The sequence below is a fragment of the Cervus elaphus genome, chromosome 24 (genome assembly GCF_910594005.1).
Source record: "Cervus elaphus chromosome 24, mCerEla1.1, whole genome shotgun sequence".
NCBI lineage: Eukaryota > Metazoa > Chordata > Mammalia > Artiodactyla > Cervidae > Cervus > Cervus elaphus.
This window is the reverse complement of record NC_057838.1, coordinates 621,944-1,775,376: the sequence shown is the minus strand read 5'-3', so window position 1 is coordinate 1,775,376 and position 1,153,433 is coordinate 621,944.

Here is a 1,153,433-nt window from a genome sequence, read left to right as displayed (position 1 = left end):
GTGCCTCCAAAGGAGACGATGCCTGACTCCTCGTGAAAATTGATTGGAGTCCCAGGATTCCTGTGGCACGTGAAAAGGGACCCTTGGTCTCCCACCTCAGCTGGAGAGGCGTCGCAATTGCCCTACCAAGCCTCGAGGAGAATCCCGAGTTGTCCCTCGCAACTAGGCAGGAGTCCTGACGTCGCTGAACAAACACGTGGGTGGAAGGGCCATCCCCGTCTTAACTCGAGAATATACCCCAGGTTCCCGCCGCAACTCGAGATAAACCATGAGACTTCCCCCTCGCCGCGAGATGAGGCCTGATTCCCCTGCACTGCGTGCAGAGCAATTCCGTGTTGCACATCACACATGAAAGGAGCCTTGATTTCCTTGATGGCACTCCAGAGAAACACCAAGAACACTGTTTCATGGCTAGAGGGATCCTGAGGTCCCTGTAGCAACAAGAAAGAGCTCCGTGGAGCAAGAATCAACTCGAGATGAGAGGTTAGTCCCTGGCTTCGACTCCATAGGAATACCACCTTACCACAAGCACCTCAAGAGGAGGCTTCTCTCAGCTCTAGGAATGTGAGAGGGACCCTGAGTTTGCGGCCTCAAGTGGAATGGAGACCGCGATGCCCTGACTCGAAATAAGGCCGGATATCCCTACAGTGACTTGAATGCAGGCTCGTCTTGCATCTCCCAAGATGAAAGGATGTCTGAATCCCCTGTGGAGACCACAGAGAAAGACCTAGTTCCCCACCTCATGGCCACCGGAGGCCTCACATCCTTGGAAAACTCCAGAGGTACGCGGAGATCAGTGCCTCCAAAGCAGACGATGCCTGACTCCTCGTGAAACTTCATAGGAGTCCCAGTATTCCTGAGGCACGTGGAAAGGGAAACTTGGTCTCCCGCCTCAGCTGGAGAGGCGTCCCAATTGCCCTGCCAAGCCTCGAGGAGAATCCCGAGTTGTCCCTCGCAACAAGGCAGGTGTCCTGACGTCGCTGAACAAACACGTGTGTGGAAGGGCCATCCCCGTCGTAACTCGAGAATATACCCCAGGTTCCCGCCGCAACTCGAGAAAAACCATGAGACTTCCCCCTCGCCGCGAGATGAGGCCCGATTCCCCTGCACTTTGTGCAGAGAAATTCCCTGTTGCACATCACACATGAAAGGAGCCTTGATTTCCTTGATGGCACTCCAGAGAAACCCCAAGAACACTGTTTCAAGGTTGAGGGTTCCTGAGGTCACTGTAGCAACACGAAAGAGCTCCGTGGACCAAAAATCAACTCGAGATGAGAGGTTAGTCCCTGGCTTTGACTCCAGAGGAATACCACCTTACCACAAGCACCTCAAGAGGAGGCTTCTCTCAGCTCTAGGTATGTGAGAGGGACCCTGAGTTTGCGGACTCAAGTGGAATGGAAACCGCGATGCCCTGACTCGAAATAAGGCCGGATATCCCTGCAGTGACTTGAATGCAGGCTCGTCTTGCATCTCCCAAGATGAAAGGATGTTTGAATCCCCTGTGGAGACCACAGAGAAAGACCTAGTTCCCCACCTCATCGCGACCGGAGGCCTCACATCCTTTGAAAATTCCAGAGGTACGCAGAGATCAGTGCCTCCAAAGTAGTCGATGCCTGACTCCTCGTAAAACTTGATAGGAGTCCCAGGATTCCTGTGGCACGTGGAAAGGGACCCTTGGTTTCCTGCCTCAGCTGGAGAGGCGTCGCAATTGCCCTGCCAAGCCTCGAGGAGAATCCCGAGTTGTCCATCGCAACTAGGCAAGAGTCCTGACGTCGCTGAGCAAACACGTGTGTGGAAGCGCCATCCCCGTCGTAACTCGAGAATATACCCCAGGTTCCCGCCGCAACTCGAGAAAAACCATGAGACTTCCCCCTCGCCCCAAGATGAGGCCCGATTCCCCTGCACTTCGTGCAGAGCAATTCCGTGTTGCACATCACACATGAAAGGAGCCTTGATTTCCTTGATGGCACTCCAGAGAAACCCCAAGAACACTGTTTCAAGGCTAGCGGGATCCTGAGGTCACTGTGGCAACAAGAAAGAGCTCCGTGGACCAAAAATCAACTCGAGATTAGAGGTTAGTCCCTGGCTTCGACTCCAGAGGAATACCACCTTACCACAAGCACCTCAAGAGGAGGCTTCTATCAGCTCTATGTATGTGAGAGGGACCCTGAGTTTGCGGCCTCAAGTGCAATGGAGACCGCGATACCCTGACTCGAAATAAGGCCGGATATCCCTGCAGTGACTTGAATGCAGGCTCGTCTTGCATCTCCCAAGACGAAAGGATGTCTGAATCCCCTGTGGAGACCACAGAGAAAGACCTAGTTCCCCACCTCATCGCGACCGGAGGCCTCACATCCTTTGAAAACTCCAGAGGTCCTCGGAGGTCAGTGCCTCCAAAGGAGACGATGCCTGACTCCTCGTGAAACTTGATAGGAGTCCCAGGATTTCTGTGGCACGTGGAAAGGGACCCTTGGTCTCCCACCTCAGCTGGAGAGGCGTCCCAATTGCCCTGCCAAGCCTCGAGGAGAATCCCGAGTTGTCCCTCGCAACTAGGCAGGAGTCCTGTTGTCGCTGAACTAACACATGTGCGGAAGGTCCATCCCCGTCGTAACTCGAGAATATACCCCAGGTTCCGGCCGCAACTCGAGAAAAACCATGAGACTTCCCCCTCGCCGCGAGATGAGGCCCGATTCCCCTGCACTGCGTGCAGAGCAATTCCGTATTGCACATCACACATGAAAGGAGCCTTGATTTCCTTGATGGCACTCCAGAGAATCCCCAAGAACACTGTTTCAAGGTTGAGGGATCCTGAGGTCACTGTAGCAACACGAAAGAGCTCCGTGGACCAAAAATCAACTCTAGATGAGAGGTTAGTCCCTGGCTTTGACTCCAGAGGAATTCCACATTACCACAAGCACCTCAAGAGGAGGCTTCTCTCAGCTCTATGTATGTGAGAGGGACCCTGAGTTTGCGGCCTCAAGTGGAATGGAGACCGCGATTCCCTGACGCGAAATAAGGCCGGATATCCCTGCAGTGACTTGAATGCAGGCTCGTCTTGCATCTCCCAAGACGAAAGGATGTCTGAATCCCCTGTGGAGATCACAGAGAAAGACCTAGTTCCCCACCTCATCGCGACCGGAGGCCTCACATCCTTTGAAAACTCCAGAGGTACGCAGAGATCAGTGCCTCCAAAGGAGACGATGCCTGACTCCTCGTGAAACTTGATAGGAGTCCCAGGATTCCTGTGGCACGTGGAAAGGGACCCTTGGTCTCCCGCCTCAGCTGGACAGGCGTCCCAATTGCCCTGCCAAGCCTCGAGGAGAATCCCGAGTTGTCCCTCGCAACTAGGCAGGAGTCCTGACGTCGCTGAACAAACACGTGGGTGGAAGGGCCATCCCCGTCTTAACTCGAGAATATACCCCAGGTTCCCGCCGCAACTCGAGATAAACCATGAGACTTCCCCCTCGCCGCGAGATGAGGCCTGATTCCCCTGCACTGCGTGCAGAGCAATTCCGTGTTGCACATCACACATGAAAGGAGCCTTGATTTCCTTGATGGCACTCCAGAGAAACCCCAACAACACCGTTTCAAGGCTAGAGGGATCCTGAGGTCACTGTAGCAACACGAAAGAGCTCCGTGGACCAAAAATCAACTCGAGATGAGAGGTTAGTCCCTGGCTTCGACTCCAGAGGAATACCACCTTACCACAAGCACCTCAAGAGGAGGCTTCTCTCAGCTCTAGCTATGTGAGAGGGACCCTGAGTTTGCGGCCTCAAGTGGAATGGACACCGCGATTCCCTGACGCGAAATAAGGCCGGATATCCCTGCAGTGACTTGAATGCAGGCTCGTCTTGCATCTCCCAAGACGAAAGGATGTCTGAATCCCCTGTGGAGACCACAGAGAAAGACCTAGTTCCCCACCTCATCGCGACCGGAGGCTTCATATCCTTTGAAAACTCCAGAGGTTCGCGGAGATCAGTGCCTCCAAAGGAGACGATGCCTGACTCCTCGTGAAACTTGATAGGAGTCCCAGGATTCCTGTGGCACGTGGAAAGGGACCCTTGGTCTCCCACCTCAGCTGGGGAGGCGTCCCAATTGCCCTGCCAAGCCTCGAGGAGAATTCCGAGTTGTCCCTCGCAACTAGGCAGGAGTCCTGTCGTCGCTGAACTAACACATGTGTGGAAGGGCCATCCCCGTCGTAACTCGAGAATATACCCCAGGTTCCGGCCGCAACTCGAAAAAAACCATGAGACTTCCCCCTCGCCGCGAGATGAGGCCCGATTCCCCTGCACTGCGTGCAGAGCAATTCCATGTTGCACATCACACATGAAAGGAGCCTTGATTTCCTTGATGGCACTCCAGAGAAACACCAAGAACACTGTTTTAAGGCTAGAGGGATCCTGAGGTCCCTGTAGCAACACGAAAGAGCTCCGTGGAGCAAAAATCAACTCGAGATGAGAGGTTAGTCCCTGGCTTCGACTCCATAGGAATACCACCTTACCACAAGCACCTCAAGAGGAGGCTTCTCTCAGCTCTAGGTATGTGAGAGGGACCCTGAGTTTGCGGCCTCAAGTGGAATGGAGACCGCGATGCCCTGACTCGAAATAAGGCCGGATATCCCTACAGTGACTTGAATGCAGGCTCGTCTTGCATCTCCCAAGATGAAAGGATGTCTGAATCCCCTGTGGAGACCACAGAGAAAGACCTAGTTCCCCACCTCATGGCCACCGGAGGCCTCACATCCTTGGAAAACTCCAGAGGTACGCGGAGATCAGTGCCTCCAAAGCAGACGATGCCTGACTCCTCGTGAAACTTGATAGGAGTCCCAGGATTCCTGTGGCACGTGGAAAGGGACCCTTGGTCTCCCGCCTCAGCTGGAGAGGCGTCCCAATTGCCCTGCCAAGCCTCGAGGAGAATCCCGAGTTGTCCCTCGCAACTAGGCAGGAGTCCTGACGTCGCTGAACAAACACGTGGGTGGAAGGGCCATCCCCGTCGTAACTCGAGAATATACCCCAGGTTCCCGCCGCAACTCGAGAAAAACCATGAGACTTCCCCCTCGCCGCGAGATGAGGTCCGATTCCCCTGCACTGCGTGCAGAGCAATTCCGTGTTGCACATCACATATGAAAGGAGCCTTGATTTCCTTGATGGCACTCCAGAGAAACCCCAAGAACACTGTTTCAAGGTTGAGGGATCCTGAGGTCACTGTAGCAACACGAAAGAGCTCCGTGGACTAAGAATCAACTCGAGATGAGAGGTTATTCCCTGGCTTCGACTCCAGAGGAATACCACCTTACCACAAGCACCTCAAGAGGAGGCTTCTCTCAGCTCTAGGTATGTGAGAGGGACCCTGAGTTTGCGGCCTCAAGTGGAATGGAGACCGCGATGCCCTGACTCGACATAAGGCCGGATATCCCTGCAGTGACTTGAATGCAGGCTCGTCTTGCATCTCCCAAGACGAAAGGATGTCTGAATCCCCTGTGGAGACCACAGAGAATGACCTAGTTCCCCACCTCATCGCGACCGGAGGCCTCACATTCTTTGAAAACTCCAGAGGTACGGGGAGATAAGTGCCTCCAAAGGAGACGATGCCTGACTCCTCGTGAAACTTGATTGGAGTCCCAGGATTCCTGTGGCACGTGAAAAGGGACCCTTGGTCTCCCACCTCAGCTGGAGAGGCGTCGCAATTGCCCTACCAAGCCTCGAGGAGAATCCCGAGTTGTCCCTCGCAACTAGGCAGGAGTCCTGACGTCGCTGAACAAACACGTGGGTGGAAGGGCCATCCCCGTCTTAACTCGAGAATATACCCCAGGTTCCCGCCGCAACTCGAGATAAACCATGAGACTTCCCCCTCGCCGCGAGATGAGGCCTGATTCCCCTGCACTGCGTGCAGAGCAATTCCGTGTTGCACATCACACATGAAAGGAGCCTTGATTTCCTTGATGGCACTCCAGAGAAACACCAAGAACACTGTTTCATGGCTAGAGGAATCCTGAGGTCCCTGTAGCAACAAGAAAGAGCTCCGTGGAGCAAGAATCAACTCGAGATGAGAGGTTAGTCCCTGGCTTCGACTCCATAGGAATACCACCTTACCACAAGCACCTCAAGAGGAGGCTTCTCTCAGCTCTAGGAATGTGAGAGGGACCCTGAGTTTGCGGCCTCAAGTGGAATGGAGACCGCGATGCCCTGACTCGAAATAAGGCCGGATATCCCTACAGTGACTTGAATGCAGGCTCGTCTTGCATCTCCCAAGATGAAAGGATGTCTGAATCCCCTGTGGAGACCACAGAGAAAGACCTAGTTCCCCACCTCATGGCCACCGGAGGCCTCACATCCTTGGAAAACTCCAGAGGTACGCGGAGATCAGTGCCTCCAAAGCAGACGATGCCTGACTCCTCGTGAAACTTCATAGGAGTCCCAGGATTCCTGAGGCACGTGGAAAGGGACACTTGGTCTCCCGCCTCAGCTGGAGAGGCGTCCCAATTGCCCTGCCAAGCCTCGAGGAGAATCCCGAGTTGTCCCTCGCAACAAGGCAGGTGTCCTGACGTCGCTGAACAAACACGTGTGTGGAAGGGCCATCCCCGTCGTAACTCGAGAATATACCCCAGGTTCCCGCCGCAACTCGAGAAAAACCATGAGACTTCCCCCTCGCCGCGAGATGAGGCCCGATTCCCCTGCACTTTGTGCAGAGAAATTCCCTGTTGCACATCACACATGAAAGGAGCCTTGATTTCCTTGATGGCACTCCAGAGAAACCCCAAGAACACTCTTTCAAGGTTGAGGGTTCCTGAGGTCACTGTAGCAACACGAAAGAGCTCCGTGGACCAAAAATCAACTCGAGATGAGAGGTTAGTCCCTGGCTTTGACTCCAGAGGAATACCACCTTACCACAAGCACCTCAAGAGGAGGCTTCTCTCAGCTCTAGGTATGTGAGAGGGACCCTGAGTTTGCGGACTCAAGTGGAATGGAAACCGCGATGCCCTGACTCGAAATAAGGCCGGATATCCCTGCAGTGACTTGAATGCAGGCTCGTCTTGCATCTCCCAAGATGAAAGGATGTTTGAATCCCCTGTGGAGACCACAGAGAAAGACCTAGTTCCCCACCTCATCGCGACCGGAGGCCTCACATCCTTTGAAAATTCCAGAGGTACGCAGAGATCAGTGCCTCCAAAGTAGTCGATGCCTGACTCCTCGTAAAACTTGATAGGAGTCCCAGGATTCCTGTGGCACGTGGAAAGGGACCCTTGGTTTCCTGCCTCAGCTGGAGAGGCGTCGCAATTGCCCTGCCAAGCCTCGAGGAGAATCCCGAGTTGTCCATCGCAACTAGGAAAGAGTCCTGACGTCGCTGAGCAAACACGTGTGTGGAAGCGCCATCCCCGTCGTAACTCGAGAATATACCCCAGGTTCCCGCCGCAACTCGAGTAAAACCATGAGACTTCCCCCTCGCCCCAAGATGAGGCCCGATTCCCCTGCACTTCGTGCAGAGCAATTCCGTGTTGCACATCACACATGAAAGGAGCCTTGATTTCCTTGATGGCACTCCAGAGAAACCCCAAGAACACTGTTTCAAGGCTAGCGGGATCCTGAGGTCACTGTGGCAACAAGAAAGAGCTCCGTGGACCAAAAATCAACTCGAGATGAGAGGTTAGTCCCTGGCTTCGACTCCAGAGGAATACCACCTTACCACAAGCACCTCAAGAGGAGGCTTCTATCAGCTCTATGTATGTGAGAGGGACCCTGAGTTTGCGGCCTCAAGTGCAATGGAGACCGCGATACCCTGACTCGAAATAAGGCCGGATATCCCTGCAGTGACTTGAATGCAGGCTCGTCTTGCATCTCCCAAGACGAAAGGATGTCTGAATCCCCTGTGGAGACCACAGAGAAAGACCTAGTTCCCCACCTCATCGCGACCGGAGGCCTCACATCCTTTGAAAACTCCAGAGGTACGCGGAGATCAGTGCCTCCAAAGGAGACGATGCCTGACTCCTCGTGAAACTTGATAGGAGTCCCAGGATTCCTGTGGCACGTGGAAAGGGACCCTTGGTCTCCCGCCTCAGCTGGAGAGGCGTCCCAATTGCCCTGCTAAGCCTCGAGGAGAATCCCGAGTTGTCCCTCGGAACTAGGCAGGAATCCTGACGTCGCTGAACAAACACGTGGGTGGAAGGGCCATCCCCGTCGTAACTCGAGAATATACCCCAGGTTCCCGCCGCAACTCGAGAAAAACCATGAGACTTCCCCCTCGCTGCGAGATGAGGCCCGATTCCCCTGCACTGCGTGCAGAGCAATTCCGTGTTGCACATCACACATGAAAGGAGCCTTGATTTCCTTGATGGCACTCCAGAGAAACCCCAAGAACACTGTTTCAAGGTTGAGGGATCCTGAGGTCACTGTAGCAACACGAAAGAGCTCCGTGGACCAAAAATCAACTCGAGATGAGAGGTTAGTCCCTGGCTTCGACTCCAGAGGAATACCACCTTACCACAAGCACCTCAAGAGGAGGCTTCTCTCAGCTCTAGCTATGTGAGAGGGACCCTGAGTTTGCGGCCTCAAGTGGAATCGACACCGCGATTCCCTGACGCGAAATAAGGCCGGATATCCCTGCAGTGACTTGAATGCAGGCTCGTCTTGCATCTCCCAAGACGAAAGGATGTCTGAATCCCCTGTGGAGACCACAGAGAATGACCTAGTTCCCCACCTCATCGCGACCGGAGGCCTCACATTCTTTGAAAACTCCAGAGGTACGGGGAGATCAGTGCCTCCAAAGGAGACGATGCCTGACTCCTCGTGAAACTTGATTGGAGTCCCAGGATTCCTGTGGCACGTGAAAAGGGACCCTTGGTCTCCCACCTCAGCTGGAGAGGCGTCGCAATTGCCCTACCAAGCCTCGAGGAGAATCCCGAGTTGTCCCCCGCAACTAGGCAGGAGTCCTGACGTCGCTGAACAAACACGTGGGTGGAAGGGCCATCCCCGTCTTAACTCGAGAATATACCCCAGGTTCCCGCCGCAACTCGAGATAAACCATGAGACTTCCCCCTCGCCGCGAGATGAGGCCTGATTCCCCTGCACTGCGTGCAGAGCAATTCCGTGTTGCACATCACACATGAAAGGAGCCTTGATTTCCTTGATGGCACTCCAGAGAAACCCCAACAACACCGTTTCAAGGCTAGAGGGATCCTGAGGTCACTGTAGCAACACGAAAGAGCTCCGTGGACCAAAAATCAACTCGAGATGAGAGGTTAGTCCCTGGCTTCGACTCCAGAGGAATACCACCTTACCACAAGCACCTCAAGAGGAGGCTTCTCTCAGCTCTAGGTATGCGAGAGGGACCCTGATTTTGCGGCCTCAAGTGGAATGGACACTGCAATGCCCAGACGCAAAATAAGGCCGGATATCCCTGCAGTGACTTGAATGCAGGCTCGTCTTGCATCTCCCAAGATGAAAGGATGTCTGAATCCCCTGTGGAGACCACAGAGAAAGACCTAGTTCCCCACCTCAGCGCGACCGGAGGCCTCACATCCTTTGAAAACTCCAGAGGTACGCGGAGATCAGTGCCTCCAAAGGAGACGATGCCTGACTCCTCGTGAAACTTGATAGGAGTCCCAGGATTCCTGTGGCACGTGGAAAGGGACCCTTGGTCTCCCGCCTCAGCTGGAGAGGCGTCCCAATTGCCCTGCTAAGCCTCGACGAGAATCCCGAGTTGTCCCTCGCAACTAGGCAGGAATCCTGTCGTCGCTGAACAAACACGTGGGTGGAAGGGCCATCCCCGTCGTAACTCGAGAATATACCCCAGGTTCCCGCCGCAACTCGAGAAAAACCATGAGACTTCCCCCTCGCTGCGAGATGAGGCCCGATTCCCCTGCACTGCGTGCAGGGCAATTCCGTGTTGCACATCACACATGAAAGGAGCCTTGATTTCCTTGATGGCACTCCAGAGAAACCCCAAGAACACTGTTTCAAGGTTGAGGGATCCTGAGGTCACTGTAGCAACACGAAAGAGCTCCGTGGACCAAAAATCAACTCGAGATGAGAGGTTAGTCCCTGGCTTCGACTCCAGAGGAATACCACCTTACCACAAGCACCTCAAGAGGAGGCTTCTCTCAGCTCTAGCTATGTGAGAGGGACCCTGAGTTTGCGGCCTCAAGTGGAATGGACACCGCGATTCCCTGACGCGAAATAAGGCCGGATATCCCTGCAGTGACTTGAATGCAGGCTCGTCTTGCATCTCCCAAGACGAAAGGATGTCTGAATCCCCTGTGGAGACCACAGAGAAAGACCTAGTTCCCCACCTCATCGCGAACGGAGGCCTCACATCCTTTGAAAACTCCAGAGGTACGCGGAGATCAGTGCCTCCAAAGGAGACGATGCCTGACTCCTCGTGAAACTTGATAGGAGTCCCAGGATTCCTGTGGCACGTGGAAAGGGACCCTTGGTCTCCCGCCTCAGCTGGAGAGGCGTCCCAATTGCCCTGCCAAGCCTCGAGGAGAATCCCGAGTTGTCCCTCGCAACTAGGCAGGAGTCCTGACGTCGCTGAACAAACACGTGGGTGGAAGGGCCATCCCCGTCTTAACTCGAGAATATACCCCAGGTTCCCGCCGCAACTCGAGATAAACCATGAGACTTCCCCCTCGCCGCGAGATGAGGCCTGATTCCCCTGCACTGCGTGCAGAGCAATTCCGTGTTGCACATCACACATGAAAGGAGCCTTGATTTCCTTGATGGCACTCCAGAGAAACCCCAACAACACCGTTTCAAGGCTAGAGGGATCCTGAGGTCACTGTAGCAACACGAAAGAGCTCCGTGGACCAAAAATCAACTCGAGATGAGAGGTTAGTCCCTGGCTTCGACTCCAGAGGAATACCACCTTACCACAAGCACCTCAAGAGGAGGCTTCTCTCAGCTCTAGCTATGTGAGAGGGACCCTGAGTTTGCGGCCTCAAGTGGAATGGACACCGCGATTCCCTGACGCGAAATAAGGCCGGATATCCCTGCAGTGACTTGAATGCAGGCTCGTCTTGCATCTCCCAAGACGAAAGGATGTCTGAATCACCTGTGGAGACCACAGAGAAAGACCTAGTTCCCCACCTCATCGCGACCGGAGGCTTCATATCCTTTGAAAACTCCAGAGGTACGCGGAGATCAGTGCCTCCAAAGGAGACGATGCCTGACTCCTCGTGAAACTTGATAGGAGTCCCAGGATTCCTGTGGCACGTGGAAAGGGACGCTTGGTCTCCCACCTCAGCTGGGGAGGCGTCCCAATTGCCCTGCCAAGCCTCGAGGAGAATCCCGAGTTGTCCCTCGCAACTAGGCAGGAGTCCTGTCGTCGCTGAACTAACACATGTGTGGAAGGGCCATCCCCGTCGTAACTCGAGAATATACCCCAGGTTCCGGCCGCAACTCGAAAAAAACCATGAGACTTCCCCCTCGCCGCGAGATGAGGCCCGATTCCCCTGCACTGCGTGCAGAGGAATTCCGTGTTGCACATCACACATGAAAGGAGCCTTGATTTCCTTGATGGCACTCCAGAGAATCCCCAAGAACACTGTTTCAAGGTTGAGGGATCCTGAGGTCACTGTAGCAACACGAAAGAGCTCCGTGGACCAAAAATCAACTCTAGATGAGAGGTTAGTCCCTGGCTTTGACTCCAGAGGAATACCATATTACCACAAGCACCTCAAGAGGAGGCTTCTCTCAGCTCTATGTATGTGAGAGGGACCCTGAGTTTGCGGCCTCAAGTGGAATGGAGACCGCGATGCCCTGACTCGAAATCAGGCCGGATATCCCTGCAGTGACTTGAATGCAGGCTCGTCTTGCATCTCCCAAGACGAAAGGATGTCTGAATCCCCTGTGGAGATCACAGAGAAAGACCTAGTTCCCCACCTCATCGCGACCGGAGGCCTCACATCCTTTGAAAACTCCAGAGGTACGCGGAGATCAGTGCCTCCAAAGGAGACGATGCCTGACTCCTCGTGAAACTTGATAGGAGTCCCAGGATTCCTGTGGCACGTGGAAAGGGACCCTTGGTCTCCCGCCTCAGCTGGAGAGGCGTCCCAATTGCCCTGCCAAGCCTCGAGGAGAATCCCGAGTTGTCCCTCGCAACTAGGCAGGAGTCCTGACGTCGCTGAACAAACACGTGGGTGGAAGGGCCATCCCCGTCGTAACTCGAGAATATACCCCAGGTTCCCGCCGCAACTCGAGAAAAACCATGAGACTTCCCCCTCGCTGCGAGATGAGGCCCGATTCCCCTGCACTGCGTGCAGAGCAATTCCGTGTTGCACATCACACATGAAAGGAGCCTTGATTTCCTTGATGGCACTCCAGAGAAACCCCAAGAACACTGTTTCAAGGTTGAGGGATCCTGAGGTCACTGTAGCAACACGAAAGAGCTCCGTGGACCAAAAATCAACTCGAGATGAGAGGTTAGTCCCTGGCTTCGACTCCAGAGGAATACCACCTTACCACAAGCACCTCAAGAGGAGGCTTCTCTCAGCTCTAGCTATGTGAGAGGGACCCTGAGTTTGCGGCCTCAAGTGGAATCGACACCGCGATTCCCTGACGCGAAATAAGGCCGGATATCCCTGCAGTGACTTGAATGCAGGCTCGTCTTGCATCTCCCAAGACGAAAGGATGTCTGAATCCCCTGTGGAGACCACAGAGAATGACCTAGTTCCCCACCTCATCGCGACCGGAGGCCTCACATTCTTTGAAAACTCCAGAGGTACGGGGAGATCAGTGCCTCCAAAGGAGACGATGCCTGACTCCTCGTGAAACTTGATTGGAGTCCCAGGATTCCTGTGGCACGTGAAAAGGGACCCTTGGTCTCCCACCTCAGCTGGAGAGGCGTCGCAATTGCCCTACCAAGCCTCGAGGAGAATCCCGAGTTGTCCCCCGCAACTAGGCAGGAGTCCTGACGTCGCTGAACAAACACGTGGGTGGAAGGGCCATCCCCGTCTTAACTCGAGAATATACCCCAGGTTCCCGCCGCAACTCGAGATAAACCATGAGACTTCCCCCTCGCCGCGAGATGAGGCCTGATTCCCCTGCACTGCGTGCAGAGCAATTCCGTGTTGCACATCACACATGAAAGGAGCCTTGATTTCCTTGATGGCACTCCAGAGAAACCCCAACAACACCGTTTCAAGGCTAGAGGGATCCTGAGGTCACTGTAGCAACACGAAAGAGCTCCGTGGACCAAAAATCAACTCGAGATGAGAGGTTAGTCCCTGGCTTCGACTCCAGAGGAATACCACCTTACCACAAGCACCTCAAGAGGAGGCTTCTCTCAGCTCTAGGTATGTGAGAGGGACCCTGAGTTTGCGGACTCAAGTGGAATGGAAACCGCGATGCCCTGACTCGAAATAAGGCCGGATATCCCTGCAGTGACTTGAATGCAGGCTCGTCTTGCATCTCCCAAGATGAAAGGATGTTTGAATCCCCTGTGGAGACCACAGAGAAAGACCTAGTTCCCCACCTCATCGCGACCGGAGGCCTCACATCCTTTGAAAATTCCAGAGGTACGCAGAGATCAGTGCCTCCAAAGTAGTCGATGCCTGACTCCTCGTAAAACTTGATAGGAGTCCCAGGATTCCTGTGGCACGTGGAAAGGGACCCTTGGTTTCCTGCCTCAGCTGGAGAGGCGTCGCAATTGCCCTGCCAAGCCTCGAGGAGAATCCCGAGTTGTCCATCGCAACTAGGCAAGAGTCCTGACGTCGCTGAGCAAACACGTGTGTGGAAGCGCCATCCCCGTCGTAACTCGAGAATATACCCCAGGTTCCCGCCGCAACTCGAGAAAAACCATGAGACTTCCCCCTCGCCGCGAGATGAGGCCCGATTCCCCTGCACTTCGTGCAGAGCAATTCCGTGTTGCACATCACACATGAAAGGAGCCTTGATTTCCTTGATGGCACTCCAGAGAAACCCCAAGAACACTGTTTCAAGGCTAGCGGGATCCTGAGGTCACTGTGGCAACAAGAAAGAGCTCCGTGGACCAAAAATCAACTCGAGATGAGAGGTTAGTCCCTGGCTTCGACTCCAGAGGAATACCACCTTACCACAAGCACCTCAAGAGGAGGCTTCTATCAGCTCTATGTATGTGAGAGGGACCCTGAGTTTGCGGCCTCAAGTGCAATGGAGACCGCGATACCCTGACTCGAAATAAGGCCGGATATCCCTGCAGTGACTTGAATGCAGGCTCGTCTTGCATCTCCCAAGACGAAAGGATGTCTGAATCCCCTGTGGAGACCACAGAGAAAGACCTAGTTCCCCACCTCATCGCGACCGGAGGCCTCACATCCTTTGAAAACTCCAGAGGTACGCGGAGATCAGTGCCTCCAAAGGAGACGATGCCTGACTCCTCGTGAAACTTGATAGGAGTCCCAGGATTCCTGTGGCACGTGGAAAGGGACCCTTGGTCTCCCGCCTCAGCTGGAGAGGCGTCCCAATTGCCCTGCTAAGCCTCGAGGAGAATCCCGAGTTGTCCCTCGGAACTAGGCAGGAATCCTGACGTCGCTGAACAAACACGTGGGTGGAAGGGCCATCCCCGTCGTAACTCGAGAATATACCCCAGGTTCCCGCCGCAACTCGAGAAAAACCATGAGACTTCCCCCTCGCTGCGAGATGAGGCCCGATTCCCCTGCACTGCGTGCAGAGCAATTCCGTGTTGCACATCACACATGAAAGGAGCCTTGATTTCCTTGATGGCACTCCAGAGAAACCCCAAGAACACTGTTTCAAGGTTGAGGGATCCTGAGGTCACTGTAGCAACACGAAAGAGCTCCGTGGACCAAAAATCAACTCGAGATGAGAGGTTAGTCCCTGGCTTCGACTCCAGAGGAATACCACCTTACCACAAGCACCTCAAGAGGAGGCTTCTCTCAGCTCTAGCTATGTGAGAGGGACCCTGAGTTTGCGGCCTCAAGTGGAATCGACACCGCGATTCCCTGACGCGAAATAAGGCCGGATATCCCTGCAGTGACTTGAATGCAGGCTCGTCTTGCATCTCCCAAGACGAAAGGATGTCTGAATCCCCTGTGGAGACCACAGAGAATGACCTAGTTCCCCACCTCATCGCGACCGGAGGCCTCACATTCTTTGAAAACTCCAGAGGTACGGGGAGATCAGTGCCTCCAAAGGAGACGATGCCTGACTCCTCGTGAAACTTGATTGGAGTCCCAGGATTCCTGTGGCACGTGAAAAGGGACCCTTGGTCTCCCACCTCAGCTGGAGAGGCGTCGCAATTGCCCTACCAAGCCTCGAGGAGAATCCCGAGTTGTCCCCCGCAACTAGGCAGGAGTCCTGACGTCGCTGAACAAACACGTGGGTGGAAGGGCCATCCCCGTCTTAACTCGAGAATATACCCCAGGTTCCCGCCGCAACTCGAGATAAACCATGAGACTTCCCCCTCGCCGCGAGATGAGGCCTGATTCCCCTGCACTGCGTGCAGAGCAATTCCGTGTTGCACATCACACATGAAAGGAGCCTTGATTTCCTTGATGGCACTCCAGAGAAACCCCAACAACACCGTTTCAAGGCTAGAGGGATCCTGAGGTCACTGTAGCAACACGAAAGAGCTCCGTGGACCAAAAATCAACTCGAGATGAGAGGTTAGTCCCTGGCTTCGACTCCAGAGGAATACCACCTTACCACAAGCACCTCAAGAGGAGGCTTCTCTCAGCTCTAGGTATGCGAGAGGGACCCTGATTTTGCGGCCTCAAGTGGAATGGACACTGCAATGCCCAGACGCAAAATAAGGCCGGATATCCCTGCAGTGACTTGAATGCAGGCTCGTCTTGCATCTCCCAAGATGAAAGGATGTCTGAATCCCCTGTGGAGACCACAGAGAAAGACCTAGTTCCCCACCTCAGCGCGACCGGAGGCCTCACATCCTTTGAAAACTCCAGAGGTACGCGGAGATCAGTGCCTCCAAAGGAGACGATGCCTGACTCCTCGTGAAACTTGATAGGAGTCCCAGGATTCCTGTGGCACGTGGAAAGGGACCCTTGGTCTCCCGCCTCAGCTGGAGAGGCGTCCCAATTGCCCTGCTAAGCCTCGAGGAGAATCCCGAGTTGTCCCTCGCAACTAGGCAGGAATCCTGTCGTCGCTGAACAAACACGTGGGTGGAAGGGCCATCCCCGTCGTAACTCGAGAATATACCCCAGGTTCCCGCCGCAACTCGAGAAAAACCATGAGACTTCCCCCTCGCTGCGAGATGAGGCCCGATTCCCCTGCACTGCGTGCAGGGCAATTCCGTGTTGCACATCACACATGAAAGGAGCCTTGATTTCCTTGATGGCACTCCAGAGAAACCCCAAGAACACTGTTTCAAGGTTGAGGGATCCTGAGGTCACTGTAGCAACACGAAAGAGCTCCGTGGACCAAAAATCAACTCGAGATGAGAGGTTAGTCCCTGGCTTCGACTCCAGAGGAATACCACCTTACCACAAGCACCTCAAGAGGAGGCTTCTCTCAGCTCTAGCTATGTGAGAGGGACCCTGAGTTTGCGGCCTCAAGTGGAATGGACACCGCGATTCCCTGACGCGAAATAAGGCCGGATATCCCTGCAGTGACTTGAATGCAGGCTCGTCTTGCATCTCCCAAGACGAAAGGATGTCTGAATCCCCTGTGGAGACCACAGAGAAAGACCTAGTTCCCCACCTCATCGCGACCGGAGGCCTCACATCCTTTGAAAACTCCAGAGGTACGCGGAGATCAGTGCCTCCAAAGGAGACGATGCCTGACTCCTCGTGAAACTTGATAGGAGTCCCAGGATTCCTGTGGCACGTGGAAAGGGACCCTTGGTCTCCCGCCTCAGCTGGAGAGGCGTCCCAATTGCCCTGCCAAGCCTCGAGGAGAATCCCGAGTTGTCCCTCGCAACTAGGCAGGAGTCCTGACGTCGCTGAACAAACACGTGGGTGGAAGGGCCATCCCCGTCTTAACTCGAGAATATACCCCAGGTTCCCGCCGCAACTCGAGATAAACCATGAGACTTCCCCCTCGCCGCGAGATGAGGCCTGATTCCCCTGCACTGCGTGCAGAGCAATTCCGTGTTGCACATCACACATGAAAGGAGCCTTGATTTCCTTGATGGCACTCCAGAGAAACCCCAACAACACCGTTTCAAGGCTAGAGGGATCCTGAGGTCACTGTAGCAACACGAAAGAGCTCCGTGGACCAAAAATCAACTCGAGATGAGAGGTTAGTCCCTGGCTTCGACTCCAGAGGAATACCACCTTACCACAAGCACCTCAAGAGGAGGCTTCTCTCAGCTCTAGCTATGTGAGAGGGACCCTGAGTTTGCGGCCTCAAGTGGAATGGACACCGCGATTCCCTGACGCGAAATAAGGCCGGATATCCCTGCAGTGACTTGAATGCAGGCTCGTCTTGCATCTCCCAAGACGAAAGGATGTCTGAATCACCTGTGGAGACCACAGAGAAAGACCTAGTTCCCCACCTCATCGCGACCGGAGGCTTCATATCCTTTGAAAACTCCAGAGGTACGCGGAGATCAGTGCCTCCAAAGGAGACGATGCCTGACTCCTCGTGAAACTTGATAGGAGTCCCAGGATTCCTGTGGCACGTGGAAAGGGACGCTTGGTCTCCCACCTCAGCTGGGGAGGCGTCCCAATTGCCCTGCCAAGCCTCGAGGAGAATCCCGAGTTGTCCCTCGCAACTAGGCAGGAGTCCTGTCGTCGCTGAACTAACACATGTGTGGAAGGGCCATCCCCGTCGTAACTCGAGAATATACCCCAGGTTCCGGCCGCAACTCGAAAAAAACCATGAGACTTCCCCCTCGCCGCGAGATGAGGCCCGATTCCCCTGCACTGCGTGCAGAGGAATTCCGTGTTGCACATCACACATGAAAGGAGCCTTGATTTCCTTGATGGCACTCCAGAGAATCCCCAAGAACACTGTTTCAAGGTTGAGGGATCCTGAGGTCACTGTAGCAACACGAAAGAGCTCCGTGGACCAAAAATCAACTCTAGATGAGAGGTTAGTCCCTGGCTTTGACTCCAGAGGAATACCATATTACCACAAGCACCTCAAGAGGAGGCTTCTCTCAGCTCTATGTATGTGAGAGGGACCCTGAGTTTGCGGCCTCAAGTGGAATGGAGACCGCGATGCCCTGACTCGAAATCAGGCCGGATATCCCTGCAGTGACTTGAATGCAGGCTCGTCTTGCATCTCCCAAGACGAAAGGATGTCTGAATCCCCTGTGGAGATCACAGAGAAAGACCTAGTTCCCCACCTCATCGCGACCGGAGGCCTCACATCCTTTGAAAACTCCAGAGGTACGCGGAGATCAGTGCCTCCAAAGGAGACGATGCCTGACTCCTCGTGAAACTTGATAGGAGTCCCAGGATTCCTGTGGCACGTGGAAAGGGACCCTTGGTCTCCCGCCTCAGCTGGAGAGGCGTCCCAATTGCCCTGCCAAGCCTCGAGGAGAATCCCGAGTTGTCCCTCGCAACTAGGCAGGAGTCCTGACGTCGCTGAACAAACACGTGGGTGGAAGGGCCATCCCCGTCGTAACTCGAGAATATACCCCAGGTTCCCGCCGCAACTCGAGAAAAACCATGAGACTTCCCCCTCGCTGCGAGATGAGGCCCGATTCCCCTGCACTGCGTGCAGAGCAATTCCGTGTTGCACATCACACATGAAAGGAGCCTTGATTTCCTTGATGGCACTCCAGAGAAACCCCAAGAACACTGTTTCAAGGTTGAGGGATCCTGAGGTCACTGTAGCAACACGAAAGAGCTCCGTGGACCAAAAATCAACTCGAGATGAGAGGTTAGTCCCTGGCTTCGACTCCAGAGGAATACCACCTTACCACAAGCACCTCAAGAGGAGGCTTCTCTCAGCTCTAGCTATGTGAGAGGGACCCTGAGTTTGCGGCCTCAAGTGGAATCGACACCGCGATTCCCTGACGCGAAATAAGGCCGGATATCCCTGCAGTGACTTGAATGCAGGCTCGTCTTGCATCTCCCAAGACGAAAGGATGTCTGAATCCCCTGTGGAGACCACAGAGAATGACCTAGTTCCCCACCTCATCGCGACCGGAGGCCTCACATTCTTTGAAAACTCCAGAGGTACGGGGAGATCAGTGCCTCCAAAGGAGACGATGCCTGACTCCACGTGAAACTTGATTGGAGTCCCAGGATTCCTGTGGCACGTGAAAAGGGACCCTTGGTCTCCCACCTCAGCTGGAGAGGCGTCGCAATTGCCCTACCAAGCCTCGAGGAGAATCCCGAGTTGTCCCCCGCAACTAGGCAGGAGTCCTGACGTCGCTGAACAAACACGTGGGTGGAAGGGCCATCCCCGTCTTAACTCGAGAATATACCCCAGGTTCCCGCCGCAACTCGAGATAAACCATGAGACTTCCCCCTCGCCGCGAGATGAGGCCTGATTCCCCTGCACTGCGTGCAGAGCAATTCCGTGTTGCACATCACACATGAAAGGAGCCTTGATTTCCTTGATGGCACTCCAGAGAAACCCCAACAACACCGTTTCAAGGCTAGAGGGATCCTGAGGTCACTGTAGCAACACGAAAGAGCTCCGTGGACCAAAAATCAACTCGAGATGAGAGGTTAGTCCCTGGCTTCGACTCCAGAGGAATACCACCTTACCACAAGCACCTCAAGAGGAGGCTTCTCTCAGCTCTAGGTATGCGAGAGGGACCCTGATTTTGCGGCCTCAAGTGGAATGGACACTGCAATGCCCAGACGCAAAATAAGGCCGGATATCCCTGCAGTGACTTGAATGCAGGCTCGTCTTGCATCTCCCAAGATGAAAGGATGTCTGAATCCCCTGTGGAGACCACAGAGAAAGACCTAGTTCCCCACCTCAGCGCGACCGGAGGCCTCACATCCTTTGAAAACTCCAGAGGTACGCGGAGATCAGTGCCTCCAAAGGAGACGATGCCTGACTCCTCGTGAAACTTGATAGGAGTCCCAGGATTCCTGTGGCACGTGGAAAGGGACCCTTGGTCTCCCGCCTCAGCTGGAGAGGCGTCCCAATTGCCCTGCTAAGCCTCGAGGAGAATCCCGAGTTGTCCCTCGCAACTAGGCAGGAATCCTGTCGTCGCTGAACAAACACGTGGGTGGAAGGGCCATCCCCGTCGTAACTCGAGAATATACCCCAGGTTCCCGCCGCAACTCGAGACAAACCATGAGACTTCCCCCTCGCTGCGAGATGAGGCCCGATTCCCCTGCACTGCGTGCAGGGCAATTCCGTGTTGCACATCACACATGAAAGGAGCCTTGATTTCCTTGATGGCACTCCAGAGAAACCCCAAGAACACTGTTTCAAGGTTGAGGGATCCTGAGGTCACTGTAGCAACACGAAAGAGCTCCGTGGACCAAAAATCAACTCGAGATGAGAGGTTAGTCCCTGGCTTCGACTCCAGAGGAATACCACCTTACCACAAGCACCTCAAGAGGAGGCTTCTCTCAGCTCTAGCTATGTGAGAGGGACCCTGAGTTTGCGGCCTCAAGTGGAATGGACACCGCGATTCCCTGACGCGAAATAAGGCCGGATATCCCTGCAGTGACTTGAATGCAGGCTCGTCTTGCATCTCCCAAGACGAAAGGATGTCTGAATCCCCTGTGGAGACCACAGAGAAAGACCTAGTTCCCCACCTCATCGCGACCGGAGGCCTCACATCCTTTGAAAACTCCAGAGGTACGCGGAGATCAGTGCCTCCAAAGGAGACGATGCCTGACTCCTCGTGAAACTTGATAGGAGTCCCAGGATTCCTGTGGCACGTGGAAAGGGACCCTTGGTCTCCCGCCTCAGCTGGAGAGGCGTCCCAATTGCCCTGCCAAGCCTCGAGGAGAATCCCGAGTTGTCCCTCGCAACTAGGCAGGAGTCCTGACGTCGCTGAACAAACACGTGGGTGGAAGGGCCATCCCCGTCTTAACTCGAGAATATACCCCAGGTTCCCGCCGCAACTCGAGATAAACCATGAGACTTCCCCCTCGCCGCGAGATGAGGCCTGATTCCCCTGCACTGCGTGCAGAGCAATTCCGTGTTGCACATCACACATGAAAGGAGCCTTGATTTCCTTGATGGCACTCCAGAGAAACCCCAACAACACCGTTTCAAGGCTAGAGGGATCCTGAGGTCACTGTAGCAACACGAAAGAGCTCCGTGGACCAAAAATCAACTCGAGATGAGAGGTTAGTCCCTGGCTTCGACTCCAGAGGAATACCACCTTACCACAAGCACCTCAAGAGGAGGCTTCTCTCAGCTCTAGCTATGTGAGAGGGACCCTGAGTTTGCGGCCTCAAGTGGAATGGACACCGCGATTCCCTGACGCGAAATAAGGCCGGATATCCCTGCAGTGACTTGAATGCAGGCTCGTCTTGCATCTCCCAAGACGAAAGGATGTCTGAATCACCTGTGGAGACCACAGAGAAAGACCTAGTTCCCCACCTCATCGCGACCGGAGGCTTCATATCCTTTGAAAACTCCAGAGGTACGCGGAGATCAGTGCCTCCAAAGGAGACGATGCCTGACTCCTCGTGAAACTTGATAGGAGTCCCAGGATTCCTGTGGCACGTGGAAAGGGACGCTTGGTCTCCCACCTCAGCTGGGGAGGCGTCCCAATTGCCCTGCCAAGCCTCGAGGAGAATCCCGAGTTGTCCCTCGCAACTAGGCAGGAGTCCTGTCGTCGCTGAACTAACACATGTGTGGAAGGGCCATCCCCGTCGTAACTCGAGAATATACCCCAGGTTCCGGCCGCAACTCGAAAAAAACCATGAGACTTCCCCCTCGCCGCGAGATGAGGCCCGATTCCCCTGCACTGCGTGCAGAGGAATTCCGTGTTGCACATCACACATGAAAGGAGCCTTGATTTCCTTGATGGCACTCCAGAGAATCCCCAAGAACACTGTTTCAAGGTTGAGGGATCCTGAGGTCACTGTAGCAACACGAAAGAGCTCCGTGGACCAAAAATCAACTCTAGATGAGAGGTTAGTCCCTGGCTTTGACTCCAGAGGAATACCATATTACCACAAGCACCTCAAGAGGAGGCTTCTCTCAGCTCTATGTATGTGAGAGGGACCCTGAGTTTGCGGCCTCAAGTGGAATGGAGACCGCGATGCCCTGACTCGAAATCAGGCCGGATATCCCTGCAGTGACTTGAATGCAGGCTCGTCTTGCATCTCCCAAGACGAAAGGATGTCTGAATCCCCTGTGGAGATCACAGAGAAAGACCTAGTTCCCCACCTCATCGCGACCGGAGGCCTCACATCCTTTGAAAACTCCAGAGGTACGCGGAGATCAGTGCCTCCAAAGGAGACGATGCCTGACTCCTCGTGAAACTTGATAGGAGTCCCAGGATTCCTGTGGCACGTGGAAAGGGACCCTTGGTCTCCCGCCTCAGCTGGAGAGGCGTCCCAATTGCCCTGCCAAGCCTCGAGGAGAATCCCGAGTTGTCCCTCGCAACTAGGCAGGAGTCCTGACGTCGCTGAACAAACACGTGGGTGGAAGGGCCATCCCCGTCGTAACTCGAGAATATACCCCAGGTTCCCGCCGCAACTCGAGAAAAACCATGAGACTTCCCCCTCGCCGCGAGATGAGGCCCGATTCCCCTGCACTGCGTGCAGAGCAATTCCGTGTTACACATCACATATGAAAGGAGCCTTGATTTCCTTGATGGCACTCCAGAGAAACCCCAAGAACACTGTTTCAAGGTTGAGGGATCCTGAGGTCACTGTAGCAGCACGAAAGAGCTCCGTGGACCAAGAATCAACTCGAGATGAGAGGTTATTCCCTGGCTTCGACTCCAGAGGAATACCACCTTACCACAAGCACCTCAAGAGGAGGCTTCTCTCAGCTCTAGGTATGTGAGAGGGACCCTGAGTTTGCGGCCTCAAGTGGAATGGAGACCGCGATGCCCTGACTCGACATAAGGCCGGATATCCCTGCAGTGACTTGAATGCAGGCTCGTCTTGCATCTCCCAAGACGAAAGGATGTCTGAATCCCCTGTGGAGACCACAGAGAATGACCTAGTTCCCCACCTCATCGCGACCGGAGGCCTCACATTCTTTGAAAACTCCAGAGGTACGGGGAGATCAGTGCCTCCAAAGGAGACGATGCCTGACTCCTCGTGAAACTTGATTGGGGTCCCAGGATTCCTGTGGCACGTGAAAAGGGACCCTTGGTCTCCCACCTCAGCTGGAGAGGCGTCGCAATTGCCCTACCAAGCCTCGAGGAGAATCCCGAGTTGTCCCTCGCAACTAGGCAGGAGTCCTGACGTCGCTGAACAAACACGTGGGTGGAAGGGCCATCCCCGTCTTAACTCGAGAATATACCCCAGGTTCCCGCCGCAACTCGAGATAAACCATGAGACTTCCCCCTCGCCGCGAGATGAGGCCTGATTCCCCTGCACTGCGTGCAGAGCAATTCCGTGTTGCACATCACACATGAAAGGAGCCTTGATTTCCTTGATGGCACTCCAGAGAAACCCCAACAACACCGTTTCAAGGATAGAGGGATCCTGAGGTCACTGTAGCAACACGAAAGAGCTCCGTGGACCAAAAATCAACTCGAGATGAGAGGTTAGTCCCTGGCTTCGACTCAAGAGGAATACCACCTTACCACAAGCACCTCAAGAGGAGGCTTCTCTCAGCTCTAGGTATGCGAGAGGGACCCTGATTTTGCGGCCTCAAGTGGAATGGACACTGCAATGCCCTGACGCAAAATAAGGCCGGATATCCCTGCAGTGACTTGAATGCAGGCTCGTCTTGCATCTCCCAAGATGAACGGATGACTGAATCCCCTGTGGAGACCGCAGAGAAAAACCTAATTCCCCACCTCATGGCGACCGGAGGCCTCACATCCTTTGAAAACTCCAGAGGTACGGGGAGATCAGTGCCTCCAAAGGAGACGATGCCTGACTCCTCGTGAAACTTGATAGGAGTCCCAGGATTCCTGTGGCACGTGGAAAGGGACCCTTGGTCTCCCGCCTCAGCTGGAGAGGCGTCCCAATTGCCCTGCCAAGCCTCGAGGAGAATCCCGAGTTGTCCCTCGCAACTAGGCAGGAGTCTGACGTCGCTGAACAAACACTTGTGTGGAAGGGCATTCCCGTCGTTACTCGAGAATATACCCTAGCTTCCAATCGCAACTCAAGAAAAACCATTAGACTTCCCCCTCGCCGCAAAATGAGGCCCGATACCCTGCACTGCGTGCAGAGCAATTCCGTGTTGCAAATCACACATGAAAGGAGCCTTGATTTCCTTGATGGCACTCCAGAGAAACCCCAAGAACACTGTTTCAAGGCTAGAGGGATCCTGAGGTCACTGTAGCAACACGAAAGAGCTCCGTGGACCAAAAATCAACTCGAGATGAGAGGTTAGTCCCTGGCTTCGACTCCAGAGGAATACCACCTTACCACAAGCACCTCAAGAGGAGGCTTCTCTCAGCTCTAGGTATGTGAGAGGGACCCTGAATTTGCGGCCTCAAGTGGAATGGACACCATGATGCCCTGACGCGAAATAAGGCCGGATATCCCTGCAGTGACTTGAATGCAGGCTCGTCTTGCATCTCCCAAGACGAAAGGATGTCTGAATCCCCTGTGGAGACCACAGAGAAAGACCTAGTTCCCCACCTCATCGCGACCGGAGGCCTCACATCCTTTGAAAACTCCAGAGGTACGCGGAGATCAGTGCCTCCAAAGGAGACGATGCCTGACTCCTCGTGAAACTTGATAGGAGTCCCAGGATTTCTGTGGCACGTGGAAAGGGACACTTGGTCTCCCGCCTCAGCTGGAGAGGCGTCCCAATTGCCCTGCCAAGCCTCGAGGAGAATCCCGAGTTGTCCCTCGCAACTAGGCAGGAGTCCTGACGTCGCTGAAGAAACGCGTGTGTGGAAGGGCCATCTCCGTCGTAACTCGAGAATATACCCCAGGTTCCCGCCGCAACTCGAGAAAAACCATGAGACTTCCCCCTCGCCACGAGATGAGGCCCGATTCCCCTGCACTGCGTGCAGAGCAATTCCGTGTTGCACATCACACATGAAAGGAGCCTTGATTTCCTTGATGGCACTCCAGAGAAACCCCAAGAACACTGTTTCAACGCTAGAGGGATCCCGAGGTCACTGTAGCAAAACGAAAGACCTCCGTGGACCAAAAATCAACTCGAGATGAGAGGTTAGTCCCTGGCTTCGACTCCAGAGGAATACCACCTTACCACAAGCACCTCAAGAGGAGGCTTCTCTCAGCTCTAGGTATGTGAGAGGGACCCAGAGTTTGCGGCCTCAAGTGGAATGGACACCGCGATGCCCTGACTCGAAATAAGGCCGGATATCCCTGCAGTGACTTGAATGCAGGCTCGTCTTGCATCTCCCAAGACGAAAGGATGTCTGAATCCCCTGTGGAGACCACAGAGAAAGACCTAGTTCCCCACCTCATCGCGACCGGAGGCCTCACATCCTTTGAAAACTCCAGAGGTACGCGGAGATCAGTGCCTCCAAAGGAGACGATGCCTGACTCCTCGTGAAACTTGATAGGAGTCCCAGGATTCCTGTGGCACGTGGAAAGGGACACTTGGTCTCCCGCCTCAGCTGGAGAGGCGTCCCAATTGCCCTGCCAAGCCACGAGGAGAATCCCGAGTTCTCCCTCGCAACTAGGCAGGAGTCCTGACGTCGCTGAACAAACACGTGGGTGGAAGGGCCATCCCCGTCGTAACTCGAGAATATACCCCAGGTTCCCGCCGCAACTCGAGAAAAACCATGAGACTTCCCCCTCGCCGCGAGATGAGGCCCGATTCCCCTGCACTTTGTGCAGAGCAATTCCGTGTTGCACATCACACATGAAAGGAGCCTTGATTTCCTTGATGGCACTCCAGAGAAACCCCAAGAACACTGTTTCAAGGCTGGAGGGAAGCTGAGGTCCCTGTAGCAGCATGAAAGAGCTCCGTGGACCATGAATCAACTCGAGATGAGAGGTTAGTCCCTGGCTTCGACTCCAGAGGAATACCACCTTACCACAAGCACCTCAAGAGGAGGCTTCTCTCAGCTCTAGGTATGTGAGAGGGACCCGGAGTTTGCGCCCTCAAGTGGAATGGACACCGCGATGCCCTGACGCGAAATAAGGCCGGATATCCCTGCAGTGACTTGAATGCAGGCTCGTCTTGCATCTCCCAAGACGAAAGGATGTCTGAATCCCCTGTGGAGACCACAGAGAAAGACCTAGTTCCCCACCTCATCGCGACCGGAGGCCTCACATCCTTTGAAAACTCCAGAGGTACGCGGAAATCAGTGCCTCCAAAGAAGACGATGCCTGACTCCTCGTGAAACTTGATAGGAGTTCAGGATTCCTGTGGCACGTGGAAAGGGACCCTTGGTCTCCTACCTCAGCTGGAGAGGCGTCCCAATTGCCCTGCCAAGCCTCGAGGAGAATCCCGAGTTGTACCTCGCAACTAGACAGGAGTCCTGACGTCGCTGAACTAACACGTGTGTGGAAGGGCCATCCCCGTCGTAACTCGAGAATATACCGCAGGTTCCCGCCGCAACTCGAGAAAAACCATGAGACTTCCCCCTCGCCGCGAGATGAGGCCCGATTCCCCTGCACTGCGTGCAGAGCAATTCTGTGTTGCACATCACACATGAAAGGAGCCTTGATTTCCTTGATGGCACTCCAGAGAAACCCCAAGAACACTGTTTCAAGGTTGAGGGATCCTGAGGTCACTGTAGCAGCACGAAAGAGCTCTGTGGACCAAAAATCAACTCGAGATGAGAGTTTAGTCCCTGGCTTCGACTCCAGAGGAATACCACCTTACCACAAGCACCTCAAGAGGAGGCTTCTCTCAGCTCTAGCTATGTGAGAGGGACCCTGAGTTTGCGGCCTCAAGTGGAATGGACACCGCGATGCCCTGACGCGAAATAAGGCCGGATATCCCTGCAGTGACGTGAATCAGGCTCGTCTTTCATCTCCCAAGACGAAAGGATGTCTGAATCCCCTGTGGAGATCACAGAGAAAGACCTAGTTCCCCACCTCATCGCGACCGGAGGCCTCACATCCTTTGAAAACTCCAGAGGTACGCGGGGATCAGTGCCTCCAAAGGAGACGATGCCTGACTCCTCGTGAAACTTGATAGGAGTCCCAGGATTCCTGTGGCACGTGGAAAGGGACCCTTGGTCTCCCGCCTCAGCTGGAGAGGCGTCCCAATTGCCCTGCCAAGCCTCAAGGAGAATCCCGAGTTGTCCCTCGCAACTAGGCAGGAGTCCTGACGTCGCTGAACAAACACGTGGGTGGAAGGGCCATCCCCGTCTTAACTCGAGAATATACCCCAGGTTCCCGCCGCAACTCGAGATAAACCATGAGACTTCCCCCTCGCCGCGAGATGAGGCCTGATTCCCCTGCACTGCGTGCAGAGCAATTCCGTGTTGCACATCACACATGAAAGGAGCCTTGATTTCCTTGATGGCACTCCAGAGAAACTCCAACAACACCGTTTCAAGGCTAGAGGGATCCTGAGGTCACTGTAGCAACACGAAAGAGCTCCGTGGACCAAAAATCAACTCGAGATGAGAGGTTAGTCCCTGGCTTCGACTCCAGAGGAATACCACCTTACCACAAGCACCTCAAGAGGAGGCTTCTCTCAGCTCTAGCTATGTGAGAGGGACCCTGAGTTTGCGGCCTCAAGTGGAATCGACACCGCGATTCCCTGACGCGAAATAAGGCCGGATATCCCTGCAGTGACTTGAATGCAGGCTCGTCTTGCATCTCCCAAGACGAAAGGATGTCTGAATCACCTGTGGAGACCACAGAGAAAGACCTAGTTCCCCACCTCATCGCGACCGGAGGCTTCATATCCTTTGAAAACTCCAGAGGTACGCGGAGATCAGTGCCTCCAAAGGAGACGATGCCTGACTCCTCGTGAAACTTGATAGGAGTCCCAGGATTCCTTTGGCACGTGGAAAGGGACCCTTGGTCTCCCACCTCAGCTGGGGAGGCGTCCCAATTGCCCTGCCAAGCCTCGAGGAGAATCCCGAGTTGTCCCTCGCAACTAGGCAGGAGTCCTGTCGTCGCTGAACTAACACATGTGTGGAAGGGCCATCCCCGTCGTAACTCGAGAATATACCCCAGGTTCCGGCCGCAACTCGAAAAAAACCATGAGACTTCCCCCTCGCCGCGAGATGAGGCCCGATTCCCCTGCACTGCGTGCAGAGGAATTCCGTGTTGCACATCAAACATGAAAGGAGCCTTGATTTCCTTGATGGCACTCCAGAGAATCCCCAAGAACACTGTTTCAAGGTTGAGGGATCCTGAGGTCACTGTAGCAACACAAAAGAGCTCCGTGGACCAAAAATCAACTCTAGATGAGAGGTTAGTCCCTGGCTTTGACTCCAGAGGAATACCACATTACCACAAGCACCTCAAGAGGAGGCTTCTCTCAGCTCTATGTATGTGAGAGGGACCCTGAGTTTGCGGCCTCAAGTGGAATGGAGACCGCGATGCCCTGACTCGAAATCAGGCCGGATATCCCTGCAGTCACTTGAATGCAGGCTCGTCTTGCATCTCCCAAGACGAAAGGATGTCTGAATCCCCTGTGGAGATCACAGAGAAAGACCTAGTTCCCCACCTCATCGCGACCGGAGGCCTCACATCCTTTGAAAACTCCAGAGGTACGCGGAGATCAGTGCCTCCAAAGGAGACGATGCCTGACTCCTCGTGAAACTTGATAGGAGTCCCAGGATTCCTGTGGCACGTGGAAAGGGACCCTTGGTCTCCCGCCTCAGCTGGAGAGGCGTCCCAATTGCCCTGCCAAGCCTCGAGGAGAATCCCGAGTTGTCCCTCGCAACTAGGCAGGAGTCCTGACGTCGCTGAACAAACACGTGGGTGGAAGGGCCATCCCCGTCGTAACTCGAGAATATACCCCAGGTTCCCGCCGCAACTCGAGAAAAACCATGAGACTTCCCCCTCGCCGCGAGATGAGGCCCGATTCCCCTGCACTGCGTGCAGAGCAATTCCGTGTTGCACATCACATATGAAAGGAGCCTTGATTTCCTTGATGGCACTCCAGAGAAACCCCAAGAACACTGTTTCAAGGTTGAGGGATCCTGAGGTCACTGTAGCAACACGAAAGAGCTCCGTGGACCAAGAATCAACTCGAGATGAGAGGTTATTCCCTGGCTTCGACTCCAGAGGAATACCACCTTACCACAAGCACCTCAAGAGGAGGCTTCTCTCAGCTCTAGGTATGTGAGAGGGACCCTGAGTTTGCGGCCTCAAGTGGAATGGAGACCGCGATGCCCTGACTCGACATAAGGCCGGATATCCCTGCAGTGACTTGAATGCAGGCTCGTCTTGCATCTCCCAAGACGAAAGGATGTCTGAATCCCCTGTGGAGACCACAGAGAATGACCTAGTTCCCCACCTCATCGCGACCGGAGGCCTCACATTCTTTGAAAACTCCAGAGGTACGGGGAGATCAGTGCCTCCAAAGGAGACGATGCCTGACTCCTCGTTAAACTTGATTGGAGTCCCAGGATTCCTGTGGCATGTGAAAAGGGACCCTTGGTCTCCCACCTCAGCTGGAGAGGCGTCGCAATTGCCCTACCAAGCCTCGAGGAGAATCCCGAGTTGTCCCTCGCAACTAGGCAGGAGTCCTGACGTCGCTGAACAAACACGTGGGTGGAAGGGCCATCCCCGTCTTAACTCGAGAATATACCCCAGGTTCCCGCCGCAACTCGAGATAAACCATGAGACTTCCCCCTCGCCGCGAGATGAGGCCTGATTCCCCTGCACTGCGTGCAGAGCAATTCCGTGTTGCACATCACACATGAAAGGAGCCTTGATTTCCTTGATGGCACTCCAGAGAAACCCCAACAACACCGTTTCAAGGCTAGAGGGATCCTGAGGTCACTGTAGCAACACGAAAGAGCTCCGTGGACCAAAAATCAACTCGAGATGAGAGGTTAGTCCCTGGCTTCGACTCAAGAGGAATACCACCTTACCACAAGCACCTCAAGAGGAGGCTTCTCTCAGCTCTAGGTATGCGAGAGGGACCCTGATTTTGCGGCCTCAAGTGGAATGGACACTGCAATGCCCTGACGCAAAATAAGGCCGGATATCCCTGCAGTGACTTGAATGCAGGCTCGTCTTGCATCTCCCAAGATGAACGGATGACTGAATCCCCTGTGGAGACCGCAGAGAAAAACCTAATTCCCCACCTCATGGCGACCGGAGGCCTCACATCCTTTGAAAACTCCAGAGGTACGCGGAGATCAGTGCCTCCAAAGGAGACGATGCCTGACTCCTCGTGAAACTTGATAGGAGTCCCAGGATTCCTGTGGCACGTGGAAAGGGACCCTTGGTCTCCCGCCTCAGCTGGAGAGGCGTCCCAATTGCCCTGCCAAGCCTCGAGGAGAATCCCGAGTTGTCCCTCGCAACTAGGCAGGAGTCTGACGTCGCTGAACAAACACTTGTGTGGAAGGGCATTCCCGTCGTTACTCGAGAATATACCCTAGCTTCCAATCGCAACTCAAGAAAAACCATTAGACTTCCCCCTCGCCGCAAAATGAGGCCCGATACCCTGCACTGCGTGCAGAGCAATTCCGTGTTGCAAATCACACATGAAAGGAGCCTTGATTTCCTTGATGGCACTCCAGAGAAACCCCAAGAACACTGTTTCAAGGCTAGAGGGATCCTGAGGTCACTGTAGCAACACGAAAGAGCTCCGTGGACCAAAAATCAACTCGAGATGAGAGGTTAGTCCCTGGCTTCGACTCCAGAGGAATACCACCTTACCACAAGCACCTCAAGAGGAGGCTTCTCTCAGCTCTAGGTATGTGAGAGGGACCCTGAATTTGCGGCCTCAAGTGGAATGGACACCACGATGCCCTGACGCGAAATAAGGCCGGATATCCCTGCAGTGACTTGAATGCAGGCTCGTCTTGCATCTCCCAAGACGAAAGGATGTCTGAATCCCCTGTGGAGACCACAGAGAAAGACCTAGTTCCCCACCTCATCGCGACCGGAGGCCTCACATCCTTTGAAAACTCCAGAGGTACGCGGAGATCAGTGCCTCCAAAGGAGACGATGCCTGACTCCTCGTGAAACTTGATAGGAGTCCCAGGATTCCTGTGGCACGTGGAAAGGGACACTTGGTCTCCCGCCTCAGCTGGAGAGGCGTCCCAATTGCCCTGCCAAGCCTCGAGGAGAATCCCGAGTTGTCCCTCGCAACTAGGCAGGAGTCCTGACGTCGCTGAAGAAACGCGTGTGTGGAAGGGCCATCTCCGTCGTAACTCGAGAATATACCCCAGGTTCCCGCCGCAACTCGAGAAAAACCATGAGACTTCCCCCTCGCCACGAGATGAGGCCCGATTCCCCTGCACTGCGTGCAGAGCAATTCGGTGTTGCACATCACACATGAAAGGAGCCTTGATTTCCTTGATGGCACTCCAGAGAAACCCCAAGAACACTGTTTCAACGCTAGAGGGATCCCGAGGTCACTGTAGCAAAACGAAAGACCTCCGTGGACCAAAAATCAACTCGAGATGAGAGGTTAGTCCCTGGCTTCGACTCCAGAGGAATACCACCTTACCACAAGCACCTCAAGAGGAGGCTTCTCTCAGCTCTAGGTATGTGAGAGGGACCCAGAGTTTGCGGCCTCAAGTGGAATGGACACCGCGATGCCCTGACTCGAAATAAGGCCGGATATCCCTGCAGTGACTTGAATGCAGGCTCGTCTTGCATCTCCCAAGACGAAAGGATGTCTGAATCCCCTGTGGAGACCACAGAGAAAGACCTAGTTCCCCACCTCATCGCGACCGGAGGCCTCACATCCTTTGAAAACTCCAGAGGTACGCGGAGATCAGTGCCTCCAAAGGAGACGATGCCTGACTCCTCGTGAAACTTGATAGGAGTCCCAGGATTCCTGTGGCACGTGGAAAGGGACACTTGGTCTCCCGCCTCAGCTGGAGAGGCGTCCCAATTGCCCTGCCAAGCCACGAGGAGAATCCCGAGTTCTCCCTCGCAACTAGGCAGGAGTCCTGACGTCGCTGAACAAACACGTGGGTGGAAGGGCCATCCCCGTCGTAACTCGAGAATATACCCCAGGTTCCCGCCGCAACTCGAGAAAAACCATGAGACTTCCCCCTCGCCGCGAGATGAGGCCCGATTCCCCTGCACTTTGTGCAGAGCAATTCCGTGTTGCACATCACACATGAAAGGAGCCTTGATTTCCTTGATGGCACTCCAGAGAAACCCCAAGAACACTGTTTCAAGGCTGGAGGGAAGCTGAGGTCCCTGTAGCAGCATGAAAGAGCTCCGTGGACCATGAATCAACTCGAGATGAGAGGTTAGTCCCTGGCTTCGACTCCAGAGGAATACCACCTTACCACAAGCACCTCAAGAGGAGGCTTCTCTCAGCTCTAGGTATGTGAGAGGGACCCGGAGTTTGCGCCCTCAAGTGGAATGGACACCGCGATGCCCTGACGCGAAATAAGGCCGGATATCCCTGCAGTGACTTGAATGCAGGCTCGTCTTGCATCTCCCAAGACGAAAGGATGTCTGAATCCCCTGTGGAGACCACAGAGAAAGACCTAGTTCCCCACCTCATCGCGACCGGAGGCCTCACATCCTTTGAAAACTCCAGAGGTACGCGGAAATCAGTGCCTCCAAAGAAGACGATGCCTGACTCCTCGTGAAACTTGATAGGAGTTCAGGATTCCTGTGGCACGTGGAAAGGGACCCTTGGTCTCCTACCTCAGCTGGAGAGGCGTCCCAATTGCCCTGCCAAGCCTCGAGGAGAATCCCGAGTTGTACCTCGCAACTAGACAGGAGTCCTGACGTCGCTGAACTAACACGTGTGTGGAAGGGCCATCCCCGTCGTAACTCGAGAATATACCGCAGGTTCCCGCCGCAACTCGAGAAAAACCATGAGACTTCCCCCTCGCCGCGAGATGAGGCCCGATTCCCCTGCACTGCGTGCAGAGCAATTCTGTGTTGCACATCACACATGAAAGGAGCCTTGATTTCCTTGATGGCACTCCAGAGAAACCCCAAGAACACTGTTTCAAGGTTGAGGGATCCTGAGGTCACTGTAGCAGCACGAAAGAGCTCTGTGGACCAAAAATCAACTCGAGATGAGAGTTTAGTCCCTGGCTTCGACTCCAGAGGAATACCACCTTACCACAAGCACCTCAAGAGGAGGCTTCTCTCAGCTCTAGCTATGTGAGAGGGACCCTGAGTTTGCGGCCTCAAGTGGAATGGACACCGCGATGCCCTGACGCGAAATAAGGCCGGATATCCCTGCAGTGACGTGAATCAGGCTCGTCTTTCATCTCCCAAGACGAAAGGATGTCTGAATCCCCTGTGGAGATCACAGAGAAAGACCTAGTTCCCCACCTCATCGCGACCGGAGGCCTCACATCCTTTGAAAACTCCAGAGGTACGCGGGGATCAGTGCCTCCAAAGGAGACGATGCCTGACTCCTCGTGAAACTTGATAGGAGTCCCAGGATTCCTGTGGCACGTGGAAAGGGACCCTTGGTCTCCCGCCTCAGCTGGAGAGGCGTCCCAATTGCCCTGCCAAGCCTCAAGGAGAATCCCGAGTTGTCCCTCGCAACTAGGCAGGAGTCCTGACGTCGCTGAACAAACACGTGGGTGGAAGGGCCATCCCCGTCTTAACTCGAGAATATACCCCAGGTTCCCGCCGCAACTCGAGATAAACCATGAGACTTCCCCCTCGCCGCGAGATGAGGCCCGATTCCCCTGCACTGCGTGCAGAGCAATTCCGTGTTGCACATCACACATGAAAGGAGCCTTGATTTCCTTGATGGCACTCCAGAGAAACTCCAACAACACCGTTTCAAGGCTAGAGGGATCCTGAGGTCACTGTAGCAACACGAAAGAGCTCCGTGGACCAAAAATCAACTCGAGATGAGAGGTTAGTCCCTGGCTTCGACTCCAGAGGAATACCACCTTACCACAAGCACCTCAAGAGGAGGCTTCTCTCAGCTCTAGGTATGTGAGAGGGACCCTGAGTTTGCGGCCTCAAGTGGAATGGACACCGCGATTCCCTGACGCGAAATAAGGCCGGATATCCCTGCAGTGACTTGAATGCAGGCTCGTCTTGCATCTCCCAAGACGAAAGGATGTCTGAATCACCTGTGGAGACCACAGAGAAAGACCTAGTTCCCCACCTCATCGCGACCGGAGGCTTCATATCCTTTGAAAACTCCAGAGGTACGCGGAGATCAGTGCCTCCAAAGGAGACGATGCCTGACTCCTCGTGAAACTTGATAGGAGTCCCAGGATTCCTTTGGCACGTGGAAAGGGACCCTTGGTCTCCCACCTCAGCTGGGGAGGCGTCCCAATTGCCCTGCCAAGCCTCGAGGAGAATCCCGAGTTGTCCCTCGCAACTAGGCAGGAGTCCTGTCGTCGCTGAACTAACACATGTGTGGAAGGGCCATCCCCGTCGTAACTCGAGAATATACCCCAGGTTCCGGCCGCAACTCGAAAAAAACCATGAGACTTCCCCCTCGCCGCGAGATGAGGCCCGATTCCCCTGCACTGCGTGCAGAGGAATTCCGTGTTGCACATCAAACATGAAAGGAGCCTTGATTTCCTTGATGGCACTCCAGAGAATCCCCAAGAACACTGTTTCAAGGTTGAGGGATCCTGAGGTCACTGTAGCAACACAAAAGAGCTCCGTGGACCAAAAATCAACTCTAGATGAGAGGTTAGTCCCTGGCTTTGACTCCAGAGGAATACCACATTACCACAAGCACCTCAAGAGGAGGCTTCTCTCAGCTCTATGTATGTGAGAGGGACCCTGAGTTTGCGGCCTCAAGTGGAATGGAGACCGCGATGCCCTGACTCGAAATCAGGCCGGATATCCCTGCAGTCACTTGAATGCAGGCTCGTCTTGCATCTCCCAAGACGAAAGGATGTCTGAATCCCCTGTGGAGATCACAGAGAAAGACCTAGTTCCCCACCTCATCGCGACCGGAGGCCTCACATCCTTTGAAAACTCCAGAGGTACGCGGAGATCAGTGCCTCCAAAGGAGACGATGCCTGACTCCTCGTGAAACTTGATAGGAGTCCCAGGATTCCTGTGGCACGTGGAAAGGGACCCTTGGTCTCCCGCCTCAGCTGGAGAGGCGTCCCAATTGCCCTGCCAAGCCTCGAGGAGAATCCCGAGTTGTCCCTCGCAACTAGGCAGGAGTCCTGACGTCGCTGAACAAACACGTGGGTGGAAGGGCCATCCCCGTCGTAACTCGAGAATATACCCCAGGTTCCCGCCGCAACTCGAGAAAAACCATGAGACTTCCCCCTCGCCGCGAGATGAGGCCCGATTCCCCTGCACTGCGTGCAGAGCAATTCCGTGTTGCACATCACATATGAAAGGAGCCTTGATTTCCTTGATGGCACTCCAGAGAAACCCCAAGAACACTGTTTCAAGGTTGAGGGATCCTGAGGTCACTGTAGCAACACGAAAGAGCTCCGTGGACCAAGAATCAACTCGAGATGAGAGGTTATTCCCTGGCTTCGACTCCAGAGGAATACCACCTTACCACAAGCACCTCAAGAGGAGGCTTCTCTCAGCTCTAGGTATGTGAGAGGGACCCTGAGTTTGCGGCCTCAAGTGGAATGGAGACCGCGATGCCCTGACTCGACATAAGGCCGGATATCCCTGCAGTGACTTGAATGCAGGCTCGTCTTGCATCTCCCAAGACGAAAGGATGTCTGAATCCCCTGTGGAGACCACAGAGAATGACCTAGTTCCCCACCTCATCGCGACCGGAGGCCTCACATTCTTTGAAAACTCCAGAGGTACGGGGAGATCAGTGCCTCCAAAGGAGACGATGCCTGACTCCTCGTTAAACTTGATTGGAGTCCCAGGATTCCTGTGGCATGTGAAAAGGGACCCTTGGTCTCCCACCTCAGCTGGAGAGGCGTCGCAATTGCCCTACCAAGCCTCGAGGAGAATCCCGAGTTGTCCCTCGCAACTAGGCAGGAGTCCTGACGTCGCTGAACAAACACGTGGGTGGAAGGGCCATCCCCGTCTTAACTCGAGAATATACCCCAGGTTCCCGCCGCAACTCGAGATAAACCATGAGACTTCCCCCTCGCCGCGAGATGAGGCCTGATTCCCCTGCACTGCGTGCAGAGCAATTCCGTGTTGCACATCACACATGAAAGGAGCCTTGATTTCCTTGATGGCACTCCAGAGAAACCCCAACAACACCGTTTCAAGGCTAGAGGGATCCTGAGGTCACTGTAGCAACACGAAAGAGCTCCGTGGACCAAAAATCAACTCGAGATGAGAGGTTAGTCCCTGGCTTCGACTCAAGAGGAATACCACCTTACCACAAGCACCTCAAGAGGAGGCTTCTCTCAGCTCTAGGTATGCGAGAGGGACCCTGATTTTGCGGCCTCAAGTGGAATGGACACTGCAATGCCCTGACGCAAAATAAGGCCGGATATCCCTGCAGTGACTTGAATGCAGGCTCGTCTTGCATCTCCCAAGATGAACGGATGTCTGAATCCCCTGTGGAGACCGCAGAGAAAAACCTAATTCCCCACCTCATGGCGACCGGAGGCCTCACATCCTTTGAAAACTCCAGAGGTACGCGGAGATCAGTGCCTCCAAAGGAGACGATGCCTGACTCCTCGTGAAACTTGATAGGAGTCCCAGGATTCCTGTGGCACGTGGAAAGGGACCCTTGGTCTCCCGTCTCAGCTGGAGAGGCGTCCCAATTGCCCTGCCAAGCCTCGAGGAGAATCCCGAGTTGTCCCTCGCAACTAGGCAGGAGTCTGACGTCGCTGAACAAACACTTGTGTGGAAGGGCATTCCCGTCGTTACTCGAGAATATACCCTAGCTTCCAATCGCAACTCAAGAAAAACCATTAGACTTCCCCCTCGCCGCAAAATGAGGCCCGATACCCTGCACTGCGTGCAGAGCAATTCCGTGTTGCACATCACACATGAAAGGAGCCTTGATTTCCTTGATGGCACTCCAGAGAAACCCCAACAACACCGTTTCAAGGCTAGAGGGATCCTGAGGTCACTGTAGCAACACGAAAGAGCTCCGTGGACCAAAAATCAACTCGAGATGAGAGGTTAGTCCCTGGCTTCGACTCCAGAGGAATACCACCTTACCACAAGCACCTCAAGAGGAGGCTTCTCTCAGCTCTAGGTATGCGAGAGGGACCCTGATTTTGCGGCCTCAAGTGGAATGGACACTGCAATGCCCAGACGCAAAATAAGGCCGGATATCCCTGCAGTGACTTGAATGCAGGCTCGTCTTGCATCTCCCAAGATGAAAGGATGTCTGAATCCCCTGTGGAGACCACAGAGAAAGACCTAGTTCCCCACCTCATCGCGACCGGAGGCCTCACATCCTTTGAAAACTCCAGAGGTACGCGGAGATCAGTGCCTCCAAAGGAGACGATGCCTGACTCCTCGTGAAACTTGATAGGAGTCCCAGGATTCCTGTGGCACGTGGAAAGGGACCCTTGGTCTCCCGCCTCAGCTGGAGAGGCGTCCCAATTGCCCTGCCAAGCCTCGAGGAGAATCCCGAGTTGTCCCTCGCAACTAGGCAGGAGTCCTGACGTCGCTGAAGTAACGCGTGTGTGGAAGGGCCATCTCCGTCGTAACTCGAGAATATACCCCAGGTTCCCGCCTCAACTCGAGAAAAACCATGAGACTTCCCCCTCGCCACGAGATGAGGCCCGATTCCCCTGCACTGCGTGCAGAGCAATTCGGTGTTGCACATCACACATGAAAGGAGCCTTGATTTCCTTGATGGCACTCCAGAGAAACCCCAAGAACACTGTTTCAACGCTAGAGGGATCCCGAGGTCACTGTAGCAAAACGAAAGACCTCCGTGGACCAAAAATCAACTCGAGATGAGAGGTTAGTCCCTGGCTTCGACTCCAGAGGAATACCACCTTACCACAAGCACCTCAAGAGGAGGCTTCTCTCAGCTCTAGGTATGTGAGAGGGACCCGGAGTTTGCGCCCTCAAGTGGAATGGACACCGCGATGCCCTGACGCGAAATAAGGCCGGATATCCCTGCAGTGACTTGAATGCAGGCTCGTCTTGCATCTCCCAAGACGAAAGGATGTCTGAATCCCCTGTGGAGACCACAGAGAAAGACCTAGTTCCCCACCTCATCGCGACCGGAGGCCTCACATCCTTTGAAAACTCCAGAGGTACGCGGAAATCAGTGCCTCCAAAGGAGACGATGCCTGACTCCTCGTGAAACTTGATAGGAGTTCAGGATTCCTGTGGCACGTGGAAAGGGACCCTTGGTCTCCTACCTCAGCTGGAGAGGCGTCCCAATTGCCCTGCCAAGCCTCGAGGAGAATCCCGAGTTGTACCTCGCAACTAGACAGGAGTCCTGACGTCGCTGAACTAACACGTGTGTGGAAGGGCCATCCCCGTCGTAACTCGAGAATATACCGCAGGTTCCCGCCGCAACTCGAGAAAAACCATGAGACTTCTCCCTCGCCGCGAGATGAGGCCCGATTCCCCTGCACTGCGTGCAGAGCAATTCTGTGTTGCACATCACACATGAAAGGAGCCTTGATTTCCTTGATGGCACTCCAGAGAAACCCCAAGAACACTGTTTCAAGGTTGAGGGATCCTGAGGTCACTGTAGCAGCACGAAAGAGCTCCGTGGACCAAAAATCAACTCGAGATGAGAGTTTAGTCCCTGGCTTTGACTCCAGAGGAATACCACCTTACCACAAGCACCTCAAGAGGAGGCTTCTCTCAGCTCTAGCTATGTGAGAGGGACCCTGAGTTTGCGGCCTCAAGTGGAATGGACACCGCGATTCCCTGACGCGAAATAAGGCCGGATATCCCTGCAGTGACGTGAATCAGGCTCCTCTTTCATCTCCCAAGACGAAAGGATGTCTGATTCCCCTGTGGAGACCACAGAGAATGACCTAGTTCCCCACCTCATCGCGACCGGAGGCCTCACATCCTTTGAAAACTCCAGAGGTACGCGGAGATCAGTGCCTCCAAAGGAGACGATGCCTGACTCCTCGTGAAACTTGATAGGAGTCACAGGATTCCTGTGGCACGTGGAAAGGGACACTTGGTCTCCCGCCTCAGCTGGAGAGGTGTCCCAATTGCCCTGCCAAGCCTCGAGGAGAATCCCGAGTTGTCCCTCACAACTAGGCAGGAGTCCTGACGTCGCTGAACAAACACGTGGGTGGAAGGGCCATCCCCGTCGTAACTCGAGCATATACCCCAGGTTTCCGCCGCAACTCGAGAAAAACCATGAGACTTCCCCCTCGCCGCGAGATGAGGCCCGATTCCCCTGCACTGCGTGCAGAGCAATTCCGTGTTGCACATCACACATGAAAGGAGCCTTGATTTCCTTGATGGCACTCCAGAGAAACCTCAAGAACACTGTTTCAAGGATGGAGGGGAGCTGAGGTCCCTGTAGCAGCATGAAAGAGCACCGTGGTCCATGAATCAACTCGAGATGAGAAGTTAGTCCCTGGCTTCGACTCCAGAGGAATACCACCTTACCACAAGCACCTCAAGAGGAGGCTTCTCTCAGCTCTAGGTATGTGAGAGGGACCCTGAGTTTGCGGCCTGAAGTGGAATGGACACCGCGATGCCCTGACGCGAAATAAGGCCGGATATCCCTGCAGTGACTTGAATGCAGGCTCGTCTTGCATCTCCCAAGACGAAAGGATGTCTGAATCCCCTGTGGAGACCACAGAGAAAGACCTAGTTCCCCACCTCATCGCGACCGGAGGCCTCACATCCTTTGAAAACTCCAGAGGTACCCGGAGATCAGTGCCTCCAAAGGAGACGATGCCTGACTCCTCGTGAAACTTGATAGGAGTCCCAGGATTCCTGTGGCACGTGGAAAGGGACCCTTGGTCTCCCGCCTCAGCTGGAGAGGTGTCCCAATTGCCCTGCCAAGCCTCGAGGAGAATCCCGAGTTGTCCCTCGCAACTAGGCAGGAGTCCTGATGTCGTTGAACAAACACGTGTGTGGAAGGGCCATCACCGTCGTAACTCGAGAATATACCCCAGGTTCCCGCCGCAACTCGAGAAAAACCATGAGACTTCCCCCTCGCCGCGAGATGAGGCCCGATTCCCCTGCACTGCGTGCAGAGCAATTCTGTGTTGCACATCACACATGAAAGGAGCCTTGATTTCCTTGATGGCACTCCAGAGAAACCCCAAGAACACTGTTTCAAGGTAGAGGGATCCTGAGGTCACTGTAGCAACACGAAAGAGCTCCGTGGACCAAAAATCAACTCGAGATGAGAGTTTAGTCCCTGGCTACGACTCCAGAGGAATACCACCTTACCACAAGCACCTCAAGAGGAGGCTTCTCTAAGCTCTATGTATGTGAGAGGGACCCTGAGTTTGCGGCCTCAAGTGAATGGACACCGCGATGCCCTGACTCGAAATAAGCCCCGATATCCCTGCAGTGACTTGAATGCAGGCTCGTCTTGCATCTCCCAAGACGAAAGGATGTCGGAATCCCCTGTGGAGACCACAGAGAATGACGTAGTTCCCCACCTCATCGCGACCGGAGGCCTCACATCCATTGAAAACTCCAGAGGTACGCGGAGATCAGTGCCTCCAAAGGAGACGATGCCTGACTCCTGTGAAACATGATAGGAGTCCCAGGATTCCTGTGGCACGTAGAAAGGGACCCTTGGTCTCCCGCCTCAGCTGGAGAGGCGTCCCAATTGCCCTGCCAAGCCTCGAGGAGAATCCCGAGTTGTCCCTCGCAACTAGGCAGGAGTCCTGCCGTCGCTGAACAAACACGTGGGTGGAAAGGCCATCCCCGTCGTAACTCGAGAATATACCCCAGGTTCCCGCCGCAACTCGAGAAAAAACATGAGACTTCCCCCTCGCCGCGAGATGAGGCCCGTTTCCCCTGCACTTTGTGCAGAGCAATTCCGTTTTGCACATCACACATGAAAGGAGCCTTGATTTCCTTGATGGCACTCCAGAGAAACCCCAAGAACACTGTTTCAAGGCAGGAGGCATCCTGAGGTCCCTGTAGCAACACGAAAGAGCTCCTTGGACCAAGAATCAACTCGAGATGATAGGTTAGTCCCTGGCTTCGACTCCAGAGGAATACCACCTTACCACAAGCACCTCAAGAGGAGGCTTCTCTCAGCTCTATGTATGTGAGAGGGACCCTGAGTTTGCGGCCTCAAGTGGAATGGAGACCGCGATGCCCTGACTCGAAATAAGGCCGGATATCCCTGCAGTGACTTGAATGCAGGCTCGTCTTGCATCTCCCAAGACGAAAGGATGTCTGAATCCCCTGTGGAGACCACAGAGAAAGACCTAGTTCCCCACCTCATCGCGACCGGAGGCCTCACATCCTTTGAAAACTCCAGAGGTACGCGGAGATCAGTGCCTCCAAAGGAGACGATGCCTGACTCCTCGTGAAACTTGATAGGAGTCCCAGGATTCCTGTGGCACGTGGAAAGGGACCCTTGGTCTCCCGCCTCAGCTGGAGAGGCGTCCCAATTGCCCTGCCAAGCCTCAAGGAGAATCTCGAGTTGTCCCTCGCAACTAGGCAGGAGTACTGACGTCGCTGATCAAACACGTGGGTGGAAGGGCCATTCCCGTCGTAACTCGAGAATATACCCCAGGTTCCTGCCACAACTCGAGAAAAACCATGAGACTTCCCCCTCGCCGCGAGATGAGGCCCGATTCCCCTGCACTGCGTGCAGAGCAATTCTGTGTTGCACATCACACATGAAAGGAGCCTCGATTTCCTTGATGGCACTCCAGAGAAACCCCAAGAACACTGTTTCAAGGTTGAGGGATCCTGAGGTCACTGTAACAGCACGAAAGAGCTCCGTGGACCAAAAATCAACTCGAGATGAGAGGTTAGTCCCTGGCTTCGACTCCAGAGGAATACCACCTTACCACAAGCACCTCAAGAGGAGGCTTCTCTCAGCTTTAGGTATGTGAGAGGGACCCTGAGTTTGCGGCCTCAAGTGGAATGGACAACGCGATGCCCTGCCTCGAAATAAGGCCGGATATCCCTGCAGTGACATGAATGCAGGCTCGTCTTGCATCTCCCAAGACGAAAGTATGTCTGAATCCCCTGTGGAGACCACAGAGAAAGACCTAGTTCCCCACCTCATCGCGAACGGAGGCCTCACATCCTTTGAAAACTCCAGAGGTACGCGGAGATCAGTGCCTCCAAAGGAGACGATGCCTGACTCCTCGTGAAACTTGATAGGAATCCCAGGATTCCTGTGGCACGTGGAAAGGGACCCTTGGTCTCCCGCCTCAGCTGGAGAGGCGTCCCAATTGCCCTGCCAAGCCTCGAGGAGAATCTCGAGTTGTCCCTCGCAACTAGGCAGGAGTTCTGACGTCGCTGAAGAAACACGTGTGTGGAAGGGCCATCCCCGTCGTAACTCGAGAATATACCCCAGGTTCCCGCCGCAACTCGAGAAAAACCATGAGACTTCCCCCTCGCCGCGAGATGAGGCCCGATTCCCCTGCACTGCGTGCAGAGCAATTCTGTGTTGCACATCACACATGAAAGGAGCCTTGATTTCCTTGATGGCACTCCAGAGAAACCCCAAGAACACTGTTTCAAGGTTGAGGGATCCTGAGGTCACTCTAACAGCACGAAAGAGCTCCGTGCACCAAAAATCAACTCGAGATGAGAGTTTAGTCCCTGGCTTCGACTCCAGAGGAATACCACCTTACCACAAGCACCTCAAGAGGAGGCTTCTCTCAGCTCTAGCTATGTGAGAGGGACCCTGAGTTTGCGGCCTCAAGTGGAATGGACACCGCGATTCCCTGACACGAAATAACGCCGGATATCCCTGCAGTGACTTGAATGCAGGCTCGTCTTGCATCTCCCAAGACGAAAGGATGTCTGAATCCCCTGTGGAGACCACAGAGAATGACCTAGTTCCCCACCTCATCGCGACCGGAGGCCTCACATCCTTTGAAAACTCCAGAGATACGCGGAGATCAGTGCCTCCAAAGGAGACGATGCCTGACTCCTCGTGAAACTTGATAGGAGTCACAGGATTCCTGTGGCACGTGCAAAGGGACACTTAGTCTCCCGCCTCAGCTGGAGAGGCGTCCCAATTGCCCTGCCAAGCCTCGAGGAGAATCCCGAGTTGTCCCTCGCAACTAGGCAGGAGTCCTGACGTCGCTGAACAAACACGTGGGTGGAAGGGCCATCCCCGTCGTAACTCGAGAATATACCCCAGGTTCCTGCCGCAACTCGAGAAAAACCATGAGACTTCCCCCTCGCCGCGAGATGAGGCCCGATTCCCCTGCACTGCGTGCAGAGCAATTCCGTGTTGCACATCACACATGAAAGGAGCCTTGATTTCCTTGATGGCACTCCAGAGAAAACCCAAGAACACTGTTTCAAGGCTGGAGGCATCCTGAGGTCCGTGCAGCAGCACGAAAGAGCTCCGTGGACCAAAAATCAACTCGAGATGAGAGGTTAGTCCCTGGCTTCGACTCCAGAGGAATACCACCTTACCACAAGCACCTCAAGAGGAGGCTTCTCTCAGCTCTATGTATGTGAGAGGGACCCTGAGTTTCCGGCCTCAAGTGGAATGGACACCGCGATGCCCTGACTCGAAATAAGGCCGGATATCCCTGCAGTGACTTGAATGCAGGCTCGTCTTGCATCTCCCAAGACGAAAGGATGTCTGAATCCCCTGTGGAGACCACAGAGAAAGACCTAGTTCACCACCTCATCACGACCGGAGGCCTCACATCCTTTGAAAATTCCAGAGGTACGCGGAGATCAGTGCCTCCCAAGGAGACGATGCCTGACTCCTCGTGAAACTTGATAGGAGTCCCAGAATTCCTGTGGCACGTGGAAAGGGACCCTTGGTCTCCCGCCTCAGCTGGAGAGGCGTCCCAATTGCCCTGCCAAGCCTCGAGGAGATTCCCGAGTTGTCCCTCGCAACTAGGCAGGAGTCCTGACGTCGCTGAACAAACACGTGGGTGGAAGGGCCATCCCCGTCGTAACTCGAGAATATACCCCAGGTTCCCGCCGCAACTCGAGAAAAACCATGAGACTTCCCCCTCGCCGCGAGATGAGGCCCGATTCCCCTGCACTGCGTGCAGAGCAATTCAGTGTTGCACATCACACATGAAAGGAGCCTTGATTTTCTTGATGGGACTCCATAGAAACCCCAAGAACACTGTTTCAAGGCTAGAGGGACCCTGAGGTCACTGTAGCAACACGAAAGAGCTCCGTGGACCAAAAATCAACTCGAGATGAGAGCTTAGTCGCTGGCTTCGACTCCAGAGGAATACCACCTTACCACAAGCACCTCAAGAGGAGGCTTCTCTCAGCTTTAGGTATGTGAGAGGGACCCTGAGTTTGCGGCCTCAAGTGGAATGGACAACGCGATGCCCTGACTCGAAATAAGGCCGGATATCCCTGCAGTGACTTGAATGCAGGCTCGTCTTGCATCTCCCAAGACGAAAGGATGTCTGAATCCCCTGTGGAGACCACAGAGAAAGACCTAGTTCCCCACCTCATCGCGACCGGAGGCCTCACATCCTTTGAAAACTCCAGAGGTACGCGGAGATCAGTGCCTCCAAAGGAGACGATGCCTGACTCCTCGTGAAACTTGATAGGAGTCCCAGGATTCCTGTGGCACGTGGAAAGGGACCCTTGGTCTCCCGCCTCAGCTGGAGAGGCGTCCCAATTGCCCTGCCAAGCCTCGAGGAGAATCCCGAGTTGTCCCTCGCAACTAGGCAGGAGTCCTGACGTCGCTGAAGAAACACGTGTGTGGAAGGGCCATCCCCGTCGTAACTCGAGAATATACCCCAGGTTCCCGTCACAACTCGAGAAAAACCATGAGACTTCCCCCTCGCCGCGAGATGAGGCCCCATTCAACTGCACTGCGTGCAGAGCAATTCCGTGTTGCACATCACACATGAAAGGAGCCTTGATTTCCTTGATGGCACTCCAGAGAAACCCCAAGAACACTGTTTCAAGGTTGAGGGATCCTGAGGTCACTGTAGCAACATGAAAGAGCTCCGCGGACCAAAAATCAACTCGAGATGAGAGGTTAGTCCCTGGCTTCGACTCCAGAGGAATACCACCTTACCACAAGCACCTCAAGAGGAGGCTTCTCTCAGCTCTATGTATGTGAGAAGGACCCTGAGTTTGCGGCCTCAAGTGGAATGGACAACGCGATGCCCTGACTCGAAATAAGGCCGGATATCCCTGCAGTGACTTGAATGCAGGCTCGTCTTGCATCTCCCAAGACGAAAGGATGTCTGAATCCCCTGTGAAGACCACAGAGAAAGATATAGTTCACCACCTCATCATGACCGGAGGCCTCACATACTTTGAAAATTCCAGAGGTAAGCGGAGATCAGTGCCTCCCAAGGAGACGATGCCTGACTCCTCGTGAAACTTGATAGGAGTCCCAGGATTCCTGTGGCACGTGGAAAGGGACCCTTGGTCTCCCGCCTCAGCTGGAGAGGCGTCCCAATTGCCCTGCCAAGCCTCGAGGAGATTCCCGAGTTGTCCCTCGCAACTAGGCAGGAGTCCTGACTTCGCTGAACAAACACGTGGGTGGAAGGGCCATCCCCGTCGTAACTCGAGAATTTACCCCAGGTTCCCGCCGCAACTCGAGAAAAAACATGAGACTTCCCCCTCGCCGCGAGATGAGGCCCGATTCCCCTGCACTGCGTGCAGAGCAATTCAGTGTTGCACATCACACATGAAAGGAGACTTGATTTTCTTGATGGGACTCCAGAGAAACCCCAAGAACACTGTTTCAAGGCTAGAGGGACCCTGAAGTCACTGTAGCAACACGAAAGAGCTCCGTGGACCAAAAATCAACTCGAGATGAGAGATTAGTCCCTGGCTTCGACTCCAGAGGAATACCACCTTACCACAAGCACCTCAAGTGGAGGCTTCTCTCAGCTCTAGGTATGTGAGAGGGACCCTGAGTTTGCGGCCTCAAGTGGAATGGACAACGCGATGCCCTGACTCGAAATAAGGCCGGATATCCCTGCAGTGACTTGAATGCAGGCTCGTCTTGCATCTCCCAAGACGAAAGGATGTCTGAATCCCCTATGGAGACCACAGAGAAAGACCTAGTTCCCCACATCATCGCCACCGGAGGCCTCACATCCTTTGAAAACTCCAGAGGTACGCGGAGATCAGTGCCTCCAAAGGAGACGATGCTTGACTCCTCGTGAAACTTGATAGGAGTCCCAGGATTCCTGTGGCACGTGGAAAGGGACCCTTGGTCTCCCGCCTCAGCTGGAGAGGCGTCCCAATTGCCCTGCCAAGCCTCGAGGAGAATCCAGAGTTGTCCCTCGCAACTAGGCAGGAGTCCTGACGTCGCTGAAGAAACACGTGGGTGGAAGGGCCATCACCGACGTAACTCGAAAATATACCCCAGGTTCCCGCCGCAACACGAGAAAAACCATGAGACTTCCCCCTCGCCGCGAGATGAGGCCCCATTCAACTGCACTGCGTGCAGAGCAATTCCGTGTTGCACATCACACATGAAAGGAGCCTTGATTTCCTTGATGGCACTCCAGAGAAACCCCAAGAACACTGTTTTAAGGTTGAGGGATCCTGAGGTCACTGTAGCAACATGAAAGAGCTCCGCGGACCAAAAATCAACTCGAGATGAGAGGTTAGTCCCTGGCTTCGACTCCACAGGAATACCACCTTACCACAAGCACCTCAAGAGGAGGCTTCTCTCAGCTCTATGTATGTGAGAGGCACCCTGAGTTTGCGGCCTCAAGTGGAATGGACACCGCGATTCCCTGACTCGAAATAAGGCCGGATATCCCTGCAGTGACTTGAATGCAGGCTCGTCTTGCATCTCCCAAGACGAAAGGATGTCTGAATCCCCTGTGGAGACCACAGAGAAAGACCTAGTTCCCCACCTCATCGCGACAGGAGGCCTCACATCCTTTGAAAACTCCAGAGGTACGCGGAGATCAGTGCCTCCAAAGGAGACGATGCCTGACTCCTCGTGAAACTTGATAGGAGTCCCAGGATTCCTGTGGCACCTGGAAAAGGACCCTTGGTCACCCGCCTCAGCTGGAGAGGCATCCCAATTGCCCTGCCAAGCCTCGAGGAGAATCCCGAGTTGTCCCTCGCAACTGGGCAGGAGTCCTGACGTCGCTGAAGAAACACGTGGGTGGAAGGGCCATTCCCGTCGTAACTCGAGAATATACCCCAGGTTCCCGCCGCAACTCGAGAAAAACCATGAGACTTCCCCCTCGCCGCGAGATGAGGCCCGATTCCACTGCAATGCGTGCAGAGCAATTCCGTGTTGCACATCACACATGAAAGGAGCCTTGATTTCCTTGATGGCACTCCAGAGAAACCCCAAGAACACTGTTTCAAGGTTGAAGGATCCTGAGGTCACTGTAGCAACACGAAAGAGCTCCGTTGACCAAAAATCAACTCGAGATGAGAGGTTAGTCCCTGGCTTCGACTCCAGAGGAATACCACCTTACCACAAGCACCTCAAGAGGAGGCTTCTCTCAGCTCTATGTATGTGAGAGGGACCCTGAGTTTGCGGCCTCAAGTGGAATGGAGACCGCGATGCCCTGACTCGAAATCAGGCCGGATATCCCTGCAGTGACTTGAATGCAGGCTCGTCTTGCATCTCCCAAGACGAAAGGATGTCTGAATCCCCTGTGGAGACCACAGAGAAATACCTAGTTCCCCACCTCATCGCGAACGGAGGCCTCACATCCCTTGAAAACTCCAGAGGTACGCGGAGATCAGTGCCTCCAAAGGAGACGATGCCTGACTCCTCGTGAAACTTGATAGGAGTCCCAGGATTCCTGTGGCACGTGGAAAGGGAACCTTGTTCTCCCGCCTCAGCTGGAGAGGCGTCCCAATTGCCCTGCCAAGCCTCGAGGAGAATCCCGAGTTGTCCCTCGAAACTAGGCAGGAGTCCTGCCGTCGCTGAACTAACACGTGTGTGGAAGGGCCATCCCCGTCGTAACTCGAGCATATACCCCAGGTTCCCGCGGCAACTCGAGAAAAACCATGAGACTTCCCCCTCGCCGCGAGATAAGGCACGATTCCCCTGCATTGCGTGCAGAGCAATTCCGTGTTGCACATCACACATGAAAGGAGCCTTGATTTCCTTGATGGCACTCCAGAGAAACCCCAAGAACACTGTTTCAAGGCTAGAGGGATCCTGAGGTCACTGTAGCAACACGAAAGAGCTCCGTGGACCAAAAATCATCTGGAGATGAGAGGTTAGTCCCTGGCTTCGACTCCAGAGGAAAACCACCTTACACAATCACCTCAAGAGGAGGCTTCTCTCAGCTCTAGCTATGTGAGAGGCACCCTGAGTTTGCGGCCTCAAGTGGGATGGAGACTGCGATGCTCTGACTCGAATTAAGGCCGGATATTCCTGCAGTGACTTGAATGCAGGCTCGTCTTGCATCTCCCAAGACGAAAGGATGTCTGAAGCCCCTGTGCAGAGCACAGAGAAATACCTAGTTCCCCACCTCATCGCGAACGGAGGCCTCACATCCTTTGAAAACTCCAGAGGTACGCGGAGATCAGTGCCTCCAAAGGAGGCGATGCCTGACTCCTCGTGAAACTTGATAGGAGTCCCAGGATTCCTGTGGCACGTGTAAAGGGACCCTTGGTCTCCCGCCTCAGCTGGAGAGGCGTCCCAATTGCCCTGCCTAGCCTCGAAGAGAATCCCGAGTTGCAGCTCGCAACTAGGCAGGAGTCCTGACGTCGCTGAAGAAACACGTGGGTGGAAGGGCCATCCCCGTCGTAACTCGAAAATATACCCCAGGTTCCCGCCGCAATTCGAGAAAAACCATGAGACTTCCCCCTCGCCGCGATATGAGGCCCGATTCCCCTGCACTGCGTGCAGAGCAATTCCGTGTTGCACATCACACATGAAAGGAGCCTTGATTTCCTTGACGGCACTCCAGAGAAACCCCAAGAACACTGTTTCAAGGCTAGAGGGATCGTGAGGTCACTGTAGCAACACGAAAGAGCTCCGTGGAACAAAAATCAACTCGATGTGAGAGCTTAGTCGCTGGCTTCGACTCCAGAGGAATACCACCTTACCACAAGCACCTCAAGAGGAGGCTTCTCTCAACACTAGGTATGTGAGAGGGATCCTGAGTTTGCGGCCTCAAGTGGAATGGACACCGCGATGCCCTGACGCGAAATCAGGCCGGATATCCCTGCAGTGACTTGAATGCAGGCTCGTCTTGCATCTCCCAAGACGAAAGGATGTCTGAATCCCCTGTGGAGACCACATAGAAAGACCTAGTTCCCCACCTCATCGCGACCGGAGGCCTCACATCCCGTGAAAACTCCAGAGGTATGCGGAGATCAGTGCCTCCAAAGGAGACGATGCCTGACTCCTCGTGAAACTTGATAGGAGTCCCAGGATTCCTGTGGCACGTGGAAAGGGACACTTGGTCTCCCGCCTCAGCTGGAGAGGCGTCCCAATTGCCCTGCCAAGCCTCGAGGAGAATCCCGAGTTGTCCCTCGCAACTAGGCAGGAGTCCTGACGTCGCTGAACAAACACGTGTGTGAAAGGGCCATCCCCTCGTAACTCGAGAATATTCCCCAGGTTCCCGCCGAAACTCGAGAAAAACCATGAGACTTCCCCCTCGCCGCGAGATGAGGCCCGATTCCCCTGCACTGCATGCAGAACAATTCCGTGTTGCACATCACACATGAAAGGAGCCTTGATTTCCTTGATGGCACTCCAGAGAAACCCCAAGAACATTGTTTCAAGGATAGAGGGATACTGAGGTCACTGTAGCAACACGAAAAAGCTCCGTGGACCAAAAATCAACTCAAGATGAGAGGTTAGTCCCTGGCTTCGACTCCAGAGGAATACCACCTTACCACAAGCACCTCAAGAGGAGGCTTCTCTCAGCTCTAGCTATGTGAGAGGGACCCTGAGTGCGGCCTCAAGTGGAATGGACACCGCGATGCCCTGACTCGAAATAAGGCCGGATATCCCTGCAGTGACTTGAATGCAGGCTCGTCTTGCATCTCCCAAGATGAAAGGATGTCTGAATCCCGTGTGGAGACCACAGAGAAAGACCTAGTTCCCCACCTCATCGCGACCGGAGGCCTCAAATCCTTTGAAAACTCCAGAGGTACGCGGAGATCAGTGCCTCCAAACGGGACGATGCCTGACTCCTCGTTAAACTTGATAGGATTCCCAGGATTCCTGTGGCACGTGGAAAGGGACCCTTGGTCTCCCGCCTCAGCTGGAGAGGCGTCCCAATTGCCCTGCCAAGCCTCGAGGAGAATCCCGAGTTGTCCCTCGCAACTAGGCAGGAGTCCTGACGTCGCTGAACAAACACGTGGGTGGAAGGGCCATCCACGTCGTAACTCGAGAATATTCCCCAGGTTCCCGCCGCAACTCGAGAAAAACCATGAGACTTCCCCCTCGCCGCGAGATGAGGCCTGATTCCCCTGCACTGCGTGCAGAGCAATTCCGTGTTGCACATCACACATGAAAGGAGCCTTGATTTCCTTGATGGCACTCCAGAGAAACCCCAACAACACCGTTTCAAGGCTAGAGGGATCCTGAGGTCACTGTAGCAACACGAAAGAGCTCCGTGGACCAAAAATCAACTCGAGATGAGAGGTTAGTCCCTGGCTTCGACTCCAGAGGAATACCACCTTACCACAAGCACCTCAAGAGGAGGCTTCTCTCAGCTCTAGGTATGTGAGAGGGACCCTGATTTTGCGGCCTCAAGTGGAATGGACACTGCAATGCCCTGACGCAAAATAAGGCCGGATATCCCTGCAGTGACTTGAATGCAGGCTCGTCTTGCATCTCCCAAGATGAAAGGATGTCTGAATCCCCTGTGGAGACCGCAGAGAAAAACCTAATTCCCCACCTCATGGCGACCGGAGGCCTCACATCCTTTGAAAACTCCAGAGCTACGCGGAGATCAGTGCCTCCAAAGGAGACGATGCCTGACTCCTCGTGAAACTTGATAGGAGTCCCAGGATTCCTGTGGCACGTGGAAAGGGACCCTTGGTCTCCCGCCTCAGCTGGAGAGGCGTCCCAATTGCCCTGCCAAGCCTCGAGGAGAATCCCGAGTTGTCCCTCGCAACTAGGCAGGAGTCTGACGTCGCTGAACAAACACTTGTGTGGAAGGGCATTCCCGTCGTTACTCGAGAATATACGCTAGCTTCCAATCGCAACTCAAGAAAAACCATTAGACTTCCCCCTCGCCGCAAAATGAGGCCCGATACCCTGCACTGCGTGCAGAGCAATTCCGTGTTGCACATCACACATGAAAGGAGCCTTGATTTCCTTGATGGCACTCCAGAGAAACCCCAAGAACACTGTTTCAAGGCTAGAGGGATCCTGAGGTCACTGTAGCAACACGAAAGAGCTCCGTGGACCAAAAATCAACTCGAGATGAGAGGTTAGTCCCTGGCTTCGACTCCAGAGGAATACCACCTTACCACAAGCACCTCAAGAGGAGGCTTCTCTCAGCTCTAGGTATGTGAGAGGGACCCTGAATTTGCGGCCTCAAGTGGAATGGACACCGCGATGCCCTGACGCGAAATAAGGCCGGATATCCCTGCAGTGACTTGAATGCAGGCTCGTCTTGCATCACCCAAGACGAAAGGATGTCTGAATCCCCTGTGGAGACCACAGAGAAAGACCTAGTTCCCCACCTCATCGCGACCGGAGGCCTCACATCCTTTGAAAACTCCAGAGGTACGCGGAGATCAGTGCCTCCAAAGGAGACGATGCCTGACTCCTCGTGAAACTTGATAGGAGTCCCAGGATTCCTGTGGCACGTGGAAAGGGACCCTTAGTCTCCCGCCTCAGCTGGAGAGGCGTCCCAATTGCCCTGCCAAGCCTCGAGGAGAATCCCGAGTTGTCCCTCGCAACTAGGCAGGAGTCCTGACGTCGCTGAAGAAACGCGTGTGTGGAAGGGCCATCTCCGTCGTAACTCGAGAATATACCCCAGGTTCCCGCCGCAACTCGAGAAAAACCATGAGACTTCCCCCTCGCCGCGAGATGAGGCCCGATTCCCCTGCACTTTGTGCAGAGCAATTCCGTGTTGCACATCACACATGAAAGGAGCCTTGATTTCCTTGATGGCACTCCAGAGAAACCCCAAGAACACTGTTTCAAGGCTGGAGGGAAGCTGAGGTCCCTGTAGCAGCATGAAAGAGCTCCGTGGACCATGAATCAACTCGAGATGAGAGGTTAGTCCCTGGCTTTGACTCCAGAGGAATACCACCTTACCACAAGCACCTCAAGAGGAGGCTTCTCTCAGCTCTAGGTATGTGAGAGGGACCCGGAGTTTGCGCCCTCAAGTGGAATGAACACCGCGATGCCCTGACGCGAAATAAGGCCGGATATCCCTGCAGTGACTTGAATGCAGGCTCGTCTTGCATCTCCCAAGACGAAAGGATGTCTGAATCCCCTGTGGAGACCACAGAGAAATACCTAGTTCCCCACCTCATCGCGACCGGAGGCCTCACATCCTTTGAAAACTCCAGAGGTACGCGGAAATCAGTGCCTCCAAAGGAGACGATGCCTGACTCCTCGTGAAACTTGATAGGATTTCAGGATTCCTGTGGCACGTGGAAAGGGGCCCTTGGTCTCCTACCTCAGCTGGAGAGGCGTCCCAATTGCCCTCCAAGCCTCGAGGAGAATCCCGAGTTGTACCTCGCAACTAGACAGGAGTCCTGACGTCGCTGAACTAACACGTGTGTGGAAGGGCCATCCCCGTCGTAACTCGAGAATATACCGCAGGTTCCCGCCGCAACTCGAGAAAAACCATGAGACTTCCCCCTCGCCGCGAGATGAGGCCCGATTCCCCTGCACTGCGTGCAGAGCAATTCTGTGTTGCACATCACACATGAAAGGAGCCTTGATTTCCTTGATGGCACTCCAGAGAAACCCCAAGAACACTGTTTCAAGGTTGAGGGATCCTGAGGTCACTGTAGCAGCACGAAAGAGCTCCGTGGACCAAAAATCAACTCGAGATGAGAGTTTAGTCCCTGGCTTCGACTCCAGAGGAATACCACCTTACCACAAGCACCTCAAGAGGAGGCTTCTCTCAGCTCTAGCTATGTGAGAGGGACCCTGAGTTTGCGGCCTCAAGTGGAATGGACACCGCGATTCCCTGACGCAAAATAAGGCCGGATATCCCTGCAGTGACGTGAATCAGGCTCGTCTTTCATCTCCCAAGACGAAAGGATGTCTAAATCCCCTGTGGAGACCACAGAGAATGACCTAGTTCCCCACCTCATCGCGACCGGAGGCCTCACATCCTTTGAAAACTCCAGAGGTACGCGGAGATCAGTGCCTCCAAAGGAGACGATGCCTGACTCCTCGTGAAACTTGATAGGAGTCCCAGGATTCCTGTGGCACGTGGAAAGGGACCCTTGGTCTCCCGCCTCAGCTGGAGAGGCGTCCCAATTGCCCTGCCAAGCCTCGAGGAGAATCCCGAGTTGTCCCTCGCAACTAGGCAGGAGTCCTGACGTCGCTGAAGAAACACGTGTGTGGAAGGGCCATCCCCGTCGTAACTCGAGAATATACCCCAGGTTCCCGCCGCAACTCGAGAAAAACCATGAGACTTCCCCCTCGCCGCGAGATGAGGCCCCATTCAACTGCACTGCGTGCAGAGCAATTCCGTGTTGCACATCACACATGAAAGGAGCCTTGATTTCCTTGATGGCACTCCAGAGAAACCCCAAGAACACTGTTTCAAGGTTGAGGGATCCTGAGGTCACTGTAACAGCACGAAAGAGCTCCGTGGACCAAAAATCAACTCGAGATGAGAGTTTAGTCCCTGGCTTCGACTCCAGAGGAATACCACCTTACCACAAGCACCTCAAGAGGAGGCTTCTCTCAGCTCTAGCTATGTGAGAGGGACCCTGAGTTTGCGGCCTCAAGTGGAATGGAGACCGCGATTCCCTGACACGAAATAACGCCGGATATCCCTGCAGTGACTTGAATGCAGGCTCGTCTTGCATCTCCCAAGACGAAAGGATGTCTGAATCCCCTGTGGAGACCACAGAGAATGACCTAGTTCCCCATCTCATCGCGACCGGAGGCCTCACATCCTTTGAAAACTCCAGAGGTACGCGGAGATCAGTGCCTCCAAAGGAGACGATGCCTGACTCCTCGTGAAACTTGATAGGAGTCACAGGATTCCTGTGGCACGTGGAAAGGGACACTTGGTCTCCCGCCTCAGCTGGAGAGGCGTCCCAATTGCCCTGCCAAGCCTCGAGGAGAATCTCGAGTTGTCCCTCGCAACTAGGCAGGAGTGCTGACGTCGCTGAAGAAACACGTGTGTGGAAGGGCCATCCCCGTCGTAACTCGAGAATATACCCCAGGTTCCCGCCGCAACTCGAGAAAAACCATGAGACTTCCCCCTCGCCGCGAGATGAGGCCCGATTCCCCTGCACTGCGTGCAGAGCAATTCTGTGTTGCACATCACACATGAAAGGAGCCTTGATTTCCTTGATGGCACTCCAGAGAAACCCCAAGAACACTGTTTCAAGGTTGAGGGATCCTGAGGTCACTCTAACAGCACGAAAGAGCTCCGTGGACCAAAAATCAACTCGAGATGAGAGTTTAGTCCCTGGCTTCGACTCCAGAGAAATACCACCTTACCACAAGCACCTCAAGAGGAGGCTTCTCTCAGCTCTAGCTATGTGAGAGGGACCCTGAGTTTGCGGCCTCAAGTTGAATGGACACCGCGATTCCCTGACACGAAATAACGCCGGATATCCCTGCAGTGACTTGAATGCAGTCTCGTCTTGCATCTCCCAAGACGAAAGGATATCTGAATCCCCTGTGGAGACCACAGAGAATGACCTAGTTCCCCACCTCATCGCGACCGGAGGCCTCACATCCTTTGAAAACTCCAGAGATATGCGGAGATCAGTGCCTCCAAAGGAGACGATGCCTGACTCCTCGTGAAACTTGATAGGAGTCACAGGATTCCTGTGGCACGTGCAAAGGGACACTTGGTCTCCCGCCTCAGCTGGAGAGGCATCCCAATTGCCCTGCCAAGCCTCGAGGAGAATCCCGAGTTGTCCCTCGCAACTAGGCAGGAGTCCTGACGTCGCTGAACAAACACGTGTGTGGAAGGGCCATCCCCGTCGTAACTCGAGAATATACCCCAGGTTCCTGCTGCAACTCGAGAAAAACCATGAGACTTCCCCCTCGGCGCGAGATGAGGCCCGATTCCCCTGCACTGCGTGCAGAGCAATTCCGTGTTGCACATCACACATGAAAGGAGCCTTGATTTCCTTGATGGCACTCCAGAGAAAACCCAAGAACACTGTTTCAAGGCTGGAGGCATCCTGAGGTCCGTGCAGCAGCACGAAAGAGCTCCGTGGACCAAAAATCAACTCGAGATGAGAGTTTAGTCCCTGGCTTCGACTCCAGAGGAATACCACCTTACCACAAGCACCTCAAGAGGAGGCTTCTCTCAGCTCTATGTATGTGAGAGGGACCCTGAGTTTGCGGCCTCAAGTGGAATGGAGACCGCGATGCCCTGACTCGAAATAAGGCCGGATATCCCTGCAGTGACTTGAATGCAGGCTCGTCTTGCATCTCCCAAGACGAAAGGATGTCTGAATCCCCTGTGGAGACCACAGAGAAAGACCTAGTTCACCACCTCATCACGACCGGAGGCCTCACATCCTTTGAAAATTCCAGAGGTACGCGGAGATCAGTGCCTCCCAAGGAGACGATGCCTGACTCCTTGTGAAACTTGATAGGAGTCCCAGGATTCCTGTGGCACGTGGAAAGGGACCCTTGGTCTCCCGCCTCAGCTGGAGAGGCGTCCCAATTGCCCTGCCAAGCCTCGAGGAGATTCCCGAGTTGTCCCTCGCAACTAGGCAGGAGTCCTGACGTCGCTGAACAAACACGTGGGTGGAAGGGCCATCCCCGTCGTAACTCGAGAATATACCCCAGGTTCCCGCCGCAACTCGAGAAAAACCATGAGACTTCCCCCTCGCCGCGAGATGAGGCCCGATTCCCCTGCACTGCGTGCAGAGCAATTCAGTGTTGCACATCACACATGAAAGGAGCCTTGATTTTCTTGATGGGACTCCATAGAAACCCCAAGAACACTGTTTCAAGGCTAGAGGGACCCTGAGGTCACTGTAGCAACACGAAAGAGCTCCGTGGACCAAAAATCAACTCGAGATGAGAGATTAGTCCCTGGCTTCGACTCCAGAGGAATACCACCTTACCACAAGCACCTCAAGAGGAGGCTTCTCTCAGCTCTAGCTATGTGAGAGGGACCCTGAGTTTGCGGCCTCAAGTGGAATGGAGACCGCGATTCCCTGACACGAAATAACGCCGGATATCCCTGCAGTGACTTGAATGCAGGCTCGTCTTGCATCTCCCAAGACGAAAGGATGTCTGAATCCCCTGTGGAGACCACAGAGAATGACCTAGTTCCCCATCTCATCGCGACCGGAGGCCTCACATCCTTTGAAAACTCCAGAGGTACGCGGAGATCAGTGCCTCCAAAGGAGACGATGCCTGACTCCTCGTGAAACTTGATAGGAGTCACAGGATTCCTGTGGCACGTGGAAAGGGACACTTGGTCTCCCGCCTCAGCTGGAGAGGCGTCCCAATTGCCCTGCCAAGCCTCGAGGAGAATCTCGAGTTGTCCCTCGCAACTAGGCAGGAGTGCTGACGTCGCTGAAGAAACACGTGTGTGGAAGGGCCATCCCCGTCGTAACTCGAGAATATACCCCAGGTTCCCGCCGCAACTCGAGAAAAACCATGAGACTTCCCCCTCGCCGCGAGATGAGGCCCGATTCCCCTGCACTGCGTGCAGAGCAATTCTGTGTTGCACATCACACATGAAAGGAGCCTTGATTTCCTTGATGGCACTCCAGAGAAACCCCAAGAACACTGTTTCAAGGTTGAGGGATCCTGAGGTCACTCTAACAGCACGAAAGAGCTCCGTGGACCAAAAATCAACTCGAGATGAGAGTTTAGTCCCTGGCTTCGACTCCAGAGGAATACCACCTTACCACAAGCACCTCAAGAGGAGGCTTCTCTCAGCTCTAGCTATGTGAGAGGGACCCTGAGTTTGCGGCCTCAAGTTGAATGGACACCGCGATTCCCTGACACGAAATAACGCCGGATATCCCTGCAGTGACTTGAATGCAGGCTCGTCTTGCATCTCCCAAGACGAAAGGATGTCTGAATCCCCTGTGGAGACCACAGAGAATGACCTAGTTCCCCACCTCATCGCGACCGGAGGCCTCACATCCTTTGAAAACTCCAGAGATATGCGGAGATCAGTGCCTCCAAAGGAGACGATGCCTGACTCCTCGTGAAACTTGATAGGAGTCACAGGATTCCTGTGGCACGTGCAAAGGGACACTTGGTCTCCCGCCTCAGCTGGAGAGGCATCCCAATTGCCCTGCCAAGCCTCGAGGAGAATCCCGAGTTGTCCCTCGCAACTAGGCAGGAGTCCTGACGTCGCTGAACAAACACGTGTGTGGAAGGGCCATCCCCGTCGTAACTCGAGAATATACCCCAGGTTCCTGCTGCAACTCGAGAAAAACCATGAGACTTCCCCCTCGGCGCGAGATGAGGCCCGATTCCCCTGCACTGCGTGCAGAGCAATTCCGTGTTGCACATCACACATGAAAGGAGCCTTGATTTCCTTGATGGCACTCCAGAGAAAACCCAAGAACACTGTTTCAAGGCTGGAGGCATCCTGAGGTCCGTGCAGCAGCACGAAAGAGCTCCGTGGACCAAAAATCAACTCGAGATGAGAGTTTAGTCCCTGGCTTCGACTCCAGAGGAATACCACCTTACCACAAGCACCTCAAGAGGAGGCTTCTCTCAGCTCTATGTATGTGAGAGGGACCCTGAGTTTGCGGCCTCAAGTGGAATGGAGACCGCGATGCCCTGACTCGAAATAAGGCCGGATATCCCTGCAGTGACTTGAATGCAGGCTCGTCTTGCATCTCCCAAGACGAAAGGATGTCTGAATCCCCTGTGGAGACCACAGAGAAAGACCTAGTTCACCACCTCATCACGACCGGAGGCCTCACATCCTTTGAAAATTCCAGAGGTACGCGGAGATCAGTGCCTCCCAAGGAGACGATGCCTGACTCCTTGTGAAACTTGATAGGAGTCCCAGGATTCCTGTGGCACGTGGAAAGGGACCCTTGGTCTCCCGCCTCAGCTGGAGAGGCGTCCCAATTGCCCTGCCAAGCCTCGAGGAGATTCCCGAGTTGTCCCTCGCAACTAGGCAGGAGTCCTGACGTCGCTGAACAAACACGTGGGTGGAAGGGCCATCCCCGTCGTAACTCGAGAATATACCCCAGGTTCCCGCCGCAACTCGAGAAAAACCATGAGACTTCCCCCTCGCCGCGAGATGAGGCCCGATTCCCCTGCACTGCGTGCAGAGCAATTCAGTGTTGCACATCACACATGAAAGGAGCCTTGATTTTCTTGATGGGACTCCATAGAAACCCCAAGAACACTGTTTCAAGGCTAGAGGGACCCTGAGGTCACTGTAGCAACACGAAAGAGCTCCGTGGACCAAAAATCAACTCGAGATGAGAGATTAGTCCCTGGCTTCGACTCCAGAGGAATACCACCTTACCACAAGCACCTCAAGAGGAGGCTTCTCTCAGCTTTAGGTATGTGAGAGGGACCCTGAGTTTGCGGCCTCAAGAGGAATGGACAACGCGATGCCCTGACTCGAAATAAGGCCGGATATCCCTGCAGTGACTTGAATGCAGGCTCGTCTTGCATCTCCGAAGACGAAAGGATGTCTGAATCCCCTGTGGAGACCACAGAGAATGACCTAGTTCCCCATCTCATCGCGACCGGAGGCCTCACATCCTTTGAAAACTCCAGAGGTACGCGGAGATCAGTGCCTCCAAAGGAGACGATGCCTGACTCCTCGTGAAACTTGATAGGAGTCACAGGATTCCTGTGGCACGTGGAAAGGGACACTTGGTCTCCCGCCTCAGCTGGAGAGGCGTCCCAATTGCCCTGCCAAGCCTCGAGGAGAATCCCGAGTTGTCCCTCGCAACTAGGCAGGAGTCCTGACGTCGCTGAACAAACACGTGGGTGGAAGGACCATCCCCGTCGTAACTCAAGAATATACCCCAGGTTCCCGCCGCAACTCGAGAAAAACCATGAGACTTCCCCCTCGTAGCGAGATGAGGCCCGATTCTCCTGCACTGCGTGCAGAGCAATTCCGTGTTGCACATCACACATGAAAGGAGCCTTGATTTCCTTGATGGCACTCCAGAGAAACCCCAAGAACACTGTTTCAAGGCTGGAGGCATCCTGAGGTCCGTGCAGCAGCACGAAAGAGCTCCGTGGACCAAAAATCAACTCGAGATGAGAGTTTAGTCCCTGGCTACGACTCCAGAGGAATACCACCTTACCACAAGCACCTCAAGAGGAGGCTTCTCTCAGCTCTATGTATGTGAGAGGCACCCTGAGTTTGCGGCCTCAAGTGGAATGGACACCGCGATTCCCTGACTCGAAATAAGGCCGGATATCCCTGCAGTGACTTGAATGCAGGCTCGTCTTGCATCTCCCAAGACGAAAGGATGTCTGAATCCCCTGTGGAGACCACAGAGAAAGACCTAGTTCCCCACGTCATCGCGACAGGAGGCCTCACATCCTTTGAAAACTCCAGAGGTACGCGGAGATCAGTGCCTCCAAAGGAGACGATGCCTGACTCCTCGTGAAACTTGATAGGAGTCCCAGGATTCCTGTGGCACCTGGAAAAGGACCCTTGGTCACCCGCCTCAGCTGGAGAGGCGTCCCAATTGCCCTGCCAAGCCTCGAGGAGAATCCCGAGTTGTCCCTCGCAACTAGGCAGGAGTCCTGACGTCGCTGAAGAAACACGTGGGTGGAAGGGCCATTCCCGTCGTAACTCGAGAATATACCCCAGGTTCCCGCCGCAACTCGAGAAAAACCATGAGACTTCCCCCTCGCCGCGAGATGAGGCCCGATTCTCCTGCACTGCGTGCAGAGCAATTCCGTGTTGCACATCACACATGAAAGGAGCCTTGATTTCCTTGATGGCACTCCAGAGAAACCCCAAGAACACTGTTTCAAGGCTGGAGGCATCCTGAGGTCCGTGCAGCAGCACGAAAGAGCTCCGTGGACCAAAAATCAACTCGAGATGAGAGTTCAGTCCCTGGCTTCGACTCCAGAGGAATACCACCTTACCACAAGCACCTCAAGAGGAGGCTTCTCTCAGCTCTATGTATGTGAGAGGCACCCTGAGTTTGCGGCCTCAAGTGGAATGGACACCGCGATTCCCTGACTCGTAATAAGGCCGGATATCCCTGCAGTGACTTGAATGCAGGCTCGTCTTGCATCTCCCAAGACGAAAGGATGTCTGAATCCCCTGTGGAGACCACAGAGAAAGACCTAGTTCCCCACGTCATCGCGACAGGAGGCCTCACATCCTTTGAAAACTCCAGAGGTACGCGGAGATCAGTGCCTCCAAAGGAGACGATGCCTGACTCCTCGTGAAACTTGATAGGAGTCCCAGGATTCCTGTGGCACCTGGAAAAGGACCCTTGGTCACCCGCCTCAGCTGGAGAGGCGTCCCAATTGCCCTGCCAAGCCTCGAGGAGAATCCCGAGTTGTCCCTCGCAACTAGGCAGGAGTCCTGACGTCGCTGAAGAAACACGTGGGTGGAAGGGCCATTCCCGTCGTAACTCGAGAATATACCCTAGGTTCCCGCCGCAACTCGAGAAAAACCATGAGACTTCCCCCTCGCCGCGAGATGAGGCCCGATTCTCCTGCACTGCGTGCAGAGCAATTCCGTGTTGCACATCACACATGAAAGGAGCCTTGATTTCCTTGATGGCACTCCAGAGAAACCCCAAGAACACTGTTTCAAGGCTGGAGGCATCCTGAGGTCCGTGCAGCAGCACGAAAGAGCTCCGTGGACCAAAAATCAACTCGAGATGAGAGTTTAGTCCCTGGCTTCGACTCCAGAGGAATACCACCTTACCACAAGCACCTCAAGAGGAGGCTTCTCTCAGCTCTATGTATGTGAGAGGCACCCTGAGTTTGCGGCCTCAAGTGGAATGGACACCGCGATTCCCTGACTCGAAATAAGGCCGGATATCCCTGCAGTGACTTGAATGCAGGCTCGTCTTGCATCTCCCAAGACGAAAGGATGTCTGAATCCCCTGTGGAGACCACAGAGAAAGACCTAGTTCCCCACGTCATCGCGACAGGAGGCCTCACATCCTTTGAAAACTCCAGAGGTACGCGGAGATCAGTGCCTCCAAAGGAGACGATGCCTGACTCCTCGTGAAACTTGATAGGAGTCCCAGGATTCCTGTGGCACCTGGAAAAGGACCCTTGGTCACCCGCCTCAGCTGGAGAGGCGTCCCAATTGCCCTGCCAAGCCTCGAGGAGAATCCCGAGTTGTCCCTCGCAACTAGGCAGGAGTCCTGACGTCGCTGAACAAACACGTGGGTGGAAGGGCCATTCCCGTCGTAACTCGAGAATATACCCCAGGTTCCCGCCGCAACTCGAGAAAAACCATGAGACTTCCCCCTCGCCGTGAGATGAGGCCCGATTCAACTGCACTGCGTGCAGAGCAATTCCGTGTTGCACATCACACATGAAAGGAGCCTTGATTTCCTTGATGGCACTCCAGAGAAACCCCAAGAACACTGTTTCAAGGTTGAGGGATCCTGAGGTCACTGTAGCAAAATGAAAGAGCTCCGCGGACCAAAAATCAACTCGAGATGAGAGGTTAGTCCCTGGCTTCGACTCCAGAGGAATACCACCTTACCACAAGCACCTCAAGAGGAGGCTTCTCTCAGCTCTATGTATGTGAGAAGGACCCTGAGTTTGCGGCCTCAAGTGGAATGGACAACGCGATGCCCTGACTCGAAATAAGGCCGGATATCCCTGCAGTGACTTGAATGCAGGCTCGTCTTGCATCTCCCAAGACGAAAGGATGTCTGAATCCCCTGTGGAGACCACAGAGAAAGATATAGTTCACCACCTCATCACGACCGGAGGCCTCACATCCTTTGAAAATTCCAGAGGTACGCGGAGATCCGTGCCTCCCAAGGAGACGATGCCTGACTCCTCGTGAAACTTGATAGGAGTCCCAGGATTCCTGTGGCACGTGGAAAGGGACCCTTGTTCTCACGCCTCAGCTGGAGAGGCGTCCCAATTGCCCTGCCAAGCCTCGAGGAGATTCCCGAGTTGTCCCTCGCAACTAGGCAGGAGTCCTGACGTCGCTGAACAAACACGTGGGTGGAAGGGCCATCCCCGTCGTAACTCGAGAATTTACCCCAGGTTCCCGCCGCAACTCGAGAAAAAACATGAGACTTCCCCCTCGCCGCGAGATGAGGCCCGATTCCCCTGCACTGCGTGCAGAGCAATTCAGTGTTGCACATCACACATTAAAGGAGACTTGATTTTCTTGATGGGACTCCAGAGAAACCCCAAGAACACTGTTTCAAGGCTAGAGGGACCCTGAAGTCACTGTAGCAACACGAAAGAGCTCCGTGGACCAAAAATCAACTCGAGATGAGAGATTAGTCCCTGGCTTCGACTCCAGAGGAATACCACCTTACCACAAGCACCTCAAGTGGAGGCTTCTCTCAGCTCTAGGTATGTGAGAGGGACCCTGAGTTTGCGGCCTCAAGTGGAATGGACAACGCGATGCCCTGACTCGAAATAAGGCCGGATATCCCTGCAGTGACTTGAATGCAGGCTCGTCTTGCATCTCCCAAGACGAAAGGATGTCTGAATCCCCTATGGAGACCACAGAGAAAGACCTAGTTCCCCACCTCATCGCCACCGGAGGCCTCACATCCTTTGAAAACTCCAGAGGTACGCGGAGATCAGTGCCTCCAAAGGAGACGATGCTTGACTCCTCGTGAAACTTGATAGGAGTCCCAGGATTCCTGTGGCACGTGGAAAGGGACCCTTGGTCTCCCGCCTCAGCTGGAGAGGCGTCCCAATTGCCCTGCCAAGCCTCGAGGAGAATCCCGAGTTGTCCCTCGCAACTAGGCAGGAGTCCTGACGTCGCTGAAGAAACACGTGGGTGGAAGGGCCATCACCGACGTAACTCGAGAATATACCCCAGGTTCCCGCCGCAACACGAGAAAAACCATGAGACTTCCCCCTCGCCGCGAGATGAGGCCCCATTCAACTGCACTGCGTGCAGAGCAATTCCGTGTTGCACATCACACATGAAAGGAGCCTTGATTTCCTTGATGGCACTCCAGAGAAACCCCAAGAACACTGTTTCAAGGTTGAGGGATCCTGAGGTCACTGTAGCAACATGAAAGAGCTCCGCGGACCAAAAATCAACTCGAGATGAGAGGTTAGTCCCTGGCTTCGATTCCAGAGGAATACCCCCTTACCACAAGCACCTCAAGAGGAGGCTTCTCTCAGCTCTATGTATGTGAGAGGCACCCTGAGTTTGCGGCCTCAAGTGGAATGGACACCGCGATTCCCTGACTCGAAATAAGGCCGGATATCCCTGCAGTGACTTGAATGCAGGCTCGTCTTGCATCTCCCAAGACGAAAGGATGTCTGAATCCCCTGTGGAGACCACAGAGAAAGACCTAGTTCCCCACGTCATCGCGACAGGAGGCCTCACATCCTTTGAAAACTCCAGAGGTACGCGGAGATCAGTGCCTCCAAAGGAGACGATGCCTGACTCCTCGTGAAACTTGATAGGAGTCCCAGGATTCCTGTGGCACGTGGAAAGGGACCCTTGGTCTCCCGCCTCAGCTGGAGAGGCGTCCCAATTGCCCTGCCAAGCCTCGAGGAGAATCCCGAGTTGTCCCTCGCAACTAGGCAGGAGTCCTGACGTCGCTGAACAAACACGTGGGTGGAAGGGCCATCCCCGTCATAACTCAAGAATATACCCCAGGTTCCCGCCGCAACTCGAGAAAAACCATGAGACTTCCCCCTCGCCGCGAGATGAGGCCCGATTCTCCTGCACTGCGTGCAGAGCAATTCCGTGTTGCACATCACACATGAAAGGAGCCTTGATTTCCTTGATGGCACTCCAGAGAAACCCCAAGAACACTGTTTCAAGGCTGGAGGCATCCTGAGGTCCGTGCAGCAGCACGAAAGAGCTCCGTGGACCAAAAATCAACTCGAGATGAGAGTTTAGTCCCTGGCTTCGACTCCAGAGGAATACCACCTTACCACAAGCACCTCAAGAGGAGGCTTCTCTCAGCTCTATGTATGTGAGAGGCACCCTGAGTTTGCGGCCTCAAGTGGAATGGACACCGCGATTCCCTGACTCGAAATAAGGCCGGATATCCCTGCAGTGACTTGAATGCAGGCTCGTCTTGCATCTCCCAAGACGAAAGGATGTCTGAATCCCCTGTGGAGACCACAGAGAAAGACCTAGTTCCCCACGTCATCGCGACAGGAGGCCTCACATCCTTTGAAAACTCCAGAGGTACGCGGAGATCAGTGCCTCCAAAGGAGACGATGCCTGACTCCTCGTGAAACTTGATAGGAGTCCCAGGATTCCTGTGGCACCTGGAAAAGGACCCTTGGTCACCCGCCTCAGCTGGAGAGGCGTCCCAATTGCCCTGCCAAGCCTCGAGGAGAATCCCGAGTTGTCCCTCGCAACTAGGCAGGAGTCCTGACGTCGCTGAACAAACACGTGGGTGGAAGGGCCATTCCCGTCGTAACTCGAGAATATACCCCAGGTTCCCGCCGCAACTCGAGAAAAACCATGAGACTTCCCCCTCGCCGCGAGATGAGGCCCGATTCTCCTGCACTGCGTGCAGAGCAATTCCGTGCTGCACATCACACATGAAAGGAGCCTTGATTTCCTTGATGGCACTCCAGAGAAACCCCAAGAACACTGTTTCAAGGCTGGAGGCATCCTGAGGTCCGTGCAGCAGCACGAAAGAGCTCCGTGGACCAAAAATCAACTCGAGATGAGAGTTTAGTCCCTGGCTTCGACTCCAGAGGAATACCACCTTACCACAAGCACCTCAAGAGGAGGCTTCTCTCAGCTCTATGTATGTGAGAGGCACCCTGAGTTTGCGGCCTCAAGTGGAATGGACACCGCGATTCCCTGACTCGAAATAAGGCCGGATATCCCTACAGTGACTTGAATGCAGGCTCGTCTTGCATCTCCCAAGACGAAAGGATGTCTGAATCCCCTGTGGAGACCACAGAGAAAGACCTAGTTCCCCACGTCATCGCGACAGGAGGCCTCACATCCTTTGAAAACTCCAGAGGTACGCGGAGATCAGTGCCTCCAAAGGAGACGATGCCTGACTCCTCGTGAAACTTGATAGGAGTCCCAGGATTCCTGTGGCACCTGGAAAAGGACCCTTGGTCACCCGCCTCAGCTGGAGAGGCGTCCCAATTGCCCTGCCAAGCCTCGAGGAGAATCCCGAGTTGTCCCTCGCAACTAGGCAGGAGTCCTGACGTCGCTGAACAAACACGTGGGTGGAAGGGCCATTCCCGTCGTAACTCGAGAATATACCCCAGGTTCCCGCCGCAACTCGAGAAAAACCATGAGACTTCCCCCTCGCCGTGAGATGAGGCCCGATTCAACTGCACTGCGTGCAGAGCAATTCCGTGTTGCACATCACACATGAAAGGAGCCTTGATTTCCTTGATGGCACTCCAGAGAAACCCCAAGAACACTGTTTCAAGGTTGAGGGATCCTGAGGTCACTGTAGCAAAATGAAAGAGCTCCGCGGACCAAAAATCAACTCGAGATGAGAGGTTAGTCCCTGGCTTCGACTCCAGAGGAATACCACCTTACCACAAGCACCTCAAGAGGAGGCTTCTCTCAGCTCTATGTATGTGAGAAGGACCCTGAGTTTGCGGCCTCAAGTGGAATGGACAACGCGATGCCCTGACTCGAAATAAGGCCGGATATCCCTGCAGTGACTTGAATGCAGGCTCGTCTTGCATCTCCCAAGACGAAAGGATGTCTGAATCCCCTGTGGAGACCACAGAGAAAGATATAGTTCACCACCTCATCACGACCGGAGGCCTCACATCCTTTGAAAATTCCAGAGGTACGCGGAGATCCGTGCCTCCCAAGGAGACGATGCCTGACTCCTCGTGAAACTTGATAGGAGTCCCAGGATTCCTGTGGCACGTGGAAAGGGACCCTTGTTCTCACGCCTCAGCTGGAGAGGCGTCCCAATTGCCCTGCCAAGCCTCGAGGAGATTCCCGAGTTGTCCCTCGCAACTAGGCAGGAGTCCTGACGTCGCTGAACAAACACGTGGGTGGAAGGGCCATCCCCGTCGTAACTCGAGAATTTACCCCAGGTTCCCGCCGCAACTCGAGAAAAAACATGAGACTTCCCCCTCGCCGCGAGATGAGGCCCGATTCCCCTGCACTGCGTGCAGAGCAATTCAGTGTTGCACATCACACATTAAAGGAGACTTGATTTTCTTGATGGGACTCCAGAGAAACCCCAAGAACACTGTTTCAAGGCTAGAGGGACCCTGAAGTCACTGTAGCAACACGAAAGAGCTCCGTGGACCAAAAATCAACTCGAGATGAGAGATTAGTCCCTGGCTTCGACTCCAGAGGAATACCACCTTACCACAAGCACCTCAAGTGGAGGCTTCTCTCAGCTCTAGGTATGTGAGAGGGACCCTGAGTTTGCGGCCTCAAGTGGAATGGACAACGCGATGCCCTGACTCGAAATAAGGCCGGATATCCCTGCAGTGACTTGAATGCAGGCTCGTCTTGCATCTCCCAAGACGAAAGGATGTCTGAATCCCCTATGGAGACCACAGAGAAAGACCTAGTTCCCCACCTCATCGCCACCGGAGGCCTCACATCCTTTGAAAACTCCAGAGGTACGCGGAGATCAGTGCCTCCAAAGGAGACGATGCTTGACTCCTCGTGAAACTTGATAGGAGTCCCAGGATTCCTGTGGCACGTGGAAAGGGACCCTTGGTCTCCCGCCTCAGCTGGAGAGGCGTCCCAATTGCCCTGCCAAGCCTCGAGGAGAATCCCGAGTTGTCCCTCGCAACTAGGCAGGAGTCCTGACGTCGCTGAAGAAACACGTGGGTGGAAGGGCCATCACCGACGTAACTCGAGAATATACCCCAGGTTCCCGCCGCAACACGAGAAAAACCATGAGACTTCCCCCTCGCCGCGAGATGAGGCCCCATTCAACTGCACTGCGTGCAGAGCAATTCCGTGTTGCACATCACACATGAAAGGAGCCTTGATTTCCTTGATGGCACTCCAGAGAAACCCCAAGAACACTGTTTCAAGGTTGAGGGATCCTGAGGTCACTGTAGCAACATGAAAGAGCTCCGCGGACCAAAAATCAACTCGAGATGAGAGGTTAGTCCCTGGCTTCGATTCCAGAGGAATACCCCCTTACCACAAGCACCTCAAGAGGAGGCTTCTCTCAGCTCTATGTATGTGAGAGGCACCCTGAGTTTGCGGCCTCAAGTGGAATGGAGACCGCGATGCCCTGACTCGAAATAAGGCCGGATATCCCTGCAGTGACTTGAATGCAGGCTCGTCTTGCATCTCCCAAGACGAAAGGATGTCTGAATCCCCTGTGGAGACCACAGAGAAAGACCTAGTTCCCCACGTCATCGCGACAGGAGGCCTCACATCCTTTGAAAACTCCAGAGGTACGCGGAGATCAGTGCCTCCAAAGGAGACGATGCCTGACTCCTCGTGAAACTTGATAGGAGTCCCAGGATTCCTGTGGCACGTGGAAAGGGACCCTTGGTCTCCCGCCTCAGCTGGAGAGGCGTCCCAATTGCCCTGCCAAGCCTCGAGGAGAATCCCGAGTTGTCCCTCGCAACTAGGCAGGAGTCCTGACGTCGCTGAACAAACACGTGGGTGGAAGGGCCATCCCCGTCATAACTCAAGAATATACCCCAGGTTCCCGCCGCAACTCGAGAAAAACCATGAGACTTCCCCCTCGCCGCGAGATGAGGCCCGATTCTCCTGCACTGCGTGCAGAGCAATTGCGTGTTGCACATCACACATGAAAGGAGCCTTGATTTCCTTGATGGCACTCCAGAGAAACCCCAAGAACACTGTTTCAAGGCTGGAGGCATCCTGAGGTCCGTGCAGCAGCACGAAAGAGCTCCGTGGACCAAAAATCAACTCGAGATGAGAGTTTAGTCCCTGGCTTCGACTCCAGAGGAATACCACCTTACCACAAGCACCTCAAGAGGAGGCTTCTCTCAGCTCTATGTATGTGAGAGGCACCCTGAGTTTGCGGCCTCAAGTGGAATGGACACCGCGATTCCCTGACTCGAAATAAGGCCGGATATCCCTGCAGTGACTTGAATGCAGGCTCGTCTTGCATCTCCCAAGACGAAAGGATGTCTGAATCCCCTGTGGAGACCACAGAGAAAGACCTAGTTCCCCACGTCATCGCGACAGGAGGCCTCACATCCTTTGAAAACTCCAGAGGTACGCGGAGATCAGTGCCTCCAAAGGAGACGATGCCTGACTCCTCGTGAAACTTGATAGGAGTCCCAGGATTCCTGTGGCACCTGGAAAAGGACCCTTGGTCACCCGCCTCAGCTGGAGAGGCGTCCCAATTGCCCTGCCAAGCCTCGAGGAGAATCCCGAGTTGTCCCTCGCAACTAGGCAGGAGTCCTGACGTCGCTGAACAAACACGTGGGTGGAAGGGCCATTCCCGTCGTAACTCGAGAATATACCCCAGGTTCCCGCCGCAACTCGAGAAAAACCATGAGACTTCCCCCTCGCCAAGAGATGAGGCCCGATTCTCCTGCACTGCGTGCAGAGCAATTCCGTGCTGCACATCACACATGAAAGGAGCCTTGATTTCCTTGATGGCACTCCAGAGAAACCCCAAGAACACTGTTTCAAGGCTGGAGGCATCCTGAGGTCCGTGCAGCAGCACGAAAGAGCTCCGTGGACCAAAAATCAACTCGAGATGAGAGTTTAGTCCCTGGCTTCGACTCCAGAGGAATACCACCTTACCACAAGCACCTCAAGAGGAGGCTTCTCTCAGCTCTATGTATGTGAGAGGCAACCTGAGTTTGCGGCCTCAAGTGGAATGGACACCGCGATTCCCTGACTCGAAATAAGGCCGGATATCCCTGCAGTGACTTGAATGCAGGCTCGTCTTGCATCTCCCAAGACGAAAGGATGTCTGAATCCCCTGTGGAGACCACAGAGAAAGACCTAGTTCCCCACGTCATCGCGACAGGAGGCCTCACATCCTTTGAAAACTCCAGAGGTACGCGGAGATCAGTGCCTCCAAAGGAGACGATGCCTGACTCCTCGTGAAACTTGATAGGAGTCCCAGGATTCCTGTGGCACCTGGAAAAGGACCCTTGGTCACCCGCCTCAGCTGGAGAGGCGTCCCAATTGCCCTGCCAAGCCTCGAGGAGAATCCCGAGTTGTCCCTCGCAACTAGGCAGGAGTCCTGACGTCGCTGAAGAAACACGTGGGTGGAAGGGCCATTCCCGTCGTAACTCGAGAATATACCCCAGGTTCCCGCCGCAACTCGAGAAAAACCATGAGACTTCCCCCTCGCCGTGAGATGAGGCCCGATTCCCCTGCACTGCGTGCAGAGCAATTCCGTGTTGCACATCACACATGAAAGGAGCCTTGATTTCCTTGATGGCACTCCAGAGAAACCCCAAGAACACTGTTTCAAGGTTGAGGGATCCTGAGGTCACTGTAGCAACATGAAAGAGCTCCGCGGACCAAAAATCAACTCGAGATGAGAGGTTAGTCCCTGGCTTCGACTCCAGAGGAATACCACCTTACCACAAGCACCTCAAGAGGAGGCTTCTCTCAGCTCTATGTATGTGAGAAGGACCCTGAGTTTGCGGCCTCAAGTGGAATGGACAACGCGATGCCCTGACTCGAAATAAGGCCGGATATCCCTGCAGTGACTTGAATGCAGGCTCGTCTTGCATCTCCCAAGACGAAAGGATGTCTGAATCCCCTGTGGAGACCACAGAGAAAGATATAGTTCACCACCTCATCACGACCGGAGGCCTCACATCCTTTGAAAATTCCAGAGGTACGCGGAGATCAGTGCCTCCCAAGGAGACGATGCCTGACTCCTCGTGAAACTTGATAGGAGTCCCAGGATTCCTGTGGCACGTGGAAAGGGACCCTTGTTCTCACGCCTCAGCTGGAGAGGCGTCCCAATTGCCCTGCCAAGCCTCGAGGAGATTCCCGAGTTGTCCCTCGCAACTAGGCAGGAGTCCTGACGTCGCTGAACAAACACGTGGGTGGAAGGGCCATCCCCGTCGTAACTCGAGAATTTACCCCAGGTTCCCGCCGCAACTCGAGAAAAAACATGAGACTTCCCCCTCGCCGCGAGATGAGGCCCGATTCCCCTGCACTGCGTGCAGAGCAATTCCGTGTTGCACATCACACATTAAAGGAGACTTGATTTTCTTGATGGGACTCCAGAGAAACCCCAAGAACACTGTTTCAAGGCTAGAGGGACCCTGAAGTCACTGTAGCAACACGAAAGAGCTCCGTGGACCAAAAATCAACTCGAGATGAGAGATTAGTCCCTGGCTTCGACTCCAGAGGAATACCACCTTACCACAAGCACCTCAAGTGGAGGCTTCTCTCAGCTCTAGGTATGTGAGAGGGACCCTGAGTTTGCGGCCTCAAGTGGAATGGACAACGCGATGCCCTGACTCGAAATAAGGCCGGATATCCCTGCAGTGACTTGAATGCAGGCTCGTCTTGCATCTCCCAAGACGAAAGGATGTCTGAATCCCCTATGGAGACCACAGAGAAAGACCTAGTTCCCCACCTCATCGCGACCGGAGGCCTCACATCCTTTGAAAACTCCAGAGGTACGCGGAGATCAGTGCCTCCAAAGGAGACGATGCTTGACTCCTCGTGAAACTTGATAGGAGTCCCAGGATTCCTGTGGCACGTGGAAAGGGACCCTTGGTCTCCCGCCTCAGCTGGAGAGGCGTCCCAATTGCCCTGCCAAGCCTCGAGGAGAATCCCGAGTTGTCCCTCGCAACTAGGCAGGAGTCCTGACGTCGCTGAAGAAACACGTGGGTGGAAGGGCCATCACCGACGTAACTCGAGAATATACCCCAGGTTCCCGCCGCAACACGAGAAAAACCATGAGACTTCCCCCTCGCCGCGAGATGAGGCCCCATTCAACTGCACTGCGTGCAGAGCAATTCCGTGTTGCACATCACACATGAAAGGAGCCTTGATTTCCTTGATGGCACTCCAGAGAAACCCCAAGAACACTGTTTCAAGGTTGAGGGATCCTGAGGTCACTGTAGCAACATGAAAGAGCTCCGCGGACCAAAAATCAACTCGAGATGAGAGGTTAGTCCCTGGCTTCGACTCCAGAGGAATACCACCTTACCACAAGCACCTCAAGAGGAGGCTTCTCTCAGCTCTATGTATGTGAGAGGCACCCTGAGTTTGCGGCCTCAAGTGGAATGGACACCGCGATTCCCTGACTCGAAATAAGGCCGGATATCCCTGCAGTGACTTGAATGCAGGCTCGTCTTGCATCTCCCAAGACGAAAGGATGTCTGAATACCCTGTGGAGACCACAGAGAAAGACCTAGTTCCCCACCTCATCGCGACAGGAGGCCTCACATCCTTTGAAAACTCCAGAGGTACGCGGAGATCAGTGCCTCCAAAGGAGACGATGCCTGACTCCTCGTGAAACTTGATAGGAGTCCCAGGATTCCTGTGGCACCTGGAAAAGGACCCTTGGTCACACGCCTCAGCTGGAGAGGCATCCCAATTGCCCTGCCAAGCCTCGAGGAGAATCCCGAGTTGTCCCTCGCAACTAGGCAGGAGTCCTGACGTCGCTGAAGAAACACGTGGGTGGAAGGGCCATTCCCGTCGTAACTCAAGATTATACCCCAGGTTCCCGCCGCAACTCGAGAAAAACCATGAGACTTCCCCCTCGCCGCGAGATGAGGCCCGATTCCACTGCAATGCGTGCAGAGCAATTCCGTGTTGCACATCACACATGAAAGGAGCCTTGATTTCCTTGATGGCACTCCAGAGAAACCCCAAGAACACTGTTTCAAGGTTGAAGGATCCTGATGTCACAGTAGCAACACGAAAGAGCTCCGTTGACCAAAAATCAACTCGAGATGAGAGGTTAGTCCCTGGCTTCGACTCCAGAGGAATACCACCTTACCACAAGCACCTCAAGAGGAGGCTTCTCTCAGCTCTATGTATGTGAGAGGGACCCTGAGTTTGCGGCCTCAAGTGGAATGGAGACCGCGATGCCCTGACTCGAAATCAGGCCGGATATCCCTGCAGTGACTTGAATGCAGGCTCGTCTTGCATCTCCCAAGACGAAAGGATGTCTGAAGCCCCTGTGCAGAGCACAGAGAAATACCTAGTTCCCCACCTCATCGCGAACGGAGGCCTCACATCCTTTGAAAACTCCAGAGGTACGCGGAGATCAGTGCCTCCAAAGGAGACGATGCCTGACTCCTCGTGAAACTTGATAGGAGTCCTAGGATTCCTGTGGCACGTGTAAAGTGACCCTTGGTCTCCCGCCTCAGCTGGTGAGGCGTCCCAATTGCCCTGCCAAGCCTCGAGGAGAATCCCGAGTTGCAGCACGCAACTAGGCAGGAGTCCTGACGTCGCTGAAGAAACACGTGGGTGGAAGGGCCATCCCCATCGTAACTCGAGAATATACCCCAGGTTCCCGCCGCAATTCGAGAAAAACCATGAGACTTCCCCCTCGCCGCGATATGAGGCCCGATTCCCCTGCACTGCGTGCAGAGCAATTCCGTGTTGCACATCACACATGAAAGGAGCCTTGATTTCCTTGACGGCACTCCAGAGAAACCCCAAGAACACTGTTTCAAGGCTAGAGGGATCGTGAGGTCACTGTAGCAACACGAAAGAGCTCCGTGCAACAAAAATCAACTCGATGTGAGAGCTTAGTCCCTGGCTTCGACTCCAGAGGAATACCACCTTACCACAAGCACCTCAAGAGGAGGCTTCTCTCAACACTAGGTATGTGAGAGGGATCCTGAGTTTGCGGCTTCAAGTGGAATGGACACCGCGATGCCCTGACGCGAAATCAGGCCGGATATCCCTGCAGTGACTTGAATGCAGGCTCGTCTTGCATCTCCCAAGACGAAAGGATGTCTGAATCCCCTGTGGAGACCACATAGAAAGACCTAGTTCCCCACCTCATCGCGACCGGAGGCCTCACATCCCGTGAAAACTCCAGAGGTATGCGGAGATCAGTGCCTCCAAAGGAGACGATGCCTGACTCCTCGTGAAACTTGATAGGAGTCCCAGGATTCCTGTGGCACGTGGAAAGGGACACTTGGTCTCCCGCCTCAGCTGGAGAGGCGTCCCAATTGCCCTGCCAAGCCTCGAGGAGAATCCCGAGTTGTCCCTCGCAACTTGGCAGGAGTCCTGCCGTCGCTGAACTAACACGTGTGTGGAAGGGCCATCCCCGTCGCAACTCGAGAATATACCCCAGGTTCCCGCCGCAACTCGAGAAAAACCATGAGACTTCCCCCTCGCCGCGAGATAAGGCACGATTCCCCTGCATTGCGTGCAGAGCAATTCCGTGTTGCACATCACACATGAAAGGAGCCTTGATTTCCTTGATGGCACTCCAGAGAAACCCCAAGAACACTGTTTCAAGGCTAGAGGGATCCTGAGGTCACTGTAGCAACACGAAAGAGCTCCGTGGACCAAAAATCAACTCGAGATGAGAGGTTAGTCCCTGGCTTCGACTCCAGAGGAATACCACCTTACCACAAGCACCTCAAGAGGAGGCTTCTCTCAGCTCTAGCTATGTGAGAGGCACCCTGAGTTTGCGGCCTCAAGTGGAATGAACACTGCGATGCCCTGACTCGAAATAAGGCCGGATATCCCTGCAGTGACTTGAATGCAGGCTCGTCTTGCATCTCCCAAGATGAAAGGATGTCTGAATCCCCTGTGGAGACCACAGAGAAAGACCTAGTTCCCCACCTCATGCGACCGGAGGCCTCACATCCTTTGAAAACTCCAGAGGTACGCGGAGATCAGTGCCTCCAAAGGAGACGATGCCTGACTCCTCGTGAAACTTGATAGGAGTCCCAGGATTCCTGTGGCACGTGGAAAGGGACCCTTGGTTTCCCGCCTCAGCTGGAGAGGCGTCCCAATTGCCCTGCCAAGCCTCGAGGAGAATCCCGAGTTGTCCCTCGCAACTAGGCAGGAGTCCTGACGTCGCTGAACAAACACGTGGGTGGAAGGGCCATCCACGTCGTAACTCGAGAATATTCCCCAGGTTCCCGCCGCAACTCGAGAAAAACCATGAGACTTCCCCCTCGCCGCGAGATGAGGCCCGATTCCCCTGCACTGCGTGCAGAGCAATTCCGTGTTGCACATCACACATGAAAGGAGCCTTGATTTCCTTGATGGCACTCCAGAGAAACCCCAAGAACACTATTTCAAAGCTAGAGGGATCCTGAGTCACTGTAGCAACACGAAAGAGCTCCGTGAACGAAAAATCAACTCGAGATGAGAGGTTAGTCCCTGGCTTCGACTCCAGAGGAATACCACCTTACCACAAGCACCTCAAGAGGAGGCTTCTCTCAGCTCTAGCTATGTGAGAGGGTCCCTGATTTTGCGGCCTCAAGTGGAATGGACACCGCGATGCCCTGACTCGATATAAGGCCGGATATCCCTGCAGTGACTTGAATGCAGGCTTGTCTTGCATCTCCCAAGATGAAAGGATGTCTGAATCCCCTGTGGAGACCACAGAGAAAGAACTAGTTCCCCACCTCATGGCGACCGGAGGCCTCACATCCTTTGAAAACTCCAGAGGTACGCGGAGATCAGTGCCTCCAAAGGAGACGATGCCTGACTCCTCGTGAAACTTGATAGGAGTCCCAGGATTCCTGTGGCACGTGGAAAGGGACCCTTGGTCTCCCGCCTCAGCTGGAGAGGCGTCCCAATTGCCCTGCCAAGCCTCGAGGAGAATCCCGAGTTGTCCCTCGCAACTAGGCAGGAGTCCTGACGTCGCTGAAGAAACACGTGGGTGGAAGGGCCATCCCCGTCGTAACTCGAGAATATACCCCAGGTTCCCGCCGCAACTCGAGAAAAACCATGAGACTTCCCCCTCGCCGCGAGATGAGGCCCGATTCCCCTGCACTGCGTGCAGAGCAATTACGTGTTGCACATCACACATGAAAGGAGCCTTGATTTCCTTAACGGCACTCCAGCGAAACCCCAAGAACACTGTTTCAAGGCTAGAGGGATCCTGAGGTCACTGTAGCAACACGAAAGAGCTCCGTGGAACAAAAATCAACTCGATGTGAGAGGTTAGTCCCTGGCTTCGACTCCAGAGGAATACCACCTTACCACAAGCACCTCAAGAGGAGGCTTCTCTCAGCTCTAGGTATGTGAGAGGGATCCTGAGTTTGCGGCCTCAAGTGGAATGGACACCGCGATGCCCTGACGCGAAATAAGGCCGGATATCCCTGCGGTGACTTGAATGCAGGCTCGTCTTGCATCTCCCAAGACGAAAGGATGTCTGATTCCCCTGTGGAGACCACAGAGAAAGACCTAGTTCCCCACCTCATCGCGACCGGAGGCCTCACATCCGTTGAAAACTCCAGAGGTACGCGGAGATCAGTGCCTCCAAAGGCGACGATGCCTGACTCCTCGTGAAACTTGATAGGAGTCCCAGGATTCCTGTGGCACGTGGAAAGGGACACTTGGTCTCCCGCCTCAGCTGGAGAGGCGTCCCAATTGCCCTGCCAAGCCTCGAGGAGAATCCCGAGTTGTGCCTCGCAACTAGGCAGGAGTCCTGACGTCGCTGAAGAAACACGTGTGTGGAAGGGCCATCCCCGTCGTAACTCGAGAATATACCCCAGGTTCCCGCCGCAACTCGAGAAAAACCATGAGACTTCCCCCTCGCCGCGAGATGAGGCCCGATTCCCCTGCACTGCGTGCAGAGCAATTCCGTGTTGCACATCACACATGAAAGGAGCCTTGATTTCCTTAATGGCACTCCAGAGAAACCCCAAGAACACTATTTCAAAGCTAGAGGGATCGTGAGTCACTGTAGCAACACGAAAGAGCTCCGTGGACCAAAAATCAACTCGAGATGAGAGGTTCGTCCCTGGCTTCGACTCCAGAGGAATACCACCTTACCACAAGCACCTCAAGAGGAGGCTTCTCTCAGCTCTAGCTATGTGAGAGGGTCCCTGATTTTGCGGCCTCAAGTGGAATGGAGACCGCGATGCCCTGACTCGATATAAGGCCGGATATCCGTGCAGTGACTTGAATGCAGGCTTGTCTTGCATCTCCCAAGATGAAAGGATGTCTGAATCCCCTGTGGAGACCACAGAGAAAGAACTAGTTCCCCACCTCATGGCGACCGGAGGCCTCACATCCTTTGAAAACCCCAGAGGTACGCGGAGATCAGTGCCTCCAAAGGAGACGATGCCTGACTCCTCGTGAAACTTGATAGGAGTCACAGGATTCCTGTGGCACGTGGAAAGGGACCCTTGGTCTCCCGCCTCAGCTGGAGAGGCGTTCCAATTGCCCTGCCAAGCCTCGAGGAGAATCCCGAGTTGTCCCTCGCAACTAGGCAGGAGTCCTGACGTCGCTGAAGAAACACGTGGGTGGAAGGGCCATCCCCGTCGTAACTCGAGAATATACCCCAGGTTCCCGCCGCAACTCGAGAAAAACCATGAGACTTCCCCCTCGCCGCGAGATGAGGCCCGATTCCCCTGCACTGCGTGCAGAGCAATTCCGTGTTGCACATCACACATGAAAGGAGCCTTGATTTCCTTGCCGGCACTCCAGCGAAACCCCAAGAACACTGTTTCAAGGCTAGAGGGATCCTGAGGTCACTGTAGCAACAAGAAAGAGCTCCGTGGAACAAAAATCAACTCGATGTGAGAGGTTAGTCCCTGGCTTCGACTCCAGAGGAATACCACCTTACCACAAGCACCTCAAGAGGAGGCTTCTCTCAGCTCTAGGTATGTGAGAGGGATCCTGAGTTTGCGGCCTCAAGTGGAATGGACACCGCGATGCCCTGACGCGAAATAAGGCCGGATATCCCTGCGGTGACTTGAATGCAGGCTCGTCTTGCATCTCCCAAGACGAAAGGATGTCTGATTCCCCTGTGGAGACCACAGAGAAAGACCTAGTTCCCCACCTCATCGTGACCGGAGGCCTCACATCCGTTGAAAACTCCAGAGGTACGCGGAGATCAGTGCCTCCAAAGGAGACGATGCCTGACTCCTCGTGAAACTTGATAGAAGTCCCAGGATTCCTGTGGCACGTGGAAAGGGACACTTGGTCTCCCGCCTCAGCTGGAGAGGCGTCCCAATTGCCCTGCCAAGCCTCGAGGAGAATCCCGAGTTGTCCCTCGCAACTAGGCAGGAGTCCTGACGTCGCTGAAGAAACACGTGTGTGGAAGGGCCATCCCCGTCGTAACTCGAGAATATACCCCAGGTTCCCGCCGCAACTCGAGAAAAACCATGAGACTTCCCCCTCGCCGCGAGATGAGGCCCGATTCCCCTGCACTGCATGCAGAGCAATTCCGTGTTCCACATCACACATGAAAGGAGCCTTGATTTACTTGATGGCACTCCAGAGAAAACCCAAGAACACTGTTTCAAGGCTAGAGGGATCCTGAGGTCACTGTAGCAACACGAAAGAGCTCCGTGGACCAAAAATCAACTCGAGATGAGAGGTTAGTCCCTGGCTTCGACTCCAGAGGAATACAACCTTACCACAAGCACCTCAAGAGGAGGCTTCTCTCAGCTCTAGCTATGTGAGAGGGACCCTGAGTTTGCGGCCTCAAGTGGAATGGACACCGCGATGCCCTGACTCGAAATAAGGCCGGATATCCCTGCAGTGACTTGAATGCAGGCTCGTCTTGCATCTCCCAAGACGAAAGGATGTCTGAATCCCCTGTGGATACCACAGAGAAAGACCTACTTCCCCACCTCATCGCGACCGGAGGCCTCACATCCTTTAAAAACTCCAGAGGTACGTGGAGATCAGTGCCTCCAAAGGAGACGATGCCTGACTCCTCGTGAAACTTGATAGGAGTCCCAGGATTCCTGTGGCACGTGGAAAGGGACACTTGGTCTCCCGCCTCAGCTGGAGAGGCGTCCCAATTGCCCTGCCAAGCCTCGAGGAGAATCCTGAGTTGTCTCTCGCAACTAGTCAGGAGTCCTGACGTCGCTGAACAAACATGTGGGTGGAAGGGCCATCCCCGTCATAACTCGAGAATATACCCCAGGTTCCAGCCGCAACTCGAGAAAAACCATGAGACTTCCCCCTCGCCGTGAGATGAGGCATGATTCCCCTGCACTGCATGCAGAGCAATTCCGTGTTGCACATCAAACATGAAAGTAGCCTTGATTTCCTTGATGGCACTCCAGAGAATCCCCAAGAACACTGTTTCAAGGCTAGAGGAATCCTGAGGTCACTCTAGCAACACGAAAGAGCTCCGTGGACCAAAAATCAACTCGAGATGAGGGGTTAGTCCCTGGCTTCGACTCCAGAGGAATACCACCTTACCACAAGCCTCAAGAGGTGGCTTCTCTCAGCTCTAGGTATGTGAGAGGGATCCTGATTTTGCGGCCTCAAGTGGAATGGACACTGCGATGCCCTGACGCGAAATAAGGCCGGATATCCCTGCAGTGACTTGAATGCAGGCTCGTCTTGCATCTCCCAAGATAAGAGAATGTCTGAATCCCCTGTGGAGACCACAGAGAAAGACCTAGTTCCCAACCTCATGGCGACCGGAGGCCTCACATCCTTTGAAAACTCCAGAGGTAAGCGGAGATCAGTGCCTCCAAAGGAGACGATGCCTGACTCCTCGTGAAACTTGATAGGAGTCCCAGGATTCCTGTGGCACATGGAAAGGGACACTTGGTCTCCCGCCTCAGCTGGAGAGGCGTCCCAATTGCCCTGCCAAACCTCGAGGAGAAACCCGAGTTGTCCCTCGCAACTAGGCAGGAGTCCTGACGTCGCTGAACTAACACGTGTGTGGAAGGGCCATCCCCGTCGTAACTCGAGAATATACCCCAGGTTCCCGCCGCAACTCGAGAAAAACCATGAGACTTCCCCCTCGCCGCGATATGAGGCCCGATTCCCCTGCAATGCGTGCAGAGCAATTCCGTGTTGCACATCACACATGAAAGGAGCCTTGATTTCGTTGACGGCACTCCAGTGAAACCTCAAGAACAATGCTTCAAGGCTAGAGGGATCCTGAGGTCACTGTAGCAACAGGAAAGAGCTCCGTGGACCAAAAATCAACTCGAGATGAGAGCTTAGTCGCTGGCTTCGCCTCCAGAGGAATACCACCTTACCACAAGCACCTCAAGAGGAGGCTTCTCTCAGCTCTAGGTATGTGAGAGGGACCGTGAGTTTGCGGCCTCAAGTGGAATGGACACCGCGATGCCCTGACGCGAAATAAGGCCGGATATCCCTGCAGTGACGTGAATACAGGCTTGTCTTTCATCTCCCAAGACGAAAGGATGTCTGAATCCCCTGTGGAGACCACAGAGAAAGACCTAGTTCTCCACCTCATCGCGACCGGAGGCCTCACATCCCTTGAAAACTCTAGAGCTACGCAGAGATCAATGCCTCCAAAGGAGACGATGCCTGACTCCTCGTGAAACTTGATAGGAGTCCCAGGATTCCTGTGGCACGTGGAAAGGGACCCTTGGTCTCCCGCCTCACCGGGAGAGGCGTCCCAATTGCCCTGCTAAGCCTCGGGGAGAATCCCGAGTTGTCCCTCGCAACTAGGCAGGAGTCCTGACGTCGCTGAACTAACACGTGTGTGGAAGGGCCATCCGCGTCGTAACTCGAGAATATACCCCAGGTTCCCGCCGCAACTCGAGAAAAACCATGAGACTTACCCCTCGCCGCGAGATGAGGCCCGATTCCCCTGCACTGCGTGCAGAGCAATTCCGTGTTGCACATCACACATGAAAGGGGCCTTGATTTCCTTGATGGCACTCCAGAGAACCCCAAGAACACTGTTTCAAGGCTAGAGGGATCCTGAGGTCACTGTAGCAACACGAAAGAGCTCCGTGGACCAAAAATCAACTCGAGATGAGAGGTTAGTCCCTGGCTTCGACTCCAGAGGAATACCACCTTACCACAAGCACCTCAAGAGGAGGCTTCTCTCACCTCTAGGTATGTGAGAGGGACCCTGAGTTTGCGGCCTCAAGTGGAATGGACACCGCGATGCCCTGACTCGAAATAAGGCCGGATATCCCTGCAGTGACTTGAATGCAGGCTCGTCTTGCATCTCAAAAACGAAAGGATATCTGAAACACCTGTGGAGACCACAGAGAAAGACCTAGTTCCCTACCTCATGCGACCGGAGGCCTCACATCCTTTGAAAACTCCAGAGGTACGCGGAGATCAGTGCCTCCAAAGAAGACGATGCCTGACTCCTCGTGAAACTTGACAGGAGTCCCAGGATTCCTGTGGCACGTGGAAAGGGACCCTTGGTCCCCCGCCTCAGCTGGAGAGGCGTCCCAATTGCCCTGCCAAGCCTCGAGGAGAATCCCGAGTTGTCCCTCGCAACTAGGCAGGAGTCCTGACGTCGCTGAACAAACACGTGTGTGAAAGTGCCATCCCCCCGTAACTCGAGAATATTCCCCAGGTTCCCGCCGAAACTCGAGAAAAACCATGAGACTTCCCCCTCGCCGCGAGATGAGGCCCGATTCCCCTGCACTGCATGCAGAACAATTCCGTGTTGCACATCACACATGAAAGGAGCCTTGATTTCCTTGATGGCACTCCAAAGAAACCCCAAGAACATTGTTTCAAGGATAGAGGGATCCTGAGGTCACTGTAGCAACACGAAAAAGCTCCGTGGACCAAAAATCAACTCAAGATGAGAGGTTAGTCCCTGGCTTCGACTCCAGAGGAATACCACCTTACCACAAGCACCTCAAGAGGAGGCTTCTCTCAGCTCTAGCTATGTGAGAGGGAACCTGAGTTTGCGGCCTCAAGTGGAATGGACACCGCGATGCCCTGACTCGAAATAAGGCCGGATATCCCTGCAGTGACTTGAATGCAGGCTCGTCCTGCATCTCCCAAGACGAAAGGATGTCTGAATCCCCTGTGGAGACCACAGAGAAAGATAGAGTTCACCACCTCATCACGACCGGAGGCCTCACATCCTTTGAAAATTCCAGAGGTACGCGGAGATCAGTGCCTCCCAAGGAGACGATGCCTGACTCCTCGTGAAACTTGATAGGAGTCCCAGGATTCCTGTGGCACGTGGAAAGGGACCCTTGGTCTCCCGCCTCAGCTGGAGAGGCGTCCCAATTGCCCTGCCAAGCCTCGAGGAGATTCCCGAGTTGGCCCTCGCAACTAGGCAGGAGTCCTGACATCGCTGAACAAACACGTGGGTGGAAGGGCCATCCCCGACGTAACTCGAGAATTTACCCCAGGTTCCCGCCGCAACTCGAGAAAAAACATGAGACTTCCCCCTCGCAGCGAGATGAGGCCCGATTCCCCTGCACTGCGTGCAGAGCAATTCAGTGTTGCACATCACACATGAAAGGAGACTTGATTTTCTTGATGGGACTCCAGAGAAACCCCAAGAACACTGTTTCAAGGCTAGAGTGACCCTGAAGTCACTGTAGCAACACGAAAGAGCTCCGTGGACCAAAAATCAACTCGAAATGAGAGATTAGTCCCTGGCTTCGACTCCAGAGGAATACCACCTTACCACAAGCACCTCAAGTGGAGGCTTCTCTCAGCTCTAGGTATGTGAGAGGGACCCTGAGTTTGCGGCCTCAAGTGGAATGGACACCGCGATGCCCTGACTCGAAATAAGGCCAGATATCCCTGCAGTGACTTGAATGCAGGCTCGTCTTGCATCTCCCAAGACGAAAGGATGTCTGAATCCCCTATGGAGACCACAGAGAAAGACCTAGTTCCCCACCTCATCGCCACCGGAGGCCTCACATCCTTTGAAAACTCCAGAGGTACGCGGAGATCAGTGCCTCCAAAGGAGACGATGCTTGACTCCTCGTGAAACTTGATAGGAGTCCCAGGATTCCTGTGGCACGTGGAAAGAGACCCTTGGTCTCCCGCCTCAGCTGGAGAGGCGTCCCAATTGCCCTGGCAAGCCTCGAGGAGAATCCCGAGTTCTCCCTCGCAACTAGGCAGGAGTCCTGACGTCGCTGAAGAAACACGTGGGTGGAAGGGCCATCACCGACGTAACTCGAAAATATACCCCAGGTTCCCGCCGCAACACGAGAAAAACCATGAGACTTCCCCCTCGCCGCGAGATGAGGCCCCATTCAACTGCACTGCGTGCAGAGCAATTCCGTGTTGCACATCACACATGAAAGGAGCCTTGATTTCCTTGATGGCACTCCAGAGAAACCCCAAGAACACTGTTTCAAGGTTGAGGGATCCTGAGGTCACTGTAGCAACATGAAAGAGCTCCGCGGACCAAAAATCAACTCGAGATGAGAGGTTAGTCCCTGGCTTCGACTCCAGAGGAATACCACCTTACCACAAGCACCTCAAGAGGAGGCTTCTCTCAGCTCTATGTATGTGAGAGGCACCCTGAGTTTGCGGCCTCAAGTGGAATGGACACCGCGATTCCCTGACTCGAAATAAGGCCGGATATCCCTGCAGTGACTTGAATGCAGGCTCGTCTTGCATCTCCCAAGACGAAAGGATGTCTGAATCCCCTGTGGAGACCACAGAGAAAGACCTAGTTCCCCACCTCATCGCGACAGGAGGCCTCAAATCCTTTGAAAACTCCAGAGGTACGCGGAGATCAGTGCCTCCAAAGGAGACGATGCCTGACTCCTCGTGAAACTTGATAGGAGTCCCAGGATTCCTGTGGCACCTGGAAAAGGACCCTTGGTCACCCGCCTCAGCTGGAGAGGCATCCCAATTGCCCTGCCAAGCCTCGAGGAGAATCCCGAGTTGTCCCTCGCAACTAGGCAGGAGTCCTGACATCGCTGAAGAAACACGTGGGTGGAAGGGCCATTCCCGTCGTAACTCGAGAATATACCCCAGGTTCCCGCCGCAACTCGAGAAAAACCATGAGACTTCCCCCTCGCCGCGAGATGAGGCCCGATTCCACTGCAATGCGTGCAGAGCAATTCCGTGTTGCACATCACACATGAAAGGAGCCTTGATTTCCTTGATGGCACTCCAGAGAAACCCCAAGAACACTGTTTCAAGGTTGAAGGATCCTGAGGTCACTGTAGCAACACGAAAGAGCTCCGTTGACCAAAAATCAACTCGAGATGAGAGTTCAGTCCCTGGCTTCGACTCCAGAGGAATACCACCTTACCACAAGCACCTCAAGAGGAGGCTTCTCTCAGCTCTATGTATGTGAGAGGGACCCTGAGTTTGAGGCCTCAAGTGGAATGGAGACCGCGATGCCCTGACGCGAAATAAGGCCGGATATCCCTGCGGTGACTTGAATGCAGGCTCGTCTTGCATCTCCCAAGACGAAAGGATGTCTGATTCCCCTGTGGAGACCACAGAGAAAGACCTAGTTCCCCACCTCATCGCGACCGGAGGCCTCACATCCGTTGAAAACTCCAGAGGTACGCGGAGATCAGTGCCTCCAAAGGAGACGATGCCTGACTCCTCGTGAAACTTGATAGGAGTCCCAGGATTCCTGTGGCACGTGGAAAGGGACCCTTGGTCTCCCGCCTCAGCTGGAGAGGCGTCCCAATTGCCCTGCCAAGCCTCGAGGAGAATCCCGAGTTGTCCCTCGCAACTAGGCAGGAGTCCTGACGTCGCTGAAGAATCACGTGTGTGGAAGGGCCATCCCCGTCGTAACTCGAGAATATACCCCAGGTTCCCGCCGCAACTCGAGAAAAACCATGAGACTTCCCCCTCGCCGCGAGATGAGGCCCGATTCCCCTGCACTGCATGCAGAGCAATTCCGTGTTCCACATCACACATGAAAGGAGCCTTGATTTCCTTGATGGCACTCCAGAGAAAACCCAAGAACACTGTTTCAAGGCTAGAGGGATCCTGAGGTCACTGTAGCAACACGAAAGAGCTCCGTGGACCAAAAATCAACTCGAGATGAGAGGTTAGTCCCTGGCTTCGACTCCAGAGGAATACCACCTTACCACAAGCACCTCAAGAGGAGGCTTCTCTCAGCTCTAGCTATGTGAGAGGGACCCTGAGTTTGCGGCCTCAAGTGGAATGGACACCGCGATTCCCTGACGCGAAATAAGGCCGGATATCCCTGCAGTGACTTGAATGCAGGCTCGTCTTGCATCTCCCAAGACGAAAGGATGTCTGAATCCCCTGTGGATACCACAGAGAAAGACCTACTTCCCCACCTCATCGCGACCGGAGGCCTCACATCCTTTAAAAACTCCAGAGGTACGTGGAGATCAGTGCCTCCAAAGGAGACGATGCCTGACTCCTCGTGAAACTTGATAGGAGTCCCAGGATTCCTGTGGCACGTGGAAAGGGACACTTGGTCTCCCGCCTCAGCTGGAGAGGCGTCCCAATTGCCCTGCCAAGCCTCGAGGAGAATCCTGAGTTGTCTCTCGCAACTAGTCAGGAGTCCTGACGTCGCTGAACAAACATGTGGGTGGAAGGGCCATCCCCGTCATAACTCGAGAATATACCCCAGGTTCCAGCCGCAACTCGAGAAAAACCATGAGACTTCCCCCTCGCCGTGAGATGAGGCATGATTCCCCTGCACTGCATGCAGAGCAATTCCGTGTTGCACATCAAACATGAAAGTAGCCTTGATTTCCTTGATGGCACTCCAGAGAATTCCCAAGAACACTGTTTCAAGGCTAGAGGAATCCTGAGGTCACTCTAGCAACACGAAAGAGCTCCGTGGACCAAAAATCAACTCGAGATGAGGGGTTAGTCCCTGGCTTCGACTCCAGAGGAATACCACCTTACCACAAGCACCTCAAGAGGAGGCTTCTCTCAGCTCTAGGTATGTGAGAGGGATCCTGATTTTGCGGCCTCAAGTGGAATGGACACTGCGATGCCCTGACGCGAAATAAGGCCGGATATCCCTGCAGTGACTTGAATGCAGGCTCGTCTTGCATCTCCCAAGATAAGAGAATGTTTGAATCCCCTGTGGAGACCACAGGGAAAGACCTAGTTCCCAACCTCATGGCGACCGGAGGCCTCACATCCTTTGAAAACTCCAGAGGTAAGCGGAGATCAGTGCCTCCAAAGGAGACGATGCCTAACTCCTCGTGAAACTTGATAGGAGTCCCAGGATTCCTGTGGCACATGGAAAGGGACACTTGGTCTCCCGCCTCAGCTGGAGAGGCGTCCCAATTGCCCTGCCAATCCTCGAGGAGAAACCCGAGTTGTCCCTCGCAACTAGGCAGGAGTCCTGACGTCGCTGAACTAACACGTGTGTGGAAGGGCCATCCCCGTCGTAACTCGAGAATATACCCCAGGTTCCCGCCGCAACTCGAGAAAAACCATGAGACTTCCCCCTCGCCGCGATATGAGGCCCGATTCCCCTGCACTGCGTGCAGAGCAATTCCGTGTTGCACATCACACATGAAAGGAGCCTTGATTTCGTTGACGGCACTCCAGTGAAACCTCAAGAACAATGCTTCAAGGCTAGAGGGATCCTGAGGTCACTGTAGCAACAGGAAAGAGCTCCGTGGACCAAAAATCAACTCGAGATGAGAGCTTAGTCGCTGGCTTCGCCTCCAGAGGAATACCACCTTACCACAAGCACCTCAAGAGGAGGCTTCTCTCAGCTCTAGGTATGTGAGAGGGACCGTGAGTTTGCGGCCTCAAGTGGAATGGACACCGCGATGCCCTGACGCGAAATAAGGCCGGATATCCCTGCAGTGACGTGAATACAGGCTTGTCTTTCATCTCCCAAGACGAAAGGATGTCTGAATCCCCTGTGGAGACCACAGAGAAAGACCTAGTTCTCCACCTCATCGCGACCGGAGGCCTCACATCCCTTGAAAACTCTAGAGGTACGCAGAGATCAATGCCTCCAAAGGAGACGATGCCTGACTCCTCGTGAAACTTGATAGGAGTCCCAGGATTCCTGTGGCACGTGGAAAGGGACCCTTGGTCTCCCGCCTCACCGGGAGAGGCGTCCCAATTGCCCTGCTAAGCCTCGGGGAGAATCCCGAGTTGTCCCTCGCAACTAGGCAGGAGTCCTGACGTCGCTGAACTAACACGTGTGTGGAAGGGCCATCCGCGTCGTAACTCGAGAATATACCCCAGGTTCCCGCCGCAACTCAAGAAAAACCATGAGACTTACCCCTCGCCGCGAGATGAGGCCCGATTCCCCTGCACTGCGTGCAGAGCAATTCCGTGTTGCACATCACACATGAAAGGAGCCTTGATTTCCTTGATGGCACTCCAGAGAATCCCAAGAACATTGTTCCAAGGCTAGAGGGATCCTGAGGTCACTGTAGCAACACGAAAGAGCTCCGTGGACCAAAAATCAACTCGAGATGAGAGGTTAGTCCCTGGCTTCGACTCCAGAGGAATACCACCTTTCCACAAGCACCTCAAGAGGAGGCTTCTCTCACCTCTAGGTATGTGAGAGGGACCCTGAGTTTGCAGCCTCAAGTGGAATGGACACCGCGATGCCCTGACTCGAAATAAGGCCGGATATCCCTGCAGTGACTTGAATGCAGGCTCGTCTTGCATCTCCCAAACGAAAGGATATCTGAAACACCTGTGGAGACCACAGAGAAAGACCTAGTTCCCTACCTCATGCGACCGGAGGCCTCACATCCTTTGAAAACTCCAGAGGTACGCGGAGATCAGTGCCTCCAAAGAAGACGATGCCTGACTCCTCGTGAAACTTGACAGGAGTCCCAGGATTCCTGTGGCACGTGGAAAGGGACACTTGGTCTCCCGCCTCAGCTGGAGAGGCGTCCCAATTGCCCTGCCAAGCCTCGAGGAGAATCCCGAGTTGTCCCTCGCAACTAGGCAGGAGTCCTGACGTCGCTGAACAAACACGTGTGTGAAAGGGCCATCCCCCCATAACTCGAGAATATTCCCCAGGTTCCCGCCGAAACTCGAGAAAAACCATGAGACTTCCCCCTCGCCGCGAGATGAGGCCCGATTCCCCTGCACTGCATGCAGAACAATTCCGTGTTGCACATCACACATGAAAGGAGCCTTGATTTCCTTGATGGCACTCCAGAGAAACCCCAAGAACATTGTTTCAAGGATAGAGGGATCCTGAGGTCACTGTAGCAACACGAAAAAGCTCCGTGGACCAACAATCAACTCGAGATGAGAGGTTAGTCCCTGGCTTCGACTCCAGAGGAATACCACCTTACCACAAGCACCTCAAGAGGAGGCTTCTCTCAGCTCTATGTATGTGAGAGGGACCCTGAATTTGCGGCCTCAAGTGGAATGGAGACCGCGATGCCCTGACTCGAAATAAGGCCGGATATCCCTGCAGTGACTTGAATGCAGGCTCGTCTTGCATCTCCCAAGACGAAAGGATGTCTGAATCCCCTGTGGAGACCACAGAGAAAGATATAGTTCACCACCTCATCACGACCGGAGGCCTCACATCCTTTGAAAATTCCAGAGGTACGCGGAGATCAGTGCCTCCCAAGGAGACGATGCCTGACTCCTTGTGAAACTTGATAGGAGTCCCAGGATTCCTGTGGCACGTGGAAAGGGACCCTTGGTCTCCCGCCTCAGCTGGAGAGGCGTCCCAATTGCCCTGCCAAGCCTCGAGGAGATTCCCGAGTTGTCCCTCGCAACTAGGCAGGAGTCCTGACGTCGCTGAACAAACACGTGGGTGGAAGGGCCATCCCCGTCGTAACTCGAGAATTTACCCCAGGTTCCCGCCGCAACTCGAGAAAAAACATGAGACTTCCCCCTCGCCGCGAGATGAGGCCCGATTCCCCTGCACTGCGTGCAGAGCAATTCAGTGTTGCACATCACACATTAAAGGAGACTTGATTTTCTTGATGGGACTCCAGAGAAACCCCAAGAACACTGTTTCAAGGCTAGAGGGACCCTGAAGTCACTGTAGCAACACGAAAGAGCTCGGTGGACCAAAAATCAACTCGAGATGAGAGATTAGTCCCTGGCTTCGACTCCAGAGGAATACCACCTTACCACAAGCACCTCAAGTGGAGGCTTCTCTCAGCTCTAGGTATGTGAGAGGGACCCTGAGTTTGCGGCCTCAAGTGGAATGGACACCGCGATGCCCTGACTCGAAATAAGGCCGGATATCCCTGCAGTGACTTGAATGCAGGCTCGTCTTGCATCTCCCAAGACGAAAGGATGTCTGAATCCCCTATGGAGACCACAGAGAAAGACCTAGTTCCCCACCTCATCGCCACCGGAGGCCTCACATCCTTTGAAAACTCCAGAGGTACGCGGAGATCAGTGCCTCCAAAGGAGACGATGCTTGACTCCTCGTGAAACTTGATAGGAGTCCCAGGATTCCTGTGGCACGTGGAAAGGGACCCTTGGTCTCCCGCCTCAGCTGGAGAGGCGTCCCAATTGCCCTGCCAAGCCTCGAGGAGAATCCCGAGTTGTCCCTCGCAACTAGGCAGGAGTCCTGACGTCGCTGAAGAAACACGTGGGTGGAAGGGCCATCACCGACGTAACTCGAAAATATACCCCAGGTTCCCGCCGCAACACGAGAAAAACCATGAGACTTCCCCCTCGCCGCGAGATGAGGCCCCATTCAACTGCACTGCGTGCAGAGCAATTCCGTGTTGCACATCACACATGAAAGGAGCCTTGATTTCCTTGATGGCACTCCAGAGAAACCCCAAGAACACTGTTTCAAGGTTGAGGGATCCTGAGGTCACTGTAGCAACATGAAAGAGCTCCGCGGACCAAAAATCAACTCGAGATGAGAGGTTAGTCCCTGGCTTCGACTCCAGAGGAATACCACCTTACCACAAGCACCTCAAGAGGAGGCTTCTCTCAGCTCTATGTATGTGAGTGGCACCCTGAGTTTGCGGCCTCAAGTGGAATGGACACCGCGATTCCCTGACTCGAAATAAGGCCGGATATCCCTGCAGTGACTTGAATGCAGGCTCGTCTTGCATCTCCCAAGACGAAAGGATGTCTGAATCCCCTGTGGAGACCACAGAGAAAGACCTAGTTCCCCACCTCATCGCGACAGGAGGCCTCAAATCCTTTGAAAAGTCCAGAGGTACGCGGAGATCAGTGCCTCCAAAGGAGACGATGCCTGACTCCTCGTGAAACTTGATAGGAGTCCCAGGATTCCTGTGGCACCTGGAAAAGGACCCTTGGTCACCCGCCTCAGCTGGAGAGGCATTCCAATTGCCCTGCCAAGCCTCGAGGAGAATCCCGAGTTGTCCCTCGCAACTAGACAGGAGTCCTGACATCGCTGAAGAAACACGTGGGTGGAAGGGCCATTCCCGTCGTAACTCGAGAATATACCCCAGGTTCCCGCCGCAACTCGAGAAAAACCATGAGACTTCCCCCTCGCCGCGAGATGAGGCCCGATTCCACTGCAATGCGTGCAGAGCAATTCCGTGTTGCACATCACACATGAAAGGAGCCTTGATTTCCTTGATGGCACTCCAGAGAAACCCCAAGAACACTGTTTCAAGGTTGAAGGATCCTGAGGTCACTGTAGCAACACGAAAGAGCTCCGTTGACCAAAAATCAACTCGAGATGAGAGGTTAGTCCCTGGCTTCGACTCCAGAGGAATACCACCTTACCACAAGCACCTCAAGAGGAGGCTTCTCTCAGCTCTAGGTATGTGAGAGGGACCCTGAGTTTGCGGCCTCAAGTGGAATGGAGACCGCGATGCCCTGACGCGAAATAAGGCCGGATATCCCTGCGGTGACTTGAATGCAGGCTCGTCTTGCATCTCCCAAGACGAAAGGATGTCTGATTCCCCTGTGGAGACCACAGAGAAAGACCTAGTTCCCCACCTCATCGCGACCGGAGGCCTCACATCCGTTGAAAACTCCAGAGGTACGCGGAGATCAGTGCCTCCAAAGGAGACGATGCCTGACTCCTCGTGAAACTTGATAGGAGTCCCAGGATTCCTGTGGCACGTGGAAAGGGACACTTGGTCTCCCGCCTCAGCTGGAGAGGCGTCCCAATTGCCCTGCCAAGCCTCGAGGAGAATCCCGAGTTGTCCCTCGCAACTAGGCAGGAGTCCTGACGTCGCTGAAGAAACACGTGTGTGGAAGGGCCATCCCCGTCGTAACTCGAGAATATACCCCAGGTTCCCGCCGCAACTCGAGAAAAACCATGAGACTTCCCCCTCGCCGCGAGATGAGGCCCGATTCCCCTGCACTGCATGCAGAGCAATTCCGTGTTCCACATCACACATGAAAGGAGCCTTGATTTCCTTGATGGCACTCCAGAGAAAACCCAAGAACACTGTTTCAAGGCTAGAGGGATCCTGAGGTCACTGTAGCAACACGAAAGAGCTCCGTGGACCAAAAATCAACTCGAGATGAGAGGTTAGTCCCTGGCTTCGACTCCAGAGGAATACCACCTTACCACAAGCACCTCAAGAGGAGGCTTCTCTCAGCTCTAGCTATGTGAGAGGGACCCTGAGTTTGCGGCCTCAAGTGGAATGGACACCGCGATGCCCTGACTCGAAATAAGGCTGGATATCCCTGCAGTGACTTGAATGCAGGCTCGTCTTGCATCTCCCAAGACGAAAGGATGTCTGAATCCCCTGTGGATACCACAGAGAAAGACCTACTTCCCCACCTCATCGCGACCGGAGGCCTCACATCCTTTAAAAACTCCAGAGGTACGTGGAGATCAGTGCCTCCAAAGGAGACGATGCCTGACTCCTCGTGAAACTTGATAGGAGTCCCAGGATTCCTGTGGCACGTGAAAAGGGACACTTGGTCTCCTGCCTCAGCTGGAGAGGCGTCCCAATTGCCCTGCCAAGCCTCGAGGAGAATCCTGAGTTGTCTCTCGCAACTAGGCAGGAGTCCTGACGTCGCTGAACAAACATGTGGGTGGAAGGGCCATCCCCGTCATAACTCGAGAATATACCCCAGGTTCCAGCCGCAACTCGAGAAAAACCATGAGACTTCCCCCTCGCCGTGAGATGAGGCATGATTCCCCTGCACTGCATGCAGAGCAATTCCGTGTTGCACATCAAACATGAAAGTAGCCTTGATTTCCTTGATGGCACTCCAGAGAATCCCCAAGAACACTGTTTCAAGGCTAGAGGAATCCTGAGGTCACTCTAGCAACACGAAAGAGCTCCGTGGACCAAAAATCAACTCGAGATGAGGGGTTAGTCCCTGGCTTCGACTCCAGAGGAATACCATCTTACCACAAGCACCTCAAGAGGAGGCTTCTCTCAGCTCTAGGTATGTGAGAGGGATCCTGATTTTGCGGCCTCAAGTGGAATGGACACTGCGATGCCCTGACGCGAAATAAGGCCGAATATCCCTGCAGTGACTTGAATGCAGGCTCGTCTTGCATCTCCCAAGATAAGAGAATGTCTGAATCCCCTGTGGAGACCACAGAGAAAGACCTAGTTCCCAACCTCATGGCGACCGGAGGCCTCACATCCTTTGAAAACTCCAGAGGTAAGCGGAGATCAGTGCCTCCAAAGGAGACGATGTCTGACTCCTCGTGAAACTTGATAGGAGTCCCAGGATTCCTGTGGCACGTGGAAAGGGACACTTGGTCTCCCGCCTCAGCTGGAGAGGCGTCCCAATTGCCCTGCCAAACCTCGAGGAGAAACCCGAGTTGTCCCTCGCAACTAGGCAGGTGTCCTGACGTCGCTGAACTAACACGTGTGTGGAAGGGCCATCCCCGTCGTAACTCGAGAATATACCCCAGGTTCCCGCCGCAACTCGAGAAAAACCATGAGTCTTCCCCCTCGCCGAGATATGAGGCCCGATTCCCCTGCACTGCGTGCAGAGCAATTCCGTGTTGCACATCACACATGAAAGGAGCCTTGATTTCGTTGACGGCACTCCAGTGAAACCTCAAGAACACTGCTTCAAGGCTAGCGGGATCCTGAGGTCACTGTAGCAACAGGAAAGAGCTCCGTGGACCAAAAATCAACTCGAGATGAGAGCTTAGTCGCTGGCTTCGCCTCCAGAGGAATACCACCTTACCACAAGCACCTCAAGAGGAGGCTTCTCTCAGCTCTAGGTATGTGAGAGGGACCGTGAGTTTGCGGCCTCAAGTGGAATGAACACCGCGATGCCCTGACGCGAAATAAGGCCGGATATCCCTGCAGTGACTTGAATGCAGGCTCGTCTTGCATCTCCCAAGGCGAAAGGATGTCTGAATCCCCTGTGGAGACCACAGAGAAAGACCTAGTTCTCCACCTCATCGCGACCGGAGGCCTCACATCCCTTGAAAACTCTAGAGGTACGCAGAGATCAATGCCTCCAAAGGAGACGATGCCTGACTCCTCGTGAAACTTGATAGGAGTCCCAGGATTCCTGTGGCACGTGGAAAGGGACCCTTGGTCTCCCGCCTCACCGGGAGAGGCGTCCCAATTGCCCTGCTAAGCCTCGGGGAGAATCCCGAGTTGTCCCTCGCAACTAGGCAGGAGTCCTGACGTCGCTGAACTAACACGTGTGTGGAAGGGCCATCCGCGTCGTAACTCGAGAATATACCCCAGGTTCCCGCCGCAACTCGAGAAAAACCATGAGACTTACCCCTCGCCGCGAGATGAGGCCCGATTCCCCTGCACTGCGTGCAGAGCAATTCCGTGTTGCACATCACACATGAAAGGAGCCTTGATTTCCTTGATGGCACTCCAGAGAACCCCAAGAACACTGTTTCAAGGCTAGAGGGATCCTGAGGTCACTGTAGCAACACGAAAGAGCTCCGTGGACCAAAAATCAACTCGAGATGAGAGGTTAGTCCCTGGCTTCGACTCCAGAGGAATACCACCTTACCACAAGCACCTCAAGAGGAGGCTTCTCTCACCTCTAGGTATGTGAGAGGGACCCTGAGTTTGCGGCCTCAAGTGGAATGGACACCGCGATGCCCTGACTCGAAATAAGGCCGGATATCCCTGCAGTGACTTGAATGCAGGCTCGTCTTGCATCTCCCAAACGAAAGGATATCTGAAACACCTGTGGAGACCACAGAGAAAGACCTAGTTCCCTACCTCATGCGACCGGAGGCCTCACATCCTTTGAAAACTCCAGAGGTACGCGGAGATCAGTGCCTCCAAAGGAGACGATGCCTGACTCCTCGTGAAACTTGACAGGAGTCCCAGGATTCCTGTGGCACGTGGAAAGGGACCCTTGGTCTCCCGCCTCAGCTGGAGAGGCGTCCCAATTGCCCTGCCAAGCCTCGAGGAGAATCCCGAGTTGTCCCTCGCAACTAGGCAGGAGTCCTGACGTCGCTGAACAAACACGTGTGTGAAAGGGCCATCCCCTCGTAACTCGAGAATATTCCCCAGGTTCCCGCCGAAACTCGAGAAAAACCATGAGACTTCCCCCTCGCCGCGAGATGAGGCCCGATTCCCCTGCACTGCATGCAGAGCAATTCCGTGTTCCACATCACACATGAAAGGAGCCTTGATTTCCTTGATGGCACTCCAGAGAAAACCCAAGAACACTGTTTCAAGGCTAGAGGGATCCTGAGGTCACTGTAGCAACACGAAAGAGCTCCGTGGACCAAAAATCAACTCGAGATGAGAGGTTAGTCCCTGGCTTCGACTCCAGAGGAATACCACCTTACCACAAGCACCTCAAGAGGAGGCTTCTCTCAGCTCTAGCTATGTGAGAGGGACCCTAAGTTTGCGGCCTCAAGTGGAATGGACACCGCGATGCCCTGACTCGAAATAAGGCCGGATATCCCTGCAGTGACTTGAATGCAGGCTCGTCTTGCATCTCCCAAGACGAAAGGATGTCTGAATCCCCTGTGGATACCACAGAGAAAGACCTACTTCCCCACCTCATCGCGACCGGAAGCCTCACATCCTATAAAAACTCTAGAGGTACGTGGAGATCAGTGCCTCCAAAGGAGACGATGCCTGACTCCTCGTGAAACTTGATAGGAGTCCCAGGATTCCTGTGGCACGTGGAAAGGGACACTTGGTCTCCCGCCTCAGCTGGAGAGGCGTCCCAATTGCCCTGCCAAGCCTCGAGGAGAATCCTGAGTTGTCTCTCGCAACTAGGCAGGAGTCCTGACGTCGCTGAACAAACATGTGGGTGGAAGGGCCATCCCCGTCATAACTCGAGAATATACCCCAGGTTCCAGCCGCAACTCGAGAAAAACCATGAGACTTCCCCCTCGCCGTGAGATGAGGCATGATTCCCCTGCACTGCATGCAGAGCAATTCCGTGTTGCACATGAAACATGAAAGTAGCCTTGATTTCCTTGATGGCACTCCAGAGAATCCCCAAGAACACTGTTTCAAGGCTAGAGGAATCCTGAGGTCACTCTAGCAACACGAAAGAGCTCCGTGGACCAAAAATCAACTTGAGATGAGGGGTTAGTCCCTGGCTTCGACTCCAGAGGAATACCACCTTACCACAAGCACCTCAAGAGGAGGCTTCTCTCAGCTCTAGGTATGTGAGGGGGATCCTGATTTTGCGGCCTCAAGTGGAATGGACACTGCGATGCCCTGACGCGAAATAAGGCCGGATATCCCTGCAGTGACTTGAATGCAGGCTCGTCTTGCATCTCCCAAGATAAGAGAATGTCTGAATCCCCTGTGGAGACCACAGAGAAAGACCTAGTTTCCCACCTCATGGCGACCGGAGGCCTCACATCCTTTGAAAACTCCAGAGGTAAGCGGAGATCAGTGCCTCCAAAGGAGACGATGCCTGACTCCTCGTGAAACTTGATAGGAGTCCCAGGATTCCTGTGGCACATGGAAAGGGACACTTGGTCTCCCGCCTCAGCTGGAGAGGCGTCCCAATTGCCCTGCCAAACCTCGAGGAGAATCCCGAGTTGTCCCTCGCAACTAGGCAGGAGTCCTGACGTCGCTGACGAAACACGTGTGTGGAAGGGCCATCCCCGTCGTAACTCGAGAATATACCCCAGGTTCACGCCGCAACTCGAGAAAAACAATGAGACTTCCCCCTCTCCGCGAGATGAGGCCCGATTCCCCTGCACTGCGTGCAGAGCAATTCCGTGTTGCACATCACACATGAATGGAGCCTTGATTTCGTTGACGGCACTCCAGTGAAACCCCAAGAACACTGCTTCAAGGCTAGAGGGATCCTGAGGTCACTGTAGCAACACGAAAGAGCTCCGTGGACCAAAAATCAACTCGAGATGAGAGCTTAGTCGCTGGCTTCGCCTCCAGAGGAATACCACCTTACCACAAGCACCTCAAGAGGAGGCTTCTCTCAGCTCTAGGTATGTGAGAGGGACCGTGAGTTTGCGGCCTCAAGTGGAATGGACACCGCGATGCCCTGACGCGAAATAAGGCCGGATATCCCTGCAGTGACGTGAATACAGGCTTGTCTTGTATCTCCCAAGACGAAAGGATGTCTGAATCCCCTGTGGAGACCACAGAGAAAGACCTAGTTCTCCACCTCATCGCGACCGGAGGCCTCACATTCCTTGAAAACTCTAGAGGTACGCAGAGATCAATGCCTCCAAAGGAGACGATGCCTGACTCCTCGTGAAACTTGATAGGAGTCCCAGGATTCCTGTGGCACGTGGAAAGGGACCCTTGGTCTCCCGCCTCACCGGGAGAGGCGTCCCAATTGCCCTGCTAAGCCTCGGGGAGAATCCCGAGTTGTCCCTCGCAACTAGGCAGGAGTCCTGACGTCGCTGAACTAACACGTGTGTGGAAGGGCCATCCGCGTCGTAACTCGAGAATATACCCCAGGTTCCCGCCGCAACTCGAGAAAAACCATGAGACTTACCCCTCGCCGCGAGATAAGGCCCGATTCCCCTGCACTGCGTGCAGAGCAATTCCGTGTTGCACATCACACATGAAAGGAGCCTTGATTTCCTTGATGGCACTCCAGAGAACCCCAAGAACACTGTTTCAAGGCTAGAGGGATCCTGAGGTCACTGTAGCAACACGAAAGAGCTCCGTGGACCAAAAATCAACTCGAGATGAGAGGTTAGTCCCTGGCTTCGAATCCAGAGGAATACCACCTTACCACAAGCACCTCAAGAGGAGGCTTCTCTCAGCTCTAGCTATGTGAGAGGGACCCTGAGTTTGCGGCCTCAAGTGGAATGGACACCGCGATGCCCTGACTCGAAATAAGGCCGGATATCCCTGCAGTGACTTGAATGCAGGCTCGTCTTGCATCTCCCAAACGAAAGGATATCTGAAACACCTGTGGAGACCACAGAGAAAGACCTAGTTCCCCACCTCATCGCGACCGAAGGCCTCACATCCTTTGAAAACTCCAGATTTACAAGGAGATCAGTGCCTCCAAAGGAGACGATGCCTGACTCCTCGTTAAACTTGATAGGAGACCCAGGATTCCTGTGGCACGTGGAAAGGGACCCTTGGTCTCCCGCCTCAGATTGAGAGGAGTCCCAATTGCCCTGCCAAGCCTCGAGGAGAATCCCGAGTTGTCCCTCGCAACTAGGCAGGAGTCCTGACGTCCCTGAACAAACACGTGTGTGGAAGAGCCATCCCCGTCGTAACTCGAGAATATACCCCAGGTTCCCGCCGCAACTCGAGAAAAAGCATGAGACTTCCCCCTCGCCGCGAGATGAGGCCCGATTCCCCTGCACTGCATGCAGAGCAATTCCGTGTTCCACATCACACATGAAAGGAGCCTTGATTTCCTTGATGGCACTCCAGAGAAAACCCAAGAACACTGTTTCAAGGCTAGAGGGATCCTGAGGTCACTGTAGCAACACGAAAGAGCTCCGTGGACCAAAAATCAACTCGAGATGAGAGGTTAGTCCCTGGCTTCGACTCCAGAGGAATACCACCTTACCACAAGCACCTCAAGAGGAGGCTTCTCTCAGCTCTAGCTATGTGAGAGGGACCCTGAGTTTGCGGCCTCAAGTGGAATGGACACCGCGATGCCCTGACTCGAAATAAGGCCGGATATCCCTGCAGTGACTTGAATGCAGGCTCGTCTTGCATCTCCCAAGACGAAAGGATGTCTGAATCCCCTGTGGATACCACAGAGAAAGACCTACTTCCCCACCTCATCGCGACCGGAGGCCTCACATCCTTTGAAAACTCCAGAGGTACGTGGAGATCAGTGCCTCCAAAGGAGACGATGCCTGACTCCTCGTGAAACTTGATAGGAGTCCCAGGATTCCTGTGGCACGTGGAAAGGGACACTTGGTCTCCCGCCTCAGCTGGAGAGGCGTCCCAATTGCCCTGCCAAGCCTCGAGGAGAATCCTGAGTTGTCTCTCGCAACTAGGCAGGAGTCCTGACGTCGCTGAACAAACATGTGGGTGGAAGGGCCATCCCCGTCGTAACTCGAGAATATACCCCAGGTTCCCGCCGCAACTCGAGAAAAACCATGAGACTTCCCCCTCGCCGTGAGATGAGGCACGATTCCCCTGCACTGCATGCAGAGCAATTCCGTGTTGCACATCAAACATGAAAGTAGCCTTTATTTCCTTGATGGCACTCCAGAGAATCCCCAAGAACACTGTTTCAAGGCTAGAGGAATCCTGAGGTCACTCTAGCAACAAGAAAGAGCTCCGTGGACCAAAAATCAACTCGAGATGAGGGGTTAGTCCCTGGCTTCGACTCCAGAGGAATACCACCTTACCACAAGCACCTCAAGAGGAGGCTTCTCTCAGCTCTAGGTATGTGAGAGGGATCCTGATTTTGCGGCCTCAAGTGGAATGGACACTGCGATGCCCTGACGCGAAATAAGGCCGGATATCCCTGCAGTGACTTGAATGCAGGCTCGTCTTGCATCTCCCAAGATAAGAGAATGTCTGAATCCCCTGTGGAGACCACAGAGAAAGACCTAGTTCCCAACCTCATGGCGACCGGAGGCCTCACATCCTTTGAAAACTCCAGAGGTAAGCGGAGATCAGTGCCTCCAAAGGAGACGATGCCTGACTCCTCGTGAAACTTGATAGGAGTCCCAGGATTCCTGTGGCACGTGGAAAGGGACACTTGGTCTCCCGCCTCAGCTGGAGAGGCGTCCCAATTGCCCTGCCAAACCTCGAGGAGAATCCCGAGTTCTCCCTCGCAACTAGGCAGGAGTCCTGACGTCGCTGAAGAAACACGTGGGTGGAAGGGCCATCACCGACGTAACTCGAAAATATACCCCAGGTTCCCGCCGCAACACGAGAAAAACCATGAGACTTCCCCCTCGCCGCGAGATGAGGCCCCATTCAACTGCACTGCGTGCAGAGCAATTCCGTGTTGCACATCACACATGAAAGGACCCTTGATTTCCTTGATGGCACTCCAGAGAAACCCCAAGAACACTGTTTCAAGGCTAGAGGGATCCTGAGGTCACTGTAGCAACATGAAAGAGCTCCGCGGACCAAAAATCAACTCGAGATGAGAGGTTAGTCCCTGGCTTCGACTCCAGAGGAATACCACCTTACCACAAGCACCTCAAGAGGAGGCTTCTCTCAGCTCTATGTATGTGAGAGGCACCCTGAGTTTGCGGCCTCAAGTGGAATGGACACCGCGATTCCCTGACTCGAAATAAGGCCGGATATCCCTGCAGTGACTTGAATGCAGGCTCGTCTTGCATCTCCCAAGACGAAAGGATGTCTGAATCCCCTGTGGAGACCACAGAGAAAGACCTAGTTCCCCACCTCATCGCGACAGGAGGCCTCAAATCCTTTGAAAACTCCAGAGGTACGCGGAGATCAGTGCCTCCAAAGGAGACGATGCCTGACTCCTCGTGAAACTTGATAGGAGTCCCAGGATTCCTGTGGCACCTGGAAAAGGACCCTTGGTCACCCGCCTCAGCTGGAGAGGCATCCCAATTGCCCTGCCAAGCCTCGAGGAGAATCCCGAGTTGTCCCTCGCAACTAGGCAGGAGTCCTGACATCGCTGAAGAAACACGTGGGTGGAAGGGCCATTCCCGTCGTAACTCGAGAATATACCCCAGGTTCCCGCCGCAACTCGAGAAAAACCATGAGACTTCCCCCTCGCCGCGAGATGAGGCCCGATTCCACTGCAATGCGTGCAGAGCAATTCCGTGTTGCACATCACACATGAAAGGAGCCTTGATTTCCTTGATGGCACTCCAGAGAAACCCCAAGAACACTGTTTCAAGGTTGAAGGATCCTGAGGTCACTGTAGCAACACGAAAGAGCTCCGTTGACCAAAAATCAACTCGAGATGAGAGGTTAGTCCCTGGCTTCGACTCCAGAGGAATACCACCTTACCACAAGCACCTCAAGAGGAGGCTTCTCTCAGCTATATGTATGTGAGAGGGACCCTGAGTTTGCGGCCTCAAGTGGAATGGAGACCGCGATGCCCTGACGCGAAATAAGGCCGGATATCCCTGCGGTGACTTGAATGCAGGCTCGTCTTGCATCTCCCAAGACGAAAGGATGTCTGATTCCCCTGTGGAGACCACAGAGAAAGACCTAGTTCCCCACCTCATCGCGACCGGAGGCCTCACATCCGTTGAAAACTCCAGAGGTACGCGGAGATCAGTGCCTCCAAAGGAGACGATGCCTGACTCCTCGTGAAACTTGATAGGAGTCCCAGGATTCCTGTGGCACGTGGAAAGGGACACTTGGTCTCCCGCCTCAGCTGGAGAGGCGTCCCAATTGCCCTGCCAAGCCTCGAGGAGAATCCCGAGTTGTCCCTCGCAACTAGGCAGGAGTCCTGACGTCGCTGAACTAACACGTGTGTGGAAGGGCCATCCCCGTCGTAACTCGAGAATATACCCCAGGTTCCCGCCGCAACTCGAGAAAAACCATGAGTCTTCCCCCTCGCCGCGATATGAGGCCCGATTCCCCTGCACTGCGTGCAGAGCAATTCCGTGTTGCACATCACACATGAAAGGAGCCTTGATTTCGTTGACGGTACTCCAGTGAAACCTCAAGAACACTGCTTCAAGGCTAGAGGGATCCTGAGGTCACTGTAGCAACAGGAAAGAGCTCCGTGGACCAAAAATCAACTCGAGATGAGAGCTTAGTCGCTGGCTTCGCCTCCAGAGGAATACCACCTTACCACAAGCACCTCAAGAGGAGGCTTCTCTCAGCTCTAGGTATGTGAGAGGGACCGTGAGTTTGCGGCCTCAAGTGGAATGAACACCGCGATGCCCTGACGCGAAATAAGGCCGGATATCCCTGCAGTGACTTGAATGCAGGCTCGTCTTGCATCTCCCAAGACGAAAGGATGTCTGAATCCCCTGTGGAGACCACAGAGAAAGACCTAGTTCTCCACCTCATCGCGACCGGAGGCCTCACATCCCTTGAAAACTCTAGAGGTACGCAGAGATCAATGCCTCCAAAGGAGACGATGCCTGACTCCTCGTGAAACTTGATAGGAGTCCCAGGATTCCTGTGGCACGTGGAAAGGGACCCTTGGTCTCCCGCCTCACCGGGAGAGGCGTCCCAATTGCCCTGCTAAGCCTCGGGGAGAATCCCGAGTTGTCCCTCGCAACTAGGCAGGAGTCCTGACGTCGCTGAACTAACACGTGTGTGGAAGGGCCATCCTCGTCGTAACTCGAGAATATACCCCAGGTTCCCGCCGCAACTCGAGAAAAACCATGAGACTTCCCCCTCGCCGCGAGATGAGGCCCGATTCCCCTGCACTGCGTGCAGAGCAATTCCGTGTTGCACATCACACATGAAAGGAGCCTTGATTTCCTTGATGGCACTCCAGAGAACCCCAAGAACACTGTTTCAAGGCTAGAGGGATCCTGAGGTCACTGTAGCAACACGAAAGAGCTCCGTGGACCAAAAATCAACTCGAGATGAGAGGTTAGTCCCTGGCTTCGACTCCAGAGGAATACCACCTTACCACAAGCACCTCAAGAGGAGGCTTCTCTCACCTCTAGGTATGTGAGAGGGACCCTGAGTTTGCGGCCTCAAGTGGAATGGACACCGCGATGCCCTGACTCGAAATAAGGCCGGATATCCCTGCAGTGACTTGAATGCAGGCTCGTCTTGCATCTCCCAAACGAAAGGATATCTGAAACACCTGTGGAGACCACAGAGAAAGACCTAGTTCCCTACCTCATGCGACCGGAGGCCTCACATCCTTTGAAAACTCCAGAGGTACGCGGAGATCAGTGCCTCCAAAGGAGACGATGCCTGACTCCTCGTGAAACTTGACAGGAGTCCCAGGATTCCTGTGGCACGTGGAAAGGGACCCTTGGTCTCCCGCCTCAGCTGGAGAGGCGTCCCAATTGCCCTGCCAAGCCTCGAGGAGAATCCCGAGTTGTCCCTCGCAACTAGGCAGGAGTCCTGACGTCGCTGAACAAACACGTGTGTGAAAGGGCCATCCCCTCGTAACTCGAGAATATTCCCCAGGTTCCCGCCGAAACTCGAGAAAAACCATGAGACTTCCCCCTCGCCGCGAGATGAGGCCCGATTCCCCTGCACTGCATGCAGAGCAATTCCGTGTTCCACATCACACATGAAAGGAGCCTTGATTTCCTTGATGGCACTCCAGAGAAAACCCAAGAACACTGTTTCAAGGCTAGAGGGATCCTGAGGTCACTGTAGCAACACGAAAGAGCTCCGTGGACCAAAAATCAACTCGAGATGAGAGGTTAGTCCCTGGCTTCGACTCCAGAGGAATACCACCTTACCACAAGCACCTCAAGAGGAGGCTTCTCTCAGCTCTAGCTATGTGAGAGGGACCCTGAGTTTGCGGCCTCAAGTGGAATGGACACCGCGATGCCCTGACTCGAAATAAGGCCGGATATCCCTGCAGTGACTTGAATGCAGGCTCGTCTTGCATCTCCCAAGACGAAAGGATGTCTGAATCCCCTGTGGATACCACAGAGAAAGACCTACTTCCCCACCTCATCGCGACCGGAAGCCTCACATCCTTTAAAAACTCTAGAGGTACGTGGAGATCAGTGCCTCCAAAGGAGACGATGCCTGACTCCTCGTGAAACTTGATAGGAGTCCCAGGATTCCTGTGGCACGTGGAAAGGGACACTTGGTCTCCCGCCTCAGCTGGAGAGGCGTCCCAATTGCCCTGCCAAGCCTCGAGGAGAATCCTGAGTTGTCTCTCGCAACTAGGCAGGAGTCCTGACGTCTCTGAACAAACATGTGGGTGGAAGGGCCATCCCCGTCATAACTCGAGAATATACCCCAGGTTCCAGCCGCAACTCGAGAAAAACCATGAGACTTCCCCCTCGCCGTGAGATGAGGCATGATTCCCCTGCACTGCATGCAGAGCAATTCCGTGTTGCACATCAAACATGAAAGTAGCCTTGATTTCCTTGATGGCACTCCAGAGAATCCCCAAGAACACTGTTTCAAGGCTAGAGGAATCCTGAGGTCACTCTAGCAACACGAAAGAGCTCCGTGGACCAAAAATCAACTCGAGATGAGGGGTTAGTCCCTGGCTTCGACTCCAGAGGAATACCACCTTACCACAAGCACCTCAAGAGGAGGCTTCTCTCAGCTCTAGGTATGTGAGGGGGATCCTGATTTTGCGGCCTCAAGTGGAATGGACATTGCGATGCCCTGACGCGAAATAAGGCCAGATATCCCTGCAGTGACTTGAATGCAGGCTCGTCTTGCATCTCCCAAGATAAGAGAATGTCTGAATCCCCTGTGGAGACCACAGAGAAAGACCTAGTTCCCCACCTCATCGCGACCGGAGGCCTCACATCCTTTGAAAACTCCAGAGGTAAGCGGAGATCAGTGCCTCCAAAGGAGACGATGCCTGACTCCTCGTGAAACTTGATAGGAGTCCCAGGATTCCTGTGGCACATGGAAAGGGACACTTGGTCTCCCGCCTCAGCTGGAGAGGCGTCCCAATTGCCCTGCCAAACCTCGAGGAGAATCCCGAGTTGTCCCTCGCAACTAGGCAGGAGTCCTGACGTCGCTGACGAAACACGTGTGTGGAAGGGCCATCCCCGTCGTAACTCGAGAATATACCCCAGGTTCACGCCGCAACTCGAGAAAAACAATGAGACTTCCCCCTCTCCGCGAGATGAGGCCCGATTCCCCTGCACTGCGTGCAGAGCAATTCCGTGTTGCACATCACACATGAATGGAGCCTTGATTTCGTTGACGGCACTCCAGTGAAACCCCAAGAACACTGCTTCAAGGCTAGAGGGATCCTAAGGTCACTGTAGCAACACGAAAGAGCTCCGTGGACCAAAAATCAACTCGAGATGAGAGCTTAGTCGCTGGCTTCGCCTCCAGAGGAATACCACCTTACCACAAGCACCTCAAGAGGAGGCTTCTCTCAGCTCTAGGTATGTGAGAGGGACCGTGAGTTTGCGGCCTCAAGTGGAATGGACACCGCGATGCCCTGACTCGAAATAAGGCCGGATATCCCTGCAGTGACGTGAATACAGGCTTGTCTTGCATCTCCCAAGACGAAAGGATGTCTGAATCCCCTGTGGAGACCACAGAGAAAGACCTAGTTCTCCACCTCATCGCGACCGGAGGCCTCACATTCCTTGAAAACTCTAGAGGTACGCAGAGATCAATGCCTCCAAAGGAGACGATGCCTGACTCCTCGTGAAACTTGATAGGAGTCCCAGGATTCCTGTGGCACGTGGAAAGGGACCCTTGGTCTCCCGCCTCACCGGGAGAGGCGTCCCAATTGCCCTGCTAAGCCTCGGGGAGAATCCCGAGTTGTCCCTCGCAACTAGGCAGGAGTCCTGACGTCGCTGAACTAACACGTGTGTGGAAGGGCCATCCTCGTCGTAACTCGAGAATATACCCCAGGTTCCCGCCGCAACTCGAGAAAAACCATGAGACTTCCCCCTCGCCGCGAGATAAGGCCCGATTCCCCTGCACTGCGTGCAGAGCAATTCCGTGTTGCACATCACACATGAAAGGAGCCTTGATTTCCTTGATGGCACTCCAGAGAACCCCAAGAACACTGTTTCAAGGCTAGAGGGATCCTGAGGTCACTATAGCAACACGAAAGAGCTCCGTGGACCAAAAATCAACTCGAGATGAGAGGTTAGTCCCTGGCTTCGACTCCAGAGGAATACCACCTTACCACAAGCACCTCAAGAGGAGGCTTCTCTCACCTCTAGGTATGTGAGAGGGACCCTGAGTTTGCGGCCTCAAGTGGAATGGACACCGCGATGCCCTGACTCGAAATAAGGCCGGATATCCCTGCAGTGACTTGAATGCAGGCTCGTCTTGCATCTCCCAAACGAAAGGATATCTGAAACACCTGTGGAGACCACAGAGAAAGACCTAGTTCCCCACCTCATCGCGACCGAAGGCCTCACATCCTTTGAAAACTCCAGATTTACAAGGAGATCAGTGCCTCCAAAGGAGACGATGCCTGACTCCTCGTTAAACTTGATAGGAGACCCAGGATTCCTGTGGCACGTGGAAAGGGACCCTTGGTCTCCCGCCTCAGATTGAGAGGAGTCCCAATTGCCCTGCCAAGCCTCGAGGAGAATCCCGAGTTGTCCCTCGCAACTAGGCAGGAGTCCTGACGTCCCTGAACAAACACGTGTGTGGAAGAGCCATCCCCGTCGTAACTCGAGAATATACCCCAGGTTCCCGCCGCAACTCGAGAAAAAGCATGAGACTTCCCCCTCGCCGCGAGATGAGGCCCGATTCCCCTGCACTGCGTGCAGAGCAATTCCGTGTTCCACATCACACATGAAAGGAGCCTTGATTTCCTTGATGGCACTCCAGAGAAAACCCAAGAACACTGTTTCAAGGCTAGAGGGATCCTGAGGTCACTGTAGCAACACGAAAGAGCTCCGTGGACCAAAAATCAACTCGAGATGAGAGGTTAGTCCCTGGCTTCGACTCCAGAGGAATACCACCTTACCACAAGCACCTCAAGAGGAGGCTTCTCTCAGCTCTAGCTATGTGAGAGGGACCCTGAGTTTGCGGCCTCAAGTGGAATGGACACCGCGATGCCCTGACTCGAAATAAGGCCGGATATCCCTGCAGTGACTTGAATGCAGGCTCGTCTTGCATCTCCCAAGACGAAAGGATGTCTGAATCCCCTGTGGATACCACAGAGAAAGACCTACTTCCCCACCTCATCGCGACCGGAAGCCTCACATCCTATAAAAACTCTAGAGGTACGTGGAGATCAGTGCCTCCAAAGGAGACGATGCCTGACTCCTCGTGAAACTTGATAGGAGTCCCAGGATTCCTGTGGCACGTGGAAAGGGACACTTGGTCTCCCGCCTCAGCTGGAGAGGCGTCCCAATTGCCCTGCCAAGCCTCGAGGAGAATCCTGAGTTGTCTCTCGCAACTAGGCAGGAGTCCTGACGTCGCTGAACAAACATGTGGGTGGAAGGGCCATCCCCGTCATAACTCGAGAATATACCCCAGGTTCCAGCCGCAACTCGAGAAAAACCATGAGACTTCCCCCTCGCCGTGAGATGAGGCATGATTCCCCTGCACTGCATGCAGAGCAATTCCGTGTTGCACATCAAACATGAAAGTAGCCTTGATTTCCTTGATGGCACTCCAGAGAATCCCCAAGAACACTGTTTCAAGGCTAGAGGAATCCTGAGGTCACTCTAGCAACACGAAAGAGCTCCGTGGACCAAAAATCAACTTGAGATGAGGGGTTAGTCCCTGGCTTCGACTCCAGAGGAATACCACCTTACCACAAGCACCTCAAGAGGAGGCTTCTCTCAGCTCTAGGTATGTGAGGGGGATCCTGATTTTGCGGCCTCAAGTGGAATGGACACTGCGATGCCCTGACGCGAAATAAGGCCGGATATCCCTGCAGTGACTTGAATGCAGGCTCGTCTTGCATCTCCCAAGATAAGAGAATGTCTGAATCCCCTGTGGAGACCACAGAGAAAGACCTAGTTTCCCACCTCATCGCGACCGGAGGCCTCACATCCTTTGAAAACTCCAGAGGTAAGCGGAGATCAGTGCCTCCAAAGGAGACGATGCCTGACTCCTCGTGAAACTTGATAGGAGTCCCAGGATTCCTGTGGCACATGGAAAGGGACACTTGGTCTCCCGCCTCAGCTGGAGAGGCGTCCCAATTGCCCTGCCAAACCTCGAGGAGAATCCCGAGTTGTCCCTCGCAACTAGGCAGGAGTCCTGACGTCGCTGACGAAACACGTGTGTGGAAGGGCCATCCCCGTCGTAACTCGAGAATATACCCCAGGTTCACGCCGCAACTCGAGAAAAACAATGAGACTTCCCCCTCTCCGCGAGATGAGGCCCGATTCCCCTGCACTGCGTGCAGAGCAATTCCGTGTTGCACATCACACATGAATGGAGCCTTGATTTCGTTGACGGCACTCCAGTGAAACCCCAAGAACACTGCTTCAAGGCTAGAGGGATCCTGAGGTCACTGTAGCAACACGAAAGAGCTCCGTGGACCAAAAATCAACTCGAGATGAGAGCTTAGTCGCTGGCTTCGCCTCCAGAGGAATACCACCTTACCACAAGCACCTCAAGAGGAGGCTTCTCTCAGCTCTAGGTATGTGAGAGGGACCGTGAGTTTGCGGCCTCAAGTGGAATGGACACCGCGATGCCCTGACGCGAAATAAGGCCGGATATCCCTGCAGTGACGTGAATACAGGCTTGTCTTGTATCTCCCAAGACGAAAGGATGTCTGAATCCCCTGTGGAGACCACAGAGAAAGACCTAGTTCTCCACCTCATCGCGACCGGAGGCCTCACATTCCTTGAAAACTCTAGAGGTACGCAGAGATCAATGCCTCCAAAGGAGACGATGCCTGACTCCTCGTGAAACTTGATAGGAGTCCCAGGATTCCTGTGGCACGTGGAAAGGGACCCTTGGTCTCCCGCCTCACCGGGAGAGGCGTCCCAATTGCCCTGCTAAGCCTCGGGGAGAATACCGAGTTGTCCCTCGCAACTAGGCAGGAGTCCTGACGTCGCTGAACTAACACGTGTGTGGAAGGGCCATCCGCGTCGTAACTCGAGAATATACCCCAGGTTCCCGCCGCAACTCGAGAAAAACCATGAGACTTACCCCTCGCCGCGAGATAAGGCCCGATTCCCCTGCACTGCGTGCAGAGCAATTCCGTGTTGCACATCACACATGAAAGGAGCCTTGATTTCCTTGATGGCACTCCAGAGAACCCCAAGAACACTGTTTCAAGGCTAGAGGGATCCTGAGGTCACTGTAGCAACACGAAAGAGCTCCGTGGACCAAAAATCAACTCGAGATGAGAGGTTAGTCCCTGGCTTCGAATCCAGAGGAATACCACCTTACCACAAGCACCTCAAGAGGAGGCTTCTCTCACCTCTAGGTATGTGAGAGGGACCCTGAGTTTGCGGCCTCAAGTGGAATGGACACCGCGATGCCCTGACTCGAAATAAGGCCGGATATCCCTGCAGTGACTTGAATGCAGGCTCGTCTTGCATCTCCCAAACGAAAGGATATCTGAAACACCTGTGGAGACCACAGAGAAAGACCTAGTTCCCCACCTCATCGCGACCGAAGGCCTCACATCCTTTGAAAACTCCAGATTTACAAGGAGATCAGTGCCTCCAAAGGAGACGATGCCTGACTCCTCGTTAAACTTGATAGGAGACCCAGGATTCCTGTGGCACGTGGAAAGGGACCCTTGGTCTCCCGCCTCAGATTGAGAGGAGTCCCAATTGCCCTGCCAAGCCTCGAGGAGAATCCCGAGTTGTCCCTCGCAACTAGGCAGGAGTCCTGACGTCCCTGAACAAACACGTGTGTGGAAGAGCCATCCCCGTCGTAACTCGAGAATATACCCCAGGTTCCCGCCGCAACTCGAGAAAAAGCATGAGACTTCCCCCTCGCCGCGAGATGAGGCCCGATTCCCCTGCACTGCGTGCAGAGCAATTCCGTGTTCCACATCACACATGAAAGGAGCCTTGATTTCCTTGATGGCACTCCAGAGAAAACCCAAGAACACTGTTTCAAGGCTAGAGGGATCCTGAGGTCACTGTAGCAACACGAAAGAGCTCCGTGGACCAAAAATCAACTCGAGATGAGAGGTTAGTCCCTGGCTTCGACTCCAGAGGAATACCACCTTACCACAAGCACCTCAAGAGGAGGCTTCTCTCAGCTCTAGGTATGTGAGAGGGACCCTGAGTTTGCGGCCTCAAGTGGAATGGACACCGCGATGCCCTGACTCGAAATAAGGCCGGATATCCCTGCAGTGACTTGAATGCAGGCTCGTCTTGCATCTCCCAAGACGAAAGGATGTCTGAATCCCCTGTGGATACCACAGAGAAAGACCTACTTCCCCACCTCATCGCGACCGGAGGCCTCACATCCTTTGAAAACTCCAGAGGTACGTGGAGATCAGTGCCTCCAAAGGAGACGATGCCTGACTCCTCGTGAAACTTGATAGGAGTCCCAGGATTCCTGTGGCACGTGGAAAGGGACACTTGGTCTCCCGCCTCAGCTGGAGAGGCGTCCCAATTGCCCTGCCAAGCCTCGAGGAGAATCCTGAGTTGTCTCTCGCAACTAGGCAGGAGTCCTGACGTCGCTGAACAAACATGTGGGTGGAAGGGCCATCCCCGTCGTAACTCGAGAATATACCCCAGGTTCCCGCCGCAACTCGAGAAAAACCATGAGACTTCCCCCTCGCCGTGAGATGAGGCACGATTCCCCTGCACTGCATGCAGAGCAATTCCGTGTTGCACATCAAACATGAAAGTAGCCTTTATTTCCTTGATGGCACTCCAGAGAATCCCCAAGAACACTGTTTCAAGGCTAGAGGAATCCTGAGGTCACTCTAGCAACAAGAAAGAGCTCCGTGGACCAAAAATCAACTCGAGATGAGGGGTTAGTCCCTGGCTTCGACTCCAGAGGAATACCACCTTACCACAAGCCCCTCAAGAGGAGGCTTCTCTCAGCTCTCGGTATGTGAGAGGGACCCTGAGTTTGCGACCTCAAGTGGAATGGACACCGCGATGCCCTGACTCGATATAAGGCCGGATATCCCTGCAGTGACTTGAATGCAGGCTCGTCTTGCATCTCCCAAGATAAGAGAATGTCTGAATCCCCTGTGGAGACGACAGAGAAAGACCTAGGTCCCCACCTCATCGCGACCGGAGGCCTCACATCATTTGAAAACTCCAGAGGTACGCGGAGATCAGTGCCTCCAAAGGAGACGATGCCTGACTCCTCGTGAAACTTGATAGGAGTCCCAGGATTCCTGTGGCACGTGGAAAGGGACCCTTGGTCTCCCGCCTCAGATTGAGAGGAGTCCCAATTGCCCTGCCAAGCCTCGAGGAGAATCCCGAGTTGTCCCTCGCAACTAGGCAGGAGTCCTGACGTCGCTGAACAAACACGTGTGTGGAAGAGCCATCCCCGTCGTAACTCGAGAATATACCCCAGGTTCCCGCCGCAACTCGAGAAAAACCATGAGACTTCCCCCTCGCCGCGAGATGAGGCCCGATTCCCCTGCACTGCGAGCAGAGCAATTCCGTGTTGCACATCACACATGAAAGGAGCCTTGATTTCCTTGATGGCACTCCAGAAAAACCCCAAGACCACTGTTTCAAGGCTAGAGGGATCCTGAGGTCACTGTAGACACACGAAAGAGCTCCGTGGACCCAAAATCAACTCGAGATGAGAAGTTAGTCCCTGGCTTCGACTCCAGAAGAATATCACCTTACCAGAAGCACCTCAAGAGGAGGCTTCTCTCAGCTCTAGATATGTGACAGGGACCCTGAGTTTGCGGCCTCAAGTGGAATGGAGACCGCGATGCCCTGACTCGAAATAAGGACGGATATCCCTGCAGTGACTTGAATGCAGGCTCGTCTTGCATTTCCCAAACGAAAGGATATCTGAAACCCCTGTGGAGGCCACAGAGAAATACCTAGTTCCCCACCTCATCGCGACCGGAGGCCTGACATCCTTTGAAAACTCCAGAGGTACGCGGAGATCAGTGCCTCCAAAGGAGACGATGCCTGACTCCTCGTGAAACTTAATAGGAGTCCCAGGATTCCTGTGGCACGTGGAAAGGGACCCTTGGTCTCCCGTCTCAGCTGGAGAGGCATCCCAATTGCCCTGCCAAGCCTCGAGGAGAATCCCGAGTTGTCCCTCACACTAGGCAGGAGTCCTGACGTGGCTGAACAAACACGTGGGTGGAAGGGCCATCCCCGTCGGAACTCGAGAATATACCCCAGGTTCACACAGCAACTCGAGAAAAACCATGAGACATCCCCCTCGCCGAAAAATGAGGCCCGATACCGTGCACTGCGTGCAGAGCAATTCCCTGTTGCACATTACACATGAAAGGAGCCTTGATTTCCTTGATGGCACTCTAGAGAAACCCCAAGAACACTGTTTCAAGGCTAGAGGGATCCTGAGGTCACTGTAGCAACAGGAAAGAGCTCCGTGGACCAAGAATCAACTCGAGATGAGAGGTTAGTCCCTGGCTTCGACTCCAGAGGAATACCACCTTACCACAAGCACCTCAAGAGGAGGCTTCTCTCACCTCTAGGTATGTGAGAGGGACCCTGATTTTGCGGCCTCAAGGGGAATGGACACCGCGATGCCCTGACTCGATATAAGGCCGGATATCCCTGCAGTGACTTGAATGCAGGCTCGTCTTGCATCTCCCAAGACGAAAGGATGTCTGAATCTCCTGTGGAGACCACAGAGAAAGACCTAGTTCCCTACCTCATGCGACCGGAGGCCTCACATCCTTTGAAAACTCCAGAGGTACGCGGAGATCAGTGCCTCCAAAGAAGACGATGCCTGACTCCTCGTGAAACTTGATAGGAGTCCCAGGATTCCTGTGGCACGTGGAAAGGGACCCTTGGTCTCCCGCCTCAGCTGGAGAGGCGTCCCAATTGCCCTGCCAAGCCTCGAGGAGAATCCCGAGTTGTCCCTCGCAACTAGGCAGGAGTGCTGACGTCGCTGAACAAACACGTGTGTGGAAGGGCCATCCCCTCGTAACTCGAGAATATTCCCCAGGTTCCCGCCGAAACTCGAGAAAAACCATGAGACTTCCCCCTCGCCGCGAGATGAGGCCCGATTCCCCTGCACTGCATGCAGAACAATTCCGTGTTGCACATCACACATGAAAGGAGCCTTGATTTCCTTGATGGCACTCCAGAGAAAACCCAAGAACATTGTTTCAAGGATAGAGGGATCCTGAGGTCACTGTAGCAACACGAAAAAGCTCCGTGGACCAAAAATCAACTCAAGATGAGAGGTTAGTCCCTGGCTTCGACTCCAGAGGAATACCACCTTACCACAAGCACCTCAAGAGGAGGCTTCTCTCAGCTCTAGCTATGTGAGAGGGACCCTGAGTTTGCGGCCTCAAGTGGAATGGACACCGCGATGCCCTGACTCGAAATAAGGCCGGATATCCCTGCAGTGACTTGAATGCAGGCTCGTCTTGCATCTCCCAAGATGAAAGGATCTCTGAATCCCGTGTGAAGACCACAGAGAAAGACCTAGTTCCCCACCTCATCGTGACCGGAGGCCTCAAATCCTTTGAAAACTCCAGAGGTACGCGGAAATCAGTGCCTCCAAACGGGACAATGCCTGACTCCACGTTAAACTTGATAGGATTCCCAGGATTCCTTTGGCACGTGGAAACGGACACTTGGTCTCCCGCCTCAGCTGGAGAGGCGTCCCAATTGCCCTGCCAAGCCTCGAGGAGAATCCCGAGTTGTCCCTCGCAACTAGGCAGGAGTCCTGACGTCGCTGAACAAACACGTGTGTGGAAGGGCCATCCCCGTCGTAACTCGAGAATATTCCCCAGGTTCCCGCCACAACTCGAGAAAAACCATGAGACTTCCCCCTCGCCGAGAGATGAGGCCCGATTCCCCTGCACTGCGTGCAGAGCAATTCCGTGTTGCACATCACACATGAAAGGAGCCTTGATTTCCTTGATGGCACTCCAGAGAAACCCCAAGAACACTATTTCAAAGCGAGAGGGATCCTGAGTCACTGTAGCAACACGAAAGAGCTCCGTGGACCAAAAATCAACTCGAGACGAGAGGTTCGTCCCTGGCTTCGACTCCAGAGGAATACCACCTTACCACAAGCACCTCAAGAGGAGGCTTCTCTCAGCTCTAGCTATGTGAGAGGGTCCCTGATTTTGCGGCCTCAAGTGGAATGGAGACCGCGATGCCCTGACTCGATATAAGGCCGGATATCCCTGCAGTGACTTGAATGCAGGCTTGTCTTGCATCTCCCAAGATGAAAGGATGTCTGAATCCCCTGTGGATACCACAGAGAAAGAACTAGTTCCCCACCTCATGGCGACCGGAGGCCTCACATCCTTTGAAAACTCCAGAGGTACGCGGAGATCAGTGCCTCCAAAGGAGACGATGCCTGACTCCTCGTGAAACTTGATAGGAGTCCCAGGATTCCTGTGGCACGTGGAAAGGGACCCTTGGTCTCCCGCCTCAGCTGGAGAGGCGTTCCAATTGCCCTGCCAAGCCTCGAGGAGAATCCCGAGTTGTACCTCGCAACTAGGCAGGAGTCCTGACGTCGCTGAAGAAACACGTGGGTGGAAGGGCCATCCCCGTCGTAACTCGAGAATATACCCCAGGTTCCCGCCGCAACTCGAGAAAAACCATGAGACTTCCCCCTCGCCGCGAGATGAGGCCCGATTCCCCTGCACGGCGTGCAGAGCAATTCCGTGTTGCACATCACACATGAAAGGAGCCTTGATTTCCTTGACGGCACTCCAGAGAAACCCCAAGAACACTGTTTCAAGGCTAGAGGGATCCTGAGGTCACTGTAGCAACAAGAAAGAGCTCCGTGGAACAAAAATCAACTCGATGTGAGAGGTTAGTTCCTGACTTCGACTCCAGAGGAATACCACCTTACCACAAGCACCTCAAGAGGAGGCTTCTCTCAGCTCTCGGTATGTGAGAGGGATCCTGAGTTTGCGGCCTCAAGTGGAATGGACACCGCGATGCCCTGACGCGAAATAAGGCCGGATATCCCTGCGGTGACTTGAATGCAGGCTCGTCTTGCATCTCCCAAGACGAAAGGATGTCTGATTCCCCTGTGGAGACAACAGAGAAAGACCTAGTTCCCCACCTCATCGCGACCGGAGGCCTCACATCCGTTGAAAATTCCAGAGGTACGCGGAGATCAGTGCCTAAAAAGGAGACGATGCCTGACTCCTCGTGAAACTTGATAGGAGTCCCAGGATTCCTGTGGCACGTGGAAAGGGACCCTTGGTCTCCCGCCTCAGCTGGAGAGGCGTCCCAATTGCCCTGCCAAGCCTCGAGGAGAATCCCGAGTTGTCCCTCGCAACTAGGCAGGAGTCCTGACGTCGCTGAAGAAACACGTGTGTGGAAGGGCCATCCCCGTCGTAACTCGAGAATATACCCCAGGTTCCCGCCGCAACTCGAGAAAAACCATGAGACTTCCCCCTCGCCGCGAGATGAGGCCCGATTCCCCTGCACTGCATGCAGAGCAATTCCGTGTTGCACATCACACATGAAAGGAGCCTTGATTTCCTTGATGGCACTCCAGAGAAAACCCAAGAACACTGTTTCAAGGCTAGAGGGAACCTGAGGTCACTGTAGCAACACGAAAGAGCTCCGTGGACCAAAAATCAACTCGAGATGAGAGGTTAGTCCCTGGCTTCGACTCCAGAGGAATACCACCTTACCACAAGCACCTCAAGAGGAGGCTTCTCTCAGCTCTAGCTATGTGAGAGGGACCCTGAGTTTGCGGCCTCAAGTGGAATGGACACCGCGATGCCCTGACTCGAAATAAGGCCGGATATCCCTGCAGTGACTTGAATGCAGGCTCGTCTTGCATCTCCCAAGACGAAAGGATGTCTGAATCCCCTGTGGAGACCACAGAGAAAGACCTACTTCCCCACCTCATCGCGACCGGAGGCCTCACATCCTTTAAAAACTCCAGAGGTACGTGGAGATCAGTGCCTCCAAAGGAGACGATGCCTGACTCCTCGTGAAACTTGATAGGAGTCCCAGGATTCCTGTGGCACGTGGAAAGGGACCCTTGGTCTCCCGCCTCAGCTGGAGAGGCGTCCCAATTGCCCTGCCAAGCCTCGAGGAGAATCCTGAGTTGTCTCTCACAACTAGGCAGGAGTCCTGACGTCGCTGAACAAACATGTGGGTGGAAGGGCCATCCCCGTCGTAACTCGAGAATATACCCCAGGTTCCCGCCGCAACTCGAGAAAAACCATGAGACTTCCCCCTCGCCGTGAGATGAGGCACGATTCCCCTGCACTGCATGCAGAGCAATTCCGTGTTGCACATCAAACATGAAAGGAGCCTTTATTTCCTTGATGGCACTCCAGAGAATCCCCAAGAACACTGTTTCAAGGCTAGAGGAATCCTGAGGTCACTGTAGCAACATGAAAGAGCTCCGTGGACCAAAAATCAATTCGAGATAAGGGGTTAGTCCCTGGCTTCGACTCCAGAGGAATACCACCTTACCACAAGCACCTCAAGAGGAGGCTTCTCTCAGCTCTAGGTATGTGTGAGGGATCCTGATTTTGCTGTCTCAAGTGGAATGGACACTGCGATGCCCTGACGCGAAATAAGGCCGGATATCCCTGCAGTGACTTGAATGCAGGCTCGTCTTGCATCTCCCAAGATAAGAGAATGTCTGAATCCCCTGTGGAGACCACAGAGAAAGACCTAGTTCCCAACCTCATGGCGACCGGAGGCCTCACATCCTTTGAAAACTCCAGAGGTAAGCGGAGATCAGTGCCTCCAAAGGAGACGATGCCTGACTCCTCGTGAAACTTGATAGGAGTCCCAGGATTCCTGTGGTACATGGAAAGGGACACTTGGTCTCCCGCCTCAGCTGGAGAGGCGTCCCAATTGCCCTGCCAAACCTCGAGGAGAATCCCGAGTTGTCCCTCGCAACTAGGCAGGAGACCTGACGTCGCTGACGAAACACGTGTGTGGAAGGGCCATCCCCGTCGTAACTCGAGAATATACCCCAGGTTCCCGCCGCAACTCGAGAAAAACCATGAGACTTCCCCCTCGCCGCGAGATGAGGCCCGATTCCCCTGCACTGCGTGCAGAGCAATTCCGTGTTGCACATCACACATGAAAGGAGCCTTGATTTCGTTGACGGCACTCCAGTGAAACCCCAAGAACACTGCTTCAAGGCTAGAGGGATCCTGAGGTCACTGTAGCAACATGAAAGAGCTCCGTGGACCAAAAATCAACTCGAGATGAGAGCTTAGTCGCTGGCTTCGCCTCCAGAGGAATACCACCTTACCACAAGCACCTCAAGAGGAGGCTTCTCTCAGCTCTAGGTATGTGAGAGGGACCTGAGTTTGCGGCCTCACGTGGAACGGACACCGCGATGCCCTGACGCGAAATAAGGCCGGATATCCCTGCAGTGACGTGAATACAGGCTCGTCTTTCATCTCCCAAGATGAAAGGATGTCTGAATCCCCTGTGGAGACCACAGAGAAAGACCTAGTTCCCCACCTCATCGCGACCGGAGGCCTCACATCCCTTGAAAACTCTAGAGGTACGCAGAGATCAATGCCTCCAAAGGAGACGATGCCTGACTCCTCGTGAAACTTGATAGGAGTCCCAGGATTCCTGTGGCACGTGGAAAGGGACCCTTGGTCTCCCGCCTCACCGGGAGAGGCGTCCCAATTGCCCTGCTAAGCCTCGAGGAGAATTCCGAGTTGTCCCTCGCAACTAGGCAGGAGTCCTGATGTCGCTGAACTAACACGTGTGTGGAAGGGCCATCCGCATCGTAACTCGAGAATATACCCCAGGTTCCCGCCGCAACTCGAGAAAAACCATGAGACTTACCCCTCGCCGCGAGATGAGGCCCGATTCCCCTGCACTGCGTGCAGAGCAATTCCGTGTTGCACATCACACATGAAAGGAGCCTTGATTTCCTTGATGGCACTCCAGAGAAACCCCAAGAACACTGTTTCAAGGCTAGAGGGATCCTGAGGTCACTGTAGCAACACGAAAGAGCTCCGTGGACCAAAAATCAACTCGAGATGAGAGGTTAGTCCCTGGCTTCGACTCCAGAGGAATACCACCTTACCACAAGCACCTCAAGAGGAGGCTTCTCTCAGCTCTAGCTATGTGAGAGGGACCCTGAGTTTGCGGCCTCAAGTGGAATGGACACCGCGATGCCCTGACTCGAAATAAGGCCGGATATCCCTGCAGTGACTTGAATGCAGGCTCGTCTTGCATCTCCCAAGACGAAAGGATGTCTGAATCCCCTGTGGAGACCACAGAGAAAGACCTACTTCCCCACCTCATCGCGACCGGAGGCCTCACATCCTTTAAAAACTCCAGAGGTACGTGGAGATCAGTGCCTCCAAAGGAGACGATGCCTGACTCCTCGTGAAACTTGATAGGAGTCCCAGGATTCCTGTGGCACGTGGAAAGGGACACTTGGTCTCCCGCCTCAGCTGGAGAGGCGTCCCAATTGCCCTGCCAAGCCTCGAGGAGAATCCTGAGTTGTCTCTCACAACTAGGCAGGAGTCCTGACGTCGCTGAACAAACATGTGGGTGGAAGGGCCATCCCCGTCGTAACTCGAGAATATACCCCAGGTTCCCGCCGCAACACGAGAAAAACCATGAGACTTCCCCCTCGCCGTGAGATGAGGCACGATTCCCCTGCACTGCATGCAGAGCAATTCCGTGTTGCACATCAAACATGAAAGGAGCCTTGATTTCCTTGATGGCACTCCAGAGAATCCCCAAGAACACTGTTTCAAGGCTAGAGGGATCCTGAGGTCACTGTAGCAACACGAAAGAGCTCCGTGGACCAAAAATCAACTCGAGATAAGGGGTTAGTCCCTGGCTTCGACTCCAGAGGAATACCACCTTACCACAAGCACCTCAAGAGGAGGCTTCTCTCAGCTCTAGGTATGTGTGAGGGATCCTGATTTTGCTGTCTCAAGTGGAATGGACACTGCGATGCCCTGACGCGAAATAAGGCCGGATATCCCTGCAGTGACTTGAATGCAGGCTCGTCTTGCATCTCCCAAGATAAGAGAATGTCTGAATCCCCTGTGGAGACCACAGAGAAAGACCTAGTTCCCAACCTCATGGCGACCGGAGGCCTCACATCCTTTGAAAACTCCAGAGGTAAGCGGAGATCAGTGCCTCCAAAGGAGACGATGCCTGACTCCTCGTGAAACTTGATAGGAGTCCCAGGATTCCTGTGGTACATGGAAAGGGACACTTGGTCTCCCGCCTCAGCTGGAGAGGCGTCCCAATTGCCCTGCCAAACCTCGAGGAGAATCCCGAGTTGTCCCTCGCAACTAGGCAGGAGACCTGACGTCGCTGACGAAACACGTGTGTGGAAGGGCCATCCCCGTCGTAACTCGAGAATATACCCCAGGTTCCCGCCGCAACTCGAGAAAAACCATGAGACTTCCCCCTCGCCGCGAGATGAGGCCCGATTCCCCTGCACTGCGTGCAGAGCAATTCCGTGTTGCACATCACACATGAAAGGAGCCTTGATTTCGTTGACGGCACTCCAGTGAAACCCCAAGAACACTGCTTCAAGGCTAGAGGGATCCTGAGGTCACTGTAGCAACACGAAAGAGCTCCGTGGACCAAAAATCAACTCGAGATGAGAGCTTAGTCGCTGGCTTCGCCTCCAGAGGAATACCACCTTACCACAAGCACCTCAAGAGGAGGCTTCTCTCAGCTCTAGGTATGTGAGAGGGACCTGAGTTTGCGGCCTCACGTGGAACGGACACCGCGATGCCCTGACGCGAAATAAGGCCGGATATCCCTGCAGTGACGTGAATACAGGCTTGTCTTGCATCTCCCAAGACGAAAGGATGTCTGAATCCCCTGTGGAGACCACAGAGAAAGACCTAGTTCCCCACCTCATCGCGACCGGAGGCCTCACATCCCTTGAAAACTCTAGAGGTACGCAGAGATCAATGCCTCCAAAGGAGACGATGCCTGACTCCTCGTGAAACTTGATAGGAGTCCCAGGATTCCTGTGGCACGTGGAAAGGGACCCTTGGTCTCCCGCCTCACCGGGAGAGGCGTCCCAATTGCCCTGCTAAGCCTCGAGGAGAATCCCGAGTTGTCCCTCGCAACTAGGCAGGAGTCCTGACGTCGCTGAACTAACACGTGTGTGGAAGGGCCATCCGCATCGTAACTCGAGAATATACCCCAGGTTCCCGCCGCAACTCGAGAAAAACCATGAGACTTACCCCTCGCCGCGAGATGAGGCCCGATTCCCCTGCACTGCATGCAGAGCAATTCCGTGTTGCACATCACACATGAAAGGAGCCTTGATTTCCTTGATGGCACTCCAGAGAAACCCCAAGAACACTGTTTCAAGGCTGGAGGGATCCTGAAGTCACTGTAGCAACACGAAAGAGCTCCGTGGACCAAAAATCAACTCGAGATGAGAGGTTAGTCCCTGGCTTCGACTCCAGAGGAATACCACCTTACCACAAGCACCTCAAGAGGAGGCTTCTCTCAGCTCTAGCTATGTGAGAGGGACCCTGAGTTTGCGGCCTCAAGTGGAATGGACACCGCGATGCCCTGACTCGAAATAAGGCCGGATATCCCTGCAGTGACTTGAATGCAGGCTCGTCTTGCATCTCCCAAGACGAAAGGATGTCTGAATCCCCTGTGGAGACCACAGAGAAAGACCTACTTCCCCACCTCATCGCGACCGGAGGCCTCACATCCTTTAAAAACTCCAGAGGTACGTGGAGATCAGTGCCTCCAAAGGAGACGATGCCTGACTCCTCGTGAAACTTGATAGGAGTCCCAGGATTCCTGTGGCACGTGGAAAGGGACACTTGGTCTCCCGCCTCAGCTGGAGAGGCGTCCCAATTGCCCTGCCAAGCCTCGAGGAGAATCCTGAGTTGTCTCTCACAACTAGGCAGGAGTCCTGACGTCGCTGAACAAACATGTGGGTGGAAGGGCCATCCCCGTCGTAACTCGAGAATATACCCCAGGTTCCCGCCGCAACTCGAGAAAAACCATGAGACTTCCCCCTCGCCGTGAGATGAGGCACGATTCCCCTGCACTGCATGCAGAGCAATTCCGTGTTGCACATCAAACATGAAAGGAGCCATGATTTCCTTGATGGCACTCCAGAGAATCCCCAAGAACACTGTTTCAAGGCTAGAGGAATCCTGAGGTCACTGTAGCAACACGAAAGAGCTCCGTGGACCAAAAATCAACTCGAGATAAGGGGTTAGTCCCTGGCTTCGACTCCAGAGGAATACCACCTTACCACAAGCACCTCAAGAGGAGGCTTCTCTCAGCTCTAGGTATGTGAGAGGGATCCTGATTTTGCTGTCTCAAGTGGAATGGACACTGCGATGCCCTGACGCGAAATAAGGCCGGATGTCCCAGCAGTGACTTGAATGCAGGCTCGTCTTGCATCTCCCAAGATAAGAGAATGTCTGAATCCCCTGTGGAGACCACAGAGAAAGACCTAGTTTCCAACCTCATGGCGACCGGAGGCCTCACATCCTTTGAAAACTCCAGAGGTAAGCGGAGATCAGTGCCTCCAAAGGAGACGATGCCTGACTCCTCGTGAAACTTGATAGGAGTCCCAGGATTCCTGTGGTACATGGAAAGGGACACTTGGTCTCCCGCCTCAGCTGGAGAGGCGTCCCAATTGCCCTGCCAAACCTCGAGGAGAATCCCGAGTTGTCCCTCGCAACTAGGCAGGAGACCTGACGTCGCTGACGAAACACGTGTGTGGAAGGGCCATCCCCGTCGTAACTCGAGAATATACCCCAGGTTCCCGCCGCAACTCGAGAAAAACCATGAGACTTCCCCCTCGCCGCGAGATGAGGCCCGATTCCCCTGCACTGCGTGCAGAGCAATTCCGTGTTGCACATCACACATGAAAGGAGCCTTGATTTCGTTGACGGCACTCCAGTGAAACCCCAAGAACACTGCTTCAAGGCTAGAGGGATCCTGAGGTCACTGTAGCAACACGAAAGAGCTCCGTGGACCAAAAATCAACTCGAGATGAGAGCTTAGTCGCTGGCTTCGCCTCCAGAGGAATACCACCTTACCACAAGCACCTCAAGAGGAGGCTTCTCTCAGCTCTAGGTATGTGAGAGGGACCCTGAGTTTGCGGCCTCACGTGGAACGGACACCGCGATGCCCTGACGCGAAATAAGGCCGGATATCCCTGCAGTGACGTGAATACAGGCTTGTCTTGCATCTCCCAAGACGAAAGGATGTCTGAATCCCCTGTGGAGACCACAGAGAAAGACCTAGTTCCCCACCTTATCGCGACCGGAGGCCTCACATCCCTTGAAAACTCTAGAGGTACGCAGAGATCAATGCCTCCAAAGGAGACGATGCCTGACTCCTCGTGAAACTTGATAGGAGTCCCAGGATTCCTGTGGCACGTGGAAAGGGACCCTTGGTCTCCCGCCTCACCGGGAGAGGCGTCCCAATTGCCCTGCTAAGCCTCGAGGAGAATCCCGAGTTGTCCCTCGCAACTAGGCAGGAGTCCTGACGTCGCTGAACTAACACGTGTGTGGAAGGGCCATCCGCGTCGTAACTCGAGAATATACCCCAGGTTCCCGCCGCAACTCGAGAAAAACCATGAGACTTACCCCTCGCCGCGAGATGAGGCCCGATTCCCCTGCACTGCGTGCAGAGCAATTCCGTGTTGCACATCACACATGAAAGGAGCCTTGATTTCCTTGATGGCACTCCAGAGAAACCCCAAGAACACTGTTTCAAGGCTAGAGGGATCCTGAGGTCACTGTAGCAACACGAAAGAGCTCCGTGGACCAAAAATCAACTCGAGATGAGAGGTTAGTCCCTGGCTTCGACTCCAGAGGAATACCACCTTACCACAAGCACCTCAAGAGGAGGCTTCTCTCACCTCTAGGTATGTGAGAGGGACCCTGAGTTTGCGGCCTCAAGTGGAATGGACACCGCGATGCCCTGACTCGAAATAAGGCCGGATATCCCTGCAGTGACTTGAATGCAGGCTGGTCTTGCATCTCCCAAACGAAAGGATATCTGAAACACCTGTGGAGACCACAGAGAAAGACCTAGTTCCCCACCTCATCGCGACCGAAGGACTCACATCCTTTGAAAACTCCAGATTTACAAGGAGATCAGTGCCTCCAAAGGAGACGATGCCTGACTCCTCGTTAAACTTGATAGGAGTCCCAGGATTCCTGTGGCACGTGGAAAGGGACCCTTGGTCTCCCGCCTCAGATTGAGAGGAGTCCCAATTGCCCTGCCAAGCCTCGAGGAGAATCCCGAGTTGTCCCTCGCAACTATGCAGGAGTCCTGTCGTCCCTGAACAAACACGTGTGTGGAAGAGCCATCCCCGTCGTAACTCGAGAATATACCCCAGGTTCCCGCCGCAACTCGAGAAAAACCATGAGACTTCCCCCTCGCCGCGAGATGAGGCCCGATTCCCCAGCACTGCGTGCAGAGCAATTCCGTGTTGCACATCACACATGAAAGGAGCCTTGATTTCCTTGATGGCACTCCAGAAAAACCCCAAGAACACTGTTTCAAGGCTAGAGGGATCCTGAGGTCACTGTAGCAACATGAAAGAGCTCCGTGGACTAAAAATCAACTCGAGATGAGAGGTTAGTCCCTGGCTTCGACTCCAGAGGAATATCACCTTACCACAAGCACCTCAAGAGGAGGCTTCTCTCAGCTCTAGGTATGTGAGAGGAACCCTGATTTGCAGCCTCAAGTGGAATGGACACCGCGATGCCCTGACTCGAAATAAGGCCGGATATCCCTGCAGTGACTTGAATGCAGGCTCGTCTTGCATCTCCCAAGACGAAAGGATGTCTGACTCCCCTGTGGAGACCGCAGAAAAAGACCTAGTTCCCCACCTCATCGCGACTGGAGGCCTCACATTCTTTGAAAACTCAAGAGGTACGCAGAGATCAGTGCCTCCAAAGGAGACGATGCCTGACTCCACGTGAAACTTGATAGGAGTCCCAGGATTCCTGTGGCACGGGGAAAGGGACACTTGGTCTCCCGCCTCACCTGGAGAGGCGTCCCAATTGCCCTGCCAAGCCTCGAGGAGAATCCCAAGTTGTCCCTCGCAACTAGGCAGGAGTCCTGACGTGGCTGAACAAACACGTGGGTGGAAGGGCCATCCCCGTCGTAACTCGAGAATATACCCCAGGTTCCCGCCGCAACTCTAGAAAAACCATGAGACTTCCCCCTCGCCGCGAGATGAGGCCCGATTCCCCTGCACTGCGTGCAGAGCAATTCCGTGTTGCACATCACACATGAAAGGAGCCTTGATTTCCTTGATGGCACTCCAGAGAAAACCCAAGAACACTGTTTCAAGGCTAGAGGGATCCTGAGGTCACTGTAGCAACACGAAAGAGCTCCGTGGACCAAAAGTCAACTCGAGATGAGAGTTTAGTCCCTGGCTTCGACTCCAGAGGAATACCACCTTACCACAAGCACCTCAAGAGGAGGCTTCTCTCAGCTCTCGGTATGTGAGAGGGACCCTGAGTTTGCGACCTCAAGTGGAATGGACATCGCGATGCCCTGACTCGAAATAAGGCCGGATATCCCTGCAGTGACTTAAATGCAGGCTCGTTTTGCATCTCCCAAGACGAAAGGATGTCTGAATCCCCTGTGGAGACCACAGAGAAAAACATAGTTCCCCACTTCATCGCGACCGGAGGCCTCACATCCTTTGAAAACTCCAGAGGTACGCGGAGATCAGTGCCTCCAAAGGAGACGATGCCTGACTCCTCGTGAAACTTGATAGGAGTCCCAGGATTCCTGTGTCACGTGGAAAGGGACACTTGGTCTCCCCCCTCAGCTGGAGAGGCGTCCCAATTGCCCTGCCAAGCCTCGAGGAGAATCCCGAGTTGTCCCTCGCAACTAGGCAGGAGTCCTGACGTCACTGAACAAACACGTGGGTGGAAGGGCCATCCCCGTCGTAACTCGAGAATATACCCCAGGTTCCCGCCGCAACTCGAGAAAAACCATGAGACTTCCCCCTCGCCGCGAGATGAGGCCCGATCCCCTGGACTGCGTGCAGAGCAATTCTGTGTTGCACATCACACATGAAAGGAGCCTTGATTTCCTTGATGGCACTCCAAAGAAACCCCAAGAACACTGTTTCAGGGCTAGAGGGATCCTGAGGTCACTGGAGCAACAAGAAAGAGCTCCGTGGACCAAAATTCAACTCGAGATGAGAGGTTAGTCCCTGGCTTCGACTCCAGAGGAATACCAGCTTACCACAATCACCTCAAGAGGAGGCTTCTCTCAGCTCTAGGTATGTGAGAGGGACCCTGAGTTTGCGGCCTCAAGTGGAATGGAGACCGCGATGCCCTGACTTGAAATAAGTCCGAATATCCCTGCAGTGACTTGAATGCAGGCTCGTCTTGCATCTCCCAAGACGAAAGGATGTCTGAATCCACTGTGGAGAAAACAAGGAAACCTACTTCCCCACCTCATCGCGACCGGAGGCCTCACATCCTTTGAAAACTCCAGAGGTACGCGGAGATCAGTGCCTCCAAAGGAGACGATGCCTGACTCCTCGTGAAACTTGATAGGAGTCCCAGATATCTGTGGCACATGTAAAGGGACCCTTGGTCTACCGCCTCAGCTGGAGAGGCGTCCCAATTGCCCTGTCAAGCCCCCAGGAGAATCCCGAGTTGTCCCTCGCAACTAGGCAGGAGTCCTGACGTGGCTGAACAAACACGTGGTTGGACGGGCCATCTCCGTCGGAACTCGAGAATATACCCCAGGTTCACACAGCAACTCGAGAAAAACCATGAGACATCCCCCTCGCCGAAAAATGAGGCCCGATACCGTGCACTGCGTGCAGAGCAATTCCCTGTTGCACATTACAAATGAAAGGAGCCTTGATTTCCTTGATGGCACTCTAGAGAAACCCCTAGAACACTGTTTCAAGGCTAGAGGGATCCTGAGGTCACTGTAGCAACACGAAAGAGCTCCGTGGACCAAGAATCAACTCGAGATGAGAGGTTAGTCCCTGGCTTCGACTCCAGAGGAATACCACCTTACCACAAGCACCTCAAGAGGAGGCTTCTCTCAGCTCTAGGTATGTGAGAGGGACCCTGATTTTGCGGCCTCAAGGGGAATGGACACCGCGATGCCCTGACTCGATATAAGGCCGGATATCCCTGCAGTGACTTGAATGCAGGCTCGTCTTGCATCTCCCAAGATGAAAGGATGTCTGAATCCCCTGTGGAGACCACAGAGAAAGACCTAGGTCCCCACCTCATCGCGACCGGAGGCCTCACATCCTTTGAAAATTCCAGAGGTACACGGAGATCAGTGCCTCCAAAGGAGACGATGCCTGACTCCTCGTGAAACTTGATAGGAGTCCCAGGATTCCTGTGGCACGTGGAAAGGGACCCTTGGTCTCCCGCCTCAGCTGGAGAGGCGTCCCAATTGCCCTGCCAAGTCTCGAGGAGAATCCCGAGTTGTCCCTCGCAACTAGGCAGGAGTCCTGACGTCGCTGAACAAACACGTGTGTGGAAGAGCCATCCCCGTCGTAACTCGAGAATATACCCCAGGTTCCCACCGCAACTCGAGAAAAACCATGAGACTTCCCCCTCGCCGCGAGATGAGGCCCGATTCCCCTGCACTGCATGCAGAGCAATTCCGTGTTGCACATCACACATGAAAGGAGCCTTGATTTCCTTGATGGCACTCCAGAAAAACCCCAAGAACACTGTTTCAAGGCTAGAGGGATCCTGAGGTCACTGTAGACACACGAAAGAGCTCCGTGGACCAAAAATCAACTCGAGATGAGAAGTTAGTCCCTGGCTTCGACTCCAGAAGAATATCACCTTACCAGAAGCACCTCAAGAGGAGGCTTCTCTCAGCTCTAGGTATGTGAGAGGGACCCTGATTTGCGGCCTCAAGTGGAATGTACACCGCGAAGCCCTGACTCGAAATAAGGCCGGATATCCCTGCAGTGACTTGAATGCAGGCTCGTCTTGCATCTCCTAAGACGAAAGGATGTCTGAATCCCCTGTGGAGACCACAGAGAAAGACCTAGTTCCCCACCTCATCGCGACCGGAGGCCTCACATCCTTTGAAAACTCCAGAGGTAAGCGGAGATCAGTGCCTCCAAAGGAGACGATGCCTGACTCCCCGTGAAACTTGATAGGAGTCCCAGGATTCCTGTGGCACGTGGAAAGGGACCCTTGGTCTCCCGCCTCACCGGGAGAGGCATCCCAATTGCCCTGCCAAGCCTCGAGGAGAATCCCGAGTTGTCCCTCGCAACTAGGCAGGAGTCCTGACGTCGCTGAACAAACACGTGGTTGGAAGGGCCATCCCCGTCGTAACTCGAGAATATACCCCAGGTTCACACAGCAACTCGAGAAAAACCATGAGACATCCCCCTCGCCAAAAAATGAGGCCCGATACCGTGCACTGCGTGCAGAGCAATTCCCTGTTGCACATCACACATGAAAGGAGCCTTGATTTCCTTGACGGCACTCCAGAGAAACCCCAAGAACACTGTTTCAAGGCTAGAGGGAAACTGAGGTCACTGTAGCAACACGAAAGAGCTCCGTGGAACAAAAATCAACTCGATGTGAGAGCTTAGTCGCTGGCTTCGACTCCAGAGGAATACCACCTTACCACAAGCACCTCAAGAGGAGGCTTCTCTCAGCTCTAGGTATGTGAGAGGGACCCTGATTTTGCGGCCTCAAGTGGAATGGACACTGCGATGCCCTGACGCGAAATAAGGCCGGATATCCCTGCAGTGACTTGAATGCAGGCTCGTCTTGCATCTCCCAAGATAAAAGGATGTCTGAATCCCCTGTGGAGACCACAGAGAAAGACCTAGTTCCCCACCTCATGGCGACCGGAGGCCTCACATCCTTTGAAAACTCCAGATGTACGCGGAGATCAGTGCCTCCAAAGTAGACGATGCCTGACTCCTCGTGAAACTTGATAGGAGTCCCAGGATTCCTGTGGCACGTGGAAAGGGACCCTTGGTCTCCCGCCTCAGCTGGAGAGGCGTCCCAATTGCCCTGCCAAACCTAGAGGAGAATCCCGAGTTGTCCCTCGCAACTAGGCAGGAGTCCTGACGTCGCTGAAGAAACACGTGTGTGGAAGGGCCATCCCCGTCGTAACTCGAGAATATACCCCAGGTTCCCGCGGCAACTCGAGAAAAACCATGAGACATCCCCCTCGCCGCGAGATGAGGCCCGATTCCCCTGCACTGCGTGCAGAGCAATTCCGTGTTGCACATCACACATGAAAGGAGCCTTGATTTCGTTGACGACACTCCTGCGAATCCCCAAGAACACTGCTTCAAGGCTAGAGGGATCCTGAGGTCACTGGAGCAACAAGAAAGAGCTCCGTGGACCAAAAATCAACTCGAGATGAGAGGTTAGTCCCTGACTTCGACTCCAGAAGAATACCACCTTACCACAAGCACCTCAAGAGGAGGCTTCTCTCAGATCTAGGTATGTGAGAGTGACCCTGAGTTTGCGGCCTCAAGTGGAATGGAGACCGCGATGCCCTGACTTGAAATAAGGCCGAATATCCCTGCAGTGACTTGAATGCAGGCTCGTCTTGCATCTCCCAAGAGGAAAGGATGTCTGAATCCACTGTGGAGAAAACAAGGAAACCTACTTCCCCACCTCATCGCGACCGGAGGCCTCACATCCTTTGAAAATTCCAGAGGTACGCGGAGATCAGTGCCTCCAAAGGAGACGATGCCTGACTCCTCGTGAAACTTGATAGGAGTCCCAGGATTCCTGTGGCACATGTAAAGGGATCCTTGGTTTACCGCCTCAGCTGGAGAGGCGTCCCAATTGCCCTGTCAAGCCCCCAGGAGAATCCCGAGTTGTCCCTCGCAACTAGGCAGGAGTCCTGACGTCGCTGAACAAACACGTGTGTGGAAGAGCCATCCCCGTCGTAACTCGAGAATATACCCCAGGTTTCCACCGCAACTCGAGAAAAACCATGAGACTTCCCCCTCGCCGCGAGATGAGGCCCGATTCCCCTGCACTGCGTGCAGAGCAATTCCGTGTTGCACATCACACATGAAAGGAGCCTTGATTTCCTTGATGGCACTCCAGAAAAACCCCAAGAACACTGTTTCAAGGCTAGAGGGATCCTGAGGTCACTGTAGACACACGAAAGAGCTCCGTGGACCAAAAATCAACTCGAGATGAGAAGTTAGTCACTGGCTTCGACTCCAGAAGAATATAACCTTACCAGAAGCACCTCAAGAGAGGCTTCTCTCAGCTCTAGGTATGTGAGAGGGACCCTGATTAGCGGCCTCAATTGGAATGTACACCGCGATGCCCTGACTCGAAATAAGGCCGGATATCCCTGCAGTGACTTGAATGCAGGCTCGTCTTGCATCTCCCAAGACGAAAGGATGTCTGAATCCCCTGTGGAGACCACAGAGAAAGACCTAGTTCCCCACCTCATCGCGACCGGAGGCCTCACATGCTTTGAAAACTTCAGAGGTACGCGGAGATCAGTGCCTCCAAAGGAGACGATGCCTGACTCCTCGTGAAACTTGATAGGAGTCCCAGGATTCCTGTGGCACATGGAAAGGGACCCTTGGTCTCCCGCCTCAGCTGGAGAGGCGTCCCAATTGCCCTGCCAAGCCTCGAAGAGAATCCCGAGTTGTCCCTCGAAACTAGGCAGGAGTCCTGACGTCGCTGAACAAACACGTGTGTGGAAGGGCCATCCCCGTCGTAACTCGAGAATATACCCCAGGTTCCCGCCGCAACTCGAGAAAAACCATGAGACTTCCCCCTCGCCGCGAGATGAGGCCCGATTCCCATGCACTGCGTGCAGAGCAATTCCGTGTTGCACATCACACATGAAAGGAGCCTTGATTTCCTTGATGGCACTCCAGAGAAATCCCAAGAACACTGTTTCAAGCCTAGAGGGATCCTGAGGTCACTGTAGCAACACGAAAGAGCTCCGTGGACCAAAAATCAACTCGAGATGAGAGGTTAGTCCCTGGCTTCGACTCCAAAGGAATACCACCTTACCACAAGCACCTCAAGAGGAGGCTTCTCTCAGCTCTAGATATGTGAGAGGGACCCTGAGTTTGCGGCCTCAAGTGGAATGTACACCGCGATGCCCTGACTCGAAATAAGGCCGGATATCCCTGCAGTGACTTGAATGCAGGCTCGTCTTGCATCTCCCAAGACGAAAGGATGTCTGAATCCCCTGTGGAGACCAGAGAGAAAGACTTAGTTCCCCACCTCATCGCGACCGGAGGCCACACATCCTTTGAAAACTCCAGAGGTACGCGGAGATCAGTGCCTCCAAAGGAGACGATGCCTGACTCCTCGTGAAACTTGATAGGAGTCCCAGGATTCCTGTGGCACGTGGAAAGGGACCCTTGGTCTCCCGCCTCAGCTGGAGAGGCATCCCAATTGCCCTGCCAATCCTCGAGGAGAATCCCGAGTTGTCCCTCGCAACTAGGCAGGAGTCCTGACGTCGCTGAACAAACACGTGGGTGGAAGGGCCATCCCCGTCGTAACTCGAGAATATACCCCAGGTTCACACAGCAACTCGAGAAAAACCATGAGACTTCCCCCTCGCCAAAAAATGAGGCCCGATACCGTGCACTGCGTGCAGAGCAATTCCCTGTTGCACATCACACATGAAAGGAGCCTTGATTTCCTTGATGGCACTCCAGAGAAACCCCAAGAACACCGTTTCAAGGCTTGAGGGATCCTGAGGTCACTGTAGCAACACGAAAGAGCTCCGTGGACCAAAAATCAACTCGAGATGAGGGGTTAGTCCCTGGCTTCGACTCCAGAGGAATACCACCTTACCACAAGCACCTCAAGAGGAGGCTTCTCTCAGCTCTAGGTATGTGAGAGTGACCCTGAGTTTGCGGCCTCAAATGGAATGGAGACCGCGATGCCCTGACTTGAAATAAGGCCGAATATCCCTGCAGTGACTTGAATGCAGGCTCGTCTTGCATCTCCCAAGACGAAAGGATGTCTGAATCCCCTGTGGAGACCACAGAGAAAGACCTAGTTCCCCACCTCATCGCGACCGGAGGCCTCACATCCTTTGAAAACTCCAGAGGTACGCGGAGATCAGTGCCTCCAAAGGAGACGATGCCTGACTCCTCGTGAAACTTGATAGGAGTCCCAGATTTCTGTGGCACATGTAAAGGGACCCTTGGTCTACCGCCTCAGCTGGAGAGGCGTCCCAATTGCCCTGTCAAGCCCCCAGGAGAATCCCGAGTTGTCCCTCGCAACTAGGCAGGAGTCCTGACGTGGCTGAACAAACACGTGGGTGGAAGGGCCATCCCCGTCGGAACTCGAGAATATACCCCAGGTTCACACAGCAACTCGAGAAAAACCATGAGACATCCCCCTCGCCGAAAAATGAGGCCCAACACCGTGCACTGCGTGCAGAGCAATTCTGTGTTGCACATCACACATGAAAGGAGCCTTGATTTCCTTGATGGCACTCTAGAGAAACCCCAAGAACACTGTTTCAAGGCTAGAGGGATCCTGAGGTCACTGTAGCAACACGAAAGAGCTCCGTGGACCAAGAATCAACTCGAGATGAGAGGTTAGTCCCTGGCTTCGACTCCAGAGGAATACCACCTTACCACAAGCACCTCAAGAGGAGGCTTCTCTCAGCTCTAGGTATGTGAGAGGGACCCTGATTTTGCGGCCTCAAGGGGAATGGACACCGCGATGCCCTGACTCGATATAAGGCCGGACATCCCTGCAGTGACTTGAATGCAGGCTCGTCTTGCATCTCCCAAGATGAAAGGATGTCTGAATCCCCTGTGGAGACGACAGAGAAAGACCTAGGTCCCCACCTCATCGCGACCGGAGGCCTCACATCCTTTGAAAACTCCAGAGGTACACGGAGATCAGTGCCTCCAAAGGAGACGATGCCTGACTCCTCGTGAAACTTGATAGGAGTCCCAGGATTCCTGTGGCACGTGGAAAGGGACCCTTAGTCTCCCGCCTCAGATTGAGAGGAGTCCCAATTGCCCTGCCAAGCCTCGAGGAGAATCCCGAGTTGTCCCTCGCAACTAGGCAGGAGTCCTGACGTCGCTGAACAAACACGTGGGTGGAAGAGCCATCCCCGTCGTAACTCGAGAATATACCCCAGGTTCCCACCGCAACTCGAGAAAAACCATGAGACTTCCCCCTCGCCGCGAGATGAGGCCCGATTCCCCTGCACTGCGTGCAGAGCAATTCTGTGTTGCACATCACACATGAAAGGAGCCTTGATTTCCTTGATGGCACTCCAGAAAAACCCCAAGAACACTGTTTCAAGGCTAGAGGGATCCTGAGGTCACTGTAGACACACGAAAGAGCTCCGTGGACCAAAAATCAACTCGAGATGAGAAGTTAGTCCCTGGCTTCGACTCCAGAAGAATATCACCTTACCACAAGCACCTCAAGAGGAGGCTTCTCTCAGCTCTAGGTATGTGAGAGGGACCCTGATTTGCGGCCTCAAGTGGAATGTACACCGCGATGCCCTGACTCGAAATAAGGCCGGATATCCCTGCAGTGACTTGAATGCAGGCTCGTCTTGCATCTCCCAAGACGAAAGGATGTCTGAATCCCCTGTGGAGTCCACAGAGAAAGACCTAGTTCCCCACCTCATCGCGACCGGAGGCCTCACATCCTTTGAAAACTCCAGAGGTACGCGGAGATCAGTGCCTCCAAAGGAGACGATGCCTGACTCCCCGTGAAACTTGATAGGAATCCCAGGATTCCTGTGGCACGTGGAAAGGGACCCTTGGTCTCCCGCCTCAGCTGGAGAGGCATCCCAATTGCCCTGCCAAGCCTCGAGGAGAATCCCGAGTTGTCCCTCGCAACTAGGCAGGAGTCCTGACGTCGCTGAACAAACACGTGGTTGGAAGGGCCATCCCCGTCGTAACTCGAGAATATACCCCAGGTTCACACAGCAACTCGAAAAAAACCATGAGACATCCCCCTCGCCAAAAAATGAGGCCCGATACCGTGCACTGCGTGCAGAGCAATTCCCTGTTGCACATCACACAGGAAAGGAGCCTTGATTTCCTTGATGGCACTCCAGAGAATCCCCAAGAACACTGTTTCAAGGCTAGAGGGAAACTGAGGTCACTGTAGCAACACGAAAGAGCTCCGTGGACCAAAAATCAACTCGAGATGAGGGGTTAGTCCCTGGCTTCGACTCCAGAGGAATACCACCTTACCACAAGCAGCTCAAGAGGAGGCTTCTCTCAGCTCTAGGTATGTGAGAGGGACCCTGATTTTGCGGCCTCAAGTGGAATGGACACTGCGATGCCCTGACGCGAAATAAGGCCGGATATCCCTGCAGTGACTTGAATGCAGGCTCGTCTTGCATCTCCCAAGATAAAAGGATGTCTGAATCCCCTGTGGAGACCACAGAGAAAGACCTAGTTCCCCACCTCATGGCGACCGGAGGCCTCACATCCTTTGAAAACTCCAGAGGTAAGCGGAGATCGGTGCCTCCAAAGTAGACGATGCCTGACCCCTCGTGAAACTTGATAGGAGTCCCAGGATTCCTGTGGCACGTGGAAAGGGACCCTTGGTCTCCCGCCTCAGCTGGAGAGGCGTCCCAATTGCCCTGCCAAGCCTCGAGGAGAATCCCGAGTTGTCCCTCGCAACTAGGCAGGATTCCTGACGTCGCTGAACAAACACGTGGGTGGAAGGGCCATCCCCGTCGTAACTCGAGAATATACCCCAGGTTCACACAGCAACTCGAGAAAAACCATGAGACTTCCCCCTCGCCAAAAAATGAGGCCCGATACCGTGCACTGCGTGCAGAGCAATTCCCTGTTGCACATCACACATGAAAGGAGCCTTGATTTCCTTGATGGCACTCCAGAGAAAACCCAAGAACACTGTTTCAAGGCTAGAGGGAAACTGAGGTCACTGTAGCAACACGAAAGAGCTCCGTGGACCAAAAATCAACTCGAGATGAGGGGTTGGTCACTGGCTTCGACTCCAGAGGAATACCACCTTACCACAAGCACCTCAAGAGGAGGCTTCTCTCAGCTCTAGGTATGTGAGAGGGACCCTGATTTTGCGGCCTCAAGTGGAATGGACACTGCGATGCCCTGACGCGAAATAAGGCCGGATATCCCTGCAGTGACTTGAATGCAGGCTCGTCTTGCATCTCCCAAGACGAAAGGATGTCTGAATCCCCTGTGGAGACCACAGAGAAAGACCTAGTTCCCCACCTCATCGCGACCGGAGGCCTCACATCCTTTGAAAACTCCAGAGGTACGCGGAGATCAGTGCCTCCAAAGGAGACGATGCCTGACTCCTCGTGAAACTTGATAGGAGTCCCAGATTTCTGTGGCACATGTAAAGGGACCCTTGGTCTACCGCCTCAGCTGGAGAGGCGTCCCAATTGCCCTGTCAAGCCCCCAGGAGAATCCCGAGTTGTCCCTCGCAACTAGGCAGGAGTCCTGACGTGGCTGAACAAACACGTGGGTGGAAGGGCCATCCCCGTCGGAACTCGAGAATATACCCCAGGTTCACACAGCAACTCGAGAAAAACCATGAGACATCCCCCTCGCCGAAAAATGAGGCCCAACACCGTGCACTGCGTGCAGAGCAATTCCCTGTTGCACATTACAAATGAAAGGAGCCTTGATTTCCTTGATGGCACTCTAGAGAAACCCCAAGAACACTGTTTCAAGGCTAGAGGGATCCTGAGGTCACTGTAGCAACACGAAAGAGCTCCGTGGACCAAGAATCAACTCGAGATGAGAGGTTAGTCCCTGGCTTCGACTCCAGAGGAATACCACCTTACCACAAGCACTTAAGAGGAGGCTTCTCTCAGCTCTAGGTATGTGAGAGGGACCCTGATTTTGCGGCCTCAAGGGGAATGGACACCGCGATGCCCTGACTCGATATAAGGCCGGACATCCCTGCAGTGACTTGAATGCAGGCTCGTCTTGCATCTCCCAAGATGAAAGGATGTCTGAATCCCCTGTGGAGACGACAGAGAAAGACCTAGGTCCCCACCTCATCGCGACCGGAGGCCTCACATCCTTTGAAAACTCCAGAGGTACACGGAGATCAGTGCCTCCAAAGGAGACGATGCCTGACTCCTCGTGAAACTTGATAGGAGTCCCAGGATTCCTGTGGCACGTGGAAAGGGACCCTTAGTCTCCCGCCTCAGATTGAGAGGAGTCCCAATTGCCCTGCCAAGCCTCGAGGAGAATCCCGAGTTGTCCCTCGCAACTAGGCAGGAGTCCTGACGTCGCTGAACAAACACGTGGGTGGAAGAGCCATCCCCGTCGTAACTCGAGAATATACCCCAGGTTCCCACCGCAACTCGAGAAAAACCATGAGACTTCCCCCTCGCCGCGAGATGAGGCCCGATTCCCCTGCACTGCGTGCAGAGCAATTCCGTGTTGCACATCACACATGAAAGGAGCCTTGATTTCCTTGATGGCACTCCAGAAAAACCCCAAGAACACTGTTTCAAGGCTAGAGGGATCCTGAGGTCACTGTAGACACACGAAAGAGCTCCGTGGACCAAAAATCAACTCGAGATGAGAAGTTAGTCCCTGGCTTCGACTCCAGAAGAATATCACCTTACCACAAGCACCTCAAGAGGAGGCTTCTCTCAGCTCTAGGTATGTGAGAGGGACCCTGATTTGCGGCCTCAAGTGGAATGTACACCGCGATGCCCTGACTCGAAATAAGGCCGGATATCCCTGCAGTGACTTGAATGCAGGCTCGTCTTGCATCTCCCAAGACGAAAGGATGTCTGAATCCCCTGTGGAGTCCACAGAGAAAGACCTAGTTCCCCACCTCATCGCGACCGGAGGCCTCACATCCTTTGAAAACTCCAGAGGTACGCGGAGATCAGTGCCTCCAAAGGAGACGATGCCTGACTCCCCGTGAAACTTGATAGGAATCCCAGGATTCCTGTGGCACGTGGAAAGGGACCCTTGGTCTCCCGCCTCAGCTGGAGAGGCATCCCAATTGCCCTGCCAAGCCTCGAGGAGAATCCCGAGTTGTCCCTCGCAACTAGGCAGGAGTCCTGACGTCGCTGAACAAACACGTGGTTGGAAGGGCCATCCCCGTCGTAACTCGAGAATATACCCCAGGTTCACACAGCAACTCGAGAAAAACCATGAGACATCCCCCTCGCCAAAAAATGAGGCCCGATACCGTGCACTGCGTGCAGAGCAATTCCCTGTTGCACATCACACAGGAAAGGAGCCTTGATTTCCTTGATGGCACTCCAGAGAATCCCCAAGAACACTGTTTCAAGGCTAGAGGGAAACTGAGGTCACTGTAGCAACACGAAAGAGCTCCGTGGACCAAAAATCAACTCGAGATGAGGGGTTAGTCCCTGGCTTCGACTCCAGAGGAATACCACCTTACCACAAGCACCTCAAGAGGAGGCTTCTCTCAGCTCTAGGTATGTGAGAGGGACCCTGATTTTGCGGCCTCAAGTGGAATGGACACTGCGATGCCCTGACGCGAAATAAGGCCGGATATCCCTGCAGTGACTTGAATGCAGGCTCGTCTTGCATCTCCCAAGATAAAAGGATGTCTGAATCCCCTGTGGAGACCACAGAGAAAGACCTAGTTCCCCACCTCATGGCGACCGGAGGCCTCACATCCTTTGAAAACTCCAGAGGTAAGCGGAGATCAGTGCCTCCAAAGTAGACGATGCCTGACCCCTCGTGAAACTTGATAGGAGTCCCAGGATTCCTGTGGCACGTGGAAAGGGACCCTTGGTCTCCCGCCTCAGCTGGAGAGGCGTCCCAATTGCCCTGCCAAGCCTCGAGGAGAATCCCGAGTTGTCCCTCGCAACTAGGCAGGATTCCTGACGTCGCTGAAGAAACACGTGTGTGGAAGGGCCATCCCCGTCGTAACTCGAGAATATACCCCAGGTTCACACAGCAACTCGAGAAAAACCATGAGACTTCCCCCTCGCCAAAAAATGAGGCCCGATACCGTGCACTGCGTGCAGAGCAATTCCCTGTTGCACATCACACATGAAAGGAGCCTTGATTTCCTTGATGGCACTCCAGAGAAAACCCAAGAACACTGTTTCAAGGCTAGAGGGAAACTGAGGTCACTGTAGCAACACGAAAGAGCTCCGTGGACCAAAAATCAACTCGAGATGAGGGGTTGGTCACTGGCTTCGACTCCAGAGGAATACCACCTTACCACAAGCACCTCAAGAGGAGGCTTCTCTCAGCTCTAGGTATGTGAGAGGGACCCTGATTTTGCGGCCTCAAGTGGAATGGACACTGCGATGCCCTGACGCGAAATAAGGCCGGATATCCCTGCAGTGACTTGAATGCAGGCTCGTCTTGCATCTCCCAAGATAAAAGGATGTCTGAATCCCCTGTGGAGACCACAGAGAAAGACCTAGTTCCCCACCTCATGGCGACCGGAGGCCTCACATCCTTTGAAAACTCCAGAGGTAAGCGGAGATCAGTGCCTCCAAAGGAGACGATGCCTGACTCCTCGTGAAACTTGATAGGAGTCCCAGGATTCCTGTGGCACGTGGAAAGGGACCCTTGGTCTCCCGCCTCAGCTGGAGAGGCGTCCCAATTGCCCTGCCAAACCTAGAGGAGAATCCCGAGTTGTCCCTCGCAACTAGGCAGGAGTCCTGACGTGGCTGAACAAACACGTGGGTGGAAGGGCCATCCCCGTCGTAACTCGAGAATATACCCCAGGTTCACACAGCAACTCGAGAAAAACCATGAGACATCCCCCTCGCCGAAAACAGAGGCCCGATACCCTGCACTGCGTGCAGAGCAATTCCCTGTTGCACATTACACATGAAAGGAGCCTTGATTTCCTTGATGGCACTCCAGAGAAACCCCAAGAACACTGTTTCAAGGCTAGAGGGATCCTGAGGTCACTGTAGCAACACGAAAGAGCTCCGTGGACCAAGAATCAACTCGAGATGAGAGGTTAGTCCCTGGCTTCGACTCCAGAGGAATACCACCTAACCACATGCACCTCAAGAGGAGGCTTCTCTCAGCTCTAGGTATGTGAGAGGGACCCTGATTTTGCGGCCTCAAGGGGAATGGACACCGCGATGCCCTGACTCGATATAAGGCCGGATACCCCTGCAGTGACTTGAATGCAGGCTCGTCTTGCATCTCCCAAGACGAAAGGATGTCTGAATCCCCTGTGGAGACGACAGAGAAAGACCTAGGTCCCCACCTCATCGCGACCGGAGGCCTCACATCCTTTGAAAACTACAGAGGTACAGAGAGATCAGTGCCTCCAAAGGAGACGATGCCTGACTCCTCGTGAAACTTGATAGGAGTCCCAGGATTCCTGTGGCACGTGGAAAGGGACCCTTGGTCTCCGGCCTCAGATTGAGAGGAGTCCCAATTGCCCTGCCAAGCCTCGAAGAGAATCCCGAGTTGTCCCTCGCAACTAGGCAGGAGTCCTGCCATCGCTGAACAAACACGTGTGTGGAAGGGCCATCCCCGTCGTAACTCGAGAATATACCCCAGGTTCCCGCCGCAACTCGAGAAAAGCCATGAGACATCCCCCTCGCCGCGAGATGAGGCCCGATTCCCCTGCACTGCGTGCAGAGCAATTCCGTCTTGCACATCACACATGAAAGGAGCCTTGATTTCCTTGATGGCACTCCAGAGAACCCCCAAGAACACTGTTTCAAGGCTAGAGGGATCCTGAGGTCACTGTAGCAACACGAAAGAGCTCCGTGGACCAAAAATCAACTCGAGATGAGAGGTTAGTCCCTGGCTTCGACTCCAGAGGAATACCACCTTACCACAAGCACCTCAAGAGGAGGCTTCTCTCAGCTCTAGGTATGTGAGAGGGACCCTGAGTTTGTGGCCTCAAGTGGAATGGACACCGCGATGCCCTGACTCGAAATAAGGCCGGATATCCGTGCAGTGACTTGAATGCAGGCTCGTCTTGCATCTCCCAAGACGAAAGGATGTCTGAATCCCCTGTGGAGACCACAGAGAAAGACCTAGTTCCCCACCTCATCGCGACCGGAGGCCTCACATCCTTTGAAAACTCCAGAGGTACGCGGAGATCAGTGCCTCCCAAGGAGACGATGCCTGACTCCTCGTGAAAATTGATAGGAGTCCCAGGATTCCTGTGGCACGTGGAAAGGGACCCTTGGTCTCCCGCCTCAGCTGGAGAGGCGTCCCAATTGCCCTGCCAAGCCTCGAGGAGAATCCCGAGTTGTCCCTTGCAACTAGGCAGGAGTCCTAACGTCGCTGAACAAACACGTGGGTGGAAGGGCCATCCCCGTCGTAACTCGAGAATAAACTCCAGGTTCCCATCGCAACTCGAGAAAAACCATGAGACTTGCCCCTCGCCGCAAAATGAGGCCCGATACCCTGCACTGCGTGCAGAGCAATTCCGTGTTGCACATCACACATGAAAGGAGCCTTGATTTCCTTGATGGCACTCCAGAGAAACCCCAAGAACACTGTTTCAAGGCTAGAGGGATCCTGAGGTCACTGTAGCAACACGAAAGAGCTCCGTGGACCAAAAATCAACTCGAGATGAGAGGTTAGTCCCTGGCTTCGACTCCACAGGAATACCACCTTACCACTAGCACCTCAAGAGGAGGCTTCTCTCAGCTCTAGGTATGTGAGAGGGACCCTGAGTTTGCGGCCTCAAGTGGAATGGACACCGCGATGCCCTGACTTGATATAAGGCCGGATATCCCTGCAGTGACTTGAATGCAGGCTCGTCTTGCATCTCCCAAGATGAAAGGATGTCTGAATCCCCTGTGGAGACCACAGAGAAAGACCTAGTTCCCCAACTCATCGCGACCGGAGGCCTCACATCCTTTGAAAACTCCAGAGGTACGGGAAGATCAGTGCCTCCAAAGGAGACGATGCCTGACTCCTCGTGAAACTTGATAGGAGTTCCAGGATTCCTGTGGCACGTGGAAAGGGACCCTAGGTCTCCCACCTCAGCTGGAGAGTCGTCCCAATTGCCCTGCCAAGCCTCGAGGAGAATCCCGAGTTGTCCCTCGCAACTAGGCAGGAGTCCTGACATCGCTGAACAAACACGTGTGTGGAAGGGCCATCCCCGTAGTAACTCGAGAATATACCCCAGGTTCCCGCCGCAACTCGAGAAAAACCATGAGACTTCCCCCTCGCCGCGAGATGAGGCCCGATTCCCCTGCACTGCGTGCAGAGCAATTCCGTGTTGCACATCAAACATGAAAGGAGCCTTGATTTCCTTGATGGCACTCCAGAGAAACCCCAAGAACACTGTTTCAAGGCTAGAGGGATCCTGAGGTCACTGTAGCCACAGGAAAGAGCTCTGTGGACCAAAAATCAACTCGAGATGAGAGGTTAGTCCCTGGCTTCGACTCCAGAGGAATACCACCTTACCACAAGCACCTCAAGAGGAGGCTTCTCTCAGCTCTAAGTATGGGAGAGGGACCCTGAGTTTGCGGCCTCAAGTGGAATGGACACCGCGATGCCCTGACTCGAAATAAGGCCGAATATCCCTGCAGTGACTTGAATGCAGGCTCGTCTTGCATCTCCCAAGACGAAAGGATGTCTGAATCCCCTCTGGAGACCACAGAGAAAGACCTAGTTCCCCACCTCATCGAGACCGGAGGCCTCACATCTTTTGAAAACTCCAGAGGTACGCGGAGGTCAGTGCCTCCAAAGGAGACGATGCCTGACTCCTCGTGAAACTTGATAGGAGTCCCAGGATTCCTGTGGCACGTGGAAAGGGACCCTTGGTCTCCCGCCTCAGTTGGACAGGCGTCCCAATTGCCCTGCCAAGCCTCGAGGAGAATACCGACTTGTCCCTCGCAACTAGGCAGGAGTCCTGACGTCGCTGAAGAAACACGTGTTTGGAAGGGCCATCCCCGTCGTAACTCGAGAATAAACTCCAGGTTCCCATCGCAACTCGAGAAAAACCATGAGACTTGCCCCTCGCCGCAAAATGAGGCCCGATACCCTGCACTGCATGCAGAGCAATTCCGTGTTGCACATCACACATGAAAGGAGCCTTGATTTCCTTGATGGCACTCCAGAGAAACCCCAAGAACACTGTTTCAAGGCTAGAGGGATCCTGAGGTCACTGTAGCAACACGAAAGAGCTCCGTGGACCAAAAATCAACTCGAGATGAGAGGTTAGTCCCTGGCTTCGACTCCAGAGGAATACCACCTTACCACTAGCAATTCAAGAGGAGGCTTCTCTCAGCTCTACGTATGTGAGAGGGACCCTGAGTTTGCGGCCTCAAGTGGAATGGACACCGCGATGCCCTGACTCGATATAAGGCCGGATATCCCTGCAGTGACTTGAATGCAGGCTCGTCTTGCATCTCCCAAGATGAAAGGATGTGTGAATCCCCTCTGGAGACCACAGAGAAAGAGCTAGTTCCCCACCTCATGGAGACCGGAGGCCTCACATCCTTTGAAAACTCCAGAGGTACGCGGAGATCAGTGCCTCCAAAGGAAACGATGCCTGACTCCACGTGAAACTTGATAGGAGTCCCAGGATTCCTGTGGCACGTGGAAAGGGACACTTGGTCTCCCGCCTCAGCTGGAGAGGCGTCCCAATTGCCCTGCCAAGCCTCGAGGAGAATCCCGAGTTGTCCCTCGCAACTAGGCAGGAGTCCTGACGTCGATGAACAAACATTTTTGTGTAAGGGCAATCCCGGTCGTAACTCGAGAATATACCCCAGTTTCCCATCGCAACTCGAGAAAAACCATGAGACTTCCCCCTCGCCGCAAAATAAGACCCGATACCCTACACTGCGTGCAAAGCAATTCCGTGTTGCACATCACACATGACAGGAGCCTTGATTTCCTCGATGGCACTCCAGAGAAATCCCAAGAACACTGTTTCAAGGCTAGAGGGATCCTGAGGTCACTGTAGCAACACGAAAGTGCTCCGTGGACCAAAAATCAACTCGAGATGAGAGGTTAGTCCCTGGCTTCGACTCCAGAGGAATACCACCTTTCCACAAGCACCTCAAGAGGAGGCTTCTCTCAGCTCTAGGTATGTGAGAGGGACCCTGAGTTTGCGGCCTCAAGTGGAATGGACACCGCGATGCCCTGACTCGAAATAAGGCCGGATATCCCTGCAGTGACTTGAATGCAGGCTCGTCTTGCATCTCCCAAGACGAAATGATGTCTGAATCCCCTGTGGAGACCACAGAAAAAGACCTAGTTACCCACTTCATCGCGAACGGAGGCCTCACATCCTTTGAAAACTCCAGAGGTACGCGGAGATCAGTGCCTCCAAAGGAGACGATGCCTGACTCCTCGTGAAACTTGATAGGAGTCCCAGGATTCCTGTGGCACGTGGAAAGGGACCCTTGGTCTCCCGCCTCAGCTGGAGAGGCGTCCCAATTGCCCTGCCAAGCCTCGAGGAGAATCCCGAGTTGTCCCTCGCAACTAGGCAGGAGTCCTGCCGTCGCTGAACAAACACGTGGGTGGAAGGGCCATCCCCGTCGTAACTCGAGAATATACCCCAGGTTCCCGCCGCAACTCGAGAAAAACCATGAGACTTACCCCTCGCCGCGAGATGAGGCCCGATTCCCCTGCACTGCGTTCAGAGCAATTCCGTGTTGCACATCACACATGAAAGGAGCCTTGATTTCCTTGATGGCACTCCAGAGAAACCCCAAGAACACTGTTTCAAGGCTAGAGGGAACCTGAGGTCACTGTAGCAACACGAAAGAGCTCCGTGGACCAAAAGTCAACTGGAGATGAGAGGTTAGTCCCTGGCTTCAGCTCCAGAGGAATACCACCTTACCACAAGCACCTCAAGAGGAGGCTTCTCTCAGCTCTAGGTATGTGAGAGGGACCCTGAGTTTGCGGCCTGAAGTGGAATGGACACCGCGATGCCCTGACTCGAAATAAGGCCGGATATCCGTGCAGTGACTTGAATGCAGGCGCGTCTTGCATCTCCCAAGACGAAAGGATGTCTGAATCCCCTGTGGAGACCTCAGAGAAAGATCTAGTTCCCCACCTCATCGCGACCGGAGGCCTCACATCCTTTGAAAACTCCAGAGGTACGCGGAGATCAGTGCCTCCAAAGGAGACGATGCCTGAATCCTCGTGAAACTTGATAGGAGTCCCAGGATTCCTGTGGTACATGGAAAGGGACCCTTGGTCTCCGGCCTCAGCTGGAGAGGCGTCCCAATTGCCCTGCCAAGCCTCGAGGAGAATCCCGAGTTGTCCCTCGCAAATAGGCAGGAGTCCTGACGTCGCTGATCAAACACGTGGGTGGAAGGGCTTTCCCCATCATAACACGAGAATATATCCCAGGGTCCCGCCGCAACTCGAGAAAAACCATGAGACTTCCCCCTCGCCGCGAGATGAGGCCCGATTCTCCTGCAGTGCATGCAGAGCAATTCCGTATTGCACATCAAACATGAAAGGAGCCTTGATTTCCTTGATGGCACTCCAGAGAAACCCCAAGAACACTGTTTCAAGGCTAGAGGGATCCTGAGGTTACTGTAGCAACACGAAAGAGGTCCGTGGACCAAAAATCAACTCTAGATGAGAGGTTTGTCCCTGGCTTCGATTCCAGAGGTATACCACCTTACCACAAGCACCTCAAGAGGGGGCTTCTCTCAGCTCTAGGTATGTGAGAGGGACCCTGATTTTGCGGACTCAAGTGGAATGGACACTGCGATGCCCTGACGCGAAATAAGGCCGGATATCCCTGCAGTGACTTGAATGCAGGATAGTCTTGCATCTCCCAAGATGAAAGGATGTCTGAATCCCCTGTGGAGACCACAGAGAAAGACCTAGTTCCCCACCTCATCGCGACCGGAGGCCTCACATCCTTTGAAAACTCCAGAGGTACGCGGAGATCAGTGCCTCCAAAGGAGACGATGCCTGACTCCTCGTGAAACTTGATAGGAGCCCAGGATTCCTGTGGCACATGGAAAGGGACCCTTGGTCTCCTGCCTCAGCTGGAGAGGCGTCCCAATTGCCCTGCCAAGCCTCGAGGAGAATCCCGAGTTGTCCTTCACAACTAGGCAGGAGTCCTGACGTCGCTGAACAAACATGTGGGTGGAAGGGCCATTCCAGTCGTAACTCGAGAATATAACCCAGGTTCCCGCCGCAACTCGCGAAAAACCATGAGACTTCCCCCTCGCCGCAAGATGAGGCCCGATTCCCCTGCACTGCGTGCAGAGCAATTCCGTGTTGCACATCACACATGAAAGGAGCCTTGATTTCCTTGATGGCACTCCAGAGAAACCCCAAGAACACTGTTTCAAGACTAGAGGGATCCTGAGGTCACTGTAGCAACACCAAAGAGCTCTGTGGACCATAAATCAACTCGAGATGAGAGGTTAGTCCCTGGCTTCGACTCCAGAGGAATACCACCTTACCACAAGCACCTCAAGAGGAGGCTTCTCTCAGCTCTAGGTATGTGAGAGGGACCCTGAGTTTGCGGCCTCATGTGGAATGGACACCGCGATGCCCTGACTCGAAATAAGGCCGGATATCCCTGCAGTGACTTGAATGCAGGCTCGTCTTGCATCTCCCAAATGAAAGGATGTCTGAATCCCCTGTGGAGACCACAGAGAAAGACCTAGTTCCCCACCTCATCGCGACCGGAAGCCTTACATCTTTTGAAAACTCCAGAGGTACGTGGAGATCAGTGCCTATAAAGGCGACGATGCCTGACTCCTCGTGAAACTTGATAGGAGTCCCAGGATTCCTGTGGCACGTGGAAAGGGACCCTTGGTCTCCCGCCTCAGCTGGAGAGGCGTCCCAATTGCCCTGCCAAGCCTCGAGGAGAATCCCGAGTTGTCCCTCGCAACAAACACTAGTCCTGACGTCGCTGAACAAAAAAGTGGGTGGAAGGGCCATCCCCGTCATAACTCGAGAATATACCCCAGGTTCCCGCCGCAACTCGAGAAAAACCATGAGACTTCCCCCTCGCCGCGAGATGAGGCCCGATTCCCCTGCACTGCGTGCAGAGTAATTCCGTCTTGCACATCACACATGAAAGGAGCCTTGATTTCCTTGATGGCACTCCAGAGAAACCCCAAGAACACTGTTTCAAGGCTAGAGGGATCCTGAGGTTACTGTAGCAACAGGAAAGAGCACCGTGGACCAACAATCAACTCGAGATGAGAGGTTAGTCCCTGGCTTCGACTCCAGAGGAATACCACCTTACCACAAGCACCTCAAGAGGAGGCTTCTCTCAGCTCTAGGTATGTGAGAGGGACCCTGAGTTTGCGGCCTCAAGTGGAATGGACACCGCAATGCCCTGACTCGAAATAAGGCCGGATATCCGTGCAGTGACTTGAATGCAGGCTCGTCTTGCATCTCCCAAGATGAAAGGATGTCTGAATCCCCTGTGGAGACCACAGAGAAAGACCTAGTTCCCCACCTCATCGCGACCGGACGCCTCACATCCTTTGAAAAATCCAGAGGTACGCGAAGATCAGTGCCTCCAAAGGAGACGATGCCTGACTCCTCGTGAAACATGATAGGAGTCCCAGGATTCCTGTGGCACATGGAAAGGGACCCTTGGTCTCCCGCCTCAGCTGGAGAGGCGTTCCAATTGCCCTGCCAAGCCTCGAGGAGAATCCCGAGTTGTCCCTCGCAACTAGGCAGGAGTCCTGACGTCGCTGAACAAACACGTGGGTGGAAGAGCCATCCCCGTCGTAACTCGAGAATATACCCCAGGTTCCCCCCGCAACTCGAGAAAAACCATGAGACTTCCCCCTCGCCGCGAGATGAGGCCCGATTCCCCTGCACTGCGTGCAGAGCAATTCCGTGTTGCACATCACACATGAAAGGAGCCTTGATTTCCTTGATGGCACTCCAGAGAAACCCCAAGAACACTGTTTCCAGGCTAGAGGGATCCTGAGGTCACTGTAGCAACACCAAAGAGCTCCGTGGACCAAAAATCAACTCGAGATGAGAGGTTAGTCCCTGGCTTCGACTCCAGAGGAATACCACCTTACCACAAGCACCTCAAGAGGAGGCTTCTCTCAGCTCTAGGTATGTGAGAGGGACCCTGAGTTTGCGGCCTCAAGTGGAATGGACACCGCGATGCCCTGACTCGAAATAAGGCCGGATATCCCTGCAGTGACTTGAATGCAGGCTCGTCTTGCATCTCCCAAGATGAAAGGATGTCTGAATCCCCTGTGGAGACCACAGAGAAAGACCTAGTTCCCCACCTCATCGCGACCGGAGGCCTCACATCCTTTGAAAACTCCAGAGGTACGCGGAGATCAGTGCCTCCAAAGGAGACGATGCCTGACTCCTCGTGAAACTTGATAGGAGTCTCAGGATTCCTGAGGCACGTGGAAAGGGACACTTGGTCTCCCACCTCAGCTGGAGAGGCGTCCCAATTGCCCTGCCAAGCCTCGAGGAGAATCCCGAGTTGTCCCTCGCAACTAGGCAGGAGTCCTGACGTCGCTGATCAAACACGTGGGTGGAAGGGCCATCCCCCTCGTAACTCGAGAATATACCCCAGGTTCCCGCCGCAACTCGAGAAAAACCATGAGACTTCCCCCTCGCCGCGAGATGAGACCCGATTCCCCTGCACTGCGTTCAGAGCAATTCCGTGTTGCACATCACACATGAAAGGAGCCTTGATTTCCTTGATGGCACTCCAGAGAAACCCCAAGAACACTGTTTCAAGGATAGAGGGAACCTGAGGTCACTGTAGCAACACGAAAGAGCTCCGTGGACCAAAAGTCAACTGGAGATGAGAGGTTAGTCCCTGGCTTCGACTCCAGAGGAATACCACCTTACCACAAGCACCTCAAGAGGAGGCTTCTCTCAGCTCTAGGTATGTGAGAGGGACCCTGACTTTGCGGCCTCAAGTGGAATGGGCACCGCGATGCCCTGATTCGAAATAAGGCCGGATATCCCTGCAGTGACTTGAATGCAGGCTCGTCTTGCATCTCCCAAGACGAAAGGATGTCCGAATCCCCTATGGAGACCACAGAAAAAGACCTAGTTCCCAACCTCATCGCGACCGGAGGCCTCACATCCTTTGAAAATTCCAGAGGTACGCGGAGATCAGAGCCTCCAAAGGAGACGATGCCTGACTCCTCGTGAAACTTGATAGGAGTCCCAGGATTCCTGTGGCACGTGGAAAGGGACCCTTGGTCTCCCGCCTCAGCTGGAGAGGCGTCCCAATTGCCCTGCCAAGCCTCGAGGAGAATCCCGAGTTGTCCTTCACAACTAGGCAGGAATCCTGACGTCGCTGAACAAACATGTGGGTGGAAGGGCCATTCCAGTCGTAACTCGAGAATATAACCCAGGTTCCCGCCGCAACTCGAGAAAAACCATGAGACTTCCCCCTCGCCGCGAGATGAGGCCCGATTCCCCTGCACTGCGTGCAGAGCAATTCCGTGTTGCACATCACACATGAAAGGAGCCTTGATTTCCTTGATGGCACTCCAGAGAAACCCCAAGAACACTGTTTCAAGACTAGAGGGATCCTGAGGTCACTGTAGCAACACTAAAGAGCTCTGTGGACCATAAATCAACTCGAGATGAGAGGTTAGTCCCTGGCTTCGACTCCAGAGGAATACCACCTTACCACAAGCACCTCAAGAGGAGGCTTCTCTCAGCTCTAGGTATGTGAGAGGGACCCTGAGTTTGCGGCCTCATGTGGAATGGACACCGCGATGCCCTGACTCGAAATAAGGCCGGATATCCCTGCAGTGACTTGAATGCAGGCTCGTCTTGCATCTCCCAAATGAAAGGATGTCTGAATCCCCTGTGGAGACCACAGAGAAAGACCTAGTTCCCCACCTCATCGCGACCGGAAGCCTTACATCTTTTGAAAACTCCAGAGGTACGTGGAGATCAGTGCCTATAAAGGCGACGATGCCTGACTCCTCGTGAAACTTGATAGGAGTCCCAGGATTCCTGTGGCACGTGGAAAGGGACCCTTGGTCTCCCGCCTCAGCTGGAGAGGCGTCCCAATTGCCCTGCCAAGCCTCGAGGAGAATCCCGAGTTGTCCCTCGCAACAAACACTAGTCCTGACGTCGCTGAACAAAAAAGTGGGTGGAAGGGCCATCACCGTCATAACTCGAGAATATACCCCAGGTTCCCGCCGCAACTCGAGAAAAACCATGAGACTTCCCCCTCGCCGCGAGATGAGGCCCGATTCCCCTGCACTGCGTGCAGAGTAATTCCGTCTTGCACATCACACATGAAAGGAGCCTTGATTTCCTTGATGGCACTCCAGAGAAACCCCAAGAACACTGTTTCAAGGCTAGAGGGATCCTGAGGTTACTGTAGCAACAGGAAAGAGCTCCGTGGACCAACAATCAACTCGAGATGAGAGGTTAGTCCCTGGCTTCGACTCCAGAGGAATACCACCTTACCACAAGCACCTCAAGAGGAGGCTTCTCTCAGCTCTAGGTATGTGAGAGGGACCCTGAGTTTGCGGCCTCAAGTGGAATGGACACCGCGATGCCCTGACTCGAAATAAGGCCGGATATCCGTGCAGTGACTTGAATGCAGGCTCGTCTTGCATCTCCCAAGATGAAAGGATGTCTGAATCCCCTGTGGAGACCACAGAGAAAGACCTTGTTCCCCACCTCATCGCGACCGGACGCCTCACATCCTTTGAAAAATCCAGAGGTACGCGAAGATCAGTGCCTCCAAAGGAGACGATGCCTGACTCCTCGTGAAACTTGATAGGAGTCCCAGGATTCCTGTGGCACATGGAAAGGGACCCTTGGTCTCCCGCCTCAGCTGGAGAGGCGTCCCAATTGCCCTGCCAAGCCTCGAGGAGAATCCCGAGTTGTCCCTCGCAACTAGGCAGGAGTCCTGACGTCGCTGAACAAACACGTGGGTGGAAGAGCCATCCCCGTCGTAACTCGAGAATATACCCCAGGTTCCCCCCGCAACTCGAGAAAAACCATGAGACTTCCCCCTCGCCGCGAGATGAGGCCCGATTCCCCTGCACTGCGTGCAGAGCAATTCCGTGTTGCACATCACACATGAAAGGAGCCTTGATTTCCTTGATGGCACTCCAGAGAAAGCCCAAGAACACTGTTTCAAGGCTAGAGGGATCCTGAGGTCACTGTAGCCACACGAAAGAGCTCCGTGGACCAAAAATCAACTCGAGATGAGAGGTTAGTCCCTGGCTTCGACTCCAGAGAAATACCACCTTACCACAAGCACCTCAAGAGGAGGCTTCTCTCAGCTCTAGGTATGTGAGAGGGACCCTGAGTTTGCGGCCTCAAGTGGAATGGACACCGCGATGCCCTGACTCGAAATAAGGCCGGATATCCCTGCAGTGACTTCAATGCAGGCTCGTCTTGCATCTCCCAAGATGAAAGGATGTCTGAATCCCCTGTGGAGACCACAGAGAAAGACCTAGTTCCCCACCTCATCGCGACCGGAGGCCTCACATCCTTTGAAAACTCCAGAGGTACGCGGAGATCAGTGCCTCCAAAGGAGACGATGCCTGACTTCTCGTGAAACTTGATAGGAGTCTCAGGATTCCTGAGGCACGTGGAAAGGGACACTTGGTCTCCCACCTCAGCTGGAGAGGCGTCCCAATTGCCCTGCCAAGCCTCGAGGAGAATCCCGAGTTGTCCCTCGCAACTAGGAAGGAGTCCTGACGTCGCTGATCAAACACGTGGGTGGAAGGGCCATCCCCCTCGTAACTCGAGAATATACCCCAGGTTCCCGCCGCAACTCGAGAAAAACCATGAGACTTCCCCCTCGCCGCGAGATGAGACCCGATTCCCCTGCACTGCGTTCAGAGCAATTCCGTGTTGCACATCACACATGAAAGGAGCCTTGATTTCCTTGATGGCACTCCAGAGAAACCCCAAGAACACTGTTTCAAGGATAGAGGGAACCCGAGGTCACTGTAGCAACACGAAAGAGCTCCGTGGACCAAAAGTCAACTGGAGATGAGAGGTTAGTCCCTGGCTTCGACTCCAGAGGAATACCACCTTACCACAAGCACCTCAAGAGGAGGCTTCTCTCAGCTCTAGGTATGTGAGAGGGACCCTGAGTTTGCGGCCTCAAGTGGAATGGGCACCGCGATGCCCTGACTCGAAATAAGGCCGGATATCCCTGCAGTGACTTGAATGCAGGCTCGTCTTGCATCTCCCAAGACGAAAGGATGTCCGAATCCCCTGTGGAGACCACAGAAAAAGACCTAGTTCCCAACCTCATCGCGACCGGAGGCCTCACATCCTTTGAAAATTCCAGAGGTACGCGGAGATCAGAGCCTCCAAAGGAGACGATGCCTGACTCCTCGTGAAACTTGATAGGAGTCCCAGGATTCCTGTGGCACGTGGAAAGGGACCCTTGGTCTCCCGCCTCAGCTGGAGAGGCGTCCCAATTGCCCTGCCAAGCCTCGAGGAGAATCCCGAGTTGTCCTTCACAACTAGGCAGGAGTCCTGACGTCGCCGAACAAACATGTGGGTGGAAGGGCCATTCCAGTCGTAACTCGAGAATATAACACAGGTTCCCGCCGCAACTCGAGAAAAACCATGAGACTTCCCCCTCGCCGCGAGATGAGGCCCGATTCCCCTGCACTGCGTGCAGAGCAATTCCGTGTTGCACATCACACATGAAAGGAGCCTTGATTTCCTTGATGGCACTCCAGAGAAACCCCAAGAACACTGTTTCAAGACTAGAGGGATCCTGAGGTCACTGTAGCAACACTAAAGAGCTCTGTGGACCATAAATCAACTCGAGATGAGAGGTTAGTCCCTGGCTTCGACTCCAGAGGAATACCACCTTACCACAAGCACCTCAAGAGGAGGCTTCTCTCAGCTCTAGGTATGTGAGAGGGACCCTGAGTTTGCGGCCTCATGTGGAATGGACACCGCGATGCCCTGACTCAAAATAAGGCCGGATATCCCTGCAGTGACTTGAATGCAGGCTCGTCTTGCATCTCCCAAATGAAAGGATGTCTGAATCCCCTGTGGAGACCACAGAGAAAGACCTAGTTCCCCACCTCATCGCGACCGGAAGCCTTACATCTTTTGAAAACTCCAGAGGTACGTGGAGATCAGTGCCTATAAAGGCGACGATGCCTGACTCCTCGTGAAACTTGATAGGAGTCCCAGGATTCCTGTGGCACGTGGAAAGGGACCCTTGGTCTCCCGCCTCAGCTGGAGAGGCGTCCCAATTGCCCTGCCAAGCCTCGAGGAGAATCCCGAGTTGTCCCTCGCAACAAACACTAGTCCTGACGTCGCTGAACAAAAAAGTGGGTGGAAGGGCCATCCCCGTCATAACTCGAGAATATACCCCAGGTTCCCGCCGCAACTCGAGAAAAACCATGAGACTTCCCCCTCGCCGCGAGATGAGGCCCGATTCCCCTGCACTGCGTGCAGAGTAATTCCGTCTTGCACATCACACATGAAAGGAGCCTTGATTTCCTTGATGGCACTCCAGAGAAACCCCAAGAACACTGTTTCAAGGCTAGAGGGATCCTGAGGTTACTGTAGCAACAGGAAAGAGCTCCGTGGACCGACAATCAACTCGAGATGAGAGGTTAGTCCCTGGCTTCGACTCCAGAGGAATACCACCTTACCACAAGCACCTCAAGAGGAGGCTTCTCTCAGCTCTAGGTATGTGAGAGGGACCCTGAGTTTGCGGCCTCAAGTGGAATGGACACCGCGATGCCCTGACTCGAAATAAGGCCGGATATCCGTGCAGTGACTTGAATGCAGGCTCGTCTTGCATCTCCCAAGATGAAAGGATGTCTGAATCCCCTGTGGAGACCACAGAGAAAGACCTAGTTCCCCACCTCATCGCGACCGGACGCCTCACATCCTTTGAAAAATCCAGAGGTACGCGAAGATCAGTGCCTCCAAAGGAGACGATGCCTGACTCCTCGTGAAACTTGATAGGAGTCCCAGGATTCCTGTGGCACATGGAAAGGGACCCTTGGTCTCCCGCCTCAGCTGGAGAGGCGTCCCAATTGCCCTGCCAAGCCTCGAGGAGAATCCCGAGTTGTCCCTCGCAACTAGGCAGGAATCCTGACGTCGCTGAACAAACACGTGGGTGGAAGAGCCATCCCCGTCGTAACTCGAGAATATACCCCAGGTTCCCCCCGCAACTCGAGAAAAACCATGAGACTTCCCCCTCGCCGCGAGATGAGGCCCGATTCCCCTGCACTGCGTGCAGAGCAATTCCGTGTTGCACATCACACATGAAAGGAGCCTTGATTTCCTTGATGGCACTCCAGAGAAACCCCAAGAACACTGTTTCAAGGCTAGAGGGATCCTGAGGTCACTGTAGCCACACGAAAGAGCTCCGTGGACCAAAAATCAACTCGAGATGAGAGGTTAGTCCCTGGCTTAGACTCCAGAGGAATACCACCTTACCACAAGCACCTCAAGAGGAGGCTTCTCTCAGCTCTAGGTATGTGAGAGGGACCCTGAGTTTGTGGCCTCAAGTGGAATGGACACCGCGATGCCCTGACTCGAAATAAGGCCGGATATCCCTGCAGTGACTTGAATGCAAGCTCGTCTTGCATCTCCCAAGACGAAAGGATGTCTGAATCCCCTGTGGAGACCACAGAGAAAAACCTAGTTCCCCACCTCATCGCGACCGGAGGCCTCACATCCTTTGAAAACTCCAGAGGTACGCGGAGATCAGTGCCTCCAAAGGAGACGATGCCTGACTCCTCGTGAAACTTGATAGGAGTCTCAGGATTCCTGAGGCACGTGGAAAGGGACACTTGGTCTCCCACCTCAGCTGGAGAGGCGTCCCAATTGCCCTGCCAAGCCTCGAGGAGAATCCCGAGTTGTCCCTCGCAACTAGGCAGGAGTCCTGACGTCGCTGATCAAACACGTGGGTGGAAGGGCCATCCCCCTCGTAACTCGAGAATATACCCCAGGTTCCCGCCGCAACTCGAGAAAAACCATGAGACTTCCCCCTCGCCGCGAGATGAGACCCGATTCCCCTGCACTGCGTTCAGAGCAATTCCGTGTTGCACATCACACATGAAAGGAGCCTTGATTTCCTTGATGGCACTCCAGAGAAACCCCAAGAACACTATTTCAAGGATAGAGGGAACCTGAGGTCACTGTAGCAACACGAAAGAGCTCCGTGGACCAAAAGTCAACTGGAGATGAGAGGTTAGTCCCTGGCTTCGACTCCAGAGGAATACCACCTTACCACAAGCACCTCAAGAGGAGGCTTCTCTCAGCTCTAGGTATGTGAGAGGGACCCTGAGTTTGCGGCCTCAAGTGGAATGGGCACCGCGATGCCCTGACTCGAAATAAGGCCGGATATCCCTGCAGTGACTTGAATGCAGGCTCGTCTTGCATCTCCCAAGACGAAAGGATGTCCGAATCCCCTGTGGAGACCACAGAAAAAGACCTAGTTCCCAACCTCATCGCGACCGGAGGCCTCACATCCTTTGAAAATTCCAGAGGTACGCGGAGATCAGTGCCTCCAAAGGAGACGATGCCTGACTCCTCGTGAAACTTGATAGGAGTCCCAGGATTCCTGTGGCACGTGGAAAGGGACCCTTGGTCTCCCGCCTCAGCTGGAGAGGCGTCCCAATTGCCCTGCCAAGCCTCGAGGAGAATCCCGAGTTGTCCCTCGCAACTAGGCAGGAGTCCTGACGTCGATGAACAAACACGTGGGTGGAAGGGCCATCCCCGTCGTAACTCGAGAATATACCCCAGGTTCCCGCCGCAACTCGAGAAAAACCATGAGACTTCCCCCTCGCCGCGAGATGAGGCCCGATTCCCCTGCACTGCGGGCAGAGCAATTCAGTGTTGCACATCACACATGAAAGGAGCCTTGATTTCCTTGATGGCACTCCAGAGAAACCCCAAGAACACTGTGTCAAGGCTAGAGGGATCCTGAGGTCACTGTAGCCACACAAAAGAGCACCTTGGCCCAAAAATCAACTCGAGATGAGAGGATAGTCCCTGGCTTCGACTCCAGAGGAATACCACCTTAACACAAGCACCTCAAGAGGAGGCTTTTCTCAGCTCTATGTATGTGAGAGGGACCCTGAGTTTGCGGCCTCAAGTGGAATGAACACCGCGATGCCCTGACTCGAAATAAGGCCGGATATCCCTGCAGTGACTTGAATGCAGGCTCGTCTTGCATCTCCCAAGACGAAAGGATGTCTGAATCCCCTGTGGAGACCTCAGAGAAAGATCTAGTTCCCCACCTCATCACTACCGGAGGCCTCACATCCTTTGAAAACTCCAGAGGTTACCGGAGATCAGTGCCTCCAAAGGAGACGATGCCTGACTCCTCGTGAAACTTGATAGGAGTCCCAGGATTCCTGTGGCACGTGGAAAGTTACCCTTGGTCTCCCGCGTCAGCTGGAGAGGCGTCCCAATTGCCCTGCCAAGCCTCGAGGAGAATCCCGAGTTGTCCCTCGCAACTAGGCACTAGTCCTGACGTCGCTGAACAAACAAGTGGGTGGAAGGGCCATTCCAGTCGTAACTCGAGAATATACCCCAGGTTCCCGCCGCAACTCGAGAAAAACCATGAGACTTCCCCCTCGCCGCGAGATGAGGCCCGATTCCCCTGCACTGCGTGCAGAGCAATTCCGTGTTGCACATCACACATGAAAGGAGCCTTGATTTCCTTGATGGCACTCCAGAGAAACCCCAAGAACACTGTTTCAAGGTTGAGGGATCCTGAGGTCACTGTAGCAACACGAAAGAGCTCCGTGGACCAAAAATCAACTCGAGATGAGAGGTTAGTCCCTGGCTTCGACTCCAGAGGAATACCACCTTACCACAAGCACCTCAAGAGGAGGCTTCTCTCAGCTCTAGCTATGTGAGAGGGACCCTGATTTTGCGGCCTCAAGTGGAATGGACACCGCGATGCCCTGGCTCGAAATAAGGCCGGATATCCCTGCAGTGACTTGAATGCAGGCTCGTCTTGCATCTCCCAAGACGAAAGGATGTCTGAATCCCCTGTGGAGACCACAGAGAAAGACCTAGTTCTCCACCTCATCGCGACCGGAGGCCTCACATCCTTTGAAAACTCCAGAGGTACGCGGAGATCAGTGCCTCCAAAGGAGACGATGCCTGACTCCTCATGAAACTTGATAGGAGTCCCAGGATTCCTGTGGCACATGGAAAGGGACCCTTGGTCTCCCGCCTCAGCTGGAGAGGCGTCCCAATTGCCCTGCCAAGCCTCGAGGAGAATCCCGAGTTGTCCGTCGCAACTAGGCAGGAGTCCTGCCGTCGCTGGACAAACACGTGGGTGGAAGAGCCATCCCCGTCGTAACTCGAGAATATACCCCAGGTTCCCGCCGCAACTCGAGAAAAACCATGAGACTTCCCCCTCGCCGCGATATGAGGCCCGATTCCCCTGCACTGCGTGCAGAGCAATTCCGTGTTGCACATCACACATGAAAGGAGCCTTGATTTCCTTGATGGCACTCCAGAGAAACCCCAAGAACACTGTTTCAAGGCTAGAGGGATCCTGCGGTCACTGTAGCAACAGGAAAGAGCTCCGTGGACCAACAATCAACTCGAGATGAGAGGTTAGTCCCTGGCTTCGACTCCAGAGGAATACCACCTTACCACAAGCACCTCAAGAGGAGGCTTCTCTCAGCTCTAGCTATGTGCTGAGTTTGCGGCCTCAAGTGGAATGGACACCGCGATGCCCTGACTCGAAATAAGGCCGGATATGCCTGCAATGACTTGAATGCAGGCTCGTCTTTCATCTGCCAAGACGAAAGGATGTCTGAATCCCCTGTGGAGACCACAGAGAAAGACCTAGTTCCCCACCTCATGGCGACCGGAGGCCTCACATCCTTTGAAAACTCCAGAGGTACGCAGAGATCAGTGCCTCCAAAGGAGACGATGCCTGACTCCTCGTGAAACTTGATAGGAGTCCCAGGATTCCTGTGGCACTTGGAAAGGGACCCTTGGTCTTCCGCCTCAGCTGGAGAGGCGTCCCAATTGCCCTGCCAAGCCTCGAGGAGAATCCCGAGTTGTCCCTCGCAACTAGACAGGAGTCCTGCCATCGCTGAACAAACACATGTGTAGAAGGGCCATCCCTTTCGTAACTCGAGATTATACCACAGGTTCCCGCCGCAATTCGAGAGAAACCATGAGACTTCCCCCTCGCCGCGAGATGAGGCCTGATTCCCCTGCACTGCGTGGAGAGCAATTCCGTGTTGCACATCACACATGAAAGGAGCCTTGATTTCCTTGATGGCACTCCAGAGAAACCCCAAGAACACTGTTTCAAGGCTAGAGGGATCCTGACGTCACTGTAGCAACACGAAAGAGCTCCGTGACCAAAAATCAACTCGAGATGAGAGGTTAGTCCCTGGCTTCGACTCCAGAGGAATACCACCTTACCACAAGCACCTCAAGAGGAGGCTTCTCTCAGCTCTAGGTATGTGAGAGGGACCCTGATTTTGCGGCCTCAAGTGGAATGGACACCGCGATGCCCTGACTCGAAATAAGGCCGGATATCCCTGCAGTGACTTGAATGCAGGCTCGTCTTGCATCTCCCAAGACGAAAAGATGTCTGAATCCCCTGTGGAGACCACAGAGAAAGACCTAGTTCCCCACCTCTTGACGACCAGAGGCCTCACATCCTTTGAAAACTCCAGAGGTACGCGGAGATCAGTGCCTCCAAAGGAGACGATGCCTGACTCCTCGTGAACCTTGATAGGAGTCCCAGGATTCCTGTGGCACGTGGAAAGGGACCCTTGGTCTCCCGCCTCAGCTGGAGAGGCGACTCAATTGCCCTGCCAAGCCTCGAGGAGAATCCCGAGTTGTCCCTCGCAACTAGGCAGGAGTCCTGACATCGCTGAACAAACACGTGGGTGGAAGGGCCATCCCCGTCGTAACTGGAGAATATACCCCAGGTTCCCGCCGCAACTCGAGAAAAACCATGAGACTTCCCCCTCGCCGCGAGATGAGGCCCGATTCCCCTGCACTGCGTGCAGAGCAATTCAGTGTTGCACATCACACATGAAAGGAGCCTTGATTTCCTTGATGGCACTCCAGAGAAATCCCAAGAACACTGTTTCAAGGCTAGAGGGATCCTGAGGTCACTGGAGCCACACGAAAGAGCACCGTGGCCCAAAAATCAACTCGAGATGAGAGGATAGTCCCTGGCTTCGACTCTAGAGGAATACCACCTTAACACAAGCACCTCAAGAGGAGGCTTCTCTCAGCTCTAGGTATGTGAGAGGGACCCTGAGTTTGCGGCCTCAAGTGGAATGGACACCGCGATGCCCTGACTCGAAATAAGGCCGGATATCCCTGCAGTGACTTGAATGCGTGCGCGTCTTGCATCTCCCAAGACGAAAGGATGTCTGAATCCCCTGTGGAGACCTCAGAGAATGATCTAGTTCCCCACCTCATCGCGACCGGAGGCGTCACATCCTTTGAAAACTCCAGAGGTACGCGGAGATCAGTGCCTCCAAAGGAGACGATGCCTGACTCCTCGTGAAACTTGATAGGAGTCCCAGGATTCCTGTGGCACATGGAAAGGGACCCTTGGTCTCCCGCCTCAGCTGGAGAGGCGTCCCAATTGCCCTGCCAAGCCTCGAGGAGAATCCCGAGTTGTCCTTCGCAACTAGGCAGGAGTCCTGCCGTCGCTGAACAAACACGTGGTTGGAAGGGCCATCCCCGTCGTAACTCGAGAATATACCCCAGGTTCCCGCCGCAACTCGAGAAAAACCATGAGACTTCCCCCTCGCCGCGAGATGAGGCCCGATTCCCCTGCACTGCGTGCAGAGCAATTCCGTGTTGCACATCAGACATGAAAGGAGCCTTGATTTCCTTGATGGCACTCCAGAGAAACCCCAAGAACACTGTTTCAAGGCTTGAGGGATCCTGAGGTCACTGTAGCAACACGAAAGAGCTCCGTGGACCAAAAATCAACTCGAGATGAGAGGTTAGTCCCTGGCTTCGACTCCAGAGGAATACTACCTTACCACAAGCACCTCAAGAGGAGGCTTCTCTCAGCTCTATGTATGTGAGAGGGACCCTGATTTTGCGGCCTCAAGTGGAATGGACACCGCGATGCCCGGACGCTAAATAAGGCCGGATATCCCAGCAGTGACTTGAATGCAGGCTCGTCTTGCATCCCCCAAGGTGAAAGGATGTCTGAATCCACTGTGGAGACCACAGAGAAAGACCTAGTTCCCCACCTCATGGCGACTGGAGGCCTCACATCCTTTGAAAACTTCAGAGGTACGCGGAGATCAGTGCCTCCAAAGGAGACGATGCCTGACAACTCGTGAAACTTGATAGGAGTCCCAGGATTCCTGTGGCACATGGAAAGGGACCCTTGGTCTCCCGCCTCAGCTGGAGAGGCGTCCCAATTGCCCTGCCAAGCCTCGAGGAGCATCCTGAGTTGTCCCTCGCAACTAGGCAGGAGTCCTGATGTCGCTGAACAAACACGTGGGTGGAAGGGCCATCCCCGTCGTAACTCGAAAATATACCCCAGGTTCCCGCCGCAACTCGAGAAAAACCATGAGACTTCCCCCTCGCCGCGAGATGAGGCCCGATTCCCCTGCACTGCGTGCAGAGCAATTCCGTGTTGCACATCACACATGAAAGGACCCTTGATTTCCTTGATGGCACTCCAGAGAAACCCCAAGAACACTGTTTCAAGGCTAGAGGGATCCTGAGGTCACTGTAGCCACACGAAAGAGCACCGTGGCCCAAAAATCAACTCGAGATGAGAGGATAGTCCCTGGTTTCGACTCCAGAGGAATACCACCTTAACACAAGCACCTCAAGAGGAGGCTTCTCTCAGCTCTATGTATGTGAGAGGGACCCTGAGTTTGGGGCCTCAAGTGGAATGGACACCACGATGCCCTGACTCGAAATAAGGCCGGATATCCCTGCAGTGACTTGAATGCAGGCGCGTCTTGCATCTCCCAAGACGAAAGGATGTCTGAATCCCCTGTGGAGACCTCAGAGAAAGATCTAGTTCCCCACCTCATCGCTACCGGAGGCCTCACATCCTTTGAAAACTCCAGAGGTACGCGGAGATCAGTGCCTCCAAAGGAGACGATGCCTGACTAATCGTGAAACTTGATAGGAGTCCCAGGATTCCTTTGGCACATGGAAAGGGACCCTTGGTCCCCCGCCTCAGCTGGAGAGGCGTCCCAATTGCCCTGCCAAGCCTCGAGGAGAATCCCGAGTTTTCCCTCGCAAATAGGCAGGAGTCCTGACGTCGCTGAACAAACACGTGGGTGGAAGGGCCATTCCCGTCATAACTCGAGAATATACCCCAGGGTCCCGCCGGAACTCGAGAAAAACCATGAGACTTCCCCCTCGCCGCGAGATGAGGCCCGATTCTCCTGCACTGCATGCAGAGCAATTCCGTATTGCACATCACACATAAAAGGAGCCTTGATTTCCTTGATGGCACTCCAGAGAAACTCCAAGAACACTGTTTCAAGACTAGAGGGATCCTGAGGTTACTGTAGCAACACGAAAGATGTAAGTGGACCAAAAATCAACTGGAGATGAGAGGTTAGTCCCTGGCTTCGACTCCAGAGGAATACCACCTTACCATAAGCACCTCAAGAGGAGGCTTCTCTCAGCTCTAGGTATGTGAGAGGGACCCTGAGTTTGCGGCCTCAAGTGGAATGGACACCGCGATGCCCTGACGCAAAATAAGGCCGGATATCCCTGTAGTGACTTGAATGGAGGCTCGTCTTTCATCTCCCAAGACGAAAGGATGTCTGAATCCCCTGTGGAGACCACAGAGAAAGACCTAGTTCCCCACCTCATCGCGACCGGAGGCCTCACATCCTTTGAAAACTCCAGAGGTACGCGGAGATCAGTGCCTCCAAAGGAGACGATGCCTGACTCCTCGTGAAACTTGATAGGAGTCCCAGGATTCCTGTGACACTTGGAAAGGGACCCTTGGTCTCCCGCCTCAGCTGGAGAGGCGTCCCAATTGCCCTGCCAAGCCTCGAGGAGAATCCCGAGTTGTCCCTCGCAACTAGGCAGGAGTCCTGCCATCGCTGAACAAACACATGTGTAGAAGGGCCATCCCCTTCATAACTCGAGATTATACCCCAGGTTCCCACCGCAACTCGAGAAAAACCATGAGACTTCCCCCTCGCCGCGAGATGAGGCCCGATTCCCCTGCACTGCGTTCAGAGCAATTCCGTGTTGCACATCACACATGAAAGGAGCCTTGATTTCCTTGATGGCACTCCAGAGAAACCCCAAGAACACTGTTTCAAGGCTAGAGGGATCCTGAGGTCACTGTAGCCACACGAAAGAGCACCGTGGCCCAAAAATCAACTCGAGATGAGAGGATAGTTCCTGGCTTCGATTCCAGAGGAATACCACCTTACCACAAGCACCTCAAGAGGAGGCTTCTCTCAGCTCTATGTATGTGAGAGGGACCCTGAGTTTGCGGCCTCAAGTGGAATGGACACCGCGATGCCCTGACTCGAAATAAGGCCGGATATCCCTGCAGTGACTTGAATGCAGGCGCGTCTTGCATCTCTCAAGACGAAAGGATGTCTGAATCCCCTGTGGAGACCTCAGAGAAAGATCTAGTTCCCCACCTCATCGCTACCGGAGGCCTCACATCCTTTGAAAACTCCAGAGGTACGCGGAGATCAGTGCCTCCAAAGGAGACGATGCCTGACTCCTCGTGAAACTTGATAGGAGTCCCAGGATTCCTGTGGCACATGGAAAGGGACCCTTGGTCTCCCGCCTCAGCTGGAGAGGTGTCCCAATTGCCCTGCCAAGCCTCGAGGAGAATCCCGAGTTGTTCGTCGTAACTAGGCAGGAGTCCTGCCGTCGCTGAACAAACACGTGGTTGGAAGGGCCATCCCCGTCGTAACTCGAGAATATACCCCAGGTTCCCGCCGCAACTCGAGAAAAACCATGAGACTTCCCCCTCGCCGCAATATGAGGCCCGATTCCCCTGCACTGCGTGCAGAGCAATTCCGTGTTGCACATCACACATGAAAGGAGCCTTGATTTCCTTGATGGCACTCCAGAGAAACCCCAAGAACACTGTTTCAAGGATAGAGGGATCCTGAGGTCACTGTAGCAACACGAAAGAGCTCCGTGGACCAAAAATCAACTCGAGATGAGAGGTTAGTCCCTGGCTTCGACTCCAGAGGAATACCACCTTACCACAAGCACCTCAAGAGGAGGCTTCTCTCAGCTCTAGGTATGTGAGAGGGACCCTGATTTTGCGGCCTCAAGTGGAATGGACACCGCGATGCCCTGACTCGAAATAAGGCCGGATATCCCTGCAGTGACTTGAATGCAGGCTCGTCTTGCATCTCCCAAGACGAAAGGATGTCCGAATCCCCTGTGGAGACCACAGAATAAGACCTAGTTCCCCACCTCTTCACGACCGGAGGCTTCACATCCTTTGAAAACTCCAGAGGTACGCGGAGATCAGTGCCTCCAAAGGAGACGATGCCTGACTCCTCGTGAAACTTGATAGGAGTCACAGGATTCCTGTGGCACGTGGAAAGGGACCCTTGGTCTCCCGCCTCAGCTGGAGAGGCGTCCCAATTGCCGTGCCAAGCCTCGAGGAGAATCCCGAGTTGTCCCTCGCAACTAGGCAGGAGACCTGATGTCGCTGAACAAACACGTGTGTGGAAGGGCCATCCCCGTCGTAACTCGAGAATATACCCCAGGTTCCCGCCGCAACTCGAGAAAAACCATGAGACTTCCCCCTCGCCGCGAGATGAGGCCCGATTCCCCTGCACTTCGTGCAGAGCAATTCCGTGTTGCACATCACACATGAAAGGAGCCTTGATTTCCTTGATGGCACTCCAGAGAAACCCCGAGAACACTGTTTCAAGGCTAGAGGGATCCTGAGGTCACTGTAGCAACACGAAAGGGCACCGTGGCCCAAAAATCAACTCGAGATGAGAGGATAGTCCGTGGCTTCGACTCCAGAGGAATACCACCTTGCCACAAGCACCTCAAGAGGAGGCTTCTCTCAGCTCTAGCTATGTGAGAGGGACCCTGAGTTTGCGGACTCAAGTGGAATGGACACTGCGATGCCCTGACGCGAAATAAGGCCGGATATCCCTGCAGTGAATTGAATGCAGGCTCGTCTTGCATCTCCCAAAATGAAAGGATGTCTGAATCCCCTGTGGAGACCACATAGAAAGACCTAGTTCCCCACCTCATGGCGACCGGAGGCCTCACATCCTTTGAAAATTCCAGAGGTACGCGGAGATCAGTGCCTCCAAAGGAGACGATGCCTGACTCCTCGTGAAACTTGATAGGAGTCCCAGGATTCCTGTGGAACTTGGAAAGGGACCCTTGGTCTCCCGCCTCAGCTGGAGAGGCGTCCCAATTGCCCTGCCAAGCCTCGAGGAGAATCCCGAGTTGTCCCTCGCAACTAGGCAGGAGTCCTGCCATCGCTGAACAAACACATGTGTAGAAGGGCCATCCCCTTCATAACTCGAGATTATACCCCAGGTTCCCACCGCAACTCGAGAAAAACCATGAGACTTCCCCCTCGCCGCGATATGAGGCCCGATTTCGCTGCACTGCGTTCAGAGCAATTCCGTGTTGCACATCACACATGAAAGGAGCCTTGATTTCCTTGATGGCACTCCAGAGAAACCCCAAGAACACTGCTTCAAGGCTAGAGGGAATCTGAGGTCACTGTAGCAACACGAAAGAGCTCCGTGGACCAAAAGTCAACTGGAGATGAGAGGTTAGTCCCTGGCTTCGACTCCAGAGGAATACCACCTTACCACAAGCACCTCAAGAGGAGGCTTCTCTCAGCTCTAGGTATGTGAGAGGGACCCTGAGTTTGCGGCCGCAAGTGGAATGGACACCGCGATGCCCTGACTCGAAATAAGGCCGGATATCCCTGCAGTGACTTGAATGCAGGCTCGTCTTGCATCTCCCAAGACGAAAGGATGTCCGAATCCCCTGTGGAGACCACAGAAAAAGACCTAGTTCCCCACCTCATCGCGACCGGAGGCTTCACATCCTTTGAAAATTCCAGAGGTACGCGGAGATCAGTGCCTCCAAAGGAGACGATGCCTGACTCCTTGTGAAACTTGATAGGAGTCCCAGGATTCCTGTGGCACGTGGAAACGGACCCTTGGTCTCCCGCCTCAGCTGGAGAGGCGTCCCAATTGCCCTGCCAAGCCTCGAGGAGAATCCCGAGTTGTCCCTCGCAACTAGGCAGGAGTCCTGACGTCGCTGAACAAACACGTGGGTGGAAGGGCCATCCCCGTCGTAACTCGAGAATATACCCCAGGTTCCCGCCGCAACTCGAGAAAAACCATGAGACTTCCCCCTCGCCGCGAGATGAGGCCCGATTCCCCTGCACTGCGTGCAGAGCAATTCCGTGTTGCACATCACACATGAAAGGAGCCTTGATTTCCTTGATGGCACTCCAGAGAAACCCCAAGAACACTGTATCAAGGCTAGAGGGAACCTGAGGTCACTGTAGCAACACGAAAGAGCTCCGTGGACCAAAAGTCAACTGGAGATGAGAGGTTAGTCCCTGGCTTCGACTCCAGAGGAATACCACCTTACCACAAGCACCTCAAGAGGAGGCTTCTCTCAGCTCTAGGTATGTGAGAGGGACCCTGAGTTTGCGGCCTCAAGTGGAATGGACACCGCGATGCCCTGACTCAAAATAAGGCCGGATATCCCTGCAGTGACTTGAATGCACGCTCGTCTTGCATCTCCCAAGACGAAAGGATGTCCGAGTCCCCTGTGGAGTCCACAGAAAAAGACCTAGTTCCCCACCTCATCGCGACCGGAGGCCTCACATCCTTTGAAAATTCCAGAGGTACGCGGGGATCAGTGCCTCCAAAGGAGACGATGCCTGACTCCTCGTGAAACTTGATAGGAGTCCCAGGATACCTGTGGCACATGGAAAGGGACACTTGGTCTCCCGCCTCAGCTGGAGAGGCGTCCCAATTGCCCTGCCAAGCCTCGAGGAGAATCCCGAGTTGTCCCTCGCAACTAGGCAGGAGTCCTGACGTCGCTGAACAAACACGTGGGTGGAAGGGCCATCCCAGTCGTAACTCGAGAATATACCCCAGGTTCCCGCCACAATTCGAGAAAAACCATGAGACTTCCCCCTCACCGCGAGATGAGGCCCGATTCCCCTGCACTGCGTGCAGAGCAATTCGGTGTTGCACATCACACATGAAAGGAGCCTTGATTTCCTTGATGGCACTCCAGAGAAACCCCAAGAACACTGTTTCAAGGCTAGCGGGATCCTGAGGTCACTGCAGCAACAGGAATGAGCTCCGTGGACCAACAATCAACTGGAGATGAGAGGTTAGTCCCTGGCTTCGACTCCAGAGGAATAGCACCTTACCACAAGCACCTCAAGAGGAGGCTTCTCTCAGCTCTAGCTATGTGCTGAGTTTGCGGCCTCAAGTGGAATGGACACCGCGATGCCCTGACTCGAAATAAGGCCGGATATCCCTGCAGTGACTTGAATGCAGGCTCGTCTTGCATCTCCCAAGACGAAAAAATGTCCGAATCTCCTGTGGAGAACACAGAAAAAGACCTAGTTCCCCACCCTATAGCGACCGGAGTCTTCACATCCTTTGAAAACTCCAGAGGTACGCGGAGATCAGTGCCTCCAAAGGAGACGATGCCTGACTCCTCGTGAAACTTGATAGGAGTCCCAGGATTCCTGTGGCACGTGGAAAGGGACCCTTGGTCTCCCGCCTCACCTGGAGAGGCGTCCCAATTGCCCTGCCAAGCCTCGAGGAGAATCCCGAGTTGTCCCTCGCAACTAGGCAGGAGTCCTGCCATCGCTGAACAAACACGTGTGTGGAAGGGCCATCCCCGTCGTAACTCGAGAATATACCGCAGGTTCCCGCCGCAAGTCGAGAAAAACCATGAGACTTCCCCCTCGCCGCGAGATGAGGCCCGATTCCCCTGCACTGCGTGCAGAGCAATTCAGTGTTGCACATCACACATGAAAGGAGCCTTGATTTCCTTGATGGCACTCCAGAGAAACTCCAAGAACACTGTTTCAAGGCTAGAGGGATCCTGAGGTTACTGTAGCCACACGAAAGAGCACCGTGGCCCAAAAATCAACTCGAGATGAGAGGATAGTCCCTGGCTTCGATTCCAGAGGAATACCACCTTACTACAAGCACCTCAAGAGGAGGCTTCTCTCAGCTCTATGTATGTGAGAGGGACCCTGAGTTTGCGGCCTCAAGTGGAATGGACACCGCGATGCCCTGACTCGAAATAAGGCCGGATATACCTGCAGTGACTTGAATGCAGGCGCGTCTTGCATCTCCCAAGGCGAAAGGATGTCTGAATCCCCTGTGGAGACCTCAGAGAAAGATCTAGTTCCCCACCTCATCGCTACCGGAGGCCTCACATCCTTTGAAAACTCCAGAGGTAGGCGGAGATCAGTGCCTCCAAAGGAGACGATGCCTGACTCCTCGTGAAACTTGATAGGAGTCCCAGGATTCCTGTGGCACATGGAAAGGGACCCTTGGTCTCCCGCCTCAGCTGGAGAGGCGTCCCAATTGCCCTGCCAAGCCTCGAGGAGAATCCCGAGTTGTCCCTCGCAAATAGGCAGGAGTCCTGACGTCGCTGAACAAACACGGGGGTGGAAGGGCTTTCCCCATCATAACTCGAGAATATACCCCAGGTTCCCGCCGCAACTCGAGAAAAACCATGAGACTTCCCCCTCGCCGCGAGATGAGGCCCGATTCTCCTGCAGTGCATGCAGAACAATTCCGTATTGCACATCAAACATGAAAGGAGCCTTGATTTCCTTGATGGCACTCCAGAGAAACCCCAAGAACACTGTTCCAAGGCTAGAGGGATCCTGAGGTTACTGTAGCAACACGAAAGAGGTCCGTGGACCAAAAATCAACTCGAGATGAGAGGTTTATCCCTGGCTTCGACTCCAGAGGAATACCACCTTACCACAAGCACCTCAAGAGGAGGCTTCTCTCAGCTCTAGGTATGTGAGAGTGACCCTGATTTTGCGGACTCAAGTGGAATGGACACTGCGATGCCCTGACGCGAAATAAGGCCGGATATCCCTGCAGTGACTTGAATGCAGGCTCGTCTTGCATCTCCCAAGACGAAAGGATGTCCGAATCCCCTTTGAAGACCACAGAAAAAGATCTAGTTCCCCACCTCATCGCGACCGGAGGCCTCACATCCTTTGAAAATTCCAGAGGTACGCGGAGATCAGTGCCTCCAAAGGAGACGATGCCTGACTCCTCGTGAAACTTGATAGGAGTCCCAGGATTCCTGTGGCACGTGGAAAGGGACCCTTGGTCTCCCGCCTCAGCTGGAGAGGCGTCCCAAGTGCCCTGCCAAGCCTCGAGGAGCATCCCGAGTTGTCCCTCGCAACTAGGCAGGAGTCCTGACGTCGCTGAACGAACACGTGGGTGGAAGGGCCATCCCCGTCGTAACTCGAGAATATACCGCAGGTTCCCGCCGCAAGTCGAGAAAAACAATGAGACTTCCCCCTCGCCGCAAAATGAGGCCCGATTACCCTGCACTGCGTGCAGAGCAATTCAGTGTTGCACATCACACATGAAAGGAGCCTTGATTTCCTTGATGCTACTCCAGAGAAACCCCAAGAACACTGTTTCAAGGCTAGAGGGATCCTGAGGTCACTGTAGCCACACGAAAGAGCACCGTGGCCCAAAAATCAACTCGAGATGAGAGGATAGTCCCTGGCTTCGATTCCAGAGGAATACCACCTTAACGCAAGCACCTCAAGAGGAGGCTTCTCTCAGCTCTATGTATGTGAGAGGGACCCTGATTTTGCGGACTCAAGTGGAATGGACACCGCGATGCCCTGACTCGAAATAAGGCCGGATATCCCTGCAGTGACTTGAATGCATGCGCGTCTTGCATCTCCCAAGACGAAAGGATGTCTGAATCCCCTGTGGAGACCTCAGAGAAAGATCTAGTTCCCCACCTCATCGCGACCGGAGGCGTCACTTCCTTTGAAAACTCCAGAGGTACGCGGAGATCAGTGCCTCCAAAGGAGACGATGCCTGACTCCTCGTGAAACTTGATAGGAGTCCCAGGATTCCTGTGGCACATGGAAAGGGACCCTTGGTCTCCCGCCTCAGCTAGAGAGGCGTCCCAATTGCCCTGCCAAGCCTCGAGGAGAATCCCGAGTTGTCCGTCGCAAATAGGCAGGAGTCCTGACGTCGCTGAACAAACACGTGGTTGGAAGGGCCATCCCCGTCGTAACTCGAGAATATACCCCAGGTTCCCGCCGCAACTCGAGAAAAACCATGAGACTTCCCCCTCGCCGCGAGATGAGGCCCGATTCCCCTGCACTGTGTGCAGAGCAATTCCGTGTTGCACATCACACATGAAAGGAACCTTGATTTCCTTGATGGCACTCCAGAGAAACCCCAAGAACACTGTTTCAAGGATAGAGGGATCCTGAGGTCACTCTAGCAACACAAAAGAGCTCCGTGGACCAAAAATCAACTCTAGATGAGAGGTTAGTCCCTGGCTTCGACTTCAGAGGAATACCACCTTACCACAAGCACCTCAAGAGGAGGCTTCTCTCAGCTCTAGGTATGTGAGAGGGACCCTGATTTTGCGGCCTCAAGTGGAATGGACACCGCGATGCCCTGATTCGAAATAAGGCCGGATATCCCTGCAGTGACTTGAATGCAGGATCGTCTTGCATCTCCCAAGACGAAAGGATGTCTGAATCCCCTGTGGAGACCTCAGAGAAAGACCCAGTTCCCCACCTCATCGCGACCGGAGGCCTCACATCCTTTGAAAACTCCAGAGGTACGCGGAGATCAGTGCCTCCAAAGGAGACGATGCCTGACTCCTCGTGAAACTTGATAGGAGTCCCAGGATTCCTGTGGCACGTGGAAAGGGACCCTTGGTCTCCCGCCTCAGCTGGAGAGGCGTCCCAATTGCCCTGCCAAGCCTCGAGGAGAATCCCGAGTTGTTCCTCGCAACTAGGCAGGAGTCCTGACGTCACTGAACAAACACGTGGGTGGAAGGGCCATCCTCGTCGTAACTCGAGAATATACCCCAGGTTCCCGCCGCAACTCGAGAAAAACCATGAGACTTCCCCCTCGCCGCGAGATGAGGCCCGATTCCCCTGCACTGCATGCAGAGCAATTCCGTGTTGCACATCACACATGAAAGGAGCCTTAATTTCCTTGATCGTACTCCAGAGAAACCCCAAGAACACTGTTTCAAGGCTAGAGGGATCCTGAGGTCACTGTAGCAACACGAAAGAGCTCCGTGGACCAACAATCAACTCGAGATGAGAGGTTAGTCCCTGGCTTCGACTCCAGAGGAATACCACCTTACCACAAGCACCTCAAGAGGAGGCTTCTCTCAGCTCTAGGTATGTGAGAGGGACCCTGAGTTTGCGGCCTCAAGTGGAATGGACACCGCGCTGCCCTGACTCGAAATAAGGCCGGATATCCGTGCAGTGACTTGAATGCAGGCGCGTCTTGCATCTGTCAAGACGAAAGGATGTCTGAATCCCCTGTGGAGACCACAGAGAAAGACCTAGTTCCCCACCTCATCGCGACCGGAGGCCTCACATCCTTTGAAAACTTCAGAGGTACGAGGAGATCAGTGCCTCCAAAGGAGACGATGCCTGACTCCTCGTGAAACTTGATAGGAGTCCCAGGATTCCTGTGGCACATGGAAAGGGACCCTTGGTCTCCCGCCTCAGCTGGAGAGGCGTCCCAATTGCCCTGCCAAGCCTCGAGGAGAATCCCGAGTTGCCCGTCGCAACTAGGCAGGAGTCCTGCCGTCGCTGAACAAACACGTGGTTGGAAGGGCCATCCCCGTCGTAACTCGAGAATATACCCCAGGTTCCCGCCGCAACTCGAGAAAAACCATGAGACTTCCCCCTCGCCGCAAAATGAGGCCGGATATCCTGCACTGCGTGCAGAGCAATTCGGTGTTGCACATCACACATGAAAGGAGCCTTGATTTCCTTGATGGCACTCCAGAGAAACCCCAAGAACACTGTTTCAAGGCTAGCGGGATCCTGAGGTCACTGCAGCAACAGGAATGAGCTCCGTGGACCAACAATCAACTCGAAATGACAGGTTAGTCCCTGGCTTCGACTCCAGAGGTATAGCACCTTACCACAAGCACCTCAAGAGGAGGCTTCTCTCAGCTCTAGCTATGTGCTGAGTTTGCGGCCTCAAGTGGAATGGAGACCGCGATGCCCTGACTCGAAATCAGGCCGGATATCCCTGCAGTGACTTGAATGCAGGCTCGTCTTGCATCTCCCAAGACGAAAGGATGTCTGAATCCCCTGTGGAGACCACAGAGAAAGACCTAGTTCACCACCTCATCGCGACTGGAGGCCTCACATCCTTTGAAAACTCCAGAGGTACGCGGAGATCAGTGCCTTCAAAGGAGACGATGCCTGACTCCTCGTGAATCTTGATAGGAGTCCCAGGATTCCTGTGGCACGTGGAAAGGGACTCTTGGTCTCCCACCTCAGCTGGAGAGGCGTCCCAATTGCCCTGCCAAGCCTCGAGGAGAATCCCGAGTTGTCCCTCGCAACTAGGCAGGAGTCCTGACGTCGCTGAACAAACACGTGGGTGGAATGGCCATCCCCGTCGTAACTCGAGAATATACCCCAGGTTCCCGCCGCAACTCGAGAAAATCCATGAGACTTCCCCCTCGCCGCGAGATGAGGCCCGATTCCCTGCACTGCGTGCAGAGCAATTCCGTGTTGCACATCACACATGAAAGGAGCCTTGATTTCCTTGGTGGCACTCCAGAGAAACCCCAAGAACACTGTTTCAAGGTTGAGGGATCCTGAGGTCACTGTAGCAACACGAAAGAGCTCCGTGGACCAAAAATCAACTCGAGATGAGAGGTTAGTCCCTGGCTTCGACTCCAGAGGAATACCACCTTACCACAAGCACCTCAAGAGGAGGCTTCTCTCAGCTCTATGTATGTGAGAGGGACCCTGAGTATGCGGCCTCAAGTGGAATGGAGACCGCGATGCCCTGACTCGAAATAAGGCCGGATATCCCTGCAGTGACTTGAATGCAGGCTCGTCTTGCATCTCCCAAGACGAAAGGATGTCTGAATCCCCTGTGGAGACCACAGAGAAAGCCCTAGTTCCCCACCTCATGGCGACCAGAGGCCTCACATCCTTTGAAAACTCCAGAGGTACGCGGAGATCAGTGCCTCCAAAGGAGACGATGCCTGACTCCTCGTGAAACTTGATAGGTGTCCCAGGATTGCTGTGGCACGTGGAAAGGGACCCTTGGTCTCCCGCCTCAGCTGGAGAGGCGTCCCAATTGCCCTGCCAAGCCTCGAGGAGAATCCCGAGTTGTCCCTCGCAACTAGGCAGGAGTCCTGACATCGCTGAAGAAACACGTGAGTGGAAGGGGCATCCCCATTGTAACTCGAGAATATACCCCAGGTTTCCGCCACAACTCGAGAAAACCCATGAGACTTCCCCCTCGCCCTGAGATGAGGGCCGATTCCCCTGCACTGCGTGCAGAGCAATTCCGTGTTGCACATCACACATGAAAGGAGTCTTAATTTCCTTGATGACACTCCAGAGAAACCCAACGAACAGTGTTTCAAGGCTAGAGGGATCCTGAGGTCACTGTAGCCACACGAAAGAGCTCCGTGGACCAAGAATCAACTCGAGATGAGAGGTTAGTCCCTGGCTTCGACTCCAGAGGAATACCACCTTACCACAAGCACCTCAAGAGGAGGCTTCTCGCAGCTCTAGCTATGTGAGAGGGACCCTGAGTATGCGGCCTCAAGTGGAATGGACACCGCGATTCCCTGACTCGAAATAAGGCCGGATATCCCTGCAGTGACTTGAATGCAGGCTCGTCTTGCATCTCCCAAAATGAACGAATGTCTGAATCCCCTGTGGAGACCACAGAGAAAGACCTAGTTCCCCACCTCATCGCGACCGGAGGCCTCACATCCTTTGAAAACTCCAGAGGTACGCGGAGATCAGTGCCTCCAATGGAGACGATGCCTGACTCCTCGTGAAACTTGATAGGAGTCCCAGAATTCCTGTGGCACGTGGAAAGGGACACTTGGTCTCCCGCCTCAGATGGAGAGGCGTCCCAATTGCCCTGCCAAGCCTCGAGGAGAATCCCGTGTGGTCCCTCGCAACGAGGCAGGAGTCTTGACGTCGCTGAACAAACACGTGGGTGGAAGGGCCATCCCCGTCGTAACTCGAGAATATACCCCACGTTCCCGCCGCAATTCGAGAAAAACCATGAGACTTCCCCTTCGCCGCGAGATGAGGCCCGATTCCCCTGCACTGCGTGCAGAGCAATTCCATGTTGCACATCACACATGAAAGGAGCCTTGATTTCCTTGATGGCACTCCAGAGAAACCCCAAGAACACTGTTTCAAGGCTAGAGGGATCCTGAGGTCACTGTAGCAACAAGAAAGAGCTCCGTGGACCAAAAATCCACTCGAGATGAGAGGTAAGTCCCTGGCTTCGACTCCAGAGGAATACCACCTTACCACAAGCACCTCAAGAGGAGGCTTCTCTCAGCTCTAGGTATGTGAAAGGGACCCTGAGTTTGCGGCCTCAAGTGGAATGGACACCGCGATGCCCTGACTCGTAATAAGGCCGGATATCCCTGCAGTGACTTGAATGCAGGCTCGTCTTGCATCTCCCAAGACGAAAGGATGTCTGAATCCCCTGTGGAGACCACAGAGAAAGACCTAGTTCCCCACCTCATCGCGACCGGAGTCCTCACATCCTTTGAAAACTCCAGAGGTACGCGGAGATCAGTGCCTCCAAAGGAGACCATGCCTGACTCCTCGTGAAACTTGATAGGAGTCCCAGGATTCCTGTGCACGTGGAAAGGGACCCTTGGTCTCCCGCCTCAGCTGGAGAGGCGTCCCAATTGCCCTGCCAAGCCTCGAGGAGAATCCCGAGTTGTCCGTCGCAACTAGGCAGGAGTCCTGCCGTCGCTGAACAAACACGTGATTGGAACGGCCATCCCCGTCGTAACTCGAGTATATACCCCAGGTTCCCGCCGCAACTCGAGAAAAACCATGAGACTTCCCCATCGCCGCGAGATGAGGCCCGATTCCCCTTCACTGCGTGCAGAGCAATTCCGTGTTGCACATCACACATGAAAGGAGCCTTGATTTCCTTGATGGCACTGCAGAGAAACCCCAAGAACACTCTTTCAAGGCTAGCGGGATCCTGAGGTCACTGTAGCAACAGGAAAGAGCTCCGTGGACCAACAATCAACTCGAGATGAGAGGTTAGTCCCTGGCTTCGACTCCAGAGGAATACCACCTTCTCACAAGCACCTCAAGAGGAGGCTTCTCTCAGCTCTAGCTATCTGCTGAGTTTGCGGCCTCAAGTGGAATGGACACCGCGATGCCCTGACTCGAAATAAGGCCAGATATCCCTGCAGTGACTTGAATGCAGTCTCGTCTTGCATCTCCCAAGACGAAAGGATGTCCGAATCCCCTGTGGAGATCACAGAAAAAGACCTAGTTCCCCACCTCATCGCGACCGGAGGCCTCACATCCTTTGAAAACTCCAGAGGTACGCGGAGATCAGTGCCTCCAAAGGAGAGGATGCCTGACTCCTCGTGAAACTTGATAGGAGTCCCAGGATTCCTGTGGCACGTGGAAAGGGACCCTTGGTCTCCCGCCTCAGCTGGAGAGGCGTCCCAATTGCCCTGCCAAGCCTCGAGGAGAATCCCGAGTTGTCCCTCGCAACTAGGCAGGAGTCCTGACGTCGCTGAACAAACACGTTGGTGGAAGGGCCATCCCCGTCGTAACTCGACAATATACCCCAGGTTCCCGCCGCAACTCGAGAAAAACCATGAGACTTCCCCCTCGCCGCGAGATGAGGCCCGATTCCCCTGCACTGCGTGCAGAGCAATTCCGTGTTGCACATCACACATGAAAGGACCCTTGATTTCCTTGAAGGCACTCCAGAGAAACCCCAAGAACACTGTTTCAAGGCTAGAGCGATCCTGAGGTCACTGTAGCAACACGAAAGAGCTCCGTGGACCAAAAATCAACTCGAGATGAGAGGTTAGTCCCTGGATTCAACTCCAGAGGAATACCACCTTACCACAAGCACCTCAAGAGGAGGCTTCTCTCAGCCCTAGGTATGTGAGAGGGACCCTAATTTTGCGGCCTAAAGTGGAATGGACACTGCGATGCCCTGACGCGAAATAAGGCCGGATATCCCTGCAGTGACTTGAATGCAGGCTCATCTTGCATCTCCCAAAATGAACGAATGTCTGAATACCCTGTGGAGACCACAGAGAAAGACCTAGTTCCCCACCTCATGGCGACCGGAGGCCTCACATCATTTGAAAACTCCAGAGGTACGCGGAGATCAGTGCCTCCAAAGGAGACGATGCCTAAGTCCTCGTGAAACATGATAGGAGTCCCAGGATTCCTGTGGCACGTGGATAGGGACCCTTGGTCTCCCGCCTCAGCTGGAGAGGCGTCCCAATTGCCCTGCCAAGCCTCGAGGAGAATCCCGAGTTGTCCCTCGCAAATAGGCAGGAGTCCTGCCGTCGCTGAACAAACACGTGGTTGGAAGGGCCATCCCCGTCATAACTCGAGAATATACCCCAGGTTCCCGCCGCAACTCGAGAAAAACCATGAGACTTCCCCATCGCCGTGAGATAAGGCCCGATTCCCCTGCACTGCGTGCAGAGCAATTCCGTGTTGCACATCACACATGAAAGGAGCCTTGATTTCCTTGGTGGCACTCCAGAGAAACCCCAAGAACACTGTTTCAAGGCTAGAGGGATCCTGAGGTCAATGTAGCAACACGAAAGAGGTCCGTGGACCAAAAATCAACTCGAGATGAGAGGTTAGTCCCTGGCTTCGACTCCAGAGGAATACCACCATACCACAAGCACCTCAAGAGGAGGCTTCTCTCAGCTCTACGTATGTGAGAGGGACCCTGAGTATGCGGCCTCAAGTGGAATGGAGACCGCGATGCCCTGACTCGAAATAAGGCCGGATATCCATGCAGTGACTTGAATGCAGGCTCGTCTTGCATCTCCCAAGACGAAAGGATGTCTGAATCCCCTGTGGAGACCACAGAGAAAGACCTAGTTCCCCACCTCATCGCGACCGGAGGCCTCACATCCTTTGAAAACTCCAGAGGTACGCGGAGATCAGTGCCTCCAAAGGAGACGATGCCTGACTCCTCGTGAAACTTGATAGGTGTCCCAGGATTCCTGTGGCACGTGGAAAGGGACCCTTGGTCTCCCGCCTCAGCTGGAGAGGCGTCCCAATTGCCCTGCCAAGCCTCGAGGAGAATCCCGAGTTGTCCCTCGCAACTAGGCAGGAGTCCTGACATCGCTGAAGAAACACGTGTGTGGAAGGGCCATCCCCATCGTAACTCGAGAATATACCCCAGGTTTCCGCCACAACTCGAGAAAAACCATGAGACTTCTCCCTCGCCCTGAGATGAGGGCCGATTCCCCTGCACTGCGTGAAGAGCAATTCCGTGTTGCACATCACACATGAAAGGAGTCTTAATTTCCTTGATGACACTCCAGAGAAACCCAACGAACAGTGTTTCAAGGCTAGAGGGATCCTGAGGTCACTGTAGCCACACGAAAGAGCTCCGTGGACCAAGAATCAACTCGAGATGAGGGGTTAGTCCCTGGCTTCGACTCCAGAGGAATACCACCTTACCACAAGCACCTCAAGAGGAGGCTTCTCGCAGCTCTAGCTATGTGAGAGGGACCCTGAGTATGCGGCCTCAAGTGGAATGGACACCGCGATTCCCTGACTCGAAATAAGGCCGGATATCCCTGCAGTGACTTGAATGCAGGCTCGTCTTGCATCTCCCAAAATAAACGAATGTCTGAATCCCCTGTGGAGACCACAGAGAAAGACCTAGTTCCCCACCTCATCGCGACCGGAGGCCTCACATCCTTTGAAAACTCCAGAGGTACGCGGAGATCAGTGCCTCCAAAGGAGACGATGCCTGACTCCTCGTGAAACTTGATAGGAGTCCCAGGATTCCTGTGGCACGTGGAAAGGGACCCTTGGTCTCCCGCCTCAGCTGGAGAGGCATCCCAATTGCCCTGCCAAGCCTCGAGGAGAATCCCGAGTTGTCCCTCGCAACTACGTAGGAGTCCTGACGTCGCTGAACAAACACGTGGGTGGAAGGGCCATCCCCGACGTAACTCGACAATATACCCCAGGTTCCCGCCGCAACTCGAGAAAAACCATGAGACTTCCCCCTCGCCGCGAGATGAGGCCCGATTCCCCTGCACTGCGTGCAGAGCAATTCCGTGTTGCACATCACACATGAAAGGACCCTAGATTTCCTTGAAGGCACTCCAGAGAAACCCCAAGAACACTGTTTCAAGGCTAGAGGGATCCTGAGGTCACTGTAGCAACACGAAAGAGCTCCGTGGACCAAAAATCAACTGGAGATGAGAGGTTAGTCCCTGGATTCAACTCCAGAGGAATACCACCTTACCACAGGCACCTCAAGAGGAGGCTTCTCTCAGCCCTAGGTATGTGAGAGGGACCCTAATTTTGCGGCCTAAAGTGGAATGGACACTGCGATGCCCTGACGCGAAATAAGGCCGGATATCCCTGCAGTGACTTGAATGCAGGCTCATCTTGCATCTCCCAAAATGAACGAATGTCTGAATACCCTGTGGAGATCACAGAGAAAGACCTAGTTCCCCACCTCATGTCGACCGGAGGCCTCACATCATTTGAAAACTCCAGAGGTACGCGGAGATCAGTGCCTCCAAAGGAGACGATGCCTGAATCCTCGTGAAACATGATAGGAGTCCCAGGATTCCTGTGGCACGTGGAAAGGGACCCTTGGTCTCCCGCCTCAGCTGGAGAGGCGTCCCAATTGCCCTGCCAAGCCTCGAGGAGAATCCCGAGTTGTCCGTCGCAACTAGGCAGGAGTCCTGCCGTCGCTGAACAAACACGTGGTTGGAAGGGCCATCCCCGTCATAACTCGAGAATATACCCCAGGTTCCCGCCGCAACTCGAGAAAAACCATGAGACTTCCCCATCGCCGCGAGATAAGGCCCGATTCCCCTTCACTGCGTGCAGAGCAATTCCGTGTTGCACATCACACATGAAAGGAGCCTTGATTTCCTTGATGGGACTCCAGAGAAACCCCAAGAACACTGTTTCAAGGCTAGCGGGATCCTGAGGTCACTGTAGCAACAGGAAAGAGCTCCGTGGACCAACAATCAACTCGAGATGAGAGGTTAGTCCCTGGCTTCGACTACAGAGGAATACCACCTTATCACAAGCACCTCAAGAGGTGGCTTCTCTCAGCTCTAGCTATGTGCTGAGTTTGCGGCCTCAAGTGGAATGGACACCGCGAGGCCCTGACTCGAAATAAGGCCGGATATCCCTGCAGTGACTTGAATGCAGGCTCGTCTTGCATCTCCCAAGACGAAAGGATGTCTGAATCCCCTGTGGAGACCACAGAGAAAGACCTAGTTCCCCACCTCATCGCGACCGGAGGCCTCACAGTCTTTGAAAACTCCAGAGGTACGCGGAGATCAGTGTCTCCAAAGGAGACGATGCCTGACTCCTCGTGAAACTTGATAGGAGTCCCAGGATTCCTGTCGCACGTGGAAAGGGACCCTTGGTCTCCCGCCTCAGCTGGAGAGGCGTCCCAATTGCCCTGCCAAGCCTCGAGGAGAATCCCGAGTTGTCCCTCGCAACTAGGCAGGAGTCTGACGTCGCTGAACAAACACGTGGGTGGAAGGGCCATCCCCGTCGTAACTCGAGAATATACCCCACGTTCCAATCGCAACTCGAGAAAAACCATTACACTTCCCCCTCGCCGCAAAATGAGGCCCGATACCCTGAACAGCGTGCAGAGAAATTCCGTGTTGCCCATCACACATGAAAGGAGCCTTGATTTCCTTGATGGCACTCCAGAGAAACCCCAAGAACACTGTTTCAAGGCTAGAGGGATCCTGAGGTCACTGTAGCAACACGAAAGAGCTCCGTGGACCAAAAATCAACTGAAGATGAGAGGTTAGTCCCTGGCTTCGACTCCAGGGGAATACCACCTTACCGCAAGCACCTCAAGAGGAGGCTTCTCTCAGCTCTATGTATGTGAGAGGGACCCTGAGTTTGCGGCCTCAAGTGGAATGGACACCGCGAAGCCCTGACTCGAAATAAGGCCGGATATCCCTGCAGTGACTTGAATGCAGGCGCGTCTTGCATCTGCCAAGACGAAAGGATGTCTGAATCCCCTGTGGAGACCACAGAGAAAGACCTAGTTCCCCACCTCATCGCGACCGGAGGCCTCACATCCTTTGAAAACTTCAGAGGTACGGGGAGATCAGTGCCTCCAAAGGAGACGATGCCTGACTCCTCGTGAAACTTGATAGGAGTCCCAGGATTCCTGTGGCACATGGAAAGGGACCCTTGGTCTCCCGCCTCAGCTGGAGAGGCGTCCCAATTGCCCTGCCAAGCCTCGAGGAGAATCCCGAGTTGCCCGTCGCAACTAGGCAGGAGTCCTGCCGTCGCTGAACAAACACGTGGTTGGAAGGGCCATCCCCGTCGTAACTCGAGAATATACCCCAGGTTCCCGCGGCAACTCGAGAAAAACCATGAGACTTCCCCCTCGCCGCAAAATGAGGCCGGATATCCTGCACTGCGTGCAGAGCAATTCGGTGTTGCACATCACACATGAAAGGAGCCTTGATTTCCTTGATGGCACTCCAGAGAAACCCCAAGAACACTGTTTCAAGGCTAGCGGGATCCTGAGGTCACTGCAGCAACAGGAATGAGCTCCGTGGACCAACAGTCAACTCGAAATGAGAGGTTAGTCCCTGGCTTCGACTCCAGAGGAATAGCACCTTACCACAAGCACCTCAAGAGGAGGCTTCTCTCAGCTCTAGCTATGTGCTGAGTTTGCGGCCTCAAGTGGAATGGAGACCGCGATGCCCTGACTCGAAATCAGGCCGGATATCCCTGCAGTGACTTGAATGCAGGCTCGTCTTGCATCTCCCAAGACGAAAGGATGTCTGAATCCCCTGTGGAGACCACAGAGAAAGCCCTAGTTCCCCACCTCATGGCGACCAGAGGCCTCACATCCTTTGAAAACTCCAGAGGTACGCGGAGATCAGTGCCTCCAAAGGAGACGATGCCTGACTCCTCGTGGAACTTGATACGAGTCCCAGGATTCCTGTGGCACGTGGAAAGGGACCCTTGGTCTCCCGCCTCAGCTGGAGAGGCGTCCCAATCGCCCTGCCAAGCCTCGAGGAGAATCCCGAGTTGTCCCTCGTAACTACGTAGGAGTCCTGACGTCGCTGAACAAACACGTGGGTGGAAGGGCCATCCCCGACGTAACTCGACAATATACCCCAGGTTCCCGCCGCAACTCGAGAAAAACCATGAGACTTCCCCCTCGCCGCGAGATGAGGCCCGATTCCCCTGCACTGCGTGCAGAGCAATTCCGTGTTGCACATCACACATGAAAGGACCCTAGATTTCCTTGAAGGCACTCCAGAGAAACCCCAAGAACACTGTTTCAAGGCTAGAGGGATCCTGAGGTCACTGTAGCAACACGAAAGAGCTCCGTGGACCAAAAATCAACTGGAGATGATAGGTTAGTCCCTGGATTCAACTCCAGAGAAATACCACCTTACCACAGGCACCTCAAGAGGAGGCTTCTCTCAGCCCTAGGTATGTGAGAGGGACCCTAATTTTGCGGCCTAAAGTGGAATGGACACTGCGATGCCCTGACGCAAAATAAGGCCGGATATCCCTGCAGTGACTTGAATGCAGGCTCATATTGCATCTCCCAAAATGAACGAATGTCTGAATACCCTGTGGAGACCACAGAGAAAGACCTAGTTCCCCACCTCATGTCGACCGGAGGCCTCACATCATTTAAAAACTCCAGAGGTACGCGGAGATCAGTGCCTCCAAAGGAGACGATGCCTGAATCCTCGTGAAACATGATAGGAGTCCCAGGATTCCTGTGGCACGTGGAAAGGGACCCTTGGTCTCCCGCCTCAGCTGGAGAGGCGTCCCAATTGCCCTGCCAAGCCTCGAGGAGAATCCCGAGTTGTCCGTCGCAACTAGGCAGGAGTCCTGCCGTCGCTGAACAAACACGTGGTTGGAAGGGCCATCCCCGTCATAACTCGAGAATATACCCCAGGTTCCCGCCGCAACTCGAGAAAAACCATGAGACTTCCCCATCGCCGCGAGATAAGGCCCGATTCCCCTTCACTGCGTGCAGAGCAATTCCGTGTTGCACATCACACATGAAAGGAGCCTTGATTTCCTTGATGGGACTCCAGAGAAACCCCAAGAACACTGTTTCAAGGCTAGCGGGATCCTGAGGTCACTGTAGCAACAGGAAAGAGCTCCGTGGACCAACAATCAACTCGAGATGAGAGGTTAGTCCCTGGCTTCGACTCCAGAGGAATACCACCTTATCACAAGCACCTCAAGAGGTGGCTTCTCTCAGCTCTAGCTATGTGCTGAGTTTGCGGCCTCAAGTGGAATGGACACCGCGATGCCCTGACTCGAAATAAGGCCAGATATCCCTGCAGTGACTTGAATGCAGGCTCGTCTTGCATCTCCCAAGACGAAAGGATGTCTGAATCCCCTGTGAAGACCACAGAGAAAGACCTAGTTCCCCACCTCATCGCGACCGGAGGCCTCACAGTCTTTGAAAACTCCAGAGGTACGCGGAGATCAGTGCCTCCAAAGGAGACGATGCCTGACTCCTCGTGAAACTTGATAGGAGTCCCAGGATTCCTGTGGCACGTGGAAAGGGACCCTTGGTCTACCGCCTCACCTGGAGAGGCGTCCCAATTGCCCTGCCAAGCCCCCAGGAGAATCCCGAGTTGTCCCTCGCAACTAGGCAGGAGTCCTGACGTCGCTGAACAAACACGTGGGTGGAAGGGCCATCCCCGTCGTAACTCGACAATATACCCCAGGTTCCCGCCGCAACTCGAGAAAAACCATGAGACTTCCCCCTCGCCGCGAGATGAGGCCCGATTCCCCTGCACTGCGTGCAGAGCAATTCCGTGTTTCACATCACACATGAAAGGAGCCTTGATTTCCTTGATGGCACTCCAGAGAAACCCCAAGAACACTGTTTCAAGGCTAGAGGGATCCTGAGGTCACTGTAGCCACACGAAAGAGCTCCGTGGACCAAAAATCAACTCGAGATGAGAGGTTAGTCCCTGGCTTCGACTCCAGAGGAATACCACCTTACCACAAGCACGTCAAGAGGAAGCTTCTCTCAGCTTTAGGTATGTGAGGGAGACCCTGAGTTTGCGGCCTCAAGTGGAATGGACACCGCGATGCCCTGACTCGAAATAAGGCCGGATATCCCTGCAGTGACTTGAATGCAGGCTCGTCTTGCATCCCCCAAGACGAAAGGATGTCTGAATCCCCTGTGGAGACCACAGAGAAAGACCTAGTTCCCCACCTCATCGCGACCGGAGGCCTCACATCCTTTGAAAATTCCAGGGGTAGGCGGAGATCAGTGCCTCCAAAGGAGACGATGCCTGACTCCTCGTGAAACTTGATAGGAGTCTCAGGATTGCTGTGGCACGTGGAAAGGGACCCTTGGTCTCCCGCCTCAGCTGGAGAGGCGTCCCAATTGCCCTGCCAAGCCTCGAGGAGAATCCCGAGTTGTCCCTCGCAACTAGGCAGGAGTCCTGACATCGCTGAAGAAACACGTGTGTGGAAGGGCCATCCCCATCGTAACTCGAGAATATACCCCAGGTTCCCGCCGCAACTCGAGAAAAACCATGAGACTTCCCCCTCGCCCCGAGATGAGGGCCGATTCCCCTGCACTGCGTGCAGAGCAATTCCGTGTTGCACATCACACATGAATGGAGTCTTAATTTCCTTGATGACACTCCAGAGAAACCCAACGAACAGTGTTTCAAGGCTAGAGGGATCCTGAGGTCACTGTAGCCACACGAAAGAGCTCCGTGGACCAAGAATCAACTCGAGATGAGAGGTTAGTCCCTGGCTTCGACTCCAGAGCAATACCACCTTACCACAAGCACCTCAAGAGGAGGCTTCTCGCAGCTCTAGCTATGTGAGAGGGACCCAGAGTATGCGGCCTCAAGTGGAATGGACACCGCGATTCCCTGACGCGAAATAAGGCCGGATATCCCTGCAGTGACTTGAATGCAGGCTCGACTTGCATCTCCAAAAATGAACGAATGTCCGAATCCCCTGTGGAGACCACAGAGAAAGACCTAGTTCCCCACCTCATCGCGACCGGAGGCCTCACATCCTTTGAAAACTCCAGAGGTACGCGGAGATCTGTGCCTCCAAAGGAGACGATGCCTGACTCCTCGTGAAACTTGATAGGAGTCCCAGAATTCCTGTGGCACGTGGAAAGGGACCCTTGGTCTCCCGCCTCAGCTGGAGAGGTGTCCCAATTGCCCTGCCAAGCCTCGAGGAGAATCCCGAGTTGTCCCTCCCAACTAGGCAGGAGTCCTGACGTCGCTGAACAAACACGTGTGTGGAAGGGCCATCCCCGTCGTAACTCGAGAATATACCCCAGGTTCCCGCAGCAACTCGAGAAAAACCATGAGACTTCCCCCTCTCCGCAAGATGAGGCCCGATTCCCCTGCACTTCGTGCAGAGCAATTCCGTGTTGCACATCACACATGAAAGGAGCCTTGATTTCCTTGATGGCACTCCAGAGAAACCCCAAGAACACTGTTTCAAGGCTAGAGGGATGCTGAGGTCACTGTAGCAGCACGAAAGAGCTCCTTGGACCCAGAATCAACTCGAGATGAGAGGTTAGTCCCTGGCTTCGACTCCAGAGGAATACCACCTTACCACAAGCACCTCAAGAGGAGGCTTCTCTCAGCTTTAGGTATGTGAGAGGGACCCTGAGTTTGGGGCCTCAAGTGGAATGGACACCGCGATTCCCTGGCTCTAAATAAGGCTGGATATCCCTGCAGTGACTTGAATGCAGGCTCGTCTTGCATCTCCCAAGACGAAAGGATGTCTGAATCCCCTGTGGAGACCACAGAGAAAGACCTAGTTCCCCACCTCATCGCGACCGGAGGCCTCACATCATTTGAAAACTCCAGAGGTACGCGGAGATCAGTGCCTCCAAAGGAGACGATGCCTGACTCCTCGTGAAACTTGATAGGAGTCCCAGGATTCCTGTGGCACGTGGAAAGGGACCCTTGGTCTCCCGCCTCAGCTGGAGAGGCGTCCCAATTGCCCTGCCAAGCCTCGAGGAGAATCCCGAGTTGTCCCTCGCAACTAGGCAGGAGTCCTGACGTCGCTGAAGAAACACGTGTGTGGAACGGCCATCCCCGTCGTAACTCGAGAATATACCCCAGGTTCCCGCCGCAACTCGAGAAAAACCATGAGACTTCCCCCTCGCCACGAGATGAGGCCCGATTCCCCTGCACTGCGTGCAGAGCAATTCCGTGTTGCACATCACACATGAAAGGACCCTTGATTTCCTTGATGGCACTCCAGAGAAACCCCAAGAACACTGTTTCAAGGCTAGAGGGATCCTGAGGTCACTGTAGCAACACGAAAGAGCTCCGTGGACCAAAAATCAACTCAAGATGAGAGGTTAGTCCCTGGCTTCGACTAAAGAGGAATACCACCTTACCACAAGCACCTCAAGAGGAGGCTTCTCTCAGCTCTATGTATGTGACAGGGACCGTGAGTTTGCGGCCTCAAGTGGAATGGAGACCGCGATGCCCTGATGCGAAATAATGCCGGATATCCCTGCAGTGACTTGAATGCAGGCTCGTCTTGCATCTCCCAAGACGAAAGGATGTCTGAATCCCCTGTGGAGACCACAGAGAAAGACCTAGTTCCCAACCTCATCGCGACCGAAGGCCTCACATCCTTTGAAAACTCCAGAGGTACGCGGAGATCAGTGCCTCCAAAGGAGACGATGCCTGACTCCTCGTGAAACTTGATAGGAGTCCCAGGATTCCTGTGGCACGTGGAAAGGGACCCTTGGTCTCCCGCCTCAGCTGGAGAGGCGTCCCAATTGCCCTGCCAAGCCTCGAGGAGAATCCCGAGTTCTCCCTCGCAACTAGGCAGGAGTCCTGACGTCGCTGAACAAACACGTGGGTGGAAGGGCCATCCCCGTCGTAACTCGAGAATATACCCCAGGTTCCCGCCGCAACTCGAGAAAAACGATGAGACTTCCCCCTCGCCGCGAGATGAGGCCCGATTCCCCTGCACTGCGTGCAGAGCAATTCCGTGTTGGATATCACACAGGAAAGAAGCCTTGATTTGCTTGATGGCACTCCAGAGAAACCCCAAGAACACTGTTTCAAGGTTGAGGGTTCCCGAGGTCACTGTAGCAACACGAAAAAGCTCCGTGGACCAAAAATCAACTCGAGATGAGAGGTTAGTCCCTGGCTTCGACTCCAGAGGAATACCACCTTACCACAAGCACCTCAAGAGGAGGCTTCTCTCAGCTCTATGTATGTGAGAGGGACCGTGAGTTTGCGGCCTCAAGTGGAATGGACACCGCGATGCCCTGACTCGAAATAAGGCCAGATATCCCTGCAGTGACTTGAATGCAGGCTCGTCTTGCATCTCCCAAGACGAAAGGATGTCTGAATCCCCTGTGGAGACCACAGAGAAAGACCTAGTTCCCCACCTCATCGCGACCGGAGGCCTCACATCCTTTGAAAACTCCAGAGGTACGCGGAGATCAGTGCCTCCAAAGGAGACGATGCCTGACTCCTCGTGAAACTTGATTGGAGTCCCAGGATTCCTGTGGCACGTGGATAGGGACCCTTGGTCTCCCACCTCAGCTGGAGAGGCGTCCCAATTGCCCTGCCAAGCCTCGAGGAGAATCCCGAGTTGTCCCTCGCAACTAGGCAGGAGTCCTGACGTCGCTGAACAAACACGTGGGTGGAAGGGCCATCCCCGTCGTAACTCGACAATATACCCCAGGTTCCCGCCGCAACTCGAGAAAAACCATGAGACTTCCCCCTCGCCGCGAGATGAGGCCCGATTCCCCTGCACTGCATGCAGAGCAATTCCGTGTTGCACATCACACATGAAAGGACCCTTGATTTCCTTGATGGCACTCCAGAGAAACCCCAAGAACACTGTTTCAAGGCTAGAGGGATCCTGAGGTCACTGTAGCAACACGAAAGAGCTCCGTGGACCAAAAATCAACTCAAGATGAGAGGTTAGTCCCTGGCTTCGACTAAAGAGGAATACCACCTTACCACAAGCACCTCAAGAGGAGGCTTCTCTCAGCTCTATGTATGTGACAGGGACCGTGAGTTTGCGGCCTCAAGTGGAATGGAGACCGCGATGCCCTGATGCGAAATAAGGCCGGATATCCCTGCAGTGACTTGAATGCAGGCTCGTCTTGCATCTCCCAAGACGAAAGGATGTCTGAATCCCCTGTGGAGACCACAGAGAAAGACCTAGTTCCCAACCTCATCGCGACCGAAGGCCTCACATCCTTTGAAAACTCCAGAGGTACGCGGAGATCAGTGCCTCCAAAAGGGACGATGCCTGACTCCTCGTGAAACTTGATAGGAGTACCAGGATTGCTCTGGCACGTGGAAAGGGACCCTTGGTCTCCCGCCTCAGCTGGAGAGGCGTCCCAATTGCCCTGCCAAGCCTCGAGGAGAATCCCGAGTTGTCCCTCGCAACTATGATGGAGTCCTGACATCGCTGAATAAACACGTGGGTGGAAGGGCCATCCCCGTCGTAACTCAAGAATATACCCCAGGTTCCCGCCGCAACTCGAGAAAAACCATGCGACTTCCCCCTCGCCGCGAGATGAGGCCCGATTCCACTGCACTGCGTGCAGAGCAATTCCGTGTTGCACATCAAACATGAAAGAAGCCTTGATTTCCATGATGGCACTCCGAGAAACCCCAAGAACATTGTTTCAAGGCTAGAGGGATCCTGAGGTCACTGTAGCAACACGAAAGAGCTCCGTGGACCACAAATCAACTCGAGATGAGAGGTTAGTCCCTGGATTCAACTCCAGAGGAATACCACCTTACCACAGGCACCTCAAGAGGAGGCTTCTCTCAGCCCTAGGTATGTGAGAGGGACCCTAATTTGGCGGCCTAAAGTGGAATGGACACTGCGATGCCCTGACGCGAAATAAGGCCGGATATCCCTGCAGTGACTTGAATGCAGGCTCATCTTGCATCTCCCAAAATGAACGAATGTCTGAATACCCTGTGGAGACCACAGAGAAAGACCTAGTTCCCCACCTCATGTCGACCGGAGGCCTCACATCATTTGAAACCTCCAGAGGTACGCGGAGATCAGTGCCTCCAAAGGAGACGATGCCTGAATCCTCGTGAAACATGATAGGAGTCCCAGGATTCCTGTGGCACGTGGATAGGGACCCTTGGTCTCCCGCCTCAGCTGGAGAGGCGTCCCAATTGCCCTGCCAAGCCTCGAGGAGAATCCCGAGTTGTCTGTCGCAACTAGGCAGGAGTCCTGCCGTCGCTGAACAAACACGTGGTTGGAAGGGCCATCCCCGTCATAACTCGAGAATATACCCCAGGTTCCCGCCGCAACTCGAGAAAAACCATGAGACTTCCCCATCGCCGTGAGATAAGGCCCGATTCCCCTGCACTGCGTGCAGAGCAATTCCGTGTTGCACATCACACATGAAAGGAGCCTTGATTTCCTTGGTGGCACTCCAGAGAAACCCCAAGAACACTGTTTCAAGGCTAGAGGGATCCTGAGGTCAATGTAGCAACACGAAAGAGCTCCGTGGACCAAAAATCAACTCGAGATGAGAGGTTAGTCCCTGGCTTCGACTCCAGAGGAATACCACCATACCACAAGCACCTCAAGAGGAGGCTTCTCTCAGCTGTACGTATGTGAGAGGGACCCTGAGTATGCGGCCTCAAGTGGAATGGAGACCGCGATGCCCTGACTCGAAATAAGGCCGGATATCCCTGCAGTGACTTGAATGCAGGCTCGTCTTGCATCTCCCAAGACGAAAGGATGTCTGAATCCCCTGTGGAGACCACAGAGAAAGACCTAGTTCCCCACCTCATCGCGACCGGAGGCCTCACATCCTTTGAAAACTCCAGAGGTACGCGGAGATCAGTGCCTCCAAAGGAGACGATGCCTGACTCCTCGTGAACCTTGATAGGTGTCCCAGGATTCCTGTGGCACGTGGAAAGGGACCCTTGGTCTCCCGCCTCAGCTGGAGAGGCGTCCCAATTGCCCTGCCAAGCCTCGAGGAGAATCCCGAGTTGTCCCTCGCAACTAGGCAGGAGTCCTGACATCGCTGAAGAAACACGTGTGTGGAAGGGCCATCCCCATCGTAACTCGAGAATATACCCCAGGTTTCCGCCACAACTCGAGAAAAACCATGAGACTTCCCCCTCGCCCTGAGATGAGGGCCGAATCCCCTGCACTGCGTGCAGAGCAATTCCGTGTTGCACATCACACATGAAAGGAGTCTTAATTTCCTTGATGACACTCCAGAGAAACCCAACGAACAGTGTTTCAAGGCTAGAGGGATCCTGAGGTCACTGTAGCCACACGAAAGAGCTCCGTGGACCAAGAATCAACTCGAGATGAGAGGTTAGTCCCTGGCTTCGACTCCAGAGGAATACCACCTTACCACAAGCACCTCAAGAGGAGGCTTCTCGCAGCTCTAGCTATGTAAGAGGGACCCTGAGTATGCGGCCTCAAGTGGAATGGACACCGCGATTCCCTGACTCGAAATAAGGCCGGATATCCCTGCAGTGACTTGAATGCAGGCTCGTCTTGCATCTCCCAAAATAAACGAATGTCTGAATCCCCTGTGGAGACCACAGAGAAAGACCTAGTTCCCCACCTCATCGCGACCGGAGGCCTCACATCCTTTGAAAACTCCAGAGGTACGCGGAGATCAGTGCCTCCAAAGGAGACGATGCCTGACTCCTCGTGGAAATTGATACGAGTCCCAGGATTCCTGTGGCACGTGGAAAGGGACCCTTGGTCTCCCGCCTCAGCTGGAGAGGCGTCCCAATCGCCCTGCCAAGCCTCGAGGAGAATCCCGAGTTGTCCCTCGTAACTACGTAGGAGTCCTGACGTCGCTGAACAAACACGTGGGTGGAAGGGCCATCCCCGACGTAACTCGACAATATACCCCAGGTTCCCGCCGCAACTCGAGAAAAACCATGAGACTTCCCCCTCGCCGCGAGATGAGGCCCGATTCCCCTGCACTGCGTGCAGAGCAATTCCGTGTTGCACATCACACATGAAAGGACCCTAGATTTCCTTGAAGGCACTCCAGAGAAACCCCAAGAACACTGTTTCAAGGCTAGAGGGATCCTGAGGTCACTGTAGCAACACGAAAGAGCTCCGTGGACCAAAAATCAACTGGAGATGATAGGTTAGTCCCTGGATTCAACTCCAGAGAAATACCACCTTACCACAGGCACCTCAAGAGGAGGCTTCTCTCAGCCCTAGGTATGTGAGAGGGACCCTAATTTTGCGGCCTAAAGTGGAATGGACACTGCGATGCCCTGACGCAAAATAAGGCCGGATATCCCTGCAGTGACTTGAATGCAGGCTCATATTGCATCTCCCAAAATGAACGAATGTCTGAATACCCTGTGGAGACCACAGAGAAAGACCTAGTTCCCCACCTCATGTCGACCGGAGGCCTCACATCATTTAAAAACTCCAGAGGTACGCGGAGATCAGTGCCTCCAAAGGAGACGATGCCTGAATCCTCGTGAAACATGATAGGAGTCCCAGGATTCCTGTGGCACGTGGAAAGGGACCCTTGGTCTCCCGCCTCAGCTGGAGAGGCGTCCCAATTGCCCTGCCAAGCCTCGAGGAGAATCCCGAGTTGTCCGTCGCAACTAGGCAGGAGTCCTGCCGTCGCTGAACAAACACGTGGTTGGAAGGGCCATCCCCGTCATAACTCGAGAATATACCCCAGGTTCCCGCCGCAACTCGAGAAAAACCATGAGACTTCCCCATCGCCGCGAGATAAGGCCCGATTCCCCTTCACTGCGTGCAGAGCAATTCCGTGTTGCACATCACACATGAAAGGAGCCTTGATTTCCTTGATGGGACTCCAGAGAAACCCCAAGAACACTGTTTCAAGGCTAGCGGGATCCTGAGGTCACTGTAGCAACAGGAAAGAGCTCCGTGGACCAACAATCAACTCGAGATGAGAGGTTAGTCCCTGGCTTCGACTCCAGAGGAATACCACCTTATCACAAGCACCTCAAGAGGTGGCTTCTCTCAGCTCTAGCTATGTGCTGAGTTTGCGGCCTCAAGTGGAATGGACACCGCGATGCCCTGACTCGAAATAAGGCCAGATATCCCTGCAGTGACTTGAATGCAGGCTCGTCTTGCATCTCCCAAGACGAAAGGATGTCTGAATCCCCTGTGAAGACCACAGAGAAAGACCTAGTTCCCCACCTCATCGCGACCGGAGGCCTCACAGTCTTTGAAAACTCCAGAGGTACGCGGAGATCAGTGCCTCCAAAGGAGACGATGCCTGACTCCTCGTGAAACTTGATAGGAGTCCCAGGATTCCTGTCGCACGTGGAAAGGGACCCTTCGTCTCCCGCCTCAGCTGGAGAGGCGTCCCAATTGCCCTGCCAAGCCTCGAGGAGAATCCCGAGTTGTCCATTGCAACTAGGCAGGAGTCTGACGTCGCTGAACAAACACGTGGGTGGAAGGGCCATCCCCGTCGTGACTCGAGAATATACCCCACGTTCCAATCGCAACTCGAGAAAAACCATGAGACTTCCCCCTCGCCGCAAAATGAGGCCCGATACCCTGAACAGCGTGCAGAGCAATTCCGTGTTGCACATCACACATGAAAGGAGCCTTGATTTTCTTGATGGCACTCCAGAGAAACCCCAAGAACACTGTTTCAAGGCTAGAGGGATCCTGAGGTCACTGTAGCCACACGAAAGAGCTCCGTGGACCAAAAATCAACTCGAGATGAGAGGTTAGTCCCTGGCTTCGACTCCAGAGGAATACCACCTTACCACAAGCACGTCAAGAGGAAGCTTCTCTCAGCTTTAGGTATGTGAGGGAGACCCTGAGTTTGCGGCCTCAAGTGGAATGGACACCGCGATGCCCTGACTCGAAATAAGGCCGGATATCCCTGCAGTGACTTGAATGCAGGCTCGTCTTGCATCCCCCAAGACGAAAGGATGTCTGAATCCCCTGTGGAGACCACAGAGAAAGACCTAGTTCCCCACCTCATCGCGACCGGAGGCCTCACATCCTTTGAAAATTCCAGGGGTAGGCGGAGATCAGTGCCTCCAAAGGAGACGATGCCTGACTCCTCGTGAAACTTGATAGGAGTCTCAGGATTGCTGTGGCACGTGGAAAGGGACCCTTGGTCTCCCGCCTCAGCTGGAGAGGCGTCCCAATTGCCCTGCCAAGCCTCGAGGAGAATCCCGAGTTGTCCCTCGCAACTAGGCAGGAGTCCTGACATCGCTGAAGAAACACGTGTGTGGAAGGGCCATCCCCATCGTAACTCGAGAATATACCCCAGGTTCCCGCCGCAACTCGAGAAAAACCATGAGACTTCCCCCTCGCCCCGAGATGAGGGCCGATTCCCCTGCACTGCGTGCAGAGCAATTCCGTGTTGCACATCACACATGAATGGAGTCTTAATTTCCTTGATGACACTCCAGAGAAGCCCAACGAACAGTGTTTCAAGGCTAGAGGGATCCTGAGGTCACTGTAGCCACACGAAAGAGCTCCGTGGACCAAGAATCAACTCGAGATGAGAGGTTAGTCCCTGGCTTCGACTCCAGAGCAATACCACCTTACCACAAGCACCTCAAGAGGAGGCTTCTCGCAGCTCTAGCTATGTGAGAGGGACCCTGAGTATGCGGCCTCAAGTGGAATGGACACCGCGATTCCCTGACGCGAAATAAGGCCGGATATCCCTGCAGTGACTTGAATGCAGGCTCGACTTGCATCTCCAAAAATGAACGAATGTCCGAATCCCCTGTGGAGACCACAGAGAAAGACCTAGTTCCCCACCTCATCGCGACCGGAGGCCTCACATCCTTTGAAAACTCCAGAGGTACGCGGAGATCAGTGCCTCCAAAGGAGACGATGCCTGACTCCTCGTGAAACTTGATAGGAGTCCCAGAATTCCTGTGGCACGTGGAAAGGGACCCTTGGTCTCCCGCCTCAGCTGGAGAGGTGTCCCAATTGCCCTGCCAAGCCTCGAGGAGAATCCCGAGTTGTCCCTCCCAACTAGGCAGGAGTCCTGACGTCGCTGAACAAACACGTGGGTGGAAGGGCCATCCCCGTCGTAACTCGAGAATATACCCCAGGTTCCCGCAGCAACTCGAGAAAAACCATGAGACTTCCCCCTCTCCGCAAGATGAGGCCCGATTCCCCTGCACTTCGTGCAGAGCAATTCCGTGTTGCACATCACACATGAAAGGAGCCTTGATTTCCTTGATGGCACTCCAGAGAAACCCCAAGAACACTGTTTCAAGGCTAGAGGGATCCTGAGGTCACTGGAGCAATAAGAAAGAGCTCCGTGGACCAAAAATCATCTCGAGATGAGAGGTTAGTCCCTGGCTTCGACTCCAGAGGAATACCACCTTACCACAAGCACCTCAAGAGGAGGCTTCTCTCAGCTCTAGGTATGTGAGAGGGACCCTGAGTTTGCGGCCTCAAGTGGAATGGACTCCGCGATGCCCTGACTCGAAATAAGGCCAGATATCCCTGCAGTGACTTGAATGCAGGCTCGTCTTGCATCTCCCAAGATGAAAGGATGTCTGAATCCCCTGTGGAGACCACAGAGAAAGACCTAGTTCCCCACCTCATCGCGACCGGAGGCCTCACATCCTTTGAAAACTCCAGAGGTACGCGGAGATCAGTGCCTCCAAAGGAGACGATGCCTGACTCCTCGTGAAACTTGATAGGAGTCCCAGGATTCCTGTGGCACGTGGAAAGGGACCCTTGGTCTCCCGCCTCAGCTGGAGAGGCGTCCCAATTGCCCTGCCAAGCCTCGAGGAGAATCCCGAGTTGTCCCTCGCAACTAGGCAGGAGTCCTGACGTCGCTGAAGAAACACGTGTGTGGAACGGCCATCCCCGTCGTAACTCGAGAATATACCCCAGGTTCCCGCCGCAACTCGAGAAAAACCATGAGACTTCCCCCTCGCCACGAGATGAGGCCCGATTCCCCTGCACTGCGTGCAGAGCAATTCCGTGTTGCACATCACACATGAAAGGACCCTTGATTTCCTTGATGGCACTCCAGAGAAACCCCAAGAACACTGTTTCAAGGCTAGAGGGATCCTGAGGTCACTGTAGCAACACGAAAGAGCTCCGTGGACCAAAAATCAACTCAAGATGAGAGGTTAGTCCCTGGCTTCGACTCCAGAGGAATACCACCTTACCACAAGCACCTCAAGAGGAGGCTTCTCTCAGGTCTATGTATGTGACAGGGACCGTGAGTTTGCGGCCTCAAGTGGAATGGAGACCGCGATGCCCTGATGCGAAATAAGGCCGGATATCCCTGCAGTGACTTGAATGCAGGCTCGTCTTGCATCTCCCAAGACGAAAGGATGTCTGAATCCCCTGTGGAGACCACAGAGAAAGACCTAGTTCCCAACCTCATCGCGACCGAAGGCCTCACATCCTTTGAAAACTCCAGAGGTACGCGGAGATCAGTGCCTCCAAAGGAGACGATGCCTGACTCCTCGTGAAACTTGATAGGAGTCCCAGGATTCCTGTGGCACGTGGAAAGGGACCCTTGGTCTCCCGCCTCAGCTGGAGAGGCGTCCCAATTGCCCTGCCAAGCCTCGAGGAGAATCCCGAGTTCTCCCTCGCAACTAGGCAGGAGTCCTGACGTCGCTGAACAAACACGTGGGTGGAAGGGCCATCCCCGTCGTAACTCGAGAATATACCCCAGGTTCCCGCCGCAACTCGAGAAAAACGATGAGACTTCCCCCTCGCCGCGAGATGAGGCCCGATTCCCCTGCACTGCGTGCAGAGCAATTCCGTGTTGGATATCACACAGGAAAGAAGCCTTGATTTGCTTGATGGCACTCCAGAGAAACCCCAAGAACACTGTTTCAAGGTTGAGGGTTCCCGAGGTCACTGTAGCAACACGAAAAAGCTCCGTGGACCAAAAATCAACTCGAGATGAGAGGTTAGTCCCTGGCTTCGACTCCAGAGGAATACCACCTTACCACAAGCACCTCAAGAGGAGGCTTCTCTCAGCTCTATGTATGTGAGAGGGACCGTGAGTTTGCGGCCTCAAGTGGAATGGACACCGCGATGCCCTGACTCGAAATAAGGCCAGATATCCCTGCAGTGACTTGAATGCAGGCTCGTCTTGCATCTCCCAAGACGAAAGGATGTCTGAATCCCCTGTGGAGACCACAGAGAAAGACCTAGTTCCCCACCTCATCGCGACCGGAGGCCTCACATCCTTTGAAAACTCCAGAGGTACGCGGAGATCAGTGCCTCCAAAGGAGACGATGCCTGACTCCTCGTGAAACTTGATTGGAGTCCCAGGATTCCTGTGGCACGTGGATAGGGACCCTTGGTCTCCCACCTCAGCTGGAGAGGCGTCCCAATTGCCCTGCCAAGCCTCGAGGAGAATCCCGAGTTGTCCCTCGCAACTAGGCAGGAGTCCTGACGTCGCTAAACAAACACGTGGGTGGAAGGGCCATCCCCGTCGTAACTCGAGAATATACCCCAGGTTCCCGCCGCAACTCGAGAAAAACCATGAGACTTCCCCCTCGCCGCGAGATGAGGCCCGATTCCCCTGCACTGCATGCAGAGCAATTCCGTGTTGCACATCACACATGAAAGGACCCTTGATTTCCTTGATGGCACTCCAGAGAAACCCCAAGAACACTGTTTCAAGGCTAGAGGGATCCTGAGGTCACTGTAGCAACACGAAAGAGCTCCGTGGACCAAAAATCAACTCAAGATGAGAGGTTAGTCCCTGGCTTCGACTAAAGAGGAATACCACCTTACCACAAGCACCTCAAGAGGAGGCTTCTCTCAGCTCTATGTATGTGACAGGGACCGTGAGTTTGCGGCCTCAAGTGGAATGGAGACCGCGATGCCCTGATGCGAAATAAGGCCGGATATCCCTGCAGTGACTTGAATGCAGGCTCGTCTTGCATCTCCCAAGACGAAAGGATGTCTGAATCCCCTGTGGAGACCACAGAGAAAGACCTAGTTCCCAACCTCATCGCGACCGAAGGCCTCACATCCTTTGAAAACTCCAGAGGTACGCGGAGATCAGTGCCTCCAAAGGAGACGATGCCTGACTCCTCGTGAAACTTGATAGGAGTCCCAGGATTCCTGTGTCACATGGAAAGGGACCCTTGGTCTCCCGCCTCAGCTGGAGAGGCGTCCCAATTGCCCTGCCAAGCCTCGAGGAGAATCCCGAGTTGTCCCTCGCAACTAGGCAGGAGTCCTGCCGTCGCTGATTAAACACGTGTGTGGATGGGCCATCCCCCGTCGTACTCGAGAATATACCACAGGTTCCCGCCGCAACTCGAGAAAAACCATGAGACTTCCCCCTCGCCGCGAGATGAGGCCCGATTCCCCTGCACTGCGTGCAGAGCAATTCCGTGTTGCACATCACACATGAAAGGAGCCTTGATTTCCTTGATGGCACTCCAGAGAAACCCCAAGAACACTGTTTCAAGGCTAGAGGGATCCTGAGGTCACTGTAGCAACACCAAAGAGCTCCGTGGACCAAAAATCAACTCGAGATGAGAGGTTAGTCCCTGGCTTCGACTCCAGAGGAATACCACCTTACCACAAGCACCTCAAGAGGAGGCTTCTCTCAGCTCTAGGTATGTGAGAGGGACTCTGAGTTTGCGGCCACAAATGGAATGGACACCGCGATGCCCTGACTCGAAATAAGGCCGGATATCCCTGCAGTGACTTGAATGCAGGCTCGTCTTGCATCTCCCAAGACGAAAGGATGTCTGAATCCCCTGTGGAGACCACAGAGAAAGACCTAGTTCCCCACCTCATCGCGATCGGAGGCCTCACATCCTTTGAAAACTCCAGAGGTACGCGGAGATCAGTGCCTCCAAAGGAGACGATGCCTGACTCCTCGTGAACCTTGATAGGAGTCCCAGGATTCCTGTGGCACGTGGAAAGGGACCCTTGGTCTCCCGCCTCAGCTGGAGAGGCGTTCCAGTTGCCCTGCCAAGCCTCGAGGAGAATCCCGAGTTGTCCCTCGCAACTAGGCAGGAGTCCTGACGTCGCTGAATAAACACGTGGGTGGAAGAGCCATCCCCGTCGTAACTCGAGAATATACCCCAGGTTCCCGCCGCAACTCGAGAAAAACCATGAGACTTCCCCCTCGCCGCGAGATGAGGCCCGATTCCATGCACTGCGTGCAGAGCAATTCCGTGTTGCACATCAAACATGAAAGAAGCCTTGATTTCCATGATGGCACTCCGAGAAACCCCAAGAACATTGTTTCAAGGCTGGAGGGATCCTGAGGTCACTGTAGCAACACGAAAGAGCTCCGTGGACCAAAAATCAACACGAGATGAGAGGTTAGTCCCTGGCTTCGACTCCAGAGGAATACCACCTTACCACAAGCACCTCAAGAGGAGGCTTCTCTCAGCTCTAGGTATGTGAGAGGGACCCTGAGTTTGCGGCCTCAAGTGGAATGGACACTGCGATGCCCTGACACGAAATAAGTCTGGATATCTCTGCAGTGACTTGTATGCAGGCTCGTCTTGCATCTCCCAAGACGAAAGGATGTCTGAATCCCCTGTGGAGACCACAGAGAAAGACCTAGTTCCCCAACTCATCGCGACCGGAGGCCTCACATCCTTTGAAAACTCCAGAGGTACGCGGAGATCAGTGCCTCCAAAGGAGACGATGCCTGACTCCTCGTGAAACTTGATACGAGTCCCAGGATTCCTGTGGCACGTGGAAAGGGACCCTTGGTCTCCCGCCTCAGCTGGAGAGGCGTCCCAATTGCCCTGCCAAGCCTCGAGGAGAATCCCGAGTTGTCCCTCGCAACTAGGCAGGAGTCCTGCCGTCGCTGATCAAACACGTGTGTGGATGGGCCATCCCCCGTCGTAACTCGAGAATATACCACAAGTTCCCGCCGCAACTCGAGAAAAACCATGAGACTTCCCCCTCGCCGCGAGATTAGGCCTGATTCCCCTGCACTGCGTGTAGAGCAATTCCGTGTTGCACATCACACATGAAAGGAGCCTTGATTTCCTTGATGGCACTCCAGAGACCCCAAGAACACTCTTTCAAGGCTAGAGGGATCCTGAGGTCACTGTAGCAACACGAAAGAGCTCTGTGGACCAAAAATCAACTCGAGATAAGAGGGTAGTCCCTGGCTTCGACTCCAGAGGAATACCACCTTACCACAAGCACCTCAAGAGGAGGCTTCTCTCAGGTCTAGGTATGTGAGAGGGACCCTAATTTTGCGGCCTCAAGTGGAATGGACACTGCGATGCCCTTATGCGAAATAAGGCCGGATATCCCTGCAGTGACTTGAATGCAGGCTCGTCTTGCATCTCCCAAGATGAAAGGATGTCTGAATCCCCTGTGGAGACCACAGAGAAAGACATAATTCCCCACCGCATCGCGACCGGAGGCCTCAAATCCTTTGAAAACTCCAGAGGTACGCGGAGATCAGTGCCTCCTAAAGGAACGATGCCTGACTCCTCGTGAAACTTGATAGGAGTCCCAGGATTACTGTGGCACGTGGAAAGGGACCCTTGGTCTCCTGCCTCAGCTGGAGAGGCGTCCCAATTGCCCTGCCAAGCCTCGAGGAGAATCCCGAGTTGTCCCTCGCAGCTAGGCAGGAGTCCTGACGTCGCTGAACAGACACGTGTGTGGAAGGGCCATCCCCGTCGTAACTCGAGAATATACCCCAGGTTCCCGCCGCAACTCGAGAAAAACCATGAGACTTCCCCCTCGCCGCGAGATGAGGCCCGATTCCACTGCACTGCGTGCAGAGCAATTCCGTGTTGCACATCAAACATGAAAGAAGCCTTGATTTCCATGATGGCACTCCGAGAAACCCCAAGAACATTGTTTCAAGGCTAGAGGATCCTGAGGTTACTGAAGCAACACGAAAGAGCTCCGTGGACCAAAAATCAACTCAAGATGAGAGGTTAGTCCCTGGCTTCGACTAAAGAGGAATACCACCTTACCACAAGCACCTCAAGAGGAGGCTTCTCTCAGCTCTATGTATGTGAGAGCGACCGTGAGTTTGCGGCCTCAAGTGGAATGGAGACCGCGATGCCCTGATGCGAAATAAGGCCGGATATCCCTGCAGTGACTTGAATGCAGGCTCGTCTTGCATCTCCCAAGACGAAAGAATGTCTGAATCCCCTGTGGAGACCACAGAGAAAGACCTAGTTCCCCACCTCATCGCGACCGGAGGCCTCACATCCTTTGAAAACTCCAGAGGTACGCGGAGATCAGTGCCTCCAAAGGAGACGATGCCTGACTCCTCGTGAAACTTGATAGGAGTCCCAGGATTCCTGTGGCACGTGGAAAGGGACCCTTGGTCTCCTGCCTCAGCTGGAGAGGCGTCCCAATTGCCCTGCCAAGCCTCGAGGAGAATCCCGAGTTCTCCCTCGCAACTAGGCAGGAGTCCTGACGTCGCTGAACAAACACGTGGGTGGAAGGGCCATCCCCGTCGTAACTCGAGAATATACCCCAGGTTCCCGCCGCAACTCGAGAAAAACCATGAGACTTCCCCCTCGCCGCGAGATGAGGCCCGATTCCCCTGCACTGCGTGCAGAGCAATTCCGTGTTGCACATCACACATGAAAGAAGCCTTGATTTGCTTGATGGCACTCCAGAGAAACCCCAAGAACACTGTTTCAAGGTTGAGGGATCCCGAGGTCACTGTAGCAACACGAAAGAGCTCCGTGGACCAAAAATCAACTCGAGATGAGAGGTTAGTCCCTGGCTTCGACTCCAGAGGAATACCACCTTACCACAAGCACCTCAAGAGGAGGCTTCTCTCAGCTCTACGTATGTGAGAGGGACCCTGAGTTTGCGGCCTCAAGTGGAATGGACTCCGCGATGCCCTGACTCGAAATAAGGCCGGATATCCCTGCAGTGACTTGAATGCAGGCTCGTCTTGCATCTCCCAAGATGAAAGGATGTCTGAATCCCCTGTGGAGACCACAGAGAAAGACCTAGTTCCCCACCTCATTGCGACCGGAGGCCTCACATCCTTTGAAAACTCCAGAGGTACGCGGAGATCAGTGCCTCCAAAGGAGACGATGCCTGACTCCTCGTGAAACTTGATAGGAGTCCCAGAATACCTGTGCACGTGGAATGGGACCCTTGGTCTCCCGCCTCAGCTGGAGAGGCGTCCCAATTGCCCTGCCAAGCCTCGAGGAGAATCCCGACTTGTCCCTCGCAACTAGGCAGGAGTCCTGACGTCGCTGAACAAACACGTGGGTGGAAGGGCCATCCCCGTCGTAACTCGAGAATATACCCCAGGTTCCCGCCGCAACTCGAGAAAAACCATGAGAATTCCCCCTCGCCGCGATATGAGGCCCGATTCCCCTGCACTGCGTGCAGAGCAATTCCGTGTTGCACATCACACATGAAAGGAGCGTTGATTTCCTTGGTGGCACTCCAGAGAAACCCAAACAACACTGTTTCAAAGCTAGAGGGATCCTGAGGTCACTGTAGCAACACGAAAGAGCTCCGTGGACCAAAAATCAACTCGAGATGAGAGGTTAGTCCCTGGCTTCGACTCCAGGGGAATACCACCTTACCACAAGCACCTCAAGAGGAGGCTTCTCTCAGCTCTAGGTATGTGAGAGGGACCCTGAGTTTGCGGCCTCAAGTGGAATGGACACCGCAATGCCCTGACTCGAAATAAGGCCGATATCCCTGCAGTGACTTGAATGCAGGCTCGTCTTGCATCTCCCAAGACGAAAGGATGTCTGAATCACCTGTGTAGACCACAGAGAAAGACCTAGTTCCCCACCTCATCGCGACCGGAGGCCTCACATCTTTTGAAAACTCCAGAGGTACTCGGAGATCAGTGCCTCCAAAGGAGACGATGCCTGACTCCTCGTGAAACTTGATAGGAGTCCCAGGATTCCTGTGGAACGTGGAAAGGGACCCTTAGTCTCCCGCCTCAGCTGGAGAGGCGTCCCAATTGCCCTGCCAAGCCTCGAGGAGAATCCCGAGTTGTCCCTCGCAACTAGGCAGGAGTCCTGACGTCGCTGAACAAACACGTGTGTGGAAGGGCCATCCCCGTCGTAACTCGAGAATATACCCCAGGTTCCCGCCGCAACTCGAGAAAAACCATGAGACTTCCCCCTCGCCGCGAGATGAGGCCTGATTCCCCTGCACTGCGTGCAGAGCAATTCCGTGTTGCACATTACACATGAAAGGAGCCTTGATTTCCTTGATGGCACTCCAGAGAAACCCCAAGAACACTGTTTCAAGGCTAGAGGGATCCTGAGGTCACTGGAGCAACAAGAAAGAACTCCGTGGACCAAAAATCAACTCGAGATGAGAGGTTAGTCCCTGGCTTTGACTCCAGAGGAATACCACCTTACCACAAGCACCTCAAGAGGAGGCTTCTCTCAGCTCTAGGTATGTGAGAGGGACCCTGAGTTTGCGGCCTCAAGTGGAATGGACTCCGCGATGCCCTGACTCGAAATAAGGCCGGATTTCCCTGCAGTGACTTGAATGCAGGCTCGTCTTGCATCTCCCAAGATGAAAGGATGTCTGAATCCCCTGTGGAGACCACAGAGAAAGACCTAGTTCCCCACCTCATCGCGACCGGAGGCCTCACATCATTTGAAAACTCCAGAGGTACGCGGAGATCAGTGCCTCCAAAGGAGACGATGCCTGACTCCTCGTGAAACTTGATAGGAGTCCCAGGATTCCTGTGGCACGTGGAAAGGGACCCTTGTTCTCCCGCCTCAGCTGGAGAGGCATCCCAATTGCCCTGCCAAGCCTCGAGGAGAATCCCGAGTTGTCCCTCGCAACTAGGCAGGAGTCCTGACGTCCCTGAACAAACACGTGGGTGGAAGGGCCATCCCCTTCGTAACTCGAGAATATACCCCAGGTTTCCGCCGCAACTCGAGAAAAACCATGAGACTTCCCCCTTGCCGCGAGATGAGGCCCGATTCCCCTGCACTGCATGCAGAGCAATTCCGTGTTGCACATCAGACATGAAAGGACCCTTGATTTCCTTGATGGCACTCCAGAGAAACCCCAAGAACACTGTTTCAAGGCTAGAGGGATCCTGAGGTCACTGTAGCAACATGAAAGAGCTCCGTGGACCAAAAATCAACTCGAGATGAGAGGTTAGTCCCTGGCTTCGACTCCAGAGGAATACCACCTTACCACAAGCAGCTCAAGAGGAGGCTTCTCTCAGCTCTAGGTATGTGAGAGGGACCCTGAGTTTGCGGCCTCAAGTGGAATGGACACCGCGATGCCCTGACTCGAAATAAGGCCGGATATCCCTGCAGTGACTTGAATGCAGGCTCGTCTTGCATCTCCCAAGACGAAAGGATGTTTGAATCCCCTGTGGAGACCACAGAGAATGACCTACTTACCCACCTCATCGCGAACGGAGGCCTCACATCCGTTAAAAACTTCAGAGGTACGCGGAGATCAGTGCCTCCAAAGGAGACGATGCCTGACTTCTCCTGAAACTTGATAGGAGTCCTAGGATTCCTGTGGCACGTGGAAAGGGACCCTTGGTCTCCCGCCTCAGCTGGAGAGGCGTCCCAATTGCCCTGCCAAGCCTCGAGGAGAATCCCGCGTTGTCCCTCGCAACTAGGCTGGAGTCCTGACTTCGCTGAACAAACACGTGGGTGGAAGGGCCATCCCCGTCGTAACTCGAGAATATATCCCAGGTTCCCGCCGCAACTCGAGAAAAACCATGAGACTTCCCCCTCGCCGCGAGATGAGGCCCGATTCCCCTGCACTGCGTGCAGAGCAATTCCGTGTTGCACATCACACATGAAAGGAGCCTTGATTTCCTTGATGGCACTCCAGAGAAACCCCAAGAACACTGTTTCAAGGTTGAGGGATGCCGAGGTCACTGTAGCAACACGAAAGAGCTCCGTGGACCAAAAATCAACTCGAGATGGGAGGTTATTCCCTGGCTTCGACTCCAGAGGAATACCACCTTACCACAAGCACCTCAAGAGGAGGCTTCTCTCAGCTCTATGTATGTGAGAGGGACCGTGAGTTTGCGGCCTCAAGTCGAATGGAGACCGCGATGCCCTGACTCGAAATAAGGCCAGATATCCCTGCAGTGACTTGAATGCAGGCTCGTCTTGCATCTCCCAAGACGAAAGGATGTCTGAATCCCCTGTGGAGACCACAGAGAAAGACCTAGTTCCCCACCTCATCGCGACCGGAGGCCTCACATCCTTTGAAAACTCCAGAGGTACGCGGAGATCAGTGCCTCCAAAGGAGACGATGCCTGACTCCTCGTGAAACTTGATTGGAGTCCCAGGATTCCTGTGGCACGTGGATAGGGACCCTTGGTCTCCCACCTCAGCTGGAGAGGCGTCCCAATTGCCCTGCCAAGCCTCGAGGAGAATCCCGAGTTGTCCCTCGCAACTAGGCAGGAGTCCTGACGTCGCTAAACAAACACGTGGGTGGAAGGGCCATCCCCGTCGTAACTCGAGAATATACCCCAGGTTCCCGCCGCAACTCGAGAAAAACCATGAGACTTCCCCCTCGCCGCGAGATGAGGCCCGATTCCCCTGCACTGTGTGCAGAGCAATTCCGTGTTGCACATCACACATGAAAGGACCCTTGATTTCCTTGATGGCACTCCAGAGAAACCCCAAGAACACTGTTTCAAAGCTAGAGCGATCCTGAGGTCACTGTAGCAACACGAAAGAGCTCCGTGGACCAAAAATCAACTCGAGATGAGAGGTTAGTCCCTGGCTTCGACTCCAGAGGAATACCACCTTACCACAAGCACCTCAAGAGGAGGCTTCCCTCAGCTCTAGGTATGTGAGAGGGACCCTGAGTTTGCGGCCTCAAGTGGAATGGACACCGCGATGCCCTGACTCGAAATAAGGCCGGATATCCCTGCAGTGACTTGAATGCAGGCTCGTCTTGCATCTCCCAAGACGAAAGGATGTCTGAATCCCCTGTGGAGACCACAGAGAATGACCTACTTACCCACCTCATCGCGAACGGAGGCCTCACATCCGTTGAAAACTCCAGAGGTATGCGGAGATCAGTGCCTCCAAAGGAGACGATGCCTGACTCTTCGTGAAACTTGATTGGAGTCCCAGGATTCCTGTGGCACGTGGATAGGGACCCTTGGTCTCCCACCTCAGCTGGAGAGGCGTCCCAATTGCCGTGCCAAGCCTCGAGGAGAATCCCGAGTTGTCCCTCGCAACTAGGCAGGAGTCCTGACGTCGCTGAACAAACACGTGGGTGGAAGGGCCATCCCCGTCGTAACTCGAGAATATACCCCAGGTTCCCGCCGCAACTCGAGAAAAACCATGAGACTTCCCCCTCGCCGCGAGATGAGGGCCGATTCCCCTGCACTGCGTGCAGAGCAATTCCGTGTTGCACATCACACATGAAAGGAGCCTTGATTTCCTTGATGGCACTCCAGAGAAACCCCAAGAACACTGTTTCAAGGCTAGAGGGATCCCGAGGTCACTGTAGCAACACGAAAGAGCTCCGTGGACCAAAAATCAACTCGAGATGAGAGGTTAGTCCCTGGCTTCGACTCCAGAGGAATACCACCTTACCACAAGCACCTCAAGAGGAGGCTTCCCTCAGCTCTACGTATGTGAGAGGGACCCTGAGTTTGCGGCCTCAAGTGGAATGGACTCCGCGATGCCCTGACTCGAAATAAGGCCGGATATCCCTGCAGTGACTTGAATGCAGGCTCGTCTTGCATCTCCCAAGATGAAAGGATGTCTGAATCCCCTGTGGAGACCACAGAGAAAGACCTAGTTCCCCACCTCATTGCGACCGGAGGCCTCACATCCTTTGAAAACTCCAGAGGTACGCGGAGATCAGTGCCTCCAAAGGAGACGATGCCTGACTCCTCGTGAAACTTGATAGGAGTCCCAGAATACCTGTGCACGTGGAATGGGACCCTTGGTCTCCCACCTCAGCTGGAGAGGCGTCCCAATTGCCCTGCCATGCCTCGAGGAGAATCCCGAGTTGTCCCTCGCAACTAGCTAGGAGTCCTGACGTCGCTGAACAAACACGTGTGTGGAAGGGCCATCCCCGTCGTAACTCGAGAATATACCCCAGGTTCCCGCCGCAACTCGAGAAAAACCATGAGAATTCCCCCTCGCCGCGATATGAGGCCCGATTCCCCTGCACTGCGTGCAGAGCAATTCCGTGTTGCACATCACACATGAAAGGAGCGTTGATTTCCTTGGTGGCACTCCAGAGAAACCCAAACAACACTGTTTCAAAGCTAGAGGGATCCTGAGGTCACTGTAGCAACACGAAAGACCTCCGTGGACCAAAAATCAACTCGAGATGAAAGGTTAGTCCCTGGCTTCGACTCCAGAGGAATACCACCTTACCACAAGCACCTCAAGAGGAGGCTTCTCTCAGCTCTAGGTATGTGAGAGGGACCCTGATTTTGCGGCCTCAAGTGGAATGGACACTGCGATGCCCTGACTCGAAATATAGACGGATATCCCTGCAGTGACTTCAATGCAGGCTCGTCTTGCATCTCCCAAGACGAAAGGATGTCTGAATCCCCTGTGGAGACCACAGAGAAAGACCTAGTTTCCCACCTCATGGCGACCGGAGGCCTCACATCCTTTGAAAACTCCAGAGGTACGCGGAGATCAGTGCCTCCAAAGGAGACGATGCCTGACTCCTCGTGAAACTTGATAGGAGTCCCAGGATTCCTGTGGCACGTGGATAGGGACCCTTGGTCTCCCGCCTCAGCTGGAGAGGCGTCCCAATTGCCCTGCCAAGCCTCGAGGAGAATCCCGAGTTGTCCCTCGCAACTAGGCAGGAGTCCTGACGTCGCTGAACAAACACGTGTGTGGAAGGGCCATCCCCGTCGTAACTCGAGAATATACCCCAGGTTCCCGCCGCAACTCGAGAAAAACCATGAGACTTCCCCCTCGCCGCGAGATGCGGCCCGATTCCCCTACACTGCATGCAGAGCAATTCCGTGTTGCACATCACACATGAAAGGACCCTTGATTTCCTTGAGGGCACTCCAGAGAAACCCCAAGAACATTGTTTCAAGGCTAGAGGGATCCTGAGGTCACTGTAGCAACACGAAAGAGCTCCGTGGACCAAAAATCAACTCGAGATGAGAGGTTAGTCCCTGGCTTCGACTCCAGAGGAATACCACCTTACCACAAGCACCTCAAGAGCAGGCTTCTCTCAGCTCTAGGTATGTGAGAGGGACCCTGAGTTTGCGGCCTCAAGTGGAATGGACACCGCGATGCCCTGACTCGAAATAAGGCCGGATATCCCTGCAGTGACTTGAATGCAGGCGCGTCTTGCATCTGCCAAGAGGAAAGGATGTCTGAATCCCCTGTGGAGACCACAGAGAAAGACCTAGTTCCCCACGTCATCGCGACCGGAGGCCTCACATCCTTTGAAAACTTCAGAGGTACGCGGAGATCAGTGCCTCCAAAGGAGACGATGCCTGACTCCTCGTGAAACTTGATAGGAGTCCCAGGATTCCTGTGGCACGTGGAAAGGGACACTTGGTCTCCCGCCTCAGCTGGAGAGGTGTCCCAATTGCACTGCCAAGCCTCGAGGAGAATCGCGAGTTGTCCCTCGCAACTAGGCAGGAGTCCTGACGTCGCTGAACAAACACGTGGGTGGAAGGGCCATCCCCGTCGTAACTCGAGAATATACCCCAGGTTCCCGCCGCAACTCGAGAAAAACCATGAGACTTCCCCCTCGCCGCGAGATGAGGCCCGATTCCCCTGCACTGCGTGCAGAGCAATTCCGTGTTGCACATCACACATGAAAGGAGCCTTGATTTCCTTGATGGCACTCCAGAGAAACCCCAAGAACACTGTTTCAAGGTTGAGGGATCCCGAGGTCACTGTAGCAACACGAAAGAGCTCCGTGGACCAAAAATCAACTCGAGATGAGAGGTTATTCCCTGGCTTCGACTCCAGATAAATACCACCTTACCACAAGCACCTCAAGAGGAGGCTTCTCTCAGCTCTATGTATGTGAAAGGGACCGTGAGTTTGCGGCCTCAAGTGGAATGGAGACCGCGATGCCCTGACTCGAAATAAGGCCAGATATCCCTGCAGTGACTTGAATGCAGGCTCGTCTTGCATCTCCCAAGACGAAAGGATGTCTGAATCCCCTGTGGAGACCACAGAGAAATACCTAGTTCCCCACCTCATGGCGACCGGAATCCTCACATCCTTTGAAAACTCCAGAGGTACGCGGAGATCAGTGCCTCCAAAGGAGACGATGCCTGACTCCTCGTGAAACTTGATTGGAGTCCCAGGATTCCTGTGGCACGTGGTTAGGGACCCTTGGTCTCCCACCTCAGCTGGAGAGGCGTCCCAATTGCCCTGCCAAGCCTCGAGGAGAATCCCGAGTTGTCCCTCGCAACTAGGCAGGAGTCCTGACGTCGCTGAACAAACACGTGGGTGGAAGGGCCATCCCCATCGTAACTCGAGAATATAAGCCAGGTTCCCGCCGCAACTCGAGAAAAACCATGAGACTTCCCCCTCGCCGCGAGATGAGGCCCGATTCCCATGCACTGCATGCAGAGCAATTCCGTGTTGCACATCACACATGAAAGGACCCTTGATTTCCTTGATGGCACTCCAGAGAAACCCCAAGAACACTGTTTCAAGGCTAGAGGGATCCTAAGGTCACTGTAGCAACACGAAAGAGCTCCGTGGACCAAAAATCAACTCGAGATGAGAGGTTAGTCCCTGGCTTCGACTCCAGGGGAATACCACCTTACCACAAGCACCTCAAGAGGAGGCTTCTCTCAGCTCTAGGTATGTGAGAGGGACCCTGAGTTTGCGGCCTCAAGTGGAATGGACACCGCGATGCACTGACGTGAAATAAGGCCGATATCCCTGCAGTGACTTGAATGCAGGCTCGTCTTGCATCTCCCAAGACGAAAGGATGTCTGAATCACCTGTGTAGACCACAGAGAAAGACCTAGTTCCCCACCTCATCGCGACCGGAGGCCTCACATCTTTTGAAAACTCCAGAGGTACTCGGAGATCAGTGCCTCCAAAGGAGACGATGCCTGACTCCTCGTGAAACTTGATAGGAGTCCCAGGATTCCTGTGGAACGTGGAAAGGGACCCTTAGTCTCCCGCCTCAGCTGGAGAGGCGTCCCAATTGCCCTGCCAAGCCTCGAGGAGAATCCCGAGTTGTCCCTCGCAACTAGGCAGGAGTCCTGACGTCGCTGAACAAACACGTGTGTGGAAGGGCCATCCCCGTCGTAACTCGAGAATATACCCCAGGTTCCCGCCGCAACTCGAGAAAAACCATGAGACTTCCCCCTCGCCGCGAGATGAGGCCTGATTCCCCTGCACTGCGTGCAGAGCAATTCTGTGTTGCACATTACACATGAAAGGAGCCTTGATTTCCTTGATGGCACTCTAGAGAAACCCCAAGAACACTGTTTCAAGGCTAGAGGGATCCTGAGGTCACTGGAGCAACAAGAAAGAACTCCGTGGACCAAAAATCAACTCGAGATGAGAGGTTAGTCCCTGGCTTCGACTCCAGAGGAATACCACCTTACCACAAGCACCTCAAGAGGAGGCTTCTCTCAGCTCTAGGTATGTGAGAGGGACCCTGAGTTTGCGGCCTCAAGTGGAATGGACTCCGCGATGCCCTGACTCGAAATAAGGCCGGATATCCCTGCAGTGACTTGAATGCAGGCTCGTCTTGCATCTCCCAAGATGAAAGGATGTCTGAATCCCCTGTGGAGACCACAGAGAAAGACCTAGTTCCCCACCTCATTGCGACCGGAGGCCTCACATCCTTTGAAAACTCCAGAGGTACGCGGAGATCAGTGCCTCCAAAGGAGACGATGCCTGACTCCTCGTGAAACTTGATAGGAGTCCCAGAATACCTGTGCACGTGGAATGGGACCCTTGGTCTCCCGCCTCAGCTGGAGAGGCGTCCCAATTGCCCTTCCAAGCCTCGAGGAGAATCCCGAGTTGCCCTCGCAACTAGGCAGGAGTCCTGACGTCGCTGAACAAACACGTGGGTGGAAGGGCCATCCCCGTCGTAACTCGAGAATATACCCCAGGTTTCCGCCGCAACTCGAGAAAAACCATTAGACTTCCCCCTCGCCGCGATACGAGGCCCGATTCCCCTGCATTGCGTGCAGAGCAATTCCGTGTTGCACATCACACATGAAAGGAGCGTTGATTTCCTTGGTGGCACTCCAGAGAAACCCAAACAACACTGTTTCAAAGCTAGAGGGATCCTGAGGTCACTGTAGCAACATGAAAGAGCTCCGTGGACCAAAATTCAACTCGAGATGAAAGGTTAGTCCCTGGCTTCGACTCCAGAGGAATACCACCTTACCACAAGCACCTCAAGAGGAGGCTTCTCTCAGCTTTGGTATGTGAGAGGGACCCTGATTTTGCGGCCTCAAGTGGAATGGACACTGCGATGCCCTGACTCGAAATATAGACGGATATCCCTGCAGTGACTTGAATGCAGGCTCGTCTTGCATCTCCCAAGACGAAAGGATGTCTGAATCCCCTGTGGAGACCACAGAGAAAGACCTAGTTTCCCACCTCATGGCGACCGGAATCCTCACATCCTTTGAAAACTCCAGAGGTACGCGGAGATCAGTGCCTCCAAAGGAGACAATGCCTGACTCCTCGTGAAACTTGATAGGAGTCCCAGGATTCCTGTGGCACGTGGATAGGGACCCTTGGTCTCCCGCCTCAGCTGGAGAGGCGTCCCAATTGCCCTGCCAAGCCTCGAGGAGAATCCCGAGTTGTCCCTCGCAACTAGGCAGGAGTCCTGACGTCGCTGAACAAACACGTGGATGGAAGGGCCATCCCCGTCGTAACTCGAGAATATAACCCAGGTTCCCGCCGCAACTCGAGAAAAACCATGAGAGTTCCACCTCGCCACGAGATGAGGCCCGATTCCCATGCACTGCATGCAGAGCAATTCCGTGTTGCACATCACACATGAAAGGACCCTTGATTTCCTTGATGGCACTCCAGAGAAACCCCAAGAACACTGTTTCAAGGCTAGAGGGATCCTAAGGTCACTGTAGCAACACGAAAGAGCTCCGTGGACCAAAAATCAACTCGAGATGAGAGGTTAGTCCCTGGCTTCGACTCCAGGGGAATACCACCTTACCACAAGCACCTCAAGAGGAGGCTTCTCTCAGCTCTAGGTATGTTAGAGGGACCCTGAGTTTGCGGCCTCAAGTGGAATGGACACCGCGATGCACTGACTTGAAATAAGGCCGATATCCCTGCAGTGACTTGAATGCAGGCTCGTCTTGCATCTCCCAAGACGAAAGGATGTCTGAATCCCCTGTGGAGACCACAGAGAAAGACCTAGTTCCCCACCTCATCGCGACCGGAGGCCTCACATCCTTTGAAAACTCCAGAGGTACGCGGAGATCAGTGCCTCCAAAGGAGACGATGCCTGACTCCTCGTGAAACTTGATAGGAGTCCGAGGATTCCTGTGGAACGTGGAAAGGGACCCTTAGTCTCCCGCATCAGCTGGAGAGGCGTCCCAATTGCCCTGCCAAGCCTCGAGGAGAATCCCGAGTTGTCCCTCGCAACTAGGCAGGAGTTCTGACGTCGCTGAACAAACACGTGGGTGTAAGGGCCATCCCCTTCGTACCTCGAGAATATACCCCAGGTTCCCGCCGCAACTCGAGAAAAACCATGAGACTTCCCCCTCGCCGCGAGATGAGGCCCGATTCCCCTGCACTGCGTGCAGAGCAATTCCGTGTTGCACATCACACATGAAAGGAGCCTTGATTTGCTTGATGGCACTCCAGAGAAACCCCAAGAACACTGTTTCAAGGTTGAGGGATCCCGAGGTCACTGTAGCAACACGAAAGAGCTCCGTGGACCAAAAATCAACTCGAGATGAGAGGTTATTCCCTGGCTTCGACTCCAGAGGAATACCACCTTACCTCAAGCACCTCAAGAGGAGGCTTCTATCAGCTCTATGTATGTGAGAGGGACCGTGAGTTTGCGGCCTCAAGTGGAATGGAGACCGCGATGCCCTGACTCGAAATAAGGCCAGATATCCCTGCAGTGACTTGAATGCAGGCTCGTCTTGCATCTCCCAAGACGAAAGGATGTCTGAATCCCCTGTGGAGACCACAGAGAAAGACCTAGTTCCCCACCTCATGGCGACCGGAATCCTCACATCCTTTGAAAACTCCAGAGGTACGCGGAGATCAGTGCCTCCAAAGGAGACGATGCCTGACTCCTCGTGAAACTTGATTGGAGTCCCAGGATTCCTGTGGCACGTGGATAGGGACCCTTGGTCTCCCACCTCAGCTGGAGAGGCGTCCCAATTGCCCTGCCAAGCCTCGAGGAGAATCCCGAGTTGTCCCTCGCAACTAGGCAGGAGTTCTGACGTCGCTGAACAAACACGTGGGTGGAAGGGCCATCCCCGTCGTAACTCGAGAATATAACCCAGGTTCCCGCCGCAACTCGAGAAAAACCATGAGACTTCCCCCTCGCCGCGAGATGAGGCCCGATTCCCCTGCACTGCATGCAGAGCAATTCCGTGTTGCACATCACACATGAAAGGACCCTTGATTTCCTTGATGGCACTCCAGAGAAACCCCAAGAACACTGTTTCAAGGCTAGAGGGATCCTAAGGTCACTGTAGCAACACGAAAGAGCTCCGTGGACCAAAAATCAACTCGAGATGAGAGGTTAGTCCCTGGCTTCGACTCCAGGGGAATACCACCTTACCACAAGCACCTCAAGAGGAGGCTTCTCTCAGCTCTAGGTATGTGAGAGGGACCGTGAGTTTGCGGCCTCAAGTGGAATGGAGACCGCGATGCCCTGACTCGAAATAAGGCCAGATATCCCTGCAGTGACTTGAATGCAGGCTCGGCTTGCATCTCCCAAGACGAAAGGATGTCTGAATCCCCTGTGGAGACCACAGAGAAAGACCTAGTTCCCCACCTCATCGCGACCGGAGGCCTCACATCCTTTGAAAACTCCAGAGGTACGCGGAGATCAGTGCCTCCAAAGGAGACGATGCCTGACTCCTCGTGAAACTTGATTGGAGTCCCAGGATTCCTGTGGCACGTGGATAGGGACTCTTGGTCTCCCACCTCAGCTGGAGAGGCGTCCCAATTGCCCTGCCAAGCCTCGAGGAGAATCCCGAGTTGTCCCTCGCAACTAGGCAGGAGTCCTGACGACGCTGAACAAACACGTGGATGGAAGGGCCATCCCCGTCGTAACTCGAGAATATAACCCAGGTTCCCGCCGCAACTCGAGAAAAACCATGAGACTTCCCCCTCGCCGCGAGATGAGGCCCGATTCCCCTGCACTGCGTGCAGAGCAATTCCGTGTTGCACATCACACATGAAAGGACCCTTGATTTCCTTGATGGCACTCCAGAGAAACCCCAAGAACACTGTTTCAAGGCTAGAGGGATCCTAAGGTCACTGTAGCAACACGAAAGAGCTCCGTGGACCAAAAATCAACTCGAGATGAGAGGTTAGTCCCTGGCTTCGACTCCAGAGGAATACCACCTTACCACAAGCACCTCAAGAGGAGGCTTCTCTCAGCTCTAGGTATGTGAGAGGGACCCTGAGTTTGCGGCCTCAAGTGGAATGGACACCGCGATGCCCTGACTCGAAATAAGGCCGGCTATCCCTGCAGTGACTTGAATGCAGGCTCGTCTTGCATCTCCCAAGACGAAAGGATGTCTGAATCACCTGTGTAGACCACAGAGAAAGACCTAGTTCCCCACCTCATCGCGACCGGAGGCCTCACATCTTTTGAAAACTCCAGAGGTACGCGGAGATCAGTGCCTCCAAAGGAGACGATGCCTGACTCCTCGTGAAACTTGATAGGAGTCCCAGGATTCCTGTGGAACGTGGAAAGGGACCCTTAGTCTCCCGCAGCAGCTGGAGAGGCGTCCCAATTGCCCTGCCAAGCCTCGAGGAGAATCCCGAGTTTTCCCTCGCAACTAGGCAGGAGTCCTGACGTCGCTGAACAAACACGTGTGTGGAAGGGCCATCCCCGTCGTAACTCGAGAATATACCCCAGGTTCCCGCCGCAACTCGAGAAAAACCATGAGACTTCCCCCTCGCCGCGAGATGAGGCCTGATTCCCCTGCACTGCGTGCAGAGCAATTCTGTGTTGCACATTACACATGAAAGGAGCCTTGATTTCCTTGATGGCACTCCAGAGAAACCCCAAGAACACTGTTTCAAGGCTAGAGGGATCCTGAGGTCACTGGAGCAATAAGAAAGAGCTCCGTGGACCAAAAATCATCTCGAGATGAGAGGTTAGTCCCTGGCTTCGACTCCAGAGGAATACCACCTTACCACAAGCACCTCAAGAGGAGGCTTCTCTCAGCTCTACGTATGTGAGAGGGACCCTGAGTTTGCGGCCTCAAGTGGAATGGACTCCGCGATGCCCTGACTCGAAATAAGGCCGGATATCCCTGCAGTGACTTGAATGCAGGCTCGTCTTGCATCTCCCAAGATGAAAGGATGTCTGAATCCCCTGTGGAGACCACAGAGAAAGACCTAGTTCCCCACCTCATCGCGACCGGAGGCCTCACATCCTTTGAAAACTTCAGAGGTACGCGGAGATCAGTGCCTCCAAAGGAGACGATGCCTGACTCCTCGTGAAACTTGATAGGAGTCCCAGGATTCCTGTGGCACGTGGAAAGGGACACTTGTTCTCCCGCCTCAGCTGGAGAGGCGTCCCAATTGCCCTGCCAAGCCTCGAGGAGAATCCCGCGTTGTCCCTCGCAACTAGGCAGGAGTCCTGACGTCCCTGAACAAACACGTGGGTGGAAGGGCCATCCCCTTCGTAACTCGAGAATATACCCCAGGTTCCCGCCGCAACTCGAGAAAAACCATGAGACTTCCCCCTTGCCGCGAGATGAGGCCCGATTCCCCTGCACTGCATGCAGAGCAATTCCGTGTTGCACATCAGAAATGAAAGGACCCTTGATTTCCTTGATGGCACTCCAGAGAAACCCCAAGAACACTGTTTCAAGGCTAGAGGGATCCTGAGGTCACTGTAGCAACACGAAAGAGCTCCGGGGACCAAAAATCAACTCGAGATGAGAGGTTAGTCCCTGGCTTCGACTCCAGAGGAATACCACCTTACCACAAGCAGCTCAAGAGGAGGCTTCTCTCAGCTCTAGGTATGTGAGAGGGACCCTGAGTTTGCGGCCTCAAGTGGAATGGACACTGCGATGCACTGACTTGAAATAAGGCCGATATCCCTGCAGTGACTTGAATGCAGGCTCGTCTTGCATCTCCCAAGACGAAAGGATGTCTGAATCACCTGTGTAGACCACAGAGAAAGACCTAGTTCCCCACCTCATCGCGACAGGAGGCCTCACATCTTTTGAAAACTCCAGAGGTACGCGGAGATCAGTGCCTCCAAAGGAGACGATGCCTGACTCCTCGTGAAACTTGATAGGAGTCCCAGGATTCCTGTGGAACGTGGAAAGGGACGCTTAGTCTCCCGCATCAGCTGGAGAGGCGTCCCAATTGCCCTGCCAAGCCTCGAGGAGAATCCCGAGTTGTCCCTCGCAACTAGGCAGGAGTCCTGACGTCGCTGAACAAACACGTGTGTGGAAGGGCCATCCCCGTCGTAACTCGAGAATATAACCCAGGTTCCCGCCGCAACTCGAGAAAAACCATGAGACTTCCCCCTCGCCGCGAGATGAGGCCTGATTCCCCTGAACTGCGTGCAGAGCAATTCTGTGTTGCACATTACACATGAAAGGAGCCGTGATTTCCTTGATGGCACTCCAGAGAAACCCCAAGAACACTGTTTCAAGGCTAGAGGGATCCTGAGGTCACTGGAGCAACAAGAAAGAGCTCCGTGAACCAAAAATCAACTCGAGATGAGAGGTTAGTCCCTGGCTTCGACTCCAGAGGAATACCACCTTACCACAAGCACCTCAAGAGGAGGCTTCTCTCAGCTCTAGGTATGTGAGAGGGACCCTGAGTTTGCGGCCTCAAGTGGAATGGACTTCGCGATGCCCTGACTCGAAATAAGGCCGGATATCCCTGCAGTGACTTGAATGAAGGCTCGTTTTGCATCTCCCAAGATGAAAGGATGTCTGAATCCCCTGTGAAGACCACAGAGAAAGACCTAGTTCCCCAGCTCATTGCGACCGGAGGCCTCACATCCTTTGAAAACTCCAGAGGTACGCGGAGATCAGTGCCACCAAAGGAGACGATGCCTGACTCCTCGTGAAACTTGATAGGAGTCCCAGGATTCCTGTGGCACGTGGAAAGGGACCCTTGTTCTCCCGCCTCAGCTGGAGAGGGGTCCCAATTGCCCTGCCAAGCCTCGAGGAGAATCCCGAGTTGTCCCTCGCAACTAGGCAGGAGTCCTGCAGTCGCTGAACAAACACGTGGGTGTAAAGGCCATCCCCTTCGTAACTCGAGAATATACCCCAGGTTCCCGCCGCAACTCGAGAAAAACCATGAGACTCCCCCCTCGCCGCGATATGAGGCCCGATTCCCCTGCACTGCGTGCAGAGCAATTCCGTGTTGCACATCACACATGAAAGGACCATTGATTTCCTTGATGGCACTCCAGAGAAACACCAAGAACACTGTTTCAAGGCTAGAGGGATCCTGAGGTCACTGTAGCAACAAGAAAGAGCTCCGTGGACCAAAAATCAACTCGAGATGAGAGGTTAGTCCCTGGCTTCGACTCCAGAGGAATACCACCTTACCACAAGCAGCTCAAGAGGAGGCTTCTCTCAGCTCTAGGTATGTGAGAGGGACCCTGAGTTTGCGGCCTCAAGTGCAATGGACACCGCGATGCCCTGACTCGAAATAAGGCCGGATATCTCTGCAGTGACTTGAATGCAGGCTCGTCTTGCATCTCCCAATACTTAAGGATGTCTGAATCCCCTGTGGAGACCACAGAGAATGACCTACTTACCCACCTCATCGCGAACGGAGGCCTCACATCCGTTGAAAACCTCAGAGGTACGCGGAGATCAGTGCCTCCAAAGGAGACGATGCCTGACTCCTCGTGAAACTTGATAGGAGTCCCAGAATACCTGTGCACGTGGAATGGGGCCCTTGGTCTCCCGCCTCAGCTGGAGAGGCATCCCAATTGCCCTGCCAAGCCTCGAGGAGAATCCCGAGTTGCCCTCGCAACTAGGCAGGAGTCCTGACGTCGCTGAACAAACACGTGGGTGGAAGGGCCATCCCCGTCGTAACTCGAGAATATACCCCAGGTTCCCGCCGCAACTTGAGAAAAACCATGAGACTTCCCCCTCGCCGCGATATGAGGCCCGATTCCCCTGCACTGTGTGCAGAGCAATTCCGTGTTGCACATCACACAAGAAAGGAGCGTTGATTTCCTTGGTGGCACTCCAGAGAAACCCAAACAACACTGTTTCAAAGCTAGAGGGATCCTGAGGTCACTGTAGCAACACGAAAGAGCTCCGTGGACCAAAAATCAACTCGAGATGAGAGGTTAGTCCCTGGCTTCGACTCCAGAGGAATACCACCTTACCACAAGCACCTCAAGAGGAGGCTTCTCTCAGCTCTAGGTATGTGAGAGGGACCCTGATTTTGCGGCCTCAAGTGGAATGGACACTGCGATGCCCTGACTTGAAATAAAGAAAGATATCCCTGCAGTGACTTGAATGCAGGCTCGTCTTGCATCTCCCAAGACGAAAGGATGTCTGAATCCCCTGTGGAGACCACAGAGAAAGACCTAGTTTCCCACCTCATGGCGACCGGAATCCTCACATCCTTTGAAAACTCCAGAGGTACGCGGAGATCAGTGCCTCCAAAGGAGACGATGCCTGACTCCTCGTGAAACTTGATAGGAGTCCCAGGATTCCTGTGGCACGTGGATAGGGACTCTTGGTCTCCCGCCTCAGCTGGAGAGGCGTCCCAATTGCCCTGCCAAGCCTCGAGGAGAATCCCGAGTTGTCCCTCGCAACTAGGCAGGAGTCCTGACGTCGCTGAACAAACACGTGTGTGGAAGGGCCATCCCCGTCGTAACTCGAGAATATACCCCAGGTTCCCGCCGCAACTCGAGAAAAACCATGAGACTTCCCCCTCGCCGCGAGATGCGGCCCGATTCCCCTGCACTGCGTGCAGAGCAATTCCGTGTTGCACATCACACATGAAAGGACCCTTGATTTCCTTGATGGCACTCCAGAGAAACCCCAAGAACACTGTTTCAAGGCTAGAGGGATCCTGAGGTCACTGTAGCAACACGAAAGAGCTCCGTGGACCAAAAATCAACTCGAGATGAGAGGTTAGTCCCTGGCTTCGACTCCAGAGGAATACCACCTTACCACAAGCACCTCAAGAGGAGGCTTCTCTCAGCTCTAGGTATGTGAGAGGAACCCTGAGTTTGCGGCCTCAAGTGGAATGGACACCGCGATGCCCTGACTCGAAATAAGGCCGGATATCCCTGCAGTGACTTGAATGCAGGCTCGTCTTGCATCTGCCAAGAGGAAAGGATGTCTGAATCCCCTGTGGAGACCACAGAGAAAGACCTAGTTCCCCACCTCATCGCGACCGGAGGCCTCACATCCTTTGAAAACTTCAGAGGTACGCGGAGATCAGTGCCTCCAAAGGAGACGATGCCTGACTCCTCGTGAAATTTGATAGGAGTCCCAGGATTCCTGTGGCATGTGGAAAGGGACCCTTGGTCTCCCACCTCAGCTGGAGAGGTGTCCCAATTGCCCTGCCAAGCCTCGAGGAGAATCCCGAGTTGTCCCTCGCAACTAGGCAGGAGTCCTGACGTCGCTGAACAAACACGTGGGTGGAAGGGCCATCCCCGTCGTAACTCGAGAATATAACCCAGGTTCCCGCCGCAACTCGAGAAAAACCATGAGACTTCCCCCTCGCCGCGAGATGAGGCCCGATTCCCCTGCACTGCATGCAGAGCAATTCCGTGTTGCACATCACACATGAAAGGAGCCTTGATTTCCTTGATGGCACTCCAGAGAAACCCCAAGAACACTGTTTCAAGGCTAGAGGGCTCCTGAGGTCACTGGAGCAACAAGAAAGAGCTCCGTAGACCAAAAATCAACTCGAGATGAGAGGTTAGTCCCTGGCTTCGACTCCAGAGGAATACCACCTTACCACAAGCACCGCAAGAGGAGGCTTCTCTCAGCTCTAGGTATGTGAGAGGGACCCTGAGTTTGCGGCCTCAAGTGGAATGGACACCGCGATGCCCTGACTCGAAATAAGGCCGGATATCCCTGCAGTGACTTGAATGCAGGCTCGTGTTCCATCTCCCAAGATGAAAGGATGTCTGAATCCCCTGTGGAGACCACAGAGAGAGACCTAGTTCACGACCTCATCGCGAAGGGAGGCCTCACATCCTTTGAAAACTTCAGAGGTACGCGGAGATCAGTGCCTCCAAAGGAGACGATGCCTGACTCCTCGTGAACCTTGATAGGAGTCCCAGAATACCTGTGGCACGTGGAATGGGACCCTTGGTCTCCCGCCTCAGCTGGAGAGGCGTCCCAATTGCCCTGCCAAGCCCCCAGGAGAATCCCGAGTTGTCCCTCGCAACTAGGCAGGAGTCCTGACGTCGCTGAACAAAGACGTGGGTGGAAGGGCCATCCCCGTCGTAACTCAAGAATATACCCCAGGTTCCCGCCGCAACTCGAGAAAAACCATGAGACTTCCCCCTCGCCGCGAGATGAGGCCCGATTCCCCTGCACTGCGTGCAGAGCAATTCCGTGTTGCACATCACACATGAACGGAGCCTTGATTTCCTTGGTGGCACTCCAGAGAAACCCAAACAACACTGTTTCAAGGCTAGCGGGATCCTGAGGTCACTGTAGCAACAGGACAGAGCTCCGTGGACCAAAAATCAACTCGAGATGAGAGGTTAGTCCCTGGCTTCGACTCCAGAGGAATACCACCTTAACACAAGCACCTCAAGAGGAGGCTTCTCTCAGCTCTAGGTATGTGAGAGGGACCCTGATTTTGCGGCCTCAAGTGGAATGGACACTGCGATGCCCTGACTCGAAATAAAGACGGATATCCCTGCAGTGACTTGAATGCAGGCTCGTCTTGCATCTCCCAAGACGAAAGGATGTCTGAATCCCCTGTGGAGACCACAGAGAAAGACCTAGTTTCCCACCTCATGGCGACCGGAATCCTCACATCCTTTGAAAACTCCAGAGGTATGCAGAGATCAGTGCTTCCAAAGGAGACGATGCCTGACTCCTCTTGAAACTTGATAGGAGTCCCAGGATTCCTGTGGCATGTGGATAGGGACCCTTGGTCTCCCGCCTCAGCTGGAGAGGCGTCCCAATTGCCCTGCCAAGCCTCGAGGAGAATCCCGAGTTGTCCCTCGCAACTAGACAGGAGTCCTGACGTCGCTGAACAAACACGTGTGTGGAAGGGCCATCCCCGTCGTAACTCGAGAATATACCCCAGGTTCCCGCCGCAACTCGAGAAAAACCATGAGACTTCCCCCTCGCCGCGAGATGCGGCCCGATTCCCCTGCACTGCGTGCAGAGCAATTCCGTGTTGCACATCACACATGAAAGGACCCTTGATTTCCTTGATGGCACTCCAGAGAAACCCCAAGAACACTGTTTCAAGGCTAGAGGGATCCTGAGGTCACTGTAGCAACACGAAAGAGCTCCGTGGACCAAAAATCAACTCGAGATGAGAGGTTAGTCCCTGGCTTCGACTCCAGAGGAATACCACCTTACCACAAGCACCTCAAGAGCAGGCTTCTCTCAGCTCTAGGTATGTGAGAGGGACCCTGAGGTTGCGGCCTCAAGTGGAATGGACACCACGATGCCCTGACTCGAAATAAGGCCGGATATCCCTGCAGTGACTTGAATGCAGGCTCGTCTTGCATCTCCCAAGACGAAAGGATGTCTGAATCCCCTGTGGAGACCACAGAGAAAGACCTAGTTCCCCACCTCATCGCGACCGGAGGCCTCACATCCTTTGAAAACTTCAGAGGTACGCGGAGATCAGTGCCTCCAAAAGGGACGATGCCTGACTCCTCGTGAAACTTGATAGGAGTACCAGGATTGCTCTGGCACGTGGAAAGGGACCCTTGGTCTCCCGCCTCAGCTGGAGAGGCGTCCCAATTGCCCTGCCAAGCCTCGAGGAGAATCCCGAGTTGTCCCTCGCAACTAGGCAGGAGTCCTTACGTCGCTGAACAATCACGTGGATCGAAATTCCATCCCCGTCATAACTCGAGAATATACCCCAGGTACCCGCCACAACTCGAGAAAAACCATGAGACTTCCCCCTCGCCGCGAGATGAGGCCTGATTCCCCTGCACTGCGTGCAGAGAAATTCCGTGTGGCACATCACACATGAAAGGAGCCTTGATTTCCTTGATGGCACTCCAGAGAAACCCCAAGAACACTGTTTCAAGGCTAGAGGGATCCTGAGGTCACTGTAGCAACACGAAAGAGCTCCGTGGACCAAAAATCAACTCGAGATGAGAGGTTAGTCCCTGGCTTCGACTCCAGAGGAATACCACCTTACCACAAGCACCTCAAGAGGAGGCTTCTCTCAGCTCTAGGTATGTGAGAGGGACCCTGAGTTTGCGGCCTCAAGTGGAATGGACACCGCGATGCCCTGACTCGAAATAAGGCCGGATATCCCTGCAGTGACTTGAATGCAGGCTCGTCTTGCATCTGCCAAGAGGAAAGGATGTCTGAATCCCCTGTGGAGACCACAGAGAAAGACCTAGTTCCCCACCTCATCGCGACCGGAGGCCTCACATCCTTTGAAAACTTCAGAGGTACGCGGAGATCAGTGCCTCCAAAGGAGACGATGCCTGACTCCTCGTGAAATTTGATAGGAGTCCCAGGATTCCTGTGGCACGTGGAAAGGGACCCTTGGTCTCCCACCTCAGCTGGAGAGGTGTCCCAATTGCCCTGCCAAGCCTCGAGGAGAATCCCGAGTTGTCCCTCGCAACTAGGCAGGAGTCCTGACGTCGCTGAACAAACACGTGGGTGGAAGGGCCATCCCCGTCGTAACTCGAGAATATAACCCAGGTTCCCGCCGCAACTCGAGAAAAACCATGAGACTTCCCCCTCGCCGCGAGATGAGGCCCGATTCCCCTGCACTGCGTGCAGAGCAATTCCGTGTTGCACATCACACATGAAAGGAGCCTTGATTTCCTTGATGGCACTCCAGAGAAACCCCAAGAACACTGTTTCAAGGCTAGAGGGCTCCTGAGGTCACTGGAGCAACAAGAAAGAGCTCCGTAGACCAAAAATCAACTCGAGATGAGAGGTTAGTCCCTGGCTTCGACTCCAGAGGAATACCACCTTACCACAAGCACCGCAAGAGGAGGCTTCTCTCAGCTCTAGGTATGTGAGAGGGACCCTGAGTTTGCGGCCTCAAGTGGAATGGACACCGCGATGCCCTGACTCGAAATAAGGCCGGATATCCCTGCAGTGACTTGAATGCAGGCTCGTGTTCCATCTCCCAAGATGAAAGGATGTCTGAATCCCCTGTGGAGACCACAGAGAGAGACCTAGTTCACGACCTCATCGCGAAGGGAGGCCTCACATCCTTTGAAAACTTCAGAGGTACGCGGAGATCAGTGCCTCCAAAGGAGACGATGCCTGACTCCTCGTGAAACTTGATAGGAGTCCCAGGATTCCTGTACACGTGGAAAGGGACACTTGGTCTCCCGCCTCAGCTGGAGAGGCGTCCCAATTGCCCTGCCAAGCCTCGAGGAGAATCCCGAGTTGTCCCTCGCAACAAGGCAGGAGTCCTGCCGTCGCTGAACAAACAGGTGGTTGGAAGGGCCATCCCCGTCGTAACTCGAGAATATACCCCAGGTTCCCACCGCAACTCGAGAAAAACCATGAGACTTCCCCCTCGCCGCGAGATGAGGCCCGATTCCCCTGCACTGCGTGCAGAGCAATTCCGTGTTGCACATCACACATGAGAGGAGCCTTAATTTCCTTGATGGCACTCCAGAGAAACCCCAAGAACACTGTTTCAAGGCTAGAGGGATCCTGAGGTCAAAGTAGCAACACGAAAGAGCTCCGTGGCCCAAAAATCAACTTGAGAAGAGAGGTTAGTCCCTGGCTTCGACTCCAGAGGAATACCACCTTACCACAAGCACCTCAAGAGGAGGCTTCTCTCAGCTCTTGGTATGTGAGAGGGACCCTGAGTTTGCGGCCTCAAGTGGAATGGACACTGCGATGCCCTGACTCGAAATAAGGCCGGATATCCCTGCAGTGACTTGAATGCAGGCTCGTCTTGCATCTCCCAAGAAGAAAGGATGTCTGAATCCCCTGTGGAGACCACAGAGAAAGACCTAGTTCCCCACCTCTTCGCGAACGGAGGCCTCACATCTGTTGAAAAGTTCAGAGGTACGCGAAGATCAGTGCCTCCAAAAGGGACGATGCCTGACTCCTCGTGAAACTTGATAGGAGTACCAGGATTGCTCTGGCACGTGGAAAGGGACCCTTGTTCTCCCGCCTCAGCTGGAGAGGCGTCCCAATTGCCCTGCCAAGCCTCGAGGAGAATCCCGACTTGTCCCTCGCAACCAAGCAGGAGTCCTGACGTCGTTGAACAAACACGTGGATCGAAATTCCATCCCCGTCGTAACTCGAGAATACACCCCAGGTACCCGCCACAACTCGAGAAAAACCATGAGACTTCCCCCTCGCCGCGAGATGAGGCCTGATTCCCCTGCACTGCGTGCAGAGAAATTCCGTGTTGCACATCACACATGAAAGGAGCCTTGATTTCCTTGATGGCACTCCAGTGAAACCCCAAGAACACTGTTTCAAGGCTAGAGGGATCCTGAGGTCACTGTAGCAACACGAAAGAGCTCCGTGGACCAAAAATCAACTCGAGATGAGAGATTAGTCCCTGGCTTCGACTGCAGAGGAATACCACCTTACCACAAGCACCTCAAGAGGAGGCTTCTCTCAGCTCTAGGTATGTGAGAGGGACCCTGAGTTTGCGGCCTCAAGTGGAATGGACACCGCGATGCCCTGACTCGAAATAAGGCCGGATATCCCTGCAATGACTTGAATGCAGGCTCGTCTTGCATCTCCCAAGACGAAAGGATGTCTGAATCCCCTGTGGAGACCACAGAGAATGACCTACTTCCCCACCTCATCGCGAACGGAGGCCTCACATCCTTTGAAAACTTCAGAGGTACGCGGAGATCAGTGCCTCCAAAGGAGACGATGCCTGACTCCTCGTGAAACTTGATAGGAGTCCCAGAATACCTGTGGCACGTGGAATGGGACCCTTGGTCTCCCGCCTCAGCTGGAGAGGCGTCCCAATTGCCCTGCCAAGCGTAGAGGAGAATCCCGAGTTGTCCCTCGCAACTAGGCAGGAGTCCTGACGTCGCTGAACAAAGACGTGGGTGGAAGGGCCATCCCCGTCGTAACTCAAGAATATACCCCAGGTTCCCGCCGCAACTCGAGAAAAACCATGAGACTTCCCCCTCGCCGCGAGATGAGGCCCGATTCCCCTGCACTGCGTGCAGAGCAATTCCGTGTTGCACATCACACATGAACGGAGCCTTGATTTCCTTGGTGGCACTCCAGAGAAACCCAAACAACACTGTTTCAAGGCTAGCGGGATCCTGAGGTCACTGTAGCAACAGGACAGAGCTCCGTGGACCAACAATCAACTCGAGATGAGAGGTTAGTCCCTGGCTTCGACTCCAGAGGAATACCACCTTACCACAAGCACCTCAAGAGGAGGCTTCTCTCAGCTCTAGGTATGTGAGAGGGACCCTGATTTTGCGGCCTCAAGTGGAATGGACACTGCGATGCCCTGACTCGAAATAAAGACGGATATCCCTGCAGTGACTTGAATGCAGGCTCGTCTTGCATCTCCCAAGACGAAAGGATGTCTGAATCCCCTGTGGAGACCACAGAGAAAGACCTAGTTTCCCACCTCATGGCGACCGGAATCCTCACATCCTTTGAAAACTCCAGAGGTATGCAGAGATCAGTGCTTCCAAAGGAGACGATGCCTGACTCCTCTTGAAACTTGATAGGAGTCCCAGGATTCCTGTGGCATGTGGATAGGGACCCTTGGTCTCCCGCCTCAGCTGGAGAGGCGTCCCAATTGCCCTGCCAAGCCTCGAGGAGAATCCCGAGTTGTCCCTCGCAACTAGACAGGAGTCCTGACGTCGCTGAAAAAACACGTGTGTGGAAGGGCCATCCCCGTCGTAACTCGAGAATATACCCCAGGTTCCCGCCGCAACTCGAGAAAAACCATGAGACTTCCCCCTCGCCGCGAGATGCGGCCCGATTCCCCTGCACTGCGTGCAGAGCAATTCCGTGTTGCACATCACACATGAAAGGACCCTTGATTTCCTTGATGGCACTCCAGAGAAACCCCAAGAACACTGTTTCAAGGCTAGAGGGATCCTGAGGTCACTGTAGCAACACGAAAGAGCTCCGTGGACCAAAAATCAACTCGAGATGAGAGGTTAGTCCCTGGCTTCGACTCCAGAGGAATACCACCTTACCACAAGCACCTCAAGAGCAGGCTTCTCTCAGCTCTAGGTATGTGAGAGGGACTCTGAGGTTGCGGCCTCAAGTGGAATGGACACCGCGATGCCCTGACTCGAAATAAGGCCGGATATCCCTGCAGTGACTTGAATGCAGGCTCGTCTTGCATCTCCCAAGACGAAAGGATGTCTGAATCCCCTGTGGAGACCACAGAGAAAGACCTAGTTCCCCACCTCATCGCGACCGGAGGCCTCACATCCTTTGAAAACTTCAGAGGTACGCGGAGATCAGTGCCTCCAAAAGGGACGATGCCTGACTCCTCGTGAAACTTGATAGGAGTACCAGGATTGCTCTGGCACGTGGAAAGGGACCCTTGGTCTCCCGCCTCAGCTGGAGAGGCGTCCCAATTGCCCTGCCAAGCCTCGAGGAGAATCCCGAGTTGTCCCTCGCAACTAGGCAGGAGTCCTTACGTCGCTGAACAATCACGTGGATCGAAATTCCATCCCCGTCGTAACTCGAGAATATACCCCAGGTACCCGCCACAACTCGAGAAAAACCATGAGACTTCCCCCTCGCCGCGAGATGAGGCCTGATTCCCCTGCACTGCGTGCAGAGAAATTCCGTGTGGCACATCACACATGAAAGGAGCCTTGATTTCCTTGATGGCACTCCAGAGAAACCCCAAGAACACTGTTTCAAGGCTAGAGGGATCGTGAGGTCACTGTAGCAACACGAAAGAGCTCCGTGGACCAAAAATCAACTCGAGATGAGAGTTTAGTCCCTGGCTTCTACTCCAGAGGAATACCACCTTACCACAAGCACCTCAAGAGGAGGATTCTCTTAGCTCTAGGTATGTGAGAGGGACCCTGAGTTTGCGGCCTCAAGTGGAATGGACACCGCGATGCCCTGACTCGAAATAAGGCCGGATATCCCTGCAGTGACTTGAATGCAGGCTCGTCTTGCATCTCCCAAGACGAAAGGATGTCTGAATCCCCTGTGGAGACCACAGAGAAAGACCTAGTTCCCTACCTCATCGCGACCGGAGGCCTCACATCCTTTGAAAACTTCAGAGGTACACGGAGATCAGTGGCTCCAAAGGAGACGATGCCTGACTCCTCGTGAAACTTGATAGGAGTCCCAGGATTCCTGTGGCACATGGAAAGGGACCCTTGGTCTCCCGCCTCAGCTGGAGAGGGGTCCCAATTGCCCTGCCAAGCCTCGAGGAGAATCCCGAGTTGTCCCTCGCAACTAGGCAGGAGTCCTGACGTCGATGAACAAACACGTAGGTGGAAGGGCCATCTCCGTCATAACTGGAGAATATACCCCAGGATCCCGCCGCAACTCGAGAAAAACCATGAGACTTCCCCCTCGCCGCGAGATGAGGCCCGATTCCCCTGCACTGCATGCAAAGCAATTCTTGTTGCACATCACACATGAAAGGAGCCTTGATTTCCTTGATGGCACTCCAGAGAAACCCCAAGAACACTGTTTCAAGGCTAGAGGATCCTGAGGTCACTGAAGCAACACGAAAGAGCTCCGTGGACCAAAAATCAACTCGAGATGAGAGGTTAGTCCCTGGCTTCGACTCCAGAGGAATACCACCTTACCACAAGCACCTCAAGAGGAGGCTTCTCTCAGCTCTAGGTATGAGAAAGGGACCCTGAGATTGTGGCCTCAAGTGGAATGGACACTGCGATGCCCTGACGCGAAATAAGGCCGGATATCCCTGCAGTGACTTGAATGCAGGCTCGTCTTGCATCTCCCAAGATGAAAGGATGTTTGAATCCCCTGTTTAGACTACAGAGAAAGACCTAGTTCCCCACCTCATTGCGACCGGAGGCCTCATATCATTTGAAAACTCCAGAGGTACGCGGAGATCATTGCCTCCAAAGAAGACGATGCCTGACTCCTCGTGAAACTTGATAGGAGTCCCAGGATTCCTGTGACACGTGGAAAGGGACACTTAGTCTTCCGCCTCAGCTGGAGAGGCGTCCCAATTGCCCTGCCAAGCCTCGAGGAGAATCCCGAGTTGTCCCTCGCAACTAGGCAGAAGTCCTGACGTCGCTGAACAAACAGGTGTGTGGAAGGGCCATCCCCATCATAACTCGAGAATATACCCCAGGTTCCCGCCGCAACTCGAGAAAAACCATGAGACTTCCCCCTCGCCACAAGATGAGACCCGATTTCCCTGCACTGCGTGCAGAGCAATTCCGTGTTGCACATCACACAGGAAAGGAGCCTTGATTTCCTTGATGGCACTCCAGAGAAACCCCAAGTACACTGTTTCAAGGCTAGAGGGATCCCGAGGTCAGTGTAGCAACACGAAAGAGCTCCGTGGACCAAAAATCAACTCGAGATGAGAGGTTAGTCCCTGGCTTCGACTCCAGAGGAATACCACCTTACCACAACCACCTCAAGAGGAGGCTTCTCTCAGCTCTAGGTATGTGAGAGGGACCCTGAGTTTGCGGCCACAAGTGGAATGGACATCGCGATGCCCTGACTCGAAATAAGGCCGGATATCCCTGCAGTGACTTGAATGCAGGCTCATCTTGCATCTCCCAAGAAGAAAGGATGTCTGAATCCCCGGTGGAGACCACAGAAAAAGACCTAGTTCCCCACCTCATCACGACCGGAGGCCTCACATCTTTTGAAAACTCCAGAGGTACGCGGAGATCAGTGCCTCCAAAGGAGACGATGCCTGACTCCTCGTGAAACTTGACAGGAGTCCCAGGATTGCCGTGGCACATGGAAAGGGACCCTTGGTCTCCCGCCTGAGCTGGAGAGGCGTCCCAATTGCCTGCCAAGCCTCGAGGAGAATCCCGAGTTGTCCCTCGCAACTAGGCAGGAGTCCTGACGTTGCTGAACAAACACGTGGGTGGAAGGGCCATCCCCGTCGTAACTCGAGAATATACCCCAGGTTCCAGCCGCAACTCGAGAAAAACCATGAGACTTCCCCCTCGCCGCGAGATGAGGCCGGATTCCCCTGCACTGCGTGCAGAGCAATTCAGTGTTGCACATCACACATGAAAGGAGCCTTGAGTTCCTTGATGGCACTCCAGAGAAACCCCAAGAACAATGTTTCAAGGCTAGAGGGATCCTGAGGTCACTGTAGCCACAAGAAAGAGCACCGTGGCCCAAAAACAACTCGAGATGAGAGGTTAGTCCCTGGCTTCGACTCCAGAAGAATACCAACTTACCACAAGCACCTCAAGAGGAGGCTTCTCTCAGCTCTAGGTATGTGAGAGGGACCCTGATTTTGCGGCCTCAAGTGGAATGGACACTGCGATGCCCTGACTCGAAATAAAGACGGATATCCCTGCAGTGACTTGAATGCAGGCTCGTCTTGCATCTCCCAAGACGAAAGGATGTCTGAATCCCCTGTGGAGACCACAGAGAAAGACCTAGTTTCCCACCTCATGGCGACCGGAATTCTCACATCCTTTGAAAACTCCAGAGGTATGCGGAGATCAGTGCTTCCAAAGGAGACGATGCCTGACTCCTCTTGAAACTTGATAGGAGTCCCAGGATTCCTGTGGCATGTGGATAGGGACCCTTGGTCTCCCGCCTCAGCTGGAGAGGCGTCCCAATTGCCCTGCCAAGCCTCGAGGAGAATCCCGAGTTGTCCCTCGCAACTAGGCAGGAGTCCTGACGTCGCTGAACAAACACGTGTGTGGAAGGGCCATCCCCGTCGTAACTCGAGAATATACCCCAGGTTCCCGCCGCAACTCGAGAAAAACCATGAGACTTCCCCCTCGCCGCGAGATGCGGCCCGATTCCCCTGCACTGCGTGCAGAGCAATTCCGTGTTGCACATCACACATGAAAGGAGCCTTGATTTCCTTGATGGCACTCCAGAGAAACCCCAAGAACACTCTTTCAAGGCTAGAGGGATCCTGAGGTCACTGTAGCAACAAGAAAGAGCTCCGTGGACCAAAAATCAACTCGAGATGACAGGTTAGTCCCTGGCTTCGACTCCAGAGGAATACCACCTTACCACAAGCACCTCAAGAGGAGGCTTCTCTCAGCTCTAGGTATGTGAGAGGGACCCTGAGTTTGCGGCCTCAAGTAGAATGGACTCCGCGATGCCCTGACTCGAAATAAGGCCGGATATCCCTGCAGTGACTTGAATGCAGGCTCGTCTTGCATCTCCCAAGATGAAAGGATGTCTGAATCCCCTGTGGAGACCACAGAGAAAGACCTAGTTCCCCAGCTCATCGCGACCGGAGGCCTCACATCCTTTGAAAACTCCAGAGGTACGCGGAGATCAGTGCCGCCAAAGGAGACGATGCCTGACTCCTCGTGAAACTTGATAGGAGTCCCAGGATTCCTGTGGCACGTGGAAAGGGACCCTTGTTCTCCCGCCTCAGCTGGAGAGGCGTCCCAATTGCCTTGCCAAGCCTCGAGGAGAATCCCGAGTTGTCCCTCGCAACTAGGCAGGAGTCCTGCAGTCGCTGAACAAACACGTGGGTGTAAGGGCCATCCCCTTCGTAACTCGAGAATATACCCCAGGTTCCCGCCGCAACTCGAGAAAAACCATGAGAATCCCCCCTCGCCGCGATATGAGGCCCGATTCCCCTGCACTGCGTGCAGAGCAATTCCGTGTTGCACATCACACATGAAAGGACCCTTGATTTCCTTGATGGCACTCCAGAGAAACCCCAAGAACACTGTTTCAAGGCTAGAGGGATCCTGAGCTCACTGTAGCAACACGAAAGAGCTCCGTGGACCAAAAATCAACTCGAGATGAGAGGTTAGTCCCTGGCTTCGACTCCAGAGGAATACCACCTTACCACAAGCAGCTCAAGAGGAGGCTTCTCTCAGCTCTAGGTATGTGAGAGGGACCCTGAGTTTGCGGCCTCAAGTGGAATGGACACCGCGATGCCCTGACTCGAAATAAGGCCGGATATCCCGGCAGTGACTTGAATGCAGGCTCGTCTTGCATCTCCCAAGACGAAAGGATGTCTGAATCCCCTGTGGAGACCACAGAGAATGACCTACTTACCTACCTCATCGCGAACGGAGGCCTCACATCCGTTGAAAACTTCAGAGGTACGCGGAGATCAGTGTCTCCAAAGGAGACGATGCCTGACTCCTCGTGAAACTTGATAGGAGTCCCAGAATACCTGTGCACGTGGAATGGGACCCTTGGTTTCCCGCCTCAGCTGGAGAGGCGTCCCAAATGCCCTGCCAAGCCTCGAGGAGAATCCCGAGTTGCCCTCGCAACTAGGCAGGAGTCCTGACGTCGCTGAACAAACACGTGGGTGGAAGGGCCATCCCCGTCGTAACTCGAGAATATACCACAGGTTCCCGCCGCAACTCGAGAAAAACCATGAGACTTCCCCCTCGCCGCGAGATGAGGCCCGATTCCCCAACACTGCGTGCAGAGCAATTCCTTGTTGCACATCACACATGAAAGGAGCGTTGATTTCCTTGGTGGCACTCCAGAGAAACCCAAACAACACTGTTTCAAAGCTAGAGGGATCCTGAGGTCACTGTAGCAACACGAAAGAGCTCCGTGGACCAAAAATCAACTCGAGATGAAAGGTTAGTCCCTGGCTTCGACTCCACAGGAATACCACCTTACCACAAGCACCTCAAGAGGAGGCTTCTCTCAGCTCTAGGTATGTGAGAGGGACCCTGAGTTTGCGGCCTCAAGTGGAATGGACACCGCGATGCCCTGACTCGAAATAAGGCCGGATATCCCTGCAGTGACTTGAATGCAGGCGTGTCTTGCATCTGCCAAGAGGAAAGGATGTCTGAATCCCCAGTGGATATCACAGAGAAAGACCTAGTTACCCACCTCATCGCGACCGGAGGCCTCACATCCTTTGAAAACTTCAGAGGTACGCGGAGATCAGTGCCTCCAAAGGAGACGATGCCTGATTCCTCGTGAAACTTGATAGGAGTCCCAGGATTCCTGTGGCACGTGGAAAGGGACCCTTGGTCTCCCGCCTCAGCTGGAGAGGCGTCCCAATTGCCCTGCCAAGCTTCGAGGAGAATCCCGAGTTGTCCCTCGCAACTAGGCAGGCGTCCTGACGTCGCTGAACAAACACGTGGGTGGAAGGGCCATCTCCGTCATAACTCGAGAATATACCCCAGGTTCCCGCCGCAACTCGAGAAAAACCATGAGACTTCCCACAGGCCATGAGATGAGGCCCGATTCCCCTGCACTGCGTGCAGAGCAATTCCGTGTTGCACATCACACATGAAAGGAGCCTTGATATCCTTGATGGCACTCCAGAGAAACTCCAAGAACACTGTTTCAAGGCTAGAGCGATCCTGAGGTCCCTGTAGCAACACGAAAGAGTTCCGTGGACCAAGAATCAACTCGAGATGAGAGGTTAGTCCCTGGCTTCGACTCCAGAGGAATACCACCTTACCACAAGCACCTCAAGAGGAGGCTTCTCTCAGCTCTAGGTATGTGAGAGGGACCCTGAGTTTGCGGCCTCAAGTGGAATGGAGACCGCGATGCCCTGACTCGAAATAAGGCCGGATATCCCTGCAGTGACTTGAATGCAGGCTCGTCTTGCATCTCCCAAGACGAAAGGATCTCTGAATCCCCTGTGGAGACCACAGAAAAAGACCTAGTTTCCCACCTCATGGCCACCGGAGCCTCACATCCTTTGAAAACTCCAGAGGTACGCAGAGATCAGTGCCTCCAAAGCAGACGATGCCTGACTCCTCGTGAAACTTGATAGGAGTCCCAGGATTCCTGAGGCACGTGGAAAGGGACCCTTGGTCTCCCGCCTCAGCTGGAGAGGCGTCCCAATTGCCCTGCCAAACTTCGAGGAAAATCCCGAGTAGTCCCTCGCAACTAGGCAGGAGTCCTGACGTCGCTGAACCAACACGTGTGTGGAAGGGCCATCCCCGTCGTAACTCGAGAATATACCCCAGGTTCCCGCCGCAACTCGAGAAATACCATGAGACTTCCCCCTCGCCGCGATATGAGGCCCGATTCCCCTGCACTGCGTGCAGAGCAATTCCGTGTTGCACATCACACATGAAAGGAGCCTTCATTTCCTTGGTGGCACTCCAGAGAAACCCCAACAACACTGTTTCAAGGCTAGAGGGATCCTGAGGTCACTGTAGCAACACGAAAGAGCTCCGTGGACCAAAAATCAACTCGAGATGAGAGATTAGTCCCTGGCTTCGACTCCAGAGGAATACCACCTTACCACAAGCACCTCAAGAGGAGGCTTCTCTCAGCTCTAGGTATGTGAGAGGGACCCTGAGTTTGCGGCCTCAAGTGGAATGGACACCGTGATGCCCTGACTCGAAATAAGGCCGGATATCCCTGCAGTGACTTGAATGCAGGCTCGTCTTGCATCTCCCAACACGAAAGGATGTCCGAATCCCCTGTGGAGACCACAGAAAAAGACCTAGTTCCCCACCTCATCGCGACCGGAGGCCTCACATCCTTTGAAAACTCCAGAGGTACTCGGAGATCAGTGCCTCCAAAGGAGACGATGCCTGACTCCTCGTGAAACTTGATAGGAGTCCCAGGATTCCTGTGGCACGTGGAAAGGGACCCTTGGTCTCCCGCCTCAGCTGGAGAGGCGTCCCAATTGCCCTGCCAAGCCTCGAGGAGAATCCCGAGTTGTCCCTCGCAACTAGGCAGGAGTCCTGACGTCGCTGAACAAACACGTGGGTGGAAGTCCATCCCCGTCGTAACTCGAGAATATACCCCAGGTCCCCGCCGCAACTCGAGAAAAACCATAAGACTTCCCCCTCGCCGCGAGATGAGGCCCGATTCCCCTGCACTGCGTGCAGAGCAATTCAGTGTTGCACATCACACATGAAAGGAGCCTTGATTTCCTTGATGGCACTCCAGAGAAACCCCAAGAACACTGTTTCAAGGCTAGAGGGATCCTGAGGTCACTGTAGCCACACGAAAGAGCACCGTGGCCCAAAAATCAACTCGAAATGAGAGGATAGTCCCTGGCTTCGACGCCAGAGGAATACCACCTTAACACAAGCACCTCAAGAGGAGGCTTCTCTCAGCTCTAGGTATGTGAGAGGGACCCTGAGTTTGCGGCCTCAAGTGGAATGGACACCGCGATGCCCTGACTCGAAATAAGGCCGGATATCCCTGCAGTGACTAGAATGCAGGCGCGTCTTGCATCTCCCAAGACGAAAGGATGTCTGAATCCCCTGTGGAGACCACAGAGAAAGATCTAGTTCTCCACCTCATCGCGACCGGAGGCCTCACATCCTTTGAAAACTCCAGAGGTACGCGGAGATCAGTGCCTCCAAAGGAGACGATGCCTGACTCCTCGTGAAACTTGATAGGAGTCCCACGATTCCTGTGGCACATGGAAAGGGACCCTTGGTCTCCCGCCTCAGCTGGAGAGGCGTCCCAATTGCCCTGCCAAGCCTCGAGGAGAATCCCGAGTTGTCCCTCACAACTAGGCAGGAGTCCTGACGTCGCTGAACAAACACGTGGGTGGAAGGGCCATTCCCGTCATAACTCGAGAATACACCCCAGGGTCCCGCCGCAACTCGAGAAAAACCATGAGACTTCCCCCTCGCCGCGAGATGAGGCCCGATTCTCCTGCACTGCATGCAGAGCAATTCCGTATTGCACATCAAACATGAAAGGAGCCTTGATTTCCTTGATGGCACTCCAGAGAAACCCCAAGAACACTGTTTCAAGGCTAGAGGGATCCTGAGGTTACTGTAGCAACATGAAAGAGGTCCGTGGACCAAAAATCAACTCGAGATGAGAGGTTTGTCCCTGGCTTCAACTCCAGAGGAATACCACCTTACCACAAGCACCTCAAGAGGAGGCTTCTCTCAGGTCTAGTTATGTGAGAGGGACCCTGATTTTGCGGCCTCAAGTGGAATGGACACTGCGATGCCCTGACGCGAAATAAGGCCGGATATCCGTGCAGTGACTTGAATGCAGGCTCGTCTTGCATCTCCCAAGATGAAAGGATGTCTGAATCCCCTGTGGAGACCACAGAGAAAGACCTAGTTCCCCACGTCATGGCGACCGGAGGCCTCACATCCTTTGAAAACTCCAGAGGTACGCGGAGATCAGTGCCACCAAAGGAGACGATGCCTGACTCCTCGTGAAACTTGATAAAAGTCCCAGGATTACTGTGGCATATGGAAAGGGACCCTTGGTCTCCCGCCTCAGCTGGAGAGGCGTCCCAATTGCCCTGCCAAGCCTCGAGGAGAATCCCGAGTTGTCCCTCGCAACTAGGCAGGAGTCCTGACGTCGCTGAACAAACATGTGGGTGGAAGGGCCATCCCAGTCGTAACTCGAGAATATACCCCAGGTTCCAACCGCAACTCGAGAAAAACCATGAGACTTCCCCCTCGCCGCGAGATGAGGCCCGATTCCACTGCACTGCTTGCAGAGCAATTCCGTGTTGCACATCACACATGAAAGGAGCCTTGATTTCCTTGGTGGCACTCCAGAGAAACCCCAAGAACACTGTTTCAATGCTAGAGGGATCCTGAGGTCACTCTAGCAACAAGAAAGAGCTCTGTGGACCACAAATCCACTCGAGATGAGAGGTGAGTCCCTGGCTTCGACTCCAGAGGAATACCACCTTACCACAAGCACCTCAAAAGGAGGCTTCTCTCAGCTCTAGCTATGTGCTGAGTTTGCGGCCTCAAGTGGAATGGACACCGCGATGCCCTGACTCGAAATAAGGCCGGATATCCCTGCAGTGACTTGAATGCAGGCTCATCTTGCATCTCCCAAGACGAAAGGATGTCTGAATCCCCTGTGGAGACCACAGAAAAAGACCTAGTTCCCCACCTCATCACGACCGGAGGCCTCACATCCTTTGAAAACTCCAGAGGTACGCGGAGATCAGTGCCTCCAAAGGAGACGATACCTGACTCCTCGTGAAACTTGACAGGAGTCCCAGGTTTGCCGTGGCACGTGGAAAGGGACCCTTGGTCTCCCGCCTCAGCTGGAGAGGCGTCCCAATTGCCCTGCCAAGCCTCGAGGAGAATCCCGAGTTGTCCCTCGCAACTAGGCAGGAGTCCTGACGTTGCTGAACAAACACGTGTGTGGAAGGGCCATCCCCGTCGTAACTCGAGAATATACCCCAGGTTCCAGCCGCAACTCGAGAAAAACCATGAGACTTCCCCCTCGCCGCGAGATGAGGCCCGATTCCCCTGCACTGCGTGCAGAGCAATTCAGTGTTGCACATCACACATGAAAGGAGCCTTGATTTCCTTGTTGGCACTCCAGAGAAACCCCAACAACACTGTTTCAAGGCTAGAGGGATCCTGAGGTCACTGTAGCCACACGAAAGAGCACCGTGGCCCAAAAACAACTCGAGATGAGAGGATAGTCCCTGGCTTCGACTCCAGAGGAATACCACCTTACCACAAGCACCTCAACAGGAGGCTTCTCTCAGCTCTAGGTATGTGAGAGGGACCCTGATTTTGCGGCCTCAAGTGGAATGGACACCGCGATGCCCTGACTCAAAATAAGGCCGGATATCCCTGCAGTGACTTGAATGCAGGCTCGTCTTGCATCTCCCAAGACGAAAGGATGTCTGAATCCCCTGTGGAGACCACAGAGAAAAACCTAGTTCCCCACCTCATCGCGACCAGAGGCCTCACCTCCTTTGAAAACTCCAGAGGTACGCGGAGATCAGTGCCTCCAAAGGAGACGATGCCTGACTCCTCGTGAAACTTGACAGGAGTCCCAGGATTCCTGTGGCACGTGGAAAGGGACCCTTGGTCTCCCGCCTCAGCTGGAGAGGCGTCCCAATTGCCCTGCCAAGCCTCGAGGAGAATCCCGAGTTGTCCCTCGCAACTAGGCAGGAGTCCTGACGTCGCTGAAAAAAGACGTGGGTGGAAGGGCCATCCCCGTCGTAACTCGAGAATATACCCCAGGTTCCCGCCGCAACTCGAGAAAAACCATGAGACTTCCCCCTCGCCGCGAGATGAGGCCCGATTCCCCTGCACTGCGTGAAGAGCAATTCAGTGTTGCACATCACACATGAAAGGAGCCTTGATTTCCTTGATGGCACTCCAGAGAAACCCCAAGAACAATGTTTCAAGGCTAGAGGGATCCTGAGGTCACTGTAGCCACACGAAAGAGCACCGTGGCCGAAAAACAACTCGAGATGAGAGGATAGTCCCTGGCTTCGACTCCAGAGGAATACCACCTTACCACAAGCACCTCAAGAGGAGGCTTCTCTCAGCTCTAGGTATGTGAGAGGGACCCTGAGTTTGCGGCCTCAAGTGGAATGGACACCGCGATGCCCTGACTTGAAATAAGGCCGGATATCCCTGCAGTGACTTGAATGCAGGCTCGTCTTGCATCTCCCAAGACGAAAGGATGTCTGAATCCCCTGTGGAGACCACAGAGAAAGACCTAGTTCCCCACCTCATCGCGACCGGAGGCCTCACATCCTTTGAAAACTCCAGAGGTACGCGGAGATCAGTGCCTCCAAAGGAGACGATGCCTGACTCCTCGTGAAACTTGACAGGAGTCCCAGGATTCCTGTGGCACGTGGAAAGGGACCCTTGGTCTCCCGCCTCAGCTGGAGAGGTGTCCCAATTGCCCTGCCAAGCCTCGAGGAGATTCCCGAGTTTTCCCTCGCAACTAGGCAGGAGTCCTGACGTCGCTGAACAAAGACGTGGGTGGAAGGGCCATCCCCGTCGTAACTCAAGAATATACCCCAGGTTCCCGCCGCAACTCGAGAAAAACCATGAGACTTCCCCCTCGCCGCGAGATGAGGCCCGATTCCCCTGCACTGCGTGCAGAGCAATTCCGTGTTGCACATCACACATGAAAGGAGCTTTAATTTCCTTGATGGCACTCCAGAGAAACCCCAAGAACACTGTTTCAAGGCTAGCGGGATCCTGAGGTCACTGTAGCAACAGGAAAGAGCTCCGTGGACCAACAATCAACTCGAGATGAGAGGTTAGTCCCGGTCTTCGACTCCAGAAGAATACCAACTTACCACAAGCACCTCAAGAGGAGGCTTCTCTCAGCTAGCTATGTGCTGAGTTTGCGGCCTCAAGTGGAATGGACACCGCGATGCCCTGACTCGAAATAAGGCCGGATATCCCTGCAGTGACTTGAATGCAGGCTCGTCTTGCATCTCCCAAGACGAAAGGATGTCCGAATCCCCTGTGGAGACCACAGAGAAAGACCTAGTTCCCCACCTCATCGCGACCGGAGGCCTCACATCCTTTGAAAAGTCCAGAGGTACGCGGAGATCAGTGCCTCCAAAGGAGACGATGCCTGACTCCTCGTGAAACTTGATAGGAGTCCCAGGATTCCTGTGGCACGTGGAAAGGGACCCTTGGTCTCCCGCCTCAGCTGGAGAGGCGTCCCAATTGCCCTGCCAAGCCTCGAGGAGAATCCCGAGTTGTCCCTCGCAACTAGGCAGGAGTCCTGCAGTCGCTGAACAAACACGTGGGTGTAAGGGCCATCCCCGTCGTAACTCGAGAATATACCCCAGGTTCCCGCCGCAACTCGAGAAAAACCATGAGACTTCCCCCTCGCCGCGAGATGAAGGCCGATTCCCCTGCACTGCGTGCAGAGCAATTCCATGTTGCACATCACACATGAAAGGAGCCTTGATTTCCTTGATGGCACTCCAAAGAAACCCCAAGAACACTGTTTCAAGGCTAGAGGGATCCTGAGGTCACTGTAGCAACACGAAAGAGCTCCGTGGACCAAAAATCAACTCGAGATGAGAGGTTCGTCCCTGGCTTCGACTCCAGAGGAATACCACCTTACCACAAGCACCTCAAGAGGAGGCTTCTCTCAGCTCTAGGTATGTGAGAGGGACCCTGAGTTTGCGGCCTCAAGTGGAATGGACACCGCAATGCCCTGACTCGAAATAAGGCCGGATATCCCTGCAGTGACTTGAATGCAGGCTCGTCTTGCATCTCCCAAGACGAAAGGATGTCTGAATCCCCTGTGGAGACCACAGAGAATGACCTACTTCCCCACCTCATCGCGAACGGAGGCCTCACATCCTTTGAAAACTTCAGAGGTACGCAGAGATCAGTGCCTCCAAAGGAGACGATGCCTGACTCCTCGTGAAACTTGATAGGAGTCCCAGGATTCCTGTGCACGTGGAAAGGGACCCTTGGTCTCCCGCCTCAGCTGGAGAGGCGTCCCAATTGCCCTGCCAAGCCTCGAGGAGAATCCCGAGTTGTCCCTCGCAAATAGGCAGGAGTCCTGACCTCGCTGAACAAACACGTGGGTGGAAGGGCCATCCCCGTCGTAACTCGAGAATATACCCCAGGTTCCCGCCGCAACTCGAGAAAAACCATGAGACGTCCCCCTCCCCGCGAGATGAGGCCCGATTCCCCTGCACTGCGTGCAGAGCAATTCCGTGTTGCACATCACACATGAAAGGAGCCTTGATTTCCTTGGTGGCACTCCAGAGAAACCCCAACAACACTGTTTCAAGGCTAGAGGGATCCTGAGGTCACTGTAGCAACACGAAAGAGCTCCGTGGACCAAAAATCAACTCGAGATGAGAGGTTAGTCCCTGGCTTCGACTCCAGAGGAATACCACCTCACCACAAGCACCTCAAGAGGAGGCTTCTCTCAGCTCTAGGTATGTGAGAGGGACCCTGAGTGTGTGGCCTCAAGTGGAATGGACACTGCGATATCCTGACTCGAAATAAAGCCGGATATCCCTGCAGTGACTTGAATGCAGGCTCGTCTTGCATCTCCCAAGACGAAAGGATGTCTGAATCCCCTGTGGAGACCACAGAGAAAGACCTAGTTCCCCACCTCATCGCGACCGGAGGCCTCACATTCTTTGAAAACTCCAGAGGTACGCGGAGATCAGTGCCTGCAAAGGAGACGATGCCTGACTCCTCGTGAAACTTGATAGGAGTCCCAGGATTCCTGTGGCACTTGGAAAGGGACCCTTGCTCTCCCGCCTCAGCTGGAGAGGCGTCCCAATTGCCCTCCAAGCCTCGAGGAGAATCCCGAGTTGTCCCTCGCAACTAGGCAGGAGTCCTGACGTCGCTGAACAAAGACGAGGGTGGAAGGGCCATCCCCGTCGTAACTCAAGAATATAACCCAGGTTCCCGCCGCAACTCGAGAAAAACCATGAGACTTCCCCCTCTCCACGAGAACAGGCCCGATTCCCCTGCACTGCGTGCAGAGCAATTCCGTGTTGCACATCACACATGAAAGGAGCCTTGATTTCCTTGGTGGCACTCCAGAGAAACCCCAACAACCCTGTTTCAAGGCTAGAGGGATCCTGAGGTCACTGTAGCAACACGAAAGTGCTCCGTGGACCAACAATCCACTCGAGATGAGAGGTTAGTCCCTGGCTTCGACTCCAGAGGAATACCACCTCACCACAAGCACCTCAAGAGGAGGCTTCTCTCAGCTCTAGGTATGTGAGAGGGACCCTGAATTTGCGGCCTCAAGTGGAATGGACACTGCGATGCCCTGACTCGAAATAAAGCCAGATATCCCTGCAGTGACTTGAATGCAGGCTCGTCTTGCATCTCCCAAGACGAAAGGATGTCTGAATCCCTTGTGGAGACCACAGAGAAAGACCTGGTTCCCCACCTCATCGCGACCGGAGGCCTCACATCCTTTGAAAACTCCAGAGGTACGCGGAGATCAGTGCCTCCAAAGGAGACGATGCCTGACTCCTCGTGAAACTTGATAGGAGTCCCAGGATTCCTGTGGCACGTGGAAAGGGACCCTTGGTTTCCCGCCTCAGCTGGAGAGGCGACCCAATTGCCTTGCCAAGCCTCGAGGAGAATCCCGAGTTGTCCCTATCAACTAGGCAGGAGTCCTGCAGTCGCTGAACAAACACGTGGGTGGAAGGGCCATCCCCGTCGTAACTCGAGAATATACCCCAGGTTCCCGCCGCAACTCGAGAAAAACCATGAGACTTCCCCCTCGCCGCGAGATGAAGGCCGATTCCCCTGCACTGCGTGCAGAGCAATTCCATGTTGCACATCACACATGAAAGGAGCCTTGATTTCCTTGATGGCACTCCAAAGAAACCCCAAGAACACTGTTTCAAGGCTAGAGGGATCCTGAGGTCACTGTAGCAACACGAAAGAGCTCCGTGGACCAAAAATCAACTCGAGATGAGAGGTTCGTCCCTGGCTTCGACTCCAGAGGAATACCACCTTACCACAAGCACCTCAAGAGGAGGCTTCTCTCAGCTCTAGGTATGTGAGAGGGACCCTGAGTTTGCGGCCTCAAGTGGAATGGACACCGCAATGCCCTGACTCGAAATAAGGCCGGATATCCCTGCAGTGACTTGAATGCAGGCTCGTCTTGCATCTCCCAAGACGAAAGGATGTCTGAATCCCCTGTGGAGACCACAGAGAATGACCTACTTCCCCACCTCATCGCGAACGGAGGCCTCACATCCTTTGAAAACTTCAGAGGTACGCGGAGATCAGTGCCTCCAAAGGAGACGATGCCTGAATCCTCGTGAAACTTGATAGGAGTCCCAGGATTCCTGTGCACGTGGAAAGGGACCCTTGGTCTCCCGCCTCAGTTGGAGAGGCGTCCCAATTGCCCTGCCAAGCCTCGAGGAGAATCCCGAGTTGTCCCTCGCAAATAGGCAGGAGTCCTGACCTCGCTGAACAAACACGTGGGTGGAAGGGCCATCCCCGTCGTAACTCGAGAATATACCCCAGGTTCCCGCCGCAACTCGAGAAAAACCATGAGACTTCCCCCTCCCCGCGAGATGAGGCCCGATTCCCCTGCACTGCGTGCAGAGCAATTCCGTGTTGCACATCACACATGAAAGGAGCCTTGATTTCCTTGGTGGCACTCCAGAGAAACCCCAACAACACTGTTTCAAGGCTAGAGGGATCCTGAGGTCACTGTAGCAACACGAAAGAGCTCCGTGGACCAAAAATCAACTCGAGATGAGAGGTTAGTCCCTGGCTTCGACTCCAGAGGAATACCACCTCACCACAAGCACCTCAAGAGGAGGCTTCTCTCAGCTCTAGGTATGTGAGAGGGACCCTGAGTGTGTGGCCTCAAGTGGAATGGACACTGCGATATCCTGACTCGAAATAAAGCTGGATATCCCTGCAGTGACTTGAATGCAGGCTCGTCTTGCATCTCCCAAGACGAAAGGATGTCTGAATCCCCTGTGGAGACCACAGAGAAAGACCTAGTTCCCCACCTCATCGCGACCGGAAGCCTTACATCCTTTGAAAACTCCAGAGGTACGCGGAGATCAGTGCCTCCAAAGGAGACGATGCCTGACTCCTCGTGAAACTTGATAGGAGTCCCAGCATTGCTGTGGCACGTGGAAAGGGACACTTGGTCTCCCGCCTCAGCTGGAGAGGCGTCCCAATTGCCCTGCCAAGCATCGAGGAGAATCCCGAGTTGTCCCTCGCAACTAGGCAGGAGTCCTGACGTTGCTGAACAAACACGTGGGTGGAAGGGCCATCCCCGTCGTAACTCGAGAATATACCCCAGGTTCCAGCCGCAACTCGAGAAAACCCATGAGACTTCCCCCTCGCCGCGAGATGAGGCCGGATTCCCCTGCACTGCGTGCAGAGCAATTCAGTGTTGCACATCACACATGAAAGGAGCCTTGATTTCCTTGATGGCACTCCAGAGAAACCCCAAGAACAATGTTTCAAGGCTAGAGGGATCCTGAGGTCACTGTAGCCACACGAAAGAGCTCCGTGGCCCAAAAACAATTCGAGATGAGAGGATAGTCCCTGGCTTCGACTCCAGAGGAATACCACCTCAACACAAGCACCTCAAGAGGAGGCTTCTCTCAGCTCTAGGTATGTGAGAGGGACCCTGAGTTTGCGGCCTCAAGTGGAATGGACACTGCAATGCCCTGACTCGAAATAAGGCCGGATATCCCTGCAGTGACTTGAATGCAGGCGCGTCTTGCCTCTCCCAAGACGAAAGGATGTCTGAATCCCCTGTGGAGACCTCAGAGAAAGATCTAGTTCCCCACCTCATCGCGACCGGAGGCCTGACATCCTTTGAAAACTCCAGAGGTACGCGGAGATCAGTGCCTCCAAAGGAGACGATGCCTGACTCTTCGTGAAACTTGATAGGAGTCCCAGGATTCCTGTGGCACGTGGAAAGGGACCCTTGGTCTCCCGCCTCAGCTGGAGAGGCGTCCCAATTGCCCTGCCAAGCCTCGAGGAGAATCCCGAGTTGTCCCTCGCAACTAGGCAGGAGTCCTGACGTCGCTGAACAAACACGTGGGTGGAAGGGCCATCCCCGTCGTAACTCGAGAATATACCCCAGGGTCCCGCCGCAACTCGAGAAAAACCATGAGACTTCCCCCTCGCCGCGAGATGAGGCCCTATTCCCCTGCACTGCGTGCAGAGCAATTCCGTGTTGCACATCACACATGAAAGGACCCTTGATTTCCTTGATGGCACTCCAGAGAAACCCCAAGAACACTGTTTCAAGGCTAGAGGGATCCTGAGGTCACTGTAGCAACACGAAAGAGCTCCGTGGACCAAAAATCAACTCGAGATGAGAGGTTAGTCCCTGGCTTCGACTCCAGAGGAATACCACCTTACCACAAGCACCTCAAGAGCAGGCTTCTCTCATCTCTAGGTATGTGAGAGGGACCCTGAGTTTGCGGCCTCAAGTGGAATGGACACCGCGATGCCCTGACGCGAAATAAGGCCGGATATCCCTGCAGTGACTTGAATGCAGGCTCGTCTTGCATCTGCCAAGAGGAAAGGATGTCTGAATCCCCTGTGGAGACCACAGAGAAAGACCTAGTTCCCCACCTCATCGCGACCGGAGGCCTCACATCCTTTGAAAACTTCAGAGGTACGCGGAGATCAGTGCCTCCAAAGGAGACGATGCCTGACTCCTCGTGAAACTTGATAGGAGTCCCAGGATTCCTGTGGCACATGGAAAGGGACCCTTGGTCCCCCACCTCAGCTGGAGAGGCGTCCCAATTGCCCCGCCAAGCCTCGAGGAGAATCCCGAGTTGTCCATCGCAACTAGGCAGGAGTCCTGCCGTCGCTGAACAAACACGTGGTTGGAAGGGCCATCCCCGTCGTAACTCGAGAATATACTCCAGGTTCCCGCAGCAACTCGAGAAAAACCATGAGACTTCCCCCTCGCCGCGATATGAGGCCCGATTCCCCTGCACTACGTGCAGAGCAATTCCGTGTTGCACATCACACATGAAAGGAGCCTTGATTTCCTTGATGGCACTCCAGAGAAACCCCAAGAACACTGTTTCAAGGCTAGCGGGATCCTGAGGTCAATGTAGCAAGAGGAAAGAGCTCCGTGGACCAACAATCCACTCCAGATGAGAGGTTAGTCCCTGGCTTCGAATCCAGAGGAATACCACCTTAACACAAGCACCTCAAGAGGAGGCTTCTCTCAGCTCTAGCTATGTGCTGAGTTTGCGGCCTCAAGTGGAATGGACACCGCGATGCCCTGACGCGAAATAAGGCCGGATATCCCTGCAGTGACTTGAATGCAGGCTCGTCTTGCATCTCCCAAGATGAAAGGATGTCTGAATCCCCCGTGAAGACCACAGAGAATGACCTAGTTCCCCACCTCATCGCGACCGGAGGCCTCACATCCTTTGAAAACTCCAGAGGTACGCGGAGATCAGTGCCTCCAAAGGAGACGATGCCTGACTCCTCGTGAAACTTGATAGGAGTCACAGGATTCCTGTGGCACGTGGAAAGGGACACTTGGTCTCCCGCCTCAGCTGGAGAGGCGTCCCAATTGCCCTGCCAAGCCTCGAGGAGAATCCCGAGTTGTCCCTCGCAACTAAGCAGGAGTCCTGACGTCGCTGAACAAACACGTGGGTGGAAGGGCCATCCCCGTCGTAACTCGAGAATATACCCCAGGTTCCCGCCGCAACTCGAGAAAAACCATGAGACTTCCCCCTCGCCGCGAGATGAGGCCGGATTCCCCTGCACTGCGTGCACAGCAATTCTGTGTTGCACATCACACATGAAAGGAGCCTTGATTTCCTTGATGGCACTCCAGAGAAACCTCAAGAACACTGTTTCAAGGCTAGAGGGATTCTGAGGTCACTGTAGCAACACGAAAGAGCTCCGTGGACCAAAAATCAACTCGAGATGAGAGGTTAGTCCCTGGCTTCGACTCCAGAGGAATACCACCTTACCACAAGCACCTCAAGAGGTGGCTTCTCTCATCTCTATGTATGTGAGAGGGACCCTGAGTTTGCGGCCTCAATTGGAATGGAGACCGCGATGCCCTGACTCGAAATAAGGCTGGATATCCCTGCAGTGACTTGAATGCAGGCTCGTCTTGCATCTCCCAAGACGAAAGGATGTCTGAATCCCCTGTGGAGACCACAGAGAAAGACCTAGTTCACCACCTCATCGCGACCGGAGGCCTCACATCCTTTGAAAACTCCAGAGGTACGCGGAGATCAGTGCCTTCAAGGGAGACGATGCCTGACTCCTCGTGAAACTTGATAGGAGTCCCAGGATTCCTGTTGCACGTGGAAGGGGACCATTGGTCTCCCACGTCTGCTGGAAAGGCGTCCCAATTGCCCTGCCAAGCCTCGAGGAGAATCCCGAGTTGTCCCTCGCAACTAGGCAGAAGTCCTGACGTCGCTGAACAAACACGTGGGTGGAAGGGCCATCCCCGTCGTAACTCGAGAATATACCCCAGGTTGCCGCGGCAACTAGAGAAAAACCATGAGACTTCCCCCTCGCCGCCAGATGAGGCCCGATTCCCCTGCACTGCGTGCAGAGCAATTCCGTGTTGCACATCACACATGAAAGGAGCCTTGATTTCCTTGATGGCACTCCAGAGAAACCCCAAGAACACTGTTTCAAGGCTAGAGGGATCCTGAGGTCACTGTAGCAACAAGAAAGAGCTCCGTGGACCAAAAATCAAATCGAGATGAGAGGTTAGTCCCTGGCTTCGACTCCAGAGGAATACCACCTTACCACAAGCACCTCAAGAGGAGGCTTCTGTCAGCTCTAGGTATGTGAGAGGGACCCTGAGTTTGCGGCCTCAAGTGGAATGGACACCGCGATTCCCTGACGCGAAATAAGGCCGGATATCCCTGCAGTGACATGAATGCAGGCTCGTCTTGCATCTCCCAAGACGAAAGGATGTCTGAATCCCCTGTGGAGACCACAGAGAAAGACCTAGTTCCCCACCTCATCGCGACCGGAGGCCTCACATCCTTTGAAAACTCCAGAGGTACACGGAGATCAGTGCCTCCAAAGGAGACGATGCCTGACTCCTCGTGAAACTTGATAGGAGTCACAGGATTCCTGTGGCACGTGGAAAGGGACACTTGGTCTCCCGCCTCAGCTGGAGAGGCGTCCCAATTGCCCTGCCTAGCCTCGAGGAGAATCCCGAGTTGTCCCTCGCAACTAAGCAGGAGTCCTGACGTCGCTGAACAAACACGTGGGTGGAAGGGCCATCCCCGTCGTAACTCGAGAATATACCCCAGGTTCCCGCCGCAACTCGAGGAAAACCATGAGACTTCCCCCTCGCCGCGAGATGAGGCCCGATTCCCCTGCACTGCGTGCAGAGCAATTCCGTGTTGCACATCACACATGAAAGCAGCCTTGATTTCCTTGATGGCACCCCAGAGAAACCCCAAGAACACTGTTTCAAGGCTGGAGGGATCCTGAGGTCCCTGTAGCAGCACAATAGAGCTCTGTGGACCATGAATCAACTCGAGATGAGAGGTTAGTCCCTGGCTTCGACTCCAGAGGAATACCACCTTACCACAAGCACCTCAAGAGGAGGCTTCTCTCAGCTCTAGCTATGTGAGAGGGACCCTGAGTTTGCGGCCTCAAGTGGAATGGAGACCGCGATGCCCTGACTCGAAATAAGGCCGGATATCCCTGCAGTGACTTGAATGCAGGCTCGTCTTGCATCTCCCAAGACGAAAGGATGTCTGAATCCCCTGTGGAGACCACAGAGAAAGACCTAGTTCCCCACCTCATCGCGACCAGAGGCCTCACATCCTTTGAAAACTCCAGAGGTACGCGGAGATCAGTGCCTCCAAAGGAGACGATGCCTGACTCCTCGTGAAACTTGATAGGAGTCCCAGGATTCCTGTGGCACGTGGAAAGGGACCCTTGGTCTCCCACCTTAGCTGGAGAGGCGTCCCAATTGCCCTGCCAAGCCTCGAGGAGAATCCCAAGTTGTCCCTCGCAACTAGGCAGAAGTCCTGACGTCGCTGAACAAACACGTGGGTGGAAGGGCCATCCCCGTCGTAACTCGAGAATATACCCCAGGTTCCCGCCGCAACTCGAGAAAAACCATGAGACTTCCCCCTCGCCGCGAGATGAGGCCCGATTCCCCTGCACTGCGTGCATAGCAATTCTGTGTTGCACATCACACAGGAAAGGAGCCTTGATTTCCTTGATGGCACTCCAGAGAAACCTCAAGAACAATGTTTCAAGGCTAGAGGGATCCTGAGGTCACTGTAGCAACACGAAAGAGCTCCGTGGACCAAAAATCAACTCGAGATGTGAGGTTAGTCCCTGGCTTCGACTCCAGAGGAATACCACCTTACCACAAGCACCTCAAGAGGTGGCTTCTCTCAGCTCTATGTATGTGAGAGGGACCCTGAGTTTGCGGCCTCAAGTGGAATGGACCCTGATTTTGCGGCCTCAAGTGGAATGGACACTGCAATGCCCTGACGCAAAATAAGCCCGAATATCCCTGCAGTGACTTGAATGCAGGCTCGTCTTGCATCTGCCAAGATAAACGGATGTCTGAATCCCCTGTGGAGACCACAGAGAAAGACCTAGTTCCCCACCTCATCGCGACCGGAGGCCTCACATCCTTTGAAAACTCCAGAGGTACGCGGAGATCAGTGCCTCCAAAGGAGACGATGCCTGACTCCTCGTGAAACTTGATAGGAGTCCCAGGATTGCTGTGGCACGTGGAAAGGGACACTTGGTCTCCCGCCTCAGCTGGAGAGGCGTCCCAATTGCCCTGCCAAGCCTCGAGGAGAATCCCGAGTTGTCCCTCGCAACTAGGCAGGAGTCTGACTTCGCTGAACAAACACGTGGGTGGAAGGGCCATCCCCGGCGTAGCTCGAGAATATACCCCAGGTTCCATTCGCAACTCGAGAAAAACCATTAGACTTCCCCCTCGCCGCAAAATGAGGCCCGATACCCTGCACTGCGTGCAGAGCAATTCGGTGTTGCACATCACACATGAAAGGAGCCTTGATTTCCTTGATGGCACTCCAGAGAAACCCCAAGAACACTGTTTCAAGGCTAGAGGGATCCTGAGGTCACTGTAGCAACACGAAAGAGCTCCGTGGACCAAAAATCAACTCGAGATGAGAGGTTAGTCCCTGGCTTCGACTCCAGAGGAATACCACCTTACCACAAGCACCTCAAGAGGAGGCTTCTCGCAGCTCTAGGTATGTGAGAGGGACCCTGAGTTTGCGGCCTCAAGTGGAATGGACACTGCAATGCCCTGACTCGAAATAAGGCCGGATATCCCTACAGTGACTTGAATGCAGGCTCGTCTTGCATCTCCCAAGACGAAAGGATGTCTGAATCCCCTGTGGAGACCACAGAGAAAGACCTAGTTCCCCACCTCATCGCGACTGGAGGCCTCACATCCTTTGAAAACTCCAGAGGTACGCGGAGATCAGTGCCTCCAAAGGAGACGATGCCTGATTCCTCGTGAAACTTGAAAGGAGACCCAGGATCCCTGTGGCACGTGGAAAGTGATCCTTGGTCTCCCGCCTCAGCGGGAGAGTCGTCCCAATTGCCCTGCCAAGCCTCGAGGAGAATCCCGAGTTGTCCCTCGCAACTAGGCCAGAGTCCTGACGTGGCTGAACAAACACGTGGGTGGAAGGGCCATCCCCGACGTAACTCGAGAATAAACCCCAGGTTCCCGCCGCAACTCGAGAAAAACCATGAGACTTCCCCCTCGCCGCGAGATGAGGCCCGATTCCCCTGCACTGCGTGCAGAGCAATTCTGTGTTGCACATCACACATGAAAGGAGCCTTGATTTCCTTGATGGCACTCCAGAGAAACCATAAGAACACTGTTTCAAGGTTGAGGGATCCTGAGGTCACTGTAGCAACACGAAAGAGCTCCGTGGACCAAAAATCAACTCGAGATGAGAGGTTAGTCCCTGGCTTCGACTCCAGAGGAATACCACCTTAACACAAGCACCTCAAGAGGAGGCTTCTCTCAGCTCTATGTATGTGAGAGGGACCCTGAATTTGCGGCCTCAAGTGGAATGGAGACCGCGATGCCCTGACTCGAAATAAGGCCGGATATCCCTGCAGTGACTTGAATGCAGGCTCGTCTTGCATCTCCCAAGACGAAAGGATGTCTGAATCCCCTGTGGAGACCACAGAGAAAGACGTAGTTCCCCACCTCATCGCGACCGGAGGCCTCACATCCTTTGAAAACTCCAGTGGTACGCGGAGATCAGTGCCTCCAAAGGAGACGATGCCTGACTCCTCGTGAAACTTGATAGGAGTCCCAGGATTCCTGTGGCACGTGGAAAGGGACCCTTGGTCTCCCGCCTCAGCTGGAGAGGCGTCCCAATTGCCCTGCCAAGCCTCGAGGAGAATCCCAAGTTGTCCCTCGCAACTAGGCAGAAGTCCTGACGTCGCTGAACAAACACGTGGGTGGAAGGGCCATCCCCGTCGTAACTCGAGAATATACCCCAGGTTCCCGCAGCAACTCGAGAAAAACCATGAGACTTCCCCCTCGCCGCAAGATGAGGCCCGATTCCCCTGCACTTCGTGCAGAGCAATTCCGTGTTGCACATCACACATGAAAGGAGCATTGATTTCCTTGATGGCACTCCAGAGAAACCCCAAGAACACTGTTTTAAGGCTAGCGGGATCCTGAGGTCACTGTTGCAACACGAAAGAGCTCCGTGGACCAAAAATCAACTCGAGATGAAAGGTTAGTCCCTGGCTTCGACTCCAGGGGAATACCACCTAAACACAAGCACCTCAAGAGGAGGCTTCTCTCAGCTCTAGGTATGTGAGAGGGACCCTGATTTTGCAGCCTCAAGTGGAATGGACACTGCAATGCCCTGACGCGAAATTAGGCCGGATATCCCTGCAGTGACTTGAATGCAGGCTCGTCTTGCATCTCCCAAGATGAAAGGATGTCTGAATCCCCTGTGAAGACCACAGAGAAAGACCTAGTTCCCCACCTCATCGCGACCGGAGGCCTCACATCCTTTGAAAACTCCAGAGGTATGCGGAGATCAGTGCCTCCAAAGGGGACGATGCATGACTTCTCGTGAAACTTGATAGGAGTCCCAGGATTCCTGTGGCACGTGGAAAGGGACCCTTGGTCTCCCACCTCAGCTGGAGAGGCGTCCCAATTGCCCTGCCAAGCCTCGAGGAGAATCCAGAGTTGTCCCTCGCAACTAGGCAGGAGTCCTGACGTCGCTGAACAAACACGTGTGTGGAAGGTCCATCCCCATCATAACTCGAGAATATACCCCAGGTTCCCGCCGCAACACGAGAAAAGCCATGAGACTTCCCCCTCGCCATGAGATGAGGCCCGATTTCCCTGCACTGCGTGCAGAGCAATTCCGTGTTGCACATCACACATGAAAGGAGCCTTGATATCCTTGACGGCACTCCAGAGAAACCCCAAGAACACTGTTTCAAGGCTAGAGGGATCCTGAGGTCCCTGTAGCAACACGAAAGAGATCCGTGGACCAAGAATCAACTCGAGATGAGAGGTTAGTCCCTGGCTTCGACTCCAGAGGAATACCACCTTACCACAAGCACCTCAAGAGGAGTCTTCTCTCAGCTCTAGGTATGTGAGAGGGATCCTGAGTTTGCTGCCTCAAGTGGAATGGAGACTGCGATGCCCTGACTCGAAATAAGGCCGGATATCCCTGCAGTGACTTGAATGCAGGCTCGTCTTGCATCTCCCAAGACGAAAGGATGTCTGAATCCCCTGTGGAGACCACAGAGAAAGACCTAGTTCCCCACCTCATGGCCACCGGAGGCCTCACATCCTTTGAAAATTCCAGAGGTACGCGGAGATCAGTGCCTCCTAAGCAGACGATGCCTGTCTCCTCGTGAAACTTGATAGGAGTCCCAGGATTCCTGTGGCACGTGGAAAGGGACCCTTGGTCTCCCGCCTCAGCTGGAGAGGCGTCCCAATTGCCCTGCCAAGCCTCAAGGAGAATCCCGAGTTGTCCCTCGCAACTAGGCAGGAGTCCTGACTTTGTTGAACAAACACGTGGGTGGAAGGGCCATCCCCGTCTTAACTCGAGAATATACCCCAGGTTCCCGCCGCAACTCGAGAAAAACCATGAGACTTCCTCCTCGCCGCGAGATGAGGCCAGATTCCCCTGCACGGCATGCAGATCAATTCCGTGTTGCACATCAAACATGAAAGGAGCCTTGATTTCCTTGATGGCACTCCAGAGAAACCCCAAGAACACTGTTTCAAGGCTAGAGGGATCCTGAGGTCACTGTAGCAACACAAAAGAGCTCCGTGGACCAAAAATCAACTCGAGATGGGAGGTTAGTCCCTGGCTTCGACTCCAGAGGAATACCACCTTACCACAAGCACCTCAAGAGGAGGCTTCTCTGAGCTCTAGGTATGTGAGAGGGACCCTGAGTTTGCGGCCTCAAGTGGAATGGAACCCGCGATGCCCTGACTCGAAATAAGGCCGGATATCCCTGCAGTGACTTGAATGCAGGCTCGTCTTGCATTTCTCAAGACGAAAGGATGTCTGAATCCCCTGTGGAGACCACAGAAGAAGACCTAGTTCCCCACCTCATCGCGACCGGAGGCCTCACATCCTTTGAAAACTCCAGAGGTATGCGGAGATCAGTTCCTCCAAAGGAGACGAGGCCTGACTCCTCGTGAAACTTGATAGGAGTCCCAGGATTCCTGTGGCACGTGGAAAGGGACCCTTGGTCTCCCACCTCAGCTGGAGAGGCGTCCCAATTGCCCTGCCAAGCCTCAAGGAGAATCCCGAGTTGTCCCTCGCAACTGGGCAGGAGTCCTGAGTTCGCTGAACAAACACGTGGGTGGAAGGGCCATCCCCGTCGTAACTCGAGAATATACCCCAGGTTCCCGCCGCAACTCGAGAAAAACCATGAGACTTCCCCCTCGCCGCGAGATGAGGCCCGATTCCCCTGCACTGCGTGCAGAGCAATTCCGTGTTGCACATCACACATGAAAGGAGCCTTGATTTCCTTGATGGCAATCCAGAGAAACCCCAAGAACACTGTTTCAAGGCTAGAGGGATCCCGAGGTCACTGTAGCAACACGAAAGAGCTCCGTGGACCAAAAATCAACTCGAGATGAGAGGTTAGTCCCTGGCTTCGACTCCAGAGGAATACCACCTTACCACAAGCACCTCAACAGGAGGCTTCTCTCAGCTCTAGCTATGTGAGAGGGACCCTGACTTTGCGGCCTCAGGTGGAATGGACACCGCGATGCCCTGACTCGAAATAAGGCCGGATATCCCTGCAGTGACTTGAATGCAGGCTCGTCTTGCATCTCCCAAGACGAAAGGATGTCTGAATCCCCTGTGGAGACCACAGAGAAAGACCTAGTTCCCCACCTCATCGCGACCGGAGGCCTCACATCCTTTGAAAACTCCAGAGGTACGCGGAGATCAGTGCCTCCAAAGGAGACGATGCCTGACTCCTCGTGAAACTTGATAGGAGTCCCAGGATTCCTGTGGCACGTGGAAAGGGACCCTTGGTCTCCCGCCTCAGCTGGAGAGGCGTCCCAATTGCCCTGCCAAGCCTCGAGGAGAATCCCGAGTCGTCCCTCGCAACTAGGCAGGAGTCCTGACTTCACTGAACTAACACGTGTGTGGAAGGGCCATCCCCGTCTTAACTCGAGAATATACCGCAGGTTCCCGCCGCAACTCGAGATAAACCATGAGACTTCCCCCTCGCCGCGAGATGAGGCCCGATTCCCCTGCACTGCTTGCAGAGCAATTCCGTGTTGCACATCACACATGAAAGGAGCCTTGATTTCCTTGATGGCACTCCAGAGAAACCCCAAGAACACTGTTTCAAGGCTAGAGGGATCCTGAGATCAATGTAGCAACACAAAAGAGCTCCGTGGACCAAAAATCAACTCGAGATGAGAGGTTAGTCCCTGGCTTCAACTCCAAAGGAATACCACCTTACCACAACACCTCAAGAGGAGGCTTCTCTCAGCTCTATGTATGTGAGAGGGACCCTGAGTTTGCGGCCTCAAGTGGAATGGAGACCGCGATGCCCTGACTCGAAATAAGGCCGGATATCCCTGCAGTGACTTGAATGCAGGCTCGTCTTGCATCTCCCAAGACGAAAGGATGTCTGAATCCCCTGTGGAGACCTCAGAGAAAGACCTAGTTCCCCACCTCATCGCGACCGGAGGCCTCACATCCTTTGAAAACTCCAGAGGTCCTCGGAGGTCAGTGCCTCCAAAGGAGACGATGCCTGACTCCTCGTGAAACTTGATAGGAGTCCCAGGATTCCTGTGGCATGTGGAAAGGGACCCTTGGTGTCCCGCCTCAGCTGGAGAGGCGTCCCAATTGCCCTGCCAAGCCTCAAGGAGAATCCCGAGTTGTCCCTCGCAACTAGGCAGGAGTCCTGACTTCGCTGAACAAACACGTGGGTGGAAGGGCCATCCCCGTCGTAACTCGACAATATACCCCAGGTTCCCGCCGCAACTCGAGAAAAACCATGAGACTTCCCCCTCGCCGCGAGATGAGGCCCGATTCCCCTGCACTGCGTGCAGAGCAATTCCGTGTTGCACATCACACAAGAAAGGAGCCTTGATTTCCTTGATGGCACTCCAGAGAAAGCCCAAGAACACTGTTTCAAGGCTAGAGGGATCCTGAGGTCACTGTAGCAACACGAAAGAGCTCCGTGGACCCAGAATCAACTCGAGATGAGAGGTTAGTCCCTGGCTTCGACTCCAGAGGAATACCACTTTACCACAAGCACCTCAAGAGGAGGCTTCTCTCAGCTTTAGGTATGTGAGAGGGACCCTGATTTTGCAGCCTCAAGTGGAATGGACACCGCGATGCCCTGGCTCGAAATAAGGCTGGATATCCCTGCAGTGACTTGAATGCAGGCTCGTCTTGCATCTCCCAAGACGAAAGGATGTCTGAATCCCCTGTGGAGACCACAGAGAAAGACCTAGTTCCCCACCTCATCGCGACCGGAGGCCTCACATCCTTTGAAAACTCCAGAGGTACGCGGAGATCAGTGCCTCCAAAGGAGACGATGCCTGACTCCTCGTGAAACTTGATAGGAGTCCCAGGATTCCTGTGGCACGTGGAAAGGGACCCTTGGTCTCCCGCCTCAGCTGGAGAGGCGTCCCAATTGCCCTGCCAAGCCTCGAGGAGAATCCCGAGTTGTCCCTCGCAACTAGGCAGGAGTCCTGACGTCGCTGAACAAACACGTGGGTGGAAGGGCCATCCCCGTCGTAACTCGAGAATATACCCCAGGTTCCCGCCGCAACTCGAGGAAAACCATGAGACTTCCCCCTCGCCGCGAGATGAGGCCCGATTCCCCTGCACTGCATGCAGAGCAATTCCGTGTTGCACATCACACATGAAAGGAGCCTTGATTTCCTTGATGGCACTCCAGAGAAACCCCAAGAACACTGTTTCAAGGCTAGAGGGATCCCGAGGTCACTGTAGCAACACGAAAGAGCTCCGTGGACCATAAATCAACTCGAGATGAGAGGTTAGTCCCTGGCTTCGACTACAGAGGAATACATCCTTACCACAAGCACCTCAAGAGGAGGCTTCCCTCAGCTCTAGGTATGTGAGAGGGACCCTGATTTTGCGTCCTCAAGTGGAATGGACACCGCAATGCCCTGACGCGAAATTAGGCCGGATATGCATGCAGTGACTTGAATGCAGGCTCGTCTTGCATCTCCCAAGATGAAAGGATGTCTGAATCCCCTGTGAAGACCACAGAGAAAGACCTAGTTCCCCACCTCATCGCGACCGGAGGCCTCACATCCTTTGAAAACTCCAGAGGTATACGGAGATCAGTGCCTCCAAAGGGGACGATGCATGACTTCTCGTGAAACTTGATAGGAGTCCCAGGATTCCTGTGGCACGTGGAAAGGGACCCTTGGTCTCCCGCCTCAGCTGGAGAGGCGTCCCAATTGCCCTGCCAAGCCTCGAGGAGAATCCCGAGTTGTCCCTCGCAACTAGGCAGGAGTCCTGACTTCGCTGAACAAACACGTGTGTGGAAGGTCCATCCCCATCATAACTCGAGAATATACCCCAGGTTCCCGCCGCAACTCGAGAAAAACCATGAGACTTCCCCCTCGCCATGAGATGAGGCCCGATTCCCCTGCACTGCGTGCAGAGCAATTCCGTGTTGCACATCACACATGAAAGGAGCCTTGAGATCCTTGATGGCACTCCAGAGAAACCCCAAGAACACTGTTTCAAGGCTAGAGGGATCCTGAGGTCCCTGTAGCAACACGAAAGAGATCCGTGGACCAAGAATCAACTCGAGATGAGAGGTTAGTCCCTGGCTTCGACTCCAGAGGAATACCACCTTACCACAAGCACCTCAAGAGGAGGCTTCTCTCAGCTCTAGGTATGTGAGAGGGACCCTGATTTTGCGTCCTCAAGTGGAATGGACACCGCAATGCCCTGACGCGAAATTAGGCCGGATATGCATGCAGTGACTTGAATGCAGGCTCGTCTTGCATCTCCCAAGATGAAAGGATGTCTGAATCCCCTGTGAAGACCACAGAGAAAGACCTAGTTCCCCACCTCATCGCGACCGGAGGCCTCACATCCTTTGAAAACTCCAGAGGTATGCGGAGATCAGTGCCTTCAAAGGGGACGATGCATGACTTCTCGTGAAACTTGATAGGAGTCCCAGGATTCCTGTGGCTCGTGGAAAGGGACCCTTGGTCTCCCGCCTCAGCTGGAGAGGCGTCCCAATTGCCCTGCCAAGCCTCGAGGAGAATCCAGAGTTGTCCCTCGCAACTAGGCAGGAGTCCTGACGTCGCTGAACAAACACGTGTGTGGAAGGTCCATCCCCATCATAACTCGAGAATATACCACAGGTTCCCGCCGCAACTCGAGAAAAACCATGAGACTTCCCCCTCGCCATGAGATGAGGCCCGATTCCCCTGCACTGCGTGCAGAGCAATTCCGTGTTGCACATCACACATGAAAGGAGCCTTGATATCCTTGATGGCACTCCAGAGAAACCCCAAGAACACTGTTTCAAGGCTAGAGGGATCCTGAGGTCCCTGTAGCAACACGAAAGAGATCCGTGGACCAAGAATCAACTCGAGATGAGAGGTTAGTCCCTGGCTTCGACTCCAGAGGAATACCACCTTACCACAAGCACCTCAAGAGGAGGCTTCTCTCAGCTCTAGGTATGTGAGAGGGACCCTGAGTTTGCGGCCTCAAGTGGAATGGAGACTGCGATGCCCTGACTCGAAATAAGGCCGGATATCCCTGCAGTGACTTGAATGCAGGCTCGTCTTGCATCTCCCAAGACGAAAGGATGTCTGAATCCCCTGTGGAGACCACAGAGAAAGACCTAGTTCCCCACCTCATGGCCACCGGAGGCCTCACATCCTTTGAAAACTCCAGAGGTACGCGGAGATCAGTGCCTCCTAAGCAGACGATGCCTGTCTCCTCGTGAAACTTGATAGGAGTCCCAGGATTCCTGTGGCACGTGGAAAGGGACCCTTGGTCTCCCGCCTCAGCTGGAGAGGCGTCCGAATTGCCCTGCCAAGCCTCAAGGAGAATCCCGAGTTGTCCCTCGCAACTAGGCAGGAGTCCTGACTTTGTTGAACAAACACGTGAGTGGAAGGGCCATCCCCGTCGTAACTCGAGAATATACCCCAGATTCCCGCCGCAACTCGAGAAAAACCATGAGACTTCCTCCTCGCCGCGAGATGAGGCCAGATTCCCCTGCACGGCATGCAGAGCAATTCCGTGTTGCACATCAAACATGAAAGGAGCCTTGATTTCCTTGATGGCACTCCAGAGAAACCCCAAGAACACTGTTTCAAGGCTAGAGGGATCCTGAGGTCACTGTAGCAACACAAAAGAGCTCCGTGGACCAAAAATCAACTCGAGATGAGAGGTTAGTCCCTGGCTTCGACTCCAGAGGAATACCACCTTACCACAAGCACCTCAACAGGAGGCTTCTCTGAGCTCTAGGTATGTGAGAGGGACCCTGAGTTTGCGGCCTCAAGTGGAATGGAAACCGCGATGCCCTGACTCGAAATAAGGCCGGATATCCCTGCAGTGACTTGAATGCAGGCTCGTCTTGCATTTCTCAAGACGAAAGGATGTCTGAATCCCCTGTGGAGACCACAGAAGAAGACCTAGTTCCCCACCTCATCGCGACCGGAGGCCTCACATCCTTTAAAAACTCCAGAGGTATGCGGAGATCAGTGCCTCCAAAGGAGACGAGGCCTGACTCCTCGTGAAACTTGATAGGAGTCCCAGGATTCCTGTGGCACGTGGAAAGGGACCCTTGGTCTCCCGCCTCACCTGGAGAGGCGTCCCAATTGCCCTGCCAAGCCTCAAGGAGAATCCCGAGTTGTCCCTCGCAACTGGGCAGGAGTCTTGAGTTCGCTGAACAAACACGTGGGTGGAAGGTCCATCCCCGTCGTAACTCGAGAATATACCCCAGGTTCCCGCCGCAACTCGAGAAAAACCATGAGACTTCCCCCTCGCTGCGAGATGAGGCCCGATTCCCCTGCACTGCGTGCAGAGCAATTCCGTGTTGCACATCACACATGAAAGGAGCCTTGATTTCCTTGATGGCACTCCAGAGAAACCCCAAGAACACTGTTTCAAGGCTAGAGGGATCCCGAGGTCACTCTAGCAACACGAAAGAGCTCCGTGGTCCAAAAATCAACTCGAGATGAGAGGTTAGTCCCTGGCTTCGACTCCAGAGGAATACCACCTTACCACAAGCACCTCAAGCGGAGGCTTCTCTCAGCTCTAGCTATGTGAGAGGGATCCTGACTTTGCGGCCTCAAGTGGAATGGACACCGCGATGCCCTGACTCGAAATAAGGCCGGATATCCCTGCAGTGACTTGAATGCAGGCTCGTCTTGCATCTCCCAAGACGAAAGGATGTCTGAATCCCCTGTGGAGACCACAGAGAAAGACCTAGTTCCCCACCTCATCGCGACCGGAGGCCTCACATCCTTTGAAAACTCCAGAGGTACGCGGAGATCAGTGCCTCCAAAGGAGACGATGCCTGACTCCTCGTGAAACTTGATAGGAGTCCCAGGATTCCTGTGGCACGTGGAAAGGGACCCTTGGTCTCCCGCCTCAGCTGGAGAGGCGTCCCAATTGCCCTGCCAAGCCTCGAGGAGAATACCGAGTCGTCCCTCGCAAATAGGCAGGAGTCCTGACTTCACTGAACTAACACGTGTGTGGAAGGGCCATCCCCGTCTTAACTCGAGAATATAGCCCAGGTTCCCGCCGCAACTCGAGATAAACCATGAGACTTCCCCCTCGCCGCGAGATGAGGCCCGATTCCCCTGCACTGCGTGCAGAGCAATTCCGTGTTGCACATCACACATGAAAGGAGCCTTGATTTCCTTGATGGCACTCCAGAGAAACCCCAAGAACACTGTTTCAAGGCTAGAGGGATCCTGAGATCAATGTAGCAACACAAAAGAGCTCCGTGGACCAAAAATCAACTCGAGATGACAGGTTAGTCCCTGGCTTCAACTCCAGAGGAATACCACCTTACCACAAGCACCTCAAGAGCAGGCTTCTCTCAGCTCTAAGTATGTGAGAGGGACCCTGAGTTTGCGGCCTCAAGTGGAATGGAGACCGCGATGCCCTGACTCGAAATAAGTCCGGATATCCCTGCAGTGACTTGAATGCAGGCTCGTCTTGCATCTCCCAAGACGAAAGAATATCTGAATCCCCTGTGGAGACCACAGAGAAAGACCTAGTTCCCCACCTCATCGCGACCAAAGGCCTCACATCCTTTGAAAACTCCAGAGGTACGCGGAGATCAGTGCCTCCAAAGGAGACGATGCCTGACTCCTCGTGAAACTTGATAGGAGTCCCAGGATTCCTGTGGCACGTGGAAAGGGACTCTTGGTCTCCCGCCTCAGCTGGAGAGGCGTCCCAATTGCCCTGCCAAGCCTCGAGGAGAATCCCGAGTTGTCCCTCGCAACTAGGCAGGAGTCCTGACGTCGCTGAACAAACACGTGGGTGTAAGGGCCATCCCGGTCGTAACTCGAGAATATACTCCAGGTTCCCGCCGCAACTCGAGAAAAACCATGAGACTTCCCCCTCGCCAAGAGATGAGGCCCGATTCCCCTGCACTGCGTGCAGAGCAATTCCGTGTTGCACATCACACCTGAAAGGAGCCTTGATTTCCTTGATGGCACTCCAGAGAAACCCCAAGAACACTGTTTCAAGGTTGAGGGATCCTGAGGTCACTGTAGCAACACGAAAGAGCTCCGTGGACCAAAAATCAACTCGAGATGAGAGGTTAGTCCCTGGCTTCGACTCCAGAGGAATACCACGTTACCACAAGCACCTCAAGAGGAGGCTTCTCTCAGCTCTAGGTATGTGAGAGGGACCCTGATTTTGCGGCCTCAAGTGGAATGGAGACCGCGATGCCCTGACTCGAAATAAGGCCGAATATCCCTGCAGTGACTTGAATGCAGGCTCGTCTTGCATCTCCCAAGACGAAAGGATGTCCGAATCCCCTGTGGAGACCTCAAAGAAAGACCTAGTTCCCCACCTCATCGCGACCGGAGGCCTCACATCCTTTGAAAACTCCAGAGGTCCTCGGAGATCAGTGCCTCCAAAGGAGACGATGCCTGACTCCTCGTGAAACTTGATAGGAGTCCCAGGATTCCTGTGGCATGTGGAAAGGGACCCTTGGTCTCCCGCCTCAGCTGGAGATGCGTCCCAATTGCCCTGCCAAGCCTCAAGGAGAATCCCGAGTTGTCCCTCGCAACTAGGCAGGAGTCCTGACTTCGCTGAACAAACACGTGGGTGGAAGGGCCATCCCCGTCGTAACTCGAGAATATACCCCAGGTTCCCGCCGCAACTCGAGAAAAACCATGAGACTTCCCCCTCGCCGCGAGATGAGGCCCGATTCCCCTGCACTGCCTGCAGAGCAATTCCGTCTTGCACATCACACAAGAAAGGAGCCTTGATTTCCTTGATGGCACTCCAGAGAAAGCCCAAGAACACTGTTTCAAGGCTAGAGGGATCCCGAGGTCACTGTAGCAACACAAAAGAGCTCCGTGGACCCAGAATCAACTCGAGATGAGAGGTTAGTCCCTGGCTTCGACTCCAGAGGAATACCACTTTACCACAAGCACCTCAAGAGGAGGCTTCTCTCAGCTTTAGGTATGTGAGAGGGACCCTGATTTTGCGGCCTCAAGTGGAATGGACACCGCTATGCCCTGGCTCGAAATAAGGCTGGATATCCCTGCAGTGACTTGAATGCAGGCTCGTCTTGCATCTCCCAAGACGAAAGGATGTCTGAATCCCCTGTGGAGACCACAGAGAAAGACCTAGTTCCCCACCTCATCGCGACCGGAGGCCTCACATCCTTTGAAAACTCCAGAGGTACGCGGAGATCAGTGCCTCCAAAGGAGACGAGGCCTGACTCCTCGTGAAACTTGATAGGAGTCCCAGGATTCCTGTGGCACGTGGAAAGGGACCCTTGGTCTCCCGCCTCAGCTGGAGAGGCGTCCCAATTGCCCTGCCAAGCCTCGAGGAGAATCCCGAGTTGTCCCTCGCAACTAGGCAGGAGTTCTGACGTCGCTGAAGAAACACGTGTGTGGAAGGGCCATCCCCGTCGTAACTCGAGAATATACCCCAGGTTCCCGCCGCAACTCGAGAAAAACCATGAGACTTCCCCCTCGCCGCGAGATGAGGCCCGATTCCCCTGCACTGCATGCAGAGCAATTCCGTGTTGCACATCACACATGAAAGGAGCCTTGATTTCCTTGATGGCACTCCAGAGAAACCCCAAGAACACTGTTTCAAGGCTAGAGGGATCCCGAGGTCACTGTAGCAACACGAAAGAGCTCCGTGGACCAAAAATCAACTCGAGATGAGAGGTTAGTCCCTGGCTTCGACTACAGAGGAATACCACCTTACCACAAGCACCTCAAGAGGAGGCTTCCCTCAGCTCTAGGTATGTGAGAGGGACCCTGAGTATGCGGCCTCAAGTGGAATGAGGACCGCGATGCCCTGACTCGAAATAACGCCGGATATGCATGCAGTGACTTGAATGCAGGCTCGTCTTGCATCTCCCAAGACGAAAGGATGTCCGAATCCCCTGTGGAGACCACAGAGAAAGACCTAGTTCCCCACATCATGGCGACCGGAGGCCTCACATCCTTTGAAAATTCCAGAGGTACGCGGAGATCAGTGCCTCCAAAGGAGACGTTGCCTGACTCCTCGTGAAACTTGATAGGAGTCCCAGGATTCCTGTGGCATGTGGAAAGGGACCCTTAGTCTCCCGCCTCAGCTGGAGAGGCGTCCCAATTGCCCTGCCAAGCCTCGAGGAGAATCCCGAGTTTTCCCTCGCAACTAGGCAGGAGTCCTGACGTCGCTGAACAAACACGTGGGTGGAAGGGCCATCCCCGTCGTAACTCGAGAATATACCCCAGGTTACCGCCGCAACTCGAGAAAAACCATGAGACTTCCCCGTCGCCGCGAGATGAGGCCCGATTCCCCTGCACTGCGTGCAGAGCAATTCCGTGTTGCACATCACACATGAAAGGAGCGTTGATTTCCTTGATGGCACTCCAGAGAAACCCCAAGAACACTGTTTCAAGGCTAGAGGGATCCTGAGATCAATGTAGCAACACAAAAGAGCTCCGTGGACCAAAAATCAACTCGAGATGAGAGGTTAGTCCCTGGCTTCAACTCCAGAGGAATACCACCTTACCACAACACCTCAAGAGGAGGCTTCTCTCAGCTCTATGTATGTGAGAGGGACCCTGAGTTTGCGGCCTCAAGTGGAATGGAGACCGCGATGCCCTGACTCGAAATAAGGCCGGATATCCCTGCAGTGACTTGAATGCAGGCTCGTCTTGCATCTCCCAAGACGAAAGGATGTCTGAATCCCCTGTGGAGACCTCAGAGAAAGACCTAGTTCCCCACCTCATCGCGACCGGAGGCCTGACATCCTTTAAGAACTCCAGAGGTCCTCGGAGGTCAGTGCCTCCAAAGGAGACGATGCCTGACTCCTCGTGAAACTTGATAGGAGTCCCAGGATTCCTGTGGCATGTGGAAAGGGACCCTTGGTCTCCCGCCTCAGCTGGAGAGGCGTCCCAATTGCCCTGCCAAGCCTCAAGGAGAATCCCGAGTTGTCCCTCGCAACTAGGCAGTAGTCCTGACTTCGCTGAACAAACACGTGGGTGGAAGGGCCATCCCCGTCGTAACTCGAAAATATACCCCAGGTTCCCGCCGCAACTCGAGAAAAACCATGAGACTTCCCCCTCGCCGCGAGATGAGGCCCGATTCCCCTGCACTGCGTGCAGAGCAATTCCGTCTTGCACATCACACAAGAAAGGAGCCTTGATTTCCTTGATGGCACTCCAGAGAAACCCAAGAACACTGTTTCAAGGCTAGAGGGATCCTGAGGTCACTGTAGCAACACGAAAGAGCTCCGTGGACCCAGAATCAACTCGAGATGAGAGGTTAGTCCCTGGCTTCGACTCCAGAGGAATACCACTTTACCACAAGCACCTCAAGAGGAGGCCTCTCTCAGCTTTAGGTATGTGAGAGGGACCCTGATTTTGCGGCCTCAAGTGGAATGGACACCGCGATGCCCTGGCTCGAAATAAGGCTGGATATCCCTGCAGTGACTTGAATGCAGGCTCGTCTTGCATCTCCCAAGACGAAAGGATGTCTGAATCCCCTGTGGAGACCACAGAGAAAGACCTAGTTCCCCACCTCATCGCGACCGGAGGCCTCACATCCTTTGAAAACTCCAGAGGTACGCGGAGATCAGTGCCTCCAAAGGAGACGATGCCTGACTCCTCGTGAAACTTGATAGGAGTCCCAGGATTCCTGTGGCACGTGGAAAGGGACCCTTGGTCTCCCGCCTCAGCTGGAGAGGCGTCCCAATTGCCCTGCCAAGCCTCGAGGAGAATCCCGAGTTGTCCCTCGCAACTAGGCAGGAGTCCTGACGTCGCTGAACAAACACGTGGGTGGAAGGGCCATCCCCGTCGTAACTCGAGAATATACCCCAGGTACCCGCCGCAACTCGAGAAAAACCATGAGACTTCCCCCTCGCCGCGAGATGAGGCCCGATTCCCCTGCACTGCATGCAGAGCAATTCCGTGTTGCACATCACACATGAAAGGAGCCTTGATTTCCTTGATGGCACTCCAGAGAAACCCCAAGAACACTGTTTCAAGGCTAGAGGGATCCCGAGGTCACTGTAGCAACACGAAAGAGCTCCGTGGACCATAAATCAACTCGAGATGAGAGGTTAGTCCCTGGCTTCGACTACAGAGGAATACCACCTTACCACAAGCACCTCAAGAGGAGGCTTCCCTCAGCTCTAGGTATGTGAGAGGGACCCTGATTTTGCGTCCTCAAGTGGAATGGACACCGCAATGCCCTGACGCGAAATTAGGCCGGATATGCATGCAGTGACTTGAATGCAGGCTCGTCTTGCATCTCCCAAGATGAAAGGATGTCTGAATCCCCTGTGAAGACCACAGAGAAAGACCTAGTTCCCCACCTCATCGCGACCGGAGGCCTCACATCCTTTGAAAACTCCAGAGGTATGCGGAGATCAGTGCCTCCAAAGGGGACGATGCATGACTTCTCGTGAAACTTGATAGGAGTCCCAGGATTCCTGTGGCACGTGGAAAGGAACCCTTGGTCTCCCGCCTCAGCTGGAGAGGCGTCCCTATTGCCCTGCCAAGCCTCGAGGAGAATCCAGAGTTGTCCCTCGCAACTAGGCAGGAGTCCTGACGTCGCTGAACAAACACGTGTGTGGAAGGTTCATCCCCATCATAACTCGAGAATATACCCCAGGTTCCCGCCGCAACTCGAGAAAAACTATGAGACTTCCCCCTCGCCATGAGATGAGGCCCGATTCCCCTGCACTGCGTGCAGAGCAATTCTGTGTTGCACATCACACATGAAAGGAGCCTTGAGATCCTTGATGGCACTCCAGAGAAACCCCAAGAACACTGTTTCAAGGCTAGAGGGATCCTGAGGTCCCTGTAGCAACACGAAAGTGATCCGTGGACCAAGAATCAACTCGAGATGAGAGGTTAGTCCCTGGCTTCGACTCCAGAGGAATACCACCTTACCACAAGCACCTCAAGAGGAGGCTTCTCTCAGCTCTAGGTATGTGAGAGGGACCCTGATTTTGCGTCCTCAAGTGGAATGGACACCGCAATGCCCTGACGCGAAATTAGGCCGGATATGCATGCAGTGACTTGAATGCAGGCTCGTCTTGCATCTCCCAAGATGAAAGGATGTCTGAATCCCCTGTGAAGACCTCAGAGAAAGACCTAGTTCCCCACCTCATCGCGACCGGAGGCCTCACATCCTTTGCAAACTCCAGAGGTATGCGGAGATCAGTGCCTCCAAAGGGGACGATGCATGACTTCTCGTGAAACTTGATAGGAGTCCCAGGATTCCTGTGGCACGTGGAAAGGGACCCTTGGTCTCCCGCCTCACCTGGAGAGGCGTCCCAATTGCCCTGCCAAGCCTCAAGGAGAATCCCGAGTTGTCCCTCGCAACTGGGCAGGAGTCCTGAGTTCGCTGAACAAACACGTGGGTGGAAGGGCCATCCCCGTCGTAACTCGAGAATATACCCCAGGTTCCCGCCGCAACTCGAGAAAAACCATGAGACTTCCCCCTCGCTGCGAGATGAGGCCCGATTCCCCTCCACTGCGTGCAGAGCAATTCCGTGTTGCACATCACACATGAAAGGAGCCTTGATTTCCTTGATGGCACTCCAGAGAAACCCCAAGAACACTGTTTCAAGGCTAGAGGGATCCCGAGGTCACTCTAGCAACACGAAAGAGCTCCGTGGACCAAAAATCAACTCGAGATGAGAGGTTAGTCCCTGGCTTCGACTCCAGAGGAATACCACCTTACCACAAGCACCTCAAGCGGAGGCTTCTCTCAGCTCTAGCTATGTGAGAGGGATCCTGACTTTGCGGCCTCAAGTGGAATGGACACCGCGATGCCCTGACTCGAAATAAGGCCGGATATCCCTGCAGTGACTTGAATGCAGGCTCGTCTTGCATCTCCCAAGACGAAAGGATGTCTGAATCCCCTGTGGAGACCACAGAGAAAGACCTAGTTCCCCACCTCATCGCGACCGGAGGCCTCACATCCTTTGAAAACTCCAGAGGTACGCGGAGATCAGTGCCTCCAAAGGAGACGATGCCTGACTCCTCGTGAAACTTGATAGGAGTCCCAGGATTCCTGTGCACGTGGAAAGGGACCCTTGGTCTCCCGCCTCAGCTGGAGAGGCGTCCCAATTGCCCTGCCAAGCCTCGAGGAGAATCCCGAGTTGTCCCTCGCAAATAGGCAGGAGTCCTGACTTCACTGAACTAACACGTGTGTGGAAGGGCCATCCCCGTTTTAACTCGAGAATATACCGCAGGTTCCCGCCGCAACTCGAGATAAACCATGAGACTTCCCCCTCGCCGCGAGATGAGGCCCGATTCCCCTGCACTGCGTGCAGAGCAATTCCGTGTTGCACATCACACATGAAAGGAGCCTTGATTTCCTTGATGGCACTCCAGAGAAACCCCAAGAACACTGTTTCAAGGCTAGAGGGATCCTGAGATCAATGTAGCAACACAAAAGAGCTCCGTGGACCAAAAATCAACTCGAGATGACAGGTTAGTCCCTGGCTTCAACTCCAGAGGAATACCACCTTACCACAAGCACCTCAAGAGCAGGCTTCTCTCAGCTCTATGTATGTGAGAGGGACCCTGAGTTTGCGGCCTCAAGTGGAATGGAGACCGCGATGCCCTGACTCGAAATAAGGCCGGATATCCCTGCAGTGACTTGAATGCAGGCTCGTCTTGCATCTCCCAAGACGAAAGAATATCTGAATCCCCTGTGGAGACCACAGAGAAAGACCTAGTTCCCCACCTCATCGCGACCAAATGCCTCACATCCTTTGAAAACTCCAGAGGTACGCGGAGATCAGTGCCTCCAAAGGAGACGATGCCTGACTCCTCGTGAAACTTGATAGGAGTCCCAGGATTCCTGTGGCACGTGGAAAGGGACCCTTGGTCTCCCGCCTCAGCTGGAGAGGCGTCCCAATTGCCCTGCCAAGCCTCGAGGAGAATCCCGAGTTGTCCCTCGCAACTAGGCAGGAGTCTGACGTCGCTGAACAAACACGTGGGTGTAAGGGCCATCCCGGTCGTAACTCGAGAATATACTCCAGGTTCCCGCCGCAACTCGAGAAAAACCATGAGACTTCCCCCTCGCCGCGAGATGAGGCCCGATTCCCCTGCACTGCGTGCAGAGCAATTCCGTGTTGCACATCACACCTGAAAGGAGCCTTGATTTCCTTGATGGCACTCCAGAGAAACCCCAAGAACACTGTTTCAAGGTTGAGGGATCCTGAGGTCACTGTAGCAACATGAAAGAGCTCCGTGGACCAAAAATCAACTCGAGATGAGAGGTTAGTCCCTGGCTTCGACTCCAGAGGAATACCACGTTACCACAAGCACCTCAAGAGGAGGCTTCTCTCAGCTTGAGGTATGTGAGAGGGACCCTGATTTTGCGGCCTCAAGTGGAATGGAGACCGCGATGCCCTGACTCGAAATAAGGCCGGATATCCCTGCAGTGACTTGAATGCAGGCTCGTCTTGCATCTCCCAAGACGAAAGGATGTCTGAATCCCCTGTGGAGACCTCAAAGAAAGACCTAGTTCCCCACCTCATCGCGACCGGAGGCCTCACATCCTTTGAAAACTCCAGAGGTCCTCGGAGATCAGTTCCTCCAAAGGAGACGATGCCTGACTCCTCGTGAAACTTGATAGGAGTCCCAGGATTCCTGTGGCATGTGGAAAGGGACCCTTGGTCTCCCGCCTCAGCTGGAGATGCGTCCCAATTGCCCTGCCAAGCCTCAAGGAGAATCCCGAGTTGTCCCTCGCAACTAGGCAGGAGTCCTGACTTCGCTGAACAAACACGTGGGTGGAAGGGCCATCCCCGTCGTAACTCGAGAATATACCCCAGGTTCCCGCCGCAACTCGAGAAAAACCATGAGACTTCCCCCTCGCCGCGAGATGAGGCCCGATTCCCCTGCACTGCCTGCAGAGCAATTCCGTCTTGCACATCACACAAGAAAGGAGCCTTGATTTCCTTGATGGCACTCCAGAGAAAGCCCAAGAACACTGTTTCAAGGCTAGAGGGATCCTGAGGTCACTGTAGCAACACAAAAGAGCTCCGTGGACCCAGAATCAACTCGAGATGAGAGGTTAGTCCCTGGCTTCGACTCCAGAGGAATACCACTTTACCACAAGCACCTCAAGAGGAGGCTTCTCTCAGCTTTAGGTATGTGAGAGGGACCCTGATTTTGCGGCCTCAAGTGGAATGGACAACGCTATGCCCTGGCTCGAAATAAGGCTGGATATCCCTGCAGTGACTTGAATGCAGGCTCGTCTTGCATCTCCCAAGACGAAAGGATGTCTGAATCCCCTGTGGAGACCACAGAGAAAGACCTAGTTCCCCACCTCATCGCGACCGGAGGCCTCACATCCTTTGAAAACTCCAGAGGTACGCGGAGATCAGTGCCTCCAAAGGAGACGATGCCTGACTCCTCGTGAAACTTGATAGGAGTCCCAGGATTCCTGTGGCACGTGGAAAGGGACCCTTGGTCTCCCGCCTCAGCTGGAGAGGCGTCCCAATTGCCCTGCCAAGCCTCGAGGAGAATCCAGAGTTGTCCCTCGCAACTAGGCAGGAGTTCTGACGTCGCTGAACAAACACGTGGGTGGAAGGGCCATCCCCGTCGTAACTCGAGAATATACCCCAGGTTCCCGCCGCAACTCGAGAAAAACCATGAGACTTCCCCCTCGCCGCGAGATGAGGCCCGATTCCCCTGCACTGCATGCAGAGAAATTCCGTGTTTCACATCACACATGAAAGGAGCCTTGATTTCCTTGATGGCACTCCAGAGAAACCCCAAGAACACTGTTTCAAGGCTAGAGGGATCCCGAGGTCACTGTAGCAACACGAAAGAGCTCCGTGGACCAAAAATCAACTCGAGATGAGAGGTTAGTCCCTGGCTTCGACTACAGAGGAATACCACCTTACCACAAGCACCTCAAGAGGAGGCTTCCCTCAGCTCTAGGTATGTGAGAGGGACCCTGAGTATGCGGCCTCAAGTGGAATGAGGACCGCGATGCCCTGACTCGAAATAAGGCCGGATATGCATGCAGTGACTTGAATGCAGGCTCGTCTTGCATCTCCCAAGACGAAAGGATGTTCGAATCCCCTGTGGAGACCACAGAGAAAGACCTAGTTCCCCACATCATGGCGACCGGAGGCCTCACATCCTTTGAAAATTCCAGAGGTACGCGGAGATCAGTGCCTCCAAAGGAGACGTTGCCTGACTCCTCGTGAAACTTGATAGGAGTCCCAGGATTCCTGTGGCACGTGGAAAGGGACCCTTAGTCTCCCGCCTCAGCTGGAGAGGCGTCCCAATTGCCCTGCAAAGCCTCGAGGAGAATCCCGAGTTTTCCCTCGCAACTAGGCAGGAGTCCTGACGTCGCTGAACAAACACGTGGGTGGAAGGGCCATCCCCGTCGTAACTCGAGAATATACCCCAGGTTACCGCCGCAACTCGAGAAAAACCATGAGACTTCCCCGTCGCCGCGAGATGAGGCCCGATTCCCCTGCACTGCGTGCAGAGCAATTCCGTGTTGCACATCACACATGAAAGGAGCCTTGATTTCCTTGATGGCACTCCAGAGAAACCCCAAGAACACTGTTTCAAGGCTAGAGGGATCCTGAGGTCACTGTAGCAACACAAAAGAGCTCCGTGGACCAAAAATCAACTCGAGATGAGAGGTTAGTCCCTGGCTTCAACTCCAGAGGAATACCACCTTACCACAACACCTCAAGAGGAGGCTTCTCTCAGCTCTATGTATGTGAGAGGGACCCTGAGTTTGCGGCCTCAAGTGGAATGGAGAGCGCGATGCCCTGACTCGAAATAAGGCCGGATATCCCTGCAGTGACTTGAATGCAGGCTCGTCTTGCATCTCCCAAGACGAAAGGATGTCTGAATCCCCTGTGGAGACCTCAGAGAAAGACCTAGTTCCCCACCTCATCGCGACCGGAGGCCTCACATCCTTAGAAAACTCCAGAGGTCCTCGGAGGTCAGTGCCTCCAAAGGAGACGATGCCTGACTCCTCGTGAAACTTGATAGGAGTCCCAGGATTCCTGTGGCATGTGGAAAGGGACCCTTGGTCTCCCGCCTCAGCTGGAGAGGCGTCCCAATTGCCCTGCCAAGCCTCGAGGAGAATCCCGAGTTGTCCCTCGCAACTAGGCAGGAGTCCTGACGTCGCTGAAGAAACACGTGTGTGGAAGGGCCATCCCCGTCGTAACTCGAGAATATACCCCAGGTTCCCGCCGCAACTCGAGAAAAACCATGAGACTTCCCCCTCGCCGCGAGATGAGGCCCGATTCCCCTGCACTGCGTGCAGAGCAATTCCGTCTTGCACATCACACAAGAAAGGAGCCTTGATTTCCTTGATGGCACTCCAGAGAAAGCCCAAGAACACTGTTTCAAGGCTAGAGGGATCCTGAGGTCACTGTAGCAACACGAAAGAGCTCCGTGGACCCAGAATCAACTCGAGATGAGAGGTTAGTCCCTGGCTTCGACTCCAGAGGAATACCACTTTACCACAAGCACCTCAAGAGGAGGCTTCTCTCAGCTTTAGGTATGTGAGAGGGACCCTGATTTTGCGGCCTCAAGTGGAATGGACACCGCGATGCCCTGGCTCGAAATAAGGCTGGATATCCCTGCAGTGACTTGAATGCAGGCTCGTCTTGCATCTCCCAAGACGAAAGGATGTCTGAATCCCCTGTGGAGACCACAGAGAAAGACCTAGTTCCCCACCTCATCGCGACCGGAGGCCTCACATCCTTTGAAAACTCCAGAGGTACGCGGAGATCAGTGCCTCCAAAGGAGACGATGCCTGACTCCTCGTGAAACTTGATAGGAGTCCCAGGATTCCTGTGGCACGTGGAAAGGGACCCTTGGTCTCCCGCCTCAGCTGGAGAGGCGTCCCAATTGCCCTGCCAAGCCTCGAGGAGAATCCAGAGATGTCCCTCGCAACTAGGCAGGAGTCCTGACGTCGCTGAACAAACACGTGTGTGGAAGGTCCATCCCCATCATAACTCGAGAATATACCCCAGGTTCCCGCCGCAACTCGAGAAAAACCATGAGACTTCCCCCTCGCCATGAGATGAGGCCCGATTCCCCTGCACTGCGTGCAGAGCAATTCCGTGTTGCACATCACACATGAAAGGAGCCTTGATATCCTTGATGGCACTCCAGAGAAACCCCAAGAACACTGTTTCAAGGCTAGAGGGATCCTGAGGTCCCTGTAGCAACACGAAAGAGATCCGTGGACCAAGAATCAACTCGAGATGAGAGGTTAGTCCCTTGCTTCGACTCCAGAGGAATACCACCTTACCACAAGCACCTCAAGAGGAGGCTTCTCTCAGCTCTAGGTATGTGAGAGGGACCCTGAGTTTGCGGCCTCAAGTGTAATGGAGACTGCGATGCCCTGACTCGAAATAAGGCCGGATATCCCTGCAGTGACTTGAATGCAGGCTCGTCTTGCATCTCCCAAGACGAAAGAATGTCTGAATCCCCTGTGGAGACCACAGAGAAAGACCTAGTTCCCCACCTCATGGCCACCGGAGGCCTCACATCCTTTGAAAACTCCAGAGGTACGCGGAGATCAGTGCCTCCTAAGCAGACGATGCCTGTCTCCTCGTGAAACTTGATAGGAGTCCCAGGATTCCTGTGGCACGTGGAAAGGGACCCTTGGTCTCCCGCCTCAGCTGGAGAGGCGTCCGAATTGCCCTGCCAAGCCTCAAGGAGAATCCCGAGTTGTCCCTCGCAACTAGGCAGGAGTCCTGACTTTGTTGAACAAACACGTGAGTGGAAGGGTCATCCCCGTCGTAACTCGAGAATATACCCCAGATTCCCGCCGCAACTCGAGAAAAACCATGAGACTTCCTCCTCGCCGCGAAATGAGGCCAGATTCCCCTGCACGGCATGCAGAGCAATTCCGTGTTGCACATCAAACATGAAAGGAGCCTTGATTTCCTTGATGGCACTCCAGAGAAACCCCAAGAACACTGTTTCAAGGCTAGAGGGATCCTGAGGTCACTGTAGCAACACAAAAGAGCTCCGTGGACCAAAAATCAACTCGAGATGAGAGGTTAGTCCCTGGCTTCGACTCCAGAGGAATACCACCTTACCACAAGCACCTCAACAGGAGGCTTCTCTGAGCTCTAGGTATGTGAGAGGGACCCTGAGTTTGCGGCCTCAAGTGGAATGGAAACCGCGATGCCCTGACTCGAAATAAGGCCGGATATCCCTGCAGTGACTTGAATGCAGGCTCGTCTTGCATTTCTCAAGACGAAAGGATGTCTGAATCCCCTGTGGAGACCACAGAAGAAGACCTAGTTCCCCACCTCATCGCGACCGGAGGCCTCACATCCTTTGAAAACTCCAGAGGTATGCGGAGATCAGTTCCTCCAAAGGAGACGAGGCCTAACTCCTCGTGAAACTTGATAGGAGTCCCAGGATTCCTGTGGCACGTGGAAAGGGACCCTTGGTCTCCCGCCTCACCTGGAGAGGCGTCCCAATTGCCCTGCCAAGCCTCAAGGAAAATCCCGAGTTGTCCCTCGCAACTGGGCAGGAGTCCTGAGTTCGCTGAACAAACACGTGGGTGGAAGGGCCATCCCCGTCGTAACTCGAGAATATACCCCAGGTTACCGCCGCAACTCGAGAAAAACCATGAGACTTCCCCCTCGCCGCGAGATGAGGGCCGATTCCCCTGCACTGCGTGCAGAGCAATTCCGTGTTGCACATCACACATGAAAGGAGCCTTGAGATCCTTGATGGCACTCCAGAGAAACCCCAAGAACACTGTTTCAAGGCTAGAGGGATCCTGAGGTCCCTGTAGCAACACGAAAGAGATCCGTGGACCAAGAATCAACTCGAGATGAGAGGTTAGTCCCTGGCTTCGACTCCAGAGGAATACCACCTTACCACAAGCACCTCAAGAGGAGGCTTCTCTCAGCTCTAGGTATGTGAGAGGGACCCTGATTTTGCGTCCTCAAGTGGAATGGACACCGCAATGCCCTGACGCGAAATTAGGCCGGATATGCATGCAGTGACTTGAATGCAGGCTCGTCTTGCATCTCCCAAGATGAAAGGATGTCTGAATCCCCTGTGAAGACCACAGAGATAGACCTAGTTCCCCACCTCATCGCGACCGGAGGCCACACATCCTTTGAAAACTCCAGAGGTATGCGGAGATCAGTGCCTCCAAAGGGGACGATGCATGACTTCTCGTGAAACTTGATAGGAGTCCCAGGATTCCTGTGGCACGTGGAAAGGGACCCTTGGTCTCCCGCCTCAGCTGGAGAGGCGTCCCAATTGCCCTGCCAAGCCTCGAGGAGAATCCAGAGTTGTCCCTCGCAACTAGGCAGGAGTCCTGACGTCGCTGAACAAACACGTGTGTGGAAGGTCCATCCCCATCATAACTCGAGAATATACCCCAGGTTCCCGCCGCAACTCGAGAAAAACCATGAGACTTCCCCCTCGCCATGAGATGAGGCCCGATTCCCCTGCACTGCGTGCAGAGCAATTCCGTGTTGCACATCACACATGAAAGGAGCCTTGATATCCTTGATGGCACTCCAGAGAAACCCCAAGAACACTGTTTCAAGGCTAGAGGGATCCTGAGGTCCCTGTAGTAACACGAAAGAGATCCGTGGACCAAGAATCAACTCGAGATGAGAGGTTAGTCCCTTGCTTCGACTCCAGAGGAATACCACCTTACCACAAGCACCTCAAGAGGAGGCTTCTCTCAGCTCTAGGTATGTGAGAGGGACCCTGAGTTTGCGGCCTCAAGTGTAATGGAGACTGCGATGCCCTGACTCGAAATAAGGCCGGATATCCCTGCAGTGACTTGAATGCAGGCTCGTCTTGCATCTCCCAAGACGAAAGGATGTCTGAATCCCCTGTGGAGACCACAGAGAAAGACCTAGTTCCCCACCTCATGGCCACCGGAGGCCTCACATCCTTTGAAAACTCCAGAGGTACGCGGAGATCAGTGCCTCCTAAGCAGACGATGCCTGTCTCCTCGTGAAACTTGATAGGAGTCCCAGGATTCCTGTGGCACGTGGAAAGGGACCCTTGGTCTCCCGCCTCAGCTGGAGAGGCGTCCCAATTGCCCTGCCAAGCCTCGAGGAGAATCCCGAGTTGTCCCTCGCAACTAGGCAGGAGTCCTGACGTCGCTGAACAAACACGTGGGTGGAAGGGCCATCCCCGTCGTAACTCGAGAATATACCCCAGGTACCCGCCGCAACTCGAGAAAAACCATGAGACTTCCCCCTCGCCGCGAGATGAGGCCCGATTCCCCTGCACTGCATGCAGAGCAATTCCGTGTTGCACATCACACATGAAAGGAGCCTTGATTTCCTTGATGGCACTCCAGAGAAACCCCAAGAACACTGTTTCAAGGCTAGAGGGATCCCGAGGTCACTGTAGCAACACGAAAGAGCTCCGTGGACCATAAATCAACTCGAGATGAGAGGTTAGTCCCTGGCTTCGACTACAGAGGAATACCACCTTACCACAAGCACCTCAAGAGGAGGCTTCCCTCAGCTCTAGGTATGTGAGAGGGACCCTGATTTTGCGTCCTCAAGTGGAATGGACACCGCAATGCCCTCACGCGAAATTAGGCCGGATATGCATGCAGTGACTTGAATGCAGGCTCGTCTTGCATCTCCCAAGATGAAAGGATGTCTGAATCCCCTGTGAAGACCACAGAGAAAGACCTAGTTCCCCACCTCATCGCGACCGGAGGCCTCACATCCTTTGAAAACTCCAGAGGTATGCGGAGATCAGTGCCTCCAAAGGGGACGATGCATGACTTCTCGTGAAACTTGATAGGAGTCCCAGGATTCCTGTGGCACGTGGAAAGGAACCCTTGGTCTCCCGCCTCAGCTGGAGAGGCGTCCCAATTGCCCTGCCAAGCCTCGAGGAGAATCCAGAGTTGTCCCTCGCAACTAGGCAGGAGTCCTGACGTCGCTGAACAAACACGTGTGTGGAAGGTCCATCCCCATCATAACTCGAGAATATACCCCAGGTTCCCGCCGCAACTCGAGAAAAACCATGAGACTTCCCCCTCGCCATGAGATGAGGCCCGATTCCCCTGCACTGCGTGCAGAGCAATTCTGTGTTGCACATCACACATGAAAGGAGCCTTGATATCCTTGATGGCACTCCAGAGAAACCCCAAGAACACTGTTTCAAGGCTAGAGGGATCCTGAGGTCCCTGTAGCAACACGAAAGTGATCCGTGGACCAAGAATCAACTCGAGATGAGAGGTTAGTCCCTGGCTTCGACTCCAGAGGAATACCACCTTACCACAAGCACCTCAAGAGGAGGCTTCTCTCAGCTCTAGGTATGTGAGAGGGACCCTGATTTTGCGTCCTCAAGTGGAATGGACACCGCAATGCCCTGACGCGAAATTAGGCCGGATATGCATGCAGTGACTTGAATGCAGGCTCGTCTTGCATCTCCCAAGATGAAAGGATGTCTGAATCCCCTGTGAAGACCTCAGAGAAAGACCTAGTTCCCCACCTCATCGCGACCGGAGGCCTCACATCCTTTGCAAACTCCAGAGGTATGCGGAGATCAGTGCCTCCAAAGGGGACGATGCATGACTTCTCGTGAAACTTGATAGGAGTCCCAGGATTCCTGTGGCACGTGGAAAGGGACCCTTGGTCTCCCGCCTCACCTGGAGAGGCGTCCCAATTGCCCTGCCAAGCCTCAAGGAGAATCCCGAGTTGTCCCTCGCAACTGGGCAGGAGTCCTGAGTTCGCTGAACAAACACGTGGGTGGAAGGGCCATCCCCGTCGTAACTCGAGAATATACCCCAGGTTCCCGCCGCAACTCGAGAAAAACCATGAGACTTCCCCCTCGCTGCGAGATGAGGCCCGATTCCCCTCCACTGCGTGCAGAGCAATTCCGTGTTGCACATCACACATGAAAGGAGCCTTGATTTCCTTGATGGCACTCCAGAGAAACCCCAAGAACACTGTTTCAAGGCTAGAGGGATCCCGAGGTCACTCTAGCAACACGAAAGAGCTCCGTGGACCAAAAATCAACTCGAGATGAGAGGTTAGTCCCTGGCTTCGACTCCAGAGGAATACCACCTTACCACAAGCACCTCAAGCGGAGGCTTCTCTCAGCTCTAGCTATGTGAGAGGGATCCTGACTTTGCGGCCTCAAGTGGAATGGACACCGCGATGCCCTGACTCGAAATAAGGCCGGATATCCCTGCAGTGACTTGAATGCAGGCTCGTCTTGCATCTCCCAAGACGAAAGGATGTCTGAATCCCCTGTGGAGACCACAGAGAAAGACCTAGTTCCCCACCTCATCGCGACCGGAGGCCTCACATCCTTTGAAAACTCCAGAGGTACGCGGAGATCAGTGCCTCCAAAGGAGACGATGCCTGACTCCTCGTGAAACTTGATAGGAGTCCCAGGATTCCTGTGGCACGTGGAAAGGGACCCTTGGTCTCCCGCCTCAGCTGGAGAGGCGTCCCAATTGCCCTGCCAAGCCTCGAGGAGAATCCCGAGTTGTCCCTCGCAAATAGGCAGGAGTCCTGACTTCACTGAACTAACACGTGTGTGGAAGGGCCATCCCCGTCTTAACTCGAGAATATACCGCAGGTTCCCGCCGCAACTCGAGATAAACCATGAGACTTCCCCCTCGCCGCGAGATGAGGCCCGATTCCCCTGCACTGCGTGCAGAGCAATTCCGTGTTGCACATCACACATGAAAGGAGCCTTGATTTCCTTGATGGCACTCCAGAGAAACCCCAAGAACACTGTTTCAAGGCTAGAGGGATCCTGAGATCAATGTAGCAACACAAAAGAGCTCCGTGGACCAAAAATCAACTCGAGATGACAGGTTAGTCCCTGGCTTCAACTCCAGAGGAATACCACCTTACCACAAGCACCTCAAGAGCAGGCTTCTCTCAGCTCTATGTATGTGAGAGGGACCCTGAGTTTGCGGCCTCAAGTGGATTGGAGACCGCGATGCCCTGACTCGAAATAAGGCCGGATATCCCTGCAGTGACTTGAATGCAGGCTCGTCTTGCATCTCCCAAGACGAAAGAATATCTGAATCCCCTGTGGAGACCACAGAGAAAGACCTAGTTCCCCACCTCATCGCGACCAAATGCCTCACATCCTTTGAAAACTCCAGAGGTACGCGGAGATCAGTGCCTCCAAAGGAGACGATGCCTGACTCCTCGTGAAACTTGATAGGAGTCCCAGGATTCCTGTGGCACGTGGAAAGGGACCCTTGGTCTCCCGCCTCAGCTGGAGAGGCGTCCCAATTGCCCTGCCAAGCCTCGAGGAGAATCCCGAGTTGTCCCTCGCAACTAGGCAGGAGTCCTGACGTCGCTGAACAAACACGTGGGTGTAAGGGCCATCCCGGTCGTAACTCGAGAATATACTCCAGGTTCCCGCCGCAACTCGAGAAAAACCATGAGACTTCCCCCTCGCCGCGAGATGAGGCCCGATTCCCCTGCACTGCGTGCAGAGCAATTCCGTGTTGCACATCACACCTGAAAGGAGCCTTGATTTCCTTGATGGCACTCCAGAGAAACCCCAAGAACACTGTTTCAAGGTTGAGGGATCCTGAGGTCACTGTAGCAACACGAAAGAGCTCCGTGGACCAAAAATCAACTCGAGATGAGAGGTTAGTCCCTGGCTTCGACTCCAGAGGAATACCACGTTACCACAAGCACCTCAAGAGGAGGCTTCTCTCAGCTTGAGGTATGTGAGAGGGACCCTGATTTTGCGGCCTCAAGTGGAATGGAGACCGCGATGCCCTGACTCGAAATAAGGCCGGATATCCCTGCAGTGACTTGAATGCAGGCTCGTCTTGCATCTCCCAAGACGAAAGGATGTCTGAATCCCCTGTGGAGACCTCAAAGAAAGACCTAGTTCCCCACCTCATCGCGACCGGAGGCCTCACATCCTTTGAAAACTCCAGAGGTCCTCGGAGATCAGTTCCTCCAAAGGAGACGATGCCTGACTCCTCGTGAAACTTGATAGGAGTCCCAGGATTCCTGTGGCATGTGGAAAGGGACCCTTGGTCTCCCGCCTCAGCTGGAGATGCGTCCCAATTGCCCTGCCAAGCCTCAAGGAGAATCCCGAGTTGTCCCTCGCAACTAGGCAGGAGTCCTGACTTCGCTGAACAAACACGTGGGTGGAAGGGCCATCCCCTTCGTAACTCGAGAATATACCCCAGGTTCCCGCCGCAACTCGAGAAAAACCATGAGACTTCCCCCTCGCCGCGAGATGAGGCCCGATTCCCCTGCACTGCCTGCAGAGCAATTCCGTCTTGCACATCACACAAGAAAGGAGCCTTGATTTCCTTGATGGCACTCCAGAGAAAGCCCAAGAACACTGTTTCAAGGCTAGAGGGATACTGAGGTCACTGTAGCAACACAAAAGAGCTCCATGGACCCAGAATCAACTCGAGATGAGAGGTTAGTCCCTGGCTTCGACTCCAGAGGAATACCACTTTACCACAAGCACCTCAAGAGGAGGCTTCTCTCAGCTTTAGGTATGTGAGAGGGACCCTGATTTTGCGGCCTCAAGTGGAATGGACAACGCTATGCCCTGGCTCGAAATAAGGCTGGATATCCCTGCAGTGACTTGAATGCAGGCTCGTCTTGCATCTCCCAAGACGAAAGGATGTCTGAATCCCCTGTGGAGACCACAGAGAAAGACCTAGTTCCCCACCTCATCGCGACCGGAGGCCTCACATCCTTTGAAAACTCCAGAGGTACGCGGAGATCAGTGCCTCCAAAGGAGACGATGCCTGACTCCTCGTGAAACTTGATAGGAGTCCCAGGATTCCTGTGGCACGTGGAAAGGGACCCTTGGTCTCCCGCCTCAGCTGGAGAGGCGTCCCAATTGCCCTGCCAAGCCTCGAGGAGAATCCAGAGTTGTCCCTCGCAACTAGGCAGGAGTTCTGACGTCGCTGAACAAACACGTGGGTGGAAGGGCCATCCCCGTCGTAACTCGAGAATATACCCCAGGTTCCCGCCGCAACTCGAGATAAACCATGAGACTTCCCCCTCGCCGCGAGATGAGGCCCGATTCCCCTGCACTGCATGCAGAGAAATTCCGTGTTTCACATCACACATGAAAGGAGCCTTGATTTCCTTGATGGCACTCCAGAGAAACCCCAAGAACACTGTTTCAAGGCTAGAGGGATCCCGAGGTCACTGTAGCAACACGAAAGAGCTCCGTGGACCAAAAATCAACTCGAGATGAGAGGTTAGTCCCTGGCTTCGACTACAGAGGAATACCACCTTACCACAAGCACCTCAAGAGGAGGCTTCCCTCAGCTCTAGGTATGTGAGAGGGACCCTGAGTATGCGGCCTCAAGTGGAATGAGGACCGCGATGCCCTGACTCGAAATAAGGCCGGATATGCATGCAGTGACTTGAATGCAGGCTCGTCTTGCATCTCCCAAGACGAAAGGATGTCCGAATCCCCTGTGGAGACCACAGAGAAAGACCTAGTTCCCCACATCATGGCGACCGGAGGCCTCACATCCTTTGAAAAGTCCAGAGGTACGCGGAGATCAGTGCCTCCAAAGGAGACGTTGCCTGACTCCTCGTGAAACTTGATAGGAGTCCCAGGATTCCTGTGGCACGTGGAAAGGGACCCTTAGTCTCCCGCCTCAGCTGGAGAGGCGTCCCAATTGCCCTGCAAAGCCTCGAGGAGAATGCCGAGTTTTCCCTCGCAACTAGGCAGGAGTCCTGACTTCGCTGAACAAACACGTGGGTGGAAGGGCCATCCCCGTCGTAACTCGAGAATATACCCCAGGTTACCGCCGCAACTCGAGAAAAACCATGAGACTTCCCCGTCGCCGCGAGATGAGGCCCGATTCCCCTGCACTGCGTGCAGAGCAATTCCGTGTTGCACATCACACATGAAAGGAGCCTTGATTTCCTTGATGGCACTCCAGAGAAACCCCAAGAACACTGTTTCAAGGCTAGAGGGATCCTGAGGTCACTGTAGCAACACAAAAGAGCTCCGTGGACCAAAAATCAACTCGAGATGAGAGGTTAGTCCCTGGCTTCAACTCCAGAGGAATACCACCTTACCACAACACCTCAAGAGGAGGCTTCTCTCAGCTCTATGTATGTGAGAGGGACCCTGAGTTTGCGGCCTCAAGTGGAATGGAGAGCGCGATGCCCTGACTCGAAATAAGGCCGGATATCCCTGCAGTGACTTGAATGCAGGCTCGTCTTGCATCTCCCAAGACGAAAGGATGTCTGAATCCCCTGTGGAGACCTCAGAGAAAGACCTAGTTCCCCACCTCATCGCGACCGGAGGCCTCACATCCTTTGAAAACTCCAGAGGTCCTCGGAGGTCAGTGCCTCCAAAGGAGACGATGCCTGACTCCTCGTGAAACTTGATAGGAGTCCCAGGATTCCTGTGGCATGTGGAAAGGGACCCTTGGTCTCCCGCCTCAGCTGGAGAGGCGTCCCAATTGCCCTGCCAAGCCTCGAGGAGAATCCAGAGATGTCCCTCGCAACTAGGCAGGAGTCCTGACGTCGCTGAACAAACACGTGTGTGGAAGGTCCATCCCCATCATAACTCGAGAATATACCCCAGGTTCCCGCCGCAACTCGAGAAAAACCATGAGACTTCCCCCTCGCCATGAGATGAGGCCCGATTCCCCTGCACTGCGTGCAGAGCAATTCCGTGTTGCACATCACACATGAAAGGAGCCTTGATATCCTTGATGGCACTCCAGAGAAACCCCAAGAACACTGTTTCAAGGCTAGAGGGATCCTGAGGTCCCTGTAGCAACACGAAAGAGATCCGTGGACCAAGAATCAACTCGAGATGAGAGGTTAGTCCCTTGCTTCGACTCCAGAGGAATACCACCTTACCACAAGCACCTCAAGAGGAGGCTTCTCTCAGCTCTAGGTATGTGAGAGGGACCCTGAGTTTGCGGCCTCAAGTGTAATGGAGACTGCGATGCCCTGACTCGAAATAAGGCCGGATATCCCTGCAGTGACTTGAATGCAGGCTCGTCTTGCATCTCCCAAGACGAAAGAATGTCTGAATCCCCTGTGGAGACCACAGAGAAAGACCTAGTTCCCCACCTCATGGCCACCGGAGGCCTCACATCCTTTGAAAACTCCAGAGGTACGCGGAGATCAGTGCCTCCTAAGCAGACGATGCCTGTCTCCTCGTGAAACTTGATAGGAGTCCCAGGATTCCTGTGGCACGTGGAAAGGGACCCTTGGTCTCCCGCCTCAGCTGGAGAGGCGTCCGAATTGCCCTGCCAAGCCTCAAGGAGAATCCCGAGTTGTCCCTCGCAACTAGGCAGGAGTCCTGACTTTGTTGAACAAACACGTGAGTGGAAGGGCCATCCCCGTCGTAACTCGAGAATATACCCCAGATTCCCGCCGCAACTCGAGAAAAACCATGAGACTTCCTCCTCGCCGCGAAATGAGGCCAGATTCCCCTGCACGGCATGCAGAGCAATTCCGTGTTGCACATCAAACATGAAAGGAGCCTTGATTTCCTTGATGGCACTCCAGAGAAACCCCAAGAACACTGTTTCAAGGCTAGAGGGATCCTGAGGTCACTGTAGCAACACAAAAGAGCTCCGTGGACCAAAAATCAACTCGAGATGGGAGGTTAGTCCCTGGCTTCGACTCCAGAGGAATACCACCTTACCACAAGCACCTCAACAGGAGGCTTCTCTGAGCTCTAGGTATGTGAGAGGGACCATGAGTTTGCGGCCTCAAGTGGAATGGAAACCGCGATGCCCTGACTCGAAATAAGGCCGGATATCCCTGCAGTGACTTGAATGCAGGCTCGTCTTGCATTTCTCAAGACGAAAGGATGTCTGAATCCCCTGTGGAGACCACAGAAGAAGACCTAGTTCCCCACCTCATCGCGACCGGAGGCCTCACATCCTTTGAAAACTCCAGAGGTATGCGGAGATCAGTTCCTCCAAAGGAGACGAGGCCTGACTCCTCGTGAAACTTGATAGGAGTCCCAGGATTCCTGTGGCACGTGGAAAGGGACCCTTGGTCTCCCGCCTCACCTGGAGAGGCGTCCCAATTGCCCTGCCAAGCCTCAAGGAAAATCCCGAGTTGTCCCTCGCAACTGGGCAGGAGTCCTGAGTTCGCTGAACAAACACGTGGGTGGAAGGGCCATCCCCGTCGTAACTCGAGAATATACCCCAGGTTACCGCCGCAACTCGAGAAAAACCATGAGACTTCCCCCTCGCCGCGAGATGAGGGCCGATTCCCCTGCACTGCGTGCAGAGCAATTCCGTGTTGCACATCACACATGAAAGGAGCCTTGATTTCCTTGATGGCACTCCAGAGAAACCCCAAGAACACTGTTTCAAGGCTAGAGGGATCCCGAGGTCACTGTAGCAACACGAAAGAGCTCCGTGGACCAAAAATCAACTCGAGATGAGAGGTTAGTCCCTGGCTTCGACTCCAGAGGAATACCACCTTACCACAAGCACCTCAAGCGGAGGCTTCTCTCAGCTCTAGCTATGTGAGAGGGACCCTGACTTTGCGGCCTCAAGTGGAATGGACACCGCGATGCCCTGACTCGAAATAAGGCCGGATATCCCTGCAGTGACTTGAATGCAGGCTCGTCTTGCATCTCCCAAGACGAAAGGATGTCTGAATCCCCTGTGGAGACCACAGAGAAAGACCTAGTTCCCCACCTCATCGCGACCGGAGGCCTCACATCCTTTGAAAACTCCAGAGGTACGCGGAGATCAGTGCCTCCAAAGGAGACGATGCCTGACTCCTCGTGAAACTTGATAGGAGTCCCAGGATTCCTGTGGCACGTGGAAAGGGACCCTTGGTCTCCCGCCTCAGCTGGAGAGGCGTCCCAATTGCCCTGCCAAGCCTCGAGGAGAATCCCGAGTCGTCCCTCGCAAATAGGCAGGAGTCCTGACTTCACTGAACTAACACGTGTGTGGAAGGGCCATCCCCGTCTTAACTCGAGAATATACCGCAGGTTCCCGCCGCAACTCGAGATAAACCATGAGACTTCCCCCTCGCCGCGAGATGAGGCCTGATTCCCCTGCACTGCGTGCAGAGCAATTCCGTGTTTCACATCACACATGAAAGGAGCCTTGATTTCCTTGATGGCACTCCAGAGAAACCCCAAGAACACTGTTTCAAGGCTAGAGGGATCCTGAGATCAATGTAGCAACACAAAAGAGCTCCGTGGACCAAAAATCAACTCGAGATGACAGGTTAGTCCCTGGCTTCAACTCCAGAGGAATACCACCTTACCACAAGCACCTCAAGAGCAGGCTTCTCTCAGCTCTATGTATGTGAGAGGGACCCTGAGTTTGCGGCCTCAAGTGGAATGGAGACCGCGATGCCCTGACTCGAAATAAGGCCGGATATCCCTGCAGTGACTTGAATGCAGGCTCGTCTTGCATCTCCCAAGACGAAAGAATATCTGAATCCCCTGTGGAGACCACAGAGAAAGACCTAGTTCCCCACCTCATCGCGACCAAAGGCCTCACATCCTTTGAAAACTCCAGAGGTACGCAGAGATCAGTGCCTCCAAAGGAGACGATGCCTGACTCCTCGTGAAACTTGATAGGAGTCCCAGGATTCCTGTGGCACGTGGAAAGGGACCCTTGGTCTCCCGCCTCAGCTGGAGAGGCGTCCCAATTGCCCTGCCAAGCCTCGAGGAGAATCCCGAGTTGTCCCTCGAAACTAGGCAGGAGTCCTGACGTCGCTGAACAAACACGTGGGTGTAAGGGCCATCCCGGTCGTAACTCGAGAATATACTCCAGGTTCCCGCCGCAACTCGAGAAAAACCATAAGACTTCCCCCTCGCCGCGAGATGAGGCCCGATTCCCCTGCACTGCGTGCAGAGCAATTCCGTGTTGCACATCACACCTGTAAGGAGCCTTGATTTCCTTGATGGCACTCCAGAGAAACCCCAAGAACACTGTTTCAAGGTTGAGGGATCCTGAGGTCACTGTAGCAACACGAAAGAGCTCCGTGGACCAAAAATCAACTCGAGATGAGAGGTTAGTCCCTGGCTTCGACTCCAGAGGAATACCACGTTACCACAAGCACCTCAAGAGGAGGCTTCTCTCAGCTTGAGGTATGTGAGAGGGACCCTGATTTTGCGGCCTCAAGTGGAATGGAGACCGCGATGCCCTGACTCGAAATAAGGCCGGATATCCCTGCAGTGACTTGAATGCAGGCTCGTCTTGCATCTCCCAAGACGAAAGGATGTCTGAATCCCCTGTGGAGACCACAGAGAAAGACCTAGTTCCCCACCTCATCGCGACCGGAGGCCTCACATCCTTTGAAAACTCCAGAGGTACGCGGAGATCAGTGCCTCCAAAGGAGACGATGCCTGACTCCTCGTGAAACTTGATAGGAGTCCCAGGATTCCTGTGGCACGTGGAAAGGGACCCTTGGTCTCCCGCCTCAGCTGGAGAGGCGTCCCAATTGCCCTGCCAAGCCTCGAGGAGAATCCCGAGTTGTCCCTCGCAACTAGGCAGGAGTTCTGACGTCGCTGAACAAACACGTGGGTGGAAGGGCCATCCCCGTCGTAACTCGAGAATATACCCCAGGTTCCCGCCGCAACTCGAGAAAAACCATGAGACTTCCCCCTCGCCGCGAGATGAGGCCCGATTCCCCTGCACTGCATGCAGAGCAATTCCGTGTTTCACATCACACATGAAAGGAGCCTTGATTTCCTTGATGGCACTCCAGAGAAACCCCAAGAACACTGTTTCAAGGCTAGAGGGATCCCGAGGTCACTGTAGCAACACGAAAGAGCTCCGTGGACCAAAAATCAACTCGAGATGAGAGGTTAGTCCCTGGCTTCGACTACAGAGGAATACCACCTTACCACAAGCACCTCAAGAGGAGGCTTCCCTCAGCTCTAGGTATGTGAGAGGGACCCTGAGTATGCGGCCTCAAGTGGAATGAGGACCGCGATGCCCTGACTCGAAATAAGGCCGGATATGCATGCAGTGACTTGAATGCAGGCTCGTCTTGCATCTCCCAAGACGAAAGGATGTCCGAATCCCCTGTGGAGACCACAGAGAAAGACCTAGTTCCCCACATCATGGCGACCGGAGGCCTCACATCCTTTGAAAATTCCAGAGGTACGCGGAGATCAGTGCCTCCAAAGGAGACGTTGCCTGACTCCTCGTGAAACTTGATAGGAGTCCCAGGATTCCTGTGGCACGTGGAAAGGGACCCTTAGTCTCCCGCCTCAGCTGGAGAGGCGTCCCAATTGCCCTGCAAAGCCTCGAGGAGAATCCCGAGTTTTCCCTCGCAACTAGGCAGGAGTCCTGACGTCGCTGAACAAACACGTGGGTGGAAGGGCCATCCCCGTCGTAACTCGAGAATATACCCCAGGTTACCGCCGCAACTCGAGAAAAACCATGAGACTTCCCCGTCGCCGCGAGATGAGGCCCGATTCCCCTGCACTGCGTGCAGAGCAATTCCGTGTTGCACATCACACATGAAAGGAGCCTTGATTTCCTTGATGGCACTCCAGAGAAACCCCAAGAACACTGTTTCAAGGCTAGAGGGATCCTGAGATCAATGTAGCAACACAAAAGAGCTCCGTGGACCAAAAATCAACTCGAGATGAGAGGTTAGTCCCTGGCTTCAACTCCAGAGGAATACCACCTTACCACAACACCTCAAGAGGAGGCTTCTCTCAGCTCTATGTATGTGAGAGGGACCCTGAGTTTGCGGCCTCAAGTGGAATGGAGACCGCGATGCCCTGACTCGAAATAAGGCCGGATATCCCTGCAGTTACTTGAATGCAGGCTCGTCTTGCATCTCCCAAGACGAAAGGATGTCTGAATCCCCTGTGGAGACCTCAGAGAAAGACCTAGTTCCCCACCTCATCGCGACCGGAGGCCTCACATCCTTTGAAAACTCCAGAGGTCCTCGGAGGTCAGTGCCTCCAAAGGAGACGATGCCTGACTCCTCGTGAAACTTGATAGGAGTCCCAGGATTCCTGTGGCATGTGGAAAGGGACCCTTGGTCTCCCGCCTCAGCTGGAGAGGCGTCCCAATTGCCCTGCCAAGCCTCAAGGAGAATCCCGAGTTGTCCCTCGCAACTAGGCAGGAGTCCTGACTTCGCTGAACAAACACGTGGGTGGAAGGGCCATCCCAGTCGTAACTCGAGAATATACCCCAGGTTCCCGCCGCAACTCGAGAAAAACCATGAGACTTCCCCCTCGCCGCGAGATGAGGCCCGATTCCCCTGCACTGCCTGCAGAGCAATTCCGTCTTGCACATCACACAAGAAAGGAGCCTTGATTTCCTTGATGGCACTCCAGAGAAAGCCCAAGAACACTGTTTCAAGGCTAGAGGGATCCTGAGGTCACTGTAGCAACACGAAAGAGCTCCGTGGACCCAGAATCAACTCGAGATGAGAGGTTAGTCCCTGGCTTCGACTCCAGAGGAATACCACTTTACCACAAGCACCTCAAGAGGAGGCTTCTCTCAGCTTTAGGTATGTGAGAGGGACCCTGATTTTGCGGCCTCAAGTGGAATGGACACCGCGATGCCCTGGCTCGAAATAAGGCTGGATATCCCTGCAGTGACTTGAATGCAGGCTCGTCTTGCATCTCCCAAGACGAAAGGATGTCTGAATCACCTGTGGAGACCACAGAGAAAGACCTAGTTCCCCACCTCATCGCGACCGGAGGCCTCACATCCTTTGAAAACTCCAGAGGTACGCGGAGATCAGTGCCTCCAAAGGAGACGATGCCTGACTCCTCGTGAAACTTGATAGGAGTCCCAGGATTCCTGTGGCACGTGGAAAGGGACCCTTGGTCTCCCGCCTCAGCTGGAGAGGCGTCCCAATTGCCCTGCCAAGCCTCGAGGAGAATCCCGAGTTGTCCCTCGCAACTAGGCAGGAGTCCTGCGGTCGGTTAACAAACACGTGGGTGGAAGGGCCATCCCCGTCGTAACTCGAGAATATACCCCAGGTACCCGCCGCAACTCGAGAAAAACCATGAGACTTCCCCCTCGCCGCGAGATGAGGCCCGATTCCCCTGCACTGCATGCAGAGCAATTCCGTGTTGCACATCACACATGAAAGGAGCCTTGATTTCCTTGATGGCACTCCAGAGAAACCCCAAGAACACTGTTTCAAGGCTAGAGGGATCCCGAGGTCACTGTAGCAACACGAAAGAGCTCCGTGGACCATAAATCAACTCGAGATGAGAGGTTAGTCCCTGGCTTCGACTACAGAGGAATACCACCTTACCACAAGCACCTCAAGAGGAGGCTTCCCTCAGCTCTAGGTATGTGAGAGGGACCCTGATTTTGCGTCCTCAAGTGGAATGGACACCGCAATGCCCTGACGCGAAATTAGGCCGGATATGCATGCAGTGACTTGAATGCAGGCTCGTCTTGCATCTCCCAAGATGAAAGGATGTCTGAATCCCCTGTGAAGACCACAGAGAAAGACCTAGTTCCCCACCTCATCGCGACCGGAGGCCTCACATCCTTTGAAAACTCCAGAGGTATGCGGAGATCAGTGCCTCCAAAGGGGACGATGCATGACTTCTCGTGAAACTTGATAGGAGTCCCAGGATTCCTGTGGCACGTGGAAAGAAACCCTTGGTCTCCCGCCTCAGCTGGAGAGGCGTCCCAATTGCCCTGCCAAGCCTCGAGGAGAATCCAGAGTTGTCCCTCGCAACTAGGCAGGAGTCCTGACGTCGCTGAACAAACACGTGTGTGGAAGGTCCATCCCCATCATAACTCGAGAATATACCCCAGGTTCCCGCCGCAACTTGAGAAAAACCATGAGACTTCCCCCTCGCCATGAGATGAGGCCCGATTCCCCTGCACTGCGTGCAGAGCAATTCCGTGTTGCACATCACACATGAAAGGAGCCTTGATTTCCTTGATGGCACTCCAGAGAAACCCCAAGAACACTGTTTCAAGGCTAGAGGGATCCTGAGGTCCCTGTAGCAACACGAAAGAGATCCGTGGACCAAGAATCAACTCGAGATGAGAGGTTAGTCCCTGGCTTCGACTCCAGAGGAATACCACCTTACCACAAGCACCTCAAGAGGAGGCTTCTCTCAGCTCTAGGTATGTGAGAGGGACCCTGATTTTGCGTCCTCAAGTGGAATGGACACCGCAATGCCCTGACGCGAAATTAGGCCGGATATGCATGCAGTGACTTGAATGCAGGCTCGTCTTGCATCTCCCAAGATGAAAGGATGTCTGAATCCCCTGTGAAGACCACAGAGATAGACCTAGTTCCCCACCTCATCGCGACCGGAGGCCACACATCCTTTGAAAACTCCAGAGGTATGCGGAGATCAGTGCCTCCAAAGGGGACGATGCATGACTTCTCGTGAAACTTGATAGGAGTCCCAGGATTCCTGTGGCACGTGGAAAGGGACCCTTGGTCTCCCGCCTCAGCTGGAGAGGCGTCCCAATTGCCCTGCCAAGCCTCGAGGAGAATCCAGAGTTGTCCCTCGCAACTAGGCAGGAGTCCTGACGTCGCTGAACAAACACGTGTGTGGAAGGTCCATCCCCATCATAACTCGAGAATATACCCCAGGTTCCCGCCGCAACTCGAGAAAAACCATGAGACTTCCCCCTCGCCATGAGATGAGGCCCGATTCCCCTGCACTGCGTGCAGAGCAATTCCGTGTTGCACATCACACATGAAAGGAGCCTTGATATCCTTGATGGCACTCCAGAGAAACCCCAAGAACACTGTTTCAAGGCTAGAGGGATCCTGAGGTCCCTGTAGTAACACGAAAGAGATCCGTGGACCAAGAATCAACTCGAGATGAGAGGTTAGTCCCTTGCTTCGACTCCAGAGGAATACCACCTTACCACAAGCACCTCAAGAGGAGGCTTCTCTCAGCTCTAGGTATGTGAGAGGGACCCTGAGTTTGCGGCCTCAAGTGTAATGGAGACTGCGATGCCCTGACTCGAAATAAGGCCGGATATCCCTGCAGTGACTTGAATGCAGGCTCGTCTTGCATCTCCCAAGACGAAAGGATGTCTGAATCCCCTGTGGAGACCACAGAGAAAGACCTAGTTCCCCACCTCATGGCCACCGGAGGCCTCACATCCTTTGAAAACTCCAGAGGTACGCGGAGATCAGTGCCTCCTAAGCAGACGATGCCTGTCTCCTCGTGAAACTTGATAGGAGTCCCAGGATTCCTGTGGCACGTGGAAAGGGACCCTTGGTCTCCCGCCTCAGCTGGAGAGGCGTCCGAATTGCCCTGCCAAGCCTCGAAATAGAATCCCGAGTTGTCCCTCGCAACTAGGCAGGAGTCCTGACTTTGTTGAACAAACACGTGAGTGGAAGGGCCATCCCCGTCGTAACTCGAGAATATACCCCAGATTCCCGCCGCAACTTGAGAAAAACCATGAGACTTCCTCCTCGCCGCGAGATGAGGCCAGATTCCCCTGCACGGCATGCAGAGCAATTCCGTGTTGCACATCAAACATGAAAGGAGCCTTGATTTCCTTGATGGCACTCCAGAGAAACCCCAAGAACACTGTTTCAAGGCTAGAGGGATCCTGAGGTCACTGTAGCAACACAAAAGAGCTCCGTGGACCAAAAATCAACTCGAGATGAGAGGTTAGTCCCTGGCTTCGACTCCAGAGGAATACCACCTTACCACAAGCACCTCAACAGGAGGCTTCTCTGAGCTCTAGGTATGTGAGAGGGACCCTGAGTTTGCGGCCTCAAGTGGAATGGAAACCGCGATGCCCTGACTCGAAATAAGGCCGGATATCCCTGCAGTGACTTGAATGCAGGCTCGTCTTGCATTTCTCACGACGAAAGGATGTCTGAATCCCCTGTGGAGACCACAGAAGAAGACCTAGTTCCCCACCTCATCGCGACCGGAGGCCTCACATCCTTTGAAAACTCCAGAGGTATGCGGAGATCAGTTCCTCCAAAGGAGACGAGGCCTGACTCCTCGTGAAACTTGATAGGAGTCCCAGGATTCCTGTGGCACGTGGAAAGGGACCCTTGGTCTCCCGCCTCACCTGGAGAGGCTTCCCAATTGCCCTGCCAAGCCTCAAGGAGAATCCCGAGTTGTCCCTCGCAACTGGGCAGGAGTCCTGAGTTCGCTGAACAAACACGTGGGTGGAAGGGCCATCCCCGTCGTAACTCGAGAATATACCCCAGGTTCCCGCCGCAACTCGAGAAAAACCATGAGACTTCCCCCTCGCCGCGAGATGAGGGCCGATTCCCCTGCACTGCGTGCAGAGCAATTTCGTGTTGCACATCACACATGAAAGGAGCCTTGATTTCCTTGATGGCACTCCAGAGAAACCCCAAGAACACTGTTTCAAGGCTAGAGGGATCCCGAGGTCACTGTAGCAACACGAAAGAGCTCCGTGGACCAAAAATCAACTCGAGATGAGAGGTTAGTCCCTGGCTTCGACTCCAGAGGAATACCACCTTACCACAAGCACCTCAAGCGGAGGCTTCTCTCAGCTCTAGCTATGTGAGAGGGACCCTGACTTTGCGGCCTCAAGTGGAATGGACACCGCGATGCCCTGACTCGAAATAAGGCCGGATATCCCTGCAGTGACTTGAATGCAGGCTCGTCTTGCATCTCCCAAGACGAAAGGATGTCTGAATCCCCTGTGGAGACCACAGAGAAAGACCTAGTTCCCCACCTCATCGCGACCGGAGGCCTCACATCCTTTGAAAACTCCAGAGGTACGCGGAGATCAGTGCCTCCAAAGGAGACGATGCCTGACTCCTCGTGAAACTTGATAGGAGTCCCAGGATTCCTGTGGCACGTGGAAAGGGACCCTTGGTCTCCCGCCTCAGCTGGAGAGGCGTCCCAATTGCCCTGCCAAGCCTCGAGGAGAATCCCGAGTCGTCCCTCGCAAATAGGCAGGAGTCCTGACTTCACTGAACTAACACGTGTGTGGAAGGGCCATCCCCGTCTTAACTCGAGAATATACCGCAGGTTCCCGCCGCAACTCGAGATAAACCATGAGACTTCCCCCTCGCCGCGAGATGAGGCCCGATTCCCCTGCACTGCGTGCAGAGCAATTCCGTGTTTCACATCACACATGAAAGGAGCCTTGATTTCCTTGATGGCACTCCAGAGAAACCCCAAGAACACTGTTTCAAGGCTAGAGGGATCCTGAGATCAATGTAGCAACACAAAAGAGCTCCGTGGACCAAAAATCAACTCGAGATGACAGGTTAGTCCCTGGCTTCAACTCCAGAGGAATACCACCTTACCACAAGCACCTCAAGAGCAGGCTTCTCTCAGCTCTATGTATGTGAGAGGGACCCTGAGTTTGCGGCCTCAAGTGGAATGGAGACCGCGATGCCCTGACTCGAAATATGGCCGGATATCCCTGCAGTGACTTGAATGCAGGCTCGTCTTGCATCTCCCAAGACGAAAGAATATCTGAATCCCCTGTGGAGACCACAGAGAAAGACCTAGTTCCCCACCTCATCGCGACCAAAGGCCTCACATCCTTTGAAAACTCCAGAGGTACGCGGAGATCAGTGCCTCCAAAGGAGACGATGCCTGACTCCTCGTGAAACTTGATAGGAGTCCCAGGATTCCTGTGGCACGTGGAAAGGGACCCTTGGTCTCCCGCCTCAGCTGGAGAGGCGTCCCAATTGCCCTGCCAAGCCTCGAGGAGAATCCCGAGTTGTCCCTCGCAACTAGGCAGGAGTCCTGACGTCGCTGAACAAACACGTGGGTGTAACGGCCATCCCGGTCGTAACTCGAGAATATACTCCAGGTTCCCGCCGCAACTCGAGAAAAACCATAAGACTTCCCCCTCGCCGCGAGATGAGGCCCGATTCCCCTGCACTGCGTGCAGAGCAATTCCGTGTTGCACATCACACCTGTAAGGAGCCTTGATTTCCTTGATGGCACTCCAGAGAAACCCCAAGAACACTGTTTCAAGGTTGAGGGATCCTGAGGTCACTGTAGCAACACGAAAGAGCTCCGTGGACCAAAAATCAACTCGAGATGAGAGGTTAGTCCCTGGCTTCGACTCCAGAGGAATACCACGTTACCACAAGCACCTCAAGAGGAGGCTTCTCTCAGCTTGAGGTATGTGAGAGGGACCCTGATTTTGCGGCCTCAAGTGGAATGGAGACCGCGATGCCCTGACTCGAAATAAGGCCGGATATCCCTGCAGTGACTTGAATGCAGGCTCGTCTTGCATCTCCCAAGACGAAAGGATGTCTGAATTCCCTGTGGAGACCTCAAAGAAAGACCTAGTTCCCCACCTCATCGCGACCGGAGGCCTCACATCCTTTGAAAACTCCAGAGGTCCTCGGAGATCAGTGCCTCCAAAGGAGACGATGCCTGACTCCTCGTGAAACTTGATAGGAGTCCCAGGATTCCTGTGGCATGTGGAAAGGGACCCTTGGTCTCCCGCCTCAGCTGGAGATGCGTCCCAATTGCCCTGCCAAGCCTCAAGGAGAATCCCGAGTTGTCCCTCGCAACTAGGCAGGAGTCCTGACTTCGCTGAACAAACACGTGGGTGGAAGGGCCATCCCCGTCGTAACTCGAGAATATACCCCAGGTTCCCGCCGCAACTCGAGAAAAACCATGAGACTTCCCCCTCGCCGCGAGATGAGGCCCGATTCCCCTGCACTGCCTGCAGAGCAATTCCGTCTTGCACATCACACAAGAAAGGAGCCTTGATTTCCTTGATGGCACTCCAGAGAAACCCCAAGAACACTGTTTCAAGGCTAGAGGGATCCTGAGGTCACTGTAGCAACACAAAAGAGCTCCGTGGACCCAGAATCAACTCGAGATGAGAGGTTAGTCCCTGGCTTCGACTCCAGAGGAATACCACTTTACCACAAGCACCTCACGAGGAGGCTTCTCTCAGCTTTAGGTATGTGAGAGGGACCCTGATTTTGCGGCCTCAAGTGGAATGGACACCGCTATGCCCTGGCTCGTAATAAGGCTGGATATCCCTGCAGTGACTTGAATGCAGGCTCGTCTTGCATCTCCCAAGACGAAAGGATGTCTGAATCCCCTGTGGAGACCACAGAGAAAGACCTAGTTCCCCACCTCATCGCGACCGGAGGCCTCACATCCTTTGAAAACTCCAGAGGTACGCGGAGATCAGTGCCTCCAAAGGAGACGATGCCTGACTCCTCGTGAAACTTGATAGGAGTCCCAGGATTCCTGTGGCACGTGGAAAGGGACCCTTGGTCTCCCGCCTCAGCTGGAGAGGCGTCCCAATTGCCCTGCCAAGCCTCGAGGAGAATCCCGAGTTGTCCCTCGCAACTAGGCAGGAGTTCTGACGTCGCTGAACAAACACGTGGGTGGAAGGGCCATCCCCGTCGTAACTCGAGAATATACCCCAGGTTCCCGCCGCAACTCGAGAAAAACCATGAGACTTCCCCCTCGCCGCGAGATGAGGCCCGATTCCCCTGCACTGCATGCAGAGCAATTCCGTGTTTCACATCACACATGAAAGGAGCCTTGATTTCCTTGATGGCACTCCAGAGAAACCCCAAGAACACTGTTTCAAGGCTAGAGGGATCCCGAGGTCACTGTAGCAACACGAAAGAGCTCCGTGGACCAAAAATCAACTCGAGATGAGAGGTTAGTCCCTGGCTTCGACTACAGAGGAATACCACCTTACCACAAGCACCTCAAGAGGAGGCTTCCCTCAGCTCTAGGTATGTGAGAGGGACCCTGAGTATGCGGCCTCAAGTGGAATGAGGACCGCGATGCCCTGACTCGAAATAAGGCCGGATATGCATGCAGTGACTTGAATGCAGGCTCGTCTTGCATCTCCCAAGACGAAAGGATGTCCGAATCCCCTGTGGAGACCACAGAGAAAGACCTAGTTCCCCACATCATGGCGACCGGAGGCCTCACATCCTTTGAAAATTCCAGAGGTACGCGGAGATCAGTGCCTCCAAAGGAGACGTTGCCTGACTCCTCGTGAAACTTGATAGGAGTCCCAGGATTCCTGTGGCACGTGGAAAGGGACCCTTAGTCTCCCGCCTCAGCTGGAGAGGCGTCCCAAATGCCCTGCAAAGCCTCGAGGAGAATCCCGAGTTTTCCCTCGCAACTAGGCAGGAGTCCTGACGTCGCTGAACAAACACGTGGGTGGAAGGGCCATCCCCGTCGTAACTCGAGAATATACCCCAGGTTACCGCCGCAACTCGAGAAAAACCATGAGACTTCCCCGTCGCCGCGAGATGAGGCCCGATTCCCCTGCACTGCGTGCAGAGCAATTCCGTGTTGCACATCACACATGAAAGGAGCCTTGATTTCCTTGATGGCACTCCAGAGAAACCCCAAGAACACTGTTTCAAGGCTAGAGGGATCCTGAGATCAATGTAGCAACACAAAAGAGCTCCGTGGACCAAAAATCAACTCGAGATGAGAGGTTAGTCCCTGGCTTCAACTCCAGAGGAATACCACCTTACCACAACACCTCAAGAGGAGGCTTCTCTCAGCTCTATGTATGTGAGAGGGACCCTGAGTTTGCGGCCTCAAGTGGAATGGAGACCGCGATGCCCTGACTCGAAATAAGGCCGGATATCCCTGCAGTTACTTGAATGCAGGCTCGTCTTGCATCTCCCAAGACGAAAGGATGTCTGAATCCCCTGTGGAGACCTCAGAGAAAGACCTAGTTCCCCACCTCATCGCGACCGGAGGCCTCACATCCTTTGAAAACTCCAGAGGTCCTCGGAGGTCAGTGCCTCCAAAGGAGACGATGCCTGACTCCTCGTGAAACTTGATAGGAGTCCCAGGATTCCTGTGGCATGTGGAAAGGGACCCTTGGTCTCCCGCCTCAGCTGGAGAGGCGTCCCAATTGCCCTGCCAAGCCTCAAGGAGAATCCCGAGTTGTCCCTCGCAACTAGGCAGGAGTCCTGACTTCGCTGAACAAACACGTGGGTGGAAGGGCCATCCCCGTCGTAACTCGAGAATATACCCCAGGTTCCCGCCGCAACTCGAGAAAAACCATGAGACTTCCCCCTCGCCGCGAGATGAGGCCCGATTCCCCTGCACTGCCTGCAGAGCAATTCCGTCTTGCACATCACACAAGAAAGGAGCCTTGATTTCCTTGATGGCACTCCAGAGAAAGCCCAAGAACACTGTTTCAAGGCTAGAGGGATCCTGAGGTCACTGTAGCAACACGAAAGAGCTCCGTGGACCCAGAATCAACTCGAGATGAGAGGTTAGTCCCTGGCTTCGACTCCAGAGGAATACCACTTTACCACAAGCACCTCAAGAGGAGGCTTCTCTCAGCTCTAGGTATGTGAGAGGGACCCTGATTATGCGGCCTCAAGTGGAATGGACACTTCGATGCCCTGACTCGAAATCTGGCCAGATATCCCTGCAGTGACTTGAATGCAGCCTCGTCTTGCATCTCCCAAGATGAAAGGATGTCTGAATCCCCTGTGGAGACCACAGAGAAAGACGTAGTTCCCCACCTCATCGCGACCGGAGGCCTCACATCCTTTGAAAACTTCAGAGGTACACGGAGATCAGTGACTCCAAAGGAGACGATGCCTGACTCCTCGTGAAACTTGATAGGAGTCCCAGGATACCTGTGGCACGTGGAAAGGGACCCTTGGTCTCCCGCCTCAGCTGGAGATGCGTCCCAATTGCCCTGCCAAGCCTCGAGGAGAATCCCGAGTTGTCCCTCGCAACTAGGCAGGAGTCCTGACGTCGCTGAACAAACACGTGTGTGGAAGGGCCATCTCCGTCATAACTGGAGAATATACCCCAGGATCCCGCCGCAACTCGAGAAAAACCGTGAGACTTTCCCCTCGCCGCGAGATGAGGCCCGATTCCCTTGCACTGCATGCAAAGCAATTCCGTGTTGCACATCACACATGAAAGGAGCCTTGATTTCCTTGATGGCACTCCAGAGAAACCCCAAGAACACTGTTTCAAGGCTAGAGGGATCCCGAGGTCACTGTAGCAACACGAAAGAGCTCCGTGGACCAAAATTCAACTCGAGATGAGAGGTTAGTCCCTGGCTTCGACTCCAGAGGAATACCACCTTACCACAAGCACCTCAAGAGGAGGCTTCTCTCAGCTCTTGGTATGTGAGAGGGACCCTGATTTTGCGTCCTCAAGTGGAATGGACACCGCAATGCCCTGACGCGAAATTAGGCCGGATATCCCTGCAGTGACTTGAATGCAGGCTCGTCTTGCATCTCCCAAGATGAAAGGATGTCTGAATCCCCTGTGAAGACCACAGAGAAAGACCTAGTTCCCCACCTCATCGCGACCGGAGGCCTCACATCCTTTGAAAACTCCAGAGGTATGCGGAGATCAGTGCCTCCAAAGGGGACGATGCATGACTTCTCGTGAAACTTGATAGGAGTCCCAGGATTCCTGTGGCACGTGGAAAGGGACCCTTGGTCTCCCGCCTCAGCTGGAGAGGCGTCCCAATTGCCCTGCCAAGCCTCGAGGAGAATCCCGAGTTGTCCCTCGCAACTAGGCAGGAGTCCTGACGTCGCTGAACAAACACGTGTGTGGAAGGTCCATCCCCATCATAACTCGAGAATATACCCCAGGTTCCCGCCGCAACACGAGAAAAGCCATGAGACTTCCCCCTCGCCATGAGATGAGGCCCGATTTCCCTGCACTGCGTGCAGAGCAATTCCGTGTTGCACATCACACATGAAAGGAGCCTTGATATCCTTGACGGCACTCCAGAGAAACCCCAAGAACACTGTTTCAAGGCTAGAGGGATCCTGAGGTCCCTGTAGCAACACGAAAGAGATCCGTGGACCAAGAATCAACTCGAGATGAGAGGTTAGTCCCTGGCTTCGACTCCAGAGGAATACCACCTTACCACAAGCACCTCAAGAGGAGTCTTCTCTCAGCTCTAGGTATGTGAGAGGGACCCTGAGTTTGCGGCCTCAAGTGGAATGGAGACTGCGATGCCCTGACTCGAAATAAGGCCGGATATCCCTGCAGTGACTTGAATGCAGGCTCGTCTTGCATCTGCCAAGAGGAAAGGATGTCTGAATCCCCTGTGGAGACCACAGAGAAAGACCTAGTTCCCCACCTCATGGCCACCGGAGGCCTCACATCCTTTGAAAATTCCAGAGGTACGCGGAGATCAGTGCCTCCTAAGCAGACGATGCCTGTCTCCTCGTGAAACTTGATAGGAGTCCCAGGATTCCTGTGGCACGTGGAAAGGGACCCTTGGTCTCCCGCCTCAGCTGGAGAGGCGTCCCAATTGCCCTGCCAAGCCTCAAGGAGAATCCCGAGTTGTCCCTCGCAACTAGGCAGGAGTCCTGACTTTGTTGAACAAACACGTGGGTGGAAGGGCCATCCCCGTCTTAACTCGAGAATATACCCCAGGTTCCCGCCGCAACTCGAGAAAAACCATGAGACTTCCTCCTCGCCGCGAGATGAGGCCAGATTCCCCTGCACGGCATGCAGATCAATTCCGTGTTGCACATCAAACATGAAAGGAGCCTTGATTTCCTTGATGGCACTCCAGAGAAACCCCAAGAACACTGTTTCAAGGCTAGAGGGATCCTGAGGTCACTGTAGCAACACAAAAGAGCTCCGTGGACCAAAAATCAACTCGAGATGGGAGGTTAGTCCCTGGCTTCGACTCCAGAGGAATACCACCTTACCACAAGCACCTCAAGAGGAGGCTTCTCTGAGCTCTAGGTATGTGAGAGGGACCCTGAGTTTGCGGCCTCAAGTGGAATGGAACCCGCGATGCCCTGACTCGAAATAAGGCCGGATATCCCTGCAGTGACTTGAATGCAGGCTCGTCTTGCATTTCTCAAGACGAAAGGATGTCTGAATCCCCTGTGGAGACCACAGAAGAAGACCTAGTTCCCCACCTCATCGCGACCGGAGGCCTCACATCCTTTGAAAACTCCAGAGGTATGCGGAGATCAGTTCCTCCAAAGGAGACGAGGCCTGACTCCTCGTGAAACTTGATAGGAGTCCCAGGATTCCTGTGGCACGTGGAAAGGGACCCTTGGTCTCCCGCCTCAGCTGGAGAGGCGTCCCAATTGCCCTGCCAAGCCTCAAGGAGAATCCCGAGTTGTCCCTCGCAACTGGGCAGGAGTCCTGAGTTCGCTGAACAAACACGTGGGTGGAAGGGCCATCCCCGTCGTAACTCGGGAATATACCCCAGGTTCCCGCCGCAACTCGAGAAAAACCATGAGACTTCCCCCTCGCCGCGAGATGAGGCCCGATTCCCCTGCACTGCGTGCAGAGCAATTCCGTGTTGCACATCACACATGAAAGGAGCCTTGATTTCCTTGATGGCAATCCAGAGAAACCCCAAGAACACTGTTTCAAGGCTAGAGGGATCCCGAGGTCACTGTAGCAACACGAAAGAGCTCCGTGGACCAAAAATCAACTCGAGATGAGAGGTTAGTCCCTGGCTTCGACTCCAGAGGAATACCACCTTACCACAAGCACCTCAAGAGGAGGCTTCTCTCAGCTCTAGCTATGTGAGAGGGACCCTGACTTTGCGGCCTCAGGTGGAATGGACACCGCGATGCCCTGACTCGAAATAAGGCCGGATATCCCTGCAGTGACTTGAATGCAGGCTCGTCTTGCATCTCCCAAGACGAAAGGATGTCTGAATCCCCTGTGGAGACCTCAGAGAAAGACCTAGTTCCCCACCTCATCGCGACCGGAGGCCTCACATCCTTTGAAAACTCCAGAGGTCCTCGGAGGTCAGTGCCTCCAAAGGAGACGATGCCTGACTCCTCGTGAAACTTGATAGGAGTCCCAGGATTCCTGTGGCATGTGGAAAGGGACCCTTGGTGTCCCGCCTCAGCTGGAGAGGCGTCCCAATTGCCCTGCCAAGCCTCAAGGAGAATCCCGAGTTGTCCCTCGCAACTAGGCAGGAGTCCTGACTTCGCTGAACAAACACGTTGGTGGAAGGGCCATCCCCGTCGTAACTCGACAATATACCCCAGGTTCCCGCCGCAACTCGAGAAAAACCATGAGACTTCCCCCTCGCCGCGAGATGAGGCCCGATTCCCCTGCACTGCGTGCAGAGCAATTCCGTCTTGCACATCACACAAGAAAGGAGCCTTGATTTCCTTGATGGCACTCCAGAGAAAGCCCAAGAACACTGTTTCAAGGCTAGAGGGATCCTGAGGTCACTGTAGCAACACGAAAGAGCTCCGTGGACCCAGAATCAACTCGAGATGAGAGGTTAGTCCCTGGCTTCGACTCCAGAGGAATACCACTTTACCACAAGCACCTCAAGAGGAGGCTTCTCTCAGCTTTAGGTATGTGAGAGGGACCCTGATTTTGCAGCCTCAAGTGGAATGGACACCGCGATGCCCTGGCTCGAAATAAGGCTGGATATCCCTGCAGTGACTTGAATGCAGGCTCGTCTTGCATCTCCCAAGACGAAAGGATGTCTGAATCCCCTGTGGAGACCACAGAGAAAGACCTAGTTCCCCACCTCATCGCGACCGGAGGCCTCACATCCTTTGAAAACTCCAGAGGTACGCGGAGATCAGTGCCTCCAAAGGAGACGATGCCTGACTCCTCGTGAAACTTGATAGGAGTCCCAGGATTCCTGTGGCACGTGGAAAGGGACCCTTGGTCTCCCGCCTCAGCTGGAGAGGCGTCCCAATTGCCCTGCCAAGCCTCGAGGAGAATCCCGAGTTGTCCCTCGCAACTAGGCAGGAGTCCTGACGTCGCTGAACAAACACGTGGGTGGAAGGGCCATCCCCGTCGTAACTCGAGAATATACCCCAGGTTCCCGCCGCAACTCGAGGAAAACCATGAGACTTCCCCCTCGCCGCGAGATGAGGCCCGATTCCCCTGCACTGCATGCAGAGCAATTCCGTGTTGCACATCACACATGAAAGGAGCCTTGATTTCCTTGATGGCACTCCAGAGAAACCCCAAGAACACTGTTTCAAGGCTAGAGGGATCCCGAGGTCACTGTAGCAACACGAAAGAGCTCCGTGGACCATAAATCAACTCGAGATGAGAGGTTAGTCCCTGGCTTCGACTACAGAGGAATACATCCTTACCACAAGCACCTCAAGAGGAGGCTTCCCTCAGCTCTAGGTATGTGAGAGGGACCCTGATTTTGCGTCCTCAAGTGGAATGGACACCGCAATGCCCTGACGCGAAATTAGGCCGGATATGCATGCAGTGACTTGAATGCAGGCTCGTCTTGCATCTCCCAAGATGAAAGGATGTCTGAATCCCCTGTGAAGACCACAGAGAAAGACCTAGTTCCCCACCTCATCGCGACCGGAGGCCTCACATCCTTTGAAAACTCCAGAGGTATACGGAGATCAGTGCCTCCAAAGGGGACGATGCATGACTTCTCGTGAAACTTGATAGGAGTCCCAGGATTCCTGTGGCACGTGGAAAGGGACCCTTGGTCTCCCGCCTCAGCTGGAGAGGCGTCCCAATTGCCCTGCCAAGCCTCGAGGAGAATCCCGAGTTGTCCCTCGCAACTAGGCAGGAGTCCTGACGTCGCTGAACAAACACGTGTGTGGAAGGTCCATCCCCATCATAACTCGAGAATATACCCCAGGTTCCCGCCGCAACTCGAGAAAAACCATGAGACTTCCCCCTCGCCATGAGATGAGGCCCGATTCCCCTGCACTGCGTGCAGAGCAATTCCGTGTTGCACATCACACATGAAAGGAGCCTTGAGATCCTTGATGGCACTCCAGAGAAACCCCAAGAACACTGTTTCAAGGCTAGAGGGATCCTGAGGTCCCTGTAGCAACACGAAAGAGATCCGTGGACCAAGAATCAACTCGAGATGAGAGGTTAGTCCCTGGCTTCGACTCCAGAGGAATACCACCTTACCACAAGCACCTCAAGAGGAGGCTTCTCTCAGCTCTAGGTATGTGAGAGGGACCCTGATTTTGCGTCCTCAAGTGGAATGGACACCGCAATGCCCTGACGCGAAATTAGGCCGGATATGCATGCAGTGACTTGAATGCAGGCTCGTCTTGCATCTCCCAAGATGAAAGGATGTCTGAATCCCCTGTGAAGACCACAGAGAAAGACCTAGTTCCCCACCTCATCGCGACCGGAGGCCTCACATCCTTTGAAAACTCCAGAGGTATGCGGAGATCAGTGCCTCCAAAGGGGACGATGCATGACTTCTCGTGAAACTTGATAGGAGTCCCAGGATTCCTGTGGCTCGTGGAAAGGGACCCTTGGTCTCCCGCCTCAGCTGGAGAGGCGTCCCAATTGCCCTGCCAAGCCTCGAGGAGAATCCAGAGTTGTCCCTCGCAACTAGGCAGGAGTCCTGACGTCGCTGAACAAACACGTGTGTGGAAGGTCCATCCCCATCATAACTCGAGAATATACCACAGGTTCCCGCCGCAACTCGAGAAAAACCATGAGACTTCCCCCTCGCCATGAGATGAGGCCCGATTCCCCTGCACTGCGTGCAGAGCAATTCCGTGTTGCACATCACACATGAAAGGAGCCTTGATATCCTTGATGGCACTCCAGAGAAACCCCAAGAACACTGTTTCAAGGCTAGAGGGATCCTGAGGTCCCTGTAGCAACACGAAAGAGATCCGTGGACCAAGAATCAACTCGAGATGAGAGGTTAGTCCCTGGCTTCGACTCCAGAGGAATACCACCTTACCACAAGCACCTCAAGAGGAGGCTTCTCTCAGCTCTAGCTATGTGAGAGGGACCCTGACTTTGCGGCCTCAGGTGGAATGGACACCGCGATGCCCTGACTCGAAATAAGGCCGGATATCCCTGCAGTGACTTGAATGCAGGCTCGTCTTGCATCTCCCAAGACGAAAGGATGTCTGAATCCCCTGTGGAGACCACAGAGAAAGACCTAGTTCCCCACCTCATCGCGACCGGAGGCCTCACATCCTTTGAAAACTCCAGAGGTACGCGGAGATCAGTGCCTCCAAAGGAGACGATGCCTGACTCCTCGTGAAACTTGATAGGAGTCCCAGGATTCCTGTGGCACGTGGAAAGGGACCCTTGGTCTCCCGCCTCAGCTGGAGAGGCGTCCCAATTGCCCTGCCAAGCCTCGAGGAGAATCCCGAGTCGTCCCTCGCAACTAGGCAGGAGTCCTGACTTCACTGAACTAACACGTGTGTGGAAGGGCCATCCCCGTCTTAACTCGAGAATATACCGCAGGTTCCCGCCGCAACTCGAGATAAACCATGAGACTTCCCCCTCGCCGCGAGATGAGGCCCGATTCCCCTGCACTGCTTGCAGAGCAATTCCGTGTTGCACATCACACATGAAAGGAGCCTTGATTTCCTTGATGGCACTCCAGAGAAACCCCAAGAACACTGTTTCAAGGCTAGAGGGATCCTGAGATCAATGTAGCAACACAAAAGAGCTCCGTGGACCAAAAATCAACTCGAGATGAGAGGTTAGTCCCTGGCTTCAACTCCAAAGGAATACCACCTTACCACAACACCTCAAGAGGAGGCTTCTCTCAGCTCTATGTATGTGAGAGGGACCCTGAGTTTGCGGCCTCAAGTGGAATGGAGACCGCGATGCCCTGACTCGAAATAAGGCCGGATATCCCTGCAGTGACTTGAATGCAGGCTCGTCTTGCATCTCCCAAGACGAAAGGATGTCTGAATCCCCTGTGGAGACCTCAGAGAAAGACCTAGTTCCCCACCTCATCGCGACCGGAGGCCTCACATCCTTTGAAAACTCCAGAGGTCCTCGGAGGTCAGTGCCTCCAAAGGAGACGATGCCTGACTCCTCGTGAAACTTGATAGGAGTCCCAGGATTCCTGTGGCATGTGGAAAGGGACCCTTGGTGTCCCGCCTCAGCTGGAGAGGCGTCCCAATTGCCCTGCCAAGCCTCAAGGAGAATCCCGAGTTGTCCCTCGCAACTAGGCAGGAGTCCTGACTTCGCTGAACAAACACGTGGGTGGAAGGGCCATCCCCGTCGTAACTCGACAATATACCCCAGGTTCCCGCCGCAACTCGAGAAAAACCATGAGACTTCCCCCTCGCCGCGAGATGAGGCCCGATTCCCCTGCACTGCGTGCAGAGCAATTCCGTCTTGCACATCACACAAGAAAGGAGCCTTGATTTCCTTGATGGCACTCCAGAGAAAGCCCAAGAACACTGTTTCAAGGCTAGAGGGATCCTGAGGTCACTGTAGCAACACGAAAGAGCTCCGTGGACCCAGAATCAACTCGAGATGAGAGGTTAGTCCCTGGCTTCGACTCCAGAGGAATACCACTTTACCACAAGCACCTCAAGAGGAGGCTTCTCTCAGCTTTAGGTATGTGAGAGGGACCCTGATTTTGCAGCCTCAAGTGGAATGGACACCGCGATGCCCTGGCTCGAAATAAGGCTGGATATCCCTGCAGTGACTTGAATGCAGGCTCGTCTTGCATCTCCCAAGACGAAAGGATGTCTGAATCCCCTGTGGAGACCACAGAGAAAGACCTAGTTCCCCACCTCATCGCGACCGGAGGCCTCACATCCTTTGAAAACTCCAGAGGTACGCGGAGATCAGTGCCTCCAAAGGAGACGATGCCTGACTCCTCGTGAAACTTGATAGGAGTCCCAGGATTCCTGTGGCACGTGGAAAGGGACCCTTGGTCTCCCGCCTCAGCTGGAGAGGCGTCCCAATTGCCCTGCCAAGCCTCGAGGAGAATCCCGAGTTGTCCCTCGCAACTAGGCAGGAGTCCTGACGTCGCTGAACAAACACGTGGGTGGAAGGGCCATCCCCGTCGTAACTCGAGAATATACCCCAGGTTCCCGCCGCAACTCGAGGAAAACCATGAGACTTCCCCCTCGCCGCGAGATGAGGCCCGATTCCCCTGCACTGCATGCAGAGCAATTCCGTGTTGCACATCACACATGAAAGGAGCCTTGATTTCCTTGATGGCACTCCAGAGAAACCCCAAGAACACTGTTTCAAGGCTAGAGGGATCCCGAGGTCACTGTAGCAACACGAAAGAGCTCCGTGGACCATAAATCAACTCGAGATGAGAGGTTAGTCCCTGGCTTCGACTACAGAGGAATACATCCTTACCACAAGCACCTCAAGAGGAGGCTTCCCTCAGCTCTAGGTATGTGAGAGGGACCCTGATTTTGCGTCCTCAAGTGGAATGGACACCGCAATGCCCTGACTCGAAATTAGGCCGGATATGCATGCAGTGACTGGAATGCAGGCTCGTCTTGCATCTCCCAAGATGAAAGGATGTCTGAATCCCCTGTGAAGACCACAGAGAAAGACCTAGTTCCCCACCTCATCGCGACCGGAGGCCTCACATCCTTTGAAAACTCCAGAGGTATACGGAGATCAGTGCCTCCAAAGGGGACGATGCATGACTTCTCGTGAAACTTGATAGGAGTCCCAGGATTCCTGTGGCACGTGGAAAGGGACCCTTGGTCTCCCGCCTCAGCTGGAGAGGCGTCCCAATTGCCCTGCCAAGCCTCGAGGAGAATCCCGAGTTGTCCCTCGCAACTAGGCAGGAGTCCTGACGTCGCTGAACAAACACGTGTGTGGAAGGTCCATCCCCATCATAACTCGAGAATATACCCCAGGTTCCCGCCGCAACTCGAGAAAAACCATGAGACTTCCCCCTCGCCATGAGATGAGGCCCGATTCCCCTGCACTGCGTGCAGAGCAATTCCGTGTTGCACATCACACATGAAAGGAGCCTTGAGATCCTTGATGGCACTCCAGAGAAACCCCAAGAACACTGTTTCAAGGCTAGAGGGATCCTGAGGTCCCTGTAGCAACACGAAAGAGATCCGTGGACCAAGAATCAACTCGAGATGAGAGGTTAGTCCCTGGCTTCGACTCCAGAGGAATACCACCTTACCACAAGCACCTCAAGAGGAGGCTTCTCTCAGCTCTAGGTATGTGAGAGGGACCCTGATTTTGCGTCCTCAAGTGGAATGGACACCGCAATGCCCTGACGCGAAATTAGGCCGGATATGCATGCAGTGACTTGAATGCAGGCTCGTCTTGCATCTCCCAAGATGAAAGGATGTCTGAATCCCCTGTGAAGACCACAGAGAAAGACCTAGTTCCCCACCTCATCGCGACCGGAGGCCTCACATCCTTTGAAAACTCCAGAGGTATGCGGAGATCAGTGCCTCCAAAGGGGACGATGCATGACTTCTCGTGAAACTTGATAGGAGTCCCAGGATTCCTGTGGCTCGTGGAAAGGGACCCTTGGTCTCCCGCCTCAGCTGGAGAGGCGTCCCAATTGCCCTGCCAAGCCTCGAGGAGAATCCAGAGTTGTCCCTCGCAACTAGGCAGGAGTCCTGACGTCGCTGAACAAACACGTGTGTGGAAGGTCCATCCCCATCATAACTCGAGAATATACCACAGGTTCCCGCCGCAACTCGAGAAAAACCATGAGACTTCCCCCTCGCCATGAGATGAGGCCCGATTCCCCTGCACTGCGTGCAGAGCAATTCCGTGTTGCACATCACACATGAAAGGAGCCTTGATATCCTTGATGGCACTCCAGAGAAACCCCAAGAACACTGTTTCAAGGCTAGAGGGATCCTGAGGTCCCTGTAGCAACACGAAAGAGATCCGTGGACCAAGAATCAACTCGAGATGAGAGGTTAGTCCCTGGCTTCGACTCCAGAGGAATACCACCTTACCACAAGCACCTCAAGAGGAGGCTTCTCTCAGCTCTAGGTATGTGAGAGGGACCCTGAGTTTGCGGCCTCAAGTGGAATGGAGACTGCGATGCCCTGACTCGAAATAAGGCCGGATATCCCTGCAGTGACTTGAATGCAGGCTCGTCTTGCATCTCCCAAGACGAAAGGATGTCTGAATCCCCTGTGGAGACCACAGAGAAAGACCTAGTTCCCCACCTCATGGCCACCGGAGGCCTCACATCCTTTGAAAACTCCAGAGGTACGCGGAGATCAGTGCCTCCTAAGCAGACGATGCCTGTCTCCTCGTGAAACTTGATAGGAGTCCCAGGATTCCTGTGGCACGTGGAAAGGGACCCTTGGTCTCCCGTCTCAGCTGGAGAGGCGTCCGAATTGCCCTGCCAAGCCTCAAGGAGAATCCCGAGTTGTCCCTCGCAACTAGGCAGGAGTCCTGACTTTGTTGAACAAACACGTGAGTGGAAGGGCCATCCCCGTCGTAACTCGAGAATATACCCCAGATTCCCGCCGCAACTCGAGAAAAACCATGAGACTTCCTCCTCGCAGCGAGATGAGGCCAGATTCCCCTGCACGGCATGCAGAGCAATTCCGTGTTGCACATCAAACATGAAAGGAGCCTTGATTTCCTTGATGGCACTCCAGAGAAACCCCAAGAACACTGTTTCAAGGCTAGAGGGATCCTGAGGTCACTGTAGCAACACAAAAGAGCTCCGTGGACCAAAAATCAACTCGAGATGAGAGGTTAGTCCCTGGCTTCGACTCCAGAGGAATACCACCTTACCACAAGCACCTCAACAGGAGGCTTCTCTGAGCTCTAGGTATGTGAGAGGGACCCTGAGTTTGCGGCCTCAAGTGGAATGGAAACCGCGATGCCCTGACTCGAAATAAGGCCGGATATCCCTGCAGTGACTTGAATGCAGGCTCGTCTTGCATTTCTCAAGACGAAAGGATGTCTGAATCCCCTGTGGAGACCACAGAAGAAGACCTAGTTCCCCACCTCATCGCGACCGGAGGCCTCACATCCTTTAAAAACTCCAGAGGTATGCGGAGATCAGTTCCTCCAAAGGAGACGATGCCTGACTCCTCGTGAAACTTGATAGGAGTCCCAGGATTCCTGTGGCACGTGGAAAGGGACCCTTGGTCTCCCGCCTCACCTGGAGAGGCGTCTCAATTGCCCTGCCAAGCCTCAAGGAGAATCCCGAGTTGTCCCTCGAAACTGGGCAGGAGTCTTGAGTTCGCTGAACAAACACGTGGGTGGAAGGTCCATCCCCGTCGTAACTCGAGAATATACCCCAGGTTCCCGCCGCAACTCGAGAAAAACCATGAGACTTCCCCCTCGCTGCGAGATGAGGCCCGATTCCCCTGCACTGCGTGCAGAGCAATTCCGTGTTGCACATCACACATGAAAGGAGCCTTGATTTCCTTGATGGCACTCCAGAGAAACCCCAAGAACACTGTTTCAAGGCTAGAGGGATCCCGAGGTCACTCTAGCAACACGAAAGAGCTCCGTGGTCCAAAAATCAACTCGAGATGAGAGGTTAGTCCCTGGCTTCGACTCCAGAGGAATACCACCTTACCACAAGCACCTCAAGCGGAGGCTTCTCTCAGCTCTAGCTATGTGAGAGGGATCCTGACTTTGCGGCCTCAAGTGGAATGGACACCGCGATGCCCTGACTCGAAATAAGGCCGGATATCCCTGCAGTGACTTGAATGCAGGCTCGTCTTGCATCTCCCAAGACGAAAGGATGTCTGAATCCCCTGTGGAGACCACAGAGAAAGACCTAGTTCCCCACCTCATCGCGACCGGAGGCCTCACATCCTTTGAAAACTCCAGAGGTACGCGGAGATCAGTGCCTCCAAAGGAGACGAGGCCTGACTCCTCGTGAAACTTGATAGGAGTCCCAGGATTCCTGTGGCACGTGGAAAGGGACCCTTGGTCTCCCGCCTCAGCTGGAGAGGCGTCCCAATTGCCCTGCCAAGCCTCGAGGAGAATACCGAGTCGTCCCTCGCAAATAGGCAGGAGTCCTGACTTCACTGAACTAACACGTGTGTGGAAGGGCCATCCCCGTCTTAACTCGAGAATATACCGCAGGTTCCCGCCGCAACTCGAGATAAACCATGAGACTTCCCCCTCGCCGCGAGATGAGGCCCGATTCCCCTGCACTGCGTGCAGAGCAATTCCGTGTTGCACATCACACATGAAAGGAGCCTTGATTTCCTTGATGGCACTCCAGAGAAACCCCAAGAACACTGTTTCAAGGCTAGAGGGATCCTGAGATCAATGTAGCAACACAAAAGAGCTCCGTGGACCAAAAATCAACTCGAGATGACAGGTTAGTCCCTGGCTTCAACTCCAGAGGAATACCACCTTACCACAAGCACCTCAAGAGCAGGCTTCTCTCAGCTCTAAGTATGTGAGAGGGACCCTGAGTTTGCGGCCTCAAGTGGAATGGAGACCGCGATGCCCTGACTCGAAATAAGTCCGGATATTCCTGCAGTGACTTGAATGCAGGCTCGTCTTGCATCTCCCAAGACGAAAGAATATCTGAATCCCCTGTGGAGACCACAGAGAAAGACCTAGTTCCCCACCTCATCGCGACCAAAGGCCTCACATCCTTTGAAAACTCCAGAGGTACGCGGAGATCAGTGCCTCCAAAGGAGACGATGCCTGACTCCTCGTGAAACTTGATAGGAGTCCCAGGATTCCTGTGGCACGTGGAAAGGGACCCTTGGTCTCCCGCCTCAGCTGGAGAGGCGTCCCAATTGCCCTGCCAAGCCTCGAGGAGAATCCCGAGTTGTCCCTCGCAACTAGGCAGGAGTCCTGACGTCGCTGAACAAACACGTGGGTGTAAGGGCCATCCCGGTCGTAACTCGAGAATATACTCCAGGTTCCCGCCGCAACTCGAGAAAAACCATGAGACTTCCCCCTCGCCAAGAGATGAGGCCCGATTCCCCTGCACTGCGTGCAGAGCAATTCCGTGTTGCACATCACACCTGAAAGGAGCCTTGATTTCCTTGATGGCACTCCAGAGAAACCCCAAGAACACTGTTTCAAGGTTGAGGGATCCTGAGGTCACTGTAGCAACACGAAAGAGCTCCGTGGACCAAAAATCAACTCGAGATGAGAGGTTAGTCCCTGGCTTCGACTCCAGAGGAATACCACCTTACCACAAGCACCTCAAGAGGAGGCTTCTCTCAGCTCTAGCTATGTGAGAGGGACCCTGAGTTTGCGGCCTCAAGTGGAATGGAGACCGCGATGCCCTGACTCGAAATAAGGCCGGATATCCCTGCAGTGACTTGAATGCAGGCTCGTCTTGCATCTCCCAAGACGAAAGGATGTCTGAATCCCCTGTGGAGACCTCAAAGAAAGACCTAGTTCCCCACCTCATCGCGACCGGAGGCCTCACATCCTTTGAAAACTCCAGAGGTCCTCGGAGATCAGTGCCTCCAAAGGAGACGATGCCTGACTCCTCGTGAAACTTGATAGGAGTCCCAGGATTCCTGTGGCATGTGGAAAGGGACCCTTGGTCTCCCGCCTCAGCTGGAGATGCGTCCCAATTGCCCTGCCAAGCCTCAAGGAGAATCCCGAGTTGTCCCTCGCAACTAGGCAGGAGTCCTGACTTCGCTGAACAAACACGTGGGTGGAAGGGCCATCCCCGTCGTAACTCGAGAATATACCCCAGGTTCCCGCCGCAACTCGAGAAAAACCATGAGACTTCCCCCTCGCCGCGAGATGAGGCCCGATTCCCCTGCACTGCCTGCAGAGCAATTCCGTCTTGCACATCACACAAGAAAGGAGCCTTGATTTCCTTGATGGCACTCCAGAGAAAGCCCAAGAACACTGTTTCAAGGCTAGAGGGATCCCGAGGTCACTGTAGCAACACAAAAGAGCTCCGTGGACCCAGAATCAACTCGAGATGAGAGGTTAGTCCCTGGCTTCGACTCCAGAGGAATACCACTTTACCACAAGCACCTCAAGAGGAGGCTTCTCTCAGCTTTAGGTATGTGAGAGGGACCCTGATTTTGCGGCCTCAAGTGGAATGGACACCGCTATGCCCTGGCTCGAAATAAGGCTGGATATCCCTGCAGTGACTTGAATGCAGGCTCGTCTTGCATCTCCCAAGACGAAAGGATGTCTGAATCCCCTGTGGAGACCACAGAGAAAGACCTAGTTCCCCACCTCATCGCGACCGGAGGCCTCACATCCTTTGAAAACTCCAGAGGTACGCGGAGATCAGTGCCTCCAAAGGAGACGAGGCCTGACTCCTCGTGAAACTTGATAGGAGTCCCAGGATTCCTGTGGCACGTGGAAAGGGACCCTTGGTCTCCCGCCTCAGCTGGAGAGGCGTCCCAATTGCCCTGCCAAGCCTCGAGGAGAATCCCGAGTTGTCCCTCGCAACTAGGCAGGAGTTCTGACGTCGCTGAAGAAATACGTGTGTGGAAGGGCCATCCCCGTCGTAACTCGAGAATATACCCCAGGATCCCGCCGCAACTCGAGAAAAACCATGAGACTTCCCCCTCGCCGCGAGATGAGGCCCGATTCCCCTGCACTGCATGCAGAGCAATTCCGTGTTGCACATCACACATGAAAGGAGCCTTGATTTCCTTGATGGCACTCCAGAGAAACCCCAAGAACACTGTTTCAAGGCTAGAGGGATCCCGAGGTCACTGTAGCAACACGAAAGAGCTCCGTGGACCATAAATCAACTCGAGATGAGAGGTTAGTCCCTGGCTTCGACTACAGAGGAATACCACCTTACCACAAGCACCTCAAGAGGAGGCTTCCCTCAGCTCTAGGTATGTGAGAGGGACCCTGATTTTGCGTCCTCAAGTGGAATGGACACCGCAATGCCCTGACGCGAAATTAGGCCGGATATGCATGCAGTGACTTGAATGCAGGCTCGTCTTGCATCTCCCAAGATGAAAGGATGTCTGAATCCCCTGTGAAGACCACAGAGAAAGACCTAGTTCCCCACCTCATCGCGACCGGAGGCCTCACATCCTTTGAAAACTCCAGAGGTATGCGGAGATCAGTGCCTCCAAAGGGGACGATGCATGACTTCTCGTGAAACTTGATAGGAGTCCCAGGATTCCTGTGGCACGTGGAAAGGAACCCTTGGTCTCCCGCCTCAGCTGGAGAGGCGTCCCTATTGCCCTGCCAAGCCTCGAGGAGAATCCAGAGTTGTCCCTCGCAACTAGGCAGGAGTCCTGACGTCGCTGAACAAACACGTGTGTGGAAGGTCCATCCCCATCATAACTCGAGAATATACCCCAGGTTCCCGCCGCAACTCGAGAAAAACCATGAGACTTCCCCCTCGCCATGAGATGAGGCCCGATTCCCCTGCACTGCGTGCAGAGCAATTCTGTGTTGCACATCACACATGAAAGGAGCCTTGAGATCCTTGATGGCACTCCAGAGAAACCCCAAGAACACTGTTTCAAGGCTAGAGGGATCCTGAGGTCCCTGTAGCAACACGAAAGTGATCCGTGGACCAAGAATCAACTCGAGATGAGAGGTTAGTCCCTGGCTTCGACTCCAGAGGAATACCACCTTACCACAAGCACCTCAAGAGGAGGCTTCTCTCAGCTCTAGGTATGTGAGAGGGACCCTGATTTTGCGTCCTCAAGTGGAATGGACACCGCAATGCCCTGACGCGAAATTAGGCCGGATATGCATGCAGTGACTTGAATGCAGGCTCGTCTTGCATCTCCCAAGATGAAAGGATGTCTGAATCCCCTGTGAAGACCTCAGAGAAAGACCTAGTTCCCCACCTCATCGCGACCGGAGGCCTCACATCCTTTGCAAACTCCAGAGGTATGCGGAGATCAGTGCCTCCAAAGGGGACGATGCATGACTTCTCGTGAAACTTGATAGGAGTCCCAGGATTCCTGTGGCACGTGGAAAGGGACCCTTGGTCTCCCGCCTCACCTGGAGAGGCGTCCCAATTGCCCTGCCAAGCCTCAAGGAGAATCCCGAGTTGTCCCTCGCAACTGGGCAGGAGTCCTGAGTTCGCTGAACAAACACGTGGGTGGAAGGGCCATCCCCGTCGTAACTCGAGAATATACCCCAGGTTCCCGCCGCAACTCGAGAAAAACCATGAGACTTCCCCCTCGCTGCGAGATGAGGCCCGATTCCCCTCCACTGCGTGCAGAGCAATTCCGTGTTGCACATCACACATGAAAGGAGCCTTGATTTCCTTGATGGCACTCCAGAGAAACCCCAAGAACACTGTTTCAAGGCTAGAGGGATCCCGAGGTCACTCTAGCAACACGAAAGAGCTCCGTGGACCAAAAATCAACTCGAGATGAGAGGTTAGTCCCTGGCTTCGACTCCAGAGGAATACCACGTTACCACAAGCACCTCAAGAGGAGGCTTCTCTCAGCTTGAGGTATGTGAGAGGGACCCTGATTTTGCGGCCTCAAGTGGAATGGAGACCGTGATGCCCTGACTCGAAATAAGGCCGGATATCCCTGCAGTGACTTGAATGCAGGCTCGTCTTGCATCTCCCAAGACGAAAGGATGTCTGAATCCCCTGTGGAGACCTCAAAGAAAGACCTAGTTCCCCACCTCATCGCGACCGGAGGCCTCACATCCTTTGAAAACTCCAGAGGTCCTCGGAGATCAGTTCCTCCAAAGGAGACGATGCCTGACTCCTCGTGAAACTTGATAGGAGTCCCAGGATTCCTGTGGCATGTGGAAAGGGACCCTTGGTCTCCCGCCTCAGCTGGAGATGCGTCCCAATTGCCCTGCCAAGCCTCAAGGAGAATCCCGAGTTGTCCCTCGCAACTAGGCAGGAGTCCTGACTTCGCTGAACAAACACGTGGGTGGAAGGGCCATCCCCGTCGTAACTCGAGAATATACCCCAGGTTCCCGCCGCAACTCGAGAAAAACCATGAGACTTCCCCCTCGCCGCGAGATGAGGCCCGATTCCCCTGCACTGCCTGCAGAGCAATTCCGTCTTGCACATCACACAAGAAAGGAGCCTTGATTTCCTTGATGGCACTCCAGAGAAAGCCCAAGAACACTGTTTCAAGGCTAGAGGGATCCTGAGGTCACTGTAGCAACACAAAAGAGCTCCGTGGACCCAGAATCAACTCGAGATGAGAGGTTAGTCCCTGGCTTCGACTCCAGAGGAATACCACTTTACCACAAGCACCTCAAGAGGAGGCTTCTCTCAGCTTTAGGTATGTGAGAGGGACCCTGATTTTGCGGCCTCAAGTGGAATGGACACCGCTATGCCCTGGCTCGAAATAAGGCTGGATATCCCTGCAGTGACTTGAATGCAGGCTCGTCTTGCATCTCCCAAGACGAAAGGATGTCTGAATCCCCTGTGGAGACCACAGAGAAAGACCTAGTTCCCCACCTCATCGCGACCGGAGGCCTCACATCCTTTGAAAACTCCAGAGGTACGCGGAGATCAGTGCCTCCAAAGGAGACGATGCCTGACTCCTCGTGAAACTTGATAGGAGTCCCAGGATTCCTGTGGCACGTGGAAAGGGACCCTTGGTCTCCCGCCTCAGCTGGAGAGGCGTCCCAATTGCCCTGCGAAGCCTCGAGGAGAATCCAGAGTTGTCCCTCGCAACTAGGCAGGAGTTCTGACGTCGCTGAACAAACACGTGGGTGGAAGGGCCATCCCCGTCGTAACTCGAGAATATACCCCAGGTTCCCGCCGCAACTCGAGAAAAACCATGAGACTTCCCCCTCGCCGCGAGATGAGGCCCGATTCCCCTGCACTGCATGCAGAGCAATTCCGTGTTTCACATCACACATGAAAGGAGCCTTGATTTCCTTGATGGCACTCCAGAGAAACCCCAAGAACACTGTTTCAAGGCTAGAGGGATCCCGAGGTCACTGTAGCAACACGAAAGAGCTCCGTGGACCAAAAATCAACTCGAGATGAGAGGTTAGTCCCTGGCTTCGACTACAGAGGAATACCACCTTACCACAAGCACCTCAAGAGGAGGCTTCCCTCAGCTCTAGGTATGTGAGAGGGACCCTGAGTATGCGGCCTCAAGTGGAATGAGGACCGCGATGCCCTGACTCGAAATAAGGCCGGATATGCATGCAGTGACTTGAATGCAGGCTCGTCTTGCATCTCCCAAGACGAAAGGATGTCCGAATCCCCTGTGGAGACCACAGAGAAAGACCTAGTTCCCCACATCATGGCGACCGGAGGCCTCACATCCTTTGAAAATTCCAGAGGTACGCGGAGATCAGTGCCTCCAAAGGAGACGTTGCCTGACTCCTCGTGAAACTTGATAGGAGTCCCAGGATTCCTGTGGCACGTGGAAAGGGACCCTTAGTCTCCCGCCTCAGCTGGAGAGGCGTCCCAATTGCCCTGCAAAGCCTCGAGGAGAATCCCGAGTTTTCCCTCGCAACTAGGCAGGAGTCCTGCCGTCGCTGAACAAACACGTGGGTGGAAGGGCCATCCCCGTCGTAACTCGAGAATATACCCCAGGTTACCGCCGCAACTCGAGAAAAACCATGAGACTTCCCCGTCGCCGCGAGATGAGGCCCGATTCCCCTGCACTGCGTGCAGAGCAATTCCGTGTTGCACATCACACATGAAAGGAGCCTTGATTTCCTTGATGGCACTCCAGAGAAACCCCAAGAACACTGTTTCAAGGCTAGAGGGATCCTGAGGTCACTGTAGCAACACAAAAGAGCTCCGTGGACCAAAAATCAACTCGAGATGAGAGGTTAGTCCCTGGCTTCAACTCCAGAGGAATACCACCTTACCACAACACCTCAAGAGGAGGCTTCTCTCAGCTCTATGTATGTGAGAGGGACCCTGAGTTTGCGGCCTCAAGTGGAATGGAGAGCGCGATGCCCTGACTCGAAATAAGGCCGGATATCCCTGCAGTGACTTGAATGCAGGCTCGTCTTGCATCTCCCAAGACGAAAGGATGTCTGAATCCCCTGTGGAGACCTCAGAGAAAGACCTAGTTCCCCACCTCATCGCGACCGGAGGCCTCACATCCTTAGAAAACTCCAGAGGTCCTCGGAGGTCAGTGCCTCCAAAGGAGACGATGCCTGACTCCTCGTGAAACTTGATAGGAGTCCCAGGATTCCTGTGGCATGTGGAAAGGGACCCTTGGTCTCCCGCCTCAGCTGGAGAGGCGTCCCAATTGCCCTGCCAAGCCTCAAGGAGAATCCCGAGTTGTCCCTCGCAACTAGGCAGGAGTCCTGACTTCGCTGAACAAACACGTGGGTGGAAGGGCCATCCCCGTCGTAACTCGAGAATATACCCCAGGTTCCCGCCGCAACTCGAGAAAAACCATGAGACTTCCCCCTCGCCGCGAGATGAGGCCCGATTCCCCTGCACTGCGTGCAGAGCAATTTCGTCTTGCACATCACACAAGAAAGGAGCCTTGATTTCCTTGATGGCACTCCAGAGAAAGCCCAAGAACACTGTTTCAAGGCTAGAGGGATCCTGAGGTCACTGTAGCAACACGAAAGAGCTCCGTGGACCCAGAATCAACTCGAGATGAGAGGTTAGTCCCTGGCTTCGACTCCAGAGGAATACCACTTTACCACAAGCACCTCAAGAGGAGGCTTCTCTCAGCTTTAGGTATGTGAGAGGGACCCTGATTTTGCGGCCTCAAGTGGAATGGACACCGCGATGCCCTGGCTCGAAATAAGGCTGGATATCCCTGCAGTGACTTGAATGCAGGCTCGTCTTGCATCTCCCAAGACGAAAGGATGTCTGAATCCCCTGTGGAGACCACAGAGAAAGACCTAGTTCCCCACCTCATCGCGACCGGAGGCCTCACATCCTTTGAAAACTCCAGAGGTACGCGGAGATCAGTGCCTCCAAAGGAGACGATGCCTGACTCCTCGTGAAACTTGATAGGAGTCCCAGGATTCCTGTGGCACGTGGAAAGGGACCCTTGGTCTCCCGCCTCAGCTGGAGAGGCGTCCCAATTGCCCTGTCAAGCCTCGAGGAGAATCCCGAGTTGTCCCTCGCAACTAGGCAGGAGTCCTGACGTCGCTGAACAAACACGTGGGTGGAAGCGCCATCCCCGTCGTAACTCGAGAATATACCTCAGGTACCCGCCGCAACTCGAGAAAAACCATGAGACTTCCCCCTCGCCGCGAGATGAGGCCCGATTCCCCTGCACTGCATGCAGAGCAATTCCGTGTTGCACATCACACATGAAAGGAGCCTTGATTTCCTTGATGGCACTCCAGAGAAACCCCAAGAACACTGTTTCAAGGCTAGAGGGATCCCGAGGTCACTGTAGCAACACGAAAGAGCTCCGTGGACCATAAATCAACTCGAGATGAGAGGTTAGTCCCTGGCTTCGACTACAGAGGAATACCACCTTACCACAAGCACCTCAAGAGGAGGCTTCCCTCAGCTCTAGGTATGTGAGAGGGACCCTGATTTTGCGTCCTCAAGTGGAATGGACACCGCAATGCCCTGACGCGAAATTAGGCCGGATATGCATGCAGTGACTTGAATGCAGGCTCGTCTTGCATCTCCCAAGATGAAAGGATGTCTGAATCCCCTGTGAAGACTACAGAGAAAGACCTAGTTCCCCACCTCATCGCGACCGGAGGCCTCACATCCTTTGAAAACTCCAGAGGTATGCGGAGATCAGTGCCTCCAAAGGGGACGATGCATGACTTCTCGTGAAACTTGATAGGAGTCCCAGGATTCCTGTGGCACGTGGAAAGAAACCCTTGGTCTCCCGCCTCAGCTGGAGAGGCGTCCCAATTGCCCTGCCAAGCCTCGAGGAGAATCCAGAGTTGTCCCTCGCAACTAGGCAGGAGTCCTGACGTCGCTGAACAAACACGTGTGTGGAAGGTCCATCCCCATCATAACTCGAGAATATACCCCAGGTTCCCGCCGCAACTCGAGAAAAACCATGAGACTTCCCCCTCGCCATGAGATGAGGCCCGATTCCCCTGCACTGCGTGCAGAGCAATTCCGTGTTGCACATCACACATGAAAGGAGCCTTGAGATCCTTGATGGCACTCCAGAGAAACCCCAAGAACACTGTTTCAAGGCTAGAGGGATCCTGAGGTCCCTGTAGCAACACGAAAGAGATCCGTGGACCAAGAATCAACTCGAGATGAGAGGTTAGTCCCTGGCTTCGACTCCAGAGGAATACCACCTTACCACAAGCACCTCAAGAGGAGGCTTCTCTCAGCTCTAGGTATGTGAGAGGGACCCTGATTTTGCGTCCTCAAGTGGAATGGACACCGCAATGCCCTGACGCGAAATTAGGCCGGATATGCATGCAGTGACTTGAATGCAGGCTCGTCTTGCATCTCCCAAGATGAAAGTATGTCTGAATCCCCTGTGAAGACCACAGAGAAAGACCTAGTTCCCCACCTCATCGCGACCGGAGGCCTCACATCCTTTGAAAACTCCAGAGGTATGCGGAGATCAGTGCCTCCAAAGGGGACGATGCATGACTTCTCGTGAAACTTGATAGGAGTCCCAGGATTCCTGTGGCACGTGGAAAGGGACCCTTGGTCTCCCGCCTCAGCTGGAGAGGCGTCCCAATTGCCCTGCCAAGCCTCGAGGAGAATCCAGAGATGTCCCTCGCAACTAGGCAGGAGTCCTGACGTCGCTGAACAAACACGTGTGTGGAAGGTCCATCCCCATCATAACTCGAGAATATACCCCAGGTTCCCGCCGCAACTCGAGAAAAACCATGAGACTTCCCCCTCGCCATGAGATGAGGCCCGATTCCCCTGCACTGCATGCAGAGCAATTCCGTGTTGCACATCACACATGAAAGGAGCCTTGATATCCTTGATGGCACTCCAGAGAAACCCCAAGAACACTGTTTCAAGGCTAGAGGGATCCTGAGGTCCCTGTAGCAACACGAAAGAGATCCGTGGACCAAGAATCAACTCGAGATGAGAGGTTAGTCCCTTGCTTCGACTCCAGAGGAATACCACCTTACCACAAGCACCTCAAGAGGAGGCTTCTCTCAGCTCTAGGTATGTGAGAGGGACCCTGAGTTTGCGGCCTCAAGTGTAAAGGAGACTGCGATGCCCTGACTCGAAATAAGGCCGGATATCCCTGCAGTGACTTGAATGCAGGCTCGTCTTGCATCTCCCAAGACGAAAGAATGTCTGAATCCCCTGTGGAGACCACAGAGAAAGACCTAGTTCCCCACCTCATGGCCACCGGAGGCCTCACATCCTTTGAAAACTCCAGAGGTACGCGGAGATCAGTGCCTCCTAAGCAGACGATGCCTGTCTTCTCGTGAAACTTGATAGGAGTCCCAGGATTCCTGTGACACGTGGAAAGGGACCCTTGGTCTCCCGCCTCAGCTGGAGAGGCGTCCGAATTGCCCTGCCAAGCCTCAAGGAGAATCCCGAGTTGTCCCTCGCAACTAGGCAGGAGTCCTGACTTTGTTGAACAAACACGTGAGTGGAAGGGCCATCCCCGTCGTAACTCGAGAATATACCCCAGATTCCCGCCGCAACTCGAGAAAAACCATGAGACTTCCTCCTCGCCGCGAAATGAGGCCAGATTCCCCTGCACGGCATGCAGAGCAATTCCGTGTTGCACATCAAACATGAAAGGAGCCTTGATTTCCTTGATGGCACTCCAGAGAAACCCCAAGAACACTGTTTCAAGGCTAGAGGGATCCTGAGGTCACTGTAGCAACACAAAAGAGCTCCGTGGACCAAAAATCAACTCGAGATGAGAGGTTAGTCCCTGGCTTCGACCCCAGAGGAATACCACCTTACCACAAGCACCTCAAGCGGAGGCTTCTCTCAGCTCTAGCTATGTGAGAGGGACCCTGACTTTGCGGCCTCAAGTGGAATGGAGACCGCGATGCCCTGACTCGAAATAAGGCCGGATATCCCTGCAGTGACTTGAATGCAGGCTCGTCTTGCATCTCCCAAGACGAAAGGATGTCTGAATCCCCTGTGGAGACCACAGAGAAAGACCTAGTTCCCCACCTCATCGCGACCGGAGGCCTCACATCCTTTGAAAACTCCAGAGGTACGCGGAGATCAGTGCCTCCAAAGGAGACGATGCCTGACTCCTCGTGAAACTTGATAGGAGTCTCAGGATTCCTGTGGCACGTGGAAAGGGACCCTTGGTCTCCCGCCTCAGCTGGAGAGGCGTCCCAATTGCCCTGCCAAGCCTCGAGGAGAATCCCGAGTCGTCCCTCGCAAATAGGCAGGAGTCCTGACTTCACTGAACTAACACGTGTGTGGAAGGGCCATCCCCGTCTTAACTCGAGAATATACCGCAGGTTCCCGCCGCAACTCGAGATAAACCATGAGACTTCCCCCTCGCCGCGAGATGAGGCCCGATTCCCCTGCACTGCGTGCAGAGCAATTCCGTGTTGCACATCACACCTGTAAGGAGCCTTGATTTCCTTGATGGCACTCCAGAGAAACCCCAAGAACACTGTTTCAAGGTTGAGGGATCCTGAGGTCACTGTAGCAACACGAAAGAGCTCCGTGGACCAAAAATCAACTCGAGATGAGAGGTTAGTCCCTGGCTTCGACTCCAGAGGAATACCACGTTACCACAAGCACCTCAAGAGGAGGCTTCTCTCAGCTTGAGGTATGTGAGAGGGACCCTGATTTTGCGGCCTCAAGTGGAATGGAGACCGCGATGCCCTGACTCGAAATAAGGCCGGATATCCCTGCAGTGACTTGAATGCAGGCTCGTCTTGCATCTCCCAAGACGAAAGGATGTCTGAATCCCCTGTGGAGACCTCAAAGAAAGACCTAGTTCCCCACCTCATCGCGACCGGAGGCCTCACATCCTTTGAAAACTCCAGAGGTCCTCGGAGATCAGTGCCTCCAAAGGAGACGATGCCTGACTCCTCGTGAAACTTGATAGGAGTCCCAGGATTCCTGTGGCATGTGGAAAGGGACCCTTGGTCTCCCGCCTCAGCTGGAGAGGCGTCCCAATTGCCCTGCCAAGCCTCAAGGAGAATCCCGAGTTGTCCCTCGCAACTAGGCAGGAGTCCTGACTTCGCTGAACAAACACGTGGGTGGAAGGGCCATCCCCGTCGTAACTCGAGAATATACCCCAGGTTCCCGCCGCAACTCGAGAAAAACCATGAGACTTCCCCCTCGCCGCGAGATGAGGCCCGATTCCCCTGCACTGCCTGCAGAGCAATTCCGTCTTGCACATCACACAAGAAAGGAGCCTTGATTTCCTTGATGGCACTCCAGAGAAACCCCAAGAACACTGTTTCAAGGCTAGAGGGATCCTGAGGTCAAAGTAGCAACACAAAAGAGCTCCGTGGACCCAGAATCAACTCGAGATGAGAGGTTAGTCCCTGGCTTCGACTCCAGAGGAATACCACTTTACCACAAGCACCTCAAGAGGAGGCTTCTCTCAGCTTTAGGTATGTGAGAGGGACCCTGATTTTGCGGCCTCAAGTGGAATGGACACCGCTATGCCCTGGCTCGAAATAAGGCTGGATATCCCTGCAGTGACTGGAATGCAGGCTCGTCTTGCATCTCCCAAGACGAAAGGATGTCTGAATCCCCTGTGGAGACCACAGAGAAAGACCTAGTTCCCCACCTCATCGCGACCGGAGGCCTCACATCCTTTGAAAACTCCAGAGGTACGCGGAGATCAGTGCCTCCAAAGGAGACGATGCCTGACTCCTCGTGAAACTTGATAGGAGTCCCAGGATTCCTGTGGCACGTGGAAAGGGACCCTTGGTCTCCCGCCTCAGCTGGAGAGGCGTCCCAATTGCCCTGCCAAGCCTCGAGGAGAATCCCGAGTTGTCCCTCGCAACTAGGCAGGAGTTCTGACGTCGCTGAACAAACACGTGGGTGGAAGGGCCATCCCCGTCGTAACTCGAGAATATACCCCAGGTTCCCGCCGCAACTCGAGAAAAACCATGAGACTTCCCCCTCGCCGCGAGATGAGGCCCGATTCCCCTGCACTGCATGCAGAGCAATTCCGTGTTTCACATCACACATGAAAGGAGCCTTGATTTCCTTGATGGCACTCCAGAGAAACCCCAAGAACACTGTTTCAAGGCTAGAGGGATCCCGAGGTCACTGTAGCAACACGAAAGAGCTCCGTGGACCAAAAATCAACTCGAGATGAGAGGTTAGTCCCTGGCTTCGACTACAGAGGAATACCACCTTACCACAAGCACCTCAAGAGAAGGCTTCCCTCAGCTCTAGGTATGTGAGAGGGACCCTGAGTATGCGGCCTCAAGTGGAATGAGGACCGCGATGCCCTGACTCGAAATAAGGCCGGATATGCATGCAGTGACTTGAATGCAGGCTCGTCTTGCATCTCCCAAGACGAAAGGATGTCCGAATCCCCTGTGGAGACCACAGAGAAAGACCTAGTTCCCCACATCATGGCGACCGGAGGCCTCACATCCTTTGAAAATTCCAGAGGTACGCGGAGATCAGTGCCTCCAAAGGAGACGTTGCCTGACTCCTCGTGAAACTTGATAGGAGTCCCAGGATTCCTGTGGCACGTGGAAAGGGACCCTTAGTCTCCCGCCTCAGCTGGAGAGGCGTCCCAATTGCCCTGCAAAGCCTCGAGGAGAATCCCGAGTTTTCCCTCGCAACTAGGCAGGAGTCCTGACGTCGCTGAACAAACACGTGGGTGGAAGGGCCATCCCCGTCGTAACTCGAGAATATACCCCAGGTTACCGCCGCAACTCGAGAAAAACCATGAGACTTCCCCGTCGCCGCGAGATGAGGCCCGATTCCCCTGCACTGCGTGCAAAGCAATTCCGTGTTGCACATCACACATGAAAGGAGCCTTGATTTCCTTGATGGCACTCCAGAGAAACCCCAAGAACACTGTTTCAAGGCTAGAGGGATCCTGAGATCAATGTAGCAACACAAAAGAGCTCCGTGGACCAAAAATCAACTCGAGATGAGAGGTTAGTCCCTGGCTTCAACTCCAGAGGAATACCACCTTACCACAACACCTCAAGAGGAGGCTTCTCTCAGCTCTATGTATGTGAGAGGGACCCTGAGTTTGCGGCCTCAAGTGGAATGGAGACCGCGATGCCCTGACTCGAAATAAGGCCGGATATCCCTGCAGTTACTTGAATGCAGGCTCGTCTTGCATCTCCCAAGACGAAAGGATGTCTGAATCCCCTGTGGAGACCACAGAGAAAGACCTAGTTCCCCACCTCATCGCGACCGGAGGCCTCACATCCTTTGAAAACTCCAGAGGTCCTCGGAGGTCAGTGCCTCCAAAGGAGACGATGCCTGACTCCTCGTGAAACTTGATAGGAGTCCCAGGATTCCTGTGGCATGTGGAAAGGGACCCTTGGTCTCCCGCCTCAGCTGGAGAGGCGTCCCAATTGCCCTGCCAAGCCTCAAGGAGAATCCCGAGTTGTCCCTCGCAACTAGGCAGGAGTCCTGACTTCGCTGAACAAACACGTGGGTGGAAGGGCCATCCCCGTCGTAACTCGAGAATATACCCCAGGTTCCCGCCGCAACTCGAGAAAAACCATGAGACTTCCCCCTCGCCGCGAGATGAGGCCCGATTCCCCTGCACTGCCTGCAGAGCAATTCCGTCTTGCACATCACACAAGAAAGGAGCCTTGATTTCCTTGATGGCACTCCAGAGAAACCCCAAGAACACTGTTTCAAGGCTAGAGGGATCCTGAGGTCACTGTAGCAACACGAAAGAGCTCCGTGGACCCAGAATCAACTCGAGATGAGAGGTTAGTCCCTGGCTTCGACTCCAGAGGAATACCACTTTACCACAAGCACCTCAAGAGGAGGCTTCTCTCAGCTTTAGGTATGTGAGAGGGACCCTGATTTTGCGGCCTCAAGTGGAATGGACACCGCGATGCCCTGGCTCGAAATAAGGCTGGATATCCCTGCAGTGACTTGAATGCAGGCTCGTCTTGCATCTCCCAAGACGAAAGGATGTCTGAATCCCCTGTGGAGACCACAGAGAAAGACCTAGTTCCCCACCTCATCGCGACCGGAGGCCTCACATCCTTTGAAAACTCCAGAGGTACGCGGAGATCAGTGCCTCCAAAGGAGACGATGCCTGACTCCTCGTGAAACTTGATAGGAGTCCCAGGATTCCTGTGGCACGTGGAAAGGGACCCTTGGTCTCCCGCCTCAGCTGGAGAGGCGTCCCAATTGCCCTGCCAAGCCTCGAGGAGAATCCCGAGTTGTCCCTCGCAACTAGGCAAGAGTCCTGCGGTCGGTGAACAAACACGTGGGTGGAAGGGCCATCCCCGTCGTAACTCGAGAATATACCCCAGGTACCCGCCGCAACTCGAGAAAAACCATGAGACTTCCCCCTCGCCGCGAGATGAGGCCCGATTCCCCTGCACTGCATGCAGAGCAATTCCGTGTTGCACATCACACATGAAAGGAGCCTTGATTTCCTTGATGGCACTCCAGAGAAACCCCAAGAACACTGTTTCAAGGCTAGAGGGATCCCGAGGTCACTGTAGCAACACGAAAGAGCTCCGTGGACCATAAATCAACTCGAGATGAGAGGTTAGTCCCTGGCTTCGACTACAGAGGAATACCACCTTACCACAAGCACCTCAAGAGGAGGCTTCCCTCAGCTCTAGGTATGTGAGAGGGACCCTGATTTTGCGTCCTCAAGTGGAATGGACACCGCAATGCCCTGACGCGAAATTAGGCCGGATATGCATGCAGTGACTTGAATGCAGGCTCGTCTTGCATCTCCCAAGATGAAAGGATGTCTGAATCCCCTGTGAAGACCACAGAGAAAGACCAAGTTCCCCACCTCATCGCGACCGGAGGCCTCACATCCTTTGAAAACTCCAGAGGTATGCGGAGATCAGTGCCTCCAAAGGGGACGATGCATGACTTCTCGTGAAACTTGATAGGAGTCCCAGGATTCCTGTGGCACGTGGAAAGAAACCCTTGGTCTCCCGCCTCAGCTGGAGAGGCGTCCCAATTGCCCTGCCAAGCCTCGAGGAGAATCCAGAGTTGTCCCTCGCAACTAGGCAGGAGTCCTGACGTCGCTGAACAAACACGTGTGTGGAAGGTCCATCCCCATCATAACTCGAGAATATACCCCAGGTTCCCGCCGCAACTCGAGAAAAACCATGAGACTTCCCCCTCGCCATGAGATGAGGCCCGATTCCCCTGCACTGCGTGCAGAGCAATTCCGTGTTGCACATCACACATGAAAGGAGCCTTGAGATCCTTGATGGCACTCCAGAGAAACCCCAAGAACACTGTTTCAAGGCTAGAGGGATCCTGAGGTCCCTGTAGCAACACGAAAGAGATCCGTGGACCAAGAATCAACTCGAGATGAGAGGTTAGTCCCTGGCTTCGACTCCAGAGGAATACCACCTTACCACAAGCACCTCAAGAGGAGGCTTCTCTCAGCTCTAGGTATGTGAGAGGGACCCTGATTTTGCGTCCTCAAGTGGAATGGACACCGCAATGCCCTGACGCGAAATTAGGCCGGATATGCATGCAGTGACTTGAATGCAGGCTCGTCTTGCATCTCCCAAGATGAAAGGATGTCTGAATCCCCTGTGAAGACCACAGAGAAAGACCTAGTTCCCCACCTCATCGCGACCGGAGGCCACACATCCTTTGAAAACTCCAGAGGTATGCGGAGATCAGTGCCTCCAAAGGGGACGATGCATGACTTCTCGTGAAACTTGATAGGAGTCCCAGGATTCCTGTGGCACGTGGAAAGGGACCCTTGGTCTCCCGCCTCAGCTGGAGAGGCGTCCCAATTGCCCTGCCAAGCCTCGAGGAGAATCCAGAGTTGTCCCTCGCAACTAGGCAGGAGTCCTGACGTCGCTTAACAAACACGTGTGTGGAAGGTCCATCCCCATCATAACTCGAGAATATACCCCAGGTTCCCGCCGCAACTCGAGAAAAACCATGAGACTTCCCACTCGCCATGAGATGAGGCCCGATTCCCCTGCACTGCGTGCAGAGCAATTCCGTGTTGCACATCACACATGAAAGGAGCCTTGATATCCTTGATGGCACTCCAGAGAAACCCCAAGAACACTGTTTCAAGGCTAGAGGAATCCTGAGGTCCCTGTAGTAACACGAAAGAGATCCGTGGACCAAGAATCAACTCGAGATGAGAGGTTAGTCCCTTGCTTCGACTCCAGAGGAATACCACCTTACCACAAGCACCTCAAGAGGAGGCTTCTCTCAGCTCTAGGTATGTGAGAGGGACCCTGAGTTTGCGGCCTCAAGTGTAATGGAGACTGCGATGCCCTGACTCGAAATAAGGCCGGATATCCCTGCAGTGACTTGAATGCAGGCTCGTCTTGCATCTCCCAAGACGAAAGGATGTCTGAATCCCCTGTGGAGACCACAGAGAAAGACCTAGTTCCCCACCTCATGGCCACCGGAGGCCTCACATCCTTTGAAAACTCCAGAGGTACGCGGAGATCAGTGCCTCCTAAGCAGACGATGCCTGTCTCCTCGTGAAACTTGATAGGAGTCCCAGGATTCCTGTGGCACGTGGAAAGGGACCCTTGGTCTCCCGCTTCAGCTGGAGAGGCGTCCGAATTGCCCTGCCAAGCCTCGAAGAGAATCCCGAGTTGTCCCTCGCAACTAGGCAGGAGTCCTGACTTTGTTGAACAAACACGTGAGTGGAAGGGCCATCCCCGTCGTAACTCGAGAATATACCCCAGATTCCCGCCGCAACTCGAGAAAAACCATGAGACTTCCTCCTCGCCGCGAGATGAGGCCAGATTCCCCTGCACGGCATGCAGAGCAATTCCGTGTTGCACATCAAACATGAAAGGAGCCTTGATTTCCTTGATGGCACTCCAGAGAAACCCCAAGAACACTGTTTCAAGGCTAGAGGGATCCTGAGGTCACTGTAGCAACACAAAAGAGCTCCGTGGACCAAAAATCAACTCGAGATGAGAGGTTAGTCCCTGGCTTCGACTCCAGAGGAATACCACCTTACCACAAGCACCTCAACAGGAGGCTTCTCTGAGCTCTAGGTATGTGAGAGGGACCCGGAGTTTGCGGCCTCAAGTGGAATGGAAACCGCGATGCCCTGACTCGAAATAAGGCCGGATATCCCTGCAGTGACTTGAATGCAGGCTCGTCTTGCATTTCTCACGACGAAAGGATGTCTGAATCCCCTGTGGAGACCACAGAAGAAGACCTAGTTCCCCACCTCATCGCGACCGGAGGCCTCACATCCTTTGAAAACTCCAGAGGTATGCGGAGATCAGTTCCTCCAAAGGAGACGAGGCCTGACTCCTCGTGAAACTTGATAGGAGTCCCAGGATTCCTGTGGCACGTGGAAAGGGACCCTTGGTCTCCCGCCTCAGCTGGAGAGGCGTCCCAATTGCCCTGCCAAGCCTCGAGGAGAATCCCGAGTCGTCCCTCGCAAATAGGCAGGAGTCCTGACTTCACTGAACTAACACGTGTGTGGAAGGGCCATCCCCGTCTTAACTCGAGAATATACCGCAGGTTCCCGCCGCAACTCGAGATAAACCATGAGACTTCCCCCTCGCCACGAGATGAGGCCCGATTCCCCTGCACTGCGTGCAGAGCAATTCCGTGTTTCACATCACACATGAAAGGAGCCTTGATTTCCTTGATGGCACTCCAGAGAAACACCAAGAACACTGTTTCAAGGCTAGAGGGATCCTGAGATCAATGTAGCAACACAAAAGAGCTCCGTGGACCAAAAATCAACTCGAGATGACAGGTTAGTCCCTGGCTTCAACTCCAGAGGAATACCACCTTACCACAAGCACCTCAAGAGCAGGCTTCTCTCAGCTCTATGTATGTGAGAGGGACCCTGAGTTTGCGGCCTCAAGTGGAATGGAGACCGCGATGCCCTGACTCGAAATATGGCCGGATATCCCTGCAGTGACTTGAATGCAGGCTCGTCTTGCATCTCCCAAGACGAAAGAATATCTGAATCCCCTGTGGAGACCACAGAGAAAGACCTAGTTCCCCACCTCATCGCGACCAAAGGCCTCACATCCTTTGAAAACTCCAGAGGTACGCGGAGATCAGTGCCTCCAAAGGAGACGATGCCTGACTCCTCGTGAAACTTGATAGGAGTCCCAGGATTCCTGTGGCACGTGGAAAGGGACCCTTGGTCTCCCGCCTCAGCTGGAGAGGCGTCCCAATTGCCCTGCCAAGCCTCGAGGAGAATCCCGAGTTGTCCCTCGCAACTAGGCAGGAGTCCTGACGTCGCTGAACAAACACGTGGGTGTAAGGGCCATCCCGGTCGTAACTCGAGAATATACTCAAGGTTCCCGCCGCAACTCGAGAAAAACCATAAGACTTCCCCCTCGCCGCGAGATGAGGCCCGATTCCCCTGCACTGCGTGCAGAGCAATTCCGTGTTGCACATCACACCTGTAAGGAGCCTTGATTTCCTTGATGGCACTCCAGAGAAACCCCAAGAACACTGTTTCAAGGTTGAGGGATCCTGAGGTCACTGTAGCAACACGAAAGAGCTCCGTGGACCAAAAATCAACTCGAGATGAGAGGTTAGTCCCTGGCTTCGACTCCAGAGGAATACCACGTTACCACAAGCACCTCAAGAGGAGGCTTCTCTCAGCTTGAGGTATGTGAGAGGGACCCTGATTTTGCGGCCTCAAGTGGAATGGAGACCGCGATGCCCTGACTCGAAATAAGGCCGGATATCCCTGCAGTGACTTGAATGCAGGCTCGTCTTGCATCTCCCAAGACGAAAGGATGTCTGAATTCCCTGTGGAGACCTCAAAGAAAGACCTAGTTCCCCACCTCATCGCGACCGGAGGCCTCACATCCTTTGAAAACTCCAGAGGTCCTCGGAGATCAGTGCCTCCAAAGGAGACGATGCATGACTCCTCGTGAAACTTGATAGGAGTCCCAGGATTCCTGTGGCATGTGGAAAGGGACCCTTGGTCTCCCGCCTCAGCTGGAGATGCGTCCCAATTGCCCTGCCAAGCCTCAAGGAGAATCCCGAGTTGTCCCTCGCAACTAGGCAGGAGTCCTGACTTCGCTGAACAAACACGTGGGTGGAAGGGCCATCCCCGTCGTAACTCGAGAATATACCCCAGGTTCCCGCCGCAACTCGAGAAAAACCATGAGACTTCCCCCTCGCCGCGAGATGAGGCCCGATTCCCCTGCACTGCCTGCAGAGCAATTCCGTCTTGCACATCACACAAGAAAGGAGCCTTGATTTCCTTGATGGCACTCCAGAGAAACCCCAAGAACACTGTTTCAAGGCTAGAGGGATCCTGAGGTCACTGTAGCAACACAAAAGAGCTCCGTGGACCCAGAATCAACTCGAGATGAGAGGTTAGTCCCTGGCTTCGACTCCAGAGGAATACCACTTTACCACAAGCACCTCAAGAGGAGGCTTCTCTCAGCTTTAGGTATGTGAGAGGGACCCTGATTTTGCGGCCTCAAGTGGAATGGACACCGCTATGCCCTGGCTCGAAATAAGGCTGGATATCCCTGCAGTGACTTGAATGCAGGCTCGTCTTGCATCTCCCAAGACGAAAGGATGTCTGAATCCCCTGTGGAGACCACAGAGAAAGACCTAGTTCCCCACCTCATCGCGACCGGAGGCCTCACATCCTTTGAAAACTCCAGAGGTACGCGGAGATCAGTGCCTCCAAAGGAGACGATGCCTGACTCCTCGTGAAACTTGATAGGAGTCCCAGGATTCCTGTGGCACGTGGAAAGGGACCCTTGGTCTCCCGCCTCAGCTGGAGAGGCGTCCCAATTGCCCTGCCAAGCCTCGAGGAGAATCCCGAGTTGTCCCTCGCAACTAGGCAGGAGTCCTGACGTCGCTGAACAAACACGTGGGTGGAAGGGCCATCCCCGTCGTAACTCGAGAATATACCCCACGTTCCCGCCGCAACTCGAGAAAAACCATGAGACTTCCCCCTCGCCGCGAGATGAGGCCCGATTCCCCTGCACTGCATGCAGAGCAATTCCGTGTTTCACATCACACATGAAAGGAGCCTTGATTTCCTTGATGGCACTCCAGAGAAACCCCAAGAACACTGTTTCAAGGCTAGAGGGATCCCGAGGTCACTGTAGCAACACGAAAGAGCTCCGTGGACCAAAAATCAACTCGAGATGAGAGGTTAGTCCCTGGCTTCGACTACAGAGGAATACCACCTTACCACAAGCACCTCAAGAGGAGGCTTCCCTCAGCTCTAGGTATGTGAGAGGGACCCTGAGTATGCGGCCTCAAGTGGAATGAGGACCGCGATGCCCTGACTCGAAATAAGGCCGGATATGCATGCAGTGACTTGAATGCAGGCTCGTCTTGCATCTCCCAAGACGAAAGGATGTCCGAATCCCCTGTGGAGACCACAGAGAAAGACCTAGTTCCCCACATCATGGCGACCGGAGGCCTCACATCCTTTGAAAATTCCAGAGGTACGCGGAGATCAGTGCCTCCAAAGGAGACGTTGCCTGACTCCTCGTGAAACTTGATAGGAGTCCCAGGATTCCTGTGGCACGTGGAAAGGGACCCTTAGTCTCCCGCCTCAGCTGGAGAGGCGTCCCAATTGCCCTGCAAAGCCTCGAGGAGAATCCCGAGTTTTCCCTCGCAACTAGGCAGGAGTCCTGACGTCGCTGAACAAACACGTGGGTGGAAGGGCCATCCCCGTCGTAACTCGAGAATATACCCCAGGTTACCGCCGCAACTCGAGAAAAACCATGAGACTTCCCCGTCGCCGCGAGATGAGGCCCGATTCCCCTGCACTGCGTGCAGAGCAATTCCATGTTGCACATCACACATGAAAGGAGCCTTGATTTCCTTGATGGCACTCCAGAGAAACCCCAAGAACACTGTTTCAAGGCTAGAGGGATCCCGAGGTCACTGTAGCAACACGAAAGAGCTCCGTGGACCATAAATCAACTCGAGATGAGAGGTTAGTCCCTGGCTTCGACTACAGAGGAATACCACCTTACCACAAGCACCTCAAGAGGAGGCTTCCCTCAGCTCTAGGTATGTGAGAGGGACCCTGATTTTGCGTCCTCAAGTGGAATGGACACCGCAATGCCCTGACGCGAAATTAGGCCGGATATGCATGCAGTGACTTGAATGCAGGCTCGTCTTGCATCTCCCAAGATGAAAGGATGTCTGAATCCCCTGTGAAGACCACAGAGAAAGACCTAGTTCCCCACCTCATCGCGACCGGAGGCCTCACATCCTTTGAAAACTCCAGAGGTATGCGGAGATCAGTGCCTCCAAAGGGGACGATGCATGACTTCTCGTGAAACTTGATAGGAGTCCCAGGATTCCTGTGGCACGTGGAAAGAAACCCTTGGTCTCCCGCCTCAGCTGGAGAGGCGTCCCAATTGCCCTGCCAAGCCTCGAGGAGAATCCAGAGTTGTCCCTCGCAACTAGGCAGGAGTCCTGACGTCGCTGAACAAACACGTGTGTGGAAGGTCCATCCCCGTCGTAACTCGAGAATATACCCCAGGTTCCCGCCGCAACTCGAGAAAAACCATGAGACTTCCCCCTCGCCATGAGATGAGGCCCGATTCCCCTGCACTGCGTGCAGAGCAATTCCGTGTTGCACATCACACATGAAAGGAGCCTTGAGATCCTTGATGGCACTCCAGAGAAACCCCAAGAACACTGTTTCAAGGCTAGAGGGATCCTGAGGTCCCTGTAGCAACACGAAAGAGATCCGTGGACCAAGAATCAACTCGAGATGAGAGGTTAGTCCCTGGCTTCGACTCCAGAGGAATACCACCTTACCACAAGCACCTCAAGAGGAGGCTTCTCTCAGCTCTAGGTATGTGAGAGGGACCCTGATTTTGCGTCCTCAAGTGGAATGGACACCGCAATGCCCTGACGCGAAATTAGGCCGGATATGCATGCAGTGACTTGAATGCAGGCTCGTCTTGCATCTCCCAAGATGAAAGGATGTCTGAATCCCCTGTGAAGACCACAGAGAAAGACCTAGTTCCCCACCTCATCGCGACCGGAGGCCACACATCCTTTGAAAACTCCAGAGGTATGCGGAGATCAGTGCCTCCAAAGGGGACGATGCATGACTTCTCGTGAAACTTGATAGGAGTCCCAGGATTCCTGTGGCACGTGGAAAGGGACCCTTGGTCTCCCGCCTCAGCTGGAGAGGCGTCCCAATTGCCCTGCCAAGCCTCGAGGAGAATCCAGAGTTGTCCCTCGCAACTAGGCAGGAGTCCTGACGTCGCTGAACAAACACGTGGGTGGAAGGGCCATCCCCATCATAACTCGAGAATATACCCCAGGTTCCCGCCGCAACTCGAGAAAAACCATGAGACTTCCCCCTCGCCATGAGATGAGGCCCGATTCCCCTGCACTGCGTGCAGAGCAATTCCGTGTTGCACATCACACATGAAAGGAGCCTTGATATCCTTGATGGCACTCCAGAGAAACCCCAAGAACACTGTTTCAAGGCTAGAGGGATCCTGAGGTCCCTGTAGCAACACGAAAGAGATCCGTGGACCAAGAATCAACTCGAGATGAGAGGTTAGTCCCTTGCTTCGACTCCAGAGGAATACCACCTTACCACAAGCACCTCAAGAGGAGGCTTCTCTCAGCTCTAGGTATGTGAGAGGGACCCTGAGTTTGCGGCCTCAAGTGTAATGGAGACTGCGATGCCCTGACTCGAAATAAGGCCGGATATCCCTGCAGTGACTTGAATGCAGGCTCGTCTTGCATCTCCCAAGACGAAAGGATGTCTGAATCCCCTGTGGAGACCACAGAGAAAGACCTAGTTCCCCACCTCATGGCCACCGGAGGCCTCACATCCTTTGAAAACTCCAGAGGTACGCGGAGATCAGTGCCTCCTAAGCAGACGATGCCTGTCTCCTCGTGAAACTTGATAGGAGTCCCAGGATTCCTGTGGCACGTGGAAAGGGACCCTTGGTCTCCCGCCTCAGCTGGAGAGGCGTCCGAATTGCCCTGCCAAGCCTCGAAGAGAATCCCGAGTTGTCCCTCGCAACTAGGCAGGAGTCCTGACTTTGTTGAACAAACACGTGAGTGGAAGGGCCATCCCCGTCGTAACTCGAGAATATACCCCAGATTCCCGCCGCAACTCGAGAAAAACCATGAGACTTCCTCCTCGCCGCGAGATGAGGCCAGATTCCCCTGCACGGCATGCAGAGCAATTCCGTGTTGCACATCAAACATGAAAGGAGCCTTGATTTCCTTGATGGCACTCCAGAGAAACCCCAAGAACACTGTTTCAAGGCTAGAGGGATCCTGAGGTCACTGTAGCAACACAAAAGAGCTCCGTGGACCAAAAATCAACTCGAGATGAGAGGTTATTCCCTGGCTTCGACTCCAGAGGAATACCACCTTACCACAAGCACCTCAACAGGAGGCTTCTCTGAGCTCTAGGTATGTGAGAGGGACCCTGAGTTTGCGGCCTCAAGTGGAATGGAAACCGCGATGCCCTGACTCGAAATTAGGCCGGATATCCCTGCAGTGACTTGAATGCAGGCTCGTCTTGCATTTCTCAAGACGAAAGGATGTCTGAATCCCCTGTGGAGACCAAAGAAGAAGACCTAGTTCCCCACCTCATCGCGACCGGAGGCCTCACATCCTTTGAAAACTCCAGAGGTATGCGGAGATCAGTTCCTCCAAAGGAGACGAGGCCTGACTCCTCGTGAAACTTGATAGGAGTCCCAGGATTCCTGTGGCACGTGGAAAGGGACCCTTGGTCTCCCGCCTCACCTGGAGAGGCTTCCCAATTGCCCTGCCAAGCCTCAAGGAGAATCCCGAGTTGTCCCTCGCAACTGGGCAGGAGTCCTGAGTTCGCTGAACAAACACGTGGGTGGAAGGGCCATCCCCGTCGTAACTCGAGAATATACCCCAGGTTCCCGCCGCAACTCGAGAAAAACCATGAGACTTCCCCCTCGCCGCGAGATGAGGGCCGATTCCCCTGCACTGCGTGCAGAGCAATTCCGTGTTGCACATCACACATGAAAGGAGCCTTGATTTCCTTAATGGCACTCCAGAGAAACCCCAAGAACACTGTTTCAAGGCTAGAGGGATCCCGAGGTCACTGTAGCAACACGAAAGAGCTCCGTGGACCAAAAATCAACTCGAGATGAGAGGTTAGTCCCTGGCTTCGACTCCAGAGGAATACCACCTTACCACAAGCACCTCAAGCGGAGGCTGCTCTCAGCTCTAGCTATGTGAGAGGGACCCTGACTTTGCGGCCTCAAGTGGAATGGACACCGCGATGCCCTGACTCGAAATAAGGCCGGATATCCCTGCAGTGACTTGAATGCAGGCTCGTCTTGCATCTCCCAAGACGAAAGGATGTCTGAATCCCCTGTGGAGACCACAGAGAAAGACCTAGTTCCCCACCTCATCGCGACCGGAGGCCTCACATCCTTTGAAAACTCCAGAGGTACGCGGAGATCAGTGCCTCCAAAGGAGACGATGCCTGACTCCTCGTGAAACTTGATAGGAGTCCCAGGATTCCTGTGGCACGTGGAAAGGGACCCTTGGTCTCCCGCCTCAGCTGGAGAGGCGTCCCAATTGCCCTGCCAAGCCTCGAGGAGAATCCCGAGTTGTCCCTCGCAACTAGGCAGGAGTCCTGACGTCGCTGAACAAACATGTGGGCGGAAGGGCCATCCCCGTCGTAACTCGAGAATATACCCCAGGTTCCCGCCGCAACTCGAGAAAAACCATGAGACTTCCCCCTCGCCGCGAGATGAGGCCCGATTCCCCTGCACTGCGTGCAGAGCAATTCCGTGTTGCACATCACACATGAAAGGAGCCTTGATTTCCTCGATGGCACTCCAGAGAAACCCCAAGAACACTGTTTCAAGGTTGAGGGATCCTGAGGTCACTGTAGCAACACGAAAGAGCTCCGTGGACCAAAAATCAACTCGAAATGAGAGGTTAGACCCTGGCTTCGACTCCAGAGGAATACCACCTTACCACAAGCACCTCAAGAGGAGGCTTCTCTCAGCTCTAGGTATGTGAGAGGGACCCTGAGTTTGCGGCCTCAAGTGGAATGGAGACCGCGATTCCCTGACTCGAAATAAGGCCGGATATCCCTGCAGTGACTTGAATGCAGGCTCGTCTTGCATCTCCCAAGACGAAAGGATGTCTGAATCCCCTGTGGAGACCACAGAGAAAGACCTAGTTCACCACCTCATCGCGACCGGAGGCCTCATATCCTTTGAAAACTCCAGAGGTACGCGGAGATCAGTGCCTCCAAAGGAGAAGATGCCTGACTCCTCGTGAAATTTGATAGGAGTCCCAGGATTCCTGTGGCACGTGGAAAGGGACCCTTGGTCTCCCGCCTCAGCTGGAGAGGCGTCCCAATTGCCCTGCAAAGCCTCTAGGAGAATCCCGAGTTGTCCCTCGCAACTAGGCAGGAGTCTGACGTCGCTGAACAAACACCTGTGTGGAAGGGCCATCCCCGTCGTTACTCGAGAATATACCCCAGCTTCCAATCGCAAGTCAAGAAAAACCATTAGACTTCCCCCTCGCCGCAAAACGAGGCCCGATACCCTGCACTACGTGCAGAGCAATTCCGTGTTGCACATCACACATGAAAGGAGCCTTGATTTCCTTGATGGCACTCCAGAGAAACCCCAAGAACACTGTTTCAAGGCTTGAGGGATCCTGAGGTCACTGTAGCAACACGAAAGAGCTCCGTGGACCAAAAATCAACTCGAGATGAGAGGTTAGTTCCTGGCTTCGACTCCAGAGGAATACTACCTTACCACAAGCACCTCAAGAGGAGGCTTCTCTCAGCTCTATGTATGTGAGAGGGACCCTGATTTTGCGGCCTCAAGTGGAATGGACACCGGGATGCCCGGACGCTAAATAAGGCCGGATATCCCTGCAGTGACTTGAATGCAGGCTCGTCTTGCATCTCCCAAGACGAAAGGATGTCTGAATCCCCTGTGGAGACCGCAGAGAAAGACCTAGTTCCCCACCTCATCGCGACCAAAGGCCTCACATCCTTTGAAAACTCCAGAGGTACGCGGAGATCAGTGCCTCCAAAGGAGACGATGCCTGACTCCTCGTGAAACTTGATAGGAGTCCCAGGATTCCTGTGGCACGTGGAAAGGGACCCTTGGTCTCCCGCCTCAGCTGGAGAGGCGTCCCAATTGCCCTGCCAAGCCTCGAGGAGAATCCCGAGTTGTCCCTCGCAACTAGGCAGGAGTCCTGACGTCGCTGAACAAACACGTGGGTGTAAGGGCCATCCCGGTCGTAACTCGAGAATATACTCAAGGTTCCCGCCGCAACTCGAGAAAAACCATAAGACTTCCCCCTCGCCGCGAGATGAGGCCCGATTCCCCTGCACTGCGTGCAGAGCAATTCCGTGTTGCACATCACACCTGTAAGGAGCCTTGATTTCCTTGATGGCACTCCAGAGAAACCCCAAGAACACTGTTTCAAGGTTGAGGGATCCTGAGGTCACTGTAGCAACACGAAAGAGCTCCGTGGACCAAAAATCAACTCGAGATGAGAGGTTAGTTCCTGGCTTCGACTCCAGAGGAATACCACGTTACCACAAGCACCTCAAGAGGAGGCTTCTCTCAGCTTGAGGTATGTGAGAGGGACCCTGATTTTGCGGCCTCAAGTGGAATGGAGACCGCGATGCCCTGACTCGAAATAAGGCCGGATATCCCTGCAGTGACTTGAATGCAGGCTCGTCTTGCATCTCCCAAGACGAAAGGATGTCTGAATTCCCTGTGGAGACCTCAAAGAAAGACCTAGTTCCCCACCTCATCGCGACCGGAGGCCTCACATCCTTTGAAAACTCCAGAGGTCCTCGGAGATCAGTGCCTCCAAAGGAGACGATGCCTGACTCCTCGTGAAACTTGATAGGAGTCCCAGGATTCCTGTGGCATGTGGAAAGGGACCCTTGGTCTCCCGCCTCAGCTGGAGATGCGTCCCAATTGCCCTGCCAAGCCTCAAGGAGAATCCCGAGTTGTCCCTCGCAACTAGGCAGGAGTCCTGACTTCGCTGAACAAACACGTGGGTGGAAGGGCCATCCCCGTCGTAACTCGAGAATATACCCCAGGTTCCCGCCGCAACTCGAGAAAAACCATGAGACTTCCCCCTCGCCGCGAGATGAGGCCCGATTCCCCTGCACTGCCTGCAGAGCAATTCCGTCTTGCACATCACACAAGAAAGGAGCCTTGATTTCCTTGATGGCACTCCAGAGAAACCCCAAGAACACTGTTTCAAGGCTAGAGGGATCCTGAGGTCACTGTAGCAACACAAAAGAGCTCCGTGGACCCAGAATCAACTCGAGATGAGAGGTTAGTCCCTGGCTTCGACTCCAGAGGAATACCACTTTACCACAAGCACCTCAAGAGGAGGCTTCTCTCAGCTTTAGGTATGTGAGAGGGACCCTGATTTTGCAGCCTCAAGTGGAATGGACACCGCTATGCCCTGGCTCGAAATAAGGCTGGATATCCCTGCAGTGACTTGAATGCAGGCTCGTCTTGCATCTCCCAAGACGAAAGGATGTCTGAATCCCCTGTGGAGACCACAGAGAAAGACCTAGTTCCCCACCTCATCGCGACCGGAGGCCTCACATCCTTTGAAAACTCCAGAGGTACGCGGAGATCAGTGCCTCCAAAGGAGACGATGCCTGACTCCTCGTGAAACTTGATAGGAGTCCCAGGATTCCTGTGGCACGTGGAAAGGGACCCTTGGTCTCCCGCCTCAGCTGGAGAGGCGTCCCAATTGCCCTGCCAAGCCTCGAGGAGAATCCCGAGTTGTCCCTCGCAACTAGGCAGGAGTTCTGACGTCGCTGAACAAACACGTGGGTGGAAGGGCCATCCCCGTCGTAACTCGAGAATATACCCCACGTTCCCGCCGCAACTCGAGAAAAACCATGAGACTTCCCCCTCGCCGCGAGATGAGGCCCGATTCCCCTGCACTGCATGCAGAGCAATTCCGTGTTGCACATCACACATGAAAGGAGCCTTGATTTCCTTGATGGCACTCCAGAGAAACCCCAAGAACACTGTTTCAAGGCTAGAGGGATCCCGAGGTCACTGTAGCAACACGAAAGAGCTCCGTGGACCAAAAATCAACTCGAGATGAGAGGTTAGTCCCTGGCTTCGACGACAGAGGAATACCACCTTACCACAAGCACCTCAAGAGGAGGCTTCCCTCAGCTCTAGGTATGTGAGAGGGACCCTGAGTATGCGGCCTCAAGTGGAATGAGGACCGCGATGCCCTGACTCGAAATAAGGCCGGATATGCATGCAGTGACTTGAATGCAGGCTCGTCTTGCATCTCCCAAGACGAAAGGATGTCCGAATCCCCTGTGGAGACCACAGAGAAAGACCTAGTTCCCCACATCATGGCGACCGGAGGCCTCACATCCTTTGAAAATTCCAGAGGTACGCGGAGATCAGTGCCTCCAAAGGAGACGTTGCCTGACTCCTCGTGAAACTTGATAGGAGTCCCAGGATTCCTGTGGCACGTGGAAAGGGACCCTTAGTCTCCCGCCTCAGCTGGAGAGGCGTCCCAATTGCCCTGCAAAGCCTCGAGGAGAATCCCGAGTTTTCCCTCGCAACTAGGCAGGAGTCCTGACGTCGCTGAACAAACACGTGGGTGGAAGGGCCATCCCCGTCGTAACTCGAGAATATACCCCAGGTTACCGCCGCAACTCGAGAAAAACCATGAGACTTCCCCGTCGCCGCGAGATGAGGCCCGATTCCCCTGCACTGCGTGCAGAGCAATTCCATGTTGCACATCACACATGAAAGGAGCCTTGATTTCCTTGATGGCACTCCAGAGAAACCCCAAGAACACTGTTTCAAGGCTAGAGGGATCCCGAGGTCACTGTAGCAACACGAAAGAGCTCCGTGGACCATAAATCAACTCGAGATGAGAGGTTAGTCCCTGGCTTCGACTACAGAGGAATACCACCTTACCACAAGCACCTCAAGAGGAGGCTTCCCTCAGCTCTAGGTATGTGAGAGGGACCCTGATTTTGCGTCCTCAAGTGGAATGGACACCGCAATGCCCTGACGCGAAATTAGGCCGGATATGCATGCAGTGACTTGAATGCAGGCTCGTCTTGCATCTCCCAAGATGAAAGGATGTCTGAATCCCCTGTGAAGACCACAGAGAAAGACCTAGTTCCCCACCTCATCGCGACCGGAGGCCTCACATCCTTTGAAAACTCCAGAGGTATGCGGAGATCAGTGCCTCCAAAGGGGACGATGCATGACTTCTCGTGAAACTTGATAGGAGTCCCAGGATTCCTGTGGCACGTAGAAAGAAACCCTTGGTCTCCCGCCTCAGCTGGAGAGGCGTCCCAATTGCCCTGCCAAGCCTCGAGGAGAATCCAGAGTTGTCCCTCGCAACTAGGCAGGAGTCCTGACGTCGCTGAACAAACACGTGTGTGGAAGGTCCATCCCCATCATAACTCGAGAATATACCCCAGGTTCCCGCCGCAACTCGAGAAAAACCATGAGACTTCCCCCTCGCCATGAGATGAGGCCCGATTCCCCTGCACTGCGTGCAGAGCAATTCCGTGTTGCACATCACACATGAAAGGAGCCTTGAGATCCTTGATGGCACTCCAGAGAAACCCCAAGAACACTGTTTCAAGGCTAGAGGGATCCTGAGGTCCCTGTAGCAACACGAAAGAGATCCGTGGACCAAGAATCAACTCGAGATGAGAGGTTAGTCCCTGGCTTCGACTCCAGAGGAATACCACCTTACCACAAGCACCTCAAGAGGAGGCTTCTCTCAGCTCTAGGTATGTGAGAGGGACCCTGATTTTGCGTCCTCAAGTGGAATGGACACCGCAATGCCCTGACGCGAAATTAGGCCGGATATGCATGCAGTGACTTGAATGCAGGCTCGTCTTGCATCTCCCAAGATGAAAGGATGTCTGAATCCCCTGTGAAGACCACAGAGAAAGACCTAGTTCCCCACCTCATCGCGACCGGAGGCCACACATCCTTTGAAAACTCCAGAGGTATGCGGAGATCAGTGCCTCCAAAGGGGACGATGCATGACTTCTCGTGAAACTTGATAGGAGTCCCAGGATTCCTGTGGCACGTGGAAAGGGACCCTTGGTCTCCCGCCTCAGCTGGAGAGGCGTCCCAATTGCCCTGCCAAGCCTCGAGGAGAATCCAGAGTTGTCCCTCGCAACTAGGCAGGAGTCCTGACGTCGCTGAACAAACACGTGGGTGGAAGGGCCATCCCCATCATAACTCGAGAATATACCCCAGGTTCCCGCCGCAACTCGAGAAAAACCATGAGACTTCCCCCTCGCCATGAGATGAGGCCCGATTCCCCTGCACTGCGTGCAGAGCAATTCCGTGTTGCACATCACACATGAAAGGAGCCTTGATATCCTTGATGGCACTCCAGAGAAACCCCAAGAACACTGTTTCAAGGCTAGAGGGATCCTGAGGTCCCTGTAGCAACACGAAAGAGATCCGTGGACCAAGAATCAACTCGAGATGAGAGGTTAGTCCCTTGCTTCGACTCCAGAGGAATACCACCTTACCACAAGCACCTCAAGAGGAGGCTTCTCTCAGCTCTAGGTATGTGAGAGGGACCCTGAGTTTGCGGCCTCAAGTGTAATGGAGACTGCGATGCCCTGACTCGAAATAAGGCCGGATATCCCTGCAGTGACTTGAATGCAGGCTCGTCTTGCATCTCCCAAGACGAAAGGATGTCTGAATCCCCTGTGGAGACCACAGAGAAAGACCTAGTTCCCCACCTCATGGCCACCGGAGGCCTCACATCCTTTGAAAACTCCAGAGGTACGCGGAGATCAGTGCCTCCTAAGCAGACGATGCCTGTCTCCTCGTGAAACTTGATAGGAGTCCCAGGATTCCTGTGGCACGTGGAAAGGGACCCTTGGTCTCCCGCCTCAGCTGGAGAGGCGTCCGAATTGCCCTGCCAAGCCTCGAAGAGAATCCCGAGTTGTCCCTCGCAACTAGGCAGGAGTCCTGACTTTGTTGAACAAACACGTGAGTGGAAGGGCCATCCCCGTCGTAACTCGAGAATATACCCCAGATTCCCGCCGCAACTCGAGAAAAACCATGAGACTTCCTCCTCGCCGCGAGATGAGGCCAGATTCCCCTGCACGGCATGCAGAGCAATTCCGTGTTGCACATCAAACATGAAAGGAGCCTTGATTTCCTTGATGGCACTCCAGAGAAACCCCAAGAACACTGTTTCAAGGCTAGAGGGATCCTGAGGTCACTGTAGCAACACAAAAGAGCTCCGTGGACCAAAAATCAACTCGAGATGAGAGGTTAGTCCCTGGCTTCGACTCCAGAGGAATACCACCTTACCACAAGCACCTCAACAGGAGGCTTCTCTGAGCTCTAGGTATGTGAGAGGGACCCTGAGTTTGCGGCCTCAAGTGGAATGGAAACCGCGATGCCCTGACTCGAAATAAGGCCGGATATCCCTGCAGTGACTTGAATGCAGGCTCGTCTTGCATTTCTCAAGACGAAAGGATGTCTGAATCCCCTGTGGAGACCACAGAAGAAGACCTAGTTCCCCACCTCATCGCGACCGGAGGCCTCACATCCTTTGAAAACTCCAGAGGTATGCGGAGATCAGTTCCTCCAAAGGAGACGAGGCCTGACTCCTCGTGAAACTTGATAGGAGTCCCAGGATTCCTGTGGCACGTGGAAAGGGACCCTTGGTCTCCCGCCTCACCTGGAGAGGCTTCCCAATTGCCCTGCCAAGCCTCAAGGAGAATCCCGAGTTGTCCCTCGCAACTGGGCAGGAGTCCTGAGTTCGCTGAACAAACACGTGGGTGGAAGGGCCATCCCCGTCGTAACTCGAGAATATACCCCAGGTTCCCGCCGCAACTCGAGAAAAACCATGAGACTTCCCCCTCGCCGCGAGATGAGGGCCGATTCCCCTGCACTGCGTGCAGAGCAATTCCGTGTTGCACATCACACATGAAAGGAGCCTTGATTTCCTTGATGGCACTCCAGAGAAACCCCAAGAACACTGTTTCAAGGCTAGAGGGATCCCGAGGTCACTGTAGCAACACGAAAGAGCTCCGTGGACCAAAAATCAACTCGAGATGAGAGGTTAGTCCCTGGCTTCGACTCCAGAGGAATACCACCTTACCACAAGCACCTCAAGCGGAGGCTGCTCTCAGCTCTAGCTATGTGAGAGGGACCCTGACTTTGCGGCCTCAAGTGGAATGGACACCGCGATGCCCTGACTCGAAATAAGGCCGGATATCCCTGCAGTGACTTGAATGCTGGCTCGTCTTGCATCTCCCAAGACGAAAGGATGTCTGAATCCCCTGTGGAGACCACAGAGAAAGACCTAGTTCCCCACCTCATCGCGACCGGAGGCCTCACATCCTTTGAAAACTCCAGAGGTACGCGGAGATCAGTGCCTCCAAAGGAGACGATGCCTGACTCCTCGTGAAACTTGATAGGAGTCCCAGGATTCCTGTGGCACGTGGAAAGGGACCCTTGGTCTCCCGCCTCAGCTGGAGAGGCGTCCCAATTGCCCTGCCAAGCCTCGAGGAGAATCCCGAGTCGTCCCTCGCAAATAGGCAGGAGTCCTGACTTCACTGAACTAACACGTGTGTGGAAGGGCCATCCCCGTCTTAACTCGAGAATATACCGCAGGTTCCCGCCGCAACTCGAGATAAACCATGAGACTTCCCCCTCGCCGCGAGATGAGGCCCGATTCCCCTGCACTGCGTGCAGAGCAATTCCGTGTTGCACATCACACATGAAAGGAGCCTTGATTTCCTTGATGGCACTCCAGAGAAACCCCAAGAACACTGTTTCAAGGCTAGAGGGATCCTGAGATCAATGTAGCAACACAAAAGAGCTCCGTGGACCAAAAATCAACTCGAGATGACAGGTTAGTCCCTGGCTTCAACTCCAGAGGAATACCACCTTACCACAATCACCTCAAGAGCAGGCTTCTCTCAGCTCTATGTATGTGAGAGGGACCCTGAGTTTGCGGCCTCAAGTGGAATGGAGACCGCGATGCCCTGACTCGAAATAAGGCCGGATATCCCTGCAGTGACTTGAATGCAGGCTCGTCTTGCATCTCCCAAGACGAAAGAATATCTGAATCCCCTGTGGAGACCACAGAGAAAGACCTAGTTCCCCACCTCATCGCGACCAAAGGCCTCACATCCTTTGAAAACTCCAGAGGTACGCGGAGATCAGTGCCTCCAAAGGAGACGATGCCTGACTCCTCGTGAAACTTGATAGGAGTCCCAGGATTCCTGTGGCACGTGGAAAGGGACCCTTGGTCTCCCGCCTCAGCTGGAGAGGCGTCCCAATTGCCCTGCCAAGCCTCGAGAAGAATCCCGAGTTGTCCCTCGCAACTAGGCAGGAGTCCTGACGTCGCTGAACAAACACGTGGGTGTAAGGGCCATCCCGGTCGTAACTCGAGAATATACTCCAGGTTCCCGCCGCAACTCGAGAAAAACCATGAGACTTCCCCCTCGCCAAGAGATGAGGCCCGATTCCCCTGCACTGCGTGCAGAGCAATTCCGTGTTGCACATCACACCTGAACGGAGCCTTGATTTCCTTGATGGCACTCCAGAGAAACCCCAAGAACACTGTTTCAAGGTTGAGGGATCCTGAGGTCACTGTAGCAACACGAAAGAGCTCCGTGGACCAAAAATCAACTCGAGATGAGAGGTTAGTCCCTGGCTTCGACTCCAGAGGAATACCACCTTACCACAAGCACCTCAAGAGGAGGCTTCTCTCAGCTCTAGCTATGTGAGAGGGACCCTGAGTTTGCGGCCTCAAGTGGAATGGAGACCGCGATGCCCTGACTCGAAATAAGGCCGGATATCCCTGCAGTGACTTGAATGCAGGCTCGTCTTGCATCTCCCAAGACGAAAGGATGTCTGAATCCCCTGTGGAGACCTCAAAGAAAGACCTAGTTCCCCACCTCATCGCGACCGGAGGCCTCACATCCTTTGAAAACTCCAGAGGTCCTCGGAGATCAGTGCCTCCAAAGGAGACGATGCCTGACTCCTCGTGAAACTTGATAGGAGTCCCAGGATTCCTGTGGCATGTGGAAAGGGACCCTTGGTCTCCCGCCTCAGCTGGAGATGCGTCCCAATTGCCCTGCCAAGCCTCACGGAGAATCCCGAGTTGTCCCTCGCAACTAGGCAGGAGTCCTGACTTCGCTGAACAAACACGTGGGTGGAAGGGCCATCCCCGTCGTAACTCGAGAATATACCCCAGGTTCCCGCCGCAACTCGAGAAAAACCATGAGACTTCCCCCTCGCCGCGAGATGAGGCCCGATTCCCCTGCACTGCCTGCAGAGCAATTCCGTCTTGCACATCACACATGAAAGGAGCCTTGATTTCCTTGATGGCACTCCAGAGAAACCCCAAGAACACTGTTACAAGGCTAGAGGGATCCTGAGGTCACTGTAGCAACACAAAAGAGCTCCGTGGACCCAGAATCAACTCGAGATGAGAGGTTAGTCCCTGGCTTCGACTCCAGAGGAATACCACCTTACCACAAGCACCTCAAGAGGAGGCTTCTCTCAGCTTTAGGTATGTGAGAGGGACCCTGATTTTGCGGCCTCAAGTGGAATGGACACCGCTATGCCCTGGCTCGAAATAAGGCTGGATATCCCTGCAGTGACTTGAATGCAGGCTCGTCTTGCATCTCCCAAGACGAAAGGATGTCTGAATCCCCTGTGGAGACCACAGAGAATGACCTAGTTCCCCACCTCATCGCGACCGGAGGCCTGACATCCTTTAAGAACTCCAGAGGTACGCGGAGATCAGTGCCTCCAAAGGAGACGATGCCTGACTCCTCGTGAAACTTGATAGGAATCCCAGGATTCCTGTGGCACGTGGAAAGGGACCCTTGGTCTCCCGCCTCAGCTGGAGAGGCGTCTCGATTGCCCTGCCAAGCCTCGAGGAGAATACCGAGTTGTCCCTCGCAACTAGGCAGGAGTCCTGACGTCGCTGAACAAACACGTGGGTGGAAGGGCCATCCCCGTCGTAACTCGAGAATATACTCCAGGTTCCCGCCGCAACTCGAGAAAAACCATGAGACTTCCCCCTCGCCCCGAGATGAGGCCCGATTCCCCTGCACTGCGTGCAGAGCAATTCCGTGTTGCACATCACACATGAAAGGAGCCTTGATTTCCTTGATGGCACTCCAGAGAAACCCCAAGAACACTGTTTCAAGGTTGAGGGATCCTGAGGTCACTGTAGCAACACGAAAGAGCTCCGTGGACCAAAAATCAACTCGAGATGAGAGGTTAGTCCCTGGCTTCGACTCCAGAGGAATACCACCTTACCACAAGCACCTCAAGAGGAGGCTTCTCTCAGCTCTAGGTATGTGAGAGGGACCCTGAGTTTGCGGCCTCAAGTGGAATGGACACCGCGATGCCCTGACTCGAAATAAGGCCGGATATCCCTGCAGTGACTTGAATGCAGGCTCGTCTTGCATCTCCCAAGACGAAAGGATGTCTGAATCCCCTGTGGAGACCACAGTGAATGACCTAGTTCCCCACCTCATCGCGACCGGAGGCCTCACATCCTTTGAAAACTCCAGAGGTACGCGGAGATCAGTGCCTCCAAAGGAGACGATGCCTGACTCCTCGTGAAACTTGATAGGAGTCCCAGAATTCCTGTGGCACGTGGAAAGGGACCCTTGGTCTCCCGCCTCAGCTGGAGAGGCGTCCCAATTGCCCTGCCAAGCCTCGAGGAGAATCCCGAGTTGTCCCTCGCAACTAGGCAGGAGTCCTGACGTCGCTGAACAAACATGTGGGCGGAAGGGCCATCCCCGTCGTAACTCGAGAATATACCCCAGGTTCCCGCCGCAACTCGAGAAAAACCATGAGACTTCCCCCTCGCCGCAAGATGAGGCCCGATTCCCCTGCACTGCGTGCAGAGCAATTCCGTGTTGCACATCACACATGAAAGGAGCCTTGATTTCCTTGATGGCACTCCAGAGAAACCCCAAGAACACTGTTTCAAGGTTGAGGGATCCTGAGGTCACTGTAGCAACACGAAAGAGCTCCGTGGACCAAAAATCAACTCGAAATGAGAGGTTAGACCATGGCTTCGACTCCAGAGGAATACCACCTTACCACAAGCACCTCAAGAGGAGGCTTCTCTCAGCTCTAGGTATGTGAGAGGGACCCTGAGTTTGCGGCCTCAAGTGGAATGGAGACCGCGATTCCCTGACTCGAAATAAGGCCGGATATCCCTGCAGTGACTTGAATGCAGGCTCGTCTTGCATCTCCCAAGACGAAAGGATGTCTGAATCCCCTGTGGAGACCACAGAGAAAGACCTAGTTCACCACCTCATCGCGACCGGAGGCCTCATATCCTTTGAAAACTCCAGAGGTACGCGGAGATCAGTGCCTCCAAAGGAGAAGATGCCTGACTCCTCGTGAAATTTGATAGGAGTCCCAGGATTCCTGTGGCACGTGGAAAGGGACCCTTGGTCTCCCGCCTCAGCTGGAGAGGCGTCCCAATTGCCCTGCAAAGCCTCTAGGAGAATCCCGAGTTGTCCCTCGCAACTAGGCAGGAGTCTGACGTCGCTGAACAAACACCTGTGTGGAAGGGCCATCCCCGTCGTTACTCGAGAATATACCCCAGCTTCCAATCGCAAGTCAAGAAAAACCATTAGACTTCCCCCTCGCCGCAAAACGAGGCCCGATACCCTGCACTGCGTGCAGAGCAATTCCGTGTTGAACATCACACATGAAAGGAGCCTTGATTTCCTTGATGGCACTCCAGAGAAACCCCAAGAACACTGTTTCAAGGCTTGAGGGATCCTGAGGTCACTGTAGCAACACGAAAGAGCTCCGTGGACCAAAAATCAACTCGAGATGAGAGGTTAGTCCCTGGCTTCGACTCCAGAGGAATACTACCTTACCAGAAGCACCTCAAGAGGAGGCTTCTCTCAGCTCTATGTATGTGAGAGGGACCCTGATTTTGCGGCCTCAAGTGGAATGGACACCGTGATGCCCGGACGCTAAATAAGGCCGGATATCCCTGCAGTGACTTGAATGCAGGCTCGTCTTGCATCTCCCAAGACGAAAGGATGTCTGAATCCCCTGTGGAGACCGCAGAGAAAGACCTAGTTCCCCACCTCATCGCGACCAAAGGCCTCACATCCTTTGAAAACTCCAGAGGTACGCGGAGATCAGTGCCTCCAAAGGAGACGATGCCTGACTCCTCGTGAAACTTGATAGGAGTCCCAGGATTCCTGTGGCACGTGGAAAGGGACCCTTGGTCTCCCGCCTCAGCTGGAGAGGCGTCCCAATTGCCCTGCCAAGCCTCGAGGAGAATCCCGAGTTGTCCCTCGCAACTAGGCAGGAGTCCTGACGTCGCTGAACAAACACGTGGGTGTAAGGGCCATCCCGGTCGTAACTCGAGAATATACTCAAGGTTCCCGCCGCAACTCGAGAAAAACCATAAGACTTCCCCCTCGCCGCGAGATGAGGCCCGATTCCCCTGCACTGCGTGCAGAGCAATTCCGTGTTGCACATCACACCTGTAAGGAGCCTTGATTTCCTTGATGGCACTCCAGAGAAACCCCAAGAACACTGTTTCAAGGTTGAGGGATCCTGAGGTCACTGTAGCAACACGAAAGAGCTCCGTGGACCAAAAATCAACTCGAGATGAGAGGTTAGTCCCTGGCTTCGACTCCAGAGGAATACCACGTTACCACAAGCACCTCAAGAGGAGGCTTCTCTCAGCTTGAGGTATGTGAGAGGGACCCTGATTTTGCGGCCTCAAGTGGAATGGAGACCGCGATGCCCTGACTCGAAATAAGGCCGGATATCCCTGCAGTGACTTGAATGCAGGCTCGTCTTGCATCTCCCAAGAGGAAAGGATGTCTGAATTCCCTGTGGAGACCTCAAAGAAAGACCTAGTTCCCCACCTCATCGCGACCGGAGGCCTCACATCCTTTGAAAACTCCAGAGGTCCTCGGAGATCAGTGCCTCCAAAGGAGACGATGCCTGACTCCTCGTGAAACTTGATAGGAGTCCCAGGATTCCTGTGGCATGTGGAAAGGGACCCTTGGTCTCCCGCCTCAGCTGGAGATGCGTCCCAATTGCCCTGCCAAGCCTCAAGGAGAATCCCGAGTTGTCCCTCGCAACTAGGCAGGAGTCCTGACTTCGCTGAACAAACACGTGGGTGGAAGGGCCATCCCCGTCGTAACTCGAGAATATACCCCAGGTTCCCGCCGCAACTCGAGAAAAACCATGAGACTTCCCCCTCGCCGCGAGATGAGGCCCGATTCCCCTGCACTGCCTGCAGAGCAATTCCGTCTTGCACATCACACAAGAAAGGAGCCTTGATTTCCTTGATGGCACTCCAGAGAAACCCCAAGAACACTGTTTCAAGGCTAGAGGGATCCTGAGGTCACTGTAGCAACACAAAAGAGCTCCATGGACCCAGAATCAACTCGAGATGAGAGGTTAGTCCCTGGCTTCGACTCCAGAGGAATACCACTTTACCACAAGCACCTCAAGAGGAGGCTTCTCTCAGCTTTAGGTATGTGAGAGGGACCCTGATTTTGCGGCCTCAAGTGGAATGGACACCGCTATGCCCTGGCTCGAAATAAGGCTGGATATCCCTGCAGTGACTTGAATGCAGGCTCGTCTTGCATCTCCCAAGACGAAAGGATGTCTGAATCCCCTGTGGAGACCACAGAGAAAGACCTAGTTCCCCACCTCATCGCGACCGGAAGCCTCACATCCTTTGAAAACTCCAGAGGTACGCGGAGATCAGTGCCTCCAAAGGAGACGATGCCTGACTCCTCGTGAAACTTGATAGGAGTCCCAGGATTCCTGTGGCACGTGGAAAGGGACCCTTGGTCTCCCGCCTCAGCTGGAGAGGCGTCCCAATTGCCCTGCCAAGCCTTGAGGAGAATCCCGAGTTGTCCCTCGCAACTAGGCAGGAGTTCTGACGTCGCTGAACAAACACGTGGGTGGAAGGGCCATCCCCGTCGTAACTCGAGAATATACCCCACGTTCCCGCCGCAACTCGAGAAAAACCATGAGACTTCCCCCTCGCCGCGAGATGAGGCCCGATTCCCCTGCACTGCATGCAGAGCAATTCCGTGTTTCACATCACACATGAAAGGAGCCTTGATTTCCTTGATGGCACTCCAGAGAAACCCCAAGAACACTGTTTCAAGGCTAGAGGGATCCCGAGGTCACTGTAGCAACACGAAAGAGCTCCGTGGACCAAAAATCAACTCGAGATGAGAGGTTAGTCCCTGGCTTCGACTACAGAGGAATACCACCTTACCACAAGCACCTCAAGAGGAGGCTTCCCTCAGCTCTAGGTATGTGAGAGGGACCCTGAGTATGCGGCCTCAAGTGGAATGAGGACCGCGATGCCCTGACTCGAAATAAGGCCGGATATGCATGCAGTGACTTGAATGCAGGCTCGTCTTGCATCTCCCAAGACGAAAGGATGTCCGAATCCCCTGTGGAGACCACAGAGAAAGACCTAGTTCCCCACATCATGGCGACCGGAGGCCTCACATCCTTTGAAAATTCCAGAGGTACGCGGAGATCAGTGCCTCCAAAGGAGACGTTGCCTGACTCCTCGTGAAACTTGATAGGAGTCCCAGGATTCCTGTGGCACGTGGAAAGGGACCCTTAGTCTCCCGCCTCAGCTGGAGAGGCGTCCCAATTGCCCTGCAAAGCCTCGAGGAGAATCCCGAGTTTTCCCTCGCAACTAGGCAGGAGTCCTGACGTCGCTGAACAAACACGTGGGTGGAAGGGCCATCCCCGTCGTAACTCGAGAATATACCCCAGGTTACCGCCGCAACTCGAGAAAAACCATGAGACTTCCCCGTCGCCGCGAGATGAGGCCCGATTCCCCTGCACTGCGTGCAGAGCAATTCCATGTTGCACATCACACATGAAAGGAGCCTTGATTTCCTTGATGGCACTCCAGAGAAACCCCAAGAACACTGTTTCAAGGCTAGAGGGATCCCGAGGTCACTGTAGCAACACGAAAGAGCTCCGTGGACCATAAATCAACTCGAGATGAGAGGTTAGTCCCTGGCTTCGACTACAGAGGAATACCACCTTACCACAAGCACCTCAAGAGGAGGCTTCCCTCAGCTCTAGGTATGTGAGAGGGACCCTGATTTTGCGTCCTCAAGTGGAATGGACACCGCAATGCCCTGACGCGAAATTAGGCCGGATATGCATGCAGTGACTTGAATGCAGGCTCGTCTTGCATCTCCCAAGATGAAAGGATGTCTGAATCCCCTGTGAAGACCACAGAGAAAGACCTAGTTCCCCACCTCATCGCGACCGGAGGCCTCACATCCTTTGAAAACTCCAGAGGTATGCGGAGATCAGTGCCTCCAAAGGGGACGATGCATGACTTCTCGTGAAACTTGATAGGAGTCCCAGGATTCCTGTGGCACGTGGAAAGAAACCCTTGGTCTCCCGCCTCAGCTGGAGAGGCGTCCCAATTGCCCTGCCAAGCCTCGAGGAGAATCCAGAGTTGTCCCTCGCAACTAGGCAGGAGTCCTGACGTCGCTGAACAAACACGTGTGTGGAAGGTCCATCCCCATCATAACTCGAGAATATACCCCAGGTTCCCGCCGCAACTCGAGAAAAACCATGAGACTTCCCCCTCGCCATGAGATGAGGCCCGATTCCCCTGCACTGCGTGCAGAGCAATTCCGTGTTGCACATCACACATGAAAGGAGCCTTGAGATCCTTGATGGCACTCCAGAGAAACCCCAAGAACACTGTTTCAAGGCTAGAGGGATCCTGAGGTCCCTGTAGCAACACGAAAGAGATCCGTGGACCAAGAATCAACTCGAGATGAGAGGTTAGTCCCTGGCTTCGACTCCAGAGGAATACCACCTTACCACAAGCACCTCAAGAGGAGGCTTCTCTCAGCTCTAGGTATGTGAGAGGGACCCTGATTTTGCGTCCTCAAGTGGAATGGACACCGCAATGCCCTGACGCGAAATTAGGCCGGATATGCATGCAGTGACTTGAATGCAGGCTCGTCTTGCATCTCCCAAGATGAAAGTATGTCTGAATCCCCTGTGAAGACCACAGAGAAAGACCTAGTTCCCCACCTCATCGCGACCGGAGGCCACACATCCTTTGAAAACTCCAGAGGTATGCGGAGATCAGTGCCTCCAAAGGGGACGATGCATGACTTCTCGTGAAACTTGATAGGAGTCCCAGGATTCCTGTGGCACGTGGAAAGGGACCCTTGGTCTCCCGCCTCAGCTGGAGAGGCGTCCCAATTGCCCTGCCAAGCCTCGAGGAGAATCCAGAGTTGTCCCTCGCAACTAGGCAGGAGTCCTGACGTCGCTGAACAAACACGTGGGTGGAAGGGCCATCCCCATCATAACTCGAGAATATACCCCAGGTTCCCGCCGCAACTCGAGAAAAACCATGAGACTTCCCCCTCGCCATGAGATGAGGCCCGATTCCCCTGCACTGCGTGCAGAGCAATTCCGTGTTGCACATCACACATGAAAGGAGCCTTGATATCCTTGATGGCACTCCAGAGAAACCCCAAGAACACTGTTTCAAGGCTAGAGGGATCCTGAGGTCCCTGTAGCAACACGAAAGAGATCCGTGGACCAAGAATCAACTCGAGATGAGAGGTTAGTCCCTTGCTTCGACTCCAGAGGAATACCACCTTACCACAAGCACCTCAAGAGGAGGCTTCTCTCAGCTCTAGGTATGTGAGAGGGACCCTGAGTTTGCGGCCTCAAGTGTAATGGAGACTGCGATGCCCTGACTCGAAATAAGGCCGGATATCCCTGCAGTGACTTGAATGCAGGCTCGTCTTGCATCTCCCAAGACGAAAGGATGTCTGAATCCCCTGTGGAGACCACAGAGAAAGACCTAGTTCCCCACCTCATGGCCACCGGAGGCCTCACATCCTTTGAAAACTCCAGAGGTACGCGGAGATCAGTGCCTCCTAAGCAGACGATGCCTGTCTCCTCGTGAAACTTGATAGGAGTCCCAGGATTCCTGTGGCACGTGGAAAGGGACCCTTGGTCTCCCGCCTCAGCTGGAGAGGCGTCCGAATTGCCCTGCCAAGCCTCGAAGAGAATCCCGAGTTGTCCCTCGCAACTAGGCAGGAGTCCTGACTTTGTTGAACAAACACGTGAGTGGAAGGGCCATCCCCGTCGTAACTCGAGAATATACCCCAGATTCCCGCCGCAACTCGAGAAAAACCATGAGACTTCCTCCTCGCCGCGAGATGAGGCCAGATTCCCCTGCACGGCATGCAGAGCAATTCCGTGTTGCACATCAAACATGAAAGGAGCCTTGATTTCCTTGATGGCACTCCAGAGAAACCCCAAGAACACTGTTTCAAGGCTAGAGGGATCCTGAGGTCACTGTAGCAACACAAAAGAGCTCCGTGGACCAAAAATCAACTCGAGATGAGAGGTTAGTCCCTGGCTTCGACTCCAGAGGAATACCACCTTACCACAAGCACCTCAACAGGAGGCTTCTCTGAGCTCTAGGTATGTGAGAGGGACCCTGAGTTTGCGGCCTCAAGTGGAATGGACACCGCGATGCCCTGACTCGAAATAAGGCCGGATATCCCTGCAGTGACTTGAATGCAGGCTCGTCTTGCATCTCCCAAGACGAAAGGATGTCTGAATCCCCTGTGGAGACCACAGAGAAAGACCTAGTTCCCCACCTCATCGCGACCGGAGGCCTCACATCCTTTGAAAACTCCAGAGGTACGCGGAGATCAGTGCCTCCAAAGGAGACGATGCCTGACTCCTCGTGAAACTTGATAGGAGTCCCAGGATTCCTGTGGCAGGTGGAAAGGGACCCTTGGTCTCCCGCCTCAGCTGGAGAGGCGTCCCAATTGCCCTGCCAAGCCTCGAGGAGAATCCCGAGTCGTCCCTCGCAAATAGGCAGGAGTCCTGACTTCACTGAACTAACACGTGTGTGGAAGGGCCATCCCCGTCTTAACTCGAGAATATACCGCAGGTTCCCGCCGCAACTCGAGATAAACCATGAGACTTCCCCCTCGCCGCGAGATGAGGCCCGATTCCCCTGCACTGCGTGCAGAGCAATTCCGTGTTGCACATCACACATGAAAGGAGCCTTGATTTCCTTGATGGCACTCCAGAGAAACCCCAAGAACACTGTTTCAAGGCTAGAGGGATCCTGAGATCAATGTAGCAACACAAAAGAGCTCCGTGGACCAAAAATCAACTCGAGATGACAGGTTAGTCCCTGGCTTCAACTCCAGAGGAATACCACCTTACCACAATCACCTCAAGAGCAGGCTTCTCTCAGCTCTATGTATGTGAGAGGGACCCTGAGTTTGCGGCCTCAAGTGGAATGGAGACCGCGATGCCCTGACTCGAAATAAGGCCGGATATCCCTGCAGTGACTTGAATGCAGGCTCATCTTGCATCTCCCAAGACGAAAGAATATCTGAATCCCCTGTGGAGACCACAGAGAAAGACCTAGTTCCCCACCTCATCGCGACCAAAGGCCTCACATCCTTTGAAAACTCCAGAGGTACGCGGAGATCAGTGCCTCCAAAGGAGACGATGCCTGACTCCTCGTGAAACTTGATAGGAGTCCCAGGATTCCTGTGGCACGTGGAAAGGGACCCTTGGTCTCCCGCCTCAGCTGGAGAGGCGTCCCAATTGCCCTGCCAAGCCTCGAGAAGAATCCCGAGTTGTCCCTCGCAACTAGGCAGGAGTCCTGACGTCGCTGAACAAACACGTGGGTGTAAGGGCCATCCCGGTCGTAACTCGAGAATATACTCCAGGTTCCCGCCGCAACTCGAGAAAAACCATGAGACTTCCCCCTCGCCAAGAGATGAGGCCCGATTCCCCTGCACTGCGTGCAGAGCAATTCCGTGTTGCACATCACACCTGAACGGAGCCTTGATTTCCTTGATGGCACTCCAGAGAAACCCCAAGAACACTGTTTCAAGGTTGAAGGATCCTGAGGTCACTGTAGCAACACGAAAGAGCTCCGTGGACCAAAAATCAACTCGAGATGAGAGGTTAGTCCCTGGCTTCGACTCCAGAGGAATACCACCTTACCACAAGCACCTCAAGAGGAGTCTTCTCTCAGCTCTAGCTATGTGAGAGGGACCCTGAGTTTGCGGCCTCAAGTGGAATGGAGACCGCGATGCCCTGACTCGAAATAAGGCCGGATATCCCTGCAGTGACTTGAATGCAGGCTCGTCTTGCATCTCCCAAGACGAAAGGATGTCTGAATCCCCTGTGGAGACCTCAAAGAAAGACCTAGTTCCCCACCTCATCGCGACCGGAGGCCTCACATCCTTTGAAAACTCCAGAGGTCCTCGGAGATCAGTGCCTCCAAAGGAGACGATGCCTGACTCCTCGTGAAACTTGATAGGAGTCCCAGGATTCCTGTGGCATGTGGAAAGGGACCCTTGGTCTCCCGCCTCAGCTGGAGATGCGTCCCAATTGCCCTGCCAAGCCTCAAGGAGAATCCCGAGTTGTCCCTCGCAACTAGGCAGGAGTCCTGACTTCGCTGAACAAACACGTGGGTGGAAGGGCCATCCCCGTCGTAACTCGAGAATATACCCCAGGTTCCCGCCGCAACTCGAGAAAAACCATGAGACTTCCCCCTCGCCGCGAGATGAGGCCCGATTCCCCTGCACTGCCTGCAGAGCAATTCCGTCTTGCACATCACACATGAAAGGAGCCTTGATTTCCTTGATGGCACTCCAGAGAAACCCCAAGAACACTGTTACAAGGCTAGAGGGATCCTGAGGTCACTGTAGCAACACAAAAGAGCTCCGTGGACCCAGAATCAACTCGAGATGAGAGGTTAGTCCCTGGCTTCGACTCCAGAGGAATACCACCTTACCACAAGCACCTCAAGAGGAGGCTTCTCTCAGCTTTAGGTATGTGAGAGGGACCCTGATTTTGCGGCCTCAAGTGGAATGGACACCGCTATGCCCTGGCTCGAAATAAGGCTGGATATCCCTGCAGTGACTTGAATGCAGGCTCGTCTTGCATCTCCCAAGACGAAAGGATGTCTGAATCCCCTGTGGAGACCACAGAGAAAGACCTAGTTCCCCACCTCATCGCGACCGGAGGCCTCACATCCTTTGAAAACTCCAGAGGTACGCGGAGATCAGTGCCTCCAAAGGAGACGATGCCTGACTCCTCGTGAAACTTGATAGGAGTCCCAGGATTCCTGTGGCACGTGGAAAGGGACCCTTGGTCTCCCGCCTCAGCTGGAGAGGCGTCCCAATTGCCCTGCCAAGCCTCGAGGAGAATCCCGAGTTGTCCCTCGCAACTAGGCAGGAGTTCTGACGTCGCTGAAGAAACACGTGTGTGGAATGGCCATCCCCGTCGTAACTCGAGAATATACCCCAGGTTCCCGCCGCAACTCGAGAAAAACCATGAGACTTCCCCCTCGCCGCGAGATGAGGCCCGATTCCCCTGCACTGCATGCAGAGCAATTCCGTGTTGCACATCACACATGAAAGGAGCCTTGATTTCCTTGATGGCACTCCAGAGAAACCCCAAGAACACTGTTTCAAGGCAAGAGGGATCCCGAGGTCACTGTAGCAACATGAAAGAGCTCCGTGGACCAAAAATCAACTCGAGATGAGAGGTTAGTCCCTGGCTTCGACTACAGAGGAATACCACCTTACCACAAGCACCTCAAGAGGAGGCTTCTCTCAGCTCTAGGTATGTGAGAGGGACCCTGAGTATGCGGCCTCAAGTGGAATGAGGACCGCGATGCCCTGACTCGAAATAAGGCCGGATATGCATGCAGTGACTTGAATGCAGGCTCGTCTTGCATCTCCCAAGACGAAAGGATGTCCGAATTCCCTGTGGAGACCACAGAGAAAGACCTAGTTCCCCACATCATGGCGACCGGAGGCCTCACATCCTTTGAAAACTTCAGAGGTACGCGGAGATCAGTGCCTCCAAAGGAGACGATGCCTGACTCCTCGTGAAACTTGATAGGAGTCCCAGGATTCCTGTGCACGTGGAAAGGGACCCTTGGTCTCCCGCCTCAGCTTGAGAGGCGTCCCAATTGCCCTGCCAAGCCTCGAGGAGAATCCCGAGTTGTCCCTCGCAACTAGGCAGGAGTCCTGACGTCGCTGAACAAACATGTGGGCGGAAGGGCCATCCCCGTCGTAACTCGAGAATATACCCCAGGTTCCCGCCGCAACTCGAGAAAAACCATGAGACTTCCCCCTCGCCGCGAGATGAGGCCCGATTCCCCTGCACTGCGTGCAGAGCAATTCCGTGTTGCACATCACACATGAAAGGAGCCTTGATTTCCTCGATGGCACTCCAGAGAAACCCCAAGAACACTGTTTCAAGGTTGAGGGATCCTGAGGTCACTGTAGCAACACGAAAGAGCTCCGTGGACCAAAAATCAACTCGAAATGAGAGGTTAGACCCTGGCTTCGACTCCAGAGGAATACCACCTTACCACAAGCACCTCAAGAGGAGGCTTCTCTCAGCTCTAGGTATGTGAGAGGGACCCTGAGTTTGCGGCCTCAAGTGGAATGGAGACCGCGATTCCCTGACTCGAAATAAGGCCGGATATCCCTGCAGTGACTTGAATGCAGGCTCGTCTTGCATCTCCCAAGACGAAAGGATGTCTGAATCCCCTGTGGAGACCACAGAGAAAGACCTAGTTCACCACCTCATCGCGACCGGAGGCCTCATATCCTTTGAAAACTCCAGAGGTACGCGGAGATCAGTGCCTCCAAAGGAGAAGATGCCTGACTCCTCGTGAAATTTGATAGGAGTCCCAGGATTCCTGTGGCACGTGGAAAGGGACCCTTGGTCTCCCGCCTCAGCTGGAGAGGCGTCCCAATTGCCCTGCAAAGCCTCTAGGAGAATCCCGAGTTGTCCCTCGCAACTAGGCAGGAGTCTGACGTCGCTGAACAAACACCTGTGTGGAAGGGCCATCCCCGTCGTTACTCGAGAATATACCCCAGCTTCCAATCGCAAGTCAAGAAAAACCATTAGACTTCCCCCTCGCCGCAAAACGAGGCCCGATACCCTGCACTGCGTGCAGAGCAATTCCGTGTTGCACATCACACATGAAAGGAGCCTTGATTTCCTTGATGGCACTCCAGAGAAACCCCAAGAACACTGTTTCAAGGCTGGAGGGATCCTGAGGTCACTGTAGCAACACGAAAGAGCTCCATGGACCAAAAATCAACTCGAGATGAGAGGTTAGTCCCTGGCTTCGACTCCAGAGGAATACCACCTTACCACAAGCACCTCAAGAGGAGGCTTCTCTCAGCTCTAGGTATGTGAGAGGGACCCTGAGTTTGCGGCCTCAAGTGGAATGGAGACCGCGATTCCCTGACTCGAAATAAGGCCGGATATCCCTGCAGTGACTTGAATGCAGGCTCGTCTTGCATCTCCCAAGACGAAAGGATGTCTGAATCCCCTGTGGAGACCGCAGAGAAAGACCTAGTTCCCCACCTCATCGCGACCGGAGGCCTCACATCCTTTGAAAACTTCAGAGGTACGCGGAGATCAGTGCCTCCAAAGGAGACGATGCCTGACTCCTCGTGAAACTTGATAGGAGTCCCAGGATTCCTGTGCACGTGGAAAGGGACCCTTGGTCTCCCGCCTCAGCTTGAGAGGCGTCCCAATTGCCCTGCAAAGCCTCGAGGAGAATCCCGAGTTGTCCGTCGCAACTAGGCAGGAGTCCTGCCGTCGCTGAACAAACATGTGTGTGGTAGGGCCATCCCCGTCGTAACTCGAGAATATACCCCAGTTTCCCGCCACAACTCGAGAAAAACCATGAGACTTCCCCCTCACCGCGATATGAGGACCGATTCCCCTGCACTGCGTGCAGAGCAATTCCGTCTTGTACATCACACATGAAAGGAGCCTTGATTTCCTTGATGGCACTCCAGAGAAACCCCAAGAACACTGTTTCAAGGCTAGCGGGATCCTGAGGTCACTGTAGCAACAGGAATGAGCTACGTGGACAAACAATCAACTCGAGATGAGAGGTTAGTCCCTGGTTTCGACTCCAGAGGAATACCACCTTACCACAAGCACCTCAAGAGGAGGCTTCTCTCAGCTCTAGGTATGTGAGAGGGACCCTGAGTTTGCGGCCTCAAGTGGAATGGACACCGCGATGCCCTGAGTCGATATAAGGCCGGACATCCCTGCAGTGACTTGAATGCAGGCTCGTCTTGCATCTCCCAAGACGAAAGGATGTCTGAATCCCCTGTGAAGACCACAGAGAAAGACCTAGTTCCCCACCTCATCGCGACCGGAGACCTCACATCCTTTGAAAACTCCAGAGGTATGCGGAGATCAGTGCCTCCAAAGGAGAAGATGCCTGACTCCTCGTGAAACTTGATAGGAGTCCCAGGATTCCTGTGGCACGTGTAAAGGGAACCTTGGTCTCCCGCCTCAGCTGGAGAGGCGTCCCAATTGCCCTGCAAAGCCTCGAGGAGAAGCCCGAGTTGTCCCTCGCAACTAGGCAGGAGTCCTGCCGTCGCTGAACTAACACGTGTGTGGCAGGGCCATCCCCATCGTAACTCGAGAATATACCGCAGGTTCCCGTCGCAACTCGAAAAAAACCATGAGACTTCCCCCTCGCCGCGAGATGAGGCCCGATTCCCCTGCACTGCGTGCGTAGCAATTCCGTGTTGCACATCACACATGAAAAGGAGCCTTGATTTCCTTGATGGCACTCCAGAGAATCCCCAAGAACACTGTTTCAAGGTTGAGGGATCCTGAGGTCACTCTAGCAACACGAAAGAGCTCCGTGGACCAAAAATCAACTAGAGATGAGAGGTTAGTCCCTGGCTTTGACTCCAGAGGAATACCACCTTACCACAAGCACCTCAAGAGGAGGCTTCTCTCAGCTCTAGCGATGTGAGAGGGACCCTGAGTTTGCGGCCTCAAGTGGAATGGACACCGCCATGCCCTGACTCGAAATAAGGCCGGATATCCCTGCAGTGACTTGAATGCAGGCTCGTCTTGCATCTCCCAAGACGAAAGGATGTCTGAATCCCCTGTGGAGACCACAGAGAAAGACCTAGTTCCCCACCTCATCGCGACCGGAGGCCTGACATCCTTTAAGAACTCCAGAGGTACGCGGAGATCAGTGCCTCCAAAGGAGACGATGCCTGACTCCTCGTGAAACTTGATAGGAATCCCAGGATTCCTGTGGCACGTGGAAAGGGACCCTTGGTCTCCCGCCTCAGCTGGAGAGGCGTCTCAATTGCCCTGCCAAGCCTCGAGGAGAATACCGAGTTGTCCCTCGCAACTAGGCAGGAGTCCTGACGTCGCTGAACAAACACGTGGGTGGAAGGGCCATCCCCGTCGTAACTCGAGAATATACTCCAGGTTCCCGCCGCAACTCGAGAAAAACCATGAGACTTCCCCCTCGCCGCGAGATGAGGCCCGATTCCCCTGCACTGCGTGCAGAGCAATTCCGTGTTGCACATCACACATGAAAGGAGCCTTGATTTCCTTGATGGCACTCCAGAGAAACCCCAAGAACACTGTTTCAAGGTTGAGGGATCCTGAGGTCACTGTAGCAACACGAAAGAGCTCCGTGGACCAAAAATCAACTCGAGATGAGAGGTTAGTCCCTGGCTTCGACTCCAGAGGAATACCACCTTACCACAAGCACCTCAAGAGGAGGCTTCTCTCAGCTCTAGGTATGTGAGAGGGACCCTGAGTTTGCGGCCTCAAGTGGAATGGACACCGCGATGCCCTGACTCGAAATAAGGCCGGATATCCCTGCAGTGACTTGAATGCAGGCTCGTCTTGCATCTCCCAAGACGAAAGGATGTCTGAATCCCCTGTGGAGACCACAGAGAATGACCTAGTTCCCCACCTCATCGCGACCGGAGGCCTCACATCCTTTGAAAACTCCAGAGGTACGCGGAGATCAGTGCCTCCAAAGGAGACGATGCCTGACTCCTCGTGAAACTTGATAGGAGTCCCAGAATTCCTGTGGCACGTGGAAAGGGACCCTTGGTCTCCCGCCTCAGCTGGAGAGGAGTCCCAATTGCCCTGCCAAGCCTCGAGGAGAATCCCGAGTTGTCCCTCGCAACTAGGCAGGAGTCCTGACGTCGCTGAACAAACATGTGGGCGGAAGGGCCATCCCCGTCGTAACTCGAGAATATACCCCAGGTTCCCGCCGCAACTCGAGAAAAACCATGAGACTTCCCCCTCGCCGCGAGATGAGGCCCGATTCCCCTGCACTGCGTGCAGAGCAATTCCGTGTTGCACATCACACATGAAAGGAGCCTTGATTTCCTCGATGGCACTCCAGAGAAACCCCAAGAACACTGTTTCAAGGTTGAGGGATCCTGAGGTCACTGTAGCAACACGAAAGAGCTCCGTGGACCAAAAATCAACTCGAAATGAGAGGTTAGACCCTGGCTTCGACTCCAGAGGAATACCACCTTACCACAAGCACCTCAAGAGGAGGCTTCTCTCAGCTCTAGGTATGTGAGAGGGACCCTGAGTTTGCGGCCTCAAGTGGAATGGAGACCGCGATTCCCTGACTCGAAATAAGGCCGGATATCCCTGCAGTGACTTAAATGCAGGCTCGTCTTGCATCTCCCAAGACGAAAGGATGTCTGAATCCCCTGTGGAGACCACAGAGAAAGACCTAGTTCACCACCTCATCGCGACCGGAGGCCTCATATCCTTTGAAAACTCCAGAGGTACGCGGAGATCAGTGCCTCCAAAGGAGAAGATGCCTGACTCCTCGTGAAATTTGATAGGAGTCCCAGGATTCCTGTGGCACGTGGAAAGGGACCCTTGGTCTCCCGCCTCAGCTGGAGAGGCGTCCCAATTGCCCTGCAAAGCCTCTAGGAGAATCCCGAGTTGTCCCTCGCAACTAGGCAGGAGTCTGACGTCGCTGAACAAACACCTGTGTGGAAGGGCCATCCCCGTCGTTACTCGAGAATATACCCCAGCTTCCAATCGCAAGTCAAGAAAAACCATTAGACTTCCCCCTCGCCGCAAAACGAGGCCCGATACCCTGCACTGCGTGCAGAGCAATTCCGTGTTGCACATCACACATGAAAGGAGCCTTGATTTCCTTGATGGCACTCCAGAGAAACCCCAAGAACACTGTTTCAAGGCTGAAGGGATCCTGAGGTCACTGTAGCAACACGAAAGAGCTCCATGGACCAAAAATCAACTCGAGATGAGAGGTTAGTCCCTGGCTTCGACTCCAGAGGAATACCACCTTACCACAAGCACCTCAAGAGGAGGCTTCTCTCAGCTCTAGGTATGTGAGAGGGACCCTGAGTTTGCGGCCTCAAGTGGAATGGAGACCGCGATTCCCTGACTCGAAATAAGGCCGGATATCCCTGCAGTGACTTGAATGCAGGCTCGTCTTGCATCTCCCAAGACGAAAGGATGTCTGAATCCCCTGTGGAGACCGCAGAGAAAGACCTAGTTCCCCACCTCATCGCGACCGGAGGCCTCACATCCTTTGAAAACTTCAGAGGTACGCGGAGATCAGTGCCTCCAAAGGAGACGATGCCTGACTCCTCGTGAAACTTGATAGGAGTCCCAGGATTCCTGTGCACGTGGAAAGGGACCCTTGGTCTCCCGCCTCAGCTTGAGAGGCGTCCCAATTGCCCTGCAAAGCCTCGAGGAGAATCCCGAGTTGTCCGTCGCAACTAGGCAGGAGTCCTGCCGTCGCTGAACAAACATGTGTGTGGTAGGGCCATCCCCGTCGTAACTCGAGAATATACCCCAGTTTCCCGCCACAACTCGAGAAAAACCATGAGACTTCCCCCTCACCGCGATATGAGGACCGATTCCCCTGCACTGCGTGCAGAGCAATTCCGTCTTGTACATCACACATGAAAGGAGCCTTGATTTCCTTGATGGCACTCCAGAGAAACCCCAAGAACACTGTTTCAAGGCTAGCGGGATCCTGAGGTCACTGTAGCAACAGGAATGAGCTACGTGGACAAACAATCAACTCGAGATGAGAGGTTAGTCCCTGGTTTCGACTCCAGAGGAATACCACCTTACCACAAGCACCTCAAGAGGAGGCTTCTCTCAGCTCTAGGTATGTGAGAGGGACCCTGAGTTTGCGGCCTCAAGTGGAATGGACACCGCGATGCCCTGAGTCGATATAAGGCCGGACATCCCTGCAGTGACTTGAATGCAGGCTCGTCTTGCATCTCCCAAGACGAAAGGATGTCTGAATCCCCTGTGAAGACCACAGAGAAAGACCTAGTTCCCCACCTCATCGCGACCGGAGACCTCACATCCTTTGAAAACTCCAGAGGAATGCGGAGATCAGTGCCTCCAAAGGAGAAGATGCCTGACTCCTCGTGAAACTTGATAGGAGTCCCAGGATTCCTGTGGCACGTGTAAAGGGAACCTTGGTCTCCCGCCTCAGCTGGAGAGGCGTCCCAATTGCCCTGCAAAGCCTCGAGGAGAAGCCCGAGTTGTCCCTCGCAACTAGGCAGGAGTCCTGCCGTCGCTGAACTAACACGTGTGTGGCAGGGCCATCCCCATCGTAACTCGAGAATATACCGCAGGTTCCCGTCGCAACTCGAAAAAAACCATGAGACTTCCCCCTCGCCGCGAGATGAGGCCCGATTCCCCTGCACTGCGTGCGTAGCAATTCCGTGTTGCACATCACACATGAAAAGGAGCCTTGATTTCCTTGATGGCACTCCAGAGAATCCCCAAGAACACTGTTTCAAGGTTGAGGGATCCTGAGGTCACTCTAGCAACACGAAAGAGCTCCGTGGACCAAAAATCAACTAGAGATGAGAGGTTAGTCCCTGGCTTTGACTCCAGAGGAATACCACCTTACCACAAGCACCTCAAGAGGAGGCTTCTCTCAGCTCTAGCGATGTGAGAGGGACCCTGAGTTTGCGGCCTCAAGTGGAATGGACACCGCCATGCCCTGACTCGAAATAAGGCCGGATATCCCTGCAGTGACTTGAATGCAGGCTCGTCTTGCATCTCCCAAGATGAAAGGATGTCTGAATCCCCTGTGGAGACCACAGAGAATGACCTAGTTCCCCACCTCATCGCGACCGGAGGCCTGACATCCTTTAAGAACTCCAGAGGTACGCGGAGATCAGTGCCTCCAAAGGAGACGATGCCTGACTCCTCGTGAAACTTGATAGGAATCCCAGGATTCCTGTGGCACGTGGAAAGGGACCCTTGGTCTCCCGCCTCAGCTGGAGAGGCGTCTCAATTGCCCTGCCAAGCCTCGAGGAGAATACCGAGTTGTCCCTCGCAACTAGGCAGGAGTCCTGACGTCGCTGAACAAACACGTGGGTGGAAGGGCCATCCCCGTCGTAACTCGAGAATATACTCCAGGTTCCCGCCGCAACTCGAGAAAAACCATGAGACTTCCCCCTCGCCGCGAGGTGAGGCCCGATTCCCCTGCACTGCGTGCAGAGCAATTCCGTGTTGCACATCACACATGAAAGGAGCCTTGATTTCCTTGATGGCACTCCAGAGAAACCCCAAGAACACTGTTTCAAGGTTGAGGGATCCTGAGGTCACTGTAGCAACACGAAAGAGCTCCGTGGACCAAAAATCAACTCGAGATGAGAGGTTAGTCCCTGGCTTCGACTCCAGAGGAATACCACCTTACCACAAGCACCTCAAGAGGAGGCTTCTCTCAGCTCTAGGTATGTGAGAGGGACCCTGAGTTTGCGGCCTCAAGTGGAATGGACACCGCGATGCCCTGACTCGAAATAAGGCCGGATATCCCTGCAGTGACTTGAATGCAGGCTCGTCTTGCATCTCCCAAGACGAAAGGATGTCTGAATCCCCTGTGGAGACCACAGAGAATGACCTAGTTCCCCACCTCATCGCGACCGGAGGCCTCACATCCTTTGAAAACTCCAGAGGTACGCGGAGATCAGTGCCTCCAAAGGAGACGATGCCTGACTCCTCGTGAAACTTGATAGGAGTCCCAGAATTCCTGTGGCACGTGGAAAGGGACCCTTGGTCTCCCGCCTCAGCTGGAGAGGAGTCCCAATTGCCCTGCCAAGCCTCGAGGAGAATCCCGAGTTGTCCCTCGCAACTAGGCAGGAGTCCTGACGTCGCTGAACAAACATGTGGGCGGAAGGGCCATCCCCGTCGTAACTCGAGAATATACCCCAGGTTCCCGCCGCAACTCGAGAAAAACCATGAGACTTCCCCCTCGCCGCGAGATGAGGCCCGATTCCCCTGCACTGCGTGCAGAGCAATTCCGTGTTGCACATCACACATGAAAGGAGCCTTGATTTCCTCGATGGCACTCCAGAGAAACCCCAAGAACACTGTTTCAAGGTTGAGGGATCCTGAGGTCACTGTAGCAACACGAAAGAGCTCCGTGGACCAAAAATCAACTCGAAATGAGAGGTTAGACCCTGGCTTCGACTCCAGAGGAATACCACCTTACCACAAGCACCTCAAGAGGAGGCTTCTCTCAGCTCTAGGTATGTGAGAGGGACCCTGAGTTTGCGGCCTCAAGTGGAATGGAGACCGCGATTCCCTGACTCGAAATAAGGCCGGATATCCCTGCAGTGACTTGAATGCAGGCTCGTCTTGCATCTCCCAAGACGAAAGGATGTCTGAATCCCCTGTGGAGACCACAGAGAAAGACCTAGTTCACCACCTCATCGCGACCGGAGGCCTCATATCCTTTGAAAACTCCAGAGGTACGCGGAGATCAGTGCCTCCAAAGGAGAAGATGCCTGACTCCTCGTGAAATTTGATAGGAGTCCCAGGATTCCTGTGGCACGTGGAAAGGGACCCTTGGTCTCCCGCCTCAGCTGGAGAGGCGTCCCAATTGCCCTGCAAAGCCTCTAGGAGAATCCCGAGTTGTCCCTCGCAACTAGGCAGGAGTCTGACGTCGCTGAACAAACACCTGTGTGGAAGGGCCATCCCCGTCGTTACTCGAGAATATACCCCAGCTTCCAATCGCAAGTCAAGAAAAACCATTAGACTTCCCCCTCGCCGCAAAACGAGGCCCGATACCCTGCACTGCGTGCAGAGCAATTCCGTGTTGCACATCACACATGAAAGGAGCCTTGATTTCCTTGATGGCACTCCAGAGAAACCCCAAGAACACTGTTTCAAGGCTGAAGGGATCCTGAGGTCACTGTAGCAACACGAAAGAGCTCCATGGACCAAAAATCAACTCGAGATGAGAGGTTAGTCCCTGGCTTCGACTCCAGAGGAATACCACCTTACCACAAGCACCTCAAGAGGAGGCTTCTCTCAGCTCTAGGTATGTGAGAGGGACCCTGAGTTTGCGGCCTCAAGTGGAATGGAGACCGCGATTCCCTGACTCGAAATAAGGCCGGATATCCCTGCAGTGACTTGAATGCAGGCTCGTCTTGCATCTCCCAAGACGAAAGGATGTCTGAATCCCCTGTGGAGACCGCAGAGAAAGACCTAGTTCCCCACCTCATCGCGACCGGAGGCCTCACATCCTTTGAAAACTTCAGAGGTACGCGGAGATCAGTGCCTCCAAAGGAGACGATGCCTGACTCCTCGTGAAACTTGATAGGAGTCCCAGGATTCCTGTGCACGTGGAAAGGGACCCTTGGTCTCCCGCCTCAGCTTGAGAGGCGTCCCAATTGCCCTGCAAAGCCTCGAGGAGAATCCCGAGTTGTCCGTCGCAACTAGGCAGGAGTCCTGCCGTCGCTGAACAAACATGTGTGTGGTAGGGCCATCCCCGTCGTAACTCGAGAATATACCCCAGTTTCCCGCCACAACTCGAGAAAAACCATGAGACTTCCCCCTCACCGCGATATGAGGACCGATTCCCCTGCACTGCGTGCAGAGCAATTCCGTCTTGTACATCACACCTGAACGGAGCCTTGATTTCCTTGATGGCACTCCAGAGAAACCCCAAGAACACTGTTTCAAGGCTAGCGGGATCCTGAGGTCACTGTAGCAACAGGAATGAGCTACGTGGACAAACAATCAACTCGAGATGAGAGGTTAGTCCCTGGTTTCGACTCCAGAGGAATACCACCTTACCACAAGCACCTCAAGAGGAGGCTTCTCTCAGCTCTAGGTATGTGAGAGGGACCCTGCGTTTGCGGCCTCAAGTGGAATGGACACCGCGATGCCCTGAGTCGATATAAGGCCGGACATCCCTGCAGTGACTTGAATGCAGGCTCGTCTTGCATCTCCCAAGACGAAAGGATGTCTGAATCCCCTGTGAAGACCACAGAGAAAGACCTAGTTCCCCACCTCATCGCGACCGGAGACCTCACATCCTTTGAAAACTCCAGAGGAATGCGGAGATCAGTGCCTCCAAAGGAGAAGATGCCTGACTCCTCGTGAAACTTGATAGGAGTCCCAGGATTCCTGTGGCACGTGTAAAGGGAACCTTGGTCTCCCGCCTCAGCTGGAGAGGCGTCCCAATTGCCCTGCAAAGCCTCGAGGAGAAGCCCGAGTTGTCCCTCGCAACTAGGCAGGAGTCCTGCCGTCGCTGAACTAACACGTGTGTGGCAGGGCCATCCCCATCGTAACTCGAGAATATACCGCAGGTTCCCGTCGCAACTCGAAAAAAACCATGAGACTTCCCCCTCGCCGCGAGATGAGGCCCGATTCCCCTGCACTGCGTGCGTAGCAATTCCGTGTTGCACATCACACATGAAAAGGAGCCTTGATTTCCTTGATGGCACTCCAGAGAATCCCCAAGAACACTGTTTCAAGGTTGAGGGATCCTGAGGTCACTCTAGCAACACGAAAGAGCTCCGTGGACCAAAAATCAACTAGAGATGAGAGGTTAGTCCCTGGCTTTGACTCCAGAGGAATACCACCTTACCACAAGCACCTCAAGAGGAGGCTTCTCTCAGCTCTAGCGATGTGAGAGGGACCCTGAGTTTGCGGCCTCAAGTGGAATGGACACCGCCATGCCCTGACTCGAAATAAGGCCGGATATCCCTGCAGTGACTTGAATGCAGGCTCGTCTTGCATCTCCCAAGACGAAAGGATGTCTGAATCCCCTGTGGAGACCACAGAGAATGACCTAGTTCCCCACCTCATCGCGACCGGAGGCCTGACATCCTTTAAGAACTCCAGAGGTACGCGGAGATCAGTGCCTCCAAAGGAGACGATGCCTGACTCCTCGTGAAACTTGATAGGAATCCCAGGATTCCTGTGGCACGTGGAAAGGGACCCTTGGTCTCCCGCCTCAGCTGGAGAGGCGTCTCAATTGCCCTGCCAAGCCTCGAGGAGAATACCGAGTTGTCCCTCGCAACTAGGCAGGAGTCCTGACGTCGCTGAACAAACACGTGGGTGGAAGGGCCATCCCCGTCGTAACTCGAGAATATACTCCAGGTTCCCGCCGCAACTCGAGAAAAACCATGAGACTTCCCCCTCGCCGCGAGATGAGGCCCGATTCCCCTGCACTGCGTGCAGAGCAATTCCGTGTTGCACATCACACATGAAAGGAGCCTTGATTTCCTTGATGGCACTCCAGAGAAACCCCAAGAACACTGTTTCAAGGTTGAGGGATCCTGAGGTCACTGTAGCAACACGAAAGAGCTCCGTGGACCAAAAATCAACTCGAGATGAGAGGTTAGTCCCTGGCTTCGACTCCAGAGGAATACCACCTTACCACAAGCACCTCAAGAGGAGGCTTCTCTCAGCTCTAGGTATGTGAGAGGGACCCTGAGTTTGCGGCCTCAAGTGGAATGGACACCGCGATGCCCTGACTCGAAATAAGGCCGGATATCCCTGCAGTGACTTGAATGCAGGCTCGTCTTGCATCTCCCAAGACGAAAGGATGTCTGAATCCCCTGTGGAGACCACAGAGAATGACCTAGTTCCCCACCTCATCGCGACCGGAGGCCTCACATCCTTTGAAAACTCCAGAGGTACGCGGAGATCAGTGCCTCCAAAGGAGACGATGCCTGACTCCTCGTGAAACTTGATAGGAGTCCCAGAATTCCTGTGGCACGTGGAAAGGGACCCTTGGTCTCCCGCCTCAGCTGGAGAGGAGTCCCAATTGCCCTGCCAAGCCTCGAGGAGAATCCCGAGTTGTCCCTCGCAACTAGGCAGGAGTCCTGACGTCGCTGAACAAACATGTGGGCGGAAGGGCCATCCCCGTCGTAACTCGAGAATATACCCCAGGTTCCCGCCGCAACTCGAGAAAAACCATGAGACTTCCCCCTCGCCGCGAGATGAGGCCCGATTCCCCTGCACTGCGTGCAGAGCAATTCCGTGTTGCACATCACACATGAAAGGAGCCTTGATTTCCTCGATGGCACTCCAGAGAAACCCCAAGAACACTGTTTCAAGGTTGAGGGATCCTGAGGTCACTGTAGCAACAAGAAAGAGCTCCGTGGACCAAAAATCAACTCAAAATGAGAGGTTAGACCCTGGCTTCGACTCCAGAGGAATACCACCTTACCACAAGCACCTCAAGAGGAGGCTTCTCTCAGCTCTAGGTATGTGAGAGGGACCCTGAGTTTGCGGCCTCAAGTGGAATGGAGACCGCGATTCCCTGACTCGAAATAAGGCCGGATATCCCTGCAGTGACTTGAATGCAGGCTCGTCTTGCATCTCCCAAGACTAAAGGATGTCTGAATCCCCTGTGGAGACCACAGAGAAAGACCTAGTTCACCACCTCATCGCGACCGGAGGCCTCATATCCTTTGAAAACTCCAGAGGTACGCGGAGATCAGTGCCTCCAAAGGAGAAGATGCCTGACTCCTCGTGAAATTTGATAGGAGTCCCAGGATTCCTGTGGCACGTGGAAAGGGACCCTTGGTCTCCCGCCTCAGCTGGAGAGGCGTCCCAATTGCCCTGCAAAGCCTCTAGGAGAATCCCGAGTTGTCCCTCGCAAGTAGGCAGGAGTCTGACGTCGCTGAACAAACACCTGTGTGGAAGGGCCATCCCCGTCGTTACTCGAGAATATACCCCAGTTTCCAATCGCAACTCAAGAAAAACCATTAGACTTCCCCCTCGCCGCAAAATGAGGCCCGATACCCTGCACTGCGTGCAGAGCAATTCCGTGTTGCACATCACACATGAAAGGAGCCTTGATTTCCTTGATGGCACTCCAGAGAAACCCCAAGAACACTGTTTCAAGGTTGAGGGATCCTGAGGTCACTGTAGCAACACGAAAGAGCTCCGTGGACCAAAAATCAACTGGAGATGAGAGGTTAGTCCCTGGCTTCGACTCCAGAGGTATACCACCTTACCACAAGCACCTCAAGAGGAGGCTTCTCTCAGCTCTATGTATGTGAGAGGGACCCTGAGTTTGTGGCCTCAAGTGGAATGGAGACCGCGATGCCCTGACTGGAAATAAGGCCGGATATCCCTGCAGTGACTTGAATGCAGGCTCGTCTTGCATCTCCCAAGACGAAAGGATGTCTGAATCCCCTGTGGAGACCACAGAGAAAGACCTAGTTCCCCACCTCATCGCGACCGGAGGCCTCATATCCGTTGAAAACTCCAGAGGTACGCGGAGATCAGTGCCTCCAAAGGAGAAGATGCCTGACTCCTCGTGAAACTTGATAGGAGTCCCAGGATTCCTGTGGCACGTGGAAAGGGACCCTTGGTCTCCCGCCTCAGCTGGAGAGGCGTCGCAATTGCCCTGCCAAGCCTCGGGGAGAATCCCAAGTAGTCACTCGCAACTAGGCAGGAGTCCTGACGTCGCTGAACAAACACGTGGGTGGAAGGGCCATCCCCGTCGTAACTGGAGAATATACCCCAGGTTCCCGCCGCAACTCGAGAAAAACCATGAGACTTCCCCCTCGCTGCGAGATGAAGCCCGATTCCCCTGCACTGCGTGCAGAGCAATTCTGTGTTGCACATCACACAGGAAAGGAGACTTGATTTTCTTGATGGCACTCCAGAGAAACCCCAAGAACACTGTTTCAAGGTTGAGGGATCCTGAGGTCACTGTAGCAACACGAAAGAGCACCGTGGACGAAAAATCAACTCGAGATGAGAGGTTAGTCCCTGGCTTAGACTCCAGAGGAATACCACCTTACCACAAGCACCTCAAGAGGAGGCTTCTCTCAGCTCTATGTATGTGAGAGGGACCCTGAGTTTGCGGCCTCAAGTGGAATGGAGACCGCGATGCCCTGACTCGAAATAAGGCCGGATATCCATGCAGTGACTTGAATGCAGGCTCGTCTTGCATCTCCCAAGACGAAAGGATGTCTGAATCCCCTGTGGAGACCACAGAGAAAGACCTAGTTCCCCACCTAATCGCGACCGGAGGCCTCACATCCTTTGAAAACTCCAGAGGTACGCGGAGATCAGTGCCTCCAATGGAGACGATGCCTGACTCCTCTGAAACATGATAGGAGTCCCAGGATTCCTGTGGCACGTGGAAAGGGACCCTTGGTCTCCCGCCTCAGCTGGAGAGGCGTCCCAATTGCCCTGCCAAGCCTCGAGGAGAATCCCGAGTTGTCCCTCGCAACTAGGCAGGAGTCCTGACGTCGCTGAACAAACACGTGGGTGGAAGGACCATCCCCGTCGTAACTCGAGAATATACCCCAGGTTTCCGCCGCAACTCAAGAAAAACCATGAGACTTCCCCCTCGCCGCGAAATGAGGCCCGATTCCCCTGCACTGCGTGCAGAGCAGTTCCGTGTTGCACATCACACATGAAAGGAGCCTTGATTTCCTTGATGGCACTCCAGAGAAACCCCAAGAACACTGTTTCAAGGTTGAGGGATCCTGAGGTCACTAGGCAACACGAAAGAGCTCCGTGGACCAAAAATCAACTCGAGATGAGAGGTTAGTCCCTGGCTTCGACTCGAGAGGAATACCACCTTACCACAAGCACCTCAAGAGGAGGCTTCTCTCAGCTCTAGGTATTTGAGAGGGACCCTGAGTTTGCGGCCTCAAGTGGAATGGAGACCGCGATGCCCTGACTCGAAATAAGGCCGGATATCCTTGCAGTGACTTGAATGCAGGCTCGTCTTGCATCTCCCAAGACGAAAGGATGTCTGAATCCCCTGTGGAGACCACAGAGAATGTCCTAGTTCCCCACCTTATCGCGACCGGAGGCCTCACATCCTTTGAAAACTCCAGAGGTATGCGGAGATCAGTGCCTCCAAAGGAGACGATGCCTGACTCCTCGTGAAACTTGATAGGAGTCCCAGGATTCCTGTGGCACGTGGAAAGGGACCCTTGGTCTCCCGCCTCAGCTGGAGAGGCGTCGCAATTGCCCTGCCAAGCCTCGAGGAGAATCCCGAGTTGTCCCTCGCAACTAGGCAGGAGTCCTGACGTCGCTGAACAAACACGTGTGTGGAAGGGCCATCCCCGTCGTTACTCGAGAATATACCACAGGTTCCTGCCGCAACTCGAGAAAAACCATGAGACTTCCCCCTCGCCGCGAGATGAGGCCCGATTCCCCTGCACTGCATGCAGAGCAATTCTGTGTTGCACATCACACATGAAAGGAGACTTGATTTCCTAGATGGCACTCCAGAGAAACCCCAAGAACGCTGTTTCAAGGTTGAGGGATCCTGAGGTCACTGTAGCAACACGAAAGAGCTCCGTGGACAAAAAATCAACTCGAGATGAGAGGTTAGTCCCTGGCTTCGACTCCAGAGGAATACCACCTTACCACAAGCACCTCAAGAGGAGGCTTCTCTCAGCTCTATGTATGTGAGAGGGACCCTGAGTTTGCGGCCTCAAGTGGAATGGAGACCGCGATGCCCTGACTCGAAATAAGGCCGGATATCCATGCAGTGACTTGAGTGCAGGCTCGTCTTGCATCTCCCAAGACGAAAGGATGTCTGAATCCCCTGTGGAGACCACAGAGAAAGACCTAGTTCCCCACCTCATCGCGACCGGAGGCCTCACATCCTTTGAAAACTCCAGAGGTACGCGGAGATCAGTGCCTCCAAAGGAGACGATGCCTGACTCCTCTGAAACATGATAGGAGTCCCAGGATTCTTGTGGCACGTGGAAAGGTACCCTTGGTCTCCCGCCTCAACTGGAGAGGCGTCCCAATTGCCCTGCCAAGCCTCGAGGAGAATCCCGAGTTGTCCCTCGCAACTAGGCAGGAGTCCTGACGTCGCTGAAGAAACACGTGTGTGGAAGGGCCATCCCCGTCGTAACTCGAGAATATACCCCAGGTTCTCGCCGCAACTCGAGAAAAACAATGAGACTTCCCCCTCGCCACGAGATGAGGCCCGATTCCCCTGCACTGCGTTCAGAGCAATTCCGTGTTGCACATCACACATGAAAGGAGCCTTCATTTCCTTGATGGCACTCCAGAGAAACCCAAAGAACACTGTTTCAAGGCTAGAGGGATCCCGAGGTCACTGTAGCAACACGAAAGAGCTCCGTGGACCAAAAATCAACTCGAGATGAGAGGTTAGTCCCTGGCTTCGACTCCAGAGGAATACCACCTTACCACAAGCACCTCAAGAGGAGGCTTCTCTCAGCTGTATGTATGTGAGAGGGACCCTGAGTTTGCGGCCTCAAGTGGAATGGACACCGCGATTCCCTGACGCGAAATAAGGCCGGATATCCCTGCAGTGACTTGAATGCAGGCTCGTCTTGCATCTCCCAAGACGAAAGGATGTCTGAATCCCCTGTGGAGACCACAGAGAAAGACCTAGGTCAACACCTCATGGCGACCGGAGGCCTCACATCCTTTGAAAACTCCAGAGGTACGCGGAGATCAGTGCCTCCAAAGGAGACGATGCCTGACTCCTCGTGAAACTTGATAGGAGTCCCAGGATTCCTGTGGCACGTGGAAAGGACCCTTGGTCTACCGCCTCAGCTGGAGAGGCGTCCCAATTGCCCTGCCAAGCCTCGAGGAGAATCCCGAGTTGTCCCTCGCAACTAGGCAGGAGTCCTGACGTCGCTGAACAAACACGTGGGTGGAAGGGCCATCACCGTCGTAACTCGAGAATATACCCCAGGTTCCCGCCGCAGCTCGAGAAAAACCATGAGACTTCCCCCTCGCCGCGAGATGAGGCCCGATTCCCCTGCACTGCGTGCAGAGCAATTCCGTGTTGCACATCACACATGAAAGGAGCCTTGATTTCCTAAATGGCACTCCAGAGAAACCCCAAGAACACTGTTTCAAGGCTGGAGGGATCCTGAGGTCCCTGTAGCAGCACGAAAGAGCTTCGTGGACCATGAAACAACTCGAGATGAGAGGTTAGTCCCTGGCTTCGACTCCAGAGGAATAACACGTTACCACAAGCACCTCAAGAGGAGGCTTCTCTCAGGTCTAGGTATTTGAGAGGGACCCTGAGTTTGCGGCCTCAATTGGAATGGAGACCGCGATGCCCTGACTCGAAATAAGGCCGGATATCCCTGCAGTGACTTGAATGCAGGCTCGTCTTGAATCTCCCAAGACGAAAGGATGTCTGAATCCCCTGTGGAGACCACAGAGAATGTCCTAGTTCCCCACCTCATCGCGACCGGAGGCCTCACATCCTTTGAAAACTCCAGAGGTACGCGGAGATCAGTGCCTCCAAAGGAGATGATGCCTGACTCCTCGTGAAACTTGATAGGAGTCCCAGGATTCCTGTGGCACGTGGAAAGGGACCCTTGGTCTCCCGCCTCAGCTGGAGAGGTGTCCCAATTGCACTGCCAAGCCTCGAGGAGAATCCCGAGTTGTCCCTCGCAACTAGGCAGGAGTCCTGACGTCGCTGAACAAACACGTGGGTGGAAGGGCCATCCCCGTCGTAACTCGAGAATATACCCCAGGTTCCCGCCGCAACTCGAGAAAAACCATGAGACTTCCCCCTCGCCACAAGATGAGGCCCGATTCTCCTGCACTGTGTGCAGAGCAATTCCGTGTTGCACATCACACATGAAAGGAGCCTTCATTTCCTTGATGGCCCTCCAGAGAAACCCCAAGAACACTGTTTCAAGGCTGGAGGCATCCTGAGGGCCCTGTAGCAGCACGAAAGAGCTCCGTGGACCATGAATCAACTCGAGATGAGAGGTTAGTCCCTGGCTTCGACTCCAGAGGAATACCACCTTACCACAAGCACCTCAAGAGGAGGCTTCTCTCAGCTCTAGGTATGTGAGAGGGACCCTGAGTTTGCGGCCTCAAGTGGAATGGTCACTGCGATGCCCTGACTCGAAATAAGGCCGGATATCCCTGAAGTGACTTGAATGCAGGCTCGTCTTGCATCTCCCAAGACGAAAGGATGTCTGAATCCCCTGTGGAGACCACAGAGAAAGACCTAGTTCCCCACCTCATGGCGACCGGAGGCCTCACATACTTTGAAAACTCCAGAGGTACGCGGAGATCAGTGCCTCCAAAGCAGACGATGCCTGACTCCTCGTGAAACTTGATAGGAGTCCCAGGATTCCTGTGGCACGTGGAAAGGGACACTTGGTCTCCCGCCTCAGCTGGAGAGGCGTCGCAATTGCCCTGCCAAGCCTCGAGGAGAATCCCGAGTTGTCCCTCGCAACTAGGCAGGAGTCCTGACGTCGCTGAACAAACACGTGTGTGTTAGGGCCATCCCCGTCGTAACTCGAGAATATACCACAGGTTCCTGCCGCAACTCGAGAAAAACCATGAGACTTCCCCCTCGCCGCGAGATGAGACCCGATTCCCCGGCACTGCGTGCAGAGCAATTCCGTGTTGCACATCACACATGAAAGGAGACTTGATTTCCTTGATGGCACTCCAGAAAAACCCCAAGAACACTGTTTCAAGGTTGAGGGATCCTGAGGTCACTGTAGCAACACGAAAGAGCTCCGTGGACCAAAAATCAACTCGAGATGAGAGGTTAGTCCCTGGCTTCGACCCCAGAGGAATACCACCTTACCACAAGCACCTCAAGAGGAGGCTTCTCTCAGCTGTAGGTATGTGAGAGGGACCATGAGTTTGCGGCCTCAAGTGGAATGGACACCGCGATTCCCTGACGCGAAATAAGGCCGGATATCCCTGCAGTGACTTGAATGCAGGCTCGTCGTGCATCTCCCAAGACGAAAGGATATCTGAATCCCCTGTGGAGACCACAGAGAAAGACCTAGTTCCCCACCTCATCGCGACCGGAGGCCTCACATCCTTTGAAAACTCCAGAGGTATGCGGAGATCAGTGCCTCCAAAGGAGACGATGCCTGACTCCTCGTGAAACTTGATAGGAGTCCCAGGATTCCTGTGGCACGTGGAAAGGAACACTTGGTCTCCCACCTCAGCCGGAGAGGCGTCCCAATTGCCCTGCCAAGCCTCGAGGAGAATCCCGAGTTGTCCCTCGCAACTAGGCAGGAGTCCTGACGTCGCTGAAGAAACACGTGGGTGGAAGGGCCATCCCCGTCGTATCTCGAGAATATACCCCAGGTTCCCGCCGCAACTCGAGAAAAACCATGAGACTTCCCCCTCGCCGCGAGATGAGGCCCGATTCCCCTGCACTGCGTGCAGAGTAATTCCGTGTTGCACATCACACATGAAAGGAGCCTTGATTTCCTTGATGGCACTCCAGAGAAACCCCAAGAACACTGTTTCAAGGCTAGAGGGAACCTGAGGTCACTGTAGCAACAGGAAAGAGCTCCGTGGACCAAAAATCAACTCGAGATGAGAGGTTAGTCCCTGGCTTCGACTCCAGAGGAATACCACCTTACCACAAGCACCTCAAGAGGAGGCTTCTCTCAGCTGTATGTATGTGAGAGGGACCCTGAGTTTGCGGCCTCAAGTGGAATGGACACCGCAATTCCCTGACGCGAAATAAGGCCGGATATCCCTGCAGTGACTTGAATGCAGGCTCGTCTTGCATCTCCCAAGACGAAAGAATGTCTGAATCCCCTGTGGAGACAGCAGAGAATGACCTAGTTCCCCACCTCATCGCGACCGGAGGCCTCACATCCTTTGAAAACTCCAGAGGTACGCGGAGATCAGTGCCTCCAAAGGAGACGATGCCTGACTCCTCGTGAAACTTGATAGGAGTCCCAGGATTCCTGTGGCACGTGGAAAGGGACCCTTGGTCTCCCACCTCAGCTGGAGAGGCGACCCAATTGCCATGCCAAGCCTCAAGGAAAATCCAGAGTTGTCCCTCGCAACTAGGCAGGAGTCCTGACGTCGCTGAACAAACACGTGGGTAGAAGGGCCATCCCCTTCGTAACTCGAGAATATACCCCAGGTTCCCGCCGCAACTCGAGAAAAACCATGAGACTTTCCCCTCGCCGCGAGATGAGGCCCGATTCCCCTGCACTGCGTGCAGAGCAATTCCGTGTTGCACATCACACATGAAAGAAGCCTTGATTTCCTTGATGGCACTCCAGAGAAACCCCAAGAACACTGTTTCAAGGCTAAAGGGATCCTGAGGTCACTGTAGCAACACGAAAGAGCTCCGTGGACCAAAAATCAACTCGAGATGAGAGGTTAGTCCCTGGCTTCGACTCCAGAGGAATACCACCTTACCACAAGCACCTCAAGAGGAGGCTTCTCTCAGCTCTAGCTATGTGAGAGGGACCCTGAGTTTGCGGCCTCAAGTGGAATGGACACCGCGATTCCCTGACTCAAAATAAGGCCGGATATCCCTGCAGTGACTTGAATGCAGGCTCGTCTTGCATCTCCCAAGACGAAAGGATGTCTGAATCCCCTATGGAGACCACAGAGAATGACCTAGTTCCCCACCTCATCGCGACCGGAGGCCTCACATCCTTTGAAAACTCCAGAGGTACGCGGAGATCAGTGCCTCCAAAGGAGACGATGCCTGACTCCTCGTGAAACTTGATAGGAGTCCCAGGATTCCTGTGGCACGTGGAAAGGGACACTTGGTCTCCCGCCTCAGCTGGAGAGGCGTCCCAATTGCCCTGCGAAGCCTCGAGGAGAATCCCGAGTTGTCCCTCGCAACTAGGCAGGAGTCCTGACTTCGCTGAATAAACACGTTGGAGGAAGGGCCATCCCCGTCGTAACTCGAGAATATACCCCAGGTTCCCGCCGCAACTCGAGAAAAACCATGAGACTTCCCCCTCGCCGCGAGATGAGGCCCGATTCCCCTGCACTGCGTCGAGAGCAATTCCGTGTTGCACATCACACATGAAAGGAGCCTTGATTTCCTTGATGGCACTCCAGAGAAACCCCAAGAACACTGTTTCAAGGCTGGAGGGATCCTGAGGTCTCTGTAGCAGCACAAAAGAGCTCCGTGGACCATGAATCAACTCGAGATGAGAGGTTAGTCCCTGGCTTCGACTCCAGAGGAATACCACCTTACCACAAGCACCTCAAGAGGAGACTTCTCTCAGCTGTATGTATGTGAGAGGGACCCTGAGTTTGCGGCCTCAAGTGGAATGGACACCGCGATTCCCTGACGCGAAATAAGGCCGGATATCCCTGCAGTGACTTGAATGCAGGCTCGTCTTGCATCTCCCAAGACGAAAGGATGTCTGAATCCCCTGTGGAGACCACAGAGAAAGACCTAGTTCCCCACCTCATCGCGACCGGAGGCCTCACATCCTTTGAAAACTCCAGAGGTACACGGAGATCAGTGCCTCCAAAGGAGACGATGCCTGACTCCTCGTGAAACTTGATAGGAGTCCCAGGATTCCTGTGGCACGTGGAAAGGACCCTTGGTCTCCCGCCTCAGCTGGAGAGGCGTCCCAATTGCCCTGCCAAGCCTCGAGGAGAATCCCGAGTTGTCCCTCGCAACTAGGCAGGAGTCCTGACGTGGCTGAACAAACACGTGGGTGGAAGGGCCATCCCCGTCGTAACTCGAGAATATACCCCAGGTTCCCGCCGCAACTCGAGAAAAACCATGAGACTTCCCCCTCGCCGCGAGATGAGGCCCGATTCCCCTGCACTTCGTGCAGAGCAATTCCGTGTTGCACATCACACATGAAAGGAGGCTTGATTTCCTTGATGGCACTCCAGAGAAACCCCAAGAACACTCTTTCAAGGTTAGAGGGATCCTGAGGTCACTGTAGCAACACGAAAGAGCTCCGTGGACCAAAAATCAACTCGAGATGAGAGGTTAGTCCCTGGCTTCGACTCCAGAGGAATACCACCTTACCACAAGCACCTCAAGAGGAGGCTTCTCTCAGCTCTAGCTATGTGAGAGGGACCCTGAGTTTGCGGCCTCAAGTGGAATGGACACCGCGATGCACTGACTCGAAATAAGGCCGGATATCCCTGCAGTGACTCGAATGCAGGCTCGTCTTGCATCTCCCAAGACGAAAGGATGTCTGAATCCCCTGTGGAGACCACAGAGAAAGACCTAGTTCCCCACCTCATCGCGACCGGAGGCCTCACATCCTTTGAAAACTCCAGAGGTACGCGGAGATAAGTGCCCCCAAAGGAGACGATGCCTGACTCCTCCTGAAACTTGATAGGAGTCCCAGGATTCCTGTGGCACGTGGAAAGGGACCCTTGGTCTCCCGCCTCAGCTGGAGAGGCGTCCCAATTGCCCTGCCAAGCCTCGAGGAGAATCCCGAGTTGTCCCTCGCAACTAGGCAGGAGTCCTGACGTCGCTGAACAAACACGTGGGTGGAAGGGCCATCCCCGTCGTAACTCGAGAATATACTCCAGGTTCCCGCAGCAACTCGAGAAAAACCATGAGACTTCCCCCTCGCCGCGAGATGAGGCCCGATTCCTCTGCACTGCGTGCAGAGCAACTCCGTGTTGCACATCACACATGAAAGGAGGCTTGATTTCCTTGATGGCACTCCAGAGAAACCCCAAGAACACTCTTTCAAGGTTAGAGGGATCCTGAGGTCACTCTAGCAACACGAAAGAGCTCCGTGGACCAAAAATCAACTCGAGATGAGAGGTTAGTCCCTGGCTTCGACTCCAGAGGAATACCACCTTACCACAAGCACCTCAAGAGGAGGCTTCTCTCAGCTCTATGTATGTGAGAGGACCCTGAGTTTGCGGCCTCAAGTGGAATGGAGACCGCGATGCCCTGACTCGAAATAAGGCCGGATATCCCTGCAGTGACTTGAATGCAGGCTCGTCTTGCATCTCCCAAGACGAAAGGATGTCTGAATCCCCTGTGGCGACCACAGAGAAATACCTAGTTTCCCACCTCATCGCGACCGGAGGCCTCACATCCTTTGAAAACTCCAGAGGTACGCGGAGATCAGTGCCTCCAAAGGAGACGATGCCTGACTCCTCGTGAAACTGGATAGGAGTCCCAGGATTCCTGTGGCACGTGGACAGGGACCCTTGGTCTCCCGCCTCAGTGGAGAGGCGTCGCAATTGCCCTGCCAAGCCTCGAGGAGAATCCCGAGTTGTCCCTCGCAACTAGGCAGGAGTCCTGACGTCGCTGAACAAACACGTGGGTGGAAGGGCCATCCCCGTCGTAACTCGAGAATATATCCCAGGTTCCCGCCACAACTCGAGAAAAACCATGAGACGTCCCCCTCGACGCCTGATGAGGCCAGATTCCCCTGCACTGCTTGCAGAGCAATTCCGTGTTGCACATCACACATGAAAGGAGCCTTGATTTCCTTGATGGCACTCCAGAGAAACCCCAAGAACACTATTTCAAGGCTGGAGGGATCCTGAGGTCCCTGTAGCAGCACGAAAGAGCTCCGTGGACCAAAAATCAACTCGAGATGAGAGGTTAGTCCCTGGCTTCGACTCCAGAGGAATACCACCTTACCACAAGCACCTCAAGAGGAGGCTTCTCTCAGCTCTATGTATGTGAGAGGGACCCTGAGTTTGCGGCCTCAAGTGGAATGGAGACCTCGATGCCCTGACTCGAAATAAGGCCGGATATCCCTGCAGTGACTTGAATGCAGGCTCGTCTTGCATCTCCCAAGACGAAAGGATGTCTGAATCCCCTGTGGAGACCACAGAGAAAGACCTAGTTCCCCACCTCATCGCGACCGGAGGCCTCACATCCTTTGAAAACTCCAGAGGTACGCGGAGATCAGTGCCTCCAAAGGAGACGATGCCTGACTCCTCGTGAAACTTGATAGGAGTCCCAGGATTCCTGTGGCACGTGGAAAGGGACCCGTGGTCTCCCGCCTCAGCTGAGGAGGCGTCCCAATTGCCCTGCCAAGCCTCGAGGAGAATCCCGAGTTGTCCCTCGCAACTAGGCAGAAGTCCTGACGTCGCTGAAGAAACACGTGGGTGGAAGGGCCATCCCCGTCTTAACTCGAGAATATACCCCAGGTTCCCGCCGCAACTCGAGAAAAACAATGAGACTTCCCTCTCGCCGCTTAATGAGGCCCGATTCCCCTGCACTGCGTGTAGAGCAATTCCGTGTTGCATATCACACATGAAAAGAGCCTTGATTTCCTTGATGGCACTCCAGAGAAACCCCAAGAACACTGTTTCAAGTCTAGAGGGATACTGAGGTCACTGTAGCAACAAGAAAGAGCTTCATGGACAAAAAATCAACTCGAGATTAGAGGTTAGTCCCTGGCTTCGACTCCAGAGGAGTACCACCTTACCACAAGCACCTCAAGAGGAGGCTTCTCTCAGCTTTAGCTATGTGAGAGGAACCCTGAGGTTGCGGCCTAAAGTGGAATGGACACCGCGATGCCCTGACTCAAAATAAGGCCGGATATCCCTGCAGTGACTTGAATGCAGGCTCGTCTTGCATCTCCCAAGACGAAAGGATGTCTGAATCCCCTGTGGATACCACAGAGAAAGACCTAGATTCCCACCTCATCGCGACCGGAGGCCTCACATCCTTTGAAAACTCCAGAGGTATGCAGAGATTAGTGCCTCAAAGGAGACGATGCCTGACCCCTCGTGAAACTTGATAGGAGTCCCAGGATTCCTGTGGCATGTGGAAAGGGACCCTTGGTCTCCCGCCTCAGCTGGAGAGGCGTCCCAATTGCCCTGCCAAGCCTCGAGGAGAATCCCGAGTTGTCCCTCGCAACTAGGCAGGAGTCCCGCCGTCGTTGAACTAACACGTGTGTGGAAGGGCCATCCCCGACGTAACTCGAGAATATACCGCAGGTTCCCGCCGCAACTCGAGGAAAACAATGAGACTTCCCCCTCGCCGCGAGATGAGGCCCGATTCCGCTTCACTGCGTGCAGAGCAATTCTGTGTTGCACATCACACATGAAAGGAGCCTTGATTTCCTTGATGGCACTCCAGAGAAACCCCAAGAACACTGTTTCAAGGTTGAGGGATCCTGAGGTCACTGTAGCAACACGAAAGAGCTCCGTGGACCAAAAATCAACTCGAGATGAGAGGTTAGTCCCTGGTTTGGACTCCAGAGGAATACCACCTTACCACAAGCACCTCAAGAGGAGGCTTCTCTCAGCTCTATGTATGTGAGAGGGACCCTGAGTTTGCGGCCTCAGGTGGAATGGAGACCGCGATGCCCTGACTGGAAATAAGGCCGGATATCCCTGCAGTGACTTGAATGCAGGCTCGTCTTGCATCTCCCAAGACGAAAGGATGTCTGAAGCCCTGTGGAGACCACAGAGAAAGACCTAGTTCCCCACCTCATTGCGACCGGAGGCCTCACATCCTTTGAAAACTCCAGAGGTACGCGGAGATCAGTGCCTCCAAAGGAGACGATGCCTGACTCCTCGTGAAACTTGATAGGAGTCCCAGGATTCCTGTGGCACGTGGAAAGGGACCCTTGGTCTCCCGCCTCAGCTGGAGAGGCGTCCCAATTGCCCTGCCAAGCCTCGAGGAGAATCCCGAGTTGTCCCTCGCAACTAGGCAGGAGTCCTGACTTCGCTGAACAAACACGTGGGTGGAAGGGCCATCCCCGTCGAAACTCGAGAATATACCCCAGGTTCCCGCCGCAACTCGAGAAAAACCATGAGACTTCCCCCTCGCCGCGAGATGAGGCCCGATTCCCCTGCACTGCGTGCAGAGCAATTCCGTGTTGCACATCACACATGAAAGGAGCCTTGATTTCCTTGATGGCACTCCAGAGAAACCCCAAGAACATTGTTTCAAGGTAGAGGGATCCTGAGGTCACTGTAGCAACACGAAAGAGCTCCGTGGACGAAAAATCAACTCGAGATGAGAGGTTAGTCCCTGGCTTCGACTCCAGAGGAATACCACCTTACCACAAGCACCTCAAGAGGAGGCTTCTCTCCGCTCTAGCTATGTGAGAGGGACCCTGAGTTTGCGGCCTCAAGTGGAATGGACACCGCGATTCCCTGACTCGAAATAAGGCCGGATATCCCTGCAGTGACTTGAATGCAGGCTCGTCTTGCATCTCCCAAGATGAACGGATGTCTGAATCCCCTGTGGAGACCGCAGAGAAAGACCTAGTTCCCCACCTCATCGTGACCAGAGGCCTCACATCCTTTTAAATTTCCAGAGGTACGCGGAGATCAGTGCCTCCAAAGGAGACGATGCCTGACTCCTCGTGAAACTTGATAGGAGTCCCAGGATTCCTGTGGCACGTGGAAAGGGACCCTTGGTCTCCCGCCTCAGCTGGAGAGGCGTCCCAATTGCCCTGCCAAGCCTCGAGGAGAATCCCGAGTTGTCCCTCGCAACTAGGCAGGAGTCTGACTTCGCTGAACAAACACGTGGGTAGAAGGGCCATCCCCGTCCTAACTCGAGAATATACCCCAGGTTCCAATCGCAACTCGAGAAAAACCATGAGACTTCCCCCTCGCTGCAAAATGAGGCCCAATACCGTGCACTGCGTGCAGAGCAATTCGATGTTGCACATCACACATGAAAGGAGCCTTGATTTCCTTGATGGCAGTCCAGAGAAACCCCAAGAACACTGTTTCAAGGCTAGAGGGAAACTGAGGTCACTGTAGCAACACGAAAGAGATCCGTGGACCAAGAATCAACTCGAGATGAGAGGTTAGTCCCTGGCTTCGACTCCAGAGGAATACCACCTTACCACATGCACCTCAAGAGGAGGCTTCTCTCAGCTCTAGGTATGTGAGAGGGACCCTGATTTTGCGGCCTCAAGTGGAATGGACACTGCGATGCCCTGACGCAAAAGGCCGGATATCCCTGCAGTGACTTGAATGCAGGCTCGTCTTGCATCTCCCAAGATGAAAGGATGTCTGAATCCCCTGTGGAGACCACAGAGAAAGACCTAGTTCCCCACCTCATCGCGACCTGAGGCCTCACATCCTTTGTAAACTCCAGAGGTACGCGGAGATCAGTGCCTCCAAAGGAGACGATGCCTGACTCCTCGTGAAACTTGATAGGAGTCCCAGGATTCCTGTGGCACGTGGAAAGGGACCCGTGGTCTCCCGCCTCAGCTGAGGAGGCGTCCCAATTGCCCTGCCAAGCCTCGAGGAGAATCCCGAGTTGTCCCTCGCAACTAGGCAGGAGTCCTGCCGTCGCTGAAGAAACACGTGTGTGGAAGGGAAATCCCCGTCGTAACTCGAAAATATACCCCAGGTTCCCGCCACACCTTGAGAAAAACCATGAGACTTCCCTCTCGCCGCGAGATGAGGCCCGATTCCCCTGCACTGCGGGCAGAGCAATTCCGTCTTGCAAATCACACATGAAAGGAGCCTTGATTTCCTTGATGGCACTCCAGAGAAACCCCAAGAACACTGTTTCAAGGCTAGCGGGATCCTGAGGTCACTGTAGCAACACGAAAGAGCTCCGTGGACCAAAAATCAACTCGAGATGAGAGGTTAGTCCCTGGCTTCGCCTCCAGAGGAATACTACCTTACCACAAGCACCTCAAGAGGACGCTTCTCTCAGCTCTAGGTATGTGAGAGGGACCCTGAGTTTGCGGCCTCTAGTGGAATGGACACCGCGCTGCCCTGACTCGAAATAAGACCGGATATCCCTGCAGTGACTTGAATGCAGGCTTGTCTTGCATCTCCCAAGACGAATAATTGTTTGACTCCCCTGTGGAGACCACAGAAAAAGAACTAGTTTCCCACCTCATCGCGACCGGAGGCCTCACATCCTTTGAAAACTCCAGAGGTACGCAGAGATCAGTGCCTCCAAAGGAGACGATGCCTGACTCCTCCTGAAACTTGATAGGAGTCCCAGGATTCCTGTGGAACGTGGAAAGGGACCCTTGGTCTCCCGCCTCAGCTGGAGAGGTGTCCCAATTGCTTTGCCAAGCCCCCAGGAGAATCCCGAGTTGTCCCTCGCAACTAGGCAGGAGTCCTGACGTCGCTGAACAAACACGTGTGTGGAAGGGCCATCCCCGTCGTAACTCGAGAATATACCCCAGGTTCCCGCCGCAACTCAAGAAAAACCATGAGACTTCCCCCTCGCCGCGAGATGAGGCCCGATTCCCCTGCACTGCGTGCAGAGCAATTTCCTGTTGCACATCACACATGAAAGGAGCCTTGATTTCCTTGATGGCACTCCAGAGAAACCCCAAGAACACTGTTTCAAGGCTAGAGGGATCCTGAGGTCACTGTAGCAACAAGAGCTCCGTGGACCAAAAATCAACTCGAGATGAGAGGTTAGTCCCTCGCTTCGACTCCAGAGGAATACCACCTTACCACAAGCACCTCAAGAGGAGGCTTCTCTCAGCTCTAGATATGTGAGAGGGACCCTGAGTTTGCGGCCTCAAGTGGAATGGACACCGCGATGCCCTGACTCGAAATAAGGCCGGATATCCCTGCAGTGACTTGAATGCAGGCTCGTCTTGCATCTCCCAAGACGAAAGCATATCTGAAACCCCTGTGGAGACCACAGAGAAAGACCTCGTTGCACACCTCATCGCGACCGGAGGCCTCACATCCTTTGAAAACTCCAGAGGTACGCGGAGATCAGTGCCTCCACAGGAGACGATGCCTGACTCCTCGTTAAACTTGAAAGGAGTCACAGGATTCCTGTGGCACGTGGAAAGGGACCCTTGGTCTCCCGTCTCAGCTGAAGATGCATCCCAATTGCCCTGCCAAGCCTCGAGGAGAATCCCGAGTTGTCCCTCGCAACTAGGCAGGAGTCCTGACGTCGCTGAACAAACACTTGTGTGGAAGGGCCATCCCGGTGGTAACTCGAGAATATACCCCAGGTTCCCTCCGCAACACGAGAAAAACCATGAGACTTCCCCCTCGCCGCGAGATGAGGCCCGATTCCCCTGCACTGCTTGCAGAGCAATTCCGAGTTCACATCACACATGAAAGGAGCCTTGATTTCCTTGATGGCACTCCAGAGAAACCCCAAGAACACTGTTTCAAGGCTAGAGGCACCCTGAGGTCACTGTAGCAACACGAAAGAGCTCCGTGGACCAAAAATCAACTCGAGATGAGAGGTTAGTCCCTGGCTTCGACTCCAGAGGAATACCACCTTACCACAAGCACCTCAAGAGGAGGCTTCTCTCAGCTCTAGGTATGTGAGAGGGACCCTGAGTTTGCGGCCTCAAGTGGAATGGACACCGCGATGCCCTGACTCGAAATAAGGCCGAATATCCCTGCAGTGACTTGAATGCAGGCTCCTCTTGCATCTCCCAAGTCGAAAGGATATCTGAATCCCCTGTGGAGACCACAGAGAAAACCTACTTCCCCACCTCATCGCGACCGGAGGCCTCACATCCTTTGAAAACTCCAGAGGTACGCGGAGATCAGTGCCTCCAAAGGAGACGATGCCTGATTCCTCGTGAAACTTGATAGGAGTCCCAGGATTCCTGTGGCACGTGGAAAGGGACCCTTGGTCTCCCGCCTCAGCTGGAGAGAGGCGTCCCAATTGCCCTGCCAAGCCTCGAGGAGAATCCCGAGTTGTCCCTCGCAACTAGGCAGGAGTCCTGACGTCGCTGAACAAACACGTGAGTGGAAGGGCCATCCCCGTCGTAACTCGAGAATATACCCCAGGTTCCCGCCGCAACTCGAGAAAAACCATGAGACTTCCCCCTGGCCGCAAAATGAGGCCCGATACCCTGCACTGCGTGCAGAGCAATTCCGTGTTGCACATCACACATGAAAGGAGCCTTGATTTCCTTGATGGCACTCCAGAGAATCCCCAAGAACACTGTTTCAAGGCTAGAGGGATCCTGAGGTCACTGTAGCAACTCGAAAGAGCTCCGTGGACCAAAAATCAACTCGAGATGAGAGGTTAGTCCCTGGCTTCGACTCCAGAGGAATACCACCTTACCACAAGTACCTCAAGAGGAGGCTTCTCTCAGCTCTAGATATGTGAGAGGGACCCTGATTTTGCGGCCTCAAGTGGAATGGACACCGCGATGCCCTGACTCGAAATAAGGCCGGATATCCCTGCAGTGACTTGAATGCAGGCTCGTCTTGCTTCTCCCAAGACGATAGGATGTCTGAATCCCCTGTGGGGACCACAGAGAAAGACCTAGTTCCCCACCGCATCGCGACCGGAGGCCTCACATCCTTTGAAAATTCCAGAGGTACGCAGAGATCAGTGCCTCCAAAGGAGACGATGCCTGACTCCTCGTGAAACTTGATAGGAGTCCCAGGATTCCTGTGGCACTTGGAAAGGGAACCTTGGTCTCCCGCCTCAGCTGGAGAGGCGTCCCAATTGCCCTGCCAAGCCTCGAGGAGAATCCCGAGTTGTCCCTCGCAACTAGGCAAGAGTCCTGCGGTCGCTGAACAAACACGTGTGTGGAAGGGCCATCCCCATCGTAACTCGAGAATATACCCCAGGTTCCCGCCGCAACTCGAGAAAAACCATGAGACTTCCCCCTCGGCGCGAAATGAGGGCCGATTCCCCTGCACTGCGTGCAGAGCAATTCCGTGTTGCACAACACACATGAAAGGAGCCTTGATTTCCTTGATGGCACTCCAGAGAAACCCCAAGAACACTGTTTCAAGGCTAGAGGGATCCTGAGGTCACTGTAGCAACACGAAAGAGCTCCGTGGACCAAAAATCAACTCGAGATGAGAGGTTAGTCCCTGGCTTCGACTCCAGAGGAATACCACCTTACCACAAGCACCTCAAGAGGAGGCTTTTCTCAGCTCTAGCGATGTGAGAGGGACCCTGAGTTTGCGGCCTCAAGTGGAATGGACACCGCGATGCCCTGACTCGAAATAAGGCCGGATAACCCTTCAGTGACTTGAATGCAGGCTCGTCTTGCATCTCCCAAGACGAGAGGATGTCTGAATCCCCTGTGGAGACCACAGAGAAAACCTACTTCCCCACCTCATCGCGACCGGAGGCCTCACATCCTTTGAAAACTCCAGAGGTACGCAGAGATCAGTGCCTCCAAAGGAGACGATGCCTGACTCCTCGTGAAACTTGATAGGAGTCCCAGGATTCCTGTGGAACGTGGAAAGGGACCCTTGGTCTCCCGCCTCAGCTGGAGAGGTGTCCCAATTGCTTTGCCAAGCCCCCAGGAGAATCCCGAGTTGTCCCTCGCAACTAGGCAGGAGTCCTGACGTCGCTGAACAAACACGTGTGTGGAAGGGCCATCCCCGTCGTAACTCGAGAATATACCCCAGGTTCCCGCCGCAACTCAAGAAAAACCATGAGACTTCCCCCTCGCCGCGAGATGAGGCCCGATTCCCCTGCACTGCGTGCAGAGCAATTTCCTGTTGCACATCACACATGAAAGGAGCCTTGATTTCCTTGATGGCACTCCAGAGAAACCCCAAGAACACTGTTTCAAGGCTAGAGGGATCCTGAGGTCACTGTAGCAACAAGAGCTCCGTGGACCAAAAATCAACTCGAGATGAGAGGTTAGTCCCTCGCTTCGACTCCAGAGGAATACCACCTTACCACAAGCACCTCAAGAGGAGGATTCTCTCAGCTCTAGATATGTGAGAGGGACCCTGAGTTTGCGGCCTCAAGTGGAATGGACACCGCGATGCCCTGACTCGAAATAAGGCCGGATATCCCTGCAGTGACTTGAATGCAGGCTCGTCTTGCATCTCCCAAGACGAAAGCATATCTGAAACCCCTGTGGAGACCACAGAGAAAGACCTCGTTGCACACCTCATCGCGACCGGAGGCCTCACATCCTTTGAAAACTCCAGAGGTACGCGGAGATCAGTGCCTCCACAGGAGACGATGCCTGACTCCTCGTTAAACTTGAAAGGAGTCACAGGATTCCTGTGGCACGTGGAAAGGGACCCTTGGTCTCCCGTCTCAGCTGAAGATGCATCCCAATTGCCCTGCCAAGCCTCGAGGAGAATCCCGAGTTGTCCCTCGCAACTAGGCAGGAGTCCTGACGTCGCTGAACAAACACTTGTGTGGAAGGGCCATCCCGGTGGTAACTCGAGAATATACCCCAGGTTCCCTCCGCAACACGAGAAAAACCATGAGACTTCCCCCTCGCCGCGAGATGAGGCCTGATTCCCCTGCACTGCTTGCAGAGCAATTCCGAGTTCACATCACACATGAAAGGAGCCTTGATTTCCTTGATGGCACTCCAGAGAAACCCCAAGAACACTGTTTCAAGGCTAGAGGCACCCTGAGGTCACTGTAGCAACACGAAAGAGCTCCGTGGACCAAAAATCAACTCGAGATGAGAGGTTAGTCCCTGGCTTCGACTCCAGAGGAATACCACCTTACCACAAGCACCTCAAGAGGAGGCTTCTCTCAGCTCTAGCTAAGTGAGAGGGACCCTGAGTTTGTGGCCTCAAGTGGAATGGACACCCTGACGCCCTGACTCGAAATAAGGCCGGATATCCCTGCAGTGACTTGAATGCAGGCTCGTCTTGCATCTCCCAAGACGAAAGGATGTCTGAATCCCCTGTGGAGACCACAGAGAAAAACCTAGTTCCCCACCTCATCGCGACCGGAGGCCTCACATCCTTTGAAAACTTCCAGAGGTACGCGGAGATCAGTGCCTCCAAAGGAGACGATGCCTGACTCCTCGTGAAACTTGATAGGAGTCCCAGGATTCCTGTGGCACGTGGAAAGGGACACTTGGTCTCCCGCCTCAGCTGGAGAGGCGTCCCAATTGCCCTGCCAAGCCTCGAGGAGAATCCCGAGTTGTCCCTCGCAACTAGGCAGGAGTCCTGACGTCGCTGAACAAACACGTGTGTGGATGAGCCATTCCCATCGTAACTCGATAATATAGCCCAGGTTCCCGCCGCAACTCGAGATAAACCATGAAACTTCCCCCTCGCCGCGAGATGAGGCCCGATTCCCCTACACTGCGGGCAGAGAAATTCCGTGTTGCACATCACATATGAAAGGAGCCTTGATTTCCTTGATGGCACTCCAGAGAAACCCCAAGAACACTGTTTCAAGGCTAGAGGGATCCTGAGTTCACTGTAGCAACAAGAAAGAACTCTGTGGACCAACAATCATCTCGAGATGAGAGGGTAGTCCCTAACTTCGACTCCAGAGGAATACCACCTTACCACAAGCACCTCAAGAGGAGGCTTCCTTCAGCTTTAGGTATGTGAGAGGCACCCTGAGTTTGCAGCCTCAAGTGGAATGGACACGGCAATGCCCTGACTTGAAATAATGCCGGATATCCCTGCAGTGACTAGAATGCAGGCTCGTCTTGTCTCTCCCAAGACGAAAGGATGTCTGAATCCTCTGTGGAGACCACAGAGAAAGACCTAGTTCCCCACCTCATCGCGACCGGAGGCCTCACATCCTTTGAAAACTCCAGAGGTACGCGGAGATCAGTGCCTCCAAAGGAGACGATGTCTGACTCCTCGTGAAACTTCTTAGGAGTCCCAGGATTCCTGTGGAACATGGAAAGGGACCCTTGGTCTCCCACCTCAGCTGGAGAGGCGTCCCAATTGCCCTGCCAAGCCTCGAGGAGAATCCCGAGTTGTCCCTCGCAACTAGGCAGGAGTCCTGACGTCGCTGAACAAACACGTGGGTGGAAGGGCCATCCCCGTCGTAACTCGAGAATATACCCCAGGTTCCCGCCGCAACTCGAGAAAAACCATGAGACTTCCCCCTCGCCGCGAGATGAGGCCCGATTCCCCTGCACTGCGTGCAGAGCAATTCCGTCTTGCAAATCACACAAGAAAGGAGCCTTGATTTTCTTGATGGCACTCCAGAGAAACCCCAAGAACACTGTTTCAAGGCTAGAGGGATCCTGAGGTCACTGTAGCAACACGAAAGAGCTCCATGGACCAAAAATCAACTCGAGATGAGAGGTTAGTCCCTGGCTTCGACTCCAGAGGAATACCACCTTACCACAAGCACCTCAAGAGGAGGCTTCTCTGAGCTCTAGGTATGTGAGAGGGACCCTGAGTTTGCGGCCTCAAGTGGAATGGACACCGCGATTCCCTGACTCCAAATAAGGCCGGATATCCCTGCAGTGACTTGAATGCTGGCTCATCTTGCATCTCCCAAGACGAAAGGATGTCTGAATCCCCTGTGGAGACCACAGAGAAAGACCTAGTTCCCCACCTCATCGCGACCGGAGGCCTCACATCCTTTGAAAACTTCAGAGGTACGCGGAGATCAGTGCCGCCAAAGGAGACGATGCCTGACTCCTCGTGAATCTTGATAGGAGTCCCAGGATTCCTGTGGCACGTGGAATGGGACCCTTGGTCTCCCGCCTCAGATGGAGAGGAGTCCCAAATGCCCTGCCAAGTCTCGAGGAGAATCCCGAGTTGTCCCTCGCAACTAGGCAGGAGTCCTGACGTCGCTGAACAAACACGTGGGTGGAAGGGCCATCCCCGTCATAACTCGAGAATATACAACAGGTTCCCGCCGCAACTTGAGAAAAACCATGAGACTGCCCCCTCACCGCGAGATGAGGCTCGATTTTCCTGCACTGCATGCAGAACAATTCCGTGTTGCACATCAAACATGAAAGGAGCCTTGATTTTCTTGATGGCACTCCAGAGAAACCCCAAGAACACTGTTTCCAGGCTAGAGGGATCCTGAGGTCACTGTAGCAACACGAAAGTGCTCCGTGGACCAAAAATCAACTACAGATGAGAGGGAAGTCCCTGGCTTCGACTCCAGAGGAATACCACCTTACCACAAGCACCTCAAGAGGAGGCTTCTCTCAGCTCTAGGTATGTGAGAGGGACCCTGAGTTTGCGGCCTCAAGTGGAATGGACACCGCGATACCCTGGCTCGAAATAAGGCCGGATATCCCTCTAGTGACTTGAATGCAGGCTCGTCTTGCATCTCCCAAGATGAAAGGATGTTTGAATCCCCTGTGGAGACCACAGAGAAAGACCTAGTTCCCCATCTCATCGCGACCGGAGGCCTCACATCCTTTGAAAACTCCAGAGGTACGCGGAGATCAGTGCCTCCAAAGAAGACGATGCCTGACTCCTATTGAAACTTGATAGGAGTCCCAGGATTCCTGTGGCACTTGGAAAGGGACACTTCGTCTCCCGCCTCAGCTGGAGAGGCGTCCCAATTGCCCTGCCAAGCCTCGAGGAGAATCCCGAGTTGTCCCTCGCAACTAGGCAGGAGTCCTGACGTCGCTGAACAAACACGTGGGTGGAAGGCCATCCCCGTCGTAACTCGAGAATATACCCCAGGTTCCCGCCGCAACTCGAGAAAAACAATGAGACTTCCCCCTCGCCGCGAGATGAGGCCCGATTCCCCTACACTGCGGGCAGAGAAATTCCGTGTTGCACATCACACATGAAAGGAGCCTTGATTTCCTTCATGGCACTCCAGAGAAACCCCAAGAGCACTGTTTCAAGGCTAGAGGGATCCTGAGGTCACTGTAGCAACAAGAAAGAACTCTGTGGACCAAAAATCATCTCGAGATGAGAGGTTAGTCCCTAAATTCGACTCCAGAGGAATACCACCTAATCACAAGCACCTCAAGAGGAGGCTTCTCGCAGCTTTAGGTATGTGAGAGGGATCCTGAGATTGCAGCTTCAAGTGGAATGGACACCGCAATGCCCTGACTCGAAATAAGGCCGGATATCCCTGCAGTGACTAGAATGCAGGCTCGTCTTGTCTCTCCCAAGACGAAAGGATGTCTGAATCCTCTGTGGAGACCACAGAGAAAGACCTAGTTCCCCACCTCATCGCGACCGGAGGCCTCACATCCTTTGAAAACTCCAGAGGTACGCGGAGATAAGTGCCTCCAAAGGAGACGATGTCTGACTCCTCGTGAAACTTGATAGGAGTCCCAGGATTCCTGTGGAACATGGAAAGGGACCCTTGGTATCCCACCTCAGCTGGAGAGGCGTCCCAATTGCCCTGCCAAGCCTCGAGGAGAATCCCGAGTTGTCCCTCGCAACTAGGCAGGAGTCCTGACGTCGCTGAACAAACACGTGGGTGGAAGGGCCATCCCTGTCGTAACTCGAGAATATACCCCAGGTTCCCGCCGCAACTCGAGAAAAACCATGAGACTTCCCCCTCGCCACGAGATGAGGCCCGATTCCCCTGCACTGCGTGCAGAGCAATTCCGTGTTGCACATCACACATGAAAGGAGCCTTGATTTCCTTGATGGCACTCCAGAAAAACCCCAAGAACACTGTTTCAAGGCTAGAGGGATCCTGAGGTCACTGTAGCAACACAAAAGAGCTCCGTGCCCCAAAAATCAACTCGGGATGAGAGGTTAGTCCCTAGCTTCGACTCCAGAGGAATACCACCTTACCACAAGCACCTCAAGAGGAGGCTTCTCTCAGCTCTAGGTATGTGAGAGGGACCCTGAGATTGTGGCCTCAAGTGGAATGGACACAGGGATGCCCTGACTCGAAATAAGGCCGGATATCCCTGCAGTGACTAGAATGCAGGCTCGTCTTGCATCTCCCAAGACGAAAGGATGTCTGAATCCCCTGTGGAGACCACAGAGAAAGACCTAGTTCCCCACGTCATCGCGACCGAAGGCCTCACATCCTTTGAAAACTCCAGAGGTATGCGGAGATCAGTGCCTCCAAAGGAGAAGATGCCTGACTCCTCGTGAAACTTGATAGGAGTCCCAGGTTTCCTGTGGCACGTGGAAAGGGACCCTTGGTCTCCCGCCTCAGCTGGAGAGGCGTCCCAATTGCCCTGCCAAGCCTCGAGGAGAATCCCGAGTTGTCCCTCGCAACTAGGCAGGAGTCCTGACGTCGCTGAACAAACACGTGGGTGGAAGGGCCATCCCCGTCGTAACTCGAGAATATACCCCAGGTTCCCGCCGCAACTCGAGAAAAACCATGAGACTTCCCCCTCGCTGCGAGATGAGGCCCGATTCCCCTGCACTGCGTTCAGAGCAATTCCGTGTTGCACATCACACATGAAAGGAGCCTTGATTTCCTTGATGGCACTCCAGAGAAACCCCAAGAACACTGTTTCAAGGCTAGAGGGATCCTGAGGTCACTGTAGCAACACGAAAGAGCTCCGCGGACCAAAAATCAACTCGAGATGAGAGGGTAGTCCCTGGCTTCGACTCCAGAGGAATACCACCTTACCACAAGCACCTCAAGAGGAGGCTTCTCTCAGCTCTAGGTATGTGAGAGGGACCCTGAGTTTGCGGTCTCATTTGGAATGGACACCGCGATGCCCTGACTCGAAATAAGGCCGGATATCCCTGCAGTGACTTGAATGCAGGCTCCTCTTGCATCTCCCAAGACGAAAGGATGTCTGAATCCCCATGTGGAGACCACAGAGAAAGACCTAGTTCCCCACCTCATCGCGACCGGAGGCCTCACATCCTTTGAAAATTCCAGAGGTACGCAGAGATCAGTGCCTCCAAAGGAGACGACGCCTGACTCCTCGAGAAACTTGATAGGAGTCCCAGGATTCCTGTGGCACGTGGAAAGGGACCCTTGGTCTCCCCCCTCAGCTGGAGAGGCGTCCCAATTGCCCTGCCAAGCCTCGAGGAGAATGCCGAGTTGTCCCTCGCAACTAGGCAGGAGTTCTGCCGTCGCTGAACAAACACTTGTGTGGAAGGGCCATCCCCGTCGTAACTCGAGAATGTACCCCAGGTTCCCGCCGCAACTCGAGAAAAACCATGAGACTTCCCATTCGCCGCGAGATGAGGCCCGATTCCCCTGCACTGCGTGCAGAGCAATTCCGAGTTGCACATCACACATGAAAGGAGCCTTGATTTCCTTGATGGCACTCCAGAGAAACCCCAAGAACACTGTTTTAAGGCTAGAGGCATCCTGAGGTCACTGTAGCAACACGAAAGAGCTCCGTGGACCAAAAATCAACTCGAGATGAGAGGTTAGTCCCTGGCTTCGACTCCAGAGGAATACCACCTTACCACAAGCACCTCAAGAGGAGGCTTCTCTCAGCTCTAGCTAAGTGAGAGGGACCCTGAGTTTGTGGCCTCAAGTGGAATGGACACCGCGACGCCCTGACTCGAAATAAGGCCGGATATCTCTGCAGTGACTTGAATGCAGGCTCGTCTTGCATCTCCCAAGACGAAAGGATGTCTGAATCCCCTGTGAAGACCACAGAGAAAGACCTAGTTCCCCACCTCATCGCGACCGGAGGCCTCACATCCTTTGAAAACTCCAGAGGTACGCGGAGATCAGTGCCTCCAAAAGAGACGATGCCTGACTCCTCGTGAAACTTGATAGGAGTCCCAGGATTCCTGTGGCACGTGTAAAGGGAGCCTTGGTCTCCCTCCTCAGCTGGAGAGGCGTCCCAATTGCCCTGCCAAGCCTCGAGGAGAATCCCGAGTTGTCCCTCGCAACTAGGCAGGAGTCCTGACGTCACTGAACAAACACGTGGGTAGAAAGGCCATCCCCTTCGGAACTCGAGAATATACCCCAGGTTCCCGCCGCAACTCGAGAAAAACCATGAGACTTCCCCCTTGCCGTGAGATGAGGCCCGATTCCCCTGCACTGCGTGCAGAGCAATTCCGTGCTGCACATCACACATGAAAGGAGCCTTGATTTCCTTGATGGCACTCCAGAGAAACCCCAAGAACACTGTTTCAAGGCTAGAGGGATCCTGAGGTCACTGTAGCAACACGAAAGAGCTCCGTGAACCAAAAATCAACTCGAGATGAGAGGTTAGTCCCTGGCTTCGACTCCAGAGGAATACCACCTTACCACAAGCACCTCAAGAGGAGGCTTCTCTCAGCTCTAGGTATGTGAGAGGGACCCTGAGTTTGCGGCCTCAAGTGGAATGGACACAGGGATGCCCTGACTCGAAATAAGGCCGGATATCCCTGCAGTGACTTGAATGCAGGCTCGTCTTGCATCTCCCAAGACGAAAGGATGTCTGAATCCCCTGTGGAGACCACAGAGAAAGACCTAGTTCCCCACCTCATCGCGACCGGAGGCCTCACATCCGTTGAAAACTCCAGAGGTACGCGGAGATCACTGCCTCCATAGGAGACGATGCCTGACTCCTCGTGAAACTTGATAGGAGTCCCAGGATTTCTGTGGCACGTGGAAAGGGACACTTGGTCTCCCGCCTCAGCTGGAGAGGCGTCCCAATTGCCCTGCCAAGCCTCGAGGAGAATCCAGAGTAGTCCCTCGCAACTAGGCAGGAGTCCTAACGTCGCTGAAGAAACAGGTGGGTGGAAGGGCCATCCCCATCGTAACTCTTGAACATACCCCAGGTTCCCGCCGCAACTCGAGAAAAACCATGAGACTTCCCCCTCGCTGCGAGATGAGGCCCGATTCCCCTACACTGCGGGCAGAGAAATTCCGTGTTGCACATCACACATGAAAGGAGCCTTGATTTCCTTCATGGCACTCCAGAGAAACCCCAAGAACACTGTTTCAAGGCTAGAGGGATCCTGAGGTCACTGTAGCAACACGAAAGAGCTCCGTGGACCAAAAATCAACTCGAGATGAGAGGTTAGTCCCTGGCTTCGACTCCAGAGGAATACCACCTTACCACAAGCACCTCAAGAGGAGGCTTCTCTCAGCTCTAGGTATGTGAGAGGGACCCTGAGTTTGCAACCTCAAGTGGAATGGACACCACGATGCCCTGACTCGAAATAAGGCCGGATATCCCTGCAGTGACTTGAATGCAGGCTCGTATTGCATCTCCCAAGAGGAAAGGATGTCTGAATCCCCTGTGGAGACCACAGAGAAAGACCTAGTTCCCCACCTCATCGCGACCGGAGGCCTCACATCTTTGAAAACTCCAGAGGTACGCGGAGATCAGTGCCTCCAAAGGAGATGATGCCTGACTCCTCGTGAAACTTGATAGGAGTCCCAGGATTCCTGTGGCACGTGGAAAGGGACCCTTGGTCTCCCGCCTCAGCTGGAGAGGCGTCCAAATTGCCCTGCCAAGCCTCGAGGAGAATCCCGAGTTGTCCCTCGCAACTAGGCAGGAGTCCTGACGTCGCTGAACAAACACGTGTGTGGAAGAGAAATCCCCAGCGTAACTCGAAAATATACCCCAGGTTCCCGCCGCAACTCGAGGAAAACAATGAGACTTCCCCTCGCCGCAAGATGCGGCCCGATTCCCCTGCACTGGGTGCAGAGCAATTCCGTGTTGCACATCACACATGAAAGGAGCCTTGATTTCCTTGATGGCACTCCAGAGAAACCCCAAGAACACTGTTTCAAGGCTAGAGGGATCCTGAGGTCACTGTAGCAACACGAAAGAGCTCCGTGGACCAAAAATCAACTTGAGATGAGAGGTTAGTCCCTGGCTTCGACTCCAGAGGAATACCACCTTACCACAAGCACCTCAAGAGAAGGCTTCTCTCAGCTCTAGGTATGTGAGAGGGACCCTGAGTTTGCAGCCTCAAGTGGAATGGACACCACGATGCCCTGACTCGAAATAAGGCCGGATATCCCTGCAGTGACTTGAATGCAGGCTCGTATTGCATCTCCCAAGACGAAAAGATGTCTGAATCCCCTGTGGAGACCACAGAGAAAGCCCTAGTTCCCCACCTCATCACGACCGGAGGCCTCACATCCTTTGAAAACTCCAGAGGTACGCGGAGATCAGTGCCTCCAAAGGAGACGATGCCTGACTCCTCGTGAAACTTGAGAGGAGTCCCAGGATTCCTGTGGCACATGGAAAGGGACCCTTGGTCTCCCGCCTCAGCTGGAGAGGCGTCCCAATTGCCCTGCCAAGCCTCGAGGAGAATCCTGAGTGGTCCCTCGCAAGTAGGCAGGAGTCCTGACGTCGCTGAAGAAACACGTGTGTGGCAGGGCCATCCCCCTCGTAACTCGAGAATATACCCCAGGTTCCCGCCGCATCTCTAGAAAAACCATGAGACTTCCCCCTCGCCGCGAGCTGAGGCCTGATTCCCCTGCACTGCGTGCAGAGCAATTCCGTGTTGCACATCTCTCATGAAAGGAGCCTTGATTTCCTTGATGGCACTCCAGAGACACCCCAAGAACAGTGTTTCCAGGCTAGAGGGATCCTGAGGTCACTGTAGTAACACAAAAGAGCTCCGTGGACCAAAAATCACCTCGAGATGAGAGGTTAGTCCCTGGCTTCGACTCCAGAGGAATACCACCTTACCACAAGCACCTCAAGAGGAGGCTTCTCTCAGCTCTAGGTATGTGAGAGGGACCCTGAGTGTGCGGCCTCAAGTGGAATGGACACCGCGATGCCCTGACTCGAAATAAGGCCGGATATCCCTGCAGTGACTTGAATGCAGGCTCGTCTTGCATCTCCCAAGACGAAAGGATGTCTGAATCCCCATGTGGAGACCACAGAGAAAGACCTAGTTCCCCACCTCATCGCGACCGGAGGCCTCACATCCTTTGAAAATTGCAGAGGTACGCAGAGATCAGTGCCTCCAAAGGAGACGACGCCTGACTCCTCGAGAAACTTGATAGTAGTCCCAGGATTCCTGTGGCACATGGAAAGGGACCCTTGGTCTCCCGCCTCAGCTGGAGAGGCGTCCCAATTGCCCTGCCAAGCCTCGAGGAGAATCCCGAGTTGTCCCTCGCAACTAGGCAGGAGTTCTGCCATCGCTGAACAAACACTTGTGTGGAAGGGCCATCCCCGTCGTAACTCGAGAATATACCCCAGGTTCCCGCCGCAACTCGAGAAAAACCATGAGACTTCCCATTCGCCGCGAGATGAGGCCCGATTCCCCTGCACTGCGTGCAGAGCAATTCCGAGTTGCACATCACACATGAAAGGAGCCTTGATTTCCTTGATGGCACTCCAGAGAAACCCCAAGAACACTGTTTCAAGGCTAGAGGCATCCTGAGGTCACTGTAGCAACACGAAAGAGCTCCGTGGACCAAAAATCAACTCGAGATGAGAGGTTAGTCCCTGGCTTCGACTCCAGAGGAATACCACCTTACCACAAGCACCTCAAAAGGAGGCTTCTCTCAGCTCTAGCTAAGTGAGAGGGACCCTGAGTTTGTGGCCTCAAGTGGAATGGACACCGCGACGCCCTGACTCGAAATAAGGCCGGATAACCCTACAGTGACTTGAATGCAGGCTCGTCTTGCATCTCCCAAGACGAAAGGATTTCTGAATCCCCAGTGGAGACCACAGAGTAAAACCTAGTTCCCCACCTCATCGCGACCGGAGGCCTCACATCCTTTGAAAACTCCAGAGGTACGCGGAGATCAGTGCCTCCAAAAGAGACGATGCCTGACTCCTCGTGAAACTTGATAGGAGTCCCAGGATTCCTGTGGCACGTGGAAAGGGACCCTTGGTTTCCCGCCTCAGCTGGAGAGGCGTCCCAATTGCCCTGCGAAGCCTCGAGGAGAATCCCGAGTTGTCCCTCGCAACTAGGCAGGAGTGCTGACGTCGCTGAACAAACACGTGGGTGGAAGGGCCATCCCCATCGTAACTCGAGAATATACCCCAGGTTCCGGCCGCAACTCGAGAAAAACCATGAGACTTCCCCCGCGCCGCGAGATGAGGCCCGATTCCCCTGCACTGTGTGCAGAGCAATTCCGTGTTGCACATCACACATGAAAGGAGCCTTGATTTCCTTGATGGCACTCCAGAGAAACCCCAAGAACACTGTTTCAAGACTAGAGCGATCCTGAGGTCACTGTAGCAACACGAAAGAGCTCCGTGGACCAAAAATCAACTCGAGATGAGAGGGTAGTCCCTGGCTTCGACTCCAGAGGAATACCACCTTACCACAAGCACCTCAAGAGGAGGCTTCTCTCAGCTCTAGGTATGTGAGAGGGACCCTGAGTGTGCGGTCCCAATTGGAATGGACACCGCGATGCCCTGACTCGAAATAAGGCCGGATATCCCTGCAGTGACTTGAATGCAGGCTCGTCTTGCATCTCCCAAGACGAAAGGTTGTCTGAATTCCCTGTGGAGACCACAGGAAAGACCTAGTTCCCCACCTCATCACGACCGGAGGCCTCACATCCTTTGAAAACTCCAGAGGTACGCGGAGATCAGTGCCTCCAAAGGAGACCATGCCTGACTCCTCGTGAAACTTGATAGGAGTCCCAGGATTCCTGTGGCACGTGGAAAGGGACCCTTGGTCTCCCGCCTCAGCTGGAGAGGCGTCCCAATTGCCCTGCCAAGCCTCGAGGAGAATGCCGAGTTGTCCCTCGCAACTAGGCAGGAGTCCTGACGTCGATGAACAAACACGTGTGTGGAAGGGCCATCCCCGTCGTAACTCGAGAATATACCCCAGGTTCCCGCCGCAACTCGAGCAAAACCATGAGACTTCCCCCTCGCTGCGAGATGAGGCCCGATTCCCCTGCACTGCGTGCAGAGCAATTCCGTGTTGCACATCACACATGAAAGGAGCCTTGATTTCCTTGATGGCACTCCAGAGAAACCCCAAGAACACTGTTTCCAGGCTAGAGGGATCCTGACGTCACTGTAGCAACACGAAAGAGGTCCGAGGACCACAAATCAACTCGAGATGAGAGGTTAGTCCCTGGCTTCGACTCCAGAGGAATACCACCTTACCACAAGCACCTCAAGAGGAGGCTTCTCTCAGCTCTAGGTATGTGAGAGGGACCCTGAGTTTGCGGCCTCAAGTGGAATGGACACCACGATGCCCTGACTCGAAATAAGGCCGGATATCCCTGCAGTGACTTGAATGCAGGCTCGTCTTGCATCTCCCAAGACGAAAGGATGTCTGAATCCCCTGTGGAGACCACAGAGAAAGACCTAGTTCCCCACCTCATCGCGACCAGAGGCCTCACATCCTTTGAAAACTCTAGAGGTACGCGGAGATCAGTGCCTCCAAAGGAGACGATGCCTGACTCCTCGTGAAACTTGATAGGAGTCCCAGGATTCCTGTGGCACGTGGAAAGGGACACTTGGTCTCCCGCCTCAGCTGGAGAGGCGTCCCAAATGCCCTGCCAAGCCTCGAGGAGAATCCAGAGTAGTCCCTCGCAACTAGGCAGGAGTCCTGACGTGGCTGAACAAACACGTGGGTGGAAGGGCCATCCCCATCGTAACTCTTGAATATACCCCAGGTTCCCACCGCAACTCGAGAAAAACCATGAGACTTCCCCCTCGCTGCGAGATGAGGCCCGATTCCCCTACACTGCGGGCAGAGCAATTCCGTGTTGCACATCACACATGAAAGGAGCCTTGATTTCCTTGATGGCACTCCAGAGAAACCCCAAGAACACTGTTTCCAGGCTAGAGGGATCCTGAGGTCACTGTAGCAACACCAAAGAGCTCCGTGGACCAAAAATCAACTCGAGATGAGAGGTTAGTCCCTGGCTTCGACTCCAGAGGAATACCACCTTACCACAAGCACCTCAAGAGGAGGCTTCTCTCAGCTCTAGGTATGTGAGAGGGACCCTGAGTTTGCAGCCTCAAGTGGAATGGACACCACGATGCCCTGACTCGAAATAAGGCCGGATATCCCTGCAGTGACTTGAATGCAGGCTCGTCTTGCATCTCCCAAGACGAAAGGATGTCTGAATCCCCTGTGGAGACCACAGAGAAAGACCTAGGTCCCCACCTCATCGCGACCGGAGGCCTCACATCCTTTGAAAACTCCAGAGGTACGCGGAGATCAGTGCCTCCAAAGGAGACGATGCCTGACTCCTCGTGAAACTTGATAGGAGTCCCAGGATTCCTGTGGCACGTGGAAAGGGACCCTTGGTCTCCCGCCTCAGCTGGAGAGGCGTCCCAATTGCCCTGCCAAGCCTCGAGGAGAATCCCGAGTTGTCCCTCGCAACTAGGCAGGAGTCCTGACGTCGCTGAAGAAACACGTGGGTGGAAGGGCCATCCCCGTCGTAACTCGAGAATATACCCCAGGTTCCCGCCGCAACTCGAGAAAAACCATGAGCCTTCCCCCTCGCCGCGAGATGAGGCCCGTTTCCCCTGCACTGCGTGCAGAGCAATTCCGTGTTGCACATCACACATGAAAGGAGCCTTGATTTCCTTGATGGCACTCCAGAGAAACCCCAAGAACACTGTTTCAAGGCTAAAGGGATCCTGAGGTCACGGTAGCAACACGAAAGAGCTCCGTGGACCAAAAATCAACTCGAGATGAGAGGGTAGTCCCTGGCTTCGACTCCAGAGGAATACCACCTTACCACAAGCACCTCAAGAGGAGGCTTCTCTCAGCTCTAGGTATGTGAGAGGGACCCTGAGTTTGCGGTCTCATTTGGAATGGACACCGCGATGCCCTGACTCGAAATAAGGCCGGATATCCCTGCAGTGACTTGAATGCAGGCTCGTCTTGCATCTCCCAAGACGAAAGGATGTCTGAATCCCCATGTGCAGACCACAGAGAAAGACCTAGTTCCCCACCTCATCGAGACCGGAGGCCTCACATCCTTTGAAAATTCCAGAGGTACGCAGAGATCAGTGCCTCCAAAGGAGACGACGCCTGACTCCTCGAGAAACTTGATAGGAGTCCCAGGATTCCTGTGGCACGTGGAAAGGGACCCTTGGTCTCCCGCCTCAGCTGGAGAGGCGTCCCAATTGCCCTGCCAAGCCTTGAGGAGAATCCCGAGTTGTCCCTCGCAACTAGGCAGGAGTTCTGCCATCGCTGAACAAACACTTGTGTGGAAGGGCCATCCCCGTGGTAACTCGAGAATATACCCCAGGTTCCCGCCGCTACTCGAGAAAAACCATGAGACTTCCCATTCGCCGCGAGATGAGGCCCGATTCCACTACACTGCGTGCAGAGCAATTCCGAGTTGCACATCACACATGAAAGGAGCCTTGATTTCCTTGATGGCACTCCAGAGAAACCCCAAGAACACTGTTTCAAGGCTAGAGGCATCCTGAGGTCACTGTAGCAACACGAAAGAGCTCCGTGGACCAAAAATCAACTCGAGATGAGAGGTTAGTCCCTGGCTTCGACTCCAGAGGAATACCACCTTACCACAAGCACCTCAAGAGGAGGCTTCTCTCAGCTCTAGCTAAGTGAGAGGGACCCTGATTTTGTGGCCTCAAGTGGAATGGACACCGCGACGCCCTAACTCGAAATAAGGCCGGATAACCCTACAGTGACTTGAATGCAGGCTCGTCTTGCATCTCCCAAGACGAAAGGATGTCTGAATCCCCTGTGGAGACCACAGAGTAAAACCTAGTTCCCCACCTCATCGCGACCGGAGGCCTCACATCCTTTGAAAACTCCAGAGGTACGCGGAGATCAGTGCCTCCAAAAGAGACGATGCCTGACTCCTCGAGAAACTTGATATGAGTTCCAGGATTCCTGTGGCACGTGGAAAGGGACCCTTGGTCTCCCGCCTCAGCTGGAGAGGCGTCCCAATTGCCCTGCCAAGCCTCAAGGAGAATCCCGAGTTGTCCCTCGCAACTAGGCAGGAGTGCTGACGTCGCTGAACAAACACGTGGGTGGAAGGGCCATCCCCGTCGTAACTCGAGAATATACCCCAGGTTCCCGCCGCAACTCGAGAAAAACCATGAGACTTCCCCCTCGCCGCGAGATGAGGCCTGATTCCCCTGCACTGCGTGCAGAGCAATTCCGTGTTGCACATCACACATGAAAGGAGCCTTGATTTCCTTGATGGCACTCCAGAGAAACCCCAAGAACACTGTTTCAAGAATAGAGCGATCCTGAGGTCACTGTAGCAACACGAAAGAGCTCCGTGGACCAAAAATCACCTCGAGATGAGAGGTTAGTCCCTGGCTTCGACTCCAGAGGAATACCACCTTACCACAAGCACCTCAAGAGGAGGCTTCTCTCAGCTCTAGGTATGTCAGAGGGACCCTGAGTGTGCGGCCTCAAGTGGAATGGACACCCCGATGCCCTGGCTCGAAATAAGGCCGGATATCCCTGCAGTGACTTGAATGCAGGCTCGTCTTGCATCTCCCAAGACGAAAGGATGTCTGAATCCCCTGTGGAGACCACAGAGTAAGACCTAGTTTCCCACCTCATCGCGACCGGAGGCCTCACATCCTTTGAAAACTCCAGAGGTACGCGGAGATCAGTGCCTCCAAGGGAGATGATACCTGACTCCTCGTGAAACTTGATAGGAGTCCCAGGATTCCTGTGGCACGTGGAAAGGGACCCTTGGTCTCCCGCCTCAGCTGGAGAGGCGTCCCAATTGCCCTGCCAAGCCTCGAGGAGAATCCCGAGTTGTCCCTCGCAACTAGGCAGGAGTCCTGACATCGCTGAACAAACACGTGGGTGGAAGAGCCATCCCCAGCGTAACTCGAGAATATACCCCAGGTTCCCGCCGCAACTCGAGGAAAACAATGAGACTTCCCCTCGCCGAGAGATGCGGCCCGATTCCCCTGCACTGTGTGCAGAGCAATTCCGTGTTGCACATCACACATGAAAGGAGCCTTGATTTCCTTGATGGCACTCCAGAGAAACCCCAAGAACACTGTTTCAAGGCTAGAGCGATCCTGAGGTCAATCTAGCAACACGAAAGAGCTCCGTGGACAAAAAATCAACTCGAGATGAGAGGTTAGTCCCTGGCTTCGACTCCAGAGGAATACCACCTTACCACAAGCACCTCAAGAGGAGGCTTCTCTCAGCTCTAGGTATGTGAGAGGGACCCTGAGTTTGCGGCCTCAAGTGGAATGAACACCGCGATGCCCTGACTCGAAATAAGGCCGGATATCCCTGCAGTGACTTAAATGCAGGCTTGTCTTGCATCTCCCAAGATGAAAGGATGTCTGAATCCCCTGTGGAGACCACAGAAAAAGACCTAGTTCCCCACCTCATCGCGACCGGAGGCCTCACATCCTTTGAAAACTCCAGAGGTACGCGGAGATCAGTGCCTCCAAAGGAGACGATGCCTGACTCCTCGTGAAACTTGATAGGAGTCCCAGGATTCCTGTGGCACGTGGAAAGGGACCCTTGGTCTCCCGCCTCAGCTGGAGAGGCGTCCCAATTGCCCTGCCAAGCCTCGAGGAGAATCCCGAGTTGTCCCTCGCAACTAGGCAGGAGTCCTGACGTCGCTGAACAAACACGTGGGTGGAAGAGCCATCCTCGTCGTAACTCGAGAATATACCCCAGGTTCCCGCCGCAACTCGAGAAAAACCATGAGACTTCCCCCTCGCCGCGAGATGAGGCCCGATTCCCCTGCACTGCGTGCAGAGCAATTCCGTGTTGCACATCACACATGAAAGGAGCCTTGATTTCCTTGATGGCACTCCAGAGAAACCCCAAGAACACTGCTTCAAGGCTAGAGGGATCCTGAGGTCACTGTAGCAACAGGAAAGAGCTCCGTGGACCAAAAATCAGCTCGAGATGAGAGGTTAGTCCCTGGCTTCGACTCCAGAGGAATACCACCTTATCACAAGCACCTCAAGAGGAGGCTTCTCTCAGCTCTAGGTATGTGAGAGGGACCCTGAGTTTGCGGCCTCAAGTGGAATGGACACCGCGATGCCCTGACTCGAAATAAGGCCGGATATCCCTGCAGTGTCTTGAATGCAGGCTCGTATTGCATCTCCCAAGACGAAAGGATGTCTGAATCCCCTGTGGCGACCACAGAGAAAGACCTAGTTCCCCACCTCATCGCACCGGAGGCCTCAGATCCTACGAAAACTCCAGAGGTACGCGGAGATCAGTGCCTCCAAAGGAGACGATGCCTGACTCCTCGTGAAACTTGATAGGAGTCCCAGGATTCCTGTGGCACGTAGAAAGGGACCCTTGGTCTCCCACCTCAGCTGGAGAGGCGTCCCAATTGCCCTGCCAAGCCTCGAGGAGAATCCCGAGTTGTCTTTCGCAACTAGGCAGGAGTCCTGACGTCGCTGAACAAACACGTGGGTGGAAGGGCCATCCCCGTCGTAACTCGAGAGTATACCCCAGGTTCCCGCCGCAACCCGAGAAAAACCATGAGACTTCCCCCTCGCCGCGAGATGAGGCCCGATTCCCCTGCACTGCGTGCAGAGCAATTCCGTGTTGCACATCACACATGAAAGGAGCCTTGATTTCCTTGATGGCACTCCAGAGAAACCCCAAGAACACTGTTTCAAGGCTAGAGGGATCCTGAGGTCACTGTAGCAACACGAAAGAGCTCCGTGGACCAAAAATCAACTCGAGATGAGAGGTTAGTCCCTGGCTTCGACTCCAGAGGAATACCACCTTACCACAAGCACCTCAAGAGGAGGCTTCTCTCAGCTCTAAGTATGTGAGAGGGACCCTGATTTTGCGGCCTAAAGTGGAATGGACACTGCAATGCCCTGACGCGAAATAAGGCCGGATATCCCTGCAGTGACTTGAATGCAGCCTCGTCTTGCATCTCCCAAGATGAAAGGATTTCTGAATCCCCTGTGCAGACCACAGAGAATGACCTAGTTCCCCACCTCATCGCGACCGGAGACCTCACATCCTTTGAAAACTCCAGAGGTACGCGGAGATCAGTGCCTCCAAAGGAGACGATGCCTGACTCCTCGTGAAACTTGATAGGAGTCCCAGGATTCCTGTGGCACGGGGAAAGGGACCCTTTGTCTCCCTCCTCAGCTGGAGAGGCGTCCCAATTGCCCTGCCAAGCCTCGAGGAGAATCCCGAGTTGTCCCTCGCAACTAGGCAGGAGTCCTGACTTCGCTGAACAAACACGGGTGTGGCAGGGCCATCCCCGTCGTAACTCGAGAATATACAACAGGTTCCCGCTGCAACTCGAGAAAAACCATGAGACTTCCCCGTCGCCGCGAAATGAGGCCCGATTCCCCTGCACTGCGTGCAGAGCAATTCCGTGTTGCACATCACACATGAAAGGAGCCTTGATTTCCTTGATGGCACTCCAGAGAAACCCCAAGAACACTGTTTCAAGGCTAGAGGGATCCTGAGGTCAATGTAGCAACACGTAAGAGCTCCGTGACCCAAAAATCAACTCGAGAAGAGAGGTTAGTTCCTGGCTTCGACTCCAGAGGAATACCACCTTACCACAAGCACCTCAAGAGGAGGCTGCTCTCAGCTCTAGGTATGTGAGAGGGACCCTGAGTTTGCGGCCTCAAGTGGAATGGACACCGCGATGCCCTGTCTCGAAATAAGGCCGGGTATTCCTGCAGTGACTTGAATGCATTCTCGTCTTGCATCTCCCAAGATGAAAGGATGTCTGAATCCCCTGTGGAGACCACAGAGAAAGACCTAGTTCCCCACCTCATCGCGACCGGAGGCCTCACATCCTTTGAAAACTTCAGAGGTACACGGAGATCAGTGCCTCCAAAGCAGACGATGCCTAACTCCTCGTGAAATTTGATAGGAGTCCCAGGATTCCTGTGGCACGTGGAAAGGGAGCCTTGGTCTCCCGCCTCTGCTGGAGAGGCGCCCCAATTGCCCTGCCAAGCCTCGAGGAGAATCCCGAGTTGTCCCTCGCAACTAGGCAGGAGTCCTGACGTCGCTGAACAAACACGTGTGTGGCAGGGCCATCCCCGTCGTAACTCGAGAATATACCCCAGGTTCCCGCCGCAACTCGAGAAAAACCAAGAGACTTTCCCCTTGCCGCAAGATGAGGCCCGATTCCCCTGCACTGCGTGCAGAGCAATTCCGTGTTGCACATCACACATGAAAGGAGCCTTGATTTCCTTGATGGCATTCCAGAGAAACCCCAAGAACACTCTTTCAAGGCTAGAGGGATCCTGAGGTCACTGTAGCAAGACGAAAGAGCTCCGTGGACAACAAATCAACTGGAGATGAGAGGTTAGTCCCTGGCTTCGACTCCAGAGGAATACCACCTTACCACAAGCACCTCAAGAGGAGGCTTCTCTCAGCTCTAGGTATGTGAGAGGGATCCTGAGTTTGCGGCCTCAAGTGGAATGGACACCGCGATGCCCTGACGCGAAATAAGGCCGGATATCCCTCTAGTGACTTGAATGCAGGTGCGTCTTGCATCTCCCAAGACGAAAGGATGTCTGAATCCCCTGTGGAGACCACAGAGAAAGACCTTGTTCCCCACCTCATCGCGACCGGAGACCTCACATCCTTTGAAAACTCCAGAGGAACGCGGAGATCAGTGCCTCCAAAGGAGACGATGCCTGACTTCTCGTGAAACTTGATAGGAGTCCCAGGATTCCTGTGGCACGTGGAAAGGGACCCTTGGTCTCCAGCCTCAGCTGGAGAGGCGTCCCAATTGCCCTGCCAAGCCTCGAGGAGAATCCCGAGTTGTCCCTCGCAACTAGGCAGGAGTGCTGACGTCGCTGAACAATCACGTGGGTGGAAGGGCCATCCCCGTCGTAACTCGAGAATATACCCCAGGTTCCCGCCGCAACTCGAGAAAAACCATGAGACTTCCCCCTCGCCGCGAGATGAGGCCCAATTCCCCTGCACTGCGTGCAGAGCAATTCCGTGTTGCACATCACACATGAAAGGAGCCTTGATTTCCTTGATGGCACTCCAGAGAAACCCCAAGAACACTGTTTCAAGACTAGAGCGATCCTGAGGTCACTGTAGCAACACGAAAGAGCTCCGTGGCCCAAAAATCAACTCGAGAAGAGAGGTTAGTCCCTGGCTTCGACTCCAGAGGAATACCACCTTACCACAAGCACCTCAAGAGGAGGCTTCTCTCAGCTCTAGGTATGTGAGAGGGACCCTGAGTTTGCAGCCTCAAGTGGAATGGACACCACGATGCCCTGACTCGAAATAAGGCCGGATATCCCTGCCGTGACTTGAATGCAGGCTCGTATTGCATCTCCCAAGACGAAAGGATGACTGAATCCCCTGTGGAGACCACAGAGAAAGACCTAGTTCCCCACCTCATCGCGACCGGAGGCCTCACATCCTTTGAAAACTCCAGAGGTACGCGGAGATCAGTGCCTCCAAAGCAGAAGATGCCTGACTCCTCGTGAAACTTGATAGGAGTCCCAGGTTTCCTGTGGCACGTGGAAAGGGACCCTTGGTCTCCCGCCTCAGCTGGAGAGGCGTCCCAATTGCCCGGCCAAGCCTCGAGGAGAATCCCGAGTTGTCCCTCGCAACTAGGCAGGAGTCCTGACGTCGATGAACAAACACGTGTGTGGAAGGGCCATCCCCGTCGTAACTCGAGAATATAGCCCAGGTTCCCGCCGCAACTCGAGAAAAACCATGAGACTTCCCCCTCGCTGCGAGATGAGGCCCGATTCCCCTGCACTGCGTGCAGAGCAATTCCGTGTTGCACATCACACATGAAAGGAGCCTTGATTTCCTTGATGGCACTCCAGAGAAACCCCAAGAACACTGTTTCAAGGCTAGAGGGATCCTGAGGTCATGTAGCAAAACAAAAGAGCTCCGTGGACCAAAAATCAACTCGAGATGAGAGGTTAGTCCCTGTCTTCGACTCCAGAGGAATACCACCTTACCACAAGCACCTCAAGAGGAGGCTTCTCTCAGCTCTAGGTATGTGAGAGGGACCCTGAGTTTGCGGCCTCAAGTGGAATGGACACCGCGATGCCCTGACTCGAAATAAGGCCGGATATCCCTGCAGTGACTTGAATGCAGGCTCGTCTTGCATCTCCCAAGACGAAAGGATGTCTGAATCCCCTGTGGAGACCACAGAGAAAGACCTAGTTCACCACCTCATCGCGACCGGAGGCCTCACATCCTTTGAAAACTCCAGAGGTACGCGGAGATCAGTGCCTCCAAAGGAGACGATGCCTGACTCCTCGTGAAACTTGATAGGAGTCCCAGGATTCCTGTGGCACATGGAAAGGGACCCTTGGTCTCCCGCCTCAGCTGGAGAGGCGTCCCAATTGCCCTGCCAAGCCTCGAGGAGAATCCTGAGTGGTCCCTCGCAAGTAGGCAGGAGTCCTGACGTCGCTGAAGAAACACGTGTGTGGCAGGGCCATCCCCCTCGTAACTCGAGAATATACCCCAGGTTCCCGCCGCATCTCTAGAAAAACCATGAGACTTCCCCCTCGCCGCGAGCTGAGGCCTGATTCCCCTGCACTGCGTGCAGAGCAATTCCGTGTTGCACATCACTCATGAAAGGAGCCTTGATTTCCTTGATGGCACTCCAGAGAAACCCCAAGAACAGTGTTTCCAGGCTAGAGGGATCCTGAGGTCAATGTAGCAACACAAAAGAGCTCCGTGGACCAAAAATCACCTCGAGATGAGAGGTTAGTCCCTGGCTTCGACTCCAGAGGAATACCACCTTACCACAAGCACCTCAAGAGGAGGCTTCTCTCAGCTCTAGGTATGTGAGAGGGACCCTGAGTTTTCGGCCTCAAGTGGAATGGACACCGCGATGCCCTGGCTAGAAATAAGGCCGGATATCCCTGCAGTGACTTGAATGCAGGCTCGTCTTGCATCTCCGAAGACGAAAGGATGTCTGAATCCCCTGTGGAGACCACAGAGAAAGACCTAGTTTCCCACCTCATCGCGACCGGAGGCCTCACATCTTTGAAAACTCCAGAGGTACGCGGAGATCAGTGCCTCCAAAGGAGATGATGCCTGACTCCTCGTGAAACTTGATAGGAGTCCCAGGATTCCTGTGGCACGTGGAAAGTGACACTTGGTCTCCCGCCTCAGCTGGAGAGGCGTCCCAATTGCCCTGCCAAGCCTCGAGGAGAATCCCGAGTTGTCCCTCGCAACTAGGCAGGAGTCCTGACGTCGCTGAACAAACACGTGTGTGGAAGAGAAATCCCCAGCGTAACTCGAGAATATACCCCAGGTTCCCGCCGCAACTCGAGGAAAACAATGAGACTTCCCCTCGACGCGAGATGCGGCCCGATTCCCCTGCACTGGGTGCAGAGCAATTCCGTGTTGCACATCACACATGAAAGGAGCCTTGATTTCCTTGATGGCACTCGAGAGAAACCCCAAGAACACTGTTTCAAGGCTAGAGGGATCCTGAGGTCACTGTAGCAACACGAAAGAGCTCCGTGGACCAAAAATCAACTCGAGATGAGAGGTTAGTCCCTGGCTTCGACTCCAGAGGAATACCACCTTACCACAAGCACCTCAAGAGGAGGCTTCTCTCAGCTCTAGGTATGTGAGAGGGACCCTGAGTTTGCAGCCTCAAGTGGAATGGACACCACGATGCCCTGACTCGAAATAAGGCCGGATATCCCTGCCGTGACTGGAATGCAGGCTCGTATTGCATCTCCCAAGACGAAAGGATGACTGAATCCCCTGTGGAGACCACAGAGAAAGACCTAGTTCCCCACCTCATCGCGACCGGAGGCCTCACATCCTTTGAAAACTCCAGAGGTACGCGGAGATCAGTGCCTCCAAAGCAGAAGATGCCTGACTCCTCGTGAAACTTGATAGGAGTCCCAGGTTTCCTGTGGCACGTGGAAAGGGACCCTTGGTCTCCCGCCTCAGCTGGAGAGGCGTCCCAATTGCCCGGCCAAGCCTCGAGGAGAATCCCGAGTTGTTCCTCGCAACTAGGCAGGAGTCCTGACGTCGATGAACAAACACGTGTGTGGAAGGGCCATCCCCGTCGTAACTCGAGAATATAGCCAAGGTTCCCGCCGCAACTCGAGAAAAACCATGAGACTTCCCCCTCGCTGCGAGATGAGGCCCGATTCCCCTGCACTGCGTGCAGAGCAATTCCGTGTTGCACATCACACATGAAAGGAGCCTTGATTTCCTTGATGGCACTCCAGAGAAACCCCAAGAACACTGTTTCAAGGCTAGAGGGATCCTGAGGTCATGTAGCAAAACAAAAGAGCTCCGTGGACCAAAAATCAACTCGAGATGAGAGGTTAGTCCCTGTCTTCGACTCCAGAGGAATACCACCTTACCACAAGCACCTCAAGAGGAGGCTTCTCTCAGCTCTAGGTATGTGAGAGGGACCCTGAGTTTGCGGCCTCAAGTGGAATGGACACCGCGATGCCCTGACTCGAAATAAGGCCGGATATCCCTGCAGTGACTTGAATGCAGGCTCGTCTTGCATCTCCCAAGACGAAAGGATGTCTGAATCCCCTGTGGAGACCACAGAGAAAGACCTAGTTCACCACCTCATCGCGACCGGAGGCCTCACATCCTTTGAAAACTCCAGAGGTACGCGGAGATCAGTGCCTCCAAAGGAGACGATGCCTGACTCCTCGTGAAACTTGATAGGAGTCCCAGGATTCCTGTGGCACATGGAAAGGGACCCTTGGTCTCCCGCCTCAGCTGGAGAGGCGTCCCAATTGCCCTGCCAAGCCTCGAGGAGAATCCTGAGTGGTCCCTCGCAAGTAGGCAGGAGTCCTGACGTCGCTGAAGAAACACGTGTGTGGCAGGGCCATCCCCCTCGTAACTCGAGAATATACCCCAGGTTCCCGCCGCATCTCTAGAAAAACCATGAGACTTCCCCCTCGCCGCGAGCTGAGGCCTGATTCCCCTGCACTGCGTGCAGAGCAATTCCGTGTTGCACATCACTCATGAAAGGAGCCTTGATTTCCTTGATGGCACTCCAGAGAAACCCCAAGAACAGTGTTTCCAGGCTAGAGGGATCCTGAGGTCAATGTAGCAACACAAAAGAGCTCCGTGGACCAAAAATCACCTCGAGATGAGAGGTTAGTCCCTGGCTTCGACTCCAGAGGAATACCACCTTACCACAAGCACCTCAAGAGGAGGCTTCTCTCAGCTCTAGGTATGTGAGAGGGACCCTGAGTGTGCGGCCTCAAGTGGAATGGACACCGCGATGCCCTGGCTCGAAATAAGGCCGGATATCCCTGCAGTGACTTGAATGCAGGCTCGTCTTGCATCTCCCAAGACGAAAGGATGTCTGAATCCCCTGTGGAGACCACAGAGAAAGACCTAGTTTCCCACCTCATCGCGACCGGAGGCCTCACATCCTTTGAAAACTCCAGAGGTACGCGGAGATCAGTGCCTCCAAAGGAGACAATGCCTGACTCCTCGTGAAACTTGATAGGAGTCCCAGGATTCCTGTGGCACGTGGAAAGGGACCCTTGGTCTCCCGCCTCAGCTGGAGAGGCGTCCCAATTGCCCTGCCAAGCCTCGAGGAGAATCCCGAGTTGTCCCTCGCAACTAGGCAGGAGTGCTGACGTCGCTGAACAATCACGTGGGTGGAAGGGCCATCCCCGTCGTAACTCGAGAATATACCCCAGGTTCCCGCCGCAACTCGAGAAAAACCATGAGACTTCCCCCTCGCCGCGAGATGAGGCCCAATTCCCCTGCACTGCGTGCAGAGCAATTCCGTGTTGCACATCACACATGAAAGGAGCCTTGATTTCCTTGATGGCACTCCAGAGAAACCCCAAGAACACTGTTTCAAGACTAGAGCGATCCTGAGGTCACTGTAGCAACACGAAAGAGCTCCGTGGCCCAAAAATCAACTCGAGAAGAGAGGTTAGTCCCTGGCTTCGACTCCAGAGGAATACCACCTTACCACAAGCACCTCAAGAGGAGGCTTCTCTCAGCTCTAGGTATGTGAGAGGGACCCTGAGTTTGCAGCCTCAAGTGGAATGGACACCACGATGCCCTGACTCGAAATAAGGCCGGATATCCCTGCCGTGACTTGAATGCAGGCTCGTATTGCATCTCCCAAGACGAAAGGATGACTGAATCCCCTGTGGAGACCACAGAGAAAGACCTAGTTCCCCACCTCATCGCGACCGGAGGCCTCACATCCTTTGAAAACTCCAAAGGTACGCGGAGATCAGTGCCTCCAAAGCAGAAGATGCCTGACTCCTCGTGAAACTTGATAGGAGTCCCAGGTTTCCTGTGGCACGTGGAAAGGGACCCTTGGTCTCCCGCCTCAGCTGGAGAGGCGTCCCAATTGCCCGGCCAAGCCTCGAGGAGAATCCCGAGTTGTCCCTCGCAACTAGGCAGGAGTCCTGACGTCGATGAACAAACACGTGTGTGGAAGGGCCATCCCCGTCGTAACTCGAGAATATAGCCCAGGTTCCCGCCGCAACTCGAGAAAAACCATGAGACTTCCCCCTCGCTGCGAGATGAGGCCCGATTCCCCTGCACTGCGTGCAGAGCAATTCCGTGTTGCACATCACACATGAAAGGAGCCTTGATTTCCTTGATGGCACTCCAGAGAAACCCCAAGAACACTGTTTCAAGGCTAGAGGGATCCTGAGGTCATGTAGCAAAACAAAAGAGCTCCGTGGACCAAAAATCAACTCGAGATGAGAGGTTAGTCCCTGGCTTCGACTCCAGAGGAATACCACCTTACCACAAGCACCTCAAGAGGAGGCTTCTCTCAGCTCTAGGTATGTGAGAGGGACCCTGAGTTTGCGGCCTCAAGTGGAATGGACACCGCGATGCCCTGACTCGAAATAAGGCCGGATATCCCTGCAGTGACTTGAATGCAGGCTCGTCTTGCATCTCCCAAGACGAAAGGATGTCTGAATCCCCTGTGGAGACCACAGAGAAAGACCTAGTTCACCACCTCATCGCGACCGGAGGCCTCACATCCTTTGAAAACTCCAGAGGTACGCGGAGATCAGTGCCTCCAAAGGAGACGATGCCTGACTCCTCGTGAAACTTGATAGGAGTCCCAGGATTCCTGTGGCACATGGAAAGGGACCCTTGGTCTCCCGCCTCAGCTGGAGAGGCGTCCCAATTGCCCTGTCAAGCCTCGAGGAGAATCCTGAGTGGTCCCTCGCAAGTAGGCAGGAGTCCTGACGTCGCTGAAGAAACACGTGTGTGGCAGGGCCATCCCCCTCGTAACTCGAGAATATACCCCAGGTTCCCGCCGCATCTCTAGAAAAACCATGAGACTTCCCCCTCGCCGCGAGCTGAGGCCTGATTCCCCTGCACTGCGTGCAGAGCAATTCCGTGTTGCACATCACTCATGAAAGGAGCCTTGATTTCCTTGATGGCACTCCAGAGAAACCCCAAGAACAGTGTTTCCAGGCTAGAGGGATCCTGAGGTCAATGTAGCAACACAAAAGAGCTCCGTGGACCAAAAATCACCTCGAGATGAGAGGTTAGTCCCTGGCTTCGACTCCAGAGGAATACCACCTTACCACAAGCACCTCAAGAGGAGGCTTCTCTCAGCTCTAGGTATGTGAGAGGGACCCTGAGTTTTCGGCCTCAAGTGGAATGGACACCGCGATGCCCTGGCTAGAAATAAGGCCGGATATCCCTGCAGTGACTTGAATGCAGGCTCGTCTTGCATCTCCGAAGACGAAAGGATGTCTGAATCCCCTGTGGAGACCACAGAGAAAGACCTAGTTTCCCACCTCATCGCGACCGGAGGCCTCACATCTTTGAAAACTCCAGAGGTACGCGGAGATCAGTGCCTCCAAAGGAGATGATGCCTGACTCCTCGTGAAACTTGATAGGAGTCCCAGGATTCCTGTGGCACGTGGAAAGTGACCCTTGGTCTCCCGCCTCAGCTGGAGAGGCGTCCCAATTGCCCTGCCAAGCCTCGAGGAGAATCCCGAGTTGTCCCTCGCAACTAGGCAGGAGTCCTGACGTCGCTGAACAAACACGTGTGTGGAAGAGAAATCCCCAGCGTAACTCGAGAATATACCCCAGGTTCCCGCCGCAACTCGAGGAAAACAATGAGACTTCCCCTCGACGCGAGATGCGGCCCGATTCCCCTGCACTGGGTGCAGAGCAATTCCGTGTTGCACATCACACATGAAAGGAGCCTTGATTTCCTTGATGGCACTCGAGAGAAACCCCAAGAACACTGTTTCAAGGCTAGAGGGATCCTGAGGTCACTGTAGCAACACGAAAGAGCTCCGTGGACCAAAAATCAACTCGAGATGAGAGGTTAGTCCCTGGCTTCGACTCCAGAGGAATACCACCTTACCACAAGCACCTCAAGAGGAGGCTTCTCTCAGCTCTAGGTATGTGAGAGGGACCCTGAGTTTGCAGCCTCAAGTGGAATGGACACCACGATGCCCTGACTCGAAATAAGGCCGGATATCCCTGCCGTGACTGGAATGCAGGCTCGTATTGCATCTCCCAAGACGAAAGGATGACTGAATCCCCTGTGGAGACCACAGAGAAAGACCTAGTTCCCCACCTCATCGCGACCGGAGGCCTCACATCCTTTGAAAACTCCAGAGGTACGCGGAGATCAGTGCCTCCAAAGCAGAAGATGCCTGACTCCTCGTGAAACTTGATAGGAGTCCCAGGTTTCCTGTGGCACGTGGAAAGGGACCCTTGGTCTCCCGCCTCAGCTGGAGAGGCGTCCCAATTGCCCGGCCAAGCCTCGAGGAGAATCCCGAGTTGTCCCTCGCAACTAGGCAGGAGTCCTGACGTCGATGAACAAACACGTGTGTGGAAGGGCCATCCCCGTCGTAACTCGAGAATATAGCCAAGGTTCCCGCCGCAACTCGAGAAAAACCATGAGACTTCCCCCTCGCTGCGAGATGAGGCCCGATTCCCCTGCACTGCGTGCAGAGCAATTCCGTGTTGCACATCACACATGAAAGGAGCCTTGATTTCCTTGATGGCACTCCAGAGAAACCCCAAGAACACTGTTTCAAGGCTAGAGGGATCCTGAGGTCATGTAGCAAAACAAAAGAGCTCCGTGGACCAAAAATCAACTCGAGATGAGAGGTTAGTCCCTGTCTTCGACTCCAGAGGAATACCACCTTACCACAAGCACCTCAAGAGGAGGCTTCTCTCAGCTCTAGGTATGTGAGAGGGACCCTGAGTTTGCGGCCTCAAGTGGAATGGACACCGCGATGCCCTGACTCGAAATAAGGCCGGATATCCCTGCAGTGACTTGAATGCAGGCTCGTCTTGCATCTCCCAAGACGAAAGGATGTCTGAATCCCCTGTGGAGACCACAGAGAAAGACCTAGTTCACCACCTCATCGCGACCGGAGGCCTCACATCCTTTGAAAACTCCAGAGGTACGCGGAGATCAGTGCCTCCAAAGGAGACGATGCCTGACTCCTCGTGAAACTTGATAGGAGTCCCAGGATTCCTGTGGCACATGGAAAGGGACCCTTGGTCTCCCGCCTCAGCTGGAGAGGCGTCCCAATTGCCCTGCCAAGCCTCGAGGAGAATCCTGAGTGGTCCCTCGCAAGTAGGCAGGAGTCCTGACGTCGCTGAAGAAACACGTGTGTGGCAGGGCCATCCCCCTCGTAACTCGAGAATATACCCCAGGTTCCCGCCGCATCTCTAGAAAAACCATGAGACTTCCCCCTCGCCGCGAGCTGAGGCCTGATTCCCCTGCACTGCGTGCAGAGCAATTCCGTGTTGCACATCACTCATGAAAGGAGCCTTGATTTCCTTGATGGCACTCCAGAGAAACCCCAAGAACAGTGTTTCCAGGCTAGAGGGATCCTGAGGTCAATGTAGCAACACAAAAGAGCTCCGTGGACCAAAAATCACCTCGAGATGAGAGGTTAGTCCCTGGCTTCGACTCCAGAGGAATACCACCTTACCACAAGCACCTCAAGAGGAGGCTTCTCTCAGCTCTAGGTATGTGAGAGGGACCCTGAGTGTGCGGCCTCAAGTGGAATGGACACCGCGATGCCCTGGCTCGAAATAAGGCCGGATATCCCTGCAGTGACTTGAATGCAGGCTCGTCTTGCATCTCCCAAGACGAAAGGATGTCTGAATCCCCTGTGGAGACCACAGAGAAAGACCTAGTTTCCCACCTCATCGCGACCGGAGGCCTCACATCCTTTGAAAACTCCAGAGGTACGCGGAGATCAGTGCCTCCAAAGGAGACAATGCCTGACTCCTCGTGAAACTTGATAGGAGTCCCAGGATTCCTGTGGCACGTGGAAAGGGACCCTTGGTCTCCCGCCTCAGCTGGAGAGGCGTCCCAATTGCCCTGCCAAGCCTCGAGGAGAATCCCGAGTTGTCCCTCGCAACTAGGCAGGAGTCCTGACGTCGCTGATGAAACACGTGTGTGGCAGGGCCATCCCCGTCGTAACTCGAGAATATACCCCAGGTTCCCGCCGCAACTCGAGAAAAACCATGAGACTTCCCCCTCGCCGCGAGATGAGGCCCGATTCCCCTGCAGTGCGTGCAGAGCAATTCAGTGTTGCACATCACACATGAAAGGAGCCTTGATTTCCATGATGGCACTCCAGAGAAACCCCAAGAACACTGTTTCAAGGCTAGAGGGATCCTGAGGTCAATGTAGCAACACGAAAGAGCTCCGTGGCCCAAAAATCAACTCGAGAAGAGAGGTTAGTCCCTGGCTTCGACTCCAGAGGAATACCACCTTACCACAAGCACCTCAAGAGGAGGCTTCTCTCAGCTCTATGTATGTGAGAGGGACCCTGAGTTTGCGGCCTCAAGTGGAATGAACACCGCCATGCCCTGACTCGAAATAAGGCCGGATATCCCGGCCGTGACTTGAATGCAGGCTCGTCTTGCATCTCCCAAAATGAAAGGATGTCTGAATCCCCTGTGGAGACCACAGAGAAAGACCTAGTTCCCCACCTCATCGCGACCGGAGGCCTCACATCCTTTGAAAACTCCAGAGGTACGCGGAGATCAGTGCCTCCAAAGGAGACGATGCCTGACTCCTCGTCAAACTTGATAGGAGTCCCAGGATTCCTGTGGCACGTGGAAAGGGACCCTTGGTCTCCCGCCTCAGCTGGAGAGGCGTCCCAATTGCCCTGCCAAGCCTCGAGGAGAATCCCGAGTTGTCCCTCGCAACTAGGCAGGAGTCCTGACGTCGCTGAACAAACACGTGTGTGGAAGAGAAATCCCCAGCGTAACTCGAGAATATACCCCAGGTTCCCGCCGCAACTCGAGGAAAACAATGAGACTTCCCCTCGCCGCGAGATGCGGCCCGATTCCCCTGCACTGGGTGCAGAGCAATTCCGTGTTGCACATCACACATGAAAGGAGCCTTGATTTCCTTGATGGCACTCCAGAGAAACCCCAAGAACACTGTTTCAAGGCTAGAGGGATCCTGAGGTCACTGTAGCAACACGAAAGAGCTCCGTGGACCAAAAATCAACTCGAGATGAGAGGTTAGTCCCTGGCTTCGACTCCAGAGGAATACCACCTTACCACAAGCACCTCAAGAGGAGGCTTCTCTCAGCTCTATGTATGTGAGAGGGACCCTGAGTTTGCGGCCTCAAGTGGAATGGACACCGCGATGCCCTGACTCGAAATGAGGCCGGATATCCCTGCAGTGACTTGAATGCAGGCTCGTCTTGCATCTTCCAAGACGAAAGGATGTCTGAATCCCCTGTGGAGACCACAGAGAAAGACCTAGTTCACCACCTCATCGCGACCGGAGGCCTCACATCCTTTGAAAACTCCAGAGGTACGCGGAGATCAGTGCCTCCAAAGGAGACGATGCCTGACTCCTCGTGAAACTTGATAGGAGTCCCAGGATTCCTGTGGCACATGGAAAGGGACCCTTGGTCTCCCGCCTCAGCTGGAGAGGCGTCCCAATTGCCCTGCCAAGCCTCGAGGAGAATCCTGAGTGGTCCCTCGCAAGTAGGCAGGAGTCCTGACGTCGCTGAAGAAACACGTGTGTGGCAGGGCCATCCCCCTCGTAACTCGAGAATATACCCCAGGTTCCCGCCGCATCTCTAGAAAAACCATGAGACTTCCCCCTCGCCGCGAGCTGAGGCCTGATTCCCCTGCACTGCGTGCAGAGCAATTCCGTGTTGCACATCACTCATGAAAGGAGCCTTGATTTCCTTGATGGCACTCCAGAGAAACCCCAAGAACAGTGTTTCCAGGCTAGAGGGATCCTGAGGTCACTGTAGCAACACAAAAGAGCTCCGGGGACGAAAAATCACCTCGAGATGAGAGGTTAGTCCCTGGCTTCGACTCCAGAGGAATACCACCTTACCACAAGCACCTCAAGAGGAGGCTTCTCTCAGCTCTAGGTATGTGAGAGGGACCCTGAGTGTGCGGCCTCAAGTGGAATGGACACCGCGATGCCCTGGCTCGAAATAAGGCCGGATATCCCTGCAGTGACTTGAATGCAGGCTCGTCTTGCATCTCCCAAGACGAAAGGATGTCTGAATCCCCTGTGGAGACCACAGAGAAAGACCTAGTTTCCCACCTCATCGCGACCGGAGGCCTCACATCCTTTGAAAACTCCAGAGGTACGCGGAGATCAGTGCCTCCAAAGGAGACGATGCCTGACTCCTCGTGAAACTTGATAGGAGTCCCAGGATTCCTGTGGCACGTGGAAAGGGACCCTTGGTCTCCCGCCTCAGCTGGAGAGGCGTCCCAATTGCCCTGCCAAGCCTCGAGGAGAATCCCGAGTTGTCCCTCGCAACTAGGCAGGAGTCCTGACGTCGCTGAACAAACACGTGGGTGGAAGAGCCATCCCCAGCGTAACTCGAGAATATACCCCATGTTCCCGCCGCAACTCGAGGAAAACCATGAGACTTCCCCTCGCCGCGAGATGCGGCCCGATTCCCCTCACTGTGTGCAGAGCAATTCCGTGTTGCACATCACACATGAAAGGAGCCTTGATTTCCTTGATGGCACTCCAGAGAAACCCCAAGAACACTGTTTCAAGGCTAGAGGGATCCTGAGGTCACTGTAGCAACACGAAAGAGGTCCGTGGACCACAAATCAACTCGAGATGAGAGGTTAGTCCCTGGCTTCGACTCCAGAGGAATACCACCTTACCACAAGCACTTCAAGAGGAGGCTTCTCTCAGCTCTAGGTATGTGAGAGGGACCCTGAGTTTGCGGCCTCAAGTGGAATGGACACCGCGATGCCCTGACTCGAAATAAGGCCGGATATCCCTGCAATGACTTGAATGCAGGCTCGTCTTGCATCTCCCAAGACGAAAGGATGTCTGAATCCCCTGTGGAGACCACAGAGAAAGACCTAGTTCCCCACCTCATCGCGACCGGAGGCCTCCCATCCTATGAAAACTCCAGAGGTACGCGGAGATCAGTGCCTCCTAAGGAGACGATGCCTGACTCCTCGTGAAACTTGATAAGAGTCCCAGGATTCCTGTGGCACGTGGAAAGGGACCCTTGGTCTCCCGCCTCAGCTGGAGAGGCGTCCCAATTGCCCTGCCAAGCCTCGAGGAGAATCCCGAGTTGTCCCTCGCAACTAGGCAGGAGTCCTGACGTCGCTGAACAAACACGTGGGTGTAAGGGCCATCCCCGTCGTAACACGAGAATATACCACAGGTTCCCGCCGCAACTCGAGAAAAACCATGAGACTTCCCCCTCGTCGAGAGATGTGGCCCGATTCCCCTGCACTGCATGCAGAGCAATTCCGTGTTGCACATCAAACATGAAAGGAGCCTTGATTTCCTTGATGGCACTCCAGAGAAACCCCAAGAACACTGTTTCAAGGCTAGAGCGATCCTGAGGTCAATGTAGCAACACGAAAGAGCTCCGTGGCCCAAAAATCAACTGGAGAAGAGAGGTTAGTCCCTGGCTTCGACTCCAGAGGAATACCACCTTACCACAAGCACCTCAAGAGGAGGCTTCTCTCAGCTCTAGGTATGTGAGAGGGACCCTGAGTTTGCGGCCACAAGTGGAATGAACACCGCGATGCCCTGACTCGAAATAAGGCCGGATATCCCTGCCGTGACTTGAATGCAGGCTCGTCTTGCATCTCCCAAAATGAAAGGATGTCTGAATCCCCTGTGGAGACCACAGAGAAAGACCTAGTTCCCCACCTCATCGCGACCGGAGGCCTCACATCCTTTGAAAACTCCAGAGGTACGCGGAGATCAGTGCCTCCAAAGGAGACGATGCCTGACTCCTCGTGAAACTTGATAGGAGTCCCAGGATTCCTGTGGCACGTGGAAAGGGACCCTTGGTCTCCCGCCTCAGCTGGAGAGGCGTCCCAATTGCCCTGCCAAGCCTCGAGGAGAATCCCGAGTTGTCCCTCGCAACTAGGCAGGAGTCCTGCCGTTGCTGAACAAACACGTGGGTGGAAGAGCCATCCTCGTCGTAACTCGAGAATATACCCCAGGTTCCCGCCGCAACTCGAGAAAAACCATGAGACTTCCCCCTCGCCGCGAGATGAGGCCCGATTCCCCTGCACTGCGTGCAGAGCAATTCCGTGTTGCACATCACACATGAAAGGAGCCTTGATTTCCTTGATGGCACTCCAGAGAAACCCCAAGAACACTGTTTCAAGACTAGAGCGATCCTGAGGTCACTGTAGCAACACGAAAGAGCTCCGTGGACCAAAAATCAACTCGAGATGAGAGGTTAGTCCCTGGCTTCGACTCCAGAGGAATACCACCTTACCACAAGCACCTCAAGAGGAGGCTTCTCTCAGCTCTAGGTATGTGAGAGGTACCCTGAGTTTGCGGTCTCAATTGGAATGGACACCGCGATGCCCTGACTCGAAATAAGGCCGGATATCCCTGCAGTGACTTGAATGCAGGCTCGTCTTGCATCTCCCAAGACGAAAAGTTGTCTGAATTCCCTGTGGAGACCACAGGAAAGAACTAGTTCCCCACCTCATCGCGACCGGAGTCCTCACATCCTTTGAAAACTCCAGAGGTACGCGGAGATCAGTGCCTCCAAAGGAGACGATGCCTGACTCCTCGTGAAACTTGATAGGAGTCCCAGGATTCCTGTGGCACGTGGAAAGGGACCCTTGGTCTCCCGCCTCAGCTGGAGACGCGTCCCAATTGCCCTGCCAAGCCTCGAGGAGAATCCCGAGTTGTCCCTCGCAACTAGGCAGGAGTCCTGACGTCGATGAACAAACACGTGTGTGGAAGGGCCATCCCCGTCGTAACTCGAGAATATACCCCAGGTTCCCGCCGCAACTCGAGAAAAACAATGAGACTTCCCCCTCGCTGCGAGATGAGGCCCGATTCCCCTGCACTGCGCGCAGAGCAATTCCGTGTTGCACATCACACATGAAAGGAGCCTTGATTTCCTTGATGGCACTCCAGAGAAACCCCAAGAACACTGTTTCCAGGCTAGAGGGATCCTGAGGTCACTGTAGCAAAACAAAAGAGCTCCGTGGACCAAAAATCAACTCAAGATGAAAGGTTAGTCCCTGTCTTCGACTCCAGAGGAATACTACCTTACCACAAGCACCTCAAGAGGAGGCTTTTCTCAGCTCTAGGTATGTGAGAGGGACCCTGAGTTTGCGGCCTCAAGTGGAATGGACACCGCGATGCCCTGACTCGAAATAAGGCCGGATATCCCTGCAGTGACTTGAATGCAGGCTCGTCTTGCATCTCCCAAGACGAAAGGATGTCTGAATCCCCTGTGGAGACCACAGAGAAAGACCTAGTTCCCCACCTCATCGCGACCGGAGGCCTCACATTCTATGAAAACTCCAGAGGTACGCGGAGATCAGTGCCTCCAAAGGAGACGATGCCTGACTCCTCGTGAAACTTGATAGGAGTCCCAGGATTCCTGTGGCACATGGAAAGGGACTCTTGGTCTCCCGCCTCAGCTGGAGAGGCGTCCCAATTGCCCTGCCAAGCCTCGAGGAGAATCCTGAGTGGTCCCTCGCAAGTAGGCAGGAGTCCTGACGTCGCTGAAGAAACACGTGTGTGGCAGGGCCATCCCCGTCGTAACTCGAGAATATACCCCAGGTTCCCGCCGCATCTCGAGAAAAACCATGAGACTTCCCCCTCGCCGCGAGATGAGGCCCGATTCCCCTGCACTGCGTGCAGAGCAATTCCGTGTTGCACATCACTCATGAAAGGAGCCTTGATTTCCTTGATGGTACTCCAGAGAAACCCCAAGAACACTGTATCAAGGCTAGAGGGATCCTGAGGTCACTGTAGCAACACGAAAGAGCTCCGTGGACCAAAAATCACCTCGAGATGAGAGGTTAGTCCCTGGCTTCGACTCCAGAGGAATACCACCTTACCACAAGCACCTCAAGAGGAGGCTTCTCTCAGCTCTAGGTATGTGAGGGGGACCCTGAGTGTGCGGCCTCAAGTGGAATGGACACCGCGATGCCCTGGCTCGAAATAAGGCCGGATATCCCTGCAGTGACTTGAATGCAGGCTCGTCTTGCATCTCCCAAGACGAAAGGATGTCTGAATCCCCTGTGGAGACCACAGAGATAGACCTAGTTTCCCACCTCATCGCGACCGGAGGCCTCACATCCTTTGAAAACTCCAGAGGTACGCGGAGATCAGTGCCTCCAAAGGAGATGATGCCTGACTCCTCGTGAAACTTGATAGGAGTCCCAGGATTCCTGTGGTACGTGGAAAGGGACCCTTGGTCTCCCGCCTCAGCTGGAGAGGCGTCCCAATTGCCCTGCCAAGCCTCGAGGAGAATCCCGAGTTGTCCCTCGCAACTAGGCAGGAGTCCTGACATCGCTGAACAAACACGTGGATGGAAGATCCATCCCCAGTGTAACTCGAGAATATACCCCAGGTTCCCGCCGCAACTCGAGGAAAACAATGAGACTTCCCCTCGCCGCGAGATGAGGCCCGATTCCCCTGCACTGTGTGCAGAGCAATTCCGTGTTGCACATCACACATGAAAGGAGCCTTGATTTCCTTGATGGCACTCCAGAGAAACCCCAAGAACACTGTTTCAAGGCTAGAGGGATTCTGAGGTCACTGTAGCAACAGGAAAGAGTTCCGTGGACCAAAAATCAACTCGAGATGAGAGGTTAGTCCCTGGCTTCGACTCCAGAGGAATACCACCTTACCACAAGCACCTCAAGAGGAGGCTTCTCTCAGCTCTATGTATGTGAGAGGGACCCTGAGTTTGCGGCCTCAAGTGGAATGGACACCGCGATGCCCTGACTCGAAATAGGGCCGGATATCCCTGCAGTGACTTGAATGCAGGCTCGTATTGCATCTCCCAAGACGAAAGGATGTCTGAATCCACTGTGGAGACCACAGAGAAAGACCTAGTTCCCCACCTCATCGCGACCGGAGGCCTCCCATCCTATGAAAACTCCAGAGGTACGCGGAGATCAGTGCCTCCAAAGGAGACGATGCCTGACTCCTCGTGAAACTTGATAGGAGTCCCAGGATTCCTGTGGCACGTGGAAAGGGACCCTTGGTCTCCCGCCTCAGCTGGAGAGGCGTCCCAATTGCCCTGCCAAGCCTCGAGGAGAATCCCGAGTTGTCCCTCGCAACTAGGCAGGAGTCCTGACGTCGCTGAACAAACACGTGGGTGGAAGAGCCATCCTCGTCGTAACTCGAGAATATACCACAGGTTCCCGCCGCAACTCGAGAAAAACCATGAGACTTCCCCCTCGCCGCGAGATGAGGCCCGATTCCCCTGCACTGCGTGCAGAGCAATTCCGTGTTGTACATCACACATGAAAGGAGCCTTGATTTCCTTGATGGCACTCCAGAGAAACCCCAAGAACACTGTTTCAAGGCTAGAGGGATCCTGAGGTCACTGTAGCAACAGGAAAGAGCTCCGTGGACCAAAAATCAACTCGAGATGAGAGGTTAGTCCGTGGCTTCGACTCCAGAGGAATACCACCTTACCACAAGCACCTCAAGAGGAGGCTTCTCTCAGCTCTAGGTATGTGAGAGGGACCCTGAGTTTGCGGCCTCAAGTGGAATGGACACCGCGATGCCCTGACTCGAAATAAGGCCGGATATCCCTGCAGTGACTTGAATGCAGGCTCGTATTGCATCTCCCAAGACGAAAGGATGTCTGAATCCCCTGTGGAGACCACAGAGAAAGACCTAGTTCCCCACCTCATCGCGACCGGAGGCCTCAGATCCTACGAAAACTCCAGAGGTACGCGGAGATCAGTGCCTCCAAAGGAGACGATGCCTGACTCCTCGTGAAACTTGATAGGAGTCCCAGGATTCCTGTGGCACGGGGAAAGGGACCCTTGGTCTCCCACCTCAGCTGGAGAGGCGTCCCAATTGCCCTTCCAAGCCTCGAGGAGAATCCCGAGTTGTCCCTCGCAACTAGGCAGGAGTCCTGACGTCGCTGAACAAACACGTGGTTGGAAGGGCCATCCCCGTCGTAACCCGAGAGTATACCCCAGGTTCCCGCCGCAACCCGAGAAAAACCATGAGACTTCCCCCTCGCCGCGAGATGAGGCCCGATTCCCCTGCACTGCGTGCAGAGCAATTCCGTGTTGCACATCACACATGAAAGGAGCCTTGATTTCCTTGATGGCACTCCAGAGAAACCCCAAGAACACTGTTTCAAGGCTAGAGGGATCCTGAGGTCAATGTAGCAACAGGTAAGAGCTCCGTGACCCAAAAATCAACTCGAAAAGAGAGGTTAGTCCCTGGCTTCGACTCCAGAGGAATACCACCTTACCACAAGCACCTCAAGAGGACGCTGCTCTCAGCTCTAGGTATGTGAGAGGGACCCTGAGTTTGCGGCCTCAAGTGGAATGGACACCGCGATGCCCTGACTCGAAATAAGGCCGGATATCCCTGCAGTGACTTGAATGCAGGCTCGTCTTGCATCTCCCAAGACGAAAGGATGTCTGAATCCCCTGTGGAGACCACAGAGAAAGACCTAGTTCCCCACCTCATCGCGACCGGAGGCCTCACATCCTTTGAAAACTCCAGAGGTACGCGGAGATCAGTGCCTCCAACGGAGACGATGCCTGACTCCTCGTGAAACTTCATAGGAGTCCCAGGATTCCTGTGGCACGTGGAAAGGGACCCTTGGTCTCCCACCTCAGCTGGAGAGGCGTCCCAATTGCCCTGCCAAGCCTCGAGGAGAATCCCGAGTTGTCCCTCGCAACTAGGCAGGAGTCCTGACGTCGCTGAACAAACACGTGGGTGGAAGGGCCATCCCCGTCGTAACTCGAGAATATACCCCAGGTACCCGCTGCAACTCGAGAATAAACATGAGACTTCCCCCTCGCCGCGAGATGAGGCCCGATTCCCCTGCACTGCATGCAGAGCAATTCCGTGTTGCACATCAAACATGAAAGGAGCCTTGATTTCCTTGATGGCACTCCAGAGAAACCCCAAGAACACTGTTTCAAGGCTAGAGCGATCCTGAGGTCACTGTAGAAACACGAAAGAGCTCCATGGACCAAAAATCAACTCGAGATGAGAGGTTAGTCCCTGGCTTCGACTCCAGAGGAATACCACCTTACCACAAGCACCTCAAGAGGAGGCTTCTCTCAGCTCTAGGTATGTGAGAGGGACCCTGATTTTGCGGCCTAAAGTGGAATGGGTACTGCGATGCCCTGACTCGAAATAAGGCCGGATATCCCGGCAGTGACTTGAATGCAGGCTCGTCTTGCACCTCCCAAGACGAAAGGATGTCTGAATGCCCTGTGGAGACCACAGAGAAAGACCTAGTTCCCCACCTCATCGCGACCGGAGGCCTCACATCCTTTGAAAACTCCAGAGGTACGCGGAGATCAGTGCCTCCAAAGGAGACGATGCCTGACTCCTCGTGAAACTTGATAGGAGTCCCAGGATTCCTGTGGCACGTGGAAAGGGACCCTTGGTCTCCCGCCTCAGCTGGAGAGGCGTCCCAATTGCCCTGCCAAGCCTCGAGGAGAATCCCGAGTTGTCCCTCGCAACTAGGCAGGAGTCTTGACGTCGCTGAACAAACACGTGGGTGGAAGAGCCATCCCCGTCGTAACTCGAGAATATACCCCAGGTTCCCGCCGCAACTCGAGAAAAACCATGAGACTTCTCCCTCGACGCGAGATGAGGCCCGATTCCCCTGCACTGCGTGCAGAGCAATTCAGTGTTGCACATCACACATGAAAGGAGCCTTGATTTCCTTGATGGCACTCCAGAGAAACCCCAAGAACACTGTTTCAAGGCTAGAGGGATCCTGAGGTCACTGTAGCAACACGAAAGAGCTCCGTGGACCAAAAATCAACTCGAGATGAGAGGTTAGTCCCTGGCTTCGACTCCAGAGGAATACCACCTTACCACAAGCACCTCAAGAGGAGGCTTCTCTCAGCTCTAGGTATGTGAGAGGGACCCTGAGTTTGCGGCCTCAAGTGGAATGGACACCACGATGCCCTGACTCGAAATAAGGCCGGATATCCCTGCAGTGACTTGAATGCAGGCTCGTATTGCATCTGCCAAGACGAAAGGATGTCTGAATCCCCTGTGGAGACCACAGAGAAAGACCTAGTTCCCCACCTCATCGCGACCGGAGGCCTCAGATCCTACGAAAACTCCAGAGGAACGCGAAGATCAGTGCCTCCAAAGGAGACGATGCCTGACTCCTCGTGAAACTTGATAGGAGTCCCAGGATTCCTGTGGAACGTAGAAAGGGACCCTTGGTCTCCCACCTCAGCTGGAGTGGCGTCCCAATTGCCTTGCCAAGCCTCGAGGAGAATCCCGAGTTGTCCCTCGCAACTAGGCAGGAGTCCTGACGTCGCCGAACAAACACGTGGGTGTAAGGGCCATCCCCGTCGTAACTCGAGAGTATACCCCAGGTTCCCGCCGCAACCCGAGAAAAACCATGAGACTTCCCCCTCGCCGCGAGATGAGGCCCGATTCCCCTGCACTGCATGCAGAGCAATTCCGTGTTGCACATCAAACATGAAAGGAGCCTTGATTTCCTTGATGGCACTCCAGAGAAACCCCAAGAACACTGTTTCAAGGCTAGAGGGATCCTGAGGTCAATGTAGCAACACGAAAGAGCTCCGTGGACAAAAAATCAACTCGAGATGAGAGGTTAGTCCCTGGCTTCGACTCCAGAGGAATACCACCTTACCACAAGCACCTCAAGAATAGGCTTCTCTCAGCTCTAAGTATGTGAGAGGGACCCTGAGTTTGCGGCCTCTAGTGGAATGGACACCGCGATGCCCTGACTCGAAATAAGGCCGGGTATCCCTGCAGTGACTTGAATGCAGGCTCGTCTTGCATCTCCCAAGATGAAAGGATGTCTGAATCCCCTGTGGAGACCACAGAGAAAGACCTAGTTCCCCACCTCATGGCGACCGGAGGCCTCACATCCTTTGAAAACTTCAGAGGTACACGGAGATCAGTGCCTCCAAAGCAGACGATGCCTAACTCCTCGTGAAACTTGATAGGAGTCCCAGGATTCCTGTGGCATGTGGAAGGGGACACTTGGTCTGCCTCCTCAGCTAGAGAGGCGTCCCAATTGCCCTGCGAAGCCTCGAGGAGAATCCCGAATTGTCCCTCACAACTAGGCAGGAGTCCTGACGTTGCCGAACAAACACGTGGGTGGAAGGGCCATCCCATTCTTAACTCGAGAATATACCCCAGGTTCCCGCCGCAACTCGAGAAAAACCATGAGACATCCCCTCACCGCGAGATGCGGCCCGATTCCCCTGCACTGTGTGCAGAGCAATTCCGTGTTGCACATCACACATGAAAGGAGCCTTGATTTCCTTGATGGCACTCCAGAGAAACCCTAAGAACACTGTTTCAAGGCTAGAGGGATCCTGAGGTCACTGTAGCAACACGAAAGAGCTCCGTGGACCAAAAATCAACTCGAGATAAGAGGGTAGTCCCTGGCTTCGACTCCAGAGGAATACCACCTTACCACAAGCACCTCAAAAGGAGGCTTCTCTCAGCTCTAGGTATGTGAGAGGGACCCTGAGTTTGCGGCCTCAAGTGGAATGGACACCACGATGCCCTGACTCGAAATAAGGCCGGATATCCCTGCAGTGACTTGAATGCAGGCTCGTCTTGCATCTCCCAAGACGAAAGGATGTCTGAATCCCCTGTGGAGACCACAGAGAAAGACCTAGTTCCCCACCTCATCGCGACCGGAGGCCTCCCATCCTATGAAAACTCCAGGGGTACGCGGAGATCAGTGCCTCCAAAGGAGACGATGCCTGACTCCTCGTGAAACTTGATAGGAGTCCCAGGATTCCTGTGGCACGTGGAAAGGGACCCTTGGTCTCCCGCCTCAGCTGGAGAGGCGTCCCAATTGTCCTGCCAAGCCTCGAGGAGAATCCCGAGTTGTTCCTCACAACTAGGCAGGAGTCCTGACGTCGCTGAACAAACACGTGGTTGGAAGAGCCATCCTCGTTGTAACTCGAGAATATACCCCAGGTTCCCGCCGCAACTCGAGAAAAACCATGAGACTTCCCCCTCGCCGCGAGATGAGGCCCGATTCCCCTGCACTGCATGCAGAGCAATTCCGTGTTGCACATCACACATGAAAGGAGTCTTGATTTCCTTGATGGCCCTCCAGAGAAACCCCAAGAACACTGTTTCAAGGCTAGAGCGATCCTGAGGTCACTGTAGCAACACGAAAGAGCTCCATGGAACAAAAATCAACTCGAGATGAGAGGTTAGTCCCTGGCTTCGACTCCAGATGAATACCACCTTATCACAAGCACCTCAAGAGGAGGCTTCTCTCAGCTCTAGGTATGTGAGAGGGACCCTGAGTTTGCGGCCTCAAGTGGAATGGACACCGCGATGCCCTGACTCGAAATAAGGCCGGATATCCCTGCAGTGACTTGAATGCAGGCTCGTCTTGCATCTCCCAAGACGAAAGGATGTCTGAATCCCCTGTGGAGACCACAGAGAAAGACCTAGTTCCCCACCTCATCGCGACCGGAGGCCTCCCATCCTATGAAAACTCCAGGGGTACGCGGAGATCAGTGCCTCCAAAGGAGACGATGCCTGACTCCTCGTGAAACTTGATAGGAGTCCCAGGATTCCTGTGGCACGTGGAAAGGGACCCTTGGTCTCCCGCCTCAGCTGGAGAGGCGTCCCAATTGTCCTGCCAAGCCTCGAGGAGAATCCCGAGTTGTTCCTCACAACTAGGCAGGAGTCCTGACGTCGCTGAACAAACACGTGGTTGGAAGAGCCATCCTCGTTGTAACTCGAGAATATACCACAGGTTCCCGCCGCAACTCGAGAAAAACCATGAGACTTCCCCCTCGCCGCGAGATGAGGCCCGATTCCCCTGCACTGCATGCAGAGCAATTCCGTGTTGCACATCACACATGAAAGGAGTCTTGATTTCCTTGATGGCCCTCCAGAGAAACCCCAAGAACACTGTTTCAAGGCTAGAGCGATCCTGAGGTCACTGTAGCAACACGAAAGAGCTCCATCGAACAAAAATCAACTCGAGATGAGAGGTTAGTCCCTGGCTTCGACTCCAGATGAATACCACCTTATCACAAGCACCTCAAGAGGAGGCTTCTCTCAGCTCTAGGTATGTGAGAGGGACCCTGAGTTTGCGGCCTCAAGTGGCATGGACACCGCGATGCCCTGACTCGAAATAAGGCCGGATATCCCTGCAGTGACTTGAATGCAGGCTCGTCTTGCATCTCCCAAGACGAAAGGATGTCTGAATCCCCTGTGGAGACCACATAGAAAGACCTAGTTCCCCACCTCATCGCGACCGGAGGCCTCACATCCTATGAAAACTCCAGAGGTACGCGGAGATCAGTGCCTCCAACGGAGACGATGCCTGACTCCTCGTGAAACTTGATAGGAGTCCCAGGATTCCTGTGGCACGTGGAAAGGGACCCTTGGTCTCCCACCTCAGCTGGAGAGGCGTCCCAATTGCCCTGCCAAGCCTCGAGGAGAATCCCGAGTTGTCACTCGCAACTAGGCAGGAGTCCTGACGTCGCTGAACAAACACGTGGGTGGAAGGGCCATCCCCGTCGTAACTCGAGAATATACCCCAGGTTCCCGCTGCAACTCGAGAAAAAACATGAGACTTCCCCCTCGCCGCGAGATTAGGCCCGATTCCCCTGCACTGCATGCAGAGCAATTCCGTGTTGCACATCAAACTTGAAAGGAGCCTTGATTTCCTTGATGGCACTCCAGAGAAACCCCAAGAACACTGTTTCAAGGCTAGAGCGATCCTGAGGTCACTGTAGAAACACGAAAGAGCTCCATGGACCAAAAATCAACTCGAGATGAGAGGTTAGTCCCTGGCTTCGACTCCAGAGGAATACCACCTTACCACAAGCACCTCAAGAGGAGGCTTCTCTCAGCTCTAGGTATGTGAGAGGGACCCTGATTTTGCGGCCTAAAGTGGAATGGGTACTGCGATGCCCTGACTCGAAATAAGGCCGTATATCCCGGCAGTGACTTGAATGCAGGCTCGTCTTGCACCTCCCAAGACGAAAGGATGTCTGAATGCCCTGTGGAGACCACAGAGAAAGACCTAGTTCCCCACCTCATCGCGACCGGAGGCCTCACATCCTTTGAAAACTCCAGAGGTTCGCGGAGATCAGTGCCTCCAAAGGAGACGATGCCTGACTCCTCGTGAAACTTGATAGGAGTCCCAGGATTCCTGTGGCACGTGGAAAGGGACCCTTGGTCTCCCGCCTCAGCTGGAGAGGCGTCCCAATTGCCCTGCCAAGCCTCGAGGAGAATCCCGAGTTGTCCCTCGCAACTAGGCAGGAGTCCTGACGTCGCTGAACAAACACGTGGGTGGAAGAGCCATCCCCGTCGTAACTCGAGAATATACCCCAGGTTCCCGCCGCAACTCGAGAAAAACCATGAGACTTCCCCCTCGCCGCGAAATGAGGCCCGATTCCCCTGCACTGTGTGCAGAGCAATTCCGTGTTGCACATCACACATGAAAGGAGTCTTGATTTCCTTGATGGCCCTCCAGAGAAACCCCAAGAACACTGTTTCAAGGCTAGAGCGATCCTGAGGTCACTGTAGCAACACGAAAGAGCTCCATCGAACAAAAATCAACTCGAGATGAGAGGTTAGTCCCTGGCTTCGACTCCAGATGAATACCACCTTATCACAAGCACCTCAAGAGGAGGCTTCTCTCAGCTCTAGGTATGTGAGAGGGACCCTGAGTTTGCGGCCTCAAGTGGCATGGACACCGCGATGCCCTGACTCGAAATAAGGCCGGATATCCCTGCAGTGACTTGAATGCAGGCTCGTCTTGCATCTCCCAAGACGAAAGGATGTCTGAATCCCCTGTGGAGACCACATAGAAAGACCTAGTTCCCCACCTCATCGCGACCGGAGGCCTCACATCCTATGAAAACTCCAGAGGTACGCGGAGATCAGTGCCTCCAACGGAGACGATGCCTGACTCCTCGTGAAACTTGATAGGAGTCCCAGGATTCCTGTGGCACGTGGAAAGGGACCCTTGGTCTCCCGCCTCAGCTGGAGAGGCGTCCCAATTGCCCTGCCAAGCCTCGAGGAGAATCCCGAGTTGTCACTCGCAACTAGGCAGGAGTCCTGACGTCGCTGAACAAACACGTGGGTGGAAGGGCCATCCCCGTCGTAACTCGAGAATATACCCCAGGTTCCCGCTGCAACTCGAGAAAAAACATGAGACTTCCCCCTCGCCGCGAGATGAGGCCCGATTCCCCTGCACTGCATGCAGAGCAATTCCGTGTTGCACATCAAACTTGAAAGGAGCCTTGATTTCCTTGATGGCACTCCAGAGAAACCCCAAGAACACTGTTTCAAGGCTAGAGCGATCCTGAGGTCACTGTAGAAACACGAAAGAGCTCCATGGACCAAAAATCAACTCGAGATGAGAGGTTAGTCCCTGGCTTCGACTCCAGAGGAATACCACCTTACCACAAGCACCTCAAGAGGAGGCTTCTCTCAGCTCTAGGTATGTGAGAGGGACCCTGATTTTGCGGCCTAAAGTGGAATGGGTACTGCGATGCCCTGACTCGAAATAAGGCCGTATATCCCGGCAGTGACTTGAATGCAGGCTCGTCTTGCACCTCCCAAGACGAAAGGATGTCTGAATGCCCTGTGGAGACCACAGAGAAAGACCTAGTTCCCCACCTCATCGCGACCGGAGGCCTCACATCCTTTGAAAACTCCAGAGGTTCGCGGAGATCAGTGCCTCCAAAGGAGACGATGCCTGACTCCTCGTGAAACTTGATAGGAGTCCCAGGATTCCTGTGGCACGTGGAAAGGGACCCTTGGTCTCCCGCCTCAGCTGGAGAGGCGTCCCAATTGCCCTGCCAAGCCTCGAGGAGAATCCCGAGTTGTCCCTCGCAACTAGGCAGGAGTCCTGACGTCGCTGAACAAACACGTGGGTGGAAGAGCCATCCCCGTCGTAACTCGAGAATATACCCCAGGTTCCCGCCGCAACTCGAGAAAAACCATGAGACTTCCCCCTCGCCGCGAAATGAGGCCCGATTCCCCTGCACTGTGTGCAGAGCAATTCCGTGTTGCACATCACACATGAAAGGAGCCTTGATTTCCTTGATGGCACTCCAGAGAAACCCCAAGAACACTGCTTCAAGGCTAGAGGGATCCTGAGGTCACTGTAGCAACACGAAAGATCTCCGTGGACCAAAAATCAACTCGAGATGAGAGGTTAGTCCCTGGCTTCGACTCCAGAGGAATACCACCTTACCACAAGCACCTCAAGTGGAGGCTTCTCTCAGCTCTAGGTATGTGAGAGGGACCCTGAGTTTGCGGCCTCAAGTGGAATGGACACCGCGATGCCCTGACTCGAAATAAGGCCGGATATCCCGGCAGTGACTTGAATGCAGGCTCGTCTTGCACCTCCCAAGACAAAAGGATATCTGAATGCCCTGTGGAGACCACAGAGAAAGACCTAGTTCCCCACCTCATGGCGACCGGAGGCCTCACATCCTTTGAAAACTCCAGAGGTACGCGGAGATCAGTGCCTCCAAAGGAGACGATGCCTGACTCCTCGTGAAAATTCATAGGAGTCCCAGGATTCCTGTGGCACGTGGAAAGGGACCCTTGGTCTCCCGCCTCAGCTGGAGAGGCGTCCCAATTGCCCTGCCAAGCCTCGAGGAGAATCCCGAGTTGTCCCTCGCAACTTGGCAGGAGTCCTGACTTCGCTGAACAAACACGTGGGTGGAAGGGCCATCCCAGTCTTAACTCGAGAATATACCCCAGGTTCCCGCCGCAACTCGAGAAAAACCATGAGACTTCCCCTCGCCGCGAGATGCGGCCCGATTCCCCTGCACTGTGTGCAGAGCAATTCCGTGTTGCACATCACACATGAAAGGAGCCTTGATTTCCTTGATGGCACTCCAGAGAAACCCCAAGAACACTGTTTCAAGGCTAGAGGGATCCTGAGGTCCCTGTAGCAACACGAAAGAGCTCCGTGGCCCAAAAATCAACTCGAGAAGAGAGGTTAGTCCCTGGCTTCGACTCCAGAGGAATACCACCTTACCACAAGCACCTCAAGAGGAGGCTTCTCTCAGCTCTAGGTATGTGAGTGGAACCCTGAGTTTGCGGCCTCACGTGGAATGAACACCGGGATGCCCTGACTCGAAATAAGGCCGAATATCCCTGCAGTGACTTGAATGCAGGCTCGTCTTGCATCTCCCAAGATGAAAGGATGTCTGAATCCCCTGTGGAGACCACAGAAAAAGACCTAGTTCCCCACCTCATCGCGACCGGAGGCCTCACATCCTTTGAAAACTCCAGAGGTACGCGGAGATCAGTGCCTCCAAAGGAGACGATGCCTGACTCCTCGTGAAACTTGATAGGAGTCCCAGGATTCCTGTGGCACGTGGAAAGGGACCCTTGGTCTCCCGCCTCAGCTGGAGAGGCGTCCCAATTGCCCTGCCAAGCCTCGAGGAGAATCCCGAGTTGTCCCTCGCAACTAGGCAGGAGTCCTGACGTCGCTGAACAAACACGTGGGTGGAAGAGCCATCCTCGTCGTAACTCGAGAATATACCCCAGGTTCCCGCCGCAACTCGAGAAAAACCATGAGACTTCCCCCTCGCCACGAGATGAGGCCCGATTCCCCTGCACTGCGTGCAGAGCAATTCCGTGTTGCACATCACACATGAAAGGAGCCTTGATTTCCTTGATGGCACTCCAGAGAAACCCCAAGAACACTGTTTCAAGGCTAGAGGGATTCTGAGGTCACTGTAGCAACACGAAAGAGCTCCGTGGACCAAAAATCAACTCGAGATGAGAGGTTAGTCCCTGGCTTCGACTCCAGAGTAATAACACCTTACCACAAGCACCTCAAGAGGAGGCTTCTCTCAGCTCTAGGTATGTGAGAGGGACCTTGAGTTTGCGGCCTCAAGTGGAATGGACACCGCAATGCCCTGACTCGAAATAAGGCCGGATATCCCTGCAGTGACTTGAATGCAGGCTCGTCTTGCATCTCCCAAGACGAAAGGATGTCTAAATTCCCTGTGGAGACCACAGAGAAAGACCTAGTTCCCCACCTCATCGCGACCGGAGGCCTCAGATCCTACGAAAACTCCAGAGGTACGCGGAGATCAGTGCCTCCAAAGGAGACGATGCCTGACTCCTCGTGAAACTTGATAGGAGTCCCAGGATTCCTGTGGCACGTGGAAAGGGACCCTTGGTCTCCCGCCTCAGCTGGAGAGGCGTCCCAATTGCCCTGCCAAGCATCGAGGAGAATCCCGAGTTGTCCCTCGCAACTAGGCAGGAGTCCTGACGTCGCTGAACAAACACGTGGGTGGAAGGGCCATCCCCGTCGTAACTCGAGAATATACCCCAGGTTCCCGCCGCAACTCGAGAAAAACCATGAGACTTCCCCCTCGCCGCGAGATGAGGCCCGATTCCCCTGCACTGTGTGCAGAGCAATTCCGTGTTGCACATCACACATGAAAGGAGCCTTGATTTCCTTGATGGCACTCCAGAGAAACCCCAGGAACACTGTTTCAAGGCTAGAGGGATCCTGAGGTCACTGTAGCAACACTAAAGAGCTCCGTGGACCAAAAATCAACTCGAGATGAGAGGTTAGTCCCTGGCTTCGACGCCAGAGGAATACCACCTTACCACAAGCACCTCAAGAGGAGGCTTCTCTCAGCTCTAGGTATGTGAGAGGGACCCTGAGTTTGCGGCCTCAAGTGGAATGGACACCGCGATGCCCTGACTCGAAATAAGGCTGGATATCCCTGCAGTGACTTGAATGCAGGCTCGTCTTGCATCTCCCATGACGAAAGGATGTCTGAATCCCCTGTGGAGACCACAGAGAAAGACCTAGTTCCCCACCTCATCGCGACCGGAGGCCTCACATCCTATGAAAACTCCAGAGGTACGCGGAGATCAGTGCCTCCAAAGGAGAAGATGCCTGACTCCTCGTGAAACTTGATAGGAGTCCCAGGATTCCTGTGGCACGTGGAAAGGGACCCTTGGTCTCCCGCCTCTGCTGGAGAGGCGTCCCAATTGCCCTGCCAAGCCTCGAGGAGAATCCCGAGTTGTCCCTCGCAACTAGGCAGGAGTCCTGACGTCGCTGAACAAACACGTGGGTGGAAGGGCCATCCCCGTTGTAACTCGAGAATATACCCCAGGTTCCCGCCGCAACTCGAGAAAAACCATGAGACTTCCCCCTCGCCGCGAGATGAGGCCCGATTCGCCTGCACTGCATGCACAGCAATTCCGTGTTGCACATCAAACATGAAAGGAGCCTTGATTTCCTTGATGGCACTCCAGAGAAACCCCAAGAACACTGTTTCAAAGCTAGAGGGATCCTGAGGTCACTGTAGCAACACGAAAGAGCTCCATGGACCAAAAATCAACTCAAAATGAGAGGTTAGTCCCTGGCTTCGACTCCAGAGGAATACCTCCTTACGACAAGCACCTCAATAGGAGGCTTCTCTCAGCTCTAGGTATGTGAGAGGGATCCTGAGTTTGCGGCCTCAAGTGGAATGGACACCGAGAAGCCCTGACTCGAAATAAGGCCGGATATCCCGGCAGTGACTTGAGTGCAGGCTCGTCTTGCACCTCCCAAGACGAAAGGATGTCTGAATGCCCTGTGGAGACCACAGAGAAAGACCTAGTTCCCCACCTCATCGCGACCGGAGGCCTCACATCCTTTGAAAACTCCAGAGGTACGCGGAGATCAGTGCCTCCAAAGGTGACGATGCCTGACTCCTCGTGAAACTTGATAGGAGTCCCAGGATTCCTGTGGCACGTGGAAAGGGACCCTTGGTCTCCCGCCTCAGCTGGAGAGGCGTCCCAATTGCCCTGCCAAGCCTCGAGGAGAATCCCGAGTTGTCACTCGCAACTAGGCAGGAGTCCTGACGTCGCTGAACAAACACGTGGGTGGAAGAGCCATCCCCGTCGTAACTCGAGAATATACCCCAGGTTCCCGCCGCAACTCGAGAAAAACCATGAGACTTCCCCTTCGCCGCGAGATGAGGCCCGATTCCCCTGCACTGCGTGCAGAGCAATTCAGTGTTGCACATCACACATGAAAGGAGCCTTGATTTCCTTGATGGCACTCCAGAGAAACCCCAAGAACACTGTTTCAAGGCTAGAGGGATCCTGAGGTCAATGTAGCAACACGAAAGAGCTCCGTGGACCAAAAATCAACTCGAGATGAGAGGTTAGTCCCTGGCTTCGACTCCAGAGGAATACCACCTTACCACAAGCACCTCAAGAGGAGGCTTCTCTCAGCTCTAGGTATGTGAGAGGGACCCTGACTTTGCGGCCACAAGTGGAATGGACACCGCGATGCCCTGACTGGAAATAATGCCAGATATCCCTGCAGTGACTTGAATGCAGGCTCGTCTTGCATCTCCCAAGAAGAAAGGCTGTCTGAATCCCCTGTGGAGACCACAGAGAAAGACCTAGTTCCCCACCTCATCGCGACCGGAGGCCTCACATCCTTTGAAAACTCCAGAGGTACGCGGAGATCAGTGCCTCCAAAGGAGACGATGCCTGACTCCTCGTGAAACTTGATAGGAGTCCCAGGATTCCTGTGGCACGTGGAAAGGGACCCTTGGTCTCCCGCCTCAGCTGGAGAGGCGTCCCAATTGCCCTGCCAAGCCTCGAGGAGAATCCCGAGTTGTCCCTCGCAACTAGGCAGGAGTCCTGACGTCGCTGAACAAACACGTGGGTGGAAGGGCCATCCCCGTCGTAACTCGAGAATATACCCCAGGTTCCCGCTGCAACTCGAGAAAAACCATGAGACTTCCCCCTCGCCGCGAGATGCGGCCTGATTCCCCTGCACTGTGTCCAGAGCAATTCCGTGTTGCACATCAAACATGAAAGGAGCCTTGATTTCCTTGATGACACTGCAGAGAAACCCCAAGAACACTGTTTCAAGGCTAGAGGGATCCTGAGGTCACTGTAGCAACACGAAAGAGCTCCGTGGACCAAAAATCAGCTCGAGAAGAGAGGTTAGTACCTGGCTTCGACTCCAGAGGAATACCACCTTACCACAAGCACCTCAAGAGGAGGCTTCTCTCAGCTCTAGGTATGTGAGAGGGACCCTGAGTTTGCGGCCTCAAGTGGAATGGACACCGCGATGCCATGACTCGAAATAAGGCCGGATATCCCGGCAGTGACTTGAATGCAGGCTCGTCTTGCACCTCCCAAGACGAAAGGATGTCTGAATGCCCTGTGGAGACCACAGAGAAAGACCTAGTTCCCCACCTCATTGCGACCGGAGGCCTCACATCCTTTGAAAACTCCAGAGGTACGCGGAGATCAGTGCCTCCAAAGGAGACGATGCCTGACTCCTCGTGAAACTTGATAGGAGTCCCAGGATTCCTGTGGCACGTGGAAAGGGACCCTTGGTCTCCCGCCTCAGCTGGAGAGGCGTCCCAATTGCCCTGCCAAGCCTCGAGGAGAATCCCGAGTTGTCCCTCGCAACTAGGCAGGAGTCCTGACGTCGCTGAACAAACACGTGGGTGGAAGAGCCATCCCCGTCGTAACTCGAGAATATACCCCAGGTTCCCGCCGCAACTCGAGAAAAACCATGAGACTTCCCCCTCGCCGCGAGATGAGGCCCGATTCCCCTGCACTGTGTGCAGAGCAATTCCGTGTTGCACATCACACATGAAAGGAGCCTTGATTTCCTTGATGGCACTCCAGAGAAACCCCAAGAAAACTGCTTCAAGGCTAGAGCGATCCTGAGGTCACTGTAGCAACACGAAAGATCTCCGTGGACCAAAAATCAACTCGAGATGAGAGGTTAGTCCCTGGCTTCGACTCCAGAGGAATACCACCTTACCACAAGCACCTCAAGAGGAGGCTTCTCTCAGCTCTAGGTATGTGAGAGGGACCCTGAGTTTGCGGCCTCAAGTGGAATGGACACCGTGATGCCCTGACTCGAAATAAGGCTGGATATCCCTGCAGTGACTTGAATGCAGGCTCGTCTTGAATCTCCCATGACGAAAGGATGTCTGAATCCCCTGTGGAGACCACAGAAAAAGACCTAGTTCCCTACCTCATCGCGACCGGAGGCCTCACATCCTATGAAAACTCCAGAGGTACGCGGAGATCAGTGCCTCCAAAGGAGACGATGCCTGACTCCTCGTGAAACTTGATAGGAGTCCCAGGATTCCTGTGGCACGTGGAAAGGGACCCTTGGTCTCCCGCCTCAGCTGGAGAGGCGTCCCAATTGCCCTGCCAAGCCTCGAGGAGAATCCCGAGTTGTCCCTCGCAACTAGGCAGGAGTCCTGACGTCGCTGAACAAACACGTGGGTGGAAGGGCCATCCCCGTCGTAACTCGAGAATATACCCCAGGTTCCCGCCGCAACTCGAGAAAAACCATGAGACTTCCCCCTCGCCGCGAGATGAGGCCCGATTCGCCTGCACTGCATGCACAGCAATTCCGTGTTGCACATCAAACATGAAAGGAGCCTTGATTTCCTTGATGGCACTCCAGAGAAACCCCAAGAACACTGTTTCAAAGCTAGAGGGATCCTGCGGTCACTGTAGCAACACGAAAGAGCTCCATGGACCAAAAATCAACTCAAAATGAGAGGTTAGTCCCTGGCTTCGACTCCAGAGGAATACCTCCTTACGACAAGCACCTCAATAGGAGGCTTCTCTCAGCTCTAGGTATGTGAGAGGGATCCTGAGTTTGCGGCCTCAAGTGGAATGGACACCGAGATGCCCTGACTCGAAATAAGGCCGGATATCCCGGCAGTGACTTGAGTGCAGGCTCGTCTTGCACCTCCCAAGACGAAAGGATGTCTGAATGCCCTGTGGAGACCACAGAGAAAGACCTAGTTCCCCACCTCATCGCGACCGGAGGCCTCACATCCTTTGAAAACTCCAGAGGTACGCGGAGATCAGTGCCTCCAATGGTGACGATGCCTGACTCCTCGTGAAACTTGATAGGAGTCCCAGGATTCCTGTGGCACGTGGAAAGGGACCCTTGGTCTCCCGCCTCAGCTGGAGAGGCGTCCCAGTTGCCCTGCCAAGCCTCGAGGAGAATCCCGAGTTGTCACTCGCAACTAGGCAGGAGTCCTGACGTCGCTGAACAAACACGTGGGTGGAAGAGCCATCCCCGTCGTAACTCGAGAATATACCCCAGGTTCCCGCCGCAACTCGAGAAAAACCATGAGACTTCCCCTTCGCCGCGAGATGAGGCCCGATTCCCCTGCACTGCGTGCAGAGCAATTGTGTGTTGCACATCACACATGAAAGGAGCCTTGATTTCCTTGATGGCACTCCAGAGAAACCCCAAGAACACTGTTTCAAAGCTAGAGGGATCCTGAGGTCAATGTAGCAACACGAAAGAGCTCCGTGGACCAAAAATCAACTCGAGAAGAGAGGTTAGTCCCTGGCTTCGACTCCAGAGGAACACCACCTTACCACAAGCACCTCAAGAGGAGGCTTCTCTCAGCTCTAGGTATGTGAGAGGGACCCTGACTTTGCGGCCTCAAGTGGAATGGACACAGCGATGCCCTGACTGGAAATAATGCCAGATATCCCTGCAGTGACTTGAATGCAGGCTCGTCTTGCATCTACCAAGTTAAACGGATGTCTGAATCCCCTGTGGAGACCACAGAGAAAGACCTAGTTCCCCACCTCATCGCGACCGGAGGCCTCACATCCTTTGAAAACTCCAGAGGTACGCGGAGATCAGTGCCTCCAAAGGAGACGATGCCTGACTCCTCGTGAAACTTGATAGGAGTCCCAGGATTCCTGTGGCACGTGGAAAGGGACACTTGGTCTCCCGCCTCAGCTGGAGAGGCGTCCCAATTGCCCTGCCAAGCCTCGAGGAGAATCCCGAGTTGTCCCTCGCAACTAGGCAGGAGTCCTGACGTCGCTGAACAAACACGTGGGTGGAAGGGCCATCCCCGTCGTAACTCGAGAATATACCCCAGGTTCCCGCTGCAACTCGAGAAAAACCATGAGACTTCCCCCTCGCCGCGAGATGCGGCCTGATTCCCCTGCACTGTGTCCAGAGCAATTCCGTGTTGCACATCAAACATGAAAGGAGCCTTGATTTCCTTGATGACACTGCAGAGAAACCCCAAGAACACTGTTTCAAGGCTAGAGGGATCCTGAGGTCACTGTAGCAACACGAAAGAGCTCCGTGGACCAAAAATCAACTCGAGATGAGAGGTTAGTACCTGGCTTCGACTCCAGAGGAATACCACCTTACCACAAGCACCTCAAGAGGAGGCTTCTCTCAGCTCTAGGTATGTGAGAGGGACCCTGAGTTTGCGGCCTCAAGTGGAATGGACACCGCGATTCCATGACTCGAAATAAGGCCGGATATCCCTGCAGTGACTTGAATGCAGGCTCGTCTTGCATCTCCCAAGACGAAAGGATGTCTGAATGCCCTGTGGAGACCACAGAGAAAGACCTAGTTCCCCACCTCATCGCGACCGGAGGCCTCACATCCTTTGAAAACTTCAGAGGTACGCGGAGATCAGTGCCTCCAAAGGAGATGATGCCTGACTCCTCGTGAAACTTGATAGGAGTCCCAGGATTCCTGTGGCACGTGGAAAGGGACCCTTGGTCTCCCACCTCAGCTGGAGAGGCGTCCCAACTGCCCTGCCAAGCCTCGAGGAGAATCCCGAATTGTCCCTCGCAACTAGGCAGGAGTCCTGACGTCGCTGAACAAACACGTGGGTGTAAGGGCCATCCCCGTCGTAACTCGAGAATATACCTCAGGTTCCCGCCGAAAGTCGAGAAAAACCATGAGACTTCTCCCTCGCCGCGAGATGCGGCCCGATTCCCCTGCACTGTGTGCAGAGCAATTCCGTGTTGCACATCACACATGAAAGGAGCCTTGATTTCCTTGATGGCACTCCAGAGAAACCCCAAGAACACTGTTTCAAGGCTAGAGGGATCCTGAGGTCACTGTTGCAACACTAAAGAGCTCTGTGGACCAAAAATCAACTCGAGATGAGAGGTTAGTCCCTGGCTTCGACGCCAGAGGAATACCACCTTACCACAAGCACCTCAAGAGGAGGCTTCTCTCAGCTCTAGGTATGTGAGAGGGACCCTGAGTTTGCGGCCTCAAGTGGAATGGACACCGCGATGCCCTGACTCGAAATAAGGCCGGATATCCCTGCAGTGACTTGAATGCAGGCTCGTCTTGCATCTCCCATGACGAAAGGATGTCTGAATCCCCTGTGGAGACCACAGAGAAAGACCTAGTTCCCCACCTCATCGCGACCGGAGGTCTCACATCCTATGAAAATTCCAGAGGTACGCGGAGATCAGTACCTCCAAAGGAGACGATGCCTGACTCCTCGTGAAACTTCATAGGAGTCCAAGGATTCCTGTGGCACGTGGAAAGGGACCCTTGGTCTCCCGCCTCAGCTGGAGAGGCTTCCCAATTGCCCTGCCAAGCCTCGAGGAGAATCCCGAGTTGTCCCTCGCAACTAGGCAGGAGTCCTGACGTCGCTGAACAGACACGTGGGTGTAACGGCCATCCCCGTCGTAACTCGAGAATATACCCCAGGTTCCCGCCGCAACTCGAGAAAAACCATGAGACTTCCGCCTCGCCGCGAGATGAGGCCCGATTCCCCTGCACTGCGTGCAGAGCAATTCCGTGTTGCACATCAAACATGAAAGGAGCCTTGATTTCCTTGATGGCACTCCAGAGAAACCCCAAGAACACTGTTTCAAGGCTAGAGCGATCCTGAGGTCACTGTAGCAACACGAAAGAGGTCCGTGGACCAAAAATCAACTCGAGATGAGAAGTTAGTCCCTGGCTTCGACTCCAGAGGAATACCACCTTACCACAAGCACCTCAAGAGGAGGCTTCTCTCAGCTCTAAGTATGTGAAAGGGACCCTGATTTTGCGGCCTAAAGTGGAATGGACACTGCAATGCCCTGACGCGAAATAAGGCCAGATATCCCTGCAGTGACTTGAATGCAGCCTCGTCTTGCATCTCCCAAGATGAAAGGATGTCTGAATCCCCTGTGGAGACCACAGAGAAAGACCTAGTTCCCCACCTCATCACGAACGGAGGCCTCACATCCTTTGAAAACTCCAGAGGTACGCGGAGATCAGTGCCTCCAAAGGAGACGATGCCTGACTCCTCGTGAAACTTGATAGGAGTCCCAGGATTCCTGTGGCACGTGGAAAGGGACCCTTGGTCTCCCGCCTCAGCTGGAGAGGCGTCCCAATTGCCCTGCCAAGCCTCGAGGGGAATCCCGAGTTGTCCCTCGCAACTAGGCAGGAGTCCTAACGTTGCTGAACAAACACGTGGGTGTAAGGGCCATCCCCGTCGTAACTCGAGAATATACCCCAGGTTCCCGCCGCAACTCGAGAAAAACCATGAGACTTCCCCTTCGCCGCGAGATGAGGCCCGATTCCCCTGCACTGCGTGCAGAGCAATTGTGTGTTGCACATCACACATGAAAGGAGCCTCGATTTCCTTGATGGCACTCCAGAGAAACCCCAAGAACACTGTTTCAAAGCTAGAGGGATCCTGTGGTCAATGTAGCAACACGAAAGAGCTCCGTGGCCCAAAAATCAACTCGAGAAGAGAGGTTAGTCCCTGGCTTCGACGCCAGAGGAATACCACCTTACCACAAGCACCTCAAGAGGAGGCTTCTCTCAGCTCTAGGTATGTGAGAGGGACCCTGAGTTTGCGGCCTCAAGTGGAATGGACATCGCGATGCCCTGACTCGAAATAAGGCCGGATATCCCTGCAGTGACTTGAATGCAGGCTCATCTTGCATTTCACAAGAAGAAAGGCTGTCTGAATCCCCTGTGGAGACCACAGAGAAAGACCTAGTTCCCCACCTCATCGCGACCTGAGGCCTCACATCCTTTGAAAACTCCAGAGGTACGCGGAGATCAGTGCCTCCCAAGGAGACGATGCCTGACTCCTCGTGAAACTTGATAGGAGTCCCAGGATTCCTGTGGCACTTGGAAAGGGACCCTTGGTCTCCCGCCTCAGCTGGAGAGGCGTCCCAATTGCCCTGCCAAGCCTCGAGGAGAATCCCGAGTTGTCCCTCGCAACTAGGCAGGAGTCCTGACGTCGCTGAACAAACACGTGGGTGGAAGGGCCATCCCCGTCGTAACTCGAGAATATACCCCAGGTTCCCGCCGCAACTCGAGAAAAACCATGAGACTTCCCCCTCGCCGCGAGATGAGGCCCGATTCCCCTGCACTGTGTGCAGAGCAATTCCGTGTTGCACATCACACATGAAAGGAGCCTTGATTTCCTTGATGGCACTCCAGAGAAACCCCAAGAACACTGTTTCAAGGCTAGAGGGATCCTGAGGTCACTGTAGCAACACGAAAGAGCTCCGTGGCCCAAAAATCAACTCGAGAAGAGAGGTTAGTCCCTGGCTTCGACGCCAGAGGAATACCACCTTACCACAAGCACCTCAAGAGGAGGCTTCTCTCAGCTCTAGGTATGTGAGAGGGACCCTGAGTTTGCGGCCTCAAGTGGAATGGACACCGCGATGCCCTGACTCGAAATAAGGCCGGATATCCCTGCCGTGACTTGAATGCAGGCTCGTCTTGCATCTCCCATGACGAAAGGATGTCTGAATCCCCTGTGGAGACCACAGAGAAAGACCTAGTTCCCCACCTCATCGCGACCGGAGGTCTCACATCCTATGAAAACTCCAGAAGTACGCGGATATCAGTACCTCCAAAGGAGACGATGCCTGACTCCTCGTGAAACTTGATAGGAGTCCCAGGATTCCTGTGGCACGTGGAAAGGGACCCTTGGTCTCCCGCCTCAGCTGGAGAGGCGTCCCAATTGCCCTGCCAAGCCTCGAGGAGAATCTCGAGTTGTCCCTCGCAACAAGGCAGGAGTCCTGACGTCGCTGAACAAACACGTGGGTGGAAGGGCCATCCCCGTCGTAACTCGAGAATATACCCCAGGTTCCCGCCGCAACTCGAGAAAAATCATGAGACTTCCGCCTCGCCGCGAGCTGAGGCCCGATTCCCCTGCACTGCGTGCAGAGCAATTCAGTGTTGCACATCACACATGAAAGGAGCCTTGATTTCCTTGATGGCACTCCAGAGAAACCCCAAGAACACTGTTTCAAGGCTAGAGGGATCCTGAGGTCAATGTAGCAACACGAAAGTGCTTCATGGACCAAAAATCAACTCGACATGAGAGGTTAGTTCCTGGCTTCGACTCCAGAGGAATACCACCTTACCACAAGCCCCTCAAGAGGAGGCTTCTCTCAGCTCTAGGTATGTGAGAGGGACCCTGAGTTTGCGGCCTCAAGTGGAATGGACACCGCGATGCCCTGACTCGAAATAAGGCCGGATATCCCTGCAGTGACTTGAATGCAGGCTCGTCTTGCATCTCCCAAGACGAAAGGCTGTCTGAATCCCCTGTGGAGACCACAGAGAAAGACCTAGTTCCCCACCTCATCGCGACCGGAGGCCTCACATCCTTTGAAAACTCCAGAGGTACGCGGAGATCAGTGCCTCCCAAGGAGACGATGCCTGACTCCTCGTGAAACTTGATAGGAGTCCCAGGATTCCTGTGGCACGTGGAAAGGGACCCTTGGTATCCCGCCTCAGATGGAGAGGCGTCCCAATTGCCCTGCCAAGCCTCGAGGGGAATCCCGAGTTATCCCTCGCAACTAGGCAGGAGTCCTGACGTCGCTGAACAAACACGTGGGTGGAAGGGCCATCCCCGTCGTAACTCGAGAATATACCCCAGGTTCCCGCCGAACTCGAGAAAAACCATGAGACTTCCCCCTCGCCGCGAGATGCGGCCCGATTCCCCTGCACTGTGTGCAGAGCATTTCCGTGTTGCACATCAAACATGAAAGGAGCCTTGATTTCCTTGATGGCACTGCAGAGAAACCCCAAGAACACTGTTTCAAGGCTAGAGCGATCCTGAGGTCACTGTAGCAACACAAAAGAAGTCCGTGGACCAAAAATCAACTCGAGATGAGAGGTTAGTCCCTGGCTTCGACTCCAGAGGAATACCACCTTACCACAAGCACCTCAAGAGGAGGCTTCTCTCAGCTCTAAGTATGTGAGAGGGACCCTGATTTTGCGGCCTCAAGTGGAATGGACACTGCAATGCCCTGACGCGAAATAAGGCCAGATATCCCTGCAGTGACTTGAATGCAGGCTCGTCTTGCATCTCCCAAGATGAAAGGATGTCTGAATCCCCTGTGGAGACCACAGAGAAAGACCTAGTTCCCCACCTCATCACGAACGGAGGCCTCACATCCTTTGAAAACTCCAGAGGTACGCGGAGATCAGTGCCTCCAAAGGAGACGATGCCTGACTCCTCGTGAAACTTGATAGGAGTCCCAGGATTCCTGTGGCACGTGGAAAGGGACCCTTGGTCTCCCGCCTCAGGTGGAGAGGCGTCCCAATTGCCCTGCCAAGCCTCGAGGAGAATCCCGAGTTGTCCCTCGCAACTAGGCAGGAGTCCTGACGTCGCTGAACAAACACATGTGTGGCAGGGCCATCCCCATCGTAACTCGAGAATATACCCCAGGTTCCCGCCGCAACTCGAGGAAAACCATTAGACTTCCCCCTCGCAGCGAGATGAGGCCCGATTCCCCTGCACTGCGTGCAGAGCAGTTCCGTGTTGCACATCACACATGAAAGGAGCCTTGATTTCCTTGATGGCACTCCAGAGAAACCCCAAGAACACTGTTTCAAGGCTAGAGGGATCCTGAGGTCAATGTAGCAACACGCAAGAGCTCCATGGACCAAAAATCAACTCGAGATGAGAGGTTAGTCCCTGGCTTCGACTCCAGAGGAATACCACCTTACCACAAGCACCTCAAGAGGAGGCTTCTCTCAGCTCTAGGTATGTGAGAGGGACCCTGAGTTTGCGGCCTCAAGTGGAATGGACACCGCGATGCCCTGACTCGAAATAAGGCCGGATGTCCCTGCAGTGACTTGAATGCAGGCTCGTCTTGCATCTCCCAAGACGAAAGGCTGTCTGAATCTCCTGTGGAGACCACAGAGAAAGACCTAGTTCCCCACCTCATCGCGACCGGAGGCCTCACATCCTTTGAAAACTCCAGAGGTACGCGGAGATCAGTGCCTCCAAAGGAGACGATGCCTGACTCCTCGTGAAACTTGATAGGAGTCCCAGGATTCCTGTGGCACGTGGAAAGGGACCCTTGGTCTCCCGCCTCAGATGGAGAGGCGTCCCAATTGCCCTGCCAAGCCTCGAGGAGAATCCCGAGTTGTCCCTCGCAACTAGGCAGGAGTCCTAACGTTGCTGAACAAACACGTGGGTGTAAGGGCCATCCCCGTCGTAACTCGAGAATATACCCCAGGTTCCCGCCACAACTCGAGAAAAACCATGAGACTTCCCCTTCGCCGCGAGATGAGGCCCGATTCCCCTGCACTGCGTGCACAGCAATTGTGTATTGCACATCATACATGAAAGGAGCCTCGATTTCCTTGATGGCACTCCAGAGAAACCCCAAGAACACTGTTTCAAAGCTAGAGGGATCCTGAGGTCAATGTAGCAACACGAAAGAGCTCCGTGGCCCAAAAATCAACTCGAGAAAAGAGGTTAGTCCCTGGCTTCGACGCCAGAGGAATACCACCTTACCACAAGCACCTCAAGAGGAGGCTTCTCTCAGCTCTAGGTATGTGAGAGGGACCCTGAGTTTGCGGCCTCAAGTGGAATGGACACCGCGATGCCCTGACTCGAAATAAGGCCGGATATCCCTGCAGTGACTTGAATGCAGGCTCGTCTTGCATCTCCCAAGAAGAAAGGCTGTCTGAATCCCCTGTGGAGACCACAGAGAAAGACCTAGTTCCCCACCTCATCGCGACCGGAGGCCTCACATCCTTTGAAAACTCCAGAGGTACGCGGAGATCATTGCCTCCAAAGGAGACGATGCCTGACTCCTCGTGAAACTTGATAGGAGTCCCAGGATTCCTGTGGCACGTGGAAAGGGACCCTTGGTCTCCCGCCTCAGCTGGAGAGGCGTCCCAATTGCCCTGCCAAGCCTCGAGGAGAATCCCGAGTTGTCCCTCGCAACTAGGCAGGAGTCCTGACGTCGCTGAACAAACACGTGGGTGGAAGGGCCATCCCCGTCGTAACTCGAGAATATACCCCAGGTTCCCGCCGCAACTCGAGAAAAACCATGAGACTTCCCACTCGCCGCGAGATGAGGCCCGATTCCCCTGCACTGTGTGCAGAGCAATTCCGTGTTGCACATCACACATGAAAGGAGCCTTGATTTCCTTGATGGCACTCCAGAGAAACCCCAAGAACACTGTTTCAAGGCTAGAGGGATCCTGAGGTCACTGGAGCAACACTAATGAGCTCCGTGGACCAAAAATCAACTCGAGATGAGAGGTTAGTCCCTGGCTTCGACTCCAGAGGAATACCACCTTACCACAAGCACCTCAAGAGGAGGCTTCTCTCAGCTCTAGGTATGTGAGAGGGACCCTGAGTTTGCGGCCTCAAGTGGAATGGACACTGCAATGCCCTGATGCGAAATAAGGCCAGATATCCCTGCAGTGACTTGAATGCAGCCTCGTCTTGCATCTCCCAAGATGAAAGGATGTCTGAATCCCCTGTGGAGACCACAGAGAAAGACCTAGTTCCCCACCTCATCACGAATGGAGTCCTCACATCCTTTGAAAACTCCAGAGGTATGCGGAGATCAGTACCTCCAAAGGAGACGATGCCTGACTCCTCGTGAAACTTGATAGGAGTCCCAGGATTCCTGTGGCACGTGGAAAGGGACCCTTGGTCTCCCGCCTCAGCTGGAGAGACGTCCCAATTGCCCTGCCAAGCCTCGAGGAGAATCCCGAGTTGTCCCTCGCAACTAGGCAGGAGTCCTGACGTCGCTGAACAAACACGTGGGTGGAAGAGCCATCCCCGTCGTAACTCGAGAATATACCCCAGGGTCCCGCCGCAACTCGAGAAAAACCATGAGCCTTCCCCCTCGCCGCGAGATGAGGCCCGATTCCCCTGCACTGTGTGCAGAGCAATTCCGTGTTGCACATCACACATGAAAGGAGCCTTGATTTCCTTGATGGCACTCCAGAGAAAACCCAAGAACACTGTTTCAAGGCTAGAGGGATCCTGAGGTCACTGTAGCAAAACGAAAGAGCTCCGTGGACCAAAAATCAACTCGAGAAGAGAGGTTAGTCTCTGGCTTCGACGCCAGAGGAATACCACCTTACCACAAGCACCTCAAGAGGAGGCTTCTCTCAGCTCTAGGTATGTGAGAGGGACCCTGAGTTTGCGGCCTCAAGTGGAATGGACACCGCGATGCCCTGACTCGAAATAAGGCCGGATATCCCTGCAGTGATTTGAATGCAGGCTCGTCTTGCATCTCCCATGACGAAAGGATGTCTGAATCCCCTGTGGAGACCACAGTGAATGACCTAGTTCCCCACCTCATCGCGACCGGAGGTCTCACATCCTATGAAAACTCCAGAGGTACGCGGAAATCAGTACCTCCAAAGGAGACGATGCCTGACTCCTCGTGAAACTTGATAGGAGTCCAAGGATTCCTGTGGCACGTGGAAAGGGACCCTTGATCTCCCACCTCAGCTGGAGAGGCCTCCCAATTGCCCTGCCAAGCCTCGAGGAGAATCCCGAGTTGTCCCTCGCAACTAGGCAGGAGTCCTGACGTCGCTGAACAAACACGTGGGTGTAACGGCCATCCCCGTCGTAACTCGAGAATATACCCCAGGTTCCCGCCGCAACTCGAGAAAAACCATGAGACTTCCGCCTCGCCGCGAGATGAGGCCCGATTCCCCTGCACTGCGTGCAGAGCAATTCCGTGTTGCACATCATACATGAAAGGAGCCTTGATTTCCTTGATGGCACTCCAGAGAAACCCCAAGAACACTGTTTCAAGGCTAGAGCGATCCTGAGGTCACTGTAGCAACACGAAAGAGGTCCATGGACCAAAAATCAACTCGAGATGAGAGGTTAGTCCCTGGCTTCGAATCCAGAGGAATACCACCTTACCACAAGCACCTCAAGAGGAGGCTTCTCTCAGCTCTAAGTATGTGAGAGGGACCCTGATTTTGTGGCCTAAAGTGGAATGGACACTGCAATGCCCTGATGCGAAATAAGGCCAGATATCCCTGCAGTGACTTGAATGCAGCCTCGTCTTGCATCTCCCAAGATGAAAGGATGTCTGAATCCCCTGTGGAGACCACAGAGAAAGACCTAGTTCCCCACCTCATCACGAATGGAGTCCTCACATCCTTTGAAAACTCCAGAGGTATGCGGAGATCAGTACCTCCAAAGGAGACGATGCCTGACTCCTCGTGAAACTTGATAGGAGTCCCAGGATTCCTGTGGCACGTGGAAAGGGACCCTTGGTCTCCCGCCTCAGCTGGAGAGACGTCCCAATTGCCCTGCCAAGCCTCGAGGAGAATCCCGAGTTGTCCCTCGCAACTAGGCAGGAGTCCTGACGTCGCTGAACAAACACGTGGGTGGAAGAGTCATCCCCGTCGTAACTCGAGAATATACCCCAGGTTCCCGCCGCACCTCGAGAAAAACCATGAGCCTTCCCCCTCGCCGCGAGATGAGGCCCGATTCCCCTGCACTGTGTGCAGAGCAATTCCGTGTTGCACATCACACATGAAAGGAGCCTTGATTTCCTTGATGGCACTCCAGAGAAACCCCAAGAACACTGTTTCAAAGCTAGAGGGATCCTGAGGTCAATGTAGCAACACGTAAGAGCTCCGTGGCCCAAAAATCAACTCGAGAAGAGAGGTTAGTCCCTGGCTTCGACTCCAGAGGAATATCACCTTACCACAAGCACCTCAAGAGGAGGCTTCTCTCAGCTCTAGGTATGTGAGAGGGACCCTGAGTTTGCGGCCTCAAGTGGAATGGACACCGCAATGCCCTGACTCGAAATAAGGCCGGATATCCCTGCAGTGACTTGAATGCAGGCTCGTCTTGCATCTTCCAAGAAGAAAGGCTGTCTGAATCCCCTGTGGAGACCACAGAGAAAGACCTAGTTCCCCACCTCATCGCGACCGGAGGCCTCACATCCTTTGAAAACTCCAGAGGTACACGGAGATCAGTGCGTCCAAAGGAGACGATGCCTGACTCCTCGTGAAACTTGATAGGAGTCCCAGGATTCCTGTGGCACCTGGAAAGGGACCCTTGGTCTCCCGCCTCAGCTGGAGAGGCGTCCCAATTGCCCTGCCAAGCCTCGAGGAGAATCCCGAGTTGTCCCTCGCAACTAGGCAGGAGTCCTGACGTCGCTGAACAAACACGTGGGTGGAAGGGCCATCCCCGTCGTAACTCGAGAATATACCCCAGGTTCCCGCCGCAACTCGAGAAAAACCATGAGACTTCCCCCTCGCCGCCAGATGCGGCCCGATTCCCCTGCACTGTGTGCAGAGCAATTCCGTGTTGTACATCACACATGAAAGGAGCCTTGATTTCCTTGATGGCACTGCAGAGAAACCCCAAGAACACTGTTTCAAGGCTAGAGGGATCCTGAGGTCACTGTAGCAACACGAAAGAGCTCCGTGGACCAAAAATCAACTCGAGATGAGAGGTTAGTCCCTGGCTTCGACTCCAGAGGAATACCACCTTACCACAAGCACCTCAAGAGGAGGCTTCTCTCAGCTCTAGGTATGTGAGAGGGACCCTGAGTTTGCGGCCTCAAGTGGAATGGACACCGCCATGCCGTGACTAGAAATAAGGCCGGATATCCCGGCAGTGACTTGAATGCAGGCTCCTCTTGCACCTCCCAAGACGAAAGGATGTCTGAATGCCCTGTGGAGACCACAGAGAAAGACCTAGTTCCCCACCTCATCGCGACCGGAGGCCTCACATCCTTTGAAAACTCCAGAGGTACGCGGAGATCAGTGCCTCCAAAGGAGACGATGCCTGACTCCTCGTGAAACTTGATAGGAGTCCCAGGATTCCTGTGGCACGTGGAAAGGGACCCTTGGTCTCCCGCCTCAGCTGGAGAGGCGTCCCAATTGCCCTGCCAAGCCTCGAGGAGAATCCCGAGTTGTCCCTCGCAACTAGGCAGGAGTCCTGACGTCGCTGAACAAACACGTGGGTGGAAGGGCCATCCCCGTCGTAACTCGAGAATATACCCCAGGTTCCCGCCGCAACTCGAGAAAAACCATGAGACTTCCGCCTCGCCGCGAGCTGAGGCCCGATTCCCCTGCACTGCGTGCAGAGCAATTCCGTGTTGCACATCAAACATGAAAGGAGCCTTGATTTCCTTGATGGCACTCCAGAGAAACCCCAAGAACACTGTTGCAAGGCTAGAGCGATCCTGAGGTCACTGTAGCAACACGAAAGAGGTCCGTGGACCAAAAATCAACTCGAGATGAGAGGTTTGTCCCTGGCTTCGACTCCAGAGGAATACCACCTTACCACAAGCACCTCAAGAGGAGGCTTCTCTCAGCTCTAAGTATGTGAGAGGGCCCCTGATTTTGCGGCCTAAAGTGAAATGGACACTGCAATGCCCTGATGCGAAATAAGGCCAGATATCCCTGCAGTGACTTGAATGCAGCGTCGTCTTGCATCTCCCAAGATGAAAGGATGTCTGAATCCCCTGTGGAGACCACAGAGAAAGACCTAGTTCACCACCTCATCAAGAACGGAGGCCTCACATCCTTTGAAAACTCCAGAGGTACGCGGAGATCAGTATCTCCAAAGGAGACGATGCCTGACTCCTCGTGAAACTTGATAGGAGTCCCAGGATTCCTGTGGCACGTGGAAAGGGACCCTTGGTCTCCCGCCTCAGCTGGAGAGGCGTCCCAATTGCCCTGCCAAGCCTCGAGGAGAATCCCGAGTTGTCCCTCGCAACTAGGCAGGAGTCCTGACGTCGCTGAACAAACACGTGTGTGGCAGGGCCATCCCCATCGTAACTCGAGAATATACCCCAGGTTCCCGCCGCAACTCGAGAAAAACCATTAGACTTCCCCCTCGCCGCGAGATGAGGCCCGATTCCCCTGCACTGCGTGCAGAGCAATTCCGTGTTGCACATCACACATGAAAGGAGCCTTGATTTCCTTGATGGCACTCCAGAGAAACCCCACGAACACTGTTTCAAGGCTAGAGGGATCCTGAGGTCACTGTAGCAACACGAAAGAGCTCCGTGGACCAAAAATCAACTCGAGATGAGAGGTTAGTCCCTGGCTTCGACGCCAGAGGAATACCACCTTACCACAAGCACCTCAAGAGGAGGCTTCTCTCAGCTCTAGGTATGTGAGAGGGACCCTGAGTTTGCGGCCTCAAGTGGAATGGACACCGCGATGCCCTGACTCGAAATAAGGCCGGATTTCCCTGCAGTGACTTGAATGCAGGCTCGTCTTGCATCTCCCAAGAAGAAAGGCTGTCTGAATCCCCTGTGGAGACCACAGAGAAAGACCTAGTTCCCCACCTCATCGCGACCGGAGGCCTCACATCCTTTGAAAACTCCAGAGGTACGCGGAGATCAGTGCCTCCAAAGGAGACGATGCCTGACTCCTCGTGAAACTTGATAGGAGTCCCAGGATTCCTATGGCACGTGGAAAGGGACCCTTGGTCTCCCACCTCAGCTGGAGAGGCGTCCCAATTGCCCTGCCAAGCCTCGAGGAGAATCCCGAGTTGTCCCTCGCAACTAGGCAGGAGTCCTGACGTCGCTGAACAAACACGTGGGTGGAAGGGCCATCCCCGTCGTAACTCGAGAATATACCCCAGGTTCCCGCCGCAACTCGAGAAAAACCATGAGACTTCCCCCTCGCCGCGAGATGAGGACCGATTCCCCTGCACTGTGTGCAGAGCAATTCCGTGTTGCACATCACACATGAAAGGAGCCTTGATTTCCTTGATGGCACTCCAGAGAAACCCCAAGAACACTGTTTCAAGGCTAGATGGATCCTGAGGTCACTGTAGCAACATTAAAGAGCTCCGTGGACCAAAAATCAACTCGAGATGAGAGGTTAGTCCCTGGCTTCGACGCCAGAGGAATACCACCTTAAAACAAGCACCTCAAGAGGAGGCTTCTCTCAGCTCTTGGTATGTGAGAGGGACCCTGAGTTTGCGGCCTCAAGTGGAATGGACACCGCGATGCCCTGACTCGAAATAAGGCCGGATATCCCTGCAGTGACTTGAATGCAGGCTCGTCTTGCATCTCCCATGACGAAAGGATGTCTGAATCCCCTGTGGAGACCACAGAGAAAGACCTAGTTCCCCACCTCATCGCGACCGGAGGTCTCACATCCTATGAAAACTCCAGAGGTACGCGGAGATCAGTACCTCCAAAGGAGACGATGCCTGACTCCTCGTGAAACTTCATAGGAGTCCAAGGATTCTTGTGGCACGTGGAAAGGGACCCTTGGTCTCCCGCCTCAGCTGGAGAGGCGTCCCAATTGCCCTGCCAAACCTCGAGGAGAATCCCGAGTTGTCCCTCGCAACTAGGCAGGAGTCCTGACGTCGCTGAACAAACACGTGGGTGTAAGGGCCATCCCCGTCGTAACTCGAGAATATACCCCAGGTTCCCGCCAAAACTCGAGAAAAAACATGAGACTTCCGCCTCGCCGCGAGCTGAGGCCCGATTCCCCTGCACTGCGTGCAGAGCAATTCCGTGTTGCACATCAAACATGAAAGGAGCCTTGATTTCCTTGATGGCACTCCAGAGAAACCCCAAGAACACTGTTGCAAGGCTAGAGCGATCCTGAGGTCACTGTAGCAACACGAAAGAGGTCCGTGGACCAAAAATCAACTCGAGATGAGAGGTTAGTCCCTGGCTTCGACTCCAGAGGAATACCACCTTACCACAAGCACCTCAAGAGGAGGCTTCTCTCAGCTCTAAGTATGTGAGAGGGACCCTGATTTTGCGGCCTCAAGTGGAATGGGCACTGCGATCGCCTGACTCGAAATAAGGCCGGATATCCCTGCAGTCACTTGAATGCAGGCTCGTCTTGCATCTCCCAAGATGAAAGGATGTCTGAATCCCCTGTGGAGACCACAGAGAAAGACCTAGTTCCCCACCTCATGGCGACCGGAGGCCTCACATCCTTTGAAAAATCCAGAGGTGCGCGGAGATCAGTGCCTCCAAAGGAGACGATGCCTGACTCCTCGTGAAACTTGATAGGAGTCCCAGGATTCCTGTGGCACGTGGAAAGGGACCCTTGGTCTCCCGCCTCAGCTGGAGAGGCGTCCCAATTGCCCTGCCAAGCCTCGAAGAGAATCCCGAGTTGTCCCTCGCAACTAGGCAGGAGTCCTGACGTCGCTGAACAAACACGTGTGTGGCAGGACCATCCCCGTCGTAACTCGAGAATATACCCCAGGTTCCCGCCGCAACTCGAGAAAAACCATGAGACTTCCCCCTCGCCGCGAGATGAGGCCCGATTCCCCTGCACTGCGTGCAGATCAATTCCGTGTTGCACATCACACATGAAAGGAGCCTTGATTTCCTTGATGGCACTACAGAGAAAACCCAAGAACACTGTTTCAAGGCTAGAGGGATCCTGAGGTCAATGTAGCAACACGAAAGAGCTCCGTGGCCCAAAAATCAACTCGAGAAGAGAGGTTAGTCCCTGGCTTCGACTCCAGAGGAATACCACCTTACCACAAGCACCTCAAGAGGAGGCTTCTCTCAGCTCTAGGTATGTGAGAGGGACCCTGAGTTTGCGGCCTCAAGTGGAATGGACACCGCGATGCCCTGACTCGAAATAAGGCCGGATATCCCTGCAGTGACTTGAATGCAGGCTCGTCTTGCATCTCCCATGACGAAAGGCTGTCTGAATCCCCTGTGGAGACCACAGAGAAAGACCTAGTTCCCCACCTCATCGCGACCGGAGGCCTCACATCCTTTGAAAACTTCAGAGGTACGCGGAGATCAGTGCCTCCAAAGGAGACGATGCCTGACTCATCGTGAAACTTGATAGGAGTCCCAGGATTCCTGTGGCACGTGGAAAGGGACCCTTGGTCTCCTGCCTCAGCTGGAGAGGCCTCCCAATTGCCATGCCAACCCTCGAGGAGAATCCCGAGTTGTCCCTCGCAACTAGGCAGGAGTCCTGACGTCGCTGAACAAACACGTGGGTGGAAGGGCCATCCCCGTCGTAACTCGAGAATATACCCCAGGTTCCCACCGCAACTCGAGAAAAACCATAAGACTTCCCCCTCGCCGCGAGATGCGGCCCGATTCCCCTGCACTGTGTGCAGAGCAATTCCGTGTTGCACATCACACATGAAAGGAGCCTTGATTTCCTTGATGGCACTCCAGAGAAACCCCAAGAACACTGTTTCAAGGCTAGAGCGATCCTGAGGTCACTGTAGCAACACGAAAGAGCTCCGTGGACCAAAAATCAACTCGAGATGAGAGGTTAATCCCTGGCTTCGACTTCAGAGGAATACCACCTTACCACAAGCACCTCAAGAGGAGGCTTCTCTCAGCTCTAGGTATGTGAGAGGGACCCTGAGTTTGCGGCCTCAAGTGGAATGGACACCGCGATGCCCTGACTCGAAATAAGGCCGGATATCCCTGCAGTGACTTGAATGCAGGCTCGTCTTGCACCTCCCAAGACGAAAGGATGTCTGAATCCCCTGTGGAGACCACAGAGAAAGACCTAGTTCCCCACCTCATCGCGACCGGAGGCCTCACATCCTAAGAAAACTCCCGAGGTACGCGGAGATCAGTGCCTCCAAAGGAGACGATGCCTGACTCCTCGTGAAACTTGATAGAAGTCCCAGGATTCCTGTGGCACGTGGAAAGGGACACTTGGTCTCCCACCTCAGCTGGAGAGGCGTCCCAATTGCCCTGCCAAGCCTCGAGGAGAATCCCGAGTTGTCCCTCGCAACTAGGCAGGAGTCCTGACGTCGCTGAACAAACACGTGGGTGGAAGGGCCATCCCCGTCGTAACTCGAGAATATACCCCAGGTTCCCACCGCAACTCGAGAAAAACCATGAGACTTCCCCCTCGCCGCGAGATGAGGCCCGATACCCCTGCACTGTGTGCAGAGCAATTCCGTGTTGCACATCACACATGAAAGGAGCCTTGATTTCCTAGATGGCACTCCAGAGAAACCCCAAGAACACTGTTTCAAGGCTACAGCGATCCTGAGGTCACTGTAGCAACATAAAAGAGCTCCGTGGCCCAAAAATAACTCGAGAAGAGAGGTTAGTCCCTGGCTTCGACTCCAGAGTAATACCACCTTACCACAAGCACCTCAAGAGGAGGCTTCTCTCAGCTCTAGGTATGTGAGAGGGACCCTGATTTTGCGGCCTCAAGTGGAATGGACACCGAGATACCCTGACTCGAAATAAGGCCGGATATCCCGGCAGTGACTTGAATGCAGGCTCGTCTTGCACCTCCCAAGACGAAAGGATGTCTGAATGCCCTGTGGAGACCACAGAGAAAGACCTAGTTCCCCACCTCATCGCGACCGGAGGCCTCACATCCTTTGAAAACTCCAGAGGTACGCGGAGATCAGTGCCTCCAAAGGAGACGATGCCTGACTCCTCGTGAAACTTGATAGGAGTCCCAGGATTCCTGTGGCACGTGGAAAGGGACCCTTGGTCTCCCGCCTCAGCTGGAGAGGCGTCCCAATTGCCCTGCCAAGCCTCGAGGAGAATCCCGAGTTGTCCCTCGCAACTAGGCAGGAGTCCTGCCGTCGCTGAACAAACACGTGGGTGGAAGAGCCATCCCCGTCGTAACTCGAGAATATACCCCAGGTTCCCGCCGCAACTCGGGAAAAACCATGAGACTTCCCCCTCGCCGCGAGATGAGGCCCGATTCCCCTGCACTGCATGCAGAGCAATTCCGTGTTGCACATCAAACATGAAAGGAGACTTGATTTCCTTGATGGCACTCCAGAGAAACCCCAAGAACACTGTTTCAAAGCTAGAGCGATCCTGAGGTCACTGTAGCAACATGAAAGAGCTCCATGGACCAAAAATCAACTCGAGATGAGAGGTTAGTCCCTGGCTTCGACTCCAGAGGAATACCACCTTACCACAAGCACCTCAAGAGGAGGCTTCCCTCAGCTCTACGTATGAGACAGGGACCCTGATTTTGCGGCCTAAAGTGGAATGGGCACTTCGATGCCCTGACGCGAAATAAGGCCGGATATCCCTGCAGTGACTTGAATGCAGGCTCGTTTTGCATCTCCCAAGATGAAAGGATGTCTGAATCCCCTGTGGAGACCACAGAGAAAGACCTAGTTCCCCACCTCATCGCGACCGGAGGTCTCACATCCTATGAAAACTCCAGAGGTACGCGGAGATCAGTACCTCCAAAGGAGACGATGCCTGACTCCTCGTGAAACTTCATAGGAGTCCAAGGATTCTTGTGGCACGTGGAAAGGGACCCTTGGTCTCCCGCCTCAGCTGGAGAGGCGTCCCAATTGCCCTGCCCTGCCTCGAGGAGAATCCCGAGTTGTCCCTCGCAACTAGGCAGGAGTTCTGACGTCGCTGAACAAACACGTGGGTGGAAGGGCCATCCCCGTCGTAACTCGAGAATATACCCCAGGTTCCCGCCGCAACTCGAGAAAAACCATGAGACTTCCCCCTCGCCATGAGATGAGGCCCGATTCCCCTGCACTGCGTGCAGAGCAATTCCGTGTTGCACATCACACATGAAAGGAGCCTTGATTTCCTTGATGGCACTACAGAGAAAACCCAAGAACACTGTTTCAAGGCTAGAGGGATCCTGAGGTCAATGTAGCAACACGAAAGAGCTCCGTGGCCCAAAAATCAACTCGAGAAGAGAGGTTAGTCCCTGGCTTCGACTCCAGAGGAATACCACCTTACCACAAGCACCTCAAGAGGAGGCTTCTCTAAGCTCTAGGTATGTGAGAGGGACCCTGAGTTTGCGGCCTCAAGTGGAATGGACACCGCGATGCCCTGACTCGAAATAAGGCCGGATATCCCTGCAGTGACTTGAATGCAGGCTCGTCTTGCATCTCCCAAGAAGAAAGGCTGTCTGAATCCCCTGTGGAGACCACAGAGAAAGACCTAGTTCCCCACCTCATCGCGACCGGAGGCCTCACATCCTTTGAAAACTTCAGAGGTACGCGGAGATCAGTGCCTCCAAAGGAGACGATGCCTGACTCCTCGTGAAACTTGATAGGAGTCCCAGGATTCCTGTGGCACGTGGAAAGGGACCCTTGGTCTCCTGCCTCAGCTGGAGAGGCGTCCCAATTGCCCTGCCAAGCCTCGAGGAGAATCCCGAGTTGTCCCTCTCAACTAGGCAGGAGTCCTGACGTCGCTGAACAAACACGTGGGTGGAAGGGCCATCCCCGTCGTAACTCGAGAATATACCCCAGGACCCCGCCGCAACTCGAGAAAAACCATAAGACTTCCCCCTCGCCGCGAGATGCGGCCCGATTCCCCTGCACTGTGTGCAGAGCAATTCCGTGTTGCACATCACACATGAAAGGAGCCTTGATTTCCTTGATGGCACTCCAGAGAAACCCCAAGAACACTGTTTCAAGGCTAGAGCGATCCTGAGGTCACTGTAGCAACACGAAAGAGCTCCGTGGACCAAAAATCAACTCGAGATGAGAGGTTAGTCCCTGGCTTCGACTCCAGAGGAATACCACCTTACCACAAGCACCTCAAGAGGAGGCTTCTCTCAGCTCTAGGTATGTGAGAGGGACCCTGAGTTTGCGGCCTCAAGTGGAATGGACACCGCGATGCCCTGACTCGAAATAAGGCCGGATATCCCTGCAGTGACTTGAATGCAGGCTCGTCTTGCACCTCCCAAGACGAAAGGATGTCTGAATCCCCTGTGGAGACCACAGAGAAAGACCTAGTTCCCCACCTCATCGCGACCGGAGGCCTCACATCCTTTGAAAACTCCCGAGGTACGCGGAGATCAGTCCCTCCAAAGGAGACGATGCCTGACTCCTCGTGAAACTTGATAGGAGTCCCAGGATTCCTGTGGCACGTGGAAAGGGACCCTTGGTCTCCCACCTCAGCTGGAGAGGCGTCCCAATTGCCCTGCCAAGCCTCGAGGAGAATCCCGAGTTGTCCCTCGCAACTAGGCAGGGGTCCTGACGTCGCTGAACAAACACGTGGGTGGAAGGGCCATCCCCGTCGTAACTCGAGAATATACCCCAGGTTCCCACCGCAACTCGAGAAAAACCATGAGACTTCCCCCTCGCCGCGAGATGAGGCCCGATACCCCTGCACTGTGTGCAGAGCAATTCCGTGTTGCACATCACACATGAAAGGAGCCTTGATTTCCTTGATGGCACTCCAGAGAAACCCCAAGAACACTGTTTCAAGGCTACAGCGATCCTGAGGTCACTGTAGCAACACAAAAGAGCTCCGTGGCCCAAAAATCAACTCGAGAAGAGAGGTTAGTCCCTGGCTTCGACTCCAGAGTAATACCACCTTACCACAAGCACCTCAAGAGGAGGCTTCTCTCAGCTCTATGTATGTGAGAGGGACCCTGAGCTTGCGGCCTCAAGTGGAATGGACACCGCGATGCCCTGACTCGAAATAAGGCCGGATATCCCTGCAGTGACTTGAATGCAGGCTCGTCTTGCATCTCCCATGACGAAAGGATGTCTGAATCCCCTGTGGAGACCACAGAGAAAGACGTAGTTCCCCACCTCATCGCGACCGGAGGTCTCACATCCTATGAAAACTCCAGAGGTACGCGGAGATCAGTACCTCCAAAGGAGACGATGCCTGACTCCTCGTGAAACTTCATAGGAGTCCAAGGATTCTTGTGGCACGTGGAAAGGGACCCTTGGTCTCCCGCCTCAGCTGGAGAGGCGTCCCAATTGCCCTGCCAAGCCTCGAGGATAATCCCGAGTTGTCCCTCGCAACTAGGCAGGAGTCCTGACGTCGCTGAACAAACACGTGGGTGTAAGGTCCATCCCCGTCGTAACTCGAGAATATACCCCAGGTTCCCGCCGCAACTCGAGAAAAACCATGAGACTTCCGCCTCGCCGCTAGCTGAGGCCCGATTCCCCTGCACTGCGTGCAGAGCAATTCCGTGTTGCACATTAAACATGAAAGGAGACTTGATTTCCTTGATGGCACTCCAGAGAAACCCCAAGAACACTGTTGCAAGGCTAGAGCGATCCTGAGGTCACTGTAGCAACACGAAAGAGGTCCGTGGACCAAAAATCAACTCGAGATGAGAGGTTAGTCCCTGGCTTCGACGCCAGAGGAATACCACCTTACCACAAGCACCTCAAGAGGAGGCTTCTCTCAGCTCTAAGTATGTGAGAGGGACCCTGATTTTGCGGCCTCAAGTGGAATGGGCACTGCGATCGCCTGACTCGAAATAAGGCCGGATATCCCTGCAGTGACTTGAATGCAGGCTCGTCTTGCATCTCCCAAGATGAAAGGATTTCTGAATCCCCTGTGGAGACCACAGAGAAAGACCTAGTTCCCCACCTCATGGCGACCGGAGGCCTCACATCCTTTGAAAAATCCAGAGGTACGCGGAGATCAGTGCCTCCAAAGGAGACGATGCCTGACTCCTCGTGAAACTTGATAGGAGTCCCAGGATTCCTGTGGCACGTGGAAAGGGACCCTTGGTCTCCCGCCTCAGCTGGAGAGGCGTCCCAATTGCCCTGCCAAGCCTCGAGGAGAATCCCGCGTTGTCCCTCGCAACTAGGCAGGAGTCCTGACGTCGCTGAACAAACACGTGTGTGGCAGGGCCATCCCCGTCGTAACTCGAGAATATACCCCAGGTTCCCGCCGCAACTCGAGAAAAACCATGAGACTTCCCCCTCGCCGCGAGATGAGGCCCGATTCCCCTGCACTGCGTGCAGATCAATTCCGTGTTGCACATCACACATGAAAGGAGCCTTGATTTCCTTGATGGCACTACAGAGAAAACCCAAGAACACTGTTTCAAGGCTAGAGGGATCCTGAGGTCAATGTAGCAACACGAAATAGCTCCGTGGCCCAAAAATCAACTCGAGAAGAGAGGTTAGTCCCTGGCTTCGACTCCAGAGGAATACCACCTTACCACAAGCACCTCAAGAGGAGGCTTCTCTCAGCTCTAGGTATGTGAGAGGGACCCTGAGTTTGCGGCCTCAAGTGGAATGGACACCGCGATGCCCTGACTCGAAATAAGGCCGGATATCCCTGCAGTGACTTGAATGCAGGCTCATCTTGCACCTCCCAAGACGAAAGGATGTCTGAATGCCCTGTGCAGACCACAGAGAAAGACCTAGTTCCCCACCTCATCGCGACCGGAGTCCTCACATCCTTTGAAAACTCCAGAGGTACGCGGAGATCAGTGCCTCCAAAGGAGACGATGCCTGACTCCTCGTGAAACTTGATAGGAGTCCCAGGATTCCTGTGGCACGTGGAAAGGGACCCTTGTCTCCCGCCTCAGCTGGAGAGGCGTCCCAATTGCCCTGCCAAGCCTCGAGGAGAATCCCGAGTTGTCCCTCGCAACTAGGCAGGAGTCCTGACGTCGCTGAACAAACACGTGGGTGGAAGGGCCATCCCCGTCGTAACTCGAGAATATACCCCAGGTTCCCGCCGCAACTCGAGAAAAACCATGAGACTTCCCCCTCGCCGCGAGATGCGGCCCGATTCCCCTGCACTGTGTGCAGAGCAATTCCGTGTTGCACATCACACATGAAAGGAGCCTTGATTTCCTTGATGGCACTCCAGAGAAACCCCAAGAACACTGTTTCAAGGCTAGAGCGATCCTGAGGTCACTGTAGCAACACGAAAGAGCTGCGTGGACCAAAAATCAACTCGAGATGAGAGGTTAGTCCCTGGCTTCGACTCCAGAGGAATACCACCTTACCACAAGCACCTCAAGAGGAGGCTTCTCTCAGCTCTAGGTATGTGAGAGGGACCCTGAGTTTGCGGCCTCAAGTGGAATGGACACCGCGATGCCGTGACTCGAAATAAGGCCGGATATCCCTGCAGTGACTTCAATGCAGGCTCGTCTTGCACCTCCCAAGACGAAAGGATGTCTGAATGCCCTGTGGAGACCACAGAGAAAGACCTAGTTCCCCACCTCATCGCGACCGGAGGCCTCACATCCTTTGAAAACTCCAGAGGTACGCGGAGATCAGTGCCTCCAAAGGAGACAATGCCTGACTCCTCGTGAAACTTGATAGGAGTCCCAGGATTCCTCTGGCATGTGGAAAGGGACCCTTGGTCTCCCGCCTCAGCTGGAGAGGCGTCTCAATTGCCCTGCCAAGCCTCGAGGAGAATCCCGAGTTGTCCCTCGCAACTAGGCAGGAGTCCTGACGTCGCTGAACAAACACGTGGGTGGAAGGGCCATCCCCGTCGTAACTCGAGAATATACCCCAGGTTCCCGCTGCAACTCGAGAAAAACCATGAGACTTTCCCCTCGCCGCGAGATGAGGACCGATTCCCCGGCACTGTGTGCAGAGCAATTCCGTGTTGCACATCACACATGAAAGGAGCCTTGATTTCCTTGATGGCACTCCAGAGAAACCCCAAGAACACTGTTTCAAGGCTAGAGGGATCCTGAGGTCAATGTAGCAACACGAAAGAGCTCCGTGGACCAAAAATCAACTCGAGATGAGAGGTTAGTCCCTGGCTTCGACTCCAGAGGAATACCACCTTACCACAAGCACCTCAAGAGGAGGCTTCTCTCAGCTCTAGGTATGTGAGAGGGACCCTGAGTTTGCGGCCTCAAGTGGAATGGACACCGCGATGCCCTGACTCGAAATAAGGCCGGATATCCCTGCAGTGACTTGAATGCAGGCTCGTCTTGCATCTCCCAAGAAGAAAGGCTGTCTGAATCCCCTGTGGAGACCACAGAGAAAGACCTAGTTCCCCACCTCATCGCGACCGGAGGCCTCACATCCTTTGAAAACTCCAGAGGTACGCGGAGATCAGTGCCTCCAAAGGAGACGATGCCTGACTCCTCGTGAAACTTGATAGGAGTCCCAGGATTCCTGTGGCACGTGGAAAGGGACCCTTGGTCTCCGGCCTCAGCTGGAGAGGCGTCCCAATTGCCCTGCCAAGCCTCGAGGAGAATCCCGAGTTGTCCCTCGCAACTAGGCAGGAGTCCTGACGTCGCTGAACAAACACGTGGGTGGAAGGGCCATCCCCGTCGTAACTCGAGAATATACCCCAGGTTCCCGCCGCAACTCGAGAAAAACCATGAGACTTCCCCCTCGCCGCGAGATGCGGCCCGATTCCCCTGCACTGTGAGCAGAGAAATTCCGTGTTGCACATCAAACATCAAAGGAGCCTTGATTTCCTTGATGGCACTCCAGAGAAACCCCAAGAACACTGTTTCAAGCCTAGAGCGATCCTGAGGTCACTGTAGCAACACGAAAGAGCACCGTGGACCAAAAATCAACTCGAGATGAGAGGTTAGTCCCTGGCTTCGACTCCAGAGGAATACCACCTTACCACAAGCACCTCAAGAGGAGGCTTCTCTCAGCTCTAGGTATGTGAGAGGGACCCTGAGTTTGCGGCCTCAAGTGGAATGGACACCGCGATGCCGTGACTCGAAATAAGGCCGGATATCCCTGCAGTGACTTGAATGCAGGCTCGTCTTGCACCTCCCAAGACGAAAGGATGTCTGAATGCCCTGTGGAGACCACAGAGAAAGACCTAGTTCCCCACCTCATCGCGACCGGAGGCCTCACATCCTTTGAAAACTCCAGAGGTACGCGGAGATCAGTGCCTCCAAAGGAGACGATGCCTGACTCCTCGTGAAACTTGATAGGAGTCCCAGGATTCCTGTGGCACGTGGAAAGGGACCCTTGGTCTCCCGCCTCAGCTGGAGAGGCATCCCAATTGCCCTGCCAAGCCTCGAGGAGAATCCCGAGTTGTCCCTCGCAACTAGGCAGGAGTCCTGACGTCGCTGAACAAACACGTGGGTGGAAGAGCCATCCCCGTCGTAACTCGAGAATATACCCCAGGTTCCCGCCGCAACTCGAGAAAAACCATGAGACTTCCCCCTCGCCAAGAGATGAGGCCCGATTCCCCTGCACTGCGTGCAGAGCAATTCCGTGTTGCACATCACACATGAAAGGAGCCTTGATTTCCTTGATGGCACTCCAGAGAAACCCCAAGAACACTGTTTCAAGGCTAGAGGGATCCTGAGGTCAATGTAGCAACACGAAAGTGCTCCGTGGCACAAAAATCAACTCGAGAAGAGAGGTTAGTCCCTGGCTTCGACTCCAGAGGAATACCACCTTACCACAAGCACCTCAAGAGGAGGCTTCTCTCAGCTCTAGGTATGTGAGAGGGACCCTGAGTTTGCGGCCTCAAGTGGAATGGACACCGCGATGCCCTGACTCGAAATAAGGCCAGATATCCCTGCAGTGACTTGAATGCAGGCTCGTCTTGCACCTCCCAAGACGAAAGGATGTCTGAATCCCCTGTGGAGACCACAGAGAAAGACCTAGTTCCCCACCTCATCGCGACCGGAGGCCTCACATCCTTTGAAAACTCCAGAGGTACGCGGAGATCAGTGCCTCCAAAGGAGACGATGACTGACTCCTCGTGAAACTTGATAGGAGTCCCAGGATTTCTGTGGCACGTGGAAAGGGACCCTTGGTCTCCCGCCTCAGCTGGAGAGGCGTCCCAATTGCCCTGCCAAGCCTCGAGGAGAATCCCGAGTTGTCCCTCGCAACTAGGCAGGAGTCCTGACGTCGCTGAACAAACACGTGGGTGGAAGGGCCATCCCCGTCGTAACTCGAGAATATACCCCAGGTTCCCGCCGCAACTCGAGAAAAACCATGAGACTTCCCCCTCGCCGCGAGATGAGGCCCGGTATCCTGCACTGCGTGCAGAGCAATTCCGTGTTGCACATCACACATGAAAGGAGCCTTGATTTCCTTGATGGCACTCCAGAGAAACCCCAAGAACACTGTTTCAAGGCTAGAGGGATCCTGAGGTCACTGTGGCAACACGAAAGAGCACCGCGGACCAAAAATCAACTCGAGATGAGGGGTTAGTCCCTGGCTTCGACTCCAGAGGAATACCACCTTACCACAAGCACCTCAAGAGGAGGCTTCTCTCAGCTCTAGGTATGTGAGAGGGACCCTGATTTTGCGGCCTCAAGTGGAATGGACACCGCGATGCCCTGACTCGAAATAAGGCCGGATATCCCTGCAGTGACTTGAATGCAGGCTCGTCTTGCATCTACCAAGATGAAAGGATGTCTGAATCCCCTGTGGAGTCCACAGAGAAAGAACTAGTTCCCCACCTCATCGCGACCGGAGGCCTCATATCCTTTGAAAACTCCAGAGGTACGCGGAGATCAGTGCCTCCAAAGGAGACGATGCCTGACTCCTCGTGAAACTTGATAGGAGTCCCAGGATTCCTGTGCACGTGGAAAGGGACCCTTGGTCTACCGCCTCAGCTGGAGAGGCGTCCCAATTGCCCTGCCAAGCCTCGACGAGAATCCCGAGTTGTCCCTTGCAACTAGGCAGGAGTCCTGACGTCGCTGAACAAACACGTGTGTGGAAGGGCCATCCCCGTCGTAACTCGAGAATATACCCCAGGTTCCCGCCGCAACTCGAGAAAATCCATGAGACTTCCCCCTCGCTGCAAAATGAGGCCCGATTCCCCTGCACTGCGTGCAGAGCAATTCCGTGTTGCACATCACACATGAAAGGAGCCTTGATTTCCTTGATGGCACTCCAGAGAAACCCCAAGAACACTGTTTCAAGGCTAGAGGGATCCTGAGGTCACTGTAGCAACACGAAAGAGCACCGTGGACCAAAAATCAACTCGAGATGTGGGGTTAGTCCCTGGCTTCGACTCCAGAGGAATACCACCTTACCACAAGCACCTCAAGAGGAGACTTCTCTCAGCTCTAGGTATTTGAGAGGGACCCTGAGTTTGCGGCCTCAAGAGGAATGGACACTGCGATGCCCTGACGCGAAATAAGGCCGGATATCCCTGCAGTGACTTGAATGCAGGCTCGTCTTGCATCTCCCAAGATGAAAGGATGTCTGAATCCCCTGTGGAGACCACAGAGAAAGACCTAGTTCCCCACCTCATCGCGACCGGAGGCCTCACATCCTTTGAAAACTCCAGAGGTACGCGGAGATCAGTGCCTCCAAAGGAGACGATGCCTGACTCCTCGTGAAACTTGATAGGAGTCCCAGGATTCCTGTGGCACGTGGAAAGGGACCCTTGGTTTCCCGCCTCAGGTGGAGAGGCGTCACAATTGCCCTGCCAAGCCTCGAGGAGAATCCCGAGTTGTCCCTTGCAACTAGGCAGGAGTCCTGACATCGCTGAACAAACACGTGTGTGGAAGGGCCATCCCCGTCGTAACTCGAGAATATAGCCCAGGTTCCCGCCGCAACTCGAGAAAAACCATGAGACTTCCCCCTCGCCGCAAAATGAGGCCCGATTCCCCTGCACTGCGTGCAGAGCAATTCCGTGTTGCACATCACACATGAAAGGAGCCTTGCTTTCCTTGATGGTATTCCAGAGAAACCCCAAGAACACTGTTTCAAGGCTAGAGGGATCCTGAGGTCAATGTAGCAACACGAAAGAGATCCATGGCCCAAAAATCAACTCGAGAAGAGAGGTTAGTCCCTGGCTTCGACTCCAGAGGAATACCACCTTACCACAAGCACCTCAAGAGGAGGCTTCTCTCAGCTCTAGGTATGTGAGAGGGACCCTGAGTTTGCGGCCTCAAGTGGAATGGACACCGCGATGCCCTGACTCGAAATAAGGCCGGATATCCCTGCAGTGACTTGAATGCAGGCTCGTCTTGCATCTCCCAAGACGAAAGGATGTCTGAATCCCCTGTGGAGACCACAGAGAAAGACCTAGTTCCCCATCCCATCGCGACCGGAGGCCTCACATCCTTTGAAAACTCCAGAGGTACGCGGAGATCAGTGCCTCCAAAGGAGACGATGCCTGACTCCTCGTGAAACTTGATAGGAGTCCCAGGATTCCTGTGGCACGTGGAAAGGGACCCTTGGTCTCCCGCCTCAGCTGGAGAGGCGTCCCAATTGCCCTGCCAAGCCTCGAGGAGAATCCCGAGTTGTCCCTCGCAACTAGGCAGGAGTCCTGACGTCGCTGAACAAACACGTGGGTGGAAGGGCCATCCCCGTCATAACTCGAGAATATACCCCAGGTTCCCGCCACAACTCGAGAAAAACCATGAGACTTCCCCCTCGCTGCGAGATGCGGCCCGATTCCCCTGCACTGTGTGCAGAGCAATTTCGTGTTGCACATCACACATGAAAGGAGCCTTGATTTCCTTGATGGCACTCCAGAGAAACCCCAAGAACACTGTTTCAAGGCTAGAGGGATCCTGAGGTCACTGTAGCAACACGAAACAGCTCCGTGGACCAAAAATCAACTCAAGATGAGAGGTTAGTAACTGGCTTCGACTCCAGAGGAATACCACCTTACCACAAGCACCTCAAGAGGAGGCTTCTCTCAGCTCTATGTATGTGAGAGGGACCCTGAGTTTGCGGCCTCAAGTGGAATGGACACCGCGATGCCCTGACTCGTAATAAGGCCGGATATCCCTGAAGTGACTTGAATGCAGGCTCGTCTTGCATCTCGCAAGACGAAAGCATGTCTGAATCCCCTGTGGAGACCACAGAGAAAGACCTAGTTCCCCACCTCATCGCGACCGGAGGCCTCACATCCTATGAAAACTCCAGAGGTACGCGGAGATTAGTGCCTCCAAAGGAGACGATGCCTGACTCCTCGTGAAACTTGATAGGAGTCCCAGGATTCCTGTGGCACGTGGAAAGGGACCCTTGGTCTCCCGCCTCAGCTGGAGAGGCGTCCCAATTTCCCTGCCAAGCCTCGAGGAGAATCCCGAGTTGTCCCTCGCAACTAGGCAGGAGTCCTGACGTCGCTGAACAAACACGTGGGTGTAAGGGCCATCCCCGTCGTAACTCGAGAATATACCCCAGGTTCCCGCCGCAACTCGAGAAAAACCATGAGGCTTCCCCCTCGCCGCGAGATGAGGCCCGATTCCCCTGCACTGCATGCAGAGCAATTCCGTGTTGCACATCACACATGAAAGGAGCCTTGATTTCCTTGATGGCACTCCAGAGAAACCCCAAGAACACTGTTTCAAGGCTAGAGGGATCCTGAGGTCACTGTAGCAACACGAAAGAGCTCCGTGGACCAAAAATCAACTCGAGATGAGAGGTTAGTCCCTGGCTTTGACTCCAGAGGAATACCACCTTACCACAAGCACCTCAAGAGGAGGCTTCTCTCAGCTCTAGGTATGTGAGAGGGACCCTGAGTTTGCGGCCTCAAGTGAAATGGACACCGCGATGCCCTGACTCGAAATAAGGCCGGATATCGCTGCAGTGACTTGAATGCAGGCACGTCTTACATCTCCCAAGATGAAAGGATGTCTGAATCCCCTGTGCAGACCACAGAAAAAGACCTAGTTAACCACCTCATCGCGACCGGAGGCCTCACATCCTTTGAAAACTCCAGAGGTACGCGGAGATCAGTGCCTCCAAAGGAGACGATGCCTGACTCCTCGTGAAACTTGATAGGAGTCCCAGGATTCCTGTGGCACGTGGAAAGGGACCCTTGGTCTCCCGCCTCAGCTGGAGAGGCGTCCCAATTGCCCTGCCAAGCCTCGAGGAGAATCCCGAGTTGTCCCTCGCAACTAGGCAGGAGTTCTGACGTCGCTGAACAAACACGTGTGTGGAAGGGCCATCCCTGTTGTAACTCGAGAATATACCCCAGGTTCCCGCCGCAACTCGAGAAAAACCATGAGACTTCCCCCTCGCCGCGAGATGAGGCCTGATTCCCCTGCACTGCGTGCAGAGCAATTCCGTGTTGCACATCACACATGAAAGGAGACTTGATTTCCTTGATGGCACTCCAGAGAAACCCCAAGAACACTGTTTCAAGGCTAGAGGGATCCTGAGGTCACTGTAGCAACACGAAAGAGCTCCGTGGACCAAAAATCAACTCAAGATGAGAGGTTAGTAACTGGCTTCGACTCCAGAGGAATACCACCTTACCACAAGCACCTCAAGAGGAGGCTTCTCTCAGCTCTATGTATGTGAGAGGGACCCTGAGTTTGCGGCCTCAAGTGGAATGGACACCGCGATGCCCTGACTCGTAATAAGGCCGGATATCCCTGAAGTGACTTGAATGCAGGCTCGTCTTGCATCTCGCAAGACGAAAGCATGTCTGAATCCCCTGTGGAGACCACAGAGAAAGACCTAGTTCCCCACCTCATCGCGACCGGAGGCCTCACATCCTATGAAAACTCCAGAGGTACGCGGAGATTAGTGCCTCCAAAGGAGACGAGGCCTGACTCCTCGTGAAACTTGATAGGAGTCCCAGGATTCCTGTGGCACGTGGAAAGGGACCCTTGGTCTCCCGCCTCAGCTGGAGAGGCGTCCCAATTTCCCTGCCAAGCCTCGAGGAGAATCCCGAGTTGTCCCTCGCAACTAGGCAGGAGTCCTGACGTCGCTGAACAAACACGTGGGTGGAAGGGCCATCCCCGTCGTAACTCGAGAATATACCCCAGGTTCCCGCCGCAACTCGAGAAAAACCATGAGGCTTCCCCCTCGCCGCGAGATGAGGCCCGATTCCCCTGCACTGCATGCAGAGCAATTCCGTGTTGCACATCACACATGAAAGGAGCCTTGATTTCCTTGATGGCACTCCAGAGAAACCCCAAGAACACTGTTTCAAGGCTAGAGGGATCCTGAGGTCACTGTAGCAACACGAAAGAGCTCCGTGGACCAAAAATCAACTCGAGATGAGAGGTTAGTCCCTGGCTTCGACTCCAGAGGAATACCACCTTACCACAAGCACCTCAAGAGGAGGCTTCTCTCAGCTCTAGGTATGTGAGAGGGACCCTGAGTTTGCGGCCTCAAGTGAAATGGACACCGCGATGCCCTGACTCGAAATAAGGCCGGATATCGCTGCAGTGACTTGAATGCAGGCACGTCTTACATCTCCCAAGATGAAAGGATGTCTGAATCCCCTGTGCAGACCACAGAAAAAGACCTAGTTAACCACCTCATCGCGACCGGAGGCCTCACATCCTTTGAAAACTCCAGAGGTACGCGGAGATCAGTGCCTCCAAAGGAGACGATACCTGACTCCTCGTGAAACTTGATAGGAGTCCCAGGATTCCTGTGGCACGTGGAAAGGGACCCTTGGTCTCCCGCCTCAGCTGGAGAGGCGTCCCAATTGCCCTGCCAAGCCTCGAGGAGAATCCCGAGTTGTCCCTCGCAACTAGGCAGGAGTTCTGACGTCGCTGAACAAACACGTGTGTGGAAGGGCCATCCCTGTCGTAACTCGAGAATATACCCCAGGTTCCCGCCGCAACTCGAGAAAAACCATGAGACTTCCCCCTCGCCGCGAGATGAGGCCTGATTCCCCTGCACTGCGTGCAGAGCAATTCCGTTTTGCACATCACACATGAAAGGAGACTTGATTTCCTTGATGGCACTGCAGAGAAACCCCAAGAACACTGTTTCAAGGATAGAGGGATCCTGAGGTCAATGTAGCAACACGAAAGAGCTCCGTGGACCAAAAATCAACTCGAGATGAGAGGTTAGTCCATGGCTTCGACTCCAGAGGAATAGCACCTTACCACAAGCACCTCAAGAGGAGGCTTCTCTCAGCTCTAGGTATGTGAGAGGGACCCTGAGTTTGCGGCCTCAAGTGGAATGGACACCGCGATGCCCTGACTCGAAATAAGGCCGGATATCCCTGCAGTGAGTTGAATGCAGGCTCGTCTTGCATCTCCCAAGATGAAAGGATGTCTGAATCCCCTGTGGAGACCACAGAAAAAGACCTAGTTCCCCACCTCATCGTGACCGGAGGCCTCACATCCTTTGAAAACTTCAGAGGTACGCGGAGATCAGTGCCTCCAAAGGAGAGGATGCCTGACTCCTCGTGAAACTTGATAGGAGTCCCAGGATTCCTGTGGCACGTGGAAAGGGACCCTTGGTCTCCCGCCTCAGCTGGAGAGGCGTCCCAATTGCCCTGCCAAGCCTCAAGGAGAATCCCGAGTTGTCCCTTGCAACTAGGCAAGAGTCCTGATGTCGCTGAACAAACACGTGTGTGGAAGGGCCATCCCCGTCGTAACTCGAGAATATACCCCAGGTTCCCGCCGCAACTCGAGAAAAACCATGAGACTTCCCCCTCGCTGTAAAATGAGGCCCGATTCCCCTGCACTGCGTGCAGAGCAATTCCCTGTTGCACATCACACATGAAAGGAGCCTTGATTTCCTTGATGGCACTCCAGAGAAACCCCAAGAACACTGTTTCAAGGCTAGAGGGATCCTGAGGTCACTGTAGCAACACGAAAGAGCACCGTGGACCAAAAATCAACTCGAGATGAGGGGTTAGTCCCTGGCTTCGACTCCAGAGGAATACCACCTTACCACAAGCACCTCAAGAGGAGGCTTCTCTGAGCTCTAGGTATGTGAGAGGGACCCTGAGTTTGCGGCCTCAAGAGGAATGGACACTGCGATGCCCTGACGCGAAATAAGGCCGGATATCCCTGCAGTGACTTGAATGCAGGCTCGTCTTGCATCTCCCAAGATGAAAGGATGTCTGAATCCCCTGTGGAGACCACAGAGAAAGACCTAGATCCCCACCTCATCGCGACCGGAGGCCTCACATCCTTTGAAAACTCCAGAGGTACGCGGAGATCAGTGCCTCCAAAGGAGACGATGCCTGACTCCTCGTGAAACTTGATAGGAGTCCCAGGATTCCTGTGGCACGTGGAAAGGGACCCTTGGTCTCCCGCCTCAGCTGGAGAGGCGTCCCAATTGCCCTGCCAAGCCTCGAGGAGAATCCCGAGTTGTCCCTCGCAACTAGGCAGGAGTCCTGACGTCGCTGAACAAACACGTGTGTGGAAGGGCCATCCCCGTCGTAACTCGAGAATATACCCCAGGTTCCCGCCGCAACTCGAGAAAAACCATGAGACTTCCCCCTCGCTACAAAATGAGGCCCGATTCCCCTGCACTGCGTGCAGAGCAATTCGGTATTGCACATCACACATGAAAGGAGCCTTGATTTCCTTGATGGCACTCCAGAGAAACCCCAAGAACACTGTTTCAAGGCTAGAGGGATCCTGAGGTCACTGTGGCAACACGAAAGAGCACCGTGGACCAAAAATCAACTCGAGATGAGGGGTTAGTCCCTGGCTTCGACTCCAGAGGAATACCACCTTACCACAAGCACCTCAAGAGGAGGCTTCTCTCAGCTCTAGGTATGTGAGAGGGACCCTGATTTTGCGGCCTCAAGTGGAATGGACACCGCGATGCCCTGACTCGAAATAAGGCCGGATATCCCTGCAGTGACTTGAATGCAGGCTCGTCTTGCATCTACCAAGATGAAAGGATGTCTGAATCCCCTGTGGAGTCCACAAAGAAAGTACTAGTTCCCCACCTCATCGCGACCGGAGGCCTCATATCCTTTGAAAACTCCAGAGGTACGCGGAGATCAGTGCCTCCAAAGGAGACGATGCCTGACTCCTCGTGAAACTTGATAGGAGTCCCAGGATTCCTGTGAACGTGGAAAGGGACCCTTGGTCTACCGCCTCAGCTGGAGAGGCGTCCCAATTGCCCTGCCAAGCCTCGAGGAGAATCCCGAGTTGTCCCTCGCAACTAGGCAGGAGTCCTGACGTCGCTGAACAAACACGTGGGTGGAATGGCCATCCCCGTCGTAATTCAGAATATACCCCAGGTTCCCGCCGCAACTCGAGAAAAACCATGAGACTTCCCCCTCACCGCGAGATGAGGCCCGATTCCCCTGCACTGCGTGCAGTGCAATTCCGTGTTGCATATCACACATGAAAGGAGCCTTGATTTCCTTGATGGCATTCCAGAGAAACCCCAAGAACACTGTTTTAAGGCTAGAGGGTTCCTGAGGTCTCTGTAGCAACAAGAAAGAGCTCCGTGGCCCAAAAATCAACTCGAGATGAGAGGTTAGTCCCTGGCTTCAACTCCAGAGGAATACCACCTTACCACAAGCACCTCAAGAGGAGGCTTCTCTCAGCTCTAGCTATGTGAGAGGGACCCTGAGTTTGCGGCCTCAAGTGGAATGGACAACGCGATGCCCTGACTCGAAATAAGGCCGGATATCCCTGCAGTGACTTGAATGCAGGTTCGTCTTGCATCTCCCACGACGAAAGGGTGTCTGAATCCCCTGTGGAGACCACAGAGAAAGACCTAGTTCCCCACCTCATCGCGACAGGACGCCTCATATCCTTTGAAAACTCCAGAGGTACGCGGAGATCAGTGCCTCCAAAGGAGACAATGCCTGACTCCTCGTGAAGTTTGATAGGAGTCCCAGGATTCCTGTTACATGTGAAAAGGGACGTTTGGTCTACATCCTCAGATGGAGAGGCGTCCCAATTGCACTGCCAAGCCTCGAGGAGAATCCCGAGTTGTCCCTTGCAACTAGGCAGGAGTCCTGACGTCGCTGAGCAAACACGTGTGTGGAAGGGCCATCCCCGTCGTAACTCGAGAATATACCCCAGGTTCCCGCCGCAACTCGAGAAAAACCATGAGACTTCCCCCTCGTTGCAAAATGAGGCCCGATTCCCCTGCACTGCGTGCAGAGCAATTCCGTGTTGCACATCACACATGAAAGGAGCCTTGATTTCCTTGATGGCACTCCAGAGAAACCCCAAGAACACTGTTTCAAGGCTAGAGGGATCCTGAGGTCAATGTAGCAACACGAAAGAGATCCATGGCCCAAAAATCAACTCGAGAAGAGAGGTTAGTCCCTGGCTTCGACTCCAGAGGAATACCACCTTACCACAAGCACCTCAAGAGGAGGCTTCTCTCAGCTCTAGGTATGTGAGAGGGACCCTGAGTTTGCGGCCTCAAGTGGAATGGACACCGCGATGCCCTGACTCGAAATAAGGCCGGATATCCCTGCAGTGACTTGAATGCAGGCTCGTCTTGCATCTCCCAAGACGAAAGGATGTCTGAATCCCCTGTGGAGACCACAGAGAAAGACCTAGTTCCCCATCCCATCGCGACCGGAGGCCTCACATCCTTTGAAAACTCCAGAGGTACGCGGAGATCAGTGCCTCCAAAGGAGACGATGCCTGACTCCTCGTGAAACTTGATAGGAGTCCCAGGATTCCTGTGGCACGTGGAAAGGGACCCTTGGTCTCCCGCCTCAGCTGGAGAGGCGTCCCAATTGCCCTGCCAAGCCTCGAGGAGAATCCCGAGTTGTCCCTCGCAACTAGGCAGGAGTCCTGACGTCGCTGAACAAACACGTGGGTGGAAGGGCCATCCCCGTCATAACTCGAGAATATACCCCAGGTTCCCGCCACAACTCGAGAAAAACCATGAGACTTCCCCCTCGCTGCGAGATGCGGCCCGATTCCCCTGCACTGTGTGCAGAGCAATTTCGTGTTGCACATCACACATGAAAGGAGCCTTGATTTCCTTGATGGCACTCCAGAGAAACCCCAAGAACACTGTTTCAAGGCTAGAGGGATCCTGAGGTCACTGTAGCAACACGAAACAGCTCCGTGGACCAAAAATCAACTCAAGATGAGAGGTTAGTAACTGGCTTCGACTCCAGAGGAATACCACCTTACCACAAGCACCTCAAGAGGAGGCTTCTCTCAGCTCTATGTATGTGAGAGGGACCCTGAGTTTGCGGCCTCAAGTGGAATGGACACCGCGATGCCCTGACTCGTAATAAGGCCGGATATCCCTGAAGTGACTTGAATGCAGGCTCGTCTTGCATCTCGCAAGACGAAAGCATGTCTGAATCCCCTGTGGAGACCACAGAGAAAGACCTAGTTCCCCACCTCATCGCGACCGGAGGCCTCACATCCTATGAAAACTCCAGAGGTACGCGGAGATTAGTGCCTCCAAAGGAGACGATGCCTGACTCCTCGTGAAACTTGATAGGAGTCCCAGGATTCCTGTGGCACGTGGAAAGGGACCCTTGGTCTCCCGCCTCAGCTGGAGAGGCGTCCCAATTTCCCTGCCAAGCCTCGAGGAGAATCCCGAGTTGTCCCTCGCAACTAGGCAGGAGTCCTGACGTCGCTGAACAAACACGTGGGTGTAAGGGCCATCCCCGTCGTAACTCGAGAATATACCCCAGGTTCCCGCCGCAACTCGAGAAAAACCATGAGGCTTCCCCCTCGCCGCGAGATGAGGCCCGATTCCCCTGCACTGCATGCAGAGCAATTCCGTGTTGCACATCACACATGAAAGGAGCCTTGATTTCCTTGATGGCACTCCAGAGAAACCCCAAGAACACTGTTTCAAGGCTAGAGGGATCCTGAGGTCACTGTAGCAACACGAAAGAGCTCCGTGGACCAAAAATCAACTCGAGATGAGAGGTTAGTCCCTGGCTTTGACTCCAGAGGAATACCACCTTACCACAAGCACCTCAAGAGGAGGCTTCTCTCAGCTCTAGGTATGTGAGAGGGACCCTGAGTTTGCGGCCTCAAGTGAAATGGACACCGCGATGCCCTGACTCGAAATAAGGCCGGATATCGCTGCAGTGACTTGAATGCAGGCACGTCTTACATCTCCCAAGATGAAAGGATGTCTGAATCCCCTGTGCAGACCACAGAAAAAGACCTAGTTAACCACCTCATCGCGACCGGAGGCCTCACATCCTTTGAAAACTCCAGAGGTACGCGGAGATCAGTGCCTCCAAAGGAGACGATGCCTGACTCCTCGTGAAACTTGATAGGAGTCCCAGGATTCCTGTGGCACGTGGAAAGGGACCCTTGGTCTCCCGCCTCAGCTGGAGAGGCGTCCCAATTGCCCTGCCAAGCCTCGAGGAGAATCCCGAGTTGTCCCTCGCAACTAGGCAGGAGTTCTGACGTCGCTGAACAAACACGTGTGTGGAAGGGCCATCCCTGTTGTAACTCGAGAATATACCCCAGGTTCCCGCCGCAACTCGAGAAAAACCATGAGACTTCCCCCTCGCCGCGAGATGAGGCCTGATTCCCCTGCACTGCGTGCAGAGCAATTCCGTGTTGCACATCACACATGAAAGGAGACTTGATTTCCTTGATGGCACTCCAGAGAAACCCCAAGAACACTGTTTCAAGGCTAGAGGGATCCTGAGGTCACTGTAGCAACACGAAAGAGCTCCGTGGACCAAAAATCAACTCAAGATGAGAGGTTAGTAACTGGCTTCGACTCCAGAGGAATACCACCTTACCACAAGCACCTCAAGAGGAGGCTTCTCTCAGCTCTAGGTATGTGAGAGGGACCCTGAGTTTGCGGCCTCAAGTGGAATGGACACCGCGATGCCCTGACTCGTAATAAGGCCGGATATCCCTGAAGTGACTTGAATGCAGGCTCGTCTTGCATCTCGCAAGACGAAAGCATGTCTGAATCCCCTGTGGAGACCACAGAGAAAGACCTAGTTCCCCACCTCATCGCGACCGGAGGCCTCACATCCTATGAAAACTCCAGAGGTACGCGGAGATTAGTGCCTCCAAAGGAGACGAGGCCTGACTCCTCGTGAAACTTGATAGGAGTCCCAGGATTCCTGTGGCACGTGGAAAGGGACCCTTGGTCTCCCGCCTCAGCTGGAGAGGCGTCCCAATTTCCCTGCCAAGCCTCGAGGAGAATCCCGAGTTGTCCCTCGCAACTAGGCAGGAGTCCTGACGTCGCTGAACAAACACGTGGGTGTAAGGGCCATCCCCGTCGTAACTCGAGAATATACCCCAGGTTCCCGCCGCAACTCGAGAAAAACCATGAGGCTTCCCCCTCGCCGCGAGATGAGGCCCGATTCCCCTGCACTGCATGCAGAGCAATTCCGTGTTGCACATCACACATGAAAGGAGCCTTGATTTCCTTGATGGCACTCCAGAGAAACCCCAAGAACACTGTTTCAAGGCTAGAGGGATCCTGAGGTCACTGTAGCAACACGAAAGAGCTCCGTGGACCAAAAATCAACTCGAGATGAGAGGTTAGTCCCTGGCTTCGACTCCAGAGGAATACCACCTTACCACAAGCACCTCAAGAGGAGGCTTCTCTCAGCTCTAGGTATGTGAGAGGGACCCTGAGTTTGCGGCCTCAAGTGAAATGGACACCGCGATGCCCTGACTCGAAATAAGGCCGGATATCGCTGCAGTGACTTGAATGCAGGCACGTCTTACATCTCCCAAGATGAAAGGATGTCTGAATCCCCTGTGCAGACCACAGAAAAAGACCTAGTTAACCACCTCATCGCGACCGGAGGCCTCACATCCTTTGAAAACTCCAGAGGTACGCGGAGATCAGTGCCTCCAAAGGAGACGATACCTGACTCCTCGTGAAACTTGATAGGAGTCCCAGGATTCCTGTGGCACGTGGAAAGGGACCCTTGGTCTCCCGCCTCAGCTGGAGAGGCGTCCCAATTGCCCTGCCAAGCCTCGAGGAGAATCCCGAGTTGTCCCTCGCAACTAGGCAGGAGTTCTGACGTCGCTGAACAAACACGTGTGTGGAAGGGCCATCCCTGTCGTAACTCGAGAATATACCCCAGGTTCCCGCCGCAACTCGAGAAAAACCATGAGACTTCCCCCTCGCCGCGAGATGAGGCCTGATTCCCCTGCACTGCGTGCAGAGCAATTCCGTTTTGCACATCACACATGAAAGGAGACTTGATTTCCTTGATGGCACTGCAGAGAAACCCCAAGAACACTGTTTCAAGGATAGAGGGATCCTGAGGTCAATGTAGCAACACGAAAGAGCTCCGTGGACCAAAAATCAACTCGAGATGAGAGGTTAGTCCATGGCTTCGACTCCAGAGGAATAGCACCTTACCACAAGCACCTCAAGAGGAGGCTTCTCTCAGCTCTAGGTATGTGAGAGGGACCCTGAGTTTGCGGCCTCAAGTGGAATGGACACCGCGATGCCCTGACTCGAAATAAGGCCGGATATCCCTGCAGTGAGTTGAATGCAGGCTCGTCTTGCATCTCCCAAGATGAAAGGATGTCTGAATCCCCTGTGGAGACCACAGAAAAAGACCTAGTTCCCCACCTCATCGTGACCGGAGGCCTCACATCCTTTGAAAACTTCAGAGGTACGCGGAGATCAGTGCCTCCAAAGGAGAGGATGCCTGACTCCTCGTGAAACTTGATAGGAGTCCCAGGATTCCTGTGGCACGTGGAAAGGGACCCTTGGTCTCCCGCCTCAGCTGGAGAGGCGTCCCAATTGCCCTGCCAAGCCTCAAGGAGAATCCCGAGTTGTCCCTTGCAACTAGGCAAGAGTCCTGATGTCGCTGAACAAACACGTGTGTGGAAGGGCCATCCCCGTCGTAACTCGAGAATATACCCCAGGTTCCCGCCGCAACTCGAGAAAAACCATGAGACTTCCCCCTCGCTGTAAAATGAGGCCCGATTCCCCTGCACTGCGTGCAGAGCAATTCCCTGTTGCACATCACACATGAAAGGAGCCTTGATTTCCTTGATGGCACCCCAGAGAAACCCCAAGAACACTGTTTCAAGGCTAGAGGGATCCTGAGGTCACTGTAGCAACACGAAAGAGCACCGTGGACCAAAAATCAACTCGAGATGAGGGGTTAGTCCCTGGCTTCGACTCCAGAGGAATACCACCTTACCACAAGCACCTCAAGAGGAGGCTTCTCTGAGCTCTAGGTATGTGAGAGGGACCCTGAGTTTGCGGCCTCAAGAGGAATGGACACTGCGATGCCCTGACGCGAAATAAGGCCGGATATCCCTGCAGTGACTTGAATGCAGGCTCGTCTTGCATCTCCCAAGATGAAAGGATGTCTGAATCCCCTGTGGAGACCACAGAGAAAGACCTAGATCCCCACCTCATCGCGACCGGAGGCCTCACATCCTTTGAAAACTCCAGAGGTACGCGGAGATCAGTGCCTCCAAAGGAGACGATGCCTGACTCCTCGTGAAACTTGATAGGAGTCCCAGGATTCCTGTGGCACGTGGAAAGGGACCCTTGGTCTCCCGCCTCAGCTGGAGAGGCGTCCCAATTGCCCTGCCAAGCCTCGAGGAGAATCCCGAGTTGTCCCTCGCAACTAGGCAGGAGTCCTGACGTCGCTGAACAAACACGTGTGTGGAAGGGCCATCCCCGTCGTAACTCGAGAATATACCCCAGGTTCCCGCCGCAACTCGAGAAAAACCATGAGACTTCCCCCTCGCTACAAAATGAGGCCCGATTCCCCTGCACTGCGTGCAGAGCAATTCGGTATTGCACATCACACATGAAAGGAGCCTTGATTTCCTTGATGGCACTCCAGAGAAACCCCAAGAACACTGTTTCAAGGCTAGAGGGATCCTGAGGTCACTGTGGCAACACGAAAGAGCACCGTGGACCAAAAATCAACTCGAGATGAGGGGTTAGTCCCTGGCTTCGACTCCAGAGGAATACCACCTTACCACAAGCACCTCAAGAGGAGGCTTCTCTCAGCTCTAGGTATGTGAGAGGGACCCTGATTTTGCGGCCTCAAGTGGAATGGACACCGCGATGCCCTGACTCGAAATAAGGCCGGATATCCCTGCAGTGACTTGAATGCAGGCTCGTCTTGCATCTACCAAGATGAAAGGATGTCTGAATCCCCTGTGGAGTCCACAAAGAAAGTACTAGTTCCCCACCTCATCGCGACCGGAGGCCTCATATCCTTTGAAAACTCCAGAGGTACGCGGAGATCAGTGCCTCCAAAGGAGACGATGCCTGACTCCTCGTGAAACTTGATAGGAGTCCCAGGATTCCTGTGAACGTGGAAAGGGACCCTTGGTCTACCGCCTCAGCTGGAGAGGCGTCCCAATTGCCCTGCCAAGCCTCGAGGAGAATCCCGAGTTGTCCCTCGCAACTAGGCAGGAGTCCTGACGTCGCTGAACAAACACGTGGGTGGAATGGCCATCCCCGTCGTAATTCAGAATATACCCCAGGTTCCCGCCGCAACTCGAGAAAAACCATGAGACTTCCCCCTCACCGCGAGATGAGGCCCGATTCCCCTGCACTGCGTGCAGTGCAATTCCGTGTTGCATATCACACATGAAAGGAGCCTTGATTTCCTTGATGGCATTCCAGAGAAACCCCAAGAACACTGTTTTAAGGCTAGAGGGTTCCTGAGGTCTCTGTAGCAACAAGAAAGAGCTCCGTGGCCCAAAAATCAACTCGAGATGAGAGGTTAGTCCCTGGCTTCAACTCCAGAGGAATACCACCTTACCACAAGCACCTCAAGAGGAGGCTTCTCTCAGCTCTAGCTATGTGAGAGGGACCCTGAGTTTGCGGCCTCAAGTGGAATGGACAACGCGATGCCCTGACTCGAAATAAGGCCGGATATCCCTGCAGTGACTTGAATGCAGGTTCGTCTTGCATCTCCCACGACGAAAGGGTGTCTGAATCCCCTGTGGAGACCACAGAGAAAGACCTAGTTCCCCACCTCATCGCGACAGGACGCCTCATATCCTTTGAAAACTCCAGAGGTACGCGGAGATCAGTGCCTCCAAAGGAGACAATGCCTGACTCCTCGTGAAGTTTGATAGGAGTCCCAGGATTCCTGTTACATGTGAAAAGGGACGTTTGGTCTACATCCTCAGATGGAGAGGCGTCCCAATTGCACTGCCAAGCCTCGAGGAGAATCCCGAGTTGTCCCTTGCAACTAGGCAGGAGTCCTGACGTCGCTGAGCAAACACGTGTGTGGAAGGGCCATCCCCGTCGTAACTCGAGAATATACCCCAGGTTCCCGCCGCAACTCGAGAAAAACCATGAGACTTCCCCCTCGTTGCAAAATGAGGCCCGATTCCCCTGCACTGCGTGCAGAGCAATTCCGTGTTGCACATCACACATGAAAGGAGCCTTGATTTCCTTGATGGCACTCCAGAGAAACCCCAAGAACACTGTTTCAAGGCTAGAGGGATCCTGAGGTCACTGTAGCAACACGAAAGAGCTCCGGGGACCAAAAATCAACTCGAGATGAGAGGTTAGTCCCTGGCTTCGACTCCAGAGGAATACCACCTTACCACAAGCACCTCAAGAGGAGGCTTCTCTCAGCTCTAAGTATGTGAGAGGGACCCTGATTTTGCGGCCTCAAGTGGAATGGACACTGCAATGCCCTGACGCGAAATAAGGCCAGATATCGCTGCAGTGACTTGAATGCAGGCTCGTCTTGCATCTCCCAAGATGAAAGGATGTCTGAATCCCCTGTGGAGACCACAGAGAAAGACCTAGTTCCCCACCTCATCGCGACCGGAGGCCTCACATCCTTTGAAAAATCCAGAGGCACTCGGAAATCAGTGCCTCCAAAGGAGACGATGCCTGACTCCTCGTGAAACTAGATAGGAGTCCCAGGATTCCTGTGGCACGTGGAAAGGGACCCTTGGTCTCCCGCCTCAGCTGGAGAGGCGTCCCAATTGCCCTGCCAAGCCTCGAGGAGAATCCCGAGTTGTCCCTCGCAACTAGGCAGGAGTCCTGACGTCGCTGAACAAACACGTGTGTGGCAGGGCCATCCCCGTCGTAACTCGAGAATATACCCCAGGTTCCCACCGCAACTCGAGAAAAACCATGAGACTTCCCCCTCGCCGCGAGATGAGGCCCGATTCCCCTACACTGCGTGCAGAGCAATTCCGTGTTGCACATCACACATGAAAGGAGCCTTGATTTCCTTGATGGCACTCCCGAGAAACCCCAAGAACACTGTTTCAAGGCTAGAGGGATGCTGAGGTCACTGTAGCAACACGAAAGAGCTCCGTGGCCCAAAAATCAACTCGAGAAGAGAGGTTAGTCCCTGGCTTCGACTCCAGAGGAATAGCACCTTACCACAAGCACCTCAAGAGGAGGCTTCTCTCAGCTCTAGCTATGTGAGAGGGACCCTGAGTTTGCGGCCTCAAGTGGAATGGACACCACGATGCCCTGACTCGAAATAAGGCCGGATATCCCTGCAGTGACTTGAATGCAGGCTCGTCTTGCATTTCCCAAGTTGAAAGGATGTCTGAATCCCCTGTGGAGACCACAGAAAAAGACCTAGTTCCCCACCTCATCGCGACAGGAGGCCTCACATCCTTTGAAAACTCCAGAGGTACGCGGAGATCAGTGCCTCCAAAGGAGACGATGCCTGACTCCTCGTGAAACTTCTTAGGAGTCCCAGGATTCCTGTGGCACGTGTAAAGGGACACTTGGTCTCCCGCCTCAGCTGGAGAGGCGTCCCAATTGCCCTGCCAAGCCTCGAGGAGAATCCCGAGTTGTCCCTCGCAACTAGGCAGGAGTCCTGACGTCGCTGAACAAACACGTGGGTGGAAGGGCCATCCCCGTTGTAACTGGAGAATATACCCCAGGTTCCCGCCGCAACTCGAGAAAAACCATGAGACTTCCCCCTCGCCGCGAGATGATTCCCGATTCCCCTGCACTGTATGCAGAGCAATTCCGTGTTGCACATCACACATGGAAGGAGCCTTGATTTCCTTGATGGTACTCCAGAGAAACCCCAAGAACACTGTTTCAAGGCTAGAGGGATCCTGAGGTCACTGTAGCAACACGAAAGTGCTCCGTGGACCAAGAAACAACTCGAGATGAGAGGTTAGTCCCTGGCTTCGACTCCAGAGGAATACCACCTTACCACAAGCACCTCAAGAGGAGGCTTCTCTCAGCTCTAGGTATGTGAGAGGGACCCTGAGTTTGCGGTCTCAAGTGGAATGGACACTGCGATGCCCTGACTCGAAATAAGGCCGGATATCCCTGCAGTGACTTGAATGCAGGCTAGTCTTGCATCTCCCAAGACGAAAGGATATCTGAATCTCCTGTGGAGACCACAGAGAAAGACCTAGTTCCCCACCTCATTGCGACCGGAGGCCTCACATTCTTTGAAAACTCCAGAGGTATGCGGATATCAGTGCCTCCAAAGGAGACGATGCCTGACTCCTCGTGAAACTTGATAGGAGTCCCAGGATTCCTGTGGCACGTGGAAAGGGACCTTTGGTCTCCCGCCTTAGCTGGAGAGGCGTCCCAATTGCCCTGCCAAGCCTCGAGGAGAATCCCGAGTTGTCCCTCGCAACTAGGCAGAAGTCCTGACGTCGCTGAACAAACACGTGGGTGGAAGGGCCATCCCCGTCGTAACTCGAGAATATACCCCAGGTTCCCGCCGCAACTCGAGAAAAACCATGAGACTTCCCCCTCGCTGCAAAATGAGGCCCGATTCCCCTGCACTGCGTGCAGAGCAATTCCGTGTTGCACATCACACATGAAAGGAGCCTTGATTTCCTTGATGGCACTCCAGAGAAACCCCAAGAACACTGTTTCAAGGCTAGAGGGATCCTGAGGTCACTGTAGCAACACGAAAGAGCACCGTGGACAAAAATCAACTCGAGATGAGGGGTTAGTCCCTGGCTTCGACTCCAGAGGAATACCACCTTACCACAAGCACCTCAAGAGGAGGCTTCTCTCAGCTCTAGGTATGTGAGAGGGACCCTGAGTTTGCGGCCTCAAGGGGAATGGACACTGCGATGCCCTGACGCGAAATAAGGCCGGATATCCCTGCAGTGACTTGAATGCAGGCTCGTCTTGCATCTCCCAAGATGAAAGGATGTCTGAATCCCCTGTGGAGACCACAGAGAAAGACCTAGTTCCCCACCTCATCGCGACCGGAGGCCTCACATCCTTTGAAAACTCCAGAGGTACGCGGAGATCAGTGCCTCCAAAGGAGACGATGCCTGACTCCTCGTGAAACTTGATAGGAGTCCCAGGATTCCTGTGGCACGTGGAAAGGGACGTTTGGTCTACATCCTCAGATGGAGAGGCGTCCCAATTGCACTGCCAAGCCTCGAGGAGAATCCCGAGTTGTCCCTCGCAACTAGGCAGGAGTCCTGACGTCGCTGAACAAACACGTGGATTGAAGGGCCATCCCCGTCATAACTCGAGAATATACCCCAGGTTCCCACCGCAACTCGAGAAAAACCATGAGACTTCCCCCTCGCCGCAAAATGAGGCCCGGTTTCCTGCACTGCGTGCAGAGCAATTCCGTGTTGCACATCACACATGAAAGGAGCCTTGATTTCCTTGATGGCACTCCAGAGAAACCCCAAGAACACTGTTTCAAGGCTAGAGCGATCCTGAAGTCAATGTAGCAACACGAAAGAGATCCGTGGCCCAAAAATCAACTCGAGAAGAGAGGTTAGTCCCTGGCTTCGACTCCAGAGGAATACCACCTTACTACAAGCACCTCAAGAAGAGGCTTCTCTCAGCTCTAGGTATGTGAGAGGGACCCTGAGTTTGCGGCCTCAAGTGGAATGGACACCGCTATGCCCTGACTCGAAATAAGGCCGGATATCCCTGCAGTGACTTGAATGCAGGCTCGTCTTGCATCTCCCAAGACGAAAGGATGTCTGAATCCCCTGTGGAGACCACAGAGAAAGACCTAGTCCCCACCTCATCGCGACTGGAGGCCTCACATCCTATGAAAACTCCAGAGGTACGCAGAGATCAGTGCCTCCAAAGGAGACGATGCCTGACTCCTCGTGAAACTTGATAGGAGTCCCAGGATTCCTGTGGCACGTGGAAAGGGACCCTTGGTCTCCCGCCTCAGCTGGAGAGGCGTCCCAATTGCCCTGCCAAGCCTCGAGGAGAATCCCGCGTTGTCCCTCGCGACTAGGCAGGAGTCCTGACGTCGCTGAACAAACACGTGTGTGGCAGGGCCATCCCCGTCGTAACTCGAGAATATACCCCAGGTTCCCGCCGCAACTCGAGAAAAACCATGAGACTTCCCCCTCGCCGCGAGATGAGGCCCGATTCCCCTGCACTGCGTGCAGAGCAATTCCGTGTTGCACATCACACATGAAAGGAGCCTTGATTTCCTTGATGGCACTACAGAGAAACCCCAAGAACACTGTTTCAAGGCTAGAGGGATCCTGAGGTCAATGTAGCAACAGGAAAGAGCTCCGTGGACCAAAAATCAACTCGAGATGGGAGGTTAGTCCCTGGCTTCGACTCCAGAGGAATACCACCTTACCACAAGCACCTCAAGAAGAGGCTTCTCTCAGCTCTAGGTATGTGAGAGGGACCCTGAGTTTGCGGCCTCAAGTGGAATGGACACCGCGATGCCCTGACTCGAAATAAGGCCGGATATCCCAGCAGTGACTTGAATGCAGGCTCGTCTTGCATCTCCCAAGAAGAAAGGCTGTCTGAATCCCCTGTGGAGACCACAGAGAAAGAACTAGTTCCCCACCTCATCGCGACCGGAGGCCTCACATCCTTTGAAAACTCCAGAGGCACTCGGAGATCAGTGCCTCCAAAGGAGACGATGCCTGACTCCTCGTGAAACTTGATAGGAGTCCCAGGATTCCTGTGGCACGTGGAAAGGGACCCTTGGTCTCCCGCCTCAGCTGGAGAGGCGTCCCAATTGCCCTGCCAAGCCTCGAGGAGAATCCCGAGTTGTCCCTCGCAACTAGGCAGGAGTCCTGACGTCGCTGAACAAACACGTGTGTGGCAGGGCCATCCCCGTCGTAACTCGAGAATATACCCCAGGTTCCCACCTCAACTCGAGAAAAACCATGAGACTTCCCCCTCGCCGCGAGATGAGGCCCGATTCCCCTGCACTGCGTGCAGAGCAATTCCGTGTTGCACATCACACATGAAAGGAGCCTTGATTTCCTTGATGGCACTCCAGAGAAACCCCAAGAACACTGTTTCAAGGCTAGAGGGATCCTGAGGTCACTGTAGCAACACGAAAGAGCTCCGTGGCCCAAAAATCAACTCGAGAAGAGAGGTTAGTCCCTGGCTTCGACTCCAGAGGAATAGCACCTTACCACAAGCACCTCAAGAGGAGGCTTCTCTCAGCTCTAGGTATGTGAGAGGGACCCTGAGTTTGCGGCCTCAAGTGGAATGGACACCACGATGCCCTGACTCGAAATAAGGCCGGATATCCCTGCAGTGACTTGAATGCAGGCTCGTCTTGCATCTCCTAAGTTGAAAGGATGTCTGAATCCCCTGTGGAGACCCCAGAAAAAGACCTAGTTCCCCACCTCATCGCGACAGGAGGCCTCACATCCTTTGAAAACTCCAGAGGTACGCGGAGATCAGTGCCTCCAAAGGAGACGATGCCTGACTCCTCGTGAAACTTCTTAGGAGTCCCAGGATTCCTGTGGCACGTGTAAAGGGACACTTCGTCTCCCGCCTCAGCTGGAGAGGCGTCCCAATTGCCCTGCCAAGCCTCGAGGAGAATCCTGAGTTGTCCCTCACAACTAGGCAGGAGTCCTGACGTCGCTGAACAAACACGTGGGTGGAAGGGCCATCCCCGTCGTAACTCGAGAATATACCCCAGGTTCCCGCCGCAACTCGAGAAAAACCATGAGACTTCCCCCTCGCCGGGAGATGAGGCCCGATTCCCCTGCACTGCGTGCAGAGCAATTCCGTGTTGCACATCACACATGAAAGGAGCCTTGATTTCCTTGATGGCACTCCAGAGAAACCCCAAGAACACTGTTTCAAGGCTAGAGGGATCCTGAGGTCACTGTAGCAACACGAAAGAGCACCGTGGACCAAAAATCAACTCGAGATGAGGGGTTAGTCCCTGGCTTCGACTCCAGAGGAATACCACCTTACCACAAGCACCTCAAGAGGAGGCTTCTCTCAGCTCTAGGTATGTGAGAGGGACCCTGAGTTTGCGGCCTCAAGAGGAATGGACACTGTGATGCCCTGACGCGAAATAAGGCGGGATATCCCTGCAGTGACTTGAATGCAGGCTCGTCTTGCATCTCCCAAGATGAAAGGATGTCTGAATCCCCTGTGGAGACCACAGAGAAAGACCTAGTTCCCCACCTCATCGCGACCGGAGGCCTCACATCCTTTGAAAACTCCAGAGGCACTCGGAGATCAGTGCCTCCAAAGGAGACGATGCCTGACTCCTCGTGAAACTTGATAGGAGTCCCAGGATTCCTGTGGCACGTGGAAAGGGACCCTTGGTCTCCCGCCTCAGCTGGAGAGGCGTCCCAATTGCCCTGCCAAGCCTCGAGGAGAATCCCGAGTTGTCCCTCGCAACTAGGCAGGAGTCCTGACGTCGCTGAACAAACACGTGTGTGGCAGGGCCATCCCCGTCGTAACTCGAGAATATACCCCAGGTTCCCGCCGCAACTCGAGAAAAACCATGAGACTTCCCCCTCGCCGCGAGATGAGGCCCGATTCCCCTGCACTGCGTGCAGAGCAATTCCGTGTTGCACATCACACATGAAAGGAGCCTTGATTTCCTTGATGGCACTCCAGAGAAACCCCAAGAACACTGTTTCAAGGCTAGAGGGATCCTGAGGTCACTGTAGCAACACGAAAGAGCTCCGTGGCCCAAAATTCAACTCGAGATGAGAGGATAGTCCCTGGCTTCGACTCCAGAGGAATAGCACCTTACCACAAGCACCTCAAGAGGAGGCTTCTCTCAGCTCTAGGTATGTGAGAGGGACCCTGAATTTGCGGCCTCAAGTGGAATGGACACCACGATGCCCTGACTCGAAATAAGGCCGGATATCCCTGCAGTGACTTGAATGCAGGCTCGTCTTGCATCTCCCAAGTTGAAAGGATGTCTGAATCCCCTGTGGAGACCACAGAAAAAGACCTAGTTCCCCACCTCATCGCGACAGGAGGCCTCACATCCTTTGAAAACTCCAGAGGTACGCGGAGATCAGTGCCTCCAAAGGAGACGATGCCTGACTCCTCGTGAAACTTCTTAGGAGTCCCAGGATTCCTGTGGCACGTGTAAAGGGACACTTGGTCTCCCGCCTCAGCTGGAGAGCCGTCCCAATTGCCCTGCCAAGCCTCGAGGAGAATCCCGAGTTGTCCCTCGCAACTAGGCAGGAGTCCTGACGTCGCTGAACAAACACGTGGGTGGAAGGGCCATCCCCGTCGTAACTCGAGAATATACCCCAGGTTCCCGCCGCAACTCGAGAAAAACCATGAGACTTCCCCCTCGCCGCGAGATGATTCCCGATTCCCCTGCACTGTATGCAGAGCAATTCCGTGTTGCACATCACACATGGAAGGAGCCTTGATTTCCTTGATGGTACTCCAGAGAAACCCCAAGAACACTGTTTCAAGGCTAGAGGGATCCTGAGGTCACTGTAGCAACACGAAAGTGCTCCGTGGACCAAGAAACAACTCGAGATGAGAGGTTAGTCCCTGGCTTCGACTCCAGAGGAATACCACCTTACCACAAGCACCTCAAGAGGAGGCTTCTCTCAGCTCTAGGTATGTGAGAGGGACCCTGAGTTTGCGGTCTCAAGTGGAATGGACACTGCGATGCCCTGACTCGAAATAAGGCCGGATATCCCTGCAGTGACTTGAATGCAGGCTAGTCTTGCATCTCCCAAGACGAAAGGATGTCTGAATCTCCTGTGGAGACCACAGAGAAAGACCTAGTTCCCCACCTCATTGCGACCGGAGGTCTCACATCCTATGAAAACTCCAGAGGTACGCGGAGATCAGTACCTCCAAAGGAGACGATGCCTGACTCCTCGTGAAACTTGATAGGAGTCCCAGGATTCCTGTGGCACGTGGAAAGGGACCTTTGGTCTCCCGCCTTAGCTGGAGAGGCGTCCCAATTGCCCTGCCAAGCCTCGAGGAGAATCCCGAGTTGTCCCTCGCAACTAGGCAGAAGTCCTGACGTCGCTGAACAAACACGTGGGTGGAAGGGCCATCCCCGTCGTAACTCGAGAATATACCCCAGGTTCCCGCCGCAACTCGAGAAAAACCATGAGACTTCCCCCTCGCTGCAAAATGAGGCCCGATTCCCCTGCACTGCGTGCAGAGCAATTCCGTGTTGCACATCACACATGAAAGGAGCCTTGATTTCCTTGATGGCACTCCAGAGAAACCCCAAGAACACTGTTTCAAGGCTAGAGGGATCCTGAGGTCACTGTAGCAACACGAAAGAGCACCGAGGACAAAAATCAACTCGAGATGAGGGGTTAGTCCCTGGCTTCGACTCCAGATGAATACCACCTTACCACAAGCACCTCAAGAGGAGGCTTCTCTCAGCTCTAGGTATGTGAGAGGGACCCTGAGTTTGCGGCCTCAAGGGGAATGGACACTGCGATGCCCTGACGCGAAATAAGGCCGGATATCCCTGCAGTGACTTGAATGCAGGCTCGTCTTGCATCTCCCAAGATGAAAGGATGTCTGAATACCCTGTGGAGACCACAGAGAAAGACCTAGTTCCCCACCTCATCGCGACCGGAGGCCTCACATCCTTTAAAAACTCCAGAGGTACGCGGAGATCAGTGCCTCCAAAGGAGACGATGCCTGACTCCTCGTGAAACTTGATAGGAGTCCCAGGATTCCTGTGGCACGTGGAAAGTGACCCTTGCTCTCCCGCCTCAGCTGGAGAGGCGTCCCAATTGCCCTGCCAAGCCTCGAGGAGAATACCGAGTTGTCCCTTGCAACTAGGCAGGAGTCCTGATGTCGCTGAACAAACACGTGTGTGGAAGGGCCATCGCCGTCGTAACTCGAGAATATACCCCAGGTTCCCGCCGCAACTCGAGAAAAACCATGAGACGTCCCCCTCGCCGCAAAATGAGGCCCGATTCCCCTGCACTGCGTGCAGAGCAATTCCGTGTTGCACATCACACATGAAAGGAGCCTTGATTTCCTTGATGGCACTCCAGAGAAACCCCAAGAACACTGTTTCAAGGCTAGAGGGATCCTGAGGTCACTGTGGCAACACGAAAGAGCACCGTGGACCAAAAATCAACTCGAGATGAGAGGTTAGTCCCTGGCTTCGACTCCAGAGGTATACCACCTTACCACAAGCACCTCAAGAGGAGGCTTCTCTCAGCTCTAGGTATGTGAGAGGGACCCTGATTTTGCGGCCTCAAGTGGAATGGACACCGCGATGCCCTGACTCGAAATAAGGCCGGATATCCCTGCAGTGACTTGAATGCAGGCTCGTCTTGCATCTCCCAAGATGAAAGGATGTCTGAATCCCCTGTGGAGTCCACAGAGAAAGAACTAGTTCCCCACCTCATCGCGACCGGAGGCCTCACATCCTTTGAAAACTCCAGAGGTACGCGGAGATCAGTGCCTCCAAAGGAGACGATGCCTGACTCCTCGTGAAACTTGATAGGAGTCCCAGGATTCCTGTGCACATGGAAAGGGACCCTTGGTCTACAGCCTCAGCTGGAGAGGCGTCCCAATTGCCCTGCCAAGCCTCGAGGAGAATCCCGAGTTGTCCCTCGCAACTAGGCAGGATTCTTGACGTCGCTGAACAAACACGTGGGTGGAATGGCCATCCCCGTCGTAATTCAGAATATACCCCAGGTTCCCGCCGCAACTCGAGAAAAACCATGAGACTTCCCCCTCACCGCGAGATGAGGCCCGATTCCCCTGCACTGCGTGCAGTGCAATTCCGTGTTGCATATCACACATGAAAGGAGCCTTGATTTCCTTGATGGCATTCCAGAGAAACCCCAAGAACACTGTTTCAAGGCTAGAGGGTTCCTGAGGTCTCTGTAGCAACACGAAAGAGCTCCGTGGCCCAAAAATCAACTCGAGATGAGAGGTTAGTCCCTGGCTTCAACTCCAGAGGAATACCACCTTACCACAAGCACCTCAAGAGGAGGCTTCTCTCACCTCTAGCTATGTGAGAGGGACCCTGAGTTTGCGGCCTCAAGTGGAATGGACACCACGATGCCCTGACTCAAAATAAGGCCGGATATCCCTGCAGTGACTTGAATGCAGGCACGTCTTGCATCTCCCAAGACGAAAGGGTGTCTGAATCCCCTGTGGAGACCACAGAGAAAGACCTAGTTCCCCACCTCATCGCGACAGGACGCCTCACATCCTTTGAAAACTCCAGAGGTACGCGGAGATCAGTTCCTCCAAAGGAGACAATGCCTGACTCCTCGTGAAACTTGATAGGAGTCCCAGGATTCCTGTGACATGTGAAAAGGGACGTTTGGTCTACATCCTCAGATGGAGAGGCGTCCCAATTGCACTGCCAAGCCTCGAGGAGAATCCCGAGTTGTCCCTCGCAAATAGGCAGGAGTCCTGAAGTCGCTGAACAAACACGTGGGTTGAAGGGCCATCCCCGTCATAACTCGAGAATATACCCCAGGTTCCCACCGCAACTCGAGAAAAACCATGAGACTTCCCCCTCGCCGCAAAATGAGGCCCGATATCCTGCACTGCGTGCAGAGCAATTCCGTGTTGCACATGACACATGAAAGGAGCCTTGATTTCCTTGATGGCACTCCAGAGAAACCCCAAGAACACTGTTTCAAGGCTAGAGCGATCCTGAGGTCAATGTAGCAACACGAAAGAGCTCCGTGGCCCAAAAATCAACTCGAGAAGAGAGGTTAGTCCCTGGCTTCGACTCCAGAGGAATACCACCTTACCACAAGCACCTCAAGAAGAGGCTTCTCTCAGCTCTAGGTATGTGAGAGGGACCCTGAGTTTGCGGCCTCAAGTGGAATGGACACCGCGATGCCCTGACTCGAAATAAGGCCGGATATCCCTGCAGTGACTTGAATGCAGGCTCGTCTTGCATCTCCCATGACGAAAGGATGTCTGAGTCCCCTGTGGAGACCACAGAGAAAAACCTAGTTCCCCACCTCATGGCCACCGGAGGCCTCACATCCTACGAAAACTCCAGAGGTACGCGGAGATCAGTGCCTCCAAAGGAGACGATGCCTGACTCCTCGTGAAACTTGATAGGAGTCCCAGGATTCCTGTGGCACGTGGAAAGGGACCCTTGGTCTCCCACCTCAGCTAGAGAGGCGTCCCAATTGCCCTGCCAAGCCTCGAGGAGAATCCCGAGTTGTCCCTCGCAACTAGGCAGGAGTCCTGACGTCGCTGAACAAACACGTGGGTGGAAGGGCCATCCCCGTCGTAACTCGAGAATATACCCCAGGTTCCCGCCGCAACTCGAGAAAAACCATGAGACTTCCCCCTCGCCGCGAGATGCGGCCCGATTCCCCTGCACTGTGTGCAGAGCAATTCCGTGTTGCACATCACACATGAAAGGAGCCTTGATTTCCTTGATGGCACTCCAGAGAAACTCCAAGAACACTGTTTCAAGGCTAGAGGGATCCTGAGGTCAATGTAGCAACATGAAAGAGCTCCGTGGCCCAAAAATCAACTCGAGAAGAGAGGTTAGTCCCTGGCTTCGACTCCAGAGGAATACCACCTTACCACAAGCACCTCAAGAGGAGGCTTCTCTCAGCTCTAGGTATGTGAGAGGGACCCGGAGTTTGCGGCCTCAAGTGGAATGGACACCGCGATGCCCTGACTCGAAATAAGGCCGGATATCCCTGCAGTGACTTGAATGCAGGCTCGTCTTGCATCTCCCAAGAAGAAAGGCTGTCTGAATCCCCTGTGGAGACCACAGAGAAAGACCTAGTTCCCCACCTCATCGCGACCGGAGGCCTCACATCCTTTGAAAACTCCAGAGGTACGCGGAGATCAGTGCCTCCAAAGGAGACGATGCCTGACTCCTCGTGAAACTTGACAGGAGTCCCAGGATTCCTGTGGCACGTGGAAAGGGACCCTTGGTCTCCCGCCTCAGCTGGAGAGGCGTCCCAATTGCCCTACCAAGCCTCGAGGAGAATCCCGAGTTGTCCCTCGCAACTAGGCAGGAGTCCTGACGTCGCTGAACAAACACGTGGGTGGAAGGGCCATCCCCGTCGTAACTCGAGAATATACCCCAGGTTCCCGCCGCAACTCGAGAAAAACCATGAGACTTCCCCCTCGCCGCGAGATGCGGCCCGATTCCCCTGCACTGTGGGCAGAGCAATTCCGTGTTGCACATCACACATGAAAGGAGCCTTGATTTCCTTGATGGCACTCCAGAGAAACTCCAAGAACACTGTTTCAAGGCTAGAGGGATCCTGAGGTCAATGTAGCAACACGAAAGAGCTCCGTGGCCCAAAAATCAACTCGAGAAGAGAGGTTAGTCCCTGGCTTCGACTCCAGAGGAATACCACCTTACCACAAGCACCTCAAGAGGAGGCTTCTCTCAGCTCTAGGTATGTGAGAGGGACCCGGAGTTTGCGGCCTCAAGTGGAATGGACACCGCGATGCCCTGACTCGAAATAAGGCCGGATATCTCTGCAGTGACTTGAATGCAGGCTCGTCTTGCATCTCCCAAGAAGAAAGGCTGTCTGAATCCCCTGTGGAGACCACAGAGAAAGACCTAGTTCCCCACCTCATCGCGACCGGAGGCCTCACATCCTTTGAAAACTCCAGAGGTACGCGGAGATCAGTGCCTCCAAAGGAGACGATGCCTGACTCCTCGTGAAACTTGATAGGAGTCCCAGGATTCCTGTGGCACGTGGAAAGGGACCCTTGGTCTCCCGCCTCAGCTGGAGAGGCGTCCCAATTGCCCTACCAAGCCTCGAGGAGAATCCCGAGTTGTCCCTCGCAACTAGGCAGGAGTCCTGACGTCGCTGAACAACCACGAGGGTGGAAGAGCCATCCCCGTCGTAACTCGAGAATATAACCCAGGGTCCCGCCGCAACTCGAGAAAAACCATGAGACTTCCCCCTCGCCGCGAGATGAGGCCCGATTCCCCTGCACTGTGTGCAGAGCAATTCCGTGTTGCACATCACACATGAAAGGAGCCTTGATTTCCTTGATGGCACTCCAGAGAAACCCCAAGAACACTGTTTCAAGGCTAGAGCGATCCTGAGGTCACTGTAGCAACACGAAGGAGCTCCGTGGACCAAAAATCAACTCGAGATGAGAGGTTATTCCCTGGCTTCGACTCCAGAGGAATACCACCTTACCACAAGCACCTCAAGAGGAGGCTTCTCTCAGCTCTAGGTATGTGAGAGGGACCCTGAGTTTGCGGCCTCAAGTGGAATGGACACCGCGATGCCCTGACTCGAAATAAGGCCGGATATCCCGGCAGTGACTTGAATGCAGGCTCGTCTTGCACCTCCCAAGACAAAAGGATATCTGAATGCCCTGTGGAGACCACAGAGAATGACCAAGTTCCCCACCTCATCGCGACCGGAGGCCTCACATCCTTTGAAAACTCCAGAGGTACGCGGAGATCAGTGCCTCCAAAGGAGACGATGCCTGACTCCTCGTGAAACTTGATAGGAGTCCCAGGATTCCTGTGGCACGTGGAAAGGGACCCTTGGTCTCCCGCCTCAGCTGGAGAGGCGTCCCAATTGCCCTGCCAAGCCTCGAGGAGAATCCCGAGTTGTCCCTCGCAACTAGGCAGGAGTCCTGACGTCGCTGAACAAACACGTGGGTGGAAGAGCCATCCCCGTCGTAACTCGAGAATATACCCCAGGGTCCCGCCGCAACTCGAGAAAAACCATGAGACTTCCCCCTCGCTGCGAGATGAGGCCCGATTCCCCTGCACTGTGTGCAGAGCAATTCCGTGTTGCACATCACACATGAAAGGAGCCTTGATTTCCTTGATGGCACTCCAGAGAAACCCCAAGAACACTGTTTCAAGGCTAGAGGGATGCTGAGGTCACTGTAGCAAAACGAAAGAGCTCCGTGGACCAAAAATCAACTCGAGATGAGAGGTTAGTCCCTGGCTTCGACTCCAGAGGAATACCACCTTACCACAAGCACCTCAAGAGGAGGCTTCTCTCAGCTCTAGGTATGTGAGAGGGACCCTGAGTTTGCGGCCTCAAGTGGAATGGACACCGCGATGCCCTGACTCGAAATAAGGCCGGATATCCCTGCAGTGACTTGAATGCAGGCTCGTCTTGCATCTCCCAAGACGAAAGGCTGTCTGAATCCCCAGTGGAGACCACAGAGAAGGACCTAGTTCCCCACCTCATCGCGACCGGAGGCCTCACATGGTTTGAAAACTCCAGAGGTACGCGGAGATCAGTGCCTCCAAAGGAGACGATGCCTGACTCCTCGTGAAATTTGATAGGAGTCCCAGGATTCCTGTGGCACGTGGAAAGGGACACTTGGTCTCCCGCCTCAGATGGAGAGGCGTCCCAATTGCCCTGCCAAGCCTCGAGGGGAATCCCGAGTTGTCCCTCGCAACTAGGCAGGAGTCCTAACGTCGCTGAACAAGCACGTGGGTGTAAGGGCCATCCCCGGCGTAACTCGAGAATATACTCCAGGTTCCCGCCGCAACTCGAGAAAAACCATGAGACTTCCCCCTCGCTGCGAGATGAGGCCCGATTCCCCTGCACTGCGTGCAGAGCAATTGTGTGTTGCACATCACACATGAAAGGAGACTTGATTTCCTTGATGGCACTCCAGAGAAACCCCAAGAACACTGTTTCAAAGCTAGAGGGATCCTGAGGTCAATGTAGCAACACGAAAGAGCTCCGTGGCCCAAAAATCAACTCGAGAAGAGAGGTTAATCCCTGGCTTCGACTCCAGAGGAATACCACCTTACCACAAGCACCTCAAGAGGAGGCTTCTCTCAGCTCTAGGTATGTGAGAGGGACCCTGAGTTTGCGGCCTCAAGTGGAATGGACACCGCGATGCCCTGACTCGAAATAAGGCCGGATATCCCTGCAGTGACTTGAATGCAGGCTCGTCTTGCATCTCCCAAGAAGAAAGGCTGTCTGAATCCCCTGTGGAGACCACAGAGAAAGACCTAGTTCCCCACCTCATCGCGACCGGAGGCCTCACATCCTTTGAAAACTCCAGAGGTACGCGGAGATCAGTGCCTCCAAAGGAGACGATGCCTGACTCCTCGTGAAACTTGATAGGAGTCCCAGGATTCCTGTGGCACGTGGAAAGGGACCCTTGGTCTCCCGCCTCAGCTGGAGAGGCGTCCCAATTGCCCTGCCAAGCCTCGAGGAGAATCCCGAGTTGTCCCTCGCAACTAGGCAGGAGTCCTGACGTCGCTGAACAAACACGTGGGTGGAAGGGCCATCCCCGTCGTAACTCGAGAATATACCCCAGGTTCCCGCCGCAACTCGAGAAAAACCATGAGACTTCCCCCTCGCCGCGAGATGCGGCACGATTCCCCTGCACTGTGTGCAGAGCAATTCCGTGTTGCACATCAAACATGAAAGGAGCCTTGATTTCCTTGATGGCACTCCAGAGAAACCCTAAGAACACTGTTTCAAGGCTAGAGCGATCCTGAGGTCACTGTAGCAACACGAAAGAGCTCCGTGGACCAAAAATCAACTCGAGAAGAGAGGTTAGTCCCTGGCTTCGACTCCAGAGGAATACCACCTTACCACAAGCACCTCAAGAGGAGGCTTCTCTCAGCTCTAGGTATGTGAGGGGGACCCTGAGTTTGCGGCCTCAAGTGGAATGGACACCGCGATGCCGTGACTCGAAATAAGGCCGGATATCCCGGCAGTGACTTGAATGCAGGCTCGTCTTGCACCTTCCAAGACGAAAGGATGTCTGAATGCCCTGTGGAGACCACAGAGAAAGACCTAGTTCCCCACCTCATCGCGACCGGAGGCCTCACATCCTTTGAAAACTCCAGAGGTACGCGGAGATCAGTGCCTCCAAAGGAGACAATGCCTGACACCTCGTGAAACTTGATAGGAGTCCAAGGATTTCTGTGGCACGTGGAAAGGGACCCTTGGTCTCCCGCCTCAGCTGGAGAGGCGTCCCAATTGCCCTGCCAAGCCTCGAGGAGAATCCCGAGTTGTCCCTCGCAACTAGGCAGGAGTCCTGACGTCGCTGAACAAACACGTGGGTGGAAGAGCCATCCCCGTCGTAACTCGAGAATATACCCCAGGTTCCCGCCGCAACTCGAGAAAAACCATGAGACTTCCCCCTCGCCGCGAGATGAGGACCGATTCCCCTGCACTGTGTGCAGAGCAATTCCGTGTTGCACATCACACATGAAAGGAGCCTTGATTTCCTTGATGGCACTCCAGAGAAACCCCAAGAACACTGTTTCAAGGCTAGAGGGATCCTGAGGTCACTGTAGCAACACGAAAGAGCTCCGTGGCCCAAAAATCAACTCGAGAAGAGAGGTTAGTCCCTGGCTTCGACTCCAGAGGAATACCACCTTACCACAAGCACCTCAAGAGGAGGCTTCTCTCAGCTCTAGGTATGTGAGAGGGACCCTGAGTTTGCGGCCTCAAGTGGAATGGACACCGCGATGCCCTGACTCGAAATAAGGCCGGATATCCCTGCAGTGACTTGAATGCAGGCTCGTCTTGCATCTCCCAAGAAGAAAGGCTGTCTGAATCCCCTGTGGAGACCACAGAGAAAGACCTAGTTCCCCACCTCATCGCGACCGGAGGCCTCACATCCTTTGAAAACTCCAGAGGTACGCGGAGATCAGTGCCTCCAAAGGAGACGATGCCTGACTCCTCGTGAAACTTGATAGGAGTCCCAGGATTCCTGTGGCACGTGGAAAGGGACCCTTGGTCTCCCGCCTCAGCTGGAGAGGCGTCCCAATTGCCCTGCCAAGCCTCGAGGAGAATCCCGAGTTGTCCCTCGCAACTAGGCAGGAGTCCTGACGTCGCTGAACAAACACGTGGGTGGAAGGGCCATCCCCGTCGTAACTCGAGAATATACCCCAGGTTCCCGCCGCAACTCGAGAAAAACCCTGAGACTTCCCCCTCGCCGTGAGATCAGGCCCGATTCCCCTGCACTGTGTGCAGAGCAATTCCGTGTTGCACATCAAACATGAAAGGAGCCTTGATTTCCTTGATGGCACTCCAGAGAAACCCCAAGAACACTGTTTCAAAGCTAGAGCGATCCTGAGGTCACTGTAGCAACATGAAAGAGCTCCATGGACCAAAAATCAACTCGAGATGAGAGGTTAGTCCCTGGCTTCGACTCCAGAGGAATACCACCTTACCACAAGCACCTCAAGAGGAGGCTTCTCTCAGCTCTAGGTATGTGAGAGGGACCCTGAGTTTGCGGCCTCAAGTGGAATGGACACCGCGATGCCCTGACTCGAAATAAGGCCGGATATCCCTGCAGTGACTTGAATGCAGGCTCGTCTTGCATCTCCCAAGACGAAAGGCTGTCTGAATCCCCAGTGGAGACCACAGAGAAGGACCTAGTTCCCCACCTCATCGCGACCGGAGGCCTCACATGGTTTGAAAACTCCAGAGGTACGCGGAGATCAGTGCCTCCAAAGGAGACGATGCCTGACTCCTCGTGAAATTTGATAGGAGTCCCAGGATTCCTGTGGCACGTGGAAAGGGACACTTGGTCTCCCGCCTCAGATGGAGAGGCGTCCCAATTGCCCTGCCAAGCCTCGAGGGGAATCCCGAGTTGTCCCTCGCAACTAGGCAGGAGTCCTAACGTCGCTGAACAAGCACGTGGGTGTAAGGGCCATCCCCGGCGTAACTCGAGAATATACTCCAGGTTCCCGCCGCAACTCGAGAAAAACCATGAGACTTCCACTTCGCCGCGAAATGAGGCCCGATTCCCCTGCACTGCGTGCAGAGCAATTGTGTGTTGCACATCACACATGAAAGGAGACTTGATTTCCTTGATGGCACTCCAGAGAAACCCCAAGAACACTGTTTCAAAGCTAGAGGGATCCTGAGGTCAATGTAGCAACACGAAAGAGCTCCGTGGCCCAAAAATCAACTCGAGAAGAGAGGTTAATCCCTGGCTTCGACTCCAGAGGAATACCACCTTACCACAAGCACTTCAAGAGGAGGCTTCTCTCAGCTCTAGGTATGTGAGAGGGACCCTGAGTTTGCGGCCTCAAGTGGAAAGGACACCGCGATGCCCTGACTCGAAATAAGGCCGGATATCCCTGCAGTGACTTGAATGCAGGCTCGTCTTGCATCTCCCAAGAAGAAAGGCTGTCTGAATCCCCTGTGGAGACCACAGAGAAAGACCTAGTTCCCCACCTCATCGCGACCGGAGGCCTCACATCCTTTGAAAACTCCAGAGGTACGCGGAGATCAGTGCCTCCAAAGGAGACGATGCCTGACTCCTCGTGAAACTTGATAGGAGTCCCAGGATTCCTGTGGCACGTGGAAAGGGACCCTTGGTCTCCCGCCTCAGCTGGAGAGGCGTCCCAATTGCCCTGCCAAGCCTCGAGGAGAATCCCGAGTTGTCCCTCGCAACTAGGCAGGAGTCCTGACGTCGCTGAACAAACACGTGGGTGGAAGGGCCATCCCCGTCGTAACTCGAGAATATACCCCAGGTTCCCGCCGCAACTCGAGAAAAACCATGACACTTCCCCCTCGCCGCGAGATGCGGCACGATTCCCCTGCACTGTGTGCAGAGCAATTCCGTGTTTCACATCAAACATGAAAGGAGCCTTGATTTCCTTGATGGCACTCCAGAGAAACCCCAAGAACACTGTTTCAAGGCTAGAGCGATCCTGAGGTCACTGTAGCAACACGAAAGAGCTCCGTGAACCAAAAATCAACTCGAGAAGAGAGGTTAGTCCCTGGCTTCGACTCCAGAGGAATACCACCTTACCACAAGCACCTCAAGAGGAGGCTTCTCTCAGCTCTAGGTATGTGAGAGGGACCCTGAGTTTGCGGCCTCAAGTTGAATGGACACCGCGATGCCGTGACTCGAAATAAGGCCGGATATCCCGGCAGTGACTTGAATGCAGGCTCGTCTTGCACCTTCCAAGACGAAAGGATGTCTGAATGCCCTGTGGAGACCACAGAGAAAGACCTAGTTCCCCACCTCATCGCGACCGGAGGCCTCACATCCTTTGAAAACTCCAGAGGTACGCGGAGATCAGTGCCTCCAAAGGAGACAATGCCTGACACCTCCTGAAACTTGATAGGAGTCCAAGGATTTCTGTGGCACGTGGAAAGGGACCCTTGGTCTCCCGCCTCAGCTGGAGAGGCGTCCCAATTGCCCTGCCAAGCCTCGAGGAGAATCCCGAGTTGTCCCTCGCAACTAGGCAGGAGTCCTGACGTCGCTGAACAAACACGTGGGTGGAAGAGCCATCCCCGTCGTAACTCGAGAATATACCCCAGGTTCCCGCCGCAACTCGAGAAAAACCATGAGACTTCCCCCTCGCCGCGAGATGAGGACCGATTCCCCTGCACTGTGTGCAGAGCAATTCCGTGTTGCACATCACACATGAAAGGAGCCTTGATTTCCTTGATGGCACTCCAGAGAAACCCCAAGAACACTGTTTCAAGGCTAGAGGGATCCTGAGGTCAATGTAGCAACACGAAAGAGCTCCGTGGCCCAAAAATCAACTCGAGAAGAGAGGTTAGTCCCTGGCTTCGACTCCAGAGGAATACCACCTTACCACAAGCACCTCAAGAGGAGGCTTCTCTCAGCTCTAGGTATGTGAGAGGGACCCTGAGTTTGCGGCCTCAAGTGGAATGGACACCGCGATGCCCTGACTCGAAATAAGGCCGGATATCCCTGAAGTGACTTGAATGCAGGCTCGTCTTGCATCTCGCAAGACGAAAGCATGTCTGAATCCCCTGTGGAGACCACAGAGAAAGACCTAGTTCCCCACCTCATCGCGACCGGAGGCCTCACATCCTATGAAAACTCCAGAGGTACGCGGAGATCAGTGCCTCCAAAGGAGACGATGCCTGACTCCTCGTGAAACTTGATAGGAGTCCCAGGATTCCTATGGCACGTGGAAAGGGACCCTTGGTCTCCCACCTCAGCTGGAGAGGCGTCCCAATTTCCCTGGCAAGCCTCGAGGAGAATCCCGAGTTGTCCCTCGCAACTAGGCAGGAGTCCTGACGTCGCTGAACAAACACGAGGGTGTAAGGGCCATCCCCGTCGTAACTCGAGAATATACCCCAGGTTCCCGCCGCAACTCGAGAAAAACCATGAGGCTTCCCCCTCGCCGCGAGATGAGGCCCGATTCCCCTGCACTGCATGCAGAGCAATTCCGTGTTGCACATCAAACATGAAAGGAGCCTTGATTTCCTTGATGGCACTCCAGAGAAACCCCAAGAACACTGTTTCAAGGCTAGAGGGATCCTGAGGTCACTGTAGCAACACGAAAGAGCTCCATGGACCAAAAATCAACTCGAGATCAGAGGTTAGTCCCTGGCTTCGACTCCAGAGGAATACCACCTTACCACAGGCACCTCAAGAGGAGGCTTCTCTCAGCTCTAAGTATGTGAGAGGGACCCTGAGTTTGCGGCCTCAAGTGGAATGGACACGACGATGACCTGACTCGAAATAAGGCCGGATATCCCTGCAGTGACTTGAATGCAGGCTCGTCTTGCATCTCCCAAGACGAAAGGATGTCTGAATCCCCTGTGGAGACCACAGAAAAAGACCTAGTTCCCCACCTCATCGCGACAGGAGGCCTCACATCCTTTGAAAACTCCAGAGGTATGCGGAGATCAGTGCGTCCAAAGGAGACGATGCCTGACTCCTCGTGAAACTTCTTAGGAGTCCCAGGATTCCTGTGGCACGTGTAAAGGGACACTTAGTCTCCCGCCTCAGCTGGAGAGGCGTCCCAATTGCCCTGCCAAGCCTCGAGGAGAATCCCGAGTTGTCCCTCGCAACTAGGCAGGAGTCCTGACGTCGCTGAACAAACACGTGGGTGGAAGGGCCATCCCCGTCGTAACTCGAGAATATACCCCAGGTTCCCGCCGCTACTCGAGAAAAACCATGAGACTTCCCCTTCGCCGTGAGATGAGGCCCGATTCCCCAGCACTGCGTGCAGAGCAATTGTGTGTTGCACATCACACATGAAAGGAGCCTTGATTTCCTTGATGGCACTCCAGAGAAACCCCAAGAACACTGTTTCAAAGCTAGAGGGATCCTGAGGTCAATGTAGCAACACGAAAGAGCTCCGTGGCCCAAAAATCAACTCGAGAAGAGAGGTTAGTCCCTGGCTTCGACTCCAGAGGAATACCACCTTACCACAAGCACCTCAAGAGGAGGCTTCTCTCAGCTCTAGGTATGTGCGAGGGACCCTGAGTTTGCGGCCTCAAGTGGAATGGACACCGCGATGCCGTGACTCGAAATAAGGCCGGATATCCCGGCAGTGGCTTGAATGCAGGCTCGTCTTGCACCTCCCAAGACAAAAGGATATCTGAATGCCCTATGGAGACCACAGAGAAAGACCTAGTTCCCCACCTCATCGCGACCGGAGGCCTCACATCCTTTGAAAACTCCAGAGGTACGCGGAGATCAGTGCCTTCAAAGAAGACGATGCCTGACTCCTCGTGAATCTTGATAGGAGTCCCAGGATTCCTGTGGCACGTGGAAAGGGACCCTTGGTCTCCCGCCTCAGCTGGAGAGGCGTCCCAATTGCCCTGCCAAGCCTCGAGGAGAATCCCGAGTTGTCCCTCGCAACTAGGCAGGAGTCCTGACGTCGCTGAACAAACATGTGGGTTGAAGGGCCATCCCCGTCGTAACTCGAGAATATACCCCAGGTTCCCGCCGCAACTCGAGAAAAACCATGAGACTTCCCCCTCGCCGCGAGATGTGGCCCGATTCCCCTGCACTGTGTGCAGAGCAATTCCGTGTTGCACATCAAACATGAAAGGAGCCTTGATTTCCTTGATGGCACTCCAGAGAAACCCCAAGAACACTGTTTCAAGGCTAGAGCGATCCTGAGGTCACTGTGGCAACACGAAAGAGCTCCGTGGACCAAAAATCAACTCGAGATGAGAGGTTAGTCCCTGGCTTCGACTCCAGAGGAATACCACCTTACCACAAGCACCTCAAGAGGAGGCTTCTCTCAGCTCTAGGTATGTGAGAGGGACCCTGAGTTTGCGGCCTCAAGTGGAATGGACACCGCGATGCCGTGACTCGAAATAAGGCCGGATATCCCTGCAGTGACTTGAATGCAGGCTCGTCTTGCACCTCCCAAGACGAAAGGATGTCTGAATGCCCTGTGGAGACCACAGAGAAAGACCTAGTTCCCCACCTCATCGCGACCGGAGGCCTCACATCCTTTGAAAACTCCAGAGGTACGCGGAGATCAGTGCCTCCAAAGGAGACGATGCCTGACTCCTCGTGAAACTTGATAGGAGTCCCAGGATTCCTGTGGCACGTGGAAAGGGACCCTTGGTCTCCCGCCTCAGCTGGAGAGGTGTCCCAATTGCCCTGCCAAGCCTCGAGGAGAATCCCGAGTTGTCCCTCGCAACTAGGCAGGAGTCCTGACGTCGCTGAACAAACACGTGGGTGGAAGAGCCATCCCCTTCGTAACTCGAGAATATACCCCAGGTTCCCGCCGCAACTCGAGGAAAACCATGAGACTTCCCCCTCGCCGCGAGATGAGGACCGATTCCCCTGCACTGTGTGCAGAGCAATTCCGTGTTGCACATCACACATGAAAGGAGGCTTGATTTCCTTGATGGCACTCCAGAGAAACCCCAAGAACACTGTTTCAAGGCTAGAGGGATCCTGAGGTCACTGTAGCAACACTTAAGAGCTCCGTGGCCAAAAATCAACTCGAGATGAGAGGTTAGTCCCTGGCTTCGACGCCAGAGGAATACCCCCTTACCACAAGCACCTCAAGAGGAGGCTTCTCTCAGCTCTAGGTATGTGAGAGGGACCCTGAGTTTGCGGCCTCAAGTGGAATGGACACCGCGATGCCCTGACTCGAAATAAGGCCGGATATCCCTGCAGTGACTTGAATGCAGCCTCGTCTTGCATCTCCCAAGATGAAAGGATGTCTGAATCCCCTGTGGAGACCACAGAGAAAGACCTAGTTCCCCACCTCATCGCGACCGGAGGCCTCACATCCTTTGAAAACTCCAGAGGTACGCGGAGATCAGTGCCTCCAAAGGAGACGATGCCTGACTCCTCGTGAAACTTGATAGGAGTCCCAGGATTCCTGTGGCACGTGGAAAGGGACACTTGGTCTCCGGCCTCAGCTGGAGAGGCGTCCCAATTGCCCTGCCAAGCCTCGAGGAGAATCCCGAGTTGTCCCTCGCAACTAGGAAGGAGTCCTGACGTCGCTGAACAAACACGTGGGTGGAAGGGCCATCCCCATCGTAACTCGATAATATAGCCCAGGTTCCCGCCGCAACTCGAGAAAAACCATGAGAATTTCCCCTCGCCACGAGATGAGGCCCGATTCCCCTACACTGCGTGCAGAGCAATTCCGTGTTGCACATCACACATGAAAGGAGCCTTGATTTCCTTGAAGGCACTCCAAAGAAACCCCAAGAACACTGTTTCAAGGCTAAAGGAATCTTGAGGTCACTGTAGCCACACGAAAGAGCTCCGTGGACCAAAAATCAACTCGAGATGAGAGGTTAGTCCCTGGCTTCGACTCCAGAGGAATACCACCTTACCACAAGCACCTCAAGAGGAGGCTTCTCTCAGCTCTAGGTATGTGAGAGGGACCCTGAGTTTGCGGCCTCAAGTGGAATGGACACCGCGATGCCCTGACTCGAAATAAGGCCGGATATCCCTGGAGTGACTTGAATGCAGGCTCGTCTTGCATCTCCCAAGACGAAAGGATGTCTGAATCCCCTGTGGAGACCACAGAGAAAGACCTCGTTCCCCACCTCATCGCGACTGGAAGCCTCACATCCTATGAAAACTCCAGAGGTACGCGGAGATCAGTGCCTCCAAAGGAGACGATGCCTGACTCCTCGTGAAACTTGATAGGAGACCCAGGATTCCTGTGGCACGTGGAAAGGGACCCTTGGTCTCCCGCCTCAGCTGGAGAGGCGTCCCAATTGCCCTGCCAAGCCTCGAGGAGAATCCCGAGTTGTCCCTCGCAACTAGGCAAGAGTCCTGACGTCGCTGAACAAACACGTGGGTGTAAGGGCCATCACCGTCGTAACTCGAGAATATACCCCAGGTTCCCGCCGCAACTCGAGAAAAACCATGAGACTTCCCCCTCGCCGCGAGATGAGGCCCGATTCCCCTGCACTGCATGCAGAGCAATTCTGTGTTGCACATCAAACATGAAAGGAGCCTTGATTTCCTTGATGACACTCCAGAGAAACCCCAAGAACACTGTTTCAAGGCTAGAGCGATCCTGAGGTCACTGTAGCAACACGAAAGAACTCCATGGACCAAAAATCAACTCGAGATGAGAGGTTAGTCCCTGGCTTCGACTCCAGAGGAATAGCACCTTTCCACAAGCACCTCAAGAGCAGGCTTCTCTCAGCTCTAAGTATGTGAGAGGGACCCTGAGTTTGCGGCCTCAAGTGGAATGGACACTGCGATGCCCTGACTCTATATAAGGCCAGATATCGATGCAGTGACTTGAATGCAGGCTCGTCTTGCATCTCCCAAGACGAAAGGATGTCTGAATCTCCTGTGGAGACCACAGAGAAAGACCTAGTTCCCCACCTCATTGCGACCGGAGGCCTCACATCCTTTGAAAACTCCAGAGGTATGCGGAGATCAGTGCCTCCAAAGGAGACGATGCCTGACTCCTCGTGAAACTTGATAGGAGTCCCAGGATTCCTGTGGCACGTGGAAAGGGACCTTTGGTCTCCCGCCTCAGCTGGAGAGGCGTCCCAATTGCCCTGCCAAGCCTCGAGGAGAATCCCGAGTTGTCCCTCGCAAGTAGGCAGGAGTCCTGACGTGGCTGAACAAACACGTGGGTGGAAGGGCCATCCCCGTCGTAACTCAAGAATATACCCCAGGTTCCCACCGCAACTCGAGAAAAACCATGAGACTTCCCCCTCGCCGCAAAATGAGGCCCGATATCCTGCACTGCGTGCAGAGCAATTGTGTGTTGCACATCACACATGAAAGGAGCCTTGATATCCTTGATGGCACTCCAGAGAAACCCCAAGAACACTGTTTCAAGGCTAGAGGGAACCAGAGGTCACTGTAGCAACACGAAAGAGCTCCGTGGACCAAAAATCAACTCGAGATGTGAGGTTAGTCCCTGGCTTCCACTCCAGAGGAATACCACCTTACCACAAGCACCTCAAGAGGAGGCTTCTCTCAGCTCTAGGTATGTGAGAGGGACCCTGAGTTTGCGGCCTCAAGTGGAATGGACACCGCGATGCCCTGACTTAAATAAGGCCGGATATCCCTGCAGTGACTTGAATGCAGGCTCGTCTTGCATCTCCCAAGATGAAAGGATGTCTGAATCCCCTGTGGAGACCACAGAGAAAGACCTAGTTCCCCACCTCATCGCGACCGGAGGCCTCACATCCTTTGAAAATTCCAGAGGTACGCGGAGATCAGTGCCTCCAAAGGAGACGATGCCTGACTCCTCGTGAAACTTGATAGGAGTCCCAGGATTCCTGTGGCACGTGGAAAGGGACCCTTGCTCTACCGCCTCAGCTGGAGAGGCGTCCCAATTGCCCTGCCAAGCCTCGAGGAGAATCCCGAGTTGTTCCTCGCAACTAGGCAGGAGTCCTGACGTCGCTGAACAAACACGTGGGTGGAAGGGCCATCCGGCCATCCCCGTCGTAACTCGAGAATATACCCCAGGTTCCCGCCGCAACTCGAGAAAAACCATGAGACTTCCCCCTCGCCGCGAGATGAGGCCCAATTCCCCTGCACTGCGTGCAGAGCAATACCGTTTTGCACATCACACATGAAAGGAGCCTTGATTTCCTTGATGGCACTCCAGAGAAACCCCAAGAACACTGTTTCAAGACTAGAGGGATCCTGAGGTCAATGTAGCAACATGAAAAAGCTCTGTGGACCAAAAATCAACTAGAGATTAGAGGTTATTCCCTGGCTTCTACTCCAGAGGAATACCACCTTACCAGAAGCACCTCAAGAGAAGGTTTCTCTCAGCTCTAGGTATGTGAGAGGGACCCTGAGTTTGCGGCCTCAAGTGGAATGGACACCGCGATGCCCTGACTCGAAATAAGGCCGGATATCCCTGCAGTGACTTGAATGCAGGCTCGTCTTGCATCTGCCAAGATGAAAGGATGTCTGAATCCCCTGTGGAGACCAAAGAGAAAGATCTAGATCCCCACCTCATCGCGACCGGAGGCCTCACATCCTTTGAAAACTCCAGAGGTACGCGGAGATCAGTGCCTCCAAAGGAGACGATGCCTGACTCCTCTTGAAATTGATAGGAGTCCCAGGATTCCTGTGGCACGTGGAAAGGGGCCCTTGGTCTCCCACCTCAGCTGGAGAGGCGTCCCAATTGCCCTGCCAAGCCTCGAGGAGAATCCCGAGTTGTCCCTCGCAACTAGGCAGGAGTCCTGACGTCGCTGAACAAACACGTGTGTGGAAGGGCCATCCCCATCGTAACTCGATAATATAGCCCAGGTTCCCGCCGCAACTCGAGAAAAACCATGAGACTTCCCCCTCGCCGCGAGATGAGGCCCGATTCCCCTACACTGCGTGCAGAGCAATTCCGTGTTGCACATCACACATGAAAGGAGCCTTGATTTCCTTGATGGCACTCCAGAGAAACCCCAAGAACACTGTTTCAAGGCTAGAGGGATCCTGAGGTCCCTGTAGCAACACGAAAGAGCTCCGTGGACCAAAAATCAACTCGAGATGAGAGGTTAGTCCCTGGCTTCGACGCCAGAGGAATACCACCTTACCACAAGCACCTCAAGAGGAGGCTTCTCTCAGCTCTAGCTATGTGAGAGGGACCCTGAGTTTGCGGCCTCAAGTGGAATGGACACCGCGATGCCCTGACTCGAGATAAGGCCGGATATCCCTGCAGTGACTTGAATGCAGGCTCGTCTTGCATCTCCCAAGACGAAAGGATATCTGAATGCCCTGTGGAGACCACAGAGAAAGACCTAGTTCCCCACCTCATCGCGACAGGAGGCCTCACATCCTTTGAAAACTCCAGAGGTATGCGGAGATCAGTGCTTCCAAAGGAGACGATGCCTGACTCCTCGTGAAACTTTATAGGAGTCCCAGGATTCCTCTGGCACATGGAAAGGGACACTTGGTCTCCCACCTCAGCTGAAGACGCGTCCCAATTGCCCTGCCAAGCCTCGAGGAGAATCCCGAGTTGTCCCTCGCAACTAGGCAGGAGTCCTGACGTCGCTGAAGAAACACTTGTGTGGAAGGGCCATCCCAGAAGTAACTCGAGAATATACCCCAAGTTCCCACCGCACCTCGAGAAAAACCATGAGACTTCCCCCTCGCCGCGAAATGAGGCCCGATTCTTCTGCCCTGCGTGCAGAGCAATTCCGTGTTGCACATCACACATGAAAGGAGCCTTGATTTCCTTGATGGCACTCCAGAGAAACCCCAAGAACACTGTTTCAAGGCTAGAGGGAACCTGAGGTCACTGTAGCAACACGAAAGAGCTCCGTGGACCAAAAATCAACTCGAGATGAGAGGTTAGTCCCTGGCTTCGACTCCAGAGGAATACCACCTTACCACAAGCACCTCAAGAGGAGGCTTCTCTCAGCTCTAGGTATGTGAGAGGGACCCTGAGTTTGCGGCCTCAAGTGGAATGGACACCGCGATGCCCTGACTCGAAATAAGGCCGGATATCCCTGCAGTGACTTGAATGCAGGCTCGTCTTGCATCTCCCAAGATGAAAGGATGTCTGAATCCCCTGTGGAGACCACAGAGAAAGACCTAGTTCCCCACCTCATCGCGACCGGAGGCCTCACATCCTTTGAAAACTCCAGAGGTACGGGGAGATCAGTGCCTCCAAAGGAGACGATGCCTGACTCCTCGTGAAACTTGATAGGAGTCCCAGGATTCCTGTGGCACGTGGAAAGGGACCCTTGGTCTCCCGCCTCAGCTGGAGAGGCGTCCCAATTGCCCTGCCAAGCCTCGAGGAGAATCCCGAGTTGTCCCTCGCAACCAGGCAGGAGTCCTGACGTCGCTGAACAAACACGTGGGTGGAAGGGCCATCCCCGTCGTAACTCGAGAATATACCCCAGGTTCCCGCCGCAACTCGAGAAAAACCATGAGACTTCCCCCTCGCAGCGAGATGAGGCTCGATTCCCCTGCACTGGGTGCAGAGCAATTCCGTGTTGCACATCACACATGAAAGGAACCTTGATTTCCTTGATGGCACTCCAGAGAAACCCCAAGAACACTGTTTCAAGGCTAGAGTGATCCTGACGTCACTGTAGCAACAAGAAAGAGTTCCGAGGACCAAGAATCAACTCGAGATGAGAGGTTAGTCCCTGGCTTCGACTCCAGAGGAATACCACCTTACCACAAGCACCTCAAGAGGAGGCTTCTCTCAGCTCTAGCTATGTGAGAGGGACCCTGAGTTTGCGGCCTCAAGTGGAATGGAGACCGCGATGCCCTGACTCGAAATAAGGCCGGATATCCCTGCAGTGACTTGAATGCAGGCTCGTCTTGCATCTCCCAAGATGAAAGGATGTCTGAATGCCCAGTGGAGACCACAGAGAAAGACCTAGTTCCCCACCTCATGGCGACCGGAGGCCTCACATCCTTTGAAAACTCCAGAGGTACGCGGAGATCAGTGCTTCCAAAGGAGACGATGCCTGACTCCTCGTGAAACTTTATAGGAGTCCCAGGATTTCTGTGGCACATGGAAAGGGACCCTTGGTCTCCCGCCTCAGCTGGAGAGGCGTCCCAATTGCCCTGCCAAGCCTCGAGGAGAATCCCGAGTTTTCCCTCGCAACTAGGCAAGAGTCCTGACGTCGCTGAAGAAACACTTGTGTGGAAGGGCCATCCCAGAAGTAACTCGAGAATATACCCCAAGTTCCCACCGCACCTCGAGAAAAACCATGAGACTTCCCCCTCGCCGCGAAATGAAGCCCGTTTCTTCTGCACTGCGTGCAGAGCAATTTCGTGTTGCACATCACACATGAAAGGAGCCTTGATTTCCTTGGTGGCACTCCAGGGAAACCCCAAGAACACTGTTTCAAGGCTAGAGGGATCCTGAGGTCACTGTAGCAACACGAAAGAGCTCCGTGGACCACAAATTAACTCGAGATGAGAGGTTAGTCCCTGGCTTTGACTCCAGAGGAATACCACCTTACCACAAGCACCTCAAGAGGAGGCTTCTCTCAGCTCTAGGTATGTGAGAGGGACCCTGAGTATGCGACCTCAAGTGGAATGGACACCGCGATGCCCTGATTCGAAATAAGGCCGGATATCCCTGCAATGACTTGAATGCAGGCTCGTCTTGCATCTCCCAAGATGGAAGGATGTCTGAATCACCTGTGGAGACCACAGAGAAAGACCTAGTTCCCCACCTCATCGCGAACGGAGGCCTCACATCCTTTGAAAACTCCAGAGGTACGCGGAGATCAGTGCCTCCAAAGGAGACGATGCCTGACTCCTCGTGAAACTTGATAGGAGTCCCAGGATTCCTGTGGCACGTGGAAAGGGACCCTTGGTCTCCCGCCTCAGCTGGAGAGGCGTCCCAATTGCCCTGCCAAGCCTCGAGGAGAATCCCGAGTTGTCCCTCGCAACCAGGCAGGAGTCCTGACGTCGCTGAACAAACACGTGGGTGGAAGGGCCATCCCCGTCGTAACTCGAGAATATACCCCAGGTTCCCGCCGCAACTCGAGAAAAACCATGAGACTTCCCCCTCGCCGCGAGATGAGGCCCAATTTCCCTGTACTGCGTGCAGAGCAATACCGTGTTGCACATCACACATGAAAGGAGCCTTGATTTCCTTGATGGCACTCCAGAGAAACCCCAAGAACACTGTTTCAAGGCTAGAGGGATCCTGAGGTCACTGTAGCAACATGAAAAAGCTCTGTGGACCAAGAATCAACTAGAGATTAGAGGTTATTCCCTGGCTTCGACTCCAGAGGAATACCACCTTACCACCAGCACCTCAAGAGGAGGTTTCTCTCAGCTCTAGGTATGTGAGAGGGATCCTGAGATTGCAGCCTCAAGTGGAATGGACACCGCAATGCCCTGACTCGAAATAAGGCCGGATAACCCTGCATTGACATAAATGCAGGCTCGTCTTGCATCTCCCAAGACGAAAGGATGTCTGAATCCTCTGTGGAGACCACAGAGAAAGACCTAGTTCCCCACCTCATCGCGACCGGAGGCCTCACATCCTTTGAAAACTCCAGAGGTACGCGGAGATCAGTGCCTCCAAAGGAAATGATGCCTGACTCCTCATGAAACTTGATAGGGGTCCCAGGTTTCCTGTGGCACATGGAAAGGGACACTTGGTCTCCCACCTCAGCTGGAGAGGCGTCCCAATTGCCCTGCCAAGCCTCGAGGAGAATCCCGAGTTGTCCCTCGCAACTAGGCAGGAGTCCTGACGTCGCTGAACAAACACGTGTGGGGAAGGGCCATCCCCGTCGTAACTCGAGAATATACCCCAGGTTGCCGCCACAACTCGAGAAAAACAATGAGACTTCCCCCTCGCCGCGAGATGAGGCCCGATTCCCCTGCACTGCGTGCAGAGCAATTCCGTGTTGCACATCACACATGAAAGGAGCCTTGATTTCCTTGATGGCACTCCAGAGAAACCCCAAGAACACTGTTTCAAGGCTAGAGGGATCCTGAGGTCACTGTAGTAACACGAAAGAGCTTCGTGGACCAAAAATCAACTCGAGATGAGGGGTTAGTCCCTGGCTTCGACTCCAGAGGAATACCACCTTACCACAAGCACCTCAAGAGGAGGCTTCTCTCAGCTCTAGATATGTGAGTGGGACCCTGAGTTAGCAGCCTCAAGGGGAATGGACACCGCTATGCCCTGACTCGAAATAAGGCCGGATATCCTTGCAGTGACTAGAATGCAGGCTCGTCTTGCATCTCCCAAGACGAAAGGATGTCTGAATCCCCTGTGGAGACCACAGAGAAAGACCTAGTTCCCCACCTCATCGCGACCGGAGGCCTCACATCCTTTGAAAACTCCAGAGGTACGCGGAGATCAGTGCCTCCAAAGGAGACGATGCCTGACTCCTCGGGAATCTTGATAGGAGTCCCAGGATTCCTGTGGCACGTGGAAAGGGACACTTGGTCTCCCGCCTCAGCTGCAGAGGCGTCCCAATTGCCCTGCCAAGCCTCGAGGAGAATCCCGACTTGTCCCTCGCAACTAGGCAGGAGTCCTGACGTCGCTGCACAAACACGTGGGTGGAAGGGCCATCTCCGTCATAACTCGAGAATATAGCCCAGGTTCCCGCTGCAACTCGAAATAAACCATGAGACTTCCCCCTCGCAGCGAGATGAGGCTCGATTCCCCTGCACTGGGTGCAGAGCAATTCCGTGTTGCACATCACACATGAAAGGAACCTTGATTTCCTTGATGGCACTCCAGAGAAACCCCAAGAACACTGTTTCAAGGCTAGAGTGATCCTGACGTCACTGTAGCAACAAGAAAGAGTTCCGAGGACCAAGAATCAACTCGAGATGAGAGGTTAGTCCCTGGCTTCGACTCCAGAGGAATACCACCTTACCACAAGCACCTCAAGAGGAGGCTTCTCTCAGCTCTAGCTATGTGAGAGGGACCCTGAGTTTGCGGCCTCAAGTGGAATGGAGACCGCGATGCCCTGACTCGAAATAAGGCCGGATATCCCTGCAGTGACTTGAATGCAGGCTCGTCTTGCATCTCCCAAGATGAAAGGATGTCTGAATGCCCTGTGGAGACCACAGAGAAAGACCTAGTTCCCCACCTCATGGCGACCGGAGGCCTCACATCCTTTGAAAACTCCAGAGGTACGCGGAGATCAGTGCTTCCAAAGAAGACGATGCCTGACTCCTCGTGAAACTTTATAGGAGTCCCAGGATTTCTGTGGCACATGGAAAGGGACCCTTGGTCTCCCGCCTCAGCTGGAGAGGCGTCCCAATTGCCCTGCCAAGCCTCGAGGAGAATCCCGAGTTTTCCCTCGCAACTAGGCAAGAGTCCTGACGTCGCTGAAGAAACACTTGTGTGGAAGGGCCATCCCAGAAGTAACTCGAGAATATACCCCAAGTTCCCACCGCACCTCGAGAAAAACCATGAGACTTCCCCCTCGCCGCGAAATGAAGCCCGTTTCTTCTGCACTGCGTGCAGAGCAATTTCGTGTTGCACATCACACATGAAAGGAGCCTTGATTTCCTTGGTGGCACTCCAGGGAAACCCCAAGAACACTGTTTCAAGGCTAGAGGGATCCTGAGGTCACTGTAGCAACACGAAAGAGCTCCGTGGACCACAAATTAACTCGAGATGAGAGGTTAGTCCCTGGCTTTGACTCCAGAGGAATACCACCTTACCACAAGCACCTCAAGAGGAGGCTTCTCTCAGCTCTAGGTATGTGAGAGGGACCCTGAGTATGCGACCTCAAGTGGAATGGACACCGCGATGCCCTGATTCGAAATAAGGCCGGATATCCCTGCAATGACTTGAATGCAGGCTCGTCTTGCATCTCCCAAGATGGAAGGATGTCTGAATCACCTGTGGAGACCACAGAGAAAGACCTAGTTCCCCACCTCATCGCGAACGGAGGCCTCACATCCTTTGAAAACTCCAGAGGTAGCGGAGATCAGTGCCTCCAAAGGAGACGATGCCTGACACCTAGTGAAACTTGATAGGAGTCCCAGGATTCCTGTGGCACATGGAAAGGGACCCTTGGTCTCCCGCCTCAGCTGGAGAGGCATCCCAATTGCCCTGCCAAGCCTCGAGGAGAATCCCGAGTTGTCCCTCGCAACTAGGCAGGAGTCCTGACGTCGCTGAAGAAACACGTGTCTGGAAGGGCCATCCCCGTCGTAACTCGAGAATATACCCCAGGTTCCCGCCGCAACTCGAGAAAAACCATGAGACTTTCCCCTCACCGCGAGATGAGGCCCGATTTCCCTGCACTGCGTGCAGAGCAATTCCGTGTTGCACATCACACATGAAAGGAGCCTTGATTTCCTTAATGGCACTCCAGAGAAACCCCAAGAACACTGTTTCAAGGCTAGTGGGAAACTGAGGTCACTGTAGCAACACGAAAGAGCTCCATGGACCAAAAATCAACTCGAGATGAGAGGTTAGTCCCTGGCTTCGACTCCAGAGGAATACCACCTTACCACAAGCACCTCAAGCGGAGGCTTCTCTCAGCTCTAGGTATGTGAGAGGGACCCTGATTTTGCGGCCTCAAGTGGAATGGACACCGCGATGCCCTGACTCGAAATAAGGCCGGATATCCCTGCAGTGACCTGAATGCAGGCTCGTCTTGCATCTCCCAAGACGAAAGGATGTCTGAATCCCCTGTGGAGACGACAGAGAAAGACCTAGCTCCCCACCTCATCGCGACTGGAGGCCTCACATCCTTTGAAAACTCCAGAGGTACGCGGAGATCAGTGCCTCCAAAGGAGACGATGCCTGACTCCTCGTGAAACTTGATAGGAGTCCCAGGATTCCTGTGGCACGTGGAAAGGGAACCTTGGTCTCCCGCCTCAGCTGGAGATGCGTCCCAATTGCCCTGCCAAGCCTCGAGGAGAATCCCGAGTTGTCCCTCGCAACTAGGCAGGAGTCCTGACGTCGCTGAACAAACACGTGGGTGGAAGTGCCATCCCCGTTGTAACTCGAGAATATACCCCAGGTTCCCGCCGCAACTCGAGAAAAACCATGAGACTTCCCCCTCGCCGTGAGATGAGACCCGATTACCCTGCACTGCATGCAGAGCAACTCCGTGTTGCACATCACACATGAAAGGAGCCTTGATTTCCTTGGTATCACTCCAGAGAAACCCCAAGAAGACTGTTTCAAGGCTAGAGGGTAACTGAGGTCACTGTAGCAACATGAAAGAGCTCCGTGGACCAAGAATCAACTCGAGATGAGAGGTTAGTCCCTGGCTTTGACTCCAGAGGAATACCACCTTACCACAAGCACCTCAAGAGGAGGCTTCTCTCAGCTCTAGGTATGTGAGAGGGACCCTAAGTTTGCGGCCTCAAGTGGAATGGACACCACGATGCCCTGACTCGAAATAAGGCCGGATATCCCTGCAGTGACTTGAATGCAGGCTCGTCTACATCTCACAAGACGAAAGGATGTCTGAATCCCCTGTGGAGACCACAGAGAAAGACCTAGTTCCCCACCTCATCACGACCGGAGGCCTCACATCCTTTGAAAACTCCAGAGGTACGCGGAGATAAGTGCCTCAAAAGGAGACGATGCCTGACTCCTCTTGAAACTTGATAGGAGTCCCAGGATTCCTGTGGCACGTGGAAAGGGACCCTTGGTCTCCCGCCTCAGCTGGAGAGGCGTCCCAATTGCCCTGCCAAGCCTCGAGGAGAATCCCGAGCTGTCCCTCGCAACTAGGCAGGAGTCCTGACGTCGCTGAACAAACACGTGAGTGGAAGGGCCATCCCCGTCGTAACTCGAGAATATACCCCAGGTTCCCGCCACAACTCGAGAAAAGCCATGAGACTTCCCCCTCGCCGCCAGATGAGTCCGGATTCCCCTGCACTGCGTGCAGAGCAATTCCGTGTTGCACATCACACATGAAAGGAGCCTTGATTTCCTTGATGGCACTCCAGAGAAACCCCAAGAACACTGTTTCAAGGCTAAAGGAATCTTGAGGTCACTGTAGCAACACGAATGAGCTCCGTGGACCAAAAATCAACTCGAGATGAGAGGTTAGTCCCTGGTTTCGGCTCCAGAGAAATACCACCTTACCACAAGCACCTCAAGAGGAGGCTTCTCTCAGCTCTAGGTATGTGAGAGGGACACTGAGTTTGCGGCCTCAAGTGGAATGGACACCACAATGCCCTGACTCGAAATAAGGCCGGATATCCCTGCAGTGACTTGAATGCAGGCTCGTCTTGCATCTCCCAAGATGAAAGGATGTCTGAATCCCCTGTGGAGACCACAGAGAAAGACCTAGTTCCCCACCTCATCGCGACCGGAGGCCTCACATCCTTTGAAAACTCCAGAGGTACGCGGAGATCAGTGCCTCCAAAGGAGACGATGCCTGACACCTAGTGAAACTTGATAGGAGTCCCAGGATTCCTGTGGCACATGGAAAGGGACCCTTGGTCTCCCGCCTCAGCTGGAGAGGCATCCCAATTGCCCTGCCAAGCCTCGAGGAGAATCCCGAGTTGTCCCTCGCAACTAGGCAGGAGTCCTGACATCGCTGAAGAAACACGTGTCTGGAAGGGCCATCCCCGTCGTAACTCGAGAATATACCCCAGGTTCCCGCCGCAACTCGAGAAAAACCATGAGACTTCCCCCTCGCCTCGAGATGAGGCCCGATTCCCCTGCACTGCGTGCAGAGCAATTCCGTGTTGCACATCACACATGAAAGGAGCCTTGATTTCCTTGATGGCACTCGAGAGAAACCCCAAGAACACGGTTTCAAGGCTAGAGGGAAACTGAGGTCACTGTAGCAACACGAAAGAGCTCCATGGACCAAAAATCAACTCGAGATGAGAGGTTAGTCCCTGGCTTCGACTCCAGAGGAATACCACCTTACCACAAGCACCTCAAGAGAAGGCTTCTCTCAGCTCTAGGTATGTGAGAGGGACCCTGATTTTGCGGCCTCAAGTGGAATGGACACCGCGATGCCCTGACTCGAAATAAGGCCGGATATCCCTGCAGTGACCTGAATGCAGGCTCGTCTTGCATCTCCCAAGACGAAAGGATGTCTGAATCCCCTGTGGAGACCACAGAGAAAGACCTAGTTCCCCACCTCATCGCGACCGGAGGCCTCACATCCTTTGAAAACTCCAGAGGTACGCGGAGATCAGTGCCTCAAAAGGAGACGATGCCTGACTCCTCTTGAAACTTGATAGGAGTCCCAGGATTCCTGTGGCACGTGGAAAGGGACCCTTGGTCTCCCGCCTCAGATGGAGAGGCATCCCAATTGCCCTGCCAAGCCTCGAGGAGAATCCCGAGTTGTCCCTCGCAACTAGGCAGGAGTCCTGACGTCGCTGAACAAACACGTGGGTAGAAGGGCCATCCCCGTCATAACTCGAGAATATACCCCAGGTTCCCACCGCAACTCGAGAAAAACCATGAGACTTCCCCCTCGCCGCAAAATGAGGCCCGATATCCTGCACTGCGTGTAGAGCAATTCCGTGTTGCACATCACACATGAAAGGAGCCTTGATTTCCTTGGTGGCACTCCAGAGAAACCCCAAGAACACTGTTTCAAGGCTACAGGGAACCTGAGGTCACTGTAGCAACACGAAAGAGCTCCGTGGACCAAAAATCAACTCGAGATGAGAGGTTAGTCCCGGGCTTCGACTCCAGAGGAATACCACCTTAACACAAGCACCTCAAGAGGAGGCTTCTCTCAGCTCTAGGTATGTGAGAGGGACCCTGAGTTTGCGGCCTCAAGTGGAATGGACACTGCGATGCCCTGACGCGAAATAAGGCCGGATATCCCTGCAGTGACATGAATGCAGGCTCGTCTTGCATCTCCCAAGACGAAAGGATGTCTGAATCCCCTGTGGAGACCACGGAAAAAGACCTAGTTCCCCACCTCATCGCGACCGGAGGCCTCACATCCTTTGAAAACTCCAGAGGTACGCGGAGATCGGTGCCTCCAAAGGAGACGATGCCTGACTCCTCGTGAAACTTGATAGGAGTCCCAGGATTCCGGTGGCACGTGGAAAGGGACCCTTGGTCTCCCACCTCAGCTGGAGAAGCGTCCCAATTGCCCTGCCAAGCCTCGAGGAGAATCCCGAGTTGTCCCTCGCAACTAGGCAGGAGTCCTGACGTCGCTGAACAAACACGTGGGTGGAAGGGCCATCCCCGTCGTAACTCGAGAATATACCCCAGATTCCCGCCGCAACTCGAGAAAAACCATGAGACTTCCCCCTCGCCGCGAGATGAGGACCGATTCCCCTGCACTGCGTACAGAGCAATTCCGTGTTGCACATCACACATGAAAGGAGCCTTGATTTCCTTGGTGGCACTCCAGAGAAACCCCAAGATCACTGTTTCAAGGCTAGAGGGATCCTGAGGTCACTGTAGCAACATGAAAGAGCTCCGTGGACCACAAATCAACTCGAGATGAGAGCTTAGTCCCTGGCTTCGACTCCAGAGGAATACCACCTTACCACAAGCACCTCAAGAGGAGGCTTCTCTCAGCTCTAGGTATGTGAGAGGGACCCTGAGTTTGCGGCCTCAAGTGGAATGGACACCACGATGCCCTGACTCGAAATAAGGCCGGATATCCCTGCAGTGACTTGAATGCAGGCTCGTCTTGCATCTCCCAAGACGAAAGGATGTCTGAATCCCCTGTGGAGACCACAGAGAAAGACCTAGTTCCCCACCTCATCACGACCGGAGGCCTCACATCCTTTGAAAACACAAGAGGTACGCGGAGATCAGTGCCTCCAAAGGAGACGATGCCTGACTCCTCGTGAAACTTGATAGGAGTCCCAGGATTCCTGTGGCACGTGGAAAGGGACCCTTGGTCTCCCGCCTCAGCTGGAGAGGCGTCCCAATTGCCCTGCCAAGCCTCGAGGAGAATCCCGAGCTGTCCCTCGCAACTAGGCAGGAGTCCTGACGTCGCTGAACAAACACGTGGGTGGAAGGGCCATCCCCGTCGTAACTCGAGAATATACCCCAGGTTCCCGCCGCAACTCGAGAAAAACCATGAGACTTCCCCCTCGCCGCGAGATGAGGCCCGATTCCCCTGCACTGCGTGCAGAGCAATTCCGTGTTGCACATCACACATGAAAGGAGCCTTGATTTCCTTGATGGCACTCCAGAGAAACCCCAAGAACACTGTTTCAAGGCTAGAGGGTAACTGAGGTCACTGTAGCAACACGAATGAGCTCCGTGGACCAAAAATCAACTCGAAATGAGAGGTTTGTCCCTGGCTTCGACTCCAGAGAAATACCACCTTACCACAAGCACCTCAAGAGGAGGCTTGTCTCAGCTCTAGGTATGTGAGAGGTACCCTGAGTTTGCGGCCTCAAGTGGAATGCACACCGCGATGCCCTGACTCGAAATAAGGCCAGATATCCCTGCAGTGACTTGAATGCAGGCTCGTCTTGCATCTCCCAAGACGAAAGGATGTCTGAATCCCCTGTGGAGACCACAGAGAAAGACCTAGTTCCCCACCTCATCGCGACCGGAGGCCTCACATCCTTTGAAAACTCCAGAGGTACGCGGAGATCAGTGCCTCCAAAGGAGACGATGCCTGACTCCTCGTGAAACTTGATAGGAGTCCCAGGATTCCTGTGGCACATGGAAAGGGACCCTTGGTCTCCCGCCTCAGCTGGAGAGGCGTCCCAATTGCCCTGCCAAGCCTCGAGGAGAATCCCGAGTTGTCCCTCGCAACTAGGCAGGAGTCCTGATGTCGCTAAACAAACACGTGGGTGGAAGGGCCATCCCCGTTGTAACTCGAGAATATACCCCAGGTTCCCGCCGCAACTTGAGAAAAAACATGAGACTTTCCCCTCGCCGCGAGATGAGGCCCTATTCCCCTGCACTTCGTGCAGAGCAATTCCGTGTTGCACATCACACATGAAAGGAGCCTTGATTTCCTTGATGGCACTCCAGAGAAACCCCAAGAACACTGTTTCAAGTCTAGAGGGATCCTGAGGTCACTGTAGCAACACGAAAGAGCTCCGTGGACCAAAAATCAACTCGAGATGAGAGGTTAGTCCCTGGCTTCGACTCCAGAGGAATACCACCTTACCACAAGCACCTCAAGAGGAGGCTTCTCTCAGCTCTAGGTATGTGAGAGGGACCCTGAGTTTGCGGCCTCAAGTGGAATGGACACTACGATGCCCTGACGCGAAATAAGGCCGGATATCCCTGCAGTGACTTGAATGCAGGCTCGTGTTGCATCTCCCAAGACGAAAGGATGTCTGAATCCCCTGTGGAGACCACAGAGAAAGACCTAGTTCCCCACTTCATCACGACCGGAGGCCTCACATCCTTTGAAAACTCCAGAGGTACGCAGAGATCAGTGCCTCCAAAGGAGACGATGCCTGACCCCTCGTGAAACTTGATAGGAGTCCCAGGATTCCTGTGGCACACGGAAAGGGACCCTTGGTCTCCCGCCTCAGCTGGAGAGGCATCCCATTGCGCTACCAAGCCTCGAGGAGAATCCCGAGCTGTCCCTCGCAACTAGGCAGGAGTCCTGACGTCGCTGAACAAACACGTGGGTGGAGGGGCCATCCCCGGCTTTACTCGAGAATATACCCCAGGTTCCCGCCGCAACTCGAGAAAAACCATGAGACTTCCCCCTCGCCGCGAGATGAGGCCCGATTCCCCTGCACTGCGTGCAGAGTAATTCCGTGTTGCACATCACACATGAAAGGAGCCTTGATTTCCTTGATGGCACTCCAGAGAAACCCCAAGAACACTGTTTCAAGGCTAGAGGGATCCTGAGGTCACTGTAGCAACATGAAAGAGCTCCGTGGACCAGAAATCAACTCGAGATGATAGGTTAGTCCCTAACTTCGACTTGAGGAATACCACCTTACCACAAGCACCTCAAGAGGAGGCTTCTCTCAGCTCTAGGTATGTGAGAGGGACCCTGAGTTTGCGGCCTCAAGTTGAATGTACACCGCGATGCCCTGACGTGAAATAAGGCCAGATATCCGTGCAGTGACTTGAGTGCAGGCTCGTCTTGCATCTCCCAAGAAGAAAGGATGTCTGAATCCCCAGTGGAGACCACAGAGAAAGACCTATTTCCCAATCTCATGGCGACCGGAGGCCTCACATCTTTTGAAAACTCCAAAGGTACACGGAGATCAGTGCCTCCAAAGGAGACGATGCCTGACTCCTCGTGAAACTTGATAGGAGTCCCAGGATTCCGGTGGCACGTGAAAAGGGACCCTTGGTCTCCCGCCTCAGCTGGAGAGGCGTCCCAATTGCCCTGCCAAGCCTCGAGGAGAATCCCGAGTTGTCCCTCGCAACTAGGCAGGAGTCCTGACGTCGCTGAACAAACACGTGGGTGGAGGGGCCATCCCCGTCTTAACTCGAGAATATACCCCAGGTTCCCGCCGCAACTTGAGAAAAAACATGAGACTTTCCCCTCGCCGAGAGATGAGGCCCGATTCCCCTGCACTGCGTGCAGAGCAATTCCGTGTTGCACATCACACATGAAAGGAGCCTTGATTTCCTTGATGGCACTCCAGAGAAACACCAAGAACACTGTTTCAAGGCTAGAGGGATCCTGAGGTCACTGTAGCAACACGAAAGAGCTCCGTGGACCAAGAATCAACTCGAGATGAGAGGTTAGTCCCTGGCTTCGACTCCAGAGGAATACCACCTTACCACAAGCACCTCAAGAGGAGGCTTCTCTCAGCTCTAGGTATGTGAGAGGGACCCTGAGTTTGCGGCCTCAAGTGGAATGGACACTGCGATGCCCTGATGCGAAATAAGGCCGGATATCCCTACAGTGACATGAATGCAGGCTCGTCTTGCATCTCCCAAGACGAAAGGATGTCTGAATCCCCTGTGGAGACCACAGAGAAAGACCTAGTTCCCCACCTCATCGCGACCGGAGGCCTCACATCCTTTGAAAACTCCAGAGGTACGCGGAGATCAGTGCCTCCAAAGGAGACGATGCCTGACCCCTCGTGAAACTTGATAGGAGTCCCAGGATTCCTGTGGCACATGGAAAGGGACCCTTGGTCTCCCGCCTCAGCTGGAGAGGCATCCCATTGCCCTGCCAAGCCTCGAGGAGAATCCCGAGTTGTCCCTCGCAACTAGGCAGGAGTCCTGACGTCGCTGAACAAACACGTGGGTGGAGGGGTCATCCCCATCTTAACTCGAGAATATACCCCAGGTTCCCGCCGCAACTCGAGAAAAACCATGAGACTTCCCCCTCGCCGCGAGATGAGGCCCGATTCCCCTGCACTGCGGGCAGAGCAATTCCGTGTTGCACATCACACATGAAAGGAGCCTTGATTTCCTTGATGGCACTCCAGAGAAACCCCAAGAACACTGTTTCAAGGCTAGAGGGATCCTGAGGTCACTGTAGCAACATGAAAGAGCTCCGTGGACCAGAAATCAACTTGAGATGATAGGTTAGTCCCTAACTTCGACTTGAGGAATACCACCTTACCACAAGCACCTCAAGAGGAGGCTTCTCTCAGCTCTAGGTATGTGAGAGTGACCCTGAGTTTGCGGCCTCAAGTGGAATGGACACCGTGATGCCCTGGCTCGACATAAGGCCGGATATCCCTGCAGTGACTTGAATGCAGGCTCGTCTTGCATCTCCCAAGACGAAAGGATGTCTGAATCCCCTGTGGAGACCACAGAGAAAGACCTAGTTCCCCACCTCATCGCGACTGGAGGCCTCACATCCTTTGAAAACTCCAGAGGTACGTGGAGATCAACGCCTCCAAAGGAGACGATGCCTGATTACTCGTGAAACTTTATAGGAGTCGAAGGATTCCTGTGGCACATGGAAAGGGACACTTGGTCTCCCGCCTCAGCTGGAGAGGCGTCCCAATTGCCCTGCCAAGCCTCGAGGAGAATCCCGAGTTGTCCCTCGCAACTAGGTAGGAGTCCTGACATCGCTGAAGAAACACTTCTGTGGAAGGGCAATCCCAGTCGTAACCCGAGAATATACCCCAGGTTCCCGCCGCAACTCGAGAAAAACCATGAGACTTCCCCCTCTCCGCGAGATGAGGCCCGATTCCCCTGCACTGCGTACAGAGCAATTCCGTGTTGCACATCACACATGAAAGGAGCCTTGATTTCCTTGGTGGCACTCCAGGGAAACACCAAGAACACTGTTTCAAGGCTAGAGGGATCCTGAGGTCACTGTAGCAACACGAAAGAGCTCCGTGGACCAAAAATCAACTCGAGATTAGAGGTTAGTCCCTGGCTTCGACACCAGAGGAATACCACCTAACCACAAGCACCTCAAGAGGAGGCTTCTCTCAGCTCTAGGTATGTGAGAGGGACCCTGAGTTTGCGGCCTCAAGTGGAATGGACACCGCGATGCCCTGACTCGAAATAAGGCCGGATATCCCTGCAGTGACTTGAATGCAGGCTCGTCTTGCATCTCCCAAGACGAAAGGATGTCTGAATCCCCTGTTGAGGCCACAGAGAAAGACCTAGTTCCCCACCTCATCGCGACCGGAGGCCTCACATCCTTTGAAAACTCCAGAGGTACGCGGACATCAGTGCCTCCAAAGGAGACCATGCCTGACTCCTCGTGAAACTTGATAGGAGTCCCAGGATTCCTGTGGCACGTGGAAAGGCACCCTTGGTCTCCCGCCTCAGCTGGATAGGCGTCCCAATTGCCCTGCCAAGCCTCGAGGAGAATCCCGAGATGTCCGTCGCAACAAGGCAAGAGTCCTGACATCGCTGAACAAACACGTGGGTGGAAGGGCCATCCCCGTCGTAACTCGAGAATATACCCCAGGTTCCCGCCGCAACTCGAGAAAAACCATGAGACTTCCCCCTCGCCGCGAGATGAGGCCCGATTCCCCTGCACTGCGTGCAGAGCAATTCCGTGTTGCACATCACACATGAAAGGAGCCTTGATTTCCTTGATGGCACTCCAGAGAAACCCCAAGAACACTGTTTCAAGGCTAGAGGGATCCTCAGGTCACTGGAGCAACACGAAAGAGCTCCGTGGACCAAAAATCAACTCGAGATTAGAGGTTAGTCCCTGGCTTCGACTCCAGAGGAATACCACCTTACCACAAGCACCTCAAGAGGAGGCTTCTCTCAGCTCTAGCTATGTGAGAGGGACCCTGAGTTTGCGGCCTCAAGTGGAATGGACACCGCGATGCCCTGACTCGAGATAAGGCCGGATATCCCTGTAGTGACTTGAATGCAGGCTCGTCTTGCATCTCCCAAGACGAAAGGATGTCTGAATCCCCTGTGGAGACAACAGAGAAAGACCTAGTTCCCCACCTCATCGCGACCGGAGGCCTCACATCCTTTGAAAACTCCAGAGGTACGCGGAGATCAGTGCCTCCAAAGGAGACGATGCCTGACTCCTCGTGAAACTTGATAGAAGTCCCAGGATTCCTGTGGCACGTGGAAAGGGACCCTTGGTCTCCCGCCTCAGCTGGAGAGGCGTCCCAATTGCCCTGCCAAGCCTCGAGGAGAATCCCGAGTTGTCCCTCGCAACTAGGCAGGAGTCCTGACGTCGCTGAAGAAACACGTGGGTGGAAGGGCCATCCCCGTCATAACTCGAGAATATAGCCCAGGTTCCCACCGCAACTCGAGAAAAACCATGAGACTTCCCCCTCGCCGCGAGATGAGGCCCGATTCCCTTGCACTGCGTGCAGAGCAACTCCGTGTTGCACATCACACATGAAAGGAGCCTTGATTTCCTTGGTGGCACTCCAGAGAAACCCCAAGAACCCTGTTTCAAGTCTACAGGGATCCTTAGGTCACTATAGCAACACGAAAGAGCTCCGTGGACCAAGAATCAACTCGAGATGAGAGGTTAGTCCCTGGCTTCGACTCCAGAGGAATACCACCTTACCACAAGCACCTCAAGAGGAGGCTTCTCTCAGCTCTAGGTATGTGAGAAGGACACTGAGTTTGCGGCCTCAAGTGGAATGGACACTGCGATGACCTGACTCGAAATAAGGCCGGATATCCCTGCAGTGACTTGAATGCAGGCTCGTCTTGCATCTCCCAAGACGAAAGGCTGTCTGAATCCCCTGTGGAGACCACAGAGAAAGACCTAGTTCCCCACCTCATCGCGAACCGGAGGCCTCACATCCTTTGAAAACTCCAGAGGTACGCGCAGATCAGTGCCTCCAAAGGAGACGACGCCTGACTTCTCGTGAAACTTGATAGGAGTCCCAGGATTCCTGTGGCACGTGGAAAGGGACCGTTGGTCTCCCGCCTCAGCTGGAGAGGCGTCCCAATTTCCCTGCCAAGCCTCGAGGAGAATCCCGAGTTGTCCCTCGCAACTAGGCAGGAGTCCTGACGTCGCTGAACAAACACGTGGCTGGAAGAGCCATCCCCGTCGTAACTCGAGAATATACCCCAGGTTCCCACCGCAACTCGAGAAAAACCATGAGAATTCCCCCTCGCCGCCAAATGAGACCCCATATCCTGCACTGCGTGCAGAGCAATTCCGTGTTGCACATCACACATGAAAGGAGCCTTGATTTCCTTGATGGCACTCCAGAGAAACCCCAAGAACACTGTTTCAAGGCTAGAGGGATCCTGAGGTCACTGGAGCAACAGGAAAGAGCTCCGTGGACGACAAATCAACTCGAGATGAGAGGTTAGTCCCTGGCTTCGACTCCAGAGGAATACCACCTTACCACAAGCACCTCAAGAGGAGGCTTCTCTCAGCTCTAGGTATGTGAGAGGGACTCTGAGTTTGCGGCCTCAAGTGGAATGGACACCGCGATTCCCTGATTCGAGATAAGGCCGGATATTTCTGCAGTGACTTGAATGCAGGCTCGTCTTGCATCTCCCAAGACGAAAGGATGTCTGAATCCCCTGTGGAGACCACAGAGAAAGACCTAGTTCCCCACCTCATCGCGACCGGAGGCCTCACATCCTTTGAAAACTCCAGAGGTACGCGGAGATCAGTGCCTCCAAAGGAGACGATGCCTGACTCCTCGTGAAACTTGATAGGAGTCCCAGGATTCCTGTGGCACGTGGAAAGGGACCCTTGGTCTCCCGCCTCAGCTGGAGAGGCGTCCCAATTGCCCTGCCAAGCCTCGAGGAGAATCCCGAGTTGTCCCTCACAACTTGGCAGGAGTTCTGATGTCACTGAACAAACACGTGTGTGGAAGGGCCATCCCTGTGGTAACTCGAGAATATACCCCAGGTTCCCGCCGCAACTCGAGACAAACCATGAGACTTCCCCCTCGCCGCGAGATGAGGCCAGATTCCCCTGCACTGCGTGCAGAGCAATTCCGTGTTGCACATCACACATGAAAGGAGCCTTGATTTCCTTGATGGCACTCCAGAGAAACCCCAAGAACACTGTTTCAAGGCTAGAGGGATCCTGAGGTCACTGTAGCAACACGAAAGAGCTCCGTGGACCAAAAAAGAACTCGAGATGAGGGGTTAGTCCCTGGTTTCGACTCCAGAGGAATACCACCTTACCACAAGCACCTCAAGAGGAGGCTTCTCTCAGCTCTATGTATGTGAGAGGGACCCTGAGTTTGCGGCCTCAAGTGGAATGGAGACCGCTATGCCCTGACGCGAAATAAGGCCGGATATCCCTGCAGTGACTTGAATGCAGGCTCGTCTCGCATCTCACAAGACGAAAGGATGTCTGAATCCCCTGTGGAGACCACAGAGAAAGACCTAGTTCCCCACCTCATCGCGACCGGAGGCCTCACATCCTTTGAAAACTCCAGAGGTACGTGGAGATCAGGGCCTCCAAAGGAGACGATGCCTGACTCCTCTGAAACTTGATAGGAGTCCCAGGATTCCTGTGGCACGTGGAAAGGGACACTTGGTCTCCCGCCTCAGCTGGAGAGGCGTCCCAATTGCCCTGCCAAGCCTCGAGGAGAATCCCGAGTTTTCCCTCGCAACTAGGCAGGAGTCCTGACGTCGCTGAACAAACACGTGGCTGGAAGAGCCATCCCCGTCGTAACTCGAGAATATACCCCAGGTTCCCGCCGCAACTCGAGAAAAACCATGAGACTTCCCCCTCGCCGCGAGATGAGGCCCGATTCCCCTGCACTGCGTGCAGAGCAATTCCGTGTTGCACATCACACATGAAAGGAGCCTTGATTTCCTTGATGGCACTCCAGAGAAAACCCAAGAACACTGTTTCAAGGCTAGAGGGATCCTGAGGTCACTGTAGCAACACGAAAGAGCTCCGTGGACGACAAATCAACTCGAGATGAGAGGTTAGTCCCTGGCTTCGACTCCAGCGGAATACCACCTTACCACAAGCACCTCAAGAGGAGTCTTCTCTCAGCTCTAGCTATGTGAGAGGGACCCTGAGTTTGCGGCCTCAAGTGGAATGGACACCGCGATGCCCTGACTCGAAATAAGGCCGGATATCCCTGAAGTGACTTGAATGCAGGCTCGTCTTGCATCTCCCAAGACGAAAGGATGTCTGAATCCCCTGTGGAGACCACAGAGAAAGACCTACTTCCCCACCTCATCGCGACCGGAGGCCTCACATCCTTTGAAAACTCCAGAGGTACGCGGAGATCAGTGCCTCCAAAGGAGACGATGCCTGACTCCTCGTGAAACTTGATAGGAGTCCCAGGATTCCTGTGCACGTGGAAAGGGACCCTTGGTCTCCCGCCTCAGCTGCAGAGGCGTCCCAATTGCCCTGCCAAGCCTCGAGGAGAATCCCGTGTTGTCCCTCGCAATTAGGCAGGAGTCCTGCCATCGCTGAACAAACACGTGGGTGGAAGGGCCATCCCCGTTGTAACTCGAGAATATACCCCAGGTTCCCGCCGCAACTCGAGAAAAACCATGAGACTTCCCCCTCGCCGCGAGATGAGGCCCGATTCCCCTGCACTGCGTGCAGAGCAATTCCGTGTTGCACATCATACATGAAAGGAGCCTTGATTTCCTTAATGGCACTCCAGAGAATCCCCAAGAACACTGTTTCAAGGCTAGAGGGATCCTGAGGTCACTGTAGCAACACAAAAGATCTCCATGGACCAAAAATCAACTAGAGATGAGAGGTTAGTCCCTGGCTTCGACTCCAGAGGACTTCCACCTTACCACAAACTCCTCAAGAGGAGGCTTCTCTCAGCACTAGGTATGTGAGAGTTACCCTGAGTTTACGGCCTCAAGTGGAATGGACACTGCGATGCCCTGACGCGAAATAAGGCCAGATATCCCTGCAGTGACTTGAATGCAGGCTCGTCTTGCATCTCCCAAGATGAAAGGATGTCTGAATCCCCTGTGCAGACCACAGAGAAAGACCTAGTTCCCCACCTCATCGCGACCGGAGGCCTCACATCCTTTGAAAACTCCAGAGGTACGCGGAGATCAGTGCCTCCAAAGGAGACGATGCCTGATTTCTCGTGAAACTTGATAGGAGTCCCAGGATTCCTGTGGCACGTGAAAAGGGACCCTTGGTCTCCCGCTTCAGCTGGAGAGGCGTCCCAATTGCCCTGCCAAGCCTCGAGGAGAATCCCGAGCTGTCCCTCGCAACTAGGAAGGAGTCCTGACGTCGCTGAACAAACACGTGGTTGGAGGGGCCATCCCCATCTTAACTCGAGAATATACCCCATTTCCCGCCGCAACTCCAGAAAAACCATGAGACTTCCCCCTCGCCGCGAGATGAGGCCCGATTCCCTTGCACTGCGTGCAGAGCAATTCCGTGTTGCACATCACACATGAAAGGAGCCTTGATTTCCTTGGTGGCACTCCAGAGAAACCCCAAGAACACTGTTTCACGTCTACAGGGATCCTGAGGTCACTGTAGCAACACGAAAGAGCTCCGTGGACCAAGAATCAACTCGAGATGAGAGGTTAGTCCCTGGCTTCGACTCCAGAGGAATACCACCTTACCACAAGCACCTCAAGAGGAGGCTTCTCTCAGCTCTAGGTATGTGAGAGGGACCCTGAGTTTGCGGCCTCAAGTGGAATGGACACTGCGATGACCTGACGCGAAATAAGGCCAGATATCCCTGCAGTGACTTGAATGCAGGCTCGTCTTGCATCTCCCAAGACGAAAGGATGTCTGAAAGCCCTGTGGAGACCACAGAGAAAGACCAAGTTCCCCACCTCATCGCGACCGGAGGCCTCACATCCTTTGAAAACTCCAGAGGTACGCGGAGATCAGTGCCTCCAAAGGAGACGATGCCTGACTCCTCGTGAAACTTGATAGGAGTCCCAGGATTCCTGTGCACGTGGAAAGGGACCCTTGGTCTCCCGCCTCAGCTGCAGAGGCGTCCCAATTGCCCTGCCAAGCCTTGAGGAGAATCCCGAGTTGTCCCTCGCAATTAGGCAGGAGTTCTGCCGTCGCTGAACAAACACGTGGTTGGAAGCGCCATCCCCGTCGTAACTCGAGAATATACCCCATTTCCCGCCGCAACTCCAGAAAAACCATGAGACTTCCCCCTCGCCGCGAGATGAGGCCCGATTCCCCTGCACTGTGTGCAGAGCAATTCCGTGTTGCACATCACACATGAAAGGAGCCTTGATTTCCTTGATGGCACTCCAGAGAAAACCCAAGAACACTGTTTCAAGGCTAGCGGGATCCTGAGGTCACTGTAGCAACACGAAAGAGCTCCGTGGACCAACAATCAACTCGAGATGAGAGGTTAGTCCCTGGCTTCGACTCCAGAGGAATACCACCTTACCACAAGCACCTCAAGAGGAGGCTTCTCTCAGCTCTACCTATGTGTTGAGTTTGCGGTCTCAAGTGGAATGGACACCGCGATGCCCTGACTCGAAATAAGGCCGGATATCCCTGCAGTGACTTGAATGCAGGCTCGTCTTGCATCTCCCAAGATGAAAGGATGTCTGAATCCCCTGTGGAGACCACAGAAAAAGACCTAGTTCCCCACCTCATCGCGACCGGAGGCCTCACGTCCTTTGAAAACTCCAGAGGTACGCGGAGATCAGGGCCTCCAAAGGAGACGATGCCTGACTCCTCGTGAAACTTGATAGGAGTCCCAGGATTCCTGTGGCACGTGGAAAGGGACCCTTGGTCTCCCGCCTCAGCTGGAGAGGCGTCCCAATTGCCCTGCCAAGCCTCGAGGAGAATCCCGAGTTGTCCCTCGAAACTAGGCAGGAGTCCTGACGTCGCTGAACAAACACGTGGGTGGAAGGGCCATCCCCGTCGTAACTCGAGAATATACCCCAGGTTCCCGCCGCAACTCGAGAAAAACCATGAGACTTCCCCCTCGCCACGAGATGAGGCCCGATTCCCCTGCACTGCGTGCAGAGCAATACCGTGTTGCACATCACACATGAAAGGAGCCTTGATTTCCTTGATGGCACTCCAGAGAAACCCCAAGAACACTGTTTCAAGGCTAAAGGGATCCTGAGGTCACTGTAGCAACAGGAAAGAGCTCCGTGCACCAAAAATCAACTCGAGATGAGAGGTTAGTCCCTGGCTTCGACTCCAGAGGAATACCACCTTACCACAAGCACCTCAAGAGGAGGCTTCTCTCAGCTCTAGGTGTGTGAGAGGCACTCTGAGTTTGCGGCCTCAAGTGGAATGGACACTGCGATGCCCTGACGCGAAATAAGGCCGGATATCCCTGCAGTGACTTGAATGCAGGCTCGTCTTGCATCTCCCAAGACGAAAGAATGTCTGAATCCCCTGTAGAGACCACAGAGAAAGACCTAGTTCCCCACCTCATCGCGACCGGAGGCCTCAAATCCTTTGAAAACTCCAGAGGTACGTTGAGATCAGTGCCTCCAAAGGAGACGATGCCTGACTCCTCGTGAAACTTGATAGGAGTCCCAGGATTCCTGTGGCACGTGGAAAGGGACCCTTGGTCTCCCGCCTCAGCTGGAGAGGCGTCCCAATTGCCCTGCCAAGCGTCGAGGAGAATCCCGAGATGTCCCTCGCAACTAAGCAAGAGTCCTGACGTCGCTGAACAAACACGTGGGTGGAAGGGCCATCCCCGTCGTAACTCGAGAGTATACCCCAGGTTCCCGCCGCAACTCGAGAAAAACCATGAGACTTCCCCCTCGCCGCGAGATGAGGACCGATTCCCCTGCACTGCGTGCAGAGCAATTCCGTGTTGCACATCACACATGAAAGGAGCCTTGATTTCCTTGATGGCACTCCAGAGAAACACCAAGAACACTGTTTCAAGGCTAGAGGGATCCTGAGGTCACTGTAGCAACACGAAAGAGCTCCGTGGACCAGAAATCAACTTGAGATGGGAGGTTAGTCCCTGGCTTGGACTCCAGAGGAATACCACCTTACCACAAGCACCTCAAGAGGAGGCTTCTCTCAGCTCTATGTATGTGAGAGGGACCCTGAGTTTGCGGCCTCAAGTGGAATGGAGACCGCGATGCCCTGACGCGAAATAAGGCCAGATATCCCTGCAGTGACTTGAATGCTGGCTCGTCTTGCATCTCCCAAGATGAAAGGATGTCTGAATCCCCTGTGGAGACCTCAGAGAAAGACCTAGTTCCCAACTTCATCGCGACCGGAGGCCTCATATCCTTTGAAAACTCCAGAGGTACGCGGAGATCAGTGCCTTCAAAGGAGACGATGCCTGACTCCTCGTGAAACTTGATAGGAGTCCCAGGATTCCTGTGGCACGTGGAAAGGGACCCTTGGTCTACCGCCTCAGATGGAGAGGCGTCCCAATTGCCCTGCCAAGCCTCGAGGAGAATCCCGAGTTGTCCCTCGCAACTAGGCAGGAGTCCTGACGTCGCTGAACAAGCACGTGTGTGGAAGGGCCATCCCCGTCGTAACTCGAGAATATACCCCAGGTTCCCGCCGCAACTGGACAATAACCATGAGACTTCCCCCTCGCCGGGGGATGACGCCCGATTCCCCTGCACTGCGTGCAGAGCAATTCCGTGTTGCACATGACACATGAAAGGAGCCTTGATTTCCTTGATGGCACTCCAGAGAAAACCCAAGAACACTGTTTCAAGGCTAGAGGAATCCTTAGGTCACTGTAGCAACACGAAAGAGCTCCGTGGACCAAAAATCAGCTCTAGATGAGAGGTTAGTCCCTGGCTTCGACTCCAGAGGAATACCAACTTACCACAAGCACCTCAAGTGGAGGCTTCTCTCAGCTCTAGGTATGTGAGAGGGACCCTGATTTTGCGGCCTCAAGTGGAATGGACACCGCGATGCACTGACTTGAAATAAGTCCGGATATCCCTGCAGTGACTTGAATGCAGGCTCGTCTTGCATCTCCCAAGACGAAAGGATGTCTGAATCCCCTGTGGAGACCACAGAGAAAGACCTAGTTCCCCACCTCATCGCGACCGGAGGCCTCACATCCTCTGAAAACTCCAGAGGTACGCGGAGATCAGTGCCTCCAAAGGAGAGGATGCCTGACTCCTCGTGAAACTTGATAGGAGTCCCAGGATTCCTGTGCACGTGGAAAGGGAACGTTGTTCTCCCGCCTCAGCTGGAGAGGCGTCCCAATTGCCCTGCCAAGCCTCGAGGAGAATCCCGAGTTGTCCCTCGCAACTAGGCAGGAGTCCTGCGGTCGGTGAACAAACACGTGGTTGGAAGGGCCATCCCCGTCGTAACTCGAGAATACACCCCAGGTTCCCGCCGCAACTCGAGAAAAACCATGAGACTTCCCCCTCGCAGCGATATGAGGCCCGATTCCCCTGCACTGCGTGCAGAGCAATTCCGTGTTGCACATCACACATGAAAGGAGCCTTGATTTCCTTGATGGCACTCCAGAGAAACCCGAAGAACACTGTTTCAAGGTTAGAGTGATGCTGAGGTCACTGTAGCAACACGAAAGAGCTCCGTGGACCAACAATCAATTCGAGATTTGAGGTTAGTCCCTGGCTTCGACTCCAGAGGAATACCACCTTACCACAAGCACCTCAAGAGGAGGCTTCTCTCAGCTCTAGGTATGTGAGAGGGACCCTGAGTTTGCGGCCTCAAGTGGAATGGACACCGCGATGCCCTGACTCGAAATAAGGCCGGATATCCCTGCAGTGACTTGAATGCAGGCGCGTCTTGCATCTCCCAAGACGAAAGGATGTCTGAATCCCCTGTGGAGACCTCAGAGAAAGATCTAGTTCCCCACCTCATCCCGACCGGAGGCCTCACATCCTTTGAAAACTCCAGAGGTACGCGGAGATCAGTGCCTCCAAAGGAGACGATGCCTGACTCCTCGTGAAACTTGATAGGAGTACCAGGATTCCTGTGGCACATGGAAAGGGACCCTTGGTCTCCCGCCTCAGCTGGAGAGGCGTCCCAATTGCCCTGCCAAGCCTCGAAGAGAATCCCGAGTTGTCCCTCGCAAATAGGCAGGAATCCTGACGTCGCTGAACAAACACGTGGGTGGAAGGGCCATCCCCGTCGTAACTCGAGAATATACCCCAGGTTCCCGCCGCAACTCGAGAAAAACCATGAGACTTCCCCCTCCCCGCGATATGAGGCCCGATTCCCCTGCACTGCGTGCACAGCAATTCCGTGTTGCACATCACACATGAAAGGAGCCTTGATTTCCTTGGTGGCACTCCAGAGAAACCCCAACAACACTGTTTTAAGGCTAGAGGGATCCTGAGGTCACTGTAGCAACATGAAAGAGCTCCGTGGACCAAAAATCAACTCGAGATGAGAGGTTAGTCCCTGGCTTCGAATCCAGAGGAATACCACCTCACCACAAGCACCTCAAGAGGAGGCTTCTCTCAGCTCTAGGTATGTGAGAGGGACCCTGAGTTTGCGGCCTCAAGTGGAATGGAGACCGCGATGCCCTGACTCGAAATAAGGCCGGATATCCCTGCAGTGACTTGAATGCAGGCTCGTCTTGCATCTCCTAAGACGAAAGGATGTCTGAATCCCCTGTGGAGACCACAGAGAAAGACCTAGTTCCCCACCTCATCGCGACCGGAAGCCTTACATCCTTTGAAAACTCCAGAGGTACGCGGAGATCAGTGCCTCCAAAGGAGACGATGCCTGACTCCTCGTGAAACTTGATAGGAGTCCCAGGATTCCTGTGGCACGTGGAAAGGGACCCTTGGTCTCCCGCCTCAGCTGGAGAGCCGTCCCAATTGCCCTGCCAAGCCTCGAGGAGAATCCCGAGTTGTCCCTATCAACTAGGCAGGAGTCCTTCAGTCGCTGAACAAACACGTGGGTGGAAGGGCCATCCCCGACGTAACTCGAGAATATACCCCAGGTTCCCGCCGCAACTCGAGAAAAGCCATGAGACTTCCCCCTCGCCGCGAGATGAGGCCCGATTTCCCTGCACTGCGTGCAGAGCAATTCCGTGTTGCACATCACACATGAAAGGAGCCTTGATTTCCTTGATGGCACTCCAGAGAAACCCCAAGAACACTGTTTCAAGGCTAGAGGGATCCTGAGGTCACTGTAGCAACATGAAAAAGCTCTGTGGACCAAGAATCAACTAGAGATTAGAGGTTATTCCCTGGCTTCGACTCCAGAGGAATACCACCTTACCACAAGCACCTCAAGAGGAGGTTTCTCTCAGCTCTAGGTATGTGAGAGGGATCCTGAGATTGCAGCCTCAAGTGGAATGGACACCGCAATGCCCTGACTCGAAACAAGGCCGGATAACCCTGCATTGACATAAATGCAGGCTCGTCTTGCATCTCCCAAGACGAAAGGATGTCTGAATCCTCTGTGGAGACCACAGAGAAAGACCTAGTTCCCCACCTCATCGCGACCGGAGGCCTCACATCCTTTGAAAACTCCAGAGGTACGCGGAGATCAGTGCCTCCAAAGGAAATGATGCCTGACTCCTCATGAAACTTGATAGGGGTCCCAGGTTTCCTGTGGCACATGGAAAGGGACACTTGGTCTCCCACCTCAGCTGGAGAGGCGTCCCAATTGCCCTGCCAAGCCTCGAGGAGAATCCCGAGTTGTCCCTCGCAACTAGGCAGGAGTCCTGACGTCGCTGAACAAACACGTGTGGGGAAGGGCCATCCCCGTCGTAACTCGAGAATATACCCCAGGTTGCCGCCACAACTCGAGAAAAACAATGAGACTTCCCCCTCGCCGCGAGATGAGGCCCGATTCCCCTGCACTGCGTGCAGAGCAATTCCGTGTTGCACATCACACATGAAAGGAGCCTTGATTTCCTTGATGGCACTCCAGAGAAACCCCAAGAACACTGTTTCAAGGCTAGAGGGATCCTGAGGTCACTGTAGCAACACGAAAGAGCTTCGTGGACCAAAAATCAACTCGAGATGAGGGGTTAGTCCCTGGCTTCGACTCCAGAGGAATACCACCTTACCACAAGCACCTCAAGAGGAGGCTTCTCTCAGCTCTAGATATGTGAGTGGGACCCTGAGTTAGCAGCCTCAAGGGGAATGGACACCGCTATGCCCTGACTCGAAATAAGGCCGGATATCCTTGCAGTGACTAGAATGCAGGCTCGTCTTGCATCTCCCAAGACGAAAGGATGTCTGAATCCCCTGTGGAGACCACAGAGAAAGACCTAGTTCCCCACCTCATCGCGACCGGAGCCCTCACATCCTTTGAAAACTCCAGAGGTACGCGGAGATCAGTGCCTCCAAAGGAGACGATGCCTGACTCCTCGGGAATCTTGATAGGAGTCCCAGGATTCCTGTGGCACATGGAAAGGGACACTTGGTCTCCCGCCTCAGCTGGAGAGGCGTCCCAATTGCCCTGCCAAGCCTCGAGGAGAATCCCGACTTGTCCCTCGCAACTAGGCAGGAGTCCTGACGTCGCTGCACAAACACGTGGGTGGATGGGCCATTCCCATCGTAACTCGATAATATAGCCCAGGTTCCCGCTGCAACTCGAAATAAACCATGAGACTTCCCCCTCGCAGCGAGATGAGGCTCGATTCCCCTGCACTGGGTGCAGAGCAATTCCGTGTTGCACATCACACATGAAAGGAGCCTTGATTTCCTTGATGGCACTCCAGAGAAACCCCAAGAACACTGTTTCAAGTCTAGAGGGATCCTGAGGTCACTGTAGCAACACGAAAGAGCTCCGTGGACCAAGAATCAACTCGAGATGAGAGGTTAGTCCCTGGCTTCGACTCCAGAGGAATACCACCTTACCACAAGCACCTCAAGAGGAGGCTTCTCTCAGCTCTAGGTATGTGAGAGGGACCCTGAGTTTGCGGCCTCAAGTGGAATGGACACTGCGATGCCCTGACGCGAAATAAGGCCGGATATCCCTGCAGTGACTTGAATGCAGGCTCGTGTTGCATCTCCCAAGACGAAAGGATGTCTGAATCCCCTGTGGAGACCACAGAGAAAGACCTAGTTCCCCACTTCATCACGACCGGAGGCCTCACATCCTTTGAAAACTCCAGAGGTACGCGGAGATCAGTGCCTCCAAAGGAGACGATGCCTGACCCCTCGTGAACCTTGATAGGAGTCCCAGGATTCCTGTGGCACACGGAAAGGGACCCTTGGTCTCCCGCCTCAGCTGGAGAGGCATCCCATTGCGCTACCAAGCCTCGAGGAGAATCCCGAGTTGTCCCTCGCAACTAGGCAGGAGTCCTGACGTCGCTGAACAAACACGTGGGTGGAGGGGCCATCCCCGGCTTTACTCGAGAATATACCCCAGGTTCCCGCCGCAACTCGAGAAAAACCATGAGACTTCCCCCTCGCCGCGAGATGAGGCCCGATTCCCCTGCACTGCGTGCAGAGTAATTCCGTATTGCACATCACACATGAAAGGAGCCTTGATTTCCTTGATGGCACTCCAGAGAAACCCCAAGAACACTGTTTCAAGGCTAGAGGGATCCTGAGGTCACTGTAGCAACATGAAAGAGCTCCGTGGACCAGAAATCAACTCGAGATGATAGGTTAGTCCCTAACTTCGACTTGAGGAATACCACCTTACCACAAGCACCTCAAGAGGAGGCTTCTCTCAGCTCTAGGTATGTGAGAGGGACCCTGAGTTTGCGGCCTCAAGTTGAATGTACACCGCGATGCCCTGACGCGAAATAAGGCCAGATATCCGTGCAGTGACTTGAGTGCAGGCTCGTCTTGCATCTCCCAAGAAGAAAGGATGTCTGAATCCCCAGTGGAGACCACAGAGAAAGACCTATTTCCCAATCTCATGGCGACCGGAGGCCTCACATCTTTTGAAAACTCCAGAGGTACACGGAGATCAGTGCCTCCAAAGGAGACGATGCCTGACTCCTCGTGAAACTTGATAGGAGTCCCAGGATTCCGGTGGCACGTGAAAAGGGACCCTTGGTCTCCCGCCTCAGCTGGAGAGGCGTCCCAATTGCCCTGCCAAGCCTCGAGGAGAATCCCGAGTTGTCCCTCGCAACTAGGCAGGAGTCCTGACGTCGCTGAACAAACACGTGGGTGGAGGGGCCATCCCCGTCTTAACTCGAGAATATACCCCAGGTTCCCGCCGCAACTTGAGAAAAAACATGAGACTTTCCCCTCGCCGAGAGATGAGGCCCGATTCCCCTGCACTGCGTGCAGAGCAATTCCGTGTTGCACATCACACATGAAAGGAGCCTTGATTTCCTTGATGGCACTCCAGAGAAACACCAAGAACACTGTTTCAAGGCTAGAGGGATCCTGAGGTCACTGTAGCAACACGAAAGAGCTCCGTGGACCAAGAATCAACTCGAGATGAGAGGTTAGTCCCTGGCTTCGACTCCAGAGGAATACCACCTTACCACAAGCACCTCAAGAGGAGGCTTCTCTCAGCTCTAGGTATGTGAGAGGGACCCTGAGTTTGCGGCCTCAAGTGGAATGGACACTGCGATGCCCTGATGCGAAATAAGGCCGGATATCCCTGCAGTGACATGAATGCAGGCTCGTCTTGCATCTCCCAAGACGAAAGGATGTCTGAATCCCCTGTGGAGACCACAGAGAAAGACCTAGTTCCCCACCTCATCGCGACCGGAGGCCTCACATCCTTTGAAAACTCCAGAGGTACGCGGAGATCAGTGCCTCCAAAGGAGACGATGCCTGACCCCTCGTGAAACTTGATAGGAGTCCCAGGATTCCTGTGGCACATGGAAAGGGACCCTTGGTCTCCCGCCTCAGCTGGAGAGGCATCCCATTGCCCTGCCAAGCCTCGAGGAGAATCCCGAGTTGTCCCTCGCAACTAGGCAGGAGTCCTGACGTCGCTGAACAAACACGTGGGTGGAGGGGTCATCCCCGTCTTAACTCGAGAATATACCCCAGGTTCCCGCCGCAACTCGAGAAAAACCATGAGACTTCCCCCTCGCCGCGAGATGAGGCCCGATTCCCCTGCACTGCGTGCAGAGCAATTCCGTGTTGCACATCACACATGAAAGGAGCCTTGATTTCCTTGATGGCACTCCAGAGAAACCCCAAGAACACTGTTTCAAGGCTAGAGGGATCCTGAGGTCACTGTAGCAACATGAAAGAGCTCCGTGGACCAGAAATCAACTCGAGATGATAGGTTAGTCCCTAACTTCGACTTGAGGAATACCACCTTACCACAAGCACCTCAAGAGGAGGCTTCTCTCAGCTCTAGGTATGTGAGAGTGACCCTGAGTTTGCGGCCTCAAGTGGAATGGACACCGTGATGCCCTGGCTCGACATAAGGCCGGATATCCCTGCAGTGACTTGAATGCAGGCTCGTCTTGCATCTCCCAAGACGAAAGGATGTCTGAATCCCCTGTGGAGACCACAGAGAAAGACCTAGTTCCCCACCTCATCGCGACCGGAGGCCTCACATCCTTTGAAAACTCCAGAGGTATGCGGAGATCAGTGCCTCCAAAGGAGACGATGCCTGACTCCTCGTGACACTTGATAGGAGTCCCAGAATTCCTGTGCACATGGAAAGGGACCCTTGGTCTCCCGCCTCACCCGGAGAGGCGTCCCAATTGCCCTGCGAAGCCTCTAGGAGAATCCCGAGTTGACCCTTGCAACTAGGCAGGAGTCCTGACGTCGCTGAACAAACACGTGGTTGGAAGGGCCATCCCCGTCGTAACACGAGAATATACCCCAGGTTCCCGCCGCACCTCGAGAAAAACCATGAGACTTCCCCCTCGCCGAGAGATGAGGCCCGATTCCCCTGCACTGCGTGCAGAGCAATTCCGTGTTGCACATCACACATGAAAGGAGCCTTGATTTCCTTGGTGGCACTCCAGAGAAACCCCAAGAACACTGTTTCAAGGCTAGAGGGATCCTGAGTTCACTGTAGCAACACGAAAGAGCTCCGTGGACCAAAAATCAACTCGAGATGAGAGGTTAGTCCCTGGCTTCGACTCCAGAGGAATACCACCTTACCACAAGCACCTCAAGAGGAGTCTTCTCTCAGCTCTAGGTATGTGAGAGGGACCCTGAGTTTGCGGCCTCAAGTGGAATGGACACCGCGATGCCCTGACTCGAAATAAGGCCGGATATCCCTGCAGTGACTTGAATGCAGGCTCGTCTTGCATCTCCCAAGACGAAAGGATGTCTGAATCCCCTGTGGAGACCACAGAGAAAGACATAGTTCCCCACCTCATCGCGACTGGAGGCCTCACATCCTTTGAAAACTCCAGAGGTACGTGGAGATCAACGCCTCCAAAGGAGACGATGCCTGATTACTCGTTAAACTTTATAGGAGTCGAAGGATTCCTGTGGCACATGGAAAGGGACACTTGGTCTCCCGCCTCAGCTGGAGAGGCGTCCCAATTGCCCTGCCAAGCCTCGAGGAGAATCCCGAGTTGTCCCTCGCAACTAGGTAGGAGTCCTGACATCGCTGAAGAAACACTTCTGTGGAAGGGCAATCCCAGTCGTAACCCGAGAATATACCCCAGGTTCCCGCCGCAACTCGAGAAAAACCATGAGACTTCCCCCTCTCCGCGAGATGAGGCCCGATTCCCCTGCACTGCGTGCAGAGCAATTCCGTGTTGCACATCACACATGAAAGGAGCCTTGATTTCCTTGGTGGCACTCCAGGGAAACACCAAGAACACTGTTTCAAGGCTAGAGGGATCCTGAGGTCACTGAAGCAACACGAAAGAGCTCCGTGGACCAAAAATCAACTCGAGATTAGAGGTTAGTCCCTGGCTTCGACACCAGAGGAATACCACCTAACCACAAGCACCTCAAGAGGAGGCTTCTCTCAGCTCTAGGTATGTGAGAGGGACCCTGAGTTTGCGGCCTCAAGTGGAATGGACACCGCGATGCCCTGACTCGAAATAAGGCCGGATATCCCTGCAGTGACTTGAATGCAGGCTCGTCTAGCATCTCCCAAGACGAAAGGATGTCTGAATCCCCTGTTGAGGCCACAGAGAAAGACCTAGTTCCCCACCTCATCGCGACCGGAGGCCTCACATCCTTTGAAAACTCCAGAGGTACGCGGACATCAGTGCCTCCAAAGGAGACCATGCCTGACTCCTCGTGAAACTTGATAGGAGTCCCAGGATTCCTGTGGCACTTGGAAAGGGACCCTTGGTCTCCCGCCTCAGCTGGATAGGCGTCCCAATTGCCCTGCCAAGCCTCGAGGAGAATCCCGAGATGTCCGTCGCAACAAGGCAAGAGTCCTGACATCGCTGAACAAACACGTGGGTGGAAGGGCCATCCCCGTCGTAACTCGAGAATATACCCCAGGTTCCCGCCGCAACTCGAGAAAAACCATGAGACTTCCCCCTCGCCGCGAGATGAGGCCCGATTCCCCTGCACTGCGTGCAGAGCAATTCCGTGTTGCACATCACACATGAAAGGAGCCTTGATTTCCTTGATGGCACTCCAGAGAAACCCCAAGAACACTGTTTCAAGGCTAGAGGGATCCTCAGGTCACTGGAGCAACACGAAAGAGCTCCGTGGACCAAAAATCAACTCGAGATTAGAGGTTAGTCCCTGGCTTCGACTCCAGAGGAATACCACCTTACCACAAGCACCTCAAGAGGAGGCTTCTCTCAGCTCTAGCTATGTGAGAGGGACCCTGAGTTTGCGGCCTCAAGTGAAATGGACACCGCGATGCCCTGACTCGAGATAAGGCCGGATATCCCTGTAGTGACTTGAATGCAGGCTCGTCTTGCATCTCCCAAGACGAAAGGATGTCTGAATCCCCTGTGGAGACAACAGAGAAAGACCTATTTCCCCACCTCATCGCGACCGGAGGCCTCACATCCTTTGAAAACTCCAGAGGTACGCGGAGATCAGTGCCTCCAAAGGAGACGATGCCTGACTCCTCGTGAAACTTGATAGAAGTCCCAGGATTCCTGTGGCACGTGGAAAGGGACCCTTGGTCTCCCGCCTCAGCTGGAGAGGCGTCCCAATTGCCCTGCCAAGCCTCGAGGAGAATCCCGAGTTGTCCCTCGCAACTAGGCAGGAGTCCTGACGTCGCTGAAGAAACACGTGGGTGGAAGGGCCATCCCCGTCATAACTCGAGAATATACCCCAGGTTCCCACCGCAACTCGAGAAAAACCATGAGACTTCCCCCTCGCCGCGAGATGAGGCCCGATTCCCTTGCACTGCGTGCAGAGCAACTCCGTGTTGCACATCACACATGAAAGGAGCCTTGATTTCCTTGGTGGCACTCCAGAGAAACCCCAAGAACCCTGTTTCAAGTCTACAGGGATCCTTAGGTCACTGTAGCAACACGAAAGAGCTCCGTGGACCAAGAATCAACTCGAGATGAGAGGTTAGTCCCTGGCTTCGACTCCAGAGGAATACCACCTTACCACAAGCACCTCAAGAGGAGGCTTCTCTCAGCTCTAGGTATGTGAGAAGGACCCTGAGTTTGCGGCCTCAAGTGGAATGGACACTGCGATGACCTGACTCGAAATAAGGCCGGATATCCCTGCAGTGACTTGAATGCAGGCTCGTTTCGCATCTCCCAAGAGGAAAGGATGTCTGAATCCCCTGTGGAGACCACAGAGAAAGACCTAGTTCCCCACCTCATCGCGAACCGGAGGCCTCACATCCTTTGAAAACTCCAGAGGTACGCGCAGATCAGTGCCTCCAAAGGAGACGACGCCTGACTTCTCGTGAAACTTGATAGGAGTCCCAGGATTCCTGTGGCACGTGGAAAGGGACCCTTGGTCTTCCGCCTCAGCTGGAGAGGCGTCCCAATTGCCCTGCCAAGCCTCGAGGAGAATCCCGAGTTGTCCCTCGCAACTAGGCAGGAGTCCTGACGTCGCTGAACAAACACGTGGCTGGAAGAGCCATCCCCGTCGTAACTCGAGAATATACCCCAGGTTCCCACCGCAACTCGAGAAAAACCATGAGAATTCCCCCTCGCCGCCAAATGAGACCCCATATCCTGCACTGCGTGCAGAGCAATTCCGTGTTGCACATCACACATGAAAGGAGCCTTGATTTCCTTGATGGCACTCCAGAGAAACCCCAAGAACACTGTTTCAAGGCTTGAGGGATCCTGAGGTCACTGGAGCAACAGGAAAGAGCTCCGTGGACGACAAATCAACTCGAGATGAGAGGTTAGTCCCTGGCTTCGACTCCAGAGGAATACCACCTTACCACAAGCACCTCAAGAGGAGGCTTCTCTCAGCTCTAGGTATGTGAGAGGGACTCTGAGTTTGCGGCCTCAAGTGGAATGGACACCGCGATGCCCTGACTCGAAATAAGGCCGGATATCCCTGCAGTGACTTGAATGCAGGCTCGTCTTGCATCTCCCAAGACGAAAGGATGTCTGAATCCCCTGTTGAGGCCACAGAGAAAGACCTAGTTCTCCACCTCATCGCGACCGGAGGCCTCACATCCTTTGAAAACTCCAGAGGTACGCGGACATCAGTGCCTCCAAAGGAGACCATGCCTGACTCCTCGTGAAACTTGATAGGAGTCCCAGCATTCCTGTGGCACGTGGAAAGGGACCCTTGGTCTCCCGCCTCAGCTGGATAGGCGTCCCAATTGCCCTGCCAAGCCTCGAGGAGAATTCCGAGATGTCCGTCGCAACAAGGCAAGAGTCCTGACATCGCTGAACAAACACGTGGGTGGAAGGGCCATCCCCGTCGTAACTCGAGAATATACCCCAGGTTCCCGCCGCAACTCGAGAAAAACCATGAGACTTCCCCCTCGCCGCGAGATGAGGCCCGATTCCCCTGCACTGCGTGCAGAGCAATTCCGTGTTGCACATCACACATGAAAGGAGCCTTGATTTCCTTGATGGCACTCCAGAGAAACCCCAAGAACACTGTTTCAAGGCTAGAGGGATCCTCAGGTCACTGGAGCAACACGAAAGAGCTCCGTGGACCAAAAATCAACTCGAGATTAGAGGTTAGTCCCTGGCTTCGACTCCAGAGGAATACCACCTTACCACAAGCACCTCAAGAGGAGGCTTCTCTCAGCTCTAGCTATGTGAGAGGGACCCTGAGTTTGCGGCCTCAAGTGGAATGGACACCGCGATGCCCTGACTCGAGATAAGGCCGGATATCCCTGTAGTGACTTGAATGCAGGCTCGTCTTGCATCTCCCAAGACGAAAGGATGTCTGAATCCCCTGTGGAGACAACAGAGAAAGACCTAGTTCCCCACCTCATCGCGACCGGAGGCCTCACATCCTTTGAAAACTCCAGAGGTACGCGGAGATCAGTGCCTCCAAAGGAGACGATGCCTGACTCCTCGTGAAACTTGATAGAAGTCCCAGGATTCCTGTGGCACGTGGAAAGGGACCCTTGGTCTCCCGCCTCAGCTGGAGAGGCGTCCCAATTGCCCTGCCAAGCCTCGAGGAGAATCCCGAGTTGTCCCTCGTAACTAGGCAGGAGTCCTGACGTCGCTGAAGAAACACGTGGGTGGAAGGGCCATCCCCGTCATAACTCGAGAATATACCCCAGGTTCCCACCGCAACTCGAGAAAAACCATGAGACTTCCCCCTCGCCGCGAGATGAGGCCCGATTCCCTTGCACTGCGTGCAGAGCAACTCCGTGTTGCACATCACACATGAAAGGAGCCTTGATTTCCTTGGTGGCACTCCAGAGAAACCCCAAGAACCCTGTTTCAAGTCTACAGGGATCCTTAGGTCACTGTAGCAACACGAAAGAGCTCCGTGGACCAAGAATCAACTCGAGATGAGAGGTTAGTCCCTGGCTTCGACTCCAGAGGAATACCACCTTACCACAAGCACCTCAAGAGGAGGCTTCTCTCAGCTCTAGGTATGTGAGAAGGACCCTGAGTTTGCGGCCTCAAGTGGAATGGACACTGCGATGACCTGACTCGAAATAAGGCCGGATATCCCTGCAGTGACTTGAATGCAGGCTCGTTTCGCATCTCCCAAGAGGAAAGGATGTCTGAATCCCCTGTGGAGACCACAGAGAAAGACCTAGTTCCCCACCTCATCGCGAACCGGAGGCCTCACATCCTTTGAAAACTCCAGAGGTACGCGGAGATCAGTGCCTCCAAAGGAGACGACGCCTGACTTCTCGTGAAACTTGATAGGAGTCCCAGGATTCCTGTGGCACGTGGAAAGGGACCGTTGGTCTCCCGCCTCAGCTGGAGAGGCGTCCCAATTTCCCTGCCAAGCCTCGAGGAGAATCCCGAGTTGTCCCTCGCAACTAGGCAGGAGTCCTGACGTCGCTGAACAAACACGTGGCTGGAAGAGCCATCCCCGTCGTAACTCGAGAATATACCCCAGGTTCCCACCGCAACTCGAGAAAAACCATGAGAATTCCCCCTCGCCGCCAAATGAGACCCCATATCCTGCACTGCGTGCAGAGCAATTCCGTGTTGCACATCACACATGAAAGGAGCCTTGATTTCCTTGATGGCACTCCAGAGAAACCCCAAGAACACTGTTTCAAGGCTAGAGGGATCCTGAGGTCACTGGAGCAACAGGAAAGAGCTCCGTGGACGACAAATCAACTCGAGATGAGAGGTTAGTCCCTGGCTTCGACTCCAGAGGAATACCACCTTACCACAAGCACCTCAAGAGGAGGCTTCTCTCAGCTATAGGTATGTGAGAGGGACTCTGAGTTTGCGGCCTCAAGTGGAATGGACACCGCGATTCCCTGACTCGAGATAAGGCCGGATATTTCTGCAGTGACTTGAATGCAGGCTCGTCTTGCATCTCCCAAGACGAAAGGATGTCTGAATCCCCTGTGGAGACCACAGAGAAAGACCTAGTTCCCCACCTCATCGCGACCGGAGGCCTCACATCCTTTGAAAACTCCAGAGGTACGCGGAGATCAGTGCCTCCAAAGGAGACGATGCCTGACTCCTCGTGAAACTTGATAGGAGTCCCAGGATTCCTGTGGCACGTGGAAAGGGACCCTTGGTCTCCCGCCTCAGCTGGAGAGGCGTCCCAATTGCCCTGCCAAGCCTCGAGGAGAATCCCGAGTTGTCCCTCACAACTTGGCAGGAGTTCTGATGTCACTGAACAAACACGAGTGTGGAATGGCCATCCCTGTGGTAACTCGAGAATATACCCCAGGTTCCCGCCGCAACTCGAGACAAACCATGAGACTTCCCCCTCGCCGCGAGATGAGGCCAGATTCCCCTGCACTGCGTGCAGAGCAATTCCGTGTGGCACATCACACATGAAAGGAGCCTTGATTTCCTTGATGGCACTCCAGAGAAACCCCAAGAACACTGTTTCAAGGCTAGAGGGATCCTGAGGTCACTGTAGCAACACGAAAGAGCTCCGTGGACCAAAAAAGAACTCGAGATGAGGGGTTAGTCCCTGGCTTCGACTCCAGAGGAATACCACCTTACCACAAGCACCTCAAGAGGAGGCTTCTCTCAGCTCTATGTATGTGAGAGGGACCCTGAGTTTGCGGCCTCAAGTGGAATGGAGACCGCTATGCCCTGACGCGAAATAAGGCCGGATATCCCTGCAGTGACTTGAATGCAGGCTCGTCTTGCATCTCACAAGACGAAAGGATGTCTGAATCCCCTGTGGAGACCACAGAGAAAGACCTAGTTCCCCACCTCATCGCGACCGGAGGCCTCACATCCTTTGAAAACTCCAGAGGTACGTGGAGATCAGGGCCTCCAAAGGAGACGATGCCTGACTCCTCTGAAACTTGATAGAAGTCCCAGGATTCCTGTGGCACGTGGAAAGGGACCCTTGGTCTCCCGCCTCAGCTGGAGAGGCGTCCCAATTGCCCTGCCAAGCCTCGAGGAGAATCCCGAGTTGTCCCTCGCAACTAGGCAGGAGTCCTGACGTCGCTGAAGAAACACGTGGGTGGAAGGGCCATCCCCGTCATAACTCGAGAATATACCCCAGGTTCCCACCGCAACTCGAGAAAAACCATGAGACTTCCCCCTCGCCGCGAGATGAGGCCCGATTCCCTTGCACTGCGTGCAGAGCAACTCCGTGTTGCACATCACACATGAAAGGAGCCTTGATTTCCTTGGTGGCACTCCAGAGAAACCCCAAGAACCCTGTTTCAAGTCTACAGGGATCCTTAGGTCACTGTAGCAACACGAAAGAGCTCCGTGGACCAAGAATCAACTCGAGATGAGAGGTTAGTCCCTGGCTTCGACTCCAGAGGAATACCACCTTACCACAAGCACCTCAAGAGGAGGCTTCTCTCAGCTCTAGGTATGTGAGAAGGACCCTGAGTTTGCGGCCTCAAGTGGAATGGACACTGCGATGACCTGACTCGAAATAAGGCCGGATATCCCTGCAGTGACTTGAATGCAGGCTCGTTTCGCATCTCCCAAGAGGAAAGGATGTCTGAATCCCCTGTGGAGACCACAGAGAAAGACCTAGTTCCCCACCTCATCGCGAACCGGAGGCCTCACATCCTTTGAAAACTCCAGAGGTACGCGCAGATCAGTGCCTCCAAAGGAGACGACGCCTGACTTCTCGTGAAACTTGATAGGAGTCCCAGGATTCCTGTGGCACGTGGAAAGGGACCGTTGGTCTCCCGCCTCAGCTGGAGAGGCGTCCCAATTTCCCTGCCAAGCCTCGAGGAGAATCCCGAGTTGTCCCTCGCAACTAGGCAGGAGTCCTGACGTCGCTGAACAAACACGTGGCTGGAAGAGCCATCCCCGTCGTAACTCGAGAATATACCCCAGGTTCCCACCGCAACTCGAGAAAAACCATGAGAATTCCCCCTCGCCGCCAAATGAGACCCCATATCCTGCACTGCGTGCAGAGCAATTCCGTGTTGCACATCACACATGAAAGGAGCCTTGATTTCCTTGATGGCACTCCAGAGAAACCCCAAGAACACTGTTTCAAGGCTAGAGGGATCCTGAGGTCACTGGAGCAACAGGAAAGAGCTCCGTGGACGACAAATCAACTCGAGATGAGAGGTTAGTCCCTGGCTTCGACTCCAGAGGAATACCACCTTACCACAAGCACCTCAAGAGGAGGCTTCTCTCAGCTATAGGTATGTGAGAGGGACTCTGAGTTTGCGGCCTCAAGTGGAATGGACACCGCGATTCCCTGACTCGAGATAAGGCCGGATATTTCTGCAGTGACTTGAATGCAGGCTCGTCTTGCATCTCCCAAGACGAAAGGATGTCTGAATCCCCTGTGGAGACCACAGAGAAAGACCTAGTTCCCCACCTCATCGCGACCGGAGGCCTCACATCCTTTGAAAACTCCAGAGGTACGCGGAGATCAGTGCCTCCAAAGGAGACGATGCCTGACTCCTCGTGAAACTTGATAGCAGTCCCAGGATTCCTGTGGCACGTGGAAAGGGACCCTTGGTCTCCCGCCTCAGCTGGAGAGGCGTCCCAATTGCCCTGCCAAGCCTCGAGGAGAATCCCGAGTTGTCCCTCACAACTTGGCAGGAGTTCTGATGTCACTGAACAAACACGTGTGTGGAAGGGCCATCCCTGTGGTAACTCGAGAATATACCCCAGGTTCCCGCCGCAACTCGAGACAAACCATGAGACTTCCCCCTCGCCGCGAGATGAGGCCAGATTCCCCTGCACTGCGTGCAGAGCAATTCCGTGTGGCACATCACACATGAAAGGAGCCTTGATTTCCTTGATGGCACTCCAGAGAAACCCCAAGAACACTGTTTCAAGGCTAGAGGGATCCTGAGGTCACTGTAGCAACACGAAAGAGCTCCGTGGACCAAAAAAGAACTCGAGATGAGGGGTTAGTCCCTGGCTTCGACTCCAGAGGAATACCACCTTACCACAAGCACCTCAAGAGGAGGCTTCTCTCAGCTCTATGTATGTGAGAGGGACCCTGAGTTTGCGGCCTCAAGTGGAATGGAGACCGCTATGCCCTGACGCGAAATAAGGCCGGATATCCCTGCAGTGACTTGAATGCAGGCTCGTCTTGCATCTCACAAGACGAAAGGATGTCTGAATCCCCTGTGGAGACCACAGAGAAAGACCTAGTTCCCCACCTCATCGCGACCGGAGGCCTCACATCCTTTGAAAACTCCAGAGGTACGTGGAGATCAGGGCCTCCAAAGGAGACGATGCCTGACTCCTCTGAAACTTGATAGGAGTCCCAGGATTCCTGTGGCACGTGGAAAGGGACACTTGGTCTCCCGCCTCAGCTGGAGAGGCGTCCCAATTGCCCTGCCAAGCCTCGAGGAGAATCCCGAGTTTTCCCTCGCAACTAGGCAGGAGTCCTGACGTCGCTGAACAAACACGTGGCTGGAAGAGACATCCCCGTCGTAACTCGAGAATGTACCCCAGGTTCCCAACGCAACTCGAGAAAAACCATGAGACTTCCCCCTCGCCGCGAGATGAGGCCCGATTCCCCTGCACTGCGTGCAGAGCAATTCCGTGTTGCACATCACACATGAAAGGAGCCTTGATTTCCTTGATGGCACTCCAGAGAAAACCCAAGAACACTGTTTCAAGGCTAGAGGGATCCTGAGGTCACTGTAGCAACACGAAAGAGCTCCGTGGACGACAAATCAACTCGAGATGAGAGGTTAGTCCCTGGCTTCGACTCCAGCGGAATACCACCTTACCACAAGCACCTCAAGAGGAGTCTTCTCTCAGCTCTAGCTATGTGAGAGGGACCCTGAGTTTGCGGCCTCAAGTGGAATGGACACCGCGATGCCCTGACTCGAAATAAGGCCGGATATCCCTGCAGTGACTTGAATGCAGGCTCGTCTTGCATCTCCCAAGACGAAAGGATGTCTGAATCCCCTGTGGAGACCACAGAGAAAGACCTAGTTCCCCACCTCATCGCGACCGGAGGCCTCACATCCTTTGAAAACTCCAGAGGAACGCGGAAATCAGTGCCTCCAAAGGAGACGATGCCTGACTCCTCGTGAAACTTGATAGGAGTCCCAGGATTCCTGTGCACGTGGAAAGGGACCCTTGGTCTCCCGCCTCAGCTGCAGAGGCGTCCCAATTGCCCTGCCAAGCCTCGAGGAGAATCCCGAGTTGTCCCTCGCAATTAGGCAGGAGTCCTGCCATCGCTGAACAAACACGTGGGTGGAAGGGCCATCCCCGTCGTAACTCGAGAATATACCCCAGGTTTCCGCCGCAACTCGAGAAAAACCATGAGACTTCCCCCTCGCCGCGAGATGAGGCCCGATTTCCCTGCACTGCGTGCAGAGCAATTCCGTGTAGCACATCACACATGAAAGGAGCCTTGATTTCCTTGATGGCACTCCAGAGAATCCCCAAGAACACTGTTTCAAGGCTAGAGGGATCCTGAGGTCACTGTAGCAACACAAAAGATCTCCATGGACCAAAAATCAACTAGAGATGAGAGGTTAGTCCCTGGCTTCGACTCCAGAGGACTTCCACCTTACCACAAACTCCTCAAGAGGAGGCTTCTCTCAGCACTAGGTATGTGAGAGTTACCCTGAGTTTGCGGCCTCAAGTGGAATGGACACTGCGATGCCCTGACGCGAAATAAGGCTGAATATCCCTGCAGTGACTTGAATGCAGGCTCGTCTTGCATCTCCCAAGATGAAAGGATGTCTGAATCCCCTGTGCAGACCACAGAGAAAGACCTAGTTCCCCACCTCATCGCGACCGGAGGCCTCACATCCTTTGAAAACTCCAGAGGTACGCGGAGATCAGTGCCTCCAAAGGAGACGATGCCTGACTCCTCGTGAAACTTGATAGGAGTCCCAGGATTCCTGTGGCACGTGAAAAGGGACCCTTGGTCTCCCGCTTCAGCTGGAGAGGCGTCCCAATTGCCCTGCCAAGCCTCGAGGAGAATCCCGAGCTGTCCCTCGCAACTAGGAAGGAGTCCTGACGTCGCTGAACAAACACGTGGTTGGAGGGGCCATCCCCATCTTAACTCGAGAATATACCCCATTTCCCGCCGCAACTCCAGAAAAACCATGAGACTTCCCCCTCGCCGCGAGATGAGGCCCGATTCCCTTGCACTGCGTGCAGAGCAATTCCGTGTTGCACATCACACATGAAAGGAGCCTTGATTTCCTTGGTGGCACTCCAGAGAAACCCCAAGAACACTGTTTCACGTCTACAGGGATCCTGAGGTCACTGTAGCAACACGAAAGAGCTCCGTGGACCAAGAATCAACTCGAGATGAGAGGTTAGTCCCTGGCTTCGACTCCAGAGGAATACCACCTTACCACAAGCACCTCAAGAGGAGGCTTCTCTCAGCTCTAGGTATGTGAGAGGGACCCTGAGTTTGCGGCCTCAAGTGGAATGGACACTGCGATGACCTGACGCGAAATAAGGCCAGATATCCCTGCAGTGACTTGAATGCAGGCTCGTCTTGCATCTCCCAAGACGAAAGGATGTCTGAATCCCCTGTGGAGACCACAGAGAAAGACCAAGTTCCCCACCTCATCGCGACCGGAGGCCTCACATCCTTTGAAAACTCCAGAGGTACGCGGAGATCAGTGCCTCCAAAGGAGACGATGCCTGACTCCTCGTGAAACTTGATAGGAGTCCCAGGATTCCTGTGCACGTGGAAAGGGACCCTTGGTCTCCCGCCTCAGCTGCAGAGGCGTCCCAATTGCCCTGCCAAGCCTTGAGGAGAATCCCGAGTTGTCCCTCGCAATTAGGCAGGAGTCCTGACGTCGCTGAACAAACACGTGGTTGGAAGCGCCATCCCCGTCGTAACTCGAGAATATACCCCAGGTTCCCGCCGCAACTCGAGAAAAACCATGAGACTTCCCCCTCGCCGCGAGATGAGGCCCGATTCCCCTGCACTGCGTGCAGAGCAATTCCGTGTTGCACATCACACATGAAAGGAGCCTTGATTTCCTTGATGGCACTCCAGAGAAAACCCAAGAACACTGTTTCAAGGCTAGAGGGATCCTGAGGTCACTGTAGCAACACGAAAGAGCTCCGTGGACGACAAATCAACTCGAGATGAGAGGTTAGTCCCTGGCTTCGACTCCAGCGGAATACCACCTTACCACAAGCACCTCAAGAGGAGTCTTCTCTCAGCTCTAGCTATGTGAGAGGGACCCTGAGTTTGCGGCCTCAAGTGGAATGGACACCGCGATGCCCTGACTCGAAATAAGGCCGGATATCCCTGCAGTGACTTGAATGCAGGCTCGTCTTGCATCTCCCAAGACGAAAGGATGTCTGAATCCCCTGTGGAGACCACAGAGAAAGACCTAGTTCCCCACCTCATCGCGACCGGAGGCCTCACATCCTTTGAAAACTCCAGAGGAACGCGGAGATCAGTGCCTCCAAAGGAGACGATGCCTGACTCCTCGTGAAACTTGATAGGAGTCCCAGGATTCCTGTGCACGTGGAAAGGGACCCTTGGTCTCCCGCCTCAGCTGCAGAGGCGTCCCAATTGCCCTGCCAAGCCTCGAGGAGAATCCCGAGTTGTCCCTCGCAATTAGGCAGGAGTCCTGCCATCGCTGAACAAACACGTGGGTGGAAGGGCCATCCCCGTCGTAACTCGAGAATATACCCCAGGTTTCCGCCGCAACTCGAGAAAAACCATGAGACTTCCCCCTCGCAGCGAGATGAGGCCCGATTCCCCTGCACTGCGTGCAGAGCAATTCCGTGTTGCACATCATACATGAAAGGAGCCTTGATTTCCTTAATGGCACTCCAGAGAATCCCCAAGAACACTGTTTCAAGGCTAGAGGGATCCTGAGGTCACTGTAGCAACACAAAAGATCTCCATGGACCAAAAATCAACTAGAGATGAGAGGTTAGTCCCTGGCTTCGACTCCAGAGGACTTCCACCTTACCACAAACTCCTCAAGAGGAGGCTTCTCTCAGCACTAGGTATGTGAGAGTTACCCTGAGTTTGCGGCCTCAAGTGGAATGGACACTGCGATGCCCTGACGCGAAATAAGGCTGAATATCCCTGCAGTGACTTGAATGCAGGCTCGTCTTGCATCTCCCAAGATGAAAGGATGTCTAAATCCCCTGTGCAGACCACAGAGAAAGACCTAGTTCCCCACCTCATCGCGACCGGAGGCCTCACATCCTTTGAAAACTCCAGAGGTACGCGGAGATCAGTGCCTCCAAAGGAGACGATGCCTGACTCCTCGTGAAACTTGATAGGAGTCCCAGGATTCCTGTGGCACGTGAAAAGGGACCCTTGGTCTCCCGCTTCAGCTGGAGAGGCGTCCCAATTGCCCTGCCAAGCCTCGAGGAGAATCCCGAGCTGTCCCTCGCAACTAGGAAGGAGTCCTGACGTCGCTGAACAAACACGTGGTTGGAGGGGCCATCCCCATCTTAACTCGAGAATATACCCCATTTCCCGCCGCAACTCCAGAAAAACCATGAGACTTCCCCCTCGCCGCGAGATGAGGCCCGATTCCCTTGCACTGCGTGCAGAGCAATTCCGTGTTGCACATCACACATGAAAGGAGCCTTGATTTCCTTGGTGGCACTCCAGAGAAACCCCAAGAACACTGTTTCACGTCTACAGGGATCCTGAGGTCACTGTAGCAACACGAAAGAGCTCCGTGGACCAAGAATCAACTCGAGATGAGAGGTTAGTCCCTGGCTTCGACTCCAGAGGAATACCACCTTACCACAAGCACCTCAAGAGGAGGCTTCGCTCAGCTCTAGGTATGTGAGAGGGACCCTGAGTTTGCGGCCTCAAGTGGAATGGACACTGCGATGACCTGACGCGAAATAAGGCCAGATATCCCTGCAGTGACTTGAATGCAGGCTCGTCTTGCATCTCCCAAGACGAAAGGATGTCTGAATCCCCTGTGGAGACCACAGAGAAAGACCAAGTTCCCCACCTCATCGCGACCGGAGGCCTCACATCCTTTGAAAACTCCAGAGGTACGCGGAGATCAGTGCCTCCAAAGGAGACGATGCCTGACTCCTCGTGAAACTTGATAGGAGTCCCAGGATTCCTGTGCACGTGGAAAGGGACCCTTGGTCTCCCGCCTCAGCTGCAGAGGCGTCCCAATTGCCCTGCCAAGCCTTGAGGAGAATCCCGAGTTGTCCCTCGCAATTAGGCAGGAGTTCTGCCGTCGCTGAACAAACACGTGGTTGGAAGCGCCATCCCCGTCGTAACTCGAGAATATACCCCATTTCCCGCCGCAACTCCAGAAAAACCATGAGACTTCCCCCTCGCCGCGAGATGAGGCCCGATTCCCCTGCACTGTGTGCAGAGCAATTCCGTGTTGCACATCACACATGAAAGGAGCCTTGATTTCCTTGATGGCACTCCAGAGAAAACCCAAGAACACTGTTTCAAGGCTAGCGGGATCCTGAGGTCACTGTAGCAACACGAAAGAGCTCCGTGGACCAACAATCACTCGAGATGAGAGGTTAGTCCCTGGCTTCGACTCCAGAGGAATACCACCTTACCACAAGCACCTCAAGAGGAGGCTTCTCTCAGCTCTACCTATGTGTTGAGTTTGCGGTCTCAAGTGGAATGGACACCGCGATGCCCTGACTCGAAATAAGGCCGGATATCCCTGCAGTGACTTGAATGCAGGCTCGTCTTGCATCCCCCAAAATGAAAGGATGTCTGAATCCCCTGTGGAGACCACAGAAAAAGACCTAGTTCCCCACCTCATCGCGACCGGAGGCCTCACGTCCTTTGAAAACTCCAGAGGTACGCGGAGATCAGGGCCTCCAAAGGAGACGATGCCTGACTCCTCGTGAAACTTGATAGGAGTCCCAGGATTCCTGTGGCACGTGGAAAGGGACCCTTGGTCTCCCGCCTCAGCTGGAGAGGCGTCCCAATTGCCCTGCCAAGCCTCGAGGAGAATCCCGAGTTGTCCCTCGAAACTAGGCAGGAGTCCTGACGTCGCTGAACAAACACGTGGGTGGAAGGGCCATCCCCGACGTAACTCGAGAATATACCCCAGGTTCCCGCCGCAACTCGAGAAAAACCATGAGACTTCCCCCTCGCCACGAGATGAGGCCCGATTCCCCTGCACTGCGTGCAGAGCAATACCGTGTTGCACATCACACATGAAAGGAGCCTTGATTTCCTTGATGGCACTCCAGAGAAACCCCAAGAACACTGTTTCAAGGCTAAAGGGATTCTGAGGTCACTGTAGCAACAGGAAAGAGCTCCGTGCACCAAAAATCAACTCGAGATGAGAGGTTAGTCCCTGGCTTCGACTCCAGAGGAATACCACCTTACCACAAGCACCTCAAGAGGAGGCTTCTCTCAGCTCTAGGTATGTGAGAGGCACTCTGAGTTTGCGGCCTCAAGTGGAATGGACACTGCGATGCCCTGACGCGAAATAAGGCCGGATATCCCTGCAGTGACTTGAATGCAGGCTCGTCTTGCATCTCCCAAGACGAAAGAATGTCTGAATCCCCTGTAGAGACCACAGAGAAAGACCTAGTTCCCCACCTCATCGCGACCGGAGGCCTCAAATCCTTTGAAAACTCCAGAGGTACGTTGAGATCAGTGCCTCCAAAGGAGACGATGCCTGACTCCTCGTGAAACTTGATAGGAGTCCCAGGATTCCTGTGGCACGTGGAAAGGGACCCTTGGTCTCCCGCCTCAGCTGGAGAGGCGTCCCAATTGCCCTGCCAAGCGTCGAGGAGAATCCCGAGATGTCCCTCGCAACTAAGCAAGAGTCCTGACGTCGCTGAACAAACACGTGGGTGGAAGGGCCATCCCCGTCGTAACTCGAGAGTATACCCCAGGTTCCCGCCGCAACTCGAGAAAAACCATGAGACTTCCCCCTCGCCGCGAGATGAGGACCGATTCCCCTGCACTGCGTGCAGAGCAATTCCGTGTTGCACATCACACATGAAAGGAGCCTTGATTTCCTTGATGGCACTCCAGAGAAACACCAAGAACACTGTTTCAAGGCTAGAGGGATCCTGAGGTCACTGTAGCAACACGAAAGAGCTCCGTGGACCAGAAATCAACTCGAGATGGGAGGTTAGTCCCTGGCTTCGACTCCAGAGGAATAACCCCTTACCACAAGCACCTCAAGAGGAGGCTTCTCTCAGCTCTAGCTATGTGAGAGGGACCCTCAGTTTGCGGCCTCAAGTGGAATGGACACCGCGATGCCCTGACTCGAGATAAGGCCGGATATCCCTGCAGTGACTTGAATGCAGGCTCGTCTTGCATCTCCCAAGACGAAAGGATGTCTGAATCCCCTGTGGAGACCACAGAGAAAGACCTAGTTCCCCACCTCATCGCGACCGGAGGCCTCACATCCTTTGAAAACTCCAGAGGTACGCGGAGATCAGTGCCTCCAAAGGAGACGATGCCTGACTCTTCGTGAAACTTGATAGGAGTCCCAGGATTCCTGTGCACGTGGAAAGGGACCCTTGGTCTCCCGCCTCAGCTGCAGAGGCGTCCCAATTGCCCTGCCAAGCCTTGAGGAGAATCCCGAGTTGTCCCTCGCAATTAGGCAGGAGTCCTGCCGTCGCTGAACAAACACGTGGTTGGAAGGGCCATCCCCGTCGTAACTCGAGAATATACCCCAGGTTCCCGCCGCAACTCCAGAAAAACCATGAGACTTCCCCCTCGCCGCGAGATGAGGCCCGATTCCCCTGCACTGCGTGCAGAGCAATTCCGTGTTGCACATCACACATGAAAGGAGCCTTGATTTCCTTGATGGCACTCCAGAGAAAACCCAAGAACACTGTTTCAAGGCTAGCGGGATCCTGAGGTCACTGTAGCAACACGAAAGAGCTCCGTGGACCAACAATCAACTCGAGATGAGAGGTTAGTCCCTGGCTTCGACTCCAGAGGAATACCACCTTACCACAAGCACCTCAAGAGGAGGCTTCTCTCAGCTCTACCTATGTGTTGAGTTTGCGGTGTCAAGTGGAATGGACACCGCGATGCCCTGACTCGAAATAAGGCCGGATATCCCTGCAGTGACTTGAATGCAGGCTCGTCTTGCATCTCCCAAGACGAAAGGATGTCTGAATCCCCTGTGGAGACCACAGAGAAAGACCTAGTCCCCACCTCATCGCGACCGGAGGCCTCACATCCTTTGAAATCTTCAGAGGTACGCGGAGATCAGTGCCTCCAAAGGAGACGATGCCTGACTCCTCTTGAAACTTGATAGGAGTCCCAGGATTCCTGTGGCACGTGGAAAGGGACCCTTGGTCTCCCACCTCAGCTGGAGAGGCATCCCAATTGCCCTGCCAAGCCTCGAGGAAAATCCCGTGTTGTCCCTCACAACTAGGCAGGTGTCCTGACGTCGCTGAACAAACACGTGGGTGGAAGGGCCATCGCTGTCGTAACTCGAGAATATACCCCAGGTTCCCGCCGCAACTGAAGAAATACCATGAGACTTCCCCTTCGCCGCGAGATGAGGCCCAATTCCCCTGCACTGCGTGCAGAGCAATTCCGTGTTGCACATCACACATGAAAGGAGCCTTGATTTCCTTGATGGCACTCCCGAGAAAACCCAAGAACACTGTTTCAAGGCTAGAGGGATCCTGAGGTCACTGTAGCCACACGAAAGAGCTCCGTGGCCCAAAAATCAACTCGAGATGAGAGGTTAGTCCCTGGCTTCGACTCCAGAGGAATACCACCTTAACACAAGCACCTCAAGAGGAGGCTTCTCTCAGCTCTAGGTATGTGAGAGGGACCCTGAGTTTGCGGCCTCAAGTGAAATGGACACCGCGATGCCCTGACTCGAAATAAGGCCGGATATCCCTGCAGTCACTTGAATGCAGGCTCGTCTTGCATCTTCCAAGATGAAAGGATGTCTGAATCCCCTGTGGAGACCACAGAGAAAGACCTAGTTCCCCACCTCATCACGACCGGAGGCCTCACATCCTTTGAAAACTTCAGAGGTACGCGGAGATCAGTGCCTCCAAAGGAGACGATGCCTGACTCCTCGTGAAACTTGATAGGAGTCCCAGGATTCCTGTGCACGTGGAAAGGGACCCTTGGTCTCCCGCGTCAACTGTACAGGCGTCCCAATTGCCCTGCCAAGCCTCGAAGAGAATCCCGAGTTGTCCCTCGCAACTAGGCAGGAGTCCTGACGTCGCTGAACAAACACGTGGGTGGAAGGGCCATCCCCGTTGTAACTCGAGAATATACCCCAGGTTCCCGCCGCAACTCGAGAAAAACCATGAGACTTCCCCCTTGCCGCGAGATGAGGCTCGATTCTCCAGCACTGCATGCAGAACAATTCCGTGTTGCACATCACACATGAAAGGAGCCTTGATTTTCTAGATGGCACTCTCGAGAAAACGCAAGAACACTGTTTCCAGGCTAGAGGGATCCTGAGGTCACTGTAGCAACACGAAAGAGCTCCGTGGACCAGAAATCAACTTGAGATGGGAGGTTAGTCCCTGGCTTGGACTCCAGAGGAATACCACCTTACCACAAGCACCTCAAGAGGAGGCTTCTCTCAGCTCTATGTATGTGAGAGGGACCCTGATTTTGCGGCCTCAAGTGGAATGGACACCGCGATGCCCTGACGCGAAATAAGGCCGGATATCCCTGCAGTGACTTGAATGCAGGCTCGTCTTGCATCTCCCAAGATGAAAGGATGTCTGAATCCCCTGTGGAGACCTCAGAGAAAGACCTAGTTCCCAACTTCATCGCGACCGGAGGCCTCACATCCTTTGAAAACTCCAGAGGTACGCGGAGATCAGTGCCTTCAAAGGAGACGATGCCTGACTCCTCGTGAAACTTGATAGGAGTCCCAGGATTCCTGTGGCACGTGGAAAGGGACCCTTGGTCTACCGCCTCAGATGGAGAGGCGTCCCAATTGCCCTGCCAAGCCTCGAGGAGAATCCCGAGTTGTCCCTCGCAACTAGGCAGGAGTCCTGACGTCGCTGAACAAGCACGTGTGTGGAAGGGCCATCCCCGTCGTAACTCGAGAATATACCCCAGGTTCCCGCCGCAACTGGACAATAACCATGAGACTTCCCCCTCGCTGGGGGATGACGCCCGATTCCCCTGCACTGCGTGCAGAGCAATTCCGTGTTGCACATGACACATGAAAGGAGCCTTGATTTCCTTGATGGCACTCCAGAGAAAACCCAAGAACACTGTTTCAAGGCTAGAGGAATCCTTAGGTCACTGTAGCAACACGAAAGAGCTCCGTGGACCAAAAATCAGCTCTAGATGAGAGGTTAGTCCCTGGCTTCGACTCCAGAGGAATACCACCTTACCACAAGCACCTCAAGAGGAGGCTTCTCTCAGCTCTAGGTATGTGAGAGGGACCCTGAGTTTGCGGCCTCAAGTGGAATGGACACCGCGATGCCCTGACTCGAAATAAGGCCGGATATCCCTGCAGTGACTTGAATGCAGGCGCGTCTTGCATCTCCCAAGACGAAAGGATGTCTGAATCCCCTGTGGAGACCTCAGAGAAAGATCTAGTTCCCCACCTCATCCCGACCGGAGGCCTCACATCCTTTGAAAACTCCAGAGGTACGCGGAGATCAGTGCCTCCAAAGGAGACGATGCCTGACTCCTCGTGAAACTTGATAGGAGTACCAGGATTCCTGTGGCACATGGAAAGGGACCCTTGGTCTCCCGCCTCAGCTGGAGAGGCGTCCCAATTGCCCTGCCAAGCCTCGAAGAGAATCCCGAGTTGTCCCTCGCAAATAGGCAGGAATCCTGACGTCGCTGAACAAACACGTGGGTGGAAGGGCCATCCCCGTCGTAACTCGAGAATATACCCCAGGTTCCCGCCGCAACTCGAGAAAAACCATGAGACTTCCCCCTCCCCGCGATATGAGGCCCGATTCCCCTGCACTGCGTGCAGAGCAATTCCGTGTTGCACATCACACATGAAAGGAGCCTTGATTTCCTTGGTGGCACTCCAGAGAAACCCCAACAACACTGTTTTAAGGCTAGAGGGATCCTGAGGTCACTGTAGCAACATGAAAGAGCTCCGTGGACCAAAAATCAACTCGAGATGAGAGGTTAGTCCCTGGCTTCGAATCCAGAGGAATACCACCTCAGCACAAGCACCTCAAGAGGAGGCTTCTCTCAGCTCTAGGTATGTGAGAGGGACCCTGAGATTGCGGCCTTAAGTGGAATGGACACTGCGATATCCTGACTCGAAATAAAGCAATATCCCTGCAGTGACTTGAATGCAGGCTCGTCTTGCATCTCCTAAGACGAAAGGATGTCTGAATCCTCTGTGGAGACCACAGAGAAAGACCTAGTTCCCCACCTCATCGCGACCGGAGGCCTCACATCCTTTGAAAACTCCAGAGGTACGCGGAGATCAGTGCCTCCAAAGGAAATGATGCCTGACTCCTCATGAAACTTGATAGGGGTCCCAGGTTTCCTGTGGCACATGGAAAGGGACACTTGGTCTCCCACCTCAGCTGGAGAGGCGTCCCAATTGCCCTGCCAAGCCTCGAGGAGAATCCCGAGTTGTCCCTCGCAACTAGGCAGGAGTCCTGACGTCGCTGAACAAACACGTGTGGGGAAGGGCCATCCCCGTCGTAACTCGAGAATATACCCCAGGTTGCCGCCACAACTCGAGAAAAACAATAAGACTTCCCCCTCGCCGCGAGATGAGGCCCGATTCCCCTGCACTGCGTGCAGAGCAATTCCGTGTTGCACATCACACATGAAAGGAGCCTTGATTTCCTTGATGGCACTCCAGAGAAACCCCAAGAACACTGTTTCAAGGCTAGAGGGATCCTGAGGTCACTGTAGCAACACGAAAGAGCTTCGTGGACCAAAAATCAACTCGAGATGAGGGGTTAGTCCCTGGCTTCGACTCCAGAGGAATACCACCTTACCACAAGCACCTCAAGAGGAGGCTTCTCTCAGCTCTAGATATGTGAGTGGGACCCTGAGTTAGCAGCCTCAAGGGGAATGGACACCGCTATGCCCTGACTCGAAATAAGGCCGGATATCCTTGCAGTGACTAGAATGCAGGCTCGTCTTGCATCTCCCAAGACGAAAGGATGTCTGAATCCCCTGTGGAGACCACAGAGAAAGACCTAGTTCCCCACCTCATCGCGACCGGAGGCCTCACATCCTTTGAAAACTCCAGAGGTACGCGGAGATCAGTGCCTCCAAAGGAGACGATGCCTGACTCCTCGGGAATCTTGATAGGAGTCCCAGGATTCCTGTGGCACGTGGAAAGGGACACTTGGTCTCCCGCCTCAGCTGGAGAGGCGTCCCAATTGCCCTGCCAAGCCTCGAGGAGAATCCCGACTTGTCCCTCGCAACTAGGCAGGAGTCCTGACGTCGCTGCACAAACACGTGGGTGGATGGGCCATTCCCATCGTAACTCGATAATATAGCCCAGGTTCCCGCTGCAACTCGAAATAAACCATGAGACTTCCCCCTCGCAGCGAGATGAGGCTCGATTCCCCTGCACTGGGTGCAGAGCAATTCCGTGTTGCACATCACACATGAAAGGAGCCTTGATTTCCTTGGTGGCACTCCAGGGAAACCCCAAGAACACTGTTTCAAGGCTAGAGGGATCCTGAGGTCACTGTAGCAACACGAAAGAGCTCCGTGGACCACAAATTAACTCGAGATGAGAGGTTAGTCCCTGGCTTTGACTCCAGAGGAATACCACCTTACCACTAGCACCTCAAGAGGAGGCTTCTCTCAGCTCTAGCTATGTGAGAGGGACCCTGAGTATGCGACCTCAAGTGGAATGGACACCGCGATGCCCTGATTCGAAATAAGGCCGGATATCCCTGCAATGACTTGAATGCAGGCTCGTCTTGCATCTCCCAAGATGGAAGGATGTCTGAATCACCTGTGGAGACCACAGAGAAAGACCTAGTTCCCCACCTCATCGCGAACGGAGGCCTCAAATCCTTTGAAAACTCCAGAGGTACGCGGAGATCAGTGCCTCCAAAGGAGACGATGCCTGACACCTAGTGAAACTTGATAGGAGTCCCAGGATTCCTGTGGCACATGGAAAGGGACCCTTGGTCTCCCGCCTCAGCTGGAGAGGCATCCCAATTGCCCTGCCAAGCCTCGAGGAGAATCCCGAGTTTTCCCTCGCAACTAGGCAGGAGTCCTGACGTCGCTGAAGAAACACGTGTCTGGAAGGGCCATCCCCGTCGTAACTCGAGAATATACCCCAGGTTCCCGCCGCAACTCGAGAAAAACCATGAGACTTTCCCCTCACCGCGAGATGAGGCCCGATTTCCCTGCACTGCGTGCAGAGCAATTCCGTGTTGCACATCACACATGAAAGGAGCCTTGATTTCCTTGATGGCACTCCAGAGAAACCCCAAGAACACTGTTTCAAGGCTAGTGGGAAACTGAGGTCACTGTAGCAACACGAAAGAGCTCCATGGACCAAAAATCAACTCGAGATGAGAGGTTAGTCCCTGGCTTCGACTCCAGAGGAATACCACCTTACCACAAGCACCTCAAGCGGAGGCTTCTCTCAGCTCTAGGTATGTGAGAGGGACCCTGATTTTGCGGCCTCAAGTGGAATGGACACCGCGATGCCCTGACTCGAAATAAGGCCGGATATCCCTGCAGTGACCTGAATGCAGGCTCGTCTTGCATCTCCCAAGACGAAAGGATGTCTGAATCCCCTGTGGAGACCACAGAGAAAGACCTAGTTCCCCACCTCATCGCGACTGGAGGCCTCACATCCTTTGAAAACTCCAGAGGTACGCGGAGATCAGTGCCTCCAAAGGAGACGATGCCTGACTCCTCGTGAAACTTGATAGGAGTCCCAGGATTCCTGTGGCACGTGGAAAGGGAACCTTGGTCTCCCGCCTCAGCTGGAGATGCGTCCCAATTGCCCTGCCAAGCCTCGAGGAGAATCCCGAGTTGTCCCTCGCAAATAGGCAGGAGTCCTGACGTCGCTGAACAAACACGTGGGTGGAAGTGCCATCCCCGTTGTAACTCGAGAATATACCCCAGGTTCCCGCCGCAACTCGAGAAAAACCATGAGACTTCCCCCTCGCCGTGAGATGAGGCCCGATTACCCTGCACTGCATGCAGAGCAACTCCGTGTTGCACATCACACATGAAAGGAGCCTTGATTTCCTTGGTATCACTCCAGAGAAACCCCAAGAAGACTGTTTCAAGGCTAGAGGGTAACTGAGGTCACTGTAGCAACATGAAAGAGCTCCGTGGACCAAGAATCAACTCGAGATGAGAGGTTAGTCCCTGGCTTCGACTCCAGAGGAATACCACCTTACCACAAGCACCTCAAGAGGAGGCTTCTCTCAGCTCTAGGTATGTGAGAGGGACCCTGAGTTTGCGGCCTCAAGTGGAATGGACACCACGATGCCCTGACTCGAAATAAGGCCGGATATCCCTGCAGTGACTTGAATGCAGGCTCGTCTACATCTCACAAGACGAAAGGATGTCTGAATCCCCTTTGGAGACCACAGAGAAAGACCTAGTTCCCCACCTCATCGCGACCGGAGGCCTCACATCCTTTGAAAACTCCAGAGGTACGCGGAGATAAGTGCCTCAAAAGGAGACGATGCCTGACTCCTCTTGAAACTTGATAGGAGTCCCAGGATTCCTGTGGCACGTGGAAAGGGACCCTTGGTCTCCCGCCTCAGCTGGAGAGGCGTCCCAATTGCCCTGCCAAGCCTCGAGGAGAATCCCGAGCTGTCCCTCGCAACTAGGCAGGAGTCCTGACGTCGCTGAACAAACACGTGAGTGGAAGGGCCATCCCCGTCGTAACTCGAGAATATACCCCAGGTTACCGCCACAACTCGAGAAAAACCATGAGACTTCCCCCTCGCCGCCAGATGAGTCCGGATTCCCCTGCACTGCGTGCAGAGCAATTCCGTGTTGCACATCACACATGAAAGGAGCCTTGATTTCCTTGATGGCACTACAGAGAAACCCCAAGAACACTGTTTCAAGGCTAAAGGAATCTTGAGGTCACTGTAGCAACACGAATGAGCTCCGTGGACCAAAAATCAACTCGAGATGAGAGGTTAGTCCCTGGTTTCGGCTCCAGAGAAATACCACCTTACCACAAGCACCTCAATAGGAGGCTTCTCTCAGCTCTAGGTATGTGAGAGGTACCCTGAGTTTGCGGCCTCAAGTGGAATGGACACCGCGATGCCCTGACTCGAAATAAGGCCGGATATCCCTGCAGTGACTTGAATGCAGGCTCGTGTTGCATCTCCCAAGACGAAAGGATGTCTGAATCCCCTGTGGAGACCACAGAGAAAGACCTAGTTCCCCACCTCATGGCGACCGGAGGCCTCACATCCTTTGAAAACTCCAGAGGTACGCGGAGATCAGTGCCTCCAAAGGAGACGATGCCTGACTCCTCGTGAAACTTGATAGGAGTCCCAGGATTCCTGTGGCACATGGAAAGGGACCCTTGGTCTCCCGCCTCAGCTGGAGAGGCGTCCCAATTGCCCTGCCAAGCCTCGAGGAGAATCCCGAGTTGTCCCTCGCAACTAGGCAGGAGTCCTAACGTCGCTGAAAGAACACGTGGGTGGAAGGGCCATCCCCGTCGTAACTCGAGAATATACCCCAGGTTCCCGCCGCAACTCAAGAAAAACCATGAGACTTCCCCCTCGCCTCGAGATGAGGCCCGATTCCCCTGCACTGCGTGCAGAGCAATTCCGTGTTGCACATCACACATGAAAGGAGCCTTGATTTCCTTGATGGCACTCCAGAGAAACACCAAGAACACGGTTTCAAGGCTAGAGGGATCCTGAGGTCACTGTAGCAACACGAAAGAGCTCCGTGGACCAAGAATCAACTCGAGATGAGAGGTTAGTCCCTGGCTTCGACTCCAGAGGAATACCACCTTACCACAAGCACCTCAAGAGGAGGCTTCTCTCAGCTCTAGGTATGTGAGAGGGACCCTGAGTTTGCGGCCTCAAGTGGAATGGACACTGCGATGCCCTGACGCGAAATAAGGCCGGATATCCCTGCAGTGACATGAATGCAGGCTCGTCTTGCATCTCCCAAGACGAAAGGATGTCTGAATCCCCTGTGGAGACCACAGAGAAAGACCTAGTTCCCCACCTCATCGCGACCGGAGGCCTCACATCCTTTGAAAACTCCAGAGGTACGCGGAGATCAGTGCCTCCAAAGGAGACGATGCCTGACCACTCGTGAAACTTGATAGGAGTCCCAGGATTCCTGTGCACATGGAAAGGGACCCTTGGTCTCCCGCCTCAGCTGGAGAGGCATCCCATTGCCCTGCCAAGCCTCGAGGAGAATCCCGAGTTGTCCCTCGCAACTAGGCATGAGTCCTGACGTCGCTGAACAAACACGTGGGTGGAGGGGTCATCCCCGTCTTAACTCGAGAATATACCCCAGGTTCCCACCGCAACTCGAGAAAAACCATGAGACTTCCCCCTCGCCGCGAGATGAGGCCCGATTCCCTTGCACTGCGTGCAGAGCAACTCCGTGTTGCACATCACACATGAAAGGAGCCTTGATTTCCTTGGTGGCACTCCAGAGAAACCCCAAGAACCCTGTTTCAAGTCTACAGGGATCCTTAGGTCACTGTAGCAACACGAAAGAGCTCCGTGGACCAAGAATCAACTCGAGATGAGAGGTTAGTCCCTGGCTTCGACTCCAGAGGAATACCACCTTACCACAAGCACCTCAAGAGGAGGCTTCTCTCAGCTCTAGGTATGTGAGAAGGACCCTGAGTTTGCGGCCTCAAGTGGAATGGACACTGCGATGACCTGACTCGAAATAAGGCCGGATATCCCTGCAGTGACTTGAATGCAGGCTCGTTTCGCATCTCCCAAGAGGAAAGGATGTCTGAATCCCCTGTGGAGACCACAGAGAAAGACCTAGTTCCCCACCTCATCGCGAACCGGAGGCCTCACATCCTTTGAAAACTCCAGAGGTACGCGCAGATCAGTGCCTCCAAAGGAGACGACGCCTGACTTCTCGTGAAACTTGATAGAAGTCCCAGGATTCCTGTGGCACGTGGAAAGGGACCGTTGGTCTCCCGCCTCAGCTGGAGAGGCGTCCCAATTTCCCTGCCAAGCCTCGAGGAGAATCCCGAGTTGTCCCTCGCAACTAGGCAGGAGTCCTGACGTCGCTGAACAAACACGTGGCTGGAAGAGCCATCCCCGTCGTAACTCGAGAATATACCCCAGGTTCCCACCGCAACTCGAGAAAAACCATGAGAATTCCCCCTCGCCGCCAAATGAGACCCCATATCCTGCACTGCGTGCAGAGCAATTCCGTGTTGCACATCACACATGAAAGGAGCCTTGATTTCCTTGATGGCACTCCAGAGAAACCCCAAGAACACTGTTTCAAGGCTAGAGGGATCCTGAGGTCACTGGAGCAACAGGAAAGAGCTCCGTGGACGACAAATCAACTCGAGATGAGAGGTTAGTCCCTGGCTTCGACTCCAGAGGAATACCACCTTACCACAAGCACCTCAAGAGGAGGCTTCTCTCAGCTCTAGGTATGTGAGAGGGACTCTGAGTTTGCGGCCTCAAGTGGAATGGACACCGCGATTCCCTGACTCGAGATAAGGCCGGATATTTCTGCAGTGACTTGAATGCAGGCTCGTCTTGCATCTCCCAAGACGAAAGGATGTCTGAATCCCCTGTGGAGACCACAGAGAAAGACCTAGTTCCCCACCTCATCGCGACCGGAGGCCTCACATCCTTTGAAAACTCCAGAGGTACGCGGAGATCAGTGCCTCCAAAGGAGACGATGCCTGACTCCTCGTGAAACTTGATAGGAGTCCCAGGATTCCTGTGGCACGTGGAAAGGGACCCTTGGTCTCCCGCCTCAGCTGGAGAGGCGTCCCAATTGCCCTGCCAAGCCTCGAGGAGAATCCCGAGTTGTCCCTCACAACTTGGCAGAAGTTCTGATGTCACTGAACAAACACGTGTGTGGAAGGGCCATCCCTGTGGTAACTCGAGAATATACCCCAGGTTCCCGCCGCAACTCGAGACAAACCATGAGACTTCCCCCTCGCCACGAGATGAGGCCAGATTTCCCTGCACTGCGTGCAGAGCAATTCCGTGTGGCACATCACACATGAAAGGAGCCTTGATTTCCTTGATGGCACTCCAGAGAAACCCCAAGAACACTGTTTCAAGGCTAGAGGGATCCTGAGGTCACTGTAGCAACACGAAAGAGCTCCGTGGACCAAAAAAGAACTCGAGATGAGGGGTTAGTCCCTGGCTTCGACTCCAGAGGAATACCACCTTACCACAAGCACCTCAAGAGGAGGCTTCTCTCAGCTCTATGTATGTGAGAGGGACCCTGAGTTTGCGGCCTCAAGTGGAATGGACACCGCTATGCCCTGACGCGAAATAAGGCCGGATATCCCTGCAGTGACTTGAATGCAGGCTCGTCTTGCATCTCACAAGACGAAAGGATGTCTGAATCCCCTGTGGAGACCACAGAGAAAGACCTAGTTCCCCACCTCATCGCGACCGGAGGCCTCACATCCTTTGAAAACTCCAGAGGTACGTGGAGATCAGGGCCTCCAAAGGAGACGATGCCTGACTCCTCTGAAACTTGATAGGAGTCCCAGGATTCCTGTGGCACGTGGAAAGGGACACTTGGTCTCCCGCCTCAGCTGGAGAGGCGTCCCAATTGCCCTGCCAAGCCTCGAGGAGAATCCCGAGTTTTCCATCGCAACTAGGCAGGAGTCCTGACGTCGCTGAACAAACACGAGGCTGGAAGAGCCATCCCCGTCGTAACTCGAGAATATACCCCAGGTTCCCGCCGCAACTCGAGAAAAACCATGAGACTTCCCCCTCGCCGCGAGATGAGGCCCGATTCCCCTGCACTGCGTGCAGAGCAATTCCGTGTTGCACATCACACATGAAAGGAGCCTTGATTTCCTTGATGGCACTCCAGAGAAAACCCAAGAACACTGTTTCAAGGCTAGAGGGATCCTGAGGTCACTGTAGCAACACGAAAGAGCTCCGTGGACGACAAATCAACTCGAGATGAGAGGTTAGTCCCTGGCTTCGACTCCAGCGGAATACCACCTTACCACAAGCACCTCAAGAGGAGTCTTCTCTCAGCTCTAGATATGTGAGAGGGACCCTGAGTTTGCGGCCTCAAGTGGAATGGACACCGCGATGCCCTGACTCGAAATAAGGCCGGATATCCCTGCAGTGACTTGAATGCAGGCTCGTCTTGCATCTCCCAAGACGAAAGGATGTCTGAATCCCCTGTGGAGACCACAGAGAAAGACCTAGTTCCCCACCTCATCGCGACCGGAGGCCTCACATCCTTTGAAAACTCCAGAGGTACGCGGAGATCAGTGCCTCCAAAGGAGACGATGCCTGACTCCTCGTGAAACTTGATAGGAGTCCCAGGATTCCTGTGCACGTGGAAAGGGACCCTTGGTCTCCCGCCTCAGCTGCAGAGGCGTCCCAATTGCCCTGCCAAGCCTCGAGGAGAATCCCGAGTTGTCCCTCGCAATTAGGCAGGAGTCCTGCCATCGCTGAACAAACACGTGGGTGGAAGGGCCATCCCCGTTGTAACTCGAGAATATACCCCAGGTTCCCGCCGCAACTCGAGAAAAACCATGAGACTTCCCCCTCGCCACGAGATGAGGCCCGATTCCCCTGCACTGCGTGCAGAGCAATTCCGTGTTGCACATCATACATGAAAGGAGCCTTGATTTCCTTAATGGCACTCCAGAGAATCCCCAAGAACACTGTTTCAAGGCTAGAGGTATCCTGAGGTCACTGTAGCAACACAAAAGATCTCCATGGACCAAAAATCAACTAGAGATGAGAGGTTAGTCCCTGGCTTCGACTCCAGAGGACTTCCACCTTACCACAAACTCCTCAAGAGGAGGCTTCTCTCAGCACTAGGTATGTGAGAGTTACCCTGAGTTTGCGGCCTCAAGTGGAATGGACACTGCGATGCCCTGACGCGAAATAAGGCTGAATATCCCTGCAGTGACTTGAATGCAGGCTCGTCTTGCATCTCCCAAGATGAAAGGATGTCTGAATCCCCTGTGCAGACCACAGAGAAAGACCTAGTTCCCCACCTCATCGCGACCGGAGGCCTCACATCCTTTGAAAACTCCAGAGGTACGCGGAGATCAGTGCCTCCAAAGGAGACGATGCCTGACTCCTCGTGAAACTTGATAGGAGTCCCAGGATTCCTGTGGCACGTGAAAAGGGAACCTTGGTCTCCCGCTTCAGCTGGAGAGGCGTCCCAATTGCCCTGCCAAGCCTCGAGGAGAATCCCGAGCTGTCCCTCGCAACTAGGCAGGAGTCCTGACGTCGCTGAACAAACACGTGGTTGGAGGGGCCATCCCCATCTTAACTCGAGAATATACCCCATTTCCCGCCGCAACTCCAGAAAAACCATGAGACTTCCCCCTCGCCGCGAGATGAGGCCCGATTCCCTTGCACTGCGTGCAGAGCAATTCCGTGTTGCACATCACACATGAAAGGAGCCTTGATTTCCTTGGTGGCACTCCAGAGAAACCCCAAGAACACTGTTTCACGTCTACAGGGATCCTGAGGTCACTGTAGCAACACGAAAGAGCTCCGTGGACCAAGAATCAACTCGAGATGAGAGGTTAGTCCCTGGCTTCGACTCCAGAGGAATACCACCTTACCACAAGCACCTCAAGAGGAGGCTTCTCTCAGCTCTACCTATGTGTTGAGTTTGCGGTCTCAAGTGGAATGGACACCGCGATGCCCTGACTCGAAATAAGGCCGGATATCCCTGCAGTGACTTGAATGCAGGCTCGTCTTGCATCTCCCAAGACGAAAGGATGTCTGAATCCCCTGTGGAGACCACAGAGAAAGACCAAGTTCCCCACCTCATCGCGACCGGAGGCCTCACATCCTTTGAAAACTCCAGAGGTACGCGGAGATCAGTGCCTCCAAAGGAGACGATGCCTGACTCCTCGTGAAACTTGATAGGAGTCCCAGGATTCCTGTGCACGTGGAAAGGGACCCTTGGTCTCCCGCCTCAGCTGCAGAGGCGTCCCAATTGCCCTGCCAAGCCTTGAGGAGAATCCCGAGTTGTCCCTCGCAATTAGGCAGGAGTTCTGCCGTCGCTGAACAAACACGTGGTTGGAAGCGCCATCCCCGTCGTAACTCGAGAATATACCCCATTTCCCGCCGCAACTCCAGAAAAACCATGAGACTTCCCCCTCGCCGCGAGATGAGGCCCGATTTCCCTGCACTGCGTGCAGAGCAATTCCGTGTTGCACATCACACATGAAAGGAGCCTTGATTTCCTTGATGGCACTCCAGAGAAACCCCAAGAACACTGTTTCAAGGCTAGTGGGAAACTGAGGTCACTGTAGCAACACGAAAGAGCTCCATGGACCAAAAATCAACTCGAGATGAGAGGTTAGTCCCTGGCTTCGACTCCAGAGGAATACCACCTTACCACAAGCACCTCAAGCGGAGGCTTCTCTCAGCTCTAGGTATGTGAGAGGGACCCTGATTTTGCGGCCTCAAGTGGAATGGACACCGCGATGCCCTGACTCGAAATAAGGCCGGATATCCCTGCAGTGACCTGAATGCAGGCTCGTCTTGCATCTCCCAAGACGAAAGGATGTCTGAATCCCCTGTGGAGACCACAGAGAAAGACCTAGTTCCCCACCTCATCGCGACTGGAGGCCTCACATCCTTTGAAAACTCCAGAGGTACGCGGAGATCAGTGCCTCCAAAGGAGACGATGCCTGACTCCTCGTGAAACTTGATAGGAGTCCCAGGATTCCTGTGGCACGTGGAAAGGGAACCTTGGTCTCCCGCCTCAGCTGGAGATGCGTCCCAATTGCCCTGCCAAGCCTCGAGGAGAATCCCGAGTTGTCCCTCGCAAATAGGCAGGAGTCCTGACGTCGCTGAACAAACACGTGGGTGGAAGTGCCATCCCCGTTGTAACTCGAGAATATACCCCAGGTTCCCGCCGCAACTCGAGAAAAACCATGAGACTTCCCCCTCGCCGTGAGATGAGGCCCGATTACCCTGCACTGCATGCAGAGCAACTCCGTGTTGCACATCACACATGAAAGGAGCCTTGATTTCCTTGGTATCACTCCAGAGAAACCCCAAGAAGACTGTTTCAAGGCTAGAGGGTAACTGAGGTCACTGTAGCAACATGAAAGAGCTCCGTGGACCAAGAATCAACTCGAGATGAGAGGTTAGTCCCTGGCTTCGACTCCAGAGGAATACCACCTTACCACAAGCACCTCAAGAGGAGGCTTCTCTCAGCTCTAGGTATGTGAGAGGGACCCTGAGTTTGCGGCCTCAAGTGGAATGGACACCACGATGCCCTGACTCGAAATAAGGCCGGATATCCCTGCAGTGACTTGAATGCAGGCTCGTCTACATCTCACAAGACGAAAGGATGTCTGAATCCCCTTTGGAGACCACAGAGAAAGACCTAGTTCCCCACCTCATCGCGACCGGAGGCCTCACATCCTTTGAAAACTCCAGAGGTACGCGGAGATAAGTGCCTCAAAAGGAGACGATGCCTGACTCCTCTTGAAACTTGATAGGAGTCCCAGGATTCCTGTGGCACGTGGAAAGGGACCCTTGGTCTCCCGCCTCAGCTGGAGAGGCGTCCCAATTGCCCTGCCAAGCCTCGAGGAGAATCCCGAGCTGTCCCTCGCAACTAGGCAGGAGTCCTGACGTCGCTGAACAAACACGTGAGTGGAAGGGCCATCCCCGTCGTAACTCGAGAATATACCCCAGGTTACCGCCACAACTCGAGAAAAACCATGAGACTTCCCCCTCGCCGCCAGATGAGTCCGGATTCCCCTGCACTGCGTGCAGAGCAATTCCGTGTTGCACATCACACATGAAAGGAGCCTTGATTTCCTTGATGGCACTACAGAGAAACCCCAAGAACACTGTTTCAAGGCTAAAGGAATCTTGAGGTCACTGTAGCAACACGAATGAGCTCCGTGGACCAAAAATCAACTCGAGATGAGAGGTTAGTCCCTGGTTTCGGCTCCAGAGAAATACCACCTTACCACAAGCACCTCAATAGGAGGCTTCTCTCAGCTCTAGGTATGTGAGAGGTACCCTGAGTTTGCGGCCTCAAGTGGAATGGACACCGCGATGCCCTGACTCGAAATAAGGCCGGATATCCCTGCAGTGACTTGAATGCAGGCTCGTGTTGCATCTCCCAAGACGAAAGGATGTCTGAATCCCCTGTGGAGACCACAGAGAAAGACCTAGTTCCCCACCTCATGGCGACCGGAGGCCTCACATCCTTTGAAAACTCCAGAGGTACGCGGAGATCAGTGCCTCCAAAGGAGACGATGCCTGACTCCTCGTGAAACTTGATAGGAGTCCCAGGATTCCTGTGGCACATGGAAAGGGACCCTTGGTCTCCCGCCTCAGCTGGAGAGGCGTCCCAATTGCCCTGCCAAGCCTCGAGGAGAATCCCGAGTTGTCCCTCGCAACTAGGCAGGAGTCCTAACGTCGCTGAAAGAACACGTGGGTGGAAGGGCCATCCCCGTCGTAACTCGAGAATATACCCCAGGTTCCCGCCGCAACTCAAGAAAAACCATGAGACTTCCCCCTCGCCTCGAGATGAGGCCCGATTCCCCTGCACTGCGTGCAGAGCAATTCCGTGTTGCACATCACACATGAAAGGAGCCTTGATTTCCTTGATGGCACTCCAGAGAAACACCAAGAACACGGTTTCAAGGCTAGAGGGATCCTGAGGTCACTGTAGCAACACGAAAGAGCTCCGTGGACCAAGAATCAACTCGAGATGAGAGGTTAGTCCCTGGCTTCGACTCCAGAGGAATACCACCTTACCACAAGCACCTCAAGAGGAGGCTTCTCTCAGCTCTAGGTATGTGAGAGGGACCCTGAGTTTGCGGCCTCAAGTGGAATGGACACTGCGATGCCCTGACGCGAAATAAGGCCGGATATCCCTGCAGTGACATGAATGCAGGCTCGTCTTGCATCTCCCAAGACGAAAGGATGTCTGAATCCCCTGTGGAGACCACAGAGAAAGACCTAGTTCCCCACCTCATCGCGACCGGAGGCCTCACATCCTTTGAAAACTCCAGAGGTACGCGGAGATCAGTGCCTCCAAAGGAGACGATGCCTGACCACTCGTGAAACTTGATAGGAGTCCCAGGATTCCTGTGCACATGGAAAGGGACCCTTGGTCTCCCGCCTCAGCTGGAGAGGCATCCCATTGCCCTGCCAAGCCTCGAGGAGAATCCCGAGTTGTCCCTCGCAACTAGGCATGAGTCCTGACGTCGCTGAACAAACACGTGGGTGGAGGGGTCATCCCCGTCTTAACTCGAGAATATACCCCAGGTTCCCACCGCAACTCGAGAAAAACCATGAGACTTCCCCCTCGCCGCGAGATGAGGCCCGATTCCCTTGCACTGCGTGCAGAGCAACTCCGTGTTGCACATCACACATGAAAGGAGCCTTGATTTCCTTGGTGGCACTCCAGAGAAACCCCAAGAACCCTGTTTCAAGTCTACAGGGATCCTTAGGTCACTGTAGCAACACGAAAGAGCTCCGTGGACCAAGAATCAACTCGAGATGAGAGGTTAGTCCCTGGCTTCGACTCCAGAGGAATACCACCTTACCACAAGCACCTCAAGAGGAGGCTTCTCTCAGCTCTAGGTATGTGAGAAGGACCCTGAGTTTGCGGCCTCAAGTGGAATGGACACTGCGATGACCTGACTCGAAATAAGGCCGGATATCCCTGCAGTGACTTGAATGCAGGCTCGTTTCGCATCTCCCAAGAGGAAAGGATGTCTGAATCCCCTGTGGAGACCACAGAGAAAGACCTAGTTCCCCACCTCATCGCGAACCGGAGGCCTCACATCCTTTGAAAACTCCAGAGGTACGCGCAGATCAGTGCCTCCAAAGGAGACGACGCCTGACTTCTCGTGAAACTTGATAGAAGTCCCAGGATTCCTGTGGCACGTGGAAAGGGACCGTTGGTCTCCCGCCTCAGCTGGAGAGGCGTCCCAATTTCCCTGCCAAGCCTCGAGGAGAATCCCGAGTTGTCCCTCGCAACTAGGCAGGAGTCCTGACGTCGCTGAACAAACACGTGGCTGGAAGAGCCATCCCCGTCGTAACTCGAGAATATACCCCAGGTTCCCACCGCAACTCGAGAAAAACCATGAGAATTCCCCCTCGCCGCCAAATGAGACCCCATATCCTGCACTGCGTGCAGAGCAATTCCGTGTTGCACATCACACATGAAAGGAGCCTTGATTTCCTTGATGGCACTCCAGAGAAACCCCAAGAACACTGTTTCAAGGCTAGAGGGATCCTGAGGTCACTGGAGCAACAGGAAAGAGCTCCGTGGACGACAAATCAACTCGAGATGAGAGGTTAGTCCCTGGCTTCGACTCCAGAGGAATACCACCTTACCACAAGCACCTCAAGAGGAGGCTTCTCTCAGCTCTAGGTATGTGAGAGGGACTCTGAGTTTGCGGCCTCAAGTGGAATGGACACCGCGATTCCCTGACTCGAGATAAGGCCGGATATTTCTGCAGTGACTTGAATGCAGGCTCGTCTTGCATCTCCCAAGACGAAAGGATGTCTGAATCCCCTGTGGAGACCACAGAGAAAGACCTAGTTCCCCACCTCATCGCGACCGGAGGCCTCACATCCTTTGAAAACTCCAGAGGTACGCGGAGATCAGTGCCTCCAAAGGAGACGATGCCTGACTCCTCGTGAAACTTGATAGGAGTCCCAGGATTCCTGTGGCACGTGGAAAGGGACCCTTGGTCTCCCGCCTCAGCTGGAGAGGCGTCCCAATTGCCCTGCCAAGCCTCGAGGAGAATCCCGAGTTGTCCCTCACAACTTGGCAGAAGTTCTGATGTCACTGAACAAACACGTGTGTGGAAGGGCCATCCCTGTGGTAACTCGAGAATATACCCCAGGTTCCCGCCGCAACTCGAGACAAACCATGAGACTTCCCCCTCGCCACGAGATGAGGCCAGATTTCCCTGCACTGCGTGCAGAGCAATTCCGTGTGGCACATCACACATGAAAGGAGCCTTGATTTCCTTGATGGCACTCCAGAGAAACCCCAAGAACACTGTTTCAAGGCTAGAGGGATCCTGAGGTCACTGTAGCAACACGAAAGAGCTCCGTGGACCAAAAAAGAACTCGAGATGAGGGGTTAGTCCCTGGCTTCGACTCCAGAGGAATACCACCTTACCACAAGCACCTCAAGAGGAGGCTTCTCTCAGCTCTATGTATGTGAGAGGGACCCTGAGTTTGCGGCCTCAAGTGGAATGGACACCGCTATGCCCTGACGCGAAATAAGGCCGGATATCCCTGCAGTGACTTGAATGCAGGCTCGTCTTGCATCTCACAAGACGAAAGGATGTCTGAATCCCCTGTGGAGACCACAGAGAAAGACCTAGTTCCCCACCTCATCGCGACCGGAGGCCTCACATCCTTTGAAAACTCCAGAGGTACGTGGAGATCAGGGCCTCCAAAGGAGACGATGCCTGACTCCTCTGAAACTTGATAGGAGTCCCAGGATTCCTGTGGCACGTGGAAAGGGACACTTGGTCTCCCGCCTCAGCTGGAGAGGCGTCCCAATTGCCCTGCCAAGCCTCGAGGAGAATCCCGAGTTTTCCATCGCAACTAGGCAGGAGTCCTGACGTCGCTGAACAAACACGAGGCTGGAAGAGCCATCCCCGTCGTAACTCGAGAATATACCCCAGGTTCCCGCCGCAACTCGAGAAAAACCATGAGACTTCCCCCTCGCCGCGAGATGAGGCCCGATTCCCCTGCACTGCGTGCAGAGCAATTCCGTGTTGCACATCACACATGAAAGGAGCCTTGATTTCCTTGATGGCACTCCAGAGAAAACCCAAGAACACTGTTTCAAGGCTAGAGGGATCCTGAGGTCACTGTAGCAACACGAAAGAGCTCCGTGGACGACAAATCAACTCGAGATGAGAGGTTAGTCCCTGGCTTCGACTCCAGCGGAATACCACCTTACCACAAGCACCTCAAGAGGAGTCTTCTCTCAGCTCTAGATATGTGAGAGGGACCCTGAGTTTGCGGCCTCAAGTGGAATGGACACCGCGATGCCCTGACTCGAAATAAGGCCGGATATCCCTGCAGTGACTTGAATGCAGGCTCGTCTTGCATCTCCCAAGACGAAAGGATGTCTGAATCCCCTGTGGAGACCACAGAGAAAGACCTAGTTCCCCACCTCATCGCGACCGGAGGCCTCACATCCTTTGAAAACTCCAGAGGTACGCGGAGATCAGTGCCTCCAAAGGAGACGATGCCTGACTCCTCGTGAAACTTGATAGGAGTCCCAGGATTCCTGTGCACGTGGAAAGGGACCCTTGGTCTCCCGCCTCAGCTGCAGAGGCGTCCCAATTGCCCTGCCAAGCCTCGAGGAGAATCCCGAGTTGTCCCTCGCAATTAGGCAGGAGTCCTGCCATCGCTGAACAAACACGTGGGTGGAAGGGCCATCCCCGTTGTAACTCGAGAATATACCCCAGGTTCCCGCCGCAACTCGAGAAAAACCATGAGACTTCCCCCTCGCCACGAGATGAGGCCCGATTCCCCTGCACTGCGTGCAGAGCAATTCCGTGTTGCACATCATACATGAAAGGAGCCTTGATTTCCTTAATGGCACTCCAGAGAATCCCCAAGAACACTGTTTCAAGGCTAGAGGTATCCTGAGGTCACTGTAGCAACACAAAAGATCTCCATGGACCAAAAATCAACTAGAGATGAGAGGTTAGTCCCTGGCTTCGACTCCAGAGGACTTCCACCTTACCACAAACTCCTCAAGAGGAGGCTTCTCTCAGCACTAGGTATGTGAGAGTTACCCTGAGTTTGCGGCCTCAAGTGGAATGGACACTGCGATGCCCTGACGCGAAATAAGGCTGAATATCCCTGCAGTGACTTGAATGCAGGCTCGTCTTGCATCTCCCAAGATGAAAGGATGTCTGAATCCCCTGTGCAGACCACAGAGAAAGACCTAGTTCCCCACCTCATCGCGACCGGAGGCCTCACATCCTTTGAAAACTCCAGAGGTACGCGGAGATCAGTGCCTCCAAAGGAGACGATGCCTGACTCCTCGTGAAACTTGATAGGAGTCCCAGGATTCCTGTGGCACGTGAAAAGGGAACCTTGGTCTCCCGCTTCAGCTGGAGAGGCGTCCCAATTGCCCTGCCAAGCCTCGAGGAGAATCCCGAGCTGTCCCTCGCAACTAGGCAGGAGTCCTGACGTCGCTGAACAAACACGTGGTTGGAGGGGCCATCCCCATCTTAACTCGAGAATATACCCCATTTCCCGCCGCAACTCCAGAAAAACCATGAGACTTCCCCCTCGCCGCGAGATGAGGCCCGATTCCCTTGCACTGCGTGCAGAGCAATTCCGTGTTGCACATCACACATGAAAGGAGCCTTGATTTCCTTGGTGGCACTCCAGAGAAACCCCAAGAACACTGTTTCACGTCTACAGGGATCCTGAGGTCACTGTAGCAACACGAAAGAGCTCCGTGGACCAAGAATCAACTCGAGATGAGAGGTTAGTCCCTGGCTTCGACTCCAGAGGAATACCACCTTACCACAAGCACCTCAAGAGGAGGCTTCTCTCAGCTCTACCTATGTGTTGAGTTTGCGGTCTCAAGTGGAATGGACACCGCGATGCCCTGACTCGAAATAAGGCCGGATATCCCTGCAGTGACTTGAATGCAGGCTCGTCTTGCATCTCCCAAGACGAAAGGATGTCTGAATCCCCTGTGGAGACCACAGAGAAAGACCAAGTTCCCCACCTCATCGCGACCGGAGGCCTCACATCCTTTGAAAACTCCAGAGGTACGCGGAGATCAGTGCCTCCAAAGGAGACGATGCCTGACTCCTCGTGAAACTTGATAGGAGTCCCAGGATTCCTGTGCACGTGGAAAGGGACCCTTGGTCTCCCGCCTCAGCTGCAGAGGCGTCCCAATTGCCCTGCCAAGCCTTGAGGAGAATCCCGAGTTGTCCCTCGCAATTAGGCAGGAGTTCTGCCGTCGCTGAACAAACACGTGGTTGGAAGCGCCATCCCCGTCGTAACTCGAGAATATACCCCATTTCCCGCCGCAACTCCAGAAAAACCATGAGACTTCCCCCTCGCCGCGAGATGAGGCCCGATTCCCCTGCACTGTGTGCAGAGCAATTCCGTGTTGCACATCACACATGAAAGGAGCCTTGATTTCCTTGATGGCACTCCAGAGAAAACCCAAGAACACTGTTTCAAGGCTAGCGGGATCCTGAGGTCACTGTAGCAACACGAAAGAGCTCCGTGGACCAACAATCAACTCGAGATGAGAGGTTAGTCCCTGGCTTCGACTCCAGAGGAATACCACCTTACCACAAGCACCTCAAGAGGAGGCTTCTCTCAGCTCTACCTATGTGTTGAGTTTGCGGTCTCAAGTGGAATGGACACCGCGATGCCCTGACTCGAAATAAGGCCGGATATCCCTGCAGTGACTTGAATGCAGGCTCGTCTTGCATCTCCCAAGATGAAAGGATGTCTGAATCCCCTGTGGAGACCACAGAAAAAGACCTAGTTCCCCACCTCATCGCGACCGGAGGCCTCACGTCCTTTGAAAACTCCAGAGGTACGCGGAGATCAGGGCCTCCAAAGGAGACGATGCCTGACTCCTCGTGAAACTTGATAGGAGTCCCAGGATTCCTGTGGCACGTGGAAAGGGACCCTTGGTCTCCCGCCTCAGCTGGAGAGGCGTCCCAATTGCCCTGCCAAGCCTCGAGGATAATCCCGAGTTGTCCCTCGAAACTAGGCAGGAGTCCTGACGTCGCTGAGCAAACACGTGGGTGGAAGGGCCATCCCCGTCGTAACTCGAGAATATACCCCAGGTTCCCGCCGCAACTCGAGAAAAACCATGAGACTTCCCCCTCGCCACGAGATGAGGCCCGATTCCCCTGCACTGCGTGCAGAGCAATACCGTGTTGCACATCACACATGAAAGGAGCCTTGATTTCCTTGATGGCACTCCAGAGAAACCCCAAGAACACTGTTTCAAGGCTAAAGGGATCCTGAGGTCACTGTAGCAACAGGAAAGAGCTCCGTGCACCAAAAATCAACTCGAGATGAGAGGTTAGTCCCTGGCTTCGACTCCAGAGGAATACCACCTTACCACAAGCACCTCAAGAGGAGGCTTCTCTCAGCTCTAGGTATGTGAGAGGCACTCTGAGTTTGCGGCCTCAAGTGGAATGGACACTGCGATGCCCTGACGCGAAATAAGGCCGGATATCCCTGCAGTGACTTGAATGCAGGCTCATCTTGCATCTCCCAAGACGAAAGGATGTCTGAATCCCCTGTAGAGACCACAGAGAAAGACCTAGTTCCCCACCTCATCGCGACCGGAGGCCTGAAATCCTTTGAAAACTCCAGAGGTACGCGGAGATCAGTGCCTCCAAAGGAGACGATGCCTGACTCCTCGTGAAACTTGATAGGAGTCCCAGGATTCCTGTGGCACGTGGAAAGGGACCCTTGGTCTCCCGCCTCAGCTGGAGAGGCGTCCCAATTGCCCTGCCAAGCGTCGAGGAGAATCCCGAGATGTCCCTCGCAACTAAGCAAGAGTCCTGATGTCGCTGAACAAACACGTGGGTGGAAGGGCCATCCCCGTCGTAACTCGAGAGTATACCCCAGGTTCCCGCCGCAACTCGAGAAAAACCATGAGACTTCCCCCTCGCCGCGAGATGAGGACCGATTCCCCTGCACTGCGTGCAGAGCAATTCCGTGTTGCACATCACACATGAAAGGAGCCTTGATTTCCTTGATGGCACTCCAGAGAAACACCAAGAACACTGTTTCAAGGCTAGAGGGATCCTGAGGTCACTGGAGCAACACGAAAGAGCTCCGTGGACCACAAATCAACTCGAGATGAGAGGTTAGTCCCTGGCTTCGACTCCAGAGGAATAACCCCTTACCACAAGCACCTCAAGAGGAGGCTTCTCTCAGCTCTAGCTATGTGAGAGGGACCCTGAGTTTGCGGCCTCAAGTGGAATGGACACCGCGATGCCCTGACTCGAGATAAGGCCGGATATCCCTGCAGTGACTTGAATGCAGGCTCGTCTTGCATCTCCCAAGACGAAAGGATGTCTGAATCCCCTGTGGAGACCACAGAGAAAGACCTAGTTCCCCACCTCATCGCGACCGGAGGCCTCACATCCTTTGAAAACTCCAGAGGTACGCGGAGATCAGTGCCTCCAAAGGAGACGATGCCTGACTCCTCGTGAAACTTGATAGGAGTCCCAGGATTCCTGTGCACGTGGAAAGGGACCCTTGGTCTCCCGCCTCAGCTGCAGAGGCGTCCCAATTGCCCTGCCAAGCCTTGAGGAGAATCCCGAGTTGTCCCTCGCAATTAGGCAGGAGTCCTGCCGTCGCTGAACAAACACGTGGTTGGAAGGGCCATCCCCGTCGTAACTCGAGAATATACCACATTTCCCGCCGCAACTCCAGAAAAACCATGAGACTTCCCCCTCGCCGCGAGATGAGGCCCGATTCCCCTGCACTGCGTGCAGAGCAATTCCGTGTTGCACATCACACATGAAAGGAGCCTTGATTTCCTTGATGGCACTCCAGAGAAAACCCAAGAACACTGTTTCAAGGCTAGCGGGATCCTGAGGTCACTGTAGCAACACGAAAGAGCTCCGTGGACCAACAATCAACTCGAGATGAGAGGTTAGTCCCTGGCTTCGACTCCAGAGGAATACCACCTTACCACAAGCACCTCAAGAGGAGGCTTCTCTCAGCTCTACCTATGTGTTGAGTTTGCGGTGTCAAGTGGAATGGACACCGCGATGCCCTGACTCGAAATAAGGCCGGATATCCCTGCAGTGACTTGAATGCAGGCTCGTCTTGCATCTCCCAAGACGAAAGGATGTCTGAATCCCCTGTGGAGACCACAGAGAAAGACCTAGTCCCCACCTCATCGCGACCGGAGGCCTCACATCCTTTGAAATCTTCAGAGGTACGCGGAGATCAGTGCCTCCAAAGGAGACGATGCCTGACTCCTCTTGAAACTTGATAGGAGTCCCAGGATTCCTGTGGCATGTGGAAAGGGACCCTTGGTCTCCCACCTCAGCTGGAGAGGCATCCCAATTGCCCTGCCAAGCCTCGAGGAAAATCCCGTGTTGTCCCTCACAACTAGGCAGGTGTCCTGACGTCGCTGAACAAACACGTGGGTGGAAGGGCCATCGCTGTCGTAACTCGAGAATATACCCCAGGTTCCCGCCGCAACTGAAGAAATACCATGAGACTTCCCCTTCGCCGCGAGATGAGGCCCAATTCCCCTGCACTGCGTGCAGAGCAATTCCGTGTTGCACATCACACATGAAAGGAGCCTTGATTTCCTTGATGGCACTCCCGAGAAAACCCAAGAACACTGTTTCAAGGATAGAGGGATCCTGAGGTCACTGTAGCCACACGAAAGAGCTCCGTGGCCCAAAAATCAACTCGAGATGAGAGGTTAGTCCCTGGCTTCGACTCCAGAGGAATACCACCTTAACACAAGCACCTCAAGAGGAGGCTTCTCTCAGCTCTAGGTATGTGAGAGGGACCCTGAGTTTGCGGCCTCAAGTGAAATGGACACCGCGATGCCCTGACTCGAGATAAGGCCGGATATCCCTGCAGTGACTTGAATGCAGGCTCGTCTTGCATCTCCCAAGACGAAAGGATGTCTGAATCCCCTGTGGAGACCACAGAGAAAGACCTAGTTCCCCACCTCATCGCGACCGGAGGCCTCACATCCTTTGAAAACTCCAGAGGTACGCGGAGATTAGTGCCTCCAAAGGAGACGATGCCTGACTCCTCGTGAAACTTGATAGGAGTCCCAGGATTCCTGTGCACGTGGAAAGGGACCCTTGGTCTCCCGCCTCAGCTGCAGAGGCGTCCCAATTGCCCTGCCAAGCCTTGAGGAGAATCCCGAGTTGTCCCTCGCAATTAGGCAGGAGTCCTGCCGTCGCTGAACAAACACGTGGTTGGAAGGGCCATCCCCGTCGTAACTCGAGAATATACCACATTTCCCGCCGCAACTCCAGAAAAACCATGAGACTTCCCCCTCGCCGCGAGATGAGGCCCGATTCCCCTGCACTGCGTGCAGAGCAATTCCGTGTTGCACATCACACATGAAAGGAGCCTTGATTTCCTTGATGGCACTCCAGAGAAAACCCAAGAACACTGTTTCAAGGCTAGCGGGATCCTGAGGTCACTGTAGCAACACGAAAGAGCTCCGTGGACCAACAATCAACTCGAGATGAGAGGTTAGTCCCTGGCTTCGACTCCAGAGGAATACCACCTTACCACAAGCACCTCAAGAGGAGGCTTCTCTCAGCTCTACCTATGTGTTGAGTTTGCGGTGTCAAGTGGAATGGACACCGCGATGCCCTGACTCGAAATAAGGCCGGATATCCCTGCAGTGACTTGAATGCAGGCTCGTCTTGCATCTCCCAAGACGAAAGGATGTCTGAATCCCCTGTGGAGACCACAGAGAAAGACCTAGTCCCCACCTCATCGCGACCGGAGGCCTCACATCCTTTGAAATCTTCAGAGGTACGCGGAGATCAGTGCCTCCAAAGGAGACGATGCCTGACTCCTCTTGAAACTTGATAGGAGTCCCAGGATTCCTGTGGCATGTGGAAAGGGACCCTTGGTCTCCCACCTCAGCTGGAGAGGCATCCCAATTGCCCTGCCAAGCCTCGAGGAAAATCCCGTGTTGTCCCTCACAACTAGGCAGGTGTCCTGACGTCGCTGAACAAACACGTGGGTGGAAGGGCCATCGCTGTCGTAACTCGAGAATATACCCCAGGTTCCCGCCGCAACTGAAGAAATACCATGAGACTTCCCCTTCGCCGCGAGATGAGGCCCAATTCCCCTGCACTGCGTGCAGAGCAATTCCGTGTTGCACATCACACATGAAAGGAGCCTTGATTTCCTTGATGGCACTCCCGAGAAAACCCAAGAACACTGTTTCAAGGATAGAGGGATCCTGAGGTCACTGTAGCCACACGAAAGAGCTCCGTGGCCCAAAAATCAACTCGAGATGAGAGGTTAGTCCCTGGCTTCGACTCCAGAGGAATACCACCTTAACACAAGCACCTCAAGAGGAGGCTTCTCTCAGCTCTAGGTATGTGAGAGGGACCCTGAGTTTGCGGCCTCAAGTGAAATGGACACCGCGATGCCCTGACTCGAAATAAGGCCGGATATCCCTGCAGTCACTTGAATGCAGGCTCGTCTTGCATCTTCCAAGATGAAAGGATGTCTGAATCCCCTGTGGAGACCACAGAGAAAGACCTAGTTCCCCACCTCATCGCGACCGGAGGCCTCACATCCTTTGAAAACTCCAGAGGTACGCGGAGATCAGTGCCTCCAAAGGAGAGGATGCCTGACTCCTCGTGAAACTTGATAGGAGTCCCAGGATTCCTGTGCACGTGGAAAGGGAACGTTGTTCTCCCGCCTCAGCTGGAGAGGCGTCCCAATTGCCCTGCCAAGCCTCGAGGAGAATCCCGAGTTGTCCCTCGCAACTAGGCAGGAGTCCTGCGGTCGGTGAACAAACACGTGGTTGGAAGGGCCATCCCCGTCGTAACTCGAGAATACACCCCAGGTTCCCGCCGCAACTCGAGAAAAACCATGAGACTTCCCCCTCGCAGCGAGATGAGGCCCGATTCCCCTGCACTGCGTGCAGAGCAATTCCGTGTTGCACATCACACATGAAAGGAGCCTTGATTTCCTTGATGGCACTCCAGAGAAACCCGAAGAACACTGTTTCAAGGTTAGAGTGATGCTGAGGTCACTGTAGCAACACGAAAGAGCTCCGTGGACCAACAATCAATTCGAGATTTGAGGTTAGTCCCTGGCTTCGACTCCAGAGGAATACCACCTTACCACAAGCACCTCAAGAGGAGGCTTCTCTCAGCTCTAGGTATGTGAGAGGGACCCTGAGTTTGCGGCCTCAAGTGGAATGGACACCGCGATGCCCTGACTCGAAATAAGGCCGGATATCCCTGCAGTGACTTGAATGCAGGCGCGTCTTGCATCTCCCAAGACGAAAGGATGTCTGAATCCCCTGTGGAAACCTCAGAGAAAGATCTAGTTCCCCACCTCATCCCGACCGGAGGCCTCACATCCTTTGAAAACTCCAGAGGTACGCGGAGATCAGTGCCTCCAAAGGAGACGATGCCTGACTCCTCGTGAAACTTGATAAGAGTCCCAGGATTCCTGTGGCACATGGAAAGGTACCCTTGGTCTCCCGCCTCAGCTGGAGAGGCGTCCCAATTGCCCTGCCAAGCCTCGAAGAGAATCCCGAGTTGTTCCTCGCAAATAGGCAGGAATCCTGACGTCGCTGAACAAACACGTGGGTGGAAGGGCCATCCCCGTCGTAACTCGAGAATATACCCCAGGTTCCCGCCGCAACTCGAGAAAAACCATGAGACTTTCCCCTCCCCGCAATATGAGGCCCGATTCCCCTGCACTGCGTGCAGAGCAATTCCGTGTTGCACATCACACATGAAAGGAGCCTTGATTTCCTTGGTGGCACTCCAGAGAAACCCCAACAACACTGTTTTAAGGCTAGAGGGATCCTGAGGTCACTGTAGCAACATGAAAGAGCTCCGTGGACCAAAAATCAACTCGAGATGAGAGGTTAGTCCCTGGCTTCGAATCCAGAGGAATACCACCTCACCACAAGCACCTCAAGAGGAGGCTTCTCTCAGCTCTAGGTATGTGAGAGGGACCCTGAGTTTGCGGCCTCAAGTGGAATGGACACTGCGATATCCTGACTCGAAATAAAGCAATATCCCTGCAGTGACTTGAATGCAGGCTCGTCTTGCATCTCCTAAGACGAAAGGATGTCTGAATCCCCTGTGGAGACCACAGAGAAAGACCTAGTTCCCCACCTCATCGCGACCGGAAGCCTTACATCCTTTGAAAACTCCAGAGGTACGCGGAGATCAGTGCCTCCAAAGGAGACGATGCCTGACTCCTCGTGAAACTTGATAGGAGTCCCAGGATTCCTGTGGCACGTGGAAAGGGACACTTGGTCTCCCGCCTCAGCTGGAGAGCCGTCCCAATTGCCCTGCCAAGCCTCGAGGAGAATCCCGAGTTGTCCCTCGCAACTAGGCAGGAGTCCTTCAGTCGCTGAACAAACACGTGGGTGGAAGGGCCATCCCCGACGTAACTCGAGAATATACCCCCGGTTCCCGCCGCAACTCGAGAAAAGCCATGAGACTTCCCCCTCGCCGTGAGATGAGGCCCGATTCCCCTGCACTGCGTGCAGAGCAATTGCGTGTTGCACATCACACATGAAAGGAGCCTTGATTTCCTTGATGGCACTCCAGAGAAACCCCAAGAACACTGTTTCAAGGCTAGAGGGATCCTGAGGTCACTGTAGCAACACGAAAGAGCTCCGTGGACGAAAAATCAACTCGAGATGAGAGGTTAGTCCCTGGCTTCGACTCCAGAGGAATACCACCTTACCACAAGCACCTCAAGAGGAGGCTTCTCTCAGCTCTAGGTATGTGAGAGGGACCCTGAGTTTGCGGCCTCAAGTGGAATGGACACCGCGATTCCCTGACGCGAAATAAGGCCGGATATCCCTGCAGTGACTTGAATGCAGGCTCGTCTTGCATCTGCCAAGACGAAAGGATGTCTGAATCCCCTGTGGAGACCACAGAGAATGACCTAGTTCCCCACCTCATCGCGACCGGAGGCCTCACATCCTTTGAAAACTCCAGAGGTACGCGGAGATCAGTGCCTCCAAAGGAGACGATGCCTGACTCCTCGTGAAACTTGATAGGAGTCCCAGGATTCCTGTGGCACGTGGAAAGGGACCCTTGGTCTCCCGCCTCAGCTGGAGAGGCGTCCCAATTGCCCTGCCAAGCCTCGAGGAGAATCCCGAGTTGTCCCTCACAACTTGGCAGGAGTTCTGATGTCACTGAACAAACACGTGTGTGGAAGGGCCATCCCTGTGGTAACTCGAGAATATACCCCAGGTTCCCGCCGCAACTCGAGACAAACCATGAGACTTCCCCCTCGCCGCGAGATGAGGCCCGATTCCCCTGCACTGCGTGCAGAGCAATTCCGTGTGGCACATCACACATGAAACGAGCCTTGATTTCCTTGATGGCACTCCAGAGAAACCCCAAGAACACTGTTTCAAGGCTAGAGGGATCCTGAGGTCACTGTAGCAACACGAAAGAGCTCCGTGGACCAAAAAAGAACTCGAGATGAGGGGTTAGTCCCTGGCTTCGACTCCAGAGGAATACCACCTTACCACAAGCACCTCAAGAAGAGGCTTCTCTCAGCTCTATGTATGTGAGAGGGACCCTGAGTTTGCGGCCTCAAGTGGAATGGACACCGCTATGCCCTGACGCGAAATAAGGCCGGATATCCCTGCAGTGACTTGAATGCAGGCTCGTCTTGCATCTCACAAGACGAAAGGATGTCTGAATCCCCTGTGGAGACCACAGAGAAAAACCTAGTTCCCCACCTCATCGCGACCGGAGGCCTCACATCCTTTGAAAACTCCAGAGGTACGGGGAGATCAGGGCCTCCAAAGGAGACGATGCCTGACTCCTCTGAAACTTGAAAGGAGTCCCAGGATTCCTGTGGCATGTGGAAAGGGACACTTGGTCTCACGCCTCAGCTGGAGAGGCGTCCCAATTGCCCTGCCAAGCCTCGAGGAGAATCCCGAGTTTTCCCTCGCAACTAGGCAGGAGTCCTGACGTCGCTGAACAAACACGTGGCTGGAAGAGCCATCCCCGTCGTAACTCGAGAATATACCCCAGGTTCCCGCCGCAACTCGAGAAAAACCATGAGACTTCCCCCTCGCCGCGAGATGAGGCCCGATTCCCCTGCACTGCGTGCAGAGCAATTCCGTGTTGCACATCACACATGAAAGGAGCCTTGATTTCCTTGATGGCACTCCAGAGAAAACCCAAGAACACTGTTTCAAGGCTAGAGGGATCCTGAGGTCACTGTAGCAACACGAAGGAGCTCCGTGGACCAAAAATCAACTCGAGATGAGAGGTTAGTCCCTGGCTTCGACTCCAGAGGAATACCACCTTACCACAAGCACCTCAAGAGGAGGCTTCTCTCAGCTCTAGGTATGTGAGAGGGACCCTGAGTTTGCGGCCTCAAGTGGAATGGATACTGCGATGACCTGACGCGAAATAAGGCCAGATATCCCTGCAGTGACTTGAATGCAGGCTCGTCTTGCATCTCCCAAGACGAAAGGATGTCTGAATCCCCTGTGGAGACCACAGAGAAAGACCAAGTTCCCCACCTCATCGCGACCGGAGGCCTCACATCCTTTGAAAACTCCTGAGGTACGGGGAGATCAGTGCCTCCAAAGGAGACGATGCCTGACTCTTCGTGAAACTTGATAGGAGTCCCAGGATTCCTGTGCACGTGGAAAGGGACCCTTGGTCTCCCGCCTCAGCTGCAGAGGCGTTCCAATTGCCCTGCCAAGCCTTGAGGAGAATCCCGAGTTGTCCCTCGCAATTAGGCAGGAGTTCTGACGTCGCTGAACAAACACGTGGGTGGAAGGGCCATCCCCGTCGTAACTCGAGAATATACCCCAGGTTCCCGCCGCAACTCCAGAAAAACCATGAGACTTCCCCCTCGCCGCGAGATGAGGCCCGATTCCCCTGCACTGTGTGCAGAGCAATTCCGTGTTGCACATCACACATGAAAGGAGCCTTGATTTCCTTGATGGCACTCCAGAGAAAACCCAAGAACACTGTTTCAAGGCTAGCGGGATCCTGAGGTCACTGTAGCAACACGAAAGAGCTCCGTGGACCAACAATCAACTCGAGATGAGAGGTTAGTCCCTGGCTTCGACTCCAGAGGAATACCACCTTACCACAAGCACCTCAAGAGGAGGCTTCTCTCAGCTCTACCTATGTGTTGAGTTTGCGGTCTCAAGTTGAATGGACACCGCGATGCCCTGACTCGAAATAAGGCCGGATATCCCTGCAGTGACTTGAATGCAGGCTCGTCTTGCATCTCCCAAGATGAAAGGATGTCTGAATCCCCTGTGGAGACCACAGAAAAAGACCTAGTTCCCCACCTCATCGCGACCGGAGGCCTCACGTCCTTTGAAAACTCCAGAGGTACGCGGAGATCAGGGCCTCCAAAGGAGACGATGCCTGACTCCTCGTGAAACTTGATAGGAGTCCCAGGATTCCTGTGGCACGTGGAAAGGGACACTTGGTCTCCCGCCTCAGCTGGAGAGGCGACCCAATTGCCCTGCCAAGCCTCGAGGAGAATCCCGAGTTGTCCCTCGAAACTAGGCAGGAGTCCTGACGTCGCTGAACAAACACGTGGGTGGAAGGGCCATCCCCGTCGTAACTCGAGAATATACCCCAGGTTCCCGCCGCAACTCGAGAAAAACCATGAGACTTCCCCCTCGCCACGAGATGAGGCCCGATTCCCCTGCACTGCGTGCAGAGCAATACCGTGTTGCACATCACACATGAAAGGAGCCTTGATTTCCTTGATGGCACTCCAGAGAAACCCCAAGAACACTGTTTCAAGGCTAAAGGGATCCTGAGGTCACTGTAGCAACAGGAAAGAGCTCCGTGCACCAAAAATCAACTCGAGATGAGAGGTTAGTCCCTGGCTTCGACTCCAGAGGAATACCACCTTACCACAAGCACCTCAAGAGGAGGCTTCTCTCAGCTCTAGGTATGTGAGAGGCACTCTGAGTTTGCGGCCTCAAGTGGAATGGACACTGCGATGCCCTGACGCGAAATAAGGCCGGATATCCCTGCAGTGACTTGAATGCAGGCTCGTCTTGCATCTCCCAAGACGAAAGAATGTCTGAATCCCCTGTAGAGACCACAGAGAAAGACCTAGTTCCCCACCTCATCGCGACCGGAGGCCTCACATCCTTTGAAAACTCCAGAGGTACGTTGAGATCAGTGCCTCCAAAGGAGACGATGCCTGACTCCTCGTGAAACTTGATAGGAGTCCCAGGATTCCTGTGGCACGTGGAAAGGGACCCTTGGTCTCCCGCCTCAGCTGGATAGGCGTCCCAATTGCCCTGCCAAGCGTCGAGGAGAATCCCGAGATGTCCCTCGCAACTAAGCAAGAGTCCTGACGTCGCTGAACAAACACGTGGGTGGAAGGGCCATCCCCGTCGTAACTCGAGAGTATACCCCAGGTTCCCGCCGCAACTCGAGAAAAACCATGAGACTTCCCCCTCGCCGCGAGATGAGGACCGATTCCCCTGGACTGCGTGCAGAGTAATTCCGTGTTGCACATCACACATGAAAGGAGCCTTGATTTCCTTGATGGCACTCCAGAGAAACACCAAGAACACTGTTTCAAGGCTAGAGGGATCCTGAGGTCACTGGAGCAACACGAAAGAGCTCCGTGGACCACAAATCAACTCGAGATGAGAGGTTAGTCCCTGGCTTCGACTCCAGAGGATTAACCCCTTACCACAAGCACCTCAAGAGGAGGCTTCTCTCAGCTCTAGCTATGTGAGAGGGACCCTGAGTTTGCGGCCTCAAGTGGAATGGACACCGCGATGCCCTGACTCGAGATAAGGCCGGATATCCCTGCAGTGACTTGAATGCAGGCTCGTCTTGCATCTCCCAAGACGAAAGGATGTCTGAATCCCCTGTGGAGACCACAGAGAAAGACCTAGTTCCCCACCTCATCGCGACCGGAGGCCTCACATCCTTTGAAAACTCCAGAGGTACGCGGAGATCAGTGCCTCCAAAGGAGACGATGCCTGACTCTTCGTGAAACTTGATAGGAGTCCCAGGATTCCTGTGCACGTGGAAAGGGACCCTTGGTCTCCCGCCTCAGCTGCAGAGGCGTCCCAATTGCCCTGCCAAGCCTTGAGGAGAATCCCGAGTTGTCCCTCGCAATTAGGCAGGAGTCCTGCCGTCGCTGAACAAACACGTGGTTGGAAGGGCCATCCCCGTCGTAACTCGAGAATATACCCCATTTCCCGCCGCAACTCCAGAAAAACCATGAGACTTCCCCCTCGCCGCGAGATGAGGCCCGATTCCCCTGCACTGCGTGCAGAGCAATTCCGTGTTGCACATCACACATGAAAGGAGCCTTGATTTCCTTGATGGCACTCCAGAGAAAACCCAAGAACACTGTTTCAAGGCTAGCGGGATCCTGAGGTCACTGTAGCAACACGAAAGAGCTCCGTGGACCAACAATCAACTCGAGATGAGAGGTTAGTCCCTGGCTTCGACTCCAGAGGAATACCACCTTACCACAAGCACCTCAAGAGGAGGCTTCTCTCAGCTCTACCTATGTGTTGAGTTTGCGGTGTCAAGTGGAATGGACACCGCGATGCCCTGACTCGAAATAAGGCCGGATATCCCTGCAGTGACTTGAATGCAGGCTCGTCTTGCATCTCCCAAGACGAAAGGATGTCTGAATCCCCTGTGGAGACCACAGAGAAAGACCTAGTCCCCACCTCATCGCGACCGGAGGCCTCACATCCTTTGAAATCTTCAGAGGTACGCGGAGATCAGTGCCTCCACAGGAGAGGATGCCTGACTCCTCGTGAAACTTGATAGGAGTCCCAGGATTCCTGTGCACGTGGAAAGGGAACGTTGTTCTCCAGCCTCAGCTGGAGAGGCGTCCCAATTGCCCTGCCAAGCCTCGAGGAGAATCCCGAGTTGTCCCTCGCAACTAGGCAGGAGTCCTGCGGTCGGTGAACAAACACGTGGTTGGAAGGGCCATCCCCGTCGTAACTCGAGAATATACCCCAGGTTCCCGCCGCAACTCGAGAAAAACCATGAGACTTCCCCCTCGCAGCGATATGAGGCCCGATTCCCCTGCACTGCGTGCAGAGCAATTCCGTGTTGCACATCACACATGAAAGGAGCCTTGATTTCCTTGATGGCACTCCAGAGAAACCCCAAGAACACTGTTTCAATGTTAGAGGGATCCTGAGGTCACTGGAGCAACACGAAAGAGCTCCGTGGACCAACAATCAACTCGAGATGAGAGGTTAGTCCCTGGCTTCGACTCCAGAGGAATACCACCTTACCACAAGCACCTCAAGAGGAGGCTTCTCTCAGCTCTAGGTATGTGAGAGGGACCCTGAGTTTGCGGCCTCAAGTGGAATGGACACCGCGATGCCCTGACTCGAGATAAGGCCGGATATCCCTGCAGTGACTTGAATGCAGGCTCGTCTTGCATCTCCCAAGACGAAAGGATGTCTGAATCCCCTGTGGAGACCTCAGAGAAAGATCTAGTTCCCCACCTCATCCCGACCGGAGGCCTCACATCCTTTGAAAACTCCAGAGGTACGCGGAGATCAGTGCCTCCAAAGGAGACGATGCCTGACTCCTCGTGAAACTTGATAGGAGTCCCAGGATTCCTGTGGCACATGGAAAGGGACCCTTGGTCTCCCGCCTCAGCTGGAGAGGCGTCCCAATTGCCCTGCCAAGCCTCGAAGAGAATCCCGAGTTGTCCCTCGCAAATAGGCAGGAATCCTGACGTCGCTGAACAAACACGTGGGTGGAAGGGCCATCCCCGTCGTAACTCGAGAATATACCCCAGGTTCCCGCCGCAACTCGAGAAAAACCATGAGACTTCCCCCTCCCCGCGATATGAGGCCCGATTCCCCTGCACTGCGTGCAGAGCAATTCCGTGTTGCACATCACACATGAAAGGAGCCTTGATTTCCTTGGTGGCACTCCAGAGAAACCCCAACAACACTGTTTTAAGGCTAGAGGGATCCTGAGGTCACTGTAGCAACATGAAAGAGCTCCGTGGACCAAAAATCAACTCGAGATGAGAGGTTAGTCCCTGGCTTCGAATCCAGAGGAATACCACCTCACCACAAGCACCTCAAGAGGAGGCTTCTCTCAGCTCTAGGTATGTGAGAGGGACCCTGAGTTTGCGGCCTCAAGTGGAATGGACACTGCGATATCCTGACTCGAAATAAAGCAATATCCCTTCAGTGACTTGAATGCAGGCTCGTCTTGCATCTCCTAAGACGAAAGGATGTCTGAATCCCCTGTGGAGACCACAGAGAAAGACCTAGTTCCCAACCTCATCGCGACCGGAAGCCTTACATCCTTTGAAAACTCCAGAGGTACGCGGAGATCAGTGCCTCCAAAGGAGACGATGCCTGACTCCTCGTGAAACTTGATAGGAGTCCCAGGATTCCTGTGGCACGTGGAAAGGGACACTTGGTCTCCCGCCTCAGCTGGAGAGCCGTCCCAATTGCCCTGCCAAGCCTCGAGGAGAATCCCGAGTTGTCCCTATCAACTAGGCAGGAGTCCTTCAGTCGCTGAAAAAACACGTGGGTGGAAGGGCCATCCCCGTCGTAACTCGAGAATATACCCCCGGTTCCCGCCGCAACTCGAGAAAAACCATGAGACTTCCCCCTCGCCGCGAGATGAGGCCCGATTCCCCTGCACTGCGTGCAGAGCAATTCCGTGTTGCACATCACACATGAAAGGAGCCTTGATTTCCTTGATGGCACTCCAGAGAAACCCCAAGAACACTGTTTCAAGGCTAGAGGGATCCTGAGGTCACTGTAGCAACACGAAAGAGCTCCGTGGACGAAAAATCAACTCGAGATGAGAGGTTAGTCCCTGGCTTCGACTCCAGAGGAATACCACCTTACCACAAGCACCTCAAGAGGAGGCTTCTCTCAGCTCTAGGGAAGTGAGAGGGACCCTGAGTTTGCGGCCTCAAGTGGAATGGACACCGCTATTCCCTGACGCGAAATAAGGCCGGATATCCCTGCAGTGACTTGAATGCAAGCTCGTCTTGCATCTGCCAAGAAGAAAGGATGTCTGAATCCCCTGTGGAGACCACAGAGAATGACCTAGTTCCCCACCTCATCGCGACCGGAGGCCTCACATCCTTTGAAAACTCCAGAGGTACGCGGAGATCAGTGCCTCCAAAGGAGACGATGCCTGACTTCTCGTGAAACTTGATAGGAGTCCCAGGATTCCTGTGGCACGTGGAAAGGGACCCTTGGTCTCCCGCCTCAGCTGGAGAGGCGTCCCAATTGCCCTGCCAAGCCTCGAGGAGAATCCCGGGTTGTCCCTCGCAACTAGGCAGGAGTCCTGACGTCGCTGAACAAACACGTGGGTGGAAGGGCCATCCCCGTCGTAATTCGAAAATATACCCCAGGTTCCCGCCGCAACTCGAGAAAAACAATGAGACTTCCCCCTCGCCGCGAGATGAGGCCCGATTCCCCTGCACTGCGTGCAGAGCAATTGCGTGTTGCACATCACATATGACAGGAGCCTTGATTTCCTTGATGGCACTCCAGAGAAACCCCAAGAACACTGTTTCAAGGCTGGAGGGATCCTGATGTCCCTGTAGCAGCACGAAAGAGCTGCGTGGACCATGAATCAACTCGAGATGAGAGGTTAGTCCCTGGCATCGTCTCCAGAGGAATACCACCTTACCACAAGCACCTCAAGAGGAGGCTTCTCTCAGCTCTAGCTATGTGAGAGGGACCCTGAGTTTGCGGCCTCAAGTGGAATGGACACTGCGATATCCTGACTCGAAATAAAGCAATATCCCTTCAGTGACTTGAATGTAGGCTCGTCTTGCATCTCCTAAGACGAAAGGATGTCTGAATCCCCTGTGGAGACCACAGAGAAAGACCTAGTTCCCAACCTCATCGCGACCGGAAGCCTTACATCCTTTGAAAACTCCAGAGGTACGCGGAGATCAGTGCCTCCAAAGGAGACGATGCCTGACTCCTCGTGAAACTTGATAGGAGTCCCAGGATTCCTGTGGCACGTGGAAAGGGACACTTGGTCTCCCGCCTCAGCTAGAGAGCCGTCCCAATTGCCCTGCCAAGCCTCGAGGAGAATCCCGAGTTGTCCCTATCAACTAGGCAGGAGTCCTTCAGTCGCTGAAAAAACACGTGGGTGGAAGGGCCATCCCCGTCGTAACTCGAGAATATACCCCCGGTTCCCGCCGCAACTCGAGAAAAACCATGAGACTTCCCCCTCGCCGCGAGATGAGGCCCGATTCCCCTGCACTGCGTGCAGAGCAATTCCGTGTTGCACATCACACATGAAAGGAGCCTTGATTTCCTTGATGGCACTCCAGAGAAACCCCAAGAACACTGTTTCAAGGCTAGAGGGATCCTGAGGTCACTGTAGCAACACGAAAGAGCTCCGTGGATGAAAAATCAACTCGAGATGAGAGGTTAGTCCCTGGCTTCGACTCCAGAGGAATACCACCTTACCACAAGCACCTCAAGAGGAGGCTTCTCTCAGCTCTAGGGATGTGAGAGGGACCCTGAGTTTGCGGCCTCAAGTGGAATGGACACCGCTATTCCCTGACGCGAAATAAGGCCGGATATCCCTGCAGTGACTTGAATGCAAGCTCGTCTTGCATCTGCCAAGACGAAAGGATGTCTGAATCCCCTGTGGAGACCACAGAGAATGACCTAGTTCCCCACCTCATCGCGACCGGAGGCCTCACATCCTTTGAAAACTCCAGAGGTACGCGGAGATCAGTGCCTCCAAAGGAGACGATGCCTGACTTCTCGTGAAACTTGATAGGAGTCCCAGGATTCCTGTGGCACGTGGAAAGGGACCCTTGGTCTCCCGCCTCAGCTGGAGAGGCGTCCCAATTGCCCTGCCAAGCCTCGAGGAGAATCCCGGGTTGTCCCTCGCAACTAGGCAGGAGTCCTGACGTCGCTGAACAAACACGTGGGTGGAAGGGCCATCCCCTTCGTAATTCGAAAATATACCCCAGGTTCCCGCCGCAACTCGAGAAAAACAATGAGACTTCCCCCTCGCCGCGAGATGAGGCCCGATTCCCCTGCACTGCGTGCAGAGCAATTGCGTGTTGCACATCACATATGACAGGAGCCTTGATTTCCTTGATGGCACTCCAGAGAAACCCCAAGAACACTGTTTCAAGGCTGGAGGGATCCTGATGTCCCTGTAGCCACACGAAAGAGCTCCGTGGACCATGAATCAACTCGAGATGAGAGGTTAGTCCCTGGCATCGTCTCCAGAGGAATACCACCTTACCACAAGCACCTCAAGAGGAGGCTTCTCTCAGCTCTAGCTATGTGAGAGGGACCCTGAGTTTGCGGCCTCAAGTGGAATTGACACCGTGATTCCCTGACGCGAAATAAGGCCGGATATCCATGCAGTGACTTGAATGCAGGCTCGTCTTGCATCTCCCAAGACGAAAGGATGTCTGAATCCCCTGTGGAGACCACAGAGAATGACCTAGTTCCCCACCTCATCGCGACCGGAGGCCTCACATTCTTTGAAAACTTCAGAGGTCCGCGAAGATCAGTGCCTCCAAAGGAGACGATACCTGACTCCTCGTGAAACTTGATAGGAGTCCCAGGATTCCTGTGGCACGTGGAAAGGGACCCTTGGTCTCCCACCTCAGCTGGAGAGGCGTCCCAATTGCCCTGCCAAGCCTCGTGGAGAATCCCGAGTTGTCCCTCACAACTAGGCAGGAGTCCTGCCGTCGCTGAACTAACACGTGGGTGGAAGGGCCATCCCCGTCGTAACTCGAGAATATACCCCAGGTTCCCGCCGCAACTCGAGAAAAACCATGAGACTTCCCCCTCGCCACGAGATGAGGCACGATTCCCCTGCACTGCGGGCAGAGCAATTCTGTGTTGCACATCACACATGAAAGGAGCCTAGCTTTCCTTGATGGCACTCCAGAGAAACCCCAAGAACACTGTTTCAAGGTTGAGGGATCCTGAGGTCACTGTAGCAACACGAAAGAGCTCAGTGAACCAAAAATCAACTCGAGATGAGAGGTTGGTCCCTGGTTTCGACTCCAGAGGAATACCACCTTACCACAAGCACCTCAAGAGGAGGCTTCTCTCAGCTCTAGGTATGTGAGAGGGACCCTGAGTTTGCGGCCTCAAGTGGAATGGAGACCGCGATGCCCTGACTCGAAATAAGGCCGGATATCCCTGCAGTGACTTGAATGCAGGCTCGTCTTGCATCTCCCAAGACGAAAGGATGTCTGAATCCCCTGTGGAGACCACAGAGAAAGACGTAGTTCCCCACCTCATCGCGACCGGAGGCCTCACATCCTTTGAAAACTTCAGAGGTACGCGGAGATCAGTGCCTCCAAAGGAGACGATGCCTGACTCCTCGTGAAACTTGATAGGAGTCCCAGGATTCCTGTGGCACGTGGAAAGGGACACTTGGTCTCCCGCCTCACCTGGAGAGGCGTCCCAATTTCCCTGCCAAGCCTCGAGGAGAATCCCGAGTTGTCCCTCGCAAATAGGCAGGAGTCCTGACGTCGCTGAACAAACACGTGGGTGGAAGGTCCATTCCCGTCATAACTGGAGAATATACCCCAGGGTCCCGCCGCAACTCGAGAAAAACCATGAGACTTCCCCCTCGCCGCGAGATGAGGCCCGATTCTCCTGCACTGCATGCAGAGCAATTCCGTATTGCACATCAAACATGAAAGGAGCCTTGATTTCCTTGATGGCACTCCAGAGAAACCCCAAAAACACTGTTTCAAGGCTAGAGGGATCCTGAGGTTACTGTAGCAACACGAAAGAGGTCCGTGGACCGAAAATCAACTCGAGATGAGAGGTTTGTCCCTGGCTTCGACTCCAGAGGAATACCACCTTACCACAAGCACCTCAAGAGGAGGCTTCTCTCAGCTCTAGGTATGTGAGAGGGACCCTGATTTTGCGGACTCAAGTGGAATGGACACTGCGATGCCCTGACGCTAAATAAGGCCGGATATCCCTGCAGTGACTTGAATGCAGGCTCGTCTTGCATCTCCCAAGATGAAAGGCTGTCTGAATCCCCTGTGGAGACCACAGAGAAAGACCTAGTTCCCCACCTCATGGCGACCGGAGGCCTCACATCCTTTGAAAACTCCAGAGGTACGCGGAGATCAGTGCCTCCAAAGGAGACGATGCCTGACTCCTCGTGAAACTTGATAGGAGTCCCAGGATTCCTGTGGCACGTGGAAAGGGACCCTTGGTCTCCCGCCTCAGCTGGAGAGGCGTCCCAATTGCCCTGCCAAGCCTCGAGGAGAATCCCGAGTTGTCCCTCGCAACTAGGCAGGAGTCCTGACGTCGCTGAACAAACATGTGGGTGGAAGGGCCATCCCAGTCGTAACTCGAGAATATACCCCAGGTTCCCGCCGCAACTCGAGAAAAACCATGCGACTTCCCCCTAGCCGCTAGATGAGGCCCGATTCCCCTGCACTGCGTGCAGAGCAATTCCGTGTTGCACATCACACATGAAAGGAGCCTTGATTTCCTTGGTGGCACTCCAGAGAAACCCCAAGAACACTGTTTCAAGGCTAGAGGGATCCTGAGGTCACTCTAGCAACACGAAAGAGCTCCGTGGACCACAAATGAACTCGAGATGAGAGGTTAGTCCCTGGCTTCGACTCCAGAGGAATACCACCTTACCACAAGCACCTCAAGAGGAGGCTTCTCTCAGCTCTAGGTATGTGAGAGGGACCCTGAGTTTGCGGCCTCAAGTGGAATGGACACCACGATGCCCTGACTCGAAATAAGGCCGGATATCCCTGCAGTGACTTGAATGCAGGCTCGTCTTGCATCTCCCAAGATGAAAGGATGTCTGAATCATATGTGTAGACCACAGAGAAAGACCTAGATCCCCACCTCATCCCGACCGGAGGCCTCATATCCTTTGACAACTCCAGAGGTACGCGGAGATCATTACCTCCAAAGGAGACGATGCCTGATTCCTCGTGAAACTTGATAGGAGTCCCAGGATTCCTGTGGCACATGGAAAGGGACCCTTGGTCTCCCGCCTCAGCTGGAGAGGCATCCCAATTGACGTGCCAAGCCTCGAGGAGAATCCCGAGTTGTCCCTCGCAACTAGGCAGGAGTCCTGACGTCGCTGAACAAACACGTGGGTGGAAGGGCCATCCCCATCGTAATTCGAGAATATACCCCAGGTTCCCGCCGCAACTCGAGACAAACCATGAGACTTCCTCCTCGCCCCGAGATGAGGCCCGATTCCCCTGCACTGCGTGCAGAGCAATTCCGTGTTGCACATCACACATGAAAGGAGCCTTGATTTCCTTGATGGCACTCCAGAGAAACCCAAAGAACACTGTTTCAAGGCTAGAGGGATCCCGAGGTCACTGTAGCAACACGAAAGAGCTCCGTGGACCAAGAATCAACTCGAGATGAGAGGTTAGTCCCTGGATTCGACGCCAGAGGAATACCACCTTACCACAAGCACCTCAAGAGGAGGCTTCTCTCAGCTCTAGCTGTGTGCTGAGTTTGCGGCCTCAAGTGGAATGGACACCGCGATGCCCTGACTCGAAATAAGGCCGGATATCCCTGCAGTGACTTGAATGCAGGCTCGTCTTGCATCTCCCAAGACGAAAGGATCTCCGAATCCCCTGTGGAGACCACAGGAAAAGACCTAGTTCCCAACCTCATCGCGACCGGAAGCCTCACATCCTTTGAAAACTCCAGAGGTACGCGGAGATCAGTGCCTCCAAAGGAGATGATGCCTGACTCCTCGTGAAACTTAATAGGAGTCCCAGGATTGCTGTGGCACGTGTAAAGGGACCCTTGGTCTCCCGCCTCAGCTGGAGAGGCATCCCAATTGCCCTGCCAAGCCTCGAGGAGAATCCGGAATTGTCCCTCGCAACTAAGCAGGAGTCCTGCCGTCGCTGAACAAACACGTGGGTGGAAGGGCCATCCCCGGCGTAACTCGAGAATATACCCCAGGTTCCCGCCGCAACTCGAGAAAAATCATGAGACTTCCCCCTCGCAGCGAGATGAGGCCCGATTCCCCTGCACTGTGTCCAGAGCAATTCAGTGTTGCACATCACACATGAAAGGAGCCTTGATTTCCTTGATGGCACTCCAGAGAAACCCCAAGATCAATGTTTCAAGGCTAGAGGGATCCTGAGGTAACTGTAGCCACACGAAAGAGCACCGTGGCCCAAAAACAACTCGAGATGAGAGTATAGTCCCTGGCTTCGACTCCAGATGAATACCACCTTAACTCAAGCACCTCAAGAGGAGGCTTCTCTCAGCTCTAGGTATGTGAGAGGGACCCTGAGTTTGCGGCCTCAAGTGGAATGGACACCGCGATGCCCTGACTCGAAATAAGGCCGGATATCCCTGCAGTGACTTGAAGGCAGGCGCGTCTTGCCTCTCCCAAGAGGAAAGGATGTCTGAATCCCCTGTGTAGACCTCAGAGAAAGATCTAGTTCCCCACCTCATCGCGACCGGAGGCCTCACATCCTTTGAAAACTCCAGAGGTACGCGGAGATCAGTGCCTCCAAAGGAGACGATGCCTGACTCCTCGTGAAACTTGATAGGAGTCCCAGGATTCCTGTGGCACGTGGAAAGGGACCCTTGGTCTCCCGCCTCGGCTAGAGAGGCGTCCCAATTTCCCTGCCAAGCCTCGAGGAGAATCCCGAGTTGTCCCTCGCAAATAGGCAGGAGTCCTGACGTTGCTGAACAAACACGTGGGTGGAAGGGCCATTCCCGTCATAACTGGAGAATATACCCCAGGGTCCCGCCGCAACTCGAGAAAAACCATGAGACTTCCCCCTCGCCGCGAGATGAGGCCCGATTCTCCTGCACTGCATGCAGAGCAATTCCGTATTGCACATCAAACATGAAAGGAGCCTTGATTTCCTTGATGGCACTGCAGAGAAACCCCAAGAACACTGTTTCAAGGCTAGAGGGATCCTGAGGTTACTGTAGCAACACGAAAGAGGTCTGTGGACCAAAAATCAACTCGAGATGAGAGGTTTGTCCCTGGCTTCAACTCCAGAGGAATACCACCTTACCACAAGCACCTTAAGAGGAGGCTTCTCTCAGCTCTAGGTATGTAAGAGGGACCCTGATTTTGCGGACTCAAGTGGAATGGACACTGCGATGCCCTGACGCTAAATAAAGCCGGATATCCCTGCAGTGACTTGAATGCAGGCTCGTCTTGCATCTCACAAGATGAAAGGCTGTCTGAATCCCCTGTGGAGACCACAGAGAAAGACCTAGTTCCCCACCTCATGGCGACCGGAGGCCTCACATCCTTTGAAAACTCCAGATGTACGCGGAGATCAGTGCCTCCAAAGGAGACGATGCCTGACTCCTCGTGAAACTTGATAGGAGTCCCAGGATTCCTGTGGCACGTGGAAAGGGACCCTTGGTCTCCCGCCTCAGCTGGAGAGGCGTCCCAATTGCCCTGCCAAGCCTCGAGGAGAATCCCGAGTTGTCCCTCGCAACTAGGCAGGAGTCCTGACGTCGCTGAACAAACATGTGGGTGGAAGGGCCATCCCAGTCGTAACTCGAGAATATACCCCAGGTTCCCGCCGCAACTCGAGAAAAACCATGAGACTTCCCCCTAGCCGCTAGATGAGGTCCGATTCCCCTGCACTGCGTGCAGAGCAATTCCGAGTTGCACATCACACATGAAAGGAGCCTTGATTTCCTTGGTGGCACTCCAGAGAAACCCCAAGAACACTGTTTCAAGGCTAGAGGGATCCTGAGGTCACTCTAGCAACACGAAAGAGCTCCGTGGACCACAAATGAACTCGAGATGAGAGGTTAGTCCCTGGCTTCGACTCCAGAGGAATACCACCTTACCACAAGCACATCAAGAGGAGGCTTCTCTCAGCTCTAGGTATGTGAGAGGGACCCTGAGTTTGCGGCCTCAAGTGGAATGGACACCACGATGCCCTGACTCGAAATAAGGCCGGATATCCCTGCAGTGACTTGAATGCAGGCTCGTCTTGCATCTCCCAAGATGAAAGGATTTCTGAATCACATGTGTAGACCACAGAGAAAGACCTAGTTCCCCACCTCATCACGACCGGAGGCCTCACATCCTTTGAAAACTCCAGAGGTACGCGGAGATCATTACCTCCAAAGGAGACGATGCCTGACTCCTCGTGAAACTTGATAGGAGTCCCAGGATTCCTGTGGCACGTGGATAGGGACCCTTGGTCTCCCGCCTCAGCTGGAGAGGCGTCCCAATTGCCCTGCCAAGCCTCGAGGAGAATCCCGAGTTGTCCCTCGCAACTAGGCAGGAGTCCTGATGTCGCTGAACAAACACGTGGGTGGCAGGGCCATCCCCGTCTTAACTCGAGAATATACCCCAGGTTCCCGCCGCAACTCGAGAAAAACCATGAGACTTCCTCCTCGCCGCGAGATGAGGCCTGATTCCCCTGCACTGCGTGCAGAGCAATTCCGTGTTGCACATCACACATGAAAGGAGCCTTGATTTCCTTGATGGCACTCCAGAGAAACCCCAAGAACACTGTTTCAAGGCTAGAGGGAACCTGAGGTCACTGTAGCAACACGAAAGAGCTCCGTGGACCAAAAGTCAACTCGAGATGACAGGTTAGTCCCTGGCTTCGACTCCAGAGGAATACCACCTTACCACAAGCACCTCAAGAGGAGGCTTCTCTCAGCTCTAGGTATGTGAGAGGGACCCTGAGTTTGCGGCCTCAAGTGGAATGGACACCGCGATGCCCTGACTCGAAATAAGGCCGGATATCTCTGCAGTGACTTGAATGCAGGCTCGCCTTGCATCTCCCAGGAAGAAAGGATGTCTGAATCCCCTGTGGAGGCCACAGAGAAAGACCTAGTTCCCCACCTCATGGCGACCGGAGGCCTCACATCATTTGAAATCTCCAGAGGTACGCGGAGATCAGTGCCTCCAAAGGAGACGATGCCTGACTCCTCGTGAAACTTGATAGGAGTCTCAGGATTCCTGTGGCACATGGAAAGGGACCCTTGGACTCCCGCCTCAGCTGGAGAGGCGTCCCAATAGCCCTGCCAAGCCTCGAGGAGAATCCCGAGTTGTCCCTCGCAAATAGGCAGGAGTCCTGACGTCGCTGAACAAACACGTGGGTGGAAGGGCCATCCCCGTCGTAACTCGAGAATATACCCCAGGTTCCCGCCGCAACTCGAGAAAAACCATGAGACTTCCCACTCGCTGCGAGATGAGGCCCGATTCCCCTGCACTGCGTGCAGAGCAATTCCGTGTTGCACATCACACATGAAAGGAGCCTTGATTTTCTTGATGGCACTCCACAGAAACCCCAAGAACACTGTTTCAAGGCTAGAGGGATCCTGAGGTCACTGTAGCCACACGAAAGAGCTCCGTGGACCAAAAATTAACTCGAGATGAGAGGTTAGTCCCTGGCTTCGACTCCAGAGGAATACCACCTTACCACAAGCACCTCAAGAGGAGGCTTCTCTCAGCTCTAGGTATGTGAGAGGGACGCTGAGTTTGCGGCCTCAAGTGGAATGGAGACCGCGATGCCCTGACTCGAAATAAGGCCGGATATCCCTGCAATGACTTGAATGCAGGCTCGTCTTGCATCTCCCAAGACGAAAGGATGTCTGAATCCCCTGTGGAGACCACAGAGAAAGACCTAGTTCCCCACCTCATCGCGACCGGAGGCCTCACATCCTTTGAAAACTCCAGAGGTACGCGGAGATCAGTGCCTCCAAAGGGGACGATGCCTGACTCCTCGTGAAACTTGATAGGAGTCCCAGGATTCCTGTGGCACGTGGAAAGGGACCCTTGGTCTCCCGCCTCAGCTGGAGAGGGGTCCCAATTGCCCTGCCAAGCCTCGGGGAGTATCCCGAGTTGTCCCTCGCAACTAGGCAGGAGTCCTGCAGTCGCTGAACTGAAACGTGTGTGGAAGGGCCATTCCCGTCGTAACTCGAGAATATACCGCAGGTTCCCGCCGCACTCGAGAGAAACCATGAGACTTCCCCCTCGCCGCGAGATGAGGCCCGATTTCCCTACACTGCGTGCAGAGCAATTCTGTGTTGCACATCACACATGAAAGGAGCCTTGATTTCCTTGATGGCACTCCAGAGAAACCCCAAGAACACTGTTTCAAGGTTGAGGGATCCTGAGGTCACTGTAGCAACACGAAAGAGCTGCGTGGACCAAAAATCAACTCGAGATGAGAGGTTAGTCCCTGGCTTCGACTCCAGAGGAATACCACCTTACCACAAGCACCTCAAGAGGAGGCTTCTCTCAGCTCTATGTATGTGAGAGGGACCCTGAGTTTGCGGCCTCAAGTGGAATGGAGACCGCGATGCCCTGACTCGAAATAAGGCCGGATATCCCTGCAGTGACTTGAATGCAGGCTCGTCTTGCATCTCCCAAGAGGAAAGGATGTCTGAATCCCCTGTGGAGACCACAGAGAAAGACCTAGTTCCCCACCTCATGGCGACCGGAGGCCTCACATCCTTTGAAAACTCCAGAGGTACGCGGAGATCAGTGCCTCCAAAGGAGACGATGCCTGACTCCTCGTGAAACTTGATAGGAGTCCCAGGATTCCTGTGGCACGTGGAAAGGGACCCTTGGTCTCCCGCCTCAGCTGAAGAGGGGTCCCAATTGTCCTGCCAAGCCTCGAGGAGAATCCCGAGGTGTCCCTCGCAACTAGGCAGGAGTCCTGCCGTCGCTGAACAAACACGTGTGTGGAAGGGCCATCCCCGTTGTAACTCGAGAATATACCCCAGGTTCCCGCCGCAACTCGAGAAAAACCATGAGACTTCCCCCTCGCCGCGAGATGAGGCCCGATTCCCCTGCACTGTGTGCAGAGCAATTCCGTGTTGCACATCACACATGAAAGGAGCCTTGATTTCCTTGATGGCACTCCAGAGAAACCCCAAGAAAACTGTTTCAAGGCTAGAGGGATCCTGAGGTCCCTGTAGCAACACGAAAGAGCTCCGTGGACCAAAAATCAACTCGAGATGAAAGGTTAGTACCTGGCTTCGACTCCAGGGGAATACCACCTTACCACAAGCACCTCAAGAGGAGGCTTCTCTCAGCTCTAGGTATGTGAGACGGACCCTGATTTTGCGGCCTCAAGTGGAATGGACACTGCAATGCCCTGACGCAAAATAAGGCCGGATATCCCTGCAGTGACTTGAATGCAGGCTCGTCTTGCATCTGCCAAGATAAACGGATGTCTGAATCCCCTGTGGAGACCGCAGAGAAAGACCTAGTTACCCACCTCATCGCGACCAGAGGCCTCACATCCTTTGAAAACTCCAGAGGTACGCGGAGATCAGTGCCTCCAAAGGAGACGATGCCTGACTCCTCGTGAAACTTGATAGGAGTCCCAGGATTCCTGTGGCACGTGGAAAGGGACCCTTGGTCTCCCGCCTCAGCTGGAGAGGCGTCCCAATTGCCCTGCCAAGCCTCGAGGAGAATCCCGAGTTGTCCCTCGCAACTAGGCAGGAGTCCTGACGTCGCTGAACAAACACGTGCGGGGACGGGCCATCCCCGTCGTAACTCGAGGCTATATGCCCGGTTCCCGCCGAAACTCGAGAAAAACCATGAGACTTCCCCCTCGCCGCGAGATGAGGCCCGATACCCTGCACTGCGTGCAGAGCAATTCCGTGTTGCACATCACACATGAAAGGAGCCTTGATTTCCTTGATGGCACTCCAGAGAAACCCCAAGAACACTGTTTCAAGGATAGAGGGGTCCTGAGGTCACTGTAGCAACACGAAAGAGCTCCGTGGACGAAAAATCAACTCGAGATGAGAGGTTAGTCCCTGGCTTCGACTCCAGAGGAATACCACCTTACCACAAGCACCTCAAGAGGAGGCTTCTCTCAGCTCTAGGTATGTGAGAGGGACCCTGAGTTTGCGGCCTCAAGTGGAATGGACACCGCGATTCCCTGACGCGAAATAAGGCCGGATATCCCTGCAGTGACTTGAATGCAGGCTCGTCTTGCATCTGCCAAGACGAAAGGATGTCTGAATCCCCTGTGGAGACCACAGAGAATGACCTAGTTCCCCACCTCATCGCGACCGGAGGCCTCACATCCTTTGAAAACTCCAGAGGTACGCGGAGATCAGTGCCTCCAAAGGAGACGATGCCTGACTCCTCGTGAAACTTGATAGGAGTCCCAGGATTCCTGTGGCACGTGGAAAGGGACACTTGGTCTCCCGCCTCACCTGGAGAGGCGTCCCAATTTCCCTGCCAAGCCTCGAGGAGAATCCCGAGTTGTCCCTCGCAAATATGCAGGAGTCCTGCCGTCGCTGAACAAACACGTGGGTGGAAGGGCCATTCCCGTCATAACTGGAGAATATACCCCAGGGTCCCGCCGCAACTCGAGAAAAACCATGAGACTTCCCCCTCGCCGCGAGATGAGGCCCGATTCCCCTGCACTGCGTGCAGAGCAATTCCGTATTGCACATCAAACATGAAAGGAGCCTTGATTTCCTTGATGGCACTCCAGAGAAACCCCAAGAACACTGTTTCAAGGCTAGAGGGATCCTGAGGTTACTGTAGCAACACGAAAGAGGTCCGTGGACCAAAAATCAACTCGAGATGAGAGGTTTGTCCCTGGCTTCGACTCCAGAGGTATACCACCTTACCACAAGCACCTCAAGAGGAGGCTTCTCTCAGCTCTAGGTATGTGAGAGGGACCCTGATTTTGCGGACTCAAGTGGAATGGACACTGCGATATCCTGACGCTAAATAAGGCCGGATATCCCTGCAGTGACTTGAATGCAGGCTCGTCTTGCATCTCCCAAGATGAAAGGCTGTCTGAATCCCCTGTGGAGACCACAGAGAAAGACCTAGTTCCCCACCTCATGGCGACCGGAGGCCTCACATCCTTTGAAAACTCCAGAGGTACGCGGAGATCAGTGCCTCCAAAGGAGACGATGCCTGACTCCTCGTGAAACTTGATAGGAGTCCCAGGATTCCTGTGGCACGTGGAAAGGGACCCTTGGTCTCCCGCCTCAGCTGGAGAGGCGTCCCAATTGCCCTGCCAAGCCTCGAGGAGAATCCCGAGTTGTCCCTCGCAACTAGGCAGGAGTCCTGACGTCGCTGAACAAACATGTGGGTGGAAGGGCCATCCCAGTCGTAACTCGAGAATATACCCCAGGTTCCCGCCGCAACTCGAGAAAAACCATGAGACTTCCCCCTAGCCGCTAGATGAGGCCCGATTCCCCTGCACTGCGTGCAGAGCAATTCCGAGTTGCACATCACACATGAAAGGAGCCTTGATTTCCTTGGTGGCACTCCAGAGAAACCCCAAGAACACTGTTTCAAGGCTAGAGGGATCCTGAGGTCACTCTAGCAACACGAAAGAGCTCCGTGGACCACAAATGAACTCGAGATGAGAGGTTAGTCCCTGGCTTCAACTCCAGAGGAATACCACCTTACCACAAGCACCTCAAGAGGAGGCTTCTCTCAGCTCTAGGTATGTGAGAGGGACCCTGAGTTTGCGGCCTCAAGTGGAATGGACACCACGATGCCCTGACTCGAAATAAGGCCGGATATCCCTGCAGTGACTTGAATGCAGGCTCGTCTTGCATCTCCCAAGATGCAAGGATGTCTGAATCACATGTGTAGACCACAGAGAAAGACCTAGTTCCCCACCTCATCCCCACCGGAGGCCTCATATCCTTTGACAACTCCAGAGGTACGCGGAGATCATTACCTCCAAAGGAGACGATGCCTGACTCCTCGTGAAACTTGATAGGAGTCCCAGGATTCCTGTGGCACATGGAAAGGGACCCTTGGTCTCCCGCCTCAGCTGGAGAGGCATCCCAATTGACCTGCCAAGCCTCGAGGAGAATCCCGAGTTGTCCCTCGCAACTAGGCAGGAGTCCTGACGTCGCTGAACAAACACGTGCGTGGAAGGGCCATCCCCATCGTAATTCGAGAATATACCCCAGGTTCCCGCCGCAACTAGAGAAAAACCATGAGACTTCCCTCTAGCCGCTAGATGAGGCCCGATTCCCCTGCACTGCGTGCAGAGCAATTCCGTGTTGCACATCACACATGAAAGGAGCCTTGATTTCCTTGATGGCACTACAGAGAAACCCAAAGAACACTGTTTCAAGGCTAGTGGGATCCCGAGGTCACTGTAGCAACACGAAAGAGCTCCGTGGACTAAGAATCAACTCGAGATGAGAGGTTAGTCCCTGGATTGGACTCCAGAGGAATACCACCTTACCACAAGCACCTCAAGAGGAGGCTTCTCTCAGCTCTAGCTATGTGCTGAGTATGCGGCCTCAAGTGGAATGGACACCGCGATGCCCTGACTCGAAATAAGGCCGGATATCCCTGCAGTGACTTGAATGCAGGCTCGTCTTGCATCTCCCAAGACGAAAGGATGTCCGAATCCCCTCTGGAGACCACAGGAAAAGACCTAGTTCCCAACCTCATCGCGACCGGAGGCCTCACATCCTTTGAAAACTCCAGAGGTACGCGGAGATCAGTGCCTCCAAAGGAGACGATGCCTGACTCCTCGTGAAACTTGATAGGAGTCCCAGGATTCCTGTGGCACGTGGATAGGGACACTTGGTCTCCCGCCTCAGCTGGAGAGGCGTCCCAATTGCCCTGCCAAGCCTCGAGGAGAATCCCGAGTTGTCCCTCGCAACTAGGCAGGAGTCCTGATGTCGCTGAACAAACACGTGGGTGGAAGGGCCATCCCTGTCGTAACTCGAGAATATACCCCAGGTTCCCGCCGCAACTCGAGAAAAACCATGAGACTTCCTCCTCGCCGCGAGATGAGGCCTGATTCCCCTGCACTGCGTGCAGAGCAATTCCGTGTTGCACATCACACATGAAAGGAGCCTTGATTTCCTTGATGGCACTCCAGAGAAACCCCAAGAACACTGTTTCAAGGCTAGAGGGATCCTGAGGTCACTGTAGCAACACGAAAGAGCTCCGTGGACCAAAAGTCAACTCGAGATGAGAGGTTAGTCTCTGGCTTCGATTCCAGAGGAATACCACCTTACCACAAGCACCTCAAAAGGAGGCTTCTCTCAGCTCTAGGTATGTGAGAGGGACTCTGAGTTTGCGGCCTCAAGTGGAATGGACACCGCGATGCCCTGACTCGAAATAAGGCCGGATATCCCTGCAGTGACTTGAATGCAGGCGCGTCTTGCCTCTCCCAAGAGGAAAGGATGTCTGAATCCCCTGTGTAGACCTCAGAGAAAGATCTAGTTCCCCACCTCATCGCGACCGGAGGCCTCACATCCTTTGAAAACTCCAGAGGTACGCGGAGATCAGTGCCTCCAAAGGAGACGATGCCTGACTCCTCGTGAAACTTGATAGGAGTCCCAGGATTCCTGTGACACGTGGAAAGGGACCCTTGGTCTCCTGCCTCAGCTGGAGAGGCGTCCCAATTGCCCTGCCAAGCCTCGAGGAGAATCCCGAGTTGTCCCTCGCAACTAGGCAGGAGTCCTGACGTCGCTGAACAAACACGTGGGTGGAAGGGCCATTCCCGTCATAACTGGAGAATATACCCCAGGGTCCCGCCGCAACTCGAGAAAAACCATGAGACTTCCCCCTCGCCGCGAGATGAGGCCCGATTCTCCTGCACTGCATGCAGAGCAATTCCGTATTGCACATCAAACATGAAAGGAGCCTTGATTTCCTTGATGGCACTCCAGAGAAACCCCAAGAACACTGTTTCAAGGCTAGAGGGATCCTGAGGTTACTGTAGCAACACGAAAGAGGTCCGTGGACCAAAAATCAACTCGAGATGAGAGGTTTGTCCCTGGCTTCGACTCCAGAGGAATACCACCTTACCACAAGCACCTCAAGAGGAGGCTTCTCTCAGCTCTAGGTATGTGAGAGGGACCCTGATTTTGCGGCCTCAAGTGGAATGGACACTGCGATTCCCTGACGCTAAATAAGGCCGGATATCCCTGCAGTGACTTGAATGCAGGCTCGTCTTGCATCTCCCAATATGAAAGGATGTCTGAATCCCCTGTGGAGACCTCAGAGAAAAACCTAGTTCCCCACCTCATGGCGACCGGAGGCCTCACATCCTTTGAAAACTCCAGAGGTACGCGGAGATCAGTGCCTCCAAAGGAGACGATGCCTGACTCCTCGTGAAACTTGATATGAGTCCCAGGATTCCTGTGGCACATGGAAAGGGACCCTTGGTCGCCCGCCTCAGCTGGAGAGGCGTCCCAATTGCCCTGCCAAGCCTCGAGGAGAATCCCGAGTTGTCCCTCGCAACTAGGCAGGAGTCCTGACGTCGCTGAACAAACACGTGGGTGGAAGGGCCATCCCCATCGTCATTCGAGAATATACCCCAGGTTCCCGCCGCAACTCGAGAAAAACCATGAGACTTCCTCCTGGCCCCGAGATGAGGCCCGATTCCCCTGCACTGCGTGCACAGCAATTCCGTGTTGCACATCACACATGAAAGGAGCCTTGATTTCCTTGATGGCACTCCAGAGAAACCCAAAGAACACTGTTTCAAGGCTAGAGGGATCCCGAGGTCACTATAGCAACACAAAAGAGCTCCGTGGACCACAAATCAACTCGAGATGAGAGGTTAGTCCCTGGATTCGACTCCTTAGGAATACCACTTTACCACAAGCACCTCAAGAGGAGGCCTCTCTCAGCTCTATGTATATGAGAGGGACCCTGATTTTGCGGCCTCAAGTGGAATGGACACTGCGAAGCCCTGACGCGAAATAAGGCCGGATATCCCTGCAGTGACTTGAATGCAGGCTCGTCTTGCATCTCTCAAAATAAACGAATGTCTGAATCCTCTGTGGAGACCACAGAGAAAGACCTAGTACCCCACCTCATCGCGACCGGAGGCCTCACATCCTTTGAAAACTCCAGAGGTACGCGGAGATCAGTGCCTCCAAAGGAGACGATGCCTGACTCCTCGTGAAAATTGATAGGAGTCCCAGGATTCCTGTGGCACGTGGATAGGGACCCTTGGTCTCCCGCCTCAGCTGGAGAGGCGTCTCAATTGCCCTGCCAAGCCTCGAGGAGAATCCCGAGTTGTCCCTCGCAACTAGGCAGGAGTCCTGATGTCGCTGAACAAACACGTGGGTGGAAGGGCCATCCCTGTCGTAACTCGAGAATATACCCCAGGTTCCCGCCGCAACTCGAGAAAAACCATGAGACTTCCTCCTCGCCGCGAGATGAGGCCTGATTCCTCTGCACTGCGTGCAGAGCAATTCCGTGTTGCACATCACACATGAAAGGAGCCTTGATTTCCTTGATGGCACTCCAGAGAAACCCCAAGAACACTGTTTCAAGGCTAGAGGGATCCTGAGGTCACTGTAGCAACACGAAAGAGCTCCGTGGACCAAAACTCAACTCGAGATGAGAGGTTAGTCCCTGGCTTCGACTCCAGAGTAATACCACCTTACCACAAGCACCTCAAAAGGAGGCTTCTCTCAGCTCTAGGTATGTGAGAGGGACCCTGAGTTTGCGGCCTCAAGTGGAATGGACACCGCGATGCCCTGACTCGAAATAAGGCCGGATATCCCTGCAGTGACTTGAATGCAGGCTCGTCTTGCATCTCCCAAGAAGAAAGGATGTCTGAATCCCCTGTGGAGACCACAGAGAAAGACCTAGTTCCCCACCTCATCACGACCGGAGGCCTCACATCCTTTGAAAACTCCAGAGGTACGCGGAGATCAGTGCCTCCAAAGGAGACGATGCCTGACTTCTCGTGAAACTTGATAGGAGTCCCAGGATTTCTGTGGCACGTGGAAAGGGACCCTTGGTCTCCCGCCTCAGCTGGAGAGGCGTCCCAATTGCCCTGCCAAGCCTCGAGGAGAATCCCGAGTTGTCCCTCGCAACTAGGCAGGAGTCCTGACGTCGCTGAACAAACACGTGGTTGGAAGGGCCATCCCCGTCGTAACTCGAGAATATACCCCAGGTTCCCGCCGCAACTCGAGAAAAACCATGAGACTTCCCCCTCGCCGCGAGATGAGGCCCGATTCCCCTGCACTGCGTGCAGAGCAATTCCGTGTTGCACATCACACATGAAAGGAGCCTTGATTTCCTTGATGGCACTCCAGAGAAACCCCAAGAACGCTGTTTCAAGGCTAGAGGGATCCTGAGGTCACTGTAGCCACACGAAAGAGCTCCGTGGACCAAAAATTAACTCGAGATGAGAGGTTAGTCCCTGGCTTCGACTCCAGAGGAATAGCACCTTACCACAAGCACCTCAAGAGGAGGCTTCTCTCAGCTCTAGGTATGTGAGAGGGACCCTGAGTTTGCGGCCTCAAGTGGAATGGACATCGCGATGCCCTGACTCGAAATAAGGCCAGATATCCCTGCAGTGACTTGAATGCAGGCTCGTCTTGCATCTCCCAAGATGAAAGGATGTCTGAATCCCCTGTGGAGACCACAGAGAAAGACCTAGTTCCCCACCTCATCGCGACCGGAGGTCTCACATCCTTTGAAAACTTCAGAGGTACGCGGAGGTCAGTGCCTCCAAAGGAGACGATGCCTGACTCCTCGTGAAACTTGATAGGAGTCCCAGGATGCCTGTGCACGTGGAAAGGGACACTTGGTCTCCCGCCTCAGCTGGAGAGGCGTCCCAATTGCCCTGCCAAGCCTCGAGGAGAATCCCGAGTTGTCCGTCGGAACTAGGCAGGAGTAATGCCGTCGTTGAAAAAACACGTGGGTGGAAGGGCCATCCCCGTCGTAACTCGAGAATATACCCCAGGTTCCCGCCGCAACTCGAGAAAAACCATGAGACTTCCCCCTCGCCGCGAGATGAGGCCCGATTCCCCTGCACTGCGTGCAGAGCAATTCCGTGTTGCACATCACACATGAAAGGAGCCTTGATTTCCTTGATGGCACTCCAGAGAAACCCCAAGAACACTGTTTCAAGGCTAGAGGGATCATGAGGTCACTCTAGCAACACGAAAGAGCTCCGTGGACCACAAATCAACTCGAGATGAGAGGTTAGTCCCTGGCTTCGACTCCAGAGGAATACCACCTTACCACAAGCACCTCAAGAGGAGGCTTCTCTCAGCTCTAGGTATGTGAGAAGGACCTTGAGTTTGCGGCCTCAAGTGGAATGGACACCGCGATGCCCTGACTCGAAATAAGGCCGGATATCCCTGCAGTGACTTGAATGCAGGCTCGTCTTGCATCTCCCAAGACGAAAGGATGTCCGAATCCCCTGTGGAGACCACAGAAAAAGACCTAGTTCCCAACCTCATCGCGACCGGAGGCCTCACATCCTTTGAAAACTCCAGAGGTACGCGGAGATCAGTGCCTCCAAAGGAGACGATGCCTGACTCCTCGTGAAACTTGATAGGAGTCCCAGGATTGCTGTGGCACGTGTAAAGGGACACTTGGTCTCCCGCCTCAGCTGGAGAGGCATCCCAATTGCCCTGCCAAGCCTCGAGGAGAATCCCGAATTGTCCCTCGCAACTAGGCAGGAGTCCTGCCATCGCTGAACAAACACGTGGGTGGAAGGGCCATCCCCGGCGTAACTCGAGAATATACCCCAGGTTCCCGCCGCAACTCGAGAAAAACCATGAGACTTCCCCCTCGCAGCGAGATGAGGCCCGATTCCCCTGCACTGTGTCCAGAGCAATTCAGTGTTGCACATCACACATGAAAGGAGCCTTGATTTCCTTGATGGCACTCCAGAGAAACCCCAAGAACAATGTTTCAAGGCTAGAGGGATCCTGAGGTAACTGTAGCCACACGAAAGAGCACCGTGGCCCAAAAACAACTCGAGATGAGAGGATAGTCCCTGGCTTCGACTCCAGAGGAATACCACCTTAACACAAGCACCTCAAGAGGAGGCTTCTCTCAGCTCTAGGTATGTGAGAGGGACCCTGAGGTTGCGGCCTCAAGTGGAATGGACACCGCGATGCCCTGACTCGAAATAAGGCCGGATATCCCTGCAGTGACTTGAATGCAGGCTCGTCTTGCATCTCCCAAGACAAAAGGATGTCTGAATCCCCTGTGGAGACCACAGAGAAAGACCTAGTTCCCCACCTCATCACGACCGGAGGCCTCACATCCTTTGAAAAATCCAGAGGTACGCGGAGATCAGTGCCTCCAAAGGAGACGATGCCTGACTCCTCGTGAAACTTGATAGGAGTCCCAGGATTCCTGTGGCACGTGGAAAGGGACCCTTGGTCTCCCGCCTCAGCTGGAGAGGCGTCCCAATTGCCCTGCCAAGCCTCGAGGAGAATCCCGAGTTGTCCCTCGCAACTAGGCAGGAGTCCTGACGTCGCTGAACAAACACGTGGTTGGAAGGGCCATCCCCGTCGTAACTCGAGAATATACCCCAGGTTCCCGCCGCAACTCGAGAAAAACCATGAGACTTCCCCCTCGCCGCGAGATGAGGCCCGATTCCACTGCACTGCGTGCAGAGCAATTCCGTGTTGCACATCACACATGAAAGGAGCCTTGATTTCCTTGATGGCACTCCAGAGAAACCCCAAGTACGCTGTTTCAAGGCTAGAGGGATCCTGAGGTCACTGTAGCCACACGAAAGAGCTCCGTGGACCAAAAATTAACTCGAGATGAGAGGTTAGTCCCTGGCTTCGACTCCAGAGGAATAGCACCTTACCACAAGCACCTCAAGAGGAGGCTTCTCTCAGCTCTAAGTATGTGAGAGGGACCCTGATTTTGCGGACTCAAGTGGAATGGACACTGCGATGCCCTGACGCTAAATAAGGCCGGATATCCCTGCAGTGACTTGAATGCAGGCTCGTCTTGCATCTCCCAAGATGAAAGGATGTCTGAATCCCCTGTGGAGACCACAGAGAAAGACCTAGTTCCCCACCTCATGGCGACCGGAGGCCTCACATCCTTTGAAAACTCCAGAGGTACGCGGAGATCAGTGCCTCCAAAGGAGACGATGCCTGACTCCTCGTGAAACTTGATAGGAGTCCCAGGATTCCTGTGGCACGTGGAAAGGGACCCTTGGTCGCCCGCCTCAGCTGGAGAGGCGTCCCAATTGCCCTGCCAAGCCTCGAGGAGAATCCCGAGTTGTCCCTCGCAACTAGGCAGGAGTCCTGACGTCGCTGAACAAACATGTGGGTGGAAGGGCCATCCCAGTCGTAACTCGAGAATATACCCCAGGTTCCCGCCGCAACTCGAGAAAAACCATGAGACTTCCCCCTAGCCGCTAGATGAGGCCCGATTCCCCTGCACTGCGTGCAGAGCAATTCCGAGTTGCACATCACACAAGAAAGGAGCCTTGATTTCCTTGATGGCACTCCAGAGAAACCCCAAGAACACTGTTTCAAGGCTAGAGGAATCCTGAGGTCACTCTAGCAACACGAAAGAGCTCCGTGGACCACAAATGAACTCGAGATGAGAGGTTAGTCCCTGGCTTCGACTCCAGAGGAATACCACCTTACCACAAGCACATCAAGAGGAGGCTTCTCTCAGCTCTAGGTATGTGAGAGGGACCCTGAGTTTGCGGCCTCAAGTGGAATGGACACCACGATGCCCTGACTCGAAATAAGGCCGGATATCCCTGCAGTGACTTGAATGCAGGCTCGTCTTGCATCTCCCAAGATGAAACGATGTCTGAATCACATGTGTAGACCACAGAGAAAGACCTAGTTCCCCACCTCATCCCGACCGGAGGCCTCACATCCTTTGAAAACTCCAGAGGTACGCGGAGATCATTACCTCCAAAGGAGACGATGCCTGACTCCTCGTGAAACTTGATAGGAGTCCCAGGATTCCTGTGGCACGTGGATAGGGACCCTTGGTCTCCCGCCTCAGCTGGAGAGGCGTCCCAATTGCCCTGCCAAGCCTCGAGGAGAATCCCGAGTTGTCCCTCGCAACTAGGCAGGAGTCCTGATGTCGCTGAACAAACACGTGGGTGGAAGGGCCATCCCCGTCCTAACTCGAGAATATACCCCAGGTTCCCGCCGCAACTCGAGAAAAACCATGAGACTTCCCCCTCGCCGCGAGATGAGGCCTGATTCCCCTGCACTGCGTGCAGAGCAATTCCGTGTTGCACATCACACATGAAAGGAGCCTTGATTTCCTTGATGGCACTCCAGAGAAACCCCAAGAACACTGTTTCAAGGCTAGAGGGAACCTGAGGTCACTGTAGCAACACGAAAGAGCTCCGTGGACCAAAAGTCAACTCGAGATGAGAGGTTAGTCCCTGGCTTCGACGCCAGAGGAATACCACCTTACCACAAGCACCTCAAGAGGAGGCTTCTCTCAGCTCTAGGTATGTGAGAGGGACCCTGAGTTTGCGGCCTCAAGTGGAATGGACACCGCGATGCCCTGACTCGAAATAAGGCCGGATATCCCTGCAGTGACTTGAATGCAGGCTCGTCTTGCATCTCCCAAGAAGAAAGGATGTCTGAATCCCCTGTGGAGGCCACAGAGAAAGACCTAGTTCCCCACCTCATGGCGACCGGAGGCCTCACATCATTTGAAATCTCCAGAGGTACGCGGAGATCAGTGCCAACAAAGGAGACGATGCCTGACTCCTCGTGAAACTTGATAGGAGTCTCAGGATTCCTGTGGCATATGGAAAGGGACCCTTGGTCTCCCGCCTCAGCTGGAGAGGCGTCCCAATTGCCCTGCCAAGCCTCGAGGAGAATCCCGAGTTGTCCCTCGCAAATAGGCAGGAGTCCTGACGTCGCTGAACAAACACGTGGGTGGAAGGGCCATCCCCGTCGTAACTCGAGAATATACCCCAGGTTCCCGCCGCAACTCGAAAAAAACCATGAGACTTCCCCCTCGCCGCGAGATGAGGCCCGATTCCCGTGCACTGCGTGCAGAGCAATTCCGTGTTGCACATCACACATGAAAGGAGCCTTGATTTTCTTGATGGCACTCCAGAGAAACCCCAAGAACACTGTTTCAAGGCTAGAGGGATCCTGAGGTCACTGTAGCCACACGAAAGAGCTCCGTGGACCAAAAATTAACTCGAGATGAGAGGTTAGTCCCTGGCTTCGACTCCAGAGGAATACCACCTTACCACAAGCACCTCAAGAGGAGGCTTCTCTCAGCTCTAGGTATGTGAGAGGGACGCTGAGTTTGCGGCCTCAAGTGGAATGGACACCGCGATGCCCTGACTCGAAATAAGGCCGGATATCCCTGCAGTGACTTGAATGCAGGCTCGTCTTGCATCTCCCAAGACGAAAGGATGTCTGAATCCCCTGTGGAGACCCCAGAGAAAGTCCTAGTTCCCCACCTCTTCGCGACCGGAGGCCTCACATCCTTTGAAAACTCCAGAGGTACGCGGAGATCAGTGCCTCCAAAGGAGACGATGCCTGACTCCTCGTGAAACTTGATAGGAGTCCCAGGATTCCTGTGGCACGTGGAAAGGGACCCTTGGTCTCCCACCTCAGCTGGAGAGGCGTCCCAATTGCCCTGCCAAGCCTCGAGGAAAATCCCGAGTTGTCCCTCGCAACTAGGCAGGAGTCCTGCAGTCGCTGAACTGAAACGTGTGTGGAAGGGCCATCCCCGTCGTAACTCGAGAATATACCGCAGGTTCCCGCCGCAACTCGAGAAAAACCATGAGACTTCCCCCTCGCCGCAAGATGAGGCCCGATTCCCCTGCACTGCGTGCAGAGCAATTCTGTGTTGCACATCACACATGAAAGGAGCCTTGATTTCCTTGATGGCACTCCAGAGAAACCCCAAGAACACTGTTTCAAGGCTGGAGGGATCCTGAGGTCCCTGTAGCAGCACGAAAGAGCTCCGTGGACCATGAATCAACTCGAGATGAGAGGTTAGTCCCTGGCTTCGTCTCCAGAGGAATACCACCTTACCACAAGCACCTCAAGAGGAGGCTTCTCTCAGCTCTAGGGATGTGAGAGGGACCCTGAGTTTGCGGCCTCAAGTGGAATTGACACCGCGATTCCCTGACGCGAAATAAGGCCAGATATCCATGCAGTGACTTGAATGCAGGCTCGTCTTGCATCTCCCAAGACGAAAGGATGTCTGAATCCCCTGTGGAGACCACAGAGAATGACCTAGTTCCCCACCTCATCGCGACCGGCGGCCTCACATCCTTTGAAAACTCCAGAGGTCCGCGAAGATCAGTGCCTCCAAAGGAGACGATGCCTGACTCCTCGTGAAACTTGATAGGAGTCCCAGGATTCCTGTGGCACGTGGAAAGGGACCCTTGGTCTCCCACCTCAGCTGGAGAGGCGTCCCAATTGTCCTGCCAAGCCTCGAGGAGAATCCCGAGTTGTACCTCGCAACTAGGCAAGAGTCCTGACGTCGCTGAACAAACATGTGGGTGGAAGGGCCATTCCAGTCGTAACTCGAGAATATACCCCAGGTTCCCGCCGCAACTCGAGAAAAACCATGAGACTTCCCCCTAGCCGCTAGATGAGGCCCGATTCCCCTGCACTGCGTGCAGAGCAATTCCGAGTTGCACATCACACATGAAAGGAGCCTTGATTTCCTTGATGGCACTCCAGAGAAACCCCAAGAACACTGTTTCAAGGCTAGAGGAATCCTGAGGTCACTCTAGCAACACGAAAGAGCTCCGTGGACCACAAATGAACTCGAGATGAGAGGTTAGTCCCTGGCTTCGACTCCAGAGGAATACCACCTTACCACAAGCACATCAAGAGGAGGCTTCTCTCAGCTCTAGGTATGTGAGAGGGACCCTAAGTTTGCGGCCTCAAGTGGAATGGACACCACGATGCCCTGACTCGAAATAAGGCCGGATATCCCTGCAGTGACTTGAATGCAGGCTCGTCTTGCATCTCCCAAGATGAAACGATGTCTGAATCACATGTGTAGACCACAGAGAAAGACCTAGTTCCCCACCTCATCCCGACCGGAGGCCTCACATCCTTTGAAAACTCCAGAGGTACGCGGAGATCATTACCTCCAAAGGAGACGATGCCTGACTCCTCGTGAAACTTGATAGGAGTCCCAGGATTCCTGTGGCACGTGGATAGGGACCCTTGGTCTCCCGCCTCAGCTGGAGAGGCGTCCCAATTGCCCTGCCAAGCCTCGAGGAGAATCCCGAGTTGTCCCTCGCAACTAGGCAGGAGTCCTGATGTCGCTGAACAAACACCTGGGTGGAAGGGCCATCCCCGTCCTAACTCGAGAATATACCCCAGGTTCCCGCCGCAACTCGAGAAAAACCATGAGACTTCCTCCTCGCTGCGAGATGAGGCCTGATTCCCCTGCACTGCGTGCAGAGCAATTCCGTGTTGCACATCACACATGAAAGGAGCCTTGATTTCCTTGATGGCACTCCAGAGAAACCCCAAGAACACTGTTTCAAGGCTAGAGGGAACCTGAGGTCACTGTAGCAACACGAAAGAGCTCCGTGGACCAAAAGTCAACTCGAGATGAGAGGTTAGTCCCTGGCTTCGACTCCAGAGGAATACCACCTTACCACAAGCACCTCAAGAGGAGGCTTCTCTCAGCTCTAGGTATGTGAGAGGGACCCTGAGTTTGCGGTCTCAAGTGGAATGGACACCGCGATGCCCTGACTCGAAATAAGGCCGGATATCCCTGCAGTGACTTGAATGCAGGCTCGTCTTGCATCTCCCAAGTAGAAAGGATGTCTGAATCCCCTGTGGAGGCCACAGAGAAAGACCTAGTTCCCCACCTCATGGCGACCGGAGGCCTCACATCATTTGAAATCTCCAGAGGTACGCGGAGATCAGTGCCTCCAAAGGAGACGATGCCTGACTCCTCGTGAAACTTGATAGGAGTCTCAGGATTCCTGTGGCATATGGAAAGGGACCCTTGGTCTCCCGCCTCAGCTGGAGAGGCGTCTCAATTGCCCTGCCAAGCCTCGAGGAGAATCCCGAGTTGTCCCTCGCAAATAGGCAGGAGTCCTGACGTCGCTGAACAAACACGTGGGTGGAAGGGCCATCCCCGTCGTAACTCGAGAATATACCCCAGGTTCCCGCCGCAACTCGAAAAAAACCATGAGACTTCCCCCTCGCCGCGAGATGAGGCCCGATTCCCGTGCACTGCGTGCAGAGCAATTCCGTGTTGCACATCACACATGAAAGGAGCCTTGATTTTCTTGATGGCACTCCAGAGAAACCCCAAGAACACTGTTTCAAGGCTAGAGGGATCCTGAGGTCACTGTAGCCACACGAAAGTGCTCCGTGGACCAAAAATTAACTCGAGATGAGAGGTTAGTCCCTGGCTTCGACTCCAGAGGAATACCACCTTACCACAAGCACCTCAAGAGGAGGCTTCTCTCAGCTCTAGGTATGTGAGAGGGACCCTGAGTTTGCGGCCTCAAGTGGAATGGACACCGCGATGCCCTGACTCGAAATAAGGCCGGATATCCCTGCAGTGACTTGAATGCAGGCTCGTCTTGCATCTCCCAAGACGAAAGGATGTCTGAATCCCCTGTGGAGACCCCAGAGAAAGTCCTAGTTCCCCACCTCATCGCGACCGGAGGCCTCACATCCTTTGAAAACTCCAGAGGTACGCGGAGATCAGTGCCTCCAAAGGAGACGATGCCTGACTCCTCGTGAAACTTGATAGGAGTCCCAGGATTCCTGTGGCACGTGGAAAGGGACCCTTGGTCTCCCACCTCAGCTTGAGAGGCGTCCCAATTGCCCTGCCAAGCCTCGAGGAAAATACCGAGTTGTCCCTCGCAACTAGGCAGGAATCCTGCAGTCGCTGAACTGAAACGTGTGTGGAAGGGCCATCCCCGTCGTAACTCGAGAATATACCGCAGGTTCCCGCCGCAACTCGAGAAAAACCATGAGACTTCCCCCTCGCCGCAAGATGAGGCCCGATTCCCCTGCACTGCGTGCAGAGCAATTCAGTGTTGCACATCACACATGAAAGGAGCCTTGATTTCCTTGATGGCACTCCAGAGAAACCCCAAGAACACTGTTTCAAGGTTGAGGGATCCTGAGGTCACTGTAGCAACACGAAAGAGGTCCGTGGACCAAAAATCAACTCGAGATGAGAGGTTAGTCCCTGGCTTCGACTCCAGAGGAATACCACCTTACCACAAGCACCTCAAGAGGAGGCTTCTCTCAGCTCTAGGTATGTGAGAGGGACCCTGATTTTGCGGCCTCAAGTGGAATGGACACTGCAATGCCCTAACGCAAAATAAGGCCGGATATCCCTGCAGTGACTTGAATGCAGGCTCGTCTTGAATCTGCCAAGAAAAACGGATGTCTGAATCCCCTGTGGAGACCGCAGAGAAAGAACTAGTTACCCACCTCATCGCGACCAGAGGCCTCACATCCTTTGAAAACTCCAGAGGTACGCGGAGATCAGTGCCTCCAAAGGAGACGATGCCTGACTCCTCGTGAAACTTGATAGGAGTCCCAGGATTCCTGTGGCACGTGGAAAGGGACCCTTGGTCTTCCGCCTCATTTGGAGAGGCGTCCCAATTGCCCTGCCAAGCCTCGAGGAGAATCCCGAGTTGTCCCTCGCAACTAGGCAGGAGTCTGACGTCGCTGAACAAACACGTGGGTGGAAGGGCCATCCCCGTCGTAACTCGAGAATATACCCCCGGTTCCCGCCGCAACTCGAGAAAAACCATGAGACTTCCCCCTCGCCGCGAGATGAGGCCCGATTCCCCTGCACTGCGTGCAGAGCAATTCCGTGTTGCACATCACACATGAAAGGAGCCTTGATTTCCTTGATGGCACTCCAGAGAAACCCCAAGAACACTGTTTCAAGGCTAGAGGGATCCTGAGGTCACTGTAGCAACACGAAAGAGCTCCGTGGACGAAAAATCAACTCGAGATGAGAGGTTAGTCCCTGGCTTCGACTCCAGAGGAATACCACCTTACCACAAGCACCTCAAGAGGAGGCTTCTCTCAGCTCTAGGTATGTGAGAGGGACCCTGAGTTTGCGGCCTCAAGTGGAATGGACAACGCGATTCCCTGACGCGAAATAAGGCTGGATATCCCTGCAGTGACTTGAATGCAGGCTCGTCTTGCATCTCCCAAGACGAAAGGATGTCTGAATCCCCTGTGGAGACCACAGAGAATGACCTAGTTCCCCACCTCATCGCGACCGGAGGCCTCACATCCTTTGAAAACTCCAGAGGTACGCGGAGATCAGTGCCTCCAAAGGAGACGATGCCTGACTCCTCGTGAAACTTGATAGGAGTCCCAGGATTCCTGTGGCACGTGGAAAGGGACCCTTGGTCTCCCGCCTCAGCTGGAGAGGCGTCCCAATTGCCCTGCCAAGCCTCGAGGAGAATCCCGAGTTGTCCCTCGCAACTAGGCAGGAGTCCTGACGTCGCTGAACAAACACGTGGGTGGAAGGGCCATCCCCGTCGTAACTCGAGAATATACCCCAGGTTCCCGCCGCAACTCGAGAAAAACCATGAGACTTCCCCCTCGCCGCGAGATGAGGCCCGATTCCCCTGCACTGCGTGCAGAGCAATTGCGTGTTGCACATGACACATGAAAGGAGCCTTGATTTCCTTGATGGCACTCCAGAGAAACCCCAAGAACACTGTTTCAAGGCTGGAGGGATCCTGAGATCCCTGTAGCAGCACGAAAGAGCTCCGTGGACCATGAATCAACTCGAGATGAGAGGTTAGTCCCTGGCTTCGTCTCCAGAGGAATACCACCTTACCACAAGCACCTCAAGAGGAGGCTTCTCTCAGCTCTAGCTATGTGAGAGGGACCCTGAGTTTGCGGCCTCAAGTGGAATTGACACCGCGATTCCCTGACGCGAAATAAGGCCAGATATCCATGCAGTGACTTGAATGCAGGCTCGTCTTGCATCTCCCAAGACGAAAGGATGTCTGAATCCCCTGTGGAGACCACAGAGAATGACCTAGTTCCCCACCTCATCGCGACCGGCGGCCTCACATCCTTTGAAAACTCCAGAGGTCCGCGAAGATCAGTGCCTCCAAAGGAGACGATGCCTGACTCCTCGTGAAACTTGATAGGAGTCCCAGGATTCCTGTGGCACGTGGAAAGGGACCCTTGGTCTCCCACCTCAGCTGGAGAGGCGTCCCAATTGTCCTGCCAAGCCTCGAGGAGAATCCCGAGTTGTCCCTCGCAACTAGGCAGGAGTCCTGCCGTCGCTGAACTAACACGTGGGTGGAAGGGCCATCCCCGTCGTAACTCGAGAATATACCCCAGGTTCCCACCGCAACTCGAGAGAAACCATGAGACTTCCCTCTCGCCGTGAGATGATGCCCGATTCCCCTGCACTGCGTGCAGAGCAATTCTGTGTTGCACATCACACATGAAAGGAGCCTTGATTTCCTTGATGGCACTCCAGAGAAACCCCAAGAACACTGTTTCAAGGTTGAGGGATCCTGAGGTCACTGTAGCAACACGAAAGAGCTCAGTGAACCAAAAATCAACTCGAGATGAGAGGTTAGTCCCTGGCTTCGACTCTGGAGGAATACCACCTTACCACAAGCACCTCAAGAGGAGGCTTCTCTCAGCTCTAGGTATGTGAGAGGGACCCTGAGTTTGCGGCCTCAAGTGGAATTGAGACCGCGATGCCCTGACTCGAAATGAGGCCGGATATCCCTGCAGTGACTTGAATGCAGGCTCGTCTTGCATCTCCCAAGACGAAAGGATGTCTGAATCCCCTGTGGAGACCACAGAGAAAGACCTAGTTCCCCACCTCATCGCGACCGGAGGCCTCACATCCTTTGAAAACTCCAGAGGTACGCGGAGATCAGTGCCTCCAAAGGAGACGATGCCTGACTCCTCGTGAAACTTGAAAGGAGTCCCAGGATTCCTGTGGCACGTGGAAAGGGACCCTTGGTCTCCCGCCTCAGCTGGACAGGGGTCCCAATTGCCCTGCCAAGCCTCGAGGAGAATCCCGAGTTGTCCCTCGCAACTAGGCAGGAGTCCTGACGTCGCTGAACAAACACGTGGGTGGAAGGGCCATCCCCGTCGTAACTCGAGAATATACCCCCGGTTCCCGCCGCAACTCGAGAAAAACCCTGAGACTTCCGCCTCGCCGCGAGATGAGGCCCGATTCCCCTGCACTGCGTGCAGAGCAATTCCGTGTTGCACATCACACATGAAAGGAGCCTTGATTTCCTTGATGGCACTCCAGAGAAACCCCAAGAACACTGTTTCAAGGCTGGAGGCATCCTGAGGTCCCTGTAGCAGCACGAAAGAGCTCCGTGGACCATGAATCAACTCGAGATGAGAGGTTAGTCCCTTGATTCGACTCCAGAGGAATACCACCTTACCACATGCACCTCAAGAGGAGGCTTCTCTCAGCTCTAGGTATGTGAGAGGGACCCTGAGTTTGCGGCCTCAAGTGGAATGGAGACCGCGATGCCCTGACGCGAAATAAGGCCGGATATCCCTGCAGTGACTTGAATGCAGGCTCGTCTTGCATCTCCCAAGACGAAAGGCTGTCTGAATCCCCTGTGGAGACGACAGAGAAAGACCTAGTTCCCCACCTCATCGCGACCGGAGGCCTCACATCCTTTGAAAACTCCAGAGGTACGCGGAGATCAGTGCCTCCAAAGGAGACGATGCCTGACTCCTCGTGAAACTTGATAGGAGTCCCAGGATTCCTGTGGCACGTGGAAAGGGACCCTTGGTCTCCCGCCTCAGCTGGACAGGGGTCCCAATTGCCCTGCCAAGCCTCGAGGAGAATCCCGAGTTGTCCCTCGCAACTAGGCAGGAGTCCTGACGTCGCTGAACAAACACGTGGGTGGAAGGGCCATCCCCGTCGTAACTCGAGAATATACCCCCGGTTCCCGCCGCAACTCGAGAAAAACCATGAGACTTCCCCCTCGCCGCGAGATGAGGCCCGATTCCCCTGCACTGCGTGCAGAGTAATTCCGTGTTGCACATCACACATGAAAGGAGCCTTGATTTCCTTGATGGCACTCCAGAGAAACCCCAAGAACACTGTTTCAAGGCTAGAGGGATCCTGAGGTCACTGTAGCAACACGAAAGAGCTCCGTGGACCACAAATCAACTCGAGATGAGAGGTTAGTCCCTGGCTTCGACTCCAGAGGAATACCACCTTACCACAAGCACCTCAAGAGGAGGCTTCTCTCAGCTCTAGGTATGTGAGAGGGACCCTGAGTTTGCGGCCTCAAGTGGAATGGACACCGCGATTCCCTGACGCGAAATAAGGCCGGATATCCCTGCAGTGACTTGAATGCAGGCTCGTCTTGCATCTCCCAAGACGAAAGCATGTCTGAATCCCCTGTGGAGACCACAGAGAAAGACCTAGTTCCCCACCTCATCGCGACCGGAGGCCTCACATCCTTTGAAAACTCCAGAGGTACGCGGAGATCAGTGCCTCCAAAGGAGACGATGCCTGACTCCTCGTGAAACTTGATAGGAGTCCCAGGATTCCTGTGGAACGTGGAAAGGGACCCTTGGTCTCCCGCCTCAGCTGGAGAGGCGTCCCAATTGCCCTGCCAAGCCTCGAGGAGAATCCCGAGTTGTCCCTCGCAACTAGGCAGGAGTCCTGACGTCGCTGAACAAACACGTGGGTGGAAGGGCCATCCCCGTCTAACTCGAGAATATACCCCAGGTTCCCGCCGCAACTCGAGAAAAACCATGAGACTTCCCCCTCGCCGCGAGATGAGGCCCGATTCCCCTGCACTGCGTGCAGAGCAATTCCGTGTTGCACATCACACATGAAAGGAGCCTTGATTTCCTTGATGGCACTCCAGAGAAACCCCAAGAACACTGTTTCAAGGCTAGAGGGATCCTGAGGTCCCTGTAGCAGCACGAAAGAGCTCCGTGGACCATGAATCAACTCGAGATGAGAGGTTAGTCCCTGGCTTCGACTCCAGAGGAATACCACCTTACCACAAGTACCTCAAGAGGAGGCTTCTCTCAGCTCTAGGTATGTGAGAGGGACCCTGAGTTTGCGGCCTCAAGTGGAATGGACACCGCGATGCACTGACTCGAAATAAGGCCGGATATCCCTGCAGTGACTTGAATGCAGGCTCGTCTTGCGTCTCCCAAGACGAAAGGCTGTCTGAATCCCCTGTGGAGACCACAGAGAAAGACCTAGTTCCCCACCTCATCGCGACCGGAGGCCTCACATCCTTTGAAAACTCCAGAGGTACGCGGAGATCAGTGCCTCCAAAGGAGACGATGCCTGACTCCTCGTGAAACTTGATAAGAGTCCCAGGATTCCTGTGGCACGTGGAAAGGGACCCTTGGTCTCCCGCCTCAGCTGGAGAGGCGTCCCAATTGCCCTGCCAAGCCTCGAGGAGAATCCCGAGTTGTCCCTCGCGACTAGGCAGGAGTCCTGCCGTCGCTGAACTAACACGTGTGTGGAAGGGCCATCCCCGTCTAACTCGAGAATATACCCCAGGTTCCCGCCGCAACTCGAGAAAAACCATGAGACTTCCCCCTCGCCGCGAGATGAGGCCCGATTCCCCTGCACTGCGTGCAGAGCAATTCCGTCTTGCACATCACACATGAAAGGAGCCTTGATTTCCGTGATGGCACTCCAGAGAAACCCCAAGAACACTGTTTCAAGGCTAGAGGGATCCTGAGGTCACTGTAGCAACACGAAAGAGCTCCGTGGACCAAAAATCAACTCGAGATGAGAGGTTAGTCCCTTGCTTCGACTCCAGAGGAATACCACCTTACCACAAGCACCTCAAGAGGAGGCTTCTCTCAGCTCTATGTATGTGAGAGGGACCCTGAGTTTGCGGCCTCAAGTGGAATGGACACCGCGATGCCCTGACTCGAAATAAGGCCGGATATCCCTGCAGTGACTTGAATGCAGGCTCGACTTGCATCTCCCAAAACGAAAGGATGTCTGAATCCCCTGTGGAGACCACAGAGAAAGACCTAGTTCCCCACCTCATCGCGACCGGAGGCCTCACATCCTTTGAAAACTCCAGAGGTACGCGGAGATCAGTGCCTCCAAAGCAGACGATGCCTGACTCCTCGTGAAACTTGATAGGAGTCCCAGGATTCCTGTGGCACGTGGAAAGGGACCCTTGGTCTCCCACCTCAGCTGGAGAGGCGTCCCAATTGCCCTGCCAAGCCTCGAGGAGAATCCCGTGTTGTCCCTCGCAACTAGGCAGGAGTCCTGCCGTCGCTGAACTAACACGTGGGTGGAAGGGCCATCCCCGTCGTAACTCGAGAATATACCCCAGGTTCCCGCCGCAACTCGAGAAAAACCATGAGACTTCCCCCTCGCCGCGAGATGAGGCCCGATTCCCCTGCACTGCGTGCAGAGCAATTCCGTGTTGCACATCACACATGAAAGGAGCCTTGATTTCCTTGATGGCACTCCAGAGAAACCCCAAGAACACTGTTTCAAGGCTGGAGGCATCCTGAGGTCCCTGTAGCAGCACGAAAGAGCTCCGTGGACCATGAATCAACTCGAGATGAGAGGTTAGTCCCTGGCTTCGACTCCAGAGGAATACCACCTTACCACAAGTACCTCAACAGGAGGCTTCTCTCAGCTCTAGGTATGTGAGAGGGACCCTGAGTTTGCGGCCTCAAGTGGAATGGACACCGCGATGCCCTGACTCGAAATAAGGCCGGATATCCCTGCAGTGACTTGAATGCAGGCTCGTCTTGCATCTCCCAAGATGAAAGGATGTCTGAATCCCCTGTGGAGACCACAGAGAAAGACCTAGTTCCCCACCTCATCGCGACCGGAGGCCTCACATCCTTTGAAAACTCCAGAGGTACGCAGAGATCAGTGCCTCCAAAGGAGACGATGCCTGAATCCTCGTGAAACTTGATAAGAGTAGCAGGATTCCTGTGGCACGTGGAAAGGGACCCTTGGTCTCCGGCCTCAGCTGGAGAGGCGTCCCAATTGCCCTGCCAAGCCTCGAGGAGAATCCCGAGTTGTCCCTCGCAACTAGGCAGGAGTCCTGCCGTCGCTGAACTAACACGTGTGTGGAAGGGCCATCCCCGTCTAACTCGAGAATATACCGCAGGTTCCCGCCGCAACTCGAGAAAAACCATGAGACTTCCCACTCGCCGCGAGATGAGGCCCGATTCCCCTGCACTGCGTGCAGAGCAATTCCGTGTTGCACATCACACATGAAAGGAGCATTGATTTCCTTGATGGCACTCCAGAGAAACCCCAAGAACACTGTTTCAAGGCTAGAGGGATCCTCAGGTCACTGTAGCAACATGAAAGAGCTCCGTGGACCAAAAATCAACTCGAGATGAGAGGTTAGTCCCTGGCTTCGACTCCAGAGGAATACCACCTTACCACAAGCACCTCAAGAGGAGGCTTCTCTCAGCTCTAGCTATGTGAGAGGGACCCTCAGTTTGCGGCCTCAAGTGGAATGTACACCGCGATTCCCTGACACGAAATAAGGCCGGATATCCCTGCAGTGACTTGAATGCAGGCTCGTCTTGCATCTCCCAAGACGAAAGGATGTCTGAATCCCCTGTGGAGACCACAGAGAATGACCTAGTTCCCCACCTCATCGCGACCGGAGGCCTCACATCCTTTGAAAACTCCAGAGGTATGCAGAGATCAGTGCCTCCAAAGGAGACGATGCCTGACTCCTCGTGAAACTTGAAAGGAGTCACAGGATTCCTGTGGCACGTGGAAAGGGACCCTTGGTCTCCCGCCTCAGCTGGAGAGGCGTCCCAATTGCCCTGCCAAGCCTCGAGGAGAATCCCGAGTTGTCCCTCGCAACTAGGCAGCAGTCCTGACTTCGCTGAACAAACACGTGGGTGGAAGGGCCATCCCCGTCGTAACTCGAGAATATACCCCAGGTTCCCGCCGCAACTCGAGAAAAACCATGAGACTTCCCCCTCGCCGCGAGATGAGGCCCGATTCCCCTGCACTGCGTGCAGAGCAATTCCGTGTTGCACATCACACATGAAAGGAGCCTTGATTTCCTTGATGGCACTACAGAGAAACACCAGGAACACTGTTTCAAGGCTGGAGGGATCCTGAGGTTCCTGTAGCAGCACGAAAGAGCTCCGTGGACCATGAATCAACTCGAGATGAGAGGTTAGTCCCTGGCTTCGACTCCAGAGGAATACCACCTTACCACAAGCACCTCAAGAGGAGGCTTCTCTCAGCTCTAGGTATGTGAGAGGGACCCTGAGTTTGCGGCCTCAAGACGAAAGGATGTCTGAATCCCCTGTGGAGACCACAGAGAAAGACCTAGTTCCCCACCTCATCGTGACCGGAGGCCTCACATCCTTTGAAAACTCCAGAGGTACGCGGAGATCATTGCCTCCAAAGGAGACGATGCCTGACTCCTCGTGAAACTTGATAGGAGTCCCAGGATTCCTGTGGCACGTGGAAAGGGACCCTTGGTCTCCCGCCTCAGCTGGAGAGGCGTCCCAATTGCCCTACCAAGCCTCGGGAAGAATCCCGAGTTGTCCCTCGCAACTAGGCAGGAGTCCTGCCGTCGCTGAACTAACACGTGGGTGGAAGGGCCATCCCCGTCGTAAGTCGAGAATATACCCCAGGTTCCCGCCGCAACTTGAGAAAAACCATGAGACTTCCCCCTCGCCGCGAGATGAGGCCCGATTCCCCTGCACTGCGTGCAGAGCAATTCTGTGTTGCACATCACACATGAAAGGAGCCTTGATTTCCTTTATGGCACTCCAGAGAAACCCCAAGAACACTGTTTCAAGGTTGAGGGATCCTGAGGTCACTGTAGCAACACGAAAGAGCTCCGTGGACCAAAAATCAACTCGAGATGAGAGGTTAGTCCCTGGCTTCGACTCCAGAGGAATACCACCTTACCACAAGCACCTCAAGAGGAGGCTTCTGTCAGCTCTATGTATGTGAGAGGGACCCTGAGTTTGCGGCCTCAAGTGGAATGGAGACCGCGATGCCCTGACCCGAAATAAGGCCGGATATCCCTGCAGTGACTTGAATGCAGGCTCGTCTTGCATCTCCCAAGACGAAAGGATGTCTGAATCCCCTGTGGAGACCACAGAGAAAGACCTAGTTCCCCACCTCATCGCGACCGGAGGCCTCACATCCTTTGAAAACTCCAGAGGTACGCGGAGATCAGTGCCTCCAAAGGAGACGATGCCTGACTCCTCGTGAAACTTGATATGAGTCCCAGGATTCCTGTGGCACGTGGAAGGGGACCCTTGGTCTCCCGCCTCAGCTGGACAGGGGTCCCAATTGCCCTGCCAAGCCTCGAGGAGAATCCCGAGTTGTCCCTCGCAACTAGGCAGGAGTCCTGACGTCGCTGAACTAACACGTGGGTGGAAGGGCCATCCCCGTCGTAACTCGAGAATATACCCCAGGTTCCCGCCGCAACTCGAGAAAAACCATGAGACTTCCCCCTCGCCGCGAGATGAGGCCCGATTCCCCTGCACTGCGTGCAGAGCAATTCCGTGTTGCACATCACACATGAAAGGAGCCTTGATTTCCTTGATGGCACTCCAGAGAAACCCCAAGAACACTGTTTCAAGGCTAGAGGGATCCTAAGGTCACTGTAGCAACACGAAAGAGCTCCGTGGACCAAAAATCAACTCGAGATGAAAGGTTAGTCCCTGGCTTCGACTCCAGGGGAATACCACCTTACCACAAGCACCTCAAGAGGAGGCTTCTCTCAGCTCTAGGTATGTGAGAGGGACCCTGATTTTGCGGCCTCAAGTGAAATGGACACTGCAATGCCCTGACGGAAAATAAGGCCGGATATCCCTGCAGTGACTTGAATGCAGGCTCGTCTTGCATCTACCAAGATAAACGGATGTCTGAATCCCCTGTGGTGACCGCAGAGAAAGACCTAGTTCCCCACCTCATCGCGACCGGAGGCCTCACATCCTTTGAAAACTCCAGAGGTATGCGGAGATCAGTGCCTCCAAAGGAGACGATGCCTGAATCCTCGTGAAACTTGATAGGAGTCCCAGGATTCCTGTGGCACGTGGAAAGGGACACTTGGTCTCCCGCCTCAGCTGGAGAGGCGTCCCAATTGCCCTGCCAAGCCTCGAGGAGAATCCCGAGTTGTCCCTCGCAACTAGGCAGGAGTCTGACTTCGCTGAACAAACACGTGGGTGGATGGGCCATCCCCGGCGTAACTCGAGAATATACCCCAGGTTCCAATCGCAACTCGAGAAAAACCATTAGACTTCCCCCTCGCCGCAAAATGAGGCCCGATACCCTGCACTGCGTGCAGAGCAATTCCGTGTTGCACATCACACATGAAAGGAGCCTTGATTTCCTTGATGGCACTCCAGAGAAACCCCAAGAACACTGTTTCAAGGCTGGAGGTATCCTGAGGTCCCTGTAGCAGCACGAAAGAGCTCCGTGAACCAAAAATCAACTCGAGATGAGAGGTTAGTCCCTTGCTTCGACTCCAGAGGAATACCACCTTACCACAAGCACCTCAAGAGGAGGCTTCTCTCAGCTCTATGTATGTGAGAGGGACCCTGAGTTTGCGGCCTCAAGTGGAATGGACACCGCGATGCCCTGACTCGAAATAAGGCCGGATATCCCTGCAGTGACTTGAATGCAGGATCGTCTTGCATCTCCCAAGACGAAAGGATGTCTGAATCCCCTGTGGAGACCACAGAGAATGACCTAGTTTCCCACTTCATCGCGACCGGAGGCCTCACATCCTTTGAAAACTCCAGAGGTACGCGGAGATCAGTGCCTCCAAAGGAGACGATGCCTGACTCCTCGTGAAACTTGACAGGAGTCACAGGATTCCTGTGGCACGTGGAAAGGGACCCTTGGTCTCCCGCCTCAGCTGGAGAGGCGTCCCAATTGCCCTGCCAAGCCTCGAGGAGAATCCCGAGTTGTCCCTCGCAACTAGGCAGGAGTCCTGACGTCGCTGAACAAACACGTGGGTGGAAGGGCCATCCCCGTCGTAACTCGAGAATATACCCCAGGTTCCCGCCGCAACTCGAGAAAAACCATGAGACTTCCCCCTCGCCGCGAGATGAGGCCCGATTCCCCTGCACTGCGTGCAGAGCAATTCCGTGTTGCACATCACACATGAAAGGAGCCTTGATTTCCTTGATGGCACTACAGAGAAACCCCAGGAACACTGTTTCAAGGCTGGAGGGATCCTGAGGTCCCTGTAGCAGCACGAAAGAGCTCCGTGGACCATGAATCAACTCGAGATGAGAGGTTAGTCCCTGGCTTCGACTCCAGAGGAATACCACCTTACCACAAGCACCTCAAGAGGAGGCTTCTCTCAGCTCTAGGTATGTGAGAGGGACCCTGAGTTTGCGGCCTCAAGACGAAAGGATGTCTGAATCCCCTGTGGAGACCACAGAGAAAGACCTAGTTCCCCACCTCATCGCGACCGTAGGCCTCACATCCTTTGAAAACTCCAGAGGTACGCGGAGATCATTGCCTCCAAAGGAGACGATGCCTGACTCCTCGTGAAACTTGATAGGAGTCCCAGGATTCCTGTGGCACGTGGAAAGGGACACTTGGTCTCCCGCCTCAGCTGGAGAGGCGTCCCAATTGCCCTGCCAAGACTCGAGGAGAATCCCGAGTTGTCCCTCGCAACTAGGCAGGAGTCCTGACGTCGCTGAACAAACACGTGGGTGGAAGGGCCATCCCCGTCCTAACTCGAGAATATACCCCCGGTTCCCGCCGCAACTCGAGAAAAACCATGAGACTTCCCCCTCGCCGCGAGATGAGGCCCGATTCCCCTGCACTGCGTGCAGAGCAATTCCGTGTTGCACATCACACATGAAAGGAGCCTTGATTTCCTTGATGGCACTCCAGAGAAACCCCAAGAACACTGTTTCAAGGCTAGAGGGATCCTGAGGTCACTGTAGCAACACGAAAGAGCTCCGTGGACGAAAAATCAACTCCAGATGAGAGGTTAGTCCCGGGCTTCGACTCCAGAGGAATACCACCTTACCACAAGCACCTCAAGAGGAGGCTTCTCTCAGCTCTAGGTATGTGAGAGGGACCCTGAGTTTGCGGCCTCAAGTGGAATGGACACCGCGATTCCCTGACGCGAAATAAGGCCGGATATCCCTGCAGTGACTTGAATGCAGGCTCGTCTTGCATCTCCCAAGACGAAAGGATGTCTGAATCCCCTGTGGAGACCACAGAGAAAGACCTAGTGCCCCACCTCATGGCGACCGGAGGCCTCACATCCTTTGAAAACTCCAGAGGTACGCGGAGATCAGTGCCTCCAAAGGAGACGATGCCTGACTCCTCGTGAAACTTGATAGGAGTCCCAGGATTCCTGTGGCACGTGGAAAGGGACACTTGGTCTCCCGCCTCAGCTGGAGAGGCGTCCCAATTGCCCTGCCAAGCCTCGAGGAGAATTCCGAGTTGTCCCTCGCAACTAGGCAGGAGTCCTGACGTCGCTGAACTAACACGTGTGTGGAAGGGGCATCCCCGTCGTAACTCGAGAATATACCGCAGGTTCCCGCCGCAACTCGAGAAAAACCATGAGACTTCCCCCTCGCCTCGAGATGAGGCCCGATTCCCCTGCACTGCGTGCAGAGCAATTCTGTGTTGCACATCACACATGAAAGGAGCCTTGATTTCCTTGATGGCACACCAGAGAAACCCCAAGAACACTGTTTCAAGGTTGAGGGATCCTGAGGTCACTGTAGCAACACGAAAGAGCTCCGTGGACCAAAAATCAACTCGAGATGAAAGGTTAGTCCCTGGCTTCGACTCCAGGGGAATACCACCTTACCACAAGCACCTCAAGAGGAGGCTTCTCTCAGCTCTAGGTATGTGAGAGGAACCCTGAGTTTGCGATCTCAAGTGGAATGGACACTGCAATGCCCTGACGCAAAGTAAGGCCGGATATCCCTGCAGTGACTTGAATGCAGGCTCGTCTTGCATCTGCCAAGATAAACGGATGTCTGAATCCCCTGTGGAGACCGCAGAGAAAGACCTAGTTACCCACCTCATCGCGACCAGAGGCCTCACATCCTTTGAAAACTCCAGAGGTACGCGGAGATCAGTGCCTCCAAAGAAGACGATGCCTGACTCCTCGTGAAACTTAATAGGAGTCCCAGGATTCCTGTGGCACGTGGAAAGGGACCCTTGGTCTCCCGCCTCAGCTGGAGAGGCGTCCCAATTGCCCTACCAAGCCTCGAGGAGAATCCCGAGTTGTCCCTCGCAACTAGGCAGGAGTCTGACGTCGCTGAACAAACACGTGGGTGGAAGGGCCATCCCCGGCGTAACTCGAGAATATACCCCAGGTTCCAATCGCAACTCGAGAAAAACCATTAGACTTCCCCCTCGCCGCAAAATGAGGCCCGATTCTCCTGCACTGCGTGCAGAGCAATTCCGTGTTGCACATCACACATGAAAGGAGCCTTGATTTCCTTGATGGCACTCCAGAGAAACCCCAAGAACACTGTTTCAAGGCTAGAGGGATCCTGAGGTCACTGTAGCAACACGAAAGAGCTCCGTGGACCAAAAATCAACTCGAGATGAGAGGTTAGTCCCTGGCTTCGACTCCAGAGAAATACCACCTTACCACAAGCGCCTCAAGAGGAGGCTTCTCGCAGCTCTAGGTATGTGAGAGGGACCCTGAGTTTGCGGCCTCAAGTGGAATGGACACCGCAATGCCCTGACTCGAAATAAGGCCGGATATCCCTGCAGTGACTTGAATGCAGGCTCGTCTTGCATCTCCCAAGACGAAAGGATGTCTGAATCCCCTGTGGAGACCACAGAGAAAGACCTAGTTCCCCACCTCATCGCGACTGGAGGCCTCACATCCTTTGAAAACTCCAGAGGTACGCGGAGATCAGTGCCTCCAAAGGAGACGATGCCTGATTTCTCGTGAAACTTGATAGGAGTCCCAGGATTCCTGTGGCACGTGGAAAGGGACCCTTGGTCTCCCGCCTCAGCGGGAGAGTCGTCCCAATTGCCCTGCCAAGCCTCGAGGAGAATCCCGAGTTGTCCCTCGCAACTAGGCAGGAGTCCTGACGTGGCTGAACAAACACGTGGGTGGAAGGGCCATCCCCGTCGTAACTCGAGAATATACCCCAGGTTCCCGCCGCAACTCGAGAAAAACCATGAGACTTCTCCCTCGCCGCGAGATCAGGCCCGATTCCGCTGCACTGCGTGCAGAGCAATTCCGTGTTGCACATCACACATGAAAGGAGCCTTGATTTCCTTGATGGCACTCCAGAGAAACCCCAAGAACACTGTTTCAAGGCTGGAGGGATCCTGAGGTCCCTGTAGCAGCACGAAAGAGCTCCGTGGACCATGAATCAACTCGAGATGAGAGGTTAGTCCCTGGCTTCGTCTCCAGAGGAATACCACCTTACCACAAGCACCTCAAGAGGAGGCTTCTCTCAGCTCTAGCTATGTGAGAGGGACCCTGAGTTTGCGGCCTCAAGTGGAATTGACACCGCGATTCCCTGACGCGAAATAAGGCCGGATATCGATGCAGTGACTTGAATGCAGGCTCGTCTTGCATCTCCCAAGACGAAAGGATGTCTGAATCCCCTGTGGATACCACAGAGAATGACCTAGTTCCCCACCTCATCGCGACCGGCGGCCTCACATCCTTTGAAAACTCCAGAGGTCCGCGAAGATCAGTGCCTCCAAAGGAGACGATGCCTGACTCCTCGTGAAACTTGATAGGAGTCCCAGGATTCCTGTGGCACGTGGAAAGGGACCCTTGGTCTCCCACCTCAGCTGGAGAGGCGTCCCAATTGCCCTGCCAAGCCTCGAGGAGAATCCCGAGTTGTCCCTCACAACTAGGCAGGAGTCCTGCCGTCGCTGAAATAACACGTGGGTGGAAGGGCCATCCCCGTCGTAACTCGAGAATATACCCCAGGTTCCCGCCGCAACTCGAGAAAAACCATGAGACTTCCCGTTCGCCACGAGATGAGGCCCGATTCCCCTGCACTGCGGGCAGAGCAATTCTGTGTTGCACATCACACATGAAAGGAGCCTTGATTTCCTTGATGGCACTCCAGAGAAACCCCAAGAACACTGTTTCAAGGCTAGAGGGATCCTGAGGTCAATTTAGCAACACGAAAGAGCTCAGTTAACCAAAAATCAACTCGAGATGAGAGGTTAGTCCCTGGTTTCGACTCCAGAGGAATACCACCTTACCACAAGCACCTCAAGAGGAGGCTTCTCTCAGCTCTATGTATGTGAGAGGGACCCTGAGTTTGCGGCCTCAAGTGGAATGGAGACTGCGATGCCCTGACTCGAAATAAGGCCGGATATCCCTGCAGTGACTTGAATGCAGGCTCGTCTTGCATCTCCCAAGACGAAAGGATGTCTGAATCCCCTGTGGAGACCACAGAGAAAGACCTAGTTCCCCACCTCATCGCGACCGGAGGCCTCACATCCTTTGAAAACTTCAGAGGTACGCGGAGATCAGTGCCTCCAAAGGAGACGATGCCTGACTCCTCGTGAAACTTGATAGGAGTCCCAGGATTCCTGTGGCACGTGGAAAGGGACACTTGGTCTCCCGCCTCAGCTGGAGAGGGGTCCCAATTGCCCTGCCAAGCCTCGAGGAGAATCCCGAATTGTCCCTCGCAACGAGGCAGGAGTCCTGACGTCGCTGAACAAACACGTGGGTGGACGGGCCATCCCCGTCGTAACTCGAGAATATACCCCCGGTTCCCGCCGCAACTCGAGAAAAACCATGAGACTTCCCCCTCGCCGCGAGATGAGGCCCGATTCCCCTGCACTGCGTGCAGAGCAATTCCGTGTTGCACATCACACATGAAAGGAGCCTTGATTTCCTTGATGGCACTCCAGAGAAACCCCAAGAACACTGTTTCAAGGCTAGAGGGATCCTGAGGTCACTGTAGCAACACGAAAGAGCTCCGTGGACGAAAAATCAACTCGAGATGAGAGGTTAGTCCCTGGCTTCGACTCCAGAGGAATACCACCTTACCACAAGCACCTCAAGAGGAGGCTTCTCTCAGCTCTAGGTATGTGAGAGGGACGCTGAGTTTGCGGCCTCAAGTGGAATGGACACCACGATTCCCTGACGCGAAATAAGGCCGGATATCCCTGCAGTGACTTGAATGCAGGCTCGTCTTGCATCTCCCAAGACGAAAGGATGTCTGAATCCCCTGTGGAGACCACAGAGAATGACCTAGTTCCCCACCTCATCGCGACCGGAGGCCTCACATCCTTTGAAAACTCCAGAGGTACGCGGAGATCAGTGCCTCCAAAGGAGACGATGCCTGACTCCTCGTGAAACTTGATAGGAGTCCCAGGATTCCTGTGGCACGTGGAAAGGGACTCTTGGTCTCCCGCCTCAGCGGGAGAGGCGTCCCAATTGCCCTGCCAAGCCTGGAGGAGAATCCCGAGTTGTCCCTCGCAACTAGTCAGGAGTCTGACGTCGCTGAACAAACACGTGGGTGGAAGGGCCATCCCCGTCGTAACTCGAGAATATACCCCAGGTTCCCGCCGCAACTCGAGAAAAACCATGAGACTTCCCCCTCGCCGCGAGATGAGGCCCGATTCCCCTGCACTGCGTGCAGAGCAATTCCGTCTTGCACATCACACATGAAAGGAGCCTTGATTTCCTTGATGGCACTCCAGAGAAACCCCAAGAACACTGTTTCAAGGCTAGAGGGATCCTAAGGTCACTGTAGCAACACGAAAGAGCTCCGTGGACCAAAAATCAACTCGAGATGAAAGGTTAGTCCCTGGCTTCGACTCCAGCGGAATACCACCTTACCACAAGCACCTCAAGAGGAGGCTTCTCTCAGCTCTAGGTATGTGAGAGGGACCCTGATTTTGCGGCCTCAAGTGAAATGGACACTGCAATGCCCTGACGGAAAATAAGGCCGGATATCCCTGCAGTGACTTGAATGCAGGCTCGTCTTGCATCTACCAAGATAAACGGATGTCTGAATCCCCTGTGGAGACCGCAGAGAAAGACCTAGTTCCCCACCTCATCGCGACCGGAGGCCTCACATCCTTTGAAAACTCCAGAGGTACGCGGAGATCAGTGCCTCCAAAGGAGACGATGCCTGACTCCGCGTGAAACTTGACAGGAGTCACAGGATTCCTGTGGCACGTGGAAAGGGACCCTTGGTCTCCCGCCTCAGCTGGAGAGGCGTCCCAATTGCCCTGCCAAGCCTCGAGGAGAATCCCGAGTTGTCCCTCGCAACTAGGCAGGAGTCCTGACGTCGCTGAACAAACACGTGGGTGGAAGGGCCATCCCCGTCGTAACTCGAGAATATACCCCAGGTTCCCGCCGCAACTCGAGAAAAACCATGAGACTTCCCCCTCGCCGCGAGATGAGGCCCGATTCCCCTGCACTGCGTGCAGAGCAATTCCGTGTTGCACATCACACATGAAAGGAGCCTTGATTTCCTTGATGGCACTACAGAGAAACCCCAGGAACACTGTTTCAAGGCTGGAGGGATCCTGAGGTCCCTGTAGCAGCACGAAAGAGCTCCGTGGACCATGAATCAACTCGAGATGAGAGGTTAGTCCCTGGCTTCGACTCCAGAGGAATACCACCTTACCACAAGCACCTCAAGAGGAGGCTTCTCTCAGCTCTAGGTATGTGAGAGGGACCCTGAGTTTGCGGCCTCAAGACGAAAGGATGTCTGAATCCCCTGTGGAGACCACAGAGAAAGACCTAGTTCCCCACCTCATCGCGACCGTAGGCCTCACATCCTTTGAAAACTCCAGAGGTACGCGGAGATCATTGCCTCCAAAGGAGACGATGCCTGACTCCTCGTGAAACTTGATAGGAGTCCCAGGATTCCTGTGGCACGTGGAAAGGGACACTTGGTCTCCCGCCTCAGCTGGAGAGGCGTCCCAATTGCCCTGCCAAGACTCGAGGAGAATCCCGAGTTGTCCCTCGCAACTAGGCAGGAGTCCTGACGTCGCTGAACAAACACGTGGGTGGAAGGGCCATCCCCGTCCTAACTCGAGAATATACCCCCGGTTCCCGCCGCAACTCGAGAAAAACCATGAGACTTCCCCCTCGCCGCGAGATGAGGCCCGATTCCCCTGCACTGCGTGCAGAGCAATTCCGTGTTGCACATCACACATGAAAGGAGCCTTGATTTCCTTGATGGCACACCAGAGAAACCCCAAGAACACTGTTTCAAGGTTGAGGGATCCTGAGGTCACTGTAGCAACACGAAAGAGCTCCGTGGACCAAAAATCAACTCGAGATGAAAGGTTAGTCCCTGGCTTCGACTCCAGGGGAATACCACCTTACCACAAGCACCTCAAGAGGAGGCTTCTCTCAGCTCTAGGTATGTGAGAGGGACCCTGAGTTTGCGGCCTCAAGTGGAATGGACACCGCGATTCCCTGACGCAAAGTAAGGCCGGATATCCCTGCAGTGACTTGAATGCAGGCTCGTCTTGCATCTGCCAAGATAAACGGATGTCTGAATCCCCTGTGGAGACCGCAGAGAAAGACCTAGTTACCCACCTCATCGCGACCAGAGGCCTCACATCCTTTGAAAACTCCAGAGGTACGCGGAGATCAGTGCCTCCAAAGAAGACGATGCCTGACTCCTCGTGAAACTTAATAGGAGTCCCAGGATTCCTGTGGCACGTGGAAAGGGACCCTTGGTCTCCCGCCTCAGCTGGAGAGGCGTCCCAATTGCCCTACCAAGCCTCGAGGAGAATCCCGAGTTGTCCCTCGCAACTAGGCAGGAGTCTGACGTCGCTGAACAAACACGTGGGTGGAAGGGCCATCCCCGGCGTAACTCGAGAATATACCCCAGGTTCCAATCGCAACTCGAGAAAAACCATTAGACTTCCCCCTCGCCGCAAAATGAGGCCCGATTCTCCTGCACTGCGTGCAGAGCAATTCCGTGTTGCACATCACACATGAAAGGAGCCTTGATTTCCTTGATGGCACTCCAGAGAAACCCCAAGAACACTGTTTCAAGGCTAGAGGGATCCTGAGGTCACTGTAGCAACACGAAAGAGCTCCGTGGACCAAAAATCAACTCGAGATGAGAGGTTAGTCCCTGGCTTCGACTCCAGAGAAATACCACCTTACCACAAGCGCCTCAAGAGGAGGCTTCTCGCAGCTCTAGGTATGTGAGAGGGACCCTGAGTTTGCGGCCTCAAGTGGAATGGACACCGCGATGCCCTGACTCGAAATAAGGCCGGATATCCCTGCAGTGACTTGAATGCAGGCTCGTCTTGCATCTCCCAAGACGAAAGGATGTCTGAATCCCCTGTGGAGACCACAGAGAAAGACCTAGTTCCCCACCTCATCGCGACTGGAGGCCTCACATCCTTTGAAAACTCCAGAGGTACGCGGAGATCAGTGCCTCCAAAGGAGACGATGCCTGATTTCTCGTGAAACTTGATAGGACTCCCAGGATTCCTGTGGCACGTGGAAAGGGACCCTTGGTCTCCCGCCTCAGCGGGAGAGTCGTCCCAATTGCCCTGCCAAGCCTCGAGGAGAATCCCGAGTTGTCCCTCGCAACTAGGCAGGAGTCCTGACGTGGCTGAACAAACACGTGGGTGGAAGGGCCATCCCCGTCGTAACTCGAGAATATACCCCAGGTTCCCGCCGCAACTCGAGAAAAACCATGAGACTTCTCCCTCGCCGCGAGATCAGGCCCGATTCCGCTGCACTGCGTGCAGAGCAATTCCGTGTTGCACATCACACATGAAAGGAGCCTTGATTTCCTTGATGGCACTCCAGAGAAACCCCAAGAACACTGTTTCAAGGCTGGAGGGATCCTGAGGTCCCTGTAGCAGCACGAAAGAGCTCCGTGGACCATGAATCAACTCGAGATGAGAGGTTAGTCCCTGGCTTCGTCTCCAGAGGAATACCACCTTACCACAAGCACCTCAAGAGGAGGCTTCTCTCAGCTCTAGCTATGTGAGAGGGACCCTGAGTTTGCGGCCTCAAGTGGAATTGACACCGCGATTCCCTGACGCGAAATAAGGCCGGATATCGATGCAGTGACTTGAATGCAGGCTCGTCTTGCATCTCCCAAGACGAAAGGATGTCTGAAGCCCCTGTGGAGACCACAGAGAATGACCTAGTTCCCCACCTCATCGCGATCGGAGGCCTCACATCCTTTGAAAACTCCAGAGGTACGCGGAGATCAGTGCCTCCAAAGGAGACGATGCCTGACTCCTCGTGAAACTTGACAGGAGTCCCAGGATTCCTGTGGCACGTGGAAAGGGACCCTTGGTCTCCCGCCTCAGCTGGAGAGGCGTCCCAATTGCCCTGCCAAGCCTCGAGGAGAATCCCGAGTTGTCCCTCGCAACTAGGCAGGAGTCCTGACGTCGCTGAACAAACACGTGGGTGGAAGGGCCATCCCCGTCGTAACTCGAGAATATACCCCAGGTTCCCGCCGCAACTCGAGAAAAACCATGAGACTTCCCCCTCGCCGCGAGATGAGGCCCGATTCCCCTGCACTGCGTGCAGAGCAATTCCGTGTTGCACATCACACATGAAAGGAGCCTTGATTTCCTTGATGGCACTACAGAGAAACCCCAGGAACACTGTTTCAAGGCTGGAGGGATCCTGAGGTCCCTGTAGCAGCACGAAAGAGCTCCGTGGACCATGAATCAACTCGAGATGAGAGGTTAGTCCCTGGCTTCGACTCCAGAGGAATACCACCTTACCACAAGCACCTCAAGAGGAGGCTTCTCTCAGCTCTAGGTATGTGAGAGGGACCCTGAGTTTGCGGCCTCAAGACGAAAGGATGTCTGAATCCCCTGTGGAGACCACAGAGAAAGACCTAGTTCCCCACCTCATCTCGACCGGAGGCCTCACATCCTTTGAAAACTTCAGAGGTACGCGGAGATCATTGCCTCCAAAGGAGACGATGCCTGACTCCTCGTGAAACTTGATAGGAGTCCCAGGATTCCTGTGGCACGTGGAAAGGGACCCTTGGTCTCCCGCCTCAGCTGGAGAGGCGTCCCAATTGCCCTGCCAAACCTCGGGGAGAATCCCGAGTTGTCCCTCGCAACTAGGCAGGAGTCCTGCCGTCGCTGAACTAACACGTGGGTGGAAGGGCCATCCCCGTCGTAAGTCGAGAATATACCCCAGGTTCCCGCCGCAACTCGAGAAAAACCATGAGACTTCCCCCTCGCCGCGAGATGAGGCCCGATTCCCCTGCACTGCGTGCAGAGCAATTCTGTGTTGCACATCACACATGAAAGGAGCCTTGATTTCCTTTATGGCACTCCAGAGAAACCCCAAGAACACTGTTTCAAGGTTGAGGGATCCTGAGGTCACTGTAGCAACACGAAAGAGCTCCGTGGACCAAAAATCAACTCGAGATGAGAGGTTAGTCCCTGGCTTCGACTCCAGAGGAATACCACCTTACCACAAGCACCTCAAGAGGAGGCTTCTGTCAGCTCTATGTATGTGAGAGGGACCCTGAGTTTGCGGCCTCAAGTGGAATGGAGACCGCGATGCCCTGACCCGAAATAAGGCCGGATATCCCTGCAGTGACTTGAATGCAGGCTCGTCTTGCATCTCCCAAGACGAAAGGATGTCTGAATCCCCTGTGGAGACCACAGAGAAAGACCTAGTTCCCCACCTCATCGCGACCGGAGGCCTCATATCCTTTGAAAACTCCAGAGGTACGCGGAGATCAGTGCCTCCAAAGGAGACGATGCCTGACTCCTCGTGAAACTTGATAGGAGTCCCAGGATTCCTGTGGCACGTGGAAGGGGACCCTTGGTCTCCCGCCTCAGCTGGAGAGGCGTCCCAATTGCCCTGCCAAGACTCGAGGAGAATCCCGAGTTGTCCCTCGCAACTAGGCAGGAGTCCTGACGTCGCTGAACAAACACGTGGGTGGAAGGGCCATCCCCGTCGTAACTCGAGAATATACCCCAGGTTCCCGCCGCAACTCGAGAAAAACCATGAGACTTCCCCCTCGCCCCGAGATGAGGCCCGATTCCCCTGCACTGCGTGCACAGCTATTCCGTGTTGCACATCAAACATGAAAGGAGCCTTGATTTCCTTGATGGCACTCCAGAGAAACCCCAAGAACACTGTTTCAAGGCTAGAGGGATCCTGAGGTCACTGTAGCAACACGAAAGAGCTCCGTGGACCAAAAATCAACTCGAGATGAAAGGTTAGTCCCTGGCTTCGACTCCAGGGGAATACCACCTTACCACAAGCACCTCAAGAGGAGGCTTCTCTCAGCTCTAGGTATGTGAGAGGGACCCTGATTTTGCGGCCTCAAGTGAAATGGACACTGCAATGCCCTGACGGAAAATAAGGCCGGATATCCCTGCAGTGACTTGAATGCAGGCTCGTCTTGCATCTACCAAGATAAACGGATGTCTGAATCCCCTGTGGAGACCGCAGAGAAAGACCTAGTTACCCACCTCATCGCGACCGGAGGCCTCACATCCTTTGAAAACTCCAGAGGTACGCGGAGATCAGTGCCTCCAAAGGAGACGATGCCTGAATCCTCGTGAAACTTGATAGGAGTCCCAGGATTCCTGTGGAACGTGGAAAGGGACACTTGGTCTCTCGCCTCAGCTGGAGAGGCGTCCCAATTGCCCTGCCAAGCCTCGAGGAGAATCCCGAGTTGTCCCTCGCAACTAGGCAGGAGTCTGACTTCGCTGAACAAACACGTGGGTGGATGGGCCATCCCCGGCGTAACTCGAGAATATACCCCAGGTTCCAATCGCAACTCGAGAAAAACCATTAGACTTCCCCCTCGCCGCAAAATGAGGCCCGATACCCTGCATGTGTGCAGAGCAATTCCGTGTTGCACATCACACATGAAAGGAGCCTTGATTTCCTTGATGGCACTCCAGAGAAACCCCAAGAACACTGTTTCAAGGCTGGAGGTATCCTGAGGTCCCTGTATCAGCACGAAAGAGCTCCGTGGACCATGAATCAACTCGAGATGAGAGGATAGTCCCTGGCTTCGACTCCAGAGGAATACCACCTTACCACAAGCACCTCAAGAGGAGGCTTCTCTCAGCTCTAGGTATGTGAGAGGGACCCTGAGTTTGCGGCCTCAAGTGGAATGGACAGCGTGATACCCTGACTCGAAATAAGGCCGGATATCCCTGCAGTGACTTGAATGCAGGCTCGTCTTGCATCTCCCAAGACGAAAGGATGTCTGAATCCCCTGTGGAGACCACAGAGAATGACCTAGTTCCCCACCTCATCGCGACCGGAGGCCTCACATCCTTTGAAAACTCCAGAGGTACGCGGAGATCAGTGCCTCCAAAGGAGACGATGCCTGACTCCTCGTGAAACTTGATAGGAGTCCCAGGATTCCTGTGGCACGTGGAAAGGGACACTTGGTCTCCCGCCTCAGCTGGAGAGGCGTCCCAATTGCCCTGCCAAGCCTCGAGGAGAATCCCGAGTTGTCCCTCGCAACTAGGCAGGAGTCCTGCCGTCGCTGAACTAACACGTGTGTGGAAGGGCCATCCCCGTCGTAACTCGAGAATATACCCCAGGTTCCCGCCCCAAATCGAGAAAAACCATGAGACTTCCCCCTCGCTGCGAGATGAGGCCTGATTCCCCTGCACTGCGTGCAGAGCAATTCTGTGTTGCACATCACACATGAAAGGAGCCTTGATTTCCTTGATGGCAATCCAGAGAAACCCCAAGAACACTGTTTCAAGGTTGAGGGATCTTGAGGTCACTGTAGCAACACGAAAGAGCTCAGTGGACCAAAAATCAACTCGAGATGAGAGGTTAGTCCCTGGCTTCGACTCCAGAGGAATACCGCCTTACCACAAGCACCTCAAGAGGAGGTTTCTGTCAGCTCTATGTATGTGAGAGGGACCCTGAGTTTGCGGCCTCAAGTGGAATGGAGACCGCGATGCCCTGACTCGAAATAAGGCCGGATATCCCTGCAGTGACTTGAATGCAGGCTCGTCTTGCATCTCCCAAGACGAAAGGATGTCTGAATCCCCTGTGGAGACCACAGAGAATGACCTAGTTCCCCACCTCATCGCGACCGGAGGCCTCACATCCTTTGAAAACTCCAGAGGTACGCGGAGATCAGTGCCTCCAAAGGAGACGATGCCTGACTCCTCGTGAAACTTGATAGGAGTCCCTGGATTCCTGTGGCACGTGGAAAGGGACACTTGGTCTCCCGCCTCAGCGGGAGAGGCGTCCCAATTGCCCTGCCAAGCCTGGAGGAGAATCCCGAGTTGTCCCTCGCAACTAGGCAGGAGTCTGACGTCGCTGAACAAACACGTGGGTGGAAGGGCCATCCCCGTCGTAACTCGAGAATATACCCCAGGTTCCCGCCGCAACTCGAGAAAAACCATGAGACTTCCCCCTCGCCGCGAGATGAGGCCCGATTCCCCTGCACTGCGTGCAGAGCAATTCCGTCTTGCACATCACACATGAAAGGAGCCTTGATTTCCATGATGGCACTCCAGAGAAACCCCAAGAACACTGTTTCAAGGCTGGAGGGATCCTGAGGTCCCTGTAGCAGCACGAAAGAGCTCCGTGGACCATGAATCAACTCGAGATGAGAGGTTAGTCCCTGGCTTCGACTCCAGAGGAATACCACCTTACCACAAGTACCTCAAGAGGAGGCTTCTCTCAGCTCTAGGTATGTGAGAGGGACCCTGAGTTTGCGGCCTCATGTGGAATGGAGACCGCGATGCCCTGACTCGAAATAAGGCCGGATATCCCTGCAGTGACTTGAATGCAGGCTCGTCTTGCATCTCGCAAGACGAAAGGCTGTCTGAATCCCCTGTGGAGACCACAGAGAAAGACCTAGTTCCCCACCTCATCGCGACCGGAGGCCTCACATCCTTTGAAAACTCCAGAGGTACGCGGAGATCAGTGCCTCCAAAGGAGACGATGCCTGACTCCTCGTGAAACTTGATAGGAGTCCCAGGATTCCTGTGGCACGTGGAAAGGGACCCTTGGTCTCCCGCCTCAGCTGGAGAGGCGTCCCAATTGCCCTGCCAAGCCTCGAGGAGAATCCCGAGTTGTCCCTCGCAACTAGGCAGCAGTCTGTCTTCGCTGAACAAACACGTGGGTGGAAGGGCCATCCCCGGCGTAACTCGAGAATATACCCCAGGTTCCAATCGCAACTCGAGAAAAACCAATAGACTTCCCCCTCGCCGCAAAATGAGGCCCGATACCATGCACTGCGTGCAGAGCAATTCCGTGTTGCACATCACACATGAAAGGAACCTTGATTTCCTTGACGGCACTCCAGAGAAACCCCAAGAACACTGTTTCAAGGCTAGAGGGATCCTGAGGTCACTGTAGCAACACGAAAGAGCTCCGTGGACCAAAAATCAACTCGAGATGAGAGGTTAGTCCCTGGCTTTGACTCCAGAGAAATACCACCTTACCACAAGCACCTCAAGAGCAGGCTTCTCGCAGCTCTAGGTATGTGAGAGGGACCCTGAGTTTGCGGCCTCAAGTGGAATGGACACCGCAATGCCCTGACTCGAAATAAGGCCGGATATCCCTGCAGTGACTTGAATGCAGGCTCGTCTTGCATCTCCCAAGACGAAAGGATGTCTGAATCCCCTGTGGAGACCACAGAGAAAGACCTAGTTCCCCACCTCATCGCGACTGGAGGCCTCACATCCTTTGAAAACTCCAGAGGTACGCGGAGATCAGTGCCTCCAAAGGAGACGATGCCTGATTTCTCGTGAAACTTGATAGGAGTCCCAGGATCCCTGTGGCACGTGGAAGGGGACCCTTGGTCTCCCGCCTCAGCGGGAGAGTCGTCCCAATTGCCCTGCCAAGCCTCGAGGAAAATCCCGAGTTGTCCCTCGCAACTAGGCAGGAGTCCTGACGTGGCTGAACAAACACGTGGGTGGAAGGGCCATCCCCGTCGTAACTCGAGAATATACCCCAGGTTCCCGCCGCAACTCGAGAAAAACCATGAGACTTTCCCCTCGCCGCGAGATCAGGCCCGATTCCCCTGCACTGCGTGCAGAGCAATTCCGTGTTGCACATCACACATGAAAGGAGCCTTGATTTCCTTGATGGCACTCCAGAGAAACCCCAAGAACACTGTTTCAAGGCTAGAGGGATCCTGAGGTCACTGTAGCAACACGAAAGAGCTCCGTGGACCAAAAATCAACTCGAGATGAGAGGTTAGTCCCTGGCTTCGACTCCAGAGGAATACCACCTTACCACAAGCACCTCAAGAGGAGGTTTCTCTCAGCTTTAGCTATGTGAGAGGGACCCTGAGTTTGCGGCCTCAAGTGGAATTGACACCGCGATTCCCTGACGCGAAATAAGGCCAGATATCCCTGCAGTGACTTGAATGCAGGCTCGTCTTGCATCTCCCAAGACGAAAGGATGTCTGAATCCCCTGTGGAGACCACAGAGAATGACCTAGTTCCCCACCTCATCGGGACCGGCGGCCTCATATCCTTTGAAAACTCCAGAGGTCCGCGGAGATCAGTGCCTCCAAAGGAGACGATGCCTGACTCCTCGTGAAACTTGATAGGAGTCCCAGGATTCCTGTGGCACGTGGAAAGGGACCCTTGGTCTCCCAACTCAGCTGGAGAGGCGTCCCAATTGCCCTGCCAAGCCTCGAGGAGAATCCCGAGTTGTCCCTCACAACTAGGCAGGATTCCTGACGTCGCTGAAGAAACACGTGTGTGGAAGGGCCATCCCCGTCGTAACTCGAGAATATACCCCAGGTTTCCGCCGCAACTCGAGAAAAACCATGAGACTTCCCCCTCGCCGCGAGATGAGGCCCGATTCCCCTGCACTGCGTGCAGAGCAATTCCGTGTTGCACATCACACATGAAAGGAGCATTGATTTCCTTGATGGCACTCCAGAGAAACCCCAAGAACACTGTTTCAAGGCTAGAGGGATCCTCAGGTAACTGTAGCAACATGAAAGAGCTCCGTGGACCAAAAATCAACTCGAGATGAGAGGTTAGTCCCTGGCTTCGACTCCAGAGGAATACCACCTTACCACAAGCACCTCAAGAGGAGGCTTCTCTCAGCTCTAGCTATGTGAGAGGGACCCTGAGTTTGCGGCCTCAAGTGGAATGTACACCGCGATTCCCTGACACGAAATAAGGCCGGATATCCCTGCAGTGACTTGAATGCAGGCTCGTCTTGCATCTCCCAAGACGAAAGGATGTCTGAAGCCCCTGTGGAGACCACAGAGAAAGACCTAGTTCCCCACCTCATCGCGACCGGAGGCCTCACATCCTTTGAAAACTCCAGAGGTACGCAGAGATCAGTGCCTCCAAAGGAGACGATGCCTGACTCCTCGTGAAACTTGACAGGAGTCCCAGGATTCCTGTGGCACGTGGAAAGGGACCCTTGGTCTCCCGCCTCAGCTGGAGAGGCGTCCCAATTGCCCTGCCAAGCCTCGAGGAGAATCCCGAGTTGTCCCTTGCAACTAGGCAGGAGTCCTGACGTCGCTGAACAAACACGTGGGTGGAAGGGCCATCCCCGTCGTAACTCGAGAATATACCCCAGGTTCCCGCCGCAACTCGAGAAAAACCATGAGACTTCCCCCTCGCCGCGAGATGAGGCCCGATTCCCCTGCACTGCGTGCAGAGCAATTCCGTGTTGCACATCACACATGAAAGGAGCCTTGATTTCCTTGATGGCACTACAGAGAAACCCCAGGAACACTGTTTCAAGGCTGGAGGGATCCTGAGGTCCCTGTAGCAGCACGAAAGAGCTCCGTGGACCATGAATCAACTCGAGATGAGAGGTTAGTCCCTGGCTTCGACTCCAGAGGAATACCACCTTACCACAAGCACCTCAAGAGGAGGCTTCTCTCAGCTCTAGGTATGTGAGAGGGACCCTGAGTTTGCGGCCTCAAGACGAAAGGATGTCTGAATCCCCTGTGGAGACCACAGAGAAAGACCTAGTTCCCCACCTCATCTCGACCGGAGGCCTCACATCCTTTGAAAACTTCAGAGGTACGCGGAGATCATTGCCTCCAAAGGAGACGATGCCTGACTCCTCGTGAAACTTGATAGGAGTCCCAGGATTCCTGTGGCACGTGGAAAGGGACCCTTGGTCTCCCGCCTCAGCTGGAGAGGCGTCCCAATTGCCCTGCCAAACCTCGGGGAGAATCCCGAGTTGTCCCTCGCAACTAGGCAGGAGTCCTGCCGTCGCTGAACTAACACGTGGGTGGAAGGGCCATCCCCGTCGTAACTCGAGAATATACCCCAGGTTCCCACTGCAACTCGAGAAAAACCATGAGACTTCCCCCTCGCCGCGAGATGAGGCCCGATTCCCCTGCACTGCGTGCAGAGCAATTCCGTCTTGCACATCACACATGAAAGGAGCCTTGATTTCCATGATGGCACTCCAGAGAAACCCCAAGAACACTGTTTCAAGGCTGGAGGGATCCTGAGGTCACTGTAGCAGCACGAAAGAGCTCCGTGGACCATGAATCAACTCGAGATGAGAGGTTAGTCCCTGGCTTCGACTCCAGAGGAATACCACCTTACCACAAGTACCTCAAGAGGAGGCTTCTCTCAGCTCTAGGTATGTGAGAGGGACCCTGAGTTTGCGGCCTCATGTGGAATGGAGACCGCGATGCCCTGACTCGAAATAAGGCCGGATATCCCTGCAGTGACTTGAATGCAGGCTCGTCTTGCATCTCGCAAGACGAAAGGCTGTCTGAATCCCCTGTGGAGACCACAGAGAAAGACCTAGTTCCCCACCTCATCGCGACCGGAGGCCTCACATCCTTTGAAAACTCCAGAGGTACGCGGAGATCAGTGCCTCCAAAGGACACGATGCCTGACTCCTCGTGAAACTTGATAGGAGTCCCAGGATTCCTGTGGCACGTGGAAAGGGACCCTTGGTCTCCCGCCTCAGCTGGAGAGGCGTCCCAATTGCCCTGCCAAGCCTCGAGGAGAATCCCGAGTTGTCCCTCGCAACTAGACAGCAGTCTGTCTTCGCTGAACAAACACGTGGGTGGAAGGGCCATCCCCGGCGTAACTCGGGAATATACCCCAGGTTCCAATCGCAACTCGAGAAAAACCAATAGACTTCCCCCTCGCCGCAAAATGAGGCCCGATACCATGCACTGCGTGCAGAGCAATTCCGTGTTGCACATCACACATGAAAGGAACCTTGATTTCCTTGACGGCACTCCAGAGAAACCCCAAGAACACTGTTTCAAGGCTAGAGGGATCCTGAGGTCACTGTAGCAACACGAAAGAGCTCCGTGGACCAAAAATCAACTCGAGATGAGAGGTTAGTCCCTGGCTTTGACTCCAGAGAAATACCACCTTACCACAAGCACCTCAAGAGGAGGCTTCTCGCAGCTCTAGGTATGTGAGAGGGACCCTGAGTTTGCGGCCTCAAGTGGAATGGACACCGCAATGCCCTGACTCGAAATAAGGCCGGATATCCCTGCAGTGACTTGAATGCAGGCTCGTCTTGCATCTCCCAAGACGAAAGGATGTCTGAATCCCCTGTGGAGACCACAGAGAAAGACCTAGTTCCCCACCTCATCGCGACTGGAGGCCTCACATCCTTTGAAAACTCTAGAGGTACGCGGAGATCAGTGCCTCCAAAGGAGACGATGCCTGATTTCTCGTGAAACTTGATAGGAGTCCCAGGATCCCTGTGGCACGTGGAAAGGGATACTTGGTCTCCCGCCTCAGCGGGAGAGTCGTCCCAATTGCCCTGCCAAGCCTCGAGGAGAATCCCGAGTTGTCCCTCGCAACTAGGCAGGAGTCCTGACGTGGCTGAACAAACACGTGGGTGGAAGGGCCATCCCCGTCGTAACTCGAGAATATACCCCAGGTTCCCGCCGCAACTCGAGAAAAACCATGAGACTTCCCCCTCGCCGCGAGATCAGGCCCGATTCCCCTGCACTGCGTGCAGAGCAATTCCGTGTTGCACATCACACATGAAAGGAGCCTTGATTTCCTTGATGGCACTCCAGAGAAACCCCAAGAACACTGTTTCAAGGCTAGAGGGATCCTGAGGTCACTGTAGCAACACGAAAGAGCTCCGTGGACCAAAAATCAACTCGAGATGAGAGGTTAGTCCCTGGCTTCGACTCCAGAGGAATACCACCTTACCACAAGCACCTCAAGAGGAGGCTTCTCTCAGCTCTAGCTATGTGAGAGGGACCCTGATTTTGCGGCCTCAAGTGAAATGGACACTGCAATGCCCTGACGGAAAATAAGGCCGGATATCCCTGCAGTGACTTGAATGCAGGCTCGTCTTGCATCTACCAAGATAAACGGATGTCTGAATCCCCTGTGGAGACCGCAGAGAAAGACCTAGTTACCCACCTCATCGCGACCGGAGGCCTCACATCCTTTGAAAACTCCAGAGGTACGCGGAGATCAGTGCCTCCAAAGGAGACGATGCCTGAATCCTCGTGAAACTTGATAGGAGTCCCAGGATTCCTGTGGCACGTGGAAAGGGACCGTTGGTCTCTCGCCTCAGCTGGAGAGGCGTCCCAATTGCCCTGCCAAGCCTCGAGGAGAATCCCGAGTTGTCCCTCGCAACTAGGCAGGAGTCTGACTTCGCTGAACAAACACGTGTGTGGCAGGGCCATCCCCGTCGTAACTCGAGAATATACCCCAGGTTCCAATCGCAACTCGAGAAAAACCATTAGACTTCCCCCTCGCCGCAAAATGAGGCCCGATACCCTGCACTGCGTGCAGAGCAATTCCGTGTTGCACATCACACATGAAAGGAGCCTTGATTTCCTTGATGGCACTCCAGAGAAACCCCAAGAACACTGTTTCAAGGCTGGAGGTATCCTGAGGTCCCTGTATCAGCACGAAAGAGCTCCGTGGACCATGAATCAACTCGAGATGAGAGGATAGTCCCTGGCTTCGACTCCAGAGGAATACCACCTTACCACAAGCACCTCAAGAGGAGGCTTCTGTCAGCTCTAGGTATGTGAGAGGGACCCTGAGTTTGCGGCCTCAAGTGGAATGGACACCGCGATGCCCTGACTCGAAATAAGGCCGGATATCCCTGCAGTGACTTGAATGCAGGCTCGTCTTGCATCTCCCAAGACGAAAGGATGTCTGAATCCCCTGTGGAGACCACAGAGAAAGACCTAGTTCCCCACCTCATCGCGACCGGAGGCCTCACATCCTTTGAAAACTTCAGAGGTACGCGGAGATCAGTGCCTCCAAAGGAGACGATGCCTGACTCCTCGTGAAACTTGATAGGAGTCCCAGGATTCCTGTGGCACGTGGAAAGGGACCCTTGGTCTCCCGCCTCAGCTGGAGAGGGGTCCCAATTGCCCTGCCAAGCCTCGAGGAGAATCCCGAGTTGTCCCTCGCAACTAGGCAGGAGTCCTGACGTCGCTGAACAAACACGTGGGTGGACGGGCCATCCCCGTCGTAACTCGAGAATATACCCCCGGTTCCCGCCGCAACTCGAGAAAAACCATGAGACTTCCCCCTCGCCGCGAGATGAGGCCCGATTCCCCTGCACTGCGTGCAGAGCAATTCCGTGTTGCACATCACACATGAAAGGAGCCTTGATTTCCTTGATGGCACTCCAGAGAAACCCCAAGAACACTGTTTCAAGGCTAGAGGGATCCTGAGGTCACTGTAGCAGCACGAAAGAGCTCCGTGGACGAAAAATCAACTCGAGATGAGAGGTTAGTCCCTGGCTTCGACTCCAGAGGAATACCACCTTACCACAAGCACCTCAAGAGGAGGCTTCTCTCAGCTCTAGGTATGTGAGAGGGACCCTGAGTTTGCGGCCTCAAGTGGAATGGACACCGCGATTCCCTGACGCGAAATAAGGCCGGATATCCCTGCAGTGACTTGAATGCAGGCTCGTCTTGCATCTCCCAAGACGAAAGGATGTCTGAATCCCCTGTGGAGACCACAGAGAATGACCTAGTTCCCCACCTCATCGCGACCGGAGGCCTCACATCCTTTGAAAACTCCAGAGGTACGCCGAGATCAGTGCCTCCAAAGGAGACGATGCCTGACTCCTCGTGAAACTTGATAGGAGTCCCAGGATTCCTGTGGCACGTGGAAAGGGACACTTGGTCTCCCGCCTCACCTGGAGAGGCGTCCCAATTGCCCTGCCAAGCCTGGAGGAGAATCCCGAGTTGTCCCTCGCAAATAGGCAGGAGTCTGACGTCGCTGAACAAACACGTGGGTGGAAGGGCCATCCCCGTCGTAACTCGAGAATATACCCCAGGTTCCCGCCGCAACTCGAGAAAAACCATGAGACTTCCCCCTCGCCGCGAGATGAGGCCCGATTCCCCTGCACTGCGTGCAGAGCAATTCCGTCTTGCACATCACACATGAAAGGAGCCTTGATTTCCTTGATGGCACTCCAGAGAAACCCCAAGAACACTGTTTCAAGGCTAGAGGGATCCTGAGGTCACTGTAGCAACACGAAAGAGCTCCGTGGACCAAAAATCAACTCGAGATGAGAGGTTAGTCCCTTGCTTCGACTCCAGAGGAATACCACCTTACCACAAGCACCTCAAGAGGAGGCTTCTCTCAGCTCTAGGTATGTGAGAGGGACCCTGAGTTTGCGGCCTCAAGTGGAATGGAGACCGCGATGCCCTGAGTCGAAATAAGGCCGGATATCCCTGCAGTGACTTGAATGCAGGCTCGTCGTGCATCTCCCAAGACGAAAGGATGTCTGAATCCCCTGTGGAGACCACAGAGAAAGACCTAGTTCCCCACCTCATCGTGACCGGAGGCCTCACATCCTTTGAAAACTCCAGAGGTACGCGGAGATCAGTGCCTCCAAAGGAGACGATGCCTGACTCCTCGTGAAACTTGATAGGAGTCCCAGGATTCCTGTGGTACGTGGAAAGGGACCCTTGGTCTCCCGCCTCAGCTGGACAGGGGTCCCAATTGCCCTGCCAAGCCTCGAGGAGAATCCCGAGTTGTCCCTCGCAACTAGGCAGGAGTCCTGACGTCGCTGAACAAACACGTGGGTGGAAGGGCCATCCCCGTCGTAACTCGAGAATATGCAACCGGTTCCCGCCGCAACTCGAGAAAAACCATGAGACTTCCCCCTCGCCGCGAGATGAGGCCCGATTAACCTGCACTGCGTGCAGAGCAATTCCGTGTTGCACATCACACATGAAAGGAGCCTTGATTTCCTTGATGGCACTCCAGAGAAACCCCAAGAACTCTGTTTCAAGGCTACAGGGATCCTGAGGTCACTGTAGCAACACGAAAGAGCTCCGTGGACCACAAATCAACTCGAGATGAGAGGTTAGTCCCTGGCTTCGACTCCGGAGGAATACCACCTTACCACAAGCACCTCAAGAGGAGGCTTCTCTCAGCTCTAGGTATGTGAAAGGGACCCTGAGTTTGCGGCCTCAAGTGGAATGGACACCGCGATTCCCTGACGCGAAATAAGGCCGGATATCCCTGCAGTGACTTGAATGCAGGCTCGTCGTGCATCTCCCAACACGAAAGGATGTCTGAATCCCCTGTGGAGACCACAGAGAATGACCTAGTTCCCCACCTCATTGCGACCGGAGGCCTCACATCCTCTGAAAACTCCAGAGGTACGCGGAGATCAGTGCCTCCAAAGGAGACGATGCCTGACTCCTCGTGAAACTTGATAGGAGTCCCAGGATTCCTGTGGCACGTGGAAAGGGACACTTGGTCTCCCGCCTCAGCTGGAGAGGCGTCCCAATTGCCCTGCCAAGCCTCGAGGAGAATCCCGAGTTGTCCCTCACAACTAGGCAGGAGTCCTGACGTCGCTGAACAAACACGTGGTTGGAAGGGCCATCCCCGTCGTAACTCGAGAATATACCCCAGGTTCCCGCCGCAACTCGAGAAAAACCATGAGACTTCCCCCTCGCCGCGAGATGAGGCCCGATTCCCCTGCACTGCGTGCAGAGCAATTCCGTGTTGCACATCACACATGAAAGGAGCCTTGATTTCCTTGATGGCACTCCAGAGAAACCCCAAGAACACTGTTTCAAGGTTGAGGGATCCTGAGGTCACTGTAGCAACACGAAAGAGCTCCGTGGACCAAAAATCAACTCGAGATGAGAGGTTAGTCCCTGGCTTCGACTCCAGAGGAATACCACCTTACCACAAGCACCTCAAGAGGAGGCTTCTCTCAGCTCTAGGTATGTGAGAGGGACCCTGAGTTTGCGGCCTCAAGTGGAATGGAGACCGCGATGCCCTGACTCGAAATAAGGCCGGATATCCCTGCAGTGACTTGAATGCAGGCTCGTCTTGCATCTCCCAAGACGAAAGGATGTCTGAATCCCCTGTGGAGACCACAGAGAAAGACCTAGTTCCCCACCTCATCGCGACCGGAGGCCTCACATCCTTTGAAAACTCCAGAGGTACGCGGAGATCAGTGCCTCCAAAGGAGACGATGCCTGACTCCTCGTGAAACTTGATAGGAGTCCCAGGATTCCTGTGGCACGTGGAAAGGGACCCTTGGTCTCCCGCCTCAGCTGGAGAGGGGTCCCAATTGCCCTGCCAAGCCTCGAGGAGAATCCCGAGTTGTCCCTCGCAACTAGGCAGGAATCCTGACGTCGCTGAACAAACACGTGTGTGGAACGGCCATCCCCGTCGTAACTCGAGAATATACCCCAGGTTCCCGCCGCAACTCGAGAAAAACCATGAGACTTCCCCCTCGCCGCGAGATGAGGCCCGATTCCCCTGCACTGCGTGCAGAGCAATTCCGTGTTGCACATCACACATGAAAGGAGCCTTGATTTCCTTGATGGCACTCCAGAGAAACCCCAAGAACCCTGTTTCAAGGCTAGAGGGATCCTGAGGTCACTGTAGCAACACGAAAGAGCTCCGTGGACCAAAAATCAACTCGAGATGAAAGGTTAGTCCCTGGCTTCGACTCCAGAGGAATACCACCTTACCACAAGCACCTCAAGAGGAGGCTTTTCTCAGCTCTAGGTATGTCAGAGGGACCCTGAGTTTGCGACCTCAAGTGGAATGGACACTGCAATGCCCTGACGCAAAGTAAGGCCGGATATCCCTGCAGTGACTTGAATGCAGGCTCGTCTTGCATCTGCCAAGATAAACGGAAGTCTGAATCCCCTGTGGAGACCGCAGAGAAAGACCTAGTTACCCACCTCATCGCGACCGGAGGCCTCACATCCTTTGAAAACTCCAGAGGTACGCGGAGATCAGTGCCTCCAAAGGAGACGATGCCTGACTCCTCGTGAAACTTGATAGGAGTCCCAGGATTCCTGTGGCACGTGGAAAGGAACCCTTGGTCTCCCGCCTCAGCTGGAGAGGCGTCCCAATTGCCCTGCCAAGCCTCGAGGAGAATCCCGAGTTGTCCCTCGCAACTAGGCAGCAGTCTGTCTTCGCTGAACAAACACGTGGGTGGAAGGGCCATCCCCGGCGTAACTCGAGAATATACCCCAGGTTTCAATCGCAACTCGAGAAAAACCAAAAGACTTCCCCCTCGCCGCAAAATGAGGCCCGATACCCTGCACTGCGTGCAGAGCAATTCCGTCTTGCACATCACACATGAAAGGAGCCTTGATTTCCTTGATGGCACTACAGAGAAACCCCAGGAACACTGTTTCAAGGCTGGAGGGATCCTGAGGTCCCTGTAGCAGCACGAAAGAGCTCCGTGGACCATGAATCAACTCGAGATGATAGGTTAGTCCCTGGCTTCGACTCCAGAGGAATACCACCTTACCACAAGCACCTCAAGAGGAGGCTTCTCTCAGTTCTAGGTATGTGAGAGGGACCCTGAGTTTGCGGCCTCAAGACGAAAGGATGTCTGAATCCCCTGTGGAGACCACAGAGAAAGACCTAGTTCCCCACCTCATCGCGACCGGGGGCCTCACATCCTTTGAAAACTCCAGAGGTACGCGGAGATCATTGCCTCCAAAGGAGACGATGCATGACTCCTCGTGAAACTTGGTAGGAGTCCCAGGATTCCTGTGGCACGTGGAAAGGGACCCTTGGTCTCCCGCCTCAGCTGGAGAGGCGTCCCAATTGCCCTGCCAAGCCTCGGGGAGAATCCCGAGTTGTCCCTCGAAACTAGGCAGGAGTCCTGCCGTCGCTGAACAAACACGTGGGTGGAAGGGCCATCCCCGTCGTAACTCGAGAATATACCCCAGGTTCCCGCCGCAACTGGAGAAAAACCATGAGACTTCCCCCTCGCCGCGAGATGAGGCCCGATTCCCCTGCACTGCGTGCAGAGCAATTCCGTGTTGCACATCACACATGAAAGGAGCCTTGATTTCCTTGATGGCACTCCAGAGAAACCCCAAGAACACTGTTTCAAGGCTAGAGGAATCCTGAGGTCACTGTAGCAACAAGAAAGAGCTCCGTGGACCAAAAATCAACTCGAGATGAAAGGTTAGTCCCTGGCTTCGACTCCAGGGGAATACCACCTTACCACAAGCACCTCAAGAGGAGGCTTCTCTCAGCTCTAGGTATGTGAGAGGGACCCTGAGTTTGCGGCCTCAAGTGGAATGGAGACCGCGATGCCCTGACTCGAAATAAGGCCGGATATCCCTGCAGTGACTTGAATGCAGGCTCGTCTTGCATCTCCCAAGACGAAAGGATGTCTGAATCCCCTGTGGAGACCACAGAGAAAGACCTAGTTCCCCACCTCATCGCGACCGGAGGCCTCACATCCTTTGAAAACTCCAGAGGTACGCGGAGATCAGTGCCTCCAAAGGAGACGATGCCTGACTCCTCTTGAAACTTGATAGGAGTCCCAGGATTCCTGTGGCACATGGAAAGGGACCCTTGGTCTCCCGCCTCAGCTGGAGAGAGGTCCCAATTGCCCTGCCAAGCCTCGAGGAGAATCCCGAGTTGTCTCTCGCAACTAGGCAGGAGTCCTGACGTCGCTGAACAAACACGTGTGTGGAACGGCCATCCCCGTCGTAACTCGAGAATATACCTCAGGTTCCCGCCGCAACTCGAGAAAAACCATGAGACTTCCCCCTCGCCGCGAGATGAGGCCCGATTCCCCTGCACTGCGTGCAGAGCAATTCCGTGTTGCACATCACACATGAAAGGAGCCTTGATTTCCTTGATGGCACTACAGAGAAACCCCAAGAACACTGTTTCAAGGCTAGAGGGATCCTGAGGTCACTGTAGCAACACGAAAGAGCTCCGTGGACCAAAAATCAACTCGAGATGAAAGGTTATTCCCTGGCTTCGACTCCAGAGGAATACCACCTTACCACAAGCACCTCAAGAGGAGGCTTCTCTCAGCTCTAGGTATGTGAGAGGGACCCTGAGTTTGCGACCTCAAGTGGAATGGACACTGCAATGCCCTGACGCAAAGTAAGGCCGGATATCCCTGCAGTGACTTGAATGCAGGCTCGTCTTGCATCTGCCAAGATAAACGGATGTCTGAATCCCCTGTGGAGACCGCAGAGAAAGACCTAGTTACCCACCTCATCGCGACCGGAGGCCTCACATCCTTTGAAAACTCCAGAGGTACGCGGAGATCAGTGCCTCCAAACGAGACGATGCCTGACTCCTCGTGAAACTTGATAGGAGTCCCAGGATTCCTGTGGCACGTGGAAAGGGACCCTTGGTCTCCCGCCTCAGCTGGAGAGGCGTCCCAATTGCCCTGCCAAGCCTCGAGGAGAATCCCGAGTTGTCCCTCGCAACTAGGCAGCAGTCTGTCTTCGCTGAACAAACACGTGGGTGGAAGGGCCATCCCCGGCGTAACTCGAGAATATACCCCAGGTTCCAATCGCAACTCGAGAAAAACCAATAGACTTCCCCCTCGCCGCAAAATGAGGCCCGATACCCTGCAGTGCGTGCAGAGCAATTCCTTGTTGCACATCACACATGAAAGGAACCTTGATTTCCTTGACGGCACTCCAGAGAAACCCCAAGAACACTGTTTCAAGGCTAGAGGGATCCTGAGGTCATTGTAGCAACACGAAAGAGCTCCGTGGACCAAAACTCAACTCGAGATGAGAGGTTAGTCCCTGGCTTTGACTCCAGAGAAATACCACCTTACCACAAGCACCTCAAGAGGAGGCTTCTCGCAGCTCTAGGTATGTGAGAGGGACCCTGAGTTTGCGGCCTCAAGTGGAATTGACACCGCAATGCCCTGACTCGAAATAAGGCCGGATATCCCTGCAGTGACTTGAATGCAGGCTCGTCTTGCATCTCCCAAGACGAAAGGATGTCTGAATCCCCTGTGGAGACCACAGAGAAAGACCTAGTTCCCCACCTCATCGCGACTGGAGGCCTCACATCCTTTGAAAACTCCAGAGGTACGCGGAGATCAGTGCCTCCAAAGGAGACGATGCCTGATTTCTCGTGAAACTTGATAGGAGTCCCAGGATCCCTGTGGCACGTTGAAAGGGATCCTTGGTCTCCCGCCTCAGCGGGAGAGTCGTCCCAATTGTCCTGCCAAGCCTCGAGGAAAATCCCGAGTTGTCCCTCGCAACTAGGCAGGAGTCCTGACGTGGCTGAACAAACACGTGGGTGGAAGGGCCATCCCCGTCGTAACTCGAGAATATACCCCAGGTTCCCGCCGCAACTCGAGAAAAACCATGAGACTTCCCCCTCGCCGCGAGATCAGGCCCGATTCCGCTGCACTGCGTGCAGAGCAATTCCGTGTTGCACATCACACATGAAAGGAGCCTTGATTTCCTTGATGGCACTCCAGAGAAACCCCAAGAACACTGTTTCAAGGCTAGAGGGATCCTGAGGTCACTGTAGCAACACGAAAGAGCTCCATGGACCAAAAATCAACTCGAGATGAGAGGTTAGTCCCTGGCTTCGACTCCAGAGGAATACCACCTTACCACAAGCACCTCAAGAGGAGGCTTCTCTCAGCTCTAATTATGTGAGAGGGACCCTGAGTTTGCGGCCTCAAGTGGAATGGACACCGCGATTCACTGACGCGAAATAAGGCCGGATATCCCTGCAGTGACTTGAATGCAGGCTCGTCTTGCATCTCCCAAGACGAAAGGATGTCTGAATCCCCTGTGGAGACCACAGAGAATGACCTAGTTCCCCACCTCATCGGGACCGGCGGCCTCATATCCTTTGAAAACTCCAGAGGTCCGCGGAGATCAGTGCCTCCAAAGGAGACGATGCCTGACTCCTCGTGAAACTTGATAGGAGTCCCAGGATTCCTGTGGCACGTGGAAAGGGACCCGTGGTCTCCCACCTCAGCTGGAGAGGCGTCCCAATTGCCCTGCCAAGCCTCGAGGAGAATCCCGAGTTGTCCCTCACAACTAGCCAGGATTCCTGACGTCGCTGAAGAAACACGTGTGTGGAAGGGCCATCCCCGTCGTAACTCGAGAATATACCCCAGGTTCCCGCCGCAACTCGAGAAAAACCATGAGACTACCCCCTCGCCGCGAGATGAGGCCCGATTCCCCTGCACTGCGTGCAGAGCAATTCCGTGTTGCACATCACACATGAAAGGAGCCTTGATTTCCTTGATGGCACTCCAGAGAAACCCCAAGAACACTGTTTCAAGGCTAGAGGGATCCTCAGGTCACTGTAGCAACATGAAAGAGCTCCGTGGACCAAAAATCAACTCGAGATGAGAGGTTAGTCCCTGGCTTCGACTCCAGAGGAATACCACCTTACCACAAGCACCTCAAGAGGAGGCTTCTCTCAGCTCTAGCTATGTGAGAGGGACCCTGAGTTTGCGGCCTCAAGTGGAATGTACACCACGATTCCCTGACACGAAATAAGGCCGGATATCCCTGCAGTGACTTGAATGCAGGCTCGTCTTGCATCTCCCAAGACGAAAGGATGTCTGAATCCCCTGTGGAGACCACAGAGAATGACCTAGTTCCCCACCTCATCGCGACCGGAGGCCTCACATCCTTTGAAAACTCCAGAGGTACGCGGAGATCAGTGCCTCCAAAGGAGACGATGCCTGACTCCTCGTGAAACTTGACAGGAGTCCCAGGATTCCTGTGGCACGTGGAAAGGGACCCTTGGTCTCCCGCCTCAGCTGGAGAGGCGTCCCAATTGCCCTGCCAAGCCTCGAGGAGAATCCCGAGTTGTCCCTCGCAACTAGGCAGGAGTCCTGACGTCGCTGAACAAACACGTGGGTGGAAGGGCCATCCCCGTCGTAACTCGAGAATATACCCCAGGTTCCCGCCGCAACTCGAGAAAAACCATGAGACTTCCCCCTCGCCGCGAGATGAGGCCCGATTCCCCTGCACTGCGTGCAGAGCAATTCCGTGTTGCACATCACACATGAAAGGAGCCTTGATTTCCTTGATGGCACTACAGAGAAACCCCAGGAACACTGTTTCAAGGCTGGAGGGATCCTGAGGTCCCTGTAGCAGCACGAAAGAGCTCCGTGGATCATGAATCAACTCGAGATGAGAGGTTAGTCCCTGGCTTCGACTCCAGAGGAATACCACCTTACCACAAGCACCTCAAGAGGAGGCTTCTCTCAGCTCTAATTATGTGAGAGGGACCCTGAGTTTGCGGCCTCAAGTGGAATGGACACCGCGATTCACTGACGCGAAATAAGGCCGGATATCCCTGCAGTGACTTGAATGCAGGCTCGTCTTGCATCTCCCAAGACGAAAGGATGTCTGAATCCCCTGTGGAGACCACAGAGAATGACCTAGTTCCCCACCTCATCGGGACCGGCGGCCTCATATCCTTTGAAAACTCCAGAGGTCCGCGGAGATCAGTGCCTCCAAAGGAGACGATGCCTGACTCCTCGTGAAACTTGATAGGAGTCCCAGGATTCCTGTGGCACGTGGAAAGGGACCCGTGGTCTCCCACCTCAGCTGGAGAGGCGTCCCAATTGCCCTGCCAAGCCTTGAGGAGAATCCCGAGTTGTCCCTCACAACTAGCCAGGATTCCTGACGTCGCTGAAGAAACACGTGTGTGGAAGGGCCATCCCCGTCGTAACTCGAGAATATACCCCAGGTTCCCGGCGCAACTCGAGAAAAACCATGAGACTACCCCCTCGCCGCGAGATGAGGCCCGATTCCCCTGCACTGCGTGCAGAGCAATTCCGTGTTGCACATCACACATGAAAGGAGCCTTGATTTCCTTGATGGCACTCCAGAGAAACCCCAAGAACACTGTTTCAAGGCTAGAGGGATCCTCAGGTCACTGTAGCAACATGAAAGAGCTCCGTGGACCAAAAATCAACTCGAGATGAGAGGTTAGTCCCTGGCTTCGACTCCAGAGGAATACCACCTTACCACAAGCACCTCAAGAGGAGGCTTCTCTCAGCTCTAGCTATGTGAGAGGGACCCTGAGTTTGCGGCCTCAAGTGGAATGTACACCACGATTCCCTGACACGAAATAAGGCCGGATATCCCTGCAGTGACTTGAATGCAGGCTCGTCTTGCATCTCCCAAGACGAAAGGATGTCTGAATCCCCTGTGGAGACCACAGAGAATGACCTAGTTCCCCACCTCATCGCGACCGGAGGCCTCACATCCTTTGAAAACTCCAGAGGTACGCGGAGATCAGTGCCTCCAAAGGAGACGATGCCTGACTCCTCGTGAAACTTGACAGGAGTCCCAGGATTCCTGTGGCACGTGGAAAGGGACCCTTGGTCTCCCGCCTCAGCTGGAGAGGCGTCCCAATTGCCCTGCCAAGCCTCGAGGAGAATCCCGAGTTGTCCCTCGCAACTAGGCAGGAGTCCTGACGTCGCTGAACAAACACGTGGGTGGAAGGGCCATCCCCGTCGTAACTCGAGAATATACCCCAGGTTCCCGCCGCAACTCGAGAAAAACCATGAGACTTCCCCCTCGCCGCGAGATGAGGCCCGATTCCCCTGCACTGCGTGCAGAGCAATTCCGTGTTGCACATCACACATGAAAGGAGCCTTGATTTCCTTGATGGCACTACAGAGAAACCCCAGGAACACTGTTTCAAGGCTGGAGGGATCCTGAGGTCCCTGTAGCAGCACGAAAGAGCTCCGTGGATCATGAATCAACTCGAGATGAGAGGTTAGTCCCTGGCTTCGACTCCAGAGGAATACCACCTTACCACAAGCACCTCAAGAGGAGGCTTCTGTCAGCTCTATGTATGTGAGAGGGACCCTGAGTTTGCGGCCTCAAGTGGAATGGAGACCGGGATGCCCTGACCCGAAATAAGGCCGGATATCCCTGCAGTGACTTGAATGCAGGCTCGTCTTGCATCTCCCAAGACGAAAGGATGTCTGAATCCCCTGTGGAGACCACAGAGAAAGACCTAGTTCCCGACCTCATCGCGACCGGAGGCCTCATATCCTTTGAAAACTCCAGAGGTACGCGGAGATCAGTGCCTCCAAAGGAGACGATGCCTGACTCCTCGAGAAACTTGATAGGAGTCCCAGGATTCCTGTGGCACGTGGAAAGGGACCCTTGGTCTCTCGCCTCAGCTGGAGAGGCGTCCCAATTGCCCTGCCAAGCCTCGAGGAGAATCCCGAGTTGTCCCTCGCAACTAGGCAGGAGTCTGACTTCGCTGAACAAACACGTGGGTGGATGGGCCATCCCCGGCGTAACTCGAGAATATACCCCAGGTTCCAATCGCAACTCGAGAAAAACCATTAGACTTCCCCCTCGCCGCAAAATGAGGCCCGATACCCTGCACTGCGTGCAGAGCAATTCCGTGTTGCACATCACACATGAAAGGAGCCTTGATTTCCTTGATGGCACTCCAGAGAAACCCCAAGAACACTGTTTCAAGGCTGGAGGGATCCTGAGGTCCCTGTATCAGCACGAAAGAGCTCCATGGACCATGAATCAACTCGAGATGAGAGGTTAGTCCCTGGCTTCGACTCCAGAGGAATACCACCTTACCACAAGCACCTCAAGACAAGGCTTCTCTCAGCTCTAGGTATGTGAGAGGGACCCTGAGTTTGCGGCCTCAAGTGGAATAGACACCGCGATGCCCTGACGCGAAATAAGGCCGGATATCCCTGCAGTGACTTGAATGCAGGCTCGTCTTGCATCTCCCAAGACGAAAGGATGTCTGATTCCCCTGTGGAGACCACAGAGAAAGACCTAGTTCCCCACCTCATCGCGACCGGAGGCCTCACATCCTTTGAAAACTCCAGAGGTACGCGGAGATCAGTGCCTCCAAAGGAGACGATGCCTGACTCCTCGTGAAACTTGATAGGGGTCCCAGGATTCCTGTGGCACGCGGAAAGGGACACTTGGTCTCCCCCCTCAGCTGGAGAGGCGTCCCAATTGCCCTGCCAAGCCTCGAGGAGAATCCCGAGTTGTCCCTCGCAACTAGGCAGGAGTCCTGACGTCGCTGAACAAACACCTGGGTGGAAAGGCCATCCACGTCGTAACTCGAGAATATACCCCAGGTTCCCGCCGCAACTCGAGAAAAACCATGAGACTTCCCACTCGCCGCGAGATGAGGCCCGATTCCCCTGCACTGCGTGCAGAGCAATTCCGTGTTGCACATCACACATGAAAGGAGCCTTGATTTCCTTGATGGCACTCCAGAGAAACACCAAGAACACTGTTTCAAGGCGAGAGGGATCCTGAGGTCACTGTAGCAACACGAAAGAGCTCCATGGACCAAAAATCAACTCGAGATGAGAGGTTAGTCCCTGGCTTCGACTCCAGAGGTATACCACCTTACCACAAGGACCTCAAGTGGAGGCTTCTCTTAGCTCTAGGTATTTGAGAGGGACCCTGAGTTTGGGGCCTCAAGTGGAATGGACACCGCGATGCCCTGACTCGAAATAAGGCCGGATATCCCTGCAGTGATTTGAATGCAGGCTCGTTTTGCATCTCCCAAGACGAAAGGATGTCTGAATCCCCTGTGGAGACCACAGAGAAAGACCTAGTTCCCCACCTCATGGCGACCGGAGGCCTCACATCCTTTGAAAACTCCAGAGGTACGCGGAGATCAGTGCCTCCAAAGGAGACGATGCCTGACTCCTCGTGAAACTTGATAGGAGTCCCAGGATTCCTGTGGCACGTGGAAAGGGACCCTTGGTCTTCCGCCTCAGCTGGAGAGGCGTCCCAATTGCCCTGCCAAGCCTCGAGGAGAATCCCGAGTTGTCCCTCGCAACTAGGCAGGAGTCCTGACGTCGCTGAACAAACACGTGGGTGGAAGGGCCATCCCCGTCGTAACTCGAGAATATACCCCAGGTTCCCGCCGCAACTCGAGAAAAACCATGAGACTTCCCACTCGCCGCGAGATGAGGCCCGATTCCCCTGCACTGCGTGCAGAGCAATTCCGTGTTGCACATCACACATGAAAGGAGCCTTGATTTCCTTGATGGCACTCCAGAGAAACCCCAAGAACACTGTTTCAAGGATAGAGGGATCCTGAGGTCACTGTAGCAACACGAAAGAGCTCCGTGGACCAAAAATCAACTCGAGATGAGAGGTTAGTCCCTGGCTTCGACTCCAGAGGAATACCACCTTACCACAAGCACCTCAAGAGGAGGCTTCTCTCAGCTCTATGTATGTGAGAGGGACCCTGATTTTGCGGCCTCAAGTGGAATGGACACTGCGATGCCCTGACTCGAAATAAGGCCGGATATCCCTGCAGTGACTTGAATGCAGGCTCGTCTTGCATCTCCCAAGACGAAAGGATGTCTGAATCCCCTATGGAGACCACAGAGAAAGACCTAGTTCCCCACCTCATGGCGACCGGAGGCCTCACATCCTTTGAAAATTCCAGAGGTACGCGGAGATCAGTGCCTCCAAAAGAGACGATGCCTGACTCCTCGTGAAACTTGATAGGAGTCCCAGGATTCCTGTGGCACGTGGAAAGGGACCCTTGGTCTCCCGCCTCAGCTGGAGAGGCGTCCCAATTGCCCTGCCAAGCCTCGAGGAGAATCCCGAGTTGTCCCTCGCAACTAGGCAGGAGTCCTGACGTCGCTGAACAAACCCGTGGGTGGAAGGGCCATCCTCGTCGTAACTCGAGAATATACCACAGGTTACCATCGCAACTCGAGAAAAACCATTAGACTTCCCTCTCGCCGCAAAATGAGGTCCGATACCCTGCACTGCGTGCAGAGCAATTCCGTGTTGCACATCACACATGAAAGGAGCCTTGATTTCCTTGATGGCACTCCAGAGAAACCCCAAGAACACTATTTCAAGGTTGAGGGATCCTGAGGTCAATGTAGCAAGACGAAAGAGCTCCGTGGACCAAAACTCAACTCGAGATGAGAGGTTAGTCCCTGGCTTCGACTCCAGAGGTATACCACCTTACCACAAGCACCTCAAGAGGAGGCTTCTCTCAGCTCTAGGTATGTGAGAGGGACCCTGAGTATGCGGCCTCAAGTGGAATGGACACCGCGATGCCCTGACTCGAAATAAGGCCGGATATCCATGCAGTGACTTGAATGCAGGCTCGTCTTGCATCTCCCAAGACGAAAGGATGTCTGAATCGCCTTTGGAGACCACAGAGAAAGACCTAGTTCCCCACATCATGGCGACCTGAGGCCTCACATCCTTTGAAAATTCCAGAGGTACGCGGAGATCAGTGCCTCCAAAGGAGACGATGCCTGACTCCTCGTGAAACTTGACAGGAGTCACAGGATTCCTGTGGCACGTGGAAAGGGACCCTTGGTCTCGCGCCTCAGCTGGAGAGGCGTCCCAATTGCCCTGCCAAGCCTCGAGGAGAATCCCGAGTTGTCCCTCGCAACTAGGCAGGAGTCCTGACGACGCTGAACAAACACGTGGGTGGAAGGGCCATCCCTGTCGTAACTCGAGAATATACCCCAGGTTCCCGCCGCAACTCGAGAAAAACCATGAGACTTCCCCCTCGCCGCGAGATGAGGCCCGATTCCCCGGCACTGCGTGCAGAGCAATTCCGTGTTGCACATCACACATGAAAGGAGCCTTGATTTCCTTGATGGCACTACAGAGAAACCCCAGGAACACTGTTTCAAGGCTGGAGAAATCCTGAGGTCCCTGTAGCAGCACGAAAGAGCTCCGTGGACCACGAATCAACTCGAGATGAGAGGTTAGTCCCTGGCTTCGACTCCAGAGGAATACCACCTTACCACAAGCACCTCAAGAGGAGGCTTCTCTCAGCTCTAGGTATGTGAGAGGGACCCTGAGTTTGCGGCCTCAAGACGAAAGGATGTCTGAATCCCCTGTGGAGACCACAGAGAAAGACCTAGTTCCCCACCTCATCGCGACCGTAGGCCTCACATCCTTTGAAAACTCCAGAGGTACGCGGAGATCATTGCCTCCAAAGGAGACGATGCCTGACTCCTCGTGAAACTTGATAGGAGTCCCAGGATTCCTGTGGCACGTGGAAAGGGACCCTTGGTCTCCCGCCTCAGCTGGAGAGGCGTCCCAATTGCCCTGCCAAGCCTCGGGGAGAATTCCGAGTTGTCCCTCGCAACTAGGCAGGAGTCCTGCCGTCCCTGAACTAACACGTGGGTGGAAGGGCCATCCCCGTCGTAAGTCGAGAATATACCCCAGGTTCCCGCCGCAACTCGAGAAAAACCATGAGACTTCCCCCTCGCCGCGAGATGAGGCCCGATTCCCCTGCACTGCGTGCAGAGCAATTCTGTGTTGCACATCACACATGAAAGGAGCCTTGATTTCCTTGATGGCACTCCAGAGAAACCCCAAGAACACTGTTTCAAGGTTGAGGGATCCTGAGGTCACTGTAGCAACACGAAAGAGCTCCGTGGACCAAAAATCAACTCGAGATGAGAGGTTAGTCCCTGGCTTCGACTCCAGAGGAATACCACCTTACCACAAGCACCTCAAGAGGAGGCTTCTGTCAGCTCTATGTATGTGAGAGGGACCCTGAGTTTGCGACTTCAAGTGGAATGGAGACCGCGATGCCCTGACCCGAAATAAGGCCGGATATCCCTGAAGTGACTTGAATGCAGGCTCGTCTTGCATCTCCCAAGACGAAAGGATGTCTGAATCCCCTGTGGAGACCACAGAGAAAGACCTAGTTCCCCACCTCATCGCGACCGGAGGCCTCACATCCTTTGAAAACTCCAGAGGTACGCGGAGATCAGTGCCTCCAAAGGAGACGATGCCTGACTCCTCGTGAAACTTGATAGGAGTCCCAGGATTCCTGTGGCACGTGGAAGGGGACCCTTGGTCTCCCGCCTCAGCTGGACAGGGGTCCCAATTGCCCTGCCAAGCCTCGAGGAGAATCCCGAGTTATCCCTCGCAACTAGGCAGGAGTCCTGACGTCGCTGAACAAACACGTGGGTGGAAGGGCCATACCCGTCGTAACTCGAGAATATACCGCAGGTTCCCGCCGCAACTCGAGAAAAACCATGAGACTTCCCCCTCGCCGCGAGATGAGGCCCGATTCCCCTGCACTGCGTGCAGAGCAATTCCGTGTTGCACATCACACATGAAAGGAGCCTTGATTTCCTTGATGGCACTCCAGAGAAACCCCAAGAACACTGTTTCAAGGCTAGAGGGATCCTGAGGTCACTGTAGCAACACGGAAGAGCTCCGTGAACCAAAAATCAACTCGAGATGAAAGGTTAGTCCCTGGCTTCGACTCCAGGGGAATACCACCTTACCACAAGCACCTCAAGAGGAGGCTTCTCTCAGCTCTAGGTATGTGAGAGGGACCCTGATTTTGCGGCCTCAAGTGAAATGGACACTGCAATGCCCTGACGGAAAATAAGGCCGGATATCCCTGCAGTGACTTGAATGCAGGCTCGTCTTGCATCTACCAAGTTAAACGGATGTCTGAATCCCCTGTGGAGACCGCAGAGAAAGACCTAGTTACCCACCTCATCGCGACCGGAGGCCTCACATCCTTTGAAAACTCCAGAGGTACGCGGAGATCAGTGCCTCCAAAGGAGACGATGCCTGACTCCTCGTGAAACTTGATAGGAGTCCCAGGATTCCTGTGGCACGTGGAAAGGGACACTTGGTCTCCCGCCTCAGCTGGAGAGGCGTCCCAATTGCCCTGCCAAGCCTCGAGGAGAATCCCGAGTTGTCCCTCGCAACTAGGCAGGAGTCCTGCCGTCGCTGAACTAACACGTGTGTGGAAGGGCCATCCACGTCGTAACTCGAGAATATACCCCAGGTTCCCGCCCCAAATCGAGAAAAACCATGAGACTTCCCCCTCGCTGCGAGATGAGGCCTGATTCCCCTGCACTGCGTGCAGAGCAATTCTGTGTTGCACATCACACAGGAAAGGAGCCTTGATTTCCTTGATGGCAATCCAGAGAAACCCCAAGAACACTGTTTCAAGGTTGAGGGATCTTGAGGTCACTGTAGCAACACGAAAGAGCTCAGTGGACCAAAAATCAACTCGAGATGAGAGGTTAGTCCCTGGCTTCGACTCCAGAGGAATACCAGCTTACCACAAGCACCTCAAGAGGAGGCTTCTGTCAGCTCTATGTATGTGAGAGGGACCCTGAGTTTGCGGCCTCAAGTGGAATGGAGACCGCGATGCCCTGACCCGAAATAAGGCCGGATATCCCTGCAGTGACTTGAATGCAGGCTCGTCTTGCATCTCCCAAGACGAAAGGATGTCTGAATCCCCTGTGGAGACCACAGAGAAAGACCTAGTTCCCCACCTCATGGCGACCGGAGGCCTCACATCCTTTGAAAACTCCAGAGGTACGCGGAGATCAGTGCCTCCAAAGGAGACGATGCCTGACTCCTCGTGAAACTTGATAGGAGTCCCAGGATTCCTGTGGCACGTGGAAAGGGACACTTGGTCTCCCGCCTCAGCTGGAGAGGCGTCCCAATTGCCCTGCCAAGCCTGGAGGAGAATCCCGAGTTGTCCCTCGCAACTAGGCAGGAGTCCTGCCGTCGCTGAACAAACACGTGGGTGGAAGGGCCATCCCCGTCGTAACTCGAGAATATACCCCAGGTTCCCGCCGCAACTCGAGAAAAACCATGAGACTTCCCCCTCGCCGCGAGATGAGGCCTGATTCCCCTGCACTGCGTGCAGAGCAATTCCGTGTTGCACATCACACATGAAAGGAGCCTTGATTTCCTTGATGGCACTCCAGAGAAACCCCAAGAACACTGTTTCAAGGTTGAGGGATCCTGAGGTCACTGTAGCAACACGAAAGAGCTCCGTGGACCAAAAATCAACTCGAGATGGGAGGTTAGTCCCTGGCTTCGATTCCAGAGGAATACCACCTTACCACAAGCACCTCAAGAGGAGGCTTCTCTCAGCTCTATGTATGTGAGAGGGACCCTGAGTTTGCCGCCTCAAGTGGAATGGAGACCGCGATGCCCTGACTCGAAATCAGGCCGGATATCCCTGCAGTGACTTGAATGCAGGCTCGTCTTGCATCTTCCAAGACGAAAGGATGTCTGAATCGCCTGTGGAGACCACAGAGAAAGACCTATTTCCCCACCTCATCGCGACCGGAGGCCTCACATCCTTTGAAAACTCCAGAGGTACACGGAGATCAGTGCCTCTAAAGGAGACGATGCCTGACTCCTCGCGAAACTTGATAGGAGTCCCAGGATTCCTGTGGCACGTGGAAAGGGACCCTTGGTCTCCCGCCTCAGCTGGAGAGGCGTCCCAATTGCCCTGCCAAGCCTCGAGGAGAATCCCGAGTTGTCCCTAGCAACTAAGCAGGAGTCCTGACGTCGCTGAACAAACACGTGGGTGGAAGGGCCATCTCCGTCATAACTGGAGAATATACCCCAGGTTCCCGCCGCAACTCGAGAAAAACCATGAGACTTCCCCCTCGCCGCGAGATGAGGCCCGATTCCCCTGCACTGTGTGCAGAGCAATTCCGTGTTGCACATCACACATGAAAGGAGCCTTGATTTCCTTGATGGCACTCCAGAGAAACCCCAAGAACACTGTTTCAAGGCTAGAGGGATCCTGAGGTCACTGTAGCAACACGAAAGAGCTCCGTGGACCAAAAATCAACTCGAGATGAGAGGTTAGTCCCGAACTTCGACTCCAGAGGAACACCACCTTACCACAAGCACCTCAAGAGGAGGCTTCTCTCAGCTCTATGTATGTGAGAGGGACCCTGATTTTCCGGCCTCAAGTGGAATGGACACTGCGATGCCCTGACTCGAAATAAGGCCGGATATCCCTGCAGTGACTTGAATGCAGGCTCGTCTTGCATCTCCCAAGACGAAAGGATGTCTGAATCCCCTGTGGAGACCACAGAGAAAGACCTAGTTCCCCACCTCATGGCGACCGGAGGCCTCACATCCTTTGAAAATTCCAGAGGTACGCGGAGATCAGTGCCTCCAAAGGAGACGATGCCTGACTCCTCGTGAAACTTGACAGGAGTCACAGGATTCCTGTGGCACGTGGAAAGGGACACTTGGTCTCCCGCCTCAGTTGGAGAGGCGTCCCAATTGTCCTGCCAAGCCTCGAGGAGAATCCCGAGTTGTCCCTCGCAACTAGGCAGGAGTCCTGACGTCGCTGAACAAACACCTGGGTGGAAGGGCCGTTCACGTCGTAACTCGAGAATATACCCCAGGTTCCCGCCGCAACTCGAGAAAAACCATGAGACTTCCCCCTCGCCGCGAGATGAGGCCTGATTCCCCTGCACTGCGTGCAGAGCAATTCCGTGTTGCACATCACACATGAAAGGAGCCTTGATTTCCTTGATGGCACGCCAGAGAAACCCCAAGAACACTGTTTCAAGGTTGAGGGACCCTGAGGTCACTGTAGCAACACGAAAGAGCTCCGTGGACCAAAAATCAACTCGAGATGAGAGGTTAGTCCCTGGCTTCAATTCCAGAGGAATACCACCTTACCACAAGCACCTCAAGAGAAGGCTTCTCTCAGCTCTATGTATGTGAGAGGGACCCTGAGTTTGCCGCCTCAAGTGGAATGGAGACCGCGATGCCCTGACTCGAAATCAGGCCGGATATCCCTGCAGTGACTTGAATGCAGGCTCGTCTTGCATCTCCCAAGACGAAAGGATGTCTGAATCGCCTGTGGAGACCACAGAGAAAGACCTATTTCCCCACCTCATCGCGACCGGAGGCCTCACATCCTTTGAAAACTCCAGAGGTACGCGGAGATCAGTGCCTCCAAAGGATACGATGCCTGACTCCTCGTGAAACTTGATAGGAGTCCCAGGATTCCTGTGGCACGTGGAAAGGGACCCTTGGTCTCCCGCCTCAGCTGGAGAGGCGTCCCAAGTGCCCTGCCAAGCCTCGAGGAGAATCCCGAGTTGTCCCTCGCAACTAGGCAGGAGTCCCGACGTCGCTGAACAAACACGTGGGTGGAAGGGCCATCCCCGTCGTAACTCGAGAATATACCCCAGGTTCCCGCCGCAACTCGAGAAAAACCATGAGACTTCCCCCTCGCGGCGAGATGAGGTCCGATTCCCCTGCACTGCGTGCAGAGCAATTCCGTGTTGCACATCACACATGAAAGGAGCCTTGATTTCCTTGATGGCACTCCAGAGAAACACCAAGAACACTGTTTCAAGGCGAGAGGGATCCTGAGGTCACTGTAGCAACACGAAAGAGCTCCATGGACCAAAAATCAACTCGAGATGAGAGGTTAGTCCCTGGCTTCGACTCCAGAGGTATACCACCTTACCACAAGGACCTCAACTGGAGGCTTCTCTTAGCTCTAGGTATTTGAGAGGGACCCTGAGTTGGGGGCCTCAAGTGGAATGGACACCGCGATGCCCTGACTCGAAATAAGGCCGGATATCCCTGCAGTGATTTGAATGCAGGCTCGTTTTGCATCTCCCAAGACGAAAGGATGTCTGAATCCCCTGTGGAGACCACAGAGAAAGACCTAGTTCCCCACCTCATGGCGACCGGAGGCCTCACATCCTTTGAAAACTCCAGAGGTCCGCGGAGATCAGTGCCTCCAAAGGAGACGATGCCTGACTCCTCGTGAAACTTGATAGGAGTCCCAGGATTCCTGTGGCACGTGGAAAGGGACACTTGGTCTCCCGCCTCAGCTGGAGAGGCGTCCCAATTGCCCTGCCAAGCCTCGAGGAGAATCCCGAGTTGTCCCTCGCAACTAGGCAGGAGTCCTGACGTCGCTGAACAAACACGTGGGTGGAAGGGCCATCCCCGTCGTAACTCGAGAATATACCCCAGGTTCCCGCCGCAACTGGAGAAAAACCATGAGACTTCCCCCTCGCCGCGAGATGAGGCCCGATTCCCCTGCACTGCGTGCAGAGCAATTCCGTGTTGCACATCACACATGAAAGGAGCCTTGATTTCCTTGATGGCACTCCAGAGAAACACCAAGAACACTGTTTCAAGGCTAGAGGGATCCTGAGGTCCCTGTAGCAGCACGAAAGAGCTCCGTGGACCATGAATCAACTCGAGATGAGAGGTTAGTCCCTGGCTTCGACTCCAGAGGAATACCACCTTACCACAAGCACCTCAAGAGGAGGCTTCTCTCAGCTCTAGGTATGTGAGAGGGACCCTGATTTTGCGGCCTCAAGTGGAATGGACACTGCGATGCCCTGACTCGAAATAAGGCCGGATATCCCTGCAGTGACTTGAATGCAGGCTCGTCTTGCATCTCCCAAGACGAAAGGATGTCTGAATCCCCTATGGAGACCACAGAGAAAGACCTAGTTCCCCACTTCATGGCGACCGGAGGCCTCACATCCTTTGAAAATTCCAGAGGTACGCGGAGATCAGTGCCTCCAGAAGAGACGATGCCTGACTCCTCGTGAAACTTGATAGGAGTCCCAGGATTCCTGTGGCACGTGGAAAGGGACCCTTGGTCTCCCGCCTCAGCTGGAGAGGCGTCCCAATTGCCCTGCCAAGCCTCGAGGAGAATCCCGAGTTGTCCCTCGCAACTAGGCAGGAGTCCTGACGTCGCTGAACAAACCCGTGGGTGTAAGGGCCATCCTCGTCGTAACTCGAGAATATACCCCAGGTTACCATCGCAACTCGAGAAAAACCATTAGACTTCCCTCTCGCCGCAAAATGAGGTCCGATACCCTGCACTGCGTGCAGAGCAATTCCGTGTTGCACATCACACATGAAAGGAGCCTTGATTTCCTTGATGGCACTCCAGAGAAACCCCAAGAACACTGTTTCAAGGTTGAGGGATCCTGAGGTCAATGTAGCAAGACGAAAGAGCTCCGTGGACCAAAACTCAACTCGAGATGAGAGGTTAGTCCCTGGCTTCGACTCCAGAGGAATACCAGCTTACCACAAGCACCTCAAGAGGAGGCTTCTGTTAGCTCTATGTATGTGAGAGGGACCCTGAGTTTGCGGCCTCAAGTGGAATGGAGACCGCGATGCCCTGACTCGAAATAAGGCCGGATATCCCTGCAGTGACTTGAATGCAGGCTCGTCTTGCATCTACCAAGTTAAACGGATGTCTGAATCCCCTGTGGAGACCGCAGAGAAAGACCTAGTTACCCACCTCATCGCGACCGGAGGCCTCACATCCTTTGAAAACTCCAGAGGTACGCGGAGATCAGTGCCTCCAAAGGAGACGATGCCTGACTCCTCGTGAAACTTGATAGGAGTCCCAGGATTCCTGTGGCACGTGGAAAGGGACACTTGGTCTCCCGCCTCAGCTGGAGAGGCGTCCCAATTGCCCTGCCAAGCCTCGAGGAGAATCCCGAGTTGTCCCTCGCAACTAGGCAGGAGTCCTGCCGTCGCTGAAATAACACGTGTGTGGAAGGGCCATCCCCGTCGTAACTCGAGAATATACCCCAGGTTCCCGCCCCAAATCGAGAAAAACCATGAGACTTCCCCCTCGCTGCGAGATGAGGCCTGATTCCCCTGCACTGCGTGCAGAGCAATTCTGTGTTGCACATCACACATGAAAGGAGCCTTGTTTTCCTTGATGGCAATCCAGAGAAACCCCAAGAACACTGTTTCAAGGTTGAGGGATCTTGAGGTCACTGTAGCAACACGAAAGAGCTCAGTGGACCAAAAATCAACTCGAGATGAGAGGTTAGTCCCTGGCTTCGACTCCAGAGGAATACCAGCTTACCACAAGCACCTCAAGAGGAGGCTTCTGTCAGCTCTATGTATGTGAGAGGGACCCTGAGTTTGCGGCCTCAAGTGGAATGGAGACCGCGATGCCCTGACTCGAAATAAGGCCGGATATCCCTGCAGTGACTTGAATGCAGGCTCGTCTTGCATCTCCCAAGACGAAAGGATGTCTGAATCCCCTGTGGAGACCACAGAGAAAGACCTAGTTCCCCACCTCATGGCGACCGGAGGCCTCACATCCTTTGAAAACTCCAGAGGTACGCGGAGATCAGTGCCTCCAAAGGAGACGATGCCTGACTCCTCGTGAAACTTGATAGGAGTCCCAGGATTCCTGTGGCACGTGGAAACGACCCTTGATCTCCCGCCTCAGCTGGAGAGGCGTCCCAATTGCCCTGCCAAGCCTCGGGGAGAATCCCGAGTTGTCCCTCGCAACTAGGAGGAGTCCTGCCGTCGCTGAACTAACACGTGTGTGGAAGGGCCATCCCCGTCGTAACTCGAGAATATACCGCAGGTTCCCGCCGCAACTCGAGAAAAACCATGAGACTTCCCCCTCGCCGCGAGATGAGGCCCGATTCCCCTGCACTGCGTGCAGAGCAATTCCGTGTTGCACATCACACATGAAAGGAGCCTTGATTTCCTTGATGGCACTCCAGAGAAACCCCAAGAACACTGTTTCAAGGCTAGAGGGATCCTGAGGTCACTGTAGCAACACGAAAGAGCTCCGTGGACCAAAAATCAACTCGAGATGAGAGGTTAGTCCCTGGCTTCGACTCCAGAGGAATACCACCTTACCACAAGCACCTCAAGAGGAGGCTTCTCTCAGCTCTAGCTATGTGAGAGGGACCCTGAGTTTGCGGCCTCAAGTGGAATGGAGACCGCGATGCCCTGACGCGAAATAAGGCCGGATATCGATGCAGTGACTTGAATGCAGGCTCGTCTTGCATCTCCCAAGACGAAAGGATGTCTGAATCCCCTGTGGAGACCACAGAGAATGACCTAGTTCCCCACCTCATCGCGACCGGCGGCCTCACATCCTTTGAAAACTCCAGAGGTACGCGGAGATCAGTGCCTCCAAAGGAGACGATGCCTGACTTCTCGTGAAACTTGATAGGAGTCCCAGGATTCCTGTGGCACGTGGAAAGGGACCCTTGGTCTCCCACCTCAGCTGGAGAGGCGTCCCAATTGCCCTGCCAAGCCTCGAGGAGAATCCCGAGTTGTCCCTCACAACTAGGCAGGAGTCCTGCCGTCGCTGAACTAACACGCGGGTGGAAGGGCCATCCCCGTCGTAACTCGAGAATATACCACAGGTTCCCGCCGCAACTCGAGAAAAACCATGAGACTTCCCCTTCGCCACGAGATGAGGCCCGATTCCCCTGCACTGCGGGCAGAACAATTCTGTGTTGCACATCACACATGAAAGGAGCCTTGATTTCCTTCATGGCACTCCAGAGAAACCCCAAGAACACTGTTTCAAGGCTAGAGGGATCCTGAGGTCAATTTAGCAACACGAAAGAGCTCCGTGGACGAAAAATCAACTCGAGATGAGAGGTTAGTCCCTGGCTTCGACTCCAGAGGAATACCACCTTACCACAAGCACTTCAAGAGGAGGCTTCTCTCAGCTCTATGTATGTGAGAGGGACCCTGAGTTTGCGGCCTCAAGTGGAATGGACACCGCGATTCCCTGACGCGAAATAAGGCCGGATATCCCTGCAGTGACTTGAATGCAGGCTCGTCTTGCATCTCCCAAGACGAAAGGATGTCTGAATCCCCTGTGGAGACCACAGAGAATGACCTAGTTCCCCACCTCATCGCGACCGGAGGCCTCACATCCTTTGAAAACTCCAGAGGTACGCGGAGATCAGTGCCTCCAAAGGAGACGATGCCTGACTCCTCGTGAAACTTGATAGGAGTCCCAGGATTTCCTGTGGCACGTGGAAAGGGACACTTGGTCTCCCGCCTCAGCTGGAGAGGCGTCCCAATTGCCCTGCCAAGCCTCGAGGAGAATCCCGAGTTGTCCCTCGCAACTAGGCAGGAGTCTGACGTCGCTGAACAAACACGTGGGTGGAAGGGCCATCCCCGTCGTAACTCGAGAATATACCCCCGGTTCCCGCCGCAACTCGAGAAAAACCATGAGACTTCCCCCTCGCCGCGAGATGAGGCCCGATTCCCCTGCACTGCGTGCAGAGCAATTCCGTGTTGCACATCACACATGAAAGGAGCCTTGATTTCCTTGATGGCACTCCAGAGAAACCCCAAGAACACTGTTTCAAGGCTAGAGGGATCCTGAGGTCACTGTAGCAACACGAAAGAGCTCCGTGGACGAAAAATCAACTCGAGATGAGAGGTTAGTCCCTGGCTTCGACTCCAGAGGAATACCACCTTACCACAAGTACCTCAAGAGGAGGCTTCTCTCAGCTCTAGGTATGTGAGAGGGACCCTGAGTTTGCGGCCTCAAGTGGAATGGAGACCGCGATGCCCTGACTCGAAATAAGGCCGGATATCCCTGCAGTGACTTGAATGCAGGCTCGTCTTGCATCTCCCAAGACGAAAGGCTGTCTGAATCCCCTGTGGAGACCACAGAGAAAGACCTAGTTCCCCACCTCATCGCGACCGGAGGCCTCACATCCTTTGAAAACTCCAGAGGTACGCGGAGATCAGTGCCTCCAAAGGAGACGATGCCTGACTCCTCGTGAAACTTGATAGGAGTCCCAGGATTCCTGTGGCACGTGGAAAGGGACCCTTGGTCTCCCGCCTCAGCTGGACAGGGGTCCCAATTGCCCTGCCAAGCCTCGAGGAGAATCCCGAGTTGTCCCTCGCAACTAGGCAGGAGTCCTGACGTCGCTGAACAAACACGTGGGTGGAAGGGCCATCCCCGTCGTAACTCGAGAATATACCCCCGGTTCCCGCCGCAACACGAGAAAAACCCTGAGACTTCCCCCTCGCCGCGAGATGAGGCCCGATTCCCCTGCACTGCGTGCAGAGCAATTCCGTGTTGCACATCACACATGAAAGGAGCCTTGATTTCCTTGATGGCACTCCAGAGAAACCCCAAGAACACTGTTTCAAGGCTAGAGGGATCCTGAGGTCCCTGTAGCAGCACGAAAGAGCTCCGTGGACCATGAATCAACTCGAGATGAGAGGTTAGTCCCTGGCTTCGACTCCAGAGGAATACCACCTTACCACAAGTACCTCAAGAGGAGGCTTCTCTCAGCTCTAGGTATGTGAGAGGGACCCTGAGTTTGCGGCCTCAAGTGGAATGGACACCGCGATGCCCTGACTCGAAATAAGGCCGGATATCCCTGCAGTGACTTGAATGCAGGCTCGTCGTGCATCTCCCAAGAAGAAAGGATGTCTGAATCCCCTGTGGAGACCACAGAGAAAGACCTAGTTCCCCACCTCATCGCGACTGGAGGCCTCACATCCTTTGAAAACTCCAGAGGTACGCGGAGATCAGTGCCTCCAAAGGAGACGATGCCTGACTCCTCGTGAAACTTGATAGGAGTCCCAGGATTCCTGTGGCACGTGGAAACGACCCTTGATCTCCCGCCTCAGCTGGAGAGGCGTCCCAATTGCCCTGCCAAGCCTCGGGGAGAATCCCGAGCTGTCCCTCGCAACTAGGAGGAGTCCTGCCGTCGCTGAACTAACACGTGTGTGGAAGGGCCATTCCCGTCGTAACTCGAGAATATACCGCAGGTTCCCGCCGCAACTCGAGAAAAACCATGAGACTTCCCCCTCGCCGCGAGATGAGGCCCGATTCCCCTGCACTGCGTGCAGAGCAATTCCGTGTTGCACATCACACATGAAAGGAGCCTTGATTTCCTTGATGGCACTCCAGAGAAACCCCAAGAACACTGTTTCAAGGCTAGAGGGATCCTGAGGTCACTGTAGCAACACGAAAGAGCTCCGTGGACCAAAAATCAACTCGAGATGAGAGGTTAGTCCCTGGCTTCGACTCCAGAGGAATACCACCTTACCACAAGCACCTCAAGAGGAGGCTTCTCTCAGCTCTAGCTATGTGAGAGGGACCCTGAGTTTGCGGCCTCAAGTGGAATGGACACCGCGATTCCCTGACGCGAAATAAGGCCGGATATCGATGCAGTGACTTGAATGCAGGCTCGTCTTGCATCTCCCAAGACGAAAGGATATCTGAATCCCCTGTGGAGACCACAGAGAATGACCTAGTTCCCCACCTCATCGCGACCGGCGGCCTCACATCCTTTGAAAACTCCAGAGGTCCGCGAAGATCAGTGCCTCCAAAGGAGACGATGCCTGACTCCTCGTGAAACTTGATAGGAGTCCCAGGATTCCTGTGGCACGTGGAAAGGGACACTTGGTCTCCCGCCTCAGCTGGAGAGGCGCCCCAATTGCCCTGCCAAGCCTGGAGGAGAATCCCGAGTTGTCCCTCGCAACTAGGCAGGAGTCTGACGTCGCTGAACAAACACGTGGGTGGAAGGGCCATCCCCGTCGTAACTCGAGAATATACCCCAGGTTCCCGCCGCAACTCGAGAAAAACCATGAGACTTCCCCCTCGCCGCGAGATGAGGCCCGATTCCCCTGCACTGCGTGCAGAGCAATTCCGTGTTGCACATCACACATGAAAGGAGCCTTGATTTCCTTGATGGCACTCCAGAGAAACCCCAAGAACACTGTTTCAAGGCTGGAGGGATCCTGAGGTCCCTGTAGCAGCACGAAAGAGCTCCGTGGACCATGAATCAACTCGAGATGAGAGGTTAGTCCCTGGCTTCGACTCCAGAGGAATACCACCTAACCACAAGTACCTCAAGAGGAGGCTTCTCTCAGCTCTAGGTATGTGAGAGGGACCCTGAGTTTGCGGCCTCAAGTGGAATGGAGACCGCGATGCCCTGACTCGAAATAAGGCCGGATATCCCTGCAGTGACTTGAATGCAGGCTCGTCTTGCATCTCCCAAGACGAAAGGATGTCTGAATCCCCTGTGGAGACCACAGAGAAAGACCTAGTTCCCCACCTCATCGCGACCGGAGGCCTCACATCCTTTGAAAACTCCAGAGGTACGCGGAGATCAGTACCTCCAAAGGAGACGATGCCTGACTCCTCGTGAAACTTGATAGGAGTCCCAGGATTCCTGTGGCACGTGGAAAGGGACCCTTGGTCTCCCGCCTCAGCTGGACAGGGGTCCCAATTGCCCTGCCAAGCCTCGAGGAGAATCCCGAGTTGTCCCTCGCAACTAGGCAGGAGTCCTGACGTCGCTGAACAAACACGTGGGTGGAAGGGCCATCCCCGTCGTAACTCTAGAGTATACCCCCGGTTCCCGCCGCAACTCGAGAAAAACCCTGAGACTTCCCCCTCGCCGCGAGATGAGGCCCGATTCCCCTGCACTGCGTGCAGAGCAATTCCGTGTTGCACATCACACATGAAAGGAGCCTTGATTTCCTTGATGGCACTCCAGAGAAACCCCAAGAACACTGTTTCAAGGCTGGAGGGAACCTGAGGTCCCTGTAGCAGCACGAAAGAGCTCCGTGGACCATGAATCAACTCGAGATGAGAGGTTAGTCCTTGGCTTCGACTCCAGAGGAATACCACCTTACCACAAGCACCTCAAGAGGAGGCTTCTCTCAGCTCTAGGTATGTGAGAGGGACCCTGAGTTTGCGGCCTCAAGTGGAATGGAGACCGCGATGCCCTGAGTCGAAATAAGGCCGGATATCCCTGCAGTGACTTGAATGCAGGCTCGTCTTGCATCTCCCAAGACGAAAGGATGTCTGAATCCCCTGTGGAGACCACAGAGAAAGACCTAGTTCCCCACCTCATCGCGACCGGAGGCCTCACATCCTTTGAAAACTCCAGAGGTACGCGGAGATCAGTGCCTCCAAAGGAGACGATGCCTGACTCCTCGTGAAACTTGATAGGAGTCCCAGGATTCCTGTGGCACGTGGAAAGGGACCCTTGGTTTCCCGCCTCAGCTGGAGAGGCGTCCCAATTGCCCTGCCAAGCCTCGAGGAGAATCCCGAGTTGTCCCTCACAACTAGGCAGCAGTCTGTCTTCGCTGAACAAACACGTGGGTGGAAGGGCCATCCCCGGCGTAACTCGAGAATATAACCCAGGTTCCAATCGCAACTCGAGAAAAACCATTAGACTTCCCCCTCGCCGCAAAATGAGGCCCGATACCCTGCACTGCGTGCAGAGCAATTCCGTGTTGCACATCACACATGAAAGGAACTTTGATTTCCTTGACGGCACTCCAGAGAAACCCCAAGAACACTGTTTCAAGGCTAGAGGGATCCTGAGGTCACTGTAGCAACACGAAAGAGCTCCGTGGACCAAAAATCAACTCGAGATGAGAGGTTAGTCCTTGGCTTTGACTCCAGAGAAATACCACCTTACCACAAGCACCTCAAGAGGAGGCTTCTCGCAGCTCTAGGTATGTGAGAGGGACCCTGAGTTTGCGGCCTCAAGTGGAATGGACACCGCAATGCCCTGACTCGAAATAAGGCCGGATATCCCTGCAGTGACCTGAATGCAGGCTCGTCATGCATCTCCCAAGACGAAAGGTTGTCTGAATCCCCTGTGGAGACCACAGAGAAAGACCTAGTTCCCCACCTCATCGCGACTGGAGGCCTCACATCCTTGGAAAACTCCAGAGGTACGCGGAGATCAGTGCCTCCAAAGGAGACGATGCCTGATTTCTCGTGAAACTTGATAGGAGTCCCAGGATCCCTGTGGCACGTGGAAAGGGATCCTTGGGCTGCCGCCTCAGCGGAAGAGTCGTCCCAATTGCCCTGCCAAGCCTCGAGGAGAATCCCGAGTTGTCCCTCGCAACTAGGCCGGAGTCCTGACGTGGCTGAACAAACACGTGGGTGGAAGGGCCATCCCCGTCGTAACTCGAGAATATACCCCAGGTTCCCGCCGCAACTCGAGAAAAACCATGAGACTTCCCCCTCGCCGCGAGATGAGGCCCGATTCCCCTGCACTGCGTGCAGAGCAATTCCGTGTTGCACATCACACATGAAAGGAGCATTGATTTCCTTGATGGCACTCCAGAGAAACCCCAAGAACACTGTTTCAAGGCTAGAGGGATCCTCAGGTCACTGTAGCAACATGAAAGAGCTCCGTGGACCAAAAATCAACTCGAGATGAGAGGTTAGTCCCTGGCTTCGACTCCAGAGGAATACCACCTTACCACAAGCACCTCAAGAGGAGGCTTCTCTCAGCTCTAGCTATGTGAGAGGGACCCTGAGTTTGCGGCCTCAAGTGGAATGTACACCGCGATTCCCTGACACGAAATAAGGCCGGATATCCCTGCAGTGACTTGAATGCAGGCTCGTCTTGCATCTCCCAAGACGAAAGCATGTCTGAATCCCCTGTGGAGACCACAGAGAAAGACCTAGTTCCCCACCTCATCGCGACCGGAGGCCTCACATCCTTTGAAAACTCCAGAGGTACGCGGAGATCAGTGCCTCCAAAGGAGACGATGCCTGACTCCTCGTGAAACTTGATAGGAGTCCCAGGATTCCTGTGGCACGTGGAAGGGGACTCTTGGTCTCCCGCCTCAGCTGGAGAGGCGTCCCAATTGCCCTGCCAAGCCTCGAGGAGAATCCCGAGTTGTCCCTCGCAACTAGGCAGGAGTCCTGACGTCGCTGAACAAACACGTGTGTGGAAGGGCCATCCCCGTCGTAACTCGAGAATATACCCCAGGTTCCCGCCGCAACTCGAGAAAAACCATGAGACTTCCCCCTCGCCGCGAGATGAGGCCCGATTCCCCTGCACTGCGTGCAGAGCAATTCCGTGTTGCACATCACACATGAAAGGAGCCTTGATTTCCTTGATGGCACTCCAGAGAAACCCCAAGAACACTGTTTCAAGGCTAGAGGGATCCTGAGGTCACTGTAGCAACACGAAAGAGCTCCGTGGACCAAAAATCAACTCGAGATGAAAGGTTAGTCCCTGGCTTCGACTCCAGGGGAATACCACCTTACCACAAGCACCTCAAGAGGAGGCTTCTCTCAGCTCTAGGTATGTGAGAGGGACCCTGATTTTGCGGCCTCAAGTGAAATGGACACTGCAATGCCCTGACGGAAAATAAGGCCGGATATCCCTGCAGTGACTTGAATGCAGGCTCGTCTTGCATCTACCAAGATAAACGGATGTCTGAATCCCCTGTGGAGACCGCAGAGAAAGACCTAGTTACCCACCTCATCGCGACCGGAGGCCTCACATCCTTTGAAAACTCCAGAGGTACGCGGAGATCAGTGCCTCCAAAGGAGACGATGCCTGAATCCTCGTGAAACTTGATAGGAGTCCCAGGATTCCTGTGGCACGTGGAAAGGGACCCTTGGTCTCTCGCCTCAGCTGGAGAGGCGTCCCAATTGCCCTGCCAAGCGTCGAGGAGAATCCCGAGTTGTCCCTCGCAACTAGGCAGGAGTCTGACTTCGCTGAACAAACACGTGGGTGGATGGGCCATCCCCGGAGTAACTCGAGAATATACCCCAGGTTCCAATCGCAACTCGAGAAAAACCATTAGACTTCCCCCTCGCCGCAAAATGAGGCCCGATACCCTGCACTGCGTGCAGAGCAATTCCGTGTTGCACATCACACATGAAAGGAGCCTTGATTTCCTTGATGGCACTCCAGAGAAACCCCAAGAACACTGTTTCAAGGCTGGAGGTATCCTGAGGTCCCTGTAGCAGCACGAAAGAGCTCCGTGGACCATGAATCAACTCGAGATGAGAGGATAGTCCCTGGCTTCGACTCCAGAGGAATACCACCTTACCACAAGCACCTCAAGAGGAGGCTTCTCTCAGCTCTAGGTATGTGAGAGGGACCCTGAGTTTGCGGCCTCAAGTGGAATGGACACCGCGATGCCCTGACGCGAAATAAGGCCGGATATCCCTGCAGTGACTTGAATGCAGGCTCGTCTTGCATCTCCCAAGACGAAAGGATGTCTGAATTCCCTGTGGAGACCACAGAGAATGACCTAGTTCCCCACCTCATCGCGACCGGAGGCCTCACATCCTTTGAAAACTCCAGAGGTACGCAGAGATCAGTGCCTCCAAAGGAGACGATGCCTGACTCCTCGTGAAACTTGATAGGAGTCCCAGGATTCCTGTGGCACGTGGAAAGGGACACTTGGTCTCCCGCCTCAGCTGGAGAGGCGTCCCAATTGCCCTGCCAAGCCTCGAGGAGAATCCCGAGTTGTCCCTCGCAACTAGGCAGGAGTCCTGCCGTCGCTGAACTAACACGTGTGTGGAAGGGCCATCCCCGTCGTAACTCGAGAATATACCCCCGGTTCCCGCCGCAACTCGAGAAAAACCATGAGACTTCCCCCTCGCCGCGAGATGAGGCCCGATTCCCCTGCACTGCGTGCAGAGCAATTCCGTGTTGCACATCACACATGAAAGGAGCCTTGATTTTCTTGATGGCACTCCAGAGAAACCCCAAGAACACTGTTTCAAGGCTAGAGGGATCCTGAGGTCACTGTAGCAACACGAAAGAGCTCCGTGGACCAAAAATCAACTCGAGATGAGAGGTTAGTCCCTGGCTTCGACTCCAGGGGAATACCACCTTACCACAAGCACCTCAAGAGGAGGCTTCTCTCAGCTCTAGGTATGTGAGAGGGACCCTGAGTTTGCGGCCTCAAGTGGAATGGACACCGCGATGCCCTGACTCGAAATAAGGCCGGATATCCCTGCAGTGACTTGAATGCAGGCTCGTCTTGCATCTCCCAAGACGAAAGGATGTCTGAATCCCCTGTGGAGACCACAGAGAATGACCTAGTTCCCCACCTCATCGCGACCGGAGGCCTCACATCCTTTGAAAACTCCAGAGGTACGCGGAGATCAGTGCCTCCAAAGGAGACGATGCCTGACTCCTTGTGAAACTTGATAGGAGTCCCAGGATTCCTGTGGCACGTGGAAAGGGACACTTGGTCTCCCGCCTCAGCTGGAGAGGCGTCCCAATTGCCCTGCCAAGCCTCGAGGAGAATCCCGAGTTGTCCCTCGCAAGTAGGCAGGAGTCCTGACGTTGCTGAACAAACACGTGGGTGGAAGGGCCATCCCCGTCGTAACTCGAGAATATACCCCAGGTTCCCGCCGCAACTCGAGAAAAACCATGAAACTTCCCCCTCGCCGCGAGATGAGGCCCGATTCCCCTGCACTGCGTGCAGAGCAATTCCGTGTTGCACATCACACATGAAAGGAGCCTTGATTTCCTTGATGGCACTCCAGAGAAACCCCAAGAACACTGTTTCAAGGCTGGAGGGATCCTGAGGTCCCTGTAGCAGCACGAAAGAGCTCCGTGGACCATGAATCAACTCGAGATGAGAGGTTAGTCCCTGGCTTCGACTCCAGAGGAATACCACCTTACCACAAGCACCTCAAGAGGAGGCTTCGCTCAGCTCTAGGTATGTGAGAGGGACCCTGAGTTTGCGGCCTCAAGTGGAATGGACACCGCGATGCCCTGACTCGAAATAAGGCCGAATATCCCTGCAGTGACTTGAATGCAGGCTCGTCTTGCATCTCCCAAGACGAAAGGATGTCTGAATCCCCTGTGGAGACCACAGAGAATGACCTAGTTCCCCACCTCATCGCGACCGGAGGCCTCACATCCTTTGAAATCTCCAGAGGTACGCGGAGATCAGTGCCTCCAAAGAGACGATGCCTGACTCCTTGTGAAACTTGATAGGAGTCCCAGGATTCCTGTGGCACGTGGAAAGGATCCCTTGGTCTCCCACCTCAGCTGGAGAGGCGTCCCAATTGCCCTGCCAAGCCTCGAGGAGAATCCCGAGTTGTCCCTCACAACTAGGCAGGATTCCTGACGTCGCTGAAGAAACACGTGTGTGGAAGGGCCATCCCCGTCGTAACTCGAGAATGTACCCCAGGTTCCCGCCGCAACTCGAGAAAAACCATGAGACTTCCCCCTCGCCGTGAGATCAGGCCCGATTCCCCTGCACTGCGTGCAGAGCAATTCCGTGTTGCACATCAGACATGAAAGGAGCATTGATTTCCTTGATGGCACTCCAGAGAAACCCCAAGAACACTGTTTCAAGGCTAGAGGGATCCTCAGGTCACTGTAGCAACATGAAAGAGCTCCGTGGACCAAAAATCAACTCGAGATGAGAGGTTAGTCCCTGGCTTCGACTCCAGAGGAATACCACCTTACAACAAGCACCTCAAGAGGAGGCTTCTCTCAGCTCTAGCTATGTGAGAGGGACCCTGAGTTTGCGGCCTCAAGTGGAATGTACACCGCGATTCCCTGACACGAAATAAGGCCGGATATCCCTGCAGTGACTTGAATGCAGGCTCGTCTTGCATCTCCCAAGACGAAAGGATGTCTGAATCCCCTGTGGAGACCACAGAGAATGACCTAGTTCCCCACCTCATCGCGACCGGAGGCCTCACATCCTTTGAAAACTCCAGAGGTACGCGGAGATCAGTGCCTCCAAAGGAGACGATGCCTGACTCCTCGTGAAACTTGACAGGAGTCCCAGGATTCCTGTGGCACGTGGAAAGGGACCCTTGGTCTCCCGCCTCAGCTGGAGAGGCGTCCCAATTGCCCTGCCAAGCCTCGAGGAGAATCCCGAGTTGTCCCTCGCAACTAGGCAGGAGTCCTGACGTCGCTGAAGAAACACGTGTGTGGAAGGGCCATCCCCGCCGTAACTCGAGAATATAACCCAGGTTCCCGCCGCAACTCGAGAAAAACCATGAGACTTCCCCCTCGCCGCGAGATGAGGCCCGATTCCCCTGCACTGCATGCAGAGCAATTCCGTGTTGCACATCACACATGAAAGGAGCCTTGATTTCCTTGATGGCACTACAGAGAAACCCCAGGAACACTGTTTCAAGGCTGGAGGGATCCTGAGGTCCCTGTAGCAGCACGAAAGAGCTCCGTGGACCATGAATCAACTCGAGATGAGAGGTTAGTCCCTGGCTTCGACTCCAGAGGAATACCACCTTACCACAAGCACCTCAAGAGGAGGCTTCTCTCAGCTCTATGTATGTGAGAGGGACCCTGAGTTTGCGGCCTCAAGTGGAATGGAGACCGCGATGCCCTGACTCGAAATAAGGCCGGATATCCCTGCAGTGACTTGAATGCAGGCTCGTCTTGCATCTCCCAAGACGAAAGGATGTCTGAATCCCCTGTGGAGACCACAGAGAAAGACCTAGTTCCCCACCTCATCGCGACCGGAGGCCTCACATCCTTTGAAAACTCCAGAGGTACGCGGAGATCAGTGCCTCCAAAGGAGACGATGCCTGACTCCTCGTGAAATTTGATAGGAGTCCCAGGATTCCTGTGGCACGTGGAAGGGGACCCTTGGTCTCCCGCCTCAGCTGGACAGGGGTCCCAATTGCCCTGCCAAGCCTCGAGGAGAATCCCGAGTTGTCCCTCGCAACTAGGCAAGAGTCCTGACGTCGCTGAACAAACACGTGGGTGGAAGGGCCATCCCCGTCGTAACTCGAGAATATACCCCAGGTTCCCGCCGCAACTCGAGAAAAACCATGAGACTTCCCCCTCGCCGCGAGATGAGGCCCGATTCCCCTGCACTGCGTGCAGAGCAATTCCGTGTTGCACATCACACATGAAAGGAGCCTTGATTTCCTTGATGGCACTCCAGAGAAACCCCAAGAACACTGTTTCAAGGCTAGAGGGATCCTTAGGTCACTGTAGCAACACGAAAGAGCTCCGTGGACCAAAAATCAACTCGAGATGAAAGGTTAGTCCCTGGCTTCGACTCCAGGGGAATACCACCTTACCACAAGCACCTCAAGAGGAGGCTTCTCTCAGCTCTAGGTATGTGAGAGGGACCCTGATTTTGCGGCCTCAAGTGAAATGGACACTGCAATGCCCTGATGGAAAATAAGGCCGGATATCCCTGCAGTGACTTGAATGCAGGCTCGTCTTGCATCTACCAAGATAAACGGATGTCTGAATCCCCTGTGGAGACCGCAGAGAAAGACCTAGTTACCCACCTCATCGCGACCGGAGGCCTCACATCCTTTGAAAACTCCAGAGGTACGCGGAGATCAGTGCCTCCAAAGGAGACGATGCCTGAATCCTCGTGAAACTTGATAGGAGTCCCAGGATTCCTGTGGCACGTGGAAAGGGACCCTTGGTCTCTCGCCTCAGCTGGAGAGGCGTCCCAATTGCCCTGCCAAGCGTCGAGGAAAATCCCGAGTTGTCCCTCGCAACTAGGCAGGAGTCTGACTTCGCTGAACAAACACGTGGGTGGATGGGCCATCCCCGGTGTAACTCGAGAATATATCCCAGGTTCCCGCCGCAACTCGAGAAAAACCATGAGACTTCCCCCTCGCCGCGAGATGAGGCCCGATTCCCCTGCACTGCGTGCAGAGCAATTCCGTGTTGCACATCACACATGAAAGGAGCCTTGATTTCCTTGATGGCACTCCAGAGAAACCCCAAGAACACTGTTTCAAGGCTAGAGGGATCCTGAGATCACTGTAGCAACACGAAAGAGCTCCGTGGACCAAAAATCAACTCGAGATGAGAGGTTAGTCCCTGGCTTCGACTCCAGAGGAATACCACCTTACCACAAGCACCTCAAGAGGAGGCTTCTCTCAGCTCTAGGTATGTGAGAGGGACCCTGAGTTTGCGGCCTCAAGTGGAATGGACACCGCTATGCCCTGACTCGAAATAAGGCCGGATATCCCTGCAGTGACTTGAATGCAGGCTCGTCTTGCATCTCCCAAGACGAAAGGATGTCTGAATCCCCTGTGGAGACCACAGAGAATGACCTAGTTCCCCACCTCATCGCGACCGGAGGCCTCACATCCTTTGAAAACTCCAGAGGTACGCGGAGATCAGTGCCTCCAAAGGAGACGATGCCTGACTCCTTGTGAAACTTGATAGGAGTCCCAGGATTCCTGTGGCACGTGGAAAGGGACACTTGGTCTCCCGCCTCAGCTGGAGAGGCGTCCCAATTTCCCTGCCAAGCCTCGAGGAGAATCCCGAGTTGTCCTTCGCAAGTAGGCAGGAGTCCTGACGTTGCTGAACAAACACGTGGGTGGAAGGGCCATCCCCGTCGTAACTCGAGAATATACCCCAGGTTCCCGCCGCAACTCGAGAAAAACCATGAGACGTCCCCCTCGCCGCGACATGAGGCCCGATTCCCCTGCACTGCGTGCAGAGCAATTCCGTGTTGCACATCACACATGAAAGGAGCCTTGATTTCCTTGATGGCACTCCAGAGAAACCCCAAGAACACTGTTTCAAGGCTGGAGGGATCCTGAGGTCCCTGTAGCAGCACGAAAGAGCTCCGTGGACCATGAATCAACTCGAGATGAGAGGTTAGTCCCTGGCTTCGACTCCAGAGGAATACCACCTTACCACAAGCACCTCAAGAGGAGGCTTCTCTCAGCTCTAGGTATGTGAGAGGGACCCTGAGTTTGCGGCCTCAAGTGGAATGGACACCGCGATGCCCTGACTCGAAATAAGGCCGGATATCCCTGCAGTGACTTGAATGCAGGCTCGTCTTGCATCTCCCAAGACGAAAGGATGTCTGAATCCCCTGTGGAGACCACAGAGAATGACCTAGTTCCCCACCTCATCGCGACCGGAGGCCTCACATCCTTTGAAAACTCCAGAGGTACGCGGAGATCAGTGCCTCCAAAGAGACGATGCCTGACTCCTTGTGAAACTTGATAGGAGTCCCAGGATTCCTGTGGCACGTGGAAAGGGACCCTTGGTCTCCCGCCTCAGCTGGAGAGGCGTCCCAATTGCTCTGCCAAGCCTCGAGGAGAATCCCGAGTTGTCCCTCGCAAGTAGGCAGGAGTCCTGACGTTGCTGAACAAACACGTGGGTGGAAGGGCCATCCCCGTCGTAACTCGAGAATATACCCCAGGTTCCCGCCGCAACTCGAGAAAAACCATGAGACTTCCCCCTCGCCGCGAGATGAGGCCCGATTCCCCTGCACTGCGTGCAGAGCAATTCCGTGTTGCACATCACACATGAAAGGAGCCTTGATTTCCTTGATGGCACTCCAGAGAAACCCCAAGAACACTGTTTCAAGGCTGGAGGTATCCTGAGGTCCCTGTAGCAGCACGAAAGAGCTCCGTGGACCATTAATCAACTCGAGATGAGAGGTTAGTCCCTGGCTTCGACTCCAGAGGAATACCACCTTACCACAAGCACCTCAAGAGGAGGCTTCTCTCAGCTCTAGGTATGTGAGAAGGACCCTGAGTTTGCGGCCTCAAGTGGAATGGACACCGCGATGCCCTGACTCGAAATAAGGCCGGATATCCCTGCAGTGACTTGAATGCAGGCTCGTCTTGCATCTGCCAAGACGAAAGGATGTCTGAATCCCCTGTGGAGACAACAGAGAAACACCTAGTTCCCCAGCTCATCACGACCGGAGGCCTCACATCCTTTGAAAACTCCAGAGGTACGCGGAGATCAGTGCCTCCAAAGGAGACGATGCCTGACTCCTCGTGAAACTTGATAGGAGTCCCAGGATTCCTGTGGCACGTGGAAAGGGACCCTTGTTCTGCCGCCTCAGCTGGAGAGGCGTACCAATTGCCCTGCCAAGCCTCGAGGAGAATCCCGAGTTGTCCCTCGCACCTAGGCAGGAGTCCTGCCATCGCTGAACTAACACGTGTGTGGAAGGGCCATCCCCGTCTAACTCGAGAATATACCGCAGGTTCCCGCCGCAACTCGAAAAAAACCATGAGACTTCCCCCTCGCCGCGAGATGAGGCCCGATTCCCCTGCACTGAGTGCAGAGCAATTCTGTGTTGCACATCACACATGAAAGGAGCCTTGATTTCCTTGATGGCACTCCAGAGAAACCCCAAGAACACTGTTTCAAGGCTAGAGGGATCCTGAGGTCACTGTAGCAACACGAAAGAGCTCCGTGGTCCAAAAGTCAACTCGAGATGAGAGGTTAGTCCCTGGCTTCGACTCCAGGGGAATACCACCTTACCACAAGCACTTCAAGAGGAGGGTTCTCTCAGCTCTAGGTATGTGAGAGGGACCCTGATTTTGCGGCCTCAAGTGGAATGGACACTGCGATGCCCTGACGCAAAATAAGGCCGGATATCCCTGCAGTGACTTGAATGCAGGCTCGTCTTGCATCTTCCAAGATGAAAGGATGTCTGAATCCCCTGTGGAGACCGCAGAGAAAGACCTAGTTCCCCACCTCATGGCGACCGGAGGCCTCACATCCTTTGAAAACTCCAGAGGTACGCGGAGATCAGTGCCTCCAAAGGAGACGATGCCTGACTCCTCGAGAAACTTGATAGGAGTCCCAGGATTCCTGTGGCACGTGGAAAGGGACACTTGGTCTCCCGCCACAGCTGGAGAGGCGTCCCAATTGCCCTGCCAAGCCTCGAAGAGAATCCCGAGTTGTCCCTCGCAACTAGGCAGGAGTCTGACGTCGCTGAACAAACACGTGGGTGGAAGGGCCATCCCCGTCGTAACTCGAGAATATACCCCAGGTTCCCGCCGCAACTCGAGAAAAACCATGAGACTTCCCCCTCGCCGCGAGATGAGGCCTGATTCCCCGGCACTGCGTGCAGAGCAATTCCGTGTTGCACATCACACATGAAAGGAGCCTTGATTTCCTTGATGGCACTCCAGAGAAACCCTAAGAACACTGTTTCAAGGCTAGAGGGATGCTGAGGTCACTGTAGCACCAAGAAAGAGCTCCGTGGACCAAAAATCAACTCGAGATGAGAGGTTAGTCCCTGGCTTCGACTCCAGGGGAATACCACCTTACCACAAGCACCTCAAGAGGAGGCTTCTCTCAGCTCTAGGTATGTGAGAGGGACCCTGATTTTGCGGCCTCAATTGGAATGGACACTGCTATGCCCTGACGCAAAATAAGGCCGGATATCCCTGCAGTGACTTGAATGCAGGCTCGTTTTGCATCTCCCAAGATGAACGGATGTCTGAATACCCTGTGGAGACCGCAGAGAAAGACCTAGTTCCCCACCTCATCGCGACCGGAGGCCTCACATCCTTTGAAAACTCCAGAGGTACGCGGAGATCAGTGCCTCCAAAGGAGACGATGCCTGACTCCTCGTGAAACTTGATAGGAGTCCCAGGATTCCTGTGGCACGTGGAAAGGGACCCTTGGTCTTCCGCCTCAGGTGGAGAGGCGTCCCAATTGCCCTGCCAAGCCTCGAGGAGAATCCCGAGTTGTTCCTCGCAACTAGGCAGGAGTCCGGACATGGCTGAACAAACACGTGGGTGGAAGGGACATCCCCGTCGTAACTCGAGAATATACCCCAGGTTCCCATCGCAACTCGAGAAAAACCCTGAAACTTCACCCTCGTCCCAAAATAAGGCCCGATTCCCCTGCACTGCGTGCAGAGCAATTCCGTGTTGCACATCACACATGAAAGGAGCCTTGATTTCCTTGATGGCACTCCAGAGAAACCCCAAGAACACTGTTTCAAGGCTAGAGGGATCCTGGGGTCACTGTAGCAACACGAAAGAGCTCCGTGGACCCAAAGTCAACTCGAGATGAGAGGTTAGTCCCTGGCTTCGACTCCAGGGGAATACCACCTTACGACAAGCACTTCAAGAGGAGGCTTCTCTCAGCTCTAGGTATGTGAGAGGGACCCTGATTTTGCGGCCTCAAGTGGAATGGACACTGCGATGCCCTGACGCAAAATAAGGCCGGATATCCCTGCAGTGACTTGAATGCAGGCTCGTCTTGCATCTTCCAAGATGAAAGGATGTCTGAATCCCCTGTGGAGACCGCAGGGAAAGACTTAGTTCCCCACCTCATGGCGACCGGAGGCCTCACATCCTTTGAAAACTCCAGAGGTACGCGGAGATCAGTGCCTCCAAAGGAGACGATGCCTGACTCCTCGAGAAACTTGATAGGAGTCCCAGGATTCCTGTGGCACGTGGAAAGGGACACTTGGTCTCCCGCCTCAGCTGGAGAGGCGTCCCAATTGCCCTGCCAAGCCTCGAGGAGAATCCCGAGTTGTCCCTCGCAACTAGGCAGGAGTCTGACGTCGCTGAACAAACACGTGGGTGGAAGGGCCATCCCCGTCGTAACTCGAGAAAATACCCCAGGTTATCATCGCAACTCGAGAAAAACCGTTAGACTTACCCCTCGCCGCAAAATGAGGTCTGATACCCTGCACTGAGTGCAGAGCAATTTCGTGTTGCACATCACACATGAAAGGAGCCTTGATTTCCTTGATGGCACTCCAGAGAAACCCCAAGAACACTGTTTCAAGGTTGAGGGATCCTGAGGTCACTGTAGCAACACGAAAGAGCTCCGTGGACCAAAAATCAACTCGAGATGAGAGGTTAGTCCCTGGCTTCGACTCCAGGGGAATGCCACCTTACCACAAGCACCTCAAGAGGAGGCTTCTCTCAGCTCTATGTATGCGAGAGGGACCCTGATTTTGCGGCCTCAAGTGGAATGGAAACCGCGATGCCCTGACGCGAAATAAGGCCGGATATCCCTGCAGTGACTTGAATGCAGGCTCGTCTTGCATCTCCCAAGACGAAAGGATGTCTGAATCCCCTGTGGAGACCACAGAGAAAGACCTAGTTCCCCACCTCATCGCGACCGGAGGCCTCACATCCTTTGAAAACTCCAGAGGTACGCGGAGATCAGTGCCTCCAAAGGAGACGATGCCTGACTCCTCGTGAAACTTGATAGGAGTCCCAGGATTCCTGAGGCACGTGAAAAGGGACCCTTGGTCTCCCGCCTCAGCTAGAGAGGCGTCCCAATTGCCCTGCCAAGCCTCGAGGAGAATCCTGAGTTGTCCCTCACAACTAGGCAGGAGTCCTGACGTCGCTGAACAAACCCGTGGGTGGAAGGGTCATCCCCGTCGTAACTCGAGAATATACCCCAGGTTCCCGCCGCAACTCGAGAAAAACCATGAGACTTCCCCCTCGCCGCGAGATGAGGCCCGATTCCCCTGCACTGCGTGCAGAGCAATTCCGTGTTGCACATCACACATGAAAGGAGCCTTGATTTCCTTGATGGCACTCCAGAGAATCCCCAAGAACACTGTTTCAAGGCTACAGGGACCCTGAGGTCACTGTAGCCACACGAAAGAGCTCCGTGGACCAAAAATCATCTCAAGATGAGAGGTTAGTCCCTGGCTTCGACTCCAGAGGAATACCACCTTACCAAAAGCACCTCAAGAGGAGGCTTCTCTCAGCTCTAGGTATGTGAGAGGGACCCTGAGTTTGCGGCCTCAAGTGGAATGGACACCGCGATGCCCTGACTCGAAATAAGGCCGGATATCCCTGCAGTGACTTGAATGCAGGCTCGTCTTGCATCTGCCAAGACGAAAGGATGTCTGAATCCCCTGTGGAGACAACAGAGAAACACCTAGTTCACAGCTCATCACGACCGGAGGCCTCACATCCTTTGAAAACTCCAGAGGTACGCGGAGATCAGTGCCTCCAAAGGAGACGATGCCTGACTCCTCGTGAAACTTGATAGGAGTCCCAGGATTCCTGTGGCACGTGGAAAGGGACCCTTGTTCTCCCGCCTCAGCTGGAGAGGCGTCCCAATTGCCCTGCCAAGCCTCGAGGAGAATCCCGAGTTGTCCCTCGCACCTAGGCAGGAGTCCTGCCATCGCTGAACTAACACGTGTGTGGAAGGGCCATCCCCGTCTAACTCGAGAATATACCGCAGGTTCCCGCCGCAACTCGAGAAAAACCATGAGACTTCCCCCTCGCCGCGAGATGAGGCCCGATTCCCCTGCACTGAGTGCAGAGCAATTCTGTGTTGCACATCACACATGAAAGGAGCCTTGATTTCCTTGATGGCACTCCAGAGAAACCCCAAGAACACTGTTTCAAGGCTAGAGGGATCCTGAGGTCACTGTAGCAACACGAAAGAGCTCCGTGGTCCAAAAGTCAACTCGAGATGAGAGGTTAGTCCCTGGCTTCGACTCCAGGGGAATACCACCTTACCACAAGCACTTCAAGAGGAGGGTTCTCTCAGCTCTAGGTATGTGAGAGGGACCCTGATTTTGCGGCCTCAAGTGGAATGGACACTGCGATGCCCTGACGCAAAATAAGGCCGGATATCCCTGCAGTGACTTGAATGCAGGCTCGTCTTGCATCTTCCAAGATGAAAGGATGTCTGAATCCCCTGTGGAGACCGCAGAGAAAGACCTAGTTCCCCACCTCATGGCGACCGGAGGCCTCACATCCTTTGAAAACTCCAGAGGTACGCGGAGATCAGTGCCTCCAAAGGAGACGATGCCTGACTCCTCGAGAAACTTGATAGGAGTCCCAGGATTCCTGTGGCACGTGGAAAGGGACACTTGGTCTCCCGCCACAGCTGGAGAGGCGTCCCAATTGCCCTGCCAAGCCTCGAAGAGAATCCCGAGTTGTCCCTCGCAACTAGGCAGGAGTCTGACGTCGCTGAACAAACACGTGGGTGGAAGGGCCATCCCCGTCGTAACTCGAGAATATACCCCAGGTTCCCGCCGCAACTCGAGAAAAACCATGAGACTTCCCCCTCGCCGCGAGATGAGGCCTGATTCCCCGGCACTGCGTGCAGAGCAATTCCGTGTTGCACATCACACATGAAAGGAGCCTTGATTTCCTTGATGGCACTCCAGAGAAACCCTAAGAACACTGTTTCAAGGCTAGAGGGATGCTGAGGTCACTGTAGCAACATGAAAGAGCTCCGTGGACCAAAAATCAACTCGAGATGAGAGGTTAGTCCCTGGCTTCGACTCCAGGGGAATACCACCTTACCACAAGCACCTCAAGAGGAGGCTTCTCTCAGCTCTAGGTATGTGAGAGGGACCCTGATTTTGCGGCCTCAATTGGAATGGACACTGCAATGCCCTGACACAAAATAAGGCCGGATATCCCTGCAGTGACTTGAATGCAGGCTCGTTTTGCATCTCCCAAGATGAACGGATGTCTGAATACCCTGTGGAGACCGCAGAGAAAGACCTAGTTCCCCACCTCATCGCGACCGGAGGCCTCACATCCTTTGAAAACTCCAGAGGTACGCGGAGATCAGTGCCTCCAAAGGAGACGATGCCTGACTCCTCGTGAAACTTGATAGGAGTCCCAGGATTCCTGTGGCACGTGGAAAGGGACCCTTGGTCTCCCGCCTCAGGTGGAGAGGCGTCCCAATTGCCCTGCCAAGCCTCGAGGAGAATCCCGAGTTGTCCCTCGCAACTAGGCAGGAGTCCGGACATGGCTGAACAAACACGTGGGTGGAAGGGACATCCCCGTCGTAACTCGAGAATATACCCCAGGTTCCCATCGCAACTCGAGAAAAACCCTGAGACTTCACCCTCGTCCCAAAATAAGGCCCGATTCCCCTGCACTGCGTGCAGAGCAATTCCGTGTTGCACATCACACATGAAAGGAGCCTTGATTTCCTTGATGGCACTCCAGAGAAACCCCAAGAACACTGTTTCAAGGCTAGAGGGATCCTGGGGTCACTGTAGCAACACGAAAGAGCTCCGTGGACCCAAAGTCAACTCGAGATGAGAGGTTAGTCCCTGGCTTCGACTCCAGGGGAATACCACCTTACCACAAGCACTTCAAGAGGAGGCTTCTCTCAGCTCTAGGTATGTGAGAGGGACCCTGATTTTGCGGCCTCAAGTGGAATGGACACTGCGATGCCCTGACGCAAAATAAGGCCGGATATCCCTGCAGTGACTTGAATGCAGGCTCGTCTTGCATCTTCCAAGATGAAAGGATGTCTGAATCCCCTGTGGAGACCGCAGGGAAAGACCTAGTTCCCCACCTCATGGCGACCGGAGGCCTCACATCCTTTGAAAACTCCAGAGGTACGCGGAGATCAGTGCCTCCAAAGAGACGATGCCTGACTCCTCGAGAAACTTGATAGGAGTCCCAGGATTCCTGTGGCACGTGGAAAGGGACACTTGGTCTCCCGCCTCAGCTGGAGAGGCGTCCCAATTGCCCTGCCAAGCCTCGAGGAGAATCCCGAGTTGTCCCTCGCAACTAGGCAGGAGTCTGACGTCGCTGAAAAAACACGTGGGTGGAAGGGCCATCCCCGTCGTAACTCGAGAATATACCCCAGGTTATCATCGCAACTCGAGAAAAACCGTTAGACTTACCCCTCGCCGCAAAATGAGGTCTGATACCCTGCACTGAGTGCAGAGCAATTCCGTGTTGCACATCACACATGAAAGGAGCCTTGATTTCCTTGATGGCACTCCAGAGAAACCCCAAGAACACTGTTTCAAGGTTGAGGGATCCTGAGGTCACTGTAGCAACACGAAAGAGCTCCGTGGACCAAAAATCAACTCGAGATGAGAGGTTAGTCCCTGGCTTCGACTCCAGAGGAATGCCACCTTACCACAAGCACCTCAAGAGGAGGCTTCTCTCAGCTCTATGTATGCGAGAGGGACCCTGATTTTGTGGCCTCAAGTGGAATGGAAACCGCGATGCCCTGACGCGAAATAAGGCCGGATATCCCTGCAGTGACTTGAATGCAGGCTCGTCTTGCATCTCCCAAGACGAAAGGATGTCTGAATCCCCTGTGGAGACCACAGAGAAAGACCTAGTTCCCCACCTCATTGCGACCGGAGGCCTCACATCCTTTGAAAACTCCAGAGGTACGCGGAGATCAGTGCCTCCAAAGGAGACGATGCCTGACTCCTCGTGAAACTTGATAGGAGTCCCAGGATTCCTGAGGCACGTGGAAAGGGACCCTTCGTCTCCCGCCTCAGCTAGAGAGGCGTCCCAATTGCCCTGCCAAGCCTCGAGGAGAATCCTGAGTTGTCCCTCACAACTAGGCAGGAGTCCTGACGTCGCTGAACAAACCCGTGGGTGGAAGGGCCATCCCCGTCGTAACTCGAGAATATACCCCAGGTTCCCGCCGCAACTCGAGAAAAACCATGAGACTTCCCCCTCGCCGCGAGATGAGGCCCGATTCCCCTGCACTGCGTGCAGAGCAATTCCGTGTTGCACATCACACATGAAAGGAGCCTTGATTTCCTTGATGGCACTCCAGAGAATCCCCAAGAACACTGTTTCAAGGCTAGAGGGACCCTGAGGTCACTGTAGCCACACGAAAGAGCTCCGTGGACCAAAAATCATCTCAAGATGAGAGGTTAGTCCCTGGCTTCGACTCCAGAGGAATACCACCTTACCAAAAGCACCTCAAGAGGAGGCTTCTCTCAGCTATAGGTATGTGAGAGGGACCCTGAGTTTGCGGCCTCAAGTGGAATGGAGACCGCGATGCCCTGACTCGAAATAAGGCCGGATATCCCTGCAGTGACTTGAATGCAGGCTCGTCTTGCATCTCCCAAGACGAAAGGATGTCTGAATCCCCTGTGGAGACCACAGAGAAAGACCTAGTTCACCACCTCATCGCGACTGGAGGCCTCACATCCTTTGAAAACTCCAGAGGTACGCGGAGATCAGTGCCTCCAAAGGAGACGATGCCTGACTCCTCGTGAAACTTGATTGGAGTCCCAGGATTCCTGTGGCACGTGGAAAGGGAGCCTTGGTCTCCCACCTCAGCTGGAGAGACGTCCCAATTGCCCTGCCAAGCCTCGAGGAGAATCCCGAGTTGTCCCTCGCAACTAGGCAGGAGTCCTGACGTCGCTGAACAAACACGTGGGTGGAAGGGCCATCCCCGTCGTAACTCGAGAATATACCCCAGGTTCCCGCCGCAACTCGAGAAAAACCATGAGACTTCCCCCTCGCCGCGAGATGAGGCCCGATTCCCCAGCACTGCATGCAGAGCAATTCCGTGTTGCACATCACACATGAAAGGAGCCTTGATTTCCTTGATGGCACTCCAGAGAAACCCCAAGAACACTGTTTCAAGGCTAGAGGGATGCTGAGGTCACTGTAGCAACATCAAAGAGCTCCGTGGACCAAAAATCAACTCGAGATGAGAGGTTAGTCCCTGGCTTCGACTCCAGGGGAATACCACCTTACCACAAGCACCTCAAGAGGAGGCTTCTCTCAGCTCTAGGTATGTGAGAGGGACCCTGATTTTGCGGCCTCAATTGGAATGGACACTGCAATGCCCTGACGCAAAATAAGGCCGGATATCCCTGCAGTGACTTGAATGCAGGCTCGTTTTGCATCTCCCAAGATGAACGGATGTCTGAATACCCTGTGGAGACCGCAGAGAAAGACCTAGTTCCACACCTCTTCGCGACCGGAGGCCTCACATCCTTTGAAAACTCCAGAGGTACGCGGAGATCTGTTCCTCCAAAGGAGACGATGCCTGAATCCTCGTGAAACTTGATAGGAGTCCCAGGATTCCTGTGGCACGTGGAAAGGGACCCTTGGTCTCCCGCCTCAGCTGGAGAGGCGTCCCAAATGCCCTGCCAAGCCTCGAGGAGAATCCCGAGTTGTCCCTCGCAACTAGGCAGGAGTCTTAACGTCGCTGAACAAACAGGTGTGTGGAAGGGACATCCCCGTCGTAACTCGAGAATATACCCCAGGTTCCCATCGCAACTCGAGAAAAACCCTGAGACTTCACCCTCGACGCAAAATAAGGCCCGATACCCTGCACTGCGTGCAGAGCAATTCCGTGTTGCACATCACACATGAAAGGAGCCTTGATTTCCTTGATGGCACTCCAGAGAAACCCCAAGAACACTGTTTCAAGGCTAGAGGGATCCTGAGGTCACTGTAGCAACACGAAAGAGCTCCGTGGACCAAAAGTCAACTCGAGATGAGAGGTTAGTCCCTGGCTTCGACTCCAGGGAAATACCACCTTACCACAAGCACTTCAAGAGGAGGCTTCTCTCAGCTCTAGGTATGTGAGAGGGACCCTGAGTTTGCGGCCTCAAGTGGAATGGACACTGCGATGCCCTGACGCAAAATAAGGCCGGATATCCCTGCAGTGACTTGAATGCAGGCTCGTCTTGCATCTTCCAAGATGAAAGGATGTCTGAATCCCCTGTGGAGACCGCAGAGAAAGACCTAGTTCCCCACCTCATCGCGACCGGAGGCCTCACATCCTTTGAAAACTCCAGAGGTACGCGGAGATCAGTGCCTCCAAAGGAGACGATGCCTGACTCCTTGAGAAACTTGATAGGAGTCCCAGGATTCCTGTGGCACGTGGAAAGGGACCCTTGGTCTCCCGCCTCAGCTGGAGAGGCGTCCCAATTGCCCTGCCAAGCCTCGAGGAAAATCCCGAGTTGTCCCTCGCAACTAGGCAGGAGTCTGACGTCGCTGAACAAACACGTGGGTGGAAGGGCCATCCCCGTCGTAACTCGAAAATATACCCCAGGTTATCATCGCAACTCGAGAAAAACCATTAGACTTACCCCTCGCCGCAAAATGAGGTCTGATACCCTGCACTGAGTGCAGAGCAATTCCGTGTTGCACATCACACATGAAAGGAGCCTTGATTTCCTTGATGGCACTCCTGAGAAACCCCAAGAACACTGTTTCAAGGTTGAGGGATCCTGAGATCACTGTAGCAACACGAAAGAGCTCCGTGGACCAAAAATCAACTCGAGATGAGAGGTTAGTCCCTGGCTTCGACTCCAGAGGAATACCACCTTACCACAAGCACCTCAAGAGGAGGCTTCTCTCAGCTCTAGGTATGTGAGAGGGACCCTGATTTTGCGGCCTCAATTGGAATGGACACTGCAATGCCCTGACGCAAAATAAGGCCGGATATCCCTGCAGTGACTTGAATGCAGGCTCGTTTTGCATCTCCCAAGATGAACGGATGTCTGAATACCCTGTGGAGACCGCAGAGAAAGACCTAGTTCCCAACCTCATCGCGACCGGAGGCCTCACATCCTTTGAAATCTCCAGAGGTACGCGGAGATCAGTGCCTCCAAAGGAGACGATGCCTGACTCCTCGTGAAACTTGATAGGAGTCCCAGGATTCCTGTGGCACATGGAAAGGGACCCTTGGTCTCCCGCCTCAGCTGGAGAGGCGTCCCAATTGCCCTGCCAAGCCTCGAGGAGAATCCCGAGTTGTCCCTCGCAACTAGGCAGGAGTCCTGACGTCGCTGAACAAACAAGTGGGTGGAAGGGCCATCCCCGTCGTAACTCGAGAATATACTCCAGGTTCCCGCCGCAACTCGAGAAAAACCATGAGACTTCCCCCTCGCCGCGAGATGAGGCCCGATTTCCCCGCACTGCGTGCAGAGCAATTCCGTGTTGCACATCACACATGAAAGGAGCCTTGATTTCCTTGATGGCACTCCAGAGAAACCCCAAGAACACTGTTTCAAGGTTGAGGGATCCTGAGGTCACTGTAGCAACACGAAAGAGCTCCGTGAACCAAAAATCAACTCGAGATGAGAGGTTAGTCCCTGGCTTCGACTCCAGAGGAATACCACCTTACCACAAGCACCTCAAGAGGAGGCTTCTCTCAGCTCTAGGTATGTGAGAGGGACCCTGAGTTTGCGGCCTTAAGTGGAATGGAGACCGCGATGCCCTGACTCGAAATAAGGCCGGATATCCCTGCAGTGACTTGAATGCAGGCTCGTCTTGTATCTCCCAAGACGAAAGGATGTCTGAATCCCCTGTGGAGACCACAGAGAAAGACCTAGTTCCCCACCTCATCGCGACCGGAGGCCTCATATCCTTTGAAAACTCCAGAGGTACGCGGAGATCAGTGCCTCCAAAGGAGACGATGCCTGACTCCTCGTGAAACTTGATAGGAGTCCCAGGATTCCTGTGGCACGTGCAAAGGGACACTTGGTCTCCCGCCTCAGCTGGAGAGGCGTCCCAATTGCCCTGCCAAGCCTCGAGGAGAATCCCGAGTTGTCCCTCGCAACTAGGCAGGAGTCCTGACGTCGCTGAACAAACACGTGGGTGGAAGGGTCATCCCCGTCGTAACTCGAGAATATACCCCAGGTTACCATTGCAACTCGAGAAAAACCATTAGACTTCCCCCTCGCCGCAAAATGAGGTCCGATACCCTGCACTGCGTGCAGAGCAATTCCGTGTTGCACATCACACATGAAAGGAGCCTTGATTTCCTTGATGGCACTCCTGAGAAACCCCAAGAACACTGTTTCAAGGTTGAGGGATCCTGAGATCACTGTAGCAACACGAAAGAGCTCCGTGGACCAAAAATCAACTCGAGATGAGAGGTTAGTCCCTGGCTTCGACTCCAGAGGAATACCACCTTACCACAAGCACCTCAAGAGGAGGCTTCTCTCAGCTCTAGGTATGTGAGAGGGACCCTGAGTTTGCGGCCTCAAGCGGAACGGAGACCGCGATGCCCTGAATCGAAATAAGGCCGGAAATCCCTGCAGTGACTTGAATGCAGGCTCGTATTGCATCTCCCAAGACGAACGATGTCTGAATCCCCTGTGGAGACCACAGAGAAAGACCTAGTTCCCCACCTCATGGCGACCGGACGCCTCACATCCTTTGAAAACTCCAGAGGTACGCGGAGATCAGTGCCTCCAAAGGAGACGATGCCTGACTCCTCGTGAAACTTGATAGGAGTCCCAGGATTCGTGTGGCACGTGGAAAGGGACCCTTGGTCTCCCGCCTCAGCTGGAGAGGCGTCCCAATTGCCCTGCCAAGCCTCGAGGAGAATCCCGAGTTGTCCCTCGCAACTAGGCAGGAGTCCTGACATCGCTGAATAAACACGTGTGTGGAAGGGCCGTCCCTGTCGTAACTCGAGAATATACCCCAGGTTCCCGCCGCAACTCCAGAAAAACCATGAGACTTCCCCCTCGCCGCGAGATGAGGCCCGATTCCCCTGCACTGCGTGCAGAGCAATTCCGTGTTGCACATCACACATGAAAGGAGCCTTGATTTCCTTGATGGCACTCCAGAGAAACCCCAAGAACACTGTTTCAAGGCGAGAGGGATCCGGAGGTCACTGTAGCAACACGAAAGAGCTCCGTGGACCAAAAATCATCTCGAGATGAGAGGTTAGTCCCTGGCTTCGACTCCAGAGGAATACCACCTTACCACAAGCACCTCAAGAGGAGGCTTCCCTTAACTCTAGGTATTTGAGAGGGACCCTGAGTTTGCGGCCTCAAGTGGAATGGAGACCGCGATGCCCTGACTCGAAATCAGGCCGGATATCCCTGCAGTGACTTGAATGCAGGCTCGTCTTGCATCTCCCAAGACGAAAGGATGTCTGAATCCCCTGTGGAGACCACAGGGAAAGACCTAGTTCCCCACCTCATCACGACCGGAGGCCTCATATCCTTTGACAACTCCAGAGGTTCGCGGAGATCAGTGCCTCCAAAGGAGACGATGCCTGACTCCTCGTGAAACTTGATAGGAGTCCCAGGATTCCTGTGGCACGTGGAAAGGGACCCTTGCTCTACCGCCTCAGCTGGAGAGGCGTCCCAATTGCCCTGACAAGCCTCGAGGAGAATCCCGAGTTGTCCCTCGCAACTAGGCAGGAGTCTGACGTCGCTGAACAAACACGTGGGTGGAAGGGCCATCCCCGTCGTAACTCGAGAATATACCCCAGGTTCGCGCCGCAACTCGAGAAAAACCATGAGACTTCCCCCTCGCCGCGAGATGAGGCCCGATTCCCCGGCACTGCATGCAGAGCAATTCCGTGTTGCACATCACACATGAAAGGAGCCTTGATTTCCTTGATGGCACTCCAGAGAAACCCCAAGAACACTGTTTCAAGGCTAGAGGGATGCTGAGGTCACTGTAGCAACATCAAAGAGCTCCGTGGACCAAAAATCATCTCGAGATGAGAGGTTAGTCCCTGGCTTCGACTCCAGGGGAATACCACCTTACCACAAGCACCTCAAGAGGAGGCTTCTCTCAGCTCTAGCTATGTGAGAGGGACCCTGATTTTGCGGCCTCAAGTGGAATGGACACTGCAATGCCCTGACGCAAAATAAGGCCGGATATCCCTGCAGTGACTTGAATGCAGGCTCGTTTTGCATCTCCCAAGATGAACGGATGTCTGAATACCCTGTGGAGACCGCAGAGAAAGACCTAGTTCCCAACCTCATCGCGACCGGAGGCCTCACATCCTTTGAAATCTCCAGAGGTACGCGGAGATCAGTGCCTCCAAAGGAGACGATGCCTGACTCCTCGTGAAACTTGATAGGAGTCCCAGGATTCCTGTGGCACGTGGAAAGGGACCCTTGGTCTCCCGCCTCAGCTGGAGAGGCGTCCCAATTGCCCTGCCAAGCCTCGAGGAGAATCCCGAGTTGTCCCTCGAAACTAGGCAGGAGTCTGACGTCGCTGAACAAACACGTGGGTGGAAGGGCCATCCCCGTCGTAACTCGAGAATATACCCCAGGTTATCATCGCAACTCGAGAAAAACCATTAGACTTACCCCTCGCCGCAAAATGAGGTCCGATACCCTGCACTGAGTGCAGAGCAATTTCGTGTTGCACATCACACATGAAAGGAGCCTTGATTTCCTTGATGGCACTCCAGAGAAACCCCAAGAACACTGTTTCAAGGCTAGAGGGATCCTGAGGTCACTGTAGCAACACGAAAGAGCTCCGTGGACCAAAAATCAACTCGAGATGAGAGGTTAGTCCCTGGCTTCGACTCCAGAGGAATACCACCTTACCACAAGCACCTCAAGAGGAGGCTTCTCTCAGCTCTATGTATGCGAGAGGGACCCTGATTTTGCGGCCTCAAGTGGAATGGAGACCGCGATGCCCTGACGCGAAATAAGGCCGGATATCCCTGCAGTGACTTGAATGCAGGCTCGTCTTGCATCTCCCAAGACGAAAGGATGTCTGAATCCCCTGTGGAGACCACAGAGAAAGACCTAGTTCCCGACCTCATCGCGACCGGAGGCCTCACATCTTTTGAAAACTCCAGAGGTACGCGGAGATCAGTGCCTCCAAAGGAGACGATGCCTGACTCCTCGTGAAACTTGATAGGAGTCCCAGGATTCCTGTGGCACGTGGAAAGGGACCCTTGGTCTCTCGCCTCAGCTGGAGAGGCGTCCCAATTGCCCTGCCAAGCCTCGAGGAGAATCCCGAATTGTCCCTCGCAACTAGGCAGGAGTCCTGACTTCGCTGAACAAACACGTGGGTGGAAGGGCCATCCCCGTCGTAACTCGAGAATATACCCCAGGTTCCCGCCGCAACTCGAGAAAAACCATGAGACTTCCCCCTCGCCGCGAGATGAGGCCCGATTCCCCGGCACTGCGTGCAGAGCAATTCCGTGTTGCACATCACACATGAAAGGAGCCTTGATTTCCTTGATGGCACTCCAGAGAAACCCCAAGAACACTGTTTCAAGGTTGAGGGATCCTGAGGTCACTGTAGCAACACGAAAGAGCTCCGTGAGCGAAAAATCAACTCGAGATGAGAGGTTAGTCCCTGGCTTCGACTCCAGGGGAATACCACCTTACCACAAGCACCTCAAGAGGAGGCTTCTCTCAGCTCTAGGTATGTGAGAGGGACCCTGAGTTTGCGGCCTCAAGTGGAATGGAGACCGCGATGCCCTGACTCGAAATAAGGCCGGATATCCCTGCAGTGACTTGAATGCAGGCTCGTCTTGTATCTCCCAAGACGAAAGGATGTCTGAATCCCCTGTGGAGACCACAGAGAAAGACCTAGTTACCCACCTCATCGCGACCGGAGGCCTCATATCCTTTGAAAACTCCAGAGGTACGCGGAGATCAGTGCCTCCAAAGGAGACGATGCCTGACTCCTCGTGAAATTTGATAGGAGTCCCAGGATTCCTGTGGCACGTGCAAAGGAACACTTGGTCTCCCGGCTCAGCTGGAGAGGCGTCCCAATTGCCCTGCCAAGCCTCGAGGAGAATCCCGAGTTGTCCCTCGCAACTAGGCAGGAGTCCTGACGTCGCTGAACAAACACGTGGGTGGAAGGGCCATCCCCGTCGTAACTCGAGAATATACCCCGGGTTACCATTGCAACTCGAGAAAAACCATTAGACTTCCCCCTCGCCGCAAAATGAGGTCCGATACCCTGCACTGCGTGCAGAGCAATTCCGTGTTGCACATCACACATGAAAGGAGCCTTGATTTCCTTGATGGCACTCCAGAGAAACCCCAAGAACACTGTTTCAAGGTTGAGGGATCCTGAGATCACTGTAGCAACACGAAAGAGCTCCGTGGACCAAAAATCAACTCGAGATGAGAGGTTAGTCCCTGGCTTCGACTCCAGAGGAATACCACCTTACCACAAGCACCTCAAGAGGAGGCTTCTCTCAGCTCTAGGTATGTGAGAGGGACCCTGAGTTTGCGGCCTCAAGTGGAACGGAGACCGCGATGCCCTGAATCGAAATAAGGCCGGAAATCCCTGCAGTGACTTGAATGCAGGCTCGTATTGCATCTCCCAAGACGAAAGGATGTCTGAATCCCCTGTGGAGACCACAGAGAAAGACCTAGTTCCCCACCTCATGGCGACCGGACGCCTCACATCCTTTGAAAACTCCAGAGGTACGCGGAGATCAGTGCCTCCAAAGGAGACGATGCCTGACTCCTCGTGAAACTTGATAGGAGTCCCAGGATTCGTGTGGCACGTGGAAAGGGACCCTTGGTCTCCCGCCTCAGCTGGAGAGGCGTCCCAATTGCCCTGCCAAGCCTCGAGGAGAATCCCGAGTTGTCCCTCGCAACTAGGCAGGAGTCCTGACATCGCTGAACAAACACGTGTGTGGAAGGGCCGTCCCCGTCGTAACTCGAGAATATACCCCAGGTTCCCGCCGCAACTCGAGAAAAACCATGAGACTTCCCCCTCGCCGCGAGATGAGGCCCGATTCCCCTGCACTGCGTGCAGAGCAATTCCGTGTTGCACATCACACATGAAAGGAGCCTTGATTTCCTTGATGGCACTCCAGAGAAACCCCAAGAACACTGTTTCAAGGCGAGAGGGATCCGGAGGTCACTGTAGCAACAAGAAAGAGCTCCGTGGACCAAAAATCATCTCGAGATGAGAGGTTAGTCCCTGGCTTCGACTCCAGAGGAATACCACCTTACCACAAGCACCTCAAGAGGAGGCTTCCCTTAACTCTAGGTATTTGAGAGGGACCCTGAGTTTGCGGCCTCAAGTGGAATGGAGACCGCGATGCCCTGACTCGAAATAAGGCCGGATATCCCTGCAGTGACTTGAATGCAGGCTCGTCTTGCATCTCCCAAGACGAAAGGATGTCTGAATACCCTGTGGAGACCACAGAGAAAGACCTAGTTCCCCACCTCATCGCGACCGGAGGCCTCATATCCTTTGACAACTCCAGAGGTTCGCGGAGATCAGTGCCTCCAAAGGAGACGATGCCTGACTCCTCGTGAAACTTGATAGGAGTCCCAGGATTCCTGTGGCACGTGGAAAGGGACCCTTGGTCTCCCGCCTCAGCTGGAGAGGCGTCCCAATTGCCCTGCCAAGCCTCGAGGAGAATCCCGAGTTGTCCCTCGCAACTAGGCAGGAGTCTGACGTCGCTGAAGAAACACGTGTGTGGAAGGGCCATCCCCGTCGTAACTCGAGAATATACCCCAGGTTCGCGCCGCAACTCGAGAAAAACCATGAGACTTCCCCCTCGCCGCGAGATGAGGCCCGATTCCCCGGCACTGCGTGCAGAGCAATTCCGTGTTGCACATCACACATGAAAGGAGCCTTGATTTCCTTGATGGCACTCCAGAGAAACCCCAAGAACACTGTTTCAAGGCTAGAGGGATGCTGAGGTCACTGTAGCAACATCAAAGAGCTCCGTGGACCAAAAATCATCTCGAGATGAGAGGTTAGTCCCTGGCTTCGACTCCAGGGGAATACCACCTTACCACAAGCACCTCAAGAGGAGGCTTCTCTCAGCTCTATGTATGTGAGAGGGACCCTGATTTTGCGGCCTCAATTGGAATGGACACTGCAATGCCCTGACGCAAAATAAGGCCGGATATCCCTGCAGTGACTTGAATGCAGGCTCGTTTTGCATCTCCCAAGATGAACGGATGTCTGAATACCCTGTGGAGACCGCAGAGAAAGACCTAGTTCCCAACCTCATCGCGACCGGAGGCCTCACATCCTTTGAAATCTCCAGAGGTACGCGGAGATCAGTGCCTCCAAAGGAGACGATGCCTGACTCCTCGTGAAACTTGATAGGAGTCCCAGGATTCCTGTGGCACGTGGAAAGGGACCCTTGGTCTCCCGCCTCAGCTGGAGAGGCGTCCCAATTGCCCTGCCAAGCCTCGAGGAGAATCCCGAGTTGTCCCTCGCAACTAGGCAGGAGTCCGGACATGGCTGAACAAACACGTGGGTGGAAGGGACATCCCCGTCGTAACTCGAGAATATACCCCAGGTTCCCATCGCAACTCGAGAAGAACCCTGAGACTTCACCCTCGACGCAAAATAAGGCCCGATACCTTGCACTGCGTGCAGAGCAATTCCGTGTTGCACATCACACATGAAAGGAGCCTTGATTTCCTTGATGGCACTCCAGAGAAACCCCAAGAACACTGTTTCAAGGCTAGAGGGATCCTGAGGTCACTGTATCAACACGAAAGAGCTCCGTGGACCAAAAGTCAACTCGAGATGAGAGGTTAGTCCCTGGCTTCGACTCCAGGGGAATACCACCTTACCACAAGCACTTCAAGAGGTGGCTTCTCTCAGCTCTAGGTATGTGAGAGGGACCCTGATTTTGCGGCCTCAAGTGGAATGGACACTGCGATGCCCTGACGCAAAATAAGGCCGGATATCCCTGCAGTGACTTGAATGCAGGCTCGTCTTGCATCTTCCAAGATGAAAGGATGTCTGAATCCCCTGTGGAGACCGCAGAGAAAGACCTAGTTCCCCACCTCATGGCGACCGGAGGCCTCACATCCTTTGAAAACTCCAGAGGTACGCGGAGATCAGTGCCTCCAAAGGAGACGATGCCTGACTCCTCGAGAAACTTGATAGGAGTCCCAGGATTCCTGTGGAACGTGGAAAGGGACACTTGGTCTCCCGCCTCAGCTGGAGAGGCGTCCCAATTGCCCTGCCAAGCCTCGAGGAGAATCCCGAGTTGTCCCTCGCAACTAGGCAGGAGTCTGACGTCGCTGAACAAACACGTGGGTGGAAGGGCCATCCCCGTCGTAACTCGAGAATATACACCAGGTTATCATCGCAACTCGAGAAAAACGATTAGACTTACCCCTCGCCGCGAGATGAGGTCCGATACCCTGCACTGAGTGCAGAGCAATTCCGTGTTGCACATCACACATGAAAGGAGCCTTGATTTCCTTGATGGCACTCCAGAGAAACCCCAAGAACACTGTTTCAAGGCTAGAGGGATCCTGAGGTCACTGTAGCAACACGAAAGAGCTCCGTGGACCAAAAATCATCTCAAGATGAGAGGTTAGTCCCTGGCTTCGACTCCAGAGGAATACCACCTTACCACAAGCACCTCAAGAGGAGGCTTCTCTCAGCTTTAGGTATGTGAGAGGGACCCTGATTTTGCGACCTCAAGTGGAATGGACACCGCGATGCCCTGGCTCGAAAGAAGGCCGGATATCCCTGCAGTGACTTGAATGCAGGCTCGTCTTGCATCTCCCAAGACGAAAGGATGTCTGAATCCCCTGTGGAGACCACAGAGAAAGACCTAGTTCCCCACCTCATCGCGACTGGAGGCCTCACATCCTTTGAAAACTCCAGAGGTACGCGGAGATCAGTGCCTCCAAAGGAGACGATGCCTGACTCCTCGTGAAACTTGATAGGAGTCCCAGGATTCCTGTGGCACGTGGAAAGGGACCCTTGGTCTCCCGCCTCAGCTGGAGAGGCGTCCCAATTGCCCTGCCAAGCCTCGAGGAGAATCCCGAGTTGTCCCTCGCAACTAGGCAGGAGTCCTGACGTCGCTGAACAAACACGTGGTTGGAAGGGCCATCCCCGTCGTAACTCGAGAATATACCCCAGGTTCCCGCCGCAACTCGAGAAAAACCATGAGACTTCCCCCTCGTCGCGAGATGAGGCCCGATTTCCCCGCACTGCGTGCAGAGCAATTCCGTGTTGCACATCACACATGAAAGGAGCCTTGATTTCCTTGATGGCACTCCAGAGAAACCCCAAGAACACTGTTTCAAGGTTGAGGGATCCTGAGGTCACTGTAGCAACACGAAAGAGCTCCGTGGACCAAAAATCAACTCGAGATGAGAGGTTAGTCCCTGGCTTCGACTCCAGAGGAATACCACCTTACCACAAGCACCTCAAGAGGAGGCTTCTCTCAGCTCTAGGTATGTGAGAGGGAACCTGAGTTTGCGGCCTCAAGTGGAATGGAGACCGTGATGCCCTGACTCGAAATAAGGCCGGATATCCCTGCAGTGACTTGAATGCAGGCTCGTCTTGTATCTCCCAAGACGAAAGGATGTCTGAATCCCCTGTGGAGACCACAGAGAAAGACCTGGTTCCCCACCTCATCGCGACCGGAGGCCTCACATCCTTTGAAAACTCCAGAGGTACGCGGAGATCAGTGCCTCCAAAGGAGACGATGGCTGACTCCTCGTGAAACTTGATAGGAGTCCCAGGATTCCTGTGGCACGTGGAAAGGGACACTTGGTCTCCCGCCTCAGCTGGAGAGGCGTCCCAATTGCCCTGCCAAGCCTCGAGGAGAATCCCGAGTTGTCCCTCGCAAATAGGCAGGAGTCCTGACGTCGCTGAACAAACACGTGGGTAGAAGGGCCATCCCTGTCGTAACTCGAGAATATACCCCAGGTTCCCGCCGCAACTCGAGAAAAACCATGAGACTTCCCCCTCGCCGCGAGATGAGGCCCGATTCCCCGGCACTGCTTGCAGAGCAATTCCGTGTTGCACATCACACATGAAAGGAGCCTTGATTTCCTTGATTGCACTCCAGAGAAACCCCAAGAACACTGTTTCAAGGCTAGAGGGATGCTGAGGTCACTGTAGCAACATCAAAGATCTCCGTGGACCAAAAATCATCTCGAGATGAGAGGTTAGTCCCTGGCTTCGACTCCAGGGGAATACCACCTTACCACAAGCACCTCAAGAGGAGGCTTCTCTCAGCTCTAGGTATGTGAGAGGGACCCTGACTTTGCGGCCTCCATTGGAATGGACACTGCAATGCCCTGACGCAAAATAAGGCCGGATATCCCTGCAGTGACTTGAATGCAGTCTCGTTTTGCATCTCCCAAGATGAACGGATGTCTGAATACCCTGTGGAGACCGCAGAGAAAGACCTAGTTCCCCACCTCATCGCGACCGGACGCCTCTCATCCTTTGAAAACTCCAGAGGTACGCGGAGATCAGTGCCTCCAAAGGAGACGATGCCTGACTCCTCGTGAAACTTGATAGGAGTCCCAGGATTCCTGTGGCACATGGAAAGGGACCCTTGGTCTCCCGCCTCAGCTGGAGAGGCGTCCCAATTGCCCTGCCAAGCCTCGTGGAGAATCCCGAGTTGTCCCTCGCAACTAGGCAGGAGTCCGGACATGGCTGAACAAACACGTGGGTAGAAGGTCCATCCCCGTCGTAACTCGAGAATATACCACAGGTTCCCGCCGCAACTCGAGAAAAACCCTGAGACTTCACCCTCGAGGCAAAATAAGGCTCGATACCCTGCACTGCGTGCAGAGCAATTCCGTGTTGCACATCACACATGAAAGGAGCCTTGATTTCCTTGGTGGCACTCCAGAGAAACCCCAAGAACACTGTTTCAAGGTTGAGGGATCCTGAGGTCACTGTAGCAACACGAAAGAGCTCCGTGGACCAAAAATCAACTCGAGATGAGAGGTTAGTCCCTGGCTTCGACTCCAGAGGAATACCACCTTACCACAAGCACCTCAAGAGGAGGCTTCTCTCAGCTCTAGGTATGTGAGAGGGACCCTGATTTTGCGGCCTCAAGTGGAATGGACACCGCGATACCCTGGCTCGAAAGAAGGCCGGATATCCCTGCAGTGACTTGAATGCAGGCTCGTCTTGCATCTCCCAAGACGAAAGGATGTCTGAATCCCCTGTGGAGACCACAGAGAAAGACCTAGTTCCCCACCTCATCGCGACCGGAGGCCTCACATCCTTTGAAAACTCCGGAGGTACGCGGAGATCAGTGCCTCCAAAGGAGACGATGCCTGACTCCTCGTGAAACTTGATAGGAGTCCCAGGATTCCTGTGGCACGTGGAAAGGGAACCTTGGTCTCCCGCCTCAGCTGGAGAGGCGTCCCAATTGCCCTGCCAAGCCTCGAGGAGAATCCCGAGTTGTCCCTCGCAACTAGGCAGGAGTCCTGACGTCGCTGAAGAAACACGTGTGTGGAAGGGCCATCCCCGTCGTAACTCGAGAATATACCCCAGGTTCCCGCCGCAACTCGAGAAAAACCATGAGACTTCCCCCTCGCCGCGAGATGAGGCCTGATTCCCCGGCACTGCGTGCAGAGCAATTCCGTGTTGCACATCACACATGAAAGGAGCCTTGATTTCCTTGATGGCACTCCAGAGAAACCCCAAGAACACTGTTGCAAGGCTAGAAGGATCCGGAGGTCACTGTAGCAACACGAAAGAGCTCCGTGGACCAAAAATCAACTCGAGATGAGAGGTTAGTCCCTGGCTTCGACTCCAGAGAAATACCACCTTACCACAAGCACCTCAAGAGGAGGCTTCTCGCAGCTCTAGGTATGTGAGAGGGACCCTGAATTTGCGGCCTCAATTGGAATGAACACCGCGATGCCCTGACTCGAAATAAGGCCGGATATCCCTGCAGTGACTTGAATGCAGGCTCGTCTTGCATCTCCCAAGACGAAAGGATGTCTGAATCCCCTGTGGAGACCACAGAGAAAGACCTAGTTCCCCACCTCATGGCGACCGGAGGCCTCACATCCTTTGAAAACTCCAGAGGTACGCGGAGATCAGTGCCTCCAAAGGAGACGATGCCTGACTCCTCGAGAAACTTGATAGGAGTCCCAGGATTCCTGTGGCACGTGGAAAGGATCCCTTGGTCTCCCGCCTCAGTTGGAGAGGCGTCCCAATTGCCCTGCCAAGCCTCGAGGAGAATCCCGAGTTGTCCCTCGCAACTAGGCAGGAGTCCTGACGTCGCTGAACAAACACCTGGGTGGAAGGGCCATCCCCGTCGTAACTCGAGAATATACCCGAGGTTCCCGCCGCAACTCGAGAAAAACCATGAGACTTCCCCCTCGCCGCGAGATGAGGCCCGATTTCCCCGCACTGCGTGCAGAGCAATTCCGTGTTGCACATCACACATGAAAGAAGCCTTGATTTCCATGATGGCACTCCAGAGAAACCCCAAGAACACTGTTTCAAGGTTGAGGGATCCTGAGGTCACTGTAGCAACACGAAAGAGCTCCGTGAACCAAAAATCAACTCGAGATGAGAGGTTAGTCCCTGGCTTCGACTCCAGAGGAATACCACCTTACCACAAGCACCTCAAGAGGAGGCTTCTCTCAGCTCTAGGTATGTGAGTGGGACCCTGAGTTTGCGGCCTCAAGTGGAATGGAGACCGCGATGCCCTGACTCGAAATAAGGCCGGATATCCCTGCAGTGACTTGAATGCAGGCTCGTCTTGTATCTCCCAAGACGAAAGGATGTCTGAATCCCCTGTGGAGACCACAGAGAAAGACCTAGTTCCCCACCTCATCACGACCGGAGGCCTCACATCCTTTGAAAACTCCAGAGGTACGCGGAGATCAGTGCCTCCAAAGGAGACGATGCCTGACTCCTCGTGAAACTTGATAGGAGTCCCAGAATTCCTGTGGCACGTGCAAAGGGACACTTGGTCTCCCGCCTCAGCTGGAGAGGCGTCCCAATTGCCCTGCCAAGCCTCGAGGAGAATCCCGAGTTGTCCCTCGCAACTAGGCAGGAGTCCTGACGTCGCTGAACAAACACGTGGGTGGAAGGGCCATCCCCGTCGTAACTCGAGAATATACCCCAGGTTACCATTCCAACTCGAGAAAAACCATTAGACTTCCCCCTCGCCGCAAAATGAGGTCCGATACCCTGCACTGCGTGCAGAGCAATTCCGTGTTGCACATCACACATGAAAGGAGCCTTAATTTCCTTGAAGGCACTCCAGAGAAACCCCAAGAACACTGTTTCAAGGTTGAGTGATCCTGAAGTCACTGTATCAAAAGGAAAGAGCTCTGTGGACCAAAAATCAACTCGAGATGAGAGGTTAGTCTCTGGCTTCGATTCCAGCGGAATACCACCTTACCACAAGCACCTCAAGAGGAGGCTTCTCTTAGCTCTATGTATGTGAGAGGGACCCTGAGTTTGGGGCCTGAAGTGGAATGGAGACCGCGATGCCCTGACTCGAAATAAGGCCGGATATCCCTGCAGTGACTTGAATGCAGGCTCGTCTTGCATCTCCCAAGACGAAAGGATGTCTGAATCCCCTGTGGAGACCACAGAGAAAGACCTAGTTCCCCACCTCATCGCGACCGGAGGCCTCACATCCTTTGAAAACTCCAGAGGTACGCGGAGATCAGTGCCTCCAAAGGAGACGATGCCTGACTCCTCGTGAAACTTGATAGGAGTCCCAGGATTCCTGTGGCACGTGGAAAGGGACCCTTGGTCTCCCGCCTCAGCTGGAGAGGCGTTCAAATTTCCCTGCCAAGCCTCGAGGAGAATCCCGAGTTGTCCCTCGTAACTAGGCAGGAGTCCTGACGTCGCTGAACAAACACGTGGGTGGAAGGGCCATCCCCATCGTAACTCGAGAATATACCCCAGGTTCCCGCCGCAACTCGAGAAAAACCATGAGACTTCCCCCTCGCCGCGAGATGAGGCCTGATTCCCCTGCACTGCGTGCAGAGCAATTCCGTGTTGCACATCACACATGAAAGGAGCCTTGATTTCCTTGATGGCACTCCAGAGAAACCCCAAGAACACTGTTGCAAGGCTAGAAGGATCCGGAGGTCACTGTAGCAACACGAAAGAGCTCCGTGGACCAAAAATCAACTCGAGATGAGAGGTTAGTCCCTGGCTTCGACTCCAGAGAAATACCACCTTACCACAAGCACCTCAAGAGGAGGCTTCTCGCAGCTCTAGGTATGTGAGAGGGACCCTGAATTTGCGGCCTCAAATGGAATGAACATCGCGATGCCCTGACTCGAAATAAGGCCGGATATCCCTGCAGTGACTTGAATGCAGGCTCGTCTTGCATCTCCCAAGACGAAAGGATGTCTGAATCCCCTGTGGAGACCACAGAGAAAGACCTAGTTCCCCACCTCATGGCGACCGGAGGCCTCACATCCTTTGAAAACTCCAGAGGTACGCGGAGATCAGTGCCTCCAAAGGAGACGATGCCTGACTCCTCGAGAAACTTGATAGGAGTCCCAGGATTCCTGTGGCACGTGGAAAGGATCCCTTGGTCTCCCGCCTCAGTTGGAGAGGCTTCCCAATTGCCCTGCCAAGCCTCGAGGAGAATCCCGAGTTGTCCCTCGCAACTAGGCAGGAGTCCTGACGTCGCTGAACAAACACGTGGGTGGAAGGGCCATCCCCGTCGTAACTCGAGAATATACCCCAGGTTCCCGCCGCAACTCGAGAAAAACCATGAGACTTCCCCCTCGCCGCGAGATGAGGCCTGATTCCCCTGCACTGCGTGCAGAGCAATTCCGTGTTGCACATCACACATGAAAGGAGCCTTGATTTCCTTGATGGCACTCCAGAGAAACCCCAAGAACACTGTTTCAAGGTTGAGGGATCCTGAGGTCACTGTAGTAACACGAAAGAGCTCCGTGGACCAAAAATCAACTCGAGATGAGAGGTTAGTCCCTGGCTTCGACTCCAGAGGAATACCACCTTACCACAAGCACCTCAAGAGGAGGCTTCTCTCAGCTCTAGGTATGTGAGAGGGATCCTGAGTTTGCGGCCTCAAGTGGAATGGACACCGCGATGCCCTGGCTCGAAATAAGGCTGGATATCCTTGCAGTGACTTGAATGCAGGCTCGTCTTGCATCTCCCAAGACGAAAGGATGTCTGAATCCCCTGTGGAGACCACAGAGAAAGACCTAGTTCCCAACCTCATCGCGACCAGAGGCCTCACATCCTTTGAAAACTCCAGAGGTACGCGGAGATCAGTGCCTCCAAAGGAGACGATGCCTGACTCCTCGTGAAACTTGATAGGAGTCCCAGGATTCCTGTGACACGTGGAAAGGGACCCTTGGTCTCCTGCCTCAGCTGGAGAGGCGTCCCAATTGCCCTGCCAAGCCTCGAGGAGAATCCCGAGTTGTCCCTCGCAACTAGGCAGGAGTCCTGACGTCGCTGAACAAACACGTGTGTGGAAGGGCCATCCTCGTCGTAACTCGAGAATATACCCCAGGTTCCCGCCGCAACTCGAGAAAAACCATGAGACTTCCCCCTCGCCGCGAGATGAGGCCCGATTCCCCGGCACTGCGTGCAGAGCAATTCCGTGTTGCACATCACACTTGAAAGGAGCCTTGATTTCCTTGATGGCACTCCAGAGAAACCCCAAGAACACTGTTTCAAGGCTAGAGGGATCCCGAGGTCACTGTAGCAACACGAAAGAGCTCCGTGGACCAAAAATCAACTCGAGATGAGAGGTTAGTTCCTGGCTTCGACTCCAGAGGAATACCACCTTACCACAAGCACATCAACAGGAGGCTTCTCTCAGCTCTAGGTATGTGAGAGGGACCCTGAGTTTGCGGCCTCAACTGGAATATACACCGCGATGCCCTGACTCGAAATAATGTCGGATATCCCTGCAGGGACTTGAATGCAGGCTCGTCTTGCAGCTCCCAAGACGAAAGGATGTCTGAATCCCCTGTGGAGACCACAGAGAAAGACCTAGTTCCGCACCTCATCGCGACTGGAGGCCTCACATCCTTTGAATACTCCAGAGGTACGCGGAGATCAGTGCCTCCAAAGGAGACGATGCCTGACTCCTCGTGAAAATTGATAGGAGTCCCAGGATTCCTGTGGCACGTGGAAAGGGACCCTTGGTCTCCCGCCTCAGCTGGAGAGGCGTCCCAATTGCCCTGCCAAGCCTCGAGGAGAATCCCGAGTTGTCCCTCGCAACTAGGCAAGAGTCCTGACGTCGCTGAACTAACACGTGTGTGGAAGGGCCATCCCCGTCGTAATTCGAGAATATACCCCAGGTTCCCGCCGCAACTCGAGAAAAACCATGAGACTTCCCCCTCGCCTCGAGATGAGGCCCGATTCCCCTGCACTGCGTGCAGCGCAATTCCGTGTTGCACATCACACATGAAAGGAGCCTTGATTTCCTTGATGGCACTCCAGAGAAACCCCAAGAACACTGTTTCAAGGCTAGAGGGATCCGGAGGTCACTGTAGCAACACGAAAGAGCTCCGTGGACCAAAAATCAACTCGAGATGAGAGGTTAGTCCCTGGCTTCGACTCCAGAGAAATACCACCTTACCACAAGCACCTCAAGAGGAGGCTTCTCGCAGCTCTAGGTATGTGAGAGGGACCCTGAGTTTGCGGCCTCAAGTGGAATGGAGACCGCGATGCCCTGACTCGAAATAAGGCCGGATATCCCTGCAGTGACTTGAATGCAGGCTCGTCTTGCATCTCCCAAGACGAAAGGATGTCTGAATCCCCTGTGGAGACCACAGAGAAAGACCTAGTTCCCCACCTCATGGCGACCGGAGGCCTCACATCCTTTGAAAACTCCAGAGGTACGCAGAGATCAGTGCCTCCAAAGGAGACGATGCCTGACTCCTCGTGAAACTTGATAGGAGTCCCAGGATTGCTGTGGCACGTGGAAAGGGACCCTTCGTCTCCCGCCTCAGTTGGAGAGGCGTCCCAATTGCCCTGCTAAGCCTCGAGGAGAATCCCGAGTTGTCCCTCGCAACTAGGCAGGAGTCCTGACGTCGCTGAACAAACACCTGGGTGGGAGGGCCATCCACGTCGTAACTCGAGAACATACCCCAGGTTCCCTCCGCAACTGGAGAAAAACCATGAGACTTCCCCCTCGCCGCGAGATGAGGCCTGATTCCCCTGCACTGCGTGCAGAGCAATTCCGTGTTGCACATCACACATGAAAGGAGCCTTGATTTCCTTGATGGCACTCCAGAGAAACCCCAAGAACACTGTTTCAAGGCTAGAGGGATCGTGAGGTCACTGTAGCAACACGAAAGAGCTCCGTGGACCAAAAATCAACTCGAGATGAGAGGTTAGTCCCTGGCTTCGACTCCACAGGAATACCACCTTACCACAAGCACCTCAAGAGGAGGCTTCTCTCAGCTCTATGTATGTGAGAGGGACCCTGATTTTGCGGCCTCAAGTGGAATGGACACTGCGATGCCCTGACTCGAAATAAGGCCGGATATCCCTGCAGTGACTTGAATGCAGGCTCGTCTTGCATCTCCCAAGACGAAAGGATGTCTGAATCCCCTGTGGAGACCACAGAGAAAGACCTAGTTCCCCACCTCATGGCGACCGGAGGCCTCACATCCTTTGAAAATTCCAGAGGTACGCGGAGATCAGTGCCTCCAAAAGAGACGACGCCTGACTCCTCGTGAAACTTGATAGGAGTCCCAGGATTCCTGTGGCACGTGAAAAGGGACCCTTGGTCTCCCGCCTCAGCTGGAGAGGCGTCCCAATTGCCCTGCCAAGCCTCGAGGAGAATCCCGAGTTGTCCCTCGTAACTAGGCAGGAGTCCTGACGTCGCTGAACTAACAAGTGTGTGGAAGGGCCATCCCCGTCGTAATTCGAGAATATACCCCAGGTTCCCGCCGCAACTCGAGAAAAACCATGAGACTTCCCCCTCGCCGCGAGATGAGGCCCGATTCCCCTGCACTGCGTGCAGAGCAATTCCGTGTTGCACATCACACATGAAAGGAGCCTTGATTTCCTTGATGGCACTCCAGAGAAACCCCAAGAACACTGTTTCAAGGCTAGAGGGATCGTGAGGTCACTGTAGCAACACGAAAGAGCTCCGTGGACCAAAAATCAACTCGAGATGAGAGGTTAGTCCCTGGCTTCGACTCCAGAGGAATACCACCTTACCACAAGCACCTCAAGAGGAGGCTTCTCTCAGCTCTAGGTATGTGAGAGGGACCCTGAGTTTGCGGCCTCAAGTGGAATGGACACCGCGATGCCCTGGCTCGAAATAAGGCTGGATATCCTTGCAGTGACTTGAATGCAGGCTCGAGTTGCATCTCCAAAGACGAAAGGATGTCTGAATCCCCTGTTGAGACCACAGAGAAAGACCTAGTTCCCCACCTCATCGCGACCAGAGGCCTCACATCCTTTGAAAACTCCAGAGGTACGCGGAGATCAGTGCCTCCAAAGGAGACGATGCCTGACTCCTCGTGAAACTTGATAGGAGTCCCAGGATTCCTGTGACACGTGGAAAGGGACCCTTGGTCTCCTGCCTCAGCTGGAGAGGCGTCCCAATTGCCCTGCCAAGCCTCGAGGAGAATCCCGAGTTGTCCCTTGCAACTAGGCAGGAGTCCTGACGTCGCTGAAGAAACACGTGTGTGGAAGGGCCATCTTCGTCGTAACTCGAGAATATACCCCAGGTTCCCGCCGCAACTCGAGAAAAACCATGAGACTTCCCCCTCGCCGCGAGATGAGGCCCGATTCCCCGGCACTGCGTGCAGAGCAATTCCGTGTTGCACATCACACTTGAAAGGAGCCTTGATTTCCTTGATGGCACTCCAGAGAAACTCCAAGAACACTGTTTCAAGGCTAGAGGGATCCCGAGGTCACTGTAGCAACACGAAAGAGCTCCGTGGACCAAAAATCAACCCGAGATGAGAGGTTAGTCCCTGGCTTCGACTCCAGAGGAATACCACCTTACCACAAGCACATCAACAGGAGGCTTCTCTCAGCTCTAGGTATGTGAGAGGGACCCTGAGTTTGCGGCCTCAACTGGAATATACACCACGATGCCCTGACTCGAAATAATGTCGGATATCCCTGCAGGGACTTGAATGCAGGCTCGTCTTGCATCTCCCAAGACGAAAGGATGTCTGAATCCCCTGTGGAGACCACAGAGAAAGACCTAGTTCCCCACCTCATGGCGACTCGAGGCCTCACATCCTTTGAAAACTCCAGAGGTACGCGGAGATCAGTGCCTCCAAAGGAGACGATGCCTGACTCCTCGTGAAAATTGATAGGAGTCCCAGGATTCCTGTGGCACGTGGAAAGGGACCCTTAGTCTTCCGCCTCAGTTGGAGAGGCGTCCCAATTGCCCTGCCAAGCCTCGAGGAGAATCCCGAGTTGTCCCTCGCAACTAGGCAGGAGTCCTGCCGTCGCTGAACTAACACGTGTGTGGAAGGGCCAACCCCGTCGTAATTCGAGAATATACCCCAGGTTCCCGCCGCAACTCGAGAAAAACCATGAGACTTCCCCCTCGCCTCGAGATGAGGCCCGATTCCCCTGCACTGCGTGCAGCGCAATTCCGTATTGCACATCACACATGAAAGGAGCCTTGATTTCCTTGAAGGCACTCCAGAGAAACCCCAAGAACACTGTTTCAAGGTTGAGTGATCCTGAAGTCACTGTATCAAAAGGAAAGAGCTCTGTGGACCAAAAATCAACTCGAGATGAGAGGGTAGTCCCTGGCTTCGACTCCAGCGGAATACCACCTTACCACAAGAACCTCAAGAGGAGGCTTCTCTCAGCTCTATGTATGTGAGAGGGACCCTGAGTTTGGGGCCTCAAATGGAATGGACACCGCGATGCCCTGACTCGAAATAAGGCCGGATATCCCTGCAGTGACTTGAATGCAGGCTCGTCTTGCATCTCCCAAGACGAAAGGATGTCTGAATCCCCTGTGGAGACCACAGAGAAAGACCTAGTTCCCCACCTCATGGCCACCGGAGGCCTCACATCCTTTGAAAACTCCAGAGGTACGCGGAGATTAGTGCCTCCAAAGGAGACGATGCCTGACTCCTCGAGAAACTTGATAGGAGTCCCAGGATTCCTGTGGCACGTGGAAAGGATCCCTTGGTCTCCCGCCTCAGCTGGAGAGGCGTCCCAATTGCCCTGCCAAGCCTCGAGGAGAATCCCGAGTTGTCCCTCGCAACTAGGCAGGAGTCCTGACGTCGCTGAACAAACACGTGGGTGGAAGGGCCATCCCCGTCGTAACTCGAGAATATACCCCAGGTTCCCGCCGCAACTCGAGAAAAACCATGAGACTTCCCCCTCGCCGCGAGATGAGGCCTGATTCCCCTGCACTGCGTGCAGAGCAATTCCGTGTTGCACATCACACATGAAAGGAGCCTTGATTTCCTTGATGGCACTCCAGAGAAACCCCAAGAACACTGTTTCAAGGTTGAGGGATCCTGAGGTCACTGTAGTAACACGAAAGAGCTCCGTGGACCAAAAATCAACTCGAGATGAGAGGTTAGTCCCTGGCTTCGATTCCAGAGGAATACCACCTTACCACAAGCACCTCAAGAGGAGGCTTCTCTCAGCTCTATGTATGTGAGAGGGACCCTGAGTTTGCCGCCTCAAGTGGAATGGAGACCGCTATGCCCTGACTCGAAATCAGGCCGGATATCCCTGCAGTGACTTAAATGCAAGCTCGTCTTTCATCTCCCAAGACGAAAGGATGCCTGAATCGCCTGTGGAGACCACAGAGAAAGACCTATTTCCCCACCTCATCGTGACCGGAGGCCTCACATCCTTTGAAAACTCCAGAGGTATGCGGAGATCAGTGCCTCCAAAGGAGACGATGCCTGACTCCTCGTGAAACTTGATAGGAGTCCCAGGATTCCTGTGGCACGTGGAAAGGGACCCTTGGTCTCCCGCCTCAGCTGGAGAGGCGTCCCAATTGCCCTGCCAAGCCTCGAGGAGAATCGCGAGTTGTCCTTCGCAACTAGGCAGGAGTCCTGACGTCGCTGAACAAACACGTGGGTGGAAGGGCCATCCCCGTCGTAACTCGAGAATATACCCCAGCTTCCCGCCGCAACTGGAGAAAAACCATGAGACTTCCCCCTCGCCGCGAGATGACGCCCGATTCCCCTGCATTGCGTGCAGAGCAATTCCGTGTTGCACATCACACATGAAAGGAGCCTTGATTTCCTTGATGGCACTCCAGAGAAACCCCAAGAACACTGTTTCAAGGCTAGAGGGATCCGGAGGTCACTGTAGCAACATGAAAGAGCTCGGTGGACCAAAAATCAACTCGAGATGAGAGGTTAGTCCCTGGCTTCGACTCCAGAGAAATACCACCTTACCACAAGCACCTCAAGAGGAGGCTTCTCTCAGCTCTAGGTATGTGAGAGGGACCCTGAGTTTGCGGCCTCAAGTGGAATGGACACCGCGATGCCCTGGCTCGAAATAAGGCTGGATATCCTTGCAGTGACTTGAATGCAGGCTCGTCTTGCATCTCCCAAGACGAAAGGATGTCTGAATCCCCTGTGGAGACCACAGAGAAAGACCTAGTTCCCCACCTCATCGCGACCAGAGGCCTCACATCCTTTGAAAACTCCAGAGGTACGCGGAGATCAGTGCCTCCAAAGGAGACGATGCCTGACTCCTAGTGAAACTTGATAGGAGTCCCAGGATTCCTGTGACACGTGGAAAGGGACACTTGGTCTCCTGCCTCAGCTGGAGAGGCGTCCCAATTGCCCTGCCAAGCCTCGAGGAGAATCCCGAGTTGTCCCTCGCAACTAGGCAGGAGTCCTGACGTCGCTGAAGAAACACGTGTGTGGAAGGGCCATCCTCGTCGTAACTCGAGAATATACCCCAGGTTCCCGCCACAACTCGAGAAAAACCATGAGACTTCCCCCTCGCCGCGAGATGAGGCCCGATTCCCCGACACTGCGTGCAGAGCAATTCCGTGTTGCACATCACACTTGAAAGGAGCCTTGATTTCCTTGATGGCACTCCAGAGAAACCCCAAGAACACTGTTTCAAGGCTAGAGGGATCCTGAGGTCACTGTAGCAACACGAAAAAGCTCCGTGGACCAAAAATCAACTCGAGATGAGAGGTTAGTCCCTGGCTTCGACTCCAGAGGAATACGACCTTACCACAAGCACCTCAAGAGGAGGCTTCTCTCAGCTCTAAGTATGTGAGAGGGACCCTGATTTTGCGGCCTCAAGTGGAATGGACACTGCGATGCCCTGACTCGAAATAAGGCCGGATATCCCTGCAGTGACTTGAATGCAGGCTCGTCTTGCATCTCCCAAGACGAAAGGATGTCTGAATCCCCTATGGAGACCACAGAGAAAGACCTAGTTCCCCACCTCATGGCGACCGGAGGCCTCACATCCCTTGAAAATTCCAGAGGTACGCGGAGATCAGTGCCTCCAAAAGAGACGATGCCTGACTCCTCGTGAAACTTGATCGGAGTCCCAGGATTCCTGTGGCACGTGGAAAGGGACCCTTGGTCTCCCGCCTCAGCTGGAGAGGCGTCCCAATTGCCCTGCCAAGCCTCGAGGAGAATCCCGAGTTGTCCCTCGCAACTAGGCAGGAGTCCTGACGTCGCTGAACAAACCCGTGGGTGGAAGGGCCATCCCCGTCGTAACTCGAGAATATACCCCAGGTTACCATCGCAACTTGAGAAAAACCATTAGACTACCCCCTCGCCGCAAAATGAGGTCCGATACCCTGCACTGCGTGCAGAGCAATTCTGTGTTGCACATCACACATGAAAGGAGCCTTGATTTCCTTGATGGCACTCCAGAGAAACCCCAAGAACACTGTTTTAAGGTTGAGGGATCCTGAGGTCAATGTAGCAAGACGAAAGAGCTCCGTGGACCAAAACTCAACTCGAGATGAGAGGTTAGTCCCTGGCTTCGACTCCAGAGGTATACCACCTTACCACAAGCACCTCAAGAGGAGGCTTCTCTCAGCTCTAGGTATGTGAGAGGGACCCTGAGTATGCGGCCTCAAGTGGAATGGAGACCGCGATGCCCTGACTCGAAATAAGGCCGGATATCCCTGCAGTGACTTGAATGCAGGCTCGTCTTGCATCTCCCAAGACGAAAGGATGTCTGAATCCCCTGTGGAGACCACAGAGAAAGACCTAGTTCCCCACATCATGGCGACCGGAGGCCTCACATTCTTTGAAAATTCCAGAGGTACGCGGAGATCAGTGCCTCCAAAGGAGACGATGCCTGACTCCTCGTGAAACTTGAGAGGAGTCCCAGGATTCCTGTGGCACGTGGAAAGGGACCCTTGGTCTCCCGCCTCAGCTGGAGAGGCGTCCCAATTTCCCTGCCAAGCCTCGAGGAGATTCCCGAGTTGTCCCTCGCAACCAGGCAGGAGTCCTGACGTCGCTGAACAAACACGTGGGTGGAAGGGCCATCCCCGTCGGACCTCGAGAATATACCCCAGGTTCCCGCCGCAACTCGAGAAAAACCATGAGACTTCCCCCTCACCACGATATGAGGCCCGATTCCCCTGCACTGTGTGCAGAGCAATTCGGTGTTGCACATCCCACATGGAAGGAGCCTTGATTTCCTTAATGGCACTCCAGAGAAACCCCAAGAACACTGTTTCAAGGCTAGAGGGATCCTGAGGTCACTGTAGCAACAGGAATGAGCTCCAAGGACCAACAATCAACTCGAGATGAGAAGTTAGTCCCTGGCCTCGACTCCAGAGGAATACCACCTTACCACAAGCACCTCAAGAGGAGGCTTCTATCAGCTCTAGGTATGTGAGAGGGACCCTGAGTTTGCGGCCTCAAGTGGAAAGGAGACCGCGATGCCCTGACTCGAATAAGGCTGGATATCCCTGCAGTGACTTGAATGCAGGCTCGTCTTGCATCTCCCAAGACGAAAGGATGTCTGAATCCCCTATGGAGACCACAGAGAGAGACCTAGTTACCCACCTCATCGCGACCGGAGGCCTCACATCCTTTGAAAACTCCAGAGGTACGCGGAGATCAGTGCCTCCAAAGGAGACGATGCCTGACTCCTCGTGAAACTTGATAGGAGTCCCAGGATTCCTGTGGCACGTGAAAAGGGACCCTTGGTTTCCCGCCTCAGCTGAAGAGGCGTCCCAATTGCCCTGCCAAGCCTCGAGGAGAATCCCGAGTTGTCCCTCGCAACTAGGCAGGAGTCCTGACGTCGCTGAACAAACACGTGGGTGGAAGGGCCATCCCCGTCGTAACTCGAGAATATACCCCAGGTTCCCGCCGCAACTGGAGAAAAACCATGAGACTTCCCCCTCGCCGCGAGATGAGGCCTGATTCCCCTGCACTGCGTGCAGAGCAATTCCGTGTTGCACATCACACATGAAAGGAGCCTTGATTTCCTTGATGGCACTCCAGAGAAACCCCAAGAATACTATTTCAAGGCTAGAGGGATCCTGAGTTCACTGTAGCAACACGAAAGAGCTCCGTGGACCAAAAATCAACTCGAGATGAGAGGTTAGTCCCTGGCTTCGACTCCAGGGGAATACCACCTTACCACAAGCACCTCAAGAGGAGGCTTCTCTCAGCTCTAGGTATGTGAGAGGGACCCTGAGTTTGCGGCCTCAAGTGTAATGGACACTGCAATGCCCTGGCGCGAAATAAGGCCGGATATCCCTGCAGTGACTTGAATGCAGGCTCGTCTTGCATCTCCCATGATGAACGGATGTCTGAATCCCCTGTGGAGACCACAGAGAAAGACCTAGTTCCCCACCTCATCGCGACCGGAGGCCTCACATCCTTTGAAAACTCCAGACGTCCACGGAGATCAGTGCCTCCAAAGGAGACGATGCCTGACTCCTCGTGAAACTTGATAGGAGTCCCAGGATTCCTGTGGCACGTGGAAAGGGACCCTTGGTCTCCCGCCTCAGCTGGAGAGGCGTCCCAATTGCCCTGCCAAGCCTCGAGGAGAATCCCGAGTTGTCCCTTGCAATTAGGCAGGAGTCTGTCGTCGCTGAACAAACACGTGGGTGAAAGGGCCATCCCCGTCGTAATTCGAGAATATACTCCAGGTTCCATTCGCAACTCGAGAAAAACCATGAGACTTCCCCCTCGCTGCAAAATGAGGCCCGATACCCTGCACTGCGTGCAGAGCAATTCCGTGTTGCACATCACACATGAAAGGAGCCTTGATTTCCTTGATGGCACTCCAGAGAAACCCCAAGAACACTGTTTCAAGGCTAGAGGGATCGTGAGGTCACTGTAACAACACGAAAGAGCTCCGTGGACCAAAAATCAACTCGAGATGAGAGGTTAGTCCCTGGCTTCGACTCCAGAGGAATACCACCTTACCACAAGCACCTCAAGAGGAGGCTTCTCTTAGCTCTAGGTATGTGAGAGGGACCCTGAGTTTGCGGCCTCAAGTGGAATGGACACCGCGATGCCCTGACTCGAAATAAGGCCGGATATCCCTGCAGTGACTTGAATGCAGGCTCGTCTTGCATCTCCGAAGACGAAAGGATGTCTGAATCCCCTGTGGAGACCACAGAGAAAGACCAAGTTCCCCACCTCATCGCGACCGGAGGCCTAACATCCTTAGAAAACTTCAGAGGTACACGGAGATCAGTGCCTCCAAAGGAGACGATGCCTGACTCCTCGTGAAACTTGATAGGAATCCCAGATTCCTGTGGCACGTGGAAAGGAACCCTTGGTCTCCCGCCTCAGCTGGAGAGGCGTCCCAATTGCCCTGCCAAGCCTCGAGGAGAATCCCGAGTTGTCCCTTGCAATTAGGCAGGAGTCTGTCGTCGCTGAACAACCACGTGGGTGGAAGGGCCATCTCCGTCATAACTCGAGAATATACCCCAGGTTCCCGCCGCAACTCGAGAAAAACCATGAGACTTCCCCCTCGCCGCGAGATGAGGCCCGATTACCCTGCACTGCGTGCAGAGCAATTCCGTGTTGCACATCACACATGAAAGGAGCCTTGATTTCCTTGATGGCACTCCAGAGAAACCCCAAGAACACTGTTACAAGGCTAGAGGGATCCTGAGGTCACTGTAGCAACATGAAAGGGCTCCGTGGACCAAAAATCAACTCGAGATGAGAGGTTAGTCCCTGGCTTCGACTCCAGAGGAATACCACCTTACCACAAGCACCTCAAGAGGAGGCTTCTCTCAGCTCTAGGTATGTGAGAGGGACCCTGAGTTTGCAGCCTCAAGTGGAATGGAGACCGCGATGCCCTGACTCGAAATAAGGCCGGATATCCCTGCAGTGACTTGAATGCAGGCTCGTCTTGCATCTCCCAATATGAAAGGATGTCTGAATCCCCTGTGGAGACCACAGAGAAAGACCTAGTTCCCCACCTCATCGCGACCGGAGGCCTCACATCCTTTGAAAACTCCAGAGGTACGCGGAGATCAGTGCCTCCAAAGGAGACGATGCCTGACTCCTCTGAAACATGATAGGAGTCCCAGGATTCCTGTGGCACGTGAAAAGGGAAACTTGGTCCCCCGGCTCAGCTGGAGAGGCGTCCCAATTGCCCTGCCAAGCCTCGAGGAGAATCCCGAGTTGTCCCTTGCAATTAGGCAGGAGTCTGTCGTCGCTGAACAAACACGTGGGTGAAAGGGCCATCCCCGTCGTAATTCGAGAATATACCCCAGGTTCCATTCGCAACTCGAGAAAAACCATGAGACTTCCCCCTCGCTGCAAAATGAGGCCCGATACCCTGCACTGCGTGCAGAGCAATTCCGTGTTGCACATCACACATGAAAGGAGCCTTGATTTCCTTGATGGCACTCCAGAGAAACCCCAACAACACTGTTTCAAGGCTAGAGGGATCGTGAGGTCACTGTAACAACACGAAAGAGCTCCGTGGACCAAAAATCAACTCGAGATGAGAGGTTAGTCCCTGGCTTCGACTCCAGAGGAATACCACCTTACCACAAGCACCTCAAGAGGAGGCTTCTCTTAGCTCTAGGTATGTGAGAGGGACCCTGAGTTTGCGGCCTCAAGTGGAATGGACACCGCGATGCCCTGACTCGAAATAAGGCCGGATATCCCTGCAGTGACTTGAATGCAGGCTCGTCTTGCATCTCCGAAGACGAAAGGATGTCTGAATCCCCTGTGGAGACCACAGAGAAAGACCAAGTTCCCCACCTCATCGCGACCGGAGGCCTAACATCCTTAGAAAACTTCAGAGGTACACGGAGATCAGTGCCTCCAAAGGAGACGATGCCTGACTCCTCGTGAAACTTGATAGGAGTCCCAGATTCCTGTGGCACGTGGAAAGGAACCCTTGGTCTCCCGCCTCAGCTGGAGAGGCGTCCCAATTGCCCTGCCAAGCCTCGAGGAGAATCCCGAGTTGTCCCTTGCAATTAGGCAGGAGTCTGTCGTCGCTGAACAAACACGTGGGTGGAAGGGCCATCTCCGTCATAACTCGAGAATATACCCCAGGTTCCCGCCGCAACTCGAGAAAAACCATGAGACTTCCCCCTCGCCGCGAGATGAGGCCCGATTACCCTGCACTGCGTGCAGAGCAATTCCGTGTTGCACATCACACATGAAAGGAGCCTTGATTTCCTTGATGGCACTCCAGAGAAACCCCAAGAACACTGTTTCAAGGCTAGAGGGATCCTGAGGTCACTGTAGCAACATGAAAGGGCTCCGTGGACCAAAAATCAACTCGAGATGAGAGGTTAGTCCCTGGCTTCGACTCCAGAGGAATACCACCTTACCACAAGCACCTCAAGAGGAGGCTTCTCTCAGCTCTAGGTATGTGAGAGGGACCCTGAGTTTGCGGCCTCAAGTGGAATGGACACCGCGATGCCCTGACGCGAAATAAGGCCGGATATTCCTGCAGTGACTTGAATGCAGGCTCGTCTTGCATCTCCCAAGACGAAAGGATGTCTGAATCCCATGTGGAGACCACAGAGAAAGACCTAGTTCCCCACCTCATCGCGACCGGAGGCCTCACATCCTTTGAAAACTCCAGAGGTACGCGGAGATCAGTGCCTCCAAAGGAGACGATGCCTGACTCCTCGTGAAACTTGATAGGAGTCCCAGGATTCCTGTGGCACGTGGAAAGGGACCCTTGGTCTCCCGCCTCAGCTGGAGAGGCGGCCTAATTGCCCTGCCAAGCCTCGAGGAGAATCCCGAGTTGTCCCTCGCAACTAGGCAGGAGTCCTGACGTCGCTGAACAAACACGTGTGTGGAAGGGCCATCCCCGTCGTAACTCGAGAATATACCCCAGGTTCCCGGCGCAACTCGAGAAAAACCATGAGACTTTCCCTCGCCGCGATATGACGCCCGATTCCCCTGCACTGCGTGCAGAGCAATTCCGTGTTGCACATCACACATGAAAGGAGCCTTGATTTCCTTGGTGGCACTCCAGAGAAACCCCAAGAACACTGTTTCAAGGCTAGAGGGATCCTGAGGTCACAGTAGCAACACGAAAGAGCTCCGTGGACCAAAAATCAACTCGAGATGAGAGGTTAGTCCCTGGCTTCTACTCCAGAGCAATACCACCTCACCACAAGCACCTCAAGAGGAGGCTTCTCTCAGCTCTAGGTATGTGAGAGGGACCCTGAGTTTGCGGCCTCAAGTGGAATGGACACCGCGATGCCCTGACTCGAAATAAGGCCGGATATCCCTGCAGTGACTTGAACGCAGGCTCGTCTTGCACCTCCCAAGATGAAAGGATGTCTGAATCCCCTGTGGAGACCACAGAGAAAGACCTAGTTCCCCACCTCATCGCGACCGGAGGCCTCACATCCCTTGAAAACTCCAGAGGTACGTGGAGATCAGTGCCTCCAAAGGAGACGATGCCTGACTCCTCGTGAAACTTGATAGGAGTCCCAGGATTCCTGTGGCACGTGGAAAGGGACCCTTGGTCTCCCGCCTCAGCTGGAGAGGCGTCCCAATTGCCCTGCCAAGCCTCGAGGAGAATCCCGAGTTGTCCCTCGCAACTAGGCAGGAGTCCTGACGTCGCTGAACAAACCCGTGGGTGGAAGGGCCATCCCCGTCGTAACTCGAGAATATACCCCAGGTTACCATCGCAACTCGAGAAAAACCATTAGACTTCCCCCTCGCCGCAAAATGAGGTCCGATACCCTGCACTGCCTGCAGAGCAATTCCGTGTTGCACATCACACATGAAAGGAGCCTTGATTTCCTTGATGGCACTCCAGAGAAACCCCAAGAACACTGTTTCAAGGTTGAGGGATCCTGAGGTCAATGTAGCAAGACGAAAGAGCTCCGTGGACCAAAACTCAACTCGAGATGAGAGGTTAGTCCCTGGCTTCGACTCCAGAGGTATACCACCTTACCACAAGCACCTCAAGAGGAGGCTTCTCTCAGCTCTAGGTATGTGAGAGGGACCCTGAGTATGCGGCCTCAAGTGGAATGGAGACCGCGATGCCCTGACTCGAAATAAGGCCGGATATCCCTGCAGTGACTTGAATGCAGGCTCGTCTTGCATCTCCCAAGACGAAAGGATGTCTGAATCCCCTGTGGAGACCACAGAGAAAGACCTAGTTCCCCACATCATGGCGACCTGAGGCCTCACATTCTTTGAAAATTCCAGAGGTACGCGGAGATCAGTGCCTCCAAAGGAGACGATGCCTGACTCCTCGTGAAACTTGATAGGAGTCCCAGGATTCCTTTGGCACGTGGAAAGGGACCCTTGGTCTCCCGCCTCAGCTGGAGAGGCGTACCAATTTCCCTGCCAAGCCTCGAGGAGATTCCCGAGTTGTCCCTCGCAACTAGGCAGGAGTCCTGACGTCGCTGAACAAACACGTGGGTGGAAGGGCCATCCCCGTCGGACCTCGAGAATATACCCCAGGTTCCCGCCGCAACTCGAGAAAAACCATGAGACTTCCCCCTCACCACGATATGAGGCCCGATTCCCCTGCACTGCGTGCAGAGCAATTCGGTGTTGCACATCCCACATGAAAGGAGCCTTGATTTCCTTGATGGCACTCCAGAGAAACCCCAAGAACACTGTTTCAAGGCTAGAGGGATCCTGAGGTCACTGTAGCAACAGGAATGAGCTCCAAGGACCAACAATCAACTCGAGATGAGAAGTTAGTCCCTGGCCTCGACTCCAGAGGAATACCACCTTACCACAAGCACCTCAAGAGGAGGCTTCTATCAGCTCTAGGTATGTGAGAGGGACCCTGAGTTTGCGGCCTCAAGTGGAAAGGAGACCGCGATGCCCTGACTCGAATAAGGCTGGATATCCCTGCAGTGACTTGAATGCAGGCTCGTCTTGCATCTCCCAAGACGAAAGGATGTCTGAATAGCCTGTGGAGACCACAGAGAAAGACCTAGTTCCCCACCTCATCGCGACCAGAGGCCTCACATCCTTTGAAAACTCCAGAGGTACGCGGAGATCAGTGCCTCCAAAGGAGACGATGCCTGACTCCTCGTGAAACTTGATAGGAGTCCCAGGATTCCTGTGGCACGTGAAAAGGGACCCTTGGTTTCCCGCCTCAGCTGAAGATGCGTCCCACTTGCCCTGCCAAGCCTCGAGGAGAATCCCGAATTGTCCCTCGCAACTAGGCAGGAGTCCTGACGTCGCTGAACAAACACGTGTGTGGAAGGGCCATCCCCGTCGTAACTCGAGAATATATCCCAGGTTCCCGCCGCAACTTGAGAAAAACCATGAGACTTCCCACTCGCCGCGAGATGAGGCCCGATTCCCCTGCACTGCGTGCAGAGCAATTCCGTGTTGCACATCACACATGAAAGGAGCCTTGATTTCCTTGATGGCACTCCAGAGAAACCCCAAGAACACTGTTTCAAGGCTAGAGGGATCCTGAGGTCACTGTAGCAACATGAAAGGGCTCCGTGGACCAAAAATCAACTCGAGATGAGAGGTTAGTCCCTGGCTTCGACTCCAGAGGAATACCACCTTACCACAAGCACCTCAAGAGGAGGCTTCTCTCAGCTCTAGGTATGTGAGAGGGACCCTGAGTTTGCGGCCTCAAGTGGAATGGACACCGCGATGCCCTGACGCGAAATAAGGCCGGATATTCCTGCAGTGACTTGAATGCAGGCTCGTCTTGCATCTCCCAAGACGAAAGGATGTCTGAATCCCATGTGGAGACCACAGAGAAAGACCTAGTTCCCCACCTCATCGCGACCGGAGGCCTCACATCCTTTGAAAACTCCAGAGGTACGCGGAGATCAGTGCCTCCAAAGGAGACGATGCCTGACTCCTCGTGAAACTTGATAGGAGTCCCAGGATTCCTGTGGCACGTGGAAAGGGACCCTTGGTCTCCCGCCTCAGCTGGAGAGGCGGCCTAATTGCCCTGCCAAGCCTCGAGGAGAATCCCGAGTTGTCCCTCGCAACTAGGCAGGAGTCCTGACGTCGCTGAACAAACACGTGTGTGGAAGGGCCATCCCCGTCGTAACTCGAGAATATACCCCAGGTTCCCGGCGCAACTCGAGAAAAACCATGAGACTTTCCCTCGCCGCGATATGACGCCCGATTCCCCTGCACTGCGTGCAGAGCAATTCCGTGTTGCACATCACACATGAAAGGAGCCTTGATTTCCTTGGTGGCACTCCAGAGAAACCCCAAGAACACTGTTTCAAGGCTAGAGGGATCCTGAGGTCACAGTAGCAACACGAAAGAGCTCCGTGGACCAAAAATCAACTCGAGATGAGAGGTTAGTCCCTGGCTTCTACTCCAGAGCAATACCACCTCACCACAAGCACCTCAAGAGGAGGCTTCTCTCAGCTCTAGGTATGTGAGAGGGACCCTGAGTTTGCGGCCTCAAGTGGAATGGACACCGCGATGCCCTGACTCGAAATAAGGCCGGATATCCCTGCAGTGACTTGAACGCAGGCTCGTCTTGCACCTCCCAAGATGAAAGGATGTCTGAATCCCCTGTGGAGACCACAGAGAAAGACCTAGTTCCCCACCTCATCGCGACCGGAGGCCTCACATCCCTTGAAAACTCCAGAGGTACGTGGAGATCAGTGCCTCCAAAGGAGACGATGCCTGACTCCTCGTGAAACTTGATAGGAGTCCCAGGATTCCTGTGGCACGTGGAAAGGGACCCTTGGTCTCCCGCCTCAGCTGGAGAGGCGTCCCAATTGCCCTGCCAAGCCTCGAGGAGAATCCCGAGTTGTCCCTCGCAACTAGGCAGGAGTCCTGACGTCGCTGAACAAACCCGTGGGTGGAAGGGCCATCCCCGTCGTAACTCGAGAATATACCCCAGGTTACCATCGCAACTCGAGAAAAACCATTAGACTTCCCCCTCGCCGCAAAATGAGGTCCGATACCCTGCACTGCCTGCAGAGCAATTCCGTGTTGCACATCACACATGAAAGGAGCCTTGATTTCCTTGATGGCACTCCAGAGAAACCCCAAGAACACTGTTTCAAGGTTGAGGGATCCTGAGGTCAATGTAGCAAGACGAAAGAGCTCCGTGGACCAAAACTCAACTCGAGATGAGAGGTTAGTCCCTGGCTTCGACTCCAGAGGTATACCACCTTACCACAAGCACCTCAAGAGGAGGCTTCTCTCAGCTCTAGGTATGTGAGAGGGACCCTGAGTATGCGGCCTCAAGTGGAATGGACACCGCGATGCCCTGACTCGAAATAAGGCCGGATATCCCTGCAGTGACTTGAATGCAGGCTCGTCTTGCATCTCCCAAGACGAAAGGATGTCTGAATCCCCTCTGGAGACCACAGAGAAAGACCTAGTTCCCCACATCATGGCGACCTGAGGCCTCACATTCTTTGAAAATTCCAGAGGTACGCGGAGATCAGTGCCTCCAAAGGAGACGATGCCTGACTCCTCGTGAAACTTGATAGGAGTCCCAGGATTCCTTTGGCACGTGGAAAGGGACCCTTGGTCTCCCGCCTCAGCTGGAGAGGCGTACCAATTTCCCTGCCAAGCCTCGAGGAGATTCCCGAGTTGTCCCTCGCAACTAGGCAGGAGTCCTGACGTCGCTGAACAAACACGTGGGTGGAAGGGCCATCCCCGTCGGACCTCGAGAATATACCCCAGGTTCCCGCCGCAACTCGAGAAAAACCATGAGACTTCCCCCTCACCACGATATGAGGCCCGATTCCCCTGCACTGCGTGCAGAGCAATTCGGTGTTGCACATCCCACATGAAAGGAGCCTTGATTTCCTTGATGGCACTCCAGAGAAACCCCAAGAACACTGTTTCAAGGCTAGAGGGATCCTGAGGTCACTGTAGCAACAGGAATGAGCTCCAAGGACCAACAATCAACTCGAGATGAGAAGTTAGTCCCTGGCCTCGACTCCAGAGGAATACCACCTTACCACAAGCACCTCAAGAGGAGGCTTCTATCAGCTCTAGGTATGTGAGAGGGACCCTGAGTTTGCGGCCTCAAGTGGAAAGGAGACCGCGATGCCCTGACTCGAATAAGGCTGGATATCCCTGCAGTGACTTGAATGCAGGCTCGTCTTGCATCTCCCAAGACGAAAGGATGTCTGAATAGCCTGTGGAGACCACAGAGAAAGACCTAGTTCCCCACCTCATCGCGACCAGAGGCCTCACATCCTTTGAAAACTCCAGAGGTACGCGGAGATCAGTGCCTCCAAAGGAGACGATGCCTGACTCCTCGTGAAACTTGATAGGAGTCCCAGGATTCCTGTGGCACGTGAAAAGGGACCCTTGGTTTCCCGCCTCAGCTGAAGATGCGTCCCACTTGCCCTGCCAAGCCTCGAGGAGAATCCCGAATTGTCCCTCGCAACTAGGCAGGAGTCCTGACGTCGCTGAACAAACACGTGTGTGGAAGGGCCATCCCCGTCGTAACTCGAGAATATATCCCAGGTTCCCGCCGCAACTTGAGAAAAACCATGAGACTTCCCACTCGCCGCGAGATGAGGCCCGATTCCCCTGCACTGCGTGCAGAGCAATTCCGTGTTGCACATCACACATGAAAGGAGCCTTGATTTCCTTGATGACACTCCAGAGAAACCCCAAGAATACTATTTCAAGGCTAGAGGGATCCTGAGGTCACTGTAGCAACACGAAAGAGCTCCATGGACCAAAAATCAACTCGAGATGAGAGGTTAGTCCCTGACTTCGACTCCAGGGGAATACCACCTTACCACAAGCACCTCAAGAGGAGGCTTCTCTCAGCTCTAGGTATGTGAGAGGGACCCTGAGTTTGCGGCCTCAAGTGGAATGGACACTGCAATGCCCTGGCGCGAAATAAGGCCGGATATCCCTGCAGTGACTTGAATGCAGGCTCGTCTTGCATCTCCCAAGATGAACGGATGTCTGAATCCCCTGTGGAGACCACAGAGAAAGACCTAGTTCCCCACCTCATCGCGACCGGAGTCCTCACATCCTTTGAAAACTCCAGAGGTCCACGGAGATCAGTGCCTCCAAAGGAGACGATGCCTGACTCCTCGTGAAACTTGATAGGAGTCCCAGGATTCCTGTGGCACGTGGAAAGGGACCCTTGGTCTCCCGCCTCAGCTGGAGAGGCGTCCCAATTGCCCTGCCAAGCCTCGAGGAGAATCCCGAGTTGTCCCTTGCAACTAGGCAGGAGTCTGTCGTCGCTGAACAAACACGTGGGTGAAAGGGCCATTCCCGTCGTTATTCGAGAATATACCCCAGGTTCCATTCGCAACTCGAGAAAAACCATGAGACTTCCCCCTCGCTGCAAAATAAGGCCCGATACCCTGCACTGCGTGCAGAGCAATTCCGTGTTGCACATCACACATGAAAGGAGCCTTGATTTCCTTGATGGCACTCCAGAGAAACCCCAAGAACACTGTTTCAAGGCTAGAGGGATCGTGAGGTCACTGTAACAACACGAAAGAGCTCCGTGGACCAAAAATCAACTCGAGATGAGAGGTTAGTCCCTGGCTTCGACTCCAGAGGAATACCACCTTACCACAAGCACCTCAAGAGGAGGCTTCTCTTAGCTCTAGGTATGTGAGAGGGACCCTGAGTTTGCGGCCTCAAGTGGAACGGACACCGCGATGCCCTGACTCGAAATAAGGCCGGATATCCCTGCAGTGATTTGAATGCAGGCTCGTCTTGCATCTCCCAAGATGGAAGGATGTCTGAATCCCCTGTGGAGACCACAGAGAAAGACCAAGTTTCCCACCTCATCGCGACCGGAGGCCTAACATCCTTAGAAAACTTCAGAGGTACACGGAGATCAGTGCCTCCAAAGGAGACGATGCCTGACTCCTCGTGAAACTTGATAGGAGTCCCAGGATTCCTGTGGCACGTGGAAAGGGACCCTTGGTCTCCCGCCTCAGCTGGAGAGGCGTCCCAATTGCCCTGCCAAGCCTCGAGGAGAATCCCGAGTTGTCCCTCGCAACTAGGCAGGAGTCCTGACGTCGCTGAACAAACACGTGGTTGGAAGGGCCATCCCCGTCGTAACTCGAGAATATACCCCAGGTTCCCGCCGCAACTCGAGAAAAACCATGAGATTTCCCCTCGCCGCGATATGAGGCCCGATTCCCCTGCACTGCGTGCAGAGCAATTCCGTGTTGCACATCACACATGAAAGGAGCCTTGATTTCCTTGGTGGCACTCCAGAGAAACCCCAAGAACACTGTTTCAAGGCTAGAGGGATCCTGAGGTCACAGTAGCAACACGAAAGAGCTCCGTGGACCAAAAATCAACTCGAGATGAGAGGTTAGTCCCTGGCTTCGACTCCAGAGGAATATCACCTCACCACAAGCACTTCAAGAGGAGGCTTCTCTCAGCTCTAGGTATGTGAGAGGCACCCTGAGTTTGCGGCCTCAAGTGGAATGGACACCGCGATGCCCTGACTCGAAATAAGGCCGGATATCCCTGCAGTGACTTGAATGCAGGCTCGTCTTGCACCTCCCAAGATGAAAGGATGTCTGAATCCCCTGTGGAGACCACAGAGAAAGACCTAGTTCCCCACCTCATCGCGACCGGAGGCCTCACATCCTTTGAAAACTCCAGAGGTACGTGGAGATCACTGCCTCCAAAGGAGACGATGCCTGACTCCTCGTGAAACTTGATAGGAGTCCCAGGATTCCTGTGGCACGTGGAAAGGGACCCTTGGTCTCCCGCCTCAGCTGGAGAGGCGTCCCAATTGCCCTGCCAAGCCTCGAGGAGAATCCCGAGTTGTTCCTCGCAACTAGCCAGGAGTACTGACGTCGCTGAAGAAACACGTGGGTGTAAGGGCCATCCCCGTCATAACTCGAGAATATACCCCAGGTTCCCGCCGCAACTCGAGAAAAACCATGAGACTTCCCCCTCGCCACGAGATGAGGCCCAATTCCCCTGCACTGCGTGCAGAGCAATTTCGTGTTGCACATCACACATGAAAGGAGCCTTGATTTCCATGGTGGCACTCCAGAGAAACCCCAAGAACACTGTTTCAAGGCTAGAGGGATCCTGAGGTCACTGTAACAACACGAAAGAGCTCCGTGGACCAAAAATCAACTCGAGATGAGAGGTTAGTCCCTGGCTTCGACTCCAGAGGAATACCACCTTACCACAAGCACCTCAAGAGGAGGCTTCTCTCAGCTCTAGGTATGTGAGAGGGACCCTGAGATTGCAGCCTCAAGTGGAATGGACACCGCGATGCACTGACGTGAAATAAGGCCGGATATTCCTGCAGTGACTTGAATGCAGGCTCGTCTTGCATCTCCCAAGACGAAAGGATGTCTGAATCCCCTGTGGAGACCACAGAGAAAGACCTAGTTCCCCATCTCATCGCGAACGGAGGCCTCACATCCTTTGAAAACTCCAGAGGTACTCGGAGATCAGTGCCTCCAAAGGAGACGATACCTGACTCCTCGTGAAACTTGATAGGAGTCCCAGGATTCCTGTGGCACGTGGAAAGGGACCCTTGGTCTCCCGCCTCAGCTGGAGAGGCGTCGCAATTGCCCTGCAAAGCCTCGAGGAGAATCCCGAGTTGTCCCTCGCAACTAGGCAGGAGTCCTGACGTCGCTGAACAAACACGTGGGTGGAAGGGCCATCCCCGTCGTAACTCGAGAATATACCGCAGGTTTCCGCCGCAACTCGAGAAAAACCATGAGACTTCCCCCTCGCCATGAGATGAGGCCCGATTCCCCATCACTGCGTGCAGAGCAATTCCGTGTTGCACATCACACATGAAAGGAGCCTTGATTTCCTTGATGGCACTCCAGAGAAACCCCAAGAACTCTGTTTCAAGGTTGAGGGATCCTGAGGTCACTGTAGCAACACGAAAGAGCTCCGTGGACCAAAAATCAACTCGAGATGAGAGGTTAGTCCCTGGCTTCGACTCCAGAGGAATACCACCTTACCACAAGCACCTCAAGAGGAGGCTTCTCTCACCTCTAGCTATGTGAGAGGGACCCTGAGTTTGCGGCCTCAAGTGGAATGGAGACCGTGATGCCCTGACTCGAAATAAGGCCGGATATCCCTGCAGTGACTTGAATGCAGGCTCGTCTTGCATCTCCCAAGACGAAAAGATGTCTGAATCCCCTGTGGAGACCACAGAGAAAGACCTATTTCCCCACCTCATCGCGACCGGAGGCCTCACATCCTTTGAAAACTCCAGAGATACGCGGAGATCAGTGCCTCCAAAGGAGACGATTCCTGACTCCTCTGAAACATGATAGGAGTCCCAGGATTCCTGTGGCACGTGGAAAGGGAACCTTGGTCTCCCGCCTCAGCTGGAGAGGCGTCCCAATTGCCCTGCCAAGCCTCGAGGAGAATCCCGAGTTGTCCCTCGCAACTAGGCAGGAGTCCTGACGTCGCTGAACAAACGCGTGTGTGGAAGGGCCATCCCCGTCGTAACTCGAGAATATACCCCAGGTTCCCGCCGCAACTCGAGAAAAACTATGAGACTTCCCCCTCGCCACGAGATGAGGCCCGATTGCCCTACACTGCGTTCAGAGCAATTCCGTGTTGCACATCACACATGAAAGGAGCCTTGATTTCCTTAATGGCACTCCAGAGAAACCCCAAGAACACTGTTTCAAGGCTGGAGGCATCCTGAGGTCCATGTAGCAGCACGAAAGAGCTCCGTGGACCATGAATCAACTCGAGATGAGAGGTTAGTCCCTGGCTTCGACTCCAGAGGAATACCACCTTACCACAAGCACCTCAAGAGGAGGCTTCTCTCACCTCTAGCTATGTGAGAGGGACCCTGAGTTTGCGGCCTCAAGTGGAATGGACACCGCGATGCCCTGACTCGAAATAAGGCCGGATATCCCTCCAGTGACTTGAATGCAGTCTCATCTTGCACCTCCCAAGATGAAAGGATGTCTGAATCCACTGTGGAGGCCACAGAGAAAGACCTAGTTCCCCACCTCATCGCGACCGGCGGCCTCACATCCTTTGAAAACTCCAGAGGTACGCGGAGATCAGTGCCTCCAAAGGAGACGATGCCTGACTCCTCGTGAAACTTGATAGGAGTCCCAGGATTCCTGTGGCACGTGGAAAGGGACCCTTGGTCTCCCGCCTCAGCTGGAGAGGCGTCCCAATTGCCCTGCCAAGCCTCGAGGAGAATCCCGAGTTGTTCCTCGCAACTAGCCAGGAGTACTGACGTCGCTGAAGAAACACGTGTGTGGAAGGGCCATCCCCGTCGTAACTCGAGAATATACCCCAGGTTCCCGCCGCAACTCGAGAAAAACCATGAGACTTCCCCCTCGCCGCGAGATGAGGCCCAATTCCCCTGCACTGCGTGCAGAGCAATTCCGTGTTGCACATCACACATGAAAGGAGCCTTGATTTCCTTGATGGCACTCCAGAGAAACCCCAAGAACACTGTTTCAAGGCTGGAGGCATCCTGAGGTCCATGTAGCAGCACGAAAGAGCTCCGTGGACCATGAATCAACTCGAGATGAGAGGTTAGTCCCTGGCTTCGACTCCAGAGGAATACCACCTTACCACAAGCACCTCAAGAGGAGGCTTCTCTCAGCTCTAGGTATGTGAGAGGGACCCTGAGTTTGCGGCCTCAAGTGGAATGGACACTGCAATGCCCTGACGCAAAGTAAGGCCGGATATCCCTGCAGTGACTTGAATGCAGGCTCGTCTTGCATCTCCCAAGATGAACGGATGTCTGAATCCCCTGTGGAGACCGCAGAGAAAGACCTAGTTCCCGACCTCATGGGACCGGAGGCCTCACATCCTTTGAAAACTCCAGAGGTACGCGGAGATCAGTGCCTCCAAAGGAGAAGATGCCTGACTCCTCATGAAACTTGATAGGAGTCCCAGGACACCTGTGGCACGTGCAAAGGGACCCTTGGACTCCCGCCTCAGCTGGAGAGGCGTCCCAATTGCCCTGCCAAGCCTCGACGAGAATTCCGAGTTGTCCCTCGCAACTAGGTAGGAGTCTGACGTCGCTGAACAAACACGTGGGTGGAAGGGCCATCCCCGTCGTTACTGGAGAATATACCCAAGCTTCCAATCACAACTCAAAAAAAAACATTAGACTTCCCCTTCGCCGCAAAATGAGGCCTGATACCCTGCACTGCGTGCAGAGCAATTCCGTGTTGCACATCACACATGAAAGGAGCCTTGATTTCCTTGATGGCACTCCAGAGAACCCCCAAGAACACTGTTTCAAGGCTAGAGGGATCCTGAGCTCACTGTAGCAACACGAAAGAGCTCCTTGGACCAAAAATCAACTCGAGATGAGAGGTTAGTCCCTGGCTTCGACTCCAGAGGAATACCACCTTACCACAAGCACCTCAAGAGGAGGCTTCTCTCAGCTCTAGGTATGTGAGAGGGACCCTGAGTTTGCAGCCTCAAGTGGAATGGACACCGCGATGCCCTGACTCGAAATAAGGCCGGATATCCCTGAAGTGAGTTGAATGCAGGCTCTTCGTGCATCTCCCAAGACGAAAGGATGTCTGAATCCCCTGTGGAGACCACAGAGAAAGACCTAGTTCCCCACCTCATCGCGACCGGAGGCCTCACATCCTTTGAAAACTCCAGAGGCACGTGGAGATCAGTGCCTCCAAAGGAGACGATGCCTGACTCCTCGTGAAACTTGATAGGAGTCCCAGGATTACTGTGGCACGTGGAAAGGGACCCTTGGTCTCCCGCCTCAGCTGGAGAGGCGTCCCAATTGCCCTGACAAGCCTCGAGGAGAATACCGAGCTGTCCCTCGCAACTAGATAGGAGTCCTGACGTCGCTGAACAAACACGTGGGTGGAAGGGCCATCCCCGTCGTAACTCGAGAATATACCCCAGGTTCCCGCCGCAACTCGAGAAAAACCATGAGACTTCCCCCTCGCCGCGAGATGAGGCCCGATTCCCCTGCACTGCGTGCAGAGCAATTCCGTGTTGCACATCACACATGAAAGGAGCCTTGATTTCCTTGATGGCACTCCAGAGAAACCCCAAGAACACTGTTTCAAGGTTAGAGGGATCCTGAGGTCACTGTAGCAACACGAAAGAGCTCCGTGGACCAAAAATCAACTCGAGATGAGAGGTTAGTCCCTGGCTTCGACTCCAGAGGAATACCACCTTACCACAAGCACCTCAAGAGGAGGCTTCTCTCAGCTCTAGGTATGTGAGAGGGACCCTGAGTTTGCGGCCTCAAGTGGAATGGACACCGCGATGCCCTGACTCGAAATAAGGCCGGATATCCCTGAAGTGACTTGAATGCAGGCTCGTCTTGCATCTCCCAAGACGAAAGGATGTCTGAATCCCATGTGGAGACCACAGAGAAAGACCTAGTTCCCCACCTCATCGCGACCGGAGGCCTCACATCCTTTGAAAACTCCAGAGGTACGCGGAGATCAGTGCCTCCAAAGGAGACGATGCCTGACTCCTCGTGAAACTTGATATGAGTCCCAGGATTCCTGTGGCACGTGGAAAGGGACCCTTGGTCTCCCGCCTCAGCTGGAGAGGCGGCCTAATTGCCATGACAAGCCTCGAGGAGAATCCCGAGTTGTCCCTCGCAACTAGGCAGGAGTCCTGACGTCGCTGAACAAACACGTGGTTGGAAGGGCCATCCCCGTCGTAACTCGAGAATATACCCCAGGTTCCCGCCGCAACTCGAGAAAAACCATGAGACTTCCCCTCGCCGCGATATGAGGCCAGATTCCCCTGCACTGCGTGCAGAGCAATTCCGTGTTGCACATCACACATGAAAGGAGCCTTGATTTCCTTGGTGGCACTCCAGAGAAACCCCAAGAACACTGTTTCAACGCTAGAGGGATCCTGACGTCACTGTAGCAACACGAAAGAGCTCCGTGGACCAAAAATCAACTCGATTTGAGGGGTTAGTCCCTGGCTTCGACTTCAGAGGAATACCACCTTACCACAAGCACCTCAAGAGGAGGCTTCTCTCAGCTCTAGGTATGTGAGAGGGACCCTGAGTTTGCGGCCTCAAGTGAAATGGACACCGCGATGCCCTGGCTCGAAATAAGGCCGGATATTCCTGCAGTGACTTGAATGCAGGCTCGTCTTGCATCTCCCAAGACGAAAGGATGTCTGAATCCCATGTGGAGACCACAGAGAAAGACCTAGTTCCCCACCTCATCGCGACCGGAGGCCTCACATCCTTTGAAAACTCCAGAGGCACGTGGAGATCAGTGCCTCCAAAGAAGACGATGCCTGACTCCTCGTGAAACTTGATAGGAGTCCCAGGATTACTGTGGCACGTGGAAAGGGACCCTTGGTCTCCCGCCTCAGCTGGAGAGGCGTCCCAATTGCCCTGCCAAGCCTCGAGGAGAATACCGAGCTGTCCCTCGCAACTAGATAGGAGTCCTGACGTCGCTGAACAAACACGTGGTTGGAAGGGCCATCCCCGTCGTAACTCGAGAATATACCCCAGGTTCCCGCCGCAACTCGAGAAAAACCATGAGACTTCCCCCTCGCCGCGAGATGAGGCCCGATTCCCCTGCACTGCGTGCAGAGCAATTCCGTGTTGCACATCACACATGAAAGGAGCCTTGATTTCCTTGATGGCACTCCAGAGAAACCCCAAGAACACTGTTTCAAGGTTAGAGGGATCCTGAGGTCACTGTAGCAACACGAAAGAGCTCCGTGGACCAAAAATCAACTCGAGATGAGAGGTTAGTCCCTGGCTTCGACTCCAGAGGAATACCACCTTACCACAAGCACCTCAAGAGGAGGCTTCTCTCAGCTCTAGGTATGTGAGAGGGACCCTGAGTTTGCGGCCTCAAGTGGAATGGACACCGCGATGCCCTGACTCGAAATAAGGCCGGATATCCCTGAAGTGACTTGAATGCAGGCTCGTCTTGCATCTCCCAAGACGAAAGGATGTCTGAATCCCATGTGGAGACCACAGAGAAAGACCTAGTTCCCCACCTCATCGCGACCGGAGGCCTCACATCCTTTGAAAACTCCAGAGGTACGCGGAGATCAGTGCCTCCAAAGGAGACGATGCCTGACTCCTCGTGAAACTTGATAGGAGTCCCAGGATTCCTGTGGCACGTGGAAAGGGACCCTTGGTCTCCCGCCTCAGCTGGAGAGGCGGCCTAATTGCCATGACAAGCCTCGAGGAGAATCCCGAGTTGTCCCTCGCAACTAGGCAGGAGTCCTGACGTCGCTGAACAAACACGTGGTTGGAAGGGCCATCCCCGTCGTAACTCGAGAATATACCCCAGGTTCCCGCCGCAACTCGAGAAAAACCATGAGACTTCCCCTCGCCGCGATATGAGGCCAGATTCCCCTGCACTGCGTGCAGAGCAATTCCGTGTTGCACATCACACATGAAAGGAGCCTTGATTTCCTTGGTGGCACTCCAGAGAAACCCCAAGAACACTGTTTCAACGCTAGAGGGATCCTGACGTCACTGTAGCAACACGAAAGAGCTCCGTGGACCAAAAATCAACTCGATTTGAGGGGTTAGTCCCTGGCTTCGACTTCAGAGGAATACCACCTTACCACAAGCACCTCAAGAGGAGGCTTCTCTCAGCTCTAGGTATGTGAGAGGGACCCTGAGTTTGCGGCCTCAAGTGAAATGGACACCGCGATGCCCTGGCTCGAAATAAGGCCGGATATTCCTGCAGTGACTTGAATGCAGGCTCGTCTTGCATCTCCCAAGACGAAAGGATGTCTGAATCCCATGTGGAGACCACAGAGAAAGACCTAGTTCCCCACCTCATCGCGACCGGAGGCCTCACATCCTTTGAAAACTCCAGAGGTACGCGGAGATCAGTGCCTCCAAAGGAGACGATGCCTGACTCCTCGTGAAACTTGATAGCAGTCCCAGGATTCCTGTGGCACGTGGAAAGGGACCCTTGGTCTCCCGCCTCAGCTGGAGAGGCGGCCTAATTGCCCTGCCAAGCCTCGAGGAGAATCCCGAGTTGTCCCTCACAACTAGGCAGGATTCCTGACGTCGCTGAACAAACACGTGGTTGGAAGGGCCATCCCCGTCGTAACTCGAGAATATACCCCAGGTTCCCGCCGCAACTCGAGAAAAACCATGAGACTTCCCCCTCGCCGCGAGATGAGGCCCGATTCCCCTGCACTGCGTGCAGAGCAATTCCGTCTTGAACATCACACATTAAAGGAGCCTTGATTTCCTTGATGGCACTGGAGAGAAACCCCAAGAACACTGTTTCAAGGCTAGAGGGATCCTGAGGTCACTGTAGCCACACGAAAGAGCTCCGTGGACCAAAAATCAACTCGAGATGAAAGGTTAGTCCCTGGCTTCGACTCCAGAGCAATACCACCTTACCACAAGCACCTCAAGAGGAGGCTTCTCTCAGCTCTAGGTATGTGAGAGGGACCCTGAGTTTGCGGCCTCAAGTGGAATGAACACCGCGATGCCCTGACGTGAAATAAGGCCGGATATCCCTGCAGTGACTTGAATGCAGGCTCGTCTTGCATCTCCCAAGACGAAAGGATCTCTGAATCCCCTGTGGAGACCACAGAGAAAGACCTAGTTCCCCACCTCATCTCGACCGGAGGCCTCACATCCTTTGAAAACTCCAGAGGTACGCGGAGATCAGTGCCTCCAAAGGAGACGATGCCTGACTCCTCGTGAAACTTGATAGGAGTCCCAGGATTCCTGTGGCACGTGGAAAGGGACCCTTGGTCTCCCGCCTCAGCTGGAGAGGCGTCCCAATTGCCCTGCCAAGCCTCGAGGAGAATCCCGAGTTGTTCCTCGCAACTAGGCAGGAGTCCTGACGTCGCTGAACAAACACGTGGGTGGAAGGGCCATCCCCGTCGTAACTCGAGAATATACCCCAGGTTCCCGCCGCAACTCGAGAAAAACCATGAGACTTCCCCCTCGCCGCGATATGAGGCCCGATTCCCCTGCACTGCGTGCAGAGCAATTCCGTGTTGCACATCACATGTGAAAGGAGCCTTGATTTCCTTGATGGCACTCCAGAGAAACCCCAAGAACACTGTTTCAACGCTAGAGGGATCCTGACGTCACTGTAGCAACACGAAAGAGCTCCGTGGACCAAAAATCAACTCGAGATGAGAGGTTAGTCCCTGGCTTCGACTTCAGAGGAATACCACCTTACCACAAGCACCTCAAGAGGAGGCTTCTCTCAGCTCTAGGTATGTGAGAGGGACCCTGAGTTTGCGGCCTCAAGTGGAATGGACACCGCGATGCCGTGGCTCGAAATAAGGCCGGATATTCCTGCAGTGACTTGAATGCAGGCTCGTCTTGCATCTCCCAAGACGAAAGGATGTCTGAATCCCATGTGGAGACCACAGAAAAAGACCTAGTTCCCCACCTCATCGCGACCGGAGGCCTCACATCCTTTGAAAACTCCAGAGGTACGCGGAGATCAGTGCCTCCAAAGGAGACGATGCCTGACTCCTCGTGAAACTTGATTGGAGTCCCAGGATTCCTGTGGCACGTGGAAAGGGACCCTTGGTCTCCCGCCTCAGCTGGAGAGGCGTCCCAATTGCCCTGCAAAGCCTCGAGGAGAATCCCGAGTTGTCCCTCGCAACTAGGCAGGAGTCCTGACGTCGCTGAACAAACACGTGGTTGGAAGGGCCATCCCCGTCGTAACTCGAGAATATACCCCAGGTTCCCGCCGCAAATCGAGAAAAACCATGAGACTTCCCCTCGCCGCGATATGAGGCCCGATTCCCGTGCACTGCGTGCAGAGCAATTCCGTGTTGCACATCACACATGAAAGGAGCCTTGATTTCTTTGGTGGCACTCCAGAGAAACCCCAAGAACACTGTTTCAACGCTAGAGGGATCCTGACGTCATTGTAGCAACACGAAAGAACTCCGTGGACCAAAAACCAACTCGATTTGAGGGGTTAGTCCCTGGCTTCGACTTCAGAGGAATACCACCTTACCACAAGCACCTCAAGAGGAGGCTTCTCTCAGCTCTAGGTATGTGAAAGGGACCCTGAGTTTGCGGCCTCAAGTGAAATGGACACCGCGATGCCCTGGCTCGAAATAAGGCCGGATATTCCTGCAGTGACTTGAATGCAGGCTCGTCTTGCATCTCCCAAGACGAAAGGATGTCTGAATCCCATGTGGAGACCACAGAGAAAGACCTAGTTCCCCACCTCATCTCGACCGGAGGCCTCACATCCTTTGAAAACTCCAGAGGTACGCGGAGATCAGTGCCTCCAAAGGAGACGATGCCTGACTCCTCGTGAAACTTGATAGGAGTCCCAGGATTCCTGTGGCACGTGGAAAGGGACCCTTGGTCTCCCGCCTCAGCTGGAGAGGCGGCTTAATTGCCCTGCCAAGCCTCGAGGAGAATCCCGAGTTGTCCCTGGCAACTAGGCAGGAGTCCTGACGTCGCTGAACAAACACGTGGTTGGAAGGGCCATCCCCGTCATAACTCGAGAATATACCCCAGGTTCCCGGCGCAACTCGAGAAAAACCATGAGACTTCCCCCTCGCCGCGAGATGAGGCCCGATTCCCCTGCACTGCGTGCAGAGCAATTCCGTCTTGCACATCACACATTAAAGGAGCCTTGATTTCCTTGATGGCACTGGAGAGAAACCCCAAGAACACTGTTTCAAGGCTAGAGGGATCCTGAGGTCACTGTAGCCACACGAAAGAACTCCGTGGACCAAAAATCAACTCAAGATGAGAGGTTAGTCCCTGGCTTCGACTCCAGAGGAATACCACCTTACCACAAGCACCTCAAGAGGAGGCTTCTCTCAGCTCTAGCTATGTGAGAGGGACCCTGAGTTTGCGGCCTCAAGTGGAATGGACACCGCGATGCCCTGACTCGAAATAAGGCCGGATATCCCTGCAGTGACTTGAATGCAGGCTCGTCTTGCATCTCCCAAGATGAAAGGATGTCTGAATCCCCTGTGGAGACCACAGAGAAAGACCTAGTTCCCCACCTCATCGCGACCGGAGGCCTCACATCCTTTGAAAACTCCAGAGGTACGTGGTGATCAGTGCCTCCAAAGGAGACGATGCCTGACTCCTCGTGAAACTTGATAGGAGTCCCAGGATCCCTGTGGCACGTGGAAAAGGACCCTTGGTCTCCCGCCTCAGCTGGAGAGGCGTCCCAATTGCCCTGCCAAGCCTCGAGGAGAATCCCGAGTTGTTCCTCGCAACTAGCCAGGAGTACTGACGTCGCTGAAGAAACACGTGGGTGTAAGGGCCATCCCCGTCGTAACTCGAGAATATACCCCAGGTTACCGCCGCAACTCGAGAAAAACCATGAGACTTCCCCCTCGCCGCGAGATGAGGCCCGATTCCCCTGCACTGCGTGCAGAGCAATTCCGTGTTGCACATCACACATGAAAGGAGCCTTGATTTCCATGGTGGCACTCCAGAGAAACCCCAAGAACACTGTTTCAAGGCTAGAGGGATCCTGAGGTCACTGTAGCAACACGAAAGAGCTCCTTGGACCAAAAATCAACTCGAGATGAGAGGTTAGTCCCTGGCTTCGACTCCAGAGGAATACCACCTTACCACAAGCACCTCAAGAGGAGGCTTCTCTCAGCTCTAGGTATGTGAGAGGGACCCTGAGTTTGCAGCCTCAAGTGGAATGGACACCGCGATGCCCTGACTCGAAATAAGGCCGGATATCCCTGAAGTCAGTTGAATGCAGGCTCTTCGTGCATCTCCCAAGACGAAAGGATGTCTGAATCCCCTGTGGAGACCACAGAGAAAGACCTAGTTCCCCACCTCATCTCGACCGGAGGCCTCACATCCTTTGAAAACTCCAGAGGTACGCGGAGATCAGTGCCTCCAAAGGAGACGATGCCTGACTCCTCGTGAAACTTGATAGGAGTCCCAGGATTCCTGTGGCACGTGGAAAGGGACCCTTGGTCTCCCGCCTCAGCTGGAGAGGCGTCCCAATTGCCCTGCCAAGCCTCGAGGAGAATCCCGAGTTGTTCCTCGCAACTAGGCAGGAGTCCTGCCGTCGCTGAACAAACACGTGGGTGGAAGGGCCATCCCCGTCGTAACTCGAGAATATACCCCAGGTTCCCGCCGCAACTCGAGAAAAACCATGAGACTTCCCCCTCGCCGCGATATGAGGCCCGATTCCCCTGCACTGCGTGCAGAGCAATTCCGTGTTGCACATCACACGTGAAAGGAGCCTTGATTTCCTTGATGGCACTCCAGAGAAACCCCAAGAACACTGTTTCAACGCTAGAGGGATCCTGACGTCACTGTAGCAACACGAAAGAGCTCCGTGGACCAAAAATCTACTCGATTTGAGGGGTTAGTCCCTGGCTTCGACTTCAGAGGAATACCACCTTACCACAAGCACCTCAAGAGGAGGCTTCTCTCAGCTCTAGGTATGTGAGAGGGACCCTGAGTTTGCGGCCTCAAGTGGAATGGACACCGCGATGCCGTGGCTCGAAATAAGGCCGGATATTCCTGCAGTGACTTGAATGCAGGCTCGTCTTGCATCTCCCAAGACGAAAGGATGTCTGAATCCCATGTGGAGACCACAGAGAAAGACCTAGTTCCCCACCTCATCGCGACCGGAGGCCTCACATCCTTTGAAAACTCCAGAGGTACGCGGAGATCAGTGCCTCCAAAGGAGACGATGCCTGACTCCTCGTGAAACTTGATAGGAGTCCCAGGATTCCTGTGGCACGTGGAAAGGGACCCTTGGTCTCCCGCCTCAGCTGGAGAGGCGTCCCAATTGCCCTGCCAAGCCTCGAGGAGAATCCCGAGTTGTCCCTCGCAACTAGGCAGGAGTCCTGACGTCGCTGAACAAACACGTGGTTGGAAGGGCCATCCCCGTCGTAACTCGAGAATATACCCCAGGTTCCTGCCGCAAATCGAGAAAAACCATGAGACTTCCCCTCGCCGCGATATGAGGCCCGATTCCCCTGCACTGCGTGCAGAGCAATTCCGTGTTGCACATCACACATGAAAGGAGCCTTGATTTCCTTGGTGGCACTCCAGAGAAACCCCAAGAACACTGTTTCAACGCTAGAGGGATCCTGACGTCATTGTAGCAACACGAAAGAACTCCGTGAACCAAAAACCAATTCGATTTGAGGGGTTAGTCCCTGGCTTCGACTTCAGAGGAATACCACCTTACCACAAGCACCTCAAGAGGAGGCTTCTCTCAGCTCTAGGTATGTGAAAGGGACCCTGAGTTTGCGGCCTCAAGTGAAATGGACACCGCGATGCCCTGGCTCGAAATAAGGCCGGATATTCCTGCAGTGACTTGAATGCAGGCTCGTCTTGCATCTCCCAAGACGAAAGGATGTCTGAATCCCATGTGGAGACCACAGAGAAAGACCTAGTTCCCCACCTCATCTCGACCGGAGGCCTCACATCCTTTGAAAACTCCAGAGGTACGCGGAGATCAGTGCCTCCAAAGGAGACGATGCCTGACTCCTCGTGAAACTTGATAGGAGTCCCAGGATCCCTGTGGCACGTGGAAAGGGACCCTTGGTCTCCCGCCTCAGCTGGAGAGGCGTCCCAATTGCCCTGCCAAGCCTCGAGGAGAATCCCGAGTTGTTCCTCGCAACTAGCCAGGAGTACTGACGTCGCTGAAGAAACACGTGGGTGTAAGGGCCATCCCCGTCGTAACTCGAGAATATACCCCAGGTTACCGCCGCAACTCGAGAAAAACCATGAGACTTCCCCCTCGCCGCGAGATGAGGCCCGATTCCCCTGCACTGCGTGCAGAGCAATTCCGTGTTGCACATCACACATGAAAGGAGCCTTGATTTCCATGGTGGCACTCCAGAGAAACCCCAAGAACACTGTTTCAAGGCTAGAGGGATCCTGAGGTCACTGTAGCAACACGAAAGAGCTCCGTGGACCAAAAATCAACTCGAGATGAGAGGTTAGTCCCTGGCTTCGACTTCAGAGGAATACCACCTTACCACAAGCACCTCAAGAGGAGGCTTCTCTCAGCTCTAGGTATGTGAGAGGGACCCTGAGATTGCTGCCTCAAGTGGAATGGACACAGCGATGCACTGACGTGAAATAAGGCCGGATATCCCTGCAGTGACTTGAATGCAGGCTCGTCTTGCATCTCCCAAGACGAAAGGATGTCTGAATCCCCTGTGGAGACCACAGAGAAAGACCTAGTTCCCCACCTCATCGCGACCGGAGGCCTCACATCCTTTGAAAACTCCAGAGGTACGCGGAGATCAGTGCCTCCAAAGGAGACGATGCCTGACTCCTCGTGAAACTTGATAGGAGTCCCAGGATTCCTGTGGCACGTGGAAAGGGACCCTTGGTCTCCCGCCTCAGCTGGAGAGGCGGCTTAATTGCCCTGCCAAGCCTCGAGGAGAATCCCGAGTTGTCCCTCGCAACTAGGCAGGAGTCCTGACGTCGCTGAACAAACACGTGGTTGGAAGGGCCATCCCCGTCGTAACTCGAGAATATACCCCAGGTTCCCGGCGCAACTCGAGAAAAACCATGAGACTTCCCCCTCGCCGCGAGATGAGGCCCGATTCCCCTGCACTGCGTGCAGAGCAATTCCGTCTTGCACATCACACATTAAAGGAGCCTTGATTTCCTTGATGGCACTGGAGAGAAACCCCAAGAACACTGTTTCAAGGCTAGAGGGATCCTGAGGTCACTGTAGCCACACGAAAGAACTCCGTGGACCAAAAATCAACTCGAGATGAGAGGTTAGTCCCTGGCTTCGACTTCAGAGGAATACCACCTTACCACAAGCACCTCAAGAGGAGGCTTCTCTCAGCTCTAGGTATGTGAGAGGGACCCTGAGATTGCAGCCTCAAGTGGAATGGACACAGCGATGCACTGACGTGAAATAAGGCCGGATATCCCTGCAGTGACTTGAATGCAGGCTCGTCTTGCATCTCCCAAGACGAAAGGATGTCTGAATCCCCTGTGGAGACCACAGAGAAAGACCTAGTTCCCCACCTCATCGCGACCGGAGGCCTCACATCCTTTGAAAACTCCAGAGGTACGCGGAGATCAGTGCCTCCAAAGGAGACGATGCCTGACTCCTCGTGAAACTTGATAGGAGTCCCAGGATTCCTGTGGCACGTGGAAAGGGACCCTTGGTCTCCCGCCTCAGCTGGAGAGGCGTCCCAATTGCCCTGCCAAGCCTCGAGGAGAATCCCGAGTTGTCCCTCGCAACTAGGCAGGAGTCCTGACGTCGCTGAAGAAACACGTGGGTGGAAGGGCCATCCCCGTCGTAACTCGAGAATATACCCCAGGTTCCCGCCGCAACTCGAGAAAAACCATGAGACTTCCCCCTCGCCGAGAGATGAGGCCCGATTCCCCTGCACTGCGTGCAGAGCAATTCCGTGTTGCACATCACACATGAAAGGAGCCTTGATTTCCTTGATGGCACTCCAGAGAAAACCCAAGAACACTGTTTCAAGGCTTGAGGGATCCTGAGGTCACTGTAGCAACATGAAAGAGCTCCGTGGACCAAAAATCAACTCGAGATGAAAGGTTAGTCCCTGGCTTCGACTCCAGAGGAATACCACCTAACCACAAGCACCTCAAGAGGAGGCTTCTCTCAGCTCTAGGTATGTGAGAGGGACCCTGAGTTTGCGGCCTCAAGTGGAATGGACACCGCGATGCCCTGACTCGAAATAAGGCCGGATATCCCTGCACTGACTTGAATGCAGGCTCGTCTTGCATCTCCCAAGACGAAAGGATGTCTGAATCCCCTGTGGAGACCACAGAGAAAGACCTAGTTCCCCACCTCATCGCGACCGGAGGCCTCACATCCTTTGAAAACTCCAGAGGTACGCGGAGATCAGTGCCTCCAAAGGAGACGATGCCTGACTCCTCTGAAACATGATAGGAGTCCCAGGATTCCTGTGGCACGTGGAAAGGGACCCTTGGTCTCCCGCCTCAGCTGGAGAGGCGTCCCAATTGCCCTGCCAAGCCTCGACGAGAATCCCGAGTTGTCCCTCACAACTAGGCAGGAGTCCTGACGTCGCTGAACAAACACGTGTGTGGAAGGGCCATCCCCGTCGTAACTCGAGAATATACCCCAGGTTCCCGCCGCAACTCGAGAAAAACAATGAGACTTCCCCCTCGCCACGAGATGAGGCCCGATTGCCCTGCACTGCGTGCAGAGCAATTCCGTGTTGCACATCACACATGAAAGGAGCCTTGATTTCCTTGATGGCACTCCAGAGAAACCCCAAGAACACTGTTTCAAGGCTGGAGGCATCCTGAGGTCCATGTAGCAGCACGAAAGAGCTCCGTGGACCATGAATCAACTCGAGATGAGAGGTTAGTCCCTGGCTTCGACTCCAGAGGAATACCACCTTACCACAAGCACCTCAAGAGGAGGCTTCTCTCAGCTCTAGGTATGTGAGAGGGACCCTGAGTTTGCGGCCTCAAGTGGAATGGACACTGCAATGCCCTGACGCAAAGTAAGGCCGGATATCCCTGCAGTGACTTGAATGCAGGCTCGTCTTGCATCTCCCAAGATGAACGGATGTCTGAATCCCCTGTGGAGACCGCAGAGAAAGACCTAGTTCCCGACCTCATGGCGACCGGAGGCCTCACATCCTTTGAAAACTCCAGAGGTACGCGGAGATCAGTGCCTCCAAAGGAGACGATGCCTGACTCCTCGTGAAACTTGATAGGAGTCCCAGGATTCCTGTGGCACGTGGAAAGGGACCCTTGGTCTCCCGCCTCAGCTGGAGAGGCGTCCCAATTGCCCTGCCAAGCCTCGAGGAGAATCCCGAGTTGTCCCTCGCAACTAGGCAGGAGTCTGACGTCGCTGAACAAACACCTGTGTGGAAGGGCCATCCCCGTCGTTACTGGAGAATATACCCAAGCTTCCAATCGCAACTCAAGAAAAACCATTAGACTTCCCCTTCGCCGCAAAATGAGCCCGATACCCTGCACTGCGTGCAGAGCAATTCCGTGTTGCACATCACACATGAAAGGAGCCTTGATTTCCTTGATGGCACTCCAGAGAAACCCCAAGAACACTCTTTCAAGGCTAGAGGGATCCTGAGCTCACTGTAGCAACACGAAAGAGCTCCATGGACCAAAAATCAACTCGAGATGAGAGGTTAGTCCCTGGCTTCGACTCCAGAGGAATACCACCTTACCACAAGCACCTCAAGAGGAAGCTTCTCTCAGCTCTAGCTATGTTCTGAGTTTGCGGCCTCAAGTGGAATGGACACCGCGATGCCCTCACTCGAAATAAGGCCGAATATCCCTGCAGTGACTTGAATGCAGGCTCGTCTTGCATCTCCCAAGACGAAAGGATGTCTGAATCCCATGTGGAGACCACAGAGAAAGACCTAGTTCCCCACCTCATCTCGACCGGAGGCCTCACATCCTTTGAAAACTCCTGAGGTACGCGGAGATCAGTGCCTCCAAAGGAGACGATGCCTGACTCCTCGTGAAACTTGATAGGAGTCCCAGGATTCCTGTGGCACGTGGAAAGGGACCCTTGGTCTCCCGCCTCAGCTGGAGAGGCGTCCCAATTGCCCTGCCAAGCCTCGAGGAGAATCCCGAGTTGTCCCTCGCAACTAGGCAGGAGTCCTGACGTCGCTGAACAAACACGTGGGTGGAAGGGCCATCCCCGTCGTAACTCGAGAATATACCCCAGGTTCCCGGCGCAACTCGAGAAAAACCATGAGACTTCCCCCTCGCCGCGAGATGTGGCCCGATTCCCCTGCACTGCGTGCAGAGCAATTCCGTCTTGCACATCACACATTAAAGGAGCCTTGATTTCCTTGATGGCACTGGAGAGAAACCCCAAGAACACTGTTTCAAGGCTAGAGGGATCCTGAGGTCACTGTAGCCACACGAAAGAACTCCGTGGACCAAAAATCAACTCAAGATGAGAGGTTAGTCCCTGGCTTCGACTCCAGAGGAATACCACCTTACCACAAGCACCTCAAGAGGAGGCTTCTCTCAGCTCTAGCTATGTGAGAGGGACCCTGAGTTTGCGGCCTCAAGTGGAATGGACACCGCGATGCCCTGACTCGAAATAAGGCCGGATATCCCTGCAGTGACTTGAAGGCAGGCTCGTCTTTCATCTCCCAAGATGAAAGGATGTCTGAATCCCCTGTGGAGACCACAGAGAAAGACCTAGTTCCCCACCTCATCGCGAACGGAGGCGTCACATCCTTTGAAAACTCCAGAGGTACGTGGTGATCAGTGCCTCCAAAGGAGACGATGCCTGACTCCTCGTGAAACTTGATAGGAGTCCCAGGATCCCTGTGGCACGTGGAAAGGGACCCTTGGTCTCCCGCCTCACCTGGAGAGGCGTCCCAATTGCCCTGCCAAGCCTCGAGGAGAATCCCGAGTTGTTCCTCGCAACTAGCCAGGAGTACTGACGTCGCTGAAGAAACACGTGGGTGTAAGGGCCATCCCCGTCGTAACTCGAGAATATACCCCAGGTTCCCGCCGCAACTCGAGAAAAACCATGAGACTTCCCCCTCGCCGCGAGATGAGGCCCAATTCCCCTGCACTGCGTGCAGAGCAATTCCGTGTTGCACATCACACATGAAAGGAGCCTTGATTTCCATGGTGGCACTCCAGAGAAACCCCAAGAACACTGTTTCAAGGCTAGAGGGATCCTGAGGTCACTGTAGCAACACGAAAGAGCTCCGTGGACCAAAAATCAACTCGAGATGAGAGGTTAGTCCCTGGCTTCGACTTCAGAGGAATACCACCTTACCACAAGCACCTCAGGAGGAGGCTTCTCTCAGCTCTAGGTATGTGAGAGGGACCCTGAGATTGCAGCCTCTATTGGAATGGACACCGCGATGCACTGACGTGAAATAAGGCCGGATATCCCTGCAGTGACTTGAATTCAGGCTCGTCTTCCATCTCCCAAGACGAAAGGATGTCTGAATCCCCTGTGGAGACCAAAGAGAAAGACCTAGTTCCCCACCTCATCGCGACCGGAGGCCTCACATCCTTTGAAAACTCCAGAGGTACGCGGAGATCAGTGCCTCCAAAGGAGACGATGCCTGACTCCTCGTGAAACTTGATAGGAGTCCCAGGATTCCTGTGGCACGTGGAAAGGGACCCTTGGTCTCCCGCCTCAGCTGGAGAGGCGTCCCAATTGCCCTGCCAAGCCTCGAGGAGAATCCCGAGTTGTCCCTCGCAACTAGGCAGGAGTCCTGACGTCGCTGAACAAACACGTGGGTGGAAGGTCCATCCCCGTCGTAACTCGAGAATATATCCCAGGTTCCCGCCGCAACTCGAGAAAAACCATGAGACTTCCCCCTCGCCGAGAGATGAGGCCCGATTCCCCTGCACTGCGTGCAGAGCAATTCCGTGTTGCACATCACACATGAAAGGAGCCTTGATTTCCTTGATGGCACTCCAGAGAAACCCCAAGAACTCTGTTTCAAGGTTGAGGGATCCTGAGGTCACTGTAGCAACACGAAAGAGCTCCGTGGACCAAAAATCAACTCGAGATGAGAGGTTAGTCCCTGGCTTCGACTCCAGAGGAATACCACCTTACCACAAGCACCTCAAGAGGAGGCTTCTCTCAGCTCTAGGTATGCGAGAGGGACCCTGAGTTTGCGGCCTCAAGTGGAATGGACACCGCGATGCCCTGACTCGAAATAAGGCCGGATATCCCTGCAGTGACTTGAATGCAGCCTCGTCTTGCATCTCCCAAGACGAAAGGATGTCTGAATCCCCTGTGGAGACCACAGAGAAAGACCTAGTTCCCCATCTCATCGCGACCGGAGGCCTCACATCCTTTGAAAACTCCAGAGGTACGCGGAGATCAGTGCCTACAAAGGAGACGATGCCTGACTCCTCTGAAACATGATAGGAGTCCCAGGATTCCTGTGGCACGTGGAAAGGGACCCTTGGTCTCCCGCCTCAGCTGGAGAGGCGTCCCAATTGCCCTGCCAAGCCTCGACGAGAATCCCGAGTTGTCCCTCACAACTAGGCAGGAGTCCTGACGTCGCTGAACAAACACGTGTGTGGAAGGGCCATCCCCGTCGTAACTCGAGAATATACCCCAGGTTCCCGCCGCAACTCGAGAAAAACAATGAGACTTCCCCCTCGCCACGAGATGAGGCCCGATTGCCCTGCACTGCGTGCAGAGCAATTCCGTGTTTCACATCACACATGAAAGGAGCCTTGATTTCCTTGATGGCACTCCAGAGAAACCCCAAGAACACTGTTTCAAGGCTGGAGGCATCCTGAGGTCCATGTAGCAGCACGAAAGAGCTCCGTGGACCATGAATCAACTCGAGATGAGAGGTTAGTCCCTGGCTTCGACTCCAGAGGAATACCACCTTACCACAAGCACCTCAAGAGGAGGCTTCTCTCAGCTCTAGGTATGTGAGAGGGACCCTGAGTTTGCGGCCTCAAGTGGAATGGACACTGCAATGCCCTGACGCAAAGTAAGGCCGGATATCCCTGCAGTGACTTGAATGCAGGCTCGTCTTGCATCTCCCAAGATGAAAGGATGTCTGAATCCCCTGTGGAGACCACGGAGAAAGACCTAGTTCCCCACCTCATCGCGACCGGAGGCCTCACATCCTTTGAAAACTCCAGAGGTACGCGGAGATCAGTGCCTCCAAAGGAGAAGATGCCTGACTCCTCGTGAAACTTGATAGGAGTCCCAGGATTCCTGTGGCACGTGGAAAGGGACCCTTGGTCTACCGCCTCAGCTGGAGAGGCGTCCCAATTGCCCTGCCAAGCCTCGAGGAGAATCCCGAGTTGTCCCTCGCAACTAGGCAGGAGTCTGACGTCGCTGAACAAACACCTGTGTGGAAGGGCCATCCCCGTCGTTACTGGAGAATATACCCAAGCTTCCAATCGCAACTCAAGAAAAACCATTAGACTTTCCCTTCGCCGCAAAATGAGGCCCGATACCCTGCACTGCGTGCAGAGCAATTCCGTGTTGCACATCACACATGAAAGGAGCCTTGATTTCCTTGATGGCACTCCAGAGAAACCCCAAGAACACTGTTTCAAGGCTAGAGGGATCCTGAGCTCACTGTAGCAACACGAAAGAGCTCCGTGGACCAAAAATCAACTCGAGATGAGAGGTTAGTCCCTGGCTTCGACTCCAGAGGAATACCACCTTACCACAAGCACCTCAAGAGGAGGCTTCTCTCAGCTCTAGCTATGTTCTGAGTTTGCGGCCTCAAGTGGAATGGACACCGCGATGCCCTCACTCGAAATAAGGCCGAATATCCCTGCAGTGACTTGAATGCAGGCTCGTCTTGCATCTCCCAAGACGAAAGGATGTCTGAATCACCTGTGTAGACCACAGAGAAAGACCTAGTTCCCCACCTCATCGCGACCGGAGGCCTCATATCCTTTGACAACTCCAGAGGTACGCGGAGATCAGTGCCTCCAAAGGAGACGATGCCTGACTCCTCGTGAAACTTGATAGGAGTCCCAGGATTCCTGTGGCACGTGGAAAGGGACCTTTGGTCTCCCGCCTCAGCTGGAGAGGCATCCCAAAGGCCTTGCCAAGCCTCGAGGAGAATCCCGAGTTGTCCCTCGCAACAAGGCAGGAGTCCTGCCATCGCTGAACAAACACGTGTGTGTAAGGGCCATCCACGTCGTAACTCGAGAATATACCCCAGGTTCCCGCCGCAACTCGAGAAAAACCATGAGACTTCCCCCTCGCCGTGAGATGAGGCCTGATTCCCCTGCCCTGCGTGCAGAGCAATTCCGTGTTGCACATCACACATGAAAGGAGCCTTGATTTCCTTGGTGGCACTCCAGAGAAACCCCAAGGACACTGTTTCAAGGCTAGAGGGATCCTGAGGTCACTGTAGCAACACGAAAGAGATCCGTTGACCAAAAATCAACTCGAGATGAGAGGTTAGTCCCTGGCTTCGACTCCAGAGGAATACCACCTAACCACAAGCACCTCAAGAGGAGGCTTCTCTCAGCTCTAGGTATGTGAGAGGGACCCTGAGTTTGCGGCCTCAAGTGGAATGGACACCGCGATGCCCTGAGTCGAAATAAGGCCGGATATCCCTGAAGTGACTTGAATGCAGGCTCGTCGTGCATCTCCCAAGACGAAAGGATGTCTGAATCCCCTGTGGAGACCACAGAGAAAGACCTAGTTCCCCACCTCATCGCGACCGGAGGCCTCACATCCTTTGAAAACTCCAGAGGTACTCGGAGATCAGTGCCTCCAAAGGAGACGATGCCTGACTCCTCGTGAAACTTGATAGGAGTCCCAGGATTCCTGTGGCACGTGGAAAGGGACCCTTGGTCTCCCGCCTCAGCTGGAGAGGCGTCCCAATTGCCCTGCCAAGCCTCGAGGAGAATCCCGAGTTGTCCCTCACAACTAGGCAGGAGTCCTGACTTCGCTGAACAAACACGTGGGTGGAAGGGCCATCCCCGTCGTAACTCGAGAATATACCCCAGGTTCCCGCCGCAACTCGAGAAAAACCATGAGACTTCCCCCTCGCCGAGAGATGAGGCCCGATTCCCCTGCACTGCGTGCAGAGCAATTCCGTGTTGCACATCACACATGAAAGGAGCCTTGATTTCCTTGATGGCACTCCAGAGAAACCCCAAGAACACTGTTTCAAGGCTAGAGGGATCCTGAGGTCACTGTAGCAACACAAAAGAGCTCCGTGGACCAAAATTCAACTCGAGATGAGAGGTTAGTCCCTGGCTTCGACTCCAGAGGAATACCACCTTACCACAAGCACCTCAAGAGGAGGCTTCTCTCAGCTCTAGCTATGTGAGAGGGACCCTGAGTTTGCGGCCTCAAGTGGAATGGACACCGCGATGCCCTGACTCGAAATAAGGCCGGATATCCCTGCAGTGACTTGAATGCAGGCTCGTCTTGCATCTCCCAAGACGAAAGGATGTCTGAATCCCCTGTGGAGACCACAGAGAAAGACCAAGTTCCCCACCTCATCGCGACCGGAGGCCTCACATCCTTTGAAAACTCCAGAGGTACGCGGAGATCAGTGCCTCCAAAGGAGATGATGCCTGACTCCTCGTGAAACTTGATAGGAGTCCCAGGATTCCTGTGGCACGTGGATAGGGACCCTTGGTCTCCCGCCTTAGCTGGAGAGGCGTCCCAATTGCCCTGCCAAGCCTCGAGGAGAATCCTGAGTTGTCCCTCGCAACTAGGCAGGAGTCCTGACGTCGCTGAACAAACACGTGTGTGGAAGGGCTATCCCCGTCGTAACTCGAGAATATACCCCAGGTTCCCGCCGCAACTGGAGAAAAACCATGAGACTTTCCTCTCGCCACGAGATGAGGCCCGATTCCCCTGCACTGCGTGCAGAGCAATTCCGTGTTGCACATCACACATGAAAGGAGCCTTGATTTCCTTGATGACACTCCAGAGAAACCCCAAGAACACTGTTTCAAGGCTAGCGGGATCCTGAGGTCACTGTTGCAAAATGAAAGAGCTCCGTGGACCAACAATCACCTCGAGATGAGAGGTTAGTCCCTGGATTCGACTCCAAAGGAATACCACCTTACCACAAGCACCTCAAGAGGAGGCTTCTCTCAGCTCTAGGTATGTGAGAGGGACCCTGAGTTTGCGGCCTCAAGTGGAATGGACACCGCGATGCCCTGACTCGAAATAAGGCCGGATATCCCTGCAGTGACTTGAATGCAGGCTCGTCTTGCATCTCCCAAGATGAAACGATGTCTGAATCCCCTGTGGAGGCCACAGAGAAAGACCTAGTTCCCCACCTCATGGCGACCGGAGGCCTCACATCCTTTGAAAATTCCAGAGGTACATGGAGATCAGTGACTCCAAAGGAGACGATGCCTGACTCCTCGTGAAACTTGATAGGAGTCCCAGGATTCCTGTGGCACGTGGAAAGGGACCCTTGGTCTCCCGCCTCAGCTGGAGAGGCGTCCCAATTGCCCTGCCAAGCCTCGAGGAGAATCCCGAGTTGTTCCTCGCAACTAGGCAGGAGTCCTGCCGTCGCTGAACAAACACGTGGGTGGAAGGGCCATCCCCGTCGTAACTCGAGAATATACCCCAGGTTCCCGCCGCAACTCGAGAAAAACCATGAGACTTCCCCCTCGCCGCGAGATGAGGCCCGATTCCCCTGCACTGCGTGCAGAGCAATTCCGTGTTGCACATCACATGTGAAAGGAGCCTTGATTTCCTTGATGGCACTCCAGAGAAACCCCAAGAACACTGTTTCAACGCTAGAGGGATCCTGACGTCACTGTAGCAACACGAAAGAGTTCCGTGGACCAAAAATCAACTCGATTTGAGGGGTTAGTCCCTGTCTTCGACTTCAGAGGAATACCACCTTACCACAAGCACCTCAAGAGGAGGCTTCTCTCAGCTCTAGGTATGTGAGAGGGACCCTGAGTTTGCGGCCTCAAGTGGAATGGACACCGCGATGCCCTGGCTCGAAATAAGGCCGGAAATCCCTGCAGTGACTTGAATGCAGGCTCGTCTTGCATCTCCGAAGATGAAAGGATGTCTGAATCCCCTGTGGAGACCACAGAGAAAGACCTAGTTCCCCACCTCATGGCGACCGGAGGCCTCACATCCTTTGAAAACTCCAGAGGTACGCGGAGATCAGTGCCTCCAAAGGAGACGATGCCTGACTCCTCGTGAAACTTGATAGGAGTCCCAGGATTCGTGTGGCACGTGGAAAGGGACCCTTGGTCTCCCGCCTCAGCTGGAGAGGCGTCCCAATTGCCCTGCCAAGCCTCGAGGAGAATCCCGAGTTGTCCCTCGCAACTAGGCAGGAGTCCTGACATCGCTGAACAAACACGTGTGTGGAAGGGCCGTCCCCGTCGTAACTCGAGAATATACCCCAGGTTCCCGCCGCAACTCGAGAAAAACCATGAGACTTCCCCCTCGCCGCGAGATGAGGCTCGATTCTCCTGCACTGCATGCAGAGCAATTCCGTGTTGCACATCACACATGAAAGGAGCCTTGATTTCTTTGGTGGTACTCCAGAGAAACCCCAAGAACACTGCTTCAAGGTTGAGGGATCCTGAGGTCACTGTAGCAACACGAAAGAGCTCCGTGGACCACAAATCAACTCGAGATGAGAGGTTAGTCCCTGGCTTCGACTCCAGAGGAATACCACCTTACCACAAGCACCTCAAGAGGAGGCTTCTCTCAGCTCTAGGTATGTGAGAGGGACCCTGATTTTGCGGCCTCAAGTGGAATGGACACCGCGATGCCCTGACTCGAAATAAGGCCGAATATCACTGCAGTGACTTGAATGCAGGCTCGTCTTCCCTCTCCCAAGATGAAAGGATGTCTGAATCACATGTGTAGACCACAGAGAAAGACCTAGTTCCCTACCTCATCGCAACCGGAGGCCTCACATCCTTTGAAAACTCCAGAGGTACGCGGAGATCAGTGCCTCCAAAGGAGACGATGCCTGACTCCTCGTGAAACTTGATAGGAGTCCCAGGATTCCTGTGGCACGTGGAAAGGGACACTTGGTCTCCCGCCTCAGCTGGAGAGGCGTCCCATTTGCCCTGCCAAGCCTCGAGGAGTATCCCGAGTTGTCCCTCGCAACTAGGCAGGAGTCCTGACGTCGCTGAACTAACACGTGTGTGGAAGGGCCATCCCTGTTGTAACTCGAGAATATACCCCAGGTTCCCGCCGCAACTCGAGAAAAACCATGAGACTTCCCCCTCGCCGCAAAATGAGGCCTGATTCCCCTGCACTGCGTGCAGAGCAATTCCGTGTTGCACATCACACATGAAAGGAGCCTTGATTTCCTTGATGGCACTCCAGAGAAACCCCAAGAACACTGTTTCAAGGCTACAGGGAAACTGAGGTCACTAGAGCAACACGAAAGAGCTCCGTGGACCAAAAATCAACTCGAGATGAGAGGTTAGTCCCTGGCTTCGACTCCAGAGGAATACCACCTTACCACAAGCACCCCAAGAGCAGGCTTCTCTCAGCTCTAGGTATGTGAGAGGGACCCTGAGTTTGCGGCCTCAAGTGGAATGGACACCGCGATGCCCTGACTCGAAATAAGGCCGGATATCCCTGCAGTGACTTCAATGCAGGCTCGTCTTGCATCTCCCAAGACGAAAGGATGTCTGAATCCCCTGTGGAGACCACAGAGAAAGACCTAGTTCCCCACCTCATGGCGACCGGAGGCCTCACATCCTTTGAAAACTCCAGAGGTACGCGGAGATGAGTGCCTCCAAAGGAGACGATGCCTGACTCCTCGTGAAACTTGATAGGAGTCCCAGGATTCCTGTGGCACGTGGAAAGGGACCCTTGGTCTCCCGCCTCAGCTGGAGAGGCGTCCCAATTGCCCTGCCAAGCCTCGAGGAGAATCCCGAGTTGTCCCTCGCAACTAGGCAGGAGTCCTGACGTCGCTGAACAAACACGTGGGTGGAAGGGCCATCCCCGTCGTAACTCGAGAATATACCCCAGGTTCCCGCCGCAACTCGAGAAAAACCATGAGACTTCCCCCTCGCCGCGAGATGAGGCCCGATTCCCCTGCACTGCGTGCAGAGCAATTCCGTGTTGCACATCACACATGAAAGGACCCTTGATTTCCTTGATGGCACTCCAGAGAAACCCCAAGAACACTGTTTCAAGGCTAGAGGTATCCTGAGGTCACTGTAGCCACACGAAAGAGCTCCGTGGACCAAAAATCAACTCGAGATGAGAGGTTAGTCCCTGGCTTCGACTCCAGAGGAATACCACCTTACAACAAGCACCTCAAGGGGAGGCTTCTCTCAGCTCTAGCTATGTGCTGAGTTTGCGGCCTCAAGTGGAATAGACACCGCGATGCCCTGACTCGAAATAAGGCCGGATATCCCTGCAGTGACTTGAATGCAGGCTCGTCTTGCATCTCCCAAGACGAAAGGATGTCTGAATCCCCTGTGGAGACCACAGAGAAAGACCTAGTTCCCCACCGCATGGCGACCGGAGGCCTCACATCCTTTGAAAACTTCAGAGGTACGCGGAGATCAGTGCCTCCAAAGGAGACGATGCCTGACTCCTCGTGAAACTTGATAGGAGTCCCAGGATTCCTGTGCACGTGGAACGGGACCCTTAGTCTCCCGCCTCAGCTGGAGAGGCGTCCCAATTGCCCTGCCAAGCCTCGAGGAGAATCCCGAGTTGTCCCTCGCAACTAGGCAGGAGTCCTGCCGTCGCTGAACAAACACGTGGTTGGAAGGGCCATCCCCGTCTTAACTCGAGAATATACCCCAGGTTCCCGCCGCAACTGGAGAAAAACCATGAGACTGCCCCCTCGCCACGAGATGAGGCCCGATTCCCCTGCACTGCGTGTAGAGCAATTCCGAGTTGCACATCACACATGAAAGGAGCCTTGATTTTCTTGATGGCACTCCAGAGAAACCCCAAGAACACTGTTTCAAGGTTGAGGGATCCGGAGGTCACTGTAGCAACACGAAAGAGCTCCGTGGACCAAAAATCAACTCGAGATGAGAGGTTAGTCCCTGGCTTCGAATCCAGAGGAATACCACCTTACCACAAGCACCTCAAGAGGAGGCTTCTCTCAGCTCTAGGTATGTGAGAGGGACCCTGAGTTTGCGGCCTCAAGTGGAATGGAGACCGCGATGCCCTGACTCGAAATAAGGCCGGATATCCCTGCAGTGACTTGAATGCAGGCTCGTCTTCCATCTCCCAAGACGAAAGGATGTCTGAATCCCCTGTGGAGACCACGGAGAAAGACCTAGTTCCCCACCTCATCGCGACCGGAGGCCTCACATCCTTTGAAAATTCCAGAGGTACGCGGAGATCAGTGCCTCCAAAGGAGACGATGCCTGACTCCTCGTGAAACTTGATAGGAGTCCCAGGATTCCTGTGGCACGTGGAAAGGGACCCTTGGTCTCCCGCCTCAGCTGGAGAGGCGTCCCAATTGCCCTGCCAAGCCTCGAGGAGAATCCCGAGTTGTCCCTCGCAACTAGGCAGGAGTCCTGACGTCGCTGAACAAACACGTGTGTGGAAGGGCCATCCCCGTGGTAACTCGAGAATATACCCCAGGTTCCCGCCGCAACACGAGAAAAACCATGAGACTTCCCCCTCGCGGGAAAATGAGGTCCGATACCCTGCAGTTCGTGCAGAGCAATTCCGTGTTGCACATCACACATGAAAGGAGCCTTGATTTCCTTGATGGCACTCCAGAGAAACCCCAAGAATACTATTTCAAGGCTAGAGGGATCCGGAGGTCACTGTAGCCACACGAAAAAGCTCCGTGGACCAAAAATCAACTCGAGATGAGAGGTTAGTCCCTGGCTTCGACTCCAGAGGAATACCACCTTACCACAAGCACCTCAACAGGAGGCTTCTCTCAACTCTAGGTATGTGAGAGGGACCCTGAGTTTGCGACCTCAAGTGGAATGGACACCGCGATGCCCTGACTCGAAATAAGGCCGGATATCCCTGCAGTGACTTGAATGCAGGCTCGTCTTGCATCTCCCAAGACGAAAGTATGTCTGAATCCCCTGTGGAGACCACAGAGAAAGACCTAGTTCACCACCTCATCGCGACCGTAGGCCTCACATTCTTTGAAAACTCCAGAGGAACGCGGAGACCAGTGCCTCCAAAGGAGACGATGCCTGACTCCTCGTGAAACTTGATAGGAGTCCCAGGATTCCTGTGGCACGTGGAAAGGGACCCTTGGTCTCCCACCTCAGCTGGAGAGGCGTCCCAATTGCCCTGCCAAGCCTCGAGGAGAATCCCGAGTTGTCCCTCGCAACTAGGCAGGAGTCCTGACGTCGCTGAAGAAACACGTGTGTGGAAGGGCCATCCCCGTCGTAACTCGAGAATATACCCCAGGTTCCCGCCGCAACTCGAGAAAAACCATGAGACTTTCCCCTCGCCGTGAGATGAGGCCCGATTCCCCTGCACTGCGTGCAGAGCAATTCCGTGTTGCACATCACACATGAAAGGACCCTTGATTTCCTTGATGGCACTCCAGAGAAACCCCAAGAACACTGTTTCAAGGCTAGAGGGATCCGAAGGTCACTGTAGCAACATGAAAGAGCTCCGTGGACCAAAAATCAACTCGAGATGAGAGGTTAGTCCCTGGCTTCGACTCCAGAGGAATACCACCTTACCACAAGCACCTCAAGAGGAGGCTTCTCTCAGCCTGAGGTATGTGAGAGGGACCCTGAGTTTGCGGCCTCAAGTGGAATGGAGCCGGCGATGCCCTGGCTCGAAATAAGGCCGGATATCCCTGCAGTGACTTGAATGCAGGCTCGTCTTGCATCTCCCAAGAGGAAAGGATGTCTGAATCCCCTGTGGAGACCACAGAGAAAGACCTAGTTCCCCACCTCATCGCGACCGGAGGCCTCACATCCTTTGAAAACTCCAGAGGTACGCGGAGATCAGTGCCTCCAAAGGAGACGATGCCTGACTCCTCGTGAAACTTGATAGGAGTCCCAGGATTCCTGTGGCACGTGGAAAGGGACCCTTGGTCTCCCGCCTCAGCTGGAGAGGCGTCCCAATTGCCGTGCCAAGCCTCGAGGAGATTCCCGAGCTGTCCCTCGCAACTAGGCAGGAGTCCTGACGTCGCTGAACAAACACGTGGGTGGAAGGGCCATCCCCGTCGTAACTCGAGAATATACCCCAGGTTCCCGCCGCAACTCGAGAAAAACCATGAGACTTCACCCTCGCCGCGAGATGAGGCCCGATTCCCCTGCACTGCGTGCAGAGCAATTCCGTGTTGCACATCACACATGAAAGGAGCCTTGATTTCCTTGATGGCACTCCAGAGAAACCCCAAGAACACTGTTTCAAGGTTGAGGGATCCTGAGGTCACTGTAGCAACACGAAAGAGCTCCGTGGACCAAAAATCAACTCGAGATGAGAGGTTAGTTCCTGGCTTCGAATCCAGAGGAATACCACCTTACCACAAGCACCTCAAGAGGATGCTTCTCTCAGCTCTAGGTATGTGAGAGGGACCCTGAGTTTGCGGCCTCAAGTGGAATGGAGACCGGGATGCCCTGACTCGAAATAAGGCCGGATATCCCTGCAGTGACTTGAATGCAGGCTCGTCTTCCATCTCCCAAGACGAAAGGATGTCTGAATCCCCTGTGGAGACGACGGAGAAACACCTAGTTCCCAACCTCATCGCGACCGGAGGCCTCACATCCTTTGAAAATTCCAGAGGTACGCGGAGATCAGTGCCTCCAAAGGAGATGATGCCTGACTCCTCGTGAAACTTGATAGGAGTCCCAGGATTCCTGTGGCACGTGGAAAGGGACCCTTTTTCTCCCGCCTCAGCTGGAGAGGCGTCCCAATTGCCCTGCCAAGCCTCGAGGAGATTCCCGAGTTGTCCCTCGCAACTAGGCAAGAGTCCTGACGTCGCTGAACAAACACGTGGGTGGAAGGGCCATCCCCGTCGTAACTCGAGAATATACCCCAGGTTCCCGCCGCAACTCGAGAAAAACCATGAGACTTCCCCCTCGCCGCGAGATGAGGCCTGATTCCCCTGCACTGCATGCAGAGCAATTCCGTGTTGCACATCACACATGAAAGGAGCCTTGATTTCCTTGATGGCACTCCAGAGAAACCCCAAGAACACTGCTTCAAGGTTGAGGGATCCTGAGGTCACTGTAGCCACACGAAAGAGCTCCGTGGACCAAAAATCAACTCGAGATGAGAGGTTAGTCCCTGGCTTCAACTCCAGAGGAATACCACCTTACCAAAAGCACCTCAAGAGGAGGCTTCTCTCAGCTCTATGTATGTGAGAGGGACCCTGAGTTTGCGGCCTCAAGTGGAATGGACACCGCGATGCCCTGACTCGAAATAAGGCCGGATATCCCTGCAGTGACTTGAATGCAGGCTCGTCTTGCATCTACCAAGACGAAAGGATGTCTGAATCCCCTGTGGAGACCACAGAGAAAGACCTAGTTCACCACCTCATCGCGACCGGAGGCCTCACATTCTTTGAAAAATCCAGAGGAACGCGGAGATCAGTGCCTCCAAAGGAGACGATGCCTGACTCCTCGTGAAACTTGATAGGAGTCCCAGGATTCCTGTGGCACGTGGAAAGGGACCCTTGGTCTCCCACCTCAGCTGGAGAGGCGTCCCAATTGCCCTGCCAAGCCTCGAGGAGAATCCCGAGTTGTCCCTCGCAACTAGGCAGGAGTCCTGACGTCGCTGAACAAACACGTGGGTGGAAGGGCCATCCCCGTCGTAACTCGAGAATATACCCCAGGTTCCCGCCGCAACTCGAGAAAAACCATGAGACTTCCCCCTCGCCGCGAGATGAGGCCGGATTCCCCTGCACTGCGTGCAGAGCAATTCCGTTTTGCACATCACACATGAAAGGAGCCTTGATTTCCTTGATGGCACTCCAGAGAAACCCCAAGAATACTATTTCAAGGCTAGAGGGATCCGGAGGTCACTGTAGCCACACGAAAAAGCTCCGTGGACCAAAAATCAACTCGAGATGAGAGGTTAGTCCCTGGCTTCGACTCCAGAGGAATACCACCTTACCACAAAAACCTCAAGAGGAGGCTTCTCTCAGCTTTAGGTATGTGAGAGGGACCCTGAGTTTGCGGCCGCAAGTGGAATGGAGACCGCGATGCCCTGACTCGAAATAAGGCCGGATATCCCTGCAGTGACTTGAATGCAGGCTCTTCTTCCATCTCCCAAGACGAAAGGATGTCTGAATCCCATGTGGAGACCACGGAGAAAGACCTAGTTCCCCACCTCATGGCGACCGGAGACCTCACATCCTTTGAAAATTCCAGAGGTACGCGGAGATCAGTGCCTCCAAAGGAGACGATGCCTGACTCCTCGTGAAACTTGATAGGTGTCCCAGGATTCCTGTGGCACGTGGAAAGGGACCCTTGGTCTCCCGCCTCAGCTGGAGAGGCGTCCCAATTGCCCTGCCAAGCCTCGAGGAGATTCCCGAGTTGTCACTCGCAACTAGGCAGGTGTCCTGACGTCGCTGAAGAAACACGTGTGTGGAAGGGCCATCCCCGTCGTAATTCGAGAATACACCCCACGTTCCCGCCGCACCTCGAGAAAAACCATGAGACTTCCCCCTCGCCACGAGATGAGGCCCGATTCCCCTGCACTGCATGCAGAGCAATTCCGTGTTGCACATCACACATGAAAGGAGCCTTGATTTCCTTGATGGCACTCCAGAGAAACCCCAAGAACACTGTTTCAAGGTTGAGTGATCCTGAGGTCACTGTAGCAACACCAAAGAGCTCCGTGGACCAAAAATCAACTCGAGATGAGAGGTTAGTCCCTGGCTTCGACTCCAGAGGAATACCACCTTACCACAAGCACCTCAAGAGGAGGCTTCTCTCAGCTCTAGGTATGTGAGAGGGACCCTGAGTTTGCGGCCTCAAGTGGAATGGAGACCGCGATGCCCTGACTCGAAATAAGGCCGGATATCCCTGCAGTGACTTGAATGCAGGCTCGTCTTCCATCTCCCAAGACGAAAGGATGTCTGAATCCCCTGTGGAGACCACGGAGAAAGACCTAGTTCCCCACCTCATGGGGACTGGAGGCCTCACATCCTTTGAAAATTCCAGAGGTACGCGGAGATCAGTGCCTCCAAAGGAGACGATGCCTGACTCCTCGTGAAACTTGATAGGAGTCCCAGGATTGCTGTGGCACGTGGAAAGGGACACTTGGTCTCCCGCCTCAGCTGGAGAGGCGTCCCAATTTTCCTGCGAAGCCTCGAGGAGATTCCCGAGTTGTCCCTCGCACATAGGCAGGAGTCCTGACGTCGCTGAACAAACACGTGTGTGGAAGGGCCATCCCCGTCGTAACTCGAGAATATACCCCAGGTTCCCGCCGCAACTCGAGAAAAACCATGAGACTTCCCCCTTGCCGCGAGATGAGGCCCGATTCCCCTGCACTGCATGCAGAGCAATTCCGTGTTGCACATCACACATGAAAGGAGCCTTGATTTCCTTGATGGCACTCCAGAGAAACCCCAAGAACACTGTTTCAAGGTTGAGGGATCCTGAGGTCACTGTAGCCACACGAAAGAGCTCCGTGGACCAAAATTCAACTCGAGATGAGAGGTTAGTCCCTGGCTTCGACTCCAGAGGAATACCACCTTACCACAAGCACCTCAAGAGGAGGCTTCTCTCAGCTCTAGGTATGTGAGAGGGACCCTGATTTTGCGGCCTCAAGTGAAATGGACACCGCGATGCCCTGACTCGAAATAAGGCCGGATATCCCTGCAGTGACTTGAATGCAGGCTCGTCTTGCATCTCCCAAGACGAAAGGATGTCTGAATCCCCTGTGGAGACCACAGAGAAAGACCTAGTTCCCCACCTCATCGCGACCGGAGGCCTCACATCCTTTGAAAACTCCAGAGGTACGCGGAGATCAGTGCCTCCAAAGGAGACGATGCCTGACTCCTCGTGAAACTTGATAGGAGTCCCAGGATTCCTGTGGCACGTGGAAAGGGACCCTTGGTCTCCCACCTCAGCTGGAGAGGCGTCCCAATTGCCCTGCCAAGCCTCGAGGAGAATCCCGAGTTGTCCCTCGCAACTAGGCAGGAGTCCTGATGTCGCTGAACAAACACGTGGGTGGAAGGGCCATCCCCGTCGTAACTCGAGAATATACCCCAGGTTCCCGCCGCAACTCGAGAAAAACCATGAGGCTTCCCCCTCGCCACGAGATGAGGCCCGATTCCCCTGCACTGCATGCAGAGTAATTCCGTGTTGTACATCACACATGAAAGGAGCCTTGATTTCCTTGGTGGCACTCCAGAGAAACCCCAAGAACACTGTGTTAAGGCTAGAGGAATCCTGAGGTCACTGTAGCAACACGAAAGAGCTCCGTGGACCAAAAATCAACTCGAGATGAGAGGTTAGTCCCTGGCTTCGACTCCAGAGGAATACCACCTTACCACAAGCACCTCAAGAGGAGGCTTCTCTCAGCTCTAGGTATGTGAGAGGGACCCTGAGTTTGCGGCCTCAAGTGGAATGGAGACCGCGATGCCCTGACTCGAAATAAGGCCGGATATCCCTGCAGTGACTTGAATGCAGGCTCGTCTTGCATCTCCCAAGACGAAGAATGTCTGAATCCCCTGTGGAGACCACAGAGAAAGACCTAGTTCCCCACCTCATCGCGACCGGAGGCCTCATATCCTTTGAAAACTCCAGAGGTACGCGGAGATCAGTGCCTCCAAAGGAGACGATGCCTGACTCCTCGTGAAACTTGATAGGAGTCCCAGGATTGCTGTGGCACGTGGAAAGGGACCCTTGGTCTCCCGCCTCAGCTGGAGAGTCGTCCCAATTGCCCTGCCAAGCCTCGAGGAGAATCCCGACTTGTCCCTCGCAACTAGGCTGGAGTCCTGACGTCGCTGAACAAACACGTGGCTGGAAGGGCCATCCCCGTCGTAACTCGAGAATATACCCCAGGTTCCCGCCGCAACTCGAGAAAAACCATGAGACTTCCCCCTCGCCGCGAGATGAGGCCCGATTCCCCTGCACTGCGTGCAGAGCAATTCCGTGTTGCACATCACACAAGAAAGGAGCCTTGATTTCCTTGATGGCACTCCAGAGAAACCCCAAGAACACTGTTTCAAGGCTAGAGGGATCCTGAGGTCACTGTAGCAACACGAAAGACCTCCGTGGACTAAAAATCAACTCGAGATGAGAGGTTAGTCCCTGGCTTCGACTCCAGAGGAATACCACCTTACCACAAGCACCTCAAGAGGAGGCTTCTCTCAGCTCTAGGTATGTGAGAGGGACCCTGATTATGTGGCCTCAAGTGGAATGGAAACCGCGATGCTCTGACTCGAAATAAGGCCGGATATCCCTGCAGTGACTTGAATGCAGGCTCGTCTTGCATCTCCCAAGACGAAAGTATGTCTGAATCCCCTGTGGAGACCACAGAGAAAGACGTAGTTCACCACCTTATCGCGCCCGGAGGCCTCACATTCTTTGAAAACTCCAGAGGAACGCGGAGATCAGTGCCTCCAAAGGAGACGATGCCTGACTCCTCGTGAAACTTGATAGGAGTCCCAGGATTCCTGTGGCACGTGGAAAGGGACACTTGGTCTCCCACCTCAGCTGGAGAGGCGTCCCAATTGCCCTGCCAAGCCTCGAGGAGAATCCCGAGTTGTCCCTCGCAACTAGGCAGGAGTCCTGACGTCGCTGAACAAACACGTGGGTGGAAGGGCCATCCCCGTCGTAACTCGAGAATATACCCCAGGTTCCCGCCGCAACTCGAGAAAAACCATGAGACTTCCCCCTCGCCGTGAGATGAGGCCCGATTCCCCTGCACTGCATGCAGAGCAATTCCGTGTTGCACATCACACATGAAAGGAGCCTTGATTTCCTTGATGGCACTCCAGAGAAACCCCAAGAACACTGTTTCAAGGCTAGAGGGATCCTGAGGTCACTGTAGCAACACGAAAGACCTCCGTGGACCAAAAATCAACTCGAGATGAGAGGTTAGTCCCTGGCATCGACTCCAGAGGAATACCACCTTACCACAAGCACCTCAAGAGGAGGCTTCTCTCAGCTCTAGGTATGTGAGAGGGACCCTGATTTTGTGGCCTCAAGTGGAATGGAAACCGCGATGCTCTGACTCGAAATAAGGCCGGATATCCCTGCAGTGACTTGAATGCAGGCTCGTCTTGCATCTCCCAAGACGAAAGTATGTCTGAATCCCCTGTGGACACCACAGAGAAAGACGTAGTTCACCACCTTATCGCGCCCGGAGGCCTCACATTCTTTGAAAACTCCAGAGGAACGCGGAGATCAGTGCCTCCAAAGGAGACGATGCCTGACTCCTCGTGAAACTTGATAGGAGTCCCAGGATTCCTGTGGCACGTGGAAAGGGACACTTGGTCTCCCACCTCAGCTGGAGAGGCGTCCCAATTGCCCTGCCAAGCCTCGAGGAGAATCCCGAGTTGTCCCTCGCAACTAGGCAGGAGTCCTGACGTCGCTGAACAAACACGTGGCTGGAAGGGCCATCCCCGTCGTAACTCGAGAATATACCCCAGGTTCCCGCCGCAACTCGAGAAAAACCATGAGACTTCCCCCTCGCCGCGAGATGAGGCCCGATTCCCCTGGACTGCGTGCAGAGCAATTCCGTGTTGCACATCACACATGAAAGGAGCCTTGATTTCCTTGATGGCACTCCAGAGAAACCCCAAGAACACTGTTTCAAGGTTGAGGGATCCTGAGGTCACTGTAGCCACACGAAAGAGCTCCGTGGACCAAAATTCAACTCGAGATGAGAGGTTAGTCCCTGGCTTCGACTCCAGAGGAATACCACCTTACCACAAGCACCTCAAGAGGAGGCTTCTCTCAGCTCTAGCTATGTGAGAGGGACCCTGAGTTTGCGGCCTCAAGTGGAATGAAGACCGCGATGCCCTGACTCGAAATAAGGCCGGATATCCCTGCAGTGACTTGAATGCAGGCTCGTCTTGCATCTCCGAAGACGAAAGGATGTCTGAATCCCCTGTGGAGACCACAGAGAAAGACCTAGTTCCCCACCTCATCGCGACCGGAGGCCTCACATCCTTTGAAAACTCAGGAGGTACGCGGAGATCAGTGCCTCCAAAGGAGACGATGCCTGACTCCTCGTGAAACTTGATAGGAGTCCCAGGATTGCTGTGGCACGTGGAAAGGGACCCTTGGTCTCCCGCCTCAGCTGGAGAGGCGTCCCAATTGCCCTGCCAAGCCTCGAGGAGAATCCCGAGTTGTCCCTCGCAACTAGGCAGGAGTCCTGACGTCGCTGAACAAACACGTGGCTGGAAGGGCCATCCCCGTCGTAACTCGAGAATATACCCCAGGTTCCCGCCGCAACTCGAGAAAAACCATGAGACTTCCCCCTCGCCGCGAGATGAGGCCCGATTCCCCTGCACTGCGTGCAGAGCAATTCCGTGTTGCACATCACACATGAAAGGAGCCTTGATTTCCTTGATGGCACTCCAGAGAAACCCCAAGAACACTGTTTCAAGGTTGAGGGATCCTGAGGTCACTGTAGCAACACGAAAGAGCTCCGTGGACCAAAAATCAACTCGAGATGAGAGGTTAGTCCCTGGCTTCGACTCCAGAGGAATACCACCTTACCACAAGCACCTCAAGAAGAGGCTTCTCTCAGCTCTAGGTATGTGAGAGGGACCCTGAGTTTGCGGCCTCAAGTGGAATGGACACCGCGATGCCCTGACTCGAAATAAGGCCGGATATCCCTGCAGTGACTTGAATGCAGGCTCGTCTTGCATCTCCCAAGACGAAAGTATGTCTGAATCCCCTGTGGACACCACAGAGAAAGACCTAGTTCACCACCTCATCGCGACCGGAGGCCTCACATTCCTTGAAAACTCCAGAGGAACGCGGAGATCAGTGCCTCCAAAGGAGACGATGCCTGACTCCTCGTGAAACTTGATAGGAGTTCCAGGATTCCTGTGGCACGTGGAAAGGGACCCTTGGTCTCCCGCCTCAGCTGGAGAGGCGTCCCAATTGCCCTGCAAAGCCTCGAGGAGAATCCCGAGTTGTCCCTCGCAACTAGGCAGGAGTCCCGACGTCGCTGAACAAACACGTGGGTGGAAGGGCCATCCCCGTCGTAACTCGAGAATATACCCCAGGTTCCCGCCGCAACTCGAGAAAAACCATGAGACTTCCCCCTCGCCGCGAGATGAGGCCCGATTCCCCTGCACTGCGTGCAGAGCAATTCCGTGTTGCACATCACACATGAAAGGAGCCTTGATTTCCTTAATGGCACTCCAGAGAAACCCCAAGAACACTGTTTCAAGGCTAGAGGGATCCTGAGGTCACTGTAGCAACACGAAAGAGCTCCGTGGACCAAAAATCAACTCGAGATGAGAGGTTAGTCCCTGGCTTCGACTCCAGAGGAATACCACCTTACCACAAGCACCTCAAGAGGAGGCTTCTCTCAGCTCTAGCTATGTGAGAGGGACCCTGAGTTTGCGGCCTCAAGTGGAATGGAGACCGCGATGCCCTGACTCGAAATAAGGCCGGATATCCCTGCAGTGACTTGAATGCAGGCTCGTCTTGCATCTCCCAAGACGAAAGGATGTCTGAATCCCCTGTGGAGACCACAGAGAAAGACCTAGTTCCCCACATCATCGCGACCGGAGGCCTCACATCCTTTGAAAACTCCAGAGGTACGCGGAGATCAGTGCCTCCAAAGGAGACGATGCCTGACTCCTCGTGAAACTTGATAGGAGTCCCAGGATTGCTGTGGCACGTGGAAAGGGACCCTTGGTCTCCCGCCTCAGCTGGAGAGGCGTCCCAATTGCCCTGCCAAACCTCGAGGAGAATCCCGAGTTGTCCCTCGCAACTAGGCAGGAGTCCTGACGTCGCTGAACAAACACGTGGCTGGAAGGGCCATCCCCGTCGTAACTCGAGAATATACCCCAGGTTCCCGCCGCAACTCGAGAAAAACCATGAGACGTCCCCCTCGCCGCGAGATGAGGCCCGATTCCCCTGCACTGCGTGCAGAGCAATTCCGTGTAGCACATCACACATGAAAGGAGCCTTGATTTCCTTGATGGCACTCCAGAGAAACCCCAAGAACACTGTTTCAAGGTTGAGGGATCCTGAGGTCACTGTAGCCACACGAAAGAGCTCCGTGGACCAAAATTCAACTCGAGATGAGAGGTTAGTCCCTGGCTTCGACTCCAGAGGAATACCACCTTACCACAAGCACCTCAAGAGGAGGCTTCTCTCAGCTCTAGGTATGTGAGAGGGACCCTGAGTTTGCGGCCTCAAGTGGAATGGAGACCGCGATGCCCTGACTCGAAATAAGGCCGGATATCCCTGCAGTGACTTGAATGCAGGCTCGTCTTCCATCTCCCAAGACGAAAGGATGTCTGAATCCCCTGTGGAGCCCACGGAGAAAGACCTAGTTCCACACCTCATGGCGACCGGAGGCCTCACATCCTTTGAAAATTCCAGAGGTACGCGGAGATCAGTGCCTCCAAAACAGACGATGCTTGACTCCTCGTGAAACTTGATAGGAGTCCCAGGATTCCTGTGGCACGTGGAAAGGGACCCTTGGTCTCCCGCCTCAGCTGGAGAGGCATCCCAATTGCCCTGCCAAGCCTCGAGGAGATTCCCGAGTTGTCCCTCGCAACTAGGCAGGAGTCCTGACGTCGCTGAACAAACACGTGGGTGGAAGGGCCATCCCCGGCGTAACTCGAGAATATACCCCAGGTTCCCGCCGCAACTCGAGAAAAACCATGAGACTTCCCCCTCGCCGCGAGATGAGGCCCGATTCCCCTGCACTGTGTGCAGAGCAATTCCATGTTGCACATCACACATGAAAGGAGCCTTGTTTTCCTTGATGGCACTCCAGAGAAACCCCAAGAACACTGTTTCAAGGTTGAGGGATCCTGAGGTCACTGTAGCAACACGAAAGAGCTCCGTGGACCAAAAATCAACTCGAGATGAGAGGTTAGTCCCTGGCTTCGAATCCAGAGGAATACCACCTTACCACAAGCACCTAAAGAGGAGGCTTCTCTCAGCTCTTGGTATGTGAGAGGGACCCTGAGTTTGCGGCCTCAAGTGGAATGGACACCGCGATGCCCTGACTCGAAATAAGGCCGGATATCCCTGCAGTGACTTGAATGCAGGCTCGTCTTCCATCTCCCAAGACGAAAGGATGTCTGAATCCCCTGTGGAGACCACAGAAAAAGACCTAGTTCCCCACCTCATCGCGACCGGAGGCCTCACATCCTTTGAAAATTCCAGAGGTACGCGGAGATCAGTGCCTCCAAAGGAGACGATGCCTGACTCCTCGTGAAACTTGATAGGAGTCCCAGGATTCCTGTGGCACGTGGAAAGGGACCCTTGGTCTCCCGCCTCAGCTGGAGAGGCGTCCCAATTGCCCTGCCAAGCCTCGAGGAGATTCCCGAGTTGTCCCTCGCAACTAGGCAGGAGTCCTGACGTCGCTGAACAAACACGTGTGTGGAAGGGCCATCCCCGTCGTAACTCGAGAATATACCCCAAGTTCCCGCCGCAACTCGAGAAAAACCATGAGACTTCCCCCTCGCCGCGAGATGAGGCCTGATTCCCCTGCACGGCATGCAGAGCAATTCCGTGTTGCACATCACACATGAAAGGAGCCTTGATTTCCTTGATGGCACTCCAGAGAAACCCCAAGAACACTGTTTCAAGGTTGAGGGATCCTGAGGTCACTGTAGCAACACGAAAGAGCTCCGTGGACCAAAAATCAACTCGAGATGAGAGGTTAGTCCCTGGCTTCGAATCCAGAGGAATACCACCTTACCACAAGCACCTCAAGAGGAGGCTTCTCTCAGCTTTAGGTATGTGAGAGGGACCCTGAGTTTGCGGCCTCAAGTGGAATGGAGACCGCGATGCCCTGACTCGAAATAAGGCCGGATATCCCTGCAGTGACTTGAATGCAGGCTCGTCTTTCATCTCTCAAGACGAAAGGATGTCTGAATCCCCTGTGGAGACCACGGAGAAAGACCTAGTTCCCCACGTCATGGCGACCGGAGGCCTCACATCCTTTGAAAATTCCAGAGGTACGCGGAGATCAGTGCCTCCAAAGGAGACGATGCCTGACTCCTCGTGAAACTTGATAGGAGTCCCAGGATTGCTGTGGCACGTGGAAAGGGACCCTTGGTCTCCCGCCTCAGCTGGAGAGGCATCCCAGTTGCCCTGCCAAGCCTCAAGGAGATTCCCGAGTTGTCCCTCGCAACTAGGCAGGAGTCCTGACGTCGCTGAACAAACACGTGGGTGGAAGGGCCATCCCCGTCGTAACTCGAGAATATACCCCAGGTTCCCGCCGCAACTCGAGAAAAACCATGAGACTTCCCCCTCGCCGCGAGATGAGGCCCGATTCCCCTGCACTGCATGCAGAGCAATTCCGTGTTGCACATCACACATGAAAGGAGCCTTGATTTCCTTGATGGCACTCCAGAGAAACCCCAAGAACACTGTTTCAAGGTTGAGGGATCCTGAGGTCACTGTAGCCACACGAAAGAGCTCCGTGGACCAAAATTCAACTCGAGATGAGAGGTTAGTCCCTGGCTTCGACTCCAGAGGAATACCACCTTACCACAAGCACCTCAAGAGGAGGCTTCTCTCAGCTCTATGTATGTGAGAGGGACCCTGAGTTTGCGGCCTCAAGTGGAATGGAGACCGCGATGCCCTGACTCGAAATAAGGCCGGATATCCCTGCAGTGACTTGAATGCAGGCTCGTCTTCCATCTCCCAAGACGAAAGGATGTCTGAATCCCCTGTGGAGACCACGGAGAAAGACCTAGTTCCACACCTCATGGCGACCGGAGGCCTCACATCCTTTGAAAATTCCAGAGGTACGCGGAGATCAGTGCCTCCAAAACAGACGATGCCTGACTCCTCGTGAAACTTGATAGGAGTCCCAGGATTCCTGTGGCACGTGGAAAGGGACCCTTGGTCTCCCGCCTCAGCTGGAGAGGCATCCCAATTGCCCTGCCAAGCCTCGAGGAGATTCCCGAGCTGTCCCTCGCAACTAGGCAGGAGTCCTGACGTCGCTGAACAAACACGTGGGTGGAAGGGCCATCCCCGGCGTAACTCGAGAATATACCCCAGGTTCCCGCCGCAACTCGAGAAAAACCATGAGACTTCCCCCTCGCCGCGAGATGAGGCCCGATTCCCCTGCACTGCGTGCAGAGCAATTCCATGTTGCACATCACACATGAAAGGAGCCTTGATTTTCTTGATGGCACTCCAGAGAAACCCCAAGAACACTGTTTCAAGGCTAGAGGGACGCTGAGGTCACTGTAGCAACACGAAAGAGCTCCGTGGACCAAAAATCAACTCGAGATGAGATGTTAGTCCCTGGCTTCGACTCCAGAGGAATACCACCTTACCACAAGCACCTCAAGAGGAGGCTTCTCTCAGCTTTAGGTATGTGAGAGGGACCCTGAGTTTGCGGCCTCAAGTGGAATGGAGACCACGATGCCCTGACTCGAAATAAGGCCGGATATCCCTGCAGTGACTTGAATGCAGGCTCGTCTTCCATCTCCCAAGACGAAAGGATGTCTGAATCCCCTGTGGAGACCACGGAGAAAGACCTAGTTCCCCACCTCATGGCGACCGGAGGCCTCACATCCTTTGAAAATTCCAGAGGTACGCGGAGATCAGTGCCTCCAAAGGAGACGATGCCTGACTCCTCGTGAAACTTGATAGGAGTCCCAGGATTCCTGTTGCACGTGGAAAGGGACCCTTGGTCTCCCGCCTCAGCTGGAGAGGCGTCCCAATTGCCCTGCCAAGCCTCGAGGAGATTCCCGAGTCGTCCCTCGCAACTAGGCAGGAGTCCTGACGTCGCTGAACAAACACGTGGGTGGAAGGGCCATCCCCGTCGTAACTCGAGAATATACCCCAGGTTCCCGCCGCAACTCGAGAAAAACCATGAGACTTCCCCCTCGCCGCGAGATGAGGCCCGATTCCCCTGCACTGCGTGCAGAGCAATTCCATGTTGCACATCACACATGAAAGGAGCCTTGATTTTCTTGATGGCACTCCAGAGAAACCCCAAGAACACTGTTTCAAGGCTAGAGGGACGCTGAGGTCACTGTAGCAACACGAAAGAGCTCCGTGGACCAAAAATCAACTCGAGATGAGAGGTTAGTCCCTGGCTTCGACTCCAGAGGAATACCACCTTACCACAAGCACCTCAAGAGGAGGCTTCTCTCAGCTTTAGGTATGTGAGAGGGACCCTGAGTTTGTGGCCTCAAGTGGAATGGAGACCGCGATGCCCTGACTCGAAATTAGGCCGGATATCCCTGCAGTGACTTGAATGCAGGCTCGTCTTCCATCTCCCAAGACGAAAGGATGTCTGAATCCCCTGTGGAGACCACGGAGAAAGACCTAGTTCCCCACCTCATGGCGACCGGAGGCCTCACATCCTTTGAAAATTCCAGAGGTACGCGGAGATCAGTGCCTCCAAAGGAGACGATGCCTGACTCCTCGTGAAACTTGATAGGAGTCCCAGGATTCCTGTGGCACGTGGAAAGGGACCCTTGGTCTCCCGCCTCAGCTGGAGAGGCGTCCCAATTGCCCTGCCAAGCCTCGAGGAGATTCCCGAGTCGTCCCTCGCAACTAGGCAGGAGTCCTGACGTCGCTGAAGAAACACGTGTGTGGAAGGGCCATCCCCGTCGTAACTCGAGAATATACCCCAGGTTCCCGCCGCAACTCGAGAAAAACCATGAGACTTCCCCCTCGCCGCGAGATGAGGCCTGATGCCCCTGCACTGCATGCAGAGCAATTCCGTGTTGCACATCACACATGAAAGGAGCCTTGATTTCCTTGATGGCACTCCAGAGAAACCCCAAGAACACTGTTTCAAGGTTGAGGGATCCTGAGGTCACTGTAGCCACACGAAAGAGCTCCGTGGACCAAAAATCAACTCGAGATGAGAGGTTAGTCCCTGGCTTCGACTCCAGAGGAAAACCACCTTACCACAAGCACCTCAAGAGGAGGCTTCTCTCAGCTCTAGCTATGTGAGAGGGACCCTGAGTTTGCGGCCTCAAGTGGAATGGACACCGCGATGCCCTGACTCGAAATAAGGCCGGATATCCCTGCAGTGACTTGAATGCAGGCTCGTCTTGCATCTCCGAAGACGAAAGTATGTCTGAATCCCCTGTGGAGACCACAGAGAAAGACCTAGTTCCCCACCTCATCGCGACCGGAGGCCTCACATCCTTTGAAAACTCCAGAGGTACGCGGAGATCAGTGCCTCCAAAGGAGACGATGCCTGACTCCTCGTGAAACTTGATAGGAGTCCCAGGATTGCTGTGGCACGTGGAAAGGGACCCTTGGTCTCCCGCCTCAGCTGGAGAGGCGTCCCAATTGCCCTGCCAAGCTTCGAGGAGAATCCCGAGTTGTCCCTCGCAACCAGGCAGGAGTCCTGACGTCGCTGAAGAAACACGTATGTGGAAGGGCCATCCCCGTCGTAACTCGAGAATATACCCCAGGTTCCCGCCGCAACTCGAGAAAAACAATGAGACTTCCCCCTCGCCGCGAGATGAGGCCCGATTCCCCTGCACTGCGTGCAGAGCAATTCCGTGTTGCACATCACACATGAAAGGAGCCTTGATTTCCTTGATGGCACTCCAGAGAAACCCCAAGAACACTGTTTCAAGGTTGAGGGATCCTGAGGTCACTGTAGCCACACGAAAGAGCTCCGTGGACCAAAATTCAACTCGAGATGAGAGGTTAGTCCCTGGCTTCGACTCCAGAGGAATACCACCTTACCACAAGCACCTCAAGAGGAGGCTTCTCTCAGCTCTAGGTATGTGAGAGGGACCCTGAGTTTGCGGCCTCAAGTGGAATGGACACCGCGATGCCCTGACTCGAAATAAGGCCGGATATTCCTGCAGTGACTTGAATGCAGGCTCGTCTTGCATCTCCGAAGACGAAAGGATGTCTGAATCCCCTGTGGAGACCACAGAGAAAGACCTAGTTCCCCACCTCATCGCGAACGGAGGCCTCACATCCTTTGAAAACTCCAGAGGTACGCGGAGATCAGTGCCTCCAAAGGAGACGATGCCTGACTCCTCGTGAAACTTGATAGGAGTCCCAAGATTGCTGTGGCACGTGGAAAGGGACCCTTGGTCTCCCGCCTCAGCTGGAGAGGCGTCCTAATTGCCCTGCCAAGCTTCGAGGAGAATCCCGAGTTGTCCCTCGCAACCAGGCAGGAGTCCTGACGTCGCTGAAGAAACACGTATGTGGAAGGGCCATCCCCGTCGTAACTCGAGAATATACCCCAGGTTCCCGCCGCAACTCGAGAAAAACCATGAGACTTCCCCCTCGCCGCGAGATGAGGCCCGATTCCCCTGCACTGCGTGCAGAGCAATTCCGTGTTGCACATCACACATGAAAGGAGCCTTGATTTCCTTGATGGCACTCCAGAGAAACCCCAAGAACACTGTTTCAAGGTTGAGGCATCCTGAGGTCACTGTAGCCACACGAAAGAGCTCCGTGGACCAAAAATCAACTCGAGATGAGAGGTTAGTCCCTGGCTTCGACTCCAGAGGAATACCACCTTACCACAAGCACCTCAAGAGGAGGCTTCTCTCAGCTTTAGGTATGTGAGAGGGACCCTGAGTTTGCGGCCTCAAGTGGAATGGAGACCGCGATGCCCTGACTCGAAATAAGGCCGGATATCCCTGCAGTGACTTGAATGCAGGCTCGTCTTCCATCTCCCAAGACGAAAGGATGTCTGAATCCCCTGTGGAGACCACGGAGAAAGACCTAGTTCCTCACCTCATCGCGACCGGAGGCCTCACATCCTTTGAAAATTCCAGAGGTACGCGGAGATCAGTGCCTCCAAAGGAGACGATGCCTGACTCCTCGTGAAACTTGATAGGAGTCCCAGGATTCCTGTGGCACGTGGAAAGGGACCCTTGGTCTCCCGCCTCAGCTGGAGAGGCGTCCCAATTGCCCTGCCAAGCCTCGAGGAGATTCCCGAGTCGTCCCTCGCAACTAGGCAGGAGTCCTGACGTCGCTGAACAAACACGTGTGTGGAAGGGCCATCCCCGTCGTAACTCGAGAATATACCCCAGGTTCCCGCCGCAACTCGAGAAAAACCATGAGACTTCCCCCTCGCCGCGAGATGAGGCCCGATTCCCCTGCACTGCATGCAGAGCAATTCCGTGTTGCACATCACACATGAAAGGAGCCTTGATTTCCTTGATGGCACTCCAGAGAAACCCCAAGAACACTGTTTCAAGGTTGAGGGATCCTGAGGTCACTGTCGCCACACGAAAGAGCTCCGTGGACCAAAAATCAACTCGAGATGAGAGGTTAGTCCCTGGCTTCGACTCCAGAGGAATACCACCTTACCACAAGCACCTCAAGAGGAGGCTTCTCTCAGCTCTAGGTATGTGAGAGGGACCCTGAGTTTGCGGCCTCAAGTGGAATGGACACCGCGATGCCCTGACTTGAAATAAGGCCGGATATCCCTGCAGTGACTTGAATGCAGGCTCGTCTTGCATCTCCCAAGACGAAAGTATGTCTGAATCCCCTGTGGACACCACAGAGAAAGACCTAGTTCACCACGTCATCGCGACCGGAGGCCTCACATTCTTTGAAAATTCCAGAGGAACGCGGAGATCAGTGCCTCCAAAGGAGACGATGCCTGACTCCTCGTGAAACTTGATAGGAGTCCCAGGATTCCTGTGGCACGTGGAAAGGGACCCTTGGTCTCCCGCCTCAGCTGGAGAGGCGTCCCAATTGCCCTGCCAAGCCTCGAGGAGAATCCCGAGTTGTCCCTCGCAACTAGGCAGGAGTCCCGACGTCGCTGAACAAACACGTGTGTGGAAGGGCCATCCCCGTCGTAACTCGAGAATATAGCCCAGGTTCCCGCCGCAACTCGAGAAAAACCATGAGACTTCCCCCTCGCCGCGAGATGAGGCCCGATTCTCCTGCACTGCGTGCAGAGCAATTCCGTGTTGCACATCACACATGAAAGGAGCCTTGATTTCCTTAATGGCACTCCAGAGAAACCCCAAGAACACTGTTTCAAGGCTAGAGGGATCCTGAGGTCACTGTAGCAACACGAAAGAGCTCCGTGGACCAAAAATCAACTCGAGATGAGAGGTTAGTCCCTGGCTTCGACTCCAGAGGAATACCACCTTACCACAAGCACCTCAAGAGGAGGCTTCTCTCAGCTCTAGCTATGTGAGAGGGACCCTGAGTTTGCGGCCTCAAGTGGAATGGAGACCGCGATGCCCTGACTCGAAATAAGGCCGGATATCCCTGCAGTGACTTGAATGCAGGCCCGTCTTCCATCTCCCAAGACGAAAGGATGTCTGAATCCCCTGTGGAGACCACAGAGAAAGACCTAGTTCCCCACCTCATGGCGACCGGAGGCCTCACATCCTTTGAAAACTCCAGAGGTACGCGGAGATCAGTGCCCCCAAAGGAGACGATGCCTGACTCCTTGTGAAACTTGATAGGAGTACCAGGATTCCTGTGGCACGTGGAAAGGGACCCTTGGTCTCCCGCCTCAGCTGGAGAGGCGTCCCAATTGCCCTGCCAAGCCTCGAGGACATTCCCGAGTTATCCCTCGCAACTAGGCAGGAGTCCTGACGTCGCTGAACAAACACGTGGGTGGAAGGGCCATCCCCGTCGTAACTCGAGAATATACCCCAGGTTCCCGCCGCAACTCGAGAAAAACCATGAGACTTCCCCCTCGCCGCGAGATGAGGCCCGATTCCCCTGCACTGCGTGCAGAGCAGTTCCGTGTTGCACAACACACATGAAAGGAGCCTTGATTTCCTTGATGGCACTCCAGAGAAACCCCAAGAACACTGTTTCAAGGCTTGAGGGACGCTGAGGTCACTGTAGCAACACGAAAGAGCTCCGTGGACCAAAAATCAACTCGAGATGAGAGGTTAGTCCCTGGCTTCGACTCCAGAGGAATACCACCTTACCACAACCACCTCAAGAGGAGGCTTCTCTCAGCTTTAGGTATGTGAGAGGGACCCTGAGTTTGCGGCCTCAAGTGGAATGGAGACCGCGATGCCCTGACTCGAAATAAGGCCGGATATCCCTGCAGTGACTTGAATGCAGGCTCGTCTTCCATCTCCCAAGACGAAAGGATGTCTGAATCCCCTGTGGAGACCACGGAGAAAGACCTAGTTCCCCACCTCATGGCGACCGGAGGCCTCACATCCTTTGAAAATTCCAGAGGTACGCGGAGATCAGTGCCTCCAAAGGAGACGATGCCTGACTCCTCGTGAAACTTGATAGGAGTCCCAGGATTCCTGTGGCACGTGGAAAGGGACCCTTGGTCTCCCGCCTCAGCTGGAGAGGCATCCCAATTGCCCTGCCAAGCCTCGAGGATATTCCCGAGTCGTCCCTCGCAACTAGGCAGGAGTCCTGACGTCGCTGAACAAACACGTGTGTGGAAGGGCCATCCCCGTCGTAACTCGAGAATATACCCCAGGTTCCCGCCGCAACTCGAGAAAAACCATGAGACTTCCCCCTCGCCGCGAGATGAGGCCCGATTCCCCTGCACTGCGTGCAGAGCAATTCCGTGTTGCACATCACACATGAAAGGAGCCTTGATTTCCTTGATGGCACTCCAGAGAAACCCCAAGAACACTGTTTCAAGGTTGAGGGATCCTGAGGTCACTGTAGCCACACGAAAGAGCTCCGTGGACCAAAAATCAACTCGAGATGAGAGGTTAGTCCCTGGCTTCGACTCCAGAGGAATACCACCTTACCACAAGCACCTCAAGAGGAGGCTTCTCTCAGCTCTAGGTATGTGAAAGGGACCCTGAGTTTGCGGCCTCAAGTGGAATGGACACCGCGATGCCCTGACTCGAAATAAGGCCGGATATCCCTGCAGTGACTTGAATGCAGGCTCGTCTTGCATCTCCCAAGACGAAAGTATGTCTGAATCCCCTGTGGACACCACAGAGAAAGACCTAGTTCACCACGTCATCGCGACCGGAGGCCTCACATTCTTTGAAAATTCCAGAGGAACGCGGAGATCAGTGCCTCCAAAGGAGACGATGCCTGACTCCTCGTGAAACTTGATAGGAGTCCCAGGATTCCTGTGGCACGTGGAAAGGGACCCTTGGTCTCCCGCCTCAGCTGGAGAGGCGTCCCAATTGCCCTGCCAAGCCTCGAGGAGAATCCCGAGTTGTCCCTCGCAACTAGGCAGGAGTCCCGACGTCGCTGAATAAACACGTGTGTGGAAGGGCCATCCCCGTCGTAACTCGAGAATATAGCCCAGGTTCCCGCCGCAACTCGAGAAAAACCATGAGACTTCCCCCTCGCCGCGAGATGAGGCCCGATTCCCCTGCACTGCATGCAGAGCAATTCCGTGTTGCACATCACACATGAAAGGAGCCTTGATTTCCTTGATGGCACTCCAGAGAAACCCCAAGAACACTGTTTCAAGGCTAGAGGGATCCTGAGGTCACTGTAGCAACACGAAAGAGCTCCGTGGACCAAAAATCAACTCGAGATGAGAGGTTAGTCCCTGGCTTCGACTCCAGAGGAATACCACCTTACCACAAGCACCTCAAGAGGAGGCTTCTCTCAGCTCTAGCTATGTGAGAGGGACCCTGAGTTTGCGGCCTCAAGTGGAATGGAGACCGCGATGCCCTGACTCGAAATAAGGCCGGATATCCCTGCAGTGACTTGAATGCAGGCTCGTCTTGCATCTCCCAAGACGAAAGGATGTCTGAATCCCCTGTGGAGACCAAAGAGAAAGACCTAGTTCCCCACCTCATTGCGACCGGAGTCCTCATATCCTTTGAAAACTCCAGAGGTACGCGGAGATCAGTGCCTCCAAAGGAGACGATGCCTGACTCCTCGTGAAACTTGATAGGAGTCCCAGGATTCCTGTGGCACGTGGAAAGGGACCCTTGGTCTCCCGCCTCAGCTGGAGAGGCGTCCCAATTGCCCTGCCAAGCCTCGAGGAGATTCCCGAGTCGTCCCTCGCAACTAGGCAGGAGTCCTGACGACGCTGAACAAACACGTGGGTGGAAGGGCCATCCCCGTCGTAACTCGAGAATATACCCCAGGTTCACGCCGCAACTCGAGAAAAACCATGAGACTTCCCCCTCGCCGCGAGATGAGGCCCGATTCCCCTGCACTGCATGCAGAGCAATTCCGTGTTGCACATCACACATGAAAGGAGCCTTGATTTCCTTGATGGCACTCCAGAGAAACCCCAAGAACACTGTTTCAAGGTTGAGGGATCCTGACGTCACTGTAGCCACACGAAAGAGCTCCGTGGACCAAAAATCAACTCGAGATGAGAGGTTAGTCCCTGGCTTCGACTCCAGAGGAATACCACCTTACCACAAGCACCTCAAGAGGAGGCTTCTCTCAGCTCTAGGTATGTGAGAGGGACCCTGAGTTTGCGGCCTCAAGTGGAATGGACACCGCGATGCCCTGACTCGAAATAAGGCCGGATATCCCTGCAGTGATTTGAATGCAGGCTCGTCTTGCATCTCCCAAGACGAAAGGATGTCTGAATCCCCTGTGGAGACCACAGAGAAAGACCTAGTTCACCACCTCATCGCGACCGGAGGCCTCACATTCTTTGAAAACTCCAGAGGTACGCGGAGATCAGTGCCTCCAAAGGAGACGATGCCTGACTCCTCGTGAAACTTGATAGGAGTCCCAGGATTCCTGTGGCACGTGGAAAGGGACCCTTGGTCTCCCACCTCAGCTGGAGAGGCGTCCCAATTGCCCTGCCAAGCCTCGAGGAGAATCCCGAGTTGTCCCTCGCAACTAGGCAGGAGTCCTGACGTCGCTGAACAAACACGTGGGTGGAAGGGCCATCCCCATCGTAACTCGAGAATATACCCCAGGTTCCCGCCGCAACTCGAGAAAAACCATGAGACTTCCCCCTCGCCGCGAGATGAGGCCCGATTCCCCTGCACTGCGTGCAGAGCAATTCCGTGTTGCACATCACACATGAAAGGAGCCTTGATTTCCTTGATGGCACTCCAGAGAAACCCCAAGAACACTGTTTCAAGGCTAGAGGGATCCTGAGGTCACTGTAGCAACACGAAAGAGCTCCGTGGACCAAAAATCAACTCGAGATGAGAGGTTAGTCCCTGGCTTCGACTCCAGAGGAATACCACCTTACCACAAGCACCTCAAGAGGAGGCTTCTCTCAGCTCTAGCTATGTGAGAGGGACCCTGAGTTTGCAGCCTCAAGTGGAATGGAGACCGCGATGCCCTGACTCGAAATAAGGCCGGATATCCCTGCAGTGACTTGAATGCAGGCTCGTCTTGCATCTCCCAAGACGAAAGGATGTCTGAATCCCCTGTGGAGACCACAGAGAAAGACCTAGTTCCCCACCTCATCGCGACCGGAGGCCTCACATCCTTTGAAAACTTCAGAGGTACGTGGAGATCAGTGCCTCCAAAGGAGACGATGCCTGACTCCTCGTGAAACTTGATAGGAGTCCCAGGATTCCTGTGGCACGTGGAAAGGAAACCTTCGTCTCCTGCCTCAGCTGGAGAGGCGTCCCAATTGCCCTGCCAAGCCTCGAGGAGAATCCCGAGTTGTCCCTCGCAAATAGGGAGGAGTCCTGACGTCAGTGAAGAAACACGTGTGTGGAAGGGCCATCCCCGACGTAACTCGAGAATATACCCCAGGTTCCCACCGCAACTCGAGAAAACCATGAGACTTCCCCCTCGCCGCGAGATGAGGCCCGATTCCCCTGCACTGCATGCAGAGCAATTCCGTGTTGCACATCAAACATGGAAGGAGCCTTGATTTCCTTGATGGCACTCCAGAGAAACCCCAAGAAAACTGTTTCAAGGCTAGAGGGATCCTGAGGTTACTGTAGCAACACAAAAGAGCTCCATGGACCAAAAATCAACCCGAGATGAGAGGTTAGTCCCTGGCTTCGACTCCAGAGGAATAACACCTTACCACAAGCACCTCAAGAGGAGGCTTCTCTCAGCTCTAGGTATGTGAGAGGGTCCCTGATTTTGCGGCCTCAAGTGGAATGGACACCACGATGCCCTGACTCGAAATAAGGCCGGATATCCCTGCAGTGACTTGAATGCAGGCTCGTCTTGCATCTCCCAAGATGAAAGGATGTCTAAATCCCCTGTGGAGACCACAGAAAAAGACCTAGTTCCCCACCTCATCGCGACCAGAGGCCTCACATTCTTTGAAAACTCGAGAGGTACGCGGAGATCAGTGCCTCCAAAGAAGACGATACCTGACTACTCGTGAAACTTGATAGGAGTCCAGGGATTCCTGTGGCACGAGGAAAGGGACCCTTGGTCTCCCTCCTCAGCTGGAGAGGCGTCCCAAATGCCCTGCCAAGCCTCGAGGAGAATCCCGAGTTGTCCCTCGCAACTAGGCAGGAGTCCTGACGTCGCTGAACAAACACGTTGGTGGAAGGGCCATCCCCGTCGTAACTCGAGAATATACCTCCGGTTCCCGCCGCAACTCGAGAAAAACCATGAGACTTCCCCCTCGCCGCGACATGAGGCCCGATTCCCCTGCACTGCGTGCAGAGCAATTCCGTGTTGCACATCACACATGAAAGGAGCCTTGATTTCCTTGATGGCACTCCAGAGAAACCCCAAGAACACTGTTTCAAGGCTAGAGGGATCCTGAGGTCACTGTAGCAACACGAAAGTGATCCGTGGACCAAAAATCAACTCGAGATGAGAGGTTAGTCCCTGGCTTCGACTCCAGAGGAATACTACCTTACCACAAGCACCTCAAGAGGAGGCTTCTCTCAGCTCTAAGTATGTGAGAGGGACCGTGAGTTTGCGGCCTCAAGTGGAATGGACACGGCGATGCCCTGACTCGAAATAAGGCAAGATATCTTTGAAGTGACTTGAATGCCGGCTCGTCTTGCATCTCCCATGATGAAAGGATGTCTGAATCCCCTGCTGAGACCACAGAGAAAGACCTAGTTCCCCACCTCATCGCGACCGGAGACCTCACATCATTTGAACACTCCAGAGGTACGTGGAGATCAGTGCCTCCAAAGGAGACAATGCCTGACTCCTCGTGAAACTTGATAGGAGACCCAGGATTCCTGTGGCACGTGGAAAGGGACACTTGGTCTCCCGCCTCAGCTGGAGAGGCGTCCCAATTGCCCTGTCAAGCCTCGAGGAGAACCCCGAGGTGTCCCTCGCAACTCGGCAGGAGTCCTGATGTCGCTGAACAAACACGTGGGTGGAAGGGCCATCCCCGTCGTAACTCGAGAATATACCCCAGGTTCCCGCCGCAACTCGAGAAAAACCATGAGACTTCCCCCTCGTCACGAGATGAGGCTCGATTCCCCTGCACTGCGTGCAGAGCAATTCCGTGTTGCACATCACACATGAAAGGAGCCTTGATTTTTTTGATGGCACTCCAGAGAACCCTAAGAACACTGTTTCAGGGCTAGAGAGATCCTGAGGTCACTGTAGCAACACGAAAGAGCTCCGTGGACCAAAAATCAACTCGAGATGAGAGGTTAGTCCCTGGCTTCGACTCCAGAGGAATACCACCTTACCACAAGCACCTCAAGAGGAGGCTTCTCTCAGCTCTAGGTATGTGAGAGGGACCCTGATTTTGCGGCCTCAAGTGGAATGGACACCACGATGCCCTGACTCGAAATAAGGCCGGATATCCATGCAGTGACTTGAATGCAGGCTCGTCTTGCATCTCCCAAGATGAAAGGATGTCTAAATCCCCTGTGGAGACCACAGAAAAAGACCTAGTTCCCCACCTCATCGCGACCGGAGGCCTCACATCCTTTGAAAATTCCAGGGGTACACGGAAATCAGTGACTCCAAAGGAGACGATGCCTGACTCCTCGTGAACCTTGATCGGAGTCCCAGGATTCCTGTGGCACGTGGAAAGGGACCCTTGGTCTCCCGCCTCAGCTGGAGAGGCGTCCCAATTGCCCTGCCAAGCCTCGAGGAGAATCCCGAGTTGTCCCTCGCAACTAGGCAGGAGTCCTGACGTCGCTGAACAAACACGTGTGTGGAAGGGCCATCCCCGTCGTAACTCGAGAATATACCCCAGGTTCCCGCCGCAACTCGAGAAAAACCATGAGACTGCCCCCTCGCCGAGAGATGAGGCCCTATTCCCCTGCACTGCGTGCAGAGCAATTCCGTGTTGCCCATCACACATGAAAGGAGCCTTGATTTCCTTGATGGCACTCCAGAGAAACCCCAAGAACACTGTTTCAAGGCTAGAGGGATCCTGAGGTCACTGTAGCAACACGAAAGAGCTCCGTGGACCAAAAATCAAATCGAGATGAGAGGTTAGTCCCTGGCTTCGACTCCAGAGGAATACCACCTTACCACAAGCACCTCAAGAGGACGCTTCTCTCACCTCTAGGTATGTGAGAGGGACCCTGAGTTTGCAGCCTCAAGTGGAATGGACACTGGGATGCCCTGACGCGAAATAAGGACGGATATCCCTGCAGTGAATTGAATTCAGGCTCGTCTTGCATCTCCCAAGATGAAAGGATGTCTGAATCCTCTGTGGAGACCACAGAGAAAGACCTAGTTCCCAACCTCATGGCGACCGGAGGCCTCACATCTTTTGAAAACTTCAGAGGGATGCGGAGATCAGTGCCTCCAAAGGAGACGATGCCTGACTCCTCGTGAAACTTGGTAGGAGTTCCAGGATTCCTGTGGAACGTGGAAAGGGACCCTTGGTCTCCCGCCTCAGCTGGAGAGGCATCCCAATTGCCCTGCCAAGCCTCGAGGAGAATCCCGAGTTGTCCCTCGCAACAGGGCAGGAGTCCTGACATCGCTGAACAAACACGTGTGTGGAAGGGCCATCCCCGTCGTAACTCGAGAATATACCCCAGGTTCTCGCCGCAAGTCGAGATAAACCATGAGACTTCCCCCTCGCCGTGAGATGAGGCCAGATTCCCCTGCACTGCATGCAGAGCAATTCCGGCTTGCACATCACACATGAAAGAAGCCTTGATTTCCTTGATGGCACTCCAGAGAAACCCCAAGAACACTGTTTCAAGGCTAGAGGGATCCTGAGGTCACTGTAGCAACACGAAAGAGCTCCGTGGACCAAAAATCAACTCGAGATGAGAGGTTAGTCCCTGGCTTCGACTCCAGAGGAATACCACCTTACCACAAGCACCTCAAGAGGAGGCTTCTCTCAGCTCTAGTTATGTGAGAGGGACCCTGAGTTTGCGGCCTCAAGTGGAATGGACACTGCGATGCCCTGACGCGAAATAAGGCCGGATATCCCTGCAGTGACTTCAATGCAGGCTCGTCTTGCATCTCCCAAGATGAAACGATGTCTGAATCCCCTGTGGAGACCACAGAGAAAGACCTAGTTCCCCACTTCATGGCGACCGGAGGTCTCACATCCTTTGAAAACTCCAGAGGTACGCGGAGATCAGTGCCTCCAAAGGAGACGATGCCTGACTCCTCGTGAAACTTGATAGGAGTCCCAGGATTCCTGTGGCACGTGGAAAGGGACCCTTGGTCTCCCGCCTCAGCTGGAGAGGAGTCCCAATTGCCCTGCCAAGCCTCGAGGAGAATCCCGAGTTGTCCCTCGCAACAAGGCAGGAGTCCTGACGTCGCTGAACAAACACGTGTGTGGAAGGTCCATCTCCGTCGTATCTCGAGAATATACCCCAGGTTCCCGCCGCAACTCGAGAAAAACCATGAGACGTCCCCCTCGCCGCGAGATGAGGCCCGATTCCCATGCACTGCGTGCAGAGCAATTCGTGTTGCACATCACACATGAAAGGAGCCTTGATTTCCTTGATGGCACTCCAGAGAAACCCCAAGAAGACTCTTTCAAGGCTAGAGGGATCCTGAGGTCACTGTAGCAACACGAAAGAGCTCTGTGGACCAAAAATCAACTCGAGATAAGAGGGTAGTCCCTGGCTTCGACTCCAGAGGAATACCACCTTACCACAAGCACCTCAAGAGGAGGCTTCTCTCAGCTCTAGGTATGTGAGAGGGACCCTGAGTTTGCGGCCTCCAGTGGAATGGACACCGCAAGGCCCTGACTCGAAATAAGGCCGGATATCCCTGCAGTGACTTGAATGCAGACTCGTCTTGCATCTCCCAAGATGAAAGGATGTCTGAATCCCCTGTGGAGACCATAGAGAAAGACCTAGTTCCCCACATCATCGCGACCGGAGGCCTCACATCCTTTGAAAATATCAGAGGTACGCGGAGATCAGTGCCTCCAAAGGAGACAATGCCTGACTCCTCGTGAAACTTGATAGGAGTCCCAGGATTCCTGTGGCACGTGGAAAGGGACCCTTGGTCTCCCGCCTCAGCTGGAGAGGCATCCCAGTTGCCCTGCCAAACCTCGAGGAGAATCCCGAGTTGTCCCTCGCAACTAGGCAGGAGTCCTGACGTCGCTGAACAAACACGTGTGTGGAAGGGCCATCCCCGTCGTAACTCGAGAATATATCCCAGGTTCCCGCCGCAACTCGAGAAAAACCATGAGACTTGCCCCTCGCCGCGAGATGAGGCCCGATTCCACTGAACTGCGTGCAGAGCAATTCCGTGTTGCACATCACACATGAAAGGAGCCTTGATTTCCTTGATGGCACTCCAGAGAAACCCCAAGAACACTGTTTCAAGACTAGAGGGATCCTGAGGTCACTGTAGCAACACGAAAGAGCTCCGTGGACCAAAAATCAACTCGAGATGAGAGGTTAGTCCCTGGCTTCGACTCCAGAGGAAACCACCTTACCAAAAGCACCTCAAGAGGAGGCTTCTCTCAGCTCTAGGTATGTGAGAGGCACCCTGAGTATGCGGCCTCAAGTGGAATGGACACTGCGATGCCCTGACGCGAAATGAGGCCGGATATACCTGCAGTGACTTGAATGCAGGCTCGTCTTGCATCTCCCAAGAAGAAAGGATGTCTGAATCCCCTTTGGAGACCACAGAGAAAGACCTAGTTCCCCACCTCATCACGACCGGAGGCCTCACATCCTTTGAAAACTCCAGAGGTATGCGTAGATCAGTGCCTCCAAAGGAGATGATGTCTGACTCCTCATGAAACTTGATAGGAGTCCCAGGATTCCTGTGGCACGTGGAAAGGGACCTTGGGTCTACCGCCTCAGCTGGAGAGGCGTCCCAATTGCCCTGCCAAGCCTCGAGGAGAATCATGAGTTGTCCCTCGCAACCAGGCAGGAGTCCTGACGTCGCTGAACAAACACGTGGGTGGAAGGGCCATCCCCGGCGTAACTCGAGAATATACCCCAGGTTCCCGCCGCAAATCGAGAAAAACCATGAGACTTAACCCTCGCCGCGAGATGAGGCCCGATTCCCCTGCACTGCGTGCAGAGCAATTCCGTGTTGCACATCTCACATGAAAGGAGCCTTGATTTCCTTGATGGCACTCCAGAGAAACCCCAAGAACACTGTTTCAAGGCTAGAGGGATCCTGAGGTCACTGTAGCAACACGAAAGAGCTCCGTGGACCAAAACTCAACTCGAGATGAGAGGTTAGTCCCTGGCTTCGACTCAAGGAGAATACAACCTTACCACAAGCACCTCAAGAGGAGGCTTCTCTCAGCTCTAGGTATGTGAGAGGGACCCTGAGTTTGCGGCCTCAAGTGGAATGGACACCGTGATGCCCTGACTCGAAATAACGCCGGATATCTCTGCAGTGTCTTGAATGGAAGCTCGTCTTGCATCTCCCAAGATGAAAGGATGTCTGAATCCCCTGTGGAGACCACAGAGAAAGACATACTTCCCCACCGCATCGCGACCGGAGGCCTCAAATCCTTTGAAAACTCCAGAGGTATGCGGAGATCAGTGCCTCCAAAAGGGACGATGCCTGACTCCTCGTGAAATTTGATAGGAGTCCCAGGATTCCTGTGGCACGTGGAAAGGGACCCTTGCTCTCCCGCCTCAGCTGGAGAGGCGTCCCAATTGCCCTGCCAAGCCTCGAGGAGAATCCCGAGTTGTCCCTCGCAACTAGGCAGGAGTCCTGACGTCGCTGAACAGACACGTGTGTGGAAGGGCCATCCCCGTCGTAACTCGAGAATATACCCCAGGTTCCCACCGCAACTCGAGAAAAACCACGAGACTTCCCCCTCGCCGGAAAATGAGGCCCGAACCCTGCACTGCGTGCAGAGCAATTCCGTGTTGCACATCACACATGAAAGGAGCCTTGATTTCCTTGATGGCACTCCAGAGAATCCCCAAGAACACTGTTTCAAGGCTAGAGGGATCCTGAGGTCACTGTAGCAACACGAAAGAGCTCGGTGGACCAAAAATCAACTCGAGAGGAGAGGTTAGTCCCTGGCTTCGACTCCAGAGGAATACCACCTTACCACAAGCACCTCAAGAGGAGGCTTCTCTCAGCTCTAAGTATGTGAGAGGGACGCTGAGTTTGCGGCCTCAAGTGGAATGGACACCGTGATGCCCTGACTCGAAATAAGGCCGGATATCCCTGCAGTGACTTGAATGCAGGCTCGTCTTGCATCTCCCAAGAGAAAAGGATGTCTGAATACCCTGTGGAGACCATAGAGAAAGACCTAGTTCCCCACCTCATCGCGACCGGAGTCCTCACATACTTTGCAAACTCCAGAGGTACACTGAGATCAGTGCCTCCAAAGGAGACGATGCCTGACTCCTCGTGAAACTTGATAGGAGTCCCAGGATTCCTGTGGCACGTGGAAAGGGACCCTTGGTCTCCCGCCTCAGCTGGAGAGGCATCCCAATTGCCCTGCCAAGCCTCGAGGAGAATCCCGAGTTGTCCCTCGCAACTAGGAAGGAGTCCTGACGTCGCTGAACAAACACTTGGGTGGAAGGGCCATCCCCGTCGTAACTCGAGAATATACCCCAGGTTCTCGCCGCAAGTCGAGATAAACCATGAGACTTCCCCCTCGCCGTGAGATGAGGCCAGATTCCCCTGCACTGCATGCAGAGCAATTCCGGCTTGCACATTAAACATGAAAGAAGCCTTGATTTCCTTGATGGCACTCCAGAGAAACCCCAAGAACACTGTTTCAAGGCTAGAGGGATCCTGAGGTCACTGTAGCAACACGAAAGAGCTCCGTGGACCAAAAATCAACTCGAGATGAGAGGTTAGTCCTTGGCTTCGACTCCAGAGGAATACCACCTTACCACAAGCACCTCAAGAGGAGGCTTCTCTCAGCTCTAGGTATGTGAGAGGGACCCTGAGTTTGCGGCCTCAAGTGGAATGGACACTGCGATGCCCTGACGCGAATTAAGGCCGGATATCCCTGCAGTGACTTGAATGCAGGCTCGTCTTGCATCTCCCAAGATGAAACGATGTCTGAATCCCCTGTGGAGACCACAGAAAAAGACCTAGTTCCCCACCTCATCGCGACCGGAGGCCTCACATCCTTTGAAAATTCCAGGGGTACACGGAAATCAGTGACTCCAAAGGAGACGATGCCTGACTCCTCGTGAACCTTGATCGGAGTCCCAGGATTCCTGTGGCACGTGGAAAGGGACCCTTGGTCTCCCGCCTCAGCTGGAGAGGCGTCCCAATTGCCCTGCCAAGCCTCGAGGAGAATCCCGAGTTGTCCCTCGCAACTAGGCAGGAGTCCTGACGTCGCTGAACAAACACGTGTGTGGAAGGGCCATCCCCGTCGTAACTCGAGAATATACCCCAGGTTCCCGCCGCAACTCGAGAAAAACCATGAGTCTGCCCCCTCGCCGAGAGATGAGGCCCTATTCCCCTGCACTGCGTGCAGAGCAATTCCGTGTTGCACATCACACATGAAAGGAGCCTTGATTTCCTTGATGGCACTCCAGAGAAACCCCAAGAACACTGTTTCAAGGCTAGAGGGATCCTGAGGTCACTGTAGCAACACGAAAGAGCTCCGTGGACCAAAAATCAAATCGAGATGAGAGGTTAGTCCCTGGCTTCGACTCCAGAGGAATACCACCTTACCACAAGCACCTCAAGAGGACGCTTCTCTCACCTCTAGGTATGTGAGAGGGACCCTGAGTTTGCAGCCTCAAGTGGAATGGACACTGGAATGCCCTGACGCGAAATAAGGACGGATATCCCTGCAGTGAATTGAATTCAGGCTCGTCTTGCATCTCCCAAGATGAAAGGATGTCTGAATCCTCTGTGGAGACCACAGAGAAAGACCTAGTTCCCAACCTCATGGCGACCGGAGGCCTCACATCTTTTGAAAACTTCAGAGGGATGCGGAGATCAGTGCCTCCAAAGGAGACGATGCCTGACTCCTCGTGAAACTTGGTAGGAGTTCCAGGATTCCTGTGGCACGTGGAAAGGGACCCTTGGTCTCCCGCCTCAGCTGGAGAGGCATCCCAATTGCCCTGCCAAGCCTCGAGGAGAATCCCGAGTTGTCCCTCGCAACAGGGCAGGAGTCCTGACATCGCTGAACAAACACGTGTGTGGAAGGGCCATCCCCGTCGTAACTCGAGAATATACCCCAGGTTCTCGCCGCAAGTCGAGATAAACCATGAGACTTCCCCCTCGCCGTGAGATGAGGCCAGATTCCCCTGCACTGCATGCAGAGCAATTCCGGCTTGCACATCACACATGAAAGAAGCCTTGATTTCCTTGATGGCACTCCAGAGAAACCCCAAGAACACTGTTTCAAGGCTAGAGGGATCCTGAGGTCACTGTAGCAACACGAAAGAGCTCCGTGGACCAAAAATCAACTCGAGATGAGAGGTTAGTCCCTGGCTTCGACTCCAGAGGAATACCACCTTACCACAAGCACCTCAAGAGGAGGCTTCTCTCAGCTCTAGTTATGTGAGAGGGACCCTGAGTTTGCGGCCTCAAGTGGAATGGACACTGCGATGCCCTGACGCGAAATAAGGCCGGATATCCCTGCAGTGACTTCAATGCAGGCTCGTCTTGCATCTCCCAAGATGAAACGATGTCTGAATCCCCTGTGGAGACCACAGAGAAAGACCTAGTTCCCCACTTCATGGCGACCGGAGGTCTCACATCCTTTGAAAACTCCAGAGGTACGCGGAGATCAGTGCCTCCAAAGGAGACGATGCCTGACTCCTCGTGAAACTTGATAGGAGTCCCAGGATTCCTGTGGCACGTGGAAAGGGACCCTTGGTCTCCCGCCTCAGCTGGAGAGGAGTCCCAATTGCCCTGCCAAGCCTCGAGGAGAATCCCGAGTTGTCCCTCGCAACAAGGCAGGAGTCCTGACGTCGCTGAAGAAACACGTGTGTGGAAGGTCCATCTCCGTCGTATCTCGAGAATATACCCCAGGTTCCCGCCGCAACTCGAGAAAAACCATGAGACGTCCCCCTCGCCGCGAGATGAGGCCCGATTCCCATGCACTGCGTGCAGAGCAATTCGTGTTGCACATCACACATGAAAGGAGCCTTGATTTCCTTGATGGCACTCCAGAGAAACCCCAAGAAGACTCTTTCAAGGCTAGAGGGATCCTGAGGTCACTGTAGCAACACGAAAGAGCTCTGTGGACCAAAAATCAACTCGAGATAAGAGGGTAGTCCCTGGCTTCGACTCCAGAGGAATACCACCTTACCACAAGCACCTCAAGAGGAGGCTTCTCTCAGCTCTAGGTATGTGAGAGGGACCCTGAGTTTGCGGCCTCCAGTGGAATGGACACCGCAAGGCCCTGACTCGAATTAAGGCCGGATATCCCTGCAGTGACTTGAATGCAGACTCGTCTTGCATCTCCCAAGATGAAAGGATGTCTGAATCCCCTGTGGAGACCATAGAGAAAGACCTAGTTCCCCACATCATCGCGACCGGAGGCCTCACATTCTTTGAAAACATCAGAGGTACGCGGAGATCAGTGCCTCCAAAGGAGACAATGCCTGACTCCTCGTGAAACTTGATAGGAGTCCCAGGATTCCTGTGGCACGTGGAAAGGGACCCTTGGTCTCCCGCCTCAGCTGGAGAGGCATCCCAGTTGCCCTGCCAAACCTCGAGGAGAATCCCGAGTTGTCCCTCGCAACTAGGCAGGAGTCCTGACGTCGCTGAACAAACACGTGTGTGGAAGGGCCATCCCCGTCGTAACTCGAGAATATATCCCAGGTTCCCGCCGCAACTCGAGAAAAACCATGAGACTTGCCCCTCGCCGCGAGATGAGGCCCGATTCCACTGAACTGCGTGCAGAGCAATTCCGTGTTGCACATCACACATGAAAGGAGCCTTGATTTCCTTGATGGCACTCCAGAGAAACCCCAAGAACACTGTTTCAAGACTAGAGGGATCCTGAGGTCACTGTAGCAACACGAAAGAGCTCCGTGGACCAAAAATCAACTCGAGATGAGAGGTTAGTCCCTGGCTTCGACTCCAGAGGAAACCACCTTACCAAAAGCACCTCAAGAGGAGGCTTCTCTCAGCTCTAGGTATGTGAGAGGCACCCTGAGTATGCGGCCTCAAGTGGAATGGACACTGCGATGCCCTGACGCGAAATGAGGCCGGATATACCTGCAGTGACTTGAATGCAGGCTCGTCTTGCATCTCCCAAGAAGAAAGGATGTCTGAATCCCCTTTGGAGACCACAGAGAAAGACCTAGTTCCCCACCTCATCACGACCGGAGGCCTCACATCCTTTGAAAACTCCAGAGGTATGCGTAGATCAGTGCCTCCAAAGGAGATGATGTCTGACTCCTCATGAAACTTGATAGGAGTCCCAGGATTCCTGTGGCACGTGGAAAGGGACCTTGGGTCTACCGCCTCAGCTGGAGAGGCGTCCCAATTGCCCTGCCAAGCCTCGAGGAGAATCATGAGTTGTCCCTCGCAACCAGGCAGGAGTCCTGACGTCGCTGAACAAACACGTGGGTGGAAGGGCCATCCCCGGCGTAACTCGAGAATATACCCCAGGTTCCCGCCGCAAATCGAGAAAAACCATGAGACTTAACCCTCGCCGCGAGATGAGGCCCGATTCCCCTGCACTGCGTGCAGAGCAATTCCGTGTTGCACATCTCACATGAAAGGAGCCTTGATTTCCTTGATGGCACTCCAGAGAAACCCCAAGAACACTGTTTCAAGGCTAGAGGGATCCTGAGGTCACTGTAGCAACACGAAAGAGCTCCGTGGACCAAAACTCAACTCGAGATGAGAGGTTAGTCCCTGGCTTCGACTCAAGGAGAATACAACCTTACCACAAGCACCTCAAGAGGAGGCTTCTCTCAGCTCTAGGTATGTGAGAGGGACCCTGAGTTTGCGGCCTCAAGTGGAATGGACACCGTGATGCCCTGACTCGAAATAACGCCGGATATCTCTGCAGTGTCTTGAATGGAAGCTCGTCTTGCATCTCCCAAGATGAAAGGATGTCTGAATCCCCTGTGGAGACCACAGAGAAAGACATACTTCCCCACCGCATCGCGACCGGAGGCCTCAAATCCTTTGAAAACTCCAGAGGTATGCGGAGATCAGTGCCTCCAAAAGGGACGATGCCTGACTCCTCGTGAAATTTGATAGGAGTCCCAGGATTCCTGTGGCACGTGGAAAGGGACCCTTGCTCTCCCGCCTCAGCTGGAGAGGCGTCCCAATTGCCCTGCCAAGCCTCGAGGAGAATCCCGAGTTGTCCCTCGCAACTAGGCAGGAGTCCTGACGTCGCTGAACAGACACGTGTGTGGAAGGGCCATCCCCGTCGTAACTCGAGAATATACCCCAGGTTCCCACCGCAACTCGAGAAAAACCACGAGACTTCCCCCTCGCCGGAAAATGAGGCCCGAACCCTGCACTGCGTGCAGAGCAATTCCGTGTTGCACATCACACATGAAAGGAGCCTTGATTTCCTTGATGGCACTCCAGAGAATCCCCAAGAACACTGTTTCAAGGCTAGAGGGATCCTGAGGTCACTGTAGCAACACGAAAGAGCTCGGTGGACCAAAAATCAACTCGAGAGGAGAGGTTAGTCCCTGGCTTCGACTCCAGAGGAATACCACCTTACCACAAGCACCTCAAGAGGAGGCTTCTCTCAGCTCTAAGTATGTGAGAGGGACGCTGAGTTTGCGGCCTCAAGTGGAATGGACACCGTGATGCCCTGACTCGAAATAAGGCCGGATATCCCTGCAGTGACTTGAATGCAGGCTCGTCTTGCATCTCCCAAGAGAAAAGGATGTCTGAATACCCTGTGGAGACCATAGAGAAAGACCTAGTTCCCCACCTCATCGCGACCGGAGTCCTCACATACTTTGCAAACTCCAGAGGTACACTGAGATCAGTGCCTCCAAAGGAGACGATGCCTGACTCCTCGTGAAACTTGATAGGAGTCCCAGGATTCCTGTGGCACGTGGAAAGGGACCCTTGGTCTCCCGCCTCAGCTGGAGAGGCATCCCAATTGCCCTGCCAAGCCTCGAGGAGAATCCCGAGTTGTCCCTCGCAACTAGGAAGGAGTCCTGACGTCGCTGAACAAACACTTGGGTGGAAGGGCCATCCCCGTCGTAACTCGAGAATATACCCCAGGTTCTCGCCGCAAGTCGAGATAAACCATGAGACTTCCCCCTCGCCGTGAGATGAGGCCAGATTCCCCTGCACTGCATGCAGAGCAATTCCGGCTTGCACATTAAACATGAAAGAAGCCTTGATTTCCTTGATGGCACTCCAGAGAAACCCCAAGAACACTGTTTCAAGGCTAGAGGGATCCTGAGGTCACTGTAGCAACACGAAAGAGCTCCGTGGACCAAAAATCAACTCGAGATGAGAGGTTAGTCCTTGGCTTCGACTCCAGAGGAATACCACCTTACCACAAGCACCTCAAGAGGAGGCTTCTCTCAGCTCTAGGTATGTGAGAGGGACCCTGAGTTTGCGGCCTCAAGTGGAATGGACACTGCGATGCCCTGACGCGAATTAAGGCCGGATATCCCTGCAGTGACTTGAATGCAGGCTCGTCTTGCATCTCCCAAGATGAAACGATGTCTGAATCCCCTGTGGAGACCACAGAAAAAGACCTAGTTCCCCACCTCATCGCGACCGGAGGCCTCACATCCTTTGAAAATTCCAGGGGTACACGGAAATCAGTGACTCCAAAGGAGACGATGCCTGACTCCTCGTGAACCTTGATCGGAGTCCCAGGATTCCTGTGGCACGTGGAAAGGGACCCTTGGTCTCCCGCCTCAGCTGGAGAGGCGTCCCAATTGCCCTGCCAAGCCTCGAGGAGAATCCCGAGTTGTCCCTCGCAACTAGGCAGGAGTCCTGACGTCGCTGAACAAACACGTGTGTGGAAGGGCCATCCCCGTCGTAACTCGAGAATATACCCCAGGTTCCCGCCGCAACTCGAGAAAAACCATGAGTCTGCCCCCTCGCCGAGAGATGAGGCCCTATTCCCCTGCACTGCGTGCAGAGCAATTCCGTGTTGCCCATCACACATGAAAGGAGCCTTGATTTCCTTGATGGCACTCCAGAGAAACCCCAAGAACACTGTTTCAAGGCTAGAGGGATCCTGAGGTCACTGTAGCAACACGAAAGAGCTCCGTGGACCAAAAATCAAATCGAGATGAGAGGTTAGTCCCTGGCTTCGACTCCAGAGGAATACCACCTTACCACAAGCACCTCAAGAGGACGCTTCTCTCACCTCTAGGTATGTGAGAGGGACCCTGAGTTTGCAGCCTCAAGTGGAATGGACACTGGAATGCCCTGACGCGAAATAAGGACGGATATCCCTGCAGTGAATTGAATTCAGGCTCGTCTTGCATCTCCCAAGATGAAAGGATGTCTGAATCCTCTGTGGAGACCACAGAGAAAGACCTAGTTCCCAACCTCATGGCGACCGGAGGCCTCACATCTTTTGAAAACTTCAGAGGGATGCGGAGATCAGTGCCTCCAAAGGAGACGATGCCTGACTCCTCGTGAAACTTGGTAGGAGTTCCAGGATTCCTGTGGCACGTGGAAAGGGACCCTTGGTCTCCCGCCTCAGCTGGAGAGGCATCCCAATTGCCCTGCCAAGCCTCGAGGAGAATCCCGAGTTGTCCCTCGCAACAGGGCAGGAGTCCTGACATCGCTGAACAAACACGTGTGTGGAAGGGCCATCCCCGTCGTAACTCGAGAATATACCCCAGGTTCTCGCCGCAAGTCGAGATAAACCATGAGACTTCCCCCTCGCCGTGAGATGAGGCCAGATTCCCCTGCACTGCATGCAGAGCAATTCCGGCTTGCACATCACACATGAAAGAAGCCTTGATTTCCTTGATGGCACTCCAGAGAAACCCCAAGAACACTGTTTCAAGGCTAGAGGGATCCTGAGGTCACTGTAGCAACACGAAAGAGCTCCGTGGACCAAAAATCAACTCGAGATGAGAGGTTAGTCCCTGGCTTCGACTCCAGAGGAATACCACCTTACCACAAGCACCTCAAGAGGAGGCTTCTCTCAGCTCTAGTTATGTGAGAGGGACCCTGAGTTTGCGGCCTCAAGTGGAATGGACACTGCGATGCCCTGACGCGAAATAAGGCCGGATATCCCTGCAGTGACTTCAATGCAGGCTCGTCTTGCATCTCCCAAGATGAAACGATGTCTGAATCCCCTGTGGAGACCACAGAGAAAGACCTAGTTCCCCACTTCATGGCGACCGGAGGTCTCACATCCTTTGAAAACTCCAGAGGTACGCGGAGATCAGTGCCTCCAAAGGAGACGATGCCTGACTCCTCGTGAAACTTGATAGGAGTCCCAGGATTCCTGTGGCACGTGGAAAGGGACCCTTGGTCTCCCGCCTCAGCTGGAGAGGAGTCCCAATTGCCCTGCCAAGCCTCGAGGAGAATCCCGAGTTGTCCCTCGCAACAAGGCAGGAGTCCTGACGTCGCTGAAGAAACACGTGTGTGGAAGGTCCATCTCCGTCGTATCTCGAGAATATACCCCAGGTTCCCGCCGCAACTCGAGAAAAACCATGAGACGTCCCCCTCGCCGCGAGATGAGGCCCGATTCCCATGCACTGCGTGCAGAGCAATTCGTGTTGCACATCACACATGAAAGGAGCCTTGATTTCCTTGATGGCACTCCAGAGAAACCCCAAGAAGACTCTTTCAAGGCTAGAGGGATCCTGAGGTCACTGTAGCAACACGAAAGAGCTCTGTGGACCAAAAATCAACTCGAGATAAGAGGGTAGTCCCTGGCTTCGACTCCAGAGGAATACCACCTTACCACAAGCACCTCAAGAGGAGGCTTCTCTCAGCTCTAGGTATGTGAGAGGGACCCTGAGTTTGCGGCCTCCAGTGGAATGGACACCGCAAGGCCCTGACTCGAATTAAGGCCGGATATCCCTGCAGTGACTTGAATGCAGACTCGTCTTGCATCTCCCAAGATGAAAGGATGTCTGAATCCCCTGTGGAGACCATAGAGAAAGACCTAGTTCCCCACATCATCGCGACCGGAGGCCTCACATTCTTTGAAAACATCAGAGGTACGCGGAGATCAGTGCCTCCAAAGGAGACAATGCCTGACTCCTCGTGAAACTTGATAGGAGTCCCAGGATTCCTGTGGCACGTGGAAAGGGACCCTTGGTCTCCCGCCTCAGCTGGAGAGGCATCCCAGTTGCCCTGCCAAACCTCGAGGAGAATCCCGAGTTGTCCCTCGCAACTAGGCAGGAGTCCTGACGTCGCTGAACAAACACGTGTGTGGAAGGGCCATCCCCGTCGTAACTCGAGAATATATCCCAGGTTCCCGCCACAACTCGAGAAAAACCATGAGACTTGCCCCTCGCCGCGAGATGAGGCCCGATTCCCCTGAACTGCGTGCAGAGCAATTCCGTGTTGCACATCACACATGAAAGGAGCCTTGATTTCCTTGATGGCACTCCAGAGAAACCCCAAGAACACTGTTTCAAGACTAGAGGGATCCTGAGGTCACTGTAGCAACACGAAAGAGCTCTGTGGACCAAAAATCAACTCGAGATGAGAGGTTAGTCCCTGGCTTCGACTCCAGAGGAAACCACCTTACCAAAAGCACCTCAAGAGGAGGCTTCTCTCAGCTCTAGGTATGTGAGAGGCACCCTGAGTATGCGGCCTCAAGTGGAATGGACACTGCGATGCCCTGACGCGAAATGAGGCCGGATATACCTGCAGTGACTTGAATGCAGGCTCGTCTTGCATCTCCCAAGAAGAAAGGATGTCTGAATCCCCTTTGGAGACCACAGAGAAAGACCTAGTTCCCCACCTCATCACGACCGGAGGCCTCACATCCTTTGAAAACTCCAGAGGTATGCGTAGATCAGTGCCTCCAAAGGAGATGATGTCTGACTCCTCATGAAACTTGATAGGAGTCCCAGGATTCCTGTGGCACGTGGAAAGGGACCTTGGGTCTACCGCCTCAGCTGGAGAGGCGTCCCAATTGCCCTGCCAAGCCTCGAGGAGAATCATGAGTTGTCCCTCGCAACCAGGCAGGAGTCCTGACGTCGCTGAACAAACACGTGGGTGGAAGGGCCATCCCCGGCGTAACTCGAGAATATACCCCAGGTTCCCGCCGCAAATCGAGAAAAACCATGAGACTTAACCCTCGCCGCGAGATGAGGCCCGATTCCCCTGCACTGCGTGCAGAGCAATTCCGTGTTGCACATCTCACATGAAAGGAGCCTTGATTTCCTTGATGGCACTCCAGAGAAACCCCAAGAACACTGTTTCAAGGCTAGAGGGATCCTGAGGTCACTGTAGCAACACGAAAGAGCTCCGTGGACCAAAACTCAACTCGAGATGAGAGGTTAGTCCCTGGCTTCGACTCAAGGAGAATACAACCTTACCACAAGCACCTCAAGAGGAGGCTTCTCTCAGCTCTAGGTATGTGAGAGGGACCCTGAGTTTGCGGCCTCAAGTGGAATGGACACCGTGATGCCCTGACTCGAAATAACGCCGGATATCTCTGCAGTGTCTTGAATGGAAGCTCGTCTTGCATCTCCCAAGATGAAAGGATGTCTGAATCCCCTGTGGAGACCACAGAGAAAGACATACTTCCCCACCGCATCGCGACCGGAGGCCTCAAATCCTTTGAAAACTCCAGAGGTATGCGGAGATCAGTGCCTCCAAAAGGGACGATGCCTGACTCCTCGTGAAATTTGATAGGAGTCCCAGGATTCCTGTGGCACGTGGAAAGGGACCCTTGCTCTCCCGCCTCAGCTGGAGAGGCGTCCCAATTGCCCTGCCAAGCCTCGAGGAGAATCCCGAGTTGTCCCTCGCAACTAGGCAGGAGTCCTGACGTCGCTGAACAGACACGTGTGTGGAAGGGCCATCCCCGTCGTAACTCGAGAATATACCCCAGGTTCCCACCGCAACTCGAGAAAAACCACGAGACTTCCCCCTCGCCGGAAAATGAGGCCCGAACCCTGCACTGCGTGCAGAGCAATTCCGTGTTGCACATCACACATGAAAGGAGCCTTGATTTCCTTGATGGCACTCCAGAGAATCCCCAAGAACACTGTTTCAAGGCTAGAGGGATCCTGAGGTCACTGTAGCAACACGAAAGAGCTCGGTGGACCAAAAATCAACTCGAGAGGAGAGGTTAGTCCCTGGCTTCGACTCCAGAGGAATACCACCTTACCACAAGCACCTCAAGAGGAGGCTTCTCTCAGCTCTAAGTATGTGAGAGGGACGCTGAGTTTGCGGCCTCAAGTGGAATGGACACCGTGATGCCCTGACTCGAAATAAGGCCGGATATCCCTGCAGTGACTTGAATGCAGGCTCGTCTTGCATCTCCCAAGAGAAAAGGATGTCTGAATACCCTGTGGAGACCATAGAGAAAGACCTAGTTCCCCACCTCATCGCGACCGGAGTCCTCACATACTTTGCAAACTCCAGAGGTACACTGAGATCAGTGCCTCCAAAGGAGACGATGCCTGACTCCTCGTGAAACTTGATAGGAGTCCCAGGATTCCTGTGGCACGTGGAAAGGGACCCTTGGTCTCCCGCCTCAGCTGGAGAGGCATCCCAATTGCCCTGCCAAGCCTCGAGGAGAATCCCGAGTTGTCCCTCGCAACTAGGAAGGAGTCCTGACGTCGCTGAACAAACACTTGGGTGGAAGGGCCATCCCCGTCGTAACTCGAGAATATACCCCAGGTTCTCGCCGCAAGTCGAGATAAACCATGAGACTTCCCCCTCGCCGTGAGATGAGGCCAGATTCCCCTGCACTGCATGCAGAGCAATTCCGGCTTGCACATTAAACATGAAAGAAGCCTTGATTTCCTTGATGGCACTCCAGAGAAACCCCAAGAACACTGTTTCAAGGCTAGAGGGATCCTGAGGTCACTGTAGCAACACGAAAGAGCTCCGTGGACCAAAAATCAACTCGAGATGAGAGGTTAGTCCTTGGCTTCGACTCCAGAGGAATACCACCTTACCACAAGCACCTCAAGAGGAGGCTTCTCTCAGCTCTAGGTATGTGAGAGGGACCCTGAGTTTGCGGCCTCAAGTGGAATGGACACTGCGATGCCCTGACGCGAATTAAGGCCGGATATCCCTGCAGTGACTTGAATGCAGGCTCGTCTTGCATCTCCCAAGATGAAACGATGTCTGAATCCCCTGTGGAGACCACAGAGAAAGACCTAGTTCCCCACTTCATGGCGACCGGAGGTCTCACATCCTTTTAAAACTCCAGAGGTACGCGGAGATAAGTGCCTCCAAAGGAGACGATGCCTGACTCCTCGTGAAACTTGATAGGAGTCCCAGGATTCCTGTGGCACGTGGAAAGGGACCCTTGGTCTCCCGCCTCAGCTGGAGAGGCGTCCCAATTGCCCTGCCAAGCCTCGAGGAGAATCCCGAGTTGTCCCTCGCAACAAGGCAGGAGTCCTGATGTCGCTGAACAAACACGTGTGTGGAAGGTCCATCTCCGTCGTATCTCGAGAATATACCCCAGGTTCCCGCCGCAACTCGAGAAAAACCATGAGACGTCCCCCTCGCCGCGAGATGAGGCCCGATTCCCCTGCACTGCGTGCAGAGCAATTCGTGTTGCACATCACACATGAAAGGAGCCTTGATTTCCTTGATGGCAGTCCAGAGAAACCCCAAGGAGACTCTTTCAAGGCTAGTGGGATCCTGAGGTCACTGTAGCAACACGAAAGAGCTCTGTGGACCAAAAATCAACTCGAGATAAGAGGGTAGTCCCTGGCTTCGACTCCAGAGGAATACCACCTTACCACAAGCACCTCAAGAGGAGGCTTCTCTCAGCTCTAGGTATGTGAGAGGGACCCTGAGTTTGTGGCCTCCAGTGGAATGGACACCGCGAGGCCCTGACTCGAAATAAGGCCGGATATCCCTGCACTGATTGAATGCAGACTCGTCTTGCATCTCCCAAGATGAAAGGATGTCTGAATCCCCTGTGGAGACCATAGAGAAAGACCTAGTTCCCCACATCATCGCGACCGGAGGCCTCACATCCTTTGAAAACTCCAGAGGTACGCGGAGATCACTGCCTCCAAAGGAGACAATGCCTGACTCCTCGTGAAACTTGATAGGAGTCCCAGGATTCCTGTGGCACGTGGAAAGGGACCCTTGGTCTCCCGCCTCAGCTGGAGAGGCGTCCCAATTGCCCTGCCAAGCCTCGAGGAGATTCCCGAGTCGTCCCTCGCAACTAGGCAGGAGTCCTGACGTCGCTGAACAAACACGTGTGTGGAAGGGCCATCCCCGTCGTAACTCGAGAATATACCCCAGGTTCCCGCCGCAACTCGAGAAAAACCATGAGACTTCCCCCTCGCCGCGAGATGAGGCCCGATTCCCCTGCACTGCATGCAGAGCAATTCCGTGTTGCACATCACACATGAAAGGAGCCTTGATTTCCTTGATGGCACTCCAGAGAAACCCCAAGAACACTGTTTCAAGGTTGAGGGATCCTGAGGTCACTGTAGCCACACGAAAGAGCTCCGTGGACCAAAAATCAACTCGAGATGAGAGGTTAGTCCCTGGCTTCGACTCCAGAGGAATACCACCTTACCACAAGCACCTCAAGAGGAGGCTTCTCTCAGCTCTAGGTATGTGAGAGGGACCCTGAGTTTGCGGCCTCAAGTGGAATGGACACCGCGATGCCCTGACTTGAAATAAGGCCGGATATCCCTGCAGTGACTTGAATGCAGGCTCGTCTTGCATCTCCCAAGACGAAAGTATGTCTGAATCCCCTGTGGACACCACAGAGAAAGACCTAGTTCACCACCTCATCGCGACCGGAGGCCTCACATTCTTTGAAAATTCCAGAGGAACGCGGAGATCAGTGCCTCCAAAGGAGACGATGCCTGACTCCTCGTGAAACTTGATAGGAGTCCCAGGATTCCTGTGGCACGTGGAAAGGGACCCTTGGTCTCCCGCCTCAGCTGGAGAGGCGTCCCAATTGCCCTGCCAAGCCTCGAGGAGAATCCCGAGTTGTCCCTCGCAACTAGGCAGGAGTCCCGACGTCGCTGAACAAACACGTGTGTGGAAGGGCCATCCCCGTCGTAACTCGAGAATATACCCCAGGTTCCCGCCGCAACTCGAGAAATACCATGAGACTTCCCCCTCGCCGCGAGATGAGGCCCGATTCTCCTGCACTGCGTGCAGAGCAATTCCGTGTTGCACATCACACATGAAAGGAGCCTTGATTTCCTTAATGGCACTCCAGAGAAACCCCAAGAACACTGTTTCAAGGCTAGAGGGATCCTGAGGTCACTGTAGCAACACGAAAGAGCTCCGTGGACCAAAAATCAACTCGAGATGAGAGGTTAGTCCCTGGCTTCGACTCCAGAGGAATACCACCTTACCACAAGCACCTCAAGAGGAGGCTTCTCTCAGCTCTAGCTATGTGAGAGGGACCCTGAGTTTGCGGCCTCAAGTGGAATGGAGACCGCGATGCCCTGACTCGAAATAAGGCCGGATATCCCTGCAGTGACTTGAATGCAGGCCCGTCTTCCATCTCCCAAGACGAAAGGATGTCTGAATCCCCTGTGGAGACCACAGAGAAAGACCTAGTTCCCCACCTCATGGCGACCGGAGGCCTCACATCCTTTGAAAACTCCAGAGGTACGCGGAGATCAGTGCCCCCAAAGGAGACGATGCCTGACTCCTTGTGAAACTTGATAGGAGTACCAGGATTCCTGTGGCACGTGGAAAGGGACCCTTGGTCTCCCGCCTCAGCTGGAGAGGCGTCCCAATTGCCCTGCCAAGCCTCGAGGAAATTCCCGAGTTGTCCCTCGCAACTAGGCAGGAGTCCTGACGTCGCTGAACAAACACGTGGGTGGAAGGGCCATCCCCGTCGTAACTCGAGAATATACCACAGGTTCCCGCCGCAACTCGAGAAAAACCATGAGACTTCCCCCTCGCCGCGAGATGAGGCCCGATTCCCCTGCACTGCGTGCAGAGGAATTCCGTGTTGCACAACACACATGAAAGGAGCCTTGATTTCCTTGATGGCACTCCAGAGAAACCCCAAGAACACTGTTTCAAGGCTTGAGGGACGCTGAGGTCACTGTAGCAACACGAAAGAGCTCCGTGGACCAAAAATCAACTCGAGATGAGAGGTTAGTCCCTGGCTTCGACTCCAGAGGAATACCACCTTACCACAAGCACCTCAAGAGGAGGCTTCTCTCAGCTTTAGGTATGTGAGAGGGACCCTGAGTTTGCGGCCTCAAGTGGAATGGAGACCGCGATGCCCTGACTCGAAATAAGGCCGGATATCCCTGCAGTGACTTGAATGCAGGCTCGTCTTCCATCTCCCAAGACGAAAGGATGTCTGAATCCCCTGTGGAGACCACGGAGAAAGACCTAGTTCCCCACCTCATGGCGACCGGAGGCCTCACATCCTTTGAAAATTCCAGAGGTACGCGGAGATCAGTGCCTCCAAAGGAGACGATGCCTGACTCCTCGTGAAACTTGATAGGAGTCCCAGGATTCCTGTGGCACGTGGAAAGGGACCCTTGGTCTCCCGCCTCAGCTGGAGAGGCGTCCCAATTGCCCTGCCAAGCCTCGAGGATATTCCCGAGTCGTCCCTCGCAACTAGGCAGGAGTCCTGACGTCGCTGAACAAACACGTGGTTGGAAGGGCCATCCCCGTCGTAACTCGAGAATATAGCCCAGGTTCCCGCCGCAACTCGAGAAAAACCATGAGACTTCCCCCTCGCCGCGACATGAGGCCCGATTCCCCTGCACTGCGTGCAGAGCAATTCCGTGTTGCACATCAAACATGAAAGGAGCCTTGATTTCCTTAATGGCACTCCAGAGAAACCCCAAGAACACTGTTTCAAGGCTAGAGGGATCCTGAGGTCACTGTAGCAACACGAAAGAGCTCCGTGGACCAAAAATCAACTCGAGATGAGAGGTTAGTCCCTGGCTTCGACTCCAGAGGAATACCACCTTACCACAAGCACCTCAAGAGGAGGCTTCTCTCAGCTCTAGCTATGTGAGAGGGACCCTGAGTTTGCGGCCTCAAGTGGAATGGAGACCGCGATGCCCTGACTCGAAATAAGGCCGGATATCCCTGCAGTGACTTGAATGCAGGCTCGTCTTGCACCTCCCAAGACGAAAGGATGTCTGAATCCCCTGTGGAGACCAAAGAGAAAGACCTAGTTCCCCACCTCATTGCGCCCGGAGTCCTCATATCCTTTGAAAACTCCAGAGGTATGCGGAGATCAGTGCCTCCAAAGGAGACGGTGCCTGACTCCTCTTGAAACTTGATAGGAGTCCTAGGATTGCTGTGGCACGTGGAAAGGGACCCTTGGTCTCCCGCCTCAGCTGGAGAGGCGTCCCAATTTCCCTGCCAAGCCTCGAGGAGAATCCCGACTTGTCCCTCGCAACTAGGCAGGAGTCCTGACGTCGCTGAACAAACACGTGGGTGGAAGGGCCATCCCCGTCGTAACTCGAGAATATACCCCAGGTTCCCGCCGCAACTCGAGAAAAACCATGAGACTTCCCCCTCGACGCGATATGGGGCCCGATTCCCCTGCACTGCGTGCAGAGCAATTCCGTGTTGCACATCACACATGAAAGGAGCCTTGATTTCCTTGATGGCACTCCAGAGAAACCCCAAGAACACTGTTTCAAGGCTAGAGGGATCCTGAGGTCACTGTAGCAACACGAAAGAGCTCCGTGGACCAAAATTCAACTCGAGATGAGAGGTTAGTCCCTGGCTTCGACTTCAGAGGAATACCACCTTACCACAAGCACCTCAAGAGGAGGCTTCTCTCAGCTCTAGGTATGTGAGAGGGACCCTGAGTTTGCGGCCTCAAGTGGAATGGAGACCGCGATGCCCTGACTCGAAATAAGGACGGATATCCCTGCAGTGACTTGAATGCAGGCTCGTCGTGCATCTCCCAAGACGAAAGGATGTCTGAATCCCCTGTGGAGACCACGGAGAAAGACCTAGTTCCCCACCTCATCGCGACCGGAGGCCTCACATCCTTTGAAAACTCCAGAGGTACGCGGAGATCAGTGCCTCCAAAGGAGACGATGCCTGACTCCTCGTGAAACTTGAAAGGAGTCCCAGGATTCCTGTGGCACGTGGAAAGGGACCCTTGGTCTCCCGCCTCAGCTGGAGAGGCGTCCCAATTGCCCTGCAAAGCCTCGAGGAGAATCCCGAGTTGTCCCTCGCAACTAGGCAGGAGTCCTGCCGTCGCTGAACTAACACGTGTGTGGAAGGGCCATTCCCGTCATAACTCGAGAATATACCCCAGGTTCCCGCCGCAACTCGAGAAAAACCATGAGACTTCCCCCTCACCGCGAGATGAGGCCCGATTCCCCTGCACTGCGTGCAGAGCAATTCCGTGTTGCACATCACACATGAAAGGAGCCTTGATTTTCTTGATGGCACTCCAGAGAAACCCCAAGAACACTGTTTCAAGGCTAGAGGGACGCTGAGGTCACTGTAGCAACACGAAAGAGCTCCGTGGACCAAAAATCAACTCGAGATGAGAGGTTAGTCCCTGGCTTCGACTCCAGAGGAATACCACCTTACCACAAGCACCTCAAGAGGAGGCTTCTCTCAGCTTTAGGTATGTGAGAGGGACCCTGAGTTTGCGGCCTCAAGTGGAATGGAGACCGCGATGCCCTGACTCGAAATAAGGCTGGATATCCCTGCAGTGACTTGAATGCAGGCTCGTCTTCCATCTCCCAAGACGAAAGGATGTCTGAATCCCCTGTGGAGACCACGGAGAAAGACCTAGTTCCCCACCTCATGGCGACCGGAGGCCTCACATCCTTTGAAAATTCCAGAGGTACGCGGAGATCAGTGCCTCCAAAGGAGACGATGCCTGACTCCTCGTGAAACTTGATAGGAGTCCCAGGATTCCTGTGACACGTGGAAAGGGACCCTTGGTCTCCCGCCTCAGCTGGAGAGGCGTCCCAATTGCCCTGCCAAGCCTCGAGGAGATTCCCGAGTCGTCCCTCGCAACTAGGCAGGAGTCCTGACGTCGCTGAACAAACACGTGGGTGGAAGGGCCATCCCCGTCGTAACTCGAGAATATACCCCAGGTTCACGCCGCAACTCGAGAAAAACCATGAGACTTCCCCCTCGCCGCGAGATGAGGCCCGATTCCCCTGCACTGCATGCAGAGCAATTCCGTGCTGCACATCACACATGAAAGGAGCCTTGATTTCCTTGATGGCACTCCAGAGAAACCCCAAGAACACTGTTTCAAGGTTGAGGGATCCTGAGGTCACTGTAGCCACACGAAAGAGCTCCGTGGACCAAAAATCAACTCGAGATGAGAGGTTAGTCCCTGGCTTCGACTCCAGAGGAATACCACCTTACCACAAGCACCTCAAGAGGAGGCTTCTCTCAGCTCTAGGTATGTGAGAGTGACCCTGAGTTTGCGGCCTCAAGTGGAATGGACACCGCGATGCCCTGACTCGAAATAAGGCCGGATATCCCTGCAGTGACTTGAATGCAGGCTCGTCTTGCATCTCCCAAGACGAAAGGATGTCTGAATCCCCTGTGGAGACCACAGAGAAAGACCTAGTTCACCACCTCATCGCGACCGGAGGCCTCACATTCTTTGAAAACTCCAGAGGTACGCGGAGATCAGTGCCTCCAAAGGAGACGATGCCTGACTCCTCGTGAAACTTGATAGGAGTCCCAGGATTCCTGTGGCACGTGGAAAGGGACCCTTGGTCTCCCACCTCAGCTGGAGAGGCGTCCCAATTGCCCTGCCAAGCCTCGAGGAGAATCCCGAGTTGTCCCTCGCAACTAGGCAGGAGTCCTGACGTCGCTGAACAAACACGTGGGTGGAAGGGCCATCCCCGTCGTAACTCGAGAATATACCCCAGGTTCCCGCCGCAACTCGAGAAAAACCATGAGACTTCCCCCTCGCCGCGACATGAGGCCCGATTCCCCTGCACTGCGTGCAGAGCAATTCCGTGTTGCACATCACACATGAAAGGAGCCTTGATTTCCTTGATGGCACTCCAGAGAAACCCCAAGAACACTGTTTCAAGGCTAGAGGGATCCTGAGGTCACTGTAGCAACACGAAAGAGCTCCGTGGACCAAAAATCAACTCGAGATGAGAGGTTAGTCCCTGGCTTCGACTCCAGAGGAATACCACCTTACCACAAGCACCTCAAGAGGAGGCTTCTCTCAGCTCTAGCTATGTGAGAGGGACCCTGAGTTTGCGGCCTCAAGTGGAATGGACACCGTGATGCCCTGACTCGAAATAAGGCCGGATATCCCTGCAGTGACTTGAATGCAGGCTCGTCTTGCATCTCCCAAGACGAAAGGATGTCTGAATCCCCTGTGGAGACCACAGAGAAAGACCTAGTTCCCCACCTCATCGCGACCGGAGGCCTCACATCCTTTGAAAACTCCAGAGGTACGTGGAGATCAGTGCCTCCAAAGGAGACGATGCCTGACTCCTCGTGAAACTTGATAGGAGTCCCAGGATTCCTGTGGCACGTGGAAAGGGAACCTTCGTCTCCTGCCTCAGCTGGAGAGGTGTCCCAATTGCCCTGCCAAGCCTCGAGGAGAATCCCGAGTTGTTCCTCGCAACTAGGGAGGAGTCCTGACGTCAGTGAAGAAACACGTGTGTGGAAGGGCCATCCCCGACGTAACTCGAGAATATACCCCAGGTTCCCACCGCAACTCGAGAAAACCATGAGACTTCCCCCTCGCCGCGAGATGAGGCCCGATTCCCCTGCACTGCATGCAGAGCAATTCCGTGTTGCACATCAAACATGGAAGGAGCCTTGATTTCCTTGATGGCACTCCAGAGAAACCCCAAGAACACTGTTTCAAGGCTAGAGGGATCCTGAGGTCACTGTAGCAACACAAAAGAGCTCCATGGACCAAAAATCAACTCGAGATGAGTTGTTATTCCCTGGCTTCGACTCCAGAGGAATGACACCTTACCCCAAGCACCTCAAGAGGAGGCTTCTCTCAGCTCTAGGTATGTGAGAGGGACCCTGATTTTGCGGCCTCAAGTGGAATGGACACCACGATGCCCTGACTCGAAATAAGGCCGGATATCCCTGCAGTGACTTGAATGCAGGCTCGTCTTGCATCTCCCAAGATGAAAGGATGTCTAAATCCCCTGTGGAGACCACAGAAAAAGACCTAGTTCCCCACCTCATCGCGACCAGAGGCCTCACATTCTTTGAAAACTCGAGAGGTACGCGGAGATCAGTGCCTCCAAAGAAGACGATGCCTGACTACTCGTGAAACTTGATAGGAGTCCCGGGATTCCTGTGGCACGAGGAAAGGGACCCTTGGTCTCCCTCCTCAGCTGGAGAGGCGTCCCAAATGCCCTGCCAAGCCTCGAGGAGAATCCCGAGTTGTCCCTCGCAACTAGGCAGGAGTCCTGACGTCGCTGAACAAACACGTTGGTGGAAGGGCCATCCCCGTCGTAACTCGAGAATATACCTCCGGTTCCCGCCGCAACTCGAGAAAAACCATGAGACTTCCCCCTCGCCGCGACATGAGGCCCGATTCCCCTGCACTGCGTGCAGAGCAATTCCGTGTTGCACATCACACATGAAAGGAGCCTTGATTTCCTTGATGGCACTCCAGAGAAACCCCAAGAACACTGTTTCAAGGCTAGAGGGATCCTGAGGTCACTGTAGCAACACGAAAGTGCTCCGTGGACCAAAAATCAACTCGAGATGAGAGGTTAGTCCCTGGCTTCGACTCCAGAGGAATACTACCTTACCACAAGCACCTCAAGAGGAGGCTTCTCTCAGCTCTAAGTATGTGAGAGGGACCGTGAGTTTGCGGCCTCAAGTGGAATGAACACGGCGATGCCCTGACTCGAAATAAGGCAAGATATCTTTGAAGTGACTTGAATGCCGGCTCGTCTTGCATCTCCCATGATGAAAGGATGTCTGAATCCCCTGCTGAGACCACAGAGAAAGACCTAGTTCCCCACCTCATCGCGACCGGAGACCTCACATCATTTGAAAACTCCAGAGGTACGTGGAGATCAGTGCCTCCAAAGGAGACAATGCCTGACTCCTCGTGAAACTTGATAGGAGACCCAGGATTCCTGTGGCACGTGGAAAGGGACACTTGGTCTCCCGCCTCAGCTGGAGAGGCGTCCCAATTGCCCTGTCAAGCCTCGAGGAGAACCCCGAGTTGTCCCTCGCAACTAGGCAGGAGTCCTGACGTCGCTGAACAAACACGTGTGTGGAACGGCCATCCCCATCGTAACTCGAGAATATACCCCAGGTTCCCGCCGCAACTCGAGAAAAACCATGAGACTGCCCCCTCGCCGAGAGATGAGGCCCTATTCCCCTGCACTGCGTGCAGAGCAATTCCGTGTTGCCCATCACACATGAAAGGAGCCTTGATTTCCTTGATGGCACTCCAGAGAAACCCCAAGAACACTGTTTCAAGGCTAGAGGGATCCTGAGGTCACTGTAGCAACACGAAAGAGCTCCGTGGACCAAAAATCAAATCGAGATGAGAGGTTAGTCCCTGGCTTCGACTCCAGAGGAATACCACCTTACCACAAGCACCTCAAGAGGACGCTTCTCTCACCTCTAGGTATGTGAGAGGGACCCTGAGTTTGCGGCCTCAAGTGGAATGGACACTGGGATGCCCTGACGCGAAATAAGGACGGATATCCCTGCAGTGAATTGAATTCAGGCTCGTCTTGCATCTCCCAAGATGAAAGGATGTCTGAATCCTCTGTGGAGACCACAGAGAAAGACCTAGTTCCCAACCTCATGGCGACCGGAGGCCTCACATCTTTTGAAAACTTCAGAGGGATGCGGACATCAGTGCCTCCAAAGGAGACGATGCCTGACTCCTCGTGAAACTTGGTAGGAGTTCCAGGATTCCTGTGGCACGTGGAAAGGGACCCTTGGTCTCCCGCCTCAGCTGGAGAGGCATCCCAATTGCCCTGCCAAGCCTCGAGGAGAATCCCGAGTTGTCCCTCGCAACAGGGCAGGAGTCCTGCCGTCGCTGAACAAACACGTGGGTGGAAGGGCCATCCCCGTCGTAACTCGAGAATATACCCCAGGTTCTCGCCGCAAGTCGAGATAAACCATGAGACTTCCCCCTCGCCGTGAGATGAGGCCAGATTCCCCTGCACTGCATGCAGAGCAATTCCGGCTTGCACATCACACATGAAAGAAGCCTTGATTTCCTTGATGGCACTCCAGAGAAACCCCAAGAACACTGTTTCAAGGCTAGAGGGATCCTGAGGTCACTGTAGCAACACGAAAGAGCTCCGTGGACCAAAAATCAACTCGAGATGAGAGGTTAGTCCCTGGCTTCGACTCCAGAGGAATACCACCTTACCACAAGCACCTCAAGAGGAGGCTTCTCTCAGCTCTAGTTATGTGAGAGGGACCCTGAGTTTGCGGCCTCAAGTGGAATGGACACTGCGATGCCCTGACGCGAAATAAGGCCGGATATCCCTGCAGTGACTTGAATGCAGGCTCGTCTTGCATCTCCCAAGATGAAACGATGTCTGAATCCCCTGTGGAGACCACAGAGAAAGACCTAGTTCCCCACTTCATGGCGACCGGAGGTCTCACATCCTTTGAAAACTCCAGAGGTACGCGGAGATCAGTGCCTCCAAAGGAGACGATGCCTGACTCCTCGTGAAACTTGATAGGAGTCCCAGGATTCCTGTGGCACGTGGAAAGGGACCCTTGGTCTCCCGCCTCAGCTGGAGAGGAGTCCCAATTGCCCTGCCAAGCCTCGAGGAGAATCCCGAGTTGTCCCTCGCAACAAGGCAGGAGTCCTGACGTCGCTGAACAAACACGTGTGTGGAAGGTCCATCTCCGTCGTATCTCGAGAATATACCCCAGGTTCCCGCCGCAACTCGAGAAAAACCATGAGACGTCCCCCTCGCCGCGAGATGAGGCCCGATTCCCATGCACTGCGTGCAGAGCAATTCCGTGTTGCACATCACACATGAAAGGAGCCTTGATTTTTTTGATGGCACTCCAGAGAACCCTAAGAACACTGTTTCAGGGCTAGAGAGATCCTGAGGTCACTGTAGCAACACGAAAGAGCTCCGTGGACCAAAAATCAACTCGAGATGAGAGGTTAGTCCCTGGCTTCGACTCCAGAGGAATACCACCTTACCACAAGCACCTCAAGAGGAGGCTTCTCTCAGCTCTAGGTATGTGAGAGGGACCCTGATTTTGCGGATTCAAGTGGAATGGACACCACGATGCCCTGACTCGAAATAAGGCCGGATATCCCTGCAGTGACTTGAATGCAGGCTCGTCTTGCATCTCCCAAGATGAAAGGATGTCTAAATCCCCTGTGGAGACCACAGAAAAAGACCTAGTTCCCCACCTCATCGCGACCGGAGGCCTCACATCCTTTGAAAACTCCAGGGGTACACGGAAATCAGTGACTCCAAAGGAGACGATGCCTGACTCCTCGTGAACCTTGATCGGAGTCCCAGGATTCCTGTGGCACGTGGAAAGGGACCCTTGGTCTCCCGCCTCAGCTGGAGAGGCGTCCCAATTGCCCTGCCAAGCCTCGAGGAGAATCCCGAGTTGTCCCTCGCAACTAGGCAGGAGTCCTGACGTCGCTGAACAAACACGTGTGTGGAACGGCCATCCCCATCGTAACTCGAGAATATACCCCAGGTTCCCGCCGCAACTCGAGAAAAACCATGAGACTGCCCCCTCGCCGAGAGATGAGGCCCTATTCCCCTGCACTGCGTGCAGAGCAATTCCGTGTTGCCCATCACACATGAAAGGAGCCTTGATTTCCTTGATGGCACTCCAGAGAAACCCCAAGAACACTGTTTCAAGGCTAGAGGGATCCTGAGGTCACTGTAGCAACACGAAAGAGCTCCGTGGACCAAAAATCAAATCGAGATGAGAGGTTAGTCCCTGGCTTCGACTCCAGAGGAATACCACCTTACCACAAGCACCTCAAGAGGACGCTTCTCTCACCTCTAGGTATGTGAGAGGGACCCTGAGTTTGCGGCCTCAAGTGGAATGGACACTGGGATGCCCTGACGCGAAATAAGGACGGATATCCCTGCAGTGAATTGAATTCAGGCTCGTCTTGCATCTCCCAAGATGAAAGGAAGTCTGAATCCTCTGTGGAGACCACAGAGAAAGACCTAGTTCCCAACCTCATGGCGACCGGAGGCCTCACATCTTTTGAAAACTTCAGAGGGATGCGGAGATCAGTGCCTCCAAAGGAGACGATGCCTGACTCCTCGTGAAACTTGGTAGGAGTTCCAGGATTCCTGTGGCACGTGGAAAGGGACCCTTGGTCTCCCGCCTCAGCTGGAGAGGCATCCCAATTGCCCTGCCAAGCCTCGAGGAGAATCCCGAGTTGTCCCTCGCAACAGGGCAGGAGTCCTGACATCGCTGAACAAACACGTGTGTGGAAGGGCCATCCCCGTCGTAACTCGAGAATATACCCCAGGTTCTCGCCGCAAGTCGAGATAAACCATGAGACTTCCCCCTCGCCGTGAGATGAGGCCAGATTCCCCTGCACTGCATGCAGAGCAATTCCGGCTTGCACATCACACATGAAAGAAGCCTTGATTTCCTTGATGGCACTCCAGAGAAACCCCAAGAACACTGTTTCAAGGCTAGAGGGATCCTGAGGTCACTGTAGCAACACGAAAGAGCTCCGTGGACCAAAAATCAACTCGAGATGAGAGGTTAGTCCCTGGCTTCGACTCCAGAGGAATACCACCTTACCACAAGCACCTCAAGAGGAGGCTTCTCTCAGCTCTAGTTATGTGAGAGGGACCCTGAGTTTGCGGCCTCAAGTGGAATGGACACTGCGATGCCCTGACGCGAAATAAGGCCGGATATCCCTGCAGTGACTTGAATGCAGGCTCGTCTTGCATCTCCCAAGATGAAACGATGTCTGAATCCCCTGTGGAGACCACAGAGAAAGACCTAGTTCCCCACTTCATCGCGACCGGAGGTCTCACATCCTTTGAAAACTCCAGAGGTACGCGGAGATCAGTGCCTCCAAAGGAGACGATGCCTGACTCCTCGTGAAACTTGATAGGAGTCCCAGGATTCCTGTGGCACGTGGAAAGGGACCCTTGGTCTCCCGCCTCAGCTGGAGAGGAGTCCCAATTGCCCTGCCAAGCCTCGAGGAGAATCCCGAGTTGTCCCTCGCAACAAGGCAGGAGTCCTGACGTCGCTGAACAAACACGTGTGTGGAAGGTCCATCTCCGTCGTATCTCGAGAATATACCCCAGGTTCCCGCCGCAACTCGAGAAAAACCATGAGACGTCCCCCTCGCCGCGAGATGAGGCCCGATTCCCATGCACTGCGTGCAGAGCAATTCGTGTTGCACATCACACATGAAAGGAGCCTTGATTTCCTTGATGGCACTCCAGAGAAACCCCAAGAAGACTCTTTCAAGGCTAGAGGGATCCTGAGGTCACTGTAGCAACACGAAAGAGCTCTGTGGACCAAAAATCAACTCGAGATAAGAGGGTAGTCCCTGGCTTCGACTCCAGAGGAATACCACCTTACCACAAGCACCTCAAGAGGAGGCTTCTCTCAGCTCTAGGTATGTGAGAGGGACCCTGAGTTTGCGGCCTCCAGTGGAATGGACACCGCAAGGCCCTGACTCGAAATAAGGCCGGATATCCCTGCACTGACTTGAATGCAGACTCGTCTTGCATCTCCCAAGATGAAAGGATGTCTGAATCCCCTGTGGAGACCATAGAGAAAGACCTAGTTCCCCACATCATCGCGACCGGAGGCCTCACATCCTTTGAAAACATCAGAGGTACGCGGAGATCAGTGCCTCCAAAGGAGACAATGTCTGATTCCTCGTGAAACTTGATAGGAGTCCCAGGATTCCTGTGGCACGTGGAAAGGGACCCTTGGTCTCCCGCCTCAGCTGGAGAGGCATCCCAGTTGCCCTGCCAAACCTCGAGGAGAATCCCGAGTTGTCCCTCGCAACTAGGCAGGAGTCCTGACGTCGCTGAACAAACACGTGTGTGGAAGGGCCATCCCCGTCGTAACTCGAGAATATATCCCAGGTTCCCGCCGCAACTCGAGAAAAACCATGAGACTTGCCCCTCGCCGCGAGATGAGGCCCGATTCCCCTGAACTGCGTGCAGAGCAATTCCGTGTTGCACATCACACATGAAAGGAGCCTTGATTTCCTTGATGGCACTCCAGAGAAACCCCAAGAACACTATTTCAATACTAGAGGGATCCTGAGGTCACTGTAGCAACACGAAAGAGCTCCGTGGACCAAAAATCAACTCGAGATGAGAGGTTAGTCCCTGGCTTCGACTCCAGAGGAAACCACCTTACCAAAAGCACCTCAAGAGGAGGCTTCTCTCAGCTCTAGGTATGTGAGAGGCACCCTGAGTATGCGGCCTCAAGTGGAATGGACACTGCGATGCCCTGACGCGAAATGAGGCCGGATATACCTGCAGTGACTTGAATGCAGGCTCGTCTTGCATCTCCCAAGAAGAAAGGATGTCTGAATCCCCTTTGGAGACCACAGAGAAAGACCTAGTTCCCCACCTCATCGCGACCGGAGACCTCACATCCTTTGAAAACTCCAGAGGTATGCGTAGATCAGTGCCTCCAAAGGAGATGATGCCTGACTCCTCGTGAAACTTGATAGGAGTCCCAGGATTCCTGTGGCACGTGGAAAGGGACCTTGGGTCTACCGCCTCAGCTGGAGAGGCGTCCCAATTGCCCTGCCAAGCCTCGAGGAGAATCATGAGTTGTCCCTCGCAACCAGGCAGGAGTCCTGACGTCGCTGAACAAACACGTGGGTGGAAGGGCCATCCCCGGCGTAACTCGAGAATATACCCCAGGTTCCCGCCGCAAATCGAGAAAAACCATGAGACTTAACCCTCGCCGCGAGATGAGGCCCGATTCCCCTGAACTGCGTGCAGAGCAATTCCGTGTTGCACATCACACATGAAAGGAGCCTTGATTTCCTTGATGGCACTCCAGAGAAACCCCAAGAACACTGTTTCAAGGCTAGAGGGATCCTGAGGTCACTGTAGCAACACGAAAGAGCTCCGTGGACCAAAACTCAACTCGAGATGAGAGGTTAGTCCCTGGCTTCGACTCAAGGAGAATACAACCTACCACAAGCACCTCAAGAGGAGGCTTCTCTCAGCTCTAGGTATGTGAGAGGGACCCTGAGTTTGCGGCCTCAAGTGGAATGGACACCGTGATGCCCTGACTCGAAATAACGCCGGATATCTCAGCAGTGTCTTGAATGGAAGCTCGTCTTGCATCTCCCAAGATGAAAGGATGTCTGAATCCCCTGTGGAGACCACAGAGAAAGACATACTTCCCCACCGCATCGCGACCGGAGGCCTCAAATCCTTGAAAACTCCAGAGGTATGCGGAGATCAGTGCCTCCAAAAGGGACGATGCCTGACTCCTCGTGAAATTTGATAGGAGTCCCAGGATTCCTGTGGCACGTGGAAAGGGACCCTTGCTCTCCCGCCTCAGCTGGAGAGGCGTCCCAATTGCCCTGCCAAGCCTCGAGGAGAATCCCGAGTTGTTCCTCGCAACTAGGCAGGAGTCCTGACGTCGCTGAACAGACACGTGTGTGGAAGGGCCATCCCCGTCGTAACTCGAGAATATACCCCAGTTTCCCACCGCAACTCGAGAGAAACCACGAGACTTCCCCCTCGCCGGAAAATGAGGCCCGAACCCTGCACTGCGTGCAGAGCAATTCCGTGTTGCACATCACACATGAAAGGAGCCTTGATTTCCTTGATGGCACTCCAGAGAATCCCCAAGAACACTGTTTCAAGGCTAGAGGGATCCTGAGGTCACTGTAGCAACACGAAAGAGCTCGGTGGACCAAAAATCAACTCGAGAGGAGAGGTTAGTCCCTGGCTTCGACTCCAGAGGAATACCACCTTACCACAAGCACCTCAAGAGGAGGCTTCTCTCAGCTCTAAGGATGTGAGAGGGACGCTGAGTTTGCGGCCTCAAGTGGAATGGACACCGCGATGCCCTGACTCGAAATAAGGCCGGATATCCCTGCAGTGACTTGAATGCAGGCTCGTCTTGCATCTCCCAAGAGAAAAGGATGTCTGAATACCCTGTGGAGACCATAGAGAAAGACCTAGTTCCCCACCTCATCGCGACCGGAGTCCTCACATACTTTGCAAACTCCAGAGGTACACTGAGATCAGTGCCTCCAAAGGAGACGATGCCTGACTCCTCGTGAAACTTGATAGGAGTCCCAGGATTCCTGTGGCACGTGGAAAGGGACCCTTGGTCTCCCGCCTCAGCTGGAGAGGCATCCCAATTGCCCTGCCAAGCCTCGAGGAGAATCCCGAGTTGTCCCTCGCAACTAGGAAGGAGTCCTGACGTCGCTGAACAAACACTTGGGTGGAAGGGCCATCCCCGTCGTAACTCGAGAATATACCCCAGGTTCTCGCCGCAAGTCGAGATAAACCATGAGACTTCCCCCTCGCCGTGAGATGAGGCCAGATTCCCCTGCACTGCATGCAGAGCAATTCCGGCTTGCACATTAAACATGAAAGAAGCCTTGATTTCCTTGATGGCACTCCAGAGAAACCCCAAGAACACTGTTTCAAGGCTAGAGGGATCCTGAGGTCACTGTAGCAACACGAAAGAGCTCCGTGGACCAAAAATCAACTCGAGATGAGAGGTTAGTCCTTGGCTTCGACTCCAGAGGAATACCACCTTACCACAAGCACCTCAAGAGGAGGCTTCTCTCAGCTCTAGGTATGTGAGAGGGACCCTGAGTTTGCGGCCTCAAGTGGAATGGACACTGCGATGCCCTGACGCGAATTAAGGCCGGATATCCCTGCAGTGACTTGAATGCAGGCTCGTCTTGCATCTCCCAAGATGAAACGATGTCTGAATCCCCTGTGGAGACCACAGAGAAAGACCTAGTTCCCCACTTCATGGCGACCGGAGGTCTCACATCCTTTTAAAACTCCAGAGGTACGCGGAGATAAGTGCCTCCAAAGGAGACGATGCCTGACTCCTCGTGAAACTTGATAGGAGTCCCAGGATTCCTGTGGCACGTGGAAAGGGACCCTTGGTCTCCCGCCTCAGCTGGAGAGGCGTCCCAATTGCCCTGCCAAGCCTCGAGGAGAATCCCGAGTTGTCCCTCGCAACAAGGCAGGAGTCCTGATGTCGCTGAACAAACACGTGTGTGGAAGGTCCATCTCCGTCGTATCTCGAGAATATACCCCAGGTTCCCGCCGCAACTCGAGAAAAACCATGAGACGTCCCCCTCGCCGCGAGATGAGGCCCGATTCCCCTGCACTGCGTGCAGAGCAATTCGTGTTGCACATCACACATGAAAGGAGCCTTGATTTCCTTGATGGCAGTCCAGAGAAACCCCAAGAAGACTCTTTCAAGGCTAGTGGGATCCTGAGGTCACTGTAGCAACACGAAAGAGCTCTGTGGACCAAAAATCAACTCGAGATAAGAGGGTAGTCCCTGGCTTCGACTCCAGAGGAATACCACCTTACCACAAGCACCTCAAGAGGAGGCTTCTCTCAGCTCTAGGTATGTGAGAGGGACCCTGAGTTTGTGGCCTCCAGTGGAATGGACACCGCGAGGCCCTGACTCGAAATAAGGCCGGATATCTCTGCACTGACTTGAATGCAGACTCGTCTTGCATCTCCCAAGATGAAAGGATGTCTGAATCCCCTGTGGAGACCATAGAGAAAGACCTAGTTCCCCACATCATCGCGACCGGAGGCCTCACATCCTTTGAAAACTCCAGAGGTACGCGGAGATCACTGCCTCCAAAGGAGACAATGCCTGACTCCTCGTGAAACTTGATAGGAGTCCCAGGATTCCTGTGGCACGTGGAAAGGGACCCTTGGTCTCCCGCCTCAGCTGGAGAGGCGTCCCAATTGCCCTGCCAAGCCTCGAGGAGATTCCCGAGTCGTCCCTCGCAACTAGGCAGGAGTCCTGACGTCGCTGAACAAACACGTGTGTGGAAGGGCCATCCCCGTCGTAACTCGAGAATATACCCCAGGTTCCCGCCGCAACTCGAGAAAAACCATGAGACTTCCCCCTCGCCGCGAGATGAGGCCCGATTCCCCTGCACTGCATGCAGAGCAATTCCGTGTTGCACAGCACACATGAAAGGAGCCTTGATTTAATTGAAGGCACTCCAGAGAAACCCCAAGAACACTGTTTCAAGGTTGAGGGATCCTGAGGTCACTGTAGCCACACGAAAGAGCTCCGTGGACCAAAAATCAACTCGAGATGAGAGGTTAGTCCCTGGCTTCGACTCCAGAGGAATACCACCTTACCACAAGCACCTCAAGAGGAGGCTTCTCTCAGCTCTAGGTATGTGAGAGGGACCCTGAGTTTGCGGCCTCAAGTGGAATGGACACCGCGATGCCCTGACTTGAAATAAGGCCGGATATCCCTGCAGTGACTTGAATGCAGGCTCGTCTTGCATCTCCCAAGATGAAAGTATGTCTGAATCCCCTGTGGACACCACAGAGAAAGACCTAGTTCACCACGTCATCGCGACCGGAGGCCTCACATTCTTTGAAAATTCCAGAGGAACGCGGAGATCAGTGCCTCCAAAGGAGACGATGCCTGACTCCTCGTGAAACTTGATAGGAGTCCCAGGATTCCTGTGGCACGTGGAAAGGGACCCTTGGTCTCCCGCCTCAGCTGGAGAGGCGTCCCAATTGCCCTGCCAAGCCTCGAGGAGAATCCCGAGTTGTCCCTCGCAACTAGGCAGGAGTCCCGACGTCGCTGAACAAACACGTGTGTGGAAGGGCCATCCCCGTCGTAACTCGAGAATATACCCCAGGTTCCCGCCGCAACTCGAGAAATACCATGAGACTTCCCCCTCGCCGCGAGATGAGGCCCGATTCTCCTGCACTGCGTGCAGAGCAATTCCGTGTTGCACATCACACATGAAAGGAGCCTTGATTTCCTTAATGGCACTCCAGAGAAACCCCAAGAACACTGTTTCAAGGCTAGAGGGATCCTGAGGTCACTGTAGCAACACGAAAGAGCTCCGTGGACCAAAAATCAACTCGAGATGAGAGGTTAGTCCCTGGCTTCGACTCCAGAGGAATACCACCTTACCACAAGCACCTCAAGAGGAGGCTTCTCTCAGCTCTAGCTATGTGAGAGGGACCCTGAGTTTGCGGCCTCAAGTGGAATGGAGACCGCGATGCCCTGACTCGAAATAAGGCCGGATATCCCTGCAGTGACTTGAATGCAGGCCCGTCTTCCATCTCCCAACATGAAAGGATGTCTGAATCCCCTGTGGAGACCACAGAGAAAGACCTAGTTCCCCACCTCATGGCGACCGGAGGCCTCACATCCTTTGAAAACTCCAGAGGTACGCGGAGATCAGTGCCCCCAAAGGAGACGATGCCTGACTCCTTGTGAAACTTGATAGGAGTACCAGGATTCCTGTGGCACGTGGAAAGGGACCCTTGGTCTCCCGCCTCAGCTGGAGAGGCGTCCCAATTGCCCTGCCAAGCCTCGAGGAAATTCCCGAGTTGTCCCTCGCAACTAGGCAGGAGTCCTGACGTCGCTGCACAAACACGTGGGTGGAAGGGCCATCCCCGTCGTAACTCGAGAATATACCACAGGTTCCCGCCGCAACTCGAGAAAAACCATGAGACTTCCCCCTCGCCGCGAGATGAGGCCCGATTCCCCTGCACTGCGTGCAGAGCAATTCCGTGTTGCACAACACACATGAAAGGAGCCTTGATTTCCTTGATGGCACTCCAGAGAAACCCCAAGAACACTGTTTCAAGGCTTGAGGGACGCTGAGGTCACTGTAGCAACACGAAAGAGCTCCGTGGACCAAAAATCAACTCGAGATGAGAGGTTAGTCCCTGGCTTCGACTCCAGAGGAATACCACCTTACCACAAGCACCTCAAGAGGAGGCTTCTCTCAGCTCTAGGTATGTGAGAGGGACCCTGAGTTTGCGGCCTCAAGTGGAATGGAGACCGCGATGCCCTGACTCGAAATAAGGCCGGATATCCCTGCAGTGACTTGAATGCAGGCTCGTCTTCCATCTCCCAAGACGAAAGGATGTCTGAATCCCCTGTGGAGACCACGGAGAAAGACCTAGTTCCCCACCTCATAGCGACCGGAGGCCTCACATCCTTTGAAAATTCCAGAGGTACGCGGAGATCAGTGCCTCCAAAGGAGACGATGCCTGACTCCTCGTGAAACTTGATAGGAGTCCCAGGATTCCTGTGGCACGTGGAAAGGGACCCTTGGTCTCCCGCCTCAGCTGGAGAGGCGTCCCAATTGCCCTGCCAAGCCTCGAGGATATTCCCGAGTCGTCCCTCGCAACTAGGCAGGAGTCCTGACGTCGCTGAACAAACACGTGTGTGGAAGGGCCATCCCCGTCGTAACTCGAGAATATACCCCAGGTTCCCGCCGCAACTCGAGAAAAACCATGAGACTTCCCCCTCGCCGCGAGATGAGGCCCGATTCCCCTGCACTGCATGCAGAGCAATTCCGTGTTGCACATCACACATGAAAGGAGCCTTGATTTCCTTGATGGCACTCCAGAGAAACCCCAAGAACACTGTTTCAAGGTTGAGGGATCCTGAGGTCACTGTAGCCACACGAAAGAGCTCCGTGGACCAAAAATCAACTCGAGATGAGAGGTTAGTCCCTGGCTTCGACTCCAGAGGAATACCACCTTACCACAAGCACCTCAAGAGGAGGCTTCTCTCAGCTCTAGGTATGTGAGAGGGACCCTGAGTTTGCGGCCTCAAGTGGAATGGACACCGCGATGCCCTGACTCGAAATAAGGCCGGATATCCCTGCAGTGACTTGAATGCAGGCTCGTCTTGCATCTCCCAAGACGAAAGTATGTCTGAATCCCCTGTGGACACCACAGAGAAAGACCTAGTTCACCACGTCATCGCGACCGGAGGCCTCACATTCTTTGAAAATTCCAGAGGAACGCGGAGATCAGTGCCTCCAAAGGAGACGATGCCTGACTCCTCGTGAAACTTGATAGGAGTCCCAGGATTCCTGTGGCACGTGGAAAGGGACCCTTGGTCTCCCGCCTCAGCTGGAGAGGCGTCCCAATTGCCCTGCCAAGCCTCGAGGAGAATCCCGAGTTGTCCCTCGAAACTAGGCAGGAGTCCCGACGTCGCTGAATAAACACGTGTGTGGAAGGGCCATCCCCGTCGTAACTCGAGAATATAGCCCAGGTTCCCGCCGCAACTCGAGAAAAACCATGAGACTTCCCCCTCGCCGCGAGATGAGGCCCGATTCCCCTGCACTGCATGCAGAGCAATTCCGGCTTGCACATTAAACATGAAAGAAGCCTTGATTTCCTTGATGGCACTCCAGAGAAACCCCAAGAACACTGTTTCAAGGCTAGAGGGATCCTGAGGTCACTGTAGCAACACGAAAGAGCTCCGTGGACCAAAAATCAACTCGAGATGAGAGGTTAGTCCTTGGCTTCGACTCCAGAGGAATACCACCTTACCACAAGCACCTCAAGAGGAGGCTTCTCTCAGCTCTAGGTATGTGAGAGGGACCCTGAGTTTGCGGCCTCAAGTGGAATGGACACTGCGATGCCCTGACGCGAATTAAGGCCGGATATCCCTGCAGTGACTTGAATGCAGGCTCGTCTTGCATCTCCCAAGATGAAACGATGTCTGAATCCCCTGTGGAGACCACAGAGAAAGACCTAGTTCCCCACTTCATGGCGACCGGAGGTCTCACATCCTTTTAAAACTCCAGAGGTACGCGGAGATAAGTGCCTCCAAAGGAGACGATGCCTGACTCCTCGTGAAACTTGATAGGAGTCCCAGGATTCCTGTGGCACGTGGAAAGGGACCCTTGGTCTCCCGCCTCAGCTGGAGAGGCGTCCCAATTGCCCTGCCAAGCCTCGAGGAGAATCCCGAGTTGTCCCTCGCAACAAGGCAGGAGTCCTGATGTCGCTGAACAAACACGTGTGTGGAAGGTCCATCTCCGTCGTATCTCGAGAATATACCCCAGGTTCCCGCCGCAACTCGAGAAAAACCATGAGACGTCCCCCTCGCCGCGAGATGAGGCCCGATTCCCCTGCACTGCGTGCAGAGCAATTCGTGTTGCACATCACACATGAAAGGAGCCTTGATTTCCTTGATGGCAGTCCAGAGAAACCCCAAGAAGACTCTTTCAAGGCTAGTGGGATCCTGAGGTCACTGTAGCAACACGAAAGAGCTCTGTGGACCAAAAATCAACTCGAGATAAGAGGGTAGTCCCTGGCTTCGACTCCAGAGGAATACCACCTTACCACAAGCACCTCAAGAGGAGGCTTCTCTCAGCTCTAGGTATGTGAGAGGGACCCTGAGTTTGTGGCCTCCAGTGGAATGGACACCGCGAGGCCCTGACTCGAAATAAGGCCGGATATCCCTGCACTGACTTGAATGCAGACTCGTCTTGCATCTCCCAAGATGAAAGGATGTCTGAATCCCCTGTGGAGACCATAGAGAAAGACCTAGTTCCCCACATCATCGCGACCGGAGGCCTCACATCCTTTGAAAACTCCAGAGGTACGCGGAGATCACTGCCTCCAAAGGAGACAATGCCTGACTCCTCGTGAAACTTGATAGGAGTCCCAGGATTCCTGTGGCACGTGGAAAGGGACCCTTGGTCTCCCGCCTCAGCTGGAGAGGCGTCCCAATTGCCCTGCCAAGCCTCGAGGAGATTCCCGAGTCGTCCCTCGCAACTAGGCAGGAGTCCTGACGTCGCTGAACAAACACGTGTGTGGAAGGGCCATCCCCGTCGTAACTCGAGAATATACCCCAGGTTCCCGCCGCAACTCGAGAAAAACCATGAGACTTCCCCCTCGCCGCGAGATGAGGCCCGATTCCCCTGCACTGCATGCAGAGCAATTCCGTGTTGCACATCACACATGAAAGGAGCCTTGATTTCCTTGAAGGCACTCCAGAGAAACCCCAAGAACACTGTTTCAAGGTTGAGGGATCCTGAGGTCACTGTAGCCACACGAAAGAGCTCCGTGGACCAAAAATCAACTCGAGATGAGAGGTTAGTCCCTGGCTTCGACTCCAGAGGAATACCACCTTACCACAAGCACCTCAAGAGGAGGCTTCTCTCAGCACTAGCTATGTGAGAGGGACCCTGAGTTTGCGGCCTCAAGTGGAATGGAGACCGCGATGCCCTGACTCGAAATAAGGCCGGATATCCCTGCAGTGACTTGAATGCAGGCCCGTCTTCCATCTCCCAAGACGAAAGGATGTCTGAATCCCCTGTGGAGACCACAGAGAAAGACCTAGTTCCCCACCTCATGGCGACCGGAGGCCTCACATCCTTTGAAAACTCCAGAGGTACGCGGAGATCAGTGCCCCCAAAGGAGACGATGCCTGACTCCTTGTGAAACTTGATAGGAGTCCCAGGATTCCTGTGGCACGTGGAAAGGGACCCTTGGTCTCCCGCCTCAGCTGGAGAGGCGTCCCAATTGCCCTGCCAAGCCTCGAGGAAATTCCCGAGTTGTCCCTCGCAACTAGGCAGGAGTCCTGACGTCGCTGAACAAACACGTGGGTGGAAGGGCCATCCCCGTCGTAACTCGAGAATATACCACAGGTTCCCGCCGCAACTCGAGAAAAACCATGAGACTTCCCCCTCGCCGCGAGATGAGGCCCGATTCCCCTGCACTGCGTGCAGAGCAATTCCGTGTTGCACAACACACATGAAAGGAGCCTTGATTTCCTTGATGGCACTCCAGAGAAACCCCAAGAACACTGTTTCAAGGCTTGAGGGACGCTGAGGTCACTGTAGCAACACGAAAGAGCTCCGTGGACCAAAAATCAACTCGAGATGAGAGGTTAGTCCCTGGCTTCGACTCCAGAGGAATACCACCTTACCACAAGCACCTCAAGAGGAGGCTTCTCTCAGCTTTAGGTATGTGAGAGGGACCCTGAGTTTGCGGCCTCAAGTGGAATGGAGACCGCGATGCCCTGACTCGAAATAAGGCCGGATATCCCTGCAGTGACTTGAATGCAGGCTCGTCTTCCATCTCCCAAGACGAAAGGATGTCTGAATCCCCTGTGGAGACCACGGAGAAAGACCTAGTTCCCCACCTCATGGCGACCGGAGGCCTCACATCCTTTGAAAATTCCAGAGGTACGCGGAGATCAGTGCCTCCAAAGGAGACGATGCCTGACTCCTCGTGAAACTTGATAGGAGTCCCAGGATTTCTGTGGCACGTGGAAAGGGACCCTTGGTCTCCCGCCTCAGCTGGAGAGGCGTCCCAATTGCCCTGCCAAGCCTCGAGGATATTCCCGAGTCGTCCCTCGCAACTAGGCAGGAGTCCTGACGTCGCTGAACAAACACGTGTGTGGAAGGGCCATCCCCGTCGTAACTCGAGAATATACCCCAGGTTCCCGCCGCAACTCGAGAAAAACCATGAGACTTCCCCCTCGCCGCGAGATGAGGCCCGATTCCCCTGCACTGCATGCAGAGCAATTCCGTGTTGCACATCACACATGAAAGGAGCCTTGATTTCCTTGATGGCACTCCAGAGAAACCCCAAGAACACTGTTTCAAGGTTGAGGGATCCTGAGGTCACTGTAGCCACACGAAAGAGCTCCGTGGACCAAAAATCAACTCGAGATGAGAGGTTAGTCCCTGGCTTCGACTCCAGAGGAATACCACCTTACCACAAGCACCTCAAGAGGAGGCTTCTCTCAGCTCTAGGTATGTGAGAGGGACCCTGAGTTTGCGGCCTCAAGTGGAATGGACACCGCGATGCCCTGACTCGAAATAAGGCCGGATATCCCTGCAGTGACTTGAATGCAGGCTCGTCTTGCATCTCCCAAGACGAAAGTATGTCTGAATCCCCTTTGGACACCACAGAGAAAGACCTAGTTCACCACGTCATCGCGACCGGAGGCCTCACATTCTTTGAAAATTCCAGAGGAACGCGGAGATCAGTGCCTCCAAAGGAGACGATGCCTGACTCCTCGTGAAACTTGATAGGAGTCCCAGGATTCCTGTGGCACGTGGAAAGGGACCCTTGGTCTCCCGCCTCAGCTGGAGAGGCGTCCCAATTGCCCTGCCAAGCATCGAGGAGAATCCCGAGTTGTCCGTCGCAACTAGGCAGGAGTCCCGACGTCGCTGAATAAACACGTGTGTGGAAGGGCCATCCCCGTCGTAACTCGAGAATATAGCCCAGGTTCCCGCCGCAACTCGAGAAAAACCATGAGACTTCCCCCTCGCCGCGAGATGAGGCCCGATTCCCCTGCACTGCGTGCAGAGCAATTCCGTGTTGCACATCAAACATGAAAGGAGCCTTGATTTCCTTAATGGCACTCCAGAGAAACCCCAAGAACACTGTTTCAAGGCTAGAGGGATCCTGAGGTCACTGTAGCAACACGAAAGAGCTCCGTGGACCAAAAATCAACTCGAGATGAGAGGTTAGTCCCTGGCTTCGACTCCAGAGGAATACCACCTTACCACAAGCACCTCAAGAGGAGGCTTCTCTCAGCTCTAGCTATGTGAGAGGGACCCTGAGTTTGCGGCCTCAAGTGGAATGGAGACCGCGATGCCCTGACTCGAAATAAGGCCGGATATCCCTGCAGTGACTTGAATGCAGGCTCGTCTTGCACCTCCCAAGACGAAAGGATGTCTGAATCCCCTGTGGAGACCAAAGAGAAAGACCTAGTTCCCCACCTCATTGCGACCGGAGTCCTCATATCCTTTGAAAACTCCAGAGGTACGCGGAGATCAGTGCCTCCAAAGGAGACGGTGCCTGACTCCTCTTGAAACTTGATAGGAGTCCTAGGATTGCTGTGGCACGTGGAAAGGGACCCTTGGTCTCCCGCCTCAGCTGGAGAGGCGTCCCAATTGCCCTGCCAAGCCTCGAGGAGAATCCCGAGTTGTCCCTCGCAACTAGGCAGGAGTCCTGACGTCGCTGAACAAACACGTGGGTGGAAGGGCCATCCCCGTCGTAACTCGAGAATATACCCCAGGTTCCCGCCGCAACTCGAGAAAAACCATGAGACTTCCCCCTCGACGCGATATGGGGCCCGATTCCCCTGCACTGCGTGCAGAGCAATTCCGTGTTGCACATCACACATGAAAGGAGCCTTGATTTCCATGGTGGCACTCCAGAGAAACCCCAAGAACACTGTTTCAAGGCTAGAGGGATCCTGAGGTCACTGTAGCAACACGAAAGAGCTCCGTGGACCAAAAATCAACTCGAGATGAGAGGTTAGTCCCTGGCTTCGACTTCAGAGGAATACCACCTTACCACAAGCACCTCAAGAGGAGGCTTCTCTCAGCTCTAGGTATGTGAGAGGGACCCTGAGTTTGCGGCCTCAAGTGGAATGGAGACCGCGATGCCCTGACTCGAAATAAGGCCGGATATCCCTGCAGTGACTTGAATGCAGGCTCGTCGTGCATCTCCCAAGACGAAAGGATGTCTGAATCCCCTGTGGAGACCACGGAGAAAGACCTAGTTCCCCACCTCATCGCGACCGGAGGCCTCACATCCTTTGAAAACTCCAGAGGTACGCGGAGATCAGTGCCTCCAAAGGAGACGATGCCTGACTCCTCGTGAAACTTGAAAGGAGTCCCAGGATTCCTGTGGCACGTGGAAAGGGACCCTTGGTCTCCCGCCTCAGCTGGAGAGGCGTCCCAATTGCCCTGCAAAGCCTCGAGGAGAATCCCGAGTTGTCCCTCGCAACTAGGCAGGAGTCCTGCCGTCGCTGAACTAACACGTGTGTGGAAGGGCCATTCCCGTCATAACTCGAGAATATACCCCAGGTTCCCGCCGCAACTCGAGAAAAACCATGAGATTTCCCCTCGCCGCGAGATGAGGCCCGATTCCCCTGCACTGCGTGCAGAGCAATTCCGTGTTGCACATCACACATGAAAGGAGCCTTGATTTTCTTGATGGCACCCCATAGAAACCCCAAGAACACTGTTTCAAGGCTAGAGGGACGCTGAGGTCACTGTAGCAACACGAAAGAGCTCCGTGGACCAAAAATCAACTCGAGATGAGAGGTTAGTCCCTGGCTTCGACTCCAGAGGAATACCACCTTACCACAAGCACCTCAAGAGGAGGCTTCTCTCAGCTTTAGGTATGTGAGAGGGACCCTGAGTTTGCGGCCTCAAGTGGAATGGAGACCGCGATGCCCTGACTCGAAATAAGGCTGGATATCCCTGCAGTGACTTGAATGCAGGCTCGTCTTCCATCTCCCAAGACGAAAGGATGTCTGAATCCCCTGTGGAGACCACGGAGAAAGACCTAGTTCCCCACCTCATGGCGACCGGAGGCCTCACATCCTTTGAAAATTCCAGAGGTACGCGGAGATCAGTGCCTCCAAAGGAGACGATGCCTGACTCCTCGTGAAACTTGATAGGAGTCCCAGGATTCCTGTGGCACGTGGAAAGGGACCCTTGGTCTCCCGCCTCAGCTGGAGAGGCGTCCCAATTGCCCTGCCAAGCCTCGAGGAGATTCCCGAGTCGTCCCTCGCAACTAGGCAGGAGTCCTGACGTCGCTGAACAAACACGTGGGTGGAAGGGCCATCCCCGTCGTAACTCGAGAATATACCCCAGGTTCACGCCGCAACTCGAGAAAAACCATGAGACTTCCCCCTCGCCGCGAGATGAGGCCCGATTCCCCTGCACTGCATGCAGAGCAATTCCGTGCTGCACATCACACATGAAAGGAGCCTTGATTTCCTTGATGGCACTCCAGAGAAACCCCAAGAACACTGTTTCAAGGTTGAGGGATCCTGAGGTCACTGTAGCCACACGAAAGAGCTCCGTGGACCAAAAATCAACTCGAGATGAGAGGTTAGTCCCTGGCTTCGACTCCAGAGGAATACCACCTTACCACAAGCACCTCAAGAGGAGGCTTCTCTCAGCTCTAGGTATGTGAGAGGGACCCTGAGTTTGCGGCCTCAAGTGGAATGGACACCGCGATGCCCTGACTCGAAATAAGGCCGGATATCCCTGCAGTGACTTGAATGCAGGCTCGTCTTGCATCTCCCAAGACGAAAGGATGTCTGAATCCCCTGTGGAGACCACAGAGAAAGACCTAGTTCACCACCTCATCGCGACCGGAGGCCTCACATTCTTTGAAAACTCCAGAGGTACGCGGAGATCAGTGCCTCCAAAGGAGACGATGCCTGACTCCTCGTGAAACTTGATAGGAGTCCCAGGATTCCTGTGGCACGTGGAAAGGGACCCTTGGTCTCCCACCTCAGCTGGAGAGGCGTCCCAATTGCCCTGCCAAGCCTCGAGGAGAATCCCGAGTTGTCCCTCGCAACTAGGCAGGAGTCCTGACGTCGCTGAACAAACACGTGGGTGGAAGGGCCATCCCCGTCGTAACTCGAGAATATACCCCAGGTTCCCGCCGCAACTCGAGAAAAACCATGAGACTTCCCCCTCGCCGCGAGATGAGGCCCGATTCCCCTGCACTGCGTGCAGAGCAATTCCGTGTTGCACATCACACATGAAAGGAGCCTTGATTTCCTTGATGGCACTCCAGAGAAACCCCAAGAACACTGTTTCAAGGCTAGAGGGATCCTGAGGTCACTGTAGCAACACGAAAGAGCTCCGTGGACCAAAAATCAACTCGAGATGAGAGGTTAGTCCCTGGCTTCGACTCCAGAGGAATACCACCTTACCACAAGCACCTCAAGAGGAGGCTTCTCTCAGCTCTAGCTATGTGAGAGGGACCCTGAGTTTGCGGCCTCAAGTGGAATGGAGACCGCGATGCCCTGACTCGAAATAAGGCCGGATATCCCTGCAGTGACTTGAATGCAGGCTCGTCTTGCATCTCCCAAGACGAAAGGATGTCTGAATCCCCTGTGGAGACCACAGAGAAAGACCTAGTTCCCCACCTCATCGCGACCGGAGGCCTCACATCCTTTGAAAACTCCAGAGGTACGTGGAGATCAGTGCCTCCAAAGGAGACGATGCCTGACTCCTCGTGAAACTTGATAGGAGTCCCAGGATTCCTGTGGCACGTGGAAAGGGAACCTTCGTCTCCTGCCTCAGCTGGAGAGGTGTCCCAATTGCCCTGCCAAGCCTCGAGGAGAATCCCGAGTTGTCCCTCGCAACTAGGGAGGAGTCCTGACGTCAGTGAAGAAACACGTGTGTGGAAGGGCCATCCCCGACGTAACTCGAGAATATACCCCAGGTTCCCACCGCAACTCGAGAAAACCATGAGACTTCCCCCTCGCCGCGAGATGAGGCCCGATTCCCCTGCACTGCATGCAGAGCAATTCCGTGTTGCACATCAAACATGGAAGGAGCCTTGATTTCCTTGATGGCACTCCAGAGAAACCCCAAGAAAACTGTTTCAAGGCTAGAGGGATCCTGAGGTTACTGTAGCAACACAAAAGAGCTCCATGGACCAAAAATCAACTCGAGATGAGAGGTTAGTCCCTGGCTTCGACTCCAGAGGAATGACACCTTACCCCAAGCACCTCAAGAGGAGGCTTCTCTCAGCTCTAGGTATGTGAGAGGGACCCTGATTTTGCGGCCTCAAGTGGAATGGACACCACGATGCCCTGACTCGAAATAAGGCCGGATATCCCTGCAGTGACTTGAATGCAGGCTCGTCTTGCATCTCCCAAGATGAAAGGATGTCTAAATCCCCTGTGGAGACCACAGAAAAAGACCTAGTTCCCCACCTTATCGCGACCAGAGGCCTCACATTCTTTGAAAACTCGAGAGGTACGCGGAGATCAGTGCCTCCAAAGAAGACGATGCCTGACTACTCGTGAAACTTGATAGGAGTCCCGGGATTCCTGTGGCAGGAGGAAAGGGACCCTTGGTCTCCCTCCTCAGCTGGAGAGGCGTCCCAAATGCCCTGCCAAGCCTCGAGGAGAATCCCGAGTTGTCCCTCGCAACTAGGCAGGAGTCCTGACGTCGCTGAACAAACACGTTGGTGGAAGGGCCATCCCCGTCGTAACTCGAGAATATACCTCCGGTTCCCGCCGCAACTCGAGAAAAACCATGAGACTTCCCCCTCGCCGCGACATGAGGCCCGATTCCCCTGCACTGCGTGCAGAGCAATTCCGTGTTGCACATCACACATGAAAGGAGCCTTGATTTCCTTGATGGCACTCCAGAGAAACCCCAAGAACACTGTTTCAAGGCTAGAGGGATCCTGAGGTCACTGTAGCAACACGAAAGTGCTCCGTGGACCAAAAATCAACTCGAGATGAGAGGTTAGTCCCTGGCTTCGACTCCAGAGGAATACTACCTTACCACAAGCACCTCAAGAGGAGGCTTCTCTCAGCTCTAAGTATGTGAGAGGGACCGTGAGTTTGCGGCCTCAAGTGGAATGAACACGGCGATGCCCTGACTCGAAATAAGGCAAGATATCTTTGAAGTGACTTGAATGCCGGCTCGTCTTGCATCTCCCATGATGAAAGGATGTCTGAATCCCCTGCTGAGACCACAGAGAAAGACCTAGTTCCCCACCTCATCGCGACCGGAGACCTCACATCATTTGAAAACTCCAGAGGTACGTGGAGATCAGTGCCTCCAAAGGAGACAATGCCTGACTCCTCGTGAAACTTGATAGGAGACCCAGGATTCCTGTGGCACGTGGAAAGGGACACTTGGTCTCCCGCCTCAGCTGGAGAGGCGTCCCAATTGCCCTGTCAAGCCTCGAGGAGAACCCCGAGTTGTCCCTCGCAACTCGGCAGGAGTCCTGATGTCGCTGAACAAACACGTGGGTGGAAGGGCCATCCCCGTCGTAACTCGAGAATATACCCCAGGTTCCCGCCGCAACTCGAGAAAAACCATGAGACTTCCCCCTCGTCACGAGATGAGGCTCGATTCCCCTGCACTGCGTGCAGAGCAATTCCGTGTTGCACATCACACATGAAAGGAGCCTTGATTTTTTTGATGGCACTCCAGAGAACCCTAAGAACACTGTTTCAGGGCTAGAGAGATCCTGAGGTCACTGTAGCAACACGAAAGAGCTCCGTGGACCAAAAATCAACTCGAGATGAGAGGTTAGTCCCTGGCTTCGACTCCAGAGGAATACCACCTTACCACAAGCACCTCAAGAGGAGGCTTCTCTCAGCTCTAGGTATGTGAGAGGGACCCTGATTTTGCGGCCTCAAGTGGAATGGACACCACGATGCCCTGACTCGAAATAAGGCCGGATATCCCTGCAGTGACTTGAATGCAGGCTCGTCTTGCATCTCCCAAGATGAAAGGATGTCTAAATCCCCTGTGGAGACCACAGAAAAAGACCTAGTTCCCCACCTCATCGCGACCGGAGGCCTCACATCCTTTGAAAACTCCAGGGGTACACGGAAATCAGTGACTCCAAAGGAGACGATGCCTGACTCCTCGTGAACCTTGATCGGAGTCCCAGGATTCCTGTGGCACGTGGAAAGGGACCCTTGGTCTCCCGCCTCAGCTGGAGAGGCGTCCCAATTGCCCTGCCAAGCCTCGAGGAGAATCCCGAGTTGTCCCTCGCAACTAGGCAGGAGTCCTGACGTCGCTGAACAAACACGTGTGTGGAAGGGCCATCCCCATCGTAACTCGAGAATATACCCCAGGTTCCCGCCGCAACTCGAGAAAAACCATGAGACTGCCCCCTCGCCGAGAGATGAGGCCCTATTCCCCTGCACTGCGTGCAGAGCAATTCCGTGTTGCCCATCACACATGAAAGGAGCCTTGATTTCCTTGATGGCACTCCAGAGAAACCCCAAGAACACTGTTTCAAGGCTAGAGGGATCCTGAGGTCACTGTAGCAACACGAAAGAGCTCCGTGGACCAAAAATCAAATCGAGATGAGAGGTTAGTCCCTGGCTTCGACTCCAGAGGAATACCACCTTACCACAAGCACCTCAAGAGGACGCTTCTCTCACCTCTAGGTATGTGAGAGGGACCCTGAGTTTGCGGCCTCAAGTGGAATGGACACTGGGATGCCCTGAAGCGAAATAAGGACGGATATCCCTGCAGTGAATTGAATTCAGGCTCGTCTTGCATCTCCCAAGATGAAAGGATGTCTGAATCCCCTGTGGAGACCACAGAGAAAGACCTAGTTCCCCACTTCATGGCGACCGGAGGTCTCACATCCTTTTAAAACTCCAGAGGTACGCGGAGATAAGTGCCTCCAAAGGAGACGATGCCTGACTCCTCGTGAAACTTGATAGGAGTCCCAGGATTCCTGTGGCACGTGGAAAGGGACCCTTGGTCTCCCGCCTCAGCTGGAGAGGCGTCCCAATTGCCCTGCCAAGCCTCGAGGAGAATCCCGAGTTGTCCCTCGCAACAAGGCAGGAGTCCTGATGTCGCTGAACAAACACGTGTGTGGAAGGTCCATCTCCGTCGTATCTCGAGAATATACCCCAGGTTCCCGCCGCAACTCGAGAAAAACCATGAGACGTCCCCCTCGCCGCGAGATGAGGCCCGATTCCCCTGCACTGCGTGCAGAGCAATTCGTGTTGCACATCACACATGAAAGGAGCCTTGATTTCCTTGATGGCAGTCCAGAGAAACCCCAAGAAGACTCTTTCAAGGCTAGAGGGATCCTGAGGTCACTGTAGCAACACGAAAGAGCTCTGTGGACCAAAAATCAACTCGAGATAAGAGGGTAGTCCCTGGCTTCGACTCCAGAGGAATACCACCTTACCACAAGCACCTCAAGAGGAGGCTTCTCTCAGCTCTAGGTATGTGAGAGGGACCCTGAGTTTGTGGCCTCCAGTGGAATGGACACCGCGAGGCCCTGACTCGAAATAAGGCAGGATATCCCTGCACTGACTTGAATGCAGACTCGTCTTGCATCTCCCAAGATGAAAGGATGTCTGAATCCCCTGTGGAGACCATAGAGAAAGACCTAGTTCCCCACATCATCGCGACCGGAGGCCTCACATCCTTTGAAAACTCCAGAGGTACGCGGAGATCACTGCCTCCAAAGGAGACAATGCCTGACTCCTCGTGAAACTTGATAGGAGTCCCAGGATTCCTGTGGCACGTGGAAAGGGACCCTTGGTCTCCCGCCTCAGCTGGAGAGGCGTCCCAGTTGCCCTGCCAAACCTCGAGGAGAATCCCGAGTTGTCCCTTGCAACTAGGCAGGAGTCCTGCCGTCGCTGAACAAACACGTGTGTGGAAGGGCCATCCCCGTCGTAACTCGAGAATATATCCCAGGTTCCCGCCGCAACTCGAGAAAAACCATGAGCCTTGCCCCTCGCCGCGAGATGAGGCCCGATTCCCCTGAACTGCATGCAGAGCAATTCCGTGTTGCACATCACACATGAAAGGAGCCTTGATTTCCTTGATGGCACTCCAGAGAAACCCCAAGAACACTGTTTCAAGACTAGAGGGATCCTGAGGTCACTGTAGCAACACGAAAGAGCTCCGTGGACCAAAAATCAACTCGAGATGAGAGGTTAGTCCCTGGCTTCGACTCCAGAGGAAACCACCTTACCAAAAGCACCTCAAGAGGAGGCTTCTCTCAGCTCTAGCTATGTGAGAGGCACCCTGAGTATGCGGCCTCAAGTGGAATGGACACCGCGATGCCCTGACTCGAAATAAGGCCGGATATCCCTGCAGTGACTTGAATGCAGGCTCGTCTTGCATCTCCCAAGATGAAAGGATGTCTGAATCCCCTGTGGAGACCACAGAGAAAGACCTAGTTCCCCACCTCATCGCGACCGGAGTCCTCACATACTTTGAAAACTCCAGAGGTACACTGAGATCAGTTCCTCCAAAGGAGACGATGCCTGACTCCTCGTGAAACTTGATAGGAGTCCCAGGATTCCTGTGGCACGTGGAAAGGGACCCTTGGTCTCCCGCCTCAGCTGGAGAAGCGTCCCAATTGCCCGCCAAGCCTCGAGGAGAATCCCGAGTTGTCCCTCGCAACTAGGCAGGAGTCCTGCCGTCGCTGATCAAACACGTGTGTGGATGGGCCATCCCCCGTCGTACTCGAGAATATACCACAGGATCCCGCCGCAACTCGAGAAAAACCATGAGACTTCCCCCTCGCCGCGAGATGAGGCCCGATTCCCCTGCACTGCGTGCAGAGCAATTCCGTGTTGCACATCAAACATGAAAGGAGCCTTGATTTCCTTGATGGCACTCCAGAGAAACCCCAAGAACACTGTTTCAAGGCTAGAGGGATCCTGAGGTCACTGTAGCAACACCAAAGAGCTCCGTGGACCAAAAATCAACTCGAGATGAGAGGTTAGTCCCTGGCTTCGACTCCAGAGGAATACCACCTTACCACAAGCACCTGAAAAGGAGGCTTCTCTCAGCTCTAGGTATGTGAGAGGGACTCTGAGTTTGCGGCCACAAATGGAATGGACACCGCGATGCCCTGACTCGAAATAAGGCCGGATATCCCTGCAGTGACTTGAATGCAGGCTCGTCTTGCATCTCCGAAGACGAAAGGATGTCTGAATCCCCTGTGGAGACCACAGAGAAAGACCTAGTTCCCCACCTCATCGCGACCGGAGGCCTCACATACATTGAAAACTCCAGAGGTACACTGAGATCAGTTCCTCCAAAGGAGACGATGCCTGACTCCTCGTGAAACTTGATAGGAGTCCCAGGATTCCTGTGGCACGTGGAAAGGGACCCTTGGTCTCCCGCCTCAGCTGGAGAGTCGTCCCAATTGCCGTGCAAAGCCTCGAGGAGAATCCCGAGTTGTCCCTCGCAACTAGGCAGGAGTCCTGCCGTCGCTGATCAAACACGTGTGTGGATGGGCCATCCCCGTCGTAACTCGAGAATATACCCCAGGTTCCCGCCGCAAATCGAGAAAAACCATGAGACTTCCCCCTCGCCGCGAGATTAGGCCTGATTCCCCTGCACTGCGTGCAGAGCAATTCCGTGTTGCACATCACACATGAAAGGAGCCTTGATTTTCTTCATGGCACTGCAGAGAAACCCCAAGAACACTCTTTCAAGGCTAGAGGGATCCTGAGGTCACTGTAGCAACACGAAAGAGCTCTGTGGACCAAAAATCAACTCGAGATAAGAGGGTAGTCCCTGGCTTCGACTCCAGAGGAATACCACCTTACCACAAGCACCTCAAGAGGAGGCTTCTCTCAGGTCTAGGTATGTGAGAGGGACCCTAATTTTGCGGCCTCAAGTGGAATGAACACTGCGATGCCCTTATGCGAAATAAGGCCGGATATCCCTGCAGTGACTTGAATGCAGGCTCGTCTTGCATCTCCCAAGATGAAAGGATGTCTGAATCCCCTGTGGAGACCACAGAGAAAGACATGATTCCCCACCGCATCGCGACCGGAGGCCTCAAATCCTTTGAAAACTCCAGAGGTACGCGGAGATCAGTGCCTCCTAAAGGAACGATGCCTGACTCCTCGTGAAACTTGATAGGAGTCCCAGGATTACTGTGGCACGTGGAAAGGGACCCTTGGTCTCCCGCCTCAGCTGGAGAGGCGTCCCAATTGCCCTGCCAAGCCTCGAGGAGAATCCCGAGTTGTCCCTCGCAACTAGGCAGGAGTCCTGACGTCGCTGAACAGACACGTGTGTGGAAGGGCCATCCCCGTCGTAACTCGAGAATATACCCCAGGTTCCCACCGCAACTCGAGAAAAACCAAGAGACTTCCCCCTCGCCGGAAAATGAGGTCCGAACCCTGCACGGCGTGCAGAGCAATTCCGTGTTGCACATCACACATGAAAGGAGCCTTGATTTCCTTGATGGCACTCCAGAGAAACCCAAGAAGACTCTTTCAAGGCTAGAGGGATCCTGAGGTCACTGTAGCAACACGAAAGAGCTATGTGGACCAAAAATCAACTCGAGATAAGAGGGTAGTCCCTGGCTTCGACTCCAGAGGAATACCACCTTACCACAAGCACCTCAAGAGGAGGCTTCTCTCAGCTCTAGGTATGTGAGAGGGACCCTGAGTTTGCGGCCTCAAGTGGAATGGACACCGCGATGCCCTGACTCGAAATAAGGCCGTATATCCCTGCACTGACTTGAATGCAGGCTCGTCTTGCATCTCCGAAGATGAAAGGATGTCTGAATCCCCTGTGGAGACCACAGAGAAAGACCTAGTTCCCCACCTCATCGCGACCGGAGGCCTCACATCCTTTGAAAACTCCAGAGGTACGCGGAGATCAGTGCCTCCAAAGGAGATGATGCCTGACTCCTCGTGAAACTTGATAGGAGTCCCAGGATTCCTGTGGCACGTGGAAAGGGACCCTTGGTCTCCCGCCTCAGCTGGAGAGGCGTTCCAGTTGCCCTGCCAAGCCTCGAGGAGAATCCCGAGTTGTCCCTCGCAACTAGGATGGAGTCCTGACATCGCTGAATAAACACGTGTGTGGAAGGGCCATCCCCGTCGTAACTCGAGAATATACCCCAGGTTCCCGCCGCAACTCGAGAAAAACAATGAGACTTCCCCCTCGCCGCGAGATGAGGCCCGATTCCACTGCACTGCGTGCAGAGCAATTCCGTGTTGCACATCAAACATGAAAGAAGCCTTGATTTCCATGATGGCACTCCGAGAAACCCCAAGAACATTGTTTCAAGGCTAGAGGGATCCTGAGGTCACTGTAGCAACACGAAAGAGCTCCGTGGACCAAAAATCAACACGAGATGAGAGGTTAGTCCCTGGCTTCGACTCCAGAGGAATACCACCTTACCACAAGCACCTGAAGAGGAGGTTTCTCTCAGGTCTAGATATGTGAGAGGGACCCTGAGTTTGCGGCCTCAAGTGAAATGGACACTGCGATGCCCTGACACGAAATAAGTCCGGATATCCCTGCAGTGACTTGAATGCAGGCTCGTCTTGCATCTCCCAAGATGAAAGGATGTCTGAATCCCCTGTGGAGACCACAGAGAAAGACATAATTCCCCACCGCATCGCGACCGGAGGCCTCAAATCCTTTGAAAACTCCAGAGGTACGCGGAAATCAGTGCCTCCTAAAGGAACGATGCCTGACTCCTCGTGAAACTTGATAGGAGTCCCAGGATTCCTGTGGCACGTGGAAAGGGACCCTTGGTCTCCCGCCTCAGCTGGAGAGGCATCCCAATTGCCCTGCCAAGCCTCGAGGAGAATCCCGAGTTGTCCCTCGCAACTAGGCAGGAGTCCTGACGTCGCTGAACAGACACGTGTGTGGAAGGGCCATCCCCGTCGTAACTCGAGAATATACCCCAGGTTCTCACCGCAACTCGAGAAAAACCAAGAGACTTCCCCCTCGCCGGAAAATGAGGTCCGAACCCTGCACGGCGTGCAGAGCAATTCCGTGTTGCACATCACACATGAAAGGAGCCTTGATTTCCTTGATGGCACTCCAGAGAATCCCCAAGAAGACTCTTTCAAGGCTAGAGGGATCCTGAGGTCACTGTAGCAACACGAAAGAGCTCTGTGGACCAAAAATCAACTCGAGATGAGAGGGTAGTCAATGGCTTCGACTCCAGGGGAATACCACCTTACCACAAGCACCTCAAGAGGAGGCTTCTCTCAGCTCTATCTATGTGAGAGGGACCCTGAGTTTGCGGCCTCAAGTGGAATGGACACCGCGATGCCCTGACTCGAAATAAGGCCGTATATCCCTGCACTGACTTGAATGCAGGCTCGTCTTGCATCTTCGAAGACGAAAGGATGTCTGAATCCCCTGTGGAGACCACAGAGAAAGACCTAGTTCCCCACCTCATCGCCACCGGAGGCCTCACATCCTTTGAAAACTCCAGAGGTACGCGGAGATCAGTGCCTCCAAAGGAGATGATGCCTGACTCCTCGTGAAACTTGATAGGAGTCACAGGATTCCTGTGGCACGTGGAAAGGGACCCTTGGTCTCCCGCCTCAGCTGGAGAGGCATCCCAGTTGCCCTGCCAAGCCTCGAGGAGAATCCCGAGTTGTCCCTCGCAACTAGGCAGGAGTCCTGACGTCGCTGAACAAACACGTGTGTGGAAGGGCCATCCCCGTCGTAACTCGAGAATATATCCCAGGTTCCCGCCGCAACTCGAGAAAAACCATGAGACTTGCCCCTCGCCGCGAGATGAGGCCCGATTCCCCTGCACTGCGTGCAGAGCAATTCCGTGTTGCACATCACACATGAAAGGAGCCTTGATTTCCTTGATGGCACTCCAGAGAAACCCCAAGAACACTCTTTCAAGGCTAGAGGGATCCTGAGGTCACTGTAGCAACACGAAAGAGCTCTGTGGACCAAAAATCAACTCGAGATAAGAGGGTAGTCCCTGGCTTCGACTCCAGAGGAATACCACCTTACCACAAGCACCTCAAGCGGAGGCTTCTCTCAGCTCTAGGTATGTGAGAGGGACCCTAATTTTGCGGCCTCAAGTGGAATGGACACTGCGATGCCCTTATGCGAAATAAGGCCGGATATCCCTGCAGTGACTTGAATGCAGGCTCGTCTTGCATCTCCCAAGATGAAACGATGTCTGAATCCCCTGTGGAGACCACAGAGAAAGACATAATTCCCCACCGCATCGCGACCGGAGGCCTCAAATCCTTTGAAAACTCCAGAGGTACGCGGAGATCAGTGCCTCCTAAAGGAACGATGCCTGACTCCTCGTGAAACTTGATAGGAGTCCCAGGATTACTGTGGCACGTGGAAAGGGACCCTTGGTCTCCCGCCTCAGCTGGAGAGGCGTCCCAATTGCCCTGCCAAGCCTCGAGGAGAATCCCGAGTTGTCCCTCGCAACTAGGCAGGAGTCCTGACGTCGCTGAACAGACACGTGTGTGGAAGGGCCATCCCCGTCGTAACTCGAGAATATACCCCAGGTTCCAACCGCAACTCGAGAAAAACCAAGAGACTTCCCCCTCGCCGGAAAATGAGGTCCGAACCCTGCACGGCGTGCAGAGCAATTGCGTGTTGCACATCACACATGAAAGGAGCCTTGATTTCCTTGATGGCACTCCAGAGAAACCCCAAGAACACTGTTTCAAGGCTAGAGGGATCCTGAGGTCACTGTAGCAACACGAAAGAGCTATGTGGACCAAAAATCAACTCGAGATAAGAGGGTAGTCCCTGGCTTCGACTCCAGAGGAATACCACCTTACCACAAGCACCTCAAGAGGAGGCTTCTCTCAGCTCTAGTTATGTGAGAGGGACCCTGAGTTTGCGGCCTCAAGTGGAATGGACACCGCGATGCCCTGACTCGAAATAAGGCCGTATATCCCTGCACTGACTTGAATGCAGGCTCGTCTTGCATCTCCGAAGACGAAAGGATGTCTGAATCCCCTGTGGAGACCACAGAGAAAGACCTAGTTCCCCACCTCATCGCGACTGGAGGCCTCACATCCTTTGAAAACTCCAGAGGTACGCGGAGATCAGTGCCTCCAAAGGAGATGATGCCTGACTCCTCGTGAAACTTGATAGGAGTCCCAGGATTCCTGTGGCACGTGGAAAGGGACCCTTGGTCTCCCGCCTCAGCTGGAGAGGCATCCCAGTTGCCCTGCCAAGCCTCGAGGAGAATCCCGAGTTGTCATTCGCAACTAGGCAGGAGTCCTGCCGTCGCTGAACAAACACGTGTGTGGAAGGGCCATCCCCGTCGTAACTCGAGAATATATCCCAGGTTCCCGCCGCAACTCGAGAAAAACCATGAGACTTGCCCCTCGCCGCGAGATGAGGCCCGATTCCCCTGCACTGCGTGCAGAGCAATTCCGTGTTGCACATCACACATGAAAGGAGCCTTGATTTCCTTGATGGCACTCCAGAGAAACCCCAAGAACACTGTTTCAAGGCTAGAGGGATCCTGAGGTCACTGTAGCCACACGAAAGAGCTCCGTGGACCAAAAATCAACTCGAGATGAGAGGTTAGTCCCTGGCTTCGACTCCAGAGGAAAACCACCTTACCACAAGCACCTCAAGAGGAGGCTTCTCTCAGCTCTAGCTATGTGAGAGGGACGGTGAGTTTGCGGTCTCAAGTGGAATGGACACCGCGATGCCCTGACTCGAAATAAGGCCGGATATCCCTGCAGTGACTTGAATGCAGGCTGGTCTTGCATCTCCCAAGACGAAAGGATGTCTGAATACCCTGTGGAGACCATAGAGAAAGACCTAGTTCCCCACCTCATCGCGACCGGAGTCCTCACATACTTTGCAAACTCCAGAGGTACACTGAGATCAGTGCCTCCAAAGGAGACGATGCCTGACTCCTCGTGAAACTTGATAGGAGTCCCAGGATTCCTGTGGCACGTGGAAAGGGACCCTTGGTCTCCCGCCTCAGCTGGAGAGGCGTTCCAATTGCCCTGCCAAGCCTCGAGGAGAATCCCGAGTTGTCCCTCGCAACTAGGAAGGAGTCCTGACGTCGCTGAACAAACACGTGGGTGGAAGGGCCATCCCCGTCGTAACTCGAGAATATACCCCAGGTTCTCGCCGCAACTCGAAATAAACCATGAGACTTCCCCCTCGCCGTGAGATGAGGCCAGATTCCCCTGCACTGCATGCAGAGCAATTCCGGCTTGCACATCAAACATGAAAGAAGCCTTGATTTCCTTGATGGCACTCCAGAGAAACCCCAAGAACACTGTTTCAAGGCTAGAGGGATCCTGAGGTCACTGTAGCAACACGAAAGAGCTCCGTGGACCAAAAATCAACTCGAGATGAGAGGTTAGTCCCTGGCTTCGACTCCAGAGGAATACCACCTTACCACAAGCACCTCAAGAGGAGGCTTCTCTCAGCTCTAGGTATGTGAGAGGGACCCTGAGTTTGCGGCCTCAAGTGGAATGGATACCGCAATTCCTGACTCGAATTAAGGCCGCATATCCCTGTAGTGACTTGAATGCAGGCTCGTCTTGCATCTCCCATGACGAAAGGATGTCTGAATCCCCTGTGGAGACCACAGAGAAAGACCTAGTTCCCCACCGCATCGCGACCGGAGGCCTCAAATCCTTTGAAAACTCCAGAGGTACGCGGAGATCAGTGCCTCCTAAAGGAACGATGCCTGACTCCTCGTGAAACTTGATAGGAGTCCCAGGATTACTGTGGCACGTGGAAAGGGACCCTTGGTCTCCCGCGTCAGCTGGAGAGGCGTCCCAATTGCCCTGCCAAGCCTCGAGGAGAATCCCGAGTTGTCCCTCGCAACTAGGCAGGAGTCCTGACGTCGCTGAACAGACACGTGTGTGGAAGGGCCATCCCCGTCGTAACTCGAGAATATACTCCAGGTTCCCACCGCAACTCGAGAAAAACCAAGAGACTTCCCCCTCGCCGGAAAATGAGGTCCGAACCCTGCAAGGCGTGCAGAGCAATTCCGTGTTGCACATCACACATGAAAGGAGCCTTGATTTCCTTGATGGCACTCCAGAGAATCCCCAAGAAGACTCTTTCAAGGTTAGAGGGATCCTGAGGTCACTGTAGCAACACGAAAGAGCTCTGTGGACCAAAAATCAACTCGAGATAAGAGGGTAGTCCCTGGCTTCGACTCCAGGGGAATACCACCTTACCACAAGCACCTCAAGAGGAGGCTTCTCTCAGCTCTAGGTATGTGAGAGGGACCCTGAGTTTGCGGCCTCAAGTGGAATGGACACCGCGATGCCCTGACTCGAAATAAGGCCGGATATCCCTGCAGTGACTTGAATGCAGGCTCGTCTTGCATCTCCCAAGATGAAAGGATGTCTGAATCCCCTGTGGAGACCACAGAGAAAGACCTAGTTCACCACCTCATCGCGACCGGAGGCCTCACATACTTTGAAAACTCCAGAGGTACACTGAGATCAGTTCCTCCAAAGGAGACGATGCCTGACTCCTCGTGAAACTTGATAGGAGTCCCAGGATTGCTGTGGCACGTGGAAAGGGACCCTTGGTCTCCCGCCTCAGCTGGAGAGGCATCCCAATTGCCCTGCCAAGCCTCGAGGAGAATCCCGAGTTGTCCCTCGCAACTAGGCAGGAGTCCTGCCGTCGCTGATCAAACACGTGTGTGGATGGGCCATCCCCCGTCGTACCCGAGAATATACCACAGCTTCCCGCCGCAACTCGAGAAAAACCATGAGACTTCCCCCTCGCCGCCAGATGAGGCCCGATTCCCCTGCACTGCGTGCAGAGCAATTCCGTGTTGCACATCACACATGAAAGGAGCCTTGATTTCCTTGATGGCACTCCAGAGAAACCCCAAGAACACTGTTTCAAGGCTAGAGGGATCCTGAGGTCACTGTAGCAACACCAAAGAGCTCCGTGGACCAAAAATCAGCTCGAGATGAGAGGTTAGTCCCTGGCTTCGACTCCAGAGGAATACCACCTTACCACAAGCACCTCAAGAGGAGGCTTCTCTCAGCTCTAGGTATGTGAGAGGGACTCTGAGTTTGCGGCCACAAATGGAATGGACACCGCGATGCCCTGACTCGAAATAAGGCCGGATATCCCTGCCGTGACTTGAATGCAGGCTCGTCTTGCATCTCCCAAGACGAAACGATGTCTGAATCCCCTGTGGAGACCACAGAGAAAGACCTAGTTCCCCACCTCATCGCGATCGGAGGCCTCACATCCTTTGAAAACTCCAGAGGTACGCGGAGATCAGTGCCTCCAAAGGAGACGATGCCTGACTCCTCGTGAACCTTGATAGGAGTCCCAGGATTCCTGTGGCACGTGGAAAGGGACCCTTGGTCTCCCGCCTCAGCTGGAGAGGCATCCCAGTTGCCCTGCCAAGCCTCGAGGAGAATCCCGAGTTGTCCCTCGCAACTATGATGGAGTCCTGACATCGCTGAATAAACACGTGGGTGGAAGGGCCATCCCCGTCGTAACTCGAGAATATACCCCAGGTTCCCGCCGCAACTCGAGAAAAACCATGAGACTTCCCCCTCGCCGTGAGATGAGGCCCGATTCCACTGCACTGCGTGCAGAGCAATTCCGTGTTGCACATCAAACATGAAAGAAGCCTTGATTTCCATGATGGCACTCCGAGAAACCCCAAGAACATTGTTTCAAGGCTAGAGGGATCCTGAGGTCACTGTAGCAACACGAAAGAGCTCCGTGGACCAAAAATCAACACGAGATGAGAGGTTAGTCCCTGGCTTCGACTCCAGAGGAATACCACCTTACCACAAGCACCTCAAGAGGAGGCTTCTCTCAGCTCTAGGTATGTGAGAGGGACCCTGAGTTTGCGGCCTCAAGTGGAATGGACACTGCGATGCCCTGACACGAAATAAGTCTGGATATCCCTGCAGTGACTTGAATGCAGGCTCGTCTTGCATCTCCCAAGATGAAAGGATGTCTGAATCCCCTGTGGAGACCACAGAGAAAGACCTAGTTCCCCACCTCATCGCGACCGGAAGCCTCACCTCCTTTGAAAACTTCAGAGGTACGCGGAGATCAGTGCCTCCAAAGGAGACGATGCCTGACTCCTCGTGAAACTTGATAGGAGTCCCAGGATTCCTGTGGCACGTGGAAAGGGACCCTTGGTCTCCCGCCTCAGCTGGAGAGTCGTCCCAATTGCCGTGCAAAGCCTCGAGGAGAATCCCGAGTTGTCCCTCGCAACTAGGCAGGAGTCCTGCCGTCGCTGATCAAACACGTGTGTGGATGGGCCATCCCCCGTCGTAACTCGAGAATATACCACAGGTTCCCGCCGCAACTCGAGAAAAACCATGAGACTTCCCCCTCGCCGCGAGATTAGGTCTGATTCCCCTGCACTGTGTGCAGAGCAATTCCGTGTGGCACATCACACATGAAAGGAGCCTTGATTTCCTTGATGGCACTCCAGAGAAACCCCAAGAACACTCTTTCAAGGCTAGAGGGATCCTGAGGTCACTGTAGCAACACGAAAGAGCTCTGTGGACCAAAAATCAACTCGAGATAAGAGGGTAGTCCCTGGCTTCGACTCCAGAGGAATACCACCTTACCACAAGCACCTCAAGAGGAGGCTTCTCTCAGGTCTAGGTATGTGAGAGGGACCCTAATTTTGCGGCCTCAAGTGGAATGGACACTGCGATGCCCTTATGCGAAATAAGGCCGGATATCCCTGCAGTGACTTGAATGCAGGCTCGTCTTGCATCTCCCAAGATGAAAGGATGTCTGAATCCCCTGTGGAGACAACAGAGAAAGACATAATTCCCCACGGCATCGCGACCGGAGGCCTCAAATCCTTTGAAAACTCCAGAGGTACGCAGAGATCAGTGCCTCCTAAAGGAACGATGCCTGACTCCTCGTGAAACTTGATAGGAGTCCCAGGATTACTGTGGCACGTGGAAAGGGACCCTTGGTCTCCCGCCTCAGCTGGAGAGGCGTCCCAATTGCCCTGCCAAGCCTCGAGGTGAATCCCGAGTTGTCCCTCGCAGCTAGGCAGGAGTCCTGACGTCGCTGAACAGACACGTGTAAGGAAGGGCCATCCCCGTCGTAACTCGAGAATATACCCCAGGTTCCCACCGCAACTCGAGAAAAACCAAGAGACTTCCCCCTCGCCGGAAAATGAGGTCCGTACCGTGCACGGCGTGCAGAGCAATTTCGTGTTGCACTTCACACATGAAAGGAGCCTTGATTTCCTTGATGGCACTCCAGAGAATCCCCAAGAAGACTCTTTCAAGGCTAGAGGGATCCTGAGGTCACTGTAGCAACACGAAAGAGCTATGTGGACCAAAAATCAACTCGAGATAAGAGGGTAGTCCCTGGCTTCGACTCCAGAGGAATACCACCTTACCACAAGCACCTCAAGAGGAGGCTTCTCTCAGCTCTAGGTATGTGAGAGGGACCCTGAGTTTGCGGCCTCAAGTGGAATGGACACCGCGATGCCCTGACTCGAAATAAGGCCGTATATCCCTGCACTGACTTGAATGCAGGCTCGTCTTGCATCTCCGAAGACGAAAGGATGTCTGAATCCCCTGTGGAGACCACAGAGAAAGACCTAGTTCCCCACCTCATCGCGACCGGAGGCCTCACATCCTTTGAAAACTCCAGAGGTACGCGGAGATCAGTGCCTCCAAAGGAGATGATGCCTGACTCCTCGTGAAACTTGATAGGAGTCCCAGGATTCCTGTGGCACGTGGAAAGGGACCCTTGGTCTCCCGCCTCAGCTGGAGAGGCATCCCAGTTGCCCTGCCAAGCCTCAAGGAGAATCCCGAGTTGTCCCTCGCAACTAGGCAGGAGTCCTGACGTCGCTGAACAAACACGTGTGTGGAAGGGCCATCCCCGTCGTAACTCGAGAATATATCCCAGGTTCCCGCCGCAACTCGAGAAAAACCATGAGACTTGCCCCTCGGCGCGAGATGAGGCCCGATTCCCCTGCACTGCGTGCAGAGCAATTCCGTGTTGCACATCACACATGAAAGGAGCCTTGATTTCCTTGATGGCACTCCAGAGAAACCCCAAGAACACTGTTTCAAGGCTAGAGGGATCCTGAGGTCACTGTAGCAACACGAAAGAGCTCCGTGGACCAAAAATCAACTCGAGATGAGAGGTTAGTCCCTGGCTTCGACTCCAGAGGAAAACCACCTTACCACAAGCACCTCAAGAGGAGGCTTCTCTCAGCTCTAAGTATGTGAGAGGGACGGTGAGTTTGCGGTCTCAAGTGGAATGGACACCGCGATGCCCTGACTCGAAATAAGGCCGGATATCAATGCAGTGACTTGAATGCAGGCTCGTCTTGCATCTCCCAAGACGAAAGGATGTCTGAATACCCTGTGGAGACCATAGAGAAAGACCTAGTTCCCCACCTCATCGCGACCGGAGTCCTCACATACTTTGCAAACTCCAGAGGTACACTGAGATCAGTGCCTCCAAAGGAGACGATGCCTGACTCCTCGTGAAACTTGATAGGAGTCCCAGGATTCCTGTGGCACGTGGAAAGGGACCCTTGGTCTCCCGCCTCAGCTGGAGAGGCGTCCCAATTGCCCTGCCAAGCCTCGAGGAGAATCCCGAGTTGTCCCTCGCAACTAGGCAGGAGTCCTGACGTCGCTGAACAAACACGTGGGTGGAAGGGCCATCCCCGTCGTAACTCGAGAATATACCCCAGGTTCTCGCCGGAACTCGAAATAAACCATGAGACTTCCCCCTCGCCGTGAGATGAGGCCAGATTCCCCTGCACTGCATGCAGAGCAATTCCGGCTTGCACATCAAACATGAAAGAAGCCTTGATTTCCTTGATGGCACTCCAGAGAAACCCCAAGAACACTGTTTCAAGGCTAGAGGGATCCTGAGGTCACTGTAGCAACACGAAAGAGCTCCGTGGACCAAAAATCAACTCGAGATGAGAGGTTAGTCCCTGGCTTCGACTCCAGAGCAATACCACCTTACCACAAGCACCTCAAGAGGAGGCTTCTCTCAGCTCTAGGTATGTGAGAGGGACCCTGAGTTTGCGGCCTCAAGTGGAATGGATACCGCGATTCCTGACTCGAATTAAGGCCGGATATCCCTGCAGTGACTTGAATGCAGGCTCGTCTTGCATCTCCCAAGACGAAAGGATGTCTGAATCCCCTGTGGAGACCACAGAGAAAGACCTAGTTCCCCACCTCATCGCGATCGGAGGCCTCACATCCTTTGAAAACTCCAGAGGTACGCGGAGATCAGTGGCTCCAAAGGAGACGATGCCTGACTCCTCGTGAACCTTGATAGGAGTCCCAGGATTCCTGTGGCACATGGAAAGGGACCCTTGGTCTCCCGCCTCAGCTGGAGAGGCGTTCCAGTTGTCCTGCCAAGCCTCGAGGAGAATCCCGAGTTGACCCTCGCAACTAGGATGGAGTCCTGACATCGCTGAATAAACACGTGGGTGGAAGGGCCATCCCCGTCGTAACTCGAGAATATACCCCAGGTTCCCGCCGCAACTCGAGAAAAACCATGAGACTTCCCCCTCGCCGCGAGATGAGGCCCGATTCCACTGCACTGCGTGCAGAGCAATTCCGTGTTGCACATCAAACATGAAAGAAGCCTTGATTTCCATGATGGCACTCCGAGAAACCCAAGAACGTTGTTTCAAGGCTAGAGGGATCCTGAGGTCACTGTAGCAACACGAAAGAGCTCCGTGGACCAAAAATCAACACGAGATGAGAGGTTAGTCCCTGGCTTCGACTCCAGAGGAATACCACCTTACCACAAGCACCTGAAGAGGAGGCTTCTCTCAGGTCTAGATATGTGAGAGGGACCCTGAGTTTGCGGCCTCAAGTGGAATGGACACTCCGATGCCCTGACACGAAATAAGTCCGGATATCCCTGCAGTGACTTGAATGCAGGCTCGTCTTGCATCTCCCAAGATGAAAGGATGTCTGAATCCCCTGTGGAGACCACAGAGAAAGACATAATTCCCCACCGCATCGCGACCGGAGGCCTCAAATCCTTTGAAAACTCCAGAGGTACGCGGAGATCAGTGCCTCCTAAAGGAACGATGCCTGACTCCTCGTGAAATTTGATAGGAGTCCCAGGATTACTGTGGCACGTGGAAAGGGACCCTTGGTCTCCCGCCTCAGCTGGAGAGGCGTCCCAATTGCCCTGCCAAGCCTCGAGGAGAATCCCGAGTTGTCCCTCGCAACTAGGCAGGAGTCCTGACGTCGCTGAACAGACACGTGGTTGGAAGGGCCATCCCCGTCGTAACTCGAGAATATACCCCAGGTTCTCACCGCAACTCGAGAAAAACCAAGAGACTTCCCCCTCGCCGGAAAATGAGGTCCGAACCCTGCACGGCGTGCAGAGCAATTCCGTGTTGCACATCACACATGAAAGGAGCCTTGATTTCCTTGATGGCACTCCAGAGAATCCCCAAGAAGACTCTTTCAAGGCTAGAGGGATCCTGAGGTCACTGTAGCAACACGAAAGAGCTCTGTGGACCAAAAATCAACTCGAGATAAGAGGGTAGTCCCTGGCTTCGACTCCAGAGGAATACCACCTTACCACAAGCACCTCAAGAGGAGGCTTCTCTCAGCTCTAGGTATGTGAGAGGGACTGTGAGTTTGCCGTCTCAAGTGGAATGGACACCGCGATGCCCTGACGCGAAATAAGGCCGGATATCCCTGCAGTGACTTGAATGTAGGCTCGTCTTGCATCTCCCAAGATGAAAGGATGTCTGAATCCCCTGTGGAGACCACAGAGAAAGACCTAGTTCCCCACTTCATGGCGACCGGAGGCCTCACATCCTTTGAAAACTCCAGAGGTACGCGGAGATCAGTGCCTCCAAAGGAGACGATGCCTGACTCCTCGTGACACTTGATAGGAGTCCCAGGAATCCTGTGGCACGTGGAAAGGGACCCTTGGTCTCCCGCCTCAGCTGGAGAGGCGTCCCAATTGCCCTGCCAAGCCTCGAGGAGAATCCCGAGTTGTCCCTCGCAACTAGGCAGGAGTCCTGACGTCGCTGAACAAACACGTGTGTGGAAGGTCCATTTTCGTCGTATCTCGAGAATATAGCCCAGGTTCCCTCCGCAACTCGAGAAAAACCATGAGACGTCCCCCTCGCCGCGAGATGAGGCATGATTCCCCTGCACTGCGTGCAGAGCCATTCCGTGTTGCACATCACACATGAAAGGAGCCTTGATTTCCTTGATGGCACTCCAGAGAAACCCCAAGAAGACTCTTTCAAAGCTAGAGGGATCCTGAGGTCACTGTAGCAACACGAAAGAGCTCTGTGGACCAAAAATCAACTCGAGATAAGAGGGTAGTCCCTGGCTTCGACTCCAGAGGAATACCACCTTACCACAAGCACCTCAAGAGGAGGCTTCTCTCAGCTCTAGGTATGTGGGAGGGACCCTGAGTTTGTGGCCTCCAGTGGAATGGACACCGCGAGGCCCTGACTCGAAATAAGGCCGGATATCCCTGCACTGACTTGAATGCAGACTCGTCTTGCATCTCCCAAGATGAAAGGATGTCTGAATCCCCTGTGGAGACCATAGAGAAAGACATAGTTCCCCACATCATCGCGACCGGAGGCCTCACATCCTTTGAAAACTTCAGAGGTACGCGGAGATCAGTGCCTCCAAAGGAGACAATGCCTGACTCCTCGTGAAACTTGATAGGAGTCCCAGGATTCCTGTGGCACGTGGAAAGGGACCCTTGGTCTCCCGCCTCAGCTGGAGAGGCATCCCAGTTGCCCTGCCAAACCTCGAGGAGAATCCCGAGTTGTCCCTTGCAACTAGGCAGGAGTCCTGACGTCGCTGAACAAACACGTGTGTGGAAGGGCCATCCCCGTCGTAACTCGAGAATATATCCAAGGTTCCCGCCGCAACTCGAGAAAAACCATGAGACTTGCCCCTCGCCGCGAGATGAGGCCCGATTCCCCTGAACTGCGTGCAGAGCAATTCCGTGTTGCACATCACACATGAAAGGAGCCTTGATTTCCTTGATGGCACCCCAGAGAAACCCCAAGAACACTGTTTCAAGGCGAGAGGGATCCTGAGGTCACTGTAGCAACACGAAAGAGCTCCGTGGACCAAGAATCAACTCGAGATGAGAGGTTAGTCCCTGGCTTCGACTCCAGAGGAAACCACCTTACCAAAATCACCTCAAGAGAAGGCTTCTCTCAGCTCTAGGTATGTGAGAGGGACCCTGAGTATGCGGCCTCAAGTGGAATGGACACCGCGATGCCCTGACTCGAAATAAGGCCGGATATCCCTGCAGTGACTTGAATGCAGGCTCGTCTTGCATCTCCCAAGATGAAAGGATGTCTGAATCCCCTGTGGAGACCACAGAGAAAGACCTAGTTCCCCACCTCATCGCGACCGGAGGCCTCACATACATTGAAAACTCCAGAGGTACACTGAGATCAGTTCCTCCAAAGGAGACGATGCCTGACTCCTCGTGAAACTTGATAGGAGTCCCAGGATTCCTGTGGCACGTGGAAAGGGACCCTTGGTCTCCCGCCTCAGCTGGAGAGGCGTTCCAATTGCCCTGCCAAGCCTCGAGGAGAATCCCGAGTTGTCCCTCGCAACTAGGCAGAAGTCCTGCCATCACTGAACAAACACGTGGGTGGAAGGGCCATCCCCGTCGTAACTCGAGAATATACCACAGGTTCCCGCCGCAACTCGAGAAAAACCATGAGACTTCCCCCTCGCCGTGAGATGAGGTCAGATTCCCCTGCACTGCGTGCAGAGCAATTCCGTGTTGCACATCACACATGAAAGGAGCCTTGATTTCCTTGATGGCACTCCAGAGAAACCCCAAGAACACTGTTTCAAGGCTAGAGGGATCCTGAGGTCACTGTAGCAACACGAAAGAGCTCCGTGGACCAAAAATCAACTCGAGATGAGAGGTTAGTCCCTGGCTTCGACTCCAGAGGAATACCACCTTACCACAAGCACCTCAAGAGGAGGCTTCTCTCAGCTCTAGGTATGTGAGAGGGACGGTGAGTTTGCGGCCACAAATGGAATGGACACCGCGATGCCCTGACTCGAAATAAGGCCGGATATCCCTGCAGTGACTTGAATGCAGGCTCGTCTTGCATCTCCGAAGACGAAAGGATGTCTGAATCCCCTGTGGAGACCACAGAGAAAGACCTAGTTCCCCACCTCATCGTGACCGGAGGCCTCACATCCTTTGAAAACTCCAGAGGTACGCGGAGATCAGTGCCTCCAAAGGAGACGATGCCTGACTCCTCGTGAAACTTGATAGGAGTCCCAGGATTCCTTGGCAGTGGAAAGGGACCCTTGGTCTCCCGCCTCAGATGGAGAGGCGTCCCAATTGCCCTGCCAAGCCTCGAGGAGAATCCCTAGTTGTCCCTCGCAACTAGGCAGGAGTCCTGACGTCGTTGAACAAACATGTGTGTGGAAGGGCCATCCCCGTCGTAAGTCGAGAATATACCCCAGGTTCCCGCCGCAACTCCAGAAAAACCATGAGACTTTCCCCTCGCCGTGAGATGAGGCCCGATTCCCCTGCACTGCGTGCAGAGCAATTCCGTGTTGCACATCACACAAGAAAGGAGCCTTGATTTCCTTGATGGCACTCCAGAGAAACCCCAAGAACACTGTTTCAAGGCTAGAGGGATCCTGAGGTCACTGTAGTAACACGAAAGAGCTCTGTGGACCAAAAATCAACTCGAGATGAGAGGTTAGTCCCTGGCTTCGACTCCAGAGGAAACCACCTTACCAAAATCACCTCAAGAGGAGGCTTCTCTCAGCTCTAGGTATGTGAGAGGGACCCTGAGTATGCGGCCTCAAGTGGAATGGACACCGCGATGCCCTGACTCGAAATAAGGCCGGATATCCCTGCAGTGACTTAAATGCAGGCTCGTCTTGCATCTCCCAAGATGAAAGGATGTCTGAATCCCCTGTGGAGACCACAGAGAAAGACCTAGTTCCCCACCTCATCGCGACCGGAGGCCTCACATACATTGAAAACTCCAGAGGTACACTGAGATCAGTTCCTCCAAAGGAGACGATGCCTGACTCCTCGTGAAACTTGATAGGAGTCCCAGGATTCCTGTGGCACGTGGAAAGGGACCCTTGGTCTCCCGCCTCAGCTGGAGAGGCGTTCCAATTGCCCTGCCAAGCCTCGAGGAGAATCCCGAGTTGTCCCTCGCAACTAGGCAGAAGTCCTGCCATCACTGAACAAACACGTGGGTGGAAGGGCCATCCCCGTCGTAACTCGAGAATATACCACAGGTTCCCGCCGCAACTCGAGAAAAACCATGAGACTTCCCCCTCGCCGTGAGATGAGGCCAGATTCCCCTGCACTGCGTGCAGAGCAATTCCGTGTTGCACATCACACATGAAAGGAGCCTTGATTTCCTTGATGGCACTCCAGAGAAACCCCAAGAACACTGTTTCAAGGCTAGAGGGATCCTGAGGTCACTGTAGCAACACGAAAGAGCTCCGTGGACCAAAAATCAACTCGAGATGAGAGGTTAGTCCCTGGCTTCGACTCCAGAGGAATACCACCTTACCACAAGCACCTCAAGAGGAGGCTTCTCTCAGCTCTAGGTATGTGAGAGGGACGGTGAGTTGCGGCCACAAATGGAATGGACACCGCGATGCCCTGACTCGAAATAAGGCCGGATATCCCTGCAGTGACTTGAATGCAGGCTCGTCTTGCATCTCCGAAGACGAAAGGATGTCTGAATCCCCTGTGGAGACCACAGAGAAAGACCTAGTTCCCCACCTCATCGTGACCGGAGGCCTCACATCCTTTGAAAACTCCAGAGGTACGCGGAGATCAGTGCCTCCAAAGGAGACGATGCCTGACTCCTCGTGAAACTTGATAGGAGTCCCAGGATTTCTGGGCAGTGGAAAGGGACCCTTGGTCTCCCGCCTCAGATGGAGAGGCGTCCCAATTGCCCTGCCAAGCCTCGAGGAGAATCCCGAGTTGTCCCTCGCAACTAGGCAGGAGTCCTGACGTCGTTGAACAAACACGTGTGTGGAAGGGCCATCCCCGTCGTAAGTCGAGAATATACCCCAGGTTCCCGCCGCAACTCCAGAAAAACCATGAGACTTTCCCCTCGCCGTGAGATGAGGCCCGATTCCCCTGCACTGCGTGCAGAGCAATTCCGTGTTGCACATCACACAAGAAAGGAGCCTTGATTTCCTTGATGGCACTCCAGAGAAACCCCAAGAACACTGTTTCAAGGCTAGAGGGATCCTGAGGTCACTGTAGCAACACGAAAGAGCTCTGTGGACCAAAAATCAACTCGAGATGAGAGGTTAGTCACTGGCTTCGACTCCAGAGGAATACCACCTTACCACAAGCACCTCAAGAGGAGGCTTCTCTCAGCTCTAGGTATGTGAGAGGGACCCTGAGTTTGCGGCCTCAAGTGGAATGGACACCGCGATCCCTGACTCGAATTAAGGCCACATATCCCTGCAGTGACTTGAATGCAGGCTCGTCTTGCATCTACCAAGACGAAAGGATGTCTGAATCCCCTGTGGAGACCACAGAGAAAGACCTAGTTCCCCACCTCATCGCAACTGGAGTCTTCACATCCTTTGAAAACTCCAGAGGTACGCGGAGATCAGTGCCTCCAAAAGAGACGATGCCTGACTCCTCGTGAACCTTGATAGGAGTCCCAGGATTCCTGTGGCACGTGGAAAGGGACCCTTGGTCTCCCGCCTCAGCTGGAGAGGCGTCCCAATTGCCCTGCCAAGCCTCGAGGAGAATCCCGAGATGTCCCTCGCAACTAGGCAGGAGTCCTGCCGTCGCTGATCAAACACGTGTGTGGAAGGGCCATCCCACGTCGTAACTCGAGAATATACCACAGGTTCCCGCCGCAACTCGAGAAAAACCATGAGACTTCCCCCTCGCCGCAAGATTAGGCCTGATTCCCCTGCACTGCGTGCAGAGCAGATCCGTGTTGCACATCACACATGAAAGGAGCCTTGATTTCCTTGATGGCACTCCAGAGAAACCCCAAGAACACTCTTTCAAGGCTAGAGGGATCCTGAGGTCACTGTAGAAACGCGAAAGAGCTCTGTGGACCAAAAATCAACTCGAGATAAGAGGGTAGTCCCTGGCTTCGACTCCAGAGGAATACCACCTTACCACAAGCACCTCAAGAGGAGGCTTCTCTCAGCTCTAGGTATGTGAGAGGGACCCTAATTTTGCGGCCTCAAGTGGAATGGACACTGCGATGCCCTTATGCGAAATAAGGCCGGATATCCCTGCAGTGACTTGAATGCAGGCTCGTCTTGCATCTCCGAAGACGAAAGGATGTCTGAATCCCCTGTTGAGACCACAGAGAAAGACCTAGTTCCCCACCTCAACGTGACCGGAGGCCTCACATCCTTTGAAAACTCCAGAGGTACGCGGAGATCAGTGCCTCCAAAGGAGACGATGCCTGACTCCTCGTGAAACTTGATAGGAGTCCCAGGATTCCTTGGCAGTGGAAAGGGACCCTTGGTCTCCCGCCTCAGATGGAGAGGCGTCCCAATTGCCCTGCCAAGCCTCGAGGAGAATCCCGAGTTGTCCCTCGCAACTAGGCAGGAATCCTGCCGTCGCTGATCAAACACGTGTGTGGAAGGGCCATCCCCCGTCGTAACTTGAGAATATACCCCAGGTTCCCGCCGCAACTCGAGAAAAACCATGAGACTTCCCCCTCGCCGCGAGATGAGCCCGATTCACCTGCACTGCGTTCAAAGCAAATTCGTATTGCACATCAAACATGAAAGGAGCCTTGATTTCCTTGATGGCACTCCAGAGAAACCCCAAGAACACTGTTTCAAGGCGAGAGGGATCCTGAGGTCACTGTAGCAACACGAAAGAGCTCTGTGGACCAAAAATCAACTCGAGATAAGAGGGTAGTCCCTGGCTTCGACTCCAGAGGAATACCACCTTACCACAAGCACCTCAAGAGGAGGCTTCTCTCAGCTCTAGGTATGTGGGAGGGACCCTGAGTTTGTGGCCTCCAGTGGAATGGACACCGCGAGGCCCTGACTCGAAATAAGGCCGGATATCCCTGCACTGACTTGAATGCAGACTCGTCTTGCATCTCCCAAGATGAAAGGATGTCTGAATCCCCTGTGGAGACCATAGAGAAAGACATAGTTCCCCACATCATCGCGACCGGAGGCCTCACATCCTTTGAAAACTTCAGAGGTACGCGGAGATCAGTGCCTCCAAAGGAGACAATGCCTGACTCCTCGTGAAACTTGATAGGAGTCCCAGGATTCCTGTGGCACGTGGAAAGGGACCCTTGGTCTCCCGCCTCAGCTGGAGAGGCATCCCAGTTGCCCTGCCAAACCTCGAGGAGAATCCCGAGTTGTCCCTTGCAACTAGGCAGGAGTCCTGACGTCGCTGAACAAACACGTGTGTGGAAGGGCCATCCCCGTCGTAACTCGAGAATATATCCAAGGTTCCCGCCGCAACTCGAGAAAAACCATGAGACTTGCCCCTCGCCGCGAGATGAGGCCCGATTCCCCTGAACTGCGTGCAGAGCAATTCCGTGTTGCACATCACACATGAAAGGAGCCTTGATTTCCTTGATGGCACCCCAGAGAAACCCCAAGAACACTGTTTCAAGGCGAGAGGGATCCTGAGGTCACTGTAGCAACACGAAAGAGCTCCGTGGACCAAGAATCAACTCGAGATGAGAGGTTAGTCCCTGGCTTCGACTCCAGAGGAAACCACCTTACCAAAATCACCTCAAGAGGAGGCTTCTCTCAGCTCTAGGTATGTGAGAGGGACCCTGAGTATGCGGCCTCAAGTGGAATGGACACCGCGATGCCCTGACTCGAAATAAGGCCGGATATCCCTGCAGTGACTTGAATGCAGGCTCGTCTTGCATCTCCCAAGATGAAAGGATGTCTGAATCCCCTGTGGAGACCACAGAGAAAGACCTAGTTCCCCACCTCATCGCGACCGGAGGCCTCACATACATTGAAAACTCCAGAGGTACACTGAGATCAGTTCCTCCAAAGGAGACGATGCCTGACTCCTCGTGAAACTTGATAGGAGTCCCAGGATTCCTGTGGCACGTGGAAAGGGACCCTTGGTCTCCCGCCTCAGCTGGAGAGGCGTTCCAATTGCCCTGCCAAGCCTCGAGGAGAATCCCGAGTTGTCCCTCGCAACTAGGCAGAAGTCCTGCCATCACTGAACAAACACGTGGGTGGAAGGGCCATCCCCGTCGTAACTCGAGAATATACCACAGGTTCCCGCCGCAACTCGAGAAAAACCATGAGACTTCCCCCTCGCCGTGAGATGAGGCCAGATTCCCCTGCACTGCGTGCAGAGCAATTCCGTGTTGCACATCACACATGAAAGGAGCCTTGATTTCCTTGATGGCACTCCAGAGAAACCCCAAGAACACTGTTTCAAGGCTAGAGGGATCCTGAGGTCACTGTAGCAACACGAAAGAGCTCCGTGGACCAAAAATCAACTCGAGATGAGAGGTTAGTCCCTGGCTTCGACTCCAGAGGAATACCACCTTACCACAAGCACCTCAAGAGGAGGCTTCTCTCAGCTCTAGGTATGTGAGAGGGACGGTGAGTTTGCGGCCACAAATGGAATGGACACCGCGATGCCCTGACTCGAAATAAGGCCGGATATCCCTGCAGTGACTTGAATGCAGGCTCGTCTTGCATCTCCGAAGACGAAAGGATGTCTGAATCCCCTGTGGAGACCACAGAGAAAGACCTAGTTCCCCACCTCATCGTGACCGGAGGCCTCACATCCTTTGAAAACTCCAGAGGTACGCGGAGATCAGTGCCTCCAAAGGAGACGATGCCTGACTCCTCGTGAAACTTGATAGGAGTCCCAGGATTCCTTGGCAGTGGAAAGGGACCCTTGGTCTCCCGCCTCAGATGGAGAGGCGTCCCAATTGCCCTGCCAAGCCTCGAGGAGAATCCCGAGTTGTCCCTCGCAACTAGGCAGGAGTCCTGACGTCGTTGAACAAACACGTGTGTGGAAGGGCCATCCCCGTCGTAAGTCGAGAATATACCCCAGGTTCCCGCCGCAACTCCAGAAAAACCATGAGACTTTCCCCTCGCCGTGAGATGAGGCCCGATTCCCCTGCACTGCGTGCAGAGCAATTCCGTGTTGCACATCACACAAGAAAGGAGCCTTGATTTCCTTGATGGCACTCCAGAGAAACCCCAAGAACACTGTTTCAAGGCTAGAGGGATCCTGAGGTCACTGTAGCAATACGAAAGAGCTCTGTGGACCAAAAATCAACTCGAGATGAGAGGTTAGTCCCTGGCTTCGACTCCAGAGGAAACCACCTTACCAAAATCACCTCAAGAGGAGGCTTCTCTCAGCTCTAGGTATGTGAGAGGGACCCTGAGTATGCGGCCTCAAGTGGAATGGACACCGCGATGCCCTGACTCGAAATAAGGCCGGATATCCCTGCAGTGACTTGAATGCAGGCTCGTCTTGCATCTCCCAAGATGAAAGGATGTCTGAATCCCCTGTGGAGACCACAGAGAAAGACCTAGTTCCCCACCTCATCGCGACCGGAGGCCTCACATACATTGAAAACTCCAGAGGTACACTGAGATCAGTTCCTCCAAAGGAGACGATGCCTGACTCCTCGTGAAACTTGATAGGAGTCCCAGGATTCCTGTGGCACGTGGAAAGGGACCCTTGGTCTCCCGCCTCAGCTGGAGAGGCGTTCCAATTGCCCTGCCAAGCCTCGAGGAGAATCCCGAGTTGTCCCTCGCAACTAGGCAGAAGTCCTGCCATCACTGAACAAACACGTGGGTGGAAGGGCCATCCCCGTCGTAACTCGAGAATATACCACAGGTTCCCGCCGCAACTCGAGAAAAACCATGAGACTTCCCCCTCGCCGTGAGATGAGGCCAGATTCCCCTGCACTGCGTGCAGAGCAATTCCGTGTTGCACATCACACATGAAAGGAGCCTTGATTTCCTTGATGGCACTCCAGAGAAACCCCAAGAACACTCTTTCAAGGCTAGAGGGATCCTGAGGTCACTGTAGCAACACGAAAGAGCTCCGTGGACCAAAAATCAACTCGAGATGAGAGGTTAGTCCCTGGCTTCGACTCCAGAGGAATACCACCTTACCACAAGCACCTCAAGAGGAGGCTTCTCTCAGCTCTAGGTATGTGAGAGGGACGGTGAGTTTGCGGCCACAAATGGAATGGACACCGCGATGCCCTGACTCGAAATAAGGCTGGATATCCCTGCAGTGACTTGAATGCAGGCTCGTCTTGCATCTCCGAAGACGAAAGGATGTCTGAATCCCCTGTGGAGACCACAGAGAAAGACCTAGTTCCCCACCTCATCGTGACCGGAGGCCTCACATCCTTTGAAAACTCCAGAGGTACGCGGAGATCAGTGCCTCCAAAGGAGACGATGCCTGACTCCTCGTGAAACTTGATAGGAGTCCCAGGATTCCTGTGGCACGTGGAAAGGGACCCTTGGTCTCCCGCCTCAGATGGAGAGGCGTCCCAATTGCCCTGCCAAGCCTCGAGGAGAATCCCGAGTTGTCCCTCGCAACTAGGCAGGAGTCCTGACGTCGTTGAACAAACACGTGTGTGGAAGGGCCATCCCCGTCGTAAGTCGAGAATATACCCCAGGTTCCCGCCGCAACTCCAGAAAAACCATGAGACTTTCCCCTCGCCGTGAGATGAGGCCCGATTCCCCTGCACTGCGTGCAGAGCAATTCCGTGTTGCACATCACACAAGAAAGGAGCCTTGATTTCCTTGATGGCACTCCAGAGAAACCCCAAGAACACTGTTTCAAGGCTAGAGGGATCCTGAGGTCACTGTAGCAACACGAAAGAGCTCTGTGGACCAAAAATCAACTCGAGATGAGAGGTTAGTCCCTGGCTTCGACTCCAGAGGAATACCACCTTACCACAAGCACCTCAAGAGGAGGCTTCTCTCAGCTCTAGGTATGTGAGAGGGACCCTGAGTTTGCGGCCTCAAGTGGAATGGACACCGCGATCCCTGACTCGAATTAAGGCCACATATCCCTGCAGTGACTTGAATGCAGGCTCGTCTTGCATCTACCAAGACGAAAGGATGTCTGAATCCCCTGTGGAGACCACAGAGAAAGACCTAGTTCCCCACCTCATCGCAACTGGAGTCTTCACATCCTTTGAAAACTCCAGAGGTACGCGGAGATCAGTGCCTCCAAAAGAGACGATGCCTGACTCCTCGTGAACCTTGATAGGAGTCCCAGGATTCCTGTGGCACGTGGAAAGGGACCCTTGGTCTCCCGCCTCAGCTGGAGAGGCGTCCCAATTGCCCTGCCAAGCCTCGAGGAGAATCCCGAGATGTCCCTCGCAACTAGGCAGGAGTCCTGCCGTCGCTGATCAAACACGTGTGTGGAAGGGCCATCCCACGTCGTAACTCGAGAATATACCACAGGTTCCCGCCGCAACTCGAGAAAAACCATGAGACTTCCCCCTCGCCGCGAGATTAGGCCTGATTCCCCTGCACTGCGTGCAGAGCAGATCCGTGTTGCACATCACACATGAAAGGAGCCTTGATTTCCTTGATGGCACTCCAGAGAAACCCCAAGAACACTCTTTCAAGGCTAGAGGGATCCTGAGGTCACTGTAGAAACGTGAAAGAGCTCTGTGGACCAAAAATCAACTCGAGATAAGAGGGTAGTCCCTGGCTTCGACTCCAGAGGAATACCACCTTACCACAAGCACCTCAAGAGGAGGCTTCTCTCAGCTCTAGGTATGTGAGAGGGACCCTAATTTTGCGGCCTCAAGTGGAATGGACACTGCGATGCCCTTATGCGAAATAAGGCCGGATATCCCTGCAGTGACTTGAATGCAGGCTCGTCTTGCATCTCCGAAGACGAAAGGATGTCTGAATCCCCTGTTGAGACCACAGAGAAAGACCTAGTTCCCCACCTCAACGTGACCGGAGGCCTCACATCCTTTGAAAACTCCAGAGGTACGCGGAGATCAGTGCCTCCAAAGGAGACGATGCCTGACTCCTCGTGAAACTTGATAGGAGTCCCAGGATTCCTTGGCAGTGGAAAGGGACCCTTGGTCTCCCGCCTCAGATGGAGAGGCGTCCCAATTGCCCTGCCAAGCCTCGAGGAGAATCCCGAGTTGTCCCTCGCAACTAGGCAGGAATCCTGCCGTCGCTGATCAAACACGTGTGTGGAAGGGCCATCCCCCGTCGTAACTTGAGAATATACCCCAGGTTCCCGCCGCAACTCAAGAAAAACCATGAGACTTCCCCCTCGCCGCGAGATGAGCCCGATTCACCTGCACTGCGTTCAAAGCAAATCCGTATTGCACATCAAACATGAAAGGAGCCTTGATTTCCTTGATGGCACTCCAGAGAAACCCCAAGAACACTGTTTCAAGGCTAGAGGGATCCTGAGGTCACTGTAGCAACACGAAAGAGCTCCGTGGACCAAAAATCAACTCGAGATGAGAGGTTAGTCCCTGGCTTCGACTCCAGAGGAATACCACCTTACCACAAGCACCTCAAGAGGAGGCTTCTCTCAGCTCTAGGTATGTGAGAGGGACCCTGAGTTTGCGGCCTCAAGTGGAATGGACACTGCGATGCCCTGACGCGAAATAAGGCCGGATATCCCTGCAGTGACTTGAATGCAGGCTCGTCTTGCATCTCCCAAGATGAAAGGATGTCTGAATCCCCTGTGGAGACCACAGAGAAAGACCTAGTTTCCCACCTCATCGCGACCGGAAGCCTCACATCCTTTGAAAACTCCAGAGGTACGCGGAGATCAGTGGCTCCAAAGGAGACGATGCCTGACTCCTCGTGAAACTTGATAGGAGTCCCAGGATTCCTGTGGCACGTGGAAAGGTACCCTTGGTCTCCCGCCTCAGCTGGAGAGGCGTCCCAATTGCCGTGTTAAGCCTCGAGGAGAATCCCGAGTTGTCCCTCGCAACTAGGCAGGAGTCCTGCCGTCGCTGATCAAACACGTGTGTGGAAGGGCCATCCCCCGTCGTAACTCGAGAATATACCCCAGGTTCCCGCCGCAACTCGAGAAAAACCATGAGACTTCCCCCTCGCCGCAAGATGAGCCCGATTCACCTGCACTGCATTCAAAGCAAATCCGTATTGCACATCAAACATGAAAGGAGCCTTGATTTCCTTGATGGCACTCAAGAGAAACCCCAAGAACACTGTTTCAAGGCTAGAGGGATCCTGAGGTCACTGTAGCAACACGAAAGAGCTCCGTGGACCAAAAATCAACTCGAGATTAGAGGTTAGTCCCTGGCTTCGACTCCAGAGGTATACCACCTTACCACAAGCACCTCAAGAGGAGGCTTCTCTCAGCTCTAGGTATGTGAGAGGGACCCTGAGTGTGTGGCCTCAAGTGGAATGGACACCGCGACGCCCTGACTCGAAATAAGGCCGGATATCCCTGCAGTGACTTGAATGCAGGCTCGTCTTGCATCTCCCGAGACGAAAGGATGTCTGAATCCCCTGTGGAGACTACAGAGAAGTACCTAGTTCCCCACCTCATCGCGACCGGAGGCCTCACATCCTTTGAAAACTCCAGAGGTACGCGGAGATCAGTGCCTCCAAAGGAGACGATGCCTGACTCCTCGTGAAACTTGATTGGAGTCCCAGGATTCCTGTGGCACGTGGAAAGGGACCCTTGGTCTCCCGCCTCAGCGGGAGAGGCGTCCCAATTGCCCTGCCAAGCCTCGAGGAGAATTCCGAGTTGTCCCTCGCAACTAGGCAGGAGTCCTGACGTCGCTGAACAAACACGTGTGTGGAAGGGCCATCCCCGTCGTAACTCGAGAATATACCCCAGGTTCCCGCCGCAACTCGAGAAAAACCATGAGACGTCCCCTTCACCGCGAGATGAGGCCAGATTCCCCTGCACTGCGTGCAGAGCAATTCCGTGCTGCACATCACACAGGAAAGGAGCCTTGATTACCTTGATGGCACTCCAGAGAAACCCCAAGAACACTCTTTCAAGGCGGGATGGATCCTGAGGTCACTGTAGCAACACGAAAGAGCTCCGTGGACCAAAAATCAACTCGAGATGAGAGGGTAGTCCCTGGCTTCGACTCCAGAGGAAACCACCTTACCAAAAGCACCTCAAGAGGAGGCTTCTCTCAGCTCTAGGTATGTGAGAGGGACCCTGAGTATGCGGCCTCAAGTGGAATGGACACCGCGATGCCCTGACTCGAAATAAGGCCGGATATCCCTGCAGTGACTTGAATGCAGGCTCGTCTTGCATCTCCCAAGATGAAAGGATGTCTGAATCCCCTGTGGAGACCACAGCGAAAGACCTAGTTCCCCATCTCATCGCGACCGGAGGCCTCACATCTTTTGAAAACTCCAGAGGTACACGGAGATCAGTGCTTCCAAAGGAGACGATGCCTGACTCCTCGTGAAACTTGATAGGAGTCCCAGGATTCCTGTGGCACGTGGAAAGGGACCCTTGGTCTCCCGCCTCAGCTGGAGAGTCGTCCAAATTGCCCTGCCAAGCCTCGAGGAGAATCCCGAGTTGTCCCTCGCAGCTAGGCAGGAGTCCTGACGTCGCTGAACAAACACGTGTGTGGAAGGGCCATCCCCGTCGTAACTCAAGAATGTACCCCAGCTTCCCGCCGTAACTCGAGAAAAACCATGAGACTTCCCCCTCACCACGAGATGAGGCCCGATCCCCTGCACTACATGCAGTGCAATTCCGTGTTGCACATCAAACATGAAAGGAGCCTTGCTTTCCTTGAGGCACTCCAGAGAAACCCCAAGAACACTGTTTCAAGGCTAGAGGGATCCTGAGGTCACTGTAGCAACACGAAAGAGCTCCGTGGACCAAGAATCAACTCGAGATGAGAGGTTAGTCCCTGGCTTCGACTCCAGAGGAAACCACCTTACCAAAAGCACCTCAAGAGGAGGCTTCTCTCAGCTCTAGGTATGTGAGAGGGACCCTGAGTATGCGGCCTCAAGTGGAATGGACACCGCGATGCCCTGACTCGAAATAAGGCCGGATATCCCTGCAGTGACTTGAATGCAGGCTCGTCTTGCATCTCCCAAGACGAAAGGATGTCTGAATCCCCTGTGGAGACCACAGAGAAAGACCTAGTTCCCCACCTCATCGCAACTGGAGGCTTCACATTCTTTGAAAACTCCAGAGGTACGCGGAGATCAGTGCCTCCAAAAGAGACGATGCCTGACTCCTCGTGAACCTTGATAGGAGTCCCAGGATTCCTGTGGCACGTGGAAAGGGACCCTTGGTCTCCCGCCTCAGCTGGAGAGGCGTTCCAGTTGCCCTGCCAAGCCTCGAGGAGAATCCCGAGTTGTCCCTCGCAACTAGGATGGAGTCCTGACATCGCTGAATAAACACGTGGGTGGAAGGGCCATCCCCGTCGTAACTCGAGAATATACCCCAGGTTCCCGCCGCAACTCGAGAAAAACCATGAGACTTCCCCCTCGCCGCGAGATGAGGCCCGATTCCCCTGCACTGCGTGCAGAGCAATTCCGTGTTGCACATCAAACATGAAAGAAGCCTTGATTTCCTTGATGGCACTCCAGAGAAACCCCAAGAACACTGTTTCAAGGCTAGAGGGATCCTGAGGTCACTGTAGCAACACGAAAGAGCTCCGTGGACCAAAAATCAACACGAGATGAGACGTTAGTCCCTGGCTTCGACTCCAGAGGAATACCACCTTACCACAAGCACCTCAAGAGGAGGCTTCTCTCAGCTCTAGGTATGTGAGAGGGACCCTGAGTTTGCGGCCTCAAGTGGAATGGACACTGCGATGCCCTGACGCGAAATAAGGCCGGATATCCCTGCAGTGACTTGAATGCAGGCTCGTTTTGCATCTCCCAAGATGAAAGGATGTCTGAATCCCCTGTGGAGACCACAGAGAAAGACCTAGTTTCCCACCTCATCGCGACCGGAAGCCTCACATCCTTTGAAAACTCCAGAGGTACGCGGAGATCAGTGGCTCCAAAGGAGACGATGCCTGACTCCTCGTGAAACTTGATAGGAGTCCCAGGATTGCTGTGGCACGTGGAAAGGTACCCTTGGTCTCCCGCCTCAGCTGGAGAGGCGTGCCAATTGCCGTGTTAAGCCTCGAGGAGAATCCCGAGTTGTCCCTCGCAACTAGGCAGGAGTCCTGCCGTCGCTGATCAAACACGTGTGTGGAAGGGCCATCCCCCGTCGTAACTCGAGAATATACCCCAGGTTCCCGCCGCAACTCGAGAAAAACCATGAGACTTCCCCCTCGCCGCAAGATGAGCCCGATTCACCTGCACTGCATTCAAAGCAAATCCGTATTGCACATCAAACATGAAAGGAGCCTTGATTTCCTTGATGGCACTCCAAAGAAACCCCAAGAACACTGTTTCAAGGCTAGAGGGATCCTGAGGTCACTGTAGCAACACGAAAGAGCTCCGTGGACCAAAAATCAACTCGAGATTAGAGGTTAGTCCCTGGCTTCGACTCCAGAGGTATACCACCTTACCACAAGCACCTCAAGAGGAGGCTTCTCTCAGCTCTAGGTATGTGAGAGGGACCCTGAGTTTGTGGCCTCAAGTGGAATGGACACCGCGACGCCCTGACTCGAAATAAGGCCGGATATCCCTGCAGTGACTTGAATGCAGGCTCGTCTTGCATCTCCCAAGACGAAAGGATGTCTGAATCCCCTGTGGAGACCACAGAGAAGGACCTAGTTCCCCACCTCATCGCGACCGGAGGCCTCACATCCTTTGAAAACTCCAGAGGTACGCGGAGATCAGTGCCTCCAAAGGAGACGATGCCTGACTCCTCGTGAAACTTGATAGGAGTCCCAGGATTCCTGTGGCACGTGGAAAGGGACCCTTGGTCTCCCGCCTCAGCTGGAGAGTCGTCCCAATTGCCCTGCCAAGCCTCGAGGAGAATTCCGAGTTGTCCCTCGCAACTAGGCAGGAGTCCTGACGTCGCTGAACAAACACGTGTGTGGAAGGGCCATCCCCGTCGTAACTCGAGAATATACCCCAGGTTCCCGCCGCAACTCGAGAAAAACCATGAGACTTCCCCTTCGCCGCGAGATGAGGCCAGATTCCCCTGCACTGTGTGCAGAGCAATTCCGTGCTGCACATCACACAGGAAAGGAGCCTTGATTACCTTGATGGCACTCCAGAGAAACCCCAAGAACACTGTTTCAAGGCGAGATGGATCCTGAGGTCACTGTAGCAACACGAAAGAGCTCCGTGGACCAAAAATCAACTCGAGATGAGAGGGTAGTCCCTGGCTTCGACTCCAGAGGAAACCACCTTACCAAAAGCACCTCAAGAGGAGGCTTCTCTCAGCTCTAGGTATGTGAGAGGGACCCTGAGTATGCGGCCTCAATTGGAATGGACACCGCGATGCCCTGACTCGAAATAAGGCCGGATATCCCTGCAGTGACTTGAATGCAGGCTCGTCTTGCATCTCCCAAGATGAAAGGATGTCTGAATCCCCTGTGGAGACCACAGAGAAAGACCTAGTTCCCCATCTCATCGCGACCGGAGGCCTCACATCTTTTGAAAACTCCAGAGGTACACGGAGATCAGTGCTTCCAAAGGAGACGATGCCTGACTCCTCGTGAAACTTGATAGGAGTCCCAGGATTCCTGTGGCACGTGGAAAGGGACCCTTGGTCTCCCGCCTCAGCTGGAGAGTCGTCCAAATTGCCCTGCCAAGCCTCGAGGAGAATCCCGAGTTGTCCCTCGCAGCTAGGCAGGAGTCCTGACGTCGCTGAACAAACACGGTTGAAAGGGCCATCCCCGTCGTAACTCGAGAATATACCCCAGCTTCCCGCCGTAACTCGAGAAAAACCATGAGACTTCCCCCTCACCACGAGATGAGGCCCGATCCCCTGCACTACATGCAGTGCAATTCCGTGTTGCACATCAAACATGAAAGGAGCCTTGCTTTCCTTGAGGCACTCCAGAGAAACCCCAAGAACACTGTTTCAAGGCTAGAGGGATCCTGAGGTCACTGTAGCAACACGAAAGAGCTCCGTGGACCAAGAATCAACTCGAGATGAGAGGTTAGTCCCTGGCTTCGACTCCAGAGGAAACCACCTTACCAAAAGCACCTCAAGAGGAGGCTTCTCTCAGCTCTAGGTATGTGAGAGGGACCCTGAGTATGCGGCCTCAAGTGGAATGGACACCGCGATGCCCTGACTCGAAATAAGGCCGGATATCCCTGCAGTGACTTGAATGCAGGCTCGTCTTGCATCTCCCAAGACGAAAGGATGTCTGAATCCCCTGTGGAGACCACAGAGAAAGACCTAGTTCCCCACCTCATCGTGACCGGAGGCCTCACATCCTTTGAAAACTCCAGAGGTACGCGGAGATCAGTGCCTCCAAAGGAGACGATGCCTGACTCCTCGTGAAACTTGATAGGAGTCCCAGGATTCCTTGGCAGTGGAAAGGGACCCTTGGTCTCCCGCCTCAGATGGAGAGGCGTCCCAATTGCCCTGCCAAGCCTCGAGGAGAATCCCGAGTTGTCCCTCGCAACTAGGCAGGAGTCCTGACGTCGTTGAACAAACACGTGTGTGGAAGGGCCATCCCCGTCGTAAGTCGAGAATATACCCCAGGTTCCCGCCGCAACTCCAGAAAAACCAAGAGACTTTCCCCTCGCCGTGAGATGAGGCCCGATTCCCCTGCACTGCGTGCAGAGCAATTCCGTGTTGCACATCAAACAAGAAAGGAGCCTTGATTTCCTTGATGGCACTCCAGAGAAACCCCAATAGCAGTGTTTCAAGGCTAGAGGGATCCTGAGGTCACTGTAGCAACAAGAAAGAGCTCCGTGGACCAAAAATCAACTCGAGATGAGAGGTTAGTCCCTGGCTTCGACTCCAGAGGAATACCACCTTACCACAAGCACCTCAAGAGGAGGCTTCTCTCAGCTCTAGGTATGTGAGAGGGACCCTGAGTTTGTGGCCTCAAGTGGAATGGACACCGCGATCCCTGACTCGAATTAAGGCCACATATCCCTGCAGTGACTTGAGTGCAGGCTCGTCTTGCATCTCCCAAGACGAAAGGATGTCTGAATCCCCTGTGGAGACCACAGAGAAAGACCTAGTTCCCCACCTCATCGCAACTGGAGGCTTCACATTCTTTGAAAACTCCAGAGGTACGCGGAGATCAGTGCCTCCAAAAGAGACGATGCCTGACTCCTCGTGAACCTTGATAGGAGTCCCAGGATTCCTGTGGCACGTGGAAAGGGACCCTTGGTCTCCCGCCTCAGCTGGAGAGGTGTTCCAGTTGCCCTGCCAAGCCTCGAGGAGAATCCCGAGTTGTCCCTCGCAACTAGGATGGAGTCCTGACATCGCTGAATAAACACGTGGGTGGAAGGGCCATCCCCGTCGTAACTCGAGAATATACCCCAGGTTCCCGCCGCAACTCGAGAAAAACCATGAGACTTCCCCCTCGCCGCGAGATGAGGCCCGATTCCCCTGCACTGCGTGCAGAGCAATTCCGTGTTGCACATCACACATGAAAGGAGCCTTGATTTCCTTGATGGCACTCCAGAGAAACCCCAAGAACACTGTTTCAAGGCTAGAGGGATCCTGAGGTCACTGTAGCAACACGAAAGAGCTCCGTGGACCAAAAATCAACTCGAGATGAGAGGTTAGTCCCTGGCTTCGACTCCAGAGGAATACCACCTTACCACAAGCACCTCAAGAGGAGGCTTCTCTCAGCTCTAGGTATGTGAGAGGGACGGTGAGTTTGCGGCCACAAATGGAATGGACACCGCGATGCCCTGACTCGAAATAAGGCCGGATATCCCTGCAGTGACTTGAATGCAGGCTCGTCTTGCATCTCCGAAGACGAAAGAATGTCTGAATCCCCTGTGGAGACCACAGAGAAAGACCTAGTTCCCCACCTCATCGTGACCGGAGGCCTCACATCCTTTGAAAACTCCAGAGGTACGCGGAGATCAGTGCCTCCAAAGGAGACGATGCCTGACTCCTCGTGAAACTTGATAGGAGTCCCAGGATTCCTTGGCAGTGGAAAGGGACCCTTGGTCTCCCGCCTCAGCTGGAGAGGCGTCCCAATTGCCCTGCCAAGCCTCGAGGAGAATCCCGAGTTGTCCCTCGCAACTAGGCAGGAGTCCTGACGTCGTTGAACAAACACGTGTGTGGAAGGGCCATCCCCGTCGTAAGTCGAGAATATACCCCAGGTTCCCGCCGCAACTCCAGAAAAACCATGAGACTTTCCCCTCGCCGTGAGATGAGGCCCGATTCCCCTGCACTGCGTGCAGAGCAATTCCGTTTTGCACATCAAACAAGAAAGGAGCCTTGATTTCCTTGATGGCACTCCAGAGAAACCCCAATAGCAGTGTTTCAAGGCTAGAGGGATCCTGAGGTCACTGTAGCAACACGAAAGAGCTCCGTGGACCAAAAATCAACTCGAGATGAGAGGTTAGTCCCTGGCTTCGACTACAGAGGAATACCACCTTACCACAAGCACCTCAAGAGGAGGCTTCTCTCAGCTCTAGGTATGTGAGAGGGACCCTGAGTTTGCGGCCTCAAGTGGAATGGACACCGCGATCCCTGACTCGAATTAAGGCCACATATCCCTGCAGTGACTTGAGTGCAGGCTCGTCTTGCATCTCCCAAGACGAAAGGATGTCTGAATCCCCTGTGGAGACCACAGAGAAAGACCTAGTTCCCCACCTCATCGCAACTGGAGGCTTCACATTCTTTGAAAACTCCAGAGGTACGCGGAGATCAGTGCCTCCAAAAGAGACGATGCCTGACTCCTCATGAACCTTGATAGGAGTCCCAGGATTCCTGTGGCACGTGGAAAGGGACCCTTGGTCTCCCGCCTCAGCTGGAGAGGCGTTCCAGTTGCCCTGCCAAGCCTCGAGGAGAATCCCGAGTTGTTCCTCGCAACTAGGATGGAGTCCTGACATCGCTGAATAAACACGTGGGTGGAAGGGCCATCCCCGTCGTAACTCGAGAATATACCCTAGGTTATCGCCGCAACTCGAGAAAAACCATGAGACTTCCCCCTCGCCGCGAGATGAGGCCCGATTCCCCTGCACTGCGTGCAGAGCAATTCCGTGTTGCACATCAAACATGAAAGAAGCCTTGATTTCCTTGATGGCACTCCGAGAAACCCCAAGAACACTGTTTCAAGGCTAGAGGGATTCTGAGGTCACTGTAGCAACACGAAAGAGCTCCGTGGACCAAAAATCAACACGAGATGAGAGGTTAGTCCCTGGCTTCGACTCCAGAGGAATACCACCTTACCACAAGCACCTCAAGAGGAGGCTTCTCTCAGCTCTAGGTATGTGAGAGGGACCCTGAGTTTGCGGCCTCAAGTGGAATGGACACTGCGATGCCCTGACGCGAAATAAGGCCGGATATCCCTGCAGTGACTTGAATGCAGGCTCGTCTTGCATCTCCCAAGATGAAAGGATGTCTGAATCCCCTGTGGAGACCACAGAGAAAGACCTAGTTTCCCACCTCATCGCGACCGGAAGCCTCACATCCTTTGAAAACTCCAGAGGTACGCGGAGATCAGTGGCTCCAAAGGAGACGATGCCTGACTCCTCGTGAAACTTGATAGGAGTCCCAGGATTCCTGTGGCACGTGGAAAGGGACCCTTGGTCTCCCGCCTCAGCTGGAGAGGCGTCTCAATTGCCGTGTTAAGCCTCGAGGAGAATCCCGAGTTGTCCCTGGCAACTAGGCAGGAGTCCTGCCGTCGCTGATCAAACACGTGTGTGGAAGGGCCATCCCCCGTCGTAACTCGAGAATATACCCCAGGTTCCCGCCGCAACTCGAGAAAAACCATGAGACTTCCCCCTCGCCGCAAGATGAGCCCGATTCACCTGCACTGCATTCAAAGCAAATCCGTATTGCACATCAAACATGAAAGGAGCCTTGATTTCCTTGATGGCACTCCAGAGAAACCCCAAGAACACTGTTTCAAGGCTAGAGGGATCCTGAGGTCACTGTAGCAACACGAAAGAGCTCCGTGGACCAAAAATCAACTCGAGATTAGAGGTTAGTCCCTGGCTTCGACTCCAGAGGTATACCACCTTACCACAAGCACCTCAAGAGGAGGCTTCTCTCAGCTCTAGGTATGTGAGAGGGACCCTGAGTTTGTGGCCTCAAGTGGAATGGACACCGCGACGCCCTGACTCGAAATAAGGCCGGATATCCCTGCAGTGACTTGAATGCTGGCTCGTCTTGCATCTCCCAAGACGAAAGGATGTCTGAATCCCCTGTGGAGACCACAGAGAAGGACCTAGTTCCCCACCTCATCGCGACCGGAGGCCTCACATCCTTTGAAAACTCCAGAGGTACGCGGAGATCAGTGCCTCCAAAGGAGACGATGCCTGACTCCTCTTGAAACTTGATTGGAGTCCCAGGATTCCTGTGGCACGTGGAAAGGGACCCTTGGTCTCCCGCCTCAGCTGGAGAGGCGTCCCAATTGCCCTGCCAAGCCTCGAGGAGAATTCCGAGTTGTCCCTCGCAACTAGGCAGGAGTCCTGACGTCGCTGAACAAACACGTGTGTGGAAGGGCCATCCCCGTCGTAACTCGAGAATATACCCCAGGTTCCCGCCGCAACTCGAGAAAAACCATGAGACGTCCCCTTCGCCGCGAGATGAGGCCAGATTCCCCTGCACTGCGTGCAGAGCAATTCCGTGCTGCACATCACACAGGAAAGGAGCCTTGATTACCTTGATGGCACTCCAGAGAAACCCCAAGAACACTGTTTCAAGGCGAGATGGATCCTGAGGTCACTGTAGCAACACGAAAGAGCTCCGTGGACCAAAAATCAACTCGAGATGAGAGGGTAGTCCCTGGCTTCGACTCCAGAGGAAACCACCTTACCAAAAGCACCTCAAGAGGAGGCTTCTCTCAGCTCTAGGTATGTGAGAGGGACCCTGAGTATGCGGCCTCAAGTGGAATGGACACCGCGATGCCCTGACTCGAAATAAGGCCGGATATCCCTGCAGTGACTTGAATGCAGGCTCGTCTTGCATCTCCCAAGATGAAAGGATGTCTGAATCCCCTGTGGAGACCACAGAGAAAGACCTAGTTCCCCATCTCATCGCGACCGGAGGCCTCACATCTTTTGAAAACTCCAGAGGTACACGGAGATCAGTGCTTCCAAAGGAGACGATGCCTGACTCCTCGTGAAACTTGATAGGAGTCCCAGGATTCCTGTGGCACGTGGAAAGGGACCCTTGGTCTCCCGCCTCAGCTGGAGAGTCGTCCAAATTGCCCTGCCAAGCCTCGAGGAGAATCCCGAGTTGTCCCTCGCAGCTAGGCAGGAGTCCTGACGTCGCTGAACAAACACGGTTGAAAGGGCCATCCCCGTCGTAACTCGAGAATATACCCCAGCTTCCCGCCGTAACTCGAGAAAAACCATGAGACTTCCCCCTCACCACGAGATGAGGCCCGATCCCCTGCACTACATGCAGTGCAATTCCGTGTTGCACATCAAACATGAAAGGAGCCTTGCTTTCCTTGAGGCACTCCAGAGAAACCCCAAGAACACTGTTTCAAGGCTAGAGGGATCCTGAGGTCACTGTAGCAACACGAAAGAGCTCCGTGGACCAAGAATCAACTCGAGATGAGAGGTTAGTCCCTGGCTTCGACTCCAGAGGAAACCACCTTACCAAAAGCACCTCAAGAGGAGGCTTCTCTCAGCTCTAGGTATGTGAGAGGGACCCTGAGTATGCGGCCTCAAGTGGAATGGACACCGCGATGCCCTGACTCGAAATAAGGCCGGATATCCCTGCAGTGACTTGAATGCAGGCTCGTCTTGCATCTCCCAAGACGAAAGGATGTCTGAATCCCCTGTGGAGACCACAGAGAAAGACCTAGTTCCCCACCTCATGGCGACCGGAGGCCTCACATCCTTTGAAAACTCCAGAGGTATGTGGAGATCAGTGACTCCAAAGGAGACGATGCCTGACTCCTCGTGAAACTTGATACGGGTCCCAGGATTCCTGTGGCACGTGGAAAGGGACCCTTGGTCTCCCGCCTCAGCTGGAGAGGCGTCCCAATTGCCCTGCCAAGCCTCGAGGAGAATCCCGAGTTGTCCCTCGCAACTAGGCAGGAGTCCTGCCGTCGCTGATCAAACACGTGTGTGGAAGGGCCATTCCCCGTCGTAACTCGAGAATATACCACAGGTTCCCGCCGCAACTCGAGAAAAACCATGAGACTTCCCCCTCGCCGCGAAATTAGGCCTGATTCCCCTGCACTGCGTGCAGAGCAGATTCGTGTTGCACATCACACATTAAAGGAGCCTTGATTTCCTTGATGGCACTCCAGAGAAACCCCAAGAACACTCTTTCAAGGCTAGAGGGATCCTGAGGTCACTGTAGCAACACGAAAGAGCTCCGTGGACCAAAAATCAACTCGAGATGAGAGGTTAGTCCCTGGCTTCGACTGCAGAGGACTACCACCTTACCGCAAGCACCTCAAGAGGAGGCTTCTCTCAGCTCTAGGTATGTGAGAGGGACCCTGAGTTTGTGGCCTCAAGTGAAATGGACACCGCGACGCCCTGACTCGAAATAAGGCCGATTATCCCTGCAGTGACTTGAATGCAGGCTCGTCTTGCATCTCCCAAGAGGAAAGGATGTCTGAATTCCCTGTGGAGACCACAGAGAAAGACATAGTTCCCCATCTCATCGCAACCGGAGGCCTTACATCCTTTGAAAACTCCAGAGGTTTGCGGAGATCAGTGGTTCCAAAGGAGACGATGCCTGACTCCTCGTGAAACTTGATAGGAGTCCCAGGATTCCTGTGGCACGTGGAAAGGGACACTTGGTCTCCCGCCTCAGCTGGAGAGGCGTCCCAATTGCCCTGCCAAGCCTCGAGGAGAATCCCGAGTTGTCCCTCGCAACTAGGCAGGAGTCCTGACGTCGCTAAACAAACACGTGGGTGGAAGGGCCATCCCCGTCGTAACTCGAGAATAAACCCCAGCTTCCCGTCGCAACTCGAGAAAAACCGTGAGACTTCCCCCTCGCCGCGAGATGAGGCCCGATTCCCCTGCACTGTGTGCAGAGCAATTAAGTGTTGCACATCACACATGAAAGGAGCCTTGATTTCCTTGATGGCACTCCAGAGAAACACCAAGAACACTGTTTCAAGGCTATAGTGAACCGGAATTCACTGTAGCAACACGAAAGAGCTCCGTGGATCAAAAATCAACTCGAGATGAGAGGTTAGTCCCTGGCTTCGTCTCCAGAGGAATACCACCTTACCACAAGCACCTCAAGAGGAGGCTTCTCTCAGCTCTAGGTATGTGAGAGGGACCCTGAGTTTGCGGCCTCAAGTGGAATGGACACCGCGATGCCCTGACTCGAAATAAGGCCACATATCCCTGCAGTGACTTGAATGCAGGCTCGTCTTGCATCTCCCAAGATGAAAGGATGTCTGAATCCCCTGTGGAGACCACAGAGAAAGACCTAGTTCCCCACCTCATCGCGACCGGAGGCCTCACATCCTTTGAAAACTCCAGAGGTACGCGGAGATCAGTGCCTCCAAAGGAGACGATGCCTGACTCCTCGTGAAACTTGATAGGAGTTCCAGGATTCCTGTGGCACTTGGAAAGGGACCCTTGGTCTCCGGCCTCAGCTGGAGAGGCGTCCCAATTGCCCTGCCAAGCCTCGAGGAGAATCCCGAGTTGTCCCTCGCGACTAGGCAGGAGTCCTGACGTCGCTGAACAAACACGTGGGTGGAAGGGCCATCCCCGTCTTAACTCGAGAATATACCCCAGGTTCCCGCCGCAACTCGAGAAAAACCATGAGACTTCCCCCTCGCCGCGAGATGAGGCCCGATTCCCCTGCACTGTGTGCAGAGCAATTCCGTGTTGCACATCAAACAGGAAAGGAGACTTGATTTCCTTGGTGGCACTACAGAGAAACCCCAAGAAAACTGTTTTAAGGCTAGTGGGATTCTGATGTCACTGTAGCAACACGAAAGAGCTCCGTGGACCAAAAATCAACTCGAGATGAGAGGTTAGTCCCTGGCTTCGACTCCAGAGGAATACCACCTTACCACAAGCACCTCAAGAGGAGGCTTCTCTCAGCTCTAATTATGTGAGAGGGACCCTGAGTTTGCGGCCTCAAGTGGAATGGACACCGCGATGCCCTGACTCGAAATAAGGCCGGATATCCCTGCAGTGACTTGAATGCAGGCTCGTCTTGCATCTGCCAAGATGAAAGGATGTCTGAATCCCCTGTGGAGACCAAAGAGAAAGACCTAGTTCCCCACCTCATCGCGACCGGAGGCCTCACATCCTTTGAAATCTACAGAGGTACGCGGAGATCAGTGCCTCCAAAGCAGACGATGCCTGACTCCTCGTGAAACTTGATAGGAGTCCCAGGATTCCTGTGGCACGTGGAAAGGGACCCTTGGTCTCCCGCCTCACCTGGTGAGGCGTCCCAATTGCCCTGCCAAGCCTCGAGGAGAATCCCGAGTTGTCCCTCGCAACTAGGCAGGAGTCCTGACGTCGCTGAACAAACACCTGGGTGGAAGGGCCATCCCCGTCGTAACTCGAGAATATACCCCAGGTTCCCGCCGCAATTCGAGAAAAACCATGAGACTTCCCCCTCGCCGCGAGATGAGGTCCGATTCCCCTGCACTGCGTGCAGAGCAATTCCGTGTTGCATATCACACATGAAAGGAGCCTTGATTTCCGTGATGGCACTCCAGAGAAATCCCAAGAACCCTGTTTCAGGGCTAGAGGGATCCTTAGGTCACTGTAGCAACACGAAAGATCTCCGTGGACCAAAAATCAACTCGAGATGAGAGGTTAGTCCCTGGCTTCGACTCCAGAGGAATACCACCTTACCACAAGCACATCAAGAGGCGGTTTCTCTCAGCTCTAAGTATATGAGAGGGACCCTGAGTTTGCGGCCTCAAGTGGAATGGACACCGCGATGCCCTGAGTCGAAATAAGGCCGGATATCCCTGCAGTGACTTGAATGCAGGCTCGTCTTGCATCTCCCAAGACGAAAGGATGTCTGAATCCCCTGTGGAGACCACAGAGAAAGACCTAGTTTCCCACTTCATCGCGACCGGAGGCCTCACATCCTTTGAAAACTCCAGAGGTACGCGGAGAGCAGTGCCTTCAAAGGAGACGATGCCTGACTCCTCGTGAAACTTGATAGGAGTTCCAGGATTCCTGTGGCACGTGGAAAGGGACCCTTGGTCTCCCGCCTCAGCTGGAGAGGCGTCCCAATTGCCCTGCCAAGCCTCGAGGAGAATCCCGAGTTGTCCCTCGCGACTAGGCAGGAGTCCTGACGTCGCTGAACAAACACGTGTGTGGAAGGGCCATCCCCGTCGTAACTCGAGAATATACCCCGGGTTCCCGCCGCAACTCGAGAAAAACCATGAGACTTCCCCCTCGCCGTGAGATGAGGCCCGATTCGCCTGCACTGCGTGCAGAGGAATTCCGTGTTGCACATCACACATGAAAGGAGCCTTGATTTCCTTGATGGCACTCCAGAGAAACCCCAAGAACACTGTTTCAAGGCTAGAGGGATCCTGAGGTTACTGTAGCAACACGAAAGAGCTCCGTGGACCAAAAATCAACTCGAGATGAGAGGTTAGTCCCTGGCTTCGACTCCAGAGGAATACCACCTTACCACAGGCACCTCAAGAGGAGGCTTCTCTCAGCTTTAGGTATGTGAGAGTGACCCTGAGCTTGCGGCCACAAGTGGAATGGACACTGCAATGCCCTGACTCGAAATAAGGCCGGATATCCCTGCAGTGACTTGAATGCAGGCTCGTCTTGCATCTCCCAATATGAAAGGATGTCTGAATCCCCTGTGGAGACCACAGAGAAAGACCTAGTTCCCCACCTCATCGCGACCGGAGGCCTCACATCCTTTGAAAACTCCAGAGGTACGCGGAGATCAGTGCCTCCAAAGGAGACGATGCCTGACTCCTCGTGAAACTTGATAGGAGTCCCAGGATTCCTGTGGCACGTGGAAAGTGAACCTTGGTCTCCCGTCTCAGCTGGAGAGGCGTCCCAATTTCCCTGCCAAGCCTCGAGGAGAATCCCGAGTTGTCCCTCGCAACTAGGCTGGAGTCCTGACCTGGCTGAACAAACACATGGGTGGAAGGGCCATCCCCGTCGTAACTCGAGAATATACCCCAGGTTCCCGTCGTAACTCGAGAAAAACCATGAGACTTCACCGTCGCCGCGAGATGAGGCCCGATTCCCCTGCACTGCATGCAGAGCAATTCCGTGTTGCACATCACACTTGAAAGGAGCCTTGATTTCCTTGATGGCACTCCAGAGAAACCCGAAGAACACTGTATCAAGGCTAGAGGGATCCTGACGTCACTGGAGCAACACGAAAGAGTCCGTGGACCAAAAATCAACTCGAAATGAGAGGTTAGTCCCTGGCTTCGACTCCAGAGGAATACCACCTTACCACAAGCACCTCAAGAGGAGGCTTCTCTCAGCTCTAGGTATGTGAGAGGGACCCCGATTTTGCGGCCTCAAGTGGAATGGACACCGCGATGCACTGACGTGAAATAAGGCCGGATATCCCTGCAGTGACTTGAATGCAGGCTCGTCTTGCATCTCCCAAAACGAAAGGGTGTCTGAATCCCCTGTGGAGACTAGAGAGAAAGACCTAGTTTCCCATCTCATCGCGATCGGAGGCCTCACATCCTTTGAAAACCCCAGAGGAACGCGGAGATCAGTGCCTCCAAAGGAGACGATGCCTGACTCCTCGTGAAACTTGATAGGAGTCCCAGGATTCCTGTGGCACATGGAAAGGAACCCTTGGTCTCCCGCCTCAGCTGGAGAGGCGTCCCAATTGCCCTGCCAAGCCTCGAGGAGAATCCCGAGTTGTCCCTCGCAACTAGGCATGAGTACTGACGTCGCTGAAGAAACACGTGTGTGGAAGGGCCATCCCCGTCGTAACTCGAGAATATACCCCAGGTTCCCTCCGCAACTCGAGAAAAATCATGAGACTTCCCCGTCGCCGCGAGATGAGGCCCGATTCCCCTGCACTGCGTGCAGAGCAATTCAGTTTTGCACATCACACATGAAAGGAGCCTTGATTTCCTTGATGGCACTCCAGAGAAACCCCAAGAACACTGTTTCAATGATAGAGGGATCCTGAGGTCACTGTAGCAACACGAAAGAGCTCCGTGGACCAAAAATCAACTCGAGATGAGAGGTTAGTCCCTGGCTTCGACTCCAGAGGAATACCACCTTACCACAAGCACCTCAAGAGGAGGCTTCTCTCAGCTCTAGGTATGTGAGAGGGAACCTGAGTTTGCGGCCTCAAGTGGAATGGACACCACGATGCCGACTCGAAATCAGGCCGGATATCCCTGCAGTGACTTGAATGCAGGCTCGTCTTGCATCTCCCAATATGAAAGGATGTCTGAATCACCTGTGTAGACCACAGAGAAAGACCTAGTTCCCCACCTCATCGCGACCGGAGGCCTCATATCCTTTGACAACTCCAGAGGTACGCGGAGATCAGTGCCTCCAAAGGAGACGATGCCAGACTCCTCGTGAAACTTGATAGGAGTCCCAGGATTCCTGTGGCACGTGGAAAGGGACCCTTGGTCTCCCGCCTCAGCTGGAGAGGCATCCCAATTGCCCTGCCAAGCCTCGAGGAGAATCCCGAGTTGTCCCTCGCAACTAGGCAGGAGTCCTGACGTCGCTGAACAAACACGTGTGTGGAAGGACCATCCCCATCGTTATTCGAGAATATACCGCAGGTTCCTGCCGCAACTCGAGAAAAACCATGAGACTTCCCCCTCGCCCCGAGATGAGGAACGATTCCCCTGCACTGCGTGCAGAGCAATTCCGTGTTGCACATCACACATGAAAGGAGTCTTAATTTCCTTGATGGCACTAAAGAGAAACCCAAAGAACACTGTTTCAAGGCTAGAGGGATCCTGAGGTCACTGTGGCAACACGAAAGAGCTCCGTGGACCAAGAATCAACTCGAGATGAGAGGTTAGTCCCTGGATTCGACTCCAGAGGAATACCACCTTACCACAAGTACTTCAAGAGGAGGCTTCTCTCAGCTCTAGGTATGTGAGAGGGACCCTGATTTTGCGGCCTCAAGTGGAATGGACACTGCGATGCCCTGACGCGAAATAAGGCCGGATATCCTTGCAGTGACTTGAATGCAGGCTCGTCTTGCATCTCCCAAAATGAACGAATTTCTGAATCCCCTGTGGAGACCTCAGAGAAAGATCTAGTTTCCCACCTCATGGCGACCTGAGGCCTCACATCCTTTGAAAACTCCAGACGTACGCGGAGATCAGTGCCTCCAAAGGAGACGATGCCTGACTCCTCGTGAAACTTGATAGGAGTCCCAGGATTCCTGTGGCACGTGGATAGGGACCCTTGGTCTCCCGCCTCAGCTGGAGAGGCGTCCCAATTGCCCTGCCAAGCCTCGAGGAGAATCCCGAGTTGTCCCTTGCAACTAGGCAGGAGTCCTGACGTCGCTGAACAAACACGTGTGTGGAAGGGCCATCCCCGTCGTAACTCGAGAATATACCCCAGGTTCCCGCCGCAACTCGAGAAAAACCATGAGACTTCCCCCTCGCCGCGAGATGAGGCCTGATTCCCCTGCACTGCGTGCAGAACTATTCCGTGTTGCACATCACACATGAAAGGAGCCTTGATTTCCTTGATGGCACTCCAGAGAAACCCCAAGAACACTGTTTCAAGGCTAGAGGGATCCTGAGGTCACTGTAGCAACACGAAAGAACTCCGTGGACCACAAATCAACTCGAGATGAGAGGTTAGTCCCTGGCTTCGACTCCAGAGGAATACCACCTTACCATAAGCACCTCAAGAGGAGGCTTCTCTCAGCTCTAGCTATTGCTGAGTTTGCGGCCTCAAGTGGGATGGACACCGCGATGCCCTGACTCGAAATAAGGCCGGATATCCCTGCAGTGACTTGAATGCAGGCTCGTCTTGCATCTCCCAAGATGAAAGGATGTCTGAAGCACCTGTGTAGACCACAGAGAAAGACCTAGTTCCCCACCTCATCGCAACCGGAGGCCTCACATCCTTTGAAAACTCCACAGGTACGCCGAGATCAGTGCCTCCAAAGGAGACGATGCCTGACTCCTCGTGAAACTTGATAGGAGTCCCAGGATTCCTGTGCACGTGGAAAGGGACCCTTGGTCTCCCACCTCAGCTGGAGAGGCGTCCCAATTGCCCTGCCAAGCCTCGAGGAGAATCCCGAGTTGTCCGTCGCAACTAGGCAGGAGTCATGCCGTCGCTGAACAAACACGTGGTTGGAAGGGCCATCCCCGTCTTAACTCGAGAATGTACCCCAGGTTCCCGCCGCAACTCGAGAAAAACCATGAGACTTCCCCCTCGCCGCGATATGAGGCCCGATTCCCCTGCACTGAGTGCAGAGCAATTCCGTGTTGCACATCACACATGAAAGGAGCCTTGATTTCCTTGATGGCACTCCAGAGAAACCCCAAGAACACTGTTTCAAGGCTAGAGGGATCCTGAGGTCACTGTAGCAACACGAAAGAGCTCAGTGGACTAACAATCAACTCGAGATGAGAGGTTAGTTCCTGGCTTCGACTCCAAAGGAATACCACCTTACCACAAGCACCTCAAGAGGAGGCTTCTCTCAGCTCTAGCTATGTGCTGAGTTTGCGGCCTCAAGTGGAATGGACACCGCGATGCCCTGACTCGAAATAAGGCCGGATATCCCTGCAGTGACTTGAATGCAGGCTCGTCTTGCATCTCCCAAGACGAAAGGATGTCCGAATCCCCTGTGGAGACCACAGAGAAAGACCTAGTTCCCCACCTCATCGCGACCGGATGCCTCACATCCTTTGAAAACTCCAGAGGTACGCGGAGATCAGTGCCTCCAAAGGAGACGATGCCTGACTCCTCGTGAAACTTGATAGGAGTCCCAGGATTCCTGTGCACGTGGAAAGGGACCCTTGGTCTCCCGCCTCAGCTGGAGAGGCGTCCCAATTGCCCTGCCAAGCCTCGAGGAGAATCCCGAGTTGTCCGTCCCAACTAGGCAGGAGTCCTGCCGTCGCTGAACAAACACGTGGTTGGAAGGGCCATCCCCGTCTTAACTCGAGAATATACCCCAGGTTCCCGCCGCAACTCGAGAAAAACCATGAGACTTCCCCCTCGCCGCGATATGAGGCCCGATTCCCCTGCACTGAGTGCAGAGCAATTCCGTGTTGCACATCACACATGAAAGGAGCCTTGATTTCCTTGATGGCACTCCAGAGAAACCCCAAGAACACTGTTTCAAGGCTAGAGGGATCCTGAGGTCACTGTAGCAACACGAAAGAGCTCAGTGGACTAACAATCAACTCGAGATGAGAGGTTAGTCCCTGGCTTCGACTCCAGAGGAATACCACCTTACCACAAGCACCTCAAGAGGAGGCTTCTCTCAGCTCTAGCTATGTGCTGAGTTTGCGGCCTCAAGTGGAATGGACACCGCGATGCCCTGACTCGAAATAAGGCCGGATATCCCTGCAGTGACTTGAATGCAGGCTCGTCTTGCATCTCCCAAGACGAAACGATGTCTGAATCTCCTGTGGAGACCACAGAGAAAGACCTAGTTCCCCACCTCATCGCGACCGGAGGCCTCACATCCTTTGAAAACTTCAGAGGTACGCGGAGATCAGTGCCTCCAAAGGAGACGATGCCTGACTCATCGTGAAACTTGATAGGAGTCCCAGGATTCCTGTGGCACGTGGAAAGGGACCCTTGGTCTCCCGCCTCAGCTGGAGAGGCGTCCCAATTGCCTTGCCAAGCCTCGAGGAGAATCCCGAGTTGTCCGTCGCAACTAGGCAGGAGTCCTGACGTCGCTGAACAAACACGTGTGTGGAAGGGCCATCCCCGTCGTAACTCGAGAATATACCCCAGGTTCCCTCCGCAACTCGAGAAAAACCATGAGACTTCCCCCTCGCCGCGAGATGAGGCCCGATTCACCTGCACTGCGTGCAGAGCAATTCCGTGTTGCACATCACACATGAAAGGAGCCTTGATTTCCTTGATGGCACTCCAGAGAAACCCCAAGAACACTGTTTCAAGGCTAGAGGGATCCTGAGGTCACTGTAGCAACACGAACGAGCTCCGTGGACCAAAAATCAACTCGAGATGAGAGGTTAGTCCCTGGCTTCGACTCCAGAGGAACACCACCTTACCACAAGCACCTCAAGAGGAGGCTTCTCTCAGCTCTAGGTATGTGAGAGGGACCCTGAGTTTGTGGCCTCAAGTGGAATGGACACCACGATGCCCTGACTCGAAATCATGCCGGATATCCCTGCAGTGACTTGAATGCAGGCTCGTCTTGCATCTCCCAAGATGAAAGGATGTCTGAATCACCTGTGTAGACCACAGAGAAAGACCTAGTTCCCCACCTCATCGCGACCGGAGGCCTCATATCCTTTGACAACTCCAGAGGTTCGCGGAGATCAGTGCCTCCAAAGGAGACGATGCCTGACTCCTCGTGAAACTTGATAGGAGTCCCAGGATTCCTGTGGCACGTGGAAAGGGACCCTTGATCTCCCGCCTCAGCTGGAGAGGCATCCCAATGGCCCTGCCAAGCCTCGAGGAGAATCCCGAGTTGTCCCTCGCAACTAGGCAGGAGTCCTGACGTCGCTGAACAAACACGTGCGTGGAAGGGCCATCCCCATCGTAATTCGAGAATATACCGCAGGTTCCCGCCGCAACTCGGGAAAAACCATGAGACTTCCCCCTCACCGCGAGATGAGGCCCGATTCCCCTGCACTGCGTGCAGAGCAATTCCGTGTTGCACATCACACATGAAAGGGGTCTTAATTTCCTTGATGGCACTCCAGAGAAACCCCAAGAACACTGTTTCAAGGCTAGAGGGATCCTGAGGTCACTGTAGCAACACGAAAGAGCTCCGTGGACCAAGAATCAACTCGAGATGAGAGGTTAGTCCCTGGTTTCGACTCCAGAGGAATACCACCTTACCACAAGCACCTCAAGAGGAGGCTTTTCTCAGCTCTAGGTATGTTAGAGGGACCCTGAGTTTGCTGCCTCAAGTGGAATGGACACCGCAATGCACTGAAGTGAAATAATGCCGGATATCCCTGCAGTGACTTGAATGCAGGCTCGTCTTGCATCTCCCAAGACGAAAGGATGTCTGAATCCCCTGTGGAGACCACAGAGAAAGACCTAGTTCCACACCTCATCGCGACCTGAGGCCTTACATCCTTTGAAAACTCCAGAAGTACGCAGAGATCAGTGCCTCCAAAGGAGACGATGCCTGACTCCTCGTGAAACTTGATAGGCGTCCCAGAATTACTGTGGCACGTGGAAAGGAACCCTTGGTCTCCCGCCTCAGCTGGAGAGGCGTCCCAATTGCCCTGCCAAGCCTCGAGGAGAATCCCGAGTTGTCCCTCGCAACTAGGCAGGAGTCCTGCCATCGCTGAACAAACACGTGGGTGGAAGGGCCATCCCCGTCGTAACTCGAGAATATACCCCAGGTCCCCGCCGCAACTCGACAAAAACCATGAGACTTCCCCCTCGTCGCGAGATGAGGCACGATTTCCCTGCACTGCGTGCAGAGCAATTCCGTCTTGCACATGACACATGAAAGGAGCCTTGATTTCCTTGATGGCACTCCAGAGTAACCCCAAGAACACTGTTTCAAGGCTAGAGGAATCCTGAGGTCACTGTAGCAACACGAAAGAGCTCCGTGGACCAAGAATCAACTCGAGATGAGAGGTTAGTCCCTGGCTTCGACTCCAGAGGAATACCACCTTAACACAAGCACCTCAAGAGGAGGCTTCTCTCAGCTCTAGGTATGTGAGAGGGACCCTTAATTTGCAGCCTAAAGTGTAATGGACACCGCGATGCCCTGACTCGAAATAAGGCCGGATATCCCTGCAGTGACTTGAATGCAGGCTCGTCTTGCATCTCCCAAGATGAAAGGATGTCTGAATCCCCTGTGGAGACCACAGAGAAAGACCTAGTCACCCACCTCATCGCGACCGGAGGCCTCACATCCTTTGAAAATTCGAGAGGTACGCGGAGATCAGTGCCTCCAAAGGAGACGATGCCTGACTCCTCGTGAAACTTGATAGGAGTCCCAGGATTCCTGTGGCACGTGGAAAGGGACCCTTGGTGTCCCGCCTCAGCTCGCGAGGCGTCCCAATTGCCCTGCCAAGCCTCGAGGAGAATCCCGAGTTGTCCCTCGAAACTAGGCAGTTGTCCTGACGTCGCTGAACAAACAAGTGGTTGGAAGGGATATCCCCGTCGTAACTCGAGAATATACCCCAAGTTCCCGCCACAACTCGAGAAAAACCATGAGACTTCCCCCTCGCCGTGAGAAGAGGCCCGTTCCCCTGCACTGCGTGCAGAGCAATTACGTGTTGCACATCACACATGAAAGGAGCCTTGATTTCCTTGATGGCACTCCAGAGAAACCCCAAGAACACTGTTTCAAGGCTAGAGGGATCCTGAGGTCACTGTAGCAACACGAAAGAGCTCCGTGGACCAAGAATCAACTCGAGATGAGAGGTTAGTCCCTGGCTTCGACTCCAGAGGAATACCACCTTACCACAAGCACCTCAAGAGGAGGCTTCTCTCAGCTCTATGTATGTGAGAGGGACCCTGAGTTTGCGGCCTCAAGTGGAATGGACACCGCGATGCCCTGGCTTGAAATAAGGCCGGATATCCCTGCAGTGACTTGAATGCAGGCTCGTCTTGCATCTCCCAAGACGAAAGGTTGTCTGAATCCCCTGTGGAGACCACAGAGAAAGACCTAGCTCCCCACCTCATCGCGACCGGAGGCCTCACATCCTTTGAAAACTCCAGAGGTACGCGGAGATCAGTGCCTCCAAAGGAGACGATGCCTGACTCATCGTGAAACTTGATAGGAGTCCCAGGATTCCTGTGGCACATGGAAAGGGACTCTTGGTCTCCCGCCTCAGCTGGAGAGGCGTCCCAATTGCCCTGCCAAGCCTCGAGGAGAATCCCGAGTTGTCCCTCGCAACTGGGCAGGAGTCCTGCCATCGCTGAACAAACACGTGGTTGGAAGGGCCATCCCAGTCGTAACTCGAGAATATACCCCAGGTTCCCGCCGCAACTCGAGAAAAACCATGAGACTTCCCCCTCGCCACGAGATGAGGCCCGATTCCCCTGCACTGCGTGCAGAGCAATTCCGTGTTGCACATCACACATGAAAGGAGCCTTGATTTCCTTGATGGCACTCCAGAGAAACCCCAAGAACACTGTTTCAAGGCTAGAGGGATCCTGAGGTCACTGTAGCAACACGAAAGAGCTCCGTGGACCAAAAATCAACTCGAGATGAGAGGTTAGTCCCTGGCTTCGACTCCAGAGCAATACCACCTTACCACAAGCACCTCAAGAGGAGGCTTCTCTCAGCTCTAGCTATGTGCTGAGTTTGCGGCCTCAAGTGGAATGGACACCGCGATGCCCTGACTCGAAATAAGGCCGGATATTCCTGCAGTGACTTGAATGCAGGCTCGTCTTGCATCTCCCAAGATGAAAGGATGTCTGAATCCCCTGTGGAGACCACAGAGAAAGACCTAGTCACCCACCTCATCGCGAACGGAGGCCTCACATCCTTTGAAAACTCCAGAGGTACGCGGAGATCAGTGCCTCCAAAGGAGACGATGCCTGACTCATCGTGAAACTTGATAGGAGTCCCAGGATTCCTGTGGCACATGGAAAGGGACCCTTGGTCTCCCGCCTCAGCTGGAGAGGCGTCCCAATTGCCCTGCCAAACCTCGAGGAGAATCCCGAGTTGTCCCTCGCAACTAGGCAGGAGTACTGACGTTGCTGAAGAAACACGTGTGTGGAAGGGCCATCCCCGTCTTAACTCGAGAATATACCCCAGGTTCCCTCCGCAACTCAAGAAAAACCATGAGAATTCCCCCTCGCCGCGAGATGAGGCCCGATTGCCCTGCACTGCCTGCAGAGCAATTCAGTGTTGCACCTCACACATGAAAGGAGCCTTGATTTCCTTGATGGCACTCCAGAGAAACCCCAAGAACACTGTTTCAAGGCTAGAGGGATCCTGAGGTCACTGTAGCAACACGAAAGAGCTCCGTGGACCAAAAATCAACTCGAGATGAGAGGTTAGTCCCGGGCTTCGACTCCAGAGGAATACCACCTTACCACAAGCACCTCAAGAGGAGGCTTCTCTCAGCTCTAGGTATGTGAGAGGGACCCTGAGTTTGCGGCCTCAAGAGGAATGGACACCGCGATGCCCTGACTCGAAATAAGGCCGGATATCCCTGCAGTGACTTGAATGCAGGTTCGTCTTGCATCTCGCAAGACGAAAGGATGTCTGAATCCCCTGTGGAGACCACAGAGAAAGACTTAGTTCCCCACCTCATCGCGACCGGAGGCCTCACATCCTTTGAAAACTCCAGAGGTACGCGGAGATCAGTGCCTCCAAAGGAGACGATGCCTGACTCCTCTTGAAACTTGATAGGAGTCCCAGGATTCCTGTGGCACGTGGAAAGGGACCCTTGGTCTCCCGCCTCAGCTGGAGAGGCGTCCCAATTGCCCTGCCAAGCCTCGAGGAGAATCCCAAGTTGTCCCTCGCAACTAGGCAGGAGTCCTGACGTCGCTGAACAAACACGTGGGTGGAAGGGCCATCCCCGTCGTAACTCGAGAATATACCCCAGGTTACCACCGCAACTCGAGAAAAACCATGAGACTTCCCCCTCGCCGTGTGATGAGGCCCGATTCCCCTGCACTGCGTGCAGAGCAATGCCGTGTTGCACATCACACATGAAAGGAGCCTTAATTTCCTTGATGGCACTCCAGAGAAACCCAAGAACACTGTTTCAAGGCTAGAGGGATCCTGAGGTCACTGTAGCAACACGAAAGAGCTCCGTGGACCAAAAATCAACTCGAGATGAGAGGTTAGTCCCTGGCTTCGACTCCAGAGGAATACCACCTTACCACAAGCACCTCAAGAGGAAGCTTCTCTCAGCTCTAGGTATGTGAGAGGGACCCTGAGTTTGCGGCCTCAAGTGGAATGGACACCGCGATGCCCTGACTCGAAATAAGCCCGGATATCCCTGCAGTGACTTGAATGCAGGCTCGTCTTGCATCTCCCAAGACGAAAGGTTGTCTGAATCCCCTGGGGAGACCACAGAAAAAGACCTAGTTCCCCACCTCATCCCGACCGGAGGCCTCAAATCCTTTGAAAACTCCAGAGGTACGCGGAGATCAGTGCCTCCAAAGGAGACGATGCCTGACTCCTCGTGAAACTTGATAGGAGTCCCAGGATTCCTGTGGCACGTGGAAAGGGACCCTTGGTCTCCCGCCTCAGCTGGAGAGGCGTCCCAATTGCCCTGCCAAGCCTCGAGGAGAATCCCGAGTTGTCCCTCGCAACTAGGCAGGAGTCCTGACGTCGCTGCACAAACACGTGGGTTGAAGGGCCATCCCCGTCGTAACTCGAGAATATACCCCAGGTTCCCGCCGCAACTCGAGAAAAACCATGAGACTTCCCCCTCGCCGCGAGATGAGGCCCGATTCCCCTGCACTGCGTGCAGAGCAATTCCGTGTTGCACATCACACATGAAAGGAGCCTTAATTTCCTTTATGGCACTCCAGAGAAACCCCAAGAACACTGTTTCAAGGCTAGAGGGATCCTGAGGTCACTGTAGCAACACGAAAGAGCTCCGTGGACCAAAAATCAACTCGAGATGAGAGGTTAGTCCCTGGCTTCGACTCCAGAGGAATACCACCTTACCACAAGCACCTCAAGAGGAGGCTTCTCTCAGCTCTAGCTATGTGCTGAGTTTGCGGCCTCAAGTGGAATGGACACCGCGATGCCCTGACTCGAAATAAGGCCGGATATCCCTGCAGTGACTTGAATGCAGGCTCGTCTTGCATCTCCCAAGATGAAAGGATGTCTGAATCCCCTGTGGAGACCACAGAGAAAGACCTAGTCACCCACCTCATTGCGAACGGAGGCCTCACATCCTTTGAAAACTCCAGAGGTACGCGGAGATCAGTGCCTCCAAAGGAGACGATGCCTGACTCATCGTGAAACTTGATAGGAGTCCCAGGATTCCTGTGGCACATGGAAAGGGACCCTTGGTCTCCCGCCTCAGCTGGAGAGGCGTCCCAATTGCCCTGCCAAACCTCGAGGAGAATCCCGAGTTGTCCCTCGCAACTAGGCAGGAGTACTAACGTCGCTGAAGAAACACGTGTGTGGAAGGGCCATCCCCGTCTTAACTCGAGAATATACCCCAGGTTCCCTCCGCAACTCAAGAAAAACCATGAGACTTCCCCCTCGCCGCGAGATGAGGCCCGATTGCCCTGCACTGCGTGCAGAGCAATTCAGTGTTGCACCTCACACATGAAAGGAGCCTTGATTTCATTGATGGCACTCCAGAGAAACCCCAAGAACACTGTTTCAAGGCTAGAGGGATCCTGAGGTTACTGTAGCAAAACGAAAGAGCTCCGTGGACCAAAAATCAACTCGAGATGAGCGGTTAGTCCCTGGCTTCGACTCCAGAGTAATACCACCTTACCACAAGCACCTCAAGAGGAGGCTTCTCTCAGCTCTAGGTATGTGAGAGGGACCCTGAGTTTGTGGCCTCAAGTGGAATGGACACCGTGATGCCCTGACTCGAAATAAGGCCGGATATCCCTGCAGTGACTTGAATGCAGGCTCGTCTTGCATCTCCCAAGACGAAAGGATGTCTGAATCCCCTGTGGAGACCACAGAGAAAGACCTAGTTCCCCACCTCATGGCGACCGGAGGCCTCACATCCTTTGAAAACTTCAGAGGTACGTGGAGATCAGTGATTCCAAAGGAGACGACGCCTGACTCCTCGTGAAACTTGATAGGAGTCCCAGGATTCCTGTGGCATATGGGAAGGGACCCTTGGTCTCCCGCCTCAGCTGGAGAGGCGTCCCAATTGCCCTGCCAAGCCTCGAGGAGAATCCCGAGTTGTCCCTCGCAACTAGGCAGTAGTCCTGACGTCGCTGAACAAACAAGTGGGTGGAAGGGCCATCCCCGTCGTAACTCGAGAATATACCCCAGGTTCCCGCCGCAACTCGAGAAAAACCATGAGACTTCACCCTCGCGGCGAGATGAGGCCCGATTCCCCTGCACTGCGTGCAGAGCAATTCCGTGCTGCACATCACACATGAAAGGAGCCTTAATTTCCTTGATGGCACTCCAGAGAAACCCCAAGAACACTGTTTCAAGGCTAGAGGGAACCTGAGGTCACTGTAGCAACACGAAAGAGCTCCGTGGACCAAGAATCAACTCGAGATGAGAGGTTAGTCCCTGGCTTCAACTCCAGAGGAATACCACCTTACCACAAGCACCTCAAGAGGAGGCTTCTCTCAGCTCTAGGTATGTGAGAGGGACCCTGATTTTGCGGCCTCAAGTGGAATGGACACCGCGATGCCCTGACTCGAAATAAGGCTGAATATCACTGCAGTGACTTGAATGCAGGCTCGTCTTGCATCTCCCAAGATGAAAGGATGTCTGAATCCCCTGTGGAGACCACAGAGAAAGACCTAGTTCCCCACCTCATCGCAACCGGAGGCCTCACATCCTTTGAAAACTCCACAGGTACGCGGAGATCAGTGCCTCCAAAGGAGACGATGCCTGACTCCTCGTGAAACTTGATAGGAGTCCCAGGATTCCTGTGCACGTGGAAAGGGACCCTTGGTCTCCCACCTCAGCTGGAGAGGCGTCCCAATTGCCCTGCCAAGCCTCGAGGAGAATCCCGAGTTGTCACTCGCAACTAGGCAGGAGTCCTGCCGTCGCTGAACAAACACGTGGTTGGAAGGGCCATCCCCGTCTTAACTCGAAAATATACCCCAGGTTCCCGCCGCAACTCGAGAAAAACCATGAGACTTCCCCCTCGCGGCGATATGAGGCCCGATTCCCCTGCACTGCGTGCAGCGCAATTCCGTGTTGCACATCACACATGAAAGGAGCCTTGATTTCCTTGATGGCACTCCAGAGAAACCCCAAGAACACTGTTTCAAGGCTAGAGGGATCCTGAGGTCACTGTAGCAACACGAAAGAGCTCAGTGGACTAACAATCAACTCGAGATGAGAGGTTAGTCCCTGGCTTCGACTCCAAAGGAATACCACCTTACCACAAGCACCTCAAGAGGAGGCTTCTCTCAGCTCTAGCTATGTGCTGAGTTTGCGGCCTCAAGTGGAATGGACACCGCGATGCCCTGACTCGAAATAAGGCCGGATATCCCTGCAGTGACTTGAATGCAGGCTCGTCTTGCATCTCCCAAGACGAAAGGATGTCCGAATCCCCTGTGGAGACCACAGAAAAAGACCTAGTTCCCCACCTCATCGCGACCGGATGCCTCACATCCTTTGAAAACTCCAGAGGTACGCGGAGATCAGTGCCTCCAAAGGAGACGATGCCTGACTCCTCGTGAAACTTGATAGGAGTCCCAGGATTCCTGTGCACGTGGAAAGGGACCCTTGGTCTCCCGCCTCATCTGGAGAGGCGTCCCAATTGCCCTGCCAAGCCTCGAGGAGAATCCCGAGTTGTCCGTCGCAACTAGGCAGGAGTCCTGCCGTCGCTGAACAAACACGTGGGTGGAAGGGCCATCCCCGTCGTAACTCGAGAATATACCCAGGTTCCCGCCGCAACTCGAGAAAAACATGAGACTTCCCCCTCGCCGCGAGATGAGGCACGATTCCCCTGCACTGCGTGCAGAGCAATTCCGTGTTGCACATCACACATGAAAGGAGCCTTGATTTCCTTGATGGCACTCCAGAGAAACCCCAAGAACACTCTTTCAAGGCTAGAGGGATCCTGAGGTCACTGTAGCAACACGAAAGAGCTCCGTGGACCAAAAATCAACTCGAGATGAGAGGTTAGTCCCTGGCTTCGACTCCAGAGGAATACCACCTTACCACAAGCATCTCAAGAGGAGGCTTCTCTCAACTCTAGGTATGTGAGAGGGACCCTGAGTTTGCGGCCTCAAGTGGAATGGACACCGCGATGCCCTGACTCGAAATAAGGCCGGATATCCCTGCAGTGACTTGAATGCAGGCTCGTCTTGCATCTCCCAAGATGAAAGGATGTCTGAATCCCCTGTGGAGACCACAGAGAAAGACCTAGTTCCCCACCTCAAGGCGACCGGAGGCCTCACATTCTTTGAAAACTCCAGAATTACGCGGATTTCAGTGCCTCCATAGGAGACGATGCCTGACTCCTCGTGAAACTTGATAGGAGTCCCAGGATTCCTGTGGCACATGGAAAGGGACCCTTGGTCTCCCGCCTCAGCTGGAGAGGCGTCCCAATTGCCCTGCCAAGCCTCGAGGAGAATCCCGAGTTGTCCCTCGCAACTAGGCCGGAGTCCTGACGTCGCTGAACAAACAAGTGGGTGGAAGGGCCATCCCCGTCGTAACTCGAGAATATACCCCAGGTTCCCGCCGCAACTCGAAAAAAACCATGAGACTTCCCCCTCATCGCGAGATGAGGCCCGATTCCCCTGCACTGCGTGCAGAGCAATTCCGTGTTGCACATTACATATGAAAGGAGCCTTGATTTCCTTGATGGCACTCCAGAGAAACCCCAAGAACACTGTTTCAAGGCTAGAGGGATGCTGAGGTCACTGTAGCAACACGAAAGAGCTCCATGGACCAAGAATCAACTCGAGATGAGAGGTTAGTCCCAAACTTCGACTCCAGAGGAATACCACCTTAACACAAGCACCTCAAGAGGAGGCTTCTCTCAGCTCTAGGTATGTGAGAGGGACCCTGAGTTTGCGGCCTCAAGTGGAATGGACACCGCGATGCCCTGACTCGAAATAAGGCCGGATATCCCTGCAGTGACTTGAATGCAGGCTCGTCTTGCATCTCCCAAGATGAAAGGATGTCTGAATCCCCTGTGGAGACCACAGAGAAAGACCTAGTTCCACACCTCATCGCGACCTGAGGCCTCACATCCTTTGAAAACTCCAGAGGTACGCGGAGATCAGTGCCTCCAAAGGAGACGATGCCTGACTCCTCGTGAAACTTGATAGGCGTCCCAGAATTGCTGTGGCACGTGGAAAGGAACCCTTGGTCTCCCGCCTCAGCTGGAGAGGCGTCCCAATTGCCCTGCCAAGCCTCGAGGAGAATCCCGAGTTGTCCCTCGAAACTAGGCAGGAGTCCTCACGTCGCTGAACAAACACGTGGGTGGAAGGGCCATCCCCGTCGTAACTCGAGAATATACCCCAGGTTCCCGCCGCAACTCGAGAAAAACCATGAGACTTCCCCCTCGCCGCGAGATGAGGCCCGATTCCCCTGCACTGCGTGCAGAGCAATTCCGTCTTGCACATCACACATGAAAGGAGCCTTGATTTCCTTGATGGCACTCCAGAGAAACCCCAAGAACACTCTTTCAAGGCTAGAGGGATCCTGAGGTCACTGTAGCAACACGAAAGAGCTTCGTGGACCAAGAATCAACTCGAGATGAGAGGTTAGTCCCTGGCTTCGACTCCAGAGGAATACCACCTTAACACAAGCACCTCAAGAGGAGGCTTCTCTCAGCTCTAGGTATGTGAGAGGGACCCTGAGTTTGCGGCCTCAAGTGGAATGGACACCGTGATGCCCTGACTCGAAATAAGGCCGGATATCCCTTCAGTGACTTGAATGCAGGCTCGTCTTGCATCTCCCAAGACGAAAGGATGTCTGAATCCCCTGTGGAGACCACAGAGAAAGACCTAGTTCCCCACCTCATCGCGACCGGAGGCCTCACATCCTTTGAAAACTCCAGAGGTACGCGGAGATCAGTGCCTCCAAAGGAGACGACGCCTGACTCCTCGTGAAACTTGATAGGAGTCCCAGGATTCCTGTGGCACGTGGGAAGGGACCTTTGGTCTCCCGCCTCAGCTGGAGAGGCGTCCCAATTGCCCTGCCAAGCCTCGAGGAGAATCCCGAGTTGTCCCTCGCAACTAGGCAGTAGTCCTGACGTCGCTGAACAAACAAGTGGGTGGAAGGGCCATCCCCGTCGTAACTCGAGAATATACCCCAGGTTCCCGCCGCAACTCGAGAAAAACCATGAGACTTCCCCCTCGCCGCGAGATGAGGCCCGTTTCCCCTGCACTGCGTGCAGAGCAATTCCGTGCTGCACATCACACATGAAAGGGGCCTTGATTTCCTTGATGGCACTCCAGAGAAACCCCAAGAACACTGTTTCAAGGCTAGAGGGATCCTGAGGTCACTGTAGCAACACGAAAGAGCTCCGTGGACCAAGAATCAACTCGAGATGAGAGGTTAGTCCCTGGCTCAACTCCAGAGGAATACCACCTTACCACAAGCACCTCAAGAGGAGGCTTCTCTCAGCTCTAGGTATGTGAGAGGGACCCTGATTTTGCGGCCTCAAGTGGAATGAACACCGCGATGCCCTGACTCGAAATAAGGCTGAATATCCCTGCAGTGACTTGAATGCAGGCTCGTCTTGCATCTCCCAAGATGAAAGGATGTCTGAAGCACCTGTGTAGACCACAGAGAAAGACCTAGTTCCCCACCTCATCGCAACCGGAGGCCTCACATCCTTTGAAAACTCCACAGGTACGCGGAGATCAGTGCCTCCAAAGGAGACGATGCCTGACTCCTTGTGAAACTTGATAGGAGTCCCAGGATTCCTGTGCACGTGGAAAGGGACCCTTGGTCTCCCACCTCAGCTGGAGAGGCGTCCCAATTGCCCTGCCAAGCCTCGAGGAGAATCCCGAGTTGTCCGTCGCAACTAGGCAGGAGTCCTGCCGTCGCTGAACAAACACGTGGTTGGAAGGGCCATCCCCGTCGTAACTCGAGAATATACCCCAGGTTCCCGCCGCAACTCGAGAAAAACCATGAGACTTCCCCCTCGCCGCGATATGAGGCCCGATTCCCCTGCACTGAGTGCAGAGCAATTCCGTGTTGCACATCACACATGAAAGGAGCCTTGATTTCCTTGATGGCACTCCAGAGAAACCCCAAGAACACTGTTTCAAGGCTAGAGGTGTCCTGAGGTCACTGTAGCAACACGAAAGAGCTCAGTGGACTAACAATCAACTCGAGATGAGAGGTTAGTCCCTGGCTTCGACTCCAAAGGAATACCACCTTACCACAAGCACCTCAAGAGGAGGCTTCTCTCAGCTCTAGCTATGTGCTGAGTTTGCGGCCTCAAGTGGAATGGACACCGCGATTCCCTGACTCGAAATAAGGCCGGATATGCCTGCAGTGACTTGAATGCCGGCTCGTCTTGCATCTCCCAAGACGAAAGGATGTCCGAATCCCCTGTGGAGACCAAAGAAAAAGACCTAGTTCCCCACCTCATCGCGACCGGATGCCTCACATCCTTTGAAAACTACAGAGGTACGCGGAGATCAGTGCCTCCAAAGGAGACGATGCCTGACTCCTCGTGAAACTTGATATGAGCCCCAGGATTCCTGTGGCACGTGGAAAGGGACCCATGGTCTCCTGCCTCAGCTGGAGAGGCGTCCCAATTGCCCTGCCAAGCCTCGAGGAGAATCCCGAGTTGTCCCTCGCAACTACGCAGGAGTCCTGACGTCGCTGAACAAACACGTGGGTGGAAGGGCCATCCCCGTCGTAACTCGAGAATATACCCCAGGTTCCCGCCGCAACTCGAGAAAAACATGAGACTTCCCCCTCGCCGCGAGATGAGGCACGATTCCCCTGCACTGCGTGCAGAGCAATTCCGTGTTGCACATCACACATGAAAGGAGCCTTGATTTCCTTGATGGCACTCCAGAGAAACCCCAAGAACACTGTTTCAAGGCTAGAGGGATCCTGAGGTCACTGTAGCAACACGAAAGAGCTCCGTGGACCAAAAATCAACTCGAGATGAGAGGTTAGTCCCTGGCTTCGACTCCAGAGGAATACCACCTTACCACAAGCATCTCAAGAGGAGGCTTCTCTCAACTCTAGGTATGTGAGAGGGACCCTGAGTTTGCGGCCTCAAGTGGAATGGACACCGCGATGCCCTGACTCGAAATAAGGCCGGATATCCCTGCAGTGACTTGAATGCAGGCTCGTCTTGCATCTCCCAAGATGAAAGGATGTCTGAATCCCCTGTGGAGGCCACAGAGAAAGACCTAGTTCCCCACCTCAAGGCGACCGGAGGCCTCACATCCTTTGAAAACTCCAGAATTACGCGGATTTCAGTGCCTCCATAGGAGACGATGCCTGACTCCTCGTGAAACTTGATAGGAGTCCCAGGATTCCTGTGGCACATGGAAAGGGACCCTTGGTCTCCCGCCTCAGCTGGAGAGCCGTCCCAATTGCCCTGCCAAGCCTCGAGGAGAATCCCGAGTTGTCCCTCGCAACTACGCAGGAGTCCTGACGTCGCTGAACAAACAAGTGGGTGGAAGGGCCATCCCCGTCGTAACTCGAGAATATACCCCAGGTTCCCGCCGCAACTCGAAAAAAACCATGAGACTTCCCCCTCACCGCGAGATGAGGCCCGATTCCCCTGCACTGCGTGCAGAGAAATTCCGTGTTGCACATCACACATGAAAGGAGCCTTGATTTCCTTGATGGCACTCCAGAGAGACCCCAAGAACACTGTTTCAAGGCTAGAGGGATGCTGAGGTCACTGTAGCAACACGAAAGAGCTCCATGGACCAAGAATCAACTCGAGATGAGAGGTTAGTCCCTAACTTCGACTCCAGAGGAATACCACCTTACCACAAGCACCTCAAGAGGAGGCTTCTCTCAGCTCTAGGTATGTGAGAGGGACCCTGAGTTTGCGGCCTCAAGTGGAATGGACACTGGGATGCCCTGCCGTGAAATAAGGCCGGATATCCCTGCAGTGACTTGAATGCAGGCTCGTCTTGCATCTCCAAAGATGAAAGGATGTCTGAATCCCCTGTGGAGACCACAGAGAAAGACCTAGTTCCCCACCTCATGGCGACCGGAGGCCTCACATCCTTTGAAAACTCCAGAGGTACGCGGAGATCAGTGCCTCCAAAGGAGACGATGCCTGACTCTTCGTGAAACTTGATAGGAGTCCCAGGATTCCTGTGGCACGTGGAAAGGGACCCTTGGTCTCCCGCCTCAGCTGGAGAGGCGTCCCAATTGCCCTGCCAAGCCTCGAGGAGAATCCCGAGTTGTCCGTCGCAACTAGGCAGGAGTCCTGACGTCGCTGAACAAACACGTGTGTGGAAGGGCCATCCCCGTCGTAACTCGAGAATATACCCCAGGTTCCCGCCGCAACTCAAGAAAAACCATGAGACTTCCCCCTCGCCGCGAGATCAGGCCCGATTCCCCTGCACTGCGTGCAGAGCAATTCCGTGTTGCACATCACACATGAAAGGAGCCTTAATTTTCTTGATGGCACTCCAGAGAAACCCCAAGAACACTGTTTCAAGGCTAGAGGGATCCTGAGGTCACTGTAGCAACACGAAAGAGCTCCATGGACCAAAGATCAACTCGAGATGAGAGGTTAGTCCCTGGATTCGACTCCAGAGGAATACCACCTTACCACAAGCACCTCAAGAGGAGGCTTCTCTCAGCTCTAGCTATGTGAGAGGGACCCTGAGTTTGCGGCCTCAAGTGGAATGGACACCGTGATGCCCTGACTCGAAATAAGGCCGGATATCCCTGCAGTGACTTGAATGCAGGCTCGTCTTGCATCTCCCAAGACGAAAGGATGTCTGAATCTCCTGTGGAGACCACAGAGAAAGACCTAGTTCCCCACCTCATGGCGACCGGAGGCCTCACATCCTTTGAAAACTTCAGAGGTACGCGGAGATCAGTGCCTCCAAAGGAGACGATGCCTGACTCATCGTGAAACTTGATAGGAGTCCCAGGATTCCTGTGGCACGTGGAAAGGGACCCTTGGTCTCCCGCCTCAGCTGGAGAGGCGTCCCAATTGCCCTGCCAAGCCTCGAGGAGAATCCCGAGTTGTCCGTCGCAACTAGGCAGGAGTCCTGACGTCGCTGAACAGACACGTGTGTGGAAGGGCCATCCCCGTCGTAACTCGAGAATATACCCCAGGTTCCCGCCGCAACTCGAGAAAAACCATGAGACTTCCCCCTCGCCCCGAGATGAGGCCCGATTCACCTGCACTGCGTGCAGAGCAATTCCGTGTTGCACATCACACATGAAAGGAGCCTTGATTTCCTTGATGGCACTCCAGAGAAACCCCAAGAACACTGTTTCAATGATAGAGGCATCCTGAGGTCACTGTATCAACACGAAAGAGCTCCGTGGACCAAAAATCAACTCGAGATGAGAGGTTAGTCCCTGGCTTCGACTCCAGAGGAATACCACCTTACCACAAGCACCTCAAGAGGAGGCTTCTCTCAGCTCTAGGTATGTGAGAGGGACCCTGATTTTGCGGCCTCAAGTGGAATGGACACCACGATGCCCTGACTCGAAATCAGGCCGGATATCCCTGCAGTGACTTGAATGCAGGCTCGTCTTGCATCTCCCAATATGAAAGGATGTCTGAATCACCTGTGTAGACCACAGAGAAAGACCTAGTTCCCCACCTCATCGCGACCGGAGGCCTCATATCCTTTGACAACTCCAGAGGTTCGCGGAGATCAGTGCCTCCAAAGGAGACGATGCCTGACTCCTCGTGAAACTTGATAGGAGTCCCAGGATTCCTGTGGCACGTGGAAAGGGACCCTTGATCTCCCGCCTCAGCTGGAGAGGCATCCCAATGGCCCTGCCAAGCCTCGAGGAGAATCCCGAGTTGTCCCTCGCAACTAGGCAGGAGTCCTGACGTCGCTGAACAAACACGTGCGTGGAAGGGCCATCCCCGTCGTAACTCGAGAATATACCGCAGGTTCCCGCCGCAACTCGAGAAAAACCATGAGACTTCCCCCTCACCGCAGGATAAGGCCCGATTCCCCTGCACTGCGTGCAGAGCAATTCCGTCTTGCACATCACACATGAAAGGAGCCTTGATTTCCTTGATGGCACTCCAGAGAAACCCCAAGAACTCTGTTTCAAGGCTAGAGGGATCCTGAGGTCACTGTAGCAACACGAAAGAGCTCCGTGGACCAAGAATCAACTCGAGATGAGAGGTTAGTCCCTGGCTTCAACTCCAGAGGAATACCACCTTACCACAAGCACCTCAAGAGGAGGCTTCTCTCAGCTCTAGGTATGTGAGAGGGACCCTGATTTTGCGGCCTCAAGTGGAATGGACACTGCGATGCCCTGACGCGAAATAAGGCCGGATATCCCTGCAGTGACTTGAATGCAGGCTCGTCTTGCATCTCCCAAGACGAAAGGATGTCTGAATCCCCTGTGGAGACCACCGAGAAAGACCTAGTTCCCCACCTCATCGCGACCGGAGGCCTCACATCCTTTGAAAACTCCAGAGGTACACGGAAATCACTGCCTCCAAAGAAGACGATGCCTGACTCCTCGTGAAACTTGATAGGAGTCCCAGGATTCCTGTGGCACGTGGAAAGGGACCCTTGGTCTCCCGCCTCAGCTGGAGAGGCGTCCCAATTGCCCTGCCAAGCCTCGAGGAGAATCCCGAGTTGTCCCTCGCAACTAGGCAGGAGTCCTGCCATCGCTGAACAAACACGTGGGTGGAAGGGCCATCCCCGTCGTAACTCGAGAACATACCCCAGGTCCCCGCCGCAACTCGATAAAAACCATGAGACTTCCCCCTCGTCGCGAGATGAGGCACGATTCCCCTGCACTGCGTGCAGAGCAATTCCGTGTTGCACATCACACATGAAAGGAGCCTTGATTTCCTTGATGGCACTCCAGAGTAACCCCAAGAACACTGTTTCAAGGCTAGAGGGATCCTGAGGTCACTGTAGCAACACGAAAGAGCTCCGTGGACCAAAAATCAACTCGAGATGAGAGGTTAGTCCCTGGCTTCGACTCCAGAGGAATACCACCTTAACACAAGCACCTCAAGAGGAGGCTTCTCTCAGCTCTAGGTATGTGAGAGGGACCCTTAATTTGCAGCCTAAAGTGGAATGGACACCGCGATGCCCTGACTCGAAATAAGGCCGGATATCCCTGCAGTGACTTGAATGCAGGCTCGTCTTGCATCTCCCAAGATGAAATTATGTCTGAATCCCCTGTGGAGACCACAGAGAAAGACCTAGTCACCCACCTCATCGCGACCGGAGGCCTCACATCCTTTGAAAACTCGAGAGGTACGCGGAGATCAGTGCCTCCAAAGGAGACGATGCCTGACTCCTCGTGAAACTTGATAGGAGTCCCAGGATTCCTGTGGCACGTGGAAAGGGACCCTTGGTGTCCCGCCTCAGCTCGCGAGGCGTCCCAATTGCCCTGCCAAGCCTCGAGGAGAATCCCGAGTTGTCCCTCGAAACTAGGCAGTTGTCCTGACGTCGCTGAACAAACAAGTGGGTGAAAGGGATATCCCCGTCGTAACTCGAGAATATACCCCAAGTTCCCGCCGCAACTCGAGAAAAACCATGAGACTTCCCCCTCGCCGTGAGATGAGGCCCGATTCCCCTGCACTGCGTGCAGAGCAATTCCGTGTTGCACATCACACATGAAAGGAGCCTTGATTTCCTTGATGGCACTCCAGAGAAACCCCAAGAACACTGTTTCAAGGCTAGAGGGATCCTGAGGTCACTGTAGCAACACGAAAGAGCTCCGTGGACCAAGAATCAACTCGAGATGAGAGGTTAGTCCCTGGCTTCGACTCCAGAGGAATACCACCTTACCACAAGCACCTCAAGAGGAGGCTTCTCTCAGCTCTAGGTATGTGAGAGGGACCCTGAGTTTGCGGCCTCAAGAGGAATGGACACCGCGATGCCCTGACTCGAAATAAGGCCGGATATCCCTGCAGTGATTGAATGCAGGCTCGTCTTGCATCTCGCAAGATGAAAGGATGTCTGAATCCCCTGTGGAGACAACAGAGAAAGACCTAGTCCCCCACCTCATCGCGACCGGAGGCCTCACATCCTTTGAAAACTCCAGAGGTACGCGGAGATCAGTGCCTCCAAAGGAGACGATGCCTGACTCCTCTTGAAACTTGATAGGAGTCCCAGGATTCCTGTGGCACGTGGAAAGGGACCCTTGGTCTCCCGCCTCAGCTGGAGAGGCGTCCCAATTGCCCTGCCAAGCCTCGAGGAGAATCCCAAGTTGTCCCTCGCAACTAGGCAGGAGTCCTGACGTCGCTGAACAAACACGTGGGAGGAAGGGCCATCCCCGTCGTAACTCGAGAATATACCCCAGGTTCCCGCCGCAACTCGAGAAAAACCATGAGACTTCCCCCTCGCCTTGAGATGAGGCCCGATTCCCCTGCATTGCGTGCAGAGCAATTCCGTGTTGCACATCACACATGAAAGGAGCCTTAATTTCCTTGATGGCACTCCAGAGAAACCCAAGAACACTGTTTCAAGGCTAGAGGGATCCTGAGGTCACTGTAGCAACACGAAAGAGCTCCGTGGACCAAAAATCAACTCGAGATGAGAGGTTAGTCCCTGGCTTCGACTCCAGAGGAATACCACCTTACCACAAGCACGTCAAGAGGAGGCTTCTCTCAGCTCTAGCTATGTGCTGAGTTTGCGGCCTCAAGTGGAATGGACACCGCGATGCCCTGACTCGAAATAAGGCCGGATATCCCTGCAGTGACTTGAATGCAGGCTCGTCTTGCATCTCCCAAGATGAAAGGATGTCTGAATCCCCTGTGGAGACCACAGAGAAAGACCTAGTTCCCCACCTCATCGCGACCGGAGGCCTCACATCCTTTGAAAACGCCAGAGGTACGCGGAGATCAGTGCCTCCAAAGGAGACGATGCCTGACTCCTCGTGAAACTTGACAGGAGTCTCAGGATTCCTGTGGCACGTGGAAAAGGACCCTTGGTCTCCCGCCTCAGCTGGAGAGGCGTCCCAATTGCCCTGCCAAGCCTCGGGGAGAATCCCGAGTTGTCCCTCGCAACTAGGCAGGAGTCCTGTCGTCGCTGAAGAAACACGTGGGTGGAAGGGCCATCCCCGTCGTAACTCGAGAATATACCCCAGGTTCCCGCCGCAACTTGAGAAAAACCATGAGACTTCCCCCTCGCCGCGAGATGAGGCCCGATTCCCCTGCACTGCGTGCAGAGCAATTCCGTGTTGCACATCACACATGAAAGGAGCCTTGATTTCCTTGATGGCACTCCAGAGAAACCCCAAGAACACTGTTTCAAGGCTAGAGGGATCCTGAGGTCACTGTAGCAACACGAAAGAGCTCCGTGGACCAAAAATCAACTCGAGATGAGAGGTTAGTCCCTGGCTTCGACTCCAGAGGAATACCACCTTAGCACAAGCACCTCAAGAGGAGGCTTCTCTCAGCTCTTGATATGTGAGAGGGACCCTGAGTTTGCGGCCTCAAGTGGAATGGACACCGCGATGCCCTGACTCGAAATAAGGCCGGATATCCCTGCAGTGACTTGAATGCAGGCTCGTCTTCCATCTCCCAAGATGAAAGGATGTCTGAATCCCCCGTGGAGACCACAGAGAAAGACCTAGTTCCCCACCTCATCACGACCGGAGGCCTCACATCCGTTGAAAACTCCAGAGGTACGCGGAGATCAGTGCCTCCAAAGGAGACGATGCCTGACTCCTCGTGAAACTTGACAGGAGTCCCAGGATTTCTGTGGCCCGTGGAAAGGGACCGTTGGTCTCCCGCCTCAGCTGGAGAGGCGTCCCAATTGCCCTGCCAAGCCTCGAGGAGAATCCCGAGTTGTCCCTCGAAACTAGGCAGGAGTCCTCACGTCGCTGAACAAACACGTGGGTGGAAGGGCCATCCCCGTCGTAACTCGAGAATATACCCCAGGTTCCCGCCGCAACTCGAGAAAAACCATGAGACTTCCCCCTCGCCGCGAGATGAGGCCCGATTCCCCTGCACTGCGTGCAGAGCAATTCCGTCTTGCACATCACACATGAAAGGAGCCTTGATTTCCTTGATGGCACTCCAGAGAAACCCCAAGAACACTCTTTCAAGGCTAGAGGGATCCTGAGGTCACTGTAGCAACACGAAAGAGCTTCGTGGACCAAGAATCAACTCGAGATGAGAGGTTAGTCCCTGGCTTCGACTCCAGAGGAATACCACCTTAACACAAGCACCTCAAGAGGAGGCTTCTCTCAGCTCTAGGTATGTGAGAGGGACCCTGAGTTTGCGGCCTCAAGTGGAATGGACACCGTGATGCCCTGACTCGAAATAAGGCCGGATATCCCTTCAGTGACTTGAATGCAGGCTCGTCTTGCATCTCCCAAGACGAAAGGATGTCTGAATCCCCTGTGGAGACCACAGAGAAAGACCTAGTTCCCCACCTCATCGCGACCGGAGGCCTCACATCCTTTGAAAACTCCAGAGGTACGCGGAGATCAGTGCCTCCAAAGGAGACGACGCCTGACTCCTCGTGAAACTTGATAGGAGTCCCAGGATTCCTGTGGCACGTGGGAAGGGACCTTTGGTCTCCCGCCTCAGCTGGAGAGGCGTCCCAATTGCCCTGCCAAGCCTCGAGGAGAATCCGGAGTTGTCCCTCGCAACTAGGCAGTAGTCCTGACGTCGCTGAACAAACAAGTGGGTGGAAGGGCCATCCCCGTCGTAACTCGAGAATATACCCCAGGTTCCCGCCGCAACTCGAGAAAAACCATGAGACTTCCCCCTCGCCGCGAGATGAGGCCCGTTTCCCCTGCACTGCGTGCAGAGCAATTCCGTGCTGCACATCACACATGAAAGGGGCCTTGATTTCCTTGATGGCACTCCAGAGAAACCCCAAGAACACTGTTTCAAGGCTAGAGGGATCCTGAGGTCACTGTAGCAACACGAAAGAGCTCCGTGGACCAAGAATCAACTCGAGATGAGAGGTTAGTCCCTGGCTCAACTCCAGAGGAATACCACCTTACCACAAGCACCTCAAGAGGAGGCTTCTCTCAGCTCTAGGTATGTGAGAGGGACCCTGATTTTGCGGCCTCAAGTGGAATGAACACCGCGATGCCCTGACTCGAAATAAGGCTGAATATCCCTGCAGTGACTTGAATGCAGGCTCGTCTTGCATCTCCCAAGATGAAAGGATGTCTGAAGCACCTGTGTAGACCACAGAGAAAGACCTAGTTCCCCACCTCATCGCAACCGGAGGCCTCACATCCGTTGAAAACTCCACAGGTACGCGGAGATCAGTGCCTCCAAAGGAGACGATGCCTGACTCCTTGTGAAACTTGATAGGAGTCCCAGGATTCCTGTGCACGTGGAAAGGGACCCTTGGTCTCCCACCTCAGCTGGAGAGGCGTCCCAATTGCCCTGCCAAGCCTCGAGGAGAATCCCGAGTTGTCCGTCGCAACTAGGCAGGAGTCCTGCCGTCGCTGAACAAACACGTGGTTGGAAGGGCCATCCCCGTCGTAACTCGAGAATATACCCCAGGTTCCCGCCGCAACTCGAGAAAAACCATGAGACTTCCCCCTCGCCGCGATATGAGGCCCGATTCCCCTGCACTGAGTGCAGAGCAATTCCGTGTTGCACATCACACATGAAAGGAGCCTTGATTTCCTTGATGGCACTCCAGAGAAACCCCAAGAACACTGTTTCAAGGCTAGAGGTGTCCTGAGGTCACTGTAGCAACACGAAAGAGCTCAGTGGACTAACAATCAACTCGAGATGAGAGGTTAGTCCCTGGCTTCGACTCCAAAGGAATACCACCTTACCACAAGCACCTCAAGAGGAGGCTTCTCTCAGCTCTAGCTATGTGCTGAGTTTGCGGCCTCAAGTGGAATGGACACCGCGATTCCCTGACTCGAAATAAGGCCGGATATGCCTGCAGTGACTTGAATGCCGGCTCGTCTTGCATCTCCCAAGACGAAAGGATGTCCGAATCCCCTGTGGAGACCAAAGAAAAAGACCTAGTTCCCCACCTCATCGCGACCGGATGCCTCACATCCTTTGAAAACTCCAGAGGTACGCGGAGATCAGTGCCTCCAAAGGAGACGATGCCTGACTCCTCGTGAAACTTGATATGAGCCCCAGGATTCCTGTGGCACGTGGAAAGGGACCCATGGTCTCCTGCCTCAGCTGGAGAGGCGTCCCAATTGCCCTGCCAAGCCTCGAGGAGAATCCCGAGTTGTCCCTCGCAACTACGCAGGAGTCCTGACGTCGCTGAACAAACACGTGGGTGGAAGGGCCATCCCCGTCGTAACTCGAGAATATACCCCAGGTTCCCGCCGCAACTCGAGAAAAACATGAGACTTCCCCCTCGCCGCGAGATGAGGCACGATTCCCCTGCACTGCGTGCAGAGCAATTCCGTGTTGCACATCACACATGAAAGGAGCCTTGATTTCCTTGATGGCACTCCAGAGAAACCCCAAGAACACTGTTTCAAGGCTAGAGGGATCCTGAGGTCACTGTAGCAACACGAAAGAGCTCCGTGGACCAAAAATCAACTCGAGATGAGAGGTTAGTCCCTGGCTTCGACTCCAGAGGAATACCACCTTACCACAAGCATCTCAAGAGGAGGCTTCTCTCAACTCTAGGTATGTGAGAGGGACCCTGAGTTTGCGGCCTCAAGTGGAATGGACACCGCGATGCCCTGACTCGAAATAAGGCCGGATATCCCTGCAGTGACTTGAATGCAGGCTCGTCTTGCATCTCCCAAGATGAAAGGATGTCTGAATCCCCTGTGGAGGCCACAGAGAAAGACCTAGTTCCCCACCTCAAGGCGACCGGAGGCCTCACATCCTTTGAAAACTCCAGAATTACGCGGATTTCAGTGCCTCCATAGGAGACGATGCCTGACTCCTCGTGAAACTTGATAGGAGTCCCAGGATTCCTGTGGCACATGGAAAGGGACCCTTGGTCTCCCGCCTCAGCTGGAGAGCCGTCCCAATTGCCCTGCCAAGCCTCGAGGAGAATCCCGAGTTGTCCCTCGCAACTACGCAGGAGTCCTGACGTCGCTGAACAAACAAGTGGGTGGAAGGGCCATCCCCGTCGTAACTCGAGAATATACCCCAGGTTCCCGCCGCAACTCGAAAAAAACCATGAGACTTCCCCCTCACCGCGAGATGAGGCCCGATTCCCCTGCACTGCGTGCAGAGAAATTCCGTGTTGCACATCACACATGAAAGGAGCCTTGATTTCCTTGATGGCACTCCAGAGAGACCCCAAGAACACTGTTTCAAGGCTAGAGGGATGCTGAGGTCACTGTAGCAACACGAAAGAGCTCCATGGACCAAGAATCAACTCGAGATGAGAGGTTAGTCCCTAACTTCGACTCCAGAGGAATACCACCTTACCACAAGCACCTCAAGAGGAGGCTTCTCTCAGCTCTAGGTATGTGAGAGGGACCCTGAGTTTGCGGCCTCAAGTGGAATGGACACTGGGATGCCCTGCCGTGAAATAAGGCCGGATATCCCTGCAGTGACTTGAATGCAGGCTCGTCTTGCATCTCCAAAGATGAAAGGATGTCTGAATCCCCTGTGGAGACCACAGAGAAAGACCTAGTTCCCCACCTCATGGCGACCGGAGGCCTCACATCCTTTGAAAACTCCAGAGGTACGCGGAGATCAGTGCCTCCAAAGGAGACGATGCCTGACTCTTCGTGAAACTTGATAGGAGTCCCAGGATTCCTGTGGCACGTGGAAAGGGACCCTTGGTCTCCCGCCTCAGCTGGAGAGGCGTCCCAATTGCCCTGCCAAGCCTCGAGGAGAATCCCGAGTTGTCCGTCGCAACTAGGCAGGAGTCCTGACGTCGCTGAACAAACACGTGTGTGGAAGGGCCATCCCCGTCGTAACTCGAGAATATACCCCAGGTTCCCGCCGCAACTCAAGAAAAACCATGAGACTTCCCCCTCGCCGCGAGATCAGGCCCGATTCCCCTGCACTGCGTGCAGAGCAATTCCGTGTTGCACATCACACATGAAAGGAGCCTTAATTTTCTTGATGGCACTCCAGAGAAACCCCAAGAACACTGTTTCAAGGCTAGAGGGATCCTGAGGTCACTGTAGCAACACGAAAGAGCTCCATGGACCAAAGATCAACTCGAGATGAGAGGTTAGTCCCTGGATTCGACTCCAGAGGAATACCACCTTACCACAAGCACCTCAAGAGGAGGCTTCTCTCAGCTCTAGCTATGTGAGAGGGACCCTGAGTTTGCGGCCTCAAGTGGAATGGACACCGTGATGCCCTGACTCGAAATAAGGCCGGATATCCCTGCAGTGACTTGAATGCAGGCTCGTCTTGCATCTCCCAAGACGAAAGGATGTCTGAATCTCCTGTGGAGACCACAGAGAAAGACCTAGTTCCCCACCTCATGGCGACCGGAGGCCTCACATCCTTTGAAAACTTCAGAGGTACGCGGAGATCAGTGCCTCCAAAGGAGACGATGCCTGACTCATCGTGAAACTTGATAGGAGTCCCAGGATTCCTGTGGCACGTGGAAAGGGACCCTTGGTCTCCCGCCTCAGCTGGAGAGGCGTCCCAATTGCCCTGCCAAGCCTCGAGGAGAATCCCGAGTTGTCCGTCGCAACTAGGCAGGAGTCCTGACGTCGCTGAACAAACACGTGTGTGGAAGGGCCATCCCCGTCGTAACTCGAGAATATACCCCAGGTTCCCGCCGCAACTCGAGAAAAACCATGAGACTTCCCCCTCGCCCCGAGATGAGGCCCGATTCACCTGCACTGCGTGCAGAGCAATTCCGTGTTGCACATCACACATGAAAGGAGCCTTGATTTCCTTGATGGCACTCCAGAGAAACCCCAAGAACACTGTTTCAATGATAGAGGCATCCTGAGGTCACTGTATCAACACGAAAGAGCTCCGTGGACCAAAAATCAACTCGAGATGAGAGGTTAGTCCCTGGCTTCGACTCCAGAGGAATACCACCTTACCACAAGCACCTCAAGAGGAGGCTTCTCTCAGCTCTAGGTATGTGAGAGGGACCCTGATTTTGCGGCCTCAAGTGGAATGGACACCACGATGCCCTGACTCGAAATCAGGCCGGATATCCCTGCAGTGACTTGAATGCAGGCTCGTCTTGCATCTCCCAATATGAAAGGATGTCTGAATCACCTGTGTAGACCACAGAGAAAGACCTAGTTCCCCACCTCATCGCGACCGGAGGCCTCATATCCTTTGACAACTCCAGAGGTTCGCGGAGATCAGTGCCTCCAAAGGAGACGATGCCTGACTCCTCGTGAAACTTGATAGGAGTCCCAGGATTCCTGTGGCACGTGGAAAGGGACCCTTGATCTCCCGCCTCAGCTGGAGAGGCATCCCAATGGCCCTGCCAAGCCTCGAGGAGAATCCCGAGTTGTCCCTCGCAACTAGGCAGGAGTCCTGACGTCGCTGAACAAACACGTGCGTGGAAGGGCCATCCCCGTCGTAACTCGAGAATATACCGCAGGTTCCCGCCGCAACTCGAGAAAAACCATGAGACTTCCCCCTCACCGCAGGATAAGGCCCGATTCCCCTGCACTGCGTGCAGAGCAATTCCGTCTTGCACATCACACATGAAAGGAGCCTTGATTTCCTTGATGGCACTCCAGAGAAACCCCAAGAACTCTGTTTCAAGGCTAGAGGGATCCTGAGGTCACTGTAGCAACACGAAAGAGCTCCGTGGACCAAGAATCAACTCGAGATGAGAGGTTAGTCCCTGGCTTCAACTCCAGAGGAATACCACCTTACCACAAGCACCTCAAGAGGAGGCTTCTCTCAGCTCTAGGTATGTGAGAGGGACCCTGATTTTGCGGCCTCAAGTGGAATGGACACTGCGATGCCCTGACGCGAAATAAGGCCGGATATCCCTGCAGTGACTTGAATGCAGGCTCGTCTTGCATCTCCCAAGACGAAAGGATGTCTGAATCCCCTGTGGAGACCACCGAGAAAGACCTAGTTCCCCACCTCATCGCGACCGGAGGCCTCACATCCTTTGAAAACTCCAGAGGTACACGGAAATCACTGCCTCCAAAGAAGACGATGCCTGACTCCTCGTGAAACTTGATAGGAGTCCCAGGATTCCTGTGGCACGTGGAAAGGGACCCTTGGTCTCCCGCCTCAGCTGGAGAGGCGTCCCAATTGCCCTGCCAAGCCTCGAGGAGAATCCCGAGTTGTCCCTCGCAACTAGGCAGGAGTCCTGCCATCGCTGAACAAACACGTGGGTGGAAGGGCCATCCCCGTCGTAACTCGAGAACATACCCCAGGTCCCCGCCGCAACTCGATAAAAACCATGAGACTTCCCCCTCGTCGCGAGATGAGGCACGATTCCCCTGCACTGCGTGCAGAGCAATTCCGTGTTGCACATCACACATGAAAGGAGCCTTGATTTCCTTGATGGCACTCCAGAGTAACCCCAAGAACACTGTTTCAAGGCTAGAGGGATCCTGAGGTCACTGTAGCAACACGAAAGAGCTCCGTGGACCAAAAATCAACTCGAGATGAGAGGTTAGTCCCTGGCTTCGACTCCAGAGGAATACCACCTTAACACAAGCACCTCAAGAGGAGGCTTCTCTCAGCTCTAGGTATGTGAGAGGGACCCTTAATTTGCAGCCTAAAGTGGAATGGACACCGCGATGCCCTGACTCGAAATAAGGCCGGATATCCCTGCAGTGACTTGAATGCAGGCTCGTCTTGCATCTCCCAAGATGAAATTATGTCTGAATCCCCTGTGGAGACCACAGAGAAAGACCTAGTCACCCACCTCATCGCGACCGGAGGCCTCACATCCTTTGAAAACTCGAGAGGTACGCGGAGATCAGTGCCTCCAAAGGAGACGATGCCTGACTCCTCGTGAAACTTGATAGGAGTCCCAGGATTCCTGTGGCACGTGGAAAGGGACCCTTGGTGTCCCGCCTCAGCTCGCGAGGCGTCCCAATTGCCCTGCCAAGCCTCGAGGAGAATCCCGAGTTGTCCCTCGAAACTAGGCAGTTGTCCTGACGTCGCTGAACAAACAAGTGGGTGGAAGGGATATCCCCGTCGTAACTCGAGAATATACCCCAAGTTCCCGCCGCAACTCGAGAAAAACCATGAGACTTCCCCCTCGCCGTGAGATGAGGCCCGATTCCCCTGCACTGCGTGCAGAGCAATTCCGTGTTGCACATCACACATGAAAGGAGCCTTGATTTCCTTGATGGCACTCCAGAGAAACCCCAAGAACACTGTTTCAAGGCTAGAGGGATCCTGAGGTCACTGTAGCAACACGAAAGAGCTCCGTGGACCAAGAATCAACTCGAGATGAGAGGTTAGTCCCTGGCTTCGACTCCAGAGGAATACCACCTTACCACAAGCACCTCAAGAGGAGGCTTCTCTCAGCTCTAGGTATGTGAGAGGGACCCTGAGTTTGCGGCCTCAAGAGGAATGGACACCGCGATGCCCTGACTCGAAATAAGGCCGGATATCCCTGCAGTGATTGAATGCAGGCTCGTCTTGCATCTCGCAAGATGAAAGGATGTCTGAATCCCCTGTGGAGACAACAGAGAAAGACCTAGTCCCCCACCTCATCGCGACCGGAGGCCTCACATCCTTTGAAAACTCCAGAGGTACGCGGAGATCAGTGCCTCCAAAGGAGACGATGCCTGACTCCTCTTGAAACTTGATAGGAGTCCCAGGATTCCTGTGGCACGTGGAAAGGGACCCTTGGTCTCCCGCCTCAGCTGGAGAGGCGTCCCAATTGCCCTGCCAAGCCTCGAGGAGAATCCCAAGTTGTCCCTCGCAACTAGGCAGGAGTCCTGACGTCGCTGAACAAACACGTGGGAGGAAGGGCCATCCCCGTCGTAACTCGAGAATATACCCCAGGTTCCCGCCGCAACTCGAGAAAAACCATGAGACTTCCCCCTCGCCTTGAGATGAGGCCCGATTCCCCTGCATTGCGTGCAGAGCAATTCCGTGTTGCACATCACACATGAAAGGAGCCTTAATTTCCTTGATGGCACTCCAGAGAAACCCAAGAACACTGTTTCAAGGCTAGAGGGATCCTGAGGTCACTGTAGCAACACGAAAGAGCTCCGTGGACCAAAAATCAACTCGAGATGAGAGGTTAGTCCCTGGCTTCGACTCCAGAGGAATACCACCTTACCACAAGCACGTCAAGAGGAGGCTTCTCTCAGCTCTAGCTATGTGCTGAGTTTGCGGCCTCAAGTGGAATGGACACCGCGATGCCCTGACTCGAAATAAGGCCGGATATCCCTGCAGTGACTTGAATGCAGGCTCGTCTTGCATCTCCCAAGATGAAAGGATGTCTGAATCCCCTGTGGAGACCACAGAGAAAGACCTAGTTCCCCACCTCATCGCGACCGGAGGCCTCACATCCTTTGAAAACGCCAGAGGTACGCGGAGATCAGTGCCTCCAAAGGAGACGATGCCTGACTCCTCGTGAAACTTGACAGGAGTCTCAGGATTCCTGTGGCACGTGGAAAAGGACCCTTGGTCTCCCGCCTCAGCTGGAGAGGCGTCCCAATTGCCCTGCCAAGCCTCGGGGAGAATCCCGAGTTGTCCCTCGCAACTAGGCAGGAGTCCTGTCGTCGCTGAAGAAACACGTGGGTGGAAGGGCCATCCCCGTCGTAACTCGAGAATATACCCCAGGTTCCCGCCGCAACTTGAGAAAAACCATGAGACTTCCCCCTCGCCGCGAGATGAGGCCCGATTCCCCTGCACTGCGTGCAGAGCAATTCCGTGTTGCACATCACACATGAAAGGAGCCTTGATTTCCTTGATGGCACTCCAGAGAAACCCCAAGAACACTGTTTCAAGGCTAGAGGGATCCTGAGGTCACTGTAGCAACACGAAAGAGCTCCGTGGACCAAAAATCAACTCGAGATGAGAGGTTAGTCCCTGGCTTCGACTCCAGAGGAATACCACCTTAGCACAAGCACCTCAAGAGGAGGCTTCTCTCAGCTCTTGATATGTGAGAGGGACCCTGAGTTTGCGGCCTCAAGTGGAATGGACACCGCGATGCCCTGACTCGAAATAAGGCCGGATATCCCTGCAGTGACTTGAATGCAGGCTCGTCTTCCATCTCCCAAGATGAAAGGATGTCTGAATCCCCCGTGGAGACCACAGAGAAAGACCTAGTTCCCCACCTCATCACGACCGGAGGCCTCACATCCGTTGAAAACTCCAGAGGTACGCGGAGATCAGTGCCTCCAAAGGAGACGATGCCTGACTCCTCGTGAAACTTGACAGGAGTCCCAGGATTTCTGTGGCCCGTGGAAAGGGACCGTTGGTCTCCCGCCTCAGCTGGAGAGGCGTCCCAATTGCCCTGCCAAGCCTCGGGGAGAATCCCGAGTTGTCCCTCGCAACTAGGCAGGAGTCCTGACGTCGCTGAACAAACACGTGGGTGGAAGGGCCATCCCCGTCGTAACTCGAGAATATACCCCAGGTTCCCGCCGCAACTCGAGAAAAACCATGAGACTTCCCCCTCGCCGCGATATGAGGCCCGATTCCCCCGCACTGCGTGCAGAGCAATTCCGTGTTGAACATCACACATGAAAGGAGCCTTGATTTCCTTGGTGGCACTCCAGAGAAACCCCAAGAACACTGTTTCAAGGCTAGAGGGATCCTGAGGTCACTGTAGCAACACGAAAGAGCTCCGTGGACCAAAAATCAACTCGAGATGAGAGGTTAGTCCCTGGCTTCCACTCCAGAGGAACACCACCTTACCACAAGCACCTCAAGAGGAGGCTTCTCTCAGCTCTAGGTGTGTGAGAGGGACCCTGAGTTTGCGGACTCAAGTGGAATGGACACCGCAATGCCCTGACTCGAAATAAGGCCGGATATCCCTGCAGTGACTTGAATGCAGGCTCGTCTTGCATCTCCCAAGACGAAAGGATGTCTGAATCCCCTGTGGAGACCACAGAGAAAGACCTAGTTCCCCACCTCATCGCAAACGGAGGCCTCACATCCTTTGAAAACTTCAGAGCTACGCGGAGATCAGTGCCTCCAAAGGAGACGATGCCTGACTCCTCGTGAAACTTGATAGGAGTCCCAGAATTCTTGTGCACGTGAAAAGGGACACTTGGTCTCCCGCCTCAGCTGGAGAGGCATCCCAATTGCCCTGCCAAGCCTCGAGGAGAATCCCGAGTTGTCCCTCGAAACTAGGCAGGAGTCCTGACGTCGCTGCACAAACACGTGGGTGGAAGGGCCATCCCCGTCGTAACTCGAGAATATACCCCAGGTTCCCGCCGCAACTCGAGAAAAACCATGAGACTTCCCCCTCGCCGCGATATGAGGCCCGATTCCTCCGCACTGCGTGCAGAGCAATTCCGTGTTGCACATCACACATGAAAGGAGCCTTGATTTCCTTGGTGGCACTCCAGAGAAACCCCAAGAACACTGTTTCAAGGCTAGAGGGATCCTGAGGTCACTGTAGCCACACGAAAGAGCTCCGTGGACCAAAAATCAACTCGAGATGAGAGGTTAGTCCCTGGCTTCCACTCCAGAAGAATACCACCTTACCACAAGCACCTCAAGAGGAGGCTTCTCTCAGCTCTAGGTATGTGAGAGGAACCCTGAGTTTGCGGACTCAAGTGGAATGGACACCGCGATGCCCTGACTCGAAATAAGGCCGGATATCCCTGCAGTGACTTGAATGCAGGCTCGTCTTGTATCTCCCAAGATGAAAGGATGTCTGAATCCCCTGTGGAGACCACAGAGAAAGACCTAGTTCCCCACCTCATCGCGACCGGAGGCCTCACATCCTTTGAAAACTCCAGAGGTACGCGGAGATCAGTGCCTCCAAAGGAGACGATGCCTGACTCCTCGTGAAACTTGATAGGAGTCCCAGGATTCCTGTGGCACGTGGAAAGGGACCCTTGGTCTCCCGCCTCAGCTGGAGAGGCTTCCCAACTGCCCTGCCAAGCCTCGTGGAGAACCCCGAGTTGTCCCTCGCAACTAGGCAGGAGTCCTGACGTCACTGAACAAACACGTGGGTGGAAGGGCCATCCCCGTCGTAACTCGAGAATATACCCCAGGTTCCCGCCGCAACTCGAGAAAAACCATGAGACTTCCCCCTCGCCGCGATATGAGGCCCGATTCCCCCGCACTGCGTGCAGAGCAATTCCGTGTTGCACATCACACATGAAAGGAGCCTTGATTTCCTTGGTGGCACTCCAGAGAAACCCCAAGAACACTGTTTCAAGGCTAGAGGGATCCTGAGGTCACTGTAGCCACACGAAAGAGCTCCGTGGACCAAAAATCAACTCGAGATGAGAGGTTAGTCCCTGGCTTCCACTCCAGAAGAATACCACCTTACCACAAGCACCTCAAGAGGAGGCTTCTCTCAGCTCTAGGTATGTGAGAGGAACCCTGAGTTTGCGGACTCAAGTGGAATGGACACCGCGATGCCCTGACTCGAAATAAGGCCGGATATCCCTGCAGTGACTTGAATGCAGGCTCGTCTTGTATCTCCCAAGATGAAAGGATGTCTGAATCCCCTGTGGAGACCACAGAGAAAGACCTAGTTCCCCACCTCATCGCGACCGGAGGCCTCACATCCTTTGAAAACTCCAGAGGTACGCGGAGATCAGTGCCTCCAAAGGAGACGATGCCTGACTCCTCGTGAAACTTGATAGGAGTCCCAGGATTCCTGTGGCACGTGGAAAGGGACCCTTGGTCTCCCGCCTCAGCTGGAGAGGCTTCCCAACTGCCCTGCCAAGCCTCGTGGAGAACCCCGAGTTGTCCCTCGCAACTAGGCAGGAGTCCTGACGTCACTGAACAAACACGTGGGTGGAAGGGCCATCCCCGTCGTAACTCGAGAATATACCCCAGGTTCCCGCCGCAACTCGAGAAAAACCATGAGACTTCCCCCTCGCCGCGATATGAGGCCCGATTCCCCCGCACTGCGTGCAGAGCAATTCCGTGTTGCACATCACACATGAAAGGAGCCTTGATTTCCTTGGTGGCACTCCAGAGAAACCCCAAGAACACTGTTTCAAGGCTAGAGGGATCCTGAGGTCACTGTAGCAACACGAAAGAGCTCCGTGGACCAAAAATCAACTCGAGATGAGAGGTTAGTCCCTGGCTTCCACTCCAGAGGAATACCACCTTACCACAAGCACCTCAAGAGGAGGCTTCTCTCAGCTCTAGGTATGTGAGAGGAACCCTGAGTTTGCGGACTCAAGTGGAATGGACACCGCGATGCCCTGACTCGAAATAAGGCCGGATATCCCTGCAGTGACTTGAATGCAGGCTCGTCTTGTATCTTCCAAGATGAAAGGATGTCTGAATCCCCTGTGGAGACCACAGAGAAAGACCTAGTACCCAACCTCATCGCGACCGGAGGCCTCACATCCTTTGAAAACTCCAGAGGTACGCGGAGATCAGTGCCTCCAAAGGAGACGATGCCTGACTCCTCGTGAAACTTGATAGGAGTCCCAGGATTCCTGTGGCACGTGGAAAGGGACCCTTGGTCTCCCGCCTCAGCTGGAGAGGCGTCCCAACTGCCCTGCCAAGCCTCGTGGAGAACCCCGAGTTGTCCCTCGCAACTAGGCAAGAGTCCTGAAGTCGCTGAACAAACACGTGGGTGGAAGGGCCATCCCCGTCGTAACTCGAGAATATACCCCAGGTTCCCGCCGCAACTTGAGAAAAACCTTGAGACTTCCCCCTCGCCGCGAGATGAGGCCAGATTCCCCTGCACTGCGTGCAGAGCAATTCCGTGTTGCACATCACACATGAAAGGAGCCTTGATTTCCTTGATGGCACTCCAGAGAAACCCCAAGAACACTGTTTCAAGGCTAGAGGGATCCTGAGGTCACTGTGGCAACACGAAAGAGCTCCGTGGACCAAAAATCAACTCGAGATGAGAGGTTAGTCCCTGGCTTCGACTCCAGAGGAATACCACCTTACCACAAGCACCTCAAGAGGAGGCTTCTCTCAGCTCTTGGTATGTGAGAGGTACCCTGAGTTTGCGGCCTCAAGTGGAATGGACACCGCGATGCCCTGACTCGAAATAAGGCCGGATATCCCTGCAGTGACTTGAATGCAGGCTCGTCTTGCATCTCCCAAGACGAAGGATGTCTGAATCCCCTGTGGAGACCACAGAGAAAGACCTAGTTCCCCACCTCATCGCGACCGGAGGCCTCACATCCTTTGAAAACTCCAGAGGTACGCGGAGATCAGTGCCTCCAAAGGAGACGTTGCCTGACTCCTCGTGAAACTTGACAGGAGTCCCAGGATTCCTGTGGCACGTGGAAAGGGACCCTTGGTCTCCCGCCTCGGCTGGAGAGGCGTCCCAATTGCCCTGCCAAGCCTCGAGGAGAATCCCGAGTTGTCCCTTGCAACTAGGCAGGAGTCCTGATGTCGCTGAACAAACACGTGTGTAGAAGGGCCATCCCCGTCGTAACTCCAAAATATAGCCCAGGTTCCCGCCGCAACTCAAGAAAAACCATGAGACTTCCCCCTCGCCGCGAGATGGGGACTGATTCACCTACACTGCGTGGAGAGCAATTCCGTGTTGCACATCACACATGAAAGGAGCCTTGATTTCCTTGGTGGCACTCCAGAGAAACCCCAAGAACACTGTTTCAAGGCTAGAGGGATCCTGAGGTCACTGTATCAACACGAAAGAGCTCCGTGGACCAAAAATCAACTCGAGATGAGAGGTTAGTCCCTGGCTTCAACTCCAGAGGAACACCACCTTACCACAAGCACCTCAAGAGGAGGCTTCTCTCAGCTCTAGGTATGTGAGAGGGACCCTGAGTTTGCGGACTCAAGTGGAATGGACACCGCAATGCCCTGACTCGAAATAAGGCCAGATATCCCTGCAGTGACTTGAATGCAGGCTCGTCTTGCATCTCCCAAGATGAAAGGATGTCTGAATCCCCTGTGGAGACCACAGAGAAAGACCTAGTTCCCCAGCTCATCGCGACCGGAGGCCTCACATCCTTTGAAAACTCCAGAGGTACGCGGAGATCAGTGCCTCCAAAGGAAACGATGCCTGACTACTCGTGAAACTTGATAGGAGTCCCAGGATTCCTGTGGCACGTGGAAAGGGACCCTTGGTCTCCCGCCTCACCTGGAGAGGCGTCCCAATTGCCCTGCCAAGCCTCGAGGAGAACCCCGAGTTGTCCCTCGCAACTAGGCAGGAGTCCTGACGTCGCTGAACAAACACGTGGGTGGAAGGGCCATCCCCGTCGTAACTCGAGAATATACCCCAGGTTCCCGCCGCAACTTGAGAAAAACCATGAGACTTCCCCCTCGCCGCGAGATGAGGCCCGATTCCCCTTCACTGCGTGCAGAGCAATTCCGTGTTGCACATCACACATGAAAGGAGCCTTGATTTCCTTGATGGCACTCCAGAGAAACCCCAAGAACACTGTTTCAAGGCTAGAGGGATCCTGAGGTCACTGTAGCAACACGAAAGAGCTCCGTGGACCAAAAATCAACTCGAGATGAGAGGTTAGTCCCTGGCTTCGACTCCAGAGGAATACCACCTTAGCACAAGCACCGCAAGAGGAGGCTTCTCTCAGCTCTAGCTATGTGCTGAGTTTGCGGCCTCAAGTGGAATGGACACCGCGATGCCCTGACTCGAAATAAGGCCGGATATCCCTGCAGTGACTTGAATGCAGGCTCATCTTGCATCTCCCATGATGAAAGGATGTCTGAATCCCCTGTGGAGACCTCAGAGAAAGATCTAGTTCCCCACCTCATCGCGACCGGAGGCCTCACATACTTTGAAAACTCCAGAGGTACGCAGAGATCAGTGCCTCCAAAGGAGACGATGCCTGACTCCTCGTGAAACTTGATAGGAGTCCCAGGATTCCTGTGGCACATGGAAAGGGACCCTTGGTCTCCCGGCTCAGCTGGAGAGGCGTCCCAATTGCCTTGCCAAGCCTCGAGGCGAATCCCGAGTTGTCCCTCGCAACTAGGTAGGAGTCCTGACGTCGCTGAACAAACACGTGGCTGGAAGGGCCATTCCCGTCATAACTCGAGAATATACCCCAGGTTCCCGCCGCAACTCGAGAAAAACCATGAGACTTCCCCCTCGCCGCGAGATGAGACCCGATTCTCCTGCACTGCATGCAGAGCAATTCCGTGTTGCACATCAAACATGAAAGGAGCCTTGATTTCCTTGATGGCACTCCAGAGAAACCCCAAGAACACTGTTTCAAGGCTAGAGGGATCCTGAGGTCACTGTAGCAACACGAAAGAGCTCCGTGGACCAAAAATCAACTCGAGATGAGAGGTTAGTCCCTGGCTTCGACTCCAGAGGAATACCACCTTACCACAAGCACCTCAAGAGGAGGCTTCTCTCAGCTCTAGGTATGTGAGAGGGACCCTGAGTTTGCGGCCTCAAGTGGAATGGACACCGCGATGCCCTGGCTCGAAATAAGGCTGGATATCCCTGCAGTGACTTGAATGCAGGCTCGTCTTGCATCTCCCAAGACGAAAGGATGTCTGAATCCCCTGTGGAGACCACAGAGAAAGACCTAGTTCCCCACCTCATCGCGAACGGAGGCCTCACATCCTTTGAAAACTTCAGAGGTACGCGGAGATCAGTGCCTCCAAAGGAGACGATGCCTGACTCCTCGTGAAACTTTATAGGAGTCCCAGAATTCCTGTGCACGTGGAAAGTGACACTTGGTCTCCCGCCTCAGCTGGAGAGGCATCCCAACTGCCCTGCCAAGCATCGAGGAGAATCCCGAGATGTCCCTCGAAACTAGGCAGGAGTCCTGACGTCGCTGAACAAACACGTGGGTGGAAGGGCCATCCCCGTCGTAACTCGAGAATATACCCCAGGTTCCCGCCGCAACTCGAGAAAAACCATGAGACTTCCCCCTCGCCGCGATATGAGGCCCGATTCCCCTGCACTGCGTGCAGAGAAATTCCGTGTTGCACATCACACATGAAAGGAGCCTTGATTTCCTTGGTGGCACTCCAGAGAAACCCCAAGAACACTGTTTCAAGGCTAGAGGGATCCTGAGGTCACTGTATCAACACGAAAGAGCTCCGTGGACCAAAAATCAACTCGAGATGAGAGGTTAGTCCCTGGCTTCAACTCCAGAGGAACACCACCTTACGACAAGCACCTCAAGAGGAGGCTTCTCTCAGCTCTAGGTATGTGAGAGGGACCCTGAGTTTGCGGACTCAAGTGGAATGGACACCGCAATGCCCTGACTCGAAATAAGGCCAGATATCCCTGCAGTGACTTGAATGCAGGCTCGTCTTGCATCTCCCAAGATGAAAGGATGTCTGAATACCCTGTGGAGACCACAGAGAAAGACCTAGTTCCCCAGCTCATCGCGACCGGAGGCCTCACATCCTTTGAAAACTCCAGAGGTACGCGGAGATCAGTGCCTCCAAAGGAGACGATGCCTGACTCCTCGTGAAACTTGATAGGAGTCCCAGGATTCCTGTGGCACGTGGAAAGGGACTCTTGGTCTCCCGCCTCACCTGGAGAGGCGTCCCAATTGCCCTGCCAAGCCTCGAGGAGAACCCCGAGTTGTCCCTCGCAACTAGGCAGGAGTCCTGACGTCGCTGAACAAACACGTGGGTGGAAGGGCCATCCCCGTCGTAACTCGAGAATATACCCCAGGTTCCCGCCGCAACTTGAGAAAAACCATGAGACTTCCCCCTCGCCGCGAGATGAGGCCCGATTCCCCTTCACTGCGTGCAGAGCAATTCCGTGTTGCACATCACACATGAAAGGAGCCTTGATTTCCTTGATGGCACTCCAGAGAAACCCCAAGAACACTGTTTCAAGGCTAGAGGGATCCTGAGGTCACTGTAGCAACACGAAAGAGCTCCGTGGACCAAAAATCAACTCGAGATGAGAGGTTAGTCCCTGGCTTCGACTCCAGAGGAATACCACCTTACCACAAGCACCGCAAGAGGAGGCTTCTCTCAGCTCTAGCTATGTGCTGAGTTTGCGGCCTCAAGTGGAATGGACACCGCGATGCCCTGACTCGAAATAAGGCCGGATATCCCAGCAGTGACTTGAATGCAGGCTCATCTTGCATCTCCCATGATGAAAGGATGTCTGAATCCCCTGTGGAGACCTCAGAGAAAGATCTAGTTCCCCACCTCATCACGACCGGAGGCCTCACATCCTTTGAAATCTCCAGAGGTACGCAGAGATCAGTGCCTCCAAAGGAGACGATGCCTGACTCCTCGTGAAACTTGATAGGAGTCCCAGGATTCCTGTGGCACATGGAAAGGGACCGTTGGTCTCCCGGCTCAGCTGGAGAGGCGTCCCAATTGCCTTGCCAAGCCTCGAGGCGAATCCCGAGTTGTCCCTCTCAACTAGGTAGGAGTCCTGACGTCGCTGAACAAACACGTGGCTGGAAGGGCCATTCCCGTCATAACTCGAGAATATACCCCAGGTTCCCGCCGCAACTCGAGAAAAACCATGAGACTTCCCCCTCGCCGCGAGATGAGACCCGATTCTCCTGCACTGCATGCAGAGCAATTCCGTGTTGCACATCAAACATGAAAGGAGCCTTGATTTCCTTGATGGCACTCCAGAGAAACCCCAAGAACACTGTTTCAAGGCTAGAGGGATCCTGAGGTCACTGTAGCAACACGAAAGAGCTCCGTGGACCAAAAATCAACTTGAGATGAGAGGTTAGTCCCTGGCTTTGATTCCAGAGGAAAACCACCTTACCACAAGCACCTCAAGAGGAGGCTTCTCTCAGCTCTAGGTATGTGAGAGGGACCCTGATTTTGCGGCCTCATGTGGAATGGACACTGCGATGCCCTGACGCGAAATAAGGTCGGATATCCCTGCAGTGACTTGAATGCAGGCTCGTCTTGCATCTCCCAAGACGAAAGGATGTCTGAATCCCCTGTGGAGACCACAGAGAAAGACCTATTTCCCCACCTCATCGCTACCGGATGCCTCACATCCTTTGATAACTCCAGAGGTACGCAGAGATCAGTGCCTCCAAACTAGACGATGCCTGACTCCTCATGAAACTTGATAGGAGTCCCAGGATTTCTGTGGCACGTGGAAAGGGACACTTGGTCTCCCGCCTCAGCTGGAGAGGCGTCCCAATTGCCCTGCCAAGCCTCGAGGAGAATCCCGAGTTGGCCCTGGCAACTAGGCAGGAGTCCTACGTGGCTAAACAAACATGTGGGTGGAAGGGCCATCCCCGTCATAACTCGAGAATATACCCCAGGTTCCCGCCGCAACTCGAGAACAACCATGAGACTTCCCCCTCTAAGCAAAATGATGCCCGATTCCCCTGCACTGCGTGCAGAGCAATTCCGTGTTGCACATCACACATGAAAGGAGCCTTTATTTCCTTGATGGCAATCCAGAGAAACCCCAAGAACACTGTTTCAAGGTTAGAGGGATCCTGAGGTCACTGTAGCAACAAAAAAGAGCTCCGTGGGCCAAAAATCAACTCGAGATGAGAGGTTAGTCCCTGGCTTCGAATCCAGAAGAACACCATCTTACCACAAGTACCTCAAGAGGAGGCTTCTTTCAGCTCTAGGTATGTGAGAGGGACCCTGAGTTAGCGGCCTAAAGTGGAATGGACACCGGGATGCCCTGACTCGAAATAAGGCCGGATAACCCTGCAGTGACTTGAAGGCAGGCTCGTGTTGCATCTCCCAAGACGAAAGGATGTCTGAATCCCCTGTGGAGACCACAGAGAAAGACCTAGTTCCCCACCTCATCGCGACCGGAGGCCTCACATCCTTTGAAAACTCCAGAGGTACGCAGAGATCAGTGCCTCCAAAGGAGACGATGCCTGACTCCTCGTGAAACTTGATAGAAGTCCCAGGATTCCTGTGGCACGTGGAAAGGGACACTTGGTCTCCCGCCTCAGCTGGAGAGGCGTCCCAATTGCCCTGCCAAGCCTCGAGGAGAATCCCGAGTTGTCCCTCGCAACTAGGCAGGAGTCCTGACGTCGCTGAACAAACACGTGTGTGGAAGGGCCATCCCCGTCGTAACTCGAGAATATACCCCAGGTTCCCGCCGCAACTCGAGAAAAACCATGAGACTTCCCCCTCGCCGCGAGATCAGGCCCGATTCCCCTGCACTGCGTGCAGAGGAATTCCGTGTTGCACATCACACAAGAAAGGAGCCTTGATTTCCTTGATGGCAATCCAGAGAAACACCAAGAACACTGTTTCAAGTCTAGAGGTTTCCTCAGGTCACTGTAGCAACACAAAAGAGCTCCGTGGGCCAAGAATCAACTCGAGATGAGAGGTTAGTCCCTGGCTTCGACTCCAGAAGAACACCACCTTACCACAAGTACCTCAAGAGGAGGCTTCTCTCAGCTCTAGGTATGTGAGAGGGACCCTGAGTGTGCAGCCTCTAGTCGAATGGACACCGGGATGCCCTGACTCGAAATAAGGCCGGATATCCCTACAGTGACTTGAATGCAGGCTCGTCTTGCATCTCCCAAGACGAAAGGATGTCTGAATCCCCTGTGGAGACCACAGAGAAAGACCTAGTTCCCCACCTCATCGCGACCGGAGGCCTCACATCCTTTGAAAACTCCAGAGGTACGCGGAGATCAGTGCCTCCAACGGAGACGATGCCTGACTCCTCGTGAAACTTGATAGGAGTCCCAGGATTCCTGTGGCACGTGGAAAGGGACCCTTGGTCTCCCGCCTCAGCTGGAGAGGCATCCCAATTGCCCTGCCAAGCCTCGAGGAAAATCACGAGTTGTCCCTCGCAACTAGGCAGGAGTCCTGACGTCGCTGAACAAACACGAGGGTGGAAGGGCCATCCCCGTCATAACTCGAGAATATACCCCAGGTTCCCGCGGCAACTCGAGAAAAACCATGAAACTTCCCCCTCGCCGCGAGATGAGGCCCGATTTCCCTGCACTGCGTGCAGAGCAATTCCGTGTTGCACATCACACATGAACGGAGCCTTGATTTCCTTGATGGCACTCTAGAGAAACCCCAAGAACACTGTTTCAAGGTTAGAGGGATCCTGAGGTCACTGTAGCAACACAAAAGAGCTCCGGGGGCCAAAAATCAACTCGAGATGAGAGGTTAGTCTCTGGCTTCGAATCCAGAAGAACACCACCTTACCACAAGTACCTCAAGAGTAGGCTTCTTTCAGCTCTAGGTATGTGAGAGGGAACCTGAGTTAGCGGCCTAAAGTGGAATGGACACCGGGATGCCCTGACTCGAAATAAGGCCGGATATCCCTGCAGTGACTTGAATGCAGGCTCGTCTTGCATCTCCCAAGACGAAAGGATGTCTGAATCCCCTGTGGAGACCACAGAGAAAGACCTAGTTCTCCAACTCATCGCGACCGGAGGCCTCACATCCTTTGAAAACTCCAGAGGTACGCGGAGATCAGTGCCTCCAAAGGAGACGATGCCTGACTCCTCGTGAAACTTGATAGGAGTCCCAGGATTCCTGTGGCACGTGGATAGGGACACTTGGTCTCACGCCTCAGCTGGAGAGGCGTCCCAATTGCCCTGCCAAGCCTCGAGGAGAATCCCGAGTTGTCCCTCGCAACTAGGCAGAAGTTCTGACGTCGCTGAACAAACACGTGTGTGGAAGGGCCATCCCCGTCGTAACTCGAGAATATACCCCAGGTTCCCGCCGCAACTCGAGAAAAACCATGAGACTTCCCCCTCGCCGCGAGATCAGGCCCGATTCCGCTGCACTGCGTGCAGAGCAATTCCGTGTTGCACATCACACAAGAAAGGAGCCTTGATTTCCTTGATGGCAATCCAGAGAAACCCCAAGAACACTGTTTCAAGTCTAGAGGTTTCCTCAGGTCACTGTAGCAACACAAAAGAGCTCCGTGGGCCAAGAATCAACTCGAGATGAGAGGTTAGTCCCTGGCTTCGACTCCAGAAGAACACCACCTTACCACAAGTACCTAAAGAGGGGGCTTCTCTCAGCTCTAGGTATGTGAGAGGGACCCTGAGTGTGCAGCCTCTAGTCGAATGGACACCGGGATGCCCTGACTCGAAATAAGGCCGGATATCCCTGCAGTGACTTGAATGCAGGCTCGTCTTGCATCTCCCAAGACGAAAGGATGTCTGAATCCCCTGTGGAGACCACAGAGAAAGACCTAGTTCCCCACCTCATCGCGTCCGGAGGCCTCACATCCTTTGAAAACTCCAGAGGTACGCGGAGATCAGTGCCTCCAAAGGAGACGATGCCTGACTCCTCGTGAAACTTGATAGGAGTCCCAGGATTCCTGTGGCACGTGGAAAGGGACCCTTGGTCTCCCGCCTCAGCTGGAGAGGCGTCCCAATTGCCCAGCCAAGCCTCGAGGAGAATCCCGAGTTTTCCCTCGCAACTAGGCAGGAGTCCTGACGTCGCTGAACAAACACGTGGTTGAAAGGGCCATCCCCAAGGTAACTCGAGAATATAGCCCAGGTTCCCGCCGCAACTCGAGAAAAACCATGAGACTTCCCCCTCGCCGCGAGATGAGGCCTGATTCCCCTACACTGCGGGCAGAGGAATTCCGTGTTGCACATCACACATGAAAGGAGCCTTGATTTCCTTGATGGCACTCCAGAGTAACCCCAAGAACACTGTTTCAAGGCTAGAGGGATCCTGAGTTCACTGTAGCAACACGAAAAAGCTCCGTGGACCAAAAGTCAACTCGAGATGAGAGGTTAGTCCCTAACTTCGACTCCAGAGGAATACCACCTTACCACAAGCACCTCAAGAGGAGGCTTCTCTCAGCTCTAGGTATGTGAGAGGGACCCTGAGTTTGCGGCCTCAAGTGGAATGGACACCGCGATGCCCTGACTCGATATAAGGCCGGATATCCCTGCAGTGACTTGAATGCAGGCTCGTCTTGCATCTCCCAAGACGAAAGGATGTCTGAATCCCCTGTGGGGACCACAGAGAAAGACCTAGTTCCCCACCTCATCGCGACCGGAGGCCTCACATCCTTTGAAAACTCCAGAGGTATGCAGAGATCAGTGCCTCCAAAGGAGACTATGCCTGACTCCTCGGGAAACTTGATACGGGTCCCAGGATTCCTGTGGCACGTGGAAAGGGACACTTGGTCTCCCACCTCAGCTGGAGAGGCGTCCCAATTTCCCTGCCAAGCCTCGAGGAGAATCCCGAGTTGTCCCTCGCAACTAGGCAGGAGTCCTGCCATCGCTGAACAAACACGTGTGTGGAAGGGCCATCCCCATCGTAACTCGAGAATATAGCCCAGGTTCCCGCCGCAACTCGAGAAAAACCATGAGACTTCCCCCTCGCCGCGAGATGAGGCCCGATTCCCCTACACTGCGTGCAGAGCAATTCCGTGTTGCACATCACACATGAAAGGAGCCTTGATTTCCTTGATGGCACTCCAGAGAAACCCCAAGAACACTGTTTCAATACTAGAGGGATCCTGAGGTCACTGTAGCAACACAAAACAGCTCCGTGGACCAAAAATCAACTCGAGATGAGAGGTTAGTCCCTGGCTTTCACTCCAGAGGAATACCACGTTACCACAAGCACCTCAAGAGGAGGCTTCTCTCAGCTCTAGGTATGTGAGAGGGACCCTGAGTTTGCGGCCTCAAGTGGAATGGACACCGCGATGCCCTGACTCGAAATAAGGCCGGATATCCCTGCAGTGACATGAATGCAGGCTCGTCTTGCATCTCCCAAGACGAAAGGATGTCTGAATCCCCTGTGGAGACCACAGAGAAAGACCTAGTTCCCCACCTCATCGCGACCGGAGGCCTCACATCCTTTGATAACTCCAGAGGTACGCAGAGATCCGCGCCTCCAAACGAGACGATGCCTGACTCCTCATGAAACTTGATAGGAGTCCCAGGATTCCTGTGGCACGTGGAAAGGGACCCTTGGTCTCATGCAGCAGCTGGAGAGGCGTCCCAATTGCCCTGCCAAGTCTCGAGGAGAATCCCGAGTTGTCCCGCGCAACTAGGCAGTAGTCCTGACGTTGCTGAACAAACAAGTGTGTGGAAGGGCCATCCCCGTCGTAACTCGAGAATATACCCCAGGTTCCCGCCGCAACTCGAGAAAAACCATGAGACTTCCCCCTCGCCGCGAGATCAGGACCGATTCCCCTACACTGCGTGCAGAGCAATTCCGTGTTGCACATCACACATGAAAGGAGCCTTGATTTCCTTGATGGCACTCCAGAGAAACCCCAAGAACACTGTTTCAAGACTAGAGGGATCCTGAGGTCACTGTAGCAACACAAAACAGCTCCGTGGACCAAAAATCAACTCGAGATGAGAGGTTAGTCCCTGGCTTTCACTCCAGAGGAATACCACCTTACCACAAGCACCTCAAGAGGAGGCTTCTCTCAGCTCTAGGTATGTGAGAGGGACCCTGAGTTTGCGGCCTCAAGTGGAATGGAGACCGCGATGCCCTGACTCGAAATAAGGCCGGATATCCCTGCAGTGACTTGAATGCAGGCTCGTCTTGCATCTCCCAAGACGAAAGGATGTCTGAATCCCCTGTGGAGACCACAGAGAAAGACCTAGTTCCCCACCTAATGGCGACCGGAGGCCTCACATCCTTTGATAACTCCAGAGGTACGCAGAGATCCGCGCCTCCAAACGAGACGATGCCTGACTCCTCATGAAACTTGATAGGAAACCCAGGATTCCTGTGGCACGTGGAAAGGAACCCTTGGTCTCCCACCTCAGCTGGAGAGGCATCCCAATTGCCCTGCCAAGCCTCGAGGAGAATCCCGAGTTGTCCCGCGCAACTAGGCAGGCGACCTGACGTTGCTGAACAAACAAGTGTGTGGAAGGGCCATCCCCGTCGTAACTCGAGAATATACCCCAGGTTCCCTCCGCAACTCGAGAAAAACCATGAGACTTCCCGCTCGCCGTGAGATCAGGCCCGATTCCCCTGCACTGCGTGCAGAGCAATTCCGTGTTGCACATCACACATGAAAGGAGCCTTGATTTCCATGATGGCACTCCAGAGTAACCCCAAGAACACTGTTTCAAGGCTAGAGGGATCCTGAGGTCACTGTAGCAACACAAAAGAGCTCCGTGGACCAAAAATCAACTCGAGATGAGAGGTTAGTCCCTGGCTTCGACTCCAGAGGAATACCACCTTACCACAAGCACCTCAAGAGGAGGCTTCTCTCAGCTCTAGGTATGTGAGAGGGACCCTGAGTTTGCGGCCTCAATGGAATGGACACCGCGATGCCCTGACTCGAAATAAGGCCAGATATCCCTGCAGTGACTTGAATGCAGGCTCATCTTGCATCTCCCAAGACGAAAGGTTGTCTGAATCCCCTGTGGAGACCACAGAGAAAGACCTAGTTCCCCACTTCATTGCGACCGGAGGCCTCACATCCTTTGAAAATTCCAGAGGTACGCAGAGATCAGTGCCTCCAAAGGAGACGATGCCTGACTCCTCAGGAAACTTGATAGGAGTCCCAGGATTCCTGTGGCACGTGGAAAGGGACCCTTGGTCTCCCGCCTCAGCTGGAGAGGCATCCCAATTGCCCTGCCAAGCCTCGAGGAGAATCCCGAGTTTTCCCTTTCAACTAGGCAGTAGTCCTGCCGTCGCTGAACAAACACGTGTGTGGAAGGGCCATCCCCGTCGTAACTCGAGAATATACCCCAGGTTCCCGCCGCAACTTGAGAAAAACCATGAGACTTCCCCCTCGCCGCGAGATGAGGCCCGATTCCCCTGCACTGCGTGCAGAGCAATTCCGTGTTGCACATCACACATGAAAGGAGCCTTGATTTCCTTGATGGCACTCCAGAGAAACCCCAAGAACACTGTTTCAAGGCTAGAGGGATCCTGAGGTCACTGTAGCAACACGAAAGAGCTCCGGGGACCAAAAATCAACTCGAGATGAGAGGTTAGTCCCTGGCTTCGACTCCAGAGGAATACCACCTTACCACAAGCACCTCAAGAGGAGGCTTCTCTCAGCTCTAGGTATGTGAGAGGGACCCTGAGTTTGCGGCCTCACGTGGAATGGACACCGCGATGCCCTGACTCGAAATAAGGCCGGATATCCCTGCAGTGACTTGAATGCAGGCTCGTCTTGCATCTCCCAAGACGAAAGGATGTCTGAATCCCCTGTGGAGACCACAGAGAAAGAACTATTTCCCCACCTCATCGCTACCGGATGCCTCACATCCTTTGATAACTCCAGTGGTACGCAGAGATCAGTGCCTCCAAACTAGACGATGCCTGACTCCTCATGAAACTTGATAGGAGTCCCAGGATTCCTGTGGCACGTGGAAAGGGACCCTTGGTCTCCCGCCTCAGCTGGAGAGGCATCCCAATTGCCCTGCCAAGCCTCGAGGAGAATCCCGAGTTTTCCCTTGCAACTAGGCAGGAGTCCTGCCGTCGCTGAACAAACACGTGGGTGGAAGGGCCATCCCCGTCATAACTCGAGAATATACCCCAGGTTCCCGCCGCAACTCGAGAAAAACCATGAGACTTCCCCCTCGAAGTAAAATGAGGCCCGATTCCCCTGCACTGCGTGCAGAGCAATTCCGTGTTGCACATCACACATGAAAGGAGCCTTGATTTCCTTGATGGCACTCTAGAGAAACCCCAAGAACACTGTTTCAAGGCGAGGGGATCCCGAGGTCACTGTAGCAATACGAAAGTTCTCCGTGGACCAAAAATCAACTCGAGATGAGAGGTTAGTCCCTGGCTTCGACTCCAGAGCAATACCACCTTACCACAAGCACCTCAAGAGGAGGCTTCTCTCAGCTCTAGGTATGTGAGAGGGACCCTGAGTTTGCGGCCTCAAGTGGAATGGACACCGCGATGCCCTGACTCGAAATAAGGCCGGATATCCCTGCAGTGACTTGAATGCAGGCTCATCTTGCATCTCCCAAGATGAAAGGATGTCTGAATCCCCTGTGGAGACCTCAGAGAAAGATCTAGTTCCCCACCTCATCGCGACCGGAGGCCTCACATCCTTTGAAAACTCCATAGGTACGCGGAGATCAGTGCCTCCAAAGGAGACGATGCCTGACTCCTCGTGAAATTTGATAGGAGTCCCAGGATTCCTGTGGCACGTGGAAAGGGACCCTTGGTCTCCCGGCTCAGCTGGAGAGGCGTCCCAATTGCCCTGCCAAGCCTCGAGGCGAATCACGAGTTGTCACTCGCAACTAGGTAGGAGTCCTGACGTCGCTGAACAAACACGTTGCTGGAAGGTCCATTCCCGTCATAACTCGAGAATATACCCCAGGGTCCCGCCGCAACTCGAGAACAACCATGAGACTTCCCCCTCGCAGTGAGATGAGACTCGATTCTCCTGCACTGCATGCAGAGCAATTCCGTGTTGCACATCACACATGAAAGGAGCCTTGATTTCCTTGATGGCACTCCAGAGAAACCCCAAGAACACTGTTTCAAGGCTAGAGGGATCCTGAGGTCACTGTAGCAACAGGAAAGAGCTCCGTGGACCAAAAATCAACTCGAGATGAGAGGTTAGTCCCTGGCTTCGATTCCAGAGGAATACCACCTTACCATAAGCACCTCAAGAGGAGGCTTCTCTCAGCTCTAGGTATGTGAGAGGGACCCTGATTTTGCGGCCTCATGTGGAATGGACACTGCGATGCCCTGACGTGAAATAAGGCCGGATATCCCTGTAGTGAATTGAATGCAGGCTCGTCTTGCATCTCCCAAGACGAAAGGATGTCTGAATCCCCTGTGGAGACCACAGAGAAAGACCTAGTTCCCCCACTCATCGCGACCGGAGGCCTGACATCCTTTGAAAACTTCAGAGGTACGCGGAGATCAGTGCCTCCAAAGGAGACGATGCCTGACTCCTCGTAAAACTTGACAGGAGTCCCAGGATTCCTGTGGCACGTGGAAAGGGATCCTTGGTCTCCCGCCTCAGATGGAGAGGCGTCCCAATTGCCCTGCCAAGCCTCGAGGAGAATCCCGAGTTGTCCCTCGAAACTAGGCAGGAGTCCTGACGTCGCTGAACAAAAACGTGGCTCGAAGGGCCATTCCCGTCGTAACTCGAGAATATACCCCAGGTTCCCGCCGCAATTCGAGTAAAACCATGAGACTTCCCCTTCGCCGCGAGATGAGGCCCGATTCCCCTGCACTGCGTGCAGAGCAATTCCGTGTTGCACATCACACATGAAAGGAGCCTTGATTTCCTTGATGGCACTGCAGAGAAACACCAAGAACACTGTTTCAAGGCTAGAGGGATGCTGAGGTCACTGTAGCCACAGTAAAGAGCTCCGTGGACCAAAAATCAACTCGAGATGAGAGGTTAGTCCCTGGCTTCGACTCCAGAGGAATACCACCTTACCACAAGCACCTCAAGAGGGGGCTTCTCTCAGCTCTAGGTATGTGAGACGGACCCTGAGTTTGCGGCCTCAAGTGGAATGCAGACCGCGATGCCCTGACTCGTGATAAGGCCGGATATCCCTGCAGTGACTTGAATGCAGGCACGTCTTGCATCTCCCAAGATGAAAGGATGTCTGAATCACCTGTGGAGACCACAGAAAAAGACCTAGTTCCCCACCTCATCGCGACCGGAGGCCTCACATCCTTTGAAAACTTTAGAGGTACGGGGAGATCAGTGCCTCCAAAGGAGCCGATGTCTGACTCCTCGTGAAACTTGATAGGAGTCACAGGATTCCTGTGGCATGTGGAAAGGCACCCATGGTCTCCCGCCTCATCTGGAGAGGCATCCCAATTGCCCTGCCAAGCCTCGAGGAGAATCCCGAGTTGTCCCTCGCAACTAGGCAGGAGTCCTGACGTCGCTGAACAAACACGTGGGTGGAAGGGCCATCCCCGTCGTAACTCGAGAATATACCCCCGGTTCCCGCCGCAACTCGAGAAAAACCATGAGACTTCCCCCTCGCCGCGAGATGAGGCCCGATTCCCCTGCACTGCGTGCAGAGCAATTTCGTGTTGCACATCACACATGAAAGGAGCCTTGATTTCCTTGATGGCACTCCAGAGAAACCCCAAGAACACTGTTTCAAGGCTAGAGGCATCCTGAGGTCACTGTAGCAACACAAAACAGCTCCGTGGACCAAAAATCAACTCGAGATGAGAGGTTAGTCCCTGGCTTCCACTCCAGAGGAATACCACCTTACCACAAGCACCTCAAGAGGAGGCTTCTCTTAGCTCTAGGTATGTGAGAGGGACCCTGAGTTTGCGGCCTCAAGTGGAATGAACACCGCGATGCCCTGACTCGAAATAAGGCCGGATATCCCTGCAGTGACTTGAATGCAGGCTCGTCTTGCATCTCCCAAGATGAAAAGTTGTCTGAATCCCCTTGGAGACCACAGAGAAAGACCTAGTTCCCCACCTCAGCGCGACCGGAGGCCTCACATCCTTTGATAACTCCAGAGGTACGCAGAGATCCGCGCCTCCAAAGGAGACGATGCCTGACTCCTCATGAAACTTGATAGGAGTCCCAGGATTCCTGTGGCATGTGGAAAGGGACACTGGGTCTCCCGCCTCAGCTGGAGAGGCGTCCCAATTGCCCTGCCAAGCCTCGAGGAGAATCCCGAGTTGGCCCTGGAACTAGGCAGGAATCCTACGTGGCTAAACAAACATGTGGGTGGAAGGGCCATCCCCGTCGTAACTCGAGAATATACCCCAGGTTCCCGCCGAAACTCGAGAACAACCATGAGACTTTCCCCTCGCTGCAGGATGAGGCCCGATTCCCCTGCACTGCGTGCAGAGCAATTCCGTGTTGCACATCACACATGAAAGGAGCCTTGATTTCCTTGATGGCACTCCAGAGAAACCCCAAGAACACTGTTTCAAGACTACAGGGATCCTGAGGTCACTGTAGCAACACAAAAGAGCTCCGTGGACCAAAAATCAACTCGAGATGAGAGGTTAGTCCCTGGCTTCGATTCCAGAGGAATACCACCTTACCACAAGCACCTCAAGAGGAAGCTTCTCTCAGCTCTAGGTATGTGAGAGGGACCCTGATTTTGCGGCCTCATGAGGAATGGACACTGTGATGCCCTGACGCGAAATAAGGCCGGATATCCCTGCAGTGAATTGAATGCAGGCTCGTCTTGCATCTCCCAAGATGAAAGGATGTCTGAATCCCCTGTGGAGACCACAGAGAAAGACCTAGTTCCCCAACTCATCACTACCGGAGGCCTCACATCCTTTGAAAACTTCAGAGGTACGCGGAGATCAGTGCCTCCAAAGGAGACGATGCCTGACTCCTCGTGAAACTTGACAGGAGTCCCAGGATTCCTTTGGCACGTGGAAAGGGATTCTTGGTCTCCCGCCTCAGATGGAGAGGCGTCCCAATTGCCCTGCCAAGCCTCGAGGAGAATCCCGAGTTGTCCCTCGCAACTAGGCAGGAGTCCTGACGTCGCTGAACAAACACGTGGCTCGAAGGGCCATCCCCGTCGTAACTCGAGACTATACCCCAGGTTCCCGCCGCAACTCGAGTAAAACCATGAGACTTCGCCCTTGCCGCGAGATGAGGCCCGATTCCCCTGCAGTGCGTGCAGAGCAATTCCGTGTTGCACATCACACATGAAAGGAGCCTTGATTTCCTTGATGGCACTGCAGAGAAACCCCAAGAACACTGTTTCAAGGCTAGAGGGATCCTGAGGTCACTGTAGCCACAGGAAAGAGCTCCGTGGACCAAAAATCAACTCGAGATGAGAGGTTAGTCCCTGGCTTCGACTTCAGAGGAATACCACCTTACCACAAGCACCTCAAGAGGGGGCTTCTCTCAGCTCTAGGTATGTGAGACGGACCCTGAGTTTGCGGCCTCAAGTGGAATGCACACCGCGATGCCCTGACTCGAAATAAGGCCGGATATCCCTGCAGTGACTTGAATGCAGGCACGTCTTGCATCTCCCAAGATGAAAGGATGTCTGAATCCCCTGTGGAGACCACAGAAAAAGACCTAGTTCCCCACCTCATCGCGACCGGAGGCCTCATATCCTTTGAAAACTTCAGAGGTACGCGGAGATCAGTGCCTCAAAAGGAGACGATGCCTGACTTCTAGTGAAACTTGATAGGAGTCCCAGGATTCCTGTGGCACGTGGAAAGGGATACTTGGTCTCCCGCCTCAGCTGGAGAGGCGGCCCAATTGCCCTGCCAAGCCTCGAGGAGAATCCCGAGTTTCCCTCGCAACTAGGCAGGAGTCCTGACATGGTTGAACAAACACGTGGGTGGAAGGGCCATCCCCGTTGTAACTCGAGAATATACCCCAGGTTCCCGCCGCAACTCGAGAAAAACCATGAGACTTCCCACTCGCCGCGAGATGAGGCCCGATTCCCCTGCACTGCGTGCAGAGCAATTCCATGATGCACATCACACATGAAAGGAGCCTATATTTCCTTGATGGCACTCCAGAGAAACCCCAAGAACACTGTTTCAAGGCTAGACTGATCCTGAGGTCACTGTAGCAACACGAAAGAGCTCCGTGGCCCAAAAATCAACTCGAGATGAGAGGTTAGTCCCTGGCTTCGAATGCAGGGGAATACCACCTTACCACAAGCACCTCAAGAGGAGGCTTCTCTCAGCTCTATGTATGTGAGAGGGACCCTGAGTTTGCGGCCTCAAGTGGAATGGACACCGCGATGCCCTGACTCGAAATAAGGCCGGATATCCCTGCAGTGACTTGAATGCAGGCTCATCTTGCATCTCCCAAGATGAAAGGATGTCTGAATCCCCTGTGGAGACCTCAGAGAAAGATCTAGTTCCCCACCTCATCGCGACCGGAGGCCTCACATCCTTTGAAAACTCCAGAGGTACGCGGAGATCAGTGCCTCCAAAGGAGACGATGCCTGACTCCTCGTGAAACTTGATAGGAGTCCCAGGATTCCTGTGGCACGTGGAAAGGGACCCTTGGTCTCCCGGCTCAGCTGGAGAGGCGTCCCAATTGCCCTCCCAAGCCTCGAGGCGAATCCCGAGTTGTCACTCGCAACTAGGTAGGAGTCCTGACGTCGCTGAACAAACACGTGGCTGGAAGGTCCATTCCCGTCATAACTCGAGAATATACCACAGGGTCCCGCCGCAACTCGAGAACAACCATGAGACTTCCCCCTCGCCGCGAGATGAGACCCGATTCCCCTGCACTGCATGCAGAGCAATTCCGTGTTGCACATCACACATGAAAGGAGCCTTGATTTCCTTGATGGCACTCCAGAGAAAGCCCAAGAACACTGTTTCAAGGCTAGAGGGATCCTGAGGTCACTGTAGCAACAGGAAAGAGCTCCGTGGACCAAAAATCAACTCGAGATGAGAGGTTAGTCCCTGGCTTCGATTCCAGAGGAATACCACCTTACCATAAGCACCTCAAGAGGAGGCTTCTCTCAGCTCTAGGTATGTGAGAGGGACCCTGATTTTGCGGCCCCATGTGGAATGGACACTGCGATGCCCTGACGTGAAATAAGGCCGGATATCCCTGTAGTGAATTGAATGCAGGCTCGTCTTGCATCTCCCAAGACGAAAGGATGTCTGAATCCCCTGTGGAGACCACAGAGAAAGACCTAGTTCCCCCACTCATCGCGACCGGAGGCCTGACATCCTTTGAAAACTTCAGAGGTACGCGGAGATCAGTGCCTCCAAAGGAGACGATGCCTGACTCCTCGTGAAACTTGACAGGAGTCCCAGGATTCCTGTGGCACGTGGAAAGGGAACCTTGGTCTCCCGCCTCAGATGGAGAGGCGTCCCAATTGCCCTGCCAAGCCTCGAGGAGAATCCCGAGTTGTCCCTCGCAACTAGGCAGGAGTCCTGACGTCGCTGAACAAACACGTGGCTCGAAGGGCCATCCCCGTCGTAACTCGAGAATATACCCCAGGTTCCCGCCGCAACTCGAGAAAAACCATGAGACTTCCCCCTCGCCGCGAGATGAGGCCCGATTCCCCTGCACTGCGTGCAGAGCAATTTCGTGTTGCACATCACACATGAAAGGAGCCTTGATTTCCTTGATGGCACTCCAGAGAAACCCCAAGAACACTGTTTCAAGGCTAGAGGCATCCTGAGGTCACTGTAGCAACACGAAAGATCTCCGTGGACCAAAATCAACTCGAGATGAGAGGTTAGTCCCTGGCTTCGACTCCAGAGGAATACCACCTTACCACAAGCACCTCAAGAGGAGGCTTCTCTCAGCTCTAGGTATGTGAGAGGGACCCTGAGTTTGCGGCCTCAAGTGGAATGGACACCGCAATGCCATGACTCGAAATAAGGCCGGATATCCCTGCAGTGACTTGAATGCAGGCTCGTCTTGCATCTTCCAAGACGAAAGGAAGTCTGAATCCCCTGTGGAGACCACAGAGGAAGAACTAGTTCACCAACGCATCGCGACCGGAGGCCTCACATCCTTTGAAAACTCCAGAGGTACGCAGAGATCAGTGCCTCCAAAGGAGACGATGCCTGCCTCCTTGTGAAACTTGATAGGAGTCCCAGGATTCCTGTGGCACGTGGAAAGGGACCCTTGGTCTCCCGCCTCAGCTGGAGAGGCGTCCCAATTGCCCTGTTAAGCCTCGAGGAGAATCCCGAGTTGTCCCGCGCAACTAGGCAGGCGTCCTGACGTCGCTGAACAAACACGTGTGTGGAAGGGCCATCCCCGTCGTAACTCGAGAATATACCCCAGGTCCCTGCCGCAACTCGAGAAAAACCCTGAGACTTCCCCCTCGCCGCGAGATGAGGCCCGGTTCCCCTGCACTGCGTGCAGAGCAATTGTGTGTTGCACATCACACATGAAAGGCACCTTGATTTCCTTCATGGCACGCCAGAGAAACCCCAAGAACACTGTTTCAAGGCTAGAGGGATCCTGGGGTCACTGTAGCAACACGAAAGAGCTCCGTGGACCAAAAATCAACTCGAGATGAGGGGTTAGTCCCTGGCTTCGACTCCAGAGGAATACCAGCTTACCACAAGCACCTCAAGAGGAGGCTTCTCTCAGCTCTAGGTATGTGAGAGGGACCCTGAGTTTGCAGCCTCTAGTCGAATGGACACCGCGATGCCGTGACTCGAAATAAGGCCAGATATCCCTGCAGTGACTTGAATGCAGGCTCGTCTTGCATCTCCCAAGATGAAAGGATGTCTGATCCCCTGTGGAGACCACAGAGAAAGACCTAGTTCCCCACCTCATCGCGACCGGAGGCCTCACATCCTTTGATAACTCCAGAGGTACGCAGAGACCCGCGCCTCCAAAGGAGACGATGCCTGACTCCTCATGAAACTTGATAGGAGTCCCAGGATTCCTGTGGCACGTGGAAAGGGACCCATGGTCTCATGCCTCAGCTGGAGAGGCATCCCAATTGCCCTGCCAAGTCTCGAGGTGAATCCCGAGTTGTCCCGCGCAACTAGGCAGGAGTCCTGACGTTGCTGAACAAACAAGTGTGTGGAAGGGCCATCCCCGTCGTAACTCGAGAATATACCCCAGGTTCCCGCCGCAACTCGAGAAAAACCATGAGACTTCCCCCTCGCCGCGAGATCAGGCCCGATTCCGCTGCACTGCGTGCAGAGCAATTCCGTGTTGCACATCACACATGAAAGGAGCCTTGATTTCCATGACGGCACTCTAGAGTAACCCCAAGAACACTGTTTCAAGGTTAGAGGGATCCTGAGGTCACTGTAGCAACAGGAAAGAGCTGCGTGGACCAAAAATCAACTCGAGATGAGAGGTTAGTCCCTAACTTCGACTTCAGAGGAATACCACCTTACCACAATCACTTCAAGAGGAGGCTTCTCGCAGCTTTAGGTATGTGAGAGGGACCCTGAGTTTGCGGCCTCAAGTGGAATGGACACCGTGATGCCCTGAATCGAAATAGGGCCGGATATCCCTGCAGTGACTTGAATGCAGGCTCGTTTTGCATCTCCCAAGACGAAAGGAAGTCTGAATCCCCTGTGGAGACCACAGAGGAAGACCTAGTTCCCCAAGGCATCGCGACCGGAGGCCTCACATCCTTTGAAAACTCCAGAGGGACGCAGTGATCAGTGCCTCCGAAGGAGACGATGCCTGACTCCTCGTGAAACTTGATAGGAGTCCCAGGATTCCTGTGGCACGTGGAAAGGGACACTTGGTCTCCCGCCTCAGCTGGAGAGGCGGCCCAATTGCCCTGCCAAGCCTCGAGGAGAATCCCGAGTTGTCCCTCGCAACTAGGCAGGAGTCCTGCCGTCGCTGAACAAACACGTGTGTGGAAGGGACATCCCCATCGTAACTCGAGAATATAGCCCAGGTTCCCGCCGCAACTCGAGAAAAACCATGAGACTTCCCCCTCACAGCGAGATGAGGCCCGATTCCCCTGCACTGCGTGCAGAGCAATTCCGTGTTGCACATCACACATGAAAGGAGCCTTGATTTCCTTAATGGCAATCCAGAGAAACCCCAAGAACACTTTTTCAAGTCTAGAGCGTTCCTCAGGTCACTGTACCAACAAAAAAGAGCTCCGTGGGCGAAAAATCAACTCGAGATGAGAGGTTAGTCCCTGGCTTCGACTCCAGAAGAACACCACCTTACCACAAGTACCTCAAGAGGAGGCTTCTCTCAGCTCTAGGTATGTGAGAGGGACCCTGAGTTTCCGGCCTCAAGTGGAATGGACACCGCGATGCCTTGACTCGAAATAAGGCCGGATATCCCTGCAGTGACTTGAATACAGGCTCGTCTTGCATCTCCCAAGATGAAAGGATGTCTGAATCCCCAGTGGAGACCACAGAGAAAGACCTAGTTCCCTACCTCATCACGACCGGATGCCTCACATCCTTTGATAACTCCAGAGGTACGCGGAGATCAGTGCCTCCACAGGAGACTATGCCTGACTCCTCGTGAAACTTGATCGGAGTCCCAGGATTCCTGTGGCATGTGGAAAGGGAAACTTGGTCTCCCGCCTCAGCTGGAGAGGCGTCCCAATTGCCCTGCCAAGCCTCGAGGAGAATCCCGAGTTGGCCCTGGCAACTAGGCAGGAATCCTGACATGGCTAAACAAACATGTGGGTGGAAGGGCCATCCCCGTCGTAACTCGAGAATATACCCCAGGTTCCCGCCGCAACTCGAGAAAAATCATGAGACTTCCCCCTCGCCGCGAGATGAGGCCTGATTCCCCTGCACTGCGTGCAGAGCAATTCCGTGTTGCACTTCACACATGAAAGGAGCCTTGATTTCCTTGATGGCACTCCAGAGAAACCCCAAGAACACTGTTTCAAGGCTAGAGGGATCCTGAGGTCACTGTAGCAACACGAAAGAGCTCCGGGGACCAAAAATCAACTCGAGATGAGAGGTTAGTCCCTGGCTTCGACTCCAGAGGAATACCACCTTACCACAAGCACCTCAAGAGGAGGCTTCTCTCAGGTCTAGGTATGTGAGAGGGACCCTGAGTTTGCGGCCTCAAGTGGAATGGACACCGCGATGCCCTTACTCGAAATAAGGCCGGATATCCTTGCAGTGACTTGAATGCAGGCTCGTCTTGCATCTCCCAAGACGAAAGGATGTCTGAATCCCCTGTGGAGACCACAGAGAAAGACCTAGTTCTCCACCTCAGCGCGACCAGATGCCTCACATCCTTTGATAACTCCAGAGGTACGCAGAGATCAGTGCCTCCAAACTAGACGATGCCTGACTCCTCATGAAACTTGATAGGAGTCCCAGGATTCCTGTGGCACGTGGAAAGGGACCCTTGGTCTCCCGCCTCAGCTGGAGAGGCATCCCAATTGCCCTGCCAAGCCTCGAGGAGAATCCCGAGTTGTCCCTCGCAACTAGGCAGAAGTCCTGACGTCGCTGAACAAACACGTGTGTGGAAGGGCCATCCCAGTTGTAACTCGAGAATATACCCCAGGTTCCCGCCGCAACTCGAGAAAAACCATGAGACTTCCCCCTCGAAGCAAAATGAGGCCCGATTCCCCTGCACTGCGTGCAGAGCAATTCCGTGTTGCACATCACACATGAAAGGAGCCTTGATTTCCTTGATGGCACTCTAGAGAAACCCCAAGAACACTGTTTCAAGGCGAGAGGGATCCTAAGGTCACTGTAGCAACACGAAAGAGCTCCGTGGACCAAAAATCAACTCGAGATGAGGGGTTAGTCCCTGGCTTCGACTCCAGAGCAATACCCCCTTACCACAAGCACCTCAAGAGGAGGCTTCTCTCAGCTCTAGGTATGTGAGAGGGACCCTGAGTTTGCGGCCTCAAGTGGAATGGACACCGCGATGTCCTGACTCGAAATAAGGCCGGATATCCCTGCAGTGACTTGAATGCAGGCTCGTCTTGCATCTCCCAAGACGAAAGGATGTCTGAATCCCCTGTGGAGACCACAGAGAAAGACCTAGTTCCCCACCTCATCGCGACCGGAGGCCTCACATCCTTTGAAAACTCCATAGGTACGCGGAAATCAGTGCCTCCAAAGGAGACGATGCCTGACTCCTCGTGAAACTTGATAGGAGTCCCAGGATTCCTGTGGCATGTGGAAAGGGAAACTTGGTCTCCCGCCTCAGCTGGAGAGGCGTCCCAATTGCCCTGCCAAGCCTCGAGGAGAATCCCGAGTTGACCCTGGCAACCAGGCAGGAATCCTGACGTGGCTAAACAAACATGTGGGTGGAAGGGCCATCCCCGTCGTAACTCGAGAATATACCCCAGGTTCCCGCCGCAACTCGAGAAAAATCATGAGACTTCCCCCTCGCCGCGAGATGAGGCCTGATTCCCCTGCACTGCGTGCAGAGCAATTCCGTGTTGCACTTCACACATGAAAGGGGCCTTGATTTCCTTGATGGCACTCCAGAGAAACCCGAAGAACACTGTTTCAAAGCTAGAGGGATCCTGAGGTCACTGTAGCAACACGAAAGAGCTCCGGGGACCAAAAATCAACTCGAGATGAGAGGTTATTCCCTGGCTTCGACTTCAGAGGAATACCACCTTACCACAAGCACCTCAAGAGGAGGCTTCTCTCAGCTCTAGGTATGTGAGAGGGACCCTGAGTTTGCGGCCTCAAGTGGAATGGACACCGCGATGCCCTTACTCGAAATAAGGCCGGATATCACTGCAGTGACTTGAATGTAGGCTCGTCTTGCATCTCCCAAGACGAAAGGATGTCTGAATCCCCTCTGGAGACCACAGAGAAAGACCTATTTCCCCACCTCAGCGCGACCGGATGCCTCACATCCTTTGATAACTCCAGAGGTAAGCAGAGATCAGTGCCTCCAAACTAGACGATTCCTGACTCCTCATGAAACTTGATAGGAGTCCCAGGATTCCTGTGGCACGTGGAAAGGGACCCTTGGTCTCCCGCCTCAGCTGGAGAGGCATCCCATTTGCCCTGCCAAGCCTCGAGGAGAATCCCGAGTTGTCCCTCGCAACTAGGCAGAAGTCCTGACGTCGCTGAACAAACAGGTGTGTGGAAGGGCCATCCCAGTTGTAACTCGAGAATATACCCCAGGTTCCCGCCGCAACTCGAGAAAAACCATGAGACTTCCCCCTCGAAGCAAAATGAGGCCCGATTCCCCTGCACTGCGTGCAGAGCAATTCCGTGTTGCACATCACACATGAAAGGAGCCTTGATTTCCTTGATGGCACTCTAGAGAAACCCCAAGAACACTGTTTCAAGGCGAGAGGGAACCTAAGGTCACTGTAGCAACACGAAAGAGCTCCGTGGACCAAAAATCAACTCGAGATGAGTAGTTAGTCCCTGGCTTCGACTCCAGAGCAATACCACCTTACCACAAGCACCTCAAGAGGAGGCTTCTCTCAGCTCTAGGTATGTGAGAGGGACCCTGAGTTTGCGGCCTCAAGTGGAATGGACACCGCGATGTCCTGACTCGAAATAAGGCCGGATATCCCTGCAGTGACTTGAATGCAGGCTCGTCTTGCACCTCCCAAGACGAAAGGATGTCTGAATCCCCTGTGGAGACCACAGAGAAAGACCTAGATCCCCACCTCATCGCGACCGGAGGCCTCACATCCTTTGAAAACTCCAGAGGTACGCGGAGAACAGTGCCTCCGAAGGAGACGATGCCTGACTCCTCGTGAAACTTGATAGGAGTCCCAGGATTCCTGTGGCATGTGGAAAGGGACACTTGGTCTCCCGCCTCAGCTGGAGAGGCGTCCCAATTGCCCTGCCAAGCCTCGAGGAGAATCCCGAGTTGGCCCTGGCAACTAGGCAGGAATCCTGACGTGGCTAAACAAACATGTGGGTGGAAGGGCCATCCCCGTCTTATCTCGAGAATATACCCCAGGTTCCCGCCGCAACTCGAGAAAAACCATGAGACTTCCCCCTCGCCGCGAGATGAGGCCCGATTCCCCTGCACTGCGTGCAGAGCAATTCCGTGTTGCACATCACACATGAAAGGAGCCTTGATTTCCTTGATGGCACTCCAGAGAAACCCCAAGAACACTGTTTCAAGGCGAGACGGATCCTGAGGTCACTGTAGCAACACAAAAGAGCTCCGTGGACCAAAAATCAACTCGAGATGAGAGGTTAGTCCCTGGCTTCGACTCCAGAGGAATACCACGTTACCACAAGCACCGCAAGAGGAGGCTTCTCTCAGCTCTACGTATGTGAGAGGGACCCTGAGTTTGCGGCCTCAAGTGGAATGGACACCGCGATGCCCTGACTCGAAATAAGGCCGGATATCCCTGCAGTGACTTGAATGCAGGCTCGTCTTGCATCTCCCAAGACGAAAGGATGTCTGAATCCCCTGTGGAGACCACAGAGAAAGACCTAGATCCGCACCTCATCGCGACCGGAGGCCTCACATCCTTTGAAAACTCCAGAGGTACGCGGAGATCAGTGCCTCCAAAGGAGACGATGCCTGACACCTCGTGAAACTTGATAGAAGTCCCAGGATTCCTGTGGCACGTGGAAAGGGACACTTGGTCTCATGCCTCAGCTGGAGAGGCATACCAATTGCCCTGCCAAGCCTCGAGGAGAATCCCGAGTTTTCCCTCGCAACTAGGCAGGAGTCCTGACGTCGCTGAACAAACACGTGGGTGGAAGGGCCATCCCCGTCGGAAATCGAGAATATACCCCAGGTTCCCGCCGCAACTCGAGAAAAACCATGAGACTTCCCCCTCGCCGCGAGATCAGGCCCGATTCCGCTGCACTGCGTGCAGAGCATTTCCGTGTTGCACATCACACAAGAAAGGAGCCTTGATTTCCTTGATGGCAATCCAGAGAAACCCCAAGAACACTGTTTCAAGTCTAGAGGGTTCCTGAGGCACTGTAGCAACACAAAAGAGCTCCGTGGGCCAAAAATCAACTCGAGATGAGAGGTTAGTCCCTGGCTTCGACTCCAGAAGAACACCAACTTACCACAAGTACCTCAAGAGGAGGCTTCTCTCAGCTCTAGGTATGTGAGAGGGACCCTGAGTTTCCGGCCTCAAGTGGAATGGACACCGCGATGCCTTGACTCGAAATAAGGCCGGATATCCCTGCAGTGACTTGAATGCAGGCTCGTCTTGCATCTCCCAAGATAAAAGGATGTCTGAATCCCCTGTGGAGACCACAGAGAAAGACCTAGTTCCCTACCTCATCACGACCGGATGCCTCACATCCTTTGAAAACTCCAGAGGTACTCGGAGATCAGTGCCTCCAAAGGAGACGATGCCTGACTCCTCGTGAAACTTGATAGGAGTCCCAGGATTCCTGTGGCATGTGGAAAGGGACACTTGGTCTCCCGCCTCAGCTGGAGAGGCGTCCCAATTGCCCTGCCAAGCCTCGAGGAGAATCCCGAGTTGGCCCTGGCAACTAGGCAGGAATCCTGACGTGGCTAAACAAACATGTGGGTGGAAGGGCCATCCCCGTCTTATCTCGAGAATATACCCCAGGTTCCCACCGCAACTCGAGAAAAACCATGAGACTTCCCCCTCGCCGCGAGATGAGGCCCGATTCCCCTGCACTGCGTGCAGAGCAATTCCGTGTTGCACATCACACATGAAAGGAGCCTTGATTTCCTTGATGTCACTCCAGAGAAACCCGAAGAACACTGTTTCAAGGCTAGAGGGATCCTGAGGTCACTGTAGCAACACGAAAGAGCTCCGGGGACCAAAAATCAACTCGAGATGAGAGGTTAGTCCCTGGCTTCGACTCCAGAGGAATACCACCTTACCACAAGCACCTCAAGAGGAGGCTTCTCTCAGCTCTAGGTATGTGAGAGGGACCCTGAGTTTGCGGCCTCAAGTGGAATGGACACCGCGATGCCCTTACTCGAAATAAGGCCGGATATCCCTGCAGTGACTTGAATGCAGGCTCGTCTTGCATCTCCCAAGACGAAAGGATGTCTGAATCCCCTGTGGAGACCACAAAGAAAGACCTAGTTCCCCACCTCAGCGCGACCGGATGCCTCACATCCTTTGATAACTCCAGAGGTACGCAGAGATCAGTGCCTCCAAACTAGACGATGCCTGACTCCTCATGAAACTTGATAGGAGTCCCAGGATTCCTGTGGCACGTGGAAAGGGACCCTTGGTCTCCCGCCTCAGCTGGAGAGGCATCCCAATTGCCCTGCCAAGCCTCGAGGAGAATCCCGAGTTGTCCCTCGCAACTAGGCAGAAGTCCTGACGTCGCTGAACAAACACGTGTGTGGAAGGGCCATCCCAGTTGTAACTCGAGAATATACCCCAGGTTCCCGCCGCAACTCGAGAAAAACCATGAGACTTCCCCCTCGAAGCAAAATGAGGCCCGATTCCCCTGCACTGCGTGCAGAGCAATTCCGTGTTGCACATCACACATGAAAGGAGCCTTGATTTCCTTGATGGCACTCTAGAGAAACCCCAAGAACACTGTTTCAAGGCGAGAGGGATCCTAAGGTCACTGTAGCAACACGAAAGAGCTCCGTGGACCAAAAATCAACTCGAGATGAGGGGTTAGTCCCTGGCTTCGACTCCAGAGCAATACCCCCTTACCACAAGCACCTCAAGAGGAGGCTTCTCTCAGCTCTAGGTATGTGAGAGGGACCCTGAGTTTGCGGCCTCAAGTGGAATGGACACCGCGATGTCCTGACTCGAAATAAGGCCGGATATCCCTGCAGTGACTTGAATGCAGGCTCGTCTTGCATCTCCCAAGACGAAAGGATGTCTGAATCCCCTGTGGAGACCACAGAGAAAGACCTAGTTCCCCACCTCATCGCGACCGGAGGCCTCACATCCTTTGAAAACTCCATAGGTACGCGGAAATCAGTGCCTCCAAAGGAGACGATGCCTGACTCCTCGTGAAACTTGATAGGAGTCCCAGGATTCCTGTGGCATGTGGAAAGGGAAACTTGGTCTCCCGCCTCAGCTGGAGAGGCGTCCCAATTGCCCTGCCAAGCCTCGAGGAGAATCCCGAGTTGACCCTGGCAACCAGGCAGGAATCCTGACGTGGCTAAACAAACATGTGGGTGGAAGGGCCATCCCCGTCGTAACTCGAGAATATACCCCAGGTTCCCGCCGCAACTCGAGAAAAATCATGAGACTTCCCCCTCGCCGCGAGATGAGGCCTGATTCCCCTGCACTGCGTGCAGAGCAATTCCGTGTTGCACTTCACACATGAAAGGGGCCTTGATTTCCTTGATGGCACTCCAGAGAAACCCGAAGAACACTGTTTCAAAGCTAGAGGGATCCTGAGGTCACTGTAGCAACACGAAAGAGCTCCGGGGACCAAAAATCAACTCGAGATGAGAGGTTATTCCCTGGCTTCGACTTCAGAGGAATACCACCTTACCACAAGCACCTCAAGAGGAGGCTTCTCTCAGCTCTAGGTATGTGAGAGGGACCCTGAGTTTGCGGCCTCAAGTGGAATGGACACCGCGATGCCCTTACTCGAAATAAGGCCGGATATCACTGCAGTGACTTGAATGCAGGCTCGTCTTGCATCTCCCAAGACGAAAGGATGTCTGAATCCCCTCTGGAGACCACAGAGAAAGACCTATTTCCCCACCTCAGCGCGACCGGATGCCTCACATCCTTTGATAACTCCAGAGGTAAGCAGAGATCAGTGCCTCCAAACTAGACGATGCCTGACTCCTCACGAAACTTGATAGGAGTCCCAGGATTCCTGTGGCACGTGGAAAGGGACCCTTGGTCTCCCGCCTCAGCTGGAGAGGCATCCCATTTGCCCTGCCAAGCCTCGAGGAGAATCCCGAGTTGTCCCTCGCAACTAGGCAGAAGTCCTGACGTCGCTGAACAAACAGGTGTGTGGAAGGGCCATCCCAGTTGTAACTCGAGAATATACCCCAGGTTCCCGCCGCAACTCGAGAAAAACCATGAGACTTCCCCCTCGAAGCAAAATGAGGCCCGATTCCCCTGCACTGCGTGCAGAGCAATTCCGTGTTGCACATCACACATGAAAGGAGCCTTGATTTCCTTGATGGCACTCTAGAGAAACCCCAAGAACACTGTTTCAAGGCGAGAGGGAACCTAAGGTCACTGTAGCAACACGAAAGAGCTCCGTGGACCAAAAATCAACTCGAGATGAGTAGTTAGTCCCTGGCTTCGACTCCAGAGCAATACCACCTTACCACAAGCACCTCAAGAGGAGGCTTCTCTCAGCTCTAGGTATGTGAGAGGGACCCTGAGTTTGCGGCCTCAAGTGGAATGGACACCGCGATGTCCTGACTCGAAATAAGGCCGGATATCCCTGCAGTGACTTGAATGCAGGCTCGTCTTGCATCTCCCAAGACGAAAGGATGTCTGAATCCCCTGTGGAGACCACAGAGAAAGACCTAGATCCCCACCTCATCGCGACCGGAGGCCTCACATCCTTTGAAAACTCCAGAGGTACGCGGAGAACAGTGCCTCCGAAGGAGACGATGCCTGACTCCTCGTGAAACTTGATAGGAGTCCCAGGATTCCTGTGGCATGTGGAAAGGGACACTTGGTCTCCCGCCTCAGCTGGAGAGGCGTCCCAATTGCCCTGCCAAGCCTCGAGGAGAATCCCGAGTTGGCCCTGGCAACTAGGCAGGAATCCTGACGTGGCTAAACAAACATGTGGGTGGAAGGGCCATCCCCGTCTTATCTCGAGAATATACCCCAGGTTCCCGCCGCAACTCGAGAAAAACCATGAGACTTCCCCCTCGCCGCGAGATGAGGCCCGATTCCCCTGCACTGCGTGCAGAGCAATTCCGTGTTGCACATCACACATGAAAGGAGCCTTGATTTCCTTGATGGCACTCCAGAGAAACCCCAAGAACACTGTTTCAAGGCGAGACGGATCCTGAGGTCACTGTAGCAACACAAAAGAGCTCCGTGGACCAAAAATCAACTCGAGATGAGAGGTTAGTCCCTGGCTTCGACTCCAGAGGAATACCACGTTACCACAAGCACCGCAAGAGGAGGCTTCTCTCAGCTCTACGTATGTGAGAGGGACCCTGAGTTTGTGGCCTCAAGTGGAATGGACACCGCGATGCCCTGACTCGAAATAAGGCCGGATATCCCTGCAGTGACTTGAATGCAGGCTCGTCTTGCATCTCCCAAGACGAAAGGATGTCTGAATCCCCTGTGGAGACCACAGAGAAAGACCTAGATCCGCACCTCATCGCGACCGGAGGCCTCACATCCTTTGAAAACTCCAGAGGTACGCGGAGATCAGTGCCTCCAAAGGAGACGATGCCTGACACCTCTTGAAACTTGATAGAAGTCCCAGGATTCCTGTGGCACGTGGAAAGGGACACTTGGTCTCATGCCTCAGCTGGAGAGGCATACCAATTGCCCTGCCAAGCCTCGAGGAGAATCCCGAGTTTTCCCTCGCAACTAGGCAGGAGTCCTGACGTCGCTGAACAAACACGTGGGTGGAAGGGCCATCCCCGTCGGAAATCGAGAATATACCCCAGGTTCCCGCCGCAACTCGAGAAAAACCATGAGACTTCCCCCTCGCCGCGAGATCAGGCCCGATTCCGCTGCACTGCGTGCAGAGCATTTCCGTGTTGCACATCACACAAGAAAGGAGCCTTGATTTCCTTGATGGCAATCCAGAGAAACCCCAAGAACACTGTTTCAAGTCTAGAGGGTTCCTGAGGCACTGTAGCAACACAAAAGAGCTCCGTGGGCCAAAAATCAACTCGAGATGAGAGGTTAGTCCCTGGCTTCGACTCCAGAAGAACACCAACTTACCACAAGTACCTCAAGAGGAGGCTTCTCTCAGCTCTAGGTATGTGAGAGGGACCCTGAGTTTCCGGCCTCAAGTGGAATGGACACCGCGATGCCTTGACTCGAAATAAGGCCGGATATCCCTGCAGTGACTTGAATGCAGGCTCGTCTTGCATCTCCCAAGATAAAAGGATGTCTGAATCCCCTGTGGAGACCACAGAGAAAGACCTAGTTCCCTACCTCATCACGACCGGATGCCTCACATCCTTTGAAAACTCCAGAGGTACTCGGAGATCAGTGCCTCCAAAGGAGACGATGCCTGACTCCTCGTGAAACTTGATAGGAGTCCCAGGATTCCTGTGGCATGTGGAAAGGGACACTTGGTCTCCCGCCTCAGCTGGAGAGGCGTCCCAATTGCCCTGCCAAGCCTCGAGGAGAATCCCGAGTTGGCCCTGGCAACTAGGCAGGAATCCTGACGTGGCTAAACAAACATGTGGGTGGAAGGGCCATCCCCGTCTTATCTCGAGAATATACCCCAGGTTCCCACCGCAACTCGAGAAAAACCATGAGACTTCCCCCTCGCCGCGAGATGAGGCCCGATTCCCCTGCACTGCGTGCAGAGCAATTCCGTGTTGCACATCACACATGAAAGGAGCCTTGATTTCCTTGATGGCACTCCAGAGAAACCCCAAGAACACTGTTTCAAGGCGAGACGGATCCTGAGGTCACTGTAGCAACACAAAAGAGCTCCGTGGACCAAAAATCAACTCGAGATGAGAGGTTAGTCCCTGGCTTCGACTCCAGAGGAATACCACGTTACCACAAGCACCGCAAGAGGAGGCTTCTCTCAGCTCTACGTATGTGAGAGGGACCCTGAGTTTGCGGCCTCAAGTGGAATGGACACCGCGATGCCCTGACTCGAAATAAGGCCGGATATCCCTGCAGTGACTTGAATGCAGGCTCGTCTTGCATCTCCCAAGACGAAAGGATGTCTGAATCCCCTGTGGAGACCACAGAGAAAGACCTAGATCCGCACCTCATCGCGACCGGAGGCCTCACATCCTTTGAAAACTCCAGAGGTACGCGGAGATCAGTGCCTCCAAAGGAGACGATGCCTGACACCTCGTGAAACTTGATAGAAGTCCCAGGATTCCTGTGGCACGTGGAAAGGGACACTTGGTCTCATGCCTCAGCTGGAGAGGCATACCAATTGCCCTGCCAAGCCTCGAGGAGAATCCCGAGTTTTCCCTCGCAACTAGGCAGGAGTCCTGACGTCGCTGAACAAACACGTGGGTGGAAGGGCCATCCCCGTCGGAAATCGAGAATATACCCCAGGTTCCCGCCGCAACTCGAGAAAAACCATGAGACTTCCCCCTCGCCGCGAGATCAGGCCCGATTCCGCTGCACTGCGTGCAGAGCATTTCCGTGTTGCACATCACACAAGAAAGGAGCCTTGATTTCCTTGATGGCAATCCAGAGAAACCCCAAGAACACTGTTTCAAGTCTAGAGGGTTCCTGAGGCACTGTAGCAACACAAAAGAGCTCCGTGGGCCAAAAATCAACTCGAGATGAGAGGTTAGTCCCTGGCTTCGACTCCAGAAGAACACCAACTTACCACAAGTACCTCAAGAGGAGGCTTCTCTCAGCTCTAGGTATGTGAGAGGGACCCTGAGTTTCCGGCCTCAAGTGGAATGGACACCGCGATGCCTTGACTCGAAATAAGGCCGGATATCCCTGCAGTGACTTGAATGCAGGCTCGTCTTGCATCTCCCAAGATAAAAGGATGTCTGAATCCCCTGTGGAGACCACAGAGAAAGACCTAGTTCCCTACCTCATCACGACCGGATGCCTCACATCCTTTGAAAACTCCAGAGGTACTCGGAGATCAGTGCCTCCAAACTAGACGATTCCTGACTCCTCATGAAACTTGATAGGAGTCCCAGGATTCCTGTGGCACGTGGAAAGGGACCCTTGGTCTCCCGCCTCAGCTGGAGAGGCATCCCATTTGCCCTGCCAAGCCTCGAGGAGAATCCCGAGTTGTCCCTCGCAACTAGGCAGAAGTCCTGACGTCGCTGAACAAACAGGTGTGTGGAAGGGCCATCCCAGTTGTAACTCGAGAATATACCCCAGGTTCCCGCCGCAACTCGAGAAAAACCATGAGACTTCCCCCTCGAAGCAAAATGAGGCCCGATTCCCCTGCACTGCGTGCAGAGCAATTCCGTGTTGCACATCACACATGAAAGGAGCCTTGATTTCCTTGATGGCACTCTAGAGAAACCCCAAGAACACTGTTTCAAGGCGAGAGGGAACCTAAGGTCACTGTAGCAACACGAAAGAGCTCCGTGGACCAAAAATCAACTCGAGATGAGTAGTTAGTCCCTGGCTTCGACTCCAGAGCAATACCACCTTACCACAAGCACCTCAAGAGGAGGCTTCTCTCAGCTCTAGGTATGTGAGAGGGACCCTGAGTTTGCGGCCTCAAGTGGAATGGACACCGCGATGTCCTGACTCGAAATAAGGCCGGATATCCCTGCAGTGACTTGAATGCAGGCTCGTCTTGCACCTCCCAAGACGAAAGGATGTCTGAATCCCCTGTGGAGACCACAGAGAAAGACCTAGATCCCCACCTCATCGCGACCGGAGGCCTCACATCCTTTGAAAACTCCAGAGGTACGCGGAGAACAGTGCCTCCGAAGGAGACGATGCCTGACTCCTCGTGAAACTTGATAGGAGTCCCAGGATTCCTGTGGCATGTGGAAAGGGACACTTGGTCTCCCGCCTCAGCTGGAGAGGCGTCCCAATTGCCCTGCCAAGCCTCGAGGAGAATCCCGAGTTGGCCCTGGCAACTAGGCAGGAATCCTGACGTGGCTAAACAAACATGTGGGTGGAAGGGCCATCCCCGTCTTATCTCGAGAATATACCCCAGGTTCCCGCCGCAACTCGAGAAAAACCATGAGACTTCCCCCTCGCCGCGAGATGAGGCCCGATTCCCCTGCACTGCGTGCAGAGCAATTCCGTGTTGCACATCACACATGAAAGGAGCCTTGATTTCCTTGATGGCACTCCAGAGAAACCCCAAGAACACTGTTTCAAGGCGAGACGGATCCTGAGGTCACTGTAGCAACACAAAAGAGCTCCGTGGACCAAAAATCAACTCGAGATGAGAGGTTAGTCCCTGGCTTCGACTCCAGAGGAATACCACGTTACCACAAGCACCGCAAGAGGAGGCTTCTCTCAGCTCTACGTATGTGAGAGGGACCCTGAGTTTGCGGCCTCAAGTGGAATGGACACCGCGATGCCCTGACTCGAAATAAGGCCGGATATCCCTGCAGTGACTTGAATGCAGGCTCGTCTTGCATCTCCCAAGACGAAAGGATGTCTGAATCCCCTGTGGAGACCACAGAGAAAGACCTAGATCCGCACCTCATCGCGACCGGAGGCCTCACATCCTTTGAAAACTCCAGAGGTACGCGGAGATCAGTGCCTCCAAAGGAGACGATGCCTGACACCTCGTGAAACTTGATAGAAGTCCCAGGATTCCTGTGGCACGTGGAAAGGGACACTTGGTCTCATGCCTCAGCTGGAGAGGCATACCAATTGCCCTGCCAAGCCTCGAGGAGAATCCCGAGTTTTCCCTCGCAACTAGGCAGGAGTCCTGACGTCGCTGAACAAACACGTGGGTGGAAGGGCCATCCCCGTCGGAAATCGAGAATATACCCCAGGTTCCCGCCGCAACTCGAGAAAAACCATGAGACTTCCCCCTCGCCGCGAGATCAGGCCCGATTCCGCTGCACTGCGTGCAGAGCATTTCCGTGTTGCACATCACACAAGAAAGGAGCCTTGATTTCCTTGATGGCAATCCAGAGAAACCCCAAGAACACTGTTTCAAGTCTAGAGGGTTCCTGAGGCACTGTAGCAACACAAAAGAGCTCCGTGGGCCAAAAATCAACTCGAGATGAGAGGTTAGTCCCTGGCTTCGACTCCAGAAGAACACCAACTTACCACAAGTACCTCAAGAGGAGGCTTCTCTCAGCTCTAGGTATGTGAGAGGGACCCTGAGTTTCCGGCCTCAAGTGGAATGGACACCGCGATGCCTTGACTCGAAATAAGGCCGGATATCCCTGCAGTGACTTGAATGCAGGCTCGTCTTGCATCTCCCAAGATAAAAGGATGTCTGAATCCCCTGTGGAGACCACAGAGAAAGACCTAGTTCCCTACCTCATCACGACCGGATGCCTCACATCCTTTGAAAACTCCAGAGGTACTCGGAGATCAGTGCCTCCAAAGGAGACGATGCCTGACTCCTCGTGAAACTTGATAGGAGTCCCAGGATTCCTGTGGCATGTGGAAAGGGACACTTGGTCTCCCGCCTCAGCTGGAGAGGCGTCCCAATTGCCCTGCCAAGCCTCGAGGAGAATCCCGAGTTGGCCCTGGCAACTAGGCAGGAATCCTGACGTGGCTAAACAAACATGTGGGTGGAAGGGCCATCCCCGTCTTATCTCGAGAATATACCCCAGGTTCCCACCGCAACTCGAGAAAAACCATGAGACTTCCCCCTCGCCGCGAGATGAGGCCCGATTCCCCTGCACTGCGTGCAGAGCAATTCCGTGTTGCACATCACACATGAAAGGAGCCTTGATTTCCTTGATGTCACTCCAGAGAAACCCGAAGAACACTGTTTCAAGGCTAGAGGGATCCTGAGGTCACTGTAGCAACACGAAAGAGCTCCGGGGACCAAAAATCAACTCGAGATGAGAGGTTAGTCCCTGGCTTCGACTCCAGAGGAATACCACCTTACCACAAGCACCTCAAGAGGAGGCTTCTCTCAGCTCTAGGTATGTGAGAGGGACCCTGAGTTTGCGGCCTCAAGTGGAATGGACACCGCGATGCCCTTACTCGAAATAAGGCCGGATATCCCTGCAGTGACTTGAATGCAGGCTCGTCTTGCATCTCCCAAGACGAAAGGATGTCTGAATCCCCTGTGGAGACCACAAAGAAAGACCTAGTTCCCCACCTCAGCGCGACCGGATGCCTCACATCCTTTGATAACTCCAGAGGTACGCAGAGATCAGTGCCTCCAAACTAGACGATGCCTGACTCCTCATGAAACTTGATAGGAGTCCCAGGATTCCTGTGGCACGTGGAAAGGGACCCTTGGTCTCCCGCCTCAGCTGGAGAGGCATCCCAATTGCCCTGCCAAGCCTCGAGGAGAATCCCGAGTTGTCCCTCGCAACTAGGCAGAAGTCCTGACGTCGCTGAACAAACACGTGTGTGGAAGGGCCATCCCAGTTGTAACTCGAGAATATACCCCAGGTTCCCGCCGCAACTCGAGAAAAACCATGAGACTTCCCCCTCGAAGCAAAATGAGGCCCGATTCCCCTGCACTGCGTGCAGAGCAATTCCGTGTTGCACATCACACATGAAAGGAGCCTTGATTTCCTTGATGGCACTCTAGAGAAACCCCAAGAACACTGTTTCAAGGCGAGAGGGATCCTAAGGTCACTGTAGCAACACGAAAGAGCTCCGTGGACCAAAAATCAACTCGAGATGAGGGGTTAGTCCCTGGCTTCGACTCCAGAGCAATACCCCCTTACCACAAGCACCTCAAGAGGAGGCTTCTCTCAGCTCTAGGTATGTGAGAGGGACCCTGAGTTTGCGGCCTCAAGTGGAATGGACACCGCGATGTCCTGACTCGAAATAAGGCCGGATATCCCTGCAGTGACTTGAATGCAGGCTCGTCTTGCATCTCCCAAGACGAAAGGATGTCTGAATCCCCTGTGGAGACCACAGAGAAAGACCTAGTTCCCCACCTCATCGCGACCGGAGGCCTCACATCCTTTGAAAACTCCATAGGTACGCGGAAATCAGTGCCTCCAAAGGAGACGATGCCTGACTCCTCGTGAAACTTGATAGGAGTCCCAGGATTCCTGTGGCATGTGGAAAGGGAAACTTGGTCTCCCGCCTCAGCTGGAGAGGCGTCCCAATTGCCCTGCCAAGCCTCGAGGAGAATCCCGAGTTGACCCTGGCAACCAGGCAGGAATCCTGACGTGGCTAAACAAACATGTGGGTGGAAGGGCCATCCCCGTCGTAACTCGAGAATATACCCCAGGTTCCCGCCGCAACTCGAGAAAAATCATGAGACTTCCCCCTCGCCGCGAGATGAGGCCTGATTCCCCTGCACTGCGTGCAGAGCAATTCCGTGTTGCACTTCACACATGAAAGGGGCCTTGATTTCCTTGATGGCACTCCAGAGAAACCCGAAGAACACTGTTTCAAAGCTAGAGGGATCCTGAGGTCACTGTAGCAACACGAAAGAGCTCCGGGGACCAAAAATCAACTCGAGATGAGAGGTTATTCCCTGGCTTCGACTTCAGAGGAATACCACCTTACCACAAGCACCTCAAGAGGAGGCTTCTCTCAGCTCTAGGTATGTGAGAGGGACCCTGAGTTTGCGGCCTCAAGTGGAATGGACACCGCGATGCCCTTACTCGAAATAAGGCCGGATATCACTGCAGTGACTTGAATGCAGGCTCGTCTTGCATCTCCCAAGACGAAAGGATGTCTGAATCCCCTCTGGAGACCACAGAGAAAGACCTATTTCCCCACCTCAGCGCGACCGGATGCCTCACATCCTTTGATAACTCCAGAGGTAAGCAGAGATCAGTGCCTCCAAACTAGACGATGCCTGACTCCTCACGAAACTTGATAGGAGTCCCAGGATTCCTGTGGCACGTGGAAAGGGACCCTTGGTCTCCCGCCTCAGCTGGAGAGGCATCCCATTTGCCCTGCCAAGCCTCGAGGAGAATCCCGAGTTGTCCCTCGCAACTAGGCAGAAGTCCTGACGTCGCTGAACAAACAGGTGTGTGGAAGGGCCATCCCAGTTGTAACTCGAGAATATACCCCAGGTTCCCGCCGCAACTCGAGAAAAACCATGAGACTTCCCCCTCGAAGCAAAATGAGGCCCGATTCCCCTGCACTGCGTGCAGAGCAATTCCGTGTTGCACATCACACATGAAAGGAGCCTTGATTTCCTTGATGGCACTCTAGAGAAACCCCAAGAACACTGTTTCAAGGCGAGAGGGAACCTAAGGTCACTGTAGCAACACGAAAGAGCTCCGTGGACCAAAAATCAACTCGAGATGAGTAGTTAGTCCCTGGCTTCGACTCCAGAGCAATACCACCTTACCACAAGCACCTCAAGAGGAGGCTTCTCTCAGCTCTAGGTATGTGAGAGGGACCCTGAGTTTGCGGCCTCAAGTGGAATGGACACCGCGATGTCCTGACTCGAAATAAGGCCGGATATCCCTGCAGTGACTTGAATGCAGGCTCGTCTTGCATCTCCCAAGACGAAAGGATGTCTGAATCCCCTGTGGAGACCACAGAGAAAGACCTAGATCCCCACCTCATCGCGACCGGAGGCCTCACATCCTTTGAAAACTCCAGAGGTACGCGGAGAACAGTGCCTCCGAAGGAGACGATGCCTGACTCCTCGTGAAACTTGATAGGAGTCCCAGGATTCCTGTGGCATGTGGAAAGGGACACTTGGTCTCCCGCCTCAGCTGGAGAGGCGTCCCAATTGCCCTGCCAAGCCTCGAGGAGAATCCCGAGTTGGCCCTGGCAACTAGGCAGGAATCCTGACGTGGCTAAACAAACATGTGGGTGGAAGGGCCATCCCCGTCTTATCTCGAGAATATACCCCAGGTTCCCGCCGCAACTCGAGAAAAACCATGAGACTTCCCCCTCGCCGCGAGATGAGGCCCGATTCCCCTGCACTGCGTGCAGAGCAATTCCGTGTTGCACATCACACATGAAAGGAGCCTTGATTTCCTTGATGGCACTCCAGAGAAACCCCAAGAACACTGTTTCAAGGCGAGACGGATCCTGAGGTCACTGTAGCAACACAAAAGAGCTCCGTGGACCAAAAATCAACTCGAGATGAGAGGTTAGTCCCTGGCTTCGACTCCAGAGGAATACCACGTTACCACAAGCACCGCAAGAGGAGGCTTCTCTCAGCTCTACGTATGTGAGAGGGACCCTGAGTTTGTGGCCTCAAGTGGAATGGACACCGCGATGCCCTGACTCGAAATAAGGCCGGATATCCCTGCAGTGACTTGAATGCAGGCTCGTCTTGCATCTCCCAAGACGAAAGGATGTCTGAATCCCCTGTGGAGACCACAGAGAAAGACCTAGATCCGCACCTCATCGCGACCGGAGGCCTCACATCCTTTGAAAACTCCAGAGGTACGCGGAGATCAGTGCCTCCAAAGGAGACGATGCCTGACACCTCTTGAAACTTGATAGAAGTCCCAGGATTCCTGTGGCACGTGGAAAGGGACACTTGGTCTCATGCCTCAGCTGGAGAGGCATACCAATTGCCCTGCCAAGCCTCGAGGAGAATCCCGAGTTTTCCCTCGCAACTAGGCAGGAGTCCTGACGTCGCTGAACAAACACGTGGGTGGAAGGGCCATCCCCGTCGGAAATCGAGAATATACCCCAGGTTCCCGCCGCAACTCGAGAAAAACCATGAGACTTCCCCCTCGCCGCGAGATCAGGCCCGATTCCGCTGCACTGCGTGCAGAGCATTTCCGTGTTGCACATCACACAAGAAAGGAGCCTTGATTTCCTTGATGGCAATCCAGAGAAACCCCAAGAACACTGTTTCAAGTCTAGAGGGTTCCTGAGGCACTGTAGCAACACAAAAGAGCTCCGTGGGCCAAAAATCAACTCGAGATGAGAGGTTAGTCCCTGGCTTCGACTCCAGAAGAACACCAACTTACCACAAGTACCTCAAGAGGAGGCTTCTCTCAGCTCTAGGTATGTGAGAGGGACCCTGAGTTTCCGGCCTCAAGTGGAATGGACACCGCGATGCCTTGACTCGAAATAAGGCCGGATATCCCTGCAGTGACTTGAATGCAGGCTCGTCTTGCATCTCCCAAGATAAAAGGATGTCTGAATCCCCTGTGGAGACCACAGAGAAAGACCTAGTTCCCTACCTCATCACGACCGGATGCCTCACATCCTTTGAAAACTCCAGAGGTACTCGGAGATCAGTGCCTCCAAAGGAGACGATGCCTGACTCCTCGTGAAACTTGATAGGAGTCCCAGGATTCCTGTGGCATGTGGAAAGGGACACTTGGTCTCCCGCCTCAGCTGGAGAGGCGTCCCAATTGCCCTGCCAAGCCTCGAGGAGAATCCCGAGTTGGCCCTGGCAACTAGGCAGGAATCCTGACGTGGCTAAACAAACATGTGGGTGGAAGGGCCATCCCCGTCTTATCTCGAGAATATACCCCAGGTTCCCACCGCAACTCGAGAAAAACCATGAGACTTCCCCCTCGCCGCGAGATGAGGCCCGATTCCCCTGCACTGCGTGCAGAGCAATTCCGTGTTGCACATCACACATGAAAGGAGCCTTGATTTCCTTGATGTCACTCCAGAGAAACCCGAAGAACACTGTTTCAAGGCTAGAGGGATCCTGAGGTCACTGTAGCAACACGAAAGAGCTCCGGGGACCAAAAATCAACTCGAGATGAGAGGTTAGTCCCTGGCTTCGACTCCAGAGGAATACCACCTTACCACAAGCACCTCAAGAGGAGGCTTCTCTCAGCTCTAGGTATGTGAGAGGGACCCTGAGTTTGCGGCCTCAAGTGGAATGGACACCGCGATGCCCTTACTCGAAATAAGGCCGGATATCCCTGCAGTGACTTGAATGCAGGCTCGTCTTGCATCTCCCAAGACGAAAGGATGTCTGAATCCCCTGTGGAGACCACAAAGAAAGACCTAGTTCCCCACCTCAGCGCGACCGGATGCCTCACATCCTTTGATAACTCCAGAGGTACGCAGAGATCAGTGCCTCCAAACTAGACGATGCCTGACTCCTCATGAAACTTGATAGGAGTCCCAGGATTCCTGTGGCACGTGGAAAGGGACCCTTGGTCTCCCGCCTCAGCTGGAGAGGCATCCCAATTGCCCTGCCAAGCCTCGAGGAGAATCCCGAGTTGTCCCTCGCAACTAGGCAGAAGTCCTGACGTCGCTGAACAAACACGTGTGTGGAAGGGCCATCCCAGTTGTAACTCGAAAATATACCCCAGGTTCCCGCCGCAACTCGAGAAAAACCATGAGACTTCCCCCTCGAAGCAAAATGAGGCCCGATTCCCCTGCACTGCGTGCAGAGCAATTCCGTGTTGCACATCACACATGAAAGGAGCCTTGATTTCCTTGATGGCACTCTAGAGAAACCCCAAGAACACTGTTTCAAGGTGAGAGGGATCCTAAGGTCACTGTAGCAACACGAAAGAGCTCCGTGAACCAAAAATCAACTCGAGATGAGGGGTTAGTCCCTGGCTTCGACTCCAGAGCAATACCACCTTCCCACAAGCACCTCAAGAGGAGGCTTCTCTCAGCTCTAGGTATGTGAGAGGGACCCTGAGTTTGCGGCCTCAAGTGGAATGGACACCGCGATGCCCTGACTCGAAATAAGGCCGGATATCCCTGCAGTGACTTGAATGCAGGCTCGTCTTGCATCTCCCAAGACGAAAGGATGTCTGAATCCCCTGTGGAGACCACAGAGAAAGACCTAGTTCCCCACCTCATCGCGACCGGAGGCCTGACATCCTTTGAAAACTCCAGAGGTACGCAGAGATCAGTGCCTCCAAGGGGACGATGCCTAACTCATCGTGAAACTTGATAGGAGTCCCAGGATTCCTGTGGCACGTGGAAAGGGAACCTTGGTCTTCCGCCTCAGCTGGACAGGCGTCCCAATTGCCCTGCCAAGCCTCGAGGAGAATCCCGAGTTTTCACTTGCAACTAGGCAGGAGTCCTGACGTCGCTAAACAAACACATGGGTGGAAGGGCCATCCCCGTCGTATCTCGAGAATATACCCCAGGTTCCTGCCGCAACTCGAGAAAAACCATGAGACTTCCCCCTCGCCGCGAGATCAGGACCGATTCCGCTGCACTGCGTGCAGAGCAATTCCGTGTTGCACATCACACATGAAAGGAGCCTTGATTTCCTTGATGGCACTCCAGAGAAACCCCAAGAACACTGTTTCAAGGCTAGAGGGATCCTGAGGTCACTGTAGCAACACGAAAGAGCTCCGTGGACCAAAAATCAACTCGAGATGAGAGGTTAGTCCCTAACTTCGACTCCAGAGGACTACCACCTTACCACAAGCACCTCAAGCGGAGGCTTCTCGCAACTTTAGGTATGTGAGAGGGACCCTGAGTTGGCGGCCTCAACTGGAATGGACACCGTGATGCCCTGACTCGAAATAAGGCCGGATATCCCTGCAATGACTTGAATGCAGGCTCGTCTTGCATCTCCCAAGACGAAAGGATGTCTGAATCCCCTGTGGAGACCACAGAGAAAGACCTAGATCCCCACCTCATCGCGACCGGAGGCCTCACATCCTTTGAAAACTCCAGAGGTACGCGGAGATCAGTGCCTCCAAAGGAGACGATGCCTGACACCTCGTGAAACTTGATAGAAGTCCCAGGATTCCTGTGGCACGTGGAAAGGGACACTTGGTCTCATGCCTCAGCTGGAGAGGCATACCAATTGCCCTGCCAAGCCTCGAGGAGAATCCCGAATTTTCCCTCGCAACTAGGCAGGAGTCCTGACGTCGCTGAACAAACACGTGGGTGGAAGGGCCATCCCCGTCGTAACTCGAGAATATACCCCAGGTTCCCGCCGCAACTCGAGAAAAACCATGAGACTTCCCCCTCGCCGCGAGATCAGGCCCGATTCCGCTGCACTGCGTGCAGAGCAATTCCGTGTTGCACATCACACAAGAAAGAAGCCTTGATTTCCTTGATGGCAATCCAGAGAAACCCCAAGAACACTGTTTCAAGTCTAGAGGGTTCCTGAGGCACTGTAGCAACACAAAAGAGCTCCGTGGGCCAAAAATCAACTCGAGATGAGAGGTTAGTCCCTGGCTTCGACTCCAGAAGAACACCACCTTACCACAAGTACCTCAAGAGGAGGCTTCTCTCAGCTCTAGGTATGTGAGAGGGACCCTGAGTTTCCGGCCTCAAGTGGAATGGACACCGCGATGCCTTGACTCGAAATAAGGCCGGATATCCCTGCAGTGACTTGAATGCAGGCTCGTCTTGCATCTCCCAAGATGAAAGGATGTCTGAATCCCCTGTGGAGACCACAGAGAAAGACCTAGTTCCCTACCTCATCACGACCGGATGCCTCACATCCTTTGAAAACTCCAGAGGTACTCGGAGATCAGTGCCTCCAAAGGAGACGATGCCTGACTCCTCGTGAAACTTGATAGGAGTCCCAGGATTCCTGTGGCATGTGGAAAGGGACACTTGGTCTCCCGCCTCAGCTGGAGAGGCGTCCCAATTGCCCTGCCAAGCCTCGAGGAGAATCCCGAGTTGTCCCTCGCAACTAGGCAGAAGTCCTGACGTCGCTGAACAAACAGGTGTGTGGAAGGGCCATCCCAGTTGTAACTCGAGAATATACCCCAGGTTCCCGCCGCAACTCGAGAAAAACCATGAGACTTCCCCCTCGAAGCAAAATGAGGCCCGATTCCCCTGCACTGCGTGCAGAGCAATTCCGTGTTGCACATCACACATGAAAGGCGCCTTGATTTCCTTGATGGCACTCTAGAGAAACCCCAAGAACACTGTTTCAAGGCGAGAGGGAACCTAAGGTCACTGTAGCAACACGAAAGAGCTCCGTGGACCAAAAATCAACTCGAGATGAGTAGTTAGTCCCTGGCTTCGACTCCAGAGCAATACCACCTTACCACAAGCACCTCAAGAGGAGGCTTCTCTCAGCTCTAGGTATGTGAGAGGGACCCTGAGTTTGCGGCCTCAAGTGGAATGGACACCGCGATGTCCTGACTCGAAATAAGGCCGGATATCCCTGCAGTGACTTGAATGCAGGCTCGTCTTGCATCTCCCAAGACGAAAGGATGTCTGAATCCCCTGTGGAGACCACAGAGAAAGACCTAGATCCCCACCTCATCGCGACCGGAGGCCTCACATCCTTTGAAAACTCCAGAGGTACGCGGAGAACAGTGCCTCCGAAGGAGACGATGCCTGACTCCTCGTGAAACTTGATAGGAGTCCCAGGATTCCTGTGGCATGTGGAAAGGGACACTTGGTCTCCCGCCTCAGCTGGAGAGGCGTCCCAATTGCCCTGCCAAGCCTCGAGGAGAATCCCGAGTTGGCCCTGGCAACTAGGCAGGAATCCTGACGTGGCTAAACAAACATGTGGGTGGAAGGGCCATCCCCGTCTTATCTCGAGAATATACCCCAGGTTCCCGCCGCAACTCGAGAAAAACCATGAGACTTCCCCCTCGCCGCGAGATGAGGCCCGATTCCCCTGCACTGCGTGCAGAGCAATTCCGTGTTGCACATCACACATGAAAGGAGCCTTGATTTCCTTGATGGCACTCCAGAGAAACCCCAAGAACACTGTTTCAAGGCGAGACGGATCCTGAGGTCACTGTAGCAACACAAAAGAGCTCCGTGGACCAAAAATCAACTCGAGATGAGAGGTTAGTCCCTGGCTTCGACTCCAGAGGAATACCACGTTACCACAAGCACCGCAAGAGGAGGCTTCTCTCAGCTCTACGTATGTGAGAGGGACCCTGAGTTTGCGGCCTCTAGTGGAATGGACACCGCGATGCCCTGACTCGAAATAAGGCCGGATATCCCTGCAGTGACTTGAATGCAGGCTCGTCTTGCATCTCCCAAGACGAAAGGATGTTTGAATCCCCTGTGGAGACCACAGAGAAAGACCTAGATCCGCACCTCATCGCGACCGGAGGCCTCACATCCTTTGAAAACTCCAGAGGTACGCGGAGATCAGTGCCTCCAAAGGAGACGATGCCTGACACCTCGTGAAACTTGATAGAAGTCCCAGGATTCCTGTGGCACGTGGAAAGGGACCCTTGGTCTCCCGCCTCAGCTGGAGAGGCATACCAATTGCCCTGCCAAGCCTCGAGGAGAATCCCGAGTTTTCCCTCGCAACTAGGCAGGAGTCCTGACGTCGCTGAACAAACACGTGGGTGGAAGGGCCATCCCCGTCGGAAATCGAGAATATACCCCAGGTTCCCGCCGCAACTCGAGAAAAACCATGAGACTTCCCCCTCGCCGCGAGATCAGGCCCGATTCCGCTGCACTGCGTGCAGAGCATTTCCGTGTTGCACATCACACAAGAAAGGAGCCTTGATTTCCTTGATGGCAATCCAGAGAAACCCCAAGAACACTGTTTCAAGTCTAGAGGGTTCCTGAGGCACTGTAGCAACACAAAAGAGCTCCGTGGGCCAAAAATCAACTCGAGATGAGAGGTTAGTCCCTGGCTTCGACTCCAGAAGAACACCAACTTACCACAAGTACCTCAAGAGGAGGCTTCTCTCAGCTCTAGGTATGTGAGAGGGACCCTGAGTTTCCGGCCTCAAGTGGAATGGACACCGCGATGCCTTGACTCGAAATAAGGCCGGATATCCCTGCAGTGACTTGAATGCAGGCTCGTCTTGCATCTCCCAAGATAAAAGGATGTCTGAATCCCCTGTGGAGACCACAGAGAAAGACCTAGTTCCCTACCTCATCACGACCGGATGCCTCACATCCTTTGAAAACTCCAGAGGTACTCGGAGATCAGTGCCTCCAAAGGAGACGATGCCTGACTCCTCGTGAAACTTGATAGGAGTCCCAGGATTCCTGTGGCATGTGGAAAGGGACACTTGGTCTCCCGCCTCAGCTGGAGAGGCGTCCCAATTGCCCTGCCAAGCCTCGAGGAGAATCCCGAGTTGGCCCTGGCAACTAGGCAGGAATCCTGACGTGGCTAAACAAACATGTGGGTGGAAGGGCCATCCCCGTCTTATCTCGAGAATATACCCCAGGTTCCCACCGCAACTCGAGAAAAACCATGAGACTTCCCCCTCGCCGCGAGATGAGGCCCGATTCCCCTGCACTGCGTGCAGAGCAATTCCGTGTTGCACATCACACATGAAAGGAGCCTTGATTTCCTTGATGTCACTCCAGAGAAACCCGAAGAACACTGTTTCAAGGCTAGAGGGATCCTGAGGTTACTGTAGCAACACGAAAGAGCTCCGGGGACCAAAAATCAACTCGAGATGAGAGGTTAGTCCCTGGCTTCGACTCCAGAGGAATACCACCTTACCACAAGCACCTCAAGAGGAGGCTTCTCTCAGCTCTAGGTATGTGAGAGGGACCCTGAGTTTGCGGCCTCAAGTGGAATGGACACCGCGATGCCCTTACTCGAAATAAGGCCGGATATCCCTGCAGTGACTTGAATGCAGGCTCGTCTTGCATCTCCCAAGACGAAAGGATGTCTGAATCCCCTGTGGAGACCACAGAGAAAGACCTAGTTCCCCACCTCAGCGCGACCGGATGCCTCACATCCTTTGATAACTCCAGAGGTACGCAGAGATCAGTGCCTCCAAACTAGACGATGCCTGACTCCTCATGAAACTTGATAGGAGTCCCAGGATTCCTGTGGCACGTGGAAAGGGACCCTTGGTCTCCCGCCTCAGCTGGAGAGGCATCCCAATTGCCCTGCCAAGCCTCGAGGAGAATCCCGAGTTGTCCCTCGCAACTAGGCAGAAGTCCTGACGTCGCTGAACAAACACGTGTGTGGAAGGGCCATCCCAGTTGTAACTCGAAAATATACCCCAGGTTCCCGCCGCAACTCGAGAAAAACCATGAGACTTCCCCCTCGAAGCAAAATGAGGCCCGATTCCCCTGCACTGCGTGCAGAGCAATTCCGTGTTGCACATCACACATGAAAGGAGCCTTGATTTCCTTGATGGCACTCTAGAGAAACCCCAAGAACACTGTTTCAAGGTAAGAGGGATCCTAAGGTCACTGTAGCAACACGAAAGAGCTCCGTGAACCAAAAATCAACTCGAGATGAGGGGTTAGTCCCTGGCTTCGACTCCAGAGCAATACCACCTTCCCACAAGCACCTCAAGAGGAGGCTTCTCTCAGCTCTAGGTATGTGAGAGGGACCCTGAGTTTGCGGCCTCAAGTGGAATGGACACCGCGATGCCCTGACTCGAAATAAGGCCGGATATCCCTGCAGTGACTTGAATGCAGGCTCGTCTTGCATCTCCCAAGACGAAAGGATGTCTGAATCCCCTGTGGAGACCACAGAGAAAGACCTAGTTCCCCACCTCATCGCGACCGGAGGCCTGACATCCTTTGAAAACTCCAGAGGTACGCAGAGATCAGTGCCTCCAAGGGGACGATGCCTAACTCATCGTGAAACTTGATAGGAGTCCCAGGATTCCTGTGGCACGTGGAAAGGGAACCTTGGTCTTCCGCCTCAGCTGGACAGGCGTCCCAATTGCCCTGCCAAGCCTCGAGGAGAATCCCGAGTTTTCACTTGCAACTAGGCAGGAGTCCTGACGTCGCTAAACAAACACATGGGTGGAAGGGCCATCCCCGTCGTATCTCGAGAATATACCCCAGGTTCCCGCCGCAACTCGAGAAAAACCATGAGACTTCCCCCTCGCCGCGAGATCAGGACCGATTCCGCTGCACTGCGTGCAGAGCAATTCCGTGTTGCACATCACACATGAAAGGAGCCTTGATTTCCTTGATGGCACTCCAGAGAAACCCCAAGAACACTGTTTCAAGGCTAGAGGGATCCTGAGGTCACTGTAGCAACACGAAAGAGCTCCGTGGACCAAAAATCAACTCGAGATGAGAGGTTAGTCCCTAACTTCGACTCCAGAGGACTACCACCTTACCACAAGCACCTCAAGCGGAGGCTTCTCGCAACTTTAGGTATGTGAGAGGGACCCTGAGTTGGCGGCCTCAACTGGAATGGACACCGTGATGCCCTGACTCGAAATAAGGCCGGATATCCCTGCAATGACTTGAATGCAGGCTCGTCTTGCATCTCCCAAGACGAAAGGATGTCTGAATCCCCTGTGGAGACCACAGAGAAAGACCTAGATCCCCACCTCATCGCGACCGGAGGCCTCACATCCTTTGAAAACTCCAGAGGTACGCGGAGATCAGTGCCTCCAAAGGAGACGATGCCTGACACCTCGTGAAACTTGATAGAAGTCCCAGGATTCCTGTGGCACGTGGAAAGGGACACTTGGTCTCATGCCTCAGCTGGAGAGGCATACCAATTGCCCTGCCAAGCCTCGAGGAGAATCCCGAGTTTTCCCTCGCAACTAGGCAGGAGTCCTGACGTCGCTGAACAAACACGTGGGTGGAAGGGCCATCCCCGTCGTAACTCGAGAATATACCCCAGGTTCCCGCCGCAACTCGAGAAAAATCATGAGACTTCCCCCTCGCCGCGAGATCAGGCCCGATTCCGCTGCACTGCGTGCAGAGCAATTCCGTGTTGCACATCACACAAGAAAGGAGCCTTGATTTCCTTGATGGCAATCCAGAGAAACCCCAAGAACACTGTTTCAAGTCTAGAGGGTTCCTGAGGCACTGTAGCAACACAAAAGAGCTCCGTGGGCCAAAAATCAACTCGAGATGAGAGGTTAGTCCCTGGCTTCGACTCCAGAAGAACACCACCTTACCACAAGTACCTCAAGAGGAGGCTTCTCTCAGCTCTAGGTATGTGAGAGGGACCCTGAGTTTCCGGCCTCAAGTGGAATGGACACCGCGATGCCTTGACTCGAAATAAGGCCGGATATCCCTGCAGTGACTTGAATGCAGGCTCGTCTTGCATCTCCCAAGATGAAAGGATGTCTGAATCCCCTGTGGAGACCACAGAGAAAGACCTAGTTCCCTACCTCATCACGACCGGATGCCTCACATCCTTTGAAAACTCCAGAGGTACTCGGAGATCAGTGCCTCCAAAGGAGACGATGCCTGACTCCTCGTGAAACTTGATAGGAGTCCCAGGATTCCTGTGCACGTGGAAAGGGACACTTGGTCTCCCGCCTCAGCTGGAGAGGCGTCCCAATTGCCCTGCCAAGCCTCGAGGAGAATCCCGAGTTGGCCCTGGCAACTAGGCAGGAATCCTGACGTGGCTAAACAAACATGTGGGTGGAAGGGCCATCCCCGTCGTAACTCGAGAATATACCCCAGGTTCCCGCCGCAACTCGAGAAAAATCATGAGACTTCCCCCTCGCCGCGAGATGAGGCCTGATTCCCCTGCACTGCGTGCAGAGCAATTCCGTGTTGCACATCACACATGAAAGGAGCCTTGATTTCCTTGATGGCACTCCAGAGAAACCCGAAGAAAACTGTTTCAAGGCTAGAGGGATCCTGAGGTCACTGTAGCAACACGAAAGAGCTCCGGGGACCAAAAATCAACTCGAGATGAGAGGTTAGTCCCTGGCTTCGACTCCAGAGCAATACCACCTTACCACAAGCACCTCAAGAGGAGGCTTCTCTCAGCTCTAGGTATGTGAGAGGGACCCTGAGTTTGCGGCCTCAAGTGGAATGGACACCGCGATGCCCTGACTCGAAATAAGGCCGGATATCCCTGCAGTGACTTGAATGCAGGCTCGTCTTGCATCTCCCAAGACGAAAGGATGTCTGAATCCCCTGTGGAGACCACAGAGAAAGACATAGTTTCCCACCTCATCGCGACCGGAGGCCTCACATCCTTTGAAAACTCCAGAGGTACGCAGAGATCCGCGGCTCCAAAGGAGACGATGCCTGACTCCTCGTGAAACTTGATAGGAGTCCCAGGATTCCTGTGGCATGTGGAAAGGGACACTTGGTCTCCCGCCTCAGCTGGAGAGGCGTCCCAATTGCCCTGCCAAGCCTCGAGGAGAATCCCGAGTTGGCCCTGGCAACTAGGCAGGAATCCTGACGTGGCTAAACAAACATGTGGGTGGAAGGGCCATCCCCGTCTTATATCGAGAATATACCCCAGGTTCCCGCCGCAACTCGAGAAAAACCATGAGACTTCCCCCTCGCCGCGAGATGAGGCCCGATTCCCCTACACTGCGTGCAGAGCAATTCCGTGTTGCACATCAAACATGAAAGGAGCCTTGATTTCCTTGATGGCACCCCAGAGAAACCCGAAGAACACTGTTTCAAGGCTAGAGGGATCCTGAGGTCACTGTAGCAACACGAAAGAGCTCCGGGGACCAAAAATCAACTCGAGATGAGAGGTTAGTCCCTGGCTTCGACTCCAGAGGAATACCACCTTACCACAAGCACCTCAAGAGGAGGCTTCTCTCAGCTCTAGGTATGTGAGAGGGACCCTGAGTTTGCGGCCTCAAGTGGAATGGATACCGCGATGCCCTGACTCGAAATAAGGCCGGATATCCCTGCAGTGACTTGAATGCAGGCTCGTTTTGCATTTCCCAAGACGAAAGGATGTCTGAATACCCTGTGGAGACCACAGAGAAAGACCTATTTCCCCACCTAATCGCGACCGGATGCCTCACATCCTTTGATAACTCCAGAGGTACGCAGAGATCAGTGCCTCCAAACTAGACGATGCCTGGCTCCTCATGAAACTTGATAGGAGTCCCAGGATTCCTGTGGCACGTGGAAAGGGACCCTTGGTCTCCCGCCTCAGCTGGAGAGGCATCCCAATTGCCCTGCCAAGCCTCGAGGAGAATCCCGAGTTGTCCCTCGCAACTAGGCAGAAGTCCTGACGTCGCTGAACAAACACGTGTGTGGAAGGGCCATCCCAGTCGTAACTCGAGAATATACCCCAGGTTCCCGCCGCAACTCGAGAAAAACCATGAGACTTCCCCCTCGAAGCAAAATGAGGCCCGATTCCCCTGCACTGCGTGCAGAGCAATTCCGTGTTGCACATCACACATGAAAGGAGCCTTGATTTCCTTGATGGCACTCTAGAGAAACCCCAAGAACACTGTTTCAAGGCGAGAGGGATCCTAAGGTCACTGTAGCAACACGAAAGAGCTTCGTGGACCAAAAATCAACTCGAGATGAGGGGTTAGTCCCTGGCTTCGACTCCAGAGCAATACCACCTTACCACAAGCACCTCAAGAGGAGGCTTCTCTCAGCTCTAGGTATGTGAGAGGGACCCTGAGTTTGCAGCCTCAAGTGGAATGGACACCGCGATGCCCTGACTCGAAATAAGGCCGGATATCCCTGCAGTGACTTGAATGCAGGCTCGTCTTGCATCTCCCAAGCCGAAAGGATGTCTGAATCCCCTGTGGAGACCACAGAGAAAGACCTAGTTCCCCACCTCATCGCGACCGGAGGCCTGACATCCTTTGAAAACTCCAGAGGTACGCAGAGATCAGTGCCTCCAAGGGGACGATGCCTAACTCATCGTGAAACTTGATAGGAGTCCCAGGATTCCTGTGACACGTGGAAAGGGAACCTTGGTCTCCCGCCTCAGCCGGAGAGGCGTCCCAATTGCCCTGCCAAGCCTCGAGGAGAATCCCGAGTTTTCACTTGCAACTAGGCAGGAGTCCTGACGTCGCTGAATAAACACATGGGTGGAAGGGCCATCCCCGTCGTACCTCGAGAATATACCCCAGGTTCCCGCCGCAACTCGAGAGAAACCATGAGACTTCCCCCTCGCCGCGAGATCAGGACCGATTCCGCTGCACTGCGTGCAGAGCAATTCCGTGTTGCACATCACACATGAAAGGAGCCTTGATTTCCTTGATGGCACTCCAGAGAAACCCCAAGAACACTGTTTCAAGGCTAGAGGGATCCTGAGGTCACTGTAGCAACACGAAAGAGCTCCGTGGACCAAAAATCAACTCGAGATGAGAGGTTAGTCCCTAACTTCGACTCCAGAGGAATACCACCTTACCACAAGCACCTCAAGAGGAGGCTTCTCGCAACTTTAGGTATGTGAGAGGGACCCTGAGTTTGCGGCCTCAAGTGGAATGGACACCGTGATGCCCTGACTCGAAATAAGGCCGGATATCCCTGCAGTGACTTGAATGCAGGCTCATCTTGCATCTCCCAAGACGAAAGGATGTCTGAATCCCCTGTGGAGACCACAGAGAAAGACCTAGATCCCCACCTCATCGCGACCGGAGGCCTCACATCCTTTGAAAACTCCAGAGGTACGCGGAGATCAGTGCCTCCAAAGGAGACGATGCCTGAAACCTCGTGAAACTTGATAGAAGTCCCAGGATTCCTGTGGCACGTGGAAAGGGACACTTGGTCTCACGCCTCAGCTGGAGAGGCATCCCAATTGCCCTGCCAAGCCTCGAGGAGAATCCCGAGTTGTCCCTCGCAACTAGGCAGAAGTTCTGACGTCGCTGAACAAACACGTGTGTGGAAGGGCCATCCCCGTCGTAACTCGAGAATATACCCCAGGTTCCAGCCGCAACTCGAGAAAAACCATGAGACTTCCCCCTCGCCGCGAGATGAGGCCCGATTCCCCTGCACTGCGTGCAGAGCAATTCCGTGTTGCACATCACACAAGAAAGGAGCCTTGATTTCCTTGATGGCAATCCAGAGAAACCCCAAGAACACTGTATCAAGTCTAGAGGGTTCCTGAGGTCACTGTAGCAACACAAAAGAGCTCCGTGGGCCAAAAATCAACTCGAGATGAGAGGTTAGTCCCTGGCTTCGACTCCAGAAGAACACCACCTTACCACAAGTACCTCAAGCGGAGGCTTCTCTCAGCTCTAGGTATGTGAGAGGGACCCTGAGTTTCCGGCCTCAAGTGGAATGGACACCGCGATGCCTTGACTCGAAATAAGGCCGGATATCCCTGCAGTGACTTGAATGCAGGCTCGTCTTGCATCTTCCAAGACGAAAGGATGTCTGAATCCCCTGTGGAGACCACAGAGAAAGACCTAGTTCCCTACCTCATCACGACCGGATGCCTCACATCCTTTGAAAACTCCAGAGGTACTCGGAGATCAGTGCCTCCAAAGGAGACGATGCCTGACTCCTCGTGAAACTTGATAGGAGTCCCAGGATTCCTGTGGCATGTGGAAAGGGACACTTGATCTCCCGCCTCAGCTGGAGAGGCGTCCCAATTGCCCTGCCAAGCCTCGAGGAGAAACCCGAGTTGGCCCTGGCAACTAGGCAGGAATCCTGACGTGGCTAAACAAACATGTGGGTGGAAGGGCCATCCCCGTCGTAACTCGAGAATATACCCCAGGTTCCCGCCGCAATTCGAGAAAAATCATGAGACTTCCCCCTCGCCGCGAGATGAGGCCTGATTCCCCTGCACTGCGTGCAGAGCAATTCCGTGTTGCACTTCACACATGAAAGGAGCCTTGATTTCCTTGATGGCACTCTAGAGAAACCCCAAGAACACTGTTTCAAGGCGAGAGGGATCCTAAGGTCACTGTAGCAACACGAAAGAGCTCCGTGGACCAAAAATCAACTCGAGATGAGGGGTTAGTCCCTGGCTTCGACTCCAGAGCAATACCACCTTACCACAAGCACCTCAAGAGGAGGCTTCTCTCAGCTCTAGATATGTGAGAGGGACCCTGAGTTTGCGGCCTCAAGTGGAATGGACACCGCGATGCCCTGACTCGAAATAAGGCCGGATATCCCTGCATTGACTTGAATGCAGTCTCGTCTTGCATCTCCCAAGACGAAAGGATGTCTGAATCCCCTGTGGAGACCACAGAGAAAGACCTAGTTCCCCACCTCATCGCGACCGGAGGCCTCACATCCTTTGAAAACTCCAGAGGTACGCGGAGATCAGTGCCTTCAAGGGGACGATGCCTAACTCATCGTGAAACTTGATAGGAGTCCCAGGATTCCTGTGGCACTTGGAAAGGGAACCTTGGTCTCCCGCCTCAACCGGAGAGGCGTCCCAATTGCCCTGCCAAGCCTCGAGGAGAATCCCGAGTTTTCCCTTGCAACTAGGCAGGAGTCCTGACGTCGCTGAGCAAACACGTGGGTGGAAGGGCCATCCCAGTCGTAACTCGAGAATATACCCCAGGTCCCCGCCGCAACTCGTGAAAAACTATGAGACTTCCCCCTCGCCGCGAGATCAGGACCGATTCCGCTGCCCTGCGTGCAGAACAATTCCGTGTTGCACATCACACATGAAAGGAGCCTTGATTTGCTTGATGGCACTCCAGAGAAACCCCAAGAACACTGTTTCAAGGCTAGAGGGATCCTGAGGTCACTGTAGCAACACGAAAGAGCTCCGTGGACCAAAAATCAACTCGAGATGAGAGGTTAGTCCCTAACTTCGACTCCAGAGGAATACCACCTTACCACAAGCACCTCAAGAGGAGGCTTCTCCCAACTTTAGGTATGTGAGAGGGACCCTGAGTTTGTGGCCTCAAGTGGAATGGACACCGCGATGCCCTGACTCGAAATAAGGCCGGATATCCCTGCAGTGACTTGAATGCAGGCTCGTCTTGCATCTCCCAAGACGAAAGGATGTCTGAATCCCCTGTGGAGACCACAGAGAAAGACCTAGTTCCCCACCTCATCGCGACCGGAGGGCTCACATCCTTTGAAAACTCCAGAGGTACGCGGAGATCAGTGCCTCCAAAGGGGACAATGCCTGACTCCTCGTGAAACTTGATAGGAGTCCCAGGATTCCTGTGGCACGTGGAAAGGGTCCCTTGGTCTCCGGCCTCAGCTGGAGAGGCGTCCCAATTGCCCTGCCAAGCCTCGAGGAGAATCCCGAGTTGTCCCACGCAACTATGCAGGAGTCCTGACGTCGCTGAACAAACACGTGGGTGGAAGGGCCATCCCCGTCGAAACTCGAGAATATACCCCAGGTTCCCGCCGCAACTCGAGAAAAACCATGAGACTTCCCCCTCGCCGCGAGATGAGGCCCGATTCCCCTGCACTGCGTGCAGAGCAATTCCGTGTTGCACATCACACATGAAAGGAGCCTTGATTTCCTTCATGGCACTCCAGAGAAACCCCAAGAACACTGTTTCAAGGTGAGAGGGATCCTAAGGTCACTGTAGCAACACGAAAGAGCTCCGTGGACCAAAAATCAACTCGAGATGAGGGGTTAGTCCCTAACTTCGACTCCAGAGCAATACCACCTTACCACAAGCACCTCAAGAGGAGGCTTCTCCCAACTTTAGGTATGTGAGAGGGACCCTGAGTTTGCGGCCTCAAGTGGAATGGACACCGCGATGCCCTGACTCGAAATAAGGCCGGATATCCCTGCAGTGACTTGAATGCAGGCTCGTCTTGCATCTCCCAAGACGAAAGGATGTCTGAATCCCCTGTGGAGACCACAGAGAAAGACCTAGTTCCCCACCTCATCGCGACCGGAGGCCTCACATCCTTTGAAAACTCCAGAGGTACGCGGAGATCAGTGCCTCCAAAGGGGACAATGCCTGACTCCTCGTGAAACTTGATAGGAGTCCCAGGATTCCTGTGGCACGTGGAAAGGGTCCCTTGGTCTCCCGCCTCAGCTGGAGAGGCGTCCCAATTGCCCTGCCAAGCCTCGAGGAGAATCCCGAGTTGTCCCTCGCAACTATGCAGGAGTCCTGCCGTCACTGAACAAACACGTGGGTGGAAGGGCCATCCCCGTCGAAACTCGAGAATATACCCCAGGTTCCCGCCGCAACTCGAGAAAAACCATGAGACTTCCCCCTCGCCGCGAGATGAGACCCGATTCCCCTGCACTGCGTGCAGAGCAATTCTGTGTTGCACATCACACATGAAAGGAGCCTTGATTTCCTTGATGGCACTCTAGAGAAACCCCAAGAACACTGTTTCAAGGCTAGAGGGATCCTAAGTTCACTGTAGCAACACGAAAGAGCTCCGTGGACCAAAAATCAACTCGAGATGAGGGGTTAGTCCCTGGCTTCGACTCCAGAGCAATACCACCTTACCACAAGCACCTCAACAGGAGGCTTCTCTCAGCTCTAGGTATGTGAGAGGGACCCTGAGTTTGCGGCCTCAAGTGGAATGGACACTGCGATGCCCTGACTCGAAATAAGGCCGGATATCCCTGCAGTGACTTGAATGCAGGCTCGTCTTGCATCTCCCAAGACGAAAGGATGTCTGAATCCCCTGTGGAGACCACAGAGAAAGACCTACTTTCCCAGCTCATCGCGACCGGAGGCCTCACATCCTTTGAAAACTCCAGAGGTACACGGAGATCAGTGCCTCCAAAGGGGACAATGCCTGACTCCTCGTGAAACTTGATAGGAGTCCCAGGATTCCTGTGGCACGTGGAAAGGGACCCTTGGTCTCCCGCCTCAGCCGGAGAGGCGTCCCAATTGCCCTGCCAAGCCTCGAGGAGAATCCCGAGTTGTCCCTCGCAACTAGGCAGGAGTCCTGACGTCGCTGAACAAACACGTGTGTGGAAGGGCCATCCGGTCGTAACTCGAGAATATACCCCAGGTTCCCGCCGCAACTCGAGAAAAACCATGAGACTTCCCCCTCGCCGCGAGATGAGGCCCGATTCCCCTGCACTGCATGAAGAGCAATTCCGTGTTGCACATCACTCATGAAAGGAGTCTTGATTTCCTTGATGGCACTCCAGAGAAACCCCAAGAACACTGTTTCCAGGCTAGAGGGATCCTGAGGTCACTGTAGCAACATGAAAGAGCTCGGTGAACCAAATATCAACTCGCGATGAGAGGTTAGTCCCTGGCTTCGACTCCAGAGGAATACCACCTTACCACAAGCACCTCAAGAGGAGGCTTCTCTCAGCTCTAGGTATGTGAGAGGGACCCTGAGTTTGCGGCCTCAAGTGGAATGGACACCGCGATGCCCTGACTCGAAATAAGGCCGGATATCCCTGCAGTGACTTGAATGCAGGCTCGTCTTGCATCTCCCAAGACGAAAGGATGTCTGAATCCCCTGTGGAGACCACAGAGAAAGACCTAGTTCCCCACCTCATCGCGACCGGAGGCCTCACATCCTTTGAAAACTCCAGAGGTACGCGGAGATCAGTGGCTCCAAAGGAGACGATGCCTGACTCCTCGTGAAACTTGATAGGAGTCCCAGGATTCCTGTGGCACGTGGAAAGGGACCCTTGGTCTCCCGCCTCAGCTGGAGAGGCGTCCCAATTGCCCTGCCAAGCCTCGAGGAGAATCCCGAATTGTCCCTCGCAACTAGGCAGGAGTCCTGCCGTCGCTGAACAAACACGTGGGTGGAAGGGCCATCCCCGTCGTAACTCGAGAATATACCCCAGGTTCCCGCCGCAACTCGAGAAAAACCATGAGACTTCCCCCTCGCCGCGAGATGAGGCCCGATTCCCCTGCACTGCGTGCAGAGCAATTCCGTGTTGCACATCACACATGAAAGGAGCCTTGATTTCCTTGATGGCACTCTAGAGAAACCCCAAGAACACTGTTTCAAGGCGAGAGGGATCCTAAGGTCACTGTAGCAACACGAAAGAGCTCCGTGGACCAAAAATCAACTCGAGATGAGGGGTTAGTCCCTGGCTTCGACTCCAGAGCAATACCACCTTACCACAAGCACCTCAAGAGGAGGCTTCTCTCAGCTCTAGGTATGTGAGAGGGACCCTGAGTTTGCGGCCTCAAGTGGAATGGACACCGCGATGCCCTGACTCGAAATAAGGCCGGATATCCCTGCAGTGACTTGAATGCAGGCTCGTCTTGCATCTCCCAAGACGAAAGGATGTCTGAATCCCCTGTGGAGACCACAGAGAAAGACCTAGTTCCCCACCTCATCGCGACCGGAGGCCTCACATCCTTTGAAAACTCCATAGGTACGCGGAAATCAGTGCCTCCAAGGGGACGATGCCTAACTCATCGTGAAACTTGATAGGAGTCCCAGGATTCCTGTGGCACGTGGAAAGGGAACCTTCGTCTCCCGCCTCAGCCGGAGAGGCGTCCCAATTGCCCTGCCAAGCCTCGAGGAGAATCCCGAGTTTTCCCTCGCAACTAGGCAGGAGTCCTGACGTCGCTGAACAAACACGTGGGTGGAAGGGCCATCCCAGTCGTAACTCGAGAATATACCACAGGTCCCCGCCGCAACTCGAGAAAAACCATGAGACTTCCCCCTCGCCGCGAGATCAGGACCGATTCCGCTGCACTGCGTGCAGAGCAATTCCGTGTTGCACATCACACATGAAAGGAGCCTTTATTTCCTTGATGGCACTCCAGAGAAACCCCAAGAACACTGTTTCAAGGCTAGAGCGATCCTGAGGTCACTGTAGCAACACGAAAGAGCTCCGTGGACCAAAAATCAACTCGAGATGAGAGGTTAGTCCCTGGCTTCGATTCCAGAGGAATACCACCTTACCATAAGCACCTCAAGAGGAGGCTTCTCTCACCTCTAGGTATGTGACAGGGACCCTGAGTTTGCGGCCTCGAGTGGAATGGACACCGCGATGCCCTGACTCGAAATAAGGCCGGATATCCCTGCAGTGACTTGAATGCAGGCTCGTCTTGCATCTCCCAAGGCGAAAGGATGTCTGAATCCCCTGTGGAGACCACAGAGAAAGACCTAGTTCCCCAGCTCATCGCGACCGGAGGCCTCACATCCTTTGAAAACTCCAGAGGTACGCGTAGATCAGTGCCTCCAAAGGAGACGATGCCTGACTCCTCGTGAAACTTGATAGGAGTCCCAGGATTCCTGTGGCACGTGGAAAGGGACCCTTGGTCTCCCACCTCAGCTGGAGAGGCGTCCCAATTGCCCTGCTAAGCCTCGAGGAGAATCCCGATTTGTCCCTCGCAACTAGGCAGGAGTCCTGTCCTCGCTGAAGAAACACGTGGGTGGAAGGGCCATCCCCGTCGTAACTCGAGAATATACCCCAGGTTCCCGCCGCAACTCGAGAAAAACCATGATACTTCCCACTCGCCGCGAGATGAGGCCCGATTTCTCTGCACTGCGTGCCGAGCAATCCCGTGTTGCACATCACACATGAAAGGAGCCTTGATTTCCTTGGTGGCACTCCAGAGAAACCCCAAGATCACTGTTTCAAGGCTAGAGGGATCCTGAGGTCACAGTAGCAACACGAAAGAGCTCCATGGACCGAAAATCAACTCGAGATGAGAGGTTAGTCCCTGGCTTCGACTCCAGAGGAATACCACTTTACCACAAGTACCTCAAGAGGAGGCTTCTCTCAGCTGTAGGTATGTGAGAGGGACCCTGAGTTTGCGGCCTCAAGTGGAATGGACACCGCGATGCCCTGGCTCGAAATAAGGCTGGATATCCCTGGAGTGACTTGAATGCAGGCTCGTCTTGCATCTCCCAAGACGAAAGGATGTCTGAATCCCCTGTGGAGACCACAGAGAAAGACCTAGTTCCCCACCTCATGGCGACCGGAGGCCTCACATCCTTTGAAAACTCCAGAGGTACGCGGAGATCAGTGCCTCCAAAGGAGACGATGCCTGACTCCTCGTGAAACTTGATAGGAGTCCCAGGATTCCTGTGCACGTGGAAAGGGACACTTGGTCTCCCGCCTCAGCTGGAGAGGCGTCCCAATTGCCCTGCCAAGCCTCGAGGAGAATCCCGAGTTGTCCCTCGCAACTTGGCAGGAGTCCTGCGGTCGGTGAACAAACACGTGGTTGGAAGGGCCATCCCCGTCGTAACTCGAGAATATACCCCAGGTTCCCGCCGCAACTCGAGAAAAACCATGAGACTTCCCCCTCGCCGCGAGATGAGGCCCGATTCCCCTGCACTGCGTGCAGAGCAATTCCGTGATGCACAACACACATGAAAGGAGCCTTGATTTCCTTGCTGGCACTCCAGAGAAACCCCAAGAACACTGTTTCAAGGCTAGAGGGATCCTGAGGTCACTGTAGCAACAAGAACGAGCTCCGTGGACCAAAAATCAACTCGAGATGAGAGGTTAGTCTCTGGCTTCGATTCCAGAGGAATACCACCTTACCATAAGCACCTCAAGAGGAGGCTTCTCTCACCTCTAGGTATGTGAGAGGGACCCTGAGTTTGCGGCCTCCAGTGGAATGGACACCGCAAGGCCCTGACTCGAAATAAGGCCGGATATCCCTGCACTGACTTGAATGCAGGCGCGTCTTGCATCTCCCAAGACGAAAGGATGTCTGAATCCCCTGTGGAGACCACAGAGAAAGACCTAGTTCCCCACCTCATCGCGACCGGAGGCCTCACATCCTTTGAAAACTCCAGAGGTACGCGGAGATCAGTGCCTCCAAAGGAGACGATGCCTGACTCCTCGTGAAACTTGATAGGAGTCCCAGGATTCCTGTGGCACGTGGAAAGGGACCCTTGGTCTCCCGCCTCAGCTGGAGAGGCGTCCCAATTGCCCTGCCAAGCCTCGAGGAGAATCCCGAGTTGTCCCTCGCAACTAGGCAGGAGTCCTGACGTCGCTGAACAAACACGTGTGTGGAAGGGCCATCCCCGTGGTAACTCGAGAATATACCGCAGGTTCCCACTGCAACTCGAGAAAAACCATGAGACTTCCCCCTCGCCGCGAGATGAGGCCCGATTCCCCTGCACTGCGTGCAGAGCAATTCCTTGTTGCACATCACACATGAAAGGGGCCTTGATTTCCTTGATGGCACTCCAGAGAAACCCCAAGAACACTGTTTCAAGTCTAGAGGGATCCTGAGGTCACTGTAGCAACACGAAAGAGCTCCGTGGACCAAGAATCAACTCGAGATGAGAGGTTAGTCCCTGGCTTCGACTCCAGAGGAATACCACCTTACCACAAGCACCCCAAGAGGAGGCTTCTCTCAGCTCTAGGTATGTGAGAGGGACCCTGAGTTTGCGGCCTCAAGTGGAATGGACACCGCGATGTCCTGACGCGAAATAAGGCCGGATATCCCTGCAGTGACTTGAATGCAGGCTCGTCTTGCATCTCCCGAGACGAAAGGATGTCTGAATCCCCTGTGGAGACCACAGAGAAAGACCTAGTTCCCCACCTCATCGCGACCGGAGGCCTCACATCCTTTGAAAACTCCAGAGGTACGCGGAGATCAGTGCCTCCAAAGGAGACGATGCCTGACTCCTCGTGAAACTTGATAGGAGTCCCAGGATTCCTGTGGCACGTGGAAAGGGACCCTTGGTCTCCCGCCTCAGCTGGAGAGGCGTCCCAATTGCCCTGCCAAGCCTCGAGGAGAATCCCGAGTTGTCCCTCGAAACTAGGCAGGAGTCCTGACGTCGCTGAACAAACACATGGGTGAAAGGGCCATCCCCGTCCTAACTCGAGAATATACCCCAGGTTCCCACCGCAAGTCGAGAAAAACCATGAGACTTCCCCCTCGCCGCGAGATGAGGCCCGATTCCCCTGAACTGCGTGCAGAGCAATTCCGTGTTGCACATCACACATGAAAGGAGCCTTGATTTCCTTTGTGGCCCTCCAGAGAAACCCCAAGAACACTGTTTCAAGGCTAGAGGGAAACTGAGGTCACTGTAGCAACACGAAAGAGTTCCATGGACCAAAAATCAACTCGAGATGAGAGGTTAGTCCCTGGCTTCGACTCCAGAGGAATACCACCTTACCACAAGCACCTCAAGAGGAGGCTTCTCTCAGCTCTAGGTATGTGAGAGGGACCCTGAGTTTGCGGCCTCAAGTGGAATGGACACCGCGATGCCCTGACTCGAAATAAGGCCGGATATCCCTGCAGTGACTTGAATGCAGGCTCGTCTTGCATCTCCCAAGACGAAAGGATGTCTGAATCCCCTGTGGAGACCACAGAGAAAGACCTAGTTCCCCACCTCATCACTACCGGAGGCCTCACATCCTTTGAAAACTCCAGAGGTACGCGGAGATCAGTGCCTCCAAAGAAGACGATTCCTGACTCCTCGTGAAACTTAATAGGAGTCCCAGGATTCCTGTGGCACGTGGAAAGGGAACCTTGGTCTCCCGCCTCAGCTGGAGAGGCGTCCCAATTGCCCTGCCAAGCCTCGAGGAGAATCCCGAGTTGTCCCTCGAAACTAGGCAGGAGTCCTGACGTCGCTGAACAAACACGTGGGTGGAAGGGCCATCCCCGTCGTAACTCGAGAATATAGCCCAGGTTCCCGCCGCAATTCGAGAAAAACCATGAGACTTCCCCCTCGCCGCGAGATCAGGCCCGGTTCCCCTGCACTGCAGGCAGAGCAATTCCGTGTTGCACATCACACATGAAAGGAGCCTTGATCTCCTTGATGGCACTCCAGAGAAACCCCAAGAACACTGTTTAAAGGCTAGAGGGATCCTGAGGTCACTGTAGCAACAGAAAAGAGCTCCATGGACCAAGAATCAACTCGAGATGAGAGGTTAGTCCCTGGCTTCGACTCCAGAGGAATACCACCTTACCACAAGCACCTCAAGAGGAGGCTTCTCTCAGCTCTAGGTATGTGAGAGGGACCCTGAGTTTGCGGCCTCAAGTGGAATGGACACTGCGATGCCCTGACGCGAAATAAGGCCGGATATCCCTGCAGTGACTTGAATGCAGGCTCGTCTTGCATCTCCCGAGACGAAAGGATGTCTGAATCCCCTGTGGAGACCACAGAGAAAGACCTAGTTCCCCACCTCATCGCGACCGGAGGCCTCACATACTTTGAAAACTCCAGAGGTACGCGGAGATCAGTGCCTCCAAAGGAGACGATGCCTGACTCCTCGTGAAACTTGATAGGAGTCCCAGGATTCCTGTGGCACATGGAAAGGGACCCTTGGTCTCCCGCCTCAGCTGGAGAGGCGTCCCAAATGGCCTGCCAAGCCTCGAGGAGAATCCTGAGTTGTCCCTCCCAACTAGGCAGGAGTCCTCACGTCCCTGAAGAAACACGTGTTTGGAAGGGCCATCCCAGTCGTAACTCGAGAATATACCCCAGGTTTCGGCTGCAACTCGAGAAAAACCATGAGAGTTCCCCCTCGCCGGGAGATGAGGCCCGATTCCCCTGCACTCCATGCAGAGCAATTCCGTGTTGCACATCACACATGAAAGGAGCCTTGATTTAATTGGTGGCACTCCAGAGAAACCCCAAGAACACTGTTTCAAGGCTAGAGGGATCCTGAGGTCACTGTAGCAACATGAAAGAGCTCCGTGGACCACAAATAAACTCGAGATGAGAGGTTAGTCCCTGGCTTCGACTCCAGAGGAATACCACCTTACCACAAGCACCTCAAGAGGAGGCTTCTCTCAGCTCTAGGTATGTGCGAGGGACCCTGAGTTTGCGGCCTCAAGTGGAATGGACACCGCGATGCCCTGACGCAAAATAAGGCCGGATATCCCTGCAGTGACTTGAATGCAGGCTCGTCTTGCATCTCCCAAGACGAAAGGATATCTGAATCCCCTGTGGAGACCACAGAGAAAGACCTAGTTCCCCACCTCATCGCGACCGGAGGCCTCACATCCTTTGAAAACTTCAGAGGTACGCGGAGATCAGTGCCTCCAAAGGAGACGATGCCTGACTCTTCGTGAAACTTGATAGGAGTCCCAGGATTCCTGTGGCACGTGGAAAGGGACCCTTGGTCTCCCGCCTCAGCTGGAGAGGCGTCCCAATTGCCCTGCCAAGCCTCGAGGAGAATCCCGAGTTGTCCCTCGCAACTAGGCAGGAGTCCTGCCGTCGATGAACAAACACGTGGCTGGAAGGGCCATCCCCGTCTTAACTCGAGAATATACTGCAGGTTCCCGCCGCAACTCGAGAAAAACCATGAGACTTCCCCCTCGCCGCGAGATGAGGCCCGATTCCCCTGCACTGCGTGCAGAGCAATTCGGTGTTGCAAATCACACCTGAAAGGAGCCTTGATTTCCTTGATGGCACTCCAGAGAAACCCCAAGAACACTGTTTCAAGGCTAGAGGGATCCTGAGGTCACTGTAGCAACAGGAATGAGCTCCGTGGACCAACAATCAACTCGAGATGAGAGGTTAGTCCCTGGCTTCGACTCTGGAGGAATACTACCTTACCACAAGCACCTCAAGAGGAGGCTTCTCTCAGCTCTAGGTATGTGAGAGGGACCCTGAGTTTGCGGCCTCAAGTGGAATGGACACCGCGATGCCCTGACGCAAAATAAGGCCGGATATCCCTGCAGTGACTTGAATGCAGGCTCGTCTTTCATCTCCCAAGACGAAAGGATGTCTGAATCCCCTGTGGAGACCACAGAGAAAGACCTAGTTCCCCACCTCATCGCGACCGGATGCCTCACATCCTTTGAAAACTCCAGAGGTACGCGGAGATCAGTGCCTCCACAGGAGACTATGCCTGACTCCTCGTGAAACTTGATAGGAGTCCAGGATTCCTGTGGCACGTGGAAAGGGACCCTTGGTCTCCCGCCTCAGCTGGAGAGGCGTCCCAATTGCCCTGCCAAGCCTCGAGGAGAATCCCGAGTTGTCCCTCGCAACTAGGCAGGAGTCCTGCCGTCGCTGAACAAACACGTGTGTGGAAGGGCCATCCCCGTCGTAACTCGAGAATATACCCCAGGTTCCCGCCGCAACTCGAGAAAAACCATGAGACTTCCCCCTCGAAGCAAAATGAGGCCCGATTCCCCTGCACTGCGTGCAGAGCAATTCCGTGTTGCACATCACACATGAAAGGAGCCTTGATTTCCTTGATGGCACTCCAGAGAAACCCCAAGAACACTGTTTCAAGGCTAGAGGGATCCTGAGGTCACTGTAGCAACACGAAAGAAACCCGGGGGCCAAAATCAACTTGAGATGAGAGGATAGTCCCTGACTTCGACTCCAGAGGAATACCACCTTACCACAAGCACCTCAAGAGGAGGCTTCTCTCAGCTTTAGTTATGTGAGAGGGACCCTGATTTTGCGGCCTCAAGTGGAATGGACACCGCGATGCCCTGACTCGAAATAAGGCGAGATATCTCTGCAGTGACTTGAATGCCGGCTCGTCTTGCATCTCACAAGATGAAAGGATGTTTGAATCCCCTGTGGAGACCACAGAGAAAGACCTAGTTCCCCACCTCATCGCGACCGGAGGCCTCACATGCTTTGAAAACTCCAGAGGTACGCGGAGATCAGTTCCTCCAAAAGGGACGATGCCTGCCTCCTCGTGAAACTTGATAGGAGTCCCAGGATTGCTCTGGAACGTGGAAAGGGACCCTTGGTCTCCCGGCTCAGCTGGAGAGGCGTCCCAATTGCCATGCCAAGCCTCGAGGAGAATCCCGAGTTGTTCCTCGCAAGTAGGCAGGAGTCCTGCCGTCGCTGAACAAACAGGTGTGTGAAAGGGCCATCCCCGTCGTAACTCGAGAATATACCCCAGGTTCCCGCCGCAACTCGAGAAAAACCATGAGACTTCCCCCTCGCCGCGAGATGAGGCCCGATTCCCCTGCACTGCATGCAGAGCAATTCCGTGTTGCACATCACACATGAAAGGAGCCTTAATTTCCTTGATGGCACTCCAGAGAAACCCCAAGAACACTCTTTCAAGGCTAGAGGGATCCTGAGGTCACTGTAGCAACACGAAAGAGCTCCGTGGACCAAAAATCAACTCGAGATGAGAGGTTAGTCCCTGGCTTCGACTCCAGAGGAATACCACCTTACCACAAGCACCTCAAGAGGAGGCTTCTCTCAGCTCTAGGTATGTGAGAGGGACCCTGAGTTTGCGGCCTCAAGTGGAATGGACACCGTGATGCCCTGACTCGAAATAAGGCCGGATATCCCTGCAGTGACTTGAATGCAGGCTCGTCTTGCATCTCCCAAGACGAAAGGATGTCTGAATCCCCTGTGGAGACCACAGAGAAAGACCTAGTTCCCCACCTCATCGCGACCGGAGGCCTCACATCCTTTGAAAACTTCAGAGGTACGCGGAGATCAGTGCCTCCAAAGGAGACGATGCCTGACTCCTCGTGAAACTTGATAGGAGTCCCAGGATTACTGTGCACGTGGAAAGGGACCCTTGGTCTCCCGCCTCAGCTGGAGAGGCGTCCCAATTGCCCTGCCAAGCCTCGAGAAGAATCCCGAGTTGTCCCTCGCAACTAGGCAGGAGTCCTGCCGTCGCTGAAAAAACACGTGGGTGGAAGGGCCATCCCCGTCGTAACTCGAGAATATATCCCAGGTTCCCGCCGCAACTCGAGAAAAACCATGAGACTTCCCCCTCGCCAAGAGATGAGGCCCGATTCCCCTGCACTGCGTGCAGAGCAATTCCGTGTTGCACATCACACATGAAAGGAGCCTTAATTTCCTTGATGGCACTCCAGAGAAACCCCAAGAACACTGTTTCAAGGCTAGAGGGATCCTGAGGTCACTGTAGCAACACGAAAGAGCTCCGTGGACCAAAAATCAACTCGAGATGAGAGGTTAGTCCCTGGCTTCGACTCCAGAGGAATACCACCTTACCACAAGCACCTCAAGAGGAGGCTTCTCTCAGCTCTAGGTATGTGAGAGGGACCCTGAGTTTGCGGCCTCAAGTGGAAAGGACACCGCGATGCCCTGACTCAAAATAAGGCCGGATATCCCTGCAGAGACTTGAATGCAGGCTCGTCTTGCATCTCCCAAGACGAAAGGATGTCTGAATCCCCTGTGGAGACCACAGAGAAAGACCTAGTTCCCCAACCTCATCGCGACCGGAGGCCTCACATCCTTTGAAAACTTCAGAGGTACGCGGAGATCAGTGCCTCCAAAGGAGACGATGCCTGACTCTTCGTGAAACTTGATAGGAGTCCCAGGATTACTGTGCACGTGGAAAGGGACCCTTGGTCTCCCGCCTCAGCTGGAGAGGCGTCCCAATTGCCCTGCCAAGCCTCGAGGAGAATCCCGAGTTGTCCCTCGCAACTAGGCAGGAGTCCTGCCGTCGCTGAACAAACACGTGGCTGGAAGGGCCATCCCCGTCGTAACTCGAGAATATACTGCAGGTTCCCGCCGCAACTCGAGAAAAACCATGAGACTTCCCCCTCGCCGCGAGATGAGGCCCGATTCCCCTGCACTGCGTGCAGAGCAATTCGGTGTTGCACATCACACCTGAAAGGAGCCTTGATTTCCTTGATGGCACTCCAGAGAAACCCCACGAACACTGTTTCAAGGCTAGCGGGATCCTGAGGTCACTGTAGCAACAGGAATGAGCTCCGTGGACCAACAATCAACTCGAGATGAGAGGTTAGTCCCTGGCTTCGACTCTGGAGGAATACTACCTTACCACAAGCACCTCAAGAGGAGGCTTCTCTCAGCTCTAGGTATGTGAGAGGGACCCTGAGTTTGCGGCCTCAAGTGGAATGGACACCGCGATGCCCTGACGCAAATAAGGCCGGATATCCCTGCAGTGACTTGAATGCAGGCTCGTCTTTCATCTCCCAAGACGAAAGGATGTCTGAATCCCCTGTGGAGACCACAGAGAAAGACCTAGTTCCCCACCTCATCGCGACCGGAGGCCTCACATCCTTTGAAAACTCCAGAGGTACGCGGAGATCAGTGCCTCCACAGGAGACTATGCCTGACTCCTCGTGAAACTTGATAGGAGTCCCAGGATTCCTGTGGCACGTGGAAAGGGACCCTTGGTCTCCCGCCTCAGCTGGAGAGGCGTCCCAATTGCCCTGCCAAGCCTCGAGGAGAATCCCGAGTTGTCCCTCGCAACTAGGCAGGAGTCCTGCCGTCGCTGAACAAACACGTGTGTGGAAGGGCCATCCCCGTCGTAACTCGAGAATATACCCCAGGTTCCCGCCGCAACTCGAGAAAAACCATGAGACTTCCCCCTCGAAGCAAAATGAGGCCCGATTCCCCTGCACTGCGTGCAGAGCAATTCCGTGTTGCCCATCACACATGAAAGGAGCCTTGATTTCCTTGAAAGGCACTCCAGAGAAACCCCAAGAACACTGTTTCAAGGCTAGAGGGATCCTGAGGTCACTGTAGCAACATGAAAGAACCCCGGGGGCCAAAATCAACTTGAGATGAGAGGATAGTCCCTGACTTCGACTCCAGAGGAATACCACCTTACCACAAGCACCTCAAGAGGAGGCTTCTCTCAGCTTTAGGTATGTGAGAGGGACCCTGATTTTGCGGCCTCAAGTGGAATGGACACCGCGATGCCCTGACTCAAAATAAGGCGAGATATCTCTGCAGTGACTTGAATGCCGGCTCGTCTTGCATCTCACAAGATGAAAGGATGTTTGAATCCCCTGTGGAGACCACAGAGAAAGACCTAGTTCCTCACCTCATCGCGACCGGAGGCCTCACATGCTTTGAAAACTCCAGAGGTACACGGAAATCAGTTCCTCCAAAAGGGACGATGCCTGCCTCCTCGTGAAACTTGATAGGAGTCCCAGGATTGCTCTGGAACGTGGAAAGGGACCCTTGGTCTCCCGGCTCAGCTGGAGAGGCGTCCCAATTGCCATGCCAAGCCTCGAGGAGAATCCCGAGTTGTCCCTCGCAACTAGGCAGGAGTCCTGACGTCGCTGAACAAACACGTGTGTGGAAGGGCCATCCCCGTCATAAGTCTAGAATATACCTCAGGTTCCCATCGCAACTCGAGAAAAACCATGAGACTTCCCCCTCGCTGCAAAATGAGCCCCGATACCCGGCACTGCGAGCAGAGCAATTCCGTGTTGCACATCACACATGAAAGGAGCCTTGATTTCCGTGATGGCACTCCAGAGAAACCCCTAGAACACTCTTTCAAGGCTAGAAGGATCCTGAGGTCACTGTAGCAACACGAAAGAGCTCCGTGGACCAAGAATCAAGTCGAGATGAGAGGTTAGTCCCTGGCTTCGACTCCAGAGGAATACCACCTTACCACAAGCACCTCATGAGGAGGCTTCTCTCAGCTCTAGGTATGTGAGAGGGACCCTGATTTTGCGGCCTCAAGTGGAATGGACAACGCGATGCCCTGACGCGAAATTAGGCTGGATATCCTTGCAATTACTTGAATGCAGGCTCGTCTTGCATCTCCCAAGATGAAAGGATGTCTGAATCCCCTGTAGAGACCACAGAGAAAGACCTAGTTCCCCAACTCATCGCGACCGGAGGCCTCACATCCTTTGAAAACTCTAGAGGTACACGGAGATCAGTGCCTGCAAAGGAGACGATGCCTGACTCCTCGTGAAACTTGATAGGAGTCCCAGGATTCCTGTGGCACGTGGAAAGGGAATCTTGGTCTCCCGCCTCAGCTGGAGAGGCGTCCCAATTGCCCTGCCAAGCCTCGAGGAGAATCCCGAGTTGTCCCTCGCAAATAGGCAGGAGTCCTGACATCGCTGAAGAAACACGTGGGTGGAAGGGCCATCTCTGTCATAACTGGAGAATATACCCCAGGATCCCGCCGCAACTCGAGAAAAACCATGAGACTTCCCCCTCGCCGCGAGATGAGGCCTGATTCCCCTGCACTGCATGCAGAGCAATTCCGTGTTGCACATCACACATGAAAGGAGCCTTGATTTCCTTGATGGCACTCCAGAGAAACCCCAAGAACACTGTTTCAAGGCTAGAGGATCCTGAGGTCACTGAAGCAACACGAAAGAGCTCCGTGGACCAAAAATCAACTCGAGATGAGATGTTAGTCCCTGGCTTCGACTCCAGAGGAATACCACCTTACCGCAAGCATCTCAAGAGGAGGCTTCTCTCAGCTATAGGTATGTGAGAGGGACCCTGAGTTTGCGGCCTCAAGTGGAATGGACACCGCAATGCCCTGAGTCGAAATAAGGCCGGATATCCCTGCAGTGACTTGAATGCAGGCTCGTCTTGCATCTCCCAAGATGAAAGGATGTCTGAATCCCCTGTGGAGACCACAGAGAAAGACCTAGTTCCCCACCTCATCGCGACCGGAGGCCTCACATCCTTTGAAAACTCCAGGGGTACGCGGAGATCAGTGCCTCCAAAGGAGACGATGCCTGACTCCTCGTGAAACTTGATAGGAGTCCCAGGATTCCTGTGGCACGTGGAAAGGGACCCTTGGTCTCCGGCCTCAGCTGGAGAGGCGTCCCAATTGCCCTGCCAAGCCTCGAGGAGAATCCCGAGTTGTCCCTCGCAACTAGGCAGGAGTCCTGCCGTTGCTGAACAAACACGTGTGTGGAAGGGCCATCCCCGTCGTAACTCGAGAATATACCCCAGGTTCCCGCCGCAACTCGAGAAAAACCATGAGACTTCCCCCTCGCCGCGAGATGAGGCCCGATTCCCCTGCACTGCGTGCAGAGCAATTCCGTGTTGCACATCACACATGAAAGGAGCCTTGATTTCCTTGATGGCACTCCAGAGAAACCCCAAGAACACTGTTTCAAGGCTAGAGGGATCCTGAGGTCACAGTAGCAACACGAAAGAGCTCCGTGGACCGAAAATCAACTCGAGATGAGAGGTTAGTCCCTGGCTTCGACTCCAGAGGAATACCACCTTACCACAAGTACCTCAAGAGGAGGCTTCTCTCAACTCTAGGTATGTGAGAGGGACCCTGAGTTTGCGGCCTCAAGTGGAATGGACACGGCGATGCCCTGACTCGAAATAAGGCCGGATATCCCTGCAGTGACTTGAATGCAGGCTCGTCTTGCATCTCCCAAGACGAAAGGATGTCTGAATCCCCAGTGGAGACCACAGAGAAAGAACTAGTTCCCCACCTCATGGCCACCGGAGGCCTCACATCCTTTGAAAACTCCAGAGGTACGCGGAAATCCGTGCCTCCAAAGGAGACGATGCCTGACTCCTCGTGAAACTTGATAGGAGTCCCAGGATTCCTGTGGACATGGAAAGGGACCCTTGGTCTCCCGCCTCAACTGGAGAGGCGTCCAAATTGCCCTGCCAAGCCTCGAGGAGAATCCCGTGTTGTCCCTCGCAACTAGGAAGGAGTCCTGACGTCGCTGAACAAACACGTGGTTGGAAGGGATATCCCCGTCGTAACTCGAGAATATACCCCAGGTTCCCGCCGCAACTCGAGAAAAACCATGAGACTTCCCCCTCGCCACGAGATGAGGCCCGATTCCCCTGCACTGCGTGCAGAGCAATTCCGTGTTGCACAACACACATGAAAGGAGCCTTGATTTCCTTGGTGGCACTCCAGAGAAACCCCAAGAACACTGTTTCAAGGCTAGAGGGATCCTGAGGTCACTGTAGCAACAAGAACGAGCTCCGTGGACCACAAATCAACTCGAGATGAGAGGTTAGTCCCTGGCTTCGACTCCAGAGGAATACCACCTTACCACAAGCACCTCAAGAGGAGGCTTCTCTCAGCTCTAGCTATGTGACAGGGACCCTGAGTTTGCGGCCTCAAGTGGAATGGACACCGCGATGCCCTGACTCGAAATAAGGCTGGATAGCCCTGCAGTGACTTGAATGCAGGCTCGTCTTGCATCTCCCAAGACGAAAGGATGTCTGAATCCCCTGTGGAGACCACAGAGAAAGACCTAGTTCCCCACCTCATAACGACCGGAGGCTTCACATCCTTTGAAAATTCCAGAGGTACGCGGAGATCAGTGCCTCCAAAGGAGACGATGCCTGACTCCTCGTGAAACTTGATAGGAGTCCCAGGATTCCTGTGGCACGTGGAAAGGGACCCTTGGTCTCCCGCCTCAGCAGGAGAGGCGTCCCAATTGCCTTGCCAAGCCTCGAGGAGAATCCCGAGTTGTCCCTCGCAACTAGGCAGGAGTCCTGCTGTTGCTGAACAAACACGTGGGTGGAAGGGCCATCCCCGTCGTAACTCGAGAATATACCCCAGGTTCCCGCCGCAACTCGAGAAAAACCATGAGACTTCCCCCTCGCCGCGAGATGAGGCCCGATTCCCCTGCACTGCGTGCAGAGCAATTCCGTGTTGCACATCACACATGAAAGGAGCCTTGATTTCCTTGATGGCACTCCAGAGAAACCCCAAGAACATTGTTTCAAGGCTAGAGGGATCCTGAGGTCACTGTAGTAACACGAAAGAGCTCCGTGGACCACAAATCAACTCGAGATGAGAGGTTAGTCCCTGGCTTCGACTCCAGAGGAATACCACCTTACCACAAGCACCTCAAGAGGAGGCTTCTCTCAGCTCTAGGTATGTGAGAGGGACCCTGAGTTTGCGGCCTCAAGTGGAATGGACACCGAGATGCCCTGACTCGAAATAAGGCCGGATATCCCTGCAGTGACTTGAATGCAGGCTCGTCTTGCATCTCCCAAGACTAAAGGATGTCTGAATCCCCAGTGGAGACCACAGAGAAAGACCTAGTTCCCCACCTCATCGCGACCGGAGGCCTCACATCCTTTGAAAACTCCAGAGGTACGCGGAGATCAGTGCCTCCAAAGGAGACGATGCCTGACTCCTCGTGAAACTTGATAGGAGTCCCAGGATTCCTGTGGCACGTGGAAAGGGACACTTGGTCTCCCGCCTCAGCTGGAGAGGCGTCCCAATTGCCCTCCCAAGCCTCGAGGAGAATCCCGAGTTGTCCCTCGCAACTAGGCAGGAGTCCTGACGTCGCTGAACAAACACGTGTGTGGAGGGCCATCCCCGTCATACCTCGAGAATATACCCCAGGTTCCCGCCGCAACTCGAGAAAAACCAGGAGACTTCCCCCTCGCCACCAGATGAGGCCCGATTCCCCTGCACTGCGTGCAGAGCAATTCCGTGTTGCACATCACACATGAAAGGAGCCTTGATTTCCTTGATGGCACTCCAGAGAAACCCCAAGAACACTGTTTCAAGGCTAGAGGGATCCTGAGGTCACAGTAGCAACACGAAAGAGCTCCATGGACCAAAAATCAACTCGAGATGAGAGGTTAGTCCCTGGCTTCGACTCCAGAGGAATACCACCTTACCACAAGCACCTCAAGAGGAGGCTTCTCTCAGCTCTAGGTATGTGAGAGGGACCCTGAGTTAGCGGCCTCAAGTGGAATGGACACCGCGATTCCCTGACTCGAAATAAGGCCGGATTTCCCTGCAGTGACTTGAATGCAGGCTCGTCTTGCATCTCCCAAGACGAAAGGATGTCTGAATCCCCTGTGGAGACCACAGAGAAAGACCTAGTTCCCCACCTCATCGCGAACGGAGGCCTCACATACGTTGAAAACTCCAGAGGTGCGCGGAGATCAGTGCCTCCAAACTAGACGATGCCTGACTCCTCATGAAACTTGATAGGAGTCCCAGGATTCCTGTGGCACGTGGAAAGGGACCCTTGGTCTCCCGCCTCAGCTGGAGAGGCATCCCAATTGCCCTGCCAAGCCTCGAGGAGAATCCCGAGTTGTCCCTCGCAACTAGGCAGAAGTCCTGACGTCGCTGAACAAACACGTGTGTGGAAGGGCCATCTCAGTTGTAACTCGAGAATATACCCCAGGTTCCCAACGCAACTCGAGAAAAACCATGAGACTTCCCCCTCGAAGCAAAATGAGGCCCGATTCCCCTGCACTGCGTGCAGAGCAATTCCGTGTTGCACATCACACATGAAAGGAGCCTTGATTTCCTTGATGGCACTCTAGAGAAACCCCAAGAACACTGTTTCAAGGCGAGAGGGATCCTAAGGTCACTGTAGCAACACAAAAGAGCTCCGTGGGCCAAAAATCAACTCGAGATGAGAGGTTAGTCCCTGGCTTCGACTCCAGAAGAACACCACCTTACCAAAAGTACCTCAAGAGGAGGCTTCTCTCAGCTCTAGGTATGTGAGAGGGACCCTGAGTTTCCGGCCTCAAGTGGAATGGACACCGCGATGCCTTGACTCGAAATAAGGCCGGATATCCCTGCAGTGACTTGAATGCAGGCTCGTCTTGCATCTCCCAAGATGAAAGGATGTCTGAATCCCCTGTGGAGACCACAGAGAAAGACCTAGTTCCCTACCTCATCACGACCGGATGCCTCACATCCTTTGAAAACTCCAGAGGTACTCGGAGATCAGTGCCTCCAAAGGAGACGATGCCTGACTCCTCGTGAAACTTGATAGGAGTCCCAGGATTCCTGTGGCATGTGGAAAGGGACACTTGGTCTCCCGCCTCAGCTGGAGAGGCGTCCCAATTGCCCTGCCAAGCCTGGAGGAGAATCCCGAGTTGGCCCTGGCAACTAGGCAGGAATCCTGACGTGGCTAAACAAACACGTGGGTGGAAGGGCCATCCCCGTCGTAACTCGAGAATATACCCCAGCTTCCCGCCGCAACTCGAGAAAAATCATGAGACTTCCCCCTCGCCGCGAGATGAGGCCTGATTCCCCTGCACTGCGTGCAGAGCAATTCCGTGTTGCACTTCACACATGAAAGGAGCCTTGATTTCCTTGATGGCACTCCAGAGAAACCCGAAGAACACTGTTTCAAGGCTAGAGGGATCCTGAGGTCACTGTAGCAACACGAAAGAGCTCCGGGGACCAAATATCAACTCGAGATGAGGGGTTAGTCCCTGGCTTCGACTCCAGAGCAATACCACCTTACCACAAGCACCTCAAGAGGAGGCTTCTCTCAGCTCTAGGTATGTGAGAGGGACCCTGAGTTTGCGGCCTCAAGTGGAATGGACACCGCGATGCCCTGACTCGAAATAAGGCCGGATATCCCTGCAGTGACTTGAATGCAGGCCCGTCTTGCATCTCTCAAGACGAAAGGATGTCTGAATCCCCTGTGGAGACCACAGAGAAAGACATAGTTTCCCACCTCATCGCGACCGGAGGCCTCACATCCTTTGAAAACTCCAGAGGTACGCAGAGATCCGCGCCTCCAAAGGAGACGATGCCTGACTCCTCGTGAAACTTAATAGGAGTCCCAGGATTCCTGTGGCACGAGGAAAGGGACACTTGGTCTCACGCCTCAACTGTAGAGGCATCCCAATTGCCCTGCCAAGCCTCGAGGAGAATCCCGAGTTGTCCCTCGCAACTAGGCAGAAGTTCTGACGTCGCTGAACAAACACGTGTGTGGAAGGGCCATCCCCGTCGTAACTCGAGAATATACCCCAGGTTCCAGCCCCAACTCGCGAAAAACCATGAGACTTCCCCCTCGCCGCGAGATCAGGCCCGATTCCGATGCACTGCGTGCAGAGCAATTCCGTGTTGCACATCACACATGAAAGGAGCCTTGATTTCTTTGATGGCACTCCAGAGAAACCCCAAAAACACTGTTTCAAGGCTAGAGGGATCCTGAGGCCACTGTAGCAACACAAAAGAGCTCCGTGGGCCAAAAATCAACTCGAGATGAGAGGTTCGTCCCTGGCTTCGACTCCAGAAGAACACCAACTTACCACAAGTACCTCAAGAGGAGGCTTCTCTCAGCTCTAGGTATGTGAGAGGGAACCTGAGTTAGCGGCCTCATGTGGAATGGACACCGCGATGCCCTGACTCGAAATAAGGCCGGATATCCCTGTAGTGACTTGAATGCAGGCTCGTCTTGCATCTCCCAAGACGAAAGGATGTCTGAATCCCCTGTGGAGACCACAGAGAAAGACCTAGTTCCCCACCTCATCGCGACCGGAGGCCTGACATCCTTTGAAAACTCCATAGGTACGCGGAGATCAGTGCCTCCAAGGGGACGATGCCTAACTCATCGTGAAACTTGATAGGAGTCCCAGGATTCCTGTGGCACGTGGAAAGGGACCCTTGGTCTCCCGCCTCAGCCGGAGAGGCGTCCCAATTGCCCTGCCAAGCCTCGAGGAGAATCCCGAGTTTTCCCTTGCAACTAGGCAGGAGTCCTGACGTCGCTGAACAAACACATGGGTGGAAGGGCCATCCCCGTCGTAACTCGAGAATATAACCCAGGTTCTCGCCGCAATTCGAGAAAACCCATGAGACTTCCCAATCGCCGCGAGATGAGGCCCGATTCCCCTGCACTGTGTGCAGAGCAATTCAGTGTTGCACATCACACATGAAAGGAGCCTTGATTTCCTTGATGGCACTCCAGAGAAACCCCAAGAACACTGTTTCAAGGCTAGAGGGATCCTGAGGTCACTGTAGCAACACAAAAGAGCTCCGTGGACAAAAATCAACTCGAGATGAGAGGTTAGTCCCTGGCTTCGACTCCAGAGGAATACCACGTTACCACAAGCACCTCAAGAGGAGGCTTCTCTCAGCTCTACGTATGTGAGAGGGACCCTGAGTTTGCGGCCTCAAGTGGAATGGACACCGCGATGCCCTGACGCGAAATAAGGCCGGATATCCCTGCAGTGACTTGAATGCAGGCTCGTCTTGCATCTCCCAAGACGAAAGGATGTCTGAATCCCCTGTGGAGACCACAGAGAAAGACCTAGTTCCCCACCTCATCGCGACCGGAGGCCTCACATCCTTTGAAAACTCCAGAGGTACGCAGAGATCCGCGCCTCCAAAGGAGACGATGCCTGACTCCTCGTGAAACTTGATAGGAGTCCCAGGATTCCTGTGGCACGTGGAAAGGGACCCTTGGTCTCCCGCCTCAGCTGGAGAGGCATCCCAATTGCCCTGCCAAGCCTCGAGGAGAATCCCGAGTTGTCCCTCGCAACTAGGTAGAAGTTCTGACGTCGCTGAACAAACACGTGTGTGGAAGGGCCATCCCCGTCGTAACTCGAGAATATACCCCAGGTTCCCGCCGCAACTCGCGAAAAACCATGAGACTTCCACCTCGCCACGAGATCAGGCCCGATTCCGATGCACTGCATGCAGAGCAATTCCGTGTTGCACATCACACAAGAAAGGAGCCTTGATTTCTTTGATGGCACTCCAGAGAAACCCCAAAAACACTGTTTCAAGGCTAGAGGGATCCTGAGGTCACTGTAGCAACACAAAAGAGCTCCGTGGGCCAAAAATCAACTCGAGATGAGAGGTTCGTCCCTGGCTTCGACTCCAGAAGAACACCAACTTACCACAAGTACCTCAAGAGGAGGCTTCTCTCAGTTCTAGGTATGTGAGAGGGAACCTGAGTTAGCGGCCTCAAGTGGAATGGACACCGCGATGCCCTGACTCGAAATAAGGCCGGATATCCCTGCAGTGACTTGAATGCAGGCTCGTCTTGCATCTCCCAAGACGAAAGGATGTCTGAATCCCCTGTGGAGACCACAGAGAAAGACCTAGCTCCCCACCTCATCACGACCGGAGGCCTCACATCGTTTGAAAACTCCAGAGGTACGCGGAGAACAGTGCCTCCAAAGGAGACGATGCCTGACTCCTCGTGAAACTTGATAGGAGTCCCAGGATTCCTGTGGCATGTGGAAAGGGACACTTGGTCTCCCGCCTCAGCTGAAGAGGCGTCCCAATTGCCCTGCCAAGCCTCGAGGAGAATCCCGAGTTGGCCCTGGCAACTAGGCAGGAATCCTGACGTGGCTAAACAAACATGTGGGTGGAAGGGCCATCCCCGTCTTATCTCGAGAATATACCCCAGGTTACCACCGCAACTCGAGAAAAACCATGAGACTTCCCCCTCGCCGCAAGATGAGGCCCGATTCCCCTGCACTGCGTGCAGAGCAATTCCGTGTTGCACATCACACATGAAAGGAGACTTGATTTCCTTGATGGCACTCCAGAGAAACCCGAAGAACACTGTTTCAAGGCTAGAGGGATCCTGAGGTCACTGTAGAAACACGAAAGAGCTCCGGGGACAAAAAATCAACTCGAGATGAGAGGTTAGTCCCTGGCTTCGACTCCAGAGGAATACCACCTTACCACAAGCACCTCAAGAGGAGGCTTCTCTCAGCTCTAGGTATGTGAGAGGGACCCTGAGTTTGCGGCCTCAAGTGGAATGGACACCGCGATGCCCTTACTCGAAATAAGGCCGGATATCCCTGCAGTGACTTGAATGCAGGCTCGTCTTGCATCTCCCAAGACAAAAGGATGTCTGAATCCCCTGTGGAGACCACAGAGAAAGACCTATTTCCCCACCTCATCGCGACCGGATGCCTCACATCCTTTGAAAACTCCAGAGGTACGCGAAGATCAGTGCCTCCAAAGGAGACGATGCCTGACTCCTCGTGAAACTTGATAGGAGTCCCAGGATTCCTGTGGCACGTGAAAAGGGACCCTTGGTCTCCGGCCTCAGCTGGAGAGGCGTCCCAATTGCCCTGCCAAGCCTCGAGGAGAATCCCGAGTTGTCCCTCGCAACTAGGCAGGAGTCCTGCCGTTGCTGAACAAACACGTGTGTGGAAGGGCCATCCCCGTCGTAACTCGAGAATATACCCCAGGTTCCCGCCGCAACTCGAGAAAAACCATGAGACTTCCCCCTCGCCGCGAGATGAGGCCCGATTCCCCTGCACTGCGTGCAGAGCAATTCCGTGTTGCACATCACACATGAAAGGAGCCTTGATTTCCTTGATGGCACTCCAGAGAAACCCCAAGAACACTGTTTCAAGGCTAGAGGGATCCTGAGGTCACAGTAGCAACACGAAAGAGCTCCGTGGACCGAAAATCAACTCGAGATGAGAGGTTAGTCCCTGGCTTCGACTCCAGAGGAATACCACCTTACCACAAGTACCTCAAGAGGAGGCTTCTCTCAACTCTAGGTATGTGAGAGGGACCCTGAGTTTGCGGCCTCAAGTGGAATGGACACGGCGATGCCCTGACTCGAAATAAGGCCGGATATCCCTGCAGTGACTTGAATGCAGGCTCGTCTTGCATCTCCCAAGACGAAAGGATGTCTGAATCCCCAGTGGAGACCACAGAGAAAGAACTAGTTCCCCACCTCATGGCCACCGGAGGCCTCACATCCTTTGAAAACTCCAGAGGTACGCGGAAATCCGTGCCTCCAAAGGAGACGATGCCTGACTCCTCGTGAAACTTGATAGGAGTCCCAGGATTCCTGTGGACATGGAAAGGGACCCTTGGTCTCCCGCCTCAACTGGAGAGGCGTCCAAATTGCCCTGCCAAGCCTCGAGGAGAATCCCGTGTTGTCCCTCGCAACTAGGAAGGAGTCCTGACGTCGCTGAACAAACACGTGGTTGGAAGGGATATCCCCGTCGTAACTCGAGAATATACCCCAGGTTCCCGCCGCAACTCGAGAAAAACCATGAGACTTCCCCCTCGCCACGAGATGAGGCCCGATTCCCCTGCACTGCGTGCAGAGCAATTCCGTGTTGCACAACACACATGAAAGGAGCCTTGATTTCCTTGGTGGCACTCCAGAGAAACCCCAAGAACACTGTTTCAAGGCTAGAGGGATCCTGAGGTCACTGTAGCAACAAGAACGAGCTCCGTGGACCACAAATCAACTCGAGATGAGAGGTTAGTCCCTGGCTTCGACTCCAGAGGAATACCACCTTACCACAAGCACCTCAAGAGGAGGCTTCTCTCAGCTCTAGCTATGTGACAGGGACCCTGAGTTTGCGGCCTCAAGTGGAATGGACACCGCGATGCCCTGACTCGAAATAAGGCTGGATAGCCCTGCAGTGACTTGAATGCAGGCTCGTCTTGCATCTCCCAAGACGAAAGGATGTCTGAATCCCCTGTGGAGACCACAGAGAAAGACCTAGTTCCCCACCTCATAACGACCGGAGGCTTCACATCCTTTGAAAATTCCAGAGGTACGCGGAGATCAGTGCCTCCAAAGGAGACGATGCCTGACTCCTCGTGAAACTTGATAGGAGTCCCAGGATTCCTGTGGCACGTGGAAAGGGACCCTTGGTCTCCCGCCTCAGCAGGAGAGGCGTCCCAATTGCCTTGCCAAGCCTCGAGGAGAATCCCGAGTTGTCCCTCGCAACTAGGCAGGAGTCCTGCTGTTGCTGAACAAACACGTGGGTGGAAGGGCCATCCCCGTCGTAACTCGAGAATATACCCCAGGTTCCCGCCGCAACTCGAGAAAAACCATGAGACTTCCCCCTCGCCGCGAGATGAGGCCCGATTCCCCTGCACTGCGTGCAGAGCAATTCCGTGTTGCACATCACACATGAAAGGAGCCTTGATTTCCTTGATGGCACTCCAGAGAAACCCCAAGAACATTGTTTCAAGGCTAGAGGGATCCTGAGGTCACTGTAGTAACACGAAAGAGCTCCGTGGACCACAAATCAACTCGAGATGAGAGGTTAGTCCCTGGCTTCGACTCCAGAGGAATACCACCTTACCACAAGCACCTCAAGAGGAGGCTTCTCTCAGCTCTAGGTATGTGAGAGGGACCCTGAGTTTGCGGCCTCAAGTGGAATGGACACCGAGATGCCCTGACTCGAAATAAGGCCGGATATCCCTGCAGTGACTTGAATGCAGGCTCGTCTTGCATCTCCCAAGACTAAAGGATGTCTGAATCCCCAGTGGAGACCACAGAGAAAGACCTAGTTCCCCACCTCATCGCGACCGGAGGCCTCACATACTTTGAAAACTCCAGAGGTACGCGGAGATCAGTGCCTCCAAAGGAGACGATGCCTGACTCCTCGTGAAACTTGATAGGAGTCCCAGGATTCCTGTGGCACGTGGAAAGGGACCCTTGGTCTCCCGCCTCAGCTGGAGAGGCATCCCAATTGCCCTGCCAAGCCTCGAGGAGAATCCCGAGTTGTCCCTCGCAACTAGGCAGAAGTCCTGACGTCGCTGAACAAACACGTGTGTGGAAGGGCCATCCCAGTTGTAACTCGAGAATATACCCCAGGTTCCCAACGCAACTCGAGAAAAACCATGAGACTTCCCCCTCGAAGCAAAATGAGGCCCGATTCCCCTGCACTGCGTGCAGAGCAATTCCGTGTTGCACATCACACATGAAAGGAGCCTTGATTTCCTTGATGGCACTCTAGAGAAACCCCAAGAACACTGTTTCAAGGCGAGAGGGATCCTAAGGTCACTGTAGCAACACAAAAGAGCTCCGTGGGCCAAAAATCAACTCGAGATGAGAGGTTAGTCCCTGGCTTCGACTCCAGAAGAACACCACCTTACCAAAAGTACCTCAAGAGGAGGCTTCTCTCAGCTCTAGGTATGTGAGAGGGACCCTGAGTTTCCGGCCTCAAGTGGAATGGACACCGCGATGCCTTGACTCGAAATAAGGCCGGATATCCCTGCAGTGACTTGAATGCAGGCTCGTCTTGCATCTCCCAAGATGAAAGGATGTCTGAATCCCCTGTGGAGACCACAGAGAAAGACCTAGTTCCCTACCTCATCACGACCGGATGCCTCACATCCTTTGAAAACTCCAGAGGTACTCGGAGATCAGTGCCTCCAAAGGAGACGATGCCTGACTCCTCGTGAAACTTGATAGGAGTCCCAGGATTCCTGTGGCATGTGGAAAGGGACACTTGGTCTCCCGCCTCAGCTGGAGAGGCGTCCCAATTGCCCTGCCAAGCCTGGAGGAGAATCCCGAGTTGGCCCTGGCAACTAGGCAGGAATCCTGACGTGGCTAAACAAACACGTGGGTGGAAGGGCCATCCCCGTCGTAACTCGAGAATATACCCCAGCTTCCCGCCGCAACTCGAGAAAAATCATGAGACTTCCCCCTCGCCGCGAGATGAGGCCTGATTCCCCTGCACTGCGTGCAGAGCAATTCCGTGTTGCACTTCACACATGAAAGGAGCCTTGATTTCCTTGATGGCACTCCAGAGAAACCCGAAGAACACTGTTTCAAGGCTAGAGGGATCCTGAGGTCACTGTAGCAACACGAAAGAGCTCCGGGGACCAAATATCAACTCGAGATGAGGGGTTAGTCCCTGGCTTCGACTCCAGAGCAATACCACCTTACCACAAGCACCTCAAGAGGAGGCTTCTCTCAGCTCTAGGTATGTGAGAGGGACCCTGAGTTTGCGGCCTCAAGTGGAATGGACACCGCGATGCCCTGACTCGAAATAAGGCCGGATATCCCTGCAGTGACTTGAATGCAGGCTCGTCTTGCATCTCTCAAGACGAAAGGATGTCTGAATCCCCTGTGGAGACCACAGAGAAAGACATAGTTTCCCACCTCATCGCGACCGGAGGCCTCACATCCTTTGAAAACTCCAGAGGTACGCAGAGATCCGCGCCTCCAAAGGAGACGATGCCTGACTCCTCGTGAAACTTAATAGGAGTCCCAGGATTCCTGTGGCACGAGGAAAGGGACACTTGGTCTCACGCCTCAACTGTAGAGGCATCCCAATTGCCCTGCCAAGCCTCGAGGAGAATCCCGAGTTGTCCCTCGCAACTAGGCAGAAGTTCTGACGTCGCTGAACAAACACGTGTGTGGAAGGGCCATTCCCGTCGTAACTCGAGAATATACCCCAGGTTCCAGCCCCAACTCGCGAAAAACCATGAGACTTCCCCCTCGCCGCGAGATCAGGCCCGATTCCGATGCACTGCGTGCAGAGCAATTCCGTGTTGCACATCACACATGAAAGGAGCCTTGATTTCTTTGATGGCACTCCAGAGAAACCCCAAAAACACTGTTTCAAGGCTAGAGGGATCCTGAGGCCACTGTAGCAACACAAAAGAGCTCCGTGGGCCAAAAATCAACTCGAGATGAGAGGTTCGTCCCTGGCTTCGACTCCAGAGGAATACCACCTTACCACAAGTACCTCAAGAGGAGGCTTCTCTCAACTCTAGGTATGTGAGAGGGACCCTGAGTTTGCGGCCTCAAGTGGAATGGACACGGCGATGCCCTGACTCGAAATAAGGCCGGATATCCCTGCAGTGACTTGAATGCAGGCTCGTCTTGCATCTCCCAAGACGAAAGGATGTCTGAATCCCCAGTGGAGACCACAGAGAAAGAACTAGTTCCCCACCTCATGGCCACCGGAGGCCTCACATCCTTTGAAAACTCCAGAGGTACGCGGAAATCCGTGCCTCCAAAGGAGACGATGCCTGACTCCTCGTGAAACTTGATAGGAGTCCCAGGATTCCTGTGGACATGGAAAGGGACCCTTGGTCTCCCGCCTCAACTGGAGAGGCGTCCAAATTGCCCTGCCAAGCCTCGAGGAGAATCCCGTGTTGTCCCTCGCAACTAGGAAGGAGTCCTGACGTCGCTGAACAAACACGTGGTTGGAAGGGATATCCCCGTCGTAACTCGAGAATATACCCCAGGTTCCCGCCGCAACTCGAGAAAAACCATGAGACTTCCCCCTCGCCACGAGATGAGGCCCGATTCCCCTGCACTGCGTGCAGAGCAATTCCGTGTTGCACAACACACATGAAAGGAGCCTTGATTTCCTTGGTGGCACTCCAGAGAAACCCCAAGAACACTGTTTCAAGGCTAGAGGGATCCTGAGGTCACTGTAGCAACAAGAACGAGCTCCGTGGACCACAAATCAACTCGAGATGAGAGGTTAGTCCCTGGCTTCGACTCCAGAGGAATACCACCTTACCACAAGCACCTCAAGAGGAGGCTTCTCTCAGCTCTAGCTATGTGACAGGGACCCTGAGTTTGCGGCCTCAAGTGGAATGGACACCGCGATGCCCTGACTCGAAATAAGGCTGGATAGCCCTGCAGTGACTTGAATGCAGGCTCGTCTTGCATCTCCCAAGACGAAAGGATGTCTGAATCCCCTGTGGAGACCACAGAGAAAGACCTAGTTCCCCACCTCATAACGACCGGAGGCTTCACATCCTTTGAAAATTCCAGAGGTACGCGGAGATCAGTGCCTCCAAAGGAGACGATGCCTGACTCCTCGTGAAACTTGATAGGAGTCCCAGGATTCCTGTGGCACGTGGAAAGGGACCCTTGGTCTCCCGCCTCAGCAGGAGAGGCGTCCCAATTGCCTTGCCAAGCCTCGAGGAGAATCCCGAGTTGTCCCTCGCAACTAGGCAGGAGTCCTGCTGTTGCTGAACAAACACGTGGGTGGAAGGGCCATCCCCGTCGTAACTCGAGAATATACCCCAGGTTCCCGCCGCAACTCGAGAAAAACCATGAGACTTCCCCCTCGCCGCGAGATGAGGCCCGATTCCCCTGCACTGCGTGCAGAGCAATTCCGTGTTGCACATCACACATGAAAGGAGCCTTGATTTCCTTGATGGCACTCCAGAGAAACCCCAAGAACATTGTTTCAAGGCTAGAGGGATCCTGAGGTCACTGTAGTAACACGAAAGAGCTCCGTGGACCACAAATCAACTCGAGATGAGAGGTTAGTCCCTGGCTTCGACTCCAGAGGAATACCACCTTACCACAAGCACCTCAAGAGGAGGCTTCTCTCAGCTCTAGGTATGTGAGAGGGACCCTGAGTTTGCGGCCTCAAGTGGAATGGACACCGAGATGCCCTGACTCGAAATAAGGCCGGATATCCCTGCAGTGACTTGAATGCAGGCTCGTCTTGCATCTCCCAAGACTAAAGGATGTCTGAATCCCCAGTGGAGACCACAGAGAAAGACCTAGTTCCCCACCTCATCGCGACCGGAGGCCTCACATACTTTGAAAACTCCAGAGGTACGCGGAGATCAGTGCCTCCAAAGGAGACGATGCCTGACTCCTCGTGAAACTTGATAGGAGTCCCAGGATTCCTGTGGCACGTGGAAAGGGACCCTTGGTCTCCCGCCTCAGCTGGAGAGGCATCCCAATTGCCCTGCCAAGCCTCGAGGAGAATCCCGAGTTGTCCCTCGCAACTAGGCAGAAGTCCTGACGTCGCTGAACAAACACGTGTGTGGAAGGGCCATCCCAGTTGTAACTCGAGAATATACCCCAGGTTCCCAACGCAACTCGAGAAAAACCATGAGACTTCCCCCTCGAAGCAAAATGAGGCCCGATTCCCCTGCACTGCGTGCAGAGCAATTCCGTGTTGCACATCACACATGAAAGGAGCCTTGATTTCCTTGATGGCACTCTAGAGAAACCCCAAGAACACTGTTTCAAGGCGAGAGGGATCCTAAGGTCACTGTAGCAACACAAAAGAGCTCCGTGGGCCAAAAATCAACTCGAGATGAGAGGTTAGTCCCTGGCTTCGACTCCAGAAGAACACCACCTTACCAAAAGTACCTCAAGAGGAGGCTTCTCTCAGCTCTAGGTATGTGAGAGGGACCCTGAGTTTCCGGCCTCAAGTGGAATGGACACCGCGATGCCTTGACTCGAAATAAGGCCGGATATCCCTGCAGTGACTTGAATGCAGGCTCGTCTTGCATCTCCCAAGATGAAAGGATGTCTGAATCCCCTGTGGAGACCACAGAGAAAGACCTAGTTCCCTACCTCATCACGACCGGATGCCTCACATCCTTTGAAAACTCCAGAGGTACTCGGAGATCAGTGCCTCCAAAGGAGACGATGCCTGACTCCTCGTGAAACTTGATAGGAGTCCCAGGATTCCTGTGGCATGTGGAAAGGGACACTTGGTCTCCCGCCTCAGCTGGAGAGGCGTCCCAATTGCCCTGCCAAGCCTGGAGGAGAATCCCGAGTTGGCCCTGGCAACTAGGCAGGAATCCTGACGTGGCTAAACAAACACGTGGGTGGAAGGGCCATCCCCGTCGTAACTCGAGAATATACCCCAGCTTCCCGCCGCAACTCGAGAAAAATCATGAGACTTCCCCCTCGCCGCGAGATGAGGCCTGATTCCCCTGCACTGCGTGCAGAGCAATTCCGTGTTGCACTTCACACATGAAAGGAGCCTTGATTTCCTTGATGGCACTCCAGAGAAACCCGAAGAACACTGTTTCAAGGCTAGAGGGATCCTGAGGTCACTGTAGCAACACGAAAGAGCTCCGGGGACCAAATATCAACTCGAGATGAGGGGTTAGTCCCTGGCTTCGACTCCAGAGCAATACCACCTTACCACAAGCACCTCAAGAGGAGGCTTCTCTCAGCTCTAGGTATGTGAGAGGGACCCTGAGTTTGCGGCCTCAAGTGGAATGGACACCGCGATGCCCTGACTCGAAATAAGGCCGGATATCCCTGCAGTGACTTGAATGCAGGCTCGTCTTGCATCTCTCAAGACGAAAGGATGTCTGAATCCCCTGTGGAGACCACAGAGAAAGACATAGTTTCCCACCTCATCGCGACCGGAGGCCTCACATCCTTTGAAAACTCCAGAGGTACGCAGAGATCCGCGCCTCCAAAGGAGACGATGCCTGACTCCTCGTGAAACTTAATAGGAGTCCCAGGATTCCTGTGGCACGAGGAAAGGGACACTTGGTCTCACGCCTCAACTGTAGAGGCATCCCAATTGCCCTGCCAAGCCTCGAGGAGAATCCCGAGTTGTCCCTCGCAACTAGGCAGAAGTTCTGACGTCGCTGAACAAACACGTGTGTGGAAGGGCCATTCCCGTCGTAACTCGAGAATATACCCCAGGTTCCAGCCCCAACTCGCGAAAAACCATGAGACTTCCCCCTCGCCGCGAGATCAGGCCCGATTCCGATGCACTGCGTGCAGAGCAATTCCGTGTTGCACATCACACATGAAAGGAGCCTTGATTTCTTTGATGGCACTCCAGAGAAACCCCAAAAACACTGTTTCAAGGCTAGAGGGATCCTGAGGCCACTGTAGCAACACAAAAGAGCTCCGTGGGCCAAAAATCAACTCGAGATGAGAGGTTCGTCCCTGGCTTCGACTCCAGAAGAACACCAACTTACCACAAGTACCTCAAGAGGAGGCTTCTCTCAGCTCTAGGTATGTGAGAGGGAACCTGAGTTAGCGGCCTCATGTGGAATGGACACCGCGATGCCCTGACTCGAAATAAGGCCGGATATCCCTGCAGTGACTTGAATGCAGGCTCGTCTTGCATCTCCCAAGACGAAAGGATGTCTGAATCCCCTGTGGAGACCACAGAGAAAGACCTAGTTCCCCACCTCATCCCGACCGGAGGCCTGACATCCTTTGAAAACTCCATAGGTACGCGGAGATCAGTGCCTCCAAGGGGACGATGCCTAACTCATCGTGAAACTTGATAGGAGTCCCAGGATTCCTGTGGCACGTGGAAAGGGAACCTTGGTCTCCCGCCTCAGCCGGAGAGGCGTCCCAATTGCCCTGCCAAGCCTCGAGGAGAATCCCGAGTTTTCCCTTGCAACTAGGCAGGAGTCCTGACGTCGCTGAACAAACACATGGGTGGAAGGGCCATCCCCGTCGTAACTCGAGAATATAACCCAGGTTCTCGCCGCAATTCGAGAAAACCCATGAGACTTCCCAATCGCCGCGAGATGAGGCCCGATTCCCCTGCACTGTGTGCAGAGCAATTCAGTGTTGCACATCACACATGAAAGGAGCCTTGATTTCCTTGATGGCACTCCAGAGAAACCCCAAGAACACTGTTTCAAGGCTAGAGGGATCCTGAGGTCACTGTAGCAACACAAAAGAGCTCCGTGGACAAAAATCAACTCGAGATGAGAGGTTAGTCCCTGGCTTCGACTCCAGAGGAATACCACGTTACCACAAGCACCTCAAGAGGAGGCTTCTCTCAGCTCTACGTATGTGAGAGGGACCCTGAGTTTGCGGCCTCAAGTGGAATGGACACCGCGATGCCCTGACGCGAAATAAGGCCGGATATCCCTGCAGTGACTTGAATGCAGGCTCGTCTTGCATCTCCCAAGACGAAAGGATGTCTGAATCCCCTGTGGAGACCACAGAGAAAGACCTAGTTCCCCACCTCATCGCGACCGGAGGCCTCACATCCTTTGAAAACTCCAGAGGTACGCAGAGATCCGCGCCTCCAAAGGAGACGATGCCTGACTCCTCGTGAAACTTGATAGGAGTCCCAGGATTCCTGTGGCACGTGGAAAGGGACACTTGGTCTCACGCCTCAGCTGGAGAGGCATCCCAATTGCCCTGCCAAGCCTCGAGGAGAATCCCGAGTTGTCCCTCGCAACTAGGTAGAAGTTCTGACGTCGCTGAACAAACACGTGTGTGGAAGGGCCATCCCCGTCGTAACTCGAGAATATACCCCAGGTTCCCGCCGCAACTCGCGAAAAACCATGAGACTTCCACCTCGCCACGAGATCAGGCCCGATTCCGATGCACTGCATGCAGAGCAATTCCGTGTTGCACATCACACAAGAAAGGAGCCTTGATTTCTTTGATGGCACTCCAGAGAAACCCCAAAAACACTGTTTCAAGGCTAGAGGGATCCTGAGGTCACTGTAGCAACACAAAAGAGCTCCATGGGCCAAAAATCAACTCGAGATGAGAGGTTCGTCCCTGGCTTCGACTCCAGAAGAACACCAACTTACCACAAGTACCTCAAGAGGAGGCTTCTCTCAGTTCTAGGTATGTGAGAGGGAACCTGAGTTAGCGGCCTCAAGTGGAATGGACACCGCGATGCCCTGACTCGAAATAAGGCCGGATATCCCTGCAGTGACTTGAATGCAGGCTCGTCTTGCATCTCCCAAGACGAAAGGATGTCTGAATCCCCTGTGGAGACCACAGAGAAAGACCTAGCTCCCCACCTCATCACGACCGGAGGCCTCACATCGTTTGAAAACTCCAGAGGTACGCGGAGAACAGTGCCTCCAAAGGAGACGATGCCTGACTCCTCGTGAAACTTGATAGGAGTCCCAGGATTCCTGTGGCATGTGGAAAGGGACACTTGGTCTCCCGCCTCAGCTGAAGAGGCGTCCCAATTGCCCTGCCAAGCCTCGAGGAGAATCCCGAGTTGGCCCTGGCAACTAGGCAGGAATCCTGACGTGGCTAAACAAACATGTGGGTGGAAGGGCCATCCCCGTCTTATCTCGAGAATATACCCCAGGTTACCACCGCAACTCGAGAAAAACCATGAGACTTCCCCCTCGCCGCGAGATGAGGCCCGATTCCCCTGCACTGCGTGCAGAGCAATTCCGTGTTGCACATCACACATGAAAGGAGACTTGATTTCCTTGATGGCACTCCAGAGAAACCCGAAGAACACTGTTTCAAGGCTAGAGGGATCCTGAGGTCACTGTAGAAACACGAAAGAGCTCCGGGGACAAAAAATCAACTCGAGATGAGAGGTTAGTCCCTGGCTTCGACTCCAGAGGAATACCACCTTACCACAAGCACCTCAAGAGGAGGCTTCTCTCAGCTCTAGGTATGTGAGAGGGACCCTGAGTTTGCGGCCTCAAGTGGAATGGACACCGCGATGCCCTTACTCGAAATAAGGCCGGATATCCCTGCAGTGACTTGAATGCAGGCTCGTCTTGCATCTCCCAAGACAAAAGGATGTCTGAATCCCCTGTGGAGACCACAGAGAAAGACCTATTTCCCCACCTCATCGCGACCGGATGCCTCACATCCTTTGAAAACTCCAGAGGTACGCGAAGATCAGTGCCTCCAAAGGAGACGATGCCTGACTCCTCGTGAAACTTGATAGGAGTCCCAGGATTCCTGTGGCACGTGAAAAGGGACCCTTGGTCTCCGGCCTCAGCTGGAGAGGCGTCCCAATTGCCCTGCCAAGCCTCGAGGAGAATCCCGAGTTGTCCCTCGCAACTAGGCAGGAGTCCTGCCGTTGCTGAACAAACACGTGTGTGGAAGGGCCATCCCCGTCGTAACTCGAGAATATACCCCAGGTTCCCGCCGCAACTCGAGAAAAACCATGAGACTTCCCCCTCGCCGCGAGATGAGGCCCGATTCCCCTGCACTGCGTGCAGAGCAATTCCGTGTTGCACATCACACATGAAAGGAGCCTTGATTTCCTTGATGGCACTCCAGAGAAACCCCAAGAACACTGTTTCAAGGCTAGAGGGATCCTGAGGTCACAGTAGCAACACGAAAGAGCTCCGTGGACCGAAAATCAACTCGAGATGAGAGGTTAGTCCCTGGCTTCGACTCCAGAGGAATACCACCTTACCACAAGTACCTCAAGAGGAGGCTTCTCTCAACTCTAGGTATGTGAGAGGGACCCTGAGTTTGCGGCCTCAAGTGGAATGGACACGGCGATGCCCTGACTCGAAATAAGGCCGGATATCCCTGCAGTGACTTGAATGCAGGCTCGTCTTGCATCTCCCAAGACGAAAGGATGTCTGAATCCCCAGTGGAGACCACAGAGAAAGAACTAGTTCCCCACCTCATGGCCACCGGAGGCCTCACATCCTTTGAAAACTCCAGAGGTACGCGGAAATCCGTGCCTCCAAAGGAGACGATGCCTGACTCCTCGTGAAACTTGATAGGAGTCCCAGGATTCCTGTGGACATGGAAAGGGACCCTTGGTCTCCCGCCTCAACTGGAGAGGCGTCCAAATTGCCCTGCCAAGCCTCGAGGAGAATCCCGTGTTGTCCCTCGCAACTAGGAAGGAGTCCTGACGTCGCTGAACAAACACGTGGTTGGAAGGGATATCCCCGTCGTAACTCGAGAATATACCCCAGGTTCCCGCCGCAACTCGAGAAAAACCATGAGACTTCCCCCTCGCCACGAGATGAGGCCCGATTCCCCTGCACTGCGTGCAGAGCAATTCCGTGTTGCACAACACACATGAAAGGAGCCTTGATTTCCTTGGTGGCACTCCAGAGAAACCCCAAGAACACTGTTTCAAGGCTAGAGGGATCCTGAGGTCACTGTAGCAACAAGAACGAGCTCCGTGGACCACAAATCAACTCGAGATGAGAGGTTAGTCCCTGGCTTCGACTCCAGAGGAATACCACCTTACCACAAGCACCTCAAGAGGAGGCTTCTCTCAGCTCTAGCTATGTGACAGGGACCCTGAGTTTGCGGCCTCAAGTGGAATGGACACCGCGATGCCCTGGCTCGAAATAAGGCTGGATAGCCCTGCAGTGACTTGAATGCAGGCTCGTCTTGCATCTCCCAAGACGAAAGGATGTCTGAATCCCCTGTGGAGACCACAGAGAAAGACCTAGTTCCCCACCTCATAACGACCGGAGGCTTCACATCCTTTGAAAATTCCAGAGGTACGCGGAGATCAGTGCCTCCAAAGGAGACGATGCCTGACTCCTCGTGAAACTTGATAGGAGTCCCAGGATTCCTGTGGCACGTGGAAAGGGACCCTTGGTCTCCCGCCTCAGCAGGAGAGGCGTCCCAATTGCCTTGCCAAGCCTCGAGGAGAATCCCGAGTTGTCCCTCGCAACTAGGCAGGAGTCCTGCTGTTGCTGAACAAACACGTGGGTGGAAGGGCCATCCCCGTCGTAACTCGAGAATATACCCCAGGTTCCCGCCGCAACTCGAGAAAAACCATGAGACTTCCCCCTCGCCGCGAGATGAGGCCCGATTCCCCTGCACTGCGTGCAGAGCAATTCCGTGTTGCACATCACACATGAAAGGAGCCTTGATTTCCTTGATGGCACTCCAGAGAAACCCCAAGAACATTGTTTCAAGGCTAGAGGGATCCTGAGGTCACTGTAGTAACACGAAAGAGCTCCGTGGACCACAAATCAACTCGAGATGAGAGGTTAGTCCCTGGCTTCGACTCCAGAGGAATACCACCTTACCACAAGCACCTCAAGAGGAGGCTTCTCTCAGCTCTAGGTATGTGAGAGGGACCCTGAGTTTGCGGCCTCAAGTGGAATGGACACCGAGATGCCCTGACTCGAAATAAGGCCGGATATCCCTGCAGTGACTTGAATGCAGGCTCGTCTTGCATCTCCCAAGACTAAAGGATGTCTGAATCCCCAGTGGAGACCACAGAGAAAGACCTAGTTCCCCACCTCATCGCGACCGGAGGCCTCACATACTTTGAAAACTCCAGAGGTACGCGGAGATCAGTGCCTCCAAAGGAGACGATGCCTGACTCCTCGTGAAACTTGATAGGAGTCCCAGGATTCCTGTGGCACGTGGAAAGGGACACTTGGTCTCCCGCCTCAGCTGGAGAGGCGTCCCAATTGCCCTCCCAAGCCTCGAGGAGAATCCCGAGTTGTCCCTCGCAACTAGGCAGGAGTCCTGACGTCGCTGAACAAACACGTGTGTGGAGGGCCATCCCCGTCATACCTCGAGAATATACCCCAGGTTCCCGCCGCAACTCGAGAAAAACCAGGAGACTTCCCCCTCGCCACCAGATGAGGACCGATTCCCCTGCACTGCGTGCAGAGCAATTCCGTGTTGCACATCACACATGAAAGGAGCCTTGATTTCCTTGATGGCACTCCAGAGAAACCCCAAGAACACTGTTTCAAGGCTAGAGGGATCCTGAGGTCACAGTAGCAACACGAAAGAGCTCCATGGACCAAAAATCAACTCAAGATGAGAGGTTAGTCCCTGGCTTCGACTCCAGAGGAATACCACCTTACCACAAGCACCTCAAGAGGAGGCTTCTCTCAGCTCTAGGTATGTGAGAGGGAACCTGAGTTAGCGGCCTCAAGTGGAATGGACACCGCGATTCCCTGACTCGAAATAAGGCCGGATTTCCCTGCAGTGACTTGAATGCAGGCTCGTCTTGCATCTCCCAAGACGAAAGGATGTCTGAATCCCCTGTGGAGACCACAGAGAAAGACCTAGTTCCCCACCTCATCGCGAACGGAGGCCTCACATACGTTGAAAACTCCAGAGGTGCGCGGAGATCAGTGCCTCCAAACTAGACGATGCCTGACTCCTCATGAAACTTGATAGGAGTCCCAGGATTCCTGTGGCACGTGGAAAGGGACCCTTGGTCTCCCGCCTCAGCTGGAGAGGCATCCCAATTGCCCTGCCAAGCCTCGAGGAGAATCCCGAGTTGTCCCTCGCAACTAGGCAGAAGTCCTGACGTCGCTGAACAAACACGTGTGTGGAAGGGCCATCCCAGTTGTAACTCGAGAATATACCCCAGGTTCCCAACGCAACTCGAGAAAAACCATGAGACTTCCCCCTCGAAGCAAAATGAGGCCCGATTCCCCTGCACTGCGTGCAGAGCAATTCCGTGTTGCACATCACACATGAAAGGAGCCTTGATTTCCTTGATGGCACTCTAGAGAAACCCCAAGAACACTGTTTCAAGGCGAGAGGGATCCTAAGGTCACTGTAGCAACACAAAAGAGCTCCGTGGGCCAAAAATCAACTCGAGATGAGAGGTTAGTCCCTGGCTTCGACTCCAAAAGAACACCACCTTACCAAAAGTACCTCAAGAGGAGGCTTCTCTCAGCTCTAGGTATGTGAGAGGGACCCTGAGTTTCCGGCCTCAAGTGGAATGGACACCGCGATGCCTTGACTCGAAATAAGGCCGGATATCCCTGCAGTGACTTGAATGCAGGCTCGTCTTGCATCTCCCAAGATGAAAGGATGTCTGAATCCCCTGTGGAGACCACAGAGAAAGACCTAGTTCCCTACCTCATCACGACCGGATGCCTCACATCCTTTGAAAACTCCAGAGGTACTCGGAGATCAGTGCCTCCAAAGGAGACGATGCCTGACTCCTCGTGAAACTTGATAGGAGTCCCAGGATTCCTGTGGCATGTGGAAAGGGACACTTGGTCTCCCGCCTCAGCTGGAGAGGCGTCCCAATTGCCCTGCCAAGCCTGGAGGAGAATCCCGAGTTGGCCCTGGCAACTAGGCAGGAATCCTGACGTGGCTAAACAAACACGTGGGTGGAAGGGCCATCCCCGTCGTAACTCGAGAATATACCCCAGCTTCCCGCCGCAACTCGAGAAAAATCATGAGACTTCCCCCTCGCCGCGAGATGAGGCCTGATTCCCCTGCACTGCGTGCAGAGCAATTCCGTGTTGCACTTCACACATGAAAGGAGCCTTGATTTCCTTGATGGCACTCCAGAGAAACCCGAAGAACACTGTTTCAAGGCTAGAGGGATCCTGAGGTCACTGTAGCAACACGAAAGAGCTCCGGGGACCAAATATCAACTCGAGATGAGGGGTTAGTCCCTGGCTTCGACTCCAGAGCAATACCACCTTACCACAAGCACCTCAAGAGGAGGCTTCTCTCAGCTCTAGGTATGTGAGAGGGACCCTGAGTTTGCGGCCTCAAGTGGAATGGACACCGCGATGCCCTGACTCGAAATAAGGCCGGATATCCCTGCAGTGACTTGAATGCAGGCTCGTCTTGCATCTCTCAAGACGAAAGGATGTCTGAATCCCCTGTGGAGACCACTGAGAAAGACATAGTTTCCCACCTCATCGCGACCGGAGGCCTCACATCCTTTGAAAACTCCAGAGGTACGCAGAGATCCGCGCCTCCAAAGGAGACGATGCCTGACTCCTCGTGAAACTTAATAGGAGTCCCAGGATTCCTGTGGCACGAGGAAAGGGACACTTGGTCTCACGCCTCAACTGTAGAGGCATCCCAATTGCCCTGCCAAGCCTCGAGGAGAATCCCGAGTTGTCCCTCGCAACTAGGCAGAAGTTCTGACGTCGCTGAACAAACACGTGTGTGGAAGGGCCATCCCCGTCGTAACTCGAGAATATACCCCAGGTTCCAGCCCCAACTCGCGAAAAACCATGAGACTTCCCCCTCGCCGCGAGATCAGGCCCGATTCCGATGCACTGCGTGCAGAGCAATTCCGTGTTGCACATCACACATGAAAGGAGCCTTGATTTCTTTGATGGCACTCCAGAGAAACCCCAAAAACACTGTTTCAAGGCTAGAGGGATCCTGAGGCCACTGTAGCAACACAAAAGAGCTCCGTGGGCCAAAAATCAACTCGAGATGAGAGGTTCGTCCCTGGCTTCGACTCCAGAAGAACACCAACTTACCACAAGTACCTCAAGAGGAGGCTTCTCTCAGCTCTAGGTATGTGAGAGGGAACCTGAGTTAGCGGCCTCATGTGGAATGGACACCGCGATGCCCTGACTCGAAATAAGGCCGGATATCCCTGCAGTGACTTGAATGCAGGCTCGTCTTGCATCTCCCAAGACGAAAGGATGTCTGAATCCCCTGTGGAGACCACAGAGAAAGACCTAGTTCCCCACCTCATCACGACCGGATGCCTCACATCCTTTGAAAACTCCAGAGGTACGCGGAGATCAGTGCCTCCGAAGGAGACGATGCCTGACTCCTCGTGAAACTTGATAGGAGTCCCAGGATTCCTGTGGCATGTGGAAAGGGACACTTGGTCTCCCGCCTCAGCTGGAGAGGCGTCCCAATTGCCCTGCCAAGCCTCGAGGAGAATCCCGAGTTGGCCCTGGCAACTAGGCAGGAATCCTGACGTGGCTAAACAAACATGTGGGTGGAAGGGCCATCCCCGTCTTATCTCGAGAATATACCCCAGGTTCCCGCCGCAACTCGAGAAAAACCATGAGACTTCCCCCTCGCCGCGAGATGAGGCCCGATTCCCCTGCACTGCGTGCAGAGCAATTCCGTGTTGCACATCAAACATGAAAGGAGCCTTGATTTCCTTGATGGCACCCCAGAGAAACCCGAAGAACACTGTTTCAAGGCTAGAGGGATCCTGAGGTCACTGTAGCAACACGAAAGAGCTCCGGGGACCACAAATCAACTCGAGATGAGAGGTTAGTCCCTGGCTTCGACTCCAGAGGAATACCACCTTACCACAAGCACCTCAAGAGGAGGCTTCTCTCAGCTCTAGGTATGTGAGAGGGACCCTGAGTTTGCGGCCTCAAGTGGAATGGACACCGCGATGCCCTGACTCGAAATAAGGCCAGATATCCCTGCAGTGACTTGAAAGCAGGCTCGTCTTGCATTTCCCAAGACTAAAGGATGTCTGAATACCCTGTGGAGACCACAGAGAAAGACCTATTTCCCCACCTCATCGCGACCGGATGCCTCACATCCTTTGATTACTCCAGAGGTACGCAGAGATCAGTGCCTCCAAACTAGACGTTGCCTGGCTCCTCATGAAACTTGATAGGAGTCCCAGGATTCCTGTGGCACGTGGAAAGGGACACTTGGTCTCCCGCCTCAACTGGAGAGGCATCCCAATTGCCCTGCCAAGCCTCGAGGAGAATCCCGAGTTGTCCCTCGCAACTAGGCAGAAGTCCTGACGTCGCTGAACAAACACGTGTGTGGAAGGGCCATCCCAGTCGTAACTCGAGAATATACCCCAGGTTCCCGCCGCAACTCGAGAAAAACCATGAGACTTCCCCCTCGAAGCAAAATGAGGCCCGATTCCCCTGCACTGCGTGCAGAGCAATTCCGTGTTGCACATCACACATGAAAGGAACCTTGATTTCCTTGATGGCACTCTAGAGAAACCCCAAAAACACTGTTTCAAGGCGAGAGGGATCCTAAGGTCACTGTAGCAACACGAAAGAGCTCCGTGGACCAAAATTCAACTCGAGATGAGGTGTTAGTCCCTGGCTTCGACTCCAGAGCAATACCACCTTACCACAAGCACCTCAAGAGGAGGCTTCTCTCAGCTCTAGATATGTGAGAGGGACCCTGAGTTTGCAGCCTCAAGTGGAATGGACACCGCGATGCCCTGACTCGAAATAAGGCCGGATATCCCTGCATTGACTTGAATGCAGTCTCGTCTTGCACCTCCCAAGACGAAAGGATGTCTGAATCCCCTGTGGAGACCACAGAGAAAGACCTAGTTCCCCACCTCATCGCGACCGGAGGCCTGACATCCTTTGAAAACTCCAGAGGTACGCGGAGATCAGTGCCTCCAAGGGGACGATGCCTAACTCATCGTGAAACTTGATAGGAGTCCCAGGATTCCTGTGGCACTTGGAAAGGGAACCTTGGTCTCCCGCCTCAACCGGAGAGGCGTCCCAATTGCCCTGCCAAGCCTCGAGGAGAATCCCGAGTTTTCCCTTGCAACTAGGCAGGAGTCCTGACGTCGCTGAACAAACACGTGGGTGGAAGGGCCATCCCCGTCGTAACTCGAGAATATACCCCAGGTCCCCGCCGCAACTCGAGAAGAACCATGAGACTTCCCCCTCGCCGCGGAATCAGGACCGATTCCGCTGCACTGCGTGCAGAGCAATTCCGTGTTGCACATCACACATGAAAGGAGCCTTGATTTCCTTGATGGCACTCCAGAGAAACCCCAAGAACACTGTTTCAAGGCTAGAGGGATCCTGAGGTCCCTGTAGCAACACGAAAGAGCTCCGTGGACCAAAAATCAACTCGAGATGAGAGGTTAGTCCCTAACTTCGACTCCAGAGGAATACCACCTTACCACAAGCACCTCAAGAGGAGGCTTCTCCCAACTTTAGGTATGTGAGAGGGACCCTGAGTTTGCGGCCTCAAGTGGAATGGACACCGCGATGCCCTGACTCGAAATAAGGCCGGATATCCCTGCAGTGACTTGAATGCAGGCTCGTCTTGCATCTCCCAAGACGAAAGGATGTCTGAATCCCCTGTGGAGACCACAGAGAAAGACCTAGTTCCCCACCTCATCGCGACCGGAGGCCTCACATCCTTTGAAAACTCCAGAGGTACGCGGAGATCAGTGCCTCCAAAGGGGACGATGCCTGACTCCTCGTGAAACTTGATAGGAGTCCCAGGATTCCTGTGGCACGTGGAAAGGGTCCCTTGGTCTCCCGCCTCAGCTGGAGAGGCGTCCCAATTGCCCTGCCAAGCCTCGAGGAGAATCCCGAGTTGTCCCTCGCAACTATGCAGGAGTCCTGACGTCGCTGAACAAACACGTGGGTGGAAGGGCCATCCCTGTCGTAACTCGAGAATATACCCCAGGTTCCCGCCGCAACTCGAGAAAAACCATGAGACTTCCCCCTCGCCGCGAGATGAGACCCGATTCCCCTGCACTGCGTGCAGAGCAATTCTGTGTTGCACATCACACATGAAAGGAGCCTTGATTTCCTTCATGGCACTCCAGAGAAACCCCAAGAACACTGTTTCAAGGCTAGAGGGATCCTGAGGTCACTGTAGAAACATGAAAGAGCTCCATGGACCAAAAATCAACTCGAGATGAGAGGTTAGTCCCTGGCTTCGACTCCAGAGGAATACCACCTTACCACAAGCACCTCAAGAGGAGGCTTCTCGCAGCTTTAGGTATGTGGGAGGGACATTGAGTTTGCGGCCTCAAGTGGAATGGACACCGCGATGCCCTGACTCGAAATAAAGCCGGATATCTCTGCAGTGACTTGAATGCAGGCTCGTCTTGCATCTCCCAAGACGAAAGGATGTCTGAATCCCATGTGGAGACCACAGAGAAAGACCTAGTTCCCTACCTCATCACGACCGGATGCCTCACATCCTTTGAAAACTCCAGAGGTACTCGGAGATCAGTGCCTCCAAAGGAGACGATGCCTGACTCCTCGTGAAACTTGATAGGAGTCCCAGGATTCCTGTGGCATGTGGAAAGGGACACTTGGTCTCCCGCCTCAGCTGGAGAGGTGTCCCAATTGCCCTGCCAAGCCTGGAGGAGAATCCCGAGTTGGCCCTGGCAACTAGGCAGGAATCCTGACGTGGCTAAACAAACACGTGGGTGGAAGGGCCATCCCCGTCCTAACTCGAGAATATACCCCAGGTTCCCGCCGCAACTCGAGAAAAATCATGAGACTTCCCCCTCGCCGCGAGATGAGGCCTGATTCCCCTGCACTGCGTGCAGAGCAATTCCGTGTTGCACTTCTCACATGAAAGGAGCCTTGATTTCCTTGATGGCACTCCAGAGAAACCCAAAGAACACTGTTTCAAGGCTAGAGGGATCCTGAGGTCACTGTAGCAACACGAAAGAGCTCCGTGGACCAAAAATCAACTCGAGATGAGGGGTTAGTCCCTGGCTTCGACTCCAGAGCAATACCACCTTACCACAAGCACCTCAAGAGGAGGCTTCTCTCAGCTCTAGGTATGTGAGAGGGACCCTGAGTTTGCGGCCTCAAGTGGAATGGACACCGCGATGCCCTGACTCGAAATAAGGCCGGATATCCCTGCAGTGACTTGAATGCAGGCTCGTCTTGCATCTCCCAAGACGAAAGGATGTCTGAATCCCCTGTGGAGACCACAGAGAAAGACATAGTTACCCACCTCATCGCGACCGGAGGCCTCACATCCTTTGAAAACTCCAGAGGTACGCAGAGATCCGCGCCTCCAAAGGAGACGATGCCTGACTCCTCGTGAAACTTGATAGGAGTCCCAGCATTCCTGTGGCACGAGGAAAGGGACACTTGGTCTCACGCCTCAACTGTAGAGGCATCCCAATTGCCCTGCCAAGCCTCGAGGAGAATCCCGAGTTGTGCCTCGCAACTAGGCAGAAGTTCTGACGTCGCTGAACAAACACGTGGGTGGAAGGGCCATCCCCGTCGTAACTCGAGAATATACCCCAGGTTCCCGCCCCAACTCGCGAAAAACCATGAGACTTCCCCCTCGCCGCGAGATCAGGCCCGATTCCGATGCACTGCGTGCAGAGCAATTCCGTGTTGCACATCACACATGAAAGGAGCCTTGATTTCTTTGATGGCACTCCAGAGAAACCCCAAAAACACTGTTTCAAGGCTAGAGGGATCCTGAGGCCACTGTAGCAACACAAAAGAGCTCCGTGGGCCAAAAATCAACTCGAGATGAGAGGTTCGTCCCTGGCTTCGACTCCAGAAGAACACCAACTTACCACAAGTACCTCAAGAGGAGGCTTCTCTCAGCTCTAGGTATGTGAGAGGGAACCTGAGTTAGCGGCCTCATGTGGAATGGACACCGCGATGCCCTGACTCGAAATAAGGCCGGATATCCCTGCAGTGACTTGAATGCAGGCTCGTCTTGCATCTCCCAAGACGAAAGGATGTCTGAATCCCCTGTGGAGACCACAGAGAAAGACCTAGTTCCCCACCTCATCACGACCGGAGGCCTCACATCCTTTGAAAACTCCAGAGGTACACGGAGAACAGTGCCTCCGAAGGAGACGATGCCTGACTCCTCGTGAAACTTGATAGGAGTCCCAGGATTCCTGTGGCATGTGGAAAGGGACACTTGGTCTCCCGCCTCAGCTGGAGAGGCGTCCCAATTGCCCTGCCAAGCCTCGAGGAGAATCCCGAGTTGGCCCTGGCAACTAGGCAGGAATCCTGACGTGGCTAAACAAACATGTGGGTGGAAGGGCCATCCCCGTCGTAACTCGAGAATATACCCCAGGTTCCCGCCGCAACTCGAGAAAAACCATGAGACTTCCCCCTCGCCGCGAGATGAGGCCCGATTCCCCTGCACTGCGTGCAGAGCAATTCCGTGTTGCACATCAAACATGAAAGGAGCCTTGATTTCCTTGATGGCACCCCAGAGAAACCCGAAGAACACTGTTTCAAGGCTAGAGGGATCCTGAGGTCACTGTAGCAACACGAAAGAGCTCCGGGGACCACAAATCAACTCGAGATGAGAGGTTAGTCCCTGGCTTCGACTCCAGAGGAATACCACCTTACCACAAGCACCTCAAGAGGAGGCTTCTCTCAGCTCTAGGTATGTGAGAGGGACCCTGAGTTTGCGGCCTCAAGTGGAATGGACACCGCGATGCCCTGACTCGAAATAAGGCCAGATATCCCTGCAGTGACTTGAAAGCAGGCTCGTCTTGCATTTCCCAAGACTAAAGGATGTCTGAATACCCTGTGGAGACCACAGAGAAAGACCTATTTCCCCACCTCATCGCGACCGGATGCCTCACATCCTTTGATTACTCCAGAGGTACGCAGAGATCAGTGCCTCCAAACTAGACGTTGCCTGGCTCCTCATGAAACTTGATAGGAGTCCCAGGATTCCTGTGGCACGTGGAAAGGGACACTTGGTCTCCCGCCTCAACTGGAGAGGCATCCCAATTGCCCTGCCAAGCCTCGAGGAGAATCCCGAGTTGTCCCTCGCAACTAGGCAGAAGTCCTGACGTCGCTGAACAAACACGTGTGTGGAAGGGCCATCCCAGTCGTAACTCGAGAATATACCCCAGGTTCCCGCCGCAACTCGAGAAAAACCATGAGACTTCCCCCTCGAAGCAAAATGAGGCCCGATTCCCCTGCACTGCGTGCAGAGCAATTCCGTGTTGCACATCACACATGAAAGGAACCTTGATTTCCTTGATGGCACTCTAGAGAAACCCCAAAAACACTGTTTCAAGGCGAGAGGGATCCTAAGGTCACTGTAGCAACACGAAAGAGCTCCGTGGACCAAAATTCAACTCGAGATGAGGTGTTAGTCCCTGGCTTCGACTCCAGAGCAATACCACCTTACCACAAGCACCTCAAGAGGAGGCTTCTCTCAGCTCTAGATATGTGAGAGGGACCCTGAGTTTGCAGCCTCAAGTGGAATGGACACCGCGATGCCCTGACTCGAAATAAGGCCGGATATCCCTGCATTGACTTGAATGCAGTCTCGTCTTGCACCTCCCAAGACGAAAGGATGTCTGAATCCCCTGTGGAGACCACAGAGAAAGACCTAGTTCCCCACCTCATCGCGACCGGAGGCCTGACATCCTTTGAAAACTCCAGAGGTACGCGGAGATCAGTGCCTCCAAGGGGACGATGCCTAACTCATCGTGAAACTTGATAGGAGTCCCAGGATTCCTGTGGCACTTGGAAAGGGAACCTTGGTCTCCCGCCTCAACCGGAGAGGCGTCCCAATTGCCCTGCCAAGCCTCGAGGAGAATCCCGAGTTTTCCCTTGCAACTAGGCAGGAGTCCTGACGTCGCTGAACAAACACGTGGGTGGAAGGGCCATCCCCGTCGTAACTCGAGAATATACCCCAGGTCCCCGCCGCAACTCGAGAAGAACCATGAGACTTCCCCCTCGCCGCGGAATCAGGACCGATTCCGCTGCACTGCGTGCAGAGCAATTCCGTGTTGCACATCACACATGAAAGGAGCCTTGATTTCCTTGATGGCACTCCAGAGAAACCCCAAGAACACTGTTTCAAGGCTAGAGGGATCCTGAGGTCCCTGTAGCAACACGAAAGAGCTCCGTGGACCAAAAATCAACTCGAGATGAGAGGTTAGTCCCTAACTTCGACTCCAGAGGAATACCACCTTACCACAAGCACCTCAAGAGGAGGCTTCTCCCAACTTTAGGTATGTGAGAGGGACCCTGAGTTTGCGGCCTCAAGTGGAATGGACACCGCGATGCCCTGACTCGAAATAAGGCCGGATATCCCTGCAGTGACTTGAATGCAGGCTCGTCTTGCATCTCCCAAGACGAAAGGATGTCTGAATCCCCTGTGGAGACCACAGAGAAAGACCTAGTTCCCCACCTCATCGCGACCGGAGGCCTCACATCCTTTGAAAACTCCAGAGGTACGCGGAGATCAGTGCCTCCAAAGGGGACGATGCCTGACTCCTCGTGAAACTTGATAGGAGTCCCAGGATTCCTGTGGCACGTGGAAAGGGTCCCTTGGTCTCCCGCCTCAGCTGGAGAGGCGTCCCAATTGCCCTGCCAAGCCTCGAGGAGAATCCCGAGTTGTCCCTCGCAACTATGCAGGAGTCCTGACGTCGCTGAACAAACACGTGGGTGGAAGGGCCATCCCCGTCGTAACTCGAGAATATACCCCAGGTTCCCGCCGCAACTCGAGAAAAACCATGAGACTTCCCCCTCGCCGCGAGATGAGACCCGATTCCCCTGCACTGCGTGCAGAGCAATTCTGTGTTGCACATCACACATGAAAGGAGCCTTGATTTCCTTCATGGCACTCCAGAGAAACCCCAAGAACACTGTTTCAAGGCTAGAGGGATCCTGAGGTCACTGTAGAAACATGAAAGAGCTCCATGGACCAAAAATCAACTCGAGATGAGAGGTTAGTCCCTGGCTTCGACTCCAGAGGAATACCACCTTACCACAAGCACCTCAAGAGGAGGCTTCTCGCAGCTTTAGGTATGTGGGAGGGACATTGAGTTTGCGGCCTCAAGTGGAATGGACACCGCGATGCCCTGACTCGAAATAAAGCCGGATATCTCTGCAGTGACTTGAATGCAGGCTCGTCTTGCATCTCCCAAGACGAAAGGATGTCTGAATCCCATGTGGAGACCACAGAGAAAGACCTAGTTCCCTACCTCATCACGACCGGATGCCTCACATCCTTTGAAAACTCCAGAGGTACTCGGAGATCAGTGCCTCCAAAGGAGACGATGCCTGACTCCTCGTGAAACTTGATAGGAGTCCCAGGATTCCTGTGGCATGTGGAAAGGGACACTTGGTCTCCCGCCTCAGCTGGAGAGGTGTCCCAATTGCCCTGCCAAGCCTGGAGGAGAATCCCGAGTTGGCCCTGGCAACTAGGCAGGAATCCTGACGTGGCTAAACAAACACGTGGGTGGAAGGGCCATCCCCGTCCTAACTCGAGAATATACCCCAGGTTCCCGCCGCAACTCGAGAAAAATCATGAGACTTCCCCCTCGCCGCGAGATGAGGCCTGATTCCCCTGCACTGCGTGCAGAGCAATTCCGTGTTGCACTTCTCACATGAAAGGAGCCTTGATTTCCTTGATGGCACTCCAGAGAAACCCAAAGAACACTGTTTCAAGGCTAGAGGGATCCTGAGGTCACTGTAGCAACACGAAAGAGCTCCGTGGACCAAAAATCAACTCGAGATGAGGGGTTAGTCCCTGGCTTCGACTCCAGAGCAATACCACCTTACCACAAGCACCTCAAGAGGAGGCTTCTCTCAGCTCTAGGTATGTGAGAGGGACCCTGAGTTTGCGGCCTCAAGTGGAATGGACACCGCGATGCCCTGACTCGAAATAAGGCCGGATATCCCTGCAGTGACTTGAATGCAGGCTCGTCTTGCATCTCCCAAGACGAAAGGATGTCTGAATCCCCTGTGGAGACCACAGAGAAAGACATAGTTACCCACCTCATCGCGACCGGAGGCCTCACATCCTTTGAAAACTCCAGAGGTACGCAGAGATCCGCGCCTCCAAAGGAGACGATGCCTGACTCCTCGTGAAACTTGATAGGAGTCCCAGCATTCCTGTGGCACGAGGAAAGGGACACTTGGTCTCACGCCTCAACTGTAGAGGCATCCCAATTGCCCTGCCAAGCCTCGAGGAGAATCCCGAGTTGTGCCTCGCAACTAGGCAGAAGTTCTGACGTCGCTGAACAAACACGTGGGTGGAAGGGCCATCCCCGTCGTAACTCGAGAATATACCCCAGGTTCCCGCCCCAACTCGCGAAAAACCATGAGACTTCCCCCTCGCCGCGAGATCAGGCCCGATTCCGATGCACTGCGTGCAGAGCAATTCCGTGTTGCACATCACACATGAAAGGAGCCTTGATTTCTTTGATGGCACTCCAGAGAAACCCCAAAAACACTGTTTCAAGGCTAGAGGGATCCTGAGGCCACTGTAGCAACACAAAAGAGCTCCGTGGGCCAAAAATCAACTCGAGATGAGAGGTTCGTCCCTGGCTTCGACTCCAGAAGAACACCAACTTACCACAAGTACCTCAAGAGGAGGCTTCTCTCAGCTCTAGGTATGTGAGAGGGAACCTGAGTTAGCGGCCTCATGTGGAATGGACACCGCGATGCCCTGACTCGAAATAAGGCCGGATATCCCTGCAGTGACTTGAATGCAGGCTCGTCTTGCATCTCCCAAGACGAAAGGATGTCTGAATCCCCTGTGGAGACCACAGAGAAAGACCTAGTTCCCCACCTCATCACGACCGGAGGCCTCACATCCTTTGAAAACTCCAGAGGTACACGGAGAACAGTGCCTCCGAAGGAGACGATGCCTGACTCCTCGTGAAACTTGATAGGAGTCCCAGGATTCCTGTGGCATGTGGAAAGGGACACTTGGTCTCCCGCCTCAGCTGGAGAGGCGTCCCAATTGCCCTGCCAAGCCTCGAGGAGAATCCCGAGTTGGCCCTGGCAACTAGGCAGGAATCCTGACGTGGCTAAACAAACATGTGGGTGGAAGGGCCATCCCCGTCGTAACTCGAGAATATACCCCAGGTTCCCGCCGCAACTCGAGAAAAACCATGAGACTTCCCCCTCGCCGCGAGATGAGGCCCGATTCCCCTGCACTGCGTGCAGAGCAATTCAGTGTTGCACATCAAACATGAAAGGAGCCTTGATTTCCTTGATGGCACCCCAGAGAAACCCGAAGAACACTGTTTCAAGGCTAGAGGGATCCTGAGGTCACTGTAGCAACACGAAAGAGCTCCGGGGACCACAAATCAACTCGAGATGAGAGGTTAGTCCCTGGCTTCGACTCCAGAGGAATACCACCTTACCACAAGCACCTCAAGAGGAGGCTTCTCTCAGCTCTAGGTATGTGAGAGGGACCCTGAGTTTGCGGCCTCAAGTGGAATGGACACCGCGATGCCCTGACTCGAAATAAGGCCGGATATCCCTGCAGTGACTTGAATGCAGGCTCGTCTTGCATTTCCCAAGACGAAAGGATGTCTGAATACCCTGTGGAGACCACAGAGAAAGACCTATTTCCCCACCTCATCGCGACCGGATGCCTCACATCCTTTGATAACTCCAGAGGTACGCAGAGATCAGTGCCTCCAAACTAGACGATGCCTGGCTCCTCATGAAACTTGATAGGAGTCCCAGGATTCCTGTGGCACGTGGAAAGGGACACTTGGTCTCCCGCCTCAGCTGGAGAGGCATCCCAATTGCCCTGCCAAGCCTCGAGGAGAATCCCGAGTTGTCCCTCGCAACTAGGCAGAAGTCCTGACGTCGCTGAACAAACACGTGTGTGGAAGGGCCATCCCAGTCGTAACTCGAGAATATACCCCAGGTTCCCGCCGCAACTCGAGAAAAACCATGAGACTTCCCCCTCGAAGCAAAATGAGGCCCGATTCCCCTGCACTGCGTGCAGAGCAATTCCGTGTTGCACATCACACATGAAAGGAACCTTGATTTCCTTGATGGCACTCTAGAGAAACCCCAAGAACACTGTTTCAAGGCGAGAGGGATCCTAAGGTCACTGTAGCAACACGAAAGAGCTCCGTGGACCAAAAATCAACTCGAGATGAGGGGTTAGTCCCTGGCTTCGACTCCAGAGCAATACCACCTTACCACAAGCACCTCAAGAGGAGGCTTCTCTCAGCTCTAGATATGTGAGAGGGACCCTGAGTTTGCAGCCTCAAGTGGAATGGACACCGCGATGCCCTGACTCGAAATAAGGCCGGATATCCCTGCATTGACTTGAATGCAGTCTCGTCTTGCACCTCCCAAGACGAAAGGATGTCTGAATCCCCTGTGGAGAACACAGAGAAAGACCTAGTTCCCCACCTCATCGCGACCGGAGGCCTCACATCCTTTGAAAACTCCAGAGGTACGCGGAGATCAGTGCCTCCAAGGGGACGATGCCTAACTCATCGTGAAACTTGATAGGGGTCCCAGGATTCCTGTGGCACTTGGAAAGGGAACCTTGGTCTCCCGCCTCAACCGGAGAGGCGTCCCAATTGCCCTGCCAAGCCTCGAGGAGAATCCCGAGTTTTCCCTTGCAACTAGGCAGGAGTCCTGACGTCGCTGAACAAACACGTGGGTGGAAGGGCCATCCCCGTCGTAACTCGAGAATATACCCCAGGTCCCCGCCACAACTCGAGAAAAACTATGAGACTTCCCCCTCGCCGCGAGATCAGGACCGATTCCGCTGCACTGCGTGCAGAGCAATTCCGTGTTGCACATCACACATGAAAGGAGCCTTGATTTCCTTGATGGCACTCCAGAGAAACCCCAAGAACACTGTTTCAAGGCTAGAGGGATCCTGAGGTCCCTGTAGCAACACGAAAGAGCTCCGTGGACCAAAAATCAACTCGAGATGAGAGGTTAGTCCCTAACTTCGACTCCAGAGGAATACCACCTTACCACAAGCACCTCAAGAGGAGGCTTCTCCCAACTTTAGGTATGTGAGAGGGACCCTGAGTTTGCGGCCTCAAGTGGAATGGACACCGCGATGCCCTGACTCGAAATAAGGCCGGATATCCCTGCAGTGACTTGAATGCAGGCTCGTCTTGCATCTCCCAAGACGAAAGGATGTCTGAATCCCCTGTGGAGACCACAGAGAAAGACCTAGTTCCCCACCTCATCGCGACCGGAGGCCTCACATCCTTTGAAAACTCCAGAGGTACGCGGAAATCAGTGCCTCCAAAGGGGACAATGCCTGACTCCTCGTGAAACTTGATAGGAGTCCCAGGATTCCTGTGGCACGTGGAAAGGGTCCCTTGGTCTCCCGCCTCAGCTGGAGAGGCGTCCCAATTGCCCTGCCAAGCCTCGAGGAGAATCCCGAGTTGTCCCTCGCAACTATGCAGGAGTCCTGACGTCGCTGAACAAACACGTGGGTGGAAGGGCCATCCCCGTCGTAACTCGAGAATATACCCCAGGTTCCCGCCGCAACTCGAGAAAAACCATGAGACTTCCCCCTCGCCGCGAGATGAGACCCGATTCCCCTGCACTGCGTGCAGAGCAATTCTGTGTTGCACATCACACATGAAAGGAGCCTTGATTTCCTTCATGGCACTCCAGAGAAACCCCAAGAACACTGTTTCAAGGCTAGAGGGATCCTGAGGTCACTGTAGAAACATGAAAGAGCTCCATGGACCAAAAATCAACTCGAGATGAGAGGTTAGTCCCTGGCTTCGACTCCAGAGGAATACCACCTTACCACAAGCACCTCAAGAGGAGGCTTCTCGCAGCTTTAGGTATGTGAGAGGGACATTGAGTTTGCGGCCTCAAGTGGAATGGACACCGCGATGCCCTGACTCGAAATAAAGCCGGATATCCCTGCAGTGACTTGAATGCAGGCTCGTCTTGCATCTCCCAAGACGAAAGGATGTCTGAATCCCATGTGGAGACCACAGAGAAAGACCTATTTCCCCACCTCATCGCGACCGGATGCCTCACATCCTTTGATAACTCCAGAGGTACGCAGAGATCAGTGCCTCCAAACTAGACGATGTCTGACTCCTCATGAAACTTGATAGGAGTCCCAGGATTCCTGTGGCACGTGGAAAGGGACCCTTGGTCTCCCGCCTCAGCTGGAGAGGCATCCCAATTGCCCTGCCAAGCCTCGAGGAGAATCCCGAGTTGTCCCTCGCAACTAGGCAGAAGTCCTGACGTCGCTGAACAAACACGTGTGTGGAAGGGCCATCCCAGTTGTAACTCGAGAATATACCCCAGGTTCCCGCCGCAACTCGAGAAAAACCATGAGACTTCCCCCTTGAAGCAAAATGAGGCCCGATTCCCCTGCACTGCGTGCAGAGCAATTCCGTGTTGCACATCACATATGAAAGGAGCCTTGATTTCCTTGATGGCACTCTAGAGAAACCCCAAGAACACTGTTTCAAGGCGAGAGGGATCCTAAGGTCACTGTAGCAACACGAAAGAGCTCCGTGGACCAAAAATCAACTCGAGATGAGGGGTTAGTCCCTGGCTTCGACTCCAGAGCAATACCACCTTACCACAAGCACCTCAAGAGGAGGCTTCTCTCAGCTCTAGATATGTGAGAGGGACCCTGAGTTTGCGGCCTCAAGTGGAATGGACACCGCGATGCCCTGACTCGAAATAAGGCCGGATATCCCTGTAGTGACTTGAATGCAGGCTCGTCTTGCATCTCCCAAGACGAAAGGATGTCTGAATCCCCTGTGGAGACCACAGAGAAAGACCTAGTTCCCCACCTCATCGCGACCGGATGCCTCACATCCTTTGATAACTCCAGAGGTACGCAGAGATCAGTGCCTCCAAACTAGACGATGCCTGGCTCCTCATGAAACTTGATAGGAGTCCCAGGATTCCTGTGGCACGTGGAAAGGGACACTTGGTCTCCCGCCTCAGCTGGAGAGGCATCCCAATTGCCCTGCCAAGCCTCGAGGAGAATCCCGAGTTGTCCCTCGCAACTAGGCAGAAGTCCTGACGTCGCTGAACAAACACGTGTGTGGAAGGGCCATCCCAGTCGTAACTCGAGAATATACCCCAGGTTCCCGCCGCAACTCGAGAAAAACCATGAGACTTCCCCCTCGAAGCAAAATGAGGCCCGATTCCCCTGCACTGCGTGCAGAGCAATTCCGTGTTGCACATCACACATGAAAGGAACCTTGATTTCCTTGATGGCACTCTAGAGAAACCCCAAGAACACTGTTTCAAGGCGAGAGGGATCCTAAGGTCACTGTAGCAACACGAAAGAGCTCCGTGGACCAAAAATCAACTCGAGATGAGGGGTTAGTCCCTGGCTTCGACTCCAGAGCAATACCACCTTACCACAAGCACCTCAAGAGGAGGCTTCTCTCAGCTCTAGATATGTGAGAGGGACCCTGAGTTTGCAGCCTCAAGTGGAATGGACACCGCGATGCCCTGACTCGAAATAAGGCCGGATATCCCTGCATTGACTTGAATGCAGTCTCGTCTTGCACCTCCCAAGACGAAAGGATGTCTGAATCCCCTGTGGAGAACACAGAGAAAGACCTAGTTCCCCACCTCATCGCGACCGGAGGCCTCACATCCTTTGAAAACTCCAGAGGTACGCGGAGATCAGTGCCTCCAAGGGGACGATGCCTAACTCATCGTGAAACTTGATAGGGGTCCCAGGATTCCTGTGGCACTTGGAAAGGGAACCTTGGTCTCCCGCCTCAACCGGAGAGGCGTCCCAATTGCCCTGCCAAGCCTCGAGGAGAATCCCGAGTTTTCCCTTGCAACTAGGCAGGAGTCCTGACGTCGCTGAACAAACACGTGGGTGGAAGGGCCATCCCCGTCGTAACTCGAGAATATACCCCAGGTCCCCGCCACAACTCGAGAAAAACTATGAGACTTCCCCCTCGCCGCGAGATCAGGACCGATTCCGCTGCACTGCGTGCAGAGCAATTCCGTGTTGCACATCACACATGAAAGGAGCCTTGATTTCCTTGATGGCACTCCAGAGAAACCCCAAGAACACTGTTTCAAGGCTAGAGGGATCCTGAGGTCCCTGTAGCAACACGAAAGAGCTCCGTGGACCAAAAATCAACTCGAGATGAGAGGTTAGTCCCTAACTTCGACTCCAGAGGAATACCACCTTACCACAAGCACCTCAAGAGGAGGCTTCTCCCAACTTTAGGTATGTGAGAGGGACCCTGAGTTTGCGGCCTCAAGTGGAATGGACACCGCGATGCCCTGACTCGAAATAAGGCCGGATATCCCTGCAGTGACTTGAATGCAGGCTCGTCTTGCATCTCCCAAGACGAAAGGATGTCTGAATCCCCTGTGGAGACCACAGAGAAAGACCTAGTTCCCCACCTCATCGCGACCGGAGGCCTCACATCCTTTGAAAACTCCAGAGGTACGCGGAAATCAGTGCCTCCAAAGGGGACAATGCCTGACTCCTCGTGAAACTTGATAGGAGTCCCAGGATTCCTGTGGCACGTGGAAAGGGTCCCTTGGTCTCCCGCCTCAGCTGGAGAGGCGTCCCAATTGCCCTGCCAAGCCTCGAGGAGAATCCCGAGTTGTCCCTCGCAACTATGCAGGAGTCCTGACGTCGCTGAACAAACACGTGGGTGGAAGGGCCATCCCCGTCGTAACTCGAGAATATACCCCAGGTTCCCGCCGCAACTCGAGAAAAACCATGAGACTTCCCCCTCGCCGCGAGATGAGACCCGATTCCCCTGCACTGCGTGCAGAGCAATTCTGTGTTGCACATCACACATGAAAGGAGCCTTGATTTCCTTCATGGCACTCCAGAGAAACCCCAAGAACACTGTTTCAAGGCTAGAGGGATCCTGAGGTCACTGTAGAAACATGAAAGAGCTCCATGGACCAAAAATCAACTCGAGATGAGAGGTTAGTCCCTGGCTTCGACTCCAGAGGAATACCACCTTACCACAAGCACCTCAAGAGGAGGCTTCTCGCAGCTTTAGGTATGTGAGAGGGACATTGAGTTTGCGGCCTCAAGTGGAATGGACACCGCGATGCCCTGACTCGAAATAAAGCCGGATATCCCTGCAGTGACTTGAATGCAGGCTCGTCTTGCATCTCCCAAGACGAAAGGATGTCTGAATCCCATGTGGAGACCACAGAGAAAGACCTATTTCCCCACCTCATCGCGACCGGATGCCTCACATCCTTTGATAACTCCAGAGGTACGCAGAGATCAGTGCCTCCAAACTAGACGATGTCTGACTCCTCATGAAACTTGATAGGAGTCCCAGGATTCCTGTGGCACGTGGAAAGGGACCCTTGGTCTCCCGCCTCAGCTGGAGAGGCATCCCAATTGCCCTGCCAAGCCTCGAGGAGAATCCCGAGTTGTCCCTCGCAACTAGGCAGAAGTCCTGACGTCGCTGAACAAACACGTGTGTGGAAGGGCCATCCCAGTTGTAACTCGAGAATATACCCCAGGTTCCCGCCGCAACTCGAGAAAAACCATGAGACTTCCCCCTTGAAGCAAAATGAGGCCCGATTCCCCTGCACTGCGTGCAGAGCAATTCCGTGTTGCACATCACATATGAAAGGAGCCTTGATTTCCTTGATGGCACTCTAGAGAAACCCCAAGAACACTGTTTCAAGGCGAGAGGGATCCTAAGGTCACTGTAGCAACACGAAAGAGCTCCGTGGACCAAAAATCAACTCGAGATGAGGGGTTAGTCCCTGGCTTCGACTCCAGAGCAATACCACCTTACCACAAGCACCTCAAGAGGAGGCTTCTCTCAGCTCTAGATATGTGAGAGGGACCCTGAGTTTGCGGCCTCAAGTGGAATGGACACCGCGATGCCCTGACTCGAAATAAGGCCGGATATCCCTGTAGTGACTTGAATGCAGGCTCGTCTTGCATCTCCCAAGACGAAAGGATGTCTGAATCCCCTGTGGAGACCACAGAGAAAGACCTAGTTCCCCACCTCATCGCGACCGGAGGCCTCACATCCTTTGAAAACTCCAGAGGTACGCGGAGATCAGTGGCTCCAAAGGAGACGATGCCTGACTCCTCGTGAAACTTGATAGGAGTCCCAGGATTCCTGTGGCACGTGGAAAGGGACCCTTGGTCTCCCGCCTCAGCTGGAGAGGCGTCCCAATTGCCCTGCCAAGCCTCGAGGAGAATCCCGAATTGTCCCTCGCAACTAGGCAGGAGTCCTGCCGTCGCTGAACAAACACGTGGGTGGAAGGGCCATTCCCGTCGTAACTCGAGAATATACCCCAGGTTCCCGCCGCAACTCGAGAAAAACCATGAGACTTCCCCCTCGCCGCGAGATGAGGCCCGATTCCCCTGCACTGCGTGCAGAGCAATTCCGTGTTGCACATCACACATGAAAGGAGCCTTGATTTCCTTGATGGCACTCCAGAGAAACCCCAAGAACACTGTTTCAAGGCTAGAGGGATCCTGAGGTCACTGTAGAAACATGAAAGAGCTCCATGGACCAAAAATCAACTCGAGATGAGAGGTTAGTCCCTGGCTTCGACTCCAGAGGAATACCACCTTACCACAAGCACCTCAAGAGGAGGCTTCTCTCAGCTCTAGCTATGTGACAGGGACCCTGAGTTTGCGGCCTCAAGTGGAATGGACACCGCGATGCCCTGACTCGAAATAATGCCGGATAGCCCTGCAGTGACTTGAATGCAGGCTCGTCTTGCATCTCCCAAGACGAAAGGATGTCTGAATCCCCTGTGAAGACCACAGAGAAAGTCCTAGTTCCCCACCTCATCGCGACCGGAGGCCTCACATCCTTTGAAAACTCCAGAGGTACGCGGAGATCAGTGCCTCCAAAGGAGACGATGTCTGACTCCTCGTGAAACTTGATAGGAGTCCCAGGATTCCTGTGGCACGTGGAAAGGGACCCTTGGTCTCCCGCCTCAGCTGGAGAGGCATCCCATTTGCCCTGCCAAGCCTCGAGGAGAATCCCGAGTTGTCCCTCGCAACTAGGCAGAAGTCCTGACGTCGCTGAACAAACAGGTGTGTGGAAGGGCCATCCCAGTTGTAACTCGAGAATATACCCCAGGTTCCCGCCGCAACTCGAGAAAAACCATGAGACTTCCCCCTCGAAGCAAAATGAGGCCCGATTCCCCTGCACTGCGTGCAGAGCAATTCCGTGTTGCACATCACACATGAAAGGAGCCTTGATTTCCTTGATGGAACTCTAGAGAAACCCCAAGAACACTGTTTCAAGGCGAGAGGGATCCTAAGGTCACTGTAGCAACACGAAAGAGCTCCGTGGACCAAAAATCAACTCGAGATGAGGAGTTAGTCCCTGGCTTCGACTCCAGAGCAATACCACCTTACCACAAGCACCTCAAGAGGAGGCTTCTCTCAGCTCTAGGTATGTGAGAGGGACCCTGAGTTTGCGGCCTCAAGTGGAATGGACACCGCGATGCCCTGACTCGAAATAAGGCCGGATATCCCTGCAGTGACTTGAATGCAGGCTCGTCTTGCATCTCCCAAGACGAAAGGATGTCTGAATCCCCTGTGGAGACCACAGAGAAAGACATAGTTTCCCACCTCATCGCGACCGGAGGCCTCACATCCTTTGAAAACTCCAGAGGTACGCAGAGATCCGCGCCTCCAAAGGAGACGATGCCTGACTCCTCGTGAAACTTGATAGGAGTCCCAGGATTCCTGTGGCACGAGGAAAGGGACACTTGGTCTCACGCCTCAACTGTAGAGGCATCCCAATTGCCCTGCCAAGCCTCGAGGAGAATCCCGAGTTGTCCCTCGCAACTAGGCAGAAGTCCTGACGTCGCTGAACAAACACGTGTGTGGAAGGGCCATCCCAGTTGTAACTCGAGAATATACCCCAGGTTCCCGCCGCAACTCGAGAAAAACCATGAGACTTCCCCCTTGAAGCAAAATGAGGCCCGATTCCCCTGCACTGCGTGCAGAGCAATTCCGTGTTGCACATCACATATGAAAGGAGCCTTGATTTCCTTGATGGCACTCTAGAGAAACCCCAAGAACACTGTTTCAAGGCGAGAGGGATCCTAAGGTCACTGTAGCAACACGAAAGAGCTCCGTGGACCAAAAATCAACTCGAGATGAGGGGTTAGTCCCTGGCTTCGACTCCAGAGCAATACCACCTTACCACAAGCACCTCAAGAGGAGGCTTCTCTCAGCTCTAGATATGTGAGAGGGACCCTGAGTTTGCGGCCTCAAGTGGAATGGAAACCGCGATGCCCTGACTCGAAATAAGGCCGGATATCCCTGTAGTGACTTGAATGCAGGCTCGTCTTGCATCTCCCAAGACGAAAGGATGTCTGAATCCCCTGTGGAGACCACAGAGAAAGACCTAGTTCCCCACCTCATCGCGACCGGAGGCCTCACATCCTTTGAAAACTCCAGAGGTACGCGGAGATCAGTGGCTCCAAAGGAGACGATGCCTGACTCCTCGTGAAACTTGATAGGAGTCCCAGGATTCCTGTGGCACGTGGAAAGGGACCCTTGGTCTCCCGCCTCAGCTGGAGAGGCGTCCCAATTGCCCTGCCAAGCCTCGAGGAGAATCCCGAATTGTCCCTCGCAACTAGGCAGGAGTCCTGCCGTCGCTGAACAAACACGTGGGTGGAAGGGCCATTCCCGTCGTAACTCGAGAATATACCCCAGGTTCCCGCCGCAACTCGAGAAAAACCATGAGACTTCCCCCTCGCCGCGAGATGAGGCCCGATTCCCCTGCACTGCGTGCAGAGCAATTCCGTGTTGCACATCACACATGAAAGGAGCCTTGATTTCCTTGATGGCACTCCAGAGAAACCCCAAGAACACTGTTTCAAGGCTAGAGGGATCCTGAGGTCACTGTAGAAACATGAAAGAGCTCCATGGACCAAAAATCAACTCGAGATGAGAGGTTAGTCCCTGGCTTCGACTCCAGAGGAATACCACCTTACCACAAGCACCTCAAGAGGAGGCTTCTCTCAGCTCTAGCTATGTGACAGGGACCCTGAGTTTGCGGCCTCAAGTGGAATGGACACCGCGATGCCCTGACTCGAAATAATGCCGGATAGCCCTGCAGTGACTTGAATGCAGGCTCGTCTTGCATCTCCCAAGACGAAAGGATGTCTGAATCCCCTGTGAAGACCACAGAGAAAGTCCTAGTTCCCCACCTCATCGCGACCGGAGGCCTCACATCCTTTGAAAACTCCAGAGGTACGCGGAGATCAGTGCCTCCAAAGGAGACGATGTCTGACTCCTCGTGAAACTTGATAGGAGTCCCAGGATTCCTGTGGCACGTGGAAAGGGACCCTTGGTCTCCCGCCTCAGCTGGAGAGGCATCCCATTTGCCCTGCCAAGCCTCGAGGAGAATCCCGAGTTGTCCCTCGCAACTAGGCAGAAGTCCTGACGTCGCTGAACAAACAGGTGTGTGGAAGGGCCATCCCAGTTGTAACTCGAGAATATACCCCAGGTTCCCGCCGCAACTCGAGAAAAACCATGAGACTTCCCCCTCGAAGCAAAATGAGGCCCGATTCCCCTGCACTGCGTGCAGAGCAATTCCGTGTTGCACATCACACATGAAAGGAGCCTTGATTTCCTTGATGGAACTCTAGAGAAACCCCAAGAACACTGTTTCAAGGCGAGAGGGATCCTAAGGTCACTGTAGCAACACGAAAGAGCTCCGTGGACCAAAAATCAACTCGAGATGAGGAGTTAGTCCCTGGCTTCGACTCCAGAGCAATACCACCTTACCACAAGCACCTCAAGAGGAGGCTTCTCTCAGCTCTAGGTATGTGAGAGGGACCCTGAGTTTGCGGCCTCAAGTGGAATGGACACCGCGATGCCCTGACTCGAAATAAGGCCGGATATCCCTGCAGTGACTTGAATGCAGGCTCGTCTTGCATCTCCCAAGACGAAAGGATGTCTGAATCCCCTGTGGAGACCACAGAGAAAGACATAGTTTCCCACCTCATCGCGACCGGAGGCCTCACATCCTTTGAAAACTCCAGAGGTACGCAGAGATCCGCGCCTCCAAAGGAGACGATGCCTGACTCCTCGTGAAACTTGATAGGAGTCCCAGGATTCCTGTGGCACGAGGAAAGGGACACTTGGTCTCACGCCTCAACTGTAGAGGCATCCCAATTGCCCTGCCAAGCCTCGAGGAGAATCCCGAGTTGTCCCTCGCAACTAGGCAGAAGTTCTGACGTCGCTGAACAAACACGTGTGTGGAAGGGCCATCCCCGTCATAACTCGAGAATATACCCCAGGTTCCCGCCCCAACTCGCGAAAAACCATGAGACTTCCCCCTCGCCGCGAGATCAGGCCCGATTCCGATGCACTGCGTGCAGAGCAATTCCGTGTTGCACATCACACATGAAAGGAGCCTTGATTTCTTTGATGGCACTCCAGAGAAACCCCAAAAACACTGTTTCAAGGCTAGAGGGATCCTGAGGCCACTGTAGCAACACAAAAGAGCTCCGTGGGCCAAAAATCAACTCGAGATGAGAGGTTCATCCCTGGCTTCGACTCCAGAAGAACACCAACTTACCACAAGTACCTCAAGAGGAGGCTTCTCTCAGCTCTAGGTATGAGAGAGGGAACCTGAGTTAGCGGCCTCATGTGGAATGGACACCGCGATGCCCTGACTCGAAATAAGGCCGGATATCCCTGCATTGACTTGAATGCAGGCTCGTCTTGCATCTCCCAAGACGAAAGGATGTCTGAATCCCCTGTGGAGACCACAGAGAAAGACCTAGCTCCCCACCTCATCACGACCGGAGGCCTCACATCCTTTGAAAACTCCAGAGGTACGCGGAGAACAGTGCCTCCGAAGGAGACGATGCCTGACTCCTCGTGAAACTTGATAGGAGTCCCAGGATTCCTGTGGCATGTGGAAAGGGACACTTGGTCTCCCGCCTCAGCTGGAGAGGCGTCCCAATTGCCCTGCCAAGCCTCGAGGAGAATCCCGAGTTGGCCCTGGCAACTAGGCAGGAATCCTGACGTGGCTAAACAAACATGTGGGTGGAAGGGCCATCCCCGTCTTATCTCGAGAATATACCCCAGGTTCCCGCCGCAACTCGAGAAAAACCATGAGACTTCCCCCTCGCCGCGAGATGAGGCCCGATTCCCCTGCACTGCGTGCAGAGCAATTCCGTGTTGCACATCAAACATGAAAGGAGCCTTGATTTCCTTGATGGCACCCCAGAGAAACCCGAAGAACACTGTTTCAAGGCTAGATGGATCCTGAGGTCACTGTAGCAACACGAAAGAGCTCCGGGGACCACAAATCAACTCGAGATGAGAGGTTAGTCCCTGGCTTCGACTCCAGAGGAATACCACCTTACCACAAGCACCTCAAGAGGAGGCTTCTCTCAGCTCTAGGTATGTGAGAGGGACCCTGAGTTTGCGGCCTCAAGTGGAATGGACACCGCGATGCCCTGACTCGAAATAAGGCCGGATATCCCTGCAGTGACTTGAATGCAGGCTCGTCTTGCATTTCCCAAGACGAAAGGATGTCTGAATACCCTGTGGAGACCACAGAGAAAGACCTAGTTCCCCACCTCATCGCGACCGCATGCCTCACATCCTTTGATAACTCCAGAGGTACGCAGAGATCAGTGCCTCCAAACTAGACGATGCCTGGCTCCTCATGAAACTTGATAGGAGTCCCAGGATTCCTGTGGCACGTGGAAAGGGACACTTGGTCTCCCGCCTCAGCTGGAGAGGCATCCCAATTGCCCTGCCAAGCCTCGAGGAGAATCCCGAGTTGTCCCTCGCAACTAGGCAGAAGTCCTGACGTCGCTGAACAAACACGTGTGTGGAAGGGACATCCCAGTCGTAACTCGAGAATATACCCCAGGTTCCCGCCGCAACTCGAGAAAAACCATGAGACTTCCCCCTCGAAGCAAAATGAGGCCCGATTCCCCTGCACTGCGTGCAGAGCAATTCCGTGTTGCACATCACACATGAAAGGAACCTTGATTTCCTTGATGGCACTCTAGAGAAACCCCAAGAACACTGTTTCAAGGCGAGAGGGATCCTAAGGTCACTGTAGCAACACGAAAGAGCTCCGTGGACCAAAAATCAACTCGAGATGAGGGGTTAGTCCCTGGCTTCGACTCCAGAGCAATACCACCTTACCACAAGCACCTCAAGAGGAGGCTTCTCTCAGCTCTAGATATGTGAGAGGGACCCTGAGTTTGCAGCCTCAGGTGGAATGGACACCGCGATGCCCTGACTCGAAATAAGGCCGGATATCCCTGCAGTGACTTGAATGCAGGCTCGTCTTGCATCTCCCAAGACGAAAGGATGTCTGAATCCCCTGTGGAGACCACAGAGAAAGACCTAGTTCCCCACCTCATCGCGACCGGAGGCCTCACATCCTTTGAAAACTCCATAGGTACGCGGAAATCAGTGCCTTCAAGGGGACGATGCCTAACTCCTCGTGAAACTTGATAGGAGTCCCAGGATTCCTGTGGCACGTGGAAAGGGAACCTTGGTCTCCCGCCTCAGCTGGAGAGGCGTCCCAATTGCCCTGCCAAGCCTCGAGGAGAATCCCGAGTTGTCCCTCGCAACTAGGCAGGAGTCCTGACGTCGCTGAACAAACACGTGGGTGGAAGGGCCATCCCAGTCGTAACTCGAGAATATACCCCAGGTCCCCGCCGCAACTCGAGAAAAACCATGAGACTTCCCCCTCGCCGCGAGATCAGGACCGATTCCGCTGCACTGCGTGCAGAGCAATTCCGTGTTGCACATCACACATGAAAGGAGCCTTGATTTCCTTGATGGCACTCCAGAGAAACCCCAAGAACACTGTTTCAAGGCGAGAGGGATCCTGAGGTCACTGTAGTAACAAGAAAGAGCTCCGTGGACCAAAAATCAACTCGAGATGAGAGGTTAGTCCCTAACTTCGACTCCAGAGGAATACCACCTTACCACAAGCACCTCAAGAGGAGGCTTCTCCCAACTTTAGGTATGTGAGAGGGACCCTGAGTTTGCGGCCTCAAGTGGAATGGACACTGCGATGCCCTGACTCGAAATAAGGCCGGATATCCCTGCAGTGACTTGAATGCAGGCTCGTCTTGCATCTCCCAAGACGAAAGGATGTCTGAATCCCCTGTGGAGACCACAGAGAAAGACCTATTTCCCCAGCTCATCGCGACCGGAGGCCTCACATCCTTTGAAAACTCCAGAGGTACACGGAGATCAGTGCCTCCAAAGGGGACAATGCCTGACTCCTCGTGAAACTTGATAGGAGTCCCAGGATTCCTGTGGCACGTGGAAAGGGACCCTTGGTCTCCCGCCTCAGCTGGAGAGGCGTCCCAATTGCCCTGCCAAGCCTCGAGGAGAATCCCGAGTTGTCCCTCGCAACTAGGCAGGAGTCCAGACGTCGCTGAACAAACACGTGGGTGGAAGGGCCATCCCCGTCGAAACTCGAGAATATACCCCAGGTTCCCGCCGCAACTCGAGAAAAACCATGAGACTTCCCCCTCGCCGTGAGATGAGACCCGATTCCCCTGCACTGCGTGCAGAGCAATTCTGTGTTGCAAATCACACATGAAAGGAGCCTTTATTTCCTTGATGGCACTCCAGAGAAACCCCAAGAACACTGTTTCAAGACTAGAGGGATCCTGAGGTCACTGTAGCAACACGAAAGAGCTCCGTGGACCAAAAATCAACTCGAGATGAGAGGTTAGTCCCTGGCTTCGACTCCAGAGGAATACCACCTTACCACAAGCACCTCAAGAGGAAGCTTCTCGCAGCTTTAGGTATGTGAGAGGGACATTGAGTTTGCGGCCTCAAGTGGAATGGACACCGCGATGCCCTGACTCGATATAAGGCCGGATATCCCTGCAGTGACTTGAATGCAGGCTCGTCTTGCATCTCCCAAGACGAAAGGATGTCTGAATCCCATGTGGAGACCACAGAGAAAGACCTAGTTCCCCACCTCATCGCGACCGGAGGCCTCACATCCTTTGAAAACTCCAGAGGTACGCGGAGATCAGTGGCTCCAAAGGAGACGATGCCTGACTCCTCGTGAAACTTGATAGGAGTCCCAGGATTCCTGTGGCACGTGGAAAGGGACCCTTGGTCTCCCGCCTCAGCTGGAGAGGCGTCCCAATTGCCCTGCCAAGCCTCGAGGAGAATCCCGAATTGTCCCTCGCAACTAGGCAGGAGTCCTGCCGTCGCTGAACAAACACGTGGGTGGAAGGGCCATTCCCGTCGTAACTCGAGAATATACCCCAGGTTCCCGCCGCAACTCGAGAAAAACCATGAGACTTCCCCCTCGCCGCGAGATGAGGCCCGATTCCCCTGCACTGCGTGCAGAGCAATTCCGTGTTGCACATCACACATGAAAGGAGCCTTGATTTCCTTGATGGCACTCCAGAGAAACCCCAAGAACACTGTTTCAAGGCTAGAGGGATCCTGAGGTCACTGTAGAAACATGAAAGAGCTCCATGGACCAAAAATCAACTCGAGATGAGAGGTTAGTCCCTGGCTTCGACTCCAGAGGAATACCACCTTACCACAAGCACCTCAAGAGGAGGCTTCTCTCAGCTCTAGCTATGTGACAGGGACCCTGAGTTTGCGGCCTCAAGTGGAATGGACACCGCGATGCCCTGACTCGAAATAATGCCGGATAGCCCTGCAGTGACTTGAATGCAGGCTCGTCTTGCATCTCCCAAGACGAAAGGATGTCTGAATCCCCTGTGAAGACCACAGAGAAAGTCCTAGTTCCCCACCTCATCGCGACCGGAGGCCTCACATCCTTTGAAAACTCCAGAGGTACGCGGAGATCAGTGCCTCCAAAGGAGACGATGTCTGACTCCTCGTGAAACTTGATAGGAGTCCCAGGATTCCTGTGGCACGTGGAAAGGGACCCTTGGTCTCCCGCCTCAGCTGGAGAGGCATCCCATTTGCCCTGCCAAGCCTCGAGGAGAATCCCGAGTTGTCCCTCGCAACTAGGCAGAAGTCCTGACGTCGCTGAACAAACAGGTGTGTGGAAGGGCCATCCCAGTTGTAACTCGAGAATATACCCCAGGTTCCCGCCGCAACTCGAGAAAAACCATGAGACTTCCCCCTCGAAGCAAAATGAGGCCCGATTCCCCTGCACTGCGTGCAGAGCAATTCCGTGTTGCACATCACACATGAAAGGAGCCTTGATTTCCTTGATGGAACTCTAGAGAAACCCCAAGAACACTGTTTCAAGGCGAGAGGGATCCTAAGGTCACTGTAGCAACACGAAAGAGCTCCGTGGACCAAAAATCAACTCGAGATGAGGAGTTAGTCCCTGGCTTCGACTCCAGAGCAATACCACCTTACCACAAGCACCTCAAGAGGAGGCTTCTCTCAGCTCTAGGTATGTGAGAGGGACCCTGAGTTTGCGGCCTCAAGTGGAATGGACACCGCGATGCCCTGACTCGAAATAAGGCCGGATATCCCTGCAGTGACTTGAATGCAGGCTCGTCTTGCATCTCCCAAGACGAAAGGATGTCTGAATCCCCTGTGGAGACCACAGAGAAAGACATAGTTTCCCACCTCATCGCGACCGGAGGCCTCACATCCTTTGAAAACTCCAGAGGTACGCAGAGATCCGCGCCTCCAAAGGAGACGATGCCTGACTCCTCGTGAAACTTGATAGGAGTCCCAGGATTCCTGTGGCACGAGGAAAGGGACACTTGGTCTCACGCCTCAACTGTAGAGGCATCCCAATTGCCCTGCCAAGCCTCGAGGAGAATCCCGAGTTGTCCCTCGCAACTAGGCAGAAGTTCTGACGTCGCTGAACAAACACGTGTGTGGAAGGGCCATCCCCGTCATAACTCGAGAATATACCCCAGGTTCCCGCCCCAACTCGCGAGAAACCATGAGACTTCCCCCTCGCCGCGAGATCAGGCCCGATTCCGATGCACTGCGTGCAGAGCAATTCCGTGTTGCACATCACACATGAAAGGAGCCTTGATTTCTTTGATGGCACTCCAGAGAAACCCCAAAAACACTGTTTCAAGGCTAGAGGGATCCTGAGGCCACTGTAGCAACACAAAAGAGCTCCGTGGGCCAAAAATCAACTCGAGATGAGAGGTTCATCCCTGGCTTCGACTCCAGAAGAACACCAACTTACCACAAGTACCTCAAGAGGAGGCTTCTCTCAGCTCTAGGTATGAGAGAGGGAACCTGAGTTAGCGGCCTCATGTGGAATGGACACCGCGATGCCCTGACTCGAAATAAGGCCGGATATCCCTGCATTGACTTGAATGCAGGCTCGTCTTGCATCTCCCAAGACGAAAGGATGTCTGAATCCCCTGTGGAGACCACAGAGAAAGACCTAGCTCCCCACCTCATCACGACCGGAGGCCTCACATCCTTTGAAAACTCCAGAGGTACGCGGAGAACAGTGCCTCCGAAGGAGACGATGCCTGACTCCTCGTGAAACTTGATAGGAGTCCCAGGATTCCTGTGGCATGTGGAAAGGGACACTTGGTCTCCCGCCTCAGCTGGAGAGGCGTCCCAATTGCCCTGCCAAGCCTCGAGGAGAATCCCGAGTTGGCCCTGGCAACTAGGCAGGAATCCTGACGTGGCTAAACAAACATGTGGGTGGAAGGGCCATCCCCGTCTTATCTCGAGAATATAGCCCAGGTTCCCGCCGCAACTCGAGAAAAACCATGAGACTTCCCCCTCGCCGCGAGATGAGGCCCGATTTCCCTGCACTGCGTGCAGAGCAATTCCGTGTTGCACATCAAACATGAAAGGAGCCTTGATTTCCTTGATGGCACCCCAGAGAAACCCGAAGAACACTGTTTCAAGGCTAGATGGATCCTGAGGTCACTGTAGCAACACGAAAGAGCTCCGGGGACCACAAATCAACTCGAGATGAGAGGTTAGTCCCTGGCTTCGACTCCAGAGGAATACCACCTTACCACAAGCACCTCAAGAGGAGGCTTCTCTCAGCTCTAGGTATGTGAGAGGGACCCTGAGTTTGCGGCCTCAAGTGGAATGGACACCGCGATGCCCTGACTCGAAATAAGGCCGGATATCCCTGCAGTGACTTGAATGCAGGCTCGTCTTGCATTTCCCAAGACGAAAGGATGTCTGAATACCCTGTGGAGACCACAGAGAAAGACCTAGTTCCCCACCTCATCGCGACCGCATGCCTCACATCCTTTGATAACTCCAGAGGTACGCAGAGATCAGTGCCTCCAAACTAGACGATGCCTGGCTCCTCATGAAACTTGATAGGAGTCCCAGGATTCCTGTGGCACGTGGAAAGGGACACTTGGTCTCCCGCCTCAGCTGGAGAGGCATCCCAATTGCCCTGCCAAGCCTCGAGGAGAATCCCGAGTTGTCCCTCGCAACTAGGCAGAAGTCCTGACGTCGCTGAACAAACACGTGTGTGGAAGGGCCATCCCAGTCGTAACTCGAGAATATACCCCAGGTTCCCGCCGCAACTCGAGAAAAACCATGAGACTTCCCCCTCGAAGCAAAATGAGGCCCGATTCCCCTGCACTGCGTGCAGAGCAATTCCGTGTTGCACATCACACATGAAAGGAACCTTGATTTCCTTGATGGCACTCTAGAGAAACCCCAAGAACACTGTTTCAAGGCGAGAGGGATCCTAAGGTCACTGTAGCAACACGAAAGAGCTCCGTGGACCAAAAATCAACTCGAGATGAGGGGTTAGTCCCTGGCTTCGACTCCAGAGCAATACCACCTTACCACAAGCACCTCAAGAGGAGGCTTCTCTCAGCTCTAGATATGTGAGAGGGACCCTGAGTTTGCAGCCTCAGGTGGAATGGACACCGCGATGCCCTGACTCGAAATAAGGCCGGATATCCCTGCATTGACTTGAATGCAGTCTCGTCTTGCACCTCCCAAGACGAAAGGATGTCTGAATCCCCTGTGGAGACCACAGAGAAAGACCTAGTTCCCCACCTCATCGCGACCGGAGGCCTCACATCCTTTGAAAACTCCAGAGGTACGCGGAGATCAGTGCCTCCAAGGGGACGATGCCTAACTCATCGTGAAACTTGATAGGAGTCCCAGGATTCCTGTGGCACTTGGAAAGGGAACCTTGGTCTCCCGCCTCAACCGGAGAGGCGTCCCAATTGCCCTGCCAAGCCTCGAGGAGAATCCCGAGTTTTCCCTTGCAACTAGGCAGGAGTCCTGACGTCGCTGAACAAACACGTGTGTGGAAGGGCCATCCCCGTCGTAACTCGAGAATATACCCCAGGTCCCCGCCGCAACTCGAGAAAAACTATGAGACTTCCCCCTCGCCGCGAGATCAGGACCGATTCCGCTGCACTGTGTGCAGAGCAATTCCGTGTTGCACATCACACATGAAAGGAGCCTTGATTTCCTTGATGGCACTCCAGAGAAACCCCAAGAACACTGTTTCAAGGCGAGAGGGATCCTGAGGTCCCTGTAGCAACACGAAAGAGCTCCGTGGACCAAAAATCAACTCGAGATGAGAGGTTAGTCCCTAACTTCGACTCCAGAGGAATACCACCTTACCACAAGCACCTCAAGAGGAGGCTTCTCCCAACTTTAGGTATGTGAGAGGGACCCTGAGTTTGCGGCCTCAAGTGGAATGGACACCGCGATGCCCTGACTCGAAATAAGGCCGGATATCCCTGCAGTGACTTGAATGCAGGCTCGTCTTGCATCTCCCAAGACGAAAGGATGTCTGAATCCCCTGTGGAGACCACTGAGAAAGACCTAGTTCCCCACCTCATCGCGACCGGAGGCCTCACATCCTTTGAAAACTCCAGAGGTACGCGGAGATCAGTGCCTACAAAGGGGACAATGCCTGACTCCTCGTGAAACTTGATAGGAGTCCCAGGATTCCTGTGGCACGTGGAAAGGGTCCCTTGGTCTCCCGCCTCAGCTGGAGAGGCGTCCCAATTGCCCTGCCAAGCCTCGAGGAGAATCCCGAGTTGTCCCTCGCAACTATGCAGGAGTCCTGACGTCGCTGAACAAACACGTGGGTGGAAGGGCCATCCCCGTCGTAACTCGAGAATATACCCCAGGTTCCCGCCGCAACTCGAGAAAAACCATGAGACTTCCCCCTCGCCGCGAGATGAGACCCGATTCCCCTGCACTGCGTGCAGAGCAATTCTGTGTTGCACATCACACATGAAAGGAGCCTTGATTTCCTTCATGGCACTCCAGAGAAACCCCAAGAGCACTGTTTCAAGGCTAGAGGGATCCTGAGGTCACTGTAGAAACATGAAAGAGCTCCATGGACCAAAAATCAACTCGAGATGAGAGGTTAGTCCCTAACTTCGACTCCAGAGGTATACCACCTTACCACAAGCACCTCAAGAGGAGGCTTCTCTCAGCTCTAAGTATGTGAGAGGGACCCTGATTTTGCGGCCTCAAGTGGAATGGACACTGCGATGCCCTGACAAGAAATAAGGCCGGATATCCCTGCAGTGACTTGAATGCAGGCTCGTCTTGCATCTCCCAAGACGAAAGGATGTCTGAATCCCCTGTGGAGACCACAGAGAAAGACCTAGTTCCCCACCTCATGGCGACCGGAGGCCTCACATCCTTTGAAAACTCCAGAGGTACGTGGAGAGCAGTGCCTCCAAAGGAGACGATGCCTGACTCCTCGTGAAACTTGATAGGAGTCCCAGGATTCCTGTGGCACGTGGAAAGGGACCCTTGGTCTCCCGCCTCAGCTGGAGAGGCGTCCCAATTGCCCTGCCAAGCCTCGAGGAGAATCCCGAGTTGTCCCTCGCAACTAGGCAGGAGTCCTGCAGTCGCTGAACAAACACGTGTGTGGAAGGGCCATCCCCGTCGTAACTCGAGAATATACCCCAGGTTCCCGCCGCAACTCGAGAAAAACCATGAGACTTCCCCCTCGCCGCGAGATGAGGCCCGATTCCCCTGCACTGCGTGCAGAGCAATTCCGTGTTGCACATCACACATGAAAGGAGCCTTGATTTCCTTGATGGCACTCCAGAGAAACCCCAAGAACACTGTTTCAAGGCTAGAGGGATCCTGAGGTCACTGTAGCAACACGAAAGAGCACCGTGGCCCAAGAATCAACTCGAGATGAGAGGATAGTCCCTGGCTTCGACTCCAGAGGAATACCACCTTACGACAAGCACCTCAAGAGGAGGCTTCTCTCAGCTCTAGCTATGTGCTGAGTTTGCGGCCTCAAGTGGAATGGACACCTCGATGCCCTGACTCGAAATAAGGCCGGATATCTCTGCAGTGACTTGAATGCAGGCTCGTCTTTCATCTCCCAAGACGAAAGGATGTCTGAATCCCCTGTGGAGACCACAGAGAAAGACCTAGTTCCCCACCTCATCGCGACCGGAGGCCTCACATCCTTTGAAAACTCCAGAGGTACGGGGAGATCAGTGCCTCCACAGGAGACGATGCCTGACTCCTCGTGAAACTTGATAGGAGTCCCAGGATTACTGTGCACGTGGAAAAGGACCCTTGGTCTCCCGCCTCAGCTGGAGAGGCCTCCCAATTGCCCTGCCAAGCCTCGAGAAGAATCCCGAGTTTTCCCTCGCAACTAGGCAGGAGTCCTGCCGTCGCTGAACAAACACGTGGTTGGAAGGGCCATCCCCTTCGTAACTCGAGAATATACCCCAGGTTCCCGCCGCAACTCGAGAAAAACCATGAGACTTCCCCCTCGCCGGGAGATGAGGCCCGATTTCCCTGCACTGCGTGCAGAGCAATTCGGTGTTGCATATCACACATGAAAGGAGCCTTGATTTCCTTGATGGCACTCCAGAGAAACCCCAAGAACACTGTTTCAAGGCCAGCGGGATCCTGAGGTCACTGTAGCAACAGGAATGAGCTCCGTGGACCAACAATCAACTCGAGATGAGAGGTCAGTCCCTGGCTTCGACTCCAGAGGAATACTACCTTACCACAAGCACCTCAAGAAGAGGCTTCTCTCAGCTCTAGGTATGTGAGAGGGACCCTGAGTTTGCGGCCTCAAGTGGAATGGACACCGCGATGCCCTGACGCAAAATAAGGCCGGATATCCCTGCAGTGACTTGAATGCAGGCTCGTCTTTCATCTCCCAAGACGAAAGGATGTCTGAATCCCCTGTGGAGACCACAGAGAAAGACCTAGTTCCCCACCTCATCGCGACCGGAGGCCTCACATCCTTTGAAAACTCCAGAGGTACGGGGAGATCAGTGCCTCCACAGGAGACTATGCCTGACTCCTCGTGAAACTTGATAGGAGTCCCAGGATTCCTGTGGCACGTGGAAAGGGACCCTTTGTCTCCCGCCTCAGCTGGAGAGGCGTCCCAATTGCCCTGCCAAGCCTCGAGGAGAATCCCGAGTTGTCCCTCGCAACTAGGCAGGAGTCCTGCCGTCGCTGAACAAACACGTGTGTGGAAGGGCCATCCCCGTCGTAACTCGAGAATATACCCCAGGTTCCCGCCGTAACTCGAGAAAAACCATGAGACTTCCCCCTCGCCGTGAGATGAGGCCCGATTCCCCTGCACTGCGTGCAGAGCAATTCCGTGTTGCACATCACACATGAAAGGAGCCTTGATTTCCTTGATGGCACTCCAGAGAAACCCCACGAACACTGTTTCAAGGCTAGAGGGATCCTGAGGTCACTGTAGCAACACGAAAGAGCTCCGTGGGCCAAAATCAACTTGAAATGAGAGGATAGTCCCTGCCTTCGACTCCAGAGGAATACCACCTTACCACAAGCACCTCATGAGGAGGCTTCTCTCAGCTCTAGGTATGTGAGAGGGACCCTGATTTTGCGGCCTCAAGTGGAATGGACACCGCAGTGCCCTGAGTCGAAATAAGGCCGGATATCCCTGCAGTGACTTGAATGCAGGCTCGTCTTGCATCTCCCAAGATGAAAGGATGTCTGAATCCCCTGTGGAGACTACAGAGAAAGACCTAGTTCCCCACCTCATCGCGACCGGAGGCCTCACATCCTTTGAAAACTCCAGAGGTACGCGGAGATTAGTGCCTCCAAAGGAGACGATGCCTGACTCCTCCTGAAACTTGATAGGAGTCCCAGGATTCCTGTGGCACATGGAAAGGGACCCTTGGTCTCCCGCCTCAGCTGGAGAGGCGTCCCAATTGCCCTGCCAAGCCTCGAGGAGAATCCCGAGTTGTCCCTCGCAACTAGGCAGGAGTCCTGACGTCGCTGAACAAACACGTGGGTGGAAGGGCCATCCCCGTCGTAACTCGAGAATATACCCCAGGTTCCCGCCGCAACTCGAGAAAAACCATGAGACTTCCCCCTCGCCGCGAGATGAGGCACGATTCCCCTGCACTGCGTGCAGAGCAATTCCATGTTGCACATCACACATGAAAGGAGCCTTGATTTCCTTGATGGCACTCCAGAGAAACCCCAAGAACACTGTTTCAAAGTTGAGGGATCCTGAGGTCACTGTAGCAACACGAAAGAGCTCCGTGGACCAAAAATCAACTCGAGATGAGAGGTTAGTCCCTGGCTTCGACTCCAGAGGAATACCACCTTACCACAAGCACCTCAAGAGGAGGCTTCTCTCAGCTCTAGGTATGTAAGAGGGACCCTGAGTTTGCGGCCTCAAGTGGAATGGACACCGCGATGCCCTGACTCCAAATAAGGCCGGATATCCCTGCAGTGACTTGAATGCAGGCTCGTCTTGCATCTCCCAAGACGAAAGGATGTCTGAATCCCCAGTGGAGACCACAGAGAAAGACCTAGTTTCCCACCTCATCGCGACCTGAGGCCTCACATACTTTGAAAACTCCAGAGGTACGCGGAGATCAGTGCCTCCAAAGGAGACGATGCCTGACTCCTCGTGAAACTTGATAGGAGTCCCAGGATTCCTGTGCACGTGGAAAGGACCCTTGGTCTCCCGGCTCAGCTGGAGAGGCGTCCAAATTGCCCTGCCAAGCCTCGAGGAGAATCCCGAGTTGTCCCTCTCAACTAGAAAGGAGTCCTGTCGTCGCTGAACAAACACGTGGTTGGAAGGGCCATCCCCGTCGTAACTCGAGAATATACCCCAGGTTCCCGCCGCAACTCGAGAAAAAATATGAGACTTCCCCCTCGCCGCGAGATGAAGCCCGATTCCCCAGCACTGCGTGCAGAGCAATTCCGTGTTGCACATCACACATGAAAGGAGCCTTGATTTCCTTGGTGGCACTCCAGAGAAACCCCAAGAACACTGTTTCAAGGCTAGAGGGATCCTGAGGTCACTGTAGCAACACGAAAGAGCTCCGTGGACCACAAATCAACTCGAGATGAGAGGTTAGTCCCTGGCTTCGACTCCAGAGGAATACCACCTTACCACAAGCACCTCAAGAGGAGGCTTCTCTCAGCTCTAGGTATGTGACAGGGACCCTGATTTTGCGGCCTCAAGTGGAATGGACACCGCGATACCCTGACGCGAAATAAGGCCGGATATCCCTGCAGTGACTTGAATGCAGGCTCGTCTTGCATCTCCCAAGACGAAAGGATGTCTGAATCCCCTGTGGAGACCACAGAGAAAGACCTAGTTCCCCACCTCATCGCGACCGGAGGCCTCACATCCTTTGAAAACTCCAGAGGTACGCGGAGATCAGTGCCTCCAAAGGAGACGATGCCTGACTCCTCGTGAAACTTGATAGGAGTCCCAGGATTCCTGTGGCACGTGGAAAGGGACCCTTGGTCTCCGGCCTCAGCTGGAGAGGCGTCCCAATTGCCCTGCCAAGCCTCGAGGAGAATCCCGAGTTGTCCCTCGCAACTAGGCTGGAGTCCTGCCGTTGCTGAACAAACACGTGTGTGGAAGGGCCATCCCCGTCGTAACTCGAGAATATACCCCAGGTTCCCGCCGCAACTCGAGAAAAACCATGAGACTTCCCCCTCGCCGCGAGATGAGGCCCGATTCCCCTGCACTGCGTGCAGAGCAATTCCGTGTTGCACATCACACATGAAAGGAGCCTTGATTTCCTTGATGGCACTCCAGAGAAACCCCAAGAACATTGTTTCAAGGCTAGAGGGATCCTGAGGTCACTGTAGCAACACGAAAGAGCTCCGTGGACCACAAATCAACTCGAGATGAGAGGTTAGTCCCTGGCTTCGACTCCAGAGGAATACCACCTTACCACAAGCACCTCAAGAGGAGGCTTCTCTCAGCTCTAGGTATGTGAGAGGGACCCTGAGTTTGCGGCCTCAAGTGGAATGGACACCGAGGTGCCCTGACTCGAAATAAGGCCAGATATCCCTGCAGTGACTTGAATGCAGGCTCGTCTTGCATCTCCCAAGACTAAAGGATGTCTGAATCCCCAGTGGAGACCACAGAGAAAGACCTAGTTCCCCACCTCATCGCGACCGGAGGCCTCACAAACTTTGAAAACTCCAGAGGTACGCGGAGATCAGTGCCTCCAAAGGAGACGATGCCTGACTCCTCGTGAAACTTGATAGGAGTCCCAGGATTCCTGTGGCACGTGGAAAGGCACCCTTGGTCTCCCGCCTCAGCTGGAGAGGCGTCCCAATTGCCCTGCCAAGCCTCGAGGAGAATCCCGAGTTGTCCCTCGCAACTAGGCAGGAGTCCTGACGTCGCTGAACAAACACGTGGGAGGAAGGGCCATCCCCGTCGTAACTCGAGAATATATCCCAGGTTCCCGCCGCAACTCGAGAAAAACCATGAGACTTCCCCCTCGCCAAGAGATGAGGCCCGATTCCCCTGCACTGCGTGCAGAGCAATTCCGTGTTGCACATCACACATGAAAGGAGCCTTGATTTCCTTGATGGCACTCCAGAGAAACCCCAAGAACACTGTTTCAAGGCTAGAGGGATCCTGAGGTCACAGTAGCAACACGAAAGAGCTCCATGGACCGAAAATCAACTCGAGATGAGAGGTTAGTCCCTGGCTTCGACTCCAGAGGAATACCACCTTACCACAAGCACCTCAAGAGGAGGCTTCTCTCAGCTCTAGGTATGTGAGAGGAACCCTGAGTTTGCGGCCTCAAGTGGAATGGACACCGCGATGCCCTGACTCGAAATAAGGCCGGATTTCCCTGCAGTGACTTGAATGCAGGCTCGTCTTGCATCTCCCAAGACGAAAGGATGTCTGAATCCCCTGTGGAGACCACAGAGAAAGACCTAGTTCCCCACCTCATCGCGAACGGAGGCCTCACATACTTTGAAAACTCCAGAGGTACGCGGAGATCAGTGCCTCCAAAGGAGACGATGCCTGACTCCTCGTGAAACTTGATAGGAGTCCCAGGATTCCTGTGCACGTGGAAAGGAGCCTTGGTCTCCCGGCTAAGCTAGAGAGGCGTCCAAATTGCCCTGCCAAGCCTCGAGGAGAATCCCGAGTTGTCACTCTCAACTAGGAAGGAGTCCTGACTTCGCTGAACAAACACGTGTGTGGAAGGGCCATCCCCGTCGTAACTCGAGAATATACCCCAGGTTCCCGCCGCAACTCGAGAAAAACCATGAGACTTCCCCCTCGCCGCGTGATGAGGCCTGATTCCCCTGCACTGCGTGCAGAGCAATTCCGTGTTGCACATCACACATGAAAGGAGCCTTGATTTCCTTGATGGCACTCCAAAGAAACCCCAAGAACACTGTTTCAAGGCTAGAGGGATCCTGAGGTCACTGTAGCAACACGAAAGAGCTCTGTGGACCAAAAATCAACTCGAGATGAGAGGTTAGTCCCTGGCTTCGACTCCAGAGGAATACCACCTTACCACAAGCACCTCAAGAGGAGGCTTCTCTCAGCTCTAGGTATGTGAGAGGGACCCTGAGTTTGCGGCCTCAAATGGAATGGACACCGAGATGCCCTGACTCGAAATAAGGCCGGATATCCCTGCAGTGACTTGAATGCAGGCTCGTCTTGCATCTCCCAAGACGAAAGGATGTCTGAATCCCCAGTGGAGACCACAGAGAAAGACCTAGTTCCCCACCTCATCGCGACCGGAGGCCTCACATCCTTTGAAAACTTCAGAGGTACGCGGAGATCAGTGCCTCCAAAGGAGACGATGCCTGACTCTTCGTGAAACTTGATAGGAGTCCCAGGATTCCTGTGGCACGTGGAAAGGGACCCTTGGTCTCCCGCCTCAGCTGGAGAGGCGTCCCAATTGCCCTGCCAAGCCTCGAGGAGAATCCCGAGTTGTCCCTCGCAACTAGGCAGGAGTCCTGCCGTCGCTGAACAAACACGTGGCTGGAAGGGCCATCCCCGTCGTAACTCGAGAATATACCCCAGGTTCCCGCCGCAACTCGAGAAAAACCATGAGACTTCCCCCTCGCCGCGAGATGAGGCCCGATTCCCCTGCACTGCGTGCAGAGCAATTCGGTGTTGCACATCACACATGAAACGAGCCTTGATTTCCTTGATGGCACTCCAGAGAAACCCCCGAACACTGTTTCAAGGCTAGTGGGATCCTGAGGTCACTGTAGCAACACGAAAGAGCTCCGTGGACCAAAAATCAACTCGAGATGAGAGGTTAGTCCCTGGCTTCGACTCCAGAGGAATACTACCTTACCACAAGCACCTCAAGAGGAGGCTTCTCTCAGCTCTAGGTATGTGAGAGGGACCCTGATTTTGCGGCCTCAAGTGGAATGGACACCGCGATGCCCTGACGCAAAATAAGGCCGGATATCCCTGCAGTGACTTGAATGCAGGCTCGTCTTTCATCTCCCAAGACGAAAGGATGTCTGAATCCCCTGTGGAGACCACAGAGAAAGACCTAGTTCCCCACCTCATCGCGACCGGAGGCCTCACATCCTTTGAAAACTCCAGAGGTACGCGGAGATCAGTGCCTCCACAGGAGACTATGCCTGACTCCTCGTGAAACTTGATAGGAGTCCCAGGATTCCTGTGGCACGTGGAAAGGGACCCTTGGTCTCCCGCCTCAGCTGGAGAGGCGTCCCAATTGCCCTGCCAAGCCTCGAGGAGAATCCCGAGTTGTCCCTCGCAACTAGGCAGGAGTCCTGACGTCGCTGAACAAACACGTGTGTGGAAGGGCCATCCCCGTCGTAACTCGAGAATATACCCCAGGTTCCCGCCGCAACTCGAGAAAAACCATGAGAATTCCCCCTCGCCGTGAGATGAGGCCCGATTCCCCTGCACTGCGTGCAGAGCAATTCCGTGTTGCACATCACACATGAAAGGAGCCTTGATTTCCTTGATGGCACTCCAGAGAAACCCCAAGAACACTGTTTCAAGGCTAGAGGGATCCTGAGGTCACTGTAGCAACACGAAAGAACCCCGGGGGCCAAAATCAACTTGAGATGAGAGGATAGTCCCTGACTTCGACTCCAGAGGAAATCCACCTTACCACAAGCTCCTCAAGAGGAGGCTTCTCTCAGCTTTAGGTATGTGAGAGGAACCCTGATTTTGCGGCCTCAAGTGGAATGGACACCGCGATGCCCTGACTCGAAATAAGGCGAGATATCTCTGCAGTGACTTGAATGCCGGCTCGTCTTGCATCTCACAAGATGAAAGGATGTTTGAATCCCCTGTGGAGACCACAGAGAAAGACCTAGTTCCCCACCTCATCGCGACCGGAGGCCTCACATCCTTTGAAAACTCCAGAGGTACGCGGAGATCAGTTCCTCCAAAAGGGACGATGCCTGCCTCCTCGTGAAACTTGATAGGAGTCCCAGGACTGCTCTGGAACGTGGAAAGTGACCCTTGGTCTCCCGCCTCAGCTGGAGAGGCGTCCCAATTGCCCTGCGAAGCCTCGAGGAGAATCCCGACTTGTCCCTCGCAACTAGGCAGGAGTCCTGCCGTTGCTGAACAAACACGTGGTTGGAAGGGCCATCCACGTCGTAACTCGAGAATATACCCCAGGTTCCTGTCGCAACTCGAGAAAAACCATGAGACTTCCCCCTCGCCAAGAGATGAGGCCCGATTCCCCTGCACTGCGTGCAGAGCAATTCGGTGTTGCACACCACACATGAAAGGAGCCTTGATTTCCTTGATGGCACTCCAGGGAAAACCCAAGAACACTGTTTCAAGGCTAGCGGGATCCTGAGGTCACTGAAGCAACAGGAATGAGCTCCGTGGATCAACAATCAACTCGAGATGAGAGGTTAGTCCCTGCCTTCGACTCCAGAGGAATACCACCTTACCACAAGCACCTCAAGAGGAGGCTTCTCTCAGCTCTAGGTATGTGAGAGGGACCCTGAGTTTGCGGCCTCAAGTGGAATGGAAACCGCGATGCCCTGACGCAAAATAAGGCCGGATATCCCTGCAGTGACTTGAATGCAGGCTCATCTTTCATCTCCCAAGACGAAAGGATGTCTGAATCCCCTGTGGAGACCACAGAGAAAGACCTAGTTCCCCACCTCATCGCTACCGGAGGCCTCACATCCTTTGAAAATTCCAGAGGTACGCGGAGATCAGTGCCTCCAAAGGAGACTATGCCTGACTCCTCGTGAAACTTGATAGGAGTCCCAGGATTCCTGCGGCACGTGGAAAGGGACCCTTGGTCTCCCGCCTCAGCTGGAGAGGCGTCCCAATTGCCCTGCCAAGCCTCGAGGAGAACCCGAGTTGTCCCTCGCAACTAGGCAGGAGTCCTGCCGTCGCTGAACAAACACGTGTGTGGAAGGGCCATCCCCGTCGTAACTCGAGAATATACCGCAGGTTCCCGCTGCAACTCGAGAAAAACCATGAGACTTCCCCCTCGCCGTGAGATGAGGCCCGATTCCCCTGCACTGCGTGCAGAGCAATTCCGTGTTGTACATCACACATGAAAGGAGCCTTGATTTCCTTGATGGCACTCCAGAGAAACCCCAAGAACACTCTTTCAAGGCTAGAGGGATCCTGAGGTCACTGTAGCAACACAAAAGAGCTCCGTGGGCCAAAATCAACTTGAGATGAGAGGATAGTCCCTGACTTCGACTCCAGAGGAATACCACCTTACCACAAGCACCTCAAGAGGAGGCTTCTCTCAGCTTTAGGTATGTGAGACGGACCCTGAGTTTGCGGCCTCAAGTGGAATGGACACCGCGATGCCCTGACTCGAAATAAGGCGAGATATCTCTGCAGTGACTTGAATGCCGGCTCGTCTTGCATCTCACAAGATGAAAGGATGTTTGAATCCCCTTTGGAGACCACAGAGAAAGACCTAGTTCCCCATCTCATCGCGACCGGAGGCCTCACATCCTTTGAAAACTCCAGAGGTACGCGGAGATCAGTTCCTCCAAAAGGGACGATGCCTGTCGCCTCGTGAAACTTGATAGGAGTCCCAGGATTCCTGTGGCACGTGGAAAGGCACCCTTGGTCTCCCGCCTCAGCTGGAGAGGCGTCCCAATTGCCCTGCCAAGCCTCGAGGAGAATCCCGACTTGTCCCTCGCAACTAGGCAGGAGTCCTGACGTCGCTGAACTAACACGTGGGTGGAAGGGCCATCCCCGTCGTAACTCAAGAATATACCTCAGGTTCCCATCGCAACTCGAGAAAAACCGTGAGACTTCCCCCTCGCTGCAAAATGAGGCCCGATACCCGGCACTGCGAGCAGAGCAATTCCGTGTTGCACATCACACATGAAAGGAGCCTTGATTTCCTTGATGGCACTCCAGAGAAACCCCAAGAAAACTGTTTCAAGGCTAGAAGGATCCTGAGGTCACTGTAGCAACGCGAAAGAGCTCCGTGGACCAAGAATCAAGTCGAGATGAGAGGTTAGTCCCTGGCTTCGACTCCAGAGGAATACCACCTTACCACAAGCACCTCAAGAGGAGGCTTCTCTCAGCTCTAGGTATGTGAGAGGGACCCTGATTTTGCGGCCTCAAGTGGAATGGACACCGCGATGCCCTGACGCGAAATTAGGCTGGATATCCTTGCAATTACTTGAATGCAGTCTCGTCTTGCATCTCCCAAGATGAAAGGATGTCTGCATCCCCTGTAGAGACCACAGAGAAAGACCTAGTTCCCCACCTCATCGCGACCGGAGGCCTCACATCCTTTGAAAACTCTAGAGGTACACGGAGATCAGTGCCTCCAAAGGAGACGATGCCTGACTCCTCGGAAACTTGATAGGAGTCCCAGGATTCCTGTGGCACGTGGAAAGGGAATCTTGGTCTCCCGCCTCAGCTGAAGAGGTGTCCCAATTGCCCTGCCAAGCCTCGAGGAGAATCCCGAGTTGTCCCTCGCAACTAGGCAGGAGTCCTGACGTCGCTGAAGAAACACGAGGGTGGAAGGGCCATCTCCGTCATAACTGGAGAATATACCCCAGGATCCCGCCGCAACTCGAGAAAAACCATGAGACTTCCCCCTCGCCGCGAGATGAGGCCTGATTCCCCTGCACTGCGTGCAGAGCAATTCCGTGTTGCACATCACACATGAAAGGAGCCTTGATTTCCTTGATGGCACTCCAGAGAAACCCCAAGAACACTGTTTCAAAGTTGAGGGATCCTGAGGTCACTGTAGCAACACGAAAGAGCTCCGTGGACCAAAAATCAACTCGAGATGAGAGGTTAGTCCCTGGCTTCGACTCCAGAGGAATACCACCTTACCACAAGCACCTCAAGAGGAGGCTTCTCTCAACTCTAGGTATGTGAGAGGGACCCTGAGTTTGCGGCCTCAAGTGGAATGGAGACGGCGATGCCCTGACTCGAAATAACGCCGGATATCCCTGCAGTGACTTGAATGCAGGCTCGTCTTGCATCTCCCAAGACGAAAGGATGTCTGAATCCCCTGTGGAGACCACAGAGAAAGACCTAGTTCCCCACCTCATCGCGACCGGAGGCCTCACATCCTTTGAAAACTCCAGAGGTACGCGGAGATCAGTGCCTCCAAAGGAGACGATGCCTGACTCCTCGTGAAACTTGATAGGACTCCCAGGATTCCTGTGGCACGTGGAAAGGAACCCTTGGTCTCCCGCCTCAGCTGGAGAGGCGTCCCAATTGCCCTGCCAAGCCTCGAGGAGAATCCCGAGTTGTCCCTCGCAACTAGGCAGGAGTCCTGACGTCGCTGAACAAACACGTGGGTGGAAGGGCCATCCCCGTCGTAACTCGAGAATATACCCCAGGTTCCCGCCGCAACTCGAGAAAAACCATGAGACTTCCCCCTCGCCGCGAGATGAGGCCCGATTCCCCTGCACTGCGTGCAGAGCAATTCCGTGTTGCACATCACACATGAAAGGAGCCTTGATTTCCTTGATGGCACTCCAGAGAAACCCCAAGAACACTGTTTCAAGGCTAGAGGATCCTGAGGTCACTGTAGCAACACGAAAGAGCTCCGTGGACCAAAAATCAAGTCGAGATGAGAGGTTAGTCCCTGGCTTCGACTCCAGAGGAATACAACCTTACCACAAGCACCTCAAGAGGAGGCTTCTCTCAGCTCTAGCTATGTGAGAGGGACCCTGAGTTTGCGGCCTCAAGTGGAATGGACACCGCGATTCCCTGACGCGAAATAAGGCCGGATATCCCTGCAGTGACTTGAGTGCAGGTTCGTCTTGCATCTCCCAAGACGAAAGGATGTCTGAATCCAGTGTGGAGACCACAGAGAATGACCTAGTTCCCCACCTCATCGCGACCGGAGGCCTCACATCCTTTGAAAACTCCATAGGTACGCGGAGATCAGTGCCTCCAAAGGAGACGATGCCTGACTCCTCGTGAAACTTGATAGGAGTCCCAGGATTCCTGTGGCACGTGGAAAGGGACCCTTGGTCTCCCGCCTCAGCTGGAGAGGCGTCCCAATTGCCCTGCCAAGCCTCGAGGAGAATCCCGAGTTGTCCCTCGCAACTAGGCAGGAGTCCTGCCGTCGCTGAACAAACACGTGTGTGGAAGGGCCATCCCCGTCGTAACTCGAGAATATACCGCAGGTTCCCGCCGCAACTCGAGAAAAACCATGAGACTTCCCCCTCGCCGCGAGATGACGCCCGATTCCCCTGCACTGCGTGCAGAGCAATTCCGTGTTGCACATCACACATGAAAGGAGCCTTGATTTCCTTGATGGCACTCCAGAGAAACCCCAAGAACACTGTTTCAAAGTTGAGGGATCCTGAGGTCACTGTAGCAACACGAAAGAGCTCCGTGGACCAAAAATCAACTCGAGATGAGAGGTTAGTCCCTGGCTTCGACTCCAGAGGAATACCACCTTACCACAAGCACCTCAAGAGGAGGCTTCTCTCAGCTCTAGGTATGTGAGAGGGACCCTGAGTTTGCGGCCTCAAGTGGAATGGACACCGCGATGCCCTGACGCAAAATAAGGCCGGATATCCCTGCAGTGACTTGAATGCAGGCTCGTCTTGCATCTCCCAAGACGAAAGGATGTCTGAATCCCCTGTGGAGACCACAGAGAATGACCTAGTTCCCCACCTCATCGCGACCGGAGGCCTCACATAATTTGAAAACTCCAGAGGTACCCGGAGATCAGTGCCTCCAAAGGAGACGATGCCTGACTCCTCGTGAAACTTGATAGGAGTCCCAGGATTCCTGTGGCACGTGGAAAGCGACCCTTGGTCTCCCGCCTCAGCTGGAGAGGCGTCCCAATTGCCCTGCCAAGCCTCGAGGAGAATCCCGAGTTGTCCCTCGCAACTAGGCAGGAGTCCTGCCGTCGCTGAACAAACACGTGTGTGGAAGGGCCATCCCCGTCGTAACTCGAGAATATACCGCAGGTTCCCGCCGCAACTCGAGAAAAACCATGAGACTTCCCCCTCGCCGCGAGATGAGGCCCGATTCCCCTGCACTGCGTGCAGAGCAACTCTGTGTTGCACATCAAACATGAAAGGAGCTTTGATTTCCTTGATGGCACTCCAGAGAAACCCCAAGAACACTGTTTCAAGTTTGAGGGATCCTGAGGTCACTGTAGCAACACGAAAGAGCTCCGTGGACCAAAAATCAACTCGAGATGAGAGGTTAGTCCCTGGCTTCGACTCCAGAGGAATACCACCTTACCACAAGCACCTCAAGAGGAGGCTTCTCTCAGCTCTATGTATGTGAGAGGGACCCTGAGTTTGCGGCCTCAAGTGGAATGGAGACAGCGATGCCGTGACTCGAAATAAGGCCGGATATCCCTGAAGTGACTTGAATGCAGGCTCGTCTTGCATCTCCCAAGACGAAAGGATGTCTGAATCCCCTGTGGAGACCACAGAGAAAGACCTTGTTCCCCACCTCATTGCGATCGGAGGCCTCACATCCTTTGAAAACTGCAGAGGTACGCGGAGATCAGTGCCTCCAAAGGAGACGATGCCTGACTCCTCGTGAAACTTGATAGGAGTCCCAGGATTCCTGTGGCACGTGGAAAGGGACACTTGGTCTCCCACCTCAGCTGGAGAGGCGTCCCAAATGCTCTGCCAAGCCTCGAGGAGAATCCCGAGTTGTCCCTCGCATCTAGACAGAAGTCCTGACGTCGCTGAACAAACACGTGGGTGGAAGGGCCATCCCCGTCGTAACTCGAGAATATACCCCAGGTTCCGGCCGCAACTCGAGAAAAACCATGAGACTTCCCCCTCGCCGCGAGATGAGGCCCGATTCCCCTGCACTGCGTGCAGAGCAATTCCGTCTTGCACATGACACATGAAAGGAGCCTTGATTTCCTTGATGGCACTCCAGAGAAACCCCAAGAACACTGTTGCAAGGCTAGAGGGATCCTGAGGTCACTGTAGCAACACGAAAGAGCTCCGTGGACCAAAAATCAACTCGAGATGAGAGGTTAGTCCCTGGCTTCGACTCCAGAGGAATACCACCTTACCACAAGCACGTCAAGAGGAGACTTCTCTCAGCTCTATGTATGTGAGAGGGACCCTGAGTTTGCGGCCTCAAGTGGAATGGACACCGCGATGCACTGACTCGAAATAAGGCCGGATATCCCTGCAGTGACTTGAATGCAGGCTCGTCTTGCATCTCCCAAGACGAAAGGATGTCTGAATCCCCTGTGGAGACCACAGAGAAAGACCTAGTTCCCCACCTCATCGCGACCGGAGGCCTCACATCCTTTGAAAACTCCAGAGGTACGCGGAGATCAGTGCCTCCAAAGGAGACGATGCCTGACTCCTCGTGAAACTTGATAGGAGTCCCAGGATTCCTGTGGCACGTGGAAAGGGACCCTTGGTCTCCCAGCTCAGCTGGAGAGGCGTCCCAATTGCCCTGCCAAGACTCGAGGAGAATCCCGAGTTGTCCCTCGCAACTAGGCAGAAGTCCTGACGTCGCTGAACAAACACGTGGGTGGAAGGGCCATCCCCGTCGTAACTTGAGAATATACCCCAGGTTCCCGCCGCAACTCGAGAAAAACCATGAGACTTCCCCCTCGCCGCGAGATGAGGCCCAATTCCCCTGCACTGCGTGCAGAGCAATTCCGTGTTGCACATGACACATGAAAGGAGCCTTGATTTCCTTGATGGCACTCCAGAGAAACCCCAAGAACACTGTTTCAAGGCTGGAGGGATCCTGACGTCACTGTAGCAACACGAAAGAGCTCCGGGGACCAAAAATCAACTCGAGATGAGAGGTTAGTCCCTGGCTTCGACTCCAGAGGAATACCACCTTACCACAAGCACCTCAAGAGGAGGCTTCTCTCAGCTCTAGGTATGTGAGAGGGACCCTGAGTTTGCGGCCTCAAGTGGAATGGACACCGCGATTCCCTGACGCGAAATAAGGCCGGATATCCCTGCAGTGACTTGAATGCAGGCTCGTCTTGCATCTCCCAAGACGAAAGGATGTCTGAATCCCCTGTGGAGACCACAGAGAAAGACCTAGTTCCCCACCTCATCGCGACCGGAGGCCTCACATCCTTTGAAAACTCCAGAGGTACGCGGAGATCAGTGCCTCCAAAGGAGACGATGCCTGACTCCTCGTGAAACTTAATAGGAGTCCCAGGATTCCTGTGGCACGTGGAAAGGGACCCTTGGTCTCCCGCCTCAGCTGAAGAGGCGTCCCAATTGCCCTGGCAAGCCTCGAGGAGAATCCCGAGTTGTCCCTCGCAACTAGGCAGGAGTCCTGACGTCGCTGAACTAACACGTGGGTGGAAGGGCCATCCCCGTCGTAACTCGAGAATATACCGCAGGTTCCCGCCGCAACTCGAGAAAAACCATGAGACTTCCCCCTCAAAGCGAGATGAGGCCCGATTCCCCTGCAGTGCGTGCAGAGCAATTCCGTGTTGCACATCACACATGAAAGTAGCCTTGATTTCCTTGATGGCACGCCAGAGAAACCCCAAGAACACTGTTTCAAGGTTGAGGGATCCTGAGGTCACTGTAGCAGCACGAAAGAGCTCCGTGGACCAAAAATCAACTCGAGATGAGAGGTTAGTCCCTGGCTTCGACTCCAGAGGAATACCACCTTACCACAAGCACCTCAAGAGGAGGCTTCTCTCAGCTCTAGGTATGTGAGAGGGACCCTGAGTTTGCGGCCTCAAGTGGAATGGACACTGCGATGCCCTGATGCGAAATAAGGCCGGATATCCCTGCAGTGACTTGAATGCAGAATCGTCTTGCATCTCCCAAGACGAAAGGATGTCTGAATCCCCTGTGGAGACCACAGAGAAAGACCTAGTTCCCCACCTCATCGCGACCGGAGGCCTCACATCCTTTGAAAACTCCAGAGGTATGCGGAGATCAGTGCCTCCAAAGGAGACGATGCCTGACTCCTCGTGAAACTTGATAGGAGTCCCAGGATTTCTGTGGCACGTGGAAAGGGACACTTAGTCTCCCCCCTCAGCTGGAGAGGCGTCGCAATTGCCTTGTCAAGCCTCGAGGAGAATCCCGAGTTGTCCCTCGCAACTAGGCAGGAGTCCTGTCGTCGCTGAACAAACACGTGGGTGGAAGGGCCATCCCCGTCGTAACTCGAGAATATACCCCAGGTTCCCGCCGCAACTCGAGAAAAACCATGAGACTTCCCCCTCGCCGCGAGATGAGGCCCGATTCCCCTGCACTGCATGCAGAGCAATTCCGTGTTGCACATCACACATGAAAGGAGCCTTGATTTCCTTGATGGCACTCCAGAGAAACCCCAAGAACACTGTTTCAAGGCTGGAGGGATCCGGAGGTCCCTGTAGCAGCACGAAAGAGCTCCGTGGACCATGAATCAACTCGAGATGAGAGATTAGTCCATGGCTTCGACTCCAGAGGAATACCACCTTACCACAAGCACTTCAAGAGGAGGCTTCTCTCAGCTCTAGGTATGTGAGAGGGACCCTGAGTTTGCGGCCTCAAGTGGAATGGAGACCGTGATGCCCTGACGCGAAATAAGGCCGAATATCCCTGCAGTGACTTGAATGCAGGCTCGTCTTGCATCTCCCAAGACGAAAGGATGTCTGAATCCCCTGTGGAGAGCACAGAGAAAGACCTAGTTCCCCACCTCATCGCGACCGGAGGCCTCACATCCTTTGAAAACTCCAGAGGTACGCGGAGATCAGTGCCTCCAAAGGAGACGATGCCTGACTCCTCGTGAAACTTGATAGGAGTCCCAGGATTCCTGTGGCACGTGGAAAGGGACCCTTGGTCTCCCGCCTCAGCTGGAGAGGCGTCCCAATTGCCCTGCCAAGCCTCGAGGAGAATCCCGAGTTGTCCCTCGCAACTAGGCAGGAGTCCTGCCGTCGCTGAACAAACACGTGTGTGGAAGGGCCATCCCCGTCGTAACTCGAGAATATACCCCAGGTTCCCGCCGCAACTCGAGAAAAACCATGAGACTTTCCCCTCGCCGCGAGATGAGGCCCGATTCCCCTACACTGCGTGCAGAGCAACTCTGTGTTGCACATCACACATGAAAGGAGACTTGATTTCCTTGATTGCACTCCAGGGAAACCCCAAGAACACTGTTTCAAGGTTGAGGGATCCTGAGGTCACTGTAGCAACATGAAAGAGCTCCGTGGACCAAAAATCAACTCGAGATGAGAGGTTAGTCCCTGGCTTCGACTACAGAGGAATACCACCTTACCACAAGCACCTCAAGAGGAGGCTTCTCTCAGCTCTATGTATGTGAGAGGGACCCTGAGTTTGCGGCCTCAAGTGGAATGGAAACCGCGATGCCCTGACTCGATATAAGGCCGGATATCCCTGCAGTGACTTGAATGCAGGCTCGTCTTGCATCTCCCAAGACGAAAGGATGTCTTAATCCCTTGTGGAGACCACAGAGAAAGACCTAGTTCCCCACCTCATCGCGACCGGAGGCCTCACATCCTTTGAAAACTCCAGAGGTACGCGGAGATCAGTGCTTCCAAAGGAGACGATGCCTGACTCCTCGTGAAACTTGATAGGAGTCCCAGGATTCTTGTGGCACGTGGAAAGGAACCCTTGGTCTCCCACCTCAGCTGGAGAGGTGTCCCAATTGCCCTGCCAAGCCTCGAGGAGAATCCCGAGTTGTCCCTCGCAACTAGGCAGGAGTCCTGACGTCGCTGAACAAACACGTGGGTGGAAGGCCATCCCCGTCGTAACTCGAGAATATACCCCAGGTTCCCGCCGCAACTCGAGAAAAACCATGAGACTTCCCCCTCGCCGCGAGATGAGGCCCGATTCCCCTGCACTGCGTGCAGAGCAATTCCGTCTTGCACATCACACATGAAAGGAGCCTTGATTTCCTTGATGGCACTCCAGAGAAACCCCAAGAACACTGTTTCAAGGTTGAGGGATCCTGAGGTCACTGTAGCAACACGAAAGAGTTTCGTGGACCACAAATCAACTCGAGATGAGAGGTTAGTCCCTGGCTTCGACTCCAGAGGAATATCACCTTGCCACAAGCACCTCAAGAGGAGGCTTCTCTCAGCTCTAGCTATGTGAGAGGGAACCTGAGTTTGCGGCCTCAAGTGGAATGGACACCGCGATTCCCTGACGCGAAATAAGGCCGGATATCCCTGCAGTGACTTGAATGCTGGCTCGTCTTGCATCTCCCAAGACGAAAGGATGTCTGAATCCCCTGTGGAGACCACAGAGAATGACCTAGTTCCCCACCTCATCGCGACCGGAGGCCTCACATCCTTTGAAAACTCCAGAGGTACCCGGAGATCAGTGCCTCCAAAGGAGACGATGCCTGACTCCTCGTGAAACTTCATAGGAGTCCCAGGATTCCTGTGGCACGTGGAAAGCGACCCTTGGTCTCCCGCCTCAGCTGGAGAGGCGTCCCAATTGCCCTGCCAAGCCTCGAGGAGAATCCCGAGTTGTCCCTCACAACTAGGCAGGAGTCCTGCCGTCGCTGAACTAACACGTGTGTGGAAGGGCCATCCCCGTCGTAACTCGAGAATATACCCCAGGTTCCCGCCGCAACTCGAGAAAAACCATGAGACTTCCCCCTCGCCGCGAGATGAGGCCCGATTCCCCTGCACTGCGTGCAGAGCAATTCCGTGTTGCACATGACACATGAAAGGAGCCTTGATTTCCTTAATGGCATTCCAGAGAAACCCCAAGAACACTGTTTCAAGGTTGAGGGATCCTGAGGTCACTGTAGCAACACGAAAGAGCTCCGTGGACCAAAAATCAACTTGAGATGAGAGGTTAGTCCCTGGCTTCGACTCCAGAGGAATACCACCTTACCACAAGCACCACAAGAGGAGGCTTCTCTCAGCTCTATGTATGTGAGAGGGACCCTGAGTTTGCGGCCTCAAGTGGAATGGACACCGCGATTCCCTGACGCGAATAAGGCCGGATATCCCTGCAGTGACTTGAATGCAGGCTCGTCTTGCATCTCCCAAGACGAAAGGATGTCTGAATCCCCTGTGGAGACCACAGAGAATGACCTAGTTCCCCACCTCATCGCGACCGGAGTCCTCACATCCTTTGAAAACTCCAGAGGTATGCGGAGATCAGTGCCTTCAAAGGAGACGATGCCTGACTCCTCGTGAAACTTGATAGGAGTCCCAGGATTACTGTGGCACGTGGAAAGGGACACTTGGTCTCCCGCCTCAGCTGGAGAAGCGTCCCAATTGCCCTGCCAAGCCTCGAGGAGAATCCCGAGTTGTCCCTCGCAACTAGGCAGGAGTCCTGCCGTCGCTGAACAAACACGTGTGTGGAAGGGCCATCCCCGTCTTAACTCGAGAATATACCGCAGGTTCCCGCCGCAACTCGAGAAAAACCATGAGACTTCCCCCTCGCCGCGAGATGAGGCCCGATTCCCCTACACTGCGTGCAGAGCAACTCTGTGTTGCACATCACACATGAAAGGAGCCTTGATTTCCTTGATGGCACTCCAGAGAAACCCCAAGAACACTGTTTCAAGGTTGAGGGATCCTGAGGTCACTGTAGCAACAAGAAAGAGCTCCGTGGACCAAAAATCAACTCGAGATGAAAGGTTAGTCCCTGGCGTCGACTCCAGAGGAATACCACGTTACCACAAGCACCTCAAGAGGAGGCTTCTCTCAGCTCTATGTATGTGAGAGGGACCCTGAATTTGCGGCCTCAAGTGGAATGGAGACCGCGATTCCCTGACGCGAATAAGGCCGGATATCCCTGCAGTGACTTGAATGCAGGCTCATCTTGCATCTCCCAAGACGAAAGGATGTCTGAGTGCCCTGTGGAGACCACAGAGAAAGACCTAGTTCCCCACCTCATCGCGACCGGAGGCCTCACATCCTTTGAAAACTCCAGAGGTACGCGGAGATCAGTGCCTCCAAAGGAGACGATGCCTGACTCCTCGTGAAACTTGATAGGAGTCCCAGGATTCTTGTGGCACGTGGAAAGGAACCCTTGGTCTCCCACCTCAGCTGGAGAGGTGTCCCAATTGCCCTGCCAAGCCTCGAGGAGAATCCCGAGTTGTCCCTCGCAACTAGGCAGGAGTCCTGACGTCGCTGAACAAACAGGTGTGTGAAAGGGCCATCCCCGTCGTAACTCGAGAATATACCCCAGGTTCCCGCCGCAACTCGAGAAAAACCATGAGACTTCCCCCTCGCCGCGAGATGAGGCCCGATTCCCCTGCACTGCGTGCAGAGCAATTCCGTCTTGCACATCACACATGAAAGGAGCCTTGATTTCCTTGATGGCACTCCAGAGAAACCCCAAGAACACTGTTTCAAGGTTGAGGGATCCTGAGGTCACTGTAGCAACACGAAAGAGTTTCGTGGACCACAAATCAACTCGAGATGAGAGGTTAGTCCCTGGCTTCGACTCCAGAGGAATACCACCTTGCCACAAGCACTTCAAGAGGAGGCTTCTCTCAGCTCTAGCTATGTGAGAGGGAACCTGAGTTTGCGGCCTCAAGTGGAATGGACACCGCGATTCCCTGACGCGAAATAAGGCCGGATATCCCTGCAGTGACTTGAATGCTGGCTCGTCTTGCATCTCCCAAGACGAAAGGATGTCTGAATCCCCTGTGGAGACCACAGAAAATGACCTAGTTCCCCACCTCATCGCGACCGGAGGCCTCACATCCTTTGAAAACTCCAGAGGTACCCGGAGATCAGTGCCTCCAAAGGAGACGATGCCTGACTCCTCGTGAAACTTGATAGGAGTCCCAGGATTCCTGTGGCACGTGGAAAGCGACCCTTGGTCTCCCGCCTCAGCTGGAGAGGCGTCCCAATTGCCCTGCCAAGCCTCGAAGAGAATCCCGAGTTGTCCCTCGCAACTAGGCAGGAGTCCTGCCGCCGCTGAACAAACACGTGTGTGGAAGGGCCATCCCCGTCGTAACTCGAGAATATACCGCAGGTTCCCGCCGCAACTCGAGAAAAACCATGAGACTTCCCCCTCGCCGCGAGATGAGGCCCGATTCCCCTGCACTGCGTGCAGAGCAACTCTGTGTTGCACATCAAACATGAAAGGAGCCTTGATTTCCTTGATGGCACTCCAGAGAAACCCCAAGAACACTGCTTCAAGGTTGAGGGATCCTGAGGTCACTGTAGCAATACGAAAGAGCTCCGTGGACCAAAAATCAACTCGAGATGAGAGGTTAGTCCCTGGCTTCGACTCCAGAGGAATACCACCTTACCACAAGCACCTCAAGAGGAGGCTTCTCTCAGCTCTATGTATGTGAGAGGGACCCTTAGTTTGCGGCCTCAAGTGGAATGGAGACAGCGATGCCGTGACTCATAATAAGGCCGGATATCCCTGCAGTGACTTGAATGCAGGCTCGTCTTGCATCTCCCAAGACGAAAGGATGTCTGAATCCCCTGTGGAGACCACAGAGAAAGACCTAGTTCCCCACCTCATCGCGACCGGAGGCCTCACATCCTTTGAAAACTCCAGAGGTACGCGGAGATCAGTGCCTCCAAAGGAGACGATGCCTGACTCCTCGTGAAACTTGATAGGAGTCCCAGGATTCCTGTGGCACGTGGAAAGGAACCCTTGGTCTCCCGCCTCAGCTGGAGAGGCGTCCCAATTGCCCTGCCAAGCCTTGAGGAGAATCCCGAGTTGTCCCTCGCAACTAGGCAGGAGTCCTGACGTCGCTGAACAAACACGTGTGTGGAAGGGCCATCCCCGTCGTAACTCGAGAATATACCCCAGGTTCCCGCCGCAACTCGAGAAAAACCATGAGACTTCACCCTCGCCGTGAGATGAGGCCCGATTACCCTGCACTGCGTGCAAAGCAATTCCGTGTTGCACATCACACATGAAAGGAGCCTTGATTTCCTTGATGGCACTCCAGAGAAACCCCAAGAACACTGTTTAAAGGCTGGAGGGATCCTGAGGTCCCTGTAGCAGCACGAAAGAGCTCCGTGGACCATGAATCAACTCGAGATGAGAGGTTAGTCCCTGGCTTTGACTCCAGAGGAATACCACCTTATCACAAGCACTTCAAGAGGAGGCTTCTCTCAGCTCTAGGTATGTGAGGGGGACCGTGAGTTTGCGGCCTCAAGTGGAATGGAGACCGTGATGCCCTGACTCGAAATAAGGCGGGATATCCCTGCAGTGACTTGAATGCAGGCTCGTCTTGCATCTCCCAAGACGAAAGGATGTCTGAATCCCCAGTGGAGACCACAGAGAAAGACCTAGTTCCCCACCTCATCGCGACCTGAGGCCTCACATCCTTTGAAAACTCCAGAGGTACGCGGAAATCAGTGCCTCCAATAGAGACGATGCCTGACTCCTCGTGAAACTTGATAGGAGTCCCAGGATTCCTGTGGCACGTGGAAAGGGACCCTTGGTCTCCCGCCTCAGCTGGAGAGGCGTCCCAATTGCCCTGCCAAGCCTCGAGGAGAATCCCGAGTTGTCCCTCACAACTAGGCAGGAGTCCTGCCGTCGCTGAACTAACACGTGTGTGGAAGGGCCATCCCCGTCGTAACTCGAGAATATACCCCAGGTTCCCGCCGCAACTCGAGAAAAACCATGAGACTTCCCCCTCGCCGCGAGATGAGGCCCGATTCCCCTGCACTGCGTGCAGAGCAATTCCGTGTTGCACATGACACATGAAAGGAGCCTTGATTTCCTTAATGGCATTCCAGAGAAACCCCAAGAACACTGTTTCAAGGTTGAGGGATCCTGAGCTCACTGTAGCAACACGAAAGAGCTCCGTGGACCAAAAATCAACTCGAGATGAGAGGTTAGTCCCTGGCTTCGACTCCAGAGGAATACCACCTTACCACAAGCACCACAAGAGGAGGCTTCTCTCAGCTCTATGTATGTGAGAGGGACCCTGAGTTTGCGGCCTCAAGTGGAATGGACACCGCGATTCCCTGACGCGAATAAGGCCGGATATCCCTGCAGTGACTTGAATGCAGGCTCGTCTTGCATCTCCCAAGACGAAAGGATGTCTGAATCCCCTGTGGAGACCACAGAGAATGACCTAGTTCCCCACCTCATCGCGACCGGAGTCCTCACATCCTTTGAAAACTCCAGAGGTATGCGGAGATCAGTGCCTTCAAAGGAGACGATGCCTGACTCCTCGTGAAACTTGATAGGAGTCCCAGGATTACTGTGGCACGTGGAAAGGGACACTTGGTCTCCCGCCTCAGCTGGAGAAGCGTCCCAATTGCCCTGCCAAGCCTCGAGGAGAATCCCGAGCTGTCCCTCGCAACTAGGCAGGAGTCCTGCCGTCGCTGAACAAACACGTGTGTGGAAGGGCCATCCCCGTCTTAACTCGAGAATATACCGCAGGTTCCCGCCGCAACTCGAGAAAAACCATGAGACTTCCCCCTCGCCAAGAGATGAGGCCCGATTCCCCTACACTGCGTGCAGAGCAACTCTGTGTTGCACATCACACATGAAAGGAGCCTTGATTTCCTTGATGGCACTCCAGAGAAACCCCAAGAACACTGTTTCAAGGTTGAGGGATCCTGAGGTCACTGTAGCAACAAGAAAGAGCTCCGTGGACCAAAAATCAACTCGAGATGAAAGGTTAGTCCCTGGCGTCGACTCCAGAGGAATACCACGTTACCATAAGCACCTCAAGAGGAGGCTTCTCTCAGCTCTATGTATGTGAGAGGGACCCTGAGTTTGCGGCCTCAAGTGGAATGGACACCGCGATTCCCTGACGCGAATAAGGCCGGATATCCCTGCAGTGACTTGAATGCAGGCTCATCTTGCATCTCCCAAGACGAAAGGATGTCTGAGTGCCCTGTGGAGACCACAGAGAAAGACCTAGTTCCCCACCTCATCGCGACCGGAGGCCTCACATCCTTTGAAAACTCCAGAGGTACGCGGAGATCAGTGCCTCCAAAGGAGACGATGCCTGACTCCTCGTGAAACTTGATAGGAGTCCCAGGATTCTTGTGGCACGTGGAAAGGAACCCTTGGTCTCCCACCTCAGCTGGAGAGGTGTCCCAATTGCCCTGCCAAGCCTCGAGGAGAATCCCGAGTTGTCCCTCGCAACTAGGCAGGAGTCCTGACGTCGCTGAACAAACACGTGCGTGGAAGGCCATCCCCGTCGTAACTCGAGAATATACCCCAGGTTCCCGCCGCAACTCGAGAAAAACCATGAGACTTCCCCCTCGCCGCGAGATGAGGCCCGATTCCCCTGCACTGCGTGCAGAGCAATTCCGTCTTGCACATCACACATGAAAGGAGCCTTGATTTCCTTGATGGCACTCCAGAGAAACCCCAAGAACACTGTTTCAAGGTTGAGGGATCCTGAGGTCACTGTAGCAACACGAAAGAGTTTCGTGGACCACAAATCAACTCGAGATGAGAGGTTAGTCCCTGGCTTCGACTCCAGAGGAATACCACCTTGCCACAAGCACTTCAAGAGGAGGCTTCTCTCAGCTCTAGCTATGTGAGAGGGAACCTGAGTTTGCGGCCTCAAGTGGAATGGACACCGCGATTCCCTGACGCGAAATAAGGCCGGATATCCCTGCAGTGACTTGAATGCTGGCTCGTCTTGCATCTCCCAAGACGAAAGGATGTCTGAATCCCCTGTGGAGACCACAGAAAATGACCTAGTTCCCCACCTCATCGCGACCGGAGGCCTCACATCCTTTGAAAACTCCAGAGGTACCCGGAGATCAGTGCCTCCAAAGGAGACGATGCCTGACTCCTCGTGAAACTTGATAGGAGTCCCAGGATTCCTGTGGCACGTGGAAAGCGACCCTTGGTCTCCCGCCTCAGCTGGAGAGGCGTCCCAATTGCCCTGCCAAGCCTCGAAGAGAATCCCGAGTTGTCCCTCGCAACTAGGCAGGAGTCCTGCCGCCGCTGAACAAACACGTGTGTGGAAGGGCCATCCCCGTCTTAACTCGAGAATATACCGCAGGTTCCCGCCGCAACTCGAGAAAAACCATGAGACTTCCCCCTCGCCGCGAGATGAGGCCCGATTCCCCTGCACTGCGTGCAGAGCAACTCTGTGTTGCACATCAAACATGAAAGGAGCCTTGATTTCCTTGATGGCACTCCAGAGAAACCCCAAGAACACTGCTTCAAGGTTGAGGGATCCTGAGGTCACTGTAGCAATACGAAAGAGCTCCGTGGACCAAAAATCAACTCGAGATGAGAGGTTAGTCCCTGGCTTCGACTCCAGAGGAATACCACCTTACCACAAGCACCTCAAGAGGAGGCTTCTCTCAGCTCTATGTATGTGAGAGGGACCCTTAGTTTGCGGCCTCAAGTGGAATGGAGACAGCGATGCCGTGACTCATAATAAGGCCGGATATCCCTGCAGTGACTTGAATGCAGGCTCGTCTTGCATCTCCCAAGACGAAAGGATGTCTGAATCCCCTGTGGAGACCACAGAGAAAGACCTAGTTCCCCACCTCATCGCGACCGGAGGCCTCACATCCTTTGAAAACTCCAGAGGTACGCGGAGATCAGTGCCTCCAAAGGAGACGATGCCTGACTCCTCGTGAAACTTGATAGGAGTCCCAGGATTCCTGTGGCACGTGGAAAGGAACCCTTGGTCTCCCGCCTCAGCTGGAGAGGCGTCCCAATTGCCCTGCCAAGCCTTGAGGAGAATCCCGAGTTGTCCCTCGCAACTAGGCAGGAGTCCTGACGTCGCTGAACAAACACGTGTGTGGAAGGGCCATCCCCGTCGTAACTCGAGAATATACCCCAGGTTCCCGCCGCAACTCGAGAAAAACCATGAGACTTCACCCTCGCCGTGAGATGAGGCCCGATTACCCTGCACTGCGTGCAAAGCAATTCCGTGTTGCACATCACACATGAAAGGAGCCTTGATTTCCTTGATGGCACTCCAGAGAAACCCCAAGAACACTGTTTAAAGGCTGGAGGGATCCTGAGGTCCCTGTAGCAGCACGAAAGAGCTCCGTGGACCATGAATCAACTCGAGATGAGAGGTTAGTCCCTGGCTTTGACTCCAGAGGAATACCACCTTATCACAAGCACTTCAAGAGGAGGCTTCTCTCAGCTCTAGGTATGTGAGAGGGACCCTGAGTTTGCGGCCTCAAGTGGAATGGAGACCGTGATGCCCTGACTCGAAATAAGGCGGGATATCCCTGCAGTGACTTGAATGCAGGCTCGTCTTGCATCTCCCAAGACGAAAGGATGTCTGAATCCCCAGTGGAGACCACAGAGAAAGACCTAGTTCCCCACCTCATCGCGACCTGAGGCCTCACATCCTTTGAAAACTCCAGAGGTACGCGGAAATCAGTGCCTCCAATAGAGACGATGCCTGACTCCTCGTGAAACTTGATAGGAGTCCCAGGATTCCTGTGGCACGTGGAAAGGGACCCTTGGTCTCCCGCCTCAGCTGGAGAGGCGTCCCAATTGCCCTGCCAAGCCTCGAGGAGAATCCCGAGTTTTCCCTCACAACTAGGCAGGAGTCCTGCCGTCGCTGAACTAACACGTGTGTGGAAGGGCCATCCCCGTCGTAACTCGAGAATATACCCCAGGTTCCCGCCGCAACTCGAGAAAAACCATGAGACTTCCCCCTCGCCGCGAGATGAGGCCCGATTCCCCTGCACTGCGTGCAGAGCAATTCCGTGTTGCACATGACACATGAAAGGAGCCTTGATTTCCTTAATGGCATTCCAGAGAAACCCCAAGAACACTGTTTCAAGGTTGAGGGATCCTGAGGTCACTGTAGCAACACGAAAGAGCTCCGTGGACCAAAAATCAACTCGAGATGAGAGGTTAGTCCCTGGCTTCGACTCCAGAGGAATACCACCTTACCACAAGCACCACAAGAGGAGGCTTCTCTCAGCTCTATGTATGTGAGAGGGACCCTGAGTTTGCGGCCTCAAGTGGAATGGACACCGCGATTCCCTGACGCGAATAAGGCCGGATATCCCTGCAGTGACTTGAATGCAGGCTCGTCTTGCATCTCCCAAGACGAAAGGATGTCTGAATCCCCTGTGGAGACCACAGAGAATGACCTAGTTCCCCACCTCATCGCGACCGGAGTCCTCACATCCTTTGAAAACTCCAGAGGTATGCGGAGATCAGTGCCTTCAAAGGAGACGATGCCTGACTCCTCGTGAAACTTGATAGGAGTCCCAGGATTACTGTGGCACGTGGAAAGGGACACTTGGTCTCCCGCCTCAGCTGGAGAAGCGTCCCAATTGCCCTGCCAAGCCTCGAGGAGAATCCCGAGCTGTCCCTCGCAACTAGGCAGGAGTCCTGCCGTCGCTGAACAAACACGTGTGTGGAAGGGCCATCCCCGTCTTAACTCGAGAATATACCGCAGGTTCCCGCCGCAACTCGAGAAAAACCATGAGACTTCCCCCTCGCCAAGAGATGAGGCCCGATTCCCCTACACTGCGTGCAGAGCAACTCTGTGTTGCACATCACACATGAAAGGAGCCTTGATTTCCTTGATGGCACTCCAGAGAAACCCCAAGAACACTGTTTCAAGGTTGAGGGATCCTGAGGTCACTGTAGCAACAAGAAAGAGCTCCGTGGACCAAAAATCAACTCGAGATGAAAGGTTAGTCCCTGGCGTCGACTCCAGAGGAATACCACGTTACCATAAGCACCTCAAGAGGAGGCTTCTCTCAGCTCTATGTATGTGAGAGGGACCCTGAGTTTGCGGCCTCAAGTGGAATGGACACCGCGATTCCCTGACGCGAATAAGGCCGGATATCCCTGCAGTGACTTGAATGCAGGCTCATCTTGCATCTCCCAAGACGAAAGGATGTCTGAGTGCCCTGTGGAGACCACAGAAAAAGACCTAGTTCCCCACCTCATCGCGACCGGAGGCCTCACATCCTTTGAAAACTCCAGAGGTACGCGGAGATCAGTGCCTCCAAAGGAGACGATGCCTGACTCCTCGTGAAACTTGATAGGAGTCCCAGGATTCTTGTGGCACGTGGAAAGGAACCCTTGGTCTCCCACCTCAGCTGGAGAGGTGTCCCAATTGCCCTGCAAAGCCTCGAGGAGAATCCCGAGTTGTCCCTCGCAACTAGGCAGGAGTCCTGACGTCGCTGAACAAACACGTGCGTGGAAGGCCATCCCCGTCGTAACTCGAGAATATACCCCAGGTTCCCGCCGCAACTCGAGAAAAACCATGAGACTTCCCCCTCGCCGCGAGATGAGGCCCGATTCCCCTGCACTGCGTGCAGAGCAATTCCGTGTTGCACATCACACATGAAAGGAGCCTTGATTTCATTGATGGCACTCCAGAGAAACCCCAAGAACACTGTTTCAAGGTTGAGGGATCCTGAGGTCACTGTAGCAACACGAAAGAGTTTCGTGGACCACAAATCAACTCGAGATGAGAGGTTAGTCCCTGGCTTCGACTCCAGAGGAATACCACCTTACCACAAGCACCTCAAGAGGAGGCTTCTCTCAGCTCTAGTTATGTGAGAGGGACCCTGAGTTTGCGGCCTCAAGTGGAATGGAGACCGCGATGCCCTGACTCGAAATAAGGCCGGATATCCCTGAAGTGACTTGAATGCAGGCTCGTCTTGCATATCCCAAGACAAAAGGATGTCTGAATCCCCTGTGGAGACCACAGAGAAAGACCTTGTTCCCCACCTCATCGCGATCGGAGGCCTCACATCCTTTGAAAACTGCAGAGGTACGCGGAGATCAGTGCCTCCAAAGGAGACGATACCTGACTCCTCGTGAAACTTGATAGGAGTCCCAGGATTCCTGTGGCACGTGGAAAGGGACACTTGGTCTCCCACCTCAGCTGGAGAGGCGTCCCAAATGCTCTGCCAAGCCTCGAGGAGAATCCCGAGTTGTCCCTCGCATCTAGACAGAAGTCCTGACGTCGCTGAACAAACACGTGGGTGGAAGGGCCATCCCCGTCGTAACTCGAGAATATACCCCAGGTTCCCGCCGCAACTCGAGAAAAACCATGAGACTTCCCCCTCGCCGCGAGATGAGGCCCGATTCCCCTGCACTGCGTGCAGAGCAATTCCGTCTTGCACATGACACATGAAAGGAGCCTTGATTTCCTTGATGGCACTCCAGAGAAACCCCAAGAACACTGTTTCAAGGCTAGAGGGATCCTGAGGTCACTGTAGCAACACGAAAGAGCTCCGTGGACCAAAAATCAACTCGAGATGAGAGGTTAGTCCCTGGCTTCGACTCCAGAGGAATACCACCTTACCACAAGCACGTCAAGAGGAGGCTTCTCTCAGCTCTATGTATGTGAGAGGGACCCTGAGTTTGCGGCCTCAAGTGGAATGGACACCGCGATGCCCTGACTCGAAATAAGGCGGGATATCCCTGCAGTGACTTGAATGCAGGCTCGTCTTGCATCTCCCAAGACGAAAGGATGTCTGAATCCCCAGTGGAGACCACAGAGAAATACCTAGTTCCCCACCTCATCGCGACCTGAGTCCTCACATCCTTTGAAAACTCCAGAGGTACGCGGAGATCAGTGCCTCCAAAAGAGACGATGCCTGATTACTCGTGAAACTTGATAGGAGTCCCAGGATTCCTGTGGCACGTGGAAAGGTACCCTTGGTCTCCCGCCTCAGCTGGAGAGGCGTCCCAATTGCCCTGCCAAGCCTCGAGGAGAATCCCGAGTTGTCCCTCACAGCTAGGCAGGAGTCCTGCCGTCGCTGAACTAACACGTGTGTGGAAGGGCCATCCCCGTCGTAACTCGAGAATATACCCCAGGTTCCCGCCGCAACTCGAGAAAAACCATGAGACTTCCCCCTCGCCAAGAGATGAGGCCCGATTCCCCTGCACTGCGTGCAGAGCAATTCCGTGTTGCACATGACACATGAAAGGAGCCTTGATTTCTTCGATGGCATTCCAGAGAAACCCCAAGAACACTGTTTCAAGGTTGAGGGATCCTGAGGTCACTGTAGCAACACGAAAGAGTATCGTGGACCAAAAATCAACTCGAGATGAGAGGTTAGTCCCTGGCTTCGACTCCAGAGGAATACCACCTTACCACAAGCACCACAAGAGGAGGCTTCTCTCAGCTCTAGCTATGTGAGAGGGACCCTGAGTTTGCGGCCTCAAGTGGAATGGACACCGCGATGCCCTGACTCGAAATAAGGCCGGATATCCCTGCAGTGACTTGAATGCAGGCTCGTCCTGCATCTCCCAAGACGAAAGGATGTCTGAATCCCCTGTGGAGACCACAGAGAAAGACCTTGTTCCCCACCTCATCGCGATCGGAGGCCTCACATCCTTTGAAAACTGCAGAGGTACGCGGAGATCAGTGCCTCCAAAGGAGACGATACCTGACTCCTCGTGAAACTTGATAGGAGTCCCAGGATTCCTGTGGCACGTGGAAAGGGACCCTTGGTCTCCCACCTCAGCTGGAGAGGCGTCCCAAATGCCCTGCCAAGCCTTGAGGAGAATCCCGAGTTGTCCCTCGCATCTAGACAGAAGTCCTGACGTCGCTGAACAAACACGTGGGTGGAAGGGCCATCCCCGTCGTAACTCGAGAATATACCCCAGGTTCCCGCCGCAACTCGAGAAAAACCATGAGACTTCCCCCTCGCCGCGAGATGAGGCCCGATTTCCCTGCAGTGCGTGCAGAGCAATTCCGTGTTGCACATCACACATGAAAGGAGCCTTGATTTCCTTGATGGCACTCCAGAGAAACCCCAAGAACACTGTTTCAAGGCTGGAGGGATCCTGAGGTCCCTGTAGCAGCACGAAAGAGCTCCGTGGACCATGAATCAACTCGAGATGAGAGGTTAGTCCCTGGCTTCGACTCCAGAGGAATACCACCTTACCACAAGCACCTCAAGAGGAGGCTTCTCTCAGCTCTAGGTATGTGAGAGGGACCCTGAGTTTGCGGCCTCAAGTGGAATGGACACCGCGATGCCCTGACTCGAAATAAGGCCGGATATCCCTGCAGTGACTTGAATGCAGGCTCGTCTTGCATCTCCCAAGACGAAAGGATGTCTGAATCCCCAGTGGAGACCACAGAGAATGACCTAGTTCCCCACCTCTTCGCGACCGGAGGCCTCACATCCTTTGAAAACTCCAGAGGTACCCGGAGATCAGTGCCTCCAAAGGAGACGATGCCTGACTCCTCGTGAAACTTGATAGGAGTCCCAGGATTCCTGTGGCACGTGGAAAGCGACCCTTGGTCTCCCGCCTCAGCTGGAGAGGCGTCCCAATTGCCCTGCCAAGCCTCGAGAAGAATCCCGAGTTGTCCCTCGCAACTACGCAGGAGTCCTGACGTCGCTGAAGAAACACGTGTGTGGAAGGGCCATCCCCGTCGTAACTCGGGAATATACCCCAGGTTCCCTCCGCAACTCGAGAAAAACCATGAGAGTTCCCCCTCGCCGCGAGATGAGGCCCGATTCCCCTGCACTGCGTGCAGAGAAATTCTGTGTTGCACATCACACATGAAAGGAGCCTTGATTTCCTTGATGGCACTCCAGAGAAACCTGAAGAACACTGTTTCAAGGTTAAGGGATCCCGAGGTCACTGTAGCAACACGAAAGAGCTCCGTGGACCAAAAATCAACTCGAGATGAGAGGTTAGTCTCTGGCTTCGACTCCAGAGGAATACCAGCTTACCACAAGCACCTCAAGAGGAGGCTTCTCTTAGCTCTATGTGTGTGAGAGGGACCCTGAGTTTGCGGCCTCAAGTGGAATGGACACCGCGATGCCCTGGCTCGAAATAAGGCCAGATATCCCTGCAGTGACTTGAATGCAGGCTCGTCTTGCATCTACCAAGACGAAAGGATGTCTGAATCCCCTGTGGAGACCACAGAGAAAGACCTAGTTCCCCACCTCATCGTGACCGGAGGCCTCACATCCTTTGAAAACTTCAGAGGTACGCGGAGATCAGTGCCTCCAAAGGAGACGATGCCTGACTCCTCATGAAACTTGATAGGAGACCCAGGATTCCTGTGCACGTGGAAAGGGACCCTTGGTCTCCCGCCTCAGGTGGAGAGGCGTCCCAATTGCCCTGCTAAGCCTCGAGGAGAATCCCGAGTTGTCCCTCGCAACTAGGCAGGAGTCCTGCCGTCGCTGAACAAACACGTGGTTGGAAGGGCCATCCCCGTCTTAACTCGAGAATGTACCCCAGGTTCCCGCCGCAACTCGAGGAAAACCATGAGACTTCCCCCTCGCCGCGAGATGAGGCCCGATTCCCCTGCACTGCGTGCAGAGCAATTCCGTGTTGCACATCACACATGAAAGGAGCCTTGATTTCCTTGATGGCACTCCAGAGAAACCCCAAGAACACTGTTTCAAGGCTAGAGGGATTCTGAGGTCACTGTAGCCACACGAAAGAGCTCAGTGGACCAACAATCAACTCGAGATGAGAGGTTAGTCCCTGGCTTCGAATCCAGAGGAATACCACCTTACCACAAGCACCTCAAGAGGAGGCTTCTCTCAGCTCTAGCTATGTGCTGAGTTTGCGGCCTCAAGTGGAATGGACACCGCGATGCCCTGACTCGAAATAAGGCCGGATATCCCTGCAGTGACTTGAATGCAGGCTCGTCTTGCATCTCCCAAGTCGAAAGGATGTCTGAATCCCCTGTGGAGACCACAGAAAAAGACCTAGTTCCCCACCTCATCGCGACCGGAGGCCTCAAATCCTTTGAAAACTCCAGAAGTACGCGGAGATCAGTGCCTCCAAAGGAGACGATGCCTGACTCCTCGGGAAACTTGATAGGAGTCCCAGGATTCCTGTGGCACGTGGAAAGGGACACTTGGTCTCCCGCCTCAGCTGGAGAGGCGTCCCAATTGCCCTGCCAAGCCTCGAGGAGAATCCCGAGTTGTCCCTCGCAACTAGGCAGGAGTCCTGTCGTCGCTGAACAAACACGTGGGTGGAAGGGCCATCCCCGTCGTAACTCGAGAATATACCCCAGGTTCCCGCCGCAACTCGAGAAAAACCATGAGACTTCCCCCTCGCCGCGAGATGAGGCCCGATTCCCCTGCACTGCGTGCAGAGCAATTCCGTGTTGCACATCACACATGAAAGGAGCCTTAATTTCCTTGATGGCACTCCAGAGAAACCCCAAGAACACTGTTTCAAGGCTAGAGGGATCCTGAGGTCACTGTAGCAACACGAAAGAGCTCCGTGGACCAAAAATCAACTCGAGATGAGAGGTTAGTCCCTGGCTTCGACTCCAGAGGAATACCACCTTACCACAAGCACCTCAAGAGGAGGCTTCTCTCAGCTCTAGGTATGTGAGAGGGACCCTGAGTTTGCGGCCTCAAGTGGAATGGACACCGCGATGCCCTGACTGGAAATAAGGCCGGATATCCCTGTAGTGACTTGAATGCAGGCTCGTCTTGCATCTCCCAAAATGAACGAATGTCTGAATCCCCTGTGGAGACCTCAGAGAAAGACCTAGATTCCCACCTCATCGCGACCGGAGGCCTCACATCCTTTGAAAACTCCAGAGGTATGCGGAGATCAGTGCCTCCAAAGGAGACGATGCCTGACTCCTCGTGAAACTTGATAGGAGTCCCAGGATTCCTGTGGCACGTGGAAAGGGACCCTTGGTCTCCTGCCTCAGCTGGAGAGGCGTCCCAATTGCCCTGCCAAGCCTCGAGGAGAATCCCGAGTTTTCCCTCGCAACTAGGCAGGAGTCCTGACGTCGCTGAAGAAACACGTGTGTGGAAGGGCCATCCCCGTCGTAACTCGAGAATATACCCCAGGTTGCCGACGCAACTCGAGAAAAACCATGAGACTTCCCCCTCGCCGCGAGATGAGGCCTGATTCCCCTGCACTGCGTGCAGAGCAATTCCGTGTTGTACATCACACATGAAAGGAGCCTTGATTTCCTTGATGGCACTCCAGAGAAATCCCAAGAACACTGTTTCTAGGTTAGAGGGATCCCGAGGTCACTGTAGCAACAGGAATGAGCTCCGTGGACAAAAATCAACTCGAGATGAGAGGTTAGTCCCTGGCTTCGACTCCAGAGGAATACCACCTTATCACAAGCACCTCAAGAGGAGGCTCCTCTCAGCTCTAGGTATGTGAGAGGGACCCTGATTTTGCGGCCTCAAGTGGAATGGACACTGCCATGCCCTGACTCGAAATAAGGCCGGATATCCCTGCAGTGACTTGAATGCAGGCTCGTCTTGCATCTCCGAAGATGAAAGGATGTCTGAATCCCCTGTGGAGACCACAGAGAAAGACCTAGTTCCCCACCTCATCGCGACCGGAGGCCTCACATCCTTTGAAAACTCCAGAGGTACGCGGAGATCAGTGCCTCCAAAGGAGACGATGCCTGACTCCTCGTGAAACTTGATAGGAGTCCCAGGATTCCTGTGGCACGTGGAAAGGGACTCTTGGTCTCCCGCCTCAGCTGGAGAGGCGTCCCAATTGCCCTGCCAGACCTCGAGGAGAATCCCGAGTTGTCCCTCGCAACTAGGCAGGAGTCCTGATGTCGCTGAAGAAACACGTGTGTGGAAGGGCCATCCCCGTCGTAACTCGAGAATATACCCCAGGTTCCCTCCGCAACTCGAGAAAAACCATGAGAGTTCCCCCTCGCCGGGAGATGAGGCCCGATTCCCCTGCACTGCATGCAGAGCAATTCTGTGTTGCACATCACACATGAAAGGAGCCTTGATTTCCTTGATGGCACTCCAGAGAAACCCCAAGAACACTGTTTCTAGGTTAGAGGGATCCCGAGGTCACTGTAGCAACACGAAAGAGCTCCATGGACCAAAAATCAACTCGAGATGAGAGGTTAGTCCCTGGCTTCCACTCCAGGGGAATACCACCTTACCACAAGCACCTCAAGAGGAGGCTTCTCTCAGCTCTAGGTATGTGAGAGGGACCCTGAGTTTGTGGCCTCAAGTGGAATGGAGACCGCGATGCTCTGGCTCGAAATAAGGCCGCATATCCCTGAAGTGACTTGAATGCAGGCTCGTCTTGCATCTCCCAAGACGAAAGAATGTCTGAATCCCCTGTGGAGACCACAGCGAAAGACCTCGTTCCCCACCTCATCGCGACCGGAGGCCTCACATCCTTTGAAAACTCCAGAGGTACGCGGAGATCAGTGCCTCCAAAGGAGACGATGCCTGACTCCTCGTGAAACTTGATAAGAGTCCCAGGATTCTTGTGGCACATGGAAAGGGATACTTGGTCTGCCGCCTCAGCTGGAGAGGCGTCCCAATTGCCCTGCCAAGCCTTGAGGAGAATCCCGAGTTGTCCCTCGCAACTAGGCAGGAGTCCTGACGTCGCTGAACAAACACCTGGGTGGAAGGGCTATCCCCGTCGTAACTCGAGAATATTCCCCAGGTTCCCGCTGCAACTCGAGAAAAACCATGAGACTTCCCCCTCGGCGTGAGATGAGGCACGATTCCCCTGCACTGCGTGCAGAGCAATTCCGTGTTGCACATCAAACATGAAAGTAGTCTTGATTTCCTTGATGGCACTCCAGAGAAATCCCAAGAACACAGTTTCAAGGCTAGAGGGATCCTTAGGTCACTGTAGCAACACGAAAGAGCTCCGTGGACCAAAAATCAACTCGAGATGAGAGGTTAGTCCCTGGCTTCGACTCCAGAGGAATGCCACCTTACCACAAGCACCTCAATAGGAGGCTTCTCTCAGCTCTAGGTATGTGAGAGGGACCCTGAGTTTGCGGCCTCAAGTGGAATGGACACCGCGATGCCCTGACGCGAAATAAGGCCGGATATCCCTGCAGTGACTTGAATGCAGGCTCGTCTTGCATCTCCCAAGATGAAAGGATGTCTGAATCCCCTGTGGAGACCACAGAGAAAGACCTAGTTCCCCACCTCATGGCGACCGGAGGCCTCACATCCTTTGAAAACTCCAGAGTTACGCGGAGATCAGTGCCTCCAAAGGAGACGATGCCTGACTCCTCGTGAAACTTCATAGGAGTCCCAGGATTCCTGTGGCACGTGGAAAGGGACACTTTGTCTCCCGCCTCAGCTGGAGAGGCGTCCCAATTGCCCTGCCAAGCCTCGAGGAGAATCCCGAATTGTCCCTCGCAACTAGGCAGGAGTCCTGACGTCGCTGAAGAAACACGTGTGTGGAAGGGCCATCCCCGTCATAACTCGAGAATATACCCCAGGTTCCCGCCGCAACTCAAGAAAAACCATGAGACTTCCCCCTCGCCGCGAGATAAGGCCCGATTCCCCTGCACTGCGTGCAGAGCAATTCCGTGTTGCACATCACACATGAAAGGAGCCTTGATTTCCTTGATGGCACTCCAGAGAAACCCCAAGAACACTGTTTCAAGGCTAGAGGGATCCTGAGGTCACTGTAGCAACAGGAAAGAGCTCCATGGACCAACAATCAACTCGAGATGAGAGGTTAGTCCCTGGCTTCGACTCCAGAGTAATACCACCTTACCACAAGCACCTCAAGAGGAGGCTTCTCTCAGCTCTAGGTATGTGAGAGGGACCCTGATTTTGCGGCCTCAAATGGAATGGACACCGCGATGCCCTAACGCGAAATAAGGCCGGATATCCCTGCAGTGACTTGAATGCAGGCTCGTCTTGCATCTCCCAAGATGAAAGGATGTCTGAATCCCCTGTGGAGACCACAGAGAAAGACCTAGTTCCCCACCTCATGGCGATCGGAGGCCTCACATCTTTTGAAAACTCCAGAGGTACACGGAGATAAGTGCCTCCAAAGGAGACGATGCCTGACTCCTCGTGAAACTTGATAGGAGTCCCAAGATTCCTGTGGCACGTGGAAAGGGACCCTTGGTCTCCCGCCTCAGCTGGAGAGGCGTCCCAATTGCCCTGCCAAACCTCGAGGAGAATCCCGAGTTGTCCCTCGCAACTACGCAGGAGTCCTGACGTCAATGAAGAAACACGTGTGTGGAAGGGCCATCCCCGTCGTAACTCGAGAATATACCCCAGGTTCCCTCCGCAACTCGAGAAAAACCATGAGAGTTCCCCCTCGCCGCGAGATGAGGCCCGATTCCCCTGCACTGCGTGCAGAGAAATTCTGTGTTGCACATCACACATGAAAGGAGCCTTGATTTCCTTGATGGCACTCCAGAGAAACCCGAAGAACACTGTTTCAAGGTTAAGGGATCCCGAGGTCACTGTAGCAACACGAAAGAGCTCCGTGGACCAAAAATCAACTCGAGATGAGAGGTTAGTCCCTGGATTCGACTCCAGAGGAATACCACCTTACCACAAGCACCTCAAGAGGAGGCTTCTCTCAGCTTTACCTATGTGCTGAGTTTGCGGTCTCAAGTGGAATGGACACCGCAATGCCCTGACTCGAAATAAGGCGGGATATCCCTGCAGTGACTTGAATGCAGGCTCGTCTTGCAACTCCCAAGATGAAAGGATGTCTGAATCCCCTGTGGAGACCACAGAGAAAGACCTAGTTCCCCACCTCATCGCGACCGGAGGCCTCACATCCTTTGAAAACTCCAGAGGTACGCGGAGATCAGTGCCTCCAAAGGAGACGATGCCTGACTCCTCATGAAACTTGATAGGAGTCCCAGGATTCCTGTGCACGTGGAAAGGGACCCTTGGTCTCCCGCCTCAGCTGGAGAGGCGTCCCAATTGCCCTGCCAAGCCTCGAGGAGAATCCCGAGTTGTCCCTCGCAACTAGGCAGGAGTCCTGACGTCGCTGAACAAACACGTGGTTGGAAGGGCCATCCCCGTCGTAACTCGAGAATATACCCCAGGTTCCCGCCGCAACTCGAGAAAAACCATGAGACTTCCCCCTCGCCGCGATATGAGGCCCGATACCCCTGCACTGCGTGCAGAGCAATTCCGTGTTGCACATCACACATGAAAGGAGCCTTGATTTCCTTGATGGCACTCCAGAGAAACCCCAAGAACACTGTTTCAAGATAGAGGGATCCTGCGGTCACTGTAGCAACAAGAAAGAGCTCCGTGGACCAAAAATCAACTCGAGATGAGAGGTTAGTCCCTGGCTTCGACTCCAGAGGAATACCACCTTACCACAAGCACCTCAAGAGGAGGCTTCTCTTAGCTCTATGTGTGTGAGAGGGACCCTGAGTTTGCGGCCTCAAGTGGAATGGACACCGCGATGCCCTGGCTCGAAATAAGGCCAGATATCCCTGCAGTGACTTGAATGCAGGCTCGTCTTGCATCTACCAAGACGAAAGGATGTCTGAATCCCCTGTGGAGACCACAGAGAAAGACCTAGTTCCCCACCTCATCGTGACCGGAGGCCTCACATCCTTTGAAAACTTCAGAGGTACGCGGAGATCAGTGCCTCCAAAGGAGACGATGCCTGACTCCTCATGAAACTTGATAGGAGTCCCAGGATTCCTGTGCACGTGGAAAGGGACCCTTGGTCTCCCGCCTCAGGTGGAGAGGCGTCCCAATTGCCCTGCTAAGCCTCGAGGAGAATCCCGAGTTGTCCCTCGCAACTAGGCAGGAGTCCTGCCGTCGCTGAACAAACACGTGGTTGGAAGGGCCATCCCCGTCTTAACTCGAGAATGTACCCCAGGTTCCCGCCGCAACTCGAGGAAAACCATGAGACTTCCCCCTCGCCGCGAGATGAGGCCCGATTCCCCTGCACTGCGTGCAGAGCAATTCCGTGTTGCACATCACACATGAAAGGAGCCTTGATTTCCTTGATGGCACTCCAGAGAAACCCCAAGAACACTGTTTCAAGGCTAGAGGGATTCTGAGGTCACTGTAGCCACACGAAAGAGCTCAGTGGACCAACAATCAACTCGAGATGAGAGGTTAGTCCCTGGCTTCGAATCCAGAGGAATACCACCTTACCACAAGCACCTCAAGAGGAGGCTTCTCTCAGCTCTAGCTATGTGCTGAGTTTGCGGCCTCAAGTGGAATGGACACCGCGATGCCCTGACTCGAAATAAGGCCGGATATCCCTGCAGTGACTTGAATGCAGGCTCGTCTTGCATCTCCCAAGTCGAAAGGATGTCCGAATCCCCTGTGGAGACCACAGAAAAAGACCTAGTTCCCCACCTCATCGCGACCGGAGGCCTCAAATCCTTTGAAAACTCCAGAAGTACGCGGAGATCAGTGCCTCCAAAGGAGACGATGCCTGACTCCTCGGGAAACTTGATAGGAGTCCCAGGATTCCTGTGGCACGTGGAAAGGGACACTTGGTCTCCCGCCTCAGCTGGAGAGGCGTCCCAATTGCCCTGCCAAGCCTCGAGGAGAATCCCGAGTTGTCCCTCGCAACTAGGCAGGAGTCCTGTCGTCGCTGAATAAACACGTGGGTGGAAGGGCCATCCCCGTCGTAACTCGAGAATATACCCCAGGTTCCCGCCGCAACTCGAGAAAAACCATGAGACTTCCCCCTCGCCGCGAGATGAGGCCCGATTCCCCTGCACTGCGTGCAGAGCAATTCCGTGTTGCACATCACACATGAAAGGAGCCTTGATTTCCTTGATGGCACTCCAGAGAAACCCCAAGAACACTGTTTCAAGGCTAGAGGGATCCTGAGGTCACTGTAGCAACACGAAAGAGCTCTGTGGACCAAAAATCAACTCGATATGAGAGGTTAGTCCCTGGCTTCGACTCCAGAGGAATACCACCTTACCACAAGCACCTCAAAAGGAGGCTTCTCTCAGCTCTAGGTATGTGAGAGGGACCCTGAGTTTGCGGCCTCAAGTGGAATGGACACCGCGATGCCCTGACTCCAAATAAGGCCGGATATCCCTGCAGTGACTTGAATGCAGGCTCGTCTTGAATCTGCCAACATGAAAGGATGTCTGAATCCCCTGTGGAGACCACAGAGAAAGACCTAGTTCCCCACCTCATCGCGACCGGAGGCCTCATATCCTTTGACAACTCCAGAGGTACGCGGAGATCAGTGCCTCCAAAGGAGACGATGCCTGACTCCTCGTGAAACTTGATACGAGTCCCAGGATTCCTGTGGCACGTGGAAAGGGACACTTGGTCTCCCGCCTCAGCTGGAGAGGCGTCCCAATTGCCCTGCCAAGCCTCGAGGAGAATCCCGAGCTGTCCCTCGCAACTAGGCAGGAGTCCTGACGTCGCTGAACAAACACGTGTGTGGATGGGCCATCCCCGTCGTAACTCGAGAATATACCCCAGGTTCCCACCGCAACTCGAGAAAAACCATGAGACTTCCCCCTCACCGCGAGATGAGGCCCGATTCCCCTGCACTGCGTGCAGAGCAATTCCGTGTTGCACATCACACATGAAAGGAGCCTTGATTTCCTTGATGACACTCCAGAGAAACCCCAAGAACACTGTTTCAAGGCTAGAGGGATCCTGAGGTCACTGGAGCAACACGAAACAGCTCCATGGACCAAAAATCAACTCGAGATGAGAGGTTAGTCCCTGGCTTCGACTCCAGAGGAATACCACCTTACCACAAGCACCTCAAGAGGAGGCTTCTCTCAGCTCTAGGTATGTGAGAGGGACCCTGAGTTTGCGGCCTCAAGTGGAATGGACACTGCGATGCCCTGACTCGAAATAAGGCCGGATATCCCTGCAGTGACTGGAATGTAGGCTCGTCTTGCATCTCCCAAGATGAAAGGATGTCTGAATCCCCTGTGGAGACCACAGAGAAAGACCTAGTTCCCCACCTCATGGCGACCGGAGGCCTCACATGCTGTGAAAACTCCAGAGGTACGCGGAGATCAGTGCCTCCAAAGGAGACGATGCCTGACTCCTTGTGAAACTTGATAGGAGTCCCAGGATTCCTGTGGCACGTGGAAAGGGACCCTTGGTCTCCTGCCTCAGCTGGAGAGGCGTCCCAATTGCCCTGCCAAGCCTCGAGGAGAATCCCGAGTTTTCCCTCGCAACTAGGCAGGAGTCCTGACGTTGCTGAACAAACAAGTGTGTGGAAGGGCCATCCCCGTCGTAACTCGAGAATATACCCCAGGTTGCCGACGCAACTCGAGAAAAACCATGAGACTTCCCCCTCGCCACGAGATGAGGCCTGATTCCCCTGCACTGCGTGCAGAGCAATTCCGTGTTGTACATCACACATGAAAGGAGCCTTGATTTCCTTGATGGCACTCCAGAGAAATCCCAAGAACACTGTTTCTAGGTTAGAGGGATCCCGAGGTCACTGTAGCAACAGGAATGAGCTCCGTGGACAAAAATCAACTCGAGATGAGAGGTTAGTCCCTGGCTTCGACTCCAGAGGAATACCACCTTATCACAAGCACCTCAAGAGGAGGCTCCTCTCAGCTCTAGGTATGTGAGAGGGACCCTGATTTTGCGGCCTCAAGTGGAATGGACACTGCCATGCCCTGACTCGAAATAAGGCCGGATATCCCTGCAGTGACTTGAATGCAGGCTCGTCTTGCATCTCCCAAGATGAAAGGATGTCTGAATCCCCTGTGGAGACCACAGAGAAAGACCTAGTTCCCCACCTCATCGCGACCGGAGGCCTCACATCCTTTGAAAACTCCAGAGGTACGCGGAGATCAGTGCCTCCAAAGGAGACGATGCCTGACTCCTCGTGAAACTTGATAGGAGTCCCAGGATTCCTGTGGCACGTGGAAAGGGACTCTTGGTCTCCCGCCTCAGCTGGAGAGGCGTCCCAATTGCCCTGCCAGACCTCGAGGAGAATCCCGAGTTGTCCCTCGCAACTAGGCAGGAGTCCTGATGTCGCTGAAGAAACACGTGTGTGGAAGGGCCATCCCCGTCGTAACTCGAGAATATACCCCAGGTTCCCTCCGCAACTCGAGAAAAACCATGAGAGTTCCCCCTCGCCGGGAGATGAGGCCCGATTCCCCTGCACTGCATGCAGAGCAATTCTGTGTTGCACATCACACATGAAAGGAGCCTTGATTTCCTTGATGGCACTCCAGAGAAACCCCAAGAACACTGTTTCTAGGTTAGAGGGATCCCGAGGTCACTGTAGCAACACGAAAGAGCTCCATGGACCAAAAATCAACTCGAGATGAGAGGTTAGTCCCTGGCTTCCACTCCAGGGGAATACCACCTTACCACAAGCACCTCAAGAGGAGGCTTCTCTCAGCTCTAGGTATGTGAGAGGGACCCTGAGTTTGTGGCCTCAAGTGGAATGGAGACCGCGATGCTCTGGCTCGAAATAAGGCCGCATATCCCTGAAGTGACTTGAATGCAGGCTCGTCTTGCATCTCCCAAGACGAAAGAATGTCTGAATCCCCTGTGGAGACCACAGCGAAAGACCTCGTTCCCCACCTCATCGCGACCGGAGGCCTCACATCCTTTGAAAACTCCAGAGGTATGCGGAGATCAGTGCCTCCAAAGGAAACGATGCCTGACTCCTCGTGAAACTTGATAAGAGTCCCAGGATTCTTGTGGCACATGGAAAGGGATACTTGGTCTGCCGCCTCAGCTGGAGAGGCGTCCCAATTGCCCTGCCAAGCCTTGAGGAGAATCCCGAGTTGTCCCTCGCAACTAGGCAGGAGTCCTGACGTCGCTGAACAAACACCTGGGTGGAAGGGCTATCCCCGTCGTAACTCGAGAATATTCCCCAGGTTCCCGCTGCAACTCGAGAAAAACCATGAGACTTCCCCCTCGGCGTGAGATGAGGCACGATTCCCCTGCACTGCGTGCAGAGCAATTCCGTGTTGCACATCAAACATGAAAGTAGTCTTGATTTCCTTGATGGCACTCCAGAGAAACCCGAAGAACACTGTTTCAAGGTTAAGGGATCCCGAGGTCACTGTAGCAACACGAAAGAGCTCCGTGGACCAAAAATCAACTCGAGATGAGAGGTTAGTCCCTGGCTTCGACTCCAGAGGAATACCACCTTACCACAAGCACCTCAAGAGGAGGCTTCTCTCAGCTTTACCTATGTGCTGAGTTTGCGGTCTCAAGTGGAATGGACACCGCAATGCCCTGACTCGAAATAAGGCCGGATATCCCTGCAGTGACTTGAATGCAGGCTCGTCTTGCAACTCCCAAGATGAAAGGATGTCTGAATCCCCTGTGGAGACCACAGAGAAAGACCTAGTTCCCCACCTCATCGCGACCGGAGGCCTCACATCCTTTGAAAACTCCAGAGGTACGCGGAGATCAGTGCCTCCAAAGGAGACGATGCCTGACTCCTCATGAAACTTGATAGGAGTCCCAGGATTCCTGTGCACGTGGAAAGGGACCCTTGGTCTCCCGCCTCAGCTGGAGAGGCGTCCCAATTGCCCTGCCAAGCCTCGAGGAGAATCCCGAGTTGTCCCTCGCAACTAGGCAGGAGTCCTGACGTCGCTGAACAAACACGTGGTTGGAAGGGCCATCCCCGTCGTAACTCGAGAATATACCCCAGGTTCCCGCCGCAACTCGAGAAAAACCATGAGACTTCCCCCTCGCCGCGATATGAGGCCCGATACCCCTGCACTGCGTGCAGAGCAATTCCGTGTTGCACATCACACATGAAAGGAGCCTTGATTTCCTTGATGGCACTCCAGAGAAACCCCAAGAACACTGTTTCAAGATAGAGGGATCCTGCGGTCACTGTAGCAACAAGAAAGAGCTCCGTGGACCAAAAATCAACTCGAGATGAGAGGTTAGTCCCTGGCTTCGACTCCAGAGGAATACCACCTTACCACAAGCACCTCAAGAGGAGGCTTCTCTTAGCTCTATGTGTGTGAGAGGGACCCTGAGTTTGCGGCCTCAAGTGGAATGGACACCGCGATGCCCTGGCTCGAAATAAGGCCAGATATCCCTGCAGTGACTTGAATGCAGGCTCGTCTTGCATCTCCCAAGACGAAAGGATGTCTGAATCCCCTGTGGAGACCACAGAGAAAGACCTAGTTCCCCACCTCATCGTGACCGGAGGCCTCACATCCTTTGAAAACTTCAGAGGTACGCGGAGATCAGTGCCTCCAAAGGAGACGATGCCTGACTCCTCATGAAACTTGATAGGAGTCCCAGGATTCCTGTGCACGTGGAAAGGGACCCTTGGTCTCCCGCCTCAGGTGGAGAGGCGTCCCAATTGCCCTGCTAAGCCTCGAGGGGAATCCCGAGTTGTCCCTCGCAACTAGGCAGGAGTCCTGCCGTCGCTGAACAAACACGTGGTTGGAAGGGCCATCCCCGTCTTAACTCGAGAATGTACCCCAGGTTCCCGCCGCAACTCGAGGAAAACCATGAGACTTCCCCCTCGCCGCGAGATGAGGCCCGATTCCCCTGCACTGCGTGCAGAGCAATTCCGTGTTGCACATCACACATGAAAGGAGCCTTGATTTCCTTGATGGCACTCCAGAGAAACCCCAAGAACACTGTTTCAAGGCTAGAGGGATTCTGAGGTCACTGTAGCCACACGAAAGAGCTCAGTGGACCAACAATCAACTCGAGATGAGAGGTTAGTCCCTGGCTTCGAATCCAGAGGAATACCACCTTACCACAAGCACCTCAAGAGGAGGCTTCTCTCAGCTCTAGCTATGTGCTGAGTTTGCGGCCTCAAGTGGAATGGACACCGCGATGCCCTGACTCGAAATAAGGCCGGATATCCCTGCAGTGACTTGAATGCAGGCTCGTCTTGCATCTCCCAAGTCGAAAGGATGTCCGAATCCCCTGTGGAGACCACAGAAAAAGACCTAGTTCCCCACCTCATCGCGACCGGAGGCCTCAAATCCTTTGAAAACTCCAGAAGTACGCGGAGATCAGTGCCTCCAAAGGAGACGATGCCTGACTCCTCGGGAAACTTGATAGGAGTCCCAGGATTCCTGTGGCACGTGGAAAGGGACACTTGGTCTCCCGCCTCAGCTGGAGAGGCGTCCCAATTGCCCTGCCAAGCCTCGAGGAGAATCCCGAGTTGTCCCTCGCAACTAGGCAGGAGTCCTGTCGTCGCTGAATAAACACGTGGGTGGAAGGGCCATCCCCGTCGTAACTCGAGAATATACCCCAGGTTCCCGCCGCAACTCGAGAAAAACCATGAGACTTCCCCCTCGCCGCGAGATGAGGCCCGATTCCCCTGCACTGCGTGCAGAGCAATTCCGTGTTGCACATCACACATGAAAGGAGCCTTGATTTCCTTGATGGCACTCCAGAGAAACCCCAAGAACACTGTTTCAAGGCTAGAGGGATCCTGAGGTCACTGTAGCAACACGAAAGAGCTCTGTGGACCAAAAATCAACTCGATATGAGAGGTTAGTCCCTGGCTTCGACTCCAGAGGAATACCACCTTACCACAAGCACCTCAAAAGGAGGCTTCTCTCAGCTCTAGGTATGTGAGAGGGACCCTGAGTTTGCGGCCTCAAGTGGAATGGACACCGCGATGCCCTGACTCCAAATAAGGCCGGATATCCCTGCAGTGACTTGAATGCAGGCTCGTCTTGAATCTGCCAACATGAAAGGATGTCTGAATCGCCTGTGGAGACCACAGAGAAAGACCTAGTTCCCCACCTCATCGCGACCGGAGGCCTCATATCCTTTGACAACTCCAGAGGTACGCGGAGATCAGTGCCTCCAAAGGAGACGATGCCTGACTCCTCGTGAAACTTGATACGAGTCCCAGGATTCCTGTGGCACGTGGAAAGGGACACTTGGTCTCCCGCCTCGGCTGGAGAGGCGTCCCAATTTCCCTGCCAAGCCTCGAGGAGAATCCCGAGCTGTCCCTCGCAACTAGGCAGGAGTCCTGACGTCGCTGAACAAACACGTGTGTGGATGGGCCATCCCCGTCGTAACTCGAGAATATACCCCAGGTTCCCACCGCAACTCGAGAAAAACCATGAGACTTCCCCCTCACCGCGAGATGAGGCCCGATTCCCCTGCACTGCGTGCAGAGCAATTCCGTGTTGCACATCACACATGAAAGGAGCCTTGATTTCCTTGATGACACTCCAGAGAAACCCCAAGAACACTGTTTCAAGGCTAGAGGGATCCTGAGGTCACTGGAGCAACACGAAACAGCTCCATGGACCAAAAATCAACTCGAGATGAGAGGTTAGTCCCTGGCTTCGACTCCAGAGGAATACCACCTTACCACAAGCACCTCAAGAGGAGGCTTCTCTCAGCTCTAGGTATGTGAGAGGGACCCTGAGTTTGCGGCCTCAAGTGGAATGGACACTGCGATGCCCTGACTCGAAATAAGGCCGGATATCCCTGCAGTGACTGGAATGTAGGCTCGTCTTGCATCTCCCAAGATGAAAGGATGTCTGAATCCCCTGTGGAGACCACAGAGAAAGACCTAGTTCCCCACCTCATGGCGACCGGAGGCCTCACATGCTGTGAAAACTCCAGAGGTACGCGGAGATCAGTGCCTCCAAAGGAGACGATGCCTGACTCCTTGTGAAACTTGATAGGAGTCCCAGGATTCCTGTGGCACGTGGAAAGGGACCCTTGGTCTCCGGCCTCAGCTGGAGAGGCGTCCCAATTGCCCTGCCAAGCCTCGAGGAGAATCCCGAGTTATCCCTCGCAACTAGGCAGGAGTCCTGACGTTGCTGAACAAACACGTGGGTGGAAGGGCCATCCCCGTCGTAACTCGAGAATATACCCCAGGTTCACGCCGCAACTCGAGAAAAACCATGAGACTTCCCCTCGCCAGGAAATGAGGCCCAATTCCCCTGCACTGTGTGCAGAGCAATTCCGTGTTGCACATCACACATGAAAGGAGCCTTGATTTGCTTGATGGCACTCCAGAGAAACCCCAAGAACACTCTTTCAATGCTAGAGGGATCCTGAGGTCACTGTAGCAACACGAAAGAGCTCCGTGGACAAAAAATCAACTCCAGATGAGAGGTTAGTCCCTGGCTTCGACTCCAGAGGAATACCACCTTACCACAAGCACCTCAAGAGGAGGCTTCTCTCAGCTCTAGGTATGTGAGAGGGACCCTGAGTTTGCGTTCTCAAGTGGAATGGACACCGCGATGCCCTGACTCGAAATATGGCCGGATATCCCTGCAGTGACTTGAATGCAGGCTCGTCTTGTATCTCCCAAGATGAAAGGATGTCTGAATCCCCTGTGGAGACCACAGAGAAAGACCTAGTTCCCCACCTCATCGCGACCGGAGGCCTCACATCCTTTGAAAACTCCAGAGGTACGCCGAGATCAGTGCCTCCAAAGGAGACGATGCCTGACTCCTCGTGAACCTTGATAGGAGTCCCAGGATTCCTGTGGCACGTGGAAAGGGACCCTTGGTCTCCGCCTCAGCTGGACAGGCGTCCCAATTGCCCTGCCAAGCCTCGAGGAGAATCCCGAGTTGTCCCTCGCAACTAGGCAGGAGTCCTGACGTCGCTGAACAAACACGTGGTTGGAAGGGCCATCCCCGTTGTAACTCGAGAATATACCCCAGGTTCCCGCTGCAACTCGAGGAAAACCATGAGACTTCCCCCTCGCCGCGAGATGAGGCCCGATTCCCCTGCACTGCGTGCAGAGCAATTCCGTGTTGCACATTACACATGAAAGGAGCCTTAATTTCCTTGGTTGCACTCCAGAGAAACCCCAAGAACACTGTTTCAAGGCTAGAGGGATCCTGAGGTCACTGTGGCAACTCGAAAGAGCTCCGTGGACAAAAAATCAACTCGAGATGAGAGGTTAGTCCCTGGCTTCGACTCCAGAGGAATACCACCTTACCACAAGCACCTCAAGAGGAGGCTTCTCTCAGTTCTAGGTATGTGAGAGGGACCCTGAGTTTGTGTTCTCAAGTGGAATGGACACCGCGATGCCCTGACTCGAAATATGGCCGGATATCCCTGCAGTGACTTGAATGCAGGCTCGTCTTGTATCTCCCAAGATGAAAGGATGTCTGAATCCCCTGTGGAGACCACAGAGAAAGACCTAGTTCCCCACCTCATCGCGACCGGAGGCCTCACATCCTTTGAAAACTCCAGAGGTACGCCGAGATCAGTGCCTCCAAAGTAGACGATGCCTGACTCCTCGTGAACCTTGATAGGAGTCCCAGGATTCCTGTGGCACGTGGAAAGGGACCCTTGGTCTCCGCCTCAGCTGGACAGGCGTCCCAATTGCCCTGCCAAGCCTCGAGGAGAATCCCGAGTTGTCCCTCGCAACTAGGCAGGAGTCCTGACGTCGCTGAACAAACACGTGGTTGGAAGGGCCATCCCCGTTGTAACTCGAGAATATACCCCAGGTTCCCGCCGCAACTCGAGAAAAACCATGAGACTTCCCCCTCGCTACGATATGAGGCCCGATTCCCCTGCACTGCGTGCAGGCAATTCCGTGTTGCCCATCACACATGAAAGGAGCCTTGATTTCCTTGATGGCACTCCAGAGAAACCCCAAGAACACTGTTTCAAGGTTGAGGGATCCTGAGGTCACTGTAGCAACACGAAAGAGCTCCGTGGACCACAATTCAACTCGAGATGAGAGGTTAGTCCCTGGCTTCCACTCCAGGGGAATACCACCTTACCACAAGCACCTCAAGAGGAGGCTTCTCTCAGCTCTAGGTATGTGAGAGGGACCCTGAGTTTGTGGCCTCAAGTGGAATGGAGACCGCGATGCTCTGGCTCGAAATAAGGCCGCATATCCCTGAAGTGACTTGAATGCAGGCTCGTCTTGCATCTCCCAAGACGAAAGAATGTCTGAATCCCCTGTGGAGACCACAGCGAAAGACCTCGTTCCCCACCTCATCGCGACCGGAGGCCTCACATCCTTTGAAAACTCCAGAGGTATGCGGAGATCAGTGCCTCCAAAGGAAACGATGCCTGACTCCTCGTGAAACTTGATAAGAGTCCCAGGATTCTTGTGGCACATGGAAAGGGATACTTGGTCTGCCGCCTCAGCTGGAGAGGCGTCCCAATTGCCCTTCCAAGCCTTGAGGAGAATCCCGAGTTGTCCCTCGCAACTAGGCAGGAGTCCTGACGTCGCTGAACAAACACCTGGGTGGAAGGGCTATCCCCGTCGTAACTCGAGAATATTCCCCAGGTTCCCGCTGCAACTCGAGAAAAACCATGAGACTTCCCCCTCGGCGTGAGATGAGGCACGATTCCCCTGCACTGCGTGCAGAGCAATTCCGTGTTGCACATCAAACATGAAAGTAGTCTTGATTTCCTTGATGGCACTCCAGAGAAACCCGAAGAACACTGTTTCAAGGTTAAGGGATCCCGAGGTCACTGTAGCAACACGAAAGAGCTCCGTGGACCAAAAATCAACTCGAGATGAGAGGTTAGTCCCTGGCTTCGACTCCAGAGGAATACCACCTTACCACAAGCACCTCAAGAGGAGGCTTCTCTCAGCTTTACCTATGTGCTGAGTTTGCGGTCTCAAGTGGAATGGACACCGCAATGCCCTGACTCGAAATAAGGCCGGATATCCCTGCAGTGACTTGAATGCAGGCTCGTCTTGCAACTCCCAAGATGAAAGGATGTCTGAATCCCCTGTGGAGACCACAGAGAAAGACCTAGTTCCCCACCTCATCGCGACCGGAGGCCTCACATCCTTTGAAAACTCCAGAGGTACGCGGAGATCAGTGCCTCCAAAGGAGACGATGCCTGACTCCTCATGAAACTTGATAGGAGTCCCAGGATTCCTGTGCACGTGGAAAGGGACCCTTGGTCTCCCGCCTCAGCTGGAGAGGCGTCCCAATTGCCCTGCCAAGCCTCGAGGAGAATCCCGAGTTGTCCCTCGCAACTAGGCAGGAGTCCTGACGTCGCTGAACAAACACGTGGTTGGAAGGGCCATCCCCGTCGTAACTCGAGAATATACCCCAGGTTCCCGCCGCAACTCGAGAAAAACCATGAGACTTCCCCCTCGCCGCGATATGAGGCCCGATACCCCTGCACTGCGTGCAGAGCAATTCCGTGTTGCACATCACACATGAAAGGAGCCTTGATTTCCTTGATGGCACTCCAGAGAAACCCCAAGAACACTGTTTCAAGATAGAGGGATCCTGCGGTCACTGTAGCAACAAGAAAGAGCTCCGTGGACCAAAAATTAACTCGAGATGAGAGGTTAGTCCCTGGCTTCGACTCCAGAGGAATACCACCTTACCACAAGCACCTCAAGAGGAGGCTTCTCTTAGCTCTATGTGTGTGAGAGGGACCCTGAGTTTGCGGCCTCAAGTGGAATGGACACCGCGATGCCCTGGCTCGAAATAAGGCCAGATATCCCTGCAGTGACTTGAATGCAGGCTCGTCTTGCATCTCCCAAGACGAAAGGATGTCTGAATCCCCTGTGGAGACCACAGAGAAAGACCTAGTTCCCCACCTCATCGTGACCGGAGGCCTCACATCCTTTGAAAACTTCAGAGGTACGCGGAGATCAGTGCCTCCAAAGGAGACGATGCCTGACTCCTCATGAAACTTGATAGGAGTCCCAGGATTCCTGTGCACGTGGAAAGGGACCCTTGGTCTCCCGCCTCAGGTGGAGAGGCGTCCCAATTGCCCTGCTAAGCCTCGAGGGGAATCCCGAGTTGTCCCTCGCAACTAGGCAGGAGTCCTGCCGTCGCTGAACAAACACGTGGTTGGAAGGGCCATCCCCGTCTTAACTCGAGAATGTACCCCAGGTTCCCGCCGCAACTCGAGGAAAACCATGAGACTTCCCCCTCGCCGCGAGATGAGGCCCGATTCCCCTGCACTGCGTGCAGAGCAATTCCGTGTTGCACATCACACATGAAAGGAGCCTTGATTTCCTTGATGGCACTCCAGAGAAACCCCAAGAACACTGTTTCAAGGCTAGAGGGATTCTGAGGTCACTGTAGCCACACGAAAGAGCTCAGTGGACCAACAATCAACTCGAGATGAGAGGTTAGTCCCTGGCTTCGAATCCAGAGGAATACCACCTTACCACAAGCACCTCAAGAGGAGGCTTCTCTCAGCTCTAGCTATGTGCTGAGTTTGCGGCCTCAAGTGGAATGGACACCGCGATGCCCTGACTCGAAATAAGGCCGGATATCCCTGCAGTGACTTGAATGCAGGCTCGTCTTGCATCTCCCAAGTCGAAAGGATGTCCGAATCCCCTGTGGAGACCACAGAAAAAGACCTAGTTCCCCACCTCATCGCGACCGGAGGCCTCAAATCCTTTGAAAACTCCAGAAGTACGCGGAGATCAGTGCCTCCAAAGGAGACGATGCCTGACTCCTCGGGAAACTTGATAGGAGTCCCAGGATTCCTGTGGCACGTGGAAAGGGACACTTGGTCTCCCGCCTCAGCTGGAGAGGCGTCCCAATTGCCCTGCCAAGCCTCGAGGAGAATCCCGAGTTGTCCCTCGCAACTAGGCAGGAGTCCTGTCGTCGCTGAATAAACACGTGGGTGGAAGGGCCATCCCCGTCGTAACTCGAGAATATACCCCAGGTTCCCGCCGCAACTCGAGAAAAACCATGAGACTTCCCCCTCGCCGCGAGATGAGGCCCGATTCCCCTGCACTGCGTGCAGAGCAATTCCGTGTTGCACATCACACATGAAAGGAGCCTTGATTTCCTTGATGGCACTCCAGAGAAACCCCAAGAACACTGTTTCAAGGCTAGAGGGATCCTGAGGTCACTGTAGCAACACGAAAGAGCTCTGTGGACCAAAAATCAACTCGATATGAGAGGTTAGTCCCTGGCTTCGACTCCAGAGGAATACCACCTTACCACAAGCACCTCAAAAGGAGGCTTCTCTCAGCTCTAGGTATGTGAGAGGGACCCTGAGTTTGCGGCCTCAAGTGGAATGGACACCGCGATGCCCTGACTCCAAATAAGGCCGGATATCCCTGCAGTGACTTGAATGCAGGCTCGTCTTGAATCTGCCAACATGAAAGGATGTCTGAATCGCCTGTGGAGACCACAGAGAAAGACCTAGTTCCCCACCTCATCGCGACCGGAGGCCTCATATCCTTTGACAACTCCAGAGGTACGCGGAGATCAGTGCCTCCAAAGGAGACGATGCCTGACTCCTCGTGAAACTTGATACGAGTCCCAGGATTCCTGTGGCACGTGGAAAGGGACACTTGGTCTCCCGCCTCGGCTGGAGAGGCGTCCCAATTTCCCTGCCAAGCCTCGAGGAGAATCCCGAGCTGTCCCTCGCAACTAGGCAGGAGTCCTGACGTCGCTGAACAAACACGTGTGTGGATGGGCCATCCCCGTCGTAACTCGAGAATATACCCCAGGTTCCCACCGCAACTCGAGAAAAACCATGAGACTTCCCCCTCACCGCGAGATGAGGCCCGATTCCCCTGCACTGCGTGCAGAGCAATTCCGTGTTGCACATCACACATGAAAGGAGCCTTGATTTCCTTGATGACACTCCAGAGAAACCCCAAGAACACTGTTTCAAGGCTAGAGGGATCCTGAGGTCACTGGAGCAACACGAAACAGCTCCATGGACCAAAAATCAACTCGAGATGAGAGGTTAGTCCCTGGCTTCGACTCCAGAGGAATACCACCTTACCACAAGCACCTCAAGAGGAGGCTTCTCTCAGCTCTAGGTATGTGAGAGGGACCCTGAGTTTGCGGCCTCAAGTGGAATGGACACTGCGATGCCCTGACTCGAAATAAGGCCGGATATCCCTGCAGTGACTGGAATGTAGGCTCGTCTTGCATCTCCCAAGATGAAAGGATGTCTGAATCCCCTGTGGAGACCACAGAGAAAGACCTAGTTCCCCACCTCATGGCGACCGGAGGCCTCACATGCTGTGAAAACTCCAGAGGTACGCGGAGATCAGTGCCTCCAAAGGAGACGATGCCTGACTCCTTGTGAAACTTGATAGGAGTCCCAGGATTCCTGTGGCACGTGGAAAGGGACCCTTGGTCTCCGGCCTCAGCTGGAGAGGCGTCCCAATTGCCCTGCCAAGCCTCGAGGAGAATCCCGAGTTATCCCTCGCAACTAGGCAGGAGTCCTGACGTTGCTGAACAAACACGTGGGTGGAAGGGCCATCCCCGTCGTAACTCGAGAATATACCCCAGGTTCACGCCGCAACTCGAGAAAAACCATGAGACTTCCCCTCGCCAGGAAATGAGGCCCAATTCCCCTGCACTGTGTGCAGAGCAATTCCGTGTTGCACATCACACATGAAAGGAGCCTTGATTTGCTTGATGGCACTCCAGAGAAACCCCAAGAACACTCTTTCAATGCTAGAGGGATCCTGAGGTCACTGTAGCAACACGAAAGAGCTCCGTGGACAAAAAATCAACTCCAGATGAGAGGTTAGTCCCTGGCTTCGACTCCAGAGGAATACCACCTTACCACAAGCACCTCAAGAGGAGGCTTCTCTCAGTTCTAGGTATGTGAGAGGGACCCTGAGTTTGCGTTCTCAAGTGGAATGGACACCGCGATGCCCTGACTCGAAATATGGCCGGATATCCCTGCAGTGACTTGAATGCAGGCTCGTCTTGTATCTCCCAAGATGAAAGGATGTCTGAATCCCCTGTGGAGACCACAGAGAAAGACCTAGTTCCCCACCTCATCGCGACCGGAGGCCTCACATCCTTTGAAAACTCCAGAGGTACGCCGAGATCAGTGCCTCCAAAGGAGACGATGCCTGACTCCTCGTGAACCTTGATAGGAGTCCCAGGATTCCTGTGGCACGTGGAAAGGGACCCTTGGTCTCCGCCTCAGCTGGACAGGCGTCCCAATTGCCCTGCCAAGCCTCGAGGAGAATCCCGAGTTGTCCCTCGCAACTAGGCAGGAGTCCTGACGTCGCTGAACAAACACGTGGTTGGAAGGGCCATCCCCGTTGTAACTCGAGAATATACCCCAGGTTCCCGCTGCAACTCGAGGAAAACCATGAGACTTCCCCCTCGCCGCGAGATGAGGCCCGATTCCCCTGCACTGCGTGCAGAGCAATTCCGTGTTGCACATTACACATGAAAGGAGCCTTAATTTCCTTGGTTGCACTCCAGAGAAACCCCAAGAACACTGTTTCAAGGCTAGAGGGATCCTGAGGTCACTGTGGCAACTCGAAAGAGCTCCGTGGACAAAAAATCAACTCGAGATGAGAGGTTAGTCCCTGGCTTCGACTCCAGAGGAATACCACCTTACCACAAGCACCTCAAGAGGAGGCTTCTCTCAGTTCTAGGTATGTGAGAGGGACCCTGAGTTTGTGTTCTCAAGTGGAATGGACACCGCGATGCCCTGACTCGAAATATGGCCGGATATCCCTGCAGTGACTTGAATGCAGGCTCGTCTTGTATCTCCCAAGATGAAAGGATGTCTGAATCCCCTGTGGAGACCACAGAGAAAGACCTAGTTCCCCACCTCATCGCGACCGGAGGCCTCACATCCTTTGAAAACTCCAGAGGTACGCCGAGATCAGTGCCTCCAAAGTAGACGATGCCTGACTCCTCGTGAACCTTGATAGGAGTCCCAGGATTCCTGTGGCACGTGGAAAGGGACCCTTGGTCTCCGCCTCAGCTGGACAGGCGTCCCAATTGCCCTGCCAAGCCTCGAGGAGAATCCCGAGTTGTCCCTCGCAACTAGGCAGGAGTCCTGACGTCGCTGAACAAACACGTGGTTGGAAGGGCCATCCCCGTTGTAACTCGAGAATATACCCCAGGTTCCCGCCGCAACTCGAGAAAAACCATGAGACTTCCCCCTCGCTACGATATGAGGCCCGATTCCCCTGCACTGCGTGCAGGCAATTCCGTGTTGCACATTACACATGAAAGGAGCCTTAATTTCCTTGGTTGCACTCCAGAGAAACCCCAAGAACACTGTTTCAAGGCTAGAGGGATCCTGAGGTCACTGTAGCAACACGAAAGTGCTCCGTGGACCAAAAATCAACTCGAGATGAGAGGTTAGTCCCTGGCTTCGACTCCAGAGGAATACCACCTTTCCACAAGCACCTCAAGAGGAGGCTTCTCTCAGTTCTAGGTATGTGAGAGGGACCCTGATTTTGCGGCCTCAAGTGGAATGGACACCGCGATTCCCTGACTCGAAATAAGGCCGGATATCCCTGCAGTGACTTGAATGCAGGCTCGTCTTGCATCTCCCAAGTCGAAAGGATGTCCGAATCCCCTGTGGAGACCACAGAAAAAGACCTAGTTCCCCACCTCATCGCGACCGGAGGCCTCAAATCCTTTGAAAACTCCAGAAGTACGCGGAGATCAGTGCCTCCAAAGGAGACGATGCCTGACTCCTCGGGAAACTTGATAGGAGTCCCAGGATTCCTGTGGCACGTGGAAAGGGACACTTGGTCTCCCGCCTCAGCTGGAGAGGCGTCCCAATTGCCCTGCCAAGCCTCGAGGAGAATCCCGAGTTGTCCCTCGCAACTAGGCAGGAGTCCTGCCGTCGCTGTACAAACACGTGCGGGGAAGGGCCATCCCCATCGTAATTCGAGAATATACCCCAGGTTCCCGCCGCAACTCGAGAAAAACCATGAGACTTCCCCCTCGCCGCGAGATGAGGCCCGATTCCCCTGCACTGCGTGCAGAGCAATTCCGTGTTGCACATCACACATGAAAGGAGTCTTAATTTCCTTGATGGCACTCCAGAGAAACCCAAAGAACACTGTTTCAAGGCTAGAGGGATCCTGATGTCACTGTAGCAACACGAAAGTGCTCCGTGGACCAAAAATCAACTCGAGATGAGAGGTTAGTCCCTGGCTGCGACTCCAGAGGAATACCACCTTACCACAAGCACCTCAAGAGGAGGCTTCTCTCAGCTCTAGGTATGTGAGAGGGACCCTGATTTTGCGGCCTCAAGTGGAATGGACACTGAGATGCGCTGACTCGAAATAAGGCCGGATATCCCTGCAGTGACTTGAATGCAGGCTCGTCTTGCATCTCCCAAAATGAACGAATGTCTGAATCCCCTGTGGAGACCTCAGAGAAAGACCTAGATTCCCACCTCATCGCGACCGGAGGGCTCACATCCTTTGAAAACTCCAGAGGTACGCGGGATCAGTGCCTCCAAGGAGACGATGCCTGACTCCTCGTGAAACTTGATAGGAGTCCCAGGATTCCTGTGGCACGTGGAAAGGGACCCTTGGTCTCCCGCCTCAGCTGGAGAGGCGTCCCAATTGCCCTGCCAAGCCTCGAGGAGAATCCCGAGTTGTCCCTCGCAACTAGGCAGGAGTCCTGCCGTCGCTGAACAAACACGTGGGTGGAAGGGCCATCCCCGTCGTAACTCGAGAATATATCCCAGGTTCACGCCGCAACTCGAGAAAAACCATGAGACTTCCCCCTCGCCGTGAGATGAGGCCCGATTCCCCTGCACTGCGTGCAGAGCAATTCCGTGTTGCACATCACACATGAAAGGAGCCTTGATTTCCTTGATGGCACTCCAGAGAAACCCCAAGAACACTGTTTCAAGGATAGAGGGATCCTGAGGTCACTGTAGCAACACAAAACAGCTCCATGGACCAAAATCAACTCGAGATGAGAGGTTAGTCCCTGGCTTCGACTCCAGAGGAATACCGCCTTACCACAAGCACCTCAAGAGGAGGCTTCTCTCAGCTCTAGGTATGTGAGAGGGACCCTGATTTTGCGGCCTCAAGTGGAATGGACACTGCGATGCCCTGACTCGAAATAAGGCCGGATATCCCTGCAGTGACTGGAATGCAGGCTCGTCTTGCATCTCCCAAGACGAAAGGATGTCTGAATCCCCTGTGGAGACCACAGAAAAAGACCTAGTTCCCCACCTCATGGCGAACGGAGGCCTCACATGCTTTGAAAACTCCAGAGGTACGCGGAGATCAGTGCCTCCAAAGGAGACGATGCCTGACTCCTCGTGAAACTTGATAGGAGTCCCAGGATTCCTGTGGCACGTGGAAAGGGACCCTTGGTCTCCCGCCTCAGCTGGAGAGGCGTCCCAATTGCCCTGCCAAGCCTCGAGGAAAATCCCGAGTTGTCCCTCGCAACTAGGCAGGAGTCCTGACGTCGCTGAACAAACACGTGTGTGGAAGGGCCATCCCCATCGTAACTCGAGAATATACCCCAGGTTCCCGCCGCAACTCGAGAAAAACCATGAGACTTCCCCCTCGCCGGGAAATGAGGCCCGATTCCCCTGCACTGCGTGCAGAGCAATTCCGTGTTGCACATCACACATGAAAGGAGCCTTGATTTCCTTGATGGCACTCCAGAGAAACCCCAAGAACACTCTTTCAAGGCTAGAGGGATCCTGAGGTCACTGTAGCAACACGAAAGAGCTCCGTGGACAAAAAATCAACTCCAGATGAGAGGTTAGTCCCTGGCTTCGACTCCAGAGGAATACCACCTTACCACAAGCACCTCAAGAGGAGGCTTCTCTCAGTTCTAGGTATGTGAGAGGGACCCTGAGTTTGCGTTCTCAAGTGGAATGGACACCGCGATGCCCTGACTCGAAATATGGCCGGATATCCCTGCAGTGACTTGAATGCAGGCTCGTCTTGTATCTCCCAAGATGAAAGGATGTCTGAATCCCCTGTGGAGACCACAGAGAAAGACCTAGTTCCCCACCTCATGGCGACCGGAGGCCTCACATCCTTTGAAAACTCCAGAGGTACGCGGAGATCAGTGCCTCCAAAGGAGACGATGCCTGACTCCTCGTGAACCTTGATAGGTGTCCCAGGATTCCTGTGGCACGTGGAAAGGGACCCTTGGTCTCCGCCTCAGTTGGACAGGCGTCCCAATTGCCCTGCCAAGCCTCGAGGAGAATCCCGAGTTGTCCCTCGCAACTAGGCAGGAGTCCTGACGTCGCTGAACAAACACGTGGTTGGAAGGGCCATCCCCGTTGTAACTCGAGAATATACCCCAGGTTCCCGCCGCAACTCGAGAAAAACCATGAGACTTCCCCCTCGCCGCGAGATGAGGCCCGATTCCCCTGCACTGCGTGCAGAGCAATTCCGTGTTGCACATTACACATGAAAGGAGCCTTAATTTCCTTGGTTGCACTCCAGAGAAACCCCAAGAACACTGTTTCAAGGCTAGAGGGATCCTGAGGTCACTGTAGCAACACGAAAGTGCTCCGTGGACCAAAAATCAACTCGAGATGAGAGGTTAGTCCCTGGCTTCGACTCCAGAGGAATACCACCTTACCACAAGCACCTCAAGAGGAGGCTTCTCTCAGCTCTAGGTATGTGAGAGGGACCCTGATTTTGCGGCCTCAAGTGGAATGGACACCGCGATTCCCTGACTCGAAATAAGGCCGGATATCCCTGCAGTGACTTGAATGCCGGCTCGTCTTGCATCTCCCAAGATGAAAGGATGTTTGAATCCCCTGTGGACACCACAGAGAAAGACCTCGTTCCCCACCTCATCGCGACCGGAGGCCTCACATCCTTTGAAAACTCCAGAGGTACGCGGAGATCAGTGCCTCCAAAGGGGACAATGCCTGACTCCTCGTGAAACTTGATAGGAGTCCCAGGATTCCTGTGGCACGTGGAAAGGGACCCTTGTTCTCCCACCTCAGCTGGAGAGGCATCCCAATTGCCCTGCCAAGCCTCGAGGAGAATCCCGAGTTGTCCCTCGCAACTAGGCAGGAGTCCTGACGTCGCTGAACACACACGTGTGTGGAAGGGCCATCCCCGTCATAACTCGAGAATACACCCCAGGTTCCCGCCGCAACTCGAGAAAAACCATGAGACTTCCCCCTTGCCGCGAGATGAGGCCCGATTCCCCTGCACTGCGTGCAGAGCAATTCCGTGTTGCACATCACACATGAAAGGAGCCTTGATTTCCTTGATGGCACTCCAGAGAAACCCCAAGAACACTGTTTCAAGGCTAGAGGGATCCTGAGGTCACTGTAGCAACACGAAAGAGCTCCGTGGACCAAAAATCAAGTCGAGATGAGAGGTTAGTCCCTGGCTTCGACTTCAGAGGAATACCACCTTTCCACAAGCACCTCAAGAGGAGGCTTCTCTCAGCTCTAGGTATGTGAGAGGGACCCTGATTTTGCGGCCTCAAGTGGAATGGACACCGCGATTCCCTGACTCGAAATAAGGCCCGATATCCCTGCAGTGACTTGAATGCCGGCTCGTCTTGCATCTCCCAAGATGAAAGGATGTTTGAATCCCCTGTGGAGACCACAGAGAAAGACTTCGTTCCCCACCTCATCGCGACCGGAGGCCTCACATCCTTTGAAAACTCCAGAGGTACGCGGAGATCAGTGCCTCCAAAGGGGACAATGCCTGACTCCTCGTGAAACTTGATAGGAGTCCCAGGATTCCTGTGGCACGTGGAAAGGGACCCTTGTTCTCCCACCTCAGCTGGAGAGGCGTCCCAATTGCCCTGCCAAGCCTCGAGGAGAATCCCGAGCTGTCCCTCGCAACTAGGAAGGAGTCCTGACGTCGCTGAACAAACACGTCTGTGGATGGGCCATCCCCGTCGTAATTCGAGAATATACCCCAGGTTCCCGCCGCAACTCGAGAAAAACCATGAGACTTCCCCCTCGCCGCGAGATGAGGCCCGATTCCCCTGCACTGCGTGCAGAGCAATTCCGTGTTGCACATCACACATGAAAGGAGCCTTAATTTCCTTGATGACACTCCAGAGAAACCCCAAGAACACTGTTTCAAGGATAGAGGGATCCTGAGGTCACTGTAGCAACACGAAACAGCTCCATGGACCAAAAATCAACTCGAGATGAGAGGTTAGTCCCTGGCTTCGACTCCAGAGGAATACCGCCTTACCACAAGCACCTCAAGAGGAGGCTTCTCTCAGCTCTAGGTATGTGAGAGGGACCCTGAGTTTGCAGCCTCAAGTGGAATGGACACCACGATGCCCTGACTCGAAATAAGGCCGGATATCCCTGCAGTGACTGGAATGCAGGCTCGTCTTGCATCTCCCAAGACGAAAGGATGTCTGAATCCCCTCTGGAGACCACAGAGAAAGACCTAGTTCCCCACCTCATGGCGAACGGAGGCCTCACATGCTTTGAAAACTCCAGAGGTACGCGGAGATCAGTGCCTCCAAAGGAGACGATGCCTGACTCCTCGTGAAACTTGATAGGAGTCCCAGGATTCCTGTGGCACGTGGAAAGGGACGCTTGGTCTCCTGCCTCAGCTGGAGAGGCGTCCCAATTGCCCTGCCAAGCCTCGAGGAGAATCCCGAGTTGTCCCTCGCAACTAGGCAGGAGTCCTGACGTCGCTGAACAAACACATGGGTGGAAGGGCCATCCCCATCGTAACTCGAGAATATACCCCAGGTTCACGCCGCAACTCGAGAAAAACGATGAGACTTCCCCCTCGCCGGGAAATGAGGCCCGATTCCCCTGCACTGCGTGCAGAGCAATTCCGTGTTGCACATCACACATGAAAGGAGCCTTGATTTCCTTGATGGCACTCCAGAGAAACCCCAAGAACACTCTTTCAAGGCTAGAGGGATCCTGAGGTCACTGTAGCAACACGAAAGAGCTCCGTGGACAAAAAATCAACTCGAGATGAGAGGTTAGTCCATGGCTTCGACTCCAGAGGAATACCACCTTACCACAAGCACGTCAAGAGGAGGCTTCTCTCAGTTCTAGGTATGTGAGAGGGACCCTGAGTTTGCGTTCTCAAGTGGAATGGACACCGCGATGTCCTGACTCGAAATATGGCCGGATATCCCTGCAGTGACTTGAATGCAGGCTCGTCTTGTATCTCCCAAGATGAAAGGATGTCTGAATCCCCTGTGGAGACCACAGAGAAAGACCTAGTTCCCCACCTCATGGCGACCGGAGGCCTCACATCCTTTGAAAACTCCAGAGGTACGCCGAGATCAGTGCCTCCAAAGGAGACGATGCCTGACTCCTCGTGAACCTTGATAGGAGTCCCAGGATTCCTGTGGCACGTGGAAAGGGACCCTTGGTCTCCGCCTCAGCTGGACAGGCGTCCCAATTGCCCTGCCAAGCCTCGAGGAGAATCCCGAGTTGTCCCTCGCAACTAGGCAGGAGTCCTGACGTCGCTGAACAAACACGTGGTTGGAAGGGCCATCCCCGTTGTAACTCGAAAATATACCCCAGGTTCCCGCCGCAACTCGAGAAAAACCATGAGACTTCCCCCTCGCCGCGAGATGAGGCCCGATTCCCCTGCACTGCGTGCAGAGCAATTCCGTGTTGCACATTACACGTGAAAGGAGCCTTAATTTCCTTGGTTGCACTCCAGAGAAAACCCAAGAACACTGTTTCAAGGCTAGAGGGATCCTGAGGTCACCCTGGCAACACGAAAGAACACCGTGGCCCAAAAATCAACTCGAGATGAGGGGTTAGTCCCTGGCTTCGACTCCAGAGGAATACCACTTTACCACAAGCACCTCAAGAGGAGGCTTCTCTCAGCTCCAAGTATGTGAGAGGGACCCTGAGTTTGCAGCCTCAAGTGGAATGGACACCGCTATGCCCTGACTCGAAATAAGGCCGGATATTCCTGCAGTGACTTAAATGCAGGCTCGTCTTGCATCTCCCAAGACGAAAGGATGTCTGAATCCCCTGTGGAGACCATAGAGAAAGACCTAGTTCCCCACCTCATCGCGACCGGAGGCCTCACATCCTTTGAAAACTCCAGAGGTACGCGGAGATCAGTGCCTCTAAAGGAGACGATGCCTGACTCCTCGTGAAAGTTGATAGGAGTCCCAGGATTCCTGTGGCACGTGGAAAAGGACCCTTGGTCTCCCGCCTCAGCTGGAGAGGCGTCCCAATTGCCCTGCCAAGCCTCGAGGAGAATCCCGAGTTGTCCCTTGCAACTAGGCAGCAGTCCAGACGTCGCTGAACAAACACGTGAGTGGGATTGCCATCCCCGTCGTAACTCGAGAATATACCCCAGGTTCCCACCGCAACTCGAGAAAAACCATGAGTCTTCCCCCTCGCCCGAGTTGAGGCCCGATTCCCCTGCACTGCATGCAGAGCAATTCCGTGTTGCATATCAAACAAGAAAGGAGCCTTGGTTTCCTTGATGGCACTCCAGAGAAACCCCAAGAACACTGTTTCAAGGCTAGAGGGATCCTGAGGTCACTGTAGCAACACGAAAGAGCTCCGTGGACCAAAAATCAACTCGAGATGAGAGGTTAGTCCCTGGCTTTGACTCCAGAGGAATACCACCTTACCACAAGCACCTCAAGAGGAGGCTTCTCTCAGCTCGAGGTATGTGAGAGGGACCCTGAGTATGCGGCCTCAAGTGGAATGGACACCACGATGCCCTGACTCGAAATAAGGCCGGATATCCCTGCAGTGACTTGAATGCAGGCTCGTCTTGCATCTCCCAAGACGAAAGGATGTCTGAATCCCCTGTGGAGACCACAGAGAAAGACCTAGTTCCCCACCTCATCGCGACCGGAGGCCTCACATCCTTTGAAAACTCCAGAGGTACGCCGAGATCAGTGCCTCCAAAGGAGAGGATGCCTGACTCCTCGTGAAACTTGATAGGAGTCCCAGGATTCCTGTGCACGTAGAAAGGGACCCTTGGTCTCCCGCCTCAGCTGGAGAGGCGTCCCAATTGCCCTGCCAAGCCTCGAGGAGAATCCCGAGTTGTCCCTCACAACTAGGCAGGAGTCCTTAAGTCGCTGAACAAACACGTGGGTGGAAGGACCATCCTGGTCCTAACTCGAAAATATACCAGAGGTTCCCGCCGCTACTCGAGAAAAACCATGAGACTTCCCCCTCGCCCCAGGATGAGGCTCGATTCCCCTGCACTGCGTGCAGAGCAATTCCGTGTTGCACATCATACATGAAAGGAGCCTTGATTACCTTGGTGGCACTCCAGAGAAACCCCAAGAACACTGTTTCAAGGCTAGAGAGATCCTGAGGTCACTGTAGCTACACGAAAGACCTCCGTGGACGAAAAATCAACTCGAGATGTGAGGTTAGTCCCTGGCTTCGACTTCAGAGGAAAACCACCTTACCACAAGTACCTCAAGAGGAGGCTTCTCTCAGCTGTAGGTATGTGAGAGGGACCCTGAGTTTGCGGCCTCAAGTGGAATGAACACCGCGATGCCCTGACTCTAAATAAGGCCGGATATCCCAGCAGTGACTTGAATGCTGGCTCGTCTTACCTCTCCCAAATAGAAAGGATGTCTGAATCCCCTGTGGAGACCACAGAGAAAGACCTAGTTCCCCACCTCATCGCGACCGGAGGCCTCACATCCTTTGAAAACTCCAGAGGTACGCGGAGATCAGTGCCTTCAAAGGAAACGATGCCTTACTCCTCATGAAACTTCTTAGGAGTCCCAGGATTCCTGTGGCACGTGGAAAGGGACCCTTGGTCTCCCGCCTCAGCTGGAGAGGCGTCCCAATTGCCCTGCCAAGCCTCAAGGAGAATCCCGAGTTGTCCCTCGCAAGTAGGCAGGAGTCCTGACATGGCTGAAGAAACACGTGTGTGGAAGGGCCATCCCCGTCGTAACTCGAGAATATACCCCAGGTTCCCGCCGCAACTCGAGAAAAACCATGAGACTTCCCCCTCGCCGCGAGATGAGACCCGATTCCCCTGCACTGCGTGCAGAGCAATTCCGTGTTGCACATCACACATGAAAAGAGCCTTGATTTCCTTGATGACACTCCAGAGAAACCCCAAGAACACTCTTTCAAGCCTAGAGGGATCCTGAGGTCACTGTAGCAACACGAAAGTGATCCGTGGACCAAGAATCAACACGAGATGAGAGGTTAGTTCCTGGCTTCGACTCCAGAGGAATACCACCTTACCACAAGCACCTCAAGAGGAGGCTTCTCTCAGCTCTAGATATGTGAGAGGGACCCTAAGTTTGCGGCCTCAAGTGGAATGGACACCGCGATGCCCTGACTCGAAATAAGGCCGGATATCCCTGCAGTGACTTGAATGCAGGCTCGTCTTGCATCTCCCAAGAAGAAAGGATGTCTGAATCCCCTGTGGAGACCACAGAGAAAGACCTAGTTCCCCACCTCATCGCGACCGGAGGCCTCACATCCTTTGAAAACTCCAGAGGTACGCGGAGATCAGTGCCTCCAAAGGAGACGATGCCTGACTCCTCGTGAAGCTTGTTAGGAGTCCCAGGATTCCTGTGGCACGTGGAAAGGGACCCTTGGTCTCCCGCCTCAGCTGGAGAGGCGTCCCAATTGCCCTGCCAAGCCTCGAGGAGAATCCCGAGTTGTCCCTCGCAACTAGGCAGGAGTCCTGACGTGGCTGAACAAACACGTGTGTGGAAGGGTATCCCCGTCTTAACTCGAGAATATACCACAGGTTCCCACTGCAACTCGAGAAAAAGCATGAAACCTCCCCCTCGCCGCGAGATGAGGCCCGATTCCCCTGCACTGCGTGCAGAGCAATTCCGTGTTGCACATCACACATGAAAGGAGCCTTGATTTCCTTGATGGCACTCCAGAGAAACCCCAAGAACACTGTTTCAAGGCTGGAGGGATCCTGAGGTCACTGTAGCAACATGAAAGAACTCCGTGGACCAAAAATCAACTCGAGATGAGAGGGTAGTCCCTGGCTTCGACTCCAGAGGAATACCACCTTACCACAAGCACCTCAAGAGGAGGCTTGTCTCAGCTCTAGCTATGTGAGAGGGACCCTGAGTTTGTGGCCTCAAGTGATATGGACACCGCGACGCCCTGACTCGAAATAAGGCCGGATATCCCTGCCGTGACTTGAATGCAGGCTCGTCTTGCATCTCCCAAGACGAAAGGATGTCTGAATCCCCTGTGGAGACCACAGAGAAAGACCTAGTTCCCCACTTCATGGCGACCGGAGGCCTCACATCCTTTGAAAACTCCAGAGGAACACTGAGATCAGTGCCTCCAAAGGAGACGATGCCTGACTCCTCGTGAAACTTGATAGGAGTCCCAGGATTCCTGTGGCACGTGGAAAGGGACCCTTGGTCTCCCGCCTCAGCTGGAGAGGCGTTCCAATTGCCCTGCCAAGCCTCGAGGAGAATCCCGAGTTGTCCCTCGCAACTAGGAAGGAGTCCTGACGTCTCTGAACAAACACGTGGGTGGAAGGCCCATCCCCGTCGTAACTCGAGAATATACCCCAGGTTCTCGCCGCAACTCGAGATAAACCATGAGACTTCCCCCTCGCCGTGAGATGAGGCCAGATTCCCCTGCACTGCATGCAGAGCAATTCCGTGTTGCACATCAAACATGAAAGAAGCCTTGATTTCCTTGATGGCACTCCAGAGAAACCCCAAGAACACTGTTTCAATGCTAGAGGGATCCTGAGGTCACTGTAGCAACATGAAAGAGCTCCGTGGACCAAAAATCAACTCGAGATGAGAGGTTAGTCCCTAGCTTCGACTCCAGAGGAATACCACCTTACCACAAGCACCTCAAGAGGAGGCTTCTCTCAGCTCTAGGTATGTGAGAGGGACCCTGAGTTAGCGGCCTCAAGTGGAATGGACACCGCGATCCCTGACTTGAATTAAGGCCGCATATCCCTGCAGTGACTTGAATGCAGGCTCGTCTTGCATCTCCCAAGACTAAAGGATGTCTGAATCCCCTGTGGAGACCACAGAGAAAGACCTAGTTCCCCACCTCATCGCGACCGGAGGCCTCACATCCTTTGAAAACTCCAGACGTACGCGGAGATCAGTGCCTCCAAAGGAGACGATGCCTGACACCTCGTGAACCTTGATAGGAGTCCCAGGATTCCTGTGGCACGTGGAAAGGGACCCTTGGTCTCCCGCCTCAGCTGGAGAGGCGTTCCCATTGCCCTGCCAAGCCTCGAGGAGAATCCCGAGTTGTCCCTCGCAACTAGGATGGAGTCCTGACATCGCTGAATAAACACGTGGGTGGAAGGGCCATCCCCGTCGTAACTCGAGAATATACCCCAGGTTCCCGCCGCAAGTCGAGAAAAACCATGAGACTTCCCCCTCGCCGCAAGATGAGGCCCGATTCCCCTGCACTGCATTCAAAGCAATTCCGTATTGCACATCACACATGAAAGGAGCCTTGATTTCCTTGATGGCACTCCAGAGAAACCCCAAGAACACTGTTTCAAGGCTAGAGGGATCCTGAGGTCACTGTAGCAACATGAAAGAGCTCCGTGGACCAAAAATCAACTCGAGATGAGAGGTTAGTCCCTGGCTTCGACTCCAGAGGAATACTACCTTACCACAAGCACCTCAAGAGGAGGCTTCTCTCAGCTCTACGTATGTGAGAGGGACCCTGAGTTTGCGGCCTCAAGTGGAATGGACACTGCGATGCACTGACGCGAAATAACGCCGGATATCTCTGAAGTGACTTGAATGCAGGTTCGTCTTGCATCTCCGAAGACGAAAGGATGTCTGAATCCCTGTGGAGACCACAGAGAAAGACCTAGTTCCCCACCTCATCGCGACCGGAGGCCTCACATCCTTTGAAAACTCCAGACGTACACGGAGATCAGTGCCTTCAAGGGAGACGATGCCTGACTCCTCGTGAAACTTGATAGGAGTCCCAGGATTCCTGTGGCACGTGGAAAGGGACCCTTGGTCTCCCGCCTCAGCTGGAGAGGCGTCCCAATTGCCCTGCCAAGCCTCGAGGAGAATCCCGAGTTGTCCCTCGCAACTAGGCAGGAGTCCTGACGTCGCTGAACAAACACGTGGGTGGAAGGGCCATCCCCGTCGCAACTCGAGAATATACCCCAGGTTCCCGCCGCAACTCGAGAAAGCCATGAGACTTCCCCCTCGCCGCGAGATGAGGCCCGATTCCCCTGCACTGCGTGCAGAGCAATTCCGTGTTGCACATCACACATGAAAGGAACCTTGATTTCCTTGATGGCACTCCAGAGAAACCCCAACAACACTCTTTCAAGGCTAGAGGGATCCTGAGGTCACTGTAGCAACACGAAAGAGCTCCGTGGGCGAAAAATCAACTCGAGATGAGAGGGTAGTCCTTGGCTTCGACTCCAGAGGAATACCACCTTACCACAAGCACCTCAAGAGGAGGCTTCTCTCAGCTCTAGGTATGTTAGATGGACCCTGAGTTTGTGGCCTCAAGTGGAATGGAAACCGCGACGCCCTGACTTGAAATAAGGCCGGATATCCCTGCAGTGACTTGAATGTAGGCTCGTCTAGCATCTCCCAAGACGAAAGGATGTCTGAATCCCCTGTGGAGACCACAGAGAAAGACCTAGTTCCCCACTTCATGGCGACCGGAGGCCTCACATCCTTTGAAAACTCCAGAGGTACACGGAGATCAGTGCCTCCAAAGGAGACGATGCCTGACTCCTCGTCAAACTTGATACGAGTCCCAAGATTCCTGTGGCACGAGGAAAGGGACCCTTGGTCTCCCGCCTCAGCTGGAGAGGCGTCCGAATTGCCCTGCCAAGCCTCGAGGAGAATCCCGAGTTGTCCCTCGCAACTAGGCAGGTGTCCTGACTTCGCTGAACAAACACGTGTGTGGAAGGGCCATCCCCGTCGTAACTCGAGAATATACCCCAGGTTCCCGCCGCAACTCGAGAAAAACCATGAGACTTCCCCCTCGCCGCGAGATGAGGCCCGAATCCCCTGCACTGCGTGCAGAGCAATTCCGTGTTGCACATCACACATGAAAGGAGCCTTGATTTCCTTGATGGCACTCCACAGAAACCCCAAGAACACTGTTTCAAGGCTAGAGGGATCCTGAGGTCACTGTAGCTACATGAAAGAGCTCCGTGGACCAAAAATCAACTCGAGATGAGAGGTTAGTCCCTGGGTTCGACTCCATAGGAAACCACCTTACCAAAAGCACCTCAAGAGGAGGCTTCTCTCAGCTCTAATTATGTGAGAGGGACCCTGAGTTTGCGGCCTCAAGTGAAATGGACACCGCGATGCCCTGACTCGAAATAAGGCCGGATATCCCTGCAGTGACTTGAATGCAGGCTCGTCTTGAATCTCCCAAGATGAAAGGATGTCTGAATCCCCTGTGGAGACCACAGAGAAAGACCTAGTTCCCCACCTCATCGCCACCAGAGGCCTCACATACTTTGAAAACTCCAGAGGAACACTGAGATCAGTGCCTTCAAAGGAGACGATGCCTGACTCCTCGTGAAACTTGATAGGAGTCCCAGGATTCTTGTGGCACGTGGAAAGGGACCCTTGGTCTCCCGCCTCAGCTGGAGAGGCGTCCCAATTGCCCTGCCAAGCCTCGAGGAGAATCCCGAGTTGTCCCTCGCAACTAGGAAGGAGTCCTGACGTCTTTGAACAAACACGTGGGTGGATGGCCCATCCCCGTCGTAACTCGAGAATATACCCCAGGTTCTCGCCGCAACTCGAGATAAACCATGAGACTTCCCCCTCGCCGTGAGATGAGGCCAGATTCCCCTGCACTGCATGCAGAGCAATTCCGTGTTGCACATCAAACATGAAAGAAGCCTTGATTTCCTTGATGGCACTCCAGAGAAACCCCAAGAACACTGTTTCAATGCTAGAGGGATCCTGAGGTCACTGTAGCAACATGAAAGAGCTCCGTGGACGAAAAATCAACTCGAGATGAGAGGTTAGTCCCTGGCTTCGACTCCAGAGGAATACCACCTTACCACAAGCACCTCAAGAGGAGGCTTCTCTCAGCTCTAGGTATGTGAGAGGGACCCTGAGTTAGCGGCCTCAAGTGGAATGGACACCGCGATCCCTGACTCGAATTAAGGCCGCATATCCCTGCAGTGACTTGAATGCAGGCTCGTCTTGCATCTCCCAAGACTAAAGGATGTCTGAATCCCCTGTGGAGACCACAGAGAAAGACCTAGTTCCCCACCTCATCGCGACCGGAGGCCTCACATCCTTTGAAAACTCCAGACGTACGCGGAGATCAGTGCCTCCAAAGGAGACGATGCCTGACACCTCGTGAACCTTGATAGGAGTCCCAGGATTCCTGTGGCACGTGGAAAGGGACCCTTGGTCTCCCGCCTCAGCTGGAGAGGCGTTCCAATTGCCCTGCCAAGCCTCGAGGAGAATCCCGAGTTGTCCCTCGCAACTAGGATGGAGTCCTGACATCGCTGAATAAACACGTGGGTGGAAGGGCCATCCCCGTCGTAACTCGAGAATATACCCCAGGTTCCCGCTGCAACTCGAGAAAAACCATGAGACTTCCCCCTCGCCGCAAGATGAGGCCCGATTCCCCTGCACTGCATTCAAAGCAATTCCGTATTGCACATCACACATGAAAGGAGCCTTGATTTCCTTGATGGCACTCCAGAGAAACCCCAAGAACACTGTTTCAAGGCTAGAGGGATCCTGAGGTCACTGTAGCAACACGAAAGAGCTCCGTGGACCAAAAATCAACTCGAGATGAGAGGTTAGTCCCTGGCTTCGACTCCAGAGGAATACCACCTTACCACAAGCACCTCAAGAGGAGGCTTCTCTCAGCTCTACGTATGTGAGAGGGACCCTGAGTTTGCGGCCTCAAGTGGAATGGACACTGCGATGCACTGACGCGAAATAACGCCGGATATCCCTGCAGTGACTTGAATGCAGGTTCGTCTTGCATCTCCGAAGACGAAAGGATGTCTGAATCCCTGTGGAGACCACAGAGAAAGACCTAGTTCCCCACCTCATCGCGACCGGAGGCCTCACATCCTTTGAAAACTCCAGACGTACACGGAGATCAGTGCCTTCAAGGGAGACGATGCCTGACTCCTCGTGAAACTTGATAGGAGTCCCAGGATTCCTGTGGCACGTGGAAAGGGACCCTTGGTCTCCCGCCTCAGCTGGAGAGGCGTCCCAATTGCCCTGCCAAGCCTCGAGGAGAATCCCGAGTTGTCCCTCGCAACTAGGCAGGAGTCCTGACGTCGCTGAACAAACACGTGGGTGGAAGGGCCATCCCCGTCGCAACTCGAGAATATACCCCAGGTTCCCGCCGCAACTCGAGAAAGCCATGAGACTTCCCCCTCGCCGCGAGATGAGGCCCGATTCCCCTGCACTGCGTGCAGAGCAATTCCGTGTTGCACATCACACATGAAAGGAGCCTTGATTTCCTTGATGGCACTCCAGAGAAACCATAACAACACTCTTTCAAGGCTAGAGGGATCCTGAGGTCACTGTAGCAACACGAAAGAGCTCCGTGGACCAAAAATCAACTCGAGATGAGAGGGTAGTCCCTGGCTTCGACTCCAGAGGAATACCACCTTACCACAAGCACCTCAAGAGGAGGCTTGTCTCAGCTCTAGCTATGTGAGAGGGACCCTGAGTTTGTGGCCTCAAGTGAAATGGACACCGCGACGCCCTGACTCGAAATAAGGCCGGATATCCCTGCCGTGACTTGAATGCAGGCTCGTCTTGCATCTCCCAAGACGAAAGGATGTCTGAATCCCCTGTGGAGACCACAGAGAAAGACCTAGTTCCCCACTTCATGGCGACCGGAGGCCTCACATCCTTTGAAAACTCCAGAGGTACGCGGAGATCAGTGCCTCCAAAGGAGACGATGCCTGACTCCTCGTGAAACTTGATACGAGTCCCAGGATTCCTGTGGCACGTGGAAAGGGACCCTTGGTCTCCCGCCTCAGCTGGAGAGGCGTCCGAATTGCCCTGCCAAGCCTCAAGGAGAATCCCGAGTTGTCCCTCGCAACTAGGCAGGAGTCCTGACTTCGCTGAACAAACACGTGTGTGGAAGGGTATCCCCGTCGTAACTCGAGAATATACCCCAGGTTCCCACCGCAACTCGAGAAAAACCATTAGACTTCCCCCTCGCCGCGAGATGAGGCCCGAATCCCCTGCACTGCGTGCAGAGCAATTCCGTGTTGCACATCACACATGAAAGGAGCCTTGATTTCCTTGATGGCACTCCACAGAAACCCCAAGAACACTGTTTCAAGGCAAGAGAGATCCTGAGGTCACTGTAGCTACATGAAAGAGCTCCGTGGACCAAAAATCAACTCGAGATGAGAGGTTAGTCCCTGGGTTCGACTCCATAGGAAACCACCTTACCAAAAGCACCTCAAGAGGAGGCTTCTCTCAGCTCTAATTATGTGAGAGGGACCCTGAGTTTGCGGCCTCAAGTGAAATGGACACCGCGATGCCCTGACTCAAAATAAGGCCGGATATCCCTGCAGTGACTTGAATGCAGGCTCGTCTTGAATCTCCCAAGATGAAAGGATGTCTGAATCCCCTGTGGAGACCACAGAGAAAGACCTAGTTCCCCACCTCATCGCCACCAGAGGCCTCACATACTTTGAAAACTCCAGAGGAACACTGAGATCAGTGCCTCCAAAGGAGACGATGCCTGACTCCTCGTGAAACTTGATAGGAGTCCCAGGATTCCTGTGGCACGTGGAAAGGGACCCTTGGTCTCCCGCCTCAGCTGGAGAGGCGTTCCAATTGCCCTGCCAAGCCTCGAGGAGAATCCCGAGTTGTCCCTCGCAACTAGGAAGGAGTCCTGACGTCTCTGAACAAACACGTGGGTGGAAGGGCCATCCCCGTCGTAACTCGAGAATATACCCCAGGTTCTCGCCGCAACTCGAGATAAACCATGAGACTTCCCCCTCGCCGTGAGATGAGGCCAGATTCCCCTGCACTGCATGCAGAGCAATTCCGTGTTGCACATCAAACATGAAAGAAGCCTTGATTTCCTTGATGGCACTCCAGAGAAACCCCAAGAACACTGTTTCAATGCTAGAGGGATCCTGAGGTCACTGTAGCAACATGAAAGAGCTCCGTGGACCAAAAATCAACTCGAGATGAGAGGTTAGTCCCTGGCTTCGACTCCAGAGGAATATCACCTTACCACAAGCACCTCAAGAGGAGGCTTCTCTCAGCTCTACGTATGTGAGAGGGACCCTGAGTTAGCGGCCTCAAGTGGAATGGACACCGCGATCCCTGACTCGAATTAAGGCCGCATATCCCTGCAGTGACTTGAATGCAGGCTCGTCTTGCATCTCCCAAGACTAAAGGATGTCTGAATCCCCTGTGGAGACGACAGAGAAAGACCTAGTTCCCCACCTCATCGCGACCGGAGGCCTCACATCCTTTGAAAACTCCAGACGTACGCGGAGATCAGTGCCTCCAAAGGAGACGATGCCTGACACCTCGTGAACCTTGATAGGAGTCCCAGGATTCCTGTGGCACGTGGAAAGGGACCCTTGGTCTCCCGCCTCAGCTGGAGAGGCGTTCCAATTGCCCTGCCAAGCCTCGAGGAGAATCCCGAGTTGTCCCTCGCAACTAGGATGGAGTCCTGACATCGCTGAATAAACACGTGGGTGGAAGGGCCATCCCCGTCGTAACTCGAGAATATACCCCAGGTTCCCGCCGCAACTCGAGAAAAACCATGAGACTTCCCCCTCGCCGCAAGATGAGGCCCGATTCCCCTGCACTGCATTCAAAGCAATTCCGTATTGCACATCACACATGAAAGGAGCCTTGATTTCCTTGATGGCACTCCAGAGAAACCCCAAGAACACTGTTTCAAGGCTAGAGGGATCCTGAGGTCACTGTAGTAACACGAAAGAGCTCCGTGGACCAAAAATCAACTCGAGATGAGAGGTTAGTCCCTGGCTTCGACTCCAGAGGAATACCACCTTACCACAAGCACCTCAAGAGGAGGCTTCTCTCAGCTCTACGTATGTGAGAGGGACCCTGAGTTTGCGGCCTCAAGTGGAATGGACACTGCGATGCACTGACGCGAAATAACGCCGGATATCCCTGCAGTGACTTGAATGCAGGTTCGTCTTGCATCTCCGAAGACGAAAGGATGTCTGAATCCCTGTGGAGACCACAGAGAAAGACCTAGTTCCCCACCTCATCGCGACCGGAGGCCTCACATCCTTTGAAAACTCCAGACGTACACGGAGATCAGTGCCTTCAAGGGAGACGATGCCTGACTCCTCGTGAAACTTGATAGGAGTCCCAGGATTCCTGTGGCACGTGGAAAGGGACCCTTGGTTTCCCGCGTCAGCTGGAGAGGCGTCCGAATTGCCCTGCCAAGCCTCGAGGAGAATCCCGAGTTGTCCCTCGCAACTAGGCAGGAGTCCTGACGTCGCTGAACAAACACGTGGGTGGAAGGGCCATCCCCGTCGTAACTCGAGAATATACCCCAGGTTCCCGCCGCAACTCGAGAAAAACCATGAGACTTCCCCCTCGCCGCAAGATGAGGCCCGATTCCCCTGCACTGCATTCAAAGCAATTCCGTATTGCACATCACACATGAAAGGAGCCTTGATTTCCTTGATGGCACTCCAGAGAAACCCCAAGAACACTGTTTCAAGGCTAGAGGGATCCTGAGGTCACTGTAGCAACACGAAAGAGCTCCGTGGACCAAAAATCAACTCGAGATGAGAGGTTAGTCCCTGGCTTCGACTCCAGAGGAATACCACCTTACCACAAGCACCTCAAGAGGAGGCTTCTCTCAGCTCTACGTATGTGAGAGGGACCCTGAGTTTGCGGCCTCAAGTGGAATGGACACTGCGATGCACTGACGCGAAATAACGCCGGATATCCCTGCAGTGACTTGAATGCAGGTTCGTCTTGCATCTCCGAAGACGAAAGGATGTCTGAATCCCTGTGGAGACCACAGAGAAAGACCTAGTTCCCCACCTCATCGCGACCGGAGGCCTCACATCCTTTGAAAACTCCAGACGTACACGGAGATCAGTGCCTTCAAGGGAGACGATGCCTGACTCCTCGTGAAACTTGATACGAGTCCCAGGATTCCTGTGGCACGTGGAAAGGGACCCTTGGTCTCCCGCCTCAGCTGGAGAGGCGTCCGAATTGCCCTGCCAAGCCTCAAGGAGAATCCCGAGTTGTCCCTCGCAACTAGGCAGGAGTCCTGACTTCGCTGAACAAACACGTGTGTGGAAGGGTATCCCCGTCGTAACTCGAGAATATACCCCAGGTTCCCACCGCAACTCGAGAAAAACCATTAGACTTCCCCCTCGCCGCGAGATGAGGCCCGAATCCCCTGCACTGCGTGCAGAGCAATTCCGTGTTGCACATCACACATGAAAGGAGCCTTGATTTCCTTGATGGCACTCCACAGAAACCCCAAGAACACTGTTTCAAGGCAAGAGAGATCCTGAGGTCACTGTAGCTACATGAAAGAGCTCCGTGGACCAAAAATCAACTCGAGATGAGAGGTTAGTCCCTGGGTTCGACTCCATAGGAAACCACCTTACCAAAAGCACCTCAAGAGGAGGCTTCTCTCAGCTCTAATTATGTGAGAGGGACCCTGAGTTTGCGGCCTCAAGTGAAATGGACACCGCGATGCCCTGACTCAAAATAAGGCCGGATATCCCTGCAGTGACTTGAATGCAGGCTCGTCTTGAATCTCCCAAGATGAGAGGATGTCTGAATCCCCTGTGGAGACCACAGAGAAAGACCTAGTTCCCCACCTCATCGCCACCAGAGGCCTCACATACTTTGAAAACTCCAGAGGAACACTGAGATCAGTGCCTCCAAAGGAGACGATGCCTGACTCCTCGTGAAACTTGATAGGAGTCCCAGGATTCCTGTGGCACGTGGAAAGGGACCCTTGGTCTCCCGCCTCAGCTGGAGAGGCGTTCCAATTGCCCTGCCAAGCCTCGAGGAGAATCCCGAGTTGTCCCTCGCAACTAGGAAGGAGTCCTGACGTCTCTGAACAAACACGTGGGTGGAAGGGCCATCCCCGTCGTAACTCGAGAATATACCCCAGGTTCTCGCCGCAACTCGAGATAAACCATGAGACTTCCCCCTCGCCGTGAGATGAGGCCAGATTCCCCTGCACTGCATGCAGAGCAATTCCGTGTTGCACATCAAACATGAAAGAAGCCTTGATTTCCTTGATGGCACTCCAGAGAAACCCCAAGAACACTGTTTCAATGCTAGAGGGATCCTGAGGTCACTGTAGCAACATGAAAGAGCTCCGTGGACCAAAAATCAACTCGAGATGAGAGGTTAGTCCCTGGCTTCGACTCCAGAGGAATACCACCTTACCACAAGCACCTCAAGAGGAGGCTTCTCTCAGCTCTACGTATGTGAGAGGGACCCTGAGTTAGCGGCCTCAAGTGGAATGGACACCGCGATCCCTGACTCGAATTAAGGCCGCATATCCCTGCAGTGACTTGAATGCAGGCTCGTCTTGCATCTCCCAAGACTAAAGGATGTCTGAATCCCCTGTGGAGACGACAGAGAAAGACCTAGTTCCCCACCTCATCGCGACCGGAGGCCTCACATCCTTTGAAAACTCCAGACGTACGCGGAGATCAGTGCCTCCAAAGGAGACGATGCCTGACACCTCGTGAACCTTGATAGGAGTCCCAGGATTCCTGTGGCACGTGGAAAGGGACCCTTGGTCTCCCGCCTCAGCTGGAGAGGCGTTCCAATTGCCCTGCCAAGCCTCGAGGAGAATCCCGAGTTGTCCCTCGCAACTAGAATGGAGTCCTGACATCGCTGAATAAACACGTGGGTGGAAGGGCCATCCCCGTCGTAACTCGAGAATATACCCCAGGTTCCCGCCGCAACTCGAGAAAAACCATGAGACTTCCCCCTCGCCGCAAGATGAGGCCCGATTCCCCTGCACTGCATTCAAAGCAATTCCGTATTGCACATCACACATGAAAGGAGCCTTGATTTCCTTGATGGCACTCCAGAGAAACCCCAAGAACACTGTTTCAAGGCTAGAGGGATCCTGAGGTCACTGTAGTAACACGAAAGAGCTCCGTGGACCAAAAATCAACTCGAGATGAGAGGTTAGTCCCTGGCTTCGACTCCAGAGGAATACCACCTTACCACAAGCACCTCAAGAGGAGGCTTCTCTCAGCTCTACGTATGTGAGAGGGACCCTGAGTTTGCGGCCTCAAGTGGAATGGACACTGCGATGCACTGACGCGAAATAACGCCGGATATCCCTGCAGTGACTTGAATGCAGGTTCGTCTTGCATCTCCGAAGACGAAAGGATGTCTGAATCCCTGTGGAGACCACAGAGAAAGACCTAGTTCCCCACCTCATCGCGACCGGAGGCCTCACATCCTTTGAAAACTCCAGACGTACACGGAGATCAGTGCCTTCAAGGGAGACGATGCCTGACTCCTCGTGAAACTTGATAGGAGTCCCAGGATTCCTGTGGCACGTGGAAAGGGACCCTTGGTTTCCCGCGTCAGCTGGAGAGGCGTCCGAATTGCCCTGCCAAGCCTCGAGGAGAATCCCGAGTTGTCCCTCGCAACTAGGCAGGAGTCCTGACGTCGCTGAACAAACACGTGGGTGGAAGGGCCATCCCCGTCGGAACTCGAGAATATACCCCAGGTTCCCGCCGCAACTCGAGAAAGCCATGAGACTTCCCCCTCGCCGCGAGATGAGGCCCGATTCCCCTGCACTGCGTGCAGAGCAATTCCGTGTTGCACATCACACATGAAAGGAACCTTGATTTCCTTGATGGCACTCCAGAGAAACCCCAACAACACTCTTTCAAGGCTAGAGGGATCCTGAGGTCACTGTAGCTACATGAAAGAGCTCCGTGGACCAAAAATCAACTCGAGATGAGAGGGTAGTCCTTGGCTTCGACTCCAGAGGAATACCACCTTACCACAAGCACCTCAAGAGGAGGCTTCTCTCAGCTCTAGGTATGTTAGAGGGACCCTGAGTTTGTGGCCTCAAGTGAAATGGACACCGCGACGCCCTGACTCGAAATAAGGCCGGATATCCCTGCCGTGACTTGAATGCAGGCTCGTCTTGCATCTCCCAAGACGAAAGGATGTCTGAATCCCCTGTGGAGACCACAGAGAAAGACCTAGTTCCCCACTTCATGGCGACCGGAGGCCTCACATCCTTTGAAAACTCCAGAGGTACGCGGAGATCAGTGCCTCCAAAGGAGACGATGCCTGACTCCTCGTGAAACTTGATACGAGTCCCAGGATTCCTGTGGCACGTGGAAAGGGACCCTTGGTCTCCCGCCTCAGCTGGAGAGGCGTCCGAATTGCCCTGCCAAGCCTCAAGGAGAATCCCGAGTTGTCCCTCGCAACTAGGCAGGAGTCCTGACTTCGCTGAACAAACACGTGTGTGGAAGGGTATCCCCGTCGTAACTCGAGAATATACCCCAGGTTCCCACCGCAACTCGAGAAAAACCATTAGACTTCCCCCTCGCCGCGAGATGAGGCCCGAATCCCCTGCACTGCGTGCAGAGCAATTCCGTGTTGCACATCACACATGAAAGGAGCCTTGATTTCCTTGATGGCACTCCACAGAAACCCCAAGAACACTGTTTCAAGGCAAGAGAGATCCTGAGGTCACTGTAGCTACATGAAAGAGCTCCGTGGACCAAAAATCAACTCGAGATGAGAGGTTAGTCCCTGGGTTCGACTCCATAGGAAACCACCTTACCAAAAGCACCTCAAGAGGAGGCTTCTCTCAGCTCTAATTATGTGAGAGGGACCCTGAGTTTGCGGCCTCAAGTGAAATGGACACCGCGATGCCCTGACTCAAAATAAGGCCGGATATCCCTGCAGTGACTTGAATGCAGGCTCGTCTTGAATCTCCCAAGATGAAAGGATGTCTGAATCCCCTGTGGAGACCACAGAGAAAGACCTAGTTCCCCACCTCATCGCCACCAGAGGCCTCACATACTTTGAAAACTCCAGAGGAACACTGAGATCAGTGCCTCCAAAGGAGACGATGCCTGACTCCTCGTGAAACTTGATAGGAGTCCCAGGATTCCTGTGGCACGTGGAAAGGGACCCTTGGTCTCCCGCCTCAGCTGGAGAGGCGTTCCAATTGCCCTGCCAAGCCTCGAGGAGAATCCCGAGTTGTCCCTCGCAACTAGGAAGGAGTCCTGACGTCTCTGAACAAACACGTGGGTGGAAGGGCCATCCCCGTCGTAACTCGAGAATATACCCCAGGTTCTCGCCGCAACTCGAGATAAACCATGAGACTTCCCCCTCGCCGTGAGATGAGGCCAGATTCCCCTGCACTGCATGCAGAGCAATTCCGTGTTGCACATCAAACATGAAAGAAGCCTTGATTTCCTTGATGGCACTCCAGAGAAACCCCAAGAACACTGTTTCAATGCTAGAGGGATCCTGAGGTCACTGTAGCAACATGAAAGAGCTCCGTGGACCAAAAATCAACTCGAGATGAGAGGTTAGTCCCTGGCTTCGACTCCAGAGGAATACCACCTTACCACAAGCACCTCAAGAGGAGGCTTCTCTCAGCTCTACGTATGTGAGAGGGACCCTGAGTTAGCGGCCTCAAGTGGAATGGACACCGCGATCCCTGACTCGAATTAAGGCCGCATATCCCTGCAGTGACTTGAATGCAGGCTCGTCTTGCATCTCCCAAGACTAAAGGATGTCTGAATCCCCTGTGGAGACGACAGAGAAAGACCTAGTTCCCCACCTCATCGCGACCGGAGGCCTCACATCCTTTGAAAACTCCAGACGTACGCGGAGATCAGTGCCTCCAAAGGAGACGATGCCTGACACCTCGTGAACCTTGATAGGAGTCCCAGGATTCCTGTGGCACGTGGAAAGGGACCCTTGGTCTCCCGCCTCAGCTGGAGAGGCGTTCCAATTGCCCTGCCAAGCCTCGAGGAGAATCCCGAGTTGTCCCTCGCAACTAGGATGGAGTCCTGACATCGCTGAATAAACACGTGGGTGGAAGGGCCATCCCTGTCGTAACTCGAGAATATACCCCAGGTTCCCGCCGCAACTCGAGAAAAACCATGAGACTTCCCCCTCGCCGCAAGATGAGGCCCGATTCCCCTGCACTGCATTCAAAGCAATTCCGTATTGCACATCACACATGAAAGGAGCCTTGATTTCCTTGATGGCACTCCAGAGAAACCCCAAGAACACTGTTTCAAGGCTAGAGGGATCCTGAGGTCACTGTAGCAACACGAAAGAGCTCCGTGGACCAAAAATCAACTTGAGATGAGAGGTTAGTCCCTGGCTTCGACTCCAGAGGAATACCACCTTACCACAAGCACCTCAAGAGGAGGCTTCTCTCAGCTCTACGTATGTGAGAGGGACCCTGAGTTTGCGGCCTCAAGTGGAATGGACACTGCGATGCACTGACGCGAAATAACGCCGGATATCCCTGCAGTGACTTGAATGCAGGTTCGTCTTGCATCTCCGAAGACGAAAGGATGTCTGAATCCCTGTGGAGACCACAGAGAAAGACCTAGTTCCCCACCTCATCGCGGCCGGAGGCCTCACATCCTTTGAAAACTCCAGAGGTACGCGGAGATCAGTGCCTCCAAAGGAGACGATGCCTGACTCCTCGTGAAACTTGATAGGAGTCCCAGGATTCCTGTGGCACGTGGAAAGGGACCCTTGGTCTCCCGCCTCAGCTGGAGAGGCGTCCCAATTGCCCTGCCAAGCCTCGAGGAGAATCCCGAGTTGTCCCTCGCAACTAGGCAGGAGTCCTGACGTCGCTGAACAAACACGTGGGTGGAAGGGCCATCCCCGTCGCAACTCGAGAATATACCCCAGGTTCCCGCCGCAACTCGAGAAAGCCATGAGACTTCCCCCTCGCCGCGAGATGAGGCCCGATTCCCCTGCACTGCGTGCAGAGCAATTCCGTGTTGCACATCACACATGAAAGGAGCCTTGATTTCCTTGATGGCACTCCAGAGAAACCATAACAACACTCTTTCAAGGCTAGAGGGATCCTGAGGTCACTGTAGCAACACGAAAGAGCTCCGTGGACCAAAAATCAACTCGAGATGAGAGGGTAGTCCCTGGCTTCGACTCCAGAGGAATACCACCTTACCACAAGCACCTCAAGAGGAGGCTTGTCTCAGCTCTAGCTATGTGAGAGGGACCCTGAGTTTGTGGCCTCAAGTGAAATGGACACCGCGACGCCCTGACTCGAAATAAGGCCGGATATCCCTGCCGTGACTTGAATGCAGGCTCGTCTTGCATCTCCCAAGACGAAAGGATGTCTGAATCCCCTGTGGAGACCACAGAGAAAGACCTAGTTCCCCACTTCATGGCGACCGGAGGCCTCACATCCTTTGAAAACTCCAGAGGTACGCGGAGATCAGTGCCTCCAAAGGAGACGATGCCTGACTCCTCGTGAAACTTGATACGAGTCCCAGGATTCCTGTGGCACGTGGAAAGGGACCCTTGGTCTCCCGCCTCAGCTGGAGAGGCGTCCGAATTGCCCTGCCAAGCCTCAAGGAGAATCCCGAGTTGTCCCTCGCAACTAGGCAGGAGTCCTGACTTCGCTGAACAAACACGTGTGTGGAAGGGTATCCCCGTCGTAACTCGAGAATATACCCCAGGTTCCCACCGCAACTCGAGAAAAACCATTAGACTTCCCCCTCGCCGCGAGATGAGGCCCGAATCCCCTGCACTACGTGCAGAGCAATTCCGTGTTGCACATCACACATGAAAGGAGCCTTGATTTCCTTGATGGCACTCCACAGAAACCCCAAGAACACTGTTTCAAGGCAAGAGAGATCCTGAGGTCACTGTAGCTACATGAAAGAGCTCCGTGGACCAAAAATCAACTCGAGATGAGAGGTTAGTCCCTGGGTTCGACTCCATAGGAAACCACCTTACCAAAAGCACCTCAAGAGGAGGCTTCTCTCAGCTCTAATTATGTGAGAGGGACCCTGAGTTTGCGGCCTCAAGTGAAATGGACACCGCGATGCCCTGACTCAAAATAAGGCCGGATATCCCTGCAGTGACTTGAATGCAGGCTCGTCTTGAATCTCCCAAGATGAAAGGATGTCTGAATCCCCTGTGGAGACCACAGAGAAAGACCTAGTTCCCCACCTCATCGCCACCAGAGGCCTCACATACTTTGAAAACTCCAGAGGAACACTGAGATCAGTGCCTCCAAAGGAGACGATGCCTGACTCCTCGTGAAACTTGATAGGAGTCCCAGGATTCCTGTGGCACGTGGAAAGGGACCCTTGGTCTCCCGCCTCAGCTGGAGAGGCGTTCCAATTGCCCTGCCAAGCCTCGAGGAGAATCCCGAGTTGTCCCTCGCAACTAGGAAGGAGTCCTGACGTCTCTGAACAAACACGTGGGTGGAAGGGCCATCCCCGTCGTAACTCGAGAATATACCCCAGGTTCTCGCCGCAACTCGAGATAAACCATGAGACTTCCCCCTCGCCGTGAGATGAGGCCAGATTCCCCTGCACTGCATGCAGAGCAATTCCGTGTTGCACATCAAACATGAAAGAAGCCTTGATTTCCTTGATGGCACTCCAGAGAAACCCCAAGAACACTGTTTCAATGCTAGAGGGATCCTGAGGTCACTGTAGCAACATGAAAGAGCTCCGTGGACCAAAAATCAACTCGAGATGAGAGGTTAGTCCCTGGCTTCGACTCCAGAGGAATACCACCTTACCACAAGCACCTCAAGAGGAGGCTTCTCTCAGCTCTACGTATGTGAGAGGGACCCTGAGTTAGCGGCCTCAAGTGGAATGGACACCGCGATCCCTGACTCGAATTAAGGCCGCATATCCCTGCAGTGACTTGAATGCAGGCTCGTCTTGCATCTCCCAAGACTAAAGGATGTCTGAATCCCCTGTGGAGACGACAGAGAAAGACCTAGTTCCCCACCTCATCGCGACCGGAGGCCTCACATCCTTTGAAAACTCCAGACGTACGCGGAGATCAGTGCCTCCAAAGGAGACGATGCCTGACACCTCGTGAACCTTGATAGGAGTCCCAGGATTCCTGTGGCACGTGGAAAGGGACCCTTGGTCTCCCGCCTCAGCTGGAGAGGCGTTCCAATTGCCCTGCCAAGCCTCGAGGAGAATCCCGAGTTGTCCCTCGCAACTAGGATGGAGTCCTGACATCGCTGAATAAACACGTGGGTGGAAGGGCCATCCCCGTCGTAACTCGAGAATATACCCCAGGTTCCCGCCGCAACTCGAGAAAAACCATGAGACTTCCCCCTCGCCGCAAGATGAGGCCCGATTCCCCTGCACTGCATTCAAAGCAATTCCGTATTGCACATCACACATGAAAGGAGCCTTGATTTCCTTGATGGCACTCCAGAGAAACCCCAAGAACACTGTTTCAAGGCTAGAGGGATCCTGAGGTCACTGTAGCAACACGAAAGAGCTCCGTGGACCAAAAATCAACTCGAGATGAGAGGTTAGTCCCTGGCTTCGACTCCAGAGGAATACCACCTTACCACAAGCACCTCAAGAGGAGGCTTCTCTCAGCTCTACGTATGTGAGAGGGACCCTGAGTTTGCGGCCTCAAGTGGAATGGACACTGCGATGCACTGACGCGAAATAACGCCGGATATCCCTGCAGTGACTTGAATGCAGGTTCGTCTTGCATCTCCGAAGACGAAAGGATGTCTGAATCCCTGTGGAGACCACAGAGAAAGACCTAGTTCCCCACCTCATCGCGACCGGAGGCCTCACATCCTTTGAAAACTCCAGACGTACACGGAGATCAGTGCCTTCAAGGGAGACGATGCCTGACTCCTCGTGAAACTTGATAGGAGTCCCAGGATTCCTGTGGCACGTGGAAAGGGACCCTTGGTTTCCCGCGTCAGCTGGAGAGGCGTCCGAATTGCCCTGCCAAGCCTCGAGGAGAATCCCGAGTTGTCCCTCACAACTAGGCAGGAGTCCTGACGTCGCTGAACAAACACGTGGGTGGAAGGGCCATCCCCGTCGCAACTCGAGAATATACCCCAGGTTCCCGCCGCAACTCGAGAAAGCCATGAGACTTCCCCCTCGCCGCGAGATGAGGCCCGATTCCCCTGCACTGCGTGCAGAGCAATTCCGTGTTGCACATCACACATGAAAGGAACCTTGATTTCCTTGATGGCACTCCAGAGAAACCCCAACAACACTCTTTCAAGGCTAGAGGGATCCTGAGGTCACTGTAGCTACATGAAAGAGCTCCGTGGACCAAAAATCAACTCGAGATGAGAGGGTAGTCCTTGGCTTCGACTCCAGAGGAATACCACCTTACCACAAGCACCTCAAGAGGAGGCTTCTCTCAGCTCTAGGTATGTTAGAGGGACCCTGAGTTTGTGGCCTCAAGTGGAATGGAAACCGCGACGCCCTGACTTGAAATAAGGCCGGATATCCCTGCAGTGACTTGAATGTAGGCTCGTCTTGCATCTCCCAAGACGAAAGGATGTCTGAATCCCCTGTGGAGACCACAGAGAAAGACCTAGTTCCCCACTTCATGGCGACCGGAGGCCTCACATCCTTTGAAAACTCCAGAGGTACGCGGAGATCAGTGCCTCCAAAGGAGACGATGCCTGACTCCTCGTGAAACTTGATACGAGTCCCAAGATTCCTGTGGCACGTGGAAAGGGACCCTTGGTCTCCCGCCTCAGCTAGAGAGGCGTCCGAATTGCCCTGCCAAGCCTCGAGGAGAATCCCGAGTTGTCCCTCGCAACTAGGCAGGAGTCCTGACTTCGCTGAACAAACACGTGTGTGGAAGGGCCATCCCCGTCGTAACTCGAGAATATACCCCAGGTTCCCAACGCAACTCGAGAAAAACCATGAGACTTCCCCCTCGCCGTGAGATGAGGCCCGAATTCCCTGCACTGCGTGCAGAGCAATTCCGTGTTGCACATCACATATGAAAGGAGCCTTGATTTCCTTGATGGCACTCCACAGAAACCCCAAGAACACTGTTTCAAGGCTAGAGGGATCCTGAGGTCACTGTAGCTACATGAAAGAGCTCCCTGGACCAAAAATCAACTCGAGATGAGAGGTTAGTCCCTGGGTTCGACTCCATAGGAAACCACCTTACCAAAAGCACCTCAAGAGGAGGCTTCTCTCAGCTCTAATTATGTGAGAGGGACCCTGAGTTTGCGGCCTCAAGTGAAATGGACACCGCGATGCCCTGACTCGAAATAAGGCCGGATATCCCTGCAGTGACTTGAATGCAGGCTCGTCTTGAATCTCCCAAGATGAAAGGATGTCTGAATCCCCTGTGGAGACCACAGAGAAAGACCTAGTTCCCCACCTCATCGCCACCAGAGGCCTCACATACTTTGAAAACTCCAGAGGAAAACTGAGATCAGTGCCTCCAAAGGAGACGATGCCTGACTCCTCGTGAAACTTGATAGGAGTCCCAGGATTCCTGTGGCACGTGGAAAGGGACCCTTGGTCTCCCGCCTCAGCTGGAGAGGCGTTCCAATTGCCCTGCCAAGCCTCGAGGAGAATCCCGAGTTGTCCCTCGCAACTAGGAAGGAGTCCTGACGTCTCTGAACAAACACGTGGGTGGAAGGGCCATCCCCGTCGTAACTCGAGAATATACCCCAGGTTCTCGCCGCAACTCGAGATAAACCATGAGACTTCCCCCTCGCCGTGAGATGAGGCCAGATTCCCCTGCACTGCATGCAGAGCAATTCCGTGTTGCACATCAAACATGAAAGAAGCCTTGATTTCCTTGATGGCACTCCAGAGAAACCCCAAGAACACTGTTTCAATGCTAGAGGGATCCTGAGGTCACTGTAGCAACATGAAAGAGCTCCGTGGACCAAAAATCAACTCGAGATGAGAGGTTAGTCCCTGGCTTCGACTCCAGAGGAATACCACCTTACCACAAGCACCTCAAGAGGAGGCTTCTCTCAGCTCTAGGTATGTGAGAGGGACCCTGAGTTAGCGGCCTCAAGTGGAATGGACACCGCGATCCCTGACTCGAATTAAGGCCGCATATCCCTGCAGTGACTTGAATGCAGGCTCGTCTTGCATCTCCCAAGACTAAAGGATGTCTGAATCCCCTGTGGAGACCACAGAGAAAGACCTAGTTCCCCACCTCATCGCGACCGGAGGCCTCACATCCTTTGAAAACTCCAGACGTACGCGGAGATCAGTGCCTCCAAAGGAGACGATGCCTGACACCTCGTGAACCTTTATAGGAGTCCCAGGATTCCTGTGGCACGTGGAAAGGGACACTTGGTCTCCCGCCTCAGCTGGAGAGGCGTTCCAATTGCCCTGCCAAGCCTCGAGGAGAATCCCGAGTTGTCCCTCGCAACTAGAATGGAGTCCTGACATCGCTGAATAAACACGTGGGTGGAAGGGCCATCCCCGTCGTAACTCGAGAATATACCCCAGGTTCCCGCCGCAACTCGAGAAAAACCATGAGACTTCCCCCTCGCCGCAAGATGAGGCCCGATTCCCCTGCACTGCATTCAAAGCAATTCCGTATTGCACATCACACATGAAAGGAGCCTTGATTTCCTTGATGGCACTCCAGAGAAACCCCAAGAACACTGTTTCAAGGCTAGAGGGATCCTGAGGTCACTGTAGCAACACGAAAGAGCTCCGTGGACCAAAAATCAACTCGAGATGAGAGGTTAGTCCCTGGCTTCGACTCCAGAGGAATACCACCTTACCACAAGCACCTCAAGAGGAGGCTTCTCTCAGCTCTACGTATGTGAGAGGGACCCTGAGTTTGCGGCCTCAAGTGGAATGGACACTGCGATGCACTGACGCGAAATAACGCCGGATATCCCTGCAGTGACTTGAATGCAGGTTCGTCTTGCATCTCCGAAGACGAAAGGATGTCTGAATCCCTGTGGAGACCACAGAGAAAGACCTAGTTCCCCACCTCATCGCGACCGGAGGCCTCACATCCTTTGAAAACTCCAGACGTACACGGAGATCAGTGCCTTCAAGGGAGACGATGCCTGACTCCTCGTGAAACTTGATAGGAGTCCCAGGATTCCTGTGGCACGTGGAAAGGGACCCTTGGTCTCCCGCCTCAGCTGGAGAGGCGTCCCAATTGCCCTGCCAAGCCTCGAGGAGAATCCCGAGTTGTCCCTCGCAACTAGGCAGGAGTCCTGACGTCGCTGAACAAACACGTGGGTGGAAGGGCCATCCCCGTCGCAACTCGAGAATATACCCCAGGTTCCCGCCGCAACTCGAGAAAGCCATGAGACTTCCCCCTCGCCGCGAGATGAGGCCCGATTCCCCTGCACTGCGTGCAGAGCAATTCCGTGTTGCACATCACACATGAAAGGAGCCTTGATTTCCTTGATGGCACTCCAGAGAAACCATAACAACACTCTTTCAAGGCTAGAGGGATCCTGAGGTCACTGTAGCAACACGAAAGAGCTCCGTGGACCAAAAATCAACTCGAGATGAGAGGGTAGTCCCTGGCTTCGACTCCAGAGGAATACCACCTTACCACAAGCACCTCAAGAGGAGGCTTGTCTCAGCTCTAGCTATGTGAGAGGGACCCTGAGTTTGTGGCCTCAAGTGAAATGGACACCGCGACGCCCTGACTCGAAATAAGGCCGGATATCCCTGCCGTGACTTGAATGCAGGCTCGTCTTGCATCTCCCAAGACGAAAGGATGTCTGAATCCCCTGTGGAGACCACAGAGAAAGACCTAGTTCCCCACTTCATGGCGACCGGAGGCCTCACATCCTTTGAAAACTCCAGAGGTACGCGGAGATCAGTGCCTCCAAAGGAGACGATGCCTGACTCCTCGTGAAACTTGATACGAGTCCCAGGATTCCTGTGGCACGTGGAAAGGGACCCTTGGTCTCCCGCCTCAGCTGGAGAGGCGTCCGAATTGCCCTGCCAAGCCTCAAGGAGAATCCCGAGTTGTCCCTCGCAACTAGGCAGGAGTCCTGACTTCGCTGAACAAACACGTGTGTGGAAGGGTATCCCCGTCGTAACTCGAGAATATACCCCAGGTTCCCACCGCAACTCGAGAAAAACCATTAGACTTCCCCCTCGCCGCGAGATGAGGCCCGAATCCCCTGCACTGCGTGCAGAGCAATTCCGTGTTGCACATCACACATGAAAGGAGCCTTGATTTCCTTGATGGCACTCCACAGAAACCCAAAGAACACTGTTTCAAGGCAAGAGAGATCCTGAGGTCACTGTAGCTACATGAAAGAGCTCCGTGGACCAAAAATCAACTCGAGATGAGAGGTTAGTCCCTGGGTTCGACTCCATAGGAAACCACCTTACCAAAAGCACCTCAAGAGGAGGCTTCTCTCAGCTCTAATTATGTGAGAGGGACCCTGAGTTTGCGGCCTCAAGTGAAATGGACACCGCGATGCCCTGACTCAAAATAAGGCCGGATATCCCTGCAGTGACTTGAATGCAGGCTCGTCTTGAATCTCCCAAGATGAAAGGATGTCTGAATCCCCTGTGGAGACCACAGAGAAAGACCTAGTTCCCCACCTCATCGCCACCAGAGGCCTCACATACTTTGAAAACTCCAGAGGAACACTGAGATCAGTGCCTCCAAAGGAGACGATGCCTGACTCCTCGTGAAACTTGATAGGAGTCCCAGGATTCCTGTGGCACGTGGAAAGGGACCCTTGGTCTCCCGCCTCAGCTGGAGAGGCGTTCCAATTGCCCTGCCAAGCCTCGAGGAGAATCCCGAGTTGTCCCTCGCAACTAGGAAGGAGTCCTGACGTCTCTGAACAAACACGTGGGTGGAAGGGCCATCCCCGTCGTAACTCGAGAATATACCCCAGGTTCTCGCCGCAACTCGAGATAAACCATGAGACTTCCCCCTCGCCGTGAGATGAGGCCAGATTCCCCTGCACTGCATGCAGAGCAATTCCGTGTTGCACATCAAACATGAAAGAAGCCTTGATTTCCTTGATGGCACTCCAGAGAAACCCCAAGAACACTGTTTCAATGCTAGAGGGATCCTGAGGTCACTGTAGCAACATGAAAGAGCTCCGTGGACCAAAAATCAACTCGAGATGAGAGGTTAGTCCCTGGCTTCGACTCCAGAGGAATACCACCTTACCACAAGCACCTCAAGAGGAGGCTTCTCTCAGCTCTACGTATGTGAGAGGGACCCTGAGTTAGCGGCCTCAAGTGGAATGGACACCGCGATCCCTGACTCGAATTAAGGCCGCATATCCCTGCAGTGACTTGAATGCAGGCTCGTCTTGCATCTCCCAAGACTAAAGGATGTCTGAATCCCCTGTGGAGACGACAGAGAAAGACCTAGTTCCCCACCTCATCGCGACCGGAGGCCTCACATCCTTTGAAAACTCCAGACGTACGCGGAGATCAGTGCCTCCAAAGGAGACGATGCCTGACACCTCGTGAACCTTGATAGGAGTCCCAGGATTCCTGTGGCACGTGGAAAGGGACCCTTGGTCTCCCGCCTCAGCTGGAGAGGCGTTCCAATTGCCCTGCCAAGCCTCGAGGAGAATCCCGAGTTGTCCCTCGCAACTAGGATGGAGTCCTGACATCGCTGAATAAACACGTGGGTGGAAGGGCCATCCCCGTCGTAACTCGAGAATATACCCCAGGTTCCCGCCGCAACTCGAGAAAAACCATGAGACTTCCCCCTCGCCGCAAGATGAGGCCCGATTCCCCTGCACTGCATTCAAAGCAATTCCGTATTGCACATCACACATGAAAGGAGCCTTGATTTCCTTGATGGCACTCCAGAGAAACCCCAAGAACACTGTTTCAAGGCTAGAGGGATCCTGAGGTCACTGTAGCAACACGAAAGAGCTCCGTGGACCAAAAATCAACTCGAGATGAGAGGTTAGTCCCTGGCTTCGACTCCAGAGGAATACCACCTTACCACAAGCACCTCAAGAGGAGGCTTCTCTCAGCTCTACGTATGTGAGAGGGACCCTGAGTTTGCGGCCTCAAGTGGAATGGACACTGCGATGCACTGACGCGAAATAACGCCGGATATCCCTGCAGTGACTTGAATGCAGGTTCGTCTTGCATCTCCGAAGACGAAAGGATGTCTGAATCCCTGTGGAGACCACAGAGAAAGACCTAGTTCCCCACCTCATCGCGGCCGGAGGCCTCACATCCTTTGAAAACTCCAGAGGTACGCGGAGATCAGTGCCTCCAAAGGAGACGATGCCTGACTCCTCGTGAAACTTGATAGGAGTCCCAGGATTCCTGTGGCACGTGGAAAGGGACCCTTGGTCTCCCGCCTCAGCTGGAGAGGCGTCCCAATTGCCCTGCCAAGCCTCGAGGAGAATCCCGAGTTGTCCCTCGCAACTAGGCAGGAGTCCTGACGTCGCTGAACAAACACGTGGGTGGAAGGGCCATCCCCGTCGCAACTCGAGAATATACCCCAGGTTCCCGCCGCAACTCGAGAAAGCCATGAGACTTCCCCCTCGCCGCGAGATGAGGCCCGATTCCCCTGCACTGCGTGCAGAGCAATTCCGTGTTGCACATCACACATGAAAGGAGCCTTGATTTCCTTGATGGCACTCCAGAGAAACCATAACAACACTCTTTCAAGGCTAGAGGGATCCTGAGGTCACTGTAGCAACACGAAAGAGCTCCGTGGACCAAAAATCAACTCGAGATGAGAGGGTAGTCCCTGGCTTCGACTCCAGAGGAATACCACCTTACCACAAGCACCTCAAGAGGAGGCTTGTCTCAGCTCTAGCTATGTGAGAGGGACCCTGAGTTTGTGGCCTCAAGTGAAATGGACACCGCGACGCCCTGACTCGAAATAAGGCCGGATATCCCTGCCGTGACTTGAATGCAGGCTCGTCTTGCATCTCCCAAGACGAAAGGATGTCTGAATCCCCTGTGGAGACCACAGAGAAAGACCTAGTTCCCCACTTCATGGCGACCGGAGGCCTCACATCCTTTGAAAACTCCAGAGGTACGCGGAGATCAGTGCCTCCAAAGGAGACGATGCCTGACTCCTCGTGAAACTTGATACGAGTCCCAGGATTCCTGTGGCACGTGGAAAGGGACCCTTGGTCTCCCGCCTCAGCTGGAGAGGCGTCCGAATTGCCCTGCCAAGCCTCAAGGAGAATCCCGAGTTGTCCCTCGCAACTAGGCAGGAGTCCTGACTTCGCTGAACAAACACGTGTGTGGAAGGGTATCCCCGTCGTAACTCGAGAATATACCCCAGGTTCCCACCGCAACTCGAGAAAAACCATTAGACTTCCCCCTCGCCGCGAGATGAGGCCCGAATCCCCTGCACTACGTGCAGAGCAATTCCGTGTTGCACATCACACATGAAAGGAGCCTTGATTTCCTTGATGGCACTCCACAGAAACCCCAAGAACACTGTTTCAAGGCAAGAGAGATCCTGAGGTCACTGTAGCTACATGAAAGAGCTCCGTGGACCAAAAATCAACTCGAGATGAGAGGTTAGTCCCTGGGTTCGACTCCATAGGAAACCACCTTACCAAAAGCACCTCAAGAGGAGGCTTCTCTCAGCTCTAATTATGTGAGAGGGACCCTGAGTTTGCGGCCTCAAGTGAAATGGACACCGCGATGCCCTGACTCAAAATAAGGCCGGATATCCCTGCAGTGACTTGAATGCAGGCTCGTCTTGAATCTCCCAAGATGAAAGGATGTCTGAATCCCCTGTGGAGACCACAGAGAAAGACCTAGTTCCCCACCTCATCGCCACCAGAGGCCTCACATACTTTGAAAACTCCAGAGGAACACTGAGATCAGTGCCTCCAAAGGAGACGATGCCTGACTCCTCGTGAAACTTGATAGGAGTCCCAGGATTCCTGTGGCACGTGGAAAGGGACCCTTGGTCTCCCGCCTCAGCTGGAGAGGCGTTCCAATTGCCCTGCCATGCCTCGAGGAGAATCCCGAGTTGTCCCTCGCAACTAGGAAGGAGTCCTGACGTCTCTGAACAAACACGTGGGTGGAAGGGCCATCCCCGTCGTAACTCGAGAATATACCCCAGGTTCTCGCCGCAACTCGAGATAAACCATGAGACTTCCCCCTCGCCGTGAGATGAGGCCAGATTCCCCTGCACTGCATGCAGAGCAATTCCGTGTTGCACATCAAACATGAAAGAAGCCTTGATTTCCTTGATGGCACTCCAGAGAAACCCCAAGAACACTGTTTCAATGCTAGAGGGATCCTGAGGTCACTGTAGCAACATGAAAGAGCTCCGTGGACCAAAAATCAACTCGAGATGAGAGGTTAGTCCCTGGCTTCGACTCCAGAGGAATACCACCTTACCACAAGCACCTCAAGAGGAGGCTTCTCTCAGCTCTACGTATGTGAGAGGGACCCTGAGTTAGCGGCCTCAAGTGGAATGGACACCGCGATCCCTGACTCGAATTAAGGCCGCATATCCCTGCAGTGACTTGAATGCAGGCTCGTCTTGCATCTCCCAAGACTAAAGGATGTCTGAATCCCCTGTGGAGACGACAGAGAAAGACCTAGTTCCCCACCTCATCGCGACCGGAGGCCTCACATCCTTTGAAAACTCCAGACGTACGCGGAGATCATTGCCTCCAAAGGAGACGATGCCTGACACCTCGTGAACCTTGATAGGAGTCCCAGGATTCCTGTGGCACGTGGAAAGGGACCCTTGGTCTCCCGCCTCAGCTGGAGAGGCGTTCCAATTGCCCTGCCAAGCCTCGAGGAGAATCCCGAGTTGTCCCTCGCAACTAGGATGGAGTCCTGACATCGCTGAATAAACACGTGGGTGGAAGGGCCATCCCCGTCGTAACTCGAGAATATACCCCAGGTTCCCGCCGCAACTCGAGAAAAACCATGAGGCTTCCCCCTCGCCGCAAGATGAGGCCCGATTCCCCTGCACTGCATTCAAAGCAATTCCGTATTGCACATCACACATGAAAGGAGCCTTGATTTCCTTGATGGCACTCCAGAGAAACCCCAAGAACACTGTTTCAAGGCTAGAGGGATCCTGAGGTCACTGTAGCAACACGAAAGAGCTCCGTGGACCAAAAATCAACTCGAGATGAGAGGTTAGTCCCTGGCTTCGACTCCAGAGGAATACCACCTTACCACAAGCACCTCAAGAGGAGGCTTCTCTCAGCTCTACGTATGTGAGAGGGACCCTGAGTTTGCGGCCTCAAGTGGAATGGACACTGCGATGCACTGACGCGAAATAACGCCGGATATCCCTGCAGTGACTTGAATGCAGGTTCGTCTTGCATCTCCGAAGACGAAAGGATGTCTGAATCCCTGTGGAGACCACAGAGAAAGACCTAGTTCCCCACCTCATCGCGACCGGAGGCCTCACATCCTTTGAAAACTCCAGACGTACACGGAGATCAGTGCCTTCAAGGGAGACGATGCCTGACTCCTCGTGAAACTTGATAGGAGTCCCAGGATTCCTGTGGCACGTGGAAAGGGACCCTTGGTTTCCCGCGTCAGCTGGAGAGGCGTCCGAATTGCCCTGCCAAGCCTCGAGGAGAATCCCGAGTTGTCCCTCACAACTAGGCAGGAGTCCTGACGTCGCTGAACAAACACGTGGGTGGAAGGGCCATCCCCGTCGCAACTCGAGAATATACCCCAGGTTCCCGCCGCAACTCGAGAAAGCCATGAGACTTCCCCCTCGCCGCGAGATGAGGCCCGATTCCCCTGCACTGCGTGCAGAGCAATTCCGTGTTGCACATCACACATGAAAGGAACCTTGATTTCCTTGATGGCACTCCAGAGAAACCCCAACAACACTCTTTCAAGGCTAGAGGGATCCTGAGGTCACTGTAGCTACATGAAAGAGCTCCGTGGACCAAAAATCAACTCGAGATGAGAGGGTAGTCCTTGGCTTCGACTCCAGAGGAATACCACCTTACCACAAGCACCTCAAGAGGAGGCTTCTCTCAGCTCTAGGTATGTTAGAGGGACCCTGAGTTTGTGGCCTCAAGTGGAATGGAAACCGCGACGCCCTGACTTGAAATAAGGCCGGATATCCCTGCAGTGACTTGAATGTAGGCTCGTCTTGCATCTCCCAAGACGAAAGGATGTCTGAATCCCCTGTGGAGACCACAGAGAAAGACCTAGTTCCCCACTTCATGGCGACCGGAGGCCTCACATCCTTTGAAAACTCCAGAGGTACGCGGAGATCAGTGCCTCCAAAGGAGACGATGCCTGACTCCTCGTGAAACTTGATACGAGTCCCAAGATTCCTGTGGCACGTGGAAAGGGACCCTTGGTCTCCCGCCTCAGCTAGAGAGGCGTCCGAATTGCCCTGCCAAGCCTCGAGGAGAATCCCGAGTTGTCCCTCGCAACTAGGCAGGAGTCCTGACTTCGCTGAACAAACACGTGTGTGGAAGGGCCATCCCCGTCGTAACTCGAGAATATACCCCAGGTTCCCAACGCAACTCGAGAAAAACCATGAGACTTCCCCCTCGCCGTGAGATGAGGCCCGAATCCCCTGCACTGCGTGCAGAGCAATTCCGTGTTGCACATCACATATGAAAGGAGCCTTGATTTCCTTGATGGCACTCCACAGAAACCCCAAGAACACTGTTTCAAGGCTAGAGGGATCCTGAGGTCACTGTAGCTACATGAAAGAGCTCCGTGGACCAAAAATCAACTCGAGATGAGAGGTTAGTCCCTGGGTTCGACTCCATAGGAAACCACCTTACCAAAAGCACCTCAAGAGGAGGCTTCTCTCAGCTCTAATTATGTGAGAGGGACCCTGAGTTTGCGGCCTCAAGTGAAATGGACACCGCGATGCCCTGACTCGAAATAAGGCCGGATATCCCTGCAGTGACTTGAATGCAGGCTCGTCTTGAATCTCCCAAGATGAAAGGATGTCTGAATCCCCTGTGGAGACCACAGAGAAAGACCTAGTTCCCCACCTCATCGCCACCAGAGGCCTCACATACTTTGAAAACTCCAGAGGAACACTGAGATCAGTGCCTCCAAAGGAGACGATGCCTGACTCCTCGTGAAACTTGATAGGAGTCCCAGGATTCCTGTGGCACGTGGAAAGGGACCCTTGGTCTCCCGCCTCAGCTGGAGAGGCGTTCCAATTGCCCTGCCAAGCCTCGAGGAGAATCCCGAGTTGTCCCTCGCAACTAGGAAGGAGTCCTGACGTCTCTGAACAAACACGTGGGTGGAAGGGCCATCCCCGTCGTAACTCGAGAATATACCCCAGGTTCTCGCCGCAACTCGAGATAAACCATGAGACTTCCCCCTCGCCGTGAGATGAGGCCAGATTCCCCTGCACTGCATGCAGAGCAATTCCGTGTTGCACATCAAACATGAAAGAAGCCTTGATTTCCTTGATGGCACTCCAGAGAAACCCCAAGAACACTGTTTCAATGCTAGAGGGATCCTGAGGTCACTGTAGCAACATGAAAGAGCTCCGTGGACCAAAAATCAACTCGAGATGAGAGGTTAGTCCCTGGCTTCGACTCCAGAGGAATACCACCTTACCACAAGCACCTCAAGAGGAGGCTTCTCTCAGCTCTAGGTATGTGAGAGGGACCCTGAGTTAGCGGCCTCAAGTGGAATGGACACCGCGATCCCTGACTCGAATTAAGGCCGCATATCCCTGCAGTGACTTGAATGCAGGCTCGTCTTGCATCTCCCAAGACTAAAGGATGTCTGAATCCCCTGTGGAGACGACAGAGAAAGACCTAGTTCCCCACCTCGTCGCGACCGGAGGCCTCACATCCTTTGAAAACTCCAGACGTACGCGGAGATCAGTGCCTCCAAAGGAGACGATGCCTGACACCTCGAGAACCTTGATAGGAGTCCCAGGATTCCTGTGGCACGTGGAAAGGGACACTTGGTCTCCCGCCTCAGCTGGAGAGGCGTTTCAATTGCCCTGCCAAGCCTCGAGGAGAATCCCGAGTTGTCCCTCGCAACTAGGATGGAGTCCTGACATCGCTGAATAAACACGTGGGTGGAAGGGCCATCCCCGTCGTAACTCGAGAATATACCCCAGGTTCCCGCCGCAACTCGAGAAAAACCATGAGACTTCCCCCTCGCCGCAAGATGAGGCCCGATTCCCCTGCACTGCATTCAAAGCAATTCCGTATTGCACATCACACATGAAAGGAGCCTTGATTTCCTTGATGGCACTCCAGAGAAACCCCAAGAACACTGTTTCAAGGCTAGAGGGATCCTGAGGTCACTGTAGCAACACGAAAGAGCTCCGTGGACCAAAAATCAACTCGAGATGAGAGGTTAGTCCCTGGCTTCGACTCCAGAGGAATACCACCTTACCACAAGCACCTCAAGAGGAGGCTTCTCTCAGCTCTACGTATGTGAGAGGGACCCTGAGTTTGCGGCCTCAAGTGGAATGGACACTGCGATGCACTGACGCGAAATAACGCCGGATATCCCTGCAGTGACTTGAATGCAGGTTCGTCTTGCATCTCCGAAGACGAAAGGATGTCTGAATCCCTGTGGAGACCACAGAGAAAGACCTAGTTCCCCACCTCATCGCGACCGGAGGCCTCACATCCTTTGAAAACTCCAGACGTACACGGAGATCAGTGCCTTCAAGGGAGACGATGCCTGACTCCTCGTGAAACTTGATAGGAGTCCCAGGATTCCTGTGGCACGTGGAAAGGGACCCTTGGTTTCCCGCGTCAGCTGGAGAGGCGTCCGAATTGCCCTCCCAAGCCTCGAGGAGAATCCCGAGTTGTCCCTCGCAACTAGGCAGGAGTCCTGACGTCGCTGAACAAACACGTGGGTGGAAGGGCCATCCCCGTCGCAACTCGAGAATATACCCCAGGTTCCCGCCGCAACTCGAGAAAGCCATGAGACTTCCCCCTCGCCGCGAGATGAGGCCCGATTCCCCTGCACTGCGTGCAGAGCAATTCCGTGTTGCACATCACACATGAAAGGAACCTTGATTTCCTTGATGGCACTCCAGAGAAACCCCAACAACACTCTTTCAAGGCTAGAGGGATCCTGAGGTCACTGTAGCTACATGAAAGAGCTCCGTGGACCAAAAATCAACTCGAGATGAGAGGGTAGTCCTTGGATTCGACTCCAGAGGAATACCACCTTACCACAAGCACCTCAAGAGGAGGCTTCTCTCAGCTCTAGGTATGTTAGAGGGACCCTGAGTTTGTGGCCTCAAGTGGAATGGAAACCGCGACGCCCTGACTTGAAATAAGGCCGGATATCCCTGCAGTGACTTGAATGTAGGCTCGTCTTGCATCTCCCAAGACGAAAGGATGTCTGAATCCCCTGTGGAGACCACAGAGAAAGACCTAGTTCCCCACTTCATGGCGACCGGAGGCCTCAATCCTTTGAAAACTCCAGAGGTACGCGGAGATTAGTGCCTCCAAAGGAGACGATGCCTGACTCCTCGTGAAACTTGATACGAGTCCCAAGATTCCTGTGGCACGTGGAAAGGGACCCTTGGTCTCCCGCCTCAGCTAGAGAGGCGTCCGAATTGCCCTGCCAAGCCTCGAGGAGAATCCCGAGTTGTCCCTCGCAACTAGGCAGGAGTCCTGACTTCGCTGAACAAACACGTGTGTGGAAGGGCCATCCCCGTCGTAACTCGAGAATATACCCCAGGTTCCCAACGCAACTCGAGAAAAACCATGAGACTTCCCCCTCGCCGCGAGATGAGGCCCGAATCCCCTGCACTGCGTGCAGAGCAATTCCGTGTTGCACATCACATATGAAAGGAGCCTTGATTTCCTTGATGGCACTCCACAGAAACCCCAAGAACACTGTTTCAAGGCTAGAGGGATCCTGAGGTCACTGTAGCTACATGAAAGAGCTCCGTGGACCAAAAATCAACTCGAGATGAGAGGTTAGTCCCTGGGTTCGACTCCATAGGAAACCACCTTACCAAAAGCACCTCAAGAGGAGGCTTCTCTCAGCTCTAATTATGTGAGAGGGACCCTGAGTTTGCGGCCTCAAGTGAAATGGACACCGCGATGCCCTGACTCGAAATAAGGCCGGATATCCCTGCAGTGACTTGAATGCAGGCTCGTCTTGAATCTCCCAAGATGAAAGGATGTCTGAATCCCCTGTGGAGACCACAGAGAAAGACCTAGTTCCCCACCTCATCGCCACCAGAGGCCTCACATACTTTGAAAACTCCAGAGGAAAACTGAGATCAGTGCCTCCAAAGGAGACGATGCCTGACTCCTCGTGAAATTTGATAGGAGTCCCAGGATTCCTGTGGCACGTGGAAAGGGACCCTTGGTCTCCCGCCTCAGCTGGAGAGGCGTTCCAATTGCCCTGCCAAGCCTCGAGGAGAATCCCGAGTTGTCCCTCGCAACTAGGAAGGAGTCCTGACGTCTCTGAACAAACACGTGGGTGGAAGGGCCATCCCCGTTGTAACTCGAGAATATACCCCAGGTTCTCGCCGCAACTCGAGATAAACCATGAGACTTCCCCCTCGCCGTGAGATGAGGCCAGATTCCCCTGCACTGCATGCAGAGCAATTCCGTGTTGCACATCAAACATGAAAGAAGCCTTGATTTCCTTGATGGCACTCCAGAGAAACCCCAAGAACACTGTTTCAATGCTAGAGGGATCCTGAGGTCACTGTAGCAACATGAAAGAGCTCCGTGGACGAAAAATCAACTCGACATGAGAGGTTAGTCCCTGGCTTCGACTCCAGAGGAATACCACCTTACCACAAGCACCTCAAGAGGAGGCTTCTCTCAGCTCTACGTATGTGAGAGGGACCCTGAGTTAGCGGCCTCAAGTGGAATGGACACCGCGATCCCTGACTCGAATTAAGGCCGCATATCCCTGCAGTGACTTGAATGCAGGCTCGTCTTGCATCTCCCAAGACTAAAGGATGTCTGAATCCCCTGTGGAGACCACAGAGAAAGACCTAGTTCCCCACCTCATCGCGACCGGAAGCCTCACATCCTTTGAAAACTCCAGACGTACGCGGAGATCAGTGCCTCCAAAGGAGACGATGCCTGACACCTCGTGAACCTTTATAGGAGTCCCAGGATTCCTGTGGCACGTGGAAAGGGACACTTGGTCTCCCGCCTCAGCTGGAGAGGCGTTCCAATTGCCCTGCCAAGCCTCGAGGAGAATCCCGAGTTGTCCCTCGCAACTAGAATGGAGTCCTGACATCGCTGAATAAACACGTGGGTGGAAGGGCCATCCCCGTCGTAACTCGAGAATATACCCCAGGTTCCCGCCGCAACTCGAGAAAAACCATGAGACTTCCCCCTCGCCGCAAGATGAGGCCCGATTCCCCTGCACTGCATTCAAAGCAATTCCGTATTGCACATCACACATGAAAGGAGCCTTGATTTCCTTGATGGCACTCCAGAGAAACCCCAAGAACACTGTTTCAAGGCTAGAGGGATCCTGAGGTCACTGTAGCAACACGAAAGAGCTCCGTGGACCAAAAATCAACTCGAGATGAGAGGTTAGTCCCTGGCTTCGACTCCAGAGGAATACCACCTTACTCCAAGCACCTCAAGAGGAGGCTTCTCTCAGCTCTACGTATGTGAGAGGGACCCTGAGTTTGCGGCCTCAAGTGGAATGGACACTGGGATGCACTGACGCGAAATAAGGCCGGATATCCCTGCAGTGACTTGAATGCAGGTTCGTCTTGCATCTCCGAAGACGAAAGGATGTCTGAATCCCTGTGGAGACCACAGAGAAAGACCTAGTTCCCCACCTCATCGCGACCGGTGGCCTCACATCCTTTGAAAACTCCAGAGGTACGCGGAGATCAGTGCCTTCAAGGGAGACGATGCCTGACTCCTCGTGAAACTTGATAGGAGTCCCAGGATTCCTGTGGCACGTGGAAAGGGACCCTTGGTCTCCCGCCTCAGCTGGAGAGGCGTCCCAATTGCCCTGCCAAGCCTCGAGGAGAATCCCGAGTTGTCCCTCGCAACTAGGCAGGAGTCCTGACGTCGCTGAACAAACACGTGGGTGGAAGGGCCATCCCCGTCGCAACTCGATAATATATCCCAGGTTCCCGCCACAACTCGAGAAAGCCATGAGACTTCCCCCTCGCCGCGAGATGAGGCCCGATTCCCCTGCACTGCGTGCAGAGCAATTCCGTGTTGCACATCACACATGAAAGGAGCCTTGATTTCCTTGATGGCACTCCAGAGAAACCCCAAGAACACTGTTTCAAGGCTAGAGGGATCCTGAGGTCACTGTAGCAACACGAAAGAGCTCCGTGGACCAAAAATCAACTCGAGATGAGAGGGTAGTCCTTGGCTTCGACTCCAGAGGAATACCACCTTACCACAAGCACCTCAAGAGGAGGCTTCTCTCAGCTCTAGGTATGTTAGAGGGACACTGAGTTTGTGACCTCAAGTGGAATGGAAACCGCGATGCCCTGACTTGAAATAAGGCCGGATATCCCTGCAGTGACTTGAATGTAGGCTCGTCTTGCATCTCCCAAGACGAAAGGATGTCTGAATCCCCTGTGGAGACCACAGAGAAAGACCTAGTTCCCCACCTCATCGCGACCAGAGGCCTCACTTCCTTTGAAAACTCCAGAGGTACGCGGAGATCAGTGCCTCCAAAGAAGACGATGCCTGAGTCCTCGTGAAACTTGATAGGAGTCCCAGGATTCCTGTGGCACGTGGAAAGGGTCCCTTGGTCTCCCGCCTCAGCTGGAGTAGCGTCCCAATTGCCCTGCCAAGCCTCGAGGAGAATCCCGAGTTGTCCCTCGCAACTAGGCAGGAGTCCTGACGTCACTGAACAAACACGTGGGTGGAAGGGCCATCCCCGTCGTAACTCGAGATTATACCTCAGGTTCCCGCCGCAACTCGAGGAAAACCATGAGACTTCCCCCTCGCCGCGAGATGAGGCCCGATTCTCCTGCACTGCGTGCAGAGCAATTCCGTGTTGCACTTCACACATGAAAGGAGCCTTGATTTCCTTGATGGCACTCCAGAGAAACCCCAAGAACACTGTTTCAAGGCTAGAGGGATCCTGAGGTCACTGTAGCAACACGAAAGAGCTGCGTGTACTAAAAATCACCTCGAGATGAGAAGTGAGTCCCTGGCTTCGACTCCAGAGGAATACGACCTTACCACAAGCACCTCAAGAGGAGGCTTCTTTCAGCTCTAGCTATGTGACAGGGACCCTGAGTTTGCGGCCTCAAGTGGAATGGCACCGCGATGCCCTGACTCCAAATAAGGCCGGATATCCCTGCAGTGACTTGAATGCAGGCTCGTCTTGCATCTCCCAAGACGAAAGGATATCTGAATCCCCTGTGGAGACCACGGAGAAATACCTAGTTCCCCACCTCATCGCGACCGCAGGCCTCACATCCTTTGAAAACTCCAGAGGTAGCAGAGATCAGTGCCTCCAAAGGAGACGATGCGTGACTCCTCGTGAAACTTGATAGGAGTCCCAGGATTCCTGTGGCACGTGGAAAGCGACACTTGGTCTCCCGCCTCAGCTGGAGAGGCGTCCCAATTGCCCTGCCAAGCCTCGAGGAGAATCCCGAGTTGTCCCTCGCAACTAGGCAGGAGTCCTGCCGTCGCTGAACAAACAAGTGTGTAGAAGGGCCATCCCCATCGTAACTCGAGAATATACCCCAGGTTCCCGCCGCAACTAGAGAAAAACCATGACACTTCCCCCTCGCCCCGAGATGAGGCCCGATTCCCGTGCGCTGCATGCAGAGCAATTCCGTGTTGCACATCACACATGAAAGGAGCCTTGATTTCCTTGATGGCACTTCAGAGAAACCCCAAGAACACTGTTTCAAGGCTAGAGGGATCCTGAGGTCACTGTAGCAACATGAAAGAGCTCCGTGAACCAAAAATCAACTCGAGATGAGAGGTTAGACCCTGGCTTCGACTCCAGAGGAATACCACCTTACCACAAGCACCTCAAGAGGAGGCTTCTCACAGCTCTAGCTATGTGAGAGGGACCCTGAGATTGCGGCCTCAAGTGGAATGGACACCGCGATGCCCTGACTCGAAATAAGGCCGGATATCCCTGCAGTGACTTGAATGCAGGCTCGTCTTGCATCTCCCAAGACGAAAGGATGTCTGAATCCCATGTGGAGACCACAGAGAAAGACCTAGTTCCCCACCTCATCGCGACCGGAGGCCTCACATCCTTTGAAAACTCCAGAGGTACGCGGAGATCAGTGCCTCCAAAGGAGACGATGCCTGACTCCTCGTGAAACTTGATAGGAGTCCCAGGATTCCTGTGGCACGTGGAAAGGGACCCTTGGTCTCCCGCCTCAGCTGGAGAGGCGTCCCAATTGCCCTCCCAAGCCTCGAGGAGAATCCCGAGTTGTCCCTCGCAACTAGGCAGGAGACCTGATGTCGCTGAACAAACACGTGGGTGGAAGGGCCATCCCCGTCGTAACTCGAGAATATACCCCAGGTCCCGCCGTAACTCGAGAAAAACCGTGAGACTTCCCCCTCGCCGCAAATTGAGGCCCGATTCCCCTGCACTGCATGCAGAGCAATTCCGTGTTGCACATCACACATGAAAGGAGCCTTGACTTCCTTGATGGCACTCCAGAGAAAACCCAAGAACAGTGTTTCAAGGCTAGAGGGATCCTGAGGTCACTGTAGCAACACGAAAGAGCTCCGTGGACCAAAAATCAACTCGAGATGAGAGGTTAGTCCCTGGCTGCGACACCAGAGGAATACCACCTTACCCCAAGCACGTCAAGAAGAGGCTTCTCTCTGCTCTAGGTATGTGAGAGGGACCCTGAGTTTCCGGCCTCAAGTGGAATGGACACCGCGATGCCCTGACTCGAAATAAGGCCGGATATCCCTGCAGTGACTTGAATCCTGGCTCGTTTTGCATATCCCAAGACGAAAGGATGTCTGAATTCCCTGGGGAGACCACAGAGAAAGACCTAGTTCCCCACCTCATTGCGACCGGAGGCCTCACATTCTTTGAAAATTCCAGAGGTACACGGAGATCAGTGCCTCCAAAGAAGACGATGCCTGACTCCTCGTGAAATTTGATAGGAGTCCCAGGATTCCTGTGGCACGTGGAAAGGGACCCTTGGTCTCCCGCCTCAGCTGGAGAGGCGTCCCAATTGCCCTGCCAAGCCTCGAGGAGAATCCCGAGTTGTCCCTCGCAACTAGGCAGGAGTTCTGACGTTGCTGAACAAACACGTGGGTGGAAGGGCCTTTCCCGTCGTAACTCGAGAATATACCCCAGGTTCCCGCCGCAACTCGAGAAAAACCATGAGACTTCCCCCTCGCCGAGAGATGAGGCCCGATTCCCCTGCACTTCGTGCAGAGCAATTCCGTGTTGCACATCACACATGAAAGGAGCCTTGATTTCCTTGATGGCACTCCAGAGAAACCCCAGGAACACTGTTTCGAGGCTAGAGGGATTCTGAGGTCACTGTAGCAACAGGAAAGAGCTCCGTGGACAAAAAAATCAACTCGAGATGAGAGGTTAGTCCCTGGCTTCGACTCCAGAGGAATACCACCTTACCACAAGCACCTCAAGAGGAGGCTTCTCTCAGCTCTAGGTATGTGAGAGGGACCCTGAGTTTGCGGCCTCAAGTGGAATGGACACCGCGTTGCCCTGACTCCAAATAAGGCCGGATATCCCTGCAGTGACTTGAATGCAGGCTCGTCTTGCATCTCCCAAGACGAAAGGATATCTGAATCCCCTGTGGAGACCACGGAGAAATACCTAGTTCCCCACCTCATCGCGACCGGAGGCCTCACATCCTTTGAAAACTCCAGAGGTAGCAGAGTTCAGTGCCTCCAAAGGAGACGATGCGTGACTCCTCCTGAAAGTTGATAGGAGTCCCAGGATTCCTGTGGCACGTGGAAAGGGACCCTTGGTCTCCCGCTTCAGCTAGAGAGGTGTCCCAATTGCCCTGCCAAGCCTCGAGGAGAATCCCGAGTTGTCCCTCGCAACTAGGCAGGAGTCCTGACGTCGCTGAACAAACACGTGTGTGGAAGGGCCATTCCCGTCGTAACTCGAGAATATACCCCAGGTTCCCGCCGCAACTCGAGAAAAACCATTAGACTTCCCCCTCGCCGCGAGATGAGGCCCGATTCCCCTGCACTGCGTGCAGAGCAATTCCGTGTTGCACATCACACATGAAAGGAGCCTTGATTTCCTTGATGGCACTCCAGAGAAACCCCAAGAACACTGTTTCAAGGCTAGAGGGATCCTGAGGTCACTGTAGCAACACGAAAGAGCTCCGTGGACCAAAAATCAACTCGAGATGAGAGGTTAGTCCCTGGCTTCGACTCCAGAGGAATACCACCTTACCACAAGCACCTCAAGAGGAGGCTTCTCTCCGCTCTAGGTATGTGAGAGGGACCCTGATTTTGCAGCCTCAAGTGAAATGGACACTGGGATGCCCTGATGCGAAATAAGGCCGGATATCCCTGCAGTGACTTGAATGCAGGCTTGTCTTGCCTCTCCCAAGATGAAAGGATGTCTGAATTCACTGTGGAGACCACAGAGAAAGACCTGGTTTCTCACCTCATCGTGACTGGAGGCCTCACATCGTTTGAAAACTCCAGAGGTACGCGGAGATCAGTGCCTCCAAAGGAGACGATGCCTGACTCCTCGTGAAACTTGATAGGAATCCCAGGATTCCTGTGGCACGTGGAAAGGGACACTTGGTCTCCCGCTTCACCTGGAGAGGCGTCCCAATTGCCCTGCCAAGCCTCGAGAAGAATCCCGAGTTGTCCCTCGCAACTAGGCAGGAGTCCTGACGTTGCTGAACAAACACTTGGGTGGAAGGGCCATTCCCGTCGTAACTCGAGAATATATCCCAGGTTCCCGCCGCAACTCGAGAAAAACCATGACACTTCCCCCTCGCCCCGAGATGAGGCCCGATTCCCATGCGCTGCATGCAGAGCAATTCCGTGTTGCACATCACACATGAAAGGAGCCTTGATTTCCTTGATGGCACTCCAGAGAAACCCCAAGAACACTGTTTCAAGGCTAGAGGGATCCTGAGGTCACCGTAGCAACATGAAAGAGCTCCGTGGACCAAAAATCAACTCGAGATGAGAGGTTAGACCCTGGCTTCGACTCCAGAGGAATACCACCTTACCACAAGCACCTCAAGAGGAGGCTTCTCTCAGCTCTAGCTATGTGAGAGGGACCCTGAGATTGCGGCCTCAAGTGGAATGGACACCGCGATGCCCTGACTCGAAATAAGGCCGGATATCCCTGCAGTGACTTGAATGCAGGCTCGTCTTGCATCTCCCAAGATGAAAGGATGTCTGAATCCCCTGTGGAGACCACAGAGAAAGACCTAGTTCCCCACCTCATCGCGACCGGAGGCCTCACATCCTTTGAAAATTCCAGAGGTACACGGAGATCAGTGCCTCCAAAGGAGACGATGCCTGACTCCTCGTGAAACTTGATAGGAGTCCCAGGATTCCTGTGGCACGTGGAAAGGGACCCTTGGTCTCCCGCCTCAGCTGGAGAGGCGTCCCAAATGCCCTGCCAAGCCTTGAGGAGAATCCCGAGTTGTCCCTCGCAACTAGGCAGGAGACCTGATGTCGCTGAACAAACACGTGGGTGGAAGGGCCATCCCCGTCGTAACTCGAGAATATACCCCAGGTTCCCGCCGTAACTCGAGAAAAACCATGAGACTTCCCCCTCGCCGCGAGATGAGGCCCGATTCCCCTGCACTGCATGCAGAGCAATTCCGTGTTGCACATCATACATGAAAGGAGCCTTGACTTCCTTGATGGCACTCCAGAGAAAACCCAAGAACAGTGTTTCAAGGCTAGAGGGTTTCTGAGGTCACTGTAGCAACACGAAAGAGCTCCGTGGACCAAAAATCAACTCGAGATGAGAGGTTAGTCCCTGGCTTCGACTCCAGAGGAATACCACCTTACCACAAGCACGACAAGAAAAGGCTTCTCTCTGCTCTAGCTATGTGAGAGGGACCCTGAGTTTGCGGCCTCAAGTGGAATGACACCGCGATGCCCTGACTCGAAATAAGGCCGGATATCCCTGCAGTGACTTGAATCCTGGCTCGTTTTGCATATCCCAAGACGAAAGGAAGTCTGAATCCCCTGTGGAGACCACAGAGAAAGACCTAGTTCCCCACCTCATTGCGACCGGAGGCCTCACATTCTTTGAAAATTCCAGAGGTACACGGAGATCAGTGCCTCCAAAGAAGACGATGCCTGACTCCTCGTGAAATTTGAAAGGAGTCCCAGGATTCCTGTGGCACGTGGAAAGCGACACTTGGTCTCCCGCCTCAGCTGGAGAGGCGTTCCAATTGCCCCGCCAAGCCTCGAAGACAATCCCGAGTTGTCCCTCGCAATTAGGCAGAAGTCCTGACGTAGCTGAAGAAACACGTGGGTGGAAGGGCCATTCCCGTCGTAACTCGAGAATATACCCCACGTTCCCGCCGCAACTCGAGAAAAACCATGAGACTTCCCCCTCGCCGCGAGATGAGGCCCGATTCCCCTGCACTGCGTGCAGAGCAATGCCGTGCTGCATATCACACAGGAAAGGAGCCTTGATTTCCTTGATGGCACTCCAGAGAAACCCCAGGAACACTGTTTCAAGGCTAGAGGGATCCTGAGGTCACTGTAGCAACACGAAAGAGCTCCGTGGACCAAAAATCAACTAGAGATGAGAGGTTAGTCCCTGGCTTCGACTCCAGAGGAATACCAACTTACCACAAGCACCTCAAGAGGAGGTTTCTCTCAGCTCTAGGTATGTGAGAGGGACCCTGAGTTTGCGGCCTCAAGTGGAATGGACACTGCGATGCCCTGATGCGAAATAAGGCCGGATATCCCTGCAGTGACTTGAATGCAGAATCGTCTTGCATCTCCCAAGATGAAAGGATGTCCGAATCCCCAGTGGAGACCACAGAGAAAGACCTAGTTCCCCACCTCATGGCGACCGGAGGCCTCACATACTTTGAAAACTCCAGAGGTACGCGGAGATCAGTGCCTCCAAAGGAGACGATGCCTGACTCCTCGTGAAACTTGATAGGAGTCCCAGGATTCCTGTGGCACGTGGAAAGGGACCCTTGGTCTCCCGCTTCAGCTGGAGAGGCGTCCCAATTGCCCTGCCAAGCCTCGAGGAGAATCCCGAGTTGCCCCTCGCAACTAGGCAGGAGTCCTGAAGTCGCTGAACAAACACGTGGGTGGAAGGGCCATCCCCGTCGTAACTCGAGAATATACCCCAGGTTCCCGCCGCAACTCGAGAAAAACCATGAGACTTCCCCCTCGCCGCGAGATGAGGCCCGATTCCCCTGCACTGCGTGCAGAGCAATTCCGTGTTGCACATCACACATGAAAGGAGCCTTGATTTCCTTGATGGCACTCCAGAGAAACCCCAAGAACACTGTTTCAAGGCTAGAGGGATCCTGAGGTCACTGTAGCAACATGAAAGGGCTCCGTGGACCAAAAATCAACTCGAGATGAGAGGTTAGTCCCTGGCTTCGACTCCAGAGGAATACCACCTTACCACAAGCACCTCAAGAGGAGGCTTCTCTCAGCTCTAGGTATGTGAGAGGGACCCTGAGTGTGCGGCCTCAAGTGGAATGGACACCGCGATGCCCTGACTCAAAATAAGGCCGACTATCCCTGCAGTGACTTGAATGCAGGCTCGTCTTGCATCTCCCAAGATGAAAGGATGTCTGAATCCCCTGTGGAGACCACAGTGAAAGACCTAGTTCACCACCTCATCGCGACCGGAGGCCTCACATCCTTTGAAAACTCCAGAGGTACGCGAAGATCAGTGCCTCCAAAGGAGACGATGCCTGACTCCTCGTGAAACTTGATAGGAGTCCCAGGATTCCTGTGGCACGTGGAAAGGGACCCTTGGTCTCCCGCCTCAGCTGGAGAGGCGTCCCAATTGCCCTGCCAAGCCTCGAGGAGAATCCCGAGTTGTCCCTCGCAACTAGGCAAGAGTCCTGCCGTCGCTGAACAAACACGTGTGTGGAAGGGCCATTCCCGTCGTAACTCGAGAATATACCCCAGGTTCCCGCCGCAACTCGAGAAAAACCATGAGACTTCCCCCTCATCGCGAGATGAGGCCCGATTCCCCTGCACTGCGTGCAGAGCAATTCCGTGTTGCACATCACACATGAAAGGAGCCTTGATTTCCTTGATGGCACTCCAGAGAAACCCCAGGAACACTGTTTCAAGGCTAGAGGGATCCTGAGGTCACTGTAGCAACAGGAAAGAGCTCCGTGGACCAAAAATCAACTCGAGATGAGAGGTTAGTCCCTGGCTTCGACTCCAGAGGAATACCACCTTACCACAAGCACCTCAAGAGGAGGCTTCTCTCAGCTCTAGGTATGTGAGAGGGACCCTGATTTTGCGGCCTCAAGTGAAATGGACACTGAGATGCCCTGATGCGAAATAAGGCCGGATATCCCTGCAGTGACTTGAATGCAGGCTTGTCTTGCCTCTCCCAAGATGAAAGGATGTCTGAATTCACTGTGGAGACCACAGAGAAAGACCTAGTTTCCCACCTCATCGTGACCGGAGGCCTCACATCGTTTGAAAACTCCAGAGGTACCCGGAGACAGTGCCTCCAAAGGAGACGATGCCTGACTCCTCGTGAAACTTGATAGGAATCCCAGGATTCCTGTGGCACGTGGAAAGGGACACTTGGTCTCCCGCCTCAGCTGGAGAGGCGTCCCAATTGCCCTGCCAAGCCTCGAGGAGAATCCCGAGTTGTCCCTCGCAACTAGGCAGGAGTCCTGACGTTGCTGAACAAACACGTGGGTGGAAGGGCCATTCCCGTCGTAACTCGAGAATATACCCCAGGTTCCCGCCGCAACTCGAGAAAAACCATGACACTTCCCCCTCGCCCCGAGATGAGGCCCGATTCCCATGCGCTGCATGCAGAGCAATTCCGTGTTGCACATCACACATGAAAGGAGCCTTGATTTTCTTGATGGCACTTCAGAGAAACCCCAAGAACACTGTTTCAAGGCTAGAGGGATCCTGAGGTCACCGTAGCAACATTAAAGAGCTCCGTGGACCAAAAATCAACTCGAGATGAGAGGTTAGACCCTGGCTTCGACTCCAGAGGAATACCACCTTACCGCAAGCACCTCAAGAGGAGGCTTCTCTCAGCTCTAGCTATGTGAGAGGGACCCTGAGATTGCGGCCTCAAGTGGAATGGACACCGCGATGCCCTGACTCGAAATAAGGCCGGATATCCCTGCAGTGACTTGAATGCAGGCTCGTCTTGCATCTCCCAAGATGAAAGGATTTCTGAATCCCCTGTGGAGACCACAGAGAAAGACCTAGTTCCCCACCTCATCGCGACCGGAGGCCTCACATCCTTTGAAAATACCAGAGGTACACGGAGATCAGTGCCTCCAAAGGAGACGATGCCTGACTCCTCGTGAAACTTGATAGGAGTCCCAGGATTCCTGTGGCACGTGGAAAGGGACACTTGGTCTCCCGCCTCAGCTGGAGAGGCGTTCCAATTGCCCCGCCAAGCCTCGAAGAGAATCCCGAGTTGTCCCTCGCAATTAGGCAGAAGTCCTGACTTAGCTGAAGAAACACGTGGGTGGAAGGGCCATCCCCGTCATAACTCGAGAATATACCCCAGGTTCCCACCGCAACTCGAGAAATACCATGAGACTTCCCCCTCGCCGTGAGATAAGGCCCGATTCCCCTGCGTTGCATGCAGAGCAATTCCGTGTTGCACATCACACATGAAAGGAGCCTTGATTTCCTTGATGGCACTCCAGAGAAACCCCAAGAACACTGTTTCAAGGCTAGAGGGATCCTGAGGTCACTATAGAAACACGAAAGAGCTACGTGGACCAAAAATCAACTCGAGATGAGAGGTTAGTCCCCGGCTTCGACTCCAGAGGAATACCACCTTACCACAAGCACCTCAAGAGGAGGCTTCTCTCAGCTCTAGCTATGTGAGAGGGACCCTGAGTTTGCTGCCTCAAGTGGAATGGACACCGCGATGCAGTGACTCGAAATAAGGCCGGATATCCCTGCAGTGACTTGAATGCAGGCTCGTCTTGCATCTCCCAAGACGAAAGGATGTCTGAATCCCCTGTGGAGACCACAGAGAAAGACCTAATTCCCCACCTCATCGCGACCGGAGGCCTCACATCCTTTGAAAACTCCAGAGGTACGCGGAGATCAGTGCCTCCAAAGGACACGATGCCTGACTCCTCATGAAACTTGATAGGAGTCCCAGGATTCCTGTGGCACGTGGAAAGGGACCCTTGGTCTCCCGCCTCATCTGGAGAGGCGTCCCAAATGCCCTCCCAAGCCTCGAGGAGAATCCCGAGTTGTCCCTCGCAACTAGGCAGGAGACCTGATGTCGCTGAACAAACACGTGGGTGGAAGGGCCATCCCCGTCGTAACTCGAGAATATACCCCAGGTTCCCGCCGTTACTCGAGAAAAACCATGAGACTTCCCCCTCGCCGCGAGATGAGGCCCGATTCCCCTGCACTGCATGCAGAGCAATTCCGTGTTGCACATCACACATGAAAGGAGCCTTGACTTCCTTGATGGCACTCCAGAGAAAACCCAAGAACACTGTTTCAAGGCTAGAGGGATCCTGAGGTCACTGTAGCAAAACGAAAGAGCTCCGTGGACAAAAAAATCAACTCGAGATGAGAGGTTAGTCCCTGGCTTCGACTCCAGAGAAATACCAGCTTACCACAAGCACCTCAAGAGGAGGCTTCTCTCAGCTCTAGCTATGTGAGAGGGACCCTGAGATTGCGGCCTCAAGTGGAATGGACACCGCGATGCCCTGACTCCAAATAAGGCCGGATATCCCTGCAGTGACTTGAATGCAGGCTCGTCTTGCATCTCCCAAGACGAAAGGATATCTGAATCCCATGTGGAGACCACGGAGAAATACGTAGTTCCCCACCTCATGGCGACCGGAGGCCTCACATCCTTTGAAAACTCCAGAGGTAGCAGAGATCAGTGCCTCCAAAGGAGACGATGCGTGACTCATCGTGAAACTTGATAGGAGTCCCAGGATTCCTGTGGCACGTGGAAAGGGACCCTTGGTCTCCCGCTTCAGCTAGAGAGGTGTCCCAATTGACCTGCAAAGCCTCGAGGAGAATCCCGAGTTGTCCCTCGCAACTAGGCAGGAGTCCTGCCGTCGCTGAACAAACACGTGGGTGGAAGGGCCATTCCCGTCGTAACTCGAGAATATACCCCAGGTTCCCGCCGCAACTCGAGAAAAACCATGAGACTTCCCCCTCGCCGCGAGATGAGGCCCGATTCCCCTGCACTGCGTGCAGAGCAATGCCGTGCTGCATATCACACAGGAAAGGAGCCTTGACTTCCTTGATGGCACTCCAGAGAATACCCAAGAACAGTATTTCAAGGCTAGAGGGTTCCTGAGGTCACTGTAGCAACACGAAAGAGCTCCGTGGACCAAAAATCAACTCGAGATGAGAGGTTAGTCCCTGGCTTCGACTCCAGAGGAATACCACCTTACCACAAGCACGTCAAGAAAAGGCTTCTCTCTGCTCTAGCTATGTGAGAGGGACCCTGAGTTTGCGGCCTCAAGTGGAATGACACCGCGATGCCCTGACTCGAAATAAGGCCGGATATCCCTGCAGTGACTTGAATCCTGGCTCGTTTTGCATATCCCAAGACGAAAGGATGTCTGAATCCCCTGTGGAGACCTCAGAGAAAGACCTAGTTCCCAACCTCATTGCGACCGGAGGCCTCACATTCTTTGAAAATTCCAGAGGTACACGGAGATCAGTGCCTCCAAAGAAGACGATGCCTGACTCCTCGTGAAATTTGATAGGAGTCCCAGGATTCCTGTGGCACGTGGAAAGTGACACTTGGTCTCCCGCCTCAGCTGGAGAGGCGTTCCAATTGCCCCGCCAAGCCTCGAAGACAATCCCGAGTTGTCCCTCGCAATTAGGCAGAAGTCCTGACGTAGCTGAAGAAACACGTGGGTGGAACGGCCATCCCCGTCATAACTCGAGAATATACCCCAGGTTCCCACCGCAACTCGAGAAATACCATGAGACTTCCCCCTCGCCGTGAGATAAGGCCCGATTCCCCTGCGTTGCATGCAGAGCAATTCCGTGTTGCACATCACACATGAAAGGAGCCTTGATTTCCTTGATGGCACTCCAGAGAAACCCCAAGAACACTGTTTCAAGGCTAGAGGGATCCTGAGGTCACTGTAGAAACACGAAAGAGCTACGTGGACCAAAAATCAACTCGAGATGAGAGGTTAGTCCCTGGCTTCGACTCCAGAGGAATACCACCTTACCACAAGCACCTCAAGAGGAGGCTTCTCTCAGTTCTAGCTATGTGAGAGGGACCCTGAGTTTGCGGCCTCAAGTGGAATGGACACCGCGATGCAGTGACTCGAAATAAGGCCGGATATCCCTGCAGTGACTTGAATGCAGGCTCGTCTTGCATCTCCCAAGACGAAAGGATGTCTGAATCCCCTGTGGAGACCACAGAGAAAGACCTAATTCCCCACCTCATCGCGACCGGAGGCCTCACATCCTTTGAAAACTCCAGAGGTACGTGGAGATCAGTGCCTCCAAAGGAGACGATGCCTGACTCCTCGTGAAACTTGATAGGAGTCCCAGGATTCCTGTGGCACGTGGAAAGGGACACTTGGTCTCCCGCCTCAGCTGGAGAGGCGTCCCAAATGCCCTCCCAAGCCTCGAGGAGAATCCCGAGTTGTCCCTCGCAACTAGGCAGGAGACCTGATGTCGCTGAACAAACACGTGGGTGGAAGGGCCATCCCCGTCGTAACTCGAGAATATACCCCAGGTTCCCGCCGTAACTCGAGAAAAACCATGAGACTTCCCCCTCGCCGCGAGATGAGGCCCGATTCCCCTGCACTGCATGCAGAGCAATTCCGTGTTGCACATCACACATGAAAGGAGCCTTGACTTCCTTGATGGCACTCCAGAGAAAACCCAAGAACACTGTTTCAAGGCTAGAGGGATCCTGAGGTCACTGTAGCAAAACGAAAGAGCTCCGTGGACAAAAAAATCAACTCGAGATGAGAGGTTAGTCCCTGGCTTTGACTCCAGAGGAATACCACCTTACCACAAGCACCTCAAGAGGAGGCTTCTCTCAGCTCTAGCTATGTGAGAGGGACCCTGAGAATGCGGCCTCAAGTGGAATGGACACCGCGATGCCCTGACTCCAAATAAGGCCGGATATCCCTGCAGTGACTTGAATGCAGGCTCGTCTTGCATCTCCCAAGATGAAAGGATGTCCGAATCCCCTGTGGAGACCACAGAGAAAGAACTAGTTCCCCACCTCATTGCGACCGGAGGCCTCACATCTTTAAAAACTCGAGAGGTACGCGGAGATCAGTGCCTCCAAAGGAGACGATGCCTGACTCCTCGTGAAACTTGATAGGAGTCCCAGGATTCCTGTGGCACGTGGAAAGGGACCCTTGGTCTCCCGCCTCAGCTGGAGAGGCGTCCCAATTGCCCTGCCAAGCCTCGAGGAGAATCCCGAGTTGTCCCTCGCAACTAGGCAGAAGTCCTGACGTCGCTGAACAAACACGTGGGTGGAAGGGCCATCCCCGTCGTAACTCGAGAATATACCCCAGGTTCCCGCCGCAACTCGAGAAAAACCATGAGACTTCCCCCTCGCCGCGAGATGAGGCACGATTCCCCTGCACTGCGTGCAGAGCCATTCCGTGATGCACATCACACATGAAAGGAGCCTTGATTTCCTTGATGGCACTCCAGAGAAATCCCAAGAACACTATTTCAAGGCTAGAGGGATCCTGAGGTCACTGTAGCAACACGAAAGAGCTCCATGGACCAAAAATCAACTCGAGATGAGAGGTTAGTCCCTGGCTTCGACTCCAGAGGAATACCACCTTACCACAAGCACCTCAAGAGGAGGCTTCTCTCAGCTCTAGGTATGTGAGAGGGACCCTGAGTGTGCGGCCTCAAGTGGAATGGACACCGCGATGCCCTGACTCGAAATAAGGCCGGATATCCCTGCAGTGACTTGAATGCAGGCTCGTCTTGCATCTCCCAAGACGAAAGGATGTCTGAATCCCCTGTGGAGACCACAGAGAAAGACCTATTTCCCCAGCTCATCGCGACCGGAGGCCTCACATCCTTTGAAAATACCAGAGGTACACGGAGATCAGTGCCTCCAAAGGAGACGATGCCTGACTCCTCGTGAAACTTGATAGGAGTCCCAGGATTCCTGTGGCACGTGGAAAGGGACCCTTGGTCTCCCGCCTCAGCTGGAGAGGCGTCCCAATTGCCCTGCCAAGCCTCGAGGAGAATCCCGAGTTGTCCCTCGCAACTAGGCAGGAGTCCTGCCGTCGCTGAACAAACACGTGGGTGGAAGGGCCATTCCCGTCGTAACTCGAGAATATACCCCAGGTTCCCGCCGCAACTCGAGAAAAACCATGAGACTTCCCCCTCGCCGCGAGATGAGGCCCGATTCCCCTGCACTGCGTGCAGAGCAATGCCGTGCTGCATATCACACAGGAAAGGAGCCTTGACTTCCTTGATGGCACTCCAGAGAATACCCAAGAACAGTATTTCAAGGCTAGAGGGTTCCTGAGGTCACTGTAGCAACACGAAAGAGCTCCGTGGACCAAAAATCAACTCGAGATGAGAGGTTAGTCCCTGGCTTCGACTCCAGAGGAATACCACCTTACCACAAGCACGTCAAGAAAAGGCTTCTCTCTGCTCTAGCTATGTGAGAGGGACCCTGAGTTTGCGGCCTCAAGTGGAATGACACCGCGATGCCCTGACTCGAAATAAGGCCGGATATCCCTGCAGTGACTTGAATCCTGGCTCGTTTTGCATATCCCAAGACGAAAGGATGTCTGAATCCCCTGTGGAGACCTCAGAGAAAGACCTAGTTCCCAACCTCATTGCGACCGGAGGCCTCACATTCTTTGAAAATTCCAGAGGTACACGGAGATCAGTGCCTCCAAAGAAGACGATGCCTGACTCCTCGTGAAATTTGATAGGAGTCCCAGGATTCCTGTGGCACGTGGAAAGTGACACTTGGTCTCCCGCCTCAGCTGGAGAGGCGTTCCAATTGCCCCGCCAAGCCTCGAAGACAATCCCGAGTTGTCCCTCGCAATTAGGCAGAAGTCCTGACGTAGCTGAAGAAACACGTGGGTGGAACGGCCATCCCCGTCATAACTCGAGAATATACCCCAGGTTCCCACCGCAACTCGAGAAATACCATGAGACTTCCCCCTCGCCGTGAGATAAGGCCCGATTCCCCTGCGTTGCATGCAGAGCAATTCCGTGTTGCACATCACACATGAAAGGAGCCTTGATTTCCTTGATGGCACTCCAGAGAAACCCCAAGAACACTGTTTCAAGGCTAGAGGGATCCTGAGGTCACTGTAGAAACACGAAAGAGCTACGTGGACCAAAAATCAACTCGAGATGAGAGGTTAGTCCCTGGCTTCGACTCCAGAGGAATACCACCTTACCACAAGCACCTCAAGAGGAGGCTTCTCTCAGCTCTAGCTATGTGAGAGGGACCCTGAGTTTGCGGCCTCAAGTGGAATGGACACCGCGATGCAGTGACTCGAAATAAGGCCGGATATCCCTGCAGTGACTTGAATGCAGGCTCGTCTTGCATCTCCCAAGACGAAAGGATGTCTGAATCCCCTGTGGAGACCACAGAGAAAGACCTAATTCCCCACCTCATCGCGACCGGAGGCCTCACATCCTTTGAAAACTCCAGAGGTACGTGGAGATCAGTGCCTCCAAAGGAGACGATGCCTGACTCCTCGTGAAACTTGATAGGAGTCCCAGGATTCCTGTGGCACGTGGAAACGGACCCTTGGTCTCCCGCCTCAGCTGGAGAGGCGTCCCAAATGCCCTCCCAAGCCTCGAGGAGAATCCCGAGTTGTCCCTCGCAACTAGGCAGGAGACCTGATGTCGCTGAACAAACACGTGGGTGGAAGGGCCATCCCCGTCGTAACTCGAGAATATACACCAGGTTCCCGCCGTAACTCGAGAAAAACCATGAGACTTCCCCCTCGCCGCGAGATGAGGCCCGATTCCCCTGCACTGCATGCAGAGAAATTCCGTGTTGCACATCACACATGAAAGGAGCCTTGACTTCCTTGATGGCACTCCAGAGAAAACCCAAGAACACTGTTTCAAGGCTAGAGGGATCCTGAGGTCACTGTAGCAAAACGAAAGAGCTCCGTGGACAAAAAAATCAACTCGAGATGAGAGGTTAGTCCCTGGCTTTGACTCCAGAGGAATACCACCTTACCACAAGCACCTCAAGAGGAGGCTTCTCTCAGCTCTAGCTATGTGAGAGGGACCCTGAGAATGCGGCCTCAAGTGGAATGGACACCGCGATGCCCTGACTCCAAATAAGGCCGGATATCCCTGCAGTGACTTGAATGCAGGCTCGTCTTGCATCTCCCAAGATGAAAGGATGTCCGAATCCCCTGTGGAGACCACAGAGAAAGAACTAGTTCCCCACCTCATTGCGACCGGAGGCCTCACATCTTTGAAAACTCGAGAGGTACGCGGAGATCAGTGCCTCCAAAGGAGACGATGCCTGACTCCTCGTGAAACTTGATAGGAGTCCCAGGATTCCTGTGGCACGTGGAAAGGGACCCTTGGTCTCCCGCTTCAGCTGGAGAGGCGTCCCAATTGCCCTGCCAAGCCTCGAGGAGAATCCCGAGTTGTCCCTCGCAACTAGGCAGGAGTCCTGACGTCGCTGAACAAACACGTGGGTGGAAGGGCCATCCCCGTCGTAACTCGAGAATATACCCCAGGTTCCCGCCGCAACTCGAGAAAAACCATGAGACTTCCCCCTCGCCGCGAGATGAGGCACGATTCCCCTGCACTGCGTGCAGAGCCATTCCGTGATGCACATCACACATGAAAGGAGCCTTGATTTCCTTGATGGCACTCCAGAGAAATCCCAAGAACACTATTTCAAGGCTAGAGGGATCCTGAGGTCACTGTAGCAACACGAAAGAGCTCCATGGACCAAAAATCAACTCGAGATGAGAGGTTAGTCCCTGGCTTCGACTCCAGAGGAATACCACCTTACCACAAGCACCTCAAGAGGAGGCTTCTCTCAGCTCTAGGTATGTGAGAGGGACCCTGAGTGTGCGGCCTCAAGTGGAATGGACACCGCGATGCCCTGACTCGAAATAAGGCCGGATATCCCTGCAGTGACTTGAATGCAGGCTCGTCTTGCATCTCCCAAGATGAAAGGATTTCTGAATCCCCTGTGGAGACCACAGAGAAAGACCTAGTTCCCCACCTCATCGCGACCGGAGGCCTCACATCCTTTGAAAATACCAGAGGTACACGGAGATCAGTGCCTCCAAAGGAGACGATGCCTGACTCCTCGTGAAACTTGATAGGAGTCCCAGGATTCCTGTGGCACGTGGAAAGGGACCCTTGGTCTCCCGCCTCAGCTGGAGAGGCGTCCCAATTGCCCTGCCAAGCCTCGAGGAGAATCCCGAGTTGTCCCTCGCAACTAGGCAGGAGACCTGATGTCGCTGAACAAACACGTGGGTGGAAGGGTCATCCCCGTCGTAACTCGAGAATATACCCCAGGTTCCCGCCGTAACTCGAGAAAAACCATGAGACTTCCCCCTCGCCGCGAGATGAGGCCCGATTCCCCTGCACTGCATGCAGAGCAATTCCGTGTTGCACATCACACATGAAAGGAGCCTTGACTTCCTTGATGGCACTCCAGAGAATACCCAAGAACAGTGTTTCAAGGCTAGAGGGTTCCTGAGGTCACTGTAGCAACACGAAAGAGCTCCGTGGACCAAAAATCAACTCGAGATGAGAGGTTAGTCCCTGGCTTCGACTCCAGAGGAATACCACCTTACCACAAGCACGTCAAGAAAAGGCTTCTCTCTGCTCTAACTATGTGAGAGGGACCCTGAGTTTGTGGCCTCAAGTGGAATGACACCGCGATGCCCTGACTCGAAATAAGGCCGGATATCCCTGCAGTGACTTGAATCCTGGCTCGTTTTGCATATCCCAAGACGAAAGGATGTCTGAATCCCCTGTGGAGACCACAGAGAAAGACCTAGTTCCCAACCTCATTGCGACCGGAGGCCTCACATTCTTTGAAAATTCCAGAGGTACACGGAGATCAGTGCCTCCAAAGAAGACGATGCCTGACTCCTCGTGAAATTTGATAGGAGTCCCAGGATTCCTGTGGCACGTGGAAAGTGACACTTGGTCTCCCGCCTCAGCTGGAGAGGCGTTCCAATTGCCCCGCCAAGCCTCGAAGAGAATCCCGAGTTGTCCCTCGCAATTAGGCAGAAGTCCTGACTTAGCTGATGAAACACGTGGGTGGAAGGGCCATCCCCGTCATAACTCGAGAATATACCCCAGGTTCCCACCGCAACTCGAGAAATACCATGAGACTTCCCCCTCGCCGTGAGATAAGGCCCGATTCCCCTGCGTTGCATGCAGAGCAATTCCGTGTTGCACATCACACATGAAAGGAGCCTTGATTTCCTTGATGGCACTCCAGAGAAACCCCAAGAACACTGTTTCAAGGCTAGAAGGATCCTGAGGTCACTATAGAAACACGAAAGAGCTACGTGGACCAAAAATCAACTCGAGATGAGAGGTTAGTCCCCGGCTTCGACTCCAGAGGAATACCACCTTACCACAAGCACCTCAAGAGGAGGCTTCTCTCAGCTCTAGCTATGTGAGAGGGACCCTGAGTTTGCTGCCTCAAGTGGAATGGACACCGCGATGCAGTGACTCGAAATAAGGCCGGATATCCCTGCAGTGACTTGAATGCAGGCTCGTCTTGCATCTCCCAAGACGAAAGGATGTCTGAATCCCCTGTGGAGACCACAGAGAAAGACCTAATTCCCCACCTCATCGCGACCGGAGGCCTCACATCCTTTGAAAACTCCAGAGGTACGTGGAGATCAGTGCCTCCAAAGGAGACGATGCCTGACTCCTCGTGAAACTTGATAGGAGTCCCAGGATTCCTGTGGCACGTGGAAAGGGACCCTTGGTCTCCCGCCTCAGCTGGAGAGGCGTCCCAAATGCCCTCCCAAGCCTCGAGGAGAATCCCGAGTTGTCCCTCGCAACTAGGCAGGAGACCTGATGTCGCTGAACAAACACGTGGGTGGAAGGGCCATCCCCGTCGTAACTCGAGAATATACCCCAGGTTCCCGCCGTAACTCGAGAAAAACCATGAGACTTCCCCCTCGCCGCGAGATGAGGCCCGATTCCCCTGCACTGCATGCAGAGAAATTCCGTGTTGCACATCACACATGAAAGGAGCCTTGACTTCCTTGATGGCACTCCAGAGAAAACCCAAGAACACTGTTTCAAGGCTAGAGGGATCCTGAGGTCACTGTAGCAAAACGAAAGAGCTCCGTGGACAAAAAAATCAACTCGAGATGAGAGGTTAGTCCCTGGCTTTGACTCCAGAGGAATACCACCTTACCACAAGCACCTCAAGAGGAGGCTTCTCTCAGCTCTAGCTATGTGAGAGGGACCCTGAGAATGCGGCCTCAAGTGGAATGGACACCGCGATGCCCTGACTCCAAATAAGGCCGGATATCCCTGCAGTGACTTGAATGCAGGCTCGTCTTGCATCTCCCAAGATGAAAGGATGTCCGAATCCCCTGTGGAGACCACAGAGAAAGAACTAGTTCCCCACCTCATTGCGACCGGAGGCCTCACATCTTTGAAAACTCGAGAGGTACGCGGAGATCAGTGCCTCCAAAGGAGACGATGCCTGACTCCTCGTGAAACTTGATAGGAGTCCCAGGATTCCTGTGGCACGTGGAAAGGGACCCTTGGTCTCCCGCTTCAGCTGGAGAGGCGTCCCAATTGCCCTGCCAAGCCTCGAGGAGAATCCCGAGTTGTCCCTCGCAACTAGGCAGGAGTCCTGACGTCGCTGAACAAACACGTGGGTGGAAGGGCCATCCCCGTCGTAACTCGAGAATATACCCCAGGTTCCCGCCGCAACTCGAGAAAAACCATGAGACTTCCCCCTCGCCGCGAGATGAGGCACGATTCCCCTGCACTGCGTGCAGAGCCATTCCGTGATGCACATCACACATGAAAGGAGCCTTGATTTCCTTGATGGCACTCCAGAGAAATCCCAAGAACACTATTTCAAGGCTAGAGGGATCCTGAGGTCACTGTAGCAACACGAAAGAGCTCCATGGACCAAAAATCAACTCGAGATGAGAGGTTAGTCCCTGGCTTCGACTCCAGAGGAATACCACCTTACCACAAGCACCTCAAGAGGAGGCTTCTCTCAGCTCTAGGTATGTGAGAGGGACCCTGAGTGTGCGGCCTCAAGTGGAATGGACACCGCGATGCCCTGACTCGAAATAAGGCCGGATATCCCTGCAGTGACTTGAATGCAGGCTCGTCTTGCATCTCCCAAGATGAAAGGATTTCTGAATCCCCTGTGGAGACCACAGAGAAAGACCTAGTTCCCCACCTCATCGCGACCGGAGGCCTCACATCCTTTGAAAATACCAGAGGTACACGGAGATCAGTGCCTCCAAAGGAGACGATGCCTGACTCCTCGTGAAACTTGATAGGAGTCCCAGGATTCCTGTGGCACGTGGAAAGGGACCCTTGGTCTCCCGCCTCAGCTGGAGAGGCGTCCCAATTGCCCTGCCAAGCCTCGAGGAGAATCCCGAGTTGTCCCTCGCAACTAGGCAGGAGACCTCATGTCGCTGAACAAACACGTGGGTGGAAGGGTCATCCCCGTCGTAACTCGAGAATATACCCCAGGTTCCCGCCGTAACTCGAGAAAAACCATGAGACTTCCCCCTCGCCGCGAGATGAGGCCCGATTCCCCTGCACTGCATGCAGAGCAATTCCGTGTTGCACATCACACATGAAAGGAGCCTTGACTTCCTTGATGGCACTCCAGAGAATACCCAAGAACAGTGTTTCAAGGCTAGAGGGTTCCTGAGGTCACTGTAGCAACACGAAAGAGCTCCGTGGACCAAAAATCAACTCGAGATGAGAGGTTAGTCCCTGGCTTCGACTCCAGAGGAATACCACCTTACCACAAGCACGTCAAGAAAAGGCTTCTCTCTGCTCTAACTATGTGAGAGGGACCCTGAGTTTGTGGCCTCAAGTGGAATGACACCGCGATGCCCTGACTCGAAATAAGGCCGGATATCCCTGCAGTGACTTGAATCCTGGCTCGTTTTGCATATCCCAAGACGAAAGGATGTCTGAATCCCCTGTGGAGACCACAGAGAAAGACCTAGTTCCCAACCTCATTGCGACCGGAGGCCTCACATTCTTTGAAAATTCCAGAGGTACACGGAGATCAGTGCCTCCAAAGAAGACGATGCCTGACTCCTCGTGAAATTTGATAGGAGTCCCAGGATTCCTGTGGCACGTGGAAAGTGACACTTGGTCTCCCGCCTCATCTGGAGAGGCGTTCCAATTGCCCCGCCAAGCCTCGAAGAGAATCCCGAGTTGTCCCTCGCAATTAGGCAGAAGTCCTGACTTAGCTGAAGAAACACGTGGGTGGAAGGGCCATCCCCGTCATAACTCGAGAATATACCCCAGGTTCCCACCGCAACTCGAGAAATACCATGAGACTTCCCCCTCGCCGTGAGATAAGGCCCGATTCCCCTGCGTTGCATGCAGAGCAATTCCGTGTTGCACATCACACATGAAAGGAGCCTTGATTTCCTTGATGGCACTCCAGAGAAACCCCAAGAACACTGTTTCAAGGCTAGAAGGATCCTGAGGTCACTATAGAAACACGAAAGAGCTACGTGGACCAAAAATCAACTCGAGATGAGAGGTTAGTCCCCGGCTTCGACTCCAGAGGAATACCACCTTACCACAAGCACCTCAAGAGGAGGCTTCTCTCAGCTCTAGCTATGTGAGAGGGACCCTGAGTTTGCTGCCTCAAGTGGAATGGACACCGCGATGCAGTGACTCGAAATAAGGCCGGATATCCCTGCAGTGACTTGAATGCAGGCTCGTCTTGCATCTCCCAAGACGAAAGGATGTCTGAATCCCCTGTGGAGACCACAGAGAAAGACCTAATTCCCCACCTCATCGCGACCGGAGGCCTCACATCCTTTGAAAACTCCAGAGGTACGTGGAGATCAGTGCCTCCAAAGGAGACGATGCCTGACTCCTCGTGAAACTTGATAGGAGTCCCAGGATTCCTGTGGCACGTGGAAAGGGACCCTTGGTCTCCCGCCTCAGCTGGAGAGGCGTCCCAAATGCCCTCCCAAGCCTCGAGGAGAATCCCGAGTTGTCCCTCGCAACTAGGCAGGAGACCTGATGTCGCTGAACAAACACGTGGGTGGAAGGGCCATCCCCGTCGTAACTCGAGAATATACCCCAGGTTCCCGCCGTAACTCGAGAAAAACCATGAGACTTCCCCCTCGCCGCGAGATGAGGCCCGATTCCCCTGCACTGCATGCAGAGAAATTCCGTGTTGCACATCACACATGAAAGGAGCCTTGACTTCCTTGATGGCACTCCAGAGAAAACCCAAGAACACTGTTTCAAGGCTAGAGGGATCCTGAGGTCACTGTAGCAAAACGAAAGAGCTCCGTGGACAAAAAAATCAACTCGAGATGAGAGGTTAGTCCCTGGCTTTGACTCCAGAGGAATACCACCTTACCACAAGCACCTCAAGAGGAGGCTTCTCTCAGCTCTAGCTATGTGAGAGGGACCCTGAGAATGCGGCCTCAAGTGGAATGGACACCGCGATGCCCTGACTCCAAATAAGGCCGGATATCCCTGCAGTGACTTGAATGCAGGCTCGTCTTGCATCTCCCAAGATGAAAGGATGTCCGAATCCCCTGTGGAGACCACAGAGAAAGAACTAGTTCCCCACCTCATTGCGACCGGAGGCCTCACATCTTTGAAAACTCGAGAGGTACGCGGAGATCAGTGCCTCCAAAGGAGACGATGCCTGACTCCTCGTGAAACTTGATAGGAGTCCCAGGATTCCTGTGGCACGTGGAAAGGGACCCTTGGTCTCCCGCTTCAGCTGGAGAGGCGTCCCAATTGCCCTGCCAAGCCTCGAGGAGAATCCCGAGTTGTCCCTCGCAACTAGGCAGGAGTCCTGACGTCGCTGAACAAACACGTGGGTGGAAGGGCCATCCCCGTCGTAACTCGAGAATATACCCCAGGTTCCCGCCGCAACTCGAGAAAAACCATGAGACTTCCCCCTCGCCGCGAGATGAGGCACGATTCCCCTGCACTGCGTGCAGAGCCATTCCGTGATGCACATCACACATGAAAGGAGCCTTGATTTCCTTGATGGCACTCCAGAGAAATCCCAAGAACACTATTTCAAGGCTAGAGGGATCCTGAGGTCACTGTAGCAACACGAAAGAGCTCCATGGACCAAAAATCAACTCGAGATGAGAGGTTAGTCCCTGGCTTCGACTCCAGAGGAATACCACCTTACCACAAGCACCTCAAGAGGAGGCTTCTCTCAGCTCTAGGTATGTGAGAGGGACCCTGAGTGTGCGGCCTCAAGTGGAATGGACACCGCGATGCCCTGACTCGAAATAAGGCCGGATATCCCTGCAGTGACTTGAATGCAGGCTCGTCTTGCATCTCCCAAGATGAAAGGATTTCTGAATCCCCTGTGGAGACCACAGAGAAAGACCTAGTTCCCCACCTCATCGCGACCGGAGGCCTCACATCCTTTGAAAATACCAGAGGTACACGGAGATCAGTGCCTCCAAAGGAGACGATGCCTGACTCCTCGTGAAACTTGATAGGAGTCCCAGGATTCCTGTGGCACGTGGAAAGGGACCCTTGGTCTCCCGCCTCAGCTGGAGAGGCGTCCCAATTGCCCTGCCAAGCCTCGAGGAGAATCCCGAGTTGTCCCTCGCAACTAGGCAGGAGACCTCATGTCGCTGAACAAACACGTGGGTGGAAGGGTCATCCCCGTCGTAACTCGAGAATATACCCCAGGTTCCCGCCGTAACTCGAGAAAAACCATGAGACTTCCCCCTCGCCGCGAGATGAGGCCCGATTCCCCTGCACTGCATGCAGAGCAATTCCGTGTTGCACATCACACATGAAAGGAGCCTTGACTTCCTTGATGGCACTCCAGAGAATACCCAAGAACAGTGTTTCAAGGCTAGAGGGTTCCTGAGGTCACTGTAGCAACACGAAAGAGCTCCGTGGACCAAAAATCAACTCGAGATGAGAGGTTAGTCCCTGGCTTCGACTCCAGAGGAATACCACCTTACCACAAGCACGTCAAGAAAAGGCTTCTCTCTGCTCTAACTATGTGAGAGGGACCCTGAGTTTGTGGCCTCAAGTGGAATGACACCGCGATGCCCTGACTCGAAATAAGGCCGGATATCCCTGCAGTGACTTGAATCCTGGCTCGTTTTGCATATCCCAAGACGAAAGGATGTCTGAATCCCCTGTGGAGACCACAGAGAAAGACCTAGTTCCCAACCTCATTGCGACCGGAGGCCTCACATTCTTTGAAAATTCCAGAGGTACACGGAGATCAGTGCCTCCAAAGAAGACGATGCCTGACTCCTCGTGAAATTTGATAGGAGTCCCAGGATTCCTGTGGCACGTGGAAAGTGACACTTGGTCTCCCGCCTCATCTGGAGAGGCGTTCCAATTGCCCCGCCAAGCCTCGAAGAAAATCCCGAGTTGTCCCTCGCAATTAGGCAGAAGTCCTGACTTAGCTGAAGAAACACGTGGGTGGAAGGGCCATCCCCGTCATAACTCGAGAATATACCCCAGGTTCCCACCGCAACTCGAGAAATACCATGAGACTTCCCCCTCGCCGTGAGATAAGGCCCGATTCCCCTGCGTTGCATGCAGAGCAATTCCGTGTTGCACATCACACATGAAAGGAGCCTTGATTTCCTTGATGGCACTCCAGAGAAACCCCAAGAACACTGTTTCAAGGCTAGAAGGATCCTGAGGTCACTATAGAAACACGAAAGAGCTACGTGGACCAAAAATCAACTCGAGATGAGAGGTTAGTCCCCGGCTTCGACTCCAGAGGAATACCACCTTACCACAAGCACCTCAAGAGGAGGCTTCTCTCAGCTCTAGCTATGTGAGAGGGACCCTGAGTTTGCTGCCTCAAGTGGAATGGACACCGCGATGCAGTGACTCGAAATAAGGCCGGATATCCCTGCAGTGACTTGAATGCAGGCTCGTCTTGCATCTCCCAAGACGAAAGGATGTCTGAATCCCCTGTGGAGACCACAGAGAAAGACCTAATTCCCCACCTCATCGCGACCGGAGGCCTCACATCCTTTGAAAACTCCAGAGGTACGCGGAGATCAGTGCCTCCAAAGGAGACGATGCCTGACTCCTCATGAAACTTGATAGGAGTCCCAGGATTCCTGTGGCACGTGGAAAGGGACCCTTGGTCTCCCGCCTCATCTGGAGAGGCGTCCCAAATGCCCTCCCAAGCCTCGAGGAGAATCCCGAGTTGTCCCTCGCAACTAGGCAGGAGACCTGATGTCGCTGAACAAACACGTGGGTGGAAGGGCCATCCCCGTCGTAACTCGAGAATATACCCCAGGTTCCCGCCGTAACTCGAGAAAAACCATGAGACTT